Source organism: Acomys minous (genome assembly GCF_964271855.1).
Source record: "Acomys minous genome assembly, chromosome: 15".
In the NCBI taxonomy this organism is placed as follows: domain Eukaryota; kingdom Metazoa; phylum Chordata; class Mammalia; order Rodentia; family Muridae; genus Acomys; species Acomys minous.
In genome coordinates, this window is record NC_140497.1 from 14,601,100 (window position 1) to 15,541,099 (window position 940,000).

The window sequence follows — 940,000 nt, forward strand, 5'->3', positions numbered from 1 at the left end:
TAGAAATCCTACTGTGAATGTGCTGTTTAATAAGCTTATTAAAAGATAACTTTTCAAAGGACTTGAGGGGGAACAGCGTCTCTCCCAGAAGCCATAGGTTGTTAAGTGAAAATCCCGGTGCCGGGTGTGGGATGCCTCTCTGTAAGCTGTTGGGTCAGGAAGGCCCCTGAGGCCCACTAAACATCACATACTATTGTCTTCACTCTTGGTGGCCCGTTACATCTTGAGGGTCGGACCCTGTTGCTGATGATATCAACCACATACGATGGATACGGAACACAGAGAAATCACGCTAAGGAGAACTGGAAGCTTTGTCTAGCTTCCGTAGGTTTTTATAGTGCCAAAGGTTCTGTACAGGCTGCCAGGGGCTAGGAAAGCCGTCAATAGTGTTACCGGGCTACAGTACTAACCTGCCGGGAAAGAGATGCCCATGGGTGCAATGGTGGCATGGTTATGATGAGGTTAACCAACTGCTTTATGATTGGGTTTGAGGTCTACGCCACCAGGGGGAATCCAGGCCTGATACTGGAAGCATGGCTAAGAGCCCCTGGCAGGGAGACCATGGCTCTCACTGGGAAACCCGGTGTTTTGCTAAATGGACAAGCTGTCAAAGTGCCCTCTAAACACTACTGTCTGTCGTTATGGATTAGGACTGTTCTCAGCTTTCAGCACAGAAACTTCATATAGCTGTGGGGGGGGGGGGCTGTCAATACATACCCCCAACTGGCCAAAGTACCTAGGATAAAAAATGGTGGAGTCCTGGGCCCCAAATGCGGACGGCAGCATCCACTCTTCAAGGGTTAGGTTTAATGACACAAAAGACACAAATTGTCTTAGAGTTTCTATTGCTGTGAAGAGACACCATGACCGTGGCGACTCTTATAAAGGAAAATATTTCATTGGGGCTGGTTTACAGTTTCAGAGGCTTAGTCTATTGTCATCATGGCAGGAAACATAGTGACGTGCAGGAAGACATGTCACCATGGTGCTGGAGAAGGAGCTAAAAACTCTACATCTTGATCTGCTGGCAGCAGGAGACTGTGAGCCACAGTGAACATAGCTTGAGCATATATAAATCCTCAAAGCCTGCCTCCACAGTGACGTACTTCCTCCAACAAGGCCACACCTACTCCAACAAGGCCACACCCACCCCAACAAGGCCACACCTACTCCAACAAGGCCACACCCACCCCAACAAGGCTACACCTACTCCAATAAGGACATACCTCCTAATGGTGCCAATGCCTTTTGGGGTTGTGGGGGCCATTTTCTCTCAATGCACCACTGACTCTCTGGGTAGAACGTGGCCATTGCAGACATGAAGCCACTCCGATGTGTTCTGAACGTGGATTCTTCAGCATCCTATCAAGGCTGTGGCTGAGGGGTGATGTCACAAGGCTCTGAGGGACTAGCGGCAGTTAATTGTTGTTGGAGGACAGAATCTAATTTCCTTCTCTGCGGTAGCCACTGAAAAGTAGCCCACGCTCCAGTAAATGACCTTTCCCTCACGCTCACGAAAGCAACCCTAGTTAAAACTCGGTGAGTCACACGGACACAGAGAGATGTGAAAAAGGAAGGCATGCTTGCTTCTTGGGAAGAAGAAAGGCTTCAGCATAGGGAGGAGGGTGTGAGAAAGACTAAAGGAAGTTAAAAAGAAACACTGAAATTCACTATACGCATACACAAAACTGTCAAGGAATATGTTTTTAAAATAGAAGGACGATTGTAACAGACATTCCTCTAATGGAGACGCCCAGCAAGTGTACCAAAAGAAGTTCAGCATCATTATTTATTCACCAGGGAGATCCAAATCAAAGCCATCTCATGCTCAGTAGGATAGCTGTATAGAAACAGACATGACACATGACAGGCAAAGCATGGAGAGCTCCGTAGCCTTGTGCACTGATGGTGGCAATATAAAATGACAGCCACCAAGGATAAACCAAAGAAAGCTGAAGGTACGCATGCACCCACACAAGGATGTGTCCACAAGTGTTCACAGAAGCATCATTACCCCCAAACTGAAAACAACAAAAGTGTTCATCAACTGATGAGTAAATAAACACAATATTCAACCACACGGTGGAGTATTATATTCCAAATTCACTCAAGAGGGACAGAGCACCAGCACATGCTGCAGAGTGGATGGGTTTTCACAGTGCTGGCTTAAAAGGCTGTATGTGCCATACGGTCTCATTTATTAAAACGTAGGGACGGGAATTAGATTATGATGAACGGGCCAGACAGTACACTGCAAGCTCCAGGGTCTCATTGTTACAACGTGGGAAACTTTCAGTTAAGATTACTATAAAACACACATATCAAAATGTATAGGTTATAAAATCATGACCCGAGGCATGCCTATTGCCTGAGATGCTTATATCAATGTGAATAAAATGATAGTAAGGGTCAATATGTCTTTAGCTCAAAACAAAACAAAACAAAACGAACAAACAAAAAACTAGGGAATAGCACAGTAAATCAAAAGCAAAAAGAAAATAGTGGTTTGATAAACACTAATGTGACATAGGGTCAGGAAAACCATAAACATAGTAAATACAGATTGCCTTCATATAAAGCAACGAGGCACAAACCACTGATGAAAACCCGTAAGTGGTCACATGAACTCGAGAATGGTGAGCAGGGAATCGTGAGGTGGGGACAGTTAAAGCCGCACTAATCTACCACTGTTCAGATGGGACCTGAAACTTAAACGACACGGTTAACTCCTAGGAAAGCATAGTTTCTCAGAGTTGATTTCAGTAGAGCGAGAAAGAGCTGGAAGAAACTACGTTCTGTCAAAGAAGGTGATGAAAATACTGCCTCATTAATAAGAGCTCACCAAGCCTAGATGGTTCAAAGGTGATTTCTTTCAAACTTTTAAAGACCAGAAGACTGCAGTCTTATGCTCTTTATTTCAAAGATTATAAAGGATTGCTTTCAAATTATTTTTGTGAGACATATAATATCAATTCTAAGTATACTAAAGATACTGCCAAAAGAGGAAAGTACATACTAGTTAAAAAAAACAAAAACAAAAACAGTAGACAATAATCCTAAATGGTAAGAAACAGAATTAAATGTTAAAAAAATCACAATTAAGTAATATTTACTTCAAGAATGAAAAATTATTTGATGCTAAGAAATAATTATATAAGTCCTTGTATTATTATGGGAAAATAGTTTATTGATATTCATGGATGGATATATACCTTAGTGTGAGTGAGTTTCTGTACCTGGGGCAAAATATCTGGCATAACTTCTAAAGAGAATAAGTTGCTTTGGGCTAATGGTTGCCGTGGAGCCAGGTGGTATTCAGCCTGCCGTTTGCTTCTGGTCACTGAGCAGGCAGATCAGTGTGGTGAGGAACACACGATGGAGCAGAGCTGTGCACTTCATGATGTTAGAGGTGGGGAGGGGTGAGGCGGGAGGAGGAGAGAAACCAGCTCCAACATCCCTTTCAAGGATTCATCTCCGGAGATGTCACTTCCTCACCTCTCAAAGGCTCTGCTATCCTTCAGCAGTGCTTATGGTAGCAACCAAACCTTTAGCCTGTGGGCCTTCGGAGAACATTGAAGATCCGAACCTTAACAGTCTTCAACAGAACTCAGTAGCTGCTCCTTATAAAAACAAGCTACAAACCAATGGGCCTGTGTTTGACATTGTGTATGTGTGTGTATATGTGTGTGTGTGTGCATTTGTGCACACACATTAATACACCTGGACACCTAATACAGGGTTTTGTGGTAAAACACTGCAGGCTTTTCCATGGAAGCTAGGAACAGTGGGAAAGTGGCATGTATCTTCTCTGGTTTGGAATGCTCTGTTGACAATATCGGGCAGCTCAGAACCAATACAAAAGAACAACGAATTGGAAGGCATATAAATTTCTGGAAACATTTAAATGACAAAACACTTAATGATAAGTTGAGTGAAAATATTTACAGTATGTTTTTAGATGCTGGACTAATTACCCCAAGAAGGAGGGAGATAATCAGAAACTTGACAGAAAAAAAGAACAAAATAATGTACCGTTCACAGAAACAGTATACTTACGACTCCTAAATAGACTGATAAAGGAATGCATAGCTCATGGAAAGAAGAAGCCAAAAATTAATATGGAGCTTTCATAACATTTCCACTTACTGATCCAGAAAAACCTCTGAAGCTTGGAGCACACTGCAGCAAGTCTGTGGGAAAGCAGAGCTGTTGTGTGCAATGTTGGCAAGGCTGAGTAGGAAGAGCCTCTTGATGGGCTATCTAGACACAGCACATAGAATAGTAGGCCAGCAATTCACTACTGGTAGTTTTCTGAAAATATCTATTTAGTCTTAAGGATTTAAAATAATAAATACCAAATATTATATCTATCTATCTATATCTATCTATCTATCTATCTATCTATCTATCTATCTATCTCTGATATTTGTCATGATAAAGTACTACAAACAAAGAAAATGTAGATCTACAGCTGTTGAGGAACAATTTTCTCCAAATGGAAATATCCCATTTTGGAGGGAGGCTCCTTAAGACAAGTAAAACAACTCACAAGTTTCAAGAAGTTCCTGAAACTTACTAGACTAAACACACACACACACACACACACACATACACATGCACACACGCACACACACACGCACACGCGCACACAGGATATACAGGCAGTAACAGTTTTTCTGAACAGTCAAGCTTCCTGCAAGTCTGGAGAGTTCCAGAGTCAAAGCTTTCACAGACTGTCATTCAGTCATTCGTGATGCTGGGCCATCTTTTTGGTGATGAGGTTGCATTTATAATCATGATCCTGTAAGTAGCACTTCACTCCTGTAAATAGCTCCAGAAGCTTACTGATTCAGTAAGCTAGACTGAGAGGGTGACGGTTTTTTTGGTTTGTCTTTAGTGTCCTATCTAGGGTGAACAGATTTGTTTACAACTCCCAAGAAAAGTCACACAACAATAGAAGATTGATTGACTGGACCAGAAGGGGGAGGATCTGTCTCCACAGTGACACAAAGGAGAGAGATTGCTCATAATTGACAGTGAGTCATTTTCAGAGCACATTGCACACAGGCAAAGGCCGAATGTGAACATTGTGTAGATTTTGTTATCTTCTGTACAAGAATCATGAGGAAATTATGACAGCGCGTGCATTCGCTACCACTGAGATGCAGTCCCAACATCATGTGATTCCGCATGAGGAAAACTAGAAAGGATAAATGTGATCCTCCCATAAAGGTGGATTTAATGAACTAAGTGGTCTATTCTATTTTCATTGTTTGTTTTATGGGTTGGAAGTTTTAAAGAAGTGATGTTCGAAATACAAAGACCAAACCCAGAGCAAAACCTTAGCCCGACGCCGGCGTCACCAGGGAAGACAAGACGGCCTGTGTTTCTTCTTGCTGATCGAGGAGGGGACTTGTACGTGGTGGCCTGGAACAGCATGGAGTGGGCTGTTTGCCTGTGGGCCTGAGTGACAAGCACTTTAAAACATTGTCACCTAAGGATCTACCAACACCTATCAGAGCCTACTAACTCTTGTCCCCACCTCCCTCCTCTGTCTTCTTGCGCAACATTCAACACTGTCAGGCCCCATGTTAGATCCTGGGACTGTATAGATTCAAAGGAATACTTACAGCCCTTTGAGGGCTCCAACTAGGGAGACAGACAAACAGCGAGAGAGAAATCTCATTCTGGTGGCTTGAGTTGTGGGAAAGGATACCCACAGTGTCAAGGGACGAGAAAGAAGGTCATAGCTCCCTCCGTTCAGCTTTATCGCGGCAGCTGGAGCCATCGCTCTGGTTCCTCGTAGTTTGGGAAAATTGGTACAATCCGTGCAGTGGGTAAACCAGGTAAGTGGGTGTGGCCAAAAGACCCGCCTCGGACCTCATGGCTCTAGCCATTTCACAGGAGCCCCCTCCAAAACACATTCCACACTAGGCACTTAGGCCTGGGGGTTCCGTAGTCCTGCAGCCAGAGTGGGCCAGTCCAAAATGTCTCAGACAGACTCTGTACACAGGGTCCTCTGGATGATCACATAGAAGCTGATGGCTGCTGTGGTTGGGGTGTCTCCCCTCAAACATACCCACCCCAGGTGCGTCTGAGAAGGTAGATATCACAGCCTTAGACTATTAGTGATGGAAGTATCTAGAACAAAAAATGACAAAAATAAAGCCTAGTCAGCCTGACTCTTGCTTGATATCTTTTAATGAATAAAATGAAAGAAAGAATAGCCTGCGGCGAGTCCTAACTTCCTTTTTTTTTTTTTTTTTTTTTTTCTGGTAGAAGGGTCTTTCCTGGAGAGAATCAACACAGAGGGAATGAGACCGGACAGGCATTTTAAACCAAATCATTGCTAATTACCGATATTCCTTGCTGCTCCAAGATGATTGAGAGCAGAGTTGGATTGGCTCCTTGCTGAGAATAATTTTGAGGAGCTTCATGCTATGTTTTAACCTCTGGGCTTTGGCTCAGAAAAATCCTTTTGTCCTTACTGAAATTCTCCAAATGGATGTGAGAATTTTGAACAGACGACTGCAATACCAGAGTTCTCCACACGGTGGCAGACTTTCCCCAGGAAACGGGCTCTTCCGTGGTCATTGCCGATTTAAGCAAGAGTCAGTTTCCCAGCATTCCTTGACAAATGCCATTTATGTTGACCGGCTTTGCTAATGCTCCAGAGGGAATATGTACTTTTAAAATTTTTATTTTATTACTTTGCTTTATTTATCCTAACTTTTTTAAAAGTAGAATTTTTAAATTAAAATTTTTTTTACATATACATTTATATTATTACACATATATACAGTAGATTACCTATAGCATGAAGAACCAGGACACAATCAGGAATTATATAAATGTTACAGTCTTAGTGTTTTGGCTATTTGTATTTGACAGTCTTGAAGAAGATATCTTTCCTATCTTGATGTGTCTAAAGTTCTGAATGTATTAATTTAGAAAAAGAAACAAAGACAAAGCTTTCACCATTCCAATGGTCAATCAAAACAGAGGAGGACATGGAAGGGAAAGATAGGAACCATGGGGCGGATAGGCACAACTGAAGCCTCTTGGTGCACTTCTTTCTTTCAACTGTAGCGCGGATACTATTTCAGTATCTGTTTCTAGTAATTTTGGACAGGCGGAATGCCTTCCCCCGTCACTCCCTTGCATTGGAAATGGCTGCTCAATGACCTCTGGTATGAGAATGCATGGTCCTCCCTGCTCACACTTGCAAGCTTCGGCTTCCTTCAGGAGCTGGGCTGCTGCTTCCTCTCGTGGGTGCTGACAAGTGTTCTTAAAAAAAAAAAAAAGCCTTTACTCTCAGCCCAAAGGCATTAGATAGTGCAGAGAAACAAGGACAGACCTGAGAACATCACAACTACCCTATGATGGGCCAGACACTTAGAATTACTATTTTATTTTTTTCAAATCCTAAGTATATATTTTTTGATTTTTAAAAAAAATGACACTTCTTTGAAATCTCTGTAAATAAGGCAGGCTTGGAGGCAACACACAACTGGCCAATGGAAGACGACTTCCCCATACTGTGGACACTGGGCCTGTCACTCTCAGTCCCTCATCCCCAGCATTTAATCACCTGGTCATGATCCAGCGCTGGCAGGAGCCTGGCAGGACCAGCTCTGTTTCTGAGCTCTGAGCTGTGTGACTTAGAAGACCACAGAGGTTTCTCCAAGCAGAGGCAGATGCCACTAGATGACTCATGGTCAAGTACCCAAAGGGAGACGGATGCAAGATGCAGCTGTGGAGGAATTTTGCTTGGAAGCAGATAGCAGGAGCAGAGCACCCCCTCCTTCAATCCTACATGGCAGAGGCAACCAACAGGACTGCTGGCCTGGGCTCCTGGTGGGACATGGCCAGTTGCTGCTGACCGCTGACTTACTAATCAAATAGCCAAATGTTGCCTGCTACAGGCCTTCCTTCGCTAAAAATGATTTCTGCAGAATATTGCTAAAGAATGCTGCCTTTCATCAAAGTGCTGGGCCCATGCAGGATTGAAGGAGGGGGTGCTCTGCTCCTGCTATCTGCTTCCAAGCAAAATTCCTCCACAGCTGCATCTTGCATCTGTCTCCCTTTGGGTACTTGACCATGAGTCATCTAGTGGCATCTGCCTCTGCTTGGAGAAACCTCTGTGGTCTTCTAAGTCACACAGCTCAGAGCTCAGAAATAGAGCTGGTCCTGCCAGGCTCCTGCCAGTGAGGGGGCCCAGCACCCTCAAAGGTAGTTGCTTGGAGTCCATGTGTGTTGCTGGAAAAGCTTCATTCCTTCATCCCGGATGACTGGTACCGGGGATTTCAGAGTAGATGCTGGTGCCATTTTGGATCGTCCATTTTTTATCAGCTCCTGAAGTATCTGGTGGTGGGGACTGCAAGTTCCCTCTTGCAGGCCCAATGGCCTCAGTCTACTGCTACCCAGGGGACTATGGCTGGTGAAAAATGCTCACTGTGTGGACCAGTCCCCCTTGACCATGACCTCTGAACTTTAGTGGACTAATATATCGGCAACCATGTTGCTTCTGCCTAGCAAACCATTGCCTTGCTTTGACACACTTCAACAACACGGCAACAACAACAACAACAACAACAACAACAACAACAACAACAACACTTCTCAGATCACTAAACTTCTCTCCTAGGCACTTCACTTTCTCCCATGCTGACTTCCGCACCTAGCCCTCCTGTCTCCTGCTATTTGCCATGGACAAACCCTACGCTCTTGGATTCAGCTACATTCTTGGCCTCTTCCTTGTCAGGTGAGGTCAGGGTTCCAGAACTGTCTCAGTACCTCTCAGAAGTGTCCAATTCTCTGTCCCCCTGGGTTTTCCCAAGCAGCCTCCAAGCATGTCTTATTATTCTGTATTCCTGTTTCTGGTCTATTCGTGTGATCCATCATAGATGGATCTTTTTTTCTCCCTTCAGTTTTCCCTTTTATTGAAAATAGATTATTTGTTCTCCTGGTGCCATCCATCGCCTCTGACTCTTACACTCTTTCCGCCTCTTCTTCCGTGGGACTTCCTGAGCTCTTAGGGGAGGGATTGGATGGAGACCTCCCACTTAGACTCCATCTCCACATAATGTCTGGCCATGGGGTCTTTGCATTGTTCATATCTGCTGTAGGAGGAGGCCTCTCTGATGGTGACTGCATAAGGCACTGCTCTATAAGTACAGCAGAATATCATTAGGAATAATTTTATTGATACCTAAAAAATATTTATTTATTATTATGTATACAGGGCTCTGCCTGCATGTACACCTGCAGGCCAGAAGAGGGCATCAGATCGCATTATAGATGATTGTAAGCCACCATGTGGTTGCTCGGAATTGAATTTTAGGACCTCTGGAAGAGCAGTTGGTGCTCTTAACCTCTGAGCCATCTCTCTTGCCTGATAGGTTTTTTGTTTGTTTGTTTGTTTTTGTTTTGTTTTGTTTGGTTTGGTTTTACTCTAGGTCTCTGGTCTATCTAGTCTCTGGTTCTTGGTTACCCAAGCAGTGCCAGGCATGGATTCCATCTTGTGGAGCATCTTTAAATCAAACCAGACATTGGCTGGTTACTCTTACAAGCACTGTGCCACCATTGCTCTAGCATATTTTGCAGGCAGGACAGATTGTAGGCCAAAGGTTTTTGTGGCTGGGTTGGTGTCCATGTTTCTCTTTCAGTAGTCTGTAGAATGCCTTCTCACACCAAAGAGACTAGAATGTAGGGGTAAAGGCTCCATGCACACCAGTTGAAGTCTCCATGTTCTATGAGTCATGTGGGTGTTGTCCCTGTCACCAGCTGTGTTCTTACACTGGCATCCAGGCTTCTGGGCTTGGGGTGATTATAGGGCTGGGTGGTGATTTCTGGGTTTGTCATTGTTAAGTGTGTATTTTGTTCCTCGGCTTCTAGTTCCCCTCTGGATTTTCGAAGCATGTGGTGGCCGTGTGTTGCCTGATTTCTTGTCCTACTCAGCTGATATGTTCACAGGGAATGCCTGCTGGTGTTGGAGGCTGGCATACTGGAATGTGTTGGGGGAAGAAAAGATGGATGAGGAGGTCCTCTTGGTCCATTGGGGATGGGGTCAAAGAGGAAGGGGAGACCACAGCAGGTTACCTGCTACAGACCTGCGATGAGACTGGCAGGAGACTGGATCTCAAGAGCAGTAGGAGAGGCCTGGGTCCAACTTTAGCCTACTTGTTGCCCTGGGAGGGGAAGTTAGGAGGGGAAGATCTTTGGAATCAATTGGAGATGGGAGGGAGAAGGAGCAGAGAAGGCTGTTAAAGAACTGGAGATGAGACTGGGGGGTTGGAAATGGAGGAACAGAAAAAGAACAGAATGCCTGCTGGTAGCCTACCCAGTTTTCTGCTTGGTGTGGCCTGTGGGTGACCAGAAGGTGGCAGCTAGGGTGGGGCTGGGATCCAGTGATGAGCAGGGGGAAGGAGGTTAGGAGGGATAGGCTTGGGATCTACAGGAGATGAGGGTGGGGTAAGGAAGTTTACAGCTAGTGTTTTGTTGTGGCACTGAGGACGAGACTGGGAGGTTGGATGGGGGTGGGGTGGGCAGAGAGATAAGAGAAGGTCTGCGGCAGTGTACGTGGTCTTCTCACCACAGACTGCTCTTATTTAGGCTTTGATGTCTTTGCCTGTAGAATTAGGATAAGAACACTACCAACTTCCAGACATTGGTCCTGGCTCATAAACGAAGTGTTTACTGTTCTTGAGTTAAAATCTAAAGCCTCATTCATCATATTCTCAGGCTTTGTGTCGGATCAGAGGGAACAATCAGGCATCTGCAAGGCTGTGCCAGCTTGAACAATTGGCAAACTCATGAGTTAGAGCTGCTACAAGGATATCTGCTGTAGTAGATGGGGGTGAGGGCAGAGGAGATGCAGAGGAGACTTCTGGGATGTCAGAAGAGGAGGAGAGGACAGATGACATGCATAGGAAAAGCTGGTTTGGGGGGGCAGCAGCCACCCCATCTTCTAGGAGGCGTCTCTGACAGAGCTTTCACCTGGGGCATCCACCCTGAGAGATAGCCTTTAGCTCGATACCCAGTGGCCTCTTGTGCAGTGAGGCTCCACCCTATGTTGCCAGCTGGTTGTATAGTTTGATTGCTAATACCCCTCATGGGATCATGACGAAGACATCACCTGTCCTTGAAGCCCTGAAGGCCTATGGGAGAATTCCCCAGTTGGAAGACAAGATATTAGCAGGCATAAGTGCGGCAGACAGTGGGTAGAAGTCGCTACATCCAGGAGAAGGTCCCACTCCTTTGTTTGATCTGTGAGTAAAGGGTGGGTAAGAACTAGGGACCAGGCAAAGTAAGGTAAGGAGGGGGCCATGAGGGGCCCTGGGCAGGGGTAGTCATGTGTTATGGGATTAGGTACTGGCAGTGCACAGGCCATTTTGGGGACAAGTCTAAGCCTGGATGGAAACACATCCATAGCTGTCTGCGTTGTCATATCCTCTTGAGAGGCTATGTTGCAGAAGAAGCAAGTCACCAGCTTGACTGACAAATCAGTTGGTTAATCCATTCCTGGTCTCTCTTCGTAATGACTTGTCCCTGGCATAAAAACAATCACATCAGACTCGTTCCAAACATTCGGGGACAGGGCTGCATGTAAGCTTCTTGTTATGTGCTGGTTGACCAGGTGGAAACAACGCTTCAAAGACCCTCTTCTGGAGTGCATTGGCTCAAGGTCCCTGACAGCAAAGGAAGAAGAAAGGACCTTAGATGGTGCTGGCAGAGACTGGTGACTATCGTCACCTACTTCAGCCAAGTGATTTTTCTTTTCTCATTAGACCAACTGGGGCCAGAGTCGATGGGAGCAATCCCCAGCACAGGAGGCTTCCCCTATGCCATCCTGGGCTTGTGGCCACCTCCTTTTACTGCCCGCTCTCTAGGGATTCCACATCCTCTCTATCCCGGGGAGGACCAGAGGCTGCCATTAAGGTTTTATCTCTATGAAACAAGTTCATCAGCATGCATGATGCTCAGACTGGACACTGGATCCTCCCACCCTGACTGCCTTTCTACCACATTACACAGCAAGTTCCCTTCTCCTTCCTCTGCGCCATTCCCTTCCCAGATGCCCATTCCCCTGATGCCAATGCTGTGCCCCAGCAGGGCCTCTGTGGCAAGCCAAGGGCTTTCCCAGCCTGCTCCATAGGCATCTTGATCAGCTTTCCTGATCCCCAACTCCCCTCTGACGCTCAAAACCCGAGCTGTCCTTCATCCCTCTATTACTGAACAAATGGGATTATTACATATCTACCAGTATAATATGAAAAATGGAAACATTTATTTGCATTAAGATTTGTTTGTTCGTTTTGTGCGTGCGTGTGTGTGTGTGTGTGTGTGTGTGTGTGTGTGTGTGTGTGTGTGTAGCCTTGGCTGTCTTGCTCACAGTAGACCAGGCTGGCTTCAAACTCATAGGGATCTGCCTGCCTCTGCCTCCCTGAGTGCTGGGATTACAGGTGTGTGGCACTGTGCTGGCTTGCATTAGGATTCTTTAGAAAAATAGAACTGATAAAATGTATATGCAGTGACCACACAGAATGTATTAGATGGATCCCGAGTGGCTGTCTGCAGTCTGAAGAGCCAGGAAATCCTGTAGCTATTCATTCCGAGAAGCTGGAAGCCTCAGCACAAGAGAGGCTGTCGATGCAGCCACTGTGTGGGGCTGGATGTCTAGAAGTTTCCAAGAGAATCTCTGGTATAAATCCGTGTGTAAAGATTGAAAAAGTGAAGTGTCATGTCTGCAGGCAAGGGCATCAGTGGAAAATTTGCTGCTCAGGCAGAGTGGAGCGTCCTACTGTGACAGCTAATCCTCACTGTTAGCGTGACTGGACTCTGAGGCATGTCTTTGGGGATGTTTCTAGAGGCTTTTAGCTGATGTTGGAAGATGCTCTGAATGTCAACATCCCAGCCCCAAGGGCTGGAGTCCAGACCAAAAAGGAGAATGTAAGTTCCCTTTAGCATTCATCTCTTGCTGCTGCTTGACCACGGCGATGTTGACCAGTGGCCTCATGATCCTTCTGCCATGCCTTCCTGTCATGGTGACAGCCCCTCTACTGTAAGCCAGAATGACCCTTTCTTCCTGACTTTCCTATTGCTGTGATTAAACACCATGATCAAATAAGCAAGCGGGGGAGGAAAGGGTTTATTTGGCTTACAACTTCCACATTGTAGTCCACCATGGAAGGGAGTGAGGACAGGAACTCAAGCAGGGCAGGAACCTGGAGGCAGGAGCTGATGCAGAGGCCATGGAGGGGTGCTGCTTACTGGCTTGCTCATTATGGCTTGCTCAGCCTGCTTTCTTGTAGAACCCAGGACCACCAGGCCAGGGATGGTACCACCCACAATGGGCTGGACCCTTCATCATCAGTAACTATTTAAGAAAATCCTTATAGCTGGAGCTTATGGAGGGATTTTTCTCAGCTGAGTTTCCCTCCTCTCAGATTACTTTAGCTTGTGTCAAGTTGGAAAAAACAAAACAAAACAAAACCACAACTATCTGGCATACATCCTTTAGTTACTTTTGTCAGGTGTTTTGCCCAGTAATGAGAAAAGTAATGAATACATCCTCTTTTCACTTTTAAAAAAAAAAATTCTATCTGGGCTTCCAGTCTATTGGGTGACACTGCCGACATCTAGGGTGTATCTTCCCCCTGTCAGTACATGGACATATGTCCCTGTCATCGTTGATGCACGTTTCCCATTTATCTAGTAAGATTGACTAAATTAACTATCACAATATCTAATTTATTTTGAACCAGTTCTATTCTCTTTCTAGTTTTAAGTCTTCGAGGACTTGGCTACTTAGAAATTACAAATTATAAATCAATTGTACGACTCTGGCTACCACTCCCATTTGCCAGGTTGAACCACTGAGGGCTGCAGCTCAGTTAGACACTGAGCAATGGAGCTCACGTGGCTGTTGTTCAGTTTGCTTTCCTGGTGCTTAGCTGGGTACCTGGCACACCCAGGGCGCGGTTGGTCATCATCCAGTGAGCAGGCGGATCAATGAGATTGCTTTCGCAGCTGAAAGGCCCGTGTTGATCAATCAAGATAATGGGTTGACAGTCCTGTCTTCAGAAGTGATGTGCTCGGGATTGTGTCTAGCGCATTAAATGCAGTCAAAGCAAGGTCCCAGAGGACGTTCCAGCTACCCAAGTCAGGCCTGGGCAGCAGCGAGAACAATAAAAATGACAGGGCAGAACAAAGGGTTGGATTCTTGCAGGTGGTTGTGGCAACCCGCCTCTGTAGAGAGGGGAGAGCTCCCAGCCTGTCCTACCCTTACATAGCCTGGCTGCTTTGTATTTTACTGTGATCTTTCTGGTCACCATGTGACCTCTGTCCTCCAGTAAGAGGGCTAAGGCTTCTGTAGCTACTCCCTTGCCGGGGACTTGCTTTGACTCGATTTCCAACCTCCTGATGGGACACATGGAGGAGTGGCTGCTTGGACGGGGGCCAGAGAGCAGCCCAGATGCCCAGGCAAAGCTTCCAAGCTTTTCCTGCAGCAAAGCAGAAGCAGCCACAGGCACTGTGTCACTATGTAGCAAGCGTCTTCACCACAGCTACAAAGTAGGCAGTGAGGGAGCTGTCCCATAGGCTGCATTTGTCGCCCTTGTCTCTAAACTGATTGCCTCTAAGGTGATTTGACAGTCTGGTTTGGTTTTTGTTTGCTTGTTTACTTGTTCGCTTGACCCAGGGTCTCACTATGTATCTTTGTCTGGCCTAGAACTTACTTTGTAGACCAAGCTGGCCTTGAGCTTAGAGAGAACCACCTCCCTTTACCTCCCAGGTACTAGAATTAAAGATGAGTGGTTTGTTTGTTTGTTTGTTTGTTTTTAGCCCTGACTGTCCTGGAACTCACTATGTCTGCTGGCCTCAAACTCACAGGGATCAGCCTGCCTCTGCCTCCCAAGGGCTGGGATTAAGGGTGTGACACCTGGTCCTGCTTTGTTTTGTTTTTCGTGTTTGGTTTTTTTGAGACAGCATTTCTCTGTGTAGAACTGGCTGTCCTGGATTCACTTTGTAGACCAGGCTGGCCTTGAACTCAAAGAGATCTGCCTGCTTCTGCCTCCCCAAAATGCCCTGCTTTGGGTTTTTAAATTTACTTTTTACTTGTGTGCAAGTAGATGGTATACGGGTAATATGTTTGTAAGAGTGTATGTGAAAGAAAGAGAATGTGTGTGTGAGTATGTGTGAGTTTGAATGTGTGTGAGTGTGAATGTGTGTGAGAGAATGTGAGTGTATGTGTGTGTAGAGTGTGAATGTGAATCTGAAAGAGTGTGTGTGTGAGTCTGAGAGAGTAGTGTGTGTGTGTGTGTGTGTGTGTGTGTGTGTGTGTGTGTGTGTTCCCTTCGGAGGTCAGAAGATAACTTTTAGAAGTTGGCTCTCATCTTTCACCTTGTTTGGAGGTAGAGTCTCTCATGGTTTTGTTTCACTGTGTCTTCCAGCCTAGCTGGTTCCTGGGCTTCTGGGTAATTCTCCTGTTTCTCCTGCCCATGCCATGGTGGGAGTGCTGAGCTAACAGATGCACACTACCTAACTTTGATCTCTGATTCTGTTTGCTGAGTCCTACAGATTGTGACTTCTGTGTTGGGGACTCCAGTCTGGTCACTGTTCCATGGGCATGTTTTCTGCTGGACTATAGCTCAAAGTGACCCTTCCATAAATACACAGAGGGCAGTAGAGGAAAGAGATCAGGCCAGGGACCAACTGCAAGAGAGGCGCCAGAGTCACTCATGAGAAAAAAATGCAGGAGCATGCTTCTGGGCTAGACTGAAAAGAAAGGGGAGGAGAAAAAGGAATAGGAAGGTAGGAGGGGGAGAAGGAACAGGATGGTAGGAGGGGAAGAAGGGAGGAGGAGGAGGGGAGGAGGGGAGGAGGAGGGGAGGAGGAGAGGAGGAGGGGAGGGGAGGAGGAGAGGAGGAGGGGAGGAGAACGGGAGGAGGAGAGGAGGAGGGGAGGAGGAGAGGAGGAGGGGAGGAGGGGAGGAGGAGGGGAGGAGGAGGAGGGGAGGAGGAGGGGAGGAGGGGGGGAGGAGGGGAGGAGGAGGGGAGGAGGAGAGGAGGAGGGGAGGAGGGGAGGAGGAGGAGGGGAGGAGAGGAGGAGGGGAGGAGGAGGGGAGGAGGAGGGGAGGAGGAGGGGAGGAGGGGAGGAGGAGGGGAGGAGGGGAGGAGGAGGGGAGGAGGAGGGGAGGAGGAGGAGAGGAGGGGAGGAGGAGGGGAGGAGGAGGGGAGGAGGGGAGGAGGAGGGGAGGAGGAGGGGAGGAGGAGGGGAGGAGGAGGAGAGGAGGGGAGGAGGAGGGGAGGAGGAGGGGAGGAGGAGGGGAGGAGGAGAGGAGGAGGGGAGGAGGAGGAGGGGAGGAGGGGAGGAGGAGGGGAGGAGGAGGAGGGGAGGAGGGGAGGAGGAGGGGAGGAGGAGAGGAGGAGGGGAGGAGGAGGGGAGGAGGAGGGGAGGAGGAGAGGAGGAGGGGAGGAGGAGGAGGGGAGGAGGGGAGGAGGAGGGGAGGAGGAGGAGGGGAGGAGGGGAGGAGGAGGGGAGGAGGGGAGGAGGAGGGGAGGAGGAGGAGAGGAGGAGGGGAGGAGGAGGAGAGGAGGAGGAGAGGAGGAGAGGAGGAGGGGAGGAGGAGGAGAGGAGGAGGGGAGGAGGAGGAGGGGAGGAGGGGAGGAGGAGGGGAGGGGAGGAGGACGGGAGGAGGAGAGGAGGGGAGTTTATCTTAACTTTTGTGATAGGTCTGCTGCGGAGACTCCTTAGAGTCCCCCAGCCATCAGGCCAGGTAGAGGATTCCATTTCTCTTTGGAGAGATTGAGAGTCTGGTTTGGCTGCCCTCCATGTCTTGGAGAATGCAGGTGAAATCACTTTTGACTTTGTTTGGAAGTCACCTGAAGCCAGAAGAGAGACACAGGGGAGGTACACGCCGCACTCCCTTTGAGAAGCCCTATTCTTGCACACGAGATTGACTTGTGGGTCCTCTTTCTTCACACTCTCATGGCTTGTGCAATTGGAGGACTGGATCTAATCCTATTGGTTTTACTGACAGGTAAACAGCCCCCCGACGCCCACCCCCCACTGCTCCATTTTGTCTACGACCATGGCTGCCAGGTATCTGCCCCTGAGTTTCCTGGGCCATTCTCATTTACACTCTAAGAGGGAAAAGCTGAAACATGGGCAAAGAACCATCTCGTTCACTCGCTGTGGCCCCAGCCTCCCCCACCTTCTTCTGACTCATCCATACTGTGGCCAAGAAACTGCCTTAGTTCAGATGCCCGCCAGGTACCGTGTGTCCTCAACAAGCATGTGGACCTTTTAGAGACAGGAGAACTCATTAGCAGGGGCAGCCAGCGTACATCTCCTGCTCGAGGGATCCCACCTGCTCAGTCTCTGCACGCCTGCTGTTGAACAGGGCTTCAGTACTCCACCCATACAATGCCCATTTGCGTGGTGGGACGTGGTGGCCATTCTTCCTCCAGTTGAAAAAAAGGCAAACATGAAATCAAAACAAGAGATGGAGGAGATCTAATTAGGACCTCATAAAGCAGAGACTGGTATCTCTCCATTATCAGGCGGGGAGCGAGATTGCTGTTTCCTTTCTACCCTGTCACTGATATAAATGAGTTTTTAATTCTTCCTTTTGTGAAGAGCAGGTTATCACACTCCTTTTCATTAAGTGACTCCAGGCCCTGCGTCGGGCCTGACAGAGGTTAAATTAGCAGGCTCTGCTAGTGGTGTCCTTAGAGAGGCACAGATAGGGAGACTTGAGAAAGGTAAGGAATATTCCTATGCACCCAGCAGGTCTGGATTTGGGTGCTGAAAGATGCAGAAGTGGGTGCGTGATCTTGGAGGTATTTGGATAGACTGGAGGTGAGTGCCAGAGCCCTGAGTTGCAAAGTCTCCTGCTGGGTCCTGGGAGGCCTTCCCTCTTATCACAATAGAATCGTCCTTCTTAGCTCTTCTTCCACAGAGCTTCCGTGACTTCCTGTCTGGAAATTCCTCTTCCGGTTTTCCACGTATTGCTCCTGTTCTTCTCCGAGTTCACACTCCTCTCCACCTGCCTGCATCCACCCAGTGCTCTCAAGACTCAACTCACATGTCTCCTAGGAGAGTTGTTCTCAAGCTAGGGGCTTGAGTGACCCTTTCACGGGGGTCACCTAAGACAATCAGGGAAACACAGATACTTACATCATGATTCATAATGGTAGCACAATTACAGTTATGAAGTAGCAACAGAAATCATTTTATGGTTGTGGGTCACCACAACACGAGGAACTGTATTAAAGGGTCACAGTATTAGGAAGCTTTAAGACCTCTGTCCTAGAAGGACACACCAATTCCCTGCAGTCCTTAGACTTTCCTTGTGCATTTCTCTTGGCGTTTAAAGCATTGTAGACAACTGAAGCATGCACATACTTGCTCACCTTCTCTGGTAAAGCAGGACTCAGGGGCAGGGCCCTTACCTTTACTGCTCGCACGCCAACACTTCATGCCCATTCAAGACAGAGCAACGGAGCCAGGTCCAAATGAGGAGAGGAAGAGAGCATCTGAGAGGGAAATGGCTGCGTACCAGTCTCTGGGCCTGGGCCTCAGGTTCTTGATGAGTCAATACTCTACAGCTTACATCTGATCCTGTGGTATGGTTCTGATACACCCTGTCCTTGGTCAACTCTTACCCTCATTTGCTCGCTAATTCATTTTGTGTCTTGCAGGGCTGGGGGTGGAACCCAGGCCCTTGCACACGTCAGCCTATATGGTTACCAAGGAGCTTTATTCCCAGCCATACACCATAGCCCTGTGCTAGATTCACAAGCCTGGGGCGCTGTTGACTTTCCTGTGCCAGCCTGTGCAGATTTATGTTTGTGAGACCTGGGATCTGGGCACCTGAAAGAATAGGGACAGACTCTGTCTAATGCTGTAGGCAGCCTTACTTTGGTTTCAGTGCACTTTATACAGGAATGTAACAAAGAGAGCAGTGAGCCAAGGAAGGTTGTTTGAGTCAGAAGAACGTGTAAATAAATGCCAGTAAGCACACACTAACTATTTACAGAGTAGCCTTTCCTAGAACTTTTTCAGGACAAACACAACTGTCTGGGATGTACTATAGATTATATCTGGGAAAGCCTAAAGGCAAGGCATATCCAGATTCAGGGGACACTGGCCAGATTGATTGTCTATAGCTGTGAGCGGACATCCAACAAGAATAAAAATTGAAGGCAAATATTTAACGCAGGAGGCATGAAATCATGTTCAAGAGCAACCCAGGGAATGAAATGTACTTGAGGGGCCTGAAGAGGTGGCTCAGAGGTTAAGAGCACTGCCTGATCTTCCAAAGGTCCTGGGTTCAATTCCCAGCATCCACATGATGGCTCATAATCACCATTCTTTGGACGATGCTCCAACAGGGCACACTCAGAAAGTGGAGTAGGGTACAGTATGGACTGTCTCCTCATCACTAGAGACCTGAGATGCTGAGAGCCCCTGTTGGTCAAATCTCTGCAAGATGAGTTGGGAAGGGACTGAGACTTTATACTTCCAAGCTATAGGTTGACTAAGAGAAGAGGGGCTGTAAAGGTCCATGTGTTTCCACTCTCTGAGCTCAAGGACACAGCAGCCTTTGCAGTCCAAGGGCATTTCTGAGGAGTGAGCAGGCTGCTACTGATGCATGTAGCAGGTGCAGGAGGTGGGAGCACAGGTAGCAAAAGACCCACGGGTACAAGAGAGCTGGCAGCAGCACCAAAGAGCCCAGAGCTGGCTTGCAGATGGGCGAATGAAGCCAAGAGGAGGAAAGCCACTCTTTTCCCCCAACAACACAGATTGTGAGTGGCAGGGCTGGGAATTGTGGGCAGGCCTCTGTGCTTCAGTTCAGACCTTTCCCGTGACATCTAGCCATCTGTTGCCAGGTGGCATTAGCAACTGATGTCCGCATGCACACGCTCAGTACATTGGCTACGAATGTATGCAGCACTTTCCCCACAGTGATAGTGATACAAAAAGAACCAAAGCACCCAAGGCTGGGGAGGTGGCTCTGTCAGGAAAGTGCTCAACATGCAAGCAGGAGGATGGAAGTTCAGTCTGCAGGAAACATGGGGGTGGGGGTGGGGGGGGAAGACCTGGACGTGACACCTACTCGTAATTCCAGTACCAGGGAAGCTGAAACAGGCAGACCCCTGATGCTCTCTGGTCAGCCAGCCCAGCCCTCTTGGTAAGTTTCAGGCCAGTGAAAAATCCTGTCATAAAAAACAAGGTGCATAGTACCTGAGAAATGACACTGGAAGTCAACCTTTGGCCGCTCAGTGCACGTACACACATATGTACGCACCCCCACAATCATAAGTGCACATGTACACACACACACACACACACACACACACACACACACACACACCATCCCCTCCTCCCACAGTCTCCATCAAATCACAAGATCTCCCTGTGTGTGTACAGTAAGGAACTTTATAAGACACTGGAAGGTCTCAGAAGCCGACCACACTTAGTTTCAGGTGCCAGGTCCCTTTCCTTCACCCCGCGGCTCCCACATCCTCTACTCTTTCCTCCCCTGAGCCACTGGATCACTGAGTGACTGGCAGGCTTTCTCTTGGGTAATCAGTGGTTGGAATAGAAAGAACACCCAGGGACCAGCCCTGATGCTGAGCCATCATCTTCTTGTGCATCATCTCCCCCTACAGTGCACTGGATGCCCTCACAGGTCTTTCAAGGGAAGATAAATAAGCCTGGCACACAAGAAGTAAGCTATGTCAACCACAGATACGGCACTTAAGATGCCAAGGGCTCTGAGGTATTGTTAGCACAGGTGCCGACAGCACTGCATCTCCGCTAACTGCATTTAAAAGGAGGACTTTGTGGGGCTGGGTCACTTCACTCAGAATGATCTTTTCCAGTTCCATCCATCTGCCTTCAAAGTTCATGACATCCTTGTATTTGATAGCTGAATAGTATTCCATTGTGTAGATGTACCACAGTTTCTTTATCTATTCTTCGGTTGAGGGACATCTGGGTTGTTCCCAGTTTCTGGCTATTACTAATAGCACCGCTATGTGAATGCAGTTAAAGCAAATGTCCTTGTTGTATGGTGGAGCATCTTTTGGGTATATGCTCAGGAGTAGTATAGCTGGGCCTTGAGGTAGAGCTGTTCCCAATTTTCTGAGCGTCAGACTGACTTCCAAAGTGCTTGTGCAAATTTGCACTCAAACCAGCAAGGGAGGAATGGTAGGTTAGGATCAGTTAATAGGGGAGAAGGGCTCCCCCTCACTGAGGACTAGGGGAGGGGTATAGGGGGGAAGAGGGAGGGAGGGTAGGGCTGGGAGGAGATGGGGGAGGGGTTTACGATAGGCATATAAAGTGAATACATTAAAAAACAAACTAAAATGAATATAAATAAAGAAATAAAACGATTTAAAAAAGGGAGGACTTTGGTCATTGTAATTCTCCTGAGCCCTGTTAGTGAGTCATAGTGAAAGGTAACATAGATGTTCGACAGAAAACAACTAGATTTTGCAGCTCCTACAAGCAAAGAGAACCTGCAAGGTGGCCAAAGACGAGGAGGAGCCAGGATCATGCTAGCAAAGGGTAACGCCCCACCCCGCCGAGCCCACTGATGTTCAGTGCAAAATGAGGCAGACTTGTTTGGAGAGGTAGAGAGGGGGTAGACTGTGTGTGACAACCTCAAACTGAAACCCAGACAAGTAGCACTGGCAACTGGTAGCACCAAGTATCTACAGTGTCACAGAGCAGGTTTTGATGTCTTTGAAAGATTTTCTGGCCCTTCCAGGCAGCAGTGCTTCCCCTCTCTGGGTGCTGGGCAGTGATCTGAGTGGTACTCATGACCATGAGGTTTGTTTAAAAAGGGTTTTCTGCAGGAACAGCCTACTTTTCAGTCTTTGGAACTGATTATTGCTGTTGCTGTCTTGCTTATCTCTCATACATTGCACCTAGGCCACAGTTTCCCCTACCTCCCATCTCTCCCAGAGTTCACTCTTGCTCCATTCTCCTTCAGAAAAGGTCAGGCCTTCCAGAGATATCAACCAAACATGCCATAACAAGTTACAATAAGTCCAGGCACAGACACTCAGGCTGGGTGAGGCAACCCAGTAGGAGGAAAAGAGTCCCAAGAGCAAGTGAAAGAGTCAGAGACACCCTCCACTCCCATTGCTAGGAGTCCCACAAGAACACCAAGCTACACGACCATAACACTTATTTAGATTATTTCAATGGTTAAGACCACTGACTGCTCTTCCAGAGGACCTGGGTTCAATTCTCAGCACCCACATGGCAGCTTACAACTGTCTGTAACTCCAAGATCTGACACCCACAGACACACATGTAGGTGGTGCACATAAAATAAGCTATTAAAAAAAATAAAGAAAACCACTTGCTTAACCATGTTCATTGCACCGTTATTCATAATAGCTAGAAACTGGAAGCGACCTAGATGGTGGAGCCATCGGTAGCAGGTCTCTGCTACTTTGTGGGTTCTTCTTTTTCCCACCCTTTCTTTCCTCCATCCTGACTGCTTCACCCACTATCACTAGATAGGAGAGAAAGAAGGACAGAGGGGAGAGAGATAAAAATCTTTGGATCTGGGCTAGAGAGATGGCTCAGCAGTTAAGAGCACTGTTTGCTCCTCTAGAGGCCCTGAGTTCAATTCCCAGCAACCACATGATGGCTCACAACCAACTATATCCCTGATGCCCTCTTCTGGCTTGCAGGTGTACATGGACAGAGCACTCATGTACATAAAATAAATATATATTAAAAATATTTGAATCTAACTTCTTTCTTCTTTGAGCACAACTACTAACAAACTGCAACTGACCCCCCTGAATGACCACCAACCACAAACCCCTTACCTCTTGAGACCCTAGCATTTATACACCCTCTGAAAAGTTTGCAGAATTCCAAATGTCCACAATTGTAGAAACTATCTGCAGCTGGCAAAACCACACCTCTGCTAGAGCACAAGACAAATCATAGCCAGCTACTGAAAAGCAGCCCACACCCCCACACCTGGGATTAAAATGAAAACATATTATTATGATATTTCTGTGGTTTTTAAGAAAAGAAACCCCAAATTCCAGAATTCTCCACAGCCATCTTTGGGCTTGTGGTTATGGGTTCTGTAAGAAAGCAGGATGAGCAAGCCATGAGGAGCAAGCCAGTAAGCAGCACTCCTCCATGGCCTCCTCATTGGCTCCTGCCTACAGGTACCAGCCTTGAATTCCTGTCCTGACTTCTTTTGATGGTGAACCATGAGGTGAAAGTGTAAGCTGAATAATCCCTTCTCTTCCTGAACTGCTTTTGGTCATGGGGTTTCATCACAGCAACAGTCACCCCGGCTGAGATAGCATCCTTCAGCTACAGAGAAGAGGAGGGAGAATGTGGCTTGGGCTGGTCTCAAGGCTGTCTGGTGACAGGTTAATTTGGTGGGGTCTCCATGCTTAATAGTTTCTCTCTGTCAAAAGGAAATGTTCCTACAGCTATAATGCAAACTCTTTAGTGGGCTACAGTTGTGGCCAGTGGAGGAGGTGGCATCACCTCTGATCTGTAGCTTTGGATAGCAAACAGGTGAAAGAGACCAGCTTTTTCTCTTGGAGGGAAAGCAGCTTTGTTAGAAATTCTGATCCTTCTAACCACTGAGGCCGTGAGAGCAGCTCTGCCATTTTCCCACTGTAAAGGCTAAATTAGAACATGGCTGTCCAGCCAGGGACATTTCCCAGGCCTGTTTTTTTTTTTTAACAGTTAAGTGTGTGCCTAAATTTTTTGCTTAGTAATCTGGAAATGTCATGAACTATTTCTGCTCGGTTCGTGCCTTTGTTTCCTCCTCTTCCTTCTGGGAACGGCTTCCACTGGTATAACCCCTCAAGTCTCAGTACTGAATATGTCAGAGCCATAGCTAGCTAGGGAGTATGGATCCAGGCTGTCCCAATGGAATGCCGCTTTACATGTCAGAGCCATGGTTAGCTAGGGAGTACAGATCCAGGCTGTCCCAATGGAATGCTGCTTTACAAGACATAAGCCTCCTCGTACAAGCCACTGCATGGTGTGGCTCTTTAAACCTTTGCCCTGGTGCACACAGCATGGTGAACTGAGAGAGGTTCTAGATACCTAAGCCATTGGAAGGCAGGCATCGGGTAGCTTCTGCCATGTCAGCCACTGCCATGGATTACGCTTCTTCTTCTTGTCTGTTATTGAGCTATCTTACCATTAAATCTCGAATCCTTAGATGACCTGATGTCCAACTTGGGATAGACAAACATCCTGAGGCCAATGCACTGTAGTAGAGAGTCAAGGAGCCTGTGAAAATGGGAAAACTGAAATAGCATATCTCTTTGCAACAGCTTTTTTTTTTTTTTTTTTTTTAGAGAAATGGGAAATGGTAACAGTGCTTTTTAGACCCTATATGTGCTAGCATCAGATGAAGTAATGAACACAGAGGATGTGCAATTGACTAGAGCCATAGCCGTGGTTCTCAAGCTGTGGGTCATGACCACTTTGGGGAGAAATGACCCTTTCATAGGGGTTGACCATTGCAAAAACAGATATGTATATTACAATTCATAACAGTAGCAAAATTACAGTTATGAAGTAGCAATGAAAATAATTTTATGGTTGGGGGGGTCACCGCAACATGAGGAACTGTATTAAATGGTTGCAGCATCAGGAAGGTTGAGAGCCACTGGTGTAGAGCAAATGAAGAGCCAAGAGCTCTGCCTAGGCCTTGATGGGCTATGACTCGGTGTGGTGGTTTGAATAGAAAATGGCCCCCATAGACTCATGGGTTTGAACGCTTGGACCGTAGGGAGTGGCACTATTAGGAAGTGTGGCCTTGTTGGATTAGGTGTAGCCTTGGTGGAGGAAGTGTGTCACTGAGGGGCCAGGCTCTGAGGTCTCCTATGTTCACTGTATGCCCAGTGTGGAACACCGTCTCCTGCTGCCGCCTGCAGATCAAGATGTAGAAGTCTCGGCTCATGTCTGCTTGCACACTGCCCTGTTTCCCACCATGATGACAATGGACCAGACCTCTGAAACTGTAAGCCAGCCCCAGTTAAATGCGTTCCTTTATAAGAGTTGCTGTGGTCATGCTGTCTCTTCACAGCAATGCAACCCCACCTCAGATGCTAGGGATGAGTCGGCAAATGAGGATGCTGAGAAGGGGGTTAGGAGGTTTGTGTTGTGTGGAAAGCAGACGTTATTGAAAAGCCTCTGGGTAGATATATCCAGCTTTACTCATAGGAATTTGAGTTGGTGACTCCCCAACTGAACCTGCTGCAATGACTGGCTTATGCAATCAACTGGCGGGTCTATCGTACCTGGTTAATCAATCAAGCACTGATCCAAGCGGTGCTGTGAAGTTATTTTGTCAATGGAGACCCACAACCAGTCAACTTCAAGGATGCTGTCTGCATAATGCAAGCATACCTCATTCGGTAGAAGAAAAACTGTGGTTTCTGGAAGAAAGAAACTGCAGTGTCAACTCCCATCTGAGAGAGTTTTGAGCTTGGCCCCCACATTTCCGTGAGCCTATTCTTTGAAAATATCCCTCCTTCACTCTCTGTGCATCCGTCTTCTCAACTCCCTCTGTTAGGCAGGAGTAATATATGTTCATATTTTTGCTTCCCTAGCAGTGCTCGAGTAACAACTACGTCTTCTGCACATAGCACACTCTTGAGGGTGTACTTTCGTTTCTCTCGAGAACGCAAAGACACAAACTAACTCATGACATTTCTCCCTTTTTTTCCTATTCAAAGATGCACCTCAGACTATGAGAGTTGAAGAAGCACTACAGTGTGGAGAATTGGAGGTTGCTCTAGGGGAGACCCTTTGTCTTCTCTTCATGTCTCACTCACTGGGCCAGACATCTCGGACACAGTTTTAGGGAGCACCTGTCCCAGGCAGCCATGGCACACATTCCAAACCCTTGCTCTCTGTGTATCCCTTAAAGTTAAATGCAAAGGGTCGAGTTAATTGGGCCTTGCCTTTCAAGGCATCTGATCTTGTTCTTATGAAGTTCATTCCCCTCTCGAGCTTCACTATTTCTTCCCTTTTGTTTTCATTTCTTGTCTTTCCTTCCTGTAGGAGATTTATCTAAGGCCTTTTATATGCACTTTCTTTTTTTTTGCTTATGTTCTTATGAATCTTTGTCATGTATTGATAAGTATGTTGACTTGTTATGTACATAGACATTTAAAATTCAGCAACATACCACCTCTCTTCCTATCATTCTATTCTTTTTTTAAATTAAAATATTTTTCATATGATATGCTTTTGATCATTAATATTTCCCAGCTCCTTCCAGATTCTCCTTATTTCCCTTCCCACCCAATTTTATTTCCTTTCTCTCTCTCTCTGTCTAAAACAAAACAAAAACCAACCCAAGTGAACAAAATATCCAGTAAGACCAAAAAAATCAGAACAACACAAAATGAAATGACAAGAACAAAAATGACACAACAGCAATATGGGGTCCATGTGGTGTTGGTCAACTACTCCTGGCTCTGAGGCCTGCTTTAAAAAGTGGTTGTTCTACCCAGTGGCACTCCATCGGAGAAAACTTACGTTCCCTTTCTCAGCAAGTATCAATTGCAAGTGCTGGGCTTTGGTGTGGTTCAAAGCTGTGTAGGTTGTGGAAGATCATGCGTGCATCAGCCTCATTGTGTATGGAAGTCACTGTTTCCTTGTGTCCACTTTTCCTTCTCAGTTCTGGGGATTTTGTCTGGTTTGAACCTGTGTAGGTTTTGTGAATGCTGTCACAGTCTTTGGAAGTTTGTGTGTGTGTCAGCCCCCAGTACGTATGGAAGACACTGTTCCCTCATCATCCACCACCCCTGGCTTTCACAGTCTTTCCCTCCCCTCTCCCATTAGATCCATTAGCCTTGAAGGAGAGGCTTTTAAAGCCTTCCTACTAAGACTAAGTGCTCCAAAGTCTCACTCTCTGCACAGTGTCTGGTTGTGGTTCCCTGTGTTCATTACTAGCTACACCAGGAAACAGCTCCTCTGGTGAGGGTTGAGTGATGCTCTAATCTATGGGTGTAACAGTATGTTATTAGGAGTCATTTTTATTGCTATGTTCTTTTAGTAGGATAATAGTAATAGTTTTCCCCTTAGGCCTATGATTTATCTAGTCTCATATTTGGGGCCACTCTAGCAGTGTCAGGTATGGCTTCCATTTCAAGGGGTGGACCTTAAATCTAATCTCCCAGTTTCTTACTCTCACAGTGCCTGTGCCACGCCTGTACCTCTATATCTTGCAAGCAGCTGGCTGTTGTAGGTCAGAGTCTTTAGCTGCATGAAGCTGATGGCTACCTCGCTCCTCCCCTAGCATGCAGAGTGCCTTCCATCCTCATGAGTGCTAGTGAGGAGGGTGAAGCTGCTCGGCTGGCATCAGCTTGTTTTTTCCATGTTAGATGACGTAAATAAGCCGTGTGTGTGCGTGTGCGTGTGCGTGTGCGTGTGTGTGTGTCTTCAGCAATAGAACTCACCCTAAGGTGGAGAAAAGCAGGAGCCTTGTCAATACCGTGTGATACTTGGAGAGGTCGCTACGACGTAACAAGATCTAACCCATTCCCGGTACTGGACCCTTTACTGGGTGCCACAAAATGTCTATCTGGGGTACTGTCTCCCCTATTCTATGTGTCCTTATTTAAATGGCTTTCTTACATGTATTTAGGGAAGGATCTACCGCAGTACATTTCCATAAGGCTTTATGTCCCTCCCCATGTTTATTCCTCTACCTGCCCTCAAATTCCCGACCCCTCCCCGTTTAATTATCCTAGACTGGTTCCTGCTTAACCTCCTGATGACACCATATTTGCTTTCCCTTAGTTAGAAGATCCCATCCTCTCCATCCCTGGTCCCTTCCTAGGTTTAACCTCTGAGGTTATTCAGATCGAAACGCATATATCTAAAGCATAAAAGGTAATGCCCTCGCGTAAGAGAAGACATGAAATATTTGTCTTTTGGGGTCTGTGTTACCTCACTCAGGATTTTTTTTCCTAGCACTATCCATTTCCCTGCAAATTTCCTAATTTTGTTTTTCTTAATAGCTGAGCAATATTCTATTGTGCAAATGTGCAACATTTTCATTATCCATTCGTCAGCTGACGGACATCTAGCCTGTTTCCCATTTCTGGCTATTATGAATAAAGCAGGAAGGAGCACAGCGGTGTCCTTCACCGTATGAAAGGCTTTTAGCCTCATGAAGTTCCATTTTATTCATCATTGGTCATAATGCTTGTGCTATTGGCTCAGGACAAGAAACTCTTGTCCTGAGCCAATGAGTTCAAGCCTATTCCTTACTTTCTATTTTGTCAGATTCGGGGCATCTTGTCTTACTTTGAGTTTCTTGACCCATTTGGAGTTGATTTTGTACAGTGTAATAGATGCAGGTCCGTTCTCATTCTTGTACGTGGGGTTATTGAGGCTTACCAACATCATTTGTTGAACATTTTGTCTTTTCTACACTATGCATTTTTGGCATCTTAGTTGAAAATCAGGTGCCCACAGATAGATGGTATTGCATCTAGGTCTTCAATTCTATGCTATTATTAATCCATGTGCCTATTTTTATGGCACCACCATGGTGTTTCCAATCTATAGCTCTGTAATACAACTACAATCTATGGTAGCAGTGCCCCTAGAAGTTCTTTTATTACTCAGGATTGTTTTTAGCTATCCTGCTTTCTCCTTTTTGTGTGAGTTTCTATATAAAGCCCAAGACTGGTTTTTCAATTTCTGTGAAGAATTGTGTCAGGATTTTGATGGAGACTGCATTGAATATGTAGATATGCAGATTGCTTTTGGTAGGATGGCCATTTTCACAATAATAATCCTACTGATCCATAAGCAAGGGAGATAATTCCATTTTGTGGTGTCTTCCTCATTTTTTCTTTAATCTTTTAAAGTGTTTTTTTGTTATTATGCAAGTCTTTTACTTTCTTGGTTAGAGTTATCGCAAGATTGTTTTTGAAGCTGTTGTGAAAGGTATTGTGTATTACTTCCTTGATTCTTTTCTCAATCCATCATTTGTACATAGGTAAGCTACTGACTTTTGTCTATTAATTTTGTACTCTGCTGCTTTGGGAGTTTTTAGGGTCATTTATGTACAACATCATATCATCCCCAAATAAAGATACTTTGACTTCTTCCTTTGCCATTTGTAGCTTCTTTAATCACCTTCAGTTGTCTTACTGCTCTAAGACTTCAAGCACTATAGTGAGTAGGTATGGAAAGAGTGGACATCTTTGTCTTGTTCCTGATTTTACTGGAAATGCTTTGAGTTGTTCTCTGTTTAGACAGCCATTCCCCACCTGTTTCATGACCCATTTGGCAAATTTCTATCCAAAAAATATTTACATTAAGATTCATAATAGTAACAACATTACAGTTTTGAAGCTTCAAAAAAAGTTATTTTATGGTTGGGGGCGGTCACCACAACATGAGGAACAATGTTAAAGGGTCGCAGCATTAGGAAGGTTGAGAACCCCCAGTTTAGGGTGATGTTAGCTGTGGGCCTGCTGTAAATTGCCTTTACTATGCTGAGGCATGTCCCTGTGTAGAGACTTTCCTCAGGCCTTTTCTCAGGGAAGGAAGCTAGGTTTAGTCAGAGGCCCTTTTTAGTCTATGTTATTTCTGTCTTTTAGTCTGTTTATTGACTCACGTTTATTGACTTACATATATTGAAGCATTGCTGAACTTCTGGGATGAAGCCAGGTCATCATGGTAGATAAGCCTTTTGGGTGTGGTCTTAGATTCAGTTTGTAAATATTTTACTGATAATTTTTGCAACTTTTTTTGTAAGGGATGTTAACCTATAATTTCTCTCTCTCTCTCTCTCTCTCTCTCTCTCTCTCTCTCTCTCTTGTTATGTCTTTGTGGCTTTGCTGTTAGGTAACTCTGGCTTCATAAAAAAGAGTTAAAGAATGTTCCTTCAGTTTCTATTTTGTGAAATTATTTGAGGAATATTTGATGTTCATTTTCCTTTGAAGGTCTGCTAGAATTCTGGGCCGAATCCATTTGTCCTTGGGCTAATTTTGGTTGGGAGGTTTTTTTTTTTTTTCTTTTCTTTTTTTTTTTTCTTTTTAGTTTCTGCTTCTATTTCACTGGGGCTTATGGGTCTGTTTGAATTGTTTATTTCATCTTGATTTAAGTTTGGTAGGTTATATATCAAGAAATTCATTCATTTGGTGAAATACAGATTTATAAAGTGTGTCCATATGATTCTCTGAATTTCCTTGTTACGCATTGTGCAGCTCTCTTTTCATCTCTAATTTTATTACCTTGGATCCTCTCTTTCTGCACTTTGATTAATTTGTCTAAAGGTTTGTCAATTTTGTTGATTTTCTCAAAGAACCAACTGTTCTTTTGATTGATTCCTTGTGTTGTTGTTTTTGTTTCTATTTCATTGATTTTAATCATTTCTTCCTGATTACTCTTTTGGTTATTGTTTCTTCTTGTCTTTCTAGAACAGTGGTTCTCAGCCTTCCTAATGCCAGGACTCTTTAATACAGTTTCTCATGTTGTAGTGATCCCTAACCATACAATTAATTTCAGTGCTACATCATAACTCTATTATGTTGCTACTGAGCATGTCTGAGCTCCTAAAACCACCAGAAATAGGTGCTTCCTGATGGTCACAACTCACAGGCTGAGAACCTCTGTCCTAGGACTTTCAAGGGTGACATTACATTATTAATATTAGATCTCTCCAGTTTTGGATGTAGGCACTTAGTGTGACAAACTTGCCTCTTTGAAGCACCTTCATTGTGTTCAGTAGGTTTTGCTATGCTGTGTTTTGTTGATTCATTTTTCTACCCTAGAAGCAGACATAAAGATGGGCCTCCATCCAAAGCTCACCACAGCCAGTACCGCAAACAGCCTCCCATGAACCTTTTTGGTGCCTATGGGAGAATTCTCAGCAGTGTACTTGGAAGGCAGCACTGTTGGTCACGGAGAGTCTGACTGAAGAATAGGTTCTAGAATGGCTTCGCGTGTGGACACCCTCACCAGAATTGCATCAGGATCGCCAAACCACTAGCACCATCCAGCTTTCAAATGCTTCCTAAGATGAGAATGCCGCAGGCGAAGATGAGAATGCTGTAGGCGTCTTTATTGCTTCTCTCTAAGTGCCAGTCAGCTAGAGCAGGTCTTTGTCGTAGGTTGGGGAACTCTCATACTGTAACTGTGGTTCAACGTCATCGACTATTTTTTTGTTTGAACGTCTGAGTTTTTCCTACTAGTACTTTCATATTTAGAAGTCATGGAGGATCCTCATTATTAATTATTTGTCTATTTTAGATTTCATAAACATCTCTTACTTCACCATTTGTCAAGTAATTTTCAATTTGCCCAAATGCCCTAACTTTTGATGTCATCAAATCTATTGATTTTCTCCTATAGTTTGTACCTTGTGGATGTGGGTTAAGAAATTATTTTCTAGTCTCAGATTATACTTTTTCCATTGTTATTTATGTTATAGCTTACCTTTAACATTTTAATATTTTGATATTTGGGGTTCATCTTGAGATTTTGGGTTAGGTAATGACCCAGTACTATTTCTTAATCTAACTGGTCAACACCCCTAACGCCATTCATAAATATCAACTGCAGTTTGATTTGTGGGAATGCGTAACACACATGCATATTCATACAAACATGCATGCATACAAACATGCATGGGCGCACACACACACACACACACACACACACACACACACACACACACGGCTGTTTCTTTGGATGGTTTTGTTCTTGCATGTGCTAAGCTGTTTTAAATAAAGTTAGGCTGTTTTGTTTTTAGACAAAACCTCACTGTGTATACCAGGATGGTCTTGAACTTGTGATTTCCTCCCTTAGCCTCCCAAATTGAAAGAATAACAGATGTGCACACAGGCCTGGCCTATTATAGCTTCATAGTACATTAAGGACAAGGATTTTCATTTCAGTCTTCATTATCAAACTTGACATTTTTTTATGATTTTTTCCTCTCTATCTAACTTTTATTGATTGATAAAAATTGGATATATAAATAACCATAAAACATGTGTACAGTGCAAATTAAACACACAATTACCCATGTGCTTACTTTAATTGCTATGATGCCTTCATCCAGTCTTTTCAGGCTCAGCCTTTTAGAGGTGGAGTTGATGGTAAACTGGATTTTTAAATCCTATTTCGTATCTTAAAATTTGCATAAATAAACATACATTGTTTACATTTGGATTTTTTTATGTTTTGTTTTATCTGCTTTATGGAAGTGTAATATACTGGCTATATTCTCCAGCTTCTCTACTTCAACATTATATTAACAATGTCAATCTCTGTTGTTGGATTATCAGTTTCCACTGTTCCGTGTTATTCCAGGGTGTTAGCATGCCATGCTGAATTTATCACGCCATACTTGAATGGCTTACAGGTTTTGCAATTACTATTAATGGTGTAATAAATATTCTTGCGTATAGCTTATGCTCCTTATGAAGAAAAATTTATTTATAATGAAGCTTTTTAGATGGCATGAAGCCTTTAATTAAAAATTGAAGACTTTTAAGAGACATTAATTTATGTCTTTTGTTCATATTACATTCATATTACATTACGTCAAAGACATAGATTCAATCCTTGTAATCATCTGTGAGTGCGTGGGTCAAGAAAACATGCTCAGTGTAGACTTACGTTGGGGTTTCATCTCAGATCGATTCCAAGTTGATTAAAAGCCATAAGCCAGAAATGTACTCAGTCTACTTACTATGGCTAGCTGTAATTGTCAGCTTCATATAAACCAAAAATACTTGGGAAGAGAGCCTCAGTAAAGGATTTCTGCATTAGGTAGGCCCACTGGCCTGTCTGTAGGTGTGGGAAGGCAGCCTAACTGTGGGTGGCACCTTCTGATAGTTGCACAGATACAAGGAGAGGGAAGAAGAAAAGATTTCGGTTTTCGTTTTATTTGACCTTCACCCTCGCTGACATGTCTATCAGCCCTGTGGCTGATACTGCTGATTCCTTCACTGGTATCGGCAGCAGCTTCTTCAGGCTTCCAATGTGAACTGAAGTCCAGCAGCTCTCTAGAAGTCCTTTAGGTTTTCAGCACCAGCTGGGGACAACTGAGGCACACAGGCTCAAGGACTGGACAGCTACAGTGTTCTCGGCTTTTCCAGTGAGGCAGCCATTGTTGGGCAACTCTAACTGCTTCATATAAGTCAATCTAACCAACCCCATTAACTATATACACAGCCTGCCCAGTCTCTCCAAGCTAACCTAGATAGTACAACACGTGTCCTGCCAAATATGCAGGGCATACAGTGGGATTCCCAGCAGGTTGTACATCTTCCTGACAGAGTGGTGGATGGATCTGTGGCTTGCTGCTGCTGTCCAGCATTATAAAACAGCACCACACCTCATTTTCATAGGCTGGGAAAAGATCCAATTTCAGAATTCAGGATATGGGTTCTACTGAATGTGTATCACTTTCGCCCAATTGTGAAATAAAAACTTTACAAGTGTAGCCATTGTAAGTTGGGGACTGCCTATATGTATAACAGAACCATATTCATCATTAAAAAAGGGGGAATCTTGTCATTTAGGATGACAGGGAGAGGCCTAGAGGACATTGTGTTAAGTGAAACAAGCCAGACACAGAAACGCAAATGTCACATACTGTTATTTAGTTGCAGGATCTAAATAACTTGAATTAATAGAAATAGAGAGTAGGCTGGGAATGAGGCTTAGCTGGAGAACTAGGCTAGCATGCACAGGCCCTTGGTTCAATCCTCATCTCTCCCCTGCCCTCTCCCCCACATCTCTAACACACACACACACACACACACACACACACACACACACACACACACACACTGTATAATGGCAGCTACCATGCTGCTCAAATGACACAAAAGTTCATTTAGATAGGAGTAATAAATCAGGAAACAAATTGTGCAACATATAATTACAGTTCATAGTAATGTATTATATTCTGAAAAATTGCCCAAACAGTAGATTTTAAGCATTCCAAGAAACAATATGCATGTGAGATAATATATGTTAATTAGTTTATTTAGCCGTTCTCCAATATTCATATAATTCAAGCATATGCTGGATATACAAACATATTTGTTGGTTAAAAATGCATAATGTGTAAACAAGCCTACTATATGTTGATGTAAAAATATTTTCAGTAAAATAACTGTTTTCTAAAACATGAAAAATTAAAGAGTGATATTGTTTTACACTTTTGAAATCCCCATCAACAAAAGAGATGTGGGTCATTATCTTGCTTCAAAAATTATAAGTGTTTTGTTGAAGTTTATGAAGAAAATGTATCCTTACTTAGGTTTGTAGCTAGAAAAAAATGATAGTCTTTTCAAATAATCTAGGCTATTACTCTTTGATTGCATACCAATGTGACAAGTAGTAGTTTCTTAAAGGCTAGTTGCTTTGTGGAGTCAGAAACCATGCCGGTGACCTTTTCATTCAGTTAGGTTGACGTTCGTTGGTTTATTGTGCACACTGAGTGAATCATTTGCTTCTGCACCGTTTTGCAGCATCTTGGGCTGGTCATTTGGGTACCAGCTCTCTGGGATACACAGGCATTACAAATGCTGGTTTGTGCTCTTTCATGTCAACAATAATATCAACAGAAAAGTCTACGTATATGTGAAGTTTCAAAAAAAATCCCAATTTTCTGTGTGAAATACTGTATTTGTCATCAGCAACAAATAATGCCCGTCTCCCCCAAAGTCAAAGATTCTTTCTATTCATTTTGAATAAGTGTCTATATTAATATTCAGAGTTGAATAATGAAAAATTTCCTATTAACATCTATTTCCACATAAACATGGTTACTGTTGTGTTGCTGATGAATCACCTGACCAAACAGCTGAAGAAAGGCTTGCTTTGGCTCACACTTTCCCTCACAGTAGGCATGGCACAACAGAGTTCATGGTAGAAGCAAGAGGTGGGGGAGACTTCTCACGTGATGTTAAGCAAAGAGCATGCAGGTAGCAGGCCCAGTCCTAGTGACCCACTTCCTACGTCAGTCAGTCTCTATCTGACAGAGGCTCCCCACCACCACCCCCACCTCCCCTCAGAATAACACTGTAAACTCCTGAATGACTGCTTGAAACATGAGCCTATCTGGGCTTGGTGGCTGTGCCTATTATCCTAGAATTGGGGAAACTGAAGCAGATTTTATTCTGGCCTTTGGTTTTGTTCAAGGTTTAAGCCCACTGGGTAGATTACTTTGCGCACATGATGGGGAAGGAAGAATAAGGAGAGACTTCAGTGGAGGGAGAGTGGAAGGGTTTCTAGTAGCTGGCAGGGTTGGGTGTGTGTGGCTTCAGGACATAAGGACAGTAACCTCCAGGTCCTGATGTGGTGGCTCCTGGCGGGTGGGACATCTTCACAGGTCAGGCAATTCTCGATTCAGCAGACTTCCATACCCAAGGACAGTGTGGGGGAAGGGAAACCTGCAATCTGCAAGTGTCTACAGGTCTCCAGAAACTGTGGGAAGTGTGGATGTCAGCGCTGTCCATGTCTTGGTGGGCACTGGAGGCTCGCAAACTACCTCCCAGGCATGCGGTGAATCTGAGCTCTCTGAAATAACTCTGGGGAGTGGTAGGGTGAAGTGGTGACATTCGTAACATCCTGGAGTGATGAGAGCTTCAAATGTCAGAGCCAGAGGTGGTAGACGAACACAAGGGAAAAACGTCTTCTGGAACCCATGGCAATTATGACAGCGTGCACAAGCCCTATACAAGTTCAAGGCAGTTCAAATCCAGCTCTGAGAGGAGAGCGGGGGCTCAATTAGCAAATGGTAGCTGCTGGGAGAGAGAGAGAGAGAGAGAGAGAGAGAGAGAGAGAGAGAGAGAGGGAGGGAGAGAGAGGGAGAGAGAGGGAGGGAGGGAGGGAGAGAGAGGCTGTTTCTTTAAGACTGTTGCCCCTGGTAATACACTCCAGTGGCAGGTCACACATCTGGGAATATGTGAGCAGGGCAAACTGGAATTGATGGGTTAAAAGAAAGAAAGAAAGAAAAATAGAGGACACAAAGTTAGCTAGGTAGGGAAAGGTGGATGGATATGGGAGGAGTGGGGCATTAAATATGATCAAAACACATGGCACACAGTTTTCAAAGAGCTAATTTAAAGAGAGAATAAATAAATTGATATTTCTTGCATACAAAATTTGGGAACTGATATTTTTTCCGCCTGCTAAAATCAAAGAAAGCTTTGATTGTATTCACTGTAAATTAATAATGATTGTTTTATTGTACTGCTCCCTCTCTGGCTCTGATCCAAACTTCCTACCTTGAAAAATAGCAGATCCATAATTAAATGAACCACTGAGTTTGGTGATGTCCTTGAAGTCCAGGAACCTGTGTTTGGACATACGCAACTTACTTTGATGCCAGAGCTATGTCCAATTTGCTGCCTTTCTCTGGAGAAGTTGATGCATTTGGCATTTGTTTCATCCAAGGCTTAAGCTCATCGTTCAGATTACCTCAGTTGTCATGATGACTAAGCAAGAGACGTGAGAGATTCCAACAAGAAGAGATAGGCAGAAGAGATGGGGTGACATCATGTCCTCTGGTCCTGCTCTGATAACAGCGCGCAGAGTTGAAGAGCACGCTAACGGTTCACCCGACTTAAAGCTGAGGGTCCACTAATGATATGTCACACGTCTAGGGACGATTGCTGCCATGTAATCTGAAAAGTTAGGGAGCTGACCAAAGAAAGGGGAAAAGAATGGTTCCTGACACATAAAATGTAGACGCATGAGAGAGCCTGACACATTCAGAGCAGGGCAGGTCTCCCATGCCGCCAGCCAGCCTCAGTGTTAGAAGGCAGTGCTGGAAAGACGGGTGGGGAATCAAGTCTTCCTGGCAGGGTTTGTAAATGGGAGATGGCATGCTTAGTGAGGGAATTGCATGGAGATGGATGCATTAGGGCTGTGGAGACAGTGAGAGATGCTTAAACATTGTAGCCTCATTTATCAGATCGGGCAATGCAAGAGATGCTCAATGGCCCCAGGATCCTGGATCGGTGCTTTATTTGTTGGCTTCTTTAAGATGTGGCTGGTGATGTCATCTTAGATATTATACATTTTGTTGTAATTGCATTGACAATACCCAGTGAGAAAGACAGACTCAGCACCATCACACACATACTCTCATGTTTTCTCTGTCTCTGTCTCTGTCACACACACACACACAAGCACACTGAAATCTGTAAACAGTTACTTTCTGTACTGATCCGAGGAGCAACTATACCTAGTGTCAGGGGAAGGGCAGTGGCCCTATCTGCCTCAGAAAGTCACTTGTCATCTTCAGGGACCAGAGACAGATGCCGCAAAGTCAGCTGCCTGGACCTCCTGCCTGCCTGTCTTGAATCCCCGCTGAGATCTTGCCAAGAGACTTGCTGCTTGGGTCACCTGGCTTTTGTCTTTTTCTTGACTGCTGTCTGAGCACCTAGAGAATTGTCTGGCAGCTCTTGGGCAATGACATATTTGTTGGGTGAATTAGCAGCCCCAGAGCAAGCTGGCACTGTCGCTACAGATGCGCCCTCCTGGCTTTCCAGCTCTCTGTCACACTCCTGCAATTCAACCTCCCTTCAACTGGCTGCCTCCCACACACAGCCTCTGAGGGGACTCAAGTGTCCCTCCCGAGAAAATAAAACCGCTCCTCTACCCTCTAGTGGATGCTCTGGTCAGTGTTTCTCATTGTCTGTTTTCAATGGGCTCTGCCTTCCTCCCTCTGCGGGAAGAACTCTCACCAAACCCACAAACGTTGTCTGAGAGTTCAGGGTCTCACTGGGTATCCTTGGCTGGCCTGGAATTTGTTATGTAGTCCAGGCTGGCTTTAAACTTAGAGATCTGTTTGCCCCTGCTTCCTCAGTGCTGAGGCTAAAGGTGTGAGACACCATGCTTTGTATTTTTCAGCTTAGCTATTGTAGAAGGGGTTACTTCCTGTTCAAAGTGTTTATTTCTGGGGGGGTGGGGGGAGGAAACACAGACCTTGCTGATCCCTCCTAATTTTGGATTATCATGGCTGCCACCTCAGTTCTTTCTCTCCTCATCTCCTGCTCTCCGAGGACATAACCGTGACCCACATGATAAAGACGATGTATTTTCTTTTGTTTGTTTGTTTGTTTTTGAGACAGGGTTTCTGTCTTGGAATCACTCTGTAGACCAGGCTGGGATTAAAGGCGTGAGGCATCCAATGCATTTTCATCACCAGCCTCACTTTTGCTCCAAACTTCAGACTATGGGACACTGAACCCCACTTGACATGTCCCAGAAGGCCTGGAGATGTGACCAAACCGCTCAAAAACCCCTTCGTGGGTTGAATCTGTCTCTTCAGACTATCTGTGTGTCAACTTCATGCATGATGGAGTGGATTTAATATGGAAAGCTGGCTAACGGGCACCAAAAAAGTGGGGCGATTCAGACAACTTTAGGAAACAGACACCCCCCACAAAGGCAGGCAGAATTCCACAGACGTTGGACCCAGAAGCTTTGGGGGAAGGGTTAACAGACTTAGGTCCAAGGCAAGAGAACTCTGTCTCCCTGCTACCCACACCTCAGGAGACAGAGGCCCCGTGTTAGTTACACGGCCTCACAGACAAATTCCTGACAGAACAATGAGAAAGACAGGTTTCTTTTTGTTGACAGTTTCAGGGCCTGCAGTCCAGCACAGGGGAGATGGTGAAGCAAAGTGGCTCCATGGCCACGGAAACAGGTGTTGGATGCTGAACAGATGGCGCAGGCAGGTGGAAATAACCACGAAGGGGCGGAGTCCTCACCTTCGAAATGCTCTGTAACAGCATGGTCTGGTGCCTTGTATTTGATTGTTAATTATTTTGTTCCCCGAGAGGTCTTGCTGTCTCTTACAAGCAAAATACTCCAAACGTTGCTGTGTGACCTTGCCTCCAAAATTATCCCTGATTGGCTAAGGTTACACAGCATCGGTTGGGGTAGTTCCCTTAGCTCACGCCTGGGCAGGGCAGAAGTGGGAGGTGGAGCTAAGGTTCGAGGGCTTGGAGGAGAGAAGGATCATGGGAGAGACCGGGAAACAGGGAGGAGAGAGAAAGCAGAGATGCTGTGGGTTAGCGTGGAGAGCAGCACATGGCCGGACCGGTGTGGATGGAGGAAAGCAGCCCAGATAAGAGACACGTGCAAGGAATTATGGGTTATGGGTGGGAGGCAGCCCAGATAGGAGGGATTAGACAAATGGCATGGGATGTGGGGCTGGGTGGTAACAAAGTGGTTTAGGGGGTTAGTTTGTATCTGCCCAGCTCCAGGTGAAATAAGGCTTATCTAAAGTCTCTCAGGTGCCTGTGTTTGATAGCGGGCTAATAATACCACCGCAGTAATTATAGGCTAACAACAACAACAACAACAACATGCTATTTATATTTTCTACAACATAGGTCCACCAGCTGGGGGCTGATCTGGAGCCCTGTGAGTGACAGCACAAACTGAAATCATGACAGGGAAAAACGGGAGAGAATGGCTCTCAGAGGGCTACTGCCTGGCTGTTGTTGGTTCTGGAAATCTCTTTAGAGCTGTTTCTAGGGCAGTGGTTCTCAACCTTCCCAATGCTGTTAATACCGTTCCTCATGCTGTGGTGACCCCCAGCCATAGAATTATTTTCATTGCTACTTATGAATCACAATATAAATATCTATGTGTTCCTATGGTTTTATGTGATCCCGGTGGTTGAGAACTGCTGAGGTAGCCAAGCATGTAACCATGATTAGTTGGCCCACTGCTACCATGGGAAGAACCACTGCTGGCTGAGCTTGAAAGGCCACCTCCTTCCTCTGTCTCCCTCTTCTGGCCACTTATCGTATCACAGGGATACCCTAGAAACAGGAGCAGCATTTCTCTCTCTCTCTCTCTCTCTCTCTCTCTCTCTCTCTCTCTCTCTCTCTCTCTCTCTCTCTCTCTCTGTCTCTCTCTCTCTCTGTCTCTCTCTCTCTGTCTCTCTCTCTCTCTCTCTCTCTCTGTCTCTCTCTCTCTCTCTCTCTGTCTCTCTCTCTGCATTTAAAGAACAAAACTGAAACTGAGACCAGAGAGAGCATTTCCTCCCTCATCTTCCAGACTGCTTGTCTCAATGTGCATCCTACCCTGCTCCAGGCCGGGGAGTGGGGCCTTGTCTGTAACATTCCCGTCAATTTGCGTGGCGACTGAAGTTGTATTGTGAGGAGACTTTCCCCTCTCTGCTGGTCCTCAGCACCAGTTCTTGTCATCGCAAAACAAAGCAGCCGTTTCTTTTTTAACCTGGCCCTTTGGACTCTTCTTTCCTTGAAGCCATTCCTGGACCAGCGTGCTCCTTAGGACCTGGCCTTGCTCCCTGTCAATGCCGCCCACTATTCATGTCCCTTCTTTTGATGGAGAGGTGTAAGTGTCCAGGACGGTGGTTTAGGCCTCCCTCCCTGTTCCATCATTGCGTGCAGAACTTCATCCACACAGAACCACAGGTGGCTCCGCTGAACCACGGTGTCAGGTCACCAACAACAAATGGCGTCCTTCCTCGAAATGCTTTCCTGTCATCACATGTCCAGGTGATTGGCTCATCTCTCAGAGCTAGCTGTCACCGCGTGTTCTGAGATGCCACTCCTGGTCTCTCCAGGTGAAACTAATCATCCGGGCCCTTGCCTTTATCACGTGACTTAGCACATTGAGTTGCAGATCTAGTTCCGGATAAAAATTGGGGTTGGATTCAGCAATAAGCGATGCAAAAGCTGAAGAAATGCTTTAATCAGGGGTTGGATGGGGGTGGGGGTGGGGCAGACCCCCCTGGTTCATCACACTTGTTCGATGCACAACTTCTCCAGGGTTCAGCATGGACACCCCAGCTTAGTGTGCTTCCTGGGTTCACACTCCAACCAGTGGAGTATGAGTTTGTTTCTCTGTTGCTGTGATAAACCTCAACTAAAGGCAACTTGGGGGAAGAACGGGGTGTAGAGGAGCCCAGAGCAAGAACTTGAGACAGGAAACAAAGACCATGGAAGAATGCTATTCATAGGCTTGCTCTCCAAGGCTTACTCAGCCTGCTTTCTTGGACAATACAGGACCGTGCCCAGGAGTGGCATCACCCACAGCGACTGGGGCCCCTCCCACATCAATCGGTAATTAAGAAAAACGTTCTGAAAAAAAAAAAGTTCTGTAGACTTACTCATATGCTAGTCTAAGGGAGGTATTTCCTCAGCTGAGGCTCCCTCTTCTTAGGTGACCCTAGCTTGTGACAAGTTGACAAAAACTAGCCAGCATAATTCGAGAGGAGATACAGGGGGGTGAAGGATACAGCCGAAGGCCTTCCTTTCCCCTGGAGACCACGCTCTTCTGAGATCAGGACCGTCTTTCTGTGGCTGCCATAATGGGTCCCCACAGCTTCTGGCTTAAAGCAGAGGAGTGATTGTCTTTGCGGAGGCGGGGGGGGGGGGGGGGGGGGAGGGGGAAGGTGCGGCGGGGGGGGGGGGGAGGTGCGGGGGCCGAGGAGGGGGAAATCCATGCTGTTGTGTTTCAAGTTTGTAGGGAACAGCCTATTCCGTGCCTTCCTCCCAGGTTCCGGCCAGCAGCAACCCCAAGTGGTCCTGATTTCTATGTCCTCAATCCCAGTCTCCACCTCTGTCTACTCGGCTTTCTCTGAGTGTCTTCACATGGCTCTCTCAGGACATCGGTCACAAGAATGAGGCTATCCTAGCCCCTTGTAACCAACCTCAGAGGCCCCATTTCCAAATGCATCTTGGTCTGAGGTTCTCGGTGGATATTGGATGCTGTGGGCACTGCTGAACTGAGTGTGAGGATCTTACTTCTGTGCCCTTTACCACAAGACAGTGTCTGGCACATAGTAGGAGCTGACAAAGCCTGCTTCAAATTGAATACAGTCCTGTCTGGCTTCCAGTGTTTTTGGTTTGGGTTCTCTTCAATTAACATTTGCTGCTTATTTTTCCTCACAGGCCAGTTAATCATTTTGTGACATTTTCCCCCATGGGAAAAAAAAATAGAATTCATTCAGTGTGGGATGGTTTCCTGGTGATATTCATATTCATTTTCAATTTGGCTTATTATTGTCAAAATAAGGCATGGGCACAGTTTAAAAGTGAAGATTTGGAAAAGTCAGAAAAAGCTACAAGAAAACAGATGTATGCTTTTCTGAGCCCTAATCCTCAGATACCATGCTCTGGACTCGGCCAGTGGGTCTTCCGGTGCGGCCAGTGGGTCTTCCGGTGTTTCATTCTACTCAAAGACCCGGCTTTCTGTGAAGCGAGGGTTTCAGGTATTGCGCGTGACCAAGCCTGGGTTTCAGGCACTGCACGTGACCAAGCCTGGGTTTCAGGCACTGCACGTGACCAAGCCTGGGTTTCAGGCACTGCACGTGACCAAGCCTGGGTTTCAGGCACTGCACGTGACCAAGCCTGGGGTTCAGGCATTGCACGTGACCTACTTATGGCCACCGGCTTTGCTAGGCTCTGCTCACCAGCTGCTGGCCTGCATCTAGGTGTCGATATCTGCCCCTCTTTGCCTAAGGACTTTCTTCAGAGAAGCGAGGAACCAGCCGGAAGTGCTGGCTATCTCCCTGGGAGCAGCCTTCAAGCAGATGGGAATTGGTGTATAAATTCCCTTCCTCCTGGCTCCGGCGGGGAGAGCTAACTCTGAGGCAGATGCTACATCGTTGCGGGGTTCCTTTTCACAGCGTTCTCAACCTGTAGGTTGCAACCCCTTTCACAGAGGTCACCTAAGACCATCCTGAGTACCTGATGTTTACATTACAATTCATAACAGTAGCAAAATTACAGTTGTGAAGTAACAATGAAAATAATGTTGTGGTTGGGGGGGGGCATGTCACCACAACATGAGGAACTAACTATTAAAGGGTCTCACTCAGCATTAGGAAGGCTGAGAACCACTGTTGAAAGGGATTTAGACCTACCTTCTCTACGGGGTTTCTGATTGGTCATGTACCCTTCTTAGTAGACATGCCTATCCTTAGATGCTTCTCTTTGATATTGTCTGTGTTTCCCAAAGAAGGCTTCAAAAATACCTTTTATGTGGTAAAAATCCACACAATATAAAATCCACAGTGGAAACCATTTTCAAGTGTATCTCTCAGTGGAAAAAAGGACAGTTACACTTGCTCAACCGCCACCTCCAACTGCCCACCTTCTTTGTTATCTAACGCTGAAAGAATAAGCAGGCTACCAAGCTGAGACATGAAAGCCTATGACCATATAGTGAAGGAGGAGGTTGCCCTCGGTCTTAGGCCTAGGGGAAGGGAATAGGGTGAAAGCGGGAGGGAGAGAGGAACAGGAGGATACAAGTGATGGGATAACAATTGAATAAATCAATTAAATTAAAAAGAAAGAAAGAAAGAAAGAAAGAAAAAGAAATCCCAGATTCATTGAAGAAGTTCCCAGCCTTTCTCCCGGGCTCTACAAAGTCCCCAGCCCTGGAACAACTGGAATCAGCCCAGGCTTTAACCTAGTCTTATCCCCAACCAGTGCGGAGGAGACACTGAGGGAGAAGGAAATTGCCCAGGGCCATCGGAAGATCATACCTTGTGAGAACAAGGCTGTCTCCTTTCACTGGAGACATTGACTCTGGGGGACACCCTTAGGGAAGCATTGATTATTTCCTGTTGTGGTAATTCGTTCATTAGTTTATTCAACCAATATTTGTTAATGATCTCCTGTGGGACAAGTGACATTCTAGGTGGCTGGCTGTCTTATCTATGGGTAATGTTATGTCAAAAGGCAGAGCAGAATGTGGAGACGGTAGCATAGGCTGGAGACACAGTCCTTCACACACACAGGACGAAGGAAGTGATATTGAAGCCAAGGCCTGGGTGAGGCAAGAGAGGGCCATGTTCTGAGCCCTGCTGCTGGTTTCAGGGCCCAGAGAGGCAAAGGCACTTGAAGGGTTAACATTCCTATCCCTCCCACCTATGTGTATTTACTCCTCCATAACTCTCCTGAGTGTGGTTATAGCATACATCTTAGATAACTTACTGGCTGTTATTGTAGGCTTATGTAAACATTGTTTACTGCAAAGCCAGTGGGTGTACCACGGTTATATTTCGCTCTTGCTTTTTGCTTTCTTAGCATTATAAATACTTTCATTCGCGTACTTTAGTCATGAGCAAGATTTAACCAAAGAAAAGGAATACTAGATACTTTCTATCTTGATTTTGTTTTCAGTCCTACTTTTTCCGCCATGACTGGTGAAAACTTCTGTTTTCTCTTCCCTCTCTGGGCATGATCTTTATCTTCGTTTAAAGCAAAAGAAACTCAGGCTTAGAGTAAATAACAAGGCCAATAGTTGGTGTCAGTGCAAAAACACAACTCTCATCTCAAACGGGATAAAAGACGGTTTATTCTGGAGACAAACATGAGTGACCATGGCCTGGAAACATAAATTTAGGTCACCCCAAATTCTGTGTTTCAATAAAGTAGCAGTTTCATCAAATTTTTATAGTAACAACACAAAGAAAATCATAAACCAAAGCATTTCAAATACATCTATGGAGACATTAAGTAGACAGCTTAGCTTCTCAGAGAAATCTTAGCTCTTTGAGACTATTTTCAGCCCTTGGATTGGTGGAACTACGGTTCGTTAATACATCTCAAAAAAGTTTTTAATCTGTTAATCGGGATTTTAGGTTTAGCTTTATCTGCTAGTCACAGAATGTTAGGTCTGGCCGTAGCTAAGCACAGCCCAAGATAAATTGTAACAGGATCTTGCCACTGCCTCTTTCAAACTTGCTACAGTCATTGGGATTTTGATCTGTCAGCTGGCCTTTGTACCGCAGCTGCTTTCCAGGAATTCATTCACGTGGACAAGGGGGACTGGACTTGATTCTTTGAGGCGGGAACTCATTATGTGTCTACCTACAATGGTTATCATCAAACACAAGTTCTAGCTCTTTCTGGAGCTCCAGGAAATGAGGTGCAGTGGACATGTTCTAGCCTGTGTCTCATTTCCGGTACTTGGGGGGGGGGTAGGAACTCGCTGCAGCTGGCAGGTGTGTGGAATGTCAGGTACACCACAGGAATGGAGGCAGCCCTACTACTGTGGGGCAGAGTTAAAGCCGGTCAAAGGAGGAGATGAGCCTTGTGAACAGCGACCCTCCCTTAAGGAGCACTTTGCCTTTGCCTTGTTCAGCACAGAGGGCCTGCAGCTCCCGGCAGGAAACCTAGGCTGAGGCAGGGAATAATACAAGGGAGACACCGATGCACAAAGCACAGGGTCATAATCGCAGTCTGCTGTGATTTGGGGGACTCCAATAACTGGGGGACTGAGTAGGGGGAGCCCAAAAGAAGAGGCTAAGATGTGTCAAGTGTCTTCAAAAAACCTTCAAGATGAGATTGCCAAGAGGCCAGAATGGGTTGTGCAGCCAGAGGCGCCACACCTGGAGAATGCAGCCTCATCAAGCTGCCCCTGCTCCACTGACATGCCTTTCATGCCTCCCTGCTGTGCTTGTTTGGCAGCTCTGGGGCACAGTCAGACACCCTTACCTTTCTTCTACCCTCTGCTCTGCTGTGTCACGTGATGCACCTCATCCCCAGTCTCCCTGTCCTATAGCCTTTGCCTTTTTGGAGTGCCCTCCAGTGTCTTAAGGCAAAGCCTTCATGATTCCCTCTAGAGCATCCTCCAAACTGCCTCCTCTGTTTCCCTTGCCCCACCCTACTGCTGGAAGGAGTGCTCCCTCCTCAGAGACCCCTTTGCAGCTTTCCTGCATCCCTCTTACTCGGCATCCATACCTGCTTTGTATTTTTGTATAAGAAAACTTCTGGAGGGCATGGATCTTTATAGATTACCACTGCAAAGCTTTAAGGTACTTGCTGAGAACTCTTTCTTTTTTTTTTAAAGGCAGGGTTTCTCTATGTAGCCCTGGCTGTCCTGAAACTCACCATATAGACCAGGCTGGCCTCCAACTCAGAGATCAGCCTGCCTCTTCCTCCTGAGTGCCAGGATTAAAGGTGTGTGCCATCACCACCTGAATGTTGAGCACAATCTTTAAATTTATTTTTGGGGATTCATTTGTTAACACCCAATTGTTAACTGAGTCCAGTGGCCTCAATGAGTTACTCTCCTGGGCACCCTCTTTCCACTAGAAGGTCCCATCAAGACATTGTTAATTTCATGATGGGTATTCAGTCCCAGGAACGTGTCACCTTAAATAAACAGAAGTTTTTCTTCATCTGTGAAGGAGAGTCCCAGGTAGGCCCTGGACTTTGGCAAGTCTGGCACACGAAACTACAGATAAGGCATCTCCTGAAAAGATGATGCCTCAGAGTGCCAATCTTCCCCAGGACGGTGTGTTAATGCCAGTGCTTTTGTTAGCCAGGGAAGGGCTGTGATTGAAGTGTTCTGCACTTCAATATGATTAAACTTGAAGTCTACCAGGCAGGGGATCACACAGAATGTGTGCGGCCTCCGTGTTGAAAACCGGGTGCCTTTCCTTGATCTAGCTGCAGTCTTTTCATTACTGGGGCTTTAGTCTCGTTTGCGCTAAGAAGTGGTACACTGGAGGCTGAGCAACCGTGGTGCATGAGGAGATCTGTCACCTAGAGGGACACACCTCCACGTACAAAGCGGAGACCTGCTTCTTGTCACCGGTCTGATGTGGCAACTGGAAGAGCAATGGGAGAATGCCAGAGGAGTCGCGCAAGGCGGGCCACCTGCTTCCTGCCTGCACATCATGGCAGCCCGCGAACATCTCCATTAACCAACCTGAAAGGACCTCTACCTTCAGCCTCTGTGCCTGCTCCAGGCTCCGCCCACAGAGCCCAGGGCCTGACACTATGTTAGCATCATGCAGCTCTGTGGATCCCTGCTGTACCCGGAGGGATGGCGTCAATGTGCCCTTTACTGTGTCAGCGCTTTATTTGTGATCTCGAGATGGCCTCTTTCCTGTTCTTCTTGCCCAGACACATTGCAGTTCCTTGCAAAGTGGGGCCAGGTGACAGGACATACAGGGCTTGAAGGTCTGGTTCTCTGGCAGTAGAATTTCTTTGCCCTCAAAGTATGGAATGACTTGTTTCCCCTAAATCTTAGCACATCATAGGTCCATTTTCACACTGTTTGTGACTACTGTCTATTTCTATGGTGATATTACACACACACACACACACACACACACACACACACACACACACCATTTCTAAAGCCATAGTCCAGATGAGTGCAGAAACACACACACACACATACACACACACACACACACACACACACACACACACACCCCACTTCTGAAGCCATAGTCCAGATGAATGCATAAACACACACACACACACACACACACACACACACACACACACTCCACTTCTAAAGCCATAGTCCAGATGAATGCATAAACACACACACACACACACACACACACACACACACACACACACACACTCTACTTCTAAAGCCATTGTCCAGATGAATGCATAAGCACACACACACATACACACATACACACTCCTTTGTAAAAGTAAGTTGAAAGGACGTTGCTACTATTTTTTTTCTGAGAATTTGCAATTTAAACATATATGTTAAAGGGCTAGAAAGTCCTTCAATAAAGTAATCCCACATTCTAGCTTTTTCTATTTTGTGTTTACACTCCCATGAACCCTTCCAATCCCTCCTCTTCCACAACACAGCTTTTCATACCCTGGGAAATCATCAGGGACCCACATGCTGACAAATAGGGCAATAGGCAGCAAGTGGCTGCATAAGAAAAGTGGGACCGTCAGGAGGTTGTGACAGCAAGTGTGACAACTGCAGGAGCAACAGTTGGTGACAGAGCTCAGGCCACCTACAGCTCTGGCATCCACATATGAAAGGGAGGGAGCAGGACTCCCAGGCCCCCTGCTGAAAGCCCTAGAGGTCTTCAGCTGCACCTTAAATGCGCTTAGGAGTTGGGCTCCTTTCTCTTTGGTGTCTGTCCCAGAGCTAACCCAGCAAAGCACACAGCTACAATAAGCACAGAACGCCGGAAGCAGCAGGAGAGGCAGAACAAGATGGAGGAGCTGCTGCTTGGATGAGAAAATTGGCCAGTTGATAGGTTGTCGTTTTCTTGTTATTTCCTTCCCTCTGTGGTTTCGGGGAAGAGCCTGGAAGGTGAAGGACAGAAAACCATTTGAGCTCTCTGCTGCTGTCAGTTTCCTGCTCCTGGAAGGGACAGAGGAGTCACCATTCCACGGCAACAATTCAGGTCACTAACAAGCTGAGAGTCTTTACAAACTACCCTTGTTCCCATCCCAGTTGGCTGCTGGATGGGGCAATGCTGCTCGCTGCTAAGGTGCTCTGGGGCAGGTCCTCAGTGGCTGCAATTGCCTGTGCTCAGGGAAGGGGCCAGATAGCCTCCCCTCACTCCATAGTCTGCAGTGCTGGCAAAGCAGGGCTCCCATCGCTGAGGTGCAAAAGGTCCTCAGGGATACAGTTAAGTTATAATTAGGGAGATAGATTTCCTGCCCTTCTCTCTTGTATCTCACAATTAGCACAGGAGTCCTGAGTAGTGTGCATGGAGGGCAGGTCCAAGCAGTGAGGACAAGAATTCTGTGGGAAGTCCAGCCTCCCGAAGCCCTTGCCAGTCCTTGCAGGTAGATGCTATGGAACTTGTGCCGGCTGCTGACATTTTAGGAGCTTGGTTATGAGACAGAGCAGCGGGGTGCAAGGCAGGAGGTAGACCCTGGACAACCAGCATCTCCCCCTGCCTGCTGCATCTGCTCCTGCATTCCTCCACAGCAGCTGCTGTGGCTGGTCACTCCTTGAGGAAGACAGAGGGAGGAAGGTGAGCATAGGGGCCCGGTGAGACAAGAGTGCTGGGTCCCAAAGCGAAGGATGCCACGTCAGTGTAGACTCTCATAGACCGAGGCTTCAGGAACGATTCCAGCATCTGCAGGCTTTACCGGGTTATTAGCTCCCAAGAGTTTCAGTTCTTCTATCTGTAAAATCAAACAATGATGCTCTTATTACTCACTTACCATATAGCACGAGTATATTTAGGTTCCTGCCAAGGTGCACTGTTCGCAGTAGGAGTAAAGAAAAAGTAAAACAGAGTCCTTCTCAGTAAGTCTATGCTGGTGCCAAAGGACAGACGCTCTGCCATCAGTCCTGCACTCAGCTCTGCAAACCTGCGCTTTAAGCATCCGTGGATTCAACCAGATGGATGGGGATATTTGAAAACATTGTGTTAATAAGGAACTGTGCAGTTTCCCCCCTGCTCTTGTTGTTTTTCTCTAACCAATTCAGGAGGGCAATGATTTCACAGCATTTACATTGTATCAGACATTGTTAGTGACCTAGAGATGATTTTAAGTATATAGGACTGTGTGTGTAGAAGTAGATTTGGGGAGGAGAGAATCCTAGAATCCAGGCAAAATCAAGGCAAGAGGATGAAGAGAGGCAGAGTCTGCCTGTGGAGAGTCAACAAGCCTGCGTAGGAGCAGAAACAGGAAGATAGTCAAGTATAGGAGCTACCAAGATGGTTTAGCTGTTAAAGGCACCTGCCACTCAAGCCTAATGACCTGAGAACCAAGCCCTCAAAGTTGTCTTCTGACACATAAGACTCACACTTCCCTCATCATATACACACATACATAAAATAGTGACAAAGCAAATGAATTAAAAATTTGAAATTTTATTATTTTTTTATTTATGTGTTTGAATGTTTGCTTGGATATCTGTGTACCAGGTGTGTACAGGGCCCATGGAGGCCAGAATATGGCATCAGATTTCCTCAGACTAGACCTACAGACAGCTGTAAGCCACTGTGTGGGTACTGGGAATGGAACTCTGGTTCTCAGGAAGAGCAGCCAGTGCTCTTAAATGCTGGGCCATCTCTCCAGTCCCCTAATTAACTCTTCAAAAAGACCGCTATGGAAAAGAAGACCGCTTAGAGATTGTGTCTGTGTGTGTGTATGTGTGTGTGCACACACGCAGCAGGTAAGAAGAGGGCATTTGGGCTATGGTAGAGCCGAAAGCCAGATTTAAGTTTTAAAAACGTTGCAAGTGTCCATGGGTGTGCATACAGAAATGCTTAGCAGGCACTTGAATTTCCATGCCCGAGCCCAAGGGAGCAGCTGGAGGTGGCAGATAAAACCAGGAATCATCAGTCCATGTATGATTAAAATCTTCTAAAGTCCGGAACTGTGTGAGATAATTAAGAAGAGAGTAAAGTTTAGGGGTGGTAAATCTAGGACAACCCACCATTTTGAAGCCAGACAAGTGAGAAGGAAAAAAATAAGGGAGTCTGGAAGGCTCACTTGAGACACGACACCAGCTGTGCAGCTAGCGCCAGTGCTGCAGGCACACCTCTCTCAGGGCTGCTCCTTCTCTCCTCTTTCCTCTGCTTGCCCTCACGTGTGGCCTCAGGATCCCAACACTTTAATGAATACAGAGTGCCCGAACAATCAGTGTGCATTGAAATAGCATCCCAGGACTGCTCCCACGCAGCATTGCAGCTCAGCTGAGGTCTTCAGGGGCATCTGTAGAGTGATGGGCCATTGAATTAGGTCAAGACGGGGAGCGTCAGGGGCTGTAGTCTCAGGCAAGTCATCCTTAAGGAAAATGGTGTCTGCTATTTAGGAGAGGTCTCTGAGCACACCACCCAAGTGGCGTTTCTGCCGTTTGATTTTCTAGTTTCTAGAATTGATGGATTTATTCTTTTTTTTTTTTTTTTTTTTTTTGGTTTTTCGAGACAGGGTTTCTCTGTGTAGCCTTGGCTGTCCTGGACTCACTTTGTAGACCAGGCTGGCCTCGAACTCACAGGGATCCACCTGCCTCTGCCTCCCGAGTGCTGGGATTAAAGGCGTGCGCCACCACGCCCGGCTACTTATTTTCATTGTTTATTTATTTATTTATTGGATCTTATTCTTAATGACCAGTTAAAGGCAGTGCTTCTCTCGTCTTCCTTCTTTTTCCCTTCCTCTCTTCCTCTGTCCGTTTCTTTCTTTCTTTTTTATTTTTTTGAGACAGTGGTTCTCTGTGTAGCCTTGGCTGTCCTGGACTCACTTTGTAGACCAGGCTGGCCTCAAATTTACAGCAATCCACCTGCCTCTGCCTCCAGAGTGCTGAGATTAAAGGTGTGCGCTGCCACACCCGACTGTCATCCATTTGTCTCTTTCCTGTCCCCTTCCCTCCTTTCTTTTTCTTTTCTTTCTTCCTTACTCTTTTTCCCTCCAGCCCTTTTTCTTACCACAGAACTTAGCTCACTCCATAGCTGTTTGCAGGGCCAGAGCTGTAACACTGCAAGAGCCCTGGCTACAACCGAGGGGCAAGGGCACACATCTACTCTTGTGCTTTCATCAGGGTTGTGCCCACAACAGTTGACGCTGGCTTTTGTGTATCCATAGGGCCAGCCTGGTGACCCTATACAACCAAGTAATTCTGAAATATTTAAAAGCCTTAATGCTTGTATGGAGAGAGCACAGAGCCATTTGGACAGGACGTTCAATTATTCAGGAAGGGGGGTTCTCTGGATATCTGGGGAGGAGGAGGCTGGAGGAGGTCAGTGTGCTACAGGGTAGCATGCAGTAGGGACTAGTCAGTGGAACATGCTACCTGCTTGCTTCTTCGCAGACGCCTCCACCCCAACACAGCTCATAATTAAAGTTTGTCAACAGCTTCTTTCTTATGACAGACTCGAAGTCTCGTTCCATCTAAGGTTTGGCTTGGGGCACCAGACTGTTGCAAACACGTTTTCAGTTGTCATCAGGATCACACGTCATCATTTCTTTGGGTTTGAGATGATGGTGTCTACTCCAGAGCCTGCCACTTTCTGCACATGTAGATAAAAACACACTCATGCATAGGGCGCGCATCCTGTTTTCTCTGCGAGGTGTAGTTTTCAGTGTCGGGCCGGAAAGACATGTTTCATTCTTAAAAGTGACCTGTGGTGGCAGCTGTTACATGGGATCATCACTCCAGCTGCCCACAGCTAGCACAGAACAACACAATAAGGATGCTCCAGCTAACACAAGTAGCCATAGGCATCAGCGGACAATCCTGCTGCTGTGTACATGGCTTCTAAGAACTCCTAAAGCTAAGAGCTTGAGATGTGACTTGCTGTGCGTGAGCACTCTCTCTCTCTCCCTCTCTCCCTCCCCCCCCCCCTCTCTCTCTCTCTCTCTCTCTCTCTCTCTCTCTCTCTCTCTCTCTCTCTCTCTCGCTCGCTCTCTCTCTTGCTCTCTCGCTCTTGCTCTCTATCTCCCTCTCTGGTTCACCCTTTCATTTAATAAGCATCTATCCAACTATGATCCAGGAATCTAAGAAGAATAATTACTCTCAAAGGGGCTGCAGTTATATGACTGAAATAGCTGCATAAATTACTTCATCTCTTTATAAATATCTACACAGGCATATATATGTGCACATATATGTATATGTGTACACATATGTATGTACATGTGTGTATATATGCACATGTGTTTGTGTATATGTGTGCATGTATGTATATGCATGCATATGTATACATGCATATATGTGTACATGAATGTGTATGAAGGTATACATTTATATATATACACATGTACATACTTGTATATATATGTATATATGATATATGTGTATATGAATGCATATATATGCATATATATATGCATGTTGGCCCTACCTGTTTTTAAATTCATGAACTCAAGTGATCCTCCAACCCCGGGTGCTCTAGTTGTTGGCATTGTAAGGGTACACATTGTCACTTGTCTCTTGTCTACATTTTCACTCCTTCTTCCCTCATTACATCTACACTGGGCATAACCTACAGTAAGCTCTGGATGCACCATAGCTGTCCACTCACCACCAAGCCAGAATCAACTGCTTTTCAGTAGAGATGGGGCAGGACAAGGCAAGCCTCGTGGCTTCCCTGGAAGGAGGAAGAACCTCCCTGCTAACCCCTTGCTCCTGTCAAATATACAGTCAGGGGCAACACACAGTGTGTTTAGCAGGGGGGGGGGGTTAGGGCACTGCCACATCCTTTTCTATAGATGTGGCCATGTTTTCCACACTGCACCTCGGGGCCTGTCAGAGGCTCCATCTACCATGTGAGGTGGTCTGTGCATTTGCCTTTACGGCTCCGTGCCTAAGAGATAAGATGTGTTTCTAAGGCTACTTAGCCAGAATTGGTCACCAATTAAAGGCAAGGAGAACATCAAGTTCCCAAGAGCAGCACGGTGCAGAATTACCTGTTTTGGAAGTTTCAGCCTGTGTTCCTCATGCATTTCTAGGTGTACAGAGATCTCAGTACTCAGAGCCCTGCATTAGGTTGAGTGCATGGCTCTGCTAGCTCTCAGCCAGGTGTGACGATGACAGCACTGTCAATGAAGTGTGTGTGTGTGTGTGTGTGTGTGTGTGTGTGATCGTTCAGGGTGAGGCAATCTGTCTATCAGAGCACATGACTTCCAGGTGTTGAAAAGTTTGGCACAGCCTCCTGACACTCTGAACAAAGCTCTGCAAGCATGATGGAGAATGGGGCAGGACAGATTGGGACAGCCAAAGCAGCGGGAACACCACAGAACCCCAAAGATGTCCCGTTGTACCCACTGTCAAGGGAAAGCCAAGTGTAGGTCTGCACTTCCTTTGCTTTCCATGATGGTGGGAGGTTTTAAGAAAATACTGCTGCTTAGAACATTTAGACCCGTTTTGTCCACTGCTGCTAGTGATGATGTGAGTTTATGAATGTTTTCTAGTGGGTGTTTTAGCAACTTGCATATGAACAGTCTTATAACATTCATACACTTTGAGCCACTAAGTTTAGTTTTAGGATTTTTTGTTCTGTAGCAATAGTCATATTAATGCATGAGATTTATATTCAAGAATACACATCTTAGCCATTAATGTAATTGAAAAAATATTAGTGGCCCATATGGAACACAGATTCCTGTGGGAACCTAAGAGTGTCACAGTAGGAGGCTGGATACATAATTGAGTGAAGAACCACAGAGTTAAAAAGAGTTCATCCATTCAAAGTAGCTTTCTCTAATAATGCTTGGTGTTGGGAGGAATAAAAAACGCAGGACCCTGAATCTAGATGGAGTATTTCAATTTTTAAAAAAATGTTGATAATACAATTGCATAAAAGTTATTTTTTTAAAAAAACAGCAGGAATGTAGTCATGGGACTGTTTCTCCTTTATGTTTTTCTCCTCTGGTGGTTGTCACAGTAGATCCTGTCTCTTTGAGTTGCATTTGATGGCTCTGTGAAAAGCCACACTGCATGAGGGACACAAAGTACCCTGCACAGTTAATAGTATGTTCTGTCGTCAGCAAGATGGTCCAGATACGAACCCCTAATCATTGATAAAGTTGTCATCCCATTTCTTAGTCTGCCTGCTGTGGCTATAATACAGGACTCTGGGAACTTTATAAAGGAAAGAGGGCTGTTCAGCTCACAGCTTTGGAGTCTGGCAGTCCAAGATTGTGCGACCCTGTCTGATTTGCCACTTGTAGGGTTTTCTGGATGTGTCACATAATGGGGGTTTTCCACATGGGAGGAGCATAAGGGAAGTCACAGGATGAGAGGGAGAAGAGAAGAGAAGAAGACCAGAGTCACAAGATGAGAGAGGCAAAAGAGTTACCCCCTTTATAGCAGCCCGCTTTGTAGGGCCCGAGATGTTGGGGTCCCATGGAATTGAGTTACCTGTGGCTTTGAGCTGCCCAACCTGAGTGCCGGGAACTGAAAATAAGAGCCTTATGCAGGCTTATCCACTGGGCCACCTCTCCAGCCCCTTCCATGCCTCATTTCAATCTAGAAAATAAAATTATTAATGTGAAGATGCAAGTTATTCTACTGAATTTTAGTATTAACCCCTCTCCCTACTCCAGACGGGTACATTCTTAGTTGTTTGTGTCCAGGGTCAACACCTCCATTCCTACTAGCTCAGAATACTGCCATTCACAACCCGGCTGGATTCATCTCCAGCATATCACTGCTGCCCACCGCAGATTACTGTCTAGTACGATGCCATCTGTGTACCTACTCAGGCTCTGTTTTAGGCAGACTTGCTGCCTTCACGCTCTCTTCCAACCACCTGCTGCTCTCCTTTTGCAGGGATGCTTTCGGCTGTCCTCTTCATCTCTGAGGATTCCCCATTCGCCTCTGCTCATTTCTCTTGGGGCTGGAATTCACGTTCCGAACATTTTGATGGGAAAAATAACTTCCAGATGGGGTCACAGATGAAAAGGATCTCTCCCCTGCCAAAAGTATAAGACAGACAGGTGACACTATGAATTACCCTCTCTGGCCCACAGCCTAGGGTTCGTGAGTTAGCTAATTCACACCTAGTAACCCAGAGGACTCAGCTAATAGGATCATTCTAAAACACTAAATAGGTGCCCAGAACAGGTGGCAAAGCTGAGGGAACTGGCACCCTGCCTCGTACATCCATGAGGGCATTCTCTCTTCAAAATGACATGTTCCGAGCCCATCTAACTTGTTTTGAAGAAGGAATGCTTCCACCTGCCAAAGAGATTGGAAAAATGTGGAGGCTGCAGAGGAAGAGGACAACAGTGGGAGGCTTTTTATTATTTATTAATATCTGAACATGAACTCCAATTTTACAAGACATGCTGGCTTATAAAAATGTTGTGGAACTAAATGCAGCAGCAAATAGCCAACATGGCTCCCTCAGGACTTCCGCCACTGACTACGCATAGGCAAGAGATTCTCAGTCCTACCGGTCATCTCCTTCATCTCTCTTTGCGAGGGAAGCAGGCGGAGGTAGAGAGCATCATCCCTATCACGGCTGGGGTTGTCTGATTCCCCGTTTGGATTTGAGATGTGCGTGTGAGTGCTATGGACAGGGGCACTTCCTGTTGCCAGGCTCCCTGGGCAGGAGAAATGAAAGCCTCATGGTTGTGCTCTAGAGCCCAGCTGTGATGCTTTCGCTGGTGGTCATGAAGTTCCTCCGCCTCTATTCCACTCTCAGCTGCGGAGTAGTCAGTGTGGTGATAGTCAGCTTTGTCCAAGCACTTGGGAGACTTCGTCCACCCTGGGCCACAGAGCGAGGCTCTCTACAGTGTAGGCTACATGTTGAAATCACGCCTTAAGTAAACAGGTGAGTAAAGGAGGATGGTGCTCAGTGACTCCTGGTCTCCCAGAGGTGAGTGAAGAATTAGAAGTCAAGGCTATGAGGAGCCTTAGCAACAGAAAACCAAGCTTTATTGCATTGGCACAAATGTCACTTCACTTCCTTCTTCACTCTTTTGAGGAAGGCAATCCAGTTTTTTCTTTTTCTTTTTCTTTTCTTTTCTTTTCTTTTTTTACTGTTTACTTTCCATTTGGTCAGGAGACATTTGCTGGCAATAAGAATGCTGAATAATATCTTATTAATGCTGTTTATTCAAGATCTAAATCTTACTTCTAATTATGTGTGTGAGTGTGTGGTTTGTGCTCATGAGTGATACGCCTGCAGTGTCAGGTCTCCTAGAGCTGTAGGACAGTGAGTTACAAAACACGAGAGCTGGGAATTGAACTCTGACCCTCTGGAAGAACAAGCATTCTTTTTTTAAAAATTAATTTATTCTTGTTACATCTCAATGGTTATCCCCTCCCTTGTATCCTCCCATCCCTCCCTCCCTCCCATTTTCCCCTTACTCCCCTCCCCTATGACTGTTCCTGAGGGGGATTTCCTCCCCCTGTATATGCTCATAGGGTATCAAGTCTCTTCTCGGTAACCTGCTGTCCTTTCTCTGAGTGCCACCAGATCTCCCCCTCCAGGGGACATGGTCAAATGTGAGGCACCAGAGTACGTGAGAAAGTCATCTCCCACTCTCCACTCAATTGTGGAGACTAGAACAAGCACTCTTAACAGATGAACCCCCTGTACCCCTACTGATGGCTATTTTGTTCTGCTTCTAATATTAATAATCATTCAACAATTCTCAATGTAGAGAATTCTGAAAATATGAAAGAAATTTTCCATATAATTTCATCATTTAGTGGTAATCACTTTCAGTATTTTTTTTTTTTTTTGGCAAGTGCGATTTTGCTTCTTTAGCTAGTAGCTAGCTAGGAAAATGAAATAAACACTGGCACATGCAACCTCATGTGGCCATTTCCTTTTCTGATCCACACACCGTGCCTCTAGCTACTCTCTAAGGAGTGGGAGAGATAAGTTTCAGAACTAGTTATATTTAGGATCCAAAAGAAAGATGATAGTTTTTTTTTAATGTATGCTAATCACATGCTTTCCCCTTGAGCTACTTTGGGAGGGCACTGCAGAGGCCTTCGAAGAGCGTGCCATCTCCAGAAGCTGAACACATGAGACTTCAGGAAAGCCAAGGTAACTTTTCATTCAAAAGCTGGTGTAGTTGGCTCAATCTTGTGCTGTAAGCCAACCCGGGCTCTTGCAACATTCTCACTTCCTGCAGGGTTTCCTTTCATTGCTTCAGTGTCCATTTTTGTTCTCAGTAAAGCAATGCAATGTCATTCCCTCTGGTCATTTCTTATGCCCAAACAGTTTGATACTAAGTAACAATTGCAGAGCCAGAGGGGGTGGCACGTGCCTTTAATCCCAGCACTTGGGAGGCAGAGGCTGGTGGATCCCTGTGAGTTCGAGGCCAGCCTGGTCTACAAAGCAAGTCCAGGACAGCCAAGGCTACACAGAGAAACTCTGTCTCGAAAAAAGAAAGAAAGAAAGAAAGAAAGAAAGAAAGAAAGAAAGAAAGAAAGAAAGAAAGAAAGAAAGAAAGAAAATAACAATTGCTTCTCAAGAGGTTAGAATAGCCCGAGCTGAGATCACATGGCACAGGATATGTGACAAATACTGTCCCATTAGTAGGACTGTGATGTGGGAGACAAGCTGTGGTAGGGTCATAGGGTGAGGGAAAACCTGATCCAGGTTATGACTAATTTTCTTTTATAAGTGGTGGGTGCTGGGTGCTGGATGCTGGGTGCTGGATGCTAGGTGCTAGATGCTGAGTGATAGGTGCTGGGTGCTGGATCCTGGGTGCTGGGTGGTGTTTCTGATGGAAGACTTAACGCTTCTGACTTCTGCTCATTCTTGGCCCTTGCCAGGCTAGGCAATCACTTCAGTATTTTTTTTTTCAAGTGTGATTTTGCTTCTTCCCTCCAGCTTAGGGCAATAGCTCTGGGAACAGAAGAGAAAGCATAAAAGAAGTGTTTGCACAGGCAGTTCCAAAACGCATAGGAAGAGCCACTCTGTCAGAAGAGTTGATGGGAAGCAGAAAGTGCCTTTAAAATGATTCTGTGATCCACAGCATCCCCTTCAGAGTGCAAATGAAATGGCTGAGTTATTTCACAATTACTCTTTGACTGCTAGACTCTGTAGCCAAGAACTGTTAAGATTATTTAACTTTATATCTTATCCCCATGGCATTAAACATTAGTTTAAAGACACGTATTTTAATGGCTACAGTGCACATACCAATTTATACCAGCAATGATCTACTTTGGGACAGTTAAGTTTCAATTATTATTGTTGTTTGTCAAAATTTTCTATGAGCGTGTTTTGGTCTGTAGCTCTGATCATGCCGTTTTGTTGGTTAGGTAATTGTGAAAATGGCTGTTGGCTTCTCTGGTAAAGATTCAGTTTTTCTTTCCTGCTTGGCATTGAGGAGGGGGAAATTCTGCTCCCTGAAGCACTGGAGAGCCAGGGGCCTTTTGTACTGTGGCTCCACCTCCTTGTGTCCTAGTAGGGAGGAAGAATAAGGAACTGAGAAGGCACTCTGCCTCAGCGTAGCGGTGGCCCACCGTGTCAGCTCATATTCCGTGGGTGAGAACTAGCCATGTGGCTCCCACTAAGTGGGAGACGGATTCTGCACCAAGTCTGGCCATATGCAAAGGATGCCAGGTCAACGGATGTGGGTTAATAGCCAAGTACAGCAGCCAGCGTCAGTCTCAGATCTTCAGGTTGGGACGGGTTACATTCCTGAGATCTGTCAACACTGAATAGTCATCACATCATATTCTCTTTTGCTTGTTACACTGGGGTCTTCGCATACCCTCTTGTTAGCCTCTTCCCTCTACAGCCCTGATGCCCTCTCCTCTGCAGAGCAGTACGGTTAGGCTGGGAACCTGTGTTCCTGGGCACTGTCTTGCCTTAGCATCCCTGGAAGAGGACAGCACCTCACATCTTTGGTTTAGATGTAAAGGGCAGGTGATGCTGATGTTTAGGAAACTGGAACCACTACAAACTGGAATCGAGGGAAATACAAGCCTCAGCAGCTGAGGAAGACGCAGAGCGTGCCTGTGCCATCGACTTGACATTCAGAGAAATCTCGATGAGGGAAAGCAATAGGAGGGAGCTGGCAATCTCTAATTTGTGCGCTAATGTGGAAACTAGCTAGTAAAATGACTGTAGGAAAAGGTCAAAGTGAGGGTCCATCAGCTTGTGGATCTAGAGGGGCCTTGCGGACCATCTTGTCTAGCATCTTCTCCTACAGACACAGGGGCGTGCTGGGACAGGAGGATGACCTCCTTACCACCACGGAGACCCACTTGTTAAGCACAAACCCGCTCAAACATGACTTTTTCAACAGCTTAGTAGATAGGCAGTAGAAAAGATGAAGGCGCTGTTTCTGTGGCCTTTGACCACTGAATTTTGCTGTTCGTTATCTTTCTTTTACCCTGTGTTTTCTTCTCATATTCATTAGTCATGGGCAGTAAAGTCTCATTAATAAAAAGAAAACAAAGGCTTTAAAGGTTATTTTTAAAGATATTACGATCACACAATATAAAAGCAAATGTTTAAATATTTATTTATATTTATTTATTCACTTTACATCCTGGTCGTAGCTCCCTCCTTCCTTTCCTTCCAGCCCCACCCTCTCTCCCCTGTTCCTTGGAAAAGGGGAACTCCCCTCCCCACCTACCCCAGTTCATCATGTTGCACCAGGACTGAGTACATCCTCTTCCCCTGTGGCCTGGCAAGGCAGTTCTGTCGGGGGGAAGTGATCAAAAAGCAAACAACAGAGTCAGAGACAGCCCCCCCCCCACATTACTAGAAGACCCACATGAAGCCTGAGCTGCCCATCGGCTCCATTTATGTAGAGGGCTCACGTCCGGTCCATGCATGGTCCTTGGTTGGTGCTTCCGACTCCACAGGCCCCTCTGAGTCCTGGCTAGTTGGCTCTGTTTGTCTTCCTGTGGCGCTCCTGTCCCCTCCAGGTCCTTTTATCCTTCCCCACCACTTTTCCACTTCTACTCCCTCTGCTTTGCCCAGCGTTTTGACTGTGAGTCTCAGGATCTATTTCAACTGCTGCTGGGAGGAGCCTCTCAGAGGGCAATTCTGACAGGCTCCTGTCTGCAAGCATAGCAGCTTTATTTGTAATAGCCAGAATCCAGAAGCAACCTAGATGGCCCTAAACTGAAGAATGGATAAAGAAACTCCTCCACCGCTGATGGGAGTGTAAATTTGTACAAACACTTCGTAAATCAATCTGGCGCTTTCTCAAAATCAAATGTTTTTTAAAGGTATATATTTAGAGAGCCACCTGTCCCCCACTCCAGACATAAGCTAAACATCTCTGTCTCCTGGAGGGGCCACTCACTGCTCCCAGGTCCCTGTGGGCCCCGCCACATCTTACGATGCACGTACAGCACACCGTTAAGTGTGTGCCTCTCTTCTCCTTTCTGCTTTCACACAGTATTAGCACCACTCATGGTGTTCTCTGTCCTGCTTGAACTGCACAGCACTGTACCACAGGACCACTGACATGTCAGACCCTATCCAGTGTGGGTTTTCTCTTTTAATAGCTGTGTTAGACCACACCGGGATCCAACTATAGTATAAAATTCCTAGAAATGAAATTACAAAGACCTAGGGACTCATCTTTTGTTACTATTGACACATCCGGCTTTCTCTACCCACTAGCCAGGAGTGGAATGCCTGTGGTCCATGCATGGCTGGCACAGAGCATCATCAAGGCCACACCTATTGGGCATTGTTACTTTTAGGCTAGGTGGAGTTGGGAGCAGTGAAAAGTGTCTGCATTTTTACTGTGAATTCAGTTGGGGTCAGCTGAAATCACATGACTTTATTGTGCCTGGTGTATGCTTATGTTTGAGTTTTGGAAAAATATCCTTTCTTTTGCTCATTCTTCTTACTAGTTCCTGGTCTCTTGTTGATTTTTAAGAAATCATCACGTGTCTTATAAAGTAGCTGTCTGGCCTATGACTTGCAAGTGTCTCCATCCCTTTCTTTGTCTTCTGATCTGCTTGTTGCTTTGTTTCTCACTGACTGCAGATTTTTCTCCAGGTGAAATCATATGACTAAGCATTTCTCTTTACTGTGCTTGGATTTTATTTCATATTTACAAGTTTCCTCACTAACCATTTTAATTTGAAACCTCTTCACATGCTTTGTGTCTGTTTAATACTTCCCTTATTACACTTAAATTTTCCCTTTTATTTAAAATAGATTTTTCCTCACATAATATAGCTTTATTATAGTTCCCTTTCCCTCTACTCTGCTACTCCACCCCTCCCTTCTGGATCCACAGCTTTTCTGTCTCATTATAAAACAAGCAGGCTTCTAAGTGATGGTATAATATAACAAAAACCAATACACTGGAATAAGACAAAGGAAACAAAAGACCAAAAAGTCCTAGAAAAGGCACAAGGAAAAGATACAGATACCCACTCATTCACACATTCAGGAATCCCAGAAAAACACTAAACTGGAAAATATAATATATACTTAAACTACCTGTAGGATTAAAAAAAGAAAAATAGAAATTATATGAAATTAAAAATAAAGAAGAAAAGAAGGAAGGAAGGAAGGAAGGAAGGAAGGAAGGAAGGAGAGATGCCCTGACCCTGACATGACATTATGAGACAAAGCACCCTCAGAGAAGCAGGTGAGTCCGTTTTCTGTTGGCCACCTTCTGCTTGCCTGCAGTCTACCCCTCAGAGTGGTTTGTTTCCCCAGTGAAACTCCTTTGGGGAAAACCGAAGTTCCATTTGCAAGCGGCTATAAATTGGTGATAGCTTTTAGATTAGAGATGGGAGAGTGTGTCCACTTCTCCTTTCAGCCCCATCCGGTGCAGCCCTGTGATTGGTGCCTCAGTCTCTAGAAGCTGTTATATCCTTAGAGTCTTCCATTCCCTCTGTGTCTTACCCTTCCTCGGATTCCTCTTCCATGGAGTTCCCTCAGCCCTGAGGGGGAGGGATTTGATGGAGACATCCTGTTTAGGGCTGAGGTATCTTACTTGCTGCACAGTGTCTGCCTATGGGTATCTCTTCCCATCTGTTGGGGGAGGAAGCTTCTCTGATGATGGCTAAGCAAGACACCGATCTATGAGTACAGCAGAGTGTCACTAAGAGTCATTTTATTGCTACTTCTTTCCCCTTTAGAAAAGTGGTATTTGGTCCATAGGCCATCAAGTGTCAAGTTTTTGATCATCTAAACAGTGTCTGGTATTGGTACCATCTTGTGGAGTGGGCCTTAAGTCAAATCAGAAGGTCAAAACTCTGACCTTCGTTGTGCCACCACTGCACTGGCATATACTGCAAGCAGGGCACCAGTGTAGATCAAAGGGCTTGCGGCTGGGTTGGTGTTTACACTTCTCTTTATGTAGCAGGCAGAGTACTTTCCTCTACCAAAGATACTAGCACTTCGTGGGTGAAGACTTTGTGTAGACACCAGGTCAACTTCTCTGTGTTCAATGAGTTGTGTAGGTGTTGTCTTCAGCCAGCAAGGGGCCTTGCTGCCAGTTTGTGGAGAGCAACCAATTGTCTTGGCAACAGCTTGGTTTCTTTGGGAGTTCTCATGGGACCCCTTTGGCTAACAATTCCGTTAGCTGTTACCCAGTCTTGGCACCAGAAGCTTTATTTGCTGACAGGAGACGTCCACTTGGGGCTCTGTCTCCCCGAGTATTTGTCAATTTCAGTTAGATTACCTTCATATGTATGTATATTTTAGGAAGCTTCTACTGTACTAGGTTTCCATGCTATCCCTCAATTTTACCCATCTCTCCCCATACTCCCTTCCTTGTCCTCCTCTCCCCACCTTTTGATCTTCCCATTCTAGTCCTCCCTATCCACTGACAACTACCTGCTCTACTTCCCTTTCCTAGGCATATCTCTCTGTCCTCCATCCTGACCCTAGTCCATTACTCTATACCTAACCTCTGGGGGTTCTGCAGAGTGCAGTTTTGCTATCATTAATTAAATAGCTAACACCCACATATAAGCAAGTATACATCACTGTCTTCATTGGTCTAGGTTACCTCACTTAAGATGATTTTTGTCTAGTTCCATCCATTTACCTACAGCTTTCATGATTTCATTTTTTAAACAGCTGAGTAATAATTCTATTGTGTAGATGCACCCTTTTCTTTATCCAGCCTTCTGTTGAGGGGCCTCTTGGTTGCTTCCAGTTTTTGGCTATTATGAATAGAGCAGCTATAAACATGACTGAACAAGTGTCTCTGTGATAGGATGAATCATCCTTTGAGTATATGTCCAAGTGTGATAAAGCTGAATCTTGAGGTAGGTCCATTCTCAGCATCCTGAGGGACTACCACACTAATTTCCACAATGGCTGGACCAGTTTGCACTCCTACCAGCAATGGCTGAGTGTCCCCCTTGCTCCACATCCTTGCCAGCATGAGTTGTCATTTATTTTATTGATCTTAGCTGATCTTATTGGTATAAAATGAAATCTCTAAGTAGTTTTGATTTGCTTTTCCTTAAGGACTAAGGATGTTGAACATTAAGGGGCTCTTAGCTATTTGAATTTCCTTTTTTGAGAATTCTCTTGTAGGTCTGTATTCCATTCTTTAATTGGATTATTTGTTTTCTTGATATCTAATTTCTTGAGTTCATTATATATTTTGGACCTCTATCATATGTGGGGCTGGTAAAAATCTTTCCCCATTCTGTAGGCTGCTGCTTTGTCCAAATGTTGGTGTTCTTTGCTGTGCAGAAAGTTTTTAATTATATGAGTTCCCTGTTGATCTTAGTGCGTGTGCTGTGTTCTGTTCAGAAAGTCTTTTCCTATGTCAATAAGGTCAAGGCTTATACAAGTAACTTTTATTCACCTGTAATTGTATCTTGGATGTTTACATGTGAATAGTCAATCTCACCCTTTCTAGCTCTTTCAGAATTCTGGCTAGCTGGTTCAAATCAGCTGTTCTGCCTCAAACTCTTCTCCAAGCTAACTGATTCAGTCTGACTTTTCTTGGCTTCTGACTGAATTCCTTTGTTTGGCCTCAAACTAACTCTGGCAATTTGTTCCAATTTTCTGGCTCCTTCTTATTCTCTGGCTTCAAGGCCTCTGCTGACCTGTACTGAAATGCATGACGTCAACTCTACTGCACTCCACTCGCTGTACTGACTTCCAACTCACTCAACTCCCAGCTGACTGTCCCAGTTGATGAACTGACATCACCTCAACTCCACCGCCTCTCTCTGCGCTCTCCTGAGTCTCCTCTCTTTCCTATGCTGCTCTTGAGCATATCCAATTGTGTCAAATCCTTCTCTTATTTGTCACTTTGTCTTTCCCTCAATTAGACATTATTGTTTGGGACTAAAGGTGTATACCAAGGGCATGGCTGTATCCCAGCTGGATAACACCGACTTTGTACGTCAGAGCAGCCATGTTGCTAGAATAAAATTCCTCTACAAATTCCTCTTTTTAAAAAAAATCAGGCTCAGTGTATCTGGTTTTGTGTTCGAGGGTATTTCTTTTCTAGTTTCTTACTTTCAATAAATGCACTTCTCTCTTCTACTTGATTGAACTTCTAATTTATTAATTTTAGTGTTTGCATTTGACAAAGAATCATTTACTTTGTGAATTAATCATTCTGTTTTTAGTTTTCCAGCTTATTACTTCTGATTTTAATTCAATTAAATGTTGTTTCCATTTAATTTAGGTAATATTATTTATTTCTAATGTTTCTGTAATATGTGTAATTGATTTATTTGCATTGTTTTATTATTACTAAACTAGTACTCTTATTAGTGTATTTTTAAGAAGTCATCTTCAAAGAAGGATTGCCTAATAGATTCTATAAGATGATGTCGGCCAGGGGTAGTGGCCCACGCTTTTAATCCCAGTACTCAGGAGGCAGAGGCAGGTAGATCCCTGTGGGTTCGAGGCCAGCCTGGTTTACAAAATGAGTCTAGGACAGCCAAGGTGACACAGAGAAACTCTGTCTTAAAAAAACAAAAACTAAAAACTAAAAAGATGATGTAACTATCATCTTCACTGTCCATTCAACTTGATTTAGTATTGTTGAGGAGAATTCCATTGGGTAGGTTTCTAAGGGCATTTCAAGAGAGGTTTAATGAAGGCAGGAAGCTCATGAGTGCACTAGCTCTTAGGCTGGTGAAAAGGGGAGCAAAGGAAAAGGCTGTTGAGCATCGATATCCATCTCTCTGCTTTCTGACTGGATGTGATATACCCAGCTGCTCCCCTTTCCATCAGCTGCTCCATGTTCTCCTTGCCATGCTTTCCCTTTTTGACTCAAAAATCTGAGCCCAAAACAAAACCTTATTATGTATTTGGTCACATCAATAAGAAAAGAAACCAATAGAAATCATGTTCATGTTTCATAGCTATTGATGCTGACCCAATACACACATGCCTGGTAGTGTCAATGGCATTATCTTGCTGTGAGGTGTGTCCAGCCATATATAATGAGATCAGCTGCCTAAGCTCATGTGGTGATCCTCCTGACTATATCTATCTTGGATACTTGTAGCTGGGCTTTTTGGCTACTTTATTTGGATTCCTATGTCTACCAACGTTTTCCATCCCAGTCTCTTCCAACCCTCCAACATTATGTAGGAAAGAAAGAAGGTTAGAGAAGAAAGGGGGAATAGACCTCTTTAGATTACTTCTTACTGATTAGGGGCATCAAGTTTCTTGTGGCAAATACAATCTTCATTGTCAGAATACCAGCAATCCAGCAATATAGTATCCAGCATTCTAGTAAATAGCAGAAGCAACAGCAGGAATCACCACCACCACCACCAGCAGCATCAGGAACCAATAGCAGCAACAGGGACCAGCAACAGCAAGGGCAGCAACAGGGGGAGCAGCAGCTGCCACAGGCCCTCTTGGGGCTCTCATATTTATACCTTTTCAAGACACTCCAGAATTCCAAATGTAAATTATCTGCATCTGGCAAAAATCATGCCCCGTTCTAGAGCATGAGACAAAGTATAGTTAGTAGCTGTGGGCAATCTGAAGCAGTCCCATATCCCACACCTGGGATTAAAACAAAAACATATTCACATAGCATAACTGGGCTTTTAAAGACACCAAAATCCTCACTGCAGATACTGCTGGATGATTTACAGTCGTGAGTATTGTGATTCAAAGAAGTTATGTGTTTGCTCTGAATTCAAAGGAACAGAGCTACAGATCAACACCAGCACACTGACTCCTGTTCCAGCTCCTTGCTAATTTAAAAGGAAAGAACCCCAGTGAGGCTCAGTGGCATAAGCTTCTGTGTGTCTGTGTGTGTGTGTGTGTGTGTGTGTGTGTGTGTGTGTGTGTGTTTGTTTGTTTTAACTTTATTCAATTTTTATGTGCATTAGTGTGAAGATGTCAGATCCACTGGGACTTGAGTTACAGACAGGTGTGAGCTGCCATTTGGGTGCTGGGAATTGAACCCGGGTCCTTTGGAAGAACACACAGTGCTCTTAACCACTGAGCCATCTCTCCAACCCAGCATAAGCTTTCAATTCCAGTCAGCCAGGGCTACCCAGTAAGACCTTGCCTAAAAAAAACCAAACCAAACAAAACCATCGAAACAACAACAAAGACAAAAACACACCATACATTGTCCATTGGTCATATCTTTCTTCCATCCTGCTACGAATGTGGTATTTATGTCTAAGTGACAGTATGGATGTCCTTTCTGTATGTGTCTACCGAGTCCCTTCTTCTACCAGGGTTGTTTTTCCAGCGGAATAGGCACTCACCAGGCAGCTGCTTATGTGGCTGGAGGACATGTGGTAGGTAGGCTCATGACAGGGCACTTGAGGAATCAGAAGGATAGTTGAGATATACACAGAGATGGAAGGCTGGTGATTACTTCAAGGATCCAAGATGCAGAGGAGTCCACGGAAGGCAGGCAGCTCACAGGCAAAGGCAGGGGAACAAGCACTGCCGCACATCATTTACTGTGGTGTGCAGACGATTGAGGGCTTGTTTTTTTATGCTTTATGCTAATAGTGTAAGATGGAAAAATCAGTCAACCTAAGGCAACAGCATGGAGCAGAGGGAGAGGCAGCATGGAAGAAAAAGAAAGGAAGGCACTTTGAGGAAGCTTGGGACAGTTAGGTTGGAAGGAATGAGGTGTTAGGATGTCATCCCAGCCGTTCTGTGTCTTTATCTGTAGGGAGAATTAACCTCACAGTATTCAAATAACACCAAGACTCCAACTGTAACCTGCCATGTGAATACCTCTGGTAATAGCACTGAAGTGATTAAAGGTTAGGTAGGGTCATAATGATAAGAAGCACCCAGATTCTAAAGGGCGAGAGTCCCTTCCGAAGAGTTTGCTGCCCACCATGTGAGGTCACAGAGAGAATAACTCCAGAGATCTCCACAGAACTGGACTGGGCAGATATCCATCTAGGACTTCCCATCTCAAGAACTGAGGACACACATGTCCCCTGTGTCACTTACCTGGTAGGTAGCTGTTCCATCTGAGTAATGTTTGTACATTGCCTTTTGTCAGAATTCCCCTCAAACCACAACTATTTAATGGTTCCCCTATACACACTAGTGGGCTCGGTGGTTGAAAAGGGTAGCAGTGAGATGGAAGGGACACCCGGAGCAACTGACATCAAATAATTAGCATACACACCGTCACTGGGGCTTGGGGAGGATTCCATATACTTAGGGAATCTCTGAATATTTGAGAATGTTTAAGGAAATAAATCAGAAAAATTGATGGTATCTTTGTTTATGGTTGCATATGTGAATTGAAACTATGGCTCAGTGGGAATCTGAGTTCAAATCCCCAGAGCCCGTGTAGAAAGCTGGGCGTGGTCATACACAAGAGGCAACCCTAATGCTTTGGGAAGGTGATAAAAGATTGCCAGGATTCGGGTGACTCCAGCCTAGGTTCCAGCTCAGTGAGAGGCCCTGAGTCAAAGGAATGAAGCAGAGTGACCTCTAATGGCTTTCTCTGGACTCCGTATGTGTGCTCTGGAGCATCTACATACGTGCGTGTGCTTATACCACAGGAGGGGAGGGGGGTGTTAGGTATAAACCTCTAATCTTTGTAAAGTTAAGGAAGAAAATCCTTCTTCTAAAGATGCCATCCTGGAAAGAAAGAAAAGTTTATATTAAACAGGCCAAAGGCTTAAACACATAATATAATCCACCCATCTGTCCATCCATCTGTCTGTGATTCTTCTTTCCTTCAACAAATATGGAGCCCTAGTAGCACGGTCTGCACCCTGAGCTTCCGCCAGGTCCTAAATTTCATCTTTGTTAGCACTGGAACAAGGAGCCTTTCTGTTGATATTCTTACATTTTAGAATTTTGCCTCCAGTAAAATTTTGGTTATGAGCCACCCTGTGTGAGATCCTTCAGTGTCAAGGTGAGAATCCAGCGGCTTTTTCTAAGCCTAGTTTCCAGGAAGCTATGATGTGGCTTTATAACTCCGGGAAATAATTTAGCCAGCTAGTCGTGATGGAGAATCCAGGCTGGGACTCCTGAGCAACTAATAGTACACTTTACTAAACATCCCTGTGTGGCTTGGAAACATGTGGCTCTGCTCCTCAAGGAGCAGGAAGACCACGTTTCTTTACACAAAGGCTCCTCTTTTCAGAGCCGAGAGAGGAGCAGAGGCTCTACATCATAGATGTCCAGAAACATGGAGATTGGAGAAAGCTGGAGATCCGAGGCAGAAAGGTCGCCCTCCTGGGCAGCAGAGTCTTGCTATAGCTCCTTGGCAGATGGTCCTTCCCCAGCTCACGGGATATGACAACTACTGTAGGAAGCTTGTATCATTTCAGAGATTTCTTCGGAAAGCCTAAGACCGCCTTAGCAGTCCTTTAACAGCTAGAAGGCTACATTCTCGGTGGGCGCCATCACTCAGAGGTTTCATAAGTCTACCCTTAAGAAGCTTTGAGGGCTGGAGAGGTGGCTCAGAGGTTAAGAGCACTGACTGCTCTTCCAGAGGTCCTGAGTTCAAGTCCCAGCAACCACATGATGGCTCACAACCATCTATAATGTGATCTAATGCCCTCTTTTGGAGGTATACATGAAGGCAGAGCTCTGTATACATAATAAATAAATACATCTTAAAAAAAAAAAAAGAAGCTTTGAGCTGAGCCTCAGGTTTGGCCAGGCATTAGTTGGACCTACCCTCAATCTCTGCTCTATCTTTTCCCCTGCATGAGAGAGAGCAACCCCTGACACTACTAACAGTACTCTGCTATGCTTGCAGACAGATGCCTAGCTTAGCTGTCCTCTGAGAGGTGCCACCGAATAGCCTCTGAGACGCTGAGTCTCACAGCCAAACATTGGAAAGGACATAGGGAGTCTTGTGGGAAAGTGGTGTGTGTGGGGTGGCGGGGGGGGGGGCAGGAGGGAGGATAGAAAGACCCGGAGGTGACAGGAGCCTCACATGCAAGAAGAACAACAGAGCCAACTAACCAGGGGCCGGGGTGGGGGGTGGGGGGGTGGGGCTTGCAGAGACTGAAGCACCAACCAAGGACCATGCATGGACTGAACCTAGGCCCCACACACAGATGTAGCAGATGAGTGCCTTGGGCTTCCTGTGGGTCCCCTAGAAAGAGGAGCAAGGGCTGGGCTGTCTCTGACATAGACTCTGCTGCCTGCTTTTCCATCACTTCTGCCTGGCAGGGCTGCCTCAACAGGCCACAGGGGAAGAGGATGAACTCAGTTCTGATGCAACTCGATGAACTGGGGAGGGGTGGGGTAGGATAAGGGGCTACCCTTTTCTGAGGAGTAGGGCAGCAGGGCAGCAGGGGATAGGGGGAAGAGAGAGGGAGGGTGGGACCTGGAGAAGAAGAGGGAAGGCTCAAAGACCAGGATATAAAGTGAATTTTAAAAAAAAGAAAGAAAGAAAGAAAGAAACTCTGAGGTGAAATGTTGGCAGCTTCTTTCTTTCCTTCCTCACCTGCCTCACTGCTTGATCCCTCAGCCCCCTCAGACATCCATACTGCCTGATTACAAACAGGCCTGATGCTAATGAATTTCAGTGCTGTGGAGTCATTTGCTGAGGTTACCTGAGAATAATATCCCAACCCAACTCCTGAGAAAAATCAATAAAATGCTCAATAAAACCATTATGCTATGCCATTATGTCACTCTGCCCTCATAAACACCTTTAGGCATCAGATCTTTAAAAATCCAGATTACTCCCTGCCCCCCCCCCCCCCACATATAAAGAAGTGGAATTAATTTTATTTCCTTGTTTCCAGTCAGTGGCTTCCTAATTAGCATAGGCTGACTTGTAAGCGAAAGAAGAGACTTTCAGGAGCATTGATTATGAAAGTCTGATATTAAAAATTGAGTAGGGCAGTGGGAACCATAAAGAAGAGAAGAGGGGTGAGATGGATTATAAGGAAAGAAAGGTGCTCCAGGAGAAATAAACAACAAGATTTAGGGGGAAGAGGTATAGAAGCCAGGCCTTCAGGAGGTCACTCTTTTTACCCATCTAGCTTAATAAAGGCATGTTTTCCAGGATTCCCATAGGAGCCTCTTCATAGCCACAAGAGAATAATATTCCTTCCACCTTACTCTCTGTGGGGGCTGGTAGCCTTGCTCTTCACACCTATGAAATAACCTAGTTTATAATAAACTCCTTTTTTCCCCTTATGAACTTAATGCACCATCAAATGAAAATGTTACTCATTGATAAATAAGGTTTCTAGCAGATGCTTCTCACTGAGGAGCAGACAATCTCACTGGAGGGGGGAGAGCGGCTATTGGCTCCCTCTGGAGAGGTCAGAGCCCTTGGCTGCCATGCATCAAGGAGAGCTCAGAGTTCTGACTCTACCAGGGGAAAATGAAGAAAAACTGGAGTTCTGGGAGGCACATGAGCCCCATATTTTTCTTCTGAGGGAGAGCTCAGAGAAGTGGCTAAGAGCTGAGGAACCGTACACAAGCAGAGCTAAGCTTGGAGGGGACAACCATGCAAGATTTAAATAACCATAGTCCATGGTTCTTAGGTTTGGCTCTGTTTTCACTCCTGTTGGTGTGATAAGTGCCCTGATGAGAGGAATGTAGCTTATTCTGGCTAACTATTTGAGGGTACAGTCCTCCATGGTGGGGAGGAAAGTCTAGGGAGGCGGAGCCTAAGCATCGCCTCATCTCTCATCCACTACCTCGAAGTAGAGAGGGAGACCAGCTTGCATACCAGGTACCCAATTTCCGTGCCCCCTGTCATACAACTGATGATCTCCTGCCCAGAGAATGGTCCCACTCACAATTCAAGTAAGTCCTCTTACATCAATTAATTTAATCAAGCTAATCCCTCCCAGATGTTCTCAGGGCTTAACCTTAATCTAGATAATCTCTTACAGGTGTGCCTAGAGAGCCATCGCTCTGGTAATCCTAGATCTCTCCAAGTTGACATTTAACAGTAGCCATCACAAGCTCAAGTCTACTTAAATGAATGCCTGTATTCTCTCTCTCTCTCTCTCTCTCTCTCTCTCTCTCTCTCTCTCTCTCTCTTTTTAATTTTTTAGCCTTTGAAATAAGTAGAGGATGAGAGAGGACCAGAGAAGGGGAGCACATGTGACAAATCACAATGCCAGTTAAAAAACAAACAAACAAACAAACAAAAAACCCTAGTGTGCTTACTAAAGAAAAAGGAAGAGATTATTGAGGTCTCTTCTCCCACAAAGGGGAAGCTGTTGCAAAGATGCCCAAAATTATTATTATTCTAGATCTGACCTCTCTGGATACTGGACAGATGCTGTCCAAGAGAAGGTACTTAGGCTTGATTTAATTTCCTTAATAACTTCGGTACCCAACTATGCTATCAACTGCTTCTTATAAAATGGAAGGGAAGAAGGAGAAAGTGCAGAAGAAGGGGACAAGGAGGAAGAGAGCATGCACAGTTCATCATCAGTGTGCAAACACATTTATGGAGTCTCGAATACATGGAAAGCGCAGAAGGTTCCTCCAGCACTCTGGCTTTTCTTTTCCATCCACCAACTTGTATTCTTAACCACGACCATTCCATGGGACATCCAAGTGGCCTCTTATTACTTTATCTTCCTCTTCAAGGGGGCTGGTCAATCCCTGGAACTCACATGAAGGTAGAAGGCAGGAGCGAACCCTACAAAGTTGTCCTCTGACTTCACATACATACCACAGCTCAAAAGCACTCTCGCATCATACACATACAGACATGATAAAGAGAAAAAAAAACCTAGAACTTCTTCAGCTCTCTTCCCCTGTCTTAAAAGGTTGATGTGAAGATGACCAAAGAAGTAGAGACAGGCAGGTTATTCCTTCCTGAGCATCTTCAACAGGCCAGGATGCTTGGATGTGTTTTTCCTCAAGCTAAAGTAGGTAAAGCCAAGAGCTCTCGACTATAAATGAAGTAGGCCTGTCTATGTTGTCATGGCCTTTCTTTTGGGGGAATTTATTTGTGTTTTTAGCATAGTACTAAGAGCTGTGGGGAATGGGGAAGGCTGGGTGGTCATGGTGTGAACCATACCTAATGTGATCGATTTTAGTTTAAACTCTACAAGGGAAATTAGGATGGTCTGGCGCAAAGGTGTGGTAAGAGAGATTTGGTCTGAGCCTGAAGGGATGGTGGCAATTTTACTGGAAGAAGCCAAGCTGGTGTAGGAACTGGGAAGCTGGGGAGTCAGGTCAGATAGTAATTGTGTTCCAGAGGGATGTGACAGAGGTAGCACAGAAAATTATGGAGTAAAGGAAGGTTGACAGGTTGCCAGTTGTCTCTACAAACAAGAGAGAGTCTCAGGTTCCACAAATATGGATCATCTTCTTGGAATGTCAGTATCACACAAATATTTGGGGCAAGTCTTTCCATGAAATATATACTACTAAGACAAGCATGGGTATATTTTGGAAGAGAATATAAAACTCACATGTCTTAGGTGATAAGATAAACATATTTAAAGAAACACTGGCTATGACATATCTCGTAGATTACATCTTCACAGCCTCAGGTCCTCTCCTCCAGGATGGATCACTGATAGAGCAGTTTTCCTCCTTCTGTAGACAATAGGAAGTGTCTCGAGGTACAGCTTTTGAGCTAGGATTGTCTTTTTGCCCCTCTTGACATCTTCAGGTCCCACTCCAGGAGCTCATCTGCCTGGGATAGTACAGTCAGCTAATGATGGGCCTCATTTTTTTTTTTTATTGGTCTGGGCTGAGATATTGCTGCTGCTGAGACTGGGCTTAAGATGCAGTGGTAGGATGCACGTGCAAGCCCTCTTCAGGCGGAGTGGCTCTCATGTGCTAGGAGCCCTAGCAACAGTAGGATGCCCCATGTTAGGAATAAGATGGTGTGTGGACAGTGTTGATAAGACACATTCTTCCAAGGAAGCATCTCCCTTAGGCCTGGGTGCTGGCAGACAGGAGTTCCAATAACTACGTGCCTTCATCCCAGAGGGCACTTCATTCTGTGTGTTCTGCCAGCCTTATGGAAGTCATGCCAACCTTCGTCACGCCATTCTTCACTTCCTGTCCACTGGCACGTTGCTGGACGATATTTTACAATAGTATTCAGCTGCATATCTCTTACAAAAAGTTAACTAAAGCAAAACAGAATTTAGATTGGCAATTTAGCCTTTCAAATCTCTGTCTGTCTGTCTGTCTGTCTGTCTGTCTGTCTGTCTCCCTTTAACAACACGGGCTCACAAATAAATATAATCATGATTTGAATGCATGGAACTACCCGCTTGCATGTGTCATTGCTTTAAATAATAAGACTCTTTTCTTGAAATTTCAAGAAGATCTGCTTAACAGGGACTTTCTGAAGACTCATTAATAATTCATGAAATCATTAAGACTGGTGCCGGTGTGCTCTGCACCCTCCTTGCAGCCACAGTCTCTCCCTGAACTTTGCAGAAAAGGCACTGGCTCCACAGGTTTGATTTTGGGGGTGGGGCGGAGAAGTGGAGAAGGGGAGATTTTGATTGCCATTAGCTAGCAAAGGAAGCTGTGTGTTTCTCTACTCAGGAAGAGGTGCTTGGAGAGGTGTTGAAGAGGAAAGCAAAACCAAAACAAGAACCTTTCCCTCATGCAGTACTAAACAAGATACTAAAGAAAAGGGAAGAAAGAAATCACTGTCTGGGCTAGCACACAGCCACTGAAGCAGTATTGGATGCCTCGCGTCAATTAGCAAAGACCTGGTGCTGGAAGTCTTTTTGCTCGTGTTTTCACACATTTCCTTCTTTCTTGGCATTGCCCAGATTTATTATCCTCTCCTCCCTTTTAGGAACAGTATTTGGCATAAATAAATGATAACTGAGAAAATGGTATAAACAGAAGGGTGAATGGAACGCCTCCCGCGTTCTCCTGTAGGTCAGGGGGATTTCCCGCAGCACGTGGTTACCCACAGAAAGGCCGTGTTTCTGCTGGCTGCGTTCTCATTTGTCTTGTAATAAAGGGACCCATATTCCTTCCTTAATTACTCAATTCAAATGCAGTAGGAAGCTCCCATACCAAAGCCTTTCAGGCCACTCATGCCCTGAAACCTGTTAAATCAAAGTGAGCTGAGTTGTCAGTGCTGCCTGCAAAATGGGATGCAGGGCACTCCACACTGGGCGAGTTTAAGCTGTTTGAGTCCTATATTTAATATGATGCAAATACCAGTGGGATCTGCATGTCTAATATGCATTCTCCAGCTCCCAGAATTAAGCACTTGATCTATGGGACACAAAGGGATCATCCTTCTCTCAAAGACTATTTTGTGGCCAATGGTTTTAAAGGTCTGACATAAACAACTGTTTGCAGCCCTCTCTCTCCTCTCTCTCTCTCTCTCTCTCTCTCTCTCTCTCTCTCTCTCTCTCTCTCTCTCCCTCCCTCCCTCTCTCTCTCTGTGCGTGCCTGTGCATGTGTGAGTGGTATTTTAGATAATACATTTTAGAAAGTCATTTTCAATGTTTTGTCTTTCCTTTGGGGACAATTGAACTTTTCATGGGTGCTCAAGAGAATTCTGCTTTTTAAATTGTTATCATTAATTTTTGTTTTTTGGTAAAGGATTTCATGTAGATCCGGCAGCTCTTGAACTTGTGATCCTCTCTCTACTTCCTAAGAACTAGGGTTTCAAATTTGTGTCACCACATCTACTTCCCTCCTTTTCTTTCTTTCTTTCTTTCTTTCTTTCTTTCTTTCTGTCTTTCTTTCTTTCTTTCTTTCTTTCTTTCTTTATCCTTCCTTCTTTCCTTCCTTCCTTTCTTCCTTCCTTCCCTCCTTCCTCCTTTTTCCTTTCTATAGGATCTCATGTAGCCCACCATGACCTTCAACTAGCCATGTGGCCAAGGGTGACCTTGACTTTCTTGAATGAATATACACTCATTTCCTTTTAAAAATTACATTTGGGAGTGTGTGTGTGTGTGTGTGTGTGTGTGTGTGTGTGTGTGTGACATACATGGCATGGCACACTCATAGAGGTCAGAGGACAATTTGTGGGAGTTGGTTTTTATCACATGGGTCCCAAAATTCAAACTCAGATTATGAGGCTTGGGAGCCGGTGCTGTTATTCACTGAGACATCTGGCTGGGCTATGACCTTGAACTTCTGGTCTTCCTGCTTCTGCCTCTGGAATTGTGGTGTGAGCTAAACACCCAGTTTCAAGTGGTACTGGGGATCAAATCCAGGATTTTGTGCATACTAGGTTGAGAGATCCTATCTCCATCACTCATGAAAATTATCAAAATATCACTTCTCTCTCTCTCTCTCTCTCTCTCTCTCTCTCTCTCTCTCTCTCACACACACACACACACACACAGAGACACACACACAGAGACACACACACAGAGACACACACTCCCTAGTGGAAGAAAGGGTAATATGGAGATAAGAAGCTCCTCCCAGAAGTCATATTTATGGTTTTACACTGAAACCAAACATGCCAGATTTTCTGGGCCAGTGTCAATTTTAGAGGTGGAGCAAAGCTCCATTTTATCAGTTTTCCTTTGTACAGATCTCACCTGGCCCAATGACTAAGATGGAGACAAGTATTTTGCTATGCTCTTTGTTCTGAATTTTGATTCCTAATACTTAGTGTCTCTTCTGCTAGCCACGCCATTTTGGGAGAGTCACTATGGAAATGACTGACATGTCTGAAATGATGCCATGAAAAAAAAACCCCACACCTCCCACATCCTTTCATCTCCTCAAGGGCTTGTGGGAGAAAGAAGATACTTGAAGCATGATTGAAAGTTGGGTAAAATTATGAGACAAGGAAGGAGGTCCTCATCCCGGAGTCTGGCTGGGGTCTCCCTCCAGCTGAGAAGCAAGGGTTCTAGTACAATCATATGCAAAGAGTGGCAGACTAGAATTCCTTTGATATATGGATATTTTATGTTAAAATAGCACCGAATCAGGATCAAGGTCTAAATGCACATGATCTTGATATATGACCTAATTTTTTCCCCCAGACATTATTTGGAAATCTCAAGCAAGAGTATTAACTTGGTTTAGAGCAAGGCCATCCCAGCATGTTACATCCCTGCGACCCAGACTTCTACCTTATCAAATGTAACCTTCTTGGTGTCCCCTCCCTACCCTGGGGACCATCTGCTGATCTCATTTAGCTTCAACTGCGGGACTGATGCCATCAAACTGACCTGTGGGGCATGTGTACGGGGCATTTTCTTGGTTGCTAATTGATGTAGGAGGGTGCAGTGGACCCCTGAGCAAGCTCGCCCTGGGTTGTTTAAAAACTCAGGTTGAGCATGAGTCAGATATAAGTGAACCAATAAGTAGTTCCATGGTTGGGTTTCACAATGCAGTCCACTAGGACTATAACCTATAAGTGGAAGTAAACCCTCCTCCTCCACAAGTTGCTTCTGGTTTTGCTGTTTTTTACAACGGTATAAAGTAAACCAGGACAGAAACTGGAATCAGAAGTGGGGTGTTGTTGTGACTGACCTGACCGTGTTGTGACATGTTTGGAACTTTGGGCTGGAAAAGCCTTTGAGTGCTCAGAGCTTAATGGGTTGTTCTGTGAGTGTTTGAATGATGAGAAGCTGAGAGATGTGCAAATAATGGAAACCTGGCTTATGATGCTTGAGAGAGGAGCTGAGACTATTATGTCTGCCTGTGTGATGTTTTAAATTGAGAATCTGTGGTTGGGTTTGAAGAGTCAGCTGTGATTAACAAGAGACCAGAGTCATCAAAGTGAGATCTTCTGGCAAGTATGTCCCCAGGGTCAGCACACAGAAGCTGCGGTCCAAGGCAACCAAAGCTACTCTCAAGCTGGCAGGCAAAGTTTGTAGTGTAAAAGAGTCTCCCATGTAGTACTGTTATTGGTGACACAAAATCTGCAAGACAGAAGGCATCATAGAGGTAAACTGAGTCTTGCCAGCAGAAGCCATTGGTGAAGGTGCAGCCTTGGGAGCTGTGGAGATCACAGGGTTGAAGGGATCATGGTGAGAAACAGAAGCTTGGCACCAAGTGCCGAGGGTGGAGCCTCATCAGAGAGGCCAGGGACCAGCTGGCAGAAGTACAGCCACAGCTGCAGTGCAGAGTCCCAGATATGGGAGATAACAGGAACATGGGACACCCACCAAGGATAGTGGCTGATGTGGAGTGGACAGCCTGCACCTATAAGACAAACTGTGCATGCTACAGGATGCAAAGCCAGAGAAGTGGAGTTACCCAACCCCTTTGGAGCCCAGAAGATCTTGAGTGAGTGCCACATGTTGTACACAGAGCTTTTTATGCTGTTCAATTTGGGTTCCTCTTTGGTATTCTTGAAATCATGTCCCAGTTCTTCCCTCTAGGAATAAGAAAATATGTAACTTTAAAAAAATCTTATAGGAACCCACAGAAAAGAGACTCCAGAGTTTTAAAGTGTTAATATTTGTAAAACATTTAAAACTGCTTAAAGCTGATTTGTGCTACAAAGATTGAAAGGTTATGGCTTAAAGTGACATGTTGGTATCAAGTTGACAATGCATGGACTGCCCTAGTTAGCTTTAGCTGTCAAACCAGGATTATTTGAAGGAAGAAAACTCAGTGGGGGAATTGCCTGGATAGGAGTGGTGTTTGGCACATCTACGGGCGTTTTCTTGGTTGCTAATTGATGCAGGAGGGCTAAGCCCACTGTGTGCTGTATCATCCCTCGGAAGGTAGTCCTGCGCTGTACAAACAGCAGGCTGCTCGTGAGTCAGGCAGATGATCCACTAGACCTCCACTGTCTCAGCTTCAGTTCCTGTTCTGCTTAAGCTCCTGCCTTGATGTCCATCAGTCGTGGGCTACACAAGTAATATGAATTAAAACCCTTCTTCCCCAAGTTGCTTATGGCAATGATTTTTATCACAGGAGCAGAAAGCAAAATAGATCAGGTTCCTTAGCAACCCTTTGAAGATAAAAACATTAAGGCCCACCAAAAATCCTACATAGGACTATTGTAAATACAATAAAGTGACTCTCTCTCTCTCTCTCTCTCTCTCTCTCTCTCTCTCTCTCTCTCTCTCTCTCCCCCTCAGAGAAGCCCCACCCCATTCTCTCAGTTCCATCTTCCTTTTTCCCTGAATGTCTCCTTCTTTTTACCCTCTTGCTTAAAATGTATATCGACACATCTTTTAATAAGCCACAAATTTGTGTGTGTGTGAGTTGGAACCAAGGATCTGGTTTTTACCTGAGTCAAGGTATTTCAAAAATAAGAGGACCCCTTGGGCTTTTGTGTGTGACAGCGTGGAACTGAATCTTTGTCTCCATTGCCAGTGACTATATTGAATGGAGAGGAAGCTATAGGTATTGGGGGCCTGGCATCACCTCAGGGGCTGTAGAAAGGTCCCAGGCTTCATTCTGACTTCACTGGAGGCCAAGATCTGGGCTGGATGCTCCCAGGTTCTTGGCCTCTTATTGAAAGAATTAAAAATAACAAGTCATGCGTACTTGCAAAAGAGGCAAGATGATTTTATTTGGAGATAAGCAAAGGTAGAGATTGAAGATGGATGCACTGTAAAGATCGATAGTAGGCCTAATGAGTGAATGTTCTCAGGGGCTTTAAGCTGCAGCCTAAGGTCTGTTTTTATAGGGGTTGAAGAGAAGAAGGTTTGGTGGCCAAGGGACGTAGCTGAAGTTTCTTCTCTATGTAGATTGATAGATAGGTTGCGCAGCCATTTCTCTATTGTGCATGACCCTTCCCCAATGCATGTGATTTTAGTCTCATGCATAAACATAAAGATGATAAGTAGGACACAGTGCTCTCTTACTTCGCATGAACCCAATCTAGTTCAGGCTGGATTTAGCCCTTCTGTTCTTCATACTCAGATCTGTTGGGAATACACTTGAGTGGAAGCTGTCTATGTTTTGCTTGTTACCAGGAGTGGGGAAACCCCATAATTTTGTTCTATTGCCTGATGTGGATGGGGGCGGGGGTGGGTGGGTAAGGGGATTCTGAGGTTGCTAGGCGCACTGTTTAGAGAGAAGCGTATGTGTTTAGAGTGTGCAGGCGCAGGTCTACACTACCAAGTGCATCATCGCACATTAGTACAAGAAGGGAGGGGCACTAAATCATTTCCTTGCCTTCCTCAATAGTGTCTCCATATACTTACGGAGGCAGGCATGTATGTGTGATCTGGATGTTACCCCATCAGGTGGAGAGGACGGCATACTGCTTTCTGCTGAGGATGTGGGAGACAACAGGATGGTAGCTGATCAGAGCCCAGAATATGTGGGGACAGGGTAGAGCTGGAGGTGGGATCCCAGTGTGAGAAGCCTGGGGGACTTGCTCTGATGAACCTTGAAGTTAGTTTTCTTTTCCTTTGAATTAATTAAATAATAGAGCCTTGTCCACGGCTGGCAAGTTCACACCCTGCCATTGAGCTGATCTCTGACTTGGAACTAGGGTTTCTAAGAACTTTCTTTCAAAGATCCTCTTTAATCATTTTTTTTCATAACAAATTCTAAACCACATCTTTCTACCTGATGAAGCTGCACAACCCTCTGTATGTTTCTCTGAGTGAGAAATTGAACTGTTCGCCAGATGTAAGTCGAGGCTCCACTCTTATTTTATTTTTTATTTTTTGCTTGCTTCCACTAACCATTTTTGAAACTGTGCAATTAATGGAAGGAAACAGGTTAGAATAATGCCAAAACAAAAAACAAACAAACAAACAAACAAACAAACCAGGCTCCTGGCAGGTGCTTAAACACAGAGTGCCTTCCAGACTCCCGGATAGAGTGCAAAGAAAAAGTGTGAGCTCCGGTTGGGGCAGCTAGTGGACCTTTAGGGAAAGGACTTGACACAAGAACAGCAGTTAAAGCATATAGTATGCGTGCACCCTCAACAATTTGAAATGACCTTCAGGTGACCTCCAAGGTGTAAAAGCATCGTTGTGTATCTTCAGCCCTATATCTTGCTCTGCTTGCTGGAGCCTTCTGATACCAACAGAAACCACGTTATGATTCCCACAAGCCTCAGGAGCATTTACCAGCAAGAGGAAGAAAGAAGGAATAGGAAAATAGGACTGGATCATTGTTGCAATAAGCTTTGTTTTGTGGAAGTTAAAATGCTGGGGGCAAGAACCCTCAATTTTCATATTCTCTCTCTCTCTCTCTCTCTCTCTCTCTCTCTCTCTCTCTCTCTCTCTCTCTCTCTCTCTCTCTTCCTCTCTCTCTCTCTTCTCCCCCTCCTTCCCTCCCTCCCACCCCTTCTCTCCCTTCCTCTCCCACCCCCCACCTTTTTTGGCTCTCTCCCTTCCCTTCGCTGGACTCCCGGTTCTGCCCCCGACACCTGGCGGGAGGAGAACCTTACAGGTTGTCAATGAAACATGGAATTATTTCCTTTGATGGCTTAGATAATAGTAGAAGCCAAAGCAATGAGTGAGGTCGGCCGAGACCAATGCAGTCCTGCCCGGGACTGGAGAGCCAATCACAAGAGCAGGAGGCGGGGCGTCGGCGCCAGCAGATAATTGCTAAGTGCATCGCTAGCACAGTTGGTCCGAGCTGCTGAAAGGTCTGGTCGCAGAGAGACAGGAACGCAGCATCCTCAACGTGCTCCATCCCGGCAGCGTCCTCCTGCGCTCGTCCGGGCAGCGAGCCTCTGGACAACAGCTCCTCTGCTTCTCGGAGAAGGTACCTTTATCTGTGTCCCGGGAGAGGGGGCTGCTTCCGCGGTGTTTTCGCACAGGCTTGCTGTTAGCACAGGTGGAGGATTGCAGAGAGAAAAGTTTAAGGGGGAGGAAAGGTGACAAAGGTGGAGACCCCCTGTCTTTTGTTGGGAGGAAAACCAGCCTACAATTTGGAAAAACTTCTGCACCGTCAAGAGCTAGGCTTGTTTACTACTCTTAATTAGCTGTGCTCAGGGCCACGGAAATGGGTCTGGTTTGGGGATAGAGGACCTGCAGGGTTAGAGTGTAGATTCAGGTTTGCCTGGTGACTGAGCCTGGACCCTGGATCGGCGCTTCCTGGGCCAGAATGGTGCTGTGACCACATCCACGAGCCGGTTCCAGAAGCAAGCTTGGTTTGGTTGAATTTTCTGCCATCGGGTCTGCCCTGTCCGCTATACCTTGACCTGCCTTGCCCAAACTAATGTGACCTTCAACTCCAGTCCTTCCTCAAACTTTTCTCATCTTTTCCTGGGCGGTTTTTGCACACTCCATCTTAATTGGTCTTCAGTTAGTGAAAAGAGAAATTTCGTAGGGCGTAGGAGCCTGTCCTGTTTGACCCCGTGAACATCAATCTGCGCATCACCCAACTTAGTGAAAGATATACCCCTTGCCATTGAGAAAGAACTTGTCTCCACTGGTTTGCTCCTGAACACGCTGGGAGACTTTGTTGATTTGTTGTGTCCAGAAAAGAAGTGGGGATAGAGATGAACTTTATTTCAGGATGCCTTACACCCCTATCAGAGAAAGGTCCCAGCAGCTCTGGGAGTGAGGCTGGTGGGAAAGGAAGCCATGAGGAGTTAGTCTGTCCAGATGTTCAGGTGTAGTCATTCAGGTAGACGGTGCTTGTGCCCTGCCCACACTGCTTCTGCTAACTGCTCTTCAAAGAGAGAGAGAGAGAGAGAGAGAGAGAGAGAGAGAGAGAGAGAGAGAGAGAGAGAAGCCATGTCTAGTTCTTGAATATTCCCTGGTTTGGGGCTACAAGGGTTTCCCTGGCCCTGACGCCCAATTTTGATCCTGGAGATAGCTCCTTTCTGTCAGCTTTTGCCCTTGGGAAGTGCAAGGTAAGTGGACCTTGAGGAGGTGTGTGTCCCCAGTGGAGGTGAAGGTGATGTACCTGGCCTTGGTCACCTTGCTTTCCGCACGCAGGTAGTTCCTGGTTTTGTACGCATCACTGCAAGGCGTGCAGTGGTGTGTCATTCCTGCGACACCCTCTGAAGTTTCCAGTCTCCAGGTGATGTCACAAGTCCCTGGGGTTTTGGGGGGATACAGGGGTCCAGGTGAATTTCCTCCATTTGGTTTCTGTCCCAGCCTTGAAGCCATAAAAGAATCCTGACAAGAGTGTCCTGGGAGGGGTCCCCAGCAGGATAGCATTCCTGTGACACCTTTCCCCCTGCCTCAGAGGTGTGACAGCCTTGATTCTTCTGTTCCACAAAATCATTCTCGCTTTCAGTTCCTATTATCTTCACTGCCACACACAACAGGTTCTTCTTCCTGTTCTTTAGGCGGCTGTTTTGGATGGGAGCTCTTATTGTGGAAGTTCCACTCCCAGTGGTTGAGCTGTCTAGCATCCTGTGCCTACAGTTGGTGCCAGCCCTCTCTTTGTACACATGCTGGCTGGAAGTTAGCAGAATAAACCCTGGGCTCTGCATAGCACGAGTCCTGGTACCCAAGGTCCCTGAGTGGAACTGAACTTTTCCAGGTTGTGGGGAGAGGGAGGGAGGGGGGAAGCAGATTGAAAGGACCGTTTTTTCTCTGTGATGTAAGGCACGTGACTCCAAAGAGGCCATGGGGTCAGTACTTAGAACTGAGAAACTGACCTGGATGCACACACCCCTTCCCCCCCTTTTTAAAAATGAGCATAGCAATGAATTATGTAAGCTTTTAAGTTTGAGGGGTGCCATGGGCCCCAAACCAGGAACAGAACTTAGGGTCCCCCTTCAATTTATGCCAATCTGTGATCTGTCTGTTGATGTCTATCATGATAGAGAACATTAAAGCAAGGCATTTTAAAACAGCTCCCTGTGGTGACTCATGCACAGAGGAGAGGCCTGGGTGGGGGAGGGAGCCGAGGGAGCTTTGAAAAGTACAAGTGGGACACGCTGGAGCAGTTGCTTTTTCTCCCTTTCCCTCCTCCTCATTCCTCTTCCTTGTATTTCCTCATTTGGAACAGAGATCATTAAAATAACAACTTAAGCTTTAAAAAAAAAAATAGAGTATAGGATCCGGAGAGTAATTGACAAAACCCAAACCACCCTTATTGTAGCTTCACCTTGGACAGGGTGGGCACAAAGCCCAAGACCCTGCTCCTTTGCTAGGATACAGCTTGAAGGAAGGAGTCGCTGGTATGTGTCTGATTAACTCATTGTGAAGCTGAATGCTTGCTTGTGTGTGAAGGGACTGATGGATGCTCAGGAAATTAAATTTGCCAGTTGTCATCTCATTGAATTGAACATGATAGCTTTAGCTAGGAACCTGGATGGGCACCATGTAGCCATCGAGTGTTTCTTTCTTTCCTCAGCCAGTCAGCCAGGATGCCTGTCACTGGGCTGCTGTGATGTGGAGGGCTATGTCCTTCCACTATTCCACTATCCCTTTGACAGATGAGAGACTTCCTCTATGCCTCTGGACCTTAGTGCCCACCCCTATCCCTTTTTACAATAAACATGTCAATAAGTAATCTCTTTGCCAACCTGCTTTGATTTCATCCTTTTGTGCAGATATTGCTGTTAAAGAAAATTGTGCCCAGAAATAGGATTGAAAACATATCAAAAAATATTTCTTATCAGAGAAGTGTCTTTTTGTTTTCTATTTTAAAATTTAATGTTGTGGTTTGGGGGAAATCAAATAAGCACATTTATTGGGTTAGGTGCTTTGGTGTGTGCTGTCATGGTGTCTTCTTTCTCTTTGCGGATGTATGGGTTTCCCTGCTATCCTCAGGGAGGGGGTGTCTGGAGGTTTGAAGCAGCCTAGAACGTCCCTGAAAGTTGTCAACAGTGTGTGTTACAATGTGCCCCTGTTTATTCAAAATGGGGGAGACAGCTCTTTTGAAATCTAAGCTCAGAAATGTGTTTTCCATGCTCAAGTGTCCTCCAGCTTTCATCTGGGAAAATTTCAAAGCCAAAATTATGAGTAAATAGTTCATCTGACTCACTTCTCCACTCACATCTCCCCAGCGTGAGTGTTCATCCCAGCAGGGAACTTATTCCGCCTAAAGCAGGTACCTCCACCAGTTTGATAGGTAGGTGTATTTCTCTTTCCTTCCTCCACTCTGGTTCTTCTCATCATTTCAGGACACCTTAGGTTCGAGTTGCTCATAGGCTCCCTGTTCACTAGAAATGCTGGGTTAGCCATTGGACACAGCCCAGCAGGGTCTGTGAGGTCATTTTTTTCATCAAGTTCAGTTTTATCTCAGACCTCAGAAGAGTTCGTGTGTGGTGTTCCACTGATTTATGTGAGGCAGATGCCTCTGGACAAAAGGTGCTTTCCACCAGGTATAGGCCCCCGCTGCTCCACTAGTCTGACGACCACTCCTCCACACCCCTTCCACAGCCTGCAACACCGTCCAGCTGGGCACTGACTTTGGAGACATTTGCAGACGGTGCAGTTTGTCTGCCATTCTCCCTATTTCTTTGTTCTCTTTTAACTCTAATCTATCAGTAGTTGGAAAAGATCAAATGCACTCCTTTATACCAAGCTAACAGTGTCACTTGCAGAGGCATTGAAATCTTTCTCCCGTATTTGTAGGATGCGGTGACACCACCAGTGAACTACACTCGCATCAGGTATTTGAGTGGCTTAACAGAAACCAAAGATGTTTGTAGTTGTAATTCAGGCATCTGCTAGCAGCACAAGGAAGATGGAGCTGGAGAGATGCAAACAGAGAAGTCGTGGCCTTTTGCTGGGCAGCTGAGACTACTTAAGGAGTTGTAGTAGTATTTGGGGTTGTAGCTGGGCTAGTGACACATGCCTATAGACAAAGAAGATCTGGGGTTTGAGGAAAGCTTAGGCAATATAGAGATCGTAGCCCTAACTACCACCAAAAAAAAAAAAAAAGAAAGAAAGAAAGACAGAGAGAGAGAGAGAGAGAGAGAGAGAGAGAGAGAGAAAGAAAGAAAGAAGGAAAGAAAGAAAGAAAGAAAGAAAGAAAGAAAGAAAAGGAATATTGGGTGTGACACTTAAGCCCTAGGATTTGATCTTGGACATAATACCCATTTGCTCTTTTTGGCTTTTAGTTTCCTCCGGAGTAAAAAGATTGCACCGTGTGTTCTTCTAGGTCTCTATCTGCAGTGACCTTCTCATTTGATCTTGCCAGGGTGTCTACCTCCTGCGGTGGAGGCCCCAGCTCTGCAGCCTCCGATGCTGCCATGGTGACTGGTCAGCCTTTCAGAGCTAGGATCTATGAAGACAGGTCAGGAGGCCTAGTGGATGGTATGCCCGAAGGAAAAACAGGCTGAGGGGGGTGATGTCATCACCGATTCTGGTTTAGGAGGGGATGTTATATGGAGGATGGCGACCAGCTGTTCTCCATCTCCAGCAAGGATTGAACGAGAGAAAATAGACAGAAATTGCAGCAGATGGACTTAGATTAGGTATGAGGAAAAAATTTTCCATCAGCAAGAATTTTCTTAAAAGGGAAGGTTGTGAGCCTCCACAATAATCTCTAAGAAACGGATAAGCTGGAGTTGTTAGTTGGGGCCGGAGGACTAAGAGTTGGTAAAGGGCCAGGCCCCTGGAGCCTCAGGACACATCTCTGTCCTGGGGAAGGACCTACAATCATTTCTCCCAAACCACACCCTTGGCTTTGGGGTTGAAAGGTGAAGTGCCGGGGCAAGTAAGGAATGTAGGGATCCACCCGTGAAGGGCCTTGGGTGGATCCCCTCCCTCTGCTGCCACCTTGATGGGACTGTTCTCTCCATAGCCGGGAGATCTTCTCTCAGCTCGAGTCTTCTGGTGCAGACCTGGCAAATGGGCCCAGTGAAGCAAGAGCGTTTGGTGGCGTCATCTGGGGAACCAGTGACAGAACTGAGACCAGAGTTAAGGCCCCTCCCCCTCCATCTTCAGAATCAGGGTTATTTTCTTTGTAGCTCACTTCCTTTTAATTCCCAGGAATTAACAGAAACAGGCCATTTGATTTATTGGGGCTCCTAACATCCCTTTACCTGCATGGCAAAGATCGACATCTGCAACTGAGCAGTGTTTACTGACAGCTCATTGATCCCCGTTGCGGGCAGTGAAGACATTGAGTGGATGCCTATGATCTCTAGCCATTGTGAGATTCAAGTTCAGCATCTCTCATGATTTCCCCGTATCTCTTCTTGGCGCTCCCTTCTCTATCTGTTCCCTTCCCCCAAAGACTTCTCAGCTGCTGCCTCAATGTCAGAGGTGTGAAGCTCTTCCTGGACCCCACAGACAGGGCTTTGGGCCTTGGGAAAGCTCCCATGGGCCAGCCATCTACCTTCGTCTAATGTTCCTCACACATAGATTTTACCCTGCACTCTGTAACTCTCTCCACAGCACCCATCACCCACACTGTGTGCCTTTTCCACAGCACCCATTGCTTACACGGTGCTTGGCTACACTCTCTGTGGTTTATATAGTCTTTTGGTCCATCTCCGGTCAGGGAGATGGGTCTCACATCTCTTGGGGGCTCTGCAGTGTTGCCGCCGGCTGAGCCACATGGCAGCATTTTTCTGCCATAACCCAGGACAAAAAGAAGGGGACAGAGAAGGGGACACCAAGGAAAGATCTGGGGAAATGATGAGAGGCACCGAATTTGAATCTCGCAATGGTTAGAGGTTACAGATATCTAGTCAACTTCTTCACTGAAACAATGGAATAAAAAGGCCCACGGCATAGGTCATACCATGAATAAAATACCTCACCCGTTACCTTTAACAGACAGGATGGACAGCTGCATGTGAGGAACATTATAAGAAGCTAGAGGGCTGGCCCACGGGGGCTTTCCCAGGGCCCAGAGTCTGGCCATCTATGGGGCCGGGGAAGAGCATCACACTTCTGACAACAAAGCAGCAATGGAGAAGGTCTTTGCTTCATAGGGCTTGAGTCAGACACAGCTGAGCACCACGACGTAAGTCCTCAGACCCAGGCATCAGGGTAGGATGGCTGAGCCAAGCAATGGCTTGGATGGGAGACTTGAAGGAAGCAAAGGAAGAAAGTGCCTTGCGGACACCAAGCTGGGCTAGTCAGGCCCCAGGGTGTGAGATGGGCTGCAAGAACAGAGAGCGCTGGCAGAGACAGAAGAGGGAGCCTGAATCAGTGTGCAGCTCTGTTTGCAGAGAGAGAGAGTGGAGTAACCATCACCTCGGGGAGAACTTTGAGGAAGCCAGTAGACATGCAAGCCCCAGAGCAATTCATCTTGTCTTTGTCCTTCAGGGTGACCTTCACCTGCAGTCACTCTTTCCTCCTCGCTCTGGCTGCTGCGGACTATAGTTGAAATAGGCGTTAAGTAGAATAGAGCTGTGTCTTGGAGGTGAGGCTCAGCATGGCTGTCCTTACTAGGCGGTGGGATTCATAGGAAGTTTCTGGAAGAAAACGAATGATTGAGACTAGGGTAAAAAATAACTTACCACCAGGTCTGTGAGAGAGTTATAGGTGGAGGTGAAATATGTTTGCACAGCTCAAAAGCACGGGATAGCACAACATGCCTGGAACACTTGGATGCTGGTGATTTTGAATATATAAGGTGTTTTTCTGGGAGGAGATTAGGAAATAGGGTTCTGGTTGTTTGCCAGGTAGGAAGGGTCCTGTTTCAGGCAAGAAATGACACGGACTCATTTAGAGTTAGGAATAACAGCCTGGGTTGCTGAGGTGAGGTTTGGGGTGATGGTGGTGGGGGTGTTAAGAAGGGAGGACGCAGTCTGGGACTGGTAAAAAGTGATGGGAGCCTGAAGGAAGATGGTGGCAACAGGGAGGGCCGGCAAGATGGCTCATTGGTGACACTTCGCATAGGTCTGGGGAAAATCCCAGGGGGGAGGTGACTTCTGCACCTTGCCTTATAACTGAACCCCAGGGAAGATGCATGTGACAAGGGAAGGGCATTTTGCCTGAGTGGTGCTGAGCTCCTTGGGAAAACAGCCTGCTCTGCAAGGCCTGCGGACTACCTGAGACCTGCAGGAGCCTTGTACAGCTGAGACACACCTCTGGATCCCCAGGACCCATAGGGAGATGAAGGAGGGGCATATGCTCCACAGAGTCTGACTTCCACTTGCTTGCCAGGACACACGTTCCCCACAACACTGATGCTGCTGTTACTAATAGGACATCTACTGGCTTTGTGAGTCACACCAGATCAGGGAAAGGGAAAAGGACCTTTGAATCTCAATGAGGCAAGTTGACGTGTGAGTGAGATAAGAGAACTGGCCATCTCTTCTGATGTAGGATAAGAGGAAACAGGTTAAGGTGCTGGAGGGATGGCTCAGCAGTTAAGGGCTCTGGCTGCTTCTGCTGAGGAGCTGGCTTTGAATCCTAGAACCCACACTGCAGCTCACAGCTGTCTGTAGCACCAGTTCCAGGGGATCCAATGCCCTCTTCTGGCCTCTGTGGGCCCTGCACAGACATACACATAAAATATACACATAAAATAAATGTACACAGAAAATAATATACACATAAAATAAATGCAGCTAGAACAGGAATTCAAACCAGGGATAGTTTCAGGTTACAGGGGGAGGAGCTAAGTGAGGCATCAGAATGCATGCTCTAACAGAAAAGACCAAAGCTCAGGAACAGGACCGTCAAAGGAGAGTGTGAATTGTTTTTCTGCAGAACATTAGAAAACAACAACAACAACAACAACAACAACAACAACAACAACAACAACAAACTCTATCCCTTGATAGGAAAGTGGGCAACAACTTCTGCACGGACACTTCAAAACACAGAGAAGGACTGAGTGGCTAGTGTGTGCAAAAAGCCTTGTAGTTAATATGCAAAATTAAAACCAAGGTATTGTTAGCTACCTAATGTATTTAGCAAAAATGAAAAATGTCAATATCCTATCCAGTGTTAATGGGAGCGTTGTAGAGGACAATAGACATTTATATACTTTACTGGTGCAAAGATAATTTAAAAATATGAGACAAGTCTCAAAAAAATGCCCTTTAAGCCAGTAAGCAGGCCTTCTCAGAGGAATTAACCCCAAGGAAACAAAAAGGGATGGGCAAAGCAGGTCTAATCAGGGACGTTTCTTTTAGCATTATTCATGATAACAAAACATTGTGCAGGGGATTAATTAAATCTAATATGGGTCATCTATAAAATGGAAATCAAAGAAGCTATTAAAACTACATTGAATAATATATAAGGATGCAGAGAGAGCTAATAATACATCTATTAAGTAAAGATTGAAAAGTAAATAGAGTGTGATTATAGCTAAAGTGGAACATAATATCTTAACTTACAAATGGATAAACTTATTTATTTATTTATTTTTACTTTTTGAGTTTTCTAAATTTCTTACAGAAAAGGCTATTTTTTTACAACTCAAAAACAATATTTTTTCTTTTTCTCATATTGAAGATAGATTTTTTTGCATACAGTATATTCTGATCAGGCTCTTTACCAGCCCCATGTCTTCCTATATTCACCCACTCATGCAAATTCACACCACGCTTTATTTCTCTATCTCTATCATTTGAAAGCAATCGGGTATCTGAAAACCAACAAACAAATAAACAAAACAGAATGAGTTAAAACAACAAACATAGAAGCAGGAAAAACAGAGCCAAAAAATAAAACAAACAAACAAACAAACAAACAAACCCGCACACAAATACATACAGATGCATAGACATACACATTCATATACAGAGAAATTTCATAAAAACACAAAATCAGAAGCTATAATAATACATAAGCAAAAGACAGGTAGGGTTAAAAAATGGCTGGCCAAAGCATTCTGAGGTAAAGAAGCTTTATGAATACCACTAAGTTCATTTTCTGCTGGCCTTCAACTGCTGGGCGTGGGCCTGCCCTTAAGCGTGGTTTGTTTCCCCAGTGAGACTCCATTGGAGAAAACCAATTTTTCATTTGCACACAGTTGTTAACTGGAGATAGCTTCTGGCTTAGGGATGGGGTCACGTATCTGCTTCCTCTCTCAGTGCTGGGACCCCATCGAGCGTAGACCTGCGCAGGCCCAGTGCGTGCTGCTACAGTCTCTGTGAGCTCATACGCGCACGTGTCCCCGTCACGTCTGGGAGGCCTTGTTTTCTCAGTGTCCTCCATCCCCTCTGCCTCTTACACTCTTACTGCTTCCTCTTCCGTAGAGAAGCTGTGCTCTTTTAAATCAGTCGCTGCAACCATGGACAATTCCAGCAGTGACTGTACACGTAGCGGCATCATAGGCTCAGTGCTTACTGTAGAAGCTTGGCACGCGTCCTCAGTACATTTGAGAAGGTGCTAAGTAAATATCACCCTGAATTCCAGGAGGCACTTAATCTGTAAGAGCTCGTCCTCTGTCCCTCTGCGGGCAGCGAGGCCATGTGACTTCTTCCACACCTCATCACTGCAACCCCAAGCCCTGCCCTTCGCAGTGATCAGATCTGTCTCAGCATCTCGGATAATATTGTTTCCATGCATCACAAGTGGAGTAGTTAAGGCTCAGAGAGGCTTGGGACTTAATTCAGGTAACGGAACTACTGAGTGACATTGGTAGGCAGTAGCCCAAGGCTCTTCCGTGCTACCCGCCAAGGTCTATGCAGGATAGCTGACGTGCTGAGTTCCTATGCTCCAGAAGGGCTGGCAGATTCCCATGGGACAGTGTGGAGCCACCCTACCCCTACCCCCCTTTTTTTTTGTCAAGACCAAATTGGTGTGCTGGCAGCAGTTCCACTTTGAGCAGGGGTTGGGGGTGCTGAGCCAGAAGCGACCCCACTGCCTGTATCCTGCTTGAAAGTCTCATTTGTTCTTGGTCTCTAGGATGCGGTTGCTTCCCACTGTGTTTCCTCTGTTGCGTAAACTCTGGGCAGCCAAGTCAGCTTGCTTGGGGTGGAGGACACAGCTGGCTGACTCCATGATGTGTGTTGGGCCACGGGAGGGCTCTGGGGTACCTTCTCATAGCAGGGCCAGTGGAGGCTCTCAGGGGCATAACCTTGGGGCTTTCAGAGGCTTAATTGGGGGAAAAAAAGTGGACAGGCTTGCGGCAAGTAGGGCTGGTTGAAAAGCCGTGTGTACATAATTTGCTGCTCTATTTATTTTAATAAGAGCCCAAACTTACATGGTATTTTGTATTTGGAAGCTTCAGATGTGGGCGAGGTGTTCTCCTCATTTTGCAGGCAAAGAGATCGATAGGGGATGGTTATGGAATTGCGAGGGCAGCTGAATTCTGCCAGCAAATTGCACCTGGCTTAGCAGCAGCAAGAATTTCCCATGGACCTGTATGTCCTTGGTGAAGGCAGGATGTGCATCAGTATCCCCTGTGTGTGTGTCCCGTGGCTACTTGGGGGAGCCAACAGCAGAATGCAAGATATGGTTTTGGGTTCAGGGAACCTTTAGCGGAGTCCTGCAATATGAGGCAGAGCGCAGGAGCCGAGGAAGGCCATTCCCAGTGAGGGAAATAGTGGTCTCAGAAGGCTCACGAAGAAAAAAAAAACCATCATGAATGTTGAGCTTTGAAGGATGTGACTAATTTGGACGGTGGAAGGGGCATTCTCTAAGGAATATATATCTAGAGTAAGAGCTGGCAAGGAGCGCCTCTGCCAAGGGCCTGTGGGATGCATTGAGGTGGTGTTAGGACAGGCTGCAGGCAACCTTGCTGTGACAGGATTTGTTCTCTTAGAAAGTCTTTGTGTTTAGGAGACTGGGACGGTGTGGGATCAAGAGATGGAAAGGGAGGGAGAGACTTCGGTAGAGTGGACTGATGCGGCAAGGAGAGGCACACAGGGAGGGAGACATAGATGATGCAGTGGGCTGGGCATCTTAACTGGTTTGACATTCTTCTGCTGTGTTCTTGAGTCTGTTCCCTGTTGAAAGGAAATTGCCCTATGAGGTTCCAGGAAGAGAGAAGGGAGAGTTGGGACTGTCGCCACTCTGTGAGCCCTCCCTTTCTGTTGGGAGCTTGGGGTTTTCAAATTTATTAGCCAATAAGTAAAAGTAAACTTTAAAATTCAGGGCCACGTTGGGAGTAAGCAAGTAAGCCCGGAAGCGTGTTTAGGTGCAAGTGGGGATCTCAGCCAGAGGAAAGTCCTCAGGGTGACTCTTTTAAAGGTGCAAGTTGCAAACTTATAAACTACGCAGGGTAAAGAAAATCAGTCTAGGATGGCCCTTTGGCTTATATTTGTAAACATTTCGTGAGAGCACCTTACTTTATAGGTGAGGAAACAGGTTTGGACTGTAGCTGAAATTTCCCAAGGGAGCACCGTGAGTGCAAGATGGTCGCCCACCCTGTGCTCCCTCACTGTGCTATACCAGGTAGCTCCTCCTGCTGCCCTTTGGCCAGAGATTCCAAGTATCTGGATATATGGGATGGGAAAGAGCTGGTTTTGCTTTTCTCTGTTTGCCCCATAGACGCCCCTTTCCCTCATGGCCACATTGATTTCCAGGAGCCTCTACAGAAGGATTCTGGCTGCACAGTCATTGTCACCGGAGCCTGGTTGATTCAGTACATTCCCTGGGGCAGGTCACCAAGGAAGGTGGCTGCCTTGGACATGTGAGCCCGAGGACACAGCTTAGCTTTTTGATTTTTCCGTGCTGCAAATAGTTTGTTTCTCTCCCATATCCTTCTGCTTTTCTTGGTGTGAAACAAAAGCCTTGGACCTTTAGGTCTCCACTTGTTCTGTGATCTGAATACTGAGAACGGACAGGATTCTCTAAGCAGTGGTGACACTGTTCTAGGCTCCAGCCTTTTTGAGATCAGATTCTAGGCGGGAGATGGATGGCTAGACCACAAGTAAATATGATGGAGGGCTGGTATCTGTAAGGAGAAAGATAAAGCCAGCCAGGGGAGTAGGGGGTGCCTTAGGGAAGGATGTGCCTCGAACAGCTTTTCCTATAGTTGCACTCTTCAGAGGCCTGAAACAGGGGAGCTGGTCTATATGGGTACTGGGAGACTGGAAATCCATGCCAGGAAAGGCCCCAAAGTTAAAGATATTGGGGTGTCAGCAGTAGCTGCAAGGCTAAAGGCCAGATGCAGCCATCTCAAACTGTAGAGGTGTGAGTAGCGCGGTGTGTCTGGCCTATGATATCAAAGCATCGTTGGCTGTCATCCTGCAGTACGCTTAGCGGGCCGTGAGTGGGCAGAGGCCAGCCAGGAGAGCAGGGTCCTGAAGAGTAAGGGTGGGGACTTGTTACCGGCAGTGGTCAAGTTCTATTTATAACTCGAAGAGGGAGCAGGCGGGATGTGCCGAGGAGATGAACTTTGGGTTTGGGAGAGAACATCCAAGGAGGTGTAAAAGGGTTTCGGATGAAGTGGAAAGGTCTCTATAAGGAGCAAATGGAGAAGGCGGGTTCTGGGGTGGGGAGTGAAGAAGACTGGAGGGACAGGAAGTAAAAAAATGAATGTTGTGCGGAGTAGATTGTGGAGTAGGAAGTGAGGATGGCTATGGAGGACGGTGGGGGTGGGGGTGGGGGTGGGGGTGGGGCGGGAAGTGAGGATGAGAGTTGGTAGGACAGAAGGCAGTGTGTGTATGTGTGTGTGTGTGTGTGTGTGTGTGTGTGTGTGTGTGTGTGTGTGTGTGTTCCTTGTTGAGGCAGCGGATGAGGATGGGAAGTGAGGATGATGTGTGAGTGTGGAGTCCAGAGAAGAGATTTAGACTGGAGAAGGACTTTTGGGGTCATCAGTGGCATTTAAGGTCATGGAGGCCAGATTAGCTCACCCAGGAGAGCGTGGGTACAGAGGCGGATAAGACGGAGTTTTGAGAATGGCAGTATTTATAGATCTGGAAGAGTAGCTGGCAAACTTCCTAAAGCGCCAGACAGTAAATACTTTAGGCTTTGCAGGCCGTATTGTCTTCCCTGCAACTGTCTAACTTGACTCTTGCAGCACAAAGCAACCACCGCGGACAGCTACAAATGAATCAGCTGGGCTGTGTTACCACAGAACTTCATTGCAAGTTCGTCTGACCCATAGGTCAGAATTCCCTGACCTTGCGTGTAAGACACTGAGAATTATCCTGGAAACAGGAAGAAAAGGAAAGGAAGTAGCAGTGGGAAAGGGGGAAAAAAAGAAGAGGACGCTGCCTTAGCAACTCAATGGAGGGGTCTTTCTAAAAAAGAAGCATAGCCACTCTGGGCCAGGCATTGTTGCTCAAGAGCAGAGCTGAGAGCTAAGCCTCTGGCTGCCTGCTGCTGGGCCGACAAAGTACTTCGGTGGAGTGGGTTCAAGGGAAATAAACACCTCTGTGGTAGAGTGTTGTCCTCCAAGGGTGCAAAGAGATGAAATTGTAACAGCAGGACTGTATGGAGGTCAAAGTCACCATGTCTGCTTCCAAAATGGAAACCTAACAGGTGCTCTGTAAGCACATGAAAGTGATGTAAGGACCTGAGGTCAGATCCTGGAGTAGAGGAGGGATGGGGAGAGCAGGCATCTTCTTACACTGAGCGGGGGGTTGGGGGGGTGGGGAGGGGAGAAGCTGTCTGTGGGTGTAGAAGGTGAGTGTGGGGGGTAGGTACACTTTGGTCGCTTTGTTTTCTCAAGTTTGTAGGAAGCAGGATGAAGACTTAGAGGAAGAGGTGAAGGCTCTGAGCGTGGCCATGGAGACAGAGGCCCCCAGTGCAATGGGAGAGGGCTGCAGACAATGATAGAAGGTTGTTCCAACTCTCTAAAATGAAATTAGAAGATGTGCATGTATGCATGCATATGTGTGCACATACATGTATGTGTGCAAGTGTATACGCGTGTGTCTGAGTGTGTGTGTGTATGTGTGTGTGTGTGTGTGTGTGTGTGCATGTGTATACACTATCACTTGAACTTTTCACTACAAAAGATGCCTTGTAAGAGTTATGACAGAATTACTAAGTCTGAGATCAACACACTCAGGGACTCTTGTTAATTCCTGCAGGCTCAGGGCTGCCTACTGCGGTGGCTTTTGTGTAAATGCATTTAAAGAAACACAGCTCTCCTCAGAGATCATAGGAGACACTTTTGAGGGAAAGTGGGATTTGGGGAAGGAAGGTGATGGGTTTGAAAAGTGGGATGGCCTAAAATCGGGTACCCAGCAGAACAGCTGGCTTGGGACTTTGTGATGGCAGTGCCAAGATGGTGTGAAGGAAAGTTCTGGGAACCTGAGAAAGAGTGCTGGCATGTAGGCTGGCCTGTGAGTACTGGCCAAGGAAGGGGAGGCCATGTCCAGAGCTGGGCATGGACATGAGGCGGGCTCTGCTGGAGTTTTTTTTTTTTTTTTGCATAGGACCTCTTCTCGGATTACCAAGGATGGAACAGGCTGCTTTTGATGCTCACAACTGAGGTCATTGCATGAGTGACACAGGCAATGAATTTGAAGTTTAGACCAAGGGGGATGGCGTGCCCATTTTCACCCGAGATCTTATTCCAGGAGTATCTTTCTTTTTAAACTACAGCTCAGGATAACAAAGCTTGGAGACCTCATTTTAACCCTAAATAAATCCACATACCCGACCCAAGAATCCATATGGCTTTTCCCAAGCCCAGTTAAAAATTTCCTTTAGATTTATTTAATTTTTTATGTGTATGACTGCTTGGCCTGCATGCGTGCATGTGCGTTATGTGCGCAGGACGTCTGAAGAACAACACGTGTTTGACTTCCAAGCCCTCTCGCAAGCCCCCAAACCTAATTTTATCAGCTTTCAAGCACCTGGTTTGGGTCTTAGGGGTTTGATGCAAACATTGGCTGGAGTGTCAGATGTGAAGTTTTTAGCCTTAAGTACTAAGAGCCTATGGCAAGCTCTTGAAGGGTTATGGATAGCTCTATGGATGGGACAGAGTAGGGGGCTAGGGTCACATATTTTTGTTATTCAGAGCCTTGAGAGGTGAGTGGAAAAGGCTAGAATGCCTGTTTTTCCTATTCGAAGCTCAGGCACATCTTCCCAACTATTGCTGGTTGTTTTTTTTTTTTAAGGACACCATAGGGGGTCTGAGTAGCATTGCCAAATAGCACAGCACCTTTAAAATGAGAACCCGGGAGCCTTTCAGCTGCAAGGACCGCAATGCTGAGAGAAAGTAAAGGTGACCAAAATCCCTGCAATGCTTGGTGCAGCAGGAGCATAGATTTCTCATACCAATCAAATGATTTCTTGGAAAATTCTGTCCATCTCCCTGAGTTGAGCTGCATAAAGCGGATGGTTGATTGACTGTGAGATGCACAGTGCTTGGGAGGCTTACCTTAGGATGCTGTACATCGCTGCGGACCTCCTCTACAGCACACAGTGACGAGCCTGCGTGTGGCTTAGGAGCAGTGACATGCACCTGGCTGTGTGTGGCTCTACCAAAGGTGTGACGTTTGGGTCTCTCCTCCTTTGAGATGTGTCCTCCTTTGGGGTGGCTATGGAATGTCTCCTCGGGCCTCCAAGAAGCAGTAATGATTGACAGTGGCTGGATTGACAGTGGCTGGACAGTGATGCACTCAACATCAAATTGTCACAAAGCGTTCCAGTATGTGTTGCTCCCAACTCCATGTAAAGAGAATACACAGGTTCTCACTCTAACCTCCTTCTGGAAGGCATAGATGTCCTTGTAGAATAGCTCCTTCCACAAGCTGTGTTTTCAAAGTAGCTTGTGTTTCTGGGCCTCCTAGAACTGCTCCTCGGGATTGGACTGAGATGGCATTTTCCCATGGAGGCTGTCATTGCAGGAGGGGCTAGCCACGGTTGTTTAAAATTCTTTCCATATGTAGAGAAGACACTGCTGCGTAGTGGTTGTGGGGAGGTGTATGGTAGTTTGGGAAGAGTCACGAGGTGGGCAAATCTCCTTACAGCATGGCATCAAAGCATCCAAGAGGATCGCTTTTCTACATGGAAAACTAGATGAAACATAGTTGGGAGGAACCTCTGAAACCACCTAGGATAGTGTTTGGCTGCATGAGTGGCCACCTCAATCTGACTGTGGCATATATTGGGCTTGGGGGCTGGCTCTGAAGACCATTGAATCACATGGTCAAGTCAGTCTATTGGCAGCCATTAATCTGTGGAGTAGGGATGTGGTGGGGGGGCACCTCACAGGGGGTGCTGTGTGGTGGAGAGGGAGCGTACTGCAAGTCATGTACTATTATCAGTAATAACTCTAGTAGTAACAATAATAAGATGCTAATTAAGGAAACAGCATGAAAGTTTGCAAGCTCTAAAGTCACTGAAGATTAAGAAAGACATTACTTGGTGTCTCAGAACCAACGGCAGGGGCAGTTTTCTGCAATGTGTGGGTTTTGAAGACTTTGGTACCTGTCAATTTCTGCCCCAAGGAAATCAGCAAAGTGGGGAAGTGTGAGTGTGTGATATTGCTCTTTGAAGTCCTCCATGGTGTCCTGGAAAACCATTCAAGGTTCCTGTCCTGGAGAGTCCTAACTGTAGACACGACACAGCCTACTGTCGTCTGTGCTAAGAAGCCTCAGTTGAGGAACTGCCAAGATCAGACAGGACTGTGGGCAAGTCTGTGAATGAGTGTCTTCATTGTTAACTGACAGGTGGACCCAGCTCACTGTGGGTGACAGCCCGCTGTGGGTGTGCACCACCGACCCTCTGGCAGGTACCCATGGACTGTATAGGAGTGAGCTATAAGCAGTGATCTCCTGTGTTTTCTCCTTTAGCTTCTGACCCTGAGTTCCTGCCTTGAATTTGCTGTGTAGTGGTTTGTGACCCACCAGTATAAACTGAACATACTCTTTTCTCCAGAAGTTGCTTTTGTCCAGAAAGTTTTATCACAGTAACAGAATGAAACTAGAACACACTATGGAAGAAGGCAACTAGCCAGTTATGTGTGTGTCTGTGAGCATACATATATATGTATGTATGTATATATGTATAAAATACATATATATATATATATATATATATATATATATATATATATATATATAATTAATGCTATGAGCTAATGTTCATGAAGCTGTGGTGAAATGGCCTCTGAGCTGGCATGGATGTTGCTCAGACATCAGCGTGAACAGAGCTTAGGTCCTGAGATTATGGGAGATCTTTGTTTGCTTCTTTCTTGTAGTTTCCAGAACTTGTGGAAGTGAGCCCTCCCTTATTGATTAATTATAATGCAGTGAAAGAAAGGGAATGAGATCCAGTGGCCTTGTTTGTGGATCAGTCCTGGCATTGATTCCTTGCAAACCTGGCCTTGGGTGGGCACACCTCTTACTCCTCCCTGACCTGTGAGGAAGAAACAATGTTTTGGGAACAGAAACAAACATTTGGGATGAGCACTGAGTAGAGACTACAGTGGACAGCTGCTTCCCAGTTGTCCTCTGCCCGGGAATCCATTTACTTCCCACAATGCTAGGCCCACAGTGTTAGCATGTTAGTCATTGCTAAAGCCACGTTAGATTGGAAACCGCCGCTCCCTTTCCTTCAGGCTGTCACTGGCAGCGAGGAAGAGGTTTACCAAAGCGAAAAAGCTGCCCTGCCTACACAATGCTAATAGACCATGGGGGCTGGAGATGCAGGGCGATGCAGGAAAGCACTCAGGCAAAGACAATGGACCAGAGCTGGCGTCTCCCAGGAAACAAACAGTCCTCCCCAGCTAGAGTTGCACCACAGATGTGCTTCACCTAGCACACCTGTGCCTGCCTGCGTGGAGGTGGCACAGGAATGCCGTTTGTAAATTCCGTACCAGGTTATGAGTACCATCGGGACCTGCTATACAACAGAGTCCTACACATCCAGTGTTTTTTTTTTTTCTGAGGAGATGCACGTGCTGCGTGACAGGCATCTCTCCTTGAATACAGCAGAGGCTGCGAGGTAGAGTTTATTCCCATATATAAATTAAACAGCTTAGTTCTGTTACATATGCACGTATATTGTATGCATGCATATGTGAAGCCTATTTAAAATAGGGACTTTAAAAATATGTTGGGTTTGCTGAACGTAGAGCACACTTAGTTTAGTTCTGCAAAATATCGTAAGAATCCAGATTATTTTCTCCTCAGTCTCAAGAGTTCTAAATTTAAATATTTTACTTAAATTCATTCTTACAACATAAGCTGGGGAGCCACGTGAGGCCCTGACTTTGGTTCCTGTTCAAGGAAACCCACTTTCTCAATTGATAGCGACGGTCTACAGGCTGAATGGAGGCTCCTCATGCAGAAGAACGAAGAGAGGCCATCCGTCAGCCTTTCATTCATCCACTTCAGGGCTTGGAAAGACAGTGCGTAGCATGTGACTTGGTCTTTGCAGTAGGTGCAGAATGAGGTCCCCGAGAGCTCTGGGCTGGGATTGAATTTAGTGAAAGCAAATTGCAGCTTTTTACAGAGATGCCGCGCTCTTCAGGGCTGTGCTGTGACTCTGGCTCTTCCTCTGCTTTGGAATGCGCCCAGATGTTTGGCTTCTTTTAAGTCTCTAGCATGACCATGGCCAAGTCTATAAATAGCACTAACATCAGCGATAACGCTGGCACGATGCTGATTCTTATTTCACCACCCACTAGCAGAAAACACTCTCCCCCCCATACATACACACACACACACACACACACACACACACACACACTGTGCATGCACACATGGACAAACACATACACACATGCACACTGCACACTCACACACAGATAAAACATATACACCCACACTGCACACGCACACATGAAAAAACACATACACACATGCACACACAGACTGTGCACATACACACATAGGCAAACATATACACACATGCATGTGTACACACACACAGACACATACACACGCATACATGCAATTTTATAGTTAAATATCTAAATGATAAGCAAAAATCTTGAATGTGCTCAACCCCATCTGTGTTTTTGTTTCTTTCTGTTTTAGGAATTAGGAACAAAAGCAGCTAAAGAGCTTTTTAATGATAACAGGGAAAAAAATCCTAGGAATCTACTATGTCCAGGCACAGTGCTAAATTTAATTAGTTCCTATCCTCAGAGCTCACATCTAGCAAGAGGGTAAAATGATCAGCCACTACTTCTGCCAGGCTTCCCGAGGGTACTGTCACCTTGCCGGAGTTCCTGGGGTTCTGTGGTTAGCAACAAGACAATATCACCAGCCAGCTTTTTCAACAGCAAGAATTTGCCTTCTTGGGCTGGAGAGATGGCTCAGCCGTTAAAGGCTAGGCTCACAACCATAACTATGAAAACTCGCCTTCTTGTGGTTCTAAATGCTAGAAAGGCTGTGTACTATATATATGTGTATATACATATATATATATATGTATATACACATACTATATATACACAATACACATAAATATATATATATACACACATGCACACATATATATACACATACACACAGTGTGTGTGTGTGTGTGTGTGTGTGTGTGTGTGTACACAAAAGTGTGTGCACACCAGCAGAAGCCAGAAGGGGGCATTAGATTCCCTGAAGCTGGAGTTCTAGTCAGTTGTGAGCCGCCCTCATGGTTGCTGGAAACAGAACTTGAGTCCTCTGGAAGAGCAGCAAGGTCGAGCTCTTAACCCCAGAGCCATCTTTCTCCCTGCGTGTACCCCTCCACATCTCTTTAGGTTATCTTTTCTGGATGTTTCTGCATGTGCAAGCTTCCTCCATTTTTAAGGAGCCAGTCACACTGGATTGTAGGTCACCCTAGGATCTTCCTCATCTTAACTTGACACCTCTGCCCTGACTTCCCTCTGCAGAAAGGCATTGTCACAGAAATGCAGCATGCTGCTTCCCAGAGAGACCCACCCCAAGTCTGACGTGACCTTTCAGGTAATACTCATACTTCCAGGCAGAACATTCCTCAAATGACAGGTCCCTGATTGCCAGGTAGATGTGTTACATGGCTTTCCTCTCTTTGGCAAGTTTCAGTGATTCACATCACGTTGGAGTTTTTAATTCTGCCAAACTGGTTGCTCCTAACCATAGTCAACTGCCTCTTTTTCCAATGATCAGATGGGAGCTAGGAGCTAGGAGCAAAGGTTCCTGGGAAGAACCATACCTCCCACTGAACCTTCCACAAGGCTGATTCTGCTCAAGAGCTTTGGTGGTGTGGAGGGGTGGGAATGATGCAGATCTGGAGCCTAATTATGGTGTATGAGGGCTGTTTCAGGTCCTTAATAGCCATTCCTTGTCCCTTACCATGTCTGGCCAACCTCCTGTGGCTGATAGGTAAACCGTTTTGACCCCCAAAAGGTAGAAGTGTTGGCATCAGCTTCTGAGGCCCGTAGTGGAAGACTACCTGCTTTGCTTTAACCTGGCATGTCCACCAAGGTCATTGAAAGTGACTTGATATAAGATTTTATCCATCATTATAAAAACTTCATAAAACTATGACCATGTTGGAGCATGGAATTTGGGGTAATCCAAGCCTGAGTTTCTGGGCCATATTTACCTCCAGAATAAGCTAGGTCTTATCCCCTTTGATGTGAGAGTTGTGTTTTTCCATCCACAATGCATATTAGTTTTTTCACTTGGTCTAGTGGCTTCTTCTGCCTCCAGAAACTCTTCCAGAAACTTCCCATCTTTCCCCCTGCAGCCTAGCTTCGCTCTGATCCACAGCTCTCCCCACTCGGTGTGAACAGAGGACTCATGTGAAGCAAGTCTTGAGGGAGCTCCTGTCCTGATATGATGGATGCCCAGGAGAGTGGTCAGTGGCCTCCTCCATTGCTCTGGCTTATCCCAGAACCATGGGCAGAATTTATCGTGCCTACAGAAGAGAGGCTTCAGCTGCCCTGTGACTCACAGCCTGGGCTCAGCTGCCTGGAGCACCACCCTCCTTTACACATGGCCCACAAAGCGTGTGTGCCTACATGTTCACACACAGGTGCAGGCACAATACACACACACATGAACACACAGACACAGGCACAACACATACACATGTGGACACACAGACACAGGCACAACACATACACAGATGGACACACAGACACAGGCACAACACATGCACACATGGGTACACAGGCACAGGCACAACACATACACACATAAACACACACACAGATACATATGGATACACACACACACACACACACACACACACACACATGGACACACAGACATAGGCACAACACATACACACATGGACACACAGACACAGGCATAGCACATATACACATGGACACACAGACACAGGCACAACACACACACAGATACATATGGGGACACACACACACACACACACACACACACACACACACACACACACACACACACACGCACATCATTCCTGCACTTAGGTACTTCTCTTTACTTGGTTGGCAGCAAACACTGATGTCCCAGTTTTAGTTCCGTTGCTGTGATAAAATACTGTGACCAAAAAGCAACTTAAGGGAGAAAGGGTTTATTGGCCGCACTCTGTTATTTCCAGGAAATCAAAATGGCAGGAACTTGAAGCAATTAGTCATATTGGCCAAGAGCAGAGGGAAATAATTGTGTGCATCTTTAATGATCAGCTGGCTTTCTCTGCTCTTTCACAGTCCAGGTTGCCCAATCGGGCAATGGTGCTGCTCAGTTTCAGGCTGGGTCTTCCCAACAGTGCCTTACACATGTGCCTCAGGCCAACCTGATCTAGATCCACGATGAGGCTCACACCCCAGGTCACTTGACAGCAGTGGGTCTCAACCTTCTAAACGCTGCAACCCTTTAACACCTCATGCTGTGGTGACCCCCAACCATAAAATTATTATTTTTGCTTTTTCCTAGTTGTAATTTTGCCATGGATGTGAACCATAATGTAAATATTTGGCTTGCAGGATATCTGATATGCAACCCCTGTGAAAGAATCACTTGCCACCCCCTAACAGGGTGGTGGGTCACGACCCACAGATTGAGAACCCTGCTCTAGACTGTGTCAAGTTGACAGTTAAAACTAAGCGCTACGATTGATATGCCAAGTTGTGCTTACTCTTTTCAGACACCAGCTCATCAACTGTTTCTTCTTTTATCATGTTCTCTGTCCTGAACGATCTTGCACACTTCTTGGTCTTCCTCCATCCCAGTGAAGCTGGTCTGGGGCAGCCTTAGACTCGGGGACACATTCAAATTGAGCCAACACTGTTGTGTGGACTAGAGGAGGGCAGGTCTGCTCAGGGACTGGGGGACATGAAGGGTCACTTGGATTTTCTCAGAAAAAACATTGAGGCCTCAGGGAGAGAACAATTGAAGGCCAAGGCCACAGGTAAAAGTCCACCTTTATCCCTGCATATCCTTGTATTTCTTTAGGTTTTATTAGGGAACAGGGTTGGCTAAGAGGCATGAACACATAATGCCTATAAAAGATAGGATGACACATGGCATCTTCATGGGGCTTCTCCCCACCCCCTGACATTCTGAAGCAAGCCTCCTAGTACAGCAGGCATCTCTAGTAGCAAAAGGAGAGCAAGGGAGCAAGATTTCTTCTTCTTATGAACCCTTAAACATACCCATCACTACCTTCTCTGGTTTATTTAACCATGAGAAGCCACAGCTGACCTTGTAAGCCACTCAGGCCCAAGAGCTACTAGAGAACACCTTGGGCTGCTGACAGGGAAAACCACTAAAACAAACAAACGAACAAACAACAGCAACCCCCCAAAACCAAAAACCAAAACAAAACAAAAACAACAACAACAAAAAAACCAGTTACAGTAACCAAAGTCTGTTACTGTATCTGACAGTAACATATCTGAAAATATAGAGTCATCAGTAAGTTATGCTTAAGCTTCTCTGCTTAGCTGCCCGGGAAGGGTACATGGGAATTTATTCCATGGTCCAAGTGGCCTTTTGTACCGTGAGCCTGGGAGGAGAGTGAGGGGAAGCAGGAGAAAGAGATGTGGTGAGTCAGCTGCCTACCCTGAGAGAGTCAGCGTCAGCCTTCCAGGGGGGAATCAGCGAAGATGAACGCTGATTGCATTCTCCTGCAGGGACATTTGTTAGGAAATAGAAACAACGCAAAGCCCTCTCTTCAGGACTCACTGCATGCCCACCTGCCCACCATCTTCAGGAGAGCCGCTAATTGACCTTCCATAGTGCCCAGGGCTGGTGCCTCAGCTATGGAAAGGGACTGGTGTCATTATATGGGAGGTTGTGTTGGGTCCTTTTTGACTCTGTTCAGGAAAAAGCATTGAGCACAGGACACTTCCTGATGTTCAAACTGAACAGAAGCCACCAGGGGGCCCAAGGTGCTCAATGACTCCACATACGTCATTTTAATGAGGAGGCAGAAGCTATGGCCTGAGAGCGGGAGGGTCATGGGGCCCAGGGGCTGGAGATAGTGGGAGAGGATGTTCAAGTACAGAGGAAGAATTGAACTGGGCAGTATTAGTGTTTCAGGTGTAAGAGGTAAGTAAGCAAGCCCTTCAGTAGGCTGGAGCATGGGGGCTAGCCAAGCCCTCTTGGCTAACTGCGTGTGGAGGTTGACCATATCTTACAGAACCGTCCCAATTTATATTTTTATAGACTGGAAGTGTCTAAACATGCCCCAAGGCCTGGAGTTCATCCCAACATCTCTGGCAACTGCAGGCAGAAGAACTTTTTTCCTTGTTCTTCAGGCTGTGACCTGAGGTGACATGTGCGCTCCACTTCTCTGCTACCTCGTTGCTTGCAGCCAGCCCACCTTTCCCCTCACAGATCTGTCCTGCTATTCTCTATAGCACTTCTATGACTAGGAGACACCGGTGCCCTCCCCTGGGTACCCTTCCTTAACTCCGCAGGTTCCCGTACCATCCGCCCTTCAAGGCTTAGGTCACACTACACGCTGAATACGCCGTGCAGCTTCCCCATCATCCTTACCTCATACATCCCTGCTTCTAGCAGATGCCAGTCAGTTGCATGAACACTTAACTGTTCTTAGGTCTTACTAATATAAGATTAGTTAGGCGTCTTCCACCTTACAGTGTCCTAGGCATTGTTCCTGGTGCTCTGGATAAACAACGGACAATTCTAAGACATTTGAACTTACATCTTAGCTGGAAAAAAAATCCTGATAATTAATAAAAAAATAGCACATAAGTAAATTGTAGAAAGAAATGTCAGATGGTAATTGCCATAATGAAGGAGAACAGAGATCTGGAGAATGGCTTTGGGGATGCAGACATAACGGAGCAGCAGGGGGTTGCCGGTTTAAACAGGGTTGTGATGGTTAATTTTCATTCCCAATTTGATACGATCTAGAGTCACCTGGGGAGTAAGTATCAGCAAACGTTTGTCTATATTATGTTGGCCTGTAGGCATGTCTGGTGTGTGTGTGGGAATCTTGGTTACATTAACCAAGGCAGAAGACCTTCCTACTGTGGGTGGCATCGTTCTCCAGGAGGGGATTCTAAACAGTATCAAGACTGGCGACAAGAAGGGCTGGAGAAACGGCCCAGTGGTAAAGCATACTGGATGCCCTTCCGGAGGGCCTAGGTTCAATTCCTAGTACATATATGGTGGCTCACAATGGTCTGTAACTTCAGTTCCAGGTGGATCTAAGACGCCCTCTTCTGGTCTCTGTGGGTATCCAGCACTCCTACCATACATGCAGCAAAACCAGCCATATACATAGAGAGAGAGAGGGGATGTTGAGTATACATCGATTTCTCTTTCTTTTGACTGTGGAGATAATATAATGTCTCCTAAGTTCTTGTTGCTGTGCTTTCCCTACCATGAAATTCTGAATAAACCTATTTAAGTTGCTTTGGTAAGAGTGTTTTATCACAGCAATGGGAAAAGGAACTCAAGGTTCTCTCACAACTGAAGAAGATGGTGTGCGTGGCAGGCCTTGAGGTGGGCGTGCCCACAAAACGTTTGAGAGCAGGAAGGAGCCAGGGGGATGGGTGGTGGTGGTAAGAAGGGGGAAGTAAGGGCAGCAACAAGCGAGGACAATCATGGGGTATTAGAGGCCATTTCCGTAAGAAGCTGGGGTGGGGGTTGGGGCGGAAGAGTGACATGGGAAGCTTTGCTCTCTTAGAAGAGTTTCTCTGATGTTCTGTTGAGGTGGTGAAGGGTGGAGGCAAGAGACCAGGGACCAGAGGGCAGAGGTGGAAAAAGATTCCTGCTTCTGTACACAGTGAGGTATATTTTGAGCGAGTGATTGTGACATGGAGACGTGTGTGACACATGTGACAAGGAACTGAGAGGGACTGGACATGGGGAGGGATGGATTTAACAACCCAGAGTTGGGAAGAATGAGGCGGAGGGGGACATTTGGCTGATGGAGTCCGAACTGGACACAGCTAGGAGCAGGGCTGCTCCTCCCAGTTCAACTTCCCTGCCTTCTTTCCAAATTGGAAACATTGACATTCTCTCTCTCCCTCCCTCCCTCCCTCCCTCTCCCTCCCTCTCTCTCTCTCTCTCTCTCTCTCTCTCTCCCTCTCTCTCTTTCTCTCTCTCTCTCCCTCCCTCCCTCTCTCTCTCTCTCTCTCTCTCTCTCTCTCTCTCTCTCTCTCCCTCTCTCTCTTTCTGTTTTTCGAGACAGGGTTTTTCTGTGTAGCCTTGGCTGTCCTGGACTCACTTTGTAGACCAGCCTGGCCTCGAACTCACAGTGATCCGCCTGCCTCTGCCTCTCTGAGCACTAGGCTATGCTGGTTTGAAAGTCTCACTGTTTGGGGAGGGGCAAGCATTGATTTCATCCTGATGTTTAGATTGGGTTTCTGTGTCTAGCTGCTTCCCCAGCTGGAATATTTGCCTTTTTGGACACCATGTAGAGCTTGAGTGACAGCTCGCCAGTAAAGCGGATGGGATGAGGAGTTGCTCTCAGATGGGCTAATCCCGTGAGTTACCTGCACACCCGATATGGGCATGGCACATTTTGAGGGTGCAACCTTTTTTTCTAATCTTTTCTCTCACAGTCATTATCACACCTAATGAAGATGATTAATTGGTGTTAATTAGAATGCCAACAGAGTGTGTGTACTGTTAAAGTCTGAACCTTCCTTTTGGGTTCTGGGAAGAATCAGAGTCAGGGTGAGGGAGGTTTTGCCTGGCTTTCCATAGGACAATGGATTTCAGAGGTTGGAATGCCATTTTGTTAGGAAGGATTGAGCCAAAACCATACTTGGGTTGGAACAAGGGCAACTTAGTTAAAAATATTCCTGGTGGGGTTTTGTGGTGAGTGTCTTGGTTAACGATGAATCTGCCATTGTCTGTGGCACCAAAGAAAGAGGCTCTTCAGACTGTGGCCTTCTCAGCGCCACTTCCTGTGCCAGGGAACCCACAGTGCCTAACTCCCGGGTTCTGCCTTTAATGCTTAGTTAATGGCAAAGATTTGGTGCAAAACCAGTGATATGTAGAGTTGGGTCCAGTCACCCGGAAGGACTTGGAAGAACTTTCCACAGGAGAATATGGCTTCCCTGGGTAGCGGAGAATGCAATGGGAAGACTGTTTTAGACAGGTGGAGCAAAGCAAAGGAAGGCAAGCTCTTAGAGGTAGGCTTGGGCATCACTGCCTTTGCAGTTTCATCAGTAAGCCCTAGGCCAGTTTTCAAGCTGTTAAGCAGACTGAGGTAAGTCAAGATGGAGCCTTTGGTGTTATGGAAGAGAAGCTGGGGTGATGGGATTCTGAGGTCACAGAGGGGGCAGGAATTGCTGTTTTCCTGGAGAGAAAAACCTACATGCTGACAAAATGCAGGTAAGATCGTGCACAATATGCTTTTCCCAATTCCAGAATCGGGGCAATAGCTTTGTGTCATTGAGGGCTCCAGACAACCTTGCAAACGTGGCCCATCAGGCTCGTTATTTTGAGTACTGACGACTCTGCCCATGCCCGCTCGCATTCAGGGATGTGTGGGTTTGGACAGTCTAACACCTGTGTGTCAAAGATGAGGCTACTAGCCTTTGCACTGGAGAAGTAAGAGGGGCACACCTGGAGGGGGTCTCAGCATGCCACCTGGAGGGGGTCTAAGCATGCCACCTGGAGGGGGTCTAAGCATGCCAGCTGGTCTCCTTTCCTCGCTCCAGTGAGGTGGGCAGACTCTTTCAGTGTTTGTTTCCTCCACAGTGTGCTGTCAAAGTCTCAAAAGCAACAGGTCAGCTGTTGGTCAAGAGCCAGCATCAGCAAGGGCAGCCTCAAAACTTTAGATCCTCCTGCCTCAGTCTCTTGAGCGCTCTTTATCTCCTGTATTGTGCTAATAGTGACAAACACAGAGGGTGCCATCTCTAGCTGCCAAATGGCAATCTATATAATCGGAAACAACAAAAGCTGAAGACAGCCAGCAGGATGGATGGTCTTTTTAGAGGTCACTTTTCCTAACTTCTGATTAAATTGATGTTGGTAAGAGTCTCTAGGACTCACTGTGGACTAATCTTGTCTGCTGGAGGCCCCTGTACCGGTGTCTTCTAGTGTCAACAGAGCAGGAACAGACTCTTTGGCTGTAGGTTTTCCTTGTTGCTAGGCCACTTGGGCTGCCTCAGAACTAGCAAGAGACCATAGACAGCATTCCCGAGGGGGACCATTTTGTCCCGCAAGGCCACACTAGAGTTCCATGCACCTAGAGAATGAGCCGTTTAAGGACTTTTGAGCCATTCTGGGGTCTGTTGTTCCCCAAAGCTAAGGTCTACACAGATGTTGTCTGTGAAGCATGGGGTCCCTGGTTTTGATTTAGAAACATCTTCCCAGCAACAGAGGGAGGTCACAGCAACAGCTTTTAGTGACTCATTTGTACCATGGATAATGTTTTAAAATAGCTTTATTCCAGAGAGCCATTAAATCCTGATAACTGGGCATTTTTGTGGACAGAAAAACAAATAAGGAGTGACATTAATATTATCTTCCCTGCACACATGTGCTGGTATATCCAAAGTAGGCTGATTTGGGGCACGGATTGCCAATCAGGCGACAAGAGGTTTCTCTGATGGGCCAAAGGCAACCCATCTTTAAAAGCCACAGCTGCCCGCCTTGTTCCTCTGAAGGATTATGAATCCAAATCTCCTTTTCACCTTGCATAGAATGCTTTTTTTAAAAAACCTTGTGGAGCTTCAGAGACTGCGGTTCATTGATACTGACAAGCCTTGATTATTTAAAGTCCCGGAGGCCAGGATTTCTGTTGTGATGGTCCACACAGGGTTCGGCAAGCCGGCTCCTGCTGATTGCTGTAGTGGCTTGCTCACTGTTAAGGATTGTGTGGAGTAAGTAGCAAGCCTCCCTTGAATCCTAAAACAGCCACCTGCATCTGGAAACAAGCGAAGCTCTCTCGCCCTTCCCACCTCTCACTCCAACCAGGAGTAGGAACCCAGAGTTCGCAGCTCTCTTCCAACTCCAATCTAGCTTTCTGAGAATAGCCTTGTACTCTAAAGCACCTTGACCATCATAGTCACTGAGTGTCACCTGTGGGTATGGGGCGGGGGGGGGGGGGGATGTTGCCCTGCCCCTGCTCTTTCTGACCCCATGCTCCCATCCTGTCATCTTCCCTCCCCCAAACCCCAATCCTCACATGGTTGGCTTAGGCAAAGGGGAGCCTGACTGTCTTCCCATGGGTGAAGCTTTGGAAGTACAGAAGAGGAAGTGACTAGGTTATTTACCCTTCTTCTCCAGGGTGGGAGCCCTGGGGAGTGGGAGGCAAAGGGGTGGAGGTGAGGGAGCCCTGTTGCCTAGCAACAGCTGCATCCTGCTGTGGTGTGACTTGGGTCTGAAGGAAGGATGCTCCCACTGGCACCTGGAGGGTTTCTTTCCCCAGCTGGTAAGCTTTTGGTGGTGCTCTGTGGGGTTCTCATTCCAGATTCCTCCCCGTGGGATATCTTCCCAGCTTTGCTGAGTCTGTGTGCACACACAGGCGCTCTTGTGACCATGCTCAGACAGGCTCATGGCAGAAGGCAGACTCATAGAAGCAGTTCTCCTACCACTCTGATTTATGAGGTCTCCGAAGTTGCTCTCCACTTTCAAGGAGACGCTTCTCCCAGTGGCCGGCTGCTTGCAGCAACCAGAACTCCCGAATTTGCCAAAGTTGCCTTTGAGGTCAGATAGTGTATTCTGCATTTTAAAGCATGTCACATCACTTTCCAACAGAGTGTCGCAATTTAGAGATGGATTTCTTTTGCATTGAGCTTTAATTTGAGCTACAAAACCCGATAACCTTGGGAAGGGTAACTCAGGAGCCCTGGTTGTCACTTTGGACCCATCAGGTTACAGTTTATCAAGTCCATTCCTGAGAACACAACAACATTCACTTTGTGGAGGAGGAAAGAGCACAAAGGGACAGAGCCTTAGAATAGACAGTGCAAGCTTGAGCTGCAGACTAGAAGCACAGAACTGTTGGTGCCCAGTGTCACCATAATCTCCCTGTGGCCCCTCTTTGGTTCCTTGGTCATTTTGACCTCTGTTAAACAAATCCACACAAGATGAAGAACATAGTTATTACAGCATAGTGTGAGGTCCTTTCAAGGTGAGAGTGGGTGATGACCAAAGGAGACATTGTAGAAGAAAATACTTTTACCAAGTAAGAGTGGGCAATGGCCAGAGAGACCACTGCATAGTATATGTTTTTGTATGAGTGTGTGTGTGTGTGTGTGTGTGTGTGTGTGTGTGTGTGTGTGTGTGCATACGCATATATATGTGTGTGTGTGTGCATGCCTGTGTTTGGATACACATGTGTGTATGTGTGAGTCAGTGTATATGTGAGTGTGTGTGTGTGTGTGTGTGTGTGTCCTTGTAGGACAGAAGTCAGCCTCAGGTGTCTTCCTCAATTGTATGTCACCTTGTTTTTTGAGACAGGCTCTTCAACTGAACCTCAATTTTACAGTTTCTGCTGGAATGACTGGCAAGCTTTGGGGAGCCATCTGTCTCTACCCCCTACCCCCGCCCCCCGCTGCTACAGATTTATGTTGCTATTGCCCACTGTTTTACGTGGACACTGGGGACTTAAAGTCAGGTCCTTATGCTTGTGAGAGAAACACTTTACTGAATTTAATCATTTCCTCAGCTTGTTAATATTGCCCCCTTTTTAAAAAAAGGTACTTTTCCTTTAGATTCTTTTAAAAAGCTGTATTTATTATTACTGTATGTATTTGGATGTGATGTGTGTGGGCGGGAACTTGTGTGGTTGCCAGGGGACAACTTCGTGGAGTCACTTCTTACCTTCACGTGGGTTCTAAGGGTTGAACTCCTGTTCTCAGGCTTGCGTCATCATAACCAGGCAACGAGCACCTTTACAGACTGAACCATCTCTGCTTCATTTTCCTTCTTTCTTCTTAGCACCTACAATGTCTACGTGTTTGAGGGGAAAAAAATTAATCACAGACATATCATTCGGCTCTAGAGAGCTATTATCAGTCTGGGAGAACAAACGGTTCATAGGAAAAGAATTTCAGAGATCTTCCGTAGCACAAGAAGTAGGCAAATAAGATAAGTAAGATATTTCTGGGAGGGGGGCAGATAATCTTTTTTCCTAGAATTAAACCAGACTTGTTGATTTTTATATTGTGTAAGGATATGAGTTGGGCAAAAGCCCTCCCCCTTTCAGCTTCTGTGAGCTTGATTGACAGGAGAAAAGCCACATGATCAAATGAATGTACAGAGGATGCAGTGATTAAAGTCAGTAGAAGCATTCAGAGTTACAAAAGGGGCTTCCGAGGGTAGCAGTCACATAGACTACAGGGGAGCAGAAGGAAGAAGCCGATCCGGGCATGGTTGTCTGGCTTCTCAGGTAAGTGATTATCTAGAGCAGCCTTTTTCCTAATCCAGATGATTTACCGATGTAGATTTACGTTAGGTACGCTCATGTGCTTTACAAAAGGCCAGCTTTTCAGAGCTTCACTGCAATCTGATATCTCTCAGGGGAAAACAGCTCAAAATATTCCAAAGAAGTGTACTGGCAGGTGTAGAATGTTTGATCTCCCCTAGGCGTTTTGGAGTAGGGTACAGAGAGCCACCAATGGAGGAGTTGTGGCACTCCTCAAGGATGGTGATCCAAAGATCAGGGAATACACTCCAGTAGAAAGAGCTAACGGGCTGCTGTTGGGGCAGAGCAGGTGGTCGGGGGCCCCTCCATGCCTGTGAAGCATGTGAGCTGTTCACCCAATGTTTAGGTGGCATTCTTCCAATTCTTCCAATCAAGACTGACAGCCGTAGCTGGCTCTTGGCAACCCCCCACATACCAGACACTGTAAGCATCATAGATGGAATTTCAGGCACACAACTGACTCAAATTTTCTTATTGACACTATGTGTCTATTCTTGTCCTGGGCATGAAGGTCAAGAGAGTAGAATTCTTTGCTCTAGGAGAGCTTTGGGGTTACCTCATTTTACACGTTTCTTATTTCATGGAGGGATGACATTGTGATAGTCACTAAGGAGTTTAGTCAAATTCAGGAATTGCAAGTGGCAAACGGAGTTGTAGCCACTGATTTCAGCTTGTAGAGTCTCCTAAGAAGAGTTGATCATGGGGAAGATGAAGGCTGGGATGACTTTTCTTGGACTCTTAGTCCTCGCTGCTGGCTGCTCCTCTGTAGATAGGGAAGACAGAAGTTGGTGGAAGGAAATCACACCAAATAGACAAGACCATAAAAGAGAATCCCGGAGACATATTGTATTTAAAACACTAAGTACACATAGCAAAGAAAATGTATTGGAAACTGCAAGAGGGGGAGAAAATGCAAGTTGCATAGAAAGGAAAAAAATCCATCAGCGTAACAACTGACTTCTCAATGAAAAACTTGAAAGCCAGAAAATGCAGTCCTACTCCTAACAGGCATGGCAGCCAAGCCAGAACAATATACCGAACAACAGAGCTATCTGCTATAATGGAAAGATAAAGGAAAAACTTTCTACACCATAAATAGCCTAAAAATTTTGTATCCAACAATCCAAACCTTAAAAAAAAAAAAAAAATAGAAGGAGCATTACCTTGGGCTGAGGGAGAAGGAGAATGTCAGCCTGTGGAGGCAAATATGAAGCCATAGTTACTAAAATACAAAATACTACTGAGAGCACAAACAACAATACAAACAAACAAACAAACAAAAACCAAAAAACCACAATGACATGAAGATGGCAATTAGCATGAATTTCAATAATAGCTTTAAATACCAATGGCCTCACTTCTCCAAGAGACCGAAGCTGATGGAATGGATCAAGAAACAAAATCCATCTATCTGTTGCCTACAAGAAGCATGTCTTAGTGTTAAAGATAGACAGTGTCTTAGAGTAAATGGATGGACAAAAGCACCCCAATCAAATGGGACCCAAAGTCAAGAATTCATTGCCATCTTACTATTGACAAAATAGAATTTAAACTAAAACCAATTGGAAGAGATAAAGAGGAACACTATTAACCAAGAAGACAATACAATCCTAAACATACACCCACCAAACTTTGGAGTGCCTGATTTTGTTTAAAAAAATTCACGGCTGCAATTAAAGACACATATTAATATCAATTCATTAGCAGGTTGTGATTTCATGACCCCACTTTCTCTGGAAAAAAAAAAAGGTCATCGAGACAAAAATCAAGCAAAGAAACATCAAGATTAATGGGCATTGTACACCAAATGGACTTAGCAGGTATCTACATAGTATCCTGCACAAACATCAAAGAATACACACTCTAACCAGGGTCACCAGAAACCTTTATCAAATAGACCGTATCCTGGCACACAAAACAAATCTGCACTCCTTGTGTCCTACTTGACAAGAATGTAATACAACCTAGAGTTGACAGTGGAAAAAAATCTCCAGTAAATATGCACACTCATGGAGATGAAACAACTCACTAGTAAATAACAAACAAGTCAAAGAGGAGATCAAGAAAACAAACAAACAGGACAAACTCCTGGAACTAAATGAAAATGAAAACCAAACCAGACCTCTGGAGCATGTTGAAAAACAATCCTATCAGGGAAATTTATAGTTCTGAAAGTATACATTAAAAAAAATCAGAAAGAACCCAACTAAATGGTTTAATAATACAATCAAACTTTTGGAGAAACAAGAAGAAACAAACTCCAAACCCAATCAATGTCAAGAAATAAATCAGAGCAGAAATCAGCAAAATAAAAACCAAAACAAAAATAATGCAAAAGAAAAAAAAAAAGAAAAAAAAAAAAAGAAAAAAGGAAAAAATCAGTGACTCTAGGAGCTGGTTCTTTGAGAAGGTAAACAGGGTTGATAGGCCTTTAGCCCAACTAAACAAAAGAAAGGAAGAAAGGACTCAAATTAACAGAATATGAAATCAACAGAGAAATACTAACTGATATCAAAGACATTCAGAATATGACAAGGGAATATTTTAAAAACCTGTACTCCATTACACTGGAAAACCAAACAGAAATGAATACATTTCTTGATCCTGCCAAATCATCAAAATTACACCAAGATGAAGTCAATAACTTAAACAGACTCAAAACAAATAATAGTAATAAAAACCTTTCCACCTTAAAAATAAGTTCAGGGCAAATTGGATTCATAGGAGAATTCTACCAGACATTCCTAAGAAGATGTACAGTCAGCCATTCTTAAACTACTTTTAAGAAGAGAAGGAAACAGAAGGACCCCCCCCCCAAACGCCTATGAAGCCATAGTCACTTTAACACCCCAAATGGTAACAACACAACAGTGTCCCCAATGAACGTAGACTCAAAAATGCTGAATAAAATACTTGTCAACAGAATATAGATAGCTCTGAAGAAGATTACCCTATCACGACCAAGTTGGCTTCTACCCCTAAAGTGCAGGCATGGTTCAACATACATGAGGCCATAGATGGAGCTCGATAGATGAAGAAAAGGCTCTGGGCAAATATAACAGGACTTCATGATAATAGCCCTAAAGAAGGTAGGGCTAAAGAAAGCACAACTCTCCCCATAAAAGCTACTCACAAGAAACCCACATCCAGCGTCGTCTTAAATGGAGAAAAAACTTGAAGGAATCGAACTGAAATAAGGAACAAAACAGGAGTGCCACTGTCCCCATTCCTTTTCAATATTGTGCTCAAAGGAAAAAAGTTAAAGGATTTGTGTATAGATGGAAGAACCATTTACAGATAACAGGATACTCCATATTAGAGGTCCACAAAATTCCTCTGGAGAACTTGTAGACATGATGGCAAATATAGCAATGTAGCAGCATACAGAATCAAACCGCACAAATCAAAGCCTCTCCTGTACATCACCAACACACCCACAGAGGAGGAGATCATGGATACAGTAGGCTCCAAAAAAGAAAACAGGAATAAACCTGAGCAAGTAGTGAAAATGAAGACCCTAAAATGAAAACTATGAAGAGGAGACAGACTAGAAAATGGAAGGACATGCCATGGTTATAGGTTGGTAGAATTAATGTTATGAAAATAACCAGTTTACCAAAAACTATCTGTAGATCAATGCAAACCCAATTAAAATCTCTATCTCATCCTTCAAAGAAATAGAAAATGCTGCTCTAAATCTCATCTGGAACCACAGAAGACCCCTGGCAGCCAAACAGTCCTGAGCAAATGAACAATGCTGGCAGGATGACCATCCTATATCATAAGATGTATTTCAGAGCCATAGTAGTAAAAACAATGTGGTACTGGCACAAGGACAGACATGTAGACCAATGGAACAAAATTAACCACCCAAGAGTAAATGTAACTTTAGCCATTTGATAAACAGCCAAAGCATATGTTTAAGAAAATAAAACATCTTCAACAAAACAGTGCTAGGAAAATTGTATGTCCACATGCAGAAGAATGTGTTAGACCCACGTCTATCACCTTGCATAAAAACTAACTCCAAATGGATCAAAGGCCCACATGTGAAACCTGCCATGCTGAAACCGATAGAAGAAATCATAGTCAGTACCCTGCATGATAGAGGTGTAGAAAATGGCTTCCTGAATATGACTCCGTTTGTTCAAGAGTTAATGTCAACAGCTAACAAGTAGGACTTCATAAAACTGAAAAAGGTTTGGCACAGATTAAGAAGCAATAAACCTAGTGAAGAGAAAGCCCACAGAACTGTTGACAATCTTTGCCATCTATAGATCTGACAGAGGGTTAATAACCTGAATATATATATTCAAAAATTAAAGAACCAAAACTACAAAAATCAACCAAGCAAATGACCCATTGAAAAAATAACCCTGGACCTGAAGAGAGAGAGAGAGAGTTGTCACATGAAGAAGAAAATAGTTAAGAAATATAGAAAAAACCATTAATTGTCCCTAGAAACAAGAGAAATCCAGATAAGAGCAATCTAGAGACTCCATCTTTCTCAAGTATAATGGCCAAGATCAGTATAACAACCAACGAAAAACGCTGGGAGGAGTGAGGGCTGAGGGAGCCCTCATTCACTGTTGGTAAGATTGCCAACTGATGCAGCCACCATGGAAATCAGTGTGGAGGATCCTAAGAAAGCTAAAAAAGATCTAACATATGACCCAGCTACACCACTTTTCGTATATGCCCAACGGACTTGATATCCTGCTCCACGGATACTTGCTTAGCCGTGCTCATTACTGCCCTATTCACAATAGATAGGAAATGGAAACAACCTAAATGTCCTTCATTGGAAGAATTGGTAAAGAAAATGTGATATATATGTGTATATATATATATGTATGTGTGTATATATATGTATACACACACACACACACACACTATGGAATACTATTGAGGGCTAAAGAAAACTGAAGTCATGATGGATGGAACTAGAAAAGATCATAGTGAGTGATATAACCCAGATGCAGAAAGACAAATGTCACATGATCTCTCTCAGCAAAGGCTCCTAGCTCAAAATCCTCAGATCTGAGTACATATCCTGAAGTAACTGCAGAAACCAGGAAAGGAGAAGGGGAACATTTGCAGGGTAGGAATGTTAGGGAGCCACAGAGAAGGAAATAGCAGGATACAAGTGATCTGGATGTGGAAATAAGGAAGTGGGGGTCCTTGGTGGGGAGGTATATTCAAAAGGAAGGAGTGAGAAGGGTAAAATAATAATAAGGATATCTGAAAAAACCATAAAGAGCCATACTATTAACTATCTAAAAATATGATTCACACATTTCTCTTTGTAAATATCTGTATATAGTTTAAATGGACTTTTCTCATCTGGGTTGGCCATGCTTCTCCCTAGAGTCCTAAACCTCTTAGCAAAAATCAAAATATCAAACACAAGAATTCGTCTTTTGAGTTGTTGTCTATTGTTATAGTCGTTGGTTTTTCCCAGAGAGGAAATTAAATCCCTATAGCTGAAGACACTGTATACTTCAGACGCAGGGCCCAAAGTTCCCTGAGCAGGAACTTTCATACATCTTCCCGGAGGACTAGCTTTCATGTTACCAGAATGCACCATGCAAGCTCCCAACCAACAGTCCTAAACCTATGAGCCACAATGATGCCCAACATGGCAAGGTAACTCAAACATGCAACAGTGACACACATACTTTGGTGACAACCAACAGCTCTCTAATTGGAGTTAAGACCCACTCATCAAGAGGGAAACTACACTGGGAACTAGAAACCTAGCTAACTACTCAATGAAAAGTCTTGGATCTCAGAGAAAATCCTGCAGCTATCACTTTACTAAACCAACACAATCCCTAACATTTCTCCCCATGTCCACAGATCACTAAAGTGATTAAAGTGATGACTAAAGTTGTCACCCCTCATCAAGGAAACTTGTCTTTGCAACAGGCAGAGACTACTGCAGGAAGCTACACCTAATCAAAATGCAGAGCTGAGGATGCCAGTCCCAATGGACACATCTACAAAGCACTCTTATACCCAAGGCTGGGCCATCACTGTGGAAAAGGGGCAGGAAGACTGTAAGAGTCGGAAGATCAGGGAGTTTGGTGTGAGATTGTGTCTCCTAGTAATGGCAGAAGCTACACCCACAGGGTCTCACCAACGTGACCGCCTAATGTGAGCTGAACCAGGACAATAGCAATAGACATACTAAAACGAATGGGGTGAAAGCCCAGGAGGCCTAAGCCCTATACATGGTACTACGGGCAGCACAAGAATGCTGAAAATGGGAGAAATGGTCTTTACCAGAGGGATGAGCTCACCAAGTTTTTTACTCAATATCAAATGGTCAGCCTTTTAAACATACATTATAACAAAATATAAAGAAGTAACAAACAACTGAGCAGGTGATATTTAGGAACACACACACACACACACACACACACACACACACACGTACCAAAAGTTAATTTAAAAGGTGATGAATTTGAAAAAGAACAAGGATTTGGAGAGAGGAAAGGGAAGAGAAAAGTTACACAAATATATAATAATCTAAAAAATAAGAGAAAAAATTAAAAAGGATAGAGGCTTAGCAGGAAGAAAAGTTCCTTGGTTGCTGCCTTTGGGACATGAGAACTTCCCCTTCCTGCTCCACCCCAGTGATGCTTTGAAAGTGATTCACCTTGAGGTCCACCAACCTCCAGGGCTTCAGTGATGTTCTGCCCTGCCTCAGTCCTGAGGCACATAGACAGTCAACAGCAGGGCAGCTGGAAGCAGAGGGAGCTTTGCACACCTAAGATGTACAACGCTCTGACATTTTGTCAGGAGAGCAAAGGCAACTGTTACAACTTGCCTTTGGGAGGTAGCAGAAGGTGATCACAGCCGCAAGGATGACCGAGGGTCAGAGGTGAGATCTGTGTAATGTTCCCCTGAGAGCAGTGCTGAGGAATGGTACCCAAGGCAGAGGATCTCCTGTTGGCAGGACTGGACACAGAGGATTCTGGGGTCTGCACATGGACCTTCTGCTTGGAGTAAGGAGTAGCTGGAGCTTTTCCAACAGGGAGGCTGCTCTAAGGATAACTGACATGTGGTGGCCATTTGGTGGCAGAGCAGGGCAGAAGGGCTTCACACACACCTCAGCACAGTGGCAAAATGGGCAGGTGTTTCTCCAAAGCTCGTTAACCACTCCATGTGCTGGTGCCATCTGTAACCCAGGGCTCTGCAGGCTGAGACACTCAGAGCTTTTCTTGGCCACACCAGCCGCCGCCTACTACAATCTTGTTCAAGTAAGAAGTCAGTCTTAAAGCATGGGCCAACTTGAGGAGCTTGGAATCGTCTTGGCTTGAAGGTGGGGCAGTACTAGAAAGATCTATCTTGGACTCTTTCTTTTACCTACGTAATTCTCATGCCATCATTTCATTTTACTGTCTCAATTCTGCTGAGCCCTCACCGATGCCCCGATGCTTTCGGGGATAAATGTGCTTTCTTGACTGTTGTCCAGGGACAGGAGGCATGGCCTGCTGAAAAACTGAGATTAACTCTTACAAAGCGTGGACAAAGAAGGTGGGCCAGGCTCAGCTTCCATTTTGTAGGTTTGGCAAAGCCTGGTTTCTGTCAAAGGTAAAATCTTGGGGCTTGTAGGGACTGTTGGTCCTGAGGAAAGGGGGCAGCTTTCCTTGTACGGCAGGGACTTCTAACCCGTAGTACTCCACATTTGTTCTGCCAACTTGTCTTTATATTTTCCAGTCCTCTTGACTCTGTTATCTTGAACATGAGATTTATATATGAAAACTGTGGTGTTATTTTTCCATATAAATGTACTTGTAAATCGAAAGCAGGTCATTTCCCCAGTCTTTATTAAACAAATAGATTACTAGCATATTAATGTATTTGTGCTAAGCATCGCTTTAATCTCCATTTTAGTCTGTAGCTGGAAGTAGTAATCCCCGCACTATCAGGGTTTAGGGTTAGCCAGGTAGAAACACGCAACACAGAGAATTAATAGGCAAATCCTGTAGAGTGTCACAGGCTGGTAGGTGCAAAGAGAAGATAAAACCCCACAGGAGGGACCGGAAAAGCGGGGAAAGGGTTAGAGTTAGTCACTGTAAGGTAGCATTTCAATTAGATTCAAAGGCAGTGATGGAGAGAACCCTGTGGATCTTCAAGGGAGAGCCTTTTAGGTAGAGGCAAGAATATGTGCAAAGGTCCTGTGGCAGAGTACCCAGCAAGTTTGAGAAGAAAATGGCCAGGATGGCAAGAAGAAAAAAGCAAGAGTAGAGCATGAGGCAGAGATGAGAGTGGGCTGTGCAGCACCCTGTAGCTTCTGAAAGGATTCTGGCTTTTACTCAGAAAGACATGAGGAACATGGCGCCATATGCCTTTTTATGCCGGCTAGACTTCCCTTCATTTTTTTGAGACTGAGCTGAAAAAGGAGGAGCACACGAGGAGCCCACAGTACCACCGTGACAGTGCCAGGAGAGGTAACAGTGTCTTCCGGTAGTGGTGGCAGCCGAGGCATGAGAGTAAGGAGGCAATGTGAGGCTATGGTCAAAGAGAAGAGTTAGGCTCAAGCTTTCAGACCGCATGTTCTGGCCTGGCTGTTGCCAACAGTTGTTACACACTGAGGCTGCTCTTGGAACTTATCCTGTGCTTAGGGTGCTATCTACATGCAGACTAGGACAAAATTGTAATGTTTGCTTTTCCCACCTGTACCATCTGGATGTGCACCCATCTATATCTACACACGTGCACACATGTGTGTGAGTATGCCTGCATGGGCACGTGTGTGTACATAGGTTCACACGTGTGGTGTCTTTTTTTGGTCGGATATCCACAGCCACGGGCTTGAGTTCATTAAATGAAGCTATTGTCTTTGGATTCTCCAGGTGCTTGCTGGCTATTTGAACATCAGAGAGAAGGAAAAAAAAGGCCCGTTTTGCATTTCGGCTGCACATTTTGCAGGTGGTGCCTCCTTTTAATTATTCATCAACTTCCTTTCCTAACCCCCTTCATTTTGGAACTTGTTAAAAAAAAAAAAACGAAGAAGATGAAGCAGCCAGATGTGAGCCCAGTCTCATCAGTAATCCATAAGACACCAAGCACACCCCACTCATCTCTCAGGCTTTATGAAAAGTTAAAATTAAATCAGGGCGGCGTGATTAAGCTAAGTGATTTTTTTGCCGGGTTCGGATGAATTCCTATGTGTGCCACATTGTTGGTTGGTAATGTGCCTGGGGTGCGGCGGGCTCAGAATGCACATTCACAAGCCATTAGCAGAAATGGATCTGCTCACGGAGAATGGCTTGAGTCTCCAGCCTGGGACCCTGCTCCGCCTGCAGAGCCTCAGTGCTGTTGTCACTGGGCTGTGGTGCCCACCAGTCCTGGAAGTCCTGGAAGGCAAGCTGAAGGACAGAAGGGTAGCTGGGAAGAATACTTGCCACTATGCAGATGGGGCTGACTGTAAGATGGAGACCAAGAGAGAACCACCTTCTTTTGGGAAGCCATCCGCAGCTGTGTGTGTGTGTGTGTGTGTGTGTGTGTGTGTGTGTGTGTGTGGTATTTGGAGATGCTATGGAGTTGGTGAACTGTGCTTGAAGCCAGGAGGCATGGAGAGGCTGCAAGCCGGTCTGGAGCTTGGTGCACCTATAGCGGTTTTTTGGAGCTCAGCTTTTCTTCTCGCCATTACGCACTCCCTGGCTGCTCTTCCTTCAGAACAGCTGGACAGTTAGGTGGTTAGCCCTGGAAAATACGCAGAGTTGCCGGAAAGATCTGGTGCAGTTAGTGAATGGGAGAGAAGAAGGACAGATGTCTCCCAGGGATAAGATGCTCTGTCAGCGTGGTGCAGAGAAAAGCCAGTACCAATGAGTTGGCATCCTGGCCTTCTAAACTAAGGACTGAAGGTGACAGCAGTCTATTTATTTATTTTATTATCACATTTGTTTACATATTCTCTCTCTCTCTCTCTCTCTCTCTCTCTCTCTCTCTCTCTCTCTCTCTGTAGGTAGATAGGTAGGTAGGTAGGAGGACAATTTGAATGACTCAGTTCTCCCCTTCCACCACGTGACTCCTGATGATGAAACTCAGATGTTCAGTCTTGGCAGCAGGTACCTTTGCCTGCTGAGCCTCCTCACCGGCCTGTGACAACAGTCTGAGATCCAGTTTCCTTTTGAGCCCCAGGAAGACATTAAAGGTGTAGTAGTCCTCGCAAGAACTGTGGATGGGGAAAATATAGCCATGCTTTCTAATCATAAACTTAGCAAGAAAAGATGCCAGACCAATGTCTTCTGTTTATCCTGGGAGGACCTCGCAAGGCATTCCTCACAGGAAGACAAAAGCTCTATCCTGCCTCCAAGGCCCTTGCCTCCTGGTTCCACCCTGCTTCCCTATACCCCCAACACCCACGACTCCTGTGCCTTAGAGGGAACACAGGTGGCACTGGGTGGGAGACTTCCTGGTTTGAAGGAGAACCTTGACCAAGGGGCTGCCCTCCTTGGGCTCCATGAATACACTTGATTCCGCACTCATGATTTCCTTTTGACGTAGTCTTTGATTCTCCAAACACCGTCAGGCTCAGGCTCGGCAGGACAGAGGGTGGCATCTGCCTCTCCAGCTGTGAGGTTTTGAGAGCTTTGATTTTAGTAAAAGTCAACTGGCTTCGCCTCTTTTTGTTTGTTTGCTTTTGTTTTGGGCAGCCCTCCCTGACTTCTGCTGGAAGATGAAATGTCCATACGAGAAAACAAAAAACAAACAAACAAAATCCCCAAACACACACACACACACACACACACACACACACACACACACACACACACACACACACCATTTTTAAAGAAAATATCACATCAGAAGTTTTCATTGTGTTTGAATTTCTCATCTGTGCCTGACTCTGCTCAGAATTCATGCAGCAAAACTGTTTCCTGTAACATCACCCTCTTATTTAAAGAACTGACTTCCTAAATATAGGGAGAATTTCAGTAAGCACTTCAATAAAAGTGTGTAGGATTTTACATTTCGGAGCCCTATACCTCATAAATGCTGGGGCTTCCTCCCGTACAGATCGGTTTCGATGCATTTCAATTTCCGAAATGTTGTGACATATAGTTCAGTTTTTAAGGAATATAACTTGGCAGACATTTCGCAGCCATCTCCTAAATGCTGTGGCTGTCTCTATGTTTTTGCTCAAATACAGCTTCTACCACTGCACTGCAGAGAAATATCCGCTCCTTGGGTAAGTCAGGAGCTCCACTGTAACCAGAAACAAGGACTTCAAAGTCGAGATTACTCATGACCAGATCCCAGCTGTCCCTAACTGGTTCAACGGGACACAGACCTCCTTTCTTTCTACGTGTATGATGCCTTGGTCTGTAGGACTGTCGGTGCCTATGTGTATGACCAGATGTGCTAACATGGCTGCCTTCCCAGGGCCACCTCGTCTGACACATTGACAATCAATCTCCATTTCTCTCAGTTTGTTTACAACCTCTTCTGAAATGCAACTTGACATTTCTGTCAAGTTTAGCCACATCTTACTTCTGTAGGGTTGTACTCATACCCTGAGAGTCTCTCTCTCTCTCTCTGTCTCTCTGTCTCTGTCTCTCTGTCTCTCTGTCTCTCTGTCTCTGTCTCTCTCTGTCTCTGTCTCTCTGTCTCTGTCTCTGTCTCTCTCTCTCTCTCTCTCCTAGTGTATAATCCTTTATTTATTTAGTTTTTTTCCTAGATAGGTTTCCTTTGTGTAGCCCTGGCTATCCTGGAACTTGCTGTGTAGACTCTGTAGACCAGGCTAACCTTAAGTTCAGAGATTCGCCTGCCTCTCCCTCCCCAGTGCTGGAAGTAAATGTGTGAGCCACCATGCAGCTTCATAGCACTTCTTGGAATGGGCAGATTTCAAAAGCTTAGGACAACAGAACTCCTAATTTTGTCATCTGTAGGAAAACCCAGCGCATCCATCAATTGAGAAAGGAACCAAGAAAGCTTATTTAATGAATAAATTAAATTCCAAGCAGTGTGCAAATACTGGTTATGTACCTTCTGTATATTAATTATAGAAGACACATACTAATAAGATGGGTAAGGTATAGACAAAATATATTCCTGTTTCTTAGGACTTTGATGGTCTAGTTGCTGGCAGGTAAAAACAATGTGGTAATTATTTCAGATAGGTAAGCGTTCCAATAAAACTATAAGTGTGGATGTGCAGTCTTGACATGAACACTACTTATGAGTGTTGTGATAACTTACTTTGGTTTCTGATATAAATTAATGATTTTTTGCTTACAAAATTTACTATTCTGATTATTTGGAGGAGGGGATTTTATATCCTTGTACATCAGTAACTGTCTTAAAGATTTTCCTTAAATTTACATTTCAGTCCAAATATTGGTCTAAGTTGTTTATTCTAGAGTGTGTAGTTATGTGTCACAGGAATTGGTAGTGGAACACTGCATGGGGACTGGGATCTCTAACAGTCATAAATCAAATCTCTCCCATGTTTTTCCTAGTGCAGTTTCAAATGCTCTGTCTTCCTTGGTGTCAAAGACCAATTGAAGATGAATTCTCTTTTGTATTGAGTGCCTTGGTGCCTCCATGTGCTGAAAATTCTTGTCCAGTTCTAGAATATACTTCCATAATCTTTTATGTGGGTGGTTTTAAGATACACTCCTGGCCAGGCTTCTCTCTCATAGTTGTTTTCTTAATCTGTTTTGATTAATATGTATTGATTGCACATATCCAGTTCCATGTAGTTTTTTCTTTTATACTTGCATGGAATGCATGCCAAACAAATCTAAGTATCTTTTCCCCAGTTTCTCCAATCCCCACCTCTATTCTAATCTCCAGGAATCATTATTTTACTTTCAGGTAGACTCTTCAGTTTTCACATATTAGAGGGAGGGAAGGAGGGAAGAAGTGAGTGAGGGAGGGAGGGAGCAGAGAGGGAAGGAGGGATGGAGGGAGGGGAGAAGTGAGGGAGGGAAGGGGAGGACAAAGGGAAGGAGGGGGTAGGGAAGGAGGAGGGAGGGGGAGGGAGGAGGGAGAGAGGAAGGGAGGAGGGAGGGAGGAGGGAGGGAGGGTACATGGTACTCATTCCTCTGGATCTGGCTTATTTTACTTCACATAGCATCTTTCAGTTCTATTCTTTTTCCTTCAGATGACAATATTTCATTATTTCTGTGGCTGAGTTATCCTCCATTGTGGGCATATACCACATTTTCTTCATATATTCGCCCAGTGCCTGACATCTAAGCTTGGCCATTGTGCACAGTGCCACCGTAAACACTGGCATGCAGGTGTCTTTGGCTTGGTTCATTTGCTTTGGCAATATACCCAGAAGTCCCATTTCCTGTCTAGATTTTACATTTTATACACTGTAGTGAGTGACAAAAATATGATCCCTTTTTCCACCTCCATGCGTGTTCTCGAGACTGTCTTGTCCTTGGCAGAACAGCCACGTTCTTTCGTCAAGCTCACCCAGCACTGCCTGGCCTCTTTCTTTCTCTACCAGACTTGTGCTCTTACACTGTTCTTCGGTGAACCAGGTGATCTCTGGTTAGCTATTTTTTTGGCTTCACAATCTGCTTCTGACCCCCTAGACCCTCTTTTGCCCAGGCATTTTTCAATCTAGGACGATCTTGTCCAGCAGATTCATCTAACACATGTGCCAGAGCATGTAGCATGTAGCATGTGCCAGTCCTTCAGTAAATGCCAGCAAGAAAAATGGACATGTCTTCCCATTACTGTGGTTGGAAGTAGTCAAGGCGAAGCACTATGACTGTATATATTGTATATGTATGTGTATATGTATGTGTATATGTATATGTATACATTTATGATGAGTCAAGGAAAGAGTAGGGCAAGAGTGTGTCAGAGTGGACCAGTTTCCAAAGGCAGGAGTGCTTGAGGAGAGAGGGCTTGCTTCCTTGAGAAAGTGACATTGAAGAGAGTGCTATGTTTGGGGGTCTTTTTCACACAGCTGTGTTGACATATTTTTTAAAAATATATTTTACTGGGTTCTTATATCTACCCCTCTTCTCCACCCCAGTCCTTTCCAACACTCCAACACTAGGTTGGAGAACAGAAGGTTAGATGGGAAAGGGGGCATAGGTCTTGCACCAGTGGGAAGCAGGAACCTTCTCCTCTGGAGCACCCTGGTCTTTTTCATATGCTCTTTAGAGTCCCCAGAATGAAACTATCTTCAGCTGGCAGATCATGCCCCCGTCAGAGCACAGACAAGGTAAGTAGTGTGCTTCTGTGGACAATATAAAGCAGCCCCATATCCCACATCTGGGATTAAAACAAAAATCTATTCACATAATATAGCTGTTTTTTTTTTTTTTTTTTTAAAGAAAGCAGCACATTCCCTACCCAGGTGTTTCCAGGATTCTGCTCTTTGCCTTCTTGACTTGTTTACGTGACCTTTTCAAGGGCTTTACCAAGCACCTGGTACTTCTCTTATGGGAGTTATATTGCAACTACCCCTAAAGTGGGAAGAAAGGCTTGCAAAGCATCCTCCTACAGAGCAGCAAGCCACTCCCTGAGATCTAGTGTGTTTTTCTCAGTCTTTAGCACCCCCTGTTGTTCCAGAAGCACGTTGTAAGAGTTGCTAGCCCTGTGTAGTGTAGCATGGTGCAGAGGGCTTGTGTGGCCTTTGAAAACTCAAAATCATACTGGATATTATCACAATGTAAAAAAAATCTGTTCTAATTGATAAATTAATTACATATAGAATTCTGGAGGCACAATATGATGATGCCCTTGTAACTAATTCAGACCAGACCTCCAACTGCCTAGTGGAGCCTTTTCTGTGTCAGACTATATTAGCAGCTGGTTACTTCTCCATAAATGGATGTTTTTGTTTCTTTGTTTTACTTTTAGGAGCAATTCTCATTTATCCCAGGCTAGCTTTTGAATTCTTCAGGATGACCTTGACTTTCTAAGTGCCTCTACCTCCCAAGTGCTGGCATTGAAGGTGTTTGCCACCTTCCAGTTTTGTGTGGTGCTGAGGATTAAACCTCGGGCTGTGTGCGCACTAGGCGAGCGGTGGAAGAAACCGAGGCAGCCCTAGTGCTTTCTTTTATCTTCTTACTGTTTTACTTTTTGCTGCTAGGAGTGGCTACGGCGGCGTTGAGCACTCTAAAGCAGGTGCTCTACCACTTGAGCTGCAAGTTCAACCCATCTGCATCTTAAAGGTGTTTGAGTTACAGGACTGGAAAGTGGATCTGGTTTGGAAAGTGTTACAGGGAGAGAGATCATGGGGGCATTGCCTATTACATGTAGGAAAGAGAAACTGTTTGAACCCTCCTCCTGCTGTACTTACCCTCTGATTTGATTTGATGCACAGTTAAAAAGAGCTCTTCTTGAGGCTTGTTTATACACACTCAGGGTGACTTATGGCTCTAGCCTGTACAATTCCAATCAGCATGTCCCTCTTACACGCATAGCTTTTGTTTCATGTTATGTGACCCGTGTGCAGACCCATAGCAAAAACTGAAAGGTGTGCCTGCTTGCCTGTGCTCTTGTATAGTGCCAGACCTGCTTGTTGCCACTGGCAGACAGTTTAAGGGACTGAGGCTTTGGGTTTCTGTGCATGTACCCCTTGAGGGGAGGAGAGGTATTGGGGGAGATGCAGGAAGGCTCAAGGCCTTTTTCTCCTGTGCATTTGTGCTATCGCACTAAGCCCTGTCATTCTCTGATGGCGGGAGCATCCAGCTACATGTGAAGACTTCCTGGGCTGGCCCCCTGACAGCTTCTAAGGTAAGGGAGGCCTTGGAGGCAGGCATGTGATTTCATGGAGATTTTGCATAAATCTAATTTGCCTGGGAAAACATAATCCTTTTGAAGTTGTTGAGGTCAGGGCCAACAAAGCAGCAGTGGCCCAGCTGGGGAGGAAATGGCTGGCATTTACATATATTCTCTCCTCCAGGATGGTTATGAAAGCTTCCTCGGGGCATCTGGGGTCTTCCCAGTCGAGTTAAGTGCAGGAAAAGTGCATATTGGGGAGGTGGCAGCACAGCCTGACAGCTGATGGGGCACTGCATGGGTGTCCTGGACAGCCCCTTTGTTTCCCAGGGCAACGGATGGCTGAGACCTGTGTACACTAGATGTGGGAGGCCTAGTGACACTCGGAGGAAGGATAAGCAGGCTACCAAGATGAGACTTGATACCCTATGAACATATAGTGGGGGACAGGTCCCCCTCAGTCACAGACCTAGGGGAAGGGGATAGGGTGAAAGCAGGAGGGAGGGAGGAACAAAAGGATACAAGGGATGGGATAACAATTGAGATGTAATCTGAATAAATCAATTAAATAAAAAAGATATGCTTAATAAAAAAATTTAAAAAAAAAGATTTTCAATGTCTGATCATGTTGACAAAGAGACCAAGGGCAGGAAGAATAGGAAGGTGTGGAGGAGGACAGTGAGAAGGAAGCACTAAGAGAGCCTAAGGACAAAGGGACAAAGTCTTTACTGCAGGGCTGGACAGTTCTCCTTATACTGCCTGTGCTGCTGGCCTTCCAGGAGCCTTGACTTCTGGCCTTATTTCTCCACATCACAGCAATGAATCTAAGACCCACGGAAGAGAGGCCATGATTTTGGCCAAGAGGATCTCTTTCACCTGCTCTCTTTCACTAATACATCCAAAGACTTGCTTATTAAACCTGTCAATCTCAAGAGGCAGGAGGGAAAGGAGAAACAGCCTTTGATCTAGGTCCCAAGGTCCCAAGCTGCTGCTCAGCACATAGCCAAGAGACCCCAGGGAGCATCCACACCAACAGCAAGCCTAAGACAGAATCAAGTGTTATTAAATATAAAGAGTGGAGTTTGCAGTAGGCAAAAGCGAACGCCCCGCTGTTTATTCCCTGTGCTATTACTAATTAGCTTCTTGAATGTCCAGGCACATCGTTGAGTCACCTGTAGTTGACCTTGCCCTGGGCACCTCATGTAAAAAAAATCCTTGGAATATATTTTGAAGCATGCAGTAAGATTCATGGATTTGAAGTCCAGGGAGCTCTGCTGTGTTCCCAGGAGGCTGAGAGCACGTGCCTGCTGGGGAACTTCCGGAATGCTTGCCTGTGCTCCCTTCTGCCCTTTGTGCCCCTGCCCCCACTTTCACATCTTGACCTTCATCAATGGCCACATACTGTGCATTCTTTTATGGCTGGCTTTGCTTCCTTTACAGATTTTTTAGACTACCTTTGTCTTAGTGGCTTCTTTTTTAAAAATAAGTTTATTTATTTATTCACTTTACATTCTGAGTGCAGCCTCCTCCCTCCTCTCCTCCCAGCCCTCCATCCTCCCTCCCTCTTCCCTCTTTCCCCCTCCCTTTCTTCTCAGAAAAAGGGGAGCCTCCCCCTCATAATATCAACCCACCCCAGCACATCAAGTCCTATCAGGACTGAGTGTATCCTCTCCCATTGAGACCAGACAAGGTAGCCCAGCTAGGGGGAAGCGATCCAAAAGTCAGCGACAGAGTCCAGGTTAGAGACACTCCCCGCTCCACTTGCTAGGGGACCCACATGAAAACCAAGCTGCCCATCAGCTACATAAGTGTAGGGGGCGTAGGTCCGGGCCATGCGTGCTCTGTGGTTGGTGCTTCCGTCTCTGTAAGCGCTTGTAGGCCTAAGCTTAGTTGACTCTGTTCGTCTTTTTGTGGAGTTCTTGTCCCCTCTGTGTCTTTCTATCCTTCCGCCCCATACTTCTACAAGACTCTCTGAGCTTCCTTCTGACCCAACTTTCACATCTTGACCTTCATCGGTGCACTACATGGTACGCATTCTTTTATGGCTGCCTTTACTTCCTTTAACTATTTTAGACTGCCCCATGTCTTAGTGGCTTTTTAAATAATACATTTTGATTGTCATTTTGTATGAATGTATCACAATATCTCTGTACATTTCCCTATGGTTATGGCATATAGAGCGGTCCTAGATTTTTATGCATATTACTATGTTTATTCTTATGAGGCTTTGGGGAAAATTTGCTCTTATATCACTGGCAAATATCTATGTGTGAGATAACTGAGTCAAAAGGAATTACATGTTGAATACCAACAAATAGTACTAATTTTCCAAAGTGGATGCACTGTTCTCCCAGACACCCACAATGCCCCTGGCATTGAGGAGCCCCTGCCTCCACTTAGCCCTTGGTATTGCTGAAGCCCTTGTAGTGGGTGGGTAGTGGAATCTCATGTGGTTCTTTTTTTTTTTTTTTTTTTTAATATTTGTTTATTTGTATATGAGTGCTCTGCCTGCATGTACACCTGCAGGCCAGGAGAGGGCAACAGATCACGTTATAGATGGTTATGAGCCACCCTGTGGTTGCTGGGAATTGAACTCAGGACCTTTGGAAGAGCAAGACAGTGCTCTGAAGCACTGAGCCAATCTCTCCAGCCCCATGTGGTTCTTTATACAGAACGAGACACTGAGTCCCAGGAAGAGTGGCTTTCAGTCCCACCCCGTGCTGCCTTTTATTGTCCTGTAGTCATCTGCCATCTTGATCATCGAATCTGTGTCAGGCTGCGGCCTTTGTGCCCATCTACTCCCTCAGTCCTTTTCTGCTGAAAACCATCAACTAGCACAACACGGGGTTTCCCCTCCCACAGCTTTTGTCTGGGATTAAGTAAACCTTCCATTTTGCTTTGTCTTGAGAGCAGAGCCTGGCTGACTGTTGAGGAAGTATGGGAGGTACCTCACCCAGTCCTCCAGCTTCCTCTTCCCTTCTCAGGTTCAGCCTCAGATGACTGGGAAGCTCTCTGGGATCCTCAGGGTCCGTGCTAGCAGTCACCGGGCATCCCTCCCTGACCCAGCCTGCGACATCGAAAGCATGCCTCCCTGAGCATCAGCTCTCCGGTCTGCTTCCATTCCAGGCGTGAGTTGGTGTCCTGCTGTTCTGACCACGGACTGCCCTTTGGAGCTTTAGGTTCCTCTGCATGCAGGTCTCAGTCCTTGGGAAGGTCATCTTTGCCCCGTTTTCAAGCAACTGAGAAAGACGGCTTCCCATAGGCTAACATAAGCAGCGTCTATCTGTTTTGAGGGCTGAGGGCTTCAGGGCTGGCTGTCCCTGCTCCGCACATCACCTTCCCAGTGTATCCCTCTGCGAGGATGGCAATGGCAGTTATGTTTGTTGGCTTTATGTAGTGTCCAGCAGCTTCATGTTCGATTCGCTGTTAGGGCCTCGGCCCACTTTTCCTTACACGAACTTAGCAAGTCTCCACACCTTAGCGTGTCCTTCTGCTGTAGGGTGCTAGATGCCTTTGCCCATGCTAGCATGTCTTCCTCCATGCCTTGGCGCTCTCCTGGAGGCCTCCCCTCCCACTTTCCCCTTATCTTCTTTGCTCAGTCTTTCCTGTCTTGTATTAGACCCCGAGTTCCACTTCCTACATGAACTTTTTCCACTTTCTGCTCTGAGGGATATTCACTGTTTCCACATTCCTTTGCCCACCCATGCCTTTCCAAAAGCCCGCCATGAAGGGCCACTGGAGACTTAAATAAAAAGAAAGAGGCTGGCCATGTGATTTGGGCTCCATGTCTTCCTCTTGTCTCTGACCTCCCTGGCCTGTGCAGACAGTGTCTTACTGGGACACATGTGCATAAGGGTCTTATGTGGGATAACTGGGCAAATTCCAATAATCAGGTTACGGCAAACACTTTGACAGACTTGAATCCTATGGGTGTGGCCCTGCCTGTGTGTGTGGTGGGCAGGCCTGTGAGGAAAATGATCCTATCATTAGATGTATCATAGTCATTTCTGTTGGGGAAATCATTCCAGTAGTCATGAGAACCAGCTCTGACTTCTCCATGGGCCATTGGTTATGCCCCCCAACCCCTACCCGAAGTTGTAGATATTTTTGAGGGGTGCATTTTTTTTTAATCACTGTGAAAGTTAAGTTGAACACTCTGCTTAGAATCATGTAAGCATAGCAATGGGGCCTGAGGGGTTTTGTATCATCTGGAACCAAGGCTAAAAGCAACCAACGGAGAAGCTCGTAACTGCTCTGATGAGCTCCAGTGGGCGCCATTAGAATTCTGGGCATCCTGGCTCTGCTGGGTGAAACACAGCTTGTCAGAAAAATATTACAGGCTGTAATGGCTTCTGGTCTGGACAAACCATTTACAAAGAGCCTAAGTTAAGTGGGCAGGTAGCCCAGTTTTGAAGTCTAGTGTCATTTGAAATGAACACAAACAGTGGGGGATAGTGGGAAACTGTGAATGCCAATGTGTTTCTTCAACGGGTTGTGGGAGCTGCAGACAGCACGGGTGCACAGGACCCCTTACAAACTCCACTTCCCAAGTGTCCTGCCTGCCCTTGAATTATGAGCTTTCACAGAACTGACTTTATAGATTTGTAGAGTGTGGGTGTGTGTACATTGCAAAAAGAAAGAAAGAAAGGAAGGAAGAAAGAAAGAAAGAAAGAAAGACAAAGCCCTGAAGAAAGGAAACTAGCTCTTTAAAATTAACTTTTTATCACTAACAGATCTTTAAAAAATTGCTTCCTTAAAAGTAGTTAGCCTTTAGGGTGTCCCATACTGTTCCTCCTCCTCGTTCTTTCTCCTGTCCAAATTGACTGCTGTGGGTATGGAGCAGAGACCTCTGTCCTCCATCTTTGCTCTCCTTTAAGATCCAGAAGCATCCTGAGTACCTGGGCAATGCGGGGAGCCTGGGATTCCAAAGGAGTCAGATAATCTCTGAATCTTGCTGAGAGCCCTCCTCCCTGTCTACCAGCTCCACCTGCAGGCTTTAGGCCCAGGGTCTGGACACAGGGTCCTCTCCAGAGAGAAGTGTCCTTGCTGGGCGGAAACCTCCAAATACCTGAACCTACTCTGTCAAAGGACATGGCTTGCAGCATCCCAGTCTTCCCAACTCATCTGGCTTGAGGCTTCATTCTGCATCCTCTTACCAGCCTGAGTTCCCACTGTGGTACCTGACTGGATGTCCTTGAGGGGCCCCTACTATCATGTCTCTAATATTCGTGTGCCCATTTTCATGAACTCTAAGGGAAGGGACTTTGTCTCTGTGTTATGCTGTTCTGGTGCCACTCACTATAGGAACTTCAACTCTGGGCGCACATAGTAGGTGCTTGGAATAAGTTTGCGTTTTGGAGTATGTTGCTGTAGGTCATTTAGGGCAATTGTCCTCAATCATTGGTCTGTAGACTACTGAGGCTTCCTAGCACCCTTCAGACCATCTATGGTGTCACAATTATTGTCATTATAATATTAAGATGTTTTTGCCTTTCCCCTTGTGTGGTACTTAGATTGAAGAAACAAACAGACAAAAACGGGTAGAACTGTTGGTGTCAGACCAAATCAGGTCAGCATATTAAAATGTGTTAGTTTGAAGTAAAAAAAAAAAAAACTAACCCTCTCCAGGAAGTTAACCTGCCAGTTCCACTCTAGAATGACCTAGCTGGTGTAGAAATTACTGTTTTGAGTGACAACCCTTGACATTTTAAATATTCTCAGTGGGAAAATAAGAGGCATACCCGAAACAATTTTGTCTCATATCAACATATGACTTTTTTTTCCTTTTTAAAAAAAGTTACTTGTAGATTTGTGTTGTGAATGGAAATAGAATTTTTTCATGGACCATTTATTTTTACTTGAGGAAAAAAATGAGTGACGGACAAACGATTGCTATTCCAACTTAAATATTTATGAGAATTTTAGAAAAGTTGAGTGAAAATGAGTCGCTCATCTAAAAAGGGGGCACAAATGACTATATTTTCATTTTTTATAGTGGTAGAATTTCAACATTTAAGCAAAACTTAGAACTTTGGAAAATTTGTATCCATCATGATAGGTTTGACAGCTTCCCAAACCTTAAAGGCATTTCTGATGAGAAGGTTAATATTATTTTTCCTCCCCATGGAATAAAATGTGTCAACATTTAGAAGATTTATATAACACAGTGAATATGATTTTAAATGATCAAAGCATGATTTCATAAAACTGTGCACAGGTTAAAGGGTGCAACGTGGACCAACAGACACTGACGTACGTTTTCACATATGCAGTTGATGGTTTTGGCTGCAGATGGAGAATTATAAATAACCTTGAGGAAGCTATCCTGTGGTGTTAGAAAGATTTCTCAGTGGTTAAAAAAGTATGTGTGGCTCTTGCAGAAGACTCTGCTCAGTTCCTAGAGCCCACATTGAGTGGAACATAAGTGTCTGTAATTCCAGCTCCAGGGGATCTGGTCTATGTAGGTACTTGTATACAAAAGGCATACGTCCAATTATATATACATAAACAAAAATAAATATAGACCATATATGTGTGTGTGTATATATATATATATATATATATATATATATATGTATGTATAAAACTTCCCCTTGTTAAACTTTTGTTTAGTAGCAAAGAAAAGTACCAGATAATGCTGTTGAGTCTTTCCTCTTTGCAAACCCGTAAAGCTAGGTTTTCTTTATTATTTCAACTAAAATGGCATATCACAAGCGATTGATCGAAGAGATAGTCATGAAAACACAGCCATTTTTTACTAAGCCATTTGCAGAAGAGATATGCATTATATGAAACACATTATTCTCATTATTTTCTCAAGAAGATTATAAAATGATCCTTTTGTTTTAAAATAAGACTTAATTTAGAGGAAAACTGCAAATGCAGTAGAGTTTTTGTCTATCACTTTAATGTCCCCTAATTTTAGCGTCTTCTGTCAACACTGAGCTTCCCCAAAGTGACTGACTCCATTTTGTCTTAGTCTTCATCTGGCTACTGCCCAGCCCCAGCAATTCTGCTCAGCAGAATGCTCTCATCCAGTTGCACCTGCAGCCTTAGGGGCTTCATGGTTTTACAGAACAGTTTTAACCAACCGACCCGAGAAACTTTCGACACTTCTGATGTTGCCTGCCCCTAGCGTAATGTAACTGTGGCTTTGGCTTTATAAACCTTACCCTGCCTCTCTCCTGAGTCAGGACTTCTTTCTGGCATGGGCCTGCTCTTGACCATCCACAAATAAAGGGTTCTTTTTTTCCCCCAGGGATATGTAAATATAACCATATATTTAACTTATTATAATTTATTCAGATTACATCCTGAGTGTTAGCCCCTCGCTTATATCTTCCCGTTCCCGCCCTCCCTCCCCCTTCCGACCTATTCCCCTGGCCTAGACCTCTGATAGGAGGGGACCTCCTCCCCTACCATATGACCACAGCCTATCAGGTCCCATCTGGATAGCCTGCTTCCCCTTCCTCTGGGCTTCTTCATCTGACCTTCATTGAGTGGCATTCTCAGAGCCACAAGTCAGCACAACAATCATGATGGAACAATATTAACTTAAATTACAACTATTGGTGGGACTAAGGGTCTTACTCAGATTTCATATCGTATCTAAAATGTAGTTCATTTGGTATAAATACACATGCTAGCATGTAGGAGTTATTATTTTCAATGATTACTATAGAAATTTTTGTTTTAACATATGATATTAAATACCAGTAGATGTGTCACACATGAACAAAAGTTCATTTGATATCTTAAAAGTTTTAAGTGTGTAAAAGAGGTCTGAGAATATGAAGTTTGGAAACTACTGACCTAGAATGTTCTCCAAAAGGAAGGTGTCATATTTTTGTGACTTGGGAGGCTGTGTAGATGGCCGTAAGGTGAAGGTTTACATAAGTCCTCTGGAGAGCTTATCCCCTCTTCCTTGGGCAGTAGGATTTATAAATATTCATGAGTGTGCAAGACTAAATTCAGTAGCATAGGAGACAGCATTAGATTAAGCCAGTTAGCTTACTCAGCCCACTTATGTTTAGTGTTGTCAGCTATGTACCTGGTGGTATTTTAGGCCCCAGACTATGGTTCCCTTAACATCTCTGGGCTTCTTCACTTAAAGACCTTAAATTCTTTGGATGAGAAGTTGAGGGAACACATAAACAAAAATGACGTCACTATATGTGCTGGTAAGTGCTCCCGGGGAGAGGAGCTGGGTTAGAGAGCCAGGTGGGCAAGAGAGGGATGGGCAGTGTCTGTGCGGGGCTCAGTTATGGTGACATTTCAGATATGGACCTGATGTTTCAGAAGATGGTCATGGCTGGGCCAGTCCAAATGGGAAAAGAAGCATAAGGAGAGGGGTTGACATCCTTGGAGGGCTGGGTAGGCTGGGTAGGGCTTCAGAGCCAGAGGGAATTTCAGATGACTGATAGGTCTTGTCAGCCACAGGCTGCCAGGATCCCATTGAGTTAGGTGAGGATGGCAAGGTGCGGCGGTTATGGGTATTCTTCCTGAGAAGTGATGGCATTTTCCAATCCTGGTTTTATGCTAAAGCCAGCAAGATGTAGAGTTAGGATCTATATCATAGGGAAATCCGTTTCTCTTGTTAATAGATTATTGGTGGATGAGAAGAAAAGACAGCAGAATGGTCCACAAGGAAGCTTGGGTTCTGTCCTGAGCAAGTTAGTGACTGGGTGGACCCTGCGTTGAGTGGGAAAGCCACGAGGGTAATGAGCTTGTAGATGGATTCAGTGGTTTTGTCCGACCCCAAGTCAGGTTTGAGCCCTGTTGAATGTCCAGGGATGTGAATTACATCTTAATTGAGTGGATGTGGTTCAGGTATCTACTCTGTAGGCAAGATGCTGAGCTGGATGCTAAAGGAAGTTCTCCTAATGCGACTCCTGTGGTACAAAGCTGTATTTATCTCTCTCCCATCGTGGCACTGTAAAAGCACAGAAGGTAGAGTGAGTAATCCCTTCTAGGTGAGCTATCCTCTTTTCCCACCCTTTGAGGAGTTTGTTGAGGATGATCCAGGTGCAGGAGAATTATTGATATGGGGTGTGTGTGTGTGTGTGTGTGTGTGTGTGTGTGTGTGTTTTCAGGGGACAAGGTAGCATGATTCAGCAACAATTTTCTAAGATCTGGGAGCCCAAGAGATGGGAATATAGCTTTTTCATCTCCTTCTCTTGGGAGGCTAATAGCGTTTTATCTTACACCTCCTTCTTGTGTCTGTGGGAAAGAGGTGGGTGGAGAAATGTCATTACTTATAAATATATTACAAGTAAATAATGAGAGTGCTCGGAGAGGAGGAGGGATGACTGTGCCCTGTGCAGTGCTGGCCCGTGTCTGTATGCTTGTTGGTTTAAAGATGATGAAAATAGGGCTGTGAGGATGGCTCGTTGGTAGAGCTCTTGTCTAGTGTAATTGGGGGGCTAGGTCACAACCCCATTACCAAAAACAAAGACCCAGTGTAGTTACTCATTGAGAGTGGCCTAGGGCCCCTGCAGATCAGGGAGGATGTAGACAGGCTGAGCTTTTTCCTCTGACACCATCTTTCACCTCTTCCTTGTGTCTAGACTGTGGGCTCGGCTCCCTCTAGGCAGTGTGCAGGCTGACCTTGTCATGTGTGATGCCAGCCTGGGGTGAGACTGTCAGCTTGGTGGCAGCTTGTTCTCCCAGCATGATTTGTCACCTGCCAAGAACAGAGCTCCGTGGCCCACAGAGGACCTCTGAGGTCTTCTTGGCACCGGAGTCTGGAGGTGTTTCTGAAGGAGGTTCTTCAGGGGCAGCGACAGTGATGTAGGTGCTGACTCTCCACATATGGGGTCAGGAACCAGTGAAAAGGTTTTTGAATAGAAGACAGAATAGATAGATGAGAATTATATAGCTGTAGCCATTGGCAATGACAGAGATAATAACTACATTTTATTTAGTCTTTATTGAGTACTGAGAAGGGCTAGGAACATTGTATTCTCACAACAATGTTACCACCTGGTTTTCATGGACCATTTTATAGGCAAGTTGATTGGAGTTCAGGGATTCAATGACTTCCTCAGAGTTATGTAACCAGCAAAGGTCAAAGTCAATATCCATACCTTCATGTGCGTCCCAAGAGCCTCTCTCATGCTGCCTCACCATGTGATTTTCTTTAGAAGATTCATTCAGATTTGTTCAAACAACACAAAAGAATCACTTTTGTTTGTGGTGTTGCCGGTAGGGTACAACAAACGTTTTCAGGTCCAAGTCAGGGCACCAGGATTCTGTGGCCAGAGTGAGGAATAAGATGTAAAAGGAGACAACTTATTACTTTGAGAGACCCCCTCCCTCCCTGTCTTAGTTAGGATTACTATGGCTGTGATGAAACCACAATCAAAATCAGCTTGGGGAGGAAAGGGTTTATTTGGCTTACAACTTCTACATTGTAGTCCATCACTGAAGGAAGTCAGGACAGGAACTCATGCAGAGCAGGAACCTGGAGGCAGGAGCTGATGCAGAGGCCATGGAGGGGTGCTGCTTACTGGCTTGCTCCTCGTGGCTTGCTTAGCCTCTTTTCTTATAGAACCCAGGACCACCAGCCCAGGGATGGTACCACTCACAATGGGCTGGGCCCTCCTCCATCAATCACTAATTAAGAAAATGCCCTATAGCTCCATCCGATGCAGGCATTTTCATGGTTGGGTTTCCTTCCTTTTAGATGAGTCTAGTTTGTGTCAAGTTGACATGAAACTAACCAAGACCCGCCCCACCCCATGCACCTGTTCTTTTCCTGATTGGAAACCATCAGGCCCAGGGACTTGGCTATGCTAATATGATTCTGCACCATGGAGCTACACTCACAGCCTCAGGATTGTGCTCTTGTGGTCCAGTGGGGCCTTGGGGCACAATTGTTTACTTTCAAGAGCTCCTTTTGTTGTTGTTGTTCCTTGTTATTGTAGTCATATGGATTTCATTTTCCTCGATTAGGGCAACATCATTTCCCTGGACAGCTAATGGCAGGAAGAGGTAGAAAGACACACTGATTCATGGAGATCCTCTTGCCCTTTGAAAAAAAATTTTTCACAGTCACATTGTTGAAAAATAGTTCTTGGCTTAGATTAGAGGCCACATCATGTGTGCTTTGGAAATGATCTCCCGTAACCCGTGGGTAGACCAGCACTTTTGGGAGGCCTAGTAGGGCTCACTTTCCATTTCCTTGTCAAAGTCCTGTAGACCCTCGCTTGATGGAAGCAGATTCAGCCATGCATCCTGGATGGAATTAAGGAACCACATGGAGGTGATGCCAGGGGAAACTCCCCAGGCAGAGGTGACATCTGCCTTTTGTCTACATTTCTCTCACAAAGGACTTCCAGGAAGGGTGCAAGTTATTATGGAAGGACATTTTTGACAGACTGCACGGAGCTGAGCTCCTTGGGAAAACAGTTTGCTATGCAAGGCTAGTGAACTGCCTGAGGCCTAGAGGAGTACCTTGAATGGCTGGAGAAAGGCTGGAAAGTTCCTTGGCACACCTTCGCCTTCCCATGTGCTCCCCTTCCAGGCTTTCCTCAGTGCCGCTTGCTTTAACTTTGGGGCCAACTTATTTTGGGAGCCAGCTGACCTGTTCTTTCACTATTCTGTCTCAAGGGGGTCATGGACAACAGGAGAACCTACATCCATTGCAGCTGGGAGAGCTTTCTCCTAGGCACGAGGCTGCTTGATTCTCCCAAGGCCTCAGTGTGATAGGCAGACAAAGAAAGAACCACTGGTTGGGGATGCTGCAACTCAGCAAAGCTGTGTTTTCCAGGGTGTCTGGGTTGCCCCCATTTCTGTGTCACAGGACTTGGGAGGGTGGGCTGTCCTTTAAGCCACAGGGAGCAGAGTGAACTTAAACATGTGTATTTCCCTGTAAAACCCAGTCTGGGCCCCTCTGTGTCTTCTTCCCTAAGGGGTGGTGGAGAAAATGCGAGAGGCCTGTGTCGCACTTATCGACTCTGATGGGTATGTCCCATGTGTCTACACTACCTTTCCTGCAGTGCAGTGCCTACCTCCAGCTCTCCAGAAAGAAAGGCTGCTCAGGCAGAGGAAGGCGTGCGTGTGACAGGGAGGGGGAACCTCGCTGCTTCAGCTTGCCACAGGCTTTCACCACTTATCACGGAAAATGCAAAAATAAGCAGCGTAGCGGTTTTAATAACTCTGCATAGAGCAGGCTATCAAACACTCAGAGCGTTAATTACAGACTCCGCAGCCAGGATGGTCAGAGGTGTCTTTGTTGGGTGTCCTCACCCTCAGTAAAGCCATCCCCAAGGAAGAATCTCCAGGGCATCTGAGAAGGAGGGTGGAAACCACACCACCAGTCATCCAAGGGCTGAGGGCAGATCGCACAGGAAAGCGGGGGGCACAATGGTGGGAAAGATGGGGCAGAAGGGAGAAGTCATAAAGACCGCAAGGAAAGAAAAAATGAGTGTCATTTGGGGAGCCCATTTGGAGCAGGTTCCCAAATAGTCGCTCTGCAAGGTTGGCTGCTCTGCAGGCCGTTTAGTGAACCGCTGACAGATCTGGCTGCTCGCGCTCCTCATGCCTCAGGACAGCTCGTGTGGAGTTGCTCTCTGTGAGTCTGCAAAAGGCTGGAAGCCAAATCTAGGAATCTCAGAGTTCTTAGAGGCAGAGTCTTGCTTCCTGCTCAGAGCCCATCTGTCTGCTGGCTGGTTCTTCTCTGGACATTTGGGGCAGGTCCTAATTGATGCTTGGCTTTTTCTTTGCAGTCTCACTGCCCCCTTCCATCTTTCTTGGTTTGCTCTTTTTTTTTTTTTTAGCTTAGCTTGTGAGCTCGAACCATTTACTGGTTTTGCCATGTTCCCCCCAGTTGTCTCTTGGGGCTCTCACTATGTGAGAACTAACTTGTGTAAACATAAACAAGTACCTTGTCCATGCTGGAATCATAGCATCCTGCTGTTTTTTCAGGAGGCTTCCACAGCCTGTTGGTTGATGGACCATTTTAACAATTGCACTAAAGGCTGCAGCATCTTTCAGAAACAGAAAAGCCATCAATTGGCCTGTAGCATCCAATGAGACTGGGGACCCGAGGGAGACATTCTTTTTTTTTTTTTATTGCCTAGAGATGCCCATTAATAACTTTTAACTTTTTGTCCTCTTTCTTGTGTAATCTACAGACTGTCAAGTCTGGAAATGAGAGTGTTTCCTCTGGAGGGAACAAAGCTTTTGAAAATAATAATGAAGATGCATTTAGAATTTGCTTTTTGGAGCTGTTTGGCAGTATTGATCTGGGAGCAGACCCAAGGCATGTACACATTCCCCTTAGAGATCTAAGTCACATGGATATTGGGGCGCGGAGCTAATTGGAAGGTGAGGCTGGAAAGGCTTTGGAGTGGGAGTTACTGCTGATTGGCATCTAGTGCAGAGGCCCACTCAGCCCCTGCAATCATCCTGACTGGGGCTGCAGCTCCCAACAGTCAGAGCGCTCAGTCAGTGAAGCCGAGAGGGTTGAGGTAAACCTTCCCTTCTGGAGGGCCCTTCTTATTTCTATTCATCCCAATGCATGGATACCTGATCGCTTACCTTGACTGCCTCAGGCCACGTGACATCAGGGAGATCATTTTTTTTGGGTTGGAGATTGAACCCCGGCCTCAGGCATGCTGTGGCTAGTGCTTTTGTACTGCTGTGATAAAACACCATGGTGGAGGAAACTTAGAGAAAGAAGAGTTAATTTTGGCTCACAGTTCAAGGGAGATTAAAGCCCATCATGACTGGGCCAGGGAAGTGTGGCTGTAGGCAGGCATGGGGCCAGGCACAGTTGGGAGAGCCTATCCTGTAAGCAGGAAGCAGAGGAGGCAAGTCTCTGACCTCTCAAAGTGGAATACTGCTCTGGTAATAAGCTTCCTCCAGTTGGGCTTTACCTCCTAAGGCTCCTCAAGCATCACTATCAGCCGGGGACCAAGTATTCAAGTGATGCCTGAGACTACGGGCTCACACCACCATACAAGCAAAGCGCACTCCTTACCGACGAGCTATATACCAGAATTCACTTCATTGCCTTTAGTCTCCAGTTCCTTCAGCTGCTCCACATAAGAGAATAGAAAAAGCTTGTGTGTGTGTCCCCCTCCCCACCATGCTCAATATATGTACATGCAGATAAGTTCCCAGGGCAGGAAAAGACGAATGACTCAGCTTATGGCAGGAAAGAACAACTTTGTTGATTTCTTCTATCTTCAGCAGATTGGATGAAGCCCATCTATACACTGGTGATGGAAGTTGCTTTACTGAGCCTAAATGTGCACATCCTAAAGTCTGGAATCATCAGGATAACCTTTGTTCAGCTTCCTCCAAATCCTTTAACCCAGTTAACGCATAGCATTGGTCCTCACGCCCAGTGAGCTATTGCTTCGTTTAGCTCATTTCAGAAAGCAAACAAGACAGAGTCCTTTTCTGCCCTCCAAGTCAGTCATAGAATATTTAAGCACTTTTTAGAGTTCCTGGGCTGGGCTAATGAAAATACCCAGAATCCTTTGGCTGGGCTGAATGGATGTGTTTTCTGTTATTTGAGGCTACATTGTCTGGATGTTCTGTGCGTCCACCATGGAAAGCAGAGGGGAGGATGTTATGGATAGTCCCTAGAATTTGTGCCTGATCCTGCTGGCTTTACTTTCCCACACCCCCTAGTCGGCCAACCAGCCAGAACCCAGTTAACCACACACTCACTCATTCAACTAGTTTTGATTTCCCCGATAGCTCTTGAGGTGGGCACCGTTTGAACCTTTCATAGTGACAGAACACACTGATGACTTGAGGGCACAAATCCTCCAGGCAGAGGAGAGGGTATGGTCTCAGGTCTGGCACTTGGGGACTTACCTTTAACTAGTGTTTAATAAATAGTAGCCATCTGTAGAACCACTTCTGTGTGTGTAGTAGGCTGGGGGGGTGTGCTAAGCATATGGAGGTGAAATCCGGAAACAGTTAGGGCTTAATGCTGCTGTTTTGGGAAGATCGCAAGAGGGACTAGTTCAGCAGGTGGGGAAGGGCCCATGTTTTTCGTCAGTTCTTTGTCCCCAGAGAAAACAATATTTCATAGTATTTTCCTCAGAATTCATCTTATTCCCAGCATACAAATGACGACACTTGGTGCTGAGCCGGGTACAGTGTCCACTGACTGAGTCTGAGCCATTCAATGTTTAGTTGGGTCTCTGGGACCTTTGATGTGGGCTGCATTCTAAATGGCTTCTAGCTTGGTGCTGCTTTAGATTTTTGATCCAGGTCATAGCACTGGGTGGCTCTGGGGTGGTTCTGCTCTATGCACAAGGGAGAAGAAGGAAGCCCCAGCTGCTTGCTGGCTTTGCCACTATGCCAAGCAAGGACTTGAAATCCAGGGCTGCAATCAGGAGGAGACTGTTTGAAAAGTGTTTTATAATACCTTGAAGGAACGCAGTTGATTGAAGACCAGCCAAGGACCAGCCAGATTAGAGATCTGTAATTATTGCTTTCTTCTAGAAGAGATTTAAAGTGGAATTAAGTGATTAGAAGAACCTAATTGCTTTTGAGCTCCCTTTATGACACTGTCAGGTAAAGGCAGTATAAAGACTGCTTTTGTTAAAGCCCCAAAGCAGGTGTGGTAACCCAGGGTGGTGTGCGGGACAGGCTGGTGGATTCCTTTCCTGATCTCAGTGCATTCAGAGTTGCAATTTTGTCTTTTGATAAGTGGGAAGAAAGAAAGATAATTGGACTGTTTTAATAAGTCCTAGGAGAACCTCAAAACAAATGCCTCAATAACAACTTGATGTCAAAGGTGTGGAGCAATTTGGGATTTGAAGATAGGAGACTGAGTTTGAGTCCCTGACTACTTTGCAATAATTCTGAGGGTTCACACTGAGTTTTCACTGGGTGTGTAAGGTAGCTTTTCAGGCCTCCACAACACCTTCCCAGGTCTGTCAAGCAGACGAGACACATTCATTTTGTGGGAGCAGAGAAAGCAGCACTAAATGGGTTTTCGGTACATTTTCTTCCGAGCGGCTGTAGGAGAGGCACCATGCAGAGGGTGGCTTAGCAAAATATAATTCATTCTCTGGATGAAGGCTGGAAATCTAAAATTAAGGTCGTAGGGTCAGGGCTCTCCTGAGGGCTCTCGAGGAGCATCCTTTTCACTCTTACTGGTGGCGGCGAGCAATCCCTGGACTTTTTTAGCTTATCAATGCAACTTTCTGTCTGCCTCTGCTGTCCTCTGTCACATGGCTCCCACCCTCACGTGCTAGTAGTGATCAAGCGTCTGTTCTCTTATGGCTATTGGATCAGAGCTCTCCATGTTCCAGAAGGATCTTGTCTTCTGTACACCCCCAGGACTATTGTCTCAGTGACTTTTAAGTTGCTGAAATAAATAAAACACCACGGCCAAAGCAACTTATGAACGAAAGTGTTTAGTTGGGGTTGCAGTTTTACAGGGATAGGAGCCCATCGCATCATGGTGGGAAGCATGGCAGAAGGCAGACAGACATGTCACTGGAGTTGGCTGCTTGAGAGCTCACCTCCTGAGCCAGAAACAGGAAGCCAAGAGCCCACTGGGAATGGTGGTGTAAGTCTTTTGAAACCTCAAAGCCCACCCCAGTGATACACCTCCTCCAGTAAGGTCACATCTCCTTTCCTTTCTAATAGTTTCGCCAACTGGGAACCAAGTGTTCACAGTGTTCAGCTCTGTGGTCCTATGGGGGGCGCTATTCTTACTCAAACTGCCATAGCTATACTTCCAACGGGGTTTTCTACCACAAGTTCAGGGGGATAAAATCCATACAAACCAGTAAGTGATGACGTAAGAGAGATGGACATTCAGGAGCATCTTCCTAGTACCACAGGTATAGGAAGACTGGAGACACAGCTGCGCCAAGGCCATGGAGTGATGTCTGTCAGAAGAGAGGCACACTAGGAGGAAAGAGGGAGTGTTGGTGAGCTCATCCAGTTTCTTGCTGCCTCTGTTCTACCAATAACAACTTCTGCTTCTTCCCTTACTCTCCCTTCCAGCTCCCGTCAAGACCCAGTACGCAGGGACATTGCTGCAGTGGAGGGAAGACCTTGTGTTAAGTACCCTCTCAGTCTTGCACCCAGCCACAGAGACATCATCTTCTAGTTACAGCCAGGTGCCTCATGCTGCCTCTGGAACTGGTGTGGCTGGACAAGTCAGTGTGTGCTGCAGGCTGTCCTTGAAGCCCGCCACTGTGCTGGTGTGCTGTTGAGTTGGTTTCTTGAAGACCACCCTTTGGGCTATCTGCAGCAATGTTCAGGATGAGACTTTGTCAAAGAACAGAAAGAAAAAGTTCTGTTCACGCACGGTCGACTGTACCAAGTGCAGTTTATTCCCGTCACTTCATTACTGGTGCCCTCTGTCTTCTTATTTTCCAGCTGGTTACTGAGAACAAGGATCAGCGGCGTGCCTGCCTCTTCAGAGGGTCACAGTACTTGAGCAAGTCAAAGCACCCTTCCAAGAATGCGATTGAATCTTTAGGCAAAAGGGTTGTAAGGTGGTTGGGGGACCTGGAAAGGCACTTTAACCCAGCTTTGGGGAGACGAGTGTCCTGCCAGGTACTGGGCTCAGGTGCATGATGACAAAGAAGCACATGTACCTTTAAAAGATATGGAGGTGCTTGAGGGCAAGAGCTTGGTGATGGGCTGAGCTCTTTTCTACATCAACAGAAGTTGTTCAGGCATCAGCTTCTTCTTACAGGAAGCCTAGGAGCAACTGGGTTCCTAGGGCAAGGCCAACCTGTGCCTGGGGCTGCCTCCTCTGTGAGTATATTCACTTCACTAAGCCATGATCGACTATATTGGGTTTGACCCCTCTGTGGCCATATGGCCCTGAAGGGAAAGCCTTTGTTTTAGCGAGGAATAAGCTGTACGGTTGCTGATCTTCCTGGCCTCTGACACTATAGTGCTCAATTTTCTCTTTCATGGGACTCCTAGGTAAATTAGCCAAGGAACCCCCCCCACCCCTTGGGTGCCAGGTGGCTTGACATATCTCATTAGGAATAACTGTGTGGGAAGAAAAACATATTTTTAGTAGTGGGTAGGAAGTGTTATAGAAACATGACTTGTTTGACATTATGGAGCTCGGAGCGTCAGTTCAAATCAGATGGTAGATAGTATCTGTAGCTACGTTGTGGAAAGAGATCAAAAGAATGGAAATTGGGACTCAATGCTAGCATATCATTAAACAGTATCGAGTTCATCCCAGGATACTGTTCCACCAGAAACAATTCATTTCCTCCAATCTTGTTAAGGCTTGTCAGGTAACAGACTCCTCAGAGCTTGGTGCTCAGTGACTTGCTGGGGATGCTCTTGTGGAGTGGAACACTTGTGGAGGTTGTGAGTAGAGGATGAGGCAGGGAGAAGCTAGACTTTGGTGTCACTGCAGGGTCCTCAGGTAGTTCTGCTGGGAGATCAGAACTGAGGTGGCCTCTTGGTGTTGGCCACTGTGAGCAGCAGTGTTTGGGATTCTTTGCTTTTGTGACCCTGGTTGGTGGTTGTGGCCCCCAGGGAGGAGTGACAGTGAGTAAATAACCATCTCTCTGTAGCAGAGGCTGGTCCTCAGGGCTGAGTGCTGAGGCTGGATGCCACCCACATTCTCAGTAGGAATCTTCCCAGTAGGATCTTCCTTGAGGTGGTACCTGAACTGTGCATCACCATCTTCCCAGTCATCATTATGCATTTGGTCCTAGCGACTCAGCAAGTCAGAGCCTAGTGATTTGGGGACAAGATCCTATATTTGGTCAGTGAAAAACAGGAATAATTACAGCCACTGTTCTCTTTTGAATGTGAATCAAAAGATTTGCCTCGTGGTGTCACAATATGATCACCTGTCACAGAGATACTTGGGTTTGTGAATAAGATGTTGCACGTGAGCTAAGGTCCCTGCTTGTATCTGCTTGCCGGGCACTTTTGGATCTGGCCGAGAGGAAGGTTCTTGTTGGTTATGCTGGTGTCAGTGGCCTGTCACACAGGTACTGTCTTCCAAGAGTCGAAAACGGTGGGTGTCGTTCCTTCCTGCCCAAATGGCTCCTTAAGGGAAACAGCTAGGAGTTGGAAATGAGTTGTAGGAAAATAATGCTAATTGGGGTTAATTATCTCCATTTTTTTTCTTTTTTTTTACTTATGAGAAGGAACCTGGGTACATCCCACCACCTGCTTGGGTATCATTTTGTATTCTCTCTTAATCTGAGGGAATTGGAGTAGATGTTCCCAAGACCTATGTAGTCATATGATGCTTTAAAACATGTCCACATCTTGGGATGGGCTCATTCTATCTCTAGGATGTTCAGATACAACAAGCTGTTCTGATTCAAGAGGAGTGTTATACTCTGCTTTGTTTGCCTGGCCACCTTTTCATGTGTCCTTCATCTGCCACCCAGGTCCTCCTTCACTTTGCTAGCTGTCTATGAGGGTGGGCCCTCCCTACCTTTCAAAAGTGGGAACAGGGAGCATAGAAGTAGCATTAGCTTGAAAGTCAGTCTGCTGTTGGTAGGTGGGCAGCACGGGAGGGGGCACTGGCGATTCTCTGTCAGGCTTAAGACCAGAGTGATGATGCGGAAGCAGGGGCAGCAGAGGGCATTGCCAACCCATATGGACAATGCTTGCTCTGCCCCAAAGCCTGGGGTGGAACAACCCAGCCAGGTGATGAATATGCACCAGCTTAGTCCCCTTTCCAGGAAACTGCCTAGTTGCCATTCATCTTGGCTGATAAGGAGAGAAGAATGAATGGGGGCGGGGGTGGGAGTGGATGAAAACACATAAATAAATGAAGAACTGAGTGGAGAGACGTGTGTTTTCTTCCCAACATCAGGGCTGTTGCCAGACAGCCAAGCTGTCAGTTCTGGCGAGGTGACAAGACCCAGATACTCTGATGTAAGGCTCTTGGTCATTACCTAGTATCCCAGTGGTCATGACCATCTGCTCGGCCTGTCCCCTCGTATGATATCAAAGTAGATTTCGGAAGACAGAAGCATGGTCCTGCCAGAGGTAGCAAGACAGATTTGTTCAAAGGCAGAGAGAAAGAGTAGCATTGCAGGACCTGAACTGCATTTCTGGTCAATGCACCAGTGACAGGCTTCTGGCCCTAAGACGGTGCCTTGTGCTCCTATAAATTTATTTTAGACTCCAGAACTCAGTGGGCAGCATTGCTACTGTTATGAATGACAGTCACACTGAGGTCAGGCCTGGCTATTCCATTGCCCTGAGCACAGAGGGCAATGTCTAATGTCTAGAGTGGAAACTCTAAAAGAAGTCTCTTTTTTTTTTTCTTTCCTAGCTCTCCCACAAGACATATAAGATGCCTGACTAGATAAAGGGTGCATATCCAATTTTTTTTTAGCCATGTGAAGCTACTCATTGACATATAGTTAAGGAAATGCTAGAGTAAGCCTGGAGTTGGAGTGGCTGAGTACATCAAAAGTTTATTTTAGGAACTGGGGATTTCAGGTTCTATTCTGTGTTCAGGTCTTCAGTGCTCCCATGTTATTGAACATAGTCTTCCAGGCTGACTGAGGTGACGGTATCTATCCTGTAGAATAAGGGGAGGCCAGCTTTCATTATGTACTGGGCTTCGAGTTCAGGCCTAGAAGTATATGCATCATTTATACACAGATGTTAGCCATATAGTACCCTGGATACAAGAGAGGCAGAGGACTCTAGTCTACTCTTTTTTTTTTTTAACAAGAAAAGCAACTAAGGGAAAAGCTATCTGTGACGTAGATTATAGAAGCTTCATTTCCAGACAATCATGCCATTATATACATTATGTATATGCCATTATATATATCGTGTGTAGCTGTCATTTAATATCTATCTTCTATCATCTATATGCCTGCTGTCTTATCCATCCATCCACCCGCATGCCTAGCTGACATCTCTGTCATCAAATCATCACTTTCACCATTTACCATATGTAACAGCAATATGAGCACCCACAGCACATCTTCTAAAGCAAATATAAGAACTGGCAACATCCTATCCATTGCCATATGGTTCTTTCTTGTCCTACTCCTCTTCCTCTTCCACTTGAGGTACCATCGCCTTGTGTCCTGTGCTTACTTATTTCCGAACATTTTTCAGAGTTGCGTCTTACCTGGACACATACTGATGGCTTAAAAATGTCTCCCTCATGTGCACACACTTTGTACTTACTTTTGTGTGACTAGTAGGTGGCTATGATTCATCTGCAGTCTGCTGTCTTGTTGTGTGTTATTCATGCGGTGATTTGGTCTCAGTTTATTCATCTACTCTCCATGAATATGTGAGGTGCACAAACTTCGCTATGTGAAGAATGCGCCACCGTCATACTTTACCTGCCCTTTGTTGTCCATAGGCAGGACCTTTTTTTCCCCCTGTAAAGTATGAGAAGGGCTGTTGGGTTTGTAGGATAATGCTTAGCTTTCAAGCTATCTTGTTAAAATTGTATGAAAGATTCCGTGTCCACACCTTCCACAAGACTTTAGATGCCCTGGCCCTCTCACTGCATCAGGCTCCTTATTGGCTATGGATGAGCACAATTCGTACACAGTGACTTTTATATGTTCAACTCCCATGGTGGCCGAATTCTCTAAGCCATCAGTATTTTCCCTACTTGCTGCATGCCAAGGCAGCATGTGTGACAAGATCTCAAACTCACTGTCAGATTTGAAAGGAAGTTAGTAGATGGCATGGAAGGTGAGATCTGCAAACCACCACTCAGGTTAAATAGCCGGTCTTTCCCCCCATCACGGAAATAGCTTAGTTATGAGATAGAATTAGTTATCCTAATAATTAAAAAGTTAATGAGTAATTAAAATGTAAATTCAAGCAGCATTTTGGCCACCTTAGATGTCCTACAGTTTGTTGTTGCTAGGAAGGCAAAGAGACGAAAGAGGGCCTGGCGGTTGGACTCCTTGAGGACGTTAGCATGCAGTCATCAGGTATGGACAGAGGTGGATATGTCTGGCTGACTGGTTACCCATGCAGCAGCCATGCCACCTGGGTCCCAAGACAAGTAACAGTTGGCCATGCCTGCCTTACTCCATGTTTGGATGCAGGTGCTGCCCTCCGCACGATTGCGGCATTGAAACTGCCCTCGGCAGGGGCAGCCCTGTCTTCACACACCATGCAAAGCTATGCTGGTTTGTTTATAAACTTCATAAACTATAAATTTAAAGACTTGTAGCCAATGTTAAAAAAATGCTATATGTATTTTTTGGTTTTGGCTGATTAAAGAAATCCACTGTTCTTGGAAGTTCACCTGCTCCACTTAGAACGTGAGGGCTCCCGAATGAAATTCTGCCTTGTTTTAGATTTTTTTTTTAATTTTAAAGTATATCTGTGTGCGCAGGTGACCATGGATGCCAGTAAAGTGTGACAGTTTCCCTCGAACTGGAGTTACAAGTAGTTCAGAGCTGCCCAACATGGGTGCTAGAAAATCAGTCAGCCCTTGGGGCTCTTCAGGAGCAGAGTACGCTCTTCACTGCGGAGCCATCTCTTCAGCCCCAGCTTTCTTCTTTTAAATGCTGATGGGTAGGGCCTGATTCTCTCAAACGTGAGTGGCTTTGATTTGATGGAATGAGTGACAAACAGGAGCATGCCTCACTCCCTCCTATTTTCCCCTCCTCTACCTTTGCTGTCACTGTAGGCTCATGGGCTGTTGTTATTTGGTTTGCTTTGTCTTTTGTTTTTGTTTGTTTGTTTCACTATGTTTCTCTGACTTCCCCCCCACCCCCGCCCCCTGTAATGCTAGCTATGGTTTCACTCTGAGCTGATGTGGTAAAGGAACCAAAAAAAAATCCAAGTTTTCTACCTTCTTCCCACCTGGTTGATGAAGGAGCTGGAGTTTACCCAGCAGTGTCTTGTAGAAGCAAACATTGTTTTCCCAACAATAAATTTCATCAGCTCTCAGGCCAACTAACTGGGCATAGACAGACTTGTTACCACAGGACACACTACACTGTTCTCAAAACTGATGGTAAGTATCTTCTAGCAGCCTAGACAGAGTCCGTCTTTCTTTCTTTCATCTTTCTTTCTTTCTTTCTCTCATTTGTTTGTCTTTACCATGCCTCCTTGCCTTCTTGACTCCAGCCGTTGCTTGCACCCTAGTCTTACTGTTAGGTGGAGGGATACTTCTAGTATTGACATCTCAGCCAGAACCTTTAGGGTAAGAGGAGATCCTGGAACGGTACAGATGGTGTTGGGAATGTGTAGGAGGCTTTTTGCCTCAGCTTATGTGAATTTTTTATTGATGTGGGGAAAGAGATGATAGGCTGTCTGTTTGGGTAGTACGGTATATATCTGGTCGCACTACACAGATCTCCTCCATGAGATCAGAAGCTTAGAGGTTCACTAACAGCTACAAACCTCAAAATCCGAGCAGTGCCAGGCACGTAGACAGTGCCGAATAAAAGACTGAGTAATGAGTGGAGGAACAATCTACATGAGGTTCTGATATATCCGAGACTTCGCTAAATGGCCTGGGATTCTTGAGGGAATTATAAAGAACCACACAGAAAAGCTGAAGCTGTGGCCTCACTGCTCAGCACCAATCCTGCTGAGACCCCGTTGGATCTGCGCTTCAAACTTGTCTATTCAAAGAAAAAGAAACCAGAGAGGAGAAGTGACCAGGAGCCAGGCACCTGCTGCAAAGCACCGTAGCTTGCCACAGAGTTTGGCCAGAGTGCTATCCTGCAGGCTGACAGTAGGATGCTGCCTTCCTTCCCAGATGCCACTGGGCCAGGCTGTGCGTGTAAGAGAGAGGGCGACAGATGTGGTTCCATTGGCAAGGTAGAGTGTGAAGCCAGCAGTGACACATGCCTCTGAGTCAGGAACCACAGAGCCTAGTCTTAGAAGGGAAGAGAGTGGTGCCCTTAAGAGGCAATTATTCTGGTGGTGTGAGTCAGTCGTGCTCCGCCTGCTGACACTGAGCTAGGGGAAGGTGAGAGGGTAGGGATGGGGCACTCTCAGCTCAGGGTAGGAAGCATAACTTGTGGGTGCATCTGGATGATACATGGTAAGGGGTATGAACCACCAGATTCATTTATTTGAATATTAGGCCTTCTGGCCAGAAGGATGGCTACAATTTATAGACACACAGCACGCAGAGGTTCTTTAAGATGGACATGTCTTTGACCTTTATCCTGAACACAGGCACTATGGGAGATTTTTCTATAGGGAAATGTGAGCAGGAAGATGCCACCAGCATTCCAGGGCAGTTACCTCTTCTGCTCCATGCAATTGTCCGCTTGCTGCCCTGTTCTCTGCTGGATTTCACAACCTACTTTCATTTCTGGAGTAATATTTTGGCTGCTTTTTTTTTTTCTTCCTGCTTAGTCTGCTGCCACGGCAACCAGCCCTGCATCACCCACTTGGCTTGGAGGGAGTTGCAATGGAGACAGAACAGACTCATCGTCAGAGGCTCTTGGGTGCCTATAGGAGTTACAGGGGAGCACTGTTGACTTGCATTCTGAAGCTACCTGTCAGCCACCCAAATCTTTTTCTCTCTGCTGCTGGGTAGGCTAGTGACAGAGACCTGGAAGAAGGAGGCAAAGACCAGGCTGTAGCTTCAGAGCACTAGAGATAGCATTAAGGTTCAGTGAATAGAACCCCAGGAGGAAAACAGAGACACAACCCAAGGCTTCTTTATTTTGTGTTGAAGAGGGGCTGGTCCTAACTCCAACCTCCCTTCTTGCCCTTCCAAGAATAGTTTTAGTACTAATAAACCAGAGCAGATAAAAACTAGCGAGTGCTTTTTGTGTGTGTGTGTGTGTGTGTGTGTGTGTGTGTGTGTGTGTGTGTGTGTGTGTGATTGTTAGACGTGGAAGGTGCATTTTAATTGAGAACATTCTTAGTAGACCACCTCAGGAGAGTAAAGCTTAGGCTGTTTGTGTTGAATACTGGGAAGCAGAGGCCAGAGATGCTGAGAACGTGGTGGGTAGGAAGGACTGTGGCATGGGTAGGAAGGTGCCAAGGTGCATCAGAAGCCTAGTTGGATTGGGTACGGGGTGCTGGGGCTCCTCAAGGTATCAGGCTAAATTGAAAATAGTAGTGGGCACTTAACTTAAAGGTGGTCATGGTGTCCATGCCTGACATTTTGTGGATATAACCATGGATGAGAAAGTAATATCCCACTCTCCACTCTACTGTGGAGAATGTTCTGTCCATTGGCTAGATCTGGGTAGGGGTTTAAGATTTACCGCCACATACTCTGGTGCCTCACCTTTGACCATGTCCCCTGGAGGGGGAAACCTGGTGGCACTCAGAGGAAGGACAGCAGGTTACCAAGAAGAGACTTGATACCCTATGAACATATACAGGGGGAGGTAATCCCCCTCAGGAACAGTCATAGGGGAGGGGAATAAGGGGAAAAGAGGAGGGAGGGAAGAATGGGAGGAGACAAGGGATGGGATAACCATTGAGATGTAACAAGAATAAATTAATAAAGAAAAAAATTTAAAAAATATATAAATGAAATTAAAAATAAAATAAAATAAAATAAAACTTTCATTAAAAAAATAAAAAAATTAAAAAAAAATAAACATGGATGAAGAATATCTTCAAGATGGTGGTGACTGACAGCTTTGTTCAGGCCAAGAAGGAGAAGTCTAGGCACTAAGGTTAGAAATGGCCCCTTAGACCTCTGTCCTGGGCTTTCAAGCACTTTTTATGGTCCCAGACAGGGTGCCCGTGGCATAGACTAAGTAGTGCATAGAGAACAGAGAAAGGCAGCCCTAGGGACAGAGGATTCATCCTTGGGCTGGAAAACTGACTGCCATGTTGGGGACTGAGGGACCTTCAGGCAAGGTAATCAGCCCCAGGTCTTAGTGTTTTCACAGAGAAAATAAGGCTTTTACAGAGCTGGTGTAGGGGGAAGCCGTGGGCAAAATCTTTACTCTCAGATCAGGAACTTTGACAAGGATCAGACACTGTTAGAGGACTGCGCTTCGAGGAGCTGTAATCATGGATCTGGAGAGTTCACAGTGTCATGCTGAGCAGAACTCCGTGATGCCCATGGGGCTCTTAGGTTGGGGATGGCACCAGTCTTAGTTCCTGCCCTCACAGGGCCACTGAGAGGAGAGAGTGGGTGGAAGAGGCCCCGGATGAACTGCAGAATGACCACTGCTAACGGCAGAGTGATAACCACACAGCGCTCGAGGCTTTTTCCCTCAAAGAACTGGGGGTGAAATAGATGCCCCCCAGAGGGAGCACAATTGCTCAGACACCTTGGAACAGCCATAGCAATAAGTTGGGGGCTAAGATTCCTGGTGTATATGGCTTGCTGCCAAACCCCGGATTATATATGCTTCCTTCTGTGGCCCCTAGGGAGCAGGCCATAGGGAGAAGTGCAGGGGGGTGGTGAAGGGCAGCAATGGCAAATTCTCATCAAGTTCTCCTAGTGAAGGTTGGCACTTCCGGTGATAAAAATAGATCGTGGACGTTTTTGAAACGTGGGGTCTTCACAGGTCCCAAGCCGGCAGGAGGGGCTGTCAGCTGCGTCTCATCACCTGGGATGTTGCAGGGAATCGAGCGACGAGATAAGCAATAAGAGCTGTGGTTTCAGCACACTGAGTCCGTCATCTTCCTGCTCAGTCTCCAATATGGTTCTGTTTATTCCTCTTCTTAAATATTTACAGATTTACTCCCAAAGTAGCACGTCAGAACTGGTAACACCGCTACCAATGGCTGGAATATTGACTTCTTAAGTGGCTGCCATATGTCATGTCGTGGCTAAGGCTTTGCCAACTCCATTTCTGGTTCTCACCTCACAATAACCTGGTGAGACTCATGCCCTCCCCCTTTCACAGAGGAAGACACCAGAGCACAGAAAGCGCACTGAACTGGCTGGACACCCTGGCTGGTAAACAACCGAACCCCAATGGGAGGCAATGACACTCTCCTCTGAGGAGCCTCCTGTGGCTCTCAACGTCTGTGAGGCAACTCTGTTTTCACACTGTCAGTCATGACAGGGAACGGACATTAATGGAGCCCATTGATGGTTTCAGCCTGTGTTTCTTCAATCTGCTCTTTAAGAAGGCCAGAAGAGAGCTGCATTCTTAGTGGGGACCCCAGAAAAGGACTACTCTGTGCCCCAATGCATACATTTAGGACCTGGTTGTTGTCATCACTTCCACCTGGGCCTTGAGCTCCTCCATCCATTTCCTAACCTTGTCTGCTTTCTCTTTACTCTGTGTTATCCACTCTTAGCCCCCCACGCTCTCCCTCACACATATCGGTATGCCTGTTGATAATCAGCTCTTTCTTTGTGTCAGGGGAAAGAACTGACATTTGAACTTCTTTTCCTCTATCCTTACCTTATCCATCCTCCAGTCTTAAAGTCTTGGAGAGTTCCCTGATAATCTGTCTTGTCATCTCAAGCAGGCTAGCATTTTTCATTAACATTTATAGCAGTTCTTTGACTTAGGGACTGGGGTGGTGTGTGTGTGTGTGTGTGTGTGTGTGTGTGTGTGTGTGTGTGTGTGTGTGTTGTTTTTCTAGGGATTGTGCCTACTGTTGTTGCCTGCCCTACACATAGTAGTGTCCCAGTGACCTTTATATAGTGGTACACGTCTTCAGTTCCAGAACCTGGGACATAGAGGGGTCTGTGTATTTAAGGACAGCTTGGTCCATATAGTCAGTTTTGGGCCAGCCAGCGATGTATAGTGAGATGATGGTAGAGAAAAAAAAGTGAAGGCTCCCGCCTTTCAAATTTCCTACAGTTTGGCCAGTTGTGCATACAGCTCTTATTCTGACAATGTTATCTCCTAGAATAGACACCTGGGAGAGCAAAGTCATCTGACAGATTCATATATGGCCTGCCCCTCTGCTCTGGATCTCCTGGGGATGGCACCATTCCTGGTGAATGCTGATGATAATTTAGGTCACTCCAGTCCCTTGTGATAGCTTTGTGATGTGCCTTTGACATGTGCTATTGGCTGAGCAGCAAAGATGAAACATTTTTTTCAGAAAGAGGAAATTAGACTCCATTCTACTATGCTTCTCTTTTACCCAGAATTCTCAGGGGCCTTATGGTACCCCCACAGTGATGGAGTTCCTCACACTGTGACTGTGCCTACGGAGGATTTCATGGCTCTGTTGCTCTCCCAGCTGCTCTAGGAGACACAGCCTGTTAGCATGGTGGACAAGGCTAGGAAGGCAAGGTGTGTTCTGATTTCCTTTCTCTCTTTCCACCTTTCATGTTCTGGAGGACAGTGAAGCTGAGAGCTCTGCAGATAAGCCAGAGGAGGGGAGCAGATGGTCACGTTCTTGCTTGAGAATTCCAGTCTTTGAGTCACAAACGGGAACTTCTTCTTGTCTAGAGCGACCTGCACAGAGAGAATTCTCTGCACAAGCCAGACTGGCACATGCCCATTAATTGCCTCCCACTAACACTTAATGCATTTAGGTATTTCATTCATGTCCCAGACAGACCCACAGGGGTCTTCATTGCTTGTTTCACTTGCTCAAATCAATACTCTTACATAAGATGATGGGAAAAGCCATATTTTCTCTTCTTTTGGATTTTTTTTATAGTATACACATTTTTATATTCTGCCTTTAAAGCTATTTCTGCCGCACAGATGCTTGGCTGAGACACAGCCTCCTACGAGCTCTGCGCAGTCCAGCGTGTACCTGAATATCCTTTCATGGCATTTGATTCCTGCGGTTGGCCGTATGACGAGGAAGGAGCGTGCAGGGAACTTGGAAAGCCTTATTAAGCAGGTCACCCATGAATCTATCTTCATGCACTTCTTTATTAAAAATAGCAGAGAACATGATAACACTTAAGCGCAGCCACTTACGGGAACTTGGCTTAAAGATGTACGTTTTCACTCACCATTTGGCATTTCTAATGTTCTGTTGGATTTTTTTTTCTGCCATACCCGAGAGTCATCTTCACCATTTTCATTCTGGGATGAAAATAAAGATTATGACTGATGCTGTACTGTTTGTAGGGTCTGCCTTTGTCCCCGTTAGGCCATTTTGGTGCCTCCTTGTATCCTGGGTACTGCTCTTGAAAATGGACCATACTGAAAACAGACATGAGGTGATGGAGAAAGGCAGGAAATAGGTGCAAAGAATTTTTCTTCAGAAACTCAACTGTGGATATCTCATGGGGGAAAAAAAGAGAGTAGTCTATGTTGGACGTAAAACAGAATTAATTAATGAAAGCTACAGCAGGATAGATTATTTTTATTCAACCCAGGAGAAATCAAGATTCCACCCTCCCTGGGACAGATTGCATTGTGTACAGTGGTCAATAAACCTTAGCCCATGGCTAAGGGAAAATACTTCCAGAAATAACAGGTCCACATCAGCTGTAAGACTCAGGGGTCTACCGTATCTGAATTAGTTATGGGTTACTCCAGGGATTTGAAAATAGGATGAGAGTTTTATATTTAGCACTGGTAAGATATTTCCTTCAACAAGTAAAGTCTACTCATTATTTAATCTCATTATTTAAGAGATAAACTGAGACAGAGGGAGTTGAGTGGTCCACCCACACCACGTTGGAGCATTAATCTGGTGATGGGGCTGGCTTACTTGGAAAAGGAACCACTTCGGTCATGCCACAGAACAGTGGTGCAGTTTCGGACTGTGCAGTTGGTAAGATGAGGGTGTTAGAGCAGGATGGCCCACTGTGTACATCGAGAGCCTGCTGGGTGGAGATTTTCTTGCCTGTCTGTATGATGCAGTCGGGTACGGGTTCATGTGTTGCCTTGGAGGTAGCAGCAGCACAGTGAAGTGGAGTTTACGGGTTTTCTCTTGCACTGGTGTCTGTTCATGGGTAATGGGAACCGCCTCAACACTTTCACAGGCATGAGGACTCGGGATGCATTCTGATGGCGGCATGGGGCTCAACAATATGTTTATTTAACATTTATTCAGCTGGTTAAGACGGTTTAATGGACTCTGAAATCCCTAAATATAAAAGGCAGTGTGCATGTGAGGTTAGAGGGAAGGTTGTATTCTGAATTTTAAAAAAAAGTATAGCCATTGAAGTGAAATTGCATTTTATGCTTCCTATTAGGTGCCTGTGATGACCTGTTCCTTGATTTAAAAAAAAAAAGTGTGTTCATTGTAGAAACATACAAAACAAAATTATCACAAAACAGTGACCTATCATTTCTGAAAGTGCACCTCACATAGGTGAAAACAAGTCCCCTGCACTCCTGAGCATACGTGTCTGTAAACTTCTTCTGAGTTTGGGTTTGTAACCCGTATCTTAGCTCTAGTGTGAGGGTACATCAGAACGCTTTTGGCCCATTTCCTATTGTTACATGAATTGTTAATATCTATCACACATGTAATTATTTTGTCACATTAATCCCCAGGAAAAGTGTAGCTGCAAATCTGGTCTGTGTAAGCAGAAAAACTGAAGATGGATTTTTATCTTTTAGGGCACCTCTGTCGGATGTTTATAGGCAAATGATCAACTCTTCATTATTGTGGTTTGTTGGCATGGTAACACTGGGGTTTGGAGAGACCCACCTTGTTGCTACCATAGGCAGATCTGCACTGGTCCTGGCTTTTCATCTGCTTAGTCTTGTACATCATCATCCAACTAACAGACTCCTCTTTTTTTTTTTTCTGTTGGTTTTTCTTTAGCCTGATGAAGTCCTCCGATATCGATCAGGATTTATTTACAGACAGTTACTGCAAGGTGTGCAGTGCACAGCTGATATCCGAGTCCCAGCGGGTGGCCCATTATGAGGTAAGGAGAGCTCTGCTCACTCAGCCGCCATGCTGCTCTGGCACTGGAGGAGCCTCGCTTCTGGAACTGGGTGGGTGGGTGGGGGCGGGGTTCAGAACCGTCCGGCGTGAACCTGCACAGTGAGTCAGGTCATGCTTGTGTTTGGTTGGGAACAGGGAGTAAAGGTTGGGGACACATGCCTTTTAGTCCCGGCACTCGGGAGGCAGAGGCAGTGATCTCTGAGTTCGAGGCCGTTCTGGTTTACAAAGTAAGTTCAGGGCAGCCAGGGCTACACAGAGAAACCCAGGGTCAAACAAAACAAAATTGTTTTAATGTGTACCTTAGCCCATTGAAACCCACTGGGCTTCCTCTCCTTGCTTTCTCTGTGAGGGAGACATGTCAGTCAGATATACCAGTGAAGATAGGCTCAAAGGCTATATCAGACAGGAAAATATGGGTCTCAGTGGGGGAATAAAGGTGGTTCCTACTCAGACATCCTTCCCGGTGGTCAATGTCCTAAGTGCTCATTAGAATGTAGGAGTCTCCTCCCGTCACAGGCAAGTTTTACAACCCACATGCCCTGGAAGGGGACTGTGGTGTTTTGCTTGGGAGGACTGGTAGAAAGATGCTCTGTGATCCTGTACTGGCAGCAGAGGATGAGAAAAGAGGGGTTGTCTTATATCCTAGGGAGGAATGAGGTACCAGGAGGGGAGGACAGGGAACTGGGGACACTGAATGCTGCGTCATATATTCTGTTTTCCAAAGACCATCCAGCTTTGGAAATAGGGGTTTTCAGGTGTGATGGCTTGTAAGGAAGCTTGGATTACAGGACTTAGCCAACAGTTTTGGTTTTTTTGTCTGATGAGTCTAATAAATGCTGGTTGTCACTCTCACTCACTGAACAGGTTCCTCTGTGCACCGTGGAAATAATAATGACAACACACCCATAACCCCACCTTTCCCACTGGGTTTTGTGACAATTGAACACAACCTTTAATAGTGTTTGTGGAGATGGTTTGGAAGCTGAGTGTGTCAAGTATGCAGAATTCTTTTATTGCTCTTAACTCCTTTGCTGGGATGCTTTGACTATGGCAAACAAACATGCTCTTTGAACAACTGTAGAATCAACGTCTGTGGGAAAAAACCGGGATAGTTGCACATTCCACGGTGGGGACTGGCTTCCAAAACCCCGGGGGCTACTCAAGTCCTCTGTATAAAATGGTGTGATATTTACAGAGAACCTATGCTATGTCCTCCTGTATCTTTTTAATATTCCCCAGGTCACTCCTAACACCCACCTCACCTCATTTGCATAGATTCAACATAGCATTGGCTTGTGCCAAATTTAAAGTTTGCTTTTTGTGATTTTTCTAGACCTCCCCACCCTCAGGAATGTTGTTATTTGTGTGCAGATTTTGGACCCGAAGGCTGACACATTATTCTTTAGTCAAGCGGGAAGTGAGTGCTGGAAGCAGCTAAAAGTGAACTTGTTTACCAGGGACAGGTCCATTGTTTCACAACTAGCAAATTCTGTAACCTCTGTGGTTATTGTTTATAAGCACATAGCATTGTTATTATGAGGTGCCACTAAAGATGAGGGGAGTTTTGCTGCTCTGAAATTGCATTCTCTCTCTCTCTCTCTCTCTCTCTCTCTCTCTCTCTCTCTCTCTCTCAAGACTTTTTGTTTCAATTTTTAATCATTGTTCACAATATTTTGAGGACAGAAACTGTTTTGTTTACTTGATAATCCTTAATTCCTGAATAGTTCCTGCTCATTGTAGATATTCTTAGCATCTGTGAGGTGGATGATCTTTTCTCTAAACATGCTATGGACCAGTACTGTACTGTTAGCTAGACCAGAAAGCTAATGCCAGAATATTTAAGGCAACAAAACTGTAAAATAAACAAACAACAACAAAACATCTTAGCTGCTTGACTAAAAGTGTAGTTATTTTGGTCTCAGGTTCTCTTATTGATGTTCTGGACTCTTGCTGCAGTGTAATCTAATTGTTTATAGTACGTGTTAATTGGATGTAGCATACATGAGTTAGGACAAATAGAGCGATCAATAGATTCCGTCAGCAGTGTCACACTTCACCCAGAAACGTTTCCACCAAATGTGGATGGACGCTGAGTGATGCCTTTTCCTTGTCTGCCCCTCCGTCAGAAACAGCCTGTGTATTCATGCCACAGAGAGGGTGAGCATCAAAGTGACAGAGGCAGGGCCTAAGATCCCTCAATTTCTTGTCTTCTGTTCCCTCTCTGGCTGGGACACCTACATTGTAGTGTGCCCCATATCATCAGAAAATATTTGAAAAATGGTATTCTGTCTATCTGCCCTTTGGCTCCACACTCACCCTCTGTTGAAGTCAACTGTAGAGTGGGTTTCTCGAGATAGAAATGTCACTCGACTCATCGAGAAAGTGACTGCTGTGACACTGGGTGCATGGGTCAGTCTGACTCACTTCTTCGGTTCCGGGTGGTTGTAAGTAGCCCGTGCTTCCCCATGTGGGCACATTGGTGAACGCACACTGTGTGTTTCTATGACTCGCAGTACTAGTGAGTGGTGTTACAGGAGAGTCTAACATCTAAGTTAGATTTTTCTAAGTATGAAAAGTGGTGTTTGTGCCCAGGAAGCTCAGGGACTCCGGCAAGAGGAACCACATGACGCAGACACCCATGTGGCATGCTCAGCACCAGGTCTGCAAATTCCCCACACGCTCCTTAGAGCTACGGATCTCCTTGCCTACAAAAGTGGTGTTAGTTCTTTCACCTGGGACATGGTCCATCCATTCTAAGGGTTTAGATGTCTTTAAAGACCTACATTCATCATGAAGACCAATTATGTTCAAAATTGGTTGAGGACTGTCATGATTTAGCCAGGCTTCAAGTATGGGTCAATTTTAGGAAGTAATAAGTGATAATTGTCTCCAAAGGACATTAAAGAGGATGGGCTGGCTGGCTAGAAGAAGCAGACTGGGCAGGGCCCCCCATAGTGAGAGGATGAGGTTGGCAGTGTGTGTGCATGTGTGTATGTGTCTGTACATGTGTGTGTGTACATGTGTGTGCATGTGTGTATCTGTATGTGTGTGTACATATGTGTGTACATGTGTGTCTGTACATGTGTTTGCACGTGTGTGTGTGTGTGTGTGTGTGTGTGTGTGTGTGTGTGTGTGTCTGATCTCTAGGTGACAGTAAGTTGGTAGTGGGAAAAACAAAAGCTTTTGTATGACTTGAGCCATGAAACTAGCATGTTCATTTCCTGCACTAGAAAAAAAAAACTCAGGCAAAAAAGTGACTTAATTTCTAATATCTACATATCTATTTAACAGATGAGTTTTCACAGAAGGGGAAATAAAAATCTAGTATGTCTCTAATTATTCAGACTGTTCTAGGCTAAACTGACATTTTTCTCTTTGCATATGAGGTCCTGCTAGAAAAACAAAACAAGGAAATGTAAGGGTGCATGGCTTCCTCCTCCAGCTTTCCCCTCCCCATCTTCCTCCTCCTTTACTTGCGAAGCAGAAAATATAATTAGTTACTGAGTTTCCCACCGGTGAATGGTCTGAACCAAGGCAGCAAGCCCATGCAGGAGAGAACACTTTAGAATGGGGTGCCAAATGGTACAAAGGTCACAAATTGTTCCCTGGAATTTCACTAAAGTGATCTGCTGTAGTTTTAGGAGGCTAAAGGATAATTTCTTGTCAAGGGAAAGCATTGCTCAGACAAGTGATGGGTGGTTCTCTGTTGTACAGGAGGAGGGGAGGTTGTCCGCAGTAGACAACAGGAAATGAACCCAAAGCACAGAAAACAATCTTGCTTTCTCTATCTCCATATATATGTATGCATGTATATACACTATAGGCAGTATATAGAATATGCAGTATTCCTATGTATATTATGATTATTATATAAATATACAATATATTTATTTATATTTTAGTAAATCCAAGGGAAGAAATAGTTCAGATCTAGAAAGTAAGAATAATTTTGGGCTGGTTGTTGGCCCAACTTCTTGCCTCTTCCTCTGAACCCAGCTTCCCTGGGTGCTGCTGCAGCACAGTCTCAGTAACTATTGTTTTTAAAACCAGTGTTTTGGTATGATGGCTAATCTTCCCTGCCAATTTGACAGCATTTACCATGGAACATACTTCTGCGTGTGTTTATGAGAGCATTTTCAGAAAGGTTTCACCAAGGAGATCCACCTGAATGTGGGTGTAGCCTGTGTTTCTGGACTGAATAAAAAAGGGGAAAGTCATCGAGCTCTGACAGTCATGGCTCTCAGCTTGCTAACTGCGCGTGCAGCGTGACCACTGTCTCCTCTTACCTCCTTGCCACCCCTTATGTGATGGATATACCTCCTCACACTGGGAGCTGAAATAACCACATTCATCTCCTCTCCTCAGGGGGCCAGTCTCAAATTCTTTCCACTCAGTGACCAGGGCCTCTTAAGAGTGGACAAAGCCACCAGAGGCATATGCGATGCTTACTTCCCTGACCTGGGAATAAAACAGATGTCAACGCCACCCACCTCACTGGAGGGTAGCTAAGACAGGTATACTTCCCACCCAGGAAAAGAAGGACTGGGAACAAAGCACAGTCAGCCACTTACAGCAAAGCTGGGCTCCTAGAAGGCCAGGTACAGCTTTCTCTCTCTTAGAGGAGCGAGGAAAATTCCTGCAACAGAGTTTGACGTCCTCAGGAGAGCCTTCCTTCTTCTCAGAGGCCCAGGCCCTTAGCCCTGAACTGTTCCCTGTCTGCTATCCTCTGGGACTGGTCTGAGGCGGATCTCAGGTGGTCAGGACTCAGTTTCCTTCCCAAGGGTGATGATTTAAGGCTTGCACAGCGGTCTAAGCTTTTAAAAGCTAGGACCATAATTTCCGTAGTCAGGGGACTCTCTCCGCAACGCAGAAGCCTGACTCCAGACTGCTTTCAGAGAGCTATGCGAGGTCAGAAACCATACAATTCTCTTGTAAACAAAATCTCAAGGCTGTTCCTTCTATTTTTCTTCACTTGCTTGTTGATTTCTCCTTTGAGCTTAATTGTGGAAACCTTGAGTTAATTTAAAAGTCAGTAGGTGGAATGGCTACTCATTTATTTATTATTTATTTATTTATTTATTTATTTATTTATTTTTGCTAAAAGCCTGGATCACAGGGCTGAGAAATCTTACTGGGTCTGTAACAATCAAGGCCCCTTTCCCTCTCCACTCCCTCCTCCCCCTCCCCCCATCCTTGCTCTCACCACTGTCTGCCTGCTGGGAATATCAGATCCCATCAGGTAGTTGGAAATGACAAGGACTAGGATGACATCACAAGACTTTTTTGGGGCTAGCCCTTGTCATTCTGTCCAGAACTCAGTCCCATGACTCTTTCTGCAAAGCTTTTAAACTTTCAATGAAGATACAATCACACCGTTTCCTGCAGGTACTGACCTCTTCTGATTGGATAGCTTATTGTAGATGCTTGATTTAATACTTGAGTTTTCTACTTTGCTCTTTAAAAACTATTTCTTTTATTTTATTTTAGGATTCTAGTATAATTGTAATACTGATAAATAGGCCTCTTCACAACATATTTGTTACAAGGAGATTTATTGTAGAAGGGAGAAGGGAGGAAAAGAAATGGGAGAAGGGGTGTCCCAGGGGGACAGAGGGAAAGAGGCATAGGAAGTGAGAGAGAGAGAGAGAGAGAGAGAGAGAGAGAGAGAGAGAGAGAGAGAGAGAAGAGAGAGAGAGAGAGAGAGAGAGAGACAGAGAGAGAGAGACAGAGAGAGAGAGAGAGATAGACAGAGTCAGAGAGACAGAGACAGAGAGATAGAGACAGAGAGAGACAGAAAGAGAGACAGAGAGAGAGGGCATGGGTGGCAGGCAAGTTATATCCCATGTCCCTAGCACAGGTGATGACATAGGACACAGGTGGTCACATAGGATGTTGTCAGGACCCTAAAGGTCCCTGAGGGCACGCCAGTTGAATTGCCTGCACACCAACATAATAATAATTTCATCATTTCTACTTCCCTGTCCTCCATTTAAACCCTCCCATGTAACTCCACTTGCTCTCTTTCAAACTCATGGCCTGTTGTTGTTTCTCTCTCTCTCTCTCTCTCTCTCTCTCTCTCTCTCTCTCTCTCTCTCTCTCTCTCTCAATACACACAACACACACACACACACACACACACACACACACACACATACTAAAACACAACCTGTGCGGTCAGCATAATGTTACTTGTATGTATATTTTCAGGGCTGACCATTCACTATTAGGCACAAAAATATTGATGTGCTCTTCCATGGGAAATCTATTTCATGAGCATGAAACATCTTTCCATTTTCAAGCATCTTTCTCTATTTCTATCTCTATTTCTATTTCTCTATTTCTAGTCTGAAGTTTTCATTGTAGAGGCCCTTCACTTCCTAGGTTAGTTTTTTTTTTTCTAGATTTTTTTGTGAGGCTATTGTATCTGTCCATTATTTTTCTCTGTGTGGTTCTGTTAGTATATTGAAATGTAATTGACTTGTTTGAGTTCATTCTCTGTCCAGTCACATTGCAGAACTTATTTGTAGTTTCTAGAAATTCCCTGGTAGAACTTTTAGCATCACTAATGTATAGTATATTATGTCATCTGCGAATAGGGAGAGTTTGACTTCTTTGTATCCTATATACCCCTTTACTTTTCTTTTCTTGCCTTATTGCTACAGCTAGTACTTCTAGCACAATATTGAGCAGTGGTAGGGACAGTTGACAGCCTGTCTCACTCTTGACTTCCGTGAGATTGAAGATGTTCTCTATTTTGGAAGGTGTTGTCTGTGGATTTCTCACATCTAGCTTTTATGTTGAAATGTTTCTTCTATCTCTGCATTGTCTAGGGCATTTTATCATAAAACTATGTTGGATTTTGTTACAGACTTTTTCTTCATTTTGTGATGATCATGTGACTTTTGTCTTTAACTCCGTTTATGTGATTATTGACTTGTGTGTATTTGAATAATGCTTACATTCAGAGATAAACCAACTTTGGTCATGGTGAATAATCTTTTTTATTTATGTCTGTATTTCTTTTGCAAGTTTTTTCTAGCACTTTTGAATCTATGTTCATCAGGGATATTAGCTTATAATTTTCCATTTTTGTTGTGCTTTTACCTGGCTTTGGAGAAGGAGTTTTGGAATAAGCTCTTTCCTTCCCTCCCTCCCTCCCGCCTTTCCTTCCTTTCTTTTTTCCCCCTTTTTTCTTTCTTTTTTGAATATTTTAGGAAGGGTTGTTTGTAGATATTTGAAAGTCTGGTAGAGTGCTGTTGTGAATCCATCTATCTCTGTAGTTTTTTAGTTGGAAGGCTTTTTATTACTATTTAATCTCATCACTTGTTATGAATCTGTTTAGGTCATTGACTTCTTGATTTAATTTTGGTGGTTTGTCTGGATATAGAAATTTGTTCTTTTTAAAAAAATTTTTATTTTTAGGTTTTACCCCTTAATGGAATAATAAACTTTAAATTTATTCCTCTTTTTTTCTTTTGGTTAGGTAGGCCGAGTGTCTGTCAGTCATGTTTATCTTCTCACAGAACCAACTCTTAGATTTATTGATTTATTGTATCATTTCCTTTGTTTCTGTCTCATTAATTTATGCTTTGAGTTTTATTATTTCTTGCTGTTAATTGGGTTTGGCTTTGGCTTGTCTTTCTTTTTCCAATCTTTTGAGTAGTATCATTAAGTCATGTATTTGTCTGCTTTTTGACTTTTGAATATAGGCACCTGTAGCTGTTTCACTTATAAGCCTATTTTTAATGTGACCCAGGCTATATTTGAGGGGCTGAGGAAGGCGAATAGAAGGGAGCACCAGCTGAGTCACTGGGCTGGACACTGCAGGAAGATGCTGTGCTGGTTAGTTTATTGTCAACTGGACACAAGCTAGAGCCATCTGGGAGGAGGGAACTTCTGTTGAGAAAATGCTTCTACAATATCAGGCTGCAGCCATGCCTATAGAGCATTTTCCTAATTAGTTATTAAAGAGACAAGGCCCAGCCCTTTGTGTGTAAGTCTAATCTGGGCTGGTGGGCCTGGGTTCTGTAAGAAAGCAGGTGCCTGCCTCCAGGTTTCATCCCTTGTGTGTAAGTCTACTCTGGGCTGGTGGTCCTGGGTTCTGTAAGAAAGCAGGCGCCTGCCTCCAGGTTTCATCCCCCTCTTGGCTTCCCTCAGTGATAGACTGCAGTGTGGAAGTATAAGCCAAATAAACTCTTTACTCCCCAAGTTGCCTTTGGCCATAGTGTTTTATCATAGCAATAGTAATACTGACTGAGATATGCATGTGACGTGTCACCAAATTTGTGCGCCCCATGCAGAAACTTGGACAAGAATCCTTACTGTGAGCACATTTATTGTGTTCACTGTAGATATAGACACCTCTGTTCTCTTTCCCTTTATCTTGATTTGGGTCTATATCACTTAATTATTTTTCCATTTATATTAGAATCAGGTACATTTTAATATGACTTAAGTATTTCAAAAATTGATGAGATATACATACAAAACATTGTTTTTTATATTAATGTTTTATTCATTTATGAAGCACTGAATTCTCATAATTCAAAATTCAGTAAGTATGAAATAGTGTACAATGTAAAAACTCTCCCATTTATTCTTCTTTCTTAATTACCCAGGTGCATTCAGTTTTCTTTTAAACATTTTATGCATAGAATCCAGTTTAATCCTCCCATATATATATATATATATATATATATATATATATATGATATACATATTACATATATCTGTATGTATCTTGCAAATAGAAAGAATATTCTACCCTTAATTATGTTGTGACATGGATGTGTTTTACATGGTTGTAAGGAGCAAATGAATTCCAGAGTAAATTTGTATTGTTCAACATGAGCATGGACATGTCTCGGATCCCAATGGCTCAGACCAATGGGAGTAGAAAAGCCTTCTCTGGCTGAGGCTCAGAGGGGGTGACAAAGCTTACTCCTAGTTGACAGCAGCCTAAGATTGCTTCCTGTAGGGGATGTAAACATGTTTTTGTTTTGATCCCAGCTGTGGGATGTGAAACAGACTTGTGTGAGGGTGTGTGGTGAACAGACTTGTGAGAGGACGTGTAGCATTTGTCTGATAGGAGAGGAACTGCCTCTTGTTGGGACATGGTCTTTGTCAGCTGATAGACAGACTCTGAGAGCCCCAAACCAGAGGCTTGGCTTTTTGGCGTTTTGCCTTGTGCATTGCTTTGCATCGTCTGGCTGTTCATCACTCCACCATGAGACACCCCAGAGAACCTGGTTTGCCGTTTAACATGTCTGCTAGAATCCTGATGACAAAAATGAAGTCTACCCAAGAAACTGAGTCTAAAAAGGTCAACTTCCAGTGTCTCCATTAACTTCTTTTTGTCTCCTATCTAGGATAGGTGGGTGGGGAGGGAGGTATAGGCACTTAAAAAAAAAAAGCCAACTAAAATGGGTTTGTAAAAGATCAATGCTTACAGCTTCCCTAAAGAGACTTCCTAACAAGATTAGCTAACCCTGACTCCTTGTTCAGTTGTGTACAATAAACCTGCCTCCTTGGTTCAGTTGTATAAAATACAATTCCAGGCACAGTTGATGCCCTCTATCTGAACAAACACAGCCTACCTGATCCCAGATTTTCTGTATGTGTGTCTGTCCTTTTTTCATCCTCTCAATTCCCAAGTTTCCCAGTCTGAGCCATGTAGGGCACACTCATGGTTATATCATAATTTGTAGAGAAGTATTTAATGAATTGCCTTGTAACTCCTTAGTAGCCTAGATGAAGACAAGCAGACTTTGGCTCTCAGAACCCATTTAGTGGGCACAGCAATGGTCACTGACGATTTTTCCTCCAGAATTCTTTTCTTAGCATTCATGGGGAGATGTATCCATTCCTGACTTGATTGTGATAAGGCATCGGTTTTTCTTTTTTAAATTCTTCTGTACAATTAGCTAAAGAGATCCCAAAGGCTCTTGGCCTGAGCAGTGGGCCTGAGTGTTGGTCTACAGTATATGCCTAGTCCCACTTTTTTCCGACGTTCTGAGGTATTATTACAAACTGTATGCCTCCCTGCCCTTTATGATTTGAGAATTTAATTAGCTTCTTTTAAAAGCTTAGGCTTTTATTAAGATGTTATATTTTGGAGTAGAGTTTTTCTTCTTTCTTTCTCTTTCTTTATTTCCGTCTTTCTTTTTCTTTTTTTCTTTTTTCTTTTCTTTTTTTTTTTTGAGACAGGGTTTCTCTGTGTAGCTTTGGCTGTCCTCAACTTAATTTGTAGACCAGGCTGGCCTCGAACTCACAAAGATCCACCTGCCTCTGCCTCCTGAGTTCTGGGATTACAGGCCTGCACCACCACCCAGCTGGAGTAGCTTTTCTCCATCTGAATTGTACCACAGTATATCTACTTTCCACATTGTTGCAACAAAATACCCAGGCAAAGCAGCTCAAGGATGCATGGGAGGGTTCACTGATGCTAGTGGTTTGAGGGAAGTACATCATGGGAAGTCACTGTGGCAGGAGAGTGAGGCCTCTGGCCATGTTGCATCCCTGAGCAGGACGCGGAGAGCAATGGATGGCAGCATTCAGCTTGCCTTTGTCCTGTTTATTTAGCCTTGGTCCCCAGCCCATGCAATGCTGCTGCCTGCAGTGAAGATGTGCTTGCTCACCTCAATTAACCTAACCTAGGCAACCCCTCTCCGAGTGCCCATAAGCCAACCTACTGTAGATAACCTCTTACAGGCACATCCAGAGGTTTGTTTACCAGATGATTCTAGGTTATATAAGTTGATTGTCACTAGTCACTATCGCAGTTTGTCTATTTGAGTAGCATACACATTCACAAATGCCCTTGGACAGGAAGTTCCTGGTAGGGCCTCTCTGCTCACCTCCTGCAGCTTGCCTTTGGCCCTACTAGGGCAGTCTCTTTTAACCATTATGCCAGATGCTAAAAGCTCTCTTTCAGTCTTTTGAAAGGGTTTACATTTTACTAATAAAGAAGAAAAAAACAGATAAGAACTCTGTCCTTTACTATGAATGTTCTGGATAGTTTTGTGTTAACTTGACACAAATTAAAGTCATCTGAGAAGGAGGGAGCCTCAATTAAGAAAATGCCTCTATAGGATTGAACCTTACACAAGCCTGTAGTGCATTTACTTAATTAGTGAATGATGGGGGAGGGTCCTGCCCATTGTGGGTGGGGCCATCCCTGGGCAGGTGGTCCTAGGTTCTGTAAGAAAGCAGGCTGAGCGAGCCACAAGGAACAAGCCAGAAAGCAGCACCTTCCATGACCTCTGCCTCAGCTCCTGCCTCCAGGTTCCTACCCCGTTTGAGTTCCTGTCCTGACTTCCTCAGATGATGCACAGTGCTGTGGAAGTGTAAGCGGAGTAATCCCTTTCCTCCCCAGGTTGCTTCTGGTCATGGTGTTTCATCACAGCAATCGTGAGCCTAACCAGAAGTGCGTTCCTCCTTCCATCCGTTCTGTTTTGACAGCAGGAACTTTCCCCTGGGGTAGCCAAATGAAAGTCTCCCTTTTCTGGTCTGCGACAGGGTAGCCATTCGGGTTGCTCCTTGTTGCCAGCAAGTCTCTGTACTTCTGCTTCTCCTGGGGGCGTTCCTCTGAGCCATGCCTCTATCTTTTTCTTGTCTTTATGTGTGTGTGTGTGTGTGTGTGTGTGTGTGTGTGTGTGTGTGTGTGTGTGTTAAATTTCAGAGGCGTTCTCAATCAGCAACTCCCTAACTCAGGTCAGAAGGCCGGATGAAGTAGTAGCCAGCTCCTCTGACTCTCCTGAGTGTAGCTCCTGGAACATGGAAGGCCATGCAGGGCTGTCTCTCCTTCCAGCCTCTCTGCTCGTGCCAGCTCCTTCCCTGTACTCCGTAGGAAAGGATTTTATCAGATTGCTATCTTTCTGTTTTCCGTTGACTAAGGCTTTATTACAACATATTTATTGGAAACATTTAAACATAAAAATCAGGTGTGTGCCTGGTTTCATTATTTTTTAAAATCACGTGTGAATCACGTCTTGGCTTTTTGCTAAGATCAGGTGTAAACAGTCACATGTGAGTGAGTGGGTTTCCCCCTCCTATTGCCTTAGCCTCTCACCCCCCCCCCCAAAACCCTTAAATTAGGTCATTAGTGTTTTATTGAAATGGTGTTTATAACTTTACATGCTAGTGAGTGGTCAGTAATACAGTTTCTGACTTACTTATGAGACAGAGGATGCGGCTCTGTCATGTGACTAGATGGGTCTTCTTTGGCTATGCAACAGTAGAAATTGGGGCTTTGTCTTGCTGTGGGCTACAGGACTGTCCAGAGGTTCATCGTTGGGTTAGGTACTGCAAGTGGCTCCTTTACATTTTTTTTCATGTATTTTTTCTCTCTCTGTGTACGTACATATACACTCAAGGTGGAGGTCACACGACAACTTAAGGGAGCTAAAATAGTCTCTTCGTCATGTGGCTCCCAGCATTAAAACTCATTTCCTCATGCTTGGTAGCAAGCCTTTACTCACTGAGCTTATCTTGTAGGCCTGGCTTTTAAAAAAAAATATGTTCAAGTTGCATAATTTCCTATTGGCCCACAGTGCCATGGAAAATGTTGGAAAGAATTTCAAAGACAGAAACTTAAGGGCAAAATTGCACTGCGTAGCATAGCCAACCTTGTCACTATCTTCCCAGACAACCAGAGCGGAGTGGAATGGTCACAGACGTCTTTTGAGTGTCCTAGTGTTGACGTCATCTTCCTGGATTTTAGTGTTGGAGTCTGATATGGCTTAAAACAGGGCTATTTTCTCCCGGTGCCCTGAAGTTGGGGCACAGCTCTGGTTTCAGCCATGAGTTGTATTTAAATTGACAGCACACAGCCTGTGCTTCTTCTGCCCTTTAGGCTGGCGCTAGATACTAAGTAAGAGGAGAGGCCAGGCCAGAAACTGCAGCTGCAACCAGCGCCAAGGTAGAAGAACTTGCACTTGTGTTAGTGTGAGTGTGAGTGTGGGTTCCTGCATGCCAAGATGTGTGTGTGTGTGTGTGTGTGTGTGTGTGTGTGTATGTGTGTGTGTATGTGTGTGTGTGTGGCGGGCCAAGAATAACCTCTGCTGTTGGGCCTCCCCTCCTACCATTTTTAGGTAGTCTCTTGTTTCATGCTCCAAAGGGAAGGCTGGCTGACCTGTGAGTTTCCACTGTCTCCATCTCTCATGTCACCATAGGAACAGGATTATAGACTGGAGCTGCCACAGCTGGCTTTTTCTTTTCTTTTTTTCTTTTTTTTTCTTTTTTTCATACCTAGCCTTTATGTAAATTCTAGGAATTTAAACTCTTGTGCTTATGCCTGCAGCCCCCTCCCCCTGTCTGATAAAAGTATTGGCCTCAACTTTAATGTAGGGCAAAGAATGACCTTGAATTTCTGATCCATTGTCCACCCCCCCCCATGAAGGGTGCTACTACACTCCAGTTATGTGGTGTCGAAGGTCCACGGTGTGCTAGCACTTTACTAACCGAACTAAACCCCTAGAACCATTGGATTACACCCAATATGCTTTTCATTTATTTATGTTCTTTAAGATGTGCATAGCTTTGTGGGTATGATTTTTTTTTAACAATTTTAAAAGTTTGCAATAGCTTTAGATTTAGAGAAAGGTTGCAAGCCTCTTCTGCAATATTTCTGTATATATCTGACCCAGTTTCCTCCACTGTTAACATCTTCCAATACTATAGCATATTTGTTATCAAATGGAGCAACACTGATGTATTATACTTATATAACATATATTATCAAATAGCAAGTCTGGACTACATTCAGATCTCTTTACCCTTTTTTTTTCCATCTACTTTTCTCATCCCAGAACTCCATCCAGGCTTTCACCTTACATCCAAGTCTCACATTTCCTGTGGCTCTTCACAATGTGACTTTTTTTTCCCCCCAGACTGTCCTCATATTTAAAAACTTGACCATTTTTGAGGTCAGATGTGTTCAGCAGACTGGCACTCGGGATGTGTTAGTGTTTCTCTCCGGCTATGCCCCTGCTGTGTGTTTGTGGAGGGAAACAGCACAGAGGCAAAGTGGGCCTCTCATAGCAGTGCCAGGTGCCAGCACACTCACGCATGATGCTGCTGCTGCCCTCCCTCCATTCTCTTGCTGAGAGTGTTTGTCCAATTCTTCACTTCAGCCTTGCTCTCTTCTTCCACCTCGCTGGTAGTCTCTGGCAGAATAACACAATCAGAGTGCAAGGTTGTGCTTTTAATTCCTACAGATGTTTTTTATGATATTGGATCCATCTGAACCTTGATGTTTTATTCAGGTGTGTGTGTGTGTGTTTCCGAATCAGGGTTTCTCTGTGTAGTCTTGGCTGTCCTGGACTCACTTTGTAGACCAGGCTGGGCTTGAACTCGCAGAGATCTGCCTGCCTCTGCCTGCTTGAGTGCTGAGATTACAGGAATGTGCCACTGTGCCAGGCCAGTAGTGTGCTTTTAGACATGTATGTGGTCCATGCCAGGCTAGTAGTGTGCTTTTACACATGTATATGGTCCATACCAGGCCAGTAGTGTGTTTTTACACATGTATATGGTCCATGGCTTCTGATGGTTGCATTTAACCATATGAGTATTGGTTAAATTTTATTTTTCTCATTCTGTTAGGAACAGATAACCACATTGTTTCCAAAATCTCACTGATGCACTGCTCTGACAATCTCCCTAACAGATTTCCTAGAAAACTTCTCTGGGAATTGATGTTGCATGGATGTATAACACCAAGTGGAATTTCTTCATCCTAAGGCATACTGGGTTGGCTGGATTATTTTATCTTGAGATGGCATCTATAGGCTGGCTTGAACTTTTTTTTTTTTTTTACAACATATTGCCAATTTTAATGTGTTGTTTCATTACATTGCATTACAGTCCATTTATTTTTCTTTTTGATTTCTACTGTTACAACTTCACAGGAAGTACTTGAAAATATTCTACTTGGTGGCCCAATTTCTCCCTTTTTCTCTCTGATACTGTCTTCAATCATAAAATGCCTGATTACACGAAAATTCTCAATAATTTTTCCCTCTGAATCCAATGAAAAGAACATATCAGAGAGTGCTACACTCTTAAAATGCCCTTAGAATCACATATTCAAATTGTATACCAAACTGCAGGGAGGACTTCAGCACATAGCATTCTTATAGTTTATGTAACATTAAAATTAGCTTACAAGTGAGACCTATAGAATGAACGTTTTTATAAAACAATGAAGATACAAAATTTTATACCATATATATGGTATATGATATATATATATATCATAACAAATAGCTAGAGATGAACTACATAGATATTTTTCAAAATAAAGTACAAATGTTCAGTGAATACATGAGAATATTAAACATTAGCTATTTGGAAAATGTCCAGTCAAAACAATGTTGATATTCCATATCAGGTCATCATTAAATGACATTCCTTTTTTATTATTTCCAGTTATGTTTGTGTGAGACAGAGAGAGGGAGAAGGAGAGAGAGAGAGAGAGAGAGAGAGAGAGAGAGAGAGAGAGAGAGAGAGAGAGAGAGAGAATGAATGCAGGTTTCCTCAGAGGCCAGAAACAGTGGAGCCCCGTGAAACTGGAATGACAGGTCCTGTGAGTAGTGAGGACTGCCTATCTGAACTCTAGTCTTCTAGAACATCAGTAGGAGCTCTTAACATTTAGACATTTAGACCCATTCATTACCAAGAAACATCTTAAGAAAATTTGGTAAGACAAAAGAAAACAAATGAATCCTTGTCACTCTTGATGGAAATCTAACCAAGTCTAGCTATAATTGGAAATTTTTCTTTTTCTTTTTAATTTTAAATTTTTATTCATATTACATCTCAGTTGTTAGCCCATCCCATGTATCCTCCCATTCCTCCCTTCCTCCCACTTCCCCCCTACTCCCCTCCCCTCCCCTATGTCTATGTCTGAGGGGGACCTCCTCCCCCTGTATATGCTCATAGGGTATCAAGTCTCTCCTTGGTGACCTATTATCTTTCCTCTGAGTGCCACCAGGCATCTCCATCCAAGGGACATGTTCAAATATGGGGCACCAGAGTTTGTGTGGAAGTTAGATCTCCTTCTCCACTCACCAGTGGAGAATGTCCTGTCCATCGGCTAGTCTGGGTAGGGGTTCGAGGTTCACTGCCTATTTTTTCCTTGGCTGTTGCCATAGTTTGCGGAGGACCCCAGGGCCCAGACTCGCCTGTAGTTTTCCAGGACCCGCTGGATCCTTCTATTTCCTCTTTCTCCCAGGCTTCTCACACCTAAAGTCTCAATAGGGTGTCCTCCCCTCTTACCCACTATCCTGGTAGGTACAGTTTTTCATGGGGACGTACACCTTGGACTAGTGTCTCGATATAAGTGAGTATATACCATTTAGCTCTTTTTGCTTCTGTGTGAACTCACTCATTATGACAATTTCTAGTTCAATCCATTTGTCCACAAATTTTGGAAATTTCTTGTTTTTAATAGCTGAGTAGTATTCCATAGTGTAAATGTACCACAATCTCTTTATCCATTCTTCTATTGAGGGACACGTAGGTTGCTTCCAAGTTCTGGCTATTATGAATAAGGCAGCTATGAACATGGTTGAGCATATGTCCCTGTTGTGTGGTAGTGCATCCTCTGGGTATATTCCAAGGAGTGGAATAGCTGGGTCTTGAGGAAGCCCTATTCCCATTTTTCTGAGAAAGCACCAGATAGCTTTCCAAAGTGGTTGTACTAGTTTGCATTCCCACCAGCAATGCAGGAGTGTTCCTCTTTCTCCACACCCTTGCCAGCATGAAGTGTCAGTTGAGTTATTGATCTTTGGCTTGAACTTTCTATGTACTTGAAAATGACTTTAAACTTTTCATTTCCTTGTCTATACCTTCCCCTAGTGCTGAGATCACAGGGCTGTGCCACCATGCACATCCCTGGATTACTGGGGAATCTGTTTCCCAGGCCTTACGCGTGTTAGACAAACACTCTAGCAACTGAACTACATCTTCTGCCATGAGGCATGTTAGTTCTCCTTTTGACTAAGCCTTAATGCCCTTCCCATAATATATGAAGGTCCTCTTGCCATCACATGCCTATCAACAATTTAAACTTCTCATTTCCCATAATCTATTTGGCATTTTATATTTTCTTAAACTGATTCTATAGTGATAAAATTTATAACAATATTTGAATACTTTTCAGCCATTTAGTTCTCCCTTTTTTTCTGATTTCCATTCCTATCCTTGGTCTATTTTTCCATTGGCTTCCTTGGATTTTTATTTATTTATTTTCATATATTTTTGAGTTTGGATACTGTAAATATCTGTGCCCATTCTATTATATGCACATGGCTGAGTTTTGATAGTTTTAAACTTGAGTTTTGTGATTATTTTCATAAGTTATCGTCCATATAAAAATTTTTCTTTTCAATAGATTATAACCACACTGATTGTTCACTGTGTCTCCATGCTGAGGTTTTTCTAAATGGGCATTATTGCTGCTGTTTAAATTGGCATCTTATTGGAGGTTATGTTTTATGACCTCCTTTATTTTTCTCCTTCACATTTCTGCTCCTTCCCCACTTTTGTTGGTTTGTGTGCCACCTTGTCTTGTTTTTCCTGAAGGATGTGGCTGTGTAACACTAGTGCGCACAAACCTCCATTTATTGAATGAAGCTAAACTCATTTTTTTGCTTTGCCGTTGTTCCTCTGGCAACGAGCTGTGTAACTTAAAACCTGTGTCAATATGAGTCAAGGTGAGTTTTTGGCTTTAGACAAATACATTTCAACCATTAGAATGATATTAACATTTTTTGCTGAGCTCTCACTCGAATTATCTTGTACGAAAAAGTCAAAACAAGATCTCCTTTATCTTTCAGCTTCACCCAGAGTTGCTTTCATTAGCATATTTTACTTGCAAAGTGCAATCCTCTTTAGTGTTCTGTTTTGGAAGCCTTTATTCTTTCAGGTGTTCCAATGTGGTCTCCTTTGTTTTAAAGGTTAAAAAATATTTAATTTTCTTATAAGCATGGCAGTTTATGCTCTCATGTGTTGGTGACACACCTAACTACTGCCCTGATGGCTATTATTGTCTTCCTGTCTGTGCTTCATCTGGGTAATTGGGTTGTTCCAGAGAGATGATTTTACCTGTACAGATTCAGATGTGCCTACAGTATACTGTCTCATTAGGAGCCTTTTATGCTTTAAGGGTTGTTGGATTTTGATCATGTAACTGTGAACAAATTAGCCAAGTTGGTTTTCTCTGATAATAGGTAGAGCTGTAAGACCAGAGCAAATAACTCTGAAAGTCTAGTGCTGAATATGCCAAAGACAATGAGGTGCCAGCAGTAGCCGCTATCTCTTTAAGAACCCAGATATCCTTGGACTGCTTAGCAGACTCAAACAGTAGTGGTACTGATATTTATGTACTGATCAATATTCTGATTCTGCTAATCTGATGTGACTGAGCCACGTGACATTTAGAGTTTGTCATGAAATGTTTTCTGAGAAGAGGAATATGAAATTGTGTCTCAGCACTACCACTGCATGCATAGAAGGACACAGCGATCGGTTTTGTCTTGTTTTCTATTTCCTTAAGTCAAATAGTATTAGATCTTAAGAGAGAGGTGACTTTCAGGAATTTCTGCCATCTGTGTTAGGAGCCTGGCAATGAACGACACTGATGTGTTCCTGCATTTATTCCCCCAATGACTTGTTTTTTTTCAAGGCAAGGTTTCTGTACAGTCTTAACTGTTCTGGACTTACTTTGTTGACTAAGCTGGCCTTGAACTCATAGAGCTCTGTAGTAGATGTAAATGTGTTTTTGTTTTGATCCCAAGTATGGGAGGTAAAACTGCCTTTAGTTTGCCCACAGCTGATAAACAGCCTCATGAAAGGGTGAGTTGTAGTGGCTGTAAACCTGTGATTGTTTTTGATCTCAAGTGTGGAATGGGAAACAGACTTATGAGAAAACAGATGATATTTATCCACGAGAAGAGGAACCACCTCTTGCGTGGGCATGGTCTTTACCAACTGATAAACATCCTAAGATGGACTCTGAGAGGGTTTGTATGTATGTATGTGTGTGTGTGTGTGTGTGTGTGTGTGTGTGTGTGTGTGTGTATGAATGTATATGCCCCCAAACAAGGGGCTTGGGCTTTTTTGGGCTTGGCATCCTTTCCTATTACTTGGCTGTTTGTCACTCTGCTGTGAAATGCTCCTAGAGAGAACTGCTTTGAGGTCCTGGGTTCTGGCTCGGCGGTCCATCTACTGCAGTTGAAGTCACTTTTTCTGAATTGCTGGTTTGTTGTTTAATGGGTCTACTGAAGTGCTGACTACGAAGAGTGGAATCTCTCCAAGGAACTGAGTCTTAGAAGGGCTACTTCTGTTCCCATTAGCCTTCTTTCTCTCCTATCTAGGGTAGACAGGTTGGAAAGGAGGTATAAACATCAAAGAACCCCAAGTAAAGTAGGTTTGAGAAAGTTCAAAGCCTACAGAGATGTCCCTGTCTTTGCCTCCCCGAGTCCTGAGATTACAGGCGTGTGCCACTATGCCTGGCTCCAATAACTTCTTTAAAAACTTCTACATTGTGTAAAAGCACTGTGATAGAGCCCATTTTCCTATTTTATAGAAATTTCTAGATAAAAAAGGCAAAAAAAAAAAACCCATGTATTTATTTCAGTTCAAGAGTTAAGAGTTCAGGACTTGAGAGATAGCTTAGTAATTTAAGAATACTTGTTGCACTTGTAGAAGACCAGAGTTCAGTTTTCAGCACCTATATCAGGTGGCTCACAATCATGTGTAACTCCATCCCCAGGAGATCTGATGTCCCGTTCTGGCCTCTGAGGGCATCTGCATGCAGGTGTGTAATGCATGTACTCATATGCACACAGACATACACATAAACATACCAAAAAGAAGAAGAAGAAGAAAGAAAGAAGAAAGAAAGAAGAAGAAGAAGGAGGAGGAGGAGGAAAGAAGGAAAGAAGGAAAGAAGGAAAGAAGGAAAGAAAGAAAGAAAGAAAGAAGAAAATAAGAAAAAACTCGAAGCTTAGAAACAAGTAAGTTAAGGACAGCAAAGACACCACCTGTACAAAGAGGAGGAATACATGAGGCAGGGTAAGGCATGGGTGTGTGAGCCGTTAGACAGGACAGCCTGTTTACAAGCAAATGTAAAAATAAGGAAAGAATTGTCCATGTCTTTCCTTTAGACCAAATGTGAATATATGATAGCGCTAAAGATTTAAAGATGGGTGCTAATTGTTTTCGATGCAGAGAGAAAATAGCCTTAGGCAGCATATGTCTGGGTGGTAAGCTGCAAACATTTACTCTTCTGTGTTGAGATCTCTGTCATGTGTAGGGCCCTGATGAACTTGTCTGTTATCTGTTGCACTGAGTTTCAAGGAAACAAAGCAAACCTCTGATGGTGCATTGTGACACCTGTCTCCACACAGGCTTGGATGTTGAACCACTAAGTGCCTGAGTGAGAGTTCAGAAAGTGCACCGTGGTGTTTCTCACACCTGGTTAGGAAGACATCTTGACAAGCGTTAGACTCTTGAAGGCTTTCAGACTTTCTTTTTTAAAAGATAATTTTCACTGCACGTATTTTTTTAAACAAGATTTCCTGTGATAACAGTCAAAAGGTATGGTTTTTAGAAAAAGGACGGAGATGCAATTATTTTTTCTTGGTAAGATTTATTTGATCCTTGAAAAGTTTGTTCATATGAACTCTTTAGAATGCCTTTTGTCTGGTTTTAAGAACTATTGGTTCAAACTACATGTACTATGGGATATTGAAGTGCACCATCTAGCCCTTCCATTTTTATTTTTATTTAAGATTATATTTTATTTTTTAATACACATAAGGATTAACTTTATATATCACCCATGTTTAGTATAATATTTCTATACATACATGCAGCACTTTGTTCTCATCCTCTTACTTCCATCTCATCCCAATTTGTAATAATCTCTAATAAGTGGGTGTTTTATATCTTTTATATCAGAGGATGAGCATGGTGTGCTTGGCTCTCTGGATCTGGCTTGTTTGTCCAACATAATGATTTCCAATTCTATTTATTTTGTTACAAACGTTAGGCTTTCATCCTTAAATAAAAAATGATATTCATTTATTTGTGTGGGGTTTTATTTGGTGTGTGTATGTTTGCACACATGCACACAAATATATGCCACAGGGTGCTAGTAAAGCTAGGTTCCCATACTTGAACTTACATTGCCAACATGGTAGCACATGCCCTTGCCCACTGAGCCATCTGGTCAACCCCAAGGCTTTGCTGTTCTATGGTTGAATAAAAATTAGTCTTGGATAAGATGCTCATTCATCAGCACCTAAGTTGACTCTACACTTTAGCCATTGTGGGTATACTTCAATAACTATGAATTACAGGTCATTTTGGTATGCTGATTTTATTTCCTTGGACACATACCTAGGAATGAATGGGAAAGGTGAACCGCATAAATGATACCACAGCTTTTTGTTTGTTTGTTTTTTGGGGAACCCCCGCACTTTTTAACATTGACTGTGATAATTATATTCTTAGTAATAATGTATGAGTTACCCCTTTTCTGCATCATTACTAGTATTTAGGATGTGTGTACACATGTATTTGTACATACACACTTTTTTTAATTTTAAGATAGGGTGTTACTATGTAGCACAGGTTGACCCTGAACTTGTGTAGATCCTCTTCTTTCAGCATGAGTACTGAGATTACAGTTTGCATTCTTGTTTTTATTTTTCATTTTAATAATAGTTGTTATAGCAGGAGTAACATGATGTATCAATATTGTTTACATGTTCATTTTCTTGATGGTTAATGATATTAAACATTTTTATTTTTCCCTTTAAATTAAATTTCTAGTTAGCATACAAACCTAGACTGTCCATTGTGGCACACACACACACACACACACACATATAATATATGTAATATATATTCCTTCCCCACTGTATTCTCCCATAACTAATCTCTTCCTCTTGCTGTCTCCCTGTTCTCCTCCCAAATAGTCCCTCTTACTTTTGTGGCACAAATATTTTATAAACTTTTCTTTTTTTCCTGTTTTCTTACTTTTTTTTTTTTAAGATAGGGTTTCTTTGTATAGCCTTGGCTGTCCTGGACTTGCTTTGTAGTCCAGGCTTGCCTCGAACTCACAATGACCCACCTGCCTCTGCCTCCCTGATTGTTGAGATTAAAGGCGTGTGCTGCCACCAAGCCTGGCTGTTTCCTGCTTTCTTTAGATCCCCCCCTCCTCTCTCATATTCCTCACCCCAACCCTTGGCACCCCCTACCCCACTCCTGCCCCGACATGCAAGCACATGTGCACACAAATCTGGGAGTTACAGATATAGAGAAAACATGCAGTACTTTTCTGAGGCTGGTTTATTTCGCCTAATGTAATGTTTTCCATCCCATTCATTTTCTGTCAAATGTCATAATTTCACTCTTGGTGGTGGAATAAAATTCTATTGTGTATATATAGCACAATTTTCTTTATCATTCATGTGCTGATGGATATCTAGGCTGGTTCCATTTCCTGGCTACTATTAATAGTGCAGTAATAAACAAGTTTATGTAAGCGTTGCTGTGGTATGTTGATTTAGAATCCTTTGTTATATATCCAGGAGGGGTAGAGCTAGAGCATGTAGTAGTTCTATTTTTGGTTTGTGATGAACTGATTTCCATAGCAGTTACACCAGGTACCTCTTTCTCCACATCCTCATTGGCAATATTGTTTTCTCGATCAAAGCCATCCTGAGCAGGGTGAGGTGTATTATTAAAGAAGTTTTGATTTCTGCTTTAAGGATGCTGAACACATTTCACATATTTGTTGATCATCTGTATTTCTGCCTTTGAGAACTGTCAATTCAATTCATTGGTCTAATAATTGTATAATTAGTTTCATTGCTGTTTAATTTTTAGAGTTCTTTATAGTTTCTAAATATTAATCCCCTCTCTGATAGCAAAAATAATGCTCTCCATCCTATAGGTTATGTTTTCACTTTGCTGACAGTTTCTTTTCTTGGGCAGAGACCTTTAAATGTCATGCAATTCCATTTCTTAAGTCTTAAGGTTGTTTCCTATACTATCTGAATTCTTTTCAGAGTGTCCTTGCTTGTACCTGTACCTTGAAGTATTTTTTTCCTGTTTTTTCTCTAGTAGTTTCAGAGTTTCATGTTTTACATTAAGGTCTTTGATGAATTTTGAATAGGTTTTTCTGCAGACTGAGAGATATGGATGCCATTTCATTTTCTTACACACAAATATCTGATTCCTTATCACAGTTTGTGGAAGAGCTTTTGTTTGGTGAGTGTTTTGACACCTTTGATGGAAATAAAGTGACTCGGATCACATGCTGTGCTGGCAGGTTCTCTGTTGTATCCCTTTGGACTCCGCATCCACTCCTATGCAGCACCGTTCCATTTCTGTTGCTATGATTCTGTAGTGTGCAACTTCAGGTCAGGCTTTGTGATGCCTTAAGCATTGTGTTTCCCGCTTCAGCTGCTTGCATATTTGGGATCTCTTGTGCTTCCACCTCACATGAGCATCTTTTTCTTCTATTTCTGTGAAGATGTTGTAGCATTTTGGAAGCATTGCACTGACTCGGTAGATAATTACTTGTGATAGAGCTATTTGCATAATATTAATTCTGTGAATTAACTATAAGCACAAGGGATCTTTCTTTCTGATAGTGTATTCTTTAATTTCTTAATGGTTTTTCTTATGGAGGTTGTTTACCATTTTCTTTAGGTTTACTTTTAGGTGTTTTTCTTTTCTTTTTTTTTTTTTAAAGCTATTGGAAATAATACCTTTTCTCCTTTCTTTATTAGCGAGTTTGTTATTGGTAAGTAGAAAAGCTAATGATTTTCATATACTATTAATTCTGCTAATTTGTCAAAAGTGTTTAGAAGGTTTCAGAAGCTTCTGGTGGAGTCTTTGGAGTGTTTGAAATAGAGAATCATATCATCACAAGTAGAGATAATCTTCCTTTTCTGTTGCTGCCCTTGAATGTCTTTTTCTTGTCTCATGGCTCTAGATAACTCACTGAACACTGTATTGAAAAAGAACAGAAAGAATAGAGGTCCAAGCCCTAGTCTAGTTGTTAGTGGAAATGCTTTCCATTTTCCTCATTTGCTGTATTGTTGTCTACAGGTCTGCAACGTTTAGATTTTGTTGTGTTGAGATGTATTTGATTATGGAGATATGCTGAACCTCACCAACCATCTTTTCTCTATCGGTTAAGATGATCGTGTGATCCTTGCTGTTAAAAGTCTTTTATATCCGGTTCTATGTCCATTGATTTGCCTGCAATGAATCAATTCTTGCAGCCCTGAAATAAAACCCAGTTTAGTTGTGAACCATAGTTTCCTTGTGATCTTGAATTCAATTTGCAAAAAAAAAAAAAAAAATGTCAATGAGAATGCTTGTGTCTATGTTCATCAGAGAAAGTAGCATACGGTTTGCCTTTTCTGTTGTGCTCTGTTGGTTTTGCTATTACGCCAACTCCTCTGCCTTTGGGACACAATGAGTTTCTCCACAGCTCTCCTTTGTTCATCTATTCTTCTTAAGAACTGATTCTTCCTTGTGCTCTTGTGGTTGAGACTTCTTTTCCTCTTTCTCTGAGTACAGTATTCTTTAGCTCCTTTGCTGTGCTGGGTTGATGGTCATCTACCTACTAGTTTTTGCTAGTCTTAATGCAATAGGATGTCCTTCCCTCTTACCCATTATTCTGGTAGGTACAGTTTTTCATGGGGACGTACACCTTGGGCTAGTGTCTCGATATAAGTGAGTATATACCATTTAGCTCTTTTTGCTTCTGTGTGAACTCACTCATTATGACAATTTCTAGTTCAATCCATTTGTCCACAAATTTTGGAAATTCCTTGTTTTTAATAGCTGAGTAGTATTCCATAGTGTAAATGTACCACAGTTTCTTTATCCATTCTTCTGTTGAGGGACACGTAGGTTGTTTCCAAGTTCTGGCTATTATGAATAAGGCAGCTATGAACATGGTTGAGCATATGTCCCTGTTGTGTGGTAGTACATCCTCTGGGTATATTCCAAGGAGTGGAATAGCTGGTATCCCCATTTTTCAACAAGTTTAAAAGATAGCATTGCTGGGTATAATATTTTTGGCTAGCAGATATTTACTTTCAGGGCTTGATATGCATTATTTTCTGCCTTCCTAGCTTTTAGGATTCCTTATGTTATTCTAAATGTTTGACTTTGTAGGTGAGTTTGCATATATATAGATATATATATTGATATATTGACTATAATAGTATATTATAGAAAGCTTCTTCTCAGCTGGGCATGGTAGGCTACAACTTTAATCTCAGCACTTGGGAGGCAGAGACAGGTGCATTGCTGTGAGTTTGAGGCCAGTCTGCGCTACAAAGTGAGTCCAGGACAGCCAAAGCTACACAGAGAAAACCCGTCTCTCAGCCAGTTGATGTTCCTTTGTTGAGAACTCTCTGTTTAGCTCTGTACCCCATTTTTAAATTGGTTTATTTCATTTGTTGCTGTTTAGCTTCTTGAGTTCTTTATATATTTTGAATATTCGTCCTTTGTCAGATGTGGGGTTGGTAAGGATCTTCTCCTAGTCTGTAGGCTGCTGTTTTGTTCTGTTGACAGCATCCTTTGCCTTATAGAAGCTTTTCAGTTTCATGAGATCCCATTTATTAATTGTTGATCTTAGAACCTGAGCTATTGGTGTTCTGTTCAGCAAGTTGTCTCCAGGCCAATGAGTTCAAGGCTTTTCCTCACTTTTCCTTCTAACAGATTTAGTGTGTCTGGCTTTTTGTTGATGTCTTTAATCCGCTTAGACTTTAGTTTTGTGCAGGGTGATAAATATGGCTCTATTTGCATTATTTCTACATGTAGACATCCACTTAGACCAGTACCACTTGTTGCTGTCTTTTTTCCTTGTATGAATTTGGCTTCTTTGTAAAAAATCAAGTGTCCAAAGGTATGTGGATTTATTTCTGGGTCTCTGATTTGATTCCATTGATCAACTGGCTTATTTCTGTGCCAGTGCTATGCTGTTTTATTACCATTTCTTTATAGTACAGCTTGAGATCAGGGATGGAGGTTCCTCTGGAAGATCTTTTATTGTACAGGATGGTTTCAGCTATTCTGGGTTTTTCATTTTTCCATACGAAGGTGAGAATTGATCTTTCAAGGTCTGTAAAGAAATGTGTATATATTTTGATAGGGATTGAGAAATGCTCAACATCCTTAGTTATCAGGAAAATGTAAATCAAAATGACTCTGCGATTCTATCTTACACCTACCAGCGTGGCTAAGATCAAAAATTCAAGTGATAGAACATGCTGGCAAGGATGTGATTAAAGGCTAACATTCTCCTGTTGCTGGTGGGAGTGCAAACTTGTACAACCACTTTGGAAATCAGTCTGGTGCTTTCTCAGTAAATTGGGAATAGATTTACCTCAAGACCCAGCTATACCTATCCTGAGCATATCCCCAATAGATGCTCCACCATACAACAAGGACATTTGCTCAATTATGTTCATAGCATCTTTATTCATAACCAGAATCTGGAAACAACCTAGATGTCCCTCAACTGAAGTATGGATAAAGAAACTATGGTGCATTTACACAATGGAATACTACTCAGCTATTGAAAACAAAGAAATCTTGAAATTTGCAGGGAAATGGCTGGAATTAGAAATGACCATCCTGAGTAAGGTAACTCAGACCCAGAAAGACACACATGGGATATATACTCACTTAATGGGGATATTAGCCCAACATAGATGTCCTCTGAGAGACTCTACCCAGCTGGGGATCAGGATAGATGCTGAATCTCCCTGCTGGATTCTGGATGGAGCTCAGAGAGTGTTATGAAAGAATGGGGTGGGGAAGAGGAGAACCCAGAGGATTCAGGAGGCCCACAAGGAGACCATCAAGGCCAGTGGTTCTGTACCCAGTGGGGCCTGTCCAAACCTAGACTGCCTGTTCAGATATAGGCAATGGACAGTTCATTTTCCATGGTTGTGGCTGCTTCTGACATGAACTCTTGTGCCCCTGATTTGATCACTTCCCCATGATGGGGAGGCCTGGTGGGCACACAGAGGAAGGGGAAGCAGGCTATCTGGATGAGACCTGATAGCTGTGCTCATATGGTAGGGGAGGAGGTCCCCTTCTGTCGGAGGCTTAGGGGAGCAGAATAGGGTGTAAAAGGGAGGAAGGGTGGGAATGGGAGGGTACAATCCAGAAGATAACAATAGAGATGTAATCTGGATAAGTTATAACAAATTAAAATTAAAAAGGAGAAACTCTGTCTAGAAAAACAAACAACAACAAACCCAAACAGACAAAGAACAAAAACTATAAAGAAAGCCCCTTTTCTGTCAATGTGTGATTAGAGTCTAACTTCCCCTTATATTTGTATGTCTTTTTTTTTTCTATCTAGAATTTGGCCATTTTCTGCTTTAATTTTATTCAGTAGATTATTCATGCCTTTATTTTTTAATCTCCGTATCTTCTATACTGTGGGGTTATAGGTTTGGTTTCTTGATCATATCCCAGGCTTCTTGGACACTGTAGTCAGTCTTCTGTTTTTAATTTATTGATATTTCTCTCTTTGAGTGTGCAGGCATGTGTGGTCTGTGTGTGTTATGTGTATGTTTGTATTTGTGTGGATATGTGTATCCATGTGTACATGTATATTTGCATGCATATGGGGGCCAGAGGTACATGTTGGATGTGTTTCTTTTACAATCCACTTTGTGTCTTGAGACAAAGCATCTCAGTGAACCGGGGGCTTGCTGACTTGGGTAGGGGGCTGGCATCCATCTTCCTCTGTCTTCCCAGTGCTAGGATCACGGGTACATGCTGCAGTGCCTTGTTTTTCAGCATGTTCTGGGATCTGAGTTCCTGCTCACATGTTAAACACTTCACAAGCTGAGCCTCCCTAGTCCTTTTATTGATATACAAATGTAGTATTTTCTCAACCATACTCTCTAACCCTGTGATGTTTTGGCAAAGAATATGATGCTCTTCCCTTGTCCTAAGAACTTATCTCAACCTAAATTGTGAAGTAATGGGCTAATTTCTTTGGTGGAAGGGGTTTTTAAGGCAACCTAATATTGACTTTGTCATGTGGTTATTCACAATCATTCTAATGCAAGTCTATAGTTAAAAAGAACAAGCGATGCAGAAAGAAATACAAAATGTACAGTTTTAGGGGAGAGAATGACACTACCAAGGTTAGTGTTACACCCAAGGCTTGTGCTGGCTGAAGGGCCTATAACTGTTAAGGAGATTATCACTGTTAAGGAGGAGCCGAATAAAGAGAAAGATACCCTTAGCGCAAGATCCTGCCTGGCTAAACTTCCAATTTATGAAAGGAAATGCCTAGAGAACGTTCTACTCCTAAACATAACAACTGACAAAAAACGGCTGCTGCAAATGTGATTCAAGAGGCTCCATCCCAAGCTGGTTACCCCACTTGGCAGTGTTGTCTGCTGCCTTTACAGCCATGATGGGTACACTAGGAAAGGGGATGTGGAACCTTCCTCCTTGGCTAAGGAAAGCCACTATGTCCAGGAAGTGTGTGTGGTGGAATAGTCCCTGCATCAAGGCCCTGAGTGGTGTCCCATGAACCTGTGGGAGGACATGTTATGATGTCGGAGATGTTAGAGCTGTGGGAAAGCTTCCAAGGAAAGATCTACACAGGGAGTAGAACAAAGAGAGAGAGAGGGAGGGAGAGAGAGGGAGAGGGAGGGAGAGGGAGGGAGAGGGAGGGAGAGGGAGGGAGAGGGAGGGAGAGAGAAAGAGGTGTCCTGCTAGCAGTACGGCTGTAATGGAAGAAACACTTGAATCTTTGCCATCAGACATGAAGTTACAGGATTTGGGGTTGGTTTGCCTGGTGAGTTTTGGTTTCTGGTCCAGTATTTCCTCTCTCTGCTCTGACTTCTCCCCTTTGGAATGTAATTGTATATTCTATGCCAGTTTATGTCGGAATTGTGTAATTTGCTTTTAACTTTACAGAAGGTTACACTTCAGAAATTGACTCAAGTCTCAGAAGAGACTGGACTTTGGAAGTTTAGACAGCGTTGTGACTGGGAAAGGCTCTGGGAACAGTTGAAGTTGGCCTGAATGTATTTTATATTATGATAAAGGCATAGTAGTTTGAGGTCAAGGAGTGGAATATGGTGATTTGGGGTATTTAATTACTTGGTCCCCAGTTGGTTGCTGTTTAGGGAAGGATTAGGAGGTGTGTCCCTGGGACTGGGCTTTGAGGTTTTAAAACGTTGGCACCATTTCGTATTTGTGAATGACGATGTGAACTCGAGGCTGCTGTTCCAACACTATGCTTGCCTGCTTCCTGTCATGCTTTGGGACCATAAAACCCACCTTCTGTAAGTAGCCTTGGCCATGGTACTTAGCACAGAAATGGAAAAGTGACTAAGACAGTTATTATCTGTTTCAGTTTTTTCAATCTTTTGCTCATATTTTTTGCATCTGTATTATTGAGAAGCAGCCTGCTCTAGTCTTCTCATCTTTCTTTGCTGTGTTTTGGAACTGGAATATTGCTGCCCTCATAGAATGAATTTCCATCTTTGAAAGATACCATGGTGAATGCATAAAATTCCTTCTTAAATGATGGGTAGGAGCGGTCAGTGAATCCATGTGAGCTTTCTCATTTGTGAGCGAATTAATTCAACCATCTTCATCCCCACAACTTCTCTAGTAGATAGAAGGCCCTTCACACTGTTCGTTTCTCCTTGTGGGTCTCCTGTCGGGTTATGTCTTTCAGCGTTGCTCTGTTTCGCCTAGCCCATCAGCGCAGACGGGAGTGAGCACAGTCTTCTTTGCTGTCCCTTTAGTGTCCATGCATCCACAGTGATACTTTCTTTTCCACTTCTGATATTAATGGTTTGTGTCATTCTCCCTTTGTTCTTTGCCTAGCTAGGGGCTTTATAATTTTATTGATCTTTTCAAAGGACAAGCTTTTGGTTTTGATGATTTTCTCTGCTAATTTTCTGTTTTTCATTTCATTGATTCCCCTCCTCCCCACTAAATTTTACATTACTATCTTTGGATTAATTTTTTTTTCTTCTCTACTTCTCTAAGGCTGAATCTTAAGTGACTGATTTTAGAGCTGTCTTACCTTTTCATCCCTTCCTTCATCATTTCCCTTTGTCTTCCTTCTTTTCTTCCTTTTCTTCCCCTCCTTTTCCCATTCTTTCCCTCCCTTTGTCCTTTTTTACCCCTTCCCTCCTTGAACCAAAGGCATTTTACTCACTGACCCAACACTCTTACCAGAGATCCCAACTCTGCTGGACAAGCTCAAAATGGCTTTTCACTTTTATTTGAGATTTCTTCTTTTGACCAGTGTGTTATATAGGTTTGCTTTCTCCAGTCCTCTGCTATTTGGGGTGGGGGTGCTTTTAAAACTATTTTTTTCTATTATGACATGTTAATTTAATTTTCATTGTGGTCAGAGAATAGATATTGTTGATTATGAATTATTAAAACTGTTTAAGGTGTATTTTATAGTCAAAATTCCTTCTACTTCAGTGAGCATATGCTGCGTATTAGAGAGGAAAGTACCTTGTGCCGTTAGTGGCTGGAGGAGTTTATGTAAGTCCACCAATGGAGATGTCCATTATGTTCAGATGGTTGATGCTTCTCTGCTCACCTATGTCCGCACTGATCTTCTGCCTACGGGAGTTGTTCCGTTGTTGGTAGCGGCTTGCTGAACTCTCCCGCTATAATCGCGGATTGCTGGTTCTCACAGCTCTGCCCGATTAAATGCTATTTTTGATGGACTCGCATTCACATAAGCTTAGCTGTTGCTAAGTGTACACATACTAAGGCTTCTGGGAGATTAGCCTCTGTGTTGTTGGGGATGCCTGGGATCCTGGTAGCTTTGCCCGGTCTCACATCATCTGCTCTTTATGAATTCGTATTCTATCTTTCTTTTTTTTTTGTTTTAATTTTAGTTTTAGTGTACTATTTCTTCACAGTTTATTTTTAGCTGATACATGTCTTTTTTGGTTTATTTTGTGGACTTCTTCAATAAGACATACGGCTCTTACTTCTTCAATAAGACACACGGCTCTTATTTCTTCAATAAGACACACGGCTCTTATTTCTTGAGCTATTCTAGCAATCTCCATTTTTTAGTTTGTTCATTTAGGCCACTGGTGTGCAAAGTTACTGATAAATCTTGCTCCCGCCCTTTTTGTTCGTGCACTCTCTGTGTATCCTTTCTCTGCTCTCATTCTCTCTCACTAATGCATTATTAATAAAATAACAAAAATACTAAAAATACCACTTTTAAGAAAAAGATTGGAGTTAAAATATGCTAACAGCTAAGCCAGGTAACGGTCCCTGGATAACATGACTGCTTTATGACACCAAATGACCTTCACGCCTCCTGTTTCTCCCGTGCACACTCTTGCCATTTGCTTTACTCACGTGAGCATGTGTAAAGTGGACCGTACACTTACCATTACTAATTTTCACAAGCTGCTAAGTATTGGGATAGTTAAAAAATAAAGCTCCACATATATTTTCTCCAGTGTCTTTCCAAGTTTCATGTAGATCTGCGACTTTGGTCTTTTGCTGATGGACAATACGTGTGTGGCAGGCGGCTGTGCACATGGATGCCACAGCACCTCTGTGAAGCTTCTGAGGGCAGTCAATAGGGCCATCCCATTCTCCCTTCTTGCCAGATGGGTTCCAGGGACCAAACTCACATCGTTAGCCTTTGTGGCAAGCGAGCACTTTTACCTCTGGAGCCATTTTGCTGCTCCTCCTAATGTTTTGTAAATTTTCAAGTCTTTGACTAGTTGTTTCCACTTTTGTGTTTCGATTTAAAACTGTTCACAGATCCCTGAGAGCTAACAAGGAGAAGCTTCACTGGGGAAAGGGGAAATATGTAAAATTGGGCTTAGAGAGAAAATTCTCCACCCGTCTCCCTGCCTCTTGCTGTCTCAGTCACTCTGCCTATAGATTAGAGGTGAGAGAGCAGAACCATTACATCCACATCTAAACAGCACTTGGTATTTAAAGATTCTCTCTTGTTACCAATCATCTGTCTGTCTGCCATCTATCTATTTTCTATCATCTATCTATCTATCTATCATCTACCATATATATATATATATATCACTTATCTATCACCTATCTGTCCTTCCATGAATTCATCTACTATCGATCTATCATCTATTTTATACACACACACACACACACACACACACACACACACACACACACACACATATGTATCACTTGTCTATCACATGTCCTTCAATGCACTCATCTATTCTTTCTATCTATCTATCTATCTATCTATCTATCTATCTATCTATCCATCCATCATCTCTCTCACTACCTATCATGCATCTCACAATCTGTCTATCCATTCCCATCTGTCTGTCCATCTACCTATTTAATTATGAAAGAACGAAAAGATGACCGTAGGCTTAAAGGCAAAGGTAAGGTGAGCTGGGAACATGTTCTGTTCCCAGTCTGTGGAGAAGACTGATCTGAAAAGCTTTCTGAAGGAGCGGAAGCAAAGTGCACCCTCCCTAGACCAGAGACTGCCTAGGGGGAGAGGAAGGAGATCTGTGTGCTGCTCAAAGTGCCTAGAACCTTGAACTTTATTTCATTCATGATAAACCCGTTGACATGCACTGACGCCAGAGAAATGAATACAGAGAAAAAGCCACAGGAGCAGGAAAGGTAGGAGGAGTTAATTTGGGTTCACTGCAGCTCTAGGAGGGCGTGTTAGAATTACCTACTTGTCTGGACCACCCCAGAGTTGGAAGTGCTTGGGACCATCAGGAACACATGCTGGCGTGGCTGGGGATCTAAATCCAGTGGATTTAAGCAGCCTGTGGATCAAGGGAACTCTTCAGGGTAGACTCAGTCAGTGGGGAGAGGTGTTTATTGCTTCCTAAGTGCTTTTTCTGCCTCTTTTTTTGGTGCCAGTGTCTTTCTTAAGGCTTGCAAGCGGGGCTTGAGAAATAAGTTGGCCTGCTTACTGAGTCCTGTCGTACATTAACAGCCTGGTATTACAGCTTTGGAGCAGAGCCATGCAGATCGCAAGACTATATCCTGCACGCGGCTTGACAGATCTTTGCCTGGGGAGGGGACATGAACACAGGGAATGTTCTTCCTGAGTTGTGTCATAAAATTGCAGATCCAGGCTCTGAGCTTATCTGCACACACTCCAAGTTCTTAAAAATGCCCACAGACTAAGAGGAGGTGCAGGGTTATTGGGGGCATATTGCTCCCTTTTTTTCTCTGCTGTCAGGCTGGGCTATGCCTAGCAAAGCAGGTAGGATTCTTCAATCTACCGAAAGCCTTGGGTCTCTTGCTGGGCCCCTCTGCCATCTGCCAGCACCCTCGGCACCTGGACCTGTCTCTTAGCTGCCCTTTTGATACTTTGGTCTGGAATCTGGGGTCCTTCCCCCTGTCTGATGGCTGTGTGTTCTAACGCCGGTGTGCATGGACATGCAGACACTACAGGAGAACAGTCTGGAACCTGTGCAGGGGCTTCCTGCTGTATGAGCTTCTTACCCAGTTCTTAGCCATGACAGCAACTCCTCTGCAGAGATCTAGCACCAAGATTTACCTGCATCGTCACATCTCGTTAATTAATAAAATCTGTTTCTGGTGTTGCTGGTGGCGTTAGAGCCTCACCCATGTGGGCAAGTGCTCTGCCGCTGAGCTATTCTCTCTGCTGTCACCCCTATTTTCTTTCTTTCCTTCCTTCTTTCTTTCTTTCTTTCTTTCTTTCCTTCCTTCCTTCCTTCCTTCCTTCCTTCTTTCTTTCATAACCTTGGAAGCAGGAGACTGTATGGTTTTACATCTTTCTGTGAGTAAATCGGGGTGCAGAGGAATTACACCACTTGCCCAGCTTTCACACATGAGCCCATTTATTGGAAGAGTCCTTGGCAATGCCCTTCCTTTTCCCTTTGCTGGTGCTCTCCCCCCTTCCTTTCTGAGGAGGAGAAAGAATAGGTGATGATGTGCAGCTGGGTTCAGCTCAAGGCGCTCCCTTCAGCTGAATAGTGTTTTATTATGCTTTTTGAATGCTCTAGCCATTGACCTATGGTTCAGACATGCAGGGATGGCTGATCCTGTTAGATGGTGCTTCCTGACTCCTTAAGGACAGGTGTGTAAATCAGAGACGCACTCGCTGCCTGGCTAGGGCCTGGCACACCTTGTGATGGTGGGTGGTGGAGGTGGTGGTAGTGGACCTTGTGATGGTGGGTGGCAGTGGCAGTAATGTGATGCAGGGCGTGGCTCTCCCTCCTAGATGTGAGGGGGCCTCTGCAGAGTGAATGGAGCTTTCACCTCTGAGGGGCAGCTGTGAGGCTGGGCAATGACAGTGCAGACTGTAACTAGTAGCACGGTTTCACAGGAGCCTGGAGAAGGGAAGGGTGATTTGGGAACCCAGCTGGACAAAGGTGAAGGCCTGAGCACCTTAGGGATGGAGAGCAGGCAATGGTTACCTCCCAGGCACAGAGCCGGCCTATGTGCCTGCATCAGGTGGGTCCTGTCTGGGCCTTATTTAGTTTCCTGAGTCACAATACAGAAGCCCTGATATCTGAAAGGAAAGGCAGGGGTGGGGAACGAGGACACAAAATGCCCTTTGCTGGGCACAGAAAGGATTCCAGACTGTAGGTGATGAAGAAACGCAAGGGGATACTGTGGGAAATACTGCAGGCTTGCAAATCCGGGTCCTTTGACCTCACCTGCCTGAGCAGCAGCTGTGTGTGGTGGAGCAGGAGGGAAGGAGACGCCTGGCTAATTAGTCCACTAAGAGCAGATCTTAAGTCTGCAGTTCTGAAAGTTTTCCTTTACTCCTTCTAAATGCCGCCAAGACAGTGATGATAAAAGGCTGGGTGGAATTCCACGGTCCTGGCGCACAGAATCGCTCAGAGAGATGCTGACCCAAGCACTTGTTAGTTCCCTCCCTCGAGTGGTTTTTCTCCTCCTGTGCTAAATAGCACCAAAAATAAGCATCTCCACATGGCATATCTAAGGTCTTTGTTCATTTTTCATCGTGGGTTTCGAGTAAACCCTACAGGGAGGACCATTTGTCTAAAAGGAGTGTAGTGGGTAAGGGGTGAGGATGAGGAGGTGTGAGTGAAGATGCAGATAGCACTTGTACAATGGACAGCAATGAAGTCTAGTATCTGTGATTTCTCTAGTGCATCTTGAACCCTGATGTGCATCTCACGTTGATGTGAGCAGTCTGCCCATGCATAAGCTTTTAGGGCCAGTTAATTAACAGTGGAAGCTTTTAGGTTTCTGTACAAGTACTGCTGCCCCTGATGGTCAGGCAAAGTGGGGGAGCTGGTGGTGATACAACCATAGTGTGAACTTCTTAGGCCCTCACACATCAATTTCTGTTGCACACGCACAGTAAAACGACAGGGATTAGACAAGAAGGAAACCTCAAAACTCCAAAGTTTCCTTTAGATTTTAATTGTACCTTTTAGTTTTCAGGTTTGTTTTATAGTAAGAAGAGGCCAAAAGTCTACCCAGAGTCTTGGGTGAGTCCTAAAATACTTGGAATAGCGATTGGAATATAAACTCTCGTTTTGGGTGCTCAAGATGTTATTGGCTTTGCAATTTGCAGAACAGCAGGTGTTTATTATAAAGTGTGGGGAAGTTTTATGTGCAACATGAAAGCAGTGGATTGTGTGAAATAAATCTGAGGAGAGGGTTCATATTCCGAGTCTCCAGAACTTTTAAATCGACGCTGTAGTCCTCTGATGAGTTCACTTTCTCGATTGCTGCACCAGTGTAGTCAGTCAAACACATTTTTAAAGCTCACAGGGAGAAGGCAGGTGAGACACTAAATTTTCTTGTCAGTGTAGAGACAACCTCGGCGCCAAATCGAATTTCTGTAACTGTAAATTCTAGAGTTAACTATTTCGGCCAGAAATTTCACTAAAATGTAGCCCCACAGGTTAGTGGCCATGGCACTTCATAAGGGCACCTCATGACCTTCAGTGTTTGCCTACTGGGGTTTATAAGTCCTGTTTTCTGGAGCTCGGCTGGCCAAGGACCTCTTTGGAGAAGTGTTTATAGATTTTAAACCATTGTTATGGACTACTCACAGAGACTTGTGCCCAGGTCAACCAGAATGATTCCTATTTAGTTGGAAGTGTGGGCCACAGCTTTCAAGGCAAGTGAGAAGAAACTGTGATTAGGCAAGGGATTGGAAAGTGATCTGTTTCATAGGACCATAGAATAAAATTATTGGAGTCATAGAGTCATAGAGCAGACAAGGAGCCCAGAGAAGGAGGAGTGTGCTGGGATGTCGTGTGTGTGTGTGTGTGTGTGTGTGTGTGTGTGTGTGTGTGTGTGTGTGTGCAAGTTTCTCTGTGTAGCCTTAGCTATACTGGACTCACTTTGCAGACCAGGCTGGCCTTGAACTCACAGAGATCTGCCTGCCCCTGTCTCCCTGAGTGCTGGGATTACAGGCATGAGCCACCATGCCTGCCTTATCTCGGGTTTCTGACAGAGGCAGCATTTTTGTGCATCTGGTGTCCCTCTGCTAGCTCCTGCTAGCATCTGTCCCTCCACTCCCGGAAGAATCTGGTTTCTTTTGCTACTGTCTGCCAGTGTCCTGGCTTCATTGGTAGATTCTCTCATTCTCCCTCCAGCACAGCCTGTACCAGTGATAACAAGATACCAGTATTTGAACTAACTGGTCAGCCATCCGAGTACCAGTCCATATGCAGACCCACAGAGGAGACATCCGAGTTTGATGTGAATGGCATGCCTGGGTTGGGAACCTCTATGTTCATCAATCAGGACAGAATTGAAGGGACAAAGGTACCCTAATGTGTCATCCCATTGGTAAGCTAAGGCTAGTACCATTGTCACCATGTGACTTCTGTTCCAAAAAGCATCCTTCTGGATAGGCTATGTATTTGTTCAGTTGTCTTTCTCCCATCAATACGTTCAAGCTAATGCTCTAAGGAACCTGATACAGATGTTTGGCTACCTAACACCTGGTAGGTGGGACCTGGGATATTTTGACTAGGAAAAAAATCACACCTCATAAACTGAAATATGGTGTGTTTATTTTTTCTAGGCACCACGAGTACCAGTTAGTACCTCCAATGGAGAAATACATCTCTGAAACATTGTAGGCATGAATTGGGGGCACGCCCCTAATGCCAGTGGCGTGTTCAGCTGTCTCCATTCATGAGAATGTGGGCTGCTCCTCTGAGTGTACCTGGCCTGCAGATCCGACTAGTGAGACTTATTTGGCCCACTGCTGGGCTAAATTATGTAACAGCTGTGATAGATCAATGGATTTTATTAAATGATATTTATATTTGAGGCTGAAAATTTCCACTAACTTTTTTTCTGTTTTAAAGCTTTTTGGTTCCCAGTAAGTCAGCTAGCAGGTAACTAATTCCAAGGGAAATTCTTCAGTGAAAACAGACATTTTGCTTTAGTGAATAAAAAGGCAAGTCAAGGAGAGAAAGGAAACATATTTGGTTTTTTCACAGACAGTCGCTCAGAGTTGTCCTTGAGGAATGTATAAATCTGGGGCAGACAACACAAATATGTGTTTCTATCAACATAGCAAAGGAGGGACCAGTTTGTCACACTTCTACAGAAGGTGACAAGAAGCATCTGGGTGGATTGTAATTATAGATGTCAAGTCTTGGGAGACCTTCTAACCTCGAGAAGCCTCAGGGCTAGAAAGATGACAGATAAAGGAAAATGGTTCCCATCTTCACAGTCCAGTAGCTTTGGGGACACTGGGGACACGTTGTGTGATGAGCAGCTCATGTCCTTTGGGAATATTTGCAAGTGTTGGACTTCACAACCTGCCTTGGAGAGGAGATGAACTGTTAGCAGAACTTGAAGCACCCAAGATGGAAAGTTCATGATGTCTGAGAAGGAGAAGCAACACTCATGGAAGAATGCTAAGGATGTTGTCACTCACACTGTCAGGAGGGAAGGTCAGCTTCTGGCCATTAAAAAAGCCAGATAATATGTCTGGGTCTCTGGGTTTTTTGGCTCCCTTGAGGTCCTTCATGGTGGACAGTCAGAGACTGCAGCCCCTCCGAATGCATGCACCGGATTTGTGCTTTTCCCTGTGTCTGGTCTATACTTGGCACTGAAGGCGAAGCGAGGCTTGCACCTTGCTTTTGTATCTTTAGTTAATGGACACATTTTTCAGAGCAGTTTTAGTTTTGCAAAATAATTGAATGGAAAGCAGAATTTCCATATGCACCTTTCATCTCAGACTTTTCTCTTTGGTGTTAGCATCTCACATGATGAGTTAGGCACGTTTGCCTTGATTGGATATATGTGGTGACACAGATTTCATCATCGATTCAAGAGCTCAGTCTGTGTGAGGGTGCATCCTGTGGGTGTTACAGCATCATGTTCAGTAGATTCTCTACTGCAATTGCCACTTAGGGTCTACATCCACCCCATCTTCCCCCCCCCCACCCCCCCGGCCCCCGGCCCCGGCACCATCTCCCTCCCTCCTTATGCCCTTGCAAATACTGGTCATTTTACCAGCTCCATTGTTTTGTCTTTCTAGACTGCTATATGGTTGGACTGTTTAAGTTTATGACTTTGCTATTTTTTTATGTACTTAGTATTATGTTTGTCTTAGTTACTTTTCTATTGCTGTGATAAAACACCATGACCAAGGCAATGTACAGAACAAAGAGTTTATTTGGATCTTATGATTCCAAATGGTTAGGATCCATGAAGGCAGAGTGGAGGTAGAAGGCTACAGATGACAGGGCATCAGCTGAAAGCTCACATCATTGACTACAAAGAGGAAGCAGAAAGAGGTAACTTGAAAAGGCTTTGAAACCTCAAAGCCTCGCTCCAGTGACATAGTTACTCCAGCAAAGCCAAACCCTTTTAATCCTCCCCAAACTGCCACCATCTGGAGGCCAAGTATTTGAACACATGAAGATATAGGGGCCATCTTGATTTAAACCACCATATTGTACTTCCTACTCCCTGTAGGCTCCTGGCCATACCATAATGCAACATGCATCAGTCTACTTTCAAAAATCCCTACAGTTGCTCCGTCTCAGCAATTTGCTGAGTGCAAAAATCTTTCCTGAGACCCAAGACAATCTCTTAATTGTAATTTCTTATAAAAATTAAAAAGCAAATTATAAACTTTAACGTACAATGGCATAGACTATACATTACTCTTTCACAAGTGAGGAATAAGAGTTCTCAGCACCGCAGGTGTGGCACTATGTCCCTCTAGGTTGGCCCATTAAGCTCTGCTTCCAGTGTTCAATCCCTTTTCTGTCCAAAATTCTATGGTCTTCCACAGTCTTCCCCTTTAGAAGGAAAGTTTGGTTGTTGGGCTGCAGGCCACAATCTGCAAGAGAGTAGTCAGGAAATACCACACCAAGGCAAGCTGAGAACCCAACAGGGCAAACTCCAACTCAAAGGCAGCTTTGCTGCCTACAGGATCTGTCTCTGTCTCTCTGTCTGCCTTCCTGCCTGTCTCTCTGTCTCGTCTGACTGTCTCTCCAGTCCCTGTGTGCAGCACACCTTGCCTGGTATCCTATGGCTCTGTCATGCCCAACATCTTTGGCTCTCCAGCACAGTCGAGACTCCATTTCTACAGATCCCCATGGCGGCCTCTCAGGGCATCTTGAGTTCTTAAAACTTTCATGCAGGGATTGCCATGCCACACATTTTCTGGCCTCAGCCATCCTTCAGCTCAGAGGAAGCTTTCACAACCCTTTGCTTGTGTACTTTTCCTGCCTCCAAGGCCAGCGGATGGCACTGCCAAGTTTAGCTGCCTGCTTGGTGCCCTCTTGAATCACATTTGAAGCAGCCTTAGATGATTTGCTGTTTGAGGAACAGTAATTCTTTTTTTTTTTTTTTTTACTTTTTTTTCTCCTTTATTAATTTATTCTTGTTACATCTCAATGGTTATCCCATCCCTTGTCTCCTCCCATTCTTCCCTCCCTCCCATTTTCCCCTTATTCCCCTCCCCTATGACTGTTCCTGAGGGGGATTACCTCCCCCTGTATATGCTCATAGGATATCAAGTCTCTTCTTGGTAACCTGCTAATTCTTTAAGACTTTTCTTTTCACAAGTTGGATGCTCAGCTGGTGGAGTCTTGCCCTTGCGGTCCCTCCTCAATTTACCCTGATGGTGATCAGGTCTCTTTGCAACATCCTTGTATCTTTCAGCACAAGCCGTGGTTCCAATGTTAAATCTTCCTGTATTCTTTTGTTTTTTCCTCAAACTGTACATTTTTTATTTCTTTGTGCCTCATTTTCTCTTTCCGCTGTCAATCTGAATAAGAGTGATTGCCAATAACCACACAACAGAGTCAATAGCAAGCTGTCTTGAAATCTCTTCTACCAAAGAAATTAGTTCGTTACTTTAAAATGTACATCAGGGAAATTCTTAATGTAAGGGCAGAAAGCAGCCACATTTCTCTTCTTTCTTTCTTTCTTTCTTTCTTTCTTTCTTTCTTTCTTTCTTTCTTTCTTTCTTTCTCAAAATACAATGGGAATGGTTTCTAGCCTGGTTGCCTGTTGTGCTTAATTTACCAGTACGGCCTAATAATGTTTATTATTTGGCTTATAATTATTATTACGGCAGTATTTTCTAACCAGCTACCAATCAGTGAAGATATAGATACCCGTTACATTTTAAAATAGCCTTAGGGGAAAAAATAGCCTTAGTTAACTTGGGGCAGGGCAGATATTAATCCCCTACACTATTTCCCATAGTGGGGCAGGTGTCCCATATCCTGTCCCTGTCCCATGCTATTGCTTCTAATAATTTCTATCAAGCCACCTCCCATCCATAATCCCACATACTTGTTAATGTTCTTCATCTGAGCCAAATCCTCCATCCACGCCAACCACGTGCTTGCCTCCACCTCACCCATGATGGCGCAGCCTCCTTCTCTTGTCCTCTCCTCTGGTCTCTCTCCTCCCAAGATTCTCTCTGTCTCCCCTAGCCCTGGAACCCCAGCCACACCTATCCCATTTGCCCTGCCCAGGCCTTTTATTGGTCAAACAGGTTAGGCTCTTAGGCAAGGTGGGTCACAGAGACAGAAAGCTGTAATTAACATCAACATACATCAGACCAACCTCCATCAGTTGCCAATATTGTTTCTTTTAAAGCTCTTGAGTTGAGCCTTCCCTTCGAGGTCCACATTGTCCTCCAAACTACTGCCTCACAGGCTCCCACTAGAGCTTGCGTCAATCTCTTTTCTGCATTCCTTCCAAGAACCACATGGCCAGACCTGTCATAGCAACACCTCAGGGTACCTGGTATCAACTTCTGTTTTGGTCACTTTTCTGTTGCTTTGATAAAACTCTATGGATAAAGCAACTTTTATAAGAAAGTTTGATGGTTGTGGTTTTGTTTATTCCTCTTATGTTTTCAGATGGTTAGGGTCCGTGGGGGGGGTGGTCGTAGTGAGCGGCAGGAGGCTAGAGTAGCAGCTGAGACCTCACATCTCAGACCACAGACGGAGCAGAGAGAGCGAGCTCAAATGGCATGAATCTCTTCCAAGCTGGAACTCTCACCAGGCCATTTCTTCTAAGCTTTCCCCCAAAGTGCCACCAACTGGGAACTAAATTCAAGTGCCTGAGACTTTAGAGGAAACACACTAAAATTACCACAGTGTTTAAGGTTTCTTTTGTCTTTTCACAGCTTGGTGGCTCATTTCTATTTTTTATTTTTCAGATTAATACTTTATATATCCATCTACTGAAGCTGCTAATAGCGCTGTTTAAATCTTTAGAATATATGAGACTTACTGGAACAGGAAAAAAAAATAAACACAGCTGGGTCAAGGGAATAAATGTTTTTGTATCTGCTTCTTTTTTAAGATAAAAATGTATTTATTCCATTTTTTTAGAAATTAATTTTAATCCTAGAGGTAGATACAATTTGTTTTGTTGTTGTTGTTGTTGTTGTTGTTGTTTTGAGACAGGGTTTCTCTGTGTAGCCTTGGCTGTCTTGGTCTCACTTTGTAGACCAGGTTGGCCTTGAATTCACAGAGATCCGCCTGCCTCTGCCTCCCTGAGTGCTGGGATTACAGACATGCACCACTGCACCCAGCTTAGATCCAATCTTTTAAAAAATTTTTGAAAATAATTTTTTATCATACAATATATTCTGACCATGGTTTCCTTGCTTTCATTACCTCCTTACCCATCCAAAAATGTATATTTCTTAGTAAAGTAATATAAAGCTGAACCATTAGAAATTGGCAACATTTGGTCACTTTTCACTTTCAGAATAAGTTTCATATAGTTTAGAGCAACTTATGCTCCCAGCCTATAGTTAAAGTATAAAGATACAGAAAGCTGAAAGGAAAATATAGGATTTTTATTGTTGACATAGCACTAATGTGATATTATTTTAGGCCCTATTTTAGTCCATATAGACTTGTTTGTCTCCATACTTAGCCCCAGGCTATCTACTATCAGCGCTTTCCAATCTGCAGGACACAGAGGAGACCTTGGGGTTCTCCGTCTCAGACAAGAAGCCCTGGGAATGAACCGTACAGTGTGATGAAATAAGCTGTTCTCAGCATCAGAAATACAACTCTCCAGGCACTTGGTGTGGGTTCTGGAGGTCAGCAGTGCGCAGTCCAGACTGTTGCCTGTCTCTGTGGTGCTTACGTTGCACCTTTTGTTCTCACGCCCATCTTCCTTTCCTGCTGCCTCAGCCTGGGGATGCAGCCAATGCTGAGCTTCATGCTCTGCTGTCCTGAGATTTCCTAGATAGCTTTCCTATTGATTTCTATCCTCTTGGTTTGGACCTTGGTCAAGCCTGTGCTTTACAAGGTCTGGGTGCCTATCCTTATCTCGTGGTGGTCCTCCTTGGATCCTCCCAGGAAGGAGCTTCCTTCTCTTAGCGAAGAGAAGTTGAGGGTGCCCCAGAAGTTCCGTCCTTGCTGCAGTGGGCCACCTGCTAAGGCTGTCGCTGTTGGCAGATGGGTGAAGAAAGACATTGGCAAGCCATAAGCTGAAGAAGGGAGGGCCTTTAATTGCGCCTCCATTCTGCCAGGAGGAATCAGCCCTGTAGTGCTTAAGGCCTTGTTAAAAAACGAGGCTATCCAATACATTGACAGTATAGCAATCAGTCAACTGTAGGGCTGTGCTGTGCTGTGTGACCATGCAGGTGTTAGCAACCCTGCTTCTAAGGTCTGTATACATTATGAGTTTCCAATCTGCCCTACACACTTGTGCTGCACATACCAATTACGCACACCTAGAATCACGTCATTTTGGCCTCGGTTCTATTCGGCCATCTCTCCCACCCCTCCCATTTTTCAACTGCAAATCTATAACCCAGAGTGTATGCCACAACACTATTTCAGACGCTTATGCTATGAGCTCTGTCTAGTTCTCCTAACCACTCCAGAGTCCTGTTCCAGGTGGCCAAGGACTGCTCCTAGGCCTTGGGGTCCACTGAAATTGTCACAGCTTGCCAAGTGCTAACCCTGCTCACCCTCTCTGACCCTCACTCGCCTGTGGAAATCTGACAAGAAACGTTCTGGCCACCGAACTTCCCTCTCCGGCTGTGTGACTAACCCAGGCCACTGCTTGTGTATGCTGCCTCCCACGCATCATGCTTAGACATGCCCTGCTTCTTGGGAACTGGGAGTGAGGAACCGTCTTTTCAGTGGTGATCACTTCCCGATGCTAGACTTCTTAACACTGAGTCTCATGCATTGATTCCAACAAAACTCCCGAGGGCAAGAGATTTGGTGGAGAAAGTGTATGAAAGTTAGTAACTTGGAGCTGAGAATTTGGTAATATGGCCATCGTGAGTGTAGATCTTGTCGGTTATAGTGATGCTTCCACACATGTTTTATAAGGTGCCATGAGGTTGAAATTTGGCCCCTATAGGACCTGTATATTTTTTCATGCTGTTTTTACCAGTAACCACACAACTCTGGTAAAGGTGTATTACTTCTCACCTGAAGTGGGAGTCTTTTTCCCCCCTATAGTTCTATTTAAGTATATTGACAAACAAAAAGTCGTTTACTTAACATGTTGGCCTTGATCAATTTTGCTTGACTGTACCTAGGAAGCCATGGCTATGGATAAGAAAGGAAGCTTGCTCACCCTTAACCAGTCTTAGCTGTTCCTGATACAGTCTCCTGTCCCAAACTCTCTCCCCTGTCCACTGCCTGGGCCACAGGTGGCGTGCCCTGTTCCTATAGGTCACATGCTGTAGAGTCTGACAGGGACACAGTTGCAAAGCCTGTGCTCTCTTTGTGTACAGCTTCTCTGACTCCAGAGTCATATGTGTGTTGGTCAGCTTTCCTTCACTATAACAAAACACTGAGACACATCAGTTTATAAAGAGGATAAGGTTTATTGTGGCTCATGGTTTTGTAGTTCCATCCAATAACCGAATGGCATCATTAGCTTTTTGGGCCTGTAAAGAGTAGCATGTCATGGTGAGAGCATGTACGTGGTGGGGACTCATGGCTAGGATGTAAAAATGAAAGAGGAGTTGGGGATCCATTTCTCTCTCTTTTCTTTCTTTCTTTCTTTCTTTCTTTCTTTCTTTCTTTCTTTCTTTCTTTCTTTCTTTCTTTCTTTCTCTTTCTTAAGAAAATGCATCTACTAGCATAAAGACTGACCTGTGTGTTCGACACAGTTCCACCATCTTCCAAGGATACTAACCGAGACACAAAGCCTTTAACACATGCTCCTTTGAGATACATTACAGATACAAAGTATATTAATACTGTGTATATCAAAAGTTCATTCCTTACACTGTATCCTGTTTTTTTTCCCCAGAGGTCATATTTTTCTAGGTTTTATAGTTAGTTCTATGATTGTTCACTACTGAATTATCTTTGCATCTTTGTCAAAAAATCAATTGATGATGTATGTGAATCCATTTCTGGCCACTGTGTTTCACTTATCTGTTTTTCTGTGTTGATTCCATTCTTCAGCTTCTTGATTACTGGTGCATCATACTGCGTCTGAAGTGGGCAATATAAATCCTTTTACACTCTATTTGCTTACAGTTGTTTGGACTTTCCTAAGTACTTTTCATATTCATTTTAAAATCAGCTTTTCAATATTTGTAAACAAGAGATGACAGATTTTGATCAGGATTGCACTAGATCCTGTAAGCAATTCATAGGTGAATTGACATCTGAATAATATTGAGCCTTGTAATCCCTGAGTAAGGCGTACGTTTCCATTTACTTGGGTCTTACTTAATTCCTCTTGTACATATTTTGTCAGTTACCCCTTCATTTTTCATGGTGTCGATGCCATCACAAATGACCTTGTTTGAAGTAAATTCCTGACTGGTGCCACACACTTGATTTTGCAGCATCATTTTTGTGTCTGCAACACTGCTAACTCACCAAGGTCTCAAAGCTTTTAAAACTATCCTATGGCAGTTTCTACTCGTACAGCTTGTTGTTTATGAGATGTGTTTTTTTTTTTAATTTTGAATTTATAAGCTTGAAGATTGCTAACTAATGATAACAAGCAAAACATACTTATTTGGAGCTTCTACAATGGGAGAGGCACCCACCATCATCTACTGAAGGCAGGCAGTGGCATGGGGAGGTTTACAGTGGGAACAAAGAGAAATTCACATGTGTCCAGTCAGGATGCTCTGGGCACAGGAAAGTCCTGTTTGGCTTCACTGGAAGTGAAGACATCTGTGGTTAGTTTTAGAAATTTTTCCCCCAGATGATACTCAGTTGGAAATGGATGTAAAGTTGGATAAGTTATCAATGTTTCATTATATTCTGATTTTTTTTTAAAGCTGGTTGCTATAAAACATCGTTGGCTTCTTTTCCTACAGAGTAGTTTGCCTTTGTGGACTCTGTGGATCATAGGTTGGTCTCCTCGGCCACTTCCTGTGGGTCTGACTTCTGTTCTTCTGTGGAGTTCAACCATTGTCCATCACGAGTTCAGTCTGAATTTTTTCTTTTTCTTCTTGTCTACTACAGCATCACACATACACGGGAGCATTTAACTCTTAACCATAGTGTATAATATGAACCCAAGGCTTTTTGTAGTTGCACCTACTCAGATTGAGGATGTTTACTTCCCTTTCCACTTCTTAGTTTTGGGTTGTTATTAATAACATTTTTTGCTTTAATTATTTTATTTTATTTTTGTTTTTGTTTTTTGTTTTTTTTTTGAGACAGGGTCTCTCTGTGTTAGCCTTGGCTGTCCTGGACTTGCTTTGTAGACCAGGCTGGCCTCGAACTCACAGCAATCCTCTTGCCTCTGCCTCCCAAGTGCTGGAATTAAAGGCGTGCGCCACCACGCCCGGCTTGTTTCTATTTTTTAAGTTTTAATTTATTATAATTTCTTCAGCTTACATCATGAATGCTATCCCCTTGCTTGAATCTTCCTGTTCCCACCCTCCCTCCCTCTTCCACCCTCTTCCTCTCCCCTAGACCTCTGACAGAAGGGGACCTCCTCCCCCACCACATGACCACAGCCTATCAGGTCTCATCCTGAAAGCCTGTTTCCCCTTCCTCTGTGTACCACCGGGCCTCCCCACCAAGAGCAATCTGTTTGTGTATGTGTGGTGCATGCATGCATTTCTGAGGATTTTCCTGTCTCTTCCTCTCGTCTTGCTGTGGGACTGCTGTGGTTGCAGGCACACATACCTCTGCATCCATCTGTGTACATGCTTGGGTCCTGCGGACCTGCACTTAGATCCTCACGCCTTTGTAGCACGTGCTTACTCACCAGCTTCCCTATTCCTATTTTGATTAAAGTTCTTTTTTTCATCAACCAGGAAATTTATGCTGAATTGCTCTTTAAATTCATTGCTTTTTGTTTTGTTTTGCTCTGCTCTGTTTTATTTTTTGACACAGGGTTTTTCTGTATAGCCTTGGCTGCCCTGGACTCAATTTGCAGACTCAGATATGCCTGCTTCTGCCTCCCTGAGTTCTGGGATTACAGTTCATTGCAATTTTTAGGAGGCTTTCGTATATATTTTTCTCTGTATGTATGTGGGATTCTAATGATTGATTTTTAAATGCTAATCCTATCCTGTATTCTTGAGATAAATCCCATTTGGTTGTGACATCTATCTATCATATCTATCTATCTATCTATCTATCTATCTATCTATCTATCTATCTATTATGCTATTAGATTTGATTTGGTAAAATTGTTAAGAAATTTTCTCAGTGTGCATGAAGAAAGTCAGCTCTTTATTCTCTTTTATTGTGATATCTGTTTTTGTCTATCAAGAACATGTTTATGTCACAATGAGCTGAAATGTGTCACCTTCTCAAATTTCTGGAGGATTTCTGTGCAATGGTTCTCCTCTTTTCTTAATATTTTGTAGAATTTCCTGATGGATCTCTACAGCTGTGATGTTTCCTTTGTAGGAAAGCTTTTACACCACAGAGTCAATCTCTTGACCTACATGTTTATTACTGAGTGAGCTTTGGCAGTTTGTTTTTAAGCAATCTGTTCATCTTATCCTAAGTCATATAACTTATTGGCAAGAAATTGTCTACAACACTTCAGTAAGTGTAGACTGTGAGGCAGTGTTCTCTTCTGAGAAGACTGCTGTTGGTTAAGAGATTGATATTGGTGTCACCTTCCTCTCTCTTATCAGTCTGTTTTGCTGATCTCCTTTCATTGATTATTTCAACTGGTTTTTTTTCTTTTCCAGTTTGTTGATTCCTGCTCTAACACTTACTTTTCTCCTCCTCTCTGATTCATTCTTTTGCTCCCCCCACCCCTAGATGTTTAAGGTAGATTCTGGCCGTTATTTTTAATCCTTTCTTCTTTCTTTCTTTTTGGTTTTTCAGACAGGGCCTCTCTGTGTAGCCTTGGCTTTGTAGACCAGGCTGGCCTCAAACTCACAGCAATCCACCTGCCTCTGCCTCCCGAGTGCTGGGATTAAAGGCATGCGCCACCACGCCCAGCTCTTTCTTCTTTCTTCTTATCAGCTTCTAGTACTATAGATTTGAATCCTGTCTTAGTTGGGGGTTTCCATTACTGTGAAGAGACACCACCAGCAGGGCAAGTCTTATAAAGGAAAACATTTACTTGAGGCTGGCTTACAGTTTCAGATGTCTATTATTATCATGGCAGGAAGGATGGCAGCTCACAGGCAGACATGGTGCTGGAGAAGGAGCTGAGAGCTCTACATCTTGATGTGGAGGCAGCAGACATGAAGACTCAGAGTCACACTGGGTGTAGCTTGAGTATAAGAGACCACAAAGCTTAACCCTATAGTGACACACTTCTTCCAACATGGCCACACCTATCTCAACAAGGCCATACCTCCTAACAGTGCCATTACCTATGGGCCAAGCATTCAAACACTCAAGTCTGTGGGGAGGAGGGAGGTGTTCCTATTCACACCACCACAAACACGTTTTCGAAATCTCCGTGTTGTGAATAGAGAGTGCTACAGTTGATTGAGATTTTCAGAATCTGGGTATCATGATTGGAATGTTAAGATGATTGGGATGTTAGAGGTGGTTATGTTTCACCTTTATAGCTAAGGAAACAAATTAGCATCTTGAAATTGATTTATGTACATCCAATGATGTTTCATTAAACTTTTCTTGTGAAGTTAATTTTTGCGATGCCACATGCATTTATACTTAGAAATCCAACTACCTCTTCTGTTTTAACCTTTGCAAATGGTTCTAGAAAAATGTTCTACTTTACTATTGAGTCTGGAATAGGCTCTGACCGAATGCAGCTCTGATCTCCTCCTGCTTGTGCAGTCTGTTTGTGTCTGTCCGAGGATCAAGCTATTAGGCACACTGAAACCAAAAGAGGCTCAAGGTTGTAGCTGTGGGAATTCTAGCCAGTAAGAGAGGTGCAGAGACTGAATAAAAATGGCGAACAAATGGATGTTTGTGAAAGGGGTTGTTGAGACCTCACAGGAGAGTAACCAGACAGTGTGCGTGCTGTGGGGAGCGGGGTCTGCTCTCTGACTCACTAATAGTGAGCAGCTCAGTCTAAGTAGCTCACATTCCAGATGACATGTCCTGATGTGGATCTGTGTCCATGTTTAATGGTTACTAACAGTTTGGAGAACAAACTATAGCTGGAGGCTAATTTGTTGTTATCTAACAAAACATGTAAGAATTTTTGTTATTAAAACAATCTACTTATAAAAATTGTTTAATCTAACAAAAACATAAGAATATTAATAGGCATCAATATTACTTAATTTCTTCCTTCTTGGTGTATAGTTTCACTCTTGTCTGAGAAGAACAATGCTATAAACACTAAGAACTGAATACAATGTGACTTAGAATCCACACATACCCCCTCACAGAGTGTGCTTCTCCCTTCCCTCTGGGGTCACTGGCCACTGACCCAAGAAGACAAAGGGAGCTCTAAATAAGGCCAGGCAGAGAAGAGGAAGCCCTACTGAGGAAGGGAGTCCTCCATTTTGTACCAAACTTGGAGAGCTATCTGGGCATGGTGGACTGCAACCTTATTAGCAGGGTTTTCCAACATGGAGCCCAGAAGAAAGGGCTGGGTGGAGAATAGATGGTGGGGTTCAAGGTACTGATTTTTGCGGGATCCCCAATTGAGCAAGGCAGAAAGCCGTTAGCCACTGGGTTAGCCCCTAGCTGCTGGGTTTAGTAAGAAACAAACGACTGTGGTGAGCAGAAGAGGAGCCGAAGGCAACTGACCCCTCTCTTTCTTTTGAAAAAAAAAAAAAAGTCGCTTCTGGTAATGTTTGGATGAAGATGTTATTTTCCTCGGAGAGGAGAAATGTCTATGCTGAATACACGATTACACTGCTTGGCCGCCTCTCAGGAGTCTTGGCTAACTTCATATATGCCCATTTATCTGCGGCTGTCTTTCCAGAAGAAGTCTGAATGAAAATGAGATTGTCAAGAATGATGAGGGCAGAGGAGAAATCATAGACTACAGACCGCGAGCTAGGGAAAGACAAGCAGAGCCAAGGCTGACGGGCAGCTCTGTTTCCTTTCGCTCGGACGTCACTCTCCAGACAGCGAGACTTGTTCATCTATCAGCTCAACAGAAGCAGTCTTTTTTTTTTTTTTTTTGGATATTCTGCTTTTTAGAATTTAGATGATTCATCAGAACAGTGTCTTTTGCTAAAGGGTTTGCGGCGTATAATGATATGAGCTGGGGAAATCATTAAACTGTAAAGCTATTTGATAAGCTAATTAAGTGAAGATAAGAAAGGCAAAGATGGCATGACCTGTGAGGTGTTAGGATGGGATGAGCTGCTTGAGGGTCTGACTGAGGAGCAAGCCTTGGGTAGACACGGGAAGCTGCGGTCAAGCATCGTACTGTCTGCGTCGGCTCCTTTCAGTTTTTTGCTGATGTCCTTGAAGCAACTTTTTTTTTTTTACAGACCCTTTAGATAAGTCAAGCTGCCTGTTTTGTTTTTTTCTTGTCATATTTGCTTTTAGTGCCACGTCTCAACTGTGATCACAGATTTTTTTTTTCAAAGCGTTTCACCATTTTAGTATGTGTGAGGCTGAACATACTGTTGGAGTCAAGTTTGGGAGTGACCTGAGGTAAAAAGGCAGCTTTGCTCTTCATGTGTGGATGGTTAGCTATCTCAATGATACTTTTGCTGGGCCACCTTGGTGCCCTCCAAAAATCAACCAGTCACAAGCGGAAGGGTTTATTTATTCATTCTGGGCACTATTCTTGTGACCCACGGCTAGCAATCCTTCACCACCCTGGCATGGCTTCTATGAACTAGGAAATATCACTTCATCAGCTTTGCTCTTTTTTGGCATGATGTGGGCCAATCTGAATTCCTGTCATTTCAGGATCTGCTTAAATTAAAGTGTTATTTTGATGCTACTATAAATTAATTCCTTTTTATAATTAACCTTTTGGGTTGTTCACTATTAGTATTTAGCAAAGCACTTGGGCTTTAGATACTAATCATGTATCTTGCAACGTGGCTGAATTAGTTCTGAATTATTCATTCTAATACATTTTCCCCCAGTAGATGTATCAGGGTCTTGTCATCTACAAATAAATTACAATTTTAAAAATTTTGATTTTAATTAACTTACAAAGTGCCAGGCTTCCTTATGGGTTTTTCATACATATTTGGCTTTGGTTGATCCTCTTTCTAGTCCCTCTCCTCCCCCATGACTTTGCCCCTCCTCCTTGCTTACCTTTCCACCCCAGTGTCTCTTCTTCCACTCACGTATCACATGTGCCTTGCTGCTTAATTTAAAGTTAGTATTTGAGTCTGTCTGCATGTGGGTACATACACCCATATGCACATGCATGGAGGTCAGCGGTTGGCATGGGCTCTCCTCTTCTATCAGCTGTCCTTATTTCTGAGACAGGTCCTGTCACTGAACCTGGAGCTCTCCATCTTGCTTAGAGTAGCCGGCCAGCAATACCCTGAGACCCATCCGCTTCCCAGTGCCACCATGCGCAAACTTTCACACAGGTGTTGTGGTCCTAAACTCAGGTCTTCCTGCTTGCACAGCAAACACTTTCACATTCATATATTGTCTATACCATGCAACCTGTGTCCTACTAAGGCTACAGTGTTGTTCATGAGGCTCATTAAGGGCCTTTCATCTGCAAATAGAAGTTGCTTTGCTTTTTTTTTTAATAGACGATTTTTTAAAAGCCTAATTGTGTTGTCTACATCTCCTGGTACAATGCGGAGTGGAAGTGGCATGGGGACATCTATGAGTGGCACTTCATGATAGGAGGGACGTTTTTGTCTTCCCACCATCAGCGATGCAGCCAGGGGGGTTCTGTGATGGCGTTTGTAACTCATTCTGCTTTCTAGTTGTTGAGTGTTAAGACATTTTAAAAACTATTGAGAAGGATTTGTTTTCCCTTCTGCTAATGCCGTGTATTGCATTAATGAATGCTCATCTGCTAAAAGACCCCATGATTATGATATGTATGTCTGGTTCTTTTTTTATGCTTTATGACATCATGGTTTTGTTTCATGTTGGTGCTGTCTTCACACCCTTTAAGCATATTTATTGCCTTTAGTTAAGATTAGTGGTCATCCCCGCGATGTTTTTGCTTTACTCTGCGCTGTGCCCGTTGCCTGTGAGTAGGCTGGTGTTCTAGATGAAGACAGTAACATTGCCAAGGGGTTGCAATTAGGATGGAGGATGGAGGCTGAGCTAGAGTGAGTTGGTATGATAGCTAAGGGGGACTTCCTGAGGCAGTGACGAGGAGGAAATAGGAAATTCTGGCATAAGGAAGAGGCTGAGGGATGCAAACTCGCACTTGGGAAGTTGGAAAGAAGTTTGAGCCACGCCCCTGGCAACAGCTCCTTCTCAGCCTCCCTTTTGTGGGTCTCCAGGAGCCTGGCTGGATCAGGGCTCTCCATGCTGTCTCTTATTGAGGTGACTGCCTCTGGTTGAACCTAGACGACAGCGCTCAGGCTGTTGTTTCTCTGCCAGTCTGGGCTTGGCGCCTGCGAGGCCAAGGGAGTGGAAGGGTTGGAAAAGGAGGGAGTTGTACGGTGGTTTGCCAAAGTCCGCATTCCCAGGGAATCTTCCAGAAGCTAGTGAAATGGAATTCCAAGCTCTGCACCTGTCATCATTTTTTAATGATTAGGTCTGAAAGCCTTTTAAAGACTCTATGAACCAGAAGCTGGTGTCCCAGGGACTAGCATCCTTTGAGAGCGAATGGAAAAGGAAAGGTGGCTCTAGAGATGTATGCCTTGCATCCACAAAGGCAGGTGATGAGGTGGGACTCAGAACTCAGTGCCCAATTCAGCCCTCCTCAAGAAAGTTTGTTAGTGAAGGGGCATAGTGGTTCTGGGCACATCTGGGGAGTATGGCTTCCACAGACTGATCATTTACTGAGCCACCTGTCTAGAGAAAAGGAATTATTTCATAAGTCCCCCTCCTTTCTTTAATCATGTGATAATTCAAAGCAACCTGCAAACAGACTAAAAGCTGGGACTGGAGTAGGCAAATAGATAATTTGCAAAGCAGGTGGTAATGGGGCTGTCAGCTATGGAGTTGCAGCTGGTCGCATATGCAAGTTCTCTCTGAAGGTCTGAAAAGCAGTGTTAACCAAAACAAGTACTTCTGGGGAAAATAAAAGGCGCTTCTGAATGCTTAACTCTGTTTGGGGACTCAGCAGCATGAGATTCAAAGCAGGGTTCGGGGGTGGGGGGGTGGGGGGTGGGGTGGGGAGGAAATCCTGTTTTCTTCATCACTAAGTGAAACAGTGCCTCAATTCTGTTTCCCCACAATTAGCTGAAACCGCGCCATGAAACCTACTTCTGTCTCAGTATCAGAGCTGGACCCTAGAGCTTGGCATGGGGAGTGGGGGACTCGGGGAGGGGGGATGAGGAAGGCTCCCAGCCCTGACACGTGCTAGTGAGGTAGCGTCTCTATGTACAAGGGATGGGATCACCATTGAGATGTAACAAGAATAAATTAAAAAAAAAAAGACTACCTCAAACCCGTCTGTATGAAGTAGTGGTGATGGGCACCCGTGGGAGAAAGTAAGGATGCTACTTATACACTGCCGAGTGCTCTTTGTAAAGTTTGCCAGCCTCTCTGTGGACTATACTGATATATATGTGCATACATTGTTTTAATAATAAAACAAATGTACTTTTCTTTATTGTTTTACTTTAAAATACAATTACATTTGGCTTCCCCTTTCCCGTTCGTCCCTTGACCCCTTCCATAGTTCCTCTCAACACCATGCTTTCTTTTCCTTAAGTTTATGTATTTAGTGCCTAAAAACATAAACCTGCAGAGTCCATTTCGTTTTATTTATATGGATATGGTTTCAGGGCTGAGCATTTGGCATTAGATAGCCAATTAGGGTGCTCATCCCCGGGGAGGGTTATCTCTCCCTCTCCCAGATAACCCTCTCCCAGTAAAAAATTTCAATACACTTACATTTCCAGTGCAGCCAACTAATCTGTCCTTTAAAATCTAATCTTTTCGAGGATGGATCGTTTCTTTGGCAAGGAGCTATTGTGTTTTAGCAATTTATATTAACAAACAAAACAAAACAAACCTATTGTTGGAAGTGGAGCCCGCTTAAGGTTTACCCTGTCACCTGACTCACCCGGTTACTTAAGCTGTTAGTGGGCATTTGTAGGAAACCGCTTTGTGAAGAGTATTTAAATAAAAATGCATTATAGGAACGGATCAAGACTATTACAATATAGAGAAACCAAAGATTTAGTCATAAGAACAGAGTTCAGTTTGGGAGTAATTATATAGTATACTGCAGGATGCAAAATGCCAGGGTAAAAGACTCTAAAGTGAAAACGGTACATGGCATTAAAGAGGCTGTTGCACAGATTGAGCAGTACCTGTGAGCCTGGTGATTCTAGAGACCTCTGTGGGTATCCGGTTAACTGCTCTAGCCGCAGCTCCCTGCCTCACAGGGCAGATACTCTGTTAGGGAGTATTTTCTGTAGACCGGACTGCACTCAAACAAACATGCCATCCACCTACAGACACAGCAGGGTTTACTTGTGGCGTTGTTAAGTTTTCCCATAATCCAGCTATGAAGTTTCTAAAGGAACCAGAGAGCCCTGGAAGGTTGCAGCGCAGGGCGGGCCAGCGTTAGAGCTTTCAGATTTCAAAGGATCCAGGCCTTTGTTCTCATGAGCAGCCCTGACCTCCCTGACTTTAATCACTGACCATCTCTAGTCTTAACTGCTCTACAAGCGGCGTAGCAGAGAATATAATTTTCGTGTCTCCCCGCCCAAAATAGCAAAGGGAAGAAAGGCTGAGATGGACCTGCTCTCCCACTTCTCCTGTGACTGTTCAAAATGCACAGAAATCATGGGGACATATTTAGCTCCAGACACAGCACGGGAAAAATCCTTCCTCCACGTCTTAGTGGTGATTTGGTTTTTTAAATTGCAAGTCTTTGATTTAAAATTGTAATGCACTGACGCCATCACTTGTGCTTGCAGACAGCAATGTGGATTTTGTACAAATATGTTTATACAATTATGGTCTATTCCATCCCACCATATATGATTCTCTGCAACCCAAATTCACGGGCTCCAATGCATTACTCATTAAGGACAAACATTTCTTACTTCAAATGGTTTAAAAGATACTATTTCAGGAAACAAAACCAACAGAGTGACCTAATTCTAGGAGTTCTGAGACTACTTTTTAAGGGATGGATTGATTTCTGAGTACATAAAAACGAGTCCAAGAGAACATGTAATCTAGAGGGATGACAGTACACATTGCTCAGCTGGGCTGTTACAGCAAGCTGAAAGAGACCAGACGACTTGGGAGACCTGCAGCTTGGTACCAGACATCTGTCATCAAGGTGCCAGTGAGATCGTTTTTCTGTTCTGTTAAGGGGTTTGGCTAGCTTGCAGAGCAGAAGGGAAAGAGATGGAGGGAGGAGAAGGGTGGTCAGGGGTAGAGAGCAGGGAAAAAGGGGGAAAGGGAGAAGGGGAGAGGGCCAGCAAGTCTGTCTGCTCACAGAGATCGTGGTCATATTAACTCTGTCTTGTGTGTGCCGTGGTGTCGTCACTGATGGCTGCAGCCCTCTGCACCACTCAATGGTGGGTCCCATCTTCTCCAGAGCATACGCTGGAAGCACTATCTCCACAATGGCACCTCCTCAAGGCTCCTGTGTGCGTGTGCAGCTAAGGTCCACAGGTGTTCTTTGATCCACACTGCAGTATTTGGGTTTGGAGACAGCAATGGATGGCTTGGTATGTCTCACTTCTTCCATAGTGAGGAGACATATGCAGGGCTATCGAGGTGCTAAGGTACCACTTTTGCAATGAATCAGGAAAATTGAGGGGTTTCCCTTCTTCACCGTGGAATGATTTTTGTCTGAAAATTTTAGAAAAATCAAAGATTAAGAAAGTTCAAATCACTTGAAATTAGACCGGTGGTTCTCAACCTATAGCCCGTGACCCCATTGTGGGTTTCTTATTAGATACCCTACATACATGCTACAATTCATAACAGTATTAAAATACAGGTATTAATGTACATCACACCATGAAGAACATTAAAAGAATTGATACATTAGAAAGGTTGAAAACCACTGAACTAGACAATGTGAATCCCTTAGTATGTTTTCCTAGACTTACATGTATGAACACATACATGTATATACAAGTATTTTTGTTTACAGATGTGATATCCTTCATGTTCTGGTTGAAAACTGCCATTTTCTTAATATCACTCTGTGTATGTATGTGTGTGTGTGTATATATATATATATATATATATATATATATATATATATATATATATATATAATATTGTTGACCAGTGTTCTGTCCCCTAATGCCTGTGTTGTCATCTCTCACACAGTGTTTTATAATATTTACCTTTCTTGTTTTACAGCATTTGACTAAATTTTCGATAGTCACCTTTGTTAATCAGAAGGTGTATGTGTCTTTAATTGATTCTTAAAACAAATTCACAGAAGTAAGACTGTTAGATGCATTAAGCCTTGCCTTTCTGATGCACATGGCCAAACTTCCCTAATGAGGTTCTGCAGACTTGCCTACCTCTGAGATGAGCATGGAAGTTAAAGTTTTGATGGGAGAGAAATAAACTTGTTTTAAATTTAAAAACTGTCAGATTGCATTTGGATGAATTTTTAAAATGTCTTTGGTTATTCATGTTTCTAAAATTTTATTTATATCTTTTGTCTAATAATTGCTTTTTTATATATATTAGTGATGCGATACATTCTGTCAAAGGCCTATTGCAAATACTTCTGTGTGCTGGCTGGTTTATGTCCACTTGACACAAGCTTGACTCATTTTGGAAGAGGGAACCTCAACTGAAAATAATGCCCCCACCAGCCCGTGAGAAAGCATGTTGGGCATTTTCATGGGTGATTGATATGGGAGGAGCCAGGTCACTATGGGCTCTGCCATCTCTGGGCAGGTGCTCCTAGGTGCTATAGGTAAGCAGGCTGAGCAAACAAGAAGCAGCACTCCCCTATGGCCTCTCCATCAGCTCCCACCTCCTGGTTCCTGCCCTGACGTCCCTAGATGATGAACTATGAACTGTTAAGTGAGAACATGACTTGGGCCATGGTGCACATTGCAGCAGTGGAAACTCCGGCTGAGGTCCCTGCTTTGTGCAGCACTTCCTGGGGGCATTTCCCCCCACCTGCAACACTGCTTGTTTATTGCTCTTGCTGTTTTTTCTTTCCTGATTAAAATTTCCCAACTCAAGGTCGAACACGTCCAGCTAGTGCTAGTTTATTTGCATTTGAGGACTTTTAAATTTAACTTCATTTGTTTATATTTTGCGTCATTGTAGCCATAATGTATGAGTTCTGGCCTTGTGTATATGAGTTCCTCGGTTTCAGTCCCTCCCCCACCCCCTTTCCTCCTCACCTCTGCTTTCCAGACAGGGCATCATTTCATTCCAGCTTGTCTTGTACCAACTTTATAGCCTCAACCTTTCGCTTCTACCTCCCGAGACGTGGGTGCTGGGATTACATACGCGACATCGCATTCAAGTGCCCTCTCACATCGTTATCCTCTTCAACACAATTTTTTTTTTTATTATTAATTTATTCTTGTTACATCTCAATGGTTATCCCGTCCCTTGTATCCTCCCATTCTTCCCTCCCTCCCATTTTCCCCTTATTCCCCTCCCCTATGACAGTTCCTGAGGGGGATTACCTCCCCCTCTATATGATCATAGGGTATCAAGTCTCTTCTTGGTAACCTGCTGTCCTTCCTCTGAGTGCCATCAGGTCTCCCCATCCAGGGGACATGGTCAGAGGTGTGGCACCAGAGTGTGTGAGAACGTAATATCCCACTCTCCACTTTACTGTGGAGAGTGTTCTGTCCATTGTCTAGATCTGGGTAGGGGTTTAAGGTTTACCGCCTGTATTGTCCTTGTCTGGTGCCTAGTTTGAGTGGGACCCCTGTGCCCAAATCTGCCTATCATAATGTTCTACTTGTAGGCTCCTAGGACCCTCTGGGTCCTTCTACTTTGCCTTTCTCTCATGAATCTCACATCTAGAGTCCCACTAGAATGTCCTCTCCTCTGTCTCTGTTTCCTGGTAAGTGAAGGCTTTCGTGGGACATGCCCGTTGGGCTAATATGCAGATATAAGTGAGTATATACCATTTGAGTCTTTCTGCTTCTGAGTTAACTCACTCATTATGATCATTTCTAGCTCATTCAACACAATTTTTATTTATCTTCACTTCCACAAAGCATCAGCAGTATGATTCCACTGCTGGATGCTGTGAAAGACCTTCAAGTTATGCGATGACATTTTTAATTTCCTTCCTTTATTAACACAGACAGTATCATCTCCATCAGTTGTCTGGTTTCATTTCTCAGGTTGTACCCTCAGTTCATTTTTTTTTCCTCCCTCATTAAGTGACACAGCATGTATGCCATTTACAACTTACTTCTATTTGTCCTTGCACATACTTTGAAAATAATTGTTTGATCTCTCCTCTGATGATCTGCTAAAAGCTGTCCTTGGACTGTGGGTGGAGCTCAAGTGATCGACTTTTTGGCATGGGCAAAGCCCTGGTTTCCATCCCCAGAGCCACTGGAACTTTCCTCTACATCACATGCTATTTTACTGTGTGCTACTCCTCCCCAACATGCCAGAGCCTGGAAAGGCTTGCCACATGCTTCTTCTGCGTGTGCCTTGGCCAGGCCATTGGGATTCTTTCCTCATCTTCTGGTCCAGTTTCAGCTCTAGGAGTAACTGCAAACCCTGTTGGTAGCCCATAGCCTGTGGTGGATGCCTGTAAGTGGGGCCTGGGCAGCCCTGTCCTTTTCGGTGATAGCAAAACCTTCTCCGAGAGGTTTTCTTTCTTGCCCCTCTGTCCAGCCCAGCATGCACATTCACCCAGTGTATGAAGATTCTGGGCCCAGCTTACTTCTGTGGTAAGCACAGAAGACACAGAACTCTAGAAGGAGACCATGCTCTTAGCAATCTGTAACTCTTATGGCTTTCTGCCTTTTAACCTTGACTCCCATAGTGGTGGTGCAACAACCTTGCTAGGGCTCACAGCCAGGGTCCCCTGTCGTGAACCCTTAGGTGGGGTCCTAGCAGGACAGCTTTCTTTCCGTGCTATGAGAGGGAATCCCTATCTCTCACTGGACAACAATTCTCTTAAGTCCCAGTGAGTTAGATCGTTGGTGTTTGTTGTCTTGAAATACATCAGGGATGGTGGCTGTGAAAAATCACAGTTCTATAATTATCCATCTGTGCTAGGCTCTGCTTCCTTGCTGTTCTTGGCTCTCTTTAGCTGGTTTCTGGAGGAGACGGCTATGATGGGACGAGATGATAAAAGACTTATCTAGGAGATCTAGACTGGATCATGATGACTATTTAAGATCACACCTCTCCTGCCAGCCCCACAGCTGAGATCCGAGGATGAGACGAGAAGATGAGTGCGGAAGTTCTTTGAAGGCTGCTTGAGGAATTATCCAAACACAAACTTGCTTTGTTACCGCCACATTCTGCAAGAGGGGAAGCCAGTACCCTTACTGGAAGCAAGCTTGAGTTAGAATTTTTAAAAGAGGAATGTGCAATCGTGGAATATGGCTTATTTTGGGGAAGCTCAAAAGTCAATTCCAGTCGCCATGTTCTCCCCGCTTCTGCGCTGCAATCTGAAATAGAAGTTTGCATTATTCTTCATTCTCCCACGTTACATTACATTGTTTCTCCGAGTGTCAAGAGATTGTTTCAGCTACAGAAACTAATCTTCAGATGGGTCTGACCCATCACAATGCCCGGGGCAGAGCAAAGGCTTTAGCTAAAGTGGACAAGTTGGCGGCTTTCCTAGGTCATCTGGGAATTGTGAGTGAATGTGGTTTCAGTGAAAGTAAAGGCTTTTGCTTAAAATGCAAATGAAAAGGTGGGACAGACCCTGTTCCTTCCTATTCACCGTCAAGAACCTGCTAATTCCTGTTCCTCTTCCTTCAAATAATTGTCCTTTCTCTCTGCTGAAACTCCACTAACTTCATCTAAACCCCGAAGTATTGTTTTCTCCTGGGAGCCGCTTTCACTTGGTAGCTAGTCTGTCATTTTTATACCCTCGAACGGCAGAAAACAGTGTCAGTAATGGGAGATCTTGACAATATATAAGAATCTGTTGTCATTGTTGTGTCTATTTGTATCAAAGGGCCCCGCTGCAGTAATGCACTCACATTGCCCACTCTCATCAGTGTCTGTCAATACATGAAGCCGAAAACTTATCACACAGTGGCGAGCACACGTGTTTACTATTGCATTGTATGTGCCAAAATAAAATTTAAAGTGTGAAGTGAGTTTTTTTTTCTCTTGGTTAAGAAGACTTATCTGATATCAAGTATCCCAATAAAAATATGCATTTAGAGTGTTGATAAGAGCCAGTTAAACAGTGGACACCCTGAACACCTCAGATCAGTGGTGGCTTTTAGTAGACGTAATGATGCAGATAAAAAAGTGAAGTTACTTACTGCAGATTTGCCCTGGTGTGAGTGTTGCCACACTGTGGTTACATATTACAAGCAAGTTTGTTAAAGAGGTAAAAATAAAAAACAGTGCTCCATTTTATATAACAAGTCTTTTTCCTGTTCACGTCTTCCTGATACATGTATGGCCATTGCAAACTTGAGCTTTGTGCTTTGTGTTTTTTATTCCATATTCCTTATGTAGCAAATGTACTCCCCACTTCTCCTTTTTTGCATAAGGCTACTCCATCCTTGCTCTAACAGGTTTCTATCGTTGACCATGGTTTTTTTCAAAGTAGTTAATGCTAAAGTGAACATCTTTGCTGCTGCAACTTATTTGTTAGAACAAATGGAGTGATAGTACTGTGCCAAACTTCAGGGAACTTCTGGAAGGTCGTGGGTTGGAGGAGTCAGTTGGAGGCACACAATTGGGTGGTTCAGAGTCTTCTGATGAGGATGTGCTGAGAGCTAGGATTCATGGAGAAGCCACAGCATGCTGAAGTGTCAGGAACAAACTGAGGGGACCCTTTCCTGTGGTATTCTAATGGACCCCTCCTACTGAGTGGGTAGGCTGCCACTTGCCTTCAGGGTCAGCTGTGGAGAGGTACAGGATCTGGCAGACTCTGGCAGCTGGAGAAAGTGGTGCTGTGATGGAACCAAGAAGTGGGGGCAGGGGGGGAGGAAGAGACACTCTTGACAGAGGAACTAAGGTATCCTCATTCCTACCCTGAGGCTATTAGTGGTTTCCAAAGTTGTACAAGTCTTTAGCCTCAGCCTCAGGAAAAGCCAGGCCTGCTCTGTGCAGACAGGACTTCAAATGCTGAAGCCGAATACCAGGTGTACAGTCATCAAAATTGCTGATAAACCTCAAATCCCAACCTCTCTCCTTGCTAATGGATTCAGAGAAAGGCTTGTCACTAATTCGCCCTCCTCCCCCTTTTCCATTTCAGCTAACTAGTTTTGTCAAACTGCAATTAAATAACTTGGTGAACTGTGCCTCTGACTCAGAGTCTTTTCAAGAGAAACAATATACTTCAGGAAGGGGAGAGAGGGGGCTACAAGGCAGGCCATGCTGTGAGAGTTCCAACTTTGTCATCACCTTGTCTTCTGGGTGTGTTGGTAATAATGGAGCTGGCCAACTGGACAGTGAACGTGAATTTACCCCTTGTCGATTCACCAGTGACCATATGTGACAGCTCTGCCACTCACCAGGCTCTGTGTTTAACCTCCTAGAGATTTAAATGTTCCTTGTTAATTCTCCTGCCTGTGGCTGTATTTTGAATAATACCACCATCCCTTATCTCTACCTTTTCCATTGTAGAAATAAAAATTTGTATGTAGATTTTAGTAATCAGCATTTCCCGTACACACAAAATACTAAGTTTGTCCCATGTCCTCCTCAAGCATAGTGGAGAAGTTGGGCAATGTTGGGTCATCCGGCGTGTCTTCACCCATCTCTAGTTTTCTGCCCTGTCAAATTTCCAGTCAAGAAAACATTCCAGACACCCTTAATTAGGACGTAGTCTGGAACCCAGAGATAAGCACAGTGTGTGTGCAGCCACACCAAGGCACTTAGCCGTTTGTAACATTTCTCATCTTCTCGTGCTGCTTTCACACCCACTTGAAGGCCCTGAAAGTGTCCAGGGACCGTTAGTACACTCTTCATGTGGTGTTCTCGGCAGAATAATGGAATTAAAAAGTGATGAATGAGGAAGGCGAGCAGAGAGGATTTATAGCGCGTGCTGTAAACAAAACGCAACTCACGGTGTTTTCTCTGAAAATCACTTTGCTTTTGTGGCTAATCCATAAAAGTAAGCCATCATCTGCCAGGCTGGCTAGCACTCAACTGTAGATGAAGACAGAGTGGAGAAGGCACAGGCCTCCAGGAGGAGGTGCTCTCCAAGTAAAGGGGCCTGGAAGGAGAATAGAGCGGGTTAGGAATGGGTGTGGTCAATGGCGAGAAAAGGAGGGCTGTGGAAACCACAGTCTTTTGTGTGAAATCCTCTCGTGCGGCACTCCCGACAGCCACAGTAGCATTGTGTTCATTTTGTATGGGCAGAGTCTCAGACCTGTTATACTAAGAGTCCACTCCGCTTGATGCCTCGTCTGGCATCATGCAGCAAACAGGTGGTCGAGCTGGGCCTTACTCCGAACTTCAGGAGTATTTGCTGATTGTACTCTTTTCTTTCCTGCTTTGGGGAGAATGTGAAAGTTAGAAATCCAGTATTCTTCAAAGTGGGAAAGGTCACGGTGCCATCACAGGACTAGGAGAAATAGAACCAAGATGGGATGAGTCTCTCCTTGCTGGCCTTGGACCAGTTGTCCCACACACAGCCCTTCCCCACTTACCCAATGCTGTTTGCTTGTATTGCTTACAGGGCTGTTGAGCTCTGGTTAGTTTCCAGGCTGGGTCTTCATGCCCCAAGTCTTAGCTCAGAGGAAAAGTGAGAGAAGGCATCCCAGTGCTCCTTTTTTTTTTTTTTTTTTTTTTGGCTACTGTTGATCCTTACACACTTTCCTCTGCTTACCTATTTGCCTTGCTTTTGAGAACAATTAAATACACGGTATGAAGTGAACTAATCCATAACTCTTGGTTATTGCTTTTATTTACCCTGAAATGGTACTGGCTTGGGAACTTAGGACAATTCAGTCCCCCTGAAGCTGGCTCCCATGGAATTTGCAGGAGCACAAGGAAATATTTTCTACTGAAAAATAACTTTTGTGTGTGGTCACCGTCTGTCTTTTGAAATACTTCTGACAAGTGGCTCCTCTTTTACAGTACAAATCTCCCTTTGTTTTCCCTCCCCAGAGTCGAAAACATGCAAGCAAAGTCCGCCTGTATTACATGCTTCACCCCAGGGACGGCGGGTGTCCTGCTAAGAGGCTCCGGGCAGAAAATGTGAGTATATTGTACCATGTGACATCATGGGTGACTTGCTGTGGGATCTTGCAGGTGTAAGGACTGTAGGTGTGTCGGACGAGCGAAAAAGCTGGGAGACTAGAGAAAATGTTCCTTGTCAGGCTATGCTAAAGAAGGGGCTGTCTTTTTCTTTTCTGCCGGAATATTTTGCTAGTATCTCTGGGCTTCTGGTGATGTTTCACTGGAGGAGCCCTTCAGAGAAAGAAGGCGCAGAGGTGCAGGGGCAGAGCCAGCATGGGTGACAGGAGACAAGGGCCACCAACGACAAAGCATAGGGAGACAAGACCCAAAGGGCAAAACTGTCAGAGATACCAAATGCTTCATTCTCTAGGGATTTGATTTCTCTGTTGTGTAGAACAGAAGGCCAGCTTGCTCATTTATAACGAGGACCACACATATCTTCCGCAATGAAAACATACTCAGGCCTTTTGATCGGTGATGTCCCCTTTCCCCAAGGGAACATTTACTTGGGAAGACATTGACAGTTCAAAGTCTCTTCGAGGTATAACCCAAGAGCACTGGGTTTTCTCTTGGCAGAGGCTGCTGTGTGGGAGGGACATCCTCATCCTCTGGCTACAGGGGTCCTGCTGCTAATACCGAGTACTAAGCACGTTAAACTGGGTTCCGAGAGGCTGCGGTAGAGAATTGGTTCCATGTGCCATCACTTTGCAGGCGTTGGTCCTCTTTAATATGCAATCATGGAAGAACATGGATTTGGGGGAAGAAAATAAAGGATCAAGAAACTGTGGGTGCCTGAAGGCAGGGAGCTCGGATTTTCCCTTCACACTAATGTCGCATGCACCATATTGTCATATGATGTGATTGCAGGTAGACTGACCTGGACTTTGGAGTTACTGTCACCAGCAGGGAAAGACAGCACTCAGAACTTATTTGGGGGTGGGGGTGGGGTAATAGCCTGGAGCACTTGCAAACTACTAAAGCCCAGGACTCAGTCAGCTCTTTAGTTTAACATCTGGTGCAAGTAATTGATCTTGTGTCTTCTCTGTGGAAGATTAATAACCATACTTTCCTCTCTGGTTTTTGTGACTGTGACACGAAGCACAAACACAAGGAACACCAGTGATGCTGCATGATGAAGAATCAAGGACATGAGGCGGACTGGCTGGCAAGGAAGTTGAATAGTGAGGGGTTAGCAATGTATAAGGAATAGCTTTGATCACACACGTGTGTGTTTATTAACAGTGTTTGAAAAGAAGCATAAAGGCAAAATGTAGGGAATCCCGCCAAAAGGTCTCAGTCGGGGGAAACTTGTTGTTGAAGGGCTGGCATTTGCTGGAGTCCAGGCTGTGACTAGAGTTTATCTGATGGAGAAGCAAGGAAAAAGGGAGGGAGAGGGTACCGATGTCTTAGCCCCATGCCTATCAAAACCACTAGCTAAGTCAGGGATGAGTTGCCTTACTCAGCTTTTGTGGGACCTCAGAATCCTGTACCTGCATGTAGCCATGCCTCCTGCTGGCACACAGGTCAAGCAGAGCTGCTTTTTTTATTTCCCATAATAACCCAGTATTATGGGAATAAGGCGCCTGGATCCTTACTCGGGAGTTATTAATTCTTTACTCTGAAAGTCAAGAGATGAGCGTCAGGCCTGCTGGATAAGGAGCTATTCGGACATACACTTATTTATTACTTATATTTACTCACAAATGTTACGCATCTTGGCCTGTGAGGCCTAGAACTCGAGAAGGGATGGGCTTCAAGTAGCTTTGTATTGTAGACTGGAGGACTAGCTATTTTCTTTTTGAGAAGATCCACAATTTGCCTTACTTGGGCAATAACCTTGGGCATAGCTCATGGAAGGAGAGATATTTGGATTTTAGAACAAGGAATATTTTGAAGGCTTCTTTGCTTAACTAACATCCTTTTAAAAACCTTCTCTCATTTATCCTGGGTTTTGGAATTCTTTTCTACCAATTGTTTATTATCTATAAAATCATTTCCCATAACTTACTAATTGCAGTATGAAAGTAAATCATAAACAGAAAAGCAACAAGGTAATCCTACGTTAGGTGAAGAGACAGTGGTTTTGTGTACATTTCGCGGGTGAATATGCCATTTTCACTATGCATTCAGATATGCTGGGTATAGTTCAAAAACTGCTTCAGCGTACACCTGGGGCTCTGCTGTAAGTATTTAGAATAACTTTGTCTTTGGGCAGATGCACACTAAGAAACCAAGAGAATGAATATGCAATGTTAAATGACCAACCCGTATATAAAAGGAGACGGCCGACTCCCAGCCTGTAGTATTTAGTCCAGCCACGGAGAACAATCTGCTCCAGACCATACTTAGATGGTGGCGGATGCTCATTCTGAAAGTGGTCCAAGAAGCCACTCATTAACTCTATAGCAAGAGGCACCCAATTGGATGATTCTCAGTCACTGACAGCATCCTTAATCCTTATTCCCGATGCTTAGTTCAGGGCCAAGCAGAGAGTGGCAGACATGCACCCCTACCAGTAGCCATGGGGCGGTTTGCCCCTAGCTGTCCCTCCTCCAGCTTCTGCCCACTGCTACCCACATTCAGGACACCCTTGAAAGCTTTATTTTCTATGGGGGAGCTCCATTTTCTTCCTGCCTTTGAGTCTCCCTTAAGCCTTGTGATAGCGGCTGGCTTTGTGGTACATCAGGTTCTGTATAAGTAGATTTTGCACTGAGAGGGCCTCTGCTCACTTCCACAGGGCTGTGAAATGGGGATAGCAGCAGCATTCAACTCACAGCTTTTCACAGGATGTCCCCCGTGCTCGCTTAGCACTTGGTTTATCCTTTACTGCTGGCCCTCAGCACCGGGTGCCCTGAGGGATCCACAGCTCTTCTACTGACTTCTTTGTTTCCTCCCTTCCCTCCCCCCACCTATCTGCCCCCCCCAGCCCTCCCCCACACCTTGCCCCCAGCCCCGTTCCTGCTGTGGCACATTTGTAACCAGAGGCCTGGGATGAGAGGCTTTTCTACATCTTCCCCTTTAACTCTAGGAAAGGGGGTGGCATCTGAGAACAGAGAAGTCTTGTTGCTCCATATCCCCAGGCTCCTTATACATGTCTTCTTCCCTACCCACAGCCCTCAGAGGGTACATGGCACCGCCACACATAGAAGGGAAGAGAACAGCCTAGGCTTTAAAACCCTCCCATCCACTTCCTTCTCCTGTGTTAAATCCCCTTTGTATTCTTGCTCCCAAGATTCTGCAATTGGAGCTTTTATTCCCCCTCCCTCCCTGAAGCTTTAAGTCAGGATGTTTCCCCCTTGAGGCCAAAGGGCAAAATCAAATATGAAATAAATTTTTTATAGTTGATTGTCTTAAAGACGTTTTCAGGAATTTCGTACACACCAGAGTCAAGTGGACTTGAGAGATGCTCTAGGCCGCTGTGCCTCTGCTCCGCACCACTGACGTTTTCATTCTCTTCTCCCCGAGGATCACGTGCTTCAAAACCATCTATTGAGGAATTGGAACTTTATGGAAAATCGGGGCTTGGGTTTTGTTGCTTTTGATTGAGAGGCATAAGTAGCTGCCAGTCAAAGGTGCCAATCACTGTTAAGCAAACAGCACATTTTTTAAAAACATGTAGTTGTTATGTAATTCCCTGCATTTGGTTAGTGCGATAAGAATGTGTGGATGCACTTTCCCTGAGGTCTAAGATTTGGGGTGTCTTGAGGGACCCCAGATTCTGGTCATCTTGGAATCCAGATGTGAGTTAAGGGCGGGGTGTCAGCCTCATCTAAAATTTTCAAAAATAAGGATAAAGATGTATGTGCTATGATGTACATGCCGTGCCACATCACAGCTGGCCAAGCCTGGGATTGCTACCCTAGCTCTTTCACTCCTGTCCCCAGTTATGTCTCAAAGCTCCCTCTGACCTTTGGCACTAATGCTAAGTTCTGATCTAGAGTACTGTTATTGCGGGACAAGCATACTAGCAATAGTAGCTGGTACTCCCCACATGTGTTCTGAGTAAGTGATACCTTATCCTAGCATTCCAGCCTTTGTGTAAGGTAGAGATGGTCATTATCCTCACTCAGCAAGACTAAACAACTTGACTCCTGTAGCTGGTTAATGGCAGAGACATGTCTGGGAAAACAGAAAAGAAAAAGAGAGCTCTTTTCTCCTGAGTCTGCTCCCTAGCTCCCCCAGGTATGCACCCCTAAGTGCTGGAAGGCACTAGATGCTCCCTCTATTGGTAATCTACAAGGAGAGATGGGGAGGAGCTTATCACAATGTGCTCCTGCTGAGCACAGGGAAGGCGTTCCCAGTTGCCTGATAGGTTAGCTCAGGCTAGCTTTTTTTGAGCAGGATGGCACCTAGCTGGTTCTTGAAAGAGGATACCAGTGAAGTGATGGGACAAATGGAGAGGGTTTCTGTGAGTGTGCGGTCAGTGTCAGCCATAGCTTTAAGGGGACAGGAGAGAAGCCAAAGGCATTTCTGGTCTGTATCACACTCTGAGCAGCTGTCAGTTTCAGAGAAGACTAGCTGAGAGCTTCCCGCTTGCCTCTCTTCAGTCTGTGGAGGCTGCTGCAGTTCTTGGTTCACAGGTGGTTGTTCCTCTGCATTCTCATCCTGTAGAAGGATCCCAAAGAGGGGACTTAATAGTTCTGTATAGACCCCAAGTAAAGAGCTCGTGTCTCATAGGTCATGGATAGAGAGGTGAGATTATTTATCAAATCCAGCATCAGAAACAAAAGTCAGGGTTAGAAACTGAATGGTGTGACTTGTGCTTGTGGTCATGCATTTGAGAGGTGGGGGCAGGAGGAGTGCAAGAGTTCAGCATTATCCTTGGTTATACAGGGAGTTTGAAGACAGCTTGAGAGAGAGAGAGAGATACCAGAGATAGATGGTAGCTAGGTAGGTAAGCAAGTAGACGGATGATAGAGAGATGATAAATGACAGGTAGGAGGAACGATTATGATTGTGTGAACTAGTAGATGCAGATAGCAGTTTTTTACCTCTAATTATGACATGTACTATGCCTGCACTCTGCTTTCATTCATTCATTCATTCATTCATTCATTCATTCAATATATATGAGTGCTCTATCTGCACGTATTCCTCCATGTGTAAAGAGGGCACCAGATCTCATTATAAATGGGCGTGAGCCACCATGTGGTTGCTGGGAGTTGAACTCAGGACCTCTGGAGGAGCAACCAGTGCTCTTAACCTCTGAGCCATCTCTCCAGTCTTGCACTCTGTTTTCTTAAGTGGTATAAATGGGCCTCATAGTAAAAAATGTCAAGACACGTCCATTTACATACCTGCTAAGTGCTTGGACTCCCAGACTTCAGAGTTAGAAGATGGAGTTCTGTTCCCAGCTCTGCTACATAGGAGTTTTATAACAATGTTTCTTTCAAATTCAAAGTAAAAAATGAGATATAGCAAGGATACCTTTAAAACTTGCTGGAAATTGGTTACCATATGAATAGTTAAAGTGCTTGCCTTTGGCCATGATAGCATGGCTCTCATCAACACACTTTTGATTGGTCATGGTAGCATGGCTCTTATCAGCACACTTTTGATTGGTCATGATAGCATGGCTCTCATCAACACACTTTTGATTGGTCATGATAACGCAGCTCTCATCAATACACTTGTGCCATATTGTGACGTATTTGAAGTATATGTCAAGCTTCTGTTCACGTTTATTATGATAAAATAAATGATAACGTGTCCCCTTCTCTTTTGTATCCTCTTTTCTCTTTCACTCCTTTCTCCTATTTGCCTCCTCTTCCTTCAACTTTTTGTGGCTGTCATTACTTTTTGAACAGATACCTTTTTGGGAGCCGGCTGAAAGGTTTATAATGTAGGTGATGGCAAACTATTGCATTTTTTTTCTGGTGAAGAATACAGCCTCAGAGTCTTGCACATGCTAAAATTTGCTCTACCACTGCTCTACACTGTCAGCTCCTGAGTCTCCTTCCTTTAGGAAATCACAGTCACTAATGTATCCGTGCATTCCCTGTTGGCCTGGCCCCGAGTTTGGGAATTCTGTGCAGCTTGCAAGCTCAGCATCTGAGGGGCCTGAAGTGAGGTGGGAGTCTTTGTGGGTAGAGAATTCCTTGTCTATAAATCAAGTTAGCTTTTATTCAAAGCAATAATTGTGTAGCTTTAGTCTGTGGAGTTGGCTTACTAGGCGCTTCTGTCTTATTTTGGCTGATTTCTTCCAGTGCAGGTGTGTCTCCTTCCAGCTGAGTGACCCACGTCTCTCTTCTTCTTCCTATGTCTGAGTCTCATAAAGATATGGGAAAGAATATTGGCCTAGAATATTGGGCGCTGTTGGAGAGATATGGTTGATCAGTAGGGCGAGGCATGTATTCGGGGATGGGCAAAGCATCAGACCAAGTGAAAATCCTTACAAATGCGGTAAAAGTATGTGCCAACTACAAAGCTTGAGCTTTGACACGATAGTCTGCTGCAACTGGTCATAAAACCCCCAAAACAAAGGCAGGGCCTTCTTTGCAGGCTGAAGTACAACAAGGCTCAAAATTACTGGGTGTGTGTAGAGAAAGTACTATGGTGGGGACTAACTGGGAATTGTGTTCCTTCATTGTCAAGGGTCAATGGTGCGGGTATTGGATGAGGGGTTCTGTACCCCTTGCCCATATGAGGTCTCAGTGCTGGGTTGCCTTCAGAGGGGAACACAAGTCAGGAACCCCAGAGAAAGGAGAAGAGATCGTCAACAACTTAATCACCTTAAGGCCACTAGGTAATTTGCTCTGCTAGGTTGATTGTGAGCAGAAATAATTCTGCTAGTTATTTATGAGACAGAGAACTGGAACTTGGAAGTCTGTGTCTGGCCTCATCATGGACGAGCAGGGCAGCCATCCTCAGCCCTCACCTAAACGCGATGGGATACGACAGGAAGATTTATTCATTGTCTCCCCTGAACACAGGGCTCTAGGATTGCTCAACCGTGTCATATGGCAGAGCATGCCCAAGGTCGATGACCTTCCTCAGTTGGCTTCACACAGCCCGAGGGCTTAAGCAACAGACATTTATTTCTTATAGTCAGTTTGGTTTTCGGGTGAGTGCTGTAGCCTCACATGGCTAGGGGTCAGAGGTCAGAGGTGAAGGGGCAGGGTGCAGAGAGTCAAGACCATTGTGTTTCTTCTAAGAAGAACATTCAGCTATTTCATATGGGGCTCCACCCTTATAACCTAATCACTTTGCAAATTACTTCTCCAAATACCATCACATTGGAGATCACAATTATGACTTCAATATATAGATTTTGAAGGGACATAGGCATTCTATAGACCTTGACTGTTGGTCAGGCCTTTTTTTTTTTTTTTTTAAATCAGATATGACTCCAAGCAGCAAATTTCATATAATTGCACTAGGGATCCCTGTACTGCTTTTGAATTTCTCCAAAAGGTTTTAAAAAAGTACTAATGACTGTACTTTGGACCTGTGGATAGGCAGCACTGTTTCTCTTTCCTGTTCTCTATCCAATATAGACAGTTCTCTCCGTGTGATTGACAGTCTACCCTCGTCTCAGCAATATAATCCCAGGCTGCCTTCAAACTTGTGATCCTCCTGCCTCAGTCTCCCAAAGGCTGGGTTTATAGGCATATGCCATCAAGTTTTTCTGTGCCTTTCTCTTCTATTATAACTTGTATTACAGCCTACTCTCATCATACAGCTCTGGTTTGAGAAATATTATTATCTGTTTATTGTTAGTGTATATGTTGCTATGTGCGTGTGTAACCATGGTGCCTGTGTATGGGTGTGTGCATGTGTTTCATGGGTGCTGAGATCAATGGACAACTTTATGGAGTCAGTTCTCTGTGCTTTCCTTTATATGGATTTGGTCATTACGTTTTTGTGACAAATGGTTTTATCGGCTGACCCATTTGGTTGCCCACACCATATAACTCTTAAATGTAGAGACCCCCTTTATCATCAAACCCTGTTTTTTTTTTTTTAACTTTCTTTTAGAGGTTTTTTGTGTGTTCAGCCTTTCAACTTCTTATTACTGAGTATACATAGTTTAATGAGTATATGCTTTTTACTGTTTACCCAAACTGAAAATAAGACACCACACAGAAGCCGTCTCTGACTCTGTGCTCTATCTTTGGGTCCCTTTCTTTTAGCCAGGCTGCCTTATCTGACCTCAGTGGGACAGGATGTGCTTAGTCACACTGAGATTGAGGTGCCAGGGTGGATTGGTACCCCTTAGGGACACCCTCTTCTCGGTGTTAGGGCAAGACTGGGTGGTGAGTGGGGGAAAGTCTAGTACTAGAATGTGAGGTGATTAAATTAACAAAAAACTCATTGTCAATTTACTGGAAACACATCTTCATGGAAATAATTAATGGGCAGCTGCAACCAAAATCTGATCATCAAAACACTTTTGTTACGTAGTGTTTCACCAAGATCTTCATTTTGTTTTATATATTCACATGGCATGTGTACTGTTTCATATACTCACATGATATATATACTGTAATATACTTACATGATATGTATACTGTTTAATATACTCACATGATATATACTGTTTTAGGTTTGATGTTTTTGATATGATGTTCTATCATGGGAAGGTAATTCCATATGGAGTAAAAGTGTGTGTGTGTGTGTGTGTGTGTGTGTGTGTGTGTGTGTGTGTATGTGCACATGCATGCCCAAAAGTCATGTTCTAAATATCTTTTTCTAAGCCAGCATAGTGCTATCTGTCTCATATTTTGTGCATTTGGGTTGGCTTTATTTTCTTATTTAGATGGCTTCTTAGCACAGACTTGAAATATTGTCTGGTATGATATGCCTTAGGGAGAAAACATATGTCTTGGATAAGCCCATAATGTATACTAAATAATGTGTCTTTAAGCAGAAACGCGTATAAAAACAAATTACATATTGATCAGTGCATAAGAATGTAAACAGAGCTTGTAGGAAATAAATATCCCTGGAAGAATGATGATTCGGATTCAGTGTTTGCTAATTCAGTGCCTATAATGACTCTGTGGACCATGACACTACAAACCACGAGAACCAGCTGTGTATGTTTCCACGATGCCTGCTAGCCTTGGTCTTATCCTGGAACCCCAGGAACATTTGAATTACTTGATGCTTGTGTTCCTAAGTAGGGTCAAACAAGATGATACCCTCTTAATATGAGCCTATATATACATATAGGCATACACCTGTACCCATACATGTACAGTTGTGTAGCATTCCATGATTACCTACTGCTATTATGGTTTTTCATCTTACATGTTATCACACAAAGTGTCCAAGCCATGTTGATAGAGATATATGCCCCATATAAACTACACACGCACACGTACACGCACATGCACACGAGAGAGAGAGAGAGAGAGAGAGAGAGAGAGAGAGAGAGAGAGAGAGAGAGAGAAAGGAGAGAGAGAGAGAAAGGGAGAGAGAGAGGGGGGGGACGGACGGACGGACGGGCAGAGACAGACAGACAGAGACAGACAGACAGAGACAGACAGAGACAGAGACAGACAGAGACAGACAGACAGAGAGAGACAGAGAGAGACAGACAGACAGAGACAGACAGACAGAGAGAGACAGAGACAGACAGACAGAGACAGACAGACAGACAGAGACAGACACAGACAGACAGAGACACAGACAGACAGACACAGACAGAGACAGACAGACACAGACAGACAGAGAGGAGAAAGAATTTGCTAGAAGTGGAATTTCTCAATCAAAACATGTATTTGTAATCTTAGTAAGCATTGCTGAATGTCTTTGTAGACACTGTACTCATCAGTCACACTGCCAGGACCCATTAGCTCTTGGAGTGCCTCTGCCCGTAGCCAAGTGCAGAATGAGACACAAGCTTCTGTGGATTTCCTATGTGTAGTCTAAGAAAAACCCATGAACGTTATCTTTGAAGGGGTGTTCTTTATGCTAGGGACACTGCAGTGACATTAGTCATGCAGGTGTATTTTTCTCCTGATGCACTCCCTCTCTATAGAGGAATGAAATGGTAGTGTACAGAGGTCCCTCGAGAAGCTGTGACATCTGATGAATGGCACCATTTTCTGGGCCTTTTCAGTGTTATTTGCAACTTCTATAGTTCTATTAGGGACAGACCTGGTGCTCTTCTCTGGAAGATCTGAAGAGCAATTAGGAAATCAGTAGGCACAAGGGGGCAGTTATTTCTGCACCATATTAATTCAGGAGTCAGAAATTAACCGCTGGCCAAATTCAGGCACTTCCTGTTTATTCAAAATCTGGAGGCTAAGAATGGCTTTTATGTTCTTGAATGTTAGAGAAAGCTAAAGGAAGGATAACAATGGTGTCGTATAAAATTAGATTAAGTTCAAATTTTAATATCCGCAAATAAAGTGTTATGGGAACACAGCCACAATTCCTCTTTTATATAATGCCACTGACTGCTCACACGGCACGGATGCAAAATCTTGAAGCTGGGACAGTGAGCATGTCCCAGAAAACCTAAAATATTCACTTTCTGGTCCTTCACAGAACATGTTTGCCTTTCCCCTACTTCGTGTGAAGTGGATTATTTTAGGGTGGGATGGTGTGGTGTTGACCCTCCTTCAGGCTTGTGTTCCCACACTCACAACAGTACTTATTGTAAGCGACACAGTTGAGTTCCAGTCCGCTCGCTGTTTGCTGAGGTTCAGGCTTTTTGGCCAGCAGGTCGAACGAAGGCTTTGCCTGTCTGGAAATACCTTGTGTCAAGGTTTGCATCTGAAGTGTTTCCCAAAGGTCTCTGCACTTGAGGGCTTGGCCCTCAAGGAAGCAGGCTTTGGAGATGGAGGTCTTCAGAGATGACTGGGTCACCATGGACCTGGTCTCACCACGGAAATTACCCATTGCCGAATTCAGAATTGAATGGGCCATTAGGAATTAGGGAACTCTATCTCTATGTGGAGTGGGCGTGGCTGTATCTTTGAAGGGCATATCTTGCCTTTCCCCCTACTCCTCCAGGATGTAAGCAAGTACTGACTTCCCCCTCAGATCACTAGTGCTCTGATATTCTCCTCTCTGACCCAACTTTGTAATGGCCTCTTTTTGCTTTCTTGTTTTCTGGAGTCACTCTAGCGTCTGTAATCATACCTGAAGATTTGGAGCTAGGAAACCTCGATGAGAGAGATCATGTGACATTTATCTTTCTGAATCCAGGTTACTTCACTCAATATGTTATTTTTCTAGGTCCATCCATTTGCATGAGGTTTTCATTATTTCATTTTTTATAGTTAAATATTATCAGATAGTATATATGTAGTGAATTTTCATTATCCACTCATCAATTGAAGGAAATTTAGTTGTTGTTGTTGTTGTTTTTTTATTTCCTAGCTATTGTGAATAAGAATAAGAACACGGCTGAACAAATATCTATGGAATAGAACATCAAATCCTTTGGGCATATGACAAACAGTGGTATGGCTGGGTCATATGGTATATTTGGTTTTTTTTTTAAGTTTTTGGAAATTCTCCTCACTGATTTCCATAGTGACTGCACTATTTGGTGATCCCACCCGTGGTGAATAAGGGCCCCCTACCCCCTTCAGCATTTGGTGTTAGCTGTTTTGTTTGTCCTTGCCATTCTGATTAGATTAAGTGAGCTCTAAAATTTGTTTTGACTTGAGTTTCCCTAATTGCTAGGGACAATGGACATTTTTGAGCTATTTCTTGTCCTCCCCACCCCCACCTGCTTCATTTGAGAACTTGCTGGTCAGATCCCAGGACGAGTTTTTAAATGGGACATTTGATATTTTCCTCTTTGTTTTATTTTTCTTTAGAGTTCTATAACATATTCTAGATATTAATCACCCTTGCCAGATGTAGAGCTGGGAAAAGGTTCTCTCACATCTATGAGCCGCCTCTTCACCTGATTGACTGTTTATCTGTATTTTAGTTTTGTGAAGTCTCATTTGTCACTTGCTGGACTGAGTTCTTGGTGAACTGAGTCCTATTCTGAAAGCCCTTTCTCACCCCCATATCATGTGGGATCCTACCCATGGCATAGCACTTTCCATGGTGCAGGCTTCACATTTAGTCTTTGATCAAAATGGACTTAGTTTTAGCTCAAAGTAACAGACACAGGTTTAATTTCATTCTTCTGTACATGGGCATCCAGTTTTCTCAGAAGCATTTGCTCAAGATGCTTTCTTTTCCTCAATATACGTTTTTTGTCATGTTTGCCAAATATCAAACGGATGAAGTTACATTTACTCATGTTTGAGTCTTCACTTTTGTTCCAGTGGTCTACATGTCTGTTTTGTGCTGGTACCATACTGTTTTGATTATTATGGCTCTGTAATATATCTTAAGACCAGGAATACAGAACAAAGAAAGTGTAATGAAAGATGCAAGCAGGCAAGCAAACAAGCCAACAAAAAATAAAACTCTGCATGTCACATGTATGGAACAACTTGCCAGAATAACAGCTGATTTCTCACTGAATATAAGGAAAGCCTGGAACAATGTATTCCAAGTTCTAAAAGTCCATGAAGGCCAACCTAAACTAATATATGCAGCAAAGCTATCCACCATAGTTGAAGGAAAAAGAAAAAATTTCCATGACATATAAACAGCCTAAATATTATATCTAACAACCCCAATTTTAGAGAAAATACAGGAAGCAATATCTTATGAAGAGAGCAATGAGAATAGCCCAAAGACTCTAAAAAGAAATGTCAAGGCATAATTGCTAAAATGCAAAGCACCACTGAGAACATAGTAACACACACACACACACAATACAACACAATTTCCACAATCAACACAGACATTTAAATAATAATTTTTAACATTGGTAGCCTCAATTTTCTAACCATAAGGCACAGATTGGGATTGTGTGTATGTATAATATATATATATATATATAAATATAAATTCATATATACTCAATATGGCAATATATAAAAATAAAAACATCAAAATTAAATGACCTCATACATCAAATGGACTTAAAAGATATCTACAGAATATTCCACTCAGCCACCAAAGAACAAACATTCTACTCAGCAGTCTATGGAAAATTCTCTAAAAAAAGACCACATCCTGGGACATAAAACAAATCTCTAAAAATTCAGAAAGACTGAAATAGCTCCATGTATCCCATCTGCCCATAATGCAATAAAACTTAAAATTGACAGCAAACAAATCTCTAGTAAATATACACAAAATTATGGAGATTAAACAGCTCACTGCTGAATGATGAGTGGATCAGAGGAGAAATCAAGAAAGAACTAAAAACTTTTCCTGGAACTAAATGAAAATAAAAACAAAAGGTAGCAAAGCTTCTGGCACACACTGAGAGTGGGTCCTACAAGGGCAATTTATAGCCCTAAGTGTCTACCTTAAAAAAAATCAGAAACAGCACACAACTAAATGGCCTAATGATGTAACTCAAAATATGGAAAAACAAGAACTAACCAAGTTTAAACCTCATGGTTGGCAGGAACGAATCATCAGAGCAGATAACGAAACAGGAACAGTGTGAGGGATGGAGGAATTTCAGAGCAGGTTCCTTGAGAAGACAGACAAGATTGCCTTCCTTTGAAAAGATTCAGAGGGCTGCAAAATAATCTTACATCATTGCCTTGTGAATAGTACAGCTAGGATCCAAAATTAATATACCTTGGCTTTAGAACTTGAGGCCTACAATGTTATGAATTATTTACACACTTATCCTTTCATTTTAGAAATATCAGTTGAATATATATATATAAACCAAGTCATACACCTTGCTGATTGCTGAGAATTGGATGATGGGTAAACATCTTCTTTTTATAGAATTTCCTGGAATGTGCAGAAATTGTCATTAAGGATTCTTGTAACTGTATAAATGTAGGAAATTCCATGTGACAGTGCGCCCTTGGGTGGGAGAGATGGCTCACGGTTGCAGTGGACCTCGTGGAAGAAATAGATTAGGGGCTAATTAAGTAGGCAGAAACTAATGAATTGCATGTCTATGAAGAGGAGGTTTCTGAAATAATTCTCTAGGCTTAGAACTTGGACTGACGTCCTGCCGCATGGTGGGCTTTGATACCTAAGGTTGCCACTGCAGAGGGCAGAAAGACCCGAGGAACCGGCAGATTGTAAAGACGCCTTTCTCCAAGCTTGGCCATGTTGAAACAGACACAGAAGGATACACTTGTGAAAGGTTCAGTTTTGCTTCTGGCCAGAAGATAATCGGCGCCACAGAGAACAAAAGGGTGAAATTTTGTCCTTGGCAGAGCATCTTTGCATGACTCTGCCTATCTTATGCTGGAGGAGGCCTCAGGACAAGCCCTGTCACAGGCTCACGGGGCAAAGGTACCCTGTGCATGTACTGAGAACTTTTGTGTTTGTCCTAGTTTCATGACTGTGGGTGTGATGCAACATCCAGACAAAAGGTAGCTAAGTGGAGAAAGGGTTTATTTTAGCACGCAGTCCTCCCTGGTTATAGTGTACCGTTGCGGCCAAGTCACGGTGGCGGGGGCTTGAAGCAGCTGGTCCACCCTGCATCCAGTCACAAGCAGAGAGAAGGCAGGAATGCTCACTTGCTGTGGCCGAGCTCAATTTCTCCACACTCGAGCAGTTCAGGAGCCTCTTTTGAGGGAGGGTGCCTCCTGTGGTGGGCTACATCTCCCCACATCCATGAAGGCAATCAAGACAGTACCTTACAGATACGCTCACAGGCCAACCTGAAGTAGACAATCTCTCATTTATGCCCTCTTCCTAGGTGTGTCAGGTTGACAAAACCAAGCCTCGGTGCCAGAAGTTTTTGTCCCACAATAGGCCACAAGAAAGACTCCTGGAGGGAGTCATCAGACATCAACAGAATTTTGGCATGTTGAAATATCCAGAAGGACTAGGGGTATTTAAAGCCCAGCTCAGATGTGGCCTTAGGAACTCAGCAGTGATGGGCCCTGATGTGACCTGAAGAGCTCAGTGTTAGACTTCATGAAGCAGGGGACTAGCTTTGTTCATCTCTGCATCCTGAGCCCTTCCCAGAGAGGGCTTTCTTGCATGATTGGTCATATTGCCACAGGATTGTTCCCTATTGCTTTTTCTTTAAGAAATTACAATTAAAAACAATAATTGTAATTGAAAATTTGTCTTTTGTACAGAGTCTTAGCAATGACGTATCTTTGGATTCAGATTTGAACTATAAACTAGCAAACTACCTTTAAAAAAATTTTGTAGCTGGGAATGGTGGACTTTAATCCACTTGCACTCGGGGAGGCAGAGGCAGGTGGATCTCTGTGAGTTCGAGGCCAGCCTGATCTACAAAGTGAGTGGGGGACAGCCAAGGCTACATAAATAAATACTGTCTTGGGGGGAAAAAAGAGTAACTTTTGAATTGGATTTGTTTGGGAAAGCTTGTGTCCTGTGGACACTTTCATGTGAGAATTTGTCTGTCTTAGGGTTACTATTGCTGTGATGAACGGTCCTAGAGGCAGGAGGAGCAGGTGCAGAAGCCATGGGTCCTGCTTACTGCCTTAGTCACCTTGGCTTGGTCATTCTGCTTTCCTAGAGGACCCAGGACCACCAAGCCCAGAGCTGTACCACCCACAATAGGCTGGGCTCCACTCCCTCAATCACTAATTAAGAAAATGCCCTACGGCCTTGCCTATAGCCAGATCTTATGGAGGCATGTTCTCAACTTTGCCTCCTCTTTCTCTGATAACTCTAACATGTCAAATTGACATAAAACTGGCACATGGCCCCTTTAATAACTAGACCCAAAAATGCACTCTGGCGACACAGATGTCTCTTGAGTAGGTGCTGGGCATCTGGGAATACATGTTCTGTCTCATCGGTCCCCTGTGCGCCTGCTGGTTATCTCTACAAGTCTTGTCCGTTCTTTTCAGCCCCTGCTGTTCTTGTACAAACAGGACCCTTCACAGGGAAATGTGGTTGCAGCCCGACATCTGTCTGTCTTTCTAGACCCACACCCTGCAATTCCAGAAGTATTCTGTGGAAAGTTACAGTCCTGCAGTCCTGCATAGTGGGGGATGGGTAGATCGCCATGCTTGATGGCTTTAAGTCATGCAGGTCACAGCTCCTATCATGTGTCTGCCTTTGTGTGTGAATGCACCCTTGAAAATGAATCAAAGTACATTTTTTGTTCGGGGCTTTTTGAATAAAAGAATTCTGGTGACAACAAACTGAAAAATTGCCTTTGTTATGTGGTAATTATTCTCTCACTTCTCTGCTGAAATGTTAGTTTTATTTGCAGGCTTTCCTTGGAGGCGCGGCTCGCTGTCATAGGCAGGATTTTGTGTCTCTAGATACAACTTGATGAGTCCCTTGCCCATGTGCCTGGTTTCCTCAGCGCCGCTCTCCTTCTGCTAGCCTTCCCATCTGACTTGTTCCCTGAGAGAGTTCTTCGGTTAATAGTCTATAATCCTAAATTGTAAGTCTACTTTCTTTTCAGGAGCATTTTTTTTATCCTACATTGACTTTTTATTGTGATTCTGTCCTACGTGTCTGGGCCTGTCTGTCTCTTGTTGGGGTACACGGAAGGGTCTGAGAGAGATCCCTGTCTGCTTCTATTTCTTTGCCCTGCAGTGCATAAGGAGTCTTGGCTGCCATGAAAGCATGGCATTAATCACCGTGCTTGCTGTCTTCCCATTGGGTGACCTCACATGACCATTCCATTGTTCCTTAGTAACCTCCAGGCTTTACTTGTGTTCAGATTTGTTATTCTTTCAGAAGTGAGATGCCTTTTAATGTATTTTGGCTTGTGTCTGTTTGGCTTTGTTAAGGTTGATAGCACACATACCAACACACACACACACACACACACACATGCAGGGGGAGAGAGGAGAGAATATGCATGCACATACACATGCATATGTATATGCATACACACACATACACACAGAAGAAAGCATGCACATCCCCACATAGACACACATGTACACATACATACACATGCACCCACACAGAAAAACATGCATGCAGACACAAATACACACACTGAATCACACATGTATGCACATGCACACACACACACACACATACACACACTAACACACTTGCATACAAACACACAGGCACACTCCTTAGATTTCCCCTTTAACTTAAAGTCAGCCAAGGCTTGTGACACCAGAAGATATGTTTATAACTTGTGTGGTCTGGATTTGGTACAGGGAATGCTGAGGCGATGGTGAACAGATCCTGACAAACACCAGAGAATGCATCTAAAAGAACTAGAAGGGGAGATGTACTGAGCTTGAGCTATTTGCAGTTCCGTGTACTTTTGGACTTGGACCCAGCAAACGTTTCCTATGCACCTGCCCTCAATCCAGACAGCACTGAGAACTGTGCATATGGATCCTTATGTAACCCCCAAGGATTTTCATGGGAGCCTTATTACATCAGCTCCACAGATGAGGCAAGAAGTTTAGGAGGTGGTAGAAACTGAGATTGGAGCAAAACTGAGGTCAGGAATAAAGAGAAAGCTCAGCTGGTAAAGATGCTTTCCTGCATCAGCCTGTGACTTGAGTTCTGACCCTGGAACTCACGTAAAGGCGGACGGAGAGAGCCAGCTACGCAGGACTGTATGGCCTGGCCTCCACATGCACATTGCAGGTCCATGTATTCCACCTTCCCTCTGTCTTAGACACTCACGACAATAATGATAATTACATAAGTTAAATGACAACACTGCAGCCATCATCTAAGTCTAGTATTTGGTGTCTTGCCACTTCCTGTGGCTGCCTCTGATGCATACAATTTGTTTATTTTACGGTGGACCCTTTCTCTCCTTTCCGGCACAGCCCCTTTACATAGAGGTGCCATGGACCTGCCCGCCCGCTGCTCTTCACAGTGATGCCTTCGGGGCATACGACTCAGACCTGTGAGAGGCTAGTCAGCCAGGCCAGGGGTTGAGCTAGCTGTTCTCTCCTCAGCCTCTGTTGGAGCTGGTGTCCTTGCAGACCTGTTAAGAGTATGGTCTCGTGTTCTATCAGCTCGGTGTCTACGAGAAGGAAACGATTGGGGGAATTACCCTGGCATCAAATCTTCTAACTCCTGCTAGCTGGATGACCTTAGCCAAATTCCTCCATTTGTCTTAGAACAGATTTCCTCATCTGAAAGTTGTAACAATAAATGTGATATGATAACGAAAACACAGAGTAGGGAATACTTGCTCAGGCAAGAAAGCTCCTTGACAATTGTCACCTATGTCCTTTCCCCTTGACCCAAAGGTGGGCCACCTCCTTCCAACTAATTCTATACTTAACAGACAGGAAAACCAACCAAAGACCAACTAGTACAAACTAGCATGGGATAGGTTTCAGGTACAAGACTAAAATGCTTCTGAGAGACACTTTGGGTCTGTCTTGTCTCTTTACTTTCTAAGTAGAGGCCCCAAGTAATTGGAAAGGAGCTACAAAAGCCAAGAGGAAGCATTATTGTGCCTTCTTTGATGAACCTAACTAAATGAATCCAGAGTGAAGAATATGGTGTTGGCAATTGTACAGCCACGCTTTGTTCAGTGGCACAAGTACACCTTGCTGTTATTTGACTGATACCCAGTCCAAATTCTTCAGCCTGGCTAGAAAAGAGGAGAGACTTCTAGAACGGCTCTGAATGGTGGTGTGTGGCTCTCAGCGGTGTGTGTAGAGCCCTTGGTTGTATTCCTGTCCCTTCTGCTCACCGGCAGCATTGTTCAGCCTCGGCACAGAGGCTTTAGTAGATATTAAGCACAGGACTGTTTAAGCGTGTCATTCTTGAAGCCCCGCTGAAGCTCTGTGGAAGCATATGTGAGCGCGCATTGTGTAGGGCCATTACCTGCTCACAACAGGAACCATTCCTTTTGATATGTGGCACTGTAGAGCAAAAATAGGCTTGTGATCATGTGCAATTTGTCTACTAGCTTTGTCTTGGTGCCAAGCACACTTAAAAGAAAAGTCACATGGAACAGGCGATTATTTTTATTGTGAATTCAGGATAGGAAATGCATTTTTCTTCGAACTTGTTATTTGGTTTTACAGCTGACCTTTAAATGCATGTCTGTGACTTTAGCTGTATAAGACCTTGACAAATATTATCCTCTATATAGTTTGAATAGTCGTTAGAACTCTGGCAATAAGCATTAAATACGTATCATAAACCATACAGTTGGTTTGTAGATTATTTTGCTGTTTAATCATAAATGGAAAACTGCCATGTTTTGTTGGTGCATTGAATGATAGTTAACCTTTCCTTATTAAATTTCCTCTTCACATTTTAGCAGTATGTAGTCCTAGAAGGTCACTGGTTGGCATTAGCAACCTCAGACATAAGTGGCCACGATGTCACATTCTAGAATTGACAAATTAGTTTGTTTGGTCTCTCATTATCGCTTATATCCGTCCCTGTTATACAGGATGGAAAAATTCAAGAAGAGATCATGCCCTGAAATGTCTCAGGCTCCTAGAAATGAGGTTCATGCGTGTGTCGTTCTCTGCAACTCTTGCTGCCACTCAGTTCCGTGGCATTGTAGTGTGTGTGTGTGTGTGTGTGTGTGTGTGTGTGTGTGTGTGTGTGTGCGCGCGTGCATGCACGTGCGTGCTCCCATTCCTTTCCTGGGTATGAGTTCTCTGTAGCAAATGATCCAGAGGAAAGGCAGGATAGAAGAGAGGGAGCCTGTTCTTAAACTTTGGGCAGACAGGACTGACTGTTGTGTGGCCTGGAATAAAAAAGGCTGGAGGTTAGAAGAAGGATGGAATTGACGCTGACAGCTTTGGGGATGGATGTCCAGTTGTCCTGATGGCCTTTATTTGTTTCTGCTTTCTTTGTGCAGCAAGATGTGTTTATTTTTATTTTATGTGTACTTATGCTTGCCTGCTTGTATGTAATACATTTCTCTTTCCTCCAAAAGTCCTCAAATGGCCTGGCTGTTACTTACTAGTCTCTCTGTGCTGCTTAGGTTTTTTTTGTTTTTGTTTTTGTTTGTTTGTTTGTTTGTTTCTTTTTTTGTCTCTTGGTTTGATAGTGGCGTTTGTCAGCTTGACACAAGTGAAAGTCATCTAGGAAGAGGGAAATTCAGCTGAGGAATTGCTCTCATCAGCTTGGCCTGTAGGCAAGTCTGTGGGGGCATTTTCTATATTAATGATTAACTGGGAGTGGAGTTGGTCCAGCCCCCTGTGAGTGGTGGTGCCACCCCTGGGCAGGTTTAGCAGCACTGTAGACTTCCAAAGTAGCTATTAGTCCAGCAGACAATCAAGCGCAGACAGAGAGATCATTAACACTAGTTAAATGTTCTTGTAGCTTTGACAATAGCAACTTAAGGAAAAAAAAAAGAATTTTTATTTGTTTGTGGCTCAATGGGATATATTCCAACACTGGCGGTGGGCATGGCAGGGGAGATTTGTTACATTGTGTCCAAAATCAGGAAGCAGAGAAAAGAGCAGAAGTGGGACCAGGGCATCAAATTTCAAGGCCAGACCCCATGAGTCACTTCCTGCAAAAAACTCCACCTCCTAAAGGCCCCAAGACACTTTGGATGAGGGACCAAGTGTCCCAACATAAGGATCCATGAAAGATGCTTCATATTTAAAGGACAATAACAACTGGCCTGTTTTCAGGTCAGCGGTGACCACCTAGCTGTGACCTGGGCAGCCTGACTAGATAAGGAGTTGCGGTTTTAAATCAATAAGCAAGTATTGGGTTTCTTTTGTTTTGTTTTGTTTTGTTTTTTGTTTTGGCTTTTAGAGACAGGATCTCTCTGTGTTAGCCTTGGCTTTCCTGGACTTGCTTTGTAGACCAGGTTGGCCTTGAACTCATAGAGATCTACCTGCCTCTGCCTCCTGAGCTCTGGTATTAAAAGTGTACACCACCATGCCAGGCCAAATGTTGGGTTTCTTCTGTGGCAGGATCCAGAAGCTCTTCACTGAGAGGAATGTGGAGGCCAAGACCAATTTTGATTTTGTCTAAATTACTTTACTACAGTCACCCTGACTTTGAGAGATGATGAAAAGAGGAGTAAAAAAATGGGGAGGAGACTCCAGTCTAGAGCTTAGAGGAGCAATTTGGCTTGGAGATAGAAATTTGTGTTTAATCTGTGCTGTTGACAATACCCAAAGAGAGAGTAGGCGGTGAGGAGAAGCCGGAGTACGGCTACTTCCTGCTTTGGATGACGGTGAGGTGGCAGCTGGGATGTGGGATGACAGGCAGAGAGGCAAAGGACATCAGAAGTGTCTCATGTGAGGACTGCTAAGGGAAGCTTAGCTCACTCAAATCAAATTAATGATAGAGGATAAAGCAGAATTTTTTTTTTACTGTACATTCAATAAAATGTAGATTGAGTGGCTCATGTTAATTTACCCAGGAGGCACATTGAGTCATAAGCAGTGTGAAATGCCAAATGTCCCTTTGTTCTTAACTTCTAGCTTTGGACTTAGTGACCATGGGATCTAGTAGGATATGATCACATCTTCGATTGGGAAATGGGGAGTTCGGCAGCTTGGGCTCTGCCCCAGAGGGGACCTGCTGCTGGCTGCCCAGAGCTACTATATTTGACTGGCAAGGCCGCTTCATTTTAGCTTTCAGAGCATAAAGTCATTTTTTGGTAAGGTGCAAATGACCAGGAAGCTGGAATATTTTGTTTCGTGTAAAGCACATAGGAATCTCTGCCCGTCCGTGAAGTGTAATACCGAGCGGGGCTTTTGTTTGCTTGTTTCTGTTTGTCTTACTGCCTCTCCCGGACTGTCCTTGAAATCATTATATCCCCACCTCTGCCTTCCAGCCACTGGAATTGCAGGCATATGGCAATGGGTCTGATGCTTTAAAAATTACACACAAACACACACACACACACACACATACACCACACCCCACACACACCCCACACCCCCCCACACACACCCCACACACCACACACCCCCCCAAACACACACACACCCCCAAACACACACACCACACACACCACACACACCACACACACACACCACACACACCACACACACACACCACACCCACACACACCCACACCCACACACACCACACACACACACCCACACCCCCCCACACCACATCCCCCCCACACCACACACACCCCCAAACACACACACCACACACACACACACACACTCCCCACCCCCCCACCACACACACACACATATATATACCACACACACCACACCCCCCCACACCACACACACACACCACACCCCCCCACACCACACACACACACACACCACACACACACACACACACCACACACACATACACACACCACACACACACACACACACACACCACACACACACACCACACACATACCACACACACACACACACACCACACACACACACACCCACACACCCCCCACACCACACACCACCACCCACACCACCCACACCACACACACACACACACACACACACACACACACACACACACACTCCCCACCCCCCCACCACACACACACACACACCACACACACACACCACACACACCCCCCACACACCACACACACATACATCACACACACACACACCACACACACCACACACACACACATCACACACACACACACCACACACACACACACACACCACACACCACACACACACACACACACACCACACACACCACACACACACACCCACACACACACCACACACACACATACACACACACACACCACACACACACACACCACACACACACCACACATACACACACACCACACACACACACACACACCCACACACACCACACACACACACATACACACACACACACACACCACACACACACCACACACACATACACACACACACCACATACACATACCACACACATACACACACACCACACACACACCCCCCACATACCACACACACACACACACACACACACCACACACCACACACACACACACACACACCACACACACACACACCACACACACACACACACACACACACACACACACACACACACACCACACACACACGCACACACACACCACACACACGCACATGTTGTGGTCTGGATATGGAGATCAGAGGACAACTTCATGGAGTTGAGTTTTCCTCTACTTTGGTACTGGTCTAGGGATCCAACTCAGGTCTCCAGGATCACATGGCAAATGCCTTTACCCACTGGGCCATCTATCTCAGTAGCCTAGAAACCATGTTTTAAGTCATGTGTTAAAACCTTGGAGTTTTCTTTATATAAGGCAAGAGGAGAACCTAATGACCACAGAATTACAGTGGTTTGGATATTTTCTCTCTAAAGAAAAAAAACCCATTTCTCAACGCACTTTTTCTCCTCTCAAACCTGCTCCTCCCTCCTCCCCCCCTGCCCCGTTTCCTTTTTGACTTGGTTAATAACTTCTTCTACTCCCTGTGCCAAAACCGATTGAATTGCATTTGACCTCCTCAGCTGCTGCGGATCCATGGCCTGATTCCAGCTCATCTGACACTGCTCACCTCACTTCTGACCCTTCCCTGCTGCTCCCCACTGAGGTCAAGCCTCTGCCAACTCCAACCTGGCAGGAAGCCTCTGCCTCTTGACCTTCATTCTAAGTCTGGTGTTTCCTCTGGCCTGCTGAAAATGTTTGCAGCCAGCATTGCCTTCCTTACATAAGGCTTGCTCCTCGGCCTTAGTCTTCATAGGCATTTCTGTAGTTTAAGTCTCAAGTTGCTCTGAGTTCAAGCTTGCTACCTGGGGTAGCATTTGAAAGGGGGCTATGGGGTCTTAGGTTGTTTCCTCTTTTTGCCACTTCCTGGCTGATGAAGTGAGAGAGTTTCTTTCTCCAGTGTCCTTGCTAATGCCACCTGGCACCTCATGGGTCCCCAGCACAGGGCTAGCATTTGTGGATTGACCCCGCCAAAGCCATGGAGTCAGCTCATGAATTTCTGTATGGTGGCACAGAGCCAGTGGGTACCTATGCCTTGATCAGCGGCCCTCAACCATCCTATTGCTGCAACTCCTTACTATAGTTCCTCATGCTGTGGCGACCCCCAACCATAAAATTTTTTCATTGCTACTTCATAACTATAGTTTTACTCCTGTGATGAATCATAATATAAACATCTGTGCTTCCCTATGGTCTTAGGCAACCCCCTGGGAAAAAGGGTCTATGGATCCCAAAGGGGGTTGCAACCTACAGGTTCAGAACCACCGCTTTAGACTGTACATTTTTCTCCTGAGGTGAAGCCTCAGTTTCTTAATGGTGCTATTGTTGTCCCTACTTGAGAGTTGTGATCTATGTCAGAAATTAGATGGAAATTTCAAAATACCAGTGGCAGGGAGTTGCTGAAGCTTTTCATTTTCTGTGCACCCCTCCCCCCACCCCATCAACAGTTGTCATGACTACTGTGATGATGGGAACCTGGATCTAGACTGGGGAGGCGCATGTTCAATCATTCTTGAGCTAGAGCTGAGTATGGCCCAGTAGAGGACAGTGAAGGCTCTGACACCATGTATTATATGTTTTTTAGGTCAAGCATGGTGGACCATGGGACATACCACAATTTAAAAAAAATATTTTATCAATTTATTGATATTACATCTCAATTGTTATCCCATCCCTTCTATCCTCCTGTTCCTCCCTCCCTCCCACTTTCCCCCTACTCCTCTCCCCTATGTCTGTGACTGAGGAGGACCTCCTCCCCCTGTATATGCTCATAGGGTATCAAGTCTCTTCTTGGTAGCCTGCTATCCTTCCTCTGGGTACCATCAGGCCACCTCATCCAGGGGATGCATACCACATTTCTTTTGCTTCATTTAGGATGTTGAAGGTCAGGATGTTTGTAATATTTATAGAATCGTGAAAAGAAGTGGTCTTGACAGCAGGCCAGCTGGGGCTCTGCAGATGGCTCATGCCTTGGGTTCCCCCTCCATCTCTCACCTTTACCCTCAACTTTAACCAGGCTATCTTCCTCTACGGCTGAGGAGAGAACCCCTAGAATAGTCTAGAAGGAAACCCAAACATAGTAGCCAGTCAGTGAATCAGTCTGCTGGGCTGCCAGGATAAGAGAGAACGTCACTCCAGTAGGATACCTCAGTTCCCACTTTGGGGTATCTTCCCAAGGAGTCTCTCTTGCAAGGCAGAGCAATGTCAGCTCACCCTATCCTGTGCTGAGCTCCAGGAGTTCACCATGATCTGCCAAACCAGACAGTCCTCCCTCTTGGACACACCTCCCATGAGCTCTCTGATTAGCTTTAAAGTGTTCACCTATGTAGGAAGGAAAGCCTGAGTTTGCTGTTGTTTGTTTATTTGTTTTGGTTTTTTGAGACAGGGCTTCTCTGTATAGCCATGGCTGTCCTGGACTCACTATGTAGACCAGGCTGGCCTCGAACTCATGAAGATCTGCCTATCTCTGCCTCCTGAGGGCTGGGATTGCAGGGGTGTGCCACCACACCCAGCTAGAGAGCCTGGAGAGATGGCTCAGCGGTTAAAGGCTAGGTTCACAATCACAAATAGAAGAGAAAGCCTGTTTTACAATGGATAATTCTGGAGGATCTTCTCCCTTATTTCCTTACCCAGCTCTAACAGTGCCTGCACCAGGAGACTGCTATGATTTGTAGCCACATAGCCAGAAGTGGCCGCTCCTTCCCTGGATCCCTTCTCAGGGCGGAGGTTCTGGAGGTAGGGATCAAACGGGTCCTCTGTGGGCATGCTATTGTACTCCAAATTCAAGCATGGTAGTGTTGGTGTCTGGCAGATAAAGAATGAACAAGTGAGAGGCCGACCCTGAGGTCTGAGCTAGACCTGTCAGTGTGCATCACCAGACAGCCTGTGTTGCCTTTGGGAGATGCTCAGTGCATACCTACAGTGAATGGGGGCTTCCAAGCAGATGCCTAGGTCTCTCCCTGACATTGTGCAACCGTTAGGCCACAACCAGGCTGGAAGCTCCGTGTTCAGCTGTCATTTCAGGTTACCGCTTTCAGGTGTGAACTCAAAAGACCCAATTAAATGTGTTTTAAAGCCCCGGTTTCTTGTTATGGAGAAAACCACTCAATTATTTAAAAAAATTCCTTCAAAGAAGTTGGCCTTTGGATGAAACAGAAAGCAAGTCACTATTATTCTAGTAGAAATATCTTTATTTCCTTTTCTAATTTATCTGTATTTTTTAAATGTTATCTGAATATTAAAAGCAAATCTCTGTGAGACTGTTAGCAGTATGGTAGGTTAATGAGGAAATTTCTGTCTATACACACACTTGCATGGAAGCAATAAACACTTCTTATTAGGAGTTTATTTGGAGTGTATTTATAAAGTCACATACCACCTCAATCAGTAGATGTGGGGTTCCAAATGTCAGTAATGCTCAGATAAAGAAGAGGCAGGCTGGAAAAATGACTCAGCAGCTAAGACACTTGCTGTTTCTTTCTTTCTGCCTTGTCTTCTGTGATGCTCCCTGGGGCCTGGGAGGATTGAGATGGATGACTTTTATTCTACTTTTTTTTTTAATCACTAAAGTAATTTGGTGAATATGTTTATTCCAGTACTTGTTGAGTATTTATTCTATAATTTACTTGACTAGTTCCTTTTAGTGAAATTTTAAATTTATACATTTTGACTATATTTATGTTTACTTGTACACTTGTACAGGGGGATATTGGTGTGTTAGAGTACGTATGCATACTTTTTGGAGTTTGATCTATCTATCTATCTATCTATCTATCTATCTATCTATCTATCTATCTATCGATCTACCGTAATCATCATCTATTTAATTTTCTACCTACCTATATATCTATCATCTATTATCTCTTCATCATCTATCTTCTCTCACATGCTCTCTATTTATCTATCATCTCTCTGTTTCTCTATTTTTTTTATATATCTACCTACTATCTATTACCAAATTATTGTCCAGGAAGGCAGTACTGAGTCATATTCTCATGAAAATATATGAAAGCTTATATATTTTACCTTGTGCATACAAAACCTAAATGTAATTACTCTTTTTACTTATTGCCAGTTTGATGGGCAGAAATGTAATTTCCTTATTTAGTTAATATAGATTTAGTAGGAAGCAAGAATTCACATCATTTGTTGTGTCTATTTCTACAGTTTCTAAGGCTTCAAGACCTTTCCCAGAATTGTGTCATTTATTTTTATTGATTTTTTTATATTTTGCTCTTTATAGCTCATTCTTTTTCCATAAAACTGTTTTAGCGTGTGTGTGTGTATGTGTGTGTGTGTGTGTGTGTGTGTGTGTGTGTGTGTGCTTATATTTGTATATTTACCAAAGATTAGTGTTCTGCAAATGAAGTTCTGATAAAGAGGATAAATACCAACACAAGTCATTTTCTCCTAGTCTCCTAGATGTGTGTAACAATTCTATTAGAGGGGAAAATTATAAGGTTGCCTTTGAATCCACTGCCTCTGTAAAATCAACAAAGATTTCTGTTCTATCATTTCAGTTTTTAACTTTTGCACCTATTAATTGTATTTTTTGAGAAACCAGAGCACAGCCTTTTAAAGTAGAAATCTAGGTAGAATTCTAGTTAGAGAAAACAGATAGAAAACAAAACTACATCTCATGTGCACCAAACTCTTGAGACTATGTGGCAATTATAAATAAAATAACAAACTGCAGTGATAGTTGGTGAGCACCACAACCAAAGAATTTCAGAACCACAGAACTGTTGTTAAAGGTAGCTTAAAACCACTACTGTCCAAGTAGGCTTTGTTATTTCATGAAGGGGGGAGTATGTTCCTTACCTTTTCGGTGCAAAGCACTAATTATTATGATAGTTTAGTGTCCATAGAACCTTTCTTTCATGTGTTTTTGCTATCCTGTGCATTTTGTTTTGTTTTCCTGTAGCACTGAAGGTGGCACTCAGGGCCTTATGCATGCTAAGTGTCTTAGTTGCTTGTCTATCACTGTGCAGAGAGATACCATGACCAAGGCAACTTAAGAAAGCATTTACTTTGGGGCTTGCTTATAGTATTAGAGGGTGAGTTCATGACCATCATGGCGGGAAGTGTAGCATGTCTCAGCAGTAGCTGAGAGCTTCCATATTATTTGCAAGTTGGAGGGGTGTGTGTGTGTGTGTGTGTGTGTGTGTGTGTGTGTGTGTGTGTGTGAGAGAGAGAGAGAGAGAGAGAGAGAGAGAGAGAGAGAGAGAGAAAGACTACATCTGGAGTGGGCTTTTGAAACCTTAAAGCCTACCCCTAGCTACACAACTCCTTCACCATTGCCACACCCCAAACAACCCTTTCCAAAACAGTTCCACCCACAAGGAACCAAGCTTTCAAACCCATTAGCCTATGGGGAGCCATTCTCCTCTATTTTACCACCACTCACCTCCTGGGATTCAAAGACACCATTTTGAAAAGGGGCCTTGAGTTTTCATCTGATGCCTACAGCACTTGGGGTGTGTGCTGGGCAGGTCTTCACCTGAAGAGGGTGCTAACATATCTTCAGGATCCCATTGTCCCTTGCTGAGATGCTGGGGTTCCTTCCTGGGCTCACCTCCTTTCATGGCATCTTCCTTCATGGTTCCAGCTCTTTCATGCTCCGGGCCCTTGCTTCACACAGCTGGAAGCTTTGCCTGGAAGGTTCCTGGAATCCTTTCAAATGCATATCAAGATATTAGCATCCACCACAGTCTACATTAAGTAAAATTTTATTATAACTATTTGAAAGAATTATTATAATTGTATTTTCAAATCCTTGGTTATGGGAAACTAATATAATTTACGACTGGCTGCAACTTCCTGACAACCATTGAGCTTACTCAGGGATTTTTGCAAAGAGGAGAAATCTAACATACAAATTGTTTCCTAAATGTAATGAAAGTTTTATGAGCGCTAAATTTAACAATTAATGAAGTTGACATGATTATACGTTTTGTGTACATTTAATTAAGCATTTAGAAATAGCAGATTTTGCAGTTTCCACATTTTAGAATCCCTTTAAAAGGTCTATTTTGTATGTTCTGATGCCTAGACCTTTTTAGGTACGGTGTCTTTGCTGCCTGATGGAATGAATGCCCTCTGGGGCAAATTAATGGCTTTCACTCCTAGTTTTTGCTGAGAAAGCATATTTATGCATACTCGTTGAGAATGATGTAATCACTTAGTGCATTTCACATGTGTAGTGACCCAACACCTTCCTCCTAAAGGAGCCTTTCTTATGCAGGGATGTTGGACTCCTCTGCTCATTTTGATGGACGTCGTAGGATGTTGTGGGGGAACAGTGAGGTCGCCCTGCTGTAAAAATCTAGAACTAATTCCTCCTGTCATCTGTGTGTTGATGACTCTGTACCCACTTCCTGGCTTTGTTCTGAGATGGATGTTTTAGTTTTCACACACAAGTGGGAACTTATGCGATTTGTCTATGTCTGGCTTAGTTCTCTTAACAGTGTTTCCAGTTCTGTCTGCATTACTGAAAATGACTGTATTTCATCTTATTTGTTTTTTTGGCTAAATGTTATCCCACTACATATGCAGAGATATGTACATATATACACAGATGCAAATATACATCTTATGTGCGTACTTACGTACATCTCATATTTTCCTTGTGTTGGTGAGCACCTTGGTTGTTGGCGTATCTCATGTGCTGCAAAGACACAAGAGGTAGGGGTCTATCTGATGTAGGAATTTTATCTCTTTGACTATATGACTAGTGGTAAGATTTCAGAACCATAAAATAATTCTGTTTGGAGACTGTAAACATACCTTTTTATATTTTCCATAATGGGTATATTGATGGACATTCTTACTAATATTTTTTTAAACATCTGTTTTCTTTAAGGTGGGCCTCACTCTGTAGAAGTCTGGCTTTGTTATCTTCACGCACTGTACCTCCTGCCTCAGTCTCCTGTGTGCTAAATTACAGGCCTGTGGCCTGGTACCCAGCCTCAAACAGCATTTTATATCTGCATCCTTCTTACGTATCATACCCTCCAGCTGTTTCTTGAAATACAGCCCTGATTTCCAATGCCCGTGAGAGAACATTTTCCTCCTGGGCCTGGAGCCTTGGCTCCATGGCAGTGGCAGCCATTGACTCTGCCTTATTGCTAGTCTGTTTGTTACCTTCATGCAGCACTGCTCCATTGTGCCGGGCTCTCTCCACAGAGACCATCTGACCCTCCATTTGCTGTAATCTGCAGTCCCACACTTTAGGCTCTCCAGCTCTCTGGCCACTGTGTAGCCACTACCTCGAAGAAGTTTTGCACCCACAGGACAGACATTCTGGCTCCTAAGCTCAAGGGAAAGAGGTCTTTGTACCTGTTCCAATCCAATGCCCATTTCTCTCACCATCCTTCCCTGTTATCCGCCACTGTACCTCTTGGTATTGGATTTAGGCTCGTAACTTCCTCGTCATTTAGTGCCAACTTCTAACTCCAGGGCTGTTTTTCTCTTTTCCTTATTCCCTGTTCCCATCCTTAGATGCCTCCTGATTTCGCTCTCCTCATGTTAGCTTCTTTGCTTTTACTGTCATCTCCTCCTGCCTGGACTAGTTAGTCTCTTCTGGTGCCTCCGGATGTCCTGGCTGTGGCAGCGTTAGTGGTGGGCATATTAATCAGCTGGCATTATCAAGAGAGTATATCCACTGTCACATGTAATTCTAGCAGCAAAGTGAAACATTTTGTATCCATCGTCACATGTAATTCTTCGTTGTGGACACTGATATTCTCTCCATCAAAAAAACAAAAAGCAAAAAAACAAAAAAGTAAGATAGATAGATAAGTAGTCTACCCACTATACTTTGAAAATAATAAGTATGCTATCTAGTATAGTTTTAAAATGATGCAAGTGGCAATTTACATGATTCTCCACAAGTTACATAAAAGTGTTACCCAGATTATCAATGGTTTGATTTAGGATAATTTTCTCTTTATGGTGCAGACAAAGGTGTTTATTTTTTTTAAATCATAAGTTATGCTTGCAATTTATTTGTGGTGGTTGTGGTGGTGGTGGAGGTGGCAGTGTTTAAACTTGAATTAAAGTTTTCTCCTTCCTAGGCTAGAGATAAACCGAATGCCGCCCTCCTGCTGTGTTGAACAGCAGCAGTGAACTCCTATCAAAGGCTTTACAACTGACAGTGTGCTGAGGGTGTGGCAGGGCTATCACTTGCATTTTGGACTCAGGACATTTAAAGCATGTGTTTGTAGGAATGTTAGCCCATAGCCTCGTGAGGAGCCTGTGTGTATGGGACCCAACCTCCCCCCAACCTCACTTCCTCTACTAGATTAATTCATTTCCCATCCATGTGGCCTTTGGCACCTGGGAAAGCAGCCAGGCTTGGGACTGACCTGATGGTGAGCAGATCCAGTGAGGCTGTCTGGCTCTTCATCCACTTCCCTGGACATCTGGCACCAGGATTTACCTCTGTATTGGGAAAAAAAAAAAAAAACACAGCAGCAATTTTCTATTGTTTTGGATTCTAGGGATTTTGGTTTCTTCTTCCTTCTACTTCTAGCTACTTCTCTTCATTTCTCTCCTGTGTCTTGCCATCAGGTGCCCATATTTTACATTCTGAAGTATTCAAAGCCCGTGTCCTTCCTCTTATCCCTTCTTTTGGCATTCGTTGGTCACTGCACTGATTCCTATCACTACCCTGACGACTTGCTCTCATATGTCATTCCTACTTTTGGACCTGTGTGTGGAAAGGCTTCATGACCTCTCCATCTACCCAAAGCTAACTCTGTGCCCTGCACTTCCAGTCTCGGTTAATGAGTGCCCTAGCAGCTGCTCTGGAGTGCACCCAAATCTTAACTCCGTAAGGTAGTCCCATCCAATGTATCTGATAGCTTTCTGTACCGTTTTATTAAAAAAAAAAATACTACTTGAGAATTTTATACAATGCATTTTTATCATATTCATCTCCATTTCTTCCCCTTAACTCCTGCCCAATCCACCTCCCAACCTCCTCCCTACCCCACCCCCTGCCAAAAAAACCAAAAACAAACAAACAAACAAAAAACAAAAAACAACAACAACAAAACACTTCATGCACTGTTTTATTTTTTGGAACCTAAAGTCTAACTGTGTTACCCATTTCCTCCTGGAGCACTGTCAGCCTCCCTGGAGCCACACCTCACTCTTCCTCCCAGACAAGCAATCCACTAACCATCAGTACCTGCTTTCTTTAAGGATTGGAGCACATGGGCTCCTTCCATCTCTAAGCTAGAATGCTGGATGTTGGTTGAACCACTTCCATTGATTTTTACCCTTTCTGTTTGTGATGAACAATTTTGATCATTAGCTGAACTGGATTAAGAAATGTCAAAGAGATCAGTGAAGCGCGCCTCTGGCTGTGCCCGTGAGGGCATCACGAGGCCTCTCATCTGGTGAGTAGATCAATCCACGATGGAGTCGTAGTGTGGAGGGCTGAAGGGCGAAGGCTGTGAACGGGTGGGAGAAGTGTGCCATGGGCCCTGTCCTCGGAGGGCTGTGTTGTGTCCCCATCCCTTTCTGTACGCCTCTTGTCCACCAAGAAATAAACAACAACTCCCTTTGTCACTCACTCCCAGCCACTCATGATGGTCTGCCCAAGTACATGGGGTAAAGAGACCATGGACGGAACTCTAAAACACTCAGTTCAGAAAAACAGTTCTTCATATTAAGGTTTTTTTTTTTTCTTTAAGGCATTTTGTCAAGAAAAAGAACTTGTTTTCCTATTTCATTTCTCTCCATTCCCACCCAACCTCACAGAGGAGCTGTCTAAATTGCCAAGCCCACTATGCAGTGAGCATCATCTTGCTCAACCCATTCCCACAGCCATGCCCCATATTATTATTATTATTATTATTATTATTATTATTATTATTATTATTACTATTACTACTACTACTACTTTGACTGCCTGCTTGTGATATATCTATGCAGTACTTCCATCATATTTGCAACTGTGTTTTTTGCTTTCTTCTGACTCTCACTGCTTCGGGAGGAACCATCCTGCCTTTCATACGTGTACTGCTTCCCTTGTAGTGGCTGTTGACAAATATTCGCTGAGTAAATGTTGTTCTCTATAACTTACTGCTGACTGATGTAGAAAGAGCAATTCCAGTAGCACAGAGGGTCTGGGTGATAACCACATTGAGGGAAAGTGCCTGACCTCAGCAGGTGGAAGTTGTTCCTTCATCGCCATGGTGGATATGCTGGGTTCAGCAAGTGCCCTCCCCCACCTCCCTCCCTGGGTTTCTTCATAGTGCTCTGTTTGCAGCGGGCCAGCCAAGGTCAGAGAGTCACAATCTTTTTTTTAAACTATCCTCATATGTTTTCTTGACTCAGCCGAGCTCAGTGCTTTGTGAGGGCCATTGCATGCATTGCGCATCAAGCTTTACACATTGTGGTTATGTGCTGTGGGGAGGTAGAAAAATGGGTACAACCAAAGCCAGGGTTTTCAGTGAGCTGACTTCCTGAAACTACCTCTCAAACATTTTTATCCAGTTTCTAGCTCATATCCTATACTTAAGTAATTTTTTAAGGACATCACATCTGACATCTGAGAATGACCTATTCTGGGCTGGTATATTTTCCAGACAACTGGCTGTGATGCTGATGAACAGCAAATATAAATAATGAGCCATCTTGATGGAAATCTTTGTGAAATGTGTAAGGGCGGTGTCTTGTCCTCTCTATTCAGAAGATACTGATTTTTCTATCCTGTATGACTAAAGTCTTCTCTTTTATTTCTTATCTAACAAGCATTTATTAAACTCCAGCTATGTGTCAGGTACAATGTGTATTTGGTATCTTCATTTGCAGATTTGTCAGCACTGAGCTCATTTATACAGTGTGGTTGTTTTGCCGTTGTCTTTTAAATTTGTAGTTTTGAGTGATGATGATGAGTTAGAGTTTCTGCCTAGAGCATCAGACGTGATGAGAAATTCACGTTGTCACCAGCGCTGTCTGATAAACGCCGAGTCACCATGTCTCAGAGTCCCGTTTAGTCATCCACAGGTGGGAGTCCTTCCAAGGAAGAGTTTTTGTTCTTCAAAAGCCGAACTCTACAGGCACTGTAATCTTTCAGCTACAATGGTTACTAATTTTGTTGTACTGTCTGCAATAAGATTTCTTTATTATGTTTTGTTTGTGGGTACAAATGCGTGTGTGTGTGTGTGTGTGTGTGTGTGTGTGCAAGTGCAAGTATATGGAGGCTAGTGTCTCCATCAATCATTCTCCATATTATTATTATAACCATTGCTATTACTATTATTACTGATTACAGAGTCACGGTCTCCTGTTAAGTCATTTTGGCTTTCACAGTGAGAATCTCCTGCTATTTGGTAGGAGGAGGCTGGAGTCTTAAACTTTGCTTTATAGCTTGCAGTGCAATATTTCACAAGTAAAAATAATTCCGTCTAAGATGCCCAAAGTATATCTGCTGAAAAATAAAGAAGTTCACTTCCATGTTCATTGGCTAATTGAGTCTTCGAGTTCTACTCTGTTCTGGGCATCAGTGCAGCTGCAGACAGGGTTCCCTTCCTCCTCTGCAAACTTTGCATTTGAGTGATTCTGATGCACAGATTTTTTTGGGGGGGGGTTGATTTAGGTATTTGTTGCTGTTGGTTTTGAATAAGGTGTTGACAAACAATTGCAGGAGTGATCTGGGAAGCTGCCTTCTGTGGGAACTTGCCATCTATAAAAGCTCTGTGTCTGAGGGATACTTGTACCTGTAGCATCTGACTGTCTGGACTTCTGAGAAACTAAAGTAGGAAAACCAGATGTTGAGATGCAGCCTGTACCAACTCCTGGACTTTTAAATTAATGCTTTGCTCCTCACATAATAAACAGCTGTAATGTTTTGTAAAGTTGGCTCTTAATTTATTATCTCAGAACACCTGAGGCTCACAGTGTTTGAAATATGAACATTTGGGACTCTTATTAAAGATTAAATTAGTGATTGTTATGTTATAAATGTTTGAACATAGTATTATTTAAGTAAGTACATTGAACAACCAGAAACAAGGGAATGTCAGATTTTTTTTATAAGAATACTGGTTTTTATTACTCCAAAGCATTCCTCTAAAATTTGTAAAAATCAGCCTCTATTTATTGCTAAGTATATTATGGCAAGTAAATGTGTATCTCATTTAAAATTTTTATGATGGCTCTGCAAAGTTGATACATATACTGATACTTGCCTTCAAGAATAATTTTATTGGTCTGTGTTAGTAACAAAAGATAATAGATTTAATCATGGCATTTTAATACAGTCATATAATATATTTTGGTCAGAGTCTTCTGGCCTTGGGCTCTGGCTTTTCTGCTCACCTTCCATTCTTTTCCTGATGCCAAGCATCTTGCTCTGGATGTCCCAGCTCAGTGTAGTTTGTTCCCTACGGATCATCATCCTACACAGATCATTTTCCTGTGCCTCTAGTGCTGCCTCCAGAGAATCAGTAGGTTCAAATGAAAGAATCCCTTCCTTACATATGCAAGCCTCGAGCCAAAATTTACCATTGTTAGCCACTGCAAAGTGTTCTGTGTCCTAGCCCAGTGAGAGTTTTATAGCAGCTCTGCAACAATAAATCATTTTAGTTGCCCTACCAAATGCCCCTGTAGTCGCAGGGCCCCTGCCTGGAACTTACAAAGAGTCCTCTCAATGGTAGCGATCAGTCTACACTCTACTTATAGTGATTATTCTCTTGTGACTTCATGGAATTCATAAGATGTGCATCGCATGTGATCATGTCTGCCCTCCAACAGAAGCAATATTTGGTTTCCTTGACAACCAAATACGAGAATAGACCATGGGTTTTCATCGCAGTCTACAGTCCCTCCTTACCAAAGCACTGACAACTCTTTCCCAGGAACCCTGGGGAAATTGCTTCCGAATGGATCTCATCCACTGCTGCTCTGTAATTTCCATGCTCTTTAAAAATGTAAACCAATTTTGAATATCCATTACATACTCCAGATTTTATCAGTAATTTGATTTTGATTTGGGCCTGTATGAAGTATGTTTTAATATTCCCTCTATGTGTTTTGTATTTTGGTATCTCCCCTAAGGCCGGTGATGATGGGGCCATTGAAAGGAAAAGCCTCATCTTCTTTGGGACCCAAATGTAAAATAAATGTCATTTCATGTGCTACACAAGGAAGCTCTCTCCAGGTCACAGCAGGTTGGGGCAAACTTCTTGTGTCCTCACGTGGGCGATGCCTACCATACCCCGGTGGTGGCTTTTTATCTGGGACTTCTGCTTCAATGTTCTGCTAGAAGATGCTGAGTACTTCAAAAGGAAGTTCTGCTCTGATTCACAAAATGCCAAGCAGATTCGTTTTCCCTTTACAGGAAGCCTGGTGGCCCCTAACACGTCTATTACACACTTCTTACCGTGGCGTCTGTGGCTCTGCTTAACTTGGTTCCAACTCACTTTCACTTTGTTTTTCAAATCCCTCTTATGGGAAACCTATACTTGGATGTGTGGATTCTTCGCCTGTCTGTGCTTTCCGCCTTCTGTCCTTGCCTTTGAGCACGTTCTTGCTTATCTAGCTCTTTCCCTTCTTCCCTGCTGGCAGCCCTTGATTGCTGGAGTCCTGCTGCCTTTGAGTCTCTCTAGGCAACCATGTCCTTTGTGTGGCTTCCCTTGAATTTCCCCTTGAAATAGAATCGCTGTCATATTCATGCCCATAACATCTTATTTTTGCCGGTTCCTTCCTGGTGATACCTAATTGCCAACATGTACCTTCAGGGTGGCATTTTCCTCAGAGATCCGTTGCGTCTCTCTTGGCAGTTCATGGAATTCTATGTAAATTTATGAGAAGAATTATGAAGCGTTTGTTGAAAGAACGACAGTCATTGAGTTAACAGCAGCAGCAGCAGCAGCAGCAGCAGCAGCAGCAACAACAACAACAACAACAAAACTTTATTAAAGCCAATGATTTCTTGCTAAATTAGACATGTTCTAAGCTTGCCTTTCACAAGTCATATTTCTTCAGCAGGAGCCCACCTACTGTCGTTATCTGGGAGCCATGCACATGTCATCCTTAATGCTATCTGATAGTGCCTAGGGCTTTACCAAGAGCAGAGAATCTCTTGTGCTCATCTCTGAAATTGTCTTGACACAGCTGGCAATAGCTTATGGCTGCCCAGTGAGTCTGAATGCTTCTGTTAAGGGACTGCTGCTTGTTAAGGGACCTGAGGACAACTCCTCTAGTTAATTCTGTAGGATAAACAGGATGTGTATAGAGTATACAGGATGTGTAGATTATTAACATAAGTTATGTGACATAGCACCACGACTAGGCACTCATTGAAAATTGGATGTAGTTACACTCTCCCTGGCAACTTTTTTTTTTAAATGTAAGACAGGATGGAACTTAAGATATTTTAAGTTGGAGATAAAATTCACTAGAGTTTTGATTTTTGTAAAGACAATGGAAAATTTAATGAGGGACCAAGAAGAGGTTTCTTTTTACCCCTTACCTCAAGCCCTTTGCCATGATTTTCTCTGAATAGATTACTTCACACCTCTGGACAGAGGAGAGATGGCTCCATAGTTGAGAGATGTACTAATACCTACAACTGCCAGTAACTCTGGCTCCAGAGGGATTTGAGACCTCTAGACTCCTTAGCTCTTCAGGTACCTACAATCAATCTTTCTTTCTTTCTTTCTTCTCTCTCTGTCTGTCTGTCTCTCTCTCTCTCTCTCTCTCTCTCTCTCTCTCTCTCTCTCTCTCTCTCTCTCTCAAAAAGAGATGACCCTAGGATTATTATTATTATTATTATTATTATTTTTTTTAAATTTTCAAGACAGGGTTTCTCTATGTAGCCTTGGCTGTCCTGGACTCACTTTGTAGACCAGGCTGGCCTCGAACTCACAGCGATCCACCTGCCTCTGCCTCCCGAGTGCTGGGATTAAAGGCGTACGCCACCACAGCCCGGCTATTATTATTATTATTATCATCATCATCATCGTTATTATTAACTGTAAGAAGGGTTGGTTGGTTTTTTTTGGGGGGGAGGTAAAGTTAAAAGCAAGGAGGCCATGCTCACCCTATGTCTGCTGGGTATCCCTGGGTCCAATGCCTGGATTCTTTCTCCTTCCATAGCTGAGGCCACTGGGGTCTATGGTCTTGGTGACCCATCCCACAGACATGTAACCTGGCTTCAATAATGCTGCTTCAGAAAGGAAATTTTACTCAGCATATAACATCCCTTCATCTGTTCCCTCCCATTGCAGGTTGCCGCATCAGGGCTCCACTTTCAGTCTCAGACTCTGAGAGCCAAGTACCTTGTGTCCTTAGAGTGGTCCAGTGTCTGTGTTCTCCATGAATGGCTCGCTGCATTTTGCTGAGTGACTCAGTATACTTAAGGTCGCTTCATGTCATAGTTTATATCACAAACTCCTTTTTTTGAGGCTAAACGATTACACGAATCCATTCTTCTAGCTTTGTGCCTCTGGGATGCCTTTCCATGATTCTGTTACTATGAATAAAACTGTCCCATACAGGCTGTACCAGTACCTAACTCTGAAAGGCTTGCTCTGAGTCCTTTAGATTCAAAACATGCAGTGTGGCATTTCTGGGTGGTAGGGTCTTTGTTTTGAGTGTTTTTGAAGATTATTTCTGCAGTACCTGCACTGTTTCATATTCCCAGCAAAGCGCAGGGGTTCAAATATTTCTACATCTTTGGAAATACCATTTTTTTTGCTTATTAAAAAATACCTATACTAATGAGCTTGTAGTTTTGATTTGTATTTTCCTGGTGATTGGTGTATAGGCTAATTACACATCTTCTTTGTAGAACAGCTACTCAGGTCCCTTTGCTGCCATTTCCCCACGTCGTCTTTGTTTTTGCCAGTTTCCTGCATATACACAATCCATTGTGATTGTATTCACTCTGTGACCCTCTGGTGGCTCCCTCTCTTTTCCTCTGAGCCCCTCTTCCCACTCGTGACCTCATCATTTCTCAGTTACATCATCAGAGAAAAATGATTCCTCCAAGAAACCACTAACAGTCCTTAGTGCCTCAGGAAAGGATGGGACATTTCTTCTGTCAGTGGTGGGCACTTGAACACAGTCTTCGGCAGCTTTCTACAGCTGCTGTGAGTTCGCTGTTGCCGTGGCAATGGGATGTTTGGATGACAGAGTGTCATGATGCCCTTCCCCGTTGCCTGGCTCTTAAATTCCTTCTGCTCTGTCTCCTGCAGTGTTCCCTGGTGTGTGTGTGTGTGTGTGTGTGTGTGTGTGTGTGTGTGTGTGTGTGTGTGTGTATGTGTAAGTGCGTGCGTGTGCACATGTGTGTGTGTGGGTAAGCATGATATAGATGTTGTGTTTAAGGCTAAGAATAAATATTCTCAGTATTTTGACCAAATATGAGTCTCTATATTAACTACTATCCTCTCCAAAAGAAATATCCTTGCCCCAGTCTGAGAGTTGCATTGCTGCTCTAATGGCATAAACGTAATTATTTAGAAGACAGCTTGTTAATTTAGGTAAACAGCAGAAATATGTCCCCTTTGGGCTCATGGCCTCCAGCTATATGCTTTTAGAAATCACATTTTTAAATTTATTGTAGGTGTGCATATAGCACACACCTGGTGATTAGAGGAGATTGTAGAAATCTGTTCTCTGCTGTCACCATATGTGTCCTGGGGATCACACTCAGGTCCTTAGTCTTGGCATCCAGCACTAGATTATAATGCCAGCCCCTGTAATGGGCCAGTCATGTGTCCCTGCCTGTGGAGGCTCTCAAAGCAAATCATAAATCAGTTTGATACCCTCCAAACAGACATGGTACCACTGCACCAGAGAGTGCATCTTATCCTCAGTTGTGTGAGATTGCGGGTGAATGTTTTCCCGCTGCGTTCCAACACCACAGAAGAAGGCAGTCTTGTAATCAAGGTGCATGTTACCTCCAGTAATCAAGAAGTGCTTGAGTGGGCAGCCAAGGGAAAAGGTGATAGCATGCTTCCCTCTGAGAACTCTCTAGTTAACAGCTCTTCAGAGGCTAGCACCCAAGCTACTAGATTCTTGCATTAATGCCTGTGACTTCTAGGGTCTGCATTATCTACCCATGAAAACTACTTGTGTCCCTTGCTCTATTGTGCTTTTCACTTTATAAGATAGTGGGTTTGTATATGCCATTTTCATACAGGCTGAGTTTTTGTTAGCCTTATCTACATTGCTCCATCCTTGTACCTAGTCCTGTGTAAGCTTTTTTCTGCCTAGCTCTCCTCACTCTTTCATATTTCCTGTGTTTCTATCTCTCCTTTAGTGCCCCCCACCACCATGGCCACTTCCCTGCTTTTCAATGTCTATAGACACTCACATTTAAATACAGGAACTTAAATATGTGAAGCTAGGTTTCAAACAAGAGATAGCATATCGTATTTGTCTCTGGGTTTGTGTTATATCACTCAGTGTACTTTCTACTTCTGTCCATATTCCTGAAAATTTCAGAGTTAAGGTTTATTTTATGGCTGTAGAGAATTGTATCATGTGTGGGTATTGGATTTTCGTCACCCATTCATCAGTTGGTGGACATTTAGGGTGATTTCATTTCCTAGCAATTGTAAACAGAGCACCAGTGAACATGGATGTTCTGATATCACGTTAAAAAAAATCAGGTTGCTTGCATTTTTGCTCAAGGTTTTTTTTAAGTTTTAATATTTCTGATGCCTTTTATATGTTAGGCAAATGCTCTGTACCTAAGTAATTTCCCAGTAATTGACCTGCCACTGAGAGGTAGCCTTGTGCTTTACTAGTGGGTTTTGAAAGCAGGAATTAGCCTTCCAGTTTGTTCTGCAAGTTTGCTTTTGTCTCTTGAGCTTGTATGAACTTTAGGATGTTTCTTTTCTACTTGTGCCAAAATACCTCTGAGATTTGGATAGAAGAGGCAGCTCTGAAAGGCTGTAGATTGCAGAGTGTGTTGACATCTTGATATTCCTAAATATTCTAATGTGTAAACTGTGCTAACAGCCATATTTGTTTATGTCTCTAACTTCTTTCATTTGTGTTTCATAGTGTCCATCATGCAAGTTTTTTTTTTTCTTTTTGGTTACATGGAGGTCCTCACTGTATTTTGAAGCTTCTATATGGAGTTAGTTTCATATTGTTCATTGTTAGTGCTTAGAAATGTAGCTAAATTTATTTATTGACTTTGTGTCTTGGAACTTTGTTGAACTTGGCTGATAATTCTAAGGGTTCTTATGGTTATTTTATAAAGTATCATCTGAAGGCAGATGTGCTTTTACTTCTTTTTCAATTGTGTGATTTGATTTATTTTTCTTGCCTAATGTCTTGGGCTATAATTTGTAGATCTATCCTGAGTCAGAATGATGAGAATGGTATAAGACATGATTCCTCTGTTTTTTTCCCCAGACATTATTAGTGTTATTTATCAGTCTTCTCTCCTTCTCCCTTTATCCTTGTCCTCTTTCCCCAACTAAAGCTGTGCCAGTTTTTCCCATCTTCCCTTCCATGCCACGTGTGTAGTCCTGCAGCCCTCACTGGAGCCTTCTCCCACCCACCCCACCATCATGGTCAGACGAGAGAGAATATGCAGCATTTGTCCTTCTGAGTCTGGGTCACCTTGCTGAATAAAATGCTGTCTCTTTCCATCTCTTTACCACATTTTCCATATCCACTTACTGGCTGGAGAGCATTTAGGCTGCTTCTGTTTCCTCATTATTGTGACTAGAGAAGCAATGAACATGGCTCAGCATGCATCTGTGGGGGAGGGTGTCGAGCTTTGGGCATATGCCAAGGAGCGATACATCTGGGTCAGCGAGTAGATTTATTTTAGCTTCTGAGGATACTAACTTGTGTAATGGCTGCACCAGTTTCCAAAACCACCAACAGTGATGAGTATTAATTTTTGTTCAGGGTGATGGATACTGTCTAATTTCTTCCAGAGGTGGACATATAATTTTCCTAGCACCATTTGTTGAAGCTACTATCTTGTCTCCAGTTAATGTTTTGGTCCCTGTCAAATAGCAAATGGCTATAATTATGCGTATGCATGTTTGGGTCTTTTATTTTGTTCTCTCGGCTCACATGTCCTTTTTTGTTGCAGTACCATACTGTTTTTATTACTAACACTCTATAACATGTTTTGAATAGTAATCTCTCTAGCACTGTAACTCAGGATTACTGTGACTACCTGTGGTCTTCTGGTAGAATGATCATTTTCATAATATTATTTCTATCATCATTAGTAAAAATTTAAGTCATCAGTGGTAGTTGGTTTTATCTTTTGGAATTATTAAAAACAGAAAGACCACTCTATTGGGTGCTAGGTTGCTGCAGATCGAATCTAGTGCTTCATACATAGGATGCACACATGCTACTATTGAACACTATTTTCTGCCCAACACAGATACATTTTTGCAATATGTTTTTAAGGTGCCAGCCCTTAAATCTGGGAATGATTTTACAGGGAAAATATTCATGAGTTCATGATTATGGGCTTTCATTCGTGGGTAAGTGTGACAAATGTTCAGTTTGCATTTCTATTATTATGGATTATCTCTTTTGAGTTCATGTTAAAATATAATGTACTCACATCATGTGAAATTAAAGTTGAACCTTCTGTGATTTTCAGGTCTGCATATTTTAAACATAATCATGGTCATTCAAATACATTACTCTTTATACATGGTCAGTCACATTCTAACTAATGCCAAATGCCTTAATTTAAAATATCGAACTTCTAAGAAAGTAACATACAAAAGAAACACTAAAATGAACTATTTTGCTATTGTTGCTTTGGATACTTTTGGATCATTTAGTTTTTAATAGAAACATGTGGATAATGAATTACAGTATGTTTATAATTTAACATGGTCAACAGTAAATATTTACATGGATAACAAAATTTTAATAGTAGTTTTGAAACCTTACTAATATAAAATACAAATCCTCTCAACAACATTTACTTATCTTAGCCTAAAGGTCTGAAATTATGCACAGATCACTATTGTAGGTATTGCATAAACAGAGGTGATTTACTGTGTTACAAAAGATGTATGCCCCCCTATTCAGAATACAGAATTTTCTCTGCATGATTAAGTACATCGTTTCTCAACTCTTCTTACCTGTATATAGGTCATGACACTAGTTCATAAGCTTTTAAAAAGACAGCATGCAACAGCGAACAGATGTGTGGTGTCTTTATACCACGAATGTATACAGTATACATTATATGTTGTACGGTACATTATATTTGCTATAAATTTCATTTATACAATGAAATACTATTCAGCAGTGCCAAGGAAGGAACTACTGATTCATGTGGCAATATGGGCAGAGCTCAGAATATGGAAGGGTGCATATTATAGAGTTCCATTCATGTAAAATATAATATACAAACAGTAATCTATGGTGGTAGAAATCATAAAGGAGTTGCCCTGGATGCTGTGGGGAATCAACTAGACAAAAGCCTTAAATTTTGTCTGAGTGGGAGAAATGTTTGGTGTCTTCTTCCAAATTCTGACTTAAATAGATACAATAATAACCAAGGTCATTGACTTCGAGCCTCAAAGTTGAACTGTGTGTACTCATATATGTATGTGTGTGTTGGACTAGACCTTAAGGGAATATGGCTTTTTGAGTTTTTCTTCTGCATTTTCATCCAGAAACAAATTTGTCCTCTGGGGGTCATTTGGTTATATATGGAGATATTTTTGTTATATTCTGGGTACTTAGGCAGTTTTGTTTGTAAACATGTTCTAGAATGTCCATAGTGCTCAGGCTGAGAAGTCATGTTTTAGCTGACTGCAAAGGGTCTAGACCCTAGCAAAGGCTGGACCCACAGGATGGATGGGCTGTAGTCATCAGTGTTGAGCATTGTCTGTGTTTCAGAATGCATTTCTATTATGTAAAGACACTGAGACGTCAGGTTTTGTTTCAGTAGCTAGTATTATTATAACTAATATATTTGATTTTTAGGATGGTGAAACCAAGAATAATATTTACTGCAGTGTCCTCTTCCCTGGGAGGTATAACTGAAATTTATCCTAACTGTTGATATAAAGCAAAACTGTGCTTTCTCTAAAGCATTATTGTTAGTCTTATCTCATGGACACTGTCAGTTTTATGACTTACTGGTTTCCCTCATGATTTAAATCATAGACCACTTAGGACTTATATTTGTAGGTGGTGCTGATAAGCAACTCTTCAGGAACATCTGGTTTGTACTGTATCCTGGCTTCTTCCCTTTGTTTTAATGCCTTGCCTTGCCACCAACTCTATGACTATTTATTTCCCTTTTGCTATTTAACTTTTTAAGGCTAGATCACCTTCTTTGTGTAAAAAAAATGTAGCTTATAAATAAAAAAGTATAAATGAAATATTTATTCAAATACTCAGTGTTCTTTTATTCAAGCTTTTGAATTAGTAATGATTTTTGTATCATAGACCTTGAAGGGATTTTCGTCTTAGCCTCTTAAGTTTGAGAGAGATAAAATGCTGCATTCAAGTTCACAGCGATAATTCATGGAATAGTTTTATTTCTGAAACATAAAGTATTTGCTTTTATACATATGTACATACATGTATGCATAAGGTATTTTAATAGGGAGTTAAACTTGCTCACTACTGATTGAAATGCCTGGTGACTTGTTCATTATCCTTTTATGATAAAGTGGGATCATGCCAATCTGTGAGAAACATTGCTAAATTCCAGCCTATGAGCATCCTTTTCACGGGGCCCACAGTTTGTTCAAGTAACTACTATTTTCTGATAAGCCATAGGCTTCAGGAGGGAAAGAGAGGCGGGGGGGGGGGGAGAGGGAGAGGGAGAGGGAGATTAGCACCACTGTCAATGTCAGGCAGGTTTGTAAAGCCAGTGACCCTTGTCTTCTCAGTAGAAATGGCATTAGTGTCTGGGTCTATGGTGTTGTCTGTGTAGTGGGATATAGGACAGTGTAGTGGGAATGGGTTTGCTTATTCTTCAGAACCAAAGAGGAGAGATGATGGCTCTATTATGTCTGTGTAGATAGACACAGCCACCATAAGGCCACTAACAGTCAACTCGAAGAACAACCACTCAGGCTCAGGCCCACAGGCACAGGAGTCGAAAACAATCAAGGTGCTTGCCAAGCTACAGCCATAACTCACCCTTTACCCAATGGACCTTTCTACTTACTGTATAGGTAAATGGAATCTTTGAGCTAGCTGACTTGGTGTCTTTGGTGCAAGTGAAAGTACCCTTCTAAAATGCTTTCTTCCACATCTCTGGAGGGAAGGTGGGTTTGAGGCTTCTGTCTCATGACTATATGTGTCCAGTATTAAGTATGGACTCCAGAAATGGAGAGCAAGCCTTCAGCTTAGTTAGAACACCCCAAGACTCCTCCATACTAACTAGCCCAAGACATGGTTGGCAAAGCTTTCCTGTAAGAAGCCAGGAAATTAGGATTTTAGATGTTGTCAACCACATCGGATTTTTTTTTGCCATCCCTCTGCCTCCCCCACTCTGTTTTTGTACTGCCAGAGCAGCTGCAGACAGTCTGGAAGTGGACCAGCATGAATCGGATCCAATAAAGCCTTGTTTCCAAAAAGCAGACATCGGCCAGATGTGGGCTGTCTATATTTTGATGACCCTACCTCTTTTATATAGAATGTGCTCACAACTGATGGCAGAAAAACTTGAGACACAGAGCAGGTGCTTGGGAGACTAGTTGCATGCATCTTTCCCCAGCCACTTACATTGGCTCCCCTCTAATGAAAGAGCCACTTCTATAGAAAGATGACGGGAAGGTCAAAGGGTCAAGAGTTGCTTGGTTACAGCAACGATGAGTGTGAAAACATATTTGGACCGGACTTACTCCAGTCCATCTGCCTTTCTTCGCACAAATATCCTTGACCAAGTTAGAAGCAATGCCTTTTTAGACCCTGATGTTTCCTTAAAGACAGGAGGGTCTGTACAAGAAAGCTCTAACTGAGAGGGTGCTTCTCCTTGCAGTGTTAATAAACTGTGTCAAACAATATGGAAAACATGTCACTAATAAATTGACTTGGAGAGTAACAATGCGTGTTTCTACTGAAGATTACATAGCATAGCACTGTCAGAGGATCCTGGGTTAGATGGTGCAGTGATGGCATGGCAGGGGAGCAGCACGATGTTTATAGCACTATTCCCAAGTCCTTTCCTATCTCACTTCCCCCGTGTTTTAAAATGCGGCCGTCTCCACAAAAGTAGGTTGCAATGAAGTCATGCTTCCAGGATCCCCTAAGTGAAGATGAGTCCCCCGGAGAGCACCTAGTGGGTCGCTTGCATCCTCCCTGACAGCTGCTGAGGAACAGCCCAGTGTGTACACCTTTGCCCAAGCATTTCCCTTCCAATACTGCTCTTTGAAGCCCATGTAGGAAACGAACATACAAACACATGCTACTGTGAGACACACCTGTCCAGAGTATCCTGATTAACATGGAAGGAAAAAAAAACCTGCAACAGAGCAAAAGAAACCAGCTGAAGATGACAACTTGGCCTGGTTTCTAATTTTGTGCTGTGTCTTCTGTGGGGATGAACAAACGTGGTGTCTACAGAGACACGAATCCCCTGAATTCTCCCTAGCCGTCGCCACTCTCTGCTTAATGGGAAGACCTGGGATTTGAAGCTGATGCTGGCTGCCTTAGTGCGAAGAAACACTTATAGGCATCTGAGGGCATGCAGCTAGAAGGCCTGGTGATTTTAAAATGACTCCCTTCCTGATTGTTCTCCCTGTGGTCTGGCTCCTAAGCCAGCGGGCATTCTGTAGCAAAGTAGTCGTACAGGAAGCGATGGTGGAAAAGGGGTCATTATTCCATTATCGGTGGAAAACATAATGAGTGAGTGTTTGCCTCTGAGGCAGGGACACATGTGCACCAGTGGGGACCCTCGTGGAAGAGATGTGTGGACGTATCCATGGCAGCAGGTCATGGCCTCCACTGGAGGGCCTCCGGTATTCTACCCTCCTTCTACCAATGCTCCTGGGCAGGGAGAATTGGTTGCTGGTGGTGCAAAAATTTGGCCCTTTTTTTTTTCTGGGGAGTACATCAGATTGTTTCATTCTTACATTTTGAGAGTAGTTTGAACGTGAATTTATCATATTTAATAGCGGTTTCATTAAGGCCGTGGTTATGGCTCCTTAATTGAGTGGAGAGTGGGGTCTGACTTTCACATGAACTCTGGTGCCCCATATTTGACCATGTCCTCTGGATGGGGAGGCCTGGCAGCACTCAGAGGAAGGATAGCAGGCTACCAAGAAGAGACTTGATACCCTATGAGCATATACAGGGGAGGAAGTCCCCCTCAGTCACAGTCATAGGAGAGGGGTATAAGGGGAGAATGGGAGGGAGGGAGGAATGAGAGGATACAAGGGATGGGATAACCATTGAGATGTAATGTGAATAAATTAATACAATATATTAAAAAAAGAATTGCAAAGTCTACACAACTCAGAAAGCATGGCAAAAGAAGAGGTAAATACATGGTGGAGGCCTGGGGTACTTGTGATTTATTTTGTATTTATCTTGTTAGAAATGCAACCCCCACCCAAACACTGAAGGGTCTAAGATGTGGTGGTCTGATTTGCCTACAAGTTAAAGCTTTGTGATGCAATGACTCTTTGCCCTTAAGAGGAAAAATAGTTTCGTAAGACCTTTTCTGATCTGCAACTGTGCCCAGCTTCCCAGTGTTGACCCCCCTTTATGTGGCTCATGCCAGCTATGAGGAGAGGGGTGTTTGTAAGAGTCTATATCTGGCCTGTGGCCTTGCTGGCCTTACCTGTCTCCATTTTCTTGTGACCGAGTAAGTAGCTACAGCCAGTGGAGGGGAGTAAAGCCAGCTTTTCTGGCTAGAGGCTGTTCTAGCCTGTGCCCATGCTAGCTGTTACAAATCTTCATAGAAAACTCAAAGTATGCCTTATTAGAAAAATGGGAGGTGATCTTTGGGTGGACCATGGCTGCCCGTCCTGTTCACATTAATAATACTGCGGATGAGCACTGTCACTAGTAGCAATCTCTGGGGGGCAAAACTGCTTTTCTTTGGGTCACTGAGGTAACCTAATTAGGCTGAGATTTTTTTTCTGACAAGTCTGAGACTAACTGATGTGCTTCAGCTGCACAGGGTGGTGTACCCCAAACTTAGTGGGAAGGGAGCCAGGCAGGATGGTTGCAAATTCCGGGTCAGCATGAGCCACATAGAGAATTCTAGGTCAGCCTGCAGGTCTCAGTCAGACTGAGAACTTGTTTTAAGAGCCAAAAATAATAAGTTATAAAATAAAAATAATAAGTAAATAACACGCCCAAGAAATCAGAAAGTAGGTTTGTTATAAACACCTTCATAACTGCTTTTCAATTATGTAGAGACAAACCCGTTGTTGACCTGACCTTGCATAGAGGAGGCACAGTTCATCCAATGGTTCATCAGTCATAGTGCAGAGGACACCACAGACCTTGTTCCAGAAATTACCATCTAGACTGAACTTGCTTTGGGGACGGAGAGGGCTGCTGATGAACATAGAGTATATATATCTGCCTCAGGCAGAGCAGGTATCAAAGCCTTTGGGGACCCTTCTGCAGTTTCCCGTAACACACTGAAGGAGAGCCCTTGAGTTCATTTCTGGGCCTGACCCATTTCTCACCTGAGTGGTCATTTGGGTGAAGTGCTTCACAATTGGGCAGTTTGTCTTCCCCGTGGCTGCAGAGTGTTCTAGGCCAGTGCTGCAGTGGGGGAGTTGGGCAATGCGTGAGAGATTTTGAAGAGTCCCATCTTGAACTGGAACGGGAACTGAGGAGAGAGGGAATTCAGGAAGCCATTTTTTTCTGTCTTCTCAGAGAACTCTTCTAATCAAACAGATCTGGTGCCAACTCTGTAGATGGCTGCTCAAAGCCTGGCCTTTTGCTGGAAGCTTTGCGTGTATATGTCTATGTGTATGTCTCTGTTTTTTATATATAGGTCTCTCTCACTCTCATGGAGGTGAATTGGGAGAAGATGAGCTGGAAGAAGGAAGCATGTGCAATTCCTGCAGGGCAGAAAATCTCCCAGAAGCTGCTGTCAAAATCTCCCTGTGAAATCAATGGATTGTTCTCTTTTTTTTTTCTTTTTCTTTTATGTGCATTGGTGTTTTGGCTGCATGCATATCTGTGAGGGTGTTGGATCCCTTGAAACTGGAGTTATAAACAGCTGCCATGTGGGTGCTGGGAATTTTGAACCCAGGTCTTCTGGAAGAACAGCCTGTGCTCCTAACAGCTGAGCCATCTCTCCAATAGACCGTTCCTTCCCCTCCTCCCACAGAGCCTTCTCATGGTTGCCTTTGGACAACCTTGGCACATTTTTTTAATTAAAATGTTTAAAAAATCTATTTGATCAGCATATACTCTTGTATATAGTTAAGAGGCATGGTATGGTGTCTTTTATGAATGTATATAATAGATAAAAATCAATCAGCTAGTTAGCTTAGAGACATCTGCCATTGCTTTGCAGCGAGTGTATGCCCATTCCTGTCTCCTGTCCCTGAATTGGGTATCTATTGCATCAGTTCATCATAGCCAGAGGATAAAAGAGTCAACATCAATATCCATCACTGGACAAACAGATAAGGAGAACGCTTTCTATAAAAATGACTAGGTGCACTTATATAAACTATTTGTTCTAGCTATCTTGAGAGCGTTGTTATAAAGAGTTTCCTTCAGAACATTGGTTTTAGCTTCAGGACTAGGGATCTGGAGGGAATAGCTAATTTGCCCAGTTCATCTGTAGATGATTTCTCTCTCCAGCTCTCAGCTCACCCACGAGGTGGGGGAGTGTCGGCGTCTGGATGGGGCCCACCTCAGCCCCAAGGCCATGTGGTGGTGACATTGTGACTTAGCTGGCCTCTGCAGCAGGGAGCACTCTGTATTTGGAGCAGAACTGCCAACAGTTAGGGAATGTGGGGTGCTGGGGTAGTTAATTAGCAGCTATTTATAAGTGCCTGCTCTATATGAAGTTCTAATCTAGAAGTTGGCAAGCAGAAGAAAAGAGCTAAAAAACAAAATGCTAAATGCAACGCACTGTCTTGGATTAGCTCCTGGAGTAGAGAAAAAGCATTAGTGAGAAACTGTTTATGTCTGAATAAAGACCAGAGCTGCGACAGTCTTGCCACAATGCTTGGCTCTCAGTTTTGACAAGTGTAAAGCAGTCTTATAGGATGTTTGTGTTAGAAAAAACAGAGGGGAGGGTCTGCGGGGCCGTTGCTTTATATCACTGCAACAACTTCTGTCTCAAAATTATCTTAAAATGAAAATTACATCAAAACAATACCAGAAATGTTCAGAGCCCTGCACTTGGGCAAAGTGAGAGTTCCTGTTGCGAGATTCTTTGAGGTTTTAACTCCTATGTAGTTTTTGAAGGGAAAAGTATTCTTACTGACTTTGCATATGTAACAGTGTAAGGTGTTATTTTGTTGGATTGATTCAGAAGGAGCAGTGACTATGATTCTCTGGGATCTTTTTATACCATCTGTCTCAGAGGCCACGTACTAATTAAATGGCAAGTGGCATTCTTAGCAACTTTCCATCTAGTCCTTTCTGATCAGGACTTACGGGCCTTCGGTGTGTGCAAGGTTTAATAGCGAAATGCTATTCCATCCTGTTGGGAAAAGACGGTATTACAGAGCAATCACAGATAAAATTACAGGATTATGAGAGAGAGAGAGAGAGAGAGAGAGAGAGAGAGAGAGAGAGAGAGAGAGAGAGAGAGAGAGAGAGAATGTTTCAGCTCTTCTTTTGTTGCAAAGAAATGCTCAGAACTTTTCTTAGGATGGTACAAATGCGCAGAGGTTAGTTTGCCCGTGAAACAGTTTCACGGTGACAGGTACGCTAGCAGCAAAGGGATCAAGAGGCTGAAGACTAGCACATGTGGTCCCTCCCCAGACTGCACTGATGGCATTTTTAGTGACAGGGCTGCGTCTTAGTCTGACCAGGAGGGTCAATGGGAAATAAGCCTCGGTAGATGTTAACTTCTGAAGGGTCACCCGTGTTTAGAAATCCTGTACAGAAAAGAGCAGGTGAGGTCAGTGTTCCATCAAGCTGACTTCCTCCTAGCAGAGGGAGGTGGGGTTAGCGAAGCCACCCCCACCCCCACCCTCCACCCCCACCTAGGGCTCTCCTGGCACTGTGCAGAATCTCCTGGAGGGCTTGTTCATGCTCATCATCCATGAGGCAGCAGGTCTGATATGAGTCCCTGGACATTTGCATTTCTACCAATCCCCTGATAACCCCGAGGCTGCAGCTCTGGGTACCACGTTTTGAGAATCTAGACATTGTTGTTTTTTTTTTTTCAGTGTGCATAGAGAATCTAGTGGAGATTTCAGTTTTGTCTTAAAATTTTCATTTTGTGTTTTAAAAACCCCCTTTATTAATTTTCTATCTTTTCCTTACATCTGAGCCATACATTTTTACATATAATATTTTATATATAGAATAGCCTTCTATAAAAGTGGTGGTGGTGGGGAGATTTCTTCCCTATCTGATTGGCTACCACGTGGAGAACAGAGGGCCTGTAACCTATTATAGGGGTAATAAAGACAGAAAGCCACAGACATTTCCAGGTTGAGGTAGAAAACATCTTTTGTTGATGCTTTGATGTTTCTCTTAGTGGCTTGTAGGGTCCATGTATTTTCACCCTGCAGTATATATGACACCATCAGGGCGTGTAAATGAATGCACACAGGACCCTGCTGACCAAAGATCTAGCTCTGATCACTGAGACGGGCTACCCTGCAGTTCCACTTAGTAAAGACAGCTCAAGATCTGCTGTGTAAATTGCTGGATTTAGTCTCAAGAAACTGGACTGGAATGTCACTGAAAAAGCCACTGCAAACTTCACAAGATATAGAAAGACTTGTTCACTTTAAAAAAAAAAACTTTAAAATAAACGTTTCTCTGTTTTTTAAGTATATACAGTATGAAATATTTACACTATTTAGGACAAAAGTAATTTTCATAATGATATGTGCATATATATTTCATTGTTGATATTTAGGGGCATACCTTCCATTTTTGTTTTCATCCTCCCTCCTCCACCTTCTCATGAATGCTTAAATAAAACGCATGCATATGTGCTAGCACTTGTTTTATACTTGACATTAGGCGGATTCCGCCTACTGCCTGGGTTTGGTTTTGCACCTTTCAGGGAAAGTGCTGATAGCTTTGCCGTTCCCTACTAGACTCTGCTGGAGATGCACCCTACATTCCCCCCCACCCCCCACATTGCACTCTATCTAGCCCCGCCTTCCACTCACGTGCCCCACCCTCAAATTCCACCACCCCTGTTCCAGTGGCCTCTGTACCTCATTGCAGGCCTGCACCCCGCTCTCCAGCTTCACCAGCCTTCAGGATGATCTCGACCATTCCAGACGCCTCTGTGCTTCCGCCTGTCTCTGCTCGCCATTTCTTCTGTTGATGCTGAGTCTCAGTTCTTCACTTCCAGGCTTTTGTTCAAAAGCCCCTTCCACAGTGAAGCCAACTGGGTTCCTTTAAAAGCTCACACACGTCTTCCTCAAAACCTCATATTCTCCTGCTTATGGTCACGACCAAAGCACGTACTGTGTATTTTATCGGCTGATCTCAGGACTGTCACCTTGTCCTCTAGAATGTATGCTCAGTTTTCCCATGGCATTCTGCAAAGATCTGTTCTAAAAGATTGAATGAACGGTTGTAGTTGTCTGTCCTGAACCATATTCAATATTCCATGTACAGGAATTTTTCTCTATCACCATTTTAATAGCTTTGTTAACAACATTGCTTTCCATTTCATCAATGCATAATGATGGCATGGTTTATTTAACACAAATTCGTGTCAGTTTAATAACTAATTCACTAAGTTTGTTCAGATAGCCTTCATTAACTTTGTATACACATTTCCTCTATTTCATTTTTTAATAAAATCTTACCAGAATCCCAGAAAACAGCCTCCACAATGTTTTCTCAAATATCTGAGAAGTTCCTTAGGTAATTATCAGAGTGAACTTACTGTGTCAAGAAGGCTGTCTTTAAGGTTTGAATGCAGTTTCAGGTCAAGCTCCAAAGATGCTCTTGTCTTTTCCCAACACTCTGTTTCCACAGCTCATTCCTCCTCATCTTGGGAAATACCAGATATCAGTTTTCAAAAAAGATTCCAAGCTTTAAGAGTAGAGCACCTGGGGCTGTAGAGATGGTTCAGTGGTTACTAGTTCTGCCTGCTCTTCCAAAGATCCTAAGTTCAATTCCCTGCAACCGCATGGTGGCTCACAACCATCCATAATGAGATCTGATGCCCTCTTTGGCAGATAAAGAACTCATATACAAATAAAGTTTGTTTGTTTGGTTTTTTTTTTTTAAAGTATAGCATCCGAAGCTATTCAGATACTTTTTGCTCCTTACATCCATGATAAGAGTGACCATTTCCTAATCTCTGTACTGTATATTTCTTTACATGGTACGTGTATGTGTGTGTGTGTTTGGAGTATGCATGTATGTATATATTCAAGTATTTCTTTGCATGCGAGCATTCCCGGAGATGAACTTGTCCAGGCCAGAAGTCAGTGTGGGTGTCTTCCCTAATCATTCTCCTCTTTTCTTTTGGAATGGGGTCTTTGATGAACAGTTTGACTAGGTTGGCTAGCCAGGAGTCCCAGGAGCTGCCTGTCTTTGCTGCCCCATGCTGGGTGGGATTAGATGTGCACTCTGCTACACCTGGCTTTCTTAATGCTGCCATCAGAATCCAAACTTGGGCCCCCACGCCTCTGACTGAGCCATCCTCCTAGCACCCTCGATGTGTTAGATCCATTCTTTAGTTTATGTTTTCTTTTTAACTTTGGAAACAGGATGGCTGACTGACTTCTAGTGCTCTACAGGTTGTTGTTGTTGTTGGTTTTTTTTTTTTTTTATGAGGAAGTGTCTAAAAGTATGTCCGGTCAGCACACATGTTTTGCATTTAAAACAAGGAATATGTTGATGTTTACAGGCTGCAATAATACATATACTCTCTGCATTGACACAATTTTAGTATAATGCATACAAAGTTTGGCTCATCTTAAGATTGAACATGTATTTCTGTGTATGTATTCTAGTTATTTTACAGTTTTTCTATTATGTTTATTGAGTATGTCATTTTCCTCACTGACTTGGAATTTCTTTCCTTCACATACAAATTTACACATGGCCTTTTGGTTTCCTCTTTTCAACTTGTGGTTTCCCACAGAGACTCATTTTAAAGACCAGCAGGTCTGGACCCAGGGGGTCTGCATAAACTGTTGCACCAACCAAGGACAATGCATGCAGTGAACCTAGACCCCCCTGTTCAGATCTAGCCAATGAGCAGTTCATTCTCCAGGGTTGTCGTGTAGAGCTGGGACTGCCTCTAACATGAACTCTGGTGCCCCTGAGTTGATCACTTCCCCTTAGTGGGGAGACCTGGGGGCACACAGAGGATGGGGAAGCAGGCCATCTGGATAAGTCCTGATGATAGGCTGTGATCATGTGATGGGGGAGGAGGTCCCCTTCTGTCCGAGGTCTAGGGGAGGGGAATAGGGTGAAAGAGGGAGGGAGGGAAGGTGGGAATGGGAAGAGACAAGAGAGGGGATAACAATCAGGATGTAATCTGAATAAATTACATTAATTTTTCAAAGAGTCACTACTTTGAAAACAGGCTTTTTCTATTTGATAAAAACTACAACAGTTTTTATTTTTAATTTTCTCAATTATCCTAGTTGTTTAGTATTGGTTAATTTCTTTTTTCTTCTTTTTAGAAAGGATGACCTGCATCCCAGGGTGGCTTCAAACTCACAGTGTAGCTGAGGTGGACCTTGATTCCCTGATCTTCCTGTCTTTAGCTTCTAAGTGCTGGGATTATAGCTGTGTGCCTCTGTGACCAGTTTATGTAGTACTGGGCTCAAACCCAGCACTTTACACGTGCTTGGTAAGCAGTCTTGCAACTGAGCAGTACACTAGCCCTTTGTTGTTTCCTGAAAAGGGAAATTCAGAATGCCTTTCTTTCAATACCCAGTGACTGAATTTGCAGCAACCTTATGCGTGCCTTTGGGAAGACATCGCTCTCTTGATGTTCAGTTGGCTAGCTCATCCATCTCTTTCCTGTAGCCACTATTAAATGTGGCTTGAGAAGCATGGCACTTGGGCCCATTCCCAGACTCTGCGAGGTTCTCAAGTAGAAAGGCGCAGTCCCTCTGAGTGGTATCTTATCTTACTCTTGTTGGCCTTGTTAGGCGGCAGTTAGGATTTTCAGGATGCTAACTCTCTAGCACTTTCCCTGTGTATGCTTCCATAGCACTCTGTTGATGATGTTAATGGCTGCATCTACTGCAGTACAAAGTACCAGGCTTACATGGCTGACAGTTAAGGAGTATTAGCTAAGCAATGTGTATGTTATCAGTCCAAGAAGGCATACCATAGAGGTCAGCTCTTCGGGTTTTTTGTTTTGTTTTGTTTTGTTTTTGGTTGGCTCAAATGCGAGTCTTCAGAAAAGGTTGTGAGGATCTCCACAGAGGCTCACCACTGTTTCTGAGGATGCTTTCTTTTTATGAGAGTCAACACAAATAAGTTTATAAATATGGTTGATTTTTTTAAATGTAAGCATATTAGTGTACTTTTGTCTGTCTGTCTGTCTGTCTGTCTCTTCTCTGTGTGTGCATGTAGCATATACATGTATATACCTGTATGTGCTATGTTGAATGTACTTGCCCATACAAGTACATTTGAGACTGGAGGCTAATATGTCTTCTTTAATTGCTTCTCTTACTGTGTCTCTTGAGACAGGGTCTTTCACTGATATTACAACTTCTGTCTCAGCTGGAATAGCTTTCTCTGGGGTCCTTTTATCTCTACCCTCAGATCTACGTTATGGGCACACAGCCACGCCCAGCTTTGTGTAGGTTCTGAGCTCAGGCCCCCAACCCTTTGCACATGCTCTTCAGATCCCCTCTCCACTGCCTTCCGTGTTAGCTAGTTTTCTATCACTGTAACAAAATACCACAACCAAGGCAACTGGTAAAAAAAAACATTAATTTGTGGGTTCATAGTTCCAGAAGGGTAGAGTCTGTGACCACTTTGGTGGGGAGCCTGGCAGCAGGCAGACAGGCAGGGCACTGGAGCAGTAGCTGGGAGCTTCCATGTTGAGACAGCCACGAGGCAGAGAAAGAGTCACAGGTTACAGTGCGAGCTTTGAAACGTCAAGATCCACGCTCAGTGACACACCTCTTCCAACAAGGCTACAGCTCCTAATCCTTCCCAAACATCTCTATCAGAGTCCAAAAATTCAAATATATCAGACTATGGGGGTCATTGTCATTGAAACAGCACACCTGCCTTTCCACAATTTACTTATAAAGACCCAGGGCCTTTCCATGTATAGTTTTCTGAAGTGTAGATTTTGCTGACTGTGTCTTTATGCTCCCATTCATCACTTCCTGTGTTCCCTGAAAACTGGCAGATGGATGCAGAGAGCTGATTGGATTTGGGGTTGGAGCCTTTGCATGCCTATAAACGGCGCTGAGTTCTCTCGTCTTTAGGCACATGGTATCTGATTGTCTCTTCATGTGATGTTAGCAGCTGTTGGGGCTCGATGCCTAGATACATTAATTCATTGGAATCTGCAAAACCGTTTTATTCTATCATTTCCCCATTGATTAATCGGGATAATTTTAGAGCAAGCAGTTTGCCTCATTTGCTACTTGGCACTCTGTGCTACAGTTCTTTTAGGAAAGGGAGAAAAAAAAAGCTTTATCCTTTTCTTTGATCAGTTTTCCAAGAAAAGTTTGCTTATCATCCCATAAAAGTGAGCAAAAAAATTTGTGTGTGTTGGGGGGAGTTTTTAATGAACTTATGGATTTCATTGTATATGGTAAGCTATGTTCATCTGCAGTTACTTTTCTTCTGAGGCTGGGTGGTCTTGGTTTACCTCTGAATTCTTACTTGACTGTGGTGGCTGTCATTCACAGTTTCTCTGTGATCTAGGATAGCAGGATGCTGTGTGTGTGTGTGTGTGTGTGTGTTTGTGTGTGTGTGTATGAAGGAGGCTGGAGGTTAATGCCAAATCTTCTGCCATCAGTCTTCCAACTTATTCTTTTGAAGCAGGGTCTCTTCGTGAAACCCAGAACTCTTGGTTGTTCCCTTTTCTCACAGATCCTATGCCTTTCCAGGCTGGAATTAGGGTGATCTTTCACGTCTGCCTGGCATTTCCCTGGGGTCTGGGGATCTGATTTGGTCGTCTTGTTTGTTTGACAAGTGCTTTGACCGTTGAGCCAGGCCTGGTGAGACATGTGTTATGGAAGGAGACTCTCCCCCTGATTGTCTTCTCCTTCTATCCAAAGTGATGTGGACACTTTGAGACTTCGCTACTGATGTGATTAACAGAGAAAGTATCCCTTTTTAGTGCACATTCTAGGCCATCTCTATTTTTCTTTTCTTTTTTCTTTTTCTTTTCTTTCTTTCTTTTTTTTTTTTTCAGAGACAGGGTTTCTCTGTGTAGTCTTGGCTGTCCTGGACTCATTTTGTAGACTAGGCTGGCCTCGAACTCACAGCGATCCACCTGCCTCTGCCTTCTGAGTGTTGAGATTAAAGGCGTGCGCCACCACACCTGGCTCCATCTTCAATTTTCAAGTGGAGAAATTAGTACTAACCCAAGCATTTAGCCACTGTATAGCAGACTTCTCCCTGCCAGTTCTCATGCCACACACATGAATATGAATGTATAAACACACACACACACACACACACACACACACACACACACATACACACACAGAGACACACACAGATACACATACATGAATATGCATTTACAAACACAGATACACACGTGCGCGCACACACACGCACACGCACACACACACACGCACACGCACACGCACATACACCTGTCCTTCTGGTTCTCATATCAGAGTCTCTTGCATCAGTTTTGTTGTTTGATTTGACTATATTCTAGTCCACACACATGGGGCAGCTTGTAAGAAGAGCCCGAGATCTCCCCTGTCAGCTGTTATCACTCTTGACCCTTTATAGTTCAGCTTTACTTTTGCCCAATTTCTGGGGTTTTGAGAGTAAAATGCATGTTAGTCTATTATTTTGGGAAATCACACATTGCAGGTGAAATACCTGTCACTAATTTAGCTTTTTACTCTCATCTAAGTCATTTTCTCTGTAGAAGCCCAGGCTTTACCTCTTCTCGGTGCTTCTACTAGACTACATTTACTTTTTGTTCTGGACTGGCATTTAGGTGCAAATGTTTTACTCTTTCAGCATACACGATCTTTAATCTTAACCTTAGATTTGTAGTATTTAGCATCTGCTTTGTTCCCTTGCTATGGTTTGCTTCAAGATCTCAGCCTTCATATATCACACACCTTGGGTTTGTCTCCTTTGACTATTCGCACCGAATCTCTTGGCAAATCTTTATTATTTCAATGTGTTCAGTGTTTTCCTCCCTTTTCCCCTGCATCTTCCAGCCACAATTCTTCACTGTGGTGAATCACTTTGCATTTGTTCTAGATTAATCTTCGTCTCTGAAGTGAATTGTTCCTCCATCTATTTTGTAGCTCATACACCTAAATTGTAAATTTTATGGCCTTGTTTTTGTTGTTAGTATTATGTACTATTTCTTAAAGACTCTGTTCGAAATGGAAATTTTTTTCCATAAGCATACATTCATAATTTACTTTCATAGCGTGTGGCGTAGTTTGTTTCTGTCAACTCAACAAAGACCTAGGCATACCTGTGAAGAGAGAATCTCAATTGATGAATTACTTTGGTTTGAATGGCCTGGGACCATTATCTGTTGAGCATTTCTTGAAAAATGATGGATGTGGGGGCCTAGGCCAAGTAGGTGATGACACCTCTGGGTGGATGGTCCTGGGCTGTATAAGAAAGGAAGCTGAGGAAGTGGGAAGCAAGCCACTTAGCAGCACCTCTCCATGGCTCCTGGTTCAGTTCCTGCCTCCGAGTTCCTGCCTTGGGTTCCTGCCCTTGACTTCTGTCAGTGGTGGATTATAAGCTGTAAGAAAGACAAACCCTTCCTGCCCAATGTGTTTTCAGTCAGTGTTTTATTTCAGCAATTGAGAAGCTAACTTGGGCAGTACTTTCTTGATAACTTTCTGTAAGTTTGATGTTGATATTTTCCTCTGGTTGCTGTCAAGTGTGGCATCTTCAACAGGACGAAGTTCAAGGGTCCTTTTCTAACTCACCAAGGCTGTTAATCTTGGCATATGGGATACTGTTTTAAAATATAGCAGTTTGTTGACTTACACCCATGGCTTTCTTCTTTCCTTGTTGTGGGAACATCCCGTTTGCTTCCTTCTTGTGGTTCTGGCCCTCCTCCACTTAGTTTTGTTTCCAGTAGCTTCTCTACAGCTGGCAGGAGGCTGTGATGTCATGAGCCATACTCTCTATGTCCCTTGTACTTTACCTACACCTGTATCAGTGAGCTGCGGGGGATGGCTTCCGGCCTTGTGTAGGTCAGACTTGCTTTCAATGAGGACTGCCCATGTTCTAGAATTCTTTGCTTCGTTCTATTACTCTACAAAAGTTGATGTCACACAGGATTTGTGAGCTCTAGTGCTTTACTCTCACTCAGTTGTGTTTAAGGTCACAGGAATGCCTGGTTGCTTAATTTGGTTATAAATGTCATCTGTGCATTTTTGTTCAAATTTTGTTGTTGTTGTTGTTGTTTAAGAACTTAGAAGCTGTCAGCCTTACTGGTAACATCTTCCATAATATTCTGTTTATTTTATATGTCTGTAGTTTTCATCTTAATAGGTGGAAGCCGGGCATCAGGAGTTCAAGATCATCCTCGGGTACACAGTGAAGTCAGGGTTAGCTTGTGAGACCCTGCCTCAAAGACTGCAGCACCAACCAAACCCCGAAAACATTAAAGCGAAGAAGGAAGTAAATAACATGTAGAATAAAGATACATGATTAAAAATAAACCTCTAAAACAGAGACTGAGATGGAAGTTGTGGGGATGAGGGTAGAGAAACAGTTTCCAGGTTCTGATTTGGACTGGAGGAATGCAGAGCCACCGGGCGGAGCATCAGGCTTCCGTCAGACACTTTCTGATTGTTACCATGGCATTTCACCCAGGCCACATGTTCCAAGTAGAGAGATAGGATTCAACTGCCATGTCTTCCCAATATGCTCTCTGCCTGCAACACAGGCATGTCTGAGGATGAGGCAAGAAAGGACTGCCAGCTCCTGAGAGGCACGTCAAGATTCTCAGCAGCATGAGGGTGGTAATGACAGTGGCCCTGGTCTTGGGTGCCCCCCCGGAGGGGAGCGCCACTTGTTATTCTCTTGCCAGCATAGGATAATGATGACTGTGGTGAAACCACATCCAAAGAGAAGGGAAACAAATCATTTCCTACCTTGGAGGTTCATAGTGTGAGACATCTGTTGCCGCGTGTCTGAGTGACAGGGACATGTGTGTGGCATTGCGATCTGGGACTCAGAACCTTCACTATTCTCTTCCGGACTTGACTTAGATGGACTGAGGAGAGGTGGTGGGTAGTGTATACATTCCTGTCACCATCCAAGCCAGCAGCTCTCTAGACTTGGCTTCAGGATGATGCTTCCAGACCAGTGTTCCTCAACAGCCTGACCTACTTAAAACTGCATCCTCCACTGTAGTCATCTGGGCTAGAGGAGGGCATTTGTCTGTAGATTCCTAGCATCAGCAGCACTTGCAGGATTAAGGACTGGAGTTCGTGCAACATTTTCTTACTCATCTAGGGGGAAGGAGTGGGTTCTGATAGCAGGGCCAGTGCTTTATCAGGACTCACAAATGCTCAAATACACAAAGGAACGCCTGCAAATTTCTCCCTCCTGGGAATTCCTAGAGAGGATACATGCTTTGCTGAGCCAAGTCCTTGCTGCTCTGACTTGCCCCAAAAGCTGTGGGGTAGGGAGTAGGGGGAAGGCTGAGTAGTCCAGTAGGCAAAGTGGTCTCCAGTTAAAAATAAAGCAAGCATAAAAGAAATTGTGAGGGGCTGGGCAGCGGATGGCTCCTTGACTGAGGACAAAGGGGAAGAACCAATGGGAGTCAGCAAGTTGTCTGAACTCTGAGGGCCTTGGAGGGAAGGGAGGGAGGGAAGCCAGAGAGACTGTTAGGGTTAGGCCAGAACTGAGAGCAAGCTTGAGTGAGGATGTCCCACTTAGTAAGACAAATAGAAATAGTGGGGTAGGGGACTCCTCACAGAACCTCTTCAACAAGAGCAGTCCCCCTGGCTCAGGGCAGGCTGTGTGTGTGTGTGTGTTTTAGAGGGCATTCGCAGGGATGCTAATTTCCTTACTCTGGTCTGACCCAGAATAGCAGCATCCTTGCCATTGCAGGTTACCAGTGTCTTGAGTCCTCTAGACTCTTTGTTGTGGTTCTTGTAGCCCACCACAACGAGGAGGATGCAGAATGTGGGTGAGATAGCTCAGCAGCCATTTGACTGCAAGAGCTATTTTTGGGTACTGTATGTTTCTGAGTCAGAAGGACAGAGCACTTGCCTCAGCCTCTCACGGACTTGATGAATGAACTACCGAGAGCATCTTTTGGATGTCAGTAGTGAGCTACATGGCCTTGTAGAACCTGCAGAATCCATGGGCCCGCAGGGTCTGTCTATAGTGTCCTTAGTTTGGCTGAAGGCAACAAGCTTTTGTCCCTATGCTCCTAGAAGGAACCCAACTCACCCATTTGGTCTATCATGAGTGGCTGTGCGTCTATGTCAGCAGGCATTGTGATGCTGTGGGCCTCTAGAGAGACCTACCTGTTAGACACAAGTGATTTGACCATGCTATTTTTGACTGTGGTCAGAGACAAATTTCTCAAGATAACACAGTGCTGGTTGAGTGTGACAGTGTTCCTGGGAACCTCTAGAGGACAATCTAGACAAAAGTGTCAACATTGTGGAGGCTCTTGCCCTTTAGAACCGGCATCCAGGTCTGGCTGAGAGTGAAAAGGTATACAGCCACTCCATCACTGAAGCTGCCACAGCGAACACATGGAACTCCCTGGCCAGGTGTGTCTGCTCCATCCGGATGCTGCCACTGGTCTTCCTTGTTCTCAGCCTCTGGTGTCACACTGCCTGAATCTGAGGGCCCTGCAGATCCTGGATTTCTTGGCCATAGCGCCCACACCTCCCTCCATTCTTATGAAGACCCTGACTCCAGTTATATCTTCCTCCATCTTGACCGGACAAGTAGATATTACACTTGGGTTTGAGAAAGGGGGGGGGGCGATAGGGAGGGAGGAAGAGGGAAGGGGAGGGGGAGAAGGAGGGGGCAGAAGGCGTGGGGAGGAGGGAGAGGGAGAGGGAGAACATTTCAAGTTTAACAGTTGCATGTCTCTTCCACTTAGAGCCAAAATTTAAATAGCGTGTTTCTAATGCAAATATATATGCTGCTCTTTAGTTTGTGCTTGACATTTTTTCAATCATATCACACACACACACACACACACACACACACACACACACACACACACACACGAAATGTATAGGACAATATATTCTCTCAAAGAACTGTCATTCAACTCCACACAATATGCTATATGCCTCAAGGTGTTACATATTCAGGGGAGGTCCCAGGGAAGTTCTGCTCTGAAGGAAAGACAAAATATCCATGGAGAGAAGTTCCTCAAAGTCTTGGTGAAGGATATAGCATATAAGCAGACTGAGGAACTCCTCACTGGGATGGCCTACATGAACCAGGACATTGGAGGTGTGTACTTACGTGGTGACAGAGCTCAGATGTCTGTTGCAATTTTCCTTTGTATACTTAATATAAGCTTTTGTATGCCAGGCACAGTGCAGGAGCAGATCAGGGAGAGAGTTCTGCCTCGTGGCAGAGGCTTCTGATCTCTATCCTGACCCAAAACTGGGGTTTGAAGGACAGAATCTTTACTGACCTGATGGAGGCCACAGGCAGATGTAAGCTGGGGGAAGTGAAAGCTATTTCCACATGAGATCTTTGGGGTTCCTAACCTGGAATAATCAGTTTATTGCAGCTATCAAGTGTGGAAAGAAATGGTAGGAAAAAGACTAAAAAAAACAGAATGAGAGTTAACTTTACTCATCTTAAATGTTGTGAAGAAGAAAGTATAAATAATATTTTTTTTATGTTTGATACATGCTAAAAGGAAAATATTCTGGATTCATTGAGTGAAACAAAATATATTTTAAAATTAACTGCAGCTGGCTGCGGTGGTGCACTCTTGTAACTCCAGCACTCAGGGAGGCAGAGCAGTCAGATCTCTGAGAATTAGAGGCTAGCCTAGTCTAAAAGTGAGTCCAGGATAGCCAAGGCTACACAGAGAAGCCCTGTCTTGAAAAAAAATTAACCACAGATTCTTTTAAAAGCAGAGTTATAGGAAAAATTAAACATGCCCTCATATTTACATTTAAATTGTGGTCTTAATATGGCTTGCATTGTAATTCTATAGGTCAGTTACTCTAAATACTATATAGCCAAACAATATTTTACTAGTAGAGTGATAGTTAAGAAGAAAATTTAACTGTTTGTAACTATAGAATTGTATTAAAAAGTTTTTTTGCTTTTTGTTATTTTTTGTTTTGTTTTTTGCTCTGCTGGTGATTCCACTCTGGGCTCATATATGGCTACCATATATGTCTGCTATGCTTTAAAGTAGTGATTCTCAACCTGTAGATCATGCCATGACCTCTTTGAGGGTTGAATGACCCTTTCACAGGGGACACATGTCAGATATTCTGCATATCAGATATTTACGGTATTATTCATAGTAGTAGCAAAATTATAGTTATGAAGTAGCAACAAAATAATCTGGTGATTCCACTCTGGGTCTCATATGGTAGGCTACCACTCTGCTATGCTCGAAAGCAGTGATTCTTAGCAAAATAATCTTAAAGTTAGGGGTCACCATAACATGAGAACTGTGTTAAAGGGTTGCATCAATTAGGAAGATTGAGGACCACTGCCCTAAAGACAGAGGAGGTGTGTGTGTGTGTGTGTGTGTGTGTGTGTGTGTGTGTGTGTGTGTGTTGCTTTCCTCCTCACTACTGTCCCTTTTGGTTCCCACACTTTATAGATTTTGTTATTTGGAGTGTCAGATGTATGGAGTCAGTCAATACATGGCCTTTTGTGACTTCTCCCGTTTAACGTACTGGTCTCAGGGCTCATCCCTGTGGTAGCATGTATCGGTGCTTCATGCCTTCATTACTGATGATGGACTTTTGTGTGAGAAAATCATATATTACTCGTCATCTACTAGATAGGCACAGGGATTATTTACACACTTATGTTCTTATGAATTATGTTGCTGTGGATATGTATACATACATTATATGTACATAGCTTTTTATTACTTTCAATGCAGTATACATCCGATTCTCCTTTGAATGGTGATGATGTCCTGTGATGTGTCCACCAGTCGAGAATAGCTTCTAGGTAAAATACAGGGCTGGGTCTTTTTGTTCCTCTTGTCACAACACATTCATCAACTAGTCAACACACAGCCTTGCCTTATGGAAGTTTCTGTTTGAAGATGCATTATTAGTATATATTCCTTATGAGTAAATATACATAGCATATAGTATTTCTTTATAATAAGATACTACCAAAGAGGACTTAACACTGTTCTTATCTGGAGTAGCATTGCTATGTATTGCTTTGGTTTTTATTCTTACAAAGTATTTTCTCCTATATTTTTTCATCAGTTGCTTACTCAGATGTTTGCAAAGTAGACATTTTTCTGTCTTTGCACGTTTGTGTTACACACTATGTAAGTCAGTGAATCTCCTTTTTTTTTTTTTTTTTTTTTAGGTATACAGGGTGTTTACTGATTAACACTGAACTCATTACCAACAGCATTGTCAGTTATGGTTGTAGAGAACTCCTCTAACACATTTCTTTTTCCCCCTTTCTTTCTTCATAAAGAGTATGGAAAGTTCTTACATTTAGAACCACTAGAAATCCCTTGAACATTACCCTTGGGGCCAAGCAGAGGGATGGATTACAACTAAACTACAATTGTAACACACTGGGCACTAAAGATATATTTAGAAGGTAGTCATAGCATAACGGCCCCAATTGGCACTATACACATCAGGGGACTAGAGATTTTGGTCCTGTATGTGTATCTATGATTCATAAACACAGGTCCAAAATGAGGGCTGACTCTCTACACAGATTGAATTGTTCGGTCTTTGTGGTAACTGTGTGATTTTTAAAACTTTAATGTTTATTTGCTTGCAAATATGTATAATGTACTCTGGTCATATTTCCCACCATTTTTCTCGCATCTATCTTTCCTCTCTCATAGAACATCTTTCTCTTCCTGACAGGTCTTTGTCTTCCTCTTGGGTCTGTTTTGTACCCCATTGTATTAAACTAAGGTGTCCGCATAAGCATGAGTTGTAGCTATGGGCTAAACTGCTCATGCATGTGCAAACATAAATATTTAGAAGGCAATATGACAACATGTCCAAATAACAAAACAGTGGTAGTAGATCCTTCCCCAGGTAGGGTGTAGGACCTACCTAACTGTGTTTTTGACCAAACTTAGTGTACTAGGCATGTACACTTCTTGTAGCGCCAGGAAGGTAGTTTGTTGCCCCTATAACAGTCATGCCACTATTGCACTATCCTGTGCATCTTGCCTGGTTATTGTAGTTTGCAGGGTTACCAGATGGGTGAGAATGCCGATATATTTGCTTTCTCCCAAGAAGCCTATATGGCGCCTTCTGTAAGTTTGAAATCTAACTTACAGTGAGGAAACATCCAGTTTTGTTCTAATTGCTTGCTCCCATGTCTTATAGTCAAGGTGGGTAGTGCCTGCAGTCATAGGGTCCTGAGTCAGTCATAGGGTCCTGCAGTCATGGAGTCCTGCAGTCATAGAGTCCTGCAGTCATAGAGTCCTGCAGTCAGTCATAGAGTCCTGCAGCCATAGAGTCCTGCAGCCATAGAGTCCTGCAGCCATAGAGTCCTGCAGCCATAGAGTCCTGAGTCAGTCATAGAGTCCTGCAGTCATGGAGTCCTGCAGCCATAGAGTCCTGCAGCCAGAGAGTCCTGCAGCCAGAGAGTCCTGAGTCAGTCATAGAGTCCTGAAGCCATAGAGTCCTGAAGCCATAGAGTCCTGCAGCCATAGAGTCCTGCAGCCATAGAGTCCTGCAGCCATAGAGTCCTGCAGCCATAGAGTCCTGCAGCCATGGAGTCCTGCAGCCATAGAGTCCTGCAGCCATAGAGTCCTGCAGCCATAGAGTCCTGCAGCCAGAGAGTCCTGCAGCCAGAGAGTCCTGCAGCCAGAGAGTCCTGCAGCCAGAGAGTCCTGCAGCCAGAGAGTCCTTCAGTCATAGAGTCCTGCAGCCAGAGAGTCCTGCAGCCAGAGAGTCCTGCAGCCAGAGAGTCCTGCAGCCAGAGAGTCCTGCAGCCAGAGAGTCCTGCAGTCATGGAGTCCTATCATCTAGTTCTTGTGGGCAGCCAAGAATAATTCCAATAGCCTGTACTGTTTGTGGAATCTCTGTGTCATTCCTAACCAGTTCATAAAATCATAGCCCATATTTGTCTCTGAGATTTTTGTTTAATAACCTATGGCTTCTGGGAGCAGTATTATCCACCCATTGAGGGTACCTCACCTAAAATGCTTAATTAGATTACAAAATAATAGATTTCTTTATGCTTGTTATCACACACCTCTTTGATTTCAGACACCTGAGAGCTTATACCATGGTATTTGATTGTGGTTTTATTTATAATGTATGTAAAATTTTATGTCAGTGATGTCAATCATCTATGCATGTGTTTATTGTAGTTCCCCAGGGATGCTTTGAAAGACACCTAGTAGATACCTAAAGCCCTGGATCTTACAAACTGTACTTGCTCTGGTGTTTCTCTTTCCACCTAGCTATGCTTATGTTTGATTTATAAATTAGTCACCATATATTGAAAGTGATAATACAATAAAACAGGTACAAAATGTAGTGATAGAATTCTACAATATGGTCCCAAAAGCTCTTATTTTACTTTGGCTTTTCAATTCGATGAAGCACCATGTGGCCTGTCCCTTGCAGATACAGAGTGCCAGCATCATCGCTCTTGCAGTTTGCAAGCAGTGTGTTGTAAAATAAGGAGCACCAGCAAGTGCTGTGATACAATGACAGCTGGTAACTGAGAAGACAACTCAATGAGTAACGAGTGATTAATATATAACTTGCTGACATGCACGCTTGAGAGAGGGATGACTCAGTCCCAGGCATGATGTAGTGGGCCAGTGTGAAGTGTCACACACTACTCAGAATGGCATATGATTTAAAATGATGACTTGTTTATTTTCTCTTCACACATTATCTTAAGATTAGAGGAAATTGTGGCAATTAAAACTTTGGACTATTAAATGCACATAAATAAGATTATGTTTTTAGCCATCTTTATATTTTCTATATAGAAGACCTTTACCTATTTTTTATGTTTTGGGTAATTTTAAACAATAATAATTATATACAATGAGGGATTGAACAACTAGGCAGATTAATTAAAAAAAAAAAAAGAAGGCAAACCAACCATAATTAACAGTGCCTGAACTAAGGCATACTTAACTATGCCTAAAGAATAGTCTATTTCCCCTTCCACTCCTATCAATCATTACATTTTCCCAATGGTTCAGTACTTTGATGATAATAAATATGGTATGACGAGCAATATTTTGAGTCTTGAATTTTTTCTGGTATTGTACAGTTGCCACAGCTTTCTTATGCCACGTGCCTGACATCTTTTTTCCTTTTCACTTTTACTTGTTTGTACTTTTCTTCTAACATATGCTTCTTTTCATCTAGTCCAGCAATCTTTGTTGGGTTATTTTAGTTAGTTTTCTATCAACTTGGCATAAGCTAGAGTCATCTAGGTAGGAGGTGGAAACCTCAATTCAGAAAATGTCTTCATAAAATGGCCATAGGCAGGTCTGTGGGGAGTTTTCTGGATTAGTCATTGGCTGTCTGGGTTGTATAAGAAAGAAAGCCCACATTGAGCATTTCTTTAAGTGTTTCTCAGCCATTCGATATTCCTCTGTTGAGAATTCTCTGTTTAGTTCTGAGCCCTATTTCTCTATTGTGTTATTTGGTTTGGTGGCGTTTAATTTCTTGAGTTCTTTATGTATTTTGAATATTAGACCTTTGTCAAATGAAGGGTTGGTGAAGATCTTTTTCCAGTCTGTGGGCTGTCACTTTGTTCTGTTGACTGTGTCTTCTGCCTTACAGAAGCTTCTCAGCCTCATGGGGTCCCATTTATTGATTATTGATGTTAAGGCCTGGGCTGTTGGTGTTCTGTTCAGGAAGTTGTCTCCTGTGCCAGTGTGTTCCAGGCTCTTCCCCACTTTTTCTTCCAATCAATTTAGTGTCTCTGGTTTTATGGTGAGGTCTTTAATCTATCTGAACTTGAGTTTTGTTCATGGTGATAAATATGGATCTAATTGCATCTTTCCACATGTAGATATTCCAGTTAGACCAGCACCATTTGTTGAAGATGCTATCCATTTTCCATTGAATAGATTTGGCTTCTTTGTCAAAAATCAAGTGACTGTGTGTGTGTGTGTGTGTGTGTGTGTGTGTGTGTGTGTGTGTGTTTATTTCTCAATGTCTTTAGTCATCAAAGAAATGCAAATCAAAACAACTCTGAGATTCCATCTTACACCCATCAGAATGGCTAAGATAAAAAACTCAAGTGATAACACATGCTGGTGATGATTTGGAGAAAGGAGAACACTCCTTCATTGCTGATGGGAATGCAAACTTGTACAATCACTTTGGAAATCTATTTGGTGCTATCTGGGAATAGGGCTTCCTCAAGACCCAGCTATTCCACTCCTTGGAATATACCCAGAAGATGCTCCACCACACAACAAGGACATATGCTCAACTATGTTCATAGTGGCCTTATTCATAATAGTCAGAACCTGGAAACACCCTAAATATCCCTCAGGTGAAGAATGGATAAAAAAACTGTGGTACATTTACACTATGGAATACTACTCAGCTATAAAACACAAGGAAACCCCAAAATTTGTGGACAAATGGATGGAACTAGAAATGATGATAATGAGTGAGTTAACCCAGAAGCAGAAAGACTCACATGACATATACACACTTATAACTGGGCACTAGCTCAAGAGGCACGTCACATGAAAGTCTTCACTTACCAGGAGATTGGGATAGATGTGATAACATCCTATTGGGACTCTAGATGAGAGAAGTATGAGAGAATGGGGAAATAGAAGGATCCAGAGGGTCCTAGAAACCTACAAGAAGAACATTGTGATGGGCGGATCTGGATTCAGGAGTTCTGCTCAAACTACTGAACCAACCAAGGACAATACATGCAGTAAACATTAAACCCCTTCTCAGATCTAGCCAATGGACAGGACATTCTCCACAGTTGAGTGGAAAGTGGGGACTGACTCAGACATGAACTCTGGTGCCCCATATTTGACCACTTCCCCTTGGTGGGGAAGCCTGGTGGCACTCAGAAAGAATGAGACTTGATAGCCTATGACCATATAGTGGGGGAGGAGGTCCCCCTCTGTCACAGACAGAGGTGAAGGGAAAAGGGTGAAAGCAGGATGTGGGGAGGAATGGGAGGATACAAGTGATGGGATAACAATTGACGTGGAATCTGAATAAATTAATTAAATAAAAAAAGAAAGAAAGCAAGCAAGAAAGAAAGAAAGCCGAGCAAGTAAGTAGAGTTCTTTTGTCCTCTGCTTCAATTCTGGCCTCCTATTCTGGCTTCCTTTAGTGGTGTAGTGTTATCTGAAGTGTAAGATGAAGCAAACCCTTCCCTTTCCACATGGCACGCTATGGTGTAACAAACTGTGCAGCAAGCTTGTTGATTCTGTTTGTATTTTAAACTGCTTCTCTGTCTGGCCTTTCATTTTCCCTGGACCCTTTTCTTCTAGTGCTGTCCTAGGCCATAACATCTTAATTTGCTCTTGAGTTATTTCTTCAGTGACTGCTCTAGTGCAGAGCCAATCATATATAGCTCAGCTCATTAGAATCAGGTTTATGCAAGTTTGATTTTAGGTCGGTACATACATGTTAACTGCTGTGCAGGTATCTCTTCTTCCCTGACTGCTATTATTAGACCTATAGCATCTTCATGTTATAAGCTCAACAATACAGTTTTAATTGTTGATTATATAAATTTATACCTGTTAATCTAAGAAAAGAAATAACAGTAGTTATATATTTTGTGCTTGCTTTATTACTTTTCTTAGTTACTGTGTTTCTCCTCATTTGCTTGCATGGATTACATGTTAGATGCGGTGTCACTTTTCAGTCCAGTACAGCTTTGCCCCTGCCTTCTTCCTTTGAGTTATTGTCCAATGTATGTCTGTATGGGCCCAGGATGGAATTATTCATATATGTGTTATATGAATGTATGCATATATGAATAGATATGTTATATTTTATATATACATATATATGTTAAGAGAATAACATAATGTATATGTTAAGAGAAGAAAGAAAAGTGTACACTGAACTGTCTTTTATGATTTCATAATTACTCACCCCAGTGCTCTTGCTTATTTGTGAGGATTCGGAGGGCTCTTTGGTAACTGTTCTTCACCCGGAAGGATTTCCTTTAGTAGTTTTTGTAAGGTGGGCGCTCTTAGCAGGTGTTGCTTCTCTGAAAACACTGGCTTCTGGGCTCCACTGTCTTTGCTCAATCTGTGAACTTTACTGTGGTTTGCTCAGGAATGAAAGGTTGTTTTCTGCGTTTTGCAAACCATTCTTTGGGTTTCACTTTCCAGCAGTTCTATTGTGATCTGCATGGTGTATTTTTGCTGAGCCTTTCACAGGCCCTGGATCTGCTCTGCTGTGTTTCTCCATGTTTGGGACATTCTTCGTGACTATTCCCTTTTGCTTTTCTGCCTCTTTCTGGCACCCGACACTGATACCAACTCAGCCCTCCCTCTCAGCCCTTCTGTGACTTCTCGACGTTGGCTTTCGTACTTCCTACGTTCAGAGATTCTTTTTGGTTCTTTACAGTTTATGCTTCTGAGGTGAGATTCTGTTGAAGACGACATTGCCTCACACTTCCCCTAAGTGTGTTCCTTTACGTCTGTGAAAATGTGTTCAATTTCTTGAAATCTTTGAAGTTGCTTTAAAGCAGCAGTTCTCAACCTGTGGGTCACGGGTGGGGTTTGCATATCAGATATTTACATTATAATTCATAACTAGCAAACCTGCAGTTATGAAATATCAGTGAATTAATTTTATGGTTGGGGGTAACCACAACATGACGAACTTTATTAAGGGGTCATAGAATTACGAAGTTTGAGAAGATCTCCTTTAAAGACTTTGTATCTGATCTTTTTTCCCCTATATATGGGTTACGATTTAGCTGTTGTTATTTCATTGTGTTTACTTGGTTTTGAATCGCTTCTAGTTTTGTTCCAGAAAGCCGTTAGTTTAGAGTGTGTACCCTAACAGTGCTGAGGACTGACTCACTGCCTGCTGGGCCTGTTGTCAACCTAGTCTCTTCTCAATAGCCTGGCCAGACCAGTATCATCTTGCTTCTGAGTATGTGTGGCCACCTCTGTCACTGCTCCAAGGTACAGGAAATGTACAGTGGTCTGGTAAGAGTTTTGACAGCCTCTTTCAACTGTCTCTTACTCTTGACTCCTTTAAGCTCCCTTCCTCCCCTGGAAACACACCTGGTGTTTAGGCTGCATTGTTGGATGGCAGCCATATTGTTCTTCAGTGTCCTGGGCTAAAGGTCTTTGCATAGAGATTAACTCCTTCCCCATGGTTGTCTCTTCTCTGGCTCTCCATGGCAGCCCTATTCCCCTGTGGTTTAGCTTCTCAGTGCACTAGAATACCAGCTTTATCTTACCTCCCTGCCATCAAAGTTCCCACTTGTTTTTGAAAGCATCCTTAAACCAGGCAGTATTAGCGCACAACTTTCATCCCAGGACTTAGGAGGCAAGTAGATATCGCTGTGAGTTCCAGGCTAGCCTGGTCTATAGACTGAGTTCCAGGACAGCCAGGGATATGCAGAGAAACTTTGTCTTGGAAAAAAAGAAAGAAAGAAAGAAAGCATCCTTAAACCCACAGCTTCCCATACTCTATAATAAATAAAGCTGGCCTCCCTAGGGACAGTTTAGGAATAATCACTTCTTGTGCACTCCCGTCTCACTTTCTGTTCTCAGAAGGAACTCTGAATCATCTATCAAGCTGAGAACAGGGACAGTAGCCCGCTGTTCTCAGAGGAACAGGCCTGCTGTGGCTGAACAAGCATGTCCTGCCTTGCTTCTCTGTTTGTTGGGCCTCTATGAGAGCAAGGGTAAGGACAGTCAGGGCCCATGACACACTGTGCCTGGCATGGAGTGTCTTGCCTCCACTGAGAACGTGATAAGGAACAGCCCTTGTGCACTGAATCACACTGCCAGGCACTTTGGAAGTAAATGGTGCGTGATAAACGCTGGCGCTCTCTTCCTATGTCCCCTGACAGGGTATTGATGGCAAGGGAGCCCTACCTTGTTTTGCCACATATGATTACCAGATCTGTGTTATGCTCACTGGAAGGATGATAATGGAGAGGTGTAAGTGAAGTCAGTATCTGGCCGAGTCTTCTGACTTAGATAGGCTTCAATAAATATTTTCAAATATGTTGTTTGCTCTTAAAAATGATATTTTATTCTATAAAATTTCATCTGATGTCTTTCAATCACATTCACTTCCCTAACTCTTCCTATAATCACCCCTATGCCTTAGCATCTCTCAACTCCAGATTCTTCTTCTTCATCATCTTTTAAAAAAAATAAGCCATCTATTTAATTAGGATTGCCCATTTACTCCTGAGTGTGGGCTCATCCACAGGAGCGTGGTCAGTCTACCAGGACCACACCCTTAAAGAAAACAGTCTTTCCTTTCCGTTGATGCTGAGGCCATCAGCTGTCAATAGCTCTTCTGTTAAGGGTAAGGCCTAGTGACTTCTTTCCGAATGCCCACTAGACAACTTGGTAGAGATCAGAAAACCATGGCTGCTGTAAGCTCCTGAGTATACTAGTCCTGCAGCATCCAGAAGATGCTGCTTCATTCCACTCGTATCGTGCATCCCCACTTCTGGCTCTTTAAATAGTCCAAGATGGTCCCTGAGCTTTTTGTAGGGGTGGATTATATATATATATATCTCCCACTTGTGGCTGGGCACTCTGCAGACACTTCTCTGCATTTTGACCAGATGTGAGTTTCTATATTAAGTTTTGTCCAGTGTACACAGAAGCTTCTGATAGAGATGTGAATTTAGTGAGTAGTTCAATTTTATAGCTGTTTAGAGCAGTGCTTCTCAACCTGTGGGTCACAACCCCGTTCCCGCCTATCATATCAGATCTTCTACATATTAGATATTTACATTATGCTTCATTACAGTAGCAACAGTTATGAAGTAGCAATGAAAATAATTTTATGGTTGGGGGTCACCATGACATGAAGAACTATATTAAAGGGATCCAGTATTAGGAAGGTTGAAGACCACTGGTTCAGAGACTAATAATAGTAGAATTACCCTTGGGGCCATAAACTCCTCAAAAATGAGTACTGGACCGAAGTTGCAACATCAGGCATGCAAAGTCCTTCTGTGGATTAGACTTCAGTTCTAACCAGAAGCTGCCAGTTATCTCTGTTATAACAGCCATTCTTCCATGGCACCCATGAGCTTATCATACCGTGATGTTCATTGGTTATAGTTCACAGGGTTTGTAGGTGGGTAAGTGTTGATGACTTTTTCTCCCAAAAGCCTATATAGAACCTTCTGGTGCTATGAAAGCTAGCCATCAAGGAGGAAGCTTCTTGATCCATAACAACTTGAATCCTATATGTCCTGTGACCAATGTGTGTGTGGTGTCCTCATAAATAGGGTCTTACTGTTAAGTTCTAGTGGATATCCAAGAAAAACGCCAATGCTTTGGGGTCTCAGAGCTACTCTTGACCCCACTGGAGAGATATTCTATATAGGGGGATATTCCATAAAAATGTGGCACTGGACTTTTTATTTGGCAATAAAAATATGGCTTCTTAGAGGAGTGTTATCACCTATGTAGGGTAGTGACCACTAAACTGTACTATATGAATAAATACATGAAAAAAAATATCCAGGAAGCTAACACAATAGTAGGTTTCCATAAAACTTTTCCAAACATCCTTAGTGCTGTATGCTTTTAAGATAATTTTGAGCAACTCTAAAGGATTTTCAAAGACATGTTTTTCAGCAGTTAATGATTGTTTTGCTGAGAAACAATTTTATAAAACACCTCATTTTGCTATTCTTGTAGTGACCATCTCTCTGGGACTTTTTGTATCGCCTAAAGCTAAATTGAGTGAAGATGATCATATCAATTGAGTTCTAAAAAAAGAAATTTGGGAAAGAGAAAGGCTTTTCAGGAGGAGATGCCAGCCAGAGGCACTGTGCCATTTTCTTTCTCTTCACTGAATTTTATTGAAAACGTCTTACCTTGCGGAACGCTTCTGTTCAAGAAGCTTTGATACACCCCACAAACTTATTTGTTCTTTCTCTTGGTAATGCAGACACTGCATTTAAATTTTCTGGCTCCAGAATAAAGCCCTTGCTTTAAGATAATCACAGGTTCTCCCTTCGTTTACATGATAGCTTTGGGGCCTTTAAAAAAATCCTTTAAGCAAGAAACTTAAATGTATTCATTGAGATCATCAAAATTCATGAAGTTTCACCCTGGGCCACATATGAACCTTGCTCTGTGTATAGTGGGAAGCTTTCAGAAAGATGATGTGACCTGTAACCTCAAGAAGCCACTAATTTAGAGTTTAGATGGCTAAGAATCCCCAAGTCTAATTTTACTGGACAGGCCTGGACTTGGTACTGTGACTCTAGATAGTGTCTTTCCACAAGCATCAACCGAGTGGGTACAACTGAATCAAATAGACACTGTGACAGTGATAAACATCCAGTGAACATGCTGATGACCTCAAAGGCTGCTTAACTTCCTGAGGTGTCTCTTTCTCTTCATTGTCACCTTGCTCCCTCTCCTGCATTGGTGGCAAAACTCTACTGCAGAAAATTTGGTTGTTTAATGATTAGCTCTCCGCTTCTAATCATCTTTGCTTCTTTTGCACTAGAAGGGACTGGACTAACATAAATATTGGGAACATCTTCTTATGCTCAAACCCTCAAGTTCCTGTATAAATTATAGATGTTTCTGGTTTCTTTTGCTAATAATCTTGTCATTAAACAAGGTTTAGCTTAGGATTAGAGCCCTCTGCATTACCTGTCTCCTGTTTCTACTTTTATGCCATTCAGATTCGTGGCCCAATAAATATCCCTCTCTTCTCTTCATTCAAAAAACAATATAAAGTCACCCTCTGTAGGGAGTATTGTGCTGGATGCTGGGTCTTCAAGACAGTTTCCTTGGCATTAGAGTTTTATTATAGGAGACAAAAATGGAAAAGGTAAATTAAGGATTTAGTATTCTACTGTGACAGGATAATGCCTAGGCTATCCAAAGATCCTAGAGGCTAGCCCCCTAACTCTGTAGGTGGTTGGTGTCAGGAACTCCACCTCAAGGAGATGAAGTTGACTTACACCATGAATGCATACTGTGGCCAGGATACATTAAATAATAACTGAGGAGAAAGGGCTTCTATGGGGGAAGTGAGAGGTGTCCTTCTTTATTGTGTACAGTTGGTACAGTTTGAGGAGAGACTATAACACATTGATTATTGTATACTCTTATTTTCTTTCTTCCTTCCCTCATCATCTGGGTACCAGCATCTTTCATAACAATGGATTGATGTACATTCCCATGGTACCACACCAAACATAACTATTAGGTCTTTAGAAATGTGTTAAATAAATAATATAAATCTCTTCTCCATGCTTAGATTTAAGAGACTATTTTGACACAGTCTTAACATTTAATGCTCTCTATAATGTCTTTGGCCCTGAGTCTGAGAAATCTGTATTTTGAAGCCCTAGCAACAGGGACTTTTACTAAAACCATACAAAGTTGTATGTAGAATCTAGAAAGGTAGAATATGAGTTAAGTTCAAGCTTATGACCTCACTGTGCTTAATTTAAAAGTATGTATACACTAATATGTAGCATATGTGGAAAGACAGATAAATAATAAAATAGATAAGAAAGCAAAAAATATTTCAAACAACCATGTTGTTATATTGACAATCTTCCTTTAAAAAACCGTAGGACTGGCACTGCTTCCACAACCTACCCAGTACCTAGACTTCCCATGCCCTGTTCCCAGATCTAACCTTGTGAATACCCAAGACCTTCCTATTGATACTTTTCCCACAACCTTCAGATCTAAGTAAAGTCACACAGCCAGTGCCCAGGCTACTGTGGCTGTGCCTAACTCCACCTTAACCAACAGCCCCTGTGCCTACCTAACAGTCCAACCACCCTGCTCTGTAATACACTTCCCAACTCTGCCTCCACGGTCTAGTCCAGTGAGTTCCCCTACATTCCTCATTCATGCCTTCTATGCAAACCCAGCCACCAGGACACCAACCTATCTGGTCCTCTCTGCCTGCACCCCAAAGAAACGTTAGGCTTCAGAAAGTGCCTATCCTCCAACCAACAAGACCCTCCCATTCCATATTCAGCCTTTCAACCCAGCCAGATCTATCTGCACACTCCAGCTTTCAAACATCTCGTATACCAGGGCCGACCCCTCCGCTCCTCTGACTTCGTTCCACCCAAGCCATTTGCCACCTCTAGACCCAGTCCTCCCACACATCACCCCTTCTTTCCAAAACTGCTCTGTCCATACAAATCTCAGAATGACCAGAAGGAGTTCGTATGCCTGCCCAGATCTCATTACAAAATTAACAACAATATGAAAGAATCAAGCCAGTATCTCCTCTCCAAAACTTACCAGTCTTCTAGAAATGTCTACCAATGAGAATTAGCAAGACAGAGTCCAGGACAGAGAATTTTGAAAAAACAACCATAAATTTCATCAAAGAATTCAATGAGTTAAAAGAAGACACAAAACAACAGCTCAGTGAAACTGAGGAGAAAAGTTTAAGGAGAATAAAGGCCTGAATGATGTCTGAAAAACCCACAAATATAAGGTTGATAGAAGTCATGAGGGCAACCCAGGACTTTGGAACAGAATTATATCAGGATAGAGAAACATTGATGAGGACTCAATCTTAAAGTGAAGATAGAAGTTAAGAAGTCAGTAATTCAGGTAGAAAAATCGAGGAAAGCCTTTGAATCAAGCATAAGATAGACTCTCAGGACTTGGAGATGAAGTAGAGATTCTATACCTAATAAGAAAGGAATATTATTTTTTTTTTAAAAAAAGGAACACACCAGAGATGTGAGATACCATAAAAGCCAAAGCTTTCCATTATATGCATAAATAAGGGAAAAGAATCCCAAGTTAATGATATAGACTAGATCTTCAATTAGATCACAGAAGAAAACCTTCCCAAATGAAGGACATACACACCCAAACAGAAAAAAGAAACACATAGAATGTAAAATAGATAAGAACTGAAAAGAAAATGCCCATGGCATATCATATATAAAACATTAAATATACAGAAGAAACTGTGTTGAAAACAGCAAGAAATATATAAAACATACAAACAAGCAAACACCCCACAAGTTATATATGAAGGAAAAACCATCTGAAAAACAGCTAATCTCCCAATGGAAACTTTGAGAGTCAGAAGAGCCTGAAGCAATGCATGCCAAGTCCTAAAAGACTGTGACAGCCAATATAGAAAAATATACCAAGGAAAACTATCTGCCATGATTGAAGGAGAAAGAAAAGCTTTCTACAACATCAGCACCCTAAAAAATTTACATCCAACAAACTAAACCTAAGAAAAAATACAGGAAGTATGATTTCAGGCTGAAGAGAGAGAGAAATGAGTATAGCAAAAAACTCATGATAAAATATGAAGCCATTATTATTAAAACAAAGTACTACTGAGAACACAAACAACAACACCAAAAATCAACAATATAGTGACAGCATTATCACACATTTTTAAGTATCAATGGCCTCAATTCCCCAATAAATAAACACAAGATGACTGAATAGATCAAGAAACAAAATCTATCTGTTCTTTACAAGAAACTCATCTTAGTGTTAAATATAGACCCTACCTTAGAGTAAGAGTATTACAGTGATGTGACCAGGAAACAGGCAGGCACCTCTATCCTAATATCTGACAAAATGGACTTCAAACTGATCCTAATCAGAAAAGATAAAGAGTGACACACTTCATTCTAATTAAGGGAACAGTTAACCAAGAAGATATTACTTATCCTAAACATGTATGCATCAATCTCTGGGGCATCCAATTTCATAAAAATTTTACTTATGAAATTAAAAACACAGATTAACATCAACTCATTAATAGTAGGCGATTTCAATACCCCTCTTTCTCCAATGGTAGATCATCTGGACAAAAATTAGAAAAAGAAACATCAGGATTAAATGACTTAATAGATATCTACAGAATATTATACCCAAATACCAACGAATAGTCATTCTCTCCAGGATCACATAGAAGCCTTTCTAAAATAGACCTTATGCTGGGACACAAAATAAATCTTTACAAATTCAAAGAGATTGAAATCACTCCTTGTGTATTCTTTCTGAATGCAATAAAACTTAACATTGACAGCAAAAAGATCTTTAGTAAATGCACAAATCATCGAGATGAAACAGCTCATTAGTAAATGATGAATGTTCCAAAGAGGAAACCAAGAAAGAAATATAGAACTTCTTAGAATTAAATAAAAATGAAAACAGAGAACAAAAGATCCTCTGGAACATGTCTAAAGCTGTCCTACAAGTGTAATTTATAGCTCTAAGTGTATACAATAACAATAAAAAATAAAACAAATGATTTACTGACACAACTCAAAAAGTGGGGAAAACAAGGGCAAACCAAATCCAAGCCTAGTTGACTGCAAGAAATAATGAAACAGGAACAAAGAAAATAATACAAGGAATGAATAACTCTAAAAGATTTTTTAGAAGAACAAAATTGACAGACACTTGGCCTAACTAACTATGAGGAGAGGGCTCAAATTAAGATGAGACAAAAAAAAAAAAAAAAAGAATTTTAGATTAAGCCAAACTACTAAAATTGAACCAAGAAGTCAGCACCTAAACAGATACATGACAAATGAGGAAATTGAAATAGTAGCAAAAAGCCTTTCAGTTAAAACAAACAAACAAATATCCAGGGCCAATGGATTCACAGAAGAATTCTACCATACTTTCAAGGAAGGTCTACAGCCAGTCCTTCTTGAACTATTCAAACAAACAAACAAAAAACAGAAGCAGAAGGAGCACTCCCAAACTCTTTCTAGGAACCCGGTATCACCCTAATACCATAACCAGATAAATACACAACAATATTAGAAACAGCAATAGCACCAGCAGCAACAAAAACAAAAGAACCCCAACAGGCCAGTATCCCTAATGAACTTAGACTCAAAAATCCACCATGATCACTTTGGTTTTGTTTTTTGAAATGTAGAGATGTTTATGAAAGTCAAAAAACATAATACACCACATAAGTGCACTTAAAGACAAGAGTCACATGATTATTGCAATAGATTCAGAAATGTAAACAAAATTCGGCATGCCTTTATGATCAAAGTCCTGGGGACTGTAGGGCCAGAGGGAGCATACCAGCATACCTCAGTATAACCTACATACGAGAACAACCACAGCCAGCGTCACCCTAAATGTAGAAAAGCTTGAAGACCCTCTTGTAGATCAGTGACCAGACTGCGATGTCCACTGTCCCCATCCCTTTCAATATTGTGGTTAAATCACTGGCTGAAGCAATAAAGCAAGAAAAGAAAGCAAAGGGATACAAATAGGGAAAGAAGACATCGAACTGTCCTTGTTACCAAAGGGTATGATACTGTACATTAGAGATCCCGAAAGTTCTACCAGAAAACTTCTAGAAATAATGTACAGGATTAGCAATGTGGCAGGATACAGAGTCAATTTGCACAAATCAATAGCTGTTTTATACATAAATAGCAAATATACAGAGAAGGGGATCATGGACGTGCTCTCATTCACAATGGCCTCCAAGAAGAGGAAATATCTAGGAATAAACCAAGGAGGCGAAGGAATTCTGCACTGAAATCCTTAACAATCTCTGAACAAAGAGATAAGAGAGACACTAGAACATGGAAAGGCATCCCATGCTTATATATTGGTAGAATTTAAATTGTTTCTGAAAGTGACCATCTTATCAGAACCCATTTGTGTATTTAATGCAATTTTAATCAAAATAGCCATCTTATTATTCAGAGAAATAAAAGTGTTCTAAAATTTATATGAAACTACAAAACACCCCAGATAGCCAAAACAATCCTGATTAAAAAGAACAATGCCAGCAGGATTACTATCCTATATCATGCAAGATATTAGAAAGACATATTAATAAAAACAATACTGTACTGATAGCAAGCATGTTAGACCAATAGACCAAAATATAAGACCTAAACATGAGTAAATACAAATTCAGCCTCTTAATATCTGACAAAGATGCCAAATTATATGTGTATATAATATATTGAAGAAAAGAAATGTCTTTAAGAAATGGTCTGGGGAGGCTGGGTGTCCACATGCAGATGAATGAAATTATCTATAGTCCTGCACAGAAACTAACTTCAAAGGCCTAAACATGAAACCTGGAATACCAAAACTGCTAGAAGGAAACGGAGGGCAGTGCCTTATAGGATACAGGTGTGGGAAAAGCCTTCCTGGATACAACTCCATTTACTCAAGAATTAAGACCAACAGTTGACTTGTGGGACTTCCTGAAACCAAGAAGCTTCTGCACAGCTAAAGAAACAGCCAGCTGGGTGATGAGGAAGCCCGGAGAAAGCACAGACTCTTTTCCAGCTATGTATCTGATAGAGGATTGATTCCAGAATAGATAAACAGTCAACTGGGTGAGGAGGGAGCCTACAGAATGGGCGAGACTCTGCCAGTTATACATCTGACAGAGGACTGATTCCAGAGGAAAGTACTCAGAGAAAAAAGACTCAAAACAGAATAACAACAAAACCAAAACCAAAACCAAAACCCAAAGCAAAACAAATGATCCATTCAAACAATAGGCCTGGGACATGAATTCTCATAAAAGAAAAAAATATATATTGGCTAAGAAACATCCCACAAAATGTCCATCATCTTTTAGCAATTAGGAAAGTGTAAGTCAATACATACTTGAGTTTTCATCTTATTCAAGTCAGAGTGGAAAACACCACCCAAACAATTTACAACAAAATGTAGAAGTGCAAGGGAAGCAGCTCATCCAAGTGCTTTGCTTTTATATTCGTAATAGGTAGAAAATGGAAACAATCTAAATATCCTTCAACAGACAAATGGATAATAAAAATGCACAAATACACTGTGGCGTAATCCTCATCTGTAAGGAAAAGTGAAATCATGAAATTTGCAGGTAAATGGATGGAATTAGAAAAGAGCATATTGAGTCAGGTAACCCAAACCCAGAAGACAAATGCCAAATGTTCTTTTTTACCTGTAGTTCTTAGCTCTGGATCTTCAGATGTAGGGGCAGGGCCTGGAGTAACTGCAGAAACCAGGAAAGTCAAGTAGAATCATTACCAGGGTAAGGGAGTTGGGGAGCAGCAGAGAAGGGAAGAGTTAGGTCCTAGTGATCTGATCAGAGGACAGCAAAACTGGGGGCTCTTTAAGGAGGTAAATACAGAGGGGGGATCAGGGTAAGAGGGACCAGCATTGTTCAAGAGATTCGATTTGGGTGATGGAAAAACAGGGAGCACCTTATGGAGGGTGATGGAGGTAAATACAGAAGAAAGGCAAAGGGTAAGATAACAGTAGTATCTGGTTAAACCACAACGAATCATACTATTTACTTTTAAAAACTAAAAAATTAGTAATATTAATATGCATATATAATTTAATGAACTTTTTTTTGGTCTCAACTGACATTGGTCTCTCTGAGAGCCAGAGACTACCTTACAAAAATCTCAATCCTACTCATGAAAAGCACACTTTCATGTTGCTGGTCAGGGCTGTCCAAGAGATTCCCAAAGCATACACCCTGTTGCAATTGCCCTTGATTGTCCCCTAGAGGTATAAGGTAAATTCCATTTTCTGAAGAAACAGTGCACTTCAGAAACAGGGCCCAGATTGCCCCTGAGCTAGAACTGACTTGAATACCTCCTCCCTGAGGACTGGCTGTCATGGTACCAGAGGATGCTATTCAAGCTTCCAAAAGAGGGAGGCAACACACAGTCCTGATCAACTGTGATGCCAATGAGCCATCAATGACCACACGGCATGATGGCCCTCAGAGTGCGCTAGTGTCAACACATACCTCGGCAGTAGCTAACAGCTCTCCAGCTGGACTCAAGGCCTACTCAATAGAGGGAGATTCGTGCCTGTTGCTGGAAACCTTCATAACTGTCAGTGTTCGTGAAGCCATGGGCACTGAAGGAGAGCCTACAAGCACTACTTTACTAAACCAGTGTAATTCCTAACAATCATTGGAATATTTCTCCTTATATCCATAGATAAGTGTAGTCTCCACTCCTCAGCAGGGAACTTGCCTCTGCAGCACTAGGGGAGACTATTACAGAAAGCCATAACCAAACAAACTGCAGGCATGGAGCCAAGTCCCGGTGGGCGCATCTGTAGACTACTCCTGCACCTTGGGCCCAGGGAACCCTGAGAGGAGGATATGGAGAGAGTGCAAGAGCCAGAGGACCAGGGAGTTAGATGTGAGACTGTTTTCTATTAACACCAGAAACAGCATCCATGATGTACTGCCAGCATGACTACCTAAACTTGGTCTAAACAAAGACGTAAACAATAGAAATGCCAAAGGAGACTTCGGAAAGACCTCCGAAGCCTAAACCCTACACAAAGAACCAAGTCAAGCTGAGAGTGGGAGGAAGAACCCTTACCTAGGGAAGAACACACCAGTTGGCTAGCTAATACCCAATAGTCCCTAAAAACATACCTGCAAATAATGTACAAACCGAGCAGGTTGTATTTAGGAATATATATGTATTTACGTGTACACACAGGCATGGGGTAACAATGACAAAAGATGCCATTCATTTGGAAGAGAGCAAAGACGGGTGTATGGGGGTTCTCAAGTTAGGGAAGGGTAGAAAGAAATGTTGTATTTATATTATAATCTCAAAATCTTTTAACATTTGAAAAAACAGCATAGGAGTAATATGCCTAGCGCATAGTGGAGGGTGTTGTCAGTTTAATTTTCTGTCCTCCCACCCCCAGCCCCTTCCTCTTCAGTGGATGCAGTGTACTTCTTCAGTAGCCCTGAGATTTGACTTTGCTTGGTACTTCTGGGCCTGTTCCCCTCTAGGGGACTCTCTACTCCCAGAAGGCATAGTTGGAGAAATGAGAGAGAGCCAACCACCCTGCTTTAATGCCTGGACTGTTTTTTTATCACCGAGTAAACTCCATGGTTGGATTGTAAAAATCCCTGTGCCTTTATTTTTACCTGAAAGTAAACACCAAGCACCTTAGCTTACCTCTGGCAAGGGCAGAATGCTCCCCCAGAGGAGAGAGTCGTGAGGAAACGTGGCCCTGTGGGGTCCACTTCCTGACACTGCCTGCCATGCCTCACCCGCAGCATTTCGGCATTTCAGTTTGTTGTTCTTACCTCATAAGCATAGACCTTGGACACACACACACACACACACACACACACACACACACACAGTCTTCCCACCTACCAAAAACTAATTATCAGAGATATCACACGTGGTGCCTTAAGGAAGGAGTTACTTTTCTATGTACCACATAATGTGTGTAGGGCAACTCTCCAGCAGCACAGACAGACATAATTATGTAAAAATCGTATACTTTCCCTGCCCCCTCCATCCTTTCCCCACTTTCCTCCTTGTGTCCATCCAATTTTAAATTTCATTTCTGGGCTTTCTGGGTCTCTAAGAAGGGACTATTGTAGGGCTAGAGACTTGGTTAAGCCTGTCCTTTAACAACAAGGTGCCTGCCTTGCTCTTGTGGTTCCACTGAGGAACAGATTTGACTTCTTATCTGAGAGCCTGCTGTACCCTCAATTTCCAGTGAGGTGGGAGGGGAGGCAGGGGATTAATCTTCTGAAAGCGTAGAAGTAATTGATGACCCACACACATAATGGCTATGTCACATGCTCTGACAAAGGAGTTGCTTTTTTCTGATTCACGATTCGTTTTCATTAAACCGTACAAAGGCATAAAAATTAAGCCGGACTAAGCATTCTGTGCAGCATTTAGGCAATTGCCTTTTCTGAAGAAAAGGGGAAAAAATTACACAAAATCTTTCCAGAAAATTCAGGTAGTGTGGTCATCATAGTTCTACGGTAGATATGCAAATTAAGTATGAAAAATGTTCAAGTCCTTAGAGAAAGTTTTTATGAAAATGACTTGCACATTGCAGCCATGTATCCTGGTGAGGCTAAAATTGGCAAAGGCAGAGCTGAATGCCAAATGATAATTTCTGCTAAATAATTCAGGCCATGTGAACTCTGATATTTTCCTTACTTTAATGAGTATAATGTGTGCAATTACCAACTGCTCTCCTCACAGAGCCAGACAATGTGCTTTTTCCTCATTGTGTACTCCATTTTTCTTTGGGTAACTCGTATCTGCAAAGTTTCCTATAAACCCAGTGTCTTGTACATGTAGCCACTGCAGTAAACGCACATTACTAAGTTGATGGTAATCATAATGAAGAAAACGATGGAAGAGCGGAAGCTAAGTCTATAAACTTGTCAGCAGTAGACAAATCTCATGACATGGGACTTGAGCTCCTCGGTGACACTGTCTTTCTCCTTTTCCCCTTGCAGGGAAGCGATGCTGACATGGTGGATAAGAATAAGTGCTGTACACTCTGTAACATGTCCTTTACATCAGCTGTGGTGGCCGACTCACATTACCAAGGCAAAATCCACGCCAAAAGGTTAAAACTGTTGCTAGGAGAGAAACCTCCATTGAAAACCACAGGTATGTGTGGGAACCAATGATCCAGGCCAGCAGTGAGAGCCACACACTGCATTTGTCACACAAATCACCCTCTCTTCAGAAACCACAAGCTTTGTGGGTCTGAAGGCAGGTGCCATTCAAATCCCACCGGCATGGATGGGAAGCCTGGGTACACCCGACCATTGGAGTGCGATTCCATGGGCGTGTACAGAGTCTTTTATCCAACGTTTACATCCTTCAGGATATTTGTCACATTGATCACATATCATGTAAGTGGCACATCTGTGGTGCTCTTCCCAGGTTCAGCGTGTATTCCACATAGGTGTGGGTGTGCACGTTGCATAGGAGGTAGGTTCCTGCCAGTGTCTGTGGAAACCAAGTACCATTCTTTACATGTGTGCTTTACATACAGCAGGCTATTATTACACTGCATGGTGTAGGGGAGGCAGAGATAAAAGCCATAGTCTTTACAGCCACTTTAGTTTGGAGACAAGTGTGTATTTATGGCATTCCTGTCATCATTACTGGAGATGCTATGATTCGACTCTATTAACTTTGATCAGTAACTTAAATATTGATCACAGATTACTTGACCTTCTAAATACTTAACTAAAGAATGTCTTCAGAGGCTTACCAACTCATAAAACTAAAATATTTTTTATGATTCAGGAGTACTGAAACTGTTTGGACAAGATTTATATTGTGATGAAGATGTTACTGCACTGGGTTATAATCCCAAGAAGTTAGGGAATATTTTTCATTATGTCTACTCTTGCAGTGCAATTAAAATTTAGTAGTGCATTTTATCTTGCTGTCTAATGTATCGTGCATAAATCATGGGTGTAATTATTTTTAAATGGTATTTTGGAAATGAGTGTCTGAAACAATGCTTGGCTTTTATTTCACTGGTGTATTTCTTCAGCAAGTATCTTCTTTTGCTTAACAAATAGCAAGGACTCTTTTTGCTTTGTTTTTCAGCTGAGTTTGAGTACAGCATATTGTGGTTTTGGAGGTGGATGTGACATTCAGGTGTAGAGCGGTTTTGTCTGGAAACGAGTGCAGCTTATTTTGGAACCTCTGCGTGATGTCGCATTGAACAAGTGGCGCTCTGTTGAGACACTTGTTCTCTGAAAGGCTGGGACACTAACCCTGTGACCTACGCATCATCAAATCTCTTAAAATAGACACACCAGAGAAAGAGTCACTGGAAATTTTCTGGGTTTTTTTTCTTTCTGTGAATGAGTAACTAGCTCATGTGTTCTCTTTGCCTAAGGAGAAGACTGCTGTTAAATTTCATTTTTGGAGATAGTATATTTGGAGGTAGTAATGGGAGGAAGTGTTTATCACATTAATTAGCAAATGGGAAAATTATTATTTCAGCATTAAAATTTACCACATGCCAAAACAAAAACAAACAAACAAATAAACAAACAAAAACCCAAACAAAACTAGTTCTTTGTGATTTTGTATCCATCTTCAAGAAAGACAAGGACCAGATCATGTTCCTGAGCTCAGACAGTAACAGAACAAGGATATAGAACTCAAGGGCAGCTTATTAACTCTCAATATATTCCAGAGACAGGGTCTGCCTTGACAGCTTAGAGGGTAAATTCACTACCAAGCCAAAGAACCTGAGTTTGATCCTCAGGATCTCTGTGGTGGAAGGAGAGAACTTAAACTTTACATACACTATAAAGTATATGTGTAAAGGTTTATACATGCATTATGGCAAGCATACCCCCAGAAACAGATATAACAAAACAGTAAAAAAGAACACTCATGCACACACACACACACACACACGCACGCACACACACACACACACACACACACACACACACACACACACACACACGAGGGGAGGGGAAGGAGGTGAAGGGGAGAGAGAGAGAGAGAGAGAGAGAGAGAGAGAGAGAGAGAGAGAGAGAGAGAGAGAGAGAGAGACCATTCATAAGCACTAGCTCAGTGACTTGGATCTTGTTGGATCTTGCTGTCCATGGTGCTGAACTAGCCCTTGCAGTTGGCAGAAATCAAAGAACCTGTTAGGCAAAAACAGAATGGGAACTGGAAAGAACAGATTACACTATCAGCTTGAGGCTTCCACTGGGGAACAGGGAAATCCAATTGTCAAATCCTAGACTTTTTCTCATCCATTTTTCTCCCTCTAAATACCCTCTCATCCATCTGCTTTGAGCAGAAAGGATCCTGGGAGGTGACAACCACAGACAAAATAATGGAGTCCCGAGAAGCTAGACTGATCCTAAGGCTTGGGGATGTGCCAGCTACTGAACACACAAGCATGCAGAAGTAGGCAATGGGAGCTGTGGGCCCAGGCCAAATGTCACAACATGGAGGGGACAAAGGGTAGCATGCTAGTGTGGCTGCCCAAAACTTGAGTGATAAGGAAGACACCTGAAGTCATGAGCAGAAGAAACTTGGATGCAGTCCCAGGGTTTCAGGATGGAAAGAGATGCCCATTAAGAGGATCGCAGGTAACCACCCATGAGTTAAGGATCGGGTATCAGCCTGGAGAATGAGCATAGGAAACAGAGCAGGACCCTGGTCCCAGGCTTAGGGAATTGGTTGAAGTGTGTGATCTAAAGTGCAAACCCAGTTATCACAAGGACAGGAACCTAGAAGCTGGAGAAGACCCAAGCTAGGGTATCAGGAGCTGCTGTAGAGTCCTTGCCTGGCATCACATTGCCTTCCCTTTCAGGCCACAGCCTTTCCTAGCAGCAGTTTTGAGAAGTCTCAGTCCCGAGGTTTCCCTGTGTACATGTACACATGGGCTAGTGCTGCCTAATAAGCTTAGCCGGCTCTGAAACTCTACCTGTAATGAAAGCAAAAGAAAATAAGAACCGACATGTGAAACCCAGTCAACTGGTTCGTGATGCTAGAGAGAAGCAATTCCCTGATTAGGCATGCCTCTTATGCTGCCATGTTGTGAACTACAGCCTCCCAAAACTCCGGTGCTCTTTGAGTAGTCATAATTGGAGTACAGGTCATGCATTCTCTGTGCCATTTCATCAAATGAAGAGCAGTCAGGATCTGTGAATCACTGCTTCTCCCCCCTGCATCTGTACTTGTGTCAGATGCATCAAGTGAATGCTCTGTGGGACCCACTGCCCTTGGAGTTGCCTTTTTTTCAGATGAGAACATCTTTACCACAACTTCTGAAGTGCATAGCCAACCCACTGAATACAAGCCAGTCCCACATCTTCTTGGTTTGTGTCTTAGTATCTCTGGTCTGGATACAGCTATGAAGACAAAAGCAACATGAGGGATGCTGGACCACCAAGTGGCTCATAAGGCCAAAGACCTTGGAGTGCCGACCCTGCCCAGATGGGAAGGGTGACATATACTGTCATATGTCATTTGCAATGAGACCAGAGAAATAAGGCTTTGCAAAGAGAGGCCAGACAGTAGAAGAAAGTTTTTTTTTAAGTTAGCTATCACTATAGCAACAAGACAATGACATTTTGATTTACAGCTGGCCTCTCAAAGGGCATACAGACAGTTTTTAATTAAAAACAATTATTTTAAAAGTAAAAAGTAAATTGATGTTTGAATCTTTTCAAGACCCACCCCACCCCCTCATCCCTTATAGAAAATAAAATCTTAGGGGAAAATGCAAGATTTAAAAGAGCAGGTGATTTCTAAATCACAATCTACCACTCAGCCTTTGTTTTCTCCAGCCTGATTCTTGCTGGATATTGTTTTGTGCTTTGGAGTGGCTGCAAAGCAAGATTGAGAGGCTCACTGATTTGACTGATGGGTTGTGGCAGAGCTCTGGGAGGCAGGGACAGTGAAAGAGATAGGGGTATTCCTAGTGTAATCAGCATCCTGAGATTTGTCTTAGAGCAGAGTCCCAAAGGACTAAAACTACTGTGAATGGCTGTTACTGAATTCTAAATCTAGGGTGAGTTTGGTTTCTTAGAACTTATGAGCAGAGTCTATGACTTGCAGTGTTTGCAGGGACTCGGGAGTGGGGGTGGGGGTGGGACAGGGATCCCAGTGTTTGGGATTCCAGGTTTGGCATTTTAATCCATGACTTGAAATTCACATTGCTTTTAGGCCTCTACTAGGAATGTTAGATATCACTGCAGAAGTGCCTTTCTCATGGCATGGAAGAGAAAAGTGTCAAAAATCCTATGGTGTTATTCAAAGGTGCATGTCTAACAACCTAAAGATTTCTCAGTAGTGCCTACCACTTTTCACAAGTGTGAGGGGCGTGGATCTTTGGAGGAATTTAGGGTCCAAACTATAAGAAAAGAATGCCATGAAAATTCTCTTCTTGGAGGATGAATAAAAGAACTGGGACTATTTAGAATGTAAAATACATCACTTTGGGGGAAGTCTTAAACACTATCCTAGGAAAAAGCTATAATTTGTGGAGCATGTGTTTTGTGTGCATATGTTTTTGCTCATGTGCCTGAGAGCAACAATATGTCCAGAGAATAGGCAGAAGATCAGAAGGTTAGGTGGGAGTTCAAGACGAGGAAGTGTCTGCTGATGCTCAGATAGGTTCTATGGCAGTGTGGCAGTGTGGGAGCTGTTGGTGCAGGGTCGGCTGGCTGCTTCTTGGAGGCGTTTCCAGCTGGGGTTCCATCACCATTACTGCTTAGGTTAGATGGCTTTTCAAAGCCCTCTAAACCTGTTGTTCCCTGCCTGCTGCCACTTGCAGGCAGAGCCACTGACGGGACGGCTGAGAACACTGACTTCAGGGACAAGGGACTGGAGCTCAGGCTCAGCGCTAGTGGACTCAGGTTCGTCCTTTCTGGTTGGTACATTTCCCTCCCCAGCTTCAGTCTTCTCATCTGTTGTTGTGTTCCACTGCTGTGCATATATCTGCATATATCTCGCTGTTCTGGCGGGTTCTTGCGAGGGAAGCGCTTGGTTCCCTTCCAGTTTCGGAGCCTCTGATTTGTTTTTCTGCTGCCTTGTCTAGAACACAGAAGTTACTGCACTGAAGCTCTTAGGAAAAGAACGTTTGAGCTGTGTTTTTGTGGACTGAGGCAGGGTCTGGGAAGGGGGAGGCATTTCTGGTGAGCATGAAAGGTGTGGGGGGGGGGCCGGGGTAACTGAGGACTTAAGGATGGGAAAGGCCATGGAACCAAGAAGGCAGTCAAGGTCTATTCAGTAAGTAAACCGTTCAGGAGGCAAGAGATATAGTCAGCACACAGGAGCTAAAACCCTAGACTAGCAAGTAGAAACAATGGGGAGTAGCTTTAAAGACAGAAACTTGGGGTAAAATAAGGAATCAGATGCCAGGATTGGGAACTCCAAAAGGGATCTATAGCTCAGGAATATAGAACTATCTCTGTTATCAGAGTAAGAACAGTGATTCAAGAGCTGGAAGCTTGATACCAAAGCCCAGAGGTCACATGGGAGACACTCCTCCCCTGCCTGTGCTACAGGGGGAGTACCAAGCAGGCCAGAGGCATCCTGCAGGCTGTGAGCTACATGATGACTTCCTCCTGGCCTCCTGTATGGATGGTTTGCCCTGCTACATTGAGCCGATGGCTGTGCAGTACGATTCCCAGAAGGCAAAGTAGATGACATCAAGTCTCATTTTGGTGGCGCCCCAAGATCATGATCTCAGGCTGCCGAGGGTAAAATAATGTTCTCTACAGATGCTCCCCAGGACCATGGACATGCTATACAACAGACAATCAAAGTTTCAGGTACAATTACAATGACCAGGTTAGCTCATCAACTTTGAAACTGGAGTATCCAGTGGATCCCATATAATCACATCTGTACTCCAAAGTGAGAGAGGGGGTCCATCAGAGTGATATAGTGGGGGGGGGCTCCACCAGGATTCGGGTGCTGGTGGAGCTGGAGAAGGCAAGAGTTCTCTTTTGGACTTGACTGAAGAGTGTAGTTCTGACAATGCAGCTTTTGGCCAGTGGAGTCTGTTTCATGTGCCTGGCCTGGGGAAGGGTAAAATTACAAATGTATGTTATAGAAGCCACTGTGTGATAGTTTGTCACAGGCACAGTGGGTAACTGATAATTTGCCCAACAAGTGACTGACTTATTGCCCTTATGTACAATTTACATGTTGTCCTGGTACCCACAGATGCATCCTAAGGGCAGCCATGACTGTGGGCAGGGCATGCTGGAGAAGCTGGAGGTGTACCTTCATATGGGTCTTATTCCTCAGGTACAGTTACTCCCACACCCCTATGTACGGCCATTGGTGACTGCTTTTCTGATAGTATGCCTGCTGGTCTCCCTGGTATGGAAAGCGTGCCATAAGTACCCCACACTAGCTGCTGCCATTTCCCCTTGTTTGTTAACATGCATTCTCAAATGTAGTGGACACCTTTCGAACCCTGACTCCTGAATGTGCCTTCCCTGTAGCTGTTCCACATCTGACATGATCTTCACACTTCCTGTTGTGTATCTTAAGTATTCCCCACCCTTCTAAATCTTCTATAAGACTCCACTAGTCTTTGGGATCCCTCCTGACTTGTGGCTTTGCCTAAGCCTTAACTGAGTCCCAGGAATTAGGGGAGAACTTGGTTTTTCAGTACCTCCTTTTCTTTGTTATGATGATTATATGAGCTGAATAACAAGACTGGACAATACCTCTGCCACATTATTAGAGCACCATAAACGTTCTGTCCATCCTTGAAACAGCTATTTTTACTTACATGGTTCTGAACTTTTCTCTGGGACATATAATTTTTCACACGAGCTGTTCTATTGTTTGTTGTCCAAGGCGAATCCACTCGACTAATTTACTTTGCCAGTTGGTCTATAAACTCACATCATAAAGAAGCCATATCTTCTATAGTCATTCTCTATTCTGGTGCAGTCCCAGAGACACCAACTTGACTGCCATGATTTTCATGATAGAGGATGACAGGAAAATAGAACTTGATGTTTAGTTTCTACACAATGAGAAATCTTAGTGTAAAAGTGCAGGTTGTTGTGCAGGAAAGATGAGCCCAAGTAACCAAGCATGGTGTCTCTCTCTCTCTCTCTCTCTCTCTCTCTCTCTCTCTATATATATATATATATATATATATATATATATATGTATATATATATATATATACACACACACACATATACTACCATGTGTACACACATATGTAAATAAATATATATACATATATACATACAGATATATGTGTGTGTACATATACATACACACATGCATATATATGCATATCAACAATTGAAAAAGTCCATTAATTTGAGAGAGAGAGAGAGAGAGAGAGAGAGAGAGAGAGAGAGAGAAAGTAACAGGGGTTATTTGAGAAGGGTTAGAGGGAGGAAAGGACAGGTAAGGATGATGTAATTATATTATAACATCAAGAAATAAAAAAATATGATTAAAATACTGTTGGAAGAAGGAAGAATGACATTGGAAATCTGAAACCCAGAAAGGCATCTTTCCAGGTGTCTTCCATGTTCTCTCATAAATTGAAGTAAAAAACTTAGCTCATGAATACATAGTCTGAATGAGTAGGTGGTAGTGTATCTCACATCAGAGGGCTCATTAATGCCTGTGGCAAACACACTGCTGATCTGAAACCTACCTACCTCCTACCATAGACATTAAGTTGATTGTGAGTAGGTATAATGTAGCCATCATTTTAAGGCCAGGCTACAAAATGCAAGAATGAGAAGCAAGCCTGTAGTGTGATGCTCCGGAGTAGAGTGCTGCTATTCCTGAAGAGCCTGATCTGTCCTGCTGATGCATTGTCCCCTCGGGCTCCTGTTTCACCTGGAAGCTTTTATGAATGCATCTATCATTCACAGAAAAGGTAGATCTTGAGCCCAGTGTTTTGTATAACTCCCAAACATCATTAGCCTGACAGTAATGACACTAGCGCTCTCAATAGCCTTTCTTTCATTTCCGAAGTTGCTGTAGTGGTGCCTGTATTAACCAGTCCCTGCAGACAAGTCCTGAGACATACTTAGCTGGGACCATGGTGTTGCTTCCTCAGTCTTGCTGCGGTGCTCGCCATAGTTTTTGGCACACTGAGTACATATCTGTTGGATGTCTAAAATTGGGAGCAAACATTAGAATAATGATAGGTGTTTAAATATTTATGGCTTCACTTTCAGGTGAATAGCCTTAGTTAAACTTCAAAGACAGTGGTGGACCTGTTTGCTCATTCTCTTGGTTTCTCAAAAGGCTTTCCTGATAAATTGATGGTATAGAATAGAATCCAAGACACAAACACAGCCTCTGAAAGCAGACCCAATTTTAAATTCTGGGTAACCTATGCAAGTGTTCATAAGTTTTGTTTGCACATCAGCCCTCAAATGCATTGTAGAAGGAATACAATAAGGCAGGCAAGCCATGCAGAAAAGCCTGGTGTAATGCCCACCACAAGTACAGAGTGAATACACTGTCTTATATAAACAAGTGTATATCAGCGTACAGTCAGCCCTTATTGTTGATGAGTAAGGATTCACTGAAATGCACTGGCTTTCCTTAGCAGCTTGTCGTTATTCCCACATGTGTACAGAACCATGAGAGATATGAGTCACCCCCATAGGAAAGGTCTACACTGAGACTGAATGAGGCCACACTCTAGCCTTCAACTTTCAGCTCTCATACCCTTAGCAGGTCTTTCGCTGCCTATTGAGGGGTGAAGCCTTTTGACTATGATTTTTTTCCCCACTGACTCTGGCGTTTATAATTGTCCCAAAGGATGTGCTGAGGAGCTGTTTAATGTCCCTAGGGCAAACAGGTGGATATGACCTCAAGGGATAAAAAGCAATAGTTTAGATTCTTTTAAGCCTTGGTTAGAACACAGCTTGCCATGGACTCACTGTGTGCATTAAGTAATGTATCATAAACAAAGATACAACAAGATTATGTGTTGATCCATTGATCAAAATGTGACCTCAAGCTCATGAGCTTCCTCTAATAGCAGCATCTCATAACTTACTGTTGAATGTCCCCGGCCAAAATGTAAAACTACCACGAATAACAAGAATTGACTGTGTATATGTCTAGCAAAAATTACTATATATTCATTTCTAAACATTAAGCTTCTAAGAGTCTGCTCATTACTCTGCAATGAAATAAAAGCTAACATTAAAAAAAGAATCCTAAGTATGGTTAAGCTGTGTGGAGCTGAGCAGACTGACTGTAACCTAATAATAGAACCAGTAACCAAAGCTGGTAATTGCAAAGCCGTTATATCAGAAGCAGCATCTCACTGTTTCATTTAATCTTTGTGTTTCGTCATGCATGAAGCATAGTAATGTATTATCATTAGGAGCATCTTACTGAAGAAGCAGCAGAGACCTGCAAGTAAGTTACATATATATTGTGCACAGTCAGGATTGAAAAGCAAAAGTTGGGAGGATTGCAGGTCCCAGGACTTTGCGCTGCTCTCTAGTGGTAAGTAATGCACCATGAAACTTGCTGCTTTGGTTCACTTACAAACCCCAGGGCTCTCGCTAGGTAGTCAGTAGCAACAGAGTCACAAGGACAGGTATTTGTACCCTTGCAATGGATCATCTTTCATTTGTAGGGACAATGAGCAGTATGGGGATGGGACCAAATAAGCCACAGGCTCCTGCACTCAACTTGCTGTATGTAAGTGTGTTGACTCTATGTACCTCTTCGTCTTTATCCCCTCGAGAAAAGGAGACAGAGCTTTAGGAATCTCCCATGAATCTCCGTGCCAGGCACAGACTTGCTTATTTGAGTTCCCTGTAGAATGAATAAAGATCAGGGTATTCTAGCTCTGTTTGAAAGTTACATAAATTCAAATGTTGAATAATGTATGCACCCCAGGTTTCATCCACACCTCCTATTTGCATATAAGGTTTTATATACCATCGCGGTTCTATTCTCTGACTCAGGTTACTTGGATTGCTTGGCATAATCTGTCTCAATACCTGTTTTCATAGCTGTGCAGAAATACAAGAAATAGCTATGTAGAATTGCAAATCATCTCATTTTCCGTTTCTGGGACCTGAAGCTTAGAGGGATGGAGTCAGCTGCCCAGGAGATGCAGGTGGCTGGCAGCAGAAACACTTCTCTTCTCTTGTAATTATCCCTTCAGGGTACCCTTTTGAAGGGGAAATCACACCAGTCAGTTCCTGGGCCACTTTCTGGTCACTAGGGCTTAATGTGCCATCCCTATAAAGGAGAAGAGTTGAAGTCTTTTGGCCATGACTTTTGTCCTCTGGACCACAGTAGGTTTGGAACGATGACTAGATCGAGTTTGCTGACTTCTTTCATTTTAGCTAAAGATACAAGATCAGCAGTTGGTTAGAATTAAGGGTTTTAACACTACAACTATTGTCGCTTCTCCCTCCAAGGCCAAATGCAGACATTTAATCATCTTCTATACAAGAATTCCTTTTTTTTTTTTTTTTGAAAAATTACTCATTCTGCTACTGGTTGAGAGTGGAAATGAGATGCCAAGAAAAATCCCACATAGTTCTGTGAGTTAGTGTGAGGAATAAAGGCTGTCCATCTCAGCATTTATATTTACAAGCACTGTGCATTAGGGTTCAATAAGAGTTTGCTTTCAAAGATTGCTCCAGTGACGTCACCAAGAAGCTTGTGAGTGTGAACCCTAGGCCACTTGTCATCTAAGGCAGGTGACTTAACTTCCAGCCCAGATATCTTGCTGTAAAACACAGTGACAAACAGAGAGGTGATGAAGTTTTGCTTGTCTTCTGACTCTACAATCTAATTCCCTAAGGGCTAAGGAGTTTAATTACCTGTCATTTGGAGACTCACTAAATAGTAAGAATCTTGTTAAGGATGAGAGTTACCACGTGAATGTTGACTACTACTCAACTACCCTCTTGAGTGATACTCGCAAATCCTTTTAACTGCCATGAACTCAACACCTATCTTTCTGGCGATCAAGAAAGCTTTAAGACTTAGGATTTAAGTCTCTAACTTTAAGATTTAAGAAGTCCTTTGGATGTAGCTTAAAGAGTCCCTTAGCCATGGCTATGAAGGAGTACGGCAGAAGAATAAAATGATCAGTTTTTCTGTGCTTACCCTGGAACTGTCAGCTGGAGATGTGTTTGGTCTTAAGATGTGCACACAGAATGAATGAGTGCATTGCTATTCGGATGGAACTGGCAGCAACTGTAATTAAGCTAGCGGTGGTAGGAGCCCAGACCATGTCTAGTCTGTGCTGAAACTGAGAAGATGCTCATAAAGCACGCATTATACCAGAAATAATGAACAGTGAGCATCCCAAGTATCCTTATTCCTTGAAATACTATAGATTTTGAACACCAGCCTTAGAACACAGTGTTTCCTCTTGGCTTTATAAGCATACCAACAGATTCTGTGTTGGAATAAGTAAACATTGCATTGCTTACAGTTTAGACTACATTTACATTTCCTCTGACCATGAAGGTTGGTGAAAAGGCTGAGGTTCCTCCTCTCTCTTTACAGCCACAGAAGAGGCCTATGAATAGTCTCGATGATATCTCTGCCTCTAAGCTTGGACCACTTCGTGATTACATCACTGGCCAACAGAATACTGTTGGGTACTTAACCTCAACAGGCTGCCCTCTAGGCCCCAGGACTTCCTTAGAAGTGGGTCACTCTCACTTTTCTTCCTCAGCAGGCCTGGCACTGAGGATGCTAGCCTGTCCATGCTAAGCTCTGGAAGACAAGACCACCACTTCTCCATATGCATTTCTGAAGAGCCCCCTCTACCTGCCCCGAATGGTTCTCGAGCTACCCAGAACTCTATTGCTATTTAGGTCCCTACCTTTCCTCTCTTGTCACTACACAGCCAACTCTTTTCTTACAGCAGACATACTCCTCTTTGACATTCAGATCCCTGCCCATCTCATCATAAATACAAGGTTCACTGCGCCCTGGGGCAGGAGAGCCAGACCTTCCAGTTTTAGTGTTGTGTTTAGAATACAGTAGAAAATGTGCTAATTTTTGTAGAGTGAGTCAACAGCAAGTTGGCTCAGGAAAGCAGAAGCTTACAATTTTTTTTTCTTCTTCTTAACTCGGATAGCTTTCAAAGAACTCGCTTCTCCGGTGGATTGCCTACTCAGTGATTCCCACTTGTCTGTTGAGCGTATGGGAACAGAGAGTTTTAAATGTACCTACGATTTTCGAGAGCGTTTTGTTGTATTATGAGTTACAAAGGAGAGATTAAGGGGGCCCTACTAAGCCTTTTCAATCCCCTCTGCAGGCTGCAGTTTTTGTTAGTTAGGGATGGCTACAGGGAAGATCTAGGAATTTTGAGCAAAAGCCTCAACACTGGGAAGTTAGGGAGAGCATTAGAAGCCTGCAGGCCCCATCATATGTGGGGGTTGATTGCCAGCAGCTTGCTACCTGTTGAGACCTCTTGCCTGAGCCCAGGCTGAAGCCCACTCATCAGTTCTCCTTGTGATTATACCTTGACTAATATAAACTGCTCATCATTAGCCTCTTTATTTTGCTTTCAGCCAGTACAGCAGCTGAGCTCTGAATGTCTGGACTCTTCCACTTTCTGTTAGTGAATCTAACACATGCAGAGTGTTAGGAGGATGCTGACTCCAGGTGGAAAAGCATTTTCCTACATGTTTTTTTTTTAACATAAAGGGGGAGTTAGTTCACACATTTTGGGAGTCCTGATGTCTTATATTTAAGAATTTTGCTCCTCAAAGTGTTTTATGCCACATCCAGAGATAGAGCAAACTCAGAAAAGCCCATCTCGTCCACTTGTTTCCAGAGAGATTGCCATTCCATCTGTGTCCCACAGCCTGTTTGCTTTGATGGCCTTTCCCTGTCCCACTGGAGACAACAGCGCTGAAGTCTCAGTAGGTACCAGCTATGGTAGGCATGCCTGAGCATCGAGGGTCATTAAGGACTTCTCTCTTCTAAAGGCCTGCTGTCCCTGGCCCATTCTGTTTTTCTCTTTCCAGGCACTTTGGAAAACAGATGGGCAACAGGTTAAATTCCCTCATCTCCAGTGTGTCTCAAGTATTAGGTGTGCTTCAGCCTCTCTTCTTCCATTTTGGTAGTTTTCAATCTTCAGCCTTGTGTGTGTACCCGCCTTTCTTTCATAAGTCATTTCTCTGACACTTAACAAACCCTCTCTAATACCCTATCGGGCATCTTGCTCAGTTTTGGAAAAGTCTTGGCAACAAAGCTATGGCCAACTACAGGGACACTCACCCTCATGCAATCCTGCTAGCCCCTTTCAGGATAGACAGCCATGTGTAAATTAAGGAAAGAAAGGCGTGGAGAGATTTGAGTTCCAGCGAGGTTAAAAGCCCATCTTCAAAAAGCTGCTCAATCCGTACAGGAAGTGTCCTTAGCTGAACAAAAGCCCATATGAAGTCATCTTATGTAAAGTTGTGGATTTGAATCTAGTAGGATGTTATTACAAGTATTATATTTTTTTATTAGTCTTTTTAGGAAACATATACATTTTAAATAAAAGCAGTTCTTGGACCTTGGGTCAGACATGTCCGTTCTGGCACTGAAGTGCCTGAGGTATACTGTATGCCTGGTGGGGGACACAGTGCCAGCTGTGGTGCGTATAGACTAATGGAACATCATGCTTGGGCAGGAGGCTGTGAAATGAGCCCATGCCCACTGGGGTGGTTGCCAGCTGTTAAGGAACCCAGGAGGCACCTACAAAGCTTTATGGCTTGCTATTGTCAACTCTCACTGAAGGGGATTTTGAGCCAGTTAGTCCAGTGAGGCCAGAGAGTGGTGATATTTGAAACCCCGCCTCCCAGCTGATTCTAACTCTCAGCCAAAGACAGAGAACCTTAGTCCTAATTTTCCGAACTTAATTTGAGTGTGAACTACCCTAGACCTTTGCAGAATACAGACTTCTATCTCTTGGTTGGGGAACGAACTCAGTTTAACATCCTGACAGGAGATATGTATGCTTGGGGGCACACTAGGGAGCAGATTTGAACTAGCTGTTCTCTCCCTGGCTGTCCTTGGCACTGGCAGCCTCATCAAAAGAAATTATTTATATTCCCATGTACTCAGCCACTGTCATTTCTATGTAGAGCAATGATGTGCACTGATGAAGCTGTAGTGCTATTCATGGCGATGGCCAATTCACTTAGTAATGTATGCTTTGTGTAGGTCCTCGGGGGAATGAACTAACTTAATGACTTTCCAACATTTATCTGGAGAGACTCACTGAGCCTAAACACTCCTTCCTAATTTGCGCTCACCCTCTGTTCACCCACCTTACTGCTCAATTGGAAAAGCAACACTATTAAGCCTGATGCTTCATAATTCTTAGAGCCTGGGCAGGGCAGGGTGGGGCTGGGGGTGAGGGTGGGGGGGGTGTGGTCAGCATGGAACACTCTGGCTGCTCTTGGTGTAGATGTCAGAAGAGACCAGCCATGTCCTAGAGTGCAGGTGCTCATCTGCTTTCCAATGCGGTCTCGTGAGGTTCCGGAGTTGCTTTGAAGTGTCATAGAGCTCAGTCAGAATAGCATCAACTCCCAGGTTTGTTTACATCCAAATCGCAGTGAAGGTGAAGTTGTCTACTTCAGCTGCAGAAGACCCATGAGGAGACACAGCACTAGGCACACGGGGACTTCTGGTAATTCCTTTTCCATTTCGTTTTGTTTTTGAGACAGGGTTTCTCTGTGTAGCCCTGGCTGTCATGGAACTCTCTCTAGACCAGGCTGGCCTTGAACTCAGAGATCCGCCTGCCTCTGCCTCTTGAGTACTGGGATTAAAGGCATGCGCCACCACAACCTGACTTAGTATTGTACTTTTGATACAAAGTAGGGTCAATTTTCGTAACTTGAAAACCAGAGAGTGTTGAGGTCACGGGCTACCTTCAGAGTGTATACATGAGGAATCTCATTACTGAAGTTAGAGAGAAACCAGGAAGCTCCTTCTGTGGAGGGGAGGTGGTGTGGATGAAAAAAAAAAAAAAGCAGATGTGTATGTGGGAGTTCTGTTCAGAGAACAAGGCCAGTCTCCCGTCCCACCAGGACTTCCCAATGCTCTGCTTTTCCTGGCCCCAGGCTGCTTCTGTCTTTCCCCAGATTTAGGAGTGGTGCTTTATCTCGGCCATGCTTCTAGTCCGGCTCATCTCTGATACCTCTATAAATATTCATGGGCGCTAAGAAATGGTCCAGGAAGCGGCGGCTTCTCCTGTTGAATAGCTGGTGCTGTAGGCTGAGGGTGGGGTATGGCTTGGGTGGAGTGGGCGCGCTGACAGAATAAAATGAACCCCAGCTGGTGCCAGTGCCAGGTGTCAGCTGCGCAGCCCTCCTGTTGCTCTGGCCTTTGTTTCTGTGACCTGACTTGGAACACTTTCGCGGAGCAGGTGTTGGGAGATGGTGAAGTGTCTAGTTCCTGTCAGCAAAACTGTTGCATCTGTCTTGAATGTTACCTCTTGCCCATGCTGGGTAAGGGACCCAAAGTTAGGAGCTGTCATAATGTCTAGAACTAATCAGTTAACAGGTGTTTAGTTAACTCCTGCCCAAGCAATAAGCAACAGTTCACCCTTATATACGGGTTGACTTTTTTTTTTTAATGAATTCAAAAATATTCAGGAAAAAATTCTAGAATTTTACAGATCACACATTTTAAGTTGTGCACCTTTCTGAACAGAGGGATAAAATCTCATCTCGCCTGTCCTGCACGGAATGCCAGTCACTCTTTGGTACAGTGTATCAAAGCTGGATACACTACCTCTCTGTTTGCTACTTAGTAACCACCGTGGACAGCAGGTGGATTCTCACGGAATCCCAGGGCTTATGTCAACAATGGCTCCAAAGTGCAAAGTAGTGGCGCTGGCCATTCAGACATGGCAAGTGGCACCCTAAAGTACATCTTTTAAAGGGGAGGGTAAACATCTCAATTGAATATGATAAAAGGAAGACTACATAGTCTAAATGCGCTAAGATATGTAATAGTAGTTAAACATTGAACACCTGCATATTGGGAGAGCTGGGGTCTCAGAAGTTTTTCCCACACTGGCATAGAGATTCAGCGGATATGTTGTTGTAATTGTCAGTGTCTATGAAATTATGCATCTAAGGTGTCTTTAGAATTTCCCCACTATGCCTTTAAATCATAAGAAATGCCTTTCAGATGCATTAACCAAATAATTAAAGCCAAATGATTGAAGCAGTCTGTTTTAATACCGTGGCCATTTGAAAACATAATACAAGTGAAATGGGAGCAAACAGTCTTTTCATTCTATTCTTAAATAACCTTTCTGACTAATGAAGGTTTTTGTCTGCTGGACACTGTATAGTTTCACAAACTTCTGCAACAAACACTGACAACTCCCCATTGACCAGTTAGACCAGTTACATTTGCTCTAAGTAACACCCAAAGATCCAGGTTCACAGAAATAGGGAAGGATTGGAAAGGGTGTGGCATCTAATGGTAAAAATGTGGGTAACCTTGGGCTAGTGGCTCCTGTGGGATCCAAAAGGCTTTACTGTCTTTGGATTTTTAATACCCTTTATGGACTTTGTATGAGTGCCTTGCCTTACCTTAGGCCAACTCTACCAAGGGTTTGGGAACTGTGACCACAGCCAAAGATTTTGTCACCCTGAGAGAGTAAAGCATTCTCTCCTGGGCAGAGTCTGAAGACACTATGCCACGGTGACTTCTCTGAGAGAAACATGTTTTCCAAGTAGTCTGCGGGAAGCCCTGTTGAACAACAGCCTTTATTACGGTGCCAGGGGTGGGGTGGGGTGGGGTGGGGTGGGGTGCGGTGGGGATGCTATAAGCAAGCCATCGTTCTTTCTGGGATGTGAATTAAGTTGTAGAGACTGAATCTCTTTCCTCCTTAAGCAACTGCATATCATGTGCAGGCCCGGCTCCTGGCAGCCGAGATGGATCAGTGAACAAAGAGATAATAACCCTTGCCCTGTGGAACCTACGCTCTAAATTCTTGTTCGTATGAGGAAGTTATAAAAGGCTTTTCTTCACGTCCCCTCCAGAGTTCTGTGTAATGGCCTATTTTTCAGAGATGACAATCCCGAAGAACACAGGCATACTTAGGATATTTCAATCCTAATCAGTGACTGAAACTGGAGGGCCTTAGTCTGTACTAATGAAAACTGGTGAGCTGTGACCACTGTCTAAATGAACACTGATAACATATGCATGCGGACAGGTGAGGAAGCGAGCCCTGTTAGCAGGCCGATTATGCTAAGAGTGTTGACACACAGCTGAATTAGAGTGACAGTTGTGCGAAGCCATCTTCCTCTTTATTTTTGGGAAGCACACAATGGAATACAGCTTGAGACATCCCGTACTCTGGTGTTTAATTTATAGTTTGGTGTGTGATTTTTCTTTTCTCTCTCATGGCATGGGGAGCCGAATTTACTTCCCGTTCTCTCCTAGGAGAAGAAGAGAAGGACTTAACTTTATCTAAATAATTAGAATCCCTCCCCCTTTTTAAAAATACAGTGAAATCTGCTTCTCTCCCCGGGATCTTCTGGGAAAACAGAAGACACAGGAGCTCTGACATTATATTCTGGCCACGCCACCTTTCTTCCATCTTATTTCCAGGAAAATCAACAACAAATTAATAAATAAATCATTGCAAATGAAATCTTCTGAGATTTAAGACCTGCTTGTGGTGCCGCCGGTCTCCGGAGTTGTGTTTTCCCAGGCTTTATACTAAACTGTGGTAGCATGAGATGCAGCCTTCACATAAATTATAAAATAAAACCCCTTGCCTCTGCACCAATGAGTACATATACATGACTATTTAGAAAATTCATAATCCACAGTAGAAACAAGCATTGCTAAGGTTTTGATTTGTACCCTTACAGTATTTGTACATAGTTATTTACTGTGTGTGTATGGACATATCATTTCATGAGGGATTTGGTTTTATACCATGTACACTATACAGATCCTTTAGTGTATGTTCTATTCTGAGCATCTCTGTAGGTCAGTTAATGCCTTCTTAAAACACAGCCATATTGTATTATTTCCTATTGCAATATGGTGCTTCATAATATGGATACCTACATCACCTATGATGAATGCACCTTCTTTGCTAGCTCTGTATGACTGTTTTGTTGAAATCCTCAAAGCTTTCAAATTTAGCTTTCAAAAGGTATTTATTAAAACATACCCTCAGCAAGTAAATGTGAGCAAAAGTCCTCCCTTCATCACATGTGCATCAAACAGTGTGCAAGGAATCTGAGTACAAGCGGGTCCTCTCGGATTGTGGCATGGAGTCGAGGCAGGTGCCTGCAGAAGGATCAGGCTAGCTTGGCGATGAGGCTGCAGATTTACACTGACAGATGCATCTACAGTCAGCGCTTAATGATCCAGTCAGATATACTATCTACAGTCTTTGGGTGGAAAATGTGACAATTGCTGAAGAATTACTACTGTCGTTAATCTGAATTAAGATAAGAAAGAAGAAAGACAGTCCATCATAAGCCCTGGAAATCAATTTCTTTTAAGGAAAAAATGCACAACTTCAAATAATGCCCACTGACAAAAGATGCTGATGCCTGAGAAGTGCATTTGGGCTCAACATAATGGCTCGTTTGGCCTGTTGAGCCCCAGGCACCATTGGAAACCAGTTGGCATAATTGTGAGGCTGTTTCCTAAGTCACTTCTTGTGAGAGTACTCTATGCTAAATGGTTCATCTTTAAATTGTACCACTGGTCAATCAAGAATTTGGGACAATTAAACCCAAGAAAGTAAAGTGGTGTAACACTCAAGTGGGAAGAATTAGCCTGCACAGCTAGCTTTTTAATACAACCTGAGGCTACTTGCATAGGGGATGGTACCACCCTCAGTGGACCACAGCCCTCCAACATCAATTAACAATTAAGAACATTTCTCATAGACATGACCACAGGCCAATCTAAAGGAGGCAGTTTCTCAACTGAGGTTCCTTCTCTAGGTGGCTCTCGTTTACATCAAGTTGGCAATAAAATCTAACTAATACATATACTTGTACGTGCACCACAGGCAGGAGTCTATGAACCTGAGAAAATAGCTAATTAATAATCTCGCTGCAGTATGCTTGACACCAAGTGGCATACAGCCCGGGTCATGGAGAAGCTTCAGTGGTCCTTTTTTAAAGATCCTTTTGAATTACAACAAGGAATTATAGTGAATATAAATGTATCTGTAAAAGTTAATCATCTCATTTCCCTTACACACATTCAGACAAACACACATTTATACGCCTAAGATTACAAGTGGTTTTAAGAAATGCTAAGTGAATGGTACTGTGAAGAAAGGATTGTAAGTTTAGAGGAAAGAGAATGAACTCTTTGTGAGGTAGGCAGGGCCTCACTCTGTAGATGAACCGAGCATCCCATAGGATAGTGGCGCTGTAGGAAGACTACAGCTAGGTGTCACGTGACTACAGCAAGGGTCAGTTGATGGCGAGTGAAAGGAACAACCCTCCACTATCAAAGTGGCTCCTTGGGAAAACAGTCAAAAATCACTATTTAACTTTAGTAACATTCATGTATAATATTAGCTACAATTTTTTGAGAGCTGTGTTTTCACAGAATGGAAAAATAGATGTAACAGTATCCTACTGCTTACAGAGGAGCCAGCACTGTTGCAGATGTTATGGGGCAGCCTTTGGCATGGAGATCTAAGATAGCTTTGTTTTCTTTTTTCTTTTTTCTTTTTTTTTTTTTTTAAACAGGATTTCTCTGAGTAGCCCTGGCTGTCCTAGAACTCACTCTGTAGACCTGGCTGGCCTCTACTCAGAGATCCACCTGCCTCTGCCTCCTGCATGCTGGGATTAAGGGCCTGCGCCACCACCACAGGCTACTTTATGACAACTTTACAGGAAAACATGGCAGTTCTTAGGGTTGTGGTTCTCAGCACTGGGTGAACATGGAAAACACAGACCAGCGTGAGAGGAGGGTGTGTGAGAGGATAATCTTTGGACTTGTTTCCTAACCCTACATAGTCTACTGTGCTTGGTTGGAAGTGCAGTCTGGGCAGAGAGATTTTAAGATTTAGATGAATCTAATGTTAAAAAAAAACCACTGGTTTTGAATAATTAACTCTTCTGGATATAAATCTTAAAAGGGTAGGTGAAGTCAATATTGGGTATTTTCTTACAAGTAGAAAGAATACATAAAGTATGAAATTAAAATAAAATTGCTTGTTAACTAAAGTATGGTTTTCAGTCAAAGATAATCATTAATTCCTCTTTGTATTTACTTGGCTGGAGCACTACGCTTTGGTCCAGCATTGTGTTATGATCCATGCACACACAGATTTTTATTAAAACTGAGAGACTGTGCTCCTCCTATATAATTTCTATTTTTGGCATGGAGTCAAAGCTGTAAAAAGGAGAGCATCTCTCCTGTCTGTTCATTCCCACCTAGTGAGCCTGTGACCACAAACCTGCCAGCTGAAGAGGAGACGGTGACCCTGAGGTACCGCTTTGTAGAAACCAAAGATATCAGAATAAGGAAAGTCTTTCAGCTCAGGGAAGCTAACGCCCTGGATAGGGTCTAATTTGATTCAAGTCTGCTTCCATGCTGGTGCCTTCATTTGGCCTCACAGGCCTCACAGGGATGGGAACTGGCTTGGGATGGGGAGACGCTTGGTAACTGGAACAAAAGAGAAGGTAACCTTTCAGATTTACAAGCTAAGATGGAATTTGGGGGAGCAGAGGCTACAAAACAAACAGTTCCTGTGGGCCAGAACAGTTATCTATTTGATAAGACTCTTACATGCCATTCCTGTCCAGATGTAGAATATGAGGTATCAAGTAACCAATGACCACAGAATCTCCTTTACAGTTCAGCTTAAAGAGAAACAATGGTGTTTCAGGAGTCAGCACTCATTCAGACCTTGAATGTTTGATGCGTTTCCCTTGCTGTGTAGTTCTCTGTCTTCAGAAACTGATAAGGATGCAGGAAACTTGGGAAGCAAGGTGCAATTTCCTTGAGATGGGAGACAGATATCTTTGCATAGACAGGTTGACTGCATATTTGTGGCTTTCATTAGCATTGCTAAATCATGACGGAATGACACCAGATGGCATCTGAGACATATGGCCCACACTTGAGCTTCATTTCTGGATGGTTCTAGCTGACCAAATTCATCAGGGAGGCTTTTACAAAACATTAAAAGCATCAGAGTTCCTCCACTCACCGGCCCATTTAGTTTCATCTTAGCTACAACCATGATGAGCACTCAGGATTAAAGGGGGGCTGCCTGAGATTCTGTCATGACACTGCACTGCGTGGATGGAAATGTCGGATGGCAAGTCTGTATTTGTGTATCAGTCATTTAACGCGAACATCAAAGGTTCCCCATAAAACCTTGGAAGCTTGAGGAATTGATTAATTAGTTCTTTAACTTGTCTTTGATGTCCCAAGCTGTTGCTTTTCCATGGAAGAATACCCTAATTGTCATGATTTTGTCAACTACAAATCCTTGTCATGGAGATTAGGGACTTGTGGAAGATGCTGTTAAATTGCTTATGACTAATGAGCCATCAAGACTGCAGACCAGTTTCTTCCTCCAAATATTTGGATTGAAATATTTTTTTTCTACAATTCAGTGCAATCCTTTATAAAACAAAAAGGCACCCTGACCTTTGGCCTCTCTCTGTATTTATGTCTGGTCTACAAAGTGAGTCTAGGACAACCAAGACTACACAGAGAAACCCTGTCTCAAAAAGAAAAAAGTATGAAAGGGGTGCCTGGGGGTCTCAGAAGGAGTGTTGGCCTTGGAGCTTAAGTATTTGGTCCTGTGTCATGCATTATAACTATGTCCCTACCATTACAGCATTCTCTTTGCTATCTTTGAAGTCAATCATCTGAGAAATAGGACAGTAACTCCAGGCACACTCATGGTAAGGAGAGAAGCAATTTGTATGTTGAAAGCATTCAGAGGTTATTTTTGCTTTCCATTAGTAAACTCCTTCAAGTTCAATTCTATTCTTTCCCTAGGCTAGAAATAACTGCAAGTTCACAATGGGATGTGTTAAATTAATAGCTGGGAGTACAATCTCAAAATAGTGGTATGTGCCCTTTCAGCTTAGATAAAGCAACATCTGCTCGGGAGAGTGTCTCATCTGGTCCTTCAGGGAGAGAAATTGTACTTTCAGCTTCAGTGTTAGCAGGTATGGTCTTGAACTAGCCTATCCTAATAAAAAGCTGACATATTTAGCATGGTTTCATTAGTTGGTATCGTGCAAACCAGGTAGCCAATCGCTCTGTTTGCTGGCTCTTTCATCTTTAGCACCAGTTGACTCCTCCAGAGCCTTTCGCTCTTGGTTGACTGACAGAACATGCCTTTGAGACTTTAACTTTTTCCCCACCTTTTCTTATGAAGAGACCATCTCTTGAGCACATTGACACAAAGCTATGCAATCTTTGATCTCAGTGCTTTCATTTAGAGACTCTTGTTTGTACCCAATTAGAAAATGATTGTTGGCAAAGGTAATTTCCTGGTGTTGACCAAGCCCCGGATATCCTGAGCATAGGATGCTTATTTCTCAGTACCATAGAGTAGTGTGCCCTAGACATGCACTGACGTCTTGTTGTTTTCTCCCACAGCAACACCTCTGAGTTCACTTAAGGCCCCTCGGGTGGACACGGCTCCTGTGGTCGCATCTCCGTATCAAAGAAGAGACTCAGACAGATATTGTGGTCTCTGTGCGGCCTGGTTTAATAATCCCCTGATGGCCCAGCAGCATTATGATGGCAAGAAACACAAAAAGAATGCAGCACGGGTCGCCTTGCTAGAGCAGCTCGGAACATCCCTGGATCTGGGGGAACTAAGAGGTAAGCGCAGTCCCCGAACCCCTGCCTCCAAGTTAGGCTCTCTGCAAAACCCTGCTATTTTCCCCAAGCAGAGCGATGACTCTTGGTGCTTTAGCTCTGAAGGAAACCACGGGAGTCTTTCAAAGGAATGGATATGAAAGGAAATGAGCAGTGGCCAATTTTAGCTTGACTTTTAAGACCATCTTTATTTCAAAGTGTTTATTTCCATATTTTTATTGACCACTTTTCAGATCAAAGATGCAGATCTATGAACCATTTTCTTGTCTCCTCTCTGTTTTCTCGGAAGCCCCTTCTCTAGCAAGTGCTTTTTGTAGATGAGAGGCAGAAAAGAAGCTGAAGGTCGATCACGCTGTCTTATATAAACTCACGTGCTATGTATTAGACCTCTGGCCGAATGAGGCAATGCTGCGCGGTACAGCCCGCTGCAGCCATCGCCTGCCTCCTGCCACCAGAGCTCTCCAGGCTGCTGGAAAGTATCTGAGGTCCATGTGGGTCGGTTGTCACTGAGGCTGTGACAGAGGCCTGGAGAATAAAGATGAGTGCTGTGGGTTCCTCAGGGGTCATAACCAGTTTATGAGAGTCGGTGAGATATTTTATCTTTATGATCATTTAAGCATTCTTGATCACATAAACGTTTTTTTCACCCTGATATTGGCAGTGTAGATATAGAAAACAAAATTTCATACTACATGTTTATGTTGCTATTTTCTTTTAAGAAAATGATGCCATGAAAGATGCCGTTCACCCTATGTACGTAAGCGTGGTACATTACGTTTTAGATGTGGTTTTATGAGATGGCCAGGAAACCATTGATAATAACACTTGTAATGTAGAAAATACAAAATTTACAAAAAAAAATTTAAGAAGGCAGCCTGGTTCCAATTGGGTTCTGCAAGAAGAGCCTGTGGTTTCCTTTCCCTGAGTCTGGTATTGGACCCTGAAGAGGGTGCTTCTGGCAGTAAATAACCTTAGGTGACTTCATCACAGAGGAGAGGTCAAAGGTCATGCTGTGAACTAAGATCATTGAGAAAGACTTGGCCAAGGTAAAGGACTCAAGTTGGCGCTAGATGTGTGTGCAAGGGAGAAGGCTATGTGAGCTAAATCATGTGTGTGCCAGGAGGCAGGACACATTAGCAAGAAACAGGTTTCTAGTGCACATTCTGGAAGATCTGAGTTTCAGGGTCCGGCATGCACCTGCAAAGCTGCAGTTGAGACCAGTTCTTCCTTAATGGTTGAACGGTGCCTAATAACAAACATGCAAATGCTTTGCTGAATTCCTTATGTGGGTTCTAGCTATAAAAACACCACATTGGGTCTTAGTATGCAGTATGTCAGCTAACTTCACACTGCAGAAGGTTTATATCACCAGCACTGTTGTGTTTTGTTGGGGGGATTTCTGATGTTAAAGTCTTTGTCTTGTAAACAGGACAAGCCTCTCCATGGCTGAGGGCCACCCTCACAAAACTGCTATTAATGGCAGATGACAAGTCTGCTCTGTGGCTCCTTCATGGCAGGCCACTGGAGGAGAAAAATGAGGATTTATTTATTGTCTGTACCAGATACCATGACATGAGGAAGAATTATTCCTACAGCACATTCTTCTTGTCTAGTATGAATTATCTACTCTGCATCTTTTATGTGCAACTACATCTTAATGACTTGGGCGTCAGATTCTCTTGTACCAGAGTGGCTTGTCTTTGGTATAAAAGACAAAAGGATGCTCACTGACTTGGTACCACTATCTGCCTATGACTAGGTAGCGTAAGGAACACTGTCCTTGGATCCACCTTTTCACTCATGCAAGCTGATGCTTTGATATATATTTATGCAAATTCTCAATACTGCAGACTGTTGAAGAATAAAGTGACCTTGGGAAATCAGCACTCTTTAAAAGATTCATATGCACATACTATTTCTGACATAACCCTAAAGCATGATCAATTAATAAGGCAAAAAATGCATCAGAAGTTTAGGCATGTCCTAACTTTAAAAAAAGGGGGGGGGGGAGCTGGCAGTTGTGGTGTACATCTTTAATTCCACCACTTGGGAGGCAGGATTTTTAGTGAGTTTGAGGCTAGCCTGGTCTACAGAGTCAGCTTTACAGTCAGCTTTACATAGAGAAACTCTGTCTCAAAAAACAATATAACAAGAACAACAATAAAAATGGCACCAGGAAGATGGAGGATAGAAGGAAAACAGTGTTGCTATAGGCTAGCTTTTTCCTCTCTCAGAGCATGCTTGTGGTTTTAAATACTACATTAGGGTTGCTTATTATCATGGTTCTTCCTTCCTTTCTCTTTCCTCCCTTCCTTCCTCATCACTCCCTTCCTTTCTTCCTCCCTTCCTCCTTCCTCCCTCCCTTCCTCCTCCCTCCCTTCCTTCCTCCTCCCTCCCTTCCTTTCTTCCTCCCTCCCTCCCTCCCTTCCTCCCTCCCTCCCTTCCTCCTCCCTCCCTCCCTTCCTCCTCCCTCCCTTCCTCCCTTCCTTCCTCTCCCTCCCTTCCTTTCATCCTTCCCTTCTTTTTTAATCTTTCTTCCTATCCTCCATACAAATTGTTAGACACTTGAAATCTGACTCTTTTTTTTTTTTAGTTTTTTTAATTGGTATGAAAATTAAAGCATCTAGAATAGTAGAAGAATATAATAGTTTCTCAATAATTGCTGAATAAAAAAAAGAAGAGATCAAGCAAACAAACAAACAAAAAAGCCCTGGTCCACAATTCTGCATGCCTTATATCTACAAGGTCCCTGATTGAATAATTTTCATAATACATTACTTAGGATTCCTCTCATTTTAAAAATGATGTACAATTTTTGTCTACACTTAAATGCATAGATACTAAAGTGTTACATTTTTATGAGCTTTGACAGTCCAAGTGCTTGTATAATTCATACTCTTGTGACTTCTTTATATCATAAGAAATATATGGACATTCCTGGTCAGCCCCAGTCCCCTGATGCCCACATGGACCACACATGTGAACATGAACACACTCATGCATAATCATTGTTTATACCAGTGACCAAAGATGCTCTTGAGTATTTTTGTCTACAAACTTTATAGTCTCAGCCATTATGTCTCATATTATGGTAGAGCTCAAATGAACTTTTTGTACAGTTTGAGGTAGGGGTTGAAATTAATTTGATTTGCGTTCATTTGTGCAGCCATTATAAAAATTTTGTTAAATGTCCAATCTTTGTTTCTGAGAGGCAGTCTTCAATCTGAGGCAGTTCGTTGCCTCGGATGATTTTGTTGACTATCTATTGTTTGTGGAGCTGGAGACATAGCTTAGCAGTTGAGAGCACTTGCTGCTCTTGCAGAGGACCTGGGTTTGGCTCTAGCATCCACGTGGTGGCTCACAACCTCTGTAACTCCTGTTCCCACGCCTTCTTCTGGCCTCTGAAAGGATTGTGCACACATGTGGTGCTGGAAAACCATGTAGACATAAATAAAAATAAAGCCTCTCTTAATGAGGAAAATATGTTGTTTGTGTGTACATTTATTTCTATGCACACATCTATTTTTTTTGTGGTGGGGAGGGGTGGAGCTTCATGATCTTATACACTGTACTGATTGTTTAACCTGTTATAAAATGCAGCCTTTGAGTTCATTTGAAATTTTAATAATGTTCCTAAGAATCAAGCAAAACTAATTTCAACCTGTACCTCAGACTATACAAAAGGTTAATTTGAGCTATGCCATAATATGAGACATAATAGCTAAAACTATGACTTTATAGAAGAGAACCCTCAGGAGCGGCTGGATGTTAGGGCTTAGATGGTCCCCAGCTCTGCGGTGGCTATTTCACTTCCTTTGCACCCGGGAGGCATTTCAGAATCAGCCTTCTCAGTCTCTAGGTAGAAAGCTACCTGGACTATTGAGGTAAGATTATCTGTAGATCAGTGTTGGGGAATCAAATTATTCCAAGCCCAGGGTCACGTGATCTGTGAACACCTTCTCTGTTCTTATGACTTTGAGATCTGTCAATGATGCTTCAGGGCCAAGGCAACCCTTTTGTGCATTATTGTCGAAGTCAGGCTGAATATTTGGTGTTCCTTAACCTATAACAAAGTAAATATATAATAACCGCATTAAATGTATTTGCTGATAACATTTAGAGACTTAGTTCCTGTGACTTACATATAATTTTCAACCTGTTATTTTCATATAGTTTAATAATGCAAATAATATACACCTTTTTGATTTTCTTGATGTTCATTGTATCTTGTCACTGGAAACTGTAGAATCACATTGTTTTGGCTTTTATGGCCTCAAGTAACAGGTAAATAAATTTAAAGGAAATTTCCTACAGACTGACAGAGCATTAGAAGTAAGATTGGCCTAAATATTAGTTAGTGTGTACAGTGAAGTAATGACTCTGGTGCTACTTGTTCCAAGAAAACAAATGATATCTCCTCTACATCCAAATTATAATTTAACAAGGAAATCTTGTCTCTCTTCCTGAATATGAAGTCTACTATAAAAACAGCTGCCAGAGTACGGAATTATGAAATTTAATGGTTGGAAACTACTCTGGAGTTTTTGTTTATGGGTTATTTTTTGTGTGGTGGCATAAAACATGTATAGAAGGCACTTTCTTATTTAGAAATAATGGCAATGTAAATTCTGAAAGTATGACTACTTGTGTATAGAATATTCATTTTATCCACTTTAATAATTCCTTTAAAATCTTCAGAATGAGATAAAGCCCAGGTTTATTTGTTGTTTTAGAAGACTCTAGATTCTTCTGCTGTAATTCTGTCTGAAGACACAACTTTCAAGCACATTTGAAATTTTAATAACGCTTCTAAGAATCAAAAGATTAATAGCCCTGCAAGACATGTTAAATATTGTTGAATTATACATGCCTTTTCTTTCTACAGAGCAAGACTCTGAGATCTAGAGCTGAAAATCAGTTGTTCTCCTCTTAGAGACATAGGTCTAGGCTCCCTCATCACAAGTGTGCCCATCTCTGTGTCTCAGCACCTCTTGCTTGCAGGTGTACACATCTCCATGACTCAGCACCTCTTGCTTGCAGGTGCACACATCTTCGTTACTCAGCACCTCTTGCTTGCAGGTGCACACATCTCTTGTGACTCAGCACCTCTTGCTTGCAGGTGCACACATCTCTTGTGACTCAGCACCTCTTGCTTGCAGGTGCACACATCTTCATTACTCAGCACCTCTTGCTTGCAGGTGCACACATCTCTTGTGACTCAGCACCTCTTGCTTGCAGGTGCACACATCCCTTGTGACTCAGCACCTCTTGCTTGCAGGTGTACACATCTCCATGACTCAGCACCTCTTGCTTATAGGTGTACACATCTCCATGACTCAGCACCTCTTGCGTGCAGGTGTACACATCTCCATGACTCAGCACCTCTTGCTTGCAAGTGTACACATCTCCATGACTCAGCACCTCTTGCTTGCAGGTGCACATATCTCCGTGACTCAGCACCTCTTGCAGGTGCACACATCTCTTGTGAATCAGCACCTCTTGCTTGCAGGTGTACCCATCTCCATGACTTCTTTCTTGCAGGGACACACATCTCGATGAGTCCTTTTTTGCAGATGCTCACGTCTCCATAACTCAGCACCTCCTCTAGCCCTGCTTTACAAGAACAATTCACTCTTTGATTTAGAAAGTTGAGATTGAGCAACTTAGATACATTTTAAAACCTTGCTTAGACCTCAGTTACAGAGTAAGCACAATTAACTCAGTGGATTCTTGATAAAATGTATGGTATACTTTTAATAAGTCATTTAAAAATTATTATTATTTTTCTTTTTTACATATACATTTATATTATTACACATAAATGTAATAAACTACATACAGCAAGAAGAACCATGAAACAGTCAGGAATTATAAAAATGTTACATTCATAATGTTTTAGCTATTTGAATTTGGCAGCCTTGAATAAAACATCTTTCCTATCTTGGTGAGTCTAAAAATCTGAATGTAAATCAATATCTATCATATCTCATCTCTGTTAAGTTAAAACATCTATCTAGACCTAAAAACATTTTAACCCCTAAACAACTAATTGTTTAATTATAAAACTAAACTATCTGGCCTTCTAATCGATCAGAGACTTGAGAAGGAATAAAATTAATTACCTACGTAAACAGGAAGTACAGATTAGCAGCTTCCAAAATGAGAAAATAACAGAGACAGTTTGCTGCCTGAACAGTTACCCAAAACTCTCTATAACAGAGCTTCATGTTCAGCCTCCTGGTCCAGTGTATCTGATAGATATATTTGTGAGGCAGGAACTATTGAGGACTTGCTTACCCTGTCTTGGCAGACCCTGTCTTGGAAGAGTTGAAATTTAATATTATTTTTCATATACATTATATATATTTCTACTCTAGTATGAGGTATTGTACCCATACAACTCAATTATAATACAAGTTTTACTGCCAATACTTTAAAAATGCTATTGCAGGCTGTTTAGGATAGTTAAGTAATGCAAGTTAGTTGTTAGTTGATCAAATCATGGTCATGTCATTTACTAGTCTCTTTCTATCACAAGAATATACATCCTAGATTTAATAAGTCAGCTTTTGCATGGGGTTTATGACTCCATGAATTGGGCTAAATATAGAAACACAAAGAAGTCATATTCACTTTGTGTGGAGGTGTGGGCTTGAGAGGGGGAGTTCTGTGAGGAGCTGTAACATTCTACCTCCTGATAATTGCTGCTACTGTGATGGTGATTGCTTTCGGGGGGGGGGGGGGGAAGGATACAACTTCTTACATAGGACTTCACACCTTGATTGATTTCCGCTGTGAGGTAGTATAGTGACTTGACTCCACTTCCTCTTGTTCTGCTTCATCTTGGCGTGGCCTTTGTCAGCATCCCAGGAGGTGTGTGGCTTGACATACGTAGACCTTGCTGTGCTGCGCCTCTGCCTTTTGTTAACTTATGTATCTGTGCTCAGCCATCTGGACAATAGATCTCTAAGCCTAAGGACAGGAAGGACGCTCTAGGGAATAAGACAAATAGTATTCAAGGACAACAAGATCAAGTTAATATTGTCTTGAAGCCCAGTGCTTTAAAACTAAACCCAAGAGATGCTTATCATCGTCCACATTTACCGGGGATGAATTTGGGAGTGACTTTGGCCTGTGGTCCTGCCTTGTGGTTTCTCCTGATAACGTAACAGAGATGGGCTCCAGGTTGCTGTCAGCCACTGCTAGGATGGCCTGGAGGATAGAAATAGCTCAATTTACTCTGTGGCAATTAGCGATTGTGAGTCAGAGTCATTGGGATTGGGAAGCCAGTGGTAACCACAGAACAGCAGCAATAGGAAATAAAGGGGTCAGGGAGATTGATGCCTGGTCATGTGCGCAAGTAGAGGTCATTGCTGAAATATATATATATAGGCTATATACTAAGGACAGAGTGGCCTATTGGTAATTTAACCGCAACAACAACTGAGTAAATGAAGAAAGAAAAGGTGGCCTCCTCTCGTCACTGGCAATCAGTTACAGGTCTCTATTTTTATCCCTTGAGTCTCTCCCAGGGGTTTGAAGAATCTCACTGATTAAATGATCCAGTTGTATATAAATGAGACTGAGCCTCAGCTTTTAAAGACTAGCAGAAAGCATTGGCACACTTTACAACCAGCACACCGAGTCTGGGCAGGTGGACCGCTGACTTCTGCAAGAGAGATTGCCATGCTTTAGTGACCGCTTAGTTGGAGTTGACAGCCTGGCTATGGGCTACAAGTCTCTCCATGGTTTGATAGGAACAGAAGATCTGAGTAGGTGACTAGAGATAATAGTTTATGAGCAGGGTCGTATTGTATGTTACTTCTTTGTTTCATCTCTGATGCACTGATTTACTCATCTGTTCTCTTCCTCCTCCCCCATTCATCCCATTGACATTTCTTGAGCTTCGACCACAAGCAGACACAGGTGGCTAAAGACACTGCCTGAGCCAGAGGAGTCTCCTGATTTGCCAGGTGACAGGAGAGAAGCACATTCAGCCTGTGACAGGTGCTAAGGGACAGTAGAGAATGGCCAAAGAATGAGATGGGAAGTGGCTTTCCTGCAACAGGCTAGTGACAGCCTTGCAGACTTGCTGAAGTTCTTGAACTCCAAACTAAAGGTCAGAGAACCAGCTGGTTATGAGGCAGTGGCGGCTTGTCTCAAACAGAGATCCCCAGCTAGATCACTGGGTCATGCATGGAGGAAGAATGAGGCATATTCCAATAGTGAAAGCAGGTAGCATGTGGAAAACTGATGATGGTTAGAAAGTGGGCCGGGGGACAAGTATGGCCATGTTTGCTATGTTCTCATGGATCATAATGAAGGGTCTTTGCTTTCTCCAAGAGTATGGTAGTGTGCCCATGGCATTGGATATGAATCCAAGCACCACATCTCCCCTCTCCTTAAGGAATGAGCTCCTCTGTGTCCTGGGCTACTTGTTCATTCTTTCCAGTAGAATGCTCTGCCCTTGGTGGCTCTGCTCTCATCGCCCCCATGAATACAGCCCTTACCTACTTCCTTTGTTCAAGGTTCAAGGCTACACTGCCATTTGTAGGTGAGCTAACATTCCTTCTAGAGAACCAGCACTCGTTGGTGATTGATAGGACTAAAACGAGGGCCGTGGAGCTCATTCGGTACTTCAAGGTAACACCAACTGGCTGGAAAATTTTTAGTAGTGCTGATGGCAGCTAGTGGGTCTGAGTTCAGAGGTCCCTAACAATGGAGCTCAGAAAGATCGTGGTGGAGCAGGGACCGTGTTGATCAGGCATGCACTATTGCTGTTGGGGGTATGTGTGGCAGTTTATTTATACGAAAATTGGACCTTTCATCTCAGAACAGGGGATTCGGGTGACTGGTCCAAAAGTCTCATGTGGCTGAGTCAGTAAAAGAGCCAAATTACTAAAGAAGTGAGACAAGACCAGCAGTGAGGATAGAGTTGTGGAAGTGAAAGTGTAAGGCTTTGAGATACAGTGGCATCAAGAAAGCTTGGAAAGATGGCTGACAGGTGCTCAGTCTAGGTGCCTGCAGCAGGGATGGGGCCACAGCAGGGGGCAGGCACTATAGAAGTCTCCTGCGGGGCTTGCTTACTGGCTGAGGCTTATAGCTATGTTTGGCAGTGCTAGGAGCAGAGTGTGGAGCTAAAGGGACTCAGATGACAGGGACAGGAGACACCTCTATTTATAGGAGACACCCCTATTTATATCTGTGGATGATGAAGCCCCATCTTGAGATTCTCAGGGGGAAATCACATGTTGATATTTGTGTCTTTTCAAGGGCTCTCTACAGAAAGCAGCTCGAGGCTATTAGAAGGGAGAGTAACTACTGGTAAAATGAATGTTAGACAACTTTTAGCCTCATTGGGATTTACAGTAAGAAATAATGGCAGCCTAAGCCAAATGAGGAAGGTTTGGGGGTGCTAGGGGTTTACAATAAAGAGAACTCATTAGAAAAATCTTGAATGTTTTTGTGTCCAAAATCTCCCCCAAAGGCCCATGTGTTGAAGACGGTTCCCCACATGATGGTCTTGGAAAGTGGCAGAATTCTTTCATTGCTGGAGCCTAACAGGTCCCCAGATCATTAAGATTTGTTCCCAGTGAGGACTTTTGTTGCTGTTGCTGTCTCTTCCTCGCCCATGCTCCCACCTTTCTTTTGCTTTCTGGTCATGACACAGTTTTACTCAGCCACAATATGCTATTATACCGGTCCTTAGCAATGTTCCACTGGGTCATGAACTAACACAGCCAAAAACCTTCCCTTTTGTGAGCAGATTAACTCAGATATCTGTTGCAGTGATGGGAAGCCAACGAACGCACAGGGAAATTCCAACAGGATTTGGTGGACAAGTTGGTTCATTAACTTTCCTATTTTTCCAGGGACAGAATGCAGGGTCTCACTCACGGGAGGCAAGTCAAAGGCAAACAGTCAGCCACTGAGCTACTGCTCTAAGGCACTGGGTCTCACCCTTTCTAACGCTGTGACCCTTTAATATAGCTGCCCACTTCGGACAGCCCCCTACCATGGCACTATTTCCATTGTCTCTTCATAGCTGTAATTTTGCTATTGTTGTAAATTGTCATGTCAATATCTGTGATTTCCAATGGTCCTTTGTGACCTCTATGAAAAGGTCATGACCCAAGATTGAGAACCACTGCCCCAAGGCCTTAACCTGCAGTGCCATGTGGCTGTTTGCATAGTTTTCTGAAATGTGACTATCCCTCACACTTGTGCTGGGCCTCTGGGACTAATAGGCTGGCTCCACTTAACCCAGCCTTGGAGTTGTGACAATAGCGGCCACATCTTCCCCTTTGTATCATCAGCAGTGTCTAGATCCATACACTGTAGATAGAAGTCTACATGATCACCCCCCATGCTCCCCACCAGAAAAACCACGCTCTACATCTCTCCAGTGGATAGTTTAAAGGTTTCCAGCAACACAGACTTGATAAAAAAGTACTATGTTAGCAAAGGTACATTTTATTATGTTTAATCAATTACAACAAATGCAATGGTTTCTCCCTTATACTAATATTTTCAATCTGTGAAAGCAGTGTATGGTTTAACTAGCTAAGCATATGCAGAAAATAGGACCTTTACACGGGTATGATAATTATAAAACACAATGCTAAATTGAATAGTAGAAGTGCTGAAGCAAAAACTTAGCTTAGATTACACCTGGTTATTTTTGCATTATTATTTTTAATGTGTTTTGACACCTTAGCTGCTGCATGTAGGCTTATACTGATCTTCAGAGCCCACATTCTGGGTTAGACAATTAAGCTATTTAAATGTCTCATATCCTGTCATAAGTGTTGGTAGGAATGCAATAGGAAAATATTATGATATAGAAGAGATAATTTTCATTCATTCATTCATTCATTCATTCATTGTTTATTTGTTCTTCAAACTTGCTAAGTCCCTATTATGGGAAAGAAATTGTGCCTGAATTTATAAGTGAATACCAAAGTGTTTATGACTCACTCTTTAATCTGAAAGGTTTTAAAGTATAGAACAAAGGAAAAGAGAAAAATGACACCTTTATTGAAATAAAACATGAGATAAGGGGGAAAAGTTTAAAAGCCCTTTAATCATGATGATTTTGGAATTTAAAAAAAAAAAAAGAGAGAGAGAAATAATCATTTCCAACTTGAGATGAGCACCAGGGAGTATGGAAGCTGGTAACAAAATTATTTAGAGCAGAGATAGACAGTAATGAGGGGATGGGGAGACCACAGCATCATTAGGAATTAAGACAGGCTGTCTGTCCGAATGAAATTAGGCAGAGAAGACAGAATACAACCATGACAAGTTGTTTTGAATGTCAGGCAAAGCTGGACCCCTCCTGTCCACTGCTGGCAAGCTCTAAGTCATGTGATGCCTGGTGTCATCTATGCCTTAGGACTGCTTGACAGCAGTGGGCTTACTGAATTGGGCTGAAGGCCCAGGAGACCTAGATCAAGTGGCTCTGTAATTCTGCCTAGGGCCTATAGGGCACTGAGATGATGCAGGAAAAGGGACAAGGTGTGTTGCTCTGTGTACACTTCGTATGCTCCACCATAGCTATGTGAAAATGAGCCTGGGAGCTGGGTTCTCTAAGACCTGGACAAGGAAACTCTAGGCCTTGGAAACTCTAAGCTGAAGTAAAAAGATTTAATGAGAAGTATGAATAATAACTTAGATTTCTGTTCAACATTGAATTCAACAAGAAATCTACTTGATGAACCTTCACAGTGGCCTGTTTATATCCTATGGACCAATGCTTTTCTCATCTGGGGAAGGTTTTGCACATTATTTTTCCTAATGATGCTAATAAATGTATTGCTGTCTGAAAAAGGTATGGTTAACTTTTCATCTTCATTGACTAGGTACCAGAAAAAGATGAGCATGAATTTTAAAGTGGAGTCGGTTCTGCACATCTGCCTCCATGTATGTGCTATACACAAATTAATTAGGTAGGAACTGAAAACTACTAGATTCCTAATTTCCGATATAGCTGTTGCATCATAAAGAGCCCTGAATTGGTCTGGAAAATATCTTATTTATTGTGAGATATTGATGAAGAAAAAACAAAAAGCAGCAAAAAAACAAAAAAAAAAAAAAAAAAAACCACATGTGCCCTCACCCACATGACTTCTGTTACGGGCCAACTGGGGCCACACAGGGGAAGCTAAAAATATGATGTACAATTGCTAGACCTTGTTACTCTTACTCAGAGCTCCAAGACCTTCACTGGTACTGCCTGGAGGTCCCCATTGTTTGTTTTAAGGTTATGAGCTAGGATGGTATTCTGTAGAAGCTCAGTACAATATTTTCCTAAGGTTATAGGAGGATCTATCTGTCATGTTGGCTCTTAACTCAACGTGCCTGTTAACGGCATGCTTTTTGTTGACAAAATAAGAGATATGGAAGTATTAAAACCAAGGGAATAAAATGTCCTTGAACAAATGGGAAACTATTTTGTTTTGTTTATAAAAATTATAACTTAAAGTTCATGCAGAAAAATAATCTTAAGTATCTCTTCTGTTAAATTTTCTGTAGATGGGCATTTTGTAGGTGAGATTCAGCAACACTGATGGTGGTATAAAACAAACATAAGATCTTCTCAAAGTAGGAGGGGGATCAGGGAGAAGTGGAACTTGTGGTCAGGATACATTGTATGCGAGAAGGACAAATAAACAAACAAACAAATATGTTTTCTCAAAGTACCACATACCTATTGAGATGTTCCTTAACCATATTGCTCACCCTTAATGAGAATTTATCATGTGAGAGACACCGTGACCACACCTAGATGACATTGTCCTAGGTTGTAAAGAAGACTTACTTCCTCTCCCAATAAGTCCACAACATTGTTGCTTCTGTGGTAAGTGAAACTGTGAGATGACAGCTTTGAAGATGGCACCCAAAGACTCCAGGATATTTGCTCATGTCAAGGAACAGAGATATAAGGAAGGAAAGAAGAAGGAAGAAGAAGAAGAGGAGGAGGAGGAGGAGGAGGAGGAAGAGGAAGAGGAATAGGAAGAAGAAGAGGAGGAGGAGGAAGAGGAAGAGGAAGAGGAAGAATAAGAAGAGAGAGGAGGAAGAGGAGGAAGAGGAAGAAGAAGAAGAGGAGAGAGAGAGAGAGAGAGAGAGAGAGAGAGAGAGAGAGAGAGAGAGAGAGAGAGATGTGTAGTCAATTGATCATTTCATGATCTATATCTATTTTGTCAAATATATTCTGCTACTGGCAATTATCATTTCATGAATTTTCCCTCTGAAAGTAGTGATTTTGTAGTCGAGAGGGAAGGACAGTGATAGATTATGTCTAGAACCCTTGTGTGGCTGTGTGCCCATGACTGACAATGCCGCCCCAGACATGGAGAAATCCAGCACCACAGATTCTCTGCTACGAGTTGCCTGAACGAATGGTGCTTGCCATTCACCTACCACTTGGTTTTTAAGCGGCTGTTGTGTTGTTGACCCTGCTCAGCACCGAAGATGTACTAGTGTTCTTGGCATGGTCCTTGACTCAGCCTGCTTCTAGGCGGCCAATGCACACATGTTAATGGGAGTTAAATGACTTGTACATATAAGAAATGGAAAAACTTCTCCAGGGAATCTCGAGAATCGAGTTTAATTTAACACAGCCGCACAACTAGGTTTTTCTCTAGAAATATGAGAGCTGCTGATGTCGGGACAATAGAAATAATCTCCTCCACAACAGATCCTTGTTTGGAAGGTGACTGCGGTGCCTACATTATCGGAGTGGATCCGTAGACCTAGATAATGAGCAAAGATCTGCACGGGCTCAGATTCGTGGAGTCTATTCTTATAAATTATGACAAGTAACGATACATTTACTGAAATAGCTAATGGACCAGTGCGATGGTGGCACAGCTTTTTACAGGCGCCAGCTGGCAAGCTGCTAAGTGAGTTGGAATGTGTTCGTGAGCACTGATGTTTTGTAAATAAGGATCTTGATTTCTTATGCAGTTCTACATGGGGAAAAGGCACCTCTCTCTTCTTGGAGGCTTTGATTTCACAAAGTCCTGCAGAACAATGGAAGTTCATGGGAGTGTGCTTGGAGGCCGGGCCCAGGTGTCAGTCCTGCCTCTGACCAAGCAGTAGTAGCAGTCTGGGGACAGTCACTGCTCTGGACCTTGGTTTCCTGTGTGTAAGGAAAGTGTAGAACTTGATCAGCTAGAGTCAACTTCTAGCATTTTGCCATCTCTGTTAAATAGATAACTTACTATTTAATAACTTACTGTTTCATGTGCTCGGTGATTGCCCTTCCAAATTAGGATTTTTTGATTTTCCAGGTTTCATTTTAACAAACTTATGCTACCTCGGGCCCATACGAGAGTTTTTTGTTTTCCTCTATGGTTTCTACCAGTCTAGGGGCAACCCAAGTAGGTAACCACACAGATAACCTTTTGCTACTAATTTGTCTTGAAATCTGTGCAAAGTGTGTCTCAACATGTTGCCCCAAACAAGCCAGCTTACAAGCAACACTTTACTATATTCCCACTACGCCCTAAATTTTCCTTCAATTCCCAAGAGTCAATGCACACAGACTCCTTCACTCCTGCCCTGTCCCCTGTCTATCCCACTTCTGCCCCTCAGTGATAGGCACACATTCTGTAACGTATCTGTCTTTAGTGCTCAGATGTAACCAGCCTTCAGTAAGTCTGGCACATACGCAGGTACCCATATGCAAACATTAGCCACATATTATTCCCGTTACTCATTTTTTCTGAGTGTAGTGACTATGTGAGTGGAGTTTACTCTTATTGTAGGTCAATCATGGGGACCATTTCTGCTAACAGTGGAATGGCTCCTAGCAGATGAACCCTCCTGCTGGTAGTGTCTACAGACTCTGGCCATCTGCTTGAAGGCAATCAAGAGTAATCCCGAAGTTGGCAGGACTGGAGGAAAATGAACAACTGGGAAGCAACACTGAGTAGTTCATAATTTTTATGCATATGCTTTTTCCCCCTCGGGATTAATCCATTAGCACCAAGCAGTCTCTCTGAAAGTCTGATAAGAGCCAGGAGGAGCTAGCGGCACCGGGCAGTGTTTTCATTCAGATAAACACTGGATTGCTACTTAATAAATAAATAAATGAAAAGATAAAAAGAAACTCAAGAGGAATAATTGGCATAGAGAGGTCTGAGAGACCCATCGCATTGAAATGTGAAAAGAAAATTTATGACAAGAAAAACTCAAGATTCTAAGGGAAACCCATAATTTTATTATATGTCCTCTGCCTGAACATTGAATGACATGTCCAAGTGGCAGCCATCAAGCTGCCCAGCTAAGCCTTGTTGACCTGAGAAGAAAGTCTAGCTACTGTCTCTCCCACAGACCCTCTTCGCGGGACAGATTAGGGTTTGGGTTCACCTAAGTTCACTGCTTGCTTTCAAAGAAAATATTCTAGAGGAATGTATTGATTACAGACTTTATACAATGTTTTATTTACTCTTCCCAGATATAATTCTAAATTAATAAAAATGACTAGGAAGAAAATTGAAAATGTGATTAGCACTCAAGAGAAAGGAGACAAATACTGAGATGGTCCAGAAATGTAGCTGTTTTGTTTATACTCAAGAATGTGAAATAAAGTGTACTTATGAGTTAGGGGATAGAATATTAATCAGGAGAACTGGGAGGGCTGATTGGTGGTAGGGTGCTTACCAGATTGTTCAATGCCACACACACACACACACACACACACACACACGCACACGCACGCGCACACATATACTTAGCACACACACAGATGCACACACACACATGCACACACACACACAGTCAGACAGCACACACACAGACAGACACATGCATACTTAGACAGCACACACACAGACACACACTCATGCATGCACATACATGCACACACAGTCAGACAGAACACACACAGACAGACACACATGCATTCTTAGACAGCGCGCGCGCGCACACACACACACACACACACACACACCAGATGAAATCTTGAGTGAGTTGTATTGTTGACACAGCCACATCAAGGACCCCAGTACCTCAGACAGATAGCAATAGCAAGGCTTTTCCCTGGTCTGAGTAGTGATACTGACAGTGTTTGCAGAAAATGTGCACAGCTTCTCCTCCTGGGTGGCTGGAGCCTGAGACTACTCCCCTACCGAGCCCCTCCACAGAGTTTAGCTAGCACGGCCCTTGTTCAACTGTAATAACTAGGTGGACTTTCCAAGCTGCAGGTGAGTATCCACTAGAGATGCCTGCCCAGCCAATCTCAGCTTTTCTTTATGCGGGTCTGTCCTTTCATTGTTCCCAGTCAGCCCATTTTTGTTGCAACACACAGACACAGACACACACACAAACAGAAAAACCCATGTGGACATTTTTAATGTTAAAATAAAAGTTAAAAATTATTGGAAATTTTATAACATATATTCTTGTTATATTTCCCTCCCAAGTTGAGGGAAAATAAAAAGTCATGAAACGTAGAGATTAATAGTTTTTAAAAAAAATTCCCAATATCAAAAAATCTCCGTAAATGAAAGAAACTCTTGAGCACTGAGAAAAGCAAACATATGCATGGGCACACATGCACACACACACACACACATGCACATACACATATGCATGCACAAGCACATGTGTGCATGCACAGGCACACACATATGCACATAATACCACACATCTTCCTCTTACTGCTTAAGGACAGAGTATTTTAAAAGCCATAGGAAAAAATTGAACATTTATAAACAGCAGAAACAATGTAAGTTGAAGCCAATGTTTTGTTGTTTTTAAAAAATTCCAGAAGCAAGTGAGTCTATTTAAATACCCGGACTAGCCGATGGACATTCTCCACTGTTGAGTGGAGAAGAAGATCTAACTCTCACACAAACTCTGGTGCCCCATATTTGATCATGTCCCTTGGATGGAGATGCCTGGTGGCACTCAGAGGAAAGATAATAGGTCACCAAGGAGAGACTTGATACCGTATGAGCATATTCAGGGGGAGGAGATCCCCCTCAGACACAGACATAGGGGAGGGGAGTAGGGGGGGGAAGTGGGAGGAAGGGAGGGATGGGAGGATACATGGGATGGGCTAACAACTGAGATGTAATATGTATAAATTAATAAAAATGTAATAAAAAAAATAAAATATTTAAAAGATAATAAATTAATAAATGCATCATGCATACATGTATATATACATAAATCAGTCAACTAATGAAAACAGTGTTCATGAATAAAGGTGTAATAAAGATATTTTCATTCAACAATATGTCTTACATACTAGGTTCTACATACGAGGGAGAGCATGTGATGCTTGCCTTTGACTTTACTTTGGCAAAACAGTGCTTTACAACTTTGTCTATTTTCCTGCAGATTTCATATTTCTTTTCAGCTGAATAAAATGTCTGCATGCACACGTGCCCCGTTTTCGCTACCCGCTCCTCTGTGGATGAGCATCTGGGTCTGCTTTGTTTCCTGGTTTTCATGATAGTGCAACAGGAGGTAGCTTCTCGGCCTCAAGCTCAGCCCCCACTGCCTCTCAGGATCGCAGTGTCTTGTCAGTCTATACTTTGCCATTTTCTTCCTGTTCTGTGGACTCTGTTTTCAATGTCTAAATACTTCCTATCCTGTGGTGCAGGAAGTTTTAGTTTTGATTAAGGTCTATTTTTATATTTGTATCTTTTTGTTCTTTACTTTTTCATTTCACATCTATAGAAGCATTGCCTAACTTTATTGTCACAACAATTTATTTTGTCAGACAATTTATTTTCTAGGTTCATTATAATTTTAGATCTTACATTGAGATATTTTAAGTATTTGATGACTTGAGGAAGGAGGGGAATTTCTTTACACTCTTTTGCTCTCATTTGTTGAGCAGTCTACTTCCTCACAGAATGGTGCTGCCATCTTTGTTGGGAACTAAATTCTCGATAAGCCTATGGCACTGCTTCTGAACCACCAGCTCCATTCCCTTAACCTATTTGTGTGTTTTCATATTAGTGCCACAGAAACTGTAGCATTTCTGTCAGATTCTGAAATCAGAAAATGCCAACCTTCCAACTTTATTGTGTTTCCAGCATGATTCTGGCTGTTCTGAATCTCTTTTGGAGGTATATGTTATATCAGCATCTTGTAAATCTATGAATGACAAACGACTAAAATGTCATAAGTTTCATATTAAAAATGTGCATCAATTTTAACAAGAGTAAATCTTTTGCTACATAAATACATGACAATATTTCATTCACTTAGATTTTTTCAATGATATATTTAAACAATTAAATTTACTGCTTGTATGTATATGTCTATGTGCATGACACAGGGTGCACCAGGAGTAAGTGGCCAGGGGACAACTAACCTGTGGGGTCCGTCCTCTTTTTCCACATTTATATGGTTCCAGGGATCAAACTTGGGGGACCAGGCATACATGGAAAGCACCTTTACCCAATGGGCAATCCTCCTGACCTATCTTTCGTTTATGCCTTATGGTAACTAAGTGTGCGAATCTTCCGCTTGTTTTGGTAAAGTTATTTCTAATATGACACTTTTTTGATAACATTAAAATGATATATCTCAAATTTAGTTTGAAGCTGTATTATAAAGGAATAGAAATATAGCTGAGTTTTATATAAAGGAATCTTGAAACATTATAGAATTCACTCATTTGCAGAAAGATGGGGAAGAGAGAGAGAGAGAGAGAGAGAGAGAGAGAGAGAGAGAGAGAGAGAGAGAGAGAGAGAGAGAGGAAAGAGGATAAAAGCATAAAGGGAAGGAGAGGGACAGAGAGGGAGGCAATTCTGTAATTTTTATATATAGCAAAATACCAGAATGTGCTATGTGCAGTAAGAGAATTTTTACCGATATGGATTTTTCTTAATTTCCTTTGTAATGACCTTGGCTAGAACCCTCAGCACTATGTTGAAGAGAACGGACAAGAATAGAAGTACCTTCATTCTGGGCCTTCAGGAGAGATCTCTTTGACGTACCTATTAATATTAACGCTACAGCTTTTATCTCTTTGTAGTTCTTTTAATGTTAGATCATGAAAGAAGTTGGAGGCTTTTCATATTCCTTTCCTTCCCTCACTTAGGCAGTCATGTGGTTTTTCTTGTTTATTTTTTACATCAATTATGTTAATTTATGTATGTTAAAGCAAACATATATTCTTGATGTTACTTTTAGTTAGACACAGTATATATTCTTTGTGGGTTCACTTTACTGATATTTTGCCGGGGCTTTGATTTCTACCTTTATAGGAAATATTCTTTTCGCGGCATGTCAGTTCTTTGTTGTGATTTAGTTTCACACTAGTATGGGTTTTGGTGAGGTTGAGTGATGTCAAGCCCTGTTAGGCATAAAGACAGAACAACTGATGGTGCTCACCATCATGGCTTGGCGATAATAGGCTTCACAGTCAGAAGCCAGGCTGTGTTTCAGAAGGTTCTGGCGGTAGCAGTGGCTTGTGATTTTATAGCCATTGGTTTTACTTTTGCCTATAGCCACAGATATTAAGTGTGGTTCTACATGATATTTAAAGCACATTTTTCCACTCAGAAAAGTCTTTTTTGAAATAATTGGATAGGTAAAAATAGTAATAAGGATAGTAATTGTGACTTTGCAATAACAGATCTCAGCCTGCGGTAGAGGCACTTTTGGCTCACATAACCCAATCTTCCTTTTTTCTTTTTTAAAATGAATTAATTTATTTAGATTAAAACTCAGTTGTTATCTCATCACTTGTATCCTCCCGTTCCCCCCTCCCTCCTGCTTTTACCCTATTCCCCTCCCCTAGGTCTAAGACCAAGGTGGACCTCCTCCCCGTCTAAGAAAAGGCACTGCCCAGCTCACACAAGATTGGGTTATGTTCTTAGGCTACGAAGATGAGAATTGATAGCCTATGAACGTAACCCAATCTTGTGTGAGCTGGGCAGTGTCCCTTCTTCTGTCCTTAGGAAGGGGTTGCCATGGCTTGATATCAGTTCTTAAAGCAATAGCATTCACCAGTGAAGTCTTATGGAAACAGGCATTTCTTTGTCTAGTACATTAAAAACTTACTAGTCCGTTATTTTTGCTTGTTACAAATCTGTTCCAATGCTCCATTTTGGGTGCCAATTCTGCCTTCGCTTTTTTTCTTTTTAACTGGGTTGGACTGTGGACACACACTCACCGTCTCATCCTTCCTGATGCTCCTCTGCCTCTGTGTATGACTTTAGTCACTTGTGACTTCTCTTTTCTTCAACTTTCTTCTTGGTTGGGTTCCTTTTCTTTCCGTTCTGGTTTCTAAACAGCAAATGGCTAGATTTTTGATTTTAGGATTCTGTATGTTTAAATATTTGTGTTTTCAGCTACATTTTTCTTTTTCACTACTGCCTTGCTGCTCCTTATTTGTTTTGAGATATTATATTTTCATTCCCATTCGTATCCCTGTGTTTTGTTTTCCCTTTTAATTTCTTATGCTTTAGTTTCCATGCAAGTTTCTCTGATCTGTCTGTTACTGATTTCTAATTTTCTTCTATTTTTGTTAGAAAGCATGCCTAATTGGCTTACTCTAATCCTTTAAAATGTATTAGGGCATGATCTATGGCTAAATATATAATCTATCCCCCAAACTCATCCACATGCACTTAAGAATGTTTTCCACCGGGCTCCTGCCCCTGTCTTTTGGGGTTTCTTGGCTTACAGTGATGTTCGAGTTTTTTATTTCCTTGTTGATCATCTGTTTAGTTTTCTGTCCACATCGAAAAGGAATGTTTAAGCCTCGAGCCATCTACTCCTTTCAAACTTGGGCTCTGTTGTTAGGTGCATCTATGCTTATATTTGTAAAAACTTGTTAATACATAGGTGATGTTATTATAATAAAATATAATTGTTTTCCTTAAAACAATTCAAAGAAAATTGAAAGCTATAAGTAAATGTATTAAATAAACATTTTTATTGCTATCAGTTGTATTAGCAACTATATAACCAATTATATATGAAATTAAATGAAATCAATTTCATAAGGAAATATGTAAAATGTCCTTACACTTTATGCAAGGTGATGCAATATTAATTCCACGGTTAACAAAAGGTTAAAATACATTTATTATAATTTCCTTGGGAAAATTACTCAAAGCATAGAATGAGAGTTTAAAAGAGAATTCATGGGGCTGGAGAGATGGCTCAGCAGTTAAGAGCACTGGCTGCTCTTCTAGAGGCCCCAAGTTCTAGTCCTAGCACCTACATGGCAGCTCACAACTGTCTGTAACTCCAGTTCCAGGGCATCTGACACCCTCACATAGACAAGCATGCAGGAAAAACACCAGTGCGCATAACAATAAAAATAAGAACATTAAAAGAGAATGCATACAGATTAAATAAAAATAACATGAAACAAGGGATGGAGTTATAATTGGGAGGTAAAGTGAATAAATTAAAAATAAATAAACTTAATAAAAATAACATGGAAGTAGTAGGGAAATGAAAAATGGATTAGATGAGTAGAAAACAGGTGGAAGCCTTACCTGTGACCGTCTCAAATATTTATCTTAATGAAAAAAAGAGGGGGTTTTGAAACTCTATTTAAAAGGCAGAGCTGATCAGAATGAATGAAACAAATCTAAGCCAGTGAGGACTTTGTACACTGATTTTCAGTGAAGACAGTTCTCTGTGAGAATTTGCTATAGAGAGATGCTCATTTGTTTCCATGTAACCAACTCACTATAAGATTATGATTCCAATTCCACTGCAGACATTATATGTCGTGTGTGTGTATGTGTGTGTGTGTGTGTCTGCATATGTGATATTGCTTACAGAATACATGTCATGAAAACTGCCTCAGTCAGTTCAACCCATTCAAATGTACTTAGTTTCCCTGTAGCGTATGAAATCTCTAGTGTTGGGAATCCTGTAGTCAAGCTTGCCACATTCTAGCCATGTATGACTCAGATGTTAGTTTGGAAATCACTTGTTTCCTTCTCCTAAGGTGTCCATGCTTCACTCAAAGATCAAAAGAAAATGATGTTCACTAAGTAGTAATATAACTAGACACAAGCTTTGCCCCTACAAGTACTCTCTTTTTTATTTATATAGAAATGTATGCAAATAAAAACCATAATTCAGTGGACACAAAACTATTGGTTGTGTTTCACTCCGAACCTTCCCTTCAACCCCTCAAACAGGGTCCGTCACGTTCTTTGTCCCCTTAACTACTGCCAGCTCAGCGAACCACAGCTCTTTCCTGGGCACTCATGGCCTTCATCCCCACCTCAAGTTCTTTCTCATTTTCAACATGTATCAACATGTATCTTTCTTCTAGAATAATTATATATTACAGAAATTGTGACACTAACACATCTAACACCATTCAAAACTAATAAACCAATATTCATACGGTGTTATTAGCTGAACTCCATATTTTGTTCAGGTGTCCTTAGCTTTTACCAAGTACTGTTTTTATGTCCCAGAATCCCATCCATTTATCCATTTGTCACATTGTCTTCTTGGGTGTGACTTTCCTTGTCTTTGAAAGCATTAATAGATTCATTTGTTTGTTTTGTCTTTTGTCTTTATTTACAATCTCAACAGTCTTCCTGGTTCTCTTCAGTTATTTTGGAGAGATTTCCTCAGTTATTGTTGATATTTTCCTAATGATTAGACTTGATCAAAGCCCACAATGCTATTCTGGTCACATTCATGACCATCGCTGTTAGGTCAGTCTCCCTTGCTTGTGTCTCTGTTATTTTTATTAGTCTTTGCTGTCCTGTGCTCTTGGAAATAAGCTATAAGCCATAGCACAGCATACATTTAAGGAGTGGGGACTTGCCTTCCATGCCCTTGAAGGCCGAGCCTCTGACTAAATCATTTGGAAAATTCTAGATGGAAGGAGATGGTTCTTACTCACTCATTTGCAGCACTATAGAGTCTTGTGTCTGTATGTATATCCCATATTTTGGATTGTAATTAAATTCTACTCCTTTTATAGTGGGCCCAATTATGCTAGGGCATGCTAGTAGGAACTCTTCCTTCTATGCGTTTGGGTCAGTCCTGCTATTCTATGTTGAGAGTGTTCTGTTAGTTTTTGTACTTTTCCTTCCTTAAGACACAACAGTGTGCTCCAGGCTCAGCCTGGGAATTTCTTACCTCACTCCATAGAGTCTGATATTTCTTGTAGAACTCCCCGCCCCCCAATAATACTAGAAATGAAGATTTGGTCATTATGTATCTACTTACTTTGAATGATTTTTCTCCCCTTTTATTCCATCTAATAAGAGTTTATTACTTCAAGCTTTTTTTTCTTTCAAATTCAATCTTTTCTTTTAAGCTCCTCACTCCTCCCCATAAGAGTGCCCTAAGTGTTCCCCCTCTTTAATTTAATTCCCACTTGGCAACTGGAGAGCATTATAAAATATAAACCTTGTTATGTTGTTATTGTGGTTTAAGAATCCTTCATAAGAGTGGGGCTTCTCTGAGGACACAGTTTAAACTTAACCTTGTTGGAAGGTTTTTTCAGTATTGGTTTGCTATTATCCTTTGCATCTTCCCGTCTATAAACTCTCAGCTGTGCCTTACACCACCCTTACAGAAATACTAGAATCATCAGGAGCCTTTGTATGTTTTGTGACCATCACTCTTGGGTCAACCTTGCTTGCTTGTCTCCTGGCAATTGTGTCAGACTGGGTCATTCTGTATTCTTGGGAACAAAAGTCATAACACAGCATACATGTAAAGAGTGGGCATTGCCTTCCATCCCTTTGAGGGCAGGGCCTCTGAATTTGGAATTTTTTCCCAAATATTTTTCATAAGATTTATGACTGAAACTGCAGTTCATTCCTCCTTGGACAGAATTCTTTTTTACTTTTAGTTCTCTCTTTGGATGAGCAGATATCTTCCTTTAAAAAACTTCCAGCTCGGCATTGTTTATATTTCTGCTCAGTTGTACACTGCTGTCTTAGTTTGGGTTTCTATTGCTGCAATGAAAACACCATGCCCAAAAAGCAAGTTGGAGAGGAAAGATTTTATTCAGTTTACACTTCCACATTGATGTTCATCACCAAAGAAGTCAGGACAGGAACTCAAACAGGACAGAAACCTGGAGGCAGGAGCTGATGCAGAAGCCATGGAGGAGTGCTGCTTACTTGGCTTGTTCCTCATGGCTGCTCAGCCTGCTTTCTTATAGATCCCAGGACTACTGGCCCAGGGATGGCCCCACCCACAATGGGATGGGCCCTCCCCATCAATCACTAAGAAAATGCCTTCCATCTAGATCTCACAGGGGCATTTCCTCAATTGAGGCTCCCACCTCTCGGAAGACTCTAGCTTGTGTCAAGTTGGCACACAAAACCAGCCAGCACAGCAGTGTATACTGTGGTAGCACTCATCACAGTGGAGGACCATCACCTTTCCTTCACACTGCTCTGAGTGATGAACTTATTTCCTGTTTATACTCTCAACACTTATCAACATCTGGCACTTGCTCTGTGCTAAAGAAGTGTCTCATAGTGATCTGTGGAAGACCACTGGGTGATACCCACTGTGGCAGCCTGAGGCACAGCACTCGCTGACTGTTTACAAAGGGTCAGCAAATGGTTTTTCAAAGGCTGCATGTATTAATTTGCATGGGTAGCTTGCTGGACAGGGATTGATGTGGCAATGGGCTAGTGAAGGGAAGAAGGTAGGCTTCTCTGGAAGCAGAATTGTGTCCTAATCAGAACAGCCGAAGGCCACAGTCTTCCTGTAGGAGGGAGACTGTATGCATGTGGTATGGGACTCTTGTGCTTTTATAGGATTGCAAAGGAGGAACTTTGGGAGTGGAAGGGTGCAGCCTGTGGGTCAGTTCCCCTGAAGTCTGGAAGGGGTAGACACCAATGGAGTGGTATGTGGGTCTCCTCATCAGAAGCTTCCACAGGTGTTATCAGTGAAGTCAACTTTCCTGTCCAGATCTTCTTAGTCAGCTGTGGCTTTTAGGTCAATAACCCTTCATTCCAGACCAAAAGAACAGATAAAAAGAAGGGCAGGGCGACATAGTCTCTCATTGGCTGCTTCCTACAGAAAGGGTATGGTTGAAGAGTATTAGGCTGTCATGAGGATCTAAGGAGACATAGGTCAGGTCAGGTTTTTTTTTTTTTTTATGTAGCAAGAGAAGCATTGACCTTAGTCTGCTGTGATGGATCATGCGATTGTTATCACGCATTCCTGGAGAAACTTGAAAAATAATTGTTAGGGTGCTGAAAACATGATTTGGTTACAGAGTGGAACTGAGAAATTGCCCATGTGGAGAAAGGTGGTGGCTTAGGAGAGGAGCAGGGAAGAGGAAGAGAGGGGGAGAGGGAGGAACCACTGAGAAAACATTGGTGTTCGTAGATAGGGGCTCCCATATAGCATGGGAGAAGATTTTTGCGTCTCAATGGGATCTGGATATTTTTCAGGGTTGACCTGGGTACTAATAGGAAGGATGTCAGTGGCATTGAAAAACTGAAAGGGGGCAATACTTCAGTATTCAGGATTGGGGAAAGAATAGGGGAGGTAAGAGGCTGGGGAAAACAGAGCCATCTTGTGAGGTCTGTTACAGGTTTAGGACCTGGGAAGGGCTCAGTTATTATGTAAAGATGTAGTTTGTGGAATACGAGGATCTATAGTGATGAAGGGACAGGAGACGCTCAGGAACACTAGGCTTTAGTGGGTGGACAGATGCAGCAGTTGGATGAGTAAGTGGACTTGGCCACTTTTAAGAGCAGATATGTTCTGTTAAAGAAGGGTACCCACCTCTCTCATGCAGAGATTAAGGGGAGAGGTGAAAACAGTCATAGAAGTTGCATTTTTGAAAAGTTAGAGATGGAGGAACATCCAAACAGGTGACATAGGGGTGGCAGTGATTGAAGCCAAGGCCTCTAGTACAATTGAGATGAAAGAATGCTACGTGTTGGTTGTTTTGACTTATGATGACAAGTTCCAAAGTAAGTGACCAGAAGCAACAGGGGTGACAGCACACTGAAAGAAGGGAGCAGGAGAAGACAGGGGGCTAATGTAAAGAATTGCGTCTGGTCTGGGGTGAAAGGATGAAGGTCCCTTGCAGTCAGAGCGCCTCTACAGCATCCACAAGGTCCTCTTATGGGTGTATCAGCAACAGTGGTACTGTCAGGGCTTCTCAGCGTTTCTAATGCTGCAACCCTTTAATATGGTTCCTCACATTGTGATGACCGCCCCCCACCCCCGCCAGCAACCATAAGATGATTTCATTGTTACTTTATAACTTTGATTCTACTACTGCTAATGAATCATAATGTAAGTAGTTTTGGAGGTAGAGGTTTTCCAAAGGGGTCAGTTCACACACATTGAAAAGGACACTGCTATAGAGTGCGAGCCACCCGAGGGAGCTAACACTGGAACATTCCCGTTTGAGTCTAGGAAGACATCTTGTTGTTTTAAAGGAGGTGGGTCCAGCAAGTAAACTGTTTAAAGGACAGGTTAAAAAAAAAACATAAGTATGAGGATAATAACATAAGGAATGCGTGATTACGGGGAAGAGCCAGAGCAGGCGAGAACTAAAAACAAGGTTTGTCATTGGATTTTCTTGTCTGGTCTTTGTGTCTTTGGGCCCCATCTCAAGTCAGTTTGGATTTGTTGTGGAAGCAACATCGTTCCTGGAGAAGGGCACACACCTCGGCAGTACTCAGGAGATCTAGGGGTACTGCACCAGACCAAAAATCAAGTTGGTCCAAATAACGTTAAGTTGATGTAAGGTTTCTTTCAGGTTTTCTGAGAGCTGGATGGAGGGAGGGGGAGAGAGAGAGAGACAGAGAGAGAGAGAGAGAGAGAGAGAGAGAGAGAGAGAGAGAGAGAGAGATATCAGCTGATGCAAAAATACCTTCAATCCACCTGTTTTAGTTCTGAGTCCTGAAAAAAAAATGCCCAGAGTACAAGAAGAAGGACATGTTAGATGGCCCCTTCGTCCCCATTTCAGAGGTCATCTGGACTGCTTTTAGTGGTTTGGGGGGTACAGATTTATCTTAACTGCTGCAAACTGGCCAAAGAGCCATTGTGGAAAGACCAGTAGTGAGAGAACTTCAGAGAAGGGTCCTTCTAAGCAGCCATGATAAATCTTAACAGACTGCAAAGATCCCAGAACATAAGACCATCTTTTGGCAATGACATATATTTTTGGATTGCACTGCATAGGGAGGGGATAGCTGTATAACACAATGGTGAGCATTAGGAGATGATGTCAACAAGGAAAATTTAAAAATTAGGATTAATATAAATTTTGTTTAGTAAGGTGAATGTAATTGTAAAGCTGGCTGGACCATGTACCAGAGCCCGGTAAAAGGACAAGGTCACTGTAATCAGCCATTTGCTACATCAGAGTCCTGCATAAGGAACAAGAACCTAGAAGCTTTGTAAAAAGAGGTCAGTTAAAGGCAGCATCTTAATTGACATTTTAAAAAAGAAATAGAATCCTATTGAGTCATTTTATAGGATTATCTAGCAAAATTCCAAGGACAGCACTTGTGTATCCCAAATAATTTCCCAAGCCTGTGGCTTTGATGGCAGCATTTCTGGAAGCCTACTTTAATCAGGGAACACGAGTAGTGATATAAACCAAAGTCTTGCCCTATATCTGTGGTATACTGCACCAAGACTGAGATATGCCCTAAGGAATGAATCATTCTTTTGTCCCAGGTATCCATATTGCATATGACACCTACCCTGGAGTGGTCCTGTAAGTGATCATATTGATTGTTGTGATGCCAAGTTGCTTGTATTCAGGACACCTTAATTTAGTATTTCATAATTGTCCTAATACCCAAGCATAGCAATGCTGGAAATTCCCATACGCCGAAGAGATTCCATAAAGTACTTTCTTTAATTGGAAAGGGAAACATTTCCACTTCAAACAGGTGTAAAAGAGTCACATGCCTGTATTACTACGAGCTACAGCAAGAATGAGCCATCAAAGAAATCGTAGAGAAAGAAGATATTCCAGACATTTTTTTTCTAACTTTAAACTGCAGTGTGTGGTAGGTGCTTAAAATACAAAGAAAAAATACAAAGCCACTAAACTTGGGTTTATATTTACGGAAAATATATAGAATATATAAAGTTTGGTACAACATATGGTTCCAAGTATCCACTGGGGCATCTTAGAACCTATCCCAACTACCCCTCCCCCACCATGGATAAAGAGAAGCGACTGTATTTGGCTATCCTGATATCTTTGTTTTCGTGTCATAGAAAAATGTTTTCTTTCTATACCTCTTATACAAGCATATTGTTTATAAAAACAAAAGCAAGCAAACAAACAAACCTGGATAAGTTGTGGCAAGTTTAGCTTCTTACATAGGAAATCTGTCTTCTCCCCCATTTGCCCATCCAAAGGAGATCTGAGCTGAGGCAAGCATTCTACAGGGCTTGAGGGAGGAGCGGGGCTCTGTCTGTTAGAAGGAGCCATGCTCACATATAGTCACATAGCTGTGAACACCGTCACATACAACCACTTTTGAGGAGCATTCTTCCCAATTTCCTAGGGAAATATTTTTAAAATACCAGTTTTCTCTGCGTGAAAATGGGTACAGATGAGCCCGGTCAAACCTACCTATCTGTTTCTATATTAGATTCTTTGAGAATGTCGTTATCAAAGGGGACATGCAGATGTTTTGTTTTTGTTGAAATATCTTTGAAACCAAGCTAAGCGAGTGGAGCTTCAGAATTCCAGTACATTCTGGATGAAGCAATAGGGCCCAGCCCTCCCAGTCTCCTTAACCAGGGTACATCCCCAGAGCCTATAATGATAGCTTCTTAGAAGGCACACACTGCTCCTTGGCTTCCGTTTTCATTTAGAAAGCGAAGGACGGAAAAAGGACACGTGGTTATGCCACCCTACTGTGAGTAACAATAAATGAGTGACATTAACTTTTACAGAGGAAATGCAAATGTTCACGTCTACTCTATGATAGATGCCCTGGCTGCAGGACACCAGAGTGCCTCAGAGACTGGCGCTATCATTGCTCAACTGTTATCAGTCAGCCACATCTGAGCTAAGGGAGAACAGTTTGTTGAGACAGGAAATTCTCAGGACAGCCTGTTTTGCTTGAGTAAGCAGTTCTGAGAGGAGGTCGTCATTTCTCAAGAATGTCTTCATCTGCACATGCCTTCCACAGCATTACCAGCTTCCCTATACCTAAAGGCCTTGCTCGTTCTTACCAGATTCCTGACCAGCTCCGTCCCCATCACCCAACTTCCATCCCAAGGGATGGTGCATTCACCCTGCCGTGCTAATAAACACACTCTCACCTGTTGTGGCCAGACTTTGGTGGTCTTCCTGGCTTCCGTTTCCTTACCCTGTGCTCTGAAATTTAACATTTTTGGGCTGAAAACCTGGACAACTTCTGGGGCCTTTAGTGTCAGCACCAAGCCCTTCTCGTGAGACTTTGACTTTTTTTTATCGTCCTTGTGTCCTCTTGGAACTTGTTCCTTCTGCAGCACAGACACCCTTAGAGTACACTATGTAGGCCAAAAACCCATCAGTTATGACGTAATACCCCTGGTCTCTGAGTCTCTCATCTCGATGACTACTTTAGGACCTGTGAACAGAACCTCATGTCTAGGGAGTTTATTGGCACTCTGTATAAACCTAGATTGACTTCTTGGGGGAGGATTGGGATGGCTTCCATTCTCCTTTCATTTTCCCTTCCCCCTCTTCTCTTGTTCTCCCTCCTTCTAAGACCTCATCTGATCCCCAGGTAAGAGGCTATTCTCCAGTTATTTCCACTTCATGTCCACCACACTGGTCTGAGACGGAAGTACCCCACCATGTGTCAGGAACACCCCAAGTTCCTCATATCTCATTGGCCTAAAGACTCTAGGAGCTTCCCATAGGACTCTTTTGTCCTTTAACTTTTCTGGAGTCCATGAACAAGGAAGGACACATTCACACTTTCAGTTAATCCCTAACCCAGAGGGATGTCTTGGGCAGAGTATCTGACATTTATCCTTGCCTTGCTCCCAACCCCATATTGTGATCCAAGTTGCCCATTTCAAAGGACACAACCTTAGCCTGTCTCCGGTTAGTATAAAAGAGGTCCATTTGCGAGACCTTAGACTGGCCACACTTGTTTCTCTCTCAGTTCAAATCTGGCCTAAGTATACATTGTACAATGGCCACCACTGGCCCAAATTTAACATCTTAAAGAACTTCGTTAAACAAAATGGAGGCTGCTCCGAAGTTCTTCTACATCCTCTATTACTCCTGAACTCACGCCTCTTTTCTGTCTCCACTCCTGACCTTCACTTCATTTCTACATTTTCGATTTTACCAGCTCAAACTTATAAACCCAATACCAAATGCTTTTAGATGTTAATCTGGCTGAGAAACCCCTTCCCTATCAAAGGTGAGTATGTTAACGTTATGTTGGCAAATGTAGTTATGGTATTTAAGCCAACATACTGGCTCTGGATGAGACTCGGACTTCCTACTATAGCATCCCATGGTTGTCCTCAACTCCTGGTCCTGGGTCAGGCTGGTTCCTGATTCTACAACTGGGAAAAGGAGAACAATGCAACTCAATTCTTCCCCTGTCCTGAACTTGGCCCGGTAATGTTCCTGGGGAAGTTATTCTTCAGCAACGCTGAAACCATACACTGTGCTTCTCTCTTCTCTAAAGCTGCTTGTGGGCTCAGCTTCATGGGCAGAGACCCTGGAATTCCTTCCCTGTCTCTTTATGTTGTTATTCTGAGCCCACCAGCGTAGGGCATAGGTACCACCACCTTTTATATTCATACTAACCTACTCACTTAGAGTGTCTTTTTAAAGAAAAGGATATAATGGTCCATGTTTGATCTTCAAAATGATGGATTCTGCAGGGACTCAGAACACCCTGATGTGAGTTGGGCTCATATTATCATGAAGCTGAGGTCAACTTTAGCAGGAAAGTGGAGGAGCTCATCAGGGTGGAAGCAACCACGTGACTTGGGTGCATATTTGTTAATATCTTTTTTAATTTTGTTATTTTTATTTTTCACATATGCATTTATATTACTACACATGAAAAACGTTAACTACATACAGCAGGAAGAATCATGAAACAATCAGGAATTATACAAATGTTACATTCATAGTGATTTGGCTATTTGTATCTGGCAAACTCAAAGTAAACATCCTTCCTATCTTGTTGGGTCTAAATTTCTGAATGAAAATTAGTATCTATTATATTTCATCTCTATTATCTTAAAACATCTATCTTGATGTAAAGACATCTTAACCTGTAACCAACTAGGCTTAATTGTAAGACTAAAATCTGGTCTTCAACCCCATCAGAGACTTGAGAAGGACAAAACTTAATTACCTGAATGAACTGGAAGTACAGGTTAGCAGCTTCCAAAATGAAGAAATGACTGAGATAGTTTACTGCCTGAACAGTCACCCAACACTCGATAACATTGGAGCATCATCTTCAGCCTTCTAGTCCAAATATATCTGACAGACATATTTGTGAGGCAGGAACTATTGAAGACTTGCTTACCTTGTCTTGGCAGAGTTTGGCCTTCCACTCTGCCTGCATCAAAGCTTGTCCATTTTTAGGCAGAATTCTGTCTAGCCCAGTGGCTGGTTTGCTACATTTGAAGCCATCTCCTTAAAGAGGTTCTTTGATGCTCATCATTTTCTTTGAGGTAGGCTGAGTGTTGTTAGGAGTTAACTTGTCATGTTGCCAAAGAGTCTTTAGAATAATAAAAACATCTTTAAATGCCATATTCTATAGGTATCTGAGGCTTTTGAAGACCTTATTTAACTATTTTACCTTAGATATCTAGGATATATATTCTTGTGATAAAATTAGACTAGTATTTGACATGAGCATGATTTGTTCAACTAACAATTAGCTTGTATTACTTAATTATCCTAAATAGACTCCAGCACCACTTTCAAGGTATTGGAAGTAAACCTTGTATTATAATTGAGTTGGATGGGTATAATATCTCATATTAGAGTAGAAATATATATATATGTATATATATTATATATATAGTGTGTGTATGTGAGTATGAAGAGTAATCTTAGATTTGAATTCTATACCAATGTATCAGAATTACACTTATTTTGCATCAATATATAAAATTCTATATTTGTAGAAAATAGCCTTATTTGTAAGTAACACTTAAGGCCTTGAGTTGAGGAGTAGATTCAATAATCTACCTTTTGTTCTTTCCTCCCTCTATATTTCTATATTCCCCTTTCTTTCTTTCTTTTCAGCTCCTATCTCCTTACCTACAAAACAAAGATAAAGGAAAAGAGAGATGTCCCTGAGTCCAACCTAGTTTTCTCTCTGTAAAAAAACCAATAATGTTAATGATATCTTAAAGAAGGCAAATACTGTGTGACTTCATCACCATATTGGTTCATGTCATCACATGGGACAAGCTAAATTTCCAGCACTTATGTAACTTTCTGGTCCTACTGACTTCTTATGGATTACTAGGCCCCTTTATACTAGATGAAGGAAATAAGATCAAACTTCTAAGATTTTTAAAAATTTTAATGTTTTTTATTATTTGAATTTTGATAGGTTTTTTATATGATACATTTAGTCTATCGCTACATGTGGCAGTGTGTGCTGGCCATCTCTGCACTCAGCAGACTGCAGTGGGAGGTCCCTGAGCCCTGAGTCAGCTTGGGTTACACAGGAAGGCAGTGACATAAAAAAACAAAACAAACAAACAAACAAAAAAACCCACTGCATCCTAATTTAACTTTCACTTCATGCCTTATTTTTGTATACTGTGAGGAGAATAGAATAGAATGTTCAGGAAAAGGAATTGTTAGAGACTTCAGTTGTCTGTAATTGAAAATGTGGAGACCTAACCTGAGGTGGGACGTGACTAAGTACCTCCTCCTCCAGTCCGTGGGACATGGCATTGACTTTGTGGTGTCCTACTCAGCCACGCTGATGACAGTAAACCAGTATTTTATGGAACACCATTATTTTTTAAAATAACGTTTGAGTTTCTTTGTTGATTTTTAGTTTGGGATAACCTATCTAAAAATGAGACTGATACTAAAGACTCCCACTATTATCAAATCTAAACTTACCTGACTTTTGATGCCTTTGTGTTTGTTTTATAAATTGGGAACCTCAACATTCAGTTCATAAAATTTACAGTTACAACCTCTTCTCAATAAGCTGTGAAGGCCGCCTTCGTCTCTGCTGCTTGAATTAGCCTGTTTTCAGCTTTCAGTGGCTTGGTTCATTGATTTCTATTCTGTGACTGTGGCTGAGGCATGTTTCTTGGAGACCACAAATAACTGAATACTGCATTTCAGTCTAGTCAGTCTGTGCTTCGTAATTGGTGAGTTGAATCCATTTACATTTAATGTTATTAGTGAGAGAGATTTTGTATTCTTTCAGATTTTGTTTATTGCCATTCTTATTGGTCAGATTTTTGGTAGTTTCCTACTTCTGTTGGTATTAAGGGTTTTCTGGGATACAGTGTTAGCTCTCCTCCATTCAAATTCCTTATAAAATATATTCGTTCTTATCTTCTATGGATAAAACTATTTTTCTTCTTTCTCTATGTATAGTATTCTTTTAAGTATTTCTGCAGTACTGGTTTGGGGGTCATTAATTGCCTTCAAATGAGCTTATCTTAGAAATGTTCATATTTCTTAGTTAATTTAAGAGATAACTTGATTAGCTATAGAAATTTTGGTTCATACATATTTACTTTCATGGATTCAAAGATATCATTCCATGCTTTCCTGGATCTAGGATTGTTGACAAGAAACCTTATGTGATTCTTGTATATTTGGCTTTGTATATGAATTGATATTTGATTACAGCTTTTAATATTCCCTTCTTTTAATTTTTGATATCTTTGCTATTATGTGTTGCAGACAGCCTCTTCTCTGCCACATCTGCATGAGGTTAGAAATGTTCCTTGTATTGGATGTTTATTTCTTTTTCTAGGTTTAGGACACCTGCTATAACTTCAATGAGCATATTACTCATGGCTTTAGACTGTTTTGGCTCCTACTCTCATTTTAAGGATTCTTAAATTTGGTCTGTTGAATGTATCCTTGAGATCTTGGTAATAATGGTCATATCTGCTAATTTTTTCTTTGTGTATGTCTAAATCTGTTTATCTTTATTTCAACCTTGTCTCTGTTCCTAAAATCCACCTTCCCACTTGGCTTTGTTTGCTGCTGCTGCTTTCCACTATGTTTCCTCTTTGAGTGGTTGTTTCCTTCCAGGACTTCCATTTTTTTCCTTTCCTGTAGTTTCAATTTCCTTTCTGAGTTCTTTTCTGTCATGTTTTAAAATTCTTCTTCCAAGTAACTGAACACTTTCTTGTTTTCCACTTTATTAACTTTCTTGTCTAGATCCCTCATTAATTTCTGTATTATATTCATCTGCTTCGGAGAGAGTTTTTGTCACCATTGATAACTTTTTAAGAGTAGGAATCTAAGATATTTTCCTGACATTCCAGCTGTTTTATTATCTTTACTTCAGATATTTAAATGTTATCACTTTGGAATATTGTCAGAGTGTGTTTCTGTCTCTTTTGGTGGCTTGGACAGATGTGTCCTCTTGGTTTTATTTGCTCAACTTTAGTCCCCCTTTAACTCTTTTCGCTTATTTGTTTTATGTTTCTTGAATCTTTCTGCTGAGTTGCTTTCACCCAGGTCTGTTCCCCAGTGCTATTTAGGGAGAGAGTGATTGCACTAACAGATAAAATGCGTTCAAGCAGTCCCAACATTACCTTACACTAGACAACAGCTGTGTTCTCCATGTGTGTCCCTGAGAAGGTTCCCAGACAGTAGCACTTGGCACTGATTGTCATAAAGCTAGTTAATAGCATTTTTAGAGCTAAAGGTAAATAATTAACAGTAAACTGAGAAAGCGATGATGAAAAGTGGAAGGACATAGCAAAGTATGAGTGATAAGGAAGGTAGATAGTTAACGGCATAAGAAAGAGTATTGTCATTATTTTTCTGTTGCTTGTGATTCTGTGATCAAGTCAACGTACAGAAGGGTAGTTTTGTTTTGGATTTGTGGTTCCAGAGGGATAAAAATCCACCACCATCATCACATCAGAGAGGCAAGGCAGCAAGAACCATGCATGGTGGCAGGAACAGCTGAGATCTCATATCTGGAACAGCAAAACGGGGTGAGCACACTGGAAATGGTGTATGACGTTTGAAACTTCAAAGCCTGCTCTCAGTGATATATTTCCTTCAGCAAAGCCACACCTTCTAAAGCGACTCCGACAATCTTACTGAGGACCAAGCATTCAGACACTAGAGACTATCATGGGATATCTCATTGGAACCACTAAAGGTTGTAAAGAAAATACTGTCAGTACCTGTTGAGTAAGTCATAGATGACTTTTCTGGTGATAGACAAAGTAAAACGCAGTGCTAAAATGGAAAGGAAAAAAACCAAACAAACAATAAAACATGAAAAGGAAAAATAATCAAAGTACAAAAGATAAAGAAATTGCTAAGGCAGAGTTTCACCGCACTCTTCCCCATTCACTGGCTCTTATATCCATTCTTTCCAACCCCTCCCTTATGATAGTCCCTAAGCCTTGGATGGTGAGAGGTTGATCTACCTATAGTGGGGCACTTAAGAGGTATTTATAAAGGATACTTTGGCCTCTTCTGTTCTGTGCATCAACTAGTATCCACAGGGGACAAGAATAAGAATAAGAATGAGAAGAATGAGAAGAAGAAGAAGAAGAAGAAGAAGAAGAAGAAGAAGAAGAAGAAGAAGCAGCTTCTCTAGTTAAAGTTGAGAGCAGTGCAAATCTCTGCTATACATATAAATATTTAGAAGACAACACAATTCTTTAGCAAATGGTATTGACAGTAGATTCCCAGCCTGCAGTCTATGGACTGCTTAGTCATGGGGGACTTAAGGTTTACAGGCACCAAGCATGAAATCCCTTCAAATGAAGGGCACACTAAAAACTATGTGGAAACCTATGATCTTGTAACGCAAGAAAAAATTATTCAGAGGTTATACTAAAATCCAGATGACATGAGAGGAGAAGAGGAAATGATTGAAGTCAAATTATTATTTTAGCCCCTCAATACTCCCAAAATAATTTATTCACAACTGCTGTACCAGGACCATGGCCCCAAGATTACAGATGATATCACTAATTTTAGAAACATGTTGTTGTTGCTCATGTTTGCTCTTTTATTTAAAATATCTTTGTTAATTCTTTGAGAATTTGATACAGTGTGTTCTGACCATATTCACCACCACCCCAGATATATTCTCATCATCTTATTTACCATTTTTTCCATACTTTTCTTTGTAAACCCATTGAGTCCAGTGTTTTAAATAGTCTTGGGTGTGGTGCCTATCCTGCATAATAGTTGACCTACTGGGGCTCATACCCTGAGTCTCTCTTTCCCAACAGATATCAAGTACCATCTTCTCAGCTGGGGGAGGGTCTTCAAGCCCACCTCCCCTGCTCCATGATGCAGCTTTGTCTGGCTTGTGCTTGGACTCTCTTGAGAATGCTGCCAACAGTGAACGGAGCTCATGTGTGGTTTTTCCCAGTTGTGTCTAGAAGATATAGTTTTCTTGTCACCTTTGGAGTTACAATCTCTCCATACCATCCTCTTTTTTTGAAAAAAAAAAAAAAAGAACTCTGTGCCTTGTGAGTCCCATTTTGGGCTGAACACTCCACAGGCTATGAATCTCTGCATGTTGAATAGTTGGGGGTCGTTGTGTTACTTGCCATCTGCTGCAAGGAGAAGCTTTTTCTCATGAGGTTTGGGAGATACTAATCTATGGGCACAACAATGAGGAGCCATTTTAATACTGTACCCATCTAGTAGAATGATACTAGTAGGTTTTACTTGTGGACACATGACCAAATCTAGCCACAGATTCTTGCCAGGTATGGGTTCTATCTTATGGAGAGAGCCTTCCATCCATTCAGAAAGTGGTTGGTTACCCTCATAACCTTTGTGCCACAATTGCACCAGTGGGCATATTTTTTCTAAGACAGCCATTACTGAAGCTTACAGTGTTCATGGCTAGGTAATATTGATGGCCCCTCTTCTGGTAGCCCGCATAGCACTTTTACAGCATATTAAATGCTCACCAGTAAGATTAAAGCTTGTAGGTCAGTACACACTTGATTTCTCCATCTTCTGTGACCCGAATATGTAGTATCTTGTACCATAGGATCTTTCTGTCAAGCTCTAGAGGGTAGCCAAGAGCAATGGTAATAGCCTGTAATATTTGGGGCTTATAGGATTCTGATTGTTCAACAATTTAAGAAAAGACAACTCATTCATAGTACTGGGATTTTTATGTGCTAGCATGTGGTATCTAGTTGGGCTGTTGTCCCCCTTGTTATAAGGTAACTCCATTTAAACTCTATCTATGTATGTATTCTAGGAAACTTCTACAGTAGTAGGTTTCTACACATTTTTTAAAAGGCCTTTATCCTTCATCATAATCCCTCTCTACCTCATCTTCCCATCCCATTGAATGCCTTCTGTTCCATTATTCCTCCACCCTACTTTATATCACCATATTGCATCTTCACTCCTTAATAGATCCTCCCTTTCTAGTTTGCTGGTCCAATGGAAAATACAAATAAGCCTGTATCTCTAATGATGCAAAGTTAACATGCACGTATGACAGAGAACAGGAGGTGTTTGTCTTTCTGGTTCTGGGTTCCTTCACTTAGTATGATGCTTCCACCTCGGTCTGCTTTCCTGTGGGTTTTCATTATTCTTGATGAAATCAGCTTTATTCTTTGGGAAAGTAATTAAAGGTAATAGGAAAAGTATTTTGTTGCTCTCTTAGACTATAACTGATTTCTTAGTCTGGCTAGTTGTATGGATCAAGCTGATTATGAGCGATTTGTTGAGTGAAATGGAGGCTAAGGAAATGATAGAGGCATGTATCCTGACCTCTCAAAGTGGGTCCCGTATTAAAAATGCACACGCACTGCCATAGCACCCAGGCCTACCAGCCCAGGGTGGTACTCCTCACCGTGGACTGGGCCCTCGCACAACAACCATCAACCGAGAAAATGCCTCACAGGCTTGCCCACAGCCCAATTTAGTAGGACATTTTCTCAACTGAGAGTCCCTCTTCCAAAACGAATCTAGCTTGTGTCAAGTTGACATAAAACTTGCCGGCACAGTGTGAGAGAGAATCAAAGGCACACAAAAAGCCTTTTTAAAGTCCTACGTGACAACTTTGAAAGGAAAGCAGGGCAGTCTTTGTTAACTAGGCCTAGATTCGCAGCCCACTTGCAGGGCTTCTGTTTAGTCCACGCACGCTGTGGCTATAGGGGCTTGGTTTTTTTTTTTTAATTTATATCAAACACTGAAGCCTCACCTTTAGGCTCCTGGACCCGGCTTCTGCTTGTGCCCAGAGCTCACTCTGCTGTGCTCCTCTCTCCATCCCTGCCTTGTCCAGCTTCAGCTTCCATTTCTGCAGGGTACTGCTTCTCTAGATGGTTCTCCTGGCCAGCCAACACAACAGCTCCCATTCTGGGATACACAGAGCATTGCCTATTGTGATCTTAATTTGCTTTATCCTAAGGATAAGAGAGTTTAGCATATATAATTATTGGCCATTTGTGTATCTTTTGTGGGGAAAAAAAAGTCTATTTAGGTCCTTAGCTCATTTTTAATTGGATTTTTATTGCTTTCTTGCTATTAAGTTATTTGCATTCGTTAGATAATCTTTACAAATGTATGTTTTACAAACATTTTCTCATAATGCATAGGTTATCTCTTCAACCTAATTTAGTAAAAGTTATCAATAAGTGTGAAATATTTTTGGACATAGTTTGATTAAAAATTTTTGTTACTTTTAACCAATTTAATTTTAATAGTTTCTTGTAATTATTTGGCTAAATTTGGCAATTTGAATGTCCTGCTTCCTTCTTCAGGCCTGTGCTATCTTTAAGAGTTTAAAATTTAATCAAAATACAGATTATAAAACCATCTTAAAGAGGATGAAGTAAGTTCCCATTACTTCTACAATATTGGCTGTCCTCCAGACATCCTACACAGCAGAGTGCCCGCACCCACAGGACTACACTGCTCTCAAATGCTGGCTAAGAACACAGGGCTTATGTAATTCCCTATAACAAGTAGAACAATACCAGTAGACGGGCCAGCAAGATGGCTCAGTGGGTAAAGGCACTTGCTGCCAAACTCTATTCCCATGACCCACCTGGAGGAAGGAGGGAAATGACACCTGTGAGTGTGCACAACACACACACACACACACACACACACACACACACACACACACACCATACCTACAGTAAAGAAAGAGAACAAAGTAAACTTGAGACTAAATAAACTCATGTATTGCACAGACACTGGTTTCATGGTGTGTGCATTTCTCCAAACTGAAGTTGTAGACACTAGTCACAGCTTTTGTATATCAATTGAGTTCATAAAAAGTAGCTTATATTTTAAATTGTTACCAAAAACATGGCCTTTAATGAACTCATTTATGCCCAGATTATTGAAATATTGTATGTATAAAATTTGGGCTTTCCAACCAGGCGTGGTGATGTATGCTTTTAACCCTAGCACTTGGGAGACAGAGGCAGGCAGATTTCTATGAGTTTGAAGTTAGCCTGGTCTACAAAGCGAGTCCAGAACAGCCAGGGCTACACAGGGGAATACTGTCTTGAAAAAGAAGAAGAAAACAAAACAAATTTTGAGCTTTCATCCCATTTATGTTTCTGCCATAAGATCTGAAATGTCGTGTGACAAAAATAAATGTAAGTAGTTTTGTTTTTCTCCTAAAATAAGACTGACTAATTTTCCTGATAATATTGCAGCCTCAATTCCCTTTTCTTTGGGAGGACTTTCCGTTCTTCCTTTGTCATCACTAACCTCATGTGCACTTTCACCCTTGATGGGCATTTACTCTGCTCCCGTGACATGGATCTCTAGAGAGGTGGGAAGGGACTAGGCACAGAGGCAGGGTAATTCTCAGTGTCACTAAAGTGACATTAGGGCCTACTTTTAACTATTTCAGAGCTTCACTTCTGAATTCTGTGGGTGCTCCCAGGTCATATTGCAATGTCAACTTTTTTTTTTTTAAAGGTGAACTAAGTTCACAAATGTCTCTATCCAGCACAGGGACTCAGAACTCTTAAGGCAGGCCTCTTAGCAACAACATCTGGCAAATCAAAGCTAATCATGAAGCGATTCTCTTTGCGGGTTGCTTATTGTGAGGCTGGATGTCCTCAATCTGTGGAAGGCACCACACAATGGAAGCACGGTAGCGGTACCGTGGGATCCCACCTTCACATCTGTGGCAAGATCAGCCTGTGGTAGTGTATAAAGAGAGTGGTGAGGATAGGACATGAAGAGTTTTCTGTTATCTTATTCCTCTTTGGTACTTATGATATAAACAACCTTAGCTGTGTCTCTCCTGGGTCTCTCTATCACCAACAAAGAGTAATAGATGTTTTACACACACACACACACACACACACACACACACACACACACACACACACACACGCATGCAAGTACGCACATGGGCCCATACACCAAAAGGTCTTTGTTAGCTTGAGGCATGCTGATACACACATGTGCTTGCATTTATCTTAAATTCACTTTCTCTCACCATATTATTGTGATTATTTTAAGCGGTTTGAGAAAAGTCCGACTTTCACCTTGGCTGACTCCATTCTACCTCTGAGGAATTCTGATGCCAACCTGCATGGCAAAAAATAGTATTAACTTTCAAGTTCAAGAGCCATTGTGCCTGGATTACTTCCCTTGGTGGCATGTGCCCTAGGTTCATTCATGTGCACTCACACACACTCATGCAAAGGACAGAATTTTCTTACTTTTGAAAGTGTGACTATTGTCCTATTGCAGCGGTTCTTAATCTTCATAATGCTGTAACTCTTTAATACAGTTCCTCGGGTTGTGGTGACCCCCAGCCATAAATTATTTTGTTATTACTTCATAACTGTAATTTTACTACTATTATGAATCATAATATAAATATATGATATGCAGAATATCTGATATGTGAAAAAGTCTTTCAACCCCAAAGAGTTGTGACCCACAGAACTGCTGTCCTACTGTGTGTGTTGGCATCTATATCTTCCTGATAATTCTCAAATAACCACACTATGGTATTTTCTACTTCACTGGGTGATTCCTTAGACCTTGATAGATAGTGACATGGTGAGTTCAGAAAGGACACCTCCCTCTAAAAGTCACATGAGGACTTTATTGTGTTTGGTAGGTTTTTACTCTCAAGTATAACAAAACACTTGAGAGAAATCAGCTTGGAGGGTGAAATGTTTATTTTGGCCCATGGCTTCAGAGTGTCAAGCCTGTGGTTTAAAGTTAGTTAGACATACTTGTTTCACAAGAAAGCAGTCACTTTTTTTCTAGTGAAAGGAATAGCTATCCTATCTTTTAGATTTTTGCAATGCACACCACATGCAACCCAGACTCTTACTCCTGCTCTGACATTGCTTGCCCCCTCTTGAGGGAATGGTAACTCAGTAGGCAGACCAAGGTTATTCTGTCATGACACTGGAAGTACTCATTTTGTGAAGCTGAGTTTTATTAATTCTTCAGTTGTATCATGTTGACCTCTGTGGTGAGGCAAGAAAAGGGGGTTGCATAAGGTTGCAGAACAGGTTGTTCATTCCTTGCCCTCAGTCGCTTCCATGGCCTGAGACTAGCCTGTAGAAATTCTGGTGTGTTGCTCAGCAATTTGCATGATAACAGCTGACGTGTTGCCTTTAAAAAAATTGGTTTCATTTTGAGACTATCTCAAGATAATGCCATGTTATTTGATTTTGGCCATATTTTTGTAACATTCTCTCTGACTTGACATTTGCTGTGAGTTGTCACTCCAAGACTGAAAAGGACTCTGAGGTGTCCTGTACTCTTTCATGGGAATTGCAGGGCTTTACAATTTTAATATTTTCAAATTTAAGATCAGGTCTCTTTCTTTTCTTTCTTTCTTTCTTTCTTTTTTTTTTCTTTTTCTTTTTTTTTTCTTTTTTTGGACCTGAGGATTATTTTCCCAAGAATCCTTTATGTGCCCTTTTCTTTTTCTTTCATTTTTGGTATTATAATGTAATTATATAATTTCCCTTTTCTTTTCCTCCCTCCAGACCTTCCCATATATCCCTCCTTGTTATTTTTCACATCCATGGGCTCCTTTTTCATTGACAGTTGTTAGAGGCATAAATGTAATATATTCACACCTACTGGTATATCTAGTCCTAGATATAACCTGCTGGCCCTACGTAATGCATATATGCACATTTTCAGGGGAGCCATCTCTCTCTAAGATTACTTAGGTCTGCATTTAGCGGCTCTCAGATCCGATAAAGATGCCATGACTCTCTCTGCAGGGATAGTTTGTTAAAAAGATGAAAAGTGGTCCTTTAAAATCTTGGTGATTGGTCTTATGGACTTGGTGAGATTGAAATTGATCCTAAAGCCCTAATTCCTCGTAAAAGATTCCTTAGTGCCCAGATGTTCCCATTGGGCTGTCACGTGACTGTCTCAGACATAGATTCTTCCTTGCCCGAAAGAGTCAGTGTCTGCAGGAGCCACTTGAAGCCCTTCTATTTAATTAAAGCCCCTCTGGGTTATATAGCCTGAGACTGTTGCCTTGTTTTTCCTGTCTTACAGCCCTTGAGCTTCGGCAGGCACAGCAAATTATGCTCGTTTTCTAAGTTGTTATTCATTTCCTTCAAAGAGTAATAGGAGGTAGCTGAAGCAACATGAAAACATTTGAGGCTAGCTTCTGAACACCCAAAATCTTCCATGGTAAGGTGAATTGGATTATATTAGTCAAAATAAATTGAGCCCTGGCTTGGTAAATGATTAATGGATGCAGGACTCGGGCCCAACCCTTTTGCTTTATGTCAGAGATGCTGGTTTTACCAAATTAAAAACGTTTGTGAACAATTACTTCAACCCCTGCCTTTCGGGCCAGTGAGAATATCAGCCACCATCAGCTCTGTGTGTGCACAAGCCTGGTCCCAAGGAGAAAAGACACACAAAATGTGCTTCAGTGTGTTTGCATGCTCTCAATTTTTTTTTTTTTTTTTTTTTTTTTTTTTTTTTTGCTAAGAAGTTTTATTGTGTCCCTTAATTCCAACGCAATTCAGTATTGAAAGATACTTTAAAATAATTGCAGGCTCTTTGGGAAGGTTTTCCTGTTCTGACTAGATGAACTCCCTGCTCTGCTCGACGCATCGTATGGCAGCTGGCAAGCAGCTTCCGCAGATGCCTGCGACCTTTAGAGATGAGCTGGAGCCTCCGCCACCTTTTCTGCCAGGTAGTCCTGGAATCTCTCCGAATGTTCCAGACCTCAAATTCATTTCCTCTTCGTCAACTTTGACTGATTTAAAAAAAAATAGATTAGTTTCCCGTACAAGCTCCCCTCTAAAATGTTGCCTTTCAGAACTCATCCACAAAGGCCACATCTGCTTGTCATTTATCCTGAACTTGTGAAATCTGGGAGCCTTTTCAAAACCATGTCACAGAAAGTGAAGAGACAGAGTGTGGCACTTCCTTTCTGACCTTTTCCCTCTGAAGTCACAGAAAGTATGCGATGAAGCAGGAACTCAAGTTTAGGACTTCCCAGTCTTGATCACATAATTTCTTGGAGCCATTGCAGACGCCTACAGTAGTACTTATTTTAAATAAAATATCAGTGCATCTTAAGACTAGTAAATGGGAACATTTCTGATTGCTTGGGTCAAATGATGGAATATCTTAGAACGTGCGTGTGTGAAGGTGCTGCGCTGAAGTATGGATACTCCCATGGGTGCTGAGCTGAAGAACATGTGCTCACGTGGACGCCGGGCTGAAGCGTACATGCTCACGTGGACACCGGGCTGAAGCGTACGTGCTCACGTGGACGCCGGGCTGAAGCGTACGTGCTCACGTGGACGCCGGGCTGAAGCGTACATGCTCACGTGGACACCGGGCTGAAGCGTACATGCTCACGTGGACGCCGGGCTGAAGCGTACATGCTCACGTGGACGCCAGGCTGAAGCGTACGTGCTCACGTGGACACCGGGCTGAAGCGTACGTGCTCACGTGGACACCGGGCTGAAGCGTACGTGCTCACGTGGACGCTGGGCTGAAGCGTACGTGCTCACGTGGACACCGGGCTGAAGCGTACGTGCTCACGTGGACGCCGGGCTGAAGCGTACGTGCTCAGGTGGATGCCGGGCTGAAGCGTACGTGCTCACGTGGGCGCTGGGCTGAAGTGTACATGCTCACATTGGTGCTGGGCTGAAGTGTGCATGTTCATATGGGAACAGCAGAATTGAGTTTTCTTTTAAAGGAAAGTAGTGGCAGAGGCTAATTTTCCGTAGAAAGCAACAAAGGTTTTTTGGGGGTCAGGGGAGAGAAAGGCAGCCAAGAACTATCTAGAAGGAAGCAGCAAGCCTCATCCATCTGGATTGTATTAGGTCCCTTGTGGAAGCAATGATCAAGGTTTATTGAAAATTGTTTCACACACCAACTTTTATTTGTTGGTTCCTTAGTTCAGTGGGGCTCTTAGAAATCTCCTAAATGGTACAGATTTGTAGGATAAAACCCAAGAATACCACCTGTATTTGTAGCTGGATAATTTACCCATGAGCCCCAAGGAAACTGCTGCCCTTGATGCTGACAGGATCCCCACCCTTCTATGGGAAGATAAAACAGACATAGGATGGATCTCTGGGAACGTCACCATGAACTCCTTGTAAATACATAGGAATTAATGTCTTGCAAATGAGGTACAAGGTGTCGAAGGGCTGTGGGTAATAGATTCATGCGTGTGCAGGAGGCTGCGCTGCCGAATAAATCACTTCAGTAACTTTGCTGTAATTACAGGGACAGCTCGGTTCCCTTCGAGCTTTCACACACTCTGTTAGTGTGAGATGATTGATGTGTGTCTGCGTTGTTTTTAGGGATGGTTCAGAGAAGGTAATTGGACTTTAAGATTGCCATGTAAAAGATTGAAAACCTTCTCCATGCCCACCTCATGCATAGAGTTAGTGATATAGGGAAATCGGGGTTCCCTCTCTTGGGTCTCTTGATCTCATTAATAAAAGAATTTAAGAGCCAACGAAAATGAAGCTCAAGGACAATTTTATTAGAGTTTAAAGAAAAGGCTCCGGGGCAAGCAAACTGTAAACTTCAGAAACTTCCTGGAAGAGAGTGGAGGACAGGAGGAAAAGGCCATCCCATTTGAATTAAGCAGGCATCCAGGTCAAACGCAGGCCATCAGGGCAGCAACATGGCAGGAGAGGTCGTCAGCAAACAGTAAAGAAAAGGGAAAGTTATGATTCCCTACACCACTGAGAAAAGTAGGCAGACTCAGAGCAGCAGGGCTGTGCATGTTAAGTGATCCCACTATGGGGTATTCTGGAAACAAACATGACAGAATCTCATTGAAGTGGTAATGATTCTACCTTTTTTTTTCTTGAGCATAAGGTGAGCCTGCCTTCCTAGGGGTGATGCCTTCTTCCTGAGGGGGTGGACCCTTCCAGATGATTGGCTCACCCCATAGGAGTGTTAGATTTCCACACAGCTCAGAGATTCTGTTCTCTTAACCAGAGTGAATTTTCCTTTAATGATCCCTTATTGCTGCTCTAACACCGGGGCCCTTGGAAGTCCTCTAAGGCAGCGGTTCGCAACCGTTTAATACAGTTCCTCATGTTGTGGTGGCACCCAGCCATGAAATTATTTCATTGCTACTTCATAACTGTAATCTTGCTACTGTTGTGAATCATAAGGTAAATATCTGATGTGCAGGATATCTGATATGTGACTCATGTGGTGACTGTGACCACGGGCTAAAACACTGTATAAAGAGATGATTGTGCATGTGGACTGACTCACTCTGTGATGCACAGTGTCATTGCTATGGCTTCCTTTATATCAAGGATGCGGTAACAATATTTCTCTGGGGTTATGATTATAAGGAATATTTCCAAGCTGTGAAAAATAATTGCTTCAAGGTGAGCGCCAAGAGCAAATATTTCTCTCTTGGCACTTTAAAAGGGCAAACCTCGGTAATGGCTACAAATGTATTTTCAGTTTGCTTATATGCATAGAAGGATGAAGCCTCTTTGTTCGTATAATCCTATAGGGACTTCACGAACCTCTACCAAAAGAATTTTAACTGCATGTAGAGCAATGTAATCAACTCTTAGTCATCTTTGGTGTTTGAGTGACCTCTTTAATATCAGCCATAGACTTGTTCATATCAGCTCTTTGGTTGCTGCCCACAATTTAACATTTTTTCTCTTTACTCTGTCCACAGTTATTGGTGCATCCCAGCCCTCTCTTCAAGGAAACACTCGTGTGCATGTGCACACTTGTGGCTTACAGAGCCTCATGGTCAAGGAGAGGGCTGTGCTCTCAGCACTCCATAGCAGTCTGATTTCTGGGATAGCAACACAGGGCTGCTCAGTCTCTGTGACGTCTTCACCAATAGGTGTGCCACTAGTGTGGTCTAGTTGCTTTCTGAGCATGAGCACAGCCTTGCGATACATGGCAGACTTGAACTCTCATAGCTCCTGGTGATGCTTTGGATCCTATGACACTATAGCTTTGGTCACCATTTATTCCTGTCAGGATGAGCTGTCCAGTAGATGCGCCTATAAACCCATACTCTTCAGGGACCCTCTGAGAGGCTCGCAACCAGGTTCTCGGGTGTTTCTGGGTTCTCTGAGTCCTCCTGGGGGACTAAGAGAGAGTATAGTTTGGAGCCTCCTCTTACCAGGCTACTCATGGGGTGCCTCAAATGACTTTGATAATATTACATGTAGATTTGGTATGGAGTAGCGCAGGAGATAACAATAAAGACAAGAGGAATATGTTTCACCTTTATAACAATCTGCAGTTATCTCCCCATCCTCTGGGAACCCCTCCCCCTTACTGCCTGCTCCCAGTACCCCAGTGCTGGAATATTTATTTTCCCTATGCAATCTCTTCTCTGTGTCCACTCAGCATGTTCACAGGAGCACTTGTAGCCTGAAAAGAACTAGGTAGAGTTGGCCAGGTTTGGCCCCTGTGTATGTGTGCAGACGTAGATTTGGGGGGATGCACTTTGGTGTAATGGTAGGAACAATAAAGGGACACTGAAAAGGCCTCATTCTAGATCGTTGTTTCATGACCATGTCAGCTTTGGGCACTCATATCATTAAGTAAAAATAATAATTTCTTTTTTTTTTTTTATCATTTCTTTGGCAATGAATTAAAATCTCCCTGCTCCCATTCCATTCTCTCAGTCTTGGTGTATATTTGGGACAAAGAAGAAGGAAAAAGCGACACATAGAAAAAGTGAAAGAGGAAATCTCCACGACCAGTTCCTGCTGTGTCTTGTACACTGAGAAATCTCAAAAAGCTAGTCTCTTTCCCCTACCTGAGCCAGAACTCATAACACAACCCTGCCCGTCAGATATATGTGCATATGAGAATTTCACATACTGGTAAATTTGTTCCCCAAGCAGACCACTGTAATTCAATAGCTTAGAGAAATAAGCCTGTATTTGTCACTGTGAAGGGGTCCAGATGTTGGCAGCCTAGGTCAGGAAGTCTATGTTCCCTCTGTGGTCCTTCTGTAGTCTCTAGAGGCAAATGGGTTCTTGCTCTTTCAGCCTTAGGTAGCACCTTTTCTTCACATGCCTTCCCCGTTTTGCCCATTTCTGCCTCTCACAGGGACATTTGTTACTGGATTAGCACTCACTGTACTCCAAGATGACCTTGTCTCCTATGCCCAAGTCACAGTTCCAAAAGTCCTATTTACTTCTAAGCTTACATGCTGGAGTTCACAAAAGACATATCTGGGGACTCACCATATCGCTTGCTGAACTTGGCAGAGTAAACTCTTTTATTGCTTCCTTATGGTCATGTTAGTCCTGTCCACACATTATCAGCTGATAACTCATAGGAGAGCAAATAGCATGGTTTCCAAGCCTATGAAACGGTTTTGTTATGTGCTTTATTTTCTTCTATGAATGATTCTATTCCCTTTCCATCATACCAATTTCAGTGTGTTCTATGTGGATTTCTAGGGAAATTCTTGCACCCCAAACAAGCTATGTAATGCTGATGTATCACAGACATCAGCAACCAAACATAATCCAGGAATACTCCACCTGTTGTTTCAAGCACTCGGTTGCCCTGCAGAGAGAAACACAGGCCTCATGATTCTGTTCAGAATTTGTCCTGTGCAACAGCAGAGCTAGATGTGGACAGAAACTGAGGTCTAGGATGTGCCACAGTTCAGATGTCATGTCTGAAGTATAAATGGCCCAGATTTCATTTTAGATGAAGTATTTGATATTGGAGGATGCATCTTGTACTGAGAAGTTGTTTACCATGCTGTTGCTGCTGCTGCTGCTGCTGCTACTGCTAATGGTGCTACTGGTATGTCCCATGTCCCTTTGACTCTGAGTTCCAGTTGGTCTTGATACATACACACATACACACACAGACACACAGACACAGACACACACACACACACACACACAGACACACACACACACACACACACACACACACACACACACATACACACACACTTCACCCTCTCTTACAGGCATTTATTTGGTGACAAAGTTTTTCTTTGTTGAACACAATACTCTATCATAATATGGGCAAGCACTAGCATGAGCAGACACTGAAATACAAATAAATTGGATGCAGATATTAGCCCATACTCATTAATGCACACAAGTGTTACCGAGTGTGGTCTATACATACTCTCCAGTGGTTGAGTGCAAAATTAGTAGCAGGCATCACCCTGCTTGTGTTTGAAGCCCACGTTCCCTACTGTTTGGTGGTTGTGAGGTCGGTTAACTAAATTGACCTCTCAAGCAGCTTCCTTCTCTGTGAAGTAGCACTGAGGATAATTTTATCTTTCCCATAGGGTATATATGAGGCTTATTGAGGCCAGTTCACTTAGTGGCATTAATTCTCAGTCTGGCAAGGAGAATGCTCCCCAATAATGCGAGCTCTTGTTTTCTAATTATGGCTGTACCTATGAAAGGCAGAATAGGCATTTTAAGTGCAAATAAAGTCCCATGGAGTCTCTGTAACAGGTAGCATGTGCTTCTATTTGAAGACTGAAGAAAAGCTTCAGTGGAGAGTGAAATTCGGTGGGAGAGAGAGAGAATGAGAGAGAATTTGATAAACACACTGACACTTGGACAGGTGTTGACAGTCAGCTTTCTTAGAGGCAATGGGGGGAACAGAGGCTGAGACAGAAGACAGTAAGAGTCACAGTGTGACTGCGCATGCTCATGTGTGAGCCAACCTTTGTTTCCCTGTGTGTTATACGTCCCCCACACTCAGGTTGTAGGTGGGAGCCATTGTGTGCAGCGTTGAGTCGTTGCTGGCATTTTAAGTTATTCTGGTTCTCTCTCTTTCAAATCGTGGTCAGCTTTGATCAAAGCAGTGTTGACAGCCTCTTCACCTACGACAACCCATAATTTCTGTTCTGTTCTCCAACTCAGTAGCTATGTTTTTAGAGACCCCTTCCATCTATTTTCGATTCTTGTACTCACTTGTTCCATCCTGCAATTTCTCCTTCCCTACTTCCCCCTTCTATCCAAAACCTGTATATGGACCACAGATTTCTATATTTGAAGTAGTTTCTTAATTCTAAAAGTCACCACTCCCCATGTGGTCTTTAAAAATATACTTTATGGAGTATTATTGTGCTTGTATGGTGTATGTATTTATGTGGGCCCAAGTGGAGGTCAGATGACAGCTCTGTTCTCTCCTCCTTCTGTGGGTTCTGGGGATTGAAGTCGGCTCACCGGGCTTACACAGCAAGAGCCTTTGCCCCTTGAGCCTGCTTGCTGGCAATCACGTAGTCTTCTCACAGATGAAAGAGTGGACACTGGTAATTCCTTCCGTCTATTTGCAGTGAGATCGTTCATCATATCTGCTCCCTGAGATTGTCCTTAAGCCTAAATGAAATAATGTAGATGAGCTTGTACAGTGCTGGACCCACAGTGAGCCTTGGGCAGATGTTAGTCAGTATCAGTGACTTTGGCTTGTGCTGGCTTGATCTTTGCTCCTCGTCCTTTTCCCGTTTTCTGTGGACAGAGTTTGCAGAGCCTCCGTAGCCTCCTCCTAACCAGCCCCACGTTCCCTTTCTGTTGGTGACTTCATCTTCTTCCACAGACCGTCAGGGAGGCAGGCTCTCAATGTTGACCTTCTCTGTCTCTACCTGCCTCCCTCAGCCCCGCCCCTTCACACTTGTAGGGCTCTAAAAAATAATGCCATATCAATTACAAAGCCTTATTATAATACACATATTTTTCAACAAAGTCAGGGCTTACTGCTATAAGAGGAAAAGCATACTTCTCTTTCCTGTGGTTAATGTCTTAATAAGCAAGTGATAAGAATCTAAGCTTAAAAATTATCCAGAAAGTCTTTAATCACAAAGGTTTAATTGTTTTAATTATCTTCCTGCCTACATGTAATTGAAATACTGAAAACATTTTTTAATGATTGGAAAATGATATATTAGGAGAGTTGATTTATAATATCATTAGTGATGTTACTTACGAATTTTAGAAAGTTTTTTTCCTGACTTCTGAGATAATGGACATTTCCTCTGTGTATTTCTATATAGACACATATATGTGTATATGTCCGTTTTGATAATTGGTGTGTTGACTGTTTATCCAAGCATTTGATTCTCTTGCCTGACTGCCGCAGATACATCTGACTCTGAGACGTTCTGATTATGTAATGTGGTGACACATTTGGAGCGTGCTTAATGCCCTTGGAAATTGCAGCATCTCTAATAGAATGTTCCTCAGCAATGCTCTTAGAGCGGAGGCAAATCTTACGTTCTCAAGGATAAACCAAATTGCGTGTCTCCTGTCCATTAGTTGTTTGTATATTGATTGGCACCGCCATCATTTGTCAGGCCTCTGCTGGACCAGGCGCAGCTAAGTGAAAGAAGGGGAGTGAAAAGTAGGTGGCCACTAAGTGATTTGAGGGGAGCAGAAAAGGAGCAGGCCTCTGGAGTTGGGTCATGGGGCAGTATAATTCCAAAGGTCACCGTTCTTCCCTTTTACCCACATTGCAGGGTTGCTCTATCAAGGTGTTCCTATACTGCAGCTGTAAAGGGCTGTCGCCAGCCACCCTACATCATCCATGTACATCCTTTTATCTCTTCGGGTCTCATCCATCTGCAGCTCACACGGCATTTGGTTCTCTGTGTGCTCTGAACACTGGCATGTTCCTTCAGTCATGGAAGCTTGTCCCCTCTCAGTGGGTGCAGAAATAAGGTCCTCTTCAATGATGTTCTGAGTGCAAAACTGAATTTCAAATAGCTCCTTCATCAGCTGGCTTGGCTGAGTCCCAGGCATGTCCCACACAGTCTATGCTGCCCTCGGCAGCCCCCCCTGATTCCCCTTCACTGCTTAGTAAGCATGGGTGGCAGCAGCTGGATCAAGGGCTGGCAGGTATTGTATCCTTTCAGAGACTGCTTTGGTCATGCGTGCAGCTAAATTGTAGATTGGAGGAATTCTTTTTCCCTTTCCACATGTGAGGATGGACTGTCAATTCTCCTCTGGTCCTGCTCTTTCTGGATAGCAGCCGGGGTACTGCAGCTCCATCAGTGTATGCCCCCTGGCTTCTGGGATGCTACACCTGTCTGATCTCATCCCCCCACCCCCACCACACACACCTGCACCTTCCAAGCCTCCTTGGCTGGCCTCCTCTTTTCATCTGATTCTAGATACTGGTGCGCCCAAGACTTTATCCTTTGTCACCTAAGGGTAGACGGTGCAGAGTGGCTGGAGAGGGCCCTTTACAGTTGCAGCCTTGGAGTACCGTGATTTACGAAGCCTGGTAGTGTAGAATGGGGAGCTTTAGGACTACACACTGTGCAGACAGCCCACGTCCAAGGGCCTTCCTTCCTACACTGGTGGACTGGCCTGGACGCCTTTACCCACCCTCACGGCTTCTGTGTCTCCATGTTCATCACTGTCAGGTTTACCCCTCGCCTCTAAATTCCAGACTGGCATACCTCTCGATTGGCTCTATTTCTGCTCATAGTGTCTAAGAAAGATTCCAGGCTTAGCATCCCTTATGGAGAACCAATGACTTATTTACCTCCTTATGACTTTCCTCACAAGATACCAGTATTTGTGGTGAACAAGGACAAAGGACCAGCAGTGTGGAGAACGGATCCACCATGTCTGCGTTCTGACTGCTTGTAGGGGCAGGTAAAGGGTATTTCTGTAAGGGAACGAGGTCAATTCTTCCATCGTAGGACCTATAATACCTGCCAGGGATCTCTATATTTTTTAGGCTGCCCTTGTGTGATAGTTGCTACTAAAATGCATCTTTGGTCCAGTCCCTGTTTCCAGGGTAACCTCTGACAGTTACAGGATTCCTTCTAACAGACCTAAGAAAGGCTCTATTCTTTTCTTAAAGCATAATTTAAATATTAGTGAAACATTAATGTACTTGCTATATCACATTAGGCCACCTTTGCTACCATTTTTCCCCTTCTTTCCCATTTTAATCCTCTTTTACCCATGCAAGGAGAATAGCAAGGGTGTGTTTGTGCAGACTGAAGGAAGGCTAGGGTGGTGACTATATTTGCATAGAGTGACGCCAGAGGCCTCCTTCTTCACTCTGCCCCTCTACTCAAGTGCTCTCACAAAGCCTAGCAAATGGAGGACGGTGAGAACTCCAGTCTTCCTGTGCCACCACAGCATTTCCTCTGTTCTCACGGCATCTTTGCAGGCATTCCCAGTTTGCATGCTGCTCAGGCAGACATCTCCTGCTAGAGTTGGGATGCTGGATGCCCTCTGAGTCTCCATGGGAGGTAGTGGGAGCCTTGAGAGGCCTTTGAGTCATTGAGTGTTTTCTCTAGGCATTTGAGCACTCTGGCTCTCTCTGATCTATTTGATGTCCTGCCTGATGGGCTGAGAAGTTTGCTCTGCCTTCCTACCCTCTATCCATCCCACTACAGACCCCGAACTACACAGGGCCCTTCCAAACTCTGGACCAATAACCTCTCCTCCTTCCCCTATTCTCTTCCTGTCTCGACTGCATGTGCTAGAGACTGAATGTGGGCTCACACATGTTAAGCAATCACCATTCTACCACTGAGTCACAATTTCAGCTCCCACTGTCTCTATTTAAGTTGGTTGTCTCAGCCATTTTGTTTTCGTGATGTGATGCTAACTACTGTGACTCCCTAGGACCTTGGATATTGGGTTTTTGTTATTTGTTTTGTCATGCCACCATCACAGGGACTGACATGTGGAAAGGAGTCAATGGACATTTCGTTGGAGGAAGGGTGATGCTTTTTAGTCTTCTGCAGCCACAGCACTCAAACTGGCTACACATCCCCTTTAGAAAAGAGGCTCCATGCAACCCCCTGCAGGTTTGATGGCACCTTTCAGAACAGGGTCCTTCCTCCACAGTCCTAGCTCACTCGTGCCATCTTCCGGGAAGTGTAAACTCTCAGCCTGCAGGGGGAAAATGTTGGACATTTTTAGCGCCGAGAAGTCAGTGTTCGGGTCTAAGGTTCTTCCCAACATCCTTAGAACATGAGCCATAGACACCATTTTGCCGTGAATGTGTGAAATAACAGATTGTTTCCTTTGTGTTTTATATATTTAAACTATAAACCATAGCAATTAGTAGGCAAAAAAAAAACCCACCAGAATTAATCAGGCCATTTAGTAATTACAAACACCCTTGAATTTTCTGCTGTTTCATACATTGGTGATGAGCAGTTTAAGCCTATTAAACAATTGAGACGATTGCAGTGGAGCTTAGTATAATGGTTCTTCTAGTAATTTTATTAAAACTGTGCAAAAGATTCAACATTTGCACTACTTTTAAAATAAATTTCTAAACCCTGTTACAAATGCTAGCCTTTGACATTGCCAAAATAGAAATCCCCCCAGGTAAGCTTTATCAAAATATGATTTAATTTGCCTTGAACAATTCAGAGATTATATCAAGGAGCCATTACAATAATTACATCCTTAGACCTTGGGTGACTCTAAAAGACCAGTTCATATTACTCATTTTACAGAAAAGAAAGGCTAAAGGAGCAAAGTAAAGTATTTTCATTTCCCTCACTGCAGGTCCTATGCTATGTGACATTTGCTGTGGGGCCTCAGGACTTCCACTTATAAGCAGTGGTACTTGGTGTGCACAGGACAGGGTTGAGGATCCCATGCCGGTGACCTAATGGTGTCAAGTCGCAGCAGTATTGGTCTTATCCTGTTGATTCTTATCTTGGCACATTACATTTGCAACCCTGCTTGTCATCATGGGTCTTCTCTCTGTGCCTTCGCTTCTGCTCATTATCTGCCCTGCTTCCAAGTCCACGTTTCTTTGCAGAATGCCAGCAGCTCAGACCTGATCAATTAGATGAATTTGATGCACAGCTGAAATCAAATCCAGTTTCTAGCAATTTCCCCCCATATATGAGTACTAGATTAAGGGGCCACCTTCAGTCCTTTATCTCTATATTCATCCTTAAATGAACCAAGCTCTCGCCTCACCAACTATGTCAAATATTCTCCTCTTCCATATATTTGATTTTCCCGGGCAGTTCCTGGGTAGTACAAGGCTGCCTCATATGTACAAGCTTTGTGTTTAGTACCTGAGAATATCTCTAAAGTCCTCAGGCCCTCACTGGTATTGCTGAGGTTATAAGGACAGTGCCTACTGTCTGTTCCAACCCACACTTCTTAGGCTAAAACAACAGAAATGAGACATGAATGTTGGCACTTCTCTAACAAAACAATTTAGATGTCAGCTGCATGGAAGAGAGCATCACTAGTGCTGCTGCGAATGGCCCATTGGAGATGAAGGCACAGCAGGGCAGGATGCTGATGCTGAAACCCACACACAGCACAGGCTTCTCAGGGTGGGGAACCACTAAGCTTGCCTACAAACACAACTGATGTACAAAGTTCTTCTGCAGCATTTCCATTCTAGTTCAGGCAGATTGGATACAACCTACCAGGGCTGTGCATTGTAGGACACCTCAGACAGCAGTGATAGGAACCGAGTGACCACATTAGAAAATGAATAACATCCGTAAAGCTAGAGGTGCGAATGAGGAATAACATATGGTAGATTTTGCGTGGAAAGCATTGCAAACTGTGGAAGTGATCTCTGCCATCCAAACTAACATCTTAGCTTGCTGCTAAGTGGTTCTCTGTGCTTTATGGGATGTTTCCTATGAGTTTAATTTGGGTCTCAAGTGTCCTCAAACAAATATGTTGAGGAGACTTGGTGCTTAGACTTGGTAATCCTATGGGGCAACTCAGCTTTTAGGAGGTGGGGTCCAGTAGGAGTATACTTGAAGGAAACTTAGAAACCCCCTCTTTCTTTCTCTCTCTCAATCCCTCCTTCTTCTTCTTTCCTTCATTTCTTCTTGTCTTCCTTCCTTCTTTCCTTCCTTCCTTCCTTTCTCCCTCTTCCTTTTCTTTCCCTTTCTCTCCTTTCCTTTTCCTCTTCTTCATCCTCTCTCTCCATCTTCCCCCTTTTCTTCCTCCATCTTCTTCCCTCTCTCTTCCATCCTTCCCTATCTTTTTTCCTCTCTCTCTCCCTCCCTCTTTCTCTTCCTCCACCAACCACCTCTCACTCCTTCCCTCCCACATCCTCCCAGAGGTGAGGTGAGCACTTTTGCTCTACCACAAACTTCTACAATATTTCTCCTTGGCATGGGCACAGAGAATGAAACCATCTGATCCTAGAATGAAGTCTCTGAATTTATGATCCAAACAAACCTTCATACTTTACAAGATGAAAGTCTCTGGTATTTTAGTATAGGAATAGAAAACTAATTAACATATTGAGTTACAATAATTTTCTTTCATAGTTTGAAGACAGGGTCTGGCAGTATCATTCAACCTGGACTGAGATATAGCCTACACTAGACTTAAACTCAAGACTTTGTGCTTCAGTGTCTTGGCCTCTGGGATTATAGGCTTGTCTCTGTATTCCAGAATATAGAGAAAAATGAAAAGACTTGTCGCTAGAAAGTATGTTCCTAGATCTAGAAATGCTATGCCTAGCTTATTGACCAAAGGTATCACTGCCATGTTCTGGGAAAGAGTAGAGAGGGGCCAGCCCCTTCACATGATGCCACATACCTCTGATGCAGAGATGATTTTTTTATTGTTCTAAATATTCAGAATTCTATTGATCACTTTTCAGCTTATCTAAATCATGATTCTCAAGGTTCAGGAATGACAGTCTGGGCCAGAGGTCAAGTCCTGTAACAATTCTTAGACCGCACGTTAATTAAGCCAAGTTATTCCTGTATCTCAAGACCTCCCCAAGCCCTAGAATAGTAGTGAGAAAAAAAAACTAGATTTGTATTCTTGTCAGATATTCCCAACATAAACCGTGTTGGTCTGATGGCTAATGCCAATTGAACAGAGTATTTTGATTAAGTAAACTCATTGTAAGTGTGTGACTCAACTCAAGGAAACTCAACTAAAAGATCATGGGGGCACAGCTAAGGGGCCATGTGCCAAGTCTAAAACCATATAGTGACCCAAAAGTAAAAGACAAATGCTTTGTTGTTTGGGGGAAGTCACACACAGTAAGTGTCTTCGCTTGTCTCCTAGGTCTCAGGTGCTTTTTCAGGGAAGGCAGAAGTGCCCTCCATCCTTGGTGCCTGCATTAGCTTTCTATTCATAGCAAAGTGCCTTAGATAATCTTACACTTTAAAAGAGATGCATTTATTTTGGCTCACAATTTTGGAGGTTTCAGCCATGGTCATGTGGACTTACTGCTTCTGGGCCTGAACTTTCACAATATGAGGGAGCATAGCTATTTACTTCTTGGCCAGGGGGAAATAGAGGAAGACTGTTGACCTGAAGACCAACCAGTTGGCTCCACCCTAAAGGGGGTGTGGCCACCCTCCTGTAGCGCCAAGCTGGGGACCATGTCTTTAGCACATGAGTCTTAGGTAGCTTTCCTTATTTGAACTATAGCAGTCGTCTCCAGTTTAACTGTCATCAGTACATCAGAAAGGAGATGGATGAGATACAGTTAATGACTCAAAGACTCATCTCTACTTTGTGCCAAAGTGCAATGAAAGTCTTTCCGCCATCTTCACAGATGTAGCACTGTTGCCATCTGCAGTGCCTAAAGGCACCTCCATGGTCTTCCGACCCAAGTCGAGCTGGAATCCCACCAGCAACATGCCATACTTGTTGAGGGTGGTAATCATGTTCAAGTTGTGCACAAAGCTGCAGAAAAATTGGCTCTATTATTTTCTTTAAACTTGTGTCTCCCTGGGGCATCATTCCTGGGCTAGAACAAGTATAGAGTTTGGAGAATTACATTAAAAATAGCAAGACCATTCAAAGATGGCTTCACCGGTGCATTGCCTATGACAACCCCCAACACACACACACACACACACACACACACACACACACACACACACACAACTTATAGACAAACATCAACTTTATGTCACACACTTATCACTGACCTTTGTTCATCTGCAGGTTTTTTCAAGTCACCAGAGCACATTTTGCGATTCTTTCAGCAGCCAGAAAAGCATCAGAGAATGAGTGGCATTTTCCTTTCCTCACCATCCTTCCGTCAATGACTAATAGAAGTGGTGTAGGAAACTCTAGCTTCTCCCCTCCTTTGTGGGGTCACTGGGCGTCCCCAGCAAGGGCACTAAACCTACTCAGAGAGTTAACTTCCTGGACACAAACCCTTTCCTGTCCACGTATCCAAGCCTGTCTTATCGTATGTCTCTTCATTGGTACTTCCTGGATTTGTCTCTATAATCAACCTGCATCTAATTCCTAGAGCGAGTCAATCCTGGTGAAACCAAGATACCATCATTGTACTAGATTGGGGCTTACAACTAGATTCTTCTGGAGCCAGCCAGCCCCTGGCTTCTCTTGTGCCTGACTTCTAACTAGTCATCATCTTTCTTCTAGAGATGCTGGGTTAGCTATAGATACACAATTAAAAATGACCGCATAGTTTCAACCATAAGGAAACTAAAGGAGTTGGACTTGGAAGCATCAAAGAGTGCTTCAGATCTTTGTACTGAGTAGAGCAGAGGTTCTGTTAACACAAACTACAGCCTCTTAAGTGACACATAAGCCTTTGTTCCATATTTGCCCCGTGGAACATCAGCCAGAAATGCCGAAGTACATCTTGTGTCAAGCAGTATTGTTTCTATTGCTGTCTCTGTCCTCTGGCAGAGTTGTGTGTGAGTGTTCTACCTCTTAGAGCTCCTCTTGGGCTCTCCTTGGCAGTGCAAATCTTGCCTCCCACTGCCTTTGTTCGGCACATGCTGGGCATAATGTTTTCCTTTTCTTTGTAATCAGGTGGGTATCTTCAAATATCTAAAACGTTGAACCTGAAAAGCTCTAGTAAGAAGGTCTGTTCCTAGTATACACTAGGCTTGCTAAAGCACATGTGCCAGTGGCAGAAACTGAGCACCAATAATGTATGGGAAGCAGTGGTGAGTTCATTTCTGAGCGTCCAGCCCGTCTCTGTCACCCCAACTAATGTAGAGAGACAGGTCAGAGTTGTGGAAGTATCCCAGGGCGTGACCAATGCCATGTACCTTATTGGGGTTTTCCTTTCCCATTTCATGCCACTTGCTAGGCACGTGCAGGGCCCCGAGTTTGACTCCCAGCATCACCAGCATTGTGAAGCCAGTGTTGTGAACAATGCCTGGATATGATCTTTACCTAAGTTTGTATTAAAATGGCCACACAGGAACACAGTGTGCGTACATGCATGGTGTGTGTGTGTGTGTGTGTGTGTGTGTGTGTGTGTGTGTGTGTGTGTGTGTAAAGCTGTTTGTGGAAAAAATGTGTATGGTGTAAGGGATGTGTTGCTGTATATTGCTCAAGAGTCTGCATGGAGATTGAGAAAAATTCTTCCCAAAGCCGGGCCTGGGGCATAGCTTGTGGTAGAGCACTTGCCTCGCATACTTGAGGCAATTCCACATACTATAAGAAAACTATTGAAATAAATTCTACCCAAATCTCAGGGTCTAGGAACAGTTTAAACTTTTTTTCCCTTGATAAATGTACTACTAGTCATTATTTGCTTGTGAGTTTGGTCTTTTCTTCTTTATACTGGCTGCTGGAAAACACAAAGCCAAAGTTTGTATTTTTTTTTAAAGCAGCAGCTTTCCCCAAACATGCTTTTAAACTACAAATACTTTATTCTTTCTTTTGTACTTAATCCAGAAACAGGGAAGTGAGCCAAGGGCTCATAGCTTTTTGTAAAGAGGCTTCATCTTAAAGCTGTATCAACTCCCTTTTAGAAGTACACTTATTCCTGGATTGTCTAGAAAAGAGAGCTAGAGGCAAGAATTTAAAAGCTGATATTTGGTTTGCAAAGTCCAAACCCAGACAGGAGAAGTGATGGGGAAGGGAGAGCATCTAGGGAGGATGCAGCTGTACAAATGGATCCATGCAGCCTGCAGCTACTGATGATCTGGAAGGAGACACAAGCATCCTAGCAGGGATGCCACATGGTATGTGCCTCACTTGGCACTGCCTGTACTCCAGAAGCCTCCTTACAGTGTCCCAGGACAGAGGGAAAAGCAGGAATCCCCTTTTCCAGATCTGTTCTGTTCCTGATCTTCACTGGGGGCAAATCAACCTCATGGAAGCTCATCATACTCTTTCTTCGAGGGTGCATCCTCCCGGCCCTTTGGTGGCCTGATGGAATGCTACATTTGCTAACCTCAGCAAAGCTCGTTCAGCACCAGCAGAAGGTACAAGAAACCCAGTGCATGTAGTCCCAAGGTAAACATCTTAGTGACTCAGGGCACACTGCATCAAGTCTGGAAAACTGTCCAGGTTAGGAGATCTGCATAAGGTACAAGAGTGGAGAAAAGAAAGAAGGAAGATGTGAGGTAGGAAGAAGGTCGGAGGGGAGGGGCCAAAGCTTAGTTAGCATACTTCAACTGGCAGGTGAAGGACTACCATTCAGAATGATGGGCTATAAATACCGCTTGCTAGGGCATGGGAGGGGGTGAGTGTATACAGGATGGTGGTGATGAGGATAAGGTGGAAAGGACGTGTTTAGAGACGGTAAGTTAGAGGTCCCGCCAACAAAGATGATATTTGTCCACAAGATACACTAATCTGGAGCTTAGAGAAGTCCAGGTCTGGCTGTGTGGGCATGAGATCAGCCGGGGTCCCCAAGTGGGGATAAGGACATGGGTAAAGAAAGGCTAGATAGTGACTTGAAGAATGCCAGCCAGGGAGGAAGGCCTATGACTTGTACATGGTAAGGGATGCCCAGAGCAGAGATTTTCAGTTGTCATGAGTAGCTTATTTAGCATAGAATCTGCTCCACTGCCCACTGTGTTGACACAGAACTGGTCCTTGTGTCTTTAATGTAGCTCCAGAGCAATTAGGCTATCACTTAGCACAAACAAGAATAAGAACGTGTACAAGGATAGTAAGCATACGTAGCCTCTCAGGATGCTGCTTGGAACATTGCATCAGCTGCGTTGCATCAGCTGCGTTGCTTCTGCCCACCCAGTGATGCCAACAGCTCCAGCTTCATCCTTGCCACACAGCAAAATGGGCCTCAGTGGAGGCCCAGGTCAGGCGTGTCATCCCCCATGCTGGACCATGCTGCCTTGCTCTTGACTGTGGGTCAGCTCATAAAATTTCTTGCTGAGAAATCAGCTTTCTCATATACAGGGGCATTCCAGGCCCTTCTTCCAGTTCAGTGCTGCAGTTAGGCTGATTGCTTGTAAAAGCTGAAATAGATGATAGTAAAGTTTTATTTCTAACGTCTCTTGAGAAACCAATTTTTGAAAGCTCCAAACTTTTACTTTGCACCTTTACTTGTCTCTCTCTTTTTTTTTACTAATCCTCAGAATAAGAAGACAACACAAATGGTTTCTTTTTAAGGGAATCCTACATCGATATGGTGTAGAACAAAATAATGTTTTTCTAAATGTCAGCACACACACACACCAGACATTGAAATGTACCTCCCAGAGATCAGATGCTTCCTACAGATAATGTGTACATTTCCCAGGAGGACACAATTAATGATGACACACTGATGTAGTTTAAATGGACCACAACCTAAATAATGCTGTAGCTGACATGCTGCGCCTCTATTTTTGCCTTGAATAGATTTCCAACATTTGAGTGGAATATTTATGCGCTTATGCTAAAATGAGAGAGCACAGTCACGTAAGCTATTACACGGTCCATTAAAACCCTTTCAAGTGACTCAACAACAGAATTTTCTACATCTTTTGCATTTGAAAAAGAAACCTTTCAATTAAACACCGACCCCTGTTCCCAGACTCAAAGAAAAGTGCAGGTGTCACTTTGGAACTTTCGGAAATGGTAAGTGTGTTCGTCATATAGTGATGAAAAGAAGTCCATTCTTAGGCACCATGTACCAAAGTTCAGGAAAACTTGGGGAAAGCCATAGGGCTGGAGTGTAACAAAATTAGAATTCTCTAGAGTCCATCTCTTGTCATCTTCCTTTTTCTGATTCTAGAGCATGTAAATTTAAATCAAAGATATGTCCAATGATTCAGAACCCCGTTTATCAGACCAATTCTTCTATCTGAGGTTCAGACCTCTCAGGCTTGGCAAAACATGAGTTAACTTGTATTTGTGCTGTTGGTGAGTAACATCACTCTGTTGACACTGAATGTAGCAGTCACTTTCCCCACTTATTTGAGCAACTGGTCACCAAGTGTCTCTGCTAGGTGTGTTAACAGCATGTAGATGACTTGACAGCTCACCCATTCGATGAAGACACACCTGTGTGACTGTCTTTGGTTATCTTCTGGTGATCCTGCCCAGTTCCCTCCTATAACCAACCTTGGCTTTGTCACAGTGTGTCTACCTAAGTAAGACATTATGTGCTTGGAATGGTTTATTAGTTTGATCTAAGATAAAAGATAGGCAATCCCTTGGGTGCTCTTTGTGAAGACATGGAAAACTTTGTTCTGATAGTCTTTAAATTTATACATGTAATTAATGTTGAATAATTTCTCAGTTTCTTGAATTTATTATATAAAATGGAAGGTTTTTTATTTGTAGACTCTGCATTCAGTAGACATTTATTTGTAGATACCTTGTGATTTATTTTGAAAGATAGAAAAGGTGTTCAGCAATTGGAACCTGTTATAAGAAGTGCATTCATCAGTAACATCTAAGAAAGACCTGAGATACCCTTACTTGGGAACCAGTTAAATAGTTAGGTTGGGATGAGCTCTGAATCTGCAGCTGTATGTGCCCAGTTGTGTAGATAATCCCATGACCTTTGTCTTCCCTGAATCTGAGCTCTGTGGTCTCAGTGGACATTTAAATCTCCCCAAACATAGTCTGATGAACTGCCAGGATGGGAGACTGTGGGAAGCCAAGGTCCAGAGGTGCAAATTTAAAGGAATAAGGATAGGTGGATTACAAGTCACTAATCTTTCAACAAAATCAGAAAATAGGTGAGTATAGAAAAGAAACCCAGTTTGTCATCCTAGGCATGTTTGCATGTGATTTGGTCAGGCACAAAGGGCTGATGGGAAGTCAGGCTGAATGACGAGGCCTTGCAAGTTAAGTCTAGCTGAAAGGAGAACATGATGGGCAGCCCTTGGGTAGTATCATTGCACTTGGTCCAGAGAAGCCTAGGTGAAGGGCCAGTGCACCCATCACCAGGTTATAGGGTAGAGTGATGTCACTCATCTGTACAGAAGCCCAGATGATGGGCCAAGAGCACTGATGAGCAGGTGAGATGATGTTACTCATCTGTAGGGAAGCCTAGGTGATGGGCCGGAGCACCGATGAGCACTGGTGGGAAGGTGACATGATGTCACTGATCTCTCCAGGGGATGGACCAGAGCACTGATGAACAGATGAGATGATGTCACTCATCTGTAAGGAAGCCTGGGTGATGGGCCAGAGCACTGATGGGCAGGTGAGATGATGTCACTCATCTCTACAGAAGCCCAGGTGATGGGCCAGAGCACTGATGAACAGGTGAGAGATGAGATGAGTTCCCTCATCTGCACACAGTCATGTACCTGCACAAACTGAGGGTGAACCTTTACAAGTACTGAATTTGTCATTCCAAGTCTTGGAATTTTATGAGAAAACTTTCTGCTTGGATTTTACGTGCTTGCTTTCATTTTTTCATAATAGTTAATTTTTTTGTTGAGTTTTGTAACAGCATGGCATGCAACATAATAAAAACTAAGTCAGTTAGTTATTTACTACAAGATACATTGAGGAAAAAATTTTTTTCCAATTAATTAATTAATTAACTTACACCCAAGGAGATTCTGATCACAGCTTCTCCTCACTCCTTGCTTCCCAGTCCCCACCCCCCCTTCACTTCTCCTCTCATTTTTCCCTCCCTTTATCTTCATAGAAGGGAGCCCTTGCATGTATATCAACCTACCTTGGCATGTTAAGTTGCAGAAGGACTGGGCACATCTTCCTCTACTGAAGCTAGATAAGGCCGTCCATTTAAGGGGAAGGGATCCAAATGCAGGCAGCAGAGTCAGAGACAGCCCCTGCTCCAGTTTTTAGGGAACCCACATGAAGACCAAGCTGCATATCTGCCAGATATGTGTAGGGGGCCTAGTTCCATCTCATACGCACTATCTGGTTAATAGTTCAGTTTCTGTGAGTCCCCATGGGCCCAGGTTAGTTGATTCTATAGCTTTTCTTGTGGTGTCCTTGACCTCTCTGACTCCCTCAATCCTTTATTTTGCTCTTCCACAAGATTCCCTAAGCTCAGCCCAGTGTTTGGCTGTGGATCTCTGTATCTGTTTCAACCAGTTGCTGTGTGAAGCCTCTCAAAGGACAGTTATGCTAGGCTCCTGTCTGCAAGCATGGCAGAATATAGTTCATAGTGTCAGGGTGGGCTCTCTCTCATAGGATGGGCCTCAAGTTGGGCCAGTCATTGCTTGGCCATTCCCTCTATTTCTGCTTCATCTTTATCCCTGCACATCTTGTAGACAGAAAGAAATTTGGGTCAAAGGTTTTGTGGGTGGGTTGGTGTCTCCATCCCTCCATTGGAAGTATTGCCTGGTTACAGGAGCTAGCAATTTCAGCTTCCAGATTCTTTGTTGTTAGGAGTCTTAGCTAGGGTCACCCTCATAGATTCCTGGGTGTTTCCCTTGTCCTAGGTTTCTGGCTAGTCCCAGAGATGACCCCACTACCACCAATTTCAGTTCTCTCTTCCAGATCTCTCTACCTTAGTCCTCCCCACACTTGTTCCCTCTTGCTACCCTCCCTCCCACCCAATTCCCTCCCACCATCCACCTCCAATGTCTATTTTATTTCCCCTTCTGAGTGAGATTCAAGCTTCCTCCCTTGGGCTCTCCTTGGCTTCTTCTTGGTCTGTGGGTTATAGCATGGTTATCTGGTACTACATGGCTAATATCCACTTATAAGTGAGTACATACTATGTTAATCTTTCTTAGTCTGGGTTACCTCATTTAGGATGATCTTTTCTATTTGCCTGCAGACTTCATGATGTCATTGTTTTTAGCACCCAAGTAATATTCCATTGTGTAAATGTACAGGTTTTTTAAATCCATTCTTCGGTTGAGAGACATATATAGGCGGTTTCCAGGTTCTGGTTATTACAAATAAAGCTTCTATAAACATAGTTGAGAAAGTGTCCTTGTGGTATGGTAGAGCATATTTTAAGTATAAGCCCAGGAATGATATAGCTGGGTCTTAAGGTAGAGCTATTCCCAATTTTCAGAGAAACCGCCAAATTGATTGCCAAAGTAGTTGTACAAGTTTGCACTCCCACCAGCAATACAGGGATATTATCCTTGTTCTACATCCTCACCTGCATGTGCTGTCACTTGAGTTTTTGCTGTTAGCCATGCTGAGGGTTGTTAAATAGAATTCCATAGTCATTTTGATTTACATCTCCCTGATGACGAAGGACATTGAACATGTCTTTAAGTGCTTCTCAGCCTTTAGAGATTCCTCTGTTAAGAAGTCTCTGTTTGCTTTTGGCTGTGGCAGCCATCTTCAAGTAACTTGCCAAAATGACAAACACAAGGGAAAAGATGAAAAGTAGTCACTATATGTTCTTTAGGCCTTTTAGGAAACATGGAATTGTTCCTTTGGCCACATACATGTGACTCTACAAAAGGGGTGATATTGTAGACATCAGGGGAATAGGTACTGTTCCAAAAGGAATGCCCCATAAGTGTTATCACAGCAAAAGCAGAAGAGTCTACAATATCACCCAGCATGCTGTGGGCATCCTTGTGAACAAGTGGTTTAGAGCAAGATTCTCACCAAGAGCATCAATGTGCACATTGAGCACGTCAAGCACTCTAAGAGCAGGGACAGCTTCCTGAAGCACTTGAAGGAGAAGGACCAGAAGAATAAGAAGCCAAGGAGAAGGGCACCTGGGTTCAGCTGAAGCGCCAGCCTGCGCCACACAGAGAAGCACTCTTTGTGAGGACTGACGGGAAGGAGCCTGAGCTGCTGGAGCCCACTCCATATGAATTCTTGGCCTAATGTGCAAAAAGAAATAAAGATCCTGAACTGTAAAAAAAATCTGTTTAGCTCTGTACTCCATTTTCAATTGGGTTATTTGGTTTGTTGGTGACTAATCTCTTGAATTCTCCATATATTTTGGATATTGGCCCTTTGTTGGATGTAGGACTGGTGAAGATCTTTTCCCAATCTGTAGGCTGTTGTTTAGTCCTATTGATGGTGTCCTTTGCCTTACAGACACTTTTCAGCTGCATGAGGTCCCATTTGTTAATTGTTGTTCTTAGAGCCTGAGCTGTGCCAATGAGTTCAAGGCTCTTTGTTCACTTTCTCTTCTATTAGATTTAGTGTATCCTGTTTTATGTTGAGGTCTTCGGTTCACTTGCACTTGAGTTTTGTGCAGTGTGATGAATATGGATCTATTTGCGTTCTTCTGCATGCAGCCACTCAGTTTGACCAGCTTCATTAGACTTCTTTGTCAAAAATTTAGGGGCTGTAGGTGTGTGGGTTTCCAGAACACCTGAAAGCTCTAGAACATAAAGAAGCAAACACACCAAGGGCAGCAGATGGAAGGCAATAATCAAACTCAGGACTGAAATCAATAAATCAGAAACAAAGAAAACAATACAAGGGATCAACAAAACCAATTATCTCGTTCTTTGAGAATATTAACAAGATTAAAAAATCTTTAGCCAAACTAACTAAATGGAAGAGAGAGAATATCCAAATTAACAAAATCAACAACAAAGAGGGGGATATAACAACAGATACTGAGGACATCAAAAAAATCACTAAGTCTTACTTCAAAAACCTGTACTTCATAAAATTGGTAAGTCTAAATGAAATGGACAGTTTTCTTGATAGACTCCACTTACCAAAGCTAAAATAAGATCAGGTAAACAATTTAAATAGACCTATAACATGTAAGGAAATAGAAGCAGCTATTAAAAGTCTCCCACGCAAAAAGAAAAGCCCAGGTATAGATGGTTTTAGTGCAGAATTCCACCAGACTGCCAAAGAACAGCTAATACGAATACTCCTCAAACTGTGCTACAAAATAGAAACAGAAGGAATACTTCCAAATTCATTCTATGAAGTCACAATCATCCTGATATCCAAACCACACAAAGCTTTAACAAAGAATGAGAATTTCAGAACAATATTCCTTATGAACAGTCATGCAAAAATACTCAACAAAATACAAACTGAATCCAAGAACACATCAAAGATAGCATCCACCATGATCAAGTAGGATTCATCCCAGGGATTCAGGGATGGTTCAACATATGAAAATCCATCAATGTAATCTACCACATAAACAAGTTGAAAGAAAAACACTGCATAATCATCTCATTAGATGCTGAAAAAGCCTTTGACAAAATCCAATACCCCTTCATGTTAAAAGTCTTAGAAGGATAATGCAATATACAGCAAGCCAATAGCAAACTTCAAATTAAATGTAGAGAAGCTAAAGCAATTCGACTGAAATCCGAGACACAACAAGTCTGCCCACTCTCTCTGTATCTTTTCAGCATAGTATTTGAAGTTCTAGCTAGCACAAAAAGATAACTGAAGTATATCAAGGGGATATAAGTTAGAAAGGAAGAAGTCAAAGTATCACTATTCACAGATGATATAATAGTATGCACAAGTGACCCCAGAAATTCTACCATAGAACTTTTACAGCTGATAAATACCTTCATCAAAGTGGCTGATTACAAAATTAAGTTTAAAAAACTGGTAACCCTCCTATATACAAATTATAAACAGACTGAGAAAGAAATTAGGGAAGAAAGACCCTTAACAATAGCCACAAATAATATAAAATATCTTGTTGTAACTCTAAACAAGCAAGACTGTACAAAAAGATCTTCAAGTCTCCAAGGAATGAAACCGAAGAAGAAGATATCAGAAGATGAAAAGATCTCCCATGCTTGTGGATCTGATCAGTAGGGTTAGCACAGTAAAAATGACCATCTCACCAAAAGCATTCTAAAGATTCATTGCAATTCCTATCAAAATTCCAACATAGTTATTTATAGGCCTTGAAAGAACAATACTCAGCTTCATATGGAAAAATAAAAAGCTCAGGATGACTAAAGCAACACTGTATAATAAAAGATCTTCTGGAGTTATCACCATCCCTGATTTCAAGTTGTGCTACAAAGCAATAGTACTAAAAACTGCATTATATTGGCATGTACCTTGGGGCAGACAGGTGGGAAAAAATTCTTAAATCATTTCTCAGAAAAAGGACTCTTCTGGAGGCTGTTGCTACCCTTGATGAAGGTTTTAGTAAAGGTTTTTTAATTCATTTATTTGTTTTTTTTAAACTGCTGAAGTCAAAGCCACAAAACATTAACTTTTCTCTATCCCATGCCATCCCCAAGAGGCCCTTACCTATTTGATTCATTGTATTGTCTTCTTTGGAATATAAAGTACCTAGCCAATAATTCACACTAAACCTGAGATCCATTTTCAGCCTTCTCTTTCCTGGAACTGATAGAGTGTGCTGGTCCCTTCATGTTGTCTATAGTGGAATTGCATAGAGATAGATATGATAACATAAGCACAGTCCAGACCGTGGACTCACACAGAAGACCATGACAAGGAACATGCTCTAGGCTTGTAGAGGAACTGAGGTCTTACCCTTTGAGCCCTATGGAGGCTTAGCAATCATGCCTGAACCTAACAGCAGGGTGAGGTCATTGTGTTTATTACTGCACCAAGCTGGTGAGATTAAAGCTCATCAGTGTCTTCCTGAGATCAGCAAAGGTGGGAGGCTGCCAAGGACAAGCTGGATCCACCATAGCGGGCAGGTGACTCACCAGTGAAATGTAGGAACTCTGTACTAGCCAGTGCCCAGATGGTACCTGACTTATATCCTGTACAGTGGTACAATGCTGAAGTTGCTCTATATTTTCTTGCAGAAGCTAGCACAGATCAAGCCAGAGTAGATGTCAGAACAACAGAATGCCTGGACCCAAGAGACACATGACCTTCCTTTTATCTGCTGACTCTTGTCCTACGGGAACTAAAGATGTTGGGGAAGTTGCAGAATCGGCTATTTAGGTTTATTTACAATGGCAAAAAGAAGGTTTCTCTGTCACTTCACTCTCAGCCTTCCTCCATGCGTGTATATACGCACACAGTTAGCTTTAGGTAACTATCTGGAGATGGTGCGTTACCGTGGGGCAGGACGTAGCTTAAGTTGAGAGAGGTAAAGAAGGAAGAGTGAAATCATACTAATTTGAATACAGCAAGACCAAGAGAAACTCCAAACTCTCTATGATGAACAAAAGCGGCATCCAAGTCTTGAAGAGGACACCTTGGCCCTCATGAGGAGGAAGCCCAGGTTAGAAGGATGCTGGGATGAGGGACAGGAGTTTATATACTCCACCCTTTTTGCCTCTTGCAGTGTGCCCAGTGCCACATCCATTCCCCTTCAGTGAGTGTTCAGCCCATCCTCCACCTGCTTTTAGGCACAGCCCTGGAAACCAAAGCCTCAAGGAGGTCACCCTAGCACATCCAAAGGCAAATCTTCACACACTTCAACTCTGAATTCAGAGGAAGATGGCATTAGCCCACATCATCATGACTTAGCCTGTCTTCTTGCATTTGCTTTGAGTTTTGCATTTTTCAACCTGGAAGTCAGAAGTATCTAAGTCTATGGCATTCCTATATAGTTTTATTGAACATTTAGTTTATGAAGAATCTCTAAATGTTGGGAAGCTCCTTCTTTGGTAAAAATTTTCCAAATTTTTTTTCCCTAGGAAGTTTAGCTCTTCTTTTTCTTGAAAGTCAGTTATATGTGTATCATAAATATGTTTGTATAAGTATATAGTTATATATATGTGTATTTGCATACAAGTATGTGTGTTGGATAATGTGGTCTTACTAATTAACCTTAAATATAGATCTCAATGAAATGCCTATTGTGTGTCAGACCTTATGTTGGAAATATGTGAATGAAACAACTATTCCTTCTTTTCCAGTGTTTTATTCCCAACTAGCACAGGATTGCCAGAAAATTAAAATAAAGTATATAGAAAATGAAGAAAAACTATTATCAGAGAATCTGAGACACTAAAATATTATAAGACCCACTCAACAAGAGAAAACCATGCCTGGTATGGGAACCTAGCCAACTTCTCAGTGCTGGTGAAGTCATGGCTATTGGAAGAGAATCTACAGCCACTGACTTACTACAGCAGTGCACTTTCTAACAACAGTCTATGAACATTTGTCTTTTAAGCCCTCAAGTAAGTGTAGTCCTAGCCTTTCATCAAAGAGATGTCTCTTTGCAACAGATGGAGACCACCACAGAAAACCACAACCAATCGAAATGCGGAGTTGTGGACCGCAGTCTCAATGGCTCCTTCTACAAAACACTCCTACACCTTGTAGAAGAGGGGGCAGAAAGATGGTGTGAGCCAGGTGATCATGACGTTTTCTGGGGGATCGTGTCTCCTAGTAATACCAGAGACTACATCCACAAAGTCACAGCAATGTGACTGCCTAAACTTGAGTGGAACAAGGATGGCACCATTGAAGGTGCCAAACTGGAGGAGGGGAAAAGCCCAGGAGGCTGTGCAACTTCACACAAAGAATTACAGGTAACTTAGGAAAGCTGAGAGTGGGAGAGGTGGTCTTCCTCAGGGAAGAGCACATCCATTGATTTTCCAGCTCCAAATGGTCAGCTATGAAACATACATAAAACAATATTATACAGGCCAGTGGGTTAGATTTAGGAATACATATATGTGTGCAATAACAATTAGTGGGAAAGGAGGCCATAAATTTGAAGGTGAGAGAGGAAAGCTATATGAGAGGATTTGGAGTAAGGAAAGGGAAGGGAGAAATGTTGTAATTAAATTACAATCTCAAAAAAAAAAAAAAAGAGAAATAATGTGGAAGCTGGGGGTTAGTGTCAAGTACTTTTAACTCAGAAAATCTCATGTTTTAAACCTCTGATTGATAAGTGTGCCCGTTTATCTTATTAAATTATTTTGGTCAGTTCCCTTCCTTGACAAATGGTAACTTTTCACTAAATATTTTAATTTGCTGGTCAGGACAAACCCCGTGATAATACGGACACTTGGTAAAAGCTCTCTGTAGGTTGGGACAACACAGAAAGGCTTCCAGAGTCAAGGGAAAAGCTTCCAGAGTCAGGGAAATGTTCCTGGGAATTAGAGAGATGCTTTGGGATCTCAGAATGCTAAGACAGATGATTTATTTATTGTTCTATGCATGGTTACACAGAATCCAAAAATAATCAATCGTCTCCTCTAAATATACATTCTATGCTACTTGACTTTTCATAATATGCATAGCACCCACATATTGGCATGGGAAAAACAAAGCTGAATGTGTTCTGTTTTCAAAAACATGCTATAATATGATAAGAATAAAAAGTTTGTAAGACTAAGGAGTATTTAAAGATGTACACAGTATTTACAATCTTCATTTTTAAAAACTAATTTTGAGAAGGCAGATTAGGGTCCACATGGGGAGGCATTCTAACGACCACAGAAAACCCCTGCTTAGCCTGGGAGCATTGTTTTCAGTCATCATAAACTTCAAATAGTAGTAGCTCACTGAGCTGTCCACACAAAACAAAACAAGAAAATAAAGCAGAGAAGCCTGTTACTAGTCCTTGAAAGATTATTTCTCCAGAGTTCAGTGCATTTGTTACTTTTTTGATGGCTAGTCACTTCTTTGTGCTTCCATGTAAACATTTATTTTGTACCTATACATGTCAAAACCACTCTGGGCTGTGGGGTCTAGAAGAATTAATGGGAAGCCCCACCATCGGTGATGCAGGCTTTTAATTCCAGCCCCCAGGAGGCAGAGACAGGAGGATCTGTAAGTTAGAGACCAGTCTCGTCTGAGTTCTGGGACAGCCAGAGAGACACAGAGAAGCCCTGTCTTCAAAAACAAACAAACAATGCAACAAAAAAACAAACAAATGAACAAAGAGTTAGCGGGAGACAAATTCTAAATGTTGGGATTTAGTTTATAATCTTTTTAAAATAAAACATGTAACATGTAACACACTGCTGCATGCTTTGTAGAATATGGGCTTGGGGTGAGAAGTTCAGCAGGATAGCTAGGGTTATGGAGAAAGATCTCATTGAACAAGCAGCACCTGAGGAAAGACTGAAGAAGCTGGGGCCCAAGCCTTGCCCATGCCGGGGAGAGAAGCCGGGGGGGGGGTGGCGATCATGAGACCCCCACAGCTGGATGGAGTGTGTGGGTAACAGTAGGGACATGACAGAAGGAGGGTCACAAGGATATGTGATTGGTAGAGTTTTTAATGCTGACCATCACACCCAGGAAGACTGAAACATAGAAACCTACACAAATTCCCTACAAATTAACGCAGATCACCTTGCAATTTGCCCACAATCCTTCTTCATCTGTAATTTTTGGTTTGGGGAGATTCTGTTTTCTTTGGACACACTGTTGAAGGTCATACTGGGGTTTAAGAAGGTAATAATAAACAATAGAGTATTTTTTAGCTTTATTATGAAAATCGATAGGAAACCAGAAAGCGAGGTTTGGATTCTTCTGCATCTCAGCTCTGATGATGCAGCAGGAAGTAGAGGGTGAGCTGGCAAGCCTGGAAAAGTGTAGGTGCACCCCTGAGAATGAAATCTGAGTGCCTAGCTGACTTCTCAATAGCACTAGCCACTGTTTATTCACAATGGAAGTCTAAAGCATTATTGATATTACTATTTCACTTGCCTGGTCGCCATGAGAACATAATATCTCATGATCCCTCTTGATTGTGCTTGGAAGCCACGCTCCAGCCACACATGTGCACACACAGAGCTTATGTGTGCTCAGTTCGTACAGCATTGTAACAGTGTTGTCATCTGCAAAATTTGCATTTGAAACCCTAACAAATAAGTTTTTTTTTTAAGATATCTCATACTGTGCTAACGTTATGACTTTGTGTTGGGACACATTCACAGCTTTCCTGGCTGCATGTGGCCCACTGGCTGAAACAGTGATGCAGTTTCTTTGGACAGTTCTTAGCACAGTTGATAAAGAGTGGCCCCGTTCCTGTGTTAGCCCACTGTCTCACTGGCGCCTGTGTACAGTCAGTTCTCCTCTGTTGGGGTGGTTACCTTCTACAACGTTATTTCCTCTCCCATTACTCTCTAAGACTGTAATCTGCAAAGTTATTGCATGCAAAAACATCCTGGAAAGTTCAGTGTATATCACCGAGTTGGTCAATGTTGAGCCGTTGGCTTAGGGGAAAGCTGTCCATCATATTCATCCACTTGCATCTACATAGATAATAGTTTTGAATCCTAAAATAACAATCGCATCATGGTGTTTTATATTTTCCTTAACACGCATGCAAAAACAAACAGGCAGACAGCTGGGCTATGTATTCAATGGCTTTGCTCTTAGATCCCACAGATGAACAGATGAGATTTATACCCCAGTTGAATGGTCGCAGTGCCAAAGTTTCACTCCATCTCTCTGCCTCCTCTCATTTGTATCCCCTTTCTTCTGTGGGAAGAGGCTGGAGGAGGAGGCAGTGCTGCCTTGTTTAACTGTGGGCCTTGGATGTAGGCTGATCTGCAGACATATGTGCTTAAGCTTGAAAGGCCTCTGAGTATTGATAATGGAGGTTACGAGCCCTTCCTTCCCATTGGACATATCAGAGTCTGTTAAAAATCAGCTTTTATAATGACCCAAGAGACCAGAGGCATTGCCCGCAGAGACTATTGATAAAAAAAGAACAAACACTAAGTGAACAAAAAAACCCCAATTCTTCAGATCAGCTCCCGCATGTGCTCTTCATAAATAAAAGAGATGCCTGTATACTAATTTCAACTTACCCTTCTGCTTCTTAGGCACATTTGGCTTATTAACTTAGCTAATTATATATTCAGTAGCCACAGACACTCCATTTAAAACAAAGAGAGCAAAATATATTGAGATCCATGGTGTCAGTAGCGTAGCCAGAAGCAGTTCATCTAATTTTTCCTCACAGTGTTTTCAAAACACAGTTTTAAATGAAGACTAGGGATCATTTTCTATTCAATTCCAAGCTAAGCAAATATATAGGCTGATGAATGCATAAGGAAGCACGTGATCTGTCAAAAGACAGGGTAAATAGCAGCTGTAGAAAAGGCAGCCTGCCAGGATGCCTTATATGTGCCTGTTACAACGTGAGTATTCTTTCTAGACCATTAAATTATTATGAAGTTCCCCACTCATGAGTGAAGTCCTCATTTTTTGTTCAAAGCATAAGATCATCGTGAGTAAAAACAAGCCATATGTAAATAAGGGATTGTAAGACTAGGTGTCGGCTGTGAACTCCATAAGAGTTTATGGAAGAGGACAACAGTGCTCAGAACTGCAGGGAAGGCAAAGGGTCACATATGACATGAATGTAGGAGGTAATCTACTGGGGGTGGGAGGGCACAAGGTAGGGAGGAGGACGGGAAGAAGGTGCCTGGAGGAAAACAGCAAAAACAAATTTCTTTGAAAAAATGCCATAATGAAACCTAATTCTTTGTAAGCTAAGAAAAAAATTAATCAATTGAAATAAAATGTAAGTATTCACCATCATTTACATTCATTGAGCTGTTCACTTCTCCTATGCTACATACTCATTAAGTTATGAAATTCTAATATGAGCTTTGAATGGTTGTAATTTCTCCTCCGTTTTAAAGATTAGGAAACAAAGGCCCATCGTGGTTAAATGGTAAATGTAGACTGGCAATGAGATGTAGACTTCTTCTTGTAAAAATGATCAATAGGTGTCATGTCATTTCTTCCTCTCCCCCAAGTGTGAGGTCCAGTGTATCTGGGGATGACTGAGGAATGTCATTTTCTGGTCTTTACATGGTGTCTTTGCTTTCTAATAGCAGTGCATTCCCTTGTCAACCCGTGAGTTCAGCTTCTTTCTGTTAGATTGTATATGAGGTAATCGGATGTGAAGCTATAAATAGGCAAAACTATTGGGATAGTTGCTTTAAATTGCGAGGACACTGTCAAGTGTCCTTGAGGAAAGTCACCCGTGGAAGTCACAGTGGGGCCACTGGCTGTCAGCTGTTGGCATGAAGCTGTGAGAATTACAGAGCAAATGGGCATATGGGCATGGGGATTTGAGGTCCAGAGTCAGTCAAACTTGCAGCACAAACTTTAAGGGTGGTTGTTGTTGTTGTTGTTGTTGTTGTTGTTGTTGTTGTAAGATTTCTAAATTTGGAGCAGCTCTATTAGGAGGTCAGCTCTGCAGGGAAGGGGCACATATCCAGGATGGAGAGAGAGAGGGAGGGAGAGAGGGAGAGGAAGAGAGAGGGAGAGAGAGAGAGAGAAATCGGTGTTTCAAATCTGAGTGATTGTAAAGCATCATTGGAAATTAGGGCTTTTTGCTCTCATCTTTTCAACTCTGGCTCTTATTGGGCCGTGTCTCTCACAGGCCTCTCCCAGTGCATCTCAGGGCCATTGGACTTGAGTAGCTCTGAAGGAAGATGGGTGAAGGTACGCCAGGGCTCTTTACTGCATGTAGCTAATGGCATAATATCCCAGCTTATTGACAGCTGTGGGATGTCGCTGCTATTGATGCTCTTTGAGAACATCATAGGGGCCACGAGGAAGAGATGGCTGCCTTGAGGAGCAATAGCAAAAAGCAGAAGGAGAAGGGACATGCATGCTGACTTTGCCATAGATACTGCTGTGCAGCATGAGACAGGAACAGACACACAAGCTGACTTGATCATGGATACCATAGAACAGGGCAAGAAGAGAAGGGACGTGGTGCCTAATTTGGCCATAGCATCCTGCACAGCACGCCATTTCCCAAGGATCACCAGGTAGTGACTCACAAGCACATACTTGAGATGTACTTGGATGTATTGTTAACTTGATGCCATAATCCACAATTTCCTGTTAAGAGCATGGTCCAGCACACAAGTAGTGTGAAGCCAAAAATTGTGTTCTAAAGAAAATAAGTTTTATGAAAATGTTATGCACAGTTATCACCTGCTGTATGCACTGACTTCATTAGCACGGTTATCACCTGCTGTATGCACTGACATCATCAGCATTGCTATAAGAAACACAGAGAAAAAGCACATCCTACCCCCTACCCGTTTCTGCTTACACCACATCAATATCAGACTGAAAGAGAAAGCATTCCCCACATTTGTTGTTATTTAACAGGTGGCTAAAAATTGTTTGACGATAGTTCAAATGGAAAGACTCAGACAGCCTGTCTATATCTGCCATGCTTTGGGTTCGGATTCCCCAAAACAAAAGCAAAACGGTTCAATTCTCTAGTTTTCAGGTAAGCGGCAGAGAGTAATGTAAGAGTAATGACAGATCATCTTTACAACTAAATTAAGGCTGCTGCATTGAGGTGGATTTGTTCAAGTCATCAAAGTTTATTACCCACCTTTGCCTTGAGGACTATATCTACACCCTCCTAGTGTGCTAGTGTTTAGGTTGAGCTACTCTGTCCCTTCTGAATTCTCACTGAATGACAACTTATTTTCCAGCCCCTGCTTGAGCCAGGCATCCAACATAGCTAAAATTGTCTTTTAATTGCTGAGAATGTATTCCCTCTCTTTAGGCTCTGTTTGTTTGGAAACAGCTTTTGAAGATGGTAAGCTTTTCTTTGCTGATTCAATCTTCACAGCTTTGCATAGTCACTGTTCAAACAGAGAAAGGACCATTTTAGAAAGTGTGTGTTCTTTGTTTAATTAGCTGTTTGGTACCCTGTAGTCTATGCCTGTAGGCAATGAGTTGAATTCAGGAGGCATTTAGATGCTCTCTGTGGTGCTTAGAGTGTCTCAAACGGGGACTAGCAGTCCACTACACCCATTAAAGAGCCATTTTCATTGTGCACTTAAGATTGGATGTGTGAGCCAGGCACAGAGGTGCATACCTGTAACCCCAGCACTTCGGGAGGCTGAGGCAGGTGTATCTCTATGAGTTCAAGGCTAGCCTGGCCTACAAAGCGAGTAAAGACACCAAGGCCACACAGAGAAACCATGTCTTGAAAAAGAAAACCAAAGGACAGAAAACGACTGGATGTACAAGTGACTTGCTTTCCTTTCATGGCTTCCCAATTCCTCCATGGAATCTGGGGAGCGTCACCTGAGTGCTCACATTTGGTGGAGAACTGACAGTTGTTCTAGAACGGAAACTTACTACAGTAGACGCTCCTATTTCATCTATCTCATATAACCATCTCAAATTAATGTGTTTTATATACCTTTAATTCATTGTTTGAAAATTCTATATACGTTTGTAATGAATTTTGGTCATATTCACTCCCTATCCAACGCCACTAGGCCTTCCCAACTTCATGTCTTATTTGCATTTTGCTTTTGTTTTTTTTAAAATAACCCACTGAGTAGGATTAGCACAGGTCGAGTGCAAGTGGGTATGACATGGGAAACCTAGCAGTGGCCACCTCCCCAAAGAAGACTGACTCTTCCCCCAGTAGCCGTCAACTGCCAGTAGTTCTTGACCAAAGATGGGGCCTCCGGGGCCTCTTCCCGATTCATGCTAGAAGTTTTACAGGCTTGATATTGTGCGGGTCTCATACAGGCAGCCTCGGCTGCTGTGGCCTTCTGGTTCATGGCTAGCTGTGCCAGGCATAGAAGGCAGCATTCCACAGCTCCCTTCTTCCCCACCCTGCTGTTCTCACATTCCCTCAGCCTCACCATCTTCCTTGATATTCTTGTAGCTTCATGGGAAGGAGGCTGCGTTGATATGGGATGACCCATTTAAGGGTGATCTGTCACAGTCAGTCGTTCTCAGCACTTAAACCAGTTACATTATGTGTATGTTTATATGTATGAACATATATTTATATGTGTGTGTTTGTAGGTATAAACATCATACATGTATATATATTTATATGTATAGTATATATATGTGTGTTTATATGTATAAACATCTATGTATATGTGTTTTTATGTATAACATATGTATATGTGTGTTTGTATGTATAAACATCATAAATGCATATGTATGTATTTATATATAACATATATGTATATGTTGATTGCTATTGTTTTCTTTTGGTAGGTTTTGTTATTGCTTTAAGTAGGGTTCATTTCTTTCTATTCCTTCTCATTTTTTTTAAAGTCCTAATTGTCAAGGTCACTAGCTTTGGAATCAGAAGTAAATAAACTCAGATCTAGATTTTTTTTTTTACTTATTGGTTATATGAATTTAATATCTTTGAACCATTGTTTTTTCATGTGTAAAATGAGCTAATATTCATGAGGGGCTTTCAAGGTGAACACTAACAAAAGCTCCTTCATCCTTTTTAGAAAGTGTTCTTTTGATACTTCAAGATCATGCCAGTCAGCCTTTGATAGGGAGAGGAAGCCATTGTGGGTGATGTGAAGTGTGTGTGATCGGGCTCAGATCTCAGGCAGTTTTGGAGCTGGCCAGGCCATCTGTAGAAGACAGGTTTTTCTGGATCTAGGGTTGCCAGCAGTTGGCGGGAAGAATGGAGTTCTGGGGAGAAGAATAGCAAGCTACCCTCGAGCAGAAAGTGGAAATCACGTGGATGACTTGGGCACTGTCTCTGTCTTAATGCGTGGGCCTTGGTGGTACAGTGAGCTGAAGGAGTGACTGTGCCCCCTGTGCATTGCTTTGTGTGTGTCCTAAGATGCAGCCCTGTTGCCCCATGGAGACAGAAGGATCAACCAGCAAAGATGCCTAGCGGAGATGCCCCTAGGACAGTTCCTGAAGCCACGGACCCACGGACAGGGGTTGATTCCAGCAGTGCTAAAGGGGCCTTCATTTCCAGAGCTGCTGCTTTCTTCCTTCTGTTTCTACCTGATCCACTGAGCCAGCTGTGCTTGTGACCTTAAATCCACATATTTTCTCAGGGTTCTCATCCAGCCAAATATTCTCTACCTTGACTATTGAGGAGTTTGGTCCAGCACATTGAAGCGGGGACACAGTTACAGATTGCATAGCGCTTGGTCCCCACCCTTAACTATGAAACAATTTGGCCTCAGGAAATGTCAATTTACCATCTGTAGGCAGTTGAGGGGCTTGGTCTCAGAGTTTTTTCAGAGCTCACCAGGCAGCCAGTACCAACCTGTTAGGATGAACACAGAACTTGAAGTGTATATGTTGTCCCTACAAAGAAGACAGAGCTTACTAGGGATACCCAATGACAGTTAAGTAATCAAGTACGAACTACAGGGGTTGGAGGTTTGACTGAGCAGAAATCACTGTGCAGAGATTCTGGAGGATTGACAGATAGCAGGTTCAATAAGTAAGGATGACAGAGTGTCAGGAGTGCACACACACACACACACACACACACACACACACACACACACACACACACACACACACCCTTCTGAGAGCTTTAAACATTGACATGTCCAAGGACTGAGTCTGTCCTTGCCACTGATCAGTCCACAGCAGGGCCATTCTTTCAATAAGGTGATCAGAGCACAGGAAGTGCCCCCAAAGGTAGCAGTGGATCTGACACAGGGAGTGCAAGTACATCTTGTACTGTGGAGCACTGTGTTAAGTGTACTGAGTAGAACTTCAGAGCTCAGGGTAAGTGTCTCCAAGCATTTGGCATATTTGAGGAAATTGAAGTAAGCTTGTGCCAGCTTCCTGTACAAAGTGAGTGCTCAGGGTTGAACTGAATTTAGCTGAGCTTAAGGATGTGCCTGTCCATTGGTGGGGTTAGAGACAACGCAACTCTGCTTCTCAAAGATACAGCAACTGAACACAGCCTTTTGGGCTAAGGACAAGAAAAAGTGTTTTGTCCCCAATTTTTGGTTTCATAATAATAGTGATTTCAAGGTTCCAGTACAGATTTACTGAAGCTCAGGTGTCTATGGGACACACACATGTGTCTTGAGAACACCCACGTAATTCTCAAGTATCCAGCGGGTGTGTACACCTTGTAATTCTAGACTAAAGCTCTGGCAGGAGGGAAAGAATTCTTTTTTGAAAACATTTTTGTATTTTGTTTTGGTTTATAATATAATAAGATCATGTCTCCCTTCCATTTTTCCCTCCAAACCCTTCCATATGCCCCTCCTTGCTTTATTTCAAATTTATATCTTTTTTGTTGTTATTGCACATATGTGTATGTATATGTTATGGCCTAAATGCAACCTATTCGGTCTGTATAGTGTTACTCATATGTATGTTTTCAGGGCTAAGCATTTGGTATCGGATCACCATCTTCCTTGGAGACTATTTCTCCCAGTTGTAGCATTACTTAATTGGCGGCAGTTCTTTGTGCAGGGTTGAGGTCTTGTGGTCTTTTCCCCATCCATGTTGGCATATACACTGATCTGTCCATGCAGACGTCTGCCCCACAGCCTCCTCATATGCTCATTGTGACAATAGGGTCGTGCAATGAGTGGACTGATGAGCCAAGTGGCAAACATGTAGTAGAACTTTTAGATACTAATTTGTCTGTCTGTGTGTGTGTGTGTGTGTGTGTGTGTGTGTGTGTGTGTGTGTGTGTGGTGTTGGAGAAGGAAGAAGCCACTTATAGTACAGTTTGGTTGCAAGATATTCAAAGCTAGGAAGAAGATGAAATAATTCAAAATCAAACCCTGTTCTTGCCTTTATATTTTAAATCATGCTCAGCAGTGGTTCCGGCTTTAGTGAGCACTGTAATTCAGAACACATGTGAGCATTTCCTTGTGTGGTGGAGAGCCACCAAAGCTCCCGGTGTGCTGAGGTTCCTATGTAAACTCAGCCATGCACTTTGAAAATAAAGTGGGATGTGCTGGTCTTAGGTATTTGATACCATGAGTTTTGATAAATGAGCATGCCTTGTAATTGCCATCCTACACCTAGAAAATATTATCTCTTCAACATTTTTCAATATTCACTTGTCAGTTCCCTCTGCCAAAGGGAGTGCTATTTTGAACCCTGGTTTCCTGTGAGACAGTTGTTGTCTTAGTCACCTCACTGGTGGGTTCACATAGGATTTGCCTCTCTGCATCCCAGTGCTTTTCCTGAGACTGTGTTTGAGCATCGTCTCTGCTGATGCATATTAGTACACTGACATTTTTCTCATTTTAATGTCAATATATATAAGTAAATATACCTTAATTTACCAATTCTTGTGTTGATGGCCATTTTTATTTTTTGGAAACTACAATTAAAGCTCCTAAAAATATTTATATACGAGAGAGAGAGAGAGAGAGAGAGAGAGAGAGAGAGAGAGAGAGAGAGAGGAGAGGGAGGAGGGAGGGAAAGAGAGAGGGAAAGTGAGAGGGAGGGAGGAGGGAAGGGGGAGGGAAGGAGAGACATGTGCCCTCAGCTCCCACCCCCCAGGGCCACATACAATTTTTTATTCCTCTAGCATAAACCCCTGTACTGTTAGATGTCTGATGAAAACTTCGTAGGAAGCAACCGGATGGCTTCTCCATGAAAGCCCCGCTTCCTGTTGTCCCAGAAACATGTGGATTTTAGCTGTTCTCAGAGTTAGTCACACTTGCTGTTCCTTTATTTGATGGCAGCATTTGTATTGAATGAGAGATAGCACTTAAACATCATTTACTTCGCATCTCTCCAGAGACAACTGAGACCAAACACCTTACTCACGTGCTTACTAGTCATATTTATATCCTCTTTTATGATACACCTAAGCCAGCAGTTTGCTGTTTGAAATACTGGGTTGTCTCTTAGTGATGCATGGGCAGGAGTTGATTTTGCGATCTGAACACAGCCTGTGTCGGATGTGTCTTCCTCGGGTAGCACTCACTGGTCTGTTTCTAAACAGCATCTTTCATAAGTGAACTCTTCTTATGTGTAATAAAGTATGTTTGGTCCTTTTTCATGCTTCTGCGGTTTCATTCTTAGAATGTGCTTCTTACCCATTATGAAGATATTCTACAGTCTTTATATTTTTATAGTTCTATAGTTTTAACTCTTACATCTAAATGTATTAACAACCTTAACTTTATTTTTATTCTATTTATTACTGTGTGTATATGTTTCTGTGATGTGTGTGTGCATGTGTGTGTGAGTGTATGTGTGTGCGTGTGCGCATGTGTGCACACACACGTGAATGATCAGAGGGAAAATTGGTAGAGCTGGTTCTCTCTTTGCACCCTTAGGTGAGTTCTAGAGATTAAACTCTGTGGGTTTGTACTCTCCTCACTGTGTCATGTCACCATCTTATTTTCATGTTTGCTGGCGGCTCAAGCTGACCCTAATTGTTCCGTTACCCACTCGTGGAAAAGCTGTCCTCCCTGTTGAATTGTCTTGAAATCTTCATTGATGCTCAGCTGACCTCTAATGAGCAGTGCCCTTCTGGACACTACCCTGCTCCACTGCTTCCCTGTGTCCACCCGGTGCTGCCTGGGCAGCATAGGCTCCTCACTATGGCCCTTTAAATGATTTTCTTTTTCAAAATTGTCTTGATCATTCTCCATCTCTTGGTTTCCCCATATTTCTCAGCCTGCAAAGAGCCTATGGAGATTTTAGTGAGTTTGCAATGAATCGGGGGTTTATTAATGATGATGCACTTTGGAGTCAGTTCATGAACCTGGTCCCAGGTCTCTGTAGGTTCCTATTGATGTCTTTCAAAGTTATTCATTGGTTTTGACCTTCTATATTATTGTCAAACTTATTCCCATTTTTAAAGTGGTTTAGGGTAGTATTATAATGATATTAGAAAATAGTATTTTCCACTTGTAGCCCATGTGGCTACAAGGAATACAGTTTCTTCTATTGGGTCTTGTGTGTGCTTGCTTTACTGACTTCCTGTGTTCTACTTGTAGCCATTTTCTAGATGTTTTAGAATTTCCTATTTAACGATTTCTTCTATGAGTAAAGACTATTTTGCTTCCTCTTTTCCCATCTGAATGTCTCTTACCCCCCTTCCTTTTCTGGTGGTGCAGCCCTGCACCAATAGCACAAATAGCCCAGCACTAATAGCATACTTTGCTGTAGTAGCGCATGCATAGGCCTTGGATTTGATACTAGCAGCCGTTGTCTAAGTGGCACTTTGGCTTTTTCTTAATCAGAGGAGACATCAATTCTAGCGCTGAACATTATTTTAGCTGTACATCTTACATAGGCATTCTCTATCAAATAAAATTTTCTTTTAATTTGCTGAGAATTTTGATCCTGGATGCAGAGACTTGAGAAACGTCCTCCTCAGCACCTGTGGATATTTTTCCTCCCCCATCTGCCAAGAGTGTGTCGCAAAGCTGGTGTTACAAAATCTTTTAATATTTTATAGAGTTTTCTGGAGCAACCCTCTGGGTTTGCATCTTTCAGTGAAAGAAAACCTTGCTAATAAACTAGTGTCTGTTGATGAATGGCTGTCCTCTTAGCTCTGGTACTTGAGCCTGACTCATGCATATTCTGGGGCTGATTTAAATATGAAATACTCTATTGTTCTTTCATTGTCATTCTGGATTGGCCCATATGTTCTGTACTGATGTCTACTCTTACTGGGTGGTATATGTTTGTTTGTTCATTAGTTTGTTTGTTTTTTTTATCTCCACTCAAGCTGCTCAGGGGAAGAAGTATTTTTTACCATCTTTCAAAGACTACAGTTTGGCTTTATTATTATTATGACTTTTGTAGACGTTCTCTGTCCTTTGTTCCTGTGATTTACAGCTTCACCTTCTTGCGTCAGTTTTGTCACCTTTTTACTTCAGTTTTGTTTAAGTGCTTGCCATTGTCTAGGGTCGCAGGGTTGAGACTGTAAATCTCTCTACAACTTCCACAACAACATCTATAGTGTTGTCTTTCTTTGGTTTGAGCTGTCTTCTGATTTTCTTTATCAGGAGTGATTTAGAGATATTTTAGATGCTTTGCAAATCTTCCCGTGATTTATTACTAATTTAATTGAATTGTTGTCAAAACTCCCTCTACAAGCATAATTCAAGTTTATGCGGTTTGCAGGAGCTCAGCACACACTTTGCATGTGTGTCCCTCAGTGAGTACTTACGGAGTTGCAGACACTGTTGATTTTCATCCTGTTTTTCTAACAACTACCAAGAGAGATATGCGAACACCCTGATCACTGTGGTCTTGACTCTTTCTGCCTTTGGTTGTTTTTTAAAATCAGGTTTTATATTACCTGTTCTTTAGCTTTTATTAGCTCAATGACATTCCAAGTTGTGTTCTCCTGATGGAACTCTCCCTTTCTCATTATAAAGTGCCTTCACCATGTCTGGGAAATGCCCTGCTATGAACTCTATTCAGACATGAACAGAGCATTTACACTTCCTTAACTTCCTGTCCTAATGGCTCAATTCTAAGCCCTTCAGTTTTAGCCTCTAAGTACACAAAGCCTGCCTTCTAATGCACCATATATATTTTTTGGCCTTGGTTTTTATTTATTCTGACAATTTCAGTATTTGGGGATTTTTTAAAAAACCTATTTATATTTAATATAATTACTAGTATGATTGAATTTAGTTTTATCATTTTGCTGTTTGTTTTCTATGTGTTCCATCTCATTTCAATTTTTATTTTTCCATGTATATGCGTGTGGGTGGTATGTATATTTGGGGGTATGTGTGTGGTTGTGAATGAGTGTGTATGTGTGTATATGTGTGTGTGTGTTCTACTGACTGAGTACCTCTTTCCCCCAGTTCCATGTTTTCTGTTTTCTAACCGTTCTTCCCCCCTCACTGTGGGCTAATAGAAACACTCACCATTCTGCATTGGGCTCTCTGTCCTTAGCTCTTGACGTTTGCTTAGTGATTGCTGTAAGAAAGCATGTGGAATTATCACTTCTTTACATTTCCACTATCATTTTAAATTTAAAATTGCACTATTTTATATCAAATAAAGTGATTCTTCAGTGGTGTTTTCCTACTCCCACTCATTCTTTGCTTGAACTCCATGCATGTTATAAATACTAAAATATAATATCTAAGTTGTTGGTTGCCTTTGGGTAAATTAAGAGCAATTTAAATAAAAGCACATACTCATATGTTCATTATTTTTTTTATTTTTCTCTTTTTACATTTTGAAATATATTTGTGTATGTGCAGGTTGTGTGTGTATGTGTGTGTATATATACATGTACATCACGGTGCACATGTGTGGTCAGAGGATAGTGTTCAGGACTTCATTCTCTTCTTACCACATGTGAGGTCTGTACCTCAAATGGTGGCAAGCAAGCCTGGTATCATTTGGTAGTGTCATGTTCATCTTTCTCACGTTCATGTTATTGTGTCTGCCTGTAGATCTCAATTTCATGGTGTAGGGTTTTTCTTTGGTTTGCTTTTGTTTTCCCTCATTGTGAGAACTTTAAGCAGCAGTCCAAGTTTGCAGGCATCCTGTATGCTTAGGTTTTGTTGATGGGGATATATTTGATCTTTCTTGGGTTTTAAATGATAAACCAGTGGATGTTGAATTGTGGATTTGCATGGCTGTTTGACTTTTTAAATTCATCTTTTCCTTTTTTTAAAAAAAAAACACTTTTCACTATGACCCATTTCTTCCTCTGCCCCTCCATGAGCTATTTGTTCTCCCTGGACAGTTCCTTAGCCAGCATCACTTGGCAGACAAGTCACCAGCCTCTGTTTCTCTCTGACTTCTCATGGAACCCACAGAGTCTAATTAGTGATGGCCGTTTGGGCACGAGTGTAGGACCATATGCTGGACTGAGGCCAAATGGTCATGGAGCATATCCCCAAATAAAAATGACTCTTCCTTCCCAAACATCAGCTGCCAATAACTCCTATTCCAGGGGTGAGGCCTTGAGACCCACCCCAATCCAAGCTGGATACTGTTCATTTCTTATTCAGGCAACCACAGGTGCTCCAAGTCCAGGAGTCCAATAGCCCTGTGCCCTGAAGACACTGTTTCATCTAAGTCTTCCCCAACCTCTCACATTCATTCTCTGCCTCCTCATCCATGATGCTTCCTAAGTCTTGGAAGGAGGTTGGTGAATTATATTTAGGGTGGGACACTCCACATCATTTATTCTCAGTACTGTGACCACTCCTTACTCTCTATTTATTGTTATCCAGTGCAAAAGTAGCTTTTCCAATGAGGACTAGGAGTGCCCTCTCTGTGCCCAGATCTCAAGAAGCCTTAACTCATTGGTTGCCTTCGTCCTTAACTAGTTCCATAAGAACTCATATGGTGTCCTTATTTCCAATATCCATGGCATTTGGCCAAATACCCGACACCATAATACAGGCCAATACTATTTCTCTAATGGAGACTGAATGCAGCAGAAGAAACATGGAGTCTAGTTTTACTGGACTTGAGAAGTCACATTGAGGGGTGACAGTCTGCTAACCTCTCTAGGCCTATCTGTTATTATACGCACTGTGCTGGGAAATATAAGCACAAAAGCAACGTGTCTTCAAGGGGCTCCTCCTGGCTCCTCCAAGTCAGAAGCTCTCTGTCTTGTTCCCACACCATCCTACGAGATGCCAGGGCTTTAGGATACAGTTAATGTACTGTTGTGCCGAAATGGATTCAGTAAGGACGTTGACATTTTTTATTTAATAATTAGATTCTGTAGTTCCCTGAGGGAAAAGAGTCATATAATTCCAAAGTAGTTAGGATTTCAACTATTAATAAAGCCCAAAGTTCTGCCTGAGAACACCATGTCTTTTGTGTGTGTGGGGAGGTGGTGGGTGGCGGGTGGCGGACTCTACCCCTCTGCCTCTCTGCCTGGGTTCTTGCCTATGCCCACTGCCTTTCACGTTCTCACCCCTGTAGTTTGCATTGCAATAAAGTGCCAGACATTCCACTCCCGTGCTTTGGTTTGGCTGCAGAGCACGAGAATTCTTATGGAAAGTAGCAGATCAGAATATTATTTTTTATATTTGTTGATGTTCTTAAAAGTTCCCAGTTTTAAACATAAATATTTATGCCTATTGCCAAACTGAACCTCCACTTTTTTTTTTACGAGGAGCCCTTTGATTAGTGTGAACTCTAAAAAGGACTCTCACACAGCAGTTACTGTTTATTATGAAAAGATTGATGGAGACCTCCAGAGAGAGTTACTGCCTGAAGCCGGATTTCATATTTTGATTCTATGCATAAAAGAGCAGAATGGATCCGGCATGGATAAGCATCCTGACAACTTCTATACTGGCTGTGATAACTTATAGCCTCTGGGTTTGGAGAACAGGATAATCTTTCGGAAGTGGAAAGGCCGTGCAAGCTCAGCTCTTTTTAGTGGAGCAACTTGGTTTTCATTCCTCTGATCCACCGTTCTGGGTAATAAGTTTCAAAGGAGCGTGAGAAGTGAGACCCACCAGGGAATTGTGGAGTTTTGTTGTTGTTGGTCTGTCTGTCTGTCTATTATTTTTTATTTTTTTATTAAGTATAGGGTAGGGTGGGATATTGTTTAGAAACATCTCTTAGTCTTATGCCAAGCTTACTGAACAGAACCTATAAAACAGTGGTTCTCAATCTGTGGGTAGTGAACCCTTTGGGGTCAAATGACCCTTTCAGAGGCTATCCCTCACATCAGATAGCCTACATATTGATATTTACATTAAGATTCATAACAGTAGCAAAGTTGCAGTTATGAAGTAGCAATGAAATAATTTTATGGTTGGGGTCACCCCAACATGAGGAACTGCAACATTAAAGGGGTGCAGCAATAGGAGGTTGAGAACCATTGCTGTAGAAGTTTCTCCTGGGTGGCTGCTTGAGGTCAGGCCAATACTGTGAGGCTCTTAGCTTTGAGCTTGGCTCTTCCCTCACATCACAGATGTAAGAGCAGGCCTGACAAGCTACCATCCTTCACCAGCTGAGCTCCTAACATCTGGAGTCCAGACTCTGCCAACAGCCCTCCTTGCCCGGTCACATTGCCTTGGTGGGTACCATTCTTTTGTGGGCTGATTTTCAATGTCAAGGAATCCTTCACTCATCCACAGACATGGGACACTCCCACTAATGTTTCCAGGGCAGAGCAGATGTGCCTATGGCTTGTCATGAAGTCGTGTGTGGTGGTGGAGTCCTTTATTTTCCCTCCCGGAGTTTTGAAGCTGTGTTTGCAGTGTAGAAGTTGGGCAAGCTAGCCGCAGGGAATGGTGAGTCACTTCACAGACACCCTACAAGCTAGCTTAGACTCACCCCTCCTTACAAGGTCTCAAACTGACTAGAGTGTACTCCCAGCTTGTAGGATTCAACTTTGGCTTCACTCCCTACCCCCTCAGCCACCTCTTAGGGACACATCAGCAGGAGGGACATGCACCATTGTAGTTTTCTACTGCGCTGGAGGTTTTAATGTGATATAGATAATGGTGATTGTTAACACATGTCTACCATTGGATAAATCAGTGCCCTGAAACAGTCAAGACTCTGCTCAACTCCTTGAGAGAAAAGCATGACTTTTCTGTTTTGGAATTCCCCGAGACTAGCCCAAAGCTGATGCTGTATTAACGAGGCAAACAAATAAACAGGAATATCAATAGATGTTTGTACCTCTGCAGGAAAGTCAGACTGCCTGCAAACTGATTGGTTCATTTTCCTTCTATTGGCTGGCTACTTGCCTTTTGTAAGACAATCTTAGTGCCAAGCTTAGGCTAGTAACAGCCAATGTTACACTTCAGTTCTGGAAGGGATCTCACAAGGGAGTGGGACAGGCTTGTGTGCGTGTGTGTTTTTAGTCTTGCTGTAGAGATTAAAAGCATGTCTATATGGCTTAGCAGAAAAAGTGTCAGCATGCTTCTTGGCTTGAGTTGAGAAAATTCCCAAAACATTTTTAAAAACTATTTGGCCATCTACAAATAGGGCAGGCTATGTGTAAACACCTGCACATTTCCACTTCTGCTGAGTTCAGTGGCTGGGCACTGGGAGGAGGGGCAGGAGTGCCTTGGAGCAGGGAACCCAGAGTCTTCTCTGATACTCTGAACCTGCCTCTGTGGAAATTCTAAAAGTCACTCATCATCAGGACTGATGACGCAGAGCTGCTAACCATGCCTGTCTGTTGTCCACAGGTCTGAGGCGCACTTACAGATGTACAACCTGCAGCGTGTCACTCAACTCAATAGAACAGTATCATGCACATCTGCAAGGATCGAAACATCAGACCAAGTAGGTCCTGTTTTCCAATTCTATGACTGTTCTCCCTGCTGGCCTGTTCCCACTATTTCTCTATTTCCACTCTTTCTCTGTTTGTTTCCTATCTTTCCTTTTCCCATTCTTTCTTTCTTCCTACCCCTTCTCTGTTCTCACTGTTTCCATTCCCACTCTTTCTGTTCCCTTCTTTCCTTGTCCCCACTCTTGGGTCCTTCCTGTGAACCTGTTTTTCGCAAGATCATTAAAGCCAGACATGTTATTTATCTTCAAAGGGCAGATGGACATAGATTTTATTTTCTCATCTCCAAAGTCTCCTTGACATTTATGCTGCTTGAGCCTTCAAGCTGTGCCTAGCATTACTAGGAGAACAGCTGCTTTCTCCATGTTCAGCACAAATAGTGTGATTTTTTTCAAAACTACCTCAGCATGTTTTATGACCTTGAGGAAACTTTTTAGAACTATATTGTGTTTTTGAGTATACGATGTGATCACTGTTGTTTGGCTTTACTAAGCTTCTGTATCATGTAGTAAAACTCTGTGAATATCTCCTATGATGTTTTCATTCTGGGTTTATGTTGTCAACTAATATGAAAATGTAACAGATCCCCTGGTATATTTAATTCATATGTATTCATATATGTATATATATATATGTATATATGACTTAAATATTGGCAAAACCTATGTACACAACACATACACACACACACACACACACACACACACACACACACACACACACACACACACGGTATTGAAAATTAAATAAAAGCCTGCTCTTATTATTTCCCCCCAAAATATTCTCACATTTTAAAACCAGAACAGGCTGCCAGTGTGGTTTTACCTACATTTCTGCATGCTTTCAGAATCACCAGCACAAAACCAGCACCAAGGCCAGCACCATGGCCAGCACCAAGGCCAGCACCATGGCCAGCGTCATGGCCAGCACCAAGGCCAGCGTCATGGCCAGCAGCCTGGAGGCCACTGCTGAGGCTATTATTAGAATACTCAAAAAAAAATGGGGTGTGGGGCATAAAAGGCAAAGAATGTCTAAAAAGGATGGAGTCTAACTAGATGCAATTGTTTTCATTTCTAAAAAATTCATGAAGAGGATCATTTAGCAGGTCTGACTGTATTAAAGCCCTGTGAATAATTAATGTCATCCAACAAACATTTATTGAATGCCACTGTCCTCCCTGGTGCCTGAGGGAAAGTGGGTAGATGTGAGCCTTTCTCTTATGGAACCCCAACAAAGCAGGGAAATGTTCTCTAACCATGTATGCCCACCAGAGCCATGAGAACTGCAGAGGATGCAGGTGAGGCCAGTTTTTCTGTGACTTTGGTATAGTGAACAGACACATCTCTGGTGCTCAGCATGGATCTACCTCCATATATGTTATGAGATGTCCTTATCAGTTTTTTTTTATTGCTAACTTGACACAGCTGGAGTTATCCTAGTCAAGGAAACAATTGAGAAATGCCTCCATAAGATCAGCCTTTGGGTAAATGTGTGGGGGTGTTTCCTTAATTAACAACTGATGTAGGAGAGCCCAGCTCTCTATGGGTGGCTTCAGCCCTGGGCAAATGGTCCTAGATGGTATAGGAACACAGGCTTTGCAAGTCGTGAGGAGCAAGCTAGTGACTCCATGGCCTCTGCTGTAGTTCCTGTCTCCAGGTTCCTGCCCTGCTGGAAGTACTTCCCTGACTTCCCGCCATGATGAGCTGTTACCTGGAAGTGTACATGGGATTAAACCTTTTCCTACCAGGCTTCTCATATTTTATCACAGCAATAGGAACCTTGGCTAAGACAGGAAGCTTTGATGGAATGAATATGCAATGGTAAAACATGAGTAATAATTTCCAGGCTATATTGTGAATAGGACCATTCTAGGCAGACACTAGACATTGAGTTATAGGAGATCAGTCTCAAGTGAGGAAGTTTAGGCTACAACCAGCTTGAGCATGTTTTCTCTTCATCATTCCACTGTCTTGAGAGCCCATCCTTACTTTGCTGTGGTTTACGCCAGAGCAGGTCTGCATCAAAGGAAAGCTTACAAATTAACGGCAGTGAGAATTTCTCAGTTCTTTATGGAATACCTACAGCTTCTGCATTGATTGATATATTGACTGTTTCATACTGTCCCCCAAGGAATCTCTTTTTATCTTCTCCCTAGTTTATAATGTATAAGAGGTGGTGTACATATTTTAGTTAATCAATATACAGTGTGCAGGGTAGCACCAAAGTAACTGCACAAATTTAAAATTTTTAAAAAGCATTCATTAATTCATTTTTAACAAATAAAAAGGAAAAATAGTGACTTTAAGTGGCATATGTTATACAAATAACATTGTCTCCAGCTCCAAGAATATGCTTGTCCATCTCCCTCGCCCCGTACCCATAAAGCTTTGTGGTATTTTTGCATTGATTATTACATTTCATTCCTGTAAGTCTTATTATTCTATAGGAGAAAGTGAAACTCAGAGAGGGCTGATCCCAGCAGAGTCTGACTTTACCTGTAATGACTCCATGTCACTCAGTTTCACAAACATGGGCCTTCAAGGGAGAAGTGCCAGTAAAGAGAAGGAAGCACCACTTTGCACATGTGGTTCAGTAGATGTGTGTGGCATCAGTAGGATAGTCCTGTTTGAACCCAGGTGATTTGCAGGCATGTCTCTGTGTTCTTATCTGGGTTCTGCACCTTTCACCCTAATGTTCATCTTCCTTTTCTCCACTGTACATCATCTCCTACATCTTTCTGATAGGTCTTGGTATCTAGTGGTGTACATTGTCTACTTTTGCATTTTATTTCGAGACCACTTTCATTGTTCTTGACCTTTTGTGCCTCTACATAAATTTTAGAGTCAAATTGTCGATTTCCCTGAAACCATTTACAGCACTGTATCTTTGCATCCTCCCTCCTCCATGGTGTACCCCATCCTTTGGCCCTGCCTTTGATTCATTCAATAAGGTTTCCTCTTTGCAGGAATCTCACACATATCTATTTAACTTTCTTCCTAAGGACTTGTTTGGAGGGTGCTAGACCATCAAAAAAGGCAATGATTTATGCCATTTTAAGAGACCATAATATAAACAAGATCATTTTTAAAAATTGAAAAAAATACAGTTACAAACAGTGGTGTTCCCAAGCCTGTATCCAATTACTTTGTTAAATTTACTTAACATTCTAATTCCATCAGCAAATAATTAAGGATTTTCTCTGTGACAGCCACATAATCCGCAAACAGTTAGCATCTCTGTTCTCCTCTCCTTTTGTCTACCGGCCTTATCACAGTGGATGCCCCACTCTGCAGTGCAGACTCACATAAAACCATAGTTGCTACAGTCTCATCTCACAGACCTTCAGATAACTATGGAAATTGAAGCAAGACATTGCTTGTCTCTAATAATCTGCTAATGTTTCTTATGATTGGATGACAGGTTTCATCTGTGTTTTTAACTTTGCTGGTGTGGTCATAATTTCCCAATTTTTCATTTGTAAACTATTAATCTGTAGTCAATGCTTTCCAGACATTGATCCAACATTTCACCGAAACCTCATTTTTCTTGGAATATTTTATTTTTATGTATTCATGGAATGAATATCCAAAAAACATTTTAAGATACTGTGTGTGTGTGTGTGTGTGTGTGTGTGTGTGTGTGTGTGTGTGTGTGTGTGTGTGAATCTTTCTGTGTCTGTTTTAATGAGACAGTTTGGGGCCTTTTTTCTTGTAATGCTCTTAGTTTCATTATAAGGGCAATGCTGGATATATATATCCAGCTAGTCTTATTTAATTCATTGGTAAAACCATCTGGTTCTGGGGATTTACCCTTTTAGAAGATTTGTTTTTTCCAAGGATTTATCTACCCTACTTATTTTATAAGAAAACACAGGTTTAGGAGATTCTCTAACTTTAGTCTTCATGCTGTAGCATATTTCTTACTCTTTCTTAATGTCTTTATTAGCATACATTAATTATAACTAATAATAGGTGTGTGCTCTGGTTGAAAAAAAATGCCCACAACAATCTTAAGCATTTGAATACTTCATGCCATTAATGGCGCTGTTTGGGGAGGCCAGAGTTGCTGGAGAAGGATGTCCCTGGAGATGGGCTCTGAGAGTAAGAAGCCCCTCCTACTTTCTGTCCAACCTCTGCTTCATGAGTGCCTTCGAAGGCAATAGCTCTCTCAGCTTTCTGCTTCTGCTGCCACTCAAGATTATGCATGCTCTCCCAACAATTGTGGACTCCAACTCTCTGTAACCATAACCCAGAACAAACCCTTTCTTCTAAAAGCTGCCCTGATCATGATGCTTTATCAGAGCCATGGGAGTTATATAATGCACTAATGCATTATAAAATGTCCATGCATGTCTTTGAAACCGTGGAGTTGATTTTTGTGTATGGTAAGATATAGATATTAACATTCTTCTACATGTTTGCATCCAATTTTTCCAGTATCCTTTGTTGAAGATGCTGTCTTTGTGTGGATGGTGGAGGGATACAGTCTCATCCCTTTTGACAGGTGATGGCTACTGGAGAAGGAAGAGTGAGTTTTCATTGGAAGTTTAGTAGACAGACCTTGTTTGCTGGATGCCCCACTCCCATGCAAATTGAGCAGTTCTAATTGGTCTTAGTTGATATTTTAAAAAGAGAAAGAGGAAGAAGAAAGAAAAAGAAGAAAGAAGAGAAGAAGAAGAAAGAGGAAAGAAGAAGAAGGAGAAGAAGAAGAAGAAAGAAGAAGAAGAAGAAGAAGAAGAAGAAGAAGAAGAAGAAGAAGAAGAAATGAAAGAAGGGAGGAATGTGTAGGATATGCCTCCAGCAGCGTATGGGGAATGGATGGTGAATAGATCCAGATACATTTTATACATGTAAGAAATTTTAATTATATAGTTAGAATACTACCTTTTCTTCTATGTGTAATTTTCAATCTTTGTAAAAAAAATCTTGTGCATTGGCATATATTTTGGTCCTCTGTCCTGTTGTATTCATCTAAATGTGTTGGTACCATGCTGAATTATCACTAAGTATAACTTGAAGTCGGGTATGGTGAACCCTTCAGCATCCTTTCTTTGCTCAGCATGGCTTTGACTATCTAGAGGCCTTTTCTTTGTTTCTTTGCAAGATATTTTAGCATTTTCTTCTCTATTTCTGTGAAGCATGGTACTGGACTTTTGATGGGGAATGCACTGAACCTGTGGATTGATTTTTGGCAGAATGGCAATCTCTACAAAATTATCGTATTATCCCACAACTCCCCCCTTTCCCTTTACTTTCCTTAAAACCCTCCCACACACCCCTCCGTATTCTATATCAATTTTATGACCTCTGTTTTCATTAATTGTTATTACATTCAGATATATTCATTTAAACACACATTCCTAAGTAATAAGCATAGCCTGTTCGGTCTGCATCGTATTATTTGTATGCAGCTTTCATGGATAACTATTTGGTATTAGATAACCAAAAGGCACATTCTTCGCTAGGGAAGAGTACTTCTCTTGTTCTTAGCATTTTTAAACTGCTGAGTTTCTTTGTGTATGGTTGAGGTCTTGTGGGCTTTGGCCATGTCTATTAGTGTCATCCTGGTTCAGTTCATGTCAGGTTGTCATGTTGGTGAGACTGTATGGGTGTAGCTTCTGATATTATTAGGAGACACATTCTCAGAGCAAACTCCCTGATCTTCTGGCTCTTATAATCTCTATACCCCACTCTTCTGCAAAGTTCCCTGAGCCTTAGGTATGGGAATTGTGTTGTGTGTCTTAATTTTTAATCTGTTCCAGAAGGTTTTGTTTGTTTGGTTTTTAATTCACTTCTTCAGTGGTACATCCACTATTTGATAATGTGTTATTTAATTTCCATGATTTTGAGAATTTTCTGTTTTCTCTTGCTGTTTATTTCTACCTTTATTTTATTGTGGTCAAACAGAATATAAACAATCATTTGATTTTTCACATATTTATTAATACTTGCTTTGTGTCTTAATATATAGTTTCTTTTAGAGGAAGTTCCATAGGCTGTTGAGCAGAATGTGTATTCTGTGGTATTAGGGTGGAATGTTTTGTAGATGCATATTATGCCATTTTGATTCATGAAGTAATGTAACTCTTAGAATCCTCTGGTTTTTGCTAGTATGACATTTGTATTGGTGAGAGTGAGGTATTGAAATCACCCATTATTACCAGATTATAGTTAATCTGTAATTTTATACCTAGTAACTGTAGCTTGGGTATATCTGAACTTGATGCCTATCTATTCATAATTGTACTAGTCTCTTGATGAATTGTTCCTTTAACAGTATGCTATGAACCAGATTTCATGTATATTTTGTCGGCTATTAAAGTAGTGATAGCTGCTTATTTCCTAGTTTGATTTGCAAGAGATAACTTTGGCAAGCTGGGTTAACTCCTACTATTATGATTCCAGACATATGATCACCCAAAATCTATGCTGTCCTCTTGGTGAGTGTCTTATTTACATTTTTATTGCTGTGATATAATACCATGATCAAGTCAACGTATTGAAGAAGAGTTTATTGGGCCTTACAGTTTTAGAGGTTGTTTCAATGGCCATCATGGTGGGGACCATACTAGCAGGCAGGGAGGCATGGTGCTGGGACAGACGCTGAGAGTTCAGTTCTGATCCACAAATAGGAGACACAGAGAAAAAGTTAGTCGGGAATGGTGTGGGCTTTGTAAACTTCAAAGCACACTGCCAGTGACACATCTCCAACAAGGCCACACCTCCTAATTCTTCCCAAATATTTCCACCGAGTACCAAGTATTCAAATATACAAGCATATGGGGGCCATTCTCATTCGAACTGCCACAATGAGAGTCCATTGCTGCTGCTTTAAGCCAGCCATCTTATGATAAATTTTAATGGTGGCCTTCAATAATGCAGTACAGTGTCCACTCGGCTTGTTCTACATGTAACGCCCAGGTTGCCTTTGACTAGGCAAACACCTGCTTTGCCTGTTCTGTCAAGGACAGGGATGATGGCGGTGATGCTGTGACTGATAACTGAGTAGAACTTGACTGTAGAGTAGGATGACAGCTATAAATGATTGAAGTCATTGTACATGAAATGCGCTACATCCCGTTGCCAACCAGAAGGCTACATCTCTATTTCATAGGTTGAGAAGCTGAATCTCAGAGAAGTTAGGTGACATATTTAGGGCCTTAAAAGTAATTACTTGGCAGAGACAGGAGCAGAAGTCAGGCTGTCTGTCCATCATTTCAATGAGCATATTTTTTAGTGAAAGTACTGTCTGCATTTGCCAGCGCTAGTAACATAGACATGGCCCCTTCCATTTTTGGAAAATCCGATAAATAGCCCAATAGTAGCCAATTTTCTCTCCATTGTTAAATAGCCAAAGAAATATTAGCCATCTAATGAGACTAAAGACTCAGAAATGCAAATGTGCACACTGACATATAAAGCAATTGCCTATTAGTGGAGTCTTCGGTGCTTCCAGGGGATCTAGTCTGTCAATTAGTACAAATGAGTAAAATGAAATTTAGAAGCCATGAGTACATACTATACACTAATGAATAATTCCCCCTTAATGCACTTAAATTTGAGCTCGGGGAACACTCTAGGCCTCAGAACATTATATTACCTAAAAGTAAAGGATATAAAAGTTGTCATTACTTTGATACTTCAGCTGATTAAAAATGAGATACAAGCATCCACCAAAGCAGAAATAAGCAGTACTTTCCAAATTCATCTGTTCTTTGAAGAAGTCTTCAGTGGTGATGTCCATTGTTCTTTCTGGAGTTTTTCCCTAAGTGATACAAATTCTCATGACAAAGGTTCATGCTACTCATTTCTCCTACATCTGTCCATTTACGAAGTCCTTGAATGCTTGTTCGGCTAATTTCCAGGCCTGAGATATATTTGCTATAAGTATTTTAGACTTCAGAATAGCAGTGAGTTGTTTAAGCAGTACACAACAGTAAGTAAAAATATTTTTGAAAGTAATGCCAGCCATAAAGATTTTTTTATATACTTAATAGAAACTTAACACAGCTTAGGAGCCCTTGAGTGGATTCTCTTTGGAAAATAAGCAACCAACCAACAAGTTTGCGTGCACTTCTTTGAAAGTAAAAATATAAGTATTCTCTATGGACTTTTTGATGTAGTTTTACTATTATTAACCAAGAATCCCACCATTTAAGGAGCTTAGGACTTTGGTATCATGATTTATTTTAAAAGTTCACTAATCCACAGTAAATTTTGGCAAGTCTTTTCCTGCTTCATTTCCATGATTTTTATTATATAATTCATACCTAGAGACACATTGTAACCACTATGTGCCAAACTTAGGTCTTCTACAGGCTTGAAAAGAACCATATGGGGTGCATGTTCAGTGTATGTGTGTGTGTGTGTGTGTGTGTGTGTTTGTGTGTGTGTGTGTGTGTGTGTGTGTGTGTGTGTGTGTGTGTGTGAGAGAGAGAGAGAGAGAGAGAGAGAGAGAGAGAGAGAGACTTCTAGAATTGCCAGTGGCACCTGATATTCTTCAGCTCACCCCTCTCCTGCCTGCTTCCATCTTTGTGAGGCTTGTAATCATTGTTTTGTCTTCGCTGAAGTCTGTATTGATTGTGGCTGCTTTCTGGTGGCTCTGAGCTAATGATTTAATGTCTCAGACTCATGTATGGCTCCTACCAAATCTCATGTTCTTTCTAATACTACCTCATGTAGGCATTCAGTATCAGTTACCATGAGTGAAGAGCCATCTAATTAAAAAAAAAACCACCTAGGTTTATTTGGGAGCCTAACAGACCTTTCTCTGTAGGCCGATGGCCAGAGCGCCAGCGTCAGATCTTCTTGTCACTCTTTATGTTGCCTTGAATGCGTTTAAATACTATTATTAAGCAAGCCTACAAGTTAACAGAAATAAAAAGAGTAGATTTTATGCGCAATTTGATATGCCTGGATACCATGGGACCACCAGCTCAGTCAAGAGCCAAAGCTTGTTCAGAACCACCCACCAATGCCTTCACCCATAGCGTGGCCATCAGTACTTAGTTAGTTTGTTCTGGAATTTAATGGAATGGTGCAGTATGTGGTTTTTTTCTGCCTGGCTTATTTTGCTCAGCACAGTGCTTTTGAGAGTCACTCATATGGTTGCATGTATTGGCAGCTCCTACTCAGTTTTGAACAAAGCATGCCTCTGTTGCGCATCGCTGTCCCTGTTGGAAATGTGCTGGGCTATAACATGCATGCCAAATTTCCCATCAGCTCCAATAGTCTTTACTTATGATTTGAGGGTTTTTATTATTTAAGATTCACTTTTTTTTCATCTAGTAGGGAAACGGCTATAAAATGTTTCTTTTCGGTGTTTATTTGTCTACTGCTGAGCTGACCAAATCCCCCAACTGAATCCAATTCACCATCAGAATATAAGATAGGGGCTTTCCGTTGGCTTTAACTGAGGATAGAGGGGTAGGGTTGGTTGTTGGGGTATAAAATGAAGGAGAGAGCTTCATTCTAAGTCAGGATACAGCTCTCAGATTCTAATGGCTACCCAGGAAAATGGGTTGAGTAAAACCAACTCAGGAGCGCTCTCACAGAGACACTGACTTCTCTCTTAAACAACAAGCTACCAGATTCTCATGTATTCTGTGCCTTCTGAAAAAAATATCAAAGTCCATTCTGACCTATTATCTACAAACATGTATAATTATTATGTTACTCAAGTTTTAATATTTAAAGACACTGAAATTTTAACCACCCCAATGTGATCATTACATAAGTATCAAAATATCCCCTATGCTCCATAAATCTATGTGATTAAACTAAAAAAATAATTTTCCAAAGAAATAGAATGTGTGCACTTATAAAAAAGGCTAGCTGCAATTCGTGTTTATAAACCCCCTTTAGAGAATTGATTTTGGCCAGCTTTTGTCTATTCTCTTAAAATCTATCATGAAACATCACCATTTGGAAATGTAACTAAATCTAAGAAAGACATTGGTTTACCGGTCAGATTCCATTGCAGATACAGGAGAGGTGAACGGGCGGAATCATGCCCCTGTTGGGAGGGATAAAACTCATTTTCTTCCTCCACCTTTGGGGTATAAAGGAGATAGCAGTTGTCCTTGGATTTGTAATTTCATGACGTGGATATGGTGAGAGTGTGAATGGTCAGTGAATGAGTCCTTTATTTTATTCTGCACCATAACAACCCAAATCTACTGAGCACTGGCCAAGGACATTGGCCAATAAAATGGGTGCCGAGGGAACCACAGGGCCATGAAGATGGCCGTGCCTCATGCCTTATCTGCCATCAAGCTGAGGACTTACAACAAGAATCCAAATAATAGCAAAGGTCAGTGTGTTATCACACACGCACATGAGATACGCAGTACTGTTGGAATCCAGACAAAGCAGTAGTTGCCTGCGTTGGAGGCTTTAGGTAAGGCTGTGAGGAGGGGATGCAGGGCAGAGCTGTGGGAGACCAGCTGAGGCAGCTCTGTCTCTGCCGTCCATTGACTGTGTGTCTCTGAGCATGTAGCTAATCTCCTCCCTCGGGTTTAGTTCCACATCTGTGAAAATCAACAGGTTACAGAAATGTTTCTCTATGCTTTCTGGAAGGAAAAGGAGGCCAGGGGAAAGATAGGAGCTCAGAGTCATTAGCCTCACTTAGATAGTGCATTTGAGTAGTGCCTAAGATATATGAGACCCTGCCTTGACACACACACACACACGCGCACACACACGCACATGCACGCTCACATGTGCGCACACACACACATGTACACATGCATATGTACACACATACCACATCCTGAATATGTTATGGATTAAATTTTAAGATCACAACCAACAACAATAAATATTTTGACAGTCATTGTCATGGAAAAATTTTCCACCAAGAAAGAACTGCTTATTAATGCTGAGTTATTTAAACTTTATTTAAAACGAGCCCTTGAGGGATGGGTGAATGGGTGTTGGGAGAACCTGAGGTAATCTTCACTTTTGTGCCTTCCACAGTCCTTTCACATGTTGATTTGCTCACTCATTCTCTTGCCCTAGGGTAAGAGTTCTCTGAGTTCTCATAAAGGAGACAGCATCAATTCATCGGGAAAAACCTCAGCTAACCTTATCGGGCAGGAATAGGGCAGCAAGACTGACCTGGTCCCGCCTTCAAAGAGAGCTTTGGTTGTCTTAGACTTCGTCTTGTACAATAGTTTCCAATTTGGAATTTTTCCTGTGACCAGTGGTGAGACTCTGTGGCCGAGTGCTTGCCCAGAATTTGGGACAAACTGTAGGTGAGCCTCAGAACTGCCCGAGGGGACAAATGTCTTCCTAATGTTCTCACTGTAACTGATTTCTTCCTCCCTTGAGCTTCTGCCTTACTCAAGAATTTGCTTGTCAGTTTTACAGGTCTGTGAGATGGCTCATGGGGTGAGTGCTGACAGCACAAGCCCGGCTTACCTGGATGTGACTCCTGCACTCTGCATGTTGTCTCTGGCCTTTCTCTACATGGATGCTGTGGCATGTGAACTTACACACATACACACACACACACACACACACACACACACACACAGATAATAAATAAAATTTGAAGGCGCAGTTCTTGATTTTTTTTTTCAGTTTCCTTTAGTCAGCATCCTTGATTAGCAAGTTATCCTATAGACACTATGGATTATAGCCCCAAAAGCAAAGAAAAGGAGGCAGGATGTGTTCTTTGCCAAATAGCATTCTTCCATTAGTCTGGGAGACCCTTGGTGGAGTTCATTTACCATTCTGATTCCATGAAGCTCATTTTGCCAATATTCAATTTTTATTTCACCTTTAAGACCATATCCTCACTCTACTTGGGGATTTTCAAAGGTAAAATTGCTATTTGATTTTGGAACACATTGACTGGTTAAATCTGACTGGTTCTGACTGGTTCCATCTGGAAATGCTGTATTCTTCTGGATTAGAAGAGGTTTTGTTGTTTTTGGTTTTTGTTTTGTTGTTTAAAAACAAAAATAATGCCCCAGACAAGGGTTGCTGGTGCCTCTGACATTAGCTACTGTTATTCTTTCCAGCTTAGTAATAGGCACTGCGGAGGGTGTGTTCTTCTCTGAGCTAATAGAAAGTCCATTCGACATTATGATTAGGAAATCCAGATGTAGTTAAAAATGTGACCCTTAGTCAGTATCGACTTGTAGAAGTGTCAGTGTGGTCTTATGTACCCATCTCTCCCTCAGTCGCCTTTAATAGGAAGGAGGAAAGATGTGCATCCCCCCCCCCCCCTTTTTGAGTTACAGAAAATCCTCAGTCCACTTTGTGCTGAGTAGTCAAATCAAACCCAAAATCTATAATGTTAGCTTCCAGAAATGTTGGTAATTTTTCAAGCCTCAGGACACAATTAGTTCAGCGTTGTATCCACAGCCTCTGGGGCTTTTGTATTCTCGAGAGAGCGCCTCTCTTTTCCCTCCCTTATGTAAGCGTCCTTTCTTCAAAAGCTGCCTAGCAGGACCGCATGAGCCTTTACTCTTTTGTTTCCAAACCCATCACCATTGGACTTATTTCTGTCCTAACAGGAAGATCTTAGGAATGCCTTAAATAGATAACTTTTTGAGACTCTGATTTTAGTTCCTTGATAATGGATAACGTTCAAATAATAGATCCAATTTTCTGACATTTTCCCCCAGAGCTAAGCAAGATAAGCCCCGTAGAAAGCTCAGAATTTTAAAAGCCGCTGGCTTGCTAAATTAGGACCTAATTGTTCTTGAGTGTCTCTGTTGGGATGGACACTTTAAACCTCTGTGGAAATGGGTCTCATTTAAAACCTGGCTTTTGGTCAGCATACCTCCTATTCAAGGAATCTGAGTGTGGGGATCATATGTCCCATGAACAGATTTCAAAAGTAACTGCGCAGCTTTCTATGCCTTAGTCTTGGAACTGGGTGCCCTAAACTTGGTATCTTATTACTGTATAGAAATTCAGGAAGTAGAGATGAACTTCCTCATGGAGGGAGATGAGAAAATGTGTTCTGAGGTGGAAAGCCACTGCAGCCACTGGTGTCCCCTCTAAAGCGAGACAGCAGGTAGGCAGACTCATCCGGCAGTCGTAGAAGAGCATCAACCCAAGTTTCCTAAGTTTTTCCTCCCACTTTTTCCTTGTATGTACATGTGGAGAAATCAGTTTTCGTAGCCAATTTAATTTAGGAGTGAGAGACTAACTGGTCACCTATGGGCACAAAGTATGGTTTCCTGAATGAATTTAGAGACTTTCTTCCACAGGCAAATGATACTGAGACTTTCAGTGAGACATCACGTATGTAAAGAACCTCAGGCCATCCACTGGTCAGATCTACTCAGCACATTAAATGACCTACCTACTACACACTGGGTTCTAAGTCATTCTGAAGAATCACAAACCAGGGAGCTGGGTTTGCTGCCCTCAGGTTCTGCATTCAGGCCATTGTTTAAATTTTCAAATATTAGAGTGTTACAATGCCAAAAGGAAATCTTCCAGTTCTCGGGAACATTAGCATGGCAGCAGTGTGCCAGTGGCCTCGCTGGGATAGCAATTGGTTGCTGAGTTGTCTGAGCCGTTGCCATGGGAGAGTTACTGAACTGACTGAGAATCATTAAGTACCTACTGTGTACGAAAATATGACATTATCCCTACAAAGACAGGTTCTAGATGACCGAGTTCTCAGAGCCCGGAATTAGAGATGAGAAGTAGGGGACGGACGAGGGCTCGGGGTAGAAAGTCGTGTTAGCTGTGGAGCAGATGCTGGCACCAAGACAGCACTGTAGTTTTGTTCCTGGGAAATCACTGAAGTCTGACTTCAAAGCCCTTCCTTCTCCAAAAGACATTACCTCCTTCACTCATAAATTCCTATTTTCTGGGCAGCCTTTGAAAAATCTCTCATTGCTTATGCATGAGGACTTAAATTGCAACACCTGATAGGGCTACTTCACCGTTAAGAACCCTGCCTGAGTGATTCCATTGAGGATAGGTGACATTTGTGATCAAAGAATAGTGATTAGAGACGTGTGTCTGTTGAATTTGTTGGAAATCAGTTTAATTATTCGTCCTCATTTATGCTAATAACACTTTCTCTAGTGTCATTTAAGGAACTGGGAGGTGATCATGTATCGTAGTATAGAGATGAAGGAAAAGACTGGGCAGCAGGCGTTCTAACAAGAGCTGTTTCACGGTTCTAAAGTGGAGCCTCTGCTCCCAGAATGGGTGGTCTTTTTTTTTTTTTTTTTAATCTTGAAATACTTTTAGTCTTGATCTTTTCATTAGAAGATTTCCTCTTGTGTCCACCATGGATGCTCTATAATTAACAGTCTTCCTTTCCTTAACTGTTTAATTAAGAGTGGAGGCCAACAGCTATTTTATTGCTCAAGCCAATGAATGGATCGCATTCCATGATGGTGTTGTTAATTTTGACATCATTGTTGGAGGATTTAACACACTGTAGCTTCGAGTTTGCCTTTGATGCCATTTCAGAGGATTGCTTTCTTCTCTTAAAGTGATAGCTTTGGGCCTATATACACCTGCTGGGTAATTGTCAAAATAATATCCACAGAGGAGGGGTGGGGAAATATGCCTTTGTCGACTTTACCATAGCAATCCCAGCCAGGGATAAATTGCACTGTGAGATGTGCTGATGACAAATACCAGAAGGCTGTGACAGGTGAAGATGGGAGGGGCTGAGACAGAAATGTAAAAGTTGTTATTGGATGTGGTCAGGATGCTGGAAAGAGGAAGCTGACATGGCCAGAACTGGCTTACCTTTCCGAATTTGGGCCAGGCAAGTTAGACTCTGCTTCAGTAGACCCTGAGCCTACAGGGCAGTGAGAAGCACAAAGGTCAGGGGTCATCAACTATGCACATCTGTGTCTAGACTTCCTCATGATTGTAGTCGTATGTGTTAGACTTTTTCAAGTCTGATGTTCATCAAGTTTTCATATAGTCAGTAGATGAACTGAACTCATGGTACACCCATGTGGCAGTATTAGAAAGGAGAAAGAGAAGTGTGGGCTGCCTAGTGTGTTATGACAACCTTGGCATAAGCTAGATTCGCCTGGGAAGAGGAATGTTAATTGAGAAAAATGCAAGCCTGTGGGACATTTTCTTGCTGAGTGATTGACTTGTGAGGGCCCAGCTTACTGTGGGTTGTGCTGTACATTGGCAGTTGTCCTAGGCTGGGTAATAAGAAAGTGGACTTTTCAAGCCGTGGGTAGCCAGTGAGTAAGCAGCACTCCTCTACAGCCTCTGCATCAGCCCCTGCCTCCAGGTTCCTGCCCTCTCTGAGTTCCTGCCCTGACTTCCTTCAATAGTCAACTAAGACATGGAACTGTAAGCTAAAGTAAACCATTTCCTCCCATGTCATTTTTGGTCACTTTTTAATCACAGCATTAGAAACCTAAGACAAATAGTTTCGTTATCGTACTTGACGGAGAAAGGAGTGTAGACAGTTGGTGTGTGGCCTCTGTGCTTGAGTGCCCCTGAGATGGACAAGTGGAGAGGACCCATCCACCGGCCACTAGGTTGAAGGCCAATGGCTGCCCCTTAGGGCATTTGAATATTGGAGCCAGAATGGGAGCTAGAAAGAGTAAGAAATTCTTCTTCTAATTCCTAGACTCCTTCACACCCCAACAGCCTGGATTCTAGACTGATTTCTGATGCCACGGGATATCTTCCAGTAAGGAAAGAGCCAACATGGTATAATAAATTGTGTCCTTATTCTCTGTCCTCAAATGGACTGCTCTAAAAAGAGAATTGGAGGTAGACAGAAATAAACCACCTCATGCAGATTCATGTGTGAGGAATGGAGTCTGAGATGTAGCTCCAGTTCAGATTCAGAAGGCCCGTTTAGACTATTTCCTTCTTGTTTTGTTATTTTATTTATTATTATGTGTTTTAATTTTTGAAATTATACCATAAATGCATAACCCTCCCTTTCCATTTTCTTCCTCCAAATCCTCTTGTATACCTCTTCTCGCATGCTGTCAAATTCATGGCTTCATTTTTCATTATATACGTATTTTCCTGCTTTTAGCATTCCTTAGCTGCCTGTAGTTCTTTTATAGGGTTGAGGCCTCTGTCTCTTTCTGCAATCCACAATTGCATGTCTGTTGTCACTGCCTTTGTTCATCTCATGTTTAGACAGTCATGTTGCTGAGACTTTATGGGTGTAGCTTCTGAAAGTCCTAGAATACCAAGTCTCGTAGCAAACTCCCTGATCCTCCAGCTCTTAGAATCATTCCATCCTCTCTTATGCAGTGTTCCCTTAGCAACAGCAGTGGTATTGTAGATGTATTAGTTGGGACCAAGTATGAACTGGGTCTGGGAAGCATGCACTTAAGAAGTCTAGGAGTATGGAGAGGAGGTGCTGGGGCAGTTAGGGTTCTGGGTCTAGACTTCAGAGGAAACAGGAGGCAGAGATGCACCATGTCCTAGACACTGCTGAGAAGGATGACCAGAGGACAGATGAGATGACACAGGGAGCACGTAGACTGAGGACATGAGAAGCAGGTGTGTTCACCAGCCTATGTTGTTCACCAGCATGTGTGTGTGGCAAAAGAAGAGGATTGTAGTTGTAAGGCGCGGCCACACCCGATAATGGCAGCGACCGTTACCACTTGGTGGCAACTGTTATAGTTGCTACAGCTCCCGCACATGCGCAGACATAAGCCCTCTCAATGCACCCCTCCTGACAGGGGTATGCAAATGAAGTACTCCAACACAGCCTCTCATCTGCGGGCATGCTAATGCGGGCATGCTAATGGGACATGCTAATGAGACATGCTAATGAGGCATCCGAAGGTAACCAATGAGACATTGACACGCCACATCCAGACAGTATTTAAGCGGCGTGCTCGCAGGCATTCGGGGTCTTTCGCTTCAGCTTCAAAGGATGCTCCCAATAAAGGGTGATTGAGAAGGATCCTGGTGTCTGCGTCGTTACTGCCGGTGGGAGGACACGACATGTAGTGACCTATTTTGAAGTTCTCTTCTAAGTAAGAAATCATATTAAGGCTTCAGAAATCAAGGACTACAGACCATCTAGGGATGGCACAGAACAGAGAAATTAAAGCCTGAAAAAGGCAAGTAGGAAAAACACTGTCCATTAAGGGTGGCCATCCATTTTGGCCAGAGAAGCAGTTTGGCTTTTGAGACTATATGGGTCATGTTGTGATGATCACACAACATCTGGCATGAAAAAAGAAGATAAAGTGATATCTAGCACTGATACCCTTGTGTACACTGTGATGCTTAGTGAGGCAGCAGAGGTGATGCGCTGGATGCCATGCTCAGCGGAGACTGTGGGTGAGCACACTCGTTAAAACAGTGGAGTGTGGAATTCGTAAAAGTAGAACTCTTTCTTCTAGGGAGCATAAGACACAAACTGCCATCCAGTAGGTCCATGTCAGTCTCCATTCTGAGGGACCACTGGGATTTGTCACTGGTAAGGTGACCAAATGGAGAGACACAGGGTCTGCCTGCCTAGCCTGAGATGTAGGAGGAACGCTGATGGAGACTGGCAGGCATGGGGGTCGGTTAAACAGTCTGTCAAGTTTAGGCATTCTACCTCCCAATTATGGTGTTAAATCCAAATGGGATATTCTAAAGTAGCTGGGAAAGAAATCTGGCGTGCAGATTCTGACTGGAGCCTAAAGGAGGCGTGTTGGAGTACTCTGTTAAGAGAAAAGAGTTGGTGTATTCTCTACAGAAAGGGAGAACAGAGAGAAGGGGGGGATGGGAAGGGAGGGAAAGAGAAGGAGACATAGAGACGGAAACAGAGAGAAGGGAACTTTTATCTCTTAGGGTCCAATTAGAAGAAAAGCCAAGTAGAAGGCACGTGTCAGTTTCTCTCTCTCTCTCTCCCCATCCCCCCATCTACACTAGCGATTTGACCCGAGGTAATTATGGGAGCTGGGTGAGGTGTGACTCTCACCTGAAGCCATTAAAGTTTAGAGTCAGAAGGAGTAAGGAGTAGGCAGAACCCCTGAGTAGAAGCTGAACCTAACATCAGTTCTTGCCACCTTCAGCCTCAGTGATGTGGCTTTAGGAGGATCTGGTATTCATGTGTATAATCCACACGTGCTGGCCTGAGGACAGACAGACTCCCAAATTCATAGGAAAAAGATCTAGAAATGTGGCACAGGCCAGCTGCGTGAGTAGAGCAATAGTGCCGGGTAGCGAGATAAGTTAGTTACACGTCAAAGCAAAGACTGAAGCATAGAGGCTCCTCGCCCCTCTTATGAAACAGTGAAGAGTGCGCATGCCTGCAGCCCCTGCTAAGCGCTTTAGTACACCCAAAGTTTGTAAGGAAACTATGACCTCAACTGAGCCATGTGTCTTCAGTGAGCACATTAGCACTGCATGTGTAGCGAGGTGATGTGCACCTGTGACGAATTGTACTCAGGATACTAAGGAATTCTGATATGACCTGGAGAAAGCAAGATTGTATTTTCATACATAAAATAAATGAGTAAATAAAAAGCTATTCCCTGTGGTTGCTGTGGTGCAGGGAAGTGTGGCAGGACTTTCTTGGAAGCTGTACTGTCTATGATTGGAAGTAGCATTATTTATATAAATTGTTTAGAATAAGCAGTTACGATGAAATATCCCATTTTTCTCTGTGAAACTGTCTATTTACTCTCAATATGTATATTTAAAATTTGACAGGATTATGGATGACCATTCATATAAAGAAAGAAAGTGCTTAGCCACTTTGTGAATGACAGGGGAAGGGTGGCTTGTGTCGCTGTCGCTGGAATGGAGCATGCAGACTTCAGACATGGAGTCTGCCCAGCCTCGTTAGCTCCTCTGCTGGTACTGCAGGCAGAAAGAGTGCTACATTGAGTGGACACACAAAGATCAAGGAGCCCATGGCTTGGTTGCCTGTTCTTTTTTCTGTTGTGATATGTTTAAAAAAATTAATCCAGCTCTGTGTGTGTGTGTGTGTGTTTGTGTGTGTGTGCATGCATGTGTGTATGTGTGTGCCTCTGTGTATGTATCCGTGTGTGTATGTGTGTGTGTGCATGTGTGTGTGTGTCTGTGTATGTGTACGTCTGTGTGTGTACATGTATGTGTCTGTATGTGTGCATGTGTGTGTCTGTGTGTGTGTGTGTATATATATATACATACACTTATAAACCTTTATCCCAAACTCTGACCTTAAGTCCAGACACTTGGTGTAGTTATTCCACAGGCTCCCCACATGGTTAAAAGAGAATACTTGATATTCCCACACCCCAGGACCTTGTACGTCTTCCTCCAAGCTCCCCATCTCTAGCTAGCACTGCCATCTAGCCAGAGGCTCACCACAAAAGTCTGTCCTCTCTTGCATTTACACATCATCCTGTGAACAACTCTTGTGATGACCTCCACAAACCTCAGATGCGCCCCATCTTCTCCATCTCTACTCCTGGCTCCACAGTCCCAGCCTGCAGTTACTTCTTTTCCCTAGTCCTAACACCACATTCCTGGCCAGCTTCCATGCCCCATTTTCTTTTTTTATGTGCTGTTTCCCATCTAGCAACTGGAGCAAACATTTAAAACACGACCCAGGTCATAGTCAACCCCATATAGATCTTCTGAAGCCTTCTTAGCCTATTTGGAGGTGACACCATTATTTTCCTGGTGGCTCATAGTGCTCCTTGCAATCTGATATATGCCTCTGCCTGGCTGTCTCTATCATATCTCCTTTTGGAAATACAGTAAAATTTCCATTGGTGCAAATATTCTATGGGTTTTGTTCACTACTGTCACTCTAGCACTTAAAAGGGTCTGGAATTCAGAAGATGTACACTGGGAGCCAGTGTTACAGACAGTCAGAAATGGGTATTACTAAAATCAAGTGGATGATGCCATATATAAATACTTGAACACAACGTGGGGTACCAGGCTGCTCTGCAGAAAGCTTTGCTTAAAGAGGAGGTGGTATTTGAGTTTTTGCTGCTCTATACTATCAGTTAAGTAACTCTGAATGATCCTTTTAAATAGTTACAAATATTTCAAACATTCTAGAACATTTCTCAGGATGCAGACCAAAGAGAGAAACAGGCTTGAGCTATGAGCAAGAGGTAGGAGCTTGTATAGTGAGCACTCAATGTCATTCGAGTCTACAGGAGTGATGGGGTGACACAGAAGTAATCCCAGTGGAGGAGGAGGACTGAAATTTGAGTTTCAGAAGGAAAAGTCAGGGCCAGAGTTGTAGATAAAGGGTAGGGTATTTGCACACACACACACACACACACACACACACACACACACACAAACACACACACACATTTCCAGAACAAGAAACAGAAGTAATTAAGAGAGTATTGTAAAGTCCAGTGTCCGGCTTCTGGATGAGGTGGGTTGTAGAACTGTTTGCAGTAAAGATGGAGTCTTATCTGAAAGGGCAACAGCACTATGAGGAGAAGAAATGAAAGAGTGAATCATAAGCAAGTCATAAGGCAACCACAGACTTCTATATGGTGGTACTGCGTGACTAAAGACGAAAGCTGGCTGCAAAGAGCAAGGAAAGTCATAAGCTCAGTTTTATTTATATGAAGTTTGAGAAGCCTGTGGATCATTTGGGAACTCTTTTTTTTTTTTTCAGTGAAAGCACAGGAACAGGAAGGAAATACAAATGAAAGTGGGAATATGGGTTGTGAAAGTCCATATGCAGCAGTAGCTAATGATAGCGCAGGTGATGGTGAGAAGAGAAGCAAGCAAGAACGACGTCCTAGAAAATCACACAACTCAGCTGTGGGATGATGGAACAGGAATGTCAAGAGAGTGGGAGTCATGTGGCTGTGTTGCCAGAATCCTGGCAAGATTGAAAGCAAGGAGGGTATCATAGGCAGTATCGAGGACACAAGAGAAATGGGATGAGATGATGTCTAAGCAGCACCTTCAGAGTATGGATGTGGGCTACACAGCCCAGCAGATGCTATTGGAGGAGATGTCAGAAGAACAGGCAGATAAGGGTAGGAGGTGAGGGAGGCAGAAGATGTGCACATAGGACCATGTTATCGGGGAGGAAGACCTTCAGAAGATGCAGCACGATGAGGGACATGGATGTTGATGTTCTACCATGTCACAACACCAGCTCCTTGGCTATGCCCCATGGGAAAAGCAGCGTAGACCCTCTTCATCGGTGTCTCTTTTCTGTGAAACAGGGCATCAGTACCTGTTGCGTGGTGCAATGAGACATGTCCTGTCCATATGAGGATAGCACTCATCACAAAAAGCTCATAACAGATTCTTGGTTTTTGCTGTTAGTCTTAAAGACAGAGGAGAAGAGCTGATTTGATTAAGAGGCACCTAAAGGAGGCAGATGGAAAACAAGCAGGATGCTCAGCTACTGATGAAGACCCAAGCAGATGGATGAAGAGAGACATGAAGACAGTCATGGCACACCAGAGTATATGATATGAAGATGTTAACCATTGTTCAACAGTTCAGCAAAGCCCCATGAGGACAGTGCTTATCTATTTCAGCACTGCCTGAGGCTCAGTGTGAAGGATGCATTCTTTAGACAATATCTGTCTTAAAAGAGGAACCCTGCCTGAGGGGTGGTGAAACACGCCGTTAATCCCAGCAAGGGAAGGCAGAAGCAGGCAGGTCTCTGAGTTCAAGTCCACCTAGGTCTACAGAGTGAGTTCCAGGACCGTGAGGGTTACACAGATAAACACTGTCCTGCAAAGATGAACTCTGGTATAGTTTAGAAGACACCGATAGTTTGGTCATTACCAAAAGCAGAGGCAGAAGTCAGTGGTCATCTTGAAGTTGGTGCTTTGCTTGAAAGTAGAGGTGTGAGGTCTTCTCTATCCCTGCATTTTTCATGGAGTATAGTAAAAATGATAACCTTGCTACTTCTTTGTATTAGCTAACAGTGTTTGGCTTTGATAAAGCATCTGACAAACGAAACTAAGAAAGGAAGGGTTTATCTTGGTTTTCAGTTTGAAGGTACAATTCATCTGAGTGGACAAGTCATTGCAGCAGGGACCTGAGATAGCTGGTCACATTGCAAGAAACATGGAGTTGAATTCCAGTGCTCAGCTTGCTATCTCTCTCTCTCTCTCTCTCTCTCTCTCTCTCTCTCTCTCTCTCTCTCTCTCTCTCTCTCTCTCTCTCTCTCTTTTATGATACCCAGGAATTGATCCAGGAACCTGTGGGATGGTGCCAACCATAGTTAAGGTGTGACTATGTAGTCACCATAGTTAATCTAATAAGGCTTGCTCTTCACAGGTGTTTCCAGAAACTGTCTGCTAGGTGAATCTAGAAGCTGTTAAGTTTATAATATTAACTGTCAAAGAAGGGACTTGTGGACAGACAACATCACAGAGGGAACCAGCTCGTGAAGTTCAAAAACTGCATCCCCATGTGACGTCCCCATCTTTCGTTGTCTCTAGAACACTCATTATTATGGGCTGTGATGTGGACAGTAGTGATTTTCTGACTCCTCCAGTGGAACTATTCTGAGGACGACGTGATGTCAGGCATGGACTCCCATATGAATGTACTCACCGTTATTTTTGTGCTCAGAGAGATCTTTAGCTGACACAAATACTTTTGTGACTTAGGAGAGTCACTTTCATGCCCCAGAACTCAAGAGTCCTAGAGACTACCTTAGAGCACAAGATAACACCTTTCATGTCTAACAAACTCCAAAACATTGGACTATTCAAGCATGGTCTTTATTAGCTATCTAGTGCTGTGTAACAAATTGCCCCAAACGGATCAACTCAAAGCAACAGAGAACTTGTTACTGAGTCAGGAAGAGTTTCATGATGTGATCCAGGGCTGTAGTCAGTGCTTGCTTGGTTGTGAGCCTTGATGACTCAATAGACTACAGCAGAAACCTTCGGCCACGATAGCAGCCCATCTCTTCCAGAGGCTGAAGCCCAAGACAAGGAACAAAGAGGCCAACACAGTTCTTCTGTGGCCAAATCTCTAGCATCACTTCCCAGACTTCAACTTTCTTCTATTGGTCAGAGATACATCAGGCCTTACAGATGTAAAGAGGTGTAGATCCTCCTTGTGGGGGATTTGAATGAAAATGATTCCCGTAGGCTCATAGGGAGTGGCACTACTACGGGGCACAGCCTTAGTTGGAGTACTTGTGGTGTGTTTGGAGGAAGCATGTCACTAGGGAAGGGCTTTGAGATCTCAGATGCTCAAGCCAAGCTCAGTGCCTCATGCTCTTCCTGCTGTCCACATGTAGAACTCTCACTCCCTCTCCAACACCATGTCTGCTTATGTGCTGTCCTGCTTTCTATCATGATGACAATGGACTAAACCTCTACACTGTAAGCCAAAATGCTTTCCTTTATAAGACACATGGTCATGGTGTCTCTTCACAACTAAGACAGTACCTCTCAAAGAGAGGAATGTGGAAAAAATTTAAGGACATGTTTTTAACATCATCACACTTCTCTACAAATCAGGGAGGAGTCACCTGCATTTTCTTTTGGACATCGGCAGAGTGAGGCTGCTGGTGATGTAGGCACAACTAGCACAGGAAGACTCAGTTCATTTGCAAGGGTTCATGAGGTACTAGCTGCTTCCTGTAAAGTGGCCACAGCTGACTGGCTGGCGGGATTACCAGAGAGTGGGAAGTGGATGGGGGAAGTTTCTCAGACCCTGCTACATCAGAGTTGGGAATGCCGACAAGCAAGAAGAGAGGTCGATGGCGGCAGTAAGAGGGCCACTGTGAAGACCTCTGCAGGTAGTTAATTCCTCTCAGTCATCTGAAATGACTCAGGGCCATTTCATTCCTGGCTGTAGACTCAGCTAGCATTAACTGAACCTTGCCCATGTCAGACACAGTTAGTGTGGCATCTATGTGTCTTAGTTAGGGTTTCATTGCTGTGAAGAGATACCGTGACCATGGCAACTCTTATAAAGGAAAACACTTCACTGGGGCTGGCTTACAGTTTCAGAGGTTTAGCTCTGTATCATCATGGTGGGAAGCATGGTGGCACATAGGCGGACATGGTGCTGGAGAAGGAGCTGAGAGTTCTACATCTGGATCCACAGGCATCAAGAGATGTGCCACTGGGTGTAGCTTGAGCACAGGAGACCTCAAAGCCTGTTTCCACAGTGACCCACTTCCTCCAACAAGACCATGCCTACTCCCAACAAGGCCACACCTCCTAATAGTGAGGCTCTCTACGGACCAAAAGTCAAACAAATGAGTCTATGGGGCCCAACCTGTTCAAAGCACCACACTATTCGTGTCTTACTCAGTCCTCATAAACACGGAGAAAAGGCTTATATTCTCCTGTTTGGATAGAAAATGAATGCTCTGGGAGGTTCCAATCATTTCAAAGTCACGCACATGTAAAATGACACAAGCTTTGAATTCCAGTTTGTATTTCATCACAGTGTCTGCTTTGAGCATAGGGAAAAAAATGTAACTACAGAATGCATTGTATTTCTTAAAATGCAGCATGCACCTAACAAGATCCATACATGGTAAACTGTTAGACTACACCGTTCCATGGAAATCCCCTTCCTCTCGACAACCTGGTTTTGACCTTAGTGCATTTAAAGTGGTGGTTTTGTTTTTGTTTGGGGCTTGTTTGAGTCTCTTCTGCACATTCCAATCTGTCCCGTTCACAGGTATAGTTGGAAGTTCCTCACCACCTGCCACACGGCTTTCTTCCAGTGCATGAAAACACATACTCATCCAATTGATACAATAAGCAACAAAATTACCAAACTGAATACTTGTTACAACTATACTTTCAGTGCAAATCTCAACAGGCCCATTTGAAATCTTTCTTAGTCCTTCCTTGCCAGTTACTGTTCCCCCCCCCTTTTTCCCTCTTCCCCCGCCTTGTTTGTGATAGCCTTTGGTTTCTATGCCTGCCCTCGAGCTTACGTAAGTCATTCATGTGTGTAAATCATTCAGTCAATCAAGAAACATTTGTTTATTGATCTCAACATATATTTATCAAGAATTTACTATGTAGTAAGCATTTTTGTAACTGGCAGTGAGCCACTGATGTGGACCCAGAGGTATTACGATACCATCACTGTAATAAACACGTGAGATCGTTGTATAAATCTGTGATTGGGTCTTTTCAGAAGCAAATTCTCAGAGAAGGTTAGCTATGCAATGATTTTATTAGAGATAGTACATGTGAAAGCAAACGAGAGACCTAGTGGGAACAGGGAGAGCTGCTGGTGCTCCAGGCTAACACAGAGTGAGGAAGAGGGAGAGAGCAGGTGTGAGGAAACCACCCTAGACCTTTGTGTTTATCTTAGAAAGCAGGACTGTTTGGGGAGGGGCCACAGTTTCTCCAAAATGACACGGTGTTCCAGGAAAGGGCCTGCCTGCCGTCCCTGTTCTGCTGGGTCATGGTCTGGAAACAAATGGGAAGGCAGGCAGGGTCAGCAATGGGGCCCTTCATTTACCATTCTCATTTGAGACGTAGGTTTATCCTCTCAGGGCCACCTCCGACTCATGAAGCCACACGTTCCTGGCTGAGCAGGAGAACTGGCGAAGGGTAGCCCTCAAGCCTCGTCCACTGGGCGAGAGCTGTGAGCCCACAGTGGCTGGGGCATTTGGGCGGAAGAACGGGATGCCCGGTAACCAACTGATGTAGGATGTGAACAAACACTTAAAGCAGGGAGGACAGAGTGAAAAGCTCCAAGTAAGGATGAGACCCGCTGAGTGAGAGCTGTCGTTCTCCTCCCAACCAACCAATCAGTGGTTGATTCAGGGATATGGTATTAAGTGAAGATAAGTTTAGACTGCAGTGCAGATAAGTGCCCTTCTAGGGCATAGCATTAACAGTGAAGGTGCAGGTGCTAGGAGAGGGCTTGAGATGCAAGAATGACGTCACAGGATCACCAGCATCATGACTAGAGTCTCTAATTCCCAGGTTCCTGGCTCGGATCCAAGAAAGGAGCCATTTTTGAAGAGAAGTATTAGATTAAAAAAAACCATAGACTTGGGGAGAGTTCAAGTGAACAATGTGGTATCTTTTTTTTTCTCTTTGGCATAATTCTGTTTAATCATCAACAGACAATGCAATGCTGGAGTATGAGCTTGCCTTTCTTCCTCCAGAGTCATTCTAATTACCCCTCCCCCAAAGTTAGTCAATAACTTTATATAGGAACAAGCTTGCTCATTTGCATCTTTGTGTCTCATGACATTTATCTACTTGGCAGAAGCCAGAAATGTGTGTGTGTGTAGGGGGGGGGGGGTTGTAGAATGACTATAAACAAGTTTGTTATCAAAAGCCCAGCCAAACTCACCTCTGCCTTGGCCTTCCTCTATGTCTTCTGGGAGAAACCTCTCTTATGTTCTTTAAACCGACATAGGATATAGTAGGCCTGGCAGTCAAGAGCACCCTTATGTTGGGACCTGTGCCAGGCACTATGTGGCATTACCTGAAGCCCTTGAACCAGCCACAAAGAAGTCACCCGCAAAAGCATGTAGCACAGCAACATGCGTCGGTTGTAAAACTTCATTTCTACTGCTTTAGATAGATATTCAGGTAATACAGAAATTTCCCATCAGAATTTTACATGTCATTCGTACTGTCTCGGGAGAAGGAAGGGAGGGCTGTGCAAAGGCTTGAAACCAACATACTGTAAGATCTCTTCCTTCGGGAAGACAGGCCCTAGGTGCTGCCCATTGTTCCTCCTTACCCCTCACCCCCAACCAAGAATCCTTTCAATCCTCTTCTTTTCATCCACTACACCCTTAGTGCCTGGGCTACCACTTGATTGCAGAAACACTGGAACAGCTTTCTATTCCGTTTGTGTAAAAATCTGAGCATGAACGACAGCCTCCAGGGCTACGTGCGCCTAAAAGTCCTTCCTGGGCACGTCTTTGTCCCCTTGCCAGCTTCTTGCCTCCTTTTCTCAGCCCCAGCTGCAGAAGCTTCTTTGTTCGCTCTGAAGAGCTCATTAGCAAGGTTTTGGCCCCTGCCTTATCTCTTGCTGGAGTGGCTCCTTGCTTTCTTGGTGACAGTGATGACAGCCACAACCACGTTATTGAGGGGCTAAGGGGCAGATGGCTGGGCCCCTCCTTCCCGCACACCTCCATTTCTTCGTTGCCTTTACCGGTGTCTACAGTGACATATGGCTTACTTATGCCACGCATTGCCACTCTCCGTACAAAGGATAAGATACTGGCTTCTGCCATCTTGGTTCCTGCTACACCTCCATCACACTAAAGGAGTGTGTGGCTCTAAATTTTATATAAAGGGCAAATATCAGGATTGCCACATTTGAGCATTGTCAGAGGAGGGGACAGGGCTGAGAAAGCAAGAAAAAAAAAATCAGCTTTTCCTAGCCATGTGATTGGGGAACGGAAAAGCCCATGTTCCAGTTCCAGTCTAGACCTGCCCAGCCCCGAGGCCCATGTCTTTTCCAACAGCCTATGATTTCCTTTATTTCCAATAGCCAGTAAAGAGTGTTCCTGGCGCCGGTAGGGAGCTTCCGATTTATGATCTCTGAATTTTAGGTCAGGGAGCCAGGCTGTGAGAGACATAGAGAAGCCAAAAGGAAAAAAAAAAGTGGGAGGGGGAAGAAACATCAACAAAGGAGCAAGTGGAGGGGGTGTAGGCCCCCTGTGGTTTATGAGATCACCCAGGCTGGATGGCGCACACAGATGGGGAAACAGGGACATGCGTGAGCCAGCCAAGTGTTCCATTTAGATGTCACACACAGATGTCTAATTGGCGCTTGCTGCTTATTAACAGAAGCTGCCTCACCGTCTAGAAATTGAGAGTTCATCAAAATAGTGCAGAGGATGCACCTTAAGAAACGCCACTCGTTCCTTGTCACCGCCGCAGCTGCATGTGTCACCTCCCCCCACCCCAGATCAACTGCGTGTTGCTTTAAATGCTTTGAAACAGTGTCCTGCCAGCCTCCGCAGGCAGGATGCCTCTGCTCAGAGGTTCTATGGAAATGGCAGGGAGTTATATGCCTGGCCACTCCACTCCCGTGTGCTGCAAATAACCTACATTCTTTTAGGAACCAGTTAGGCACAGACCATTGCCTGGCATCTGCAGGCCTCACAGAGCCTCTCCGAGCCCTTCTCCTTCCTGCCCGGCCAGTCACCAGCAAGGAAAGGTCATGAGCTAGAAGCACATAATTATGCCGTCTCAGGAATTGAGGGTTTCCTCTGAGGACCACAGGAACGCAATTCATTTCTTCGGTCTTTCTTTTTCAGTATTAACAAAGTCAACAGAAGAAGAAGAAGAAGAAGAAGAAGAAGAAAAAAAAAAAGGATTTTTCTTCCCCACCAGGACTCGCCAGTGCTGGATGAGAGCAGTCAGCATGAATTTTAATCAGGATGTCTTGTTTTTCAGCCCTGAAATTTTCCCTAATCAATTCCTTTTTGTCTATTATTTAAAAGCAAATAGTTATAGAGTACGAGAATCAATCGATCCTAACACCTAGAATTCAATTGCTCACATTTAGAGCTATACCCGGAGAAATGTTTCCGTAGGAGCCAAATTTATGCAAGAGGCGAACCCCAAGAGGACTCTTTTTCCTTGTGAAAATGACTCAGTCTCTGGCTTCTTTAAAAAGGTGAGCTGGTGTTGTAGGTGAGTTTCCACCACATGTGCTCCAACTGTCTTTTCCTTTTCCTTTCTTTCCCAGGGACAGACCTGCAGTGAGGGAAGAGATCCCTGTGGATCCTCCTTGCCTTGCCTTTCCGTTTTCTCGTACCCAGCAATTTCACTTTGCTGCAGGTTTTTCTATAGAGGCCTTGCCCCGCTGGCTGTTGGGAGGTGTGGGGGGAGGCTTCCACACAAGGTAGAGTGTTCTGTGGCTGGAGCAGGCTGCACAGATGGAGTTTGAAGATGAACAGACACACTGGCTGCTTCTGCCGGGCTTACTGCGGAGAGGGCAGCATCTTAGAGGACTACGGAATCCAAATACACTATTTCTTAAGCTCAACTGCAGTGCTAGGCTCTCTGTCAGCACACTCTGTGACCTTAATGACTGTGGCCAACCCAAGGGCATTAGCCACAGAAATGTACTATTTAAAAAACTCAGGAGGCTGGGAAGCCACCAGGTGTCTGCGGACAAGTTCCCACTGATACACATATGAAAGCGGCCTGTTCTGGGTCTTTCTCCAGTTTCTGGAAGGCCCTTGGTTTGTAGCAGTAGAATCCAAATTTCATTTTTTCCCTATCCATACAAGCCAAACATTTCCAAAATAATCAAGATTTAATTCCTATATTAGTTACTTTGGCATCAGTGTGACTAAATACCCAAGAAAAAGAGCTAAGAGGAAGAAAGATTTCCTTTACCTCAGGGTTTCTGGATGTTCAGTCTGCCGTGGCAGGGAAAGCAGAGTGGGATGGTTCTCTCCATGGCAACAGGGGCATGAGATAGAGCCACGGTTTGTGGCATGGCAGACCAAACAGCTGTGAGCACCCGGACCTGATGCTGGGTACTAACCTTCAAAGACCCATGCTTTGTGACCCACTTCCATCAGCTGGCCACCCCCTATAGGTTCCACATCACCAACTTAGCACACACTGGAGAACAAGGCTCCCAGCAGCATCTGTGGGAGGTTCCAGACCCAATCCATAGCTTCTGTTGAACAGTGTATAGCTCTCCTAGCTTACTATGAACATGGAAATCAGGGGGCACGTTTCAGACTTGGCTTGAAAACGTCTTACCGTTTGTCAGGACAGTCTTGAGTAGGAGGCATCTGAGCTCCTTCCCTTAGTGCCTCCTTGCTTTTCCTTGCTTCCCAGTTTCACTGGCTCTGTTGCCCTTTGTAATTCTAGACTGTCTCCTCAGGAGGCTCTGGCCCAGCCATGTGGGTGAAAATCTTGCTTTTGAGACGGGACTCCTTAGATGTCTCAAAGTCTGTTGTGACAGAAGGATCACGTAAGGGGGAAACATTGATGGTGCTTTACTTGGCTTGCAAGCATGTGAGTCCCATTATCTGATAGTAATTAAAGTGTGGAACACCTTATAAACTGTAAGGTGATCTGATAATATGAAGTCACAAGTATAATGATTTCTACATCAGTGGCTATGTTCACTGCGGACTAGCCACTTATGAAGGGTTACCATTATCTTGTTTATTTATCTCTACTGCCCTATGCATGTGTCTTATAGCCATTTTAGAGATTGTGGAACTGTGACTCTGAGAGGTAAAAGAACTTGCTGTCGGTTCCTGATGTGGAAGGTGTCAGGTGACATCCTATGTCCTAGATGTCCTCCTGGGACAGTAGGACAGATAGTTGTTCTAAAGGCTGAGCTTACCTACCAGAGACACTATAGACCCTGTCCTCTGTAAGAGGTACTTTCTTTTGCTTTGGTCCAGCTCTGGATAGCCTGGAGAATGCCACAGCCGATCACAGGCTCTTGGACACTCTTTGTGACCTCACGGTCTTCCTCCAACCTCTCCATACTTTTATAAGAGAGAATTGGGCTCTTTTTATCAAACAGCTGGCATGGCAGACATAAGGATATATATGTTAGCTGAAGGTTGTTGTTCTGTAGCCAGTGCCAGTTGATATGAAAACCCTGACGCTGGAGGGAGAGAAAGGTGGCATGGAATTCTCTCCGTGGACCTGCCATTTTGGTGTAGGTGGTTGGTTTTTGATGAGACTCACTGAAAGCCGCTGAACTTGGAAGCAAATGGCAGACAGGGTTAGATTTGTCTTTAGGTGCTGCCCCTGTCCACATAACCAGTCCGGCTGGTCAGTTATTGGGGGGGCCGAGGGGGGTCACAACCTGTGGATAAAGTAATGGGCGAGAGAGAGGCATAGCTCAAGGAAACATTAGCTTGTCAAGAGCCGTTTATTGAAGGTGAGGGCAAGCTTTTTAAAACCTGCTTTAGGGAGGGCGGAGGTAAGCGAGGAGAGTAATGGAAAAGTACAAAATCTTCTGGGGTTGAGTCCCGGGAACATCTGCAGGGAGAGGGGTTTTCCTAGGTGGGGCAAAGCAGGATGTCTCTGTGGTTATCTCAGGATCGGATCGCTCTCTTCTCAGGGCTAAGCCGGATGCCTTGCATGCCTAGTGAGTGGCCAAACAGGATGTTTGCTGCAGATGCTGAATGGGTGGGGGTCGGCCACGGGCCGTTTGGTCCCTGGCACCCCTGGGCAAGCCGCAGGGCATCGAAGGGCAACTATGGAATGGCTTGTCTTCTTAGTCACTCAGCAGACAGTGAGGCTGAGGCACAAGGCGATGCAGTGATGCTGTGGAGCAGCCATTTTATGGCAGATTCCTACATGGTCAACCTTCCCCCCCCCCCTCTCTCTCTGCATCACAGTCAAATCATATCAGGTTTGAGGGGTTTGGTCTAATCATTGCCGAAAAAATGTATTCTAACATTATTAGGCTACTACTGCTGTTTCTAGCACTAGCCGGAAAGCTGGGGTACCAGAGTCCACCCCAGGGTCTACTACAAGGGTGTAGGTTTTCACCTTCTCTTTTGCCTGCCCACTGCCTTCCTCTGCATCCCAGCCTGGCACTGTGTCTCTGCCAGCAGGATGGCACAGGTACTGCCCTTCTCTCAGATACATCTCAGCCACAATTTCCTCTAAAGCCTTCGCCACTGCTGTTCCATCAGGCCCTCCTCCCTCCCATGCTACCCAGGCTCACTCCTACCAGCTCTGTCCTGCTGCTGCTGCTTGGCCTCTGCACCTTTAATCTACCCTGTCCCAGGTCAGTGTTTGGGGTAGCCTTCTCCACTTCGGTTGCAAACCTTTGCTGTCCTGAGACCAGCAGGGATCGGTTGGTGTTGCTGCGGTGGGGGTAGATGGGGGAGCAGGTTTTCAGAAGCCATGCTTGCAGGAGGTTTGACTGTGAGCTGAAAGCGGGCCGTAGGGGCGGGGGATGGTGGTGGGGGTATAGTATTTCAGAAGGTGCCTCAGCTTCTCTTCGAAAGAGGTAGAGGTCCGCTGAGCAGAGCCATGGTTCATCGCTACAAAAACCACCCACCGTTTCTTCATTTTATTTTCTATGTGTGGGGAATAAAATGGATGTTTCACATAGCTAGAAAAACTATGAAAGACAGTATTGTGGTTTATCTCACCAAGGATGTCTGATTGAAGGAGATACCTGGTGGCCCCAGCCAAGCTCTTAGAAAATTCTATGGTGAAATGAAGGTTCTGTGTCTACTTATACGGTGTGGTGCCAGAGCCTCGTGTGGCTGTGGACACTTGAAATGCAGGTAATGCAAGGGAGAGACTAACTTTTGCTAGTATTTAACTTAAATTATTTTATATTTCAATAGCCGTGACCATGGATACCATAGCAGGGAAGGCAGCCTTCTTTAGCATGAGAACTATTGTGCCCGTCAAATATTTAGCATCCTTCCCATCCCTAGCATCCTTATGCCACTCTTCATTTTGCCCCCATAGGCCAGGTAGAACCACCACCACCTTTGGCCTCAAGAACTTAACCTCTGCTTCACATCCCTGCCTCTGAGCCTGCCAGTCACATCAGACTCAGCAGTTGACGTAACCTAAAACCAGAGCCCACGTTGAAGATGAATAAAAGGAGTAGTGATAGCAAGTGAGCAATTGATTGCTATTTCCCATGTACTAAGCTATCTCATGTACCAGCTACATAGTACTTTCATTTGGTAACTCGGTCTTAAGAGCATCCTGATGAGGTCTCTGCATCACTGTTGTATACCCATCTTATGGGCCAGGAAACTGAGGTGAGCATGTGCTGAGGTCTGACCTCAAACATTTGAAAGTGAGACTTTCTCTCTGACAACTACTCTGCCATGATAACCTGCAGAGAAACTCCTCACCTAGCACCTCAGACCTTCTTGGTACTCGCACTACATGACAGTGGACTCTGAATTAAAACAGAAAGTTAAATCCAAGAATGACCTGAGCTCATGCCAGTCAATTCTGACAGGGCCCACTTTACAGTGTTCAGCAGACCTGCACTTCAGACACCTGCTCTAAGCCCCGGGGCTCCTCTGCCCACCTGTCCTTCTCATTAGCAATGAGTCTATGAGTTCTCACTGTTGCCTCTAGGTCAACAATTAACTGGAAGGAATCTGCGAATCCAGGAAAGTGCTAGGCTTTTGGTTAATTTTATTTGGATACAAAGGGGGACCAGTCAAAGGAGATGGCATTGAAGATGAGGTCTGGGGAAAGTGACATACCTGGAGCTTCTGTGCCCCATCCTTGTGAAACGGGACACACATTGAGGCACCCACTCAGGAAGCTCAGCTGAGCCCTGGGGTCAGCAGATGGAACAGTGACTTCATTGTGTAGGTGGGCTTGGCTAAAGTCCTGGCAGTGTCTACACACCCCGAGGCTGGGCAGACATGCTTTGGCCTCTGCCCTCTCTCTGATCCTGCACCTGATCTTTTCAAGCATGACTAATTTCTATTCTGGAACTGCCTAGGGACTCAGCAGGGCGGTCACTCTACCACCACAAACTATCGCGTCCCATTGCCAATAGGAGAGGGTCCTCTAAGTGTTGAAGGTCTCCACCCCACAAGCCTGTAGGAAAGGCCAAACTCTTCTGTAAGAAACTTTTTAATTTGGCACATATTAAAAATAAAATAATGGCTTCCTTATGTTATCTTCACACAAGCATGTTTAAAGAACTTTGCATACATTCTATGCAAACTGCCACACTTCCACCAGCAACTTTTCTGGGGACTAAGGATAAGAGTAGGGGACACAAACATTTTGGCATTTTTAGACATCCCTGGCACATGCAATTTCTCATTCCCTCTTCATGAAGTTCCTGTGAGAAAGATGCTGTCAATGTCTTTGTTTTGGAGATTAATGAGGATAAAAAACAATTAGTGATGCAGTTCATGAGCAATCACCACTAACTACTGGGGTGTGTGTGTGTGTGTGTGTGTGAGAGAGAGAGAGAGAGAGAGAGAGAGAGAGAGAGAGAGAGAGAGAGAGAGAGAGAGAGAAGGGGGAGGGGCATGGAGGTCAGAAGAAGAAATCAGATCCCCAGAGCTGGAGCTACAGGTGTCTATGAACCACCTGACTTAGGTTCTGGGAACCGAACTCTAGAACAGCAGTACTCGCTCTTAGCCACAGAGTCACCTCTTAAGCCCCTGGTGTGGGGTTTAAAATCAAGTTTCCTAACTGTCAATCACAAATCTTTTGAATCTGTAAGAACAGTAGTAAGTGGGTGTGGAAAAGGGATGAGATGCTCGAAGTCTCCCTGAAAATATGGGCTGGAAATGGACTTGTTCAAAACGGGGAGTGGGCGAGCACTGTGCACACCTGGAGTGGTTTCTTCCCGATGTGGCATTTGGTTCCTTTCCCAATTTCCCCATCTGCGTTTAGTGAGGGAAGGTGACAGACCAACGCTGTCAGCCTTTGTAATAACCTAGACAATATGGTGTTAGAGAGAGAAAGCCCCAGACTTCACATGGGGCTCAGGCAGTCCACAGTCACAGCCAGAAACCGAGTGGTCCATGAGATGACCAAGAACAGCGGCGAGGACAAGGCTCCTCTGAGTCCAGAGAAATGGCGAGGGATAAGTAGAGAGTCAAGGAGGATGGAGGGGAGGGTGTGGCTGCTGGGGCTCATAAACGAGAAGGAACTTAACAGGCTTCTGCTCTACACAGGTGTGGGAAGGGGTCCAAGTCTTTGTCCGTTCTGCCTGTCCAGCTGCTGGGGCCCGATAGTGACTCAAATCTTCGTGTTTGGTTTGCATCTTTCACTGTTCGCATTCGGCTGTGAGGCTAACTCCCACCAACGCACACGGAAAGGAGAGTCACCCCCAAGGAGGAGCTTGGTGTTGAGGGTGTCAGCAATGGCAAGACCACCCGGCTGTACCTGTGTGCTAGGGGCTCTGTAAGGCCTTTGCATTTGTAAAGCACGAGTTCCTTAGATAATCCCTGGGCTCCCTCTGGCTCTAACATTTCATTATTTTGAGATTTTTGTGGGGAAAAAAATGTTTTGCAAAGCAAATGAATAGTGTAAACAAGATTATCAAGCGGGTGTTTGCCTTCTTAAGGGACTAAACTATTCTAATGCACCAGGAGCATTAATTTGCATATAAACAATGCAGCTTTTATATAAGCAGAGGAGGCTTGTTCTTTAGGTGCTTTGGAAAGTTAATTACAAATACTTTTTTTTTTTTTTTTTGTCAATTGCTCAAGCCCTTGTGTATTAGGAAGCAGCATATCCAAATTCCCTGAAAATAGCCTAGACTTTGGGCTGCTCAGGATTTCTGTTCGTGATAACTGAATTTTCTTAAATCACTTCTTTGTCCCAAGGGCTGTAAATGTCTGGGATTTGTTTTCCCGGGATAGATTTGAATACATTCATCTTGTGCTTATCTGATGCCAGCTGAACTCCATCATCTGGCCTTTGGGCATGTTGAGTGAGCAGGGTCCTGCGCCTGCAGCTTCCCAAGCCCTGACCGCACATGTAACTCACACTGTGTGTTTCTTCATCTCTCTTCTTCCCTTATACATATGATTGCTTCTTCCCTCCTCTCCTTCTACCAGCCAGACGACACAGAATTCCACTAAAACAAAGCACTGCAAATCCCTGACTCCTTAAGACAACCACTTTTTTTGAAATTTTTTATTAATTTATTCATATTACATCTCAATGGTTATCCCATCCCTTGTATCCTCCCATTCCTCCCTCCCTCCCATTTTCTCCTTACTCCCCTCCCCTATGACTGTGACTGAGGGGGACTTCCTCCCCCTTTATATGCTCATAGGGTATCAAGCCTCTTCTTGGTAACCTGCTATCCTTCCTCTGAGTGCCACCAGGTCTCCTCATCCAGGGGTCGTGGTCAAATATGAGGCACCAGAGCACATGTGAAAGTCAGACCCCACTCTCTTCTCAACTGTGAAGAATGTCATCTAGACAACCACTTTTAAGATTTGAGCGTTGTTCGGAGGTAGCATTGTAACAGTGCAGAATCATCTCCCTGTGTGCCCACTCGCCCCACGTTATCTTTCTCTCCTCTCCACTATTTCTTCAACCCTTTGCTCTCTGGACAAACCTTTGTCAGAATCAGAGTCAGGGTGTCTGGCCTGACCCCTTGCCATCTGACCATCTACTTTCATAAGCACAGAGATGGCCTGTCACCTCTTGGAGCTTGGCCATTTTCTTCAGGCTTTCTTCTCTACTCTCAAGTGGCTAATGAAAATAGCGAGTTAAATCTGGTTGTATCAGGACGGATTCAGGCAAGAATCACCTGGGGAAGCATTGTCCCTTTAAGGAACACAGCAGCTGGACAAGTAAAGAGGCCAAGTGAGTTTCCACACAGAACAACCTGTACACATAGCCATGGCAAAGGAGAACATGACAGGGCAGGGACCTCAGCAACCTCCAGAATCGTGATGGGAACAAGTTACCCCGAGGGTGTCCTTGGCATTAGGTGGCAGCCAGGAATCAAAGGCAACTGTCGGTGTCACAGTGTCCTTTATGGAACAAGATGCAGCTCTATGATGCTGAGACAAGAGTAGACGTGGAGGGAAGTAGGAAGCCAACAGGTCTATAATTGATTGGTTGCAGAATGAGAGGGAAAAGAGACCACAGGGAGAAAGCCCCGAATCCTGTCTTTAAATTAGGGAATGCCAGAAGGGAGGAATAAAGACAGCAGGTGTTCCAATGAGAATACAATTTAACTTGGCTTTTCATTGTACTATCTGAGAAAGGGGAGCAAAGGCGGCAATCCTTTGGCAACCGTCTACTTTTAGGAACACAGGTTGAGTAGTTTTTTGGTGTGAAGCCTAGACACATAACACAGGTCAGGCAAGTGTCGCACTGAGCTATGTCCCTAGCTCTCTGTTTGTTTTCTTACTGTTTAGCTTGAGCTAGGGCCTCACTAAGTTGCTCTGGTTGGCCTTCAGCTCACACTGGACAACATTTTATACTTGTGATTCTCTTCCCTTAGCCTCCTGGACAGCTTGGACAGTCAAATAAATTAAAATCATGAGGATGTAGTAGAAAACTCTAAGAATAGGACTTCTCTTTGCCTGGCACTTCTGCATGTGCCACTTCATATGAGCTATGGCCTGCGGTGGCATCTTTGTACTATATGCTGTCACAAACTCAGCTTTATGAAGCCAGACAATATTATTCTGCTTTGGTTTTTAGCGTATTTATGGAACAGTTAAAATTTAATGTGGGGAAAATGGGTCATTCCATTTCCCTCTAATGATCCCTTTCTAATACACATGCTTATTTAATCACAGGAAGATTACATGTATATATACATTTCTGGTCATTTTCAAAGATGAGATCATGTTCCAGTGTTTTCTTAATCATGCTTCATGCAGATGTCTGTCTGGTATCCAGGTTGGAGCAAAACTCGCTTTTTGAATCGTTTGGAGCTAAAAGGCCGCCAAAGGAAAAGGATAGAAAGAGCTGAAGTGCCTGTGTGGCCTGATCCTGAGGCACAGTTCTCACCTGGCTTGTCCCAAAGGCCATCACACCCCATAGGAGCTACAATTCACAGGGGTTACCTGTAGCTCCATGGTTCTCTAACATGAACACTTCCTCAGGAAGATGTACACATGCAGCCTTTATAAATGATTCCATTTCTTTCTAGCGGTGCTCCAAGATCCCATGAATAGTATTTATTAGTTTAGTATTCTTAGAAAGGTAGCAAGTGTGAAAAGGGAGCCCTTAGGCTTACCTACCCTGTTTATTGGTGTGTGTGCTGACCCAGAAGTGAGCTACATGATTGACTGGAATTTTTTCTTCCAATTTGATCCCATTGAAGACAGACCATGAGGCTAACTGTGATGACCACCAGTCTTGGGTGTCAGCCTGGCACACCTGAGAAGAAGGCTCTTCAGTTCAAAATCTGCCTCTGTTGGACTGATCTGTCGGTGGTCAGGCTGTAGTGAATTGTTCTGTGATTAGTAATCGATGGAGGAGGGCCGGATCCTGTGGGCAGTACCATCCCTAAGCAGGCAGGTCTAGGTTGTATAAGAAAGGTAGTTTCCTATGAGCCTGAGGGCAGGCTGGTCAGCAGCCATTCCTCCATGGTTGCTGCTTTAGTACCTGCTCCGGGCTCCTGCTGCAGCATCCCTTGATGATGGATTATAACCTGTGTGATTAGATAAACCCTTTCTTCCCCAATTTGCTCTTCATCATGGTGTTTATCACAGCAACAGACAGCACACTAGAAGACACGCCGACCTCCACGTAAATAGAAACAACGTAATGAATTCGCCTTCCTATGCTTTTCTTCAAGTTTCTATTTAAAGAAATTTCCGAAATTATATGAATTATGCAGCTTATCTCTCAGATGAAAAAGAATTTTCTGCTTGGATTGGATGGCTCCATGTTTATTAATAGCAGTAAAAAATTTCATGTTCTTTGTATCAGATGGGATGCTGCGTAAAATATGAAGGAGCCATTTCAGCAAGGATACCCAGCAACAGGAGGATAATTATAAAAACTATATGGAATTGAAAGATACTTTAATTTGTTATTATTTCTCTGCGTTCGGAAAGGATCTGAATAATTATGCTGACTCTAAATGGAACAGGCATATTTTTCCTCGTTATGAGATTAAATCCTTAATATACTATTTTCACTCTAAGTTAAAAGAAAATCCCCCCTCATCTGCATTCCAAGAATGATGCAATCAGGACTGAGTGCTGCTCAGCTGCAGATGTGCTTGGCCTGCTCACTGGTACCCATGGATGTGTGATCCAGACTCATTTTCATCTGAAAAGGGTTCTTCTCCACAGTTTATGGAAATGGAATTACACTTGTTTGCTCAGTATGAACTTTTGGCCTTTATGTCACATTAATTCATGAAGTTGACAAGGACTGTAAAATTCCCTTCGGTCATGAACTGATGGTGGCAGAAACCAAATGTGAGATTTTTAAAATAAGATTTTTCTTCTCAGAACAACTATTTAAGGAAAAAATGGCTGTGGTTCCCAGGGTCACCTCAAGGCAAAATTTCAAAGCCATTAAAAAGAAGAAAAGAAGTGTGGGACTCTCCATTTTCATGTGGTTTGCATTATACTAACAGCACTCAAATCCTTCCTTAGATGCTAAGAATACTACGACAGCATTTTTTTTTCTTGGAAAGTGAGGTTTCAGATATGAGTATTAGTGTTTCTCTTTGTAGCTGTTGAATGTTCATTCATTAGATTTATATCAAGACATCTGCCTCTCAATACAGGAAGAAGCTATCTAGGTTCCTGTCTGGGGTAGCCCAAACAGCGTTGCCTAGCAACAAACCTTGTATACTACAATAATAACCAGTATGACATGATGTACCCATAGGTGCAATACTTGCACTGCTTTCTACTATGATTTAAGACCCATTCCACAGGAGAAAACTCATGCCTGATACTGCAAAGTTGGTTAAGAACCCATGGTTGGGGAGTGCACAGGCCCTAGAGGAGTAAAACCTAACTACTGTTATTTTCTAAATGGACATTGTATCAAACCACCCTGTAAATTCAAGGGTCTTTATCTACAGTGTAGTACAGTTCTCATATCTTATCAGAGACATTTCTTTGTGTAGTAGATATTGATTAGTGTAGAAGCTCACAGCTGGGCCAAAGTGCAATGTATAGATGACTGTGGAGTGCTCAGCCACAGAGAAGATATTTATATTACACCTCCTCCCCAAGGCTCAAGGATTATCCTGGGAGATAGAATACAAAGATCTAAAAAGCTAAAGGTCAGAGAAAACTAGCTGGTCTCAAGTAGTACTTCACTTCACAGAAAAGATGAGATCCTGTGTCTTCTTCCACCTTTCAGTTCTGGGACCTCATCGGGCTTGAACCTGCATAGACCTACATGTGGCTACGGTCTCCGTGAGCCTGTGCATCCATCCTTCTGTGTCTGGAAGACACTGTTTCCTTGGGGTCATCCATCACCTTTGGCTCTTATGACCCTTCTTCCTCCTCTTTCACATTGATCCCTGAGTCTTGAGGGGGAGGGGTTTGATACAGATATCCCGTGAAGAACTGAGCCTTCCAGAGTCTCTCACTCTGCACATTTTGTAGTCGTGGATCTCTTTGTTAATTCTCCCTTATTGTAAGGATAAGCTTCTTTGACATACGCTGAGCAAGGTACTGATCCATGTATATAGCAGTATATCATTAAGTGTCATTTTATTATTGTGTTCCTTTAACAGAATAACATTAGGTTTTCTTGTAAGGCCATGATCTATATAGTCTCAAGTTCTTGGCCATTTTAACAGTGTCAGGTTATGGGTTACATCTTACAGAGTGAAGTCATAAATCCAATAGGAGAGACAGTGCCCCAACCAGGCATCTTACCAAATTATAATGCCAGTGCCAGGTATGAACTACATCTTGTTGAGTATTTGGCCAAAGGGAGCCCATAGAACTGCATAAAATTCAAGACTGTTTGCCAAGGCTGTTCGTTGTTCTCCATAACCTGATGGTAAGACTCCGTTGCTGAAGACAACAGCTTAGTTATGACACCAAACATGGTGAAGTCAAGCTGGTGCCTAACTAGAAGTTTTCCCCCTACTAACTAATGTTCATGGTGCTGGAAGGTCCTCTGCAAACTAACAAAGGGGAAGGGTAATGAGTATCACCCAGATACAAACCCGTTGGCCTACAACAGTGCCTTTCCAGCAAGACATACCAGTGCAATAAGTGGCACATATGTTATGGGACAAACCAACCATCTTTTGACATCTATTGTTTTATCTTAAGATCATTGGGAAGGAACTAGTATATGGACTGAGAGTGTGGAAGTGCAGATTTTCACAGTATGGAGATAGCACTAATAATTCAGCCACTATATAATGCAGATTATTTAATCTCCTAAAAGAATCATCATAGAGGACCCTGGGGAGATGGCTAAGAGGGTAAAGTGTTTGGTTTACAAGCACAAGGACCTGTATTCTAATGCCCCAATTCCCACATAAATGCCATGCATGGCTGTGCATACCTGTAGCTTCACCACTGGAAGTGTGGAAACAGTTGAATCCCAAGGCCTGCCACCCAGTCAATATAGCAAAAATGGTGAGTTCCATGTTGAGTGATGATTCCCTGTTTCAGGAATATAAAGTGGAGAGAAATAATGGGGAGAAGCTTGAATCTGATCTCTGGCTTCCACACAGACACTCACAGGCGACTGACCACATCTCCACACATATACACTCATACTACACATAAACACACACAGACACACACAGATACACACAGACACACACACACACACACACACACACACACACACAATTCGCCATCTAAATTTAGCCTAATTTAAGTTTGATGAGGTTGGGGACAGAGGGTGGGAGTGAGAAAGAGGGGAGTGCCAACATATATAATTACGGAAAAAAGTGCTACTGTCTTCCTTTCTGTCTTACAGCCTGAAGAATAAGTAGTGAAAGCATCAATCAAGAGCTAAGAAGAGATGCCAGCATTTCTCTGTGGTAGAGAACTCCTCACCAACCTAAAGAGGATCCTTTCTTGAGCAATGAACATTTCTTACAAGGATTCACAGATTAACACGTGACCAATATTGATTTTTGAAAGTAAATAAGATTTTTTCTTCTTTTAATTTAGCAGCAAATTATACTTGGATTTTAAAGAATCCTTGCCGGATAACATGTTTAGCACAAGTTCTAAACTGCAATCACACAGCAGCTAGTCAGAGCACTATTCAAACTTACAGAGAGTGGAAAATTTAATTTCCAGTTTATTCTAGATTTCCTTAGAGTTACCGTGATTCTGTGAGACCCTTCATGATTATCATGTAAGTCTCCTAGACCCATTAGCAAATATACTTTTCTCATCATGGGGAACATGGTTGGTGACAACAGCCGCAGAAACAGAACAAACTGTGGTTTGTGGAAGTTATGCAGAATACCAGTTGTTCCTCCTTCACACCGACAAGCCAGCCTTGCCTCTAAATGCCAGGAGCATGAGAGCAGGATGGAAACAGAGAGGCAGGAACTTCCCTCTGTATCACCTTGATGGAAAACTTCCCAAGATGAAGCCAACTTCTCCTTGCAAGCTGCCAGATCATAGCTTAGGAAAAGAATTAGTTTGATTGCATGATGATCCCACTAAGTAAAAATGTCTTCACAGCATTGACCTTGGTGTAATGCTTTTCGAAAGGTATCCAAAGGATAGTTTTAAAGCCCAGAGTGAGATGGGAGTGGTTGTTAGAAAGTTGGTCTGAATTGTGGGCTTTAATTTGGGGCACTGATGATTTGCGGGGACGAAAGTGGCTAAATCCCCAAGAAGCTTCGTTCTTCTGTTTCTCTTTCATCTTGTGCTGAGCTGGGATTCAGTGACTTTGAGAAGAATGCCTCTGGGTGGAGGATGGACCAGAGAACTGATGCTCTTTGAAGGGATCAAGTCTGAGTGCTACTGTAAAAAAAAAAAAAAAAAAAAAAAAAACCTTCTCCGGGGGTTAATTGCTCTGCATTGCGATGGGAAGAGGTGCCTTGCAGACACTGCAAGGTAGATGCAGAACTTCTATTCCTGGGCTCTCAGCTGGCTGGAGCAGCCCTTGACACCTTGTGACCACCAATCTACTGAAGTAAGACTTTTCCAGACATCATTGCTTTCCATGGGGACCTGAGGTGGTTACAGCCAGCGAGCAATAAATGAAACGACATGGAAATGCACAGTGTTGTTCTTAAGGTGCCTGTTTTGTTGTGTGAGGAGGTCACAGTCCATAAGGACCAGACTATGGCTACGAAGACGGAGGTCACATACCGTGTACAGTCATGCTGCAGATGAGGAACGAGGAGGGTACAGTGGCAACAATTTTATTTTGCCACTTTGGAAAAGAAGCACACAACAGAGCTACAATCCTCCAGTGATGGCTTTTCTTCGAATGTGTGGAATAAAGCTTTATTTGTCAATTCTGCTGTAATATAAGCATAGTCTGAGTTTTTTTTTTTATTTTTAAATCTTTTTTTCTGTTTATGTTTAGTGCCTGAGCTCTTCCCCTGAAGTGTTGTGTTTATTTACTTTTTAATGACCTAAGATAGAAAAGCCTATGAGCATAGATTTCCTTTGCATTACAGTGAAACTTTGCCAAGTCCTTTATAGATAAGCCTCCAGCTAAAATAATCAGATTATTTCAGAGTGCCTCATCTAAATACAATTGCTCTTTGGCAAGCTGCCACAAGCACCCACCAGACATTTTGTTGGTTTGATTGTTCTCAAGTTTATTCATGCTCATGCAGATAAGGGGAATGTCATCCCAGGATGCCGTGAGGACCACTTGGCCAGACTACTTTAGTGCAGGAAGGCCCAGAAATGCCACTGTGTCCAGGGACTGTAGAGCAGAAATACCACCACTCAGGAAACTGTGCTGTTCACTGTTTCCTAGGTGTGGCTGTATGTTTAATTAAGTCTTATGTTACTTTCCAGTTTTATTATGAGTAGATGGGAGTTGGATTTGGAATAAGTGTTTTCCAGTGACCAGTAAATTCTGCTGAAAAGAAAGAGACACATGAAAACTTGGCTGTGTCCCTGTCCCCTGGCCAGCCACTTGGAGCTCCCCTCGGAGAGAGCAGTGAGATTACAATAAGACCTTGTTGGAGTTATTTCTATAGCATGCCATTTGAGAACACAGGGAAAACTTATCTATGAAAAAGAAGAGCTGTCAATATTACTGTGTCTAAAGTATGTTGGCTGCTCCGGTGGTCAGAGTGATGTCAGCTGATCACTTGAGGTTTTGTGGCCATAATGAGGAAAACACATATCTACTGACCTGGTATTAAATTGAGATTTCTGTGTTTAATTGAACAATCACTGATGGTTGATATAGACATCTTCCTTTTTCTCTTTTTCCTCTTTCCACCCCGTGATATAATCTCGGGAATGCAACACGCACTGTCCACATGCTCTACCACTTGAACGCCATGCTTAGGTCTAACTCCTCAGAAAACTAAATCATTCATTAGTCCTGGCAATACAATTCAAATTTGCTTTACAAAATGTTCTTCCCTTTTAGTGCAGAAATAAGCTTGAGGCTAGCACATGTGTCAGCAGCCACAGATGCCATGACAGTGAGACCCAAATTAATGAGCTCCCCTTATATACAGTCTCCACAGCCCGGTGAACTAATAAAAATACTCGTAAAGCAATCCGCTAAGCAGCAAGTGCTGCAGCAATTCCTTCTGCCGATAAAGTAGCCATAAAACTCTCTTCCACTGCTGCTGAGCTGAAAGACCAACAGGATTTGTACTTTTCTGGCCTCTTAGATGACATAGCAACATAAGTGGGAACTTCAAGGATCTTCGTACTGTCTGGTGGAGTAAGTTTAGTGAGTCAGTCATACCAAAAGGAAAGAACAACGGGACACATGTGCAAACTCGACAGGTGGAGGGGCCGCCCTTCTGTCTAGGCCGAGGGAGATGGGTTGGTTTTTTTTTTGCAAACAATGGGAACATAGAACACTAAACCCCAGTGAGAGACCACCAGGTGGTAACTACACTCCCCACTAGCTGTCGTTCACTTGATCAGCCTGTCCAGTGAATTGCTTCTCTTTTGTAAGATTACAACTAAGAAAGGTCTGTCTGCTCAACATATGACTGTAGGCATCCATATCCTTCACCCGCCCCTTTTCTGGTTTTGAATTTGTTCCTATTCAAGGCATGTTAAACTACCTCATAGGTTTGTTGTGTGGATTAGTTGATTAATAATAAACAACTGCTTAAAACATGAATCTGTATGTAAATGCTGCCTTAATGCGTTTCCTTGCTAAAGATTTGTGAGTCCAATCAACTGGGTGATATCGAAATTTAACGTGTAAAGGCCATATGTGATGGCCACCCCTGCCATCGCCGCATTCAGGAAGCTGACATCCTTCAAGGACAATATTTACGTTCATCTGTTCCTTTGCTTTGGTTTTTGTTTTGTTTTGTTTTGGTGTTTTTGTTTGTTTGTTTCTTTTTGTTTTTTGTTTTTCAAGACAGGGTTTCTCTGTGTAGCCTTGACTGTCCTAGACTCACTTTGTAGACCAGGCTGGCCTCGAACTCACAGTGATCTGCCTGCCTCTGCCTCCCGAGTGCTGGGATTAAAGGCATGTGCCACCACACGTGGCTGCTTTGGTTTTTTTTTGTTTTTTTGTTTTTGTTTTTGTTTTGAGACAAGGTCTCTCTTTGTAGCTCAGGCTAACCTTGAACTGCCAGTCTCCTGCCTCTTTCTCTCAAAAGTTTTCTAAGTTCTTAAAGGGGGCAGTCAACATTGGCCTTCAGAGTATCTGAAATGATATTATGATAGTTGAAATGTCTGCATTTATAGTAATTTATGGTAACATTAAAACGGTTTTGAGATTAAAGCTTTGATACCATTGCTGTAGGTCTTCCACATCTGGAGTAACAGGTAGTCACAGCTGCACTATTGTGCTTATGAGCTCATGTGGGGTTGGCAGCACAGGTGAACATCTACCTTGATTGTGCTGTCCAGAAAACACGTGTGTGTGTGTGTGTGTGTGTGTGTGTGTGTGTGTGTGTGTGTCTGTGTGTGTGTGTGTGTGTGTGTGTGTGTGTGTCTGTGTGTGTGTCTGTGTGTGTGTGTGTGATATGTATGCTTCACACCTGAAGACAAGAGGACAACCTTGGGTGGTGTTCCTCCTCACAACATCCACCTTGTTTTTGAGGCAGTGTCTCTCACAGCCTGACTCTGGTTGGCCAGTGAGCCCCAGGGCTCTGCCTGTTTCCACATCCCCAGCCCTGGGATTTCAAGGATGCACCACCAAGCCCAGAGTACCTGGGCTTTAGGTAGGAAGTGAACACAGGTCTGCGATGCTTGTCCAGGAAGTATGTTGTCAAGTGTTTTAGAAACTGGGCTATCTTCATAGCCCTTAACAACAAGAACAATAAAACCCAGCAGCCTAAAGAGAAAGAAATGGAGCTAAGACCATCCAGTAGCCCAGTGACATCATCCAGAAGCTCCATAGCAACTAGTTAAAAAGTAATTTTACTGCTGACTCCACTTGGCAGCCATTTTCCCCGGCATGATTAATTATTCCTTAATCGCTATTATGAGTAGAGGTTTTACATGCTAATTTCAAATGCTTCAACTTAATTAGTAATTCACTCTGACCTTTAAAACCCATACTCTGTAATCTTCAAATTATATGTGTAAGGAGAAAAAAAAATCTAATTTCACTTCTCTTTTGACTGCCATTAGCAAGTGATCTGCAACCTGCTGTCACCCGGAGAGAGTCAGCTGGGGTTGTCCCAAGTCAAGCTCAGGTTCTCTTGTCATCACCAAAGTCAGTGAGGGCTAAAGGTGACTCAGCGTCTAAGAACTGAGGTAATGCAGACATAGCACCTTTTTTTTTTTTTACCTAAAAGAATTGAAGATAACTGCACACAATAACCGAATCCTTCATAAATCTCCATTTGAGAATTCTTGGCAAACTTGCCACAGGGGTTACTGCTTTTCAAATCGTGGGCAGTAAGACCAGGAGCGACACAAGCTTTCCTTGCGTGGGCTAAGGTTTCTGCTTTGAGATCATTCAGGTGTGTGTGTGTGTGTGTGTGTGTGTGTGTGTGTGTGTGTGTGTGCGCATGCATGTGTATGCTCAATGTCTCAAAATGTCCTTAATTATTCACTGTAACCAGCTTAATTGTTGCTCATGCCTGTAACATTAGTGCTGGTGACTCTACAGTTGGCATGTCAAGAGTTTTCGTTCTTCCTTCCTCAGGCCACACCTCCTGTAGAGTCCCCGAGAAGCTAATAATTGAGGTTATGATCAGCTCCCCTAGGATTATTAATAGCATAATGCATAGGCAAATGGCGTAGGGATATTTCCTTGTTTTTATAAAAACTGTTATCTCTTTGGCTGGTTGAGAATTAGTGTAATGAGGGTGGCCAGCGTGCAAGGAAGGCAGCTTCTACTCGTCATCTAGGCAAGCATCGGGTTCTGGGAAAGCACACTGTGGAAAGAAAGATACCACGCCCTCTAGTTCCCCACCTGCGGCTCTCAGGACACTGGTACACTCTAGAGTCCTGTCCCTTGTACGGATGCTGCCACTGACCTCCTCATTGCCAGCTGTGCTTTCATGTGGCCACAGGCCTTGAGGACTCCACTGTGGGCAGTTTGGTGTGTCTTGTCCTTCTTAAACCTTTGTTTTTTGTTTTGCTGGTTTGTTTGTTTTTGGTGTTGTTTTTTTTTTTTTTTTAAATCACTCCTATCTAGAAAATGCTGGTTTTCAAGTGTGACCAATAACAAGAAATTTAAACCAGTATGTTAAGAGTCCATGCCATTTGGGAGGCACATTTTAAAAACCATGAAGTTTTCTCTTGCTCTTTAGAAGTAGTTTTAAAAATATTTATTCTTTATTATCCTTTTTATAACCACTTAATAAAAAGCCAACCGTAGCCTGTGCCCATCTTCTTTATGTAATTTCTGATCTCTTATTGCACGTGGGTTCGCAGAGTTTAAGCCTGTAAGCTAGGCAAGTGTTCTTTATGTCACTGGGATGAAAAGGGGTCTCCTGGGACTCAGGGTTCAAACAGGCTTGGCCATACTAGTAGAGAAAGCTGGCTACTGAGATTTTTTAATCATTGTTTTATTGTTTCTCCCCCACAACTCAAAGGCTCCAAAACTACTCCTTTCTGTGTTCTTGTTCCCCACTTCATAGTCAGGTGACCTTACTAAGGCTCCTCTGCATTGCTGCAGTACAAGAAAAAAGACATTCTGTCCTTTAGAAAATATCTGGTACTATCTCAGCTATTTCTTAGATTTTAAAAAGAGCTAACCACTTTTCCATTGAACTTATTGTCTCTAGACAAACATCTGAGAAAGGAACTGGAAATCATAACTGGGAAAAAGAAATAAAAGCTTAAGAGACCACGTAGTCTTTCATAGATGATGATCCAAATTACAACAAGTAGTTAAAAGTGTGTGTGCATGTGCTATGGTGTGTGTGTGTGTGTGTGTGTGTGTGTGTGTGTGTGTGTGTGTGTGTGTGTGTGTGTTGTTTATCAAGCTCTGGATGAGGATAAATCTCTGCTGTCAGCTTGACACACCTGGGAAGAAGGACCTCAGCTGAAGAATCACCCGCAGCAGATTGGCCTGTGGGCAAGTCTCTGTGGCATTTTTTTGATTGATAATTGGAGGGAGGCCAAGTGCACCATGCGTGGTGCCAGCCCTATACAGCTGGGCTTGGATTGTATAAAGAAGGTTGCAGGGCACAACAGAAAAAGCAGCACCCCTTTGGTGTCTCTGCTCCAGTTTCTATCTCTACATTCTTGACCTGGCTTCCCTCAATGATGGACTATGAACTTTTAGCCAAATAAACCCTTTTGCCCAAGTTGCTTTTGGTTAGAATTAATCACAGCAACAGAAACCAGACAGACGGATATGCTAATTCAGCAACTAGTTATGACGCACAAGCTAAGGGTATGTGTACTACAGACAAACTGTAGCTAGTTAAGTGGAGGGGTGGAGTCTCATTCTGCCTATGCTTTGCTTTGATCTTGGATAGATTATGACATTTTTTCCCCTCTGAGCTTCAGTCACTCAGTATTTTGAGTGGGTGTGTCTTCATCGTCATCACTTAAATGTTGGTTTAGAGTTCATAGATGATTTTGGCCATAAACTCATGACCCTCTTGCCTCTGCTATACCACCATGCTGTTTAAATAATGAGCCCTTCAGTCTAAAGGGAAGAGAATTTGGTGGTGATGATGATGGGGATGATGGGATGAGGGGGTGATGGGGATGATGATGCTAGTGCTGGTGATGTGCTGGAGAGGTAGCCTGGTTCCTTGGGAAGCTGGGTCAGACTCTCCCACTGAGCTACACTCTTAGCTCAGACTTACCTCTGATAGATTTGAAAAGGTTCTACACACTATTTTCCTTCTCTCTTTGAGACCATCCGACTAACCGATAGTTGTCCAGTATAATGGAAGCACTAAAACTGATCTTATTCTGAGCATGCTCATTTTGAAAGTGTGTGATGAAATTAAAGTCTGTTGGAGAGAGTTCGTACTATAACAACTCCTGTAGGGAAGAGCATCCCAAAGAGCAGAAACCAATGTGTCCTAGAAGCTGCCATTGTGAATTACAGAGAAGCACCGGCTATCTGTTTCTTGTCCTCTGTTACCTACCACAACCCCGCACCCAGGCTATTTCTCCCCTACTAGTTCTCCTTTGTCTTACTTAGAATTTTATTGCTGTGAAGAGACACCATGGCCATAGGCAACTCTTATAAAGGAAAACATTTAATTGGGGCCAGCTTACAGTTTCAGAGGTTTAGTCCATTATCATCATGGCAGGGAGCATGGCAGCGTGCAGGCAGACAGTGCTGGAGAAGGAGGTGAGAGTTCTACATCTGGATCAACAGGCAGCAGGAGGAAGACTGAAACACACTTCCTCCAACAAGGCCCCACCCACCCAACAGGGCCCCACCCACCCCCAAAAGGCCACTCCCACCCCAACAAGGCCACTCCCACTCCAACAAAGCCACACCTACTCCAACAAGGCCACACCCACAATAGTGCCAGTTCCTATGAGTCCATGGGGGCCATTTTTTTAATAGAATAATTAACTTTATTGTATTGCTCATAAACAATTGACTGGCAACAAAAGCAAGCTCTATAACTGTAATTTAGCTGACCAAAGAAATTGTAAAGAGTTTGAGAATGTAATTTAACAAGGATGTATTTATAAATTTTAGTACCTGGAACTTGCTGATAATTTTCATCTAGCTTCTTTTTTTTAATTTTATTAATTTATGTAGATTACAACTCAATTTTTATTCCATCACTTGTATCATCCCATTCCTCCCTCCCTCCCACTTTCACCCTATTCCCCTCCCCTAGAACTATGACCAAGGAGGGACCTCCTCCCCCACTATATGGTCATAAGCTATCAAGTCTCATCTTGGTAGCCTGCTTATTCTTTCTTTGAGTGCCGTCAGGCCTTCCCACCAAGGGGAAGTGGTCAAAAAATGGGGCACCAGAGCTCATGTCAAAGTCAGTCCCCACTCTACACATAGCTATGGAGAATGTCCTGTCCATTGGCTAGGTCAGAGTAAGGGTTCAATGTTTACTGCTTGTATTGTCCTTGGTTAGTGCAATAGTTTGCACAGACCTCCCTGGGCCCCGATCCACCCATCACATGTTGTTCTTGTAGGTTTCTAAGACCCTGTGGGTCCTTCTATTTCCCCATCTCCTATATTTCTCTTACCTAGAGTCTCAGTAGGATGTCCTTACATCTATCCCAATCTCCTGGTAAGTGAAGACTTTTGTGGGTCATTCTTTTTGGGCTAGTGGCCAATTATAAGTGAGTATATACCATGTGAGTCTTTCTGCTTCTGGGTTAACTCACTCATTATGATCATTTCTAGCTCTATCCATTTGTCCACAAATTTCAGGATTTCCTTGTTTTTAAAAGCTGAGTAGTATTCCATAGTGTATATGTACCACAGTTTCTTTATCCATTCTTCAACTGAGGGACATTTAGGCTGTTTCCAGGTTCTGGCTATTATGAATAAGGCTGCTATGAACATGGTTGAGCATATGTCCTTGTTGTGTGATGGAGCCTTTTCTGGGTATATTCCAAGGAGTGAAATAGCTGGATCTTGAGCCCTATTCCTAGTTTTCTGAGAAAGCGCCAGATAGATTTCCAAAGCAAAGTGGTTGTACAAGTTTGCATTCCTACCAGCAATGAAGGAGTGTTCCTCTCTCTCCACATCCTCGCCAGTACGTGGTGTCACTTGAGTTTTTTATTTTAGCCATTCTGATGGGTGTAAGATGGAATCTCAGAGTTGTTTTGATTTGTATTTCTCTGATGACTAAAGATGTTGAACATTTCTTTAAGTGTGTCTCAGCCATTTGATATTCCTCTGGGTTCTTAACCAGCACCAGGACATCACACAGGGAGCTGAAGGCCAGCCATGCTGATCTCAGAGCAGCTTAGGACACTTTATTCTTCCAGCACAGGATAGACATATGGCCTCTCCATATCTTCCCACTGCATGTGTCTCTGGTGCCTATATGGAATACACACACACACACACACACACACACACACACACACACACACACACTTATTAAGATAATCCTACAACATGACCTTTTGCTACTTTTTATTACTTTTTTTTTTTGTCAGCTGTAAGTAGCACAGCTGTGGACTGTTCCCCTTTATTCCTTTGTTTCATGATAGGAAACATTTAACTGCAAACGTAAAGCTGAGTTATGGCTGCCAGTCTGCTTGAGGGTAGTAAATGTCAAGCAGACATTGCTGAGTCACAAACTTTGTGAGTTGAGACTAACCCAGTACATAAATCTGCTTACTGCACAGGAGCCCCGCTCTATAAACTTGGCCGACATGCGAAAATCGGGAAGCCCAGCTCGCCAAATAAGTCAGCATGTTAGCACGTTAGCCTTGCTTTACAGCCCCTGATTAGAAATCTGTGCCTTTGTCAGAGGTCCACTTAAACATCGTGTTCTCCACAACTTGGTTGTGGGAGAGGAGGACAGCGATTGGGACATAGCCACGTCCTCGTTATGGCTGGGAGAAGAGTGAATCCCTGTAGGCTTGGAACCTGGTTACTTCTGTTCTGTTTCCTTGAGGGAAAAATACATTTCAGAGATCTGTGGGCCAATTAGAAACTAGCTTGGCCTCGGTCAGAGTTGGGGGTAGATTTTGGCCCTTCTACCGAGAGCCTGATGTGCCTCCCGGTGTGCACATCTGCCCTGTCTGATTCAGGATACATGCTGAGCTCTCGCGGGCCTTCGTTAGAGCTTCCGCTTAGTCCAGATACCCACAACTTGGTTCTTTTTCCAGAAGTTGAGTCCACAAGCTCAATGGCGAGGCAGTATCCCACTGATGCCTCTCTGAAAGGGCAGCCTCTGCTCCCAGGAGTAAGCCTGGGTGCCAGCTGCTCTTATAATAGTCTTCCACCTCAGAGTGTTCTCATCATGTGCCTACGGGATCCTGACAGCCCGGCAGGTGCCAGGGACAAGGGCGGGTGCTTGTGTATCTGTGACCCGCACAAGGTTTAAAAGTCAGTTCCAAAACAGAGCGTATTTTAGACCCTTAGCGTGTGCTAGACCCTGGAATTGAGTCTCAGAACCACAGAAAGTCAGTTTCCTTTCAGGCTCAGGAGCTGAAGAGATTAATCATCCCAAGTTGTAAACTGGAACACGTTTTCAAACGCTGCTCGTGCATGAGGGCCATCAAGGTGCAGATGCGAGAAAAGAAGAGGAGGTTAGTTAGGAGGCTGGAGTTTTAGTGACGCTCTGGCGGTAGATAAAAATGGGCTTCTGGGAAACAAGCTATTTCCTCCAGGTTTGACTTTTGTGGATAAAATGGTGGGGGAGTACGTGGGGTTGGCCGTTCTAGAAAAACTGAAATCAGTAGAATATTAAACTGCAGTCACTTAAAATGTTTATTTAATACCAAAAGGAAGCAGCGATGTGAATTAAAAACAACCCTGAGTCCAGCTGGAACTCCTTAGGGGGGATGCTGGTGTCATCTGCACCATTAAGTGCTTGCACCATGACTGCCCAGAATGGCAAATTGTCGTAAACTCCAAAGACTCCCAAGATTCCTTGCTTCCTATGCTCTCAGCAGCAAGAAGGTGATACCCGAAGGCCATCACCACTCCTGTGTACTTTATGTGGTCTCTGACTCATCTGCTCTTTCATTTTGTGCCTCTATAATTGTTGAAGGTACTCCTAGCTCCCGCTGGCAAGTGACAGAGATGACTTAATTTTCTAAGCAAATATGTTAAACAGTTTTAACAAAGAGAGTGTCCTGAAACCAGGATGAAACAGTGTGTAGCCCAAGGCAACAGAGGAAAGCTTTTTTTCTCCCAGTTTTGGGGTTTTGTTTTTGTTTTGCTTTTGCTTTTAACAGATCACATTCTTAGCCTAGCAACAGCGTGTGTATCCACCATCAGCTGCTAACAAGAACCATCCCATCACCTCCTGCTTCTGAGTTTGCAGCCCTAACAAAACGCTCTGGTAAACCACACTGGCCCCAAAGTCATAGAAACAGCATGTGTCAAAGAGTCCTCGGAGGAGAAATGAGGAGCAATTTCCCAGAAGCAGAAAGACTCACATGGTATATACTCACTTATAATTGGGCACTAGCCCAAAAGGCATGTCTCATGAAAGTCTTCACTTACCAGGAGATTGGGACAGATGTGAGGACATCCTACTGGGACTCTAAGTAAGAGAAATATAGGAGATGGGGAAATAGACCAGAGGGTCTTAGAAACCTACAAGAAGAACATTGTGACGGGTGGATCAGGGCCCAGGGGCGTCTATTCAAACTATTGCACTAACCAAGGACAATACAAGTAGTAAACATCAAACCCCTACACTGATCTAGCCAATGGACAGGGCATTCTCCACAGTTATGTGGAGAGCAGGGACTGACTTTGACATGAACTCTGGTGCCCCATATTTGACCACCTCCACTTCGTAGGAAGGCCTGGTGGAACTCAAAGAAACGATAAGCAGGCTACCAAGATGAGACTTATAGCCTATGACCATATAGTGAGGGAGGGGAGGAGGTCCCCCTCAGTCATAGAACTAGGGGAGGGGAATAGGGTGAAAGTGGGAGGGAGGGAGGGAGGAACAGGAGGATACAAGTGATGGGATAACAATTGAGCTGTAATCTGAATGAATTAATTAAATAAAAAACTTTTTTACAAGTTGACTTAGGTGAATCTGCTTCTAAAATGACAAGACTGGCCAACTACCATCCCCACACAGGTATATCAAGCAGTAGTACCATTCCCCAGGAATGCAAGGCACCCTGTTAATTCTGCTTCCAGGGAGTGGTGGCCAAGGGGCACTGGATTCTGGAGGTGCTTTGGCTGGGTAAACACATGCCATTGACTGGGAGACTGCAGAGCAGAGCTGGCAAAGGAGAATCTGTCCAAACTAGGCTTTGGGGAAAAAGAGGAACACAGGAGTCTTCAGGGGTTTATTTAGCAGCTTAGTATTGGTCTATAGAAGCGACATTGAAACAGGCTTTGTTGGGACTCCCAGTCTAGAGACAGGCATGCAGTTTGCACGAGGCTTCCGAGGTTTTCTCCAAGGCATGGGAAAGACTCAGGTAGCTCCAGATCCGATCAGCTACCAATCCTGAGGCTTCCAGAGAGAGGCTTTCCTGTGTGTGCTATATGAGATGGCATGAGTCCTCCCTAAATATCCCCATTCTGGCCCATTCTTTCTAACACAGCCTCCTGCCTAGTCTAATGTATCAGAACGACCAACACAATGGGCCTCCCCTCTCAAGGGACCAATTCCTCCATAGCTTTCCTCATGTGCACACCCTGCAGAACAGGAGCTTGTAGGACAGGAGGGCTTCTTCATCTTCATCCCAGACTTTTCTCCTGCTGTTAGGTGATGGCTCAGGGCTACAGCTAAGAAAGAAGGAAGTAAATGATGCACAATCTTTTAAAAAGGTTCTCTCTCTCTCTCTCTCTCTCTCTCTCTCTCTCTCTCTCTCTCTCTCTGTGTGTGTGTGTGTGTGTGTGTGTGTGTGTGTGTGTAAACTCATTGCCTTGAAGGCCTGGGAGGCTTGTGCTAGCTTAAAGACCCTCCAGATGAGACACTCAGGGACCCTGATATCAGATTTCAAAAAGGGATTTAGAGATAGCTCAGTCTAGTCAGAGGCTCAGGATACTTGCCAAATGGAAAGGGCTTGCCGTAGTATGGATGGTTTGAAGGGCTGTTGGTCAATTTCCAAATGACCTTGGAAGTGTGAGTGAGTGAGGGAGAGATAGTGCGCAAGGTCTTAAGGCAGTAGTATTTAGAAAGGTGAGGGGGCAGTTTAGAAGTTGACAGAAAGAGGCTTCTAAAAGAAGTGGAATCCAGAGACTGAAAACAAAAGACCACTGCCTCTCAATAGAGGGCACTCCTGGACTTGCCTTCATGTCATTTGCACACAAGGAAGGTATCCATCCATCTAGGAATCTTGAACAGGCACCAGCAACTAGGAAGCTATGAATTGCTGGCCCCAGACTGGCTGGTGCTGAGGAAGAGCAGGAGCCCCAGTGTATCCAGGCACCACAGGGAGCAGACAGACAGACAAGCACCCCCAGGGTAGGAGCCCAAAGACTGAAGCCAGCTCTCCTGAACACCCTCAAGTCCTGCTACAGAATTGGAGGTTACCCTGACTCTGTTTCAAAATTTTTTTAATGTAATTAATCTGGCCCTGGGACTTACAGAACTCTGTCTCTGGGTCTCTTGGTAGGACCAGCAGCAGGTTTTTGTCTTGTCTGAGAGCAGATTAGTAGCTCAGCACCACACCGAGAAGCCATGGAGAGGTATCCACAGGACCTGTAGTGGCTGCCTCAGTGGAGCCAATTGTTGACAGGCAAAGCCCTAGCAAAGGATTGTCGAGGAGAATTGGTGGGTTGGTTGAGAGGATGGGTGGGTAAAGGCTCCAGGCAGCATGAGCTTGGGTTATTCTGTGATCTCCCAACACCAAAAGGCAAAGTCAGTGCTGTGGTCACAAGCCACTGCCAGGGGTCTTTCTGGGAGCTAAGAAACAGTATAGGAAAGAGCTCAGGTTAAGGAAAAAGCTGTGCTTGTCACAAACTTAAAAGCCCTCATTAGAAACGAATTTGATGATCACGTAATTGGCATCTGAATTTATGTAAATAAAAAAAAATGTAGCTGATTATTGTGCCCAGGGACAAATGGAATCGTACTGGCGCATGAAGCTCTTGAGCACACAGATGAAGTGCTGTCTGTTTGATTAAGAGCCTGCTTTTCACCGAAAACAACTTGTCATGTCAATTTCCTCTGGTAGCTGGGGAAATATCCCAGGCCAGTTCAAGCCATCAACATGAGTCAGTATCTCCAGGCTTGAACCGGTTCCACAGTATGTTCTCTTTTCTGTCTGAACCCCAGACCCCGAACAATATGAGGAAGGAGATGCAATCACGTCACTCACTCTGTGGAGTGGGACAAAGAGTTTGTCACACATTTTCAGAAAGCCATACAGCATGTATGTAGTCTGTTCATGAGGGAAGTCAGCTAAATATGGGAACTTTGACCAAAGAAAATCAGTTAGACCTTCTCAACCCTCCTGCAAGGGTTAGCAGAAGCAGCCACTGAGGGACTGAAAGCATTGGTTACTTGGTGCAACTGTCATGGAAACAAGGATGCCACAAGACTGGCGATGCAGGCGACAGTAAGAAGAACATCAGTGCTAAGAGCCTTCAATTTGGTGAATTCAAATGAATTGAGAGAGAGAGAGAGAAGGAGGGAGGCAGACAGAAACAGAGACAGAGACACAGACACACACACACACACAGAGAGAGAGAGAGAGAGAGAGAGAGAGAGAGAGAGAGAGAGAGAGAGAGAATGAGCCTGTTTGCAGACCTGATCTAGCCTAACATGTTTCAATACCTTTCTGTGGGACACAACAGACTGCAGGACCCCTTTTGACACCAATGTTCTCAGTGTGTACCTTTCTACAGCTGGGTAACATAAAGGCAAAGAAAAGAATGACTGGCTGGAACTCTCAGCTATCTAGTGAAAGTAGGGCCAGGGTGTGTACTGTGAGGTAACTAGGTGCAGGTGGTACTTGGTGCATCCCAAGGAATCGAGAGTGGCAATATTCAAATCACGGCCCCTTTGTCTACCTCCTGCTCTCATCTGACCCTAAAAGTGCTTTCTGTGTCTTTGAAGTTTCAAACTTAGAAATAAAGCCTGAGAGAAGTAAGAATCATCAGGACCAGGAGACCAATAAAGGCACTGCCACTGAAGCATGAGGCCTATAGTTCAGATGCCCAGAAACTGATGGAGATTATGGGTGGGTGTGGCAGCCCACTTGTAACTTCAGCCTCAGAAAGTGGCCACAGAGGATCCCTAGATCACATTGATTAGCCAGACTAGCTGTATCAACGAGCTCTGGGTTTGATTGAGAGCCCCTGCCTCCGTGAATAAGATGAAAATGGTCATTGAAGATGAATTCCAGCATTAATGTTCAGCCTCCACATACAGGAACCTGTACGGTGCTGGTCCCCTACACATGCAAATCATGCATATACACATGAGAAACTGGCACAAACAAGAAAATGGGATTTTTCAGTTAGGCTCTAAAAGCTTTGAAATCCCCCATCCAATGCTGACTTTGAGTACATTTCCAATGAAGACAGTGGGGTCACCAGCCACGAATGTCCTGTCAGTAGACACATCTCTTTGCTCACCTGCACATGCACCATGCATCTTTTCATAGACGAGGGCACCTAGAACACGTGTGACCACAGTGGAGAATCTAACATTCCACAAGTGGACTGTCCCACACACTGCTTTTCTGCCTTGTGCTGAGGTGGGTGATAATCAGCACTGTTTCCAGTGCTCAGTAGCCAACTTGGGGCAGCGGAGGATGCCTAGCCCTCTTCAGCTGAGTGAAGACAGATGCTCCATCTGGCCCATCTCTTCCTTGTATCCTTCCCCGACTTTCACTGCAGTTCTGCTGGGCTCATCATTTCCCTGGTCCTACTAAATCACTGTGATGCCCCAATAACTCATTTCTAGAAGCACCTACAATATGTGTTCTATAAAAATACCTACTTTGAACTTCTTATGACTTATCTTTACCATCTTCCTGATCCCAGCATCATTCTTAGATGTTTCTCAGGCTCAACATACTTACATTGGCACTGAACTGAACATGCAAGAATAATGAGTAGGCTACCTGGATGAAAATAACGCCATCAAAAAAAAAAAAAAAAGAAAAAAAAAAAAGAAAATAACGCCATCTTTTGGTGGCAGCCATTACTGGCGTTCCTGGTCTGGTCTGGAGCCTTAATCCTTCTAGCAGGTGATCACATTGCCGATGACGTGGATCTAGTCGAGCTCTGGTCGGTCACTATTTCTCAGTTGTCCAGAGGGTGCAAAGTGGACCCCAATGCCCTTACCTGTAGCTAAGGTGCCATCAGCTACTAGTAGGGTCTGTCGAGAGTGCTTTCAGCCACCTGATTAAACTCCATTAGCAGTTCTGCCACACCCCAGGAACTGAGACCCATTCTTTCCCAACTTCCCCTCTGCCAAGCAAACAGAGCTCCTGCATTGTGCAGAACCCTAACTTCCTACTGTCTGCCCTCCAGCTAGACCTTAGGACTCTTGAGCATGGTAACCATTAGTCTCTGTCTCCACCACAGAGTCTGGAGAAAGGGAGGGAGGGAGTCCACCCCAGTGGTTGTCTGCAAGAAGGCAGCTCTGGGATTCACCTCTGCAACTCTAGGCTCCGCTCCCTGCTTTGGCCTTCACTTTGCCAATGGCTTTCTTTTGGATGGGATTCAAAAATTGAGGACAGCTCTGTTACTCCTTTTTCTCAGCTGTCGGGCAACTTGCAAAGAATCTCCTCCACGTTGTTAGTGGCTGCTTTCTTTCTTCACCTAAAATTTAGGCATAATAACGGTCCATTTAAAAAGGCAGTTGTGTGTGGGGTTCTGTAAAATCCCTCTGTGAAAAGCGCTGACCACGTTTTCATTCCAGAAGTATCTCAAGCTCAAGTCGCAGCTATGGCACATTTATTATGACTGATGCTTTTCCTGTTATGAGCTGACTCCATGTGGAAGGGGGTGATGCTCGAAGTGGTGGAGTTTTATGTGTTCTTCTGCAAAGCATTGAAACAAGTAAATAAGCTTTTCCTTCTTATATTTGACAATTTCAAATATCTACACAATGCGTTGTGGCCATGTTCACCCCTATTAACCTCTTTTATCCCCTGCCGTTCCTTCTGACCCCTCTCTTTTCCCAACTAGTCTCCATCTTACATCCCGCCACCCCCCCTCTCATGTGTGTGTGTGTGTGTGTGTGTGTGTGTGTGTGTGTGTGTGTGTGTGTAGGTCTTACAGCTAACCACAGCTGCTTTGTTCACATTTGTAACAGATATATCTTGTCCAGAAAACAGCATTTCATAACACTCTTATTCTTCTGATTCCCCCCCCCTCTCTCTGTGTGTGTAGATGTCCTGTCCAATGCTCAGTACTCACATCCATTTCTGATTCCTGTATCAGAAGTGTATTCAACAGTAGGACTTTACCATCTAATTCTAGCAAGCATCCAAGAGCAAAGATAATTGTGTTGATGTGCAAGGCCCTGGGGACTCTCTGGCCAATACTTTATATGGAGTCAGGCCACAGCTGGAATTAAAAAAACCTGTGGCTTCTGGGAGGAGCCTTATCCAACCACACAGAATATCTCTGTTCAAACCATTTATTTGCAAGTTATCTTGCAAAATAGCAGTTTTGTGTGCCTGTCTCACACATCTGTGGTTTTGGTTAACTCTACCTCACACCCCGACCCTTCCTCCATTACTTACAGCTTCCCAGGCCTAGCATTCCCTCACGTCTACTTCCGTATTACATGTGATATGTTCTCCTCCCTGCCTCCTCGAGACCTCTTTCCCACTTGCATGACTCTTTTCTTCCGTCTGCCCTCTATAGACACTCCACCTTAAACACTTTGAAGCTAGAATCGACATACAAGAAAACAAACAAAACAAACAAACAAACAAACAAGCAGAGTTTGTCTTTCTGGGCCTGGATTATCTCATTCAGCATAATACTTTCCAATTCTGTCCATTTTTCTTCAAATTTCATTTTTCTTTACAGCTGAATAAACTTCCATTGTGCATTTGAAGTACATGTTCACTATCTACCCATCAGTTGAAAGGCACCTAGGTGATTCTGCTCTCTATTGACTGTAAACAGAGCAGCAGTGAACATGGCTGTACCGTTGTCTCTGTCCAGTGACACAGCCTTCCAGGTATATGCCCAGAACAATATTTTGGTTTTAGGTTGTTTTTTAACTTCAAATTGATTGATGCAGGGGCTGCACTAATTTACACTCACACAGAGAGCGCGCATAAGTGTTTCCCTCCCCTTACATTCTTATTAGCATTTTCTGTCATTTGTTTTCTTGATGATAGACATGCCACAGGGGTGAGGTGGAGTTTTCAGAGTAATGTTAATTTGCATTTTGGGGGGATATGATGTTAAACACTTTTTAAAGTGTGTGTTGCTTCTTTCAGGATCTTTTAGTTGGTCAGTCCCATAGCCCATTTTTTGAGTAAGTTCTCTCTGTGTATGCTTTTTTGAGGTTTCTGTATATTCTACCTACTTGTCCTTTATCAGCTACATAGATGGAAGTTCTTGGTCTTACAAATTGGCACTTACCTTTTTGTCTTTAATGGTTGGTGTCCTAGACTACAAATAAGAAGTCTGACCACTCTGATGAAGAAAGCACAGACTATAAAAGCATTGTAGTTGGATGAGACAGCACAGAGCCCAGCCTTCCAGGCCCTCTCACTAAACACAGCCATGCAAATACAATTGTCCAGATCTGCTGGCAGAGTCCATGAGAAGACTGAGGGCCTCAGGTGACCAAGGGACACTTCCTCTGAAGTAATTCTAGGCGCCAAGAGACAGAGGAATAGGCTCACCCACCTATCTTCATTGGTGTTCCTCCCTGATGGTTTCACACAGAAGGAAGGCTTCAAGTGATTGAAGATCTGCTTTCCCACTTCATGTTTTTATAAAGTCTTGGCAAATGAAAATAAAAATACCCCTGTGGAGAGAGCGAAGCAGAGTTGGGCAGATCACGGAGAAACTGAACCACAGCTTAAGCAAAGGCTCTCAACCTTCCTAATGTTGTGACCCTTTAATACAGTTCCTCATATTGTGGTGACCCTTAACCATAGATTTATTTCATTGCTACTTCATAACTGTAATTTTGCTAGTTATTAATTATAATGTAAATATCTGATGTGCAGGATGGTCTTAGGCAACTCTTGTGAAAGGATTGTTCTAGCACAAAAAGGTCTCAATCCACAGGTTGAGGTGAAAATTATCAGCAAGATTTGCAAAACTGAATTCACAAATTCAGAAAAATTTTCCAGACATAAGATGTCTAAAATCATACAAATTCAATCTATTGCTGTACATTGTTACTTGGAAAATAAAGAGTTTGGGGGGCATTTTGGAATTATGGTTTGGTTCTTACAAAGTGCAAAGCATGGTATGGACTCTTTGAAAGATTAAAATGAAAGATTTGACCTTAGGAGTTTCCAGATCTAGCTTTATCATGATGCATAAAAGTTTAACAGTGCCAGCGGTCATAAAAGATATAAATGTGAAAAATGGTAGGCTATTTTGGACCAATTTCTGAATATTGTTAAAAATGTAGTTTTATGAAGGGCTCAAGATGTAATTACTAGGAGTGATCTATGAAAGAAATGCTGGAGAGACAATCCTGTCCATATTTTAATGAGGATAAAACTGATCTTATTGATAGCAAGGAAAAAAACAGCTAACAGCTCATTCAAAAAAAATGAGTCTTTGTTACAATAATTAAATTATAATTTCAATAGCATTACCACTTTAAAAACAATTCTGTTCTCTGTAACCAGGAAGAGATTGGAGAAGGAGAAAGCCTAGGGCTGCCGTGTTCTCATCGCTATCCAGCGTGATGTCAGGGTGCGCACATTCCTTATGAGGCTGTATATTGACTACTTTCCTTTAGGTTTCTATGAAACCGTTCAAGGACTTCATTTAATACTTGAAATGCAAAATGTCTCTTAAAATGTATCTCATTGAGTCTCCTGTTACTCAGTGCTGATTACTTTTTGGTACATGCACTGGGTCTATCTTTACATATATATGGATGTTTCCTGTCATTTTTGATCATTATATTGAGTTACTGTCTCTATTCAATCTTCTTAGCTTTAGTTGTCTGTAGCTCTTTCTTTGCCTTTTGGTGTACATGCAGGGAGAGCTTTGGCTCTTTTTACCGTCTAGCATCAGTTCTGTTTGGGGGAGCCCGAGAGGCATACATAATGGTATTCAATGTTGCATTTCAACGGTCTCTAATCTTTGCTTATTCCATCTAAAAACTTTATACTCTTCTCTGGTTCTCAGCTGCCCATTTTTTTTTCCGTATCAATTTGTCTCAATACTTAATCTTTTTGACTCTCCTTTTGATAGAGTAGTCCCATTTTCAAGTATTACTGAGAATTTGCACAATAGCTTTCCAAATATATTTTTGTTTCTTGTGCTAGCTGATGGAAAATAGGTGTTTTCTGTCTTATATCGGAAAACGAAGTCTTGGCTTTGTTTCCTTTTATTGCTTCCAATCACAAGAGTGACCAAGGTCTATCATTTGTCCTCAAACAGAGTGGCATCTTGTGGCTTCCTGTGCTGACTTGTTTGAGATCGCCTATTGGAGCTCATCTAGAAGGATGCAGAGACATTAATTTAGTTAACTGACTCTGCTTAACATATATTCCAGTGTCTTCTGACTGTTTGTCTATGGTTTATATAAGTCAATTAGAATTAAACACATATGAGGCTGTGCACTGTCATTAGCATGAGCCACACTCTGAATGCTCACTGTACACGCGGAACATTCTGATCATTCTTAAATCTCTACTAGTCAGCATCATTGTAGAGTGGGATTCATCTGCTCCTCTAAGGTGACCTATGAAAAACCCACTTTACTTGTGTAAAATTGCAATGTTATGATAATTATTTTTTTCTTGTAAGATTTGAAAAAGAAATTCAAACCGCAGTCTGTGTTTCTATCATGATTTTTTTTCTTTTCCACCTCCACCACATTTTATTACATCCTTAAAATTGCAGGCTATAAAACGGTTCTGTTGATCTGCTTCCCCATGTTGGCCACTGCAGGAAGTTTAGTCCCCAGAAAGCCCCTGCTCAGAAAAAGACCCAATCCCAGAAACATAGGCAATGGCAGGTTGTCGGTGTGGGTGGAGGGCTGAGATGTGGCAACCATGGCAGATTGTCTGTAAGGGTAGAGGGCTTAGATGTGACTACCAAAGTGACCATTGAAGGTATTGAGTTTACCTGCTGGCTGACAAAGCCCCTTGCCTCTTAAGCAGGAGCATTGAGAGCAGGACTGAGGGAAGTCTCCATCCTGTTTGCAGGCCTAGGTTGCTGCATGTCAAATCTTCATCTATATCTATTCAGAAGAAGGCCGTTCATTGGCTGTCCCATCTGCATCTGCTCAGTATAAGGACGTTCATTGGCTTGCCCTCTTCTCGGCCTTTTTAGAGAAGCAAACTTGAAAACACCCGGTGAAGATTAACTCACAATTCCACTGAAAGCAGGACAGCCAATGGACATGAACAGAGGGGGTGCACAACAAACCCTCAAAAACAGCACCCCCACACTGAGACCCATGTTCAAACACGTGCACCGCATGATAGACATTTCACACTCAAACTCTACCATGGCTGAAGTGGGTGAGTGAAAACGAAAATGAATGGGCTTGAACTTGCAGGTCCTTGCTGGGAAGAATGAGGAGAAAATCTCTGCCATGATGCTCCTTTCCATTTCCTCTTTCTCTCAGGCCCAGCAAACACTTCTCTGCAAAAGGCCAGCTGGTCAACCTGTGAGCCCTCCAATCACATTTACATGTATTAACTGCCCTGAGCCACAGAAGTTGTCATATTCAGTACATAAACACATGTGCTGGTACTTGAAAACATGTTATTTATGGAGGGTGAAAGTTGAGCTTTGTGTAATACTCAAATATCTTGAAACATTATTCTTCTGTTGACACTTTTGAGCCATTTAAACATGTGATAGTCTTGTGTGGCTTGGAGGCTGTAGAAAAAAAATATCAGCGGGGACATAGCTTAGGGGCCAATCCTGCCTCCATCTAAGACCAGAATAAGACTATTGAGGTATTTTTCACTCAGATTGAAGGAATCTCAGGTAAATGATTCAAAGTAGGTATAGCTTCTTGTTACTGTACTAAATTAATCCAGGCATATATGTTATACAGTGAAAAGGTTGATTTGGGCTCACAGTTCTGGAGATTGCAACGTTCCCATGCTTTGGGCTTCTGGCAAGAGCAACAGATGGCAGCTGGTGCCTGTTGTGGTGCCAACAGCCTGCATACAAGCCAGGACACCATGAGACCCTTGGAGGTCAGGCCCTTGAAAGCTCCCCTGTAGGCCCCACTTACTAGTGATCTACATTCTCTACCAAAAGAACCAGCCAGGAGAGCAAGGCTTCACATTATCATAAGACTACTAGTCATAGTCAAATCAGAGAGCCAGAGAAAGTTTTCCCCGACTCCCTCTTTTTTGCAAGCTCTGTCCATCTCTTCCTTGTTCCCTCTGGATTTCTACCTCACTTTGGGTATTCAAAGAGTTCCCACAGGGCCAGTTAGTCTGCTAGGAACCCCCACAGTGATATGTCACATCCATTCATTTGCCTTTCCTGAATCCAGTGGCCTTTACCTTCCTACTGCTGTGGGTTTGTTGATTGGGTGACGGCACCTAAAATTAGCATGAAATCAATCTACTTTGAATAAATCACGACATCAAACTGAAGACTTCATTTGGAAAACTATATCTTCCTTTAAGATGTACACACATAGCTTCTGAATTGAGACAAGGAGTGAAAAATACTGAAAGTATTCCCTTCTGCAGTTTCTTCACATTGTCCCACCAAGCTGTCTTTGACAAAAGGACTCTATCATTGAAATGTTTCAGATCAGCTCCTATCCAACCCCTGGGGCTGCCACTTGTACACTGATGGCCTGTCTGAAAGGCCTGGAGATGAGATGTGCCTGACTGATCTGCTTATGTCACTCAAGTGCACAGAGGGCTTACTCTGTGCCTATAGGGGGATTCAGGAAGTGCTATACCTTAACTGGGTCTAGTCTATATCTTTCCAGAGGCAACCCTCCCACCCCCCACACCCCCACTCCCCAGCTCTCTACCCTCCCCCACCCCCTCACCGCCCCTGTGCCAGCTGCTGTAACTAGGATTTCAGCCTGGTGGGGCAGGAGACAAAAGCATCACCCTCAGGCTCCCTAAGATGCTGCAAAGTTCTAGTAGAGCTCCCTGCAGCAGAGAGCCTCATCAGGACCAGCTAGGACTAAGAAAGCTTTGCCTCTGGGCTGAAGCCACCATGGCTCCCAGTACCACCCACCAATCTTGCTGCCTTCAGAGCTACTCCTACCTTCAGAACCCCAAACATGGAAAAACCAATAAAAAAAATACTATGTGCTCCTTTTCTGCTTCTAACATCTCCAAAATAATGTGCAATGTTATCACTTAAGACTCCCACCCTCCCACCCCCTGATTCTAGGATATCTGTAAAATAAGGAACTGGATTCTGTCTGTCCCTGACTGTCTGTGAGACAGGAGAGTGAAGAAGGGCGGCTACATAAACCATACCAGAATCTGTCAAGCATCTTATTCCAAATGACACACCAGGCTCCTTCCTCATTCTCAAATCAAACATATCACAGGCAGAGTATGAACACAGGCAGAGTATGAACCCTTTGGCCATCCGTTCCGCTAAGGAGATCCATCTCCAGGTAGGAACCACTAAGCTACATCTTCAGCGACTGCCACCGCCTTCCCTTGCTAATGGGAATGCGTTTGATCGATCACTTAGCTCAAAACGATGCAACGCTGACAGCATGATTTATTTGACTTAAAGGAAATAGTTCAGAGGCCAGTGGTTTCTTACACAGCCTCTACCCTTATGGTGGCATTCTGACAGCTTATATGGCTCTGGGCTGAAATCTACAGATGAGTCTTGTGAATGGGACCCATGTTGGTATCAGGCACAGTTATCTTGGTTGTAATCAGAGATCTTGAATGGAGCTTGCTGTGGGCCATCAGCAGGGCCAATGTGCCTCCCATGTCATCTGTTTCTTGTTCCCATGCTTTGAGCCATGGGGACATTCCAACACCTTTTCTTGATTTCCCAGCAAGGTCAAGATGTTCTAAAAACATGAGCCACTTGCTTACAGTCTGTTGGCTTGCCCCTTTTTCTGGAGTGGAATGTAAGTTCCTTGAGAAGAGAGACCTTGTCTAAGATGCTTAGAGGGTTCTCAGTAACAGGCTGGCATGGTGGGACACTCAATAAAACAAATGGAATGGGGACCATCTTGTGTAAGTAGTCTTTGCCACCAGCTGGTCATTCTGCACATCCTACCACTTGGAGGCCTTACTAATTTCTGTGCTCTGTGTCCTCAATTCAGTCAACGGGCCTCCCTGGTACTCCAGTCTCTTCTTCTGGGTCAGGCATCCCTGCTGAGGAAAAGGGCAGCACTCTGTGCTGTGCTGCTTTCCTCACCTTGATCCTTTAGCCTCCAGGTTTTCAGGTGTCATAACCTCTCCACACCGTGTGTCTGACGTGAATTTGGGAGCCCATGACAAACCAGAGTATGAATATCACCAAAGTCCAACTTGGTGAACCAATGCGGTTTTGTTGTTGTTGTTTGTTTGTTTGTTTGTTTTTAAGGAGAGTTAAGAAAATCAACTATTTAATACATTTTGCTGACATATTTCATATTGCTTTATTTTCTTTTTTTGTTTGTTTTAAAAATGTATTATCATTTATTCGGATTACATGCCTCAATTAGCAAGAACAGTTAGCCAGAAGCAAAACTACAGAGGCCAAAAAAGCAAGGTTAGTACATTTGGGGACTTTCCCAGAACTATGGGCTTTGATGGATTAGATGTTTGATCTCATTTGGGCAGGTGGTGCGGCCTGTGTGCTGGGATTCAAGGCATGAATGGTACTTCCATCATGGCGTCAGCTGTGCTAAGGTCTAGGGGCCTGTAACAGAACAGAAACTTTCAGTCAGCTGGACGAGGGAATACCAAGAGTAGGTGTACACATGCTCTACCACTCTTGTTTTCTTCCTTTTTTCTGAGCTACATAAGAATGCCGGCTTCTGTAGCAGGCAGAGAAAGTGGGTCCTGTGGTAACCCTCACGTCTGGCATTTCCTACCTCAGCTTAGTTTCAGGAGCGGCCGCTGAGGTATGATGGCCTGCCCCAGCACTCGGGACTTCTTTTTGGTGGGCTTCCGAAAGAGGGATAAAAGAAGCGATGTTCGTGCTCTGTGAAAACGTGAGGTTTTAGTTAGGATTCAACGCAGTGAGGCAAAGCATCGCCTTCAGCCAAGGTGACCTGTCTTTGTATTTACAATGGGCCGCGAACGAACACTTCAGGGTGCATTCTACCACGGGGAACCGTAGGAACTCACATGCACAGACAGGAGGCCTTAATGGAGCAGTCGCCACTTGCTATGGGTGGCTGGCAGTTAGAGCTGCCAAGCCATGCTTCATGGCACAGAAGTCAGGGTGTTATTTTCTAGCTCTCTCTAACCCCCTGGTTTGCCGGGGCTGCCCCTGGCCTTACCGCAGGATCATCGTCTCTGGTAATAGGTTGTAGTTCTGAGTTATGACTTCTACACTCTAAGAGGCATGTAAGACGGGTGGTTAGAAATGCCTTTGCATATCAGTGAGGAGAGCTGAGGGGCAGACTTGAGAAACTAGGAGAACATTCGGAGTAGGGAGATAGACTGTGTGGGGCGGGGTGGGGAGTCCCCAGAGCCTCCAGTTTGGTGTGGCATAAACAGGTGTCTGGAAAAAGCTCGCGGTCGGGGGGGGGGGCGTGGAATCGATAAAAGAGCCCCCAGTTTGCTTTTTATCATGCACCAACTGGTAATTCTAATGCCAGTGATGACATCTTCCTGGAGCTGGAGAGGCGTTCTCTCGCTCTCTAACCCTCCTTTGGCCCTTTGTATGCAGTTGCTTGAAAGTGAATTAATTTAATACTCTCACTTGTTGATGAGGGAAGCGAACTTCAGGATCTGGCCAAAGGCCTGAAGCTAGAATGTCTTTTAAAGCCCAGCTTTCCTTTCTGCCTCCCAGAGGCCTTTCCAGCCCATTACCTGCCTGACTCCGGGCTTGGAAACACTGGTGGGTGCAGCAACTGCACAAAATTTGATCACGCTAAACAAATTAAGAAATCTAAAAATGCTGGAGAAAAGCCCAGTTGGCTGCCCTCGGTGCCTGTTTGCTTACAATCTGGGCTGAGGATTTTCTGTCTTAAAGCTGTTGGTTTCTATCTGATCCTTCATTTGTAGTAAACAAGCTTTTTCCATATTGGGAGATCCATTTCTCTTCATATAGGTTGATTTCTATCTTAAGAAATTCTTAACAGCTTTCTACTTTTACAGTGAGTGAGGAATCTCGGGCCTTTAATGCACCTGTGCAAGGAATGCATCCTAACTAGTATATGGTGGTCAAAGTTTAACTTTCAAGCCTGTTTAATTTAGATTCACAGCCTTCACCCTACTTAGTAGGCGGGATAGATAAACTCAGATATTTAAGGTTTTTACCATATCGATTTTTAAAATCATTGCTTTATTCTTGAAATTGAGTTTCCCTACTGAGAAGTCCCTGGCTGTGAGCCTGTCCCTTGCTCAGTCCCAGGGTCTCAGCTTTCTCAAATGAAGTCTTCAGCCTCCTGGATGGTGTCGTCCGTGTCCCCCCCCTCCCACCCCCCCCCCACCCCCCCCCCCCCCCCCGCTGTGGCACTTAGCAGGTGTTTTGTTGTGGAATTTCCTGGCATTTTACATTTATTACTATTTGTGATTTCCTTTCCTTTTGAAATAAATCATTTCTTTCCTGAGCTTTTAAGATCAGAAACATATTATTTAAGACTCACCTGGAAACAGAATTAATCCAAGGGAATGCATCAACACACCAAGAGAAGGGAGGATGTGAGACTGACCAATGCAGGTCGAGAGCAAGTTTCTCTTTGATTTATTCTCCTGAGGAGAATGGATTCATTACCTGGGTGACATGTCTGCCTGAATTATTTCTCCTCCTGACTTCCCTCTGCCCAAATCACCTACTCTCCATAGACACATTGAAATCATTAGTTTATACCAAATCTTGGCCACTTCTCGCTACCCCCTGTGCATCCGGTGTATACTAAAACCCCCTCCCTCTGCCTCAGATCCTACAGGGAAAGGAATAGAATTAAAGAACATGGCACGGTATAGAAATCCAGAGCGAGCAGGCAAAAAAAATGGGAGTGGGTGATGTTGTCCTGCAGGGCGCAGAGCAGGGGAGCTGGGGCGGAATAAATTCAGCCTTCTGACATGCAGAGCAGGCAGCAAAAGTTCCTGGATCTCTGCAGCCCTCTGCATTTCACACCAACTCAGAGACATGTGGATGCGCATCTTCACTCCTCACATGCCAGGGCCACTCAGCACTCTACAGCGCCCTTAAACCAAGTTAACTTGAGATCGTCTATGTGAACAGAGCACTTGGGAGTCTGCAATCCGGTGCTTAAGGTAGCTAGGACGAAGCCACGGGGAAGCACCAAGAACCTACAGCCAGGACTCTTGGCCTGGAGCTGGTAGTGAATGCCAAAGCTCTGGGTCCTTTACTGGGTCAGCAGTGTAGTAGACCTTAAGTGGTTAAATGAAGGAGACACACTCTATTGGCTAGAGTACAACATGGTGGGAAACAGTGGGCTTTAGATCCTCAGGACCTTGATTTCAATCCCAGCTCCAACATATATCAACACAGTGACCCTCAGGAAATAGCTTTACATGGCCTTCTTGTTCCTATAATTGATGATGATGATGATGATGATGGTGGTGGTGATAATGATGATAAAGATGATAATTCACTATTACAATAAAGAATATTATTATATTATATTATTTTTAGTTAATTTTATATAATTATCATTCCTATGTCTTACTCTTCGGTGTCGTATTCCTTCAATCAGTTTTCAAAGTATCCCCTGGGTGAATTGAATTAGTTAAAATATATGGGTATACCCTAGGGTTACTATTGCTGTGATGAGATACCACAACTGAAAGCAACTTGGGAAGGAAAGGGTTTACTTGGCTCGCACCTTCATACTGCTGTTCATCACTGGAGGAAGTCGGAACAGGAACTCCAACAGAGAGGGGACCTGGAGGCAGGAGCTGATGTAGACTCCCACATCAGTCACTAATTAAGACAATCCCCTATACTTGCCTACAGCCTGATCTTATGGAGGCATCTTCTCATTTGAGGTTCTCTTCTCTCAGATGACTTTAATTTGTGTCAAGTTGACATAAAACTGGCCAGCACAGCAGGCCTTCCAGCAAAGAGCTCGTCACTTAAAAGGTTCAATCTCCAATAATAAGGATATCTAGACCAGTGCTAGAACATGAAGCCAATTAAAAGTTACCAAGCAAATGGGGATTAGGCAAAATGTAGTGGGCTGTGTTAGTTACTGTTTAAGTCAGTGCAAAACCCCTGCTTAGTGCAGGTCACAGGTTGAAAATGACCTGGTAAGAAGGAATCTTTGTTCTTATCCATCACCCTGAGCACCTTCTGAGCCTCTAGCTGTTCTGGTCTGTTATTTTTAATTGTATGCGTGTGTGTGTGTGTGTGTGTGTGTGTGTGTGTGTGTGTGTGTGTGTAAGCAATGTATGTGCACCATGTGCATGGAGGTGTCCTCCGAGGTCAGAAGAGGGCATTGATTGCAATGGAACTGGGGCTACAAGTGGTCATGAGCACCTGATGTGGGTGTTGAGACCAAACTTGGGTCCCGTCAGGAGCAAGTGCTCTTAACCACTGGACTATTTTTTGAGCTTCTGTCCAGTTGCCTTTTATGTGCCGGTGTGATTGTGCTTTGGGATTTACACCTTAAGTGGATATTTGGATATCTGAGCTTATCTTCAGAAAATGCAACAGAGCTTTTGAATTACTGATGTTTTCATCTGCTTCGAATTTGGGGATCTAGAGAACACCGATTTCCTCATCAGTCCTAACTAGTCCAAATTGGAATACTGTTCTGGCCTTGATTTTATGACTAATGAGTTTTGAGATGAGGAAGATGGTACTTAGGGATGTTCTGAGCCTCAACAGGGGTGGGGGAAGATGGGTGGGACCTTTCCCTTCAGGACTGGCAAAGTATGAATCATCCTTCTTCAGTGTGGTACTTCCCTTACCAGGCCAAAGTATGCTGTCATAGGAGACCCAGAGAACATAAAATCCCTGGGTAGTTTTTGCTCCTTTACTTCCTCTGCCACTGGGGAGAGTGTGTGACTAACTTTGCTGGGTAAATTTAGAATTAAGGAATTTATGTACATTATCTTCTGCCATGTTCCAGAACTTACTTTCAGAAGGGTTTCTACGGGGCTTCCTGAGTGGGACAGGGTGCTGTGGGTTTGGGCCCTTACAAAGAGTCGAAGCCTAATTAATTCATTTTTCAGGATTGGGAAGACTGTATGTCTGCTTATGCAAACCATTTCTTTCCTTATAGACTTCATAAATGGGAAGATCATTTTTGGCTTTGTCTCGTTGTTTAATTTGCTCAGAACTAAGAAAAAAATTTCATAGACTTTATTATCTCCAAATGCTCATGGACCAGCCTTAGCCTTTTTCCTTAAAAATAATAATGATGCATACATTAGGGTATATACATCAATACCCTAAATTGATGAGTGGCATACACTATGTACACACAGAAGAGTATAGAAGAAAAAACAGGGCACTCTGTAGGCAGATCTTAAGTTGAATTCACTTACTAGAAACAATGGAACCAAACAGAAGTAGATCAAGATGCATCTCTGATGGTGAGTGCATTCCGCTAAAGAGGCCAACATTAGAAGGTCAGCGTCCATTGTGTCTAGTTAGTGCTGGAGCAGTTAAACCTCTCTTTCAAGGTTATGACCTTGAAAATCCACTCTATCAGTCACAGGGTTTATGACACAGTGTAAATGGATTTACACAAACCTATTTCTCTCAGAGGGAATATAGCCAAAGATGTTGCCCTGTGAATTTGAAAAGTAGAATTCATCGTCATTGTTAATGCATTAAATAAAACAGCATCCGGGGGGCTGCAGGCATAAAGGAGAGCATCTCCTTAAGGAAGAAGAACAGTTACTTATTTAAGAAAATATATATTATGCTCCTGCCAAGGATCTAGGTGCTCTGGTAGAAATCAATGAGCACAGAGTACAATCCCCAGTGATACTTAGCTGCCAGTATGTAGTAGGGAAAACATGAAAAATTAACTAACTAGAGAAGTGGATATAAAAAGCACCAAAACAGTGGATCGGGCAGTAAATGCTAGGAAAATCCATTGAGGGCTTAGAGTCAAGGGAATTGAGGGAAGAGATGAACAGAATTTTACCAAGTGAGATCTGATGAGAAGAAAAAGTCTCTGGGTGAGATATTACGAGGATGATGTAATGTCATAACATCCCACCCAGTGAAGCAGGGGCAGAGGTTACAAGATGCAGAACAGAATCCTGTACTATGGATCAGTAAGGCACCGTGGCTAGTAAAACCATGTGAGAGATCTGGAACCCTTAAATGCAACCAGTGCCAGGTTTATCCTATAGTGACAAGAGCTTGAAGATTGTTGGAAGAGAATGAAGCCATTAGCAGCTAGGCATACTCAGACTCCCATAGTAGTCAACACATGGTAGGCTGTTGGCCGCACATCTACTCCACAGCTCTAACCACAGGTGCGATTCAGCATTCAGTTGTATGAGTTATTACTTAATATCCTTGCAGCCCCTAAACACTATAAGCTCATTGAGATTACTATAGACCTATATCCTGACATAGTGCCATAGGCAGTTAAGATAACAAACATTTGTTTAGGAATTATATTTATGGTTTAGAGAGAAAACCACTAATGTCTCTTCATGACAGGTAATCACTAACCCCACATTGTTTTGACCATACATATATGTATATATGTACATGTATATATAATACACATATATGTATATACCCAGAAGATGCTCCAGCACACAGCAAGAACATTTGCTCAAACATATTCATAGCAGCCTTATTCCTAATAGCCAGAACATGGAAATAGCCTAAGTGTCCCTCAGTAGAAGAATGGATAAAGAAACTGTGGTACATTTACACTATGGAATACTACTCAGCTGTTAAAAACAAGGAATTCCTGAAACTTGTGAACAAATGGATTGAACTAGAAATGATTATAATGCATGAGTTAACCCAGAAGCAGAAAGACTCACATGGTATATACTCACTTCTGCCAGCCTCTTACCTCAGAACTCCCACTAGCTTTGGGTTCATTCTGCTTCACCCAGACACTTTATCTGCATTTATCATGCTATGGGCATCTCCCTGATCTAAGAGTACCTGGGTTAGTCCGTTGGGCCCAACGAACTCAAATGCTGTAACTGTGGTTGTCAGTGTGGGATGGATGCTAAGTTGTCAGGCCTTAGAGTAGTATTAGGATCTTGGTCCTATAACAGAGATGCTTAGCTGTTATTTCTTGACTGGATGTCATTAGTCTTTGTTTGACACTCCTTCCGGTAATGGTTGGTCTCATGAATTTCCTATGAGATGTGTACCTACAGTTGCTCCCTTAATGGTTAATGGTGGAAGCAGAGCAAATGCTCCAAATGTGAGGAAGACTGTTAATAAGTAGATATAAAAGCTGACACACACAATCAGGCTTAAGCCTCTAGATTTGAGAGACATCACTGTAGATAAATGCATAAGTTCAGTTACTCCTAAAGTCAGTTCATATGATGCATACAGTGGGTCATAAAGAAACTCTGACAGCAACCACAAATACCCTAATCCTTACCACCTTTTGGGAAAGGAAACCCTGGGGAAAGCAGCTATATCCAGGGTAGGGCAGAGCAATATTTCTAGCTCACTAGTTTGAGAAGAGATTTTTTTTAAAAAAAGCAGAGGCTAAAAGGTGAAATGTTGAGTTCACTTAACACTGTGAAACCACCATGAGGAGAGAGAAGAAAAGGAGTCCTAATCACAGCTGGAAGGCGTTCTGGGGTGGATAGGCCTACAGGAGAGAGGCTGAGAGGGGCAGCTTGCCGAGTATGGCAGGTGACTCAGCACTGATGTAGAGGTACCACTCTCTCAGCCAAGAGTGGGTGATGGGAAAATCGCATCAGAAGCAGCCTTTGGCCACGTGTGCTAACCCTCCCAGGGAGCATCAGACCTCTCATCTTGACAATAATAATGAGGGATGGGATCTGGCCCTGTCTTCTTTGCAGGGCTCTGTGCTTACATGTCTATAGGACCTAATTTCAAAAGGCAAGGATAGAGCAGGGGAGAAAATGTTTCCTATATAATATCAAACAAAAATACACCCTGGCTCTCAGCCTGTAGATATTCTGGTCCACCCTTGTTCCATCCCCTCAAATGTAGCCAGCTGGAAGTCTTTTATAAGTGCTGCACTAGTCAACCTTTGAGATGAAAGATTTGCCATTTAACAAGGAAACTGCTTTTTTTTTTTTAATGCAGAAATGGGACACCAAGTCTATAGCATAGGATTCTCGTTCCTCCTTGGTAAAAATATACTTAATATATAGTGTCATATAAAGTCATAAATGTACGCAGATACATAGGTCAGAGTATTGCAGAGGTTCTGTGTCCCTTCTGATGAAAACTCCGAAATAAGCCTCTGAGTTGATGTTGAATCATTATAGGAAAAATGGAGTTCTCTAATTTGGATCCAAGTAATGGAAGGCTGAGGCAGGGTGAAGGGAAGCATGGGGGTGAGGCGCAGCGTGGGCCTCTTACTGTATGAATTCAGCTCTGTTTCATTTTCTTCTTGGAGAGCACGATTTGGCACTTCAAAAAAGGACGTGGGCACGTAACAATAACCCCATAAAGTGTGGAGCAGCTCAAGGTACTTGGCAAAAGTCAGAAGAGGGGACCAGAATGAAGGCTGGGAATATGAGCTCATTTTGCTTCTAGCCCAGTGGTCGTCAACCTTCCCAGTGATGTGCCCCCTTGATACAGTTCTCCCACGTTGCGGTGACTCCCCCAACCATAAAATTATTTTCATTGCTACTTCATAACTGTAATTTTGCTGCACCTGTGAAATGGTCATTTGACCCTCAGGATCCCACTTAGTCTGAAAATAAAAATTCTGGTCTATGTCTATGTAGTCACAAGTGTTGAACGAATTAATGTTTAAGAAAAATTGAGTCAGTCAAGTGCCTAAGCTTCAGAAAAGGGGTATTTTTAAAGTGCATTTTTTCTAGAAAGAAGACTGAGAAGGCATTATCAAACTTACAGAGATGAAAACAGTCAAAATAGCTGGTAGAAGAAACAATCCAATGGGTATCATTTCTCAAACAATGGAATCTTCACTTTGACTTTATTGGCAGGTTAATTAAGAGCACAGCAGTGGCAGATGGTAGTGAAGATGCTGGGCATCCTCAGTGCCCATGGACATTACTGGACACAAGATGCTGATGTTCCATAATAAGACCAATGTTGACACTGAAAAAACAAGTTTCCTACATTGAAAACACACATGGTATTTTAGGGAGAAGTTTTCATTCTTCTTGGGGTGTGAATGCTGCCCCCAAATGAAGGCAAACTACATGCAGTAGTAGATTGCTTCAAAATATTTTTGTTCATTTACATACTGAATGACATTGCATACGATTTTCTATTTTTTGTGTTTGTTTTTCATCTTCAAATGCAACAAATGACCCAACTAAGTATATCATGGTGGAGATTCACTGAAACAACTGCATGAAGAGCAAGGCTCAGCACTGAGCCCTTGGCATGGGAGATGAAGGCTCAGCACTGAACCCATGGCATGGGAGATGAAGGCTCAGCACTGAGACCATGGCATAGGAGATGAAGGCTCAGCACTGAGACCATGGCATGGGAGATGAAGGCTCAGCACTGAGACCATGGCATGGGAGATGAAGGCTCAGCACTGAGACCATGGCATGGGAGATGAAGGCTCAGCACTGAGACCATGGATGGCATGGGAGACCAAGGCTCAGCATTGAGACCATGGCATGAGAGACCAAGGCTCAGCACTGAGACCATGGCATGAGAGACCAAGACACAGCACTGAGACTATGGCATGAGAGACCAAGGCTCAGCAGTGAGACCATGGTATGGGAGACCAAGGTTCACCACTGAGACCACAATATAGAGGAACTTCAATAGCTTCATTTTCTGTCCCTCTTTTTCTCAAACAACAAAGGAAGAGCTGAGGATGAGTTCATGCTCTCTGGATGTGGCATGCTTTGGGACTTTTTAAAAACTGCTTCTTATCTAAATGCATTTCATCTCCAGGAGTTTGACCAGCAGTGTTTTAAAATCATATTTACAGGAGATTTCAGATTGGGCCCTATTTCAATAACTGTGGGAAATCAATATTGTATTTTCCAAGGGTTTCTTTTGGAGTGTCAAATATGAATGTAATTAGGAATTTTCATTTTACATTGTTTTTTATTGGCCCAGGATAATAGCAGTAACTAAGGGTAACTAAGGGTAGGCCTGGTATCTCAAAGTAACTGGTCATTTATTCTTGTTCAAAAAATAGGGCTGTGGGCAAGTCTGAATAAACAAAATTGAGACATCTTTTCAAAAGAGGTGGGGGCTGAAGAGATGCTTCAGTAGTTAAGGTGCTGGCGGTTCTTCTGAAGGACCAGGGTTCAGTTCCCAGCTCGTACAGGGCAGCTCATAGCTGTCTGTAACTCGAGGCCCAGGGAATCATTCAAGCATCTAGTACACAGATATACAAGCAACCAAAATGCCCATACACCTAAAATAAAGAAATTTTAAAAAACTAAAGTGGGAATAATCTAAACACCAGAATTAACTCTACAATCCTCTTAAAACTATAAAAGCTTAGGCAAGCCATGGATTCCCTATATTTACATTTTTCCCCAGTTATAAACTCAAAATGAGAGCAGAGAACATTTTCCCTCAGTAGATATAAGGCTGTAAAAATAACATAAAGGATTTTGTAAGTATTGAATGCTGCATAAATGTAGCTCCCACAATCCCCTGGGTCACAGGAGCCTAAATGAAAATCTTCACAAAGCCATGGAACAATATGGATGTCCACAAAGTAGCCACTCCTGCCTCCCACACTAGTGCAAGTGTCCTGGACTAATTTCCTTCCCCTTGCTGACTGGCCGGTCAGTATGGCCTGAGTCCTGATGCTGATCACACTGTTCTCTGACTACACATTTTGGCCTGTGTCTCTGTCTGAGGGCTTGACACTGCTGGTGCATCACACTGTGAAGCTATTTTTATTTGGGAGAGAAAGAATCTTCCTCTAGTGTTAAAGCTTGTCGGGCTCTCTTAAAATAAAGCTTGTGGACCAGCAGTAGTGGTGCACACCTTTAATCCCAGCACTCAGAACACAGAGGTAGGAAGACCCCTGTGAATTCAAGGCCAGCCTAGTCTACAAAATGAATCCAGGACAGCTAGAGCTACAGAGAAATCCTGTCTTGAAAAACAAAAATAAACAAGCAAGCAAACAAACAAACAACCAAATAAATGTGTGTCAACTTCCTAATCAGGAGCTACAGGAAGCATACCTAGGAAGGGGTGGGAGACATTAGGAGGGTGCACAAGGTGTGGCACTACAGGAAGCATAGTTAGGAGGATATGGGAGACATTAGGAGGGTGCACACAGTATGATACTCAGAGCTCCTGGGTCATGTCTAATTTTCTAGGGCTGCCACCAACCAATTTAAACACGCCTGGTGATTTGAAGGAGAATTGTGCTGACAGCTGTTGAGGTCAGCATCTGAAATCAAAGTATCGTCAGGACTGTACTTCCTCTAAGGATACTCGGCAACATGATTTTCCTTTCCACTTCTGGCTACTGACTTTGAACTAGTTGCAACAGATTCAGTTCCTGCCTCTGTCTTCGTGCAGCTCCTTCCATGTCTCTCCTCTGGGGTCAGGAAATGTCCCCAACAACCTATGCAGTAAAGGCTCAGCTCTCAGAAGGTAGAGGAGGTAGAGGTGGGGCTAGTGAAGATGTCAGATCCCTGGGCCTTGAAGAGCATAGTGCCATCCCAGTCTCTTCTCAGCTTGTAGTTCCTCCATCATGTATTATCTTCATGACGTGAAGCCACAGGCCCAGACCACTGAGGCTAAACCGTCAAGGAGTGAACCCTCTAAAATGTCATCCTGAGCCAAGCCTCTTATCTTTATACATTTATTTACCTCTGGCATTTGTTCCAGTGATAGAAAGTCAACAAAGATCTCTCCTTAAAACATGAATGAATGAATGAATGAATGAATAATGTATGTGTCATTAACGTGAAGCCTCACCTTGGATAATCTAACTCTAAAGATAATCTCACCTTTAGATGCTTCTTATTTTGACTTTATCACAAAAGGCTCCCTATCGAAATCAAATGACATGAACAGGTCCCCAGGGGTAGAAACACCTGGGTCATTTTCTCAACCTTCCTTATGCTGTGACACTTTTATGCAGTTCCTCATGTTGTGGGGTGACCCCAGCCACAAAATTATTTTCATTGATATTTCATAACTGTAATTTTGTTACTGTCATGAACCATAATGTAAATATCTATGTTTTCTGACCATCTTAGGCAACCCCTGTGAAAGGGTCATTTGACCCCTAAAGGGGTTTCTAACCTACAAGTTGAGAACCACTGTTCTATAGCCTCCTGGATAGGTAAGTCATAGAGGAAGCCACCTTAAGAGGCCAATAAATATTCAGTCCAGATCCTGCTTTTCTCTGAAGTCCCTGACTCATGCCTCGAGTCATTTGTTGTCTGTTTCCACAAGAATGTGTCAGTCCTTTGATTAAATGTGGATTTTTAATTGAGTCACAGGCCTAGCTCATGCTGCTCATATAGTTAGGATAACACTCAGGCCAGTGCAGCCTCTTAGCATCTTCCATCTCTGAGGACACTGAGTCTGTCCTACCTCTGCTGAAAAGCCTTCAGCAAACCCTGGCCTATGGGTAGGAAAAGATACTTAAAATATACATCCTCCAACCTTTTCTAGAAGACAGAGAATTAATTAACCCTTTGGTTTCTGAATCACCAGACACCCCAAGAGTCCTGCAGGAATGGGGGATATTTGGAGAAATCAAGACAATAATCCCAGAAAGATTTCAAGTTTGCCAACAATCGCATCTGTGGACAAAGATCCGAATCAGTGGCCCTTGACTATTGGGCTCTATTTAATATCCACCACTGACGCAAACTGTTCCCATACCACCTCAAATCACTAATCCAGAAGCATTTGCTGGCCTTGAAGATCCCTATGTTGAAAATTCCCACATGTGTTTTTCCTTCACTGGGTCCTGCTCAAGCCAAATGCTCCTACTATCTCTTACCAACAACTGAAAACGATGTCCTCCTTTAAGACTCAATTGGAGGAGACCACTTATTCTTTAAGTTGAGTTCTTTATTTCAAACTTGTAATTGCCCTTTTATGGGCAGCTGATTCTAAGCAGCCTGTGATGTTTCTATCATCGTCACAACCCATTACACAGATCTTCAGTGATCTGGACTCATTTGTACCCCCCGTGTGTCACCTCCTCAGGGCGTGGTCACTGGTGTGTCAGTCATGGAACTGGCCCCACTATAAAGCATTTACTGATCTGATGGGAGATGGGAACCCAACTTTGACATAGGTGACATCTGTCATCTCTGCACAGATATGTACCCCAACTCCTTCACTCCCAACACCTGCCCTGCCTGCCTCAATGCCCTCATAAAATACATCCCCATATGAACATCCAAGACATGTTAGTGCTTTGAATATTCTCTAACCTTAAAGAAACCTCCATGTCAAGTCTCTTTCCTACTCAATGTGTGAAACTAGCTTTCCTGTTAACTAACCCTTGCTGTAGAGTTATGGGTTAGGCTAGAGGAACCTTAGAAGACAAGTTCACTTTAGCCTGAGTCTGACAGTGACAATATCCCTACTTTTGTGATGGCCCAATGGAGTCAGGATTCAACTGATGGTCTGCACTTCCTGGAGCTGATATGTGAATCCCTCCTCCTGGTGCCCTTGCCCTTTGCACGTATCTCTCATTGTAGGACACTGCATTGCAGTTCCTTTATTGGGTTTATTTATGTTTCCCCTCCTACAGACTGTGAACTGGGGCTGTGTACTAGAGATTCATGTATTTCAGTGTTGTGCACACCAGCCGTGGTGCCTTACACACAGTAGGTGTTCAAGAAATGTTTGTTGAAACAGAAAATGGTGCTGACTTATGTAGGGACTCTAGTCAGTCGACATACACAAACACGGCTCTGGCGGGCCTTCCCCTTCTCCTACATTCCTTCTGCGTTGCTGGAAACCACTAGATTTGGGGGTGATCCTAAAGCTAGTCCCCAAGTTCTATTCCTTTATATGGCTACTTCTTCCTCTTGAGGCTGACTACCAAGGTCCAGATATTAAAGTATTGAAGTTCAACAATCAAAGGTCCCTTTGGCTTGACTAATTAACATGCCCAATAAAAATTAAACAGCTAATCCTAATATGGGGTTTTCCCTTTATAAACTGCCATTTTCCTATGTGCCATGTCCTCTCTATCCAGAGACAGTCCTTTGTGCCTGCTCTCTAGGAAAAATACCCCTTTCCATTCTCCCATGTGCCTTGCCTCTTTCCTCCCATCTCCTTTGTTTCCCTCCCCTTTTCCTTCTTCCTCTATCTCCTCTCTTTGTCTTTTATCACTGCCCTTTTTCCTTCTGGGGCAAATAAATCTCCTTTGCGATTAGAATTTACTCTTGGGGTGTCTTAAGCTGACTCCTGGGGTCCCTACAGCTTGGCTGGGTGGTTATAGTGCTGGATATAAGAAAAGCTCTAATTCTTCATTTTAAAGGTTGAGCCAACAGTATGTGTTGCTGAACTGGATGTGGGCTATGAGAAGAGAAAGCAGACATGGCCCCAGGATATTTGATATGAGAAAATACAAAACAGGAGTTTTATTTACTGAGTTAATCAACCATCAAGAGAGAAGAGGTTTAAGGTAAAAGTCAGGAACTAGATTTGGGTACATGTTAAATTTGACAGATAAGCTAGCTCTCCAGGTAGAAATATGAGATAGCTTTTTGGATGGGTAACTGGTCAGGCATTACTGAAAAGCTCAGTGGCAGGAATGTAACCTTGAGGGATGCAGCAGAGAGAGGAGGCGTCAGAGTGGAGAAGAGGGATGGTGACAATGCAGATGGCACCACAGCAGTACTCTATTTCCAGACAGCTCTGCTTCCCAGGCTTGCTAGCCTCAGGGCATCTGCACGGCCTTCACTTTAACAGGGAAGTTCCCGTTGAGTGCAAGAGAAGATGGTTCTGTGGGGCCCGGGCATCCATCCATGAAGGACTTACTGGAGCATTAAAGCATGGGCTGACAGGAAGGGTACAGTATCTGGGAGGAGCCATGTGGCTTCCAAAGAGCTAGGGGAGCATGTTTGGACTGATTGCCACATTGCTTCCCAGGGGTACACAGAATTCCTCTTTCAGTTGCTCTCTATGTACTTGTTTGTTCATTCAGCCTCCATGACCTGGGTACAGATGGTCCAACATTGGGAAGTACCCAGAAGCAGGAAGCGTTGTGCGAGGTACAGAATACTGTCTCAACCAACTTGAACTCAAGTTCTTTTAACCAGTGAAATTAACTTAGCATTTAACTGACTTGTCCTAGTCTGAATGAGTTGGTATTAAAGTGCATGGTTTCCTATATATAGCCTCACCTTTGACCATGTCCCCTAGAGGGGGAGACCTGGTGGCACTCAGAGGAAGGACAGCAGGTTACCAAGAAGAGACTTGATACCCTATGAATATATACAGGGGGAGGTAATCCCCCTCAGGAACAGTCATAGGGGAGGGGAATAAGGGGAGAATGGGAGGGAGGGAAGAATGGGAGGATACAAGGGATGGGATAACCATTGAGATGTAACAAGAATAAATCAATAAAGTAAAAAAAAAATAAAGTGCATGGTTACATACACCTTTTAGATGATAGCTTTTAACCGTTGTATTTGTATCCACATGTCCCCATGTGTATATATTCCAATGTATGTGCCCGTGGAATGAACGCAATAGAGGGCAGAGAGATATTTTAGCTTGGGGGTGCTCTTAACTTCACATTTCCAGGGAGGCATGGCAGGTGAACCTTCTGGAAGGCTTCTGAAGCCACAAGGTTGTTGCCCACAGCCAGTGCAGAAGTGCCTGTCCCCGCTCCCCCACCCTCCATCCTTTGGGGATACAGTCATGACATGCCATCCAGGCTTCCTATGTTGCCAGCAGTTTGGAATGTTAAAGGTGTGTATAGCTAAGCTATCTTGAGGAGCAAAAAGAAATATCAACAAAGATCAGAGACAGTGATGGGGTGTCATTAGAGTTGTGTGTTTTTTTCTGCCTTCATCTGTCCCACCATCAACAACCTGTCATATGACCCACCATCAACAGTTTCATCTTCGAGACCTTTACGAGTTGTGGCTAGCAGTACATGGCTCAGTCACAGCATAACAGAAAGTGAAGGGTCTCCAGGAGAAAGACTGAGCATGTATGATTTGCATGCTGGAACCACAGCTATCAGGTGTAAACTTTATAGCCGATGGTTTTAGTTTTATCTAAAGGCACACATCTCAAAGTATCAGGCTGAAGAACTAGGCAAGAGAAACAAGTCTTAGCCAAGGCTAGGTCTTTCTGTGGATTGTCTCAGAATTTTCAGAATCCTACTGTGATTTTATTCTCTTTATTGCATTAAGAATGTCTGGCTCACTGATAAAATACTAGCTCAGTGTGTGTGTGTGTGTGTGTGTGTGTGTGTGTGTGTGTGTTTGTGTGTGTGTGTGTGTGTTTGTGTGTGTATGTGTGTGTGTATGTGATGCATGTGTATGTGAGGGTGATTCTGAAATCAGACAGCATTTAGGTGAGAAGACTGAAGAGCCACCTTCACCAATCTGCTGAGGTGTCAGAGAGAACAAAAAGGCAGCACAAGGACAGTTCATGTTCTACTTATGCTAGGATATGGCTGTTCTGCCCTCAGATGTCAGAGTTGCTGGTCCTCAGAACTTTGAACTCTGGGGTTTATGTTAAGTTTTCTGCTTTGGCAATTTGGACAACACACTGTAGGACTTTCAATTTCCATAATTTCTGGGGTTGACTTTCTACAAGGAGAGAGAGAGAGAGAGAGACAGACACAGAGAGAGACAGAGAGAGAGACAGAGAGACAGAGACAGATAGACAGACAAGGAAGAAAGAAAGAAAGAAAGAACGAAAGAAAGAGAAAGAAAATTCCATCTGCCCTTGCCCCCACTTTCTTTCTTGTATTGGTTCTGTCCTCTGGAGAATGTGTATACCTCACAGTGAATAGTATGTTGTTCTTGAGGTATGAAAACGACAATCTTTTTTGAATAATACACCATCAAGTGCCTCCCATCTTCTTTCATTTTTTGCTACTTTTGCCCTTCCCTGTTTTTCTCCCATCATTCTCTTCAGCAGCAGAAACTTACACAGAATCCAAAGTATTAACTAATCCTATTTTATTTTGTAAAGGAAAGAAGGGGGAAAGCAGACCACGAGAGCCCAGAGCCCACGCACACCTCCTCCTGCTTTGGGGGAACAGCCAGATCTGCACATTGCTGTATTGATTCCGCCCACACTCGACCAAGTCCAAGCCTGATTTATGAGTAGCAAAGTAGCAAAATCACTCACAGAAAGAAAAGTAGGCTTATTGACAAAAAGATATGTTGTCCCTTGTAATCAGAAGCAAACCCCACAGGCACTATCCTATTTTTTTTTTTTTAAAGAAAATAATTGTAGCTTGTCAGAGTCGAGTATAGGCCATAATCCTTGAAGACTCTGATTGAAATAACATAATTCTAATGATAAAACCTTGAAAAATATAACCCCCCAGGTCAAAAGTACTGATAATATGATTCTGAGAAAAATAAATACTCTTTAAAGATTTTATTTACATTATTGAAGGGCTATTTATAAAAGAAATACATAAAACTTCAACACTTTACCTGATAAAGAGGTAAATAAGGAAAAAATATTTTTGCAAACATAAAGACTGACCTATCCAGTCACATAAGCAGAACAGTTATGAACAAGTGATCCATATTTTCATAAAAGGGTAAAAGGGTGCAGTGTGCAAATGCATATCACCATGGTTAATTGTGTGTACACAGCTTTATAATTGTGACCATCTAAATAACCACAATAATAATCAAAGTCTTCAGACAAGACTGGCCAAACCATAACACATAGGTAGTCAAGTCAAAGAGCCCAGGGTTTGAGACATTCCGTCCTTCAGGAGTGCAGACCCCTAAGAGAGGTCCCCGTTCATCGGTTTAGGATGTTTTGACACTTGGATGTACTTGTATAATTCTTTTATGCACCACACGCACAGTTAATGTTAGGACAATACACTTCTATGAAATCTGATTTGCCAAAAGATGTGTAGAATAAATGAGAACTGTACTGGCATAAATCTCAGAGTCCATAGCTGGACCATACCCTGACATCTCCAGAAGCAGAAGAAAACTGTCCCAGCTCTCAGAGAGACTGTATTTGTTTTTTTTCCCCAAGTGTCTGGAAGGCTTTTTTTTCCACTACATGCTCCACTCACACCTACTCATCTCTCTGCGGACTCCTTTACAACACCTCAAACAGCATTTTAGTGAATTTCCACGTGTTCTGTCTAACACGATGCAACTGCCCTGCATGCCACCAGTAGCACACTGCTCCCTACCCAGAATTCAGTCTGCTGTGTCCCTCTCCCTCACCCTAAAGGCGATTCATTTTTCTTATTTTAATTCTTCAAGAACTTTGTACCATGTTTTTTGGTCACGTTCACCATTTCCTCCAATTCCTTCTAGACCCACTCCCTTTCTTACCTACTCAAATCAAGTCCTTTGTCTGTTGTTAGCCTATTGTGGATGGTGTGTGCTACCCATATATTCTAGGCCTTCCACAGGAGCCTGGCGGACCCAACATTCTTAAGGAAAACTGACCTTCTCTCTCCCAACAGCCATTTACTGCCCATGGGTCCTTAGCTGGTTTGCACTTGCCCAGGCCTGGTGATGCATGCTGTAACAACCTTCATGAGTTCATACATGTAACTGGCCTGTTGTACCCTAAAATATTGCTTCCTTGTAGTCACCAACAACCTCTGGCTCTTACAATATTTTTAACTCCTCTTTCATGGTGATCCTTGAGCCTTGGGAGGGCAAGTGTTACACAACAGTTTTGTTTAGGGCTGAACACTCTGCAATCTGTTATTCTGTGCATGTTAACCATTAGTGGGACTCAGTATTAATTTCCATCTACTGTAAATAGAGACTTCTCCGATAAGGGTAAAAAGATACATTAATTTATAAGTATAACGATAAGTCATTTACAGTCAATATAATACTATATTCATTTAACAAAGTGGTAGTGGTATGTGCTCCCCTGGTGATGATGACCGGTCTAGCCACAGGTTCTTAGTTCCAATATCGATGTCAGATATGGGTTTCAACCTGTGAGTCTTAAATCCAATCAGAGAGTGGTTTCCTGCTCCCATGATGTTCATGCTATTAATGCACTAATGAGCAATGGGCATGTCTTGCTATGTTGCACATTACAGTAGCTCACAGGGTTCACAGATGGATACGGTTGGTGCTTAGTGCTCTCCTCTGGTAGTATGCATGGTACCTTCCAGCACAATGAAAGCTAGTCAAGGAGACGAAGCTTGCGGGCAAGAGCCATCTTAATTTCTCCACATTCTATGACTCAGTTACTATTGTGATATCTTCAGCAATAGGGTCTCACCCACCTTCAAACATGGAGTGTAACCAAGAGCACTGTCAACAGCCTGTAATGTTAGCAGATCTATGGAAACGCATTGGGCTGTTTTTGTTAGCCTAGGTAGCCATGTAACTGATTTGAAATGTCTTTAATGAGAGGTACTCTTCCCTTCATTGCCTCCTCTACTCTGCTCTCCACCATTCTGTTTAACCTTTCCTATTCCACCATTTCCATTTAACCCTTTATACCACTGCATTCAAACTCCCCTTTCTGGAAATCTCCCAGTCATCCTTTGCTAACTCCCTAACCCCAAGCATGGTCCCACAGCACAGTAAAGGCAGTGCACAGGAAGCCCATAGCCAACTTCTATCTAAATGGAGAAAAATCGGAGCATTTCCACTAAAAATTGGGAACAGCACAAGAATTTCTACTCTTCCTCCTCATGTTCAATCTCAGCTAAAGCAATGAGACAAATAATGAGATTACAGGGCTACAAATAGGAAAAGAAGTCAAAGAATGCTTATTTGCAGATTATATCATCCTAAACATAAGATATCCCGAAGACTTCAACAGGAAATTCTTACAGCTGACAAACACTTTCAAAAAAGGATCAGGATAGAAAATTAATGCACAAAACACAGTAGCCTTCTTTTATACAAAGGACAAACATGCCAAAAAAGGAGATCGGAGAAACAATACCATTGACAACAGCCTCAAAAATATCTTGGACTAAATCTAACCAAGGAAGGGAAAGCCTGTACAATGAGAAGCATAAGAAAATGAGAGAAGAAATGTAAAAAGAAACCAGAAGGCAATAAGACTTTCTATGCTCATGGAATCATAGGATTACTATTGTGAAAATGGCTATGTCATCAAAAGCAATTAACATATTCAACACAGACCAATGCACTCACTCTTCACAGAAACTGGAGAAATAATCTTAAATTTCATGTGGCAATACAGAGTCCCAGGCTATCCAAAGCAATCTTGAAAAATTAAAACAGGACAAACAACAAGCTGGAGATATCACTATCCCAGATTTCAAGTTATAATACGTAGTCATGGCGACAAAGCATCATGGCACCAGCATCAAAACAGACTTGTTAATCAATGGAATAGAATTTCACACTCTGGTAGCCATCTGATATTTTACAAAGTGGACCACTGTATATGTATATGTATTATGTATTATGTGTGTGTGTGTGTGTGTGTGTGTGTGCAAGATAACAGGTTCTTCAACAAATAACACTAGTCAAACTGAATCTGAATAGCTATGTGTAGAAGAATGGAACTAGAGTTTTATCTCTCACCCTGAACAAAACTATACTCCAAGTAGATTTAGGCCTCAGCCTGAGACTTGGTGCCATGAACACCACAGAAGAGGAAGTCAGGAATACAGTTGAGCTTACTGGTCCAGGGAAGGACTCTCTGAACAAAATCCTTACAGTGCAGCCATAATTGCATTATGACCATCAGTTAGTAAATGTGACCCTATAAAATTAAAAAGCTTCTATATAGCAAAGTATACCATAATTCAACTGAAGAGTTGGGGTACAGAATAGGAAAATCTTTATCTTATTATATATTTGACAGAGGATCATATAAAAAAAAAAAGCTCAAAAATTAAACATGAAGAAAACAAACAACCCAGCTCACAGATGGGGCATAACAGGAAACTTTGGGCACAACATATGAACAAGACAGAGTTCTCAAAAGATGAAATGCAAATGGCTGAGAAACATTTAACAACGTCAACATCTTTTACCATCAGAGAAATGCAAATTAAAACTACATTGAGACTTCATCTTACCCTAGTCTCGATGGCTGAGATAAAACAAATGACAACAACAGAAACAAGTGTCAATAAATCCTAGTGAGGATTTAGGAAAAGAAGATAATAATTCACTGTGTGTAAGAATACAACCAGCCCAGCCAATGTAGAAATCAGTGCGGAGTTTTCTCACAATCTATATATAGACCGACCACATGATCTTGCTATAACACTCTCAGGCACATACCCAAAGGACTCTACAGCCTCTGTGGAGATGCCCACTCATTCATATTCATCACTACCCTAGCACAATAGCCAGGAAACAGTAGCAGCCAAGATGTCCATTAACTCATGAATGGATAATGAAAATGTGGTAGATATACCCAATGGAACTACATTCGGCTGTAAAGAAAAAAGCAATTATGACTTTCACAGGTAAATGGACAGAGCCAGAAATAATCATTTTGAGTGAGATGACCTAGACCCAGAAAGACAAAAGCTGACTCTTTCCCTTCATTTGTGGATGAATCTTCAGATACACGTTGCCTTTCTCGTATGGCCTCCTTCTTTTTTTCCAGTCGAGTTGCTTGTAGCTTTCAGTGATTTAACTTTGGGATTGTCATCATAGTGACGGCGATATTCAGGACTTTAGACTTTGGGGACTTTCAGGACATTAACATTTGGGATCTAGAATTGGTGCTGAAACTGTTAAGAGTCAGGCATATCTAGGACAGCCTCCTAAAGGGCAGTCAAGAAGAGAGGTGGGTGAGGGGCAGCGTTTTGCTATCTCATGTGTTTTGACATATTGAGGTTCTAGTAGCTGGGCAGAGGCCTGAAAATGGGGCCTTTATAACCTACATGAGCCCCAGATCAAGATGATGGCATCCATTGTGTGTAGGGGGTGTCCATGATGATTTATACGGCAAGTCCCTGTGTTGTCCCAGTGGTAAAGTGAGAGACTTCCTGACTGAGAACACAGGGCCTCAGGGAGAAATTTTGGGTCTGAAATTTATCTATTCACAGCCTCTACTCCTTCTTTAATCTAATCTCTTAATATCTGGGGCATGTTATAACTATTACAGGAGAAATCAAATGATGGATGTTAACAGTATATGAATGTGAGAAGAGAAAGTAAGATGTACAATTAACCAAAATAAATTGAGGATTCTGTTAGAGGATTTGCATAGTCACATTTGATTCCTATAGAAGAGCATATAGATACTGCTGTCTAATACATTTATTGGATGAAACATTGAGGGGATGTCTTTGTACTTTTCCCCACTGCTACCAATGTCCTCCTGGACCTGTGATCTCTCCAAGTACCCCCTGTGATGCCCAACCCACCTCAGTTGGTACTGATGGAATTGTTTCCAGATCCTGTCATACCATTGCCTCCTTCAAGTTCAGATCTGCATCTTTGTGACAATCTTTTTTGCTACACTGAACTTTACTAATGAGGCTATAGTTCCTCTTACAACCTGGAAAAACATATTACAAAGCAACAGCATCTATGTGGTCATCCTGCACTGGCTTAGGAAATGACTCTCAGGACTGAAGAGATGGTTCAGTGGCTAGGAGCACTGGCTGCTCTTCCAGAGGATTGAGGTTCAATTCCAAGCACCCACATGACAACTCATAACAGTGTGTGACTACAGTTCCAAGGGATCCAGCACCGTCACACAGACATGAGTGCAGACAATGCACAAAAGTGCAACACCAACGCAATAAGATAAAATTTAAAATATAATATTAAAAAATGACTCTCCAACATTTAATGTTGACAATAACATGCTATAATCGATGAAGTGATACCCCTACCTCTCCAAAATGTATTATAAACACTGTTCTGAGTATACACATGGTTACACAGAGCTTACTTTCCCCACGTTGATTTCCAAATCAGCAGTAGGAGTGCAGTCCCCAATGCTCAATTTGTAAAGATTCAATGAACCTGTACATTATAATGAATAATGTCACAATCAGACCCCCAACCCCCTGAAGCTGTTAAGCCTCGATATATATGTTTTTAATATTAGTTGATGTGGATTTAATATAAACCAAGTATCCCAGTTAATTAAATGTGTTGCTAGGAACATTTTCAAAGCTTAATTCAAAGTCATATTCAAAGGCCTTGGGTGTCATTTTAATATCGCTGGAGGATTGTTGGTTCATCTTGGATGAGTAATAAGCATTAAGAGTAGACAGAGAATAGTTGAATTTCCCTTTCCCAAAACTATCTATCTACAGAATGTCACCAAATCTGTAAAGTATCTTCCTTGTAACCTCCACTCCCCCTCCCTCCCTCAGAATCTAAACAAAGCCACAAGTTTTACTATTAACTAGCACAGTGGGGTGGCAGCAGTTTATAACAGTTTAGTATATGTTTCATAAAGGGCTAGTGGATATGGGTTGGAAGGCTCTAAATGTAAACGAATGATCAGCAGTGAAGGAAACGGAAGGCTGGTTGTTCTGATCCGGGTGTCAGATGTTGCACATGTGCATTAAACAGCGAAGGGCAATTATTTTGTCAATTAAGAAGTTAAAAAGAGGCTGAGTGTGGTCTAGCATGTCTGTAGCAGGAGGGCAGAAGCCAGTTGGCGCTGGACATAAAGCTGAACAACTTGATAATTGCCCTGCTAGTTTTTTGGTCTGGCTTTTATCCAACATTTCCCTACTGTGTCCCACTTCCTTCATTTCAGAATGGCAATGTATATTCTTTGCTGTTAAATGTTGGAAGCATGAAGTGTTTTCTTTGATTTTACAAGGGGCTATAATTAAGAGATTTCACTGAGTCTCAGTATAAACTTTGAAATTTAAACAGTGCTGAGACAAAAATACTCTGAGGACATTTGACGTTGGACTAAATGCACTTTGCATTATGCTATTACCACAACACTATGAAAGCCATGGAGTAGAATGGTGGATTTGAATGACATGTGCCCTCACATTCTCAGGCGTTTTAACACTTTGTCCACAGTTGGTGGTGCTATTGGTAGAGGCTTAGGCGGGGTGGCTTTGCTGGGGAAAGTGTGTCAGGAGGGAGGAAGTGGGCTTTGAGGTTTCACAAACTACACTCATTTCTAGTTTGCTCTCTGTTACCTGCTTGATGTTTGAGACATGCCCTCTCAAGTGTTCCTGCTGCCGCTGCCATGCTTCCTGTCGTTACAGTAAGGGAGGGGCCTCATAGCCTTCTTGAACCATAAGCCCCAGCTACACCCTTCCTTCTATACGTTGCCTTGATCATCTGTTTTGATCTCATAGAGAATAACATAGACAGCGTGCTTGGTGTGAAGTGGCGGGCTCCATTCATTTATTTACTTACACTTAAAATTATTTGTTCCAATTGAGTAAAATAAAGAAACATACAAAGTAAGAGTCAACCACAGCAGAAGACAGGTCCCATTCACGACTCAGCTGGGCTCTGGTGGTATTTGCTCTCACATCCCTGTGAATTAGTGCCTGACAGAAATAAGGGAGGACAGGTTCAGAGGGTTTTACTTAGTCTCTCATGCAGGGAGGCATGGCAGCAGGAACACATGGTGCCAAGTCCTCACAAGGTGGCACACCACACACAGACAGCAGAGGTCTGAAAGGGAAATGGTGGAATCATCTCTGAACCTGCAACAGGTTTCCATAATTATAACAATTCCCAAACTTGGCGTTTGAAATCCTGGCCGAATAAATCATGTATTTGGTCATCAGACATTTATTTTTTTTAATTGAAAAGGTGTTTTCATACAACATATTTTGGTTATATTTTCCCCTCAGACGCTCCCCATCCAACTTTACGCCCAGGCTCTTAATCTCTTTCTTTAAAAAACAAATATAAACAATCAACCCTCGCCCCTCCCCGCCCCCAGTACCACAAAATGGAATCCAAAATAAACAAACAAAAGACTGATAAGAAAAAAAAAAAAGCCCAAACAGAGCAAAGTGAGACAAAAGTCTATAGAAATACCGTTTGTTCATTTTGTGCTGGTCAACTACTTCGGGCATGGGGCCTACCCTCAAATGATGTGGCTAATATACCCAGTGAGAAAGAACTGATTTTTTTCTTTGCCATTAGGGATCAATTACAGGTAGCTTTTCATTTGGGGACAGCGTTCCTGTCTACTTTCTCTCAACACACCGTTTGCTTAAACTTCTGGGGGTCTTGTGTGTTTTGACCCAATCTCTGTGACCTCATATATGCACTCATCCTATTGTGTCTGTAAGACACAATTTCCTTTAAATCATCCATCACCTTTGGCTTTTATAATAGTTCTGCCTACTCTTTCCTAGAGGGAAAGGATTTGGTGAAGACAAAGTCAGTCTCTCTCTTTCCCCCTCTCTCTGGTTTTTCAAGATAGAGTTTCTCTGTATAGCCTTGACTGTCCTGGACTCACTTTTTAGACCAGGCTCACCTCAAGCATAGAAATATACCTGCCTCTGATGCCCCAAGTGCTGGGATTACAGGCATGCACCACTGAGCCCAGCCAAAGTCTCTTACACTCTACACATTTTCCACTTGTGGGTCTCTGTGTTATTTCTTATTTCCTATCTACTGCAGTAGAAGTTTCTCTCATGGGGGCTGATACAGATACTGATTTATATGGGTATAGCACTATGCCATTTTATTATTGTTTCTTTAATAGTATTAGGTTTTCTCTAGACCATGACCTACCTAGTCCTAGACTCTTGGATTTATTAACAATGTCAGGTATGGATTCCATGTCATGGAGTAGGCCACTCAGAAAGTAGATGGTTACCCCCATATCATTTGTGACATTAGTGCATCAAATGTCTTACAGGAAGATCACTAATGGAAGCCACAAGGTTTGTCTCTGAAAGATACTGATGATTACTTTTCTCTTTTAGTATCATGCAGGGTACCTTCCTGTACCATGAATGGTAGCCAACGCAGGTGAATCTTCTAATTAGGTACTAGGTAGATTTCTCCATCTTTGATGACAGAAGTGTTGTCTTCAGAAGTAGGATGTGATCATCAGGTTGTGGAGATCAACCAACAACCTTGGCAATAGCCTGTGATGATCAAACAGGATTTATCGCTGGAGATTCTACTTCTTGGCTTAAGGTGTCTAGTCGCCGCATTGTTCCCCCTTTTATTTGGTGACTGTACTGGGAACCTTTCCATATATGTATATGTTTTAAAAAGGTTCCATAGTGGTAGGTCTCCATATGTTGTTTTTCAAATGGCCTTTAGTGTTGTCCCTCCTCATATTCCCTACTTCACTCTTCTCTTCCATCCCCTCCCTACTAATCCTCCTATTCTATTTTACCCTTTGTATCTTATTAAAAGTATTATATTTTCCTCTCTTCCTGCCTAGTCCATTACTAGGTACCTAACTTCTGTGATTACTCAGAGACTTGAAGGACAATGTTCTCATATGAGAGAAAACAGACAATATTGCCCTTTTGTGTCTGAGTTACCTCACTAAGGTGATTATTTCCAGCTCTATCCATTAACCTGAGAATTTCATAATTTAATTTTTCTTAGCAGCTGAGTAATATTCCATTGTGTAAACATAACACATTTCCACTATCCATTCATTAGTTGATGGACATCTGGCCTGTTCTCTGTTTTTGGTTTCTATGAATAGAGAATCCATGAACATGGATAAGCAAGTATCTCTGTAATAGGGTGTAGAGTTTTTTGGGTATATGTCCAAGAGTGGGATAGTTGGATTTTGAGGTCTATCTGTTCCCAGCTTCCGGTGGAATACCACACTGATTTCCAGAGTGACAACATAAGTTTGAACTCCCATCAGCAGTGAACAACTGTTCTACTTTCCCCACATCCTGGCCAGTATGAGGTGTCATTTCTTTTATTGAGCTTGGCCATTCTGACTGATATAAGAGGAAGTCTCAAAGTAGTTCTAATTGCATTTCCATGATGACTAAGAATGTTGAAAATTTGTTTGTTTCTTGTACACATGTGTTTTATCTTTAAAAAATTCTCTGCTTAGTTCTGTGCCCCATTTTTAAATGGGGACATTTGTTTTCATGATGTTTGGATTTTTAGTTCTTTATATATTTTAGATACTGATCTTCTGTCAGATGCATAATTGGTAAAGTTTTTTTTCCACATTCAGAAGCTTGCACTTTTTCCAATTGATGTGCTTAGTTGCACAGAAGCCTTTCAATTTCATGAGGTCACATTTGTTAATTTTGGTTCTTATGTCCTGTGCTATTTGTGTCCTGTTTGGAAAAGCCTTTCCTGTGCCAATGAGTTTAAATCTACTCCCTATTTTCTTTTCTGTCAGATTCAGGGTATCTGGTCTTGTGTTAAGATCTCTGATCCATGTGGAGTTGAGTTTTTGTGGGGTGATAAATATAAACCTATTAGCATTCTTCTTCATGCAGCCATCCAACTGAACCAGTACTATTTTTGAAGATGCTGTCTTTTTCCAGTGTGTATTTTGGTTTCCTTGCCAAAAATCAAGTGCTCAAGGGTGTGTGAACTTATATCTGGATGTTCAACTCAATTCCATTGATCAATGTGTCTGTCTTTATGCCAATAACATGCTATTTTTATTACTATGATTTGATATTTGGGATGATGATATCTCTAGCAGTTCTATTATTCAGAATTATTTTAACTATGCTGAGTTGGGGTGTGTGTGTGTGTGTGTGTGTGTGTGTGTGTGTGTGTGTGTGTGTGTACTCACACACTTTTATGTAAAGCTGTAGAGTGTTTTTGCAATTTCTGCAAAAAATTGTGCTGGAATTTTGATGGAGATTGCATTTAATCTGTCAATTGATTTGGTAGGCTGCCTGTTTTCACAATATTAGTTGTACTGATCTATGAAATGGACCATCCATCTTCTGGTGTCTTCTTCAATTTCTTTCTTCAACATCTTAAAGTTTTTATTATAGAAGCCTTTCACTTGTTTAGAAGTATCCCAAGATATCTTTGAGGCTATTGTGAAAAGCAATATTTCCATGATTTTCTCCCTCAGTCCGTCTGTCAGTTGTATATAGAAAGCCGTTGATTTTTGTGTATTTTACATCCTGCCGCATTGCTGAAAGTGTTTACCAGCTGTAGAAGTTTTCTGATGGAGTTTGTAGGGTCTATTATAGATACAGTCTGAATATCAGAAAGTAAAGATGCTTTGATTTCTTCCTTTCTTGTTTGTATTACCTTGCTCTCCTTCATCTGTCTTGTTGCTCTAGCTAGGACTTCAAGTACTATATTGTGTAGCTATGGAGAGAATGGACGTCCTTTTATTGTTCCTGGTTTTGGTGGGAGAATTTTCATTTCTCTCTATTCAGGTTAATGTTGACTATGGGCCTCCTATACACTGCCTTTATTTTGTTGAGGTATGTCCCCTGTATCACTAGTCTCTCTGGGACTTTTATCCCAAAGGGATGTTGGATTGGATTTATCAATAGCCTTTTCTGCATCTAATGAGATGATTGTGTGATTTTTGTCTTCCAGTGCTTATGTTGTGGATTCTGTTAATTGATATACCTATGTTGAAGCGTTCATGCAGCTTTGGGATGAATCCAACCTGATCATAGTGGATAATCTTTTTGATGTCTTCTTGCTTTGGTTTATAAGCATTTTACTAAGCATTAGACTGGTGTTCATAAGGGAAAATGGCCTATAATTTTAGTTTTTGTTTGACTATTGTGCAGTTTTGGAATAAGGGTAATAATATTGGCCTATTAAAAGGAGTCAGAAACTGTTGCTTTGTTTTCTATTTTGCTGAATACCCTGGGAAGTATCTACCTTGAGTTCCTCTGGCTCTGGGCTTTATTGGTTGGGAGACTTAATTTCTGTTTTTATTTCACTAGGGTATAAGTCCGTTAAAATAATTTATTTGATCTTGATTTTACTTTAGTAGCTCATATATATTGGGAAATTCAACCATTTCTTTTAGATTTTCTGGTTTGTTGAAGTGCAGATTTTTAAAGTATGTCCTTATGATTTTCTTATATGTTGTAATGTCCCCATTTTCATCTCTAATTTTATTAACTTGGATATTTTCTTTCTTTTAGTTAATTGGCCAACGCCTTGTCAATCTTGTTTGTTTTCACAAAGAACTAACTCTGTTTTACTGATTCTTTGTATTTGTTTGTGTCTATTTTGTTGATTTTAGCCCTGACTTAGTTATTTCTTACCATCTAATCTTTGGGGGAGATTACTTTTTATTTATATTTTTAGAGCTTTCAAGTGTGTTGCTAAGTTACTAATATGAAATCTAAAAAGCTTTTAATTCCTTATTAATTTCTGTCTTGACTCACTTTTTCATTCAATAGTGAGTTGTTCATTTCCATGTATTTATAAGCTTTCTGTGGTTTCTTTTGCTGTTGATATTCAGCTTTAACCCATGGTGGTCAGATCAAATGCAGGCTGTTAGCTCACTGGTCTCATATCTGAGGATACTTTTTTTTGTGTCCAAGTATGTTGTTAATTTTGGAAAAAATTCCACGAGCCACTGGGAATAAAGTATATTGTTTTCTATTTGAGAGAAATATTCTGTAGTTGTCTGCTAGGTCTATTTGATTTATGATGTTACTTGACTCCAGCATTTTTCTGTTTAGTTTTTGTCTGAATCATTTGTATATTGGCAATAATGGTGTATTGAAGTGACCAACTGTCACCGTGTGAGTGCCACACATACACACGAGTGCAAAACCCTCTTAAAATCTAATAACTCAAAAATAGTATGTATTTTTAAAAATATATAAAATGGTATACATTTAAAAAACAGAACCACAAATCATTATATTCTCAACTTCCAAAGACCATCGCTAGTAGTGACGAGCTCATGTGACTGGATGAAGGTTCTCTAGGCAACTTTGCATGACGTTGGAGGGTAGCTGGACTTTCCCTCATTTTGCTACAATCCTGTTACAACTTGTAAGGAAGGAGAGGTGGCTACTGTGACCACACTTATCTACCTATCTTACTTCATGTAAGCCAAGGCACTGAGAGTGCACAGAAGCTCCGCATTTGGGGGTTTAGGTAGCTTCAGATGTGTCCCCTGGCCTGGGCGTGGCCTTCTGTGAAGGGCAAGAGTCGTCATCCTTACATTAGATCTGAGGCTGTTTTATTAATGACCACTGCCTGGCCAATATTCTGCATGGTTACTGGCCAGGAATGTCAAAATCACAGGTCAGTGTTACTTGATATAGATTTTTTTTTCCTCTCTACTACTTTGCAGCCAGAACAGCAGGCAGGTGATGGATTGAATGTCAGTTGTCACATACATCTCCTTTCACTCAGTGGCTGATAGATTATGGAGACCATTCCCTCTGCTGCTCCAGGTGACACATAGAGCCAAATCCTCATTTATGAAGTTTCGATTATTCCCCCTTGTTAGACACAAATCTGCTTCTTTGAGAACCTGTGATTCAATCACTTCCCAGTGGCTGAAGAGCTGGGAACAGCTGGTGGGCAGGCCCACTGCAAGCACGGAGTGAGCCTTCTGCTCCTATCCACGTTCCAGATTTGATTTGCCTAAATGAGTTTGCTTTCACAGCAGTGAGGAACTCAAGTTTAATGCCTATAATGGAGAACAAAAGGAGGGACAGGGAAGACAGGAAATAGTGCTTCTGAGTGCACATGGTGTCCGCCATCTCTCCCTACCTTGCTCTTTAAAATCCCCCGCACTGCACTGCAACTGTTCTTCACAACATCAGAGAGTCTGCTGAAACCTCCTAAGCACAACCTTCATTGTTCACATTTCTATCGTCCCTCTGGTTGCTGAGCTCCTACTGGAAGGGCCTAAAATGCTCTCCTGTGCAGGAATCTATGATGCCTTAGGCCTATAGCTACATACTCTTCCACATTCCTTCCACAAGCACGCTCTGAAGACCAGGAGCCACTTGATCAGGTTGACTACTGCGATGGCCCGCCCACTTCTTGGCACCAGTTTCCAGAAGTTGTCACTTTTCCTATAATTGTGGCCAAATACCTGCCAAGGATCAACTCCATGGAGAAAGGTTATTTTGGCTCATGGTTTTTTTATCGTGGTGGTGAACCTGTGGTAACAGGTGGCTCTGTGCATTCAGGATTCTGTCCTCTCTCACTTCCTCATACAAAACCTGTTCAAGGAAAAAAAAAACCTTCTATGTGGAAGAATTAAACACAATCTTGCCTAAACACACTCACAAAATCTCACACATACATACTCACACATATGCACACACTCACATACACACACTCCCTCACATACACTCACTCATACACATGCACACATTCATACACCACACACACACACACACACACACACACACACACACACACACACAATCACAAAAGTAGCATGAATTTAAGTTTCTTTCTTTTTCTGAATTACTAAAATATTTTGGTGGGGGTCTGCTTCAAGAATACCACAGATCTATGAATGGCCTGGCAGTTTTATGTATATAGCTGAGGATGCAGTGGCCTCTCTGACACCCATAAGTCTTTCAGGGACTCAGCTAAGGGCCTCTGTTTATGATAACAATAATGACAACTCGAGCGCACTTTTAGAACACTTGCAGGCAGCGTGTGTGCTAAAACCATCATGTTCATTATGTCATATAAACCCATGGAACCGTATCACATAGCTATTATTATCCTGTTTAATGCAGCTGAGGAAAGCAACATCATGGTCTCATGGTGGCAGGCCCAGCATGAGTCACTGGATCACAGCTACCACCTGCCTTGGCTTTGTCAACTTTTAAAATCAAGAGTACTATGAGACTTACTGGAGAGCAACATGACAACACAAAGACTTCTTGAAGACCTTTGGCTTCCAAGTGATCAACTTCATGTATCAGGACAGCAAAGCATTTAGCAGACAGATTAATTAAAAGAAGGAAAAAAATCAATAAATAAAAAACAGCCCTTGTAGGGTGCCGGTCAGCACAGCGGGCACGGGTTGGGTGCGAGGGTCTGCGGGGTTTGAAAGATGAGGTCCTCAATGCATTCTGAGGATGACTGTGTTCCAGAGCTACACAGAAATGTTCACCACCGAGAGCGGCCTGATTGGGAGGAAATGCTTAGCACAGTGTATCAGAAATACCCAAGCTGAGATCATCCAAGAAAGTGTCGATTGCACATTGTGTCTGATCCACAGAACAGCAGTGGATCAGCCACCAAAGGACCATACTGAGAGCTCCAAAACACACTGCTGGTGTTTCCCAGAAAGAAGGAAATCTTGTCAAGTGGATCGTCCATGCCATCTCGCCACAGGGGTGAGCACCCAGGGACCCTGGCTGCTGTTGCTGCTGCTTTTTGGGTGTGGCCTGGTGCAGTGCAGGCCAAGAAGATGTTTTTTGAGGAGAGGTGCTGTTTAAGCTGAGCCCGAGCGAGGACTGCAGTGCCCACACCACAGGCCTCACAGACCTCCTCTCATGGGCCAGGGCCATGCTCAGTGCTGAGAGCTGGATCATGCAGAAGTGGATAGTAGGGGCAGCACCAAGGCAGGGGCCCATGGTGGATAGAGCACACAATGGAACCTGAGACTCGGGAGGTGCCTGAACTGGGCCAACATCAATGGTTTCTGCAAGCTACTTAACAAAGACTTTGAGGGGCCTCCACTTGCCACCTGCTTGATGTCCCACAAGATCCAGTACCCACAGGAGTAGGAGGCCATCCAGGCCTTCACAGCCAGGAACAATCTGGTGAACTGAATGGGAGCAGGGGAGCTGGCCCTGAGGACACTGAAGCCAGTGAGCCGGCCTTGCCCTGATGACACAGGAGCAAGTGAGCCGGCCTTGCCCTGAAGACATGGGAGTAGGTGAGCCAGCTCTGCCATAATGACATGGGAGCGGGTGAGCTGGCCCTGCCCTGATGACATGGGAGTGGGAGAGCAGGCCCTGCCCTGAGGATACAGGAGCAGGAGAGCGGGTCCTGCCCAGAGAATAAGGGAGTGGGCCTTGATCCAGGGCTCTGAGTGTACCTCACCCAAACATCTACCCCATGTATGACCTGCTGGAACACATGAAGAGACCAGACCTACAGATTCAGATTAAGAATCTTCTTGATACACGGCAACAATGGGATATCTGACAGCAGTCCCAGTGAGGATCCGGCAACAATAGTGTAGTCCTGAAACCAGACCCATGACTCATAACAATGAACATTTGAAAGTAAATATATGTGGATAAAAGGCTATGCTGTGTGATATACTACAGCTTCTGTGACAAGATTTTTTTTTTCTGTCTAATTGTTTTATTTTACTGGGAGAGAGGAGAGAGATTTTGGTATGTGACGTGTAAATCATAGACATTCAATAAAAGTAAAAAAAAAAAAAAAAGAAAGAAAGAAAAGAAAAGAAAAGAAAGAAAGAAAGAAAGAAAGAAAGAAACAGCCCTTATGTTTAAATAGGCTTAAGCTTAAGTCGAGGAAGAGTTAGAGAAAGAGTGTGGTAGAGTCAAAATCCATTCTACATATTATGAAATTGTCATTAATAATTAATAACAATGTTGCATTTATAAAAAAAAACGAGAAAGAGAAAAAGAAGGCAGGGAAAAAGGAGAAGGAGAAGAAGGAGAAGAAGGAGGAGGAGGAGGAGGGGAGGATCCAGTACAGGTAGTGAGGCCTTTGAAGCACTACCTCAAAAGGGATTAATATAATGTTGAGACCAGACTGGTGTCACTCCATGTTGTGTTGAACACTGGTTATTCAGACTGTGCCTTGCCCCATGAGATGCCATTTTCAAGTGTCTTTGGTTGCATTTTGAGGATGGAGAGTGACTCTGCACCTGGTTGGACACCTGAGTGACACTATCCGTATAGCACACCTACATGGCGCAAAGTGATATTGACATATTTTCTGGGAGGAGAAAGGAAGTGACCCTACAAACTTCATGGGGTTAGTTGGGCCTGCAAGAACTCATAGGTCTTTTACAAGCATATCGGGAAAACCAGGCCCAAGGACGTATCAGACAAGAACGTGAAGAAAGGGGTGTAACTGCCTCACACAGACCCCCTAAAGAGGTAGACCCCTGGGCAAGGGATGGAGTCAGCCATCACTCACGTGGAAAGGGTATCAAAAGACCAGCAGGCAGAGAACTACAAACCCTGTCTTCAGCTCAGCTTGGACTGCCCTGTTCGCATGGCCTCCTAGAATTACCATTCTCCCGCACTTCCATTTGCCCACATGGACCTGCCATCTGCCCATCTGCCATCAGACCCAACCCTGCTGCTCATTTCACCCTCTGGTAGCCCAACTCTGGCCTTCAAAACTCCTTGCCTCTTTAACTATTGCCATCCTGTTACCTATCTACCTACCTACCTACCTACCTATGTGCACACACATGCCCTCATGACACTGCTGTGTGATATGTAATATATGATCAGAGAGCTAATATTATTATTGAGACTGACTACAAGACTAAAGGTGTGTTTGTCCTGACCAGGGCTATCAAGGACATCCAGAGTACCTGACAAAGTGCTGTCAATCAAACTGCCACGCCTTGTGTGTTTCTTGTTGCTCAATAAATTCTGAGAGTGTCAACAGTAAAGAGAATGACAAGGGCAGCTGTCTTGCCTTTCTGTCAAAAGTCTCACATGGCTGAACTAACCCGAGAGGCTGAGACCGGTAGCATCCGTGGGCATTCAAACCACCAACTTTAGTTTGAGTATAGGGGCCCTGGGAATGTCAGGAGGCATAAATAAGAATAGTAGAGAGAACAGATGGTGTTGCAATGGTCAGGCACTACGTGCTTAACTCTGTCTGTAAGTGTGCTCCTGATCTGACTCTCTGACTTTGTTTTCTTCATCAACAAAATGGCAAGGACAGAAGCCATTCCTCAGTGAGTTGTTGAGAAGGGCCAGTTGCTGGATAGTCAGAACACTTGAATGCTACCTAGGATATGCTGCCCCCTCATAATTAAAATTAGAGTTAAAATTAGAATAATAATGTTACATATAGTTCATATTAAAGGAATGATACAGTAGTGTACAATGAATACTCTCAAAGTTCATGACAAGCTTATCATTTAGTTTTGTCACTTGGTTCCTAGTAAGGCCACCAGCATACACTTTGGATGGGTGTCCAAGGGGTCTACTGGGCCTTTCTACATGGGTCTCTTCTACCTTTTCTTTCCCTTCATGCCCCCTGCTTTGCATAATGTGGCGAATGTCTACAATGGCCACGCTTTTGGTTTTGAAAGATGAGTTAGATCTATAAAAAACAAAAGTATAATAAAGGGAAGTAGCAGGTGGGCAGACAGAAGCAGGAAAGAGAGAGACAGAGAGAGAGACCCAGAGAAAGAGAGAGAGGCAGAGACAGTGACTGAGACAGAGAGATACAGAGACACAGACAGAGAGACACACACAGAGACAGAGAGACAGAAAGAGAGACAAGAGACAGAGAGACAGAAACAGAGACAGAGAGACAGAGACAGAGAGACAGAGAGACAGAGACAGAGAGACAGAGACAGAGAGACAGAGACACAGAGAGACAGAGACAGAGACAGAGACAGAGAGCACAAACCTTACTAGATTAGAAGTTCACAACACCCAGCAGAGCTGACTGGAGTAGCCTGGCTGGGTGAGCATAGAAAAGTAGCATCCTCCGGGGCTCACAAATGTCCCACAAAAATCGACAGGCGAAACTGAAGCACTAGCTAGGGTTCTCAGCTAAGATTCCTGTCCGTGGCCAAGCGTCCTATGGCTGAATGTGTGGTTCCCACTCCCAATGCCAGAATGTTTACACTGCAGGGCTCCATTGGAAATGGTTTCCCTTCTACCTGTTTTCAACAGTGGAGTTGTTCTTGGCCTTACCTTGTTCTCTTTCCATCTTGTCACAGAGTTAGTGGGTCTTGGAGGCAACATGGAGATAACTTCCTGGGGTTGAAATGGGATGCCGGGAGCAGTGCAAATCCTGCTTCAAGAGCCAGCTTCAGCACCCAGCCCTCTCCCAATGTGACAAATATCACACTCCCCGTCTGCCACTGAAGCCGTGCTCCCAAGTGTAAGGCCCGAATACTCACTCTTCCATGTGGGACTGCTAAAATACAGAAGGAATTTGCTTTTGTTTACTGATCTTTTTCTCTAAGTCTCAATTTAACTTGTTACTAAGTCAAAAGGGGACTGCTTCATTCAAATGAGGTTGTGAGTGGGAGGGATGTCTGTGTCAGCGAGGGTCCTGACACATGCTGAGGTTGGCTGAGACAAACCATCTGTGCTTTCTTCAGCTTTCTCCTTCTGAATGCAGACCTAAACGCAGGCTGGTGGGGCAGGCTTTCCTCTCCTCTCATGTGGCAGGAGAACGTGTGCCAATGAAAGAGACTTTTCCTCCGGCATCTTGACTAATTTGCTGCCACCTTACTGAAAAAGAAAAAAAAAAAAAAAAAAAAGAAAGAAAGAAAGAAAGAAAGAAAGAAAGAAAAAAGATAAATTGTTTGTTCCAGACCACAAAGAAAGGGAGGTTTTGCCAAGTTCTCCTTCACGTATTCCATATATTATCATTAGCAGAAGCCAAGACATTGTGGCCCCAGAAAAAACATGAGCGTTAGGTTCAGGCTGGGTCATGCCCCCTCTTTGGCCCAAGTTGAATGCAGGAGATGTGACAATAGGCATGACTACATGTTATTCATCGGTTTACAGTAGCCAAGGGATATCAATGTTAGGAGAACCCACTCATTACAAGGAAGCTTCTAGCAAACATGACCCACTTCTGCCCCAGAGGAGACATTATCTTCACTATCCTAGCCAAGAAACAAGAGCTCTCCCTTCCTGCAAAGGACACACTCGTTTTTGTTTTTGTTTTTGTTTTTGTTTTTGTTTTTGTTTTTGTTTTTTAATCTAAAATGGCTGTCACTCTACAAATAGTCTACTGAGATCATCTGCAAGTCAGGGCCTCACCACAAAATGGCCAACGATACAGGAGGCATACAGGAAACTGTCTATATTTCAACAGAGAACCAGTGGGCTACTGAGTATTAAAACCTCCCGTACTTGGGGCAGCCCATGGTCATCCAGCTCGGTTTGTCTGTATGGAGTCCTTTGACTCCCACTGGCAGAGGTGCCATACAGACAGTGGGGACTGCAGCACACACGCTGTCCCAGACAGGCGCTCTGGAATCAGGGCCGCTGGAAAGATGCCTCATCTTTAACAGTTTCTCCATACTATGAAACCGTGTCTGTAAGAAGTTTAAATATATTTTCCTACAATTTCCCCCCTCCCCCGACCCTATCCCGTGAAATTTTAATAGCACAGACTCCTAGTACATCTATTTATGTATGCTGGCTCATTGCAAAGGCACAAAACGTCATAACATCAAGGTTTTCTTACATACTCAAGAACCAATTTTCACCTCCTTAGGAGTGATAGCATCTCGCTGAGAATATATGATCTGGAATATACCTGAAGGCCTTGAAGAAGCAAACTTCAAATAAGTTAAACATGCAGGGGTTTTATTAAGTAGAATGTTTGAATAAAAATGCATGGAATGGGGTGGGAATGTAGTATATAGCCCAGGGTGGTGTGCTTGCCTAGCATTCCTGAGGCCCTGGGGTCTATTGCAAAATCAACAGCAGCAGCAGCAGCAGCAGCAGCAGCAGCAATAACAACTAGAAAGATGGGGGGAGGATAGGGAGGGGGTACATACGGCTCTATTCTAGGCTCATTATGTAGAGGCAAGGCCTTGTCAATGTAGTCACTAAATGAAGAGCAAATGTCAGTCCCAGATGATTGGCCCCTGTGCATACCTGGCGCTCACTGTCTGAACTGCTTGGCATATCTCTCCAGTGTGGCTGTGTGATCCCTGCTGGTGGAGCAGGCTCCAGGCAAGCATGTAGCCTAGAGCCAAGAGCTTCTCCAGGCTTGGCCGTTCTCATGCAGCATGTCTGGCTGCATTTGTATTTCTGAATTTTTGATTGAGGAGCAGGGGGAGGAGTCTTCCTTGCCCCAACCATCCCAGGAATATATTGAGAGGTTTCCTCTTCCGTCTTTATGCTTACACGTTTGCTGCCGTTAAAGGGGGAATGCCCATTTGTTCCTTACACTTTCTTTCACTATCTTCTGTTTCCATGCTCCCCCAACCCAGGTTCCCTTGCTGTGTGGGTCCCCGAATGTGAGCGATACCATGCTATTCTCTCCTTCTCAAACAACTGGAATAATTGCCTGGATCTCCTGGGCCTCTCAGAATGCGGTTAGCAGAGCTACGGTTTAGGAAGACTCCCACCAGTACTTGTTTAATCCTCCCCAAATTTATTTCACCTCATAACACCCTTCCTCTCTTCAATGTCATATGTAAAAGCACTTCTAGCTTCATCAGAAACTGAGAGTCCTCATGGCCTTTCCCTGCCAGGTGGTCAATAATTTAGCACCTGCTTCCTCAGCGATTCCTAATCTGAAAAAAAAAAAAAAAAAAAAAAAAAAAAAAGCTCCTGAGCAAGTAGGTGCTTAACTTTGATGACTGTACACCATGGACAGTTCCTAATGTCTTCACAGGCCCCTGTAGCTTCTAACTTCAGAGACAATTTATTCCTGAAACAGTTCCCCAACACGGTTAAAATATAGTTCAGATCCCTTATCCACGAGGACCTGTGGACTCTCCATGGCCTGTTCTCATCTACTCAAAGACCATGTGCTTATATTTCCCATGGCGTGAACACAGTTGTGGAATTTATCACAGCTCTGTTTCCCATTTCCTGAAAATGGTCATCAATTGGAAAAATCATCTCTCAACAATATTTCCGGAACTGAGGAGACTGAGGCAGGAGGATTGTCACTAGCTGTAAGGCAGAATGGTACTGCTATCCCAGCATAAAGACACACATACACACACACACACACACACACACACACACACACACACACACACACACACATGCATGAGTGAGGCAATGGTCATTGTTGTAATACACAGACAATTACAAATAAACCAATCTAATAAGTTCTCTGCTAAGATCCACGCATTCTGGGGATTCTGTCCCTCTAGATGGACCAGCCGAAAGGAAACAAGCAAACAACAATGTTGAGTGTAGCTGAAGAGTTGGAGCTGTTCGTGAGCAGCAGGCACATCATGACATGATGGTATGTTTCTTAGACTTGGCAGTGAAATTCCTTAGCCTTTGAGGAAGACTTTCAAAACAATGTTAGTGTAATAGGGACTGTTGGATTTTTCATGTCAGGTTTCTGAATGGCTCTACTCAAAAATTCTACCGTGCATCCGTGAATCAAAGCCATTATCCCATCACACTGTAGAGGCAGAGGCAGTGAGTTCCACAGGACCAGGCATTATTCACCAAAGGCTTTTATTATGTTGGTCACGTAAAAGACACTCCAGCAATAGTTTATGTTCAAACTAATGGGACAAATTTCATCTTTTAGATGAGTGTATATTTAGGTCCATGAGAAGTGGCACTTTTAAGGTCACTTGTTTCCAAAAAACAAAAGCAAAAACATAAACAAAACAAAACAAAACAAAAAGCCTACAACTCGATTCTTCTGACCTGGAATTTAACTTTCATTTTCATATTTTCATATCTCCCTTCTCCAAGAGAAATATATATGGAGGGTTTGATGCGCCCTTAAAGCCAGTTGCTCAGAGAAGATGTGGGAACATAGCAGGGCAGACCTCTCATTGGCCAGTGCTTACAGGCTGCTCCCTGAAGGTCTGGCCTAACTAAGCTCCTCTTTAATATTTTTTAAGGACTTGTAACGTGAAGCTTTAATTCCCCCCGCCGAGTCCTCCAACAGTGAAAAGGGCCTTGCCATTCCCACACTGTTTCCTGCTGGCAGGATACCTGTTTTATGAGACCACAGATGATTCACCATTGTAACAACCACAAAGTCAACAAAACCTAGGGGCTCTGTCCTACTGTGATGTCTGGAGTAGCATTACCAGGCTGAAATCTCAGCTCCAACTGTCCTCGGTAGGTTGCAGAATGCCTCTTTCTGCCTCAATTTTTTTTCTTCCCCTTCTTCTTTTCCCTCTCCTCTTCTTCTTCCTCCCCTTGCTTTTTTTTCTTCTTCTCTCTATCTCTACAAAGATTAATGATAACTAACTCACGAGGCTGTAAGGATTAATCTATCTTGTGTATGAAAAAGGTTAGAACAACATTATGACATGTGAAACAAAGTACTGAAGAGGTGTTAACTAAGGAATGATAGATTCCATTTTATTTATCTTGGATTTTGTTAACATTTTCAGCTTTAATTGATGTGAGTAAAGTGATAATATACAATATTAACAGGATATATATCTGATGCTTTCATATGCATCCATTTGATATGTGCAAATGTCAGGTAATATTCAAACCAGGTTAAATGTACATGTGCACACCCTGAAGTAACTCTTGCCTGTGCTCACATTACTGACAACCCTTCCTTCCAGGCTTCTGAGTGAGGCATTGTCTAACTGTCACCTGTTGCCACCCTCCTCTGCAATGCACACTGGGGGCTCTTCCTCTTATCTGACCCCAGCTTACTTCCTATTCATCAGCTGAAATGAGTTTCAGAATGAGAAACCCGAAATGTAAAAATGTCATATTTTCCAAAATACCTTATTTACCAAGATGCATAAATGTTCTTTTTCAGTTTTAGCACATTCAAGAAGCAGTTAGGTCCTTGATAACGCACACACAGATGGTTGACTTACAGCGCCGTTTCATGGCAGCTCTTTCAGTTCTGTGGCTCCCAACAGTCCGACAATTCCAAGGGCTGAGATGGTCCCTTTTGTGGGCAGAAAGGAGCTGGGTGGTTAAAGCATTTCTAATAGGCTGGGATCGGCGCATAAGGAAGCCTGTCTGGAAGTGGAGCCTTCTCCTCTGCTCAGAAATGAGGATCCAGGGCAAGATTCCGAATGGCTTCTGGAGACTAGTAGCCTACTTGCCAGAGAATCCTCCCCGGTGAATGCTAAAGAATCTCTGCCCTGCCCAGGGCACTCTGGGTCAGACAAGGGTCCTATGAGGGAATGACAAGACTCAAGCCAGCCCACTTGCAGTTGCAGAAGAGACTAGACACTTTGTGGTAAAGGTACAGAATAAAAGAAACATTATGTCACCCTGCAGTGCAGAATTCTTAGGGAACCCTCCCCTTAGCACTCAAGAGGTAAGGGCTAGTGAGGTAAGCATCTCTGAAGAACCCTCTTGAGATTCTGATGTTCACATTTGTGACCAAAAGATTCAATGCTCCCATTGCTAACAACCATAACCCACACAGTTAGTCACATAGACGTGGCTATTTCAGATGTGAGTACTGTTGACTCCAACCTCCACACTACAGAAAGACAATGGCTTCAGTGTGCTGGTTTTTTTTTTCTTCCTTTTTGGGACCTATTATATGCAGCTAGGATTCTGTTGATGCAAGCTTTTGTTTTCTTTTTCCCTAAAATCATAGAAATTGTGAAGCAATTGTTTGGCCTTTGCATGTTTTTCTTATCTCATACAATATCAAGGCACATACAGAAGAAGGCTCTTCTCCATCAATTACATGGAAAATTGTCAATGGACTGGGTATGCTTTTAGTGGGGATTTGAAGGACATGGAACCCAAAAGACTCAGATTACATATTAAATATACTGATTTCCCAAGGTGACCTTGTTTTCCCTCTTCCTGAACTCAGCTTCTGAGTTACTTGATTATCCTTTTTTCCCCCAGCTTTACCCCAATTCCCACTATAGTATGTAATTTTAAGACTCTATTTTATTAGGTATTTTATACAAAGCCAACTGCATTCACTTAAAGTGCAGTTTGATGAGTTTTGACAAATGCACATACAGTAGGGCCGCTGCCATATCCAGCTGAAGGACATTTATATAGCTCACAAAAATGTCTTCATTCCTTCCTGCAGGCCAACTCACCCTGGTTCCCAGTGGCAGCTGGTTCCTGCACCAGTCTGGTCAACAAAAAGTAGCTCTGCATTTCCTAAAATGCTATAGAAAACACATAGGAACTAGTGTTTACAATTCTGCATGTTCATTTATTAACACAGTACTTTTGATACCGATCACTTTTTATTCATATGTACCATCCCATGTAAGCTACCCTCTTTACATTTATTCTTTGAAAATGAACATTTAGGCTGTCTTTAGCTCAGTGCTGTGGGAGAAAAAAACACTGAAGTGTTTGATGGAGCATAAATTTTCATTTATCTTGAGGAAATCCCAAGAGTGGAATGGCTAGATCATGTAAAATACATGTTTTGGGTCTCAGGAAACCATTGAACAGAGGGATTGTGTGCTTGACAGCATCACTAGTTGCATAACAAAGTATTAATTAGAGTAATTTTGCCAATAATTAGAAGCACATGCTGTTAAGAGCCCAATGATTATAAGACAGAATGATGCTGTAAGTTACAGTTAGAATTATCATTTGGTACTCTTTCATATTTTCTATATCTTCACTAGAATTCCTTGCTTTAATACATTATAAATGCATTTTCCATTACCTCATTGGACACATGTTCAATAATGACTTTCTTAAAGAGTTTCTTTTATTAATTGTATGTACTTGTGTGTGCCTGTGTAGAAGCATGTTTACATGCATGCAGGTGCCAGAGGAGTCCAGAAGAGGGCATCATATGACCTGGGGTTGTTACAGGAGGTTGTGAGCTGTCTGGTTGGGAAATGCAACTCAGGTCATCTGCAAGGCCGTGTGCAGCCTTAACTGCTGTACCAACCTGCTGGTCTCCTATCTGCTAATCCCAACGTGAGGATTTATCTCCATATTATCTTTTCATGGAGAACTGGTTCATTTTCTTGGTTTGTTTAGATGAGGTAACTGTGAAGTATAGTAAATATGGCTATTAAGAGGTGGCAAGTCTGGGTTCTTTTATTTTCCTTGGAGATTTGTGCTTTGTGTCATCAAAATGCTGACTTAATTGGATTCAGCCTTCCACTTGGTCTCATTCCTGTGGGCAGGTGCACAAACCGTGGGAATCCTTTTTTTTTTTTTTTTTTTTTTTTTGCCTTTCATGAGCACGTCTTTGGAGTGCAAAACAAGTTTGGATTCGGGTTTAGAGGTTCTCTCCCCCTTAGCGTTTTTTATTTTCAGAGTTCCCTCTTTGCATTCGGGGCAGGGGATGTTTCATTCTATTTTCTTTGTTGTTTATCACGGAAAGACAGCTGCTTCTCCCCCTACTTGTGTTCACTGCACAGTGCCCTCAGGGGCTGCTCTTTGTGTTTGCTGTAATGTGCTTGGCTGTTAAAGAGGGAGGGCCAGTCTAATGGAGCACTTATGTCATACCCAGGCAGACACTCTCCTTCATATTTATTCTGTGAAGATGCACATTTCATAAAGCTTCTCTTCGTCAGTTTTTTTTTTCTTCAGTTTTATCTGCCACATTCAACTGAGTTACAGTGTTTTCAAAAATAAAGAGAGTCCTATTTGGACTACATGAGCTTTTAAGTTATCACTCACTCTCATGCCTTTCCTTCTGTAAGACAGGCATGAAGCCACCACTTCAAGATGAACAGGTAGACAATTGAGCCAATGGCTACAAAAACATGGCAAGCAGAACATGCAACACAGCGAAACACTGCTGCAGTTCAGCAGAAAATGGTAACTTTGAGGGGGGCTAGTGTTCTGGTAATGGACTTGAGACCTTACCCAGGTTAGGGAAACACTGCTGCAGTTCAGCAGAAAATGGTAACTTTGAGGGGGGCTAGGGTTCTGGTAATGGACTTGAGACCTTACCCAGGTTAGGGAAACACTGCTGCAGTTCAGCAGAAAATGGTAACTTTGAGGGGGGCTAGGGTTCTGGTAATGGACTTGAGACCTTTGAGGGAGGCTAGTGTTCTGGTAATGGACTTGAGACCTTGCCCAGGTTAGGCAGGCAACTCTACCACCACACTTCATCCTCTGACCTCATAGGATAGGTTTTAAAAAAAATAGAGGTTGGGACCAAAATGAGGTCAAGGCAATGATATTAGCAATAATTTTATTAATGAGAAGTAACTAAAATTATAAAATAGTTATTCTGCAACTGAGGTAGGAAAGGTCCTCCCAGTATGATGACTGGGTATCAAATAAAGGCAACAGGGATCTGCCATTCCAGACAGGTAGGGCAGATTACAGATAATGATATAAAGTAGAAATAGAATTGAAACTCCAACTCACTGTATGAAAGTTAGTCTCTTCTTTACAGGGGATCTGTTCCAAGACCCTGTGATTGCCTAAAACTGTGGATGGTAATAAATATATGATATATACATATATATATATACACACATATATAAACACATAAATAGGCATGTATATGCATATATTTATATGAATTGGTATATATGTGTATGTGTGTATATAAATACATATATAAATATACATATATATACACACATATATATACATATATGCTGTTTGAGGCCATGTAGGGCTCTTTGTGTACAGCACTGGGTTACTCTATTGATCTGATGAACAAAATGGTTGTTATGTGTAGAGTGGGCAGATGATGTGTCCATGATGTACAAGAAGGATGAAGCAATGGTGTACATCCCATTTTTGGATAGAGTGTTTACCAGTTAAGTTTTTCACATTGACACAAACGTAGACATATCTGGGAAGGAAAAAGCTCAACTAAGGAATTGCTTCCACCAGATCATCGCTCAGCAATCAACTCTGGGACATTTTCTTCATTGGTGATGATGCGAGAGGCTCCTACTCATTCCAGGCATAGTGGGTATCCTCGAGGAGGTAGTCTAAAATGGTATAAGAGATCTGGCTGAGCAAGCCAGTGAACAATGTTCACCTGTGTCCTCTACTTCAGTTCCCTGTATCCCGCCTTGAGTTCCTGTCCTGACTTCCCTCAGTGATGGACTGTGATAGGAACATGTACACCAAATAAATGCTTTCCTTCCCTGGTTGCTCTTTGGTCATGATGTTATCACAGAAACAGAAGCCAAACTAGGGCAGGGCAGGGCAGCAGCAACTTCATCGCATCATTTAGTTCGCTGTGCAATTCAAACTGGGGAGTCACTTCTTTCTGTACTCTCTGACCATCCTTGACAGGGTTCCTGAAATTCTCCAAGGAAAACTGTAGATAAGTGGGAGACATGAACATCAGGATAGCACCTGTAAAAGGAACTCTTATTCATCTGAGGTAACTGTCGCCATGGAAGCTTACTGCCTCCGTCTGCTAACCTAGGCCTAGTCCTGAAAGCTTCTAGCTCTGTACAATCTTCCCTAAGCCTAGAATGTTTTCAGCCTCTGAGACTTACTGCTGAATAATGTCACCCTTTCTAGCTCTTTCTGAACTCTGGCTGGCTGGTTCAACTCCACTGTTCTGGCTCACAACTCCTCTCCAAGCTGACTGGTTCAATCTGGCTTCTCTCAACATCTCACTGGATTGCTCTCCTTGGCTTCAAAGAAACTCTAGCAATCTGTTTGAATCCTCTGGCTTTCTCTCATCCTCTGGCTCATTCTGTCTTCACCTGGGTCTAGCTTATTCTCTCTTCAACCTCTCTCTGTAAAATTCTCCTGGTAAAACTGGCCCTCTCTTTCTTTCTCTGCACTGCTCTCTATGTTGCCTCTTTTTCTGTTCTGTTCTCATGAGAGCTGGGCATATCCTAGTCTGTCAAATCTTTCTCTGATTAGTCACTAAATGTGTGTACTAAGGGCCTGTCTGCATTCTAGCCAGATTACACAGACCTTGGATGTGATTAGAGCAGCCATGTTGCTGGATTAAAATTCCTCTATAGGTATCTTTCTAGCGTGGCTAGTTGAAATGTTGAATAAGTATTATGGTGATGTGTGTGTGTGTGTGTGTGTGTGTGTGTGTGTGTGTGTGTGTGTCCATGAATACATGCTCATTTGCACATGCATGAATATTTCAGCTTCCAAGATTTGGTCCTCCTCTTAGAGTACTGAGGATCTCTGAGCCACAAGCAATACCTCTTTCCTACATACACAACTACTTATATCCAAGTGATATAAGCTCAGACTCACATGTTTCTCAAACTTAAACTTGATCTACCTTCCTGGTTTTTCTACTTAAATGATTTGAAAGATACATTTCTGTCTTGACTTCCTTGATTCCTAGTCATGTGGCTCATTTAAAACATATTATCAAATATGTAAAGTCTTCCGAATTAAGCTAAGTAACATACATATATACTTCACCACTGTTAATGCCTCTGAAAGCTTCATTCTACAAGTGGCAAGATGTCACCTGTGCTGCCTGTGGCCCTGGTGCAGCTCTCTGATGTAGTGGTCCTCTCCTTTCCGTGATGGGGTGAGACTGTTCTAATTTTTATTAAAGTTTTGTCTTCTGGACATTTTCAAGTAGATTTGTGTTGTTTCATTTATATTTATATGTGTGCATCTAGGTTTATGACTTGTGTATACAGTACCCGTGGAGGCCAAAAGAGGGCATTGGATCCATTGGAGCTAGAGTTACAGGCTGCTGCTAGCTGCTGGGAACTGGACCCTTGCTCTCTTCAGGAGCAGCAAGTTCTTTTTAGCAGTCGAGCCATCCCTCCAGTCCGTCTTGTAGACCTTTCTACTTGTGTATCTCACTGCCGCCCTAAGCTAACAATAGTTCATTCCTCCTTCATCTCCAGCCTGCGTATGAGGGTTTATATTAGTAAAATCCTGAGGTTTTAGACACAAAGTATTCTAGAGCACCTTCCTTGCTTGGTGTTCCTACAACGACTTTCCAACCTCAGTCTTGGATGGCTCCCCTTCTGGGGTTCTTAAAACAAGCACCCAGCAAGCTCCTCAGCACTATTTTCTGCCACATCACTGACTCAGCCACTGCAGTAGCTTATAGGGAACACAACTTAGCCCATCACTTCCTAATCGGGCATGTCCCTTGCATGACGTGAGCAGCACTGGGGGGCCGTGAGCTCCGAAGCATGCTAGTTAGGCAGTGTCCTCGTTGTTCACCCCCAGCTGGAGCCCCTCCCACTCCTGGCTCTCCGCACATGCTGAGCGTGTTTCCTCCATCCGTGCCTGCAGTTGCACCTGTGCAGACCACCACCCATGTCTATCTTCAGCTGGTTCCTGCCTACTGCTCTCCAGAGTCCACTGACTTGTCATCACCTCATGGCAACCACTTCCTGCTCCTGGCATGGATTTTAATGCATTGTATGGACAGGGTTAAGTTTATAGGTCTGCACTCTTCACACCAGATAGCTAGTAGAAAAATTTTTTTTAAATTTTGTATTCAACAATAGTACAGCACCTGGCTCCTGGTGCTTTCTTCAAAGATGAAAATATGACTGTTGAGTTGCATAAGGGGCTCTTCTGGTATTTCATGAGACCCTAGGAAGTGCCTGGCAACCATTATTATTTCCCTTTTCAATTTCCAAGCTATTTTCTGATGGCTTATTTTCCTCAGGACCTTAGAATATGCAGCATAGGATCTCAGCTGTGAGAGCCTTTTGTTGAGTGTGTCATTAGCTGCTTGTATAGCCATCTAGTCACCACCTCAGGTATATGCATGTCAGTGATACATAACAGAGGCTAACAAATTGTATGATGTCCATGTGGGTATTTAATTATGCTCACCCACACTCTGGGTGAGTACAAGTCAGGGATGTCTGGCCCCTGAACTGGGCTGACTTATGATTTTTAAGTAGCTAGAAGCTGTAATCAGCTAGGGCAGTAGTTCTCAACCTGTGGGCCACAACCCTTTTGGGGCTCAAATGACCCTTTCACAGTGGTCACCTAAAGCCATCTGCCTATCAGATATTTACATTACTATTCATAACAGTAGCAAAATTCAGTCATGAAGTAGCAACAAAAATAATTTTGTGGCTGTGGGGGGCGCAGGTCACCACAACATGAGGAGCTGTATTAAGGTGGCAGCATTAGGAAGGCTGAGAGTCACTGAGCTAGGACCTTCTGCATCCATGCCCGCCATCTAAACTAATTAACTAAGGACCAGAAACATCTACAGGTAGTGTTTCCATGGGCTGCAGCTGCTCATGACATCGATGCTAGAGTCCTGTGGCCTCCCAGTGCAATCAGGACCACATAAAACCACATCTGCATTCCCCATGGGCTGAAGTAATCCTCTGATGGTTAAAAACACAGAGATCCCAAATATCCAGGCTCGAGGACAGCACCCAGACTCACATAAGAGACCCTTCTCCAAGCTCTGTCTCAATGCTAGCCTCAGCTGTGTCCTTGACAGGGTCACCAATAGAGAAGGATGACCCCTTTCTTATTGACCTGTCTTCCTGAGAGAGGATTATTACACAAGTAAAGGAACACTTTTCTGTTTCAGGGTCACAGCCATTGTCTGTTTCAGGGGCATCGTTAAACTTTAAGATGGCTGACCTGGGATTAAACATAACCTTCTGCTTATGTCCAAGGGCTTCCCTGTGGAAAAGACTGCCGAGGTGTCAGCTCTGAGTTTCTCAGCAGTAGCTTTCATGTCCTCATCCCTTTGCCTCTCTCTTTACTACCAGTCAAAGTATTTGAGTTAGAGAAATAGCTATGACCCTGAGCCACAAGGGACTTTTTGCAAATGCAAGCGTCACCCCAAATTCTGAACACGCCACGTCCTAAATGCGTTCCTTTCTGTGTTAGTGACAAAGGTTCCTTAAAGCCTGGGAGCTGTCCCTGTCCCTCAGCCCTCCCTGTCCCCACAGGACTAGCTTTCCCAACCATGTTCCCAGGTAGTTTTGCATGTTCCTGTCTGCAGAGCTGTAACCTAATGCTCTTGTATCCCAGAGGGGTCTTCCCTCTGGACGAAGAACATACATCATTTCAGGCCATGCAAGGCTGGGCAGCAGGGTGCCCATGGGGACAGCTGTGACTTTCCAGCATCTTGGGAAAGCTGGTGGTATGTGAGAGTTCCCTCAGGCCCATCTTCCTTCTGCACTACCCCAGGGTATCTGAGTGTCTTTTCTTGGCAGTTTCTTGGCTCCCCAGGCTTGACAGCTGGTTTCTGTGTTAGGTCTGCAGAGCGCTGCCATGCCAAGGGAAGCTGTGGCTGCTTCACTCATTCCTAACCTCCCCCATCCCCAGGGGCATGCTTAAGGTTTCCCCATACTTGTGCTAAGAGTAATTAAATGAACCCAAGGGAAAGCTCAAGTTGTCAAAGCCTGGAGAGCAGGGAGTAAACAGAAAGAGGAAAGGAAAGGGTTCATTTAATAGGTGAACTTCGTCTATGCCACAAGTCAGTGCTCTAGAATCTAAAGAAGAAAGCCCCTTTGTTATATAGAGAAGTTTGTGTCCAGTTTTGCAGAGCTGGCTTTTGCTTGGTAACTTCCACGATGCAGACATTTTTTCCCTACTTTGCAGCAAGGTACATCTCCCCAAGTTGTTCTGGAAGGGTGGTGGGGATGGCAGAAGATCCACTAGAAGTTTCCATGTGCCAAAGTGAACAGGCTTATCCCATGGCACTGGGGTCCTGCACATTGTGATATCTGGGGCTGCAGGACACTTGGTCCCATCCTGAAGGCTCCAAATGTGGTAACAAAGCGGCAGCTGTAGTTAGGAGCTGTCAGTGAACCCCTTACAGACATGTGCGGCTCATACCATATGGGTGACTGATGATACAACTGCCCCAACTGAGCAGCAGGCTCAGACTGAAGGACAAGGCAAAGCTGACTACATGGCGCCTGCCTTGGCAAGCAGCACACCAGCCTGTGTAGTCACTCTCCAGGGCACGAGTGTATAGTGATAAAAGCCACACAGAATGACAAAGCACTAGCCTACTAAGAGGAGAAGCCAGCACACCTCCTTCCTGGGGTTGGGGTGCACTTTGGCTGTTTAATGAGGAAATCACAAGACTACCTGAGAAGTAAGTTGGGGTTCCAGTGCCCTTGCCATGCGTAGCATAAGCTTGAACAAGGCAACGGACTTGCTGGAGCACAACTACCAGCTGAGAAACCAATATCTGCCTTAGAGGATAGCCATCTTAAATAGATGAGAAAAACACACAAAACACTCAGCACAGTGCCTGATCAGGAACCAGATTTGCAAGCGGAGAGACGTTGGGAGGAATCCTAGCTCTACCAGGAAGAATGGGCAATGATCTTGTTTGACTCATCCACTTAATAAGCAATCATTGACCATTCGTTTTTTTCACATCAGATGGCCATTTGTAAACACAAGGAGAGTGCACATAGAAGAGGCAGTCGTAGAGGCCCTGGTCACTGCCTTTGTCTTCCATGGCCAGCATCCACTCACCTGAACCCGAGCCTGTGCAGGGAGGAGCTTGCTTGCCACCATCACAGATTTATCATGACCCACGAGGACCCTGCTGGGCTGCTGTGAGATAACACATCCCGTGAACACACACAGCCAAGAATGGATTTTCTGCCCGCTGTGGCAAGAATGGGAGCGTTAATGTGAGGGTGCCAACTATACATTAAGCCAAGGCCATCCCTGAAGGCACAGCCAGGATTTATAGCTGGTTAAGCCACAGATTTACCTCACTTTGTCCTGACCAACGTGATGAGCTTAATAAAGAATGTATGAGAAAGTCCCTTCTCTTTGTTTAAAACGGAGGGTTCTCTGCCGTAGAATACAGAGTAGCCCTCGAGCTTTTCTTGAAGTGAAGAAGAACCATTTGATAAAAGAAGAAAGAGAATCAAAAGTAAACAAGAAAGAAAGAAAGAGAGAAACCCAGGGGCTTTACATCAGGACAATGCACAATGTGCTCAGGTTAAGGACTGCCTTGGGTTGGTGGAAGAGGAGCGGACAAGGGCTGGTCAGTCAATCGGATGCCCTCACCAGCATCAAGCCATCGTGATCAGCTTTGGAAGAAACAGGCCACTTTTTAAAGGCCTGGTGATGTTCCTGCTTGGCCTCTTGCCAGGACTGAGTGAACTTGAAGAGCAACAGCCTCGGGTATTGCAGAAGTCTTTGTGCCCTGATGTAGGAGCTGAGCGCAAGAAAGACATGAAAAATTCATCCCGTGATTTACCTTGAGGAAGGGCGGCAGAGCTGGCAGAGCTGGGCCGTGGTGCTTGGAGACAAGGAGGGTGGGTGGTGATGAAAACTGGGTCTCTTAAGTATTCCAGGGTTGTCACGGTCTGGAGCAGAGCTCTGAGAACACGGGGCACCGGGGAGCTTCCACAGCTATTATTTACATCTGATATTCCAAATACCCAAGGCTCAGCAGCTGGAGAAGAAGAGATGCAAGAATTATTGCTTCTAGTTTTCAGATAGGGAAAAAAAAAAAAACAACTGCAGGCATTATGAAAATCACGGAGTATTAAAATATAGGAGGGGTCTTGGTTATCATGCTTTAGTAAGGTGGTTTAGCACAGCTTACCATACACGGAGACTTATGCATATCCAAATTATAAATGCAGGTGGAAATGGTGAGTGAACAACAGAAAAACAAGGAATAAAACCAAAGAGAAATGTAAACAAACTCCAATCCGGGAGCATCTTTAAAATGTGCAGCAAGGGACTTTTAAGACTCCTGAAACCAAAACAAAGGGAAACAAATGACCTTCCAGGTCACCTGACCCAGACCTCTCATTTTATGGATTAGGAAATGAAGGTCTATATTATATTTAAAAGCTTTTCATCAATGAAATGCATCTTGTACTTTCTGTAGCTGAGCGTGGAATTATTTCCACTTTAATGTTTCGGATTGATTTTTTTTTTTCAAATGGGCTTTTATCACAGCACTGCTGACCTCCCAGAAAGCAATTCTACATTAGAGTGGTGCAGAGTGCCTCTCCAAAAACTTAACCTTCAGGGAGCCATAACTTTATACAGCCACAGAGCTGTCCCTGGGCTGGGAGCACCGTTCTAACAAACACCAACACCCTCTCTTCCTCAAATTATGCCTTCCATCCTTTCCTCCCTTCATCAAGCTGCCTGGAATTTCCATGCTTCTTACTTTTGGCCAGTTGCTGAGCTGAGTGCAGAGCCCCTACTAGCCTTGACATTCCTCTGGGCTAAGCCTACTTTTACTTATCTGTAACCTGGAGCATCTTGGCTGACGTAGAATTCCTCTTGCCTCACATTTTTAACTTTCATAGTCCATCTTTAGTTTGTCACTGCCATACTGTTTCCTAAGATGTGTTTTTACTAAATGTTGAGTATTTTTAAAACCGTGTTTATAAGATTTAAGCAACAGTTTTAAGTCAAATTGATTATTTACCAACACAACTTGGATAAAAAAGAGAGAGAGAGAGAGAAAGAGAGAGACTGTTTCTTTTACACTTCTCTCCATTCCAAATCTTTCTTTCTACCCTACCTAGAGGCAGCCACCAGCTTGACTCTGAGTTAAATATTCTTAATTTGTAATGCCATCATGTATTTAATGCCTAATGCCTTCTAGTCTACTTGATTTTAACGTTGCTTACATGAAGGCATAGTGTTTGTGTTCTTTCTTGACTTGTATTTTAAACCTGAGTGTCCATTCTTGAATTCTTTCATTTGGGTCCCTGTGGCTGTGGCGTATGTGCTCAACATATCTGATATGGGCAGTATTATATATCTCCGGGTTTGTATGCTTAATGCTATAAACATTTCTGCTATGACTATTCTGGTGTGGGCATCCCCGTGTGTGTGTGTGTGTGTGTGTGTGTGTGTGTGTGTGTGTGTGTGTGTGTAGAAGACCCTCTCTGCCCTAATTTACAGGAAATTTCAAATTTACTGACTAAGTAAAAACTGTTCTTCAAACTGGCTCCACCAATAGGCTCTCCTGTAAATGGAGTGCATTTTCCCTGTAGTTTCTTTGAAACTAGGTCTTACCAACCTTTACTGTTTGTCAATAATGGTGGCTGTGTACTTAGCTATCTCATCAAGTAGTTTCAGCTTACATTTTTCTGATTTATGATATTAAAATCATAACTATGTCTATATCACAAGAACTTGATCAATGTTACCTCTGAAGGTAAAATTGAACTGCATATTAATCATCTTTTAATTTTTAAGGGAATACACGGCAGATTTATTGAGGTAATTAATCAAACAAGAAATCAACAATGAAACTGGATAAAGCAATGTATGTAGTGAACAAAGGGGAAAAAAATGTTTAGCTGAGAAGGTTAATTTCCCTAGCAAACTTGGCAGGCATCCCACGGAACAGTAAACACGGTGCTTGAGTGTTTCTCCTCTGTCCTACAGAAGTCCTCAAATGCCTACCAAAACAAAAAAAAAAATGCTTTGCATTCCTATCTGACAGAAATCTTTCTACAAATAGTCATATACCCAGAGTTGAGAACTATCTTGACCACTAGTAAGGTAAAGAAAAGCACCCAACAGCAATAGTTAGAAAGACGTTTTTAGAGGATCATGTTATAACCACTTTCTGTTCAGTCTCTATTGAAGCAAGCCATGCTTGTCTCTGAAGCAGCCAGCAGAGAGAGCCTCAGGAAAGCCAGCCGCTGCTGGTACACGGCTTGGTGAAGGAGGGTCCCTGTTGATGAAAGACACTTGCTGTGTTCTGAGGGAAAAAACTCTGTCAACTTACAAATTTTTAAAGAGTCTTTGCTTTGATTATAAAAAGCTCCAAAAATTAGTCTTGATCACGAAAAGCTGGTATCATGAGGGAATGGACTTGTTTCATTTACATAGTTGCTCGACAACTGTTAATATTAAAAAGCCACTGCTGATATTGTTTGCAAAGTGAGAGCTCTCTGGCTCTAAGCCAATTTCAAGAGCAGAAATTCAACTGTGTGTGTGTGCACATGTGTGCTTATACACTCATGCATGCTGTTCATATGTGTGCATGCATGTGGGAGCAGACATCATCAACCTCAAGTGTTTCTCAGAAGCCATACACCTTGACTTTTGAGACAGAATCTCTCTCTAGTATGGATCTTGCCAAGTGGGCTAGGCAGTCTTTTTTTTTTTTTTTTTTTTTTTTTTTTTTTTTTTGGTTTTTGGTTTTTGGTTTTTGGTTTTTGTTTTTTTTTTTCAAGACAGGGTTTCTCTGTGTAGCCTTGACTGTCCTAGACTCGCTTTGTAGACCAGGCTGGCCTCAAACTCACAGTGATCTGCCTGCCTCTGCCTCCCGAGTGCCTGGATTGCAGGCCTGCATCACCACACCGAGCAGGACTAGGCAGTCTTACGAGCCGCAGAGATTCAACCATCTCTGGGATGGAGTGGGTACCACTCCACCCAGATTTTTCATGTGGGTTATGAGTACCAAACACAGATCCTTACACTTTTAAAGCAAGCACATTACCTTACCCATCTCCCAAAGCCAAGAAATTAACTTCTCTTTGGAGAAACCAAATACTTTCTACTGTTTCAGAAATGGTTTATTTTATTTAATTTCCTATTCTAAGCTTGGAAAGTAAACCCAAGATATATACGCCCATGACTTGTGCCGCGAGGTCTGTCCATGGGGGTGAACTCCTGCCTTCTTTGCCAAGATTCCTGGAACCTGCGGGCAGCCTTCCTCCCGGTCTGTAAGGCCCAGAAGCTTTAAAGCTAAGAACCCTGACTAGGGATGATGAGGGAGTAACAATGGGACAGAACACGGATATGGAAAAGCCACGATCAGGTGGTGCTGTAGCCACTGTGCCATGCCAGAGGAGGCACAGCAGAAGGGACAAATCTTGGCAACTTTAAATGCTACCCTGTTTTTGAACGATGTGACTCAAATAACCAAGCAGTTATATGTCTGCTGTGTCTGGTAATTGTATGAAAATAGGTAAGACTGGTCAAGAGAAGGGCCTTGTGTTTATGCAGTGGCTTGGTCACATCTTCCCATGCTTCAGTGGTTCCTAACTATCCCAATGCTGTGACTCTTTAGTGCATGAGGACATAGGGGTCCCCATGTTGTGGGTGACCCCAACCATAAATTATTTTGGACCTTAATTAATAATTTTGCTGCTTTTATGAATCATAATATAAATATCTGTATTTTCCAGTGGTCTTAGGAGATCCCTGTGATAGGGTCACTTGACCTCCAAAGGGGTCGCAACCCACAAATTGAGAACCATTGCAATACCTATTTATACCAATGCCTTCCTCCATTCTCAGGAGTTGGGGGGAAGGCAGTTCTCTAACTATCTGGAGTCCCAATGGGCTCTGTTCAAACATTTGGAGTGGGTTTCAGCCCTCCAATTTAGACAGGATTTAATATGTCACACCAATTGCCAACACATGTACATGACAGCAGGCCCTTAAAATGAGAGCAGATATAATTGGGAATTATCTGGGACCTGCCTCCTAGGTGCTTGGCCCCATAGTAATGATAGCACAGATGCAGCCTAGTCCAGTCAGCACAACATAGAAATGCAAAGGGCTTCAGATCACACTGGTTTCTCTGTGGCTAATATTGCAAAAAATAAAAAATTAAAAAAAAAAAAAGGAAAAAAAAAGAAACAATGACCCTTGGTGAGCTTCAATCTCTTAACTTGCTGAAGCATTGCTTGCTTGCATCTCTCTTGGTTGTAGCAGCTGTCATGCTCTTCCTTCTTATCGCCCTTAAGTACGGTGTAGGGCACCGCAATGACCTGCCCATGGCATAAGTGTGAAGGTCCATCCTGAACATAAAAGTAACAAGAAAGGGGAGATGCAGGAAGCAAGCGAAGTCCTGAGTGAGTGTGCATTGTTTGACATGGACCACCTCTGCAGCCACTAGAAAGGACCAGCTCACCAAGCTTTAGTGTGGTCCAGGCAAATGACCAGTCAGTCACACGGGCTCATTGCCCACCCCGAGCTTCCCCACTACCCACCCATCACCTGCCAGCTGCTTGTTCCTGCCAGATAAAACATAAGTGTAGTTAAACCTAAAGCAATCATGGGAGCATGCACTTCTCCTTCAGCTGTGTAGCTAACCCTCAGTTTTCTCCATTTATGTCTGTCTGTCTGTCTGTCCGTATGTATATATGTATTCATTCATTTTCCAAGTACCCAGATTCAGCAATCCATTTCCAAGAAACCAAGGGCACACTTCCCAAATACAGCCCCCCAAATTGATGAAACTCCTATAGCTCCACACCACTTTGATGCTGCATCAAAAATCTCCCTCAGATCACCCCAGGTAACTCCCTGTCTCTACCTGTCCCATGTGTCAGACCTGATGCCTAGGAGTCCACACCTCTCCTTTGCCTCCAGTCTTATCTTTGGTTCTTGCCTTCATTTTCATGTTTCTCTTGGGAGCATTCCCTCTTTCAACCAGTGAGAGTTTCCCGTGGTTAGGTGTTTGAGTCTCCTGGTTCACGTCCCTGTTCAGGTGGCACTTGCCAACACTCTGTATGGCTCTGGGGATTTGTCTAACTGGGCGGTGATGGAATGAAGAAACAACACATAGAAAAACTCTCTAATGGAGAAGACTCAGCATGCTGGATGCTTAGTGGGTTATTATAAGCGCCTGACCAGGGAAGCAGCGTTAGTACATAAAGATGAACAAAGAGGTGGGGTGTTGTACGCAGCTGAAAGAGGAGGCAGGTATATATAATGTTGCTGAGATCCATCTCTTTAAGGGACCTAAACATCCAGGGGGAGAAATCTATGGTGGACATTTTTTGCACATGCTCCAAACGTCTGCCCAAAGATCAGGGGAAGGCCTTGCTATGATCTTTGGGGAGGGAAATGTCCCATAGATCTAAGGCATCCGAGTGCTTGCTATGACCAAGCCCAGGCCACACAACACACATTCACTTGGGGCATCCCTTGTTCCCCAGGGTCAGTAAACTTTGTACATAGTAAACACCTTAACATCTGAGGATCCTGAGGTCTTTGTGGCAACTCTACAGATAGTGTATGAGACAACATGTATGCCTGTCTTCTAATGAAACCATGCCTACATGAACTGTTGTGACATTGGGTTTACAGGTGCATAGTTTAAATTATGGGGAAAATCTCCAGCTTCTTTTTATCAGCTATCCTGCAATAGTGGAAGAAAAATACATATCAATATTACAAGACAGAATTGTCATTTTTAGCAAAAGACGTTGAATTCTGGTTTTGGATCAATATAATTGTCTTTGTTAGGGTCTCTATTGCTGTGATGCAACACCACGGCCAATAGCAACGTGGGGGGAAAAGAGTTTATTTGTCTTACACTTCCACATCTCTGTTCATCATTGAACAATCAGGAGAGGAACTCAAGCAGGGAAGAAACCCAGAGGCAGGAGCTGATGTAGAGGTCATGGAGAGTGCAGAGGCCATGGAGGGTGCAGAAGCCGTGGACGGTGCTGTTTACTGGCTTGCTCCTCATGGCTTGCTCAGCCTGCTTTCTCCTAGGACCCAGGACCACCATCCCACACTGGGCTGGGCCCTCCCCCATCAATCACTAATTAAGAAAATGCCCTGCAGGCTTGCTTAGAGCCTGATCCTATGGAGGCCGTTTCTCAGTTGAAGTTCTCTCCTCTCAGATGACTTCAGCTTGTGTCAAGTTGACATAAAACTATCTGGCAAAGTAATATTTGACACTAAATGGATCATTGTTCTTTAAGTGGCTTTTGAATAAAATCATCAAGACAATGTCTTCGTTAGCAGAATCCTCGCACTGCACTGCAGACTCATTTTCAACCATCCTGGAATTGAGGCCAAGTCCCCTCCGGAAGCGACCTGTGCTTGCTTCTTCCTTATTCACATTTACATTCTAGGCCTGTAGGAACAATGAAATTATTTGTTTCATTTTAAGCAGAAATGTTCTTTTGCCCAACCAAAGTACCTCATTAACTTTCATGCTAAATGGCATCTTGATGCTCTCACTGCTCAGAGTTGGAACTGTGTTGGCTCACACTTCTCCCCCTACCCCCCGCCATGGACCCCCACCCCCACAAGCATGGAAAATGTCACAGAAAGACCTAGGATAGTGGTTCTCAACCTGTGGGTTGCGACCCCTTTGGGTTGATTTGTAGTGATGGAGATAAATACATTCTGTCTATCGGATATTTACATTAGGATTCATGAAAGTAACAACATTACACTGATGAAGTAGCAACAAAAACAATTTCATGGTTGGGGGTTCACCATAACATAAGGAATTGTGTTAAATGGATGCAGCATTATGATGGTTGAGTAACAGTGACCTAGGAGGTAAGTGACTAGTCTACTGTTAGCTTGTTCATGGAACTGAAAGGCTTGTTTGCATTTATAGGTTGGCCTCTGCAGTTCAAGTTTATTTATGTACCTTCCGCCTTTTTAAAGTGGCAAAATGGACACTTGCTAACATTAAGAAGTATAGCCACCCTGACACATTAGAAAAAAAAGAAGAAGCAAAGAATGCATGAGCATGCTTTATTTGGTGGCAATCTGTCACATAGAGAAATTTGCAAAACAAAACAAGAAAATTTTCAAGAATTAAGGTAGTCAAACATTACATATTAAGCAAGTCAGTTGACATTGTGCTAAGAAGTTAACATTAACAAACTGATTGCTGATTCTGCTTTAACTGGCACACTGCAGAACACAGTTGCCATTGGTACAAATCACTGTCCCCACGTTCCAGTTTTCATAATCTGAAACATCTCTGAGTGACATAAGTCTCTTTATGTAAATAAACCACAAAAATTTAGGAAGGTTAGGCCAATCAGCCTCTTAAAGTCCAAGCCTTTATTTTTCCTTTAAAAAGCAAAATATAAAACACTGTCATTTTTGTTCCACTGGGCACAGAAGGCCAATGTATCAGCAGCCTGGGCATCAGACATTGCTCTCTCATCTCTTCAACTTAGCTTCCAACTGAGCAGCTTCTACCCAGTTTTGTTGTTGCCATCATTGCTTTTAAAGCTAGCCTATATAAAATGCTAGAAAGCGGTGTCCTTTGTTTTAGGGAAATTGTGACAATATTAGATTTAAATGCATTTACCCAAATGCCCATAAGTCAATCAAAACAGAAGTTACTCATTTTAGCAGACTATACAATATATTTGCATATTCTGTACATTAGTATGTACATAGGTTTACATATGATATGTCAATGCATTCATCCAGAACCTTGCTCTTCTCTCAATCAGAAGCGCACAGAATTTGCATCTTAGGATTCATAATGTTAGCTCAGGGACAGAGTGATATGGAAAACAGGAGCGGACCCATTGAGATCTTGAAGAAGAAACCCACAAAACAAACAGAAAAGCAAAACAGAACTAAGGCAGGAGACAGACGGTTCTGCTCTGTCTCCTAAGGACACAGTTTTGTACTTTCTCCAGGTGCACAGATCTCTAACCCTCCCTGAATACACCACCTGACAGTCACAGACTCTCCAACGGCTACAGCCACCAACAGGCAATGGTGGCAACACTGTAGAGATGTGAACACATCACCAAATCTAGACTCAGCCAGGGAGTGGAAGCAAAGATAAAATGAGGGGCGGAAGTGGGATGATGGGGGCGGGAAGAGGAAGAGGAGGAAAGGGCAACAAAAGCAGCTTGGTTACTTTGAGAATACACTCAGTGCTATGGGAAGGAACATGGCCCACAGAGCTCGGGAGAGCAACTGGCTATGGAAGACCAGCCATCTGGAAACCTCAGCAGAGCCTCTGAGGATGTCAAACATAATTTCCCCAAAGCTAAAGAAAAGCTATGTCTGTCACACAAACACGAAATAAGCATCTGTCCAACACTTATATAACACGTTAGTGGAGGAACCAGCTAGGCGATGAGGCTAAATCTCTAATTTAAAAACTTGTTGGATTCTTTCCCTGATCAAAATTATGAGTGAGCCAGTTCCATTTTGTTGCTTTTGGGGTTTTTATTTATTTAGTTGGTTGGTTGGTTTTGTTGTTTTGTTTTTTCATCCTTGCATCTGATGGCAGGGGAAAAAAATACAAGAAAGTAAGATGCACAGGAAATACCTTGCATCCTTATCAAGCTTTGTGTTCTCTTGCCCTGGAACTCCCTCAAAACCACCATCATTGTCTTCCAGAGATGTAATTGCAAAGGAAGGGACACAGAGCAGAACTCAAGGGTCAGTGGGCTGACTTCATTGTGACAAGGAATGGGGGAAGCAGCAGATAAGTGGGTCCCCAAGTCACAAGACCTCTCACAGAATATTCAAATAGTGGACACAGAATTTTATACACAGTGTGTTTTTAAGGAGTCAAGATGGGAGAATTATCCATCAATAATAAAACACCATCGAAATTATTTTTATTGGATTTTTATTTTATTGGATTTTTTATTTTATTGGATTCTTGAAACCAATAGATTTAATGAACAGATTTTTGTATTTTCACAACGACAGTGATATTATTCAATGTTTCATATATATACTCACATATATATGAAAATTTTCATATAATTATATATATATAATTAATGAAGCATTACATACTTCTCCTTTTTACTATGCAAGCCCCAGGCATATATATATGGTAAGTGACTCAGGTCCTTCACAACTTTCATATTGGCTTTTCACACAATATGAGGAAGCCATCGCTAAGACCTTAAACAGTATGTAAGAGTGGAAGGAGAGAGAGGAGCCTCTTCTACAAAACTAGGAAACAAAGTGCAGATCAGAAATTAGGACAGATGTGGAGATAGATGACTCGGACATTTAGGGTTATGCTGAGAACTTGGAAGAGGTTGTTTAGCATTGAATGGTAGGAGAAGATCAGAGTGAACACAGGATGTTTAAGCTGAGTGACAGGATGAGGGCCTGCACAGGAACCAGCCACTTTCTGTGAGCCCCTCCTCTCTTGTTCTCTCACACGCCTACCCGTTCTTGAGGAAAGCCCCTGTGGAACTTCCTGCTATGACACTGTTCTGAAATGTTTTAAGTGCTGCTCTGTGTATGAAAGCAAAACGCATGTAGGATAGAAGTGTCTTGTCAAAGGAAGATTTTGTAAGCGCATGAGGCAGGTGTGATTGACAGTTCTTTCCGCTGAAAGCTCTGAAGCTGAATTCGGATCCAGCGTTGTAATCCTCATGCCAAGCCCATGCATGGGGAGTCTAGACAGTTTGTTTGTCCAGCTCACTCACAGTATTCACAATCTGTGTTGTGTGTATCCTAGATGCCCCCCCCAAATCAGTGTATGAAGGCTTGGCCCCAAGTGCGGTAGCATCCCTGGGTCTTTGGGAGGTAAGTGGATCTGCGGATTCTGACCTCATCGGTGAAACTATCCATTTACAGATTCACTGCTCGCTTTACACGAAGGGGATTTGTTATGAGAATGAGCTTTCTCTCTTTGTGTCCTGGCTGCCAGGAGATGCCACCCTCTTTTTGCCATGTGCAGAGATACATTGTCTTACCACAGGTACAAAAGCAACTGGGTCAGTTGACCATGAACCAAAACTTTGCAAACAGTGAGGCCAAATGAAATTGTTCTGATCATAAATGGATTATGTTGGACATTTTGTGGTGGCAACCAAAAAACAAAACAAAACAAAACAAAACAAAACAAAAACCTGGGCCATGGTTACAGCCCATACACAACAGGTGAATTCATTATGAAGAGTTTTTAATACGCAGGTCCCAGAGCAGAGCTTCGAGATGCTCTCATCGGTGAGGGCGCGCGCTCACTGGCAGCTGGAAAGTCTTTTTAAAGCCTGAGGAATTTCTGATGATTAACTTAGTTGGGGGATCTGAGAATAGAATGACGCATATAGGTTAATCTCCTTGTCTTGGATGATGTATTGCAGAAGAACTCGTGGGGCCAATTTCAGAGGGAGTTATACAGTAGGCTGGAGGATTTAGGAACACAGGAGGTTTGGGAAATATTTGAAACAAGTGTAGATGAAATTTAAAATATGAGCCAAGGAGCTTATATATATATATATATATATATATATATATATATATATATATATATACATTATATATATATATATAATGGATATAGATAGATATAGATATGGATATAGATATATAGATAGTGATTTTTTTTAAAGCATCATCTTTTGAATTGGCCTCAGGGCAACCAAGATGAGAAGTCTACCCAGGAAGTCTGAGGGTCCTCTCAGCCTGGGGAGACCAGCTGGAAGGAGGGTGATGAGGGGAATTCCAGGGCATTCGTGAGGGGCAGGGCTTCAGTCTCTCACAGGCTCCGGGCACTGGTCATCCCCAGCCTGTCAGTCATGCCACATGTCAGATAAGTGACATCTGACAAAGTGCCTGAGACACTCTCTGACACAGGATCAAGCTAAAATACATTTAGACTAGCCACATTCGTTACCTTTTGTGTCGCCCTAAGATTCAACAGTCTATGGCCTTTCAGCGGAGTTTCTCAAGAGAAAATCGTAAGAAGCTGAGACGTATGAGTTGTGGTAAGAGTGTTGCCGCTAAGACAAGGAGACAGGGGCTGGAGAGGTGGCTCAGTGGTTCTGAGCACTGGGTGCTCTTCCTGGGACCTGGGTTCGATTCCCAGACCCCACAAGGCAATGCGCACTCATCTATGACTCTAGTTCCGGGGGCTCTGTTATCCTCTTGGGCTCCTCTGTGAGCCAGGCATGTATGTGACGCATAGACATTGATGTAGGCAAACTGCCCACAACACATTAAACTAAAATTTAAGAAAAAGAAAAAAAAATGAAAAGAAAACTTAAATTCTGACATCCCCCATCCTCCCACTTCCTGCCCCCCACCCCCCATCCCTCCAAAAGAGGTATGTCCAGGAGTCAGTGTCCGTAATCTGTATGAGCTAACTTGGATAACATGAACTTTGTGGATATAACTGAGCTAAGACTCTCATAATGAGCTCATCCTGGATTATCGGGATGGGCTTTGGCCCAAAGGCAGGTTTATCTATCGGAAAGTGAGGAGTCTATTTGAAGGAACCCAGAGGCTGGAGGAATGCAGCTATTACTCAGAACACATCCAGGCCCAACTAGAGCTTGTGATTTGAGAGTTCTGGTCTATAAACTATGAGAATAAATTTCATTTGTTTAAGTCATTCAGAGTGGGGTAATTTGTTATAATAGCCCCGGAAAGGACATACATGTACCAGTCATACAAAGGAGGGTAGCATTCTCCTTCCCCCCCCCCACACCACTGCAACACGTATGTGGTAGAAAGGAACATGAGAGTCATAGGCTGTGGGTGAAGGCTTGGATGCATTCTAAAAACCAAGGTGGGTGATGCCATCAGAGCGCGCTCGTTTTACGGCTCAGGGAATGGAGACAACAGAGACCAAACCAGCAGTGGAGGAAGGAAGAACAGTCAGCTTTGTAGGCATCTAGTGGCTAAGCGAAGGCCGAGATCTGCTCTAGGCTGTCCTTTGGGAATGGATGATTTATTCGTATGAAAGGGCCCCTGATTCTTTTATTGGGCGTCCAGCCAGCGATAGCTGTTGTTGCCCCCCTCACCGCAGAGGAGCAGGTAGACACAAGGGACTACATACCTTGTGCTAACCACTCAGTGCTCGTCCCTTAGATGGCAGGCCCAACTGGTTATTTTGTTGTTGTTTTGCTTGTTTGTTTATTCGGTTGGTTGGTTGCAACCAGGCAGATGCTGCCTGAGGGATATGTTCCAGAAAAGGAAAAGAGACTCGAGAGAAATCCACATTTTCAGCTGTTTATTCAGCCTTCTTGTGTAGCATATGCAGGAGACGTCCCCCAAAGTTGCATCAGAGGCACGGAGGCTCCATTCTCATCAGAGCCAGAGAAAGACAGGGGCCCCAAGGAGACTGTACCGCCAACCTGCCAGTCTCATATTTCTTAAATATGTGTTTAACATGTGTTTAGCCAAGGAGGAAATAAAGTGGTTGCTGCCAATAAGCATATTGAACAGAATTCAATATTAAACTTTTAAAGGAAACTTCTACCTACTAAAGTTTTTCTTTTTCCATTTGTAAAATCCAAATTAGCATGTAGGGAATATTAAAACTAAAATTAAAATCATTCCAAATTTTCAACTGTTTCTTGTTCTTCCGTTTAAGAGCAAATGACTTCTTGGGGGGAATTAATGGTTTCCAACCCAGATAAAACTGGCTGCGTTGGCACACATTTGTAACCTCAGCTCTTGGGAGGTGGAAGCCAGAGAATCGGGGGTTCAAGGTCATCTTTACCTATATGTTGAGTCCAAACACAGCTGGAAACTATTTAAAACTGAAAGGCAGGGCCAGTAAGAACTCACCAGGTAAGGGTACTGCCAGTCTTGCTGCCAAGATTGACAACTTGAGAGTTTAACAGCCAGAACCCACAAGGAGGAAAGAGAAACCCGTTCCCATGTGTTCTGTCTCAACTTCCACTTGTGCACTTCGACAGGCCTGCCTTCCTCCCCACAAAATAAATATAACTCAAAAAAAAAAAAAAAGCCCAAAAAATAAAACCAGGAATCATCAAGGTTTACAAGCTATCGTAAATCTGAGAACATTTTGTTCAGAGCGTGAGTTGGCATGGATTGCCAGCACAATTGAAGCAAAAGCCCTTGACAGACACGCGCTGCTGCTAGAGCACCCTTAAACCGTCAGCTGGGAGGACCTGTCACGGCTCAGCAGTGGAGTGCTTGCTTAGCATGCTCTTTCCTCCAGCACTGCAATGGCAAAGAAAAAAAAAAACCTCCCGCTTCAGAGTTTTGTCCCCTCCTGTGGTTTTAGAATCACTCAAAGTTACCAATTACAAGACAAGTATTCGCCAGATGTGCAAGCGATGCCAGGGTTCTGTAAACGTTTTTCTTTTACCATTGGACCCTTCAGGCAGCTAATCTTCCTGTCTGAACATCACCCTGCAAATGGGACTAATAAGAAGCCTCCGGCAGTGTACCCTGACCCCATACCTGGGCATACTGACCACTAACAGGCTGGGCAAACAGCTCCATCAACCTCGTTTCCATCCTTCCAGGCACCGTATGTAACCTATCATATGCGAACCTCACAAAATCCTAGTTTGTACTAGCCTTTTTCCTATGAGTCAACCTGAAAGCCTAATAAACTAAGACTTTTCTATTAAAACTTCCACTTTACTGAGTTCTTTAACACCAATGATGTATTTTAATTATTCGGGGGAAGAAGGGATTTTAAGATTTTTGTTATTTATGTGTAGGGATAAGTGATATGAAGTGGCCTGGAGATGCTGAAGAGGGCATCAGATGCCCTGGAGCTAGAGTTACAGACAGTTGTAAGCTGCCAGAAATGGGTACTGGAAGCTAAATAGATGTCCTCTGCAAGAACAGATCCCTGAACCACCTCCCAAGCCCCAGAAATATATTTTGAGATAGAATTTATTATTCATTTTCAAGACAAGAAAAATTAAAAAAGGGTGGTCCTGTATCCATGCCCATGTGGTCAGTGCTAGTTGGTCTTGGAGGGGAGAAAGATGGAGGAGGAGAGAGCAAGAAGAAAATGATGTTGAAAAGTGGATTCATTTCAGGGACATGGGGAGAGTGAAAGGGAGCAGAGATCAGGCATGGGGTGGATAGGATGAATTTCATTTGAAATTCTCAAAGAATGAAAGAGAACAAACCAGAATCCCAAGCAGAAAAAAACAACACAAGTAGTGGGAGTGTTCATATTGTAAGCAGTGGCCGCAGGGTCCTGACCCTGCATGGCTCACTCACACAGTCCCCTTCACTAATATGGTACGTCTTTGATTCTTTTTTTTTTTCCTCTCATGGTATAGGATTTATTGTAGGAGCATGGGGAGAGAAGAAAGGGGGACAGAGACAGAGAGACAGAGACAAAGAGTCTGTCTTTGATACTCAATGCCATTTTTGTTCATATTTTGATACCTCAAGAACTTTCATTATTTCTCAGCACTGTTTGTGTTTCTTTGCAGTACCAAATATACTGACTTTCTAAGATAAATGCTATTCCAGATTAAATGGAATATTGTATTTAGTGGGAGTTGACTATATACCAAGAGCTGTGCTGGACCCTAGACATGGACTGTGAGAAACAGACTTCCTATTCTGCCAGTTCCCAACTCTTTAACCTGTGTGGTGGTACACTCCAGTCTCCCCTCCTGTAGATCTCTTATTCTGTGTCCCAAATGTAGAAGCAAAGGTCTTCTCCAGCTCGGCTTGTAATCTGGTGAGGGTTAGCTCAGTAGCTTTTGATGTGCAATCATTTGCCAGCAACTGGCATTTGATGTTTCTGAAAACCAAGGTAGCTCCTCATAGACCCTTCCCACAGAGCCTACAGACAGACCTCATCACACGCCCCCACAAACAAACACAGTGGACTCCGTCTGCACAGCTATCTTGGTATCAACAGCTGCCACAGGCTCAGATGGATTAGGGCTCTGAGGTTGAGCTGTAGTCCTCACTCTCTGCTAACCAACTGGCCATATGGAACTTTGGTTGGGTGATGCCAGGATTCTCTTGGCTTTACTGGTGTAAGGCTAACAAGTCAACTAAGGCTTGGCTTTATTTTCCTACTGTGAACTTCCAATTAGAGGCCTCCATTCAGCAGATATCCTCACTAAAGACTGTGACGATCATTGTAGGGAAAGTTGCATTGGAACATTGCACACCAGCAGAACCGTGAGCAGCCTCTGTGGTCATTTCATTAATCACTGTAGCAGCATGAGGCAGAGGTGGCTGATAACTAAAGAGCCTCTGCCCCCTGGCTGCTGGTACAACACTGAGAGCCCTGAGAGATAGAAAAGACTGTGTTGGCCAGTAGTATTGTATTACTGTTAGGCAGTCTTCTATTACTGTTAGGCAGCTCTTTGCAGCTGGCACACACAGGCTCCTGATATCTTTCTAGGAGTCTCAGAAAATACCACCTGTGACCATCAGGATGCAAATGCATGCCCACAGCCTGCCATTCTCCAGTTGTTGACTTTAAGGTTTGAAGTGAGGGGGCGTCTCCATGTATATTGCTTCTTCATTTGAAGTCATATTATTGCTCCGCTTGCCTCCTCAGACATCTCTAGGAAAGGCACACGCCACCAGGCAATGGGCAGATCTATATGACTGTGGAAGATTCTAGATCATTTATACATTGGGAAGGGGAAATCCAAGTCATCCACCCTTCTCTTAAAACTGGGAAGCAGGCAAAAGTCAAAGGGCAAAGAGCTGGGAGGGAACTTAGAGACGGGTTTTCCTCTGGTTCTGGGGGAAATCACTTGTGCAAAATTAATTATTCCTTGGCCTTCACACTCCTACTACAGAAAAGGAATTGTGATAAAAAGCAAACCGTGATTCAGTAAATATTAAATCCAACAAATTTTGTGAAAACAATGCAGAACTTGAGTTTTCATTTGAGAGATAAACTAGAGAGGTACATGAAAGCTGCATATAGCAAGGTAACAGTTCTATAGAGATGTTGGCATTCAATGTGGCAGTGTGTACGTTGGCATAAGATGGAGCTCACTGGAATGAGAGGCACCGTTATTTTCTATGAGGATGGATGGAAATAGAGTACACTAATAAGATTAAAGACTCACAGCAATGCAGAGACACCAGGTATGCAAAGCCATACAGAGCAGCAATGTGAGAATGCATTGTAAAACTGAATACACAATTGCAAGACAGACCAGGGGGATGCAGCCCCACCTGCACACAGAGGTCCTCTATATAGGATTGTGCATGGCACCTCTACTGAACATAATTATACACTGGAACGCCACAGTGTTTTCAAAGACTGGGCGGTTCAACAGGTGGTGGACGTCCATATCTTGAAATAATAATCAGCAATGAAAAGAAATAAAATGTATGTACCATTTTGTCAGACTACATTGGCCCACGATGAGTGCATAAAGCAGTCTCAGGAGGTGATTGGTGGATCAGGTAGGATGATGTCATAGGGCTGTCATCGGACATTTTCTCAGAGAGGTCTAAACAAGCACCAGCAGCTCAGCATATGCTGAGGCCTTTTCTGTGCTTGGCAAATGGTGGCCTCTTGTTGCAGCCTCACTGGGAAGAGGTCCGCAAGCCCCCCGAGGTCCCCTTTAAGAGGTTTCTGTCCTTTTAATAGTACAGCCCTCTGTATGTTGTTGTATTTGTGATTAAGGTTGATGTCTGGATTCGGGAGTACCCAAATATTCAGAAGAAGCAGTGTGTGAGCTTGGCATCCTTGAAATGATGATGTGGAACTGGAGACCATGGCAGAGGTTGCAGAGTAGGGAGAGCAGCAAGGATCTGAATCACAAGAAAGACATCCTTTTTAAAGATTGATTTATGTACATATGTGTGTATAGGAAGTGCCAGGAGAGTCCAGACAAAAAGTCAAATCCCCTAGAGCTGCAGTTTCAGGTGACTGTGGGCCACACAGTGTGTGGGTGCTGGAAGCCCGTCTCTGCCGGAACAGCAAACTCCCTTAACCACTGAGTTTTGTGGGACTAGAGCCATATGCCTCCTGACTGTGAGGATACCTAAGGAACTAGTTTCCATGATAGAATTGCAGGCCTGTATACGTGTAAATGGAGTAGGAAATAGAACAACGTGAGTAGATTACAGCAATGTCAAAATCCTGGTTGGAACCTTGAACTATAGTTTCTGAGGGCATTCCCACGAGGAAGCCAGCTTTCAGACGCGCGGACTCTGGCACATGGGAAAGCAGAACAAGTGATGACTTCAAAATAAAATTATTTAAAATGATGCTTCCAGTATTTATGTGAAAAGCAGCCTAGCTGGACAAAGCCTTCATGGTGAGTTGTGGGTGGGGGGGAGTATCATTGCTTTCCCCAGGTTGGCTGTATGCAACAGATTCCATTAGAGTTAGTTTAGGCACAAAGGGGTGTGACCCAGAGATGAAAGGGTTTCACAAATCACGGGAGTGTGGAGAGGTAGGCTGTGGGCTGAGTCCCGAGGTGACTCCCTTGCATGCGGCTGGAGGACTGCAGAACCGGGAGCACATTGAGATGCTGCTCCTATGGGCCCAAGCCCTCATCCTCACCTTCTAGACCATGGGAGCTGCATTGCTTTGTGCCTGACAGGTGCTGTCCCCATCACCCCATTCAGCAGCTGTGTTGCCTGAGAGATCGCAGGTGCAGCGCCTCCCAGACCCTTCACTGTGCTCTAGCTTCAGGGTACATGGCTCTCCAGGAAAAGCTGAGGTGGAAATAGCTTCTCAAATGCTCCCTCTGCATTTCCAGAGGCTAAAGGGTAAAACTGAAGGGAAATCTGGCTTTGGGAATGTGAGTGGCATTTAGTGGGGCTTTCTTCCTCATGTGCATTTCTGCTAGGAGCGAGTCTCTCTGTATCATGGGGTAATCCATCATTTTCTTCTGGTTCTCTCTGTATTTTCCTACGTGTGTCTCTTAAAAAGATATGCTAGCGTCAACATCAATAAAAGCAAAACCTGCTCCACTCTAAAAAGCCAACCAAACAAGTCGTCAGTGAGCTGGTAAGCAACATGGCAGCAGGGCCGCAGCAATTGGGATCTGATTATCTTTAAAGCACCTTGGAAGTCTGAGAGCCTGAGCTGCCATGATAAATGAGCATCCAGCCAGACAATGGCAGTTCCAGAGCTGGAAATTAAAATGTTGTCTCTAAGAACAGTGGCTGGGCTGTGAGATGGCTCAGCAGGCAAAGGTGCTCTGAGCAACTCTGATGAGCTGAGTTCAATCCCCAGAGCTCAAAGTAAGAGACAACCAGAAAGATGTCCTCTGACCTTCACACACTTGTCTCAGTATGTGTACACCTGCAAACACACACACACACACACACACACACACACACACACACACACACACACACACACGCAGGCACACACACAGGCACACATACAGGCACACACACTTATACACATAACACACACAGAGACACCCATACATATACGCACACTGGCATATGCAACACAGAGGCACACATATACACACAGGCATACATAACACACACAGAGTGACACTTACATATACACACACAGGCACATATAACATGCACAGAGGCACACATACATATACTGGCACACACACACAGACACATACACAGGCACACATAACACAATATGCAAGCACACATTACATACATAGGCACACACAAACACACCTATGTAGTGAGAATTATTGGTTTCTTTAAAAACACAGAAATGTTATGGGGATACATTTTTGTTTTAATGCCAGGTGTGGGATATGGAGCTGCTTCAGATTGTCCCCAGCAGCTGACTGTGATTTGTCTCATGCTCTAGCCCGAGGCATAATTTTTCCACCTGCAGATAGTTTCTGCACGCATATGAAGTTTGAATTCTGAGGACTCTTGATAAAGTATGTTAATGTCGAACCTGAGAGGGACAGCTCCTCCTCCCCCTCCTCTCTCCGTCCTCCTCCCCCTCCTCCCTCTTCCTCTTCCTCCTCCTCCTCCTCTTACTGCTGCTGCTGCTGCTCTTGTGGTTTGTTGCAGTTTGTCAAGTGGTCATAAGCAAAGAGACGAGAAGAAGGAACCGAATATCCTGACAGTGATGATCAACCTTGCCCCAAAGAAGTCGATGCCCCTAATCAGTAAGAAGCAGCCTAACGATAATGACACCCCATTCCCTTCTATCCTTCTTTTTCTCCTACCTAGTGTTGGGGGGTTGAAAGGGTGGAATAAACATGGAGAACAGTGGTAGTGAGAAGGAACACACAAAGCAGTAAAAAAAAATATGCCAGTTACATATATACATAGGCACACACACATAAACACCATACACAGTAACAATAAGTAAAATAACTTTATAAAGGCAGTAGCCATGAGTGAGACAGGCCAGACAAGGCAGTGTGGAGTGATGAGGACTCCAGCAAATATGTCCAGTCAGAGGCAGAAAGTAAGGATGTGGTTCGGGCTTTGTGCTACCCCATGACAATTCTGGCCCATGGACAGCTAACCTTCCCATGTCTTTTTAATGAATCTTTATGAAAGATATCATGATTTTAAAGCTGTTTTCAACCCTAATTGTGGCCTTTGTTAATGGGGTCAGGACCAGCAGTCCTTGGGTGGTCTGCCCCTACAATGTCTCTACTGACAGTTTAAATCATAATTTTCCCACCAATGCTCTTCAGGCCACATAGCACCCTTTTTTGAGCCACATGTGTGCAAGCTCCAATTTCAGGCCATGCCACACCTAAAACCTGCCTTTGAAATTTAAGATCTGGGAGATGCTTTTTCTCAGCCTCAGTGGCTTAGTTGGGGGAAATTAAGATAGGCCTGTAGGGGTGGTTGTTATTCCATTATGAAAGATGAGGCACCTGAGCACAGAGGAGCCAAGCAGTCCTGATGCGCATCTCCAGCACTGAGCACCTCTTCATGTCCATGCAGAGATGCCCATGTTGCTTTCAAAACTGGGATGGAGTCACTGATACCAAGGGACCACTTACAGGAGTATCTCCTTCTCTTCTGATGCCTCTCATCCCAATCTTTTAGGGTCAGCTTGACAGCTCAGTTTCTTTTAGATTTCCTGTAAAACCTAGTAGTTACCCACGCCAAGGCCACCTAGAGGTTTTAGGAGTTAAGATCAATATTATATATTAAGACATATATAATTTTATTTATTTTAAATTAATAATAAATGGATACTTAATAATAAAAGCTATATAAAATTAAAAACACACAACAAGACTGAGAAATTAATATGCCAGACCTTTTCAATATACTGTCTCTGTTTTAATTTAAATTAATCTCATAAAGCTGCTTAGCATCTTTCTCAACATGCAGATGAGAAGCAGAGCTGAGCGGCTATTTAGCTTATGGGCACTGAGCTTTGCAGACATGTGGCTGCCATTTGGACAGCGTTAGTTGACTCTTGCAGAGCCACGCTAATGCCACACGCCTAACTCTGCCAATACTGTAGCACTATGCAAAGCAATCAATTGCCCAGAATAGAATCCTTCAATGTCTTTAAATCTCTCTAAAGATAATATTTTAAAGGTCATGATTTAAGCATATCATGACTGGACCTTCATTATCTGGCTCTGCTTGCCTTTCTTATCTCTACTGTCTCTCCTTCTCCCCCCCCCCCCCCAAATCCTATACTGCAGCTGGGAATTACCAGAATTTCCCATTCTTTCCACCCCCTCTGGGTATGAGAGTACCTGCCCTTCTGTCTGGACTTGAGCTGAGGCCCACCGCAAAGCCTGCTGGGCACTGTGCCTTCCCACCTTCACAATGCATGCCTCGTGCACATGGGCCCCTTCCGCATACAGTAGATACTACAAGCATTTCAAGCATACTTTTTACTTGAAGAAAAATTTTGTTTCACATTAAATTGTGATAAATAATACAGAGAAAAAATATCTGTGTGCACCTGCTCCATTTCCCTGTGGATATGTGGTGGCGAGACAGACTACAGTACAACATCGCAGTATCACAGATAGGAATTCAGGGTAGTGATATTGGTACAGTCCGCTGACTTTATTCTAATATCATCTGATGTGTGTGCATGTGTGTGTGTGTGTGTGTGTGTGTGTGTGTGTGTGTATGTGTGTGTGTGTGTGTAGTCACTACAATCCTGTGTGCATACTCTTACTTTGAATACCATTTACTGTTTTACAAGTGCAAACTCCTAAACATCTTTGAAAGGCCAGCTTGTAACACCCCACTTCTCTCTCTTTCGGTTTTCTCCTTTTTTTCTTCTTTTTCTTTGTTTCACTTACAACAGGGTCTCTTTCATGAAAGACTGACTCTAAGCTACACAAGGAGTACGTAATAGAATTTTACATAGACTCACCAGTTACCTCCTGGTTTTCAAAGAGCCAGAAGGGATGGTTTTGGTTTTTGTGTTTGAGACAAAAGAAAGTTCGTGATATGTGTCTCTGGCTGGCCCTGAACTCAGGTTTTTATCTTGGCAACAAAGTCTCACTCTACAGACCCACATATACTTCAGCCTCCTCTCCCCTTGCTTCTGTCTCCAGGTTGCTGGTGCTATGGGTATGGGTCCAGCTCAAAAGGGGTTTTGAAGTCAAAGAGTAGAAGTGACAGTTCTTAAAGCCTTAAGTCTAGGGCACAGCATATGCAAACAGGGGACGCAGGAGCAGGGAGAAAGAGTAAAGTACTTGGGAAAGCAGCAGACAAGCTGGAACGGGCAATGTGTATAGAGCCTCGTACCCTGTACTAACTTAGCTGTGGTAATGTTAGACTGAGTGCACACCCACAAGGGGTGGTCCTACTTACTAATGCTCAGAAAAGCTCCTGGTCTCTCAGCTGAACTCAGAGCACCAGCTTGGCCTGGGAGGGGCATATCAACTCTCCCACATGATAAGAAAGAAAATTGCCTCTTCGTCTCCATTATCGCTTCGATTAAGAAAATGTTATTAACCTTTCAAAAACGTACCATTTTGTTTTCTTGGAGTTTGGTCAAGGCCAACATTTATCTTGAAAATGCAAGTTTCTGCACAATTTTTAATTGAAGGGCTTTAGGGCAAATTCAATTAAGTTGTGCTATATGAACTGAAACTTGCAATATATTAAAAATATTCCACTGCACAGTTCACTAATTACCCAATTTGTAATTTGAGTCCCATTGTCATTTCAACACTAACTCAGAAGACATGCTGGGAAGAAGTGACTGAGGGCTCCCACAGTCACAAGGGCCCAAATGCAGTCCTCCGCGAAGGCACCTGTCTCTGATGATGCCCCTCGGGTACTTAGAAAGGCACAGAGCTGGAGGGGCTCTGGAGCTCTGCTTTCAAATCCTTCCGGTTGTCGGAGCGAAGTGATAGTCGGAGAAGGCAACTCAATTAATAAGTATAATAGAAATCGGAGTCCTTCCTAGCGTCCCCCATGTGTTTGTCAGGCAGTTCGAACTTCTCGGGTGTCCTGCAGTAAGGCTCCAAGTGTCTTAGGCAGTGGAGCTCAGTAGAGGCGTGGATGGATCTTTCCCAGCTCTGTGACTTACCTACCTGTTCTTTCTACCCGAGCTGCCTACAATTTCCACTCTTTGCGCCCCATCCATTGCAATCTCCTCGCTGCCTTCCAGGTGGAGTGCAGGGAGAGGAGGGGAATGAGTAGGTACCATAATTCTGGGACCGTGTTTTCATCTCTCTGGACTGGCAATACCAGAATGCACTTCGAGACTCACAGAGCTATCTATTAGCGATTGTTTTTCATTAACCGCAGCTGTCCGTCTCTTGTTAGCACGGGCAAAGCCAAGCGAGCGAACAGCTGCTCCTTCTCCCCACGCAATTGTTAGGGCAAATGTCCATAAATCATTATGCAAATTTGCCGATTGAGACCGTGTGGGTAGAAGGGCTTTCAATTGCATACACTGAATCTTATGCTTCAGAACTTTTTTTTTTAAAAGCAGGTACATCCCACAATATGGAAAATGATAGTTGATATTTCTTTTAATAAGTATTGTTAAAACATCTTTTAAATTAATGTCAGTTTTGATAAAATAAATATAATGATGACAAGCCGATCATTCAATACAACTATTTAGTTTTTGTCCGTGGGGGGTTGTCAAAATTCCACTTGAACATTGAAAAATCATGCCATTTGCAGCACATATATACATTATATAATATGTAGTCTCATATATTATGTATTGTTTATTATATAATTATATCATTATCTATATCTTAAGAATTTTCTATTTTTAATTAAAATATAGTTTTATAGTTTATCCCTTCCCTTTTCTGCCTCCATCCACTCCCCTGCTGTCTTTCTCAACCTCTCTTAAGTTGATGGACTTTATTATTGTTGTTGTTATATACATTCATATAGATGCATAAATGAATAAACACAACTTACAAGTCTGTTTTATGTTACTTGTGATTTCGGGGCTCACTACTTGGTATTGGATAAGCAGCTGGGCAGCTCATCTCCGGAAAAGACTAATTCTCCCTCGCTCAGCTGTGATTAGCAGCCTGTGCTCTTAGCCTAGGGGTGTCATGCCCACGTTAGTTTGTCTGTTGCTATTGTAGTCCGGCTCTTCTTTTGGCAGCCATGTTGAGGTATCGAGGATGTAGCTTCCCTGCTATTCCTAGGAGACACAATCTCACACCCAACTTCCTGGTCCTCTGGCTCTGGCGGTCTCTCTGCCCTCTCTTCGAGGATGTTCCCTGAGCCTTAGGTTGGGGAGCTGGGCACACCACAGGTAGTTGGTCTCTGGGTACTGGCCCACTGTGGTTTCCTGTAACTGTCCCCATCTGTTACAAAGGGAAGCTATTTGGATCAGAGATGAGAACTACACTTACCTGTGGATATAAGGGTTAGTTTTAGAATGCAGTCAGGAATAGTGCTGGTCTAGTCAAATGGCAGTACTAGTTTCTCCCCCAGGATACTTGGCCTCACTTGCCCCAGGGGGTGGGCTAGGTTTCCAGCAACATGTTTGTTGTCTCTCCTGTTGGAGGGGTTCCAAGTACAGTTAGACAACTGTTGGTTACTGCCAAGATAGGAATGCCACTATTGCAGCTTTACCTTGCTTTGTTTTTTTATTCTTATGGCACAAAAGCATCACAGCTCAGTAGAACTATTGATTACTTCCTTCCCTTGGAAGCTTGCATAGCACATCTTATTCAAGCCAATCTTCAGGAAGGAGCCTTTGCAGCCTTATGTTTAAGCTAATATTGTGGGATTTTTTTTTTTTTTACTAATTTAAATTAGAGTTTCATCACTGTAGTATGCTATAACTCAGCAGTTTCTCTCCAAGCTCTGTGGCTATTACAATTGCTGTCAAGTGCATATTTAGGCTTTTCTCAACCTAATTTGCTCATAGTGGGAAGGATTCATATTTGGGCCAAAGATGTGAACCATCCTCATCACATCTGCTACACATTAATGTATTGATCGCCAAACATGACGTACTAATTCTAGTGCCACTCATGGAACATGCATGTGCCCATTGCCAGGAATCTCAGCATCACATCCTTTATAAACTTATCTGTAGCTAGTCACTCATTACACTGGTCACTCAAGAAATAGTTATCAAATAAATGACTTCCTAGGAGATGAAAAAACAGAGATGAAGTCTTGTGACTCAAGCATCCAAACCATTTACAGGAGAAGGGCACTACAGGAATGCAGCTGGAGTAGTAACTTGAGATAGAGGCATAAAACATGATTTCAGACAGGAAGTGACACGTGGTGGACGTGGGCATCCTAGAACGAGTCAGACAGAATTCATAAGCAAAGACATGTAGGTGTGAGAGGGAAAATCATCCTGAAGATCTGTAGACCCAGCTGCTGAGGCTGCTGAGCCAAGAGACTGAAGTTATTGGAAAGGAGACGGACGTATTAGTTAGTGGTATTTTGGATACAAACATCAAGCTAAGAAGAAGGAATAAGAGGAGGTAAACACAAATGACTATAAAGATCTGAGGCATCTCAGTAGTGTTTGGGCACAATAATAATAGTCAGAAAGAGTTAAGCTGGCAAGCATCTCTACTCTCTTTTCTTCTTGCTGTATTTCTCTTCCTCCTCTCGACCCCCTTATATTCCTTGTTTGCCCAGTTTTTGTGTCAGAAAACGTAGCCATCTGCAGCTACTTTGCCCCTTGGACACCCAAATAAGATTGCCTAACTCTTGTTTCCAGTTCAAAAGTTCCCAGTGAAATCTTCGAATTCTCCAAGTTGTACTCACAGACCAATATTGGAAACCATATCCCGAGGCTTGGAAGGCAAGGCAGTATGGCTACGCCTGTGGGAGCTGAGGCAATCCCGGGGAAGGAGACAAATGTGAGAAACAATGAGGTGAGTGCCAAACTGCTAGGAAGACAAGATGTGTATATGCGTTATTATGAAGGCGGAGAAAGCCTAGGATAGTCATCAACAGCATTGAGTGATAGTCCAAGGACTGTAGGCAACACACATATCATCCCATATATCCTCATCCCACAGCTAGCCTTCTGTTGTCTGTTTGTTTGTTGACATGATTTGGTTTAAGTGGTCTGTTGAAGTTATTTTTATAAAACAGTGCTTGTTTCTCTTAGCTCATTTCTTAACCCGGCTATCACACAAATAATTGAGACTCTTCTGTAATACAGGGCTTCACAACACAATTTGATCAATTTGAGTCTGTTCTTTACCCTCTGTGCTATCGTGTCTTACTCCTGGGAAACATCCCAGCGATACTTGCACTTTGTATCTTTTTCCTGTGCTCCAGCTCCTTCCTCCTGACCTTCCTTGGACCTCTCCCGATGGCTGAATCCCTGCTTCCTCTCCTGACTCCTCCTCTCCTGGCTGATAGGAAGTCCAGCCCCATTTTCTCCCCTGCTCATTGATTGGCTATAAGTTGCTTTATTGACAAAACAGGGGGACAACTAGGGGGCAGAGTTTACACAACATTTAGACAGGAAATCAGAATTTAAACTACACAATAGCCTACAGTGGTCCAACTCTTGAAGTTGGTAAGGGAGGAGGATGGGGCTAAGTATCACCCATTCCTTCAATCCTTCAGTGCTGGAAAAGCAGCCACCAGCTCCTCCTGCCTGTGCAGAAGTGACACATTGTCATCGAAACACCTTCACAACATTATGGTCTCTGCGAACACAGTCTAATAGAGGCAGTGAGACAGGACCAAGACACTGGTGTATCTTCTGCTCCACTGGGCTCCCGCCTCAGCCTCTACAGATTTAGGACAAGTCTGGCCCTTTCTCTATCTTACTTCTTTTCACTGTTTACCTAATAATTATGAAGTATAAGTGGCAAGAAAAAGAAAGAAAAAAGACAAAGGGGAAGCTCTTAGGAGTTGTTGAACAGGAATGTAGGGAAAGCTGATTTCTGGTTTTTTTTTCCATGTTGGGACAACAAGGCTAAGGCTGCAGAAAATAGATGGCTGCACATTGAGGTTAGAGGCAGCAACATCAGCGAGGAGGATTGGTCCATTAATCTATGTGAGAAATAATCCAGTACCAAGGCTGCAGCAGGGAGACCGTGATGGGCATCTAGATATAAGATCTCAACAAGTCAGCACGGAGCCTCCTCATGGGGAGCTTCTAGCAACAAATCATAGTAAACAAACAGCACAAATTAGTTCCAACAATACATACTTTTTTTTCCCTTAGGAGGTATTAAGTTTAGAAAAAGGGTAGTCTGCAAAGTAACAGTAACCTCTCTGAACATTCACTTGGTTTTCTTTGTTCAACTTTTTTAGTGTTGGTTTTATTCTCAAGATGATCGCAATCTCAGACCTCAGATCATACTGGAAACCATACAGAAAGGGGATCATTTCTTAGAATCTTGTGGAGCAGAGCAAACTCCCCTGAAACAGTACTGAGCCCTCCGTGGGATGATCCCAAAAGAGCCCTTAAGTCAGGTCATCCTGGAATTAGGTCACATGTTCATCTGAATGTTCTATGGCAAGGGAATGGGCCAACAATGAGGTAGGGGGAAGCATTCCTGAAGCCGAGGAAGGGGCTGACTTCTCCAGAAACAAGGATGCTGTGCTTTAGTGTGAGGAAGGCAGAGGGGGTTTTTGTTTGTTTGTTTGTTTGTTTAAAAAAGCAGCCAAATCCAGGTCTTATAAAAATGTGGGGAGGTGAATGCCACAAATGTGCAGCAGTTATGGGTTTGAAGCTAAAATGAATTTGGACTATAGATACAGTTTTAGAAAGATATCAGTGATCTCAATTAGCACTGGGCCCTGCATGCTACAATACTGACCAGTCAGGCAACATGTGACCACTGGTATGATGGTACACAACTGTGATGGTGTAACTAGCCACTCTCTGATTTGATTGGAAGCCTGTACCAAATAAATGAATTTTTGTGCTTCATGTTGTAATCCTGTTTTTTTAAAAAAATCCATGACTTGGCCCTAGGATAGACTGCTATTGTCACTTGCTGAATGGCCACATGGTCAAAACTGCCTTCTAAATATTTATGTTTTACAACCACAGGCCTGTCTGCTCTCAACCTAACCTGGCTCAGTGAAGCTTCTTTTTGCAAAGGGCAGCAATCTAAGCAGAAACTGAGAATAATAGGCCAGGAATCCTCAACCCTAAATGGGGCACACTCACAATAAGGCTTGGGGAACACTGCAAAATGAAAAGAACGTAAGAGTTGGAGGCTCACTTATAGTTGGACACTAGCCCAGCATGGATGTCCCCTGAGAGTCTTCACTCAGTGGGGGATTGGGACAGATGCTGGGACTTGCTATTGGGACTCCAGGTGAGAGAGGTATGGGAGAATGGGGAGATATAGAAAGACCCAGAGGGTCCAGGAACTCTACAAGAAGACCATCAAGGCTGGTGGATCTGGACCCAGAAGGGCTGGCACAAACTACTGTACCAACCAAGGACAATGCATGCAGTAAACCTAGACCCCCTGTTCAGATCTAGCCAATGGACAGCTCATTCTCCGCAGTTGTGAGGAGAGCAGGGGACTGACTCTGACATGAACTCTGCTGCCCCCTATTTGACCACTTCCCCTTGGTGGGGGAGACCTAGTGGCACTCAGAGGAAGGGGAAGCAGGCTATCCAGACGAGACCTGATAGGCTGTGGTCATATGGTGGGGGAGAAAGTCCCCTTCTGTCACAGGTCTGGGGGAGGGGAATAGGGTGAAAGAGGGAGGGAGAGGGGATCGGGAAGACAGAAGTGAGGAGATAACAACCGGGATGTAATCTGAATAAATTATTTAAAGAAAAAAGCTACCCTCCCCTAGGGGGGGAAAAAAAGAGTTAGAGGATGAGGAGGTGCTGGAGAGGTTATGAAGGGAATTGGAAGGGGAAATATGGGCACGTATATGATCATATTTCATTGTATGCCCTTACAGGTTTCTCAAAGAATGAAAAACACAATTAAAAAAAATTAGTCTTGGGAAGCTGCTGCCATATGGAAGTTGTATAGCATCTAGGTCCACAGTGAGGCCACTGTTAAATGGAGTCACCGAAACAGTGATGCTGGGTTGCAGGGACAAAGGGCTCAGTTCTACAAAAAAGCTGAAGTGTGAGGCTCAGACCTCGCCGACCGCACTTATGGATCCAAATGGTAACTCCTTTAACATGGGTAGCGCTTGCGGTGAAAAATGCTACATAACTAAATTATTTCTAGGCGCCACTTGACAGCTCATTATTTTTAAAGCAACATTCCACAACCACAAAATTCCCTTACACTGCAGAGCATGGAAAAGACTTTGGAGTTCAGAGCGATGGGATTTAAAAATAATAAATACTTTGCGGGCTTTAAAAAACATTTGGAATCTTTTTATGACATTAATAAACCAGGCATGGTTACTAGGTCACATGTCTTCTGTAGGAATGAAGGCATGAACTTGTAATTGGTTACTTTGCAGTAAGATTTAATAGATTAAATTAGATAAGCGCCCGATGGGTGGTGCTTAGCACAAGCACAAAGAATATTAGGTCAAAGTTAATAAAAAGTGTAGGGATATAAAGCTATTAAATTGGAAGTGGATATACAGACAAGCACGAGGGAAAGGAATATGTGGGTTGGCTGCCTTCTGGGTATATGGGACCTAAAAACATGGCTTTTCCTGCTCTTAAGAGTCTGTGGCAGGCTGGGCCCGGGTGCTAGAAGCTCTTCTCCCCATGGCGCCTGCACCAGACCCAGGAAGGCAGCGTTTTGGACTACCCTGTTTGAGCACCTCCACTTATGGAGGTTCGGCGGTTTGGCCACGCAAACTGGGATGCGGAGAAGGAAGGCTGAGCAAGAAGTCTTGTCCCCCCCAGAGCATTCTACTTCCCGACTTAGAACACGCTTCTCAAACTCATTAAAAGGCTTCTCCTGGGCAGTTTTTCTAAGGCAAAAAAGGAAAAAGCTATTCCAATATAGACAACGATCAAAACTGATCAGTACCCTGGGGAATTCAGGGGGGAAAAAAATCATTTCTTCTTGTTCAACTCCATAACAGAATCATTTAACAAGTAAGAAAGGAAGGAAGACAGTGCATGCAGCGGCAGAGCTGGCAGACAGTGTGAGACTCAGGGAAGCCCAGGCACTTCCGCCCAGCTCCGGAAGAGCTGTAGGGTGTGCACGGACCTGGCACCTGCATTCTTGTGCAGCTCCGCTGTACCTGGCACTGCAGTCTCCACACCTTGTCCTCACTTTCTCCATTTGGAAAGTGCGTGCGTCAAGCATGACACTCCTGGAGAACAGGTGACTAAAGGCAAGTTACCCGGGCTTTACCTAACTAATTGCATTGAGGCAGAAAGGGGGTGGGGGGTGGGGGGGACGCGAGGTTGCTAAACTTCTCTCTATTTTAGGCTGCAACCTAGAAAGTTGCCCAGAGCAGTGCCTGCTACACTCCAAGCATTGCGCAAATACTAGAAACTTATAAAATGCTGTATTAAGTTTTAAATTTTGCATTGTTTCAAACGTGTATACAACTCATTTGCCCTCCTTCGCCCTCTCTTATCCCTCCCACCCCTCCTTCTTCTTCTGAAGGAGCCCTGCTCCTAACCCCACGGCTTCTTTCTGTTTCTTTGCACAGAGTGTGCAAGTGCTCACAGCTGCTAAGTGTTCGTGAGTACAAGAAGCTTGCCGCCTTCAAAAAGACAGTGTTCCATAGACCTCTTTGTCATTTTCTGGCTCTCACGTTCCTTCAACTCCATTTTCTTGCAGGGGGTGATATAGATTTCCTCCTAATGGCTGAGCAGTCAGAAGTCACTTTCCCCAAGCACTTTGATCGGTTATGAGCATCTGCGCTAAACATAACCGTCACTCACAGCCCCAAGATGTACTCTGACCGAGATTTGGAGCTGTACTAATCTATGTCTACAAACAAATATTTAGAAGTCAAGCTAGGCGGTGGTGGCGCACGCCTTTAATCTCCGCACTTGGGAAGCAGAGGCAGGTAGATTGCTGTGAGTTCGAGGCCAGCCTGGTCTACAAAGCAAGTCCAGGACAGTCAAAGCTACACAGAAAGACCCTGTCTCAAACAAACAAACAAACAAACAAACAAAATATTTAGAAGTCAATTGGACTACCATTCAGCAGGGCTTGGGACCTCTGTAACCACTGGCTTTTGTACAGGTTTATAATACTAGGCACCGACTTCTTTCCATGAAGCAAGCTTCAAAGCCAATTAAAAAAAAAAAAGTAGCTAGTTGCACCCAGAGCATTGTGCCACTGTTGCACCAATGGGCAGCTCTTGCTTGACAGATCAGTTTTGTAACACCAGACAATGTCTACCACTGGGTAAGATGACTAATGACCTATGGACCTCAACAGCTTTGAAAAACCTAGATAGCAAGGAGGAGGCTTCCAGCTTAGTTCTGTGCCCTCTACCCAACTTTTGCGGTGTCTTCAAGCACTGGCAACCTTTACCGCCGTTCGCCGTTCTGATTGTATGCAGATCAGTGACTTTAGGACCAGTACTCAGCTTGTGTTCTTTCAACCCAGACACCTCAGTAGAGAGAACCACATCTTGGAAGTGCCCGACAGCCAGAAGCAGAGTCGCTGAGCTGCGTTTTCACTGCTATTAAATATTTCTAAACACTTTTAGAAGGGTTTGTTTTTAGAAAAAGGTAAAGAATTTCAATTAGGCTTTGCAATATCTTGTAAAACCATGCCCTGCAGCGGCTCTCCTTGTAGTAAATGGAGCCGTGTTAGAATTAATTACCAGGAGAGATGGATGAGCGTCTGAAAGCCCCTTGATAGGAATCCTCACCGCCCCTGGTCAGAAACCACAGTCCAGATTGATGTCTCTCACCACTGCAGGGGGGATGAGAGAAAGGAGGTTGACCCACTGGAGGGAAAAGATGTCGCCTAAACCTTTGTCCCACAGAGAAAAGTGGGATTTTAGGCTCTTTCTCTTCCTCACCTCCTCTACCTCACACTCCTGGATCACGGGTTCTTACTTGATATAGTTCAGATGGAAGCGGGTGCTCTTCACTTTTAATCCCTGTAGCCAAAGATCCCAAAGACTCATGGAAATGATGTTCCAACTGGGAAGCCTTGACAGAGAGATGAGGTGTCAGACAGCTGGGACTGGTGGGCTTGAGGTCATGGCATGTAGACTGTCAGCACTGATATGGGCGACTGTTCAAATGGTGTTGCAACCTTCCCATCGGGGCCTTTCATTTGGCAGCATGTTTGCATGGTTTTATTAATAATTATTCAAAAAGATTTGCCCAATAATTCGCTTCTGGTGTTCCAAACAGGCTGGATATGATTTTTTTTAGATCTCATTTTTTAAAAAATGATCAGCACATGTACATAACTCAGAGGCAGAATGTTACAGGCTAATGTCAGAGGAGTGTCATGCAGTTACCAAAGATTTATATCTACAACATGCAAGTATTTCATTTTTGATGTTTTGTTCAAGTTTACCTTTGAGGCCACTCCATAAGGCAGGCCCAATCAATATTTTAACCATTATCTAATAAGCCCCCATGGGAAACCCCAGATTAGTTGGCACCATAATTCCAATTTACGTCCGTGATGATTTAATATCCCCTGTGTATTGACATGACATGTGCTTGCCCATTCCATCCTTCAGTCTGTTCTGGGTGGGGCCGTTGTGTATCAGTGGGTGAAAGAGAGCTGCTGGAGGCTGGGGCCTCTATATACATCAGTGGGGGAATTCAGAGGCAGCCACTCATGATGGCTCTGTTATTCAGCACACCCATATACTCGGTCTCAGGGAAAGATGGTAGCAGCTCTATATATGAACCCTTTTAAAATAAAACACTCAGATCCCCAGTAAATACTCTTAAAGAAGGGAGGTCTCTGGGGCAGAGTTCTCAATAGAGACAGTTGCAAAGGTCAGGGAGGCAGTGTCACCTAGCTAAACCCTGTCCTGGAGTGACAACAGACTCTCACGTAAGGAAGGACATGAGACTGGGCTCCAGGGCCATTGAATATCAAGGCTTTCAGGATTCAGCCTATGGCCAAATGGCTACAGTTTGGAGCCACATTTTAAAACCTGCCTAAACTCCTCTATTAGGAATGACTTACTTAAGACTGTCTGGTCCTGGTCAGAATTGTCTCAGGATGCAGAGCTAGTTTCCTCCGACTTTTAAACGGCTTCCTCTAGTTCTCATTGCTTACAAGGGAATGCATATGGTTGGCCCCCAGTAATAGGGCTTTCCCAAATCTTTGATCTGTGGGATGGCTAACTGCTGGCTCTAGAACTCATATCTTCAAAGGATCTGGTATTGGGGGTGGGGAACAGTGTGATTTCAAGTCTAAACAGCATCATCTCTTTGGAGGCCTCAGCATGTGTAAGGGATTGAACCCCCAAGTACACAATGGAAGTAGCCCCCCCCCACTTCCAACCTAACAGTGTCCTGTGGTCCAGGCAGCATGCTAAATGTAGTGTGCATGTTTGTACCAATGTGAATTCCTAACTTATTTCTCACAGTGGCCCTGAGACTTGACACTGTTGTTTCATTTTGTAAAGGAGCCAAGTGAGTCTAAGAGAGGTTAAAAGATTTGCTAAGGCCATGAAGCCATCGAGCAGCATTCTGCCCTCCAAACGCTGCCCCCCACTGTGAAGGAAGCTAATTCAGTGGAGAAACCCAAGCTCAGACCTGCCCTGAGCAACGTTTACAAACGTTCTTAGTGGGGCTTAACTTTCATTCAAACAATAAATAAATAAGTCAATAACTAGACTATCTTTTATGTTGCAAGCACTGCCCAATGAAGCCATGAAGTTCTTATATAACGCACACTATAAAACAGCATATTAGTCTATCATCTGTATTGCTCACAGGTGGTAAGAATGAACCTAATAAATCCATCCACAAATATACTATAAAATATTGCTTTGAATTAAAAATTGCAAATAAGTATATAAAATTAATAGAACAGATATTCTGTTGACAACAAATGATAATTTCCATGAAAAGAGGGCAACAGTTAAAGGACGCTGGGAAATGAGAGGGCCGCTGTCCAGCACTTTCAAGTGGAGTCTTAAAGATAGCTCTAATGGAGAAGGTGGCATTTGATTTCCAGGAAAGGAAGACTCTTGAAGGAAGTGGAGTGGTAAGTCAAACTCATATCAGAGAAAGGAATTCCAGGGAGACGTTAGGCAACAAGCTAAATACAGAGCTTGTCTGCCACCTTTCAGGTGACCAGCACGGTCGGAATGACGTGAGAGAAGTGAACATCCACTTCTCTAGGAACTTTGTAGCCCACTGTAAAGAATTTGTCTCTCACTCAGTAAGAAATGGGTAGCTACTCCCAGCCAAGTCGTGAGCAGGGGAGTCACCATCTGAATTTTCTTTTTTGTTAAATGAGGTCTGACTGTATAGCTAAAGTCAGTCTCCGACTTCCAGTCCTGTGTCTACCAGGCCCTGGTATTACAGATGTGCTCCTGATATCCTGCCTGTTCTTGATTTTCAGAAGGATTGTTTGAGTGCCTTTTGAGAATATACAACTAAAAGACAGAAAGGGAAACCAGGGGGTGTCCGGGGCTCATAAAAATGTTGAAGAATTGCTTATATTCTGAATTTTCTTTTAAGGACCAAACGAAAAAGTCTTTCTGGTGGGATGGATGGATGGAAAATGTAATCAAAATGGTCTTTGTTTTCCATCAAATGGTCAAATAAGACAAATTCCATTAAAAGAAAATTGTGAAGAAGCTGCTCTTTGGCAGAAACTCAAATTTCTTCAGGGCCAGCGCTTCTTAAAACCAAAATTTATGCTCAAGTTTCTTTTCTTCCTAGCAACTGTGCTTCTGTATATTAGCCAATAGTGTAAACATGTGAGGCTGAGCTCTGACCCCTCAGAGCGATGCACAGGACACCACCCCCCTTCCTGTCAGAACTAAGGACCTAAGGTGTCCCCAACACCTTGTACTTGGTTATCTGATTTATCTTGGCTATTTCCTCTTCTTCAGAAGTAAGGCATTTTCTCCCTCTGAAACGCTGTGGATTGTGTGGTCATACTCTTGATATGCCAGACCTATTTTTTTTTCATAGCTTGGAACCCAGTATAGGGAATTCTGTCTGTGTGGCCATTTTGAGGACTGGTACTCTAACTGGGGCATGCACTCTTCTGCTGTGTTGTGGTTACCTTAGCTGGGGAGACATTTCCCTGACTCCATGATTAACAGAATGCCAAAAGCGAACATATATCAGCAACGTGATGATAAAGGTCAAAGCAAATGCTGAGACAATCAAGTAACTCTATGCATGAAGCAAGGTAAGAAAATTGGACTACAAAGTTCTGCCTTGGTCACTGGAGATTTTCTGGGTATAAGAATATGGCTGAGATATCAGTCATGTGGTGCTCCGAAATAGGGAACACAGGGTCCAGAGAGTCTAGACTTCTACTCAGGGTGAGGGGCTGAGGGATTCAGCAATGGGAGAAATGAGGATTCCTTCTTTGACATTTTCTTGATGGTCTACTGAGGTGAATATTGATGTTTGGGGATGATAATCTCCAAGCAAAAGGGAATCCAAGGTCTCTGACAAATGCCCATATGACAAGACTGATCAACTGGATCAGTTCCTTGGACTTAAATCCAATGTTAATATTGACGTCAATATTAGTATTCTCTTGTTTGGTGAAGAAAGGGGCATAGTAAGGAAGGCTGCCATGGTGTTTGGGACACATAACATCCATCTGTCCTGAGTATAATGACAGCAGATGGAAAACTCCCCAGCTACAAGAGGAATAGTAACATAACAGTGAGGCCACATGTGGGCTCTTAGGAACTTGAGCATAAGAAGGGTTGGGGAAATCCGTGCTCTAGGACCAGGACATAAATAAAACCTACAGCGTACCCAAGGGAGAGAAGCTGGTCCTGCAGCATTGCTAGGAAGCCAAAGGACCAGATGAGAAAGGGCTTCACATTAGATGCAGCAGACAGGGCCCTCTGGACAAGGGATGCTAAAATTACACTTTGTAAGTAACAGTTGGCCAGGCATAAGGCAGAGTTATGGAGGGTTGAGGGTGGATTGAGAGGGGGAAAGAAACTACATTTCTGGCTGGCTGGGGCTATGCATTCTTCTCTGTTCCAGCTAGAACAAGCAGAATAAATGCCCTCTGTTGCCTAAGCTTCAATTGCAGTGTTAACTTGTAAAGTTTGGATGCTCTACGTGTAGTTTCTTTACTGCGTTTTCTCGTTTGCAAAGCGTTCTCCAATTTGAAATCACTGATAATGCATGGAAGCTCTTGCTCAAATGGTAAAGGTTTTCTAATTCTTGAGCTCTCTGAGATCATAGCTGTGTGTGTGTGTGTGTGTGTGTGTGTGTGTGTGTGTGTGTGTGTGTGTGAAGTTAAAGTGGTTTTCTCAAGACTTGCCACAAGGATAAAGGCTTAGTTGGTAAAATATATATGCAGATAATCTGAATTTGTTGCAGTGCCCCATGTATGTGATTTGGATTCAGTTATGTTGGAGAATAAAATAGGAAAGAAACTATAAGTAGCCATGAGAGAGAATTGTTGAGAAGAGTATAAGTAGGCATTTATATTTTTGGCAAAAAGGGGTTACAGAGAAAAGAGAATATTTTAGATACGGATAGAGTTTGAATATAATTTTCTGCTTAGAATGAAAGATAAATTGCGAGGATAAAATCATAAAAGCTTAAAGCCAAGTGAGAGAAAGTCTGAATAAGTCTTTTATGGAGGATGAGACTTACAGATGATGCTTGCTGCATCGTCAAAGTTTATTAAAATTCCTAAGATTGTACCATCACCAATATCAAAATTATAGGAATTAATAAACATTGGCCATTAATATTGTTCAACACCAATTCAACTCCCCAATTAAAAAAAAACACACAGGCTAAGCTGGGCATGCTGGCACATGCCTTTAATCCCAGCACTTGGGAGGCAAAGGCAGGCAGATCACTGTGAGTTCAAGGCCAGCCTGGTCTACAAAGTGAGTCCAGGACCACCAAGATAACATAGAGAAACTCTGTCTCAAAAAACAACAACAACAACAACAACAAAAGACACAGGCTGACAGAATGGATATGAAATCAGGATCTATCTACCACACTTCTGCATAATTTGGAAATCAGTCTGGAGGTTTCTCAAAAAATTAGGTATAGTTCTTTCTCAAGACGAAGCTATACCACTCCTGTGTATATACCCCCAAAATGCTTTACCATACAGCAGGGACACTTGCTTAATCTGGAAACAACCTAGACGTCCCTCAACTGAAGGAAGGATAAAGAGAGTGTGGAACATTTACACAATGGAACACTGCTTAGCTATTAAAGACAAGGAAATCTTGTAATTTGCAGGCAAGTGGATGGAGCTAGAAAAAATCATCCTGAGTGAGGTAACCCAGATCAAGAAAGACAAGCATGGTATATACTCACTTATAAGTGGATAGTAGCCATAAAGTACAGGATAACCAGGTTAGTATCCACAGATCCCAAGTAACAAGGAAGGCCCAAAGAGAAGGGGAAATAGAGTGAATATTGGGGGTGGATGGATGAGGGGAATGGGGTGGGTGAGGGGAACAGGAGGTATCAAGTAGGGAGGCAGAGAGCGAGAGAGAGAGAGAGAGAGAGAGAGAGAGAGAGAGAGAGAGAGAGAGAGAGAGAGAGTGTACAAAGAGAGAGAATTGAAATCAGTTGGGGGGGGGGGAGGCATCTCTGGGATAAACTAGAAACCTAGGACAATGGAGGCTCCTGGGAATCTAAGGGTTACCCTGACTGGGATTCCTAGCAATGGAGACTATAGAACCTGAAATGGCCATCTACTTACTGTGGCCAGAAAAACACTCCAATGGAGGGACTAGGACACCAGCCCACTCACAAAACCTTAGACCTACACTTTTTTTTTTGCCAAGAAGATGTGCAGGGGTAAAGATAGAGCAGAGATTGAAGGAATGGCCAACCAGTGACTGGTCCAGCTGGAGACCCATGCCATGAGAAAGAGCCCACCCCTGACACTACTAATGATATTTTGCTATACTGCCAGAAAGGCACATGGCATGGCTGTCATCTTGGAGGCTTCACCCAGCAACTGATGGAAACAGATGCAGAGACCCACAGCCAAACATTGGGTGGAGCTTGGGAAATTGTATAGAAGAGGGGGACCAAGGATTGAAGGAGTCAGAAAGGTCAAGGAAATATACAGAGTCAACTAAGCTGGGCCCCTAGAGACGAAGTCATCAGAGAGCATTCATGGGATGGACCTAAGCCCTCTGCACATGTGTAACACTCATGCAGTTGGGTCTTCATGTGGGACTCCTAACAGTGGCAGCAGGAGCTGTATATGACTCTGTTTCCTTCCCTGAGATCCCTTCCCCTAGCTGGGCTGCCTTATCTAGCCACGGTGGGAGGAGATGTGTCTGGTACTGCAACTTGCTGTGCTGGGGCAGGTTGCTACCCATAGGAGGCCTCCCTTTTTCTGCGGAAAGGGGGAGGATGGACACGGGAGTGGGTGGGGGACAACTGGGAGGAGAGGAAGGAGGGGAGGCTGTAATCAGGATGTAAAGTAAGTAAATTAATATTTAAAACTTCCTAACATTGCACTGGTTACATTTGTTTTAAAACTGCCTCTAAAAAATGCCAAAGAGTGTACGTGTTAATTTTGTTAGGCTTTTACACTTGGGGAAACTGGGTAATAACAAAATCCAAGTTACTTAACACTGAGTAGTTTTGTCCCAACTTTACATGTTACACAGAATTTAAAAATGTGTAAGATGGCTAAAGTTGATCTTTTGGGTGTTCAACAGAGCTTGGAATCTTGTCCAATGAGGACAAACAGTCAAAGAGAACAGCCAATGTTTAGCCCTTGCCCTCCAAGGTCAGCTCGGACCAGGGGATGGTAGGACCCTTTGTCAATTACCTGTCTTCTTGATCAAGAGACCACAGAATCTCTAGATAATGGACTCCAACCAGTGCACATGTTATAAGAAAGGCTCGGGGAGTCCCTGGGGACCTCGGTCTCTTTATGATGCAATACAAACACCATCGTTGTATTGGTGTCTTTATTTTTGCTAACTGTGTAGGTGAAGGATGCTGTAACTTGCCAAAAGAATTCTGAAAAGGTCTAAGGAGAAAACAAACCCCAGCTATGAGGCCACCTGAGCTGTGACTCTTTCAAGGTATCCTTGTGGACATTGTAGAAATTCTGAAGGTGGAACAATGAAAATATTTACTGCCAGTAGTGGATACTCAGAGTGAGTAGAGACCTATGTCTCCCAGCTGTTTTGCTGATAATGCAATTAAAGTTATCTTACCTGTCCTTTCATCTCTCCCTGAAAACTCTTCTGCCCTGTATTAGCCCATCATGTGAGGCTGAGCTCCAAGCACACTTAGGCACAACTCACTTTATGTTAGGAATAAAAGCCCAGCAGGACCTCCTGGTGGGTGTGCTTGTGTGATTCCTCACAACTCTTCCTGCTTCTAGAGAAGTACAATTGTGTGTCTTGCTACAATACTTTATATCGTGTGGGTTATTTTCTTGAGATCCCAGGCTTGATTCTGGATGAGGAAAAGAGAAAGGGGTCTAGGACTTTACAGATGAGCCTATAAAAGGGGGTAGGAGTTGTTTTCACTGAGATGGGGAAGGGAATGGAATTAGCAGGTGTGATTTAGCAGCAGATGCTCCTGTTGGAGCATGCAAACTCTGAAATAACTACTAAACGCCTATTTGGGACTCATTTGAATCTGGGTCTGGAGTTTAGACGTCTCTCTAGCAAGAGACAGAAGCCCAGAGTCATCAGTGTACCCTGCAAGGCCCTGCGGGGAGCACTGACACATTCAAAAGGCTTTAACTGAAAAGAATTTAATAAAGGGGCTATTTACAGAGATGTTGGCAGGATGCAAAGAGTTTACAAGAGATGGTGGGCATCAAGGGACCAGCAAATATGGAAAGTCATTACCACTTTCGGGCTTGAAGGAGAAATGGAGAGGGAACAGTATGCCTGGAGCCAGTGAGAGTTTGGAGCCAAGGAAAATTCCATTTCTGCAGTTCCCTCCCAAGTGGCAGCCAGACTGAAAGAAGCCAGAAATGGGGCCTGCTGTAATGTGCTTTGCAGTGGTCACCTCCTGGACTGTAGAGCAGCGCAGGGCTGCATGAGAAAGGATCTGAGGCTATGCACTGAATGGATTAGGTACAGAGCCTGAGGTTTCGGGCAGTCGTTAAAGGCGTGAGAAACGAGGGTGGAGGAAATGACAGAGCATTTAGAGTTTGGGAGCAGAAATGCCACAAAGTGAGACCTACACGATAGATGCTCGGTAGGAAGTTTGGGGCCCTGGAAGCGCAGGCATGGGGGGGAGGGGGAGGGTGAAGAAACGAATATTCATCAGGGAAGTCCTGCATTGAACATAGCCAGTCTAGGCAGTGAGATGCATACCAATGTCTACAATGAGCATCATGGTCACTGCTGCCCCCCTTTCCGCCCTCATTGGGTGCTTGGAGTAGTGGGGACTAGCACCCAATGGAACAGTTCCATGGGATAACACGAAGGCTGGGAGATTTGCTTCCAAGGAGGAAAGAGAACTGGGTAGAATGTGGGGCTAGGGTGGGGCTGGGAGAACTGTTTTTTGAGAGAGAATGTGTGTGTGTGTGTGGTGGTCTAGGAGAGCTAGTCTTTGAGACAGGATGCTGGAATTGTGCTCCTTTGATGACTGGAATAAAGCCGGCAGAAGCGAGGTGATTCAGGAAGTAGAGGGGTGATTCCTAGAGCGATGTCTTGTGGAGTGCTCATGTTTCTTCTGTGGGATGGAGTTGTAAACCGCCATGCACGAGTGGCCATTTAAAGCGTGAACGAGAGATGATAAAAGTATACAACACCTTCCAGCATTGTCAGACAATCCGCAGCGGCATCCTGCCTGGTGTTTCATGCGTCAATTACCACTTCCAACAATGTCAGGCAGTCTTTGCAGCAATGCCCTACCTGGTGTTTCATGTGCCTGGGACCTGCTTAAAGACAGCAACTGCACATACTTGAATCTGCCCTGCATCAGGCATAGGAATTCATGGACCTTGACTGGAGCATAACAAAAAGCAGAGCTTTACCATGGTGGCAAAGTTGTGTGGCGGTATTTCAGGAAAAGTTAGAAATTGCTGCAAGGCACAGTGTCAGGAGACAGGAACTGGTCACAGCTTCAGGTTTCTGTGACAATGCCCCAGGATCTGTCTCCGTTCCCAGCCTTACAGTCTTCTGTCTAACCCTGGGCGACCTTTCATGTTCTTCACTGTCTCACTTCTTCTTAGTTCTTCGTTCCTCTCTTAAAATTCTCTCCTCTTTTCATGGTGAACACTTTTCTTTCACTAAGAATCAGTTCTGGTAACAGTACCCCTCCAGTGCAGCTAATTCTCCCATGCAAGGAGGGCTGTCCCTTTACAACGAGACTACCTTGCAAAGATTGAGCTCCTTCCCCTTCCCATAATCCATCTGTAATGATGGATTGTCACATATGACAATTGATGGAAAAAAAAAAAGAATAGGACCTTCCAAAAGCCATGGAGTCTGGCTGTGAACAGCAGCATCTGTGCCTTTGAGAGACCACTCCATCTCTTCGTGCTATTTGTTTAGACAACTACTTATTCTTCAATTCAAGTTCTCAAAAATTTATGGCCGTGGCATCTTGGCAGGTCATAACTGAGCTGCCTGGTTCCCTGGCTCACAGCTGATAAATGCTGTTGTCTGCTTCATTCTTAATGTTCCCAGCTCTCTGGCTTTTTTTCACTTTCTTGTTGGCCCCTTTCCCCTCTTTGCACCTCCCCATCTCTTGCCTGCCTCTGACTCTCTCTCTCTCCTCTCCCTCTCTCTCTCCTTCTCTCACACACCCCATACACACTCACAGGAGAGAGAGAGAGAGAGAGAGAGAGAGAGAGAGAGAGAGAGGTCTTCTGCAAAGGGAATTCCTTCACTCAATTCTGTCTTCTTCCTGCCCAAGGTAGTAGGAGCATAGTTCTGATTTGGAGGATGGAGTGACCTGCCACTGCTGCTAATAGGTCAGATCAATATCATGAAATGTGCCACATCCTTCTTCATTTTCTCATCATGCAGCAATCGATGGTCTTGCCGTGCTGTAAACCTTCCTCAAAAAGGTTCAACACTTTTCATTTGCTGGCCTGCGTCTTCTCACACCGAGAGACGAGGGACAGGAAGAAAGAGCAGCTGACCCTAAATTCACCCGGTTTAAGTGGCTTCGGCTCTTTGTTCTGTGATGCATATGATATGCCATGTTCACAGATGTCCCTGGATAAATCCTGTGGGGGTGAGTGTGAGGTGTGTGTGTGTGTGTGTGTGTGTGTGTGTGTGTGTGTGTGTGTGAGAGAGAGAGAGAGAGAGAGAGAGAGAGAGAGAGAGAGAGAGAGAGAGAGAGAGAGTCCATGTGTGAGTGTGAGTACATGTCACAAGTCCCCAAAATGGACAGAATAATACCATCTACTTCACCCCCAGAGAACAGTACTGACAGACAGAGCAATGAATTAATGCTATATAGGAAATCATTGGCTGTCATATCTTAGGTAGTAGATCATTGATGAGGTGAATAACATCACCTGGGTTAAAGAAAAAAAAAAGCACTACATACCCCAGATTATGATACTCTGGACCCAAAATCCCCATAGGGCAACGTGCCAGATTCAGGCAGAATAAATCAATCTATGAGTTGGGATGCAAAGACGTGGGAAGTTCCCTTTATGCTTGAAAGAAATTGCACCTACCCTGCATCTGCCATGGTGCATGAGACTCCTGCATTATCATCTTTCATATGCCTGAGTATTAAAGGCAAAGGTAAAAGGCAGACACTGGGTGTATATATTGGGAAGGAAGAGCCGGGATAGTCATTCAATAGAAACTATATTTCAGATTTTGAATTTTCATCTTTCCTCCCATGCAGTACTACACAGCAACACTGGGCATGCATGTCAGGGAACTAACTGCATGAGCGCAGGAGGCTGCAGCTCTCAGTCATGCCAACACCCTGAGGACGGACAGCTGCTGGCCACAGTGTGCTTCTTGCTAAGTTTGCAATGCTCAGCAGGCCAGATGTAGTAAACGCACGCCTGATTTACAGAATCTTCAACTTCCCACATGTCTACCAAGACATAATCCAATCATAAGTCAAGGAGCATATGTATATCAAATTAAAATCTGGCCTGGAGAATTCTAGGGGAATGGGGACCAGCAAGACTGTGGTAGGCAAAAAACAAACAAACAAACAAACAAAAAAAAACCCTGGTATTTATCAAACATTTTCTTCCTTATAGCCAGCATCTGTTACCATGTAACAGCAGAAGTGACTTTGAAAATACCCAGTAAACTTTGAGTTGTGGACATGATCCTGGATCATTTAGGTGGTCACAGAGAAAGCACACACCTCTTAAAACGTAGAGGGAGAGGGAAGCATCGAATCAGAGAGTGAGAGTGAAGCAAGGTATGAGAGAAGGACTCTACCCAACCACACTGGCCGAGGACAGAGAAGCAGAACACGAGCCAAGAGTGTTGTTTCTAGAAGCAAGAAATGGCAAAGGAATGAGATTCCTTCGAAAATAATTCAGCATTGTTGACATACCAACACCAGAGCATTGTGGCTAACACTGAGCTTCTAACCAACCAGAGCTGTCTGGTGCTAAATCTGGGAGGCTTTTTCTTATCTTTGCCTCATTTGTTTGTTTTGTGTGGATGTTGGGTTTTACTATACACTCTGCTCTTAAAGCCTCCATCTCTCCACTTCACTCTGCTGCAGACTAGATTACGATTAAACTCATGTCTGTCAAGATACCACTATTATGAAGTGAAGGCTCCAGAAGACACAAACCGGATCCGAAGTCCAGCAATGAGCCCACCTGAGGGGAGGGGCAAGAAAAGCTAGCTGAACCCAGGAGAGGCAAGAGACAGCCGTGGGGAGCCTCAGGGCATAACAGAGATACAGACAGATATGGCTGAGGCCTCGCAGACAAGGCCAGGCTTGGCTTGTGACTTCTAAGTCCACAGATAAGGGAAGTGCATTTGTGTGAAGCTGGGCTTGGTAGGGTGCTTGGGGAGGCAGGGTCTAAGAAAAATATGTACAAAGGTTATTTCCCAGAGCTACCTGAGTCGAGGGAGGTTGAAGACCAGGATGGTCCTGGTCCATGCTGGTGTGTCTTGCTGGCTAAGGCTTCTCTGCCCAAAGTGTGATTCTAGTTCACATTCCATTTCATTAGTCTGTGTTCGTTCCAGATTGATAACGGAGACATCAGGCAGAGGCCAGGATGGAATGTTTCTCAACCCAGTTGGAACCTCAGCTGCTGAAGTCAGGAAATTTTATGACAAATGGTCCAAGGCTTGTTAAACGTTGCAGGAATAGTGAGAAAGGTGTAGGGGTACCCAGGAGAATAAATTTCCAGAACTTTGCAACTTGACTGCTGTAGAAAACCATTATGTTTCCAAAATACATTGCATCACTTTGGGCTATGGCCACCTAAACGTGCTGCCTTATAATTTCCAGTAAGGAGTAGCACTGTTCCCATAATTTCTGGGGTGAGCAGGGGGGGTTACTTCTGTTTTCCTTGAATTTCAAACACTGTCTGCAGTGAACAGTGGGCTAGAGATGGTAGATAATAATGAACAAAAGTAATGGTACTGATGCCCGGATGCCCACTGAACAGCAATGGAGGCTACGGATTCCCTTTTCAGTGTGTTTCACATCCTTGTGTCTTACAAATGTACTCTCCACAGACTGAGCATGTGTGGTCCTCCTGGCCTACAAGTCTCCAGGGACCACTTATTTTCGATTGGTGTGTGCTCACTCCTACCATCTCGGCTGCATTTGAATCCTCTCATGTCAACTCTACTTGTCACAGTGATCTGAATTGGTGATCCTGAGGTTCCTCTGTATTCGTGAACTCCATGAGCCACACCCACATGCCTGTCATCTCGCCTCATAAATAAGCCAGTGTGCTTTTCTGAGATGAACAGTGTCTCTGAAGAAGACACTGTGACGATTGCTGATGTGATGCAGAGGCTAATCTGCAGCTTCCTTTACCATAAGGAATTTGAATACAATTGACAAAGTTCTGTTGTTGTCGAGCAGCTTTGAATGCTAAAGAGAAATCTTTTGGGAAGAAAAAGTCAGTGAGGCAAACTCCATCATTCTTTTGTAATAAGGAAGTCCCCACAACCTTGGCCATTTAGCAGACATCGATGTCAAGGCAAAACCTTCCATGAACAAAAATGTACAACTTGCTGAAGCCATGGAGAATGGCTAGCATTTTAGAAACTAAGTGTTTTTAATTAAGATACACACATTGGTGTTTTGGGACAGAATGCAGTTCCCCACTTAAGATACTAAAACACAGCTTAAAAATAACTTTTATGTGCACTTTAAAATGAAACACTGTGTGACTCAATTGTGATATTTGGTTTAGTGCAGAGTTATCTCTGAGGTGAGTCTATATGTAAGGGATAGGGTGTGGTGTCTCCTACACAGTGACAAGGGACTTGCAACCCAAGGAAGAGAAACATGTCTTTCATCTTCCCTCTTACAGATGCCAAGAGCATAAAGCATCTGAATCATTAACTTAGGGACATGGTTTCTCAGGGAAGAGTTTCAGGATTATTCCCAAGGTATGTCCCTCTATAGTGGAAGTTTTAGTTTCTTTAAAAACTCAGTTAATCCCAGCCCCCCGGGGGTGGGCCGAGGCAGGTGGATAGCTATGAGTTCGAGGCCAGCCTGGTCTACAAAGTGAATCTAGGACAGCCAAGGCTACACAGAGAAACCCTGTCTCAAAAAAAACAAAAAGTAAAAATAAATAAATAAATAAATAAATAAATAAATAAATAAATAATCAGTTATGTTACATAGGTTTCTATTTTAATCCCAAGTATGGGACATGGGGCTGCTTTTAGTTTATCCACAGCTGATAATTGCCTCATGCAGCTCAGAGGGGGTGTGGTCTTTCTCAACTGCAGATAGTTTAATTCTGAAGACTTGGGTAGAGTATAAATATCAGAGCCCAGAGAAAGGAAAAAAGATGCTTTAAGGAACCCTTCAAAAAAGGATGCTCTGAGAGAGAGAGAGAGAGAGAGAGAGAGAGAGAGAGAGAGAGAGAGAGAGAAGAGAAGAGAAGAGAAAGAAAGAAAGAAAAAGAGAGAGAGAGAGAGAGAGAGAGAGAGAGAGAGAGAGATGCTTTGGAGGAGAGTTCAAAAAGACCCTTCAAGGAGGATTGGAGGAGGAAGAAGGCTCCTGGTTCATTTGCCATTGCTGCACAGCTAGATATCCTGATGACTGAGATTGCTGTTGCCCCAAAGAACCCAATGATCCTAAACAGCCAGAACTAAGTCTAAAGAGGTCTACATGCCCTGTCTCTTCTAACCCTCTTTTTCTTCTACCTAGAGTTATAGGGTTGGAAGGGAGATAGAGGCATAAGAAATGCAAATAAAGTAGATAAAAATACATACTATATCCCTCTCTCCTATCTCTGTCACTTTGGGGATATTATGATGTAATATTAAGAAGTATAATAAATAGTGCAAACTACATATTATACAAAGGGCATGAACTATAAACAGAAACATAATTCCTAATTTGTCCTGGCTATGAAGCTCACTCAACATCCATCTCCAGGGATGACAGTTCTCAGTTGATGGTTGAGGTATGGGACATATTTGCAGCTCTACGATTTTCAACTCCGCAAAATCCCCCATACTCTCACCTCTATCTTACCACCATGATACCAGCCACCAGGCATATCTGGGTATCTGGTGATGTAAAATTTCATAACATGATGAACAATTCTCTCTAACACTCTTTTGGGGAGGCTCATCTACAGACCACATAATGCCCAGTGCCTAGGTCTGATTGCGAGCCTCTACATTTCTGCTTGTATCTTACAAACTTCAGCTGCTCTCACTATCAATATGTGTAGCCCGGGGCTTCCTACTTGGGAAGAAGGGCTTGAATTCATGAAGGAAAATTTTCAGGCACACTGAAGTCCGGAGAATTCAGTATGTTTGGGTAAAGTGTGTAAATTTAGAATTTAACATAAAAACATAGAGAAGAGTAGAGGAGGAGAAGAGAAAAAAATAGAAAGAAGAGAGGAAAGGGATGGTAGTCTTCATTGTCGACCATAGTAGACTTATAACACGTGAACTCACATCTCTAGGTATGTGTTGGAGGATATTTCCAGAAAGGTTTACCTAAAGAGAGAAGATGTACTCTGAATTTCATGGATGGGCTTACCCAATTGATGGTCCTGGGGTCTTGGGGTTGTGGGGTCATGGGGTCTTGGGGTTCTTGGATCTTGAGGTTCTGGGGTGCTAGAGTCTTGGGGTCCTGGGATCTTGCAGTTCTGGGGTCCTGGGCTGAATAGAATGGAGAATGTGAGACGAGTACCAATATTTTCTCTGTCTCCTGATCATGACCATGTTCTCACTCTCACTGTCAGCGCGCCCCACCCCCACCCCCCATCCAGCATGGCTCTGTCCCCTCAAACTGTAAGGCAGAATCTTTAAGTTGCTTCTTCTCAGGTATGTATATATGAAAAGTAAATCAATACAACCTCTAAAACCAAAGCCGGCAAGGCCTGTGGCTAACAGACAAGCTGAGTAGGTTGATCTCAGTCTCATGTCTTACCTCAGGCGAAGAGTTAAGCAGTACACTTGCTGAGACTATTTCCCCGGGAAAATCAGCCCCTTGCTTTATGTGTGACCATCTCCAAGAACACACAGGTCACGGCCACTGACTGTGATCTCTGCCATGGAGGACAGCTGTGCAGGAAGCAAAGCGGCCGAAGACTGTCCTTGCTCCACACTCACAGCAGTCTGTGCTTCTCTTTGTTCTAACTGGAACCTCTGGCTTCAGAAAACCCCAGCTATCATTATCACATATGCCTCTCCAGCCTGTAGGGAGCTGATGGGTAAATGAACCACGGCAGGCAAAGCCATAGAAAACAGACATTGATCCGAACTTGAAGGTGAAGTGTGTGAAATTGTTTATAAATTGTCTTGATAATTGGAGGCGCTCAAGTGGGACACTCTGGTCTCCATCCTCCTCTCTTGTTCTGGGAACAACTTTAATTAACTTTCTGGAAGGAAGCAGCATGCCCTCCTGAGCCAGCAGTGCTGGACTCCCAGCTAGCCTTGAACACAACACGTAGGACATGGCCACTCTCGTCACTGCATTTCCCATACCTGCAAACAAAGACACTGCGTTTCTTCCAGGCACTGTAGAAATAATCAGACTGGGAACCCCCACGAAACCTGAGTTAGAGGCCAGCATTTATTGGGGTTTCATTGATGATGCTTTGCTTCCTAGAATCCTGCTCAAACTGGAGTCTTACGTTTCTGTGTCTCGTGCCTACCTTGCTAATTCCTTCTGCGCCTAAGCGGTGAAGAGGCGATCGGATGTCGTTGTTTGGAAACAATCTCTGGTGGCTTTAGAAAGAAATACTGTCCTTCTCCTAAGGAACTTTCTGGAGTGTATTGACTACTGTGACCTCCCGTCACAAGGCAAGGTTTCAGAGAAAGGCAGCCTTAGATATAGCGCTTTCCTCGCACCACAGTGTTATCTCTGTCCTCCCTGTGTACATGCTCTTAAGCCTGTACATACGTTTTCTGGGACACAACCAAAAGCAGGCAGATACAGCTTCCGCCCTTGACAGTCCTTGCACACACTGAGTGCATTATTGTGATATGGCTTCACTCAGAATGCTGAGCAGCATATTCCTCCTCACCTGTGTGCTCCTTCAGGGAAAACATTGGTGCATCTCTTTGCTCACTGTTGACTTGGCTCTTCCTTGACACCCACTGCTCTTCTCTTAGGGCTCCAGTGACAGACCACACCACACCACCTTCTGAGAATGAGGTTCACAGCATGGCTGCAGTCCCTAGACCATTTACTCACCAGGTCAGCTTCCCCATGCTGGAAAAGACATGGCCACATCTATGAGGCCTGTTCCATCCATCCTGTGCCAGGAGAGGGCTTTGCTGTGATGTCACACTGACGGAGCCTGCTAGGAGCCTGATTTGGCTCTTACTCATGTTCACAGGTTCCCAGTTTGTTTTCTTTTTAGCAAGCTCAGTCAGTAGCACTAAACAACTCCATCCAGCCGCAGAGATGGAACATCCCATCTTTGCTATACAATTGGAGTCTAGAAGCCATTGAAGGATTTAATCAGAGATAGGTGTGATGAAGGGAGCCTGCACTGGTGCAGCATGGTTAGCCGACTTACACAGGACCTGAGAATGACCCAGATGAAGCTTCATAAACATGGCCACACCCAAGCAGAAGGGACAAGAGGATGAAGCATTCATGGGGCTCAACAAGAAATGTGACTGCAGAAGTACTGGTCAGTTCCTCCTCCCAACAGGCAGGAGTGCACACAGACAGAGGAGCGAGTCCTAATTTTTGTCCTACATGGGGACACAATTCCAGGAAGTAGGGGTTTGGGGAGCTTCTCAGACTCTCTTCCTCAGTGCTCATGGAGAAGGAGATGGAAGCAGAGACATGGCCTGCTGACCCCTGGGAACCTAGCCTGTGAGAGGTGCAGGGCAGGCTGCCCACACACCCCCTGAGAGCCGCGAGTGGGAGAGCCCAGACCAGCACTGAATCTGACCAGAGGATCTGAGAATTACAACTTGGAAGGGATAGGGCCTGAGGAAACAGAAAGCGATGAATGGAGACAGCTGAGCTGAGGTTCTCTGAGCCAGACCTGCTCTTTGAGGCTGAGGAAACATGCTGAATTACAGCACCAGCCAGAGTCCAGAGCAGACCACACACCAATGCTGCGGCCTGTGCAAGGTTTCCTGAAGCAGAAGGGTAAGCACCTCAGTTCATCCGCTCTCTGGGGATAGAAGAATGCATTTACTTTTCCCAGATGAGGACACAGTGCCAGGAAGTTTGGGTTTCGGGAACTTATCCCACAATGTTTGTTTGAATAGATAGAAAAAAAAATCATTTAATCTCTAGCCAGATTCTAAGGCATGGCTGTGATGAGAATGTGTATACAGCTGGCCTTTCCAGCCTGGAGTGCTTTGGAATCTTGATTTTAGGAGAGAGCCTAAAAGAAGACAAGCTGGGATAGAATTCCCCAGGTTTGCCAATGATGAGCAATATGTCACCAATTTGGGGGTAGTCAAACACTAGGCAGACAGACAAACATGAAAATTCCCATAAGCCATGCTTCCTTTGAGAGCTGAGAACTTTATTGGGTAAGGCTGGGCAGCTCACTGCCGCTGTATCTCACCAACAGGCAATCATCTTGAATCCACTGCCTGTAGGAGTCTCAAACTCTGTCACTGTTCTGGGGGCAAAAGTGAGTCAGGGACAATGACTCACATAAACCAAATTAAAATCACAGCACATCAGGAGAAGAGCACCATTAGAACCCAAGAGAAAATCTTTTTATCCCATCAAAAGACCCACCATGTCTCCTGCTGAGGACAGTTTCTTCTCGGGAGAGGTCAAAATAATAACTCTAAGCTAGGTAGTAAGTGCAAAATCAGATCAAGGGGAAGTGGGGGTGTCTGGAAGGATTTATCCAGGCCCTGGTGTGAAGTGATGAATCATTCCCCGCCCTTGCTATGGACACCTTCCTGGTAATTAAATTAAGGCTGTCTTGCAGATTCAATGTCTCCCAGCTTGGACAGTGCTAAAAAAAAAAAAAAAAAAAAAAAAAAAAAAAAAAAAAAAAACCAAAAAAACAATGCCAGGTTTTGTCCTATTGAGCAGCATTTTTGTGATTCAGCTTCTTTGTCTGTGCTCTTGCATCTCGGTACAGTTACCCAGGACAGGCTGCTTCTAAACAGTATGCTTGCCTGCTCTATCTTCCTGAGACCCAGGTCACCTTGTGAAGAGTCAGAGGACAGTCCAAACCCTTTGCCCATTTACTTATCTCATCACTAAACCCTAGATGTGGATTTTACTAGCCAAACGCTAGAAACCAAATCTTATTTGTCTTCTCTCCAACTACTTCAGGGAAATCTCACTAATCTTCCTTGTGTATGTGCAAAGAGGTACATGTTAGGGTAGTGTGTGTGTGTGTGTGTGTGTGTGTGTGTGTGTGTGTGTGTGCTACCTGTGATTTAATTGGGGTACAGGCATTAGTTTCAATAGAAGCAAATGGTCCCTTAAAGTTGGAAAGAGGCTGCCTCTACAGAACCTTCTGAAATGAGCTTGTAAAAGCCTTCTTCTAATGGGTTGCACACAGTAAAACTATAACAGACACACAGCAGTTTAAAAGTATTCTTGCCATCTTGCCTTACTGTCCTAGATTGCTGCAAAGAGCCATGGTGTTTGGAGGTCATCCACAAACCTAAACCTGTGTCAGCACACCTGACGGCCAGCTAGTCAACTCAGGCACTATCTTTAAAGAGATGACACCAACTCAAGAAGGGCAACTCCATCTCAGAGGCAGTTATCCCAGGATTTGTCTACTGAAAGTTCACTGGAGAATTGCTTTCCCAAACAATGTCTGAAAGAGAAGAGGAGAGATGCTACAGCCAAGAAGAATGTCAGGCTGGACTGTAATTACAAAAGTGATCCAACAGTGTACTCCAAGCTACTCCAGAGCTGCAAGGTTCTTAAGAGGCAGGGAGCTCATTAACCACCGAACACTCATTGAGAGAGACATTCCTCTGGGATGTGTGACCACACAGAAGTTGGCATTATTTGTATAAGGGCAGCTTCTAGGGAGAAACTCTGGAGAGCACAGTTGGCCATTTACTCCCAGAAGTTGAAGACAAGAAGACCCGTTGCCCTGGACACTGCCCTAGACTACAGGTGTCTCTTACTATGTGACATTGTGTCAAGATGTCACCTACGAAGGTTACATCTGAAAACCTTATAATCAACTTTAAAACATTAACACAAATGTCAGGTTTAAATGAGTTCAGATTGTAGAGCTGCATTCACAGCTATGCAGGGTGTGCAGGGTGCACACATCTTAAAAGGGCTCACTCATAGGTGCTTACACACCAGCCCCACTTTACCATCTCTCATCCTGCAAGCTATGGACAAGGCTGTTGTTGCAATGAAAGTATCCTAGTCTGACATATTGATGCTAAGACATAACAGCTTTATAAAGAATAGTAATTCCAGGAGCAGGATGGTCAATTCATTGTGGAGACAGAAGGATTCCTGATCCTTAGGCAAAGCCACCACTACCCACAGTGCAAACATCACCCAACCGTGTCACTATGCAACACAGTTCCAGGCCATCCCAGTTCTGTGCTCAGGGAAGTAAGGCTAGAGCAACCCGGATGGCTTCTCTGTTGTGATAGACACGCCAGATAGCAGCATTCACCACAGTGACCTTGACAGGGCTTCCAACTGTGTCAGTCGTTAGCTAATCATCTGCAAAGATCCGGACAGAAGACCTAGACAAAGTAGAGAAATTGTTTGTGGCAACTATTGTCTTCGCTCTATCCTGTGCCCTTGTGTAAACTCTCCTTTACCTCCTCCATCTCCAAACCTATTGTCAGGAAGTGACAGGATGTGTTGGCACAGAGACATCAGTGACTCATGATATTTCCCCCTCCACCCTCCTCAGAACAGTTAGTCAAGTCCACTGGGATCAGCTCCAGTGCAAATGGGACTCTGGTCTTCTTCTGGGGTGCACAAGGTTGGGACCAAAATGGAGACAGGACAGAATTTTTGCACAATTAAAAAAAGGATAGTTGCCTACTCTGTGTTACTTTTCTTCTTTCTTTTGCTAGCAGAAACACAGGGCTTTTGTTTGTTTGTTTGTTGTGTTATTTTGTTTTGTTTTGTTTTTTTGTGGTTGTGTGCTTATCTAAAAGACAGTCTCAGACTTCTTTGCATTTAGATGTGTCCAAATTCATTTAAGTCACTAAGAGAATGAAGCCCAAAGAAACGGCTGCATACCTGTCTCAGCCGGCAGCCTTTGCTTCCCGTTTAACCCCCATGCCACCTTCTTCCTCCTGTTGGATATGACACTCAGGGCTGAATGGAGGCAGTGGGCACAGGAGCCAGCAGTCCCTGCTGGTCTGAAATCTTTGCTGTCCTTGAAAATGCAATAGGGAAACACCACGTCAGTCTGTAACTCGGAGATCAGTCAGCACGCTGAGGACAGATGAAGAAGCAGGACCGTGTCATATTGTAGCATGGGCTGGCCTCTTTCTGATGCTCTCTGCAGAGTTTCTGAGGACGAGAGATGCTTTTAGCAGAACTAGCCATGCCATAAGCACTATTGGAGAGAAATGCCAGTTTTCCGAAGGAGAAGCTATGCCCATAATTGGCCATCCAAGTGGGATAGTTTCATTGTTCAGTCCCTCACAGAGGAGGTCATGTGTGTTTGCACTACAGAACCTCTACACACCTACTTTAGTTGAGATGGTAGACGTGATGAACAATGACAAGACAAGCTTAGGAGCATAGATGCAAGTCTTTCTTTATGTGAAACCACATGGTCAGGTGTAGTGGGTACGCTTCTGAGAGCCTGCACAAATAGGGGAGGAAATTTTTTTAGCTCATTTTGTCCAAAAGGATTTGCTCATTTCTGTGGACCACCTTCCTCAAGTTCTGAATTTCCAGATGGAGGACTTTTAGTTACTTGGAGTTTTATGATAATAAGGTTGCTTCTCCATCCAGGGACCCTGTTTGGAGACTTGTCACTGCGCTGTCACTGGGCCACAAGAGGAAACACGTAGGAAGAGTTCGTGGTATCAGAGTACCCTGAACTTTGAGCCGGGCACAGTAATTAGACAAGATCACAGAATGGTTCTGTGGAGATGTGGGAAATACATTCAAGATAAAGTCTCTGTGGACACTGAGCAGCTAAGGAGTAAGCTAACTTAGGTTTAATCTATTCTCCTCTAACAGAACAAATGTCTTTCTTTGACAAAAGTGGGAAAGGGCTATTTTTAATGGCTCCCTAAAGAAAAGTATTGCTAGTGAACGATAAGCATCCACAGGATCTTCCAGAAAAGACCCTTACAGCACGCACAAGGTAGATGTAGGGAGGAGGAGGTATTCCTTCTTTTCATTATCTATTGTTTTTCTGTCTTGCTAAAAATATGGACACAACAGCTGCAGGTCTGCCACTGAACTTGGACTAAAAGGCAGCTTCCTGCACACAGCTTGCTGCAAGACAGTGGGCAAGAAAGGGGGAAGGAGGCTACCTCTCTCCTCTTCCCACCATATCCACACGTCGCTCTCCGCAAAGTGGTGTTGGCCATTTTGTTTCTTTGTCTTAAGAGAGAGATAGAAGCCAACACACCTTATTGGCACCACCACATCTTCTGTTTAATGACCAACGGCTCCATGTCTGGAGTTGGTGGTGGTTCCTGCCTCCCAACCGTAAGTCGATGCAGGAATTACTCGCCAAGCTTCCAGCTCTGAGGAGTCTCTAGGCTCTGACTGAATACGCCAAAATCTCATGTTTATAAGAAGCCGCATGGACATCACTTGGGGGTACAGTGGCTTCCTTGTGGGCCTCTGCGCCTGTGAGGAAGACTTGGAATTCAAGAAGCATATGAAGCAGATACCATAGGCAGGCTTGGGCGGGAGCTTCTGTGTGGCCTTACAAAGAGTCCCAGTGGTGTGGAGTCCTGTCTGAAGCTCCTCTTCCCACATGGCACCATTGTCTTATCAAGAGCACATGGCCAAGCACAGAGAGTGTTTATGGTCTTTCAGCTTTGTGTGTATAGAAACTGTGGTCTTTGCCTCCTATTAGCTCTGTAAAGGTACTAATGGTCCTAGAACTGGTTGGCACTGTATTGCTTTCTTATTGCTGCTATGACAACTTACAGGAATAAGTAACGTTACAGTCTTATCCTGTTACAGTTCTGAAGGTCGGAAGTCCCAAAAAAGAGTCTAATTGGGGCTGCATAAGACAATCTATAGCCTCACCTTCTCCTGTTTCCAGAGGTTGCCTACATTTCTTGGCTTGTAGCCCCAGTTAAGATCTTCAAAGTCAGCAGTATGACGTCTTCCAAACTCTGCATGCTGCTCCTCCCATCCTTCCATTGGCATCTGTCTAGAACTAACATTGCACCCTCTTACTTTGAAGCTCCTTATATTCTAGGGAGCCCATTTGATAGTCTAAATCAAGGTCCTTATATTAATCACAATGTCTAAGTCCTTTTGTTACATAAACTAACTAGGTTGAGGACAGCTTCAGGGAATTTTTATTCAGCCCACAAATACCAAAGTCAGCTTAGCATCTCTTTTTTTTTTTTTAAACAATTTAAAGATTTATTTATCTTATTTATTGCATATGAGTGCTTTATCTGCAGAAGAGGGTATCAGATTACATTATAGATGGTTGTGAGCCACCATTGGTTGCTGGGAACTGAACTCAGGACCTCTGGAAGAGCAGGCGGCACTCTTAACCACTGAGCCATCTCTCCAGCCCCCAGCTCAGTATCTTATACTGATTGCCCTGTGTTTCTCAGGCTCCAAAGTAACTCTCCCTTTGAGTCTCCAGTGTTGTTTACATTTTTGTCACTAAAGCTTTTGTCAAGAGGCCTCTGTTAAAATAAGCCTCCCACTCATGGTGTGGCCAGCAAAGCTGTCATCTGTCCCCTAGAGTCCCTGTCACCCTGCAACTGTCCAGGAGGGAAGGAAACACAACTGTAGGTCCTTTAAAGGTTGTTAAAGACAAGTTTATTGTGTTTAGTGTGAGCTTGTGCTGTAGAGACGTTCAGCTGGGTGGGGGAATTATTAACCATCACACATCTATCCACTTGCCAGGGTGTTTGGGGATGGTCCCTGTGCAGTCTGATCTTGTTATATTATGGTGTTTGGGGATGGTCCCTGTGCAATCTGACTTTATTATATTATGATGGTCGGTGACAATGCAGTAGATCTTTGTAATTCGTACTCCTTCCCACTCAAGCCCTTGTGTGTGGCCCTAAGACTTCTCAGTGCCTCCCAAAGGGATGGAGTTTCTTTCCCTGGTCCCTGATAAGGAGCTTGTAAGCATGTCTTTTTATGTCTCACTCCAAGTCACCACATGAGAGTTTGTCTTCTTGTATGTGTGTCTGTCCTAGTATCCTGACTAGTTTCATGTCAAGCTGATAAAAGCTAAAGTCATCTGAAACGAGGAAGCCACACTTGAGAAAATGCCATCATAAGCTACAGCTGTAGCACATTTTTTTAAACTAGTGATTGATGGAAGAGGGTCCAGCCCACTGTGGGTGGTGCCATCCCTGGGCTGGGTTCTAAAGGAAGCAGGCTCAGAAGGCCATGATGAACAAGCCAGTAAGTAGCACTTCCTCTATGGTCTTTATATCGGCTCCTGCTTCCAGGTTCCTGTCCTGTTTGACTTCCTGTCCGGGCTGCCTTCAGGGACTAGACTACAATGTGGAAGTGTAAGCCAAATGAACCCTTTCCTCGCCGGGTTGCTCTCGGTTGTGTTGCTTCATTGCAGCAGCAGAAACCTTAACTAACACAAGTTGGTAAGTGGGCCATTGCTGTGATAGACCTTTTGGGGGCGTGGAGGAGGGATTGTGGAAAGACTTTGGGAATTAGGGCTAGAAAAGCCACTGAATGTTGAGATATTGGTGAGCAGCTTTAATGGGAGCCTAAAAGGTAAGAATGTTGAGGGCAGTGCAGGTGATGGGGGCCTGGCTTAAGACTTTTCAAAGGGAAGTTTAAAGACTCTGTTGGGGCCATTTGTTAATTTGAGTTAAGATTCTGCGGTTCTGGTCGCCCGGGCTGAAAGAACAGTTATGTTTAACAAGAGGCCCGAACTACTACATTGCAACCTTTCGTTTTCTGGGATACTGGATGCTGGCTGTTTGGAACTGAGACATTAGCAGTGATTAAGAAGAGACTAGCACTAACCAGACATGGTGGCGCATGCCTTTAATCCCAGCACTCGGGAGGCAGAGGCAGGTGGATCTCTATGAGATCGAAGCCAGCCTGGTCTACAAAGTGAGTCCAGGACATCCAAGGCTACACAGAGAAACCCTGTCTTGAAACTCTCTCTCTCTCTCTCTCTCTCTCTCTCTCTCTCTCTCTCTCTCTCTCTCTCTCTCTCTCTCTCCACACCATTGACATGAAATCTTCTGGAGAGTCTTGCCTTATTGTCAGCACACAGAAGTTGTGCTGCAAAGACAGCCAAGGTTGGCCCTGATGTTGGCAGCCAAACTTGGTAGTATAGCAGTCACACAGGTGCCCCTGGTTTGAAGGCATAAAAGGGTCATGGAAAACAGCTGGGGCTCGATACTGTGAAAGGCCAGGAGAGGCCATTGGTGAAGGTACAGCCTTGGGAGCAGCTGAAGGTCCATGATGGAGAGGGTCATGCATAGCATATGAGGCTTGGCACCATGAAAAGAGGCCCGGAGAAGCTACTGTTGAAAGGGCAGCCCAGTTGTAGCAGGAGACCCCAGCATTTTGGAGAGCCTGGTACCGTGCAGCAGTGGACTGGGGCCAGCCAGAGCCTGGAAGGCATGCTGTGTGTGCTGCAGAGCGAGGAGCTGAAGAAATTAGTCAAGCTCCTTGGAGGATCCCAGAAGACCATGAGTGCATCCCAGACATTGCTTTGTTCAGATTGTGACTATGCCCTGGTTTTTCCCTCTTAAAGTAAGGAAGTATTTAACTTATTTTTTATTTTACAGGAACCCATAGTTGAGAGATTAAACTGCTTTCTTTTTAAAAAGAGAGAATTTGGAGTTTTACAGAGAATTTATATTTTAAAAGGAACTGGATATTTTTTTTAAAAAACCGTGTTTAACATGATTGAATTTGTAAGGCTTTTTAATTGTAAAATTTTTATGCTGTGATTTCTTTATTAATGTGCAATTTGGGGTATTAAACAAGAAAGGAAAGATTGTGGCTTGACAGTGATGTGTTTGTGTGTCAAGTTCCAAAGGCGCCAATTGTTCTGGACAGTTTTATGTCAACTTGACACAAGTGAAAGTCTTCTGAAATGAAGGAACCTCAATTAGGAAAAAGCCGCTGTAAGATGTGGCAAACCTGTAGGACATTTTCCTAATAATTGATGGGGGAGGATCCATCCCATTGTGGGCCATCCCTGGGCTGGTGGTCCTGGGTGCTGTAAGAAAGCAGGCTGAGCAAGCCATGAGGAGCAAGCTAGTAAGCAGCACCCCTCCATGGCCTCTGTAGCAGCTCCTGCCTCCAGGTCCCTGGCATATTTGTGAGTTCATGCCCTGACTTCCTTCAGTGATGGACTATGATGTGGAAGTGTAAGCCAAATAAACCCTTTCTTCCTCAATTTGCTTTGGGTCATCACAGCAATAGAAACCCTAAGACAGGTAGCAATAAAGAAAGACTGTCCTATAGCCCATTGTCCGCAGGAGGATGAATGGGAAGACTGTGGCACATGCCCAGTGTTGCTGCCACCTGCACTTAGGACAGCCTCAGTCAATTACCAAACCCAAGGAAGAAACACTTGTCAGTCACACAACAGGTTCCTGGGAATGTCCGTGTAATGTTACTTGTGCATGAGCCTCTTGGGACTGGTCTAAGCGGTTTTCTATATGTTGATCTAAGCCCCACCTTCATCTTATAAAGTTGGTGTGATTCTCCATAATTTGCAGATAAAGAAACTGAGGCATTGAGCTACTGAGAACAGGCTGTATGCCACACAACATAGAGGAGCGGGAGCCGCAGCAGGAATCTGTCTCCCTGACCTCACAACCCGCCCGCCTGGCTGCTTACTTCCTGAAGACTGGCTCTGACAAAGGCCATGGCTAAAGGTATGAGCCTCCTTTCTTGTCTCTCTCTGCAACCCATTTCAACCTGTCCGAAAAATTAGGGGGTTTGCATCATCTGTATAAATGTGTCAGAAGAGAAGGCCAGGGCCTCTTGGATCATCAGGAAGCTGTGACATTGTAACAACTCTTTGTTGATGTAGGACCCACATTCTAACAGCCAAAATGTATTTTCTTGAGCCTTCACTTGGGGCTTGGCCATGTGTCTCATTTGATAAGCAATATGCCATACAAACAATGACACTTGCCTAGAAGCCAACCAGCGTGTAGCTCAGCTGATAGCTTGGGGAAACAATTTTAGAAGATGACCGCCATCTGAGATTTTTTTAAAAAATGAATAATATTTTTTTTCTTTGCTTCAAAATTCTAAAGAAAGTAGGTGTGGTTCTTTCTAGAAACTTTAGAATGCTGAAGTCACGGGACAATGACACCCTTAGGAGGAAAACAGCCCAGGTGCTCATAGATGGGCCTTAAAAGAGCCCAAAACACAGACCTGAGCATGGGTCCTGGGGAATGGGGGGACACATAAGACACAAACGCGATGGGCACAAGAGAGTCACAGATGCTTCTAGATGGAAAAGTGGTGGCTGCACAATCTACTCACACCCAAAGGAAAGAAAAGATTTACGAATGACCAAGGATAACAGTGAAGGACACAGAGGCCAAGGGCCTTCACGACATGTGGCACCCTGCTGTCTTTTTGTCTGGAAGGACTTGGCCGTAAAAATCTCCCGCCCCAGCTGGTGATGTTGTCGTGGGAAATTTGAAGGGACTCGGGAGGTAGGGAGATGACCTCTGCTGCCCATCTTAGAAGACACTGATGATGGTAACTGACTGTGGTCACCGGGGTCCCCTGAGCATTTACTATATCAAGCTCTTTCTGAACTGAGCTCGCCTCCTCCCCCCTCTCCATGCACCTCCTCCCCCCTCCCCCCCTCCTCCCCTCCCCCCTCCCTTTCATTGCAACCCTGTGCAAAGGGAAACGACCTTGGGCCTTTTGAAAAACAGACGGAGTTAGGGACTTGGAATTCTTCTCTATAAAGCCGCAAGCGTAGCTAATGGTGAAATAATCAGTATCTAGGTACAGGAGGTTTTACTTTATGCAACAAGCTAACAAAGAAATGCTTGGAACACAGGGAGTGGACATGGATTGGGAAAGGGGTGGGGCCGGGTGGCAGCTTCCTCTGACACTGCTGAATTGGATAAACGCTCATGGATGCTAGAAACTGATGAGGGTGTGAAATAGACAGCGTCTTAAGCCTTTGACAACCACGTCACCCCATTGGGCCCAAGAAAGATACATTCAGATCCTCGTGTAGTGTCATTCATGCAACTAGCCAGCCACTGGGCAAACCCTGCCGTTTCCTTCTGACACCTCTGTTTCTGTGCACCTTGGCTTCTGGGCTTCTCAGATGTGCCTTCATGTGGAGCTGAGGTCAGCACAAGCCAGAGGAACTTTGTCCAAACCCAGCATGTGTAGCTGTCCTAAATACAGTTTGCTGGGTGGGATCATCTCTGCCAGCCTGGGTCTCATAGTGCTTGAACCTGTGGGTTCCATATAAAGGGCCAGGCATGGGCTGGCCTCTCTGCCCTGTGATGCTATATGATGGTTGCTTAAACAATGGGTTTATGGCAGTCCAGCCCCGTCTCTAGAAAGCTTTCCCTGGAAGATGCTAGCTGCTCATTTAGAAGCTGGTACCAGACTGAGTCAGCCCACAGCAGCCTTAGAGCTGTCTTTGTTTCCGGTTCTAAGCATCTCCTGAGACTTACATTTTGGATGCAGCATCTTTCATCCGATGCATTTGTCTGTACAGTAGATATCAGCACAGCCCATGTGGTCCTGGCTCTGTGCCTCACTTACCCACTCCTTGGACCCAGTTTCCTTTTCTTATCTTTTCACTGGGCTCCATTTTTATCTTCTGTAGAGACTGTTGTTGTACGCGTAGGAAGACATCTTCCCAGGGCAACAGATACTTGTTTTAGTATTAGTTTGAAAGAAGGAACTGCTACTCAGAGTTGGCTTTGTTGGTTTGTATGTTTGTTCATGATTTATCTTTTGGGTTGTTTTAGGGCTTGCCTGTTGTCTCTTAAATTAATTCAGATGGAGCCTTTCTATTGCCTGTGTTTCAAGACAGCCCATAAAAGTCACGTTCTCTAGTTTCTTGGTAGTTTGCTGAGTCTTATGTAGTTGGAGTCATGGGCTAGAAAGCGACCCACAGAAGGAGAGGGTGGGTCAAGGACCCTCTCCTCTCTCTCCTTGGGAAGTCTATAGAAGTATGTTGGCACTGGCTCCCTCCAATCAACCCCTCCTCCGATCCAGTGTTGATAGCAAGTCTTGGCATGAACCGAGCTTCCACTGTAGCACCATCTTCATCTGGAGCCTCTCTGGTCCTAGAAGGGACTGTTTCCTAGTTTCAGGTCCTCCAATTATCTTTATAACTATGTTTCTATTGGCTGGAACCTGGAGTATGCACATGTGTATACACACACATGCCCACGCAAATAGACATAGCCACACACACAAGTAGATACAAATGGGGTAGCCAAGGAGAAAGAGACAAAAGATCACAGAGAACTGAGTCAGACCTCAGAGTTGCAGGCATCACCCAACAGTTGGTCCTAGTATAACTGGTGGGACACTTATCAGTGGATACCTCCAGTGCAAATGTGACCACCTCTAGCCTCATCACTATAGAGTCCAGACCTACTACAGCCCAAGTTTCCAGAAAAGAGGTGGTTCTGGGTCACCTTCCTTTTGAACGAGTCATCTAGAAATGCCTTGTTTTCGGGCCTTTTTGTTAAGATTCAAATGCTGTCATAAAATATCTTCATCACAATAAAAATGCAAAGTGCAGAGCTACGGTTCTGCACCATGTCACAGAGGGACGCAGAGACATCATTCAAATGTGTTTGGGCCAGTTACTGCTCATGCGCCTACAGGCTGATGGGAAGTTAAAAATAGCACATTCCATTAACAGAGAGAAAGAGGAAAGAAAAGTCTTCCCTAACCAAATAGGTGCCTTCCCTTTGTCCTTATTTTGTAGACATGAGCCCCCTCACCAGACTCAGGGCAAAGTTGCATATTTTCAGCAAATGTTCAGACCTACCAGTGTATGGCTGTGGGAACTCAGCAAACTGCAGAAACAAAAGCTGAGGGCAGCAGAGGATGAAACAGCCTTTCCTCCCTTACAGCCTGCTGTCTCCTTATGAACCCCGCACACTCACCTGTCTTTAAGTGGGCATATTGCCTGGGCTTTCTGGGGCCACAGAGGACTTTGAATATTAGGAAATGTAGCAGTATTGGGATGGTAACTGAGACCCTTTGTAGAAAGTTCACGTTGCTAATGATCTGGATTTTTTTTTTTAATGAAAACATCTTTTTTATATTACAAATGGAGAATTCAGACACTGTAGAAGCCAGAGGCCTGCTCAGGTTTCCTCAACTAGGGGTCCTTAACTCTGGTTTGGGGGAGTGCTAAAGCAGCAGAGACACATCTGATAACTTGTAATGAAGTGACAAGCACTGGGGAACATGCATTCCAGTCCATGCTGGGCAAGTCCACGTGATGGGAAGAGCCCTGCATTCCATCACTCACACAGCCACACAGTCTGTCTGAAGCTGTTGCCTCATTAGACAATTGGACATAAAATCATAAACTACATCACAGGGTGCTAAAATGAGTCAACACATACACATGTGCACACGTGTGCGTGCGTGCGTGCGTGCGCGCGCACACACACACACACACACACACACACACACACACACACACACGTGCGCACATACATTCCCATCTCAGAAAAAGGTGAGGAGAGATAGTAGACCCTGAGGGTTACACAGTAAAACCTGAGCATTTTGGGCTAAATACAGTCCGCATTGCAGCCGTGCTTGCCACACAAAGACACCTCAGAGTCCCTAAAAAATGAGCATGGCTGTGTCTCAATAGAACTCTTATCAAAGGCTGGATCCAGCCTGTGGCCCTCAGCTGCCAGGCCTGGGTGGAGCATCCTCTCATCCTCTCCCCTCTCCCGACCCCCACTGTGTTCAAATTCTCCCTCTCTCCCTCCCTCCCACCTTCTCAACCACCTCTTTTCTGGGCCCAGGACTTGTGAGTCAGCCCAAGCCTTATTTTTGGAGCAGCAGCTTTTAAAAGCCAAACATAGCTCGCTTGAGGGGTTTAAAATACATAGTCATCTGTATGGGGCGGGGGTGGGAGGGGGAGCTCACAGTAAGTTTGTAACCAGAATCACAGCTATCTTCTTGGTGGGGTGTGGTGTGTGTGTGTGTGTGTGTGTGTGTGTGTGTGTGTGTGTGTGTGTGTATGTGTAAAATGGCACAGAAAAGGGAATGTAAGTAGATTTCACTGACCTATAAGATGAGGCTGGCTGCAGCTTAAACAATGCTTTTTAAACCCACCTCTAACTTCTTTTATTTTTATTTTTATTTTATTAATTTATTCATATTACATCTCAATTGTTAGCCCATCCCTTGTATCCTCCTATTCCTCCCTCCCTCCTGCTTCCCCCCTACTCCCCTCCCCTTTGTCTGTGACTGAGGGGGACCTCCTCCCCCTATACATGCTCTTAGGGTATCGAGTCTCTTCTTGGTAACTTGCTATCCTTCCTCTGAGTACCACCAGGCCTCCCCATCCAGGGAACATGGTCAGAAATGGGGCACCAGAATTCGTGTGAAAGTTAGAGCTCACTCTCCACGGTGGAGAATGTCCTGTCCATTGGCTCGGTCTGGGTAGGGGTTCGAAGTTTACTGCCTATGTTTTCCTTGGCTGGTGCCATAGTTTGAGGAGGACCCCAGGACCCAGATTCGCCTGTCATAAAGTTCTTCTTGTAGGTTTCCAGGGCACTGAGCCTGCATCTCTAACTTCTTACAACCCACTCACATTCGTTTTCTCTTGTCACTCTAAGATTACAAGGAAGTCTTAACAGAGCAGGGTGGAAAACAGTTGCTGACCTTCCCTTACCGGCATGGCTGGTTGCAGACTTGAACTCCCCCATGGTTTACATCTTTCCCAGTTGTTCAAGGCTTAGTTCCCCAAGCTGGTAGAGTGGGAGGTGATGGAGCTATTAGGAGTTGGTGATAGGTAGAAAGTCTTTGGGCCACTGAAGAAGTGACCAACCTTGAGGGGAACAGAGGACCCTGAATCTCTCCCCAGGGTTTCCATTTTTCCTTTGCTCCAGTGTGGGTACCTGCTCTGATCAATCACCTCCCCACAGGCCCAAAACATGAGCTAATCATAGGCTGAACCTCTAAAACAAGCCTTTCTTCTTCATGAGTTGATTACTATCTTGGTCATTTCTTATAATAACTCAAGACTGACTCACACAAGCACATGCAAGCTTACCTGTTCTGTTTTACAAACTCAACAGATGCCTTTAGCCTGAGGAAAGCCAGCACCCGGAATGCCTTGGTTTGGCCTCAGAGTATGTCATGGCTGTGCCTGTTTCTTCTCCAGGTCCTTGCCAGTGTCACAGAGCCAGTATTCTTCAAGGAGAATAACTACTATGAGATGTGTCTGTGTCTGTTAATTTGAACTGAGGACCAATTTGAACATTCTGGGATGGCTAGGGGAACACATAAAAAAGTCCTTAGTAAGTTCTGAAGTTGGATAGATCATCTCTCAGACCATAGCTAGATTAATCTGTGAAAAAGCTACAATTAGTTTCTCTCAGGAGAAAAATCCATATGATTTTGTATGTGAATATAAGGATGTTCCCCATAGCAGTCTGCAGTGAGGTCACCTTGAGACAGCAGAGTCAAAGTCTGTGATGGGCACATGTCCTGGATGGCAGCTTCAATTTGAAGTCATAAACAGCCTGTGCCCTGGGGTTAGAGCAACAGAGTTAAGACGCTGGAAAGCATGTTTTGGGTCACAGAATGAAGAGCAAAACTGTAGACTCTTACATGGGCCACATGACTTGCCTGAAGAAAATAAGCAACTACAGGATGGTCTTGACCCTTGGAGAAAAGTTCAGGGCCACTTAAGAAAGTGCTTTCCTGTGTCTCCGTTGAGAGTCACTCTGCACAACAAACCTAAGATCACAAAGGTCATAGAGGAGCCAGGAAGTCCATCTGCAATATTCGGTTCAAAGGCTTTGCCCTTTCAGACGTTGATAACTATCACCATAGCAACAGTAAGAAATGAGTCATGATGGAAAGTGTACACATGAATGAACCAAGGCCATTGTCACTGAGAGCAGGTTGTCACAAAGTAACAGTCTCTTTGCTTTCTGCTGTGTCCTTCTATCAGGAATGGATATGCTGGCACGTCAAACCAGTCCCCAGGAGAATGCTTGCTCCTAGACGGGCTGATCTCCAGGGCTGTGCACCAAGTAAACTTTCATTCTTCCTAAGAGATCAAGTCTGCAGCATTCTGTTAATGGGAACTGAAAATGGACTGAGGTATCCTGGCTAGCGCCGCACCCATAACTATGTTAGGCTATAGTCCTCTGCCTGTTTCTGGCTGTCAATCTCAGTCGAATTATAACTCAGGAATCCTAGAAAAGCAAGAATAGCCTCAACCCCAATTATGTAAATACTTGGTCAACAGCATTTGTTGAAACAAATCGTTTAAGCAACAAAACCTACAAAGTACCACTTATGTTAGAACTTCTAATGATTAGGTCATTATCCATCCTTTAGCCAATAGTGTGTGACAGATGCTAATGTGTTTCTCTCATCCAGCTGTGATTGTTAGGCCCATTTAACAGCCTTTCTCTGGCCCCCTCACTCCAGCCGTGCCATTCTCTGGAAATGACTGTTACACTGCCTACATCTAAGACCATTTTTCCTTCAGCTTCTGTACCTGAGTGAGAACATGGGGTGTCTCAGGCAGGTTTTCTAATGCTGTGATGAAACACCACATCCAAAAGAAACTGGGGGAGGAAAAGGGTTGTTTTAACTTACAACTCTTGGGTCACACTCTGTCACTGAGGGAAGTTAGGCCAGGAACCCAAGGCAGAAACCTGGAGGCAGAAAGTGACGCAGAGGCCATGGAGGAGTGCTGCTCAGTGGCTTGGTCCTTGTGGTTTGCTCGGCCTGCTTTCTTAGGCGCCCAGGACCACCTATCCAAGCCTGGCACGAACCCCAGTGAGCTGAGCCCTCCAGAGACTTGCCTACAGGCCAATCTATGGAATCATGTTCTAAAGATTTCCTTTTCTCCTATGGCTCCTGGTTTGTGTCAAGTTAACAGAAACCAACCAGCCCATGTGGTGACTGTGTCTCATATCACTATTATAATCCCCCAGGCACTTTTACGTCCTCACAAAGGGCCAGGTTTCCCTGTGTTATGGATAGAATATTGTTGCATGCATACAAAGTATTCTTTATGCATCATACTCTAATGGAATCATAGGCTGTGTCTATGGTATTGTGATAAAAATGATGACATATGCGAGAGGGCGGGATTGCTGGCTCATGCGGTTATTTCGAGGCATTCCACACTGTATGGCTACTCATCACCAGCGGATAAGAAATTCCCCTTTTCTATATTCAGAGCTTCATTTTGGAGTCTGAGGCTATTGTTTTATTCATAGGTGTGCGTGTGTTTGTGCACGCGCACATGTGCATACATGCGTGCGTGCACATACGCACACACATGTACAAATGTGCATATGTGTAGTGTGTGTGCTTGTGCACACATGTTCATATGGCATCTCACAAACCATTCATTGTCTCACAGAACCTTCTCAGGAAAGCTTGGTCCCCCCAGTCATTGCTTTTGTTTTCCTTTAAAGCCCCTCATATGAATATATTTATGGATTCCCCTGGCTCACCTTCCCTGTCAAATTTAAAATTGTTTGCAAAAAACAAATGCTTCCCGCAGCAGCACCTTCTCCTCCCAGCCAGCTCTGCTCTGTGCAGATCTGCAGTGCCACCCCCGGGCTGCTTGCTATTGTGAGGAGGACATACGATCACTGAAGTTAGATTTATTTTCTATTTTAAGCAACAGCAAAGAAGTGGGAGAGAGGAGGGTCCTAGCTATTTTTTTTTCCTGATTACACTCCTGATGGGGGATAGAACCCTCTGCAGTGCTGTGAGGGAGGGGGTCCACTGTGGCTTCATGTACACCCCCTTGATTTGAGAGACGTAACTGGCCATAATGTTTCTGAAGGAAGGTCTGAGCTTTAGGTTTTCTATATTTCATCTGTGCATCTTTGTTTCTGAAATATAAGGGAAAGTAGGGGGGGAATCATAGAAAATGTACCTCAACAGCACGCCAGAACCACCCCACAAAAAACATTAAATAAAGAAAAGACTTGGAAGGAAATTCCTCTCTATTCTGATAATGAATAGGAACTAAAGGTCATGATTAAAATGACTTATGTTACCCCGATTTGAAGAGTCAAGTCACTTGGATTCTTGCTCCTATCTCTAGGACAAGCAGGGAACCTGTTCATTCTGGGACCTGGGCTAAACTGCTTTTCCACACAAGCCCCTTTAGGATGAAGAATATACCACACCATATGCTAGAAGCCTTCTCTCCTGTCAGTGGGGGAGATGTAAGGCAATTTCTAAAGGTATCCAAGATGTAATAAGGCAAAGTGATGAAGGACGTCTCTCCCTGGAACAAGATGAGGTGGTACCTAAGGCAGACTGCCAAAAGGGAGGCTGGCTACACAGCTGGAATGCCAGGGTTGGAGGAGGTGGCCAACAGTCAAGACTGCCTGTCCACATTATCCACAGTACTTGGTAGCAACCACAGTGGGAACTTGAGAAACCCACAATTTGTGTCCAAGCTGTACCACTAGCACATGGTGGTCCTGTAACTTGAGAACCCTGGCCATGCTTTGCTTAGCTTCCTTTCACACGGATAATAGTGTCAAGTTAGATTTGTATTTTAGAATTATCAAGTGAGGAATGTACACTCAAAAACTCCACATGTATAATGCAAATAAAAAGCTTGTATACACTTTAATACCATTTGCAAAGGGCACACGCAAGCTAGGTACTATTAAAGCGCCCATTTCCAGTCTTTCAAAGAACGGATTCTGAATAAGAATATTAAGACTTCACTAATATATAGGTAGCTTCATTTTCTGCATAACCAGTCATTATCGTGGCCAATTCCTGTTCATTAGTTACATTGTGCAGCATAGCTATTTGGATACTTAGCATCCAAACTGACAAATGAACCATTGTTTTAATTTAATTAGCTTTGGAACAATATTTTTAGCACATAATGACTTTCTAATTTGTGGATTTACAATTGGGGCTTCTGAACCGCTGTGGGTACCTACTAAAAAATCCTTTATAGTTCCACAGCATGCCATAGTTTACTGACCACGTTTACATATTTTAACTCACTTTAGTCTCTAAGAACCACGTGAAGCATAGATTATTACAGCAACGTTTCAGGTAATAAAGCCAAATTTGAGAGAGCGCGGCTTTTCCAACCTCACCCGGCAATTGGCCAGAGCTGAACCTGGATGCCAGCCCACCTACACTCCCATCCAATCCAAGCAAAGGCTTCTTATCCCAAGACCTTAATGTCACAGCTCTGACCTCACACACCTAAGCTCTTCCTGTGACTTCACTCAGCACTCTACCTTCGGGCATCCGGGGTTTCTGAATTTGCTGAATGATAATAACAGCTGCTCAAAGTAATAGCAGTGAACTCTCTTCTTCATAATGGAGGAGGACTTAAAAATGGCTGACAGTCACCTGACCTCTAGGTCACAGTGTTTGCACCTCAAAGGGATCCCTCAATATCTGGTTCCTATGGTCAAGAAAGTACTTTTCTTTAAAAAGACAGTTTAACTACTTTACTTTTCATTTTTTAAAATTTGCTTATTTATTTTTAATTTATTCACTTTATATCCCAATTGTAACCCCCTCCCTCACCTCCTCCTGGACCTATTACATTTGTTTTCTGAAACAGGGTCTTACTATGTGGGCTTCAATTATTTTTATATTTTTATTTAAAAATTATAATATCATTACATTTTTTCGTCTTTCACCTTTCTCCCAACCCTGCCTATGTATCTCTCCTATACCTTGTTCTGGTCTCAAATTTATAGCTGTTTTTTCTTTGTTTATATGATATATTATATATGTATGTATATATTGGGTACAATACATATACATATATGTGTATTCATAAATACATAAACTCAATATGTTCAGTCTATATAATTTGTAGGTACATGATCTCAGAGATGACAATTTGATATTAGATATAATTAAATGGGGGTTTTTCCTTGGAGAATACCATTCCTCATGCTCATAGCATCTATTGAGATGATCAAGTAATTGTGGTCTTTAAGTCCATTTATATATTTTATTACATTTATTGACTTGTGTATGTTGAACTATCCCTTCCTTTCCCCAATCAAGTCAACTTAATTGTGGTTAGATGATCTTTTTGATGTATGTCTGTACACTGTATAAAAGTATGTTATTGATCATCTTAAAACCTATGTTAATCAGGCATATTGGCCTGTAGGTTTATTTTTTTGTTGCTCTTCTTCACCTCATTTAGGTATTTTCATGATCCTGCCTTCATAGAATGAATCTGGGACTGTCTCTTCTACATATGAATCATTTTAAAAGGATTGGCTGTAGATCTTCTTTGGGTCTTATAGAATTCTGCCGTGACTCCATCTGAGTCTGGACTTTTTTTTTTAAGCTGGGAAGGTTTTATTACCGTCTCAATCTTCTCATTTGTTTTGGGTCTCTCTACATTGTTGATCTCTCCTTGATTTAATTTTGGTGGTTTGATTAAATCAAGAAATTTCTCCATTTCCTTTATGCTTTCCAATTTAATGAAGTACAGGGTGTTTTTTTTTTAAGTATTCCTTTATAATATTCTAAATTTGGTGTCTTCTGTAATGCTTCCGAGTACATCTCTGGTTCTGTTAGTATGAGTCTGTTCTTTCTCTTGCTTGGTTGTACCATGACTCTGTTGACCCTGTTTACCTTCTCAAAACACCAGCTCCTAGATTTATTGATTCTTTGTATTGTTTTCTTTGATTCTATTTTATTAGCTTCATCTCTGGTTTTTACTTTTCCTTGTTATCTGGTGGGTTTTGATTTGGTTTGCTCTTGGTTTTCTAAATGTTTAAATTGCACCTTTAGGGCATTTATTTACACTCTGGTTTTTTGTTTTGTTCTTTGTTTTTTGTTGCTGTTGGTTTTGTTTTGTTTTGTTTTTTGTTTTTTTGGGGTTTTTTGTTTTGTTTTTTTGAGACAGGGTTTCTCTGTGTATAGCTTTGTATAGTATACAGAGTTCCTGCAACTCTGTAGAGCAGGCTGGCCTCTAACTCACTCTGCCTGCCTTTCTATCCCTAGTGCTGGGGTTAAAGGCATGATCCACCATCGCCTGGCTATACGCTAATATTTTTTTAATGTAGGCATTTAGTGTTAAAATTTTTCCTCCTTGACTGATTTTAATGAGTCCCAGAACTTTTGTAATGTTGTTCTTTCATCTTAGTTTAGTTGTAGGATATGTATCACTTCTTTCCCTCTCTTTTTTTTTGATCCACTCATCATACAATAGTGAGTTTTTCAGTCTTCATGAATGTATACTTCCTAGGGGTTTGTTTCTGTCAATTTTAAGTTTTATTGCATTAGGTCAGATAGGATACATGAAATTATGCCCGTTTTCCTGAATTTGTTAAGATGTGTGTCTCAGCTTGATACCCTATGAGCATATACAGGGGAAGGAGGTCCCCCTCAGTCACAGTCATAGGGGAGAGGAGTAAGGGGGAAAATGGGAGAGAGGGAGGAATGGGAGGATACAAGGGATGGGATAACAATTGAGATGTAATATGAATAAATTAATAAAATATATTTTTAAAAAAATATTTGTGTCTCAGAATGTGATCCATTTTAGAAAGGCTTTCGTGTGCTCCTGTGTAGAATGTATGCATATGGCGTTTGGGTGGAATAGTGTGTAGATATCTGTTAAGCCCACTTGATGTATCATGTCACTCAATTCTGGCATTTCTCTGTGCTTAGTTTTTGTCCAGATGACCTGTCTATTGAATAAGGAAGGTACTGAATTCATCTGCTATCAATGGTTTAAAATTAGTCTATGTCTTTAGTTCCAGTAGTATACTTTTTATGAAATTCGGTGCACCAGAGTATGGTGCATATATATTTAGGATTGGCATGTCATCTTGGTTAAGTGGCCCCTTGATTAGAATGAAGTGTCCCTCTTCATCTCTTCTAATTAGTTTTAGTTTGAAGCCTATTTTGTCAGATACTAGGATAGCTTCCTGGTTCCATCTGATTAGAACACTGATATCCATCCTTTCTCTCTGTCATGATGTCAATCTTTAAAATTAAGATGTGGTTTTTGTAGGCAACAGATAGATGGATTTTGTTTTTCAATGCAGTCATCCATACTGTATTTTTCAATGGAGAGTTGAAACCATTAATATTTAAAGTTATTATCAAAAAGTGAGTATTGATTGCAGTCATTGTATTGTTGAGTTTTGGTGATGTTTGTGTTCTTGGTGGTATCTGTTGTTTTAACAACTATGGCTTTGTAGCTTTTTTTCATGGTCTCTGAGAAAGAGTGGCTATGCTCATTCTTCTCTTTAGCCTAAAATATTGCTTCCTGTATTTTCTTTAGGACTAGTCGGCCGAATATAATTTTTTTTTCTTTAGGCTGCTTAGATCATGGAAAGCTATTTTTCCTCCTTCAAATATGGCAGCCTGTTTTCCTGGGTACATTAGTTAAGCTTGGCCTTCCTGGTCCTTCAGGACTTGGAATTTATTGCTCCAGGCTTGGCTAGTTTTCAAAATGACTGTTGGGAAACTAGCTATTGTTCTGATGGGTTTTCTTTTATACTTGAGCGATGGTTTTCTCTTTGCAGCTTCCAGCACACATTCTGGTTCTGGACACTTGGTGTTTTGTCTTTGATATGCTGTGGGGAATTTATCGTCTTGTCTATTTGGTGATCTGAGTGCTTGTATCTGCATGAGTGTCTTCCTTAGTTTGGAAAATATTCTGTGATCTTGGTGAAGATTTCATCAGTGCCATTGATTGTGGATTCTGTTTTTAATACAGAATTCTTCTCCCTCATCTATCCCTGTAAGTCTTTTCATGCTGTCCTGTGTTTTTTTTTCCTCTTTTGTATTTTTAATTTTTTCACATTCCTTACTTTTTTGTTTAGATTCTCTCTACTTTATCTTTTATTCCTTATGTTCTGTCTCCTGCTTGAGTCATTCTACTTGTAAGGCGTTCCCTAGAGTTTGCTAGCTAGGTTATTGGATTTTTCAATTCCATTTTCATTTCAGTTTGGGTCTTCTTTAATGTTTCTACCTCTTTATTGAATCCTGTTTCCAGGTCCTCTATTGTCGATGCCATTTCTATCCCCCTTACATTTGTGTTTTCTTGGGCACGACTCAGACATTTATTTCCTTGAAGTCCATTGAACCGTTTGTGTCTTCTTTAAACTCCTTGAATTTTTTAATAAAAGTTTTATTGTTCTATGTGCTTGGAATCATCTGAGTGATGCTTACTGGTGGACTTCTATAAGGCTGATGAACTAGAGGCAGGCAAAGGAGGAGGCGAAGGAAATGTTGCCGTGCTCTTTCATATTGTTTGTATTTGTACAATAAGATCTGGGCATGTGGAGTTCTTTTTTAAATTAGAATATGTCTGATATACAGGGCACATCTCAATGTGGGGTCTAGTTAAGCATAAAGGTTGGGTATGGCTTCAGTACAATGCAGCCAGGCGGACAGAGATATCTTGGCTGGTCTGCTGTACGTAAGTTCTGGTCTAAGACTGGAGTGTGCAGATAGATATGGAAGTTAAGGAGGTTATGTGGAGGGCAGAATCAGTCAGGCTCACCTGGCTAGGCCTTAGTAAAGGATGTGCAGGGTCTGGTTGAACAGGCAGCCTAGGTATGTGGCCTATAGAATGAAGGGTCCTGGCAAAAACCTAGAGGTTGGAGATCATATAGACACGGATGATGAAACGAGGCTGGGTCACTGGCTGTGGGAGCCAGGCTAGATCTGCTGGCTTATGGAGGGGGCATGGAGGAGAGTGCCATAACATATTTACTCAGCTAGACCTTGTCACAGGATGTGCAGTATCTATCTAGGTGGTGGGGACAGACATAGTCTTGGTGTAGCCTGTAAGTTGTAGGCAGGCAGAGAGTGTTCTGACAGAATCCAGTCTTGAATTATTAATCCAATTGCCTCAGCCTCCTGAATGGTAGAACTACAAACGTACCACCACACACAGGAAGACATTTCCATCTTCTAGGAATCAAGAGCATCCTAAACTTGGTTATGGCATATTATTCTTCCTCTTTTTGACTAGATCACCTAGCAGTAGAAATGAGACCAACGGCAACCAAACCAGCATGGCTTTCTTTTATTTTTTAATATTGGTAAAGAAGTGTGACTATTTTTTGTGTTTCATTATATTCACAAAACAACCCTTGGTATAATAGAGGAGAAGACTACAGACTATAACAACAACTACTACTACTACTACTATTACTACTACTACTACAAGACAGGAATCATGGGAGCATCTTAGGATCTGGCCACCACAGGGAGATGGTCATAGATGTTGCCCAGACCATAAGACTAGATTTACTGTTAGAGAAGAAATGATGATTGTCAGTCAGTCCCAATAAAGACACACAGAGTTACCACAGAAAGAGGAAGGTCCTACAGGCCACAATCTGATGTATCTACGTGCTGAAATCTAGGCCTCACATTTGTAGAGAAAGGTAGTCACAAATGCCATGAAGACTGCCCTTGCTGAGTTTGTTTCCTGATAGATAACGGATAGCAGGCTAAAACGATGAGCAAGAATCATCAGTAGCCCTGCAGACTGGCTCCAATAACAGAAGTCTCACATGTACTTCTCTATAATCAGGCATTAATTAAAAAATATTCGCTGAAAAATTGACATAGAATAGTCTACACATCCTCTGCTGTGAGGTGTCAAGTTCAAGCCTTCGGTCTTACTTAAAGACCCTCCCTGAGTCCTCTATAGCATCAGCCTTAGGACTGGTAGACAGTGTTCTATGAGAAGGCTTTTTATCAGCAGAACCTTTATACAAGAGTAGAAACTCTGGACTTTGCTCGCCAGGATATGGGCAGCAGCTAATCATTCTGAGCTCGAACCTCAAGTGCTATCCCTGGAGAAAAGGTTAGAGACGATCAGCTGTTCAGCCAGGAGTGAGATTCCCCCTCCCTGTGCCTGTGGCAGCGTAGTCATGCTTCATGTTTTAATGCCAGTCATTTCATCTAATGAGAATTCATATTTAATATTCATCATGCTAATTTCTAAAAGCCTCTGATGTGGTGGGAGACAAAGACAGCCGAATCATTTGTATTATTCCTGTGTTAATATGACTCCGTGCTTTTAAGGCAGCTAGCCCGGTGCCTGGGATAATGTAAACAGCAGGTGTTTATGTTCAGGTTAAACTGAAAGTGTCACTACCTCTCAACAGCCTGGGAGAGACAGCCAGAGCAACAGGACAGAAAGCCCTAGAATGTATGTTCCCTCACTCACCAGGTAAAGTCAAATGAATCGCCATCCGTGGAGATCCAAATGGTCTCAACAAGGTGCCAAAGACCAGATAAGGAGAAATGCATTTCAGCAAAGGCCAGTGGAGGGGGGGGCAGGGCAGGTGCAGCCCTCCTTCACCATATGTGCTGCCATGGAGGTAGGCAGGAAGTATGGGATTGGGCAAGATGAAGATTGAAGGAAAGTAACTAAATTAACTTTTCTGCTCCACTGGGTTCAGGGGGGGAAGTGCAGTAATTTCTCATCATGTAAACTTTATTATCTCAGATCCTGAAGTGTTAGTAGCATTAGTTGAATGCCATGCTCAACTCCGTCCTCTGAATGTCGCAGTCTAATACGCCATGCCAAGGCTGTGTGCTTTATTAACTTGAGCTTCCCATGCCCCCACGCCCAAATTTATGTTGTCACCTTTTTATGGAGCTTAAAAAAAAATGAGAGGTGACTGCTTACCTTCCCCATGCCCTTGAAACATGTTCCCTGGCAAATGCCCATCGTCCCATCTCTATGATGGCTGGCATGTCTCCTCCACCCAGTGACAGTGTTTGTGTCTAAACCACCCATCTGCCGTCTTCCTGGGGCTTTGCCATATTCTGTTTCATGCCCACTCGCAAGTGTGTGGTGTTTCTATTCAGAAACAGTCTGCCTACTCTGATTATTCTTGGCCGCATATCGGCATGGGCTCCATTGGCTTTCAGTGGAAGCGCAGAAACTGCCCTGCACTGAGCTGCCATAGTCTGTTGACTGGGCCAGGGTGGACCAGTGTTGTACAAACTGAGCATCCGTAGTGGAGTCTCTAAGGCCTGATTTCCCCTTTGGCGTGGGCTATCGGGCTGGTGGGGAGGGGTCAGGACAGAAGGAAGAAGCTGCCGGCAGACTAGAAACCCACATGAGATTGCAAACACGTCCAGATGACTTTTAAATTGAGATAGCGTTCGCACAACAGCAAAACAGTCTTTTCTTCAGTGTGTGTTTGCAGTGTTGTGTGAATAACTGTCTTTCTAGGCATGGAGTTCCACCAGCCCTCAGTAAAGCTCCATTCCCTAGCAGCCTAGCCTTGATTCTCCTCCTTTCCAGGGCCTTGAGGCTATCACTCTGTGCCATGATCCTATGGATTTGCTATTGGGAGTGTCTGATGTATCTGCAACTCTACAGTTTGTGATTTCTATTTCTGTTTTCATTTACTCAATATTGTATCTTGAGAAAACATCTGTAAGGGACTGGAGAGATGGCTTAGTGGTTAAGCACATCGACTATTCTTCTAGATGACCTGGGTTATATTCCCAGCACCCACGTGGCGGTTCACAACTGTCTGTAACTCCAGTTTCAGGGGTATCTGACATCCTCACACAGGCACACATAAAGCCTAAACCCCAGTGCACATAATTGAAAAAAAATATTTTAAAAAATCCATGCATGAAAGGAAAGAGTCAGTCCTTTTTAACTGAAATTATATTTGAATTTTCATTGGTACTGCATTATGACCCAATACATGCATGAATGTGTAATGATTAACTCAAAGTAATTGGCATTTACAGCTCTTACTGAGACCTTTCAAACTACTCCCCCTGAAGTTACATTGAAATAAATAATAAGCCGTTTGAGGTTACAGGTACCCTCCTGTGCTACGAGCATTATAGCTAAGCCCCTGCCCAATTGTATTTTGCTACCTGCTACCCAAATTCTAGTATCTTTTCAGTGTAATGACTATTTCTTTGGAATGCATAATCAGTAGCTGGATGCTGGGTAACACAGTAGCTCTATTTTCACTCCCTAAGGAACTTCTACATGGTCCTTGATAATAACTGTGTTAATTATACTTCCCCAAGAGTATGCAAAGGTCTCCTTTCCCCTGCATTTTCACCAAAATTACTTTTTTGGTTTTTTCATAGCTATCATTCTAACCAGGGTGAAATAATATTTTATTGTGGTTTTGATTTTTGTTTCCCTAATAATTAGTGATTTTAATTTTGTTCATGTACTTCTTGGCCAGCATCATGCCTTCTTTTAAGAGATGGTGAGCTAGAGAATAGCTCACCAGCTAACTGTGCTTGCCACCAGGCCTGATGACCTGAGTTCTAGCCATAGGGCTCACATGGTGGAAGGGAAGAGCCAAGTCCTACAAGTTGTCCACTGATGTCCCAGCATACACTGTGGCACATTTGCCCAGACAGGCATACATTTGCATGCACAATAAATAAATTACGTAAAAAAAAGAGATGTTGGTCCATGCCTTTTGTGCATTTTAAGTTAGACTTTAAATCTGTTGAGCTGTTTGAGTTGTTTTGGGTACTAACCCTTCACCGGGTATATATTTTGAAAATGTTTTCTCCTATTCTACAGGCTGTTTCTTTAATCTGTCTAAGGTCTGATTCCTTGTTCTGTACATGAATATTCAGTTTATGGCATCATTTATTTAATATATTAGCCTTTCTGCTATATAAATTTTTGATAGCTTTCTACAATATCAGTTGTTTGTAAGTCTATTGATTAATTTATGCCAGACACATGCTGTTCTCTCTCTCTCTCACTATGTCTTTATAATATATTTTGAAAGTAAGATATTATGATAACTACAGGCTTTTACTTTTGTCTCTGGATTGTTTGGGGTTTTCCCAAGTCCTCTGTGGTTCAAAATAAATAACTCCTTTCCCCCAGCCAGTGTGTGTATGCATGTATGTCTCTGTGTGTGTGTGTGTATATGTGTGTATATGTTTGTGTGGATATGTGTATGTGTATATGTGTGCATGTGTTTGTACACGTGTGTATATGTGTGTATATGTATGCATGTGTGCACTCATGTGTGTGTATATGTGTGTATATGTGAACGTATGTGTTTTTGTTTCATTCAGAAGATTTGTACTGTGTCTACAGATCATTTTGAGTTATATGGACACTTATGAAAGAAAAGAATGAAAGAAAAAAAGCTAGCTACCCATCCATGAGCATGGCATAAACACTGGTGTGTGTGTGTGTGTGTGTCTGTCTGTCTGCATGCGTGCACATGTGTGTGCATGCATGCATGTGTTACTCATTTCATATATATAACAAACTCATTGAGAAAAAATTAGAAATGTTTAAAAATCCATACATTATAAGATATCTAGGAATAGACCTAATCAAGGACCTTTGTAGAGGTGAAAGACCTCTACAAAAAAAAATTTTTTGAGACACCAAAAAAGAAGGAAGAAATTATGTTCCAATTACACACATATGGGAAAGGACATAGTATCTAAAAGGCTCTTGCAACTCCATAAGAGAAAAGACAAATGGTCCAAATCTAGGAGAGTGGGAGAATAGCTAAGTCATGCTCCTCAGCAATGGATAGAAAAGAGGTATTAATAACATTAGGAACGGGGATGCTGCTGAGTCTTTTGATGGTGCAGTGGCATGAAAGCTAGGAACACTTTTAGGGGGGAAAAAGAGAGTGACCAACAGAGACAAATTTTCCAATGGGAAAATAGGTACAAATAACAGAACCTAGGTCAGCAGTATGACCAGCTCAGCTGGAATGTGGACAGAAGAGAGCATGTGTCAATAATGATGAGGCCAGGGATGATCTCTCTGAAAAAAAAAAAAAAAACAACACTTCAGGTGTTATATCATACTGATGCAGGGGCAGCCGCACTCCCAGATCCTGAGAGTTTATGAATCTGGTCCCCAGCTAGATGTCTCTGGGTTTGTCTCTGGGAGAAATGCATCTCGTAGGAGTGCCTGATGAGATTCTGCCTGGACTGTCTCTTGGGTTCTCTGGGTTATGGTAACAGAGCCATGTCTCTTCCCAGGCTAAACAGAGCAGTGAAGCAATGTGGTCCAGCAATCTGGCTGTTCCACGTGGCCTGGAAGAGGTGGTGTGATGTTCTAGGTGATGGCATAGGAAGCTTTGGGCTCAGCTGACGTTCTACCTTTCTCTTGATAGTTCAAAACTAGGACTCAGGGTTTCTTTACTTTCTATTGCTAGACAATTAGATCCAGGGAGGCTGGTGAGGGATATGATTAGCTTTTCTTGTGTCTTGGGTTTGGAAGTCAAGAAATGGAATTAACGAGAGAATGTCCCCATGTTGTCCCTAAACAACTCTCCACAGGGCTCCCAGCTTAACTTAGAGGTCTCTAGACAGAGGTTGCATAAGACAACCAGCCCGCCCTCCTTTGCTCTGTGGCTAAATGTAGGGGCAGCTGTGCTGATTGTGGACAATGTCCTGGGGGCTGTACCCTGCATTAAAAAGAGACACTGTGGGAGGAAGTCCAACCCAGAGTGCATTTACACATCTTTCCAGCAGACTGAGACTAATGGCCTATTCTTCTTTGAAGAGTCTAAACAAAAAGAAAACCCTGAAGGGAAAGAAAGAAAAAAAGGTTAGATTAGGCCTTGTGGAACATCTTCCTCTTAAGTGAGAATGAAAAATCTGTTCACATATTGAGGTAAATTATTTGAGCTTTCAGGCTCCCAAAGGGTCTGGCCACGTCTGCTGTAAGACAAATGTGAGGTGTCCGGGAACTAGGAGAAGGTGGGCTGATGCTGCGGACTACTGGAATGCTAATGACTCTTGGTGGTACTGAGTCACACACACTGGGGAAGATGGGAGCAATTGTCCTAATTCCAAAGACTCCAGGTTGTCTCCACCGCCCCCTGCTGCTGCTTGACCCTCTTTCTGCTGAGCTGTCTGCCTGCTCTTGAGCCATGAACGTATTTGTCATTTCTCTCTAGTGAGCTGTTAATGGAGAGCACTACAATTCAATTTAAGAGTGGGAGTTAACGTTTAACGCTGCTGTTGATGATGGATTATAGGATTTTAAAGAATGTCCGCGTAGTAACTTTTTTAGAGTTATAAACTGACAAAAGGGAATGTTCTTGGTAACACCTTAATGCAGAAGCCAAACATGTTCTCAAGGAAACAGCAACTACAGAGACATCATCACCCCTTCATGGACAAGCGTGGCTGAGCATCATTTCACACCACTTCAGTGATGCCTCGTGACGTAGGCACTGCGGCTAGGTGGTTACAGAGTGTCACTGCTGCCAGGATATGAACACCGGCAGGCAAGCCCCTGTGGCAGAGGCTGCTGTGCCGGTTTTCCCTTCCTTCAGTGATATAGCTAGATCACACTCCTTGGTTTCCTGCCTTACCTGCCTGGCCCTGGTGTGGGCGTGAGGACATTGTGTATGATTACAAGTGCTATGATGTGCCACTTACAATGCTCTGCCTTTGCTTTCCTCCACATATTTCTCCTTAGAAATCACACGCAAACAGTAGCTGAGCTGGGAGAAGGAAGCCACCAGGACCCTGAATAGGTGGAGAGGTGATGGCCACAGATCAGATAATTGTGAATGAGAAATAAGCTACCATGGGGTTAAATTCACAGCTGGAATTTATTTCTCACATCACTGGTTAACGTTATCTTAGTTCCTTTGGCATAGTTGACAAGTAGTTTAAAAACTACATCAACAGTAACAACTAGAACCCCTAAGGATTAATCAGTGTACCCACAGATTAGTGCCTCCCTCAATTTTATCAGAGAAGCTCCATTTTTGCAGTAGATGGCAATTGGCATAGAAACTTAACTGGACTCCATGCAAAGAATAAGATGTTCAATCCTAAATGGGACATCTATGCTACTCCCAGCAAGAGTAGTATGATAACATACTTATTATATATATAATTATATATTTTACATATTATATAATACAGCTATATATTTTATCTTATATAGCATATAATTATACATCTTACATAATTTAAATTATATTCTATATAATATAATTTCATATAATATATGTATTTTCAGGAATCATCATGGAAGAAGAGGTAATAACAGCCAGATGGCTAAAATGGTGTAGTGTCTTAAGAACAGAACAGGGAGGTTACACATACGTCACAGTGGTTGTGACATCATATACAAGGCTTGTTCAAGATCAAACCATACAAAATTCAGAGAGGTGGTCACAAAGTTCCACCCCTAACTAGATAAAGATCTATTAGAAACTGGTGGCTGCTAAGAGAGGAAGAGTCGATTTTCTTCAAGGATGCTGTCCCTGAGAGATGGTCCTATACCCTTACACATCATCAAAGCAATGAGTGGATTCAATAGGAAAAAGGATCTCGTGAAATTTGGAAGGATTGATGGTGGAATATTGGAGAAGGAATTAGAGGCAGAGGGCATGGGATGAACTTGATCAAAGTACATTGTGTGCAAGTACAAAACTCTCTAACAATAAAATAGCTAAGTCAAGAATATAAACTTTGATATGCAACTGCTCTTTAAAATAGAAAAAAAAACCTAAAACTTGGGAGAGTGGAGGAAGGGGAAACTGCAATCAGGATGTATTGTATGAAAGAATAAAGAAAAAGAAAAAATTAAATTGAACTTCCCTTTCTAACTGAAGCTTGTAGCTGCTGACTTCCCCCCAGCCCCTGGGCAACACTCCTGTTTTATGGATTTATGAGTGTAATGGTATTTAGACTCATAAGTGGTAACATACAAAACCTATGTTTGTGTGTATGGCTTATCTCACTTAGCTATTATCCCATTTATTCATGTTTTTATAAATGGCAATATGTACTACTTTTAAAAGCTTAGTATTATTCATTGTATGTATCTACAACAATTTCTTTATTCATTCGTACATTGATGGGGGCCATGCAAGAAAACAGCTTTTAACGACAAAGTGATAGAAGGCCATTTATTATGGAGTCAAGTATGAGTGACCATGACCCAACAATAAGGATTCATGATGCTCCAGAGTGTTAACAACTTGATGAAGTTTTCGCAGTAGCAAAACAAAGGTATTTTTAAGCACGTTGGTAGGAACATCAGGTATGGGTTACAGAGAAGCAGGGATGTCTGTGCCATCAGCCTGCGATACTGTCTGCTGGCATCCTTAGCCTTTGGGTTGGTGGAAGATAAGGAGCTATTTGTATATTCAAAAGCATTTTCTTGGCCAGGCAAAATGGCTCATTCAGTAAAGGTGCTCATTGCTAAGCCTGGGATCCACATGGTGTAAGAAGAAAACTGACCGCTAAGGCTTTATCTTCTGACCTCCACCCATGTGTGATATTCACACATGTATATATGGACATGTATGCAGGCATGCAGGCACGTACAATAAATAAATAAATAAATGTAATTTAAAGGAAGACTTTTCCTTGTAGTCACAAGGATGGGTGTGAGATCAAAAACTCAAGTGGACAATGAATGGCTATTATGGAGGCCAAAGACATCCCAAGATCATTTGCTCTCTAGACTTGCAAGATTCCAACTCTCCACATCCACACCACAGAAGTTCTCATCAGTTAATCATCCATGTAGAATTGTTAACAGTGGTGAAGCTTCTCCACACACACACACCCCTCCCCGGGAGCTTCAGTTGACATTGGACATGGGTTGATTCCTTAGCTTGGCTAGTCTTCCAGTGAACACCAAGAGTGCAGGCATCCTTTCAAACATGTGCATTTATTACATAAATGTCCAGAGACTGGTCACATTGTGGAGTGAGCTTTGTAATGTGACTCAGCATTGAATACTACACACAAAAGTGTCACTAGAAGGGCACATTTCAAATGCTTTGGTGACAAAAATACATATTTTGGATGACAGTTAAATTAGCTTATTTTAGTAATTGGCTTAATTTAACAATTAGCCTTTCTGCATTGTCTTTTCATCTGTAACATCATTTTGTGCCTCCTGAGGATAGTAAAGGACACTATAAATGTATCAGTGAGAAAGGCCTGGTCCCCACACAGGAGAGACTGTGACAGGAAGCCCCTGGTCCCCACACAGGAGATACTGAGACAGGAAGACCGAGAGTCCACAACCAGCACTAGCTACACACAGAGACCATACATTAAATACACTAACAACAGCATCAGCAAATGGACACCATTTTTAGGCAGCTCTAACTGGGAACCGGCTTTGCCGCCTGTGTGGTGTGAACTTGGGCAAATTGCTTAGTCCATGAGACCCTCGGTTCTTCCACTCAAGGAACCACCATGGCCATCCTTCTCACGGACAGTGTTGAGTCGAGAAGCTCGCCTGTCAAGTGTTGGCCTATAGAAGCTGCTGGCTTCCTCTTTGGTCACAGACCTCCAGTTGTGACCTCTCAGGATTCAGGCCATACCTTCCCCATACTTTACCATTTCCACTTTTACAGGGGAAAACAGAAGCAGGAGAAAGTTGAATGTCTACTGCCCCATTGCACCCTCTGCCTCACCACCACGCCCCCCCCCCCCAGTCATGCAGTGAGAAATGCAGAGATTGCATCCAACCTAGCAAGGCAGGTTCCAGCATTGCATTCTCAGAAGTGACTTCACTCCCATACTGCATCTTAACAATCCATGGTGCTGTGATCAGCATGCAGTCGTGTGTGTGTGTGTGTGTGTGTGTGTGTGTGTGTGTGTGTGTGTGTGTGTGAGAGAGAGAGAGAGAGAGAGAGAGAGAGAGAGAACGGAGAGACAGAGTGAGAAAGACAGAGACATACAGACAGAAACATACAGAGACGTACAGGCAGAGACACAGAGACAGACAAAGAGGTGGACAAAGGGACAGAGAGGCAGACCCATGCTTATGCTCATGAACTTGCAAGAGCTTGTTTTTTAGGGAAAGCGAGCTGGAGGTTCCTTGCTGAAATTAATTCTTAAGGGAGCAGTGCAGAGGACCTCAGCGACTTAGTAGATGGAGGTTAATTACCTGTGACTTGAGTTGGGCAGAGAAAGTGCCAAATGAAAGAGCAAGAAAGCCAGATTCCAACAAAAGGAAAGAGCTGCCAGGTGCCTCCCCCACCCAGCTCCACAGGGGGGAAATTCTGCTGCATTGCAGGGCACAGCCAGATCCCTTCACTGTTCTGTAAGAAAGTAGTTTCCAAACAAACATATTTGTGGTCCCCACAGCCCAGATGATGACATTAGCTAAAATCTCAGTTTGAGGGTCGGGGGGTGGGTGGTGGTGGGGGGAAATAAAACTATGGTGCCCACGAGCCAGTCTTATTTGAGGTAGTGATGCACCGCCCCCCACCCACCCAAGACCCTGAGAGGCTGGGGGGATGGAGTTATTCATCTCACAGTATCACTGGTGGGAACCCTGAGGTGCCAGAAGGTTAACTGGCTTCTCCAAGCTCATAATCATCCAGGTGTCCTGGCTCCTGGCCAGAGTTCTAGCTCTGTCCCTCCAAGATTCCAACAATAATCGCTACGTGATTATGCGGGCTGCACGGGTTGTTTCTTCGGAGCAGAAGATTTTTATTTGAATTTGAGTCTCATAACAACTCTGGCATAAGGATAGCCAATTTATCAACGATGTTGATGAAAAGACAGAACTGGAAGAGAAATGATTAAACTTGGGGCTGTGGAAAGTAGCAGAAATACAGCAGCTCCTCTGGTCCCCTTTCTGAAGGACATTCTGCTGCGTGAGCCTGCTGGCTCTCTTTCTCCCTAAGCCTTCAGGGTTGTTTTCAGAGGGCTCTGTACAAGGCAGTTTTACCAGAAAGTGTTCTGATGCTGTTTTTATTTTTTTAAAACTGGTCCAATTTCTTGATGGAAGAAGATCCAGGAATCTGAAAGTGTGAAACCAGAGGGGAAAAGTCATCAGAAACTAGAAAACACAGATCCAAGCTGGACCTGTTGCTGCAGAGAAAAACAGCATAGTCAATGGCCTGCGTAAAGTGAGCGGGTCCTCGGGTGAAGAAATACTGGACCAACGCAAGACCAACACCCAGCAGGTCACGATTCTTCCCCTGGATGAAGAAGTCTTCATCTCTGAAGACTCTGTGTCCCTTTTCAGCCTGTCCGGATTGGATAGTTGCAGTTTCCCATTTGGCCTTTATCTCAGGACATGATAACACCAAGAGATGCTCAGAGGGTACCTTGTATGCCAGACATATCCTCTTGTGCCTCTTCTATGGAGAAACATTCCAACTTCCCCTAGGTGGTGTGAGTCAATCACCACTTTCAACACTTTTTATTCCTATTAAACTGTTGACTTCAGGGCATCAGAAGCACAAAGTGGCCAAGGGGAAGTCTGACCTCCCAATTCAGTGGCATGTTTGCTGTGGCAGTGGTGCTCTCAGTCTGGGACACAAACTAGGCCAGCAGAGACAAAATGTTCACAGTGTGTCACTAGGGATAATAATGAGTAGAACCATTTCCATTTCCAGCCTTAGATTCCCAGATCTGTGAGTCATGGCCATGAGGGGGGGGGTTCTGGGGGAAGAGTAGGGGGTGCTGGGAGCATGCAGGTAGGAGTGTAGGACATATTGGATGCTGATTCTAAACCTGTAGCACCTTCTAAAGATCCTGCCTTGATTCCCTGGGCTGCTGAGCCATAGAGACATTTTGTATCATCAAATGACCTTTTCAGACTGGGTTTCTCTAGCCCAAGCTGGCCTCATCATAACTATGGAGCCTAGGCTGGCCTTGAACTCACAGCTTCATTGCATTAAGCTTGTACGGGATGAATGTGGTGAGTAGCACCCACAGTGGCTCATCCAAGTGTGTCTGCTCTTCTCATGTAGCCCGTCCATGCTTTAAGGCTGTACGGTTCTTTAATTTGCTGTTCCCCTATTCACGGTTATGCCTTTCATTCTTCTCAGAACATGGATAATGATGTCTTAGGGAAAAAAATGGTCTCTGGTAGTCTAGAAGGAACAAGATAAAGGGCTAACATGGGGGAGGCACAGGTTTGGTGGCATACATGTGTCATTTAGCACCCAAGAAATGAGGCAGAAGGACCAAGAGGTCACGGGCATCCTCAGCTACGTAATGACTTTGGGGACAATCTGGACTATAGGAAACCCTTTCTCAAGATGAGCAGACAAAAGGAAACTGGAGGTTAAACAGATTCTCCACACCCTCCCCTGCCCCACCCCCACCCATCCTTAACCCATTTTAAGGCATTTTGGGTTAGAAGTTGGTATCCTTCTGCCTCAGTCTCCCAAGTCCCAAATCACTGGGATTACAGGTATGCAGCACCATACCAAGGTTGTTGCCTTTAAAAAAAGAGATTTACTTGATTTTATTATACATGTATGAGTGTTTCGTCTTCCCGTTTATCTGTCTACCATGTCTGTCTACTTCTGAAGAAGCCAGAAGAAGTCGTCAAATCACCTGGGCCTAAAGTTGAGGTCATTTGTGAGCCACATTGTAGGTGTTCGAATTTAAATCTGGATCTTCCAGAAAAGCAGTAAATGCTCTTAACCACTGAGCTATCTCTTCAACTCCATTTCCATTTAAGAAAACTTATAGAAATCTCCTCTTGCCTCTGCAGCATTTGGATGCATGCTATTGGCCTGGGGTGTGTCACATGATCAGTCTTGGCTGGAAAGGAGTTAAGCTAATCTTGTTTGGTTCTAAATCATCACATGGCTAGTCTAAACTAGGACTCAGTTTTATAGTCATCATGGGGCAGCATCTTAACGGGAACCAGACTGCACAGTCAAATGCAGACATTGAGACTTTGAACATGCCACACACAATGGTGTGGCTGTCCTTATCGCCAGAGGGCTGATTTAAAAAAATGTAGGGCTTGTGACAGAGAGTACTTTAAGCTCCACGGGATGCAAAGACAGTGAACCAATAAGAACCGAGAAGTTGGTAGAAAGCCCCACTTTGAACCAATCTAGGACTCTTGAAAATGAGCCCACGGCCTACACAGGATGAGAAAGGGAAAGGGGACCAACACCTTCTCTCGCTTCCTGCCTTCTATGGAACCCCTCCTTCCCTATTTGCCAAACCAAGCAGAAGCCAGACAGCAAAGGAACCCTTTAATGGTGCTGATACAGGCTAGGAATACAGCAAGCATCCTGGAGGCTTCCTCATAACCAGACAGACAATGTTCTGTCGACTCTGGAATTGTATAGCATCCCCCACCCTCTTTGCTGTCACCCACTGTTCCCACTGCTGTACCCTATTATTCCTGCTCATTTCCCTCCTCTCAGCCAAGCTCTTCTCATCTCTCAGCTTAAGATTCATGTGCACAGTGAGGCCCGCTTTGTTCCCTGAGACTTTCACAGCGCCCTGCAATATGTCCTCAAGGTGCCCTGGTGTAGGTCTCTCACTCGCCTTTTTAATGGCCTGCTTAATGGCCACTTTCCTTAGAAGGCTACATACGTTGTTGTCTCGGTTATTCCTCAACTGCCCAGTGGAGATACAACACCGGGATATTAGACAGTTGGCAAGTGTCTGCTTGGATTTTTCATTGCAAAACAGAAATTGCCCATGGCTCAGAAAGCACGCAATAAATGGAGAGAGGGTGAGCATATTTCATCTCCGCTCTGAAGATTATCTGTAATGCTCAGAGATGCTCCATGAGACACAGACACTGCAGATTCAGTGCCTCTGCCATGGTAAACACAGAGGTGACAAGGGCAGATTCTTTGTGGCTTCCAAGACAGCCACATCCTTTTGCTAAGTATTTGCTAACTCTCTAACTCCACACCCAAACTGAGTTCTCTATGTACCTTGCACCAGCAGAGAGAATGGTTTGGGAGGGGTTTAACACATGTACACAGCACAGGAATGTCTCTGTGCATACAAGTGGCCCAGAGATGAAGCTGGCAAGACTCGGTTTGAAGGGCGCATCCCTCTAGTCCTGGAAGACCCAGGACTTGTGTGGATGACTCAGGAAGGCTCCGTCTTTGCCATATTGCCATGGTGGCCAGGGCTCACAACTGGCAGAGTCATGCCATGTTTTGTCCAAGACTGACTAGGGTAGCTGGTGTGTCACTGAACGCTTTGTTTAAACTGTGCCCAGGAGGTATCAGAGTAGGTGTTAGGGCTGTGTGTAATCTTGCATATTTTTTTTGTATTCTGTTGCCATCTATTTAATCATGAGCTATGGATTAGACAATGAGGGTGAGCAGATGTTTATTTCTAATTTGTTTTGGATCTTAATGATGTAGTGTAGTCATCCACTGGCAGGTATCAAATACATAAAAACAAATATAAATGTATGCATTTTCATGATATTTATTCTGCTTTATACTAGCACTCCAGGCCATTTTATTCTTCATCAAAACCCTTGGGGTATTATAATCATCTTTGCAGATTCTTTTATCAATATTCCTTTTCCTGTTTATTGATGACATCCTCAGAGATGATCTTCTTAGGCAATTGCCTCCAAACATACTAGGAGGTTCTTAATAAATTAAAGTTGAACTTACTTATATTTTTTCAGGCTTGGTTGTATTTGAGAATATCTGGATGTATTTAAGGATGCAACTTTGGTTCATTGAAACAATTTTTAATTTTTTTAGGGAATTATATATACACTGTTCATATCTAAATTGTTGACTGTGTTATACGATACCTATTCTAAACACTGTGCTATGTCTGGATGCCTGGTCTCCAGCAGGTGGTCCTAGTATATTAACTTTGGGATGTGCTATAGCTGGAGAAAGTAGGTCAGTAGGAACTGGTTGACAGGGGTCCTCACCTTGGCCTTTTTACTTCCTGATCTGCCACAAAGTGAACTGCTCTCCTCTACCACATGCTCCTGCGTCTATGATGTCCTGTCCTAGCTCATGGGACCAAACAGCCGTGGAATAGGCCCTCTGAAATTACAAATCCAAATATCCCTTTCCATCCTTGGGTTGGTCCTGTCATGTCTCTCAGTCAGAGAAGCGATAAAATGAAGCATCACCTGTGCTTACTTGGGTGTGTACCCAACGTGAAGACAGGAGGGTTTCCAAGTATGACTTGTTTATAACCGTTTTATTGACTACCCTATATGAGGATTCTGGCAACATCTTTACGTTTGAGTTGAGTTCTAAGATATTTGTGTGTGTGCTAAATTGAGGAAGTTTCAGTCACTAACAGCATACCATATGGCCACACCCTCCATCTGCCCATCCACTTCCCACTCACCCTTAGCTCCATCCAAGCCTTATTCCCATCTGGACTGATAATTCTCTTACTCCATTCTGTCCTTTTGTGTAGGCTGTTTCACTGCACAAAACAAGACTTTCCTATATTTCTCTTATTTCCTAATTAACTAATATGTAAAACTTATTACTTAATTATAAATTTGCACTTTTGTTGTGTGCATGCGCACATTTCAGGGCTCAGTAACTTGTCACCAGCATTTACTGTGCCCTGTCTGGACTCACTTCGTCTCCCATACAACACTGACAGGTTGTTTGTATTTTCACTACTATTCTAATAGCAGAAGCAGTCTATGCACAGAGAGCTGCAGTCCCGTTCTAACTCACGCCATTGGACAATCCATCCTTCTCTCTGTAGTCACAAAATTTGTTGTTTGCTTTTTTGTGTGTGTGCAGAATATTTTTCTTAGGGAATAACTTTTTATTTCTTATTGTGAACTTAGCACATGTGCCCAATGAAATATGATCATACCCACCATGCATTTCACTCTGCAACTTCCCCCATGTCTCCTCAACACATTCTCTCCCCAACTTTGTCTTCATCTTCTTTTGATAACCCACTGTCCAATTATTGCTGTCCATATGTGCGTGAGCACCACCCTTAAAGAAAGGTAATTCTCCCTCCTCCAGTGACTATCACCTGCCAATAGCAAACCAGTAAAGTGTGGAGTCTTCAGGACATCTGCCTGATCTATGCCAGAATTTTGGCTGATTTATTCAGCTGTTTGATTGGCTATCAGTTCACGAGTACAGTGGCTATATCATGTGCACACGACAGCATTTCGCTATACTCTTTCCCCTCTTACATTCACAAAATATGTGTGCCATACTCCGTGCTGCATGGTTAGTTCCTGGGTAGCGCTATGAAGTGGTTATTTTACAGCTATAGTAACTGACTGAGGGACTGGAGAGGTGGCTCGGCAGCTAAAAGAACTGGCTGACCTTCCAGAGGTACTGGGTTCAATTCCTAGCACCCACATGGTGGCTCACAACCATCTGAAACTCCAGCTCAACAGAATATGACACCCTCTTCTGGTCCCCATAGGCACACAGCACACACATGGTAACCAGACGTATGTGCAAGCAAATCAACCATACACAGAAAATAAAATGTCTTAAAATACTGACTGCAGTTGGTGTGGTGCCATGCACAAAAGCGAACAGAAATGGGCTTATTGATGGTTATTATAAATGTTACAGCTGACACACTATTTTTAACTAAACCCTGAAGAATTTTAAGATATAGTCGAATTTGTTAATTATGCTTGCACACCTCAGTGTGTGTGTACAGATGTCAGAGCCTGGCTTGGCTGAGTCAGTTTTCTCCTCCCACCATGAGCATCCCAGGCGTCAAACTTGGGTCCTTGGCTTGGCAGCAAGCTCTTTTACATGCTGAGCTATCACTGCCCATCACTGGCCCCATGGGATTTTGTAGTCATAAATAATGTATAGGCCATGTGTAAGCCTAAGAAATCACATGTGCTCTGAGGTGTTTTCTTTTGCCCTGAGTGACACTGGGTAGCCAGTCATCCAGAAAAACAAATCTGCCTCCCAGGACTCTTATTTCTTCTGGGAGGAAAAAAAAGAAAGAAAGAAAGAAAGAGAAAACTGGTTTCAGGTTTAAAAGGCCTGGAAGGATGGCTTAGTGGCTAAGAACACTGGCTATTCTTCAAGAGGATCTGAGTTTCAGTTCCCAGCACCCAGAGGTCTCCTTACAACCAAGGACTGTAGCTCAAGTTCCAGGAGATCTCAACACCCTCTTCTGGGATGTTTAGGTACTGCAGGCATATGCAGCCAAAACACTTGTATGCATTAAATAATAATGAATCCTGATGGAGGGAGGAAGGGAGGGAGGGAGAGAGAGAGAGAGAGAGAGAGAGAGAGAGAGAGAGAGAGAGAGAGAGAGAGAGGGAGGGAGGGAGGGAGGGAGGGAGGGAGGGAGAGAGAGAGAGAGAGAGAGAGAGAGAGAGAGAGAGAGAGGAGAGAGAGAGAGAGAGACAGCGAGAGAGAAAATGAGAGAGAATGTTTTCAAAACAAACTATATGCTGTTTTGTGTTAGAATTGTGTGGGAACATTACACAGCTGCCTCTATGCTGTTCCCAGACTCACTCATTAGGTATATGTCAGCTTCTTCGTCAGCATTTATAGAACTGGGTGAGTCTTGCCGTTAACACTTTCCCACTTGATTGCTAATTAACTGAAGGTCTTCATATCATAGACGTGTGACAATCTGATGACACAGCCCAGGTCAGAACCAATAGCAGAACACATGCCTTGTGATTTCCATCCGGCGTTATTCCCCCAGCACTCTGCTACTCTCACCTGCTTGGGAATATATTGCTTGGAGCGTTTGAAATGCATCGTATTTTGGGAAATCCTGATGTAGACAAAATGCCTTTGAAGCAATTTGCGAAGCCAACCAAAGTATGGCTCTGACACAAACTGTGCCTCAGAGTCTGTTCACACCCTTTGCAGAAATGACAGGAAAAAAAGGAAAGAAAATCAGAAAAGGATTGAAATGTGGGGCCAGCATTCAAGTAACATAGCAAGAAAGAAGCAAGCACCCTGGTTGCATTCCACTTGCTTCTGTCTGCCCTGGTCCATCCACCAAAACCAGCCATATGTTTAGGTAGAAATTGGAAGACGTCCCACCCCCTTATTCACAATGTGGGCCTGGGGTGGGCAACACAGAAATTCTATGGCTCTTGTTGAAGGAAAGCTGAGGGCGATGCAGAGGCAAGACGCAGCTTTGCTCTGCCTGCTCATGTATCACCAGCACACCACACCCAGGCTAGGACTGGAATATCAGAATTCCATCCGCACAATGCCTGAAAAGGGCAGGCTGATATATAGGAACTTGCCATGACTTGCAAAAACAAAACAGGAGGATAGAAGTCCAGATGTGTTGCGTTTCAACCACAGAGGGCTGTTTTATATGTGCTAATAGAAGAGATCCCCCCCCCCCCGCCCACCCTTATCACAGGTAGCAATGTTTCTTAAACAATCAATGATAAAATTTGGGGCTGGGGATTATAAGAGAAAACATCTATCTAGGCTTCCTCGGCTCGGTCATTCTAATTCGATTGTACACGTCTCACTTGGTTCAGACAGCTCGGGCAAATAGATTGGTAGAGAAGGAGGAAGACCCACATGGGAGCAAAGGCTGCCGAGAGACCAACTGTAGGAAGCCCTGGATAGATGGCGGCATGCTGGACAGGAGCTGAGCAGAGCCACTAGACTCCTTTCCTACCCTACCCATCATGCTCTGGGGTAGGGTATGCTGTCCTCTGGGGAAGGGATTTTATGCTCACTGCGCCTTGGAGGAAAGCGAGATTTAAACTAAGGCAAATGGAGAGAGTGAAGGGCTGTCAAGTCAAGAAGAAACTAGATCTGGTACCTTAAAATGGCTGACTCCGTAGCCATTTCCAGCATCCTCACAACATGGGAACAAAAGATGTGCTTACTGAACTTTTTAGGCCCGTTGATTATTACAGGAGCCAGATGGCAACTGGTGGGTAATACAATGAGAGGGAGAAGACAGAACAAACAGAATCGAATGTTCACAGTGCAGTTTGGCACTGAATGTCAGAGAGGAGCCAGGGAAGTGGGGCTGCGGATTGCTTCCCTTCAAGAGAGGAGAATGCTGCTGCAAACATCTGGGTGCTGTTAGCTGAGCATGGGCTGGGAGCAGTGACTACACCCGCCCAAGGATCATGAAGTCCTCAGGGAGTGAAAGGAGCAGCCAGGTGAGTGAGCGAGCTCCATTCTCTTCATTTATATTTCCTTGGTGAAGCAGAGAGTGAGGTTAGAGTCCAAAGTGACAAAAGGAGAGGATGATGATGAGACCCGGTTAGCTGAGTCCTGGACCAGTAGGTACCCAGTAAGACAGACAGGGTAAAAGGAAAGAACATAAAAGCCAGCTTGTGCCGCCCATCCAGCCTGGGTATCCTTCTCCACAGAGACCTACGTGGTTTCTTCAGTGTCGCTGTTTGTCCTTGGCTTCTCCAGACACTTTCCACAGTGGACACATTTGTATTGCGACACTGTTGTGCTGTTGACACACTACTTGGTTCCATTTTTTTTTTCCTGCTTGGTTTTTGGTCCTCACAAGGAGCCAATTTTCTCTCAAGAAATGTTGATCTTAATAGTGCTAATCTCATTCAGCCTTCTATCACCCAGACGTAGCAACAGAAACCATGCGTGGCGGTCTGCCATGTGGGCGCCACCTCAGTGCAATGCATCTGCGTTCTGTTGTCGTACTTGGAGAGCTGAGGCATCTAAGTCTTTAAATAAGCATTTCCCCACAAAATTCTATCAGGTATTTTCCCACATGGTGAGTGTGTTTGTTTCTGTGCTGCCCTGGAATGGAGAAACTACACTTTTTTGGAATTAAAAAAAAAAATGTAGGTTCTCCATTCCAGGATTATTTTATTTTATTTTATTTGTTGCTTTTATTTGGCTCAGTTTGAGGTTTTTTTTTTCTTTTTGTTTCATTTTGTTTGCTTGTTTGTTTTTTGGTTTAGTTTTATTGGTTTGGTTTGGTATAGGATATAGTACCTAGGAGCTTGAATATGTTAGGCAAGTCTCTACCACTGAAGTACATCTCCTGAGGAAAAAAACCTTAGAGCCTGTATGACGTATGACGGATTTCATTACAGAAACAAATAGATAATATTTTAAATTCCAGTATGAAACATTATGCCAAAAACAAGCAAAAAATAATGTAAAATAGAAAGGGCTGTATCCTTCATGGGGATTAGATATGGAAATTATTGGATTGATCACACTTCTGCTACTGATTTAACTTCTGAACAGGAAAGGTACATTTTTTTCTCACAGTTTTGAGGACTTGAGTGCTTAACTGATTGGCTCTGTTGCTTTCATCCCGAGGATGGGACTGGATAGGAACATATGATAAAAAGAGATCATATACCTTGTAGGTGGAAATTTAAAAAAAATGAGCAAGAGTCTAGTGTCCCAGCCCATTGTGGTGTACCCCAACAGCATAAAACCTCCCACTACGCCACAGCACTTAAAGCTCCCACCCCCTCCCAACTGAGCATATTTTTACCCTGGCCTTGGGGGCACAGTCAAGACCCACACTCTGGCAATGGTCTTCATGGGTGAAGAAAGCTGAGGTTGTGTCTCTAAGGAGAGTAGAACTAGAGAAACCAAGAAAAAAAGAAGTCTCAAAGTGGGGGAGAAGAAAAAATAACTAGAGCATGTGTGAAGTGGGAGGACTTTCATTGCAGAAACATAAATAATTTTGCTAGCACATGGAACACAGTACATAAAGCCATGTTCAAACCAGTTTATAATAGCCCTATACAATGCAGGAGATTAAAGATTTAAAGTGATTTCTTGCTTATTCTCTATGTGTATGCACTAGAACTAGGTTAAAGAATCAGACTTGAGTTTGGTTGTGCATTGGATCTGGAGAGCTGGCTTAGAAGCTAAAGGCGATCATTGCTGTTCTTCCAGGGGATTGATGTGTGGCTCTCAGCATCAACACTGAGTGGCTCACAGCCACCTGAACTCCAGCTTCAGGGGATCCAATCCCTAGCCTGTGCAGGTAAAACACACACACACACACACACACACACACACACACACACACACATCTTTTTTATTTTAAGTATTATGGCTGGGTGATTGCATCTCTCAAAATCCATACATAGTTTGAAATTCTAGCTACCAGTGTGATAGAATTAGAGGTGGGACTTTAGGAAGGTAATTATAGTTGGATGAAATAATGGGGGTGGGGTCCCAGTCTGCTAGATTAGTGCCCTTATAAGAGAAGTATCCTGGTTTACTTCACCTCTTCCTATTCAGCCCTAACCCTGTAAAGAGGAGGCTATGGGAGTGTATGGTGACATAGTGGTCACCTACATAAGAGGCCTGGGAATGGAACCTCTTTTGTCACTACTTAGACCTTGGTCTTCCAGTCTTCAGAGCTATGAAAAAATGAATTTCTGTCATGTATGCCACCAAGTATGTCATTTGTTATAGACGCTCAAATGGTAAAACACAGTAAGTCCTTCTTGCAAGGTTGAGGACCTCTGACACTCATCATTCCCCACTACAGGGACATTTATCGGTACGTATAGCAGCTTGGGAGTTCAAGCCACTAGCAATGGAACAGCCTCACTTGGAGTAGATGTCACATGATCACAGTCATGTGAATTTGACCATGTGTTTAGGTTTTGCCTCATCTCTAGAATGGAAGCACCAATAGTGCTTATCCGGAGCGTGCTCTCTCTCTCTGTCTCTCTCTCTGTCTCTCTCTGTCTCTGTCTCTGTCTCTCTCTGTCTCTCTGTCTCTGTCTCTGTCTCTCTCTCTGTCTCTCTCTCTGTCTCTCTCTCTCTCTCTCTCTCTCTCTCTCTCTGTGTGTGTGTGTGTGTGTGTGTGTGTGTGTCTATGTGAAACTATATATGTAAAATGCATCCCAAAACAGAGTGTGTTATTCAACCAGTTAGTGTTATCTATTTTTTTGCCAATGCTTGTTCAACATTTATTTAGTGGGAAACTGCTTTGTTTTAATGGCTGATTTAAATATATAAAGATAGGTCTAATAATTACTAAGAGGAGAAGAAACATGAGAGGCCAAAATTTGTAATGGAAGGTAGAGCACTGTCAATGATCAGTAAAACACAGGTAAAAGGTAGAGTACGTGGGTAGTAGGGAGGGAAGGAGAGCTTTGAAGCTAGGCACAGTGGTGCACACCTTTAATCACAACACTTAGGTCACAGAGGCAGGCAGATCTCTGTGAGTTTGTGGCCAGACTGGTCTACATAGCAAGTTCCAGAATAGCCAGGGCAACCTAGAGACACCTTGTCCTATAAAATCAGAACAAAACAATTAGGATAGCTTTGGAATTGGGACTGTTTAAAAAGAAACATATGCCTGGAAATAGTCAAGGATCCACTGTCTTCCAATCACATTGGAAGGCTTCATACTTACCAGGACGTCAGCCAGGGCTGAAGGGTGGTGGAAGCATCCTCCTGAGGCCTCTACAGTCCTTTACACAATCACCGTAGCATCTCTCATCCCAGTCCAGCTTGGCGAGAGGCTTCAGATCTGGGCTGTGAGATGTCTTTGGAGGAAAAGAGCCACCTGAGAGACCTCTACACTTGCCTGGAGGCTTGAAGCTTGGACATGAAGAACCTGCCTTCAGCTAGGGCCAAGGACTCTTCTGTGGCCCCACCCCGAGGGCACCAGAGAGCAACATGAAGTGTGCAGTAGAGTCGAACACTGTGTATGTGTCTGTCATTCAGTTGGTTTTTCTGTGATGTTCAAGTATGAGATTAGGGGTCTAGAACTTTCAACTATGTTATAGAATTGCCCTTTTACCTTTTCCTTTCTATTTTTGCTCCCTGCCTTTTGATGGTCTGGTATTAGCGATGCAATTTTCTATCCCCTTGCTTCCTTCAGCCTTTTGTGAGTACACAGCAGCCTTCTTTGTCCTTTAACTGTTTTAGGGCAGGTACAAGAAGATGGTTGCTATTTTTACAAACCCATTTTCATCTTTCACTTCAGCTTCTTGTGTCTCTGAATATAAAGCTGAGATGTTGTAGATAACATATGTATTGCATATCTTTGTATTTTGACATTAGCAATGATTAGCTTTGTTTTGCTGTTTGTTTTCTACTGGGTGGAGGTGTTCTTCTATCCTGTTTCCTGTTTTACTGCATTTAGTTGATTTTGAAGAGTAAGATGTTTTAGGTCCTTCCTTGTTTTCTCTTGTGTGTGTCCTTTAGATACATCCTTATGCTAATCATGGCATTTCATTCAGCATCCTAAAGTAACAGCATTTACATTTTCCTAGCTTCACTTCTACTGTATATGAAAAGGCTACAATTCTGGGAGGAACAGATGAATACAATGCCTTTTCTGTTACAAAAGGAAAACACACACACACACACACACACACACACACAGTCCCACACAAAGTCCTGATAAGTTTTAAGGACAGGAAGTTCTTGCTGCCCAAAACCCAACCTGGAAGCTAAACCCAGATGCTCACAGGGAAAACTGGATCACAATAAAACTTGGGCAAGAGAGCTAAAAGTGAGTACCCAAATCTGAAGTCTGGATATTTGCTCAGCCCACAATGCCCCTTCCCTTCCATTGTCTGGAGGAGTGAATGATCTGTCCATGAAACTGGAGGGATCAGACTGTAGGAAGAACTCAAAAGCTTGGAAGAAGCTTGATCCAACCTACCTGAAATCAGCCACAAAGGAAAGTAGCTCAGCACCCTGCAGAGGAAAAGGGTAGAGGTCCCAGGGTTGGCCTGCATGGCATTCCAGTGCCTCCACCTCTAACCCATGGTGAAGGGATCTGCTGGACCCAGACAGAGTGCACACAGATTGTAAAGTGTAATACAGAATCAGGTCAGAGTTGCAGGGACTGTAAAGGTAGCAGCAGAGCTGTGGAAAGCTGAGAGAGTCCCTTCATACACAGCTGGCCTTGGTGGTACACCCTTTTAACCCCAGTTTGGGAGGCAGGAGCAGGCAGATTTCTATGAGTTCCACGCAAGCCAAGGCTACATAGTGAGACCGTGTCTCAAAACAAAGGTACAAACAAGAAGTTCTACTTTTCTGTTGCTGTGATAAGACATCATGATCAAAGGAGAAAATGTTTATCAGGAGCTTATGGCTTCAAATGGTTAGAGTTCGTGACTATCGTAGTGGGAAGATGGCAAGAAGCAGCGAGCCTGGCACCGGAGTGGTAGCTGAGAGCTCACATCTTTATTTGAAGTTCCAAATGCTTCCTGTCACTTGAATGTCTGTTTCTCTCCCCACGATTGGGAAATTCTCGGCTATAATTTCATTGAATAGTTGTTTAAGCTGTTTTATTATCTCCTCTCCTCCAATCCCTTGGGATTTTAGGTTTGTTCCTTTTAATATGATCCAGACTTCTTGGAAGTTGGAATACTGTTCACTAGTCTTTTCTTTCCTTATCACGTGTCTATATTGTTGTCTGAACCTCATCTGCCATCTTTCAGACCAGCTCTTATAGTTGGTCTTATCTGCTGATAACACCTCTTGCTGTTTTTTCCCTATTGATTAATTCTTTGTTTTTGTTTTTTGTTTGTTTGGGGTTTTGTTGTTGTTGTTGTTTTGGTTTTTTGAGACAGGGTTTCTCTGTGTAGTCTTGGCTGTCTTGGACTCCACTTTGTAGACCAGGCTGGCCTTGAACTCACAGTGATCCTCCTGCCTCTGCCTCCCAAGTGCGCCACCACCGCCAGGCTTAATTAATTCTTTCATTTCCAGAAGTTCTTTGTGGTTCTTTTGCTTTGTTTTTCCATTTCTTAGTTGCCTTAGTAAAGTTTCCCTACAAGTTTGGATTCTTGGTTTCACCTTTTTATTTAATTGTTCGTCCTTTTAATAAGTAAAGCCCTGGGGGAATTTTCCAGCATTCCATCTATTTCACCTTTGTTTTTATGATACCAAGAAGTTGTCAGTTTATGGGATAGCAAAGTGTTGTCTGCTATTTTCTCAGTGTCCTTGTGTGTTGTGCACCTGTTGGAGTATATATATGTGTGTGTGTGTGTGTGTGTGTGTGTGTGTGTGTGTGTGTGTGTATGTGTGTGTGTGTGTCTTCCAGGTCAGTTTCCCCCTTCATTCACCATGTCTTGTTGGATTCTTTATATGAGCTCTGGTTGGTTGTCTCCACTTGGATTTACATTGTGGGAGGGAGTCCATGACAGTGACAACAAACAGTTATATGTAGATCCTACAATGAATGTGTGTGTGTGTGTGTGTGTGTGTGTGTGCAAACAAATCTGTATGTGAATATGTTTATCTATATGTGAATAGTATCATATGTAGAAGGAAGAACAAGAAAAGATAACATTTCAGAAAAGCAAAAGGGAGCAAAGACACATGGATCCTGAAAAAGAATATAAAAATAATTGTTTAGCTAGTCTTCATTCTGTCATGGATTTTCCTTTTTGCATATGGGATGCAAAAATTTATAAAAATTTAATGGATGGCGAAAGTTTAAAATTCATTGTAAAAATCCCTACAGTTCCAGGATGGATGTTTTAACTATGTAGAAGCTCATTGAGATATAGAGATCTGGAGTCTGGGCAAGTGCTTGTTTGAATTGCTATGTTAAGCTGGCCCTGTACTCTTTTTTATTTGAAAGTTCTTTACAACAAAGAGACTTCTATTTAAAAAAAATAAAGTGAAGAAAGGAGACAAATGGTTGTTTTATAATGATATGGGAACCTACTCTTTTGTAAGCCAATTCAAACATACAACTAAAGGAAAAAAAGAGTTTGAATGAAGGTACCCCACATGGGTGAATAACACTGATCCCAGATGCCATCAATTTAAAAAGCAAAAGCATAGTGTTAGGTATGGGTTACCTCCTTATGAGCTATTGATCAGGGAAGACTCAGAGGTCCCCTACATAATGTAGTTTACCTCTTTGCTATTGGTTACTCAAAATAACTGGGGGTAAGACCTTGTTGCCAAAGATACCACATACTTGGTTGCAAGGTACAGATGAATCAAGCAGGAACTGAGTTGTAAGTTTCTTCCCTACAGACTACCTCATGATGCAACAAGGCGTTATGTAGGTGTTCATGGAAAAAGTCATCAATAGAATTTCCCATCTGTGAGCAGTGCAAATTATAACACCTTCCAACCTTCCAGGCAAGTTGCCTGGTGCCTACTGGTACAATAATGACATTCCCAGTATAGGGATAACCAGCTGCTTTCAGCCTGAATTTGAGGCCTTCTCCGTGAGGAGAAATTCATACCTGGTACTTTGAACCTGTTCAAAATCCCATGGCTGATCATGCCACAAAAGCCATGAATGACCAACTACTATAGTTTGTCTAAATAGATAACGGCACCGGTGTCAGGCCACCTTCTAAATGTTATGTTTTTCATTAGTTATTGATAATACTGGCTTTGGTCAGAGAAGATTGTGCAGTGGGTCTGATTAGTGTTGACTCATGACTGTTCAAAGTACAGAGAACAAGAGACTGTTGAGTGCTTGGCATCTTATAAAACTCAGGGAACATCATGGAGGGACAAGGGGTATGAGGATGCTAAGGTCAGAGGGTACGTAGGAATACTACAAAGCCCTGTCTTCTGGGTGAGGTAGAGCCACTGCCCTCTGTTTGAGATGGGGCCTCAGTTGTGACCAGAGGAGGTCAAGAGTTACCCCTCCCCCTCCCTGAGACGCTCTTGGCAGTTAGTGATGGATGAAGCGTGTTTGTCATCCTCTCCAACTGTGTAGCCATTGGTAAGTCACCCATGCTCCAACAAGCAACCCCCAACTTGCATTTGTGCAAAATTAAATCCAGTGGGTCACAAGAAAAAACAAAATATACGAGATGAGAGGAGGTAGAGTTAGTGGAAAGGAAAAAGCATTCAGTGAATGGAAACGAATAAGGGAGGGTGAGAATGACCAAAACACGTTATGTACGTGTGTGAAATTGTCAAAGAATGACAAATTTTTTAAAATTTTGATAATCAAACCACTGAGCAAATAGTGCCCTGTATGAAATATCATGTGGACTTTAAGGAAAAAAAACTTGTCAGAGGAAATAGAGGCCACTGCTTATTAATGAAAGTGATAATTAATCAAATAGGCTTACTAGTGTATATATTTATGCACTGCATATAGTAGCAACTATTTTCACAAACACTGTAAGCCATGAAGACTACAGGGGTCCTGATGTAATATTAATGGGATACTCCAATATTCTACTGTAGTATTTGATTAGTCTTCTAAACCAAAACATTCTACCTAACAGGAATACACACTATTCTGGGATGTGCATGGAACCCTTCCTAAAATTTGTCCTCATAGGTTACAACATAAGCCTTAACAAATGTGAAACAAATTGAAACAGTTTCATGAATCTTATTAGATCACAGTGGAATAAATCTAGAAGTCAGTTCCAAGCGTAACCCCAGGAAATAGAGATACACTTGGAGTGTGAGCAATGCACTTTTGGATGAACAGTGAGTCATTGAGGAAATCAGGGATAAAGTATTAAAATTCCTGAAATCAAATAAAAGCGAGAGCTTCCAGAACATCTGGGACGCAGCCGTAGCAATCCCAAGAAGAAGATTATATGGCACAGATGAAAACCAAGAACATTTCTTTTAAAATATGGAGGGAGGGGAAGGTGTGCTTTCCTTTCACATGTTCCCTATAGTGCTGGAAGTCTCAGTAAGAGAAGTTGGGACAAGAAAAAAGAAATGAGAGGGATAAAAATCAGAAAGAAAGAAGTACAACTCTCCCTATTTGTAGACATAGTGATTCTATACTTCAGGGCCTCATGGACTCCTGCAAAAACACTTTTGGGTCTGGTAGCTCTTTCAGTAAGGTTTCAGGAAGTGAAATCAGGCTACAAAATCCAGCAGTGTTATATACACCAACAGTGAAGACGCTACAAAAGAAAATGGGAAAAACTTTGCCATTCACAAATAACATATCAGAAACAAACCTAGCAAAGGATATGAAACCCCTGATAATGAAAACTTTTACAAACTGAGAAAAGATAGTAAAGAAATCCTAGACAAGGGAAAATCCTTATATACTCCTGAGTCAGCAGAAATGACACGATAAAAGTGACTTTGCCTCTAAAGGGCAGCTCTGCAAAGAATCTGAGTGCAGTGCTCATCATATTGCTGAGATCTCATAGGTGCGGCTCCCTGTTCTGTGTAGAAAACACTGTCTCACTGCAGACATCCTGGCCTTCTGACTCTTACAATTTTTCCAACTCCCTCCACCCCCAGTCACTGATGTTTCTTGAGCCTTAGGTGTAAGGGTTGTGCTGTAGCTGGGTCAATCAAGACTGAAAATCCTGTGGTTAATTACTTTCTGCTTTTTGAGCAGTTATAGATTTCTTCTGTAACAGTCTTTATCTGTTGCAAAGAGAAGGTTCTTTGATGAGGACTGAAAGCTACACTTATCTGTAGACATAAGGGTTCTAAGAACAGAGAGTATACAGGTTTAGGAAAGTAGCATTGGTAGTTTCTACTCCTATATCCATGATTTCATCAGCCACAGGAGATTGACTAGGTTAACAATACTAAGCCATTTCTCTCCTGTTGAGCAGGCCCTAAGTCCAATTAGATAGTTGTTACTTTTCCCCCAAAATGTAAGTGCCACTATTATACTCTTGTGGATATCTTGCCATACTTGTTGTACGTTGAAGGCTTCACAGCTACCACAGTTCTATACCAAGAATGTAACTCTTCTCAAGAATCTACTAAATACAAGTAAGAATTCTACCATCATCCCCTGGGCTCAGAGCTCTGCAGTAGTTATCTTTGTCCTAGCACATAATGTCAAAACCCCCCTTTGTCTGTATGTCTTATTCTCAAGCCAGGGATTTCACACTGAGCTAGACTCTACACTCTCAGTGCAGCACACAAAATTTGAACCTGACATAAAAGCAGCTTATTTCCTAAGACTCAAGGAGAGGCTTCTAGTATGTTTTAAGAGTTGTCTCTTTATAACTCCTTTGAGGGCTGACAAAAATGACCTCCTGGGTTAAGACACTTATCACCAAGCCTGATGACCTGAGTTCAATCCCCAGACTGGAAGGATTATAAAGATGTCTCATCACTAGCTTCCTACCAACCTCTACTCCTCTCTCTCCATTCCATCCTTTCCTCCCTCCCTCCTTTGAGAAGCAGATGAACAAGTTAATGTACTGCAAGACTCTCCCCTCCTTCAAAGTCCCAGGACCTGCTTGGCTCACAGCCTCCTCACAGCTGTCCTGTGCACAGCATCGGGAAGTCTTACTTCGACTTGCTCTGAGACATAGGAGCCCTTTACAGGTCCCTCTTGCTTTGCTTGTCTCTATTCTCCCCATTAGAATATAAGACCACAAGTAGCTTGCTTTATTCTTGTCTCCTCTACTTGTGCCTAGCACTACTAAGAGTGTAATTCACAGTTGCTGATTTCGAATCATAGGATTTCATCACATTCCTAAAAAATACTAACTTATAATTATGAAGCAAAGAATGCATAGCCGAGCATTCAATTATAGAGGATGTAGTAGGAAGCCAACGTGAAATTGTGAATTGTGAAAAATTAACTAGCAAGAGAAAATTATCAATTTGGAATGGGCCCAATTGATAAAGCCAAATCCTTTTTTTTTTTCCTGCCAGTAAGACAACTGCTTAGGGGTATTTGAATAATGGGTCAAATAGAAGGAATTATTGACCCCGGTGAGATGGAAAGATGGAGTGAAAAAGGAGCTAAGCCTCAGGAGGGTTAGATCAATTGTTCAGGAATAAAAAGCTACTTGAGACACTGTGAAAGTCAGTATGAAAGCATCTCAAAAACCAAAAGTAGACTTTCCATGTGACTCATCTGTGCCTCTCCAGGCATTGGCCCGAAGGACCCCCAAGTCAGCAAAGTGCAGAGATGCTTACACATCAGTGTTCAATGCAGCACCACTCACAATAGCTAATTTGTGCAAGCAGCTTATGTACCCAACAATAGAGGAAGAGATGAGAAAATGCACATGCAAATGGGATTTTTTTTTCAGCTATCAAAAAGAATGAAGTTTTGTTATGATTATGGCCCAGGAACACAGATTTAGATTGCCCCAAATTCCACATTTTCACATAGTTTCAGTTGCATGAAGTTTGTATAATAACAGAACAAAGAAAGTCATGAATCACATCCTTTGTGACTACACTGATAGGTAAATTGGATTACAGCAAGGCAGAGGAATCTCTGCATCGACCTTGGATGCCATCTGATAACATTCTTTGAAAATCTCAACATTTTGAAAGTCCAAACCCTCATAACTTGTGAGCTGTAAAATGAAAGCAATTTGTATCCTTCCAACATATGATGGCACAAAGTGACATTCTTATTCCAAAAGAGAAGAATCCTGCATCACAAGGCACAATTCAATCAAAACAAAACCAAAGCCAGATGCTGAGTTCTGTTGCTCCTATGTCCAACATCTGGGCTGATTATGTAATCTTGGCTCCAGAGGGTTTGGGGAGCCCACCCCTCTTAGCTCTGCCACCTGCCCCACACAAAGCTTCCCTCAGGCTTAGGCTGACTCCACTCGCCTTCTGCAGCTCTCCTTGCCAGAAATTTTATGGTCCTGGCATCTCTAATATCCTGGAGGCTCCACTGCAATTGCGGTCTCCCTGACCAGAGTCCTCTCAGGACATCTTTATGGGAATCTCAACCATGTGGCACAGTCCCAGGCCTCAGCTGTCCTCCGTGATACCTCAGTCTTGCATCTTTAGTGTCTCACAACCAGTACTGCACAGACAAAGCTTTCTTTGCCATATTCTGCTCATAGCATAAGATGTAGCCCCGCCCCCTGAACCATCATTGTATTAGCCACTTCCTGCTGACACTGAGGGAACATAATCCTATTGTCTCCAGTATAATAGGTTTCACTTCAATCGCACTCATCTCTCTGGCAATCACAACTTCTCCTTCAGCCCCCCACCACCACCGGTTATAGAATTGTCCTTACGTGAAACTCCACAAGTCAAGCCTCAACTGCCCACTGTCTCTAAGCATTCTTGTCCTCTAAGCTCCCACTTAAATATCACATCAAGCTCTGCTTCTAGCAGCCACTGGCTTTTCTTACTCAACATACCTATTGCTTCCATGTTCCAATAAAACAATCCTTAGTGCATTTAAAAACCACAGTTGGGTTTATCACAGCTAGAGTCCCAATTTCTGTATTAGTAAGTGTTCTTTAATGGAACACAAACAACTCAATGTTTATATATTAAAAAAGGATTTATTAGAGTGACCTACATAATATGGTTGGAGTGGTCTAACAATGGTTATCTCATATCAGAGAAGCCAAGAACCCATTGTTGTCCAGTCCGTGGGGCCATGGGCCTCACTAATCCCAATTTGACTCAGAAGACCTGGAAAATTCTGGGAGAGCTGCTGATCTCCGGTCCTCGTGGGAAGCCTGAAGAAGTTGATTCCAGTATCAGTGATGGAATCATCGGCATCTCCAGCCCTCACTGGAAGCCTAAAGGAGGTGGTTTTAATGTCAGACTGAATCAGCAGAGGCAGAAACAGAGTGGATGAACTTGCTGGTGGGAGTGGAAGTCAAGTGAGCAAAGGAACAACAATAACAAAAACCTTGTCCTTCACCCATGCCCTTTTATCTGGACCATTCCTGGAAGGTGTTCCCACATCCACTAAAATGACCAAGACTGTATCCCAACAGACACGCCCACAGGATAACCCCATGCAGGTAATTCTTCATGGACACTCTCATCTCAGGTTATGCTAGGTGGTGTTAGGTTGTTAATTAAAGCTGACCCTCAGAGTGGCCCACATCTCCTTTCCTCAGGGAAGATAAACCTTACCCTTCAAACTCAGTCCAATGGTGTCCACCCCTCCTCCATTTCTCCCGTTAACTTTTCAATTCTTAATGGGTGAAGAGGGACACTGTCTCAACCAGAGCCTACTCTTTGCTCTGTGGCTCAATACGTTTTTGACTTTGTAGCATTGGGGCAGTTTGTTTCCAGACAAGATAAAATGCAACTGCCTCTCTGTGTTTAGTTTGCCAGCAGGATGCCTGTCTCCAGCCAGCAGGATGGTTGCCTTGTGTCCTTTGAGTTTCTAAACAGTCTGGCTGGCAGCAGGCTATGCTGTTCAGGATGAGCAAGGACCAGAGCTTAACCGGCATCATCCTTCAGGCTTTGTCTGACCTGTGATAATAAAACATGACGTCTGTGTTGGCTGTTGGCTCAACTGGACAAGGGAAGAGTTAAAATGATATGTCTGCTGCTCTGGTGCCTTCAAGCTTCCATGCTGCCTTGAGAAGAGGTCTTAATGATGAGGCCGGAGCCCTACCTTTCAGCAGTCCTCTGATAGCTAAGCAGTAAAGCGCACACAGCCTTGCTTTAACTTTTCCCAAAGAGAAACAAGAAGAAGTTATTTTGGTGAACTTTCTAGAGTATATTGCTGCTTAAAATCAGAAATTATGTGGAAATAGGCAGATATGTACCTGTGCATATGTGCATGTATGTATATATACATGCGTGTTTATGTGTACACATGTATGGGTGTGAGTCTGTTTCTCACATGAGATGAAACAACAGAAGTGAACAGAAGCCAACTAAGTAATTCTGGCTATTTCTGGATACCATCCATTATGCAAAAATGCACTAGGGATGGGCCAATGATGATGCCAGCCTGTGAGGATCACTCTGAAAGATCTTAAGCAGCCTGTCCAGGGTTAGGTTAGCATCCTCCGATGATGGAGAGGGCCAAGGAGCTTTGGGCAATGACCAGAGCAGAGACACTTTGGTTCCAGGGAAGGGGCACTTGCTGCTAGTTGTTGTTTTATCTTGGACTTGAGTTGTCTTGGCGTCAGAGGTGTTTATTACAGAGAGAAAATGTCCAGAACACTGAAACAGCATGATACATTAAGGAAACCATATGGTTTGGAATTAAGCTATCCTAAAGACAGTTCCAGCCCTGGAACCAACTAGGCACTCCTTCCCGAGTCAAATTCTGTTGTAACACGGGAATGACTGTATCTTACACGGATTTTACAAGGATTAGAGATAATATATGCCAAATGCTGGGCACATAATAAACACTTTCTAAATGTTATCCCTTTGTATCAGTGAGACATGGGAAAAGGACAAGAATTGTAACTCAATTTGCAGCACAGATACACTGAGATTTTTGCCAAACTCCACACACGTGGAGACCTTTCCCGACCCTGGCGTGACTCTGCAGGGAGATTGTTGATACAGCACTGTGTGGGAAGCATTGTTATTTGTTTGTGATCAAAGGTTATTACCAGCCCAGCAAGTAATAACATTTCCAGAACCTTCCCTTTCTTACTGGGTAGACAATCAAATGATACTGTGAAAGCACACTCCTACCAATGGGATGAAATGGAGTCACCACTTACAACAGGGAAAAAAAGACAAGAGCCATCTCTGCCAATTATCTTGGCACATCTTTTTGCAAAAATAATTTCCTGTTGATCAGCTTTCGCTTTCCATGTCTTCTTTTTTTCAACACTAAGATTAGTCATCTTTGTTTTTAACACTTGTGAGCTCCTAAGGACCCATGGCAGCCATGGAAAGATGCGTAGCACATGTCTCTGACCTCCCATTGTGGTGCTACAGAAAATGATGACTCCCAACAGAGGTGCCCTTAGGATGACAACTGAGTTGGATATGAGAAACAAGAGACATGGGTTTGTGTTTATATATAAGTTTATAAATGACCCAAAAAAGGTGTCAATTGCCTGGGTCAAAGAGAGAGGGGCTTATGGGTGATATGGCGACAACCCTTCCGTGTTTCTTGGATGCCTACACTGATGCCATAGCTAGCATGGGTATAAAAGCAAGATAGTGACGCACAGAGATTCCTGTGAGCTGGAACATAAGGAATCACCTTACGTCTTCCTTTTATACCTAAAAACAATAGTAAGATAGAAAAACTACTGGTGGAATGTTAGGCTTAGAGAGTACATAAGTCTATCTTCCACTTTTGAATCTAGTCCCCTTTACCCCACTGCAGAGCTGTCATACACAAACACACCCGGGAAATAGGTCTAATGCAACAAGCAATGGAGTGTTTACTGGCTCTCCATGAGTATGCTAATTATTTAGTAAACATGACCATATAAGAGATGCACTCAGTTTCATGGCAGGGCTAGGCAGAGTATGGGAAGTAGCCTCTGAATTCGGGTAACTGTAATGTACATTGTAGAAAAACAAAAGGAATTATGCTAAGTGTTAAATAAACATTGGCCAACTGTTTACATGAACATTCAAAGATAAAGCACAGTGGCCTCATTCTCAGGAGCTCTGGGCCCATGTGTAGCATCTCACGCTACAGAAAGAGTAGAAGGATCATAGGATACAGTTTTGTTGGTTAATCTGGTTAAGAGACTAATGACCTTGAACAAGGGACGAGGTGCCTTGAGCCTTGGTATCATCACAATGGGGAGACAACAGTATCTGCCTCACTGGGCTGTAGAGGGAACAAAAGGATTTAATGTGAGCAAAGAAGCCCAGTCAATGTTTAGAAGTCTACAAACGTTCATTGGTGCTACCATCTTCCCCCTGGAGGCTGGACTTGGCCTTCCTGAAAATGCTTTCATGAGAAAGGTAAAGCTGACCCTCAGCTGCCAAAAAAAATCCTCACCAAGAAGACTTGATACCCTATGAGCATATACAGGGAGAGAAGATCCCCCTCAGTCACAGTCATAGGGGAGGGGAGTAAGGGGAAAATGGGAGGGAGGAGGAATGGGAGGGTACAAAGGATGGGATAACAATAGAGATGTAATATGAATAAATTAATAAAATATATTTTAAAGAAACTAAACAGGGCAGTTATGGAAAAAAAAACTTCAGTCAGGTAGTTGCCTCTAAGATGAGAAAAAAAACAAGGACAGGAAACTTACACTATAGTGTTACTTCTTTTTGTTAAAAATATAACAAGACATGGTTATAACATTGTAAGAAGTGAGTGTGTGATTGCAACATTTTTCTCATTAGCATACTGTATATTTGAATTACTAAAACTCAAAAACTTAAAAAAAGTCCTCTTTCAGGTAAAGCACATGCATTATGGCATGAAATACAGAATAGGAACAGAGCAGGTAACTCAAAGGTACTGAGCGCTGAGGTGGCTTCTTTTCTTCTCGTGCTTCCGCTTGTCGTTCTACAGTTTTTTTTTTCCTCTCTTCTATACATATCTTCTCCGTGCCAGTTTTCTCCCTGCTTCCCCTGTTGCCCTGTCTCAGGGAAACGCCTGCAAGAGACATGAAGGTTAGCTCAAATCCCCAGCAGATGCCTCAACCTGGCTACGAAGAGACTCCTCTAAGAAAAGATGGTACGATGGATGTCTGTGTCCACATCATGGCTGAGCACCTTCCAGCACTGAGGGCCAATAACGTCTAGATCAGTGGTTCTCAACCTGTGGGTCGTTATCAGATATTTGCATTATGATTCCTAACAGAAGCAAAGCCAGCTGTGAAGTAGCAGTGAAATGATTTTATGGTTGGGGGGGGCGGGGCGTCACCAAAACTTGAGCATTTAGGAAGGTTGAGAGTCGTGGGTCTGCATCATCTGCCTCCCTACACAAATCTAAACACACGTGAGTCTCAGCACCACCAAAGTTGGGGAAGAAATAATGAGCGAGCCCGCTGGAGGTAGGTGGTGATGTGAAATGTGGATTGTAGGGACTGACGTGGCCATTTCACTCCTGAATTCACGGGAGCTGTGGCTTCCTACATGGGATTGGGTTCCCCAGCATGCTGTTATGGGGCAGCAGGGAGCTCATGAGTTCCCTCCTCCTCTTTGAGGATTAATCCATACTTAATGGTTGATGGGGGAGGGAGAGACGTTTTCCTCAGTGGTGTTGCCACTGATATGGTGCCCAAGCTCACAAATGATGTTTTATCCTAGTTTCCTTTCTGTTGTCATAACAAAATACCACAGGAAAAAGCAAAAGGTTTTGCTTTGGCTCATAACCCCAGCTTTCTGCTATTGGAGTTGTTAGGGTGAGTGTCTGGGCCCCCGGCAGTGCTGACAAGTGGGCTCAGGCACCCACCTCTACGACACCAGTTAAATGGATACAGTGGAGAGGAAAACAGAGAAAGGGGCTTATTTAATGGGGCCACACTGGAAAGGGACAGAATGGTCCAGTGGTCCTCTCCTCCCAAGTCCATCTTCAGGATATAGATCAAGAGGTATGCATCACTAAACAACACTGTATAGGTAAGGACCAGACCAATTAGACCGATCTCTGTTTTAGACCTATCTCTGTTTTGGCTCTAGTCTCTCCTAGAAGCTGGTCTGACATGTTGTGGGGACAATGTGTCATCTGTGTTATCATCTTTCCTGGATATGACAAGTTCCACTGGCTAGACTAGAATTCGGCCTATACCTTCTCCCCACATGAGATTCCCAAGGAAATCAATTCTTTGGGGTTCATTGTTTCAATAGCCCGGCAGACAAAAGGGACTGGTTTTTCTAGACCATTGTCTGTTCCCTCCAGGACAGTTGCATCTCTCTTCACCTTCGGTACTGTCTTGTTGGTCACAAGACTTCACTGCATTCAGAGAAACTGGTCTAGTCTTCTATGCAACTTCCTGATTTTTATACACTTACCAAGAAAAAATTTTATTATATATAATATATAACATAATTTATATACGTAATATACAACACTCTTGGGGCCTCTAAAACACACTTAAACCATAGAATGATCATTATATTTGGACTTAAGGAAGCTGAAAAACTAGTGTAAAAACTCATCACCCAGATGCAGGCTCAAAAAAAAACCACCACCACCAACAACAACAACAACAAACCCTTTATGAACAGCACAGCTGTGGAATCTCAGGGCCATGTGAACACTCATTGTGATTCCTTACTCATAAATTATAGATGTATGTTTATATTCATGAAATATGTATTATAAATAAACATGACAACATATGATAGCCATTGTAATCTCTGATTAGATTGCTGGGCAAAGTGTACAAAAGACAGTGTCTGGATTCTGCCCCACCAGCATAAAGTAGATAGTGCTACCTTCATAAGGAATATATAATCTTACCACTAAGGTCAGGCAGATACAAATGGACACAGATTATAATAACTAAATGAGCTGGCAGAAGGTCTGTAATTCCAGCATTTGGGAGACTATGACGGAAGATTGCGAGTTTGAAGCCAGCTTGAGCTACACAGCAAGGTGTCTATCAAAAAAAGGGGGGGCAAGGGAATTAAGAATTGGCATATAGTAGCTTGGCCATGGAGTGGCTTGGCTAGCCTATATGATGCCCTGAACTCTACCCCAACAACCACCCCCCAAATCCAAGCAAACAAAATAAAAGTCCACATGGCTATAGCTTTGGACTTCTAGGACTAGATGTGACTAATTACATATCTCCAGTCTCTCAACTATACTAACCTCCCTGGGGGGACCTCCCCCGTGGGAGTGCTGGAGGCACAAATGAAATGCTATGCATGAAATTCGTTCTTAGCCTAGTGTCTAGACTACCGTGTGTATGAGCTTTAATCATGATTACAAGAGGATGGAAAGTTGGCTGAGCAGTTAAGAACACCTGATGGTATTGAAGAGAACCTAGGTTTGGCTCCCATCAACCACATGGTGGTTCACAAGTATCCAAACTCTAGCTCCAAGGATCTAACAGTCATTTCTGACTTCTGTAGACAGTAGGCATAGGCACACTCATGGTACACACACACATACACACACACACACATACATGTGTGTGTGTGTATATATATATATATATATATATATATATATATATATATATATATATATATATGTGCTATATATGCATATGTGTAAAAATGTATATATTCAGGTAAATATATATTTTATACATAGTGTACATATATTATATATAGATATATAGTCTGGTAAAAATATATATTCAGGTAAAAACTCATACACATAACCTAAAACTAAGCAATAATAAACCCTGACAATAATGATGACATCAATAATAACAAAAGAAATGACATAATGAAATGGCGAAAAGCTCCAACGGCTAAATCATGTGGCAACAGTACATGAGCTGGGGCGCTGCTCCTTAAGGTGCGGTGCATCAGGGCTGGTGCACCATCTTCAGGAGGCCTGCTAGAAAACCAGGAATTCATTTGCATGTGCACGTACACACATGCATGCATATGCACATGCACCACACACACTACATCCATATTGTTGTTTTAGCCTTTTCCCTAGGCCACCTGCATGTATGGTGAAATTAGAAAGACCCCCATGTACTGGAAGTAAACAAAGGCTTCTTGGATAGGACAGGATTTGAGCGCACTGTAGCCATAGAAACACCTCAAGCATTACTGAGGACCCTGAGATAGAGGTGTGTTTTGTTTGTTTTGCATTAGAAGAATGAAGGATCCTGATGTCTACTTTAGCATCAGTCACTTATGGTCCATTTTTCAGGCTGATGTGCACGAGGTAAACTGGACTGTACTCAGTTGCCTTCTCAGATAACTGTGGACCCTCTAGGGAGACTTGCATGCTCTGTGAGCCAATAGCTTTCATATGATCAGCATTTCCAGATGACTGCTGTGACAAAAAGCAGGACAGGAAGTTTCCACTGGAAGGAGACTAATGGATTCTCACGTAGCTGTGAGTGCACACTAGTGCATCTCAACCCTTCATGCACTTCCTGGAGAGCAGCTGAAGGGCTTCTTGCACACTTTCTGTTTTCTCTCATAGACTAGTAAAAAGGAAACGTGTTTAACGTAAAAAAAATTCTTAAGAGTAATAATTTCTTCTGTTTTATCCAAAGCTGGCTTAGTGCAGACACAGCAATGGCTCTGTTGCAGGAGAGCAGACACCCGTGGCATGGCTTGGGGTCACTGCCTTGATTTACAATAGGCATTACCACTGTGAACACAGAGAAAGCAAATATGGTCCTGGTTCTATTATAAAAATAGTTCTGCCCTCTTGGCTATTTGTGGAAGGATCTCAGGTATTTAAAAACATTGTCAACCATGCCTGAGAAACCCTGGAACAGAACACTGGAAGCAAAACTCTGACGTGAAGACACAGGAGGCGTTGACAGGGCTCTGTCGCTCAGGGGTACAGCGTGGGATGAGCGTGCATAGGACCCTCAATTTAATATCTAGCACCAACAACGAAAGACAACAATAGCACTAAGGAGGAAAAAGGGGTTGGGGGAAATGGTGTAACATACAGGATACAGGAGCCATGCCAGAGGAAGCCTTGGGTAGGAGCAAGTGTGTTCAGCTTGTGTACAGGAAGTAGAGCTCACACAACTCAGAAGCCAGCACTTGAGCTGCTTCTCCACACTGGAAACAGACACATGCATAGTTGCTTTCAGTTGTTTTAGATGAAACAGTAAAAATCAATTAATTTTAAGAATTATATATATATATATATATATATACATATATACATATATGTGTATATGTATACATATATAATATATATGAATGAGCTTCTTTTGCTACTGTGTCTAACTAAAGAATCCAAAGTTACTAAGGTTAGGTGTGGTGGTGCACACCTTTAATCCCAGCATTCAGGAGGCAGAGGCAGGAAGATCTCTGTGAGCTAGAGGCCAGTCTGTTCTACAAAGAGAATTCTAGGACAACCAGGGCTACATAGTAAGATTCTGTAATGAAACAAAGAAACAAACAAAAAACCAACAACAAAAAGCCCCTAAACTCCATTCATCTTTTACAAGTGGAAGGAGAGACAATTTAATTTTTTTTTTTTTTTGCAAATTGCTACTTTATAATCCACAAGAATACCATTTTTTTTCCTGAGTGAATTATATCCTCCCCATCACAGAAAGGGCTAGTGACAGTGTGACTCATTTTTATTTTATACGCTTTAGATAAAGTGTTTATAGCTTGAAAGAAGATAGAATGGGCTCAAAACTGTGAATTCACCTTGATTTCTAAATGTATAACTTGTCACAGATTGGGGGCTTTCATGTCCATGGTTATAATAATATCATGATCATAAACCCCGTGCAGTTTTTGTTGCTGTCCCTAAATTTCACCCACAAATAGGATACCATGAAGTGCTAAGAAATTGAGAACATTTTAAAAATCCAGGGTTATGCACTGATATCCATGTGTAGCTGTGAAATCTGAACTGCAGAAACTTACCAAACAGGACTCAAGTGCAACTGCCCAGATCCTACGGGGTCGTCTGCCCCGGCTCTCTCTTCAGGCGTTGGCCACCTCTTGATTCCTGCAGGTCTCTAGCACGGGTTGCCCTGGGGCCTGGCATTGCACGTCTCATCTCCAACCTACTTCCAAACCCCATAACACTCTCCTGTGCTTGCCTGACTTTCTTACAAGATTACTCCCAGCTACTTCTGGGGCAGCACTCCTAGAGACAAGAGCAGAGAGTGTCTCCCTCCTACAAAGCTCAGTGGCTCACAAGAGACTTTGTAAGGGACACTTGGCTGCCTGAAGCATTAGAGAAAAAAAGCTCACGAGGGCTTTGAACTAACTTGCCTATCACACATTAGCGTTCCGTTCCAAATCCTGTCCCTCTGCTTGCTCTTCTAAGCTTAGATTTTTGCTCCCATTTCCAAAGTATGTTAAAAAGCACTCGCTTTTAGATTAGATTAGGCCTTTTACCTGAGTGTATGGGAAATCACCAAAATTGAAATTAAAATGACACATATTCCTGTCAGGAAGAATTACAACCTGGAAATGAACCCAACATGTGGCGAATTCTACCCTGGAGGCCACGGAAGGGTTCGTCTTAAGTCTCGCACATGCTCTTTGCTTCTCTGAATGCTTGTAGGGGCTGTTGATGCCATCGCGGCAGCCACACTGTCCTCTGGAACCTTCCTTCCCAGCATCATCATTGCGAGTACACAAAAGCCTGGAAAGGTTTGCATAAACATTGATGGCTTTGCTTTTCCTTTCAATAGAGATTCATTTGATTCTGACTCTAGTGGCTAAAATCCCTCAAAGCCAGCCGTGAATGGAATTTTTTTTTCTGGCCTGATTAGGAAGCACGAAGCTTAGCATTGGATAAGGTGTTTGCCAGTGTTTAATGACTGGGTTCTTATCATTTTAACGATAGAGTTTCTTCTAGTTTACTGGTTTCAAAAGAACCTGGAATGAAATTTGAACTCCCTCCCCGAATGCTTTGTTTAATCCGCCAATAACACACATCCACATATCTTCTAGTATTTAATTGCCTGGGTGCTCTTGAATAAATCTGGCGTGACAGAGTTTGTTATTCCCAGCTACATCTCTGCCCTGCTGATTAATTTGACTTGTGCCTTTCTTTACTTTTAAGTCTTTTGGAGCTATTTGAAGGGGCACAGCCACTGTCTACTAGTAAACACTTGAAATGACTTCTTAAACGCCCACCGCCATCTTCCTTAGAAGTGATTCTTTCGTCATATTCATTCCTTTGTTGCTTTTCTTGTGTGTTTGTTTATTTCTGCAGTGCCCGGGATAGAACCCAGCATGCTCCAGGCTGTGAGCTACAATTCAGCCTGTGGTGCCTGGTTTTAATTATCAGCCTGGCACAACCTAGAATCAGCCAAGAAGATAGTCTCAGTGAGAGGTTGTCTGCATGAGGGAAGCCCCTCATCTTAATTGAATTGATGGGGTTTGGATGGGGGAGTGGGGGAGCAGTTCACTGTGGGCAGCATCATTCCCTAGGCAGGGCGTCCTGAAGTGCATAAGAACTGAACGGAGAAATTAAGCTGCACACAGTCAAGGGAGCAGGTGAGAACCTGATTGTTTTTTTTCCCCAGCTCTTGACTGTGGGGATGTGATAGCACTAGCTGTTCATAGTCCCGGCCTTGACTCAGCATGCTGATGGACTGTAGGCTGGAACCATGAACTGAACTGAAGCTCTTTATCTCTAAGATACTTTCTGTTGGGGTGCTTTGTCACAGCGGCAGGGATGAAGCAAGGGCACAACACAACCTGCCTTTCCTAGAGTGTTGAAATTTATAATTTTGCTCTACTCTAATTATATTCCCATATACCAGGTGTTAAAATTACACACACACACACACACATACACACACACACACACATACACACACACACACACACATACACACACACATACACACACACATACACACACACACATACACACACACACATACACACACATACACACACACATACACACACACACACACACACACATACATACACACACACACACACACACACACACGTCTTGGTCATATTTATGCCTTCCTCTAGCTACTCTCATCCCATAACATATCTCCCATTTCCTTCCCAACCTTCTATCTTTTTAAAATAACCCTTCTAAGTTCCATTAGTGCTATCTGTATGTACGTGTATGAATGTTTAATTTTTTAAAAGAAACCTTAATGAAATTTCATTAGGAACTATTAGTGCAGAAATTATGAATATTTATAAATATGTCTAAATATAAAACTGTATGTGATTATATGTAAACATGATTGTAAATGCTATTTATATAAAACTATATTCTAATTAATCTATACTTGTAGATTCTTATTTGGACAGGCCTTTTGGTTTTACTTGCTAGGTGCATCTACTTTTGATTGACTTAGAATTTTTCTCTGACTCCATCTTTTTATATTCCTTGTCCATCTGAGGTTAGTATCTAACTACTGTAGGTTAAACAGGGGTGTAGGCTGAGGAATCCTGGAAAGCCAACCTGAAAAAGAGGTACTTGTGTCCCCATGCCAGGTCAGGCTAGGCTCCTGGCTTTCCTGTAGCCTCCAGGATTCAGCCAGGGGGAGTCAGGACCTGCAGAGTGAAACCAATCAGAGGGCAGATCCAGCTAGAGTTTACAGCAGGCCCTCGTGGACAGTGAGACTCCTGGGTTAAGCGCATCTCAATACCCTGTGTGGATAGGCTTGCTCTAGGAGGGACACCAAACAGCTGGTGCATTTCTGATGGAAAACAGGGCAGATGGAGCGGATCTGTGAGGCAGGAGCCTAGCTGTCTTCGTTAGGATTACTTTTTTTTTTTTTTTTTTTTTTTTGAGACAGGGTCTCTCTGTGTAGCCTTGGCTGTCCTGGACTTGCTTTGTAGACCAGGCTGGCCTCGAACTCACAGTGATCCACCTGCCTCTGCCTCCCAAGTGCTGGGACTAAAGGCATGCACCACCACTATGGCTGTGCTGAAACACCATGCCCAAAAGCAAGTTGCGGAGGAAAAGTGTAACTGGTGTTTGCTACTTCATGGGTTCTTTTTCCTTCCACCCTACTTCTCCTTCCCTTTGAACCCCCTAACACTAGATAAGAGAGAAAAGGGGGATAGAAAGAAAAGGAAGGAGATCCCTGAATAAAATCAGCAGTTGGAACAGGGAGTGGGGGCCATGTTATCCTAAGACTCTTTGTTGCTGATCAGGGGAATTGAGCTTTTTTGGAAAATGTTTGATTTTTGCCTTCAGGATATCTAATTTCTTCTTGTTTTTTTTTTTCTTTTTTGTACACAACTAAACAAACCACAACCAACAGTAACTAACAACATCCACACTGGGGCTCTAGCATTTATATACCGTCTGAAAAGTCCCTAGAATTCTAAAAGTTGGCTTAATCAAAAGAACCTATCTGCAGCTGGCACAGTCAGCTGATGCACAGTGGCCCCATATCCCCACACTGGAGTTAAAACAAATACATATTCTTAGATATTTCAGTGTGGTTTTTTGTTTGTTTGTTTGTTGTTTTGGCTTTTGGGTTGTTCTTTGCGGGGGTGGGGAGGGATGGATTTTTGAGACAGGATTTTCTCTGTGTAGCCTTGTCTGTCCTGAACTCACTTTGTAGACCAGGCTGGCCGAGAACTCAAGAGATCACCTCTTGCCTCTGCCTCTCTGAGAGCTGGGATTACAAACGTGTGCCAGCATTGCCCAGCTACTCGTGTGCATTTTTAAAAAGAAACCGAAATTCAAAAATTCTCATTACAGGAAGGGTTTATTTGGCTTACCCTTCTGTATCACAGTCTGTTATTGAAGGAAGCCAAGAGAAAAACCTCAAACAGGGTCAGACCTAGAGCCAGGAGCTGATTCAGAGGTCATGGAACGTGCTGCCCACTGACTTCTCATGGCTTGTTCAGCCTGCTTTCTTACAGAACCCAGGACCACCAGCCTAGGGATGGCACCATCCACAAAGGACTCAGCCTTCCCCTACCAATCACTAATTAAGAAAATGCCCTACAGGCTTGCCCACAGCCTGATCTTATGAAGGCACTTTCTTAATTGAGGCCCCGCCCCCCTCCTCTCAGATAACTCTGATCTGTGTCAAGGTGACATAAACCTGTCCATCACACTGACCAAGATCTGCCATGAAGACATATAATCTCTGCATCAACCTACAATAAAGATTGGCAGAAAACATTACAAAAACCATACTCAGTGCCTCCACAGCTCCTGGGGCATTCACACAGGCAGCAAGATGGAGGGTACCCTGGGCATCCCTGCACTGGGACTCTCAGTGAAGCACGTGGGGACAGAGAGGATGGATCCTATGTAGATATCTAGGTATATAAAAGGGGACAACTTGATGAGGTCAGGAGGGAGGCCATGGATCAGAAGGTATCCAGGAGCCCTAGGATTCCTCCTAGCAGCACAGTTCTGCAAAATGGAGGCTAGTTTGCCTTTAGCTGCAGTGATAAAGCTTCATGCACTAGCCTGAGCCCAGAGAGGTGGCCTGGTAGTAAGCCTGGGCTAAGAGACATTGAGAAATTACAATGGAAAAGGATGTAACAGGCCAAAGGGGCATGCTCCAGGCTTTTGCCAAGACTCCTGCCTTCCCTTTCTCTCTTCCTCCTTTCTTTCTCCTTCCTTCCCTCTCTCCCTTTCTTCCTCCACTGGTTCCTTTCTCCCTTATTGCCTGCCTTTGCTATCATATAGATTAGACGGCCAGTTATAAATTGACTGTCAATGCAAAGGGAATGATCAGGCCCTGGTTAGCACCCACTAGGGTGCAATGCCCCCTGATGTGCCTGATTACCACAGGGTAAGGATACAGAGATGCATTTGGAGACAAGAACCTCCTTCTGAACAGTGGATCTGCTTCTAGAAAGTCATAAGAGACACAATCCGGGCTGGGGCTGGCAGCACTGTATTTGCATCACAGCCTGTTGCAGGGCAGGATGCAAAGTTGAGGCTGCTAAGGTCTTAACCTTCACCACCTGTGATCACAGAGCAGCTGGCTATGCAGCTGCAGATGAACCCAGTCCTCCATGTCCAGGTGTTGAGCAGGTGTTGAGGGAAACGCACAAGGCAGAAAACAGCTTGGGCAGGGCTAGCTCTCTGCATCTTAAAGGGACTGCTGAAGGGAAATCTGAGGCATCAGGATGCGGGCAGAGGAGTTACTCAGAAAGAATATGAACAGATGTGACAATGCTTCCCATTAAAGTAAGCCTCTTGTCAAGTGAAGCAACCCTCAAGAGTTGGCTGCACACACTCTGGTAGAGCCAGCTGCTCAGATGGTCACAGGACAGTCTCAGAAGCTACAAACTATCTCCAATTAAAATTTAAAAGAAGTGGAGAAAAGCACCATGAGCAAACGCTCGCATTGAATTTTCCCGTCCAATGACCTGGGGATGGCACATGGCTGAGCTTCTGCTGTAGAAGAATGTGGGGAGCTTCAGACTTGCCATCACCCTCTCTCACCGGGCCTTCAGACATCCTCCATCACTGACCTCAGCTGTGGCTTAGGAGAAAGGAACAAACCCCTGGGGTTGACCATTACCTACTGCTCCCAGCACATGGTGCCTTGTGCTGGAGTTACCATGAAATGGTTTGGTCTCACTCTAGAGTGACTTTTTCTGTGAATGCACCAACACATGGCCTGAGTGCATGTCTGAATCGCTTTCATCTTCCCTATTAAAAGCTTCTGTACCACAGACTAGTATCATAGGCCCCTGATACAGACTCAATATACGAATGTATAGCTGGTCTTCGGAACACTGTATGTAGTACTCTATAGTATTCTTTTTCTGAGTGTGTTTTATTTGGTCAGTTAGCAAAGTGGGAGGACACAGTTCAAGCTTATTTATTCACTCAAAAATATCTACTAATTGTCTTTTTGCATGATATACCATAATAGGCCTTGAAGCCAGGGCTATAGAAAAGATCCACAAGGTCATGGCTTATAATGCTCAGAATGCTCTGGTCACATGTAACAGAGCACATGGATGAGACTCGCTCAGGTAGCCAGCACCATGTGACAACCACCAAAACCAAAGACATCCCAGGAATGCTCTAATTTATCATCCCCTGAGGCCATTGGAGATTCAGTTTCTCTGCCATCTCTACTTTACCTTCCATGGTGATAGGCCTTGTGGTGAGGCCGGTTGTCTAAGCAGTAAGATGGCCGCCGCCAGGGCTACCTGCTTTCTCCTTCCCATGTAGAAGGCTTCTGTCCCAAAGGCCCACTCAGTCCTCACATGTGTTCCACTGGCTCCTCTGATAGAGACAGCACCTCCCTGACAGACTTAGCCCAGGGCCACACACCCTTCTCTAAGACTCAAACACACTCACCCAAGGTTGACCCCCATGCTGAGGACAAGGAACACAGGAGTGCAGATTTGCAATATGCCTAGAGTGGATTGATTAGAAGAGACCAGGTATGATGCGGGGAAGACACAAGTGACACAGTCTCTGTCGTGTTCTCGTGAACTTTTCAAGTCTGGAAACCTCAGAAATCAGACTTTTCAAAAGATAAAATAACATGCTTTTCTGAGAAGACTGTATATCCAGGAAGATTGTGCAGACCTCCCATCTCCCTGTGCTGTCACTTAGCACACCGAACAGCTAATCGACCAGTAAATGATAGTCACAGCAGGACAAAGGGAAAAGTGAGAAATCAGTGTTACCATGCTTATATACCAACAACACAATACATAAAACGTTATTCTCTTACAAAATGACAAGTGGTAGAATGACACATGAGGCAGGTGGCTGGTCCACGGGGTGGGCAGTGGGTTTTATATGACTATGGGTCATATGTAGTCTGATGTGCCTAAGAGTCTAATGGAGTGGAGATGTTGAGTGTGGTCATTCTGACTCCTCTTCCTGCTTTTCTTCCTCCCCCTCTTCCTCCTCCTGTTCCTCCTCCCCCTCTTCCTGCTTCTCTTCCTCCACTTCCTACTTATTTTTTAAAAACCAAGAATGTTGGTGATCATGAACTCCCTCTGAAAAATGGCTTTAGCCTAGAAGGCATTAAGAACAAAAAAGGAAAGAAAGAAATTGGCTGTTCAAAAGCCCTTTAATAATGACCATATTGTACAGAGAAGTTGAAAAAAAATTATACTTTAATTAAAAGAAAGTAGGAATGACTAAGAAAGCTGAGCCCACAGAGTCTTTCCATGTAGAGTGTTACCTCGTTTCTCCCTGCTTGGCTGTGAGTAAAACACGAGGTGCGGCAGGTGCATCACCAACTTCCTTCTCGGGATCTGCATGACCTGGGATGAAATCCATGTCTTCTTCACAGCAACTGTCTCTTCCGTAAGATGAAGCAGTGGGGCCAGAACGCTTCCTGTGTCCTTTGTTCCTGCCACAGAGCAGTGATGAACGTACCCCTATGAAAATCATACATAAATTTACTCCTTGAACTGTCAGAATAAGTATGGCTAAAAGCAAAATGCATATGCGTTCCACTTCAGAGTGATGGCGCTGGCTGCTTCCTAATTATCTACTCAACCAGCGTAATCCAACAGCCAGGGTTAAATTTATGTTGAGAACAGGGCTTGCACTGGGCTGATGGGGCTGTAGTAAATTAAAATTTACAGATGCCCTTTATATTAATTTAAAGGCATCCCTCTGCCACTAGCAACAGAAATGTTATCAGCATATGAATGAGGCCATTAACACAACAAAAGTTGTGTTACATAATGTCAAAGTGCTGTGCTGTGCAGCTGACCTTGTAAACACTGCACTTGTATCTAAGCAGAAATTCATGGTTATTGCCTCTGGCTCGAGGCCAGATCCGAAGACACAGAGCAGGAGACAGAAATGCATCTTTCTTTCTCTTTCCTGAGGGCCACGGGCAGCCACTTCTGGCCCAGGTGAGTTACGCCTCACTGGAGGCCACCCCTTAGTCGCTTAAAGGTCATCATTAGATTACAGAATGACTGTTATTTTTTAAATAAAAGATGGCAAGGAATTCACTAGAGAAGAGTTCCCTGAAGTGCATTTCAAATAACTTTCCATCTACAGCTTAGCGTATAGGAAAGTAGTCAGGGATTTTTATTACACAAATAATGATAAGGCTACCATTTAACCATCGCAAGATGGTGAAATGTGTGCTAGTGACATCACTAAAATTCTTTCTTAGTTCTGTAATTAACCTGAAATATGAGGTCTCACCTCCTACATAACTGAACTTCAAGGAGTCGTCTTTTAAATATCAAACAACCGAAAATCTGTACCTGTATTTATGTCAGTGACACTCTCCTGCCAATATGTTATAGAAAAACAGAAACAAAAACAAAATTATCATTTCTCTACCCTGTGTAACAGCATGGAGCTCAGCCGAATTTGCTGGGAATTATGAGGGACAAGTTACCCTTTTTACGTCCAGGCTCTATTTCCTTTTCTTGCACTTTGAAGAGCTACAGTTAGTGGTCGACACTGTCAGACTGGAACTATAAGAGTGATCACATAAACATTTTCAAATAAATAGTTCTAGTTTTTCCAAGGAACTTTCAAAAATAAGTACTTCTGGATAGCGGATGTTTTACAGTGCCAAACAACCCATTTAAGACCGATATACTACTTTTACATTGTTAGTAACACCTATAAAATAATTCTGCACAAAACTCTAGACCTTACTCTGAATTTGGAACATTTTTTTAAGCAACTTGGATTAAAATAAGTGGGTTAATAACTCATTGAGAAGCTATATAGTAGTACAAGGACAGGAAGTGTGGATTATACAGATCTGCAGTACCCCTGCCACAACCTCGTGGTCCAGATTTCTAAGCACGTGAACTTTCAGAAAGAAGTGTATGGTAAATTCTTTGAATTTAAAAAAATAATGAGCTGAGGCTGGCATGAAGCTCAGAGGTAGAACATTCACCTAGCACGTGAAATATCCCTGTGTGTGTGTGTTTACATATATGTACGTGTAACTGAATCGATGTTTACACTTTTGTAGCAGAAACTTGGATGACTATGAGGATGAGGCTACTGTTGAGTCCTTTGGGGTCCCTGGGCAATTCAGAGAGTGTGTGCATGTCCTAAATCACAGAAGAACAACCTATGCAACCAATAGGACAGTGGTTCTCTGCCTGTGGGTCATGACTCCTCCCACAGAGGTCTCATATCAGATAGTTACATTATGACTCATAACAGTAGCAAAATTACAGTTACAAAGTAGCAAAAGAATAATTTTTGTCGCTGGGGGGGGGGGTGCTGTCACCAAAACTTGAGGAGCTGTATTAAAGGGTCGCAGCCTTGGGAAGTTTGGGGACTGCCCTAGTACTGCAGAAGTGAGAGTTGGTGGCGTCTCAGAGGTGGTCGTAGGGCATTGCGACTCTGCCTGTTTCTTTCTTGGGTTGCTTGAGGGAAGCCTGTGTCCCTGCTCATTAGACATTAGGTTCCATACATAGACTACACACATACCACACACACACAGAGCAAAAGAGAGCTGACGCTTCCTGATAGACCGTATCATGAACTAACAAGGAAGTGGATCCTTCAACTCTGTCAGTCCCTCAGGGACAACATTGCCAGCTAGTATCTTTACTGCAGCCTTCCAGCTGACCAACCTGAGATCTGGATCTTCTGAAACTAATGAACTGGGCAAGATGATAAGCTTCGGTTGTTGAGTCAGCTGCTATATTTCAGACGGAGCTTGAGTATATTATCGCTTGTCCGGTTTGCCCACACACATACACAAATAAATAACAAAAGTAGCACTCCAAATGTATTAATTCCCTAAGCAAAATAAATTTCTAATGTCCCAAATCCTTTTAAAGCAAATGGAATATTTATATTCAATTTTCTATGATAGAGAATTTTTTGTGTTTTTATTAATTATACAGCAACTTAGCAGGCATTCATCATTTCAGAGTTTGTGTGCATTAGAAATTAGACACAGCTCATTGTTGCCTGCCATCCCAGGCAAGATGGTAGCTATGGCTACAGACAAGATTTGACTGTGGCCAAAGACCTACTTGGCTTCAGAGGTTCACTCAAAAGGCCAGTGACAAGGAGCACAGGGCCATCATAGGTCTAGTGTCTCCTTCTACAGGAGACAGAATGGGAGAGAGACAGACAGAGGGCCAGAGAGATGGAAACAGAGAGACAGAGAAGAGAATGCTCAGAGACTGTGATGTCTTGTATGTCTCTAGAGTCTTACATTTAATGATGAGCAAAGTGTGGACCAGTGTATTCAGGAGCCTCTCCCTACAGGTTATTTCCTGATGAGGAATATGGTCCCAGGACCCAGCAATCCTTAGCTAAATTCCAGACAGGGCACTAAATTCTAAAAGATCCATCTCCCTCTAAGCTCTTCTTCCTTATTAGCCAATCTGAGCATTAGTGGGAGACTCAACTTTTGATCAAGGAGAATTATCTTTAAAATGGACAGACACCTCAGATTGCCTACAATTATTTCTTTTTGGTTCTTCCCAGTAGGCAGTTGAAAGGAAAGGCTCAGCTATATCAGATAACTTAATGAGGAAGTGAACCTGGTAAAGAGGCAGCGTGATTCCCTACACTTTCTTTAATTAAAAAAAAAGTGCACTGTGGTCTCCGAGCTCCTATTCAGAAGCTGAAGAATGTACCTGAAAGAAATATTAAAACTAGGAGAGCTGAAGTGACCTCATCTCTGCAACCATTTGTGATGACTCTAAGGAGATCCTAAGAAAATAAAGAGTTTTTTCAACCTTCAGGATACTAGAATGGCAACTCTGGTTTGCCATTATTTTTTAATGTACATTATACTGAAAGTGTTAAGCCTGGAATGTGGAGTCCTCATTATAAAAAATGACAGACAACACAGTCACAAGTTGCCTTTTCTAGTTAGCTCCCATTACTCAGTGACTTGGACTACCAGGCTATAATTGACTTGTGCATAGAAACTGCCAAGCCTCTCTCTCCCCGGTTTTCTTTCGAGTCCATCCTCGGTTGCTTCTTCCATCTTAGGATTCTATTTCAGTAAGCCTGCTCCTCACTGACTCAGCGGTAAGAACATTTGTTCCAATGATGGCAGGAGAAAAAGACGAGACCAGAGATGGATGGCAAAGACAAGGAAGGTTACATAAAAGGGCACACGCCTATATATAGGTTACATTCATTTCTCAAACTCGGTGCCTTTTCAACAGACAACCTTTTAAAGAACTTTCTAAATATGATTTAGACTGGCCTGTCCCAGAGAAGTCTTGACTGCTTTTTAGAAGTATTACTCAACTCCTCACTCTCTTACCACTGACCAAGTATTTGTATTCAGGGTATGATAAGAGTGCTGCCTGCATTATGGAGATGGGTGATTACAGGGAGCTGCTGGGTCAAATTCCCAGCAGAAAGCACTGGGGTATTCATCAGGGAACTTTTTTTTTCCCACAGTAAAAACACACTGCTATAAATCTTCAGTAGAGCTCTGTTAAATGCTAAAGGAATTTAAAAGGCGGGAGTGATTTTTTTTTCATGCTTCATCTGACTAATAAGGTAGCTACAGCTTTCCTGGCATACCTTCTTCTGGGGCCAGTTTGTCACAGCAGTGCTAAGGAGCTCCAGAAAACAAGCACGGGTGGGTATGCCCTCTACTCCATCATTTCTGAATATTTGAGAGGCTGGCATGCTCAGGGAAGGACAATGTGGCTAGCAGCTGTCTAGGCTGTGCCCAGAGCCCTGAAAAGTCTTAACTGTCCTTGTGAAGGAGACTTTCTGAAGTCATAGACTAGAAAATTAAGAAGCAATATCAGCCAACAATAGAAGCAACTGTAATGGCCGGAGATCTGTGGAGTTCTTGGGGAAATCCCCCATCCGTTCCATTCAGTGAGGCGGTCGCGTCTTCTCTGCCGGTTAAGAAGTTAATTCACACGAGCCCCTTTCATTTCATTATTCATGCAACACAAATTAAATGGCTTAGCTGTTTCAATAGAGATTAATTACATTAGGCAGAAAGCACATTTCCAGTTCAGGCCATGCTTTCTACTTCATTTAATTCATTATCCTGTGTGCAATCCAGTGGCACCCTAAAGATAACCGCTAATTTCAATCACATGTGTCGTCTTCAGCTCCATTTCTTCCAGGTCCCTCTAAGAAAACAAACACCTAGAACAAAAAAATGAAAGGTACACTTAGAGAAAAGGGCTTTTCTCCTACCAGTGTTCTTCCCATTTGTTGCATCATTATGTTTGCTTTTGTTTGAAGTGTCCTCTGATGTGACAAGTGGAGACATCTTGGCCTCATCCTAAATCTACTATTTCTGCTGTTGAGTGGCAACAAATACCTAGAGAAGATACAGAATGATGGGAAGAAAGGACCAAATTTGGGCTGCAACATATACAAATAGAGGCCATTACTCATGGCCAAGTTGTCTGTCCTGATAAATGCAAAAAGAGCTGAAGAGGGAAACTAAGGGACTTGATGTAGGAACAGCTGAGTGCCATTCGCACAAGACTCACTTTTATTTGTTAAACCTCCTTTGTTAACAAAGTAATGAGTTTACAGTTCAGCAAAGAAGACTGCTTCACAGGCCAGGATGTTCACGGTTATAGAAAGGACAACAGTGTTATCTGACTCTAGAAAATTATCTGAGGTGTGGGAACATCACATACTCTTAACAGTTCTCTAGAAATTGAGGATGACACTGGCATTCCTCTGTCCCTTTCCCAGTTGCTGACACTGAATTTCCGTCATGCCAAATGTCAACATTGGATGTTCCCATGCCAGTGACACAAATTCATTGTCGACACATAACCTTAATTCAAGCCCGACACACCCCCTTTTAATTTTTTAAATATCCTCAAAAGCATGTAATTTTGTATAAGGGCGACACATCTGGCAACAGGATGTTGGGCACAGGTAGGAAGAACAGAGAAGCATAGAGCAAGAGCTATTACTCTTAGAGAACAAGTAATGGGGCCATCCATCCAAACCAGGCTGGCCACAGTTGTGACTGTGAAACATGTCCAACAGCATCTCATAACTACCCTAGTTGCATGTTAATTTGTTGGCAGTAGCTAGGTAAATTCAAACAATATAGACCAGAGAGTTGTTGGTATCCCAGATGCTCTTTTAATAAAAGATAATCTAATGTCACCCAATTTTCTAATAAAGCTGTTCTAACTTCTCTTAGTGTCTTGTTTAATTCTCCTAATACTGGAGCTGTAAAGTTGGCCGCTTTATTAACAGTACAGGCCAGTTTTGTAATCTCCCGCTGAAGGTCTACATTAAGGCCAGGGACAGGCAGAAGGAAAGCAGCTGTCATATGCACAGACATGATTGGAATGTTCATCACTACCAGAGAGGAGGTCTCTACATTTCCATGCATAATCCTATTGGTTGTCGGACAATAGGGAAAGCACTGCTCAATGGCACATAAACCAGAAAAATCGGCTCCAAGAGAAAGAAAAGTATGGTTCCCACAGAAGAGGGACCAGCACACAGTTAAGCTTTTCCATGTGTTAAGCATTGTCAAGGTCTAGTATTTCTAATAACAGCTTTCTGAGGTCAGATTGAGAAAGAGTCCCTTCCTATCACCAAGTCCTGAATAGAAGCAATTTCTATTTAGGTTTTAGACAAGTCTTGGCCAGCTTGTCCCAGTCATGGGATATTTGCCACTCTGTTTCAGCTATTCCTCTCACGTTCCATTATATATGGAGATGAGCTATAGCTCTGTAAGAGAAGCTGTTTCTTTAAAATCCAAAGGCTTAAGGCTCCTTAATAACATCTCGCATTCCTTCTGAAGGGGCCATCTTGTCCCATGGTTCCTCCTTGTACCAGCTGGGCAGGAGTCCTTTGCAGATACTGAATCCTAAGGTGAAAATATCACAAAGACAACTTTTATGGGTAACATTCTCCTTTGCAGATGTACCTTGCTAAAGGCTCTCCGTATCTCCTGTCACTCCTGAGCTCTCAGGGTACCCCAGGGAGGGAACCAATAACAGTGCTTCTTTATATATTTGTGTAATATCTTAAAATCTTGCTTAGATGTGCATACTCCTGACCCACAGAGCACACACAGCATGAAGTCAACATAATCTTCCTGCTTAGTTTCATTATTCTCCCAAATTTGTGTCCCTGGCATCTTGGGGAGTGTCCTACATAAATTTTTCTGGGCTACTTAGACCTCTGACATTCTCTGGGAATCTCCACCCTGTGAGGGCCCCACATTTGGCACTAGCTGTGAGAGTTTGGCTGAGTTGCCTCTCCTGATTAATTCTGGAAGAATTAAAGTAGGGACAAAGGGACTCCAGGCAGGACACTTGAGTGCTATTTGCACAACAAGGATCATTTTTATGACTACACCTTCAGCATAGAAGCCTGTTCATAGGCCTGCATGTTCAAGGTTATATAAAACACAGCAACCCCACTCATCTACACGAAACCATCTGCAGTATGAAAAACATCATTTACTCTAACTAGTCTCTAAAACTTGAGGAGGGATGCAGGCATCTCTATGTTTGCTGTCACGCTTCTTGGCCTTTCAAATTCCCTTCTTGAGAGATGTCAGCTTTGGATGTCCCCATGCCTGAGTCACAACTTCATCATATCTTCACACAACCTTAATTCAAAGCCTAAAAGCTCATAACATTTAAACAGGAAGGTGTTGTTGGCGACTGTGCCCTTGGGCCCTGTGTAGATCTGCTGTGTGGACACCAGGCTTGGTTGGTTGGTTGGTTGGTTTTTTTCTTTGTGTCGGTATGCTCCCTTTCCAAAGTTCTTTCCCAATGTGGTTCTTAGTGGTCCCACCAGAAGGAGCACTGAAGACATAAAACTTCCTTCCCTGTGGCTGTAACGAGTGTTTCTAGGAAAGGAATGGTCTCTAGTCTAGGTCTGCAAAATTTGGGGGTTTTGTTTGTGAGACTGTCATTTAATAAAAACATTTCTCCCTTCCCTTTGCTCCCTCTAGGACCTCCCATATCCTTTCCTGCTCTTCTTCAAGGTCTCTTTTTCATCAATTGTTATCTCATGCATATATGTATTTGTATTTACATATGTATTCTCAAATATAACATATACACCTATATATCATAACATGCACATTTCATATATATGTAAAGGATATTTATTAAAATGGCTTACAGACTTTGGTTCAGCTGTTCCAACAATGGCTGTCTACCAACAAAAGGTTCAAGAATAGTAGTTGAGGGTGGATGTCCCAGCTGGTCTTCAGTGTAGGTCAGAATCCTAAAGAAGTGGGCTCTCGTGGCAGTGAAGGAATAGGCTGGCCAGCCAGAGTGAAAGAGAGCAGGCAAAGAGTGAAAGCTTCCTTCGTTCATGTCTTTTATGCAGACTTCCAGCAGAAGATGTGGCTTAAAGTAGCTCTTCCCACCTCAAATGATCTAGATTAAAAGTAGGTTTTCCCAAATGATTTAAGTAAGAAAAAAAAAATCCCTCATAGGTGTACCCCACCACTTGATTCCAAATGTAGTCAAATTGACGACCAAGAATAGATATCACAACAGGCAACTGAGGAACTCTGGAAGTAGGAGAAGTGGCCTTCCCCAGGGAAGAGCACACTAATCAGCTGTCCAGTGACAGATGGTAAGCCCTAAAAACATTATATATATTGTTATAACATTATATATATATAACACACACACATATATGTGTGTGTTATAAAATATAAACATATATTCTGTTCCTCTAGAAAACTCTGCCTAATACACCTGTAGTTTTTGTGTGGGGTTGAGACCTCATGGGCTTTTCCCCATCCAATGAGCCATGTTCATTGGTATCCTCCTTGTTCACCTTATGTTTGGGGGATCATGTTGGTTGTTGGGGAGACTTTATAGGTTTCACCTCGGATAGTGCTAGGGAACACAATCTCTCTGGTCCCCTGGCTCTCACCATCTTCTTGTCTCCTTTTCCACAATGACCTCTGAGCCTTCCTGTGGGAGCGTTTTGTTGATGTAGCCATCTAGACTGATGACCAAATTTCCAGATTTATGACTCTGGAGGTGGAGGAAAGTATCTGAGGGCTCTCACACCTAAAGCATCTGTCTAAGACCTAAAAACATGGAAGACAACATTCTGGAAAAACAGGGTATGGACAGACAGCAGAGCAAATAATATTGAATAGTTCATTTTCAGTTTTTTCAAGAAGAAAAATTTTTTCTTTTTTATGTGTTTCCATTGGTTCTCTGAGAACTTCACATGAGTATTTTGATGGTGTTCAGCTGCCTTCCCCAGCTCCCACATCACTTTCTCTACGCTTACTCCCTACCCACTCGACTCTGAACTTCTTTTCTTTTCCTCATCAAGTCCAGTTTGTGTTGTTGTACTATGCCTGGAGTGTGGGCAACCAGCCAGGGGTCCCACCATTAAAGAGAATTGACTCCCTTTCATTAGCTATCAACTGCCAATAAAGCCTCAGGGGGAGGTGAAATTCGTGTGCCCCTCCCTCATTTGAGGATTTTTTTTCTGGTTTGAGCTTGTGCAGGTCTTGTCACAATCACTTCGAGTTCATATATGCCAGTGCCTTGTTATGCTCAAAGAATACTTTTTCTGTGGCATTAACCACCACCTCTGTCTCTTAATAGTCTATCTGACCCTTCTCCCCAAAGATCCTTGAGTTGTGGACGGAGGAGTGTGATGTGTAAGTCCCACTCAGGGCCCAGCACTCCACAAGTCCCTTAATTCTCTGCACATTGATTAGCTGAGGGTCTCTGTAAATTGCCATCTACTTTAAGAAGTTTCCTTGGTGAGGGTTGAGACATGCATTGATCTGTGGGTACAGCAACAAGTCATTAAGAGTCATATTAACACTATAGCCATTTAGCAGAAACAGAGTAATAAGTTATCTGCTAGGGCCTATCATATGTCTAGCCACACATTCTTGCCCTCTACTAACAGTGCCAGGTATGGGTTCGACTCATGCAGTAGGCCTTAGATCCAATCAGAAAAGTGTTGGTTACTTATATGAGATTCATGCCACTAATGCACCAGTGGGCATGACGTCACCAGGTCAGTTAGGATTCTAGCATCCAGGGTGAGGATCATTTCTTTAAAATAATAACTTTAAAGATAAATTTCCTTGTTTCCAAAATTTTCATGAGCCTTATGGTTTAGTCCAAAAGAACTTTTATAGGTTTTCATTTTCTGTAGTTCAATTTCGGTCTATTTCTGGTGAGCATATTTAGCTAGGGAGTACCAAGTTGAGGCTGTGCCTCTCTATGCACTATGCTGGAGGCTGAAGTGGAAGAGTTTGAGATCTGTCTAGTCAACATAGCAGGACTCCTGTCTTTTAAAATAATGTAGATGCCTGGAGACACAGATCAATGTTAGAATGCTTTGCCTACTTTGTATGAAGTACACATCCATCCACCCACCCACCCACCCACACACGAGTAAAAGATACATCTGAATAAAGTAAATCATTTTGAAAAGTACAGATGACAGCACTTTAGAATTTATTACCACGTTTCTGAAAAACCATTGTTTGCTGAATGGGTGGTGGTGGTGGGAATTTTCATGAGTAAGTGTCTTTTCACCTGCCTCTAAATGTTATGCCACATATTCCTGGAGTGCCGTTAAGAATACTCTATATTCAAATGCTGCTTTGGTTTCAAATCCCAGTATTATTGCATGATTGTATGTCTGCTTTCGTGGCTTTGTGTAATTGTAACTGCTGCAAAAACATTACAAGAGAAGGGGAAAAAATAACAAGAAACCATCTAACGACAATCAAATAACCATTAATCTGTACTCCTTCCACACGAGCTGCAGTTCAGTTAAATTCCACAGGTCACAGATGCTCACAATATGGCTGCCCACAGTCTTAGAACTGCAAGCATACCTAAGCTCCCAGTGGGGTGCACACAGCGCAGGTAGCAGACATGCCTGGAATTGGAAGAAGTCAGCCACAGGCTCGTCCCCGTCCCAGAAAAGATGCATCCGCAGGATTTATCAGCATGCTTGAGCTAGTACCTCATCCTCTGTCCCCTTCTGGGCCATTAACCACAAAATACAGAACTTGACAGAGGCAGAGACCAAAAATGCATCCCCGGGGCCTGAGCCATCTGGAAGAAACACAAGTTTGCTGTGTATCTGCTCACTGCAGAGGAAAACCCCAGGGTTTCACAGAGGACGGACGGGCTTGCTTCCCTCAGATGCTTGTAACAGCTCCACCTGGGTTTCTTTTAGAAGAACCCCATGCAAAAGGATATGAAAAGTACTGAAGATTGATCATTGGTTTTTGTTGCATTACATTTTTAGCTATTTGTCATACATGGAGGTCAGAGGACTATTTGTGGAAGTCAGCTCCCTCTTTCCACTTTCTGGGTCTCAGTTAAGTGCCTTAACTGCCCAGTCATGTTCCTAGCCCATGGAAATAGGTTTTACATAATTCACCAGCACAGGAAGAGCCAGGATAAGTAGTATGTCCCTTGAAAAGCAAAGTCATAATGCAGGCTGAGGGTGTTTGGGAATCTTAGGAAGTGGCCCGCTCTACCACTAGCCAGAATGGCTTGAGGTTCAACAGCCTTGTCCTTCCTGACACCAGAAGCTAGGTGCTGAGTTCACAGCATCCCCATCCCCCACCTGAGCACCGTCCCTGTCCCCACCCCCACCCCCCAGGGTTTTACTGTCTTCTAAGAGGTTGCATTTAGGCTTCCACAGCAACTGCTGACAGAGAGAATCGCTCTTCTCTTAGGAAACTCACCCTTTAAAGAAACAGAGGGGTCATTTCAAAGCAGAACACTGTGAAAAAGCAGGGACCCCTTCTGGCCACACAAGATTTCCACAGCTTGGAATGGACCTAAGGGGACAGGTTTGAAGCAGGGCCCTAGAACATGGTGGTTTCTATCTGCTTGACACTCGTTGCTGTCTGATGAGTAATGTCACTGCACAATTTCCCAAAGGCTATGTGTGCACTGGCTGTCCTAGGGGCTGAGATCTTGATGGCAGCCGCTGTGGCTTTCTCACACTCTGCCTCTTCAGTATTAACTGACTGTAAGCAAGAGACTAATCATGAGAGAGCAATTTAGAGCAGTGGACTTGGGATCCGGAGGTCTCCTGGAGGCTGCCCTCAAAGCCATGGTTCTCAGTCTGTGGGGCATTGCGAGGAACCTAGTTAGCAGAGGTAACGTTGCTAGGAATGCCCATAAATACAGACTGTGGGGCCACACTCCTCTCCTTCATTTTTTCCTTCTGGTCATGAAGAAACCGAGTTTCTTCCATCACACACTCCTGCCATGATGCGCAGTCTGGCCAGAGACCGGAACACAAAATGCCACCGAGTCGCGTAGTCTGAGATCGCCAATACTTGCGAACAAAAATCCCTTCTCTCCTTTTAAAGTTGATTGTCTCAAACATTTTGTTATTGACTCAGGACAAACCCAGAACCAGCAGCAACTGGGAAAGCTGGCCTTCCCGTGTGTGTGTGTGTGTGTGTGTGTGTGTGTGTGTGTGTGTGTGTGTGTGCGCGCGCGCACAGTGCCTTTTGTGATTCTAATACCAGTTTCAAGTTTAATAGTGGCAAAGAGGAAAAATCCCAAAATATCTTTAAACCTGCTATGAAGGTCTTTTTTTCACTATTATATGTTAGTGTCAAGCGGAATATTCTTCATTCAAACCAATCCAGCCTAGCAGACTTGGACACAGAGAAAATAAGGACATCTGGTGTCCTCTATTAACACTGACCTTGACAGAGTCCCGAAACTCTGCTCACTTCTCACCTCTGAAATTGTCACTTGTCATTAATAGCTTACATGTAATTAATTTACTATCGTCATATAAATTGAATTTGTAAAACACATGCTTTAGATTTCTCAGTTACCTTTCTAATATGGCAGCTATGGGTGGACACAGACCATGCAGGCAAAACCTTTTGGGGGTTCTCAATAATTTTTAAAAGCATGTACTCCTATAAATTAAATGTTTGAGAGGCAACGTTCAAGAAGGTTCCCTAGACAGGGCACCCCAGTACCCAAAACACCAGGCTCCACACTCCCCTCGGTGCTGTGCTCAGAGTGCTTCGTATCCCAGTGACTTCTGAGCAGTGAGCGAGAATAGCCTCGGTTCGGTTCACAAGCCCTGCTGCACCTTACTCTGATAGCATCTCCTGGCTCTGCAGCTTCCTTAGGTTGCATTAAAGAAAGCCTAAATAAGCTGGCTGCACATTTTATGGGGACAGTCTTCCTGGCTCTCCTGAGCCCATGGGCTTAGTGATCCTTCCAAGAAAAAGCCTCTAGCTGCTGCTGGAGAGCAGAGCTCTGTCCTCTTCGGCCTCACGTAGCACCGGACTCACTCCTCAGGGGGGCTGCTTTTGAACTCATTGGCAGCTGCTTTCTGTCAAAATTCATTGGACATGGTTTTGTTGGTTTTGAGAGGGAGAAGGGAGAAGTGATACGGAATTTTACAAATTCTGTGAGTGGAATAATGCAAGGCAAGGCTCCACGCATATAGAGATTGAAATCGAAGGTGGAAGAGAGAAAAATACACAGTTCTGTGGAGTCTGGAAAAATCATGCTACATCTTCTACAAATAGAAGAAAGGAAGGAAAGGAGGTAGGGATGAAACTGAGAGTAGGGGAGAGTGGGGAAGAGTGGGTAGGGGGACAGAGACAGAGAGAGAACATGGAAGAGCCCAGCTGAGGAGTTATTGGCAGCTGGTAGCCACAGGCATGGAGAGCACCGGCTTCCTTCAGGGATTTTCCCTAGTAGCCGTTCCTGCACCAATCCCATGCAGGCTGCACATGTGAGCTCAGTGGATGCACAAAGCCGGGAGGGGAAAGCTCTAGAGGGTTAAGAAAGGAATTCGTATTAGCCTGGGTTCTCTAGAGGAACAGAACTTATAGAATATATATATATTCAAGGCAGCTTATTAAAGTGGCTTACAGGCTATGGTCCAGCTAGTCCAGGGATGACTCTACCAACGGAAAGTCCAAGAATCCAGTAGTTGAGGTTGGATGCCTCAGCTGGTCTTCAGTATATGCCAGGATCTTGAAGAACTGGGCTCTAGTGCCAGTGATGGTATGGAGCTGCCAGTGAGAGGGAGGGCAAGCAGGCAGAGAGAGAAGCTGGCCTTCTCCCAGGTCCTTTATAGAGGCTGCCAGGAGGGGAGGCCAACATTAGAGGCACATCTTCTCACCTCAAAGACCTAGGTTAGAAATGGATCTTCCAGCTTCCAACTATTTAATTAATCAGAAGTCCCACAGGTGTACCTGCCCAGTTAGGGGTTTTCATTAATTCCAGATACAGTCAAGTTGACAACTAGGAATAGCCACCACAGAATTGGGGTGGGGGGTTAGGGGGATGATCTGTTCAGAACTCATATAGACATACGAAGTTCTCAAACACTTAAAGGGATTTTTAAAAGTTACACGAATTGTATGTGCATAAGCATTTTGCTACCATGTATGTATGCACACCGCATACATGCTGTTGCCCACTGTGGTGAGAAGAGGGTGTCAAGTGCACTGAAACTAGAGTTAAGAGATGCTTCTGGGCTCCTCCGTGGGTGCTAGAAACAACCTGGGTCCTCTGTAAGAGCGATTAAGTGTTCTTAACTGCTGAGCTATCTCTGTAGCCCTCCAAAAGATTTTTTTTTTAAGAAATGAGAAAACTACGTTTCTAGTCTACTAAAAATATTTATTATGTGATGAGTCGAGTGTGGTGATGCAATCCCTAAATTGAGCACTGCGAGGTAAGAGGCAGGAGGATCACACGTTGAAGATTATTCTTGGTCATGCACTGACTTCAAGGCCAGCCTGGGCTAGATCAGGAGACCATGTCTCAATAAACAGAACAGAACACAAGAACTAGGGCAGCGTAGAGGAAGCGCTCTTTCCTGACATACACAGGGCTCTGTGTTACATATCCAGAACTGCAGCAACAGAGCAACACAACTACACAGGGGAGGAGCAGATTAGTTTCAATACCAGCAAGAGCCTGTAGCTCTAGTTCTAAGGGACCAGCACCCTCTTCTGGTCTCCATGGATACTGTACGCATATAGTACACCTATATACATATCAGACAAACACAAGAAGAAAAACTAAATCAATCTCTCTCTCTCTCTCTCTCTCTCTCTCTCTCTCTCTCTCTCTCTCTCTCTCTCCCTCTCTCTCTCTCTCTCTCCCCCACTTCCGTGTGTGTGTGTGTGTGTGTGTGTGTGTGTGTGTGTGTGTGTGTGTGTTTTGAGACAGGGTTTTCCTGTATAACCTTGGTCTTTGAAGACCAGGTTGGCCTCAAACTCACAGATATCCACCTAACTCTGCCTCTGGGACTTAAGGCATGCACCGCCGTGCCCAGCCTAAATCTCTCCTCTCTCTCTTTTTTTTTTTTAAAGGCAATTACATGACAAATAATAAATGTCCCTGGAAGTGACATTATGAGTCCTCATATTCCCTTTAGAGAGCTTACAATGACATTTAATGTTCAGGTAGAGTGACTGTGTTAACTTACATAGATCTGCGTTTCCCCCTTCCATCTGTTGTTTTCATTTTTAAAATGTTCCTTGTAGTTTACACACTTTCATCATCGGTCACCTTGGATTCTCTCTCTCTCTCTCTCTCTCTCTCTCTCTCTCTCTCTCTCAAATTTCTTTTTATTTTTATGTTTGAATTTTCTCACTTTACATCTTGATTGTAGCCCCCTCCCTCGTCACCTCGCGGTCCCACCCTCCCTCCTCACAGCCCCTCCCCTCCCCTAGTACTCAGAAATGGGAGCCATCCTCCCCTAACATCTGGCCACATCCTATCAAGTCCCATCTTGACTATTAGTATCATCTTCGTCTGTGGCCTGGCAAGGCTGCCCCACCAGGGGGAAGTGATCAGCACGTGGGGGCCAGAGTCCAGGTCAAAAGTAGTCCCTACTTCTCATGTTGTGGGATCCACAAGGCGGCTGTGCTGTCTTTCTACTACATCTGAGCAGGGGGTCTAAGTCCTCACTATGCATGGTCCTTGATTGGTACATTAGTCTCTGCAGCAACCTCTTCCCCTCTGCCAGGATTGGTTGGCTCCATTGGCCTCCTTGTGAAGTTCCTGGCCCCTCCAGGCCCTTCTATCTCCCACCTCTTCCATGAGACTCCCTGTGCTCCACCCTGGAGTTTGGCTGTGAGCCCCAGCATCTGCTTGGATCCCCTGCTGGGTGGAGTCTTTCAGAGGATCTCTATGGTAGGTTCCTTGCCTGTTCTTTCTCTTCAACTGCTTGCTTCTGGTGTCTGCTCTATTTGTCTTTCTGGGTGAGAATTAAGCATTCTCTCTAGCATCCTCCTTGTTATTTGGTTTCTTTAGGTCTGTGTATTGTAGTGTGTTTATCCTGTATTATGTGGCTAATATCCTCTTATAAGTCAGTATATACCATGTATGTCTTTTGAAAACAAGCTTTTCAGACAAATCTGATGGATTTCTTAATGCATGGTTTTGTGTGAAGAGGAGAAGATGCTGGAGAGGACAGCTTGTGAATTCTTGGTACTGACCAAGCTTCCCATGACAAGGGCGCACTATCAGATAAGTGCCCCAGGAAAATAACGGGAAGACAGTCCCAATGAGAAGCTAGCATGTTGTTTGCTTGTTTGTTTGTGTTTCCTGGGATCTTCCCTATGAGTCATGTTCTCTTCCATGAACTCTTGGAAATTCAAATGCTTCAAGGACATGAACATGTGTTTCCCATTTGGAATGAGGGCCCCGTATCCAGGGCCCATCTGCCGCAGGGAGATTCCTAAGTCCTTGAAGTTACCTTGGCACTCGAGCTTTCAGGCGGTCTGTGCCCTCCGCACTCGGGGGGGGAAAAAGTCTAGGGAAGGTCTGACCCCTCAATAGTGGTTCCTCCTCTCTAGCTAACGCAGAAGCATAGGAAGCTTTAGGAGCTCACTCAACACACTTCCTTCTTGTGTTAGGAAATAAACAATAGCTAAAATATTTACACTTGGAAGCCAAACATTTTGACAACAATTGCATCTGCTAGATGAATTGTGAAACTTGTGAGACCAAACGATGACAGGCAGGAGACAAGCAGACTGCGGCTGAGGAGGCAGACAGACAGACAAGCAGACTGCGGCTGAGGAGGCAGACAGACAGACAAGCAGACTGCAGCTGAGGAGGCAGACAGACAAGCAGATTGTGGCTGAGAAGGCAGGAGACAAGCCGACTGTGGCTGAGGAGGCAGACAGACAAGCCGACTGTGGCTGAGGAGGCAGACAGACAAGCAGACTGTGGCTGAGGAGGCAGACAGACAAGCAGACTGTGGCTGAGGAGACAGACAGACAAGCAGAGTGCGGCTGAGGAGGCAGGCTCGTGCTAACTGGCTAATGCAGGTTTCTGAGGAAATATTCGATATAGAAATAATTCTTAGGGGACTTTGATTTTTTTCAAAGATACATTTAATTGCTCTTTGATCATTCATGTTTGGCTGCCATTACCCTTCAGGTGGCACATTACCAACTTGAGAGATTGTCTTGATGTAACTACTGGGAGATTACGCTCTGTGCAATTGGGTTAGTACCAAGAGTCCATGCACAGAACTTTGGGGTCTTCAGGGAAGGAAATGGCTCTGTGTGTTTTCATCAATCTTAGGTATATAGACAGTTCTCAAAAGCTAATCAATATATATTTTTTGAAAAGTTGCATCTTTTCATCTCTTTGGGGGACTATGAACATTTTGGTCAAAGCACACAGATAACCAGAGAACCCCGTGTTGAGGCTTTCTCTTATGTTGAACTGCATATCTTATAAATTGAGAGCTATGGCTGAGTAGGGTGGCATACACCGTTAATCCCAGCACTCAGGACACAGAGGCACATAGATCTCTGAATTCAAGGTGAGCCTGGTCTACATAATGAGTTCTAGGACAGCCAGCACTATATTGACAGACCCTGTCACAAAACAAACAAACACCCTAGAAAAGTAAAAATTAAATAAGTTAAGAATTGGGTTTAATGTAAGCCCTCCTAGGGACTTTGGTTTTCATTGGCCAACATTTGTGTCCTGACTATAACACCAAAATCCCAAAAGACCCATGTGTGATCTCCTTTCCCTCTTAAGTGTTGCTAATAGATTGCCTTGGGCAAATTACTTTCTCTCAATTTAGTAACCTGCGGCATAGCAATGTGAAGCCCATAATGTAACTTTAATAATGCAAGGGAGGAAACTGGCTGCTTAATAGAAACAGTAGATCTGATGACTGTGAGGGGTTTGAACAGCGCATGGAGATAATCTACTTGAAAGAGGCCACTGGACATAGAGACTCGCAGAGACGGAAGTGCCCGGTGTAGTGGGCACAACAGATACTTTTTTTTCCTAAGGTGTAAGCTTTGTTTGAAACTGAGTCCTGAGCATAGATAGATTCAGATCAAAACCAAACAATGGAATCAGTTAAGAAAACACGAGCTCCGTGGCACACACCTATTACCCCAGCCCTTGGGGAGGCAGAGGAGGCAGATCTCTGAATTTGAGGCCAGCCAGGTCTACAAAACAATTCCAGGACAGCCAAAGGCTACATACACAGAGAAACCCTGTCTCAAACAAAGAAAGAAAGAAACTGAACAGTATCTGAAACCTACCTCCTATTGTCAGAAGTCAGGGACAATGAGTGTTTGTGTCCTACGAGTCAGAGGACATGCGAGTAAGGAATCTATAAGCACATGCGTGCCTTGGAGACACAGGCTATGTGCTTGATCCGCATCCAGGCCAGCGGACAAGCAGTGCCTCCGACTCTCCATCAAACTGCATTAGATACAAGAACGTTTCCTATGCAGCTGGAATGCGTTGTCTCTGTTGGCTTTCAAAATTAGCAAATGTGAACACCCTTTTCTGTAGAGACTGCTGATTCCTCCCGAAATGCCAGGCAGCCAGCGAAGAGCTACTGTCAACTCTGACAAGCCACTGCAGTCACCTTGTTGTAATAGAGTGAACACAGACTTTAATGGCAGTTTAATTGGATTTACCATGGGGAAGATGTCTCAGGGGAGGATGGGATGCTTCTATATTTAGAAACCTGCATGATGACATGAATAAATAAAAAATGCCCAGCAAGTGAAAAGCTGTGAAGAGCACTGCAGTCATTTCTCCCCATCTCTCTACAGAGCTTAAATGTATAGGATACAATTTGCCGTTGATGCTTAAAGAGAGTTGATTGTCCATGTGGACAGGAAGGTGACAAGCTACCTGCACACGCAGTATAACTCTTGGCCTATCTTCAGGAAAGACTTTAATTGATTGGACTTCTGGTCAAATGAGAAATGTAAGCATTTTTCTATCTACTACAGAAAAGCATGCCAAGTTCTCCTCAGAAGTTTGATAGTCGAATTATATAACTGAGACAAGGTTCCATGTCCCCCATGTTCTCCACAAACAAAAACCTCAAGAGACTCTAACATGTATATATTTTTGAATCTACTCTATCCTAGGAGAGGCAGACACAAAGGTGCAGCATGGGAGGAGTAACTGGGAGCACATCCTATATTTCACCCACGAGAGAGCATGGTGGGAGGACTCCACGTTCATTTCTCTACCTGCTCCAGGAACCGGAAGGAAACGACCAGCTGTGAGCACCCACTTGGGTAAGATTGACAAGCAAGAGTGAGTCCCTCCAGTGAGGCAGCCCAGGTCTCCGAGCCAGGCTGTGCCAGGCGCGTAGATCTCAGGCAGGCGAAGGGTGTTGACAGCGCAGTGCCATGGGCTTCATCACCTCTGGAAAAAAGAATCTCCTGAGCATGAAGTGAGCTGCACCCTGGTGGCTTTGCACCCCATCTAAAAGTACCCCCCATAAATAGGGGGCCAAGGACACCACAAAGAAGGCAATGACAAGCAGCTTCAGGGTGTTCACAACCTTTGCTTACTATTTTTTACCGAGGTCACTCTAAACTTAGAGTGGCCTTAGCAACCATCACTGGCCTTTGATGCTTCCTCTCTGCTCCATGTCTGTCTGAACTCTTTCCCTATGTTAGTTTACTCAGTTTTTAAAATGACCCCAACCTGGAAGTGAGTGTTTTCCTGACCCCCGATTTGCAAGTAGAGATTTCCTTAGGAGGATTCTGCCTGTGCCAAAGACAGTCGGGGAGAGGCAAAGCTGAGATGACATCAACAGTTCAGGGACCTGGACCCTAAGGAAAAAAGAAATCTGTGCACCCTTTAACTCCTGGGCACAAGAAACAATTCTTTTCAGACCCAATGGAGCCCAGTCACTCTGAGTCTCTTTCTTCCATTATTTTTGGGGAATTTAGACACGTGAGTCACTGTAAGGTGGCTGTCCCCTTTACTTACTGCTTTCTACATATAGGATAAAGCGCTGGACATAAAACACGTGGCACTCCCCTCTGTGGATTTATTAAGAAGACCCCGCAGGCGAGTCATAAACTCTGATCGAGTCGGCAGTTCCAGCTGCGTTATTGATATCCGATGTTTTCTATTGACTGCTGTGCAAAGCTTCAACTTCTGCCATAGAAACAGAATCCCCATTTCTTCTGCAGGAAGATGCCATAGGGTGCCGCTAAAATCAGGTCCATCAGCAGGACCGCTCTGTGAATTGCCGGCTTTCCTTGGGAAAGCCGCCAGAGATCGCTTCCTGAAGACAGGCTTCTCCTTAAGCCATTGTTACAGTCAGCCCTTGTGTTTGCTCTACAGCAGTGGTTCTCAACCTTCCCAATGCAGCAGTGACACATAGTTAACACAGCTCCTCATGTTGTGATGACCCCAACCATAAATATATGTTCATTGCTGCTTTGTAAGTGTAATTTTGCTACTGTTATGAATCATAATGTAAAAAGAAAAAAATCTGTGTTCTCCCAACGTTTAGGCAGTCCCTGTGAAAGGGTCATTCTGCCCCAGGCAGTTGAGACCCACAGGTCAAGACCCTCGGGTTGAGAACCACTATTGTATCTGACCGTCTCCTGTGCATGACACAGCACAGACACTGCAGCTACAATGGTACGAAAGAACAAACAAGAGGGATGGAGGTGTCGCAGAATACTGGAGTCTCTAGTTTTCCTCCCATCCTTCATGAATTCCTGAAAGCGAGGAGAGAGCTCTGCGCAAAGAACAAATAAGCCTCAGAATGAACACTGTGTGATTCCGCAGGCACCATTTCCCCAGGATACACAATAGACCAGCGGGTTTCAAACTTTAGAAGGGAAAAGTGTGAGAAAACACCTTGAGATTTGTCAGTTTCCCTGGCTGAGCTGCAAAAGACAAAGAGGAGCTTTTGTAGGTGCAGGAAGACAGCTTCTACAAAGACTCGTCTTAGCCCAAGGTGATTCCTCTCAAAAGACACTCTCTGTTCCTTGAGCCAAAGGCTTCAAGCGCCACAGAGATAATATTGATAAAAGCCTGATCACCGTGATTGTTTATCCCCACCCTACTCCCTAGACTGCTGACACCTGTATCCCCAGGGCTTCCGTACTGAGTTGGTTTGGCATATTTAGATCTCTAGGTAAGTGAGTCATCCATATGCCATGTCCCCCAACCCCCCGCACCCCTCACTACCTTGTGCCTTCATTTTTTTGTCCACAGCCATTTGCCTGCCTATTACTGTTCTTGGTGGAATGTTAGTGAAAGAATTCTAAAAGCACTTTTGGTAGGGGGGCTGGAATAGTGTGAAGTCAGAATAAATATCTCAGGCGAGATATTTTTCAGGCAGGCCCCTGGCCGTGCAAGGCTTGCTCCAGGTAGTATTTCTCCTCGGTGATTGATTCCTAACATAAATGTCCTCGCCAGTGCTGGCACTGCCTTTTGGGTGAGGCCCTGGAGTCTGGAGCCATGCTTCCTTTTGCTGGTGTGCACACATCTTTTGCTTACAGATGCAGGCATATGGGTTCTAGCCAGAACTGCCTCCATGGTAAAATGGGAGATGCCAACATTTGCCCACTGTTGGGTACTTCCTCAATTTCCCATCTCTCCTGCCCCCTCTTCTCCTCTTCCTCCTCACTCTTTCTGTCCCTGCCTCTATTCTCTCTCTCCTTCCTACTTTGCTGTTGAAATGAGTGAGTGCTTTTTCACAGAGACCCTAGACTGTGTCCATTAACACTCATCCGCAGGTGTCACTGTTCAACAGCTCCTTATTATGTTCTTACCCACCTCGCCTAGCCTACATATGCTGATACAAAGGCCTCCATCTCAAGTTTGTTTGCTGCATAAGATTATTTTCCTCTCTCTCTTCACTCCCCTCATGGGTCTCTCCTCCTATTTCCCACTCAGCTCACTCCCCACCTGCTGAAAACACATCTTCACCACACGTGGTGGGTCTTGATGTAGCTCTTGGCATGGTTCCTGGTTCATTACAGGGTGTCTGCTTGCTTCATCTCTACTCCACTTTCCCAAGGACCTTTGGATCCAGGTGAGAATGCACTTGGTATCCAATAGCTAGTACGGAAGAAAATGGACTCAAAGGTTTCACTTAAGTCACATTAAGTCACAGGCAACCTAGAGGACAAAGGGAGTCAAAGATTTGTGATATAAAAATGAGTTTTGCTGACAAGGATGTCGATAGAAGAAAATTCTTATATAATGTTCCTTGTCTTGTTGGTTCCTACCTATAGAAGGAAAGAGAAGAGGAAACAGCTAAGGGTCTTCAGAACATTGCTACCTTGAAAATAGCCACACCATTTCCAACAGAGGTGGTCTAAGGAAGCCACCCTTAGGATAAGAGTCCAACAGGGCATATACAGGGGGAGGAAATCCCCCTCAGGAACAGTCATAGGGGAGGGGAATAAGGGGGAAATGGGAGGATACTAGGGATGGGATAACCATTGAGATGTAACAAGAATAAATTAATAAAAAATTAAAAAAAAAAAGTCCAACAGGGGCTGTTCCTAGTTTAAACCCATTACAGGACTGTTTCTGTAGGTCCCGGTTATGGCTGTTTTTTTGGAGACCTCATCTTGCCTGTTTCTGGAGTCTTTTCTGTTGCATTGTGGTAAGCACCCGATCTGGTGAGTTTCAATCTGCTAATTGATGTGTGTTCTTTTGCTATCCTTGCTACATGCTTAATAAACCCACTCATTTAAAATGAAAACCATAGCTACCATAAAGCCACTCTCTACACAGCACATATCCCATCAGCTGGAACAAAACATCTGTGTTCCACTGAGACCCTGGCTGTCCTCAGAGCTGTTCTATTTGCAGTCAAGGGGGCTGGCGTAATGGCATTTTTGTATGGTTATGTGTTTTCCATTCCCCACAGGAGGTATTGTATGTATATTTCCATAAGACCTTTGTTCCCACGGAGCCTCCAGCTTTCCAGCACAAGAGCCTTTCTTCAGGTCTGTGAAGGACTTTTAATGATTCTCAGTTGCTGCTGGGGGCTTGTGGGGGGGGGTCTTCTAAAGGCATAAGGAGGGACTGAGATGGTCTTCTCTGGCCAGATACTAGCTGGGCTAGAAGAAAGCACAGCAGCCCCAGCCACCACCGACCTCTCACATATCCTCCTGAAGGGAGAAGATATATTCAATTTGGTGATACGTCCAGTTAAACTTCTGTAGGCACAGGAGGGGACAGCAAGGACACAGCCTGAGACAGTACATTGTGCATTTCCTTATCTTTCTGTGTTCTGTGTCTGGCTCCTGGTTTTATCTTAGTTGGTATTTCAGTCGCCTGGGTAGAAAGGTTCCTGCTAACTGCCCTGTCTTAGACAGATGGAGGTGCATGTTTTTTCCCCTCCCAGATAAGTCCTGAAGCGGGTTGTTTACAGGTGATTAACAAAGCACCAGGCTCAAGCTTGCTTTTCCTTTCTTGCTCCAGCTGTAGAAGCCTCTCGCGTCTGCATAGATAAAGAGCTTCCTCCTCAGACACTCCATCTGCATTCAAGCCAGAAAGAGGAGTGGGTTGGATATTGAGCCACTTCTGTCTAGGAGAAAAGACCTTTCCAGAAAAGCACTTCTCTGTTTCCATGGTCCGAGCAGGGTCCTGTGCTCGCCCCTCTCTCTAGATCAGCAGGACAAGGTGACAATGTGTTGGTGTCCCCAGCACATGTAGACACAAGGAGGGCAGTGACTGCTACCATGCCCCCCCCACACACACACATCTGTATGTGAGTTTGCTCCTCAGCCTCCCGGCAGCTTTGCCTGATGGCTCGGCACCCTTAATCCCAAACCACTCAGCATGGGTCACTGGAATGAGCGGAAGTTCTGACAAACCATGTTCTATGGATTAAAATGAATAGCTATCTAGAGCTTAAACTTAAAAACATGCCTTGGTGAAGGCATCAGCGTCTCCAGGTCGCCTCTCCCCATTACGTAAGTATTCCTATTTCTTTTCTCTTGCAGACATTGCAGTGTCTGTGGACAGACAAGCAGAGTGAATAGTCACTTGTCACTAGCTTAATGAATGCCAGGCTCTGCTCAATGCCCTGCATTCCTGATTTTGCCTCCCGTAGTCGCTCATTTGAGTGCTCTTCTGGTTCTGTCTGTCTTTGATTGTCCCTGGGGCATCATCAGGGGCTCAAGTAGGAGACACGTCTGCCTCCCCCACCTTTGCTTACAGGTGCCCACACCCACAGCTCGAGCTAATTCCCTTCGGAGACAAATTCACAACAATTATCTGCAGGTAATTGTTCATTTGCAGCATTTTACTCTTCTGGGCTGTCTTCAGGCAGCCTCTCCAGTGTCAGGCTGCTTAGGGGACAGTTTATACCAAAGCCATTATTACAAAGAAACAGGAGCACAGGTGGAATTTATGCCTCTGTTTCAAGGTGGGAGAAAGGTGATTTCTTTTAAATATATTAGACTCTGCTACTATAAAATCGATCATAAGCCAAGGTCACAGAGGGAAAGGCCTGGATTTCCATAGTGCTGAGTCTCCCCATTGTGTAGGCCAGAAGGAGATTTTCAGACTTTAATTGTAGAATGCTTATGAACTCATTGTGGCCGGATGTTATAGGTCAGCATGGAAACTGTGGATCTGTCCTCAGAGAACTTGCACAAAGGAAAATCTGGTGGTAGTAGTGTGCTCTTCCTGCCTTAGGAAGGGTTTCATTGCTGTGAAGAGACAAGATAGTGATGGTAGCATGCTCTTCCTGCCTTTGTTAGGGTTTCATTGCCGTGAAGCGACACCAATACCACGGCAACTCTTATAAAGGCAAACATTTCATTGAGGCTGGCTTTACACTTTCAGAAGTTTAGTCCATTGTCATCACACCGGGAGGCATGGCCGTGTGCATGGAGGAGCCAAGAGTTGTACATCTTGATGCACAGGCAGCAGGAGGCTCTTCACCGTGAGCATGGGAGACCTCAAAGCCCACCTCCTGGGACACACGTTCCCCAACAAGGCCATACCTCTTAGTAGTACCATGCCTATGGGCCAAGCATTCAAACACATGAGTCTATGGGGTCCATATCTGTTTAAGTCTTCTCAACCAAGGTGCAACGCATAGCTGAACAGTGTGAATCCATTCGCTACCACACGCTTAATGCTGACCATGATCACTGAAGTAGGGAGGTAGGGAGGTGGGGAGGTGGGGGGGCCAAGCAAATAGTCACACCATTCTCTGCTTCCTGTGGCTAAGAGAAAGAGAACCAGGAAGTCAGGCTATCGGGCCACCACATGAAGGAAAACAAATTGCTGCGTGATCTAAAGCACGAATGGATGCTTTAGGTTAATTGTAACGAACCTCTTAGCTAAGATAAAATATCTGCCGCGTGAAGGTTCATTCAAGGAACAACTGGGACCTTTGAGAGATAAAATTAAAGACTGTTCAGACGTATGTCGCTCTTCTTTGCCTTCCACAAAGATGGAAAGCAAAGGACGTGCAGTAGAAAGTCAAGGAGGGTGCTGATGAACTCCTCTCCTCCACCTTGACCTCACTTCTACCAAGCTGCAAGTGCTGGAGTGTGAAGCCAGCACTCACTGCAGCTCTTGCCTCCAGCTGCTCCCACTGTCAAAGGGCCAAGCTCTGATACAGGATGCTTGAATGCCCACTGCTTTATATCTCCAATACTTACTCATTTCCCCCTGTTCCATTTTCCCCCCACCCACACCCACCCCCTCGATTGGGCAGACATAGAAATATGGAGCTCTCAGCCCCCTGTGTCACCTCCAAATGTGCCAGTAGAGAGATGCCTGGCAACACCTGCAGTGTGAGAATCTTTTCTCTTGAACCTTTCCAAAGAAAGAAAGAAAATCAAAGCTTTTGTGTGAGCCCTCACACCCGAGCTAAATCCCTTGCTTGTTGCTTCCCTCTTTCTTTGTTCTTTCTTCATTTCAAAGGTAAGCAGAAATCACTTGATTTGATGTGAAAAAAATACAATTAGTGAGAAGTCTGATTGCAAACAATTCCCACCCCACTTTGAACCTTGGGTTCTTCTCAGCTGGTGATCTTTGATAGCTACAGATGATGAGGAAAGAGGCAGCGCCTGAGACTGAAATGACTTGTCACCTCAATCAGGTGCTGCTCAGGAGGGGAAGCTAGTGTGAGGGGGGTGGGGGTGGGGCGGAAGGCGGTCTTCACTTTAGAGATGAGCACTTAGGGGGAAGTGCAGATGTGTTCAGAACTGAATGAGGAGCTGGCTGGAAGATGCCATGGTTGATTGCTGATGTGTGATGGCTCTAGTTAAGGAAAAAAAAAAAAGCCACAAATATTCCCTGGCTGTGCAGACTGCTTAGTCTACAAAGCAGAACAAAACAAACCTAGATAGCACAGTCTTCCTTATCTGCTGCTGACTCAGGTTTAGCACTCTGAATCCTAAGTTATTTATCTCAAGAGAACTTTTGAATAAATGCCCATGTGCCAGTCAAAATGAGTGGACAGTGGCTTTTGAAGTTCCTTTAGGCCTAGGGACTCCATTATCAGTAACCTTTTTTTATCTGCCTGCCTCACTTTCACCTCTACACATTTTCCCTCAACAAGACAAGATGGCCGAAGGGCACTGATGCAGGCATCCCCCGCTCTACAAGACTAACTCAGGTCAGCGGTTCCTGTGAAGAAGACAGACCATGTTTAAGGTACTGACAGGAAACAAACACAAGTGCCCTAATCAGGAATCCTGTACCTGATCGCTCTCTCCTTCAGCGATGCAGGGGGATTGAACAGTCCCAGAATTTTAAAAAAAGCTGGAGGAGTCTCTAGCTGGTAGGCCTGTCGACAAATATATAACGCTAAGCAGAGTTGCTGTGGGAAAGTGTCGGGAGCCGCTCCGCCATTATAAGACGGCGCTGGTTTCCTGTCTCCTGGAAGCCCTTGTGGCCAGTGCGCATGCGCAATGACGTCACCTGCTTACGCAACAATATGCTAATTGGGTGTTCTCTGGAGCACCAATGACAAGAGGACACGCCCCTATACGCCCCTGAATTCCCTATATAAGCCGCGGGTTTTCTGGGGCAGGGTCCTTTTCTCCATCTGCCATCAAGAAGAGCTGTAACAATAAAATCGCCATCAGAAGAATCCTGAGTTGCTGCGTCTCCTTTATCGGCGAAGGCTGCGCGCGACAGGAAAGTGGAGCGTGAGACAGAGACCGATGAGCACCAGGAAGGGCCCCAGAGCTTCTGTGACTTTAAAACAAGATGGCGATGGCGTGAGGTGGAACTACTTTGAGCTTCCATGTCACCCCAGGCGGGATGGCTATCGTCAGGAAAACAAACAGACCAAAAAGAAAACAGACCAAACAAACATGCTGGGTGAGGATGCAGAGAAAGAGTAAAGCTTATTTACTGCTGGCTGGGGGCTAACGAAGTATAAGCATTAAGAAAATATATTTGGAGGTTTCTCAAAAAAAAAAATTAAAATTCATACTAACATGTGACCCAGCTCTACCTCTCCTGGGCATATATGCCCAAAGGACTCCATATCTTCCAATAGAGATATACTTGTTAACCAACGTTCATTGCTTCAGTATTCCCAACAGCAAGGTAATAGGATCAGCCTAAATGTTTATCAGCAGACGAATGGCATTTTAATCAGCAGCAAAAAAAAATTATAAAGGTTGCAAGAAAGTGAATGATTATGAAAATTATTGAATTGTTTTTAAGTAACTCAAATCTGAAAGATTAAAATAACATGTCAATGCTAGCTTTGTGTGTGCTTGTGTCGGCTGTGAAACTAAAAAGGTGAGCAGAAGAGGAAAAAAAATACCAGTAGAGGAAGAAGATGAGGACAGTGTACAGTATGTACACGGTCACAGAAACAAGACGGCTAGGATGGAAGGGTACGATGGAGACAGGAGAGTGAGGGCAAGGATCAACAGAAGCCTAGTGCTTTGTATGCCAAATAAATAAATTTAATAAAATATGACTGGTGTAAAAAAAAAATACCTGAAATTAGCATGACTATAAACTTAGACTCATAACCTGTTTCTTCAGTTTGGTTCTTCAATTAGGTGCTTGAATGGAACATTCTACACTTGCAAAACCAGCAGATGGTATGATATTTTATACTGTTCTTTGCTTTAAAGATTTTGAGGTTTCACAAGAAAAAAATTAACTGTGGAGTGCTGTGTGGCTGCCACAGGAGGTCCTGTTTGTCACATGACTTACTCCTTCATTTGTTCAGCATTTTTGGCCAAATGGGTTGGTTTGGAGTCTGCTTTCTGAGAAATATATGGCCACTCACTTACCATGTATTGCTATTATTTCTTTAAAGTGGGTCTTGTCTCTCCCAGCAGAGGACGGCACAGATTAAAGCTATCAAGCAAAGAACATCAGTTAAGGCCACTTAGCTCAGGGCTGGCAATTGGGGTGTGTGTGTGGGGGGGTGGTAGGGGTGTTTAGTATTTGCTAGGTTTTTCTGAAGAGGCACAAAGTATCTCCTGTGTGATCCGACCTCAGTCATTTTATATGACTTCTCAGCATATTCCTGGATAAGATGGTATCTTATTGCCCTGGCAATCTACACAAAGGGTCCCTCCTCCACATCTTCACAAGCATTTGTCATCAGTTGTTTTCCCAATCTTAGCCGTTCTGATTGGGGTAAAATGAAATCTCAAAAGTAGTCTTAATTAATTTGCATTTCACTGATTGCTAAGTGGTGAACACTTTTGGAGATTACTTTTAGGCATTTTTACTTCTTTTACGAATTCTCTGTTCAGATAAATCCATAGCCCACTTTTTAATTGACTAATTTGTTTTCTTAATTCTTTTTTTTTTAATTATTTATATAGTCTGGATATTAGTTCTCTATCAAACCTTTAGCTAGCAAAATCCTTGCCCGCTATGTGAACTTCTTCCTCACTCGACTGTTGCATTTGCTGTAAAGAAGTAATTTAGTTTTGAGTTTTCGCTTGTCAATTGTTTGGCCTTAATTCCAGGCCAATGGAGTCTAAAAGTCCTTTCTTACAGCTACTTATTTTTTTTTTTCTATCAGTTTGTGTTTCAGGTTTTACATTGAGATGTTCAGCTCAACGTTGCCATGAACACAAGGACGCCATGCAGAAGTCACTTTCCAGAAATTCGTCGTCTTGTCATAGAGAATCTACAACTATCAAATAGAATAGAACACACACAAAATGCTCGCTTTGCTGCAGTCTAATGATTAACATATTCAGTATGTGTTAAAACAAGAGCAAATTTCCTTTTGTGCATCAATATAGTCTGGATTTAGAGGTAGGATCTCTTGTGTTCCTTAGGTTACTCTTGCTAGATGGGGCTGACATTGCTTTCTTCAGAGGAGTGTTGTGAAAAGGAATCAAACTGTGGCCATGCAGAGGCAATGCTGCACAGAAAGCAACTATCAAATGGTTTTTCTCATAATCTGCTGGTGAGCACTGACTCAGTTCAGCTGAGCTGGCTTTGGTTCATAGTGTTCCATATGCCTCGAATTTTGAATCCAGGCTGAAAGGCAGATGTCTTAGTTAGGGTTTCCAATGTGGAGATAAAACACTATGACCAAGAACAATTTGGGGTGGGATGATTATTTTGGCTTATGCTTCCACATCACTGAAGGAAAGCAGGACAGGAACCTAGAGGCAGGAGCTGATGCAGAGGCCACGAAAGGGCCCTGCTTACTGGCTTGTTCCTTATGGATTGCTCAGCCTGTTTTCTTACAGCATCCAGGACCACCAGCCTAGAAGTGACACCACCCACTGCAGGTGGGGCCATCCTCTATCAATCACTAATTAATAAAATGCCCTATAATCTTGCCTCCAGCCAGATCTTATGCAGGCATTTTCTCAATTGACGCTCCTTCCTTTCCAATAACACTAGCTTTTGTCAGGTTAACATTAAACTAGCCAGCATAAACGAATCATAATATCTGTTCATCTCATGTGTCTGTCAAGTCAATAAAAGGGCAATGAGTAATAACACCATTTAAATCCTCAATAGGTCAAAGATGATCACAGGACCAAACCTAAAGTTAAAGGGATAACATTCCCCTTTGAGAACTGTGTAAAACTGTAAAGACTGCTATGCAGTGCTGAGCACAGTAAGCATCCTGACACTGCTGTCACCAAGATTCTCTCATTATCCTTTAGTCCTTTGCCACTTTGTTTTCCCTGTTCCAAAGACCAAGTATAAGATTACTATTACAAAATAAGAAGACCAATATGGGAAGCTATGTATCATCACTTGTTTGGATATGTTTCCAAAGCAGCAAAGTGTCCTGAGAAATAAGGCTTTCTTCTTCCTGCATCCCAGACATCTATGACATCATCCTTCAGCTTTTTGTCTATTAAGTTGTCTTTAAGGTTTGAAAACTATGTGCCTTCTTCACTTACACTATCGAGTAGTGATAGGAAGTTAGCCATAGAAGGGATGTCTTTTCTAGTAGACATATAACATATAAAAAGTATTCAAAATGTTCAACAAAATTATCCAAAGTGATATTAATGACATGTTTAATATTCTTCATACAACTTCAGAACTTATTGTATTGCATGCCATTGGAGGTCTTAATTAAAACTGTCCATACTTCAAAAGCTCATAGCCATGTATGTTTACTAGCTGCCACACCAGAGAGTAGAAGTCTATGTTACACTCTTCTTTTGTTATGTATCCCTATGTCCTCTATACTTCCTATTGGAATAAATGCATTTACTTTCATCTCTCCCACAATACCTGTGACATTTGGTTACACAACTTTGTTTTATTCCTTTTTTGTGTGTGTTCTGGGGCCATGTACATATTAAACACTGAATTATACACCTAGCTCACAAATGCTTGCCTTAATCTATATTTAAATGGGCATTCAAAATGGACCTTCCCCCCAATATATCCCACCATTTAAGAATAACAGGAAGAAAAGTTTATTTCTGAGGTGAAAACCTAGTAATTTGCAGAGTAAATTTTACATTGCGTGCAAGTATGTAACCCTACCTTGGGCTTTTGGCTCACTCTAGATAAAACTTAAAGAGCAGCATAACTTACAGTGTAACACACACTTAAATGATTCTTAAGTCATTAATTTGACCAACTTATGGAGACAAAAGTTCTCTTTATCACGAGGTAGCTGAGGCTTATTGAAGCAATTCGGTACAACTTATTTTTTATAGCTACTACTTAACTGAAATGACTCAAGGATGTTATGTGGCTATAAATAAATCCATAAGAAGCAACAGTGCATGTAAGGCAGTGCATTGAGGGAAGAATCATTGAGGTTATCTAGTGAGATGGGATACAGAACAGATGGGACAGCTCTTGGTCCAGGTTAGGATGCAAAAGGTGCTCACGGCAGGAGGAGATTTCCAGCCATGTGGGCCACTGACTCTGATGTCCTTTCCATTCTGAACTTCTTGTGAGTGCTCTGTGAAATGCCGATCAAGTACGCATGAGGGAGGAATCAGCTATGTGTTTATCTTATGTATAGGGCACAATAATTTAACATGAGATATCAAGGATAATGTTAAGGCTGTTTAAAATCATATAAAACAGCTCATAAACAAAAAGGTTGTCTCAACCTTAAGATTTATGTGGCCATAAAATGAAGCAATGCCCTATACATGCCTACGAAGACTGGATGTCCATATGCAGAAGGATGTAATTAGAACCTGACCTATCAACTTGCATGAAAACCAACTCCACATGGATCAACAATCTAAGGCATGAAATCTGAAACACTGAAACTGTTAGAATAAAACAGTCAGTTCCTTACAGGATATGAGTGTAGGAAAGGGCTTTCTGAATAGCACTCCATTTCCCCAAGAATTAAGGCCAACAATTGGCAAATGAGACTTAATAAAACTAAAAGCTTCTGCACATCTAAACAAAAAACCAGGTGAAAAGCAAGCCCATGAAATGGGAGATAATTTTTCCATTTACACATCTGACAGAGGATTAATATCCAAAATATATAAAGAACTAAAAAATAAAGCCAAAAGATTACCATTTCAAAAAAAATGGGCCTGAACTTGAACAGAGAGGTCTCAACAACTATTCATCATCCCTAGAAATCAGGAAAATAAAAATCAAAACAAGATTTGAAATTTCACTTTACCCCCAATCAGAATGGCAAAGACCAACAAAACAAATGACAACAAATGCTGAGGGGAGGGGGGATTTACGGGAGCATCATTTACTGTTGGTGGGTTTTCATAGTGGTGTAGCCACTATGGAAATCAGTGTGGAGAATTCTCAAAAAGCTGAAAAAAATAAATCTACCATATGACCCAGCTCTATCACTGTTGAGAGCACAGCAGGAAGGTCCCTGCGCCCGCAGATCTCCAGGGAAACCAGGAATGTTAAGCAGCCAGGATTGGATTTCCAATAGGAAAGATGAAAAAAGCCTGTTTTTCCACCCCGAAAGCTGAGAATTGGAAGTGATTAATGGATTAATTGCTGATCTGCATTATCTGTTGGACCAGGCCATAAGATATGGCCTACAACCAAGTAGCTAAAAATCCAAATGACCCTTACAGCGAGGGGCTCCCCGAACCAGGACCAGCTGTGATCTTTGTTTGACCAGAAGACCAGGCCAGACCCCCAGGCCCTTAAACTAGCGCAGGTAGCACATCTCTAGAACCCATCTTGGAAGATGTGACAGTCTGAATTGAGTTTCAATATAATGATGCTTCCTTGTGCAATGGGGATTATATTACACCAGGAACACATTGGGAATAAACCGCCTGATATTAGGCTTCCTGAAGTCTGATCCAGGTTAAAGAAGTCAGTCTGCTCCTTAGTATTTTCATTCTTAACTCTTTGTGTGGCTAGCTTCCCTGTGTGACACCTGCAGGGACCCCCACCTACCACTGCTTGGTATACGCCCATAGGACTCTATCCCCTGCCATTTGTTTCTGGCCTCCAGACACCATTGTGCGCCAGGGCTGGGAAGGAAGGAAGCTTTGACAGGATCTCAGTCCCCAGGTGAGTGGGCGGAGGGGGAACGGAGCCTTCTCCAGGTGGGTTTCAGTGAACCAGCCTTTCCTTAATGGGGATGGACCATAAGGGCTATATAAACCTTGGAGAGCTGAGTAGAGGTTTTCAAGGTGAGTGTACATCATTGGCTGCATTTGTATGGAGAAGAATTCCAGGTGTGTTCACCACTATTCTGTTATCAACAGTTAGGAAATGGAATCATTCTAAGTGTTCAACCAAAGAAGGGACAATGAAAATAAACTATATGGGCCCTGTTAAGTACTGTTCATTGCAAAGAGAAGTGAAATAATCAACCAGCCTAACCACATGCTAAAGGTTTATCCTTATGCCCACAGATAAGTATAATAGCCACCGTCATCAAGGAAACTTCTCTTTGCAAGAGACAGAAGCCATTGAAGAGAACCACATCCAATCAAAATCTGTGGTCTCAATAGCTACAGCTACAGCCCAGTGCCTGTGCCTATGGCTCAGAGGTCATTGTGGAAGAAGGAGAGGAGTGATTGTACGAGCCGGAGGATCCAAGAGTTCTCTATGAGATTGTATCTCCTATGGGTCAGAAGCCACACCCAAAAAGTCTCACCCAGTAGAACTGCCAAACATGAGCTGAACAAGGACACCACCAATGGGCACTCCAAAGTGCGTGGGGAAAGCCCGTAAGACCACAGCCCTCCCAACGATCTATAAACAACTACAGAGGCTGAGCAGGAGAAATAGTCATCCCCATGGCAAGACACACCTAATTGTTTTCTAACACCAAAGGGTGAGCCTTGAAAATATGCATATGATTAACACTGTATATAGGCTGAGCAGGTTATATTAGGAATGTGTGTGTGTGTGCATATAGTGCATAGATGTATCAATGTGCATGTCAGATAATAACAATTAATGGAAAAAGAAGCCATGAAGCTGAAAGAGAGAAAGGAGGGATTTATTGGAAGGTTTGGGGGGAAGAAGAAGAAGGAGTAAATTTTTTAACTATGTTATAATCTCAAAAAGAAAGGGGAGGAGCAAGAAATAGTCTGTTCATGCCTCATTTTGTCTTAATTTCCAATCATGCACCTTAAATTTACTTATTCATAAAGAAACTAAGGGGCCATGAGGTTACATTTCAGGGGCCCCTTTAAGAGCTTTGAGATGGGAGCATTATTTATCTTTGATTGTTAAATTTAAAAACTAAGAATCAGAAAAAGATGGGCGGGTTCACCATTCAGTCATGCTCAGTTGGCGGCGTCTGCTGTGCAAACCTGAGGACCTGCCCCGATGCCAAACGCCTGTGTCAGAAAGCCGTGGGGTGAGGCACTGGGTGCCACAGTGAGACCCCATCTTAAAACCAAGCTGGGGTCTCCTACAAAACAACAGCAGAGGTTAATCACTAGCCTTCATGTGCACACACAATTCTCACACTTGGTCACACACCTTCCCTTCCCACACAAATAAATCATGTTGGGCTTGAATCTGGGAGCTGTATGAAGGACACAGATGAAGACTCATCGTTTGTCTCTGAGTTTCTCAAATGCATCTCAAGTAAGAAGAAACCAAGAATGTTGGTCCTATGAGGTAATTGAGCCTTTTGTCCTCCATGAATTAACTACCTATTTCTCAACATAGACAGACTAGCTGATGGCTGCCCAGAGTCTGATTTTTTTTTTCTTCTCTCAGAATGCTATAGAGGAAAAGATAATTAGAGCCATTTACACTTATCGTGCCAGCAAGAACATTGCTTCTGCTTCTTAGGAAATAATTTAATCCATCATGATTTATATTTGCATAATATCCTGTTGCAATATCAAAGCACCCGTTGCTAAAAATCAGAGGAAGCTGTTGAAACTGGAGTTTATAGACAGGAAAAGTGAAGTTAAAAATAATCACTGTCAAAGAAAACAGCTTATTTAATGAGATTGTTCCCTCAAAAAAACACTGCCTATTTTTCCTTAGGAGTGGTTAACCCATAATGGAAGCTTGTGGCATTTTTTGGACACCTGACTGGTTCTTTAATCCAGGTAGGCACAATGCCAAAGGAAAAAAAAGGCATTTAAAGGTTCAATATTGCCTTTTCTACTTCCTGGGAATCAAAAGTCAAAAGATGCCATTAAAATGCTGTTTCTGCAAAGAAAAACCACGATTCATCGGGACAGTAAGATTAAATTTACAACCATCATTCATTCGTATTGTTAATTCTGAACACCTACATTCTCAACCTAAAATTACACTGATGAATTTTGTGATGCAATCATTATCATTTGTCTAGTTCACATAGACTTCAGGTTCACACCTTGAATCTGTCTGAGTTATGAGGTATTCTGCCTATGACTGAGAGGCACGTTTCCATGAGTGAAGTCTTTCAATGTTGCTGCTATAAGTGCAAAGTGGGATGGTGTTACATCATCATACAAAACTCAAAGATCCTAAGAAGACCCAGGACTGAAACTGAAAGGCCTCTGCAAGTCACTTGGGATGTGGATTTGTTATTTTTGTACAAAGCGTTGCACTGAGTGGTCTGCCAGCCTCTTGTTATGTAGTATATACTGTTAGTGAGCCAGCCAGCAGTCTTGCCACAGAGTCTTAGGCATAGTACTGGTATGTTAAAGGAGAGAAATAGGCAAATAGATTTCTGAAAGTGGAGAGGTGTATAAGGCACACTGGAAGCCTTTATACAGGAGTATATTGACACTGTAGCTGGATTATTTCCTGTGTCTGCTTTCTAAATTTGAATGTTGACATTTATAACTCTTAAGCTGTATACTTTAAATATGTTAGTGGGCTAAAATGTCAGCAATTCTAAAATGCTTTCATAATCAATAAATTTGTTCACCAAGGCATATATGAGAATAATCTAGAAAAATCAGTTTTAGGGAGGGTCAGCATATACGATTGGTTTTTATCTAAGAAACGCCTTACATGTTTATGAATTTTACAGCATTTTTGGCAAAGGGTTCAATTCACTAGCAGCCCTGCCTATTTTCAGTGTGACCAAACTGAAACAACTTCAAAATAAATTAAGAAAAAGTAGAATTAAAAAAGCAAAAATGATGATTTTACAATTATGGTTGGAAGACCCTACACTCCTTTATCAGTAATGGACTTGTAACCACAGGAGGACCGACAGGGCCAACGAACCAGGCCCTGGGTCGGGGTGGGAGTGATGGAGACTGAGGCTCCAGCCAGGGACCATGCATGGACTGGACCTGGGCCCCTTGCACAAATGTAGCCAATGGGCAGCCCAGTTATCATGTGGGTGCCTTAGGGAGGGAAGTGGGGGCTGGCTCTGACATGGACTCTGCTGCCTGTTTTTTTTTTTTTTTTTTTTTTGCTTTGTTTTTGTTTGTTTGTTTGTTTGTTGGTCCCTTTCCCCTAGTAGGGTGGCCTCTCTGCAGGAGAAGGGAGATGCTCTCAGTCCTGATGAGACTTGATATGCTGGCGGGTTTGGGGGGTGAGGAGGAGGCGGGGGGGGGTGGGGGAGTGAGGAGATAGTGAGTGGGGGGGTCTTCACCTTTTCTGGGGAGTAGGGGAGAGGGGACACAGGGAGGGAGGGTGGAATGGGGGGAGGGGGCTCTGACCAGTATGTAAGGTGAATAATTAATGAAAAAAATGAAAATAAAAACAATTTGTCAGATAACCTTGGCGTACTGAGCATGGATCTGGTGGAAATGACCAGTTGTGGTTTTGAGGGACCTCCCACACCCACACCAAGTGTGGCATGAGTGTGGGAGGTCACGAAGGTGGAAAAACTCCTATTCCTTGGAACGATTCTTAATACATTGGTAAAAACTGAAAGCATGCTCAGCGTGTTCTCAGAGCATAGCAGAATTCAACTGGAAATCGATAACAAAGGAACTCTGCAGAATCGCCAAGTATTTGAAAACAAAACAATGTATTTCTAAAAGGAACGTCTGTGTTGGGGGGCAAAAACTTATAGGCAAAAAAGATGCTGAACAGAATCAACACAAAAGGCCAGTGCCATCCGCATCAAAGCAGGGCTTTGACTGAAGTGGTGGCGCTTAAGGAAAATGTATACCTTGAGATGTTTGTGTCAGAACAGGCAAAGCTGTCAAACCCGACACAAAGCTCCTCAGTAAACTGCAGGGTAGGAAGGAAGGAGGGGCAAATGAAGGGGAAAGCAAAGATACAGAGGGAATCTTTCTTTCTTTCTTTTTAACTATCCTTTTCTAGATAAGGTTGGGAGGTAAGGTAAAGGAGGGTTTATATAGAAATATATATAGGAAAATATATAGGAGAGAAAGGAACAGAAGAAATACTAAGAATGACTGAAAATTCCTCCCTCTCAAATTAGTGCTGCTAATGGTCACAGATTACGGACGCATAGAGAACAAGGTACAAAACACTGAAAACATTTTCTAAAAGCCTGACATACAAGCATGTCACATTCAAACGACGGAGCAATCGAAGACAAAGAAAAATTCTGATATATATCCAAAGACAGCGGCAGCCTCCTGCAGTGAAGCAGACTCAGGAGCAATCCAGTTCCTTAGAACTCTCTCTCACAGGCAAGGATGCAGTGCGTGCAATATTCTAAACCTCACCAACCTGGAGCTCTGCACCCTGAAAAATTCAGCAGGAAAAGAACAATTTTCTCAAGTGAGAAAGATTTGTTGCAGTATTTCGTCTTTAGGGACATGTTTAAAGCTCTTTAAGGAAGAAGGATACAGGCCAGAAACTCTGACCTTCATAAGGAGCAGAGATGCATCAAAAAGGAAGAGGGTAAAATGATGGGTTCTACCTTTCCTGTCCTTAGTCTCTTTAATGATGCCACCAGTAACGCATTCCAATATGAACACTGATGCATGTATGCTGGCTTGCACATAAGGTGATATGAACAAAAAACAAACAAACAACAACAACAAGCAGGCTTCAGTGCATTGAATGAGGAGCCTCTCTGATGTCAACAATGTCTGAAATCAGAACCTATTGGTAAGTTAGAAATAAGTTATGTGCTACCTGTATCCTCTTCCTCTGTGGCCCGGCAAGGCCATCCTGCCAGGGGGAAGTGACCAATGTTAGGGAGCCAGCGTCCCTACTCTCCATATTGTGGGACCCACAAGGAGACTGTAGTGTCTATCTACTACATCTGAGTAAGGGAGTATAGGTCCACATCATACATGGTCCTTGGCTGGTTCATCAGTCTCTGTATTGTAGTGTGGTTGTTTAAGGGTTAACATGCTTTTAGGTTTAGATGGATATTTTAAGTTGATAAAGATGAGATTTGATAGATATTGATTTACATTCAGAATTTTAGACTCACCAAGATAGAAAAGATGTTTTCTTCAAGGCTTCCAAATACAAATAGCTAAAACACTATGAATGTAACATTTATATAATTTCTGATTGTTTGTGGTTTTCCTTGCTGTAGGTAGTTTACATATATATGTGTGTATGTGTGTTGTGTGTGTGTATTATATTATAAATGTATATGTAAAAAAAGAAAAAAAAGAAAATAAATAAAACCCTTTTTAAAAATAAAAAATAAGCTATGTGCTTCCTATAAGTCAAGCTTATACATATATAAAGACTGAGTAAATAAATGGAGAAAGACATATCATACTAACTGAAATAAAGAGGAACTGTGGGTAGCTACACTAATTTCAAACAAAGCTGGCTTCAAAGCAAGCAAAGTACCATGGGGCTAGACAAGCATTGCATACTGATAAAGGAGCATAAGGTAGAAGTGGCTCAGCAGGTAAAAGTGCTTGTCACCGAGCCTGGCAATCTGCATTCAGACCCCTGCAATTCCATGGTAGAAGGAGGGAACTGACTCCCACAGGTTGTTCCCTGACCTCCACAACCTCATCATGGCATGTTTCTCCAAACACACACACACACACACACACACACACACACACACACACACACACAGAGAGAGAGAGAGAGAGAGAGAGAGAGAGAGAGAGAGAGGGAGAGAGAGAGAGAGACAGACAGACAGACAGACAGACAGATGGACAGGCAGATGGACAGATGGCAGAATAAATGAGCAGTGTGAGCTCCTTCTCCAAGACGACATTAATCCTCCATGTGTATATGCATAACAACACAGTATTACAATGCACAGGGCAAAAGCATATAGGAGTACAGGGAGGAAGAGATGACGCCGTTACTACAGGCCTCAAATCTCACAAGTGGACAGATTTAGCAAGCAGAAGATCAATAAAAACCTAGTATAGCTCAACAGAACCAAGGAGGGAGATGTACTGAACATTTATATCCCACTTCATCCGAGGCAGCAGGATGTGGACTCCTTGTGCTCACATACAACATTTCCCAAGACAGACCAAAAAGAGCCATAATGCCAAACAAAGTCGAATAGTGAAGATTAGAGTCTTTTCTTTCAGATTACAACCAAATCCCATTTGAATTCGGTATCTGGGAATCCTGAAGTACTGGGAAATTAAACAATGCCTGTAAATAATACATCTCAGGATAAATTACAATGTATGTTCAGTGAATGAAAATGAAATTACAGTTTATCAAAATGTTTGGGGTTTAACAAAGTCCGTGCTTGGAGAATTTTAAATGCATGTAATAGTAAAGAAGAGTGCCACTTAGCCACAGTGATCTCCATTTTAAGAAAAGGAACACCATGTTAAATTAAGCAGAATAAATAAAATAATAAAATTCTTCAGAATAAATCAGTGACATTAAAAAACAGTAAGTAAATGAAACACCCATAATGAATCATGCTATTCATTTGCCAAAATTTACACAAACTACAAATACATCCATGTGTACAAATGTATAGACATATAGTTTAAATGGAATTTTCCCACCTGGAATAACAATGCCCCAAAAGCCCCAACACCCAGCATGAGATGCACCCCCTTTTGAGTTGTTGGGCAGGGTTGTCCAAAAGACTCCCAAAATAGTATAGGCTACTGCTGTTGCCCTTGGTTGCCTCCCAGAGATAGCAGGCCAGTCCCTGCTCTGAAGACACCATGCACTTTGGACACAAGACCCAGAGGATCTGAACTGGATCTAACCTGTTAGCCTCCTACGCAGGCCTAGAGTTCATACTCCAGAGGGTGCCATGCAAGCTTCCAAGGGAGGGAAGCAACCCAGTACTTCTACCTAATTATGCCACCCATGCACCAGGTGCATTAATGGTATGCATATGCCTTGGCAGTAACTTACAGCTGTCTGATTGGATGTAAAGTCTGCTCAACAATGATGAAATCATGCCTGGTACTGGCAACCTAGTCAACTACCCTGGGCTAGTGAGGTCATAGATCTTAGAGCAGAACCTGCTATCACGACTTTGCTAAACAATAAAACTCCTAACCACATTTCAAATATTTACCACAGTGCGGTGGTTTGAAAGGGAATGGCTCCAGGCGGTTTTGTCCTGTTTGGTGAACTATTTAGGAAGGGATTAGGAGGTGTGGCCTTGTTGAAAGTGTGTCACTGGGTTCAGTTTAGAGGTTTCAAAAGCCCACACCAGTCAGTCAGTCAGTCTGTCTGTCTGTCTGTCTGTCTGTCTGTCTCTCTCTCTCTCTCTCTCTCTCTCTCTCTTTCTCTCTCTCTCTCTCTCTCTTTCTCTCTCCCCATCCCTTCCCTCCCCCCTTCCATCCAGCTCTCAACTACTGCTCCCATTCCATGCCTGTCACCACACTACATGTATGATGATTATAAGTTAACCCTCTGAAACTGTAAGCAAGCACCCAAATAAACGTTTCCTTCTATCAGTTGCCTTGGTCATGGTGTCTAGTAGACACCAGGAACATAAAACACTAACTAAGACATCCACAGATAAGTGTAATTGCCACCCTTCACACACACGCGCACACACACACACACACACACACACACACACACACACACACACACAAAGAAGTTTCTCTTGGAAACAAATGGAGACCACTGTAGAAAACCACAACTAACCAAACTGCAGAGGACAAGTGCTCTTGTGGTACTCAGACCCAACTTATACGTCAGCAACTCAGCTCCTACAGCTAATGCTCATGGGAAATCAAGACAGAGGTGAGAAGAGTGTCAGAGCCAGAAGAACAGGGCGTCTGTGGTGAGATTGCATCTCCTGCCAATGTCAGGGAAGCTACATCCACAGAGCCTCATCAACACGGCTGCCTAAACAAGACATGAACAAGAAGAATATCTACAAGTGTGTTAATATGCAAAGGGGAAATTTCACAAAGCACAAATCCCAGGCACCTAGACAAAGAACTACAGCAAACTAAGGAATATTGAGGACTTCCCCAAGGAAAAACCCTTAATTAGTTATCCAAGACCATGGGGTCAGTCCTGAAATCATATACAAATAACTCTGAGAACTGAACAAGTATAGAATTATGTATAAAACAGAAAAGAAAAAGAGGCCATTAATTTTAGAGGAAAAGGTGTACATAGGAGGGTTTGAAGGAAGGAAAAGAAAGGAGGGAAATGATGATGTCATTGTATTTAAAGTGAAAAATAAAAATAAGTGAAAATCAATGAAATTAAAAACAAGTAAATTGGAACAAAAACGATGAAACCAGTCTTAGAAAGATCAGCTGATAAGCGTCTAGCCATGCTAAATGAGAAAAGAAAAAAAAAAAGACTCAAATGAAAAATTTAAATTGAAAGAGAGACATCAGTATTGGTGGGCTATCATGTCCACAAGTTGGATAACCCAGATGAGATAACCCCTTTAAAGCCCTAACCTGCAAATCTCATTAAGGAGAGATAGGAAATCTAAGCAGGCCTACATTAGTAAACCCATAGCTAATAACCCAAAAAAGAAAGCAGGGCCAGGAAGTGGCAACATTGGTTGCACCAAACATTTGAGGAAAGAGTACTGCCAGTACTTCTTACGGTGGTGCATGTGCTAGCCGTCTATGTGAGCACCAGAAAACAACGCACTACTGTACACCCATCAGAGTGACCAAAGTCTAGAACACTGACACCATTGATTGCTGGCAGGGATGTGAAGCCATCCAGATTCTCAGCCATCTCTCATGGGAACAGAACACCTCCGCAGTCTCTTACAAACCTCACCGTACGCTAACCGTGTGAGCCACCAATCGTACTCCTTAGTATTGACCCGACGTAGCTGAAAGCTCATGGCCATACAAAAGCCTTGCAAGAAGACATTTATTCGTGATTACAAAACATGTAAGACGGTCCTCAGAAGGTGAAGAGCAAGTGAATGGGGACAGACAGACAGTGGATATTGTTCTCTGCCTTAAAAAAAAAAAAAAAAGCAACCAAGCCATAAAAAGACAGGGAAAAAAATCCATATTTCCAAGTGAAGGAACTCAGTATAAAGTAAATCTGTCTGGTCGAAACTGCCTGTCATTTGGAAAATGCAAACTATCAAGAAAGTGAACAGACAGTAGAGGTAAGGTATTGAAAGGGATATGCAGAATACAGTGGATTTCAGGGACAGTGAAACCACTCTAAATGAAGCCATAAAGACAAACACAATTTTTTTTTCAAAATATATAAAATGTACAAAACCAATAGTGATGCCCAGGTGTGAATTACAGGTTTTGGGTTATAAGACATGCCAATGTGTGTTTATATTTTCTGACAGATTCCTGCCAGGGAACCTGGGTGTAGGTGTGGAGTCCCTCTGCAAAATGTCTGCACCTCACCCTCATGTTTTTCTGTGAACTTCCAAGTACTCTATGAAGCAGTCTATGTAAAGGAAGCGAGCTAAGGAAGAAGTACCCACATCAGAACAGAAGAACTGATCAGGACTATAAGGGAAAGAAGAGGCATCACCAGAGGTCTAGCAGATATCCCAGGGTATCCACAGAAACCACATGAACAAGCAGACAATTAATTTAAAACAGAACATAAACATGTTCCTTTAAAATTCTTGCCAAGTTTATTAGTGAGGAAACAGAAAAATGAGGAAATATTTTTTTGACTGTTTGTTTTTAAATAAAATTTATGAGTGGTTTGGGAGAATGGGGGGATGCAAGGACCCAGAGGGTTCTAGAGACCATGAGGGCTGGCGGATCTGGACCCAAACTGTCCAGGGGGCTGGCACAAACTGTTGTACCAATCAAGGACAGTACATGCAGTAAACCTAGATGCCTTGTTCAGATCCAGCCGATGGACAGTGCATTCTCCACATGGGGAAGTGGGGGGAGAGCAGGGACTGCCTCTGACGTGAACTCTGGTGCCCCTGATTTGATCACTTCCCCTTGGTGGGGAGGCCTGGCAGAACGCAGAAGAAAGGCAAGCAGGCCTGATAGGCTGTGGTCATATGGTGGAGGAGGAGGTCCCCTTCTGTCAGAGGCCTAGGGGTGGGGAATAGGGCAGAAGAGAGGGGGTGGGAGCAATGGGAAGATACAATCAATCGAGGGGATAACATTCAGGATGTAATCTTGAATAAATTATAATAAATTAAAATTAAAAACCATTTATGGTTATTTGTCTTTCAACAAGGAAAACTGCAGGCCCAGATGGCTTTAGCTATCAAAATCTGTAAAGCATCTAAGGATGAAATAATAATAATTCTATGTAGATTCTTGTAAAAGACACAAGAATAAAGCATTTTCCAACTCTTTTAAAAGGCACATATTACCCTGGCACCAAAATGAAGGCAAGGCATTAAAAAGAAGAAAATGACATACTGTATTTACAGTAAGGCTGTCAACAGCCAGGGGCCTCTTGCGCATTTGAAATGTGACTAGCCCAAACTAACATATGCTGCAAGTTCAAAATAGCACAAATACAGCAGATTTCAAGACTTCTGCTGGCAAAAATGTATTCAAAATATTTCTTTAATGTCTTATTTTGAGTATAGTATTACAATCTTAATCTTTATATTAAAATATGCTGATAAAATTAATTTTGACAATTTCCTCTTAGTCTTCTTGGTGTGGGTACAGAAATTTAAAAATATGTGTGATTTTCAATATGTTCCTATCTTATGATGCTATCAACTATCGCCAGTCACAAATGCTGAACTGAGAGCTAAAACCATTTTACCGTAGGTGGATTGTCCCTGTGATTCTCCCAGAGACAGTTATGATTTTTGTGAGTGAAAATAATTTCTTCTCATCTATATTTGCCTATCATTTCTTTTTCTTGCCTCGTGACATTAGTAGTTTGTCATTATATTGAAGGACATCCTTACCTGGTGTCTGACGTGGGGGAACACACAATCTTTCGCTATTAAGTACAGACTGTGTGTACAGAATTTTCAGAGCTTGCCTTTGTAAGGGCTGAGGACACCCCTAACCTCCTGCTGCGGCTATGTGGTCCTGCATGGGGTTTAAACTGAAGCTATGCATAAGTTTCTGTCAGATGTTATGTCTGCCTGTACTGAGCTGAGCTTGTGGTCTTCCCATTAACCTACTAATACACGGCGAATTATTTCAAATGATAACTAACATAATACTGCTGAGGTGAACCCTACCTTATCAGATTCTAATTAGTTTGTTTGTTTATTCATCTTGATTATTTGAGACAAAGTCTTAAGCAGCCCAGGCTGACCTCAAACTTGCTTCTCAGCTGAGGTTGGCTTTGAATTTTGGATCTTCCTGCCCCAAACCTCCTGAACTTCCTGAATCACAGGTGTGTTCTGCTATGTCATTATTTTCACCTTTATCTTCTTGAATTCAATTTGAAAACCTACTTTGGTTGCTAGCTCAAGATTTCAAAATACTAAGATAATATGCAAAACTCAGTTTCATTTCTCCATACTCAAAGTAACATTTAAAAATTGAACATTGTACAATATTATGAAATAAAGATAAATTTAATAAAATATTTACAGGACTCATTAAAAACCACACAGTGCTGATGAGAGAAACGCAGGCTTAGCTCAGGGACCCAAGCTGCTTTCAGATCACAAGGTTCATAGTCACCATAATTTACTCATTTTATGCAACTCCCAAACTCCATTCAGTCCTTTTTTTCCTTAACTGATTCTAAAATTTACATAAAAATCCCATAAACTGGAATAACTAAAATAATTTTGAGGGGGGAAAAAAACCACAGAGTTTTAAGACTCACACTGGCTGACTTGTTTTCTAGTTGTGGTCAAAACAATGTATTATGGCCGCGGAATATAGACATTTAGGTCAACAGGAAGGAACAGGGAACCCAGAGGGACACCCACACATGGGACAGGCCACTGATTTTTTTTTTTTACAAAGATACCAAAGCAATTCAGAGGAGAAAGTTTTGTCCTTTGAAAAAATCACATCCTGACCCAGCTGGATATCCAAACCCAAAATGAATTTGACTGTTACCCAGCACAACTTTAAGAAATAACTCAAAGTGGGCTACAGACCTAAACCTGACGGCTGAAGTGAAGACTTTGCTGGAGGTAAACCTGCAGCCATGAGCTGGTATGTTTTAGATAAGAGATAGAAATCATAGGGTACGAAAGAAAACTGACAGGCAACATGGCGGTAGGATCAGATGTGTCTTCCAGCTTGGCATTGAGGCACACTCTGCAACCACACCCACTCAGGATGGTGAGGCAGGAGGCTATGAATTCAGAGCTTGCCTGGGCTACACAGAGAGATCTTGTATCAAGTTCTGTCTTCCTACAAAGAGGAAAGTTTTGTTTTAATTTTACCTTGAAAGACATCTTACAAAGGACTGACACCCAGCACACACATACAGAACGTTCACAGCTTAGTAGTAAAAATAAAAAAAAATCCAATAAAAATGGGCAAAGAACTGGTACAAATATTTCACCAAAAATGGCTATGAAAAAGCACTGGTTAGCCATTAGATGCAAATTATAGCCACAGAACGCTGCAACCTGGTACCTCCATGAGTGACAATCAAGGAAAAGCCCTTATGACTGAAACTTTGTTGTTGCTAGTGGGAGCATGAGACTGAAGCAGCCACTTTAGGAAACATCTTGACAATGTTGTATAAAGGCAAATCGCAAATTACCATTTGACCCAGCAAACTCATTTCCACACATTTATCTCAAAGAAACAGACCCATACATTCTCAAAAAGAAAGAAAAAAAGCCACACAATTTCTCCTAGCAAATCTACACTCAAATTGAAAATAATCCAAACAGTCATCAAATGGAAGACAAATTGTGGTATATCTCTAAAGTGAAATATTTTTTTAAAAAAGAAAAGAAAGAAAAATTTAAAATATATATATATATATGCTTCTCAAAATAAGTATAGACTCCATGTAGATGAACCTCCCACACTTGATGCTGTATTCATTCTAAAATCAAAACAATGGAGATGGAAATGGGTCAGTATTCTACTGGGCTGTGGCTGAGAGTCTTTGGCTACCTACAAATGGGGACATAGGAAACATTAGAGGCAGTGCAAGCACCCTGCATGTTTATGGTAAATTTGTGCCAGCCACTGTGGTCCCATGATAAACCCAAACTAATTATTACTTGCCATAAGATGTGGTTTTTAGGTAAATAGCTAAGATAAAATTAAAACCCAACTTATATGTGAAAACTCACTGACGGTTTTAAACTCAACAGCCAAAGTAATTCTAATTAGCCTAAACCAGTGTTTCTCAATCTGTGGGTCACGACCCCTTTGAGCATCTAAGGACCCTTTCACAGCAGTCACGGATCAGATATCCCACATATCAGATATTTATGTTATGATTTATAACAGTATCAAGATTATAGTTATGAAGTAGCAACAGGAATAATTTTATGGTTGGGGGTCATCTCCCACTGGGCTAGTAGATAGATTCAGATCTAAGCTGGGATTCTCACTGCACGGAGATAGATATGAAGACATATGAGTTCATCAAAGTCTACTATACTGCACCCTAGAAAGATGGATCTTATTATTTTACATTGAAGTGCAATGAGCCTCACTTTAGCCAGAAAGATGAATGTATATATTAGAAACCATTTTTGCTATCTTGGCATGGTGTCATATCTGTTACCCTAGCACTTGGAAGAAGAGACAGAAAGATTGCTTTTTGGTTTAAAGTCAGCCTGGGCTACATAGTGAGACCCTTGTCTCAAAATATCAAAGGAGAAAAAAAAAACAAATGATTTTTATTCGTGGTGTTCCAACTGGCCCTGTATTACATAATTTCCTTCAAATTGGCAAAAATTAAATCATATGCTTCAATCTAATAAAAATGCAGTTTGGATAACATTCTGAAACATAATTTTTTATATATGTCAAACCTGCTTATATAACCCTCTTTATATGGGTGTAGAGGTAGATGCATGACTCTAATTATAAATGCTGGGCTGATTGAATCAATAAATGCATGAGTGAGTTAGTCAACAACAAATTAATGAACTAAGATGAGTGCTCTGCAGCCATGTCTCCGAGGTATATGCTAGAGACGTCTGCTCCCTTAATTAACTCCATATGAAATCTACGTGTAAACAGGAAAATGGTTTCAATGTGAAAATCTGCATCTGTTTTGAAATCATCGGGCTATATGGAGAGGGACTTTCAAATAATACTTATATCTGACTTTAAGACCCCAAAAGTGGGGCTGGGGATAAGCTCTGTTGGTTGAGTTTGAATAGCATGGTCCCAGGACCCCATTAAACTGCCCTTTGGCACAGGCCCGAGAACCCATCTTCACAGTAATTCCCCCCAAATTTTCTTTCTGCAAACTCTAATGCAAGGATGTTTGGAGTATCACTGATGTTTATGCTCACTGTGGGTGTGGTATTCCAGAAAGGGTTTTCATGGAGTGATGTATCACTTTAGCACAGTCCTTTCTCACATGGAGGTGCCCATCCCACTAGTAAGAGGTGACTGGGCGTCTGCTATTCACTCTCCAAGTCTCTCAGCTCCATCTGTGGCTAACACTAATCTGCCTGCTTTACTTTTTAAAATGTAAACAGATTTTATTTTGGTCAGCCCAGCTACATTTTCCCTGACCCATGCAAGTTTTCTTAGTTCTGGTAAGCATCTTTACTATCCTAGTCTTTATCACAGATGGAAACAAGTCCCAAGCTTGGTAAATGTTGACCTCTCACCCATTCCTAAAAAATTAGGACCAGCTCAACAATGGTGTCTAAATTAAGCCAATTAGAATCAATCCCTGAAGTGATTGATAGGCCTATAAGAAACCTTCCCCTACAGGATTAATGAGCTATAAGGCTAACTGGCCATATCCATCTTCATAGAGAGAGTACAGTGGGAGATAGGGACAAAGGACAGAAGAGACAACTTATGTCACTTAAGAATGCTAGTGAACCCGTTCATAATGCCAGGCACACTGTCACAGGAACCAGAACTTGTAATTTTATATTAATTTTATGGTAGATTACAGTCTCTCTTGAGTAAAAGTTGAGTGAGTGAATGTGTGTTTGTGTATATATGTGTGTGTGTATGTGTGTGTGTATGTGTGTGTGTATGTGTGTGTGGACATGCACATGTGTAATATTAATGCATACATCATTTATTCTTTGCCTATAAGGCCGCATACAGGAACCAGAGGTAAAGATGAGCCAAGCTCCTTGTACCACCCAGTCCACTGGGAGGAAGGCTGCCCTGTGGTGAGTTATCTGGGTCTGAGTTTAGCCAAATGCTTCAGGAGGGCAGCAGGCTAAGAAATGGTGGAGCATAGAGAAAGCCATCCTAGCCAGCTTAGGAGGCTTACCAAACCTTGGCTGTTGACTAAACTGCCACGAATTCCGTGATATAAAAATACTTTATTAATGTTATCTGGTCAAGTTCATTTATGAAATGTTTTCCAATTAATTAGCCCAAGTTTTTTTTCTTAATATTAAGATTCTGGTTGGTAATGCAGCGCCCTTCCTAACAGCGTGGGCAATCCATGCTACAATGCTTAACTCTTCATGAGCTCGTGCGTGCATGTGTGCATGCATGTGTGCGTGCGGCACTTACTCTGAGCATGAAGGCTGTGCCAAGGTCTTTTCAATGTACTTGCTTCAATTTAGATGAAGTTTGTCCCCAAAAGCTTCATATTTGTAAGCTTGGGCCTGAGAGCAAAACTGTTAGGAGGCAAGGCCCATCAGGGAGATTTTTATAGTCATGGAATGTGTGCCTCCAGAAAGGATTTTGGGACCCCAAACTGTTTTGTTCTTGTGTAATGAGTCCCATCTCTCCCTTTCATAGACTGCTGCCATCAGCCCTGAGAAAGTGACCTGAAGTCAGTACCATGCCATTGAACCTCCAGGACCATGAGTTAAACAAACCTCTTTTATTTATAAAGATACTGCTTCAGATATTTTATTACAGTACCAGAAAACACATTAATGCAAAGCCTAGCACAGCCTTTGGCACAAAGTGCTTAGAAAACAATAAAGAAATGTAAATGTCAGGGGGTTGTTTTGGTTTGGTTTTTCGAGACAGGGTTTCTCTGTGCAGCCTTGGTTGTCCTGGACTTACTTTGTAGACCAGGCTGGCCTCAGACTCACAGAGATCGGCTTCCCTCTGCCTCCCTGAAAATGTCAGGTTCTTGATAGCCTGATTAAGCATCTGTTTAGAGTGGAGGAACATCATTAGCAAATGAACCTCAATCTTCCTGTTCCTGTCAAGTGGGAAAACCTGATAGAATATTTCTCTTCCATGGAAATAGTCCAAGCACGGGAAAAAAAAAAAAAAAAAGATTAAACTGTGTTTGGCTGGCAGTTCTGTACTGAAACTACTTCTCCTATTTCAACCTCTACATTTTTAACTAGGTTTTGAGGATTAATGTCATTAAATAACTTGTCTTGTTGGGAAAGTGAAATATTTAGAAAGATGCTCAAAACATACCGATTGAAGCAGAAAGTGAACTAAAACACTGTAAAGTACAAGACATGGAAAATTCTTTTGCGTGAGGGCAGTAACAGCTCCACACCTTTAAAGTGCAGGAGAGCGGGGGCCTAAGACTTACAAATGTGCATTTAGGGAGCGCTCATGGCTGCTGTGGCTGCACCCTTGGGTCCTTGGGAAGAGGCCTCTGAGGCAGGGCGCTCTCCACAGGAGGTTCACTGCAAACCAGAGGGCTAGTCAGACAGTAACAGCAACTTCACAAACCCGATTACTTTGTACAAAGTAGGACATCATTAGGAATGACGGAGCTGTTAGCGAAGGAAAACGGACAGACACGTACATAATCATATTCAGCTGAGGAAGATCCAGGTCGTTAAGGGGCCTAAAGTTATATAATCTAGGAACTGCGTTATGAGGAATTCCAGCCTGAGGTAGGACAATCTGGACTACATGGTGAGATACTGTCTCAAACGAAAGGACGAAACAAAAGACGGCGTTATGAATGCAAAACCTGGTGGTACACAGGTCTTGGTGGAAAAACAAATCTTGAATTTCTCTCTTCCTCACCCCAATCCCATCCAACACCCCAATACCAGATATGAGAGAAAGAATATTAATGAGGCGACGACGAAGGGGTGAAGAGGGAGCTGAAGTTTTACTTAGCTACTTCCCGCTGTTCACGGTCGTCCGGTTCCTTGGGGCAAGTCCAATTCTGGTTTCAGGATGTCTCGAGCCTCTTCTCCAACTGCACCAACAGCAACCAGGCTCAGCAGGGGGAAACACCAGCAGCCTTCTTCTTTCTTGGACCCTGCAGCAGTCTCTTTCTTGGTCTGGCTCTTTCCTCCTGGCAGAGACCACGCCCCCTCACGAGGCACTTCCCAGCTGACAAACATCACTTGCCCTCTCAGGAGGCAACTATCAGCTGTGGACAAACTGGAGCAGCCTCCATACCCCACACCTGGGATTAAAACAAAAACATGTTTATATATCGTAAACCAAAACGTCCACAACACCCAAGTGTCTCTGAATCATTTCTGAGCCCCCTCACCCATCCCTGCAAGTAATTCCAATAAAAGTCATTGGTTCGCCAAGTTAGACTTTGGTGGACAGACATTGGTCTGTCATAGGCTCCCTCTTTGGTGTGAGAAGACGTGTGTTTTGTCTCCCCAAGAAAAGTCTTGGCACACAACAGGCAGGAGGGGGGACCCACTATATTGCCTACTTTGGGGATCAAAGGTCAAAACACCTCAGAGATGAGAGTAGCTTGCACCAGCAGCAGCACAGGCCACGGGCAAGAGTTTTCAAAAATAATTCATTCCACGCCAGTCTAGAAACTGCCAGTTTCTCCTGTAGCATTCTAGACCCATCGGGTTTTTAAGTGGCTGCCAGTGTGGGACTGATTATTTTGCTTCTTAAGTCACATGAGTGGGTGATGTCAATTAGTGAGGTGGCTTTCAAATCGGAAGGCTTCTAGCAAGCTATCTTATTGTGTGAGGTCTTAGGAAAGTCGTTGCTGTGCGTGTCCTCTGGAGGCTTACGCCTTGCCTCCTATTCATGAAGAAAAGGTGTGTGTGTGCATATGTGTGTGTTGTTTGTGAATGTGTTCTTGACCCGATACAGCTTTTCTTTTGCCTGGAAACTGTGCAAACAGAACCCTCAGCATACATTTTTATGTAGAAAGGATTTGAAGGCCCCACCGCAGCATACCTTAGTTCAGGCTCGTACTGAACTTTTATATTTCCACATCTCCCATGCTGGGCATCTTCCTATGATGACTCCAACTAGAGCCCCAGGTGGCTCATAATAGCTTCATTATTCTCGGGGGTGACTAAAAACTAAAAAGAACCCCAATAAACCCAAAGTCAATGTATTCCTCCCAACAGATCTGTCACTATCAGTTCCCCCAAATGCCACAGCCACTCCAGTGCAGGTCCACAGGAGCAAGGCAAAGCATTCAGTAAGTCAGTTTTTACAGAGGTCGGCTTTGTGAACAACAAGCAGCAGTAGGAATGGAATACAGGGTCCCCACCACCTTGTGCATGAAAGCAAAGACACCTATCACTTCCTGGTAAATATGCCTCTAGCTAGAAAAGTTATTTTTAAAAGCATACCATACTACTTATCCATTTTGTCTATTGTATGTAAAATTGGTGGGGAAAAAAATCCGCCTTTTAAAAACTGTGGTATTTGATGCATAAGTTGGAAAGCATATGTGCAAGTCTAAGAAGGTTGTTATGACAAAATTACCACAAGAAACAAGTGATGAAGAATCTCCTTGGGTAAGTCAGTCCTAAGCCCTCCTCCTTGGCTTGTGAACGGCTCCTGCTCATGTCCCTGTCTCCCCTGCCAGTGCCTTTTGCCTCTGCCCACATGGGTCCAGTGAGGAGCCCTCCTTCCGTGTCTAATGTAGACAGCTGGCAAGGACGATGCCGGGCATCCTCAGACCTCCCCTGACACTTGCACACAGCCACACTCAGACTCACACAAAGGAATAAAACCCTATACGTGTAAGCACAACAGCCACATGCACGGATACATGAAAAACAGTGTCCTTTTCTTTGTTCTTCTGTATGTTTATCAAAAAGTCTTCAGTTATGGAACTTAAAGTACAGATACCAGGTATTCACTTTCTCCCTTTTCTCTGTTTCCTCCCTTTCTTTCTTTCATTTAGTCTTTCCTTCTTTGTTTGTTTGTTTCTTTCTTTTTGAAAGTGTCTCACTATGTAACCCATGCCAACCTCACACTTGTAATCTTCCTGCCCTGCTCATGACTACACTGAGATTCTTGAAGAGCTTTCATTGTCTATGGGGAATTCTCTTACATCATCTTCACACACTGGTTCTATGCCTTTAGGAATGCAGTTACATGGGTAGGCACATGCACACACACGTGTGTGCACATAAACTCACACATGTACACATGTATACACACACACACACACACACACACACACGCACACACACACACACACACATTCTCCTTTGCTCTTAGTGGTGTCTTAGCTTCTTGTCCATGTTTCCTTCTGTTTGTACCTTTATCCTGCTTTAGGTACAGTTTCCCCTGAGTCATTTTCCAGCTCATTTATTAAATCCATCTATTAAGTTATTGTATTTTGAAAATTGCAATCTGATCTTCATTTCCTGTGTTTCCACTTGGCAGTTTTATTAGTGTGCTATTACCTTATTGTTTCTTCTTGGCAAATACTGCACATTAGTCTCCTTCCTCCTTTCTGCATAGTGTAGCCTATTTTAATAATCTATACTTACAGGGGTCTGATCACTGTAATGTAGAAGTGTTGATAGATCTATTCTTGTATTTGTTTTTGGTTATTTTTTGTTCATGAGTTTACTTCTCCTCCTCATGCATTTCATACTATTGCTTTTGGAGTTTCTGGAATGGTTGATCTCTGAGGGAATGAAGCTTGTGACACAATGTGACAAGAGAGCTATTTGTTTCCACTTTCAGAAGCTAAAAGATTTTGCAGGAATAGGGCTGGGGTTTGAGTTTTAACTGGTTTGAAGCTTCTGTTTCTCTTTTATCCTCATTCAAATGACAAGACTTTGGTTTCAGATCTGCAGAAGAGCAGACTTCATCTCCAACTTCTCAAGGAGTGTCTCCTCATTTTACAGAGTAGTTGAAATAAACACATCTCCCTGAAAAGAAGTCCCTTTGAGAGTGAGGCTTGTTTGCGTTCAACTTAACACTTACTCCAGCAGCCTGGCTCCACCTCCCATGCCTGTGTGAACCCCCTGAGGATCCACCCCCTCCCCAGCCTCTGATTCTTTCCCCCACAGTGCTCACAGTCCTTTAGAGGGGAGACCAATTGTCCCCAAGACAGAAGTCACCTCCCAACTTCTCACTTCCTCGCTTGATTCTATGATTTTATTTTATGCTAGAAGTTCTTGTCTATGCATTTTCAAACTCATGATAGTTTCTGAGAACTGAAATCTCTTATTTTGTCATTCTTGGAGAACTGATGTGAGAAATATAGGTCACATTACCAGAAAGGATGGCTTCAAGAAGTCTCAAGAGGGGCTTTGTATCTTCTCTTTGCCCTTATTTGGGGGTCTGGAATTTCAGTAGAAATGACCCTTGAAGTTTCTCCCTGGCGGTTAATTAGTAATCCATTGAGAACCAAGACTGCACATACTCAGGCTGGAAACTTAACCTGCTGGAGACCCAGTTCTAGTATCAAAAACAGCACTAAAAGCTAAAACACAGGGCGTTCTGTTGCAGTTTGTGCTGCCTCTAGCCAGCAGCACTGAGCAGGAGCTCATGGTGGGAGTGATGGGTACAGTACGTGCGCTCAGCAGCCACAGGGACTGACAGTTTTGTTCTTATTTGTCCTCATCTGATGTTGACCTCTCACATGACTTCACCCGTAAGCTTCCTCTGTCCTTCCATCACAGGATACACACAGCGGTCTAGTTCTAAATCCTGACAAGTGAGCTGGTCCTTCCTGTTCATCTGGACCCTGAAAAAGCTGTTTATCTGACACCAAGACAGGAGAATTAAAAAGCTGCTGGGCGGAGAGGGGGTCTCAAGCTAGTAAATGCAAATGCAGTCACTAAATCTTACTGTACAAACTACGGTGCTACACCTCTGATTTTCAGCATAGAAAGCTACATCTGAGCTGCTTCTGAGAGTTCCCTGCATGCTAAGGAGAATGCCTCTTGTCTCTTCTCTTTGGCTTCTGGCCCCATTGCAGTACCTTGTAGCAAGATTGTCAGCTGCTGGCTGCAATGGGCACCGCCAGCTTGCCTCAGCAGCCAGCACTATGCAAAGTTAAAGCTCAGCGGCTCCATTGCAAGCAAGCAGGAGGTTCTTGACATCCTTTCTCTTTGCATAAGCATAATCACTCTGCACATTTCAAGAAGTCTTTATGGGAAGGTCAAGAATATGAGAAGGGAAGCATAACTATTAATACGTTTAAAGGGCTTCCAGAGGGAGCTGTTTCCACAGAGCACAGAGTCACGGACACACCAGGGACTCACACTCTTGCCTCTTCGTCTCTGTAGCAGATTGCCCTTGCTCTCTGTCAGTCCCTACAGCATCTTCACTCTTTGGCGTTGATATTTCCCTCTTGGTGCCATTTCTGTCTTTCCCACCGTGGCTCTCACATGAGCATCCGGAGGCACAATTTAATCAGCAGAAACCAGTCAGCCATCATCGGTAGGCTCTGGGTTGTTTCTAATTACCCTGGCAATGCATTCCGGGTTGAATATCACAGATGCAGGGGACATCTGAATGGCTCCTTTTCCCATTAGCTATTTGCTTCTGTCACCATCTTCTGGGGTACAGCTGATCAGGGCACCCCCATGAGCTGTGCTGTGTGACTGACACCAGTGATGTGCAGCTAACAGTGCTCATGGGTTTCTGGGTTGTTTTTGAAGCACTTTGGGAGTAACTCAATGAGCTAAGTGCCAACAGCCCTTCCTTTGCTTGGACTCACACAAGTGGCTGATGGGTAAGCTTGCCCTTAGAGGTCCAGGCTCCACCCTTGGGTCCTGCTAGTGCTGCTGGTCCCTGGATGTGTCCTACAAGGGACTCTGAATTTTTCTCACAAATGCACAGCCCACCAATTACAGGCTTTTCCTCACCTACAGTCACTCCCCTGCCTCAGATAACCCTCCTCATTCTCACATAGACACCCCTGTGCCTATCAACAGGGAGGCAGATTGGAGATCTACTCTTCTGCCCTCTCAAGCCTTGCTACCTTAAGAATAAACATTTTCTTCTGAAAAACTTGCTTCGGGATAAGCACTCTGCATGGAAGCCAGAATTGGCTCAGTGGCAGATCTACGCAGATACTCACTGCATGGTGTGTCAGAGTTGTCACCATAGCAACAAGGCCCATTAAGGAAAAAACTATTTCCTTCTGATCAAGAAAATGAAATCTCCGGCCAGGGTAGAGAACTGACATTACAGTTAGATAGGTCAATGACCTGACTGAGGGACCACCTCTCAAAAGACGGGTTCACCATACGCCTAGAGAGATGGGAGGGCTAACTAGCCCCCTAATGGGGATAATGAATATGTCCATCCCAGACTTCCCTCCCCCTACTGCAGTTGCTCCAGGTCTCGTCTGAATTTTGGTTGAGTCTGCTCACTTTGTTCCTCTCTTCTGTCTTTGTTTTAGATTCTGCTATAGCCAAAGGATAATTTTTCTGATACTTTGGCTTCTTTACTCTTTCTCAAAGGCTCGCCTTCCTGCCATATGGCTGCTTGTCGCCTCTATGACCTCCAAGATGACTCAACCCAAAGGGCATGGCTTTTTCCTGCTCTCTGCTCCACTTTCCTCCTCCGGGCAGCTGTCAAGATTTGTAGCTTGCCTGCCCTGGGATGTTTTTTCTTTAAACTTGAATAAAATGTCCTCAAGCTTTCCTTTGAGTCCACTAAATGTTTTTATTGACACTAAGAGCTCCATAATAAGACCCTAATAGCCCCAGTATCACAAAGGGATGGCCCCTCCCCCTCAATTTTCAGTAACAAACAGTGGCGAGTAGAAATTTCCTTGCATATTTGCAGTTTCTAGGTCATCTTTGGCCCTGTCCCGCTCCCCAACCTCACTCTCCACCCCTACAAGCACCTGAACAAAAGCATTCATACTTCTACAGTCAAAGGGGGGTGGGGGGATGCTGAACATCAGAGTGGTTAAAAGCAAATTTGAGTCTGAGGTATTTGCAGTACCAAGGAAAGGAGTCCTAGGAATGTACTAGGGAAAGGTGGGGATTTATAGACCAGAAGCCAGGGGAGGAGGGAACAGCAGATGGACAAGCTGGGAAAAGGGGACTCTTGCTGGGAGGATTATCTAGGTTCTTGGTCAAAGCAGCCCATCTTGCCCAGACATCAACATTAGCACTGGCTTCCCTAAGATCTTCCCTGGACCTGAGCTCCATAGGACATCCTAGAGACACGACCTAGACCAAGGCCATTGTTTAAAGTTTGCTGATGGGGAGTCTCCATCCTCCTGCACTTGCAAAATTCCACTGTCTATCCCCGTTTTGGAAATACAATGTTGTTGTAAAGTGGTAGATTGCAATGCAGTGGAATCCAGGCAGTCAATACGGTAGATAGCCATGGACACTTTTTGACAATTTCAAACAGAAACAGGACTTATCAAAGTCCACTGTGTGAAGGGAAAATGATGCTTCCACTGTACGCTGCTTGGAGGACAGAGCTTTAAGGAAATAGCTCGTTTAAGTATGTGACAAACGTAATTTTATATTGTTATTCTTCACACAGGCCACCACTTCAAATCCCTGCTTCTTGAATGTCTTCATCTCTCTCTGCTGTCTTCTTTGCATTACATTTGCATAACTGAAATTCTTATCCAAATGATTCTCCTAAAATAATGGAATTCCCAAAAGAGAATTAGTCTCGGAAGTCTAAAAATAAAAAGCATTGATTGATGTTTTTCCCTTTCAAATAGTTTTCCTTCCTTCTAGCTTCTACCTGTCAATATTCCTGTAAGTATTGGCTCCAATTTCAATTAAGGAGTCCCTGAATACACTGATTTACCCTACCTTTTTCAAACATAATCTGATGAGTTTCTATTTGAATCTCTACCAAATACAAACATTGAGGATATATTCTCTACTTGTGCTTAATTTCTCATGAAGGTTTTATTATATATATATATAATACCTATTATATATAATTAAGATGTTATATATATCTATTATACATAATCATATATAATATATTATAAAATTTATAATATATAATTATATATGCCATTATACATAATTATATATAAATGTATATATATAAATATATATATAAAATATCTTAAGGCTATTACATGATGAACAGCATCAAAACCTTTAAATCCAGCCTGGTGTGACTGGATGCTTACTACTCAGTTCAGTTAAACTGTTGTGGGTACCCAGTGCTGTTCAATCACACAGTTCATCATGTAAGAGCAGTGTTTGGTGCCATCCAGTGGCTGTACTCTGTAGCTGGAAATGTAGCTGGAGTGAAGTCCAGACCCTGGGGCTTATCTGAAACAGAGCAGACATCAGAGGACTCTGCAGAGCAGCTGGATCCACTGTCTGCTTCACAGCAAGTAGAGGAGTGGAAACTGAGTGCTCAAACTGAGCCTTGACCTCCTGGCTACCACCTGACTCCACCCACTTTGTGCAATGCCTCCCCTCCAGCACTGATGCCCATGTACACAGCTGAGTCCAGTGCATTTCTTATCACTAAGCACAGGACCTTTTCTCTGTCCCCCCCTAGAGTCCCTTCTGCTGGGGGCCCTGTAGATTCCACTCATGGAGATCAGTGTATTTGCCAATGTAGCACATGGCTCTCCTTGTTCGAAGTCTCACATGACAATGGAGTCTTGCTGGCCTAGTAAAAACCTGGGGTTGTTTTTATGCCGAGTTTAGCATAGACTGAAAATCCCTGGCCCTATGGGTCTTGGATCAGAAGGCTCCTGTCTCATATAAAACTGTGACCAAATAAATGTGTTAGGCGTCCCTCTTATTAGCCTGGCTTTTGACATGAGGGCATCAGAAATGGCTCTTTTTGATGAGATAAGGAAAAGGCGCACACTTTTCTTCCACAGCCTAAAGCAGTAGGATACTTTAAGGAACTTATTAGCATGGTTTATATAATTGAATATAGTGTTTTAAGGTTATTTTCAAATGTGTGCTCACATAAATTACAGACAGTATAATTTCCTCTAAAACACGTTCTGATAAATTGCATGGCCTGCTCAAGAGAAATACGAACCATGGCGTAAGGGAGATGGGAAAATACTGGCTGAGAACACAGTTGTTTTTAAGATGCAGGAGTAGACCATTTGTAAATATGTTTACATGCTGTCACTTTCTGTGGGACAATATTTTGAGAGAAGATGTGTTAGCGTTCGCATAACATATGTTACCTGAATTGTCACTAAATAAAGAATCCAATTGTCACAGTGTAAGAAAGCCCTCCCCCCCCCCCCCCGACTGCAGAGTGCCACAGCATAAGAACAGAAGTGGCATGAGTGAGCCAATAGGAAAAGGAGACACTGGGGATTACATCTCAACGAGCTTAATCCTGAGTTAGGGAGCACCGTCTAAGGTGGTAGAAAAGCATCCTTTTCCATCTTTCTTTACTTGTGGGAAGCACGGAACAGTCTCTCAGTAAATCAGGATGCCGGCTTCCCTGGAGAGTCCCACTCTGTGGGGCCTGACATGAAATGACCTTTTGGTGGATAATGGGCTGCAAAGTATTCGGCACTTACTAGTCCTAGGTCATTCACAAAGTCCTTAGAAAAGGATGTGGGGAGTAGGTCGTTTTCTTAAGGTCGTATTGGAGGGCCCTGAGGCAAAATTCCCACAAAGCTTTGCAACAGTCACAAGACACTTCCTGGTAGCCACAGTCAGGATGGCGTGCGAGAGGGAGGAGTTCAGTTACAGTATTTATCACCGTGCTCATGCTCTTTAAGGATACATTTGGCATCTGTTTCAGTGTGCGCATTTGCTGTTTCAAGGTGGTTTGTTCCCCCCACGAACAACTACAAAAGTAGGACAAGTTCACAGTTAGCAGTCACGAGGTGCTAATGGACCAAATGCAGTCCAGTTGATTGAAGCAGCTTTAGAGCTGCTTCTTGTCACGACTGCTTCCGGGAACCTTAGGCAGCTCACGGAGGAAAGCCCAGTGAGACAGAGACACGAACTGCCCACCAGTACACCATCAGCAAAGCGTTTGATCAGAAGAAAACGTGCCGGGTGTGGGGAGACCAGTCCTTAGGGCTTGCTAATAATTTATTTCTGTTCAAAAGAGCCCCGGTTGAGGGCTGGAGAGATAGCTCAGAGGTTAAGAGCGCTGGCTCCTCTTCCAAAGGTACTAAGTTTATAACCATCTATAATGAGATCTGGTGACCTCTTCTGGTCGGCTGGCTCACATGCAGGCAGAGCACTGTATACATAATAATAAATAAATCTTTAAACGAGTGTTTATTCGGTGCAGTGAAGGTGGCTTCAAGGGTACAGAGAGGGCGGCCTGGAGATTGCTCAGTTGGGTCCCTTGTTACAGCTGTGGGTTCTGAAGGTTTGGGGGGGGGGGGTTTCAAGGATTTTTGGTGGTTTTCTCCTTTGGTTGATGTCACTAGCAAGGAGATCCGTGGGAGTGCTGCCTCTAATTTTTTTTTCCAGTTAAACGATACTGTGCATCCTCCACAGTCTTACTGAGACCCATCCTGAGAAGGGAAGCGAAACGCTAACAGTAAATATGATGATCCAATAACGATTTGATTATCGTGGTGTGCTGATGCCAGGTCAGCTTGGGGCCCTGGCTTTCCTGACCTAACTTGTTCTGGGAGGGAAATTCCCTGCAGTTTTTCTTCGTTACTCACCTGCTTCTCAGGATGTGGCTAATGGAGAAAGAGACATGGACAGACAACACATACCGGGTGTGTCCTTTTAATCCTAGCTCCTGGTCACCACACAGTAGCAATTGTATATGGATTTATTTAAGAATTATTTCAGATAATGTACAATGTACCCACAGAGGCAGAAGGAAGCTTTACTCTGTTTTGATTTTTTGATTTTTTTCCCTCACACAACAACAGGAAGTTCCAGTGAGAGAACTTACCGAGGGTGGCTCAAGGTCTTTAAGTAACAAGAGATTCTTTTGCCTCCTTCTTTCCCATTCCACCATGATTTGTGTTATGGCTATTGTTGGTCTCTGGTATTTGAGGCAAAATAATAACATTAGGGGGAGTTTATAAATGGAAAGGGAGCAGAGGCAGGTGTGGAAGATGGATAAGCTTCTTTTGTTTTTGTTTTTGTTTTGTTTTGTTTTCAGAAAAGTAAAATATTTACCAGGAACCCCAGCAGACAGGTGCTTTGGAAGCACATCCCCCATGGCAAAGGAAAAGCACAGAATATTGGAACAGCTAACCAGTATGGCTTTCTGACCAGAGGTCAGCACACGACATCGATCCATTTTAGAAGGCTGAAATCATAGAGACACAGTGAAGTCAAAGCGTTAAGTTAACATAATGTGTCAAGCAAGGAAAGAGTCCTATCTATTGATAGGTACAAATGCTTTTCTAATTAACCATCTGGTGAAAGAGAGCTCCAATTCTACAACTGTGGACTCTAAAAAATAGCATCATAACCCATGTAGTAACTCACAGCCAAGCAGCCATACAGAGCAGTGACAAGTGTCCCATCAGCCTCCACATACCCAGCCTCCACATACCTACCATCCAGCCATGACCTCAACTGTGGCTCCACGAATTCCTTGACCACCCCTTTCTAGGTAGTTTGAAGGAGAAGTATGTCCCATAGGCTTCTGTATTAGAACACTTGATCCCTACTTGATGGTGCTGACTGAGTTGGGAGGTCCAGCCTTGGAGGAAATATATCACTAGGGTTCATAGCCTGACTTCACTTCTTGCTTGCCGTCTCCTTTCTGTGTGAGTGGATGAAAATGTCATCAGCCAGCTTCTTGCTCTGGCCTTCATGCTGTGCCCTTTCAGCCACATGGATCCCATCCCCCTGCCCCCCCCCCCCCCCCGCTATCACCACAAGCTAAAACAAACTCTCTCTTCTTTAAGCCACTTTCGGTCATGGTGTCTTACCACAGGCAGAAAAGAGTGGCCGGTGCACCCTCCAACTACATTTGGAAACAAATAGCCAACTCCTGCCAGCTCCTTCCTGACCAGAGGTCAGGAATGTGGACCTTGTCTTGTCTACACATGCAAGGAAATATGACAGAGCTGGTCGTTATGTTTGCTGCAACAGCCAATGCAAGTGTTCTTGCTGGCCTTTAAGACTGAGGCTCTTGCTAAGGGTCCTTTAGCAAATCCAAAGGTCAAGTCTCCCACAGCATACACTAACCTTTGGTGCTCAAACCAAAGGGATCCTGAGCTCATTGCAACAGAGCAGACCCTCAGCTTTAAGACTCCTCCGCGGAGAGTCCCTGCAGGCTCTACAGAAGGCAAGGAAACAACCTGAGAAAAGAGAGGAAAGAAACTCAGGTCAGCCTGATTTTGAAATACTAGAGCTGGCCTTAGACTTCGAGAGTCTGACATCAGATCACTTATTTTTGCCACATGTAAGGTAAGAAGAGCACAATTTGGGGGCGGGGGGGAAGGTTTCAGATAACAATTAGCTCAGTTCTGTGAGTACAGCAAAGCTTAAGGCATGTTTATACTCTTTACAAAATGCATACAGCTTTGCCTATAAGATGGGTCTAGGGAGAATGACCAAGGAACATACAATCACTGTGGGAGTCAGGATTTGGCCTGGGCCTGAGGCCAACACAACACGAGGCCAAAACTCACTTAGGTTGTTGTATAGTACAAATGCCATCTCTCACAAGGATGAGTTTTATGGCCTAACATTAATGTTCAAGGTTTTAGGAGGGAAAGGTCTGGGATAAACAAAACAGAAAGCCTGGTTCATCCAACAGCCAAGGATCACCAGGTTGGAAACTGCATCCATTCCCAGAATTCCAGGTGGAGGGTAAGCATCGTGTGTGTGTGTGTGTGTGTGTGTGTGTGTGTGTGTGTGTGTGTGTGTGTGTGTGTGTGACTTTGATGGCTTCTCCAGTGCTTATCTGTGTGCACAAGGACTTAGCATCTTTCTGGGGATGGCAACTTCTAGAATGGGGTCAGGGGTGAATTTTCTCTCTTCCTCAAGCAGTCTCAGGGTCCCCTCACATGACAGCCAAATCTCAGATGTCTTCCTTAGTGGTTTTCTTCCACTGGGGAGGTAGGATCTTATAGGGGGAAAAAGGATAAAGAGACTATGTGACAGGATAGAAGTGCTGCCACAAATGGAAACACCAGGGCCTAGTGAAAGCAACTTAAATTTTCCAACAAAGAATATGTGAGGAACAGAGGTCTATAAGAAAGAGGTGTCAGCAAAGTGAGGGCTTTTCCCAGGCAAGTGGGAGCAGCTGGGACATCTCCACAAACCCAGTCTGAATTTTTGCTTTTAGCTGTGCTCCTTGAGAGCTTGAGGAAAACCCTTCTCCTTCCTTCTGCCTCAGGACCTGATTCTTAGCATCTGAAAGCAAAGGGGTAGTTTCTGCAGATGTGAATAGTAAGGAGGTTTTAATGTATAGTTTCCTTCCGGTTGTGTAGCTGACACTCAAGAAAAACAGTTGTCACTCTTTTTAAAGGCAAACTAGATTCTCAGCCACAGGTCTACCCACAAGTGACTCAAAAGGAGCTGACGCTGCCTAGGGTTGCAGGAGTGGCTTCATTCTCTACGCCAATTAGAGAATTAAAAAGCGGGAAGGAAGTGCGGCTGGAAATCTTGGGAGAGTTCTAGCCGAGCCATTATATGATACCTGGGAAATTAGAGTCCCACTTGGGGTTCTTCGTCTCATTAATAAAAGAATTTAAGGGCAGACACAAACAGAAGCTCAAGGACAAAGGACGGACTCCACAAGAGGCTTGAAGACAGTTTATCAGAGTTTAAAAGGACAACCTCAGGGCAAGCGAGCTGTAAATCTCATGGGTACTTGGAAGGAAGGAGGGAAGTGGAGAAGGAAAAAACGCCCGCGCTGCGTGAGATAAGGTGCCTTGGAGATCAGGCACCTGGCAGCAGGCAGCCATACTGTAGGGAGGGCAACACTGAAAAGAGTCCAAGGAAGCCCAGAGCACCAGTTGTGATGTTTAAAAAGAATATGTAGTCGCTGGCCAGCATCTGAATCTAAAATGCAGAGGAAAAGAAAAGGAAATAGTTGCATCTTTCTATGGAAAGGTGGTAGATGCAGGGGGAGTCTCCAGGTGCCCGTAGGAATGGCACAAGGTAGTGGGAATTCTGCAAAGGAAAGCACATTACCTTAATGTGAACCTACTTCCTGGGGATGGTCCCCTACTGGGTCCTTAAACTGCCCCCAAAGAGAACCTTTAAGGAAGGAGTCAAGGCCCTGTCTCCTCCCAGAAGTAGATTCTATTCTTTTCTTACTTCTTTGTGTGTGATGTAAAAGCAAGGAACATAAGACCTGGACTCCTAAGAGGCCATCCACAGTCCATCTAGTGCTCATTAAGACCAAGGCAACAAAAGACCCTCCCTGGGAACAAGGTCACAGAAGTGGATGAAATCCTGGAGAGAAGATCACTCAGGGGGTGGGGTGGGGTGGGCTGGGGTGGGGTGGGGCGGGTGGCTGGCCCATTCTAATAGACATTTCACATTTTCAGCTAGCTGGACCATCAGACGGGCTGGCCACTTTATCCCTCACACACCCAACCACTGTAGAATGACAGACACCAGGAAGGAAAATCCCACTAGTTACAAAACCAAACCCTGAGCCGGGTGTGGTGGCGCATGCCTATAATCCCAGCACTCTGGGAGGCAGAGAGGCAGGTGGATTGCTGAGTTGGAGGCCAGCCTGATCTATAAAGCTGGTTCAGGACAGCCAAGGCTACACAGAGAGACCCTGTCTCAAAAACAAAGTGAAACAAAACCCTGAAAACAGAAAAGACAAGTCAAGCGGAGAATTTTATTGTGATTTTCTTACTTCTGGAAAGCAGATGGTTAAGGGGAGCTAGAACAAATTCCCATGGAAGATCTAAGTCTTTGCAAATGATTCACTCCTGTCGATCTGAATTTAGAAAAGGAGAAAAAAACAGGCAAAATTTGCCAATCATCCTCAGATTCCAAGGAAGACTAGGGAGATGGTTAGAAAGTTTCTTCCTGTTTCCTTTTGCTGGCCTGATATCTCCTGGGCAGTCTCCAGTGCAAAGCATGGGAAATAAACCCAGCTGACTGCAGCAAGACCACAGCAAAAACTTGAAATTTATTCCTCCTAAAGTTGCCGTCCTTTTAGTGTATGAAAAGAATGGACAAATATTAATAGGAAAAAAAGCAAAATTGGTTGTTGTGCACAGACTGAAAGTCTTGCAGACAGAATATGAAAAGCAAAGGCAGACCACTGAAGTTTAAGTGTCCTCTTTAAAGTGAAATAGGCCATCCATCCCTCAGAACCAGCCCTGCCGCACATCCTTTGCTGCAACCCAGTCTGGAGGGTCTATCATCCTAATGCCAGCTCCCCAACACTCATCCCAGTCCTCAGACAGAGGTGGGTCCCACATCCAGTCTCAGGCCAGTCTAAAGTGCCCTGCCTGGGCCACCCCCAACCTCTAGGCTGGGGTCAAGATTAAAAACCCTGTGCCATGCAGTGAGGCCTAGATGAACCCCACCGCAGAGAACTTGAACGAGCAATCGTAAACTTCACTTTAAAATCCAAGGAGTTTAAAGAAGACACAAACAGCTCAATGAACAAATGCGTAAGGGATGCCCAAGAAAACACAAACAGAAGTCTGAATGAGAGAAACAGTGGATGCAATCCAGGATGGGACAACTGAACTCAATAAAGAGAAACACTGCAGAGAACAGAAGGAATCGGGAGACACTGCAGCCAACACACACTTAAGGCACAATATAGATAATGGACTAAAAACAAAGTCTAAGCTTTTGATGTTTGCAAGGAACTCGCCTTAGCTTTAAAGGCTAGGCAACACCATGAAGTGAAACGGAAAACAATATCCATGTTATCCATGCAAATGGACCAGGAAGAAAGCAAGATTTACTATCTTACTATCTGACCAAACAGACTTTAAACTAATACTTAGAAGAGATTTCTTTAAAGGTGGGGTGCTTTTTTTTCTAATCAAACAATTAATTAAAAAAATACTGTAATCCTAAACACATGAACCAAACTCTGGTATACCTAGTTTCATTAAAGGCTTACTACTGAAATTAAAGACGCAGATTAGCATCCACCCATTAATAGTGATTTCAGTACCCACATTTCTCCCACAACTGATCATCTGGACAAAACAATAAACAGAGAAACATCAGAATTAAATGGCATCACGCTTCAAATGGACCTAGACAATATTTACAGAGTATTTCACATAGGATATACATGCAACCCAGCAGCCCATCAGAGTCTATCTAATGTGGACCACACCCTGAGACACAAGACAAACCTGAACAAATTCAAAAGAATAGAAACAACTCTGTGTATGCTGTCTGACCATGATATGATAAGAGTTAAAACACACAGAAACCAAACATGTACTAATTATACAAACTTATGGAGATTAAACAACTCCTTATTCGATGATGAATGATCAGAGAAAAAAAGGTGAAAAAAAGAAAGTTTTAAAAATCCTGGATCTAAATGAAAATTGCAAACAAGAACAACAAAACTACTGGGGCATGTTGAAAGCAGTTCTATGAGGGAGAATTCATAGCTCTAACTTACATTTTAACATACATTAAAAAAATAAAAAACACCAGTTTTCCTTCATGAATGTCATTTGAATATTGGAAAGTAACAATGGTATTTCTAATATCCTTCTTAAAATTTCTTAATCTATGTGTCCTTTCTTTCCATGTATAAATCTCATAATAAGCTCTGTAGATTGTCAATGCCATGTGAAGTTTACAGTCCCCGGCAGCACTGTGACCTGAATTTCTACTGTATACTTTGTGGTCATCTCCTTAGATCCCATTAACTTCAATGTCTCGTATTCTGAGATGCTGACCTAACATGGAGTATGCAGAGAGTAAGACAGCTTGAAACACTCAGCCCTAAATGGGATGCCTTCCCTGCACACAGGGCTCAGGGGACCCCCTGGGATAGAGTGTAAGAGCCAGAGGGAGTGGAGAGCATCAAGGAATCAAAGCCCTCTAAGTCAACAGGACAGATGCACATATGAGCTCACAGGGGCTGGGGCAGCATGCACGTGGCCTGAATGGTCTGCACCAGATGGGGTCCTGGATCTGAAAGGAGAAGTGGATGCTCACCCCCATCCTTAACCCAGGAGCTATAGGCACAGCAAACGAAAAGTCAGTTTTCTCCAAGGGAGTCTCACTGGGGAAACAAACCATCCCTGAGGGTAGGCTGTGTGCCCAACGGTAGACAGCCAACAGAAAAAGCAGCCAATGGCATCTTTGGACCTTTGCTGTGTCATAATGTCCCACAACGATTTTTTGTTTTGTTTCGCTTTAAATATTATCTTACTATTTTTATTTTATCTTTATTCTTATCCTAATTTATTTTACTTCATTCATGCACTTTCTCTCTCTTTTTTACTTGTCCTTTGCTTATATACTATGGTTTCAGCTTACCGTTTTTATGGGATCCCTGAGTGTGGGAACGAGTGGGTCTCCACGTCTGTATCTGTTGTTTTGCCTTGTGCTTTTTCCCTTCTCTTTGTTTGTTTTGTCCTATTCCAGTGTGTTAGTTTTTGTTTTGTCTTATTATATTTTATTATTATTGTTTAGACACCTGATTGTTTTCTAATGAGAGATAAGAAGGGAGTAGATCTGGGATTGAGGGGATTTGGGGAAGAACTAGGAGGAGCAGAAGCTGGAGAAACCATAATTGCAGTACATTGTATAAGAGAGGAATCTATTTTTAATAAAGAGGCAAAAATAAATCACTAGGTTAAAAAAAAGGAAAGAAAACACACACACCACAGAAACAAAAATGAAGACCTCTAAGTTGTATCAACACAGACAATGCTTGCACAACTACACACATATGCACACATACACACATGTGTATGCACACACTCGTGCACATACACACATACATGCACACATATATAGAGGAAGCAGAAAGGGGCTATTTGGGGTGAGGAAGAAAATTAATGAGGGGCACAAATGACAGGAAGCACAGTATAGCATGAGCAAAGCATAAATTTGTGTGTATGTTTGTATGTGTCTGTGTCTATGTGCATATATGTGTCATGTCCATGTCTGTGTGTATCTATACGTGTCTTTGTATGTATATATCTGTATGTATATGTATCTGTGTATGAGTCTGCGTATGTGTGTATATATGTGTCTGTGTGTGTATATATGTATCTCTGTGTGTATATATCTGTGTGTATATGTGTCTGTGTGTGCCTATATGTGTCTCTGTATATATATACATATATGTATATGTGTGAGTGTGTGTGAATCTGTGTATGTGTGTATATATCTAAATATATATATGTGTGTGTGTGTGTGTGTGTGTGTCTCAGAGAGAGAGAAAGAGAGGGGGGGGAGAAAGAGAGAGAATATGTTATGTGTATTAGTTACTTCCCTCATCTTAGTTTAAGGAAGGACACAGCCCATCATTATGGGGGAAATGTGGTGTGTGGAGTGTGGGGTAGCTGCTCACATCATGAACTCAGTTAGGATGAGAGGGAGAAAAGATGGTGCTCAACAGATTTTTCCTATTTCTCATGTTTCTCAATCCCAGCCCATGACACCCAGAACGGCCTCCCCTCTTTTGCTGAACTTTTCTGAGCACTCCCTCACAGATGAGCCCAGCGTCTGCCTCTTAAAAGCTCTTGGGCTTTTCTCAATTCAGTTGAGAAAATTAACCATTACAGTATATACGAAAACGCCACAACATAAAATAAAATTAATGAAATGTGGTGTTTGGAGTTTGTGCCACTTTTCCTGTGTACTCTTTCGGGAGTAAACAGAGTTAGTGTTTTCCTCCTATAGTTCTCAACTGTGCCCACAGGGAAAGGACTGGCACAGAAGAGCAGCAGGGTTTATTACTAATAAAATGAGGCTTTTCTTTTTTTTTTTTAATTGGGATATGATTAACTCTGGAATGTTTTTAATCATTGAACGCACATCTGGGAGGTCAGCTAGTGGCCCAGATTAGTGACTGAAAAGGGACTTCCCTGCCTGCAGCTGATCATTATAAAGTTGTAAGCCTGAAAAATACTGTCATTTTCCCAGGCAAGTGCTGAAGGCTAGAAGAAAAGTAATATCTTCCCTATAAAATTCCAGAAGACACTGGAGTTATTTATTTTTATTTTAGGATTATATTCCAGCTGACCTTGCAGGCCGAGATGGAACGAAGCACTTGCAGGCATTTGAGTCCCAGGAAAGAGAAAAGGGAAGAAAAACAGAGCAGAGTTGGGGGCGGGCGGGGGAGGAAGAGAAAGGGACGGGATTCTGCGTTGTCCTCAGCCAGAGCGATTGCAAAGGAAACGCAGAGGCAGAGGACACAGAGCTGTCTGAAGACCTCCACTCCAGGACAAGCATACAGCACAGGCCCAGGGAGGGCAAGAGAGAAGGGCTGTGGGGGCTAAGGTAGCATCCTCGGGAAGAATGGAAGGAAAAGAAGGAGGAAAGACTGAAAGAAAGGACGCTTGTGTCTCAATAACTAATTATCAAGACTGAACATGGAGACCTTCTTGTTTATGTAACTGTTCCTTCCCCGCAGAGAGACAAGACAGGAGACCGATCAACAATATCACTGTTTACTTTCGGAAATTCCTCGGAACCATTTTGTCTGTGGAAATAATTTTTCATTTTGACAAATAGCTTTTCAATTAAAAAAGAAAAAAGAAAGCTGTGGGCTTTCTTCATCTATCAAACAGCACTGTACTGACTGATTCTCACTTTGTCCCTGCTTCTGAGAGAGTAATTTCATGAGCCTTGACTGCTCCTAGTAAATTCACAACATTACACCACTCAAGGCTGAATTCCAGCATCTTCTATGTATCCTGTGATTCTTTTTTAAAAACATATTTTATTAATTTATTCATATTACATCTCAATTGTTATCCTATCCCTTGTATCCTCTCATTCCTCCCTCCCTCCCATTCTCCCCTTACGCCCCTCCCTTATGACTGTGACTAAGGGAGACTTCCTCCCTCTGTATATGCTCACAGGGTATCAAGTCTCTTCTGGGTAGCCTGCTATCCTTCCTCTGAGTGCCACCAGACCTCCCCATCCAGGGGATGTGGTCAAATATGGAGCACCAGAGTTTGTGTGAAAGTCAGACCCCACTCTCCACTCAACTGTGGAGAATCCTGTAATTCTTAACTTGACTGCGTTAAGGGATAGAACTGATAATTCTGAGTGGGTTAATCCAGCCCCAGAAAGATACACATGGCCTATACTCACTTATAATTGGATACTAGCCCAGCATGGATGTCCTCTGAAAGTCTTCACCCAGTGGGGGATTGGGACAGATGCCGGGACTTGCTATTGGGACTCCAGGTGAGAGAGGTATGGGAGAATGGGGAGATAGAAAGACCCAGAGGGTCCAGGAACCCCACAAGAAGACCATTAAAGCTGTAGATCTGCACCTAGGGGCCCTGGACAAACTACTGTACCAACCAAGGACAATGCATGCAGTAAACCTAGACCCCCTATTCAGATCTAGCCAATGGACAGCACATTCTCCACAGTTGTGTGGAGTACAGGGACTGACTCTGACATGAACTCTGCTGCCCCCTATTTGACCACTTCCCCTTGGTGGGGAGGTCTGGAGGCACTCAGAGGAAGGGGAAGCAGGCTACCCAGATGAGACCTGATAGGTGTGATCATCTGGTGGGGAAGGAGGTCCCCTTCTGTCACAGGTCTAGGGGAGGGAAATAGAGTGAAAGAGGGAGGAGGGGGGAACAGGAAGATACAATTGAGGGGATAACAATCAGGATGTAAATTATTTTTAAAACATTTTAAATTATTTTAAAAATTAATTTAAAAAAGAGATAGATGCCAAAGGGGCTAGTGTAGCTAGCCTCTGCACATCTAAGATGGAGTTTATAGAAGCAGGTGGGTCTGAGGTCTCTCATATAGCTCAATCAATCCCCTGGATTCATGTTGTGGCAGCTTTACAGGGAGGCGATGAAAGGTCAAAGATAGGGAGTTGGAGGAAGTGTGTCACCAGGAACTTGCTTTGGGGGCCTGCTTCCTCCCTGTACTCCACACCCCTGGTTCCTGGCCGTCATGTGATGTGTTCTGCTCCACCATGGCCTCCTGGGCATGATGGATTGACACCCATGACGTCAGAAAAATAACTCCTCTCTGAAGCATCACTGTAACACAGGGTAATTTAACTCTCCTTTTCTGAGATACCTAAGCTCTGTGAAGGTGATTTTCTCTCCCTAGAAAATTGTGTGTGTGTGTGTGTGTGTGTGTGTGTGTGTGTGTGTGTGTGTGTATGTGTGTGTGTGATTTTTCCATATTCGTGCAAAATAAGAGAATTATTCACCCTCATATGAGTAAAAGTACAAGAAATTAGTAGTAAATGAGAGAACATTCTATTGTCCTGAGATAAAGATAACGAGGTTTTATGGGAGATTGTGCTAGCAAAGGTGTGGGAATGTGTCATTGTGACTGTATAAGAACAAGTCCTCTTCTGGGTGACAAGAAGTTAGAAAAAGAAACAGGAGCGACCAACGCACCCCAGAGGGTGGGTATGCTGACAAGACCCAAGAACTCAAGCAATGGGCTGAAGCTGGTGGTATAGTTAACCAAACTCCCAGCTTTAACAAGCAAGGATGAGAGGGAGCCGGTGTCAGAGTATAGGAGGTGTGACCTCTCCCCTTTCTTCCTCTGTCCCTGTCCCTTCCTCCTTCTCCCTTCTCTCCTAGCATCCTCTTCCCTCACTTCCCAAAGATGTGTGGAAACCCATTTCCCAAACACCATCAACTAGTCATTTCTGAGAAAATTTTAGCATTACTGTTTCTCCCCATCGATTACATTTCTATAATGAGCACATACAGTTTAAAATATAAACAACTTCTTTTGTGCTTTAAAGAAGAGTGAAACTTTGCATCAACCTCTGTCAGTAACAAGAAAGCAATCACTGCATATGAGATAAATCATGAGTCTTTGTCTACAGTGCCGGGTCATACAAAGCTCCTGAACAGGCTGCAGTAAAGACTGGGTGGCTTAGTAAACAACCATAGGATTCCCAGTGAGAGCTCCCATCCGCAATGAGAGGCTTAGGGCTCACACCCACAGTAGTAGCATGGCTCCCTCATCCCATGATGCAAACATGATGCTGATATTACAACAGAGTTCGTGCAAGTCTCGAGCCATCTGAAGGAATCTACAGGATTCTGAGAAACTCTGCAGATCTGCCTGGTCATTGAATCCCAACAGATGGGGCATGGGGCCAGCATCACCTCCTAGCTGCTTCTGGGATCGCATCCCCATTTTTCCTTTTAATAGCTACAAGTTCCTCGGCTCGGCAATTTCAGACATTGCACAGGCAAGATCAAACTTCTGGCCTCTGCAGCATTCTGATGCTGCCTTTACGAGACACTGGAGCCTCCTTAGAGGAAATAAATTAGAGACCTTCAGGTCCTGTGGCCACAGGCAAGGCTTCTTCGGGTGAAACAGCTTGTGATTCCCACCGGGTGCTGAACATGATCAATGAAACATTTCTGAGATTGATTTGATATGGTACCTGGGGAAATTCTCTCTCTTGACAGGCCATCCTTACCACATGCCAGCAGAGCATGATGGATGACTTGCCCTGTCTGAGACTCACTGTGGGTGACATCACCAACAGCACAAGGGCTGAGGAAGGAAGATCAGGGAATGCCAGGCTCCAGGATGCTCCAGATTGTCTCGCTGGTCACTGTCACTCAAAAGACACCTTCCTCTACTTTCTGACATATGTTCAGCCACAGAGCTGTGCGGTGGGGTCATAAGGACTCTGCTCACTGTCCTTGTTTCTCTTTTAGCATCACTTCCTAAAGTGCAACAACTCATTGAGTGTTGACTTGTATGGACAGCATCCCAGCTGGTACCCTGACTACCCCCACTGTCCCTAGGACTGAAGATTCTATTTAGACAAGATTTTCATCAGACTACAAGAAGCCTAGTCTATCTTTCCTGAAGCATGGCTACCATAAACCCTGAAGTCTGTTCATTCAGGGAATTTGAGCTTGCAGCCTTATGTCACAGCAGCCAGGACTGTCTTTATCACATTGTTCAGAGCAGGAATGTTTTACACTGCTATTACAGTTACCTGTAGTGATTTTTGCAAAGAGTGCACTTTTAAAGAACACACACTTTGTTATCAGAATAGCTGGATTTGCCTCTGCCTGGTATTCTGAGTGTTTGCAGGACGTGATATTGTGGAAGCAGTTTTTTTCTTTTTCTTTTTCTTTTTCTTTTTCTTTTTCTTCTTTTTCTGAAGTCTGCTGCACAATGCAGTAAAAAGCACATACAAATCTGTGGCTAAGTGAAGTCTTCTTTTCAACTCAGCCACAAGCTTGGTTTTCTTGACAACTTTTGCGACTTCCTCTCCATACCCAACACTTCCATCTTATGCCCACTAGTTCTTCCCTCTCCTTGTCCACCACTTCCCTCTCCATGTCCACCACTTCCCTCTCCATGTCCACCACTTCCCTCTCCATGTCCACCACTTCCCTCTCCATGTCCACCACTTCCCTCTCCATGTCCACCACTTCCCTCTCCATGTCCACCACTTCCCTCTCCATGTCCACCACTTCCCTCTCCATGTCCACCACTTCCCTCTCCATATCCACCACTTCCCTCTCCATGTCCACCACTTCCCTCTCCATGTCAACCACTTCCCTCTCCATGTCCACCACTTCCCTCTCCATGTCCACCACTTCCCTCTCCTTATCCACCACTTCCCTCTCCATGTCCACCACTTCCCTCTCCATGTCCACCACTTCCCTCTCCATGTCCACCACTTCCCTCTCCTTATCCACCACTTCCCTCTCCATGTCCACCACTTCCCTCTCCATGTCCACCACTTCCCTCTCCATGTCCACCACTTCCCTCTCCATGTCCACCACTTCCCTCTCCATGTCCACCACTTCCCTCTCCATGTCCACCACTTCCCTCTCCTTATCCACCACTTCCCTCTCCTTATCCACCACTTCCCTCTCCATGTCCACCACTTCCCTTTCCATGTCCACCACTTCCCTCTCCATGTCCACCACTTCCCTCTCCATGTCTACCACTTCCCTCTCCTTGTCCACCACTTCCCTCTCCATGTCCACCACTTCCCTCTCCATGTCCACCACTTCCCTCTCCATGTCCACCACTTGCCTCTCCATGTCCACCACTTCCCTCTCCATGTCCACCACTTCCCTCTCCTTATCTACCACTTCCCTCTCCTTATCCACCACTTCCCTCTCCATATCCACCACTTCCCTCTCCTTATCCACCACTTCCCTCTCCTTATCCACCACTTCCCTCTCCATGTCCACCACTTCCCTCTCCATGTCCACCACTTCCCTCTCCATGTCCACCACTTCCCTCTCCATGTCCACCACTTCCCTCTCCATGTCCACCACTTCCCTCTCCATGTCCACCACTTCCCTCTCCATGTCCACCACTTCCCTCTCCATGTCCACCACATCCCTCTCCATGTCCACCACTTCCCTCTCCATGTCCACCACTTCCCTCTCCTTATCCACCACTTCCCTCTCCATGTCCACCACTTCCCTCTCCATGTCCACCACTTCCCTCTCCATATCCACCACTTCCCTCTCCTTATCCACCACTTCCCTCTCCATGTCCACCACTTCCCTTTCCATGTCCACCACTTCCCTCTCCATGTCCACCACTTCCCTCTCCATGTCCACCACTTCCCTCTCCATGTCCACCACTTCCCTCTCCATGTCCACCACTTCCCTCTCCTTATCCACCACTTCCCTCTCCATGTCCACCACTTCCCTCTCCATGTCCACCACTTCCCTCTCCATGTCCACCACTTCCCTCTCCATGTCCACCACTTCCCTCTCCATGTCCACCACTTCCCTCTCCTTATCCACCACTTCCCTCTCCTTATCCACCACTTCCCTCTCCTTATCCACCACTTCCCTCTCCATGTCCACCACTTCCCTCTCCTTATCCACCACTTCCCTCTCCTTATCCACCACTTCCCTCTCCTTATCGACCACTTCCCTCTCCATGTCCACCACTTCCCTCTCCATATGCACCACTTCCCTCTCCTTATCCACCACTTCCCTCTCCATATCCACCACTTCCCTCTCCATGTCCACCACTTCCCTCTCCATGTCCACCACTTCCCTCTCCATGTCCACCACTTCCCTCTCCATGTCCACCACTTCCCTCTCCATGTCCACCACTTCCCTCTCCATGTCCACCACTTCCCTCTCCATGTCCACCACTTCCCTCTCCATATCCACCACTTCCCTCTCCTTATCCACAACTTCCCTCTCCATGTCCACCACTTCCCTCTCCATGTCCACCACTTCCTTCTCCATGTCCACCACTTCCCTCTCCATGTCCACCACTTCCCTCTCCATGTCCACCACTTCCCTCTCCATATCCACCACTTCCCTCTCCTTATCCACCACTTCCCTCTCCATGTCCACCACTTCCCTCTCCTTATCCACCACTTCCCTCTCCTTATCGACCACTTCCCTCTCCATGTCCACCACTTCCCTCTCCATATCCACCACTTCCCTCTCCTTATCCACCACTTCCCTCTCCATATCCACCACTTCCCTCTCCTTATCCACCACTTCCCTCTCCTTATCCACCACTTCCCTCTCCATGTCCACCACTTCCCTCTCCATGTCCACCACTTCCCTCTCCATGTCCACCACTTCCCTCTCCATGTCCACCACTTCCCTCTCCATGTCCACCACTTCCCTCTCCATGTCCACCACTTCCCTCTCCATGTCCACCACTTCCCTCTCCATGTCCACCACTTCCCTCTCCATGTCCACCACTTCCCTCTCCATGTCCACCACTTCCCTCTCCATGTCCACCACTTCCCTCTCCATGTCCACCACTTCCCTCTCCATGTCCACCACTTCCCTCTCCATATCCACCACTTCCCTCTCCTTATCCACCACTTCCCTCTCCTTATCCACCACTTCCCTCTCCATGTCCACCACTTCCCTCTCCTTATCCACCACTTCCCTCTCCTTATCGACCACTTCCCTCTCCATGTCCACCACTTCCCTCTCCATATCCACCACTTCCCTCTCCTTATCCACCACTTCCCTCTCCATATCCACCACTTCCCTCTCCTTATCCACCACTTCCCTCTCCTTATCCACCACTTCCCTCTCCATGTCCACCACTTCCCTCTCCATGTCCACCACTTCCCTCTCCATGTCCACCACTTCCCTCTCCATGTCCACCACTTCCCTCTCCATGTCCACCACTTCCCTCTCCATGTCCACCACTTCCCTCTCCATATCCACCACTTCCCTCTCCATGTCCACCACTTCCCTCTCCATGTCAACCACTTCCCTCTCCATGTCCACCACTTCCCTCTCCATGTCCACCACTTCCCTCTCCTTATCCACCACTTCCCTCTCCATGTCCACCACTTCCCTCTCCATGTCCACCACTTCCCTCTCCATGTCCACCACTTCCCTCTCCTTATCCACCACTTCCCTCTCCATGTCGACCACTTCCCTCTCCATGTCCACCACTTCCCTCTCCATGTCCACCACTTCCCTCTCCATGTCCACCACTTCCCTCTCCATGTCCACCACTTCCCTCTCCATGTCCACCACTTCCCTCTCCTTATCCACCACTTCCCTCTCCTTATCCACCACTTCCCTCTCCATGTCCACCACTTCCCTTTCCATGTCCACCACTTCCCTCTCCATGTCCACCACTTCCCTCTCCATGTCTACCACTTCCCTCTCCTTGTCCACCACTTCCCTCTCCATGTCCACCACTTCCCTCTCCATGTCCACCACTTCCCTCTCCATGTCCACCACTTGCCTCTCCATGTCCACCACTTCCCTCTCCATGTCCACCACTTCCCTCTCCTTATCTACCACTTCCCTCTCCTTATCCACCACTTCCCTCTCCATATCCACCACTTCCCTCTCCTTATCCACCACTTCCCTCTCCTTATCCACCACTTCCCTCTCCATGTCCACCACTTCCCTCTCCATGTCCACCACTTCCCTCTCCATGTCCACCACTTCCCTCTCCATGTCCACCACTTCCCTCTCCATGTCCACCACTTCCCTCTCCATGTCCACCACTTCCCTCTCCATGTCCACCACTTCCCTCTCCATGTCCACCACATCCCTCTCCATGTCCACCACTTCCCTCTCCATGTCCACCACTTCCCTCTCCTTATCCACCACTTCCCTCTCCATGTCCACCACTTCCCTCTCCATGTCCACCACTTCCCTCTCCATATCCACCACTTCCCTCTCCTTATCCACCACTTCCCTCTCCATGTCCACCACTTCCCTCTCCATATCCACCACTTCCCTCTCCTTATCCACCACTTCCCTCTCCATGTCCACCACTTCCCTCTCCTTATCCACCACTTCCCTCTCCTTATCGACCACTTCCCTCTCCATGTCCACCACTTCCCTCTCCATATCCACCACTTCCCTCTCCTTATCCACCACTTCCCTCTCCATATCCACCACTTCCCTCTCCTTATCCACCACTTCCCTCTCCTTATCCACCACTTCCCTCTCCATGTCCACCACTTCCCTCTCCATGTCCACCACTTCCCTCTCCATGTCCACCACTTCCCTCTCCATGTCCACCACTTCCCTCTCCATGTCCACCACTTCCCTCTCCATGTCCACCACTTGCCTCTCCATGTCCACCACTTCCCTCTCCATGTCCACCACTTCCCTCTCCTTATCTACCACTTCCCTCTCCTTATCCACCACTTCCCTCTCCATATCCACCACTTCCCTCTCCTTATCCACCACTTCCCTCTCCTTATCCACCACTTCCCTCTCCATGTCCACCACTTCCCTCTCCATGTCCACCACTTCCCTCTCCATGTCCACCACTTCCCTCTCCATGTCCACCACTTCCCTCTCCATGTCCACCACTTCCCTCTCCATGTCCACCACTTCCCTCTCCATGTCCACCACTTCCCTCTCCATGTCCACCACTTCCCTCTCCATGTCCACCACTTCCCTCTCCATATCCACCACTTCCCTCTCCTTATCCACCACTTCCCTCTCCTTATCCACCACTTCCCTCTCCATGTCCACCACTTCCCTCTCCTTATCCACCACTTCCCTCTCCTTATCGACCACTTCCCTCTCCATGTCCACCACTTCCCTCTCCATATCCACCACTTCCCTCTCCTTATCCACCACTTCCCTCTCCATATCCACCACTTCCCTCTCCTTATCCACCACTTCCCTCTCCTTATCCACCACTTCCCTCTCCATGTCCACCACTTCCCTCTCCATGTCCACCACTTCCCTCTCCATGTCCACCACTTCCCTCTCCATGTCCACCACTTCCCTCTCCATGTCCACCACTTCCCTCTCCATGTCCACCACTTCCCTCTCCATGTCCACCACTTCCCTCTCCATGTCCACCACTTCCCTCTCCATGTCCACCACTTCCCTCTCCATGTCCACCACTTCCCTCTCCATGTCCACCACTTCCCTCTCCATGTCCACCACTTCCCTCTCCATGTCCACCACTTCCCTCTCCATATCCACCACTTCCCTCTCCATGTCCACCACTTCCCTCTCCTTGTCCACCACTTCCCTCTCCATGTCCACCACTTCCCTCTCCATGTCCACCACTTCCCTCTCCATGTCCACCACTTGCCTCTCCATGTCCACCACTTCCCTCTCCATGTCCACCACTTCCCTCTCCTTATCTACCACTTCCCTCTCCTTATCCACCACTTCCCTCTCCATATCCACCACTTCCCTCTCCTTATCCACCACTTCCCTCTCCTTATCCACCACTTCCCTCTCCATGTCCACCACTTCCCTCTCCATGTCCACCACTTCCCTCTCCATGTCCACCACTTCCCTCTCCATGTCCACCACTTCCCTCTCCATGTCCACCACTTCCCTCTCCATGTCCACCACTTCCCTCTCCATGTCCACCACTTCCCTCTCCATGTCCACCACTTCCCTCTCCATGTCCACCACTTCCCTCTCCTTATCCACCACTTCCCTCTCCATGTCCACCACTTCCCTCTCCATGTCCACCACTTCCCTCTCCATATCCACCACTTCCCTCTCCTTATCCACCACTTCCCTCTCCATGTCCACCACTTCCATCTCCATGTCCACCACTTCCCTCTCCATGTCCACCACTTCCCTCTCCATGTCCACCACTTCCCTCTCCATGTCCACCACTTCCCTCTCCATGTCCACCACTTCCCTCTCCTTATCCACCACTTCCCTCTCCTTATCCACCACTTCCCTCTCCATGTCCACCACTTCCCTTTCCATGTCCACCACTTCCCTCTCCATGTCCACCACTTCCCTCTCCATGTCCACCACTTCCCTCTCCTTATCCACCACTTCCCTCTCCATGTCCACCACTTCCCTTTCCATGTCCACCACTTCCCTCTCCATGTCCACCACTTCCCTCTCCATGTCCACCACTTCCCTCTCCTTATCTACCACTCCCTCTCCTTATCCACCACTTCCCTCTCCTTATCGACCACTTCCCTCTCCATGTCCACCACTTCCCTCTCCATATCCACCACTTCCCTCTCCTTATCCACCACTTCCCTCTCCATATCCACCACTTCCCTCTCCTTATCCACCACTTCCCTCTCCTTATCCACCACTTCCCTCTCCATGTCCACCACTTCCCTCTCCATGTCCACCACTTCCCTCTCCATGTCCACCACTTCCCTCTCCATGTCCACCACTTCCCTCTCCATGTCCACCACTTCCCTCTCCATGTCCACCACTTCCCTCTCCATGTCCACCACTTCCCTCTCCATGTCCACCACTTCCCTCTCCATGTCCACCACTTCCCTCTCCATGTCCACCACTTCCCTCTCCATGTCCACCACTTCCCTCTCCATGTCCACCACTTCCCTCTCCATGTCCACCACTTCCCTCTCCATGTCCACCACTTCCCTCTCCATGTCCACCACTTCCCTCTCCATGTCCACCACTTCCCTCTCCATGTCCACCACTTCCCTCTCCATGTCCACCACTTCCCTCTCCTACCCACCACTTCCCTCTCCATGTCCACCACTTCCCTCTCCATATCCACCACTTCCCTCTCCATGTCCACCACTTCCCTCTCCATGTCCACCACTTCCCTCTCCATGTCCACCACTTCCCTCTCCTACCCACCATTTTCCTCTCCATGCCCACCACTTTTCTCTCCATGCCCACTGCTAAGTGAAGAATGGAGCTGACATTCTTTTTTAAAGTAGCACAAATGTGAACTCAAATATCCTCACCAAATTGTCCTTGGGTGACTGTGATTGACAGAGAGAGTCCAGCCTAAGGTGGCCAGTGCTACACCTGGGCTCATGGTCCTGAGTGCTACAAGAAAATGGGCTGAGCAAGCCAGTGAACCATGCTCCTCCATGGTCTCTGCCTCAGGTTCCTGCCTTGACCTTTTGCTCTAATTAAGTTCTTGCCCTGATTCCCTTTGTCTTGGGGGGGAAAAAAGGGGATCAAGTTATTCCAGAGACAGAAGACATGCTCTAAGTACTTCTCCTCGTGTGATCCAGTTTCTTCCTAAGACAGAAAAGACTACTTCCTTTGTATCGTGCAAAAGGAAGCATCTGCTCTATCTTTTAACTTTGCCTGTCTTTGCTTTTATTAAAACAATCAGTTTTGACTGGGGGTATGGCTGGATCATACATTGCTCGACTAGCATGTCTAAGGACCTGGATTTAACTCCCAGCCTGGCAAAAACCACCTACAAAACATCAAGCAGACAAAGATAATTAGCTCAAGATCCTTTGATATGCAGGAGGGAAAAACGGGTCAACAGACAGAGGCGCTGTCTGGCTTCAGATGTGTGGAGTCCTGAAAACACAGCTGCCTCCAAAATGACCAGGTGCAGACTCCCAGTGCTTGACTCCAGTTTGAAGAATGACATTCGCAGACAACAGGAGAAAGAGCTGACCCTAAATGGTCCTGAGATGAGGACCTGCTGGAGTGGGCCATGCCGGGAGATGGAAACAAGAGACTCATGTACCACTAGACATTCAAATCAGCAACCTCAGAGTTCTGGAACTCAGAGCCTGTGTTCACCTCCCAGTCACACTAGAGTACACCAGAGAAAAGGACCGCCATTTTGATACTCGGGTGCCCTTCCTCTGCGGCTGGAACTGTAGTCACGAAATCACCTCTCTAAGTTCTTCTCTTGGAGTCATTAGCTGAGATGGTCTTTAGGATGATAGCCTGGTCATTTTCAGGCATCTAGCTAACTGTGAGGCTTCCCCGCCATATTACCTTTAGCCACGTCTTCTGTCCTGTTCAAGCAGAAGCGGGCTTTGCCCAGGAACACCCCACAACCTTTACCTTGAGTATGAACATCAGTCCCAGGGTGCCCTTTCCAAACTACTGTTGGGGCCCAGAAAACCACACCCCACACACTTTTCTGTGAGTTCAGAGTGAGATAGAAAGTTCAAGAAACAGAAGGTAAACTTGCAAAGGGCAGCTCTATAAGAACAAGTTAGCTGTGTTGATGCTTTACTGGTATCCTCCCTCCACACTGCTTCTCCAAGGATGACTACAGGTGAGAGCAACCAGCCACCATCAAACCTGTAAGCCACGCCCCTCCCTCTTCTTCTCGGCACCCTTAGAACTCATCATCCTGGAGTCATACAAGAACACAGACCCCACAAGCTTCTGTCATCTAACACCAAAACCCTCCACCTATTCTGCTCATCCCTCCTGTTCACACAGCCAAGCCCAGCTTGCTGATCTTTTTAAGTCTCTTGTGACCTCTTCCCTCAGTCTGTTTTCCTCACTTCTACCCTTACCTAGATCAGGTTTCATAATTAAACATTTTAATAGAGCTTGCTAATTTACTTTTCTTGCCTCCTTAGGATTTTGCCATGGCTCCCGGGGCAACAACCCTACTCACATTTAACCCCATTTTATTTCTTTTCTTCTCAAGGTAGAGCTGGAGAGATGGCTTAGAGGTTAAGAGCACTGCCTACTCTTCCAGAGGTCCTGAGTTCAATTCCCAGCAACTACTTGGTGGCTCACAACCATTAATAATGAGATCTGGTGCCCTCTTCTGGCAGGCAGGCTTACATGCAGGCAGAACACTATACATAATAAATAAATCTTAAAAGAAATTGAAAAAAGAAATCCCACAGTTGATTTCCACTTCTCCATATACCAGTAATAGCCAGCCCAACATAAAATTAATTCGGTATGAACTTGGAAGCCATTAATATTTTACAACAACTCTTAGTATCTTGATTTCCTTGTCAGAGCCCAAGAATTCACCCAATCATGCTCGTCTACTGATTTTATATACCAAGGGTGGGGAAGATGCATCCTCCCAACATGGCACCAATAAGATCCACCTAGTATCTTTCAGCTGATGATTTCCACCTAGTTGTTGTTAGCATCACATTCTCAAGTCTCAAATGCACATCACTTAAGCAGGTGCCTGTTTTCTGCATAGGCTACAACTGATTGCAAAGGACATCTGCTTTTGAATGTCTTTGTACTTTTCCTTTTAATCTCATATCTACTTTTGTTGTCTTGAAAGTGGCCATTTTCTTCCTTCTTCTTCTTCTTCTTCTTCTTCTTCTTCTTCTTCTTCTTCTTCTTCTTCTTCTTCCTCCTCCTCCTCCTCCTCCTCCTCCTCCTCCTCCTCCTCCTCTTCTTCTTCTTCTTTGTTAGGTCCTTTCTTCACATTACTGCCTGCATCTGTGCTATATTTGGTTATCACTTACTCTTCATGCTTTATCTTGTGTTTGATCTTCTGCCTGAGTCACATTCTCATGTGATCTCAGGTTCAGTTTCTCCATGTGGAATCTATGCTACACACTTGCTCACCTTTGGTTTTCTTCTCATCACAATGGCAATTCCATAATATTTAAACCTTCATCTATTGTGCTCCCAGTAAAAGAACAAAGCCTTCTACCCAGCAGTCCTCCAATATTGAACCTAATCTAGAGCATTCCTTTTATGGCACATTGCTTCTGGTGCAGTGTGAGTGCTGCCTGTATCATACCTGGTACCACTGTTGGAGCCGGAAGAGCAAAGGAAGGACAGGATGCTGTGGGCGATGTCTCAGAGACATACTGTGTACTTTTCTCCTACTAATAACAGGATCATGCTTTGGCACATTAGCTCTTCTACCCATTGAGGGGGTTGCAAGGAATTTTTTTTAGAAAGAGAAAGTTCAAGGCTGATGGGTGTGTGTGTGTGTGTGTGTGTGTGTGTGTGTGTGTGTGTGTATCTGTGCTTTGCATATGTACATGTCCCATGTGCATGTGTAGATGCCTCTGTGTGTGTGTGTTTGTGTGTTTGTGTGTATGCATGCACAAAGATGGGGGGGCGGATAGAGGTTGGTGTCTCCAAACACTCTTCACTATTTTTGTTTCAAAGTCTTGTGCTTTATTGGAGTTAAACATTTCAAGGAGTGTGAGACTTTTTAGATGTTGAAGGCTCAGGATATAGTCAAGGACATGTTTCCAGGAGCAGAAATGGAAAGAGAACCAGGAGTTTTCAATAAAAAGTATTTAAGACAAATGTCTCCAAGGTTGAACCAGACATCTGTGTAGACATTGAGACGTTGAGAAAATGCAGCAAAGCAGAAGGGAGTGATGTGACCTTCCTTTCTTGGGCATCAGTTTACTGCTATGGACACGCAGGAAAGGACTTGTAGCATTGCTTTCAGTATTATGTGCTGTGCCTGCATCTCAGAGGGAACATGGAAAAGCCTTATCTTTGGGAACATCATCAAATGCTGGCCAGCTGTTCCCCCTTCTGTCTTGGAAAGGCGCAGGCACCATCCTGCTGCTGTTGATGTTGATGTGTGACTCTCAGGAGGTGGAACCATCCTTGTGCTCAGTGAATCAGAAAAGTATTTGCCTGAAGAAACTAAATCTTTGCATTCCTATGGATGCTTCAGAGGTCCCTCATGACAGAGCAATTCACAGGGACGTGGCCCATCTCAAGCCCAGAGAATTGCTAAACTCTACACTAATTTCTCAAACCAGAAAGGGTCTGTGTGAGTGATGAAAGAAAATGTCATCAAAAGCTTTGTCCTTCTTTTATGAGATGGTGCCATTATACCTGGGCTGGGGATGCTGTAAAAGGAGTTGCCAGGGAAAGTGATGCTCTATCAATTCTGGGCTGAGCTTCTCAAAGGATTAGCAATGTCTGCTTTGCTGTCTGAGCTCTGAGCCAGAGAACACATGGAGAAACAATTCTAGCCACCCCGTGGAGACAACCAGAATGTGATAATGCCATTGCGGGCCACTTCAGAAGGATGCCAGACAAATTACCAGGAAGACAACACTGAGCAAGTCACTCTGTATGACACCGACATAGATCCCCACAGAGCCCTGCCTGGATTTCTTGCCCTCAAAATTCTGACATTAATGAAATGGCGTTGCCTCATGTCAGTGTGTTTGGGCGTAGTTGGTTACATAGCAATAGTTAAACGGAAGCTTCCAAGTGACAGATGAGGATACATGACTCAATCCATCACCAAGTGTTTGTGGAACTCATCCTTCACCTCCCCTCAGGTTGCCTGTGTGTTCCACCAAGAGAGCCTGTGAAAGGATGAGCATGTCAGACTCAGAGGTCATAGGTGTAAACACTCATCACAGGCCGCTGGCCTTGCACGAGCTGTCATTCTCTAAAATTCTACCCTGGCTACTAACTGACTGTGGATGGTTTGCTCTGAAACCTGCTGTAAATTAAAAACATGTCATAGTTTAAATGAAATGTTAGCATAAGTGGAAACATAGTATACAGCAGTAGTTGTTTGTTGTTGTTTTGTTTTGGTGAACTTTCTCTCCCTTAAAAAATAATAAAGTCAAGGAAACTAAAGCCATCTGTGGTCGTTTGAATAGGAATGGCCCCCATAGTGTATTTGAATGCTTGATCTATGGGAAGTGGCACTATTAGGAGGCGTGGCCTTGTTGGAATAGGTGTGGCCTTGTTGGAGGAAGTGTGTCACTGTGGGGGCAGGATTTGAAGGCTCATGTTCTCAAGTTACACCCAGTGTGGCTCACAGTCTCCTTCTGCTGCCTACATATCCAGAGATAGAACCCTCAGCTCCTTCTCCAGGGCCATGTCTGCCTGCACGCTGCCATGATGATACTGGACTATGAGTGTCTGTGAAGTTGTAATGGGCCTAAACACACACTCATAACCACAAACACACACACTCACACACGTACATACTCACGCATACAGTAGTACAGCACACACACTGAGACACACTCACACACTCACACATACACATACACATTCACACACCCACACATGCACACATCACACATGCACTAATACATGTACACACTCACACACCCACACATGCACTAATACATATATACACTCACAAATCTACACATGCACACTCACACACACATGCACACTCACACAGGCACACCCACACACTCATGCACACTCACACATACACATGCACACATCACCCATGCACTAATACATGTATACACTCACACACCCACACATGCACATTTACACATACACATCACACATGTACTAACACATGTACACAATCCTACACACACACATGCACACTCACACTCCCACACAGGCACACTCACACATACACATGCACACATCACACATGCACTAATACATGTACACGCTCACACACCCACACATGCATACTCACACACTCACACAGGCACACTCAAGCACACACCAGCTGGCAGCACTGCAGACAGGACAGTGCTGATTGTTGTTTTCTTACTGGGAGGAACCATCTCAAGGGCACTGTCAACAGGTTGTTTACACTTGCAGCTGTGGGAAGAGCTCTATTTTGAGACATGAGGTAGCTATGTGATTTGACTCAGAAAACTGATCAATGGGAGGAAGATGTGGAGGAAACCACCCTCGGGCGTTGCTACAACTCCTAGCGATGTTCCAGCTGCCCAAATAAAAGGTGGGTTTCAGTGGAGACTAACAAGAGGCTGGTTGAGAATTTTAAAGGAAACCTAAATTTAGGTGGCTAAGAATAGCTCTCAGATATTCCTGGGACTCTAAGCTGAAAAGTGAAATCCCAGAAAACAGTGAGTGCATACGCACGCACACACATGCACACATGCACACGCACACGCACGCATGTACACACGCACGCACACCGGTGCCAGGGAACATTCCCTGGCTTCTAGCTAACTTTCAGGCCATTACAAGCAGGAAGTGAAAGCCAGGACTGTCTTAGGAAAAGTCTGAAACTAGAAGCCTTGCCTTCTCAAACAGAAAAACTGCCAAGCCAAGGCACTTAAGAAGATCCAACCAAGCACCAGGCGACCACATATGGACCCAGGATTGACTAAGAAGCCTACCCTAAGAATAAAAAGACAAACATAAAGGGACAAAGGAAGCCACGCCCAGTACAAACGCAGGATCTGCAGAATTCTTCCAGGAAAGTTGCTGAACTAGCAACAAGACAGAAAACAATAGTAACAACAGCCAAACCCATCAGAAAACCTGGGGGAGAATGGGACAGAGCCCAAGGGTCGAAACAGTGGCTCTAAACTCTACATCTTCCAATAATAAAAGTGCTAAGACATTGCAAACGTGTGGCACACTTTGCAAAAAGGAGGGTGGTCATCAGGGTAGTAATGCCTGAATGATACTTAGCAGTTAGACTTTCAGATCAGTAACCACAAACACAGTCCTTTAAAAACTTAAGGACCACACAGAAAGGTGCAGAAAGACTCTAGAGTTGAAAAGGCAACATCTGCAGTGAAGCAGGAAACAGAGGGGCTCATGGGAAGATTTAAATGGGCCGAGAAAAGAATTAATCAAGCCAAATATAGGCCAGCAGGTATTATCTAGTGTGAGAACACAGAGAACGGGATGAAAAAGACCAAAAAAACAAAAGGAGTGATGCTCTGGGGACCACATGCACACAAGAGTCCCAGAAATATAATAGAGAAAGAGGAGGGTGGGTTAGTATTTAGAAAATAACGTCCAAACCTTTTAAACTTGATTTAAAAAGAATAAGCAGCATTTGTTTTAAAGAACAACAAACTATGAAGAATGATATCAGGGCCTTTCTTTCTTAATGTTCATGAATCGGAGCCAAGGAGAAAAATCTTAAACATGGGCAGGGAAAGTGGATGTCTTGTGGAATCTTCAGCCTGACTGGTGGCTTCCCACAGACATGAGAAGACCAGGTGAGAGCAGGGTGACACCCCGAGTGCTGAGAGGAGGCCTGCAGCCAAGCCCCTGGCATTCCCCCATCCTGGTGCTTCTGAAACTGAGACATTAATCAAGTAACTATGAGAAACATAAAAATTTAAAAGTCAGCTGGGCAAGGTAGATGTCTGTAATCCCAGCATTTGGGAGGCAGAGGCAGGTGGATCTCTGGGAGTTCCAGGCCAGCCTGGTCTACAAAACAAGTCCAGGACAGCCAAGGCAACACAGAGAAACCCTGTCTTGAAAAAAAAAACAAAAAGAAAATTTGACAAGTCATAATTAGCAAATGTTTGCTATAGGACATAGTGAAGGGAGTGATTTATGTTAAAGGAAAGAACATAGGAACGTGGCGGTGGTGGCACACGCCTTTAATCCCAGCACTTGGGAAGCAGAGACAAGCAGATCTCTGTGAGTTCAAGGCCAGCCTGGTCTACAAAGCAAATCCAGGACAGCCAGCGCTCTGTTATATATAGAAATGCTGTCTTGAAAGAAAGAAAGGAAGGAAGGGAAGAGGAAAGGAAGAAAGGAAGGAAGGAAGGAACGGAGGAACATAGGGTGTTAGTTTTAATTCAAACAGATACAAAAAGGTACCAGTAAATTAGTGACATAGGAATTGGTAAGGCAATGTAAATACATTTACATTTGTATCGAGATTTGCTTTGGTTTCCAAAGAAAATGTATCAGATAATCACGAAATGGTGTCACGTTTAAAAACTGACCTGTGTGATAATAATTGTTCACAGGGGGAGAAGACACATGAGCTACAATGGAGCAAAACTTTCGGTGTTGTAAGGTTGAGAGGACTGTGCTGAGCTATATAGACACGTTTCAGAGTCAACTTTTCTAAGATTTGTCCATTTCTGCCAAAATTAATTTAGTGCTGGGCCAGCTGGTGTGTGATATACTCTTGAGTTTCACGGTCATCAGCATAATCGGAGTCTAAAGCATTTTGACAAGTCAATCACGCCCACCTTCCACTCTCCATCACCCACTAGTTTAAGCTACCTTAGAAAGTAGCAAACATTACTCAAGAAAAATCGTCAAGTCTCAGATTAGGGGCTTGAGTGGGACATCAGGGAGAAGTGTTCTGAGGAGTAAGGGAGCTGTGAACACCACAGTTAGACAACAGCATAGCTGGGAGGGTCTGAACAGGGCTCAGGCCCACAGGCCAACTGAGGACCCCTCTTACAGATTCAAGGTGAGGGTGAGGCCACGTGCCATGTAGTTAGGGAGCCATCCACAGTATGTACCTGCAGTTGGGTTGTCTCAGGTTCCCAGGGGGCGTGGGAAATCAGAAGGGGAAAGACAGATCCTTTGTCACTGCAGTGACACAACAAGGAGACACATCCTTTGTCATGGTGTTTTATCACAAGAGAAAGGGGATTCGACAGTGAGGAGGAAAGCACTCTCTGTGCCAGTCTGTCTAAACAGGACACCAGTCTCCCCTGCTGCCTTTGGACTAAGACTTGGACTAGAACTTTCTCTATCAGCTTTACTGGTTTTGAATTGAAGGAACCAGCCCCCTTAAGGACCCCCATTAAGGCCAATGTCTGGGAAAATGTAAAAGTTGGCCTACCCAGTCCTCCCTTAAAGATCCCCATTAAGACCAAAGCATGTAAATTTCTAGAGGGTCCAGCTTGAACAAAGGACAGACAGATATCAGATCACTGTGTGTGTGTGTGTGTGTGTGTGTGTGTGTGTGTGTGTGTGTGTATGTGTGTCAGGGACAGGAAAAACCTTGAAAAGTCCAACTTAACTCAAGGTCTTAGTCTGTGCTCAGGGTCCAGCTAGACTCAAGGACAACCAGTTATGTTTAAATTTTCCACTACCCCTCCCCAACTAAAATCGTTCCTAAATGCCCCCTGTGACTGCTTCAACCAATCTTTTCCATAGGTTAGCCTGCCCCTCCACCCATTATCCAACCACGAAACGTCAAGACTTGTAACTCCCTGCTTGCAGCTTTTCTGCCCAAATGTCAACCAATCACATACTGTAAAACTCATTTCTTTGTCTAAAACCTATAAAAGGCCCGCGCCTCTGCTTCTCGGGGTCTGCAGCTTGAAAGAGCTGGACGGACCCCATCGTGATGGCTCAATAAATTCCTATTCCTATGCATTTGCATCAACAACGGACGCCGGATCTTAGTGGGGACTCCGGGAATAGACTAGAGATCTCTCTAGAGGTCTCAGTCTTACAGAATGTTTGGACTTAGAGCTGAGCAGGTGGGTTAGCATTCCCAGGTTGCTCAGTCTGCAGAGGTGAGACTTGTAATTCTCCGGAGCCAGGTCCTTGTCATAACTATGTAGCACATAGATTCTGTGTCTAGGGAAACCCAGACCAACACACTGATAGACAAGTTTAATATAATCCGTGTTCTAGCAGCATCCCGTCTCACTCGTTTTCAAAGGGGATTTAAAGGCTGATCCTGAGATGGAAATTGTGCTCAGAATAGCCAAAGCATGTGAAAGAGAGAGAGTTGACAGCTGGGTTCTCATTCCCTCAACTCTGAATATTATTATAACATTACAAACCGGCGGAATAGGGTAGAAAGTAAAGAAAACAGCATTGGGGGTTGAGGCTGTGCCCCAGAGGTAGAGCTCTTGCCTCCTATGCTCAAGGCTCCGGGGTTGCTTCCTCATTACAACCAACGCGAGAGAGAGAGAGTCCAAGCCAAAATCAAACAAATAGACAAATGAGTTTTTAATTTGTGGCCAGTTGGTTTTGACAGCGTTTCCACGGCAATTTAGTGGTTTCGGAATCTTTTTTCTTTTCTTTTTTCTTTTCAAAACTGGTCAGAGACGACTGTGTATTTATATGCAAAAGTCAGACTTCTGTCTTGCACTGCACTAAAATATTAACTCAGGATGAATCATGGACCAAAATGCAAGTGCTAAAACCATCAACATCCTAGAAAAAGTGCAGTGAAAAATTTGTGACTTTAGGTAGACATGGAGCTTTAAATACAACTCCAAAGCAGAAGTGACTGAAAAAAAGGATTAGCATATGTCACTTCAGAAAGCAACATTTATTTGTAAAAGGGCACCACTAATGTGTTTGGGGAGAGGCTGGCACTTGGATACACACCTGAGGTCACAGCAATCAGGAGGCTGAGGTGGGGGGGGGGGGAAGGGGGGAGGTTGGAGGGGGAGGGGTAGATCATGAGTTTGATGTGTGTCGAGGAAAAGAAAGCAATACAGAAAATAACCCCAAAGGATGAGCTATAAGATGTGTTACTATACTCGCTAAGGTATCTGAATCCAGCATTTAAATGAGATTTTTAAAGCCCATCCAAAATAAACTAATTAAAAGTGGGCAAAAGATTTGGATACATGGTAGCCTAGCGGACACAAGCAAGTGTTCAATAAACTCCTGAGAAGATGCTAAACATGCTAAGTCTTCAAGAAGATGCAAACAAAACCCAACAAGAGCCTTCACAAGATATAGTAAGTTGCCCACCTGCATGGCTTTAGCACTGACCTTACTAGGGTGATGAAAAATTAAGCCTGATGGCCACAGGTATGGAAAAGCTGGAATTGGATAGGCTGATCCTTCTCATAGAGACACACCCGCAGCCCAGTATCTCAGTACATTTATTATATACAGCTAAATGAGGGGGTGGGTTTATTCTATAGAGCTGAACGAAGAAGGAATTAGCTAGTCTTGGCAGGGGACCATGCTATGGGTGCAGTCTCAGGGCTGCAGCCATCCTGGAGGAGGAAGTCACGGTTGATACTTTCTGCACATTGTGTTTACGTCCACACTCTGACCAGGGGAGGGACCTTCCATTCCTGTGAGTTTGATCTGGGTCCGGTCTTGCCATTCCCACAGGTCTGAGGCCCTGGGGCATTTGGCATGGCCTTGCTCATGGTAACAGAAGCCATTCACTCAGGACGTCATGTGCTCCCTGACACCAGGTGTTGTTAAACACTGAGCAGAAACTATCTAAGTGCCGGTCAACTGATGAGTAAACAAAGACAAGGTGGCCCTGTCAGTAATAAAGAGTGGGCCGAGTGCTAATCCACATGCATGTGGTAACAAACCTCAAACTCATCCTGCTTAGTGCTAATTCAACCACACGTGTGAGTCCCTACTAGGAAAGGCCCAGGTGACGGGAATACAGGTCACAGAAAGTACACTTGTTGCTTAAACCAGTGGGCGATGGAGGGAGGAAAGTGGGCGTGATTGACTTGTCAAAACGCGTTAGACTCCGATTACAGTGATGACTGTGAAACTCAGAGTATACCACACACACACGAGTCGCCCCGAAAGGTTGACTCTAAAACGTGTGTGTGTGTGTGTGTGTGTGTGTGTGTGTGTGTGTGTGTCTCAGCACAACCCTCTGCATGGTTTTATTGAAGTTATTTAAAAGATTAGTAAGTTACCTCTGGCTTTTTCCTCCACAAAACGATTTCAGCTGTGGAATACATAACACCCACCTGTGTATTCAGTTAGCAAGTTTAGTGGGGTGGTTTTTTTCCTGCTCTTGAATTGAGGTGTTTTTTTTTTATGTAATAAATATTGAGAAACTGTTATTTTCTTTTCACTCTGGTGTCACAGCATCCATCCCCCGTGCTTTGCATTTTTCTCCAGAATATTAGCTGTGCCAGTGTCAAAATCTTCTATATGCGTACCTGAGTCTTCCTGCTCCCACACAACCTTCTGATGCCCCTTTAAACTCCCCCATTTACACTATCTAAGCACATGGAAGTTTCAGACTTGGTACCTTCAACAGGACCCTTCTGTCATCCGAAAAGTCGGTGCAGATTAGAAAACAGGAGTTCATTGTCTTCACATGTCTGCGTTCTCTGTTCTAATACGTGGTCCGAGGTTTCAAAAATGCCTCTTTGGCGTATTTCACAGCATTATTTCTGCAGCTTTTAACATAATTTTAAACAGTTGGTTCTTAGCATAAACTACAAATTTAAAAACCATCTTTAGTGTTAGTCTACTTAAACAGTGGTTTGAAAGCACAGATGCATTCTGTATCATATGATACAAACGTGTCAAGGCAGCGAGCATAATGCGAGGAGGTGTTGCTAACCTTCCCGCCCTTGAGGAGACAGTAAGCAACGCCAACCCCTTCGCCTAAGGTCTCAATGTCAAAACGATGCAGCATCCCACCAGAGCTCACTCAGGGAACCCCAGGAGTTTATTGGTCTTCCCTATAGTGAGCAGAAGATGGTGGACGTTCTTCCCCCAACCAGACACTTCTGGAAGGTCTTACCCAATATGGATGAGGGCTGCCCCAGAGCTTGATAGATGGAGCCCCACTCTAGTTATCTCTGGTGAGCGTACAGAGGGGCCAAGTGGTAGGGAGCAGCTGGCTACTCAAGTGAGACTCTCATACCCTGCCCTGCCCATCTATCTAAGCATCTGCTTTTACTTTTTGGATACTTGTTAACATTATAGGCCCGGCTGGGATGGTCATTTGTAAGAGGGCACAGCTGAAACCCCATGTGGAAGTTGCTTGGTTCAAAAGATAGTCACTCATGACACTCTCCACCTTTTTTCCTGCTCCATCAAGGGCCTCTCTATTCATGTCTCCATCCCCAGAATGTGGCAGTTTGTGTGTCTTGTCCTTTTGTTGCCTACTACAGAACATAAGTAAGAAAACGGGCAGCAGACTTCAGTGAAGGCCATGATCGTAAACATAAACGGAGGAAGCGCTTTGCTGCGTCACCCAACCAGACATCAGCAGTTGCTTCTCCAATGGAGTCTATGCCTTCCCTGGCCACAGGATTTTATTTCTAAGTTCTGAGTAGGAGATGTGAATTTGCCCCTGTAGTGTGACTCTGAAGACCAAGCAGAAAGTAGGTTGCACCTAAAACCATCTGAGCCACTACTTCACTAGGTAGCTTATCTTTCCCAGAACTCCCATCACAAAGCATGGAGAACCCACAGCTGAGTAGGACACTGAGGCCTACTTCTCCACAGCATCCTTCACCCCAACTTCTGCCTAGCTCCCTCCCAGGGAGGGAGGGGATGCCTTGGGGCCATCCTAGCTTTGTTTCTCCAAGTCCAGCAGCCAAATCATGCAACCTCCTCAGCAACAGGGTCTTACCATTACTTTATGATGTGCAACCAACAACTGTGGCAGTAACTTTTATTGTTTTAACGGCCGAGAGGATCTCGGTGGCCGACAACTTCAAAGGAGGTAACCCAGTCCTAGCACTGGGTCTCCCAGTTGGCTACTTTATGGCTTTAGGGGCATCTGGTTTTATCTTTTGGATACTTTTTATCATTTACAGGCCCAGGCTATTGGAAACTTTGCCCAGTCATTTCAGTACTGTACGATATTTATCCAACCATAAACCTCCCAAGAATTCCACGGCAGCATCTGGCCTCTATCCTTTTGTGGGCTAACCTCACACTTGCTTCTTTGGGTACCACTTGAGTCTCTTAACTGAGTCTCCAAATCTGAAGAATTCTCAAAGGTTAGCACTGTGCTACCCATAGTAAACAAAACGTTTATACAGAGCATGCTCAGCATAATGGTGCATAGTCCCAAAGTCACCATCCTACAACCGAGGGTGGGGCTGTGGAGATAACCTTTCTAAATGTAAGACACCCAATTGTAATCTCCAGATACTGCAATTTGAAAGTTTTAACAGAGACATTTTCAAAGGAATCCAATAAATATCCTGTATCTAAGACAAATGAAACGTATCCTTGATAAACTGTCAATGGAATTCATAATGTCATTTTATCTATTCAAAAAATTTTAAGGAACCCTCCAATACTCTTTCCCATTAGCTAGTTCTAATGAGCATTTTAGCATACCCTTGTCTTCACCTGTTATCTTTAGGCACCAACCATTCTATCTGGAGTTGGAGAGTTACTGTCTGGGGACCTTGATTGTGTTTACTTTCTCCACTAATTAAAATTTAAAAGGCAGGAAAATAATGTCTCAGACACAGCATACAGCAACAGATAACAAACTTCATTAGAAGTTCACGGAAAGGGGGGGGGAGGGACAGGCAGACAGTGACAGGAAGAAGCATAGAAAGACTCCTCACACAGCACCAAAGAGACTTGAGAATCAACTTGTACTTTTCCTCTTGAAGGGCTGGGGTTTCCAATGGTTTTGGTAGCCTGAGATGGGTCCCTGTCCCCTAATTTTGGGCTGATCAACTTAGACAAAGAAAGGGGAGTTGATAGTACTATACCATTAGGTACACATATGCAGGCAGGGCCAACCTTCAACATACCTGATTGAGCAGGTCAGCCAGCAGCGGGGCCTTGCTAGCAGGAGAAAAAGCCCATGAGGCCTTTGACTCAGATTAGGAGGGTAAAGGAAAAGTGAGACGTTTGCTGTCTTTCTTATCTGTCCATGGTCCTTTTCCCTGTCTGTCTACCTGTCCGGGAATCTGTCCAGCTCCTAGACACCCACAAGGATATCTCCCTGTGATTATGATCTGAATGTCCCTGGTGATTAGTGATGTCAACGTTCTGTCTCATTCTGGGCTCTGTCTCCACTCAGCGATCGCTTCTTGGCTGTGTAGCTTTTTATACTGACCCAAACCTGTTCGTCTGTCTTTGCTTTTATTTCCTCTGTTTTTGTAGTCTCACCTAAAAACCCACTTCTCACTCTAGTGTTCTAGAGTGTTTTCCTATATTTTTTTCTCCCAGGATTTTCAAAGTTATGTATCTTGAATGTATTCTTTAGTCAATCTTGAGTTGAAGTTTTGGTTGGTTTGTTTGGGCACTGGTGATAAAACAAGCTAAGTGGCCTCTGTCACCAACCTTCAGCACAACCCTTGAACCAGTTCTTATTTCTATTACTTTATTTATAGTCAATGAATAAAGAGTACCAAGATGGCAAGAAAGATGGCGAAGCTGTCTGCACTAGCTTCCTCTGTGTGGCTTGTTTCCTGCTGTTGGTGGTGTTTGATTGCTACACACTGGTAGACCCAATTTCCTGACCAGGGTAGGGACTGTCTTAGGGCCCAGATTTGTTTTCTGGGAAAAGAAGTTTACTGAGCCAAGGATGTCTTCTCTTTGATAGCATCCTAGTGAGAAAGACCCTGGACTTCAGGGAATCCTGGTGGGGTACCAGAAGAACAAGCAGCTTTTTTGTTTCTTTCTTGAAAGATGCCTGTGAAGCCAAGTGCTTCTCCATGGGCTCTGGGCACAGATGCAGAGTCACTAATTTGTATTAGACTATTTCAGAAACAGCAAGCACAGATTCTGATTTAATTTAAATGTTGACAAACCTATATTTCTCTGCTGATAGTCCAGGTGGTAAAGAGTAGATGAGACAGGTTTTTTTTTTCTTTTTCTCATTTTCTACCTGCCCTCCCTAAGTTAATTTGACATAAATGTTTTTTTACATGTGGTAGGAATTGCATCAAGGATAATGAAAGTGTCAAACAAATAGCAAACCTAATTGGAGGGGCTTGTTTTCTTTTCTCTGGAATTGTAACCCATTTGACAAAGTCAGGATGTTGTGCCTGTTGTGAAAACATAAGTAGGGCAATTTTTAGATGCTGCTGGCCACTGGTTCCTTGATGCTAATTAATAATAAGGGCTGGGGGGCCACTAGGGGGCACTCCACACAAAGCTTCTCATGAGCAGACTCTCAAGAAAGACAAATTGAATGACTCATGCTAAGCCTGGTATTTTTCCACTGCTCTCAGGACAAGACCATGAGATTTGGATTGGGAACATCTTGAAGAATAATTGAAGGGGCCTAGTGACACATCTCAGAAGGTAATGGCTCCTGCCACCTGCTAAGCCTGACCAGCTGAATTCTGTCCTTGGGACCCATGTGGCAGAAGGAGAGACCCAAGTCTGGCAAGTTGTCCTCTGAGAGCCATGGTGCCCAGTGACCCCCCAGTTCCCAGCCCGCCAAATAAATGAATGCAATTTCTAATACTTAAAAATATCAAGGTACCCATGTATTTCTGAAGTAATCGTGTGACCTTAAATTTCTTGTCAATATTTTTTTTCACTTTATAGGTGTTTTACACACACGCGTGCACACACACACACACACACACACACACACACACACACACACACAAACACACACACACATAGAATCACAGGCACAACTGGAGACAGGACATTATGCACCATTTCTTGGTCACAAAGGCCAATCAGGGGCTGGGAATGTGAGTAAAGGACAGACCATATGTGCGATGGTCAGTGGTTGTCAAGTTGGCAGGTTCTAGACTTACCTACAAAACAAGCCTCTGGCTATGAAAGATGGTCTGGGCTAGCCTCTGGTACTTTGGAGAGGAGTCACCTGGACTAGGTTAATTGGGGTGGGAATATCCACCTTAACTGTCTTCAGGCATCGCCATTCTATGGGCCAGGGTCCCAAGCGGCATATAAAAATAAAACCGACCCAAACAGCAGCATTTACCGCTCTCTACCTTCCAGCTGCAGACTCAGAGCAACCAGCTGCCTCCCTCAAGTGCCTCCCACCTTCCCTGCTGCCATGATGGACTGTGGAACTAAACTAGGATCCGACCCTTGAGTTGCTTTGAAAATGTTTATGTGACGTGTTAAAGGATACATCTGGTAGTTGAGTAGCTTGGAAGGAAAAGGATTACCTTTCGTGCATGTTTCAGGCCTCTTCAGAGAACTGTGACACCTACAGTTTCAAGGACTCAGGCTCCAAGTCACTGCTTGGCCATACCCCCTAGAACAGTGGTTCTCAACCTTCCTAATGCTGAGACTCTTTAATACAGCTCCTCATGTTGTGGTGACCCCCAACCTTAAGATTATTTTTAATGCTGCTTCATAACTATAATTTTGCTACTATTATAAATTGTAATATAGTCCGGGTAGGGGTTCAAGGTTTTTACTGCCTATTTTTTCCTTGGCTGTTGCCACAGTTTGCGGAGGACCCCAGGGCCCAGACTCGCCTGTAGTTTTCCAGGACCCACTGGATCCTTCCATTTCCTCTTTCTCCCAGGCTTCTCACACCTAAAGTTTCAATAGGATGTCCTCCCCTCTTACCCATTATTCTGGTAGGTACAGTTTTTCATGGGGACGTACACCTTGGGCTAGTGTCTCGATATAAGTGAGTATATACCATTTAGCTCTTTTTGCTTCTGTGTGAACTCACTCATTATGACAATTTCTAGTTCAATCCATTTGTCCACAAATTTTGGAAATTCCTTGTTTTTAATAGCTGAGTAGTATTCCATAGTGTAAATGTACCACAGTTTCTTTATCCATTCTTCTGTTGAGGGACACGTAGGTTGTTTCCAAGTTCTGGCTATTATGAATAAGGCAGCTATGAACATGGTTGAGCATATGTCCCTGTTGTGTGGTAGTACATCCTCTGGGTATATTCCAAGGAGCGGAATAGCTGGGTCTTGAGGAAGCCCTATTCCCATTTTTCTGAGAAAGCACCAGATAGCTTTCCAAAGTGGTTGTACTAGTTTGCATTCCCACCAGCAATGCAGGAGTGTTCCTCTTTCTCCACACCCTCGCCAGCATGAGGTGTCAGTTGAGTTATTGATCTTAGCCATTCTGATGGGTGTAAGATGGACATTCTCCACTGTTGAGTGGAGAAGAAGATCTAACTCTCACACAAACTCTGGTGCCCCATATTTGATCATGTCCCTTGGATGGAGATGCCTGGTGGCACTCAGAGGAAAGATAATAGGTCACCAAGGAGAGACTTGATACCGTATGAGCATATTCAGGGGGAGGAGATCCCCCTCAGACACAGACATAGGGGAGGGGAGTAGGGGGGGGAAGTGGGAGGAAGGGAGGGATGGGAGGATACATGGGATGGGCTAACAACTGAGATGTAATATGTATAAATTAATAAAAATGTATTTAAAAAAAGGAATATTAAAATTGCCTGGTGGTAAAAAAAAAAAATTGTAATATAAATAGCTGATATACAAGATACCCTATAAGTAACCCCTTCCTGACCCACAGGTTGAGAACCACTGCCTTAGAGTGTTGCCTACACAAAGATACGGGATATTGAAGTTGTAGGGCATGGCTTAGTGCTAGATTACCCACTTGTGGGAGGCCATGGGTTCTATCCTCAGCACTATAAAGATTGCACACACACACACACACACACACACACACACACACACACACACACACGCACTCACGTACACATGAGCACACACACTCCAAAAACATTAACACTGCAGCTCTCTGCAGAGCCCACCAGCTGAGTTTCCTATAAAATGCATATAGCTGGCTGAGAACCATTATTATTGTGACCCTCGGCTCCCAAGAAGAGAAGGGACGAAGAAGAACTTATCCAAACAGAAGCTCTTCTAAGTCTTCAAAGGCCTAGAGTGCACAGGGCAGGGACTGTTGAAAGGGTAGGGACAGATGGAGACGTGGACCCACCCCTGCCGTGAGGATGTCACTGTCTGCAGCTGTCTAACCTCTGTCAGCAGCAGGCTCCAAGGCACCCTGTGACGTGCTCTACTTCCCATCAGGTCCGTGGTGAAATGTCTTTCCCCAGGGATCCCGTTTTTATGTGTGAGGTGGCTTCAGTTAGGGTGAGCTATTCGAGAGAAATTCCATGCTGCCTAGACCAGATTTGCTATCTTTGGGTAGATCTGACAGCTCACTGCACCAGTCAGCACAGCAGAAAATTGACAAGGTGAAAGAGAGGACAACCCCTACACACACACACACACACACACACACACACACACACACACACACACCTGGGCTGCGTTTCTGGGAGCTGGTCTGAAGCCACAGTAGGAAGACTGCTTCTCACCTTTCAAACCTGGCTGTGTTACTAGACATGCAAATGCCAGAATCTATTGGGGGCAGGCGTGCGGTGTGGAACTCCCCTGTCTCATTGCAGAATGATGCTTGCGCGCTCTTGCCGCTCACTGCCGTGTGCTTTAAATCCATTATTAATGAAGACGTGCTGCTAAAAACTTGAGGTGTAATGTAAATTAGTTCTCCGTGCAGTACTCCTGCCATTCAGACCCTCAGGCTCACCTCAGTAAGGGCGCGTCCGTCCTCTTCATCAACCTTGTGTGTTTTATAGGTCGTGTCGTTGCTAGTGGTGATGATGGCGACCTGTGGGTTCCATTTACATGTTCTAGACTTCAACTGCCCATCTAGGAATTTTATTCAGCTTACATGCTTATACATGGGATTTGGGACCAAGTGGGGAGAAAAAACACCTCTATTTCCAGTTGTCCCTGAATGCCCAATGGACACAGGAAGCAGAGCATCTCCTGTGCCCTCTTGTCCAACATCCCTAGGTCTCCTCCTCTTCTCCTTCCTCCTCACGCTCTCCCTCCCCTTCTCCCCATCTTACTGGCTTGTGTGCTCAGAGCTAACCTCCGTCATCACCACTAGAGCTCTGGCTTGTGAAAACAAATATTTGTAGTGACTTCAATCTAGACATGTACCAGGCGGTGATACAGGAATTTGACCTTTTTTTTTTCCCCCTTTTCTTTTCTTTTCTAGTTTTTACAAGGTGCTTTTATTAAGAGTTTCATTTAATTGTCTCTATTGAACTGAGTTAAATTTTCAATTGGGGAAGATATCTTTTGTTTGTTTGTTTTGGGTTTTTGAGACACGGTTTCTCTGTGTAGCCTTGGCTGTCCTAGACTCACTTTGTAGACCAGGGTGGTCTTGAACTCACAGCGATCTGCTTGCCTCTGCCTCCCAAGTGCTGGGATTAAAGGCAAGCGCCACCATGCTTGGCTGGGGCAGATATCTTTTAACATGGATATCTTTGCGGTGTCTCATTTAAAAAAAAAAAGTAAAAGACAAGATGCTCTTCAAATCAATCAAGATGATGACAGTGGAGGGCTGTAGAACACATGGGATGGTATTTCAAACAAGCTTGTCTGTGCCCCACTTATATTTGCTTTGACTTTGGGGTGCCTGAGTGGGTAGAAATGGCTACCCTCTGGTAGTGGCTAGGTCACAGTAGAGAGGGCGGCTGCTCATGGATGCTTAACTAGCCACTGCCAGCACCTGTGTTTCTTCACGGACCTACCTATTCCAGAGGAGCTCCTGTGGCTGGAGCAGCGCCCAAATCACCTCCTCCCTGTTGGATCGCTCTGAGCAGGCCCTGGGTTCTCAATTGACCGCTGATGGATCTCCTGATGGATGACAGTACTTGCTTCCAGCTTCCGGTCCCCAACTTTCTTGTCATTTACGGGGAAATGTCTCACAAAGCAGGAGAGCTCTCCTGTTCTGGGAGACTTCTCAGGCTTATTTTTCAGGAAATGTCACCTTCTCAGGTGAGAGGACAGAATTCATCACAGTTAAAGGAAGTGTTGACACGAGCCTTTAAGCGGGTAAAAAACCCCTTTCAACTTCAGCTCTCCCCAAGCATCTGTCAGATGTGCACATGTGCATGAAGAATTTAATTTGACTGTAAATGCTGTATGTTCTTCAAGAATGATGACATCATTTTTATTGCTTTTGCAATGTCTGCCTCAAGAAAACTTTCTTGTCTTTGAAAAACTAATGAACCATGTTTATGGTCTACTAATGTGTACAGAGTGCTGCGGTAATAGTCACTGACCCGCTGGGGCCCCAGAGCTCTGCCTTGTGCTATACCACCATGCAAAGTGAGCAAAACAGACGAGGGTAGTCATTTGAGTGGGGAGCATATAATGTGCCCGAGTATAATTCTCTCCGCCCAATTGGCAAGGTGTGGACACATTAACATCTAATTACACTACATTAGAAGAGGACTGCAATTTAAGTCCCTGACCAGCCCTCTTAATCTGGGATTGTTACAGCCACTTTCAAGCAAGTGCTAAAAGCAGGTGTTGCTGCCCTCTGTAGCCAACAGCTGTACAGTCTGGCTCTTGATTACACTGGCTCTAGTGTAAAGCCAGTGTATGCTCGTGATGTCCCCCCGACTGCTTATGGAAGCACCCCAGGGGAGAACCAAGGAAGCCAATTCAAGTCCAGTACAGTAAGAGTCCCATTAGTGTGTTCCCAGTATCTCTCAAAGGACAAGGCTGTCTAGGGACACTGAATTGGGGGAAATAGCAAGGCTAGTGCTCCCTCTGCTCTGCAGGTGCTCCTACAGTGAAGAAAGAAACATTTCTCTGCTCCACATTTTACAGGAAGACAAGAAAACAGGAAGGTGTGTGCAATCCTTAGGATCCTAATACCTGATACTTCAGCATTCAAACACTGGCCACAGGGCTGGGGTGCTGTTTTCCAGTGGTGTTCCTACCGGTCTGACGTTAAATGTTCATGTTCTCCAGAGTAGAGTAAGCCACCCAGCTTAGTGGGAAGAAAGAAACACGATGTGTAAGGGTCGGGTGGGGAGCTCTGTTTAAATGAATGAGCTTATGAGAGTCACTAAAGGGCTTTGACAGCAGCTTAATGGTCCATAAAGGAGACCGACCCACCTATGGGAAAGCTGCGAGAAAGCTTGTGTGTGGCCTGTTCGAAGCCCTTCCCGAGGCTGAAGAAATGAGAGGGAGGAAGCTTGGGCCCTTCTCAAGGTCGCACTCATTCAAAGAGAAGCCAAGAAGCCTCAGAGACGGCCATGTCTTTACCTCCAGCAGGGAGCCACTGTGAGGATAATAGGAGATTGTAGCATACCCTAAAATGGCATTGACTAAATCTCAGCAAATATTGTTGACTTTGGCCAGTGTATCATTGAGGGGGGGATGAATCACCGAGAATGACAGATTGAATTTGCACTAAAGAGAAAGCAGGCATCTTGTGCCTATTAGTATTTAGGGGGGAAATACAGCCCCTTGAAATGTCTAAAGCCACAACCCAGAGCGCCTCTCTTTTCTATGCCACCATAAACTCGTTCTCACACTTGCCGACAGCGTTCTATTCATTCTGGTTCTGCTGGTCCCACCAGGTGAGTTGCAAGCACAATGACCGTGGGGAAACTATAATACAAAGGATCTTGTGAGACGGGTCCTGGGGTAATAAGTAGAAGGAGTGAGACTAGAGCCAAGACATCTGCACCGGAAGGGCTCTGGAGAAAGTGTTCGGAGCATGGGTGAGGGGGCTATTCTTCTAACCCTGGTGCTCCCTAATGGATGATTTGCCAAAAAAAAAATGAAGATTTATTATTTATTTAGTTATTTAGTTATTTATCAAGAGATTGCAATGGCCATTCTTGGCAAGCTCCTGCATAGGAACTAATTTTGAGGTCCCTTTGGCTGCCCTGTTCAGGTCTTTTACAGAAACAAACAACTGCCTCTCCTGCCCTACCCCCAACTCAGACTTTCCATTGACAACGCGATGGAGTCTTTCTAGCTTTTGAGAGTTCTGTTCTTCCCTTGTCTCTGTCCTCTAAGCCAATTTCAGTCTGGTGCCCTCTAATCTTTAGAGGGTGACGCAGACAAGATGGCTCCGCTTTGCAGTAGGACTCGGCGTTGCGGGACTTCCACTGGGAGCTGGTTGAATGGCAGCAGGCTCCGCTCTGGACTAAGCTGGGTGCTGTGAGCAGGAGAGGTTCGCTTGTCTCTCTGTCTTCCTTTGGGGGTGTGCATTACCGAGGATCGAGCCCAGACCTCCAGCACCCACACTAGGTAAACCTTTACCACTGAACTACATTCCAAGTCTCAAAGTCCCCGGCTCATCTTCCCCGCACGCACCTTTCAAGCCCTTAATTTACCTGAATTACAGCTTTGGATTCACATGTATTAGGCCTACTTAAAAGCCAGCTAAATTACTTCAGTGCCGTACAATCAATAGCCGAGGGAAAGGAAAAATGTGGAGCGTTGAAAGGAAAAATGTGGAGCATTGGAAAAAAAGTATCACCGTCAAATGCGGCTCTGGGTTTTGGACTTGTTAGTGTCCATAGCCCGCTGACTGGCATCGGTTCCTGTTTATGGTTTATTGCTCAACTGCTAACTCAGAAAATTCTAAAAGGCCTATGTGAAATTGATCATGGGAGTCAATTCCCAAATAACTTTCAAAACAGAAGTGCTATCTAAGCCAGCTCATTTCAGGTGATAATAGGTGAATTACATGTTGCTAATGGGTTCAATTTGCTGTTCACATATTTCACTCCTTTAATGGTGATAGTAGTGAAAGGTTAGGGAGCTCGCGAAAATGTTTCATTATATTTGACATTTATCACTTGACTGGCCGGTTTGAGAAGAGGAGGAGGTTTTAATTTGGAAACAAAGACTAAATGTGTTCAGTTTGAAACGTTTGGTTATGTTGAGCAAAGTAAACTCAATGTTATGCCAAGTGATGAGCGGTTTATCAAACAGAGAGTGAGTTGGGAAAATTCTGCATGTTGGGGGAGACAGTTCTATACTTAAGGGCTTTCAGTCCTTGCCAGGTTTTGGAATGACAAATAGGCTTTAACAAAACACAGAAAAACACAACCCAGCCTCCAGGGTCACTTTATTTGTGGTTGGGTGGGAGCGCCCCCTGGTGGTCCCCACTGCTCTGACTATAGTTGCTTTGCCGTTCCAGGGCATCCACGCCAGGTTAAAGAACTGAGAAAAACAAAAAAACAAAAAAACAAAAACAAAAAAAAAAAACACACAAAGAAACAAAACAAACAGCAAAGAAACATTGGAATCTAGGGATTTTTGGGGGGTGGGGTGGTTATTGAAACTATAAATCGGGCTATATGAATCTTCTATGATTGAAGCCACTTTAAATAAATTAACACCAACAAAAACAACTTATGTTTACAAAAGTTTCTATCTGTTCCAAAACGGCAGCTGTGTGCAAGGTATATGCATCACACTGATCCTTCAGCGTATTGTCATCATCCCAGTCATCAATGAACTGACAGCCACTGATAACCAGTAGAACAGCTAAAGCTAGGGACAGGGCAGAGTGGCATTAGTGGCTGCCCTGTATTGTGTGATTTCACCAGACTTGCCACGGCTTAGAGATAGGGCGATCTGTATGTCAGGAGCTCTAGTAGGGCTTACCAAGGCACGTGAGGAAAACCTGATTCGTCCTGGATCAATAAGCAGCCCAAAAGACTCAGCCCCATCTGAGAAAATGAGGTCTGGACTCCAATGCCATGCAGCCATGCCCCAGTGTGCTTCATAGATGACAAGAGATGTGCCGCGGTGTGGTGGGGGCAGAGCATGCGGCGTGCTGAGTGGCCACCGGAACTTCCCTCATAGAATCTTTTCTCTCTACTTCAAATCTTATTTTCTAATATATAGATAGATAGATAGAACACACACACACACACACACACACACACACACGTAATTTCTGTCTTTAGAGCAACTGCAGGGCAAGCCCTATACCCTCAGCCCACAGTTCACAGGCATGTGGACCTTTGCCTGTTCCTAGCAGGTAGCTGACCACACAGCTACCCTGTGTTGTCAAGGCACGTCAGGGATGGGGGAAATCCAAAGAAGCCACACTCCACCTCATAGGACTGCTTCATTATTGGATATGTGTGTGGGTAGAGGAGGTTTACTTGATTTTTTGTTTTGACTCCTGAGAAAGGGTCTCTCTGTGTAAATCAAGATAGCCTCAAACACTTAAGTATGTTGCTCATGAGTGTTAAAACCTTCTAAACTGTACACACTGCTAGTGGTTTCTTTTATTTATTTATTTATTTATTTATTTATTTATTTATTTATTTATTTATTATGTATACAGTGCTCTGCCTGGATATACACCTGCAGGCCAGAAAAGGATATTAGATCTCATTATAGATGGTTGTGAGCTACCATGTGGTTGCTGGGAATTGGACTCAAGACCTCTGGAAGAGCAGTTGGTGCTCTTAACCTCTGAGTCATCTCTCCAGCCCTTTTTTGTTTGTTTGCTTGTTTGGTTTTTTTTTTTTTTTTTTTTTTTTTTTGAGACAGGGTTTCTCTGTGTAGCCATGACAGTTCTGGACTCGCTTTTAGACCAGGCTGGCTTCAAACTCACAGTGATCCTCCTGCCTCTGCCTCCCGAGTGTTGGGATTAAAGGCGTGGGCCACCACGCCTAGCGCTTTTTTTTTTTTTAACATATGTTGTTCTCTCTTTCTGTACGTGCCAGTGTTCCACAGACTTCTGTAAGCGCCTATCTTCCTGCCTCCCGCCCAGCCGGTCCACAAAGTACCTGTAGCCTCCACCCAGACCAAAGCCTTACCCGTAGTGAGCAGCTACCAAGCGCAGCTACTGACCACTCACAAGTTGGACACTGCTCACACTTCTCTGCTTTTGCCTTGAGGAGTATTTCTTTTTTTAAAAGATTTATTTATTTATTGCATATGAGTGGTTTATCTACAGAAGAGGGCATCAGATCACATTATAGATGGTTTTGAGCCACCATGTGGTTGCTGGGAATTGAACTCAGGACCTCTGGAAGAGCAGGCAGTGCTCTTAACCACTGAGCCATCTCTCCAGCCCTGAGGAGTGTTTCTAAAGCTACTAATCTGCTTAGTCCTAGCTGGGATGACACGGCCTGGTTCTTTCTGTTACATACAGACCTGTTGTTAGAAACCAGAGGCTGTGCTGGACCCTCCGTCGTTAAAGGGTAGCCACCCATACACGGCTCCTCCATGGTGACAAAAGCTAACAGGAGCTCAGCCTATTAAAATGCAATGGTCACAAACCAAGTACACGCCAAGGAAAGAACACTTCATGAGTTGGTACTCTTCTCTCAAAGCCTTGCCTTATTGATGTCTGTTCCTTACATGTCTTCTGTAACACAGTCCTCCTGTGCTGGTTAAAACAAGGCGACAGAGAAAGGCTCGACTTGCATAGTCTGTCCTGCGTCAATCGTCTTTCCATTGCTGCAAAAAAAATAATGGAGGGTGGCCAGGTAATCACTTTAAAAAGGTTCATCTTTTGGTTTTACTGCTTTTGAATTTCTGGTAAGGCAGCAAATCACAGCCGAGTGTGCGGGCGACGCACGTGGCAGGGCAGGAGAGGGGCTGGCGGGCCTTTAACCTAGAGAAGGGAGACCAGAAGCAGTGGGGCTGAGCTCTAACATTTACCTCTGAGGGGTGTCCAGGACGATCAAAGGCTTCCCACCAGGCCTTCTGCTCGAGGGATTTTAGGACCTCCTGAGGACCCCAAGCGTTGGGCACAAGGGCCTTTGGACAACATTGAAGATCATAGTTTATACAGAGTGCCTTCGTCTTCCGAATTGCACCAGTGCGAAGAATAGGACGAGGCTTCTGTGAGCTCGCCCTCCAAGGCTTTGCCGCTCTGAGAGGACACCTGGAAAGGGGCCCTCTGAGGGGAAGACTGTGCTCAGCGCTGAACCTGCTGGTGGCTTGAGCTGAAAGTGGTGATGAAAATACATCGTTGTATGTTCTGAAAAACTGAACCAAATGTTTGCCACAAGCTTGTTTCCAAATTGTAGTAAAAATAACTTGACGCATGATATTAAGTTAATAGGGTGTTTTATTTAGCCTTCTTATGAAATATCAGGATTTTTAGAAGTTGATGAGCATGCATTATATAATTCTGCACAACAAAAATCGATCTTCGTGTGCTATAATGAAGGCAATTTTGAAAAGAAAAAAAAAAAACAAGCCACGCTGGAACAAAGGCGTCAAGTGGGCACTGTGGAAATTTCACAGCTCCGTGGGCATACACACCGCACGCCAGCGCTTTTTGCTTTCAAACCGGAAATGTCGCTGTCTTCATTAGCTGAGGCAAAGTGCTTCCGAGTCAGAGACAAACCAAAACATTCATGTTCCTGGAAGAGGGAGGCAGTGAGGCCACAGGACAAATAAGGTGTTTGTCCGAGTACAAGAGCAGTGACGTCAGAACGGGCACCCATGTGATGGAAGCATTAGGGGAGATTCTCACTGCAGGATGCAGATTGAGGGGTTGGAGAGGGAGGAGGGGGAGGGGAAGGGGAGGAGAGGGAGGAGGAAAAGGAGGAGGGAGGTGTAAAGTCTCATTACCTCCACTCTTTTGTTTCTTTGGTTGGCTGGTTTTTCGTAAAGTTTGCCAGTTCAATTCATCCTCTTTGGTGATTTATTATTCTCGCGTCAAAGGAGAAACGTAATCCTTGCTTTAGGAAAATGGCATGAAATTAAAGAATACTAAGAAATGGCCTAAGCTTCTATGGGGGTAAGGGGAACGTTCTGGAAGTTTCTGTGGGTTCTGCTGCTTCATTTATTAAAAAGAAAAGGTTGTGTGAAAGTCTGCTTGCTTCTTGGCTTTTCAGTTCCCCTTCCCTGCTCATGAAGGAAGGTCCTGTGAGTGCCGTGCCCCCCCCTCCCCCCAAGAGTCCTGGAGTCTTTGTAGAGAGAAGCTGCCAGAGGCAGAGGAGGGCTTTTCTACTTTCCTCGCTCTGCTGGTTGGCAGATTCTGCCAGCATCTCTGGAGGGGTCATTCGCTCCTCTGATGATGTCATAAGTCCGGCATCCTGGGCCTTCTTCCCCTGCACACCCAGGCGGAAGGGATACAGCCACCAGGTCCCAGCTGCAGCTTGTCTCCTCCAGCCACACCCTGAGCTTCTGCAGAGAGGGCTGACTTGCAAGTCCGTCCTGTGGTCTGGCACCATGGGATCTAAATTTCACTTTGGGGGCTCTGCAGTCTATATTTTTTCTTCAGAAACAAGGAATGGGGCTAGGGCTGTACGGAATCACCTCTCTGAACCTCTCTCTCTCTCTAGACACACACTCTTCAGTGATCTGAAAAAATGGTGTTGCTGAATGGTCAGAGCCTTGTGGCTTTTCAGCCGAGGACAAGGAGATGAGTCTACAGTTTGTGTGCGGTGTGTGTGTGTGTGTGTGTGTGTGTGTGTGTGTGTGTGTGTGTAACTTATTCATTTAAAGTAGCCTCTCCATTAGTTTTTGTTGCAGCCATATCTGTAATGCCACTACTATCTTGTCTGCTTACCCTTATGAATTGTTTTGCATATTACCATATGCTTAGGCATGACAAAGACTAAGTGGTCCCAGGTTCTGCCCCACACTCACTTTCACCCAAGGAGAGCTCAGTGCTTTTGATGTCTTTGCTCCCACATTCAGAAGGTCTCCCCTTCTCCCTAGGAGCCTGTCAAACATGTCTGCCTGCCTGCTTCCTTGCTTGCTTTTGCAGTACATAGGGTTATACCCTGGGGCCTTACACATCCCCAAGCAGTACTGTTGGACTGTGCTAAGTGCTTAGCCCAGCATACTAGAGTTTTTACAATGAAAAAAACTGGGGAAATAGTAGAAAGAGAATTTAAGATGCTGGAGGGAAACAGGGAAACGCATAGGAACTGAATTAAATAGCCCAGAACTGCTACTAAGAAAAGGACAAATTTATAATGACAGGGGCACAGTATGACTTCGCTCAGCAGCATTAAGGGAGGGCCATGCCAGCAAATGCAGAATAGGATGTCAGAGCAATAGTGACGGGAGCACAGATGAGGTCACTTTGGATGCTGCATTTGTGTCCTTTTTAAGCTTCTGAAAAGTATCAAGCCAAGACTGTATGTTCCACGGATAGTCCCATGGCTCTGAAATGGGCCACATGGGGCCTGGTGTGTAGCTCAGTGGTGGCGCTCTTGATTAACCTGCATAAGACCTGGGCTCTATCTTCAGCACTGGGGTTTATCCTCAGCACTGACTGCTTAATTAGTTAAAAATAAAAATTTGTTAACAAGGAGGGAGAGTGACAACTCCTGAGATAAATAAAAGGTATCCCTGAAAATAATAATCGAATTTATCTCACAAATTGTGAGCACAGTATAACAACAGTAGTAGCAACAACAAAAAAGTGCAAATTCCCATCCTCAAGGGAGAATGGAAACAACCAGAGTTCATTAAACATGGGTTCAGAGGTTCTCAGTGCTTAAGGCGTATATTATACTGGCAAAGTTGCACCTTAGAGTCTCCAAAGCCCCCTTTCCCCAACTCGAGTTGGCTATGGGAAGCTACTCTGTTATTCCTGCTTTGGGCACAAATGGATGCCTGTCATTACATCAGTAAATAGCCCAAGGCCAGTGACAATCTGAGCACCTCAACGTTGCCTCACAGAGAGTTCTGTGAGCTCTGAGGCACTGATGTGTCTTCTGTAGCTTCAAAATAATAATGAGAGGAGACGTCATCCTCAAATTCTCAGGAGTGTCTGATAGGGCTGGGAGCTTTGTGAAACTGAGGAAGGCAGAGTGGCAAGGTGAAGGGCCCAGCTCTTCATCCTGAGCTCTTGTCAAATTAACTGTGTAGACACATTGACAGTCCTTTATTCTTATAAATTAATCACCTGCAAATGAATTCTGTGAGCGTTCCTCTTTGTGTAGGAAAAGAAAACTGCTGTGTGTTAAAATATTTATTAATATACTAGTAACACACAAGTAGGATTCTTTGTTGGGCAGTGGTGGTGCACGCCCTTAAGCCCAGCACTGGGGAGGCAGAAGCAGGTGGGTCTCTAAATTCACAGCCAGCCTGGTCTACAAAGTGAGTTCCAGGACAGCCAGGGCTACACAGAGAAACCCTGTCATGAAAAACCAAAAACCAAAGCAGACCAAAACAAAAGGCAGGTTAAGTGCTGGGTAAATGGCTCAGTCCTCTGAAAAACAAAACAAAACAAAACAAAACAAAATAAAACAAAAAACCTGTTGGCCATGGCTGCATGTGCCTCTAACCGCAGAATTCGGTGTGGGGTTGGGGTAGGGGCAGAGTCAGGTAGATCCTGAGCGCTCCCTGGCCAGACAGCATTGCCAAGAGCACAAGCTTAACTTTTCTATAAGAGACCTTGTCTCAAAAGAAACAGACAGAGAACAATTAAAAACATCAAAAGTTCTTTTTTGGCCTCCAAATGCATACTTGCCTGCACACTAATGTGTATGCAACACACACACACACACACACACACACACTCACATACCACACACTATACAATACACCTGCCCCATGTACTATATAATAAACACACCACATACTGTACAATATACACACATACACACCACATACTACACACCACACACACACACACACACACACTGCAGAGAGAACAAGTTTTCTATAAAGCACATGAAACGCTCAATAAGGTTGATGACTTCTGGTGTCAGTAAGAGTGATGGAAATGAGAGCGTGTAGCCTCTGGTGACTGAATCAGTACATGGAATTTGATAGCGTGGCTTATTCAAAGAGAAGTGATTGGACATCAGATAATGAGAGAAACGCTAGAGAAAATGAATTCATGGAATCATGCTAAATTTGGGGCAATCTGTTGTATCTTACTCTCACATGATTCTATTCAAAGTCATGCTTAGAAATCTCGTGTTTAATTGATAATTTGTTTATTCTAATAATTGGTGAGAGTGCACTTATATCATATATATGTTAAAAGAAAACGTTCTATACTTATAAAGTTTTAGTGTTTTCCTATGGCAAATTCATAAGTATGTATATATGTAGGTAGGTAGGTAGGTAGGTAGGTATTTGTGTAAACAGCCATAACTCTGAGTTGTTACTGCACACCCACTTAGAGTGTGTGTGTGTGTGTGTGTGTGTGTGTGTGTGTGCATGCCACTTATTGAATCTGTTGCCTATTTTTTTGTGGCCAGAGTACTAGAGACAGTAACTAAAATAAGCAGTTGGAAGTGGGAGCTTGTGAGGTTTTCTTTTTCCTCCTCCATTTTGGTATGTCAACTGATTGGTCGCTTTTCAGGTCTCATTTAGGCAGCCATATTGTTGAGATTTCATGGGTAGAGCTTCTCTGTCATACATAGAAGCTACTGTATCACGGTGGACATCCTGGTCCTCTGGCCCTTACACTACGTCCATCCCTTCTTCTGTGATGTTTTCTGTGCCACTGGTGTGAGAGCTGTGCTGGAACTGTATCAGATAGGGCTGGGCACGTCACAGAAAGTTGTTCTCTGCATCTTGACCAGTTATGTATTTCTTTCATAGTGCCTACTATAAAAAACAAACAAACAAAAATCTCCTCTGGCAGTATAAGGGTGAGTCTTTAGAATGCAGTGAGAACTGGTTTAGGAAAATGTTAGTAGTATCAACCTATGACCTTAGGGCCCTCTAGGGTGCAGGACCTCCCCGCCCACGGTAGCTACAGAGGTTTAACAGCATTAGGTATAAATTCCCTTTTATTGAGTTGGTCTTTAGTCCAATAAGCAGCCGTTGGTTATTCCCAAGATATAAGTGACACTATTGCACCCTTGAGGGTAGCGTGCTGTGCCGGTCATTGTTGTGGCTCATAAGCGGTACAGCTAGCTACAGCTCTTAACTGCTTCTTTCCCTTGGCAGCCTGCACAGCAATTTCAGCTCCAGTAAGAGCTGGTCCTCAGGGAGGAGGACTTCCGATAAGTTTCAGCTGGATTGTATCAAGTCCTGGGTCTACAGTTTGTGTTGTCTTCTGCAATAAGGTCTTCCTTCAGTTTTCTGGAGGGAACCAAGGCAATGGCAATAGGCTATGTTGTTTGGGCATCTCTTGGACTCCTCTGACTGTGTTGTACTCCAACCTGACACAAGCTAGGGTCATCAGCAGTTAACGAATGGCCTCCATCAGATTGGCCTGTGGGCGTTGACTGTGAGATGTTTCCTAGGTTGGTGATTGGCCTGTGGGCGTTGACTGTGAGATGTTTCCTAGGTTGGTGATTGGCCTGTGGGCGTTGACTGTGAGATGTTTCCTAGGTTGGTGATTGGCCTGTGGGAGTTGACTGTGAGATGTTTCCTAGGTTGGTGATTGGCCTGTGGGCGTTGACTGTGAGATGTTTCCTAGGTTGGTGATTGGCGTAGAAAGGCTCAGCTCACCCATTCAGGTGGTCCTGGATTCTATAAGAAAGCCAACTGATCAAGCCCCAGGGAGCAAACCGGGAAGCAGAAGTCCTCCATGGTCTCCACTCAGGCAGGCTTCTGCCTCCAGATTTCTGCTTGAGTTCCTACCCTGATGTTCCTCAGTGAGGGACTGTGACCTGGGAGTTGTAAGATGATAAACCCTTTCTCCCGTCCCAGGTTGCTTTTGCTTAAAATGTTTTTATCACAGCAATAGGAAGCAAATTAGGATACTGACCAACAATTTAAAGAAAGGCTTTCCATGTTTTTCCCTAGGAATTTTGTTAGTCTATGGCTCCGGGGGAGAAATAGCACTGTGTGTGTGTGTGTGTGTGTGTGTGTGTGTGTGTGTGTGTGTACACGCCAATGTTTCCCTGTGACTTGTTCAAATATCCTTACTGTTATGTATACCTCTTTCCTCCCTCTCCCTCTCTATCCCCCCTCACCCATTCAGTTAGAGGGTCTCACAAACACACACACACACACACACACACACACACACACACACACACACCAGCTCCTGTCTCTCTCTTTTTTTTTTTTTTATCTTAAATTTAATTTCTGTGTACTCTAGGCAGGAGTGACAAAAATCATCACCTGAATACACAAAAGTCAGGAATAAAACATGCAGAGTAGAAATCCACACTTGGTGTTGACTTGTCCTTGGCAATACAAGCGGCCTGTGGAGCCCATGGATGGGGTGGATACTTGTCTCTCAACTCCCTAGCTAATCTTTTACGAAGGGGGCACATTGGAAGGCAGAAGAAGCGATTCCACCAAGATAACACAAGAGGGCGCCCTTTCCATCCCATTTCCAAAGGGCAACCCATTTCCTAGTCCCTCCTGGGGCATCACTACCACAACATTTCACCTTTTGCTTTTTCAAGCAATAATTAGAAGAAACACACAAAGCAGATGTAACAAGTAGAAGATGAGATAGGAGTGCCAGGAGGCATGCTGGGACTGCAACTGGCTGAAACAGCCTCCTAAAGTTCCGCTCTTTCTTTGTTGCACAGTTAATTAATTAAACTGCATTCATGATAATCATTTCAGCTTATCTTGCAGTAAATAGTTATATTTGTACATGTATGCAACAGACTGTGCATTCTTCTTAGCATTCCATGTGCTCTGGTGTGTGCAGGGAAATGTCCTGGCCTAAGACTCAGAAGATCTGAATTAATTCTAGCTACCCGTTGAGTGACTGAAGAGAATCAGCCAGCCTCTTTTATTCTAAGAACCTATATGGGCCTAATAGTCTTCTGGGCTTATGGATTATGGTAGTTTAATAAGTCTTTGATGTCTAATTGGTATGTAGCTATCAGCGCCATATAACGTTCAGGCAGCTATTGAAAGAATCGATAGCTGTGTTGACGATCTCTGCTTCAGCAAGGGGGTGGGTCTGTAAATGCCTGCACTTTGTGGCCTAAATATTTGTTGTGAAATTTCTACTCAGCCCCATTATGGATAAGGCTCCAAGGTAACTCAGTGGTGGTGCCCAGCTCAGCTCTATAAATATGTGGGGACATTACTTAATCTTTTTGATTAGTAAGTGGCTTAAGTGACCCAAGGAAGTTTGTGTCTATTTATAGCCTTTTGTTGATGCTCTGTTCTGTTTTATTTGATAGAATGGTGGGGCTACAGCCACGGTGCCTAGCTTTTATTTATTTATTTAGTTCAACGAACCAATATTTAGAGGAAACAAATAAAACTTCAACTAAAGATACTGTTTAAAGAGTTCTTAGACTGTGTTAAAATGATGGGGTAGCCTACACTGCCTCGGCAGTTCTGAGCTGGGCCCCGTCTGTCCTCCTACAACTTCCCCACCCTTCTCCAGCCTTCTCAAGTGCTGGCAGCCTCCTCCCTCTCTCTTGGCAAAGCAACCTTTGGTAGGGAAAGTGGCGGGTAGTCCTGGTACCAGCCCTGAGGCTGGGGAGTGTAGGACAGGGTGAGGCCGTGGAGTGATCTTCTGGAAGGAACTATCAAGTACAGTGCTTAGTGTTTTAGAGGCAAGGGAGAGAGATGGGGGGAGGGGCTCAAGTCAAAGGACCGTCTGTGTTGAGATGGGGGAGACGCGCGTGTGGGAAGCATTGTAACATAGCGAGGAAGCAGGAGCAGAGTCCAACAGCATAGGAGTGAACGGGTCCCCTCCCCACACCCATTTACCTGCTCTCTCTGCAAGCACCAAGCCTCTCTTGCGTGTAGCACTGCACCAGGCACTTGGCATCCCGGCTGGCTGAGTTGTGTTTTATGGTTTCAAGGCTTTGGGGTCTTAGGCAGGAAAACAAACAGGCGCAAGAGAGAAGGTGTGAGAGAAGCAATGGCTGCTTGTCGGGAAGTGGCTGAGGGTGATTTGAGACGTCAATAGAGACGGTCACAACCCTGCCAGGTAGGTTTAGGGACAGAGTGTGCCACAAGCAGACGGAAGCGATTGGCAGTTGCACAGGAGTGACAGTGGCACAGTGTGTTCAGGGAACTGGTGCTGTTCCGCACTGTTGACAATCAAAGTTCAAGGAATGGAGGTGGGTAGGTGAGCCAGGTGTGAGCCCGACTCTAAGGAGCTCTGTGAGTGTGCTAAAAATAGTGGCCCATAAGCCTAGCACTCAGGAAGCAGAAGGGTCATTGGCCAGGATAATTGTGAGGCTTTGTCTCAAAACTAACAGTCAAAGTCACCAGCCACCGTCCCCAGCTCAACAGCAAAGTGTTCATCAGCCTCTGATATGGGGAAGAGAAAGGCGTGATGGACATGCCAGAAAGAGTCCCGCGGAACACCTGAACGTTGAGGCGAGAATGGAGGCTCAGAGACCAGACAGAAACTTGCAGAGAGGTTTTCAAACCCCTCCCCTGCCATGGGCCTCGAATATCACATACTTACATTATGACTCATAACAGTAGCAAACTGGCAGTTAATGAATAGCAACAAAATAACTTTAGGGTCGGGGCACACCACCACATGAGGACCTGTATGAGAGGATCGAGGCATCAGGGAGGTTGAGGACCACTGGTTCAACGGAAGCATAGAGAAGAACTGATTGAGCCCAGGAAAGCAAACTTCCTCCTCCTGTCTTTTTCTGATGCTGGATTTTGTTTGAATGCCCTGCTCTTTATACTGGACCACACTTAAGATGCTGGGTTTGAGTGCAGCGCTAAAAGCCCTTTCCTGGCCTCATTTGGTATTCCAGTGTCATGTTTAGGGACAAACGGCACCCGTAACATAACATCCTTTTGCCTGCAGGGAACCTGAGCAGAGGCTTTAGCGAAGTCAGAAATACAAGTTGCATATCTGATCCTGACGCGGCCTCTTCTCTCTCTCTCTCTCTCTCTCTCTCTCTCTCTCTCTCTCTCTCTCTCTCTCTCTCTCTCTCTCTCCCCTCCCCTCCCCCCACTTACAGAAAGCTTGCATTCTAAGTTACTAAAGTTATTGATTGATATTGAGGTGAAGCAGTAACCTAAATGCAGTTACTATGGTTGCAAAAAAAAAAATCAATGAAGTTTCTTTTATTGGATGATAATTTCTCCTGCTAAACAAACAGGGATATATGCTCATATATAGACACACGTGAAAGAAAATATTTATGTGTTGGTGGGGGGCTGTCTGTGCATGAGTGTATGCATTTGGGTATAATTTGTGTGGTTTCTGGCATAGATAAACTTGAGTGTGCATAACACTTTTTGTTCTGGGTTGTCTGTGCATCTAGGTTGTAAAGAGTTTGTTGGGAGTGACTTCTACATCCATGGTTCATGGGCACATCATGCAAGGAGAGCTGTCGCGTCTACCAAGCATGTGTGTTTCTCTTCTTCCAGCTTTCACCAGAGCACAAATTCCTTTGATGGCCAGAGTTCTCTGGCTGGACTCTTTGGAGCTTTTTTTTCCCCCAAGAAATACCTCTGCTGGTCTTAACCCCCTACTCTAATGATGAATTCTCTCTATTAATGGTTGTAGAGATGCAGATTGTATAGCCAGGCAAATTTTCACCTCTAAAAATAGCCTAATCTTTGTTACTAGGTTTAGGACACAAAGCCAGGAGATTTTCCTCAGGGACCACTAAGATAGTGAGTTCCTTTTTATTTGTCTGCAAAGTACAGCCCTGGAAAGGCTATTTGTCAAGAGGGTTCTGGCCACAGAATATGGGCAAAATCTGTATCAGGGAATAGAATTCTCTGCAAAAACAAATAAAGGCCCCAAGAGATTTCTAAACATCCCAACGGTGGCCTGTAGTGACCAGTACAAACAATTTGTCTTCCTGGTGGAGTAGGGTGAACATCCTGGGATCCAGGCATTGTCTGAGGACTGGTCCAGAGGACTGGGCTCAGCATCCCTGGATCCTGGCATTGTCTGAGGACTGGGTTCAGCATCCCTGGAACCTGGCATTGTCTGAGGACTGACCCTAAGGAGTTTTCTGGGGTTTATGTTGAGTTTATTTTTTCTTCCGATTTCAGATCGCTTAAAAGCCATTTATTTCATTACAATTAGAGCTGGTTTAAAAATAAATGCTGTGCTGACCTGAGATTTGTGGGCAGCAGGGTTTTTCTGTAGGTGACTGTGGAGAGAGCCCAGCTGTGTCCTAGAAGCAGAGAACTCAAGCTGGCTTCTGTCTTCAAGTCCTCACCTATGGTTGCTCTGGGCGCAAAGTTTTAGAGCTTGTTTCCTACCAGGATCAGGATTCACTTATGGCTTGTATTCATCATGAGATGCCTACCTGATAGGCTGTAGGACGAGACTGTAAACCATACAATTAACATTGAATTATGTCGAATTTATTTACCTGTGGAATTGAGAGGCCCTGAGTCCTACACCCAAACGTGAAAGATATTATGAAAGAACATTTTTTCTTTTAGTTACAAGAGGAACAACCTTTTTAGGTTTTCTATTCCAGAAGCACCTCTAAACAGCAAGTTGCAAAAAGCTAACCCTAATTTTTGAAGCACTGCTGAGCTCGCCTGTTCCTGCCACTTGCACTGTGGCAAAGACCTCAGAAGCAGCTGCCCTATGAAATACAACATGCAGCCATGAGGACCTTTCTGCATTTTGATACCAACAAAACAGGCCAGATCCTTTGTGCCATTTGTGTTTTTTAGTTTTTGTTTGTTTGTTTGTTTGTTTTTTATTTTATTTTGTTTTGCTTTGGTTTTGCTGTTGTTGTTGTTTTGTTTTGTTTTGTTTTTCTTCTGAATCCTCTGACTACTGGAGTGTAGAAATTATCCTAGGGCAGGCCTGCAGATGACATAGCATCAGGCATCACAGCATGGCTCTGGGAGTCACTCTAACCCCTGGCTACAATCTCCCAACATAGCTGACAACTATGACAGCCATCTACCCTCCTGCTTCCTTAAAGGCACAGTCTCAGAGGTCGATGAACAGGATACTATAGAGCACAGTTTCTCAACCTGTGGGTCACGATTCTTTGAGGGGGCGGTGTTCAAATGACCCTTTCACAATGGTCGACTAAGACCATCTGAAAACACGTATTTACGTTAAGATTCTCGTAACACTAGAAAAATTATAGTTATAAAGTAGCAACATAAATAATTTTATGGTTGGGAGAGCAGTCTCCACAACATGAGGAACTGTATTAAAAGGTCGCAGCCTTGGGAAGGCTGAGAACCAGTATCATAGAGGTTCCATGATAGTGGGGTATGAGGTATTCCACAAACACTCCATCATAAACTTTGTCATATGCCACCCTTAACTTTAAAAAGCCAGGCTGAATAAAATATACTCCAACAGGAAATATACCCAGACCACGCCCTTTAGATTTTTAGAAGCAGCTGACTATACAAAATAGTCAATTTAGTAGTCAAATGTCTTAGTTACAGGCAGAGGGAGGCTCAGTTTACATAACATGAAGATCAGTGGTTGCTATGAAAGTTGTATTTGTAAATAGAACTCAAGTTTCAATAGTCAAATGAATGTTGAGTCATGTTTCTGAGTCACCAAGGGGAACCCTGGTTTTCTAGGACCACAGAGGGGAGGGGAATTTGGAAGATGGGAAGAAATGGGCTTGCTATGGCTAAGCAAGAGCCCACGTCACTCAGGTACACGTGTCTCCTGACTTTTCTTCACCTCTAAACACTCCTTTCATTAAAGTCAATGGTCCTAAGCTGGGGCCCACCGCAACCATCTTTGGTTATCACAACTGCTTCAGTTGAGGGACAAGGGTGCACCTGGCATTAGCAGATGGTACGGGGAATGGTGACAACCACTTACTCAGGACAGCTGTACACAGCAAACAGTACTTAGCCAAAGTGTCAATAGTGCTGAGATTAACACAAATGGTGTTTAATTACATGAAAGGCTGACAGCTCCCACCTGTGGGCTAAATCTATCATGTGGATATTAGCTATGGCTGCTCTCATATTACAATGCCACAGCTGGGTATCTGTGATCACAAAACCTAATATATTAATATTCATTTTTTTGTCTCTTTACAAATTATAAAAGAGAGGTCTCTTTTACTTTTTTTTTTTCTTTTTTTTTTTTGTCTTTTGAGACAGGGTTTCTCTGTGTAACCTTGGCTGTCCTGGACTCGTTTTGTAGACCAGGCTGGCCTCGAACTCACAGCGATCCGCCTGCCTCTGCCTCTCGAGTGCTGGGACTAAAGGCGTGTGCCACCACGCCCGGCTCTTTTACTTTCTTGAAGTTGATTTATTTAGCCTCCTGCATGGAGTAATTGTGATGACCAATGATATTCTAACGGACCTCAGCTGAGGATCGCTGAAGTAAATTACAGGAGTGTGCATTTGGAGTGGGGGCAGGCTGCAGTCGGGCATATCTGAGTGACGTTTTGGCAAGGATATAAATAGCCATTTTGTTTGTAATCGTCAGATAGGAGTATGTTACTCGGTGATAATCAGACATTAGGCAATTTCATCTTGAATTGTCGTCTGTGGAGCATTGCTATTCCTGACATTTCCTCATTTCCTCTCTTAACATTTGTTCAACCAAAATCATAATAATATTCAGTGAGATCTTATCCAAAAGGTTCTGTTATTCTAAGCTGTATGCAACCATATATATTGAGTTTTAGATTCCTTTTTAAAGAAAAAAATGTGATTATAAAGGTTGGTATATAAAACATGTGTCTTTTTATAATGAATAAGTAAATCTCCACAAATTAGTGGAGCCTTCCAATCCTGGTCCTCTAGTGACTGCCTACTCAGACTTGCAGAATTGCTTATAGCAAACTCTTCCCAGAAATGTTCTGCTCCCTCCTCTTCCACATCTACATCAGCAGTTCTCAACCTGTGGCTTGTGACCCCTTTGGCAAATCTCTATCTCCAAAAATACCTACATTACTATTCATAACAGTAGCAAAGTTAGTTATGAAGTAGCAACTGAAATAGTTTTATGGTAGGGGGTCACCACAACATGAGGAACTGTATGAAAGGGTCACAGCGTTAGGAAGGCTGAGAACCACTGCTCTGCCTTCTGTGATTCTTAGCACCCATAAGGTCTCAATACTCGGTCATCCCGCCATGCCCCTGAGCTACTCATTTTATCCCTGAATATTCCAGTTTGCAGGGATGTGTCGTGGACCATGTGTTTGTTCCACAATCAGATCAGTCATAATGACAAAGCCTGGTCTATGAGTCTGGCTTGGCCACTCATGAACCACGTGATTTGGGGGCATTTGGGAACATCTCATTGAACAGCTGGTTTCCTTAAAAAAGTTAAAATGATGATGTCCTCTAAAGGCCTAGACTCTGCAAGCTGTCATCTAATTTTCTTTTATTTAAAAAAAATGTGATGTTCTTGGATTTGTCTTGGAAAGTATTTATCATCAGCTATATTGCCTTTTTCCTTGAGCTTAAAGACAATTGGTATCTTAAGACCAATATTCTTCCTTGGTTTCAGCTCTGGTCTCTCCTAGACAGCTAAATAGTGGTGAACTGTCTGGCTCTGAATCATTACTGTTCCTCAGGGCTCTTCCCTTACAATTTGTCCTTCGAAGCCCATGCCATCAAATAACGTGTTTTCTCCTTTGTTGTTTAGCTTACATACTTAGAAACAGGCTCGGACCTTTCCTGTAAGAGGCTTAAATAAATCAGATGTAAAAAATATAAGAGAAACTCTGTGAATAATTTTAAAAAATATTCATGCGGTTACAAATCTTGTCTATTTTTCTAAGTTATCGGGATTATTAACTCTATTTTTCATGTTTTGGATATGAATAATCCTCTCAGCAGAATTTCTTCACTCAAAATAGCTCTCTGGTGCTTATCTTCACATAACTTCAAATCAAGTCTAATTTTAGTTGGGCTTTCAGCTCCACAGCTGAAGAATCACCACTTAGAACTAAGCCAGGACTCATCTTGCCTTAATTCCTGCCTTTGACAATGGTACCAAGGCAAGAAAAAGACAAGGGACAGTACTTGGAGGGAGAAAAGCAAGTAGCATCATCTCCTCCTGGGCAGTGCTCATGAAATTGCTCATGTTTAATTTGTATTAAATGAGATGAACATCTGTGCATATTGCACGACCGTGGCGGGTTCTCACGGCTCTTGCTGTACAATGACGTCATGGTGGAGTCCCAGGCAGACACCACAGGATAATACTTTAGGATGACTAAATATAGGGAGGACAGTTTTAGTAACAGCTAGTTATAAACAATGTAAGCTTTGTATGTAAGATTCCTACGTCCTGCTTGAAAGAGAGGGAGGGAGGGAGGGAGGGAGGGGAGGAGGGAGGGAGGGAGGGAGAAGGAGAGGGAGGATGTTGTGATGGGAGACAGGCTGGCTAACATTAGTTATCTCTCTCTCTGTTGCTCTCCACCTTTGAGCACATAACTTTAAAAAGCAAAAAGAGGCCTATAACACAAAGGCGCTTCACCACTCCCTGGTCATGCTCCTTACACGGAGAGCTCTAGCAACTTGGTCTGAGCTGCTTTCTCTGTGTGTTTGCATTTATAAATCTAAGTGAAATGCTTAAGGCAAAGCTAATTTCCTCCTTTCCACCCATGGATATAATCCATCGCACTGCCTGCCCATGCTCACCAGTCTAAGGGGCAATGCAGGAAAAAAAAAAAAAGATTAAAAACAGAAGGCAAAATCTTAGGGAGGGAAGCAAAACCTTGGGGGTGGCAGAACCTCAGGGATGGATGCCAAGCTTGGGGCAGGCAAAACATGAGGGGGTGCAAAATCTCAGGGTGTTGGGGGGTAGGGGCAGAGCCTAGAGGGTAGGCAAAATCTCAGAGTAGGCGTGACTTCCCAGCTTTGAACACAGTACTGTGGACCTGTGTCTGGGGTTCCTTGCCTGTACTATGGGCACCAGAACTGCTCAGCGGGTAGCTGGGGAGCTAAACGAGGAAGAAGATATAAAACATCTAGATGATTCCCTGGTATGACTTAACCAGTCACAGCCATTGACTGTCACTCTGGTTTTTACAGTTTCAGTAACCTATGGTCAACTTGGCTGAAAATAATGAATAGGAAGTTCTAGAAATACATTTTAAACTGTCTACTCTTCTCACATTCCTATCTCATCTTTCCTAGACCATGAGACGTGCCATGTCTTGGCAGATCCTCTCGGTGTATTTTGCTATGGTATGTTTTATTTACTGTTAATAAGCCTAGCTTACAAGTTAAGCTTACTTATAGCTAAGTATGTATAGAGAACATCCAAGGCTCGACCCCGTGTTGTTTTACTCTACGGCTGTGTAGAGGCTGAGTATTGAGCTACGTGAAGCTTCGGTTTATTATCCATCGTAGTATACATCGTTCGCCCCCTGCCCCTCCCTGAATCAGCAACCATTTTATTTCATGAACTCACAAGGTCTTAGTTCTCTCCCTTTTCGTAATAATTTACCATCTGAAAGGAAAGATCATATTTCAAAGTGTCTTTTTCCTAACTAGTAAGTCTTTGTAAAAGTGCCAACTCCAAAATTTTTCCAGCTGTGCTGTCTGCAGGGGTCAACGCTGGGTCTTGGGTCTCACAGCAGCCCCCATACCAGGGGCTCCCTGACCCTTGCACCTTTCTCTCAGTTGTAACACCTGGTCCGGTGGGAGCAAGCTCACTTTCCAGGGCGCTCAGCAGGAAGTGCCTGTAGAAAACAGGTTTTGACGCCTGTGTGAGATTACTTTCCTCTCTCCTCATACTGGCTGGATTAAATGTTATTACACTTGGAAGGTCTGTGGCATTTGCTGGCTTTGCAGGAGTTGACCACTGTTTTTAACTCAAAGGCATCTATCTGAGATCTTCGAGGAGTTGTAACCTTAGTGTTCGTCATAGCATCAGGGAGCTTTTGTCTCATTAATTCCTTTTTCCTCATAGTTGGTAGACGACTTAAATTTAAAAACAAATGGTCTTTGATTGTGGAAAATTGCCCTGAGCTAGCCCTTTCCTGATAGAATTTCCTTCTGCCCACTGTCTGCATTTCCTCACTGAGTCATATAATGGGCACCTTCACTAGTCTTCTATGTCTTGAAAAAAAATGAACTGATAATATCAAAACATAAAAGCTGTGCTTATTGGGCAGAGTGTTATGTAATCTTCCAACACATGTACGTACGCACTGTGTAATCTTAGATGGGAGTAAATAGATCCCCGTCTCCTTTAACGTCATCCCTTCAATGGTTAGAACTTCCAAAGTCTTTTCTGGTAGCTGTGTGGAGCCTGCTGCGGAGCCTTGGTCTTCACAGTCAGTCACAGTGCATCAGTACTTGGTGATTCTATAAGACTGTAAGTCAATGATCCTTGCCCCATCTTTGCCCGCCTTTCCTCTAAAGTCTTCCTGTATTTCCTTTTGTTGTCAGAGCTTGAGCTGAATTCAGGGTCGAGTTCATGCTGTGCATGAACACTAACTGCCTCTGAGCTACATCCACAGCCCTCTCTGCACTCTTTCTCTTTGTTTGTTTGTTTGTTTTTGAGACAGGCTTTCTCTGTATAGCCTTGGCTGTCCTGGACTCACTTCATAGGCCAGGCTGGCCTTGAACTCACAGAGACCCACCTGCCTCTGCCCCCCCCCCCCCCAGTGCTGGGATTATAGGTATGTGCCACTGTGCCCAGCTCTGTGCTATTCTTATAAGTAATTTTCTAAGAAATGTTCTTAATATTGGCTGTAATTCAGTGTCTCTCAACCTGTAGGCCGTGACCCCTTTAGGGTGTTCAAATGGCCCTTTTACAGCGGTCACCTAAGACCATCAGAAAATATAGACATTTGCATTATGATTCATAACCATATCAAAATTACAATTTCAAAGTAACAACAAACTAGTGTTATGGTTGTAGGTCGTCCCAGCATGAACACCTCTATTGAAAGATCACAGCACTAGGAAGGTCAAGACCCACTGCTCTGGTTCTTCTAACTTTATTCCCATCTTTTTTTGTAATTGTTTACATTTTTTTAAATTGTTGCCTTTCCCAGGCAGTTTTCTTTTCTTACCATCTATTCTTATTTTGTGGCTCTCGCTGAGGCATTGACAGTGGTAGCTGTGTAAGCTCCATGATCCATAGGATAGTAATCACAGCCTGTACTTGGCCCTTAGCTATAAAGTCTCAGCAAAAATATTCTTTTAAAGAACCAATTTGTAGAGAGAGATCTGCTTGGATGACAAGAGGACAGAGGTACGGGACAGTCTTTCCTAATATCAAGATGCTCAGAAGTGCCATCTCTCGGTTTGATAAGCATGGAATTCTTGAGCAAATGGGTTGTATAATAAGATTACCCATGAAAATGTTAAAATGTGTCCTTACTTTTCTATTTCTGTACTTGTTCCAGTCAGGCTGACCTACTTCCTCCTCTATTCTTCCAACTTGAAAATAACCAACTGATGGAACAGGACATACCAGCGTGTGTGTGTCTTAGTGTGTGTGTCTTAGTGTGTGTTTGTGTATGCATGAAAGTGTGTGTGTGTGTGTGTGTGTGTGTGTGTGCGTGTGCATGTGAATGTACCTGTGTGGTGTGTTTGTGCATGTGTATGAAAGAGTATGTGTCTGTGAATGTGTTTGTGTATGCAGGAAAGTTTTTCTCTATCTATCTATGCGTGTACGTGTGTATGTGTGTGTCTGTGTCTATGTGTGTGTGCAAGCCACACCCTGACTGCTGAGCTGATCCTTCAGGCTGGGGTCCAGTATCTATTTTATGCCCACCCACGATTGTCTTCACATTCACTTCCTAATTCCTGTCACTCTTAAGTCACAGTCTTCTGGAGTGAAGGTCGTTTCCTGAGCATCAGGATCTACTTAGCTGTGAGCTATAGGTCACACTGACATTGCTGTCAGGCAAAGATGGATGCTTACCCAGTTCTGCGAGGATATGTGGTCTTGGCTGTGGTAGCTAACCTTTATGAACTCAGGTTTACTTGGATACAAGAAAGGAATGATAAGCTGCACTGTTTCAGAACAAATGGTTACTACGTGAGGCAGAATCTCACAGAATTGCACTTCCTCCCTTTTTGATGGCTTTTGGGATGGGAACTTCCTGGTGGGGTGGGTGGGGGACCTCCTGCTCACTGCTCTCCCCAGTGACCCAGTGTGAGGGATGACTCTCTAGCCTCCAGCCCCTTGCACACAGTGAGCCCCACCTCTAGGGTGTGGCCCTTCCTTAGATTCAGTCTCAGACAGCAGCACTTCCTGATCTCACTGCCCTGTCCTTTTCCTGACTTTGTGAGTTCCTGACCTAGTGCATCTTAGAGACAGCATAGCAGGGGACACAGAGATTGTCCCAACGTTTGCCCCTCACAGGCTGTAACTTTAGCAGCTGAAGGGAAGCGTTGTGCCCGGATCTCCTAACACAAAGCGTGTTTCCCCTGTCACGTTTCCCTCCTGCCACCTACCATCTAGAAAATGTCACTGCCATGGAGCTCTTCTGGTTACCACTAGCTCAGTCAGTCTGTCCTCAGCTGCAAGTCCTATGAGGGCCTTTGTTCATCACTGGATCTTAGCATATCTTACTTAATGCTGAATACCTTGAAATGCTTCACCACAAATATGTTAAATGAATAATCGGATGGGTCATACAGAGACAAAAGTTTCTGCCCTATCTTCTTCATGTGACAATTTTACAGATCAACTGAAATAAAATATATGCCGATGTTTTGGAAAGCACAGGAATTCACACATGAAATACCTTGATTTTGTTAACCTGTCGCATTACTTTCGTAACTGCTTTGGTAGGAAAAACAATAACTTTGAAGATTAACTATAATATTGATCAGTCCTCAAAAGCCTTCTTAAGAGTATGATCCAAAAGGCATCAGTGACTGCAGCATCAGGTGACTTGTCAAAAGTGTGTTTCTGCCTCTTGATGAAGACATGACACACACTGTGGTTGCAGGACATAGAGGAATCACGCTGGAGCTGAGCTGGAAATGTTCTCACTGCTGGCTAGCTTTCACAGCGCCAGGTGCTATGCATCTGCTGGGGAGAAAGGTCATTCATGGGCCTACCCACAACATGGACCCTGCATGCTACACTACCAACCAGCCCAGCAAGATATCCCCACTGGTAAAACAGTGGCACGACTGTCACAGGTGTAACCAAATGCGTCAGGTTGGATTTGAGCTCTGTTCTACTGGAGGGGGGTTTGTGACTAGTATTGAAAACCTGGCCAAAAGCCCATAGCTGGGAAGGCCACAGGCCTTAGGGGAGAAGTTATTATTGTTAATTTGCTAAATGACATGGTATCAAGCTCAGCTGCCTCCTAACTGCTCATGTTTATTCACATAGAGGAAAGGATGCTCTCACATTGGCCAGAGAAGCTTCTGCAGCGGGCAGCTGTCAACAGAGAGACTCATCACTGGTTAAAGTGTTGAGAATACGTGACTGCCAAGTGCGTGGTCATTGTTGGGATGTCTATGCCATCCTCCCCAAGGCTCAAGGAACATCATGGGGAAAGTGTGTAGGAAACGGTAAGAGCTGGAGGATGAGCAGTGCTGTGAAATACTGTCCCGTGGACGTAATGCGGCCACTGCATTCATAGCAGCTACAGTTGTCTGCATAAGAACTGCACAGACTGAAGCAGTCAAGACTCTGGCAGAGATGAGGTAGGGACTCATGAGGCAAAGCGCCACTCTGAGGAGCTATTAGCAGCTGTGTGTGGGGGGGCCTGGACAGTAGATGCCGGTGGTCGCCCATGAATGGTCCCAACCCCATGAAAGTGCAGGCTGCCCTAACTGTACTCAGTGGGTTATAAAAAAAATAAAAAGAACATGAAGTTTGGAGGGGGATGTGTTGGAGGACACTGAGGGGGATGGGAGGGGAGAATTAAGAGTGGCTAGGATCAAGACACATTGTGAGCACGGATAAAATTGTCAGCAAGTAACATGTATCATTTTAGTGCCTTCTAGAGTCTACCGGACACTGGCTAAATCAGACTCTGGAAGAATAAAGCTCCCAACTCTACAATGTTATAAGCTGCCTGGGTCAGACTCAGTGGCCTGCAGAGCATGGCTTCCCCCTTTTCATTTGACTAATAGTAAACTTTTTAGAACTTAGCGTTTAATTATGGCATTTTCAAACATAGTTTGTTGTGCTGACTTCCTGCATCCTCTTGGCCTTCTTGTACCCGTCTACTCTCAGTTTCCCTTTGAAATGTCAGGTGTGTTCTATTGTCCTTACCACCTTCCTCAAAACCACCTTTTCCCTCTCATGTGGTCCCTTTTTCGATTGCATGACCTTGCTGCATAGCATATCTACACACACATACATGAACATTAAAATATAAGGTCCACATATAAAAGAGAATATATACTATCTGCTTTTCTGAGTGGGGGTCATCTTGTTTATTATAATTTCTGGATGTAGCCACTGTCCTTCAAATGTCATAAATTCATGTTTCTTTATGGCTGAGTAAAATTCTTTTGTTTGCATGTGTGCCATGTTTTCATCCCCATTCATCAATTGATGTCTGGTTCAATTTTCTTGCTATTGTTAATATATGAACAATAAACGTGGCTGGGCAAGTATCTCTATGGTAGCATATAGATCCCCTTGGATGTGAGGCCTGGAGTGGTCTAGCCAGGTCATATGGTAGTGTTAGTTTTAGTCCTTTAAGAGACGCCCATACTGATTTCTATAATGGGAATGGAAGTGAAAGTTACAGTCCACTCTCCCAACAGCAATAAATAAACGTTCTTCTCCCCCACAGTTTTATCAACATTTATTTCCCTCATGGTAGTCATTTTAACTGGGATGAGAGGGGACCTCAAAGCTGCATTTCCCCGATGGTTAAGAATGTTGAAGACTTTTGAAAAATATATCTTGGCTATTTTTGTTTCTTTTTTTCCTTTTCTTTTCTCCCTGTCTCCCTGCTCCACCCCCCCCCCTTTTTTTTTTTTTTTAGAAATTGTCTGATGGGATCCTTAGCCCATTTACTGTTAGGCAGTTTTATTCTTCAGTGTTTAATTTTTGTAGTTCTTCAAACATGGAGACTCACAGGCAAATATTATGCAGAGAGAATAAAGAGGCTTTGGAACACTCAGTCCTAAATGGATGTCTCCATCAAATGTCTTCCCTCAGGGGTCAGAGATACCACCACCACCACCCACAGAAGAGGAGCAGAAAGAGTGTAAGAGTCAGAGAGAAAGGAGGACACCAAGCAAATGAGGCCTTCTAAGTCAATAACATTGACACATACATGAACTCACTGAAACTGAGGCAGCACGCACAGGGACTGCACAGCTCTTCACCAAATGGAGACCCAGAGCTAAAAGGAATAGACACATGTCCCCAACCCTAATGCAGAAGCGATCTCCAAATGATAACCAGTAGTAGATGAAACTTTAGTTTCCCCCAAAGGAGTCTCACTGGGCAAACAAACTATTCTTAAGGTCAGGCTGTGCCCCCAACAGGAGATGACTAACAGCAAATGAACTCACTGTCACTTTGGAGGTTCCTTGTCTCATAACGCCATTATTTATAATAATAAAACCATATTATTTTGTTTTTATCTTATTTAAATTTTTTTCTTTTCTCTTTTTACCCTACAAGTCCTTTGAGTACATAATGTGACTTTCAGTTTAGATTTGTTTGTTGGATTCCTGAGTGTGTGAACAAGTGGGTATCTGTTTCTTATGTCTGTTGGGGGGCTCTTTTTCTGACAATTCCAACTCCAATGTGTTAGTTTTTGTTTTATCTTATTATATTATATTTTAATTTTTGAAAAAGATTTGTTTTTCAAATTTGAAATAAATTTGTTTATTTATTCTGTATATAGTGTTCTGCCTGCGTGTACACCTGCACACCAGAAGTGAGCACCAGATCACATTATAGATGGTTGTAAGCCTCCATGTGGTTGCTGGGAATTGAACTCAGGACTTTTGGAAGAACAGTCAGTGCTCTTAACCTCTATTTTATTGTCTTCTTAACCCTTAGAGGCCTGTTCATTTTCTAATGAGACAGAAAGATGGTTGATCCAGATGGGAGGGGAGATAGGGAGGAACTGGTAAGAGTAGAGGGAGGGGAAACCTCTCATAAACATGATGTAGTATGTGACAAAATCTATTTTCTATGTATGTATGTATGTATGTATGTATGTATGTATGTATCTGTCTATCTATCTATCTATCTATCTATCTATCTATCTTTCTATCTTTCTATCTATCTACTTTATATCCTGGTCATAGGCCTATTCCTCTTCACCTGACAGACCCACCCTCCCTCTCTCTTTCCCATCCCTCTCTCTTTCTCATCCCCCTCCCCTATTCCTCAGAAAGGGAACCCCCCTTCCCATTCACTCCAGCTCATCAAGTCCTATCAGGACTGAATGTGTCCTCTTTCTCTATGACCTGGCAAGGCAGTGCCCCAGGGGGAAGTAATTGAAAAGCTGGCAAGAGAGTCTATGCCAGAGACAGCTCCTTCTCCACTTACTAGTGGACCCACATGGAGTCTGAGCTGCCCATTGGCTACATCTATGGAGGGGGCGTAAGTATAGTCTATGCATGGTCCTTGGTTGGTGCGTTAGTCTCCATAAGCCCCTCTGGGCCCTGGTTAGTTGGCTCTGTTGGTCTTCTTGTGACTCTCCTGTCACCCACACCCACCCCAGCACTTTTCCACCAGGCTCCCTATGCAACACCCAGTGTTTGGCTGTGAGTTCAGCTTCTGTTTCCATGCACTGCTGGGTGGAGCTTCTCAGAGGACAACTCTGCTAGGCTCGTGTCTGCAAACATAGCAGAGTATCAGTAATAGTGTCAGAGGTTGTTTCTCTCCCATGAGGTGGGTCTTGGGTTGGGCCAGGCATTTGTTGGAAGTTCCCTCAATCTCTACTCTATCTGCTCTATCTTTATCCCTGCACATCTTGTAGGCAGGGTGAATTTTGAGTCAAAGTTTTTGTGGGTGGGTTGGTGTACCCCTCCCTCTACTAGGAGGCTTGTCTAGTTAGAGGGTGTCCTCTTCATCTCTATGGCCCTTGATAGTAGGAATCTCTGCTAGTGTCCCTCTCATATCCTCCCTGGGGGAAACTACCTAGACTTAGGTCTCCAGCTTATCACCAAGATGCCCCTACCCACAGTTTCCCTTTTCTCTAAGGGCCTGACAAAATCTATTTTCAATAAAAGGAAAGGAACACGGTTCTTCTGCATGCTAGATATTAATGTGCTTGAAGTATAGCTAGCAAAGATTTCTTCCATTCTGTAGGCTTCCTATTGGACACTCTTAAGAAGTTTTTTGAGAGTTTCTAAATATTATAATTTATCTTTAAAACGGTTGTTTTATTTACTCTGTTGGTCAATTTTTTATGTCAATTTCACACAAGCTAGAGTCATTGGGGAAGAGGGACTCTCAATTGACAAAATACCTCTACAAGATTTGTCTGGGTGGCTCAAGATCTCTGAGGCTGGTGCCTCCCATCCTGGTCAGGTCCTGGATGCAATAAGAAAGCAGGCGGAGCCAGCCATGGGGAGCAAGCCAGTAAGCAGCACCCTCACCACCTACCTCATGTCCTCTGCTTCAGTTCCTGCCTCAGGGTTGCTGCCCTGCTTGAGTTCTTGCTCTGACTTCCCTCAGTGGTGGACTGTTACCTGGAAGTGTAGGCTGAAATATAACCTTTCCTCCCCAAGTTGCTTTTGATCATTGTGTTTATCATAGCAAAAGAAACACTTTGACGCTTACATAAGTCCTTTCTGTATATCCCAGGTTATCCTAATCCTCTTAATTTCAGAAAAACCAAAGCCCTTATAAACGCCTTCAGTAGACATTGGCGTTACAGGCCACTGCTTCTGTTTGCTTTTCTATTTAGTGGGTTTACTTGGTTTTTGTCTGTATCTCTTAAATAGATTGAAGTTTTCATAACCAACCATTGTCCATATTTGCTAACACACTGGTGCATAATAGAATCAACAGTACTAGTTTATTGAGGGAATGCTCGCAGCAATGCTTGCCGGATAGCTCTGGTCTGTGGGCTGAAACAGCACTGCACTGGTATTGGTGGGGGCGCACGTTATGTCCTGCCTCATATGAAAATTCCTAGCTGCTTCCTGAGAATCAATATAGGTTTGATGAATTCTTCAATTCTTCAGATTTTAATATTGCTTTTTCCTTTGTAAGAGAAATTGAGATTCTTCTCTAGCAGTGAAGACTGACTGCTACCCACACCTCCGGGCCAACATCCTTCAATCATATTTCTGCTGTAATTTAGGCTTTCCCAGCATAATATTCCTACATCATTAACTCTTGGTTACCCATGAGTAATTTGTTTTCCGTGCACTTTGTTTGAGTTTGATAGCACTGTGGAGATTTAAGTCCTCCCACGGTCCTAGTGGAGTCCAGCCTAATAGCATCTCTTCTTTGAAAACACAAACACGTCTCCTAGGAAAGAAGTGTGTGCAAAATAAACATGGCAGTTGCTTCAGAAAGAGTTGAGGAAAGAGGCCACCTCTGTCCCCATTCTTAGCTGCAGGATGGGGAAGAGCCTGAATATGGATACTGGCTACACCCCAAACAGCCACATCTTTTACAACCAGGTGTCACTTGATCAGGGATCCACTGTGAGAAGTATGTCCTTCTGAGATTTCACTAGTGTGGGAATGATATGCAACGAACTAACTTGTCACAGTTAGCTTCAGCTGTCAACTTCACACAACCCAGGGGTACCTGGGAAGAGGGAACCTCAGCTGAAGAACTACCTAGAACAGGCTGGCCATGAGCTGTATTTGGGAAGCATATTCTTATGGTCAAAGTGATGTAGGTGGGCCTATCCCAGTGGGCTTGGCTTGTATAAGAAAATCAGCTGAGCACACCAGGAAAACCATGTTCCTCCATGACCCCTGCCTCCAGGTTCTTACCTTGAGTACCTACTTGGCTTTCCTTGACAATAGACTATAACCTATAAGCCAAATAAACCATTTTCTCTGCCCGGGTTAGTTTTGGTCATTGTTTTATTGCAACAACAAAAACAAAACCCCTCCATTGCCTGACTCTAGATACTATGGCCTTCTACACAACTAAGCAACAGGAGACCAGTGTTGTGTTTCTGTGTTTTAAGTCGGCCCCATGACTGAAATAAAGGAGATTTGTGGCTAGATCTAAGAATAGTCCAGTTATGAAAGGAAAAAAATGCCCAATAAATCTGATGACATCATCTTCTAAGGGAAGGAAGTGATGTCATTCTCTTCTGTGATACCAGCAAGGGGCAGGGCAGAAGTAGTTCCTGCTTGGGACCAAGCATAAATTTCTTCAAAGCTACAGATACCACCTCTGCATACTCAACCTGCTTCCTGTCCACTCTTTTTAAGTTATTATCACCTGCTGGGATATTTGTGGGTCTTTTCTCACCTAGAGTAGACTATTATACACTCAGTATCTCCTAAAACAAGCACTAAGAAATTGTGGAGTAAAGCCCCAAACCACGGCTTTCAACAAGGAAAAACAACAGAAAGCATCTGAAATATCAATCATGGAGAAGGTAGACAATGATTGAGAGCTGTTGGATTCTGGACTGTCTCATGTTTCTAAGTTTCCCCCTGGCCTTGGGATGACATCCATAGCCTTGTGCATGCTAGGCAAGTGTTCTGCTTCTGAACTGACCTCCAGGCCCTTATTGCTAAGTTAGCAACTGGAGTCATCCTCAAACTCCTGTTTCTATGTCTAGTTAGTCCTAACACTGCAGTCTTCAAGTGTAATAACACTCACTCCCTTTATTTTTGCTTGATTTTACTTTTTATTACAAACCTTCAAGTTTCTCCCTCTAAGAAATTTTCAAATGCAGGCAATGGAGGTGACCCAGCAGACCTACCCTAATGAGTAAATATCATTTATGATAACCATTAGACTAAGAGACAGTCAACCTAGTGGATGTCTACCCCACATAAAAGTCACACTTGTGCCAGCCTTTAGACTGGGCACTAGTTATCTTAGTGCATCTCTACCACATATAGATGTGACCTTTTTCCTTTTTTTTTCTTATTGTGTATATATGTATGTGCATGTTGTTGTGGACACCAGGGGACCATCCAGTTATAGTGTTTTCAGACAGTGATAGTCTGGGCAAGCTATCCACAGAACTCTGGGCTTCTGCTTCTCCAAGTGCTGAGATTTCCCCCTAGGTTCCAGGATCAAACTCAGATCCTCATGAGTCATTAACTAGCGTTAGAGTTGCCTTTTCTGTGCATTAGTCATGATGCACTGTCCATCTTGTTTCCATAGCACCCATCTACAATGCACTGTCCATCTTGTTTCTGTGCCTGAAGCCATGTTGGGGGATGGGACTGAACAGACCATTTTAATTTTATTTGAAGATTTTGTTCTCCACTGTTTTAGGTTCTCAATGTCTATATCACTGACTTGTTGGCAAGAAGTCAGTGAGATGATGAAGATAAATACTTAGCATGGGGTCCAGTGTCACAAGATGCTAGCTTTGCTCAGGATCAGCATCCTTTCATGGAATCACCCCCCACTTCCCAGACAGTGTAGGAGTGAAGCCAGGCCTTAAATTGGAAGCTATATTTGTGGCATCAATAAATCATGGAAATGATGTCACTAAGTGAGGTAACAGACCAAGATGCAAAAGTTCAGAGATTTGGGGTTTGGTGACAGTGACGATGGTTGGGTTTGGTTTTGGTTTTATGAAAAGCAGATCCAGTGTTTTGGAGGGCACGCCAAGCCCTGGCCTATCCTCCTTCACTCAGATTCTTGCCAAACAGGAAATGAAGAGTCTCTCTCATCTCTCTCTCCTGTTGCCACAAAGGGCAGGCACTCCACTGTGTGAAGCCTGACCACCATAGATTGAAAGCTCTGAGCTGTGAGCACAGTCTCCCCTTCTCTCTACTGTTTCTATGAAGCACTCGCTCATAGTGAAACAATGCCCAACATAGACTTCAAAGAAACTGATCCACAGACTAAACAGGTTGGCCTACAGTATACAGCAAGGAAGGTTAGAAAGAAAATAGTGGACCTGTTGCTATGAGACCAATGGAAGAGGAGCCCAACTGGCTTTTAGCTGATGGAGGACAAAAGAATGCAGAAAAACTTCAGGGAGCAAAATGGGGATTATCCATGGAAAAAGAAGATCCAGGACTTTCCATCAGGGTCTGCAGGAGACAAGATGACCCAACTTTAGCAGAGAAGTGTGGTTGTATCCTGTGAGGAGACTATGCAAACAACACCAACCCCGATGAAGAACAGAGAAGGCAGAGCCTTGAAAGGCTCTTGAATCGGGCTGTAAACGCCTCTAAGGCCAGTGGGCAGCACAGCACTTTATTGCGTCATCTATCAGCATTCTCTAGCACCCCTGGACCTTGCTTTTCCAGCCCTTGCTAGCCCAGCACAGGCCTCAAGTGGACAGGAGCAGAGATGACTTCAAGCAAGACGGGAAGTTTCAGGGTCACAGGGTTTCAGCATCGTAAATACTGAGTGAGGGTTGTCTGATGATATAGGAACTTTAGGGCTTTTGATTTCTTGGGGGCCTATTCAAGTTTTTAATCTAAGAGTATGAAGGGCAGGGGAACCTACCGCACTGAGCAGACATAAAGAGAAAATAAGAATCAACATTAAGTTGCTTGACTGTTTATATCCCACGAGTTCAGCTCTTTCAATGCATCAGTTAGTTTCCTATTATACACACACTGTGTGTTCTGCACTAAGGACAGGATTGCAGAAATGAATAAAAGCACACACAATTACAATTTCATGAAATTGTGTATTGCTGAGGTTGCAGAGACTGGCTCTTATCTATTACTGAATGCACATAATTGTTACCATAAAGCCTTGTCTCCGAACCCTTGTAAACTATTGACGCAGATGGGAATTGCAGCCATACAATAATTAGAAGAGCTGCACTCTAGTTAAAGTTTTGTTGCTGAGAAGCAGTGAGGCACAGACTCCCCCGTCTAAGTTTGTTGATTCTTTCTTAGCATTATCTGTAGCTTGAGAGGGACCAGGCTCTATAGACCAAATGGTACCATGTAGGCTTGAAGTTCTATGACTCTGAGGTAACATTAGTCATCATGGCTACAAATTGGAAATAAGCCAAGCCATACCTAGACATATGGGGGTGGGGGGGCATTGTATAGCTACACTTGACAACAAATTGAAAAGGAGGTAGTTATATGTGTTTCAGCAAACATGAGTGGTGAAACTGTCTTGCTAAGTGAAAGAAGCCAGACATGAGACCTTGTGTTTTGTATTTGTATGATTCCACACAGGGGAAGATTGGAGTCTACTGAAGCAGAAACAAGACCAGTGATTGTATTGCTATTAGGAAGACCCTGGGAAGGGAAACTCTAAACATCATAGAAATCATGCGACAGGCAATTAAAAATCATCCCTGAATCAGCTGGGATGATGGCTACAGAACTCTGGGTACCACACCACCATGGGTCCTATACATTTTGTCAGTGAACTGTGTGACTGTGTTACTGATGTCAATGATGCCTTTATTACTTTGGGGTCTGATACTTTGATATAAATTATAGGATAAAATCCCAAGGGCATATAAAACAATAGGATACCAGTTCAGAGGAGGGACTATGATAAATTCATTTTATAGTAGTATTGTACTCACTAAAGAGGGGGCCTTTGTTAGCATAGATTTTATTTATTAAAGGTTCACTCTGTCATTATTTATTTATGTGCATGTTTGTACTCATGTGTGTCAAGCCTGTGTATATGGATACCTGCAAGTGTCCAGCAGAGGGCGTGGGAGTCCCTGGAGCTAGAGTTACAGGAAGTTGTGAGACTCCTGATATGGGTGCTGGGAACTGAACCCATGCCCTCTGAGAGAGTACATAGCTCTCTTAACCTCAGAGTCTAATGTTTACTTCTTATGTTTCAGCAGCCTAGAATCAGGCATAGTCTTTCACAAAAAATAATGAAGAGGAAAAAATAAGATTTGGGTCATCAGACTAATTTTGCTATTTTCTTTTTTTAAAAGTTTTATACTAGGATTCTGGATGCTTACCCCTTTCATGAGTCATCCTGATAGTTGAGTGTATGGGATGCACTGTTGCTACTTAACCTTTAACAGATAACTGTACTTTGACCTATGGGGGAAAAAAGGAGGACGATGCCTATATTAGCTCTTACTGTGTTCCAGGCCTTGTGCCAATGCTTGATACAAGTTGACTTCTCTCTATTGCACAGAGGAGTGAAGGGGCACTGAGAAAGCCACTATTTACACAGAGGTACACGATACCCCTCAGTGGAGTTTAGATTTAACTCTAAGCCATTAAACTTACAGGAGCCATGAAAAACAGAAGATAGAAAACCGACATGCCAATGAGTCTAAAGGCAGTCCGTCAAGTCTGGGGTCAACCCCCTGGCTCAGGACCAAGGCCTCTGCTAACCGGCCTTGGTTTTAATTCTCTCCAGGACTTCAGTTACTTATTTTCTAACCCATAGCTTTCCTACTGGATAATGATAAGCTCCTTTTCACATTTCAAGGTCTACCCTTCCTTACTTGACAGTCGTAGCCTAAATTTGAGTTGACATCCTATCTGTTGGGACTGTTTGCTAACTGATGAGAGTAGTTCTGGAGGTCAGTCTGTCTGAGTGACTGCAGGCACTGAAGGAGAAGAGGGGCCCTGCAGATAGTGTAGAGATAGCCCCATTTGTGCTCTTGCTCTGTGGCTTGGTGTCGCCTGGCTTTGTGGAGAGAGGCTATAAACATTTCTCTCCTTCAGACACCACAGAACACGGGCCTGGAGACATCATTACAGACGCAGATGAGAGGTTGTTAAAAAGAATGTGGCAAATCAGGGAGGGGGGGCTCTTGTGTTTATGCAGAGCTGACCATGAGCATGGCCCCAACGCATGCCTGGGAGAACTCAACAGACCCACCTTACCCAACACCTGGGGTATGAAGTAACAGAACACGTCCTGCATGTCAAGAACCATGCCTTTCCCGCAGCTAGCACCAATATGAACACTGATGTGTGCTCCCCCAAGTGATCCCTGAGGGTTATCACCATCAGAGAGATGTGAAAACCAATGGACCCAAGAGGGGAACAGGAGCCTGGTGCACAGTCTCTATGTATTAATAGAAATAACAGAATGAGATTTCATATAGGACCGGGTTCCTATAACGAGAGAGAATGCGTGTCAGTGAACTTGGATCTGTGATTGTTAAAATGGTTCAGCTTACATAGGATACAGAAGACAGAGAGAAACAGTTATGATTCAAACTATAGAGTAAATGTGTCTGTTGTTCTCTTTTCCACGTATATTTCTGTTGCTCTGTGCATTTAACAAACTGGTTGATCCATCTGGATGGTAGTCTTACAGCTTGCCTCCCTTACATCAATCAGGGAATGACCACAGGGCAGTGAGTCTCCCTGAAAACAGAAGGAGCTTGACATTTGTTACCCACGTATATTGCGTAAGACCTGTCCTGGGTGATTTGCATGCTAGCCTTGCATAGTCATTTCTATTTTTAAGCACGTGTTGACTTGTAGGAAATAATAGATTGCATCATGGTGACTTCTCCATGTTTGTAGTGAGCTTCTCCACCGCCCTCCCGTGTCTTTGTCCCTGTCAGCTTGCATTGTGTCAGTGGCAGCTTATAACTCTCATCACTTTAGGCACTAAACAGAGGTAGATCACCTGCCCATTCAAGCAACTGTGCTACGGTGCTGCACGACTGTGAAGCCAGGAGCATCGGGTTCAAACAGCCTTCCAAATAAGCCATACATTCATCACAGAGCAGACCTCCTTGAGTCTGAGGCGTGGAAGAGATCTGCAGATACAATCAAGGAAACTCAAGTAGAGACATTCGCCAAGCATCTCATTAAAGAGCATGCCCAGAGCAACTCAGATCTTGCCGGAGATTTCACTAAGGGATGAAACCAAAACGGACAATGTGAAGAACTCCCAACATTCCTTTCATATGTGTGGGGCTTCTATGTTAACGAGGGGACAACTGTGATCCTCCAATCAGATAACCAGGAAGTGATCTGGGATTCCTTAAATATCATTACTGTGCTCCAGGCAAAAGACGGGGGCAGGCATTTTTACTCTGATGAAAAGACCAGGCTGGGCCCCGGGCAGTGTTGAATTCTGCAGCTCGTGCTTTGAACAGGGCAGGACATCACTGAAGATTAACAAATTAAGCAAACTTATTTGCAGTACAAACTGTAGATTAGTCTGAGGCTAACTTCGGGGAGTCTGAACCCTTGGACTGGGCTGTGAGGTTTCCATAGCAACTAATGACAGACAATGAGGCAAACAGACGTGACTCATGTGAAATGCCTTGGTTCAGTTCTCAGAGGCCAGGTTTGGTCACCGGCAGACCTTTAAAGATTAGAGCCATCCTCGTCTAACTAATCACATTCAAAGGGCAAAGTGTCCCTCAGGAAGAACACACACACGCTCCCTTTGGGGAGTCACCAAGAGTCCCTGTTACTCAGTCAGGCACTGGCTATTCCCTCCAAAGGCCTATTGCTTGACCACCGTTTCTACAGGGGCTGACTAGGCTTGGAACTCATGGCGCCGAGTGCTAGCTAGTCTCCTGTGTCAGGTTTGGGGGGTCATCTGCAATAGGGTGAGGAAAAAAGGGGATTAGCTCTCCCAGATCTAAAAAGAAGTCCTGAGGGTCACACACAATCTACAACACTGCAGGCCACATGCCGGAGCCCTACTGCAAACCTGCTGAGGCCTGGGTTGATGCATTCTCAAGACCCAACTGGCCTGCGGGCCATATTTGTTTCCCATTTTTTTCACTTCCAGCCACTTCTTCCACACAAGCTTACGTCTCCCGTGCCACCCTCTTGATGTTTAGGGTCACTCAAGTCCTGTCATTCTTTCTATTTACCCCTCCATCCTGTGGTTGGCCTGCTTTCTATGCCACCGCAGCAGTGAGCGTTGTTGAGAATCCCTTTGCCCTGTCCCAGGGACATGATCCAAATGCCAGGTCCTGAAGCTCGGCCATCAGCTTCCCCTCCTTGTCCCCCAGAGCTGCCTTTCTCTCTTTACAGTCCTTTCTGTGTCTTCTCTCAAGCCTGAGCTTGACAGATTTTTTTTTTCCCTTCACAAGTAAGGACGGCAATTAAGGCTTCATATCCATAAACCTGTTCTGCAATGGTATATTTATATATTTATATCCGTGACTAGTGTTTGTTCTCACACGCACAAGTAGGGATCCACGCGTGTTTTGTCCACTGATATTGGTAGCCTGCCGCAGAAACTGTGGTAGACAGTAGGATCTACATTATTGGGGGGGGGCAGGGAGCGGTGATTTAATTGCATCTGACTCATCTCATTTAAACACAGTGGATTTCACAGGGGAGGCAGCATTTAGTTCCACCCACTCCACAGGTGGAGATTGCCCAAGACAAAGTACTGCCCTGCTTTCACAATTTGCAGAGCCTGTGGAATAACTGAGTAAGCCTTTCAGGGAAAGCTGGTGGGGCGAGCCCCCTCCTGCCAGTGCAGAGGCAGCAAGGCAGAGGCACTACTGGCTCCTGAATCATTTCCTGTTGGCTCCCAGCAGCCCTGAAGGGCCAAGAGATCTTGCTCGACAAAGAGCTCAGGCTGAGCCCTGTGTCGGGGTGGGGGGTGGGGGTGGGGGGCAGGGAGGAGGCAGGAGATCTTTACCCTTTCTCAGAGAAGTCTGGGAACTCTGAGTTGGTGAGGTAGTCTGAGGCTGATAAGAGACAGTGTGCCCGCGACACCCTGTAAAACATTCTCCTTGGTAATAAAGTACAGTGGTAAAATCTGAACCAGAAACTATTCACACAGATCTAAGTCATAAAGACAGACAGCCCTCGGCCCTGAAACACTGATTTTTTTTTTCCCCTGTCCCAACATCTTCGAATTTAAATCAGAATGAAAGGGCTGGGATGGGGAGGGAGAGTGGAAATAAGTAGTTACTTATCGGCTCATTTATTAAAGAATGAGCCTCTGAAATGGACGATCTCTATTTCATTACTCCAGTAAGGGGCGTGAAGTTGGGCAGTTAGATGACTGCTCTGCTGTGCCAGGAGTGACAGGGCCCGGCTAGGGCCTCCGAGCCCCACTCACTCACTCACTGCCAGTTCTGAGCAGGTGGCTGTCCTCCGGTGCAGTGGGACCCCTTGAGCCAAAAGAAAGACACACTGGAATCAGTGGTAGAGTTAAAACGGCAGGACCCAAACGAGCATCTTTTGTAAAACACTAAGTCGGAAGCCTTGGTATAAAATGTGCCCTTTTCATTTGTTAGGGAAAACCTTTAAAATAAATCACAAGAAACTGCCATTGTCTTACTTTGGAAACAATGTGTCATTGGTAATTTCAAGTAGCATTTGCTTTTAAATTGTCTCTTTCTCCTGACTGCACTATGTTTTGTCTGTTTTTAGCAAACAGCAAAGGCGTAGTAGAAACTCTGGAAATGTCAGTTGAAGAAATAGAGTAAAAATCTGTTGTCAGAAATAGACAGGCTTGTGTAGTGCACTTTTTTTGCATACAGACATAATATTGCAGTTCAACAGTTGCAAGTTCGCGGGGTGGGGAGTGGGGGTGGGGAGGAATCTTACTCTTGGATGAAGTATATGGGCTTTGGAGTTCAGTTTTCACCTTCAGTGTTAATTTTGTTAAGAACTCAGGCAAAGCACTAGCAACTCCCCCTTTGTCTGTAACATAGAATGACAAAGGAAACCTGCAACAACTGCCATGCAGATTAAATAACACAAAACTGCAGTGTGAATACCATACATAACCGAGTTCCCCACCTCCTACCTGTGCAAATTAAATGACACACAACAGTAGAGTGAATACGACCCACTGATTCCCAACTCCTGGCTGCTGCTGCGCTATCACTTAAAAATTACTAACTTGCCACTTAATTTCTTACTGGAAAACATGGGGGGGGGTTGCATTAAAACCATCCGTTAGTGTTGATTTCTGCTAAGTCCTAACTTTGATGCTTGGCGGGTAATAGAACATTTTAAAATTATTTTTAAATATGCAAACAAAAATGTATAATGAAGCAATGTTCCTGAAGTATTCATTATGTGGCTTCTCTAGGACATTAATATAGCATATTCACGGCAACGGTGTGGAGAAAATGAAAATTCTAGAACGCTTTACTTTGTGGGAGAGGCGGCTTTGTAGTGGTCTGTTTTAGGACAGCCGAATGGTAAGCTTCCTGTGTTCCCAGTTCATCACCATCGCCTGCCCTCTGAAGATGATAACGGTCAGCAAAACAGGGTTATTTTGGTACCAAGTAGAGCCGCAAAGCTTTTTCATCAGCAAAATTGAAAAGAGACACGGAAAGGACTTTCATGTTTGCAGTGAAGTGGGTCTCTTTTGATTTTTAATAGTAACAAAACAAAACCTTGTTGATCTAAAACAGTTTGGAATGCTAAGGGGGAAAAAAAAGACAATTCACATAGAAAAAAAGAAAAGAAAAGTCTTACATTTCATTTTGTTGCTACCGATGAAAATGTTACTCATTTTTTTAAAAAACATAATATGAACTTACTACATGGGAGGAAATTCTGGTTTTTCTGGCTTTCTCATTAGTCAGGAAATGCCCAGAATACCATTTGTTTGGTTTTCTCCTTATTCCAGCAATCTGAGGATCTTGCCACAACTTCAGCCACTTCCTTTTCCAGAGATAAAAATTGTGATTATTCACAGAATTGAGACTCGGTGCCTTCTTCCTTTTAGCATTTGGAAGGTATTTGTTGACTATTCACTTCACACAAGACAGCTTTGGTCTGAATGCCTACTATCAGCAAGCAAAAAAAAAAAAAGTCTTTATCAAATTCACATTGTAAGTGATTTCCTTGCTTGATAACTGAAATCTACATTTCACTATAACCCAAGGAAGGTAACTTACTTGCTTTGTGTGTACTGACTCACTGAACAGGACATTACCGGACACACTTACTTGTAAAGAGGCAAGTGTACACATGCACACATTGTATCCACCTATAACAAACAGAGGCCTACTATCTAAGGATGTGGATGAGTGAGAGCAAGTCTCTGATTCACTTGGAGAAAAGACTTGGAAAGAGGCACCTACTAAGGAGGGCAGAGGTGAAGAGAGCTAATGAAGCCTGGAGCAGTAGGAGGCTCTCAAGAAGCTGGGTCAGGCTAGAGAGCCACGGGGCACCCATGGGATACCCAACATAATGCCAGCTCACTCAACGGGAAGATGGCTAGCTACTCTTTGCATTGCAGACCCAACAACAGCATCACCAGGAAGCTTTTTAGAAAATCAAAATGGCAGGGATGGCCATCACTCCCCTCCCCCACCCCCGCATCAGAATCTACGTTGTAAAGGTTGAGCAGCACTGGGTCCCAACACAGATGGGACTGTGAGCTACTGGAAGATCTTTGGCCAGAGCCAATATTCCAGAACCCAGACTATTACCAGCAGGGGACAAGGGTAGACAGGCTGCAAAACAGCCAAGGAGGAGAGAGGCTTTCTTCAGTCAAGCTGGGGCACGCATAGCTTCTAGGCGATGCGTACGATGCATACGTTGCCCAGGTAGCGTCAGCAAATGCCCTTCTCAGCTAGTGCTATTTCTGCAGTGTTGGCTGTGTGGTGCTTGTTGCCTTACAACGATTTGTAGATGCGTCCACCCTTATTTTCCCCTCCCCAACTCCACTGTCAAAATTCAAAGCAGACCTATTCATCTTTGCATCTCCTGAACACCCGAATAAGACACAGTGGGACTGACCCGTGTTCAGCTGTGCAATTGTTACTGGGCAAAGCATTGCCTTCCCGGGTCACTTATAGGTCAATACAGTGGGCTTGATGGTCCTTCATCATTTACTCACTTGCTCAGCAGCTACAGCTTAATGTTAGACATCTTCAAGTTTGAATTCCTTCTAGTGCCTGAGAGACTTGCCCCAGTCAGCATCCCAAACAAATACTGATTCCACCCACAAAGACTCTCAGATACCAGGGCTGGGAAAAGTCCAACTTGTTTCCGCAGGCAGTGAGCGAGCAGGTGCTGAAAGTTTTGATTGGGAACTGTTATGGTCTGAACATGACATATTCTTTTTACCCCATCCCAGGCCAAACATTGAAGGCTTGTCCCCAGCTGGTGACACTGTTTTGGAGTGGTGTGAAGCTAAGGGTGTAGTGCTTAAATAGAGGAAGAAGGTCACTGGGGCCATGTCTTTAAATGTTAAATCTGACTCCTAGGCCCTCCTCTATGGACTGACTGTAAGTATTACATCAGCGGTCTCCTCTATTGTCCTGCCCCTCCCCCCATTCCTGATGCCATAATGACCAACAATAACTCAGGCCTCAAGTCATGAAGACCTCTGAAACCGTGTGCCAAACCATCTTCCCTTAAACTTTATGTTGGGGGTTATTGTCTCGGCAATAAAAACTCATCTCAAACTCCTGGGTAAGGGCCACACCACTGGGCTACTCCCTCAGGCAGAGCGATGCTGTAGAGAGGAAGATCTGCAGACTGTGGACTTGAAGAGGACTAAGACACTAGTGGATGCCGAGAGGCCTGCAGAGTCACACGCACGGAATGGCATCACGCTCATGGGCTGCAATCCTTGTTCTGAGAATCTCCTGTCTTAATGTTGTGTAAGCACTGCTCCCCAGTTGTCCCCTGGTATGCCAATAAAGCAGCTTACAACCAGTGGCTGAACAGGGGAGAGAATAGGGCTGGGCTTCCTGCTGGGCAGGGGAGGAGGTAGAGGAGGAAGTAATGGATTCAGCTGCGGGAGAGGTCCAAGAGACATCAGGAAAAGGAGCTGGAGCAGAAAGCTACAAAGCAGAAAGCTGCAAAGTGCAAGTATCTCTGGGGCATAGGAAACCAGATGAGCTTAGGGAGTTAAGAATAGAGTTAAAAATAAATAAATAAATAAATAAATAAATAAATAAATAAAGGCCGGGCGTAGTGGCACATGCCTTTAATCCCAGCACTTGGAAAGCAGAGGCAGGTGGGTCGCTGTGAGTTCGAGGCCAGTTTGGTCTACAAAGTGAGTCCAGGACAGCCAAGGCTACACAGAGAAACCTTGTCTCGAAAAAAGAAAAAAAGAATAGAGTAAGGACTGCTCAGTTCTTGTGCTGTGAGGCTTATTGTTAAACAAATATAAAAGAGCATCAATTATTCATGTGAGAAGCTGAGGAACCAACACAGTTTTATAAAAATAACTGTAATAGGCCATTCTGGCTTTATTTTTACCAGAGGGTAGCCACAGCATACACAGTGAATCTCACCAGTAGCTATTGTGTCTGAGAAGATTGGAAACAGTTGAAATGGAGATGGACACAGTAGTTAGATTGTAGGGAAAGTTTGGGAGGCAGCATCAACAGACTTTGGAGATGCCAGTCCCCTCACCAATGCCACCACCACTATGCTTCTCCAAACACAAAATTGTGTTATGTACCAGCATCTTTCTTGAGCTTGTGTCAGAATCATGTCCATACCTCCTGTTCATTCTGATGCAGAGTACAGTGAATGGCTTAAGTACTGTTCTTGATTATAGAAGCTACAAGATTTTGAAAATCCCTAAAAATAATTATGAATTAGATGACTCTAATGCTTTAGAAAAGGGGACTATTGTAAGCTCAATTTTCTTAACAAATGTATTTTATTATGGACTTATTGGCCAAGCGTACGTCATTTATAACCCTACTAACCAAAACAATAGGAAAAAAAGATTAAAGCATACAATAACAAAACCATAAGGATATCAGTTCTGAGGAATGATTCTTCTGGTGTAATCAGCAGGATTTCTTCTGCTGGAAAGTGAAGTAACCAGAACCTGGAACCTCAGCAGGAGCCCAGAGCCCCAAAGCCTTCCCTTGAGCAGTTCTCTCTAGGAGCGTCTCAAAGTGGAGTGATGAACAGCCAAAACTATCCCAAGTCTCCAAAGGCCCTGCTTCCAGTTCTGGGCTCATTTATATATCTCCTCCCAGAGTCTGTTCACAGATCTTTTCAGCTGGCAACGAGCAAGCTTCCACAGGAGGTGGTTTGCCTCCTAGTGGATTAACATCACCTGTTCTCTCACAAGACCGTTCACTATCCCACAGTTGGGATCATAACGAAAACAGGTTTATCTCTCTTTCAGACTATTCTTAAACATTGGTACTAAAATTCATACCTTAATTTTAACGGCATTTTAATTCTAAACTGCGGTCTGTGTATTTATTTATTTATGTTTGTTTATTTATTTCGATTTTTAAAAGTATACTTTTACCATTTCCAGGCTGGCCTTGAACTTGATATGAAGTCTAGGCTGACCTGATTGGAGACCATACTGTCTTGGCTTCCCCAGCTTCCCCAGTGTTGGGATTACAGCTGTATGCCCCCACAAACACCTTAGCTGCTTTGTTACAGTATAATTCAATTTACCATTTTAGGTATCTTTAGCTATAGGGCTAAGTGACACAAAGGACATTCATAGTCATATCAACTCTCACCTAGCTCCGAAACTCTTCTTTCCAAATTAGAACTCCAGATACAGTAAGTATTTTCCTCCTGCCAGCCTCAGAATAAGTTGTCTTGTGTCTTTCCCCGCCCCACCCGACCCTGGCCCCACCTGTTCTGTATGCCTCACTCAGGTCTATGGGATCCAGTAGGATTTGCCTTTTGGGGGGTTGCTTGTTTCCCTCAGTCTGATGTCTTCAGGACTCACTCAGGTCCTGAGTCACATTTCACTTGTCTGTGTAACTCTTGGTTATCCATTGAGGCACCGATGTGTGCACCACCCTGACTGCTCAGCCTCTCGGGGTGCAAGACCAGAAGTTGGCTTGCCCAGGCTTTTAAATAACTGCCATGTTGTCTCCTCCACACTGACTTACAACACTGGGCAAGGATTCTACTTTCTCTGTGTCCTTCACGACACCTAGTTCCTGGGTCACACCTGCTCCAGTGTGATTGTAGCTATGCTCATGGCCACAAAGTTCATCCACCACTTATGACTCAGCTGTAAGACAGGAGCAAGAAGGGCTGAGGTTCCATTTATTTCTTGTTCCTTGTGTCACAGGAGGTGCCAGATGCCCCTAAGTTAAGTAACGTCGACAGTGTCACGTGGAATGGAGCTACACCACCGGAGCCAGGTCCAACCTTTATCTCCAAGCTTCATAAAAGTCTCTTAGACAGTAAATACAGAAGTGGGGGAAACACCGTTAAATACTAGGGTTTGTGATTCATCAGGGATAATGGTGAGATTGTGTGTGGGATTGAGTTGGAGTCCTTGATTATCTTATTCTTTCAGATTGGCATCAGGAAGGCTGGTGAGCCTCAGGCTGCTCATCACCAAAATGGAGCTGATAATACTTACCTGCCAGGGATGTTGAAAAGATTAAACGAAATTATGACTCATCCTGTATAATCCTGATATTATTCACAGGCATTGAAAAAAAAAAAAAGATACCTAGCATTTGCTAATTTGATTTGGTTTGAAGACAGTACCTAAATTAGTTTGGCTTTAGCTTGCTTATTTCTGGTAGTTTCTTTCCAGTTTTGGGGGGGTTCTAACAAAAGGTCAAAGGAACAACGGCAGCAGATGGACTTCCTGAAACGTGTGCCAGAAGGAAGGATCTTTGTGTGTCTTCAGGCTGCAGACTCCACCCTCCACACAGTGTGGAAACGCAAGGACAGGCCCGGACATTGTAACTGCGCCTTCCTGAGCACTCCCCGGTGCAGTCTCCAAGTCTGATGCGGACAATGTGCTGCGGTCATCACTGGGGACAGAGCAGCTGCTCAAGGTGGAGTCCATTGTCAAGGTTCTTCGGGTAACAAAAAGAGGAAAGAGCCTATCAAAGCATTTCCTGCTTGCGGGAGCCATATGCTTCCATTAATTCTTCGCCCTGAGTCAGTCTGTCTCCCCCAGACCAGCATCACAGAATATCCCCTGTCCCCAAGAACAGAACAGGGAGTTAATTTTAAAACCTTTCCAGTTGGAGGTTATTAAGTGAACAAGTTCAGAGGTCCAGCGACACCACCTACACTGTTCATATGGAGAATGGCACGGAGACATTATGGGTGTTCAGAAATCTGCTGATTCTTGTGAACCGCATTGATGTGCTGGTGCAGACGTGTGAGAATAGGAGTGACGTCTGCAATGGATGCTTTCTGAACACTATAGTATATTCATGTGTCGTGGAAGAATGAGCTAGTGACAGAGGCAAGTAATGATGTATTTCTGAGAGAGTGGCAGAATTTCAAGAACTGCATTAGTCAGCCATGGGGGTGAGCTAAAAATCCCTGGATGAATGACAGGAGTGTCACAAACTAATCTGGATCTTTTCTCAGGGAAGAAGTTGACTCTCAGAGCTGTAGTGTAAGGTACTCAGAGTGTATGGGGGTGGCAGGGTTGGGAGACAATCTCACAGAGAAGGTTTGTGGTAAACAGAGTCTCCAGCAATGAGGGCAGACAAGCAGGAAGAAGCTGAGATATATGTAGATGGCAGCGTTGTGGTTGAGCACTAAAAGCTAATCAGAGGCAAAAAAAAAAAAAAAGGTAGAAATTATTAGTATATAGTATAACTACCAAATGCAGAGTCTGCCAGTCACCATATCTTTGAATGAGGTCGCCATGTATCACCCAGCCACCAGCTGACCACAGATGCAACCAAAGAAGGCAGCAAAAGACGGTGGCATTGGTCAGGTCAGGAGAGAGCACACAGAGTCGCATGCTAAGCACGACAGCACTCACCTCAAGTCAGTAAGTATTGGGTTGGTCTGTTACACGTGAACCCTGTGTGTGTGTGTCTCAGAGGTCAGGAGGTGAACTGAGCTATGGAAAGTCCTGCAGAGCTTGCCAAGGTGGGGTGAACGACCTCAGGGCTCTCCGTCTCCTTTAGCCTCTGCTTGTATCTTGTCTTGTTATTTAGTGGATACATTTCTCCCACAAATTAATAAGTCAGGAGTCCCTGTTTATATTGAAGATGGTGCATTTTGTTAGGATGACTGTCTTCCTGAGTCACTATACTGTGGTCCCTAGAACATTAATATTCTTCTGGTCTTTCTTAGCTGCAGGGCTCTGAGTGATAATGGATCAGACATATCCCAGCCAGGCCCAAGCAAACACTGTGCCTCATTTGTCCTGGGCTTTTTACAGATCTCTCTGAAAGCAAAAGTGAGCTTTTAATTTTTAAATTAAAACCCAATTCTTTTGTATCTGTGTAAAATAAGAAACTACTGTAAAGGAATAGGGAAAAAATAGATTTGAAATCCACTCAATGGGACATAGGCCCATTGGTATCTTTCAGGAATTGAAAAAAAAATTCACATTTTCATCTTGAGCTTTAAATGTGGAAGAAAAAGATGCTCCTTTATGGCTACTCATTGTGACTGTTAAGAAAAAAAAGCCAAAAATCAGATACTTCAATTGTCATTATACTTACGTATTGTCCTGCACTTACTTAACTGAGTGATCTTTAACCAATTTATCTTAATAAATGATGATTTAGGATAACACAGTATAATATTTGTAGTTGGTATAATACACACACACACACATATACATACATACATATATACATATATATACATAAATACATATATTTTTTTTCCTCTAATTAAAATCAGCCCTCAGTAAAGCTTGGTTGGTAGAACATGAGCAAGATTTCCTCCCCAGTTCCCACACTTCTCAAGCACAGATATGGAGCTGCCTAAGCCATTCCATTGATTCTGAAATTCTTTCCCTATAAGGTAAGATAGATAGAGTTACGTCTGTGGTCAGAACAGCCTTTTCCTTGTAGAGGAACTTCCCTCCCTTTGTCATGCTCACCCGAACGAAACGCCCAGGCTGTGGCAATAGCTGGTTGTGATAGGAGTCAGACTGGAAGAGGCCAGGACACAGTGTTCAGCTGTTTTAGATCTGTACCAAGACACACAGAGACTCTATCAAAAACAACAGACCAGAATGTCAGCAAAGCTGATTTCCAGATGTCCAGGGAACTTGTTTGCTTCCACTGAGGGATTTCAAGCAATCTAAGGAGAAGCAGCCAAAGGGCACCCAGGCAAAATGCTGCCATTCACACAGCTCCTTCAACATGAACCATGGCTTTTGCTGATGGGCCACAGTGGACAGAGCCCTCTTTTGATAGGCTGGAGAGATAGAGGGATGCCAATGTAAATTCAGAGAGCATTGTTGGTATCGCAAACAAATACAGGTGTTGAAGCCATATCCGTTCATGTTTAAAAAAAAAAAACCTAAACAAACACTCATAAAGTGCCTGTTCCATGTTAAGTTCCACACTAGAAGAATTTGTAATGTTGAACCAAGAACAGAGAGCACACACCCTTCTGGGAACTTAACCAAGAGCTTAACTGCCACATGGGCTATGACATCAGCCTTACAGCAAGCAAGAGGGACAGGTATGGAAGTGCTATGAGTTGAATGCTATATGCTTGGTGAAGAGCCATATGTTGAAATATCTCAGAAAAATGACTGTACTTGGTGGTAGACCCTGCAAGAGGAAATCTAGCTGAAATAAGATCATTAGGCTGAGCTCTAGTCCAGACTGTCTGTGGCTCAGGCATTGGAGACACACAGAAGGAACGGCATATGATAGCCTGTGGTCCACATGGAGAGGAGCCACGGGTGACAGCAGCTCTGACCTCTGACCCTCAGCCTCCAGAACCAGGAAAAACTAAGTATCTCCAGTTTAAGCTAGTCACTCGCTGGCTGTACGGTTATGCCTTTTGTTGCTTTGATTTACCCTGAGTCACGGTTCAGACTGTACAGCCACCAAGGGAATGCGTGCTGGGGTTCTCAGCAGAGGGAGAATATGGGGATGGCTGTTTGCACTGTGGTAGACTCAGAAGCAGAGAGCAGACCAGTACCAAAGTCTGCCATAACCTCCCAGGGCCCACTGTCAGTGCCCTACTTCTACCAGATGTTTCCCACATCCTAAAAGTTCCATGGGCTTTCCAAATAGTGCCACTCTTTGGGACTAAGCATTCAAAACATAAATCAGGACGACTTGGTTTGTCTTTCTGCTCTCTGCCGCACAGCATGTACACGAAGCTAGCTAGCTGTCTCCAGAGAGCGTCGAGGTAAGGGAAATCAGAGAGTGGATTTGTTCTTCAGCATACTCTCAGCTCTGTGCTGGTTTGCCAGGGCTGGGTTCAGGAGTCCTGTGTTCCTGACTGAGTCTTCCTGGTTGTCTCCTGTCCTCCCTGTCGTGTCTCTTGGATGAGGGTCATCAGGAAGGGAGCACTCCCATAACTGATGATAATGCGCTGACTCACATTGGTGAGTAATGACCATTACGTTATCCTTTTTGAAAAGACCGAGTTGTCTGAACTAGGAGGAAACGTCTAGAATAGTGGCAAGTCAGGAATATGTGAAGAGGGAGAAAGACATTTTTCCTTTTTCTTTTGAAAACACATGATGCTTGCTAAGACTATACACTTTGTGGAGTTCCAGTGATGATGTAAGCACTCGGGACTGGTACGATCAGGTTAGTTCGCTCAGAACAGAAAGTCAAGGCAATGGTGTCATTTGGATTAGATATGATAAGAATGACTCACTTGTGATAAGGGACAAATCACGACCTGGGTCACTGGTTGGCACACTGCATGGAGGCCCATAACACACCTGGGGATGTGTGGATGGCTAGAAATGAGCTGTGCCTTTACAGTGAGCACAGCGTGTTAGTTTAATCTAGGTCAGTGGTTCTCAGTCTGACTGAGTTGTGACGTCACCCAAGGAGCAATTGCCCAGCAGAGGCAGTAAGGTCCATCCCCAGAAACTGGATCATTAAATCCAGCCTGCATTTCAAAGTGTTCTGATAAGAAAAGGCTTGCAGAGGAGTGGACCTGGGCATCCCACAGCATCAGTGGGGAGGACTCTTCCAGACAAGGGGGTTCTCCCAAACCTTTCAAACGGTAAGAGCTAGGCATTAAACTCTAAGGACAGATACATTTCAGGAGACTGAGAAGAGAGAGTGGCGGGAAACAAACCCTTCTCCCAGTAAACGTACATGTATACCAAATATCAGGCTAAAGCCAAAGAGACTACAGTTCTGCAGAGTGAGGGGATGTTTATCTACACATACTATGGTCATTGCAGCGGAGATGGGCACAGTGCCTCTGCCCTTGCTCAGAAGAGAAAGTGGGCAAAAGTATAGAGAGCCAGCCCGGGCAGGGGCAGCAGCCACATAGAATGGACAGGATCTGAAAGCACAGGGGACCCGCCTCGTGCCTCTGGACACCAGGGCTGATGAGTCAAGACTTTCCCCCGGGGTTCTCCTTGTATTTTGGTGGGGTAGCAGCTGACCATGGAAGGCCAGGCAGGTACAGTTCACCACTGCCCGTGGAGAAGACTGTGGGAACAAAACAGGGCAGATGTCATCCAGTCACAGACAACGGTAAGAAAGGAATTTGTCCAAAGAAGAGCTGGGAATCCTTCTGCCCTCGAATTTCCATCTCAGTCAGGTGGTGTTTGCACACTGTTAGTGTCGCGGGGTCGGGGGAGAGGTGCTCTGGCCTCCTACAGCTGTGTCTCCAGTGTTTGGTGTAAGTGAGAAGTTTCTGAACTCCACAAAACCTTATGGGGATGTGATGTTTCTTGCCAAAATTCTGTAAGATTATTTTGTTACCAGGTTTCTGAACTGTGTCTACCAACCATGTGTGCTCACACTGAAATGGGGTCATTTTAATGGGCCTGTGACAGGTGCTCCAAGTGTCAAGAAACTGCAGGTTTGTCCATCTGAGAAGAGCCAGGCAGCTGGTCTCAGTACACGTAGGACTCAGTAGTCACAGCACTAGCAAAATAGTCAGACTCGCTCCATAATCTAAACAGTAAGATGGCCGTTTCTCCATCTCACCTCACAGCCGTTGCTCCTTCTATGTCACCCACTAAGTGCCATAGAGCAGCTAGCCAGCACTAAGTGAAGGTCTCTGAGTGCTGCACAGTGAAAGATCATGGGTTCTGGAGGAATCTGTGCAGGCTGTGAGGCCGATGAGCACTCCCAGGCAGCAAGTGCTACCAGCCTGTGTAAAGTCCCTAATAGTTCCCTGCTGCCTTCAGGAACAATCAATCCTACTTTTCCCTAAAGGCCCAGTCATCTTCTAACTGTCACTCTTCGTCACTTAGGCCCCCTAGTCACAATCGATGGGAGACTCGGCGTGACTCACTCTTCCTGTCTCCTCGCTCTCGTGAACAATATGCCTGTGGGCCAGCCAAAGGTTTTCCCTCTCATCCGCTGCTCCTCCTGGATTAGGACTGTGTGGTAATCCTCAACACATGCACGGATGCAGACAGACACACATGCTTACATAGCTATAGGATATACATGTGAACACACCTTCTACATGCACACACACACATGCACCCACTCAGACACATACATGTGACACAGAAGCATACATGAGTATACAGCCTCACACAGCCACATACACACAAGCATACACAGTGACTCACACACACATAAACACACATGCAGATACAGACATATACATACACAGATACACACATGGAAATACACATGAATACATGTTCTCAAACATCCACATGGACACATGCACACACAGACATACCTATGTACATACACCCAGATATACACATATGCATAAATACAAACATAAGTGATACACATATGAATATACATCCTCAATAGTCATATGGACACATTCTTGCACATACACCCATACATGTGCAAACATACACACTCATCAGACAATATTCGTTCACAAGATACAAACATAGACATACTCACACAAACATATTCATATATGTACTCTTCCAGATACATATGCATACACATGAACACAGATGATACACACACAAGAACATATATTCTCATACAATCTTTGGATAAAGATAAAACAAATATTCACTCACCTAATCAGATAAATGTGTATACAAATGAATACAGATACACACAGAGACACACATATATGAACATACATTCTCACATGGACATATACATAGACACACATATGGGCTCATATAGGTACACACTCTTGCATACTCATGAACAAATACAAATAGACACACATACATATAAATACACAGTCACATAGCCACATGCACACACATAGGATCACACAACAATATAGACACAGGCACATAGACATCCTATGTATGCACAGACATATGTAACCATGAAGACACACACAAACACACAGACTCAGACCAAAATGATAGGTATTCACAGCTACATAGCCACACATACACGCAAATGTAGTCATACATACAGGTACACTTGGATATAGATGCATATCCACACAGGCACATATACAGCCACAAGACATACAGTCATGCATATGATATGCATTCAGACACATACCTAGATGCACATACATGCACACACACACACACACACACACACACACACACACATATATAGGCCCACACACGAGTACAGACTACCAGGACTCACACACCCACAAAAACAGACATCCTTAGACACACACACAAATATATTCACACACACACACACACACACAAATACATGCACACACTCACACAAGCATGCACAGTCACACCCATGGTTTCTGCCATCCAAATGTCTGCCTCCTGCTTGTTTCAAAGCCTAATCAGTTCTCTATAGGAAGCAGTGTCTTTTCTGCCCTTGGCCCACACTTCTAGGTGTCTCCTATGTGTTTTATGGGAGAGGAGATGATGTACAAATTCAGCCCCCTCCCCCGGCGAGCGCTCCCCCCCACCCCCCATGCATGAAGGGTCATCTAAAACTCAGGCCATGCGGGGAATGTGTTATACAAGCAGATACAAAGATTTGGAGGCCCCAGGCTGTGGCCCTCTCTTTTAAGTTGACAGATCCAACTCTTCAGGGAAATGTCAGTTATATTCAGGTCACCCTGTGACCGTGGAAGAATGTGTAACTGGACACATACCCTAGACCTTTCTCAATAAATCCCATATGCCTCCTTTTGCTGTGCGCAGGTAGCAAGCTGAGTGAACGAAACAGTGAGCCTGTGCTTTCTGACATGCCCCCTGGTTGCCCAGAGGAGACTTGAGAGGTGGCCTTGGCTCCGAGCTTCGAACATGGTACTTACTACCTTAGCTGTGATACCACCAACGTGATGGACATGAAAACAAAGTGACTGGCAGAAGCCATGCTTCTCGCTCTTCCCAGTCAACTAGTGAATCAGTCACCACAGAGGAAGAGGGGAGCTTGGTCTCTGCTGGTGATGTGATCAAAGCTGCTGTTGGAGCACGGAGGCCATCCTTCCTGGAGTTGTATGTCACTACCAACTTTCCCCAGATGATGAAGCCTATAGCCCTGCGTGCATGGGGATACACAAATGCAGACACGCATGCTCTTACCTCTCACATCACAAATGTTTAGAGAACCATCTGGCCATCGGCACTATGTCTCAGCAAATGTGAGTTATTACAATCCTATGAGTTGATGGTATTAATGAACTACTGAGCCCTGTATGTTTTTATTTCTTCTACTATAACAAAAACTTACAATTGATTTGGCCCTCCCTCCCTATGTCAGAACTTGAACTTGGGACTGAGATGATCTTCCTTTACGTTTATGTAGGTGTTTGTCCATGTGTGGGTTTGTACGAGTGAGTACAGATGCCTACAAAGCTGGAGGTATCCCGTCCCTGAAATTACAGGTAGTTAGTTATAAGTCATAGAAGATGTGTGCTTGGAACCAAAACCATGTGATCTTAACTGCTGAGCCATTGCTCTGGCCCCATAGCTCTTTTCTGATAAAGGCTATTTTTACCTGATACTATACAACATTTATTATGCAGTTAAAAAATCAGACTGTACAATCATACTGATTCTGCTCTTTGTTCTCCCCAAAAGAAAAGAGAGTGTTTGTAACAACCTACTGGGGAAGTTTTTGTTTTTCTCCCTCTCTACTGAAAGCAGCAGCAGCAGCAGCAGAATACAGAGCCCTGAGTGTGTGTGGTGAATTAAACCTGTGGTCTATGTTCAGCATCTGCGATGCATCTCCTTCATTGGAAAGCATGGAGGAATAGATGGACTGGTTGGTTTTTAAGATGTAATTCCATGAGGTGACTCTTGCTGGCTTCAACTTCATGACCCTTCTGCCTGTTCCTGCGGAGTGGTAGGATTTCAAGCATGAGCAGCCACGCTCAGCTCTGTCTTCGAATAAAGTGCAACTTTAAGTTTTTCATGATGGCTCCCATACAGAATAAGAAACTTATTCTGAGCATTTGCAGACAGCAGTTGGCTAGCCCAGCGTGCAGCCAGGGGAGTGGGGCAGAGGACTTTTCCATCCTCTGCTTTCATAAGATTACTCTTCTGACTGTCCCTGTGAGCTCTGCCTCTGCAGGGTTTAATTTCTTTGGTGTCATGGTTGTCTTTGAAAAATCTGATAAAGATTAAGAAAACTCCTCCTAGAAAACTTCACATGGGCATTTTACACACACACACACACACACACACACACACACACACACACACACACACTTCTAGAAAAACTTCCCCTCACCTTTTCTTTATTTCCAGGGAATAAAACCCAAGGTCCTATACATTCTAGTCATGTGATCTAATACTGAGGTACAACCCGAGATAAGGGTCCTATGGACTAATTTGTAATGACCTTCAACAATTTAATAATAGACAAGTATAGATTTTTACCATCCTATTTTCTATTTATATTTTTTTTTTATTTAAAACACTGGCTTTTAACCTTCCTGAAAGATTTCAGATAGCTCATTTGTTTTGATTTGCTGTAGTCAGCATTAAAAATAAAATAAAATAAAATAAACTTCTGAAAAAACTTCTGAAGATTGTTTTTGCCTTTCTGTTAAGAAAGCACAGAGGGCATTGATATATGCCTCCTTAGAAATGCTTTATTATAAATTATGATGAAATAAGGAAAGACATGGTAATGTTACAACAACGCCCAGAAACTTTATCATAATTCATTCTAACTTCAAAACATACTAACTGTTCAAGAAGAAATAAATGGATACACACACATATCTGCTCTAGTAACAGGAGAAATTCACAAACATGAAGATATATATAATGGGTATATGAAAGCAATGCTGGCAACTATATCCATGCCACAAAGTTTAAAACAGGGGCAAAGAAATACTCCAGGAACATTGTGCTATGATCTGTTTTGGGAAAGTTTGGCAATCAGCCTGAGGCTGTTTGAAAGCCCCTTTAGCTTTACAGCCAGCCACCTAGAAAAGTTTAGAAGGATTAAAACGTATCATCCCGTATTTCCCTGGGCACCAATCATCACAGACCATAAGAAACTAAGTTGATAATAATTTATTAGGGCCATGTATCGCTTGCAGTATATAATAAATTATAAAAACCATATCATCCTTCTAAAAATCTTCCCATGTTCACTTCCTAATGCCTGCCCCAGTGTCTGTAGGACATTTAATTAGATTATACTTTAGCATTTGTAAGAGAATAAAAAAACATTACAAAATTGTTCACAGTGCTTCCGATTTATGAAGGGCCCCCTTATTTCAACTTTGTGCAAACCTGTTTGAAATGTATACAAATCCTCTAGAAACATCCAGACCACCGTGTGGGTTTTACTAGGCTGGGCAAGGCATCCAGTTCCTTGACTTGGACACCAGGGGATGCACTTTCTCAGGCATTGTCACAAATGCAAGCAGTCAATTACTGATCTCTAAGAATCTTGACCAATAAACAGCATTGAGGTTTAGCCAAATTATAAACATTCAGATAAAAAAAAAAAAGAGAGAGACAAAACTTAAGTAAAACATTTATGCTTGATATCTCTCCCTCCTCCTTCCTTCCTCCTTCTCCCTACCCACTTTGATACTTTTCAAAAAGAAAACAAAGTAACAAACCAAACAACAACAGAAACCTAGTTAGGTTTGAGTTTAGTCTTAGGGTCAGGGTCTTGCCGGTGACCCTGGGTGCGTGCACTCAGTCCCCACAAGTGACATGTTCTGTTCTGTGCTTCCACTGTCTTCGACTACTTCAGTCCTTTCCCGCTGGGAGAGTTCTCAACGCCTGCTGAAGGCACTTTGCTCTCAGTGTGACAGCTCAGGGCTGCCATGAGTTGGAGTCTATGTAGCTGGTGTGTTCTGTCCCTTTCCGTCCTCGGAGTCCAGTTGCAAGAGGCTCTCAAGCCTTTGCGTGGGACGCTGCCTCTGCCAGGGCTGGCAGGCTCACTGGGTCCTTTAAAGGTCTGTTGGTGGATAAGCTCCTTACCCATCTTGCAATGAATGCTCAGTGCACCTTGATGGAATATTTCCGAAGCTTGAGAAACTGGAGAAGCTTGTCTTTTGTCCTCTTCTTCAGGGCCATCAGAGCTCGTGTTTTCTCCTCCAAATCTTGATCGATGGCAAAAATGATTTTGGCCCGCTCCTCTGCCTTTTTGTCTCCGGAGTTCCTGAAGAGCCTCTGCAGGGACTCCTGGTCTATGTTTTCGAAGATGTTGCCCACAGCTTTCTTGCGAGACGCTGTGTCGAAGTGGTAGCCGTGGATGGACGGGCTTACTCGAAGAGACGAGGACATGCTGGTGGCTTGGAGGCTTCGCTTCGCTTTCATCGATGTAGGTCTTCCACAGCTCAGCTTGGGCACTTCCAGGGAGTCTGTTGTAAAATCATCCCTGGACTGCTATTTAAAGTGTGAAGGGAGCTCCGGGCTCAAATTACACCGGTGACGTCACATTGATCCCAGGGAGGAAAAACCACAGAGCATTAACAGTTGAGTTGCCAAATATCTGGCTGGGGACGCTGAACACGGCATTTCAAAGCCCTGTTCAGAGATAGCTGCATAGAGGCTTCTTCCCGCTTTACACCCCAGACCGCAATGTGTCCTACAGACCTTTCCCCTCCGGAAGCTGAAACCAGGAGAGCGAAAAGAAGACGAGAACGCAAAGGTTCAAACTCTCCACCAGCAAGGAGTCCTGCCAAGCTCAGGAGAGTTTCAATTAGTACAGAAGTTTTAAAGTGCTGACCAAAGCCTGGCAGCCTAGGTCTGTGTGCCCTTTGGGCATCCCTGTCCGGGCAAGGGCGCTTGCTGGGTGAGGTGTAGAAGTCAGAAAAAAAAAATTGCCTTGGATTCCAGAGCTAAAGTTTTCTGACAGAATTCTGACATGGCTCAGCCTGAAACCAGGAATCTCAAACTGTGCACAGATGCAATCCGCAATCTTTGCAGGAAACTGCAATTTAAACAGTAATAGCAGCGTTGTACCTAGCGACAGCAACAGTTATCCAAAGGCAGGGAGCAAAGGTTATTGGGGGTGCTTTGAATACTTAATGGCTACAGGGAAGGGGCTGATCTTTTGTTTTGAGGGCTAGTTTGGAATCACTCCGCATCATTAGAGAGATGCTCTCTTCATTACAAGTTTTAATGTATGACTTTTGCTATCCACAGGACTCAGGTATGAATAGCTTTTGTGATAAATGTTACCTTCAACTGGCCTAGATATGCCTCTTTATAAGCCAAATCTCTACTGTACTTTCTGGTCCTCTAAGAAATCAGAATGGGCTTTTATTTCATTTCATGCATTGTCAAGAAAGTCCCACACCTGTAACCCTGTCTCTCTTGGAAGGCTGAGGCAGGCTGGTAGGCTGCAGTACAGAGTGAATTACACAGAAATGCCCTCACTCAAAATTAAATTATATCAATAAAATAGAAATAAAACCACTATTTTACCTTAATAAGGCTTCTGTGATAAGAGAAAGGAATGGGAGATTTTCCTGTACAATCTTCATGCTACCTAAAGTAATAATCCACTACAGATAAATATACACCAGTGTTGCATGATCCTGTAAGGGAAGGGAAGACTGGGGTCATAAAAGTGAGGTAGGAATGGTGTTGTCTTAGTTACGGTCACTGCTGCTGTGATGAAACACCATGGCCAAAGAAACTTGGGGAGGAAAAGGTTTACTCAGTTTATGTTTCCATAGCAACGTTCATCATCAAAAGAAGCCAGGACAAGAATCAACGCGGGGCAGGAACCCTGGGGCAGGATCTGGTGCAGAGGGCACGGAGGGGTGCTGCTTACTGGCTTGCTCCCTCTGGTTTGCTCAGCCTGCTTTCCTATAACACCCAGTACCACCTGCCCAGTGATGGCACCACCCACAATAGGCTGGGCCCTCCCCTATTGATCACTAGTTTAAAAAATGCTTTACAGCTGGATCTTAAGGAGGCATTTTTTTTTCTCAACTAATGTGCCCTCCATTGAGATCACTCTGGCGTGTGTCAACTTGGCATGAGACTAGCCAGCACAGAGATCTTTTCCTGTGACCTGTGCAGACTGGAAGGAGGTAAGGAAGTGAACTGGAGGGTCACTCCTAGCAAGAGTGCTGTAGGCTGAGGGAACAGCAAGAACAGAGGCCAGGCAACAAGCCCTGGGATGGCTAGCTGGGGCCAGTGTGGCTGGAACCCAGTGAACAGGAGAGGGCAGGAGGAACCCAGGTCAGGAAGAGAAGGTGATGGAAGACACAGCAGCCCTGACAGTGACCTCAAAAACCCTGTCCTGGATTAGCTCGTGCCAGATGAGGTGAGTGACCTCTGGGGACACTGGAGCAGAGGAACGAGATGATTTTGTTTGTGACTTTTTTTTTTTTTAAGAGCTGTCATTTCTTAGCCAAGAGGGAGGGGCAAGAACCTTAACCAGCAGACCTCCAAGTCAGCTATCCAAGAAATGTTAAAACTCATGCGACTCTGTAAGGAAAGCCAAGAGGACCGAAGGGTCGAAGGTAGGAAGGGGGGAACACACTCCACATTCTGATGTCCCTGGCTGTGGATCCGCTGCTACGTACAACTTGTCTTTGTGGCAGTCCGCTTCTCTAACCAGTAAGGAAGGGTTGTTACTGCTATGGAAACAATGATTTATTGAGATTTTATTATATGCCAGGCATGGTGACAAGAAATTTATATAAGTCAATTATTACCACTCATCAACAGGCTTCAGCCTTCTCCAGCTAGGCTCTTGCATGAGCTGGTTTGTATATGGGCTCTGACTTTCTATTATGCCTTATTTATTGACGGCTCCCAAATGATACACAGCCTAGACTTACACTCTAAAATATAATGTATCTTAGTATGATGGTATTTTTTTTAAAGGCACATATATCTATTGTGTTACAAAAATGAAACTCCCAGCACTGAGAAATTACAATTGCAATTCCCAGCTCTCATCAGAGAAGTTTTATTTTGCAACGAATGGTGGTGAACACAGACTGCAGCTGGTCACAGTTGCAGAGGACAAGTAATCGCGGAGTGCTCATCCCTATAGGAGCCGTCTATGTCACGCCACCTCCACACAGGGTTCTGGAAACATTGCAGAAGAGGGTGCAGAAAGATTGCAAATAGCCAGAGGGAGTGTCTGCGAATGCGTTCTCGGAACACATCAGACCCATTGCGCTCCTGAAGTCACAGTGACTATTTTGCCTGCACAAGACCAACACAAGAAGAAAGCCAAAATTCCAGGGTAGACGTTCAAGCCACAACCCCTCAGCTCATTACAGACTCCAGCCGTGGTAGTCTTCAGGGACATGTAGGTGGCTGGGGCAGGGGAAGGATAGTTGAGAGACCTTCAACATGAGATGGTAATATCCCAGCTGTTCTCCTAGCAACAAGGGGCCAAGTGTACTTCAGAGCTATAGGGCCCCAAGATGGCAAGAGGAGCCACAAACCAGGGAATACCAGTTCTCCAGTTATCTGGTTCCCTCTCAGGCCCCCCAGGAAAGACTGTATCCCTGAAGAGCTAGCTGAGACTTCAGGCTTCCTAACACTCATGGTAACAATTTTGTGTCCCTTTACGCCACGAAGTCTGTGATGGTTTGTGACTGCAGCAGATAGAACTGAACACTCTTCGAGCCCTTTAGCTATGAACACACAAACTGGAAAGTCCTTGTTTCTGAAGCCCGTGAGCTTAAATGCTAGGCCAGAGTATTCCGAATTCCGCTACAAGCTCTGTCTTTGTGAATTCTGGGTTTTAATATAAATATAACATTGAGTAGCGCCCGTGAGGTGCTGCCTAAAAGCATCACATGAATTAGAGACGTGAAGGAATTTCAAAACTGTTTAGGTGACAAGCCTGCCCACGGGCAAACAATGTCAGTTTCTGCTGCCCACGAATGTGACACAAAGCCGGACTGGTGCCCTTTGCCAAGGGAAACTCCACACCGTTGAGAAGCCCTTAGCACCTGCTTCCTCCCTCCTCATCCAGCTATTTTCAGCTACTCGTGTGGAAGACAGGATCACAAAGCTGCTCCAGGGAATGCCCGGGTTGCGCCTAGGTCCCTGACGCTTTTTAATCCCTGCAATGAAGTACAAGAGCTGATGACGATGACTTAAAGGAAGCATCTACTTGGCCTATGCGGTTCTTTCTGGGCACTAATGTTCCAGGATTTGCTTATTATGAGAAGAGATTTGATGTTTGCCAGCAACAAGTCTGCAACGATTAACTTTGTGCCCAAATGAAGAGATTTAGAAAATACCCGGAAAGAGGCATTTTCTACGTAATATACCTGATTTTTTTTTCCATGTGCGTCATGCACTGCACATAGCCGAGCACCATGGGCCCTTGTCTGCTCCATGGGAAACCACTGGACTCAGAGACACTGAACAAGAGGCAAAACCCCAATCTGTTTACTATTTTAATCGCCAAACTCCCTTGTGAGAACATTGTCTGACCCTTCTCCAGAATTATATACCTCTCCTGTAGGAAAAAAAAATCCCAGCAAGCACTAGGCCTGGGGTGCAGCTCGGTAGTGAAAGTGCTCACCCAGAAGCAGACCACTGAAATCTGAACATTAAGTTTATCCACATGCATTCTGGCCTTAACAGTGAGGACATCATGTTGGTACCATTTTTTACATACTCCATCACCTCTGACCTTCACAACACGGCATTCTCACGTACACACGGAAGCGTGGAATGTTCCAGTTGAAGAACCTTGCCGGCACCTTGGAACCCACTAAACGATGGAGCTAACCATGGGCCTGTCACTTCCTGTCAGCAAGCTCTGCATTTTGCCTGCCGTTGCATAGTTTATCAACTATGTCCCTGTTCACTTATCTTCTCCAGTTTGAAACAGCTACCCAACTGCCTTGCACTTATCCTTCCATGTGTTCGTGCAGAGGGTTATAGAGTCATTCCTGTGATTGCTCAATACCCACTCTGTGCCAGGTAACATACTCGTGAGCTTGAGGAGCAAACTGGGGGAAATGGGCATCACCCTTCTGTTTGCAGAACCTGAAATGTGTTGAGGAGAGAAGGGTGTAAGTGCCGCAGGGTGAGAGGCACAAGAGGAAGTTTCATTCAAACTGAGATTTCCAGACGTGCTGCCACACACCTTTAATACCAGCACTTGGGAGGCAGAAGCAAGCGGGTCTTTATGAGTTCTAGGTCCAGCCCTGTCTACATAGAGAGTTTCCGGACCATCCGGGCCTACAGAGGAAGACCCTGTCTCAAACAACAACAAACGCCAGATTAGCAGAGCCACACACTGTGTCTGAGCAGACTTGCTGTCGATGTAGAATCTAGCCAGAAGAGTCTCTCCAGAGAGGAAAGCAAAAGACCTGAGGTCAAAATGAGCTCGAAGGCAGAGAAGCATAGGCTGGACAAGATGCCCTGAAAATGGAAAGCCAAGAGGAGAGGAGAGAGAGCCAAGGCTCATGGGTAGGCAGAGGGCTCTGAGGCATTAAGGATCTATAGTTTTGTTGTGGGCAAAATAGACATTCTTTTAAATATATGCATGCAGAAGGCGTGGCTTGAGCTTTCCAAATTTATCTTTAAAAAAATTACTTTGGCTACTGAGCAAAGAGAAACAACTTAGGGAAAACAACTGTGTCTTCAGAGAGTGAGCGGCTGATTTAGAAATAAACTCAAGGGTACTTGCTCATCAATTGGGTGGCAGATGGAGTCCAGGTTGAGGTTAAAGCCAGGGACCAATTCCGAGGCCTAAGACCAGAGGCTAGAGGTGGGCAGGGCACGGGAGGAAGCCAAGTTTGGTGATGCATACAGTACACCAAAGGCCTGTACATGGCCTGGAAGCAAGGTGGGGTCCAGCCAAGAGCTCTGAGGAGACCCCCCTGTGATTTCCACTTTCTCCAGTAGCAGAGGGCTCGGCCCTTTGACAGCTGTCTCTACCCCACTCACATATAAATCCAGAACCCAGAATATTGGTTCAAAGACACTTTACATTGTTCTGAATTATTTTATTTAAGAAAAATCTTTAAAATTGTTAACATTTGAGATTTAGCAAGGGAGGGCTGGCTGGGGAGTGTGCTGGGGCTCTTCATCCAGTGCTGAACCTCATCCGGGTTTCTGTACTTTAAACACGGTGCTTCTCTTCAGCAACTGGTTTGAGAGTTTGACTATGTTCCATGTCCTCATAGGAAACCCATTCCAGATTCTTTTGAATATAGTTATGGCTAATCCTTTTTAAAGTCAGCAAAGTTTTTCCAGGAAAGTTTATTAAGTATATTCTCAGTCATTAATTATTATACCCTTACAACAAAGGGTAGTAGTTTTATTTAGAAATTTTTATTCTGACATTTAGTTTACATTACAAAAAGGAAATAATAAATTCCAAAAAAAGAGAAAACCCTAAGACTCAAATGCATTTCCAAATCTTTTCAGTCAAGCTGTGGGGAAAATCCCCAACTTCATTGGAAAGAATTACAGCACAAGCCATTTTCTACAAAGTGCTTCTTTTTGAGCTACTCTTTTGCATGTGAAATGAAACAGCTGTCTTTGGTTAAGCCATCAGTCTATATTTGAACCGTTTCCCAAAATAGAAGCCAAAGATAAGCTGTTCCTTTTTAAAATTTTAATTAGCTGTCCAGATTCAAATACTGAGCCCCTGTGTTTATAACGACTCTTGAACATAAACTAACATGGTTTCCTAAGGAAGTGAACACGAGATATGTGTAATATCTATAGCAGTGTGTGTGTTTCTGTAATCTGTGACTGGAGCTAAAGCAAGCCTTTGTAAGCAATCTCTACCCACCTGGAGCTCCCACCCACTCCATGCACACATCTGGCTAGGGGGTGCTACTGTATTTCCACCATTCTCAAAGTGGATGTAAGAGAAGCGAGGATTTCTGGTGAGTTTTATGAGTACTGCGGTACTGCAGATGGTACCCGCAGTCACGCATGAAGGATCTCTTACTGTATTTTATTTTTCTAAGTGGGGTACCACATCTGGCTTCATGTCAGAGCAGATGAATGTGCCTGATTCTCTGTTTCTTTCTTTTTTCCCCTGGTTATTTTGTTGTTAGTTTTTTGTTTGGTTGTTTTTGTTTGGTTAGTTTTTGGGTTTTGTTTGGTTGTTTTTGTTTTGCTTTGTTTTGTTTTTTTGAGACAGGGTTTCTGTGTTCTGGTACTCACTCCATGGATCAGGCTAGCCTCACGGCGATCTGCCTGCCTCTGCTTCCCAAGTGCAAGTGTTAGGATTAGCCCAGCCTTGAAGCTCTGAAATGCTTTGTTGGCAAAATTCAGCTGAGCAGAGACAATGCTCTTCCTTTAGACATTTGAAGGATTATGCACCAGAAACAGTGGGGCCTGTCTCATAGGCTCCTGCAGATGAGAAAGGGTCATACATAAGCTCCTGGAAGATGCATTTTAAAAATCACATTTGTACTTGATAACTTTAAAGCTTAATTCGCAATCTTTTTTGACATATACATATATGAGTTTGAAGTGACTTTTCTGAAAGTACACTAAATTTACTCATGTTTATCTGCAATTTTGAAATGCTGATGAAAGACACTTACAAATATGTCATTACTTAAGAACACCTACTTCCCTTTAGAGGCAAAGTGGCTCAAATACAAACAAAGCTCAGCAAAGTAGACAAAAGCCAAATAAGAGTGGGAAAATGTTAATTCTATCAATCTGTTGCTTCCATCTTCTAATACTAGTTTTGTTTGTTTTTGAGGCAGGGGTGTCACTGTACAGGCCTGGGACTCACAAAAGCCATGTTCCTTCTACTGTGCCCAACCCTGCTCTGTGCTGCGACAGCAGCCTTACAATATCACAGCTCGTCCCTTCTTTCAGACATTTAAATGTTCATCCTCAGAGTGTCTGAGTTAAAACTCTTCTTACGTTAAATGAAGAGATGCAATGGATGGAGTTATTGTCATAATAAGAGCCTAGGGTAGAGAGACATAAAGCAAGCCGAGGGCACCCCAGGGTGCTGGCCGTGCACATCCTCCATTTAGGCCAGACTATCCAGGTCTTGCTAAGCTCAAAGGTGACCTGGTCCTGAAGATCTTTCTTACTTTATTGTTCCATGTTTGCTTGTTGCACTATTTTGTCATAAGGACAAGGTGGGAGATTCAAGTGAGTCTAAGAAACTGCCTTACTCAAACAGTTTTTGTTTGTTTGTTTGTTTTGTTTTTTGTTTTGTTTTGGTTTTGTTGTGGTTGTTGTTGTTATTTTTGTTTTGGGGGTTTTTTTGTTTGTTTGTTTGTTTTGTTTTTTTCGAGATAGGGTTTCTCTGTGTTAGCCTTGGCTGTCCTGGACTCGCTTTGTAGACCAGGCTGTCTTCAAACTCACAGCAATCCACCTGCCTCTGCCTCCTGAGTGCTGGGATTAAAGGCGTGCACCACCACATCCTGCCTCAGTTTTTAATTCTGAACGTATCCCTCATTTCCACCTACAATTATTTTAAAGATATATAATAAGGCAGCCTAAAAAAACCAGGTGAGGCACAGGGCTAAGGGTTCCGACCACCCTTGGGCATGGCACTGGTGAGTGAGCTGCCTAACAATGATGGACAGGACCAGCTAGTGAGCCTTCTCCCAGAAGGCCTTGCGGCGGCACCTGAGACATTGCTGAGAGACCAGCTTGAAGTCAGTTCTTGTCATATGCAAAAGGGATGGCAGAAAGACTCACTTTAACTTGCTCATGGAGAGAGGGGTGCAAAACTTGCGAGGGGGGGGGGAGAGGCTGATAAGTGTGGAGCAAGCTTTGAGCTACCCTACCAGATCCTTGGCTTGATAAGTGTGAAAGAAAAATGTGCCGCAAGTGCTCAGGTATGGTTAGGATGACTCCTTAGCCAGCATATTGTAAAGGTGGATTATTTGTTGGAATAGCTAGTGTTCGTTTTATTATTTCCACACCAGAGCCTGTATAATCACAGATTTAAAGTATAACATTTTTCTAATTATATGCGTGTGTGAGCGCGCGTGCATGTGTGTGTGTGTGTGTGTGTGTGTGTGTGTGTGTGTGTGTGTGCGCATACATGTATAATAGGTATGCAGTTGAACATTATAGTTGAAACACAAATTTCAAAAAGGATCTTTTCTGTAGTGCTAGTATTATGTTTTATCCTAGTCTCTCCCTTTTTATAAAAGACAGGTCATAATCATGAGGCTGATGCTATGTCTAATGGGCCACAGCTGGCAGTGTGAAACCACTGGCCCACTGTAATGGCCTCAATGATGTAAGCAGAGAAGGTCCCTGCAATGACAGAACCTCTAATTCTAAGGCCTTAACTAGAAAGTCCCCATAACTAGAGTGCAGCCTCGAAATGCATCTTCACAGCTCAGACCATGTGGGTGTGTGCTTTCTCCTCCCTCTGCTCAGTTGTTCGTTCTCTCCCCACGATGTCCTTTTTCACACGTCTCCCATCCACTTTCCTGTCTTCTAATGAGATGGTGCCTGGGCTCCTTCTTTTACAGTCATAGGATAATGAGACAGAAGCTGAGAGGCCATGACTGTGGGAGGAGACAGTGACTGAGGGAAATGATGACAGCGTTGGACAAAGGATGAAGACCCTGGGCAGCCTTGAGTAGAAGTTGACAAAGAATATTCAGACAAATGCACAGGACATGCACAACAGCCACCTTTCTTAGAAGCACTTGGGGGAAAATCTGTCAACTTACTATTTATTGATTCATGAGTTTGAGACTACGTAAGCCTCCAAGAAAGTTCCAGGATGGCTGTCAAGCCTAAGCATTTATCTCTACAGGCAAACCTGAGTTAAAACAGAGCAAAGCATAGGAGGCAGTCTTGGGAGAGAAGGTGTCTTTAGTATGTTGGTGAATTCAGAGTCACGGGCAGACTAGTGCAAGGTGGGATGTGTCCTGGGTGCTTCTCTCATGCAGAGGAAGTACCACACACTCTCTAACCTTTATTTGTTTTGAAAAAGGAGCGTTATTTACCAGTACCGTGCCCTTTAGAGCGCATTGGCCTTTAGTTCTTTTATTATTCTTTTCCTTTTGAAATGGTCTTTCCATCCATTCCTCCTGCGTTTGCCTTCTTCCCAAGTTTTAATACACTGCACATGTGCTCAAGTCTTGTTAAATGTCATTTCTGGTTTATTGCGTTCTATGTTTTACTTTAAGTTATTTAGAAATTACTCACACAAAACATTTCTTTCAGTCTTTAAGTGAATGGCTTGGGGTAAATGTGGCCAAGGCCTGTCTTGTGCTCTGTCGTGTAGATTGGTATGACTGATTTATCAGATAATCTTCCAGAGTTAGGCACTTATCAGGGGACACAAACTGGTTTGAGAGCCCTATCAACAACTACTGTCATTTCAAACAAGTCCTTCACTTGCTTGGTTAGAGTAACTCCTAGGTATTTTATATTGCTTGTGGCTAACGTGAAGGGTGTAGATTTCCTAATTTCTTCCTCTGTATGATTGTCATTTGTATATAGGAAGGCTACTGGTTTTTTGTTTGTTTGTTTGTTTGTTTGTTTGTTTGTTTTTAGTTAATTTTGTATCTAGCCAATTTGCTGAACATGATTATCATCTGTAGGAGTTTTCTGATAGAATTTTGGGGGTCACTTATGCACACTATCAAATCATCTGCAAATAGGGATAATTTGACTTCTTCCTTTCCCATTTGGATCCCCTTGATCTTCTTGTATTACTATCATTTTAAGATGTGTGTGTGTGTGTGTGTGTGTGTGTGTGTGTGTGTGTGTGTGTGTGTGTGTATGTGTGTGTGTTTAGGTGCTCACAGAGCCCAGAGGAAGGCCTGAGATCCCCTGGAACTACAGTTGTAGGTTGTTGTAAACCACTCAATGTGGGTGCTGGACCTCAAACTCCAGTCCTTCAGAAGAGCATCAAGTGCTCTTAACCACTAAGCCAACTCCCCAGCCACTCACAGGTTAGATGTGTGAATTTTTGCATATCTGTTGCAAGTGTGATCCGCAAAGCTGGTGTTTTGCATCCCAGGCAAGATTCCCAATCACCCTCCAGGCAATGCCTTTCCTTCAATCCAGGCTCTTTCTGCAGTTAGAGGAAGAGAGTCAGCACTTCTGCAGGCAGATGTGGGTAACTTTGCGGACTGTGAGGGCAACAAGGTGGTCATCTGTGTAAGCCTTGCGTCCCTGCTGCCAGCTGCCTACAGTCCGTGAGAACAGCCTCCGTTATCCTAGCTGCTCTGATTTCTACTCCATGGTCAATCACCAATGGCCCTACTAGATTTCACACGTGACCAAGAGCAACTAACAGTAACCAAGAGAACCTGCCTCTGTTTTGGCTCCCAAAAGAACTCTGTGCATTATTATGGCAAAGTATGCTCGCCTGAATTAGACTGGCTTCTCACCACCAGTTTGCAGCTCCTGCCCAGCTTTCTGTTTGTCTAACCTTAAAGTCCCTTCAGAACGCCAAGTTCCCGGACTTTCCTCTTGACTACTCAGGCTCAAGGTCCACACCATGTACTGCAATTCTTGGCAGGCTTGCCAAGGCTCAGCTCAATCCAAAGGGAAGTGTGTGAGTGTGTGTGTGTGTGTGTGTGTGTGTGTGTGTGTGTGTGTGTGTGTGTGTGTGTGTGTGTGTGTTGGGAAGGGCTGGGGCATGGGGCAGGCTGCTCTGTAGCAGCTACAAGGTTGGGTCTCCCCTCCTTGACACTGCCTGAGTCCCTGACCCAGCTACTTGAGAGCCTCTGCTGTGCAAACATGAAATCTGACTGTTCCAATAGCCTTGCTTTCCTTCTCCTTCATGCCCCTGGAAGACACCAGCTGGGATCAGCAATAGAAGAGAGAAGAAAAACAAGGGACCCCAGGTTTCACAGAACCTCAACCCCTGAATTTGTTTAGTTGAGAGGGTTTTTTTTTTAATTACTTTGTCAAATATATTTCTTGTTACAGGTCTGTTTAAATTACTGATTTCATCTTGGTTGAATTTTGATTGGTCATACACATCTAGAATTTAATCAATTTTAATTTTTAGATTTTTTTCTTAGTGGAATCTAAGTTTTTAATTCATATTTAAACAACTTTTCTGTGTTTCACTTGTATCTGTTGGTATGTGTCTCCCATTTCATCTCTGTGCTAGGTAGTTTTATGTCAACTTGACACAAGGTAAAGTCATCTAAGAAGAGGGAATCTCAGGTAGGAAAATGCCTCCTAGTATCCAGATATAGGACATTTTCTTAATTAGTGATTGATAGGGAAGGGCCCATCTCATTGTGGGTGGTGCCATCCCTGGGCTGGTGGTCCTGGGTGCTGTAACAAAGCAGGCTGGGCAAGCCACGAAGAGCAAGGAGTAAGAGGCACCCCTCCACAGCCTCTATATCAGCTCCTGCCTCCAGGTCCCTGCCTTGTTTGAGTTCCTGTCCTGGCTTTCTTAATAATGAACAGTGATGCAGAAGTGTAAGCCAAAGCAAAAAACAAACAAGAACAAACAAACGAACAAAAACCTTTCCTCCCCAACTTGCTTTGGTGTTTCATGGTGTTTTGTCCCAGCAATAGAAACTTTAACTAAGACAATCCCCATTTGTGAAGATAGATGTAAAGTAAGCGAACTTCAGAAATAACATTTCCCATTTATCTTCCACAAAAACCTCAAGCCAGCCCCCAGGGCTGATAGTGAAGTGTTGTTTTATGCTATTCAGTCTGTGGTGATTTGTAAGAAAGTCCCAGGAAACTACTTCAGGGTTTAATCAAACACTCTCCCCATCCCCTAACTCTGTTTGTCACCCTATGAAACAATTTCAGGTAGCAGTCCATGCCTTAAGTACACTAATTTATGGTGTTCACGCCTACATATTTACATCTGTAATGTTTACATCTCCATCTACAAAAGGTACATATTTGAAGGTACACAGATTAGTTGTGTCCCCCAATATTTAGATAGTTCCATGGATAGTGGGTGGGTCATGTAAATGTCTGTTGCTGGCTTCAGGAATGAAACTAAATTCTGATCATCTTTGAATGAAATTGTTTGTTATGTGTCTGCATATCAGCTGTGGGATGCACGGTGTAGATTACAGTGTGGTTTATAGTCAATACATCAATAACCCAATAGTCAAGAAAGAAGAGTTCAGCTGAGTCAAATACAGTGTCTTATGTGAAAACACTCCATATTTTACTCGTTTCTTATTTTGCATCACGATTACTTCATAAGGTAAGGAAGTGTTGGGGGTTGGTCTGGTGTTCTGTTCTAATGCTAATTACTGGCCCCCAAGATCTGGTTGCTTTCCAGATGGGCACATTCTCATGTACACCAGTCCTTCTGGTGTAAACTTTGATATACCTAATTTAAAGTGATTGATTTTTTTTTTTAAATGCTGAAGCTTAGGATTTGGCAAAAGAAGGGAAGGTGGGGCTTGGGGAGAATGAAGCAAGAGAGACAGGAAAGGAGAGAGGCTGGACTGGGAGGTCGAGGCCTGATGGAGCAAATCAGTCCCAGCGAGGACAACCTATTTGGCAAGTGACGTGGGTTGTGTAGCTGAGAGATGGTTAGGTAGCTTAGAGGGCTGAAATCTGCCCCACTCCAATGCTTTAGCTTGTAAAATAAACCTTAGTCTTTCTGTGTCAATTATTTTGGAAGCTAGAGGAGCTAAAGAAAGTGTCGCTTTATTAGATGAACTCATACTCTGAAGAGACCTGATTTTTCAAGGATGAAATGCCAACACTTTAAATAATTTGTTTTCTGTTTTTTAAAGTTAATCTAAAATAATAAGGGCTTTTAACACCTTATAAAACACACAGAAATATTATTCCAAATATACATTGGTCAGCCTTTCCAGCCACAAATGAGAGCTATGTATACATGATTATATTTTCTTTCAGCTGTCTTTGCATTGATATGCATAAAATATAAGCACAGAAAAAATAATACATTTACTGAGAAAAGGTGCATTGTGAAACATAGTTATTGTATGCACCAGGACACTATAAATGCCCATGGCTTTCATGCCTAATATCTGAATTTTTGTGAGTGGCTGTGTTTTAGTTACATCAACACACTACACATTAACGAATATGATATTGTTGAGAACCTCCACTCTCGATAACTTGTAAACGATGCCAGTAAATACTGTTCTCCACAAATCTTTTTCTTAACTCTGATTGTGGTGCAACCACAGGGGAAAACACCTGGACACTTTGAGGGCTCTGGAGACAGCTCTGCATTCCTTCTGGAAATCCCTCTACACTGTGCACAACATACACAGACACACTTCATTGTTTGCAGTTCCTTTGTGACTAGCAAGAAGGTCGGCTGCTTCCTGTTCTACACTGCTTGAATTCTCGTCTTTAGCTCTTCGGTATGTGCTTTCTGTAGAGGGGCTGATGTTTTCCTTTCTTACTCAAAATATATTTAAGCTGTATTAAATATGTTCACTCATTGACAAACATGTTGAAATTATTCTTACTTTGGTGTTTGCTTTATAACTTTACTCCTGATATGTTTTTCTATGTAGATTTTAAGGCTATAGACAGTATGTGAACACTTTTTATTAGGTTTTCTCAAATGTGCATGCTGAAAAGAATACCCTCTTGATAAAATGACTCATCCACACTCCGTTGAGACCCTACTATGTGGTAGATAGTGTCTGGGTGCCAGAGTTGTAGAAACGGTTAAGGGAAATTCTTGTCCTCACTGAGTTACAATCTAGTGCCGTAGGTTCACAGCAGGCAATCTAAACGGACAGATAAGTGAACAGATGAACAGCCTGCTCTCAGTCACTGTATGTTCATACTGGACATAAAACAGGACAGTTGAAAGTTGAAAGGGTGTATGCTTACATATGGTGCCTGTGGACCACTTGAGGAGGGGAAAATTAGAAAGGATCAAGTGACCAGGTCCTAGAAGCGCCTGGGAAACTTCCTCGCCGGAAGGAGGACACTAGCTGGTCAGTGCAGTGGGAACTTGCATGGAGCTTCTCCACAGGGCCAGGTCAGGGAGGCAGAAGCCTGGACTGTGATGTACATGGTCATGGCACAGTGGAAATCAGTAGGTCCCTGCACCTTCATAGGCCAGGCAGAGAGCTCCCAGTGCAAACTTAAGCACTCACAGAAGCATTAAAGCTGGGAAGTAATGTGCCCACTGTGCCTGCTCAGGGTGTAGAGACATGGAGAAGGGAGGAGACAAAATAAGATGCCATGTTGTCATTGACTTGAGACAATATGGGACACTTATCTATGTTTTACTTTGTGTTTTCATTAATTGATTATATTAAATTTTATTAGTTAAACTAATAGTTACTTTTACTAACTCACCTTTCCCTGTCTGCCTCCCTTTGGAGGTCTTGATTTTCTTCCCCCTGTGTTTTTCTGTTTTAACTATTGAACCTTTCAAATGTTGCAGTTATAAGAAACTCCATTACTATTTTTTTAATGTCAGTCCTTTTTCTTATTACAAATGGGCTTATAGTTTTTCTTTGAATCCTGTGCATACACACGTGCACATGCAAACACACCATTTTAAATAATAATACAATTTGTGCCATGGTTCTGGTCTACAAAGAGCATCCAGGACAGCCAAGGCTACACAGAGAAACCCTATCTCAAAAAACAATAACAACAACAAAATATTATAGCTGGGGGTCATTACAACATGAGAAACTGTATTAGAGAGGGTCTCCACATTAGGAAGGTTGAGAACTGCTGCCTTAGAAGAAGATGATTCTACAGTGACCACTGTGAGCCATAAGCTCCCATTTCACACATATTTAGCCTTTCCTTATATGAGTGCAAATTAATCTTACCATGTGATACCAGAAAGAAATAATGTGATGACTTTTGGATTCTCGTTAAAAATTAATAGTCTCATACTTCCCATCAATCCAGTGTCATCTCCTGAGTTCCTAATAGAGCAGCACATGATGAGATAAATTGCTAGTGACTGTAGGTAAACAGCCTAGTTTAAATAGCCTGCAAGACAAAGCTGGCTCTCTCCCATGACACTCTTAGTGGTTCCAAGCAACTGCAAACAACTCACAACCAAACAGGAAGCAAACGGCAGCCCCGCTCTCCCAACACCACAAGATGCAGACGCTGGAGGCTGAAATCCACAATACTCCCTCGGCAATGACCTCACCCAAAGACACACACCCAAGATGAGCAAGCCAACATCTTGCACAGGAACATGTGTACACTCTAACAAACAAACACAGCCCCTCACATGTCTTTTTAGACAGGCACATGTATACGCTCTAACACACGTACAGCCCCCTCCCATGTCATTTGCCAAGAGTTCTGCTTACCCACATCTGGCTTTAGCTGGGGCAAGAAGCAGAGTACAACAAGGGCGAGAACAAACAGATGCCCCTCTCCCCTTCCTTCCCCTTCCTTCCCTTTCCTCCCTCCCTCCCTTCTGTCCTTTCTCTTAATCGTTGTTTTATCAGATTCCAAGTTTCTTGAGAATTTTCAGTGTTTATCAGTTATTGATATGGTCTGTAATGGGTACTGAGTAAGTGTTTATTATATAAATTAGTGGGGCTGAGTAAAAATGAGCAAACCCTGTGGGAGTCACCCTCTGCCTCTCCCTCTCCCTCCCCACGCCATCCTCCACCCCACCCACTCCCGTGTCTGTCTGTCTGTCTGTCTGTTTGTCTGTCTGTCTCTCTCTCTCTCTCTCTCTCTCTCTCTCTCTCTCTCTCTCTCTCTTTCTCTCTCTCTCTCTCTCCTCTCTCTCTCTCTCTCTCTCTCTCTCTCTCTCTTTCTCTCTCGTGTGTGTGTGTGTGTGTGTGTGTGTGTGTGTGTGTGTGTGTGTGAGAGACAGACAGACAGACAGACAGACAGACTTTATGTTGTTCAGTTTCAAATGACACAGTAGCTGAATCTCAGAGGTCCTTGGCCCCCACATTGCACCTACCCAGATATGAGGAAGTGACTCATTTCCCTGGAAAGCTCCATGTTGCTGGCTGGGACCCTGACCTCCTGATTCTTCTTACCACTCAGAGAGCATCATCAGGTCAGCCCCTGCTTCTTCCTTGGTCCTTTCTCTGCAGTGCAGAACAACCCCTGGAGCTTGGCCACGTGGGTGGTTAGACCACAGAGGCTTGAAATGTGGCAGCGCATTTTCTCCAGGCACTGGCCTGACTGTGTGGAGAAAGGGCTACCACAAGGAGTGGCTGGAGCGGAACAGAGGTGCTGCTCATTTTCCACATCAGTTTTATTCTATAATGCCCAAAGAGGCCCCAGGACTGTGCATACAGATACCTCATTTGGTGAGGTACAGGGTTTGGCTTGTGAATCCATGTTCACATTTTTATCAACCAGGGAATCTATGTTTGATCTGGGGCATGCTTCTTGGGGAAAAAAAAACCCATATTCAGTGAACATTGTACATGTCTGTGAATGGTTTGGGGGTTACAAACAACACTTAAGGACTAGGCAGATTCTCCACTATGGAGTCTGTGGACACATGTTAGTAGGCAAATCAAGGTACCTTCAAAGCTGTGCAGGTATAAGCACACCTTACACACTCATTACAGGCTCAACAGCACACCTTACACACTCATTACAGGCTCAACAGCACACCTTACACACTCATTACAGGCTCAACAGCACACCTTACACACTCATTACAGGCTCAACAGCACACCTTACACACTCATTACAAGCTCAACAGCACACCTTACACACTCATTACAGGCTCAACAGCACACCTTACACACTCATTACAGGCTCAACAACAGGATCCAAAACACATGAGTCTAAGGGCTTTAGAGAAATGTGTTCCCTGTTTACAGAATTCAAAAAAGAAAAAAAACTCCTGTTTTTGTACTATGGGAAACCTAATGGCAAAATGAAGAATATAAATGCAATCAGGCACTTGATATATGATGCTTTCCCTGTCTCTCGAGCCGTGTGAACCATTAGACGCCACTTCTAAAGGAGACAACATCAAGCTAGGCAAAGCTTCAGGAAACCTAGATTTTCTCTTAAAATACCCAAAGAAATATACATGCCTATAGATAAACAGATTAGGAGTCTGAGCAAATTTCCACGTGTAAATTTCATTGAAGTAACTCATTATTGCTAGGCCAAGCAATAACAATATATCGCTAACTCCTTAAATAACAAGGAAACATCCAGACACTCAACTGATTTATTCTATAGGATATGACAAAAAAAGGATTGTGTTGTTTTAAAGATTGTTTTAAAACTGTTGTATAAACGAATTGTTTCAAAATTTAAAACCAGAAGCAAAGGAGTACAGGCTGCTCTGCTGCAAGGCAGACATGAGTCTCTGCCCCAGCTATGAGTTCAGCATTGTTTCTCGGGACCCACGTTATTAGTCTGGACTTTGAGCAGGGAGGCTCCACACAGACACTTCCCCAAGCCCTGTTCTCCCCTTTCATAACAAGCCTTGAGTGGCATCCATGCTCTTCGAGCCTCGCCAGCAATATCACACCACCATATGACTGAGCTGGGTGCAAAATAAATGGAAATCACAGAGTTCCTGTAGAAAATCTCTACAGAACCAGGGCGGTGGTAGCGCACACCTTTAATCCTGGCCTTTGGGAAGCAGAGGCAGGTGGATCGATGTGAATTTGAGGCCATCCTGGTCTACAGAGGGAGTCCAGGATAGCCAGGGCTACACAGAAAAACTCTATCTCCAAAAGCAAAAAAAAAAAAAAAAAAGAAAAGAAAGAAAGAAAGAAAGAAAGAAAGAAAAGAATGGATAAAAGGAAAGAGAGAGATCTACAGAGACTAGCATACAACATGCTGTTTTCATTCACCAAGGTGGCTGTCCAATCATTCTGGGCCACACTCTGAGAACTTTCGATTTCCTAATGTAATTGTGGAGATCCGACACCAGCATGGCCTTCCTGCCTCTGCGGAGAGAAAGAAACAATCCTGTCTTGTTTGGTGTTACTGCTGTTAGCAGCCAAACAGAGTCCCTTAGCTGGCAGTGCCATGGGTCTTAAGTTCAGCTAGAGTCATGAACCAGTCCCAGTGTGGCGCATGCCCAACAGTTTCAACTTGCCTGAGGAAATTGACATGGCTAATGCTCACAGGCCACGGACTTTATCTTGAAGTTGGGGTCTGCGGAATCATAGTTCATTGTTGGTTTTGTAGATGATGGCATTGAATCTTAAGTCACAAATGTGAATTAAGATAGTTTTGTCTTGCACCCTGGGCATAAAGCAAGTCCTGCTGGGAACTGTGGCACATGTATTTATTTTAGAGAGAGAAGTTTTCAGATTTTCAGATTTCCAGGTTCTACGGTTGATTCTGGCTAACTTTGTCTGAAATACCCTTCATAACACAGTTTATGTGATCCAGGCCAATTCTTCTATGTATTACTCTGTCTCTTCACTCACACTTGGGTCCTGACGGACTGGCCTGGGTTAAAACTCTTGTTTTTCTCTTCAGTTCGGTTGACAGCAAACCTCCCACTGCTGTAGAAAGGGCTGTCAGGCTTCCTGTGTGTCAAATGAGGCTGAAGAACAGCAGGGCACGAGGCGACAGCAATCCCGCCTATGAAGACCCAGCACATACTTTAGTGAAAGGGGAAGAAGGCTGGAAGGCCGGTGAGCGGTAGTGTGCGCCTGTTGTGTAAGACAGATGGTGACTACCAGTGTTGACAAGCCAGAGGAAATCCTGCATTTCTCTCCTCCCATGGTCTTGGGTCACATCTAGCTTAAGAGAGGCAGGCATTTTATTGTTCTGCTGGAGCTAGGTGACAGTTTTTCATGCCATGTTGCATGTGGTCTCTAATAAATGTCATTGGCCCTGTGGGTGTAACGCTTTTACTGCAGTTTAGACACTTGGTAATGCTGTGTGTGCAAGCACCTTTGCACTCGCCCAGGACAGTGACTGCATCTTCACAGTGAGGAGCCTGCTGTCTTCACCTGCTTCTTTCACTGGTACTGTTTACTGTTCGGTGCTGGGATTGGGGCCAGAACTGGATGCGTGTTAGCCGAGCGCTATACCAGTGTGCTACGCCCCCCAGCCTTTCCTCTCTTAGTATTAGGAGATGTTAATTCCCCCCTTCATCATATTTCATTCTAAATTTACATAAAGTTAGTGATCTATTTCCTCATATTAAGAAAGTTGTCAATGATTTACAATGCCCTGTATTCATTGATTTTTCTCATTAATTTGCATAAAGGTAGTAAAAATATTTAGGACTTGGTTTCTGCCTTGAAGATGCCAAGAACAGTGTCCTGTAACTGACATAAGTCTTCAGTCACATAACTAGGAACTGAAGACCAGGAAGGATCCAGAGTGTGTGCCTGCCTGAATGGTAGTCAAGAAAAAAAATTCACAGAAGAGCCCAGTGGTGACTTGAGTGGTGGAAGCTTCTGTAGGTTCTAAGCCAGGGGTTTTCAGCCTTCCTACTGCTGGGTCCCTTTAATACAGTCCCTCATGTTGTGGTGAGCCCCCAGTTATAAAATTATTTTCCGTTGCTATTTCAAACCTGTGATTTTTTTTTCAACGTTCTGAATCATAATGTAAATATCTGTGTTTTCTGATGGTCTTAGGTGACCCCTGCAAAAGGGTCCTTCAAGCCCCCCAGAGGGGCCTCGGCCCACAGGTTGAGAACTGCTGTTCTAAGTTGCGAGAGAAAGTGGAAAAGGCAATTCTGGCAAGGAACAGGGTGCTTTGGATCACGTGCTGGCCGGACACAGCAAATTAAAAAGGTGTGTGGCCAAGAGCCACACTCAGACAACTCATGGCATTTTGGTACACCAGGCTTTGCCTCCCATAAACTGACAAGGACAGTGCTGAGTCCACAGTGTTGTAAATCACAGCAACTCATGGCGTTTTCCTACGTGATGGAGTACTAGAAAACACTTGGAATGACTAATACGGCAGAGGAGTAGCTGTGGAAGGCACAAGAGCTTGGCCTGCTGGGAAACACAGGCTGTTCAGATACGCTCAGAGAGACACACTGAGAGCAATGAGCCACAGGGAGATGGGGCATGTTCATTAATTATCAATACGCTCATGGAGCAAATGAATACTATGACTAAAGTTTAATATAAAGATGTTTAGCATCACTTGAGGAGATAAACTGCTTGACAACTTTGAGGAATCCACTTATGGACAGTTAAGAGGCTGTGTACAGATTACAGAATGGGAGAAGAAAAAAGTTGATGTCTTTTAACCCTTCGACGTGTTCTTTTAAAAATATATTTATTTTATTTTAACTTTGTATGTGTGTGCGCCTGTGGGTGTATATGTACCACCTGAATGCTAATGCCTGTAGAACCAAGAACAGGACATGCAATTCCCTGGAGCTGGAGCCACAGCTTGTTGCTAACTGCTTGATATGGGAGCCGCGAACCAAACGGAGAACCTCAGGAAGAGCAGCATGTGCGTGCTCTTAATGACTAAGCCAGCATCTTATGTGAAGATCCTCCTCTAAGCTCTCTCCTCAGCTGCTGTCTTTTCTGTGGCAGGTGCATGCTGGCGAGGACAGCCTGGGCTGGTCACATCACTTCAAATCAGCCAATTATTGAAGCTTCTGTAGGTTCTGGAGATCGAGAGCGGGCAAGTATTTCCACACTCAGGCCGACATACTGCTTCCTGTTCAAGGTGTGTCTGTTGGCTGCCCTGTACCTGCGGGCGGGCAGCAACGCCCTGTGGTGGCAGATGGAGTTTCTTGGGCTTATCCACTGTACAGACTTGATGTCTACTCATGCGTCCTACACAGCCTGTACGTATGATCACTATTTTATTTAAAAAGTAATTACTTTGAGTTCAATTGATAAGGGCTATGTTTCCTCCCACTCTGCCCTTTAGCTTGTTTTAATTTTTCTTAGCATAATATTGCCTAACTTTTTTTTTTTATGCTCCATGATTCACTAACTCCCCCCACCGCCACCATCCCCTGATTTTTTTTTTTTGATGGCTTCAATTTTATGTGACATCTTGGTTATTTCCCAGGGTGATCTCTTGGCTGAACTCTGTCTCTCATCTGTCATCCTGATGCATTCTAATATTAAAGGATATTTCGATATCTACCTGTTGAGCCTTTGGATATTACTGCAGAAGACTCTGTTACAATCCCAGCATGCAAAGTGAGGGTAGGTTTCGATAATCTTCATCTTATTACCACACGAAATGCCTTTATTCCAGGGCTTTAGCTGGAAGCATGGTTATTGGAGTAATAACCTCACCGAATCCCTGTATAACAACTTCCCATCAAGAAAAGACACGCCAATTCCATTCTTAACTTACAGAATGTTTTGGTTGATGAGACACTTGAGTTTTCACCTTCCTATACTATAGTGTCCATATTATTTTCACATTATTTATGCGTTACAGACTCTGGCTCTCACTTCAAAGCAAGCTTGAAGATGAGAGCGTCCGTGTCATTAAGTGTTTGTCACTGATGTGAGTTGAATCAGAAATGCTAAGATAGAGTCTTCCAGGGAAAAAATTGGAAATCACCACTGTATTGTTAGAGGCCAACACAGTGCCTCCCAGTTCAAACTTTGCAACTTACTCATATTTTTCTCTCAATTGGAGGATTACTTTCTCAGCTGTGTGTCTATCTGTATTTTAATTTCCCATAAAACATCAGTGGCCAGAGATTTCACTGCATTAGTGACACATGTAAACTCAGTCACTAGTTCGCTTGGCTCCTCCAGAGCTGGAAGATTTAACTGACCTTAAAGGTGTGCACTGGGGAATCCATCCTGAAGAACAAAGATTATCCTACAACTTGGGAAATTCCAAAGGTTCAGTGACCCTCTCAGGAGCCAGGGACCAAGACCAGTCAAAAAATTCAATATGTAATTGGGTTCAATAATTTTAGCTTTTTTTTTTTTAACTATTATGTCCTGGTATCTTTAAAAGACAAAGCAAGATTTTGCAAAGCAGTTCTATACTGTGTTTTTAGAAATAAGGAAAGAGAGTTCATCAACGTGCATACAGTCAGTTGGAGATAAAACTTCTGACTCTGAGAAATTCCGTTCTTTGGGGGAAGTGAGGGCTATCGGAGCTCCACGCATTTCCATTTGTCTATAAGCAGAAAAGCAAAAGGGCCACACAGAGTATAATTCTGTAAATCATGTCAGAAACATATGCTTGAATTTTATACTAATTAAGTGAAAGAAAATTAAAGAATAAATTAATTGAAGAACTCTTAGTTTGGGGAGGAAAAAAACATAGACAGAAGAGAACCTGGGATTAGAACGGCAAGATGGCGCAGATGTTTGACATATGCTGTCTACTATTATCATTGCCTAGATGGAGGGGAAGGCACGTGCAATCCGTCAGATGCTCGGGATTGCTGCTGTATTGATGTAGGTTTGACTTATCTTATATTCCTCTCAGAGAAGCAATAACAGACTTATAAAGATTGCATTAGCATTTTTATGCCTTTGCAACAGTGGGTTAGGTGATGGCTTTGCATCTTATTAACCAAAAATAAAGCTATTTACAAAGTATTCTTCTACACTGCTAAGATGTGAGGGGTCCTGTGGCTTATTTGGTGATCTTAGCTTTATCTGGAATCAGCAAGAGATCAGTGTGAGAAACTAGACTCATTTCACCTCAGAAGGGACTAGAGACGAGGACTAACTCGGTAGTCCTTAAAGAAAGGACCACAGGACATTATCTCTTCTGCCCTCCTTTCTTCAAATGGTTAAATCAGTAGAATTTTACATTTAAAACACTTGAAGCCCAAAACAAGATAATTTGAAGAAGATCTTAGATAGATCTTATGTAAATAAGACTGAGAAAGTATTAAAACTCTGTCAGCTTTCTGCTACCACAGTGAAACACCTGATCAATTTATAAAGAAGAAAGGTTTTCCTATTGTTGACCATTTTGAAAGTCTCAGGGAAGGCTCTGTGAGTACAGTTGCTTCCGTGTCTACAAGGTCATTGCCACAACAGATTTCACCTCATGGTCGGGAATGAAACAGGAAGGGGAAAACCCAGGGTGTCCCAATGTATTTCAAGGGTACAGCCTCAAAAACCAGAAGACCATCCACCAGGGCCCAATTCCTAATAGTTCTACTACATCCTGACACTAGGAAGCTGGGGCCCCAGCTTTTAAATACAAGGGTATGTGAGTTTTTGAGGGCCTTACTATGGAAAACTGCAAAGACAATTAGTATCAAATTTTCCTTGGCAATGCACAAGCTTTACATGAAGTGATAAACTGCTATGAAACTGTATACTTGGAACCAACTTTACCCTAGAAGAAATAGCTGTTAGATGGTCCAAGTCACCTATTTTATGTCACTTTAAGTAGACATTTTGTTTGTCGGATTTGCTTGTGTATGAAATGCGTGATTTATCTAGAGGATTATGTTAACACTGTAAGAGAACCTGGCCCGTTGTGATGTTGGAAATTCTTTGTTAATATAATGTGTCAGCATCATAAACCACCGAGGGGGCATGTTTGGTTACTAGGCAACACAAGAAAGGTTATTTTCTTCTGTTGTTCCTTGCCAACAAAAACTCTAAGGAATGGCTGGACTTCAGGACAGAGACAGCTGGAAACCAAAAGGCACCATACCTTCCACAAAGCTGGACAAAGAAAAAGAAAGTCAGCACCAGCCAGAGCCCTGATTACTTACAGAGCTGATTTCTGGACCATTCTCTCCCAGCATTACTAGATATTTCACTAGGTACAGTTCATGAGGCCCAGCTGTGATTCCAAAACTCTGTGAAGCACAGTGCTTTATATTAGAATTATGAGAGAGAGAGAGAGAGAGAGAGAGAGAGAGAGAGAGAGAGAGAGAGATATTTCATGTATAAAAAGCTTTTGAGTAAAAAGACCAATATTCCACTGCAATGGACAAATGCAAGTGGGTAATTTGTAAAAGTAGAAATGCAATTAAATAATAATCATTGTGGGAAAAGTATTTGCCCTCAGCAGCAATAAAAATATGAGTGATGAAATATGCAGCAGTGTTTATCGAGCCACCTGGGACGTTTGTGACAGCAGTGACCACCCCACGCCTCTGTTTCATGAGTGTTCAGCTACTTCTGGTCACAGCTGGATGGGATACTACAATGAATCTGAGTCGTCTTTAAGTCTGCGCTCCTGAGTCCACCATGGGGAATCTCTGTTATATAAGCGATCGTGGGGCAAATCAGCTGTGGGACCAGGGGAACCAGCCCCGAGCAAGAGTGAGGCTGAGATGTGTCCAAACTTCAAAACTCTTGTCTTGACACCTGCAGGAGTAAGGACTGCTCCCTCCCTGTACTGGGCCTATATTTCCTGGTGCACATAACCTGGCCACCCTCACCTCTGCCACCCTTGAGCTCGTCAAGGTAGCCTGATGGCCAGATATCAGGTTAAAACTTCCTCCATCCATATAAGGACATGTCCAGCTAGCACTTGGACTTCCTCTCTATGCAAATGAAGCCTTCCCAGCGCCTCAGCACCAGCCAAAGATGTACACTCACCTCCCCAAACTCCCACCCACTTCCCCAAGGTGCAGAGGCATATATAATAGCCATTATTCCCCAGAATAAGAGGCTATTTCACTGAAAACCGTCTCAGAGAAGGTTCCCCATCACACACACACATATTCACTGCCGAACGGAGATCCTGCTAACGCAACCTGCCCACCTGGTTAAGCTTCATTCCTTAAAGCACCAGTGAGCAAAGGTCTCTGAATACCAGGAAGCCAGAAAGGAACCCAGAAGAGCCAGAGGTTCAAATTGCTGTCGATCGTGAGCGCTCAGTATGGTGAGAATGTGGAAGCACGTGCTTTAACTATAGGACCTTATTAAGTTATAGAACACTTCATAGGATGGGATATTTACTATATAGGTTAGTATATAGCAACACATTATAGGATGGAATGTTTACCACATAGGTTAGTATATATCAACACATTATGGTCTCAAAGGATAACTAGACTAGTTCATAGGAAAATGTTTATGATGTATTAGGTGTAGAAGAAAGCTTTCAGGAAACAAGAACAATTCCTAATTGGTTATAAGGTAAGGTATGTGTAGAAAATACTGGGAATGCAAACTAAAATATTAATATAAGCTGTGGAAACGAGTTTGAGGTCTTTAATTTTTTTTTTCTTGATTTGTTAGTTTATTTTCCTGGTATTATATAAGCATTTGAAATTCAAGAAAACAATGGATTAACTTTCTCAAAAAAAAAAAAAAAAGCGGCCAGGGGGAGTTTGGGAGTGGGAGAGCAATCCCTTGAGATGGGATCCTTTACTGAACCAGGAGCTAGGTAACCGACCAGCTCCAGGAATCCTCCGTGTCTGCCCTCCACAGTGCTGGCAGTATGGGTGCAAACATAGCCACAGCAGGCTTTTATGCGAGTTCTGGAACTCCAAACTCAGACCAACCCTGCTGGTACAAAGAGGCTTTCCTTACAGGCTCAGGCATCTCCCCAGTCCTGTTGCACCCTACTTCCTCCTCCCTATATAACTTATGAATGTATATGGAAAAGCAAGCCGAGTGGCGTGCACAGTTCCTTTTTTGACAGGGCTCCGTGACCAAGCACCTAGAGGATGAGGATACAGGAAGGGCGGAGAGGGGGGACTTCCAGCCTGAGTACCCACCCACCGGCGCCAGTTTATTCCCTGCCCCCACGTCAGGCAGAGCTCAAAGAAAAGTGGGAAGACAGCAGGCTATGACCTTTTCACCTATCCTGTTAGCCCTTCACGCTAAGCAACAATTTAATTTTTATGTGGGTTTTTTTTTTAAGGGGCGGGGTTAGTGTGTTGGTTCTTGAAAGATGGATGCCCCTCCCCATTCTGTTCTCGAGTGTTTCTAAAAACAGCCTGCCCTAGAGCATGAAGACCAGGCCATCTTATCTCATTTTCCTCCTTGCTGAGAAGCAAGGTCCAGCAGGTCTAATGGAGACACAAAGGATCAAAGTTCCATGTTGACCAAAGTGACCTCTGCCCGTTCTTTGTTGCGGTCTACACGTATGGCAAGCACCCGTCCCGTCGAGTACGGCTGTCTCTTTTACAGACCAGAGCTTTTCTAGGTAATCCGGTATGCAGAGATTCAATAATAGACTCGAGGGTGCAGCTAGCCCTCATAGAGGTAGAGCAAAGAAGCGAAGGCATGCCTCTGCTAAGTGTGTCTCTAGGGGACAGGAGGCACGCGCGCTTTCACTAGCCTCGTTCTCCACATAGGAACACGAACTGACTTGGGTGTTGAAGTCTGTTTGGCCACATCCGAGTTTAAAGGATACGGCGAAGACTTTCATCCACGGAGAGGCTTCTCCGGGAGTCCTTGGAGGGTTCCAATAGAGATAGGGATGGAATGTATAGACACAGAGTTTGGGAAGAGGAAGTGGCTATTCTGGAGCTCTTCCGGGCACTAGGGGTCTGGAGAGGTCCCCAGCTTTCCTCCACTGAAGCCCCTGCAGCCGGGGAGGCCTTCCCTTCATGCCCTTCGATTCACCTTCCTCTCAGCGCCCAGGACACTGATGTGTGACCACAGGAAACAGTTCCTTCTCTTGCATGCATCAGAGGCATTTTGCAGGCATTTACAATGTGATCTACTCACAGATCACATTGATGTCATTATTTTCTAATTATGAGTCCTATGAAGAGCTGTGAGGTTTAATTTTTTTTAATTGTTTAAACCACTGATTATCTTTCTGAGGCTCCAATCACTGCACTTTTCTAGCAGGTCAGAACATCTTGGTTTTTAAAAATATATTTATTAATTTATTCGTATTATATCTCAATTGCTATCCCAGCCCTCGTATTCTCCCATTCCTCCCTCCCATTTTCCCCTTACTCCCTTCCCCTATGACTGTGACTGAGGGGGGCCTCTTCCCCCTGTATATGCTCATAGGGTATCAAGTCTCTTTTTGGTAGCCTGCTATCCTTCCTCTGAGTGCCACCAGGCCTCCCCATGCAGGGGAAGTGGTCAAATATGGGGCACCAGAATTCATGTGAAAGTCAGACCCCACTCACCACTCAACTATGAAGAAAGTCCTATCTGGGTAGATCTGGGTAGGGGTTCAAAGTTTACTGCCCAAAATTTGTGAACAAATGGATTGAACTAGAAATGATCATAATGAGTGAGTTAACCCAGAAGCAGAAAGAGTCAAATGTTATATACTCACTTATATCTAGATACTAGCCCAAGGGGCATGTCCCATGAAAGTCTTCACTTACCAGGAAAGTCGGTCAGAGGGGAGGACATCCTATTGGGACTCTAGGTGAGAGAAGCAAGGGAGAATGGGGAAATAGAAGGATCCAGAGGGTCACCTTGTTTCTTTATCCCAGAAACACTTCTACCCTTGGCCTTCAGTGAGGCAGAGTTGAATCAGGGGTATTTCCTCTTCCCATTGGCCACCTCATGAGTAAACTCTCTAATACAAACTCATTATTAACATAATATAAACTCATTATTTTGGGGTCAGGATGCTGCATAGTAGGCAGACAGACCTGGATTATCACTCTCTAAAGAGTTTTTTTTTTAAGTATTACCAGAATATTTTAAAGCTCAATTACTATAAAATTACATATATGTATTATTGCTAGCTGGGGGGGAAACCTTAAAATATTCAACATTAAAATACACTCCACATATTTATCAGTCTGGCCTTCAAAAGCAAGGGGCGGGGGGGAATCTCAATTTGTCCCATATATCCCAGTAATGTTGGGAGCTTATATAAAACCTAAGCGGGATAAAGCTTGCATTATCTGGCTTCTAAACAGAAAGTCCCTGTGTGCATAAAGCCCCCTTGAGATTGACCTAGCAACAGAGAAGAGCTTTAAGGATGAAAGAGGGAAGTGTTTATGCTACTTGCTCCCTACTGAGAATGCAAATGAGTCAAAAAATCCTTATTAAACCCACTTTGAACTGGGCTTGTCCTCCAAAAACCGACATTTACCACTGTTGGTTTCATTTTCAAGCCACTGCGAATTCAGATGTGAGGCAGGGGGCATGCTTTCTTCCTGTGGAATTCCTACCTGCTTGCTACCCAGCAGCTCTAAGGAAAGAAGATGAAAGCGCTCCACTCTCTGTTTAGAATGCCTCCCTATAGTCCAAAAGAAAAACCCTTCTCCCTGGTGATTGAGTTAAAAGATACTTAAATCTCTGATAAAAATCACCTGGGCTCTGGCCAACTCAAACCCAGATGATACTTAGCCCACAGATACGGAATTGATGAGCAGGACTGGCATTAGGGAGTGTGTGGTCTGGCTCGATTCCAGGGCGGAGTCATGAGTTAAAAACGTGGCAATGATAGTGAAAGCAAGAGAACTCAGGCAATAAAACACAGCATATTTCATTTGCCAGTAAATAGCTATCTGGACTTGAGAAGAAGAGGATCCCATGCACAGAGTATTGCAGGGAAATTAAGTTTTCCAGTCGAGTGAGGACCAGCTCAAGCAGAGTCGCAGTAAGGAAGACCTGTAGAGGGGAGGAGTGGTCAGAGAGGCACGTGATTTCAAAGCAACAGGATGACTTTGGTGGAAAACATTGGCCTAGAAGGAGTTAGAGGCATAAAACATGAGAGCAGTGCCTTTAGCCTGCAAGGCTGCAGATGCCGGGGCAGGCGCACTGGAGGAGACTACGATTTGCCTGAAGACTTGGGTGTGGGAAGTCAGCTTAACAGCATGCTGTTTGGGGTGAAGGACACATATACCGTTAACTATGCAGCATGTAACACGAAAATGGGGCGGAAGCCGCCACTTGGCTCTGGCTAATTCAACAAAGGGACTAGAGTGAGAAGAGAGAGCAGAAAGGACGCGGAAGTTGCCTCTGTGGCTGGCGTTTGTAGCCGAGGTGAGGAGGGTAGGGTGGATGGTAGGATTTTACCCAAGTAAGTGGACACAGGGTCTCCCTGAGCTCAAGAGTGTAGATTTGGAGAACTAGCAACCACTGGTGGGATTGGGTTGGGTTTAATGGAAGGCCATGGTTAAGGTGAAAGTCCAATTACGGAAGATTATTTTGAACATAGCGCAATGACGGGAAGATAAAGATGTTGAGTACCCCCACCATTAGAAATGGGCAGGGCCAGAAGAGGGAAGGAGGTATGGAACAGAATCCCAGCTGGGGATACCAAGGAGCCCGTAAAGGGGCTTTGCTTGTGTGCTTGTGTCCCTCTGCACCTCCCAGGAGGCCCGGACACAGAATGAGACTGACGTGTCACGAGATCTCCTGTTCAGCCAGGGGTATGGGAGAAAAGATTTCTCTGCAACAAGTGCCGCTGCCATTTTCAGCTGAGCTGCCAGCCCCAGGCCAGTTGGCTGTAACAAGCTCAGGGCTCTGAAACTGAGAGGCAGTGGCAGGAAGCCCCGGTTTTGTTTGGGAGGATGGAGTGACTACTTCAAGAACATTCACCTTCGCACACGGGCACCGTGGTGGGTGGAATGGCACCAAGAAAGATGGTGGCAGCGATCTGCACTGACACACTGGTGAATGGCGGAGCCTTTCCTTCCCCAGAATAAGTGATGAGTCTCAGACAGTCACCATGGAAAAGATGATGGCAGCTCGTTTTGTGTGAAGGGGGGGAGGGGGGGACTTTACAAACCTTGGGCAGCGGGAGGATCTTTGAGCATGAATGCATTTGATTCCCTGGAGCTAGGAGTGCCATGGATACTTCATTTACATGCAGCAGCGCAGACCTATCATAAGGGGAACACAGTCTTTATTCTATAGGCAGGCGGGGTGGGTGAGGGGCACTCCAGGTCTTTCTTTTCCTTGTCCTTTTTTTTTTAATGGTTTTTTTTTTTTTGAGATAGGGTTTCTTTATGTAGCCCTGGCTGTCCAGGATTCACTTTGTAGACCAGGCTGGCCTCAAACTCACAGCGATCCACCTGCCTCTGCCTCTCTGAGTGCTGGGATTACAGTTGTGCACCACTGTTCCCGGCTCTGGGCATTTTCTTAATTAGTCATTGATGGGGAGGGCCCAGCCCATTGTGTGTGGTGCCATCCCTGGCCTGGTGGTCCTGGATTCTATAAGAAAGCAGGTTGAGCAAGCCATGAGGAGCAAGCCAGTAAGCAGCACCCTTCCATGGCCTCTGCATCAGCTCCTGCCTCCAGGTTCCTGCCTTGCTGGAGTGAGTTCCTGTCCTGACTTCCTTTGATGATGGATAGTGATGTGGAAATATAATCCAAATAAACTCTTTGCCCACTAGTTTACTTTGGGGCATGGTGTTTCGTCACAGCAATAAACCCTAACTAAGACAGTCAGCTTAAGAGCCATGTTTTCTAATAGCATTGCCATAGCGTTGACACCAAGAGAAAGAAGACGGATGGTGATGTTCAACTTTGTGTTTGTAGCTTGAAATGATGGGTTTCAAAGTCCCACGTTAATGAAAATGAGAAAAAGGACAACCCTTGAATATGATAGCTTCTGCTTTTCAATTTTTTAAATAGTTTATTTAATTTTAATTTATGTACATTGGTGTGAGGGTGTCAGTTACAGACTGTTGTGAGCTGCCATGTGGGTGCTGGGAATTGAACCCAGGTCCTTTGGAAGAGCAGGCAGTGCTCTTAACCACTGAGCCGTCTCTCCAGCCCCTGATTTTCAATTTTATGGGATTTTTGGTTGTGTGCCTGTGTGCATGCATTCATATGCACGCGCACGTGTGTGTGTGTGTGTGTGTGTGTGTGTGTGTGTGTGTGTGTGTTGGGGTTCTTGTGCTCTTTCTTTGTTTCTTGTTTTATTTTGAACTATGTTTGGGGGGGGGCTTGTTTGCCTGTTTGTTTTCTAAAGAGAGAGAGAGAAAGGGCCTGGCACTGAGTAGGTGGGGAGGTAGGGAAAATCTGGGAGACATTGGGGGCTGGGAAACTATGATCAGAATGTGTTTTATGAAAAAAAATACTAACAATTATGTGTGTGTATGTGTAAGAGGAAGCCCCATTACCCCTCTCCCAGCAGCAGTGACTTCCAGCATCTTTTCTTCTTGCTCTGCTCAAGCTGAGAGGATAAACTGGAACCAGATGTGTCCTGACCTTCTCACAACCTACACACAGGCATGAGGCCCTGACACACGGCTTAAATGCAGCCCACATGTCACGAATTCAGGCTCTGCTTCCCATGAGGGGCCTATGAGAGTCTGGGGTGCGGCTGCTGGTCACAGAGCCCCAGGCTGGCATTTGACAAAGGACAAGCTTCCTAAGAGGGGACAGTATGCCAGTGGGTGGTCACCTTTCCCCAGCAAGACCTTCCCTTTAAGCCTAACCCTCAAAGGGGGACAACTGACATGTAATTGCTGGTGGTCTCGGCATAAAAGGGAAGGAGGTGGGTTCTGCTGCGTCAACCCTCAGAACCTGGAAGGCTGCAACATATATTTCATGAGGGTGCACTTGCTGCTTTTTAAACACGCCCCAAGCGATAGACCCCTGGTGCTTCCTTCACGGTTCAGCTCCAGTGTGAGCGAGCACCTCCTGGAAACTCCAAGTTTCATAGTCACCTTCGGCATTCTCCTCAGCGTGTTTCCATTGCTCCTTTTAGATTGTCCTAAAATTACTTTTCTTTTACTCCCATTATCTACCCCCTCCTCTGTGTGTGTGTGTGTGTGTGTGTGTGTGTGTGTCTGCAGTTCTGTTTCTATGCCTTTATCCTTTCTCTCAAAATAACAAAAATTAAAAAACTAATAACCAAACCCAAGGCCTCACCATGCTAGTCAGGTCCTCTACCATTGGCTATACACCATTTTTAAATGCTGCTTTTGAGACAAGGTCTAACTTCACTGCCCACATTAGACTTGATCTTACTTCATAGTTCAGGATAGTCCGGAACTTGTCATCTCCAGGAGCTGGGATTGTGATCCTGTGCCACCACTCAAGGCATCCCTGCCTACTCCTAGAGAGTTTAGTTAGATATTCACATCTTCATCTTCAAGACTGATTTCTTTAAAATGCATACTGTGCTGGGCTCAGTGGTGCACACCTGTAATCCCAGCACTTGGGGAACAGATACAGGTAGATCTCTGTGAGTTCGAGGCCAGCCTGGTCTACAAAATGATTCTAGGATGGGCAAAGATACACAGAAAAAAAAACCCTGTCAAAAAAATGCATACTTAATAGCAACTAAGCAATAAGCACTCTTTTGTGTCTTGTTTTTAATTTTTTCAATTATTGTGTCATTAGTTTTTATTACTGTATATTCATGATTTGCCTACATGTGTGTATGTGCCATCAGATTCCCTGGAACTGGAGTTAAAAACAGGTATGACCCATTATGTGGGTGCTGGGAATCAAACCGAGGTCTTCTGGAAGAACACCCACCGGTGCTCTTAACTGCAAAGCCATCTCTCCAGCCCCTTTCTTGTCTTAATTTGAAAATACTATATTGGTTTTGGGGAAGATAATAAACTATTCCAGTTTCATAAAAACTGGGGGGGGGGGAGAGAAGTAATAAAACATTTCATATGCCATCAGCCAAATAAAACAAGTATTGAAAACAAGCTATCCAATCGTGTACACTTAGAAAATGTATATCTTATTCATTATGTCTACTGCTGTGGTAAAAACACTGTGGCCAAAGGCACCATGGGAAGGAAGTACTTGTTTCAGCTTACAGTTCCACGTCATGTCTATCATTAAAGGCAGGCAGGACAAGAATTCAAGACAGGTCCCTGGAGGCAGGAACTGAAGCAGAGCCCTTGAAGCAACACTGCTTACTGATCTGCTCCCCAAACCTTGTTCAGCATACTTTCTTGTACAATCGAGGACCACCTTCCCAGGAATGGCATGGCCTACACTGAGATAGATTCTTCCACATCAATCATTAACCATGAAAATGCCCCACCCACCCCAAAACTTGCTTACAGGCCAAACCTCAGCAAGTGTTTTTTCCATTAAGATTTCTTCTTCTCAGATATGTCTGGGTTTGTGTTAAATTGACAAAACCCAACCAATATTCCTTATATTTGTGGTGATTCTCAACCATAAAATTATTTTCATTGCTACCTCATAAATGTAAATTTGCTACTGTTATAAATTGTAATGTAAATATCTGGGTTTTCTGATGGTGTTGGGCAACCCTGGTGAAAGGCAATCCCTCAAAAGGGTCATGACCCACAGGTTGAGAACCATTGATATATATAAATCTATGTTAGAAGTTTTTCACTTAGCATGCCATCACCTTCTTCCTTACTAGTTGCATTACACACACACACACACACACACACACACACACACACACAGGAATTTTAAGCTATTTTCATGTGGTGGCCATGTACAGTACAATGATTTCTTTGTTTTCACTCAAGCATCAAACAGTAGTCTTATGTATAGCCAATTTTCAGTTTCCTCTGTGCGCATGCTTTGTTAGTAGGTCAGCATGCCCCTTCCCCATTAGGGCTTCTTAGAGCTGGTCCAGAGCAACTCCATTGATCCTCAGGGTCAGTTTTGGCCATCTGAAGGCTTTTCCATCTTAGGTGCAACAAACAAGACAACCAAAGGATGGGAGTTACATGGAGCTTGACCTTGGGTCAAGAAATAAATTATACTAAATAATGTAGACTTAAAAAGCATGTTGAGTAGATCAGAGTAGGGGTTCGATGTTTACTATTTATTGTCCTTGGTTAGTGCAATAGTTTGAGCAGACCCCTCTGGGGAGGCCTGGTGGCACTCAAAGAAAGAATAAGCGGGCTACCAAGATGAGACTTGATAGACTTATGACCATATAGTGGAGGAAGAGGTTCCCCTCAGTCATAGACCTAGGGGAGGGGAATAGGGTGAAAGAGGGAGGGAGGGAGGAATGGGAGGATACAAGTGATGAGCTAACAATTGAGATGTAATCTGAAGAAATTAATAAAATTTAAAAAAAAATTTAAAAAGCATGTTGAAGTCAAAAAGCTAGTGCAGGAATTGTTTAAAAAAAAAATGCCATTTTGTGGTGTAACTGTAGAAGGAATGGCTGCATTGAGTTGGGAATTCCTAACATTTAATTTTGTTTCTGCTGAAGCTGGTAAGTGAATTTTAGCAATTACCAGGCGTTTGGCCCTGGAGAAATGATGAACAGGTTGGCCTCTTCTGTCTCATTTACATGTAAGTTCCTGAGATTCGATTGTAGAGCTAATATCATGTTGTTCTTTCACTTCACTGCAAAAGCCCAAGTTGTCCCCTCCCCATCCCAGAAAGGGGGAGTTAAGCTTTAATTGGGAACTGTTGCAAACCAGAGTTTGACAGGTTAAACTGGAAGATATTTGGTGCCACAGAGCCTTTCATGACATCTACTAAAATAAGAATCTTTCTTATTTCGATGTATAAACTTCACATTCAAACATCTTGGGTCTGAAATGGAACCCGCCTCCTCTACTCTTTCCCTAACAGGCATCTGGAATGATGGTTCATAAGAATTTTCTAAGCTGAGGATTATGGGAAGGGCAAAGACATGGCTGCAACACAGAGAGCCCTGCACATTCTGGCGCTGTATTGCTCCCTCATTATAAAGAAGGAGACACAGGAAATAGCAAGACACATAGGGCTATGCGCTTGTCCATCCCAAGCATGGGCGGCGTGGCAATGTGAACACTGCTTTATATAGCAGCCTCAAAAGAAAATGTGCACCCAGGAAAGGCATGATGCTATGATCTGTGCCTCAGTATCAAACCCAGCTTTCTTGGTAGGTGATTCTTGGTAGGTGATTCTTTTAACTTCTGTTGGCCTTTAAGTAATAGTGAGCGAATTGGACAAGAATACCGAAGGAAAAACAATGTGTGTGTGTGTTAGGGCTTTGAAGAGGCAAAGACTGCCCGTGCTTGGCAATGATAGTAATGGCTCCAGTGTCCCCAGCCTGTGAGGTCTCTGAGATGTGAGGAGGAGCATGGGAAAGGCGAGTCTCCAAGGAAAGGTTTGGTTGTAGCTCCTGTTTCTTTTAATGCATGTCATATCCTTGACTACTACCTGACTCACTCTTCGATGTCCAGTGGTTTCTCAGAGCCCACGGCTGGAGGTTCCAGCTAGGGACTCTTACGTCAAGAATTCACAGGCATAGTCATATTTAAATCTCTAGGATGAGACATCTTCCTGCAACTTGAATAAATAAATAAGAGTCGGAAAGAGAGAAGAGAGTATTCCTTTTGTCCACTGGATTCTTTTCCTTTTAGTTTTTATACATATTTGATTTACATAAAGCCCTAGCCCTAGTGAAAGAGAGAAGGAGCAAGGAGGGAAAAAGAAGAAGAGAGACAGAGACACAGACAGACAGACAGACAGACAGACAGACAGAGAAACAGAGAGCAAAGAATATAACTGGTTATCTTGGTAGCCTGTGACACCTAGAGTAAGTCAGAAATACGGAGTTTCATCTGATGGAGAGACCCACCCATTCCCTCCTCTGGGTGGCTCCTGTGTTCATCTGGACGGTTACTATTCCCTGAATCAAGAGGAACAGCCTTCAATCTCCTTCATCTACACCAGTCACTACCCTGGCCTTCCTTTTCAGCCTGGGTTGGTCTCTGGAGTTCTACTGGTTTACTTGCAAAATAGTGAAACCCACAACCATACCCTGGAGGCCCTTCACAGTCTCTCCACTGTTTTGTTGTTGTTGTTTGTTTTGTTGTTGTTTTCAGCATTACTGTACTTGTCTGTTTGGGTGTGCAAGCCTTCTTTGCTTAGTGTGATGTCATCTGAGGGTCATCAGAGGGCAAGTGTTGAAGGAGTGTGAATGGTAGGGAAGGGAAATGAGACCTGTGGCCACTAGTGCACGAATTCAGAAGGTGCAAAATTCCTCCTGCATAACTCAGACATCAGGCACACTGAATCGGGTCTGCCCAAATCTGTTTCTTTCCTTTTAATGCCCACCATAAAACTTCTGTCTCTCAAAAAGTTACCAAGGGTTAGATGGGGGTATGGCTGGAAGCAGGAGGATGTGACACAACTGTATACCCCTAGCAAATGTTATCCCGAGGTGTATTCTGGAAACAACTGGAAATGTGGAGCAAAAGCCTGGGGAAGGGGACCCAGCAAGCTGAAGAGATCTGCCTGACAAATTTATCGTGAATGGTGAACCATGAGAAATATAGTGTCAGACATAACAACTTGCTCCGAAAGGGAAAAATAAATAAATAAACATGGAGGGTATTAATAAGAGCTTGAATAACTGTGTGCTTCACAGAAGTAACAGACTGAAGCTAAGTCATTGCTAGAATTCCAAACAGGGATGTTGTCTTAAACATGACGGAGGCAGACAGGTATCTTAATAAATTGCACAGTTTATCTTTCACGCATCAGGGGGAAGAGAAACAACTCACAGCAACCAAATCTAACAACCTAACAATCTAGCCCTAAGAGATGCCGTCAATATTCGGAGGCAGAGTTCACTCAAGAACCACACATAGAGGATGGCACAAGCAGCTCACGGTCCAGTTGCCAGTATGCAGCAGGCCACCATGTTCACATCCACTGGTGTGGGGAAGGACAGTGTGAGTGGGTACTGGTTCTGTATCACATGTCCCTTGAGAGTGATGGAGGCAAGCTGGTCACAGCCTTGGCTGTGATTGGCCAGGTCAACCAGAGTGTGGGACAGTCAAAGGTCACCAAGGCCAGAACCAAGCCAGAGGCAGGAGATTCTGGTAAGAGGCATGGACACTGGACCAGTCTCTTGTTATGAGCATGAGAGACTCCGTAAGTAAGGTAAGGAAGGTACCAATGTGCCTGGGATTTTATGGCCCTCGAGAGGCTTATCTTATGTGAAGACATTTTGGTGCCTGGTCCTTGCTGGTGCAGGCCTTGGCTCCCAGGGCTTTGATGGTTACACGCAGGTGCTCGCTTCTGCTTTACACTCTTCCTTTATTTTGCATTCCAAGTGTTCACTGTGGCTCTGGGGGTGCTACCAAAATGTGTCCCCACTAAGTTTGGCTTAAGATGAGTGACTGGCAATGCCATTTTGAATCCCAGGGAAAGACTCAGGTGCTACTGGAGTTGGCGACACTCCTGCCTAACGGGAGGGCTCTTGATTGCCATTATCATCCTCAGCTTGCGGAACAAGTGGCACACTACTTTATCTAGAGGAAAAACTAAGTCTGTTCACTGCAGAATTTGCTGCATTTTAAAGGCAAGGGGAGTCGTCGTCTTCAATTCTCTGTCAGGCCTTCCTTACACTGCCAACATCTGTTGGCTGGGCCCACACAGAATTATACAGTGATATTCCCAGAGACGTTAGCCCTAGGATCTGTGCTCCGTCGTAGCACTTACAGTACTGATGGTATAGAAGTAAAGCGTGAGCTATATTGGTTTGTTGTAGAAGAAGAGGAAAATAGTCTGCAGCTGCGCTCTGCACCGGGACATTCCACAGCAGTCCCCTGTTCAAGGCGGTGCCATGAGCTGGCACGAGCCTCCGAAGATGCGGCTTGGAAGATGAGGGGAATTGCTTAAGGTATTAATAAGCCTGTAAAGCTTCGCCTTCACAGACTGTCAGAAAGGAAGGCTTGCCAGGCGTCGGCTAGGTCACTCCACAGCCCCGCAGCACTCCAACCCCTCCATGGAGTCACAGCTGGACTAGCACACTGGGTGGCTCTTGTTGAGTAGCCCTGTTGGCTATTGTCACTTACTGTTATGTCTTCAGTGTTGTTTTGACTTCACATACACCGTGACCATGTGACTAATGTGGAACTGTCTCATACAGAGAACTCTGTTGGGGCAGGGCCCCTTCCTTTGTCACCTTACCTCTAAGGCCTTGAGCAAGGCTGGACCGAGCAACTATGAACACATGGCATTTGCTTAGTCAGCCATTTCCGCTGAGTGCGTGACTTGCTGTATTAACAGCAGGTAGAATGAGACAGGTCGAGGAAGGAGTCAAAGGAAGCTGAGCTGAACGTGCCATCTGGTGCGGGATGGAGTTTCCCCCTTACAAATGTCCAGCACTCGGCTTTGAAAGTGTTCTTTTCAAGTGGTGCCACTTTCTCCTCATCCCCTTCTCCATCCCTGAGTGCCCCCAGCCTTTCTCTCCTTTGCCCCCGTTCTGTGGTCCTATTGTACACCTTTCCTTCATCATATGACTTCTAACATGACTCTTGTTGCCTCTCGCGTTTCCAACAGTTCAGATCTCCTCTCCGTCTCACTTGTAATTCCACAAGAATGCAACAGGCAGGGGTTGTAGTTGGGACTGTCCTGGAGTGAGTGAGTGTGACCCACCACTTGGCATGTGTGTGTGTTCTAAGGCTTCTCAGGGAATCATTTCTAGTCTACTCCTAATTGCTGTGGGAAGTAGGGGCACGTGTGTGTGTGTGTGTGTGTGTGTGTGTGTGTGTGTGTGTGTGTGTGCGTGTGACAGTGCCAGTGTGGATACAATGGTGAGGCTTCAATCTTCAGTGTGAAGCTTTCTTCCTTGTCTGGCCTCCTGACTGTCTGCTGAATGACCCCAGAGAACAGAGGCCTCTTCAACTCCTCAAATAGGTTTGTGTGTGTGTGTGTGTGTGTGTGTGTGTGTGTGTGTGTGTGTGTGTTTAATTCTACAGTCAAGTGTTTGATCGACTTTCTGGTACAGTGAAATGGATGGACAGGGAGATCTTAAAAGCAACTCCAAACAAAAGTTCTGATGCTGGAGCAAGAAGGACATCATGAAGGCAAAGTCTGGTGCTGAGAAAGCACACCCAGGGTGACTAAGACCCTGGGAAGTCGGCAACCCACCTTAGAGGGGGAGAAGTGTTAACTACTAAAGCTTAGCCTGCTTCTCCTTCAAGAGAAATGACTTTCCTTTATGCCTGGGAAGCCTCTACTAATTCAAGACATTTTCTTAGAAACATATTACTTAGTTCATATTATGAGCTAATGGGAGTCCCACTGGTAGACCAGGCTGGCCTCGAACTCACAGTGATCTGCCTGCCTCTGCCTCCCAAGTGCTGGGATTAAAGATGTGTGCCACCACACCTGGCTGCAGAAGTATTCTTAAGTCACCATTTGGTCCAGGAAAATAAGAAAGACAAAATTACCAGGCAATGGTTGCAGAAGGCACAACCAACCGCATACCCTCACATTGTTTGCCACTGTTCTCCTCACTGCTTCCTATGGCATTTCAGTCCCCTTTGTATTCAGCGTGGCTCTTCTAAACACTGTTGTCCAACTGTCATAGTACAACCAGGTGTACAATCACACCTCTTTGAAAATCTCAGTTTGTTTCTAAGTTGAACTAGAATGGAAAGGGTTGGTGGAGTGACAAATCAGCAGCTTGCTGCCCCGAAAGGCCCAGCTTTGATCCCAAGATCCAATGGGAGAAAGTGACCTGAGAGTTGTCCCTCAAGCTCCACAGACATGGGAAGGCACACGTGCACTTTCACCCCTTCCACACTTACATAAATAAAATAAAATTTAATGAAATAGGGAAGAAAAAAAAAAAAGAAAAACCCTGGGACCTTTTATACACAAATACTATTTCAAATAAAAACTCAGCTGTCCTGAGGCTTAAGTACCAAACTTAGAAGCAAATCTAAGGGCTGCAAAGAACTGGCCAAAATGTGATTGAATCCAGCGCCTTGCAGACAAGCCCTTCAGGAATTTATTCAGGAACATTTACAGCTGGTTTATGCTATCTTAAATTAGTTTTCATACTTATTCACTGAACCTTAAAATATAGAAAGACGAATATAGAAATAGTCAGACTAGCTTTCAGTAATGATATAAAGTTCTTGGATGAATTGGACAGAAGAAAGAAAAGGAAACAAGTCAGTTGTATCTCAAAAGTGAACACTGGGTACTGACAAAGGGGCAAAGACTTTCATACAATACAATTATCCTTAGGAAATACTGTACTGTAAACAAGAAAGTAAAAAAAATGCACAGATTATTCCAATGTAATAGAATCCAATATAGAATAGAAATCCAATATAGAATCTTCCATGAAGGATGGCCTACATGTTTGCATTTATTGAAAATGGACCTGGTATGAGTTTTGGTGCTTCATGAAGCCTTTGGCTGCTCGTGAGCTTTATTGTGTCAGCTACTGCTGCCTTCGATCACCTGCAAGCTCACTGTCCTCTGGTATGTGACGATGCTAGGGGCCGAGGGCTTCTCTCCTCTGATTATCTTCTAAAAACAGGAGCTCTGGTGAGGGTGGTAGAACAAAAGATGGAGGAGGATGGAGATGGTCCTTCCTGTTTTCCAGCCTCTCCATTTCTCGAGAAGCAACAGACAGTAGGTTCCAGCCTGAGAATTCATATAACACCCCCAGGACAGGCCTCCACTGAGCCTTTCTAAGTTTCTGATCCCCAATACAGTGAGAGAAGAATTAATAAATGCTGCTTGTACAAGGAAGCTTTGTGTATGCAGCAACACAATTTAGAGCTCTAAACATTTTGATTTGTCTTCATCAAAATAATTACTGCGCGTTGGTTGTATAGTGGTGAGCATAGCTGCCTTCCAAAATAATTACTGCTTAAATATTAAGTAAAAAATAAATAAATATCGGAAAGTCTGGATAGGCAAAGAGGGTGATCAGATACCAAAACATGCTTGATTTGCATCCAGACTGACCCTAGGATAAAGGAATAACAAAGAGAGCATTCATTGTACAAAGCAATTTCACTCTGCCCTGTCTTTAGGGAAAAGGATATTTAAAAACTTATAATTGTCCAGGGGTCCCACTCAAACTATGGCAGCAGCCAAGGACGATACAGGCTGTAAACTTCAAATCCCTACCCAGATCTAGCCAATGGATAGAACATTCTCCACAGTTGAGTAGAGAGTGGGGTATGACTTTCACACAAACCCTGGTGCCCCATATTTGACCATGTCCCCTGGAAGGGGAGACCTGGTGGAACTCAGAGAAAGGATAGCAGGCTACCAAGAAGAGACTTGATACCCTATGAGCACATACAGGGGGAGGTAATCCCCCTCAGTCACAGTCATAGGGGAGGGAAGTAAGGGGAAAATGGGAGGGAGGGAGGAATGGGAGGATACAAGGGATGGGATAACCATTGAGATGTAACAAGAATAAATTAATTTTAAAAAGTGAAAAAAAAAACCCTTATAATCGAGAAAATATACTTGCTGAGTGTTGATACAAAATAGCAATTTCAATCAGGTAACAGGCTCCTGTAGTCCCAGCAGGAAGGTTACTGAACCAGGAGGTATATAATACTAGTGGGTCTTACACACACACACACACACACACACACACACACACACACACACAAATTAAATAACTGCCAATGACAACAACAAAACAAGGCCAGGCACGATGGAACATGCCTATAATCTTGGCATCTGAGCAGAGGTATCAGGAGAGTCTGGAGTTCAAGGCTGGTCTCAGCTACATAGAAGTTTGAAGCTAGCCTGATACCAGTTGAGACACTATCATAGATATTAGGTAGATAGATAGATAGATAGATAGATAGATAGATAGATAGATAGGATATGATAAATAGATAGATTCTACCAACCAATCAACAAGCAAATCTTCAGGAATTTCTACACACACACACACACACACACACACACACACACACACACACACAATTTCTTATACTACCCTTGTGAACTCCTTGTTCTCAGCTCACTACCAGAGACTGATCTGGATTTCCCCCACTATTTCAGGAATCTTAGAACAGATGACAATTCAGTGCTTGTACTGTATGAAATCCCGGAGCTAGCCAAGTTCTGGAGAACAGTTAGTGGACAATTTTCCATTTTAATAAAGTGATGCAGAAATTCCAGGTGAAACACAAATGCCACGGAACCAATGACTGTGTGGACACACCTACACGCATGCCTAGTTTTTAATATCATTTTTTCAGAGGGAAGCAGGAATCCTCAAAGAAGTGACAGATTTTTGGACTAAGGTAGAAAATACACAAGATGAGTCTGGATTACTTTGCAGCTCTATAAAGTGGAGAAATTATCAAAAGAAACAAAAATCCCACACCGGTGGGACAAGGGCCACAGCAGCGGTTCTCAGCCTTCCTGATGCTGCAGCCCCTTAATGCAGCTCCTCATGTTGTGGGGACCCTCAAACGTAACATTATTTTTGTTGCTACTTCATAACAATAATTTTGCAACTTTTATGAGTCATAATATAAATATCTGATATTTCTGATATTCTTAGGGGGACCATTGTGAAAGGGTCATTGGGCCCCCCAAAGAGTATCTACCCACAAGTGGAGAACTATTGGGCTACAGTCATTTAAGCCAATAAATAAATGGATAATGGTGTTGGATGATAGCCAGAAATATAAACTAAGTCCCACAAATCTACAAGGATGTAATAAATGGTTGAATAAACAAGTCTCCCTATGCAGAAGAGCTCCTACTGAACCTGGCAGTTATTCTACCCTTAACCAGGTCTCCCCTATTTCCTCATGCTTTTATTGTTGCGGGGGCAAGGGGGGTGTCACATAGTGACTCTGTCCAGGGATCCAGTATATTGAGGTGGAAGGAGGCAGCTGGCTGAGGACTGCTAAGGTAGAGCAATCCTCAGTGCAGGTGGTCAAGGTTAAGGCACAGTGAGTAATGTAATAGTGTGCTCCCTTCACAGGCTATGATGAGGAAGGCACGCTGTGGACTCTCTTACCTCTGTGGTCTTCTGTTCTGGAATACATGACATTAGTCAAGGTAAGTGGAAACAGAAACTTTTGACTGAAAGCCAAAGAAATTTCTAGAAATGGCCACAACCAAAACAGAGCCTAAAGAGACATGACCACCATGTCTTTCATATATCCTGGACTCTGAAGATCTTGCTCAGTAGGTGAAACTGAAGGAACCTCAATTATAGTTGATTTTTAGTGATGATGTATGCATATTACGAACAGTATGGAGATGTCTCAGTTCTCTAATAGTCTGCCGATCCCTGCTGGGTGTGTATTCAAAGCCCAAAGGGGATCTTTACACCAAAGCAATGTTCCCACCCCATGGTACTTGCAGTGCTCTTTGCCCTAATACAGAACTGATCTGGATATTCTTGGTGGATAAATGGGAAGAGGGAAATGTCTCGTTTTACTGTGAAACACACCTCCGCAGACAGAGTGAAGAAATCCTGGCCTAGGCAGCAACACAGGTCAGATTGGAGAGTGGAATGCTGAGCGAAAGTAGCCCGGGGCAGAAAGACAAACAGCTTGTGGAGGGAAGACAGGCCTAAGCCTGCAGCGGTACAGAGTGGAGTGGCAAACAACAGTGATGGGAAGGGGCCGTTAGGGGCAGGGAAAGAGTCCATAGGTGCAGGGCGGTGGATGAGCGTGATTAAAACACAGTGTCTGCACATATAGAGAAGCTATTCAGTGGGCCTTCCAGCTTTTCTAACATATATGAAGTAAGGCCACCTAAATACATATGCTGTTCATGCGCTGTGGCAAATGCACCATGCTAATCATTGTAATGAGAGGAGCTGGGCGTATCTCAATTACGTTCAGGTAATCTGTAATTTCTCACTGTTTTACAAAAGCCTGTTTAAAAAAAAAACAGTCAAATCCGACCTCATGTGCCTCTGGAGGCAAGAGGGGAGTTCAGTGTGTTCCCAGCTGCTGTGTGGACTCTCCCACGGCAAAGAACAGCTAGACAAAGGCACTGTACACCTATGCATGGGGGATTTAGAAAGAGAGCCACAAACTTCGTGCCAACTTCGGTGACTAACAGTCAGAACTCAGCCACAGGGTGACTGTTCCAAGGATTCAGAAAAATGGTTCCAGTCATCTGCCCACTCTCTCTCCCTCTCTCTCTCTCTCTCTCTCTCTCTGTTATGTTTAATTTAAGGACTATGGATTCCAGTGTAGTAGAAGCTGAAAAACAATAGTAGTTTGTTCCAAGGAAATGGGATGCCAAGGGTGCTGGGGCCCACGCTTCTCAGAAACAAAGGAGAGATGTAAATACGGGAAGGGAATGGTGGCTTTCCATAGCTGGGATGCTCGCCATCAAACACTACATGTGGTACTCCACCCCACCCCTTCCCACTTAGCAAGCCTTGAAGAGCTGCTTTGAAGAGATAATGCTAAACATTCTATGGACACTGAAGGTTAAAACGTTGCCTTAAACTCTGTGAAAAAACTCTGTGAAAAGACACAGTTTCAAAACAACTTAAAGAAAGAGTTAAAGAGAAAACACACCCCAAGCCTTGTGACTGTACCTTCAAGCACACAGTTTTCCCTTGAAATCTTTCAGACAAACTCCTAAAAGCTTTGGAATTTATGGAGGGGTTAAAAAAAAAAAAGAAGAAGAAGAAGAAGAAGTCCCTGAAAGCTTTCCCAAAGGGACTTTGACAATGACCTCTGTATTGCTGGGGCCATATGTTTATCCCAGAGGACAGAAAACGACAAATAAGGACCTAGCAACTGACCAGAGGAAGGATGGGTTTTTTTTTTCTAACATGGAAAAGATTTTCAGTTAGGAGCCTTGTGCCTACATCTGCCTCTACTCCAGACTGCTTTGCTTAAGAAAAATACTTGGACTTTATTGTAAACACTGGCAGAGGAATGGCCTGTGGCCTCTGGTGTCCGTTCCTGTATCATGTAAAAGTTCTGATAAGCCTGGAGGTACAGCAGGCGAATCGTATAAAGCAGTGTGGCAGAATTCATTCTGAACCACAAAAAGGGACATGAGAAAGAAAATGGCAAGGTCAGGTGTGTGGCTGGGGCAGGTAGGGTGTGGGGGCGTGGCTAAAGTTCTTGCTACCCAAGTGTGAAGACCACAATCCAGATCCCCACAAGCCCAAGGAAATGCCAGGATGGCCCATCCTCAATTCCAGCCTTGGAGATGTAGACAGGATTCCCAGAGCAAGCTGGTTAGTAGGGACAGCCATATCGATGAGCTCTGGGTTTGATTGAGAGACCTCACCTCAGTGAATAAGGTAGGAGAGCCAAGTGCATCTGCATGGGTACTCCACATGCATATACCCCCCCCCCCCCCGTGTATACATTAGTTGGGAAAACAGGGCAGAGAGAGAGAGAGACAGACAGACAGACAGACAGAGACAGAGACACAGAGACACAGAGACAGAATCCGACAGAGACAGAGACAGAGAGGAGAGAGACAGAGAGACAGAGAGACAGAGACAGAGACAGAGAGAAACTAAAAAGGATACACAGAAACTAAAAATCTCTCAACATCTCAATCATTTCTTTCTTCCCCCTCCCCTCCCTCTCTATGGTGGTGGCTGAATCCACGACCTCAATCATAAACCCGAAAATTATTTTTTAAAAGATCTAATATTTTCCAATATTTCCAATACTGGAAAAGTACCCTGGGAAGTAACCTGCTTCTGTTTTGATTAGATCATATTCTCTCTTAAGAAGCCAACATAACTGTTGTGGGTTTTGCCAAATACCTAAGGTGTTAACTGAGATATCAATTTTAAGGGGCCTCGTACAAGACCCGAGCTCCAATCTTCCTTGTTTTACTGTGTGCTGATGGAGTTCCCAGGTTGGCTTTCAATATTTCTGTCTATTTAAGGAGGAAGGGGACACAGGAGAGGGAGTATCTGCCTTGTTCTTACTTCAGGGGGGGGAAAAAAAAGAAATCAACTTCTAATTCTTATCTTGCTTGAAGCATTTCCGGAGCATGCTGTGATCCCTCCGGTGTCAAATCACAGAGGAATGGGTCGGGACAGCAAAGAGGTTAGGCGTCATCAGGGGTGACATTGTGCCTCATTTACCTAAGCTAAATTCCCAGGTTGCAGGACTGTAACATCAAATCTCGAATAATATCACTCAGACGTATCTGCTGTCTGCAACCTGCTACAAGGAAACGGGGCATGGGACCAAGGACGAGAGGAGAGGTCTTCTGGCAATGCCAACATGGAGCCCTGTGTGGAGACTATAAAACAACTTTTGAATGTATCGTCACCCTGCCCTCTCCTAGAGCAGACAGACACTCACTTCCGGGATCACTGTCCCTGTCCTGCCTTCCCTGCCTGGACCATGCCTTTTCTGTCTGACTCTCCAAACCTCACTCAGTTGTCAAAGTCTAGGTGAGTGGCCAGCCATCCTCCATTTTAGTCCCAACCTCTCCATCTGGCTCCATCTCTTTCTTCCTTTAATTTAAATAGCCATCTTCAGAAGGAAGTGTTCTCACCTGTTTGGGTCTGTAGGCCTTGGAAATCTAATGAGCAGTAAACAAACAGGATTGGTCTTTCTCCCTCATTGTGTTAAGAAAGCCAGCCTATCTCGGGATCTGTGCTTTCTTCCATGTTGCCTGCAACCGCTCCCCAGCAGTAGCGACCATTTGTAGGGGCTCGATAAATGCTTTGTTGCTAGACATAAATGGGCCATCAAATGCATGCCTGGACACAGCAAGCGAATGCGGACAGTGAGGAGAGGGACCGTGACGGGGAAAGAGCAGAGCCACAGAGCTGAGAACTGGGTCAGAGGGTTTTATGGGGTCAGCTGCCCCTGGTTCGCACAGAGAGCCCTTGGCTTTTTTCAGTGGCTGAACTCTGTTGTTTTGACAGAGTCAAGGCAAAGAAAGGGAAAGAGGACTTTATAAAATCGACTGCCTTCATAAACGCGGAACCCACATCAGCAGCAGCCCTTTATGGACAATAAAAAGTCATAGGACACAAGCCGAAAATAATTTTCTTTTCTTAGAGCCCAAGGGAAAAACAATCAGCGAACATCTTTCTTCAATCATGTCCACATTTCCAGTAATGAGAAAACTTCAACAACTCCATTTCCTGTTTATGTAAGACTCTGTCACTGGATGCAAAAAAAAAAAAAAGAAAAAAAAAGTAACCATCATGCTGGCTTCCCCTAAGAGCAGCCCACCCACCATTTCTGTTTGCTTCAAGCAACAGCGTGACTGGTCCCCAAAGCCTAGCCATGGTGTCACGCAACGCTACAAAGTGGAGGGAGTGTTCATTAGAACTTTGTTGCATGCCCTAGGGTCTGGGAAAGCCTTGGTTAAATTTGGACATGGGGCTTAACTCCGTGACATGTGAACCTAACAGTTCAGCTTCCCGCGGCAGGCTTGCCTGACCTCAGACCTTCCTGAGATCTTTTTTTGTTAGGAATCTGAGACAGGATTACAAGGCATTTGTCTGCCTGTCTTCAGGGGGCAAATGCCAGAACTACGCCTTTGTTCAAGCCATAGCCTTGTTCTGCCAGCATTTTGTGGCGATCCTATCACAAAGCTGGCCTTTGTTAAGCTGACTCTGTCCTTCAGTGGTGGGGGACAGCGTGTAATTCCGCCTCTGGTCATCAGCTGGTGACGGGGAGTTTTTATCATCTGCATACTTTGGCTCATCCTGCCCAGACCGAGGACAGTTGCCAACGGTGCACATTTTAAGAATCCGTCTTAACTGCTTGTTTTGAAACAATCGCATGCTTACACCACATTCGCCATAGTCTTCTCCCACCACTCATGCATAAAAGCATGGCGAACTTTATCAAATTCAGGGCCTTGTACATAAGAGGCAGAGGCAGGGCACTAACGCGGAGCTATATCGCACCCATTTTGAGACAAGGTCTCAAAGGTAGCCCCGACTGCTCTTGAACTCACGACCTTCCATACCTTCCTGTGTGCTGGAAACGTAGGAGTATGCCACCACACTTGGCTTTCTGGACTTGGAGAGTAAAGGACGTTCCCAAGAGGATGCTTCCTCATGCTAACGTACATTTCTTCAAATTCAGGGTGTTTCCTTATAAGACAGGAACAGAATGTCTGCTATCAGGGAGTTTATACGATGATGGTTCTGTGGTGGTGATTCCAAGGACTGAGCCGAGGCCCTCACACATGCTAAGCAAGAGCTCTCCCCTGCTGTAATTTCTCATCTCAGTCAAGCCCTCCCATTTTCCCTCACCCAGGATCCAATCTGGATTACTTCTGTCCTTCATCTTCATACTCCATTAATAACAAGGACGCCTCATTCTCTTGTCACCTTCATCCTTGTGCTCTTGAAGAGCAGTAGCCATCAGTTACAGAGCATTGCACTCAGCCCCAGGCTTCCTGCAGCCGCTTTGTGCTTTCATTCAGGAAGGGTGTTTGGGCTACTCATCCAAGACACAATGCTGTCATTTTTACATAACACACACACACACACTCACACACACACACACACACACACACACACATACACACACACACACACACACACACATACACACACACACACACACACATACACACACACACATACACACACACACACACACACACACACACACACACACACACACACACACACACACAGTCTTTCAGCTACCACGAGATGAACAACTTTGCTTCCCCCCATGCTCTTGCCATGAATTTCTGCCTCAAGACAGTGACTCTGTCAGTGACAGACTCAGCCAAGCAGGGACCGAGATCACTAAACCCAAAAGTCAAAATAATTCCCTCATTTAGTTCTTATTATTGAAAATTCATTTAAACATGAAGATCTGGTAATAGGTCAGATGTTCCTATTGATATAATCAAGAAATTGTCAGCAGGCAGAGACAAGAAAAGACTCTGGGTGTACAAGTATATACACAAAGAATTTAGTATTTATTTGGTTTTATGTGTATAGCCTCATTTCTAACTCAAATTTTTTGTGCCATCAAAATGAAGCTGTTTGTCAAGTTTTTAAAAAGTGATTAAAAGTACACAATAAAAATATCATTCCAACCAGACACAGTGGCACACACCTGTAATCCTACACTCAGGGAAGGCGGAGGCAGGTGGTTCTCTGTGAGTTCCGGGCCAGCCTGGTCTACAAAGTGAGTTCAGGACAGTCAAGGCTACAACAGAGAAACCTGTCTTGAACACTTCCCCAATCCTACCAAGAAAAAACATTTCATATACATTTAGAAACATTTCAACATATCAAGTAGAAAAAGGAAATTAAATTCAACTAGAAGAAGCATCCAGCTATTGAGAGATTTAGTTGATTTATAATTCTATAACCAGACAAAGATGCAGTTTTTGAGGTTGGTAGCCCTAACACTTTGCAGCCACTATGGGGAACAAGGGTTCTCATACAAAGGCGTTTATCCTGAGCAAAGGAGGAGAAAATCCCATGGAATTTGATGGATTAAAATTTCAAAATTAAAAGAGAAATGTTAAGAATAACCAAGATAACTTTAAAAATAAAAACCAGGGAATTCTTATCCTATTAAAAGTCAAGACATATTTTGAACTTTAACATATCAAAACAGGGGAAGAGAAGCAAAGAAAATACCAACAGGGCCATAGAACAAATCCCCATGTTCAAAAACACAACCCACATGCACAAGAGAGATTCTTACCTGATTTGAACTTTGCACTAAATGGCACTGGAAAAGCTGCCTTCTTTGCCTTTGGTAAGGTCAAAAAAAACTTTAAAGGTTATAAGGCAAAACACAGGATATAAAAATAAAACTTTAAGTCATAGAAGAATGGTGTAATAACATAACAAAAACCGTTTTCCTATAACTCTCTACAGAGTTCGCACAATTCACAGACAAACCGGCAGTGCATGTAAGGGGTGAGATGACAGAGGAGAAACATAAGCTGTCATTAAAGTTACAGGGGTGTTTACTGTCCAGTGATCAAGGAAAGCACAAGTCAAAATGAGAAACGGATTCGTCTCGCCCATGCATATGTGCTGAGCTAGAAGTTTTACAGACAACACTGACAATCACATGGCTCTGGTTATCGCCAGTGGAAGGTGAATGGGAGAACCATTTTCATCTGAACCTTACTGGTATTCACTAACAAGAAAACCACGCATCTCAGCAACTCTGCTGGCAATCGCTGCCCTGGAGAGTCACAGGCAATGCTCAGAACGACGCACGCAGTGCTGCAAATTGAAAACATATTTGATCTAAAGAAATATTGTAAAACATCATCTATATGGGATTTGCTGCCAAATCTCATGAATACTTATTATTTGCACATATCTAAAATACAGTGTACAGAAGGAAACAGTCAGAAGGAAAATACAATATTCTATGTCATAAAGGAGAAAGAGGCAAATACAAAATACAAATACAAGTGGCACAAATGGATGTGAATAGTTCAATGCAAATGTTCCAAATTCATTTTTCATGACAACTAGAATGCCAGAATGGATGGAGTTGTATTAAAGTCGGGTTTCCTGTGAAGGCGTGGCATCTAGTAAGGGCTTTTAGTGGGGTGGGAGGAGCCAAGTGTAAAAGAGACGAATATGTAGAGCTTCCCCCATCAAATGCTAGTGCAGCTATGATGAAGGGGCAAGAAGAAACAGAGTAAAGAAACACTCAAAGAAGGTTTAGATACTGCAGCTATTGCAAGAAGAAGAGGAGGAGGGGGAAGAGGAAGAGGAAGAAGAAGAAAAAGAAGAAGAAGAAGAAGAAGAAGAAGAAGAAGAAGAAGAAGAAGAAGAAGAAGAAGAAGAAGAAGAAGAAGAAAAGACTTTAGACCTGTTGGAGTATTTCCTTTGCCATGTTCAAAATCTGTACATTCCAGAAGTAAGGGAAGGATGAACGAAGCCACTCACAAGGAGAGGTGTGCCCACTGCTGCTGAGCTCTACAGTCCTGCCACTTATTGGTCCAAGTGCTTTCATTGCTGTCTGTAACCTAAACTCCCTACCTTTATCACCTAATTTCAGAGAATTGTTCTAGAATTTCATAGTTATTTTTTTTTAAGCTAAAATGAATATAATGGCATGCACCTGTGATCCAAGCACTTGGCAGGAAGATTGCTCCGAATTGGAAGCCAGCCTGGGTAACACAGCAAGTTCCAGGCCAGCTACAGCTACACAGTGAGACCCTTTCAAAAACACATATGAATGAGTTTAACAGGTAATAGTGTGGCCAGTGAGATGGCTCAGCAGGTAAAGAGGCTTACTACATAAGCCTGACCTCTGAGCTCCATCCCTGAATCCTAAAGTGAAGGAGAAAACCTACTCCCCAAATTGTTGTCTGACTTTCACATGTGAACCATGCATGCATTGCCCGCACCTGCACTCACATACAACACACACACACACACACACACACACACACACACACACACACACACGAGCTTTGAGCACAGCTTATATGACACAGAGAGGCCAATAGTCAGGTGCTTTTTTAAGTGCACAGTTCACACATCAGGGGGAGGGAAATAATTCACAGCAAACAAATCCAACAACAATCTAGCTCTCAGAGATGCCATCAATACCCAGAGGCAGAGGTCACTTGTGGACAGCAAGTGGAGGTGCTACAAGCCTGTCACAGTCCAATTGCTTAGTGCACAGCAGGCCATCACGTTCACATCCATTGGTGGGAGAAAGACAGTGAGTAGGTGCTCCATAAAAATGATGGAGACTAGTTAGCCACAGCCTCAGCTGTGCTTGGCCAGATCAACCAGGGTTAAGTGAGAGACAGGAGGTCCTGGTGGGAGACGTGGTCACGGGGAGGGTCCCTTGCTGCTAACATTTTGCCTCCTGTATGTAGGGGTTCACTGGAGACCAGTGTCTGCTGAGCTGCCTGGAGCCTGGGTTTTATGGTCCTGCAGTGGCTTGGCTTGTCCTTGCAGATGTTTTGGTCCCTGACTCTGATTGAGCTTTGCTGGTTATACCCCAGGGCTCACTTCTGCTGCCAGCAGATTCTGATGTCAGGATCTCTTTGTTTTCTATGTGTTCATTACACACACAAGTATGTTTTAAGTTACTGATAAAACAAATGTGCATGTTACTTCATTACCTGCTTCTCCAATAAGCCCATGTATTTCGTAATAGTGACAAGGACGTTTTTATTCTCACCAGTCTATTCCCAGACTGGAGAACATGGATAAGCAATCTCTGAAGGTGGAGTTAGAAGAACTTAGGTAGGCAGGGGAAATGTAAGCAAGCTCCCTGAGCTGCCTGCTTCTTGTTCCCAGAAAACTGCAAGTAAAGTTGGTTGGAAGCCACAAGACCAATAGGGGAAAAGGGGGGACCCAAGCTAACTGTTTAACAAACTTCCAGCCTTAGATTTCCTCCATCCCAAGTGTGGAAAGCTGACCTTTCCCTTTCCTCTCTATTTCCTGCTCGTTCAAATCTTTGTTGGTGCCAGAGGATGAATTCAACAATCCTCTAGACAACTGCTGCCACCTCTTTCTTACATTTCTCGGTGGCTCTCCTCTGGGATTTGAGAAGTCCTCTCCTCAGCATAGTATAATTGACTGAAAATCTCAAAGATGAACTCAGAACCAGCTGTGACCTACCTGGTACTCCCAGGGCCCCTTGTTAAATATGAAATGTGTGCCACACAACATACATGGTATAAGATTTATTGTATAAGCATGATGGGAGAAGGAAGGGGCAGCACCCCAGGGGGAGAGAGAGAGAGATGAAGAGCAAGAAAGGGAGAAAGAGGTAAGAGAGAGATGGATTTGCCCTTTTTATAATTCTGGCCAGGGACACACCTGGTGGTAGGCAGGTAATGATGTCATAGGTTGCTAGGCAGACTAGGGGCAATAGGCTAACACCCCTGCCCCTTCAGAGTGAGAAAACACTCAAACCATGAGCAGCAGCAGTAGCTACTATCTCCACAGGGAGTAGGAAGAGTAGAGATTCGGCCTCTGACAGTGTGTGGTGCTTTGATCTTTAAAGACTGGAAGATTTCTCCCTGGAGCACCAGGATGGAGGCTTCCTAAGGGAAGTAACCAGACAAAAGGGACACCAAGGAATGGATCTGAAGGAATGGAACCAATGATAGTTGTCTCAGGGAGGAAGAGTGGGGGAGGAAAGGTTACCCCCTTGATAAACCTGGGAAATGTGCTTCTAGGGGCAATAGGGGGTGTTTTGAAGTTACCCGATTCCATTTAGCTCTGGTTCAAATTGTGAATTGCAAAGCAAAAGAAGCCTAGGTGGGAGTCAGCCTGTGGTGAGACCACTAGGGAGGCCTGGGGGAGTGGTGGGGAGGGAGGGGGAGGGGAAGGGAGAGCGGGGAGGGGGCTAGGGAGTGGTGGAGGTGGAGGTTGCCTTTCAAGGCCTGGCTCCAGCTGAACACTTGGAAATGCGGGCAAGGCAAACACCATCAGGAGGAGAATGCAAAGAGCTTGAGAGCAGGGCCGCTCCTCTCCCCGAGATAAACAGAGAAGACCAAGGTCAGCCAAAGGCAGCCAGGAGAGGTATTAGCCCAGCAAGAGCAACCGCCTTGCAGAGCAAACAAAGGCCAGGGAAGCTTTTAAAGTGCAGTCGGCACAGGCTTTCCCATCTATTTTACTGCCTACCTAAAGAAGAGAAGAACCACGTCTTCTAACACTGCATCCGAGAAATCAACTTCTCCACCGTCACCTGTTACGCGTTTTAAAAGAACATGGCTCATTTTGGTTTATAATGGCTTAATGCCACTTTATAAATGGCTCAGTCAACACTGTTTACTGAGACTTGCCATGCGCAGGGCAATGGAAGCCTCAGATGACAGGCGAGCAGGTCTGATGACAGTGTCTGAGAATAGACCGTTGGAAGAAGCTCTGTGGGCTTTACTGGTTACCAGGAAAGGGGAAAATTAGAAAAATGTAAGTCTGGTTCCCTAGCACCTGCTGCCTCGTGAAGACGTGCCTGGGGGAGCCTCAGGAGTGCTGCACTCCTTCGTCTCCACCTGACTCATTAAAATGGCATCTTTTGCATTTGTTTTGCAAAATGCAAACACTTCTGAAATGCTAGAGATATGGGAAGAAGACTCAGACTGAAGAAGGTCCCAGTCTGTCCATATTTGTCACCGTAAAATAGCACAGAAAGCCGTAAAACCTCCTCCTGGACCCAACCGCTCCTCCCTCCAAGACACAGCCATTCTTTTCCGGTCACAGTATCACGCTCTTGTTCATACTGTCTGAGATGGCTTCTCGGGGTTGTGAGGTCGTTGCCCTTTGTTCTGTCCTTGTTTTTCCCAGGGCTGCCCTATCCTTGGGTCCGTTATGTTTACTGGGACCTTTAATTTCACTCTCTTTGCCAGGATGCTGCAGACAGCACTATCCAGAGCAAGGGCTTACTAGCTGCCCTGGCAACAAGCAAGGGGATTTTAACCCAGCATCACTGCTGCTCTGGCAAACGATCACATTTGAAAAGGTCTACGAGATCCAGCTGGAATGTAGACGTGCCACACACCTTCAATCCCGCCGCTGGAAAACAGATCCACCTTTAGTACACACCTTTAATCCCAAACAGTATAGGTAAGGTTAGCTTGGAGAAGGAATCAGCCATGTTTGAAAGTGATGTCTAATTGAGGGGCAGACAAAGTGATGAATCAGGGAAAGATCTGACAGAATGAGTCAGAGACAAGATATGCCCAACTCTCGCGAGAACAGACAGGAAAGAGAAGCGACTTAAGAGCAGTACAGAGAGGGAGGTAGAAGGCAGTTTTACCAGGAGAGTTTTACAGAGACAGGATAAAGAGAGAACAAGCTAGACACCGGTGAATACAGAATGAGCCAGAGGCTAAGAAGGAGCCAGGAAATTAGAACAGATTGCAAGAGTTTAGTTTGAGGCCAAGCAGAGCAATCCAGTAAGAACCTGAGAGAAGCCAGTTTGAATCGGTCAGCTAAGAAAGAAATCTGAGCCAGAACATCTGAGTTGAACCAGCCAGCCAGAGCTCAGAAAGAACAAGAAAGGGTGAGCTTATTCAGCAGGAAGTCTCAGAGGATGAAACATTCTAGGCCTTGGTTAGAAGACAGAAGCTAGAAGTTTCCAGGCCTAGGCCGAGGGATAGTTAGAACAGAGAAAGAAACGTTCTTGGCTCAGCTCAAGTCATGTATTTGCACAGCTTGGGTACAGCTTTCATCTTATCACTTCCTCTGAAGAATAAAATTCACTTTTATACTGTGTGACTGGGCACATTCTGTGTAGAGAGGGGGCAGGGTGAAAGGTGAGCTGACACAGAAAAAGATCTTTAGACTGATGTGGAATGAACACTCCATCTAGAGATTATTTTTATGATTATGGACCAAGGCATACATTTAAGTAGATGTGTTGCAAATGGAGAATTAGTCCAAGCATGCTTGTGATATAATCCTGTTTTTCCACACTTGATTTACAAATCTATCTCAAATGGCAATCTTCAGATTATACATAGGGTCTCTTCTGTCCCTGCTGTTCACCAGCTCTGCTGCCTGTCCCTGCTTCTGCACTGCAACGTTCTAGTTAGTAGCCATATAGCAGAGCTTCTATACTGTCTGGCAGGGCTCATCTCCCTTTTTACAGTAGTTTTAGCAATCCTTGCTCCTTCACCTTTCTATTAAGTTTGGTATCCCTTAGTCAAATTCATTTAAAAATATCAATTCACTGTGGGAAACTGAATTGACTTTTATCCTAAATGATTTTGGTTAGTTTTTGAATATACTTCAATAAGTTTTTTTCAAACAATTTTTCCAAAATATTTATTCTTTACTTCTGTAAAATGTACTCGTATGCAATGTTGCTACTATTATGGAAAATATTTTCAATAGCATTTATATTTTTATAGCATCACAAACATTATTGTTTTGTTGAGGTGTCCGTTAATTCTTGTGTTTCATGCACTTTTCCTTTCTGTGGGGACAAACATGTTCATAGAAGCCTTGGAATAACGTTTTTTTTTTTTTCTCCAAATCGCAGGTGCTTTTCCAGCCTTGAAAACTAAAGCAATACAAAGAATCAATGAAGCACAGAATTGATTCTTTGAAAAGATCAAAAAGCCACAGACAGACTAACAAAGAAGGAGCAAGAAGCCCCAAAGTAATAGAGAGATAAAAAGGAAACATCATGTCAGTAACAGATAGCAACAAAAACCAGATCATTAGGACTTGACTCCAAAACCTACGCTCCACGATGTTAAAAACTCTAAAAGAAATGAGTAAGACTCAAGGTGCAAATGGAGCCAAAAGGACAAATGATTGCACGCAGGTTTATAAGGAGCAATGAGACTGATGCCAAAGGGAAACAAGTGCTACCTGGTGGATTCTAATAGAGCCGTGAAGAAAAGCTAGCACCAACACTCTTAAAGCTATTCTGTGTGTAGGGTTGTCTGGCCATGTGGTCTGCCATATTTGCTGATGTTCTCGTTGTCCAGCACATGCTTGGGCAAGAGAGTAGGGAGAGGTGGATGGGAATGCTTGGATGGAGGAAAGGGAAGAAAAAAATCGTAGTTAAAAAATATATTCTAAAAAAAATGAACAAAAACTATTCAATATAATATAGAGGGAATGCTAACAAAATTTTGCTGCTGGAATTATCCTGATATGACTGGTTGCACACATAACAAAAACGGAAATTTTAGGCCAACCTTCCTGATGAACATAGATGCAAAACTTCTAAGTAAAAGACTTGTGAACTCAGTTTAAAGATACCAAAAAGTTATCCATACTGATCAAGTTGTCTTCAATGCAGGTATGAAAGCATGGTTCAACATAAGCAAATGAGTAAGTGGACATCACACAAGTGGATTCAAGTACAGAAATCACATTATCTATCATCTAACAGACACGAGAACACCTTGTGACAGACTCCAAATCCCTTATGATAAAAATTGCAGAAGAAATTAGTAATAAAAGGAATACACTTCAATGTAATAAGGCCATATAGAAAATGTACAATCAATAGATACCAAATAGGGAAAAACTCTAACATACAAGATAAAGGTGTCTATTTTCTCCACTTGTATTCGCTATAGTACTTGAATCCTTAGCTATAGCAGTATGATAAGAAAAGGAAATACAAAGGATACAACTAAGAAAGGAAGTAAAAGAATCTTTATTTGAAGACATTGTGATCCTTGATGTACGCCCCTAAAGTCTCTACCAGGAAACTTTAAAAGCTGGTGAACATTTTAAGCAAAGTAGGAAGATGTGAACTCAACGTACAAAACTCAGTAGCTCTCTTATGCACCATTTATAAACATGCTGAGAAAGAAATGAGAAAAACAATCACATTCACAATAGCTTCTAACACCTTAGAATAAATCTAACCAGAAAGGGGAATGACCTCTACCAACAAAAATTTTAAGCACCAACGAAAGTGAGGCACAGTAGCACACACCTTTAATTCCAGTACTCAAGAGGCAGAGGCAGGTGATCTCTGTAAGTTCAAGGCCACCCTGGTCTACATAATGAGCTCCAGGACAGCCTTGGTTACTATTAGAGGTTCTCAGTCTAAAAAAAGCAAGTAAGCAAGAGAGGAAGGGAAAAGAAAGGGAAGGGAAGGGGAGAGGAGGGGAGGGGAGGGAAGGGAGGAGAGTAGAGGGGAGGGAAGGGGTAAGGAGAGGGAAGGGGAGAGGAGGAGAGGGAGAGGAGAGGAGAGGAGAGGAGAGGGGGAAGAAGAAGGGAGGGGAGGGGAAGAGAAGAGGAGAGGGGAGGGGAGGAAGAGAAAAGAGAAACTGAATAAGACACCAGAACACGGAAAACCTTCCAAGTTCACAGATCAGCAAATTTAATACGATGGAAATGGCTCAATTCTCAAAAGTAATCTTCAAATCCAGTACAGTCTCCATTGAAATCTTAATGATATTCTTCACATACAAATTCTTTTGAAATCCTAAAATTAGCTTGGAAGCACAATAAACCCAGACATCCAAAACAATCCTGAGCAAGAAGACATTGGAGGTGTCACCATAACGGATTTCAATTTATCTTATGGGGCCATCATATAACTGGCCCAGAAACAGATGCCAGCATCCATGGGCTAGACTAGAGAACCCAAGCCACTACAAGCACTTGGCTTTTGACAAAATTGCCCCAAACATGCACTGGAGAAAAGACAAATGGTGCTGGGGAAACTTGATATCTACATGCAAGGGGGAAAGCTTGTGAAAAAGCCAATGCCAAATGGATCAAAGATCTTTAGCATGAGACCTGAAACTCTGAAATATTCTAGAGAAAACAAAAATAATGGCATTGGCATGGACTTCCTCAGACAGCTTCTAATTGCCCAGAAATAATGCCAAAAATCGGCAGGCAGGACTGCACAAAGTTACAAAGCTTCCTTATAGCAAAGGTAACCATAAATAAAACAAAGAATAAATAAAATAAAATACAACCTCTACAATGGGAGAAAAATCTGTGCTAACTACAAATCTAACAGAGAACTTACATAGATACTATACAAAGAACTAAATACACACACACACACACACACATACACACACACATACACACATACACACACACACACACACACACACACACACATAAAGAAACCAAGCAAACCAATTAATAAATGGGCTAATGAAATGAACAGATAGTTTTGACAAACTAAAGTAGGACTGGCTAGTGCACAAGTGAAAATGTTCAGTCTTACTGCTGTGGGAGGAATGCAAATTAAACTACTAAGAGAATCCACCTCAACCCAATCAGAGTAGCAGCCATCAAGAAAACAAACAGGGACAAATGCTGGCAAGGATGGAGAGGAAAGGAAAGTGCTTAGGCACTGCTGGTGAGATTAAAGGCCAGCACCTCCACTATGAACATGAGTGCGGAGGCTCCTCACAAATCTAAGAGTAGAATTAGCATGCGCCCCACTGTACCCCTCCTAGGAACAAATCAACATGCCACAGAGAGATGTGCACATGGGTGGTTACTGCAGCCCTGTTCACGATAGCTAATGCTACCTATAAACAGGGATTGAGAAGAAAAATGTGGTGTCATACAAAATGGGAATTTATCCACCCACACACACACACAAAAATGTCATTTTCAGGAAAAAAAATGCAACTGGAAATTATGAGGGAATCACATCAGAATCAGAAAGACAGATATTGTTTGTTTTCTTTCCATTTGTGGATTCTTACTTTTATATTGACATATAAAGGCATGCATGTATAGATGACCTAAAAGGAGAAATGGGATTAAGGGAACTGGTGAGAGGAGGAAAAAGTGAATGTAGGTCGGGGGAGAGGTGCTCAAAGTTCACTATATATTGGGTGAAAATGTCCTCATAAAACCCAGTACTGCTTTGTACAATGAATACACACCAATAAAAATAAACAAATAAAATTAGTATTCTTCCTGGGCCTATAAGTTACATCTAACTTCACTGCTTTGTTTACCATTAGATGATCTTTGTCTTTTAATTGATGGGTAGTCGGTGTTTATTAATATCACACATGTGTTTGTAATTACTTGGACAGTAGTTATTATTTGTTCTACTCATTATTTTTTTTTCTTCTCTTTGTCTTCATCATTCTTCAGTTGTATGAATAATTGTCTTTCTACTCCTTTTCTGTTGCACTAGATAAAAAGATATTGTTTTACTCTTGCGTAATGCAGTGTTAAAACTCATACCTGTATTAAAAGTTTCAGCTGAGGGTAGAGTGCATGGTGACTTAGAGAAAAGTTTTGGCATAGAAGGGGACAGGAGTTCCACAAGGAGAACAGTATAGCCAACAAATCTGGGTCCAGGGGGACCCTACAGAGACTGATGCACCAACCAAGGCCCATGCATGGAGAGGACCTGGACCCCCTGCTTTGATGTAGTCAATAAGCAACACAGTCTCTATGTGAGCCCCATAATATGGGCAGCAGGGGCTGCCTCTGACATGGACCCTGATGCCCACTCACTGATCACTTCCTCCTGGCCGGGTGGCCATGCCAGCCCACAGAGGAAGAGGATGTAGGCGGTCTTGGTCTTGATGAAACTGACAGGCTGGAGTCCGATGATATTGGAGGTGGGCCTCCCCTCTCTGAGGACTAGGTGAATGGGGAGAAGGAGGAAGAGGGAGGGAGGGCGGGACCGGGAGGAGGATGAGGGAGGGGGGCTACAATCAGGATGTAAAGTGAATAAATTAAAAGTCAAATTAAAGAAAAAAATTTTTAGCTGAGAACAGGCCAGGGAAGCAGCGTTGCTGTGTCTAGCAGTTGTTATTGCATAGTGTTTCGGTCAGGGCCTCGTTCCTTCACCTGTGATAACTAACTTCTACAGTTAAGTGATGGCCCTGAGATGGCCTTCTCAGTCATCTGCTTTTCTTCCTCAGCAGCTGAGACACTTGCTGGAGTCAGCATCTCCTGTAGTGCTGGCGTCACCACAGCCCTTCTTCTGGGGCTAAGGTCGGCAGGCGCTTCTAGCCTCTTGCAACTTCCCTGGCTCTCCTTTTATGTTTAATGAATATTAGAATATCATTGTTTCTGAAACAACAAACATTCCTACGAACTTACAGCACAAAGGTAGCAACACAGCTCAATTTTCCTATTAGGAACCAAAGATATTTTAAGTGCAGTTCCTATGAAGCAAATACAGTGTGTGCGTGCGTGCGTGTGTGTGTGAGTGCGTGTGTGTGTGTGTGTGTGTGTGTGTGTGTGTATGCGTGTGTGTGCATGTGCGTGTGCGTGTGCGCGCGCGTGCGCGTGCATGTGCGTGTGTGTGTGTGTGTGTGCGTGCGCGTGCGCGATGAATAAACACAGGTCATTTCCCAGGCCCATGTGCCTCACTCAGTCATAACCCTCACCTTCTGACCTAGCCATAGTTGCAATCTGACTTCATAATTGCGTTTTCCGGTATTATATGATAGTATTGCCACTTATGTTAATTATGAAATGAAGTTTATTTTTCTGTGATTTTTGAACCATAAGTGATTGAAATAATTACCGGTTGGAGCAATTGCTCATTCTCTCTGGAGCTTGAGGGCCAGCTGTCAGCCTGTAGTTGGCTGAGGCATCAGTGGTCATGGTTGACTGGGGCTCAGTTGCCAGGTTACAAGGAAACACACTTGAGTTATGTTATACGTCAAGCAAAGTTGCAGTTTACTACATGTAGAGGCAATTTGGGTCAAATTCTATCACCTAAGTATGAAACATATTTAGGCCAAATTCATTAATTTACCATTGCCGTAAAAATATAGTTAATGGTGAATTTGTTTGATTCAAGGGGCCACGGTTTGCTGAGTCTTGAAAGAATGCCGCCCGGACAGATTTAGATATTTATCTCTACAGCTGTGTAGTAGCTAGCCTGCGCTGCGTTGTTTCAACGTTGATCTGCATCTGAGTGTTTTTCAAATTTACTGTTAGTATATTATACTAGAATAAGATCATTCTGCAGAATATCACTTTTATGAATTTTATGGAATATATATCAAAGAGTGGACATATTATATATATATTTATAAATTTTTCTATTACTATATTTACATAGTATATCTAAATATACTAATATTATATTTTAATAATTATTTATTGTAAATTGATAATTTGTATTAATATAAGTAATAGTGTTACTTATATTCTTATATTATACATTAGATATATTTTAATGTACATATATACATATATATACATACATATATATATATATATTAGCCATATGTGTATATACTGTTAGCTATCAGGCACCTCTACAGCCAGCCCTAGGGGACTTGGCAACAGCAGGACATCGAGCACCTCCATAATCAGCCCCAGGAACCCAAAGGAGTCATCACCAGCTGCCAAGATGTGACACATTTCCGGCTGTCACAGCAAGCCACATGTGCTCTCCCTGAGGGTGCGCAGGACACCTTATAAAAGGAGTGTCTCTCTCTCCCTACCCCCACACCCCCACCTCTGCTTCTCCCAGGGACAGTACCTATAACCCCTCCCTAATTTGTGAACCCGTCCATCCCATGGTTCTGCCTCCTAAATCCCAACATATACTAGTATTCATACAAAACTTTTTAAAGTACTGTCAAAAATATTAGACACACACACACACACACACACACACACACACACACACACACACACAGAAGTCCAGCAAAGACCACGGCTCCAGTCTTTAAACACTGCATCTAAGCAAGCTGCCTGTTTCTTGGGGTCCCATACTCAGCCCAGAAACAGCCTGGGTGCAAGCGCTGGGGTCAGCTACTGGATTAGGTTTCTGAGAAACACTCCCACATCTCAGGCACTGTTTACTCCAAAGTAAAGAAGAAAAGCGACTTTTCTTCAGATTCTACACGGACATCTTTCAACATCCAAGGACACAGCTTTGAGCTAGGGATTGTGTTAGGTCCCAGGCTGTCCAAATATCCAGCAAGCTGCTAAAACTGGACTAGGGAGGGACTTCTGGCCCTTAGATAAAAGGCAGCATTCCTCGGGAAGTTGTGGAACCAGTTCCCATCTGCCAAAAGCAGTCATTTCCTTTAAGGCTGGCAGAAGGGACATACATATCAAAGCCACTGCTGGCCTCCAGCCTCCAAGTATCACTTGTACTAGTTACATATTTCAGGGTCCATCCTAGTCCTCACCTCCTTCTCTGCCCTAAACCCCCTCCAGCTCACAGGCTTCCCTTCCCCAGCTCTTATCCTTATAACCCTGTTATTCTCTCTCTCTCTCTCTCTCTCTCTCTCTCTCTCTCTCTCTCTCTCTCTTTAGGCGGGGGGGGGGGGGGGGGGGGGGGGCCAAGACAGGGTCTCTCTGTGTAGCCTTGGCTGTCCTGCACTCACTTTGTAGACCAGGCTGGCCTCGAACACACAGCGATCCGCCTGCCTCTGCCTCCTGAGTGCTGGAATTAAAGGTGTGTGCCACCACGCCTGTTCTCCTTCTTTCACACACACATATACACCACACCACACACATACACACACACAAGACATGGCATATTGATTTATAAACACAACATACACCCAGGCCATAGCATATTGATTTACACACATATCACACATACACACCACACCACATACACACACACACAGAGGACATGGCATATTGATTCACATATATAACACATACACATACTACACACACACACACACACACACATATTACATAAATCATTTTTAAATATAAACTATTAATTTGTCAAGCCCTAACTCTTAGCATGAAAGAAGCAGATCTTTATATTTCCAGAAAAGCTTACGGTATAACTCTTTGTTTCCCTTACGTCCCATTTATGGTTTTGAAGATACTTAAAGACAAACAAGGAAGACCGCCCTAACAAGAACTGCCAACAGCACCTGAAACCCATGGTCAGAATAAGCCAGTCCCATCGCCCTGGAATTTGAGCATATTACTGAAGGTAAAGTGCACGAGGATACCCCCTCATCGTCCTCAGAACGACAAGCACGTGGCAACTAGCACTTTGAGAACACTTTACTCCAACTTCCTTAGACCCGAAAGAAACTACTACAATTTTGGCTTCAGTTTTGTTATTTGTACTGACAGATTCTAACGTTTGGCTATCAGAGCTGCGGCCTTACTTTTCTGATGCAGGCCGAAGCCTTGCAGACCTTGATGGAAGAGACCAAGACTGCTGGTCAGCACTTCCTAACTGTGGGAAAGTCCAGCTTGTTCTGCGTGTGATGAAGAACCAAGGGAGTGTTCTGCAGAAATGTGTATTAGCCGACCAGGGAAAAAGGACAGAGTCTCCCTGTGATGCAGAGATTGCTTTATCAAATATTTAATTACCAAAAAGATAGGCTCAAACTCTTCAATGTAACATATCCATCTCCACCTGTGCTTTATTTTAGATCCTCAGAACCTGCCTGTCTGATAGCTAAAGTTTATCCAAAGACAAGCATCTCTTCTTTCTTCCAACTCCTGGGCCTGGCAACCGTTGTGTGACACTCTATTCCTGTGAAACCAACTTTTTAGATTCCACAAATAAGTGAGAGCATTAGAATCTGCCCTTCTGTGTCTTTCTCATCATTTCCCTACAAGAAGCATTAACTGGGGCCTAACTCTGCTGAGTAAGCAAACCCAGAGTTAGGCACGTTATAGTCACAGTCTCCCCAGCCTTGTCTTCCCATGTCACTATGTCTCCTTTCTATCCTGCCTCCGCTGTTCCAAATAAGAATATACAAGGAATACATCTTCCTCACAGCCTCGCCAACACCTACGCCCTTAGTCACTGCTGACTTGCCCTAACTGGTTACATGGTAAGAACCAACTTAAAGAAGAGAGGCTTTGTTTTGAGAAGAGACTCAGTCATGGGCATGGGAAACGTGAGGCAGCTGGTCACCCACAGTCAAGGAGCAGAGAGATGGACGGTGGAATTCATCTAGCTTCCTCCTTCCCCTGTTTATTCATCCTGCGTCCCTAGCCCATCAGACGGTGGCACCCGAATCTAAAGTGGGTTTTCCATGTCCCCTCGAGGGGGAGACCTGGTGGCACTCAGAGGAAGGACAGCAGGCTACCAAGAAGAGACTTGATACCCTATGAGCATTTACAGGGGGAGGAAATCCCCCTCAGGAACAGTCATAGGGGAGGGGAATAAGGGGAAAATGGGAGGGAGGGACGAATGGGAGGATACAAGGGATGGGATAACCATTGAGATATAAAAAGAATAAATTAATAAAAAATTAAAAAATAAATAAATAAAGTGGGTCTTCCCTCCTCACGTGAAGCTCTTCGGAGGCACCCACATCGACCTCCTCAGAGGCAGGTCTCTCAGGCGACTTCAAGTTCAGTGAGGTTGACAGTAAAGGTTGAAAACCCATCACACTTGTTATTTCTTACTTTTGAAAGAAGATGTCCTGGGAGAGAGCCAAGCATATGAGAATGAGACTAAATTTAAAGATGGTTACGTTATGTCTGGTAAAACAGAGAGATGGTTAAGACCATAACGTGGAGGAGTGCTGAATGCACCCAAAGGCCCCGTGTTCGAGGCCCCTTCCCCCACTGCCAAAGGAAAGCTCATATGGGCTGCGTTGCTGCTGCTACACTTCCTCATGATAACTTTCCTGATGATGCACATTGTGTGTCTTGGTCGGTCGCTATGTATTAGCCCCTTTCTCTGTAATTCACTTACTTGTATGACATCAGAGTGAGACTCCCAGGTACCTGATTTATCCGGTGGCTTGTCCTGGGTTTCTGTCATTCTTTACTTCGATGCTCAAGCTGCTGTTCTTTTGGCCACCGAGGTGTCCTTTCCCAGGCTTCTCCGCCAGCCTGACCCTTGGAGAACTTTTGAACTGCGTGAACTGGAAGTAGTTCCCACTCTTGCAGCTCCCTCACTATAGTTTATCCTTGAGACAAGTTCTGGAAAAGTCTACTGTTTCCTGATTCAGAGATTCCACCTTTCACAGAGTATGAAACATGACAAAACTGAAATTTTCAGTTCAGGCCAAGATCGCTCAGTGTTGTGCTTTTTTTTTTTTTTTATTACTTCTCCTTTCAATTAATGATGATGATGCTGATTTATGTATAAACCCTTTAAAATGTTAAACAATTTGCATGTAATTTGTTTATTAATTTCAGTTCTCCATGCTGAATGGAGAACTCAGAGAAGAACGGAAGAGAGAGAATCACGGCCTCTCTACCCTTAAAGATGACTGAACTTTAGGTCAGTGGGTAACACGATTGGACTTGAGTGCAGAATAAACTGACTCTTGGTATTTGACACTCTTCAGTCTCTAGATCATTGCCCAGCAGGCCGCATCCCACACCATACCACATGCCAAGAGCATATGAGAAGGCTCCGCCCTCTGTGGTAGAGCCTGCACCCCCTGCTGCAGAAAGGAGTCAGGGTAGCTGGGGAAAGGTGGTTGAAAGCCCTTTGCTGTTCTCCTCCTCGCTTCCATCTGAAGCTTTGAGTCCCAGGAAATAATCGCCTGCCTGCAGTTCCACCCAGGAAATTGCCTGCCTGCAGTTCCACCCAGGAAATCACCTGCCTGCAGTTCTACGCCTGGAGAGGTCACACCAAATTTTGGCCTCCTGCTGGTTGCAGCCTTTGTCCAGTTGACACTACAGAGGAAGACAGGTGTCATTTATTACCTCTTCTCCAACGTGTGTGTAGGAGCCATGGTTACAGGGCTTTTCAGAAATCACGTCACAGAAATTACCTAATTGCCTCTCCTGGAGCAAAAAATAAAAATAAAAAAAATAAAAATAACGTACACACTGGTGTGGACAATCACAGGGCTGAGTCACTCCTGAGCACTTCCCAGATGCGAGTATCTGGCAGATGCGCACCGATACCTAGGAGCCCTCTACATACACACAAAGGACTAGCCACTCTCTCTAATGGTCCCCCACAGCTGGACCTAACGGCTGGGATTTTTTCCCCCTAATGTCAAAATCTGAGCTACCAAGTAGCCAAATGTCTCTGCTTTGTGGGGTGACTTTCCTGAGTGGTTCGATGCCCCCTCACCTGGCTTCTCCCCTCAGAGTCTGAGAGGAATTTCATCATCTGTGTGTGTGCAACAGTACTGGCTTGAGGGTGCCCGGCGGCTCTCGTTGAGTAATACAGTCTGTGTTTTGTCAGCCAAGGCGGATGGCAAGTACCAGCTTGTATTGTGCCTCATTCTGCAGAAGGCATGAGATAGGATGTGTAGTTACATTTCAATTAGAATATAGCACGGAGGTTGCAGGGAGACGCCTGAACTGGGCACAAACAGTGCAGCGACAAATGCAAGAACGGGGGATGGTCTCTCGCAGCTCAGCGGTCCCTCCCTGCATCCAGTGCTGAGAGGCTTAAGGTAGCCTAGGAGGCAATTTCCTGAGCTGTGCAGTCCTGAGATGAGGCCATGACCCCTTGGATCACAGAATCAGCTATTGCCTGTGGACACAGCAACTCCATACTCTTGCAGGCCTGAGTATTTCTAAATAGCAGAGTAGTTGTCTAGAAAATTAATAATCACCATTTTTCACAGGGCTTAAATTTTAATATATTCTATTTTAAATTATTTTCATTTAGCTTGTTTTTTGAGATTTTTTTTTATTGCTGTTTTGCGCAGGGTCTCACTATGTAACCTAAGCTGGCTTTGAACTCCACCATCATTTTCATCTTTCTTTCCAGTTTCCCAAGTGCTAAGAGTGCACACTGAGCAATATAATTTACATTTTCATTAGCACATACTAATTTGTATTTATGTGATTCGGTGTAACATCTCCATACATGTATACAGTGTGCACTATTCTAATCCCACCTCCTTTATCCATCTTTCCCAACGTCCCACCTTCCCAGCCTCTAGTAATTACTATTCTATACTTAGTTTGAGCTTTTTAAACGTCCAAATAGAAATCACATTGCTATTTGTCTCTCTGAAAGTGGCTAAGTTGTTGTAGTTGTTTTGTTGTTGTTGTATGCTTTGTTTGTTTGTTGTTAATACAGTGTCCTCTGGTCTCATCCATTTAGCTTGCAAGTGACAAGGTTTCATTCTTTGTGGCTGAATAAAACTCCACTGCACACATATAACATTTTCTTTACTCCTCTGTGTAGGAGTGTGAGCCAATGCACATAGCGGATGCCCAAGATAATACAGTTCTCATGGTGTGTGTTTCTGCAGTTCTTAAAAATCCTCTAGGTCTCTGCTTTGTCACTACTCCCTCCAGGTCACTTTTCTTGTCCTGTGTCTGGGTAATGGCCCCATTTGTGTTTCTCTACAGCTCTGTCTTTCCTGCACAGCGTTTGATAGACTTCATTAAACTGGCTGTTCTGCTGTTGTTTGCTTACGTTCCCCCCAAGAGTCACTGCTCAGCAAAAAGGAATCATTCCTGCGTCTCTGTACTGCTTGGCACAGTACCTGACTTACCTAAGGCATTTAATGACATTGGCTGGATAAACAGATCAGTTCCTAACAACACTTGGTCCTTACGTAAATATCTACACCTTCTTACTTGGCCTCCTAGATCCTCTGTGGGGGAGACTGGGCAGCTCTTAAGGCTTTGACAGCCTTAAGATGACCACTCTGAGCTGAGTGGGTCTGCTGATTTTGCAGTTCGCATGTTTGCACTGCAGAATCACCTGCCTTGGCTTCCTAATTCGTGGAAACACGCCTCCTCCCTAGGTGTCCTTTCATTTGTCTCTCTCCAGGTGTGACTTGTGTGGCTGTGCCCAGCTTCCTTCTGCTGACAGAGGACCCAGAGAAGTTCCCTAGACCCTCATCATGGCCGTACTCCTCATGGCCATGGCAGTTTCCAGATGATCAAAAGCTTCCTGCCGCCCCTGCCCCCACCCCTACCCCCGAAAGTCTACTTTACTCTGTTCCTTCGTATGAAGTTTTTATTCAGGACCACAGATATTTGTTCTCTACATACTCCACATACAACCTAAGAATGAGTATGTGCATGGTGGCGCACGCCTTTAACCCCAGCACTCAGGAGGCAGAGGCAGGCGGATTGCTATGAGTTCAAGGCCAGCCTGGTCTTCAAAGTGAGTCCAGGACATCCAACGTTACACAGAGAGACTCTGTCTGGAGCAAAAACAAAAAACAAAAGAAGTGGAAGAAGAAGAAGAAGAAGAAGAAGAAGAAGAAGAAGAAGAAGAAGATGATGATGAAATGGTGCCTATAGCTTCGTGGGATAGGGGCTTGGTTACCGGCTGATTCTTCTTCATCTGAAGCCATCATTGGGAGGTGGGGAAGGGTAGAAGGAGGGTGTGTCCTGGCCCTGGGCCAGCATTTGCTCAAGGTCCTTCCCGGCATTTTCCATACTTAGCTTTCCAGCTGTTGTGATGTGAACTGTTCCTCTCCCCACCACAGTGGTATAAGCCTCTGAAAACTTGACCTACAAGAGATCGTTCTTCTCTTTAGTATGTTTTCCTAAAACATTGCATCAAAGCTGTGTGTAAAAGCCTGACTAACACACTGCTCTGGGAAGCAACTCCTCCCCCGCACCCCCATCCCAGAACAAAGACAAGGCTGATGCTGGGTAAACATCACAGGTTCGGATGGGGTGGTTCAAGGGTGTGTCCTCGCAAGCACTGTTGGGATTGAACTCTCTCTGCATGCAAAAAAAAAAAAAAGCAAAAAACAAAAACAAAAACACCACACAACCTTTCATGGCTTTTCTCCTAGAATACCATGACGGCTCTTTGGTCTGTGCTTCCAAAGATTATATCACATAAAAGTCAGATTCACCCAATCTTTTTCTGAATGTCTTCTCTTCAAGGAAAACCAATCAAAGACTGGCAACCCCAAAACATGCAAGAAGGATGAAAACGAAGAACAGGATTCTCTTTCTTCTGTTAAAGACTGTTGTTGCAAAGCACCCAGTCACGCCCCTCGCTGCCCCTCACCGGACAATCCCAGATAGGTCGTTCCTCTGTTGGCTCATCAAGCTGCGGAGTAACCGCTGTTTGCTGTGGAGCATCTCTAAGGCTGCACCGTCTCCCTTGGGGCAGTAAGCCATGGCACGCTGGCCCCTGAAACCATACCTAGTGCAATTTCCAACCTCTATGACAGTTCTCTCTGCTCTTCCTTTATCAGAACTGGCTGAAATCACTGGCTAGCATGCCTGGGGGGAAGACGGAAGTGACACACAAGCTTGATTGTCTACACTCCCTTAGCTGAGGCCAGCAGAGCTCACAGCACAATGGAGCATTAACTTCCAGACATACACACTTAGTTTGGGTGAGGCGAGCGTGGACGAAAACATGCCCACACATCAAAATGCAGGTGAGAAGTGGCACCAAATGACCCTTGTCAACTATTGCCCAAGAGGTTTCTGAAACCAGTTTCCCCGGTCTTGTAGAAATGTTTGTTTATGCAAGAGGTACTTCTCGCAATCCAAAGGTCAGCCTCCTTTGCCAACGCCACCTCCTCTATGAAAGGTACACTTCTGACTTTGTCCTTCTTTGACCGTTCCCTGGCAATCAGGCCCTATACCTCATTATCACCACCTGGCCATTAACAGCTTTTTTCCCCACCCACTGCTGCACCTTGAGGATGGCTATACCACATCCCTACTGTCCAGGAAGAGTTGTAAGTGCAGAGAGGCACCTCTGTGACATTTGCTATATATATAATCACATCCTATTCCTCAGCCCAGTGTCTGTCTATTATCAGATGTTAATTAAATCCTCATTGAGTCTTTGGATACAGAATGGATTAATGAATAGATGCAAAATTCTTGCAGCTTGATGGGTTTAGGTTTGTACTGTGAATAGGCCCTCTGACTAATTAGCCCTGTGCACGGTGGGCACTCAATAAATGTGAACTACTGGATCAATAGTGAGCCTGAAGGATTTTGCCAAGGAGAGATCATGATGAAGGCCTCTGGATGAGCCCCCTCCTTATCGGTAGAATTGTGCCTGTGCTGAGGTGGTTATGGCCTCAACAAAGTAGGTTGCAATTATCAGCACGGCTGGACATAAGGCAGAAGTGAAGTGAACTGTGATGTCAGCAATGCCGAGACTGGCAGAAGTGAACTGTGATGTCAGCAATGCCGAGACTGGGCAGAAGTGAACTGTGACATCAGCACTGCTGAGACTGGGCAGAAGTGAACTGTGACATCAGCACTGCTGAGACTGGGCAGAAGTGAACTGTGACGTCAGCAATGCCGAGACTGGCAGAAGTGAACTGTGATGTCAGCACTGCTGAGACTGGGCAGAAGTGAATTGTGACGTCAGCAATGCCGAGACTGGCAGACATCACTTCAGGTGTATTCTCCATGTCTTCTCCATGCCCTGTTTTGTATTATTCCTATTTTTGAGGTATCTCTGCAGGGTTGGATGGTGGAAAGCTAGGGCTATAATTGATTTCAGGAAGGTCATTATTTGAATAAAAGTCTTTCTCTGCTCTCAAGTTCAGGCAGCTAGGCCCTGAGAAAATAGACAGCAGTGTTATTCCTAGTGCACTATGGGTGTGAGAACCACTCTATATGGCCACGCATAATACAGTAATAGGTGTAATATTTTATTTCAGTTTCCTGTTTTTATGTTGCATGGAATATTTTTAGAATATCAGAAAAGTAATATATCACATGCAAATCTTTATTACATTTAATAATTATGATAATAATTTTAATAGTCATTATATTTATGCATTCATTACATGATAGACTACCGAATTCTTTAGCCATGTAGTTTATATGTCATATTAACTTAAAATTCATATCATTAACTTCAGTTTATATAAGAGGAAACTGACTTAAAAGATAAATAATATAATCAATGTCTTTTGATCTATTATAAGCAGTCAAATAGTTTCACACTTGAGTCTGTTTGACACAAAATTCTTTGCTGTTAATTATTTCATTACGAAACTGATCAGAATGCTAAAATTAGGACCATTATTTTAAAAAGAGAATTGGAGTGGTAATGGCTATCATTAGATGCCATTATGTGTATTATAACAAGTTTCTCCCTTAATAGTAAGGCTATGCATCTAATAAGCCATGTTCTGTTTCCCCCTTGTACAAATGTAAAGATCAGAGCTCCTTAAGATCATGTGACTTGCTCCACATGAGCTGATGGGGTGGTAGTGTGAGGCCCAAACTGTATTATCGCCTCTATAGTGTTCCTTTTTTTTTTTTTTTTACTTTTATTGATTCTCTGCAAATTTCATACCATGTACCCCAATCCCACTCACTCCAATTCCCCCTGAACCTGCCCTCCACTCTTGCAACCACCCCCAACAGAGAAAAAAAATCTCATTGTGGAAGCAATAGTGTGTGTCACAGTGTGTCCCAGAGTGTACCCTTTTGTCCACACTTCTTTGCATGCAAATGTTCATTGCTGTGACTCATTGGTCTAGTATGAGGCCTCTGGCTTCTGCTACTCTGTCAATACTAGGACCTCACTGGGACTCCTCTCAGACATCCTGCTGTATCTCTGTGTCATGGAGATCCTGCAGACCTGGATATGTAGGACTCCCTCCCCCAACCCTCAGACAACCCAGAAGTTCATTGATGGGGTAGATGTTGGGGTGGGCAATTCAAAGCCCTAAGAGGTATCCAAGCTGGTCAGCCCTAGGATGCTCTCGCTTTCAGGCCCTCGGGCCCACTCACTAGCAACCACCCACAACCAGGGCCAGCTTTACCCTGCTGCCCAGGCAAGGTGCAGGGCCCACTCTCTCAAGTGCTGCAGCAGTTGAGGGACATGGCCAGTGGGACATGGAGAGAGTGGAACATTCCACACTCATGACCAAGGGGCCAGCTCTCCCACCTGCCATGGATGACAAGGGATGATGGGGGAGGAGGGCCTCTCTCCCTTGTCCCTGCCACCACTCAAGCAACAGGCAGCACTGCCTCTCCCACACTCATGCCCTCAGGGAAGGCTCACCTACAGCTCGCTCAAAGTTGGCTTGATATTTTCAAAAAAAAGCACACGTAACGGCAGCGATGAAAGCCACACAAGAGCTCAGCCACACCATTTCCCCGTGCCACACTTGAAGCTGCACCTGGCCACTGCCTTGTTCCCAATGACCCACAATGGCTGAGTGTGCAACACAGATTCACCTTTTGGACCATCAGCCCCCAAACTGTTAACTAGTCCTTTGAAGTCCCTTTGCTTACACGGGTCGGGGTGTTTGATTTTATTGGCAATGGCACAGGTGTGTTATTTCCCTTCTCTTTGTTTCGCTCCTCTCCATTTGTTTTAAAATTTAATATCTGAAGCTCATTCATCCCAGCTCTAGCAACTTGACTGGCCTCTAATGGTTGTCAGCTCTAGAGCTCTTATTTAAAATGCTCACACAGCTGTAGAAAGACAGTTACTGAAAGGCAGAGAAGGAAAGAACAAAAATGCCACCGAGAAAGCAACAAAAGAATAGCAGGATAAAGCCTATCCTGCCAGTAATTACATTAAATGCAATTTTAAAATTAAAATATATTTGTCGTATTAAGATCACATATAGGAGCATGTCACAGATATATAAAGGAGCCATTCAAATAAACACCTGCCCAGCCCCAACTGCATATCTCAGTGAACTTTTGTACAGTTAACAGAGCCATTTTGAAACAATGAACTTTGCTTAGACTTCTACACTCTCACCTTGAATACATTTTATGTAGTAATTCATTTAAACCCCCTTACTCATTTCTAAATTGATTAAGAATTAATGCTATTGGCTATTTTTCAAATGCATGATCCCACTTACTGCCTCTGTGAAGAAAATCTCCACAAACATAACAGTAATATACAAGCTTGAACTTAAGGAATAGACAACACGTACATGAACAAATAAGTCAGAGAAAGTAGTGGCTATATAAAACCAAAACAATGATTTGGCTATATAGAGATATGGCTATATAAAATCAAAATTCAGAGGAAAGAAAACTTTCAGACACAGACAACAGCATACAATGAGGCAATTCACCAGTCAGAAAAGCTAATTAATTTATACATCAAACAGAAGATTTGAAAAATACATGAAAAAGAAACTTATAGAGCTGAAATAAATATGTCAAATCAGAATTATAGTTGGAGACTTGGCTAAGTCTATATACACTGAAAACTGCATGTCACTGATGAATAATGTGAAAAGTACGCATGACCTTCGTGTGTTCAAAGACTCAATTCAGTAAAGGTGTCTGCTCTTCCCAAAGTGATACATAAATTTAGTAAGATATTTATCAAAACTTCAACCAAGTTTTCTTTGTATACTTACAGATAATTTTGTTCTAAAATTTTATAAAGAATAAAAGGAAATAGAATAATTTAAAAAACAATATTGTAGAGAAGTGTAGATTGGGATCCAGGCATAAAGATGCATTTATAAACCAGTATTTTAGAGGTTGAGGCAGGCGGATTATGGGTTTAAAGTTAGCCTGACTGCAGGCTACCTACACAGTCAACCTAGTCTACACACCAAGACTGTTCCCGCCCCCACCTCTGTCTCTTCCTCCCTCCCTCCCCCTCTCTGTCTCTCTTTCCCTCCCTCCCCTCTCCCTCCCTCCCTCCCTCCCCTCTCCCTCCCTCCCTCCCTCCCCTCTCCCTCCCTCCCTCCCCCTACCACTATAATAAGAGATGAATAGTAGCTTGGCTTCATTTCCAGAGTTATCATGAGCAAGACTGCATAGTACATAGTACAGGATGAGAAGATAGCATGTATAAAGAGGCCAGGTGTGGTGATGTGCAGTTGTACTCTTAGCACTAGGAAAAGAGAGACAGGGAGAGCTCTATGGCTGGTTGGCCAGGCAGCCCCATCTAACTTACCAGCTCCAGGCCAGTGAGAGTGAGAGATCTTGTTTTAAAGGAGGTGGAAGATGTGTTCCTGAAGACGGTTCCCAAGGTTGTCCTCTGACTTCCACACATTCTTGCATGTGTGCCTGCCTATTTACATCCACATACATGTGCCTGTCTGCACACATTCGCATGCAGTAAAACACACCAAGACAAGCGCATGCATGCACATCATACACACAAAAGAAATGTTTCTTTCTTAGCAGAGATCATTTCATAGATGAACTCAATGGGGGAGAGTCCAGAATAGCCTCACAACAGTAGGGCCAAGTGTTCTTCACAAACTATGAAAACAACGCAGTGGAGGAAAGATAGTCCTCTGAACATATGATGTTGAAATAGTGAGATACTGTGAAGGAAACGAGACATGAAGTGCCTTTGTTATTGTTTTATTGTCATGAAGAAACATCATGACCAAGGCAATGCGTATAAGAGAAAGCACTTTATGAAAACCTAAGCATTCAAATATATTAGCCTATAGGAGTCATTCTCATTAAAACCACAATGTTCTGTTCCCTGGCTTGTAGATGCATCAGAATGCAAAATGCATTCAGTTCAACCCCAAACGTCCCCATAGTCTTTCACAGCCTCAACACTGTTTATGTCCTAGACTCAAAGCAATCTCTTAACTGTAAATCCACAAAAAGTAGATCGAATGCCAACATACAATGGCACAGAATATGGGCCATGGTGAGGAAATACTGGACCAACTCTAGAATGAAACCCAGTGGGGCAAACTCCAAATTCTGCAACCCTGTGTCTGATGCTCAACAGTTGATTATAGGGTCCCTCCCTCCCAGCTGTGTTGACTGCAGCACACTTCTGTCACCTTGGGCTGTTTCCACTTGATTTTAGTAACCCTCCTTGCCAAGTGAGCGGTGGGGCGGAGTAAGTGGTATGGGAGAATCACTATGGAAGGTGGTCACAGCTTTTTGAAGAAGTGGACACACATCTGCCTTCCCTGCCCACCGCGTTCCCAGCCATTATCCCAGAGAACTGAAAAATCACGTTCACACAGAAATCCATACAGCAATTTTCTCCAGCAGTTCCACGTAGAACAGCCCAAAGGTGGGAATGATTGGCAGGCCCACAGCAGGTAGATGATTAAAACCAGCTGCCTCCCCAGTAGCACAGAACACTAGTCAGCAGTCCAAAAGATACGTCAGCAACACTGTGGCATTTCCAAGGCATTATGCTGAGTATAAAGGCTGGTCTCCTACAGTCAAGGGCTGTGTGGTTTAACCAACGTTGGTTCCTAGGGGGCAGAGGGTCCCTCAACAGGATCAAAACCTGGCAACAGAGCTGGGAGCATTTTATCTCTTTCAGAACAGAGGCATTTAGAAAATACACTTTCTGTGGATCATCGCATTCTTTCCCCTTTCCCCCATTTAAAAGTTTGCTTAAACGGATTTGCCATTTTATAGTGCCCTTCCATCAGGGTGACCTCAGAACCTAAGCGAGTTGGCACAGGCAGCAGGAACCATGAGCCAGTATGCAGTGAGGACAGTAGAGAACCAATTTCCTTAGAGATCTGAGCACAGCTGGAACGGAAGGGACCATGAGTGCCCTTTAAGAACACAGAGAAGGCTTCAAAGCCCTAGGATGGCATACTGGGAAACCCCATCTGCATTCCTCTTCAGCGGGCATACCGTAGGTTCTGTGTATAGCAAAGATGGAAACACACACGTGGCCCAGCCTGCAATGAGGAATGTCAAGGGCCATCCTTGTGTTGATTGGGTGTCTAGTCCCCGGCCCACATCTACAAAGAACAGCTCTAGCTTTGAGGTCAAGTGGGAGTGAAACAGAGGGCGCAAGTAAGATGTTGGCCTGGAACACCTAGATGGCAAAAAGAGAGCCAGAGGTATGACTAGCATGCGAAATACACTTTGCCTCCAGGAGTTATAAAATCCAGGAAACTGTGAGTATAGAGGGCTTAATAACTTTGAAGTCACATTGGGTGGTTAAGTGAGTACACAGGACCAAGGCAGATCGAAGTTCATTGTGTCTGGGTTATATTTGTAAATAAATGTGGCCTCCCGGCTTGGGTAACTGCCAAATCCAAAGGCAGAGCTGGCTCTGGAAACAGTGTCTTTTTCTTCTCTCCGCCTCTCCCTGTTCCTCTCTGTCACTCTCTTGACTCAGTTTCCCTGTCTTTTGGCTTTGATCTCGGACATGCTCCTTTTCTAAATGAGCTCAAACCTTCATTGTCCTGGAGCTCTCTGGCACCCAAATGTCCCGAGTCAAGGAAGCTTCCCATGCTAACTCTGTGATGTCACTGTGGTGTAGGTTCAAGTGGAGCACTCTGCTCAAAGGGGACCCCCATGCCTCAAACATATAAAGCAAGCAAAAGCCATCCTCAGACTGACTCTGAAATGCTCATGCGCGGGGTGGGTACCCTACAGCCAAGGAAGGACCATGGCGCATGGTGACCAGGAGCTGGTACAGAGCAGTGGGATGCTCTAGCTTTTTTTTTTTTTTAAACAAAAAGGTGTGTCGGTGGGTCCCACACAAAGAAACATCTGGGCGTCCAGAAAGAAAATCCACATGGCTGCACAGAAGGTCAAGATGAAAAACGGAAAGACTGCATTTCATATGACGACACTGAGCACTGTGAAGTCTCCGCCCTCTTACCCTGAGAGTTTGCTTGCTGGGTGTGAGGACTCCTAGAGGAGGGAAGGCAGCCTGTACCATTTCCCCACTCAACAAATGCCTGGAAGGGGGCGAGGAGTAAAGCGTAAACTGCTGAGGCCTCTCTGGGAACTAAAACTAGAAATACCATACGACACAGCCAACCGCTCCTGGGCACATCCCCAAAAGACTCAAAGTCAACACACCAGAGACACTAGGACATCCCTGTGTCCTGATGCACCTACTCACGCCATCCAGGAAATGGAGCCAGCAGAGGTGTCCAGGGAGAGATAAGAGCCACAAGTGAAGTTTCACTCACCTGCGGAGACACACACAATCCTTTCATGTGGCTAGACCTGGAAATCCTGGGGTAACCCAGACTCAGAAATGTAAACACTACAAGTTTTCTTTGTAAGATCTTGATTTATATATTTACATATATGTAAATGAAATATATGTGTATATATATATATACATATATACACATACATATATAATCACATCCACACATATGTGGCTTGAAAGTACAAAGGGAATATTAGAAAGAGAAAGGCCAATAGTGAGAGAATAGGGAGAAACTTATTTGTAATGCAGTGGCAGGTCTGAGCAAAGTATAGGGTATTCACATACCAAAAAAAAAAAAATCCATCATACTGAGACTTATCATTCGGTACAAGACATGTGGCTAAAACAAAAACAAAATAGACACTGAAACTTGTGGACTCTGGAGAAGGAACACAGCTGGAGGTATCAATACCTGACCTCATATTATCCTACAGAGCTATAACGAAGACATTTTGGGAGTGGCACAAAAATACAGGCCAAAGGCACGGGATAGAGCAAATAGAGATAAAGCAATGAGGTTATGGCCACTGAAGTTTGACAAAAGTGGCTCAGACATGCAGAGGACAAAAGAGAGCCTCGTCAACAAATGGTAGTGGCACAATTGAGTGTCCACACAAGCAGAAGAATGAAATAGATTTGTATTTTTAATGCTGTACAAGAATCAAAGTGGACCGAAGATCTTAGTTTAAAACCTAATATACTGAAATGCTGGGGGAAACAAACCGTTCAAGACACTGGGGAAGGCAAGAACTTTCTGAATAGAGCCCCAACAGCCTAGTCTTCGGAGCAACAGGTGTGAGTATATGAAATTAAAATTTCTACACAGCAAAAGAAACTCTTAGCAAAGCAAACAGACAGTCCACAGAGCGGGAGAAAATCTTTACTGGATGCTTCAGACCAGGAGCTCATATCCAGAGTTTAACAAATACCTTAACTTATAATATATACATGTAGTCATGTGGTGTAGTCATATGGTAAAGCAGTGGTTCTCAATGTGTGGGTCGCCACCCCTTGAGGGATCAAATAACACTTTCGCTGGATGTGCCTAAAGCCATTGGGAAAACTCAAATATTTACATTAGGACTCATAACAGTAGCAAAATCACTGTGATGAAGTAGCAATGAAAAGGGTTTTATGGGTTAGGGGGCGTGGTCACCACAACAGGAGGAGCTGCATTAAAGGGCCGCAGCATCGAGAAGGTTGAGAACCAGTGATAAGGGCTCAAGTCTAAGTCTAGAAGTTTTGAAAGGAGGTCAAGAGAGGGTGGGAGGCGATGAAGAAAGTGGAGAGCAGACAAGCGGACGCAAGAAACAAGGCATGGAACTATTTTTTTTTTCTAGTTTCAACTCACTGACAGCTTCAGCTTTTTATGATGATACATGAATTCAACTTTCTGCTATTGGAATAGCGAGAGTCACGTTTGCACAATAACCCAGAGTGCACTCTTCCTCTGGGGCAGTGATTGTGAGAGTCGGGCTTTCTTTCATCCCGTTGGCCACCAGTGAAAGAGGAAAGAGATGTGACACATCGCCGAATACACCTGCCGCTGTTGGAAAACTGATTAAGTTTGCTCTGGTGGACAGAGGTAGTTCTGAGTTCTTTTCTTCTCTCTAAAAATATAACACAAGCTGGAGAGATGGCTCAGTGGCTAAGAGCACTGGCTGCTCTTCCAGAGGACATAGTGTCAATTCCCAGCACCCACATGATGGCTCACAACCAGTCACAGGGGATCCGATGCCCTCTTGAGTGCCAGGCCTGTACATGGCGCACAGACATACATCCAGGCTAAGCGTCTCTGTACGTGAAATAAAATAAGCAAAACCTTTAAAAAAGAAACAAGGGCCAGGCGTGGTGGTGCACGCCTCTAATCCCAGCACCCGGGAGGCAGAGGCAGGCAGATAGCTGTGAGTTCGAGGCCAGCCCGGTCTATAAAGCGAGTCTAGGACAGCCAAGGCTACACAGAAAAACCCTGTCTTGAACCCCCCCTCAAAAAGAAATAAAGATCTAGATAATACTGCTGTAGGATTGTTTAACATGCTGTTGTGTTGCTGTACATGAAGCATGGGCTGTTGGCTCCCGGAATGAGCTCAGAGCCACCCGTAAGACACCAAGAGTGATGCAGAAAATAAACAGACAAGCCGTCTAGCCTATGTGGTAGCAAAAATGGCACTTTGAAGACTTTAAATTTTATTTTTGTTGTTGAGACTTCTGAAACTCTTTAACACACAGCAAGTTTGAATGTGAATGGGCTTCCCTCGGGGAAGATGGCCGACACGCTCTGCTCAGTGCTTATTATGTGCACATGTACATATGCGTGTGTATAAACGCAAGCACACGGATACATGTGGTACTTATTTGTGTCTGTTCCAAGGGTCACTTGATGGCCGAGAGATGAATGCCCTAAGGATTCAAAGTTCTTACACCATTCTTTTGTGTAGAAAGGCTCAGAGGCTGGTGTGGGCTTAGCTGCGTAACTCTAGGGAGCACGCGCATTGATCATCTCTTCCCAGTATTGTGAAGAATCTCATCTTAGGATCTGCTCCTTGATGCCTTGAGCAACCAGTAAAGCAAGCCCCCCCCTTCCTCTTTGAACAAAGGGACAACAAAGGGACAAGCGAGGTGTGTAGCTTGGTGACCCTGACTTTTGTTAGGGCTTGGGAGATGGTCACTAAAAAAAAAAAAAGCCACAAACCGAATTCCTATCTGTTTTCTCAGCCAAGGAGATCCTTCTAAAAGCTGGAGAGAAGCCTTTAAGCTCTTAAACTCAACCCCCCTCGGCCTGGAGAGATGGTTCAGTGGTTAAGAGCACTTGCTGCTCTTCCATAGGATCTGAGTTTAGCTCCCATTACCTGGAACTTCTCCAGGCTAGGTAATCAACTCTGCCTTCCAGCCTCCACAGGCACCTACACACACTTGCCTTCCACTCACACAGACACATAAATAAAGAATGAAAGTATCTCTTTTTAAAAATCTGGGAGAGACGAGGAAGGGGCCTACAGGATATTAAATAAAGAAATAAAAATAAATTTTTAAAAAAATCTGCCAGGGGCCCGGTGGCGCTCGCCTTTAATCCTAGCACTCAGGGAGGCAGAGGCAGGTGGATCGTTGTGAGTTCAAGGCCAGCCTAGTCTACAAATTGAGTCCAGGACAGCCAGGGCTACACAAAGAAACCCTGTCTTGAAAACAAACAAACATGTAATAAGAAATTCAACTTTGTTATTGTAGCAGTGATCCCCTACTTCTGGGATCATGAACAACAGGACAGGTTACAAATGTCCTTTGCAGCTCCTCCTTCTCCATCTTTGAGGAGCCTGGCATGTGACCTCACAGTTGGTCTGACTCTTGTAAACTCTGTTGACAACCAGGAGGTGCTTGCTTTCATTTCTTAGGCTCCTCTCCGGCTGTGAGGGAACTTGTGGAACGGTTGCTCCTACTGCTGCCGCCGCCGCCGCCGAGGCTTTTTAAATTAAAGACTTCTGAAGTAAAAGGGAACTGTTTATGAGTGGAACCAAATTAAAGATTACAGTTAAGTAGCCTGACTCACTGGCCACCTGAGGGTGATTCATCGGAAGGCAATCTCTATCCAAAACCCGTTATTGTATTGACCAATTAAGGCCTGCAGTGGCTTCCTGTGTCTCAGGTTTCTGCTGCCAGCATGCCATGCGGAGTCTCAGAGATGCGACAGTGGGCAGGGGTCATGACAGCTCCAACAAACTGGCACTAAAGGATTGTAGACCCGACACTGATGAGGAGCCAACTCCAGCAGACTTGCAGCGTATGTTCCCTCTCTCCAGCCTATGGGATTCCTTCTCCTTTGACACTTGTGTCTTGATGTACTCACCAGGACACATCGCTTGCTTATGGGATAGCAGAGAACACTGCATCAGACTGAACCATCCAGGCTGCTTTGGGTCCTGCATCTTTAAGCTACTAAACACAGGCAGGTCACCCATCTCCTTTGAGCTTTATTTGAGCTAATCTGAGATGAAGATAGTATCTGCTCAACAGCTTGAGCTACACACCTGCTGTTCTCTCCCCAAGCCCTTCTCACAGATTACTCGCTCAGCACAAGCTTGCTTGATAAGAGACGGCTCAGAGGTTGAGAGCACTGTCCGCTCTTCCAGAGGTCCTGAGTCCAATTCTCAGCAACCACATGGTGTCTCACAACCATCTGTAATGAGATCTGGTGCTCTCTTCTGGTGGACAGACACATATGGAGGCAGAACATTGTGGATATAATAAATAAATAAAACTTATTTAAAAAGAAATTTAAATAAGAAGTTCTGAGTATAAAGTTGGGTTGGAAGACTCAGAAAAAAAAATCGTTTGCCCCGGGGCAATTTGCTACAGATTTTGTAGATTAGGATAAAGAAACTGACTCTTGTTTTTCCATGTCCATTTCTAAGTGACTCTTGCCGCCCCCCTCCTTATGTCAGAAGCTGAGTTTGCATTTGCGGTGTTCACTAGAATCTCAGTGAGGTCCCCCAAGCTCCTCTCAGCTTACTCATGTCTTCCTTCACTCCAAAAACAGGAAGCCGCCTGTGTGACACGCTATGACATCATGGGACTCACTAGCAGCTGAGGAGGAGGCATAAATAAACAGGTAACTGAGGGATGGAGACGGTAGGAGGCAAAGCGCAGCTGTGAAACAATAAGCCCAGGGGTGGGGGTGCGGGTGAGGGTGGAGTTAAGGAGGGAGCTGAGGGTGCTCACCCTAACACTGCAGTCCTGAACTGGGACACCTTACAATAGTATGATTTGAGAAGGTTGACCCAAACTCTCTAGGCAAACTGGATGCCTTGTCTCAGCAGGGGCTTGGTCGGGAGACCCTGTTCTAGGGCTTTAGAAGTGGGCAAGTGCTATGTAACTGTCCTTGTTCGGGCAAGATGAAGTACTCTATCCTTTATTATTCTATTTATCATGGATGTTGCTTGTGTTTAATGCAAATAGGCAGAGGCCAGCCTGCATGGCTAAGGTGCAGCCAGGTTTAGAATGAGTCCAAGTTGATGCCAACCATTGCATGCACAGTCACTAGCAAGCCCACAGATACCTGGGGTTAAGGTTGGCTTCGTTCGGAATGGTCACCTCACACTTGAGGAAACCAAGGTTTGATGAATTAAGTGTTCCCTGGACAGGCAGAGTTGAGGCAACATGGAAATTTCATCGTACAATCTCTACTTACTTGTGGAAGAATCCTGTTTTTTATGAAACATCACCAAGAAGGTCTCTTCTCATTAACTTTTTATATTTGGAAGATATTGTTCATTGGATGCACTAGTTTTCTTCAAGGTACCAGAAAAAGTCTCTCTTCAATAGTGTCATCATTGACTTGAGAAATTAATCACTTTATCCTTTGGCTCTTTTTTTTCCCCCTAAATTTCTTGTATTTTTACAGTGTTCTTAATTTACCAGTAGTATTGCCTTTTAATCTAAGATGGGAAGGTCTTTTTCTTTCTTTCTTTCTTTCTTTCTTTCTTTCTTTCTTTCTTTCTTTATTTCTGTGTTTGGTATAGGACTTGGATCATTTTTCATGCTTGATAAATTACCATTGAGCTACACTTCCCCCCACCCTCCGCCCGATTATGAGTTTTTTTTTGTTTTGTTTTGTTTTTTTAATATCTTAACTACAGTGTTGAACTTGGCGCTGGGTGTCTGTCATAATGACCTGAGTTCCAGCCCAGAATCCACATAAAAAGAGCCAGGCACAGATGCCATTTACTGGTAAGAGAGAGCAGCAGGTCTCCAGCAGGCACTGGCCAGCCTGCCTAGTCTAAACAACAATTTCCAGGCCAAGTAAGAGACCCTGTTTCCAAACCATAGCGGGTGGTACTGGAGGGCTAGTACTTCAGGTTGACCCCCCACCCCGGACTCCTCTCCTTACTTTTGTAAACAATTTCTATGCCTCATTCACACAGAGAAGGGATATGACCCAGTAAATAACCAAATGCCTTCGATGTTGATGATAAAGAGTGACTGAAGTCTTTCCGTTCAGAAAGCACAACCCATCCATTAGATGTGAGATGAGTCACAGGAGTCAGTCCATGGTGTATAGCCTAACAAGCAAAACAACGGAGGCCCAGAAGCCACAGTTTCTCAGACTGGAGATTATACCGACATTTTGTGGGAACTAGTCTGAAAAGCAGTTCTTAGCCTGAACTTAAGAGTTCACTGAATCAGGAAGCCTGAGTGGCCACCGTACCCATGTCCACCACATCTTCCTACGAGGCCAAAGTCTGAGGACCACAGCTGCAAGTGGGACCGTTTCCTTGTGGTAGCTGAGTATGGTCCCCCATGATTTCCCTGTTCCCCAGCTGGAGTGCCGCCATGGGGCCTATGGAGCCTCGAAGAGATGGAAGTAGGTCCCTAGGGTGAGCCTTTGAAGATCTAGCCTGGCCATGATTCTGTGTTCTCTGCTCTACCACTGTGTTCAACCCTCTGCCAATGCTGCAACTGGCACAACCTCTGCCATGCCTTCCCTTTCACCGTAGGCTCCCAAACTAGGAGCTAAAGCCAAGCTCTCTGGGTCTCTGTCAGAGTGTTGGCAACGTGATGAAAAGCTAATACAAGCCCTTAACAAAGTCACTGACACGGTGAGGAGTGGCAAAGCTCTGTTCATCTTGGCGGCAGCCATTCCGTAGGGCAGGGGTGCACAGCTGCAGGGGCACAGCTGCAGGGTGAAGGCTGGCTTCACACCCCCTAGTGTGCACTGGCCAGCCAGGGAGGAAGAAACGGGACCTCATAAGGCCCAGTGCTGTCTTGAAATTCCATTGCCGAAATGTAACAACTACACTTAGTTTCCAGTCCTATCAAAATGCAAATCCAGCAGGTGGTGTTAACGCCTTCATCCATTGCAGGCCTGTTAAGCAGCACAGGGTGCTTTAGGCTCCTATCTGAGGAAAGGGGTTGAAGAATACCAACAGCACTGAGAAAACTAAACTACGTAAGGGACTGTGTAGAGCAGGATGTAGCAACATGTACTTGAAAACTCAAGCTCCTGGGAGACTAAGGCAAGAGGATTTTGAGTTTGAGACTAGCCCAGGCTACCTATTGAGTGAGACCCCATTTTAGAAAACAAAAGGAGGAGGAGGAGGAAGAGAAGAAGAAAGAGGACGGGAAGATGAATTGAAAATGGAGGGAGGGCTGGAGCGATGACTCCAGGATTAGGAGTGAGTACTGCTCACAGGGAGCAGGTGTTGGATTCCCAGCACCCTCTTGCAGAAGCTCACAGAGACTATGACTCCAGATCCAGAGGCCCCTGACACCTCTGGCAACAGCAGGTACTTACACTCCTGTGCATATGCCCCACCCCCAAGGACACACACACACACACACCACACATACAATTTTAAATTTTAAAAAGGATAAATAGGTTTTGTCATTCATCATCCACACACGCACAGTCTTTAAAGGTCATAACATTTTGCCTCGGGCATGGCTGCTCCCTGTAATGATCATACTCAGAAGTCTCCCCTGTGACCACAAAGTCCTCAACAGTAAGAGACAGCAAAGCAAAAATATATGCATTGGACTTCTCGGAAGTTTCTTCTTAAAACAGAGATGATTGCTTTCCCCCCTAATTTTCTCCACTGCCTGGAGGGCAGACAGGAAGCGAGCCACTCCTGTAGCCCTCAGCCACGAGGCAGGGGAGAACCCCCTAATCTCACCAACTACCTGGGGTAGTTAATAGCATCCCTTGGTAGTTTTGAACAGGAAGGAAGAACAAGCTGTTGTTCTGAGGATTGTTTCCCTTTCACAAAAACAGATGCTCAGAAGGTCTCCAGCCTGGGAGATCGGAGTCACTGCACAGGTTAGCCAGGCCCGGTGGGCATCAAGACCGTACATGTCTTCACCCAGAAAAGTAGCCCTTGGGCCAGGGGCCTTGAGTGGCTATCTCTGGGACCCTGATGCTACTTGTCAGGCTCTCTGGTACCTGAAGTGTTGCTGTTGTCTTGTTGTGCGTTCTGCCAGTGCTGAGAATGGGAGCAGGTCCCTTCATAGACAGCAAGGGCTGTATGGCAGGGCCACATCCCAGTGTCTGCAGTTCTTTCTGATAATACCGCAGTGCACCAAAACAAGTGATTTGGTTTAGATTTTTAAGAGGAGATAGCCTGGGATAGAGAGATGGCTCAGTCCAGAAAGCTACTGTCTCATGGCATAAGAACCCAAGTTCACATCCCAACACCCACATGAAGAGCCTGCTGTGATGGTGCCTCTGGCTCTACCCCAACACAAAGGCAAGGAGAAGGAGGAAGTGAGCTGGAAGGGGGAAAAGTATGGCCGGAGCTCAGTAGCCAGCCAGCCTAGTAGAACCATGTTTAGTGAGAGACCATGTGTCAAAAATTAATGTAGAGAGTGATTGAAGAAAATACCCTATGATAGCCTATCCTAGCCTCCACCTGTGCATGCATGTGCACTCATGAACATGTCCATATACACCACACACACACACACACACACACACACTGCAAAATAAGTGTAAAAAACAAACAGACAGTTGGGCAAAGTAGTACACACTTATAATCCCAGTTCCGGAAAGGCAGAGATGGTAGAATTCACTGACACCAGTTGGTGAGCCCAGGTGAGACCCTGTCTAAAGAAAGAAGGTGGCTGATCCTCAGGAGTGATGCCTGGGATTGTCCTCTGACCTCCACGAGCACCTACATGCATGCACCCCCCCATACACACACACACACAGATTATTTATATAATCTGGACCATGACATAGGTCTTCCATGGTGGCCAGGGCAGAAATTGGTGTCACAGAAATACTTCCCTAAAAATGAGAGAGAGAGGCAGGGAAAGCAGCTCTTTTTCCTCCTCAACCAAAGACATATAGATTATAGCCTTCCTTGCTGACAAGTCTGGGAGGGTAGAAACACGGGAGCTCCTCCACTATTTTATGCCTTAAAACAAAGGCATAAGCTTTCCTTCCAGGCCCTCAACATGCTCGGCAGTTTAGGATAAGATTGGGCTCTGTGAAAATAAATAGCCAGGGTAATCAACTCACTGCCTTGGTCTGTCAGTGCCTTGGGCCCATCCTGAGCTAGAGTGGGGTTCAGGACACTTTAAGGGGGAAAGGCTGGGCACACACTGGCCTTTTACAGAGTACGCGGTCCACGTGGGTCACCTGTCCCACATTTGAGGCAAGGGGAGAGCAAAGAGAAAGAGACTTCATTTCTGTGATAATATATCTGCCCTTTTGTTTTTTTCTTTTGTTTTTTAGACAAGACCCCAACTGATAATTGCTCTCTAAGCCCGGCAACCATGCGGCTTTTCCTGTGTGACTGACTGTGTGATCTTCTCTCCAATGCTTGGTCCTGTTACTAATCTCCTAATCTGTCTCCATTTAAGCTTCTTGAACGCTCAAATAACACTGCTCATGGAGGCGGGGAGAACTCCTCTCTGGATAAAATAAATCTATCAGTGTTTTCTTATATCATATCTATTGTATGTCATTATAATTATTAAGTTTAGCTTTTACAAATAAACTGTCATTTGCCCTTGGGCCCAGAGAGAGCCATCTGTGCTGATTTAATGTGGTTCTGGCTGAAGGCAGCACCTGGGGTGAAATAACTTCTCAAGGTCTTCTCAGGGCTACTGTGGAGGGAAGAAAGGCTTCTAAAAATATGAATATTATGCCTGTGAAGCTCAGAATCCAGAGCCTTTGCAAGCACCATAAAGATTTGCAGGTTGCTACTGCCCTCTTGTGGCAAATAGTCAGATCTGCAAGCAAAAACTAAACACTCAAAAGCTATTTTTGTCTCTCACATTGGCTAGGCTTGGGGTCAGAGTGCAAAGGGATGTTGGCATATAAATGCTATGCAGTTACAAAGTAGCAGTGCAGCAAATTATTTCAGTAAGTCATACTACTTACACGATGACCCAAAAGTCCACATTCAAATTAAAATTCTCAGATAATATACTGTAGACTGAGCTCAGCCATAGTTTCTGCTTAGCATGCTTGAGGTTCTTTCTATATTACAGCTTATGTGGGAGAGGAGGGTTGCATATGTCTGTATGTGTGTCCATAGAGAGACCGTGGGGGGACTGTAGGTGTCCTCTTTTGTCACTCTCTTCCTATTGCCTTAAGACAGAGTCTCGCTGGCATGTGAGTTCTGTGGATCATGTCTCCACCCTGCCATTCTGGAAACACACACACACACACACACACACACACACACACACACACACTTCTTCATGGGTGCTTGGGATTTGAAGCCGCATCCTCATGTTTGCAGAACAAGCACTCTTAGCCAATAAACCATCTCCATAGTTTCTTGATCTCCACCAGCACAGAGTGCCAGGAAACATGCTAAGGGGAATAAGATGAAAGACAACTCTCTGGGCAAGGTTAGTGGCTCAGTGGGAGGGCACACACCTGGCACACACAAGTCCTCTGCACTGTATGAATATGATGTTTCTCAGACTTCCCAGGACTTCGTGTTGAGCAGGAGACAGATACGGCCGTTCTCTGACTCAGCATCCTTCTCCGCGCAGCTCTGTTGTGTTGCACGCACGCAGGAGCTGCCCCACCGACCCTCCTCCCACAGTCAGTGGATCAATACCAATTACACATTCCATAAAGAACCCAGGAAGTGAACTATAAAGCCCAGGAGCTCGAGGCCACTCAAGCTAGGAACTCCAAACTTCCGCATACCAGAGCACAAAACAGAAGCTGGTGGGTCTAGGGGTAAACCAGGCTCCCCAGACAATTTGGGTCTTTCTTGGTTTGAGCGACAGAAGTTTCACTTTGTCAGTATGCGAATGCCCTATGTTTTTGCAGCAAAGAATCAAAGATTGCACAGCCCCAAACTGAGGGCTAAAAGTAACCAGTGGATTTGGCTCACATCTTCTATCTGCATTGTCTTTGTCAGCCTCCCCATCTGAGCGTTGGTGTGGGCAGCAGTGACTTGTGGTTCCCAGCCGTGGATCATACATGGTTCCCTGAGGGTGGTGACTAAAGCTTGCCACTGCTCTGCATGACAGTCCCGACCTTTCACTCTGACAGTGGGTTCACTGCTGTGCTGTACTGAGACTCAGAGCTATTCATTATTCTCATTATGAATGCTGTGGTTGCATTTTCTAAATTCCCTCTATATGCCAACAAGCATGTACATATGTATTTTATTTGTGTTTGATTAGTCACACAATTGATTACTACTCTCAGTGTTAATTGACAAATGAGATTTAAATGAAAGTATTTGTGTATTGAAATAATGTCAGAAGATGATAAAATAAATGATTATGCATACTTAATAAGTGTTTTTTTATAATATTTTGGCCAGAAAAGGCTCCTGTGCCTCCTAGGCTCTAAAATGTTGGGGTTCTAAGGGGAAAAGTTTGGTCCAAGACTCCTGGAACAATCAAAAGCCGTTCCCATCTCTAACATTAGTAGGCTTGGGGCCAGAATGCAAAGAGATGCTGCCCTGTAAATTCCACACACACTTCACAGTTAGGGAACAGTGTAGCCCCGTGAGAGGGTTGCAGTCCAGGGGACAAGAGAGGAGATTGAGGCTCCGCACATGCTTTCCCACAGGGCACAGTAAGGTTGCCCACAAGGTACCTATCTGTGAGAGGGAACAAAGCCATTTGAGTGATTAAAGGTAAGTGTGCAATAGGGTTGGCGTGCTAGCTCTGCAGCTGCCACGGAAGCACGTGGCCCCAAAGATTTGAGAGTTTATAAGGCGAATGACTTTGCAAAATTTTTTTTCATTTATTTTTTGATGATGCTTACACTCACTCAAGAAATCAGTTTTTAATGTTCCTTGGAAGCAGATGCTGAACTGCAGGCACTAACCAGCAATTGCGTCTCAGAAAGCAGTAAAAGCTGACTTCTTTATTAAGTTTGCTGTTAAGTGAGCAAAGGAAGAGACAAGCCTCTCCCTCATTAGCAAAGCAAACACCACATCTGTGCGTGAGAACAGGCAATGCCACGGTTTGGTACGGGGAAAATGGTTCTGGAACAATACAATCTTGAAATCCCTTCCTTTTTCCTTGCTCCTTCCTTCCTTTCTGCCTGTCTTCCCTCCTTCCTTCTTCCTTCTCCCTTTTTCCTTCTTTTCACTCTACTTTATTCTTTCTTTCTCTCTTCTTCCTCCTCCTCCCCTTTTCTTTCTAGACGGTCTTTACTTCAACACTTACTTGGAAACAAGGAACGGCAGTTTTCAAAGGAACCAGAGAAGACTCACTCCATGGAATTTGGACTCTGGTTCATTTGTGCACAAGACACACTTAGCTCACATTGCCCCTGTCATCAGTGCAGAAGACCGGGAGACACGGGCTCCTTAAAAGGTTGTATCCATGCCCAGCTGGAGTGACTTTGGGTTATTTTCAAGAGTAATAAATACTCAATATGATTCTAATAGCTAAACAACAAAACCAGGAAAGCAATAAAGCCAAGTCGCATGCTGGAGCTCAGCAGCTCTAATCAGCCTTGACTCCCTACCTAGCTCTGGGCCGCACCTCAAGAGGGACACAGCTCTTTCAGCTTCCAAAGCGCAAAATCAGAGCACACACGTCTTCATCTCTACTGAGCCCCTAACAATAAGATGGAGTATAGTTTGGAAAGCCCTGTGGAAGTCCCATCCACTCTGTTCCATCTGGATGTGGGTGGATCCTGCAGTACGTGAAAAGGCAAGGCGGTCAGAGTCCACAATCAGCTGTGGTTGTAGTAGTAGCCGCCTCACTGTTATTATGGAAACAACTCCAACCAGAGTGTCTGTTCTGGATCCGACCCTGCACTGACTTGGAGATCTTTTTGTTCTCGGTCCTACTTCTGTCTTCTGCAAACACCGACCTTTTTGTAGGAGGGCTGAATGTGACCCTGTCTGTCCCTAGAGCTCACCTCTTCACCTGTGACTAGCACCGCCCACCATGGTTGTTCACTGCGGAGAGCATCTAACCTGTCCGCATTTGTCCCCTCCCTGCCCACAACAAACAAAACTCACTGAGCAAGCTTGACAGAACAAAGCACTCTTCCAGTCCTGTGTAACCTCCCCAGCATCCACATTGATAGAGTCTGGGGTCTCTTTCAGTGGACTTTGCTCTGCAGACAAAAAAACTCGGAAAATTTTTTTCAGTCCAGTCACACTGAGGGACAAAGTACAGTACGGTCCTATTCAAAGTAAGCCTAGGCTGTAGCCATCTCTATCTTCCCTTCCCTTCTCTTTCCCTCCTTTCTGCTCCCCCTGCCTTCCTTCCCTTCCCACGCCTTCCCCTCTTTCTCCTTCCCTGACTTCCTCTCTGTTCCAATTTTTCTAAGTATCCTAGGCTGGCCTTGAACTCCTGATCCTCCTGCTTCTACCCCCTGAGTGCTGGGATTCTTTTCTCAGAGTCAACGGTCTTTATTGTCACTGGCTAGGTGATTTTGAGAATAGCCCCTGGTCCACTGTTCTGTCTGCTCACACCCATCTCTCTCCTCTTCACCGCACATCAGATACCAAGCTCCACTTTGTCTCTGAGTAGCAAGAAAACCCAGACACGGTCTCCCAGATGAACAGGGCATCCATGGGAACAGAAGCAGCATAAATAACTCTAGCTCCTTCCTCCACATGAAGGCATCAGAACATTGGTTCTCACAGCAGTGTGAGAACACGCAGCCAGTAGAAACCAGTACCGAATGCCAGTCTTCCCTTACCTAGCAGTTGGGTCTTCTCTCATCATGCTGGGCTGGGCAACATGGGTGGCAGCAGGTCCACAACCAAAAGGGGATATGTCTAGCTTCCATAGGGCACCGAGCTACAGGCTGGGATGTCCAGATTGGCAGGATGAAGGCCACAAAGCATGCCTCTGCTTCATACAGCAATAAGGGTGTTTCTTTTTCTACAGTGGGGGAATCGTGGCTTCAAAAGGCTCTACAATGTGTCCACCTTTATAATAAGTGACCCAAGCTGACGGGAACCCAGGCTTGTCAGCCACATTGAACCACATCCTTGCCGTTTTCTACCTCCTAACATCCCCAGATGAGGAACATACCTGAGAAATGCACCTGAGCCCCACTTCACAACAAACTTTGTCCTAAGTTGTATTCCTTCTCTTTTATCTACCCTGAGACTTGATGTCTTTGTTTCATATTAAATGAGAGAATGAGGATCAATTTCTCTCTGAGACTGATTAAAAACCATATTGTTTCAAACATGGGAACCACAGAATTTGAAGCCAGGTCTTGAATGGAAGGCCCCCACGCTTTGAGAACACCAAGAGGTGGGGACATGGAGGGCATTGTATTCTACCCAGGACGCTTCCTGGATCCAAGGCACACATTGGTTCATCCCAGAGAAGATCTGTGCCCTTCTGCTGAGGGACAAAAGAGATGCAAGCAGGAGATAGGGACGTTGGGTGAAGAGAAAAGGCTTTCTGGGTCATTGTAAGCTCACCCTTTGGGGCTAAAGCTCTAAGCACAACACAAGGAGGGTACATTGAACCCTACACCAGCAGCATCAGCGACAAAGGAGTATCACACTGAGACTCTAAGAAGCCCTTAGCCTGGGCATGAGTACCTCCCAATCTTTGCCAAATGGAGCCCAGAGGATATGAGACAGGAAGAGCCCCTGCTGCCTTAGTGTAGGACCTGGCTGAGCTCTCATTTGAATATAGCCTTCTCTCTGCCTCCAGACACTGGAAAGTAGAAACACTAAACCAGTCTTATGTCTCCTTATGGTCACAAGGACTATGGGATAACAGGTTTATCAGGGCTGAAAGGCTTTCTAGGTAGGACATACTGCCTTGCGAAGTCCACCTGACCTGGATCTATACAGGAGACAAGTATTTGGAAGAGGCCAAGCAATAGTCAAATGGCCCTCACTGATGCTCTGTTCCTAGGCAGGACCATGAAATGAGAGTCTCTTGCAGGTGTGTACAATATACACACACATTCGTAAAGTGGAAAAACCCTAATTAATGAAATTTGCTTTAAACTGTGAGGTTGGAGTTTCTGCATATAGGTAAAATAAGACTTTGAGCTAGAAATTTTAAGAAATAAAAACCACATTTATTTTTACCCTAAACATGTGGACTTATTATTTATTCCTATTTGGCTCACTTGCTTTCAAAGGGTCAATTGAAGCACTTTTCAAGTACAAATTTCCAGTGTCACTAGGAAAAAGAAAAACATTGTCCTAAAAATAGAGCAAAGAGAATTAAGATAGAATTTGCAATGTCTACACCATGTGGGGAAAGACCCATCAGTTCCAAGTCAGTAGCTGATAGCTCCCATGCTGGGAACTTCACCCCACAAATCTCCACCAAGCATCTGCCCCCCTCCAATTCAGCATGGGCAAGGAGGAAAAGGCTATCATGGGTCACAGAAAGTCCCTGCCCCCAGCACAGTCGGGGCTTAGTGAATTAAGTGGATATACAGTCAGCTGTGGTTTCTCATGCTTGTAATCCAACCACTGGGTACCCAGGGCACTGAGGTAGGAGGATTACCGTGAGTTCAAAGCAACCTGAGCTAAAACATGGTAAGGCCTTGTCTCAAAACAAAAACCAAAAATAAAGAGGAATAGGCGGAGGCAACAGTCATCATCATCATCACCACCATCATCACGATCATCCTTAGAGCCGCAACCACAGCTGCACGGCTCGGTGGCTCATTCCTATATGTCCCAGCTACTCAAAGACTAAGGCCTGACTGACTAAAGAGCTCAATGCCAGCCCACACAACTCATCAAGCCTTTCTTTCAAAATCAGAAACACCAACCCCTGAGACTGCAGCCCTGTGGTACGGCAACTGCCTGGTATGTGCAAAACAGTGGGTGTTTCTTCAGTAGGGGCTAAGAGAAATGAGCAAAGCCCTACAGCAAGCAGCACACACATGGCACATTCATATAACCTCGGAAGGCTGAGGCAGGGGGATCACAGGTTGAAGTTGGAAGTCAGTCTGGAGCATGTTTGACTATGCTTTAAAGAGAAAAGGGGAGGGAAAAAGGGAAGGAAGAATGAAGAGAGAGGGAGGAAGAGAAAAAGGAAGTAATCAGGAGAGGTGAGAAAAGAAGAAAGTGGAGGAGAAATAAGAGGAGACAAGAGAGAGGTGGAGGAGGAGAGGTTGAGGGGAAGAAAAGATGCTGAAAGGCAACTTGATTCTTTTCGAATTGAGCTTGGATGTCTCTGACTTGCCCACAGAATACTGAATGAAGACATGGCTGCATCTGTCTGCTATGAGGCAGGGGGATTGAGCAGAGTAGAAAGGTTTCTAGCAAGCAAACTGGCTAGGGTTGGGGTGGTGTGGGAGCCACAGTTTACAAACAAAGGACATGGTGTTCTTTGGAGCAACACTTGCTTGGGTTCAGGCAGTGCTCTGGCCCTGGTTCTGGCTCCCACGGGGCCAACGCACAGGACACAGGACATGAACTGCTAAGCCCTGGGTTGCAGGATGGCTTCCATGGTCTTCTCCCTGACACTCTTCAGGAAGGTCAGCACTGCAGTGCCTCCAGTGCCCCTGTCCTCCAAGGCATGGGATAAGGTCGGCATGCCCCTTCTGGCCTTGGCAGCAGCAGAGATGACATATCTGGCCACCATGTTGATGTGGTAACTGCGCAGCTCCACCATTGCGTCCACGCACTGGTTATAGGCCATCAGGCAGCACCCAGCACCAGAGGCCAGTATGTAGTCCCTCAGTGATGGAGCCGAGTGGAGGTCTTCCAGGAAGGCCTTATGGGATGGAGGCATATAATCTCTCATTCTGTGCAGGAAGCCTACTGAAAGAAATAGCCCAGAGTAACACCTTAGCTCCAGGCAGACACTCAAGAGCATTTGCACATGGGCACCAGAAATGCTTGGTAGGATTCTTACGCAGTGTAGTTGGTCTTTTTTTTTTTTTAATAACAGCCAAATATTCAAGTGTACACTTCACTTCTGGGTGTTGGCAGGAGATTGCAGGCGAGAATAAAAAGCAAGCATCTCCCAGATAATAAACTTAAACAGGTATCTACTAGCCTGTGTGTCCAAATCCCAAACCAAACATGCATGACATGGTCTTTCCTGCTAAGAGCTGCGAGGCACACATATAAGCATGCACTCAAACCCTAACACCGATTGGCAAAACAGCCTGGTGAATTGTTTGCTAGATACTTCTTGCTGGGGTGTAGGGGTAGGGTAGCCAGGGAAATGGAAGTTACTGTGTACATAGAGAAGTCATTGGAAAGTGGATGTTTTAGTAAAAACCTGGAAAAGCCAAATACTAAAAACTCAGTGTTTACTAGAAAATCATTACACCTTTAACTATGTTTTGGAGATTTTTGTTGTTGCTGCTTTTCTTGGTGGCATTTTGTTTTGTTGTTTGTTTGTTTGTTTGAGAGTCAATGATTAAAATCAAATGCTAAAAATCAGAAACAACCCTGACTGTTCCAGACAACAGCTCATACAGATGAGACCGAAGAGTCAATTCTTTCTGGTTCTGATTCAAGTTAAAGTTTGGAAACATGAAATTCCTGTATTTTTGTTGTTTTTGTTGTTGTTGCTGTTGCTGTTGTTGGTTGGTTGGTTGGTAGACATTAAGGACATAGCACTATGCTGCCAGGAAAATCAATAACAACTTTTCTTTTCTTTTTAAAATTTTTTACTTGTTGCTGTTGTTTTGGTTTTTCAACACAGGGTTTCTCTGTGTAGTCCTGGCTCTCCTGCAACTCATTCTGTAGACCAGGCTGGCCTCGAACTCTCAGAGCTCTAGCTGCCTCTGCCTCCCAAGTGCTGGGATTAAAGGCATGCGCCACCTATTTGCAAAGGTTTCGGAATGATGGGCTCTCTCTTCTGGTCCACATGAACTCAGTGGAAAGCTGGACCAGTTCATGAGAAAGGAGCTCAGGCCGTCACTCGCTGCTTCAGAATGGCCTACACAAGCTCCTGCCCTTTGGCTGTGACATCATCACTCCACTGTAGAAAGGGAAATCTATGGACTAAAGACCTAAGTCAACATGACATGGAACAGCCCAGATCACAGCAATATATCTTAAGGGTTGAAATTGAACCCCAAACGAGCCTGAGACCTGACGCCCTGACACTGACTAATATGATGGAAGAGATGGTGTGCACACATCTGTCTGGTAGTTTAACCAAGTGTAAACTTCAGGGTATTTTCATTTATATATGGTTTTATGAGTCACTAAAAATGCCCCCCCTCTTTGTAATTCTTTCTGTGAAAGCAGGGGTGAGCCAGATTGCTGCTTACCACTTTCCTTGCAATGCCGAATGCCCAAGAACTCATCAAAGGCCTGAAGTGCAGAGCTCTGGGCTGCACTTCCTCCAGAGTACCTCAGAGGCTCTGTGGCAACACCCTCATAGACCAGCCCCACAGGCATGGCTGGGTTGTCCTTCCACCTGGGAAAGGGCAAGGAAAAGAAAAGAAAAAAGTGGAGAGGGAGCCAGTGAGGAAGCAGGCATGATGTGCATGTTGGCTTGAGGAAAAGACAGTGAAGCTTGCCCGAGTACCCAAGGAGGTGTAAACTTGACTTCATCTTTATACAGTGCCACATTGGAGCCTTCCTCTGCTCCATTTGAAAGACTTTCCAGAGAAGCAAGGGTCAGAGTCTGCATCATTGGTCTTAACCAGGATTTAAACAGCTCCATCGTATATGTGCACCTATTATATGCTGCCACCCACAGAACAGTTTAGAGGCTCTGAACAAGTCCTTACTCCCTCTGCTCATCACAAACTCTATAGCCTGACACAAGTACAGATTCCCAATCATACACAGGCACACACAAACACCTAACCGTTATTCCCTGAAACACTCTGGAACATTCATAGTGTTGAACCGATACCTTTTCCTCTTTTAATGAGATCTGTTGCCAAGTGATTTGTCAGCAGGTATTGACTGGCAGGAGCAGCAATGTGACCAATGTCATGGGCACCAAAGCCCACAGCCAGCTGTGAGGAGAAAGCCTGGGGCTCCAGCTGTTGAGGAGAAAGCCTGGGGCTCCTGCTCACTTGTGAGCTTCTAGCGCCTTCTCCTTTGCCCTGTACCCTCTTTGTCCCCCTTGGTTGAACTCTCTCTCTCTCTCTCTCTCTCTCTCTCTCTCTCTCTCTCTCTCTCTCTCCCTCTCTCCCTCTCTCCCTCTCTCCCTCTCTCGCTCTCTCGCTCTCTCGCTCTCTCGCTCTCTCGCTCTCTCTGTCTCATATTTAGCCCCCTGCCATGACTTTTTCTAGTCTTGACCTGTTAGCTGAAGCATACTGAGGCACAGCAGACGACACTGACACCTGCGGTGCTCACACCTTACAAACACATGCAATGAACTCACTTTCTCACCCTGACCCCTTGGCAGAAGACAGGGCAGGGCAATTTTTAACCTTCTTTCCTAAAGAAACAAAGGCTTAAGTTCCCAGACTCCCATCATTATAAGACCTGACACAAACACGAATGCGCACACGCAAACACACACATACAGCATTCCAAAGTTGGCCATTCCAGTTTTCCTTTATCACATGGATGTCTACCATCACCATTTACCCATTTTGCCAAAGAACACACCAGCCCCTGGGTGACAGGATAAGTAGCAGGTTTACACAGCTGTCTCTGCTTCTTGTCAGCCTAAGTCACTGTGTTCAGAGAAGGGACCCGTGGACTCCACATATGCAGCAACCACAGGCTCCCTTCCCTGTCTGCATCCTCGCCCTCCCCCAGAGAATATTCTGAGGTCGCAAACACAACAAGGAGCCAGGTTGCCACATTTAGTGGCTGTTTGGGGTTAATTGTTCCCATCAATTTCCATAGCAACCAACTGGGACAGTCACATTCTGAAAGGAGGTCCATGCAGGAAGCAGAGGAAAAGGTACACAGGAAGAGAGGGTTTCGAGGGCTGCGGGACAAGGTCTGTATTCTGAGCAGGTACAGCTGTGCCTTGGTTGTTAGCCCTGGCTTAGTGCATTTTTACCTCTCTGAGCCTTGCCTTCCTCACAGTATTAGCACGAACTGAAGTTCCTGGGGGCAGGCCATGCCTATGTTAAAGATCCTACAAAGCTGATTGATCTTGGAGAGTTGCAATGTTTGGAATGCGTTGACTTAGTAGACAACAAGCTTCCAGCACCCCGAAGCTGAAAGGACCACTATACATCATCTACATGTGGCCTATGCGCAGAGCTTGCCTTGTTTTGTTGTGACTTGCTTGCCTTACTTAGGTCCCCATCAGTGTACTCACAAGATTCCTTGATTGCTAACTTTTTTTTTTTTTTGTCCTTGGACTACAAAAACTCTTCCATCATTTCCACATTGGAACATCTTATTTGGGGGACAACCTGAATCTGTGTTTCTAGGCACTAATACTGGGCCAAAGAATAGGCTGACTCTTACTCCCTTGCGATAAGAGCTGTGTTTTGCATTGCCGCTCCTAGTTATCTTATTGGCCGTTGTAAGAACTGATCCAAATACTATTTGCCAGGGACCTGGAGCATGTTAAACATGAAGCAAACACCAGCTGGTTATTGTTCTATCGACCCTGGAAAGTAAGAATGGCTGCTGATGCCTTTGCTTCTCAGCCATGTTGTACAGGCTTTTCTGAGCCTCAGTTTCCCTAGTTTGTAGGGGAGTTGAATGGGACCTGTGAACAGCCCAAAGCATAGAGTTCAAGCTAGTGAGAGTGGAGAACGGTGTTTTACGAGGAAGAGATGATGCAGATACGACTCCTGTGGGGGTATTGGACAGGGTCCACACCAGCACAGGTGCTGCCATCTGTGTAATGAGCAGCTGTGCATGCACACATGCTCCCACTTCTCTGTGGTCCAGCTCCTCCCTCATCTTCACAGTGATTGGCATCCATTTCCATCTCAGCCTCTTCCCCTTGGGGCCACCTCTCGTGCTTTCTTTCTAACTTTGTTCTCCACCATCCTACCTAACGGGGCAGGTGTATTCACAGCCTAAAGCCCCAGACTGGTTACCAGTTATCCCAGGACTGTGCCAGGCAGAAAGAAGACAGCATTGCCCATGCTATGAGACCCCCCACAGTGATTGGCATCCTCATTCTCCTGCAATCTGACCCTCTTAATACCTGCCCTCTCCTCAAGGTCATGGCAATTGTTCCCTTGGCTTGGAACAGGAATCCACATGGCTCTGGTTACCCATGCATATCTGTTCACACATCACCTGGGACACGGTATTTCCAGATGTCACTAAACAAGATACCTGAGCCACCACACCTAGGGGTGCCCCACTAGCACCCTGCATCCATTGCCCCATGCAGCCTCTTGTTGTAACACATTGTGCGGGATGTTTGCTTTGATGAAGTTTGTTTATTTAGTATTTTCTCCTCATCTGGAAATCACAAGGACCACATGGGTGATTTTCTTTACTGCTGTCTCCAGCACATATGATGGTATCTGGAATGTGGTAAGCCTCACTATAGGTCATTTGATGGAGGAATGAATGAATGAATGAATGGATGAATGAATGATGAATGAATTATGATCATTCCATAAGACAGTCAGTATGATACTCAGAAGACTCAAGGCAAGGGCTTGAAAGGGCCTCCGCTAGCCAAGGGGAACGATCAGATGTGATCACCAAGAATGCCACCGGGCAGTGTCCTTCTAGGACTCACTGGCATGCCTTTGCTGAAGCCAGCCCATGCTGAAGGTGACGCAGCAAACACCAGCTCGGAGGTCAGATGATGAGGAACTTGGGTCTGCTTTTGCACTCCGTGCTCTGCAGCACCGTGAGACACAAAAACTGCTCTCCCCTAAGTACGTGAGCATCTCTCACAGGCCCTCACAGGCGGAGATGCTATTTGTAAAGGAATGGGGCCATTTTCATTCCCGGTCCCAATGATAAGGCTATTTTTAGCCTTTTTCCTGGTATATATCTAACAATTCCAAGGAAAGGGGAAGTTGAAGTGACATTTCTATAGTTCTTGGCCTCCCTGGGAACTGTCATGGGCTGGGAACTGAAAAGAACACATCTCGCTTCCATATGAAGTTCTCCCCAACATGTGTGTTTTGAAGAAGCGAATGAGAAACTCAGACCAAACAAAAAGTGGATGCAGAGTGGGGAAACTGAGGCAAGACTACTGGAAAGTCCCTACAATCCAGATGGTTTTTGAAACTATAGTGACATTTAGGATTCAGTACCACCACACAGTAAACAGTCTCAGGGCCTGAAGCAGAAGGCCAGCCTTTATGCAGATACCAGATACAAAGTGTCATAACCGGAACTTACTCTGATGAAAACAAAGTTACCTCTGGTTCCCATCATGCCTCTGACAAAAGAGGAAGTAGAATGTATTCCTTTGAAAGATACTGGTCGGTAGAATTCTAAAATTAGCTCCCCAAGATTCCCAACTGAGTTCCTCGGGCACTTAATGCTATGAGCCACTTCCCTCACCCTGATATATTATACAGCGGAGGCGGGAGGACTTGTCAGACGCAATTAGGTCACTAATCAGGTTAGCCTTAGTGTGGGAATTTCTCTGACTCATCCAAGTAGACTGAACCCAGCCACAGAAGCCCATTTAGGAGAAATTTCCCCTGGCTGGAGGTGAAAGGAGAAGCCAGGAGAATGTGTAATTCTAGAAAAATTCCAAGTGCCACTGCTATGTCAGGAGCTACAATGGGGTATGGGGGGGGGGGTGAGGGGGGAGGGGCTGACATAGGAGGCCTCCAGCAGCCCAGGGAAACTCCTGTCTTGGACTTTGAAGGAAATGGAAATCTCAGTTCTCGACACACACTCACACACACACACAGGCACATACATGAACATACACAGAGACACACCCATACACACTCATGCACACACCCACACACAGAGGTACACAAAGACACATGTGCACACACAGAGATATGGGGGGAGAGAGGTGTATAGCCATGAGACAGAACATGGGTGCCCAGGATCAGTGAAAAACTGTTCCTGCTACTACCTGTGCTTTAAGCTGAATATAAGCAATCGAACTGTATTTCTCAAGACTCTGAAGGTGAGAGAGTCTAAGATCAAGGCATTGATCTGCTCAGTGAGGTGAAGGTCTGGACTCTTGTTTCCAGGTGGATCCCTGGATGCTATGACCTCAAAGGTCAAAGGGTAAAAAGGCAAAACATGACTATTACTTCCCCCCCCCCCCCCCCCCGTCTTTAAGTTGGGATTCTCAAAGAACCCGTGGCTCCAGTCTGGGGGCTGAAGACGCTCGCTTTGCCCTTAAGGACCCAGCCTTGGAGCCATTTTCCTTTTGATGGTTCTTGGGTTCTGCCCTCCTAGAGTGGACACAGGTGGTGGCTTGGCCAGCTTAGGTCACTTGCTATAGTTCTTCCTTCAGGAAGCGTCTGTCTGTCTATCCTCACAGAAATCTGGGGACCTGTACAGAGGTCTCAGGCAGGAAACCAACTGAACTGTACTTACCCAGACAGGAAGATCCGGATGACTGAGTAAAATATGTCTGGGTCTACGTAATCTGGAAAACAAGCAGATAGGAACTTTACCAGAGGCAAAAAGCAATTGGCCACATGTGCCTGGACTCCGCTGCTTCCCTAGGCCCCACCCCCACCCCGATCTGATCTAGGCAGAGCCCAGAATGGAAGCAGCAAACACAGATGAAATGCTCCCCGGAGGAGGGCACGGGCCTCGCAGGGCTGTTAATCCATTCCGTATGCTGGCTTCTCATTTCCTGTGTTTCGGCCTTCTGCACTTCCCCCACCGCCAGTCAGAGATTCAGACCATCCCTTTAAAAATATTTGAAATAGACACAGTACATGACTGAATATGGGTGACCCGATGTGCGGGAGAATGTGGAAAGATGAGAAAAGAAAAGCAGAGACCACTCCTTTTGACAGGCGAGTCAAGAAGTTTCTCTATCTGCAGAGGCCTCTCTAGGGCTTGTCACAGCAGGTCAACAGAGCTGTTAGCCCTAAGCTGAATCGACTGGCCATGCCTGGAGAGGATGGATTCCACTCTGTGTGGACTGCTACCTCAGGAAGCGCGCCACCATGGCTATATTAATTCTGAATGTCTTTGATCCGCTTTGAAAGGCTGATATAGCTACATTACTGAGGTCCTCTGAACTCTGGGAAATCAGTCTACATTTATTCTACCCAGATTAATGCTTACATTGCTTTGCTTCTGAAAGAAAAAGAAACAACTTTTGATAAAATCTAATGAACAACTCGCCCTGCTTTCAGTTTCCTTTTTCCCCATCACACGCAGAGTTTAGTTCTTTATCTCTTCTCTCTGCCTGTTTTGTCTGAAGCCCACAGGAGCCAGGGTGCTACAGCCTCAGTGCTTCCAGACACCCCTCAGGGTGGCCACACCTCTCTTTTCCAGTGTGACTATGCCCCATGTGCTGGATTGTTGTCTGGGACCTCTCTTGGATGTTGGCACGCTCGCTCTTCTCACCCAAGTTGTTAAGTACTATATACAGCTCTATGCAGAAGAACTGTATAATGTGTAAATTGTAAATAGGAAATTTACTATTTTATACAACTTAACACATTAAAGGTAAAGCTAAGAGATCATTCGGATGGATACAACAGGATTTACATGAAAATGTAGAATATATTCAGTAGATATTTCTAAAGTGATTCATAAAAGAAGAAATCAATACTTCCATTCAGTACTGTATTAGAGCCTCTGCCCAGAAGAAAGAAATAAAACTTGTAATAATTAATGATCAATAGATGGAAAAAATAAGACATTCCATGATGAAATCAAATTTAAGCAATATCTATCTACAAATCCAGCTCTTCAGAAGGCACTAGAAAGAACATCCAGCCTAAAGAAGTTAACCACACCCAAGAAAATGCAAAGAAAAAATAATCTCAGACCAGCACACACACACACACACACACACACACACACACACACACACACACTACTACTACTACTACTACCACCACCACCACAACAACAACAACAACAAAATAACAGGAATCAAACCCTCTTCACTGATTAATCTCAACACCAATGGTCTCAATTGCCCAATAAATAGACACAAACTGACAGAATGGATGCAAAACCAGGATTCGCCCTCTTGCATCCAAGAAACACAACTTAACATAAAGGATAGACATCACCTAAGGGTAAAGGGCTGGAAAAAGATATTCTAACCAAACAGTCCAAAGAAGCAAGCTGGTGTGGCCATTATAATGTCTGGTAAAATAGACTTCAAACCAAAACTAATCAGAAGGGAAGGACACTACATATTCAAAGCAAAAATCCACCAAGAGGACATCACAGCTCTGTGCATCAAACACAACCATGTTCATAAAAGTCTACCTCAAGCTCTGGCTATACAACTTCGGAACATATCCCCAAAGGACACTTCATCCTACCACAAGGACATTTGCTCAACCATGTTTATTGCTGCTCTATTCATAATATCCTGAAATTCAAAACAAACAAACAAACAAACAAACAAACCAAGGTGTCTCTCACCAGATAAATGGGTAAAGAAAACATGGTGCATTTGTAAAATCAAACATTACTCAGCCATTTAAAAAATGGAACCATGAAATTGGTAGGTAAATGGATGGAATTAGGTGGGAAATCATTGTGAGTGAGGTAACCCAAACCCAGAAAGATAAATATGGTATGTATTCACTTATATGTGGATATTAACTGTTAAGGTAATGGTAACAAAGCTATGAGGAGAATTACAGAAGTTAGGTATAGAGTAAAGGATTGTGGGAGCGAGGGGGGGCAGACAGACAGCCTCAGAAAAGGAAAATAGACTAGATAGTTATAGATGGATGGGGAAACGGAACTAGAACTGGGGAATTAAGTGGGGAGGGGAAGAGAATACAGGAAGAGACAGCTAAAATTAGGGCTCATTCGAGAGGAAGTATGGAAGCCTAATGTGGTACAAGCTTCCTCAAGTATAGACATATATGAAGGCGATCTAACTGAAATCACCAAATAATGGGGGAGACAGAGCCCCCCCAAGTGGACATCTCTTGTCACCAAATAAAGCTTCTAGTATTGAAATTGGGTGACATCTAATTGAGTTGCTGACCAAAGGGGTCCCATGGAAACCCCCAACCCCAAACAGTCTAAACTGTTGCCAAGACTACAGGTTGCTTTTCACTAACGTAAGAAGTCCCCATGGCTGAAGACAACACCTACTCAACTCAGTGGACATGGAGAAGCTGAGCTGGTGACTTCATGGGGCCTTCACTCCTCCATGCTAGCGTCTGTGGCACAGGGAGGGGAGGTACTCAACACCAGCTACAACGCCTTTGATCTACGGTGGTGTCTGCCTGCAAGATGTGCTAGTGCAATTGTGGCACAAAGCTTGTGGGAAGAACTGATCAATATCTGATTTGACTTTAGGCTCACTCCACAAAACGGAATCCATAGCTGACATTGCTTGGGTGACCAACACCCTGAAACTAGATAGTCCAGGGACCTAGGGGGAAACCTACTAATACTGATCTTAAAAAAAGAAAAGAAAAGAAAAGAGAAAAGCACCCCCACAAAGAGCAACAAAATGATTCTTAGTGATGTTCTGCTGTCCTTGCTCAGCCATCATCAGAGAAGCTTCCTCCTGCAGCAAACGGGAAACAAATACAGAGACCCACAGTCAGACACTATGCAGAGAGTGAGAGACCTTGGGCCACTCAGCCCTAAATGGATTTTGATCATCTCTAAATGTCTCCATCAAATCCCCTCCCCTCGGGGCTCAGGAAGCCATGTGGAAGAGAGAGCAAATATGATGTAAGACGCAGAGGAGAGGAAGGACATGAGAAAACAAGGTTCTTGCAGTCAACAGCATCAATGCACGTATGAACTCACAGAAGCTGAGGCAGCATGCACAGCCGCTACACGGTCTACAAGCAGATGGGGTCCCAGTGCTGAAAGATGTGGACACATGGCCCCATCCTTAACCCAGATGCGAGCTCTGGTTGATAACTACTTGAAAATGGAAACGTAGTTTTCTCTAAGGGAGTCTCACTGGGGAAACAACTTCTCTTAAGGGTAGGCTCCATGCCTAGCAGTAGATGGCTGACAACAGAAAACAAACTCAGTGGCATCTTTGGTGGGTCATTGGTTCATAATAATGTCATATCAGAGACACACACACCCTTCTTAATTTTATCTTATTTTTAATTTCCATTTTCTTTTACATAGTGTCTTCGTTAGGGGTTCTATCGCTTAATAAAACGTCATGACCAAAGCAACTTGGGTCACAAAACATGTATTCAGCTTGTGCTCCCATATCACAGTTCTTAATCCAAGGACGTCAGGCCGGGACCTCAAAGAGAGCCGGAACCTGGAGGCAGGAGCTGACGCCATGGCCAGAAGGTGCTCACGGGCTTGCTCCGCATGGCTTGTTCAGCCTGATTTCTCATGGAACCCAAAAGGACCAGCCCAGGGATGGCTCCATCCTCAATGGGTGGGACCTCCCCCATCAACCACCATTTAAGAGAAAACGCCCTATAGGCTTGTATACAGCCCAATCTTATAGAAGCATTTTCTTAATTGAGGCTCCCTCCTCTCAAACGATTTGTCTTGTGTTGAGTTTAAAAACTAGCCAAGGGCTTTCCTTCCCACAATCCCTCACGCCCGTCCTCTCCAACTTGGGCCTGGCGGAATGGCCCTCTCAAAGAAGGGTGGCAAGAAGAAGGCCGTTCCGCCAACAACGAGGTGGTGGCCCGAGAATACACTGTCAACATTCACAAGCGCATCCGTGGAGTGGGCTTCAAGAAGCGTGCTCCTCGGGCACTCAGAAAAGTTCGGAAATGTGCCATGAAGGAGCTGGGGACTCCAAATGTGCGCATAGACGCCTGGGTCAATGCAGCTGTCTGGGCCAGGGAAATAAGGAATGTTCCATATCGCATCCGAGTACGTTTGTCCAGAAAATGTAATGAAGATGAGGATTCACCACACAAGCTCTACACATTGGTAACTTACGTGCCTGTTACCACCCACATTCAAAAATCTACAGACGGTCAGTGTGGGTGAGAACTAACCTGCTGAATGTTAAATAAAATTGCAGGGCTGAAAAAAATAAACAAACAAAACAAAAAATTAGCCTCCCTCTCCCTCTCTCTCTCTCTCTCTCTCTCTCTCTCTCTCTCTCTCTCTCTGTCTCACACACACACACATACATACACACACACACACACACACACACACTTTTTTCTTTTCTCTTTCTACCTTGCAGGGTTTTTGTGTATATATACCACGGTTTCCACATTAGCTTTTTATGGTATTCCTGAGAGTGTGGATGTGTGTGTGCCCATGTCTGTCTGCGTTTTGTGCTTTTTCTCAGGCTCTTTCCCATCTGTTTGCTTGTCTTGCCCAACTCCAATATGATAGCGTTTTAAAAATCTTCTTTTATTTTACGATTATTCCTTAGAAGCCTGTTTGTTTTCTAATGCAACACAGAAAGGGAATGGGTCTGGATGGGAAGGAAGGTGGGGAGGAACTGAGGGGAGAAAAGGGAGGGAAACCTGTAATCAGGAATTAGGAATGAACCTAAGCATACTTCTTAGCAACAAAATGCCCACATAGAAAACCAGGTAACTGGGCCTGGAGAGATGGCTCAGAGGTTAAGAGCACTGGCTGCTCTTTCAGAGGTCCTGAGTTCAATTCCCAGCAACCACAAGGTGGCCCATATCCATCTATTATGAGATCTGGTGCCCTCTTTTGGCCTACAGGTGTACATGCAGTCAGAACACTGCATACCTAATAAATAAATCTAAAAACAACAACAAAAAACAGATAACCTGGAGGTTACTGCTACCATCAGCAACAGCATTTACCAAAGCGCTAGATTCCAAGTGACTGTTTCAATGCGCGCTTCATTCTACAAGTTAGAAACAGACAGGGTGGGTGGGTGGGGGGGTGATTAAGAAGATATGTTTGCTAAACACAAAAGTTGCAAATAATAAAGTGGAATAATAAGCATAATTAAAGCAGAATACAGGCATCTGCCTTACTTTGAAGAAACTCAAGTAAACCTGTGTGTGTAAACACAGCCTCATATGCTGCATTCACATACAAGGAAACTGCCTATCCAATGAAGATTTGCACCGAGAGAGGTGTCCCTGTGTCAGAAGCTGGCTTAAGTATGTGCCTTGGAAAATGTTGGCTAATATCTTATGCTGCTTCTTGTCTCTCTGCCTGCTTCCCTTCCATGACATAACTTGGATATAATATCATAATCCATAGTTGATGCAGCTTAATCTAAGTCCCCAACAGAGGGCTGGTTTGCTTGTGTTTGTTTTTATGGTACTTGCTAAGGTGACGCTACAGTGCATATGAGAGACAAGGGGCAAACTCCTGAAGGAGAACATCAGAGAGGGGAATGTTCCAGAGAAAATGAAGAAGAATCTGAAGGCACATGGAACAGGGAAAGACAAGCTCAAAGGGAAACAGAGCAGACGCCCTTGGAAAAGACCTGTCCCTTTAAAAAAAAAATCTAAGGAGAGACTGTATTGAGGAGGGAAATTGAATTCATTTCCTATCTCATAGTATATGCAGGTAATAATAATAATAATAATAATAATAATAATAATAATAATAGATGAATTAAGAACTTAAGTACAAAAGATAACAACTTTAGAGGAAACTACTGGGGACTCTATTTCCAACCTGCTCTTACTGAATAACTTCTTATGTAAGAGCTCATGAACAGTCCTGTAACTGTATTTCAATTAAGAGCTTTTGCTTGCTAAAGGCATTAAACAGACCTTATTTATAGCACTGGTAGTTAGCAGTCATGCTACCATATGGAAAGTGTCCAGGTGCCTCCTGTGGCTCGAGGCCACCAGCAGAGGGACAGGCCAATGCCCGCCTGCTAAGGACTCAAAGAAGAAAAGGGCTTCAGCCTTACTCGACTGTAAAACTTCACTTGTGCTGCTGTGTGCACCGTGAGTCAGAGCAGGTGACACAGGTGAGGGACACGGTTTGGAAGGATGCTACTGAGGTCCAGGTAAGAGACGTGATGGTGACGGTGCCAATCAAAAGAACAGTAGTGGAGAAATCAACTCCAGTAAAGTATGGGGATGGGTTGCTCTTGCTTCTGGCCACTGAAAGGTAACCCAAGGCTGAAGTGAAAAACAAACAAAACATCAGAAAGTAGTCAAAGAGCCACAAAGGAGGCAGGAAGGCAGGAAAACAGAAAGCCAAGCAGGAGAACAGTTTCATTGGGATCGCACCTGCTAATCCTGACACATAGTGACTGATGCCACCAGAGGAAAAGTCTTAAGTTCAGCTTAGGGGTAAATGTTGCCCCACGGCCCTCTGACAGTAACTTGGCATCTGCCACTGAAGCAGCACCACCCCGCACCCAGCTTGCCATAGGGAACAAAATAGAAGTGACTTTGATACAGAAGAAAGCAAGATTAAACTGATCTGTCCCTGAGAAGGAGGTTGTATGATGCCAACATTCAGCCCAAATGTCTGACTGGACCTTGGACTTCGATTTCCAAAGTGACTCAAGGTGGTGTAGTGTGTCTCCGGGAACAAGGAAGAACGGATATAAACATTCTTGTCTTCCTTCTTAAAGGCTGGCTTATACGTAACCTTTAATGAACACTCAGTATTGCATGGTTTAAGAAAAATCGAACATGCAAGGCAGTGTGACAACCATGAGAATCCGTGGAAAACAGAAGGAAGAATCAAGAAAGAGCAAAGAAATAGATACACGCTCCCAAGGGGATAGAACAGGGCTACCTCGTGGGCCTCAAACACAGGAGCCAGAAGACCCTGTACCAATGTGTTCAGTGCCTGAAAGGATTTGGTTGCTAGAAAAAAAAACACACTGTTCAGTCTTGTCTGCCACCCTCTAATCTATCAGCAGACCTGTGTTAAGGGGATCCCAAAGGGCTCCTCTGCTGAGCTTCACCTGACACCTTGGCATAGCCCTGAGTTATCCGAGAGTCTCAACTGGGGGATTTTCTCCATCAGATTGGCCGTGGACCCATGGGGGTGGGCATTTTCTTGACTGCTAACTGACGTGAGGGGCGTTTCATCCATGGACAGGCGAGCCTGGGCTGTAGAAGGTAGCTGACAGAGAACCTGAGAACAAGGCAGCAAGTAAACTGCAGCTTTCATAGTTCTGCTCTGACTTCCCTTGATAAGGCCTGTGACCCGGAAGTATTAGCAAAATAAACCCTTTCCTCCCCAAGTTACTTTTTAAAAAAATTTTTGTAATTTATTCAGATTACATGCCCTCACTTGTATCTTCCCACCCCACCCCCACCCCACCCCCACTGCCCTTCCTCTTTTGGACCTATGGCAACCCCTCCCCCCCCCCCCATTTAATCACTTCTCCTTGGTAGGAGGAAGGGGAAGCAGGCTATCAGGATGAGACCTGAAAGGTGTGGTCATATGGTGGGGGAGGAGGTCTAGGGGACGGAAATAGGGTGAAGGGGGCATGGCGGGGCGGGGGTGGGGTGGGGGCGAGAGACAGGAAGATACGAGTGAGGGGATGTAATCTGAATAAATTATAAAAAATTTTTAAAAGTCAAGAAATAGATAAAACTGGACTTTAGAGAGCAGCTTAAATAGTTTGGATAAAATGTAGATCACTTAAGTAACGTATGAGTGAAGGCTGCCTCTGGAAACACAGATGTGATCTTTAGTAGATTTAAACTAACAGGGAATTTCTATGTTCTAATTTCCCAACTAGGTTTAGGGAAAAATAAAAAGGACCCCCTCAGCAGACACCCATCAGTCAGCACTTTATCAGACAGGAACATTTGATCGCTCGTTCCCACTAAGAGAAAAGTCTACCTAGGTGTGTGCATGCCAGTGTGCAGGTGTGTGCATGCCGGTTTGCAGGTGTGTGCATGCCGGTATGCAGGTGTGCAGGTGTGTGCAGAATGTATGGAGGCCAAAGGTCAGTTTCTCCCGCAACCTCTTTTGAGACATTGAGTTTCCAGCTCAGGGCTTCTACTACCCTGGCTGCCATGAGCCCCAGGGGGCCTCCTGTTCCCCCTCCCCAGCACTAGGGTCACAGAGCAGCGGAACCACCCTTCCAGCTGTTTGCTTGGATACAGGGAGGTAGAGACTCAAACCCTCGTGATACATAGTCACAGCCAGCGCTTTACATCTGAGCAGCTCACCAGCGCCTAAAAGAAAAGAATTATTAAGGCTGAAGCCGGACTTTCTGGACTCTGAAGGAAGGAAAGGAAGCAAAGAAATTACTTTCTGGAGAGAAGCAACACACCTTGATCTTTCTAAGGGGAATTGACTCTCGGGGGCATGACCTGTTAACGAGCTGCAGAGTGTTCCTTGAAATGATTTAAACACTTGAAACCCTGGAAATATTTTGGCTGTCCAAAGTATCCCCAAACTCCCACTTAGGCAGGCCACATAGACAAGGCCTCCCTCCAAAGACAGTCATATAGGTACATAGTGCTAAACGGAGGCGAGGAACAACGGGCCGAGATGGTTGTGGTGACGTTTTTAGTACTGTGATGGCCTAAGGGAGCTTGATTATGAAAACAGCTGTCTGCTTTTTGTGTTTTCAGCTGTTGTGAGCACTGTGTACAACGACAGTGTTAAGCTGGGCGAAGGCCTGGGGACTTGGTTCGCAGCGCAGTGGGCCTTTGACATCCACAAACGGCATTTTTACGGAGCTGACATGCCTAGGAAGGATGTATGTCTGAAGGGAAAGAGTAATCCCAGAGTGCCTGCTGACATTGGGCTCTGAAAATAGCAATCGATTGTCTGGTAAAGTCTATCCTATCCGGGGACTGAGCGCAGAGGGAATTCATCCAGCTAAACTCTCTGTATCACTCACACAAAGTAGCAGCTACAGATGAGAGCCTGTCGGGAGGAGGAGGTGCATGATTTCCTGCCTGTGCCTTGCAGCATTTGATTTTTTTTTTTTAAATATCATCTCTCTTTTATGATTACTATTGTAGCCCAGGGAGCCACTCCCATCTCAGTGACACTGCGCTGCTGGCAAGGTACCTGCACAGGGCAAGGGGGTGGTGGCCTGCTCCTGCTCCAGGGTGCCACAACGGGTTCAATGTGAAAAAAGCATCCATCAGGAGGCCCATTTGCTCCTTAGCTGTGTGTCAGCCTCTGTGTGTGACTTGCCACTGTCACTCCGCCTAGTGGTGTCAGAAGCCTTGTGTTACACATCAGATGTCTCAGCCCTCAAGATGAAAACTCACGAGTCATTTCTGGGCTTAACTGTTCTCACTACTGCTCTATTTTGGTCGCAGGAAAGTCAGAGGCAGGGTCCCGTTCTCCAGGCTGAGCTGAGAAGAGCACCTGCCCACTCTGAGGGGCTCATGGGATGGTGAGAAATGTGCTGCTGCCATTTTGGAAAAGTGTGGACACATGTCCCTCTCCTTCCCCATGTATATGGATATGGCTAATCATAAAACCTTGAAAATCCCATTGGGTAGAGAAATTTGTCTTAGGATCAAATGGGGCAGAAGGGTGCATTTAGGAACTCCCGGGATCCTCAGACCTCCATCAGAGGATCATGAGGATCTTTCTGGACTTTCCACCTAGGATCTGGAGACGCTAAAGAGCAATGACCCCACAGTGTCTTGGCAAAGCTACAATGGATCTCACCATCTGACGTATCAGTGAAAGCTTTAAGGTTAAATCCGAAGAAATGGCAAGCAGACAGGAAATGTGTGATCCTGTGATCTCAGGGGACAGCACAGAGCCTGGGGTGACCACGTTTATTACGTGTTAAGGTGACAACATCACACCTTGTCTGTCTCCCTCTGTGCCCCCTTGGCTATTACTGCCCTTAATCTTCCTTTCATGAGCCAAGACTCTAGGAAGAGGGTGCTTGCCTCTGTTTCTCACACTGAAGGGGCCACACTTCTCCCTCGAGCCTGCCTTAAGCTCTCAGTGAGCACAGTGGGTAGATTTCTGTGTTTCTAAGCCCGTTTACCAGAAACTTCAGAACAAGAGTTGGCCCATCGGGAAAGAATGCACCAGTTATTCTTCCCGACTGAATTGGCCAAAGAAGTCTAAGGCCAGGCCCAGGTGTCTCAGAACCCACAGAGAGGAAAAACAAATGACACCCCCACAGGACAGGCCTGTCCCCCAGCAAGCCTAACCTAGGAGGCTGAAGTCCAACCAACCAACATTCCCCTTAGGACTCATCCAATCTTCCAGGCTTCACCAAAAACTCAGCGTACCGAAGACAGAGCTGGACTCTGAAAAGGGGAAACCACCCAAAACACACTAGAATATAAAGGACAATTCTGCAAAAAAATATTTCTGCCAACTGAAAAATCATTCTCTGACAGGGGGGTGGTGGGGGAGGGGGTTACACCAAACGAAGGTAGAACTCCAGCGCCATCTTGTGGAGAGATGGACCACCATCATCCACATAGGGCCCACCCAGGTCCAGGCCACTAGAGGTAATATCTCAGTGTCTTACCATGCATTTGGGCCAAGGCTCTGATGATGTCCTGGATGGAGCATCTCAGATGCTGCAGGACCTGGAGCAGAGTGTCCTCGTTGTGCTGCAGAATGGCCTCCACTCCCTGAACCAGGGCCTAGGGATGAGATTCACTTTCTCTGTTCACTGCTTTCCCTTAAAAGATCCAAGGAGGAGGCCGATCCTTGAGGAGCAGCCCGGAGTTCGGCAATAGTTGTGCCAGGACTGGACAACCTACTACACAAGCAGGCATTTAATGAAGCCATAAATCTGTCTTAGTCTACAGGTAAAGGTGAGATGTGAACGCTCATGCTTTGTTGTCAATCATTTTACACCTCGCCCTGGTATAATCTATGGGATCTAAAGGAAAAGGTGAGTTTTGAAGCACCCAGGGTGAGGTCGTCTGCATGACTTCGATGATGTCTGCTATCTGGACGTCGTCTCCGTCTTTGCAGAGCTGATGTCTTGAAATAAATATACCCTCCCCCACTTAGGTCTTTGTTCTGCTGCCGTTTCTGTGGAGAAACTCCATCAAGCATGGATTTGCCTTTATCATCTCTTTTCATAAAATGACCTCCCCCCCTCCCCCACAAACCTATATGACTCTAACTTCTCCAGGGACACAAACTGTGGCAGCTAGCACAGTGGGTGCCCGTTGCACCCTGCACATGGTGGCCATGTGTGGATGGAGGAATCGGTTCACTCCAGACTAAAAAGGATACTGACACCACAGGCTAGAACTGAGACCTCTTCCATCTTAGGCAACCCAAGCAGAAAAAGGGCTGTCTGTTCGTAAGGAGAAAACTACCCTACGGAGAGAATGGGGTGAGTTCTAGACCAAAGAGGACATGCTGTGAGGTAAAAAAAATACCTTAATGCCAGGTGCTGCAGCCTTCTCCACCAAAACCGTCACCAGTACAAAGCCCTGCAGGCTCTCTCCCCCGGGAAAAGAGATGATAGTCTTCAGGTTACTGAGGAAAGAGGCCACCCGGAAGGAAGGAAGGAAGCCAGGTCAGTTCGAGTCAAGTTCCCTTGACCTCAGTGCTTACTGCTGCCGTGACCTCAACCCCAGTGATAGGCACGGCAACCACGCTGAACAGTTATTAGCAATAGGTATCTGGCCCTTCAGGATCACATCATTTTTGTCCAAAGCTAAGGGGGTTTGGGGCTAGAGTGATCAAAGTGGGTTCCATGGTCCCATTAGCTGAAACTGTGGCCCAGGGACACGAGGCAGCCTGTCTAGAGGCATATGGCTGGTTGTTCACGGCCATGCTAGGTATGGCTTCAGAACTCAGCCCAGGCTTCCTCCCCTCCCTTTGTTTTTGAGGCAGAGTCTCACTATTTATTGCGTATTGTCCTCCAGCTCACACCCCACCTGCCAAGTGTGAGGACTACGGGTATGCACCTCTGTGCCTGCCTGGAGTTCCAAACCTAGGAGGAAACGCTGCCACAGAGTGGGGAGACTGTCCAGAGGGGTCATTCACATAACCAAACACAAGGCAGAACTTCAGGAACCCACAGAAGAGGGAGATGGGGGAGTGTAGGAGCCAGAGGGCGCCAGGGCACCACAAAAACCTGGCCCACAGAATGAACTAAGCAGGGCTCATAGGGGCTCACAGAGACTGACTCTGCAATCAGGGAGCCTGCACGGGTCTGCACTAGGCTCTCTACACATGTGTTATGCTTGTGTAGCTTGGTGTTCTTGGGGGACTCCCAAGAGTGGAAGCGGGAGTGTCTTTAACTATTTTGCCTGCTCTTGAGACCCTTTTCTTCCTGCTGGGTTACCTCATCCAGTTGTTTTTGTTGTTGTTGGTGGTGGTGGTGGTGGTGGTTTTTTGTTTTGTTTTTGTTTGTTTTGTTTTTTGAGACAGGGTTTCTCTGTGTAGCCTTGGCTGTCTTGGACTTGCTTTGTAGACCAGGCTGGCCTCGAACTCACAGCGATCTGCCTGCCTCTGCCTCCCGAGTGCTGGGGTTAAAGGCGTGTGCCACCATGCCCGGAACCTCATCCAGTCTTGATATGAGGATTTGTTCCACATTCGGTGGATGTCCCTGGGAAGCCTCTACCCTCTCCCGCCCTCCTTCAAACTAAACATGATCTGGGGGAGGGGGAAGGTAGGAAGATGACTGGAAGGAGTGGACGGGGGGGGGGGGGGAAACTGTGCTTGGGATGTAATGATTTAGAAAGGGAGGAAGAGGAGGGGGCGGGGAAGGAAGAGGAGGAGGAGGGAAAGGAGGAGGAAGAGGAGGAGAGGATGGGGAGAGGAGGAAGGGAGAAAAGGGAGGAGGAGGAGGAAGGAGAAAGAGGAGGAGAAGAAACAACAAAGAGGAGGAGGAAGAAGAAAAAAGGGGAGGAGGAAGGGGAGGAGGAATGGGAAGGAAGAAGAGGAGGAGGAGTCATTTCTAATCAACTTGACATATTCCCATCAGATTCAAGTCTGATCCAATCTACAAAACGCAGACAAGTAACTACACTTCATGCCTAGCATCTCACACACACACAAGCAAAGCCCAGACTCGAACCTTAAAAACAGCAAAGCAGATGCAAGTCACACGTTGCCATCGGTCCAGCAGAGGTATGTTAGCTTGTCTTCACCTTCCACCTGCACCCTTCACAGAGCTGGGGGGAGGGGCCGATGTGTGTGGGGTGCAGCTGTGGCTTCTCTGCCAGCTTTGCTCCCCAAAGAAGGGGCAATCTCTGACTGTAGACCAGACCTGCCTGCAAGGGCTCCAGTCCAACAGATGACAAGGGATTTCAAAGGGAGCTCTTCTGTCACTGTTGCCTGCCTGCGTCCGGCTTTTTGCAGATGTTATACAGAGATTATAAAGCTCTTTCAGGTTTCACCATCACAGATGTTTTCTTACGCTGCACTTTATTGTAGACAGACAGGGACATGTGTTTAAGAAAAATTAATTCCTACATCCCTATCAAGTAGCCTTCATCAGAGCTAACGCTTGGACTATTGACTTTTTAGCACATTTTCTTTGCATTTTCATAACTTCTTAGACTGCTGATGCTATGCTGTCCATAGAGCTTGACATGTGGGTTTTAAAGGGATATCTTACCTGATTTCAAATGGTCTGGTCACATTTCAGTTATTGGCAATGGCAAAGAGAAAAAGAAAAAAAAAAAACCAACTCAGTTGATAACCAGATATACATACACATGCATACACGTCAGCACACACCTAGAACGCCGTGGGGTGTCATTGGACAATGAGCCACCAGGTGGCAGCATAAACCAGCTCTCAGCTCACAGCGCCAGGGCTGGCTGTCTGCAGGCTCTCATTCATTCTTGCTGCTCTTCAGCTGTCACTCACTGCACATCCCACTTTAGGGGACTCTACTCCTGCCTACCTGCTAGGATTTGCCTTAGATCCCCAACTGCCATGCTTTCCCTGCCGCTCTCCTGGCATTCTAAAGATACCGTTTGTGTTGCTCTTTGCCGTCCATCAGGCGGCGCTTTGTCTCAATACTGACCTGCTTTGATTCTATTTCTTTCATTTCTTCAAAGCACTAGTAAGCTCTGTGAAGAGATCTTAAAGGTATCAGGAAGATGATCATCCCAAAGAATGACTGGGGAATCCCAGGCCTACACCTGCATCTCTGGGCCCTGCACCTCACTTGCTGGGACACTAACTTCCTATGGTTATTTTTAACTTTCTCTTCCCAGAGCAGACACATTCTCCCTTCAAACTTTCTTTTTCCTTTTCCTTTGAAAAGGCACTTATATTATCTCACCCATCCCAATTCTAAGCTAGAATATAGTAGATAATAAATAGATAATAAATATAGCTTTCTATGCATACCAGTTTTTTTTTTTAAATCATTCTATAATGGGTCAAAGATCAATCCAGGCCTGGTTGTATATGCCGTTAGTTTCAGCTTGTGAAAGGACTGGGGCATAATGATTACCAAGCCTAGAAAAGCTTATATTACAGTGTAAATTACAGGTCAGCTTTGACATTGTAGTGAGAAACTATATCTAAATAAAAAATGAAGAGAGGGCTGTGGTATAGAAAGCAGAGCGGGAGCACCTGCCTCACATGCAAGGGTCCATTCATTCCTCAGTCACATACAAACATGCCATCATCATGTGGCATCATCACATCATCATGTGACATCATCAACATGTGACATCATCACAGAAGGCGTAGAGTTCTATGGATCTTTAGATAAGATGTTCTAATTTATCACAAAAAGTAAATGCTGCCTTGCATCTACCACCTAAAGCAAATTTGACTATGAAAATGAAGTTTCCATGGATTTGCCATTGTTTGCTTGTTTGTTTTTAAGTGGCTAGACAAATGCTTCTACGCCCAGGTCAGCTGCAAAATGGAATAAAGTAGGTGGAATGGATGGCACAAATCAGAACCATATTGATTACCCCCTGACCCCCAGCCCTAACCTGACTTGAACGGAGGGCAGAAGGGGGAACACACAATGTACTGAGAAAAACAGCACAGTGTGATTATGTAGAAGGCTGAAGGTCTTGAATGAGAAATCCAGATGTGAAGTGAAAGGAACAAGAGAAACCATTTTGGGGGGGGGGGTGGCTGGAATGATGGCTCAGAGGTTAAGAGCACTGGCTATTCTTCCAGACTTCCTGAGTTCGATTCCCAGCAACCACATGATGGCTCACGAACATCTATAATGAGATCTGGTGCCCTCTTCTGGTGGGCAGGCATTCACGCAAGGCAGAAGAACATCGCATACGTAATGAATAAATCTTTTTTAAAAATTGAGGCCAATGTGCTTAGAGGCCACGAAGAAGAAACGTCTGAAGTTTAAATGTGCATGTTGACTCTTCCATTGGAACCATAAGGCAAATGGTGGATGCAAACACACAGATCACTACAAAACAGCCCTAAGAGCCTGAGCCTTTTGTCTCAGGTCAGTTGAAGTCCTAAGTCTTTCCTGATCCTCACTCTGTTGATACCTGAAGAATCCTTTCCTTTCCCTCCTTACCCTTCTGGGTTCCTTTTGGTCCAGTTTGTCAGCACCAGATCAGAGTGGACCAGGATAGGAGGGAGCCCCAAGTTCCTGGAGACCTCAACAAAAGGGACGGCAAGAGTTCTTGGCAGCACCTTTAGGGCAAGAATCCAGGCAGTTAGTATATTCTATTGGCAGAGCAAAAGGCCATGGCTGCCTGTGATAGGTGACCTGGAGACCAAGCACGAATTCTCTGAGTGGTCCACATCCACACCCTACACATGCTTCCTGGGAGCCACCCAGTAGGGATGCTGTTTATGACAACACACTGCAAGAGATACGAAAAGCAGAGCTGGAGCACACCAACACACATGATACACAGAACTTCTGGAAACTCTACCAAAAAAAAAAGAGTCTCACCAAAATGTTTAGTGTACATTGAAGCATTGAAGACTAAGAACTAGCAGTTTAAACTGCTTTCTAGATAAATGATAGATTATAAATAACATATATATATATATATATATATATATATATATATATATATATATAGATAGATAGATACAGGCATATAAGCACATGATGCAGAAATAGAAATAAAGATGTAGATATACACAGATTTTAACAAACAGAGGGGTGTGTGTGTGTGAGAGAGAGAGAGAGAGAGAAAGAGAGAGAGAGAGAGAGAGAGAGAGAATGAATCTGAGAGACCAGTACACCCGAGAAAAGATGAAAAGGAGAGAAAATCTCAGTATGTAGAATTGATTCCTGTGTCACTTCATGTGTCAAGCCCCATAACTTCAGGAAAGTCACTCAATGACAGAACCCATTCGCCACTTTTGTCTCTTCCGACTCCTAACATTATTTTTGAGGGATATGACATCAACCTCCCAACACACACTCAGAACACCACTGAAGTACAGCAGGCTTGTTTACACCCAAAGGACCCTTCAAGTTGCAAAGCCCCTGTCCGTATCCCCGTCCTTTCGTCAGAGAATTCATTTCATCTGTTAGCTTTTGGAAAGCCCCTCGAATACAGATCTGTGTCTGTCCACAGTCCAGAGAAGTTGCTCAGATCCATGGGGTCCCCAGCCATGGACAGGGCCAAATTGGCAGAGGCTTACAAAAAAAATATATCATTTCTAGGTACAGTGGCGCATGCCTGTGATCCCAGCACTAGGATGGCAGAGGCAGGCAGATCTCTGTGAGTTTGAGGCCAGCTTGGTCTACAGAGTGAGTCCAGGACAGCCAAGGGTACACAGAGAACAAGAAACCCTGTCTCAAAAAACCAAAAAGAAAAAAACATCTTTCTTATGCTCCCTACTCCCAATTATTTTATTTCTAAAATAGATCTCTCCCTCCCTCCCTGCCTCCTCTCTCTCTCTGTCTGTGTGTGTGTGTGTGTGTGTGTGTGTGTGTGTGTGTGCGTGTGTGTGTGTGTGTTTGTGTGTCTGTCTGTCTGTCTGTCTCTCTTTGTGTGTGTGTGTGTGTGTGTGTGTGTGTGTGTGACAGACAGACAGACAGACAGACAGGGAGACAGAGAGAGGTGAATGTAGGCACATTCATGCCAAGATGAATGTGCAGTGCTGAAGGCAATGGATAACTTCGGGCACTAATCTCCACTTTCCACCTCGTCTGAATCTTGTCTAGCGTGAATGCTGCCTACAACAGCTTTCATGAGGGTCCTGGGGGCCTTGGCTTCAGTGTCGGACCTGCTGGGTACCAATTTACCCACTGAGCCATCTCCCCAGCCCAGGACTGAAGACAGTTTAAAGAAGATGTGCGTCTGCCATTCTTTCTTCCTCAGAGTTAGGAAAGAAGTGTGCTTTAGGTAGAGAACAATTACAGAGTTCACAGATCATGAAAAGCCTGCCAAGCTTCCACAGAGATGAGGGCTGTGGAGGAAGGGTGGGGGTGCGAGGCAGTCAGCCCTTCGTGTGAGACTCTCAAGGAGCAAGAGCGCTGCGCTGTCCTTTCCTCTCAGTCTCAAGTATTTCCACGGGAGACAATATGGCTTGGGCTGGGTGAGGCAGAGCCTGGCTTCTCACGCACACTGGACTAAGAGAAACACCTTGATTTCTGGGAAAGAGAAACTCAGGAAAAAGGAATGGGGCTGCTGTTGAGTGGTAAAGTATTAACCAGCAGGCACTGGCCCTGGATCCCATCCCAGTAGGCACTGGCCCTGGATCCCAACCCAGCAGGCACTGGCCTTGGATCCAAACCCAGCATTACCAGCAAACACAACACAGAGGAGGAATGAAGAACAGAACAGGGTGGCACAGGACAGTAACCCCAGCACTTGGAAGGCTGAGGCAAGAGGAACATGGATTTGAGAGCAACTTGGACTAGAGAGCAAGTCCTAGTCTGGTTTGGGCTACTTTGTAAGACCTTGACTCAAAAAAAAGGGGGGGGGGATTAATCAAAGAAAAGTCGAAAAGCAATACTAGTTTTTTCCATGGATGGAGAAGAAGGGTTTTGTGCCCTAAAGTACAGACTGAAACTAGGAAGTCATGGAGAGATGACTGATAAAGCAGTGGCAGGCTAAGCGGAATGTAGTATTAAGGAAATCCCAAGTCTCTATGTGTTGCTCGGGAAAGAAAGCTACTCCAATGGAACCAGACGGCTTTCCCACTGTCCCCAGGCTGCTCTGGACAAAGGAGTTGACTTTGAGCTTGGAGCAGCTCCCCAGATGTCTGTACAACAGAGCTTTTATGAAAATCAAGACGATCAGTGTGTTGAGAAATATTAAATTCTGCGGGGTGTTTTATGAGTTCTCGGGATCTAAGGGGAGCTCTTCACACAGTATTGGAATGGGGGTGCCAGGGACATTAGAAAATGGCCATTAGTCTAAAAAGAAAATCGGCTCAGTAGAAGGAAGAAAGAAGAAAGTTCTAAGCCCCCTTCCCTGCCTTTTACTGATTTTTGTTTCTGTTTTGAGGTTGAGCAACGGAACCTGGGGCTGGTGGAGCGACTCCAGGTGCAGGGCACCTGATCGGCTTTCTCCCTGTCCCTCACCTTTTCGGGTTGGGTCTCCCCTTCCTGCCAGACGAATCCCATGGTGATAGCAGCAAGCACCAGGTGTGCCAGGCGCTGCTCGAGGTAACCCTTTAGGAACCTGCAGTCCAGGAGAGGCATCTGTTCAAGAGATGTTAAGGTTAGTGGCTGAAATGCTGAAGGGTGGGGGACTAGGTCAGGACTCCCCGTGACTTGAGGGTCCCGCAGATGTTAGAATTCTGTTTGGCTTTCAACAGACATTTAAATGGCTTCAAGCACAGCCACTTAACCCAGTTCTTAGAGCGATGCAGTATGGGAGGTGCCACGTCCTAGGGTCCAGAGACTATTTGTACCCAGTTTGTGACAGGCCCTGGCCTCAGACTGCGGCTTTGAAGTTTTGCAGTGTAAACATCAAGGCTGAGATAAGTCTTCCCCCGTCGCCAACCCCATCCCAACCTGAAAGCCTCACTTTTTAACTGTGTTACAATTTTGACCGCAGAGAGACCCAGTAGAGTAAGGGATGTAAACTCCTACAAAAATCCTGCCTTAGCTGGGATCCTTGTCAAACACCCACAATGCAGAGGTAGCGGTGCTTTCCACCCAGCTCCATCCCCACCTCCTTCCCTGTGGGAAGCCACCACTCCTGGTGATAAGGAAAGGCCGCCCTGGAAAGCTGTGTCAGTACACAGTCCAACCACACAAGCTTCCCTGACCTGCCTGGCTGCTACCAGCTCATCCGCCCATGCCCTCCGCTCTCCACATTTCTGCTCCCTTTGCTCCATAGGCGCCTCAGAGGGAAACCTCTCTTGTGGGTTGGACCTTGCAAGAGCAGAATTCACAGTCTTTCCTTCTCCCGCCGCTAGGGGGCAGAGGATGTCAGCAGTGGTTACCCGGTACCTGCTACAAAGAGCTTAATTTAATGACAAAGGATGCTTATATCCCATACTGGGTCAGAGGAACAAAACCATCTCAGAGACATTTGCTAGGGCCACAGAATCTGCGGGAAATGAGCCAGTTCTGCAGATTGACCACAGCCCTGCTCACTAGAGTCATGCATGAGTCATGGGTTTTGTTTGAAAATTTCCAGCAGCCACAGGTTTTTTTAGCAAAAAAGAAGAAAAATGAATTCTAATAACGTACTTTGTTGAGTCAATGTATAAAATATATTTTATCATGTAATCACTATAAAAGTCCTTCAAAAGCCTAGGGTAGGGCTCACCTTAAATCTCAGCTCTTGGGAGGAATAGGCAGGTGGATCTCTGTGAGTTCAAGGCCAGCCTAGTCTACAAAGCAAGTCTAGGACAGCCAGGGCTGTTACACAAAGAAACCCTGTCTAGAAACAGTCAGCCCCCTTGGCCCTCAGCAAGAAAAGGTTGTTCAAAGTCTTCAAAATCTATTCTGTGTCTTCCCACTTTTTCTTCATCACTCCTCTGGCGTTGAAGAAGGCCACATACAAAACGAGGTCCACGGGGAAGCTTGTTTTCTGTGAAGTCCTTGCACATTCCAGGATTGCTGGCCTCACCTTCTAAACATACATATGATTCAAAGAGCAACTATAGGGACTGGAAAGAAAGTGATGCCCTTGTAGTTAATTGTGCTTATACAAACAGCTGCAGATAAGAACTCCACACACCGTTTATCTTCCCGAGCTGAGTGTAGTGGCCATATATTCCAATATTTCCATAGTGCATTTTTTTTCAAGTTCAGCTTTGCTCTCATTTCAGTTTTGGTTAGAACACAAAGAAATGAGGGAGGGAGGGAGAGAGAGAGAGAGAGAGAGAGAGAGAGAGAGAGAGAGAGAGAGAGAGAGAGATTGGTGCAGCGGTTCTCAACCTTCCTAAAGCTGTGTTTTTTTAATGCAATTCCTTATACTGTGGTGAGGCCCAACCATAAAATTATTTTTGTTGCTACTTCATAACTGTAATTTTGCTACTATTACAAATCATAATGTAAATATTTAATATACAGGACTTCTGATGTGTGACCCCCCCCAAGGGGTTGTGACCCACAGGTTGAGAACCATTGGACTAGCATTTGCTCTTCCTCTCAATATGTTTTCATTATTTCCTTCCTTAGCATTTACTTGTTGGAAAGGTTGCTTCTTTAGCTCTCTGTTAGCTTACTGATGCAAACCTTGTGTTTAAGAAAGGCTACCATTTATCTTCCTTAGTTACTGCTCTAACTGTCCAACTGGACTCTGCAGAAAACAATGGTATATCTTTCTTTATTAATTTATTCATTTTACATCCTGATCGTAGCTCCTCCCTCCCCTCCCCCCCTCTTCTCCCATCCTGACCCCTAGTTCTCAGAAAGCAGAAGCCTCTTGTCCCTTATCAACTGACCTTAGATTATCAACTCTCTTCAAGACTGTCTTCATCCTCTTCCTCTGTGGCCTAGCAAGGCTATCTCACTGGGGGGTAGGGGGGAGGGGGAGTGATCGAAGAGCAGGCAACAGAGTTCATGTTGGAGACAGCTGCTGGTCCTCTTACTAGGCAACATACACGGAGACTGAGCTGTCTATTGGCTACATCTGAGCAAGGGGCCTGGGTCCTCTCCATGCATGGTCCTTAGTTGGTGTGTCAGTCTTCACAGGCCACCCCCACCCCCAGGCCCAGATTTGTTGGCTCTGTTGATCTTCCTGTGGAGCTCCTGTTCCCTCTGGGTCCTTCGATTTCCACACACATACACACACCCCGCCCCCACTTCCCTAAGTCATCCTGTGCTCTGACCAAAGTTTGGCTGTGAAACTCAGCTTCTGCTTCCATCCCCTGCTGGGTGGAGTCTTTCAGAGGACTTCTATAGTAGGCTCCTGTCCTGCTCCCTCTCTTCAACCGTTTCTGGTGTCTATTCTATTTGCTCTTCTGAATGAGAATTAAGCATCCTCCCTAGGGTCCCCCTTGTCACTTAGCTTCATTAGGTCTGTGGATTACAGTGTAGTGTGTATACTCTAATATAAAACTAGTATCTGCTTATAAGTGAGTACATACCATGTGTTCCTTTCTGGGTTACCTCACTTAGGATGATCTTTTCCAGATCTATCCATTTGCCTGCAAATTTCATGATGTCTTTGTTTTTAACAGCTGAATAGTATTCCACTGGGTAGATGTACCACAGTTTCTTTATCCATTCTTCAGTTGAGGGGCATCCCGGTTGTTTCCAGATTCTGGCTATTACAAATAAAGCCGCTGTGAACATAGTTGAGCCAATGTCCTTGTTGTATGGTGGAGCGTCTTTTGGGCATATGCCCAGGAGTGGTATAGCTGGGTCTTGAGGTAGAGATATTTCCAATTTTCTGAGAAAGTGACAGAATGAAGGAATGGTCCCTTTTCTCCACACCCTCGCCAGCGTGTGCTGTCACTTGAGGTCTTGATCTTAGCCATTCTGATGGGTGTAAGATGGAGTCTCTGAGTCATTTTGATTTGCACTTCCCTGATGAGTATAAATGCTGAACATTTCTTTACGTGCTTCTCAGCCATTTGAGATTTCTCTGTTGAGAATTCTCTGTTTAGCTCTGTACACCGTTTACAATGGCATTTCTTTTAAAAAGCATCTTTTTTAAACTTATAAAGTAATTGGAGGTGGCTGTCAAATGTCAGGTACATACATATCTCTGCATACCAAGTGTGTATGCATACTTTATAATCAGAAAATGGTCTCTTTGGTATCCATATCATACTTGGGATAGAACTGACATTGTACATGTGGTGTGTGGCCCAGTGCAAATTATTTCTGGTAGGTGTGAATACAACCCTGATGCTTGTGAGTACACTGCACTCCTAAGGACATTATTTGATTGTCTGCTTATTAACCTGGAGATTTATATCTCAATCTTGATTTCTCAGAACTCAATATGTACTCAAGGGTCCTCTGAACTAGCTGTGCCATCCTGCGGATCTCACCACTCGGGAGCAGAGTATTTCCAACACACATTAGGTGCCTGTGTACATCATTTCTCTGACTTATTGCAAAGTGAACTTTGATACAAAGATGAATACATAGAAAATGGGTCACTTCACTCAGAGGAAAGATAGCAAGCTACCAAGAAGAGACTTGATACCCTATGTGCATATACAGGGGGAGGAGGTCCCCCTCAGTCACAGTCATAGGGGAGGGGAGTAAAGAGAAAATGGGAGGGAGGGAGGAATGGGAGGATATAAGGGACGGGATAACAAATGAGATGTAATATGAATACATTAATAAAATATATTTTAAAAAACAAAAGAAAACAGGCTACTTGTTTGAATAAAGACTGGAGTGAGAGTCTATATGATGACACCTATGGTTGCACCACTCTGGAGGCTGCGACAGGAAGATGTCAAACTCAAAGCAAGCCTGGGCTGCATGCTAAGACTATCTCAGAAGGTAAAACTGTATACCTATCTCTAGTCTGCCATTCTGCATACCTATACATGTTACGTACACGTGCACATGAAGATGACGTTTGATAATTCTACAAGCAGGTACTGTCATACTCTTTCTGCTGCTCCGTAAACTATAGAGCAAAGATGTGTAAGGTGACAGGGAGACACAGGCACATGCCTACGTGGCCACCTAATAGCTGCGTGTTTTCATTCATTTAACAGATATTATTAATGGAGATTTGGGGGTCTCTCCTTTAGTCCTTTCATTTTCTATTGTCTTTTATTTACTATTGCTATTAAAATGGCTACAACACACAGCCTTATGCATTCATCTTGACTTTTTTTTTTTTTTTGAATGAGTGTTTCTCCAAGACCAGTTTGTGCATGTGGACTATCTGAAGCCAAGCACAGGCACGTTTACTGTCTCTACTGATACTTGCGTGACACGTTGCTTGTCACGCTGAACTATCCCAACTGCTTGTCCTACTGCAGCCTGGTTAGTAACTCATTGATCAGTGTGAAGGTTGGTGGATGAAAATGGGGGCAGTGGTCTATAGGTTGTATCACAAAAGGATACTCTCTATGGACTGACCCTTCACCTTCCCCACTGGGGTGCAACTAACATTTTTGTGGGTTCTAGACTTCATCTAGAGAGAGAAGCATTTGGCTCGCCCTTTGAAGGTGAAACACTTTGTAAGGAGTTTTGGGGGGACAGTGTGTATGTTTTTAAAACTCACAGCTTGATTCAGGGCAATATGTCACTGATGTTCACTGTAGGATTTGTGTGTGTGTGTGTGTGTGTGTGTGTGTGTGTACATACATGTGTGTGAACATGTGTGTGTGTGTGTGTGTGTGTGTGTGTGTGTGTGTGTGTGTGCATGTAGGCCACAGGTCAACATTAGTTATTTTCTTCTATTATTCCCCATCTTACTTTTTTTTTCTTTTGATGCTTTTGTTAGTGTAGTGTGTCAACAGTGTGGACAAACCACCTTTGTGAGGCTTTGTGTGAGTTTTGTGCAAAAAAAAATAACTGTTACACTTTCTTACATGGGTCAGCTTCAGCCCTCAGCCTCATTGGAGGGTTGGAGTGAGGGTGTTTATCTAGCGTATTTCTGGGTTCGGCTGCCTGTCCTGGTTTCTGAATACCACGTATGAGCCATTGAGCAAGCATTTTAAAGTCAAACCATAGTTAGACATTAAGCATCAGCAAAGAAAGTGCGGAAGGGTGGAGTGCCTTTCTTGTACCTCTGAATGCTGAGGCTCGGTTGTGACAGATGGAGATGAAAAGGGGAAGTGATGTGCAGATAATGGATGTTGTCATACAGCAAGAACTATGAAAGGGTCCTTATAGAAGCCACTGATGCTCAGAACAATGAGATGAGGACTTCCGCCATTTCTCAAAGAAGGAACTGTGATCAGGAGGCTAACTCTCTCAGTTTCAGGCTTACTGTGAAATCCCTGAATCAAAGCACATTTTTTTCTAGCATGCCTTTCCCAAGATCAGAAGTCATACTCTTCTTAATTATTTTTGAGGGAAATTGCTCAAGCTGTCACAAATGTGCCTCCTGCAAATTCTAATGCGATGTCTGTGGATTTCGCCATTTCTACATAGCCAAGGCTGACCCTGAGCTTATAAATCAGAAAGGCTTTTAATTCAATTAGTACATGAAACAATAAGATCAAGGTAACCCACTCAGAGGCAGCAGAGCGGTGACCATGTGGCTTGGGCATTTTCATTTGTGTCTCCCTGGTTTTTCCCTTCATTTATTTTCAATTCTCATCTATAATCTATTTTATACAAGCATGTGTTGAGGACCTGGTATAGTTCAGATATTGCTTGTCTACGCTAAGGAAGACAGGTTTGCTGAGTCTCAGTGTCTGTGAGCAGCTCCCATAGCCAGGTTGACTGCTTCACTCCCAGAAAGCTGAGAAGGAAAGGGATAAGAAAATGGATGGAGGGCAGCAAGAGCAGTGGCAGGAAGGAAGGAACGAAGCCATGTACCTCGTACACACGGGCCCGGAGCTGGTGGCTCTCAATTAGCCAGGGAAGTTTGCTGGCGATTTCCATCCAAGGTTTGTAATAATCAGGAAGTTCTGCCTGCATTTCAAATAGAAACAGCTCAGTATTCTAGATCTCTCTGGAAAGCAGCTTTGGAATACTCCCCAGGAGAATCCAAGTCACCCCAGGTGTGCAAACAGAACTCACTGCAAGCCTGACCTCAGGCTGGACTAGCCACACAGACGCTCAGATGGCTAGAATACAGAGCTCGTGCTTGTATCATATAGCTAGGGGGTGAATAGGAGCAGGCAAATGGGTGCTGATGAAGATCATGTAGTGCCGTGTGTGTGTGTGTGTGTGTGTGTGTGTGTGTGTGTGTATACGTGTTTGTGTATGTGTTGTATGGATGTGTATGTTTGTATGTGTGTGTTTGTGTATATGCATATGTATGTGTGTAGTGTGTGTATGCATGTGTATGTGTGTAGTGTGTGTGTATGCATATGTGTGTGTGTGTGAGAGAGAGAGAGAGAGAGAGAGAGAGAGAGAGAGAGAGAGAGAAAGCCCTAGACACTCATGAGAAGGGGTAGTGGTTAATTATATCGCTGGCTATGGGAATGAAAAGGGAATATCCACAGAAACATGACAAAAGGCCCTGGTTTTACAGTCTGAAAGTGACTTTTTTTTCTTCTTTTCACTTTCATTTTTGTGTTTTCAGTCTTTTGAGGCAGACTTTTGCTAGGTGGCTCAGGCTGATCTTGAACTCACAATCTTTTACCTCCGCTACCCAAGTACTAGGCTGTAGACATGAGTCTTCAAGTTTATAGTTGTATTTTCTGTTTATCTAGAGACAGTCTCTGAGCTGCCCAGGCTGCCGTTGACCTTGAGCTCCTCCGGCTTCAGGCTCCGGCAGAGCTGGAGTTACAGACTCAAGCCACTGGGTCAGGCTGTATCTGTTTCTACGAGGCAGTTTGTACTCATCTGCTCCCGTTTGTCTGTGTCAGCTTTAGCCAACAAGCAGTAGAGCTGGGCTGCTGGGCGCAATCGCAAGCTGACTTGGCAGAAGCAATCCAGTGAGCATCCTGGAGGCAGCCCACTCATTCTTGTATGGCTGACAAACGGGTGTACCCCTGGTTTAGGCAAAGCCCCAAAGATTTTGCCTCGTGACTGCTTATCGTTGCTATACTGACTTTCCATGCTTATCTCATGTATCTGGCATGGCAGAGACCCTCACTGACTATTGTTTCACTCTGTTGGGAAGATTTCCTGGAGACTATTTTGAAGAGGTACCTTTGTGACGCAGTGTTGTTAAACTAACTGATGACTTCATAACCCCTGGTGATGATTGTAAAGAATTTCTAACTTGATTGAAGTAATTTGAAAACCTAATTTAAAAACCTAGCAAAAAACTGCTAGGAGCTCTGTGAACCTCCATATGTCAAGTACTTGATTTACACCAAGAGAGAAAACAAGATTGAAACAAATTCATAATCAAGGAGATACACTCATTCTAGGTTTAGTCCAAGGATATGGCCCAGGAGTACACCAGGATAAGAAAGACCATATGAATATAGAAACAAAGAATACATGGTTAGCTATACAAGACAAGACAGACACTCATTTCTTAGAAAAACTTCGACATAAAAAACTTTCTTGGAACATATTAAAATACATTTGAAATAAGAAAAAGATAAAAGTTCTGCTTTGAACTCACCATGAGCATACAGATAAAACCACTGCTTTAAACTTATAATAAACAAAGTACCCAGTTAGATATTGGGATCAATAGTCCTACTGTAGCTCCCTTTTTATGTAATGATTGTATCTATTTTTGAATATGGTAATTTTTTTCCATACATAGATAACCTTTGCATTAGATCGTATAAAAACCCAAGACAGAATTAGTTATTGAAGCCATCTTCTTCATCCAAAAAACTGTGTCTGTCTGTTTATATGTCTGAATGTCTGTATCTATTGTCTATATATGTGTGTGTGTGTATGTATGTATGTATGTATGTATGTATGTATGTATGTATGTATATTCACATATATGTGGATGAATGGTGTTTTGGGGAGCCCCATTGTTTTGTCTGTTGGTTGTATGTGTGCATGTGTGTGTGAGGTTCATAAAAACCTGCTTGCTTTGTCTGCCAAATGTGTGTACATCTTTGCATGCTTCTAAGTTTAGTAAGTAAGCAGCAGTTGTCCAAAGTGTTTTATTGACCTTCTTAATTAGGTCTCTAGCTCCCAGCAAGCAGCTGTTCACAGCTAAGTCATCAAGTCAGAGAGAACTGAGGTACTTTTCCTTTTACAACCCCTAGTGGCTCACCACCTGGCTTAGCTGATTAAGACCTCCTGTTGCTAAACAACAAAGGTTCTCAGCTAAAAAGCTCTCTTTTCCTTAAGAGTTAAAGTGTAAATAGTAAGGCCACCAGCCTGGAACTTTAAGAGTTAAAGTATGTAGGGAAACACCAGCTATCAGCTAGTCATTAGCCAGTGCCCCTTGGTTTACCCTGGGTGCTGGACCTGATCTCTAGCACTGGTCAATAGCAGCAGGAAGCTGTGTGCTATACAAGAGAAGTTCATTTGGCCTTTCAGAAAATGTTTGCTAACCATGGATGCAGCCCAGTGGCTTTCAATGAACAAAGCGCCCAAAGTGCCTCCGAGTTACGGAGAAATGGGATGAAACCCACCACGGTGTTTATAAATAGAGTGATTGTGTGATGACGGGTCAGGACACAAGAAGGAAATGCAAGCAGAAGTCAGGTCAGGCAAAAAGCCAGTCCTAAATGGATTGGGCTTCCGTGTCTGTAGAAGTTAAAGATAGGAACCAAGAAGTGTGAAGCGCAGAAAGAAAGCCACTAAAAGAGAAACCATGGAGTGTGGCTGGTGTTTCTACAGACTATGCAAACCGAAACCTGAAGAAAGTCTAGATTGGCACACTGGGGGATATTTGCAAGGCAGGCACAGCACTGACTCCATCAGCACAGATAAAAAGAGAGTCCTAGAGGTTCAACAGCCATAGAGAAAGACCAACCGTATGGCAGTCAAAACTTAAGGAGAACTTTATGAAAGGCCGCAATCAGAAGATCAAGGACATCAGTATGGAATTAAAATAAAGCTACCCCTTAGTCACAAAGCAGCTCCAGTAAGGGCTAGTGTCTCTATGTCTTTGTTGCAGAAATTGAGGTCAGGATCTTAGACAACAGGTTCAGAGGCCCCTGTGCTGGGGAAGTGTGGGAACACGGAACCTGCTTTTACAGAGGCCTTCTAAGAATAAGTGCAGCGAGCAATGCAAAGGGGAAGGGCACACTCAAGGGCAGCAAGGCCATGAAGAGGAGGAGGAGGAACCTGGAGGTGGGGGTAGGGGATGCATCCTGGCAGAAGCAGAAGTGGGGACTGGAGACTTGGCTTCCTAAGGACCCAGTTCCTCAGCACCTGGAGTGAAGACCAGGTTGGGAGACTCGAGAGAGGGATGCACCTTATGCTAAGAATTGGGCAGGGGAGAGGGGAGGAGACTCTGAGCAAATGTAACAGTGGAGGGACAGTGAGAAGCCAGGAAGGTTGAAAATTCACACTGGGAGAAGCAGAAACCAACAGACTACCCACATATCACAGCTGCCATTGGGGGCGGGGCGGCATCTGGCTCTCCTGTGGTTCTGGGCTCAATTCCTGGTTAATTTGCAACCCTGGTGTTTCCAGCATCTTGCCATAAACTCTGAAAGCTTTGAGCTTCATTCAATCTTCTCTTTTCTTTCTTTGCCTCTGAAGTAATTCAGGCTAAACTGGAAGCCTTGCATCAAACTACACCAGGAAGGGTGGCTGTAGTTCTAAACAGATGAGGATTTGGCCAAGGAAGATCTCATGGCCCTGCCTACTTCTAGGAAGCAGAAACTGTTGCTGAACTCACCCCACCCAACCACACCCACAGCAACCACCAGCCTTTGTCTGGGAGAGAAATCATTAATGTCGTCATTTTCTCCAGGAAAGAGGTACAGGTGCAGAACGGAGGAAAGCAGAATTAAACTGACATACATTTGGCATCAAGAGAAGGACTGTAAGAACAGAAGCAGAGGGCAGCTGTTGCTGGGCACGAGGGGGTAGAGCACATCCCTGGTACTGTGATCCCTGACTCCCATCCTTAGGATGAGAAGGATAGAGATAAAGAGAGAGATAGAAGATAGATAGATAGATAGATAGATAGATAGATAGATAGATAGATGCTGATATTTCTATCAGCAACTGAGTTCATCTTACTGGTGTGATCTGTACTCTTTAGAACAGATCTGAACACAGTAATTGAAGTGTTGGGCCAGAGTATCTGATGTTTATTTTGAAACAGAGAATCAAATCACACATGAAAATGTCACTAGGACTCAGATGCCCCCTTAAGTGGGTGGGACTTAAAAAAGAAGCTGTCTCTAACTGTCACCAGTACCTAAATAAGGAATCCTACTCACAATTAAATTAAACCTGGTTGGGTCTGCCTTCCTCATTTATGTGAGAAATCTTAAATAGTTCATTTCTGAAAATTGAGACTCTACGGGGCTGGAGAGATGACTTAGAGATTAAGAGTCCCCGGCCATTCTTCCACAGGACCCAGGTTCAATTCTCCGCACCTACAAAGCAGCTCACAACTGTCTGCAACTCCAGTTCCATGGGACTCGACACCCACACCAGACATACATTCTGGCAAAACCCTAATGGACGTAAAATAAAAATAAATAA

The 940,000-nt window shown here is 43.8% G+C and overlaps 3 protein-coding genes and 2 pseudogenes across 10 annotated transcripts in view; 3 read left to right on the plus strand and 2 right to left on the minus strand.

Moving 5' to 3' along the window:
• The first annotated feature begins 38,549 nt into the window (after positions 1 to 38,549).
• Positions 38,550 to 684,498, plus strand: ZMAT4 (zinc finger matrin-type 4). 2 transcript variants are annotated; one of them, XM_084759845.1, is made up of 16 exons: positions 155,649 to 155,744; positions 158,194 to 158,299; positions 221,517 to 221,606; positions 306,294 to 306,450; positions 328,912 to 329,139; positions 417,531 to 417,627; positions 559,640 to 559,796; positions 590,128 to 590,277; positions 590,898 to 591,406; positions 592,384 to 592,542; positions 672,621 to 672,778; positions 672,945 to 673,097; positions 673,817 to 674,965; positions 675,816 to 675,868; positions 682,103 to 682,197; positions 682,823 to 684,498. In XM_084759845.1, the coding sequence occupies exons 1-8, from the start codon at positions 155,719 to 155,721 to the stop codon at positions 590,266 to 590,268; spliced, it is 1,002 nt and encodes a 333-aa protein (XP_084615971.1). In that variant the 5' UTR covers positions 155,649 to 155,718; the 3' UTR covers positions 590,269 to 590,277; positions 590,898 to 591,406; positions 592,384 to 592,542; positions 672,621 to 672,778; positions 672,945 to 673,097; positions 673,817 to 674,965; positions 675,816 to 675,868; positions 682,103 to 682,197; positions 682,823 to 684,498. The 2 variants fall into 2 exon arrangements, with proteins under 2 accessions (XP_084615972.1, XP_084615971.1); XM_084759846.1 differs by lacking the exons at positions 155,649 to 155,744; positions 559,640 to 559,796; positions 590,128 to 590,277; ... (6 more) ...; positions 682,103 to 682,197; positions 682,823 to 684,498 and adding exons at positions 38,550 to 38,758; positions 458,865 to 462,185.
• On the plus strand, positions 394,152 to 394,632 carry LOC311584374 (large ribosomal subunit protein eL21-like; annotated as a pseudogene). The gene has a single exon. The product of its transcript is annotated as a large ribosomal subunit protein eL21-like (transcript).
• A 123,453-nt stretch (positions 684,499 to 807,951) lies between the features above and the next one.
• On the minus strand, positions 807,952 to 810,004 carry TCIM (transcriptional and immune response regulator). Its single transcript, XM_084760036.1, has one exon. The coding sequence runs from the start codon at positions 809,662 to 809,664 to the stop codon at positions 809,344 to 809,346; it is 321 nt and encodes a 106-aa protein (XP_084616162.1). The 5' UTR covers positions 809,665 to 810,004; the 3' UTR covers positions 807,952 to 809,343.
• A 91,732-nt stretch (positions 810,005 to 901,736) lies between these two features.
• The window catches only part of IDO2 (indoleamine 2,3-dioxygenase 2), a 48,551-nt gene continuing 10,287 nt past the window's right edge, over positions 901,737 to 940,000 (minus strand). The window contains exons 2-10 of one of the 5 annotated variants that reach the window (XM_084758123.1): positions 935,279 to 935,374; positions 928,937 to 929,056; positions 925,958 to 926,076; positions 924,056 to 924,070; positions 921,864 to 921,963; positions 920,993 to 921,110; positions 910,033 to 910,084; positions 904,887 to 905,035; positions 901,737 to 903,414 (exon numbers count right to left, since the gene is read on the minus strand). In XM_084758123.1, coding sequence (XP_084614249.1) covers positions 903,074 to 903,414; positions 904,887 to 905,035; positions 910,033 to 910,084; positions 920,993 to 921,110; positions 921,864 to 921,963; positions 924,056 to 924,070; positions 925,958 to 926,076; positions 928,937 to 929,056; positions 935,279 to 935,374 — 1,110 coding nt within the window. In that variant the 3' untranslated portion in view covers positions 901,737 to 903,073. Of the gene's footprint in view, positions 903,418 to 904,886; positions 905,036 to 910,032; positions 910,085 to 920,992; positions 921,111 to 921,863; positions 921,964 to 924,055; positions 924,071 to 925,957; positions 926,077 to 928,936; positions 929,057 to 929,384; positions 929,471 to 935,278; positions 935,375 to 940,000 lie in introns of those variants that run through there. The other 4 variants (XM_084758122.1, XM_084758126.1, XM_084758125.1 and 1 more) reach the window with 4 other exon arrangements.
• On the plus strand, positions 914,216 to 914,593 carry LOC311584076 (large ribosomal subunit protein eL31-like; annotated as a pseudogene). The gene has a single exon. The product of its transcript is annotated as a large ribosomal subunit protein eL31-like (transcript).

Coding starts and splice junctions, on each gene's coding strand:
- ZMAT4 (XM_084759845.1), top strand. CDS start 155,719: ATGGTGGACAAGGCTAGGAAGGCAAG. Junction 306,451..328,911: donor ACCTCCATTGAAAACCACAG/GTATGTGTGGGA, acceptor TTTCTCCCACAG/CAACACCTCTGAGTTCACTT. Junction 329,140..417,530: donor GGATCTGGGGGAACTAAGAG/GTAAGCGCAGTC, acceptor TGTTGTCCACAG/GTCTGAGGCGCACTTACAGA.
- TCIM (XM_084760036.1), bottom strand. CDS start 809,664: ATGAAAGCGAAGCGAAGCCTCCAAGCCACCAGCATGTCCTCGTCTCTT.